This window comes from Pleurodeles waltl, chromosome 5 (genome assembly GCF_031143425.1).
Source record: "Pleurodeles waltl isolate 20211129_DDA chromosome 5, aPleWal1.hap1.20221129, whole genome shotgun sequence".
In the NCBI taxonomy this organism is placed as follows: Eukaryota; Metazoa; Chordata; class Amphibia; order Caudata; family Salamandridae; genus Pleurodeles; species Pleurodeles waltl.
The window spans coordinates 1,767,649,190-1,768,765,032 of record NC_090444.1 but is presented as its reverse complement, the minus strand read 5'-3'; the positions used below and the strand labels follow the sequence as shown (position 1 = coordinate 1,768,765,032).

Sequence of the window (1,115,843 nt, the reverse complement as noted above, 5' to 3'; positions counted from 1 at the left end):
CTGTTTTCTTACAGTCCCAGCGACCCTCTACAAGCTCACATAGGTTTGGGGTCCATTCGTGGTTCGCATTCCACTTTTGGAGAATATGGTTTGTGTTGCTCCTATACCTATGTGTTCCTATTGCAATCTATTGTAACTTTCCATTGATTGCATTACTTCCTTTTGCTATTACTGCATATTTTTGGTATTGTGTACATATATCTTGTGTATATTTGGCATCCTCATACTGAGGGTACTCACTGAGATACTTTTGGCATATTGTCATAAAAATAAAGTACCTTTATTTGTAGTATATCTGTGTATTGTGTTTTCTTATGATATTGTGCATATGACACCAGTGGTATAGTAGGAGCTTTGCATGTCTCCTAGTTCAGCCTAAGCTGCTCTGCTATAGCTACTTTCTATCAGCCTAAGCTGCTAGAGACACCTCTTCTACACTAATAAGGGATAACTGGACCTGGTACAAAGTGTAAGTACCCCTTGGTACCCACTACAAGCCAGGCCAGCATCCTACATTGGTTGTGCAGCGGTGGGATAAGTACTTGCAACTACTTACCACTTTGTCATTGTGTACTTTTCATAAGAGAATAATATACAAAACAAGTTCAGTGTATGTACACCTAACCAAAACGTTTTGCTTTTCTTCTCTTACACTATCTGTTAAGTGCTGAAAAGTATTTCAAAAGTTTCTAAAAAGTTTCAAAAAGTTGAAATAGTTTTTTTTCTGTTCTTTAAAAAGTCCTGAAACGTTTTCTCTCTTTTATCTGTCTCTAAACCTTCTTCTACCATGTCTGGTGTAGGAACTCCTCTTAATTTGGTCAATACAACTTATGACCACCTTAACTTTAAGAGCCTAAGGAGTCTCTGCATTGATAGAGGTTTAGTGGTAGAAAAGAACCCTACTAGAGAATTTCTGTCTAATATGCTTATTGAGAATGATAAGGCCCAGGGTGGCACCTCATCTGAAAAGTTGATAGATAGCTCACACTCTGACTCAGGGGAGCCCCTTGAGAGAGTGGTACAGGGTTCACTTACTAATCTGCCCCTTAGCAGACCACCTAGCATTACTGGTAGTAATAGAAGCTCCCATCATAGTAGGGATGGTTTTGTTCCTGAAGGCCAGGTTGTTAGAGTGCAAGCTGTTAGAGGAAGGTCTCCCTCTGTTGAATCAAATCTTTCTTCTGTGTCAAAGCATTCCCAACCCACAGACCTTCAAGACAAATTGTTAGAAAGGGAACTCAATAAGTTGAGAGTGGAAGAGACCAGGCTGAAGCTTAAACAGCAACAGCTGGCTCTAGACAGGGAATCCCTAGACTTAGAGAAGGAGAGACAGAGGTTGGGGTTAGGACCCCATGGTGGCAGCAGCAGTATTCCTGATAGTAATCCTGTTAGAGGCATGATTCCAGGAATCTGCACAAGATAGGTCCCCCTTACAAGGAGGGGGATGACATTAACAAGTGGTTTGCTGCACTTAAGAGGGCCTGTATGGTACAGGGGGTCCCTCAAAAGCAGTGGGCTGCTATCCTATGGCTATCTTTCAGTGGAAAGGGTAGGGATAGGCTCCTTACTGTTAGAGAAAGTGATGCCAATAATTTTACAGTTTTGAAGAATGCACTCTTGGGTGGATTTGGCTTAACCACTGAAGAATACAGGATTAAGTTCAGAGAAACCAGAAACGAGTCCTCACAAGACTGGGTGGACTTTGTTGACTATTCAGTGAAGGCCTTGGATGGGTGGTTACATGGCAGGAAAGTTTCTGACTATGAAAGCCTGTACAATCTAATCCTGAGAGAGCATATTCTGAATAACTGTGTGTCTGATTTGTTACACCAATATCTAGTGGACTCAGATCTGACCTCTCCCCAAGAAAGAAGGCAGACAAATGGGTCAGAACAAGAGTGAACAGAAAAGTTCATACGGGGGTGACAAGGATGGCAAGAAGAAGGATGGTAAGTCTTCAGACAAGGGTGGGGACGAATCTAAAAATGAGTCTTCATCAGGCCCACAAAAACACTTCAGCTGGTAACTTTCATCACCAGGCATATTAGGAATGATGGCCAACCTGTGGCCTACTGTGCTCCTCAAGGAGTACTTGAAAAGGTAGGATAACTCCCCATGAGCATACCATCAAACCTACGGTTCCTCTCAATAGTTTCCCTGAAATATCAATAAGTACCCCCACAAATAATCAATTGGCAATTATAAGTTGATCTTATACCTCACTCCATCATTCTATAAAGGGATTCATTCCAACACTGACTAGTCAGAAACACACTTCCTAATTCAAAAATACTTCGCACCATTCAGACATGAAGGCGGAACAGAGATTTAAGGTACTACCTAGGGGTGAATTTCTCTTTTTAAGTTTTGTGTCTTAGCCAGCTGTGGACACCTGCGCTCCTCAACTTTGACAAAAGATTTTTCCATTGAACATATATATTATTTTGTATTTTTATACAAGGTGGTAATTAAGTTCATCTGTCTCCAAAGTGGAAGTCACCTTTTCATTTAAGTAAATTTTTAAGGAAATTCCTTTCCAGTTGTTAAGGGGAAGATAGTGGCTGAAACGGAAATACGTGTTTCACAGGAAAACCTGCACGTAGGGTATTTTCCTGATTGCCTTTTGGCCTGGTGAAACACTATGGACATCGTCATGTAAATACCGTTTTCACCAGTTACACCAATGTTCATTCAAGTAAATTGTAATCAGAATGGATTCCTTATTACAGGTCAGTAACTGAGCCTCAGCACAAAAAAAGCAAACGTAGCACAGACTGCTCACAAAACTGTACTTTTGTTGACGATATCACTTGGAAAATCTCGAAATGAGACACCAAGGGGCATATTTAAACTCTATTTGCACCGAATTAGCGTAGTTTTTTTTTTTACTCAAATTTGGTGCAAAACTAACTCCATATTTATACTTTGATGCTAGACCCGTCTAGCACCAAATTTAAGGAGTTAAAGTAATTTTTGAGAAGTGGAAAGTTACCTTGCCTTAATGAGATGCAAGGTAGGTGTTCCCGTGCTAAAAATGACTCTATGGCCTTAACGCCATATTTATACTCCCGTGCAAAATTGGTGCGCGGGAGGGATCAAAAAATGGTGCAAAGCTTGCTTTGCCCCATTTTTTAACTCATGGGTCAGGGCAGGCGTTAGGGACATGTGGGCCTATTTCCATGGTGGAACACCATGGAATAAGCCCGCAGGTGCCCTCCCCAGGCCCCAGGGGCACCCCCACCCACACCAGAGGAACTGCCACCCACACCAGAGGAACTGTGGAGGATGGTGGACCCCATCCCAGGTAAGTACACATAAGTACAGGTAAGTATTGCATTTTATTTTTTAAAGTGCTATAGGTGGCCCTGTAATGGGCCCCCATACATGGCACAGGGTGCAATTTCCATGCCCAGGGGACCCTTGTCCGCTGTGCTGGCCATTGGGGTGGTGGGCATGACTCCTGCCTTTTCTAAGGCAGGAGTCATGTGGCATGATAGGTTTAGCACCATAAAATGATGCTAATCTGGTTAGAGTCATTTTTTTTTACTCTAACCTGCCTTTAGTCATTTTTTGGTGCTAAACCCTCTTCTTCTATACCGCCAGCCTCACCCGACTAAAGTCATTATTTTTTACTCTAGCCTACCCTTTGCACCTGCTTGCACCATTCCATAAATATGGTGCCCGGCTGGTGCACAGAAATGATGCAAGCCGGTGCTAAACTTTTTGGTGCAAAACTGCTTTAGTGCAGTTTTGCACCAAAAAGTATAAATAAGGGCCCAAGGGCCTGATTCATAAAAAGTTAGAGCTGCTTTTGCCGCAAAAGCGGTGCAAACGTACAAAATATATTTATTAAAAAATTATATTTTGTATAATTATAAAAAAATATATAACTTACAAAAAAATTACACCAAGGCGGCGTTAACTTTTCATAAATCAGGCCCCAAATCTTTTTGGTAAATCCCCACTAACGCTTCGGAAGGCTAGGCATACAATCCATCAAAGACCTCGTGTATTGCTCTGAAACTTGCACATGAAGTCAATGCAAACGCGGCTTAAGGCGCTATATTTAAACCGAAGGGAAGGGGCTTGGGTGTGAACTACTGTAAGCGGGCGCGCGCTGCCCTCGGTGATAATGGAAGTGGATGTCACCAGCTCTGCCCCGCTTCCTGAACGCAACCACAGATGCTGTTTCGTGTCGTTTTCTTTAGCAGAGTCTTGGCAGCTAGAAAAGGAAACGGGCAAAAACGCTGATTGAAAAAAAAAAAACAGAATGAAAAATAAAACGAGCTGACGATGTCTTGAAAACAATGTTCTGACGGCTTCAGGGAGACATTTGGGCATTTCATGTGCTTCGATATCACCTGCTGCACAGAAGTACCAGAGTGTGTGGACCCTGCCGCCTCCTCAGCGCTAGGCGCTTCGAAGCGCTCATCATTCTCAAGGCGCCTGTGATGGAGGATTGGTCTACCGAAGCCAGCAGTGGTAGGGTGTGAGCCCGAGCTGGGGAATCTACTGACGAGGTCTAATCCAAACTGTAAGCCTTAGGCAATCTTTGACCCACAAATAATGTTTCGACATCCAGGTTTTGCAATCTGGTGCGCTGCAGACTTCTTCAGGACCCTGGCGGTTGAAGAGACAGTATTAGGTCGAATGGGATTCATCACTTGTTCAGAAATGTTGTCAGTCTGATAAATGAAGGACGCGTTACTAAATGTCCAAAAGTTGTTCATGGTGTTTTACAATACGGAGAATTATGTAGTAAACAGTGGTTTTGAAACGCATGAGTACGCACACAGAAGTTACACGGACCTGCACACAAGTTTAAATAGTTTATATAATGCCTAACTGTGGAAGTAAGATCATTTCTACAGTCTCACAACATTTGGAGGAAAGAAATCAGACAATTAGGCAGATAAATATTTTTTTAAGATCAAACGTATTTTTTTTTACAGTTACTTTGGATGGAGTCGGGTACAGGAAAAGCTCCCAAACCTGAAGTACTGCTGATGTGATATATGGCAGTTTTTGCTGTGATTGTTATTTCAGAATTTACATGTAAGCGTGTCATCATCTCATATAGCATTAAATGTCATTGTCCGCACTACTTCTGTCTGAGACTTGAACCTGTAATACTGGGGTCACCTAAGGGTGGGGGCTGTGATGTGTGTGTTCATTCTGGCTCATCTGATGGTTAGCTACCTTAACTGCCTGAGGCCTGAGACTGTCAGATCTGTGTGACTGTTCATTTTTGCAGCCTGCTCCTCCTAAGTAGATGCACAAACATGAGATGCCACTGAGAATCTACGTGGGAAGAGTATGATGGAAAAACAAAAGACTGCGGTGCTGGAACTCTGGAATGAAGAAAACAAAAAAGTAATGGGTGGAATTTTGATTTGATCTCAGTCACTGGTAATTACTCACGCCACATTTCAGTCCATCTTTTTATGCCCACAATGCCATTTCAAATAGGGGCCAGTCCTGTGCAAATCATTCCCATCTGCATGGAAACACATGCAAACCCAGACCAATATCCGTCTATTTGGGCCTTTTCACTTGGGTGCAGTTTGAGTTCTATTACACAGTATACACTGGGCAATGTCTGGGCACACCCCTCGTACTTAGGGCATCACGCCGATTGCTTACGTCCTGGTTCAGAGGGAACACAGACCAGCAGTTCAAGCTGAACTGTTCTGAGAGTAGCAGGGCTCAGGCTGATTTGCATGCTGTTGGGTCCTGCCTGAGGTGGCATGGAAGGCAAAACAAAACAATAGACTTTGATGCGGCCTTGAGTCATTATCAGTAGATGAGATACATTCCAGCTTTCCACCCATCACTTTTGTGTGCTCCTCTAAACTCTACAATGAACCCCATGGATTTGGCTGGTGTAACTGTTTTGGAAGACATGCTAATAGATTTTAGTTTATTCGCTATTTATTTAGTTGGTCAACAGTTCTTTTAGTTTAAAGGAGCATAAATTCAGTTTTTTAGTGTTGAATTCAGGTTTCATTTTTGAGATCAGGGCTTGTAACTCTGAAGTACAGTTAGCAAGATGCTGATGTTAATCCTCAGGCAAACCTGCCTGTCACCAGAATACTGCTGGAATGAGATGGTGTGGTACTCTAAGATACTCTAATGGTAGGGATGTGCTGCAACCAGGGACCTGGAATGACATGATTCAGTCTGAAGCTGGAGGTTGGGAGTAACAGGGTGGTCTCTGATGAACGAGGTCTTTTGGAATATACTTGAGTAATGCATTGCAACTACTGCATGGACTCTCTTTTCACTTTGTTGGGCATCTTTACATTGGTGATGAGCAGGAGAAACCCATCACTAAAGACCTCAACATCTTCAACTCATCAATTTTGATTTCTGGAACGACACTCATAGTGGTGCAAAATGTTTACATCCTTCCATATAGCATCCTTCTTAAGAACAAAGAAAAAAGGTCAGGTTTGCATTTATTCATCTATTCGTTCTTCACCCCTTTTATTTTAAGATGCAAGGCAAGGGCATCTGTGTGCTCATTAGACAGTTACCTATAGCACATGCAGCATGTCTTGCCTTTCGGTGTGTAGTCTTGCATGAACAGGTTGAGGATCAGCTAAGCCTTGCGGTGTACAACTCCACCCATGGTAGACCGGTGTAGCTGGGGCTGCTCGCAGAGGGTCGTGCCATATTCGCTTCAGTGCTTGTGTGGCCCTCGGATGAGATGCTACTGGCAGCATACGCACAACATCATCATGTTCCCATATGAATTTGGGAAACCATCCTTTCCAAAAAGTTTGTTGAGAAAAAGGATGACATCCTGCATCTCTACAGAAGGGTCACAACCCAAAGTAGCAAAGGTTAGAAATGTTCCTGTAATGGCGAAAGGGGCCATGAAGAGAGAAAGATTGAGAAGTTGCATGAAAGTAGAATTATTCAAGAAGTGGAAAGCACCGAGCGTCTTGTTCCTGTAGTGATGGCTCGTAGTGACAATGATGAGGCAAGATAATGCATCAATCTCAGTGAGCATAATGACTGATGCCAGTTCAAAGGGTTTAGGTGCAATTCTCTTACAAAGATATAGAGGGCAGAAAAAAACGATCTTAATTATCTTGTGTGGTCTGAAGGGGCGGAAGTCAATTACTCGGTCATTGAGACAAAAGCTCAGGCAGTATTTTGGACATGAGGAAACTATAAAAGGTTTTGTGGGGAAACTGTTTTGTGGTTAAAATGGGCATTGTTCAATTGAAATAAGTCTTTGCAAAACAGGGTATCTATTTCATATTATGGAGGATTCTAAGGTGGGATGTTGCACTTCAGGAATCTTATTTTGCTTTATCGTATGTTCCAGATGTAAGGAACTCTGTGGTGGATTATTTTTCTAGATCGTATAAGCTGCAATTCAAAGGTGAACAGTTAGTCAGTGAGTTTTTCGCTGATGATAACCCAGAAGAAGAGGTGAATGTATGCACAGTCAGAGGGATCATACAGGAGGAGGAATGGCAAAAGGAGTTGGAGAATGTTCAAACTCTGCAATGTGTGATTGGTATGTTGGTATATTAAATGTGGGATGGAAGTCAAAGGATGATTGACACGAAAATACCAAGGGTTATTGGAATGTGAAGGATGAACTTTCACTTATGGATGGGTTAGTTATGAGAGGTAATAGGTTAATTCCTCCAAGCAACTTGAAACAAAAATTAATTGATAGTGCCACTCTTGGTATATCAAAAACCAAGAAGAGGGTCAGAGAAGTACATTGGTGGCCGGGTACGGATTAGAAGATTGAGGGAGTAGTTGGGGACTGTGTTGAATGTGTAAATAGTGACAACATTTTTAAGTATAGAAATCAACCCATGGTTTGCGGGAGCCAGAGTCTAGGCCATAGGTAGATATTACATTGGACATTATTGGTCCAATCAAAATTTCAACGTTAGACAAGTATTTTGTAACTTGCATTAACATGTATTCACAGTGGGCAGTGATAAAAATGGTGAATTATATAGAGATGCAAAATGTATCTCCCGTCCCAATTAACTTTTTGTGAGGGAAGGTTTTACCTCTACACTGTTGACCGACAATGGGGTACAACTCACATCTAAGGGCGTGGAAGAGTTTTTGAATGCAAGATGGATTAAACATAAAAAGACAGCTCTGTATCATCCCAAGGCTAATGGTATGATGGAACGCTTTAATAAAATGTGTTAAAGGAATCTATACAACACTCCTTGTTTTATGGTTTGAGTTGGATGGATCAGTTGAATGTAAACGGTAAGAATGTAAAGGTTGACCCCACATTCCACCACAGGTATTTCACCTTTTGAATTGTTAAAAAGAGAGCAGTCAATTGTGTTATGTGTCCTATTTGGGTGAATGAAAAATGTTTGTGTGGTGGGAAGATCACGTGTAATGATGAAGGCTGGAAAGAGAGAGCGAGAATAAATATGTAGGTGACTGGGTCAAGCTCAAAAGTCCAAGAAAGGAGGGTAAGATTTCAAAATTTAGGCAGCCTTTGAAGGTTAGACAGGTGTTGTAAAACAAAAGCTGTCAAAACTGATGATCACATAATCTGAAATCTGGAAAGAGTTGAAAAATCCCAGTTAGGCTGTCGTATACTGTCACTGAGATAGCGAGACTGGTGGATTTTGGGCTGCAGCACGACCAAGTATGAGGGACTGAGTCCATTCCCACACCGTGTGACAACTGTCGGCCTAACCCTTCTGGCTAGCTAGCAGCACCTCACCAATACCAAGATATCGCATGACACTCAGACTCCTCAAGGAGGTTGCGGTAGAACAGATTATCCCCCTTTCTCTCAGATGTACAAGTCTCACACATACAAGGACAAAAAGAAGCAGGATCTTGATTCAATATGTATATTTCATTGAAGCAACTGCATTCTACGTAAAAAGGAATGAATTGTGATTACGAGGATAATGAAATACAACACTATTACAAAGGTAAACAGAAAAGTGAAACACAGCAAGAGTCCCACCATATTGACACAATAGTGTCCCTAATATCCCTACCAACACTACTAAGGGGCATATGTATACTCTGTTTGCGCTGAAATAGCATAATTTATTTACGCTATTTCAGCACAAACTGAACTCCATATTTATATTTTGACGCTAGACCAGTCTAGCGTCAAAATATTGGCGTTAAAGTCATTTTTTGCCTGCGGAAAACTACCTTGCATCAATGAGATGCAAGGTAGGCGTTCCCTGGCAAAAAATGACTTTAAGGGCCATGCGCCTTATTTATTCTCCTGTGCAAAAATGGTGCACGGGAGGGAGGCGGGACTAAATAATGACGCTAAGTTTGCTTAGCGCCAATATTTAACGCCTGGGTCAGGGCTGGCATTAGGGGACCTGTGGGCCTATTTCCATGGTGGAACATCATGAAATAAGTCCACAGGTGCCCTCCCTAGGCCCCAAGGACACTCACACCCACACCAGAGGGACAGCGGAGGATGGGGGACCCCACCCTAGGTAAGTAGAGGTAAGCATTTCTGGATTTTTTTAAAACTGCCATTGGGGCCCTGAAGTGGGCCCCCACACATGGCACTGGGTGCAATTACACTGTTTAGGGGACCTTGTCCCCTGTGCTAGCCATTGGGGTGGTGGGCATGACTCCTGTCTTTAATAAGACAGGAGTCATGTGGTATGGTAGGTTTTGCGTCAGGAAATGACGCTAGGCTGGTTGGCGGCATCTTTTTTTTTTTTTTACTCTAACCAGCCTAACGTCATTTTTTGGTGCAGTTTAGTGTCAAAAAGTATACATCAGGGCCTAAGTTTCTACATGAGAGCGATAACATTTTTAGCTCTAATCCGCCCATCTAGATCCGGGAAGAAAGCCCAATCCCCATACCCGTGTAGAGGAAACAAAGAGGTCTGTTAGTCTGCTGGCAGTCCTCCCATGTAGACAAAAGAGGAAGCGTGAGGTTTCAGCTGAAACTGCAACAATGTGCAGCATGAGATAGCAAGCTGGCTGGAATGCCCCCTCTGTCTTAATTTTGGACAGCCTGTTGTTTTATATGAAAACATGGTGGTGTTCTAAGAACTATCGAGACATGATAATACGTCTTGTCTGTTTCAGGTAGACACTGCACTCTCTGGACCAGCAATACCCGGTAAACTATTGTGTATAGCCTTTGAGTGAGTACAGGATGCGATGTCGTGCAGAGAAATGAATAACAATTCTGCATGGAAGGGCAACTGATATCAATTAATAAAGTATCACCACTAAAATGAAGCCTTTGCTAAAATAATAAGATAAATAAAATTGCAAGTATCTAGGTGAGAGGGCACAGGCCTCAGACACAAGCTAAAATAAATGTTCCTACCTAAGATGCTAAATAACTTTACGACAATGTCCGAATCGCTTTTGGAACATGTAGGAAATGAACAGTAAGAGGCAACGTATTAAAAGAAAAACTGCATGCTTAAATGACTATCTATAGTTTTAATTTCACATGATTTTAACTCAGGAATAAGATGTGAAAGCCCATGTTAAATTTGTACATATTTGTTAAGAAGAGGATGGTGTGTGGTATTCTAAGAACTATAGAATACATGGTCGGAAAGCATGTCCTGGAACCGGGAACCTGGAATACAGGCAGCTAGAATGTTATGATTTTGTCTGAGGCTGGAGATTGGGAGTAGCAGATGGACGGGGTCTGTTGGTGTATACCTGAATAAAGCCTTGGAACTACTACATAGATTCTTCTCATTTCGTTGCACATCTTTACAAATTTCTTGTTTAGGCGTGGTATAGCTGAGTGCTTTAACAGATAGGTTGAAGAGTAAGGGGCAAGGGCAGATTCTTTACTTACTCTTAGGGACTTGCTAAGATTGACACATTTCTTTCAATCTTTAAGATATGACTTGAACCATTGAGAGCAGGCCATCAAACACATTCTGTCTTTTAGTATGTGCCAAAGGATGCCATAGTCAGCCATTTCTAAAGCTAACAACAGGCAAATTAATCAATTTATATGCGATAGAATTCTACTTGGTTGCTATCTCCAAAGTGACATCAACTCTACTGGGAATCGTAGATTTTGTGCTTTTTCCCAGCCGGAAGCCTGGTTGTAAGTCTTCTGATAGGTGGTGGTGACTTGTGGTGCAGTTTTGTAGTTGTTCAGCAACATGTCAACTAATTCAGCTAAGAAGGAAATGCTTGTGTTTGATCAGTAACTTTATGCAGGTTCAGAGTTGGTGTGAGGCGTTTTAAGGAGTGGAGTGGTCTGACTCATCCTAATAAGGAGTAACTAAGAAGCTGAAGCTAGTCACGGATAATGGCTGCAGTGTGATCATTTGCCTGATGGGGCCAGGATTGAGTCAAATGAGAATTCTAAAGGTTTACTTCGTTTATTGGCCTTCCTGATTCCATCTGGTGTAATCAGGAAGAAGCCATGCCAATAGGCCGATTGGTCTTTCTTTTGAAGGTCCAGCCTTATCCCCAACAATGAATAAACATGAACATTGAGTTCTTTCCCTATGTTAATGATTTTGTCTGTGAAATAACTTGATGTAAACTGCATTGAGTTTCTTCTGTGTGGGTTTAGAGTGTTTCTGAGAATAGTTAGGTTAGGCTGTTACAAAAAAACACATATTTGGGCAGTTTTGGAGCTATACAATGTGAATTTTATGGATCAATTCTGTTTTATTAAAGTCGCAGAGCAGAAGGAGTGATTTAAAGCTGATTGACTACAACCCAGAGGGCTGGCAGCATAATAACATGAAGAGAGACATGTACATAGCAGAAATCCATAGCTCTGGCATGCCTACAACATTGAACAAGTGACAAATATAAAAGTTAACAAACCCCCAAAAAACAGGCCCACTCCCCGCTATTCCTTCTGGGAGCGTAAAGGTGACGTGCACAATGAGAGTATATCTAAACCTAGGTCTAGAGATGGTGAGGGTGGCAGCTCAGTGTTGGTGAGTGGGGGTGCGCTTCGACAGTGGATCAGGAATGAGAAGTAGTTGCAACAATTTCAGGCATGAGGGACTGGTCAATTCATTGAATTATTCTAGTCAATCTTCGACATATAATTAGCTCTATCTCAGTGTGGTTTTTTCTTCTCATTTTTTTTTCTTCTCTTCTTTTTCTTCTCTTCTCCCTGGTCCCAGTCTTTGTAACACTGATTGAAGTCTCTTTCTTTCCATCAGATCTTTGAATCTTTATTTACTGCAAATGATATCCATTGCTGCTGCTTTGATAATGAAACATTTCTATATCAGATTCTATACCAGACTGCTGTAACAGGTACCCCCGCAAAAAAATATAAAATAAACAACTGTGTTCTGCTATCACTAACTTCACAGAACACTTGGGAGCTCTTCGCATAAGTTGGGGATTAATAAGAGGAACCAATCTATAGTACAGTCCTCTTATACAGTATTTCTCTACTCTATTTATCATTCTTAAATCAGCTTACTTCTTGGCACTTAATAGCTATACTGATGCATCTTTCAAATAATACATCTTTCTATTGGCATGTCAGTAATTCTTCTCCGAGTATTTTTGACTCTTTAGATTGAGTCTATCTATGCATGGTTTGTTCACTGGTGGTATGGATTATCATTTTAATTGTCAGTACTCCGTTTTTGAAACTGACAAAGGGTCTCAATATATACAAGAGTATATTTATTTAAAATTATAAAAAAAACTATAACTAGAATTTACCGGTTTACATATCCTATTTATATAATTCTTTTTATCAGATATCATGTGAATTTGTGGCATATACCCAGAATTTGGCACAAGACAGTACTAGAATGTCCGGCATTGGGATTGCATCAGCAATGGTTTACAACATTTGGAACTGCCCTGATGAAGGTGACCTCCAACATAGAGGAATACCGAAACGCACGTAGGCCATAGGTTCCTTTTGAATCTCATTTGAGATTATAATATCATCATCATATTTCATGGACATTCATTTCTTCTAGATCTGAGCATAAGATTGTCATATCAATATTGTTGGATCTGTATCAATCTTTAAGTCTGTTATGTTGGGTAATATTAAGTAACCTTTGGATCCTATTCTGTTATTGCACAAAGTGTATGATATTAGGATCACTATTTTGTCATCTTTGTAATTTTTGCACTCTGCACTTTTTGAGATTTTAGCCCGGTATGAATGTGGAATGACTGAATTGGGTGATTGTTAACGTTTTCTTTTTGTATTTGGTTTTATATCTTTAATATGCTGTAAATGAACTGAATAAAATTATATTGTTGATGGAGCTTCTATTTTGTTAGCCTATTCTGTTCGTAGCCCAAACGGTACATCTAAAAATTGCTGTAGTATATGACATACAAAATTATGGATATTGATATTTTTAGCGATACAGCTTTTGATGAATATCATTCCCATGATCAATGTTTGTGGTTCATAATTTAGTCTTACTCTTCAGTTCATTGAATTATACAGATAAAATAAGAGGGCCCAATCTGTGGAGTAGTCCTCCAATTTCTGGTCCAAGGCAATCAACATCCTCTCCATACCTAGGATATAGCATAATTTGTGTAGCCAAGTTGAGTATTGGGGGATTTTGTCTGTGCCCCAGAGGGTGAGAATGGCTTGGTGTGCCGTATCTCAAATGTTTTGTCAATATCATCTAGTACCTGTGTCTACAAAAGTGGGAGGATGGGGCAATGCCATAATAGGTGAAGGAGCGCGCCCATCCCACTGCAGCCTCTCCAGCACTTCCTTGAAAGCTCAGAGTGCCATATGTTGAGGCAGGCCGGGGTTAAATACCAGTTTGATACTATCTTATATGCTGTCTCTGTGCTTGAGATTTTGTGTGCCAAGTATCATGCTCTGTGGAATATATCTGTCCACTCTGCGTCTGTAAGTGGTCTGCCAATCTCCCCCTCCCACCATTTTTGTCCAGGTGTGCAGGTATTGGTCTTTTCCCTAGTAGGAATGGCATACAATTCAGTAATAAGGCGCCTATTGTTGTCCTTTAGGTGTAACCATTTTTCGAAGCTAGTCAGGGCTCTCTCCACATGAGGCCGTATAGAGGGCTGAAGCATCCAACGACGGACCTGAAGGTATTGGCCCCGATCAGCTTCCTCTAGTCCGTAATCAGCTTTGAGCTGGTTGAAGGGAATGATCCCCTCAGGATCGAACAGGATCCAATTCGCTTATAGCCCCCCTCGTGCCAGCGCCGTAATCGGTCAGGCTCTAACCCCGGAGTGAACACTGGGTTGCAAAGAATGGGTGTGATTGGGGAAGGGAAGGTTGTCAGCCCTGATCTGACCACCACCACATCCCACACACATAGGATAGCACTCACTGCTGGGGAAGAGTAAAGTTCCCAAGCTCTGTGCTTTTTGGGAGCAAGGGTTCCTCCCAAATATGGGAGCCGGCCACTTCTTGGTCCATAAAACACCAGTGCTTCTCAGTGAGTGGTTGGCTCCATTCCACGAGGAACTGCAGGTGTGAAGCCTGGTAGTATTTCAGAAGGGAAGGCACAGCAAGGCCACCCTTGTGCGTAGCATAATATAGAAGATGTCAGTGGAGACAGGGTCTCTTCGTCTCCCAAATAAACCTGTTGATATTTGCCTGCATAGCTTTGAGTGCTTTTTATCGGGGAGCGTAAAGCGCTCCATCCATTCTGTAATCTCTCTTTGGGCTTCAAACCACGCCCATGTCACGTCAGTCACTTACATTGGTTCGTGGGATTGCCTTTTAAAATCCGCTTGCTTTCATTTGTGAAAGGCATGCATATGTCATGCCGTTTCCGGTGTTTAGCCCACCTACACAGCACCGGTAAACTACTAAAAACATACGAGACTCAATGTTTTCAGCCTGGTGTCCGGACTACTTTATCTGTTTATTTTCCACGCAGCGCGATCGAGCTGAATTTTACATAGTGTGATTGCGCTGTGTTTTTTTTTCTTTACAACGCTAGTAGCTCTAACTCGAGCAAATGCGAGACCCGTCGCATTGAAAATGCTTGTTTAGTGGGGGTGGTCATTTTGATGGCCTCAATCCTGCCTAGCCAGGAGAGACCCAATCGCTCCCATGCATTGATGTCTGCCCTGACTTGTTTGGCCAGGTTGCCATAATTGAGGGAAATAGTTCTAGAGAGTGTATTTGCTAATTGAATCCCAAGATATGGAATATGTGAGGAGGCCCATTCGAACAGGAATTAGGCCCGTAAGGAAGATTCAGCCTGGGGAGAGACAGTGAGATTCAAAATGAGAGATTTTTGCATATTGACCTTGAAACCAGAGTGAGTTCAAAAGTTTGAAGCTCTGTGACCAGAGCAGGAAGGGAGGCCAGTGGGGCTGAGATAACTAGTATCACATCATCGGCGTACAGGCTGATCAGATGTTGCTCGCCTCCAAATGTGATGCCAGTGATGTCAAGGTGCACTCATATGTGTTGGGCTAGATGCTCCATATACAGAATTAAGAGGAGAGAGTAAAAACTTCGGTGAGTGCCCCGGCCGATGGGGAAGAGCGGGGAGGACAGCCCATTGATGCACACCATGGCCCTAGAAGAGCTGTAAATGCTTTTAATCCAGCTACGGAACCATCACCAAAGCCGAAAATCTCTAGAGTCTGTGCATATAGGGCCAGTGCACTCTATCAAATGCTTTTCCTGTGTTTATTGATAAAAGTAGGGCTTCTTTTCCTGTCCTCGACACCTAATCCATCAGGTGGTATATACGTCTTGTGTCGTCAGTGCTTTGGTGCATCAGAATAAATCCCGCCTGATATGTTGAGATCAGTCCCAGCATATGCGGGTTGAGTCAGTGGGCCAGTATGCTAGTAAATAATTTGGTGTCAACGTTGAGGTGGGATATGGGCCTATAAGACCCGCAGAGCGTCAGTTCCTTTTCAGGCTTAGGAATAACTGAAATGGAAGCTCCGAGCATCAAATCCATAAGGGAGCCTGTAGAGGCGAAAGAGTTGAAGAGGCGGGTAAGGACCGGGGCCAGCTCCTGACAGAATGTTTTGTAGAACTTAGGAGAAAAGCCATCGGATCCCAGGGGCTTCAGGAGTTTAAGATTGCTTTTTTAATTTGGAGGGGGTTATCCAGGGAGTCGGGTATTTGCGGCAGAAGTGTAGTTGGAGAGCAGGCTAAAAGGTATTCAGAGGGGTCAGAGGGCTCTCCCGACTGTCCTGTATAGAGGGATTTGTAGAATTTGTGAAAAGCATCAGCAATCTATGTTTCTGAATGTGCTTCTGTAGTGTGGGTGGAGCGGATTGTTCAGATTGACCCAGATTGTACCTTGGCCCTCAAGTGGTGGGTTAACATTCTACTACTCCGGTTCCCCCCATGTAGTACTTATGCCTCAGGCAGATGAGGGCGTATTCTGCTCTATATAAGTCTAAGGGCCAGATTGATTGAAAAGTAGCACAGCACCGTGTTGGGCCAAAATTGGCAGCGCCACGCTGTGTCACTTTAGAAACGTAGGGATGCGCCGTATTTAACTGAATGCGGCGCAGCCCTGCGATTTCCCCTGCGCTGGCACTAAATTTAGCTGCCGGTGCCAACGCAGGCATCCCTGCACCATCGTGCAAGGATGTCTGTGTTGAGGGGTGTGATTGTTTATGTGTGGGAAGGTGTCACTGATGGCACTTTGGCACTTCTGTGTGTGCTGCAGAATGCAGAACACACAGAAGTGCCAAAGCGTCATGTTCAAATGATTGTTTATGTGCAGGAAGGGACACATTACTGCACATAAACAATCATTTCTGGCATTTTGTTCTTTCTATGTGTGCTGCAGAATGCAGCATGCATAGAAAAAGCAAAAAACAAGGAGGAATAAAAGTATTCCTCCTCGTTGTGCCCTGCTAATGCCACCCCTGGGGGTGACGTTAGATTTTGTCGCTACCCTAGGTTTACGAGATTTCATAAATCTGGGGCAGCATCAAATGGCTCCCTTCTTAATGGCTGGTGCTGCGCGTCGCGAGTGAGCGACCTCTGACCTGCCTTAGGTCTAGAGCTCGCCCCCCACGGCCGCAGCACCACCCTGCTGTCTCTTGCCCCTGACCCCCGCCCACGCTGCTGTTAGCGTGTTCGAGGCCCTCCTCCACCCGCAGGCATCCTCCTGCGCCTCATCCCTGGTGTCTAGTGGGCTCTTGTAAGCTTCACTTGACCCGTGTGCCACTTTTCGCCGTCCTGTAAGTTGTTTTTCTAATTTTCAGCGCCTTGCCCCCTTGCGCGTCTGCCCCCGTTGTGCCCCTTCTGATTGTGCCGCTTTTCGCCGTCCTGTAAGTGTTTTTTTCCAAATTTCAGCGCCTTGCCTCCTTGCGCTTCTGCCCCCGTTGTGCCCCTCTGATTGCTGTACCCCGATTGTAACTTGTGCCATAATTGTATATTGTGCCTGTTTTTAAACTTTTTTCCTTACTGTTTTGTGCCTTTTTCCCTGTTTTTTTTGCCCTTTGGGCGCTCCCTCTTGCTGATCTCCCCTTTCCGCTGCCTCCCTGCGGCCCCGCCCCCCTCGCGCCCCCATTCGCCGCTCCCTCCCGCCTCCCAGCTGCTCCTCCCTCCCCCCTCCCTTCTTAATGGCTGGCGCTGCGCGTCCGCGCCGCTGGTGCGCCAGAGGCAAGCCCGTCTGCGCCCGTCCGCGCCTGGACCGCGCCCAGCGCCACCCCCCCTGGTCCGCACGCCCCCCGCACCCCAAGCCTCCGCTACTCGGCCAGCGAACTCCTCGCCCTCAACCCTGGCTCCTCCACAGAATGCTTCCAGGCCACCCCGAAGCACACCAAAGGACCTTTTTCCTGCCGCAACTGCAACTTCACCTGCAACAGAACAACAAAGCCTGCAACAACCAACACAAACCACCTGCACTGCATCCTCCTTAACACACGCTCCGCACGAAAGCACGCCATCGAGCTCTGGGACCTGCTCGACACCACCGCCCCAGATGTTGCCTTCCTAACCGAAACCTGGTGGAACGACTCCTCAGCCCCAGACATCGCCATCGCCATCCCTGACGGCTACAAGATCACCAGAAGAGATCGCACCAACGGAATCGGCGGAGGAATAGCCATCACCCACAAATCCACCCTCAAGATCCACACCCACACGGACGACACCCTCAAGACAGCCGAACACCTCCACTTCCAGATCCACACGGACCCCAACACTACCCTCAGAGGAACCCTCATATACCGTCCTCCAGGACCAAGAGCCCCCTTCAGCGACACCATCTCCGACCTCGCAAGCACCCACGCCCTCGCCTCTTCAGACTACATCCTCCTGGGAGACCTCAACTTCCACCTGGAGAACAACAATGACGCCAACACTGCATCACTGACCACCAACCTCTCCAACCTCGGACTCTGTCAACTGGTCAACAGACCCACCCACATCGCCGGCCACACCCTTGACCCACTCTTCACTGCAAGCAACCACATCTCATTCAGCCACACCTCCGAACTCCACTGGACCGACCACCACTGCATCCATTTTTCCTTCAAGAAAAACACCGAACACCACCGCACCCCACTACCGCCTCACTGCCGCTGGGGAAAAATCACCAAAGACCAACTAGCCAGCACCCTCGCCAAAAACCCACCACCCGACCCCACCGACCCAGACTCCGCCGCCATCAACCTCCAACAATGGATCCTCAACTGCGCCAACATCCTAGCACCACTCAAGAGACCCACCGTCAACCAAGAAAAGAAAAAACCAGCCTGGTTCACAGACGAACTGACCACCTCCAAACGCACCTGCCAGAAACTCAAGAAAAAATGGATCCTCGAGCGAACACCCGACAACCTTGCTACCCTCAAGGAAGCCAACCGCGAACACCACCAACTGATCCGACTCGCCAAACGCTCCCACTTCACAGAACGCCTTAACAACAACGCACACGACTGCAAGGAACTCTTCTGCATCGTGAAGGAGCTCTCCAACCCCAACGCCAGCGTCAACGACGTCCCAACATCCCAGAAACTCTGCGACGATCTCTCCACCTTCTTCTACCAGAAAATCGCAGACATCCACGACAGCTTCAACACCGCACCTCCGCCCGACCCCACCCCCAACACCTCCTCCCACGCCGACCGCCTCACCACTTGGACCCACGTAGATGACGCCGAAACCCTAGAGACCATGAACTCCATCCACTCAGGATCTCCCTCAGACCCCTGCCCACATCACGTCTTCAACAAAGCCGACGTCACCATCGCCCCCAAACTCCGCAAGATCATCAACCTTCCCTTCAACACCGCTACCTTCCCGGACAGCTGGAAGCACGCAGAAATCCAACCCCTCCTCAAGAAACCTAAGGCTGACCTCAACGATCTCAAAAACTTCTGTCCGATCTCCCTCCTCCCTTTCCCAGCGAAAGTCATCGAGAAGATCGTCAACGCACAGCTCTCCCACTACCTCGAAGACAACTCCATCCTAGACCCTTCCCAATCCGGTTTCAGAAGCAACCACAGCACAGAGACTGCACTCCTCGCCGCCACAGATGACATCAGACAACAAATGGACAACGGCGAAACTTCAGCCCTCATCCTCCTGGATCTCTCCGCTGCCTTCGACACGGTCTGGCACCGCACCCTACTAAATCGCCTCCACGAAGCTGGTATCCAAGACAAAGCCCTCAACTGGATCTCCTCTTTTCTCTCCGGCAGAACCCAGAGAGTCCGACTCTCACCCTTCCGCTCCGAAGCCACCAACCTCATCTGCGGCGTCCCCCAAGGCTCCTCGCTAAGTCAAACGCTGTTCAACGTCTACATGGCCTCCCTCGCACAACTGGCCCGTCAGCACAACCTCAGCATCCTCTCCTACGCCGACAACACCCAGCTCATCCTCTCCCTGACCAAAGATCCTCACACCGCCAAAACCAACCTCCACGAGGGACTGAAATCCATCGCCGAGTGGATGAGCAACAGCCGTCTGAAACTAAACTCCGACAAGACGGAACTCCTCATTCTCGGCCGCTCCCCATCGGCCTGGAACGACTCTTGGTGGCCCACCGCCCTGGGCCCCCCACCCACCCCAGCCAGCCACGCACGAAACCTCGGCGTCATCCTCGACTCAGCTCTCACCATGTCCAAACAGGCCAACGCAGTCTCCTCCTCCTGCTTCAAAACCCTCCGCATGCTCCGCAGAATCTTCAAGTGGATTCCAACAGGAACCAGAAAGACGGTGACCCAAGCCCTCGTCAGTAGCAGACTCGACTACGGCAACGCACTCTACACAGGCATCCCAACTAAAGACATCCAACGACTCCAAAGCATCCAGAACGCATCCGCCCGCCTGATCCTCGATATACCCCGCCGATGTCACATCTCCCACCACCTGAAGGACCTCCACTGGCTCCCCGTAGACAAGAGGATTACCTTTAAACTCCTCACCCACGCACACAAGGCACTACACAACACCGGACCCACCTACCTGAACACCAGACTCAACTTCTACGTTCCCTCATGCCAACTACGCTCTGCCAACCTCGCCCTCGCCATCGTCCCCCGAATCCAGCGCAAGACCTCTGGCGGCAGATCCTTCTCCTACCTCGCCGCCAAGACCTGGAACTCACTCCCGACCTCGCTACGCCAGACTCAGGACCTCCTCACCTTCAGGAGACTCCTCAAGACATGGCTCTTCGAACGATAGCAGCTAGCACCCCCCACCCCCTAGCGCCTCGAAACCCTGATGGGTACATAGCGCGCTTTATAAATCTAATGATTGATTGATTGATTGATTGAAGATGCAATGGGTGTAGCTGCGGCACGCCCACAGCTACACTCATTGCACGCCTCTTCCACGGAAAGTGCTGCGTGGGAAGGGACCGTATTTACAAGGTGGTGTTAAGCACAAAAAGTGGCTTAACGCCACTGTGTAAATACGGCACTGTATTTAGCGCCACAGGAGCGTCACAAAAAGTGATGCTCCTGTGGCGCTAGGGGCCTATAAATACGGCCCTAACTGTTTAAGGAGCAAGCATGCTTGCTCAAGCTCTCTCCAGACTCGTGGGGCTCCTGTGCGTTTGGGAATCATTTCAAGCTTGAGGACTTTTAGATTCTCCTTTCGGAGACGGTTTTCTGTGGTGGATATGGTGATGAATTCCCCCCCCCCCACACACAACCAATTTCAGAGCTTTCCAGAGGGAGGTTAACGCAACCTGGTCAGAGTCATTGGTGTGTAGGTAGTTAACAATTGTCTGTTGAATGGCTGCAGTTGTCTCAGGAGATTAAAGCAGCAAATCTCTAAGGTGCCAATGCGGGGTAGCTGCTCGCATGGAGCCTAAACGCACTGTGAGAGTTATAGGTGTGTGGTTTAAGAGTGACCTGGGAGATATGAGAGTCACTAATTAGTGTCTGGATGGCAGGGGTAGCTAGGAAGGAATCGATCCGAGCATATGTTTTGTTGTGCTGTGGAATAGAGAGTGTAGTCCCTGGTGCTGCGGGTGGTGTTCATGCCAGACATAGGCCAGTCCACAGTCCACTAGCCAGCGCAGTCCCTGAGGTGATAAGGCCCATGTTTGGTCCGACCATTGGCCAGGGAGGTCCAGGTCAAATTCAAATACTAAATTTAGATTGCCCCCAATCAGAATTGCTGTGTCTAGAGTTTGGAGGAGAGGTTTGGGGCGTTCAGGACAAATGTTTTTTGCTGTTCATTAGGAGCGTATATGCTTGCTAAACTAAATTGAAAGGTCCACAATGTGAGATGGTAAGCAGGAAGCGTCCCCTTATCTCCATTACTTTGGAAACAATGTTGCCCCTAAACCGGGAAGATAACAGAATGGCCACCCACCATCTCTCTTCGAGGGACCGGCGGACCACAACTGTCACTAGAACCATCGGGTATGCTTGCGTGGTACATCTTTGGCCAGTAAATGGCTTTTTTGGAATAGGCATATATCAGTGCCTGAGCACTCCAGAAGGGAGAAGATCGCCTTCCTCTTGGTGGGGTTATTAAGGGCTCTGAGACTGAGGCTCGTAACTGTAATTTCCAGGTTTGTCAGTTATGGGGATGCTAGGGTCATGCTAGATACCAGCGGGGGCTGGGGGACACACAGTGGAGTGCCCAGCAAAGATTCCCATTGCCCACCCAGCCAGGACAGACCTGTATTAGCACCCCCATGCTTGATACAGGAATAACATCTGCCTGGTTTCTCAATGTCCCCTGCTAGCGTCTGGAGCACTGATCGTTGCTCTATGGCTATAGTTATGACGTCCGACTTCACCCCAGTGGGAGGGCCCCCGACCCAGCACCATAGGGATGATTTGCTTTTCTTGTTGTCTAGTGGCCTATTGCAACTGTCACCTGATGCAGAGTCCACTATGCCAACAATATTGCAGGACTCTGTAAGTGATTTCAATTGGAGCAATTTCTCATTTTGGCAGAAGATGATAATAAAAGGGTGGCCCCATGAGTATCTGATTCCAGCCTGATGAAGGTGGGCCATGACGGGGTGAAATTCTCACTGTTTTTAAGGGTGATTGTTGCTAAATCCTGATATAACACAGCGGTATGGCCCCCGGAATTGGAGTGGGTGGGCGAAAGATGCTTTCTTTCATTTGAAAGTCATGAATGCAAGTCAGGATATCCACAGGGGGTCTTATCTGGCCTCGAAGGGTCTACGTGGTGAATGTTGTCCAGTTGTATGTCTGCGTCCTCTGCTGCTCCTAGGATATGGCGAAACAGGGCATCTGTGTATTCTCTGAGGTCTGATCCTTCTGCACGTGTTTGAACTCCCCTGATTCGCACATTGTTCCATCGCAAGCAGTTCTCTAGGTCCTGGCGTGGGCTTGGAGCTCAACATGCTGTTCTTTCAGGAGCAGGGCTTTTTGTTACAGCCATTCCACCTCTTCGTCCCATCCAGATTTGCAGTCTTCCTAGAGATCTGCCAGCAATTTTGCCTGTGAGAAGGACGGCGGCAAGTTCAGGACCCAACGGGGCCATTGCTGCATGAGCTGCTATTCCTGGCCTGGACCTCAACAGGACTCCGCCAGCCTCACTCTCCCCTCCAGCCCTCCCAGGCCCAGTACGGTCGTCGGTCATCCCAGTGATACCAATTTTTTTTTCTTTTTGGGGGATGGGGCTCGTCTTTCTTTGCCCCCGTGCCCCCAGTTGTTGCAGGCTAGTGGAATCCCCGCCGGAACCGCTCACTTAGGGGTCGTCCAGTAATGGGGTGCGGGGCTGGCCTTCTTCAAGCGCTAGTGCTCCCCACAGAGCTGATGTAATCCCCTAGAGGCCATCCGCGGGCTTAATGCAGGAGGGGCCATCACCCCTAGCCAAAGAAGCACAGGCAGCCCCTTGGTGACAGTCACAGGTCCCCATGGTCTGGGTCACAGTTGTGCTGGCTGTTGCTCTACACCATGTTGCAGCGCCCACCAGCTTGCACGCCAGTCCCGCCTTGCAGCCCCCCAGTTCACGGCCAACAGTGCCTGATCGGTGCTATCAAATCAAGGAGAGCCAAAGAGGGCCACTGGTGCAGCGAGAGAAGGAGGGGGCACCAGCACTTGTGGAGATCTGTGCAGAGTGGGCTAGAGGGGCTATTGTTTCAGGGAGGACGGAGAGACTGAAAGAAGCATCCCACCCACCCTCCATCTTGGCCGCACCCCTCACAATTTAAATTTTAGATGTGTAGATTTTGTTTTGTAGAGATACTTTTTGAACGTCTTCCTTTCTGCCACATGTATGAAGAGTAGAAGTTTTCATCCATCTGCACTCTGCAAATCATATTCTTTTCCTTTTGACATTAAGGTAATTTTGAAACCAGTAAGGCTGCTGTTTATGAGGTTTTACATTTGCATGCCAGCTTATCTAGGATAAAGAAAGGTTCAGTCTTTAAGTGCACATGAAGCAGAGTCAGGTCATTGTTTTCAGGTGTTGTGTTATCCTATTCATGTTTGTAGAAACCTTGATTACCCAAGGCTTCTCATCGCTTTGGACGATGATAACACTACCTGGGCCTCTAGAATACATTGGGTACTACATTATTGGTTAAGAAAGTAGTTTTCATTTTCCTGAAATCAGAAAGAGAGGGGTTTGTGCAGAGTTCCACTGAGAGATTATTCCATTGGCTTGAGGTTGCTACCGAAAAAAGCACTGTCCCCAGACATGACTGATTTACATTTCGGTATTTCCAGGAGAAAGCTGAGGATGGTTTGGTGAGTACAGCTTAAATTTAGAAGCCAAAAAAGAGGTAATATATTGTGATTAATCCTGTGGACTGTGACCTAAATCTTTAAACTGTGTTTTTTTTCTCTAATGGGAGCACGTGGAGCGACCTAAGATGGCTGTGATATCGACTCAGCATCTGGATCCTATCACTGCTTGACTTACAACATTCTCACTAGCTGTAACTTTTCAAATGGTTTATGTTAGACCTGACAGCCTTAGGGTGGTCATCTCCCAAATTTTTGCCTGTCTCCCTCCACTTTTCTGACACTGTTCGTGCTGGTTTTAGGACTCTGCGCACTTTACCACTACAAACCAGTGCTAAAATGCATATGCTCTCTCCCTTAAACATGGTAACATTTGTTCATTCCCAATTGGCATATTTGATTTACTTGTAAGTCCCTAGTAAATTGCACTTCATGTGCCCAGGGCTTGTAAAGTGAATGCTACTAGTGGGCGTGCAGCACCAGTTGTGCCACCCACGTAAGTAGCCCCTTAACCATGTCTCAGGCCTGCCATTGCAAGGCCTGTGTGTGCAGTTTCACTGCCACTTCGACTTGACATCTAAAAGTACTTGCCAAGCCCTAAAACTCCCCTTTTTCCACATATAAGTCACCCCTAAGGTAGGCCCTAGATAACCCATAGGGAAGGGTGCTATGTAGGTAAAAGGCAGGACATGTACATGTGTGTTTTATATGTCCTGGTAGTGGAAAACTCCTAAATTCGTTTTCCACTACTGTGAGGCCTGCTCCTTTCATAGGATAGCATTAGGGCCACCCTCATATACTGTTGGAGTGGTAGATTCTGATCAGAGAGGGGTAACCAGGTCATATTTAGTATGACCAGAATGGTAATAGAAAATCCTGCTTATTGGTGAGGTTGGATTTTATATTACTATTTTAGAAATGCCACTTTCAGAAAGTGGGCATTTCTCTGCACTTAAAATCCACCTGTGCCTTACAGACTGTCTCCAATCAACATCTGGGCTGGACTGGTTGACAGCTCCCATGTGCATTTCACCCAGACAACCACAAACACAGGACACTCAGTCACACCTACACTTATCTGCAAACTGAATGGGTCTTCCTGGGCTGGAAGGGTGGAGGGCCTGACACTTCCATTTCAAAGGCTAGTGGCCTGCCCTCACACAATGGACTGTCAAACACCCTACTGGGACCCTGGCAGACAGAACTGTACTGAAAGGGGAACATGCGCACTTCAAAACCAAACTTCAAAGGCATTTTTGGGTTTATAAACTGGGTCTCTGACCCCAGCAGCTCAGACACTTCTGGACCTGAACCTGTCAAGAGAAACTGCCTGGCTGCCCAAAGAACACATTTGAACTGCTTTGCTGAGAATTTCGGCTGTCCTGTTGTTGCCCTGCTGCCCTGCTGCCCTCTGACTTTGCTGAGAAGTGCTCTCCAAGGGCTTGGATTGAGCTTGCCTCCTATTTTCTGAAGTCTCAGACTTCACCTCTTCAGGAAACTCCTTGTGCGCTGAAAATCGACCCACAGCCTGCCGGAAACAACACACAGCCTGCCTTGCAACAAGAAAATTGCCGTAGAGCCGAACTGGAATGATGCAACCCGACTTCCCGGGTAGAAATTCGACGCTGTGCCTGCCTTGCGACAGAAAATTTGACGCACAGCCCTACCGGATCGTAGCACAGTTGAACCGGAACGATGCAGCCGATTCCCTGAGTGGAAAATTGAAGCAGCACCTGCCGTGCAACAGAAAATTTGATGCATCACCCTACTGGATCAACGCAACGCCTGTGACTTTTTCCAGTGTGCCCAGGATTTCCCCACATTGTCCCTGGGTGTCAAAAAGATCCTCGCATCACAGTGAGGAACCAAGACTGCTCACCGAAAAATGACGCAAGCCCCTTGTAGCGTGGAAAGAAACAACGCATTGCCTGTGCCACATTGGAAAATCTGACGCACACCCTATTTTTCCACGCATCTCCTCCTCTGCGGTCTCCGTGTGTTATTAGTAATTTTAGAACCGTTTGAGTTAGAAACATTTTTTTCTATTTAAATCTGCAGTGTCACTCAGGCGTGGCTCGTGGGAGGGAAAAGGGGCAGAGCGGTGATGGCGGGCAAGGTGCGGGGGACTAAAACAAAATTAAAAAATAAAATAAAATTTACCTTTTTCCCACGCCGCTCCATCCGCTCTAGTCTCCTCCATCTCGCTGCAGGCACAGGCTCCCAGCCAGCCCTGCAGCCAATCCTGACGTTGCTCAGAGCAGCATCAGGATTGGCTGGGAGTGCCCAGCCAGGCTGTTCCCAGGCAGACTGAGAGCCTGTGCCTGCTATCTCCAGCCCGGCAACACAGTATTGGGCTGGAGAGAGACTACTGCGCATTTGTGTTTGGCCGACCAGAGACAGCCGGCCAAACACACATGCGCTCTGAGTGGTGCTCTGTGAACTACCCTCAAGTGCTCATCACCCCCAATGCCCTGCCCCTCTTCAAGAAAACGATAATAAAGACAGTTTATTATCGTTTTTTGAAATGGTTTTGCAGCTGCTGCTGCTTGCGGGGTTACAACGCTTCTTCGCCCTAGCGCCCCTGGTGTCACTGTGCTATTTGTACCCTTTGAATGGTTTGAGCTAGAAACTATTTTTTCTGTTAAAATCTGAAAATTATGCAGCAGATGATGGATCATGTGGCAAATACAGCAAATCTATAATTACAGGAAAACGTTGCAGCAACACAAAGGCATAATTCCAGTGACCCTGCATATGAGGCAATAAGGCAGTGCCTAATAGGCTTGCCTGCCAGATCAGTGTGTTGGACAGTTTTTTAGATGTTGTGGACCCATTTTATGGCCAGCTGCGTCTGTTTTTATTGTTTATTTACCTGATATTACCACAAGCATTGCCTGCAGGAAGCACAAATACATACAGTCTGCTATACCTTGCAAAATACCCATACCACGTCTTTACAGGTTCAAACTGGCCTGATTTACAAGTGTGGGCCACTTTTATTTAGCTATCTGGTTGCATAATGAGGGCCACTTCTAATTTGGTGCCCCGTCCTAATATCTGTCCCTTCCCCACCCTGATTCCAGGCATTTACTTGGGTGATGACTGTAATGCATCCCACCATTCCCCAATATCTTGCTTGATGTCATAATCTGTGTGCCACACAGTGGTTTGAAGAAACCGTATACCTCTCTCCAGACGGTAGTTGGTCTGGTTAGTGCACTTAAGTGTCTGCCAACTGGCTTAGGTCTGTTCCTGACTACTCTCTCTGGCCCTCTGTTCCACTGACCCAGTTGGTCTGAAATTCTTAGTCCATCTCTTCTGCTCTCTGCTTGCTTGTACTACCTTCTACATCCCTTCCGCTCTGCTTTACCTTGGTCACCCCAAAATTAAAACCCTTGCAGTCCTATGCACCTCTCCTCCCCAGACCCGGAAGAACTTTCTCCTTTTCCCATCCTTCTCTCCTTCTTCCATCTCCATGCCCCTCTCTTACCTGAGTATGATAATCTGCTCCTACTACTCCGGGTAAATTCATGGAGCGCTTCTCGTCTTTCCTACAGAGTCCCTTTTTGCATATTGCCTCCTAATTTAATATGAGAGCAGAAACTGATAAATGAATCAGACAATTACAGAAAAACTATCTAGGAGCTAATGGGTTGATTAGGCAAGCATTAATGCTAGAGGGTGGCTGTGAGAAATGGGGTCTTTAGTTGGCAATGGTTTGCACCCTGTCCAAATAGCGACCCTCTCTAGTCACGGTAAGGGAGTCACATGGCTAGGATAACCCCTGCTCATGCTCTTGGTAGCTTAGCACGAGCAGTCTGGCTTATCTCAGAGGCAATGTGTAAAGTATTTGTACACACACACTGACTGCGGTGCTGGCGGCGGTGTCAGTAGCAGCGGTGCTGGTGGCGAGCTCACTGACTGCGGAGCTGGTGAAGGGCTCAGTATCTGGGGTGCTGGTGGCAGTGTCCGTGGTGGCGGTGCATGGGGGGGTGCCGGTGGCGAGCTTGTCCGCCGTGCAGGTTGGCGGCGACGTTGACTTGCCTTTCATTTTTAGGTCCTTCCCCACCTTGGATGGTGGCGCAGCTGTCTTGCCACTTCCAACAATTGTCTTGCCTGAGCCCTTGGTGGCAGGTGTTTTGGCCTTCTCCCTCTGGGATGTGGGCAATTCTTTCTGTTTAGGAGGTGGGGGAATGTCCTTGGCCTCGCTCCTTGGGACACTGGCAGACCTGTTGCTTGGTGCACTCCAAAATCCGGCTATTGCTGGCACCACTGTGCCTGGTGATGTGGTGGCTGAGGTGCTGGGTTGGGACCTGGAAAGCCGGACCCTAGGAGAAAGACGGGGTGGGGGAGGTGAAGGGAAGAGGTCAAGGTTTGACAGGAAAAGTTTTTTAGACACACTGGGACAGGTAGATGGAGGGGGTTTGGGAGTGGAGGAAGAGGTAGTGGTTGTAGGAGGTGTTCGTTTGCTGACTTTGGGTGAAGGTGCATGGGCTGGAGGCTGTCATGAGGTGGATGGCTGTGGGGTGGGTGTGTGCCTGCGTTTGTGTACTTTGGGAGGAGGGCTCACAGACACAGTGGGAGAGGACACAGGGGATGTGTGAATGGTAGTGGGGGTGGTGAGTGCACATGAGCGGTGTGTGGTGATGGGCGTGCTGGTGATGGAGGTAGTGGCTGAAGATGTAGTGCATGCAGGTGTGAGTGGAGACATGACAGGGAGGGAGGAGGGAGACGTGGAGGAGGGGGACACAGTGGAGGCAGTGGATGTTGGTATGTCTGCATGGGTATGATGCTTGTGGGATGTGTGGTGCTTATGTTTACCAGAGCCACCCTTGTGTGTTGAGGTGTGGGCATGCTGGTCTGATGGTGTGCTTGGGATAGGCTGAGGTACAGGGGATTGGGTCTGGGTGGAGGAAGTTGGAGGGGGAGGCTAGACACAGGGACAATGGCTGCCAGCAGTGCTGAGGCAAGAGCCTGAAATGCTCGCTGTTGGGCTGCCTGACCAGAATGAATGCCCTCCAGGTATGCATTTGTCTGTTGCAACTGCCTCTCTACACCCTGGATGGCATTCAGAATGGTAGACTGCCCAACAGTGAGGGATCTCAGGAGGTCAATGGCCTCCTCACTGAGGGCAGCAGGGCTGACTGGGGCAGGGCCTGAGGTGCCTGGGGCGAAGGAGATGTCCACCCTCCTGGGTGAGCGGCCACGGGACACACGCTGAGGGGCTGCTGGGAGGGCAGTGCTGGTAGGAGGGGTGGCGGCTGTACCTGTAGATGTGGTGGGCACAGAGGGACCCGCCACCGCAAGGGAGCTTCCATCAGAGGAGGAGTCGGTGTTGCTGGTCTCTGCTCCTGTCCCCGCCGTGGAGCTCCCCTCGCCCTCCGTCCCACTGGTGACTTCTGACTCCGTTGTCTCGGCCTCCAGGGCCATGTGGGATGCAGCTCCCTCCTGCTCTGGTGGCACTGCTCCTCTGCCTGATGATGCTAATGCACACAAGAACAGGGAGACCACAAAAAGGGGGGGAGAAAGAAGAAAGACATGTTCAGTGCATGCAATACCGCTACCGTTGGCGGACACTACAGACACAGCAGCCCTCTGCACTATGCCATGCACTTAGAGTTCCCTAATTCATCACAGGGACATGGGGTACAAGGCCTATGCCCAATTGCTGCACACATGGAGGTCACAGGAGCCTGACTAGGTGTAGTTGGCTCTTACCACTGGTGGGGTTGGAGTGCCACTTAGCCTGCCTCACAACGGGTCCTTGCCTACGAACCTCGCCCTAGCCTAGGGGAACCCACTGCCCACCTCCCCCACCCAGGCACCTCCAATACGCGCAGAGTCAGATGGATGTGACGGTACTCACCCCCTTGTGGCTGCTGTGATGCCTTCAAGCACCCATCCAACTCCGGATACGCCACTGCCAGGATTCAGAACATCAGGGGGGTCATGGTGCGATGGGCACCCCTCCCACGTTGGGAGGCCATCCCCAGCTGGGCCTCCGCCGTCTTCTTGCTCCAGCGGCGAATGTCCTCCCATCTTTTACGGCAGTGGGTGCTCCGTCTATGGCGGACCCCCAGGGTCCGGCTGTCCTTGGCGATGGCATGCCAAATATCCTTTTTCTGGTGAGCGCTGACCTACAGGAATAGTACAGGGGAAAAGGAAAATCTTTAACCGTCCGGACCGTCACAGTCATTGTCCCTCATTCCCTCCCTTGCCCTGACGCACATACACACACCGTCCGATCATGCAGGCCTCATCCCACCGTATCTTCCATCCACACCAATCCAAACAGGCCCATACAGCATGCTCACAGTGTACTCACCTGTTTGTCTGGAGGACCGTAGAGTAGCGTGTACTGGGGGAGGACCCCATCCACTAGTTTATCCAACTCCTCAGATGTGAAGGCAGGGGCCCTTTCCCCAGAACCATGAGCCATCGTCGCTTCCAGACTGAGGTCACAGCAGCACTTGCAGTGTGGGTCCTCTCCTGACGAAGATCAGGTATCAAGTGAATGAACAGACAGAAAATGGTGGTCACGTTTTTGCGGGGGTGCGTACCGTCACCGCCGGCGTACATCGTCATTGGCTCCTGGGACCCATAGGGTCCAATGTTAACCAATGCAGGATTGCGCTGTGGTCTTCGACCGCCTACCGCCACGGTGTACAACGCCAGTGCAATTACCTCATATCCCCTTGTCACACATTACAGGTCAGGCAGCTGCCATTTCAGGGGGCCACACGGCATTACTTTTAAATGCGTCACACATATCTAGGCCTTGCATACAAAGACAGGCACATAGCATATTGACAAATGTGTGCAATTAAATTCTTTTTTTACTATCTCAGTGTTGGCTGACTCTGTGCTCGCTGTTCTCGTCCATAGGGCACGTCCGCTGGGGCAGGTGAGGAGATGGCGGCATCCTCCGGTGTACAGACCGCTGGTGGACCTGTCAACAATGGAAGAGAGACATGTGATAGTCACCTACAGACTTGATCGTGCCACAATCCAGGAACTGTGTGCCCAGTTGGAGCCAGACCTGATGTCAGCTATCCGCCATCCCACAGGAATCCCCCCTCTAGTGCAGGTCCTGTCAGTACTCCATTTCCTGGCAAGTGGGTCTTTTCAAACAACAGTGGCCATAGCATCAGCCTATGTTCTCAAACGTGTTGTCTGCCCTGCTGAAACACTTGCGTAGCTACATTGTGTTCCCTCAGGTGGAGGATTTGCCTACAGTGAAAGGTGACTTCTATGCCCCTGGACATATCCCCAACATCATAGGTGCCATTGATGGGACACATGTGGCCTTGGTCCCCCCCGCAGGAGTGAACAGGTGTACAGAAACCGGAAGAGCTATCATTCAATGAGTGTGCAGATGGTGTGTTTGGCCGACCAGTACATCTCCCATGTGAACGCCAAGTTTCCTGGATCAGTGCATGACGCTTACATTCTGAGGAATAGCAGCATCCCTTATGTGATGGGGCAACTCCAGAGGCACTGTGTGTGGCTAATAGGTGGGGACAAGGACCCTATACCCTGTGAATAGTTGTCTGGGTCTGGGGTTGTCCCTAAGGGTTAGTGTGTGTCTAGCAGTTGTCCCTCGACATTTGCAGGTGACTCTGGGTACCCCAACATGTCATGGCTACTGACCCCAGTGAGAAATCCCAGGACAAGGGCAGAGGAACGCTACAACGAGGCACATGGGTGAACTAGGAGAGTGATAGAAAGGACCTTCGGCCTCCTGAAGGCCAGGTTCCGGTGCCTCCATATGACAGGTGGTTCTCTGTACCACTCACCAAAGAAGGTGTGCCAGATCATCGTGGCCTGCTGTATGCTGCACAACTTGGCTTTGCAACGACAATGCCTTTTCTGCAGGAGGATGCACCAGAAGGAGGTCTTGTGGCAGCTGTGAAGCCTGTGGACATTGAAGAAGAGGAGGCAGAAGAAGAGGATATCGACAACAGAAACAACGTGATCCAGCAATACTTCCAGTGAGACACAGGTAAGAAGACATCACTGCCTCCTACATCTGATAAAATTGTTAGAACTATCATATGTCTGTCACCTTTACCCAGTGTATGGACCCTGACCTGTCACTTTGCCTTTCCATTTCACAGATGTGGGTCCCACTGTGTGACCTCTGCTATGTTACCTCATGGACTAGAGCTGTGTGACATAGGTATGTTGACAATACAAAGGACATTGCTATTTTCCTGAGTTATTGCAAATACACATTAGTGAAAGCACAGACTGACTCCAGCTTGGTTTGTGATTCAAGGGTGTTTATTTAAGTGCAAAATAGTGGAGGGGTTGTAAAATGGTCAGGGGTGATGGTGGAGGAATGTCCATGGCAAAGTCCAGTTATTAGTCTCACAGGTGCATTGTCCAAAGGGGCCTAGGAAGTGGAGCTAGGGCAGTTTAAGGATGGACAGGGTGACAAAGTGGAACAGAAGGATGACAGTCAGAATGGTCTCATTTCTTGGCGGGGGTCTTGGCATTGCTCTCTGTCTTTGTCCTGGATCTCAGGGACCGTTTGCGGGGTGGTTCTCCATCTGCAGGGGGTGGGGTGCTGGTGTCGTGGTCCTGTGGCGGTGCCTCCTGTCCACTAGCGCCAGCGGAGGTGGTGGGCAGTTCATCGTCCAGGCTAGTGTCAGGGGCCCCTTGTTGTGCCACAGTGTCCCTCCTGGTGTTCACAATGTCCTTCAGCACCCCTACAATGGTGACCAGGGTGGTGTTGATGGACTTGAGTTCCTCCCTGATCTCCAAATACTGTCCCTCCTGCAGCCGCTGGGTCTCTTGAAACTTGGCCAGTACCGTTGCCATCGTCTCCTGGGAATGATGGTACGCTCCCATGATATTGGAGAGGGCCTCGTGGAGGGTGGGTTCCCTGGGCCTGTCTTCCCCCTGTCGCACAGCAGACCTCTCTAGGTCAATAAGACCTATCAGCCAGGTAATGGGCTGTTAGGATATGCAGGGCACACCTCAGCTCCCTTAGTGTGACAAACAGGCAAATTGTCATCCTGAACCAGCCATGTATTCAGCAGACCAACAGAGGCACAGTATATTTAAGCAAGAAAATGCCCACTCTCTAAAAGTGGCATTTTCAAACTTACAATTTAAAAACCAATTTCACCAAAAGATGTATTGTTAAATTGTGAGTTCAGAGACCATAGACCCCATTACTCTATCTGCTCCCAATGGAACATTACACCTAAAATATATTTCAAGGCAATCCCCATGTTACCCTATGAGAAAAGGAGTCCTTGCAATAGTGAAAACTGAATTTAGCAGTATTTCACTACCAGGACATATAAAACCCACAAGTACATGTCCTACCTTTTAAATTCACTTCACCCTGCCCTTGGGGCTGCCTTTGACCTACTTTAGGGGTGACTTACATGTAGCAAAAGGGAAGGTTTGGGCCTGGCAAGCGGGTGCACAAGCCAGGTCGAAATGGCAGTTTGAAATTGCACACACAGACACTGCAGTGGCAGGTCTGAGACATGTTTAAGGGCTACTAATGTAGGTGGCACACTCAGTGCTGCAGGCCCACTAGTAGTATTTGATTTACAAGCCCTTGGCACACATGGTGCACCTTACTAGGAACATAATAATTAATCAAATATGCCAGTCATGGATAAACCAATGGCCAATACACTTATACAGAGATTATATGCACTTTATCACTGGTTAGCAGTGGTAACGTGCCCAGAGCCCTAACGCCAACACAAACAGGTCAGAAAAAATAGAAGGAAAAAGGCAAACTGTTTGGGGATAACTGCAAAAAGGGCTAGGTCCATCAATGAATAACTGTAACTAATCTCAAAATTGTGGCAGACTAAGAAGCCGTGAGCAAACTGACAGAGTGCCTCGGGGGCCCTAGGCGAGATGTCTCTTGCACTGCCCTGCACACTGTGAAAATGAGATGTGCAAATTTGTCTGTGAGGCATTCATAGAAAACCTCCAAATTCAGATGGGAGATTACCAATTTCAAGGGTAGTCTCCCGCCTCCCCATTCCAGCATGCAAAAACCCGATTCCTCTGCAGGCTTCAGCTGACAGGGTCTGGCTTTGTGTGAGTTGGAGCATGCACTGCCAGAAACCAGCTCCTGTAGGCCAGTGCACAACAGGTTTATCACTCTTTCTCTGCCAGTATATTTTTATTTCTACTATCCGATCCTGCTGCATGACAATAACCTGATTCAGGTCTCAATAGAAGTCAATTGCGGAAAATACATTCTGCTGATTTTTTTTTTTTTTAAGTCTCCCACTTTTCACTTCTAAAATGTTGGCATGTATGGTGAGGGGTCGGCTTTCCCTTACAAGGTGTGGAAGGGATGAGCTGCAGCACAATTTCCAGCAAAACGCAATTTTTTAAAAAAAAATTAGGGTCAAGCTTGCGAGCGCATGTGTCTCGCTTGCAAGACTCTGTTGTGTACAATAAAGGGCTTGGAGCCTGCCTGTTGCTCACTATTTGTTGGCTTGTGTAGCATTCTTTTTTACAGCCTTGTAATTTGTCCACTTCAGGTCTGGCATAATTTCCATTCCTCTTTGTGGCACAGGGACCAAGCACTGATTGATTCAACTTAATCAGTGCCCGCCCGCTGCTTCCAATGTGGTCGAGCTTCTATTTTGTTCTTTATAACTTCTAGTGTCCTGCAAACAGAAGGCAAATGACTGGCAAAAATGTGCCTGACAGGACAAACAAAATTGCAAAGTTTTATTTTTTATAGCTAACTTTCTTTTATCTTTCTTTTATTTTTCCAAGTCATCTTTTCTTATTTTCCACTCATGCTTTAATTTGTTTTTGCTCGTAGACGCTTTTCTCAAAAGATTATCTTGTTTGAAATATTACAATGCAACGTTGTTTCTTTATTATATATAATTTATGAAATGATGCTTTAACATATAATGGTGCAGTAAACCCAAATCCACCCTACTCCAATCCACCTTCTCCAACCCGCCCACTACAATCCACCACACTTTACCCCACACTAATCCACCCCAACCCACCCCACCCCAAACCAAACCATTCACCCCAATCCAGTCCAACCTACCCACTTCAATCCTCCCAACCTAATCTGCCCCTCTCCAATTCGCCCCACTCTAATCCAAAACAATCTGCACCACTCTAAAACAATCTGCCCCACTCCAATTCAAAACAATATGCCCCACTCCATTCCAAAACAATATGCTTCACTTCCATCTTCCCCACTCCAATCTGCCCACTCCCATACAAAACAATCTGCCACAATTCAATCCAAAACAGTCTGCCCTAATCCAAAACAGTCTGCCCCACTGCAATCTGCTGCACTCCAGTCCAAAAGATCTGCCCCACGCCAATCTGCCTCACTGCAATCCAAACCAATCTGCCACACTCCAATTGAAAACAATCTGCCTCACTTGTCTCTCTGCCCCCTTTAATCCAAAACAATCTGTCCCACTCCTGTCATTTCCCACTCCAGTCTTCCCCACTCCAATCTGCCCCACTCCAGTCTGCCCCACTTAAATCTTCCTCACTCCACCCCACTCCAATCTGCCCCACTCCACTTCAAAACAGTCTGTCCCACTTCAGTCTCTCCCATTCCAATCTGCCCCACTCCAATCCAAAACAATACGCCCATTCCAATCCAATCCACCCCACCCCAATCCAATCCACCACACTCCATCCTAATTCACCCCACTCTAATCCACCCACTCCCATCTACCCTACACCAGCCCAATCCACCACACTCCAATCTACCTTAATACAATCTGTCCCACTCCTGTCATTTCCCACTCCAGTCTTCCCCACTCCAATCTCCCCCACTCCAACCCAAAACAATCTGCCCTGTTTCAAACTGCCCACTCCAATCCAAAGCAATTTGTCCCACTCCAATCTGCCCCATTCCAATCCAAAACAATCTGCCCCACTCCAATTCACAACAATCTGCCCCACTCCAGTCCAAAACAATCTGCCCCACTCCAATCCAAAACAATCCATCCCACGTCAATCCAAAACAACCTGCCCCACTCCAATCCATTTCAATCTGCTGCACTTTAATTCAAAACAGCTTGCCCCACTCACTCCAACCTGCACCACTCCACCCTGCCCCACTCCAATCCCAAACAACCTACTCCAATCCTAAACAATCTGCTCCACTCCAATCCAGTCCACCTCACCTCAATCCACCCCACTCAAACCCAATTCGCCTCACTCTGATCCACCCCACTACAATTCAGTCCACCCCACACAAATCCAGTCCCCTCACTCCAATCCAATCCACCCCAATTCAGCCAAGTCCAATCTACCCCAACTCCAGTCCAAAATACCTCAGGCCAATCCAATCCACTACAATTCAATCCTCCCCAATCCACTCCCGTCCAATCTACCCAACTCCAGTCCACTCCACCCCATCCCACTGTAGTCCAATCCAACCCACTCCAGTCTAATTCATTCTTCTCCAATCCAATCCACCCCACCCCACTCCAGTCCATTCCACCCCACTCCAATCCATCCCGTCCCACTCCAGTCCATCGCACCTCAATCAAACCCACCCAACTGAACCCACCCTACTCCAATCCGGCCCACCCTATTCCAATCCAACCTACTCCAACCCAACCCACCCCACTCCAGTCTATCCGATCCCACTCCAATCAAACCCATCCTACTCCAACCCAGTTCACCTCACTCCAGTCCAATCAAACCACACCACCCCAGTCCACTCCAAACCAATCAAATCCACATTAATACACCCTACTCCAGTACACTCCACCCACTCCAAACCACCTTAATCTATCCTACTTCAATCCAGTCCACCCCTCTCCAATCATTCCACCCCACACCAATCCAATCCACCACACACAATCCAATCCTTCCCACTCCAGTCCAATCCAATATACCCCATTCCAGTCCAATCCACCCCACCCCTCTCCAATCCACCCTATTCCAATCCAATCCACCCTCACCCCAATTCAATCCCCATCCCTATCCAATCCACCTCAATCCAATCCACCACACTCAATTCAATCCACCCCACCCTTATCCACCCCACCCAATCCACCTCACCCCAGTCCACTCCACTCCACACCACCTCAATCCAACCCACCCCACTCCAGTCCAGTCCGTCCTACTCCAGTCCCCCGCTCCAGTCCACCCAACTCAAATCCACCCCACCCCAATCCACCACACCCCATCCCAATTCACCCCACCTCTATGCATTCACCCCAGTCCAATCCACCCCACCCCAATCCAATCCACCCCACTCCAATCCATTCCACCCCTACAGTCCAACTCACCCCATTTCAGTCCAATCCACCCCACTCCATTCCGCCCACTCCAATCCAAACCACCCCAGTCTACCCTAATCTAGCCCATTCCATCCCATCCCAGTTCAGTCCACAGCACTCAATCCAATCCACCCAGCCTAACCCACTCCAATCCACCCCAATCCAATCCAATCCACCCCACCCCACCCCGGTTCAGACCACCCCACTCCTATCCAATCCAACCACCCATCACATTCCAAACCACTCCACCTCAATGCAATCCACCCCACTCCAATCTATTCCAATCCATCCCAGTCCAATCCAACACACCCCACTCCTTTTCAATTCACCCCACTACAATCCAATCCACCTCTTCCCATTCCAATCAACTCCACTCACTCTAGTCCACCACACTCAACTCCAATCCATCCCCTCTATCCCAATCCAGTCCACCCCTTTCCAATCCATCCAGCCTGCCCCACTCCAATCCATCCACCCTACCCCATTTCAATCCACCCCACCCCACTCCAATCCAATCCACTCCAATCCAATCCACCCCAATCCATCCACCCAACTCCCATCCTATCTACCACACTACAGTCCAATCCACCTCACTCCAGTCCATTCTAATCCATCCCTCCCTACTCCACTCCAATCCAATGCACCACACCCCAATCAATCCATCCTACACCAGCCATATTACCCCAATCCAAGCACCCACCCCAATCCAATGCAATCTACCCTACTCAAGCACACCCCAATCCCATCCACCTCATTTCCTTTCAATCCACCCCACTCCAATCCAATCCACCCCACTCCACTCAATTCACCCCACTCTACCCCAATCCACCCCACTCTACTCCAGTCTAATCCACCCCACTACTTCAATCCATTCCAACCCCTCCACCCTATTCCATCCCACTCCACTCTACTACACTCTCTGCCATTGAAGCACTGAACTCTACTCATCTCTACGACACTCTACTCCTTCTACTGCACTTTACGGCATTGCAACAAATCATCTCTATGACACTCTGCTCCCCGACTCCACTCTGACTCTCCACACCACTAACTTTAAGCCATGCTGAACAGCAGCCATACTGGTGTACAATATGACAAAGCACATTGCCAAAGCCAGTAGTTCTTGTATATGCTAGACCTATTGGCTTCACAATGCTTGTTACCTTTATAGATGCTAAGAAAAAGGAATGTAAACACCTACAATAAATGGCCCTGAACCATCAGGACCCGACCTCAAAGCTCTTAATAGCCAAACTGAGTAAATGGTCAGTTTATCCCAATGAGACCTTCAATAGGATGAATCAAGGGATTTGATTTCTTGTGTCACCCCAATGTCAATTCTCAATCATTATTAAAAACTACAGTTTTATGCATTAGCTCCTTTCAAAGACGTTACTATCCTCCCCCAAATATTTCATACACTTTATCCACATAACCTAACGACATTCACACTCTACTGAAAGCGCCTCCCTCTCAAATTTATCACATGATGTGCTCAACATGGCACAATTTCCCATTAAAAAAATACAAGAAATGATTTTTTCAGTATGGCAGCCATAGTGAACTGTAGTTAATGACTACTTCTGCACGTTTTGGTGGTGCTTGCGTCATTCGTAGCCAACAGCTGTATTCAGTCCATACTCTGTGCAAACACGGGACTTGGTGCCAGCCTCTTTCTGTCTCTATGATCTATTTGACTCTGGCTACTTCTAGCACTAGCTTGAGATATTGTCAATCAGTCAGCTCCCAGGAGTAGTTTAGTTTCATTACATTACCGTCTCTTTTGAATATAAAGCAGGAGAGAAAGTTTTATTCGGAAGAAAAAGGCCATAAAACATACAACAAATACATTATATAAAATACCAAACAATACATCCATAGGACAATAAGAAAACAAAATTACATCAAGTTAAAAACATATAAAGTCAAATTACCGAGCAGATTTCTTACGCAGAATATATTTTTTTAAATCTGCTCACACAAAAAAATACAAATGGATAAGAGAGTATTTGAAAGTATAAAACATGGCTCTACGGTTATTACAATTTAGCTTGTTAAATAGTGGGTTCATATATCTTACCCTAAACATAAAAGGCGATCACTGTCTGTTGCACATGCAAAATGTATTGGGGTGGTTGGGACTAACCCAACTCCTAAATTCGGAGAGTAACAGATGCATGCTACCAACATTAAATCCAGCCAGGACGTTCTGCTCATAAACATTACTAATAAAAGAGATATAAACCTGAATCCCATTGTTTGTGAACTAGTAACGCCTCTTTGAGGATTTACATATTCAATCTCTTCCCTCTGCAATGATTTGCCAGGTGAAAATAATTAATTACTGTTAAATTTATCAGATTTACGGATAATCTCAGGATTGTTTAAACATTCAGTCAGCCAATCAATCAATCTGGAGAGTAGCAGCACCGAGGAGGTGAAAAGTAAGAAAGGGACGCTTGGTGGTGACAGGTGGGGGGGGCAGGACTACAAGCCCCATAATTCTCTCTAGACAGGGAGGACCACCACCCTAGTTTCCGCCAGGAGGCGCTTTATTTTGGACTGTGGCACTCCTGCTGCGCGGGACGGGCCGGGGCGCATGCTCGAGCGAAGTCCGGGCCAAGAGCAGGCCCATCTGCGCCCATCCGCAGATGGACAAGACTGGGCTGGGCCATCCCTCTGACAAGTGAGGATGGAAACTTTGGAGTCACTTTAGAGTGGGCAGCCTGCACAAGTATTATGGGTAATCACAAAGGGATGGGAGGCCAGGTACCTCACCGTGAGCCTATGTGTACAGTACATTGATACCATGTTGGAGCGAGTCATAGGGGTTGTGTCAACGGAGATTGATGTAACAGAAAGGAGACTTTCATTAAGGAGAGCGGATAACGCGGCTGGTGGTGAGGCTTCTGGTGATGCTGGGGTGGGTTCATTTGAGAGGTGGGAGGATAATAGAGACGAGGAGGACATGGAGGAGTACAACATGCTCGGGTTAGTAAAGGCTAGCAAGTGATCTGGAGGTCTTGCCGGGCCCAGTTCTGTAGAAAATGAGCAGTGTTTGTTATCAACGACTGAGCCTGTATTGAAGCGGAAGAAACAAGGACCCCACTGTAGCGGGAAAATAAATCCTCTGTCAATTTTGGATCCCAGTCCAACATCTTTTCCCCTTCCTATTGGCGCGGTTGCACTGGAGAAAGTTTATACAAGGTTTGATTCAATCTTAACCACCCCATAAAATCGAGTCTGACCCTTATTGAATCTCGTTTGGAGTGCTTTACTTCGCTTTTTGTATCCCCGCTCTATGAACTGAACTTCATCGAATTCGGGATCAGTTGTTCCGAGGGGACTAGCAGAGGAGCAGCCACCCGTTAAACAGGGTGGTGGAGTTATGCCATCTATGGTGCCTCAGAGGTCATTTATTATACCTGTGTCATCTGGGGCCTGATGGGGGCCTGATGGAGGGCAGTCACAGCAGATCCAGGTGGAGAGTTGTGATTTGATGGTCCCTCAGTCTCAGCAGAGTCGGACTTCATCAATCACTGCGTTTGGAGCAAAGAAGGGCGGAAGTGATGGAATAGATGTCCCTGGGGGTCCTGGGGTTGAGGACCTTGTAACACGTAGTAACAATGTACAGTGATCCATTCTACCTAGATTGCAGCTTTCCCATTGGTGGTTATCTTGACAGATGTCCTTCCCCTGAGTGCTGGAGCTGTGGAACCCACCTATGAATTGATCAGGAAGGCTAAACACTGGTGTCCCGGGAAGAGAGGTTTTATGGATCTTGATTGTGGTAATATTATTATGGCAAGACAGGTAGGCTAGGTAGGCACAAGGGAAAACATTTTTGAGGGGGACTGGGTGGTGCTGAATTTTAGATCCCAGGTGTCAGCTGGCCGACTACTTTCCTGCTTTTCTACAGCAGCATTGTGGGGCATGGGGCCAGGGATAAAGGTTTTCACTTTAGGCTTCTTTTATCCACCACCAGTGGGACCTATTGCAGTTTTGCGTTATCTCCTGCACCGGGTTAAGCAAGTGGACCTAGTGCCCTTGAGTGGAGGGCACCTGGTGCCGTTAGATACTTAGAAACCGGTTCAGGAGGATCAAGTTTGGTTGAGTAACTTCGAGAGTTTGATATTGTGGCTATGCAAGAGACCAGGGACGTTGAGTCGCGCTTTTTTGTAGATGGCCTTTTCTCCCTTTTAGTCCCTGCTGAACCGGCTTGATGCGGTAGGGCATGAGGCAGTTTATTATTGCTGATTTCTCTTAGCTTAAGGTGTTCTTGGTCACAGGTGGACCTTTGGCTTAGGCATTTGCAGGTCGTTAAATTAGACTTTCTGGGCTTTCCAAGCATCATGGTTTTAAATTTTTTAAATTCTTACGAGAGGGGTGCTCTGGCTGAACAGATTGAAATTTTATCCTTTGTCTTAGACTCAATAGCGGGTGAAGCGTAAGAACACCTGTTAATTTATTTTGGTGGGGGACTCCATTTATGCACTACATCCAGTCAGCCAATTTCAGTGGAAGCAGATTTAATGTACCTAAACCGGGGGAATTTATCAATAGTGTTAAGACTTAAGGAGTTTCAGATAATCTCATGGGAAATTCTAACAGATTTGCTCTTCCAAATCAATGCCTATAAAAGAAGAGGTGACAAACTGATTAAATGAGGATATCTCAAACCCAATTCCATGAGTCAAATAAAGACAGATGAACTCTATGGTAATCCCACTAAATGCTTCCAAAGAGGTTTATTCTATTTGCAGGCACTTAATATTTCACAAGAACCACATTTGGCTATGTAGATAGTTTTCATCCATTTATGAGGTTTGCTACTCTTTTGCAACAACGTTAGTGACTGTACCTAGATATTTGATAAACTGTACCCTGTATTCTTCAGCTATGTAACAAAGTAGCCATATTTGTAGAACTCTTAGAACTAATATCTAAATAGGAAAAACAAGGGGTGTCTTTAGAACACGCCCTTTGACAGAAAACGTATTACATTTAGGGCCCAAAGTTAAAATAAAATATTTGGATAGATGGGTAGATAAATCCAAACTATCCATGAAATTAACAAAAGAAATCAAACAAAATCTCTTAAATATTGGTTGTTTTGGCTGTGAAGACCTCAATATAAAAGGACAAGAATAATTTTATGCTTGAATCTGCGAACATCAAACCCTGTTGGTGTTAACTCAGTCTCCAACCCATTAAGGACAATATAAACAAGAGCAGGGCAAGTACACAGCCTCGACTGACCTCATTTTGTTAAATCAAAATGATCAGTTAGCTCCCCATTCGATGTGGATCTCTGGCTCACCTCACCACTGGAACCAAGCTACACCTCACTAATGAGCCCTGATCAGGATGAAACTTTTCTTGGGTTGCTTGTGTTCTGGTTCAGGTAGGACCTGGCTTGGCAGTTCGGCCTGGACTGTTCCTATTGGGCCAGGATCAAGACTGATTTCAATACGGCTGGGTCAAAAAGGAGGTGGCATGGTGGGAAAAAGAACGATGGGTTGGAATGCTTCCCTGAGGGATTGCCAGTGCTTAGACTTGTTGCAAGCATTCCTCCCATCACCTTTTGTGTGCTTAACCTACTATAGAGCGTAATGCAGAATTATAATTAAGGCTCCCTGTTTTCCATTTCTACTGGTTTTTACAGATAAATACAGACAGAAACCCATTTATTTTCTTGTCTGTATTTATTTTTAAAACAGATAAAACAGAAATTGGGTAGCTTTTTGAGTGATTCTAAATACTTATATAGCTTTGTGGATTGATAGGTAAGGGGGTTAAAAAAGAAAGTAATTTTAGTAAAGAGGCTTAAACAGATGTAGATACTGCACAAGGTTGATACTGAAATTTGTATATTTTCATATAAGTGCATTGATTTATCTTCTGCAGCTGTTCATATCACTGAAACCTGGATGGCATTCAAGCAAAAGTGCATATTTATCGGTTAAATACATGTGGGAATATACCAGTTCAGCTTCATTTTGATCACAAAACCCAAAATAAATATGGATAAATACAGATAAAATTAGCAAAAAATATATATGGATAAATACAGAAGAAAATGGCAAAAGAAAATACCACAAAACTGGGAGCCTTATTTATAATCAGCGTTCCACACCTTGATGCAATTGGGCACTCTGTTAGGATCATTCAGAAGGGCCCTAGTTTCTGGCAAGCTCTGCTACAGTTCATGTCACTATCAACCACTTATTTCCCCTTTCAGCAAGACCAGTAGAGAAACATAGAGAAAATGTGAAGTAAAAAATTCCAGCTTTAGAGTCATATGAAGGCTGATTTGTGGAATGATTTGTTTTATCAGACTGACATATCAGGACTGAGGGGAGAACTTCAGATATGATCTAATGCAAAAAGGTAACAGGCAACAAGCGCTGGGGTAGTGGCAAAGCTCCCAACCCCTCTGACTGGCTTAAAAGCATGACGTATTGTAATGCAGTTAATGATTACTATGACACTCTGCAACAATTCACCAAAATGTCAGGGGTAGCGGAAGTGACATCATGTGCCCTTTGACCTCCACTTTCGCTCACACAAAGATACTTACACATACACACACATTTACTTTAACCCCTTGGGTGTCCTGGATGTAACGGTTACGCCTGGGGCAGCACCGCTCGGGTGCCCAGGACGTAACAGTTACGTCCAGATAGGGGCCCATGGGGAAAGCGCTAGCGCTCCCCCGGGGGCCTGGCACCCCCAACCCTGGGTAGGGATGGAAGGGGAATCCCTTTCACTTTATTTTTATTTGATCATGTTTAATTTTGGGGTGAAGTGAATCTTGATGCTGGTACAAAGCGCAAACTGGAGAAGAATAAGACAGGTCTGCAACATCTGGGGGAGATATCTATATATTTCTGGGCTATCGCTCCCCCCATGAGCCTCGCCTCGGCGCCCCCAGGGCAGGGATGGAAAGGTACCATTTTTATCGGGCGACTTGGGGGAACGCTAGGTGGAAGGAAATTTGTGGCTCCTCTCAGATTCCAGAACTTTCTGTCACGAAATGTGAGGAAAAGGTGTACTTTTGGCCACATTTTGAGGTTTGCAAAGGATTCTGAGTAACAGAACCTGATGAGAGCCCCACCAGTCACCCCATCTTGGATTCCAGTAGGTGTCTAGTTTTTAAAAATGCACAGGTTTGGTAGGTTTCGCTAGGTGCCGGCTGAGCTAGCGGCCAAAATCTACAGCTAGGCACTTTGCAAAAAACACGTCAGATTTCAATGTAAAAATGTGATGTGTCCATGTTGCGTTTCCTGTCGCAAGCATTAGCCTATCCATGCAAGTGAGGTACCATTTTTATCAGGAGACTTCGGGGAACACAGAATAGCAAAACAAGTGTTATTGCCCCTTGTCTTTCTCCACATTGTTTTCCTTCCAAATGTAAGACAATGTGTAAAAAAGACATCTATTTGAGAAATGCCTTGTAATTCACATGCTAGTATGGGCACCCCGGAATTCAGAGATGTGCAAATAACCACTGCTTCTCAACACCTTCTCTTGTGCCCATTTTGGAAATACAAAAGTTTTCTTGATACCTTTTTTCACTCTTTATATTTCAGCAAATGATTTGCTGTAAACCCGGTATAGAATGAAAACCCATTGCAAGGTGCAGCTCATTTATTGGCTCTGGGTACGTAGGGTTCTTGATTAACCTACAAGCCCTATATATCCCCGTACCCAGAAGAGTCTAGCAGACGTAATAGTATACTGCTTTAAAAAATCTGACATTGCAGGAAAACGTTACAGAGTAAAATGTTAAGAAAAATTGCTGTTTTTTTTCACCTCAATTTCAATATTTTGTTAGTTCAGCTGTTATTTTCTGTAGGAAAATCTTGTAGGATCTACAGAAATTACCCCTTGCTGAATTCAGAATTTTGTCTACTTTTCAGAAATGTTTAGCTTTCTGGGATTCAGCATTGGCATCACACCCATTTCTGTCACTAACTGGAATGAGGCTGAAAGCACAAAAAATAGTAAAAATGAGGAATGTCCCAGTAAAATGCCAAAATTGTGTTGAAAAATTGGGTTTTCTGATCCAAGTCTGCCTGTTCCTGAAAGCTAGTGATTTTAGCACTGCAAACCCTTTGTTGATGCAATTTTCAGGGGTAAAAACACAAGCCTTCTTCTGCGGCCCTTTTTTCCCAATTTCTTTTTAAAAAACCAACTTTTTGCTGTATTTTGGCTAATTTCTTGGTCTCCTTCAGGGGAACCCACAAAGTCTGGGTACCTCTAGAATCCCTAGGATGTTGGGAAAAAAAGGACGCATATTTGGCATGGGTAGCTTATGTGGACAAAAATGTATGAGGGCCTAAGCGCGAACTGGCCCAAATAGCCAAAAAAAGGCCTGGCACCTGAGGGGAAAAGGCCTGACAGCAAAGAGGTTAACAGGACATCATTTCCCCCGGCAATTGTATGGACACGTTGAATGTGCGAACCTGATAGCATAACCACCTCTCTTTGTATGGTACATTCAATATTCTATTATTCGCTGTTAGGGTAATAAAAATTGACAGAAAAAGGGGGTAGAGCCCCAGCTGATGTCCATAAGGAGGAGGTGCCCATGTGTTCCTGGCACTGAGTTTGCCACGTCTGAAGCCATGGGTCACAAAGGCAGTGCCAGGGGTCGCAAAGGGTGACCCCTAAATAATGTCCATGCTCTGCAACCCCGGACATCTCGACCACTCGACATGTGGCAACCCTATTGTGATGATTTAAGCACCATGGAACATGATTCCTCTACTTAGTACTGACACATCACCCTACACACGGCTAGACCACATATTACCCACTCTAGGTTCCTGTATGACTGTCATTCCTTGCTGCCCTATATTTTTATATGTACTTTTTGGATTGCCTCAGTGTGTCATCACAATATGTCTTTGATGTATAACATTCCAATGGCTACTTGTTGTATGTTTGTTACATATGAAAAACAATTTTAAAAAACACAAACAGGCAACAAACGTTTCCAGCAAAGTCGACTATCTCTATCCTTTATTGCTTCTCTACGAGGTCTTTATTCAAGCGAAGATTAAAAATTTAAAAGGCAACTCAAGTCCTAAACTCCATCATTAAGGTACGGTGACAATTAAACAAAGTGCACTCCACGTTAAAATTACAGGCGCCTCAGGAACCTACTGGGAAGAAATATTTTTTTTAGTTTCACTCTTTATGTATTGGCTGTTTTGACTGATAACAACTGGTTCCCTTCCGATGGAGACACAGCTTTCTCCTGTAAACATTAGCTGCACAGCGTTTAGAGTCACTGAAGCCGCATTGCAAGCAGGCACACAACACACTTGGCTCAGTTGTACCCTACATTTAGTTACCGGCCCCTTTTTTCAATAAGATAGTTTATGAGCATTTTAACCAACATAAAGGCAGCATCTCGAATGGTTGCAGATCACTTCACGTCTGTATACATTTCTGTCACTGCTATGAATCAGGTTGCTAGCTAGCATATCCAGATTTCACCCTCTTTCCAATGTTCCCTCTTTTTAGGGTTGAGCGCAAAGTGCTTTGTCCCTGTTGTTATCTCTCTATGGGCTTGTAACCACGTCCATCACTTTGGTTGGTTCATGGGCTTTCCTTTTAAAATTCACCCAAATTGATTACCGAAAGGCATGCATACGTCATGCCTTCCTGTGTTTAGCCCACCTCGAGCGCATCGGCCAACTACTGAAAACTTACGAGGCTCCATGTTTTCCGTATGGTTTCTGGACTACTTTTTCTCTTTGTTTCGTAGGAAGCGCGATATGGCTGGGCAGTAGTCATGCGCTTTTGCATGACATCGATCCTGTTACATAAATAATTGCACTTTTTGCCAGTTACATGGATAATTGCACTTTTGCTGATATGTTTCACTGCGCGCTAATGTCTGTTTCCAGATTCTTTGAGAGAGCTAATATTTGTCCCCCTTGCCACCCTTAGGACTGCAAAAATGTCGGCTGTGTGCATTACCAAAGATTTATACAATCCACAGATCATCAAATCTGGTAGTTGGTTTGGGGTGTGTTTGGCTTCTAATGGGTTGAAGTTTGGTATGAATGTGTTGGTGGTGATGTGCGGCTGAAGTGCTCAGTGATAAATAACAAAAGAATTGAGAAGGGAAGAATCCAATCCACTAGAATGTTTGCAAACAACCTCTTGCAGTTAGTCAACCACAGCCCTCAGTGAAGAAATACCTAGGGGCATGTTTACAAAGAAGTGGTGCATCATAGATGATACACCACTTTTCTTGCGCCCCCCTACTGGCACCTAACAACACCATGGTTGCACCGCATTTACAATAGGGTGCACCATTACGGTCTTTAGCACAATAGCGTAAAATGTTTTGACGCTGTTGTGGCGCTTTGCTACATTAGCACAAAGAATTTTGACGCTAGTGCAGCAAAGCACAGGGAGGCCCTTTGAATATAATGGGTGCATCATTTTAATGCCTGCTCTGAGCAGGTGCTAAAAATGGTGCAAACAAATGGCACAGTGAAATTTGTAAATTCCACTGCACCATTTTTTTCGAGCCTCCCTGTGCCGGAAAGCCCTCCTTACATACATTATGCCTGGTGCAGGCATAATGTGGCGCAAGGGGTTACAAAGTGGCGCAATGGATGCATTGCACCACTTTGTTAATATGGCACGTCGGAAATACCTACCTAACGCCACGTTAGCATAAAAAAAAATATGCTACTGTTGTGCAAAGAGACGCAGGGTGCTTGTAAATATGCCCACTAGTGTGCTCCATCCCTCAAATCTGACTAGCTTGGTCGCAGCACTAGGGAGGTGCTGCTATGAATTTACCATCCAACCCTATCACACGTAGGGCTTTTCTCCAGACCACCAGCACTGCCTTTGTCTCTGGTTGAAGCAATCGCTGGTTGCTTGCCTCTATTGAGGTACTAGATTGAGGATCTGTCAACGCTCACTGCGGTTTGCAGAGTCAGAGTTTGTGCCAAATAGTTGTTTATACTGATAAGGAGGAGGCCCGGTAACACACAACCAAGTCCTCCTCCAGATTTAGACTACCGTCAAAAGTTGATTTGCAATATTTTGCTAAGAATACACTGGATCTTTTACTGTTCAAAATAAATCCTCAGAGTAGAGAGTTTATTTGCCACAAAAAGAGTGGAGTCAGCCTGTGAACAAAATGTTGTACTACTTATAGGAGCCTAAGAACTATCACCATTTTTATCAGCGTCACTCAGCCCATCATAGAAGTGGCAATAGAATCTGATGCTGCAAATCAGTTTTTAATTTATCAGCTAGTGGAATGATATTCCCTGTCTATGTCTTGGCTAGCTCTGCCACCTAGATCCTGAGGTACCAGAAGCCCTTTGCTGCCACCCATAGACGAGAGTTCTCAGTCGATTCCAGTACCTCTACCTCTCACTGTACTAGAAAGGCGCTGGAGATGACCCAGTTCACATTAAGCCCCCTCATCCCATTCCACAAATTACATCAACCTTCTCTCTAGGTTAGCTCCAGAGTTCATTAGGCCACAACTGTAGATCAAGAGGTTGTCAGCATATAACAACACTTGATCTTCCTGTCCCATGCCCAAAATTAATCGCAAAATGTTTGTGACCCTCTAATGCTCTCTTCCAATTGCTCCATAGTCAGTGTGAAGAGTAGTGGTGAGAGGGCGCAACACTTTTGGGTGCCACAGCCAATATCAGTCGATGCTAGCATTGAATCATTAACCTTTTAACCTGGTTCTCTGTTTGTGATATACTAGCCTCACCCATGAAATAAACTTAGCACCCAAGTTCATCCATTCTAAGACTGTGAATAAGTAACTTCACTTTACACTGTCAGAGGCCTTCCAAAAGTCTACTATGATAAGTGCCAGGGTCTCAATCAGCTTATGAGCCAAGGTCGGGGGAAAGATATAGTCTACGAACACTGTGACAAGTGGCTCTGTGGGGAAGCGGTACTGAGATCCATATGGACCAGTGAGCAAATTACAGAGATGAATTTGTTGTCCAACACCTTAGCTAGATGTTTGAATCCATATAAAAAAAATCAGTCTGTAGAACCTACATTGGTCCAGCTGTTTGGCTTCTGGACAGCGCTAATCACTGCTTCCTCCAGTTTCTGGGGCAGACTCCCTTCCTACTTAAAGCTGTGAACTTCGCCAACAAGCATGGAGCCAGCCAGTCAGCCTACTGTACATTCTACCTGGGATCTATTCAAGGCTGGTGTTTCCAAGATTGCAGGTGCAATATTACCTCTACTGAGAGCTCTTCAACTATGCTATCTCTTTCAAGATTTCTTTTTTCCTCTTCCAAAACAATGGCTATTTGGGGGCCATCATCAAAATCATTAATCATATCTGTGTAGTCCATTTGTTACTGGCCATTTAAGTTATAACAATATTCTATCAACATCTGGGTTGTTTATTTGGAGGTCCCCAACCAAGAGTCCTGTGTCATTCCTGAGGCAAGGAATGGGTACCCTCTAGCCTTCGCCTGGCACAGCCAGTATATTTCCCATCCTCCCATTCTGGCCTCACCCATCGTGGTTTGTTGGATTGTAGCTTGAAAGTTTCCAAATCTTTGCGAAATTTTAAAAACTAGTTTGACAGTCACTTCAGCTGCTGTCTGAAAATTTCGGGGCGATCCATGAAATGGAGGCCAAGAAAAAGGGGGGCCGCAAAATGCTTTTTCCCCATGCTGTTTCCCATAGGGATTTTAGACACGACTGCAGCCTGAATTGCTGAACGGAATTACACTAAATTTGTCAGAAAACTAGATCTTGGTCCAGAGAGAGTGCTTTTTGTACTTGGTGGAAATATGTTCAGTAGTTTTGCAGTTATTAGAGTAAACTAAAATGTATATCTTGGGATGTGGATGCCCCACAATGGATCCGCGGATCCACGTGCCAACAGCAATGCCATGATTGATGCCCACAACCTGAAACGAACATTGAGGCCGCCCTTTTGTATGTCGGGACTTTGTTCTGTGGTGTGGGGGGGGGATAAAATGTACAAGTGATAGACGGGGTCAAGGTAGAGGTACCTGACCCAATGGAACTGATGGAGGGATCTGTGAGAGACCCCTCTTGTGTGAGAAATTGTCCAAAAAAGTGTTGTTTTTTTTTAGCATGCGAGGATCTACAGATCTATTGTGGCGCCCAGAGGAGTTCCCTGTGAGTTCCGTGGCAGATCGGTGGATCCAGACCCCATTAAAAAACACACACACCTATTCTCAGACCCACACTCCTACTCACTCACTCACACAACCACTTGCACACCCACTCACACCCATACAGCCACTCACACACTCACTCACACACCCAAAAGACCACTCACACACCCACTAACAGGACCACCCAGTCAATTGGACATCCACTCACACCCACTCACACACCCATATAACCACTCCCACACATCGCAGGACACACACTGGACACCATCTTCACCTCAAGCGACCGGATCACCATCGAGGCCATCTCCACCCCAGACTGGACTGACCACCGCTGCAAACACTTAACAATCACCGCACCCAACAGCCGTACCCACACCTTCAGGACCCCACAAAGAACGAAATCAGCAACAAGCAACTCACTTCATCGCTCGCCAAATCGCTCCCTCCCCCCTCTGATGACGCCAACACAGCAGGGCGCAACCTCAATGCATGGATCACCGAATGCACCAACACTCTAGCTCCTCTGCGGCTGACATCGGCCAAACGCGTACCTAAAAAGGCCAGCTGGTTCACCACCAAACTCCAAGAATCAAAGAGTTCCCACAGACGTTTAGAGAAAAAATGGAGGAACAGCCAATCCAGCAAGGACCTTGCCTAATTCAGAGCCGCAACCACCGCCTACCGATGGAAAATCAAGAACGCAATGAAGGAAGCACTCTGGGAGCGCATCAACTCCTCCGCACACAACTCAAAGGAACTCTTCTCAGTCATCAACTAGTTCACAGATCCCCCCACTCCGAAGCCACCAGCATCTCCCCGTCACAGGACCTCTGCGACAAACTCACCTCCTTTTTCCACCAGAAGATCCAGGACATCTACGACAGCTTTCTGTCACCTGGCATCGAAACATGTGATCGACCCACCCCCCCAGAACCCACCCAGATCATCCACGACTGGTCCACACTATCCACAGAGGAAACAGTCAACATTGTGAACAGTACCCACTCCAGAGCCCCCTTGGAATTTGCCTGCACCACATATACATCAGAGCCAGCACATCCATCGCCCCAGAGCTTTGTAACACAATCAACTGCTCCATCAGCAGGGGCACCTTCCTTGAGGACTGGAAACTCCCCAAAACACGCCGTCTCTTGAATAAACCTTCGTCCAGCCCATCAGAACTAAATAATTTCTGGACCATCTCGCTGCTACCCTACCCCACCAAAGTACTAGAGAAAGCAATCAACGCACAACTACGGAATTTCATCGAGGCCAACAACTCTGTGGACAGCTCCCAGTTCGGCTTCCGCAGCAATCACAGCACGGAGACTGTACTCCTGGCAGCCACCGACAACATCTGATTACTCCTAGACTGCAGCCACATCGCAGCACTCATACTCCTCGACCTCTGTGCAGCTTTCGACAGTCTCAGCCAGCACGACATAGGAATCCGTGGAAGAGCCCTAGAATGGATCCACTCCTTCCTCTCCGGGACGACACAGAAGGTCAGACTCCCACCCTACACCTCCAGACCCACAGAAGTCAACTGCGGAGTCCCCCAAAGATCCTCACTGAGTCCCACACTGTTCAGCGTATATATGGCCCCTCTTGCTGCTATTTTCTAAAGCCATGGTAGGAACATCGTGTCATATGCTGATGACACACAACTCCTCATTATCCTCACCGAACACCTGGACACAGCAAAAAGGAACTTTGACGCAGGAATGGAAGCCATCGCCACCTGGATGAAAGAAAGCTGCCTCAAGCTCAACTCCGACAAAACAGAGCTCATCATCTTTGGAAATGCCACCTCAGCCTAGGACGACTCATGGAGGCCCACATCCCTCAGCACCCCTCCTGCACCGACCGAGCACGCCCGCAACTTAGGAATCATCCTCGACTCCTCCCTATCTATGACCCGCCAGGTAAACTCTGTCACCTCAGACACACACTCCGCAAACTCCGGAAGATCTTCAGATGGATCCCAGCAGACTGTCACAGGACAGTCACCCATGCCTTAGTCACGAGCAAGCTCGACTACGGCAACACCCTCTACGCTGGCACCTCAACTAGGAACATCAAAAAACTTCAACTCATCCAGAACGCCGCCGCCAGACTCATTCTGGACCTCCCTCACCGAGAACACATCTCCCAACACCTGAGGACCCTGCACTGGCTAACGGTCGAGAAGCGAATCACCTTCAAGCTTCTCACCCACACGTACAAGGCCATACACAACGCAGGACCAGCCTACCTAAACCACTGCATCTCCTTCCACACCCCCACCAGATCCCTCCACTCTGCCCAGATGGTCCTGGCCACCATCCCTTGCGTCCGTAAAACCACCGTGGGAGGACGATCTTTTACCTACACTGCAGCAAAGAGTTGGAACACCCTCCCCCTGCACCTCAGACAAAGCCCGTTGCTCACCATCTTCAGGAAGAACCTTAAGACATGGCTCTTTGGATGAGGCCCCTTCCCTCCTCCCCAGCGCCTTGAGACCCTCACAGCTGAGTAGCCACGCTTTACAAATACTGATTGATTAATTGATTGACTCAGAGACCTGCACTACCACTCACAGGCCCACACAGCCACTTACAGACCCGCACAAGCATTCACACACAAGCCGACTAAAACACTCACACGACCACTACATCCACTCACACACCCACTCACCTACAGCCACTCATACACCCACTCGCAGACCCATAAAATCAATCACAGACCCATACATTCACTCGCACACACACACACCCATTCAGACACCCACTTACACATTGCAGTACAATTTATATTTTTTTAAAACAATGAAAGTCACTAAAAAAAAAACAAAGGTTACAGGGACTTTATATTTAGGAAATAGTATTACAAAAAACATAGAAATTCACAGAAAAAATAAAGGTTTCAAGGATGGTATAGTTAGGAAATAGAATTAAAAAAAACCTTAGAAACTCACTTAAAAAACAAAGGTTACAGAGACATTATAGTTAGGTTCAGATTTCACACATATAAAACCATAGAAATTCAGCAGTTATAGTAATCTCAAGTAACTATAAATCATGCCCTAAGGTAACTATTACTCACACTCTCACCACACACTGTTAATTTAACTAGAATTTCCCTGTCACCTTTGTTTTTTTCAGTGAATTTTATATATTGACGGATCACCCCAAAACTTTCCATGTACAACAAGATCTTCGGGCACACTTTTTTTGGAGTTTTTAAAGAATATTCATCAAACGGCGCCAAAGATTTAGCCAAGTCAAAAAGGCTTATTCACTGGAAGCTAGGTCCTAACTATAACTTCCTACTGACGACTGCCAGTAGGTAATGTGTGATTGTGTGTGTGTATATGTGTGTGTATATATATATATATATATATATATATATATATTTATGGCCCAGTGGCAGTCGCCATTTGGTAGTTATAGGTAGGACCTAGTTTTTATTTTATAGAAAAAGCATTTTTTTGTTTTGCTAATAACTGTGGCGCCGTTTGATAAATCTTCAAGAAATTACCCCAGAAAATAGGACCCTCACTTCAGCGCAGCGTCTATCTGGAAAGTTTCGGGATGATCCATCCAGTGGGGGCTGTGAAAAGGGGGGTCCCAAAATGCTTTTTCCCCATGCATTTTTCCATAAGGATTGTGAACAGGAATAGTGCCCGAACTACTGGACGGGATTACACCAAATCTAGCATAAAGGTAACTCTTGGTCCAGAAAGAAAATCCAAATTCTTCTGCGAACCCTCGCAGTCCCGTAATCTTATTAGCTGTCAAACCTTTAACAAGGAAGTGTTGCCAGCCATGTTGAGATTCGGCTGAAAAAAGATGAAATAAAAGACAAGTGGCCAGGGTAGGGACATCCTGACCTCTTAGCTTTGTGCTGGGCTCCCAGATCAAAAAAACATTTTTTTTACATTTTTGGCAGGAGCTACAGCGGATCTGATGATTTTTATTTTTTTAAATCAATCACGGGCTCCCCTCTTGTTTAAATGCAGTCCCCGGGTGGGCCAGGTCCTGTGGGCATTGCTATTTTCAACTCCAGTTACCGCCACCTCCCTGGGGTTTTAAACAAATTGAATGCCAGGGGCCATGCCCCCCCCCAGGAGCCCCAGGAACCACCACCTTCCCTGGACTTCAAACTAAGTAGATGCAGGGGGCCACCTAGCCACCAGCAGCCCAGGGGACCGCCACCTCCTTGGGGCATAACTTACATTAGAATGTGGGGGGACCATGCGTCCCCTCCGCAACCCTGGGGGCCACCACCTCCTCAGGGCTTCAAACTATTTGAATGCGGGTTGCTGTGTAGCCTCCCCACAGTCCTGGGGACCAACACCTCCCTGGGACATTAATAGATGTGGGTGGGCCACCCTGCTCACTTCAGCCCCGGGGACAGCCACCTCCCTGTGGGCACAATTTGAATTAAATGCAGGGGGCTGCCTGGCGCCCCCACAGCCACGGGACCGCCACCTCCCCATGACATAACTTTACATTAAAACACAGGGGGCACATGCCCCCTCTGCAGCCCTGGGAACCACCACCTCCCAAGGTCTTTAAACTAAATAGGTGTGGGTGGGTCTCCCGCCCCCCACCACAACCCCGGGGACCGCCACCTCCCCTCGGCTAAATTTAAAGAACATAGAGAGTCTATTTCAGACCTCCATTCCTGGGAACCACCACCTCCCCAGGGCATTTAAAGTTGGAGGTGGCCTCGTGGCCCCCTTGAGGAACCAATAATGGTACTTGGGACTGCCATTCCCAGGGTCGGCTCCTGCTATGTCCCGGGGTGCCCATCCCTGGGACAAAGCTGTATCCTGTGACTTGGCAGGAGCTTTGACAGCTCCCACCAAGTCAGAACAAAAACTCTGGTTCCAGTAAGTGAGAGCTGTCAAACAGCTCTCACTTTCTGGAAGCGGAGGTTTCCTCTGTTTCCCCGCCTGCAGGCATGCAGGCAGGGAAACAGATGAAACATTGCTCTCACAGAGAGAGAGAGCTGCATCTTGTGACAGTGTTGGCTCCCACAGGAGGCAGGGAGTTGGCTGGGACCACGGGAGCCTTTAGGCTTCCCCCGCAGTCCCCAACATTGTGACAGGGCACCTTGGTCACATGGTCAGGCCCATGGAGATGGTGTCCCTGGGTCCAAGATCGGCTGTGGGGAAGGTGGCTGCCTGGCACCCCTCCCCTCAAAAAAATTAAATGTTTAGGCCAGGCCCCAGGGGATGGGATCTGGGGAGGACCGTGTGATCCCCTCCTATCCCCCCCAAAATTAAATATTTATGCTGGACCTGGGGGATGGGGTCCCTGGGATTGGCCTAGGGAGGAGGGAAGCGTGAGGTTGGGTTGTTATAAGGGCTGGCAGCAAGCCCTGCGGCCAACCACGACAGCGAACGACCAATGGCCATGCACAGCACAGGGTTGGGTGTTTATAGGGGTTGGCAGCAGGGCCTGGCTGCAGGTCAGGCCCTGTGGCCAACCCCCGCTGCACACTGCTAAAGACTGTGCACAGCATGGGGATGGTGGTTATAGGGGTTGGTTGCAGGGCCTGGCTGCACATAGCCAATGGCTGTGCGGGGGTGGTTGGATTAACATATAGTAATGAAGATTACTTTATGTTAAACAAAAAAATGCACAAAGTCATGGAAAAAAACAACGTTTACAGACACTATAGTTAGGAAATAGAATTTTTAAAACCATAGAAATTCACCCGTTATAGTGAGAGTTATCTCAAGTAACTATAACTCGTGCCCTAAGGTACTTATAACTCGTGCCCTAAGGTACCTATAACTTGTGCCCTCCCCATGTACTGCTAATTACCCCACATAATAGTTCACTCATGACATCTTTGATAACATCATTGATAATATTAATGTAACATTTGCAGTAAAATTATTTAGCAGAAAATTGTGCAGGGCGGGGGCACGATTTATAGTTACTTACGATAACTCTTAACTATAACTGGTGAATTTCTATGGTTTGGTACGTTTAAAATGTGAGCCTAACTATAACGTCCCTATAGCCTTTGTTTTTTTAAGTGTGTATATGTATGTGTGTGTATGTATATATATATATATATATTATATATATATATGTATATATATAATATATATATATATATATATCAAAATATGCTGATCCTATGCTTAAAAACTTTGCTAGATAAGCAGACATTTGAGGTGAGCAAATCTAGAGTGTCGCTGGTGTTGCAGGATGCTCCTTACTAGAGCTGCTCTCCACCTAAAATTGGGAACTTCCCCGAGTTCTCCTTTGTTTTTTGCATAATTTATGCATCACTCTAACCCTGAAAGGGCCTTGTTTTGACTTATACTGGGTGCTCCCTTGTGTCTGGGCAAAACTAAACCCCTCTGAAGAGCTCTAATGAGAGCGAAACACGTGTCAGGGGTTGCTTTACTCATTCCAGGTTGGCTTGAACGGTATTTGACCAGTCCAAAGCTGTAATACTGTGCCTGGAGTGGTAAATGGCTTTTGTCATTTTACAGCTCGGCAGGGATGACACTGTGTCAATCCTGTGCTTAAAGATTTTGCTGTACAAATGCCAAAAGACTTTGTCACTATCCAGCTCGGCGTGGATAGCACTGTGCTGATCCTATGCTTAAAAACTTCGCTAGATAAGCAGACATTTGAGGTGAGCAAATCTAGAGTGTCGCTGGTGTTGCTGGGTGCTCCTTACTAGAGCTGCTCTCCACCTAAAATTGGGAACTTCCCAGAGTTCCCCTTTCTTTTTTGCATATATATAATCCGATTTCCCAACCTCTTCTTGGTGTGTGCCAGTAGACACCTGAACATCAGTGGTGCTTGGTGTTGGGCACAACCACCACTGCACCTTTAATAATCTTTGTATTCTCCTTGTTGCAAAGAGAACACCTCTCAGGAAATCATTCAAGTGTAAATTTATTGTTAAATGCCAACGTGTTGCATTGATATGTTTCAGCCAAAAAAAATCCATACTCACGATGTTGGATGCCATTTTCATGTTATTATTTATACATAAGGTTATAAATTCATCATATTAAAATCAAAATGCCTTCTGAAGTGGATATGAGTATCAAAGAATTCACTATATGTGCATGTTGGCTGTTATGCTATTCAACCTATATCCCTCATTTCTTTGTCATTGCTTCTCCACAGTTTTCACCATATTGTACATGCCACTTTCCCATGTGCAATTCATTCAAAATCTCTATCCAAAAGCAATCACAGGTTGAAATACATGATCTCTGCAGTCTATACAGATTTGGAACATCTGCCCCCTATACTCCACATGTCCCTTTTTTCCTTCCACTCCGCCACCACCGTATCTCGATTCCCTTCTGATTCTTTTTCTCAGTCAGCACTATGCCATGGCAGAATGCATCAAATACATTGAAATAGTCTGGTATCAATATTATTCCAATTATTGCACTCCCTTTTAAATTTCTCTGTCTAATATATATTTTTTTGATTCATGTATTTCTGCTCTGTGATCCTTGGGCATCTTATCTTTTCTGTACCAGCCCAGTGGGCCTGACATTTCCTCAGTCCACTCACTTTACCCCTGGTCTGCTTTTAATACAATACACTTAATGGCGGAACAAAGAGCCAATGGGATAGGGCAGCTAAGGACGTTTTTGAAGGCAATGTCATGGGGCATGAGGAACAATGAAAAATTGGCACCGGCCAAAATACAGCGACTCAAATAATTAGAGAATTAGAGAACGCCTGCATCTATTAGTTGAATAAATGGTGGGAAATTACATTGTTACCCAAATATGTGGAGTGTAATAGAGTGTCACATGCATTAGAAAGTTTGGGGCTGCCAACATTTAGTGACATGAACCTGACTTATTTGAGGAATGGCAGACACACACAGACAAATGTTCAGTGAAATTGATGGGTACTTTTATTACACATGCAAAACGGCGCATGGAGCAAAAAACAACTATAACTGACTAACTACTAAAAGATCAAGAGGAAGTCACTGCCATGTTTCCAAAATAGAAGCATGCGTCACTAAACAAGAAAAAGAAACAAGGATGTGGAAGGCACACATCCAAAAGAGATAAGCTAGACTACCAATATGGTAGGATATACACTTTTGATCAAATGTTTGAACCACTGCAAGCCAAGGAATGGATTAATGGAAGGGGTTGCACCAACACAGGGCCCACTGACACTGAAGTGAGTTTGGATCAGGGATCGTCATAGGATGAAAGCCCGAAGGTCACACTGGATATCCACAGGGAGATGCAATTCCTAAGAATAGTCACACCGCAATGTAGCAGAGGGAGAGATCGGGAATGTGGTGGCACACAATGAGGAGGGGGAAGAGGAAAGCCAGCCAATGTGTAATTCCAGCAATAGGAAAGGAGACAGTCCATGTTTCACATTCAAAGGTAATTAACATCTTCAGTACACCCTTGACTGAAGGGCAAAAAAGAATGTTGAGCTATGGATTGTGTTTTTGCCCCACTTCTGATCCAGACTTTGTTAGTCTCCTGGTTGTAGCCCACCAATCTGTGAGAAAGTTAAAACTATGCAAATTTTATGCCATAAGAGCGACACAACAACAAGCCAGTAATCATGAGCAAGTTTTGTGATTGGGGATATCCCTGATTTGTTGGCTGTACAAGATTTGGACAGGGGGATACAGACGTAGAGTTATCAGGTGATTACAATGAAATGGCCATCTCCTGGTTGGATGAAATAGGCTTCATCATGGGTTTTCACAGTGAAAGTCACCTGAAAGTTCAAGAAAAAGTTCAAGTAAGTTTTGTCCCTAGCTGACAAGTGATAACCTCTCTGATGTTTTCCATGAGTTGGTTTTTGAGGATATCAACAAACTTAGGATGAAACATAGATGTAAAGGTCTAAAAAAAAATCATCTACGTATCGGCAAGAGCTATACCAATTGAGAAACAACCAATGAGTCATCAATAAGCCCTCAGACAAAGGTGGGAACATCATTATCATGGATACAGTTCAGTATATCAGGGATGCCAACAAGCAGTTGAATATCAGGGATCACTATCGGACTTTGACAATCAATCCTATCAAAGCTCATCAGATGAAATGTCATGGCATGCAGAAGGAGTGGCTGGATCTGGGACTATTGCAATTTGAAGAATACACGTATCTTAAGGGGGATCACCTGATAAATCTTGTAATTTCTTTGTTGCCTAAGATACACAAATACAGGCAGAGCCCTCCTGGCAGGCCCATTTGAGAATGATTGGTCCAAAGCTAGAAAATACGTCCAGATTCCTAGATCTGTTTCTATGTAAACATGTTACTAGCCTTCCATCCTATATCCAGGACACCAATTACTTCTTGAGTAAGATCAGTAATATTCCATGGCGTATCTCCTACATCATGGTCACAATGGATGTCACTTCCTTGTATACCTCAATCAAGCATGAGTACGATATGAAAGCCTGACAGTATTTTCTGAGAGCTTGTCCTTTGAACTATGTCAAACATACCAAGATGCTGATAACCATGCTAAGAGTTTGTCTGACTCACAATGTCTTTCTATATGACAATAAGATCTACCTCCAGAAGCAGAGAACAGCTATGGGAGCTTTGTTTGCCCCCACTTATGCCAACCTATACATGGGTTGGTGAGAGAAGGAGGAGGCTTGGTCAGACACATATGCCCGTTACTTGGAGAAGGTTGTGTTTTAGATATGTTTTATAGACAACCTATTTGTGATTTGAGATGGGGAAGAAGCTCTATTTGCGGGAGTACATTGACAGACTAAAGTAGAATATACAGGGAGTGCAGAATTATTAGGCAAATTAGTATTTTGACCACATCATCCTCTTTATGCATGTTGTCTTAATCCAAGCTGTATAGGCTCGAAAGCCTACTACCAATTAAGCATATTAGGTGATGTGCATCTCTGTAATGAGAAGGGGTGTGGTCTAATGACATCAACACCCTATATCAGGTGTGCATAATTATTAGGCAACTTCCTTTCCTTTGGCAAAATGGGTCAAAAGAAGGACTTGACAGGCTCAGAAAAGTCAAAAATAGTGAGATATCTTGCAGAGGGATGCAGCACTCTTAAAATTGCAAAGCTTCTGAAGCGTGATCATCGAACAATCAAGCGTTTCATTCAAAATAGTCAACAGGGTCGCAAGAAGCGTGTGGAAAAACCAAGGCGCAAAATAACTGCCCATGAACTGAGAAAAGTCAAGCGTGCAGCTGCCACGATGCCACTTGCCACCAGTTTGGCCATATTTCAGAGCTGCAACATCACTGGAGTGCCCAAAAGCACAAGGTGTGCAATACTCAGAGACATGGCCAAGGTAAGAAAGGCTGAAAGACGACCACCACTGAACAAGACACACAAGCTGAAACGTCAAAACTGGGCCAAGAAATATCTCAAGACTGATTTTTCTAAGGTTTTATGGACTGATGAAATGAGAGTGAGTCTTGATGGGCCAGATGGATGGGCCCGTGGCTGGATTGGTAAAGGGCAGAGAGCTCCAGTCCGACTCAGACGCCAGCAAGGTGGAGGTGGAGTACTGGTTTGGGCTGGTATCATCAAAGATGAGCTTGTGGGGCCTTTTCGGGTTGAGGATGGAGTCAAGCTCAACTCCCAGTCCTACTGCCAGTTCCTGGAAGACACCTTCTTCAAGCAGTGGTACAGGAAGAAGTCTGCATCCTTCAAGAAAAACATGATTTTCATGCAGGACAATGCTCCATCACACGCGTCCAAGTACTCCACAGCGTGGCTGGCAAGAAAGGGTATAAAAGAAGGAAATCTAATGACATGGCCTCCTTGTTCACCTGATCTGAACCCCATTGAGAACCTGTGGTCCATCATCAAATGTGAGATTTACAAGGAGGGAAAACAGTACACCTCTCTGAACAGTGTCTGGGAGGCTGTGGTTGCTGCTGCACGCAATGTTGATGGTGAACAGATCAAAACACTGACAGAATCCATGGATGGCAGGCTTTTGAGTGTCCTTGCAAAGAAAGGTGGCTATATTGGTCACTGATTTGTTTTTGTTTTGTTTTTGAATGTCAGAAATGCATATTTGTGAATGTTGAGATGTTATATTGGTTTCACTGGTAATAATAAATAATTGAAATGGGTATATATTTTTTTTTGTTAAGTTGCCTAATAATTATGCACAGTAATAGTCACCTGCACACACAGATATCCCCCTAACATAGCTAAAACTAAAAACAAACTAAAAACTACTTCCAAAAATATTCAGCTTTGATATTAATGAGTTTTTTGGGTTAATTGAGAACATGGTTGTTGTTCAATAATAAAATGAATCCTCAAAAATACAACTTGCCTAATAATTCTGCACTCCCTGTATTTTATATCAAACTCATAGCCAGTATCAGTAACACCAATATTGAATTCCTAGATGTTTGTTTGGTGGTTGATGGTGAATCGGTCACCACCAGCATCTTCTGCAAGGAGATGGCACATAATTTCATTGTATATGGGAACAGTGGACATCCCAGATCACTCAAATGGAGTATCCCATATAGCCAACTCTTGAAGGGCCAAAAGATCCGCTTGACCGACAGTCTGTTTGGATCTGAGGCAGAGGCCATGATGGAAAGGTTTTGAGAAAGATGTTACCCACAAAAAATCTTACACACAGCCCATCTAGGAGTAAAATACAAAAACAGAGAGGAGCTGCTACATGGCAATGCGCAGAAACATAAATATGGGTCTGCCAGAAACAAGGATATGAATTCTGATCAATCACAAATTTAATTATTTGTGGAATATAATCGGGAACATTAGACAATAAGCTCTATCCTCACACACAATTGGCATGTTTTGCAGTGTGATGAACACATCTAAACAACAGTCAGTCAAAGTCAGATTGTTGGGTGATCGTTAGGTGATATATTAACAAGAAGTATGTTCATCAACGATGCAAAAACAAAGTGGCTACCCATTCAAACTCTGGGCTTTTGGAAATGTGAGCACTGCAAGGCTTGAAGATATGGTGTTAACAGACAAACTTAGGAAATAATGGAGGGTAGATCAAGTTCCAAAAAAGAGGGAATCACATATGAAACAGAATTTGTTGTATATGTTCTGAAGTGTGAGTGCCACAAGCGTTATGTTGGAAGCACTATCCATAAAGTTAAGACTCGTATATTGCAACACTTCAGAGCGATCAAAATCAAGACAGAAACTATCCTATGGCCAAACATGTCTGGGAGGTTCACAGTGGGAATCTCAACAGCATAAGGCTTTATGGGATCAAACATATCAAACCCCATCCACGTAGAGGTGATCGTGAATTAGAGTTGCGGAAACAGAAATAAAAAATGTTCATCTTATTGGGAACTGAAAGGCCATGGGGACACAATCTTGATGCAGAGTTACATGTTCATATATGACTGCAGAGATGTGTCAAGCATGTCAGTATCCGTTGACTGAATAATGTTCATTGGAGGTTGGGTCTATTACGATAATTTACAATGTGTTGACAAAGCTGATGAACCTTGGTTGGAATAATACATATGCTTGGAACATGAAAGGTAATTGCTGCCTGTTGGAAAATGTCCCTTTTGCCTTGCTCCTCCTCTTTATCTGACTTCATTTTTTTTGGCTTTACGACTCTGGACACTCTACCGCTGCTAGCCAGTGCTAAAGTGCATGTGTTCTCTCTCCCTAAAAAGTTGGTAACATTAGCTCATACCCAACTTGCATATTTAATTTGCTTGTAAGTCTTAAGCAAAGTGCACTGTATGTGACCAGGGCATGGAAATTAAATGCTGCTAGTGGGCCTGCAGCACTGATTGTGCCACCCACATAAGTAGCCCCTTAACCATGCCTCAGGCCTGCCATTGCAAGGCCTGTGTGTGCAGTTTCACTCCCACTTCTACTTGACATTTAAAACTACTTGCAAAGCATTAAACTTCCCTTTCTCTACAAATATTTCACCCCTAAGGTGGACCCTAGGTACTCCTTAGGGCAGAGTGCTATGTAAGTAAAAGGAAGGACATGTAGTTACGTGTAGTACATGTCCTGGTAGTGAAAAACTCAGATATTTCTTTCTCACAACTTTGAGGCCTGCTCCTCTCATAGGCCTGCATTAGAAATGCCCCTATATACTTTTAAATGGAAGATTCTGACCTGAAAGGAGTAGCCCTGTCGTGTTTAGTATGGCCAGAATGGTAATAGAGAATCCTGCTTACTGATGGAGTTGGATTTAATGTTACTATTTTAGAAATACCACTTTTAGAAAGTGGACATTTCTCTGCAGTTACTGCTATCTGTGCCTTACAGCCAGTCTCCATTCCACGCCTGGTCTGTGCCAGTTGACAACTCCTCTTGTGCATTCTCCCCAGACAGCTATAAACACGGGAAACTCAGTCACATCTGCATTAATTTGCATACTGAATGAGTCTCCATGGACAGGAAGGGTGGAGGGGCTCCCACTAACAATTCAGAGACCAGTGGCTTTGAATCCCCACAGGGATCCTGGCAGACAGGGCTGGGTTGAAAGGGAACCTTGTGCACTTCAAAACCACTCTTTGAAGTTTCCCCTACTTCAAAGGTATTTTTGGGTATATATACCGGGTCTGTGAGCCTCCAAAATTAGACACTTCTGGGTCTACAACTGGACTCTGTCAGAGGGACTGCCTGGTTGCCCAAAGGACTCATCTGGACTGCTTTGCTGGAAGGACTGTTGCCCTGCTTGTTGCCCTGCTGCCTGCTGGCCCCTGGCCCTGCTGGAAGGACTCTGCCTTCCCCACAAGTGCTCTCCAAGGACTTGGATTGAGTGTGCCTCCTGTTCTGAAGTCTCAGGGCTACAAAGACTTCACCAAAAAGAAGAAAATCTATGTGTGTCAGAAAATCGATGCAACGCTTGCAGAAATTGATAGAGTTCCTACCTCGCAGCTGAAAAGTCCCTGCATCGCCTACCGGATCGATGCAGTGCCTGCTCCTTATTACCAGCATGCCGGGGATTTTCAGCACATCATCCCTGGGCATCAAAATATCCCTGCATCGCAGTGAGGAACCAAGGCTGCGCTCCTGGAAATCAAACTATCACCCTGCAGCCTCGAAAGAAACCACACATCGTCTGTGCACATCGGAAAATCTGATGCAGCGCCTTATTTTTCAGTGCATCTGCTCCTCTGCGACCCCCGTGCATCGTTATTTTTGATGCATCCAAGGTACTGTGTGGTAAAAGGATAAAACCACTGATTCTTAAGGATTGAGACTCATTTAAACCTTTAAAAAGTGATATCTCTACTTGCACTTATTGGATCTTTGTCATGTTGGTCTTATTTTATTCAGATTAATATTATCTATTTCCCTAAATTGGTTGAAATACTTTTTGTGATGTTTTCACTGTATTACTGTATGAGTTACTGCACAAATACTTTACACATTGCCTTCTAAGTTAAGCCTGCCTGCTCTGTGCCAAGCTACCAGAGAATGAGCACAGGATAATTTTGATTGTATTGTGACTTACCCTGACTAGGATTCTGGTCCCTACTTGGACAAGGGTGTATACTTCTGCCAACTAGAGACCCAGTTGGTAACACTGCCCTCATAAGCCCTTGCATAAGGATATCACAAGAGTATAGCGCACATAGGGGGTTTGAGGAGTCAAAAACATACCAGTCCTGTTTTTAACTGTTCTATCATATTTTTGATTTGCATTGGTTTTCATGTTGCACTTTACATGTCTGCCCTCTAATTACATTTGTGGCTGGCATTTTATTTTTATCTTGGCTTGCACCAATAGGTATCCTTTGGAATTTTCTGATGATCTGACTTGTGAGTCAGTAGGACTGTGCTCTGTGACACTTTACTTGACTTACGCTGCTAGAGCACTTCAAACTTGGATGTTGTTGCAACATCAATATGGCACTTTAGAGCTATTTATGCAAATAGACGCTTTGGCACAATTGCAGTATTATGATGTATTTTCAAATATTAGGTGTTTCCAGCTGTGTGGTCTGTTATTCAGACTTAGTAGACAGCTGAACGGCAAGTTTCCATAGGTTGATGCAGTGACCATATAACTGGTGAACAATAAGACCTTATCTAACAAATGCTTTCATAAATTTGAGTCTGGATTTGCTGCTATAGATAGTGAACACTACACTGGTGCACTAAGACACTTTGCCCCAGATCCTCAAATGTTTTGAGCTGGCGCACGCAGGACACTAAGGCCCATATTTATGAAAACTGACGCACAACTGTGCTAGCACAGTTGTGCGTCAAAAAAGTTAACACAAGCTAACGCCATTCCTTAACAACATCTGTGTGCTATATATTCAATAAAAGACGCACAATGGCGGTAAGGAATGGTTAGCATCATAGCAAATGATGCTAGCCGGGGCTGAAAGGCGTTAGGAAAAATTGTGCTAGTAGGCCAAACATTTTGCTAGACTGATTAGGTGCAAAAAATCTGCCGCTAGTCAGCCTAGTGTAATTTTTGGACGTCAAAGCAGTCAAAAAATGACTCCTGTCTAAGTATAGGCAGGAGTCATTAACACAACCCCATTGCCCACCACCGGGGACCAGTGTCCCCAGGAAAACCCCAACAAACCCAGTGCCAGCCAGGGAGCCCCATGTAAGGGGGCCCCAGAGGCACAAAACAGATACGCAAGTCAACTTACATGGGATGGGCACCCTCCACCTGTAGTGTCCGTGTGGTGTGGGTGGTGGTGATGCTAGGGGTTAGGGTGGGTATCTATGTGCCCAAAATAGTGACACCATGATGTTTCCCTTTGAAAATGTGCCTCTCATCCTTTTTAACACCTGGTCTGACCAGGCATTAAATCTTGATGCTAACCGGCCTTAGCGTCATTTTGTGGCTCCAACTCCTAGGTGCATGTTGTTTAGCGTAGGGAGGTAAATATGGCGCTAGGGGGCTAGTGCCATTTTTTGGCAGGGAACGCCTACCTTGCATATCATTGTTGCAATGCGACGCAAGTTGGGTTGGCGCTTCCAGAAAATGATGTAACTTATATATTTTGATGCTAGACTGGTCTAGCTTCAAAATATAAATATGGAGTTAAGTTAGCACCACTTTGATGTAGAAAAAAATTACACTAAGGCGGCACTAACTTTTCATAAATATGGGCCTAAGTATCACAACTGCATGCAGCAATTATCTTCTGGGAGCAAATCACATTTTGAGCCATATTCCAATGCATGCATGGCACAGGATGTATTTTGAGTTGCTCTGTACTAAAAACAAAATAATGTATGCATTGTGGGCATTGTGGGGTGGAACCCACGTAAGTACTGACGATAAATGGTGCTAAAAGCATTCTCAAAAGCCCTGCAAAGAGATGCGAAACAGCTCGAAGTGCATTAAAAAATAGCGCATCTGAAAAGCAGTGGCAAAAGTTTGGATATGTAGTGAACAATCCACTCTACAATACCTGAACTTTGCTGCCTTCCACACCCTCATGGAGATAGTCATAATAAGATACCACCAGTGTTTTCTTGCTGTGGTAAGAAGCCACAAACAGTGGAAAGAAAACATTTACAAGCAGATGACTTCTGTCTTTGAGCAGAGTGAAGAACAAATAGTGAAGAGATACTGGCTCACCAGGCAAATGATAATCACTCTCCTACAGCAAAATGGAACAGCACTTGAGTCAAGCAAATTGCAGGGCACATGCCATACCACCACATGTAAAGGTCATGGCAGTACTATATCTACTAGCATCAGGATCTTTCCAGAGTGCCTTAGGAGCATTGGCAGGTGTATCCCAGTGTACAGTATTGACATTTCTCACATGTTTTGGATGCCAAAATCAAAATAATGTCCCAATAGCTGACATTTCCCAAAACAACAATGAAACAGAGACAAGTGAAGCAAGGATTTTATCAAATTGTGCAATTTCCAAACGTCCGGGGTGCCATTGAGTGCACACATGTCAACTTGCTTCCACCAGCAGACACAGCCCATCTGTATCATAATAGGAAGTACGCACACTCCATTAATGTCCAAGGGATATGTGATGACAAGTCAACACAATGATGTCAAATGTGTACTTCTGTATGTCAATCATGTGGGACACAACAGTAATAAAATGACTTTAACATATGTAACATTAATATGGTGTCATCAATAAAGAAGGTAAAGTTGCACACTGTAATGCTGCATTGCTTTTAATCACCGAAGTATTGAGACGTGCCTTGTTGGTTGTAAAATGGTTGACAGACATATACTATATATATATATATATATATATATATATAAGCCTTCATGGAACAATGATGGCAACCCTGCTGTTTCAAAAAGCTTCTCATGATGAACCCGGAACTACTACAGTGACTCCAAGGCCTAGTAGGGTGGCTTCCTGATGAAAGCCTTAGGGACAGGAAGTGTCCAATCATGTACAAGGTGCACCTGGAGTTAGCTGGAGCATTCCTATTTGTGCTAAAGGTGTCCAGATACTAAAAAAAAAATTAGTAACAAAGCATTTCATTTTACAAAATGCTTTGGCAACTGAACGGAGACTGGGACAAACATACTAGACTACATGCCCAAGGTGCATACGCATATCTTATTGATGGTGCAGCATCTCCAGCTACGTTCAGTCAACAGATACAAATACTGTCATCCAGTCCTTTGCCAAATGTCTGTCCAGTCTTGTGGAACTCTTGTTGGCTACATATCCCATCCGTGTACGATTGGACTTTTAGCAGTTCTAAAAAAGAGATCGTGCAAACACTGAAATCACTGTCCCGCAGCTCCCCAATGAATATGCTTCCTCCTTGGACTCTGCCTGCAGCCTCGCAGTATTTTACTTTACTTTTTCTTCCCAATTATCTCCACATTTTGTCAAATTATGAGGGTCAACTCCAACAGGTGGACATCCACTTCATGTTTGGACTTTCCCTCCATAGCGGCTGCCCATATTTGAAGCCATTGACTTGGTTACATGCAACATGAGGACTGCATCCAGCACTTGTATCTGTAATGCAACAGTCATTGACCTTAACGTTATAAAGATCAGAAGTCTTCTCCTACCATCATAACCTTTTTGGAGTTGTTCTGTGAAGCAATTTACTACATCTAAAACTCTTTCAACTACATTGTGTTTGGATGTTTCTTGTGTTGTGTTTGCAGTACATCACTGCCTGTGTGTTGCATTTACACTTTAGACATTCCATCTATGTTGTGAAAGACTGCTTTTGTGTGGAGCTGGCAGGGGGTGAAGTACAGGGTAAATGCAGATGCCTTAGAGGGTCACCCGACCCCCTCGCCAATCAACAACCCTATTCCTAACTATAATGTCTAGTTGGTATTTACCATGGGATTCCATGAATGTCCTGTACAAATTGAGACTTGGAGGAAGAAGAATATCAAACATTGGTGGGATGCTCAAGTGCGACTACGGGGATACTAACGAGCACAAACTCTTACTTTTACCTATTTTCCTTCCATTGCAAAAATTGTTTTGCACTGGAAACTACTCCAAGAGTAATGCCAGGCAGCGCTAAGCACTGTTTTATGTTCCGTACTGCCAACGGGCGTAACATGGGTGGTACATGGTCATCCTCATGCAACCACCCATGCTTATTGAATATAAACCCTATCTACTAATATTAATACACAGGGTTTCTTGAAGAAATGGCTTTTCAAAGCAGGAGTTAAACTGCTAATTGTTTCCATTCCTCTATGCATTGCAAAATGTGCATGTGTGCTGCACTGACCAGCTCACATACTAAGTAGGAACAGCTTCAAAACTTGCTTAGGCATTGTATTTTGTAACAGAAGGGTACCCTTCCCGTACAAAATCTATGCTAGACTCACGCACACACCCTAACACTGTAGCCCTAATGTCTGTGTCTGTGCTAGGCCGAGAGGAGGAGAGTGCCAGATATCCGTGATTCTGGTGCTCTCCTGCTCTCTCCTTGTCACTCAGCACAGCATTTTTGGCTGCCTTTAAGTATCTGGGCCTACATCTTATCCTGGTAAACATACATAAAAAGCAAAGCCTTTTAACTATCTTAAACAATAAAGGTCCATGTGCGAGTGAATTTTCCGATGTTCCATAATGCCAACGATGTCAAAAGACGTGCAAAGCAATGCAAAAGCACGTTGTCATGACGCAAAAGATAGGGAGGTCCTGACACATGTTCTCCATGTCTGACTTTGTTAGATAGGAGATCCTTGAGAATTCTGACCCTCCTGCTACCTAAAAATTGCCAACTGATTTTGCCTCTGAAGATCAGAGATTTACAATTGTGTAGAGTATCCAAGCTACATTGCTCAACATCTATACTTGACTGGGCATCAATATTGACATCAAAATGTCTGGTGAGGCACAAAGGGCAGGAAAGAAGGGACACACACAAGTTTTACGCCCCATATTTGATTTTTGAGGAAATAGGGGTAATGATGTTTTACGTAGTTTGTTACCTTCCTAGGATGTTGGCTGCAGGAGGGCATATTGGTCAGGGATGTCCACTAAATGAAAGGAGGGCCAGGTGGTCACATGTTGCCTATAGGGTATCCCAGACCTAGGGTGTTGAATGCACCATGAAACAAGTCCAGCAGTGATGGACGGACATTGTGGCTCATGAGAAGGATCTGCTGCACCACATTGTCATTGAAGTGAATGGGCCTGTAGGTAAGTTCAATTCTTGTGTATCATTATGACATAGCCATTAAGGATTTCCAGTGGTAAACAATTTATTTATCATATTTAGCAATTATAGTAATTGTTTTTGATGTATATCACATGCACATCATTTGGGAACGCATACTGAGATGATTAATAAAATGTATCAGGAAAAAATGTTGATGTTACAAGTGTGTGTTTCAATCATCCTTATACTGCATGACCTGCTACCCAGCTTAACTAATTGTTTTTCATCTACCATTGTATGTAAATGTTAGATATCTGTTACAATACATATAAGGGATGCCAAATATTGACTCTTTTCTTAAGAACCATGGTCCAGCCTCCAAATGCTGGTATATGTGACTGGACAGGTGTGCATTGATGTGTGTGTCAGCCTGTTCCTCCACATGTGTGACATAATGTAGTACCAACAAAATGAAAATTGGGATAATGTTTTCAATACAATTGCAACACGCCTCCAAAGAAAATTATTTTTCAATAATAACAAACCATAGCATAATAGGGATTGCCTTTTCTTGGTAATAATCACACCTTTGTGTCACTCAGGATGCAGGGGTTGCCACATGGTTGTCAATTGGTACATCCTGTCACAAACCCAGGAGATTGTGTCAAAGCTCAAATAATAAACAACAGTGGAGATGGGGTATACATGAGTTGAATGCCACTTGAAAGCAGGTATCAAAATATCAAAATATGACAAAACCCTTGTTTTTTCATGAAAATTACAGATTTCCACGTGTTCTGCCCTAGATGGTACATATCCAAAGACTGAACGCAGTGGTTGTTTGCATAGCCAAAGTAAAGTTTATTGGAAGGCCCACTTTCATACTAACCACCTATGTTACACACTGGCAGACACACTAGCACTGTCTGCTAAGGTGTTTGCTTTGGCATTGACAACCTACAAGTATATCCTCTTGGCTTGTGAAGGTGGTCCTGCTGAGCAATCCTGTAGGCCGTTGGAATTGCAATGATGATGTTCAAGACACTATTTGTGATTGAAAGGATGTTGGATGCATCACTGCTCAGCAGGTGCCATATTGTTAATGTTTGCTTGCTGAGTGATATTGTGTTGAGAAGCATATATGCATGGAGTGTATGTTGACATGCAGGTTTGATGTAATGGATGCTTTAGGGTTGGGTGTAGGCATTTATGGTGCTTGTGTGGCATGTGTGTTGGGAGTGGGTATTCCAAACTTTGATGTGTTGGAGGGGGGATGTGGCAGCTAGAGAACTGTCAGAAGCTGCACAGTAAAGCTCCTACTCTGGTGTGGGGTACCACTTAGTAGCTGTTGGTGGAACAGTGTCGGTGGCTGAGCATCCTAAGGAGAGCTGGAGAGTATTGCTGGGGCCTGATCAGGCCCAGATTCCTGGGGATATTCACAGTCCAGGCACTAATGGGTGCAGACAGGGTTGCCTGCAGGGCTGGCATTGTGCACATCCGCTGCGCAGCTGTGTTTCAGTTCAAAAACAGTAGGGACGCAGAGTGCAGGGTGCAGTGATATGGCTGGTGGGTGATGTCAATTAGAGTCCACTCACTTGATTTCTTCTCATGAAGAGTATTTGACAGATGAAAGCAATTTAGTGTGCAACTCATCTGTTAACATTTTTCAACTACTGACATATGTTACTTTTGAAGTATGCAATGCTCATTGAACACCAAACATGGATAATTACTGAGCATAGGGTCATTTGTGATCTACACTGACTCTTACTGTTAAGTTGCACACAGTTGTACTGTGATCCAAGACTTCTGAATTTCAAAGCATAAGTACATATCAACAGATTGCTTTTGAGTTGACCTGTGTTGTGTGACAGCAGCCATATTGTGAGTCAACATAAGTGTTACACACACACACACACACACATATATATATATATATATATATATATATATATATATATATATATATATATGATGCAAAACATATGAAGTACCTAGGTGTACGTGGGTTCTGTAAGTGGCATATCCAAGGCTGTTAGCCATTATCGATCATTAGTTGTAGTGACAGCAATATTCCTTTGCGACCTTAAGATTTATGTGCCAGAAAGTTATGGTGTTTTTACATATGTGTGACTTAATTTATTTACTAGGATGTTATTAGTTTAATGTCAGCATTATGTAGTGTGAAACCATGTCTCGGAAGTGTGCATATCTCTGGTATTGTATTGTGTCCATCGATACACGAGTTTTCACTTTATTTTCATTTGATCATGTTTCATTTTGGGGGGAAGTGAATCTTGATGCTGGTGCAAAGCGCGTACTGGAGAAGAAGAGGACAGGTCTGCAACAAATGGAGGAGAGATCTATATACTTCTGGGCTGTGGTTGAAGAAAAAACTAAAAAAGGGGACAGAGTTCTGGTGCAACTGGAGCACCAGCCTGTGCATCCACGCACACAATATCAGGAGGCAGGGCACAGATTAGTGCTTCCGGCTCTGGCACTACTGCTGGCAAAGATTCTGAAGTTCCTTCATTATTATGGAAAACCAATAAAGTGTTAGGGGAAATTTTGAAGGAGATAAGGTTGTTGAGGAAAGATTTCAAAAGACAACCACACACAAGGCACAGAGTATATTTTTTTATGTGTAGTGAAGGTCTTCCCAACATACAGTTGCATGTTGTTTTTACACAAATATTGTGCCAAAGCTGATGGTGTTATCGTTATGGGACACCATAGTTAATGTTTTAGTCAGATTTGCTCACACAAATAAAAATGTTATTGTGATGTTGAAGTATTGTTTGACACAATAAAAAACAGGACACCAATGTATGTATTTGTTTTGTTTTATTTTGAGACTCCTCCTTTAACAAAATATGGTATGGATAATTGAACTTGCCTGATTAGACCACATATTTTTGATGAATCTATGTTTTGCCAAAACATCTGTAGTCACTTGCTCGACGGGAAATCTTACATGTGCATTGAAAAGTTGTAAAATAATTGGTTGCACAGTATCCAAGCAGGATAAATGAAATTAATATTACAGGTGACTTAATCTTCATTGTTGTCTCACATTTCTGTGAGGAGCTTCCTCTCCCTCAGATAAAATATTTGTCTCAGGTTTAGAAGTCAAACTTTGGTCAAGATTTTTTTGTTCATTTTTTTAGTTTACCAACATATTGATGGCAACAGACCGTGACTCATGTGATAATGCTATGCGCTCAAGAGCTAATGCCATTCTTTCCTAAGAGCAGGCCATTAAAGTGTTCATGGTTATGAGAGTTTTCATATCTTCTCTTAATCCATTGACTGACTCCAACAAAAGTTCTGTTGTTGATGTTGTTTCAGCATTGTTTGTAGGAGAACAAGCACTTACCCTTTGATCACGAGATGAAGAGGTAGGATCTGATATCTTTTTTCCTCGTTATGTTTTATGATGTTGAACATATCCTCATGGATGTCCATGAGGGAGCCATCCATGCCATGCAAAAAAGAATAGAACCCATATATTATGTCTGGCAGGGACATGGTGGCATTGTTCATCTCCTGCAGATCATCCTGTAGTATTGATAGTCCTTCCTTCACTACTTCCACTGTTTTCTCCTGTGTGTTGTGGATACGTACTTCAAATTCATGTAAATTCGCAAGATTTGGAGACTGCAGGATGTGTGTTCTTGCATTTGATGCAGCTGACCACATTAGAGGTTTTTAATGTGGTCTGTGTTTCTATCTCTGTACAATTAGTTTGTATGTGATTTGGGTCTTCAACATCTTAGAGTAGTGCATACAAGTTTTCTCTATCTATACTTGATATATACAAATTGTCATTTTCTTGGGCTGCTTCAGTATTGTTGTCCTGATTCTCTGACATGAAGTTACCTACACATGACAGGAAACCATTTCCATCATAATAGGTAATGTGAGTGTGATGTACATTCAGTTTTTCAATGTCCACCATATTACTGTTTTGTGAGAAATATACTGTCTCAGAATTACAAAGTTTTTGGTGTGTGTATGTTTATTGAGAAAGGGTTAGGTGCTTTTTGGAGATTATTTTTACTGTGAAAGAGTGTGTGTGCAAGTAGATGACTTTAGTACCTATTTGCATTCCAAAATACAACATATTGTGGCCAATTTTCGCAAAGATGCCAGGAAATGTAGCACTGCATCCGAAGATGCTGTGTGTTACTTTTCCATACAAACCAATGCAAATAACAATTTGCTTTGGTTTGTTGATCCTCACACTGTTTTGGCATTGGGTGTGCTTTACAAGAGGAACACTAACCCAACACTAAACATTTGTGAACATTTGCCATGATGTCCTGCCGCACAAGCAGCTGCATTGCCTTACATGTCTACACACAGCAATGCAAGTACATGTTAATACTCCATTGCATGGCTCTGTGAATTTTACTGTTGGCTTTGCATTGTCCTTCCATCACCATACATGACACAAGGACAACACAAAAGCTGCATACAAATGGACCTTAGCATGTACACATCATCACTCATCCATTGGAATATACAATATGGTATATGTGATTCTCTTACGTTTGGCTTATGATTTTAACATACTAATGTACATTTCTCAGTACTTGTACATGCGCTAACAGCCATTTGACATCACACAGTAACTGTTAGTGCCCATACCTTTAGATTAAGGAGAACTTATATTTTCTTAACCTGACATACATTTTCCTCTGCAACTTCAAAACCGCCAACCAACTCTGGACCAATGAAGGCTGCAACGTGCTCCTCCAAAGGTCTCAGTTGTATGCTACAGCCAGGTCCTCCTCCTGTTCCCATTGCATCACGCCTATTCCTAGCCAATGTTCATTTTCTGCAACGTTTGTGGTCGTGCCAACACCTCTTGCACTCCTCAGCTGTCCTGTTTGTAGGCACAGCTGCATTTATTTTTTGGACTATGGCATTCCACTGAACAATTTTCTTGAACTGAGGTAGTTTTGAATTGGCATACAGCTGATGTTCATGCTTAGTCACTTCTGCTATTAAAATGCCAACCTCCTCCTCAATGAATCTGTATTTTCTTTTCTGACTTCCATCCTGTGAGCCTTCAAAGGAGACATTATGGGTAGGATACTGAGTGTCCTTGTGGTCTCCTCAGGAGGTTGATTCACTGACATTTTGCTCTATGTGTGTGTTTAGATTTCATCGCTCTGTTTGGTGCCATTTTGTGTGCGTTTTTGTGGCTAGCATGATGCATTGATGTTTTGCGCTGCGTTGCAACTTTTTTTTGCACCCACTTAGCTTGGCAGTGCCTGGCATTGTGAATATGGTGCTATAGGCATGCAGTGCAAAGCAAAAATGTTTTGGAGCTGCGCTTGCCCACGCGAGCTTTGTGAATCTCCCTGTATATCATGGATGCTGCTATGACCCTGACTTCGAATATGCTGCTATCGATATGGTTAGAGACTATGCACTGTTTCACTTTCATTATTTGGATGCTGCTATGGATCTGTTTTTTGTTTAACTGTGAAACTGGGTCGATTGATGATGCAATAACCTTTGCCCCATTTTTTCTATCATATCTCATAATTGTAAAGATGTTTCGTGAGATTATGGGACTGCGTCTGATGCAGGGAACTTTGATTTGCTTGTTGCACATTGACACTTTATCCATGATTCTTCTATAAAACTGACCTCTTTGCACAATTTCAATTCAGCATGCAAACATGATAGGCTATTGTGTGAGACCTGATTGAACCACTGTGCACATGCACATGCACACACATACACACACACACACAGTATTGCAGGATTTAAGCTCTCGAGAATCATGTTCAGCAACAGTCTCTACTGGCAAAACGTAATGACTGAACTTACAAATGCCTTTTCTCCTAGCGTTTACTTATTTATGTACATGCAAATTGTTGCACATTGACAGGTTATCCACGATGCTGCTGCAAAAGTTGCCTTTTTGTACAATGTTAACTTAGTATGCAAAAATGATAGGCTGTTGTGTGGGACTTGATTGAAGTACTGTACGTATGCACACATACACATTATTCCAGGATTTGAGCTCTTGAGGATTGTGTTCTGCGGTGGTCTCCACTGACAGACTATGACTGAATTTAGAAATATGTTTATTTATGTATTTTTTCACCTGTTTCATATTTATGTACAAGCAACGGAATAATATGAATCCGCTTTTTGTAGAGGGTGCTATACTGTGAGACAACATATCCATTCATAGAAATAGTTCCCAGAGTCATGGTGCCTCAATGGAGGCTTCATAGTGATCAGGCAGCGGTCTAGTTCGTGGGGCTTGGGGGAAGTACAATTAAAGACGGACTGATTTTACAACTTTAAAGATGCATTGGTAGGGGGGATGTGGGTTGCCCAGTTGAAGGTGAGACCCGAAACGTGTCGGCATCCTGCTCTTGAATGGTGTTCACAAGTGCTTGAATAAAGATGTTCAGATTACACGACTTTTGAAATATTTGAATGATTTCTCTCTATGTTGATGCGGCTGCTTCAGTTAAGTAACCTCAGAAAGAGGGAGAGTGTGTATATGTGTGTATATATATGTTATATATCTTATATCTTATATTTGATGAATTGAAAACACTCCCTCTCCTTTGTTGTGTGATGAGACCGAGGAACAGGCTGCTAGTCATCTGGGCCTTGGGGGATGGAACACTGACTTACCCCTCATTAAATTCTGCTGTGCGACGAGTGGGTGAGGTAGGACAGCAGGGCTGTGAAGAGAAGGTGGAGGGAATGTGAGCCTGCACCATATTGTGATTAACAGGCACATTCACCCAGTGCTTAATTTGTAAATCAAGACGTGCCAGTGCCCAAAGCCCTCCTCTTAAACACGCGGCTGCTGCAATTAAATGTGGGAACACGGAATACTGAGGCAGCGGAATCCTGAAGCCATCTCGGGCCTCTTCAATCCATATAAAGCCACTCCCTGCCCCTTCAGCTCACTCTTGCAGCTTTCTACTTTCTCCCTTTGTGACGCTTTTTCGTTTTTCCTTTCCTCCGCCTTTCCTATATGTGTCTTTTGCTCGCAGCAAATGCTTGAGGCACAAGATTAAGCCCCGGCCCTCAAAAATAAGTGCCGTGCTCAGCACCGGAAACAACAAGCACAAATTAAGCACTGCATTCACCTGACCCTCTCTCAAAAATGGGGGCATGTCTTTCCTGCAGCAAAAAGTGACAGGACGTTTGAACAGTCCTTGAAAAAGTAGGAATGTCCACGTCAATCTAATATGTCTGGCCACCCTATGCTTGGTGTTTTCAAACCATTTAATGATATGGGGCCAGATGTATCAAACGGTTTTACCCATTTTGTGTCTATGGGACAATGTGTTCATACATATGGCTCATGGTGCTTACCGCTGCCCCCATGTCCCCAGTTTACAGGCCTCCCAGAGCATCTTTAGGATGTTAAAGTCCCTTCATTGGGACAGAGATATTATTGCGTCGCTTCTTGGAGACTTCTCTGTGCTGTAGTTTGATGAGCCACCACAAATTCAGTCCCCACATTCCCTATGGCTGGGAACTCTCCCCGCCTCCAGTAAACTCAATCAGCGCCTGGTTTAATAGTCCTGTGGCTAGTATTCATACACTTGTAACGTTGGTCACTCACCTGTTCACTTCCTCACCCCAAAAACTGACCCATCTCCCAAACTGCTCTTGTACACTTTGTCTACTCATTTACTCACCATTCAGTCCAGCCAAACATCATTGTGCTCATTCACTGCTCCATCGAACCAATCATCCATGCATTCTTTCAATCGTTAGTCCATTCACATAATCACGTTTTATTGATTTATCTAACTTCAACATAGAAACGTTAAATAAAACATCTTGGTTTTTCCAGTGCTTGCTTATTTGCAGGATATTTTCTATTTTCTTCATCACTGACAATTTGGGACCGTAGGTCTGTCGACAGATCTGAGAACATTTTAAGTCCGCCAAAGTGCTTGAAGTGAGATGTCTTGAGTCAGTTTTTTTCAAGGACATGCTCACTTTTAAGCAAAATTAATCACTGGCTAATTTCACTGTGAGTGAAGACCGGCATTCTGCCCTTCACAAAGAGCACATCCACACACAGAGTAGTTCCATGTGAAATCAAAAATGTTTTCATGTTTAGTAAAAGTTTTTTTTTTTCATTTTAGACTGATGAAGGCCCGACTGCTTCCATGCCATAAGTCTGGGAAGCAATGTCAGGCCTACTGGCTTTGTCAATGTTTGTTTACTGTGGCACTTCATTCTTAACTTATGCCGTCCTTAGGCGCTGAAAAGGGCAATTCTAGTGGTAACTAAAACACCAGCTTTAATCATAGACATTAATATAAAACAGTGAATTGCATTTGAAATTATTTCCCACTTCAAGATGCCACTTAAATCAAATAGAAGTGGCTGGTACAGTCACACTTGCAACCTTCAGAGAAGTGTGGATTTTCCTCAAAAGATAGAGATCCGTCTGTGCTTGTGGAATATCTTCCACCAGACCATGTGGCTTTCTGTCTAAAAGGGCGTAGTGGGGTTCTGATCCTCAGATGAACATGGAAATGAGAACGGTGCTTAGCAGAGGACTCCCATGGGCATTATATCAATCATATGCGTCTCTGAGTTCTTATCGTCCTTCACAAGAACCACCCGACCTTGAACTCTGGATAAATAGAGAGTGTACATTTGTTATTAGTCAGTAGGGTCCACCCGGGTGCGAGAGGTCTTTGGGATAAGCTAGGTGGAAGAAGTAGCCTGGAGGTACTTCCGATGGACTGGGGCTTGAAGGCACTTGAGGTCGGTTAAGACCCTAGCCAGCTTCCCCTTATCTGAGACCCATTAAGAGGCCCTTTAACGTAGCTGCTGTAACAGAAGAATGCAACTTTGTTGCAAACTCACCGTCGCACCATGTATTTATCTTAAGACCTTCATTTTACATGGTAATATTTTGGTCTTTCCCGTATTCTGGAAGTATTTTATTGTGAACTTGGATACACGGGCTGAAACCCATTTATCTGTCCAGGTTTGCACTCAAAACTGAAACAAAAAAAAAAAAAAACACTCAAGCAGGGTTCAAGTATATCAAAGTGAGCTGGATGCATTTTATTTTCTGTCCAGCAGCTCTCTCCAATTAGCTATAGTTTGTAAACCAAGATCCTTGTAAAATCTTGCAGCCAGTTAAAAACCTTAACCCCAGGTGATAAGAGTGTTTCATGGCTCACCATAGGCTAACATTGCATACATAGGGCAATGTTATATTTTTTCCTATTTTTTCCAATTTATTTGCATTCCATGTAAACACTATAACAGTGGTTTGGTTCTTACCTTATCACAAAAAGTGCTAGGAACCAGATACATTTCTGTGTCCTAAATGTGACTGTCCTCTCACTCTAAAAAAAAGCTGGATTATTTTTCAAAAGTTTAGCTCTGACTGGATGTTGAGTTTTAGTGAATGAAATTACTTGCGCCAAGGTGTCTGAGTTACAATCTACTACCTCATGGAATAAGCTGTTACTGCTTGATTCTGTACCCATGGGCAGTCGTGTGTACAACGGCAGTAACATGGTTATCCAACTGGAGTACAACGGTATCCATCGCCATACAATACCAGTAGTACAGCCACAAAGGATCCTTTCCTGTAGCCATTGGCTGCTCTAGGACACAAAGTAAATATCTCATGGCCCATTTCCCACTAAGCTGCCACTTTGATTTAGCATAGGAAGAGTGGAGCATGCCTGAGGGTGCACTCATCTCATGCAGTGCCCACTAGAAGAAGCAAGAAGAGGAGGCCGTGCAGCTCTCTGGTGCCTCTTCATCTCCAGCATCAAGACTATAGGGGTTATCTGGGGATCCACTTGACCTTGTTGTACCATGAGGCACTGCAGACAGGTGTAGGAGCAGGGCATGCGAGCACACCACAGCTTGGCCGCCTCCATTCACATATCCTGCTGCTCTTGACCAGTGCTTACTCCCTTTGTGACGCTTTTTCTCTTCCTTCATCTTTCCCATTTCTGTCTTTTGCTCGCAGTAAATGCTTGAGGTAGAAAAATAAGTGCCGGCCCTTAAAAATAATTGCTGGTGCACCGCACCGGAAACCACCTGCTCAAATTAAGAACTGCTCTTGACATTAGTGTGCTAGGTGGGCAGTCTGGGCTATAATGCACATTTCATCAGAAGGTGAGGGCCTGGTGGAGATAATGTGTTCAGGCACAATAGGTTCTGACCGTGGACATATGAATGGAGGAAGTCAGGGGTATTTTGGTGTTGTGTTACACACACGCGAGTTATATTAGCGAAGACAGGAGCATATGATGTGACCTATTGTCAAATGCAAGTATTCACACTCGGTATAAGGTGCAAATAGTTTATTAACAAGAGGAGGTCAACCAGCACAACCTCTGTGTACCCAGTAGCTTCCTCCCATGGAATTCCAAGGAGCTTGGATCTCCCTTCAACATTCCAGCTGTGACTTTACCACAGCATCTATCCTATCCTTCTGTTGCTCCTCCAACAATGGAGGAAACAAATATATACACCAGTGTTTGATTTAAGTATCCTTTCATATCTCAAGCAAGGTACTCAGATCACACACTCAGTCCCAATAAACTTTACATATAGTTTGGTCTAAAGTCCTCAAACTACAACAGAATAGGAATGTGCAATACAATACTTTTTTTTTATCTTTTAGTCATGTGCTTAATTATTAATTACACACAGGCAGATAAAACTAGTTAGCGCTCTTTATCACCTCATGGCTTTCATAGTCCACTCCACGAGGGATTGCAGCACAACTCACAAATTATTGGCCAACATGTAAGTCATGGGCAGCAGTGAGTTCCAGACTCAGCATGTTCCTGTTAAAGATTAAACACCGTCGAGCCCACTTGAGATAAGCATATCATCTACTAATCTTACTACAATGACTTCAGACTGATTCAGTTCAACACGTCTTCTACTCCTCGTATTGCAACGCTTTGTACAGAGTTGTGGGGATTTTTTAAACACAAAATGCTTCGTTCACTCCTTAATTAATAAACATGAGGAAAGCCAGTAAGTCTCGGCGCTATAAGCCGTGTTATTGGTTTTCACTACACCGTTTCCCGCCTGCATCAATACACGTGCAAGCATGGCCAGCAAAGTTACACTGGGTTTTTATTAACTAAAACCGCATTGAATGTGGCCGCAGGTGCGGATATAGAAATAAGGGAAATATATTTAAAATATACATTAAAGACCAGGAGCGTGATCGGGTGCGTGCAGGGAAGAGTGAAGAGATAGCATGGGATGTGAGCATGGAAACATGCACATCACAGAGTGCTGAACCTAAAATAAAAAAGTGTGCCCTCGGTCTGGATACAATAGTATAACAAGCATGTGCAATGCAATGTTTCTCGCATTTGCTCAAGTTAGAACTGTTAACGTTGAAAATTCTTAACTGGACTTTTCTTGCCACTTAAAGTGAAAATGTAAAGTAAAACAGTTGACAAAAGTGAGCCGATTCAAAGCGCCATGGCGGCCATGAGCATGAAGGAGCGACACAAAAGGAAAAAGAAGTTTTTCTCGCAATCAATCATATCAGCAGTCGTGCAGTTATCCAAGTAACAGGGTCTACGGCCAAGGCGGTAACAAAACTGCCTGAAGGAGTGACAAACGTAAAGCATTTACCAATGATAACAAAGGATTTTTGAAAGGCAAGCCCACGAACAAGTTATAGCGATGGGCGTGTGGTGGGTGAGGTTAAAAGCCCACAGATAGATTACAATAGGCCAGAGCACTTGCGCGTTCGACCTAAAAATTAGTACATGTGCAAAGCACTACCCTCAACAACCACCGGAAAAAGCTGCACAGTATGGCTTATATGCAGCATAATATACTGCAAGCTCTACCAGGGACTGTATACAGCACACCGTATATACTATGGGGCTGTCGGTGTGTCACTATTTCTGATGCTGTTGCGAAGCAGACCTCTCAACCATATCTATGAGGCCATGCAAAACCACTTTGCATCGCTCTGAATGACTTCATAGATATGGAGTAAGGTAAGGCAGCGCATATTGCTGTGTTGCCTTACTCTGCAACAGGGAGGCATTCCATGGGCGTTGCAGTGGGTTTTCCCACGCAACGCCGATGGATTTTGACTCTGCCCCAGATTTACTTAATCACCCAAACCTGGGAAACGCCAAAACCTTACGCCTCCTGAGAAAGGGCGTAATGAGGTGGAATATTTTTATATCTCCTCGTTTTTTCCTCTTTCCATGTGTGCTGCAGAATGCAGCATACATGCAAAGAGGAAAACACCTCTTGGGGTTGTTTTTGTGCAGGAAGGTATACCTTCCTGCACAAAAACAATCCTGCATGCAACGCAGATAGCCTCGCACCATGGTGCAAGGGTGTCTGCGTTGGCGCTAGGTAGCCAAAACGGCTCCAGCGCAGGGGGACAGGACAGAAATGCTCCGTATTGCATAAATATGATGCATTCCTGCCCCTGCACTTTGGCGTAGGGCAGTGCTGCAAGAAGACTTGCAGCACTGCTCTACAGCAAAACCCCATAAATAAGAGCATATCTGGACTGCAGTACAGTGCTAAGCATATGCACAACAAACGAGAACAGAAGAGGATTAGTGTACTGTACTGTGTTCTATAGCCACTCACGGTGACATATGGCAAGCTCCAATTATTTAATGAGATTTACACTGAGGAACAGCAATAAATACTATTTACATGTTCTAAAATATCACAAAAGAGATGTCAACAACTAAATAAACACGTTACATCTAATTATTGCATAAGGTTAACAGTGCGGGCAAACAATAAAAACACTATTAAGGCCTATTGTTTTCCTGATCCTGCTTAAAAGTCGCCAAGTACCATATGTGGAAAGGAATATCACAACATGGGCAACATGAGAAAAACTGGAATGAACCTACCATGTTAAAGGCGATGCTTCCTTAATGCACAAAAATACAGCCAACAAATGAAATGAATTCATGCAAGAATTGTTACCCTGATGTGTTGCAATTATATTTTTTTAAAAACACTAACTAAAAAAAATGAGTGCCTGCATTTGCTCGGTAGAAAACATTAGCAGCTGAGACAACATACTAATGATATTTGTAACAACAAATAGTGCAATCCAAATTAATTCAAACTTCCTCTAACTGAACAAAAGAAAAACGCAGCACGTGAGCTATTTTTGTGAACTCCTTCAAAAGTAAAAGCTCCTATTAAAGTATCAGAAACAAAAAGCCAGCTGACAGATGGCAGAAGCAACGGCCGTTTCAAAAGGATAGAAAAGTATTTTCAATACTTTCAAGATGCATTGTGTCATGTCAAATCACGCAAATGGAGGCCATCTTGGAAGTATGCAAAACAGTGCATTTTATACTTTCAGAATGGCTCGTCACGGATATTGGCTTTGAAAATGAGCTGCATTTTAAAAGCATCCGGCACTGCAAAGCCAATAGCGGCAGCCAGTATGAAGCAGGAGAAGGCTGCAGAGGAAAGAAAAAAAATGGGGAAAGGGCATCCAAGCAGGGAGGGGCTGGACAGTAATGGAGAATGGGGGGAGTTGAGGTCTGTGGCTGTCAGGGGGGGCAGGTCAACGGCTGTATGTACATGTTAAGTGTTAGATGAAGAGCAGTTGGCAGAACTAAACATGGCAGCACCCAGGGCAAATGTATTGAAGTCTTTATAGTGAGAATCAAGCAAAAGAAGGTTCCAAGGAAGGGGTGGGGACTGGCTGGATCACCTAAAGATCCAATGATCTCAAGAACTACCGCCCCATCTTGCTGCTGCCATTCCCAGCCAAGGTCGCTGAGAAAGCAATCAACATTCAGATCGGCCAACACATCGAGGACAACAACACGATGGACATCTCCCAATCAGGATTCAGAACTAACCACAGCATTGAGACCGCCCTGCTCGCCGCCACAGATGACATCCTCTCCCCCCTTAACCACAGCAAAACAGCAGCCCTCATCCTACTACATCTTTCAGCCGCCTTCGATACAGTGTCCTACCGCACCCTATGCCCCAGACTCCACACAGCAGGCATATGCGGCAAGGCCCTTTGATGGATATACTCCTTCCTTACAGGAGGAACACAGAAAGTCAGCTCCCACCACAAGTATCAGGACCTACAGAAATCAACTGTGGAATACCCCAAGGATCCTCGTTGAGCCGCACGTTGTTCAACATCTACATGACGCCACTCAATCCAACCGTCAGGAACTACATTATGAACATCGTCTCCTACGCTGACAGCGCCCAGCTGATGATCTCCCAGACCGAAAAGCCCTCAACAGCCAATAAGAATTTCAAAGATGGGATGGAAGCAGTCGTCACCTGGATGAAGGAGAGCTGCCTCAAGATGAACTCTGACAAGACCGAGATCCTCATCCTGGGACCTTCCTCTTCAGCCTGGGATGACTCCTGGTGGCTGTCAACACTCGGCAGCCCGCCCACTTACCGCCACAGACAACGCATGAAACCTCGGTGTGATTTTCAAGTCAGCGCTCACCATGACCAGGCAGGTCAACTCTGTTGCATCACCTGCTTCCACACCCTCAGACTCCTACTGAAGATCTTCAAATGGATACCATCTGACTGCCGAAAGACCGTGACACATGCCCTGATCATGAGCAGACCTGACTACCACAACGCCTTCTATGCCAGAACCTCCAAGAAGAACCTGAGCAAGCTGCAACAAATCCAGAACACCGCTGCCAGACTCATCCTGAACATCCCCCGCCAATAACACATCACAAGACACCTGAGAGACCTAAACCGAATGACCATTGAGAAGAGGATCAATTTCAAACTCCTCATACATACCTACAGAGCCCTCCGCAACAAATGACCCAACTGCCTTAACCACCGCCTTACCTGGTACACCCACTTCGGACCGCTCCGCTCCTCCCAGCAGTCGCTCGCTGACGTACCCCGCATAAACAAGTCCTCGGCTGGAGGAAGATCTTTCACCTACTTGGCAGCTAAAAGTTGGAACACCTTATCTCCCCCACCACAAATAGTCGCCATCGCTACCTCAATTCAGGCAGGAGCTAAAGACTTTGCTCTTCGACTGAACCCTCGGGACATACCCCACAACGCCTCGAGACCCTATGGGTGAGTAGCGCGCTCTAGAAATAATTGATTGAAGGATGGTAGAGCATTGAACATCTACATTTTTAATATTCACAAGCGTATTATGAGAACGCCATCTACAGCAACACATCACTTTATTCAAGTACATGGATGAGGTAAGATGGACTATGGTGGTAATACATGGTTGAGCTGATTTTGAATTCAGACTCAGAGCCAAAGAAAGAGGCAGTGCCTGAGGTGACAGTGGTGCTGCCTCATAAAAGGAAGGCATATTTCTAACAAACACAACGCAAGAGAATGACCAAAGGTATATCAAGCCCATTTGCAGGTGCGCAGAGTGTTGTGGGCAGGTTCCACAGCCCAGTGATGGAAGTACAGTGTTGGAAGTAGGAAAATAGGGAGGTAATGCCTGTGCATAATATGATTTAGGATAGAAATACAACTTTCAGGTAGGGTAGCTCGAAAGGTAAAGAAGGCCCAGGGGGAGTGTTGTGACAGTGCAGAAGTCAAATATTAGTGGGGTAGGATGGGTTTGGGTTAAACATAAAGGTCAGGGACAGTTTTTAAGGCAGCCTACGCAAGCTGATGAGGCCGCCGGGATTGACATGCTGATCCAGCATAGTGGCTTGAAAATGCCAACGCAATTCCGACAGTAGAGTTCAGTGATGGTTTCCATATATTAGCCAAGTCCCGAGCAGCTTGTGGATGCCAATCCAAAGTGACAGAGGGGTCTGGAGCTGCCTCCTTGATGTTATGTTTAGCACCGAAGCACAATTGGATGGATTACGGCAGCATGGGCTATAGGGAGTTACAAAGCCCTAGTTCAGGATGGCTTGGTGTGCAGAAGGAAGTGGTGGTGCGGTTGTCTGAAAAAGAGTTGGAGAATGATGATAAGGCATGCAAGAGAGAAGAGGGAGAGATTGTTGAAAAGGAGGAGGTATGGTAAATTCTGGTGTTGAAGGACATATTGGAGAAAGTTGAGAAATATAGAGCAATGCTAATGATGCCAGACAAGATGGTGTTTTTCGGGAGTCAGGTGAATGTCTGTAGGGTCAAACAGAAGACAGATGTCAGAAGGGAACAAGTCTGGAAGAGAGAAGGAAGAAATTCCTCTTAAAGCAGGAATGGGAAAATAGGGGGTGCCTTGACAGGTGTCAGAGATGGAGGAACTGTGTAAAGTTTTGAAGTTGGTTTCTGTTGGAGTGTGTGAAGAAACAGTGTTCGAAAATGTTAGAAATTGGGTCAATCCTAGCAAAGGCAAGTATGATACACAGTAAGAGTTTACCTGTGCTCACCCACTGATAGCTTGGCACAGAGCAATCAAGCTAAACTAAAGAGGCAATGTGTAAAGTATTTGTGCGCACACACACACACACACACAATAATAGAGTGAAAAGGACTCCAAACCAGTTTAGAAAGATAGCCCATATTTATCTGAGTCAAACAAGATCAAAACAAATGAAATCCAGCATACACAAGCCAAGTTATGAATTCTCAAAGATTAAACTAAAATACAGTGCTTAGAAGTCAATAGCTCCCACCCGGGGCCATTTGGTCGCACTGGACCGGGGCAAATCCAAAAGTTTAGTCTGACCGCAATGGAGCATAGGCCGGGTACAGGAGTCATGCAGAGCCGCTGACAATACCTTGGTTGTATCAATGCTCAGTGGATTATGCATTGATTCAAGGAGGGGCTGCGTCAGGCTTGCAGGGAATGTTTTGTTTCCTGATCGGGCAACATCATTGATGTGTCAATGTCCAGAAGTGATGAATACCCATTCTGATGTGACAGTGCTGCATCGACCCGGGGCTGTGTTGTAAGTCGGGCCCCACAGTCGGCGAGCAGTGTCCACGGCTTCGATGCAGGCACCACACTCACCACCCAGGGCCCAGGACTGGATTTGGGACCACTTGGCAGAGTAGGACTCACAGCAGAGGAGCCCAGGTACTGGTAGCAAGATGCAGGTAAAGTCTTTGCTATCCCTGGGATTTCAAAAACAGGAGCAAGCCCAGTCAGGCCCTTGGAGAAACTTTAGGTTGCAGGATGTAGGGAGTCAAGTTCAGTCCTCTAACTCCCAGGCAAGAAGCAACAGACAGCAGTCCAACACAGCAGAGCAAACAGCAAATGGGCTGTTTCGCCTGACAGCACCACAGTGCTTCATCCTGGTAGAATGTCTTCAGTCTAGAAGTATTCTGAGTGTATGGTGTTGGAGTCCCAGTACTTATACCCAAAAAGGCCTTTGATGTAGGGGTAAATCTCTGAAGTGCACAAGGTTTCTGTTCAGCCTAGCCTCTAGTGGGGGGTAATCAGCCCTTTGTGTGAGGGCAGGACACAGCCTAGTCGGATGTAACTGTGAACTTCCTTTTTCTATCCGTTCCAAGGATGACTACAGTATACAGATGTATCTCCTGTCACACCAAGCCCTTCCTGATGAGCCTGTCTGGAGAGAATGTACAATTGTAGCTGTCACCTAAACCCAGACTTGTATTCAGAGACAGACTAAGGCACACAATTGTTAAAGTAAGAAAATGCCAACTTTCTAAAAGTGCCATTTTCAGACCTGTAAATTAAAAACCACATAAACCAAAATATATATTTTAATTGTGGGTCCAGAGACACCAAACTCCATATTTCTGCCTTTTCCCAATTGGAAATTACACTTAAAAGATGTTTTAACGCAACCCGAATGCGAGCCTATAGGAGAGAGAGTCCTTGCAATAGTGAAAAACAAATTTAAGAGTACATGTCCAATTTTTTAAATACACTGCACCCTGCCCTTGGGGCCAACTAGGGCCTACCTCAGGGAAGTCTTACATGTAATAATAAAAAGGAAGGTTTGGGTCTGGCAAGTGGGTACACTTGCCAGGTAGAAATTGCAATTTGAACTGTGCACACAGGCTCTGCCGTGGCAGGCCTGAGGCATGTTTGAAAGGGTACAGTAGTGGTTGGCACAATCAGGGCTGCAGGTCCACAAGTAGCATTTGATTTACAGGCCCTGCGCACACATAGTGCACTTTATGAGGGACTTACTGGTAAATTAAATGTGGCATTCACAGAGAAGCTAATGTTACCATGTTTTAGACAAAGACCACATGCACTTTAGCACTGGGCAGCAGTGAAAAAGCACACAGAGTCGTAAAACCAGCAAAAACTAAGTTCAGCACAGTCAAAACAGGAGGTCAGAAAGCAAAAAGTCAGGGGAAACCACACCGAAAGATGTCAGGGCTAGCAGACAAGGTGTGTGTAGGTGAGTCACACGAGTAAGAAGGAGGACTGTAAATCAGGAGTAGGTGGCAAAGGTAAGCTTGATGGGATCCTCAAGCTCCCAATGAGTAATAATGAGGGGGCTGCAAAGCAAGGGGCCAGCGAGGTAGGTGCACCAAAAGGTAACAATAACAAAAAGAAACTGCTGTAAATGGGCATTACAATCCCTCTAGGGGCAAACCATGTGCAGGCAACAAAGGGAAACATATTGACGGTGAATCTATTGATGTCTTTAAAGTTCTACTAAGGGAGGTTCAAGCAAAAGGAGTTTCAAAGGAAGAGTGGTGGGAACTGGCTAGATGACTCAAAGTTCCTATATCAATAGAGAATTGGGCATCTGTATTTTAAGCTTTGCAAGTGTATATTGAGAACGTTATCCCGCCCAATGTGTTGCTTTATTCTGATACGTGGCTGTGGTACAATAGGCATGAATGGACTAAGGTGACATTGCATGGTTGAGGTATAACAAGTTCAGGGCATGAATGGTTGTTAAACCGGAAAAACAAAGGAGAGAACAGGATAGTGAATTATGGTTGCCATGGATGGTGCCAACGCAGCCTGTGCCATCAATTCACACTGCCAGTTGTTTACCAATCCCATACAAGCCCTTTCATGGGCGTACCACTGAGTTTGGGTGGGAGGTTTCGGGGGGGGGGGGAAGGGAGGGGACAGTTGCAGCACAACCAGGGATCTTGGTCATTAATTAGAGGTAATTAAATAAGTGCACAATGTACGGTCAGGCAGGACAGTGGAAGTACCCAGTTATGCAGTGCTTTGGGCATCTGCCTATCGCAAAGCAAGTAAAGATACTCTGGTCCAACCCTTCAGGCCCAATACCAGAACCGGGGTATGACATATAAACAAACATTGATCCAGTGGGACGCTTTCATATATATACACAACCCAACTCTCTCTCTAGGTCTTCAGGTTATATCTTCAGATTATACTGCTCTGTTTATTCACAATTGCACATATAAATGTCAGCAAAATTAATTAAAGTGCAGACGGCCCAGCGCTCAAAAGGTGCACTGAGGTGGAGTGTTTACAATGATAAAATTATATATATATATATATACACACACACACACACACACACATAGATGCCTCAGAATGTTTGGTAACAAGTGGAACAGTCCAAAATACATTTAGAAGGTCCTGTCAGCAATTGAATCTGAACAGCAGACTATTCCACTAAAATTGTTGACGTTTTAACCCTCCTGTCACTTCCTAAGGGTCTCCTCAGGATAAAACATGCCGCCTGCCATTCCCTCTCCAAGCAGTGTGCATTCCCCGCATTCTGGGTTATTGACATATTAAAGTCGATGCCTGCATCGGTGCTCTCTATGTGCAGTAAATGCACTATTTCTTCATAACAACGGGTCACGGGTCTATCGAGCCCCCTCGTCTGTCTCCAAATGCAGTCAGCAAAGCAAGGGAAGCATTTTAGGGGTCAAGGTCAACAGTTAGTTGCAGAAAAAGGGGCCTATGTGAGTTAAATCTGAGGTGCTGGCTTATTGGTTGAATGTATACCCATGTAAAGAGGAAAGAAAGCTTTGTGCTGGGTTTTTAAAGAAGGTTTTCTCCTGTGTTCCAAGGTTCCAGACTGAGGCCCTGAGCAAATAATTTGAAGTGTATTGAAGGCAACCCTTTGGTGTAGCAGCACGAGCTAGAAAGGGAGTTACAGGAGGGGAGTGTTATCGGTCCTTTTTGATATTGGCCCTTGAAGAATTTGGCTATTTCGCTTTTAGACATTTTGGCAAAAATGCAGAAGGTGAGTTCAGATTCATACACCATTTATTCTGGCTTGAGGGTGATTCCATCAATAAATTATTGCTGCTTAGATTGCAAGGGTGAAGTACACTCAGCTAACGATGTGATTGCCTTGTTCAGGAGCTGTGGGAAAAGGGCTGAGTTATCAAAGAATTTTATTGTCAGCTTTCAGATTGTTACCGGTTCAACCAGATAAGTTTTCGTTGTTAGGTTTACAGTTTGAGGGACATATTGCTGTAGATAGAATGCTACCAATGGACCTTTTACATTTCCTGTTCTCTGTTAAGCTCTTTTTTTCAGGGGGTTTTTACTTTCAGGTCCAGCCCTATATTTTTTGCTGAATGTTATACCTGTTTTTTTGACTGCACATTGGGGTGCTGCCACTCAGTTCCCAGTATATGTGCTTTGACTTCTAAAACATTAACAATTGGCTGCTTCCTGATTAACACATTTAACCCACCTTATCCATAGAGGATGGTGTAAAGACTAGATCTATGGCAAGGAAAGTAAAATGTCACTTGGGGACTGCAGCACTTATTGTGCCATCCACTAGTAAGAAAAGAAAAACATTTCTTCAGGCCTACCTGCAGCCTGACTTTTGCAAAACAACCCATTTGACAGGGATAAAAAGCTTTCTTTTAAATATAAAGAAGTCCCCTCTAACTAGGCCTTGCAGTCCTCAAGGTGGGGTACCTAATATTTAAAAGTGGGACATGTAGAAATGTAATGTTGGCAGTGACAAGCCTCCAGGAGCTATTTTCACTGTAGAAGGCACTGCTGTCATGCGAGTGCAGATTAATATATGAATTTTTGCAAATCGGATTGGAACAAGCTAGCAAAACTTTTCAACCACTATTTTTAATATTTATTAAAAAAAATCATATTCAATAGTAAACTTACATAGAAATTTAACTTTAGAACGTAACATTTCTCACAACTGAAACTCTAAGATGCTAATTTGCATTAGCTTGCTAGTGCTTGACCTTAATTGGGTGTGAAACTGCTCTCAAAGCAAAGACATCAAAGGCTGCATGAGGCATGACTCTGACATGTTGCAGCTTGAAGCGGATGGGACCCTGCTAGCTGCTTCTAGACCTCCAGAAGACAGGGATCAACCATTCAAGTCAATCTGGCCAAAGTGTGACCTTGCTGGGCATGAAAATCAGGTTGGCCCTCATCTGAGCTTTTTTGCAGCCTGATAATCCAGTTCAGCAGACCTTCGCTATAATCTTATCCAATTTAGGTGAAACTTTCTCAGATGCAGCCTGCTGTCTTGCTGTTTAAACATTCCTCCAAATGCCCAAGGGAGTTCAGGCTGTCAAAGGTAAGCCATCCAACTGTGCACCCCATTTAGAGTAAGCAATGAGATGCATTTTTTAAAATGTTTGTCACCACCAAGAATATCCTGGCAGTGAGCAACAGTAAAAATAAAAATAAAAATGACCAAACACCATGGGAAAAAACCTCTATGGTGTTGAGGCCATTAGTTTTAACTTTCCTACAAACAAATTCCCACTTTGGCGGTTGTTTTCGGAAAAGTAAAAACGTGTAAAAATGTCCATCACCAATAACGGACCCACTCCAAACTTTTAAATGGCTTTGTATGAATCTCCATGACGGCTGATCATACAAACTCATAGAGTTCACAGTAGGCCAAAGGTAAACTCTGAATTTGTCAGGCGGAGTAAAGGCAGGGTGGCAGAAGTAAAGTTCTCACCACACTGACTGCCTTTTCTCTCTACCCAAACTCTAAATCAGGTAGAAATCTTGTATCTGGCAGACGAGAGGACATCTCTGGGAGTGAAATTTGCCTTTTCCCACTCCTAGCTGTTCCTAACAAATCAAAGGCTTCACAGGGACCTTGCTGAACACCTATCCAACTTTGAAGGGACTTCACCGGATACAGCCTGTTGTTGCCTCTTTGAAGGATTTTGAATACTATTTCAGAGGCTAAATCAGAGGCTAAAAACTTTGACCGTGACAAACCTGCTTACCATATCTGACTCCCACCCCACTGCGGTTGGTCTGAAATCGTGCCTAAGTCCCAGTCTCTTGCGAACATGACCTTCTAGTTGTGTTTTAATTTTTATTGTCGCTTTTTCTCCTAAACCTTTAAAAAAACATTTCTCTGGTTCTCTTTAATGGATTTTTGTTGGTCTGGTATTATTTTATTAAATTGTACTCTGGTGTTATAAACTAGTGTAGGATTTCTGTTATGCTGTGTTTTTACTTTAACTTTTTGGGTACTTCTAAATGCTTTTGAAAGTTTTGTTAAGTTAAGCCTGTGTGTTCTGTTCCATAGCTGCCAGGGGTCATGCTCAGGTTTAAATTATTGAAACCTCTGTCTGGACCTAACATGTTACTAACTTTACTACTTGTGGTAGACTGCCATTCGCCCCCATTAATAAACCACTTTATTACAATAGTGGTGTGAAGACAAAATGTAGAATGGCTTTTGTTGAATGTTTTACATTTTGTGGATTAAGTAGATACAAACCAGCATTTGGAGAATTGCTAGAAGGCGAGCACAACTGAGAAGCAAAGAAGGAAAGTTAACTGTGAGATGAGAGCTATTGCGAAAGTTTTGGAATACATGATTTGAAATATGTGGCATTTGTTCAACAAGACCAAAACTTAGTGTGGCAGGATGGGGGTGGACTTATCCTTTCTGAGTAATGAGTAATACTTGATAGAGTTAAGTCTTACACTAGTGTAAATATTAAGGGCCTTAGCAATACTTTTGGGTGCAAAACTGCACTAACGCAGTGTTGTGCACCAAAAGGTTTTGCACCGGCTTGCACCATTTTTTAGCACCAGCTGGGCACCATATTTATGGAATGGTGCAAGCCGGTGCAAATGTTAGGCTAGTGTTAAAAAAAAATGACGTTAGGCAGGTAAGAGTCAAAATAAATGACTCTAACCAGATTAGCGTCATTTTTTGACATTAAGGGGCATATTTATACTCTGTTTGCACTGAATTAGCATTATTTTTTTTTACTCTAATTCAGTGCAAAACTAACTCCATATTTATACTTTGGTGCTAGACCAGTCTAGCGCAAAATTTATGGAGTTAAAGTAATTTTTTGGAAGGGGAAACCTACCTTGCCTTAATGAGATGCAAGGTAGACGTTCCAGTGCAAAAAATGACTATGGCCTTAACACCATATTTATACTCCCATGTAAAAATGGTGCAAGGGAGGGAGGAGGGGTCAAAACATGGGGCAAAGCTTGCTTTGCCCCATTTTTTAAAGCCTGGGTCAGGGCATGTGTTAGGGGTGGAACACCATGAAATAAACCCATAGGTACCCTCCTCAGGCCCCAGGGGCACCCCCACCAATACCAGAGGGACTGCGGAGGATGGGGAACCCCATCCCAGGTAAGTACAGGTAAGATTGCATTTTATTTTTGAAAGTGCCATATGAGGCCCTGAAATGGGCCCCCATACATGGCACAGGGTGCAATGGCCATGCCCATGAGACCCCTGTCCTCTGTGCTGGCCATTGGGGTGGTGGGCGTAACTCCTGCCTTTTCTAAAGCAGGAGTCATGTGGCATGGTAGGTTTAGCACCATAAAATGAGGCTAATCTGGTAAGAGTCATTTTTTTTTATGCTCCAAGAGGTGGTGCACTGCAAACTATACAGAAGACAATATACAAACGGACAAAGCCAGTGTAACAATGTAAAGAGACAGAATTTCCGGTCTAATATTTCATTGACAGTCCAAAATATTGACTTTACACCACCCAAAGGCGCAGTGTAAATTCTGACCACAAATAATATATAAACAAAAAACAGAGAGCCTTATGTCGTTGTAGTAAGTACATGTAAGTAAGTAAGTATCATGAACAGATGATAAGTTCACGATGAATAGCCAACGCGTTTCAATCAAAAAGATCAATCAAAGATGTGTATACCAACATATATTTAATGTGGGCAGACCCGTGCATGGCATGTTCTTATTCATGCATTCGCATAATGTGCAGCGTGTACCCGTAATAATGCAAAGGAAAGGTAATTCCGATGGAGTGTGTATAGTGCAGATAGTAGTATGTGTGATAAAAAATAAATAAAAGTGGCAGGAGTAAGGAGAAACTGAGCAACGTACCCTAAGAGGTATCCAGTCAATAGTAACATAATGTGTATTGGTGTATCAGTCACCTAAAGAACAGGTTCCAAAATAGATATGATAATTAATATTAAGTACCAGGACTATGGGATGTTGAATCAATAATATCTCATGGTCCAAAAAGAGAGTGAAAGAAAATGAGGAGAGAGAGGCTTACCGCTATGTGGTCTTTCAAAAAAGTAACTTCGCAAAAGAAGCGATCCGAAAAAACATTGTAAGAAACATGTGGCCAGCCCAATATGTGGCGCATGGAAGGAGAAATATACCTAAAAATCAAAATCAAAACTATAAGGTATATGCAGTAAGGGTAATGGGCACAAAAAGCCAGAGGGTCTGTAAATAATGGGAACCATGTAAGGTTCCAAGGAGCCTTACCGTCTGTTTAGGAGTGGAAAATAAGGTGGCTCCAAATAGATTACTGTCAAGATGCGGTCCGAAAAGGCCACGCGCGCCCCGATTAATTATCATATCTATTTTGGAACCTGTTCTTTAGGTGACTGATACACCAATACACATTATGTTACTATTGACTGGATACCTCTTAGGGTACGTTGCTCAGTTTCTCCTTACTGCTGCCACTTTCATTTATTTTTTATCACACGTACTACTATCTGCACTATACACACTCCATTGGAATTACCTTTCCTTTGCTTTATTACGGGTACACGCTGCACATTATGCGAATGCATGACCAAGAACATCCCATGCACGGGTCTGCCCACATTAAATATATGTCGGTATACACATCTTTGATTGATCTTTTTGATTGATTTCCTTGTACACTTATCTTTATCTTTATCTCTATTTCTGGCTGTGGTACTTTGACATTCTTCCATCTATCCGCTCTTCTGTGTACTAGAGTATAGAATATATATGTTTTTTCTGGTTATTTTACAGCCCTGAAGAAGCCCTATGCTGGGCGAAACGCGTTGGCTATTCATCGTGAACGTATCATCTGTTCATGAACTTACTACAGCGACATAAGGCTCTCTGTTTTTTGTTTATATATTATTTGTGGTCAGAATTTACACTACGCCTTTGGGTGGTGTAAAGTCAATATTTTGGACAGTCAATGAAATATTAAACCGGAAATTCTGTCTCTTTACATTGTTACACTGGCTTTGTCCGTTTGTATATTGTCTTCTGTATAGTTTGCAGTGCACCACCTCTTGGAGCATTTCTCAGTGGAGCTGTTTTTCAGCCCCGTCGAGTTCCTTATTGCAGTAGGAACTATGGTGTAGTTGCACGCTCTTTGATACTTAATAATATTTTCCATGTTTTTTTACTTACACTTATGTACTAGGGGGTATCAATAGGGATGGTGCGTTGCGGATGAGCTTACTGCATATCATTTTGTTTTTACTCTAACCTGCCTAAAGTCATTTTTTGGTGCTCAACCCTCTTCTTCTATACTGCCAGCCCCACCCTACTAAAGTCATTTTTTTTTTACTCTAGCCTTCCCTTTGCACCGGCTTTCACCATTCCATAAATATGATGCCCGGCTGGTGCACAGAAATGGTGCAAGCCGGTGCTAAACTTTTTGGTGCAAAACTGAGTTAGTGCAGTTTTGCAGCAAAAAGTATAAATAAGGGCCAATATTTTGTAAGTTTGCGCCACTTTTTCATCAAAAAATTACGTTAATGCGGTGCAAAAAAAGTATAAATCAGGGCCTTGGTGCTAGACGGGTCTAGCACCAAAGTATAAATATGGAGTTCGTTTTTCACCGAATTAGAGGGAAAAAAATGACGCTAATTCAGTGCAGAGTATAAATATGCCCCTAAATATGGCGTTAAGGCCATAGTCATTTTTTGCACGGGAATGCCTACCTTGCATCTCATTAAGGCAAGGTAGGTCTCCACTTACAAAAAATGACTTTAACTCCATAAATTTGGCGCTAGACTGATCTAGCACCAAAGTATAAATATGGAGTTAGTTTTGCACCGAATTAGAGTTTAAAAAAATGACGCTAATTTGGTGCAAACAGAGTATAAATATGCCCCTAAATGAGCACATGTGGGGATGAGCTTGTTTGCTTAAAAAGAGTATGAGTTGGGGCTGGAAAATTCCTTTTAGGGTTGATGGTAGTCAACATTAGAACAGAGATTCTGGGAATTTTTATGGGGTTGGAGCATCGCAGCCTGGTGAGATTGGGGCTTTGGTCAGGGAGCATGGGGAAGGAACAGACGAGGGTAATAGGGGCTGAAGAGGTGATTACGACAGGGAATCGACTAGTTGGACAGGCTTGGAAGTGTGTTGGGGGAGGAGGGGAAGGTTAGGCTATTAGGAGTGGGATTTGTTAGGAAATGCTTTGTATTAGTTGGAAGGATCCAAAGGTGTCTGTTTTACCACCACTGGCTGGCTTTAATCAGGGCATCACTTTGGCTATTGATTTATTAGCCCCTAAGAAGGCCTTCGTACCACGTATCGGAAAAAAACCCAGTCAACCATGGTTCTCTAAGGACCTTAAATTACTTCAGAGGAAATACAGACAGCAGGAGCGTCGCTGGAGACTCAATTCCTGTACCAGCGAGAAATTTCATTTAAAATCAGCCTTAAATAACTATAAAGAGGCCTGTTTCAGAGCTAAATCAGATTACTATACGCTAAGAATTAGAAAGGCTGCCAAGTCCTCTAGAGAGCTATTTAGAGTTATTAACAACCTCACAACTCCCCCTGGTATGCCCAAGCTGGAGAACTCTCAAGATTTTTGCAACAAAACAGCTAAAAAAAAATTAAAGCAAAATCTTAAACATTTACTCCAGCTTTGTTGAACAAGGCTCAGGGGCACTCTCTTCCCACGGATACTACGTTAATGCTCCCCTTCGCCTCTATCATAGCTACCCCTGATAACTCTCGTTCACTGTCAAAGTTCAACATTCCATCCCAAGATGCAATCTGTAAACTGCTTCTTGAATGCAAATCAGGTTCCCTGTTAGATCCCTGCCCCCCTGCCATTTTGCAACTGGTCCCGGAGTTGGTGGCATCTGCGTTGGTGCCTATCTTTCAGGAGGTTCTCACTTCCAGCATTTATCCTTCTGCCTGGAAAGAGACTATTATTATCCCCCTAAAAAAGAAGAAAACTGGGAAATATGATGATTTAACTAACCTATGCCCTATAGCCTTGCTTCCTTTTTTGGTCAAAATGTTTGAAAAATACATTAATAGAGAATTGGTCAATTTGTTGTTAGACTCAGAGAGTTTAGACATTTCTCAACATGGATTCCGGAAGTTCCACAGTATGGAATCTGCTCTCATTTCTTCATCAGACACTATCCGTAGACTGGTAGATGAGGGACAGGGTGTCTTCCTGGTCCTGCTAGACCTGTCAGCAGCATTTGACACCATTGCTCCCCATATTCTGCTAGAACGTCTACATCAGATAGGCATCAGGGATCAAGCTCTGAAGCTCATTGAATCCTTCCTTACCAATAGGTGTTCTACGGTAAGCAGTGGAGACTTCAAATCTCCTGCTTATCTCTTGCCTTGCGGGGTTCCACAGGGTTTGTCGCTTAGCCCTAATCTATTCAATGTTTATGTGGCCCCTTTGGCAGAATTAATACGCTTGTTTGGCTTCATTCCAACCTCCTACGTAGAAGACATGCAACTTATCATTCCTATCAACAAAGATGTGGAGGAAGTTGCGGCTCGTTTTAACACTTGTATGCTAGCTGGAAGTAGTTGGATGAAGGCCAATTGGCTAAAACTGAACTGTGATAAAACCGAGATTCTCTGCTTTGGGATAAGTAGGGCACAGTGGTCCCCTAACTGGTGGCCGAAAGAGTGTGGCACCCCGCCTATGCCGGGTTCCACCTCAAGGAATTTAGGACTACTTTTCGATGACCATTTATCTTTTAAACCCCAGGTCAATCAGATCATTAAATCTTGTATGTGGATTTTGAAGAAGTTGAAGAAAATGTTCCCCTATCTTTTAAAAGAATGGAGAATCACTGCTACTCTGGCTCTGGTCCTGTCCAGACTAGATTACAGCAATGCTCTATTGCTCAGTCTGGACAAAGGATCACTCAACAAATTGCAGCTGATGCAGAACACAGCTGCTAGATTACTACTGAATCTGCCACGATCAGCCTCCGCTAAGGAGAGTCTTAAAAGTTTACATTGGCTTCCGGTAGCTCAACGGATTTCCTTCAAAGCCCTCTGTATTTCCCATAAAGCCACTCACAGGATTGGTCCCAAGGATTTGACTGCCAAATTACAGTGGCACCGACCCAAACGACGGTTGCGTTCTGCCAGCACCTTTCAAATTCAAGTCCCCCGCACCAAGAAGGTGAAGTGGGGAGATAAAGCCTTTACTATCGCGGCCACAAAGATTTGGAATTCACTCCTGCTGGAACTTAGGAAAGAGCACAATTATCTTACCTTCAGGAAACGGGTTAAGACCTGGCTGTTCCCACGATAGTCTGGACCCGGACGCTCTCTTCAGAGATGGCACAGCCTCACCATAGTTAGCGATTCGATGCCCTCGGGCCGGAATGCGCTTTATAAATACACTATACATACATACATACATACATATACATACATACATACATATTAGTGAGGACAATTTTGTAGACTGTAAGGCATTTGCCCTGGGTTGTTATTCATTTGCCCAGACCTGATCTATTAAAGCAGCCTTTTTTACTTTGAATTAGTAAAGTGAATTAGTCACCTACTCGCTCGATCAGGACCAGGGAGGTGAGAAAGGGAAGAAAGCAGGGGCGGCTCCTCTGTTATAGTGGAGGAGTGCCCCCCTCCTGCTCAGTCAGGCAGTGACAAAAAAATGATAATAAAATAATGTTATCATCATTTTATTTGTCACTGTCTGAGTAATGGAAGTCTAGAGCGGGGCCGGGCCAGGCCGTAGGGAGGAGAAGTGGTGGGCAGTGTAAAGTGCGCATGTCAGTTTGGCCAGCCATCTTAGGCCGGCCAAACAGACATGAGCACTTACACTTCTTCATCCCATCTGTGTTATACAGCCAGGTGGAGAAATGGCACAGGCTGCCTGTGCCTGAGCGAGCATCAAACCAGCCCGCTCAGGCCAATCCCAGCGTTGCTCTCATGCTTGTTAAAGCATGAGCGCAGCATCTTGATTGGGAGCCTGTGCTTGTGCCCCAGTGACTGCCGGGAGGACGAGGAGCACAGAGGCAGCCGGGACCAGAGCATCAGGTTAGTTCTTATTTTTTTATTTTTAACCCCTGCTCCCCCCCACAACCCACTCACACCCCAGCTCCCTCCCCCCAGTCCACCACCTCTGATTGGCCGCAGCCGCCACTGGAACAAAGCCGTCCATTCATGAGACTGACCAAAAGCCCACTTGATGTATATGCACCAGGCAGTAGAATCTGTCAGCTAAGCCCTGAAAAGTCTCTGAACAGCACCCTGAAATTTTCACTCATTGATCACTCTACAGTTCTTATTGCTACGCCTTGTACAGTGCTCTGAAACATGGACTCTTGAAGTTTGTTCTATATAAACCAATTTACAAATAAAATAAAAAAATGGCAAGAAAGCTCAGTGAGTCACACACTCAAAACTGATATCTGCTGTGATCTGTAGGCTACGAGTTCGAACCCTGGCAAAGCCAACTCAATCGCCATTCTTCTGAAATTAGTAAGCGGAGTACTGTTAAACTGTAGCAGCACTTAAACAAGCATTGGTAAATGCAATGGTTTAGCCTTTGTGATTAAGAATAAACTGGCAATCGTTTATAAACACTATTATTATAAAGAGTCTGTGTGCAAATTAGTTCATAAAAGGTACACCATAAAGATCTTCCCCGCGATTTGACTTTGAGTGTCGGCGCAGGGCGAGTTGAGAAGCTATCGCCTCTCAATTGTAGTGTGGCAAGCATGCTGGACATCTGTAACAATACGACCGTCAACAAAAGGGAGATAAGTGTGCATACCCAGAAAATAAAATACTGCAGAAACGTCAGATCTTGCGGCACCGTAAGCTATGGTTGAGTACCATTTGTGCAACAAGGCCCTGCTGCAGCACGTGTGCATGCTGGTCTATAGGTGTACAACCTGTACACTCGTAAAAAGCGCTACCTGAAACACACACTACATTTCAATTCAATACATCATACTACTGCAAGCTGTGAGAAGCCAGCCAGCCAGCATGCCCCTTTCAGGCACACGTGGCATGCATGCCTCGCTGCAGGCCTTCTTTTCCGATGGTGCCTTTTATGAAACTCAAGCTGTGCTCTGCGCTGTCACGTGGAATAAACACTACTCATTCACTGCTCATGCATTGCATGGTAGCCCCACTGCCACACCTTGGGCTCCGAGGCCCGGGCACCTGCTTTCAGGCTCCCTGGAAGACTCAGTCGGACTCTTCCAAGCCCCTCGCAGCACAGCACTGGAATGAAGGCCGAGTGTTAATAGGTTGTCTCCTCCATCCCTGGGAGCATATAGGCTCTGCCCCGGCTTGCATTTCAGGGGTCACTCTTCAGGCGATGGATGGGGATAATCCCTGCATGTGACGCAGGAAGAAACGGGAGGTGTCAGGTAGAATTTGGCCTGGAGAGGGAGGGGTGGACGGAAGAAAGCCTCAAAGCAAAATTCATTACTGAAAGTTCGGCAGCTGTAACTGTAGGTTAGTGCAGTGGTTCCCAACCTATGTTCTGGGGACCCCTGGGGATCTGCAAAGTCTCCTCCGGGGGTCCACGACTGCTTAGAAAATTAAATAATATTCACAGATTAGGTCCCCATCTTTCAGTAATGACTCAGTAGGGGGGCCCTGGATTCCAATAATGATTCAGTGGGGGTCCCTAAAATCCAGTAATGATAAGGTGATGCTCCACAGATGTGAAAAGGTTGGGAACCACTGGGTTAGTGCTTTAAAAAAATAATTTCCTTGTCCCAGTATTTACTCTTTCACTGTCAGTGCATGCAGGGAAACCAAAGCGGATGAACACAATAATAGGGCCTCGGTAAACCGAAAACAGCAATCACACTGGGAACAAGCATTGGTAAATACAGGAAATAGTGCAACAGCCAATAGAAACGGAGGAAAAGTAAGTGGCAAGTACAGGAACCAAAGGAAAGCAAGGGGGCGGGATGTAAGTTTCTTTTAAGATTCATATTAAATAGAATAGATTTCACGAGCACAGCGCAAGCGCTGGGCAGGTGAGACCTAAAACCGGCAGAAGTGTCCCATAAAGTGCTATAAAATAAGCATGTTATTAAGGGGGCAATAAGTTGCCATATTACAATGAGCTATAACTCTCCTAATGTTTTGTGGTCAGTTGTTAAAAACTGGTACTAGTAATTTCTAGATGTAAACAAACTAGACTTTAGAAATGCGGAGGGAAAATAAAGACTTTCGCAGCTGAGCTGTAAATCCAACAATGTTTGTTGTAAACGGAGATGATGTTTGAAACAGGAAACACCTGAAAGGAAATGTGCCTCAGTGAAAGCGCTGAACAGCCGCACATAATAAAGAGGAAACGCTTCATTTCAAATAAAAAGCGCGGATCTTTCATTCAGGTCAACTGAGTTTCGCGCCCAGGCGGCAACTTCATTGTCTGCAAGTGATGACAAACAGACAGGAAGACGCATGCTCCAGGGAACTGGTACCTACTGTAGCAAAGCGGCACCATGGAGATCGTTTCATGTAATAAAGGGAAATCCCTTTCAAGCAGTCATTATATCTGTGAAAGAAAAACTGCTGAAAAGGAAAAGTTATTAGTTGAATTACATACATGCCAATACACCCACTTTAGGGGAGATTCCCGATTTTTTAAGCCAAAAATGGTTTGTTGTGGTAGTCTCCCGCCTTGAATCTCCTCTGCCTTAACAGAAGTGGGGGAAATTACATTCTCCCAATTACTTTTTAAAGCCTCCCACTTTCCTCGTCTGAAATGTTAGCATGTATGGTGATATATTCAGTGCTTGAAATGGAAAAATAGAAGTGCAGGTACTCTGTGCCAGAGTACCTGCTTGTTTCTGAGAAGTGCCGGTACTCTCCAATTAAAAGTATTACGTTTATCTGGAGAAGTGCAGGTACTCTCCCTCTCAAAATAAAAAAGTGCCGGTAGTCAGTACCGGACAGTACCGGTCCATTTAAAGCACTGAATATATTGCTTCATCAGAAGCATCCTCGCTGAATTAAAAAAAAAAAAAACACAGACACACACATTTTTGGGGTCGGAATTTGCAAGACTCAGAAATGGTAGCACTTTCAATCTCAAAAGTAAACAACATGGCGGCATCCAAGCCAGTCGAGCAAGGACGCCTGGGCACTCTTTATTCAGTGTGGTAGTCTGCACTCATCAGCCGCTCTAGGACTCCTGTACCTGGGTTCTGTAGTGTGTCACACAGCCTCACCTCAAACCCTTGGAGGTCTGACAGCCAGCCTATCTGCTCCAGGCACGACAAAGAAAAGTAAAAAGAGAGCAAAATACGGCTATCAGAGGTGTTGGCAGAGCACAACTCCCACATACAGCGACCCCTCACGCTCTTGCGCCACACCGAAGCAACTGAGCCCAACACTGAAACAATAACCATGACTCCACACAGTTTTTGAACGATAAGCTACACTTGCAGCAGTCGGCCCCAGCGGTATCAAGAATCGCAATCGCAGCATCAAACTAAAAGCAAAAGGAACAAATGACGCACGAGCACCCCTTTTTGTGGTCCATCAGTTGCATCACACTCATTGCCAGCAGACAATACGAAAGGAATGACTGCTGAAAACACAAAGTAAAAAAGAAACAGTGAATTGAGCACAACGCTTAGAGCGGGCAATACATCTGATGCAGCGGGTAGAATGACTTGCAAAAGAACACACAAACAACATGGGAACAAGCAATATAGAGCCTATCCTCATCTATCACTCATGGGTGTGGGAGCACTAGCACAAGACATGATTCAAACCCAGAAGCTTCCACCCTACTAGCTGAAGGGGCACCCAAGAATCCGTGCACATCCAGAATGTAGCATGCAGCCTACTTCCATTCAGTGAACTCGCAGCCTTCAGATGTGCTACATGGGTAAACTAACCAACTATTTCACAGCAACAAAAGAGTCTGATCCCATGATCAAAATATTATTATTTATAGAAGAAGAAATTTGCAAACTGTTCCAAAATTTACTAGACAAGGGACATGACAGTGACTACAATGCAGCCATAGCACCACTCAAGGCACATTTCAACCCCCAATACACCCCAACTACAAATGTTTCTTTGTAAGACAAGCCAAGCAAAAATGAGTGAGAAATGACACATTCTACACCTGCCTATGGAGAAATGGCAAGCTCATGTATCCATGTGTCAAAGACAGCAAGAACAAGGAGATGTGAACACAACTAATCCAAGGATGCCAATGAACGGGTTTCCAACAGTGGATCCTACGCAAACTAAGGATAAGCCTAGAGGAAAATCTTACGATGGGCTGATCTCATAAACTAGTAGACATTTGCGCTGCCACCATGGATTCTGTGAAGGGGATAACCTGATTGCCCAGAGCAAGGTAAGACTTGCTGTGCATACCGGTGCCAGAACCAATTTGCATAAGTGAGCAGAGGTGGGCATGGACGACAAGAGGGCTGAAGATGGTCATTACCCATGAATATAAGGAACGTGGGTGCAGGGCACTTCAGCTTCAGACCAAAGGTCTAGAACCAAGCATCTACCCCCAAGTGCAAGGTCATCATCCATGGAACAAAGTTCACAGCGCTCAATGACATTGGGGGGGGATTCAGTCTGAGTGTTGGGATGGACAGCAGACAATTCAACTAAGACCCCCACCTGCACTACATGTGACCAAAACATGCACAGTTGCATATAGCAACCAAGACCAGGTTCCAATCATAGGTGCTTTCAGAACTCAGGTCTTACATGTCGATGAAAGAGTGCATGCAAAATTCCTTGTTGTCAATGATCGCACAGCCACACTCATCAGTTGCAACACAGCAGAAGCATTAGGCTTTACGTCTTTCACCTGAAGCATCTACAACAAAGAGGTCAAAGCAATTGTACATGAAGTACAAGACCTCTTCATAGGGTTCGGTGCCTGAAATAAAAGCTTGTCAAGCTCCACATTGACGACACCAGTCACCCTCTGACATAGAAGGTTCCCCTTTCACTTGTAAACAAAAGTAGAGAAATAATTGTAAGTCCACAAATAGATGAAAGTGATAGAAAATCAACTGGAGGCACTATGAATATTGTAGGAAATCTGCCTTTTCTGCATGGTCATCTCAGATCGTTCACCTCTTGCTGGACCCTATATTATTGCTGGTTTTAGAACTCTGTGCACTTTACCGTAACTACCCAGTAGTGTGACCCCCCCTGTAAACATGGTCAATTTGGTACATTTAACTTACCTATAAGTCCCAGATATATGGTGCAAGATGTACTCAGGGCCTGGAACTTACAAGCCATTACTGGACTGTGACAAATATTGTGCCATCTACTACATTGGCACTGTATTTATGATTTCAGCTGTACTTTTGTAGGCAGTGTAAAAACAGACATTCAAATAAACACTTTTGACAAGACAAAACCTCCCCTTTAAAAAGTAAGTCACCCTTTGTAGGCCGAGTAGTCCACACAGCAGAGTGGATGTTATTTAAAAGTAGGACATGTAGACATTTAAAAACATATTTTTAAAGTGACTAGCGCCCAATGCTATTTTTGCACTGTAGCATCCTAGTTGCCCTATGTAGATTAAACTCCTAATACTGTATCTCAGGAATTGTACTAATTTTGAATTATTAAAAATCTAATTCAATAGTGAAGTTAGATTGCTAATAGATATTAAGGAAAAGTAACTTTTAGAAATATACATTTTCCTTCCCCAATGTACCTGGAGGCAAATTTGCAACTTCACTCCAAATTCTGCCAGCTAGTGATCAGCATTTTAATAGGTGTGACAAATGTGTTAAATGCCTCCCAGGAGCAAATAATAGGCTGACCTGAATGGGCAGGGATGACTACTCTGAACCTTACAGTGTATGCAGGGTGTAGTTTGTGGGTAACCCCTTTGACACTAAAGTGTCAAATTCTGCTGACGTGTCAAATTCTGCTTGACAGGTCTGCTGGATCTTCATACAACAACGGAGGAGTATTTGAAAGGAACGGAACAGGGTGCCAAATCAGTTATTGTATACTCATTGTCTATTTGCTGGAAGACCTGTCTGTGGGTTTCACCCATAACAGTTGGGGCACATTGAAAAGAAGGGGACAAGATACCAAGACAATTCTTGTATGTCCACTATCTGATTGCTTAGGATCCCTGCTCTTCTTCTACCAAACTTCTGTCTCTAGGTTTATTGGGGGTTTAGTGCCTAGTTCAAACTGGATTTTAGTGTTAGATGTGGAAAGACACTTGGAGAACCATAGTACACTCCCACGCTCCAGCCTTCAGTTCCTAACTTTAGTGTGGCAGAAAACTTTTGCCATATTGTAAATGCCAAATGTGGGTAACGTTGGCCCTGGGAACTTTTAGCCCATTGGCTAAGGAGTGTTCAGGAGCAATTCCCACCCACTAGCTCATGCCAGGCAGAAATGTGGCATTTCCAGAAACCCACTTGTAAGGAAATGACTCCTTGGCATGGTTACCCCCTGATGTTTTGCCTTTGCTAATGGCAACTTTTGATTGAAAGTGTGCTAACCAGGCCCCAGCACCAGTGTTCTTTCCCTAAACTGTACCTTTGCTTCCACAATTGGCACAGGCCTGGTAACTGGTACCCCTGGTACCAAGGGCCCTGATGCCAGGGAAGATCTCTAAGGGCTGCAGCGTGTCTTATGCCACCCTGGGGACCCCTCACCCAGCACATGCACACTACCTTACAGCTTGAGTGTGCTGGTGGGGAGAAAATGACTAAGTAGGCATGGCACTCCCCTCAGAGTGCCATGCCGACCTCACACTGCCTGTGGCAGGTCTTACAGCCCTAAGGCGGGGTGCACTATACCACAGGTGAGGGCATATGTGCATGAGCACTATGCCCCTACAGTGTCTAAGCAAAACCTTAGACATTGTAAGTGCAGGGTAGCCATAAGAGTATATGGTCTGGGAGTTTGTCAAACACAAACTCCACAGTTCCATAATGGCTACACTGAAATCTGGGAAGTTTGGTATCAAACTTCTCAGCACAATAAATGCACACTGATGCCAGTGTGCAATTTATTGTAACATGCACCCAGAGTGCATCTTAGAGCTGCCCCTGAATACCAATCCGACTTCTAGTGTGGGGCTGACCAGTTTCTGCCAGCCTGCCACAACCAGATGAGTTGCTGGCCACATGGGGAGAGTGCCTTTGTCACTCTGTGGCCAGGAACAAACCCTGCACTGGGTGGCGGTGCTTCACACCTCCCCCTGCAGGAACTGTAACACCTGGCGGTGAGCCTCAGAGGCTCACCCCCTTTGTTACAGTGCCCTAGGGCATCCCAGATAGTGGAGATGCCCGCCCCTCTGACCACTGCCCCCACTTTTGGTGGTAAGGCTGGAGGAGATAATTAGGAAAACAAGGAGGAGTCACCCATCAGTCAGGACAGCCGCTAAGGTGGCCTGAGCCGAGGTGACCCCTGCCTTTAGAAAGTCTCCATCTTAGTTTTGGAGGATTCCCCCAATAGGATTAGGGATGTGCCCTCCTCCCCACAGGGAGGAGACACAAAGAGAGAGTAGCCACCCTCCAGGACAGTAGCCCTCCCAGACCTAAACACACCCCTAAATTTAGTATTTAGGGGCACCCAAGAACCCAGGAAATCAGATTCCTGCAACCTGAATTACAAAGAAGGACTGCTATCCTACAAGCCTGCAGAGACGACGGACGACAACAACTGCTTTGGCCCCAGCCCTACAGGCCTGTCTCCTGAGTCGAAAACCTGCAACCAGCGACGCATCCAACAGGGACCAGCGACCTCTGAAGCCTCAGAGGACTGCCCTGACACCCAGGACCAAAAAACTCCCGTGAGCAGCGGCTCTGCTCAACAACAGCAACATCTTTGCAACAAAGATGCAACTTTTAAAGAACTCACTCTACCCGCCGGAAGCGTGAGACTTCACACTCTGCACCCGACGCCCCCGGCTCGAGATCCAGAGAACCAACACCACAGGGAGGACTCCCCGGTGACTGCGACCCCGCGAGTAGTCCTAGACGACCCCCATGGACCCCCACAGCGACGCCTGCAGAGAGAATCCAGAGACTCTCCCTGACCGCGACTGCCTGTAACAAGGGACCCAACGCCTGGACCAAGCACTGCACCGCAGCCCCCAGGACCTGAAGGAAACGAACATAAGTGCAGAAGTGACCCCCAGGCGATCCTCTGCCTAGCCCAGGTGGTGGCTGGCCCAAGAAGCCCCCTTGTGCTTGCCTGCATCGTTAGAGTGATCCCCGGGTCCCTCCATAGAAACCTATTCACACCCGACACCTGCTTTGCACACTGCACCCAGCCACCCCTGTGCTGCTGAGGGTGTGTTTTGTGTGCCTACTTGTGTCCCCCCCCCAGTGCTCTACAAAACCCCTCTGGTCTGCCCCCAGAGGACGCAGGTACTTACCTGCTGGCAGACTTGAACCAGAGCACCCTTGTTCTCCATAGGCGCCTATGTGTTTTGGGAACCTCTTTGACCTCTGCACCTGACCGGCCCTGAGCTGCTGGTGTGATAACTTTGGGGTTGCCTTGAATCCCCACATGTGGGCTGCCTATGCCCAGGAACTGAGAGTTGTAAGTGTCTTACTTACCTCACAATCTAACCATTACTTACCTCCCCCAGGAACTGTTGATTTTTGCAGTGTCCACTTTTAAAATAGCTTATTGCCATTTTAACAAAAACTGTATATGTTATTGCTCTAATTCAAAGTTCCTAACTTACCTGTGTGGAGTACCTTGCATTTTATGTATTTACTTCAAATCTTGAACTTGTGGTTCTTAAAATAAATTAAGAAAGGATATTTTTCTATATAAAACTATTGGTCTGGAGCAAAGTCTTTGAGTGTGTGTTCCTCATTTATTGCCTGTGTGTGTACAACAAATGCTTAACGCTACCATCTGATAAGGCTACTGCTCGACCACACTACCACAAAATAGAGCATTAGAATTATCTAATTTTGCCACTATCTTACCTCTAAGGAGAACCCTGTGCACACTATTTCTTACTTTGAAATAGTATGTATAGAGCAAACTTCCTACACCACTTCAGAACACTTTGTGGGCCTGAGGAAGAACAAAAGAGGACAGGACTTGTTGTCTGTGACATAACGGTAGCCATGAAAGAGTGGACCTTCTTTCTCTTGTACACAAAGTTCATAAGTTTAACCACCTGTTCAAGCAATAGGGATACAAATATCTACAGTAGCCTTCCTGCAACTGTCAAGCAGATCAGTGGCACCTGGATTGGAAACTGCTGTTGGTCTCTGCCTGCCACAGTAAATCTCAACATGCTTCCCCTGAGGTCCTTGAAAAGCAGGCCTTGAAAATCTGAAAATGTTACCAGACCTGGGGGTCCAGCAACTTGAATAATCTCCTGGACCCAACTTGAATGTGCATGACCCATAAACCTGTATCAAGTTGTGTGATCCTAGGTAAATCATTTATTTCAGAACTGCCTTTTTCTTCATTATCAGATATAAGAGACCCTTTCAAATATGTGAGTTGAGCATGTCTGCTATCCAAAAAAACCCTAACAGTCAAAATTGTTGCTCCAGGTAGAATACAAATCTAGCACACATAGAGGGTACACATGATCCCTGACTTGTCTTTTAGTTCACTATTAGCAGTTTTGTCAGGGTGGGGACAGGAATATTTCTCAATTAATACCTAAATACTTTATATATGGCCATTTTCCATTACCACAACCACAAACTTTCCACTGATATGCAGTTGTATTAATACAACTATAGCATACAAATGGTAATGTGTGGATTCAGGTTTCAGCAAATATTTATCAGGGGGATAGTCTCGAGGATCTTGTGTCTGCACATTGAAAAATGAGAGGGGGATGGTGTTCTGTGCGAGCCACTCACCTGAATTACAGACATTCCGATGGGGGATGACAATTCCCCAATATTGGTAAGGACTAATGTGACCGCGATGAAGAGTAAATTGCCCTCTCGCTAGCCCTCAAGGGGAAGGGGGTTTGGGAAGAGAAAAAGAGAAAATACCAGCGTCTGCTTCGTGGACTGCAAAATCAGACTGCTGGACCTTGGACTGCAGGTTGTGTTGGGCATCAGGACTCCTGACTTCTCAAAATACTGGCTTCTTGGTTTTCAGAATTCAGAGCTGCAAAATAATTACTTCATTAATACATTGAACTTGCATAAACTATTGTGGAATTATACATTGCATAATGTCAGTTATTATCAACACACAGTGCGGGTCATTCCGACCCTGGCGGTCGGTGGCCGCCAGGGCCACCGACCACGGGAGCACCGCCAACAGGCTGGCGGTGCTCCTACGAGCATTCTGACCGCGGCGGTTTAGCCGCGGTCAGACGCAGAAAGCCAGCGGTCTCCCGCTGACTTTCCGCCGCTCGTAGGAATCCTCCATGGCTGCGGAGCGCGCTCCGCAGCCATGGAGGATTCCGACTCCCCCTCCCGCCATCCAGTTCCTGGCGGTTCTCCCGCCGGGAACCGGATGGCGGGAGGGGGAGTCGCGGGGCCCCTGGGGGCCCCTGCCGTGCCCATGCCTATGGCATGGGCACGGCAGGGGCCCCCGTAAGAGGGCCCCTAAAAGTATTTCAGTGTCTGCAAAGCAGACACTGAAATACGCGACGGGTGCAACTGCACCCGTCGCACCTTCCCACTCCGCCGGCTCTATTACGAGCCGGCGTCATCGTGGGAAGGGAGTTTTCCCCTGGGCTGGCGGGCGGTCTTGCGAAGACCGCCCGCCAGCCCAGGGGAAAACTCGGAATACCCTCCGCGGTCTTTCGACCGCGGAGCGGTATTTCGGAGGGGGGAAGTCTGGCGGGCGGCCTCCGCCGCCCGTCAGACTCAGAATTAGGGCCAGTATGTTCTTTACATACATTTCTATAAGGTTGAACACGTCTCTTCCTCTTTTTACAATATTTTCACAGAGTCTCTGAAGCAATGTCAAAACTCAAAGTATCAACTCGACTAAAGGGCTTCTATGTCTTCTTGTTTAATTTCTTGCCAATAATAGTTTTGAAAAACTTGCTCTATTTCCGATCTCCTAATTCTGAGGGTAGTGCCTGTTACAGGAAATACTTCTTTCCTTAATGTCTGTGTAGCGCTTTTTTTGGTGTCATAAATTATTTAAGAGACAGAGCTGATTGATTTTAGTGCAGCGCACATTAAGCGATCAGTTGTTCTTTACCTTGAAGTGAAGATACTTGCTTAAAACTTCAGAAGAACACAAATTGTTTTTTTTCTCATTTCTTAATTTTCTCTCTTTTACAGGAAATACGGGATCATTGGCAGAAGACTGAAGAGGAGAGCTTGGACTCCACAGGAAGCTGACTGGTGGGCGAGGGTCACTGGAACTTGACTGGAGGCCATCCGGAGGACAAAAAATGCTGGAACTCTACTGGAAACCATTCGGAGAACGAGAAACACTGGAACTCGACTGGAGGCAGGCTGGAGGACAAGGAGCTTGACTTGCACTGGAACCAGACTGGAGGCAGGCTGGAGGACAAGCAACTTGACTTGACTGGAAATGTGAGCAGAGCAATAGGTACACAGCCAAGCAAGTTCTTAGACTCCCAAGCATCCCTAAATAATCAAATGTACACATGTGCCTTTTGGCAGTTGATTGCTTCTTAAGGAAATGAACAATTATTGTCCTAATCATGCACATGTTCAATACAGATCACATTGTGAAGAGCACATGTTTTGGCAGTTACAGAAGGAGCAGGTGGAAAGGCAGTTGGTTGCTTGTTAAGGAAATGAGCATTATCCTCCTGATTGTGGCACATGTTCAATACAGACCACAATATGAAGAGCACATGTTTTGGCAGTTACAGTTGGCACGAGTTTAGCAGGTGGGATAAACTGTACATAATCAACAAGCATTGGTTATAATAAATGAGACATTTAACAAGCATTGGTTAGTGAAAACTTGATACTCAAGGATGTAATGAATATACCCAAAGAAGTCTGAATGTTGCAAGCAACAGCACCCTATTGTATTCGAGCTCTTAGACGTGCTAGCATACCCACGGCAGGTGGTAAAAGGAGGAAAAAAGCGGCCTGATTAAGGGGAGAGTAAAGTAGTAGACCCAACCCTCTGACAACTTCCATGTAACCTGCATTCACACATTTTAAGACCTGGGCCTGTTGGCCTAAACCCAGCCATTTCGTCTTTCCCCTTCAAACTCTACCTATGTTTCCATAGCTTCAGTTTATAGATTATGCAGTATAATTGATGCTATATACTTTTAAATCTAACATGAAGATGAGGCTACCGCCAGAGGTTTGTAGAGCTATCCCAAGTCAAAAAGCAAGATCTTCCTGGAGTCATTTTGAATTCATCTGATGACTTTACAAGTTAATTGCAGGAATAGCCCAGGTGAAGTCACCTGAAGCCATTCTGAAGTATGTATATAGGGCAAAATATTTAAATGAGATGTGTTAGAAATGGGGTCTTTGGTTGACAGTCAGGTTACCCCCTGTTCAAGCAAGGACCCTCACTCTAGTCAGGGTAAAAGAGAATCACCCTCAGCTAACCCCTGCTTACTCACTTGGTAGCTTTGCAGAGCTGTAGCCTTAACTTGAGAGTGCTAGGTGTAAAGTATTTGTACCAACACACACAGTAACTTAATGAAAACACTACAAAATGACACAACACAGATTTAGAAAAATAGGAAATATTTATCTAAACAAAACAAGACCAAAACGACAAAAATCCACCATACACAAGTCAAGTTATCAATAAAAATGCAAAAAGAGTCTTTAAGTAGTTTTAAACACACACTAGCGCTGCTAGAGTGAATATGTACCTGTGTGCGTCAAAAATAACCCCGCTCGGGCGGGTGTGCGTCAAAAATAACTCCGCACGGCGGTATTTGAGTCAAAAATCCAGCCGCACGATGATCTGAAAATCCTGCAGTGCAGGTTGTGATCTCCCAGCCTCCGGCAGCGATGCTGCGCGTCGTTTCTCCTGCTCCATGCGTCGATTCTTCAGTCGCATTTCCTGCGAGCGTCGTTTCTCAGCTGTGGAGCCGGCGGCGCGTCGTTTTTTCAGCCGCAGATCGTATTCGCGTCAATCTTTTCCCCGCACGGTGCTCTGTGCGTGGATTTTCTTGTCTTTAGGCTGCCAGCTTCTCCTTTCAGGGTCCCAGGAACTGGATGGGCACCACAGGGCAGAGTAGGAGTCTCTCCAGAGACTCCAGGTGCTGGCAGAGAGAAGTCTTTGCTGTCCCTGAGACTTCAAACAACAGGAGGCAAGCTCTAGATCAAGCCCTTGGATATTTCTTTGCAAGATGGAAGGCACACAAAGTCCAGTCTTTGCCCTCTTACTCTGGCAGAAGCAGCAACTGCAGGATAGCTCCACAAAGCACAGTCACATGCAGGGCAGCTCTTCTTCCTCAGCTATTCAGCTCTTATCCAGGCAGAGGTTCCTCTTGGTTCCAGAAGTTTTTCTAAAGTCTGTGGTTTTGGGTGCCCTTCTTATACCCAATTTCTCCTTTGAAGTAGGCCTACTTCAAAGTAAAGTCTCTTTGGAATGTGAAATCCTGCCTTGCCCAGGCCAGGCCCCAGACACTCCCCAGGGGGTTGGAGGCTGCATTGTGTGAGGGCAGGCACAACCCTTTCAGGTGTGACTGACTACTCCTCCCCTCCCTCCTAGCACAGATGGCTCATCAGGATATGCAGGCTACACCCCAGCTCCCTTTGTGTCACTGTCTAGTGTGAGGTGCAACCAGCCCAACTGTCAAACTGACCCAGACAGGGAATCCACAAACAGACAGAGTCACAGAAATGGTATAAGCAAGAAAATGCTCACTTTCTAAAAGTGGCATTTTCAAACACACAATCTCAAAATCAACTTTACTAAAATATGTATTTTTAAATTGTGAGCTCAGAGACCCCAAACTCCACATGTCCATCTGCTCCCAAAGGGAATCTACACTTTAATCAGATTTAAAGGTAGCCCCCATGTTAACCTATGGGAGGGACAGGCCTTGCAACAGTGAAAAATGAATTTAGCAATATTTCACTGTCGGGACATATAAACCACATTACTATATGTACTACCTTAACCATACACTGCACCCTGCCCTTGGGGTTACCTAGAGCCTACCTTAGGGGTGTCTTACATGTAAGAAAAGGGAAGGTTTAGGCCTGGCAAGTGGCCCATTCCAAAACTTCTATCAAGACTTGGGGCAGTAGGAGTGTCAGGGCTCTGAGTGGGGGATACCTTTCTGTAGCCCAAAATCAGCACTAAGGGGGTTATTCTAACTTTGGAGGAGGTGTTAATCCGTCCCAAAAGTGACGGAAAAGTGACGGATTTACCACCAGCCGTATTACGAGTCCATTATATCCTATGGAACTCGTAATACGGCTGGTGGTATATCCGTCACTTTACCGTCACTTTTGGGACGGATTAACACTCCTCCAAAGTTAGAATAACCCCCTAAATGTCAGAATCATTAAAAGAGCAAATACAAATAACAAAATTAGAAGCTGATCACAAACCACCACCCTATATAACTCGGATGTTTAGCCCCTCACGTTCCTGGTCCCTAATGCAACTGTACCGGCTCCACTAATGATATTTCCAGACCTGAGTAGCAGGCTGTCTGCTCTGCCTCTTTCACCCTTTGCCTACCATGCCTGGCCATCTGCCCAATGCTGGAAGACTCTGCCCTTTCAGGGGGAAAAAACCTTCCCATGTGTTGCCCCCATCTTACAGCATATATTTCCTCGGCTATAATGCTTGTAAGACCCCATGCTTCTTTTGCAATGTAAGACAGTCATGATTGTGATGCAGTGAGCCCCTCACACCTGGGTCCCAGTGCCACTTTACCGGCTTAACTAGTGATAGGTAATGTCTTGCAAAGCAGGCAGTCCCCTATGCTCTTTTTATTTTAAAAAACATGGGCCCTGATCTCAACTTATTCCCCTGTCATCTGAAGCTAAGGCAAAGGTGTCTCCTTTGCTTCTATAGTCCCCTCCCTTTGGCCATTTGTACGAGACCCAAAGCAACACTGGCACAGCACAGGTAAACTAATGTAAGCCATAAGTGGGGTTTGGTTGGCTCCTCAAACCCCTGGGCCTCGCTGCCACAGCATCACAAATTATAACCACAGCCCTACAAAGCAGCTTTTCTCCTCTTCCGCCTCTAAAGGATGATCCCTGCTAGGCCTGAGGCCCAGAGGATGCTGTCTGGCCTTTTGAATAAGAGAGAAAAAAGCCCCACATTTCACCCTCAGTTGCTTGGGCCCTGTTCCCTGTGCAACAAAGATGAGCTGGGCCCAACAACTAGCAAGGGGCTCTACTCTTTGCTAGTAGGACAATTTGGGTGCATTGGCCCCATCACATCATTGGTACCAGTTTCACTGCGCCTACTGCACTAATAGTGATGGCCCTTTCTCTCCAAGAAAGCTATGTCTGTTTCTAGAGGAAGCATCAGCCCCGAGATAGCACCCCTTCTATAGGCCAAGATGTAGGAGGCTGGCCTGGTTTGTAGTAGGTACCTACGGTACTTACACCTTATACTAGGTCCAGTTATCCCTTATTAGTGAAATGTAGGCAGTGTCTAGAAGCCAGTCTCTCTAGAGGTAGCTGTAGCTGAACAGCCAAGGCTTATCTACAAGACATGCAAAGCTCATGCAATAACACACAGTACTCACACACAAAAGAAAATACTCAGTGTTACAAAAATAAAGGTACTTTGTTTTGGTGACACAAATACCAAAAATACCATAGAGACTATACTCCCTTAGGAGGTAAGTAATACACACATTATATACAGTAGTAAGCAGAAATAGGTATAAAGACAGTTAGAAAACAGTGCAATTAGTGAAAGTCACATTAGTTAGACATGGGCCTGGGGGAACACAAACCATATACTAAGAAAGTGGAATGCGAATGTCGGTTTCCCACCTAGGCAAGTGTAGTGTGTAGAGGGGTGCTGGGAGTACTAGAAACACCAAAGGTAAGTACTAGAACACACCCCAGTGCCCTTGAAAGCAGGAGTAAAACACAGTAACTTTCCCAGATCACACAGAAACACAATAAAGATTGTGCAAGAAGAACAAGTTACTTACCTTTGGTAACGCTTTTTTCTGGTGGATACAATAGCTACCTGTGGATTCCTCACCTTATGAATTCACCCTTGCGCCAGCATCTGACGGAAAATCTTCTTTCCAGCTCTCCACGTCGACGAGGATGTCACAATTGCACGGCTCCACGGGACTCCGTCTGACATCTCCATGCCAATAAGAGGTCCTCGTCGGCGTACTGACGTCAGTTTCACCCATTTTTTATGTGCCTTTGAGGCGAACAGGTGAGAACCGACTCCACAATAACTTCAATAAATACATATATACATAAAACCTTCATGATGCAACATAATCAAAAACCATAATTTATATAAACAGGAAAAATACAAATATATTCATACATCTATACAACCACATATCCTAGTGCAATCAGACAGGCAAAGGGGAGGCGGGTGGGACTGTGAGGAATCCACAGGTAGCTATTGTACCCACCAGAAAAAGCGTTACCGAAAGTAAGTAACTTGTTCTTCTGATGGATACAAACTACCTGTGGATTCCTCACCTTATGAATAGAGTCCCAAAGCAGTACTGCACTCGGAGGTGGGTGCCTGTCTGATTACACCAAGAAATCCTGTAAGACAGATCGTGCAAAATGGCCGTCCCTCCGAACCTTAAAGTCCAAGCAGTAATGCTTTGCAAAGGTATGGAGGGACGCCCAAGTTGCCACCTTGCAAATTTCAACCACTGGAACCCCCCTTGCCAGGGCCGAAGAAGCAGACTTAGCCCTGGTGGAGTGGGCTCTGATACCTTCAGGGGGAACCTTTTTCGCCAACGAGTAGCAGATCTTGATACAAAGGATAACCCACCTAGAGATAGTTCTTTTATGGACTGCTCTGCCCTTCCTCTGTCCAACGTACCCCACGAACAGCTGATCTTCCAGGCAAAAGTCCTTCGTCCTTTCAATGTAGAAACTAACCGCCCTTTTAGGGTCCAAACGGTGGAGTCTTTCTTCCTCCTTCGAGGGGTGAGGAGGAGGGTAGAAAGAAGGAAGGGTAATAGTCTGCCCTATATGAAAGGGAGTGACAACTTTTGGCAGGAAAGCCGCCCTGGTTTTCAACACCACTTTATCTGGGAAAAACAAGGTAAAGGTTTTTTTTTACAGAAAGAGCTTGGAGCTCACTAACCCGCCTAGCAGAGGTTATGGCAACAAGAAAAACTGTCTTAAGCACTAAAAACCGTAATGGGCAAGAGTGCATGGGCTCAAATGGAGACCCGATTAAAAAGGTTAAAACAAGGTTCAGGTCCCACTGAGGCACATGAAAAGGAGTGGGAGGAAACTTATTAAGTAAACCCTTAAGAAACCTAACTACAATAGGTGATTTAAACAATGAGGGCTGATCCGGGAAGCAAAGAAAGGCTGACAGAGCAGCTAAATAACCTTTAACCGTAGCCACCACACAGCCCTTCTTTGCTTAGTCCAAAGCAAATAATAAAATATCAGAAAGGTGGGCCTTCAAAGGGTCAATTTGCTTTTCTCCACACAAAGCAACAAATTTTGCCCACCTACTGGCATAAATGGTCTTAGTGGGGTGTCGCCTGGCCGATAAAATAATATCCACTACATCTGGTGGGAGAGAAAAGGAACTCAGGTTGCCCCGTTCAATCTCCAGGCATGAAGGTGCAGGCTCTGGAGGTGGGGTGTAGAACCTGCCCCTGCGACTGCGAGAGGAGGTCTGCCCTGAGAGAGACGGAGTGGAGGGCACAGCGAGAGTTGGAGAAGGTCCGTGTACCACACCCTTCTTGGCCAATCCGGGGCTATTAAAGTAACCTGAGCCCGATCTTGGCGAATCTTCCTCTGCACCCGAGGAATCAAGGGTATGTGGAAATGCGTAAAGCAATTGGTTGCACCAAGAGATCTGAAACGAGTTCCCCAACGCTCCTTGCACCGGATACTGGAGGCTGCAGAATGACAGGCAGTGTGCGTTCTCCCGAGTGGCAAACAGATCTATCACCAGCTTACCCCACGTTCGAAAAATGTGCAGGACCAGATCCGGATGGAGACGCCACTCGTGATCGGCCGAAAGGAGACGACTGAGAGAGTCCGCACGCACGTTGAGCACCCTGGCCAGACGATTTGCTATCGAGCAAATCCAATGGTCCTGAAGCCAGGACCAGAGCCGCAGAGCTTCTCTGCAGAGAAGATACGACCCTACTCCTCCCTGCTTGTTTATATACCACATTGTGGTAGTGTTGTCCGTCAGGACCTGAACTGACTGACAGCAAAGGGACGGGAGGAAGGCCTTGAGAACCAAGCGTATGTCCAGCAATTCCAACAGATTGATATGAAAAGTCTGCTCCACTGGAGACAACGACCTTTGGTCTCCAGGTCCCCCAGATGAGCTCCCCCCCTAGAGTGGAAACATCCGTCATGATCGCGGCCACCGGCGGCGGCAGTGAAAACGGCCTTCCTTGCGAAAGGTTGCTGTCCACAGCCCACCATCGTAGATCCGCTGCAGCGTCTCTGGAGATCGTTATCGAATCCTTGAGATCCCCTTTGTGTTGAAACCACTGCCTACGGAGGCACCATTGGAGAGCCCTTATGTGCCAAAGTGCATGAGTGGCCAACAGAATGCAAGAAGCGAACAGACCAAGCAGACGTAAGACCTTGAGGACTGGAACAGCCGCTCCATTGGAATCAACGCCTGAATATCCTGGAGCCGCTAAGGCGGAGGATAGGCCCGATTCAATGTTGTGTCCATTACTGCCCCTATGTACTGGAGGCGTTGAGAGGGCTCCAGGTGAGATTTGGGGATGTTGATCGAAAAACCCAGCCTGAACAACAACTGAGTTGTCATCTGCAAGTGATGCAACACAAGCTCTGGAGACTTGGCTTTGATCACCCAATCGTCAAGGTAAGGGAATACCGATATCCCCTCCCTTCTGAGACTTGCTGCCACCACTGCCATCACCTTTGTGAAGACTCGAGGTGCCGAAGTAAGATCAAACGGGAGGACAGCAAACTGGTAGTGTTGCGATCCCACAACAAATCGGAGCTACTTCCTGTGTGACTTGCGTATAGGGATATGAAAGTACGCAAGCTGCAAGTCAACAGACACCATCCAATCGTCTTTGTTCAACGCCAGAAGTACCTGCGCTAGAGTCAGCATCTTGAATTTCTCCTGTTTGAGGAACCAATTCAAAATCCTCAGGTCTAGGACTGGTCTCAAACGACCGTCCTTCTTGGGGATCACGAAATATCTTGAATAAAAACCCTGACCCCTTTCCTGCTCTGGAACCAACTCCACTGCACCTTTTGATAACAGGGTCTGAACTTCCTGTTGCAACAACAGCAGATGGTCTTCTGAACAAAACGAGGGGGGCAGGGAGGGAAGGGAGGAAGAAACTCCTGAAAAGGGAGAGCATATTTTTTTCTCACAATGTTTAGCACCCACGAGTCTGATGTAACTAACTCCCACTCGTGGAGAAAAAGACACAAACTACCCCCTACAGGAGAAGTATGATCGACAAAGGGGAGAAAACTAGGGCTGCTTCCCTTGCTGTTGTCCTCCAGAGGAAGAGGATGACGTAGGGTGCTGCTGGGTAGCCCCTCTCGTTCTAACCCTCCCCGGCTCTCCAAAGGACCGATATGGGAGGCTAGTAGGCTGCTGGACTGAGGACTGGGGTCTCCCTCGATAAGCTGCCCACGTCCAAACCCCCTGAACCTACGAAAGGACCTAAAAGGGGTAGCAGAGGAGGCTTGCAATCCTAAAGACTTTGCTGTGGCCCGGCTGTCTCTAAAGCGCTCCAGGGCAGAGTCCGCTTTATCTCCAAACAGTTTCTCCCCATCAAACGGCAAATCCAACAAGGTGGTCAGTACATCTGAAGAAAATCCAGAGGACCTCAACCAAGCGTGCCTTCTAGTAGCAATAGATGTACCCATTGCCCTGGCCACCGAGTCTGTAGAGTCCAGGCCAGACTGAATTATCTGCTTCGTTGCAGCCTGCGCATCAGACAGGAGTTCCCCAAAAGGTCTCTGTATATCCTGCGGCAGATCCGGAACCATGGCTTTCGCAGAGTCCATGAGGGCGTGAACATACCTACCCAGCACACAGGTAGCGTTCTCAGCCTTACGAGCCATGCAGTAAGAAGAAAAAGTCTTCTTTGTGGATTGCTTCATCCGTTTGGATTCCCTATCAGATGGAATCACAGGAAAAGAGACAGGAGCAGACCTCGTAAAGCAAGATGCCTGGACCACCAAACTTTCCGGGGTAGGATGTTGAGATAAAAACCCCGGATCGCCAGGCGCTACTCTATATCTTCTTACCACAGCTCTATTCACCGCAGGAGCTGAAACTGGCTTCCTCCACAGTTCTAAAATGGGTTCCGTAAGAGCCTCATTGAAAGGAAGCAAAGAGTCTGCAGAAGCCGAAGAAGGATGCAGCACTTCCGTTAATATGTTGGTTTTAATTTCTGCAGCAGGCAATGGAAGTTCTAAAAAAGTCAGCTGCCTTCCTGATAACCGTGTGAAACGAAGCTGCCTCCTCCGTAAATTCCCCCGGTGAAGACAAGTCCCATTCCGGGGAAGTATCCAGCCCACTGGCCGACTCCAAGCCCTGATACTCTCCCAAGGGCTTGACAATCTCTCCTTCCTCCAACTGCCTTTGATAGTCCTCCTCTTCCAAGAGGTGCAAGGCCTTCCTACGTGACCTCAAACGAGCCTCTAACCTCGGCGTCGACAAGGAGTTTGCCGACGTCGAAGACACCGCGGAAGGCACGGTTCCTAATGGCGCAGAAGATGCATGTGACTCCACCATCTGCGCCAGCTGACGGGGTGATGATATTGGCGCCATAGATGTAGTTGGCGACGTCATGGGATTCACAGGACCTCGAGGCGATGTCATCGGCGCCGGTCCGGTACCCTCAGCCGGATAGAACGGCATAAACAGCGCCGCCTTCTACGGAGCCGGGGATCCCAAAGAAAATGACAATGGACCCGTGGGACCAGCCGGTGCACCAGCAGGGAACATGGTGTTGAACACAGCCATAATGGCATTCAAGAATGCCGCCGGATCCGCTCCCGGAGCCGGGAAGGCAGGATACCGCTGGTCTTATTGCATCCGTACTTGCTGACCATCTGACTCCTGAGCAGCAGGTGAAAACTGAGGACTGTCCTGAGGTGCCACAACCTCAAAGACAGACGGCGTCGGAGAAGCCTCAGGACTCTGGGGTTTCAGAGTCACCGTTGGACTCAGCTCCCACGGCGCTGGCGAGATGGAGACCTTGACCTTGATCGGCTCCGAGCCGAACGGCGCCGAGAGTCATGACAACACCGTTTCTTATGCTTCTTCGAAGAAGCGTGGGAAGAGGATCTTTTATGGCTTCTATGACCCTTCGTCGCTTTTGCCAAAAAGAGTTTGGCCTCCCTTTCCTTTAAGGCCTTAGGATTCATGCTCTGGCAAGACGGACACTCCTCAACGTCATGCTCATAGCTAAGGCACTAAAGACAATCGACATGAGGGTCAGTGACCGACATGCGACCACCACACTCTCTGCAAGGCTTGAAACCGGACTTCCTCAGGAGAGACATTGTAACTACAAGAGTAACAAGACGAAACCTCCAACAGAAACGAGAGTTAAGAAAAAAAAAATTAGCGTTGAAGGCACGGAAAAAAGGGAACTGACGTCAGTACGTCGGTGAGGATCTCTTATTGGCACGGTGACGTCAGACGGAGTCGCGTGGAGCCGTGCAATTGTGACGTCGGCGTGGAGAGCTGGGAAGAAGATTTTCCGTTGGATGCTGGCGCAAGGGTGAATTCATCAGGTCAGGAATCCACAGGTAGTTTGTATCCATCAGAACCAGAAGACACTGCAAGACACCAACAGTGGATTCCTGGACCTGTGGAAGAAGGGAACCAAGTCCAAGAAACACAGAAGAGTCCATGGAGAACAGGAGCCCCTGCTAACCCGGATCAAGGTGCAAAAGAAGAACCACTGGTGAACAAGAACAGTCGGTATTGCACCCAAGAAGACAGAGTCGGGTTCCTGGTTGGTGCAAGTAATGTCCCACGCCGGATGGAGGATTGCAGTCTGGTTTGCGTTGCTGGCGTCTGCCAACAAGCCTTGACACACGCATAGCTCGCAGTTAGTGGAAAATGATGTGGCCCAGGACAGGAGCAACCTGGTGGACTCTACCCAGGAGGGGGAGGCAGAGGGGGCTCTCAGCAACTCAGAGAGCCCACAGAAGGCCAGGCAATGTGCACAGGAGTCCCACAGCATGGGGACAAAGGAGGTGCAAGAAGAGGCACAAGCAGCACTACGACAAAGGCTCCCACGCCGCCAGAGGACCACTCAGGAAGATGTGTGTCACAGGATAGAGTGCTGGGGGCCGGAACTGCAAGATGCATGAAGAACTTCATAGAAGGATGCCAACAAGCCTTGGCAACTGCAAAACATGCGGTGCACGGGGATACTGTCTTGCGTGGGGAGACAAGCTTTTACCTCCACCAAAGTTGGACAGTAGGACGTCAGGACCACTTCAGTCCACCACCTGTGATGCAGGATCCACGCGCTCAGCAGGAGAGGGGATCCACGCAGTCGGTCGTCGTTGCAGTAGATGCCTGCTGAAGCAGGGAAGTGACTCCTTCACCCAAAGGGAGATTCCTTCATTCCTCTGGTGCAGGCTGAAGACAGGCTATCCTCTGAGAATGCAAAACCAGGAAACAGATGCAGTTGCTGACAGGAGCTAAAGATACAATGTTGCAGAAGACATCTTTGCTTCTTTGTTGCTGTTTGTAGAGTTCCTGGAGGGCCCAGATGCAGTTTCTTCGGTGAGAAGTTGAAGTGGAGGATGCACAGGATTCCTGCTGGAGTCTTGCAAACCGAATCTGAAGAACTACCCAAAGAAGAGACCCTAAATAGCCCTGAAAAGGGGATTGGTAAGCTAACCAGGTAAGCATCTATCAGGTGAGGGCTCTTACGTAACCTGCTGGCACTGGCCACTCAGATGCTCCCAGAGTTCCCTGCCAACTTGGAATCCAAGATGGCAAAACCCGAGGACCATCTGGAGGAGCTCTGAGCACCACCCCTGGGGTGGTGATGGACAGGGGAGTGGTCACTCCCCTTTCCTTTGTCCAGTTTTGCACCAGAGCAGGGACTGGGGGTTCCTGAACTGGTGTAGACAGGATTATGCAAGGATGGCACCACATGTGCCCTTCAAAGCTTTTCCAGTGGCTTGGGGAGGCTACCCCTCCCAAGCCTGTAACACCTATTTCCAAAGGATGAGGGTGTAACACCCCTCTCCCAAAGGAAATCCTTTGTTCTGCCTTCCTGGGCTTGAACCTTTCAAGCAACAGGAGGGCAGAAACCTGTCTTTGTGGTGGCAGCAGCTGGGGCTGTCTGGAAAACCTCAGATGGCTGTAATGTCAATACTGGGGGTCCTCTAAGGAGCCCCCAGAGTGCATGGAATCATACAACCAAAGCTTGCAAAATGCTTGGGGTATGATTCCAACATGTTTGATACCAAACCTGCCTATGTTCGGAGTTACCATTATGTAGCTGGACATAGGTAGTGACCTATGTCCAGTGTACACATAAAATGGCGTCCCCCGTACTCACAAAGTCAAGGAAAATGGTCCTGGAGGTCGTGGGGGCGCCTCTGCTAGTGCAGGGGTGACCTCACACACAGGTACTCTGCACCCTGCCCTCAGGGTTGGAGGGCCTGCTATAGGGGTGACTTATAAGTGACCTGGTGCAGTGTAAATGGCAGTGAAAGGGTGCATGCACCTTTTCACAAAGGCTTCAATGGCAGTCCTGCAGAAGCCTTTGCATGGGCTCCCTATGGGTGGCAAAAGATTGCTGCAGCCCATAGGGATCTCCTTGAGTCCCAATGCCCTGGGTACATAGGTACCATATACCAGGGGCTTATAAGGGGGTACCAGTTTGCCAATTGTGGGTAAAATACTGGGTTACCAGTATGCAACAACCAAATTTAGAGGAGAAAGAGCATAATCACTAGGGTCCTGGTTAGCAGGAGCCCAGTGAACACAGTCAAGCACACTGACATGATGCAGAAAATGGGGGTAACCATGGCAAAGAGGGTACTTTCCTACACACACACACACACACACACACACACACCAACGAGGGACAATAAGGCTAACCTTGCCCAGATGAGTCTTCATTGTCTAAGTGGCAGTATCTGGAGACTCCATCTGCAATGGAGTGGTTACTCCCAGGTCTATGTTCCACTGTAAAGTCCTTACCCTGTAGGTGAAATGGACAACCTAAACAATTTTGGGTTTTCTCCTTTCATCCGCTTAAGCCATAAGAGAGGTTAGTGGTCTGTCTGAACAATGAAGTGAGTACCAAAGAGATAAGATCTCAACTTTTTCAAGGCCCAGACCACAGCAAATGCCTCCCTCTCTATAGCTGACCAACACTTTTCTCTAGGGGTCAACCTTCTGCTGATAAAAGCTACTGGTTGATCCTGGCCCTCTGTATTAAACTGTGATAGAACTGCCCCAACACCTACCTCTGAAGCATCAGTCTGAACTATGAACTTCTTGGATTAGTGTGGGCTTTTAGGACGGGAGCAAAGCACATGGCCTGTTTTAGCTCCTCAAAAGCTTTCTGACAGCTGGCTTCAATAATAATGCTTTTTAGGCATCTTCTTTGAGGTGAGGTCATTAAGAGGGGCAATAAAGGAGCCATAGTTCTTAATGAATCTCCTGTAGTATCCAGTGAGACCAAGAAATACTCTAACCTGGGTCTGTGTTGTAGGGGGAGTCCAATCCAAAGTAGTCTGGATCTTCCCCTGCAGTTGCTGAATCTGTTCCCTACCTACTAGGTGTCCCAGATAAACCACCTTCCCCTGCCCTATCTGGCACTTTGAAGCCTTGATAGTAAGGCCTGCCTTTTGCAGAGCCTCCAAAACATTACAAAGGTGGACCAGGTGGTCATCCCAGATGGAGTTAAAGACAGTTATATCATATAGATATGCTGCACTAAAGGCTTCCAGACCTTGGAGGGCTGTATTCATCAAAAGTGGCAGGCGCATTCTTCAACCCAAAGGGCATAACTGTAAACTGATAATACCCTCCAATGGTTGAGAAAGCAGTTTTGGGTTTTGCATCCTCTGACAATTTGATCTGCCAATACTCTGCAGTCAAGTCAAAGGTGCTTAGATACTTGGCAGATGCCAGTGTACCTACTGGCTCATTTGCCCTGGGTATAAGGTGAGCATCAGTCTTAGTAACTGTGTTGAGCCCTCTGTGATCTACACAGAACCTCATCTCCCTTTTCCTATTTTGTGAGTGGGGTTTTCGTACCAGTACTACTGAGCTAGCCCAGGGGCTGTCCGAGAGCTCATCACTCTTAGGCCAAGCATCTTCTGCACTTCAGCTTTGATGGAATCTCTAACATGCTCAGGGTACCTATAATTTTTACTTTTAACATGCAAACTGTCCCCTGTATCAATGGTGTGTTCACACCATGTAATCTGACCAGGTGTCAGAGAAAACAGTTCAGAGATCTGGCCTAGGAGGTTCCTGCAGTCCTCCTTCTGAGATTCAGAAAGGTAGTCTGCTAGGTCCACTCCATCCACTTAGCCATCAGTTGCAGTGTTAGAGAAGATATCAGGGAGAGGGTCACTCTCTTCCTCCTGTCCCTCATCAGGGGCCATGCGCATGGTGAAGTCAGCCCTGTCATAGTAGAGCTTTAGGCGATTCACATGAAGTACTCTGAGAGGACTTCTAGGAGTGCCAAGGTCAACTAAATAAGTGACCTCACCCTTCTTTTCCAATATGATGTGTAGTCTACTCCATTTATCTTGGAGTGCCCTTGGTGCCACAGGCTCCAGGACCCACACTTTCTGTCCTGGTTGGTACACTGGTCATGCCATTGCTTTGGCAATTCTTGGCTTGCCTGAAGGTTCTTAGTGGCCTTTGTCATGTACTCAGCCATTCTTAATCTTAGGCCAAGCACATAATCCACCACATCTTGATTAGGGGGCGTCAGCGGTTGCTCCCAACCCTCCTTGACAAGTGCTAGTGGACCCCTAACAGGGTGTCCAAAGAGGAGTTCAAAGGGGCTGTAGTCCACTCCTTTTTTGGGGTACCTCCCTGTAGACAAAAAAAGGCATGGTAACAGGACATCCCATCTCCTCCTGAGTTTTTCAGAGAGCCCCATAATTATGCCTTTGAGTGTTTTGTTAAAAAGCTCAACCAACCCATTTGTCTGGGGATGGTAAGGTGTAGTGAATTTATAAGTTACACCACACTCTTTCCACATTGCTTTTAGGTATGCAGACATGAAGTTGCTACCTCTGTCTAACACTACCTCTTTTGGGAAACCCACCCTGAAAAAGATTCCCTGAAGGTCTTTGGCCCTTGCAGTAGCTGTAGTGGTCCTAACAGGTATAGCTTCTGGATACCTGGTGGCATGGTCCACCACCACCATCATAAATCTGTTTCCAGAATCTGTGGGAGGGTCAAGGGGGCCAACAATAACAACCCCTACCCTTTCAAAGGGTACCCCAACCACTGGCAGTGGGATTAAGAAGGCCTTTGGAGTGCCACCTGTCTTAACACTGGCTTGACAAGTGATACAGGAGCGACAAAACTCCTTGGTATTTTCAGACATGTGATGCCAGTGAAAGTGAGGGGCCAGTCTGTCCCAGGTCTTGCTATGCCCCAGATATCCAGCAAGGGGAATATCATGTACCAAGGTTTACAGAAATTCTCTGTATTGCAAGGGAATGACCAGTCTCCTGGTGGCATACGGTTTGGGGTTCCTTGTATCAGAATACAAGAGATTGTTCTCCCAGTACACCCTCCGGGTGTAACTGATATCCCCTGCCTCTTCTTTGACAGCTTGCTGTCTCAAACTCTCAAGTGTGGGGCAGGTTTGCTGTGTCACACTTAACTCCTCCCTGGCAGGCTCCCTGCACCTAAGTGTTTAGTTGTATCAGCTTGAAGTTCTTCAGGTGTAGGTTATGTCCACGGACTTGACTCCTCCTCCTCAAAGGGGGAATCATCAGTGGAAGGAGGGATAGTGGATAACTTTTTACCCTTTCTACCCCTGCTTTTGGGAAGCTCTTGGTCCATATTTTCAGGATCCAAGTTTTCCTGTCCTCTTTGCTTCTTGGCCTGAGCCCTTGTCAAAACAAATATATGCCCAGCATGGCTGCATGGATCTCCAACTCCACTTCAGCCCAAGCTGCAGTCTTCAAGTCATTCCCTAGTAGACACTCTACAGTTAGGTCTGTGGATACCACAACTTTTTTAGGACCAGTAACCCCCCCCCCCCAAATTGAGATCAACAACAGCCATGGCATGGCTTAGTGTTGTTATGGGCGTCAGTCACTTGGTACTGATGACCAAGTAGGTGTTGCTCAGGTGCCACCAGTTTTTCAGTCAGTGTTGTGACACTGGCACCTGGGTCCCTGTAGGCCCCAACCTGAGCACCATTTATTAGGGGTTTTTGCTTGTACTTATCCATATTAAGGGGAAAAGCAACAAGGGTGGCAAGGTCAATGCCACCACCAGAGACTAAAACAGCCTCAGTGGTTTCCCTAACTAAACCAACCCCCATTACATTTCCCAGAGTGAGCCCTGCGAAAACACCCTTGGACTGACTATTTGTAGTGTTATTTTTCCAACCACCATTGCAATTGCTAGGGGCACTGGTTGAAGAAGTGGGGGTAGTGGTGATGGGAGGCTTGGTGCTTTTCTTAGGGCAAGAGCTGTCACCTGCCCTATGGCCTTTATTCCTAAAGATATGGCACCAAGGCTTTTTATTCTGATGGTTGTGAGAAGAGGATTTAGACACACCCCCAAAGAGTTTTGTGGGCCTGATGAAGGATCTTGTTTTTTTATCTGTGTCCCCACCTTTGTCATGTGACTTACCATCCTTCTTCTTGTCCTTGTCACCCCCTGTATGAGCTTTTATGCTCACCCTTGTTCTGACCCATCTGTCTGCTTCTTTCCCAATTCTTGGGGAGCGGTCAGATCTGAGTCTGCCAAGTATTTGTGCAACTAGTCAGACACAAAGTTATTTAAAATATGCTCTCTCAGCAACATATTGTATAAGCCCTCATAATCAGACACTTTGCTGCCATGTAATCAGCCTTCTAAAGCTTTAACAGAACAGTCCACAAAGTCAAACCAATCCTGTAATTCTGGTCTCCCTGTTGACCCTATACTATTCAGTGGTGAGACCAAAACCTTCTAAAAGAGCTGTTTTAAGATACTGTAGTTGTCTGCATCCTCTTCTCTGACAGTGCGAAGTCTATCCCTCCCCCTGCCAGCGAAGGACAAATAATGAATAGCAGCCCACTGCCTTTGAGGGGCCCTCTGAACTTTACAGGCCCTCTCAAGTGCAGCAAACCACTTGCAGATATCATCCCCTACCATGTATGAGGGAACACATTTGTGCAAGTTTCTGGAATCAATGGAGTCCTCCCTGACTCTACAATCCCTGAAACTGGTGCTGCCACCATGGGGTACTAACACCTACCCCTGCCTTTCCCTCTCCACTGCCACCACCTCCTTATCTAGGGCTAGCTGTTGTTGCTGCAGCCTCAGCCTGGCCCCCTCCAGTCTCAGTTTCCTGTGCTCCCTATCTATGGAGTCACCTTCTGGAGTTGTGCAGTAAGATCCCTCAGACACTGAGGTGATATGGGAATGGGCAGAGGTGGATCTTTCCCTAGATTTGGTGACCCTAGCTACCTGTACTCTGGGTGTAACAGGAGCCCTACCTGAGTGACTATCCCTCCCACTACCAGCTACACTAGTGGGTCTTTTAGGTACAAGATCCTTAGAAGAACCCTCCCCTGAACCTGAAGGATGGTTATCTAATTCAAAAGGGTCGGATCTCCCTCTTCCTCCTCTTCCTGGCTGCCAGCATGCTCCTGGTTATCCTACAGAAGGAGGCTTAAAAGGGAATTATTATTGGGATTCTTCCCCACATCTAATTTCTTGTCTGAACAAAGCCCCTTCAATTCATTGAAGGTCATGCCCTCATAGGGAGTGCCCATGACCTCAGAGCTAGGTCTAGCAGTAGACATGTGTGTGTTAGGGTGGTGTAGGGTGTACCTAACATCTAGTCTCCAGGAAAGGAAAGAAAGAGGCTAGATTCCTATACTAGGTATATTGTATATCTCTAGGTATAGAGTGGTCTTTCCTGTGGAAAGCACCAGGTGACAAAGTGATAACGCAATTGCAAGTACTTATCCCACCGCTGTCACACCAATATAGGAGGCTGGCCTGGTTTGTAGTGGGTACCTATGGTACTTACATCTTATACCAGGTCTAGTTATCCCTTATTAGTGAAATGTAGGAAGTGTCTAGAAGCCAGGCTTTCTAGAGGTAGCTATAGCTGAGCAGCCACGGCTTATCTAGGAGACATGCAAAGCTCATGCAATACCACAGTACTCACACACATAAAAGAAAACACTCAGTGTTACAAAAATAAAGGTACTCTATTTTGGTGACACAAATACCAAAAATACCATAGAGACTATACTACCTTAGGAGATAAGTAATACACAAATTATATACACTAGTGTGCAGAAATATGCATACAAACTGTTAGAAAACAGTGCAATTAGTGAAAATCACAATAGTTAGAAATGGGCCTGGGGTAACACAAACCATGCACTAAGAAAGTAGAATGGGAATGTCGGTTTCCCACCTAGGCAAGTGTAGTGTGTAGAGGTTCACTGGGAGTACTAGAAAACACCAAAGGTAACCACAGGGACCACAGAGGAATAGTGCCTGGGTACCGGATGCCATGGTCCACCAAGACCAGGATGAATCTGTTGCCCATGGCTGTCCTGGGATCCAGAGACCCACAATGTTAATAAAGACCCTTTCAAAGGGGGTACTAACCACTGGAAAAGGTTTGAGGGGAGCCTTACACCCCCCCCCCCACTCTTGCCACTTACTTGACAAGTCTGGCAAGACCTGCAATGAGCATGTGAGTGCCTGCATATGAGGGGCCAGTAAAAGTGGGTGACAAGCCGTTCACAGGTCTTGTCCTGCCCTAAATGTCCAGCTAAAGGCACATCATGAGCCAGACCCAGTAGGAAGGCTCTGAAGCACTGGGGTACCACCAGCACATGGGCTGACCCAGATTTAGCAACTTTAGGCTCACTATACAGGAGGCTGTCCTCCCAATAAATCAGGTGAGATCCTGGCTCCTTGCCAGCTGCCTGGTCTGCAGCCTGCTGCCGCAAACCTCCAAGAGTAGAGCATGTTTTCTGTGCCTCACAGGATGCCTCCCTTGGGGGTCCCCCTTCCTGCTGCCACTGTGACAGCTCAGGGACCTCCCCCAGCTCAGCCACCTGTTCCCCTGTAAGCTCTGCGGTGTCACCCTCAGGCTGTGCCTCCTCCCCGACCGTGGGAACTTATGGGGCCGGTTTCCAGCACCCCCTGCCCTTCCTCTTTTTGGCGGTCCCCTGGGCTACTGTTTCAAGCTCCAGGAGCTCCTGACCACCCTGACCGGGTGTCATTGACCTAGTGGATACACATAACCACCCAGGCAGACCCAACAACTCCAAGTGTGACCTGTGTTCCACCTCCTTCCAAGGGGGATCCTCCAGGTCATTGCCAAGCAAACAATCCACAGGCATGGTTGGACTCACAGCTACCTTCAAGGAACCTGAGACACCCCCATTCAAAGGGAACCTGCGCCACTCTGCACAGGCACTCTGAGTTGTCCACTGCAACTACTTGGTGAAGTACACAGGGATCTATCTGCTCTTCAGACACTAGGTGACTCCTCACTGTAGTCACACTGGCTCCTGTGTCTCTCAGATCCTCTACCCTCTGTCCATTAATGGTCACCCACTGCCTGTACTTTTAAGTATTCTCAGGCACTAGGGTTCTCTGGACCATTTCACAGTCCCCTAATGAGACAAGGGTCATCTCAGCTGGCTCCCACCCACCTGGAACCAACTCCTCCCCAAGCACTACACAAGCCAAACCCTGGGAATGAGCACCAGTGGGTGCCGGTGTACTCTTGGGGCATTTGGGGTCCCCCCTCACATGACCCTGCTGGTCACATGCATAACACTTACGTGGGGGACCCCCTTCCACAGGTTTCCTTTGGAGAACCATGGCTTCTTTTCACTGGGGGGCTGGGAATCCTTACCCTTGGAACTAGGTTGGGGCCATTTAGAGAACTCCCCCTGTTTAACCTTACCCCTCCTTTCTTCTAAGGGACACCCTGCCCACCCTTGGTGTGGCCTTCCCCATACCTCTTATGGACTCTGGTGCTCTCCCAGCGGTCCGCTTCCTGGGGTCAGTCAGCTTGCTGTCGATTAGGTGCTGGCGCAGCTCTGGAAAACATAAACTGTACATGTGCTCCCAATCAATCAAATTGTAATGCCCCTCATACGTTGTCACCTTACTGCCCTTCACCCCAACCATCCAATGACCTGCAAAATGAATAACACATTACGACCATGTTTGGGAAGCCTTCTTCTTATAGGACCTAAACTTATCCTTATACTGCTCAGGAATGAGACCATACCTTGTTAGTAGGGCATCCTTCATGATAGAGTAGGTGAACCCCTGAGGATCCCCTAAGGATGTCAGAGTATCCCTCCCATCTACCTCAAAGTGCTTACACAGACTCCCCCGTAAAGTAGCTTCAGGGACCAGATTCATATGGAGAGCAGACTCATACCCCTTGAACTACAAGAATATGTCATCCTCCATTTTGTAATCCTTCACAAGGTCCTTACGAATGTGCTCCTTCCTCTCAGGCTGCACTGTGATATTACTGCCACCATCCCTACTAAACCTGCTCCTCTGATCCAGCTCCTTGGAGCCGAGCTCATGAGCCAGCAGTATCTTTTTCTCCTCTATGGCCAATCTCCTCTCTTCCATCTCCCTTTACATTCTAAACTCTTCCAACTCCAGTTGGTGAGCCCTCTCTGCCTGCTTGTCGTGTAACTCTTCAGCAGTCAGACCTTTGGATGACACACTGCTACCTGCCCTGGAGACTCTCTCCCTGGACATAACAGGCCCACCCACTATACCATTGTGTATGGATTGCACCGCCTCACCCTCATCCTCCTCCTCTGTGTGCCCCTCACAGGCCCTGAGTGCACTCTGCAGCTCCTACTTCCTGGTAGAGCCCTTAATGGGACAGGCAAGAGTTTTGCAGAACAGCCTCAACGGAGCAACTGTATAGCTCTCCAGTTTCCCTAAATCAAAGGCAGCTCCAGCTGATGCATCACCAGACTGAGACATGATGAAGAATCAATAAAAGTGCAAGTTCCAAGGCAGAAAAAGAGTTCCCAATGAAATTCAAAAAGTCAATCAAAGATCAGCAAAAATATGGAAGTAGGAAAAAACTATCCAAAAGAGAAAAAGCAAAAACAAGCTGTATGTGGTCACGTAATGGTCTGCACTGAAAACAGTAGTGTACACGTAATCACTGTATGTCAAGTACAAATACAAGTCCAATCCTCACCGCTGATCACGCATGTTAGAAATTGGTTTTTTGAATGGCAGTCAGGTTACCCCCTGTCCAAGCAAGGACCCTCACTCTAGTCAGGGTAAAGGAGAACCCCCGCTCAACCCCTTGGTAGCTTGGCACAACCAGGCAGGCTTAACTTCAGAAGCAACATACACAGTACCTCAGAGAAAACACTACAAAATGACAACACAGGTTTAGAAAAATAGGTAATATGTATCTAAACAAAACAAGACCAAAACAATAAAAATCCAACGTACACATTTAAGTGATGAATTTTCAAAAGAATGAGTCTTAATTCTTAGAAAACAGGGAGAATGCTGTTATTTCACAAAAGTACCTGGGTAGTGTCAAAATAAAGCCGCACGGACGAGTGTGCGTCGAAAAAGGCCAGCGATGCGTCAATTTCTCACTTGCAAGCGAGACTACACGTTCCTTCTACGGTTGGGTCAGCATGCGTCGTTTCTGCTCTCCGACAGGAGAGCGATGCGGCGATTCGGACAGGCACCTTTGGTCAAGGCAGGCTTTGCGTTGATTTTCCGTGCCCAGCGATGTTGCGTTGAAAATCCAGTCGCACAGCATAACAAAACCGTGCTGCGGAGGGTTTGCATTGTTATCAGCCTCCGTTAGCGGGTGTTGCGCGTTGTTTCTCTAGGCGCGTTGCGTAGATCTTCCAGCCGCGATGCAAGTGGAGTGTTGATTTCAGCCGCGTCATGGAAGGTGCGTAGAAAATTTCCCCGGTAGACGATTTGTGCATGGATTTTCAGTCCTTGTCTGACAACTTCAGCTTTCAAGGGCCCAGGAATATGATAGGGCACCACTTGGCATGGCAGGAGTCTCAGCAGAGAGGAAGGGGAAGTCTTTCATGGCCCTGAAACTTCAACAACAGGAGGCAAGCTCAGTTCAAGCCCTTGGAGATTCTTCTCAAGCAGGAATGCACAACAAAGTCCAGTCAGAAGCAGCAACTGCAGGATAGCCCTACGAAGCACAGTCACAAGCAGGACAGCACTTCTCCGCAGATCTTCTCCTTGGTAGAGGTTCCTCTTGATTCCAGAAGTGATCTAATTTTCGGGGGTTTGGGTGCTCTTCTTATACCCCTTTCTGTCTTTGAAGTTGGCCTACTTCAAAGAGAAGTCTGTTGTTTTCAAGATCCTGCCTTGCCCAGGCCAGGCCCCAGACACACACCAGGGTGTTTGAGACTGCATTGTGTGGGGGCAGGCACAGCCCTTTCACGTGTAAGTGACCACTCCTCCCCTCCCTGCCAGCACAGATGGCTCATCCGGATATGCAGGCTACACCCCAGCTCCCTTTGTGTCACTGTCTAGAGAGAGGTGCAAACAGCCCAACTGTCTAACTGACCCAGACAGGGAATCCACAAACAGGCAGAGTCACAGAATGGTTTAAGTAAGAAAATGCCTACTTTCTAAAGCTGGCATTTTCAAACACACAATCTAAAATCAACCCTTACTAAAAGATGTATTTTTAAATTGTGAGCTCAGAGACCCTAAACTCCATATTTCTATCTTCTCACAAAGGGACTCTGTACTTTAATAATATTTAAAGCCTGTTAACCTATCTTGCATGTTAACCTATGAGAGAGATAGGCCTTGCAATAGTGAAAAACAAATTTGGTGGTATTTGACTGTTTGGACATGTAAAACACATAAGTACATGTCCCACCTTTCATATACACTGCACCCTGCCCATGGGGCTACCTATGGCATACGTTAGGGGTGCCTTACATGTATAAAAAGTGGGTACACTTGCCAAGTTGAATTGGCAGTTTAAAGTTGCACACATAGGCACTGCAGGGGCAGGTCTGAGCCATGTTTACAGGGCTACTAATGTGGGTGGCACAACCAGTGCTGCAGGCCCACTAGTAGCAATTGATTTACAGGACCTGGGCACCTCTAGTGCACTATACTAGGGACTTACCAGTAAATCAAATATGCCAATCATGGAAAGCCAATTTACACATACATTTTACATAGGAACACTTGCACTTTAGCACTGGATAGCAGTGGTAAAGTGCCCAGAGTAACAAAAACAGCAAAAACAGAGCCCAGCACACATCAACCACCTGGGAAAAAGGGGCAAAAAGTTAGAGGAGACCGCGCCAAGGATGCCAAGTCTAACAGGCATGGATTTCAATAATTAGAATGATGAAACACGCTAGAAGCAAAATCGTGATAAGAAAAGTGAAAGACAAGAAACATTCCACCATGCTGTCACTATGCGTAATATTTGCGGTTTCTACCTAAGCTCTGTTAGAGCACAGCATGATAAGCCTTATTCCGCCCTTCAGGACACCACTGGGAAGACTTCATCCCCCATAACTGAGCAGGGAAGAGTGTTGTATACAGTGACACTATCCCCATGTAGGCCAGGGAACTGGTAGTCTCAGCAAGCAGCTGTAGCAAAGTCAATCAGCATCTGGCCGTGGTCATCTGGCTAGAATCTCCCTCTAGCGTGCATGGGACAGAGAAGTGTTTTTATTATAAAACAGCTGATGTTCTGAGAAAATGTCCCCACGTAAGGATGTGTATATTTGTGTGGATGTTGGAGACGCAGCAACCCTATCTCACTGCAGTCTTGAGGAAAGCACAAAGTGAAAGGAATGTCTTGTTAAGAAACACAATGCTTTCCTAGGCAAAATAACTAGATAAAGAAAATAAAACAGCACCACAAATGTGGCCAATTCTGAAGAAATAAAAATGAAGCAGAATAAAATGTAACTGGGCTAAAGGGAACAAGCGTCAGGTCTAGTTGCTAAAATAACGGGCATAGAGGCATCACTAAAACGGTTATACAACATTAGCAGCCATCTTGGGACTTGGCTTCCCGCAGGAAGCAGGGGGCTGGTTGGGATCTGCGGGGGGCCTTCAGGCTTGCCGTGGTCCAATTGCACACTGGGTGCCCTGCGGGGTACCCAGCACAGATGGTTGAGCCCCGGGAGATGGTGTCCCTGGGCCAAAATAGCCTTGGGGAAGGCAGCCCTCCCTCCTCAATTTAATTAAGGCTGGGCTTGGGGGATGATGTCCTCAGGGCTGGGATCGGCCGGTGGAAGGGGACCACGCTGCCCTTTTCACCAATGAATAGTAGTGGGTCCCGAGGGATGGGGTCCCCGGGGCCAAAATCAGCCTCCCTCCCCCATGGTTCTCCCTTTAAATTGCTAAGAGTATACAAATGTGCAAATCACCTGGAAGAGGCACCTGATTTGCTCTGCATCTTAGTAGTATGCATATGTATTCCTCCCTTTTGTCAGGATGATGGACAGCTTCCCAAAGGGCCACCACAAAACACAGAAGCACTTACTTTCTATTGATAAAAGGAACGAATCTGGTTTGGTGGAAATTTACGTCTTTATAGTCTTGTTGGCCTCTCCATAGGAGGATTCATGTTATCACAGAATTCTGGAGAAAGATGCATGAGGAACAATCAGATTGTTAAATGCACACAAGGTCACTGGTGACATTTCCTTGTGCTCCATTATGCAGCTGTAGTGTAGAATACAAACTAGACATTTACCCAAGAAGGCAGAAATAACTCCACTTGGGTAGATGTTTCATGCAAAGATGCACACTAATGTTGGATAAAAAGGCAGTTGAGGTTCCTTTGTGGCAGGGTCACTCATACACCTACTGACACACCGTCACACCCACTCACAGACACACTTAGACACTCATACACCCACTCAGACACTCACACACCCACTAACAGACACACTCAGACACTCATGCACCCACTCGCAAACGCACTCAGATACTCATACACCCATTTACAGACCCACTTACACTCAAGCACCCACTCACAGACCCACTCATACTCATGCACCCACTCAGAGACTCACCCCCAGGGTCTCATGCACCCACTCACAGACCCACTCAGACATTCATGCACCCTCTCAGAGGCCCACTCAGACATTCATGCACCCACTCACAGACCCAATCATACCCACTGTCACACCCAGAAACACCCTCTTACAGCTACTCTCACAGACACTCCACCCTGACATAGACCCGCTCACACCTAGACACTCTCATGCCCACTCTCACACCCAGAGACACCCTTTCACACTCAAAGAAACAGGCCCTCTGGCCAACTCCTGCTGCAAACGGCTAACGGTTGTGTGCAGCACAGGGTTGGATGGTTATAAGGGGTTAGATGCAGAGACTGGCTGTAGGCTATGCATGGCAGTGTTTGGGTTAGAATATAGTAATGGAAAGTACTTTACCTTTTTTTTAAAACATAGAAATTCACTGAAAAAAACCTAAAAGGTTCCAGGGACATTGTAGTTAGGAAATAGAACTAAAAAATGATAGAACTTCACTTAAACAACCAAACGTTACTTGGACGTTATAGTTAAGTTCTGATTTTATCTGCACAAAACCAGAGAAATTCAGCGGTTCTAGTGAGAGTTATTTCAAGTAACTATAACTCTCAGCCTAAGGTAACTATAACTTGCGCCCTCGCCATGCACTACTAATTACCCCAGATATAACAACACTCATGACAACTTTTATAACATCAATAAAAATTTCAATGAAACATCAGAAGTCAAATTACTGAAGAAACAACTGTGCATGGCAGGGGCGTGATCTATAGTTACCTTAGGCTGTGACTTATAGTTACTTGAAAAACTCTAACTATAACTGCTGTATTACTCTGGTTTTGTGTGAGAAAATTCAGAACCTAACTATACCGTCCCTGTAACCTAGGGTCAGCGCGCCCTACAGTTTGAAGACTTCTGATCTACAAGCTTGCTGTTTTATCACATTATGTACTTTTCCACAACACAGCAGTATATGGGAGGGTCAATACCTGGCCAGTGGGGACTTGGCTGTTTTACAGGGATGTTGGTTTACAAATCCCCAAGCTTTTGAAATTATATCTCAACACAAGGCTTTGAGCCACGTATGCATGTGATTTACAGGACAAACACAGGACAGACTGTTAGTAAATTACCCCCTTGCTCTTTTGCAGACAGCTAGTATTTAAGTGTGATGGAGCCACTGTACAATAATCTGAGAAGGACTACATGTGCAAACATAGTTTAACATTGTATGTATATTAATGTATTTTCATAATCATAAATTGGGTAAAAGTTCAAACATTTGTCATATCTTCCAAATAAGCCATCAATCTTCTCATCAAGGACAGCTGTTCCAACACAAGCTTTAGTTACGCCTTTTGCAGATTCAAGCTCTTTTGGTGAAAAAGGGATTTCACTGACACAATTCAGAAGAAAACCTACATAGTCGTGACCTGCCTTGGCTTCCTCCAAGAGTTTGTGTAATCCTCTCTTCGGCACAAGAACATTTCTGAACCGTGAAGGATCATTTTAATCCTTCACTAACTGCTAAATATCAGTCTGCAAAGAACATAATGTATTAACTATTTGCCATCATGTTAGGTTACATACTGAAAAAAATATATATTTGAAAGTCATGGTTTATGGATATTGATTTAGCATCTGTACATGCTTAACAATCTTCGAGAATAGCTGGGTTACCTCCATAATTATAAAGCAGTCATATCTAAAACACATTGTATACAGAAAGATTCAAATGTTTCCTCATGCAGAATATCTACAAAGTGTGTCATATATAAATTTTAATTGTGTAGAAAGGTTTTCAAATTTCAACACAAATAGTATGCCAAAAGAGTGGCAAACAAATCCACTGCATATATGAGGTTGCTGTATATGTTAAGTTCCTTGAACATTTCAAAACAGACAGCACAGCTTGCAAATGCTGTGCAGCCAACTCACTGTTGCAAGTGCCTTGTAACTGTGCTATAATAAAATAAATAGAAATCTTAAAGACAGCAGATTTAATAAACACAAGCATACCTTTTGGCGATGCTGGTGTTTGGGTGGAAAAAGGGATAGGCAAAGGAAATTTGTGGTAGTTTACCTGTTTATGTAGAATATCAATCACTTACTGTTGAAGTGTTCATTTCAGGTGTGTAAAGCAGTCACTTCTGCGTGTAACCGTACACACGCCTCATTCAGGCAGGAACCCGGGCCAACAGAATAGCTTTAATTTTCGTTAACAATAGACAATGAGCTGTATATCATTTCCTTAGAGAGAAAGCAAATCATAATTAGGCATACACATGGAAATGCAATTTCCTATGTATATATATTTTTTTAAGAGTTATCCCAGTGTGAAATGATGGACTTTCCTCGGGTATCAAATGAAAGGATTCGTCATTGTCTTCAATGTCCTGAGGGGGAAAAACATGTGTAAATAAAGCAACCACTACATCAACATTTATACTATACAGTTTTCCATTTGTTTATTCACATTTCACATTTTAAAGGTATTTATTTGTGCCTTATTGTTGACAAAAGTAATGCACCATATTAATTCTATGTCATCATAAGGAATAGGGATGTTTGCAGTGTTAATAGTCAGAAGTGATGTGATTATTAAAAATTGATTTTGGCAGCAAAGGGCATGCTATGGTCACTAAGAAAAAAAGGATAGCATGCAGTCTTCACAATATGCAATTGTGTTTAATGACAACACTCATTTAGCTCTACTTACATCATGGTTTCTGCTCTTGTTGCTTGAAAACGGGTCTGCATGGCAAGAGGTATGGTTCACATCCATGACTCTTGCTTCAGATGGAAATTCATTGGAGGCCAGGCTGTGTGACTGTGAGCTGTGATCCGTAAAACCCTGTTGTGTTGAAACGTTTGGTGCCAAGTGTACCATCATTTTGTGATCACGTTTACAGGGTCTAGTGTGTATTACTTCATTGCTCAAACCAGCCGTATTAACTGGTGACGTGATGAAGAGAAGGTATGTTTTCATCCTTGATCCTTAAATTTAAGAGGGAGCTCTAAGACAGTTTCATTTTCATGTTCTACTGCTTCATATTTACTTGTGGATTTTGGACGAAGGACACTAGCCATCACTGCTAAAAGGGCTAGGTTTTCAAGTTTTTTCAAGTTAATCTGTTAACTCACATCACCAGGCTGAGATGCTGTCCTTTTAGCATGAGTTTGTTTAGCAACTCATATTAGCCTGACCACTCTGCTTAGCTTTATTTTTTCCATGCATTTTTCTCTGCAATTTCTTTTTCTTGGAGTTCACTTAACACCCTCTTAAGTCTTCCTGCACTTCCCGAACTGCCACATTCCATTAACAACTGCTGTTCCTTCTGTGCTCTTTGAAGTAACACCTGTTTAGGCCCTCCATTGTGCCAGAATAGCTGGCAATTAAGTCTTCAAAACTTATTTGAATAATAAGACACTGCTTCTTCACTGAAAAAAAATAGGTATCTTCAAAACCGAGACAAGAACACAGTGAGAATTTGAAATATCTTCACTTGACTACCAGGAATGTGTAAAATGAACAGGTATTGATATTAAAGGACTCAAACGTACAGTTTATCCATAACAAAGTACATTTTCCTTAATAGATAGTACAAATTGCAAGCCTGAATGTAGTCCTCCTGAAAAAAGACACCCAACTAAAATAGTTCTTTATCCACAAATGGCTGCGTTAAAGTAGTGCCATGAGTTAACTGTGTTAGCCCCTTTTATAAAGTCTTACGTTTGTCTCACAAGATAGTTGCAAGGCTTATGTGTTGACATGCATGTGTTAAATTTTACTGCATCATCACTGGATTAATTTATTTCTAACTGTAGATTTTTACTGAATCATGTTGGAACTTTGTACCAATACCCTGCAGTTGTAATTCCAATGCAAAAGTTTAAAGGTTTTGCTTACCAGATGATTGGAAGAGAAACATAGCTTTGAAATGTCTCTCTTCAGTGATTGGCTGACCACTTTCATCAATATTTTCAACCAACCATATACATAGAACTTTACCGGCATTTTCCAAAAACAGAAAATCTCCATCTTTTCTAACACATTCAGAAAAATCGCAAGTGAAAAATAGAAGTTGAAAGATTACATGATTATTTCCTGCTAGATACAAAAATCAGGAATTAGTTTGTGACTGGTCTAATCTTCAGAGGTATGATACAGAACAGATTAGAAACTGGTTCACATTAGAAATGGGTTCACAGATTTAATTGTAATGCACTTTTACAGTTTATATCTAACATGGGCATATTTTGAAATACAAAGACGTGTTTAGGCCTCCACTGTCATCCATTGGGGAAACTGCATAAATATCCAGTAAGTGGTTATTAGACTAACAGTACTCCAGATTCAAAGTGATACAATGTAATAGTTAGCAGATCCCTGTGGAGCTCCAATAATCTGACTCATTGCCAACATAGTCAGCTTTGCTTGGAATCTCAATACAGATGTCCACACCATAAACCATGTCCCAACTCATTTATTCCATCACGTACTCCTAACTACCAAGGGTCGAAGTGACCACTGTGAGCCTCATAGGATTAAGGGAATAGATGTGTAAGGCTGGTTGGTGGGAAAAAAAGTAGTAGTCAAATTAAATTGCGATGCTCTTGTGTACAGCTGTAAGCTGTAAGGTGTTTTACATGTGCTATCATATAGCAAGGCACTTTTTGTCAAAACAAACCGTATATATAATACCCTCAAATCTACACTAAGACAAATGGAACTAGAATGTCCATGCTAATCCCAAATGCAGGAGGATGTACACCATTCAGACTCACGTACCATCTCACCAAATTGCAGCACCTCAAACAAGAACATGTGGCTTCTGTTTTCAATTGTTTCCCTTGAGACACAGAGTCAGAACACACATGTAAAAGGGTGATGCGGTGCCCTACCTCTTTGCAGGTGTGGAGTTTCAGGCCAAGTGCCCCTGGATGGCATCCCCTGCCCAGGGAAACAGGAGGGGGAGCAAGTGAGAGCATGGTGCCCCTCTTAGAATAAAAAGCAGGTCTGAGGGGATGGAGCGCTGTCCCTCTTGCAGTCTGAGAACAGATGCTGCTGCTTCTGACACCTGTTTGTATGTAAATTGATATCTATTTACATCTATCTATATCTCTACCTACATATATGTGTGTATAACCCACTGGCAGTCAACATTGGGTAGTTAAAGTTAGGACCATTTTTTCCATAGACAGAGCATTTTATCTTTTGCCAATAACTTTGGCTCTGTTTGCCGAATCTTCACAAATTTTTTTAAACGTATCAGTTTCACAGTGAACTGTCAAGCAGGAGTCGAGAAAAAGGGGGGGGGGGGGCCACAATGGAATTTTTCACAATTTTTAACACAAAAACTACATCCTGAACCACTGAACGGAAATACTCCAAATTTGGCAGAAAGCTAGCTCTTGGTGCAGAAAGGGTGCTTTTTGTGATTTGGTGTTAATCCGTTCAGTAGTTTTTGAGATAATAAAGGTTAAAGAATATAGATATCTAGAGATGCAGATTCTTCGCCGATCCAGCTGTCCCCATGCTGATATCTGATTGGTTGCTAACACTTCAACAAGGAAGTGTTAGCAGCAATCTTGGGACTGAGCCTCAGTCAAATCCCCAAAAAAAAGTGAAAAAAAAGAAACCGGACAGGGTAGGGTCACCCTCATGGACCCTGCCAAGGCTGAAAAACAATTTTTTTTAAAGGTCGGGAAAATCTGCATATCTGTGAATTTCCTGACATTTTTTGAGGAAAGAAAGAAAGAAAAATGGGTGGGCTGGGGCCTAGGCAGGCATCAGAGAGATATGCGGGGGTGCGGGGACCAGCACCTTCCCGAGGCTAAGTGTGACATGAATGCGGGGCAGCCCGTGCGGGCCCCCACAGCCCCGTGGACCACCGCCTCCCCAGGGGAATTTAATCAATTAAGGAGGGGGGCAAACAACCCCCCACAGTCCGGAGGAGTACCACCTCCCTGGGGCTGAAATTAAATAGTGAAGGGGGTCCGTTGCAGACCTTGAGCCCTAGCAACCACTACCTTCAGGCTCCCCCTGTAGTTTCATTGCATACTGGGTGCCTTGTGGGGCACCCACAACAGATGGCTGGGCCCAGTGGGATGAGGTCCCCGGGGCCAAAATCGGTCTAGGGAGGGGGCCGCACGACCCCCCCATTGAATAGTGGTGGGTCCCGGGAAGCGTACAACTATTCTTGCGGCCTAAGGTAACTATAACTCATTCCCTCGCCATGCACAGCTAATTACCCCAGATGAACGAGTTACTTACCTTCGGTAACGACTTTTCTGGTGGATACATTAGCTACCTGTGGATTCCTCACCTGATGAATACTCCCATGGCGCCAGCATTCAACGGAAATCTTCTTACTAGTCTCTGCACGTCGACGAGGACGTCACTCTAGCCCACGCGACGCCGTCTGACGTCATACAGGCAATAAGAGGTCCTCGCCGACGTGCCGATGACAGTACCAACATTTTTTACGTGCATGAGAATAATAATAATAATAACCCAATGTAATGAAAGAGCAAAGCAACATCTCTTAATATTGTAAATCACACAACATTGCAATAAAATAGCTGTAGATTTAATATAACTTTTTTTTTTTAAACTAATAAATATATCTATACATACGAATCATGTATATACACAATATATATTGATTTATATATAAATATACACATATATACAAATATCATATATGCAAAATGTATTGCAACTTTGAAGACCAAAAGGAGCCCACTCAAGGATTGCTTGGAGAGACCAAAAAGGCAACGGGGAGGCGGGTGGGACCGTGAGGAATCCACAGGTAGCTAATGTATCCACCAGAAAAGTCGTTACCGAAGGTAAGTAACTCGTTCTTCTGATGGATACAACTACCTGTGGATTCCTCACCTGATGAATAGAGTCCCAAAGCAGTACCACGCCCGGCGGTGGGTGCCTAAATGGTCAAACCAAGAAATCCTGCAGCACTGACCGTGCAAAATGACCGTCCCTTCTAACCTCAGAGTCCAAACAGTAATGTTTCACAAAAGTGTGAAGGGACGACCAAGTTGCGGCCTTGCAGATGTCGACCACAGGAACACCCCTGGCCAAGGCCGAAGAGGCCGACTTAGCTCTGGTGGAGTGAGCTCTAATGCCCTCAGGCGGATCCTTCTTTGCCAAAGAGTAACAGATTTTAATGCAAAGAACAACCCACCTGGAGAGTGTTCTCTTGTGGACTGCCTTTCCTCTCCTCTTGCCCACGTATCCGACAAACAGCTGATCCTCCAGCCTGATATCCTTCATTCTATCGATATAGAAGCTCAACGCCCTTTTTGGGTCCAGGCGATGTAGTCTTTCTTCCTCCTTTGAAGGATGAGGCGGAGGATAAAACGTGGACAAAGTGATTGTCTGAGCCAAATGAAAGGGTGAAACAACCTTCGGAAGGAAAGCAGCCTTGGTCCTCAACACCACCTTATCCCCATAAAACGTTATATAAGGGGGTTTAACCGATAAGGCCTGCAACTCACTCACTCTCCTTGCAGATGTTATAGCTACCAGGAATACTGTTTTAATAACCAAATACCTTAAGGGGCAAGAATGCATAGGCTCAAAAGGGGACCCCATAAGGAAAGTCAGGACCAAGGACAAATCCCATTGAGGCATAACGAATGGTTTTGGAGGATATTGATTCAGAAGACCTTTCAAGAATCTGAGAACAATAGGGGATTTAAATAACGATGGTTGGTCTGGAAGACAAATGAAGGCTGACAAGGCCGACAAATAACCCTTAATGGTAGCCACTGCACAACCTTTCTGCGCTAGAGACAGTGCAAAAGACAAAACATGTGACAGATGAGCATGTAAGGGATCAATCTGTCTCTCTCCACATCACATAACAAATTTAGACCACCTATTAGCGTAGATAGATTTAGTGGAGTGTCGCCTGGCCGCTAAGATAACATCCACTACATCAGGCGGGAGAGAGAAGGAACTCAGGTTGCCCCGTTCAATCTCCAAGCATGTAGGTGCAGACTCCGGAGGTTGGGGTGTAAAACCTGCCCCTGCGACTGCGAGAGGAGGTCTGCCCTGAGAGGGAGACGGAGCGGAGGGCACAGTGAGAGTTGGAGAAGGTCGGAGTACCATACCCTCCTTGGCCAATCCGGAACTATTAAGATGACTTGGGCCCGGTCTTGGCGAATTTTCCTCAACACTCGAGGAATCAAGGGTATGGGGGGAAACGCGTAAAGCAACTGGTCGCACCAGGTTATCTGAAACGCGTCCCCCAACGCTCCCTGCATCGGATACTGGAGGCTGCAGAATAACGGGCAATGCGCGTTCTCCCGAGTGGCAAACAGATCTATCCGAGGAAACCCCCACATCTGGAAGATTAAACAGACTTGATCTGGATGGAGACGCCACTCGTGGTCTGCCGAGAATTGGCGACTGAGACTGTCCGCACGTACATTCAAGACCCCGGCCAGATGATTTGCCACCAAGCAACTCTGATGGTCCTTTGCCCAGGACCATAGCCGAAGAGCTTCTCTGCAGAGAAGGTACGACCCTACTCCTCCCTGTTTGTTTATGTACCACATCGCGGTAGTATTGTCCGTCAGGACCTGTACCGACTGACCACGAAGGGATGGGAGGAAGGCCTTGAGAGCCAGACGTACAGCCCGTAACTCCAACAGATTGATATGAAACACCTGTTCCTCTGGAGACCAAAGCCCTTTGATCTCCAGATCCCCCAGATGAGCTCCCCATCCTAGGGTGGAAGCATCCGTTATGACCGTGACCACTGGTGGCGACTGCGCGAACGGCTTTCCCTGTGAAAGATTGTTGCCCGCAATCCACCACTTCAATTCCACAGCAGCATCTCTGGAGATCTTGACAGTACCTTCTAAATCTCCCTTGTGCTGAGACCACTGCCTTCGGAGGCACCACTGAAGAGCCCTCATGTGCCAGCGAGCATGCGTGACCAACAGAATGCAGGAGGCGAACAGACCGAGCAGACGAAGGACCTTGAGGACTGGAACTACCGCTCCATTTCGAAACATTGGAACCAATTCCTGAATATCTTGAATCCGCTGAGGCGGAGGAAAGGCTCGACTCAATGTTGTATCCAGTACTGCCCCTATGAACAGGAGGCGCTGAGAGGGCTCCAGGTGAGATTTGGGCACGTTCACCGAAAAGCCCAGGTCGAACAACAACTGGGTTGTTGACTGCAGATGATGCGACACAAGCTCCGGGGACTTGGCTTTGATCAACCAGTCGTCCAAGTAAGGGAATACTGCTATCCCCTTCCTTCTGAGCTCCGCCGCAACCACTGACATCACCTTTGTGAAGACTCGAGGTGCTGAAGTAAGACCAAACGGGAGGACCGCAAACTGATAGTGCTGCGACCCTACCACAAACCGGAGATACTTCCTGTGCGACTTGAGGATCGGGATATGAAAGTAAGCATCCTGCAAGTCGACAGACACCATCCAATCTTCTTTGTTCAACGCCAAAAGCACCTGTGCTAGGGTCAGCATCTTGAACTTTTCCTGTTTGAGGAACCAATTCAAGATCCTCAGATCCAGGATTGGTCTCAACTGACCATCCTTTTTGGGAATCAGGAAGTATCTTGAGTAACAACCTCAACCCTTTTCCTGCTCTGGGACCAACTCTACCGCGCCCTTTGAAAGGAGGACTCGAACCTCCTGTTCTAGCAACAGGAGGTGTTCTTCTGAACAATAAAATGGGCGGGCGGGATGAGGGGCGGGAACTCCCGAAAGGGAAGGGCGTAGCCCTTCCCCACAATGCCGAGAACCCAAGTGTCCGTTGTGATAGACTTCCACTTGTGGAGAAAATGCTGTAATCTTCCCCCTACAGGAGAGGAGTGAGTGGAAAACGGTGGAAGCCTAAGGCTGCTTCCCCTGCTGCACCCCTCCAGAGGACGAGGAAGAGGCAGAGTGCTGTTGAGAGGCTCCTCTGGTACGGGCCCCACCCCTCCCCCTCCCTCTAAATGACCTATAGGGGAGGGAAGAGGCGGGTTGCTGGAACCTCCCCCGAAAGGAAGAGGAAGAAGAGCCACGCCCAAATCCCCGAAACCTCCTGAAAAATCTAGAAGAGGCAGAGGAAGAAGGAGCTTGCAGTCCTAACGATTTGGCTGTGGCTCTGCTCTCCTTAAATCGTTCCAAGGCCGAATCTGCCTTGGCTCCAAACAGTCTGTCCCCATCAAACGGGAGGTCCAGCAGGGTCGACTGCACATCCGCAGAAAACCCTGAGTTTCGGAGCCAGGCCTGTCTTCTTGCCACCACAGCCGTGCCCATCGCCCTGGCCACCGAGTCGGTCGTGTCCAGCCCAGACTGGATAATCTGGGTCGCGGCAGCCTGGGCGTCCGAGACCACATCCAAGAGACCCTGGGGGAGCTCCGTAAATGAAGATGAAATATCATCCATCAGAGCATGAATGTACCTCCCCAGAATGCACGTTGCGTTGGTGGCCTTCAACGCCAAACTGCATGACGAAAATATTTTCTTGGACTGCGCATCCAGTTTCTTGGAGTCTCTGTCTCCAGGCACCGTCGGGAAGGAACCAGGCGCTGACTTTGAGGAACAGGAGGCTTGCACCACCAAGCTCTCCGGCGTAGGGTGTCTAGAGAGAAAGCCAGGGTCAGATGGTGCAGCTCGATACCTCCTGGCCACAGCCCTATGAACGGCCGAGGAAGACACCGGCTTCTTCCACACCTCCAACACCGGATCCAGCAAAGCCTCATTAAATGGCAAGAGAGGCTCAGCTGCAGCAGAGGCCGGATGCAATACCTCTGTCAGCAAATTCTGCTTTGCCTCTGCCACCGGCAAAGGCAGGTCCAAAAAGCTCGCTGCCTTCCTCACCACAGCATGAAAGGAAGCAGCCTCCTCCGTATATTCCCCTGGAGATGAAAGGTCCCACTCAGGGGAAGTGTCCAGCCCACTGGCTGTATCCAGACCATGTAGTCCGTCTCCAGAGTCCTCAATCTCTCCCTCCTCTAAGACTCGCTGGTACTCCTGCTCTTCTAAAAGACGGAGAGCACGCCTCCTCGAATGAAGTCTCTCCTCGATACGCGGAGTCGACATGGCCTCCGCCGACGTCGAAGAACGGCGCCGATCTCCAGAAGCATCTGACGCCGCGTCCGGCGCCACAGGCAGCTTCGGCGCCGAGGCAGGAGCCGGAGGACGAGGTCTTGGAGCCGATGGACCAACCGGAGTCACAGGGCAAAATCCTGACTTCGACGGAAGGGCAACCTCCGGGCCGAAACATCCGAAGCCACCGGAGCGGCCACCGACGCCGGCACCGGCGCCGAGCCCACATTCCCAAAAGGGAGAAAGGGCATAAAGGGTGCCGGCCGAAGAGGCGCAGGATCACCCAACGAAAAGGCCAAGGGCCCCAAAGGACCAGCCGGAGCAGCTCCTGGAGCCATCTGCTGAAAGATGGTATACATCGCATTAAGAAACGCGGTACTATCGGCTCCAGGAGTGGGAAAAACCGGATACTGGGGTGCCTGGATCGAAGGCGACCCCGACGCCGGCCTCGACGTCTGCGACGCCGGAGAAAACCCAAGAGGCTGCACCACCTCAATCACCGACGCCTGACCAGGCGAAGTCGGTGACGCCGGAGATGGCAACGGCGTCGAAGGATGCGGCGTGACCGTGGGGCTGACTTCCCAAGTCTTCCGACGCCGAGCCGAAGGTGACCTCGAACGAGACTCCTTGCTGGAATGGCGTCGTGAGTCTCTACGGCGCCGGGAGTCTCGATGACGCCGATGAGACCTTGGTGAAGAAGACTTCTTATGATGTTTCTCCTTCTTCTTTGACTTTGCCATGAATAACTTGGCCTCACGCTCTTTGAGGGCCTTCGGATTCATGTGTTGACATGAATCGCAAGTCGAGACGTCGTGGTCAGAGCTCAAACACCATAGACAGTCGGAGTGAGGATCTGTAACTGACATCTTGCCCCCACACTCTCGACAGGGCTTGAAACCCGACTTCCTCTGAGACATTATTACCGCAGAGAAGACTACGCAGCAGACAATACACTGTAACCACGAAGGTAACAGTAGCTCCCTCGAAGATAACCGTTTCGAATGCACGGAAAAAGGGAACTGTCATCGGCACGTCGGCGAGGACCTCTTATTGCCTGTATGACGTCAGACGGCGTCGCGTGGGCTAGAGTGACGTCCTCGTCGACGTGCAGAGACTAGTAAGAAGATTTCCGTCGAATGCTGGCGCCATGGGAGTATTCATCAGGTGAGGAATCCACAGGTAGTTGTATCCATCAGAAATTACAGCACTCATGAGAACTTTTATAATGCCAATAAAAGTGTCAATGAAACGTTAGTAGTCAAATCATTGAAGAAAAATTTGTGCATGCTGGGGCAGGAGTTATGGCTACCGAAGGTCGCGAGTTATAGTTACTTGAAATAACACTAACTATAACTGCTGAATTTCTCTGGTTTTGTGTGAGTAAATTCATAACCCAACTTTAATGTCCCTGTAACCATGGTTTTTTAAGAGAATTTCTATGTGTTTTTAATTCTATTTCCTAAGTATAGTGTCCCTGTATTCTTTGTTTTTTCAGTCTACATATATATATATTATACATACACACACATACATACCTACACACTGGCAAGAGAAGATGGCAGTCAGTCAGTCACGTAAGCCAACAGATAGAGTGACTGGCATTGTACTCCATGCTGGAGTAGGCAGCAGAAAAAATGTGAATGACACTACAGCAGACCAATGGATAAAAAGGGCAGAGGAAAGCCTATGTAACTAAGTATGCAGAGTATATTTTATTAAAAACAAAAGATCTTGGCTAACACCAGGCCTAACAGTTGTAGCGGGTAACTTGGAGTTGGAGTTTCTTATCAGCTTCCTCTGAATATGAAACTGTTTATGTACATTTAGCTGGTCACAGCATTAAAATTAGGACTCCCAGTTTTATGTTTTTTTCACATTTCTGTCTGTATTTATCCATATTTTTATTTTTTTATTTATTGGTACTCATCCATATTTAATGCTTTGAGAATAAATGGATTGGGATTGTAAAATGGTATATTTCCACAATCACTTACCTGATAAACACTCAAAGCAAATAAATAACTGGGACCCCTCAATAACTGAGTGCTAGATCATACAAGGAATTTAAGGTTTTTATTGCAAAATCTCAAAAATCAAGTGCTACAGAATAATTGTCGATTGCCAAGGCGGCTCAAATGCAAGTACATAATCAGAAATAGATTTTTTTTAATTTGCAGATGAACAGCAAAAACACAAAAATCAACCAGCATCCCTTAAGAGACAAACAAGTGTTCTAAAAATTGAACTGTCAGAATCACTGAGAAATCAGTGAGCATATCTGGTGAAAAGGGAAAAGTATCTGCCCCTCCCCTCCATCCCCCCCCACCCCAAAAGGTATTGGGTTCTTATACACAAATCTTACATAGGAAATTAGAGAAAAGTGCATTTTCAGGATGGCATGGCTACAACGAATACTCAGCAAACCCAAGCAATAGAACAATGCAACATCGCATTAAGCCCTGTAACACTATCTCATTTCTAATAAAAACTTCAAACAACTTCAGTAATACATTGTCATTGGAAGGTCAACCAAAATGTAACATTTCTAAACAATGGGCTATACACCAGTATAGGAAAGCTAACCAAGCAGCGAAACTACAGATGGAGAAACCTTGGGCACTTTGCAACATTAGGAAATAATTTCAGTTAATTCACATTACATGCACATTAGGAAGAATAACAACAATTGTGTCATTCTGTCATTATTCTGTGGATCAGTGGGGAGAGAAGATGCACAGGAAAATGAGATGGGAAGGAAAAATAAGTGACAATATCCTTATTAACTCAAAATGGAATTTTCAACAAAATGTGCCCAAATTAAAATACAATAATAAACACTTTTACACATTATTTCAATAATAGTAATAAAAAAGAAAAATCTAATGGTCTGCCAATGCTTGTTTACATACTCTATTTAAAATAAAATACTTCTTAGAGGCTACTACAATGGTCAGAAAGAGAGTGCACTGAGATGTTTTGCATCATAAAAAAGTATCAAGCAAGGAAGTCAAACTCTTGTCTGTGCCAGAAAGGCCACAGCTCATCTTCTGTATTCAAAGTGCATTTGAATACGTACCTCACATTGTGTACAAATGTTGAATAGGCTAATCATTATTCAAGACCATTGGAAGCACCAAAATGATGCCAGTGCATAAAAGAGGACCACTTGGAAAAGGAAAGAAACAGGGGCCATAAAAAAATGGTTATCAGGTAAGTGCAAATCATGAAACATTACACCAACTCTGTTCAAAGCACACTTCAATCTGCAAAACTGATTTGCTCACAAAGGTCAGTAACCTGAGAAAACACTCTCCGCTATAATGACAATTGTACACTGAAGACCGCTTTCTTCACTAGTCACTTTCAGATGAAAATTTGCCTTGGGTTGCCAAAAGTTTTGCGATTAGGATGATAGCAACTGTCAACGTTACACAGAGGCACTCACTGTAGGAGGTAGCCAATAGTACTTCAAATTGATCATCTTTGTTTGTGAGGCAGCAATGTGAAAATGGGCTGCCTCACAAAGAGTATGATCTGCTCTGCATGCAGTTTGGTTTTATCCTGTCCTTTTCTTTGATTTTTCTCACTCATGGTTTAGTTATATAGCCCCCTCACAGAAGGAAGATGTGAGTATTTAAATTATTGTTAGATTAGTAATTAACATGTTACTGTAATCTTCATAGAATTCATGCTCTGCAGGGACAAAGCATTGTGTTCTGGAAAGAGACACTGCACAAACCACACCTACTGCTTTTCATATAAGAGATCATCTTCGTTCTTATTGAATGAGCTGGAAGGCCTACTATGTGATGCCAGTTGTGTAGATGATATTGAGGAGACGGCACACAGAAAATAAAGCGGTCCATTGATAAAAAAAATTCATTTTCAGTTACAGGTGCCCATTTTAAAAGCCTTAAAGAATGAAAAGGTATAGTAATTTTAACATGGTAACGAGGTTAAAATGTACAGTTTGAGGACATATTAACCTAGTAAGCCACCAGACCAGCATCTCTGATTTGCATAAAGCCAAATCAATACAACCACACTCATCCTTAAGGAGGTTACTGTACCAGGACACTATTTGTTTATTCTCATGTCCCATCCTAAAGCCCTGCAAATTAGATGAATGCCAACAAGACCCAAAATAATTCACACTGGGGGTACAAGAATTGCTCTACAAGTGGAACATTTAGAAGTCATAAAAAGTCCTGTGCTACACGTTGTCAAGTGCAAAATGGTATTGTCATTTAGCTGCATGCTTGCAAACAGAACATTTCAGTGAAGAAGCAGATGGCAACAGTATACAGCACCAAAGAAAGTAAAAGAAGGATCCTTGCAGAGCAGATAAACAGTATCCTCAAAGGTGCAGTATGAAACTATGAACTCACTGTTATAATGCTGCATTGGCAATTTGATGCATGAAAATATATTGTTGAAGGCTAGTCTGTAAAAATAAAGGTCCTCATCAACTCATCTTCAGTTTCTGTCACCATAAATGTCATTGGTTGTAGACACATAATACATTTCTAAATTATTTGTATTTTACTTCATAACTGTATATTAACATCCTTTATTTTGTTATAGTTCTTCACACATCACCTTCTGTGGAGCACTACAGCGTTACAGGATTATACCCCACCAATAGAAGACACAGATGAAGATCCAATTGACAGTATTTGGGATAAGCTTTGAAACAGCTTAAAAGTTGAACTGCGTGCTAAGCTCAAATATGAATTAAAGATTCAGATTCTGCTTCTGAACAACTTATGGGTCAAGTTTGATATATCATTCAAAATAAGTACAAAGAAATTCAAGTTTGTCCTGATCAAACTAACACCACAGATGAATCAACACCTATTTTTTGAAGGCTCCAAACAAATGCTTAGGGGTGGTCATATTATTGCTTCATTATTCATTTCCGCTTAAGAGATGAGGCAGCTATATGCTGAATCTCATCTATGTGCTCTTGCCACGTGATAAAAGAATGTTCAAAACTATGTATCACCTTCACAAATACATTTTTTTTAAAGTGTTAAGGCCCCTAGTATTACTTACTATTGTGCCACTTGCTATACATATCTTGATAAAAAACACCCAGACCTGTCCTAACCAACATTGTGTGAAAGATTTGACTCAAAGTGACTTTGTCTTATTTCATTCAGCATAGCCTAATTGTGCAATTAGACTACGGCCCTCATTTTGACTTTGGCAGTCTTTTACCATGACCACCAAAGCTGCGGGCACCAGAAGTCCGCCAGTGCTGGCGGTCTCCCACCCACCATATTACGAGTACTGCTGGATTTCCACCCCACTTTTGGCGGAGGTGCTGGGGCGTTCTACCACCGCCCCCGCCAGAAGAACACCGCCTACCATGTTATGTGCAATAATATGGCCTGGTGTTGTCCTGATGGCGGGGCACTGCCGGCAGTGGAAGCACCCCTTCCCTGTCAGAGGACCTCCTTGCACCCACCATATTACGAGTACTGCTGGTTTTCCGCCACACTTTTGGCGGAGGTGCTGGGGCGTTCTGCCTCCGGCCCTGCCAGAAGGACACCGCCTGCCATATTATGTGCAATACAGCCGGCAGTGGAAACACCCCTTCACTGCCGGACGACCTCCTCCCAGGACCAGGTAAGTTGATCGTCCGACAGGGGAGGTGTTGTGTATGTGTGTGATTGTATGCGTGTCTGAATGTATAAGTGTGTGTATGCGAGTATGAGTGCTGTGGTGAATGCGTGTGTCTGGGTGTGAGTATGCGTGGTTGAATGCGTGTATGTAAGTGTAGGTGAATGAGTGTGTGCGTGTGGGTACGGGTGTCTGTATGCGGGGAGGGAGGTGAAGTCGCCCTACTTGGTGAGGGGATTGTGCTTGTGGAGGGGGGGGCTGGGGTGAGGGAGTCATCTATCGGTGACAGGGAAAAAATTCTGTAATCGGTACCATTTCTGCCAGGGTTTTTGTGCAGTGCTACCGCCACAGAAACCCTGGTTGAAAGGCGGCTTGTAATCCTGCCGGCAGTCTTCTGTGGGCTGCCGGGTCTGAGATGCCCAGCTGCTCCGACTACCCTGGCGGTATGAGTGGAGATGTGGCAGGTTGGCAGAGGACAACCCACCACACTCATAATGTGGTAGTTTTCACCGCCAGCCTGTTGGCGGTGGAACCTCCACCTTTATCCTGTCGGTCAAAAGACCGCCAGGGTCATAATGAGGGCCTATGTTTAGGTGAAAATGTTTTACAGAAAAGGTGAAACATTGATTTGATCACGATATGGAGAATAAGAAACGAACAATGAAAGATGTATATGACGGTAAAATGCATTTGGATTTAGACAAGAGTGGATTCCTGAAAAACCCCAACAGCCTTTCATTTGCAATGAACTCAGACAGTGTTGCTGTATTTAAGAGTTCAAAAATATCAATGTGGCCAGTGTACTTGATGGTAAATGGGCTGCCTGTACCCAAAAACAAACCTGTGTGGAAAAAATATTTGCTATAATGTATTTAGGTTTCCAGAAAGAAGCCAATAACGTGGTCTTTCTTAAGGCCATTATAGGATGAACTTGTACAGCTAGAAAGTTGAGTGTCATTTAAAGATCACAATTGTAGCTTTACTTGTTGCGCTACACCTCTCACAATCACATGTGATTTACCAGCTTGTTGCCTTGTTTCAAACAGCACCCAGTTTAATAGCAAGTTTGGGGGCTGGCATTGTCTACAAGAGGGTGAAGTCACTGTTTCAGGAAAAGGGCACTGTAGAGTATTTCCTTATAATGATGAAAAACAAAAAGGACCAGCAAGGACATTGGATACTAATATTTCTGATGTAAACAATGCAATAGTTAATATTGGGAGTGGGCTTCCTTGCTACAGTGTAAGGGGGTTCAAAGGTCCCATGTGGTTCATGTTTTTGAAACATGTATGTGTTACATGGTGTCTGCTGTGGCTTTAGGAAATTGTTGCAGACCATCTGGTTCACTAAAGAACATAAGCATTGTTCCTACTCTTTTTATGAAAAGTCAAAGTAGTTAATGTCTATTTTGAAACAGATAAAACCCACACTGGATGTTCGTCGAGTTCCAAGGTATGTTGATGAGCTACCATACTGGAGGCCTCAAAGTTTCAAAACTTTCTTTTATTTTATGGAATACCTGTGTTAAGATTTAAATATAGCATAACAGTGTGTACTTCAGTTTGTGCAACTGTTTAATGATATATATATGAAAAAACATTGTTGATAATGAAGGTTCACCAACTCGTCCATTTAGTAGACTGTGTAAGAACAGCAGGGCCTCTGTTTACTTCCAATGGTTTTGCTTTTGAAGATCTTAATATTTTCACACATGCATTGTACAGTAGGCATAAAAACAGATTTTAGATGCGATAAACATGACACAAGTTAACCTGTGATGAAAGAGAATCATTTGCCTCCTGATAGCGCTGAAGCAGAATTTTACCCGAGTATGATGTGTTCATATAATACAAAACGGGACGTAAAAATAAAAACTTGCATTTACAGAGTTGGGTCTACATACCCTTGCAGGTTAACAGAGAATGAATATATAGCAGTAACTAAGATCGCTCATATATCAGGCTCTGATGAAGAAGCCTATAACAAAATAGTTTTAGAACAAAGCAATCTTCTTGTTTACAGCTCAAATTACACTAGTATTCAGAGGAGACCAAAGTGTAATAAAATATGTATCAGAAGCTGAGGTGTTTGCCTATGGCAGGGTCACTAGATTCATTCAATGTAAGCATGCAAACTTGACTATTAACATGGCACTTATGGTTTCATTTAAGTGTGAATACTATAACATCAGGGAACCAGTTTGTATGGTAGTAGTAGATAACAACATCACAGCTATCAGGATAAGAACGATAAAATGTGCCCGCTTTTATATTCAGGAAGAAAATGAATCATTTATAAGTGAAATGCAAAATGTAAAACTGAAAATTCAAAACATTTCTGTAGATGTACAGCAATGTGAAATTTGAAGCTAATAATTACTTTGCTATCCTTAGATTGGTTAGTGGGAGCAGTGCAAGTACATGAACTAGAATACAGTATGGCCGATGGGTGGCCTCAAATGAGTTTAGTAAACCTTTGTCCTTCCGATTCCGATTTTTTTTTTTACATTTGTTTGTGAATTAAATATTTCTGTATTTATTTGATGAATGCTTGTTTCTGTAATTTCTGTGTATTGATTTGCAGTTCAAATCATCAACTAGCAAGGTGGTTTGATAAAGAATGTGCAGGATAATGTGCCTCCAGTGATTAAAATGATGCAGTATTCCTTTTTAGGTGCCGGCTAGACAGCACATGCACTGTCTCGCAGAGACATGTTGTGTTTAATCTGTGGGCTTCCACCAGCCCATGGGTTTACTATTTGCTCGCTTCATCATTGGTCTCACATCCTTTGTACACATTTGCCCATGGCATGCATGTATCATCCCTCCTTTTGTGTTTAGCCCTCCCCTGAGCATGGACCAAGTACTCATGTCTATCCACTCCTCCTGTTTTAGGAGCTACTTTTTTTCTTGTATTTGTGCACTCCACACCTAATTTACAATATCCTTCTGACTGCACCCTTTTATGGAAACAGGCCTGTAAATCTTATTCTTATCTCGTCACATCTGCTGTGCATTCAAAGACCGAGGTCAAATATCAGGCGCGGTCTTCCAAGGGCACTTGCTTATTTTTCTTTCTCTGACTTCAAACTAATAGGATTTATGTGACAAGCTTACTGGATACTGCTGTTAGTAGAGTTTTTTCTAGCACACAACATTTAAATGAACTGTGTAAGTAATTCAGAAGATATCAGAATTAGGAACACAAATGAAGTACTTTTTTTTTTTTATTTCTGAACAGTGACGGAAACATTTTTATATACAACTTCACTCCACACCACTGTACTCTATACGCCACTGCACTCTCTGCAAATACACTCTACAGCAATGGACTTTACTTTAACACTCAACTCCATGTCCCAGCAGTCTACGCCAATCCACTGTATGCCACTATAATCTACTCTGCACCCTATACCACTTACTCTACTCCATTACACTCTAAGCCACTCTACCCTGCACCACTCCACTCTGAAACAATCTACTCTAAGTCACTCTGCACCACTCCACGCCACTCTGCACTACTCCACTCTGTCACTGCACTCTACAGTACTACACTCTACTCCACACTACTCTATGGCACATAACTCTACTCTGTACTACTGCCCTCCGGGACAAAAACAAACAGAACAAGTGATGGACAGAATGCTGAACAATGTCAAACATTCACCCCCAGTACAGACATATGTGCCATTCCAGTTTAGACCCAGCCATACGCAAATCAGTCTGGGACCGGTTTCGGGGGTATCACCCCATATCAGCTAGCCTGGCTGAAGAGGGGTGATACCCAGACACCGGTCCCTGGATGCTTGTTTCTGGTCCAAGAAGGACCTGGCCTGGCAGTTCAGGCTGGATTGTTCCCAGGGGGAAGAAGGGTCAAGACTGATTTGCATATAACTGGGTCCAAACTGGAATGGCATGGCAAGTTAAAAAAAAAATAATAATAATAATAATAATAATAATGATGGATTTAACCCAGATCTGTGATTGGGCAGTGAATGTTTGATTTGTTCTGTATTCCATCCATCATCTGTTGTTTTTGCAGTCCACACTACTGTACGCCACTAACTTTTAGCCATGCCGAACAGCAGCCACACTGGTGTACAACATGGCTAACACATATTAGCAGGCAAGACCTATTGGGCTTCGCCAATGCTTGTTAACATGGCTTTCAGCCATGCTGGACAGCCGCTGTGCTGCTATTGAGCATGGCTAAAAGACACTGACAACAATACCTCTTGAATTGGAGAGATCTATTGGCTTTGGCAATGCTTGTTAGATTAGTCAGTCATCTTCCTGCCATAAAATTTCATACTCTGTCACTTAATTTCAGTGACCATGCACATAATGGCCAATGAGCATCTTTATTCACGATAGACATTGGCCATTTTGACAGTGGGTGCTTGTTTTACATAATTTCTAAATTAAAACAAAAGTGGCAAAAAAGTTCTCTTAATAGTATTCTATGTTGTGTATAATAGAATGTAATTTTGCATTTATCTGCTAATAATCAAGCAGTTTTTCGAACTCTTGACGTAACCAGCAAATTATGCTGAAAACACCCGAAAAAATCCATCTTGTTGAAAACAAACTAGTACTTTTGAAGTAATCAGATGCTCATTTTGAAATCACCTTAAAGTCATCTGAGACAATCTTATCTTGAAAAGTACTTGGGTACTCATTTTTCAAGTCATTCTTAAAGCATGGGGAATAATGAGACCTTTTGAAGTGTTTAGATACTCATGTTCACGTTTTCCTTAAATTATCAGGAATAACTACACCTTCTGAAGTCATCAGATACTCATTCTTAAACACTCAATAGTCACACCTTCTGAAGTCAGATACTCATTTTCAAGTCATCCTCAAACCATCAGGTTTAACTTTCTGAACTTTGCTGAGGACTTTAAGAGCTTGATGATGTAAACATGACCTCTACAGTAGGTGGATGATCTTTCAAGGACTCTGGGATGGCTTCTAAAGTAATCCTGTTTGACCTGGGTCTACCACAAAAATAAATTAGAAAGGGGTATGAAGCAAGGAGAAAATTAGAGGGGGGGGGGGGGGAGTGACAGGAGGCTGAGGGTTGTGCAACCACTATGGGAGGAAGTAGAATAAGGGTGAGAACAAGAACAGAACAATAAGAGGAAGAAAGTGGATGAGGGGACAATAGGAGGCCAAGGCAGAGGAGTGATAGGAAATGAGGTGCTGTAAAAGGGTAGGGAGAAGGAACAGACATAAATGTAAGTAGGATGAGGAGACTATGAGAAGTGGTGTAACAAGGTGTAGGGAGAGGCAGAAAAGATGCAAGGGGGAGACTTAGGACCTCATTATGACCCTGGTGGTGTATTGTCTGCCAGATTTAGACTACACGGCGGTCCTAATCTATTAGGGCAGCGTTGCCCTGGGGATTAGGACCCCCTTTTCCCTGCCAGCAGTTTAATGGCAGTAACCCATGAAAAGGCTGGCGGAGATGGAGCGCAGGGGTATCCCCTGTCACAATGTTCCCCGTCTGCTTTGCTGGTACGCACTACAACATTGCTGCCGGCTCTAGTATGAGCCAGTGACAATGCGGTAGGCCATTCACCAGAAACTGTGTGTCCGCCCACTGACCAAACGGGAAGCTTGTAATGGGCCTGGCAAGGAGGCTGCCAACCTACCTGTCTGGACTTCAGCAGACAGGCTTTTCCACCCTCTGAAGTCACAATAAGCCTCTTAGAAAAATGGAGAAGACAGTGATAATCAGTTGGGCAATCATGAGTTACGAAAATCAGACAACGGGAAAGGTACAAGTGAGATTAGCTGGGACAGAAAACATAGTACTTCAACATTGGAAATCTACTGTGTGGGCTCAAGCGCCATAACACTTTTTTTTTTTTTTTTTTTTTAAATCAAAAGGACACTTGATGGCTGACACACGAGTGAGGATGAGAAGATACATAGAAGAATGGCTATGCTTTTTACCCTCGAGAATGTCGGTTATGTAGGAAAGTGCATCAACGCCCTGATGATACAAGAGTCACAAGTGATGCGAGCAAGTGCAAATCACGTTTTTTAAAGCACTACAAAAGCAAAAGTGCTTTAGGTACCAACGGTTGCATAAAAACGAAGATATTGCTAGAACACAAAAAAGAAGACCGCTATAACGTTAAAAAAAAAAAAAAAACACAGAGTGACACATTCCCTTATGCAAATCACCAGTATTTGAAACACGAAAAATGTAAAAGGCTGCCTCCACTGGAGAAGTCTCTAGAAAGAAGTTTACTAACTGTTCTACCCCTTGCCGCCACCAGCCCCGGTCTCTCAAACACACCAGCGCCGTCCAATTAACTAACAGTAGTCCTCATTATCGCTTAATCCGAGGAACCGTGGTCTATACAATGTCAGGGCAAGAAAAGACACTTGTCCAACGGATCGCCGAAAGAAACCAGAGAGGCTCGGAAACGGTGAAGACGGTGCTGCTGCTCAAGACTCCTCTTTAACAGTATAGAGCGCTTCCTCCATTTTAGATAGGTGTCGCCTGCTTTGAGCAGACGACGTGACCGTTGTCGACCCGAAGAGGCGCCAGGACTTGTGGCGCAGAAGTGAAAGCTCCGCCTTTCCTCCCGCCCAGGGGTAACCGCCAACCGCCGACCGGGAGCCGTTAGAAGTGTCTCGCGTTGACCAATCAGATCCGTTGGCGCCGCTGTAGGGAGGCGGGCTCCGAGCCTTCATTTTGTTTTGAGGGGGAAAAAAAACAGAAAACCTTAAAAAAAAAAAAAAAAACAGCGCATCCTCAGTTGTAAGAGTTTTTCATTAAAGGTAAAGGCGCCCGCTACGAATTTAAAGTTTTAAATTACTGATCCGCCCAGGACAGTGAGGTAAGAAAAGGGGGTATTTATTTAATACGCTGCATTCGTCGCTTTGTTGTCGGCTTGGAAACTTTTTGTACGGATTATTGCACGAGCGCATGTATTATTGAATTGTACGCTTTTGAGCGAGTACCTCCACCATTTCCGTGGGTCATCGCTTATTTGCTGTGTAGTTTAGATGTGTGTGCATTGAAAACACCTGTTGTTTGCGGCTGGGCTCTCCTTCCTTCCTCCCTCCTGTGTGTGGGTGGTGGCTCCTTTACGCTGTCGTTTCTTGTGTCTTTCCCTGCAAATAGTATCAGAATACCGTTATAAACAGTGTTCAGTATATTATTTCCTACTCCGTGTCTCGGCTCAATTTGTTGTGCGAATCTGCATTGCGTTTTTTTTTGGAAATGAAGTATGCATGCTGTGTTTGTAATAATTTTCTGTTTTTTTTTAAATTACATGCTGCGATTTTGTGGCAAACGGTTTATTGAGTTTGAGATATGCTTATGGCGCACATTCTTGCCGACTATTTTTCTTTGAACCACATCGTTTAAAATATTCGCTGCAAAGAAGGCTTTGGGGTAGCTCGGTGGGTTATTTTTTCTGTATAATAGCTAATCGCTGCGTGCGCGAAAACAGTGGCGTGTACGTGGATTCCACATACCTGGCCTCGGGGATATTTCAGCATACCTCTCTTCAGTAAGAACCCGCCACCCCTCTTATTTCTTGGAATGCAGTAGTAGAAATGTTTTTTTTTTTTTTTAAAGACAAACAAGAAAGACAACATAGTTAAACGAGTATGTAGTGTTGTTTTCTGCCACCCGCTCTTGTGTTTTGAAGGTGGCAGTTTTTAACAGCACAATGTCTTGAGTAGTTTCTGAGTTTGATGTGTTGAGGGATGCGCTATAGTTCTAACACGCACATTAATGGTTAGAGAAGAGATCAAACATGCTCCTACATGTGAGCACAAACAAAGATTTAATTTGATGCATTCAACCACACACCGTCTCAAGCAAATCATATTTAAATCTAGTGTAAATGTTCTTTTCAGATCAATTTTCAAATAGGACGCCAACACAATACTGTGCAGCACACATTTGCTGACGTATTTAAATCTAGTATATGTAAATGAATAGGGTACAAGATTTGCATGGTGGTGGTTGAGATTTAACTGCTGCCATTTAACTGAATTCGGGCGGGTTGGCAAGTAAACACAGCAAACCGACAAACCACCACTCTGGTTTCACTAGAGACACCATAACACGCACAGCATCACCTCTGCAGGGAACAGTGGACTAAGCTTTGTAGCGTAATAGAAGTGGTAACATGCACACAACTTGTGTGACAAGACAGGAACGCTCAGCAATACAGTAGCACCCTAGTTAAGTACACATGTAACCTGATACTGATATCTGTTTGATTATGTATTTTATTTGTTTATAATCCAGCCGCACCTCCGGAATAATTGACATATCTCCTGAACATCCCTGGTAACCTTATAGGAAGAAATGTAAACAATAGCAGCTGTTAAGACCGGGAAATAAAATGATTCCTCTGAAATTACTTAACTCCAGCAGTGGAGGTAAAACTTTGTTAAATACTGTCTGGGCTGACAACAGCTCGAAAATAACTGCATGTTTTTGGACTAGTAAAAAGAATCAAATGGCATCCTAGGCCCTTCTCTCTGTCCAGCACCTGAATGATTGCTGCTGTCTTTTGGAAGTCTTGCATACCCTGAGGAAGGCTTGATGACGAATTGCACACTTAAGTGTTGGTGTCACTCTGAAAATGTCTGGAGGAATATCTGTAGGAGGCTGGACTGGCTTGTAGTGGGTACCAAGGGGTACTTACACTTTGCACCAGGCCCAGGTATCCCTTATTAGTGTAGAGGGGTGTCTAGCAGCTTAGGCTGATAGAAAAGGTAGCTTAGAAGAGCAGCTTAGGCTGAACTAGGAGACGAGTGAAGCTCCTACAGTACCACTAGTGTCATATGCACAATATCATAAGAAAACACAATACACAGATATACTAAAAATAAAGGTACTTTATTTTTATGACAATATGCCAAAAGTATCTAAGTGAGTACCCTCAGTATGAGGATAGCAAATTTACACAAGATATATGTACACAATACCAAAATATGCAGTAATAGCAATAGAAAACAGTGCAAACACTGTATAGTCACAATAGAATGCAATGGGGGCACATAGGGATAGGGGCAACACAAACCATATACTCTAGAAGTGGAATGCGCACCACGAAGGGACCCCAAACCTATGTGACCTTATAGAGGGTCGCTGGGACTGTAAGAAAACAGTTAGGGTTAGAAAAATAGCCCACCCCAAGACCCTGAAAAGGGGGTGCAAAGTGCACCTAAGTTCCCCAAAGAGCACAGAAGTCATGATAGGGGAATTCTGCAAGGAAGACCAACACCAGCAGTGCAACAACAATGGATTTCCTGACGAGAGTACCTGTGGAACAAGGGGACCAAGTCCAAGAGTCACGATCAAGTCGGGAGTGGGCAGATGCCCAGGAAATGCAAGCTGTGGGTGCAAAGAAGCTGCCACCGGATGGTAGAAGCTGTGGATTCTGCAAGAACGACAAGGGCTAGAAACTTCCCCTTTGGAGAATGGATGTCCCACGTCGTGAAGAGACTTGCAGGGGTGTTTCTGTGCAGAAAGACCGCAAACAAGCCTTGCTAGCTGCAAGGGTTGCGGTTAGGGTTTTTGGATGCTGCTGTGGCCCAGGAGGGACCAGGATGTCGCTAATTGCGTGAGGAGACAGAGGGGGCGTCCAGCAAGACAAAGAGCCCACTCAGAAGCAAGCAGCACCCGCAGAAGTGCCGGAACAGGCACTACGAAGTGGAGTGAACCGGAGCTCACCCGAAGTCACAAAGGAAGGTCCCACGACGCCGGAGGACAACTCAGGAGGTCGTGCACTGCAGGTTAGAGTGTTGGGGACCCAGGCTTGGCTGTGCACAAAGGAAATCCTGGAAGAGTGCACAGGTGCCGGAGCAGCTGCAAATCACGCGGTACCCAACAATGCAGTCTAGCGTGGGGAGGCAAGGACTTACCTCCACCAAACTTGGACTGAAGAGTCACTGGACTGTGGGAGTCACTTGGACAGAGTTGCTGAGTTCAAGGGACCTCGCTCGTCGTGCTGAGAGGAGACCCAGAGGACCGGTGATGCAGTCTTTTGGTGCCTGCGGTTGCAGGGGGAAGATTCCGTCGACCCACGGGAGATTTCTTCGGAGCTTCTGGTGCAGAGAGGAGGCAGACTACCCCCACAGCATGCACCACCAGGAAAACAGTTGAGAAGGCGGCAGGATCAGCGTTACAAGGTCGCAGTAGTCATCTTTGCAACTTTGTTGCAGTTTTGCAGGCTTCCAGCGCGGTCAGCAGTCGATTCCTTGGCAGAAGGTGAAGAGAGAGATGCAGAGGAACTCTGATGAGCTCTTGCATTCGTTATCTAAAGAATTCCCCAAAGCAGAGACCCTAAATAGCCAGAAAAGGAGGTTTGGCTACTTAGGAGAGAGGATAGGCTAGCAACACCTGGAGGAGCCTATCAGAAGGAGTCTCTGACGTCACCTGATGGCCCTGGCCACTCAGAGCAGTCCAGTGTGCCAGCAGCACCTCTGTTTCCAAGATGGCAGAGGTCTGGAGCACACTGGAGGAGCTCTGGGCACCTCCCAGGGGAGGTGCAGGTCAGGGGAGTGGTCACTCCCCTTTCCTTTGTCCAGTTTCCCGCCAGAGCAGGGCTGGGGGATCCCTGAACCGGTGTAGACTGGCTTATGCAGAGATGGGCACCATCTGTGCCCATCAAAGCATTTCCAGAGGCTGGGGGGGGCTACTCCTCCCCAGCCCTGACACCTTTTTCCAAAGGGAGAGGGTGTCACACCCTCTCTCTGAGGAAGTCCTTTGTTCTGCCTTCCTGGGCCAAGCCTGGCTGGACCCCAGGAGGGCAGAAACCTGTCTGAGGGGTTGGCAGCAGCAGCAGCTGCAGTGAAACCCGGGAAAGGTAGTTTGGCAGTACCCGGGTCTGTGCTAGAGACTTGGGGGATCATGGAATTGTCTCCCCAATGCCAGAATGGCATTGGGGTGACAATTCCATGATCTTAGACATGTTACATGGCCATGTTCGGAGTTCCCATTGTGACGCTATACATATGTCGTGACATATGTATAGTGCACACGTGTAATGGTGTCCCCGCACTCACAAAGTCTGGGGAATTTGCCCTGAACAATGTGGGAGCACCTTGGCTAGTGCCAGGGTGCCCACACACTAAGTAACTTAGCACCCAACCTTTACCAGGTAAAGGTTAGACATATAGGTGACTTATAAGTTACTTATGTGCAGTGGTAAATGGCTGTGAAATAACGTGGACGTTATTTCACTCAGGCTGCAGGGGCAGGCCTGTGTAAGAATTGTCAGAGCTCCCTATGGGTGGCAAAAGAAATGCTGCAGCCCATAGGGATCTCCTGGAACCCCAATACCCTGGGTACCTCAGTACCATATACTAGGGAATTATAAGGGTGTTCCAGTATGCCAATGTAAATTGGTGAAATTGGTCACTAGCCTGTTAGTGACAATTTGGAAAGAAATGAGAGAGCATAACCACAGAGGTTCTGGATAGCAGAGCCTCAGTGAGACAGTTAGTCATAACACAGGTAACACATACAGGGCACACTTGTGAGCACTGGGGCCCTGGCTGGCAGGGTCCCAGTGACACATACAACTAAAACAACATATATACAGTGAAAGATGGGGGTAACATGCCAGGCAAGATGGTACTTTCCTACAATATCCGAGAGGTATATCCTTAAATTACTATCCGCAGCCACCCAGAAGGGTGAAATTAGGCTGTTCGAAACCTTACAAAGTACACAGAGTCTTATTGGTAGCAGGGGTCCCCGACCAAAGCCTTATATCTTGTAAGGGCTGGTTTTGACTCTTAGGAAAAAAGATGGACCAGTCACTCAAATTTGGTGAACAGCATTGCCAAAAGCTTGCTATACGAATGTATTTTAATAAGTTAGCTTTAGTTGTTGAAGACCTAATGTCACTATCTGTAGACAGGATCTAGTAAGAATTTTAGCAAACCATAAATAGAAAGTTGCAAAGGGTGACGACTGCCTTATCACCTTGGCGATAGGCTGGCATTATTGTCATTGCCAGGTCATTATCTCTGCCTTTGCATTTTGAGCTTTAGATGATCATTTATCACCTGTGTGTTTATGGCACAAAGGCAGTCATCAAGTTTTGAATTGTCGAGGTCTGTGGGACTATCTATTTTTGAAATTATTTAGATTGAATTGGCTCATTTGTAACTAGTGGAGCTGAAGAATTCAATCAGTTTTGGTAAGGAGGTGAGGTAGATGTTGAATAATAGAGGAGATATGATGGATCCCTGAGGAATGCCACAGTGTTGTGTGAGAGGAGGTGGTGTGAATAGTGATAGGTAGATTACATTTGACTCTGAGATAAGACACAATCGATTTTAGAGCATTTTCATGAACTCCAAGATAGTAGAGTCTTTGTAGTAGTGTGTGGCATTGGGCAGTGCCGAAGGCAGCTGATAAATCTATTAGCAACAAGCTTCTATTTTGTAATTGTCCACTGTGTGTTTTAGATCTTCCCAGATGGATATGATGGCTGACTCTGTGCCACGCCCTAGTCAGAAGCAGGACTGTTGGTTTGAGCTTAAGTCATTATGTTCTGTAAATTTAGAGAGTTGAGTAAACAATTTTCTCTCATTGTTTTCCTAAGAATGGTCCATTAGCTATGAGCCTTTAGTTTGCTGAGATGGATGGTTTAAGGTTTTTCTTTTTGAGGAGAGGCCTAATGCAGGAGGCTTTCAGCCCAGGTGGGACTGAACCTAGTTTGAGGGACTTGTTGAGTAGACACCTGGCTACGTCCCCTGCACAGGTTGTGTGAAGGATATATAGTGGAACAATCCTTTATGTGTGATATTTTTGTCAAGCAGTATATATCAATGACCCCGATTGCATCATATACACTTGCAGGACCCATAGACCTTCAGGAGTATTCTGACCCTTGATTAGCACTGTTGTCATTTAATTCTACTACTCTTGTGAGAGCATTTGTCCTTTTTGCCTATTGTACAACTTCCCCAGCCACTTTGTCATCAAACCAAACCTCTTTCAATCTCCTTTCTTCTGCAAGCGCCCATTTGATTATGTCCCTCAGCCAAGTAGTGACAGTAGGAACTCTCGTACATAGCCAGCAATTTGATTAACACTGTTTTCCGAGGACCAGCCCCAGCATTGCACATTTATATTGCATTTTAATTTTCCAGGGTTTAGGAATCAGACCTGTTAGAAATGTGAGTCTCTAGTTGGCAGTGGATTGCACCCTGTCCAAGTAGGGACTCTTCTTCCTAGTCAGGATAAGGGAGCCACACACCTAAGATAACCCCTGCTCACCCCGTTGGTAGCTTGGCGCAAGCTGTGAGGCTTATCTCAGAGGCAATGTGTAAAGCATTTGCGCATAACACACAGTAAAACACTACAAAAGGACACCAAACTGGTTTTAGAAAAATAGCCAATATTTATCAGTGTAAAACAAGACCAAAACAGGTCACAGTGGAGGCAGCGGCTTGGTGACAGTGTCCTGCGGTGTCGGTGACACAAGGGCTGTGGTGTGAAGCGGGGCGGTGCGACGTGTGGTGTCTCCAGTTCGCGGTGCAAGCAGTAATGTCATTGCTGAAGCGCTGTTGTTGGTAAGCCCAAGGCTGTGGTGCGACGCAGTGCGGACTTCGAGCTGCGCCCACGGGTTGTGGTGCAAGCAGTGCCATCTGTAGACGATGTTGGAGTCGATGGTGCTAGCTTCGGTGGACCGGGGCTGTGGTGCGGGACGGGTCGATGCTTCATGTACCTCACAAGCGGTGCCCACAGGCTGCGGCGCAGGCAACAGCGTTGATGTCAGTGTAGAGCAGCGGCATCGGGGATACCAGGGCTGCGGTTTGAAGCGAGGCAATGCGACGTGCGGGACTCACAGGTCACAGTGCAAGCAATGGCTTGGTGACAGCATCAGGTGTTGTTGGTGAGACCTGGGTTGCTTTGTGAAGTGGGGCAAGGCTCTGTGTGCTGTCAGATCACAGTGCAGGCAGCGGCGGCGTTGACGTGGTGGTGGTTGTTCGTCTGTTGCAGCATAAAACATACGGTTCCCAGTGTTGTAGGCAGATGAACTTGAAGTCTTTGGTGTCCCTGAGACTTCCAGTGGGAGGCAAGTTCTACTTCAAGCCCTTGGAAGAAGTTCACAAGCAGGATACACTGCAAAGTCGCGTCTTTATCTTCTCCAAAGAAGAAGCAGCAACTGCAGGCCAACACAGCAAAGCACTCAAAGGAAAGGGGCAGTACTCCTCAAAGCTCTTCAGGTCTTCTCCTTGGCAGAGGTTCCTCTTGATCCCAAAGTGTTCTGAATGTCTGGGATTTTGGGTCCACTACTTAAACTCATTCCTGCTTTTGAAGTAGGCAGACTTTAAAGGAAAGTCTCTGTTGTCCACAAGATTCTGCCTTGCCCAGGCCTGTCTCCAGACGCATTCCAGGGGGTTGGAGACTGCATTGTGTGAGGACAGGCACAGCTCTTTCAGGTGCAGGTGTCAGTTCCTCCCTCCCACTCTAGCCAAGGAAGACCCATCAGGATATGCAGGATATGTAGGAAGCTCCCCCAGTGTGTGGTGGACACTTATGGTGTTACACCTTATACTGGGTCCAGGCAACCTTGATTTTATGGTGTCAGTGTCTAAACAGCCAGGGCTCTCTTGGGTAGTTCTGGTGAGCAGCCACGACTTATCTGGAAGGCATGTGAAGAACTTGCAGTACTACAGTAGTCACACAGTATCTTATCACACATGAAAGGAACCACACAGTGTAGCAGAATTAAAGGCACTCTATTATAGGCACACCAAACTAGACTATCATTGGTATACCTCCCTCTGGAGGCACTGGTTTCAGGGTATTACCCTTCATCAGCCAAGCTAGCTTGAATCTGGTGTCATAGCAAGCACAAGACCCACGTCTGGGTATACCCTTCCCACTTGGGGTGACAAATGAAAAAACAACTGATAATGGACAGAATGCAGAACAAATCAAACATTCAGCCCCAGTCACAGAAATGGGTTTAATCCATCAGTTTCTTTTTTGTGTGCTTGCCATGCCATTCCAGTTTGGACTCAGCCATATGCAAATCAGTCTTGACCCTGTTCCCCATGGCAACAATCCAGCCGGAACTGCCAGACCAGGCCCTCCCTGAACCAGAAACAAGCATCCTGGGATGGCATTGTGAGCAAACGAATTGGTGTATTAAACCAGGATCTGTGACTGGGGGTGAATGTTTGATTGGTTCTGCATTCCATCCATCATTTTGTGTTTGTTTGCTTTTTTTTTTTTTACTGGAAACCACTGTTAGTAATGCAGTGTGACGTTAAAATGTTATTTACAGCGCTCACCCTAATAATGAAGGCATTTCATGAACGAACCATAAATACGAGTTCAAACAGCATTAACATATGGACACACATTACCTGAACTGCAAACAGTTCCCTTCTCTGTAAACTGGCAGCCAAAGGGCTTGTGCTGCTGGGGGTTGGACCTACTTGTCCTAAGGACTAAATAAACATGAAAACTTGTTACCCTTGATTCCAAACAATATGTCCAGGGCATCGGGCAATAGAAATTCCACATCCCTGTAAGTTCCATCTAGCACCTCCTCAAGAGTCTGAGTTAGACAGCATTTAAGGGAATTCTGTCCATATTTCTTGCACTGTCTTTATAAATTTGGTAAATTGTAAGAGCTGTCCACACCACAGATGTTTCTTGTGATTTTTTTTTTTTAAATGTGAGAAACTTGTCTCCCATATACAGGTCCCCCAGTTTGGGTCATCCACCCTCTTTCCTTTGAGACAATTACATATCCAGGGGTGTGGAAATTGTTAAATAATCTGCTTGTCCATGAGACAAAATGCAACAGAAATCTTCATGTCCTGTAAGACAATCAACTTGTCCCACCTATTCTCAAATCAGTTATGTGGGCTGACACAGAAACATGGATTGTGTTATAGTTTGCTCTGGCCAGTTCCCGATACTTTTTTTTATTTTTTTTTACACCGAAGTAATCAGAGATGACTATGCTAATAGAATAGTCACAACGCTTACTGACAGGCTAGTGCCCTTGATCTGCTCGGCAGCACGGGCAAAGTCATTTATGCATTAGGCAGTGCCTAACATGAGTTTTGCATAACATGTGCCTAACTTGGGCCTGACTGGAGCAGAAATACTGCCAGCAAAGAAACCCATGTACTTCCAAAAAGGCTGGAAGAAGCAACTCAAATGGACATTCTACAAATGTGTAAGAAATAAAAATGTTTGTTGCAGAAGAGGATGGGTTCCAAAAAAGTTTTGGATTAGGTGGCAAAGATGTCCAACTTGGGACCATGAGGGAAGGTCGGAATCCATGGCCAGACTTTCCGAATTACCACTCACTATCCTAATTAGTCCTAATTAAATTAAATGAATATTTATTTTATGTGATAATCCTGAAAATCTAGTATGGGTTTGGCCCTCCTTGGCACAAGTTGGGCACCCCTAGGTAGTCTTTTTGGCTGTTAAAGGCTCTGTAGTTTGCTAATGCTTGTTTCAACTTTGGTTTGGAAATGGCACAGATTTTCAGTTTGTTAGCTTCAAAGTGTAGATGTGCACTTGTAAAAAGATGACCTTAAACCTACATTTTCTTATGAGTAAATATTAACCCAGGTGTGAGAAGACGGTGTTTCAGGATGGGAATGCCCTGGGAAGTTTGTACACACCCACAAAATTATGCATTTAGGAGTATTAAAAAATCTTCCCACAGCCCATTCTAATCATGGACATGGCCAAATAGTCCCTCATATCAAAGGTCGCACTAAATCTGTGTCTAGGGTGGCAGAGGGGGAGAAAACCACCTAATTTGGTGGGATTGTAGGGACAGGTTTTTCCACGTGCCTGATGAAGAAAAACGTTTTAAAGTGCAGCTGCGCTAAAGTGCAAAAGTGGGGGTACGCATCAATACTGGTGCAAATGGCAAAGCTGCTTGTGACTCTGATGACTAAGATTATAGAAAAAGCACATCATTCCTAACCCAGATTTTAGATGTACTGACATAGCTTCTTGTGGATTCCAGTACTTTGATATCAGAGTACAGGACTGAGGTGCATTAGAAGAGCTACTGTCAATATTTGCCTTCAGAAAAATGCACTAACAATTATGAACAGCTGACTTTTGGTTAGGCCCAGCACTTTTTGTTCAACCTGGACATGAGCATTTCATTGCAAAAATCTTTCTCCATACTTGGAAAACGCAAGGCATTTTCTTACTTTAGCCAAGGCATTCTGTCCCATCTCTTACTAGGCAGCCTATGTATACCTATTTCCTGTTTTTGGCTGAGAGCACATAAGTGTTGCAGCTTTGTCCCTTTTTACTTTGATTTAATGTCTAGTTGCCCGTCAGACAAAACAGACGTTAAATCTTCTTGCTCCTGACAGAAATCAACATGTTTCGGGCAATATGAATCCCCCAGCCCTGCACATCTTGTCTTATATCATGGAAAGGCTGCTGCCACCATATCTGTATCGATTTTGAGAATGGGGGTTGTTTAAGTACTCTCTTTATGGTTGTTTCCTGAGCTGCAACAACCAACCTTATGATCACCCGAATATTTGTTGGTTGATGCATCCCCCACATCAGGTATAGTGAAAGCGAGGCAATTTTGATTGTACTTTTAAGGAGGTCTTTCACCCAGCTGCAGTCTCCGCTACCCCAGTGCTCTGCAGGCTGAAGCTGGGAACTACATACAACTCTAAGTTAGGAAACCTGCAGCCACGCTTCCCAAGCCCCTTTCGAGTTTGCTTTTTCAGGTTCATTAACTGCACTCTACTCCTTTTTCTTGCCCATACCAGGGAGGTGAGTAGCCCATTAAGTTGCTTAAATGTTGATCTGGGTATGGAACACAGTAAGGTTGGTAATATATACAAGGAGAGCTGGGGGCCAGGTCCAGGCACATTGGCCAGTGCCACCCTGCCTATCAATGAGAATGCTAGTGTGATCCAAACATGTACTGTATTTTTAAGGCCTTGAAGCACTCTGCACATACTATACTTCTATTGACTGTCCACAATATGTGCTATCATCATTCCCAAATAGTGGAACCTCACTTCTCCCAAGTCATGCTCACATCTGGTATGTCGTGGGGGTCGATTTAGCATAGGCTGCCAACAGGAACAACAATATTTAATGTGTGTTAAATTGTAGGGCCAATATTTTGCCAAATTGTTCTAGTTAGTGTAATAACACAGAAATCACCTCTGTCGGCTGGGACATGTAAATCAATGTGTCATTGGTGTACAGTGATATTACGTGAGTCGATTCTCCTTCCATGATACCAATTCCCAATCATTGTATGAAGATGGATCGCTAGGAACTCCACTGCCAATACAAACAGCAATGGTGCTAGTGAGCATTCCTGTCTCATACCCTTTCTTACTGCACAGCTATCTGGCACCAGTCCACCAGACTTCACCCCGACCATCGGGTCCATATTGAGAAGCTTAATCTAACTTTGTATTCTTGGACCCAGAACCATTCTCTTCAACACTGCATATATGTAGTCTCATTCTAGTGTGTCAGAGGCTTTTTATATAGCCAAAGCCACAAGAGTTGCCTCTGCATCTCTATTTTCTATGCATTACATGATGTAAGCAACCGATGTTCATTGGCCTGCTGAGGTCTGGAATAAACCCACATAGATTTGTATGTACTAGCCCAGCAGATAACAGTGTTAATCCATTCACTATAGCATTAGATAGTAGTTTTATGCCTGTTGGTCATGAAGAGGGGCCTGCAGGACCTGAGGGTCTATGTCGTATTTTATATATTAATAAATAGGGCCTCTCTCTTTGAATCCATTGTTTCCAGGCCTCCTCAAGCTCTTCTAGGAGCCTCTCTATTAGCTCCCTGTGAAACAGTCTACAAAACTGTGGGACGCGTACATCTATTCCTGGGTCCTTCCCATCCGGGATATCATCACGTGCAGACATGAGCTCCTCCTTAGACAGGTCTTGCTCCAAGGCAGCTGTCTGCCCGGTGGATGGAATAGCAAGTTCATTTAAAAAGCCTTCAGTTAATGCTTCTGAGGAGCGGTTCTATGTCCCATAGACAATTTCCAGGTATTGCACAAGAGAAAAGTTGATGGCTGGTTGCGTAGGGGCCTGTGTACTATCCAGGATATCAAGTTATAAATAATAGAGGATGGTCTTTTTCTTTTCAGGAGCCATACTAGCAATTTACTAGGTCTGTTGCCTTCTATATGTAATCATTGTCAATAATTTCTATGATTAACCCTGTCTAGTGAATCTTGGGCATCTTCCACCTTACCTTCTGCTTCCATTGTAGCTATTCCCTCAGAGGGATCACCTTGAGGTCAAGGATTGAAGTTTGGGCAATTCACTTTTTGCTTGCCCTAGGTCATGCTGCAGCTGCTGGTTTATCCCATGTATAATAGACATGGATTCTCCTCTCAGGACATCTTCTAGCCTGTTCCCTTCCATGGCCCGAGTAGTGGTGGGTCCCCAGTGATTGTCAAGGTACATGGAGACAATTTCTCCAATTCCCTAATTTAAACCCTGGGTCTTGCAGGTTTCCGGGTCAAACGCCATAAAGGGACCTTTGGTCTAGCTATTATCTTGTGGAACTGTATGATGAATAGAGAATGGTCTGACAAGAACCTACACAAATAGTGTGAAGAAATAATATGTGCAGCTAGGGTATGTGTGACTACAAATGATTTAGCATTCTGTATGTTTTGTGTACTGATGAGTGATATGAGAACGCATGATCGCCTAGATGTAACGCTCACCATATAGCTATATAGTTTAAATTATGCATGATCTCCATCAGTGTTTACACCATTCCCAGTTTCGTGCGGGACTTAACTGGGTGTCTGTCCACTGTATAATCCCATATACAGTTGTCAAAATATGGACTTTTATTTCCCTTTGCCCCTCAAAAACCACTCCAGTCTTCCGTCTTGGTTTCTTAGGATCACTTTTATTTACAGCCGGGAATCCTGCTGAAGTACCACTTGCAAAGACACATTCAGCAAGTCTCAAGGGATATCTGACTGCACATAACTTATATAGAATTGAAATACAGTGGTTTGCTCCCTGCCATCAGCCCATTTGCTGATCATCAAAGTCACACCTTCCTGTTTGTACTGAGAGTGTTGGTTATTCATGTTTGGGCTAACCACTAACTTCCCTTGAGGACATATATGCTCATCTGAGTGCAAAGGTCAGTAGGTTATTTCTTGGACCTGTTTGTGTTCTTTTTACCAAAAGTCTCGGCCCCCACCCTGTGACTATCTCATGTACTGAAACTCTAGTTTCAATACATACATCAATGACCCCGATTGCATCATATACACATGCAAGACCGATAGACCCTCAGGAGCACTTTGACCCTTGATTAGCACGGTTGTCATTTATTTCTATTACTCTACTGAGCGCATTTGTAGAACTTCCCCAGCCGCTTTGTCATCAAAGCATACCTCTTTGCTTGCACAATCACCCATTTGATCATGTCCCTCAGCCAAGTAGTGACAGTAGGAACTCTCGTAGATAGCCTGCAATTTGCTTTACACCGTTTTCCGAGGGCCAACCCCAGCATTGCATATTTATATTGCATTTTAGTTTTCTAGGGTTTATGAATCAGACCCAACGCACAGGTCTTCACCCTGGCCTCTATACTTATCAGCATCACCGCATAATATATTGGCCCTCTACAGGGGTGTGGAATTTATTAAAATATCTACTTGTCCACAGGACAGGTTGCTTCTCAAATCTACTTGTCCTGTAAAAAGATCTACTTGTCCCTTTGGTGCCATGTAGTGTGGCGCCAAATTATGGCAGCAATCTCATTATGTAAGAGCTCTGATAATAGCCTCTCTGATTATGCCAGGGCTACTACCATAGTAGGCCTTGAATACTTGCACTTTCAATCCCTACTGTAGCAATTTCCTTATTTTTCCACCTTTCTGCAGATCTGCATACTGGGGCTGGAGGAAGCAGTAAGCAATAGTTGCAGGGCTGGAATGCCTTGGAGTCTGCAAACCTACTAACCTGCATGTTTTAAAGATTTTCACCAGCTTCTCTCTAATATTTTCCCATAATAAGAAAGGTTGGACATTTACTCCTGACAATGGCAGAATTAGAACTTCTTCCAGGGTTTGGAAGAAAGTGGCTGGAGGGAAAATTAACTTGCAAATGCTCAATAGATTTTCACATGAGCAAATCTACACATGCGTATTTACCCATGCTAAAATACAGTTCACAAATATTTTATAGGGGTACGACATATACCATGGGTGCACTTTTGTGACTTTCTTTAAGAATCTGGGGCCACATGTAGGTAGGTTCAGATTTGCGACCCGCAAATTGCGAGTCGCAAATCCGAATGTAGGATGGTGTCCCTGACACCATCTGTGATTCGCAAGGGCTTCACAATTGCACACCTCATGAATAATCATGAGGTGGGTCGCAATTTGCGACCCCCTTGCGAATGACGGCCTCACAGGGATGGTGGCCTGCTGGAGACAGCAGACCACCATGTCTGTGACTGCTTTTCAATAAAGCAGTTTTTTTTTTTTTTGTAATGCAGCCCGTTTTCCTTAAAGGAAAACGAGATGCATTACAAAAACGAAAAATGAAACGTTTTCGTTTCATTTTTTCAGAGCAGGCAGTGGTCCACAGGACCACTGCCTGCTCTGAAAAAATGTTTACAGTGACATTCACAATGGGGACCCCTTCCCTTTTGTGAAAGTGTTAGCACCCATTTGAAATGGGTGCAAACTGCGATTGGTTTGCGCCCGCGTTCGCAAAACAATCCTACATTGCACTGTGAGTCGCAATTAGGAAGGGAACACCCCTTCCTAATTGCGAGTCGCAAACCCGTTTTGCGATTCGGTAACCAGGTTACCAAATCGCAAAACTGGGTTTGTGCATCGCAATGTGCTTTTTGCACGTCGCAAACAGCGAAAGTCGCTGTTTGCGACATGCAAAAAGCTACCTACATGTGGGTCTTGGTCCCTAATTAGGTCTGGTGTTAACAAAGACATTTTGTTTTTATTAAACTTCTATTTCTCTCTCTTTCGGCTGGCTTTACTGTGAGTGATCGCATTCTTCTCTTCCACAAGGAGCATATTGGCACACAAAGTAGTTTTGTTTAGTGTCAGGAACTACAGTGGCAATCAGTGACCTAACGAAACTGGAGGGTGCCCCTTTGCAAAGAACATGGAGGAGCCCCCTCTCCAGACTAACTCAGGGCAGGTGCTGTGCTGAAGGGGCTCCCTGGAGTGCGGCTGTGGGGCCTTTGTTATGCCACTGGTGGCAACGTGTGCTTTTAGAGTTCAAAAACGTTTTGGTTTTTTTTTGCCAGTGTTTGTTACAATGTTGAGGGCCTGGTAGCTCCCACAACAATAAAGTGTTACAAAAGCCATGTCAAAACAAGACACGCATTGATGAAACTAAAAGACTTATAAAAATATGTCAGATCAGTTGGCTTTGTCAGTGTTTGTTTATTTTCATGCTTCCCATAATGGTGTTGAAAATGGTTACACTGATTTTCCATTAAAATATTTTTGGGAAATACTAGCATGCATCAAAACATTTTACTAAATGACACTTAATTTGCATCTAATCAGAGAGCATTCTGGGAGCATTATACTTAGCCTCATAGCCTAAACTTTTCAAACATGTGTATACACGTTTTTGTTTTTTTTGTACTGGAACTAACGTCAGTAGTGAAGTGTGACCTTAAAACATGTATTTACAGCACTCACCCTAATAATGAAGGTTTTCAAATAATTAACCATAAATACAAGTTCGAACAGCATTATCTTTTGGAAACACATTACCTCAACTGCAGAGAGTTCCACTCTCTGTAAATAGGCAGCCAAAGGGTTTGTGCTGCAGAGGGTTGGGCCTACTTGTCCCAAGGACAAAGTAAACATAAAAACTTGTTGCCCTTGACCCCAAACAAGATGTCCCGGGCGTCGGGCGATAGGAATTCCACATCCCTGCCTCTAGTAGAGATGATCAAATGGAACCCCTGGCACAATCCATGTAAGGACCCCCCCGGCATAGGAGGAATACGTCGCTGAGTATAACTGACCCCTCCATTTTCTCTTAAGTACTTCTTCTTCCATCAGATGTGTATCCTGAAGAAATGCTATTTGGACTGAATTCTATTTTAGAAATGTCTGCACCCTATACCTCCTAATATATCTTTTGAAGCCACGAACATTACACGTTATGATTTTCATAGTTGTACCCATTCAGGCACTTCTAAGGCACTCCTCTCTTGCTTTAACTATAGTTGTGAAACGACCTACCATTGTATGCATGTAGCCACTTAGGCAGCTGTATCTCTACATATTTGTCAGATACAGGATTTGAGCAGTAGTCCGGTGTTTAACTTGTGAACTCTATGTAACTTAAAACCTCAACCTCCCCCCCCAGAATTATGCCTACACCGAACCAACAGTACAAGCGTCTTTCTGCAGCAGTGCAAGGAACCAACTAAGTATTAAAGGCAAAACTAACAGCTCCTAGCCAGTAAATATACAAACTTAACAATGAAACCAATGGTTCTGGTGCTAAGCGACCACCAGGGCTCTAAGGGAGGCCCTGTAATCCGTTCCAAGTCCGCCCCCTCAGCAGTTCTAATCAAATGATGGGGGCGTGAACAATACCTCAGTGTCTATGCTGGACCTCTGACAAATGGCCCGAAGTCATATGTCCTTGAAACCCACCGTCGCCCCCAGCCCAGAGCCCCACCAAGCAAGAAAGCTCTGTGTGCGTCGGAATGCATAACAGTTCACAATGAAGTACAAATAGGTCTGGTTTATATTAGTGATATTCCGCCCAAAACGTTGTTTCTATACCCATTAGTACTGGAAGTAACAATGCCTCAAACTCAGTGGGGGTTCCATTTCAGTCCTCAGTTCTCATGAATCTGAGGACTCTCCCACTTAGACCTCCTGCTCTCACCCCCTCAAGAGCCCTCTATTTCACTTTGCCTGCCAGCAGCGTATTGGTCAATTTTTCATCTGTTGGGATGACCTGGTCAGTCGATCTTTTCCCATAGATGCAGCAGCACTCCTCTACTTTTACTGAGAGAGGCTCCTCTCTGCCAAGGCTCCTTAAAGGGCACTTCTTCTTTGTCCTCTAATCATAGGCTCGAGTTCATCAGTACCAAGCCCCCAGGTATCTATGGGGTGTTATCAAGTGTGTTCTCTTCTCCTCTTTTCTCATCCGGCAGTGGTCAGACTTCCAGGTACCTCCTCAGTACATAATCACTACTGAACAAAACTGGCTTTCCAGGTGTGAATCGCAAACTCAGTTGCCCAAACGCCTGGCCTGATGCCCCAGGGACCTGTTACTCACTAGACGCTCTGCTGTATTCCTAGTCTGAGCTCAGCAGCAACTCTTTTGCAGTTCTTCCTGCCACTGCACTACGGCATCATGCGCTTCCTATCACAGTAGAACCGGCTTACCACCCCTCCCCTCCCCCCCCCGGCTCAGTGCCGGACAAGATTGCTTATCCCATATCCCCCCCAAATCCTACTCCACTCAAAGGGTCGCATCGTTCTCTGCACAGTCCAGGCTGTTCCAGTCTTCCCAGGCCCTGGGGTTGGGCTGTGCCATCCAGGACAGTTGCTCACACCGCAGTACACCTGTCTTCTCCTGGCTGCAGCCTCCGAGTATCTCAGGGCACTCGACGCTAGGCCCACAGAGCTCCCATCGTCTCAGCTGCAGCCCTCATGGCTTTCTTCCACGTCGATAGTATACCCGGAGACTGCACTCCCACTGCTCTGGAGTATTGACTAGTACCAGTGCCCCTCGTACCAGACGCAGGCAGCGCTGTGCTGCGCAAACTGCCCCCGTGGATGATGCGGGCAGCTTCCCCTCTCCTAGTCATCGCAGGCTCCCACTGCAGGTCGCAATTGGCAGTCAGAATCAGCCAGTGGGTTAATGGGTGTAGACAGTTCACCTCTATGCTTCAATGACCCTGATTGCCTCAGGATTTCTACCTCTTTGCTGACGGAGGCCCAGGACTGTAATGACTGTGGGCCATCTTGCCAGACCACACCCCTACAAAAGATATCTTTTAAGATTTTTAGGGGTGCTAGGTCTGCAGGTCATCCAGATAGTCTGGTTGCAATAATAATATTGAGGAAATCTTTTTGTGACAGGGTATCGAAAGAATGTTTTGATGGATGATTATTGCTATCATTTTCTATGACGCTTAGGTCATATGTTGTTGTGGTGTTAGCTGCATTCTTGTTATTTTTCAGTATTTTTAATTTTTTAAGATCAATTCATCAGAGATATTGTTACCGAAGTCTTGAGATTGTGGTGTTTCTGTGTTTTGGCACTCCGCAGACAGGAATTCTGTTAGCTGGTTTCATTTATGCGTGTGAAGTAGGGGTGTCTTTTTGTGGTTCTAATTGCTCTTATGTAGGCTCTCTTTTGGTGGTTTAGCATGCTTTTGTCTGTTTCATGTCTTGATTTTTTTTCCAATTGTGTTGTAGTATGTTGAATTTTATTTCCATTGTTTTGATGTTGTCAGTAGACAAGTGATGATCCTCCCTGAATATTTTTGTTGGTATCTGTATGTCCAATGCAGTGGAGTTCCAGTTGTAGAAGGTGTGTGTGTCTCTCTGCTGCAAGTTTATGGGTGTTCTTTCACTGTTGGTGTAGAGTTGGTGGATGTCTACTTTTTCCACAGACCGTACACATTTTTGTTGCTGTTGTTTTTTTGTGTCTTTGAAGTGTTGTTCTTGATACATATGTTGATCTTGAAAGTGACGATGTTGTTGTCGCTTTAGCTTACAAGGGAGTTCTCTGTAATTCTGCCTTTTCCTAAGGGTGCAAATGTGACATCTAGAATGTGTCCTCGGCAGTGAGGTGGGCCAGTAACAATTTGTTGGAGTTTTTATCGGCTCCAAGCTTGACTGTGGTAGCTTTGGTTGTAGTTAGATTCCCCTTGTCAAACCATATGTTGAGGTCTCCTAGAATGTATGGATGTTGTTCACTGTGGGCCTGATTTGGAATTTGGCAGATGAGGTTACTCCTTCACAAACATGATGGATATCCCGTCCCCCATATTACAGTTCCATTATATTCTATGGAAATCGTAATACGGCTGACGGGAGATCTGTTACATTTGTTGCAGAGTAACCCATTGGCCAAACTCTAAATCAGGCCATGTATCTAGTAAGACATCTTTAAGTTGGCATTGCTGTGTGGTTGTCTTTATATTAAGACATAGGCCCTCATTCTGACCTTGGCGGGCGGCGGAGGCCGCCCGCCAAAGTCCCGCCGTCAGATTACCGTTCCGCGGTCGAAAGACCGCGGCGGTAATTCTGACTTTCCCGCTGGGCTGGCGGGCGGTCGCCTTCAGACCGCCCGCCAGCCCAGCGGGAAAGAGGCTTCCACTATGAAGCCGGCTCGGAATCGAGCCGGCGGAGTGGAAGCTGTGCGACGGGTGCAGTTGCACCCGTCGCGTATTTCACTGTCTGCGTGGCAGACAGTGAAATACATGTAGGGGCCCTCTTACGGGGGCCCCTGCAATGCCCATGCCAGTGGCATGGGCACTGCAGGGGCCCCTAGGGGCCCCGCGACCCCCCCTACCGCCATCCGGATCCCGGCGGTCGGACCGCCGGGATCTGGATGGCGGTAGGGGGGGTCAGAATCCCCGCGACGGTGCAGCAAGCTGCGCCGCCGTGGAGGATTCTATGGGGCGGCGGTACACTGGCGGGAGCCCGCCAGTGGTGCCGGTCCGACCGCGGCTTTACCGCCGCGGTCGGAATCCCCATTGGAGCACCGCCGGCCTGTCGGCGGTGCTCCCGCGGTCCTCCGCCCTGGCGGTCAAAGACCGCCAGGGTCAGAATGACCACCATAGTAATTAGTTTGAGTTTGGGTGACATCTCAAGGATTCACATCGGTCCGTGATGAGGTTTTCAGTTATTATTTATAGTGTTTTTTTATTTTTTATTGATGACAGTTATGCCTCCCCCAATTTCCCTAATAACAATTTTTGTTTACAATGAGAAATTCAGGTGGAATGGCTTTGTGGCGTGTGGGTGTGAAATCTTTGCAGAACCATATTTCTGTGAGGTCTGGTGCTGTTTTTGAGAGTGGGTAAAGGATGTTAAACAGTTTTTGTTTGGGAATCACGTTGAAAAGAAGGTATTTTAGTTTTTTGTATTTCTGTTTCCTTCATTTCATGGTGCTTTGAAGGAGAGGAGAGGTGCAATATGGGTGGAGGGGCAGGGGCAATAAGGCATGCTGGTTTTGAGGTGTATTGTGCTTCCTGCTTTTTGGTGGAGGTCGAAGGAAGGTTGTTTGGTTAAAGAAATTAGGATTTGGAGATGTTTGTGTGTGGGCATATTTTTGTGGTTAGTGGTGCTGTCTCTGCTGTGCTGTCTGGTAATTTTGGTAGTGTGGGGAGCTGGGGTGAAAATATACAATTAAGGAGCCTTGTGATCATACGTTTGTGCCTTCCCCACTGGCGGTGCTCACAAACTTTAACACTGTGCTTTATTTTCAGCATTTTCACAATACCCCACCACTCTTTTGTAATTATAATATCCAGACTACACGAATCTTGGGACTACTTGCAGCATAATTTGATACATCTGAAGTATCATCTTCACTTGGGCACTTACATACACACTTATAATATTGGGCATATACGTACAAACATATTTACAGACATTTGCCATGTTGTGGGATTTAAATTTGGAGGGCTAATTCAAGAATAAAAGGTGCAATCCTTGTATTCCACTTGAAAAGGCAAACATTTTAAAAAGCACTTTCAGGTCTGTAACATCAGAAATAGAGCTTGGTCGCTCATTTAAAAGATTTATCTTTATTATGTGTTCTGGTTAGCCCAGGAAGCCGTTCTGCTCCTAGTAGTGGTAGGAGAGAAAGACTCCAAGACACCAGCTCTCAAAACAAGCCAATGCTAACCTAATGTGTTTTAATAAAGAACATGAGAACCAGAACCAGGCTGATCAAAGCTGCTATCCTCGAGATATCAATAAGCTATTTATTAAAAACAATCGGAGACATAGGTGGATATATATTCTCATTATGCTAGACATATAGGAATGATCATTGAATCAGTAACTTTCAGTTCAAAGGGAAATAAAGGGAAAAAACACAAGAAGCTAGTGGAGGCTGTCTGTGTGTCACTCAGAGCACCCAGCAGTTCCCCCTCCCGGTGGTCCTATACCTTGCGCCCATGTATGAGTGTTCCCGCATTTGCCTCCTCCTTAGACAACCACCGTGCCCTTCAAAATTAAATTGATCAACACAAGCCTCTCAGCTCTTGAATGTTGAAAAACAAGCTTCCCTCATTAAAATACACTCCACATTTACACTTAGAAAAATAGCTTCTTATTACAGAGTAGTTGGGTGGTACGGAGGCCCCTCTACCCATCAAGTGAACTTTCCTTATAGACAGGACAAGAAACAAGCTTTTCTGGGAAGCATACACAGTGAAGGCACACGTTCCTGGTCAAGATTGTTCCCTAGTTGTAGGAAAATAGCTCCCTGTTGCAGTTACCCCCCACTTTTTGCCTGATATTGATGCAGACTTGACTGAGAAATGTGCTGGGACCCTGCTAACCAGGCCCCAGCACCAGTGTTTTTTCACTAAAAATGTACCATTGTTTCCACAATTGGCACACCCCTGGCACACAGATAAGTCCCTTGTAAAAGGTACCAGTGGTACCGAGGGTCCTGTTACAAGGGAAGGTCCTTAAGGGCTGCAGCATGTGTTGTGCCACCCTAAGGGACCCCCCACCTAACACATGCACACTGCCATTGCAGATTGTGTGTGTTGGTGGGGAGAAAAAGGCAAAGTCGACATGGCATCCCCCTCAGGGTGCCGTGCCCACAAAATACTGCCTGTGGCATAGGTAAGTCACCCCTCTAGCGGGCCTTACAGCCCTAAGGCAGGGTGCACTATACCACAGGTGAGGGCATAGCTGCATGAGCAATATGCCCTTACAGTGTCCAAGTCTATTCTTAGACATTGTAAGTACAGTGTGGCCATATTAAGTATATGGTCTTGGAGTTTGTCAAAAACAAACTCCACAGTTCCATAATGGCTACACTGAATACTGGGAAGTTTGGTATCAAACTTCTCATAACAATAAACCCACACTGATGCCAGTGTTGGATTTATTACAAAATGCACACAGAGGGCATCTTAGAAGATGCACCCTGTATTTTACCCAATCCTTCAGTGCAGGACTGACTGGTCTGTGCCAGCCTGCCACTGAGACAAGTTTCGGCCCTCCTGGGGTGAGAGCCTTTGTGCTCTCTGAGGTACCCGCCCCTCCGGCCACTGCCCCCACTTTTGGCGGCAAGGCAGGAGAGGATAATGAGAAAAACAAGGAGGAGTCACCCACCAGTCAGGACAGCCCCTAAGGTGTCCTGAGCTGAGGTGACCCCTGTCTTTAGAAATCCTCCATCTTGAGTTTGGCAGATTCCCCCAATAGTACTAGGGATGTGCCCCCTCCCCTCAGGGAGAAGGCACAAAGAGGGTGTAGCCACCCTCCAGGACAGTAGCCATTGGCTACTGCCCTCCTGACCTAAATACAACCCTAAATCTAGTATTTAGGGGCACCCCAGAACCCAGGAAATCAGATTCCTGCAACCTGAACAAGAGGAAGGACTGCTGACCTGAAAGCCCTGCAGAGACGACGGAGATGACAACTGCTTTGGCCCCAGCCCTACCGTCCTGTCTCCTGACTCGAAGAAAACTGCAACAGCGACGCATCCAACAGGGACCAGCGACCTCTGAAGCCTCAGAGGACTGCCCTGAACCAAAGGACCAAGAAACTCCAGTGAACAGCGGCTCTGTTCGAATCCAGCAACAACTCTGCAACTTTCTTGCAACTTTTAAAGACGTCACGGTTCCCGCCGGAAGCGTGAGACTTCACCCTCTGCACTCTACGCCCCCGGCTTGAGCCCCAGAGAACCAACACTACAGGGGGGACTCTCAGGAGACTGCGACCTTGTGAGTAGCCCGAGACCACCACCCTGGACCCCCACAGCGACGCATGCAGAGAGAATCCAGAGGCTCCCCCTGACTGCAACTGCCTGTAACAAGGAACCCGACACCTGGACCAAGCATTGCACCCGTAGCCCCCAGGACCAGAAGGAACCGAACTTCAGTGAAGGAATGACCACCAGGCGACCCTCTGCCTAGCCCAGTCAGTGACTGGCCCGAGAAGCCCCCCTGTACCTTGCCTGCACCGCTAGAGTGACCCCCAGGTCCCTCCATTGATTCCTATTCAAAACCTGATGCCTGCTTCGCACAGTGCACCCGACCGCCCCTGTGCCACTGAGGGTGTGTTTGGTGTGCCTACTTGTGTCTCCCCCCCAGTGCTCTACAAACCCCCCCTGGTCTGCCCTCTGAAGACGCAGGTACTTACCTGTTGGCAGACTGGAACCGGAGCTCCACTGTTCTCCATAGGCGCCTTTGTGTTTTGGGCCCCCCTTTAACCTCTGCACCTGACGGGTCCTGTGTTGCTGGTGCAGTGACTTTGGGGTTGCCTTGAACCCCCAACGGTGGGCTGCCTATGAACTTGTAAGTGCCTTACTTACCTGAAAAAACGAGTCATTACTTACCTCCCCCAGGAACTGTTGATTTTTGCACTGTGTCCACTTTTAAAATAGCTTATTGCAATTTTAACTAAAACTGTGTATGGTACTGCTCCGATTCAAAGTTCCTAACTTACCTTTGTGGGGTACCTTGCATTTTATGTATTTACTTCAAATCTTGAACTTGTGGTTCTAAAAATAAATTAAGAAAATATATTTTTCTATATAAAAACTATTGGCCTGGAATTAAGTCTTTGAGTGTGTGTTCCTCACTTATTGCTTGTGTGTGTACAACAAATGCTTAACACTACCTTCTGATAAGCCTACTGCTCGACCACACTACCATAAAATAGAGCATTAGTATTATCTAATTCTGCCACTATCAACCTCTAAGGGGAACCCTTGGACTCTGTGCACACTATCTCTTACTTTGAGATAGTATATACAGAGCCAACTTCCTACACTAGTGAACATCGAGACAGTACTGAGGGACTCTGATGCATGCAGATAGCAAACGGACAGTACACGGTTCACTCTCTTTCTCTGCTCTGGTGCATGGTTGAGGCACTATTGAAGGCAGACTTTACATGTGCACTCTTGGATCACCTCTGGCTTGTCTTGTACTTAATTTTCTGGTTGACGCCTTCAGCTGATCTGCTAAGAGTCTTGTACAATTATGCTGAGGTTGCTCAGTTTACTCGCCCTGCACTGTACTAGCTGTCGCCTTATTTAAAAATATGAATATTTATATATGTATATATTCACTGTGATTGCATAGATGTAGTGCACTGTATTGCATGACGAGTCTGTGATGCGACTGCATTTGCCTTTATGGGTACTGTATGAGGGTGTCCTGACTGTTCACACATATAGCATCATGCAGTAAATGCATGTGAACTGATAGCAAACATAGCAACGTGCACTAAAGAAAACTGATCCACCTGCACAAACATAGCTGTATGTACTACATGAGAGCGGAATCATTGACAGATATAGCATACTGAACTTCATGAGTGAAATGAATACACCGATGTATGGCCCTGCAATGTTAGAGTGAAACAGTTGGAAGTATAGCACCATATCCTATAAAGGTGATCATAGTGCACAGATGGTGTGCCTTTAGTGTGACTGCTCCATGTGCTGAATAGCAGGTGCCCTATATGGTTATAAATGACTGAGGTGCCTAAGGCTCATTGCTCTAAAATGTTTCTCACTTGAGCTCTCCCATGCTCTAATGCATGGGTACTTGCAAAGATTTCCCCGGGGCCCGCAAAGTTCTCCTCTGTGGCATGCCCGACGGCCGCACAGATGCCAGTACTGAGAGGGTTGGGGGTGATGAAAGGCTGGCATAGGGGGACGCGAAGCAGTTCCATGGTATGGACAACAAAATGAGCCTACCCATGGTTTCTGTCTGCCATCAATGCTCTATTCTCATGCCCCTAGAATAAAAGTCCAAGCATTAACATCTGATGTTAAACATGAGAGGGAAAGAGACACTCATCTGGTGGGTGAATTACAAAATGTGAAAACAGAAAACCTGGTTATCAGTCCTTGCATCCCCACTTAATCAAACTGTGATCCTAGGAATTGGTTAATTTCACTTTGCCTCCCTTTTCTTCACTACCACATAAAAGAGACCCTTGACGCTTATGAATGCAGGATGTGTGCAGTACAAAACTAGAATGTTGTTCCAATTATATAAGAAGACTTCGCACAGGGTGCACCTGATGATAATGGCATTGTTTTCCAAATGGGGCGGCATGAATGTTTCCAAGATCATGTTTGAAAACTGTCACTGCTAGTGCCTCTAATGCAGTAATATAATCTGGTCTTTTAAGGTAAAATGCTCATGCATGTTGATAAAATACACTTTTTTAAAGTTTGCAGAGTTGATCATGTTTCGGCATGTTAGGTGCAAGATGTCTTTAAAACTAAAGGTGTTTCTAAATAGAGGTTTCTAGGACACCTTTTCTTCTATGCTGTTACTTTAATTAACATGTAAATAAAGTATAGCGGTTTGTGTTGCAGCTTTCTGTTTTTTCCTGCTCTGTCAAGTGAACAGCAGCTGAGTGCTACTGTTCACTAGGGGGTCGCAATTAAACATCAGGAGGGCCGCATGTGGCCCCCGGGCCGTACTGTGAGTATCCCTGCTCTAATGTATCAGTTACTGGTCAAAAATACCCTTTCCTGTTTTGACCCTCTAAAATTTGACCCAAATCGGTGCATTTGTGGTGAAGGTTCAGGCTCTGCAGTTCTACTCCAGAGGAGCATCATCACTATTCTGATGCTGCGAGTGCTATTAGCAGGCCCACTGGAATTATGCACCAGGGTTGAGTAAATTATGCAGCAAGAAAAGGCAAATTATGGGGCATAATGCAGCACATGTTGTAAAAGTATTACTTCATTAGTTTGTCATTTTTAAACTTTGTAACACTGATATTTAGACTTTTAGTAAAATAATCTCTTTCAAAAATTATGCATACATAATTGCTTTGGTTTTACCTCATTAGTAACAGGCTAACACCCAAATGTAGCAATAAGCAACAGAATGGTGACCAATCCAGCTTTGTAAAGGCCCTTCCACCACACGGCAACATGTCACTGCATTTTTAATAATGTTTGAACCGTCAGAGCTAGAAACAAACTTTTTTTGTTAAAATCTTCAGATTATGCAGCAGGTAATTGATTATGTGGCTACTGCTGTGTAAGGAAATGCCTTCCTTGGCATGGTTACCCCCTGACGTTTTGCATTTTGTTGATGCCAGTTATGATTGAAAGTGTGCTGGGACCCTGCTAATCAGGCCCCAGCACCAGTGTTCTTTCCCTAAACTGTACCTTTGTTCCCACAATTGGCACAGCCCTGGCACACGGATAAGTCCCTTGTAAATGGTACCCCTGGTACCAAGGGCCCTGTTGCACAGGAAGGTCTCTAAGGGCTGCAGCATGTCTTTTGCCACCCTGGGGACCCCTCACTCAGCACATGCACACTGCCTCACAAATGACTAAGTCGACATGGCACTCCCCTCAGGGTGCCATGCCCACCTCTCACTGCCTGTGGCATAGGTAAGTCGCCCCTCTAGCAGGCCTTACAGCCCTAAGGCAGGGTGCACTATACCACAGGTGAGGGCATAGTTGCATTAGCACTATGCCCCTACAGTGTCTAAGCAGAACCTTAGAGATTGTAAGTGCACAGTAGCCACAAACAGTTTATGGTCTGGGAGTCTGTCAGTTATGAACTCCACAGTTCCATAATGGCTACACTGAAATCTAGGAGGTTTGTTATCAAACTTCCCAGCACAATAAATGGACACTGATGCCAGTGTGGTATTTATTGTAAAATAGACCCAGAGGGCATCTTAGAGATGCCCCCTGAATACCAGTCCGACTCCAAGTGCTAGGCTGACCAGTTTCTGCCAGCCTGCCACAACCAGACGAGTTTCTGGCCACTTGGGGTGAGTGCCTTTGTCACTCTGTGGCCAGGAAGAAAGCCTGTACTGGGTGGAGGTGCTTCTCACCTCCCCCCGCAGGAACTGTAACACTTGGCGGTGAGCCTCAGAGGCTCATGCCTTTTGTTAAAGCACCCCAGGGCATCCCAGCTAGCGGAGATGCCTGCCCCTCCGGCCACTGCCCCCAGTTTTGGCAGCAAGGCTGGAGGAGATAATGAGGAAAACAAATAGGAGGAGTCACCCACCAGTCAGGACCGTCTCTAACGTGCCCTGAGCTGAGGTGACCCCTGCCTTTAGAAATCCTCCATCTTGAGATTGGAGGATTTGCCCCAATAGGAATAGGGATGTGCCCCCCTCTGCACAGCGACGCATCCGACAGGGACCAGCGACCTCTGAGGACTCAAAGGACTTCCCTGAACCCGAAGGACCAAGAAACTCCCGAGAACAGCGGCACTGTTCAAAACCTGCAACAACTTTGCAACAAAGAAACCACTTTCAAAGAACTCTCTCTTCTCGCCGGAAGCGTGAGACTTCACACTCTGCACTCAACACCCCCGGCTCGAGTTCAGGAGAACCAACACCGCAGAGAGGACTTCCAGGCAACTATGACGACGTGGGTACCCTGAGTTGACCCCGCTGTACCCCCACAGCGATGCCTGCAGAGAGGATTCAGAGGCTCCCCCTGACCGTGAGTGCCTGGTAACAAAGGAAACGATGCCTGGACCAAGCACTGTACCCGCAGCCCCAAGGACCGAGAGGAACCACCTACCAGTGTAGGAGTGACCAGCAGGCGGCCCTCATCCTAGCCCAGTCGGTGGCTGGCCCCAGAAACCCCCTGTGCCCTTCCTGCATCTCCTAAGTGACCCCCGGGTCCCTCCATTGCTTTCAATAGCAAACCAGACGCCTACTTTGCCTACTGCACCCGGCTGCCTCTGAGGGTGTGGTTTGTGGGCTTGTGTGTGTCCCCCCATTGCTCTACAAATCCTCCCTGGTCTGCTCCCCGCAGACTAGGACCGGAGCACCCCTGTTCTTCATAGGCACCTCTGTGTTTTTGGGCCCTCCTTTGACCTCTGCACCTGACCGGCCCTGTGTTGCTGCTGCTGTGGCCTTGAGGTTGCCTTGAAACCCAACGGTGGGCTGCCTATGCCCAGGAGACTGACTGTGTAAGTGCTTTACTTACCTGAGAAACATAACCAAACTTACCTCCCCCAGGAACTGTTGGTTCTTGCACTGTGTCCACTTTTAAAATAGCTTATTGCCATTTTAACCGAAACTGTGTGTACTACTGTTTTAAATCAAAGTTCTGTTCTTACCTGTGTGAAGTACCTTGCATTTTATGAACTTACCTCAAATCTTGAATCTTGTAGTTCTAAAATAAATTAAGAAAATATATTTTTCTTTATAAAAACTATTGGCCTAGAGTTAAGTCTTTGAGTGTGTGTTCCTCATTTATTGCCTGTGTGTGTACAACAAATGCTTAACACTACCCTCTGATAAGCCTACTGCTCAACCACACTACTACAAAATAGAGCATTAGTATTCTCTAATTTTGCCACTATCAACCTCTGAGGGGAACCCTTGGACTCTGTGCACACTATCTCTCACTTTGTGATAGTATATACAGAGCCAACTTCCTACATTGGTGGATCAGTGGTGGGGTCTAAGACTTTGCATTTGCAAGACTACTCAGGCAATACCTGATCACACGACTAAATTCCAAAAATTGTCATTAGAAATTGATGTTTGCAATTTGAACTATTTCTCAGATTTTTTTAAAGTCCTGCTAGAACCTTGTGCAAGTCCCTGTTAGCATTTTTTGAGAGTTTAAAAGTTTGTAAAAGTTTGGATTTAAGTTCTAGAAGTAGTTTTTAGATTCTTAAAAAGTAATCCCAACTTTTAGAGTGATAATGTCTAATACAGATGAGATGGCGATGGAACTCAACCTCACCCCTTACCTGCATCTAGGGATGTCAGAGTTAAGGTCTCTTTGTAAAATTAAAAAGATAAAAACTGGGTCCAACCCTACCAAAGTAAAGCTCCAGGAGCATTTGGCAGAGTTCACAAGGGACCACCCCTCTGAGGATAATCCTTCAGATGGGGGAAGTTAGTGAACAGGAGAATGAATTCCCCCCCCCCCCCCCCCTCCTGCCTTAACCAGGGAGAACAGGGTTCCTCAAACCCTGACTTCACAAATCATAGAGAGACTGGATCTTCCACAGGGGAGACCAGTACCTCTGGAAGCATTGAGGGCAGCCTCAATGAAGAGGATCTCCTGTTAGCCAGGATGGCGAAAAGATGGGGTTTGGAGAAGCAGCTCCTAGCCATAGAAAGAGAAAGACAAGAGATGGGTTTAATTCCCATCAATGGTGGCAGCAACATAAATAGGGTCAGAGTGAATACTGACATCCTAAAAATCCCCAAAGGGATTGTAACAAAATATGAAGATGGTGATGACATCACCAAATGGTTCACAGCTTTTGAGAGGGCTTGTGCAACCAGAAAAGTAAACAGATCTCACTGGGGTGTTCTCCTTTGGGAAATGTTCACTGGAAAGTGTAGGGATAGACTCCTCACACTCTGTGGTAAAGATGCAGAATCTTTTGACCTCATGAAGGCTACCCTGATTGAGGGCTTTGGATTCTCAATTTAGGAGTACAGGATTAGGTTCAGGGGGGCTCAAAAATCCTCGAGCCAGTCCTGTGTTGATTTTGTTGACTTCTCAGTCAAAGCACTAGATGGTTGGATAACTAGCAGTGGTGTAAGTGATTATGATGGGCTGTATAACTTGTTTATGAAAGAACATCTGTTAAGTAATTGTATCAATGACTAACACTACCCTCTGATGAGCCTACTGCTCGACCACACTACCACAAAATAGAGCATTTGTATTATCTAATTTTGCCGCTATCAACCTCTAAGGGGAACCCTTGGATTATGTGCACACTATCTCTCACTTTGAGATAGTATATAAAGAGCCAACTTCCCTACATGCGGCAAATCTAGTATGATGTGAAAATGGCCATGGCCACACAATCACATACTTCCTTTGGCCCTGGCTATAAGCAAAGTGGGTTCACCTACTTACTTTGGGTGCTTGGTGAGTTTCGAACCCAAATGCAGAAATACCCAAGCATGGTGAATAAAGATTAATTTGCACGAAAGTGCAAAATTAGACAAAAAATGACTGTGGAGGTGTGAGCTAAGTAGGAACAGGTTGGAGAAGGAGGGTGGTTTGAGAGGAGGAGTGATAAAACACAGTACTGATATTGCAGCACTTGGGGTTAGGAGAGAGAGCAACCCATGGGAGAAGCACAAAGTGGAGTGGGTGGTTCGGGGAGAAGAGCATAGAGCATTGAGATAGAACCCCTCAGGAGAGAGAATAACATGATGTATGGGTGTGGAGAGAACCACATGAGGGGAGATCAACATGGAAGGGGGCGAAGAGAGAACGACAGACCATGGTTAAAGCAGCACTCTAGGAGAAAACACAAAGTGTGGCAGTGGAAAGAGAAGTAGCTAAGAGAGCTAATTACACAGACTGCGAGGGGAGGTGAGTACACAAGGGAGAACCACAACACTGAGCAGACGGTCATGAAGAAGCACACTAGGGAGAAAGCATGGAGTGCTGGGGGCTGAGTCACAGAAAAAACACTACACGTTAATGTTAACAGCTGATTGCCAGTTATGGCTTTTTTTATTCCTTATTCTCTTTTCCTTTTTGGACTCCACCTTACTGTTTTGAGTCGGGGCTCTCTAAACACCCCAGGGTTTGGCTGTACAAGCTTGTAGTAACTGAATTTTGAAGCCTGTTGGATACCTGAGAACTGCTGTGTTCCCCAGGCTCTACCTTTTTTGGGATGCCTACTGCTTGAATAAAAGGATAAATGAGTGTGTTATATACATTGTGCTAGTGGTGACAAAAAGTATACCTTCTAAACACGTGTAGGTCCTCTGCCCTGATTTTTACAGTGATAATGCAAAGTACCATTGCGAGGTATGTGCAACATCTTGTGTTTGCATAGAACTAAATGTATTTAAACTATTCTCAAGGGATGAAGTTAATGCTGTGTTCTCTAAAAGCGTAACAAAGCAATGTATTATTGGTGAAAAGTAAAAATAACAGTTTTGAAAAAATATTAAGTGTGCCTGTTCTTGTTTAGCACTATTTTATATATTTGTTTTTTAAAATTTGAAATTCATAAGATATGCTCCAGTTCAGTGGTCCCCAACCTTTTGACTTCTGTGAACCCCCACAGTATTATTACTGGATCCAGGTGACCCACATTGAATCATTATTGAAATCCAGGGACCCCTCCACCGAGTCAGTACTGAAAGCTGGAGACCTAATCTGTTAATCATATTTCATTTTCTAAGCTGTCGCGGACACCCTAAGGAGGCTTCGCGGACCCCCCCAGTGATCCCTGGACCACAGGTTGGAAACCACTGCCCCAGTTGTTTACTGGTAATTGCATTAATCTGAGTCCTGTTCCCTCGCTTCCAGTAATCTCAAAATAAGCACATTTGCCTCACCAGACCTCAATTACCATGTCATATGCATAATGAAAGGACCCTTCCCACTCCCCTCCTCCTTTTCAGTTACAAGCCATAATTTTCTCAAATTTGATTGGCCTGGAATGATTGGAAGGGTAAGAAGGGATGTAATGATTGGAAGTGGGGACCAATACTCAGAGCAATGAAATTGGAGCATTACCTCTCAGTCTTTACCCTCTCTTCCCCTCATTACAAAATGAGATACACAAAGCTATGCCAGGATAGCCAAAGGTCACTGCAGTGACCCAAACTTTATTGATCAGGTAGGACAGGACAGAGAATACCACTATTACCTCATAGTGGATTAAACTTTAGAGCCAAAAACATCATTGAATTCTACCTCTTGCACATTTCTATAGTGAGAAGCCTAGGTTACCTGCTCTACAGAGTTCAACTGTGGAGGCCCCTTGAAGCTCAGCATGCGAGGTTTATATACTCCTAGTAGACTTGTCTTGTACCACTAAAGGAGAATCTTGTCCTGTAGACTCATAAGCCAAGGTGATCCAAGACATAACCCACCTGCTCAGAGAAGGAGTAGATGTTTTAAAACAATTTACAAACAATGACTCTGAGAGACAGGAAGGAGCTGCTCTGTCCAAATAAATCAAAAGTGCTCTTCGAATGTCAAAATGGTGTAGTCTATTTCCTCTTCTGTAGTAGGAGACTCATAAAGTGATGGGAAAATTAGCCTCTTCTCCCTATGAAAACTTGTATTATTTTAAACAAAGGAAAGGAGAAGTTGCAGACCTTTGGGGACAGAGTGGGTAAAAGATAAAGCTCCCAACAACCCCCCACACACCTAGCATAAATTATTGCCCCCAAAAAGAAAGACTTAAGAGTCAAGATTTTTCTATCTATCTATACTCTCTAAAAGTTCAAAAGGCAGATCCATGAGAGCCTCCTTAACCAAAGAAAGTTCCCTTTAGGGCATTGCTTGCTAGAGAAGGAAAAATGTTACTTAAAACCTTAAATAGATGAGAAACCTGTAAAGACTGAGTCTACAGATTACCAGAATAATTCTTTACTTGCAGTATGAAAAAACTCTAGCCAAGTACAGTTCGTATAACAGCCTTCAGACACTTCCACAGCTTCTCACCAACTGCCTTCCACTTCAGCACCACATTCTTAAAGTGTGCCTGAGAATGTGATGATTATTGGAATGTGAGTGACACTACATATCTCCCTCCTTTAACAACACTAAAAAACTATATACATATAACATACTAACAGAATTGTTATACAATATGTTTCTAAGTAAAACTCTTAATGCATTTCATATCAGTAACAATTTTAAAAACATAAATGCCCATCATTTAAATAAAAATAGTACATAAATCGCTAATGCGAAAATACAAATGCTTATATTATTGAATGAATAAAGTACATAGCCTGCATGTCTGAAGTTACATTAGAAATCAGCCCACAATATAACCTTCCCATTTGTGAAATGCACACACTATGGGGGTCATTACAAGCTTGGCAGGCGGCTACCGCCGTGCGGCCGCCAATGCAGCCGCACTCCCGCGGACCCCATTATGACATCCCCGCATGCCAGTGGCATGGGCAGTGCAGGGACCCCCAGGGGCCCCAGGACACCCCTTACCGCCAGCCTCTTCCTGGCGGTGCAAACTGCCAGAAACAGGCTGGCGGTAGGGGGGTCATGCCCTGGCGGATTATCACCGCCGGGGCTAAAACGGCGGGAAACCGCCGGCCCCGGCGGTGCGACCGCGACGCTACCGACGCGGTTGTAATACGGGTCTCCGTACCGCCAGCCTGTTGGCGGTACGGACGCCACATTATGCCAGGGTCGTAAAGACCCCCAATATGTCTGCCTGTAGTAGAGTGAAATGCACTACTCCCATATGCACTAGCACCAGAACCAGAGGTTAGGGTTCCGGTCGCTTCTGGTATCATACCACCATTTGATTTTTCAACATCCACCTCCATCAACCACCGACTGCGTCCTCTATTTCTTGTCACATCATTCTCAGGATTCTCACAATTAACACATTTCTGGAATCTAACAAGTTTACCAGAATGATAGTTAGAAGTATACTTCCATAGAATATTATTTCTCAATAAGTAATCCTGGAACATAGTTGACACAAATTGTGGGCCATTGTCCCTGAGCAAACAGTTGGGAATGCCTTCCTGTTGAAACACCTCCTCCATGAATTCTGCAATTGAGTTGAATTTCTCCATTACACACGCGTCTGGCCATTTAGAAAATAAATCATATAAAACAACAATATTTTGCTGAACTCCCTGTCAACCGTGTATAGGTCCAGGGATGTTAACAGCCAGCCTTTCCAATGGCCCATCTGAACAAGCTAAAAGACACCGGCGGCCTAAATATAACTAAACTTATATCAGCATTGAAACGTTCTACACATTCATGCACAAACCTCTCCATCGCCATATCAATTAGTGGCCACCAATAATTCAACTTCGCTCTTTCGTTACACTTGGTGATTGTCATATGCCCTTCATGACATAACTCTAGAACCTTGTACTTAAGCTTCGAAGGAGGTGTTACTCTAATTCCTCTCAACAGAAATCCATCATCAACCCAAAACAACTCATCTTTGATTTCCCAAAATGGTTTTACAGCCACACTCAAACTTTTTGTTTTCTTTCAGGCCTTTTTTATATGCTCCCTTGCTTCACGCCACACACTATTTGACTCATAACCCTCCAATCCATTCTTCTTCAGTGATGACTCTCAAACTCGCCTCATCCATGACGGCAACACTTCATTGCACTTGTCTATTATGCATAGTTCTTTCAAAGGTGCCCTGCTCAAATAATCTGCTACCTTGTTTTTTGCTCCTGGTTAATATTGTACTTTATAGTTGTCCATCTATTTCAAGGATAATCTAGTGAGACAAGCAGTTGCTTTTTCGCTGCCACTAGTTGTTAACATTTTAGTGAGAAGTTTGTGATCAGTCTGAATACAAAAATTTGACTCACACATATTGCCTAATGTATCTATTCCCCACGCACGACAGCATCTCTCTCAATTGTGGAAAATTTCAATGAACACAAAGCACAAGAAATGGTAACTTCATGTGCATTCTCATCAATTTGTGACAACACAACACCCAACCTCTTTCCTCTAGCATCAGTGGTAATGATAGGTTTAGCTGAAGTATCAAACCTATGTAAGTGAATTGCATTGGAAATTTGAACCTTGACCTGTTGAAAGCATTTTTCGTGTACACTGTTCCATTCAATTTTACATGAGTTCTTTAACAGTTATCTCATTTCAAAGTTTTTTCGTGCAAAATCTGTGACAAACATAGTATAAAACTCTGCTATACCTAAAAAAAGGTTTAACATCATCCTTTGACTTAGGAGCTGGTGTATTTTTAATTGCCTCTACCAAGTCCTCTTTTAGTGAGATTCCCTGCTCCAAAATATTGTGGCCCATATAAGTGATTGAATTAGCCACAAATCTGCACTTCTTCAACTCTACAGTTAGTCCATTGTCACTCAGCAATACCAACACTTTACCTTCTCTGTGATCATGTTCAGTGCAATCTTTTCCTAAGTTGAGGATGTCGTCCTGAAGGAAGATAACCCCTTCTTGATTTCTGACAACTGGTGTATTAATCATTGGAAAACAGTGGTAGCTGAGGCTAATACAAAAGGCTTACGCTTGTGCTAGAAGCATCCAAATAGTGTGACGAACACTGTAAGACGTCTGCTCTTTTGATGTAAAACAACCTAACGATATGCAGATGTGAGATTGAGTGATGTAAACAATTTCATTCCTTTAGTAAGGGTCAACATCTCACTAACCTTTGGAAGCGAAGCTTTATCTATAATGATATTCTGATTAAGATCACGCAAATCAGTGCAAATTCTTACATTACTATTGGCCTACCTAGCAACAGCGAAAGGAGCTAACCATTTAGTTACTTCAATACTTTCAATAATACATTCTTTAGCTAATTTATCTTATAAAGTCTTCTAGCTGTAGATTTCTTACCGTAGAATTCCCTGGCGTCAGCTTCGAATCCGGAATTTTTCTGCTGAGCAGTACCCTGCATGTGCCGCCTGGTGGTGTCATTCGGATCCACGTGCGTCGCCCGGCTCCTCATGGCATCGTCAGCGTCGTTGGAGCCGTCTGTGATGTCACAGTCTTCTATATAAGCACCACCCCAGCACGCGTTTGCCAGTTCTTTTCCTTCCGCGCCAATTAAGTGCAGATCCAGAAAGAACTACCTTTTTTCTTCTACAATTGTCAAGGTTTTTTGGCTTGATTGTTGCAACATGTCTTCTAGAAAGACAGGATTCAAATTGTGTGTCGTGCATGTCAATGCACCATGTGGGTCACGGATCCACACAGAGTGTGTCTCTGGTGTTTGGAGAAGGATCACGACTCGACTTCGTGTTCCGACTGTCGGGCCATGGCTCCCGAAGGCCTTGAGGGAGAGATCCCTCAAACTTCTAGCGGCCCGTCAGGCGTCTTCGGTCGGCGCGACTCCGAGGAGGTCACAGTCCCGCACTAGGAGGAGGTCGCGGCACCGCTCCCGAGCCCCAAGTCCTCTTCCTCGCATTCGAGGTCATCCGATCATTCAGGTAAGAGGCAGAAGAAGAAGAAGTCCAAGCAGACTTTGACTTTGGGATGCCCGTCGGCCGACGAGGCGTCTAGGGAACATGGACGTTCTGAGTGCGGTTCCGCGGAGCAGTCGCCAGGGCAGACTCTGCGTCTTCCCCCTTTTCCTGGGACCAGAGTGAACCAATGCGCCATGTTTTTGAGCGGATTGTACCCTCAGGTGGGTCTTGGGGCTCCTGCTGACCCCGCAGTGCCCGATCGGATTCAACGTCGACGGCTTAGGCCTCGGCACCTTTGGGGACCCCATGATCCAATAGCGGGTTCGGACCTGTGCGGTCCCCCGCAGTCGACCTCCTCTGGCGCCGGGTCTGACGTCGACACTTCCTCCACCATTGGTGGTAGCCCCATCCTTATTCCGGATGATCCGGAGCGACGTCGTACAACGCCGACTCCGATGGCATCGATGAGGTCCAGATCATTTCCTTAGCCTTATTTTGAACAGCCAGGCACAGGAGAGGAGTTGGAGGGGTCTGAAACCCCTTTAGAGTGTGAATTGGAGCAAGAACAGAACTGGTTTGAGGATCTAGGGGAATCCAGTGGACTGGACACATCTCCAGATACTAGCATGCTTGCTCCTCCTAACGTAGCTACGGAGGAGGAAGCTTCTTATGCTGTGGTTGTGCATAGGGCAGCTGAGGTCTTGGACCTAGACCTGCCCATAGTGCCAGTCAGGATGAATCTCCTGACAGAGGTGCTTCAGCCGGGGGTGACTTCATCAGAGCCGACGTGGTCCTTCAATGAGGCCCTAACTGACGTCCTTCTGGAAACCTGGTCCAACCCCAGCACACGGGCTCCTGTGAATAGGACAGTCGGCTGCCGCCATATACCTGCTCCAAGCGACCCTAGTTTCCTTACCCAACACCCCACCCTGGAGAGTTTGGTGGTCCAAGCCTCCACTTCCCGTGGTGCCTTCCCTTCCGCCCCTGCGGAGAGGGAATCCGAGGCTGGACCGTGGGGCCTTCCTTTCCGCCCCTCCGGATAGGGAATCCAAGAGGCTGGACCAACTTGGAAAGAAGTTGTTTTGTTCCTCCAGCCTGACTTTGAGGTCAGTAAACACCTCTTGCTTATTGGGCAGTTTTTCCCATACTTTATGGGATACGGTGGCACAGGTGTTGCCCCAGGTCCTGGAGGGCGTATGGGACACTCACCCAGCCTGTCAAGGATGGGAGAGATGCAGCCAAGTTTACAAATAGGTGTTTATTGGACACAACCGACTCATTGGGGAGAGTGATTGCGTCTACAGTGGCCCTACGTCACCACGCCTGGCTACGTTCGACTGGCTTTTCAGGTGATGTCCAGTCGAGTTTGATGGACATGCCCTTTCATGGCTCTTGCCTTATTGGTAAAAAGGCAGACTCGGCGCTTGAGAGGTTTAAGGATTCTCGAGCTACGGCCAGATCCTTGGCAGCGTCTGTCTTCCGTTCCTTTCGAGGCTTCGGAAGGGGCGCGGTACCACACCAGCCACAATTCAACCACCGTCCTCCGGCTTCACAGCATCCAGGGAGAGGACATGGTCGTGGTACCGTCAGACCCAGAGGGTCTGGCCAGTGGTTGGCCACCACACAGCCCCCCTCCACTGTGCCCAAGCCCTCCTAGTGTGGTTCTGAAAGACCATGTCCATCCAGTTGGAGGGAGGATTCAGTTTCATCTCCCTCACTGGCATTCCATCACAATGGACAAATGGGTCCTGCAGATCATACGTAAGGGCTATTCTATCCCCTTCCAGTCCTTCCCTCCTTCTATCCCTCCGATAAAAGAACGGCTGATGGAGAACAATTTGGTTTTGCTCCGCAAGGAAGTTATGGCTCTCTTGGCCAAGGGAGCTATAGTCCAGATGTCAGAAGTAGGCAGTGGTTGTTATTCCCGCTACTTTCTGATTCCCAAGAAGAACAAGGGCCTTCACCCTATCCTTCCTGGATTTAAGGGTGTCAATCTCTTCCTCAAGAAGGAGAAATTCAAGATGCTCACTCTTGCTCAGGTCTTATCTGACCTAGACCAAGGTGACTGGATGGTAGCGTTGGACTTGCAGGATGCATATTTTCATATCCCCATCCTGCCAGCCCACAGGCGTTATTTGCGGTTCAAGGTGGGCCACAAGCACTTTCAGTTTACCGTGCTCCCCTGCCAGTGTCCCTCGGGTGTTCACCAAAGTGATGGCGGTGGTGGCAGCTCATCTGCGCAAGTTAGAGATTTTAGTCTTCCCCTACCTAGACGATTGGCTGTTGAAGGCTCAGTCACCCCAAGCTCTCGTCACCCATCTCCAGACGACGGCGAACCTCCTGCATTCGCTGGGGTTCACTATAAATGTGTCGAACTCACACCTGACTCCCTCTCAGAAGCTCACTTTCATTGAAGCTGTTCTGGACACAGTGCAGTATCGGGCCTATCCTCCCGAGCAGCGAGTCCAGGATATTCAGTTTATGAGACTGATGTTTCGGCCTCTATCCTGGATTTCGGTGAGACAGACTCTGAGGCTGTTGGGACTCATGGCTTCCTGCATCCTATTGGTCAAGCATGCCAGATGGCGTATGAGGGCTTTGCAGTGGGACCTGAAGTTCCAATGGGCACAGCATCAGGGAAATCTTACCGACGTGGCTCAGATCTCAGAAGGAACAGCAAAGGATCTGCAGTGGTGGTTAGTGAACTGCGATTGGGTCTCCCTTCCCCAACCAGATCTCACAGTAGTGACAGATGCTTTGTTTCTGGGATGGGGTGGCCATCTGGGAGAGGTGGAGATCAGAGGTTGCTGGTCTCCCGCGGAATCTGGGCTCCATATCAACTTGTTGGAGCTTTGGGCGATCTGGCTAGCATTAAAAGCATTTCTTCCTGTTGTCAAAGGGAAGGTAGTGCAGGTGTTCATGGACAACACTACCGCAATGTGGTACTGCAACAAGCAGGGCGGTCGGGGTTGTGGACCCTTTGTCAAGAAGCTTTGCGTCTCTGGACATGGCTGGAACAGCAGGGCATATCCCTGGTGGTTCAAACGTGACAGGTTTTCTGAATGCCAGGGCGGACAAACTCAGCCGACGATATCACGAATGCGGAGGTGGCGCAAGGACTCCTTCATCAGTGGGGAGAGCCTTGGTTAGATCTGTTCGCTGCCGTAGAGAACGCGCAATGTCAGCAGTTTTGTGCGTTGGAGTTTCCAAGGAGGCTATTGCTAGGTGACTCTTTTCGTCGCGAGTGGAGTTCAGGCCTCCTGTACGCCTTTCCGCCTATACCACTTCTGCCCAGAGTTCTCAAGAAAATCAAGAACGACCAGGCCCAAGTAATCCTAGTGGCTCCAGATTGGGCTCGCAGAGTCTGGTATCCAGAGCTTCTCAAAATGAGCATCAGTCCCCCAATCAGGTTGCCTCTTCGGCAGGATCTTCTGTCGCAGCAGCAGGGGAAGGTTCTCCACCCGAACCTGTCAACTTTGCAGCTTCATGCGTGGAGGTTGAGCGGCAACAGTTGAAGGTTTATGACCTCCCTTCCGAAGTCTGTGATGTCATTCTTGCAGCCAGGCGTCCCTCTACTAAGTCGATTTACGCCTGCCGGTGGAAACATTTTGTTTCATATTGTACAGAGAGGTCTATTGATCCTCTTTCTTCTTCTGTATCTAATGTCCTTTTGTTTATTCTATTTGTTTATTCTATCACTCACCCAACAAGGTTCCTCCTTAGGGACTCTCAAGGACTATTTTGCTGCCTTATCGGCGTTTCTACGCTTGCGCGACCAACCATCTTTGTTCAAATCTCCCATTGTACACAGATTTTTAAAAGGGCTCGTGCAAATGTTTCCACCTTTTGACTTTTGTGATGCCCCAATGGGATCTTAATCTAGTACTCACTTTCCTAATGTGTGCTCCTTTTGAGCTGTTACATAACTGTCCTCTCCAGCTGCTCACTATCAAAACAGCCTTCCTTGCGATCACATCTGCCAGGACAGTGAGTGAGCTGCAGTCTTTATCACCGAAACCGCCGTATCTCACAATATTTCCTGATAAAGTAGTCCTCAGAACTCGTGCCTCTTTCCTCCCCAAGGTGGTGACCCCTTTCCATTTGGGTCAGAACATCACACTCCCCACCTTCTTTGCGCCACCGCATCCCTCTAAGGAAGAGGAGCGTCTCCATTGGCTGGACCCAAAAAGAGCGTTATTGTTCTACCTTGACCGCACAAAAGAGTTCCGGGTGGACGACCAACTCTCTGTGGGGTACGTTGGTGCAAAGAAGGGTCGGGCAGTACAGAAACAATCGCGCTGGGTCGTACTCTGTATGAAGATTTGCTACGCTTTGGCTAAGAAGCAGCCTCCAGTGGGCTCACTCTACCAAATGGAAAGCTGCTACCGCTGCGTTGGCTCGTGGCGTACCGGTACTTGACATATGCCAAGCGGCAACGTGGGTTTCCTTGCACACGTTTGCAAGACACTACTGCCTGGATAGTCAGGTCAGAGAGAGGGACATTTTGACATCCTGCAGGACTTCCTGGTGTGAAATATATCCTTGCGACCCACCGCCAGGAGTTATAGCTTGGGTATCTATTCTAAGGTAAGGAATCTGCAGCTAGAAGTCTTTATCAGATGAACAAGTTAATTACCTTCGGTAATTAATGATCTGGTAGAGATTCTATCTAGCTGCAGATTCCTTACACCCACCCAAGCCTCCCCGCTCTGCGGATATATACATCATGTTTTTATATTTTTGCCTTTCTTTAGGGCATGTCTTTTTCCTCAATCAAGCGTAAAACTAAACTGCTTGTTGGTTCTTCTATGACTCTGCGCTTCTGGTGTGGGAAGTTGTGGAAAAGAACTGAGGTACGTGCGCTGGGGTGGTGCCTATGTAGAAGACCGGACGTCACAGACAGCTCCAACGACACTGATGACGCCACGTGGAGCCGGACGACGCCACCCGACGGACCGCGCAGGGTACTGCCCAGCAGAAAAATTCCAGATTCAAAGCTGACACCAGGGAATTCTAAGGTAAGGAATCTGCAGCTCGATAGAGTCTCTTCCAGATAATTTGTTACCAGAGGTAAGTAATGTAGGAAAGTACCATCGTGCCTGGCATGTTACCCCCATTTTTTACTTGTGTGTCAGTTTGATTCTGCCTGTCTCACTGGGATCCTGCTAGCCAGGGCCCCAGTGCTCATAGTTGTAGCCAGAATGTGTGTTCCCTGTGTAGTACCTAACTGTGTCACTGAGGCTCTGCTAATCAGAACCTCAGTGCTAATGCTCTCTCTGCCTTTAGAATTGTCACTGCAGGCTAGTCACCATTTTCAACAATTCTGATTGGCACACTGGAACACCCTTATCATTCCCTAGCATATGGTACCTAGGTACCCAGGGTATTTGGGGTTCCAGGAGATCTCAATGGGCTGCAGCATTTCTTTTGCCACCCATAGGGAGCTCAGACCAATATTACACAGGACTGCCACTGCAGCCTGAGTGAAATAACGTCCACGTTATTTCACAGCCATTTTACACTGCACTTAAGTAACTTATAAGTCACCTATATGTCTAACCCTCACTTGGTGAAGGTTAGGTGCAAAGTTACTAAGTTTGAGGGCACCCTGGCACTAGCCAAGGTGCCCCCACATAGTTCAGGGCAATTTCCCCGGACTTTGTGAGTGCGGGGACACCATTACACGCGTGCACTACATATAGGCCAATACCTATATGTAGCTTCACAATGGTAATCCGAATATGGGCATGTAACATGTCTAAGATCATGGAATTGTCCCCCATGCTAAATCTGGTATTGGGGTGCCAATCCCATGCATCCCCGAGGCTCCAGCATGACCCCGGGTACTGCCAAACCAGCTCTCTGGGGTTTTCACTGCAGCTACCGCTGCTGCCAACCCACAGACAGGCTTCTGCCCTCCTGGGGTCTGGGCAGCCCAGTCCCAGGAAGGCAGAACAAAGGATTTCCTCTGAGAGAGGGTGTTACACCCTCTCCCTTTCGAAATAGGTGTTAAGGGCCTGAGAGGAGTAGCCTCTCCTGGCCTCTGGAAATGCTTTGAAGGGCACAGATGGTGCCCTCCTTGCATAAACCAGTCTACACCGGTTCAGGGAACCCCTAGCCCTGTTCTGGCGCGAAACTGGACAAAGGAAAGGGGAGTGACCACTCCCCTGTCCATCACCACCCCGGGGGGGTGCCCAGAGCTCCTCCAGTGTGTCCCAGACCCCTTCCATCTTGAATCCAGAGGTGTGAGGGCCCAATGGAGGCCTCTGAGTGGCCAGTGCCAGCAGGTGATGTTCTGATACGTGCTTACCTGACTAGGTGGCCAATCTTCCTCTAAGGGCTATTTAGGGTCTCTCCTGTGGGCTTTTCCTCAGATAACGAATGCAAGAGCTCACCAGATCTTTCTCTGCATCTCCCTTTTCGATTTCTGCCAAGGATCGACCGCTGACTGCTCCAGGACGCCTGCAAAACTGCACCCAAGTAGCAAGAAGACTACTAGCGACAGTGTAGCACCTAATCCGGCCTGCTTTCTCAACTGTTTCCTGGTGGTGCCTGCTCTGGGGGCTGTCTGCCTTCACCCTGCACTGAAAGCAAAGAAGAAATTTCCTGTGGGTCAACGGAATCGTCACCCTGCTAACGCAGGCACCAAACTTCTGCTTCACCGGTCCTCTGGGTCCCCTCTCATTGTGACTAGCGTGGTCCCTGGAACACAGTGGTGGATCCAAGTGACCCCGACAGTCCAGTGGTCCATCTGTCCAAATTTGGCAGAGGTAAGTCCTTGCCTCCCCTCGCCAGACAGTAATCCTGTGTACTGCGTGAACTGCAGCTGCTAGAGCTTCTGTGCACTTTTGCAAGGCATCCTTCGTGCAACAGCACAGCCCAGGTCCCCAGCACTCCGACCTGCATTGCTCAAGTCGGTGAGTTGACCACCGGCTTCGTGGGACCCTCTTTTGTAGTGTTGAGACGACCGCCGTACTCAGTTTTCTTGAACCCTTGTTCAAGTACTTCTGCGGGTGCATCCTTCTTCTGCGTGGGCTCTCTGTGTTGCTGAGGGCCCCCTCTGTCTCCTCTTCCAAGGGGCGACTTCCTGGTCCTTCCTGGGCCCGGGCAGCACCCATTTTCTTCAACCGCGACCTTTGTAGCTAGCAAGGCTTGTTTGCCGTCTTTCTCCAAAGAAACAACTCTCTTTCCTCCAGCATTCCATGGGACATCTTCTGTGCAAAGGAGAAGTTCCTGGCGTCATCCGTTGTTGCAGAATCTTCAGCTTCTTCCACCCGGAGGCAGCCATTTTGCACCTGCATCCGGGGTTTAGTGGGCTCCTGCCTCCCCCTGGACACTTTTGTGACTCTTGGACTTGGTCCCCTTCCTTTACAGGTCCTCAGGTCCAGGAATCCGTCTTCAGTGCTTTGCAGTCAGTTGTGGTCTTTGCAGAATCTCCCATCACAACTTTAGTATGTTTCTGGGGAAGTAGGGTCACTTTACTCCTACTTTTCAAGGTGTTGGGGTGAGGTATCTTGGACACCCTTAGTGTTTTCTTACACTCCCAGCGACCCTCTACACACTACATTAGGCCTGGGATCCCTAAGTGGTTCGCATTCCACTTTCTTGGTATATGGTTTGTGTTGCCCCTAGGCCTATTGCATCCTATTGTATTCTACAGTGTTTGCACTACTTTTCTAACTGTTTACTTACCTAATTTTGGTTTGTGTGTATATTTTGTGTATTTTACTTACCTCCTAAGGGAGTATATCCTCTGAGATATTTTTGGCACATTGTCACCAAAATAAAGTACATTCATTTTTAGTAAGTGAGTATTGTGATTCTTGTTAAATGGTGCTATATGATATAAGTGGTATAGTAGGAGCTTTGCATGTCTCCTAGTTCAGCCTAAGCTGCTCTGCTATAGCTACCTCTATCAGCCTCAACTGCTAGAACACTACTAATCTACTAATAAGGGATAACTGGACCTGGCACAAGGTGTAAGTACCATCAGGTACCCACTATAAGCCAGGCCAGCCTCCTACATTGGTGGCCGCTGTGGGATAAGTAACTGCTTTACCACTTTGTCATTGGTGCTTTTCATAAGAAAAACATATTCCAAATACTTAAAAATATACACAGTTAACCTAAACAGTTTGACTCTCTTTCTAAAAAGTTTCTAAAAAAGTTTTCAAAAGTTTTGAAAAGTTTGAAAAGTTTTTTTCTCTTTTCTTTAAAAGTTCTAAAAACGTTGTTCTCTCTATCTTAAAGTCTTTCTTACAACTATGTCTGCAGTAGAGCTCACTCCCACAGTTGTTCAGGCAACCTATGGTAGTTTAAACCTTAAAGGTTTGAGGGGTCTCTGCATAGAAAGAGGTTTAAGCATTGGTAAGAACCCTACTAAAGATTTTCTCCTTAGCCTTTTCCTAGAAAGTGACCAGAACCAGTCTGGCCCATCCCAGGATCAGGAGGTAAAGGAGGGGGGTATGCAGTAAGAATCAGGGGAGAGCCCAGAGAACTCTGGGGAGGGTTCATCCAAAGACCTATCAGCTAACAGGCCATCTAGTGAAGCTGGTAGTGGGAGGGGGGTCACACACTAGTAGGACACCTTTTACTCCAAAAGGCCAGGTAACCAGGGTTTAGGTAGTTAGAGACAGGTCCACTTCTGCACATTCCCACATTTCCTCTGTGTCTCAGAATTCCCAAGCCTCCCACCCTGAGGATTACACCCTAGACAGGGAACTCCGAAAGCTGAGGTTGGAAGAGGCCAGACTGAAGCTGAGGCAGCAGCAGTTGGCCTTAGACAGGGAATCTCTAGATGTAGAGAGGGAAAGGCAGAGGTTGGGGTTAGTTCCACATGGTGGCAGCAACAGTGTTCTTGATAGTAATGCTGTAAGAGAACAAGATTCTAGGAACCTGCACAAGATTGTCCCCCCCTTACAAGGAGGGGGATGACATCAACAAGTGGTTTGCTGCACTGGAGAGGGCCTGTATGGTACAGTTGGTCTCTCAAAGGCAGTGGGCTGCTATCTTGTGGTTATCATTCACTGGAAAGGGTAGGGATAGGCTCCTTACTGTTAGATAAAGTGATGCCAATATCTACAAAGTTTTGAAGGATGCACTCTTAGATGGATTTGGCTTAACCACTGAACAATACGGGATAAAGTTCAGAGATACCAGAAAAGAGTCCTCTCCAGACTGGACAGACTTTGTAGACTGTTCAGTGAATGCCTTGGAGGGATAGCTACATGGCAGTAAGGTGACTGACTATGAAAGCCTATATAATCTAATCCTGAGAGAGCATATTTTGAATAATTGTGTGTCTGACTTGTTGCATCAGTACTTGGTAGACTCAGATCTGACCTCTCCCCAAGAATTGGGAAAGAAGGCAGACAAATGGGTCAGAACAAGAGTGAACAGAAAAGTTCATACAGGTGGTGACAAGGATGGCAAGAAGAAGGATGGTAAGTCTTCTGACAAGGGTGGAGACAAAGATAAAAAACATTCTGTGTCTTTATCAGGCCCACAAAAATCCTCTGGGGGTGGTGGGTCCAAATCCTCTTCTAACAATCAAAAGAAGCCCTGGTGTTATTTCTGTAAGAGTAAATGCCATTGGGCAAGTGATTCCACTTGTCCCAAGAAAAACACCAAGGCTCCCACTACCACAACCCCAACTGCGTCCTCTAGTGCCCCTAGTAATAGCAGTGGTGGTGTGAAGTCTACTACAAATAGCTAATCAAATGGTGTAGCTGGGCTCACCATTGGTAATGTATTTGAGGTTGGTCTTGTTAGGGAGACCACAGAGGCTACTTTAGTCTCTGATGGTGGTATTGACTTTGCCACCTTAGTTGCTTATCCCCTTAATATGGTTAAGTACAAGCAACTTCCCCTAATAAATGGTGTTGAGGTTGAGGCCTACAGGGATACAGTAGCCAGTGTCACTATGGTGATTTAGAAACTGGTTCACCCTGATCAGCACCTACTTGGTCAGCAGTACGAAGTGACTGATGCTCATAACAACACTCTTACCCACCCCATGGCTGTTGTGAATCTTAACTGGGGGGAGTGTTACTGGTCCAAAGAGAGTTGTGGTAGCCACTGATTTACCTGTAGACTGCTTCCTAGGCAATGATTTGGAGACATCAGCTTGGGCTGAAGTGGAGTTGGAGGCTCATGCACTAATGCTGGGCATTCCAGGGCATATCTTTGCTCTCACAAGGGCTCAGGCCCAGAAGCAAAGAGGACAGGAAAGCTTGGATCCTGGAACAATGGATCAAATGCTCCCAAAAGCTAGGGGTAGAAAGGGCAAATCCTTGCCCACTATCCCTCCCTCTCCAGAAGATTCCCCTTTTGAGGAAGAGGACTCCTCTCCCTGTGCAGAACCTACACCAGATGAGCTGGCAGCAGACACTGCTGAGCTTTTGGGTACAGGGGGGCCTGCTAGGGAAGAGCGGAGAGTGGCACAGCAGACCTGTCCCACACTAGAGGGTTTAAGACAGGAAGCTGTCAAACAGCAGAATGGGGACATCACTGATAGCCATAAGGTCTTTTGGGAAGATAGCCTCCTCTCTACTGAGTCAATGGACCCTAAACCTGGAGCTGCCAGGAGATTGGTTATCCCTTTGCAGTATAGAGAGTTTCTTTTGACCTTGGCACATGATATTCCTTTGGCTGGAGATTTGGGCCAGAGTAAAACTTGGGACAGGCTTGCTCCATTGTTTTACTGGCCTCACATGTCAGAGGACACTAAGGAGTTTTGTCGCTCCTATGTGACCTGCCAGGCCAGTGGCAAGACCGGTGGCGCACCTAAGGCCCCCTTAATTCTACTTCCTGTGGTTGGGGTGCCCTTTGAAAGGGTAGGGGTTGACATAATTGCCCCCCTTGACCCTCCAGCAGCTTCAGGCAATAGGTTTATCCTTGTGGTAGTGGACTATGCCACTAGGTATCCTGAACCAATTCCCTTAAGGGCCACTACAGCTCCTGCAGTGGCAAAAGCCCCACTGGGAATCTTTTCCAGAGTGGGGTTCCCTAAGGAAGTGGTGTCAGACAGTAACTTCATGTCTGCATACCTCAAAGCTATGTGGAAGGAGTGTGGTGTAACTTATAAGTTCACTACTCGTTATCATCCACAGACAAATGGTCTGGTTGAGAGGTTTAATAAAACTCTCAAAGGTATGATTATGGGACTCCCTGAAAAACTCAGAAGGAGATGGGATGGCCTGTTGCCATGCCTCCTTTTTGCTTACAGGGAGGTACCCCAAAAGGAGTGGGATTTAGCCCCTTTGAACTCCTCTTTGGGCACCCTTGCTCTTGTGGGGTGTTGGGAACAACCTTTAAAAGCTCCAATGCAAGACATTGTGGACTATGTACTTGGCCTAAGATCCAGAATGGCTGAGTATATGAAAAAGGCCAGTAAAAACCTTCAGCCCAGCCAAGAGCTCCAAAAGCAATGGCATGACCATAAGGCTGTCCTGACTCAGTACCATCCAGGACAGAAGGTGTGGGTATTGGAGCCTGTGGCCCAAAGAGCACTCCAGGACAAATGGAGTGGACCCCATCTCATTGTTGAAAAGAAAGGTGAGGTCACCTACTTGGTAGACCTGGGCACTGCCAGGAGTCCCCTTAGGGTGCTCCATGTCCATGTTTGGATTCAACATGATTTCCAAATTCCTCTGATCTAGCGATCCCAAAACGGGTGGTTCTTCCTCTGAAACATGCAGTTTCTCTTCAGCTTACCTGCCTCTGAATTTAAATTTGACCACTCAATACCCTAACATAGATATGTATTCACCTGTAAATCTATCACTTAGAAACAAGTTATCTCCTGGGGTGTCCACAAAACGTTTCTATCCATACTGATCTATTTATAATCGTGAATGGTGAGCCAGAATCAACAGTAATGTCTACTATCACTCCACCAAGCGTAATGAAACATATCTGTTTGTATCTCTTATTTGCGTACATCCCAAGGACTCTTGACTCTAAACTCAACACACACTATGACTCGCTCTCCCCATCAATGTCAGAAGAAGATTCTGAACAATTTGCAATACATTTGGGTGTGGTGTTAGGTTATCTTTTAAGACACACTTTTGCAAAATGTCTAATTATACCACAATAGAAGCACTTCTGCTTACAAGCTTGACAATGTTTGTCATTTGCTAAATGCTCCTTGTTGTCACATTTATAGCATCTTTTACTACTAGTAAGCGAATGAGGTTCAGATTTGTAGCTTCTTGATGATTTCACCTTCTGTTCAGCTATACTTCTGCTCTTAGAACCATTGTTCTTTTGTACTGCTATTTTACAGACAAGTTATTTCCTTTCCAAATTAAAGACACCCGCCTCAGCACAGTGTTTTGATAATTCAGCCTTCTTTGCTGTTGCTATGGTGTCTTTCTGACCCTCGGGTAGGTCGCTCCCCTGCTCACGCAGCGCCTCCAGTCCCTGACTGCCTTCCTCTCCCGTGAGTGTGCTCCCCCTTCTTGCCCGTGTACCCCGAGTGCTTGAGCTTGTGCTGGTGCTGACTGAAATCCCTTTTCTCTCCTTGTATCCCTTGCGTGTGCCCCCGAGTGACTGAAATTCCCCTTTTCTCTCCTTGTATCCCGTGCGTGTGTCCCCGAGTGCCGTGCGCCGTCCTCCCCTCTCAGCCCCTCCTTTTTAGTAGATTTTAGTAGGCTCTTGTTCCCTTTTCGCCGTCTTGCCGCTTTTCCCGCCGCTCCTACCGCGCTTTTCCCGCCGTTTTTTTGCCGCTCTTTTTTGCCGCTCTTTTTTGCCGCTTCCAGCTCCCCTGCCCGCCCACCTCCCGCCTCCCAGCTGACCCCGCCTCCCCACCTTCCCCTTAAATGGCGGCCGCTGCGAGGCCGCGCAGCGGTCGCGCCGCTGGCGCGCTGAAGGCGCGCCTAAGGCAAGCCCGTCTGCGCCCGTCCGCGCCTGGACCGCGCCTAGTGCCCGAACCCCTGGCCCCCGCGCCCCCCGCTTGACCTATGACTCCGCCACCCTCGCCAACCTCAACCCCGGCCGCGCGCCGGGCTGCTACCGCGCCACCCCCAAACGTACCCACGGACCCTTCACCTGCAGCAACTGCCGCTTCACCTGCCTACGGACCCACACCGCCACCACCAAGAACGACGCCCCCGGAAGCAACCTCGAATGCATCCTGGTCAACACCCGCTCCGTCCACAGGCACGCCATCGAACTGTGGAACCTCATCAACTCAACGAACCCAGACATCGCCTTCCTCACCGAGACCTGGATGAACCCCTCCTCGGCACCCGACATCGCCATAGCCATCCCCGACGGCTACAAAATCATCCGGAGAGACCGCTTCAACCGCACCGGAGGAGGCATCGCCATCGCACACAAAAGCTCCATCAGCATCTCGACCCACACCGACAACTCACTTCCCGACGCCGAACACCTCCACTTCGCGATCCACATCGACCCCAAGACAACCCTAAGAGGCACCCTCATGTACAGACCACCAGGACCCCGCACCAAGTTCAGCGAAGACATCGCAGACTTCGTCAACCCCCACGCACTCTCATCCACCGACTACATCCTCCTAGGAGACCTCAACTTTCACCTGGAGAACCACACCGACAACAACACCACCGCCGTTCTAGACAACCTCGCCAACCTGGGACTGAAACAACTGGTCAACACCCCCACCCACTACGCCGGACACACGCTCGACCCCATCTTCTCCTCAAGCAAACACATCACCTTCAGCCACACCACCGAACTCACATGGTCGGACCACAGCTGCGTCCACTTCAGCTTCAAGAAAACCACCGTGCATCACCACACCCGGCAACCACCAAAAAGATACTGGAACCGAATCACCACAGAACAACTCGCAGCAACGCTCTCCCTGAACCAACCCACCAGCACCAGCAACCCCAACGAGGCCGCCAACAACCTCACCAACTGGATCTCCGACTGCGCCAACCTCCTGGCCCCTCTGAAGACCCAAACCAACACCAACAACCACAAGAAAAACTCCTGGTTCACCACCGAACTCAAAAACTCCAAGAAAGAATGCCGCCTCCGCGAGAAGACATGGCGCCTCAACCCAACAGAGGAAAACCTGACAGCTCTCAAGGACACCACCCGCCAACACCACCAACGCCTCCGCACCGCACGAAAAACAGCCTACCAGAACAGACTTGACAACAACGCCCACAACAGCAAGGAACTATTTGGCATCGTCAAAGAGCTCTCCAACCCGGACGCAGAAACCAACCCCATCCCTCCCTCACAGGACCTCTGCGACTCCCTCGCGACCTTCTTCCACCGTAAGATTGCCGACATCTACAACAGCTTCACGACCACCAACATGAACCCGCCCCCGGAAGCCGCAAACGACATCTCCACCATCCTCGCCTGGAACCCTACCACCACCGAGGAAACCACCCGCGTCATGAACTCGATCCACTCGGGATCACCCTCCGACCCCTGTCCTCACCACATTTACAACAAGGCCGACAACATCATCGCACCCCACCTCCGAGACGTCATCAACGCCTCCCTCACCACTGCTACCTTCCCTGAAAGCTGGAAACACGCAGAACTCAACGCCCTCTTAAAGAAACCTACAGCAGACCCCACCGAACTCAAAAACTTCCGGCCTATCTCCCTCCTACCGTTCCCCGCCAAAGTGATTGAGAAAATCGTCAACGCTCAACTCACCGCCGCCCTGGAAACCTCCAACTCCCTCGACTCCACTCAGTTCGGATTCAGGGCCAACCACAGCACCGAAACCGCCCTCATCGCAGCCACGGACGACATCCGAGCCCTGACCGACAAGGGTGAAACCGTGGCCCTCATTCTCCTGGATCTCTCTGCAGCCTTCGACACGGTCTGCCACCGCACCCTGATAGACCGCCTCTGCAGCGCCGGCATCAGAGGCAAGGCCCTGGAATGGGTCATCTCCTTCCTCTCCGGAAGGACCCAGAGAGTCCGCCTCCCCCCCTTCAGATCCGCAGCCACGGAGATCATCTGCGGCGTACCCCAAGGATCCTCCCTCAGCCCCACCCTATTCAACGTCTACATGACCCCCCTGGCAAACATCGCACGCAAACACGGACTCGACATCATATCCTACGCCGACGACACCCAGCTCATCCTATCCCTCACCAACAACCCCACATCAGCAAGGACCAGACTGCACGACGGCATGAAGGAAGTAGCGACCTGGATGACAGACAGCCGACTGAAACTGAACACAGATAAAACGGAGGTCCTCATCCTCGGCCCTACCCCCTCCGCATGGGACGACTCCTGGTGGCCCCCCGCCCTAGGCAGCACTCCCCAACCGACCAACCACGCACGCAACCTCGGCTTCATCCTGGACTCCTCCCTCTCGATGACCAGACAGGTCAACTCGGTGACCTCAGCGTGCTTCAACACCCTCCGCATGCTCCGCAAGATCTTCCGCTGGATCCCCATCGACACCAGGAAGACCGTCACCCACGCCCTCGTCACCAGCCGCCTGGACTACGGGAACACTCTGTACGCCGGCATCACCACCAAGCTGCAGAGGAAACTTCAACGGATCCAGAACGCCGCAGCACGACTCATCCTGGACATACCTCGCCACCACCACATCTCCGGACACCTGAGAAAACTCCACTGGCTCCCGGTCAACAAGAGGATCACCTTCAGACTCCTCACCCACGCACACAAAGCCCTCTACAACCTCGGACCCAAACTCATCAACTCCCGCGTCTCCTTCTACACCCCTCCGCGCACTCTGCGCTCCACCGGTCAGGCCTTGGCAGCCGTTCCCCGCATCCGCAAAACCACCGCCGGAGGAAAATCCTTCTCTTTTCTGGCAGCGAAGACCTGGAACTCCCTGCCCAGTCACCTTCGCGCCATACCCGAACACCTCCCCTTCAGAAGGCAGCTCAAGACCTGGCTCTTCGAGCACTGACCCCCTCCCCCCCAGCGCCTTGAGACCCTTATGGGTGAGTAGCGCGCTTTATAAATGTGATTGATTGATTGATTGATTTCAAGGTAGCACTACTATTTGCTCATTCGAGTTGTCATTGTGCACTACAGTTTGATCCCTTATGAGTTTGTCATGGAGACTGCCAATCATGCATGATACAGCAAGTTTCCTAAGATGAGCTACATAATCCTCAATAGACTCTTGAGCACCTTGTGTGCCCTGGAAAAAGTAAAGCGATCAATGGAAATGCAAACTGACAGTAAAAAGTAGTTATTCAAATCTTTAATAGCATGAGCAAACACATCAGTCTTGCTTGCTGCTCGTTTGTTTTCCATCTGTTAATATATCCGTAAGCCTTCTGGTCCTAAAGTGTGTAACAGGATTTTTTTCTTCCTAGTCATAATTAGTTTCCTACCCACGTCCTCTTGCATAGTTGATATGTAATTGAGAAAGTATACCTTCCACCCAGGCCATTCACAATAGGCTCTGCAGGTGCTGCCGAGGTGATGTAAGTGTAAACATTTGTGCACGCATGTTTACACACTAATGTACACAAGGTAAAAGTGAAGTCTTACTGTTATTACACAACGTAAAGACAATTCAACTTGAAACTGTGTCCCAAAAAATAGCTGTATGAAAGTACACTTACTGTTGAGTCCACGGTCGTTACATCTTTTGTAAATCAAACAGTGACCCTTGAAAAATAACTGCAATAGGACGAACCTGCTTTGCTAGTAAGATTCCTTTGGAAAATGTGGTGTTTTGTGTACCAAGTACGCATCGTATTGAATCCTGATCAGGGATCACACATTTAACCATTAAGTCAAACTGCGGAACGAGTTCTGGAGCGCAACTCCATCAGCGAATCCTCTGAGTTGGACTGCTCGCACTGATGAAATTCCTCCATGCTCTACCAATCCAACGGCAGCCCTCTCTCGCAGATTGTGTGCGTCCACAATTGCGATGGGTCTATCGCGGGTCACTCGTAACGGCTGGGTTTTAATTGGGAATATTCTCGTAGTACTTTCAGTGTCCGCTTATCAGTCAGTGAACATCAGTGTGACACATGAAATACATGTAATGGTGAAAGTTCCTGGGTAGACCATCTATGTCTGAATCTCATTTAATCCAAGTTTGTTTCCTCGTTGCCGTTCTGTAAAGACAGACTCCACAGTTTTCCAGAATAATTCTTTATTTACTGTTAGAAAAAAATCTCAGCAGAGTACAGTTTGTATAAAAACATCCAGACACTTCGACAGCTTCTCACCAACTGCATTTCACTTTGTCAGCACATTCTCAGAGCGTAGCTGAGAATATGATGATGATTGGATTGTGAGTAACACCACAAAACCAAGTCTTCGTCGTCAAAAAAGTTCTCCCAAGATCTTCCAATGCTTTAATTGCTGTCCGGTGTAGTTTCAAAGTAGTCACCTTCAATCCTAGTGAATCTCCATCATGAATAAAAGACATCAATGAAAATAGGTCTGAAATAGGAGAATCTAATTCCTTAGAATGGTATAATTTGCTAAATAGCCTAATAGTTAAAGAATACCGAGAAGCCTTAGGGATATTACTAAGGGTCAGTGGTAATCTCCTGTTCAGGCAACCTAGCCTCTCAACCTTGATGCTGCTATATTCAGCTTGGATAGGACATCCTGCTGCAAAATTGGGAAAAGAAGCGGGGAGAGATTCAGAGGTAGCCTCCACTACTCTGACAGCCTCATCGAGAGGAACAGGGCCAAACTGGAGCGAGCTATAGTTATCGCAGACGCCTTCTCCTGCCTCGCTCTGAGCAAAAAACAGTGAATCAGAGAAAAGGGAAGAAATTAGTACCCAAGTGGCTGAGGCCATCTGCATGAAAGAGCACCTACAGCCTAACCATGCACTTTCTTGGTTTTGGCACAAAATTTCTTCACCTTGCGTTGAGAAAAAACCCGGCGGTTGACATTGGCCTTTGGTGGTATATTGTTCCTCCTTACCAGAACCACTGTTCCCTTCCAGAGACGAGAAAGGGATGATCTTTTGCTCTGGGAAAGGAACCAGAAACCCTTGGCTTGGCAGACCCCCAGCCATGACCCCAAACCAGACAGGCACACTAACACTGGCGTCACAATTCCTGGAGCTGAAAGAGTAGAGGGATTCCCTTCAGAATATGGTCCCTCTGTAACAACCAAAACAAGTTCTTTCGAACCTGAGGAGAGAACGGAATCTGAAAAGACAGAAACTGAGACCAAGGTCCCCAATAAGCTAACACACTGTGAAGATGGAATTTGGCCTAGGAAACCAGAAACAATGTTGCAGCGAAATCCCCCTGCTCTTGTAACCAAGCAGAGGCCACTGGAACAAAATGAGTCCAAAGATTCAGGATGTGTGCATGAATATTTGTCACTCTTTCTTCTGGTAGAGTGACAATCCCTAGTTGGTGCAAAATCTTGCCCAATTGAACCACTAATCCAGGGTCAGATTGGATTTCTCCCAAATGATTAGAAAGTCGTGCTTCTGTTGAGCTGAGAGGGCTATATTTTTATACTGTCTTACCAACTTCCTAGAAAGAGCATGAATCATCCAGTTGTCTGGATATGGATGGAGGAAGATCTCTTGCTGATAAACCATTGCGACTAAGGGAGCCAGAAACTTGGTGAATACTTGTGGGGCAGACTTCATCCCAAATGGCAATACTCTGAATTGACAATGATCATTGCCTCTGGTGAACTGAAGATACTTCTGATGATCTTGTGCATTCAGATGTGTAAATATGCATCTTGAAGACCTATGGATATCATATCGCACTTGATGTCCACCAATGGAGTTATTGACTGCAAAGTTACCTTCTTGAAGGGCAATGTTCTGACCCGAGTGTTTATTCTTTTGCGGTCTAGAACTGGTCTGTATGATCCTGAAGCTTTTAGAACTAGAAATACGATGGAATAGGTGCCTTTTTGGTGTTCCAACAAGAGAACTGGCACCATTGATTTCCTTTCTAAGACTGTTGAACTTGCCTCCCAAGCTTTACTGGATTCTTTGGGATGTGAGTATTGATAGTTACCCATTCGGGAGGCAACTTGACAAAGTTTATGAGATAGCTGTTGTGGACAATATTCAGTGCTCATTGATCCCGCCCCTTGCCCTCCCGTATCTTTAGGAAATGCAAAAATCTTCCCCTACTGGGTAGGTGTTGTCTGACCAGTAATTGTCAGGAATTCCATTTAGAAATGCCTTGCTGAGCGTTAGCAGATGTTTTGGAGAAAGATTTCTTTGGCTGAAACGTCTTCCGGTGATCAGAAAAATATTTAGAATCTTTCCTGGAAGACTATCCCCAGTAGCTTTGGGAAGAAAATAATTTCCATCTATAGGACATTGCATGTTCCTGATCCTTAAAAGCCTTTGTGATCATAGTATCATGCCTTTCGCCAAACAGTTTATTTCCTTCCAGTGGGATCTTTAGAAATGCTGTTTCCTCAGAAGGTTCCCCCTTGAGTCCACATTAGGACCACTGCAGAGGATATGTCCTACAAGAACTTTGCTTCCTGCTCCATGTCCCCCAACCATTATGAATAGTCAGTTTCTTCCTGAATAGCCATAATCAACTTCTCAAAATCTGAGAAGTGCTTTCTCCACCATCTTATCTGTAGTGTCCGAAGGGGAACAGTCTTTAGATTTAATAGAGCTTCTGCCAATTAACGTGGCTAGGATGACATCTACTTTGATACTGTGGGGAAGGGACTCCTCGCCATCCTCCAAAGTATACAGTTTCGGCAAAAACAGCTGCACTGAGGCATGATTTAGTTCTCGTCATTTCCCACTGATCAAGTCTCTTATCCTTCCATGCAATGGAATGGCAAAAAGTGGAGGCTTAATATATTGCGGAAAAAGGCCACCTGAAGCCTCTTCAGAAGGAAAGGGGAAAAAAAACCAAATTTTATCATATATTTTACAAATTGTCAGGCACCTCTTTCCTCTGCACATATTTGCCCGATGATGTGTAAGTAGCTTCAGACTCAGAGGCAGAAGGATCCAATGGTAAGTGCCATCCTTTTTAGTACTCTCCTTAGGTATCACTTTGGATTTCTCTTCCAAAGCTTTAGGTACTGCTGCATCAATCATAGCCTGGTTCTCTGCTGCAGAAAGTAAAGCTGTAGGGCTGCCCGGCAATGCAGGAAACTTCACAGACCTTCCCCTCCTGGCTGGGATAGGGCCCTCCTCCTCAGAAAAAGACCAAACCGTCTTTTGGATGTTCTTTTTCCCCACCATCTTGACCATGCAATGAAGGTCAAAGAAACTATCTTAAATAAAAATAAGTGTCCTATGCCAGAGAACCATTTAAAAAACAGGAAGAAGCAATCACTTGCCCTAATCACCTTATTCCCCAACAACAATGGGAATAGTATCCAAAATTATAAATAAACCTTTAAATATAAAGAGAATGGTAGTAGTGTTTTTCAAAGAGAATTTATTTTCTTGTATCCACATTCTTGCAAGAGCGCTCCTCTGCTCTTTACTTCATGAAGCTGCTACCTCTGATGCTGCATTCCTGACCCCAGAAGAAGAGCATCAGCCACAAAGAGTCAGTTGTACTTCATACGCGCTGCTTGCGTTGGACCGCCAGAACTGCCCATCTCATGGACTTCCTCCTCATGCCCTGGCAGAGAAAGGAATGCCAGGCTAGCCCTGTAGTGCCCAACATTCCGACAGTACTCACTTACAAACTCCAAAACTTGAATGCAGTTAATAGCCTTAGCACCATACACGGCAGAAGCGGTAAGAAGTATGAAATAAAATTGAAAAGAAGGAGGGAAGGGAGGAGGGTCTTTTTTATGTTGGATTTGGTGGGGTAATTGATGGCTGGTGAGGCGGAATGGCCACATATTGTAATGATTGGAACGGCAGTAAGGGCGATGAGGTAATGTGACATTTACAATAGTGATCAAGGGGTATTACATTTTCGTGTGTAAAAAAAATCTTGCATCACCTGCTTTTATGGCCAGATGTATTAAGATTGAATTCACGAAAAGCGATCACAAATTGCACACTGACTTTTTGCAAATCTAATCAGATTTTGTGAATTGACCTCTTAGTATAGAAATATGGTGTAGAAATGGGGGGGAGGGATCTGAAGGACAATCTGCCTGATTACTATTCATTAGGCAGTTTGTAGCCTCCTGCATTTGTCTACGATCACAGGGATAGTAGCCTGCAGTGGCCAGCAGAACCGACTACCATCCCCCTGATTGCCTCTCAAAATGAATACATTTTTTTTAAGCTTCCTGGTTTTAGGGGCTGCTTTGAAAGTTTTCTATTTTGGAAAGCTTTAAAGTGGGATTTGGCAAAAATTACCCTGGACCACTGGTACTCTCTCCCACCCCCCAAAATCAGAGTTTGGCACAAATGCCCCTTTCATCTGTCCATTTGTTAATTATTTCTAATTAGGGTTATTGCATATGCAAGAGTTTTCACATTCGTAAAGTCTGTATTTTTACTGGGTCTGAGCATTCACAACCACAAAAGCTCTGTGTACATCTGGTCCCTTGTCTTTCTGTATCGTCATTAGTCCAATGTGTAGCTTTCTTTGTAACCTCACGGTCCTTCCTACCTTTGTTACCTCACAGGTATGATGTGTAAATATTGTTAGTATACAAATTTAATGGTTGCACCACATGCGTTGTTGCATCTGTCGGAAGTCAACAAGCATCACCTATGACATTCGTACATCATATTTCTGTTTTACAACTAAGTCAATTGTTTTGAGTTAACACACGAGTAACCAAGCAACTCCCAGTAGTGCACATTGACATTTACAACACCACCACAATTAATTTTACTTAGTTGCACCACCTGCCAACAGCTTCTGCCTACTTAAAAACTCACATTGCAATGCTTTTATGATTGGGTCGTGCAGTGACCTAACCTCCGAGGCATTACAACTGTGTGGATGAACCTTGGGCTGCTGTGTTAATGTGGTTTGGTCCCTCACATCATGATCCCACCTTTATTCGAGAGTTTGTCTTAAAGCTTGTAGGCACCTAACCTTGTTGGTGTGATTCCCATTCCTTTGCACTCCTGCCATCCACTGGTCTATGTTTTCGTGCATTTTAGCATAAAGTGTTAACATTAGTTTGCTTATTTGGTAACTTCGAGGTGCTGGTGACTTGATATTGACCCCTTTGGAAAGCTCGATTCCACCGTTGCCATGGAGATTACACACATTGGCTGAAATGTCCTCAGTAGTGCTATTGGCCTTGCGCTTCTAGTTTTAGGTAGAGCTTAGGCAGCTTAGGCAGCACGCATGCGCTGTCTGCAAGTCATGCTGTATTCACTGTATGAGGTTTAACCACGCTCACTGTTGTCATTCATTCTTTGTTGTGCTTCTCTTAAATGCTTCCTTTTTATTGGTGCGTTTTTCAAAATGTCCTCTCCTTTGTGTGCTTAGTTCCCTCCCAGGCGATTTCACTAAGAGAACGTTATTGATGGCTGCGTTCACACTTCCTCCTGTTGCAGGGTGTGATGGCTCCTCCTCCCGTCTGGGCATTGCAGCCTTAGTGTTCTTTTGGTTGCCCATAGCAATGTGTTCACACCACACCAGTGAGAACACCATGTTTAGAAAGGCACCAAAGGTTTCAGGTTTTGTTTGTTCTTGTGCCTCCCATCCTCTAGGTGATAGGGGCCCTTAGAATCTCATGCCACTGGCTATGCACTGAGGTAGGTCCTCCCCCAGAGTTCTATGGGCATGTGTGATCAATTCCCGGGCTCCCGGCCATATTCATTAAGGTTTCTAAGGTTTGGGATTCCGGAGAGGCGTCTGGGAAGCAGGGCCATATTCCACAGGCTTACGCTGTTGTCTTAGCAAACTTTACGAACTGACCAGTTCCCAAGGCAAACAATTCTAGTGCATCTTTCAATGTGATAAATCTGTTGTTAGGGTACAAGTCTTGCAAGGTGTCAGACCTACCTTCACGCCATCTATCAGTTGACATTGCGGAGTGAGCGCAGGTGGGTGTGGCGTCCAGGCACACACATTCGAGGAATAGGGAGTCCTACCATACATCTCTTTCCCAGGCCCTACTCACTTGACAGACCACAAACGTCACAGTCTCCAGAACCCCAGCACCCAAAATTAAGAGTTCGGTCGGAGGAACACCCTTGCATGAACCACACAACCACCTCCTCTCCCAATTTTCGCTGCCGTCATACCAGTGCACCACATGTAGTAATTGAGCTTACTGTTTTCATAGTTGTGTCTTTGTCTTGTGCTGATGTGCATGGAGTTTTCATGTTTGGAATTCAGAAATATTTATGATAGAACTGAGTGTGGTGGTCATTTGTTGGTGAGTGGGGAAGACTTGGGTGAGGATGTTCCACTGCCAGCCTGATCTTTTGTAATACTGGATCAAACTTATCTGCATATGTTATGGTAATGATCACCTGGTAGATGTGGCACAACCACTTAGCAGTTTGACCTTGAGATGGAGATGGAGCTGGGGCTGGGTGCTGACTTTGAAAGTGGTTGGAGTATAGACTACTGCTAGTATTGTTATCTGAGTAAATATGCGGTGCCGAGTGATGAGCATAAAAAAGGCAGAGACTGGTACCGTAATACCAAATTGTGCTGGTTAGGACTGGTACCGCTTTGCTTCATCATGTCATTGCCATATTGGATAAGGCTACAGCATTGCTGTATCATACAGATAGAAAACCTGCATTCTGCCATATTAGGCAGGACTAGGGCAAAGTGCAGCAAAAAAACAGACCTGCAACATCACAAATGTAGTAAACATGAGACAGGCAGGCATTTTGGAAACACTTCAGGCTGTGTGTGTAATGACCTGAGATAGCAAGTCTAATTTATATACGGCATTGGACTTTAGAGAACTAAGAGAGTCGCTTTAAGGAAACACTAAGTAGTACTTATATTTGAGTTCGGGAAATCAGTAAAGATAAGAGCATCAAGGTCTTGCGTTGTGACCAATTGTAACAATGATTGGTAGGTGGAACACTGTTTTATATATGTTATTACTGTTTTAGTTTGATGGTGTAGAATTGTAGTGTTGCTTTCCAGGTCTTCCTTTTTACTTGTAGAATATTTTTATTCTGATATGTAGAATATGGTGAATTGATTTGTGAGTTCAATTCTGTCCTTACCCAGAGTTGCCTGAATTCTCAGTATGAACTGAAAGATCCTCACTATAGGGAGCTGGGTTCTGGTTGCAGTACCTCCCCATTTTGTGCCTGATTTTTAGATGCAACTTCGACAGAAGTGCACTACGTTCCTGCTAACCCGGTCCCCAGTGCCAGTGTTCCTTCCCTAAAACAGGGCACCTGATCACTTGATCCCCAAGTGACCTGACCCTTCAGCCCCTGGGAGCCTGGGCATGGGTACTGAAGAGGGCTTGTAAGAGCTGCAGCACAACTTATGCCACTCTGAGTGACACATCACCAACCGTAAGCAGACTGCCATTGCAGGCTGCATGACCAGGTGCTCCCAAAATTGAAAATGCAACATGGGCCATAGCTTTTGTGCTATGTCCCCAAATGCTATGTGCAATAGCAGGCCTTACAGTCCTAAGGCAGGGTGCATTATATTACATGTGAGGGCATATATGCCTGAGCAAATATGTCCCTGCTATGTCTTTGTTGTATCCTAGGCATAGTAAGTGTACAGGGAAGCCATTTTAACAGCATGTGCTGGCCACTGATCACTACGAGTTCCCCAGCTACATCATGGCTTCCCTGAAACCTGGGGAGTTTGGCATCAAATGTCTCAGAATAATCAACCCTCACTGATCCCAGTGATAGAATTATTAAGAAATGCACACAGAGGGCACCTTAGAGGTGACCCCTGAAAACCTACCAACTACTAGTGTGTTGACTGACTGGTCCTGACCAGTTCAGACACCACAAATGCATTTCTGCCCCCCCCCCCAAGGTGAGAGCCAACACTGTCAATGGCCTGAGACAAAAGTCTGCACTGGGTGAAGGTGTTATCACTCCACCCAGGCAGGATGGACATTCCAGAGTGGGAAGCTTCAAAGGGAATGGCAGAGTTGTCCATCACCCCTGTCCTGACCCCACTTTTGCGGAAGCACAGGTGGGAAAATTAGGCATATTAGGAGGTGTGCCCACTTTGTGCCAATCCCACACCTAAGGTGGACGAGCTGAAGTGGAAAAATCTTGTTTGGAAGGAATTAGGCCACTAGATTTAGGGTTATGCCTACTTCCCACATAAGTGATCATTGAAGGGGTGCAGTTACCCTGAAGGTGGGCAGTCCATTTGCTACCACCTGCACTCCTTGTAACACCCCTAAATTGAGTATTTAGGTTGCACCGCTGAATCCTAGAACTCAGATCCTGCCAACCTAAAAAGACAAGGGCAAAAAAAGTTGCACCCACAGAAGAGTAAAAGAGGAAGCAGCTGACCATGCCGGACTGCCTGCTGACCTCAAAGGACTCTGCCCAGAAAGTCGACTCATACTGCCTTCCATAAAGACTCCAGTCTCCGGTGAGTAGTGGACCTGCTCTGCAAGAAAAACTTTAAAAAAGGAACCCTGCAGCTGCTGGAACCTCAGAAACCCGACACCTGAAGTCCACATCCCGAGGTGACGCTAGCCAACAGTGCCAAAGTGGTTCTCCAGCTGCCCAGAGACCAAGTCCAGTTTGGTTTCACTCATCTTGGACTCACTTGAGACGCATGCAGTCTCTGCACGCAGGCCTCCTCTCCCGCAGCCTAGTGGGGAGAGAAAACCGGACACCTCCAGCAGCCACTGCACCCTTCATGCCTGACCCAATCCGAGGTGGGTCACTGGTGCCAGCGACGCCCCCTGGCTCCTAAGAGCTCGAGTCCACCCTGGATCCACCTCTGACAGACTCCCTGACTGCGCCTGCAGCCTCAACACGCAGGATCCCCTGACTGGAAATGCTCTAGGACGAGAAAACCTGATGCCTAAAGATACCACTGCATCATGCGCCCCTCTGTTCAGGAGAAGAGGTCCAAAGGTGCACCTATGTCCCTGAACACCCAAAGTCTACTACCTACCTGCTTCTTGTCCCTAACTGGCTCCCTAGCTAAAGCGGCAGCCTGTTTGTCACAAGGTCCAACTCCCATAGAGAACCATTGAGCACTCAATGCCTTACTGCACCCCTGCACCCGGCCGCCCCGTGTGACCGGCTGGTGTGGTTCTGATCAGTGCCCACTACTTACCTTTGCTTCCTGAACTCGACCTCATAAGTCATTGTCAACCCCGTGTTTGCTGAACATTGTTTTCTTCCTTAGGATAACCTTGAGAGACCTTTGAAAATTGCACTTTGTTGATTTCTGAAACTGCAAAGTGTATATGCTTAAAAGTCTACTTGCCTGATTACGAAGTTCTTGGGTTTGAAACATATATATATATATATATATATATATATATATATATATATAGTATTGTTATTTTTCTAAATTTGTCTCTGATTTATTCTTTGAGTGTGTGACCCATTTATTGCCTCTGTGAGTACAACAAATGCTTAGCACTACACTCTGATAAGCCAAACCGCTTGTCCACACTACCAAAAAATAGAACATTAGTCCCATCTACTTTTGCCTTTGCAATACCAATTGGGGATCCATAGGACTCTCTGCACACTGTACTCCATTTTAGTATACTACATAAAGCCAGCTTCCTACACTCAGTCACATTATGCTGCCTGTGGTCTTCATTTACTGAATCAGTGGTCTTTGTGCAATATAGAGCCTTTATACATTTAAACTGGAGTTCGTATGTTCTTGTTGTTCAACCCAGCATTCCAACAAACCTGATTTTTTATTTCTATTGTAGTTGAGAAAATTAAATACACGTTTAAGAAAGGTGCTGTGTCATACAATATTTGTATCTTACTGAAAAAAATGTATACCTGGTAACCTAACCAGGTCTATTTATGCAATGTCCAAGGAAATTACCTGTAAAATGGAAGATTTGTCTGAATAATTTTGAAATTTATTAAATCGCTCTTAGACAAAGACGTGATGATGAGAGGAAAATTGATTTTTTTTTTATAAGCAAAAAGACAAGATTTTTTTTGATTACCTGCAAGAAATAGAACCACCCCAAAACGGTTTGGTTTTTGTCACAAAACCAAGACATTTGAGACAGTGGGTGAATACTTGGCTACGGTGCGCCAACGGGCAGCTGTTTTTGACCTTGAGAACACTGTGGATACTTGTTTGAGGGATCAGCTGGTTCCGGGACGTTTTTCAAAGAAGACTCTGGAGAAAGTTTTGGGTTCAAGAAATCCCGTGGCAGAGAAAGCGGATATAATGGCTAAAGGGACGGAAACATTCCTGCTTTCCTCTGGAGCATTCCCTCGTCGGGAGCAAGGGAGATATGTACAGACTGAAGTGATAGCAGAGAAATAATGAGAAAGAACATGAAGTTAGGGGCAAGACCGAGCAGTGTGTCAAATTACAAGTGTGGCTCAAAGATGTACATGGAAAATGTTCAGGTTGTCGAGTACAATGCAGGGAGTGTAGTAATTGTAGGAAAGTGGGTCATTTTGTGAGTGTGCATGGCAAATGATGATTTAGTGCGATTAAGCAGTATTACCTATTACCATTTCAGCAGACCACATGTTTGATAAGAATAGCTATTGCAAAGGAAATTTTAAATTCTGTTACGGACACTGAGGCGAGGATTATGCAATGGTTTTTTCATTTTATTGCCCAGCAGCTTAACAACGTTATCACCAACAATGGCAACGACTACAAATCCCATTTTGTCTTTTGGTTTATCAATACATTCAGCATATCTACCATAGAGTCCAGCATATAAAGCATCAATCGAGGACAATTACTTCCTCTTTCTTTGTATGATAGACTTCTTTCCATCGTTTTGGATTACATGTCCTGTTTCGAATCTGCACCTGTCACAGCAACAGCAGGAATAGGTTAATGATCGGAACACAGCTGATATTTTACTCAGTTGTGGAAATTGAAAACCTTTTAGACAATGCAGATAACCTTCAGTGAAAAATATAATATTAATCAAAGACAGATACTCATCCTCACAATCGGAATCCACCAAATGAATGGAGGGTCACTGAATAAGAATGAAAAGCTGTGAGGGATAGTCTTCGCCACTGTGCCCTTAATAGAATTGAAACTTTCTTTCACAATAGCTAGAAAATATTATATTCTGTGTCAGGACCGAAGGCTCAGTTTATGCAAGTTAAAAGCTGGTTAACCACTAGTGAGGCAATTCCAGGAATTGTTTTAAAATATAAAGTTTTGTAAGTCGATTCAGAGGAACAATCTGTCGCCCTGAGTATATCCTCCAGGTGTCCTCCCAACGCAATGGCTTTTGAGGCCATCGCCGCAGCCCAGCCGAGTGTGCATCAAAAGAAGAAGTGTCTATGCCAGCTTCTTGTATAACTCACTTCACCCATATGCTATAGTGGGTGCAGAAACCGGTTTGAATGCTTTCTTAAGTTCGATGAACAGTTGCTTTTTTTCCAGATGATGGTAGTCTTCCTTCATAGTTTCGTGGGCACAAAGGCACCATATCACACACAATTTAGGATGTGAAGGGAAAGCTGGGTAGTGTACCACTCTGGCATTACGTTTGATTCCCCTAGTGATAGCGAACAAAACCCCTTCTGGAGTAAAAATACGGCCTGTGATATCCAGAGCTTACACCTCAGACACTCTTCTGCAGGATATCAAGCATAAGAGCATTGCTAACTTACCTGATAGTTTCCATCATGACAAACCTTCATTGTCTTGCCATGATAGCAAAAGGAGCAGAACCACATTCACATCCCACAGAGAAATATACTGTGGTTTCAGCAGAGTGGAAAATCTAACCCCTCTGAGTAATCTGCATTCTAAGGGATCTTCCCCTACTGGTACTTCATGAAAAGGTCAAATGACCTGTTGACATGGTGGATCTACAGGCTTTAATAGTGCAATTTGTTAGCCCGCACCTGCCAATTCAGACAAAAAATTCACAGTGTGAACTACATTCACACCCATGGGATCAAGATCACACCACGCACCTCAGCAAGAACATCAACACCAAGCTGATCCATATTGTTTGATCATAAAGTTGGCCCAAGCTCTTCTGATGAGCAGCACAGCTTGTGATGAAATGCTTGGGACATCCCAATATCCCCTGTAATCTTCCACACCATCAGACGGACAGTGCCATCCTGAACTAACTGGTGAAAGTTGCCATGTCTGTCCGTCAAAAGAAGATGAGTCTATGGAAGTGGGGTTGTAAAATCCATAGAAAGTTTCAGAAGAACTGGGTACCAAGCTTGCGTCTTCCCTAAAGGTGTTACCAGGATCACCTGCGCTCTCTGCCATCTGACCATTGCTGTGAATATGCCAATCACTGAAAATGGTGAGAAGGCATATTCCTGAAATTTACTCCAATCCTGTGGGAAAGCGTCCATTGTTTTGGCCAGTGGGACTGGACGCCAGCTAAAAAAGCAGGGCAGTTGATGACTGAGTCTGGACGCAAAAAAATCTGTTGAATAGGGGCCCGTCTGATTCACATGACCATGAAGATACTCCGTTGTGACTGATATCTTGTGTGTCAGACAGTTGGTCCAGAAATCCCTCTGTAAATCTGCAAATGCTTTAGAGCGGGTGCCTCCCAGACGGTTTATATACTGAACCGCCGACACGTTGTCCATGTTCAGAAGGATCAAACAGGCCTATCTGTTGGCTGCCAGACTCCGAATTGTAAAAGAGCCTGCCAGAAGTTCTAAACGATTGATGTGAAGGGATTCTTTGTCACCTGACCACAGTCTGTCGGTGGTAACCTCACCGCATCATGCCCCAAGTCTTGGCTGCCTACCTAATATGTGTAGGAAGTTGGCTCTATATGTACTATTTCAAAGTAAGAAATAGCATGCCCAGAGTCCAAGGGTTCCCCTTAGAGGTAAGATAGTGGCAAAAAGAGATAATTCTAATGCTCTATTTTGTGGTAGTGTGGTCGAGCAGTAGGCTTATCAGAGGGTAGTGTTAAGCATTTGTTGTACACACACAGGCAATAAATGGGGAACACACACTCAGACAATTCCAGGCCAGTAGTTTTTTATATAGAAAAATATCTTTTCTTAGTTTATTTTAAGAACCACAGGTTCAAGATTTACAAACAATACTTTAAATGAAAGGTATTTCACTTAGGAACGTTAGGAACTTTGAATTAGCAAAATAGTATATACAGTTTTCACACAATTGGCAATAAGCTATTTTAAAACTAGACACAGTGCAATTTTCAACAGTACCTGGGGGAGGTAAGTGTTTGTTAGTTTTGCAGGTAAGTAAACCATCTACAGGGTTCAAAGTTGGGTCCAAGGTAGCCCACCGTTGGGGGTTCAGGGCAACCCCAAAGTTACCACACCAGCAGCTCAGGGCCGGTCAGGTGCAGAGGTCAAAGTGGTGGTGCCCAAAACACATGGGCTTCAATGGAGAAGGGGGTGCCCCGGTTCCAGTCTGCCAGCAGGTAAGTACCCGTGTCTTCGGAGGGCAGACCAGGGGGGTTTTGTAGGGCACGGGGGGGGACACAAGTCAGCACAAAAAGTACACCCTCAGCGGCACGGGGGCGGCCGGGTGCAGTGTGCAAACAGGCGTCGAGTTTGCAATGGAGTTCAATGGGAGACCAAGGGGTCTCTTCAGCGATGCAGGCAGGCAAGGGGGGGGGCTCCTCGGGGTAGCCACCACCTGGGCAAGGGAGAGGGGCACCTGAGGGTCGCTCCTGCACTGGAGGTCGGATCCTTCAGGTCCTGGGGGCTGCGGGTGCAGTGTCCTTACCAGGCGTCTGGTCTTTGAGGCAGGCAGTCGCGGTCAGGGGGAGCCTCTGGATTCCCTTTGCAGGCGTCGCTGTGGGGGCTCAGGAGTGTCAGCTCTGGCTACTCACGGGCTCGCAGTCGCCAGGGAGTCCTCCCTGTAGTGTTTGTTCTCCACAAGTCGAGCCGGGGCCGTCTGGTGCAGAGTGGAAAGTCTCACACTTCCGGCAGGAAACGTGTGTTCTTTCAGAGTTGCTTCTTTGTTGCAAAGATGCTTCTTTCTTGGAGCAGAGCCGCTGTCCTCGGGAGTTCTTGGTCCTTTTAGCTGCAGGGTAGTCCTCTGAGGCTTCAGAGGTCGGTGGACCCTGTGGAACGCGTCGATGGAGCAGTTCTTTTGAAGTGGGGAGACAGGCCGGTAGAGCTGGGGCCAAAGCAGTTGGTGTCTCCGTCTTCTCTGCAGGTTTTTCAGCTCAGCAGTCCTTCTTCGTCTTAGGTTGCAGGAATCTATCTTGCTAGGTTCTGGGAGCCCCTAAATACTCAATTTAGGGGTGTGTTTAGGTCTGGGAGGGCAGTAGCCAATGGCTACTGCCCTTGAGGGTGGCTACACCCTCTTTGTGCCTCTTCCCTGAGGGGAGGGGGGCACATCCCTATTCCTATTGGGGGAATCCTCCAAAATCAAGATGGAGGATTTCTAAAGGCAGGGGTCACCTCAGCTCAGGACACCTTAGGGACTGTCCTGACTGGTAGGTGACTCCTCCTTGTTTTTCTCATTATCTCTCCTGGACTTGCCGCCAAAAGTGGGGGCTGTGTCCAGGGGACGGGCATCTCCACTAGCTGGAGTGCCCTGGGGCATTGTAACACGAAGCCTGAGCCTTTGAGGCTCACTGCTAGGTGATACAGTTCCTGCAGGGGGGAGATGTGAAGCACCTCCACCCAGAGCAGGCTTTTGTTTCTGTCCTCAGAGAGCACAAAGGCCCTCAACACATGGGGTCAGAAACTCGTCTCTCAGCAGCAGGCTGGCACAGACCAGTCAGTCCTGCACTGAACAATTGGGTAAGATACAGGGGGCATCTCTAAGATGCTATCTGTGTGCATTTTTTAATAAATCCAACACTGGCATCAGTGTGGGTTTATTATTCTGAGAAGTTTGATACCAAACTTCCTAATATTCAGTGTAGCCATTATGGAGCTGTGGAGTTCGTTTTTGACAGACTCCCAGAGAATATACTCTTATGGCTACCCTGCACTTACAATGTCTAAGGTTTTGCTTAGACACTGTAGGGGCATAGTGCTCATGCACCTAGGCCCTCACCTGTGGTATAGTGCACCCTGCCCTAGGGCTGTAAGGCCTGCCAGAGGGGTGACTTACCTATGCCACAGGCAGTGTGAGGTTGGTATGGCACCCTGAGGGGAGTGCCATGTCGACTTAGTCATTTTCTCCCCACCAGCACACACAAGCTGGCAAGCGGTGTGTCTGTGCTGAGTGAGGGGTCCCTAGGGTGGCATAAGACATGCTGCAGCCCTTAGAGACCTTCCCTGGCATCAGGGCCCTTGGTACCAGTTACAAGGGACTTACCTGGGTGCCAGGGTTGTGCCAATTGTGGAGACAATGGTACATTTTAGGTGAAAGAACACTGGTGCTGGGGCCTGGTTAGCGGGGTCCCAGCACACTTCTCAGTCAAGTCAGCATCAGTATCAGGTCAAAAGTGGGGGGTAACTGCAACAGGGAGCCATTTCCTTACAATATGGCTCTGCTATTCCAAGCCTGTATGTGATCTAGCCACCAACGGATCTCCATCCTTGCTTCCAACGAGAAACTTACCTCCTGAGTGTAGGTGAGGCCTCTCCTGAGATGCACAGCCTTTAACTGTTGGAGTGATCTGTAATGTAGTGGTCCCAGAAAGATTGCTTTAGTAGACTATGAAAGCTGTCCAACAATTCTTCGACAATTTTGTCGAAGAAACACGTGTTCCTTTTCCAAAGGCCTGCACAGCTCTCTGTGGTTGAGGAGTATTTTCTTGTGGGCAGTTTGAGGAATTGATCAACTGTATCGATCTCGAAACCTAGAAAAAAACATTTTTGCGAAGGAGTACGCTCAGACTTCTGATCGTTGATGGTAAACCCAGACTTTGAAGAAGCAGGATTGTCCGCTGTAACTGTATTTCCAGTTTGGCTCGATCCTGATTCATCAGCAGGATATTGTCCTAATAAACAATGAGTTTGATTCCTCTCGCCCGAAGCCAAGCTACAGCCAGCTGCAACACCTTGGTGAAGCACCATGGAGCAGAGGAGAGACCGAAAGTGAGGCATGTGAATTCAAATTTCTGATGGATACAACTACCTGTGGATTCCTCACCTAATGAATACTCCCATGGCGCCAGCATTCGACGGAAATCTTCTTACTAGTCTCTGCACGTCGACGAGGACGTCACTCTAGCCCACGCGACGCCGTCTGACGTCATACAGGCAATAAGAGGTCCTCGACGACGTGCGGACGTCAGTTCCCTTTTTTCCGTGCATTCGAAACGGTTATCTTCGAGGGAGCAACTGTTACTTTTGTGGTTACAGTGTATTTTTGCTGCGTAGTCTTTCGCTGTGGTAATAATGTCGCAGAGAAAGTCTGGATTCAAGCCTTGTCGTGAGTGTGGAGGCAAGATGTCGGTGACGGATCCTCATTCCGATTGCCTTTGGTGTTTGAGCTCCGACCACGACGTCTCGACTTGTGATTCATGCCAGCACATGAATCCAAAGGCCCTCAAGGAACGTGAGGCGAAGCTGTTTATGGCGAAATCGAAGGAGAAGCATCACAAGAAGTCTTCTTCTCCAAGACATCGGCGTCATCGAGACTCCCGGCGCCGTAGAGAATCTCGGCGTCATTTGAAGGAGACTCGTTCCAGGTCTTCGGATCGGCGCCGAAGAACATGGGAGATCAGTCCCACGGTTACGCCGCATCCTTCGACGCCGTTGCCCTCTCCGGCGTCTCCAACTTCACCTGGACAGGCGTCGGTGATTGAGGTATTGGAGCCTCAGGTGTTTTCTCCGGCGTTGCAGACGTCGAGGTTGGGGTCGCCTCCGAGACAGGCACCCCAGTATCCGGCTTTTCCCACCCCTGGAGCCGATAGTTCCGCATTCTTGAATGCGATGTATGCCATCTTCCAACAGATGGCTCCAGGGGGTGCTCCGGCTGGGCCTTTGTCCTTTTCATTGGGTGATCCTGCGCCTCTTCGGCCGGCACCCTTTATGCCCTTTCTCCCTTTTGGGAACGTGGGCTCGGCGCCAGTGTCGGCGCCGGTGGCCGCTCCGGTGGCTTCAGAAGGATTGGCCCCGGGGATTTCCATCCCGTCGACGTCGGGATTTCGGCCTGTGACTCCGGTGGATCCATCTGCTTCAGCTGCTCTTTCGTCGGCGCCGAAGTTACCTGTAGCGCCGGACGCGGCGTTGGTGGCTTCTGAAGATCGGCGCCGATCTTCGACTTCGGCGGAGGCATTATCGACTCCGCGTATTGAACAACGACTTCATTCGAGGAGACGTGCTCTCCGTGTATTAGAGGAGCAGGAGTACCAACGAGCCCTGGAGGAAGGAGAGCTAGAGGACTCGGGTGATGGGCTGCGTGGTCTGGAGTCGGCCAGTGGGCTGGACACTTCCCCTGAGTGGGATCTTTCGTCCCCGGGAGAATACACTGAGGAGGCTGCTTCCTTTCATGCAGTGGTACGGAAGGCAGCTAGTTTTTTGGACCTGCCTTTGCCGGTGGTGGAGGCTAAACAAAACCTTTTAACAGAGGTGCTACATCCGGCCTCAGCTGCGGCGGAGCCTCTTTTGCCATTTAATGACGCTCTGCTGGATCCGGTGTTAGAGGTGTGGAAGAGGCCGGCATCTTCCCCAGCAGTTCACAGAGCCGTGGCCAGGAGGTATCGGGCGGCTCCGACTGACCCTGGTTTTCTATCTAGACACCCTACGCCGGAGAGCTTGGTTGTGCAGGCCTCCTGTTCATCCAAGTCAGCGCCTGGTTCTTTCCCGACGGTGCCTGGGGACAGAGATTCTAAGAAACTAGAGGCGCAGTCCAAGAAGATTTTTTCATCCTGCAGTCTGGCGTTAAAAGCCACCAATGCAACCTGTATCCTGGGGAGGTATATTCATGCTCTGATGGATGACATTTCCTCATCATTTACAGAGCTTCCCCAGGGTCTTTTGGATCTTGTTTCAAATGCCCAGGCTGCTGCGACCCAGATTATCCAGACGGGACTGGATACCACCGACTCGGTAGCCAGAGCAATGGGCACAACTGTGGTGGCAAGGAGACAGGCCTGGCTCCGTAACTCGGGCTTTTCTGCGGATGTACAGTCCACATTGTTGGATCTCCCGTTTGATGGGGACAAACTGTTTGGAGCCAAGGCTGATTCGGCCTTGGAACGTTTTAAGGAAAGCAGGGCCACGGCTAAGTCGTTAGGGCTCCAAGCTCCTTCTTCCACGGCCTCTTCCATATTTTTCAGGAGGTTTCGTGGATTTGGGCGTGGCTCTTCCTCCTCTTCCTTTCGGGGAAGATATCAGCAACCTGCCTCTTCCCATCCCTATAGATCTTTTAGGGGGAGAGGTAGGGTCCGCACTAGAGGAGCCTCTCAGCAGCACTCTGCCTCTTCCTCATCCTCTGGCGGGGTGCAGCAGGGGAAGCAGCCTTAGGCTTCCACCATTTCCCACTCACTCCTCTCCTGTAGGGGGAAGATTACAGCATTTTCTCACCAAATGGAAGACTGTTACAACGGACACTTGGGTTCTCAGTATTGTGGGAAAAGGCTACACCCTTCCCTTTCGGGAGTTCCCGCCCCTCATCCCGCCCCGTCCTTCTTATTGTTCAGAAGAACACCTCCTGTTGCTAGAACAGGAGGTACAAGCCCTCCTTTCTAAGGGCGCGGTGGAGTTGGTCCCAGAGCAGGAAAGGGGTCGAGGATGTTACTCAAGGTATTTCCTGATTCCCAAGAAGGATGGTCGTTTGAGACCAATCCTGGACCTGAGGATCTTGAATTGGTTCCTCAAGCAGGAAAAGTTCAAGATGCTGACCCTAGCACAGGTGCTCTTGGCGTTGAACAAGGAAGACTGGATGGTGTCTGTCGACTTGCAGGATGCTTACTTTCATATCCCGATACTCAAGTCACACAGGAAGTATCTCCGGTTTGTGGTGGGATCGCAGCACTATCAGTTTGCGGTCCTTCCGTTTGGTCTTACTTCAGCACCTCGAGTCTTCACGAAGGTGATGTCGGTGGTTGCGGCAGAGCTCAGAAGGAAGGGGATAGCAGTATTCCCTTACTTGGACGACTGGTTGATCAAAGCCAAGTCCCCGGAGCTTGTGTCGCATCATCTGCAGTCAACAACCCAGTTGTCGTTCGACCTGGGTTTTTCGGTGAACGAGCCCAAATCTCACCTAGAGCCCTCTCAGCGCCTCCTGTTCATAGGGGCAGTACTGGATACAACATTGGGTCGGGCCTTTCCTCCGCCTCAGCGGATTCAAGATATTCAGGATTTGGTTCCAATGTTTCGAAATGGAGCGGTAGTTCCAGTCCTCAAGGTCCTTCGTCTGCTCGGTCTGTTTGCCTCCTGCATTCTGTTGGTCACGCATGCTCGCTGGCACATGAGGGCTCTTCAGTGGTGCCTCCGAAGGCAGTGGTCTCAACACAAAGGGGATCTAGAGAGTACTGTCAAGATCTCCAGAGATGCTGCTGTGGATTTGAAGTGGTGGATTGCAAGCAACAATCTTTCACAAGGAAAGCCGTTCCAGCAGTCGCCACCAGTGGCCACAGTCATAACGGATGCTTCCACTCTAGGGTGGGGAGCTCATCTGGGGGATCTGGAGATCAAAGGTCTTTGGTCTCCAGAGGAACAGATGTTTCACATCAATCTGTTAGAGTTACGGGCTGTACGTCTGGCTCTCAAGGCCTTCCTCCCTTCCCTTCGTGGTCAGTCGGTACAGGTCCTAACGGACAATACTACCACGATGTGGTACATAAACAAGCAGGGAGGAGTGGGGTCGTACCTTCTCTGCAGAGAAGCTCTTCGACTATGGTCCTGGGCAAAGGACCATCAGATTTGCTTGATAGCAAACCATCTGGCCGGAGTTTTGAACGTGCGTGCGGACAGTCTCAGTCGCCATTTCTCGGCAGACCACGAGTGGCGTCTCCATCCAGATCAAGTCCGTTTAATCTTCCAGAGGTGGGGGTTTCCTCAGGTAGATCTGTTTGCCACTCGAGAGAACGCGCATTGTCCGTTATTCTGCAGTCTCCAGTATCCGATGCAGGGAGCGTTGGGGGACGCGTTTCAAATAACCTGGTGCGGCCAGTTGCTTTACGCGTTTCCTCCCATACCCTTGATTCCTCGAGTATTGAGGAAGATTCGCCAGGACCGGGCTCTAGTCATCCTAATAGCTCCGGATTGGCCAAGGAGGGTATGGTACTCCGACCTTCTCCAACTCTCAATGTGCCCTCCGCTCTGTCTCCCTTTCAGGGCAGACCTCCTCTCGCAGTCGCAGGGGCAGGTTCTACACCCCAACCTCCAGAGTCTGCACCTACATGCCTGGAGATTGAACGGGGCAACCTGAGTTCCTTCTCTCTCCCACCTGAGGTAGTGGATGTTATATTAGCGGCCAGGCGACACTCCACTAAATCTATCTACGCTAATAGATGGTCTAAATTTGTTGCGTGGTGTGGAGAGAGGCAGATTGATCCTTTGCATGCTCATCTATCGGACTTTTTGTCTTTTGCTCTGTCTCTAGCGCAGAAAGGTTGTGCAGTGGCTACCATTAAGGGTTATTTATCGGCCTTGTCAGCCTTCATATGTCTTCCAGACCAACCATCTTTATTTAAATCCCCTATTGTTATCAGATTCTTGAAAGGTCTTCTAAATAAATATCCTCCAAAGCCATTCGTTATGCCGCAATGGGATTTGTCCTTGGTCCTGACTTTCCTTATGGGGTCCCCTTTTGAACCTATGCATTCTTGCCCCTTAAGGTATTTGGTTTTAAAAACAGTCTTCCTGATAGCTATAACATCAGCAAGGAGAGTGAGTGAGTTGCAGGCCTTATCAGTAAAGCCCCCTTATACAACTTTTTATGGGGATAAGGTGGTGTTGAGGACCAAGGCTGCTTTCCTCCCGAAGGTTGTTTCACCTTTCCATTTGGCTCAGGCAATTACTTTGTCCACGTTCTATCCTCCGCCTCATCCTTCCAAAGAGGAAGAAAGACTGCACCGTCTGGACCCAAAGAGGGCGTTGAGCTTTTTTATTGATAGAACAAAGGATTTCAGGCTGGAGGATCAGCTGTTTATTGGATACGTGGGCAAGAGGAGAGGAAAGGCAGTCCACAAGAGAACACTATCCAGGTGGGTTGTTCTTTGCATTAAAATCTGTTACTCTTTGGCAAAGAAGGATCCTCCTGAGGGCATTAGAGCTCATTCCACCAGAGCTAAGTCGGCCACTTCGACCTTGGCCAGAGGTGTTCCTGTGGTCGACATCTGCAAGGCCGCAACTTGGTCGTCCCTTCACACTTTTGCAAAACATTACTGTTTGGATTCTGAGGTTAGAAGGGATGGCCATTTTGCACGGTCAGTGCTGCAGGATTTCTTGGTTTGACCATTTAGGCACCCACCGCCGGGCGTGGTACTGCTTTGGGACTCTATTCATTAGGTGAGGAATCCACAGGTAGTTGTATCCATCAGAAGAACGAGTTACTTACCTTCGGTAACGACTTTTCTGGTGGATACATTAGCTACCTGTGGATTCCTCACGGTCCCACCCGCCTCCCCGTTGCCTTTCTGGTTTTGCCAAGTAATCCTTGAGTACGCTCCTCTTGGTCTTTGAGGGTGCAATAGATGTTGTATATATATTATATGTATATATGTATATATCTTTGTGTATATACTTGATGTGTAGATATATATTTTAAAAAGAGAGAGTTATATATATATATATATAAAATATTTACAGTTATTCATGCAATGTTGTGTATTTTTACAATGTAATGGGATGTTGCCTTGCTCTTTCATTGCATTGCCTGGTTGTTCTCATGCACGTAAAAAATGATTGGTACTGACGTCCGCACGTCGTCGAGGACCTCTTATTGCCTGTATGACGTCAGACGGCGTCGCGTGGGCTAGAGTGACGTCCTCGTCGACGTGCAGAGACTAGTAAGAAGATTTCCGTCGAATGCTGGCGCCATGGGAGTATTCATTAGGTGAGGAATCCGCAGGTAGCTAATGTATCCACCAGAAAAGTCGTTACCGAAGGTAAGTAACTCGTTCATCTGATCTCTCCACATGAATTGTAGAAACCAGTGGTGAGGGGAAAGATCGGTACCATGAGGTAAGCGTCCTTCAATTCCAGCCTGACCAGCCAATCGTTTGGTAGGAGGTTATCCCATAAGAAGTGGATGCCCTCCAATTTGAAAGCCGTTAAATTGCCCACTGAAGAAATCTGTGTAAATTGATGACTGGACAAAACCCTTTCTTTTCCGCCAGGAATATGTTGTTCCTGAAACCCCTAGGGTGGTGGATCATGGGAGCGATCGTTCCTTTGTATAATAGATCCTGCAACTTCTGATCGACGACCTGCATCCCTTCTCGTGAAAACACTAGGGAACAGAGTTCCCGACCTTGTTGAGGGGTGCTGTAGAACTCTGTGTGCAAACCTATCACTATTTGTAGCAACCTAAGCATCCCTTTGTTATTTATTTTACTATTTATTCAACTTGGTATAGCATGCAACTCGCTACCAAAGGAGTATCTCAGCTCTTATGATGCAGGCATGGGCGGGCACAATCAGAACAACCATGTTTTCAGCATTTTCTTAAAGACCCGGAAGTCTGAGCCGAGTGAATGTGAGGAGGGAGTTTGCTCCAATTGAATGGGATAAGTAGGAGAAGAACCTGCCCCCATGTCTGTTAGTGTGACTGCGCGGGGTCTGGAGAAGAGTCTTATTTGAGGACTGTAGCTGCCTAGAGAGCTGATAGTGTCTGAGCCTGGAATGCAGAAGGGCCAGTTGAGCCTTGTAAAAGGCCTTGTGTGTCAGACAACATAGTTTGTAAACGGTGCGTTTTGTGACGGGCAGGCAGTGCAGGTTGTCCAGAGTAGGCACGGAAGGAATTTGCAGAGGAAGATTACAGATGAGCCAGGCTGCAGTGTTCTGCACCACTTCCAGTTTAGCCACAAGAGTAGTTAGTGACCACCCGTAGAGCATTCCCATAATCAAGTCAACTGATTATGAGAGCTTGGACAAGACTTTTCCTGGAGGTAGAAAGCAACCAGGGGAAGACTTTTTTTAAGGGCCTCATAGTGGCGAAGCGCATACCAGAAGTAGAGTTAACTTGGTATCTCATGGACAGTGTGTGGTCGATCTTTACTCTCAGATTTTTCACCACATGCTTAGGCAGAGGGGCTGTTCCAAGTTCAGGAGGCCACCAGTCTGCTGACCAAAGCCCTTGGGCTCAGCCAAATAGTACGATTTCAGATTTGGCACTGTTAAGTTGGAAGCAATTCAATGCCATCCAATCGGCAAGTTCTGTCATGCAATGAGCGAAGTCGGATTTTACTTTGGGCCGAAAGAAATAAGAAGTTGCGTGTCATCTGCGATCTCTACACTACGCTTTTACAATCTGAGCCAGAGGAGATACGTACATTAAAAAGTATAGGGCTTAGACACGAGGCCTGTGGGACCCCTTTAGACGTGTGCACCGTTCTGGATTTGAAAGGGCTCAGGCACACATTCTGTGTAAGATTGTCAAGGAAGTCCATTAGCCAGCATAGCCCTCTTCCATGGATACCTGCAGAATGCAGTCTGCAGATAAGAATAGAGTGGGAAACTGTGTCAAATGCAGTAGATAATTCCAGTAACACGTGCAATACTGGAGATCCGGCATCAAGGGAAAGACTGATGTTGTCTATTACTGTCAGCAACGCTGTCTCCGTACTATGATGGGCTCGGAAATCTGACAAGTTGGCTGTTGATGAAGGTTTCTAGGGTTGTTGCCAACAGGGGTAACAGCAAGATTGGCCTATAATTGTCTAGGAGTTCTGTAGTTAAAGAGGGTTTTTTCAAGAGTGGGGAGGCTTGCGCATGTTTCCATTCTATCTGCAGTTTTGCAGAGCTGATAGAAAGATTGAACGGCGTTACGATGAAAGATGCCAAGTGGTGTACTAAGCTGGACATCATCGGGGTGGGGACAGGTGTCATAGGGGGAGACAGACTTGATCTGGTTTAGCCATCTCGGGCCTGTTCAGTAGAGCAGAGATTGAAGTCCTTCAATCTTGCAGTCGCCTTAAGATGTGAAAAATCAGATCAAATCCCATCTCTGAGCTAGCTGAGCAGATCAGGAAACTCTTATAGGTGGTGTCAACTCTCTCTTTGAAGAAATTGGCAAGGGAGTCACAATGACTTTGAAATGCCGGAATAGTGGTTGCGAGGGCATGGGGGTGGGGGTCAAAAAAGTATTTAATGCTTTATATGGGCACCTGGTGGAGTTGCTTGCTTGAGCAGTGGTCCTAGATATATGCGCTTTCTGTGCTGCCTTGATCTTATTGTGTTAGATCATTAGAGCCTGATACATGGATTTGTCCATAGGGGATTTAGAGAAGCACCATCTGCGCTTCAGCCATTTTCACTTGGATTTTTCTTGGCGTAACGTATCTGAAAACCAAGGAGTTTGGTGCCTAGTGCGATCCCATATTCGAATTGACGTCTGAGTGATTCCCATGTTTGAATGAACCATCACAACCTGCCTCCCACCTATGGTAGGGAAAAAGGGATATTACTTCTCGTCATTTCTAGCTCCTCAGACATTTCCCAAGCCCCGCCGGCCACAACTACAAGTTGGGTAGAGGCTTCTATATTTCATTTGATCCTGCCACTTAAGGGACCGTCTGGTTTGGAGCTTGTTGGGGTTGGAGTTAAAGTTGCGGCACCTATCTCTTCCGGCCCAGCTAAAAACCTTTCGGTTAAAGACTTTACAGATAGACTGATGGGCCTTATCCAAAGAAGAAAGTGGTCACAAATTTTGTGAGTTCTTTAATGAAGGGGTCTCCGAAGTGCTCTCTTCTGCCACTGCCTCCGCTTCTGTGGTGGCCAGTTCGCCCGACTTTGGATCAATCTTAATTAGCAAAGAGCGTCTGGGCTCAGTGGACAATGCGCAATTGGCGTAGCCCAGGAAGCATATAGCACGCTGGGCCCATGCAGAGAGGATGACAGGATCATTTGATCACTTGATTCACTGGGAGCCTCTGCCATATTGAAGATTTTCGTGAGTGGCCCCAGGATATCAAGGACCTTGTCCTGATAGGATCTACAGGCTCAGTACAAACCCTTTTTAGGATTTTCAATACATTTTGTGCCATAGGTTGCCATTTTCCCAACACTCTCTAGGGTGCAGGACACTTTGCCCACTAAGGAAGGTCGTGGGCACTCCGCTCTGAATCTACCTCTGACTTCCTTCTTCGTTGATTTACAAATTCTGGACGCAACATGGCCACTTTGTTGGCAAGAACCCAGTTTGCTGAGCAGGGATGATATAGCTCATCTGGATGAAAGAGATCTGGATGAAAGAGATCTTGTATATCAGTCACCTCTTGTGCATAGGTACCCTGCTCAACCAGCCTGGACCTTTTGGCGGCGCCTTCACGTCAACACAGTCTACAAGGACCTGGTTCTTCGCTAGAGTCCTCATCAGTGTTCTCAGAGTCTTCCCAGGCATCATCATCATCTAGCTCCCAGGGGGAGTAGGAATCGTCGTCATCGGGGTAATCCCAGGCTGGGTATCAGACTCCTGTGTCAAGGCACTGATGCGTTCCCTGAAGAATGCGTGCGTAGCCTTTCAGAAGCATCTGTCGTTGGGGGTGCAGCTCGGCCCTTAGGTTTTTGTTCACCCTAACGGGTCTCCGGAGTGTCATTGGGGGTTATGGTCCCCACACCCTCCCTTTGCGGGGGTATGATATTTCATTGGGCTATAAGTTGTATAATTTGCTTACTCGGGGGTTTTAAACCGATGAAATCACCCTCTGTAGAGTGACATCAGTGGTGTCCACCTGCTCAAGATGAATGTGAAGGTGAGGTTGTTCCTCATTCCCCACCCTCTACCCCCCACCTACCAGAATTCAGGATTAGCAGCTGCCATGGAGATCGGGCCCAGTAGAGGCCTGAGATGTAGGTGGAAGTCAAAGTATAGAATTCCCCTTAGGGAGCAACACTTCAAGAATACAAATATAAATATGATTCCCCGTGAACTGTCTTGGGTAACGCAGGTGTGTACGCGCTGTGATCAACAGTTACACTGCTCGAGACAAAAAAGGGAGAAAAACATCATAATGAAGGGAGTCCGATTGTTACTTGTTCCGTGTCCACTCAGACCGGTATTCCCTCACACGGGAAGCAAATCAATGAACCTCGCCCATACTCCAACAGGAATTTGAAGAATGCTAAGAATGCAGAGCTTCCCTCATGTGCACTGCGGCCCCTTGAGGCAGCATGCACTATAAAAATGGTTGGAATGTAGAAGCTCAGCCACACACCCTGCGCACTTTAGATGGTCCAACAGAGATTAAAGCTGCTGACTACCAAGGCCAGCAGCCGTGCTGCGGGAATGCATACATAAGTGATTTCAAGCAAAATATGCTGAGACACTGTCAGAATGGATAAAACTGTATATAAGTGTAAAAACCAATACATCATGTTGCAACCAGAATAGATTAGTATTCGAACTACAGCATTATAAAGGATCAAAGAAAAGCACTTATCTTGCTGCTGAGCAGCAAAGAAAGAGGAAGTGCATGTCCTTGATCAATGCTTTTGATGCTGGGCTCTATGGTTGATATGTTGAATGTATTGTTAAACCAAAGACCCATGGGATTTGTAGTCTTTGTCATTGTTGGTGATAGCATTTTTAAACTGCTGAGTAATAAAATGAAGAAAGTATTGCATAATCTGGATCTCCGGTCATGATGTAGAATTGGGGAAACTAAAAATTTATTCTGACTAACGTAAATTCTATAGGGTTGTAAGATTTCGTTATTGAAATTTTGTTTTTTAAGAGAGTCTATAGTTAATGGCAAAACATAGTCAGACCAAAACTTATGTAGCGAATAAAGGCAGAGACATCATGGGCTGGAAAGAATGAACCCAGTTTGTTTAGGTGATGAAATGCAATCTTAAGTGCAGCTGTGTTGGTGCAGCACCATCAGAATCCAACGAGCGCAGAGAACATGTTATCAAACATTAAAAAGGTATTTGGGGGTAGGACTAGCTGTGTAAAGGGCTTTGCCCAAAAGATAATTTTTCAAAAGTAGCACACAAGGCTAGAAACATGCTTTGAGTTTTTGGATCAAATTGAGATTATTGTTGGGTTAAATGTAATGGCAACATTATTGCACCTGTTAATTCATCTGAAAGGATTTTCAGTATCGTTACAGCGAGGAATAAAGTGAGTGTGATAATGTTTGTGGACTGTCACATGGTACCCAAGATTCAGGAGATGCTCACACAGTTGGTGGTTGCCTGCATATTTTTAACTATCAACCCCAAATCAGCTTCTCATCAAGTAAAAGTCACAGAAAATTGTCAAGATTTGTTACTCCATATGGAGCATTTAAATATCTGACATTACTCTTTGGCCTCACATCTGCCTGTGGTATGTTTAGGAAACCAGTGGATGTACTTTTCAAGGAGTTTTGGGTGTACAGGCTGTTAAGGAAAGAATAGAATGCGAGGGAACCTTACTACCAGAGATATCAGTAGAGAGTGTTGCAGAACTATTTTTAGTTAGAGAGCAGTACAGGCTCCAGGTGCATGGACAGACTAGGTGAGAGTTCACCAGAAAACAAACTCTGCAAGTTTTAATCAAATGGGAAAACATGTTTAACAAGTCTTGAAGAGTTTGCCATCACAGTGCACCATCACGTATTTCACATTGTCAATAGCAACGTGACTTATAAAATACAGGGTCAGGTAAGAAATCTTGGGAACAGAGCAATAAACACTTACACACTCTGAGAAGGAAGGTAATGTTTTATCAAAGCTCTGTTGGGATTATGATAAGGGTAACCTAGAGGAGAGGGCACTTTTAAGGACACATATGATGTGGTGTTTATGTGAAAGAATTTTACATTTTTTTTTTATTCTGTTACTGTTATTGGTTTTCATGATACTATGTAGGAAGGCAGCATTTTTGTGACTATAATAAAGGACTGCCTGCGAGCAGCCTTTTGAGATCAGCTTTTCAGCTGAACGTAGGTAACTGGTCTCCTGGCTGTTGTGATTAAACCTACATTTGCCTTGCCAGAGAAGTCTTGTCTTTCTTTATTCCAGTTTTCCCCCAACAAAGCCTTCCATGATTTGATAATGACGTTTGCTGAGACACAAATGAGCATAATAAAGCATTGAAAAGGGTTCTGTCAATCTGCGTCATGAACATAAGGAAATACAAGTGTGTGAGTAAAGTGTCATATCATAGTGTTTTCATGGATGGAATCAAACCCATGAAGGATTTGGTGCAGGCAGATATACCAAGTCCAAAAACAGGCGAAACTCTTATTGCACTTTTATTGGTGTTCAGGAATATCATGTTTTTTTTGTGTGGACATCCTGTCTTGATAGCCATTAAAATCTTAATAAAGAAAAGAAAAACTGAAATGAGAAGGTACTCAAGAGGAAGTGTTCAGTAAGGTAAAATAAAAATATTTCAAAGACACTCTCTGAAACTGGTTGTGACTGTTGAAATGTGCTGTGTGATGCCAGTGCTATAGTCTTGGGTGCTGTCCTTTGTCACAGAGTGAATGGAAAAGAAAAAAAGATTGCATTTTTGTTGTGTACTTTGAAAGTGTTGGATATTCTTTACAGCACAATACAACATGAAGTGTATCGGGGCTATACACAAACCTAAAACACACCTGTGAGGAAGCAAAATTATAAACCAAACTTTGGACAGCCAAAGAAGATAAGGCAATATTGACTCCATATGATGTGATAAATCATTCCTGCTATACTGTGTTAATCAATATGGCTGAATTAAAATGCAAGAATATTACCTATTTGTCCACATTTTCTGTTTATTTGCTTAACTGGAGAAATATAAAAATATAAAAATTCTTGAAAATGGCTGATCCGGGACCTCCCAAATCTGTGGAGATATACTATCTTTTATGAATTAATAAGGAATACCTATGATGAAGACCTAGAATTACAGGTAATTAACTTTACCATCTTCTTGGGACAAAGCAACAGGGAGGGTACCATATTGCGCACCTTGTCATCAATATTTTAGTAAAACTTTTGAGTTGATTAAGACAGTGGGGCAGTAACAGGCATTCCATCGAGTCTTTACTGCGTTTGGGCTTAACAGAAATGGTGACGTCTTGTATGTCTGTCTGGGGCTACCAGGACACTTTTCCTCTTTAAATGCTGCACATACTACCAGTATTGCTGAGAATGTTTACCCAGTTTTAACATTTAACTTTTTACTGAACCCTTTCAAATATACAAACTGTTGCATACCACCCTTTTGAATTGTTCTGTTTTATTACTGATTCAATGTTATACACAACTGTGAGTGTCATTGATAGTTATCCCAAGCAATGCTACCTTCCAAGCTTCATAATCAATTAATGTTTTTGTTATTCAGCGTGTTTATGCAGGTGAGTGCTATATAATGCGCTGGCCTGAAAATCAGAATGTCGTAGGTTTAATTAAATGGCTGTTTCAAGTAGCAGTAAAAATCAGTGTTGCGGCGACTTTGATTTAAAAGTATCATCCAAGTTCAGTATTACAAAGATGGCATGTTTGAAAGAGAGTAACACATTATTTACGTTGCACCGTTTTTCTAAATCAGTGTTTCAGAAAATGTCACGTAAGAGGTTTGCAGCTGGTGAGGTTGTGATGGGTCGCTGGCCAGGAAGTAGTCTTTATTATGAAGTGAAAGTGGTGAGCCTGGATGCCTCCAGTCATCTTTACACAGTAAAATACAAAGACGGAACTACTTTGGAACTGAAAGAGAGCGACCTTAAGGTAAGTGAGTGTCAAATAGAGTAAAGGACACTACAGTGATAATCCATCTAGAATATTTTTACCAATGTGTAGCAATCTTTATTTTATGACTAGAAGTACTTGTGAACTCTCAGTTGATTGGCTCTGTTGATTTTACAAGGAGTGGGCCTTTTTAATGGTGTGCCCAGGACAATATTCTATATAAGAGGTCCTTAGATTAATTTTTGTTTTTGGTAAAATTAGTGTAAGGCATTGCAAGTGTTGGTTTTACTATACATGATTGTCCTGTCTATTGTTTCTCCTCGAAACTGACTGAGAGAGAGTAAACCAATCCTTAATGCAGCTATTTGTTATATTACTTTGTAGGTAATCCTAGGTCAAACTGACCTAGTTACCCTAGCTAGCGTACAACATTCCTCCAAAGGATTTTCACTTTTTTACTCTATTATTTTCCAACCCTGTGTTCTACAGGTGGATGTTTTAGAGGCCTACATGGGTGCACCGTTGGTGGATAAACGTGCATCATTTGATGGTAGTGCACCTTTAAGTGCAACAGAACCTCTTTAGTGCAGAGGCAGAGTACAAGAGTCGTACAGATCAGCACCATTGTCAAGGAGCCTACATTGGCCTAGGAGGTGTAGCTGTTCAAATAAAAGTTTAAGCTTCACTTCCTGACCCTCTTCGAAGTAGGATTCTGAGCATCGCCTGTCAGTTACTCTTTCCATTGCCAGCTTCCATGAACATTACATTTACTCTATTTAATAGATCCTTGCTGAAAGTGTGCCCAAAACTTTTCCGCCTCCTGTTCTGTATGTGGACGTTGTGATTGGGAACCAGCTTCTAATGTGCATGCCTGAAGTTCATAATAGTGTTCCACAGTCTTTTTTCTTTGAAGCTATGATGTTGTGTTGGGACTTGGGAAGGGGTTCTGGATGTTGCTGCTCGTGCGAGGGTCAGACCATAGCCCACTGCTTGTGCTCAATGACTCCTGGAACTCTGCATGTTGCTCCAGGCATAACCCATTGTAGAAGCTGGTGTGCTGCTCTGGTCTGCCCCCTTTCTCAATGGACTCCTTCTTGTGAAAATGCTCTGCAGTCTTCTGGGCAAAAGAAGCCAAACTAAAATCCAGCACTTCTCTGTGCTGGCCAGCTCTCTCTCACTCTGTGCCTACCATGTGGATGTAAGCTAGGCGGCACTCCACCCTACTTTCTCAGTTTGAGTTGCTCTCAAGAAGAGGAGGGCAGAGTTTTATGCTGATCAGTTGAGCACTTCTTGCCACTGGCCCATTTCCTTCCTCAGACAGAACACCCTCTCCAGGCCTCTGTGAGCACACTCATGATAATAAGAGCACAAAACACCATTGTCGAAAAAGGCACCAGCATCGACAAAGTCACATCTGCTGATGACTCCAGCAATTCCGACTGCAATAACAACTTATATCTCTACTGCCTAAATGACTGCCATTACCATGACTTTACTTCAAGCACCTACAAGCGCTTCTCTGCGGTTGTTGACTTAGGTGTTCGTATTTAGAATTGCAGCAGAACCATAGGCGAAGCTGTTGGATGAATCATCTGAGTCTGACCATGGAGAAAGTTTTCTCAGAGCAAAAATCTGACATAGATCAGATATCAAATATCTTCTAGAAAATGGTAAACAATCAGATGGAGCGCCTCAAGCTGAGGAAAATTATGATTGCAGATGACAAAGAAGAGCTGTTCTATCAATAGAAATACCTCTTATGATCTGGCTATATAGATTATCGTCCTGCAGTCGCTTCATACAAAGATGGTGCACTTTTTATACTCAGTGAAAAATATGATGGAGGATTTTTACAGCAGATTACCACCACCACAGCACCATTCAACCCCATCTCACAGATATTGCCTGCATATGTGAAACCTTGATCAGGGGGCCAACCTTATATTTCCTGGGTTTCCTGTCACTCAACCTAAAGAGCATGGCAGAGACCTTGTGCATTGCACACATTCGGAAGGATAGGATCAAACTGGAGATATCCATAATCCGATTAGGATGCTTATGTCCCAGCAGAGCAAACAAGTCAGGAAAAAAGGCACTCCTACATTTTTTTCTTAATAACATGTAATTGAAGTTTTGAATCTGCCTGTACAAGCAGCAAATGAAGTTAACAGTATAACACCAAAACATGCGCTGTCTCATCCCACGTTATATATTATAGTTCTCATTGGTACTTATTTTCAATCTCTGACTACCCAAACCCCGTTCTCGACCATTTGGTTCCATAATTCAGTATCTCGTCAACAGCTTCAATCTTAGTAAAGGGGCCCAAATATTCAGTTTGCCCCTGTCAGCTGTGGAGAAGAAAATTTTTCTTTTTGAGTTCAATGGTGAATCTGGATTATTCCACTCTTAGATTATACACCACAGGAATATCCCCCATGCATGAGAAACCCTGCAATTAGAACTACTCTAGTTTTTGAATTGTAGAAGAAATACAGAGCCCCTGGTACAGCCCCTGCATGTCTATTTAGTAAAGGTATACTCTGTTATTTCAACAGTGGTGCAGAGTAGTTTACATAATCGTGCCTCACCATGTCTGGTTCCAACAAACAGAAGAGGGGGGGAAAAACGTACCATAATTGATAAACGAAATTGATTTTGCTGTTTATAGCTGTCAACATCACTGATGCAAGTGCCATACTATTACAGTACAAGGGACAACTGTGGAATATTTCTGCCACATAGGATTGTCACCAATAGTGTTAAACATAGAATAGTCTTGTCTGTATGCAGGGGCCCCGGAACACTTTTATAAATATTCTTCTGACGTGAGAGATAGCCACATCAGTCTTGAACAGCCTGGCTGCACCTCCTAAAGTCTGTGACAGAACATTTTTAACTGCATGTTTTTGTAGAATATGACAGTAATGTATGTATAATTGTAAAACACAATGCAGCATCTATTGTGGAGATGGACCATATAATAATTACCAACCTAAGAAACTTGATTTGCCTCTTGAGGAAAAATAGAAGGAAAATGTGCTTATTAGGTTAAGAGTGAATTAGCTGTGCTCAGCATATGCAGGATCTTTATGGAAACCAGTTTATTCTTGTACTGTAAGTTTACCTCACATCCTCAGTTCTCTTTGCTGCATTTTTCTTCTCCCTAGAGTTGTAAGCACAGGGAGTTCCGTGGCGAAAACATGCCTTAGGCACTATTGCTACCACTCTAAACAATCCCCACCATTCAAAGTTGCATTGGTTGACGTTCTGGCCATCTGTATTGACATAGTGTCTCTTAAAGATTTCAGTGACGCCAGCCACTGAGGTTCCAACCAGTACTTTGGCGGTATCATTGTCAACGACTTAAGCACCTTGAAATCAAGACCACTACATTTGTCAGTAATGAAGACAACACCAATGGTAGAATTTATGCACACTCTACACACTCGATGGCAGGAACTCTCCAAAACCATACTTCGACACTAAGATACTCCACTGTTGACGTCGAGACATAATCAGATTTTGGTAGTGTGAATGTTCCTTTTGGAGAGTCAGCTATTAGATTGACTTTGAGGCATTCAACTTCGAGCCATTCTACAGCATCTGTGTATTCTTTGTTTTCAGTCCATATTGATGTTGACATCCCCTTGGAAGAACCTTTTTTCCAAAGCAACCAAGGCTGGCCATTCTAGCCGAAGATCCTCTTCAAGTCCCTCTTTGGACTTTCAATTTACCACCAGTAACTGATCCTCTGTTCCCATATCAAATTTTTTCTCTTCGTGCAGCAAAACTTTTGATGCAAGGGATACCTGTCCCGTCAGTTCCAAAGATTCCAGTATGGACCACTCCACCCTAAAGATAGCAAGGACTCTGCACTCTTTGGCAGATATCACGTGGCTCTGTGAGAGTCCTTACATAAGTTTGTGGATGATTTACAGAAGAACAGGGGGCAAGTTTCCCTGAGATTTTCAATGAAGAACAGCTCATTTCAAATCAACTAACCAATGAAGCCATCTGTGTCTTACTTTGAAACTTGGTGCTCAGGAAAAAATAATGAAAATACTATTTTCATGCTCCATCTATTCTGATGGATACAACTACCTGTGGATTCCTCACCTTATGAATTCATCCTTTCGCCAGTCTTCTTCCTAGCTGTCCACGTTGACGAGGACGTCATAATGGCACGGCTCCACGTGACTCCGTCTGACGTCAACGTGCCAATAAGAGGTCCTCGTCGGCGTACTGACATCAGTTTTCCTTTTTTCCATGCCTTCGACGCCAACGGTTTTTCTTCCTGGCTCGTTGATTACTGCTGCGTTTTTTGGTGGTTACAATGTCGCCTCCAAAGAAGTCCGGTTTCAAGCCATGTAGAGAATGTGGGGGTCGGATGTCAGTGACCGACCCTCATTCAGATTGTATTTGGTGCCTTAGTTCTGAGCATGATGTTGAAGGATGCTCATCGTGCCAGAGTATGAATCCTAAGGCTTTAAAAGAGCGTGAGGCGAAGCTTTTTCTGGCAAAAGCAAAGAAGAAGGGCCATAAGAGGGATTCCTCCCATGCTTCACCCAAAAAGCATAAGAAGCAGCGTCATCATGATTCACAGCGCCGTCATGACTCTCAGCGCCGGTCGGAGCTGAGATGAGCCCTACTGTGACACCTCAGCCCAGGAGTCCGGAGTTGTCGCCGGCGCCATCTGTATTTGAGGTTGTTCATCATAGCCCTCAATTTTCGCCGGCGTCGAGGGAGCCTGATGTACAGCAGACCTCTACTCAGCAATACCCTGCTTTCCCGGCTCCAGGGGCGGATCCGACTGCATTTTTTAATGCAATGTATGCAGTGTTTCAATCTATGGCCCCTGCTGGTGTACCGGCGGGTCCCACGGGTCCATTGGCATTTGATTTGGGCTCTCTCCGGCGCCGTTTAAGGCGGCTCCATTCATGCCCTTTTGTCCTACGGAGAGTGTCGGATCCGCGCCGAGGGTATCCCCTTGTGGGAGTTCACCACCTGTGACGGTGGCTCCACCAGCGCATCAGCCGACGCCATCGCCGCGCCATTCGACGTCGATGATGTCTCCTTCCAGACCGGCTCCATCACCTTCCTGCCAACCAACTCCGCAGAGGTCATTGTTGGACTCCGTGTCAGCGCCGGGTGAGGCTAGAAGTCACCCATCTCTTCCTGGCCCTTTCCGAGGTTCGAAGTCGTCGGCGTCGATGGATTCTTTATCGACGCCGGCTCTGGAGGCACATCTTCGGTCTCGTAGGAAGGCTTTAAGGCTTTTTGAGGAAGAAGAATATAGACAGCTGGATGAAGGTGAGATTGAACCTGTGGATGAATTCCAAGGTCTGGCCACTGCAAGTGGGCTGGATACTTCTCCGGAGTGGGACATTGCGTCTCCGGGGAAGTTTACAGAAGAGGCTGCATCCTTCCATACAGTGGTGAGGAAGGCAGCAGAGTTCCTGGACTTGCCTTTATCTGTGGCGGAGGTGATGTCTAACCTGCTCACAGAGGTTCTGCATCCTTCTGCATCCAGTGCAGATCCTTTGCTGCCTTTCAATGAGGCTTTAACTGAGCCTATACTGGACTTGTGGAGGAAGCCAGTAACGACTCCTGCAGTGAACAGGGCAGTGGCTAGGAGACATAGGGGCGCACCAGGAGATCCGGTTTTCCTGTCACGACATCCGACTCCGGAAAGCTTAGTAGTCCAGGCGTCTTGCTCCGTGAAGTCTGCTCCTGGAACATTCCCTGGAGTCCCAACTGATAGGGAGTCCAAGAGGGTGGAGCAGTCTTCGAAGATCTTTTCATCCTGTAGTATGGCGCTCAAGGCTACTATTTCTACCTGTGTGCTGGGCAGGTATGTCCACGCCCTTATGGACTCCGCTAAAGAGATGGCCAAGGATCTGCCACAGGAGATGCAAAGGTCATTTGGATCTCTTTTTATGGATGCGCAGGCGGCTGTACAAAAAATTATACTGTCTGGCCTGGACACGTCTGATTCGGTAGCCAGGGCCATGGGAACATCTGTGGCTAGTAGGAGGCATGCCTGGTTAAGGTCATCTGGATTTTCCTTGGACGTTCAATCCACCTTAATGGATCTACAATTTGATGGGGAAAAGCTGTTTGGAGACAAGGCGGATTCTGCCCTTGAACGGTTTAAGGACTGTCGGGCAACAGCTAAGTCTTAAGGCTTACAGACCTCTGCTGCAGCATCTTATAGACCTTTTTGCAGGTTTAGGGGGTTTACACGTGGCTCTGCGTTTCGGAGGTCACAATACTTGGCCCAGCAACCTGCCAATCCGCCCTATCGTGCCTTTAGAGGGCGGGCGGGGTAGGGGTAGAGCTAGAGGGCCAGCCCAGCAGCCTTTATCTTCATCCTCCTCCTCCGGTGGACAACAGCAGAAGCAGCCCTAGTTTTCCCCACTTTATCGTCCATACTTCTCCTGTAGGGGGAAGATTGAGGGGGTTATTATAAATTTGAAGGAGGTGTTAATCCGTCCCAAAAGTGACGGTAAAGTGACGGATATACCACCAGCCGTATTACGAGTTCCATAGGATATAATGGACTCGTAATACGGCTGGTGGTATATCCGTCACTTTACCGTCACTTTTGGGACGGATTAACACCTCCTCCAAAGTTGTAATATCCCCCTGATTCTTTTTCTCCAAAAGTGGGAGTTGATTACAACGGACTCGTGGGTGTTAAGAATTGTGGAAAAAGGTTATGCTCTCCCCTTTCAGGAGTCCCCTCCTCCCTTCCCCCCCATCCCTCCTTTTGTTCAGAAGACCGTCTTCTGTTGTTGCAACAGGAGGTTATGACCATGTTGTCAAAGGGCGCAATAGAGTTGGTGCCGTTGCAGCAAAGGGGTCAGGGGTGTTATTCAAGATATTTCCTGATTCCCAAAGTGGACGATCGTCTAAGACTAATTCTAGACTTGAGGATTTTGAATTTGTTTCTCAAACAGGAGAAATTCAAAATGCTGACCCTAGCGCAGGTACTATTGGCGTTGAACGAAGGAGACTGGATGGTGTCTGTCGACTTGCAGGATGCGTACTTTCATATTCCAATAATCAAGTCGCACAGGAAGTATCTCCGGTTTGTGGTCGGGACGCAACACTACCAGTTTGCGGTCCTTCCGTTTGGACTTACTTCAGCACCTCGGGTTTTTACGAAGGTGATGGTGGTTGTTGCAGCACATCTCAGAAGGAGGGAAGTAGCGGTTTTTCCCTACCTGGACGATTGGTTGATCAAAGCCAAGACTCCAGAGCTTGTGTTGTCTCATCTGCGAATGACAACCCAGTTGTTCGATCTGGGTTTTTCAGTAAATGTACCCAAATCTCACCTGGAGCCCTCTCAACGGCTCCTGTTCATAGGGGCAGTACTAGACACAACATTGTTTCGGGCCTACCCCCCGCCTCAGCAGGTACGGGACATTCAGGCACTGATTCCAATGTTTGAAATTGGAGCGGAAGTTCCAGTCCTCAAGGGACTCTTCAGTGGTGCCTCCGCAGGCAGTGGTTCCAGCACAAAGGAGATCTCAGGAATTCAATAAAGATCTCCAGGGACGCTGTAGCGGATCTTCATTGGTGCACTGCGGACGGCAACCTTTCCCAAGGAAAACCGTTTTCACTACCACCTCCTGTGGCCACAGTGACATCGGATGCTTTCACTCTAGGGTGGGGAGCTCATCTGGGGGACCTGGAGATCAAGGGTCATTGGTCTCCAGCGGAACAGATGTTGCATATCAATCTGTTGGAGTTGCGGGCGGTACGTTTGGCGCTCAAGGCCTTCCTCCCTTCCCTTCGCGGTCAGTCAGTTCAGGTCTTGACAGACAACACTACCGCGATGTGGTATATAAACAAGCAGGGAGGAGTAGGGTCGTACCTTCTCTACAGAGAAGCTCTGCGGCTCTGGTCGTGGGCTCAGGACCATCAGATTTGCTTAATAGCAAATCATTTGGCCGGAGCTCTGAATGTACATGCGAACGGTCTCAGTCGTCACTTCTCAGTAGATCACAAGTGGCGTCTCCATCCAGACCTGGTTCTCTACATCTTCGGGATGTGGGGTACGCCTCAGGTGGATTTTTGCCACTCGAGAACGTGCATCGCCCGTTGTTCTGCAGTATCCGTTGCAAGGATCGTTGGGGGATGCGTTTCAGATGACCTGGAGCGGCCAGTTGCTTTACGCCTTTCCCCCCATGCCCTTGATTCCTCGGGTTCTGAGGAAGGTTCGTCAAGACCGGACCCAAGTCATCTTGGTGGCACCGGACTGGCCGAGAAGGGTATGGTATACAGACCTACTTCAACTCTCTCAGTGCCCTCCGCTCCGTCTCCCGCTCAGGGCAGACCTCCTCTCACAGTCGCAGGGGCAGGTTCTACACCCCCACCTCCAGAGCCTGCACCTTCATGTCTGGAGATTGAACGGGGCAACCTGAGTTCCTGTTCTCTCCCACCGGATGTAGTGGATGTTATTCTATCATCCAGGCGACACTCCACTAAATCCATTTATGCCGGTAGGTGGGCAAAATTTGTGGTTTGGTGTGGAGAGAATCAAAAAGATCCCTTGAAGGCCCACCTTTCAGATATTCTTTTGTTTGCTCTTGATTTAGCAAGGAAAGGCTGTACGGTAACTACGGTAAAAGGTTATTTGGCGGCTTTGTCGGCTTTTCTTTGCCTTCCGGACCAGCCCTCTTTATTTAAATCTCCGATTGTAAATAGGTTCATTAAAGGTTTAGTTAATAAATTTCCTCCCACGCCCTTTCACATGCCTCAGTGGGACTTGAATCTAGTATTGACGTTTCTGATGGGTTCGCCTTTCGAACCTATGCATTCATGTCCGTTGAGATACTTGGTCTTAAAGACTGTTTTCTTGATTGCGATTACTTCTGCTTTGAGGGTTGGGGAGCTTCAAGCCCTTTCTGTTAAACCTCCTTTTACCATGTTTTTCCCTGATAAAGTGGTGTTGAAAACCAGGGCGGCTTTTCTGCCAAAAGTTGTCACTCCTTTTCATATAGGGCAGACTATTACCCTTCCCTCGTTCTACCCTCCTCCACACCCCTCTAAGGATGAAGAGAGGCTCCATTGGTTGGACCCTAAGAGGGCCCTGAGTTTCTACCTGGAGAGGACAAAAGACTTTCGTCTGGATGATCAGCTGTTCGTAGGATATGTTGGACAGCGGAAGGGCAGAGCGGTCCAGAAAAGAACAATCTCCAGGTGGGTCATCCTGTGTATAAAAGTTTGTTACTCTATGTCGAAGAAAGTTCCTCCTGAAGGTATCAGGGCCCATTCTACTAGGGCTAAGTCCGCTTCTTCGGCCCTAGCGAGAGGAATTCCATTAGTAGACATATGTAAAGCGGCAACTTGGGCGTCCCTCCACACCTTCGTAAAACATTATTTTCTGATGGATACAACTACCTGTGGATTCCTCACCTAATGAATACTCCCATGGCGCCAGCATTCGACGGAAATCTTCTTACTAGTCTCTGCACGTCGACGAGGACGTCACTCTTGCCCACGCGACGCCGTCTGACGTCATACAGGCAATAAGAGGTCCTCGCCGACGTGCCGATGACAGTTCCCTTTTTTCCGTGCATTCGAAACGGTTATCTTCGAGGGAGCTACTGTTACCTTCGTGGTTACAGTGTATTGTCTGCTGCGTAGTCTTCTCTGCGGTAATAATGTCTCAGAGGAAGTCTGGTTTCAAGCCCTGTCGAGAGTGTGGGGGCAAGATGTCAGTTACAGATCCTCACTCCGACTGTCTATGGTGTTTGAGCTCCGACCACGACGTCTCGACTTGCGATTCATGTCAACACATGAATCCGAAGGCCCTCAAAGAGCGTGAGGCCAAGTTATTCATGGCAAAGTCAAAGAAGAAGGAGAAACATCATAAGAAGTCTTCTTCGCCAAGGTCTCACCGGCGTCATCGAGACTCCCGGCGCCGTAGAGACTCACGACGTCATTCCAGCAAGGAGTCTCGTTCGAGGTCACCTTCGGCTCGGCGTCGGAAGACTTGGGAGGTCAGCCCCACGGTCACGCCGCATCCTTCGACGCCGTTGCCCTCTCCGGCGTCACCGACTACGCCTGGTCAGGCGTCGGTGATTGAGGTGGTGCAGCCTCTTGTGTTTTCTCCGGCGTCGCAGACGTCGAGGCCGGCGTCGGGGTCGCCCTCGATCCAGGCACCCCAGTATCCGGCTTTTCCCACTCCTGGAGCTGATAGTACCGCGTTTCTTAATGCGATGTATACCATCTTTCAGCAGATGGCTCCAGGAGCTGCTCCGGCTGGTCCTTCGGGGCCCTTGGCCTTTTCGTTGGGTGATCCTGCGCCTCTTCGGCCGGCACCCTTTATGCCCTTTCTCCCTTTTGGGAATGTGGGCTCGGCGTCGGTGGCCGCTCCGGTGGCTTCGGATGTTTCTGCCCCGTCGAAGTCAGGATTTTGCCCTGTGACTCCGGTTGGTCCATCGGCTCCAAGACCTCGTCCTCCGGCTCCTGCCTCGGCGTCGAAGCTGCCTGTGGCGCCGGACGCGGCGTCAGATGCTTCTGGAGATCGGCGCCGTTCTTCGACGTCGGCGGAGGCCATGTCGACTCTGCGTATCGAGGAGAGACTTCATTCGAGGAGGCGTGCTCTCCGTCTTTTAGAAGAGCAAGAGTACCAGCGAGTCCTAGAGGAGGGAGAGATTGAGGACTCTGGAGACGGACTGCATGGTCTGGATACAGCCAGTGGGCTGGACACTTCCCCTGAGTGGGACCTTTCATCTCCAGGGGAATATACGGAGGAGGCTGCTTCCTTTCATGCTGTGGTGAGGAAGGCAGCGAGCTTTTTGGACCTGCCTTTGCCGGTGGCAGAGGCGAAGCAGAATTTGCTGACAGAGGTGTTGCATCCGGCCTCTGCTGCAGCTGAGCCTCTCTTGCCATTTAATGAGGCTTTGCTGGATCCGGTGTTGGAGGTGTGGAAGAAGCCGGTGTCTTCCTCGGCCGTTCATAGGGCTGTGGCCAGGAGGTATCGAGCTGCACCATCTGACCCTGGCTTTCTCTCTAGACACCCTACGCCGGAGAGCTTGGTGGTGCAAGCCTCCTGTTCCTCAAAGTCAGCGCCTGGTTCCTTCCCGACGGTGCCTGGAGACAGAGACTCCAAGAAACTGGATGTGCAGTCCAAGAAAATATTTTCGTCATGCAGTTTGGCGTTGAAGGCCACCAACGCAACGTGCATTCTGGGGAGGTACATCCATGCTCTGATGGATGATATTTCGTCTTCATTTACGGAGCTTCCCCAGGGTCTCTTGGATGTGGTCTCGGACGCCCAGGCTGCCGCGACCCAGATTATCCAGTCTGGGCTGGACACGACCGACTCGGTGGCCAGGGCGATGGGCACGGCTGTGGTGGCAAGAAGACAGGCCTGGCTCCGAAACGCAGGGTTCTCTGCGGATGTGCAGTCGACCCTGCTGGACCTCCCGTTTGATGGGGACAGACTGTTTGGAGCCAAGGCAGATTCGGCCTTGGAACGATTTAAGGAGAGCAGAGCCACAGCCAAATCGTTAGGACTGCAAGCTCCTTCTTCCTCTGCCTCTTCTAGAATTTTCAGGAGGTTTCGGGGATTTGGGCGTGGCTCTTATTCCTCTTCCTTTCGGGGGAGGTTCCAGCAACCCGCCTCTTCCCTCCCCTATAGTTCATTTAGAGGGAGGGGGAGGGGTGGGGTCCGTACCAGAGGAGCCTCTCGACAGCACTCTGCCTCTTCCTCGTCCTCTGGAGGGGTGCAGCAGGGGAAGCAGCCTTAGGCTTCCACCGTTTCCCACTCACTCCTCTCCTGTAGGGGGAAGATTACAGCATTTTCTCCACAAGTGGAAGTCTATCACAACGGACACTTGGGTTCTCGGCATTTTGGGAAAAGGCTACGCCCTTCCCTTTCGGGAGTTCCCGCCCCTCATCCCGCCCGCCCATCTTATTGTTCAGAAGAACACCTCCTGTTGCTAGAACAGGAGGTTCAAGTCCTCCTTTCAAAGGGCGCGGTAGAGTTGGTCCCAGAGCAGGAAAAGGGTCGAGGTTGTTACTCAAGATACTTCCTGATTCCCAAAAAGGATGGTCAGTTGAGACCAATCCTGGATCTGAGGATCTTGAATTGGTTCCTCAAACAGGAAAAGTTCAAGATGCTGACCCTAGCACAGGTGCTTTTGGCGTTGAACAAGGAAGATTGGATGGTGTCTGTCGACTTGCAGGATGCTTACTTTCATATCCCGATCCTCAAGTCGCACAGGAAGTATCTCCGGTTTGTGGTAGGGTCGCAGCACTATCAGTTTGCGGTCCTCCCGTTTGGTCTTACTTCAGCACCTCGAGTCTTCACAAAGGTGATGTCAGTGGTTGCGGCGGAGCTCAGAAGGAAGGGGATAGCAGTATTCCCTTACTTGGACGACTGGTTGATCAAAGCCAAGTCCCCGGAGCTTGTGTTGCATCATCTGCAGTCAACAACCCAGTTGTTGTTCGACCTGGGCTTTTCGGTGAACGTGCCCAAATCTCACCTGGATCCCTCTCAGCGCCTCCTGTTCATAGGGGCAGTACTGGATACAACATTGAGTCGAGCCTTTCCTCCGCCTCAGCGGATTCAAGATATTCAGGAATTGGTTCCAATGTTTCGAAATGGAGCGGTAGTTCCAGCCCTCAAGGTCCTTCGTCTGCTCGGTCTGTTCGCCTCCTGCATTCTGTTGGTCACGCATGCTCGCTGGCACATGAGGGCTCTTCAGTGGTGCCTCCGAAGGCAGTGGTCTCAACACAAGGGAGATTTAGAAGGTACTGTCAAGATCTCCAGAGATGCTGCTGTGGAATTGAAGTGGTGGATTGCGGGCAACAATCTTTCACAGGGAAAGCCGTTCGCGCAGTCGCCACCAGTGGCCACGGTAATAACGGATGCTTCCACCCTAGGATGGGGAGCTCATCTGGGGGATCTGGAGATCAAAGGGCTTTGGTCTCCAGAGGAACAGGTGTTTCATATCAATCTGTTGGAGTTACGGGCTGTACGTCTGGCTCTCAAGGCCTTCCTCCCATCCCTTCGTGGTCAGTCGGTACAGGTCCTGACGGACAATACTACGACGATGTGGTACATAAACAAACAGGGAGGAGTAGGGTCGTACCTTCTCTGCAGAGAAGCTCTTCGGCTATGGTCCTGGGCAAAGGACCATCAGATTTGCTTGGTGGCAAATCATCTGGCCGGGGTCTTGAATGTACGTGCGGACAGTCTCAGTCGCCAATTCTCGGCAGACCACGAGTGGCGTCTCCATCCAGATCAAGTCTGTTTAATCTTCCAGATGTGGGGGTTTCCTCGGATAGATCTGTTTGCCACTCGGGAGAACGCGCATTGCCCGTTATTCTGCAGCCTCCAGTATCCGATGCAGGGAGCGTTGGGGGACGCGTTTCAGATAACCTGGTGCGACCAGTTGCTTTACGCGTTTCCCCCCATACCCTTGATTCCTCGAGTGTTAAGGAAAATTCGCCAAGACCGGGCCCAAGTCATCTTAATAGCTCCGGATTGGCCAAGGAGGGTATGGTACTCCGACCTTCTCCAACTCTCAATGTGCCCTCCGCTCCGTCTCCCTCTCAGGGCAGACCTCCTCTCGCAGTCGCAGGGGCAGGTTTTACACCCTAACCTCCAGAGTCTGCACCTACATGCTTGGAGATTGAACGGGGCAACCTGAGTTCCTTCTCTCTCCCGCCTGATGTAGTGGATGTTATCTTAGCAGCCAGGCGACACTCCACTAAATCTATCTACGCTAATAGGTGGTCTAAATTTGTTATGTGGTGTGGAGAGAGACAGATTGATCCCTTACATGCTCATCTGTCACATGTTTTGTCTTTTGCACTGTCTCTAGCGCAGAAAGGTTGTGCAGTGGCTACCATTAAGGGTTATTTGTCGGCCTTGTCAGCCTTCATTTGTCTTCCAGACCAACCGTCGTTATTTAAATCCCCTATTGTTCTCAGATTCTTGAAAGGTCTTCTGAATCAATATCCTCCAAAACCATTCGTTATGCCTCAATGGGATTTGTCCTTGGTCCTGACTTTCCTTATGGGGTCCCCTTTTGAGCCTATGCATTCTTGCCCTTTAAGGTATTTGGTTATTAAAACAGTATTCCTGGTAGCTATAACATCTGCAAGGAGAGTGAGTGAGTTGCAGGCCTTATCGGTTAAACCCCCTTATATAACGTTTTATGGGGATAAGGTGGTGTTGAGGACCAAGGCTGCTTTCCTTCCGAAGGTTGTTTCACCCTTCCATTTGGCTCAGACAATTACTTTGTCCACGTTTTATCCTCCGCCTCATCCTTCAAAGGAGGAAGAAAGACTACATCGCCTGGACCCAAAAAGGGCGTTGAGCTTCTATATCGACAGAATGAAGGATATCAGGCTGGAGGATCAGCTGTTTGTCGGATACGTGGGCAAGAGGAGAGGAAAGGCAGTCCACAAGAGAACACTCTTCAGGTGGGTTGTTCTTTGCATTAATCTGTTACTCTTTGGCAAAGAAGGATCCGCCTGAGGGCATTAGAGCTCATTCCACCAGAGCTAAGTCGGCCTCTTCGGCCTTGGCCAGGGGTGTTCCTGTGGTCGACATCTGCAAGGCCACAACTTGGTCGTCCCTTCACACTTTTGTGAAACATTACTGTTTGGACTCTGAGGTCAGAAGGGACGGTCATTTTGCATGGTCAGTGCTGCAGGATTTCTTGGTTTGACCATTTAGGCACCCACCGCCGGGCGTGGTACTGCTTTGGGACTCTATTCATTAGGTGAGGAATCCACAGGTAGTTGTATCCATCAGAAGAACGAGTTACTTACCTTCGGTAACGACTTTTCTGGTGGATACATTAGCTACCTGTGGATTCCTCACGGTCCCACCGGCCTCCCCGTTGCCTTTTTGGTCTCTCCAAGCAATCCTTGAGTGTGCTCCTTTTGGTCTTCAAAGTTGCAATACATTTTGCATATATGATATTTGTATATATGTGTATATTTATATATAATTCTATATATATTGTGTATATACATGATTCGTATGTATAAATATATTTATTTGTTAAAAAAAAAAAAAAAAAAAGAAGGTTATATTAAATCTACAGCTATTTTATTGCAATGTTGTGTGATTTACAATATTAAGAGATGTTGCTTTGCTCTTTCATTACATTGGGTTATTATTATTCTCATGCACGTAAAAAATGTTGGTACTGTCATCGGCACGTCGGCGAGGACCTCTTATTGCCTGTATGACGTCAGACGGCGTCGCGTGGGCAAGAGTGACGTCCTCGTCGACGTGCAGAGACTAGTAAGAAGATTTCCGTCGAATGCTGGCGCCATGGGAGTATTCATTAGGTGAGGAATCCACAGGTAGCTAATGTATCCACCAGAAAAGTCGTTACCGAAGGTAAGTAACTCGTTCGTTTGGACTCTGAAGTGAGGAGGGACGGTCATTTTGCTCGCTCGGTATTGCAAGATTTCTTGGTGTAATCAGGCGGGCACCCACCACCGAGTGTGGTACGGCTTTGGGACTCTATTCATAAGGCGAGGAATCCACAGGTAGTTGTATCCATCAGAAGAACAAGTTACTTACCTTCGGTAACGCTTTTTCTGGTGGATACAATAGCTACATGTAGATTCCTCACAGTCCCTCCCGCCTCCCCGTTGCCTGCCTGATTTCACAGTTATCTTGTAATGGTTAATTTTTGCTTATCTGGAGATATGTATATATATATATATATATATATTTTTTTTTTAATGTATTTATGTAAGTATATGCGTTTAATGGGAAATGTTATTGTGTATATATATATTTTTCTTTATGGTTTTTGATGGGTCGGTTCTCACCTGTTCACCTCAAAGGCACGTAAAAAATGAGGTGAAACTGACGTCAGTACGCCGACGAGGACCTCTTATTGGCACGTTGATGTCAGACGGAGACACGTGGAACTGTGCCATTATGACGTCCTCGTCGACGTGGACAGCTAGGAAGAAGACTTTCTGTCGGATGCTGGCGCAAGGACGAATTCATAAGGTGATGAATCCACAGGTAGCTATTGTATCCACCAGAAAAAGCGTTACCGAAGGTAAGTAACTTGTTCTTTTGGTCCTCATACAGATGAGGAAATGGAGAAAATGAAGGAGTCTGCAACTCTTAAAGCAATGGGCCTGAAAGAAAAAAAACAAACATTTTTTTGTTCTCAGTTTTTGTCACCGATATAGCATTCTATCAATGACCTTATCTACAATCACAGGGGCATCAGCCCCAGTTCTTGGTAAACGTCAGCAGCCACAACAAACTGATGGAGATACCACCCCGGTTAAATCATGCTCACAAAACAATGAGCTCAACACTCAGGCTGGTCTGTTTACCACTCCAGTTGGAAGGAGAGGAACAAAATATTTGGAAAAGTGGGAAAACATGACAACGGACAGATGGGTCCCTAAATTTTTCAGAGTGGTTACATCATTCAATTCAAATCTCTAACGCCCTTGATTCCACAAAAAAAGTCTCCACAACAACCACAGCGGTTTCAAAATGAGATACCCTTTCTTCTCCAAAAGCAGGTAATAGAACCGGTTCCTCAATCACAATGGGGAAAAGATATTTTTAGTTTCCCAAGAAAGGCCCCAAACAAGAATTACGTCCCAATTTGGAATTCAAATAAGCCAACAAGTACATCAAGCGGTAAAGATTCAGAAAAGCACTGCACCAAATGTACCCACCACTTTTGAAACCAGGCTGGATGTGCTCTGTAGTTGAGGATCCTTATTTCCACATTCCAGTTGCAGTGACGCAGAACATTTCTCATATTTCTTATCAGCAACAACCGCTACCAATACAAAGTACTGCCTTGGCCTCAATCTGCCCCAAAAACGTTTTCAAAATGCATGGTAATGGACACGGCTTTCCATAGCAGAAAATGTCTCATCTACCCATATTCAGATGATTGGCTAATAAAGGCTTACACAATATGCCAAGCACAAATATACTTCACTTTTGAGTTAGACTAATTAGGTCTATATGTGAATCTGGAATAATCAATCACATTTCTAGTTCAAATGTTAACCTGTCTGGGAGCAGCTCTCAGTTTCATCAAAAGGGAGAGTAGTGTTTCCTTCCAATGAAAGAGTGTATTACATTTTCCCCAAAATGTCAGCAGCTATTACATGCCACAAAACCAACAGTGAGATAGGTCACTTCCCTGCTAGGATCCATGCCCTTTTACATTTTCCTGGTACTCAACATCTGTCTCCACATGGGACGTCTACAGCAGTGCTTGTAAGATCAGTGGATGCTAAATGAAAGAGACTGGGAAGACAAAATCTCATTTAATCAGCAAACTCTGCAGTCTCTTCTATGGTGGCCCAACAAGTGAAATATTCTCAAGAGTTCCATTCTACCAGGATCTTTCTACTCGGACCACAGTGACAAAGGCTTCTCTCACCGGATGGAGAACTCACTTAGAAGATTTTACGATTAAAGGTCAGTGGTCTCCCCAACAACAGCTTTACCACACCAGTGTTTTCAAAATCAAGGCAGTCGGCTTTCAAGTTCTTGTACAAACAGACAATATCACAACAATGTACTATTTGAACAAATAGGGAATAACCAGATTGAGAACTCAAATCTTCAAAATCACCAGGCAGACCTCCTCAGCAATTTTTTTTTTGAAAACTACAAATGTGCACTGAACAACGTTTCAGAACCTGTTTTTCAAGACCGGGGTTTCCCAAAAATAGACATATTCGCAACTGGCCAGTACGCAGAATGCCCCAACTACGGATCCAGAATGTGGGCTCCACAATCCATGGGCAGTGCTTCTTTGATGACATAGACAAACAGATTTCCGTATGCTTTTCACCTACAATACCACTTATGCTGTCAGTCATCATCAAGCTCAAATGGTAACCTTCGACATGATCTTCATATCTCCCGGGCGGGCGAAGCAATGGTGGTTTCTAAAGCTACTTCACCTATAACTCAACTTCACAAGTGTCTATCATGTAACCTCAATCTACTGTCCAGGGTGGGATGGAACATCTCCATCCCAGTTTACAATCTTTGAATTTGGTTGGCAGCATGACTCCTGAGATCATACAGTATAGACACTTGAATTACTACTAGACTGTATGAAAATTGTCAAAGAAACAATGAGACAATTTGCTGGAATTTTCATATGCGTTCAAATAGTAAATATGTGTTTTTTGGTGCCTTGACAAAAATCATGACCCTCTAAGTGACCAGAAAGTCCAGACTTTAATTTTACTAGATTGAAGTGCACCTGGCCGCTGTATTGGCTTATTGCAAAGACATAAACAAAAAATCTTTCTTCACAATCCAGTCATCCAAGATTTTTAGGAAGGATTAAAAAAAAAAACCTACCTACCACTCAGAAGGCCTCCCCCCTACCCCCCCACCCCCCAAAGGTCACATTGAGTACTCAATAAACTCATGGGTCTTCCCTTTGAGCCTGTGCATAAGGCCACATCGCAACATCTTTTATTGAAAGTTGCTTTTTTAGTTGCAATATATCTACAAGAAGAGTGAGCAAGTGAGTTACAAGCCTTAATCTTTCATTACAAGAGTAGTGGTCAGGACACACCCTTCTTTTCTGCCCAGGGTTGTATTGGATTTTCATGTAAAGCAAACTATTTCTCTTCCAGTATTTTTTTCTCATTCCTTCGTCTCTAGCAGAAAGAACTCTTAACTCACTAGATTTAAAAAGAGTCCTAACGTTTTATTTACACAAAACAAAATCTATTAGAAAGACAGATTTTTTCTTTGTGAATTATGATCTTCTCCGAACAGGATCCGCATCCTCCAAACAGACTATTGCTCAATGGATTGCTTCCTATATAACGTGTTGTTACCACTTGGTAAATATATCTATATGTGGTAAACTCAAATCACACTTTACTAGATTAAAAGAGGCACCTGCTGCTTGGATTTACAATGTTCCCCTTTCAGAAATATGTAAGGCAGCAACTTAGAAACCAATTCATATATTCACTGGGCATTATTGTTGTGTGAAGATTCCCAGGCCGATACATTGGTGGGTCAGGCAACTCAGCGTCTTCATGTCTTACTTGTATATAATTTTATTTCTTACATTGACAACCACAAAGCTGGTTTAGATTCGATACTTTATCCTATGTTTAGTGCTATCAGTGAGAATCCTGTGATACAGAAGGAAATATGACTTATTTGTAATCAAAGTTCTACATCGTAGATGTTTTCACTGAAGTCATAAACTACAGTGCCTCCTTTTCAGTTGCCAATGCTGTACGCATGTATACACATGTTTCCTTCAGGACATCCTATTTGAAACAGAACCTATGCTTTGAGGCAAACTGCCAGCACAGTGCGTGCTGATTACCGGACACAGCTGATTTCCTTAAAAATTCATTTTATGCTATACCCAGTGAATGCAATTTCAACCTTTCCCTTCAGTTTTGTTCTCTGCAACTAGAGCAAGTGTTTAGGGTGTTATTAATTATATGCTACATTTCTACACTAGATGCTGCAATGTTATTTACAAGTATAGATATATTTCTGTAGTTTTCTGTGAGGATTTGGGTGTACTATATGATATGGCTGTGGAGCCTCATCGTGGAGTACACACACAACTACCATCTTTGGGTCAGTCATGCTTGTTTACTTAACCTTAAGCTCAACCCTCTGTAGCTGTGAACAGTAAGGCTTTGCAAAGGAATTTAGTGTAATGCATTTAATGTCCCCAAACAATAAAATAAGAAAGCCACACAACACCAAAGAAACTGGACACCAATTTACAGAAATAGAGTATATATTTATGAATTTTTGGAGAACTTAATCATCAAAATCCACTGAAGGGTTCTGGAGATAGGAATTTTAGAAGCTTTAATCACTTTTAAATATAACAGCAAACAAGCATTGGTCAACAAAAAGTTTGAAATTTTAGAAAAGTTTGAAAGAGTTGGTTTGAACTATTCTGGACCGAGTTGGGTGACCAAGTCTGTCAGGACAGAGGTGCAGGGGGCCATAAAGGATACTTTTGACAGTAACCTGGCCACCAGAGCGTTTTCAGAGTGAGATCCAAACTTTACAGGGCGACTACCATAGACATAAGTGGAGTGGTCCTGATGCTCAAAGGATGCTCCAGTTGAGTTGCCGTCGACGGTGGTGTCTTTGTGCTTCATGAGTGATGTGAGGCAATGTTGGCCACCCAGATCAGGGTTCCTTGAAATCCTCTAAGTTGCAGTAGCAGGCCAGCTGATGCTGGGCTATTGGTTCCTTTGCACTGCGTTTAGGGCAAAATCCTTAGGTGGGGGGTGGCGGGCCTAGTGTTCTTTGGGCATGACTCTGATAGTTCTCACGGGTTCGGCAGACACGGGTGCAACTTTTGGCTATCTCGGATTTGTCCTCTTGGATGCCCAGTGACTGGTAGCGGCAAAAATGTTTCAGTGGGTTCCCCTGGAAACTGATGGATATGGCAGCACCTGCACTGACTGTCGCCCTCAAGGGCTCTTTCGCCAACACTGCTCACTAAAAGAATTTATACAGCAGAGGGTGGAATTGGTGTTTGCCGACCTTGTCTTAATCGGAATCAACCTGACCAGAGGCGGTTGGGGGTGTTGGAATGGGACTGGGACTGTGAAGGGGAGGGCAAGGGCAAGTGTGGTCATTTTTATGAGGGTTCACTTGCACTGTTAATACAGTTGTTTAGAAACTAATGTGGATTATCATTGCAAGTGCTACTACCCTCGGTCATCCAAATTATCTTTTGGACTCTGTATGTATATTGGGTGAGGACTGCAGACTGACTGTCTGTTCTTGATGATAATAGTAGCATTTATATTTAAAAAAGTGGGTAGGTCCAATGGCCCATTGGCTAGTGACCTCGTGGTCCCCTCAGGGCACTTTCCTGGGATAAATATGGCACCCTGCCTCTCAGATCATGCTGGAATTGAACAGAGGACTGAAGAATGACTGTCCTGCTTATTTTGGACTCGCACAAAAGATAGGCTGCACTGTCTGAAGGACTGCACCTGCTGCACTTTGGGCCAGCAACATCTGGAATGTGTCTGCGGCTCCTGGCTCGGGAAAAAGGTGGTTCCCAGCCCCAACCTCACGAGTGATTCCAAGGATCGGTCAGCTGATTCAATGGAGCCAGCTCTAGAGACACAAGAGGGGAAGAAGCCCAAAACCGGCACATTGGTAGTAAATGGCAAAGTCGAGCTGGCAGTGGAAACAATGTCCTTCCAGTCTGCAGTGGCAGGCTGGGAGCCATTATGTAGTTTGCCACATACACAGGATTGCACAAACAGTGCTGCAGCCCTAAGTGCACACCCTGCCTTTCATGCCCTGGGTACCTTATACTAGGAACTTATAAGTTGGCCAGTCTTGCCAATTGGGTATATCCAGTTTGATATATAATTTGTATAGGGTCAGAACACTGACACTGAAGTCGTATTAGCAGGCTTTAGCACACTCAAACCAGCAGCATCAGTCAACAGTATGGGAGTGAACATGCAAAAAGAGGTATTTCCTTACATTTAAAAAAAAGAAAAAATGCAGTTAATGTTGACCTTTCACAGACTTATGGAGGTGGTACCAGACTGAGGAATAACGCTAGAAGAATATTTATAGAATTGTTTCGGTGTCCCCAATTCTATAAATCTAGAGACTTCATCAGCCCATAAAGATCATTCTTGATGCCTGAATACAACTTTCATACAGATGGTGACAGGTGCTGTATTGAGGAGATGTGACTTGCTTGACAGTACTTCCTTTAGACCTGAGGTACAGATAAGAGTAATTGATCTTTTTAGTAAACACATAAACAATGCTCTTCAGAAAATTAAGATAAATATGAATACAGCCTTTGCTGGAGTCCTGCCAAGAAGACAATAATACTCCTTTTAGAAGGCCTAGAAGACATCAGTATGGCCAGAGATAGCTTCAATTGAGAGGTTTGTCTTCATTTTGTTCCTATAGGCAGGGTTATTACTCACAGTAACAAACATCACTCCATACAATAGGCAACAATCAGGAGAAAGGCAACCACGAAAATAGAGGGAACCACCTTTTAACAAGGGCCAGGAAAGAAGTCTTCAAACCTAACTCCCAGTACGTGCTGTCACTCATCAACCATGCTGATTGGGGTGGGGGAACATATCTTAAGGCGTGGAAAGAGATAACATCAGAACTTTGGCCGTTAGCTATGGTTATTTACAGCTTTACGATAGTTTGCATCATCTAGTACCACCGAGCAAAGAATAGCATTGTCATTTAGAAACCATAAAACCGGAAATTAGCAAATTATTTCTTAAAGCTTCATGGAACCTATTCCCATCAACGGAAGGCACCTACAAATATATTTTCATTCTGAAAAAGATCTTGGACTTGAGGCACATTCTGAATCTATGGAAACTGAACAACTATGCAAGAAAACTAAGCTTCAGAATGCTAACACTTCAGGATAATGTGCAATCCATAAACAAAGAAGGCTTTATGGCATTGCTACATTTCTGTCTGTCTGTCCATCCATCCCAAACACCAGAAGTGGATGTAGTTTGTAGTGGATAATCAACACTATCAATTCAAAGCACACTCTTTTGGCTTCAAATGTGCCCTCAGGGTAGTAACAAAATGCTTAATGCCTGTACTTGCCTACCTGTGCTGTCAAGGGAGAAGGGTGTATCCATACGTCGACATCTGGCTCATCAAAGCACCTTTGTTAAAGCAGATATTCAGAGCACTCAAACAACAGGTCTTCTGCAACTATCAGTCTTAATTCCCATTTACAATAAATCAATATTAGTACCAACAAAACATGTACAATTCTTGGGCACAGATATTTATGTAGACTGTAAGAAATTAGGATCTTTCTGACATGGTTACTCCCACTTTTTGCCTGGTGTCAGTGTGTTTAGACTGTAGTACACTGGGATCCTGCTAACCAGGGCCCCAGTGTTGGTGCTCTCTCACCTAAAATTGACTTGGTAAGTGATTCCTTTACCCACCATTGGCATACTGGGGGACCCCTTGTAAGTCCCTTGTAAATGGTACTTCGGTACGCAGGGCATTGGTACCCCATGGGTCTCCCATGGGGTGCAGCATGTATTATGCCACTCATGGGAGCCCATGCAAACTGTGTCTTCAAGCCTTCCACTGCAAATGGTGCATGCACCTTTCACTTTAGACATAAGTCTTGCCTTATACCGCGGTCTACGCACTTGGGCACTGTAAGTCACCCATATGGTAGGCCCTCAGCCCAAGGGCAGGGTGTGTGGTCCCGAGTGTGATGATACCCCTGCATGAGCAGTGGTACCCCCTACAAAACCCAGACTCCTTTTTCTGGACTTTGTAAGTGCATGGAAGCCGTCTTAAGGTATGTAGTGGGCACAGGTCAACAAGAGATGTCCAGTTACATAATGGCTTCTCTAAACCTGAGCATGTTTAGGATCAAACATGCTGGAATCATGCAACTGCACCGATTCTAGTGTTAGTTGCCTGATACCCTGTACTCTGGGAGTTCCTTTAATGGATCCCACATATCTGCCTCTAAAGCCTTGCAGGATCTGCATGCCAGCCCGCGCTGCTGCAGAACCCAGGCACTGTTCTGCCCGCATGCTGATGAGTCTAACTCGAACAGGGAAAGGTGGAGCAAAGGATTTCCTGTAGAGAAGAGGTGTGACCACGTCCCCCTTTGAAATGGGTGTCTCTGGCTGGGGTGGGATGGCTTCTGAGCACCACCAGAATGCTTTGAAGAGCACATTTGGTGCCCTCCTTGGTTTTGCACCAGTATAGGGACCCTAGGTCTCCACTCTGGTGCGAAACTACACAAAGGACAGGGGTGACCACCACACCCCTGTCCAGCTTCTCCCCTAGGGAGGTGCACAGAGCTCTTCCAGGTGTCCGCTGGATTTTGCCATCTTGCAGATAATGTGGGCGGAGGCACCTTTATGCATATGACTGGTTAGGCCAGCTAGGTGACGTCCCTAACCCCTGCTGATAAGTGGGTCACCTCACAGAGTGTTCATCCCCCTTTCTGGGTTACATATCCATGGCTGTGCATCCTCCAGGGTCACAAAGACTCTGTTTGCATCAGGAAGCAAGAAGGAATCACCATTGGAGCGAAGGAGTCACTCCCCTGCATCTGCTGGCCCCTTAAGATGACAACGACTGGGTGGTGGATCCTGGTTCTGTGGCCTTCTCTAGGTCCAACTTGTCTTCTGTCCAACTTGGGAGATGGCGGGCCTTTGCTATAGCCACTGGGATGGAACTCGTATGCACCACGTCTGTTGCTGTTACCAAGGCTTGTTGACTCTTCCACCTGAAGATCTTCCAGCTCTAAGATGCCCCAGCCTCCAGCGCTCTGCATCTCCAGGAACAGCATCCATCCTAAAGCCTCCCTGCGACTCTATACCTGCGGCCAATGTGTCCTTGTGGGGGCTTCAACGATTCCTGCTGGCCCTCTTGCTTGCTGAGGGCCACCCCTGATGCCCCTCCAAGGGTCGAGTCTTTTGGACCTCGCTGGCCCCCAAAATCCTGAAAACGTCCCTGCAGATTCTGCCTGCTTTTGCCAATGCTTGTTGGTGGCTCTGCTGACCACTGACCCCCTCTGCAATCCGGCAGCCGATGTGGGACAGCTCGTAGACAACTTCAAGGATCTTCCTGCATTATCTGGACTCCCCAGCTGTACTCCTTCTATCACCCACATGCAGGAACTTTTCCCCAAGAAGGGTGGGCATTGCCTACCTGCTCTGCCTGGACATCCCCAAGTGATCTGGACTCTGTCCACTTCTTTTTCAGGGTCTTCTTGTCCAAAATTTGCCCTTGGGTTCCACTGACCTGGTTCACAGGTCACAACAGCAGCTGGGCAAACAAGACTTCCATTGACTCCAACAAAGGTTTCCAACGTCACTTCACCCCTATGCACCCAGACTCCCTGGTGTAGGTACTCCACCTTTCTGGGTATCCCCGGGTGGGGACACAATCAAACCTTCCTTGTGCCAACTGGTTTCCTCTGGGTCCTCTGGGAAGGGTCCTGAATCTTAAAAATTCCAACTGTGACAGTCCTGTGTTAGGCTGTGGGACACCTGACTAGATGACACCTCTGCAGACGGGCACCTGGGTGATTTCTGTTACTTACCTTGGGTAATGGCATACTTCCCCAGCCCCTGGGATCTTAACACACTTACTTTGGTTGGTCACCTCCATTCGTATACCACTTTCTTAATATATAGTTTGTCTCCCCTAACCCCCCCCACCCCGCCTCAGTGTCCTATGTATTTTTATGCTTTTCCTGTTTGTTGCTAAGTATATTTGTTGTGTGTAGATATCTCAAAGTGGAGATATAGCAATGTTAGGTTAACTAGTGTTATAATAAAGAATACTTAATTTTTTTGTAGCAACTGGTGTGGTTCTTTCTTGTGTGATCTTCACTGACTAACTATTGTGGTATTGTAAGTGCTTTAGATTCCTCCCTGATAAGCCTGAGCTTTTCTCCGAAGCTATCCCTAGATAGTTTTGGTTATCTAGGCACCTAAACACTATCGCTAAGGGTTGTGTACACTCAGTATAGGGTGCCAATCCATAGATGTACACCATAAACTGAGCCAGCCTCCCACATAGACAGTTGAAAGGCTTTGCCATCAAAAGACAGAGGAATGAAGTTAAGTCTTTCACCACAAGAGATAAGCATGAAAACTTGGATAACAGTACAAAAATACAAATAGGAATCCTGTCAATCAGTATTTCTCTCCTAGCTCTCGAAAAATGTTACCAGACCTACAGGTCTAGTGACTTGAATAATCTACTTTACGTAATTGTAATGTACTTAACCCATAAACTCATCTCAAATTGTGTGATCCTAGGCAAATGTTTTATTGAGTTGTCTTTTTCTTTATTATCACATACAAGAGCACTTTTAAGCATTTGAGTTCAGTATTTCTGCTGTACAAAAAACAATTTTGTGTGATTTAAAAGACTGAACTTTTGCTTGATGTATAATAGAAATGTAGCTCACATATAGGGTACATTTAACCCCTAACTTGCCTGTAAGTTCATATATTGTTGTCGTCAGGGCGGGGGCAGGAATGTTTCTCAGTTCATATTTAAAATCTCTCACTCATTATTAAATATATTATTAAAGCAGATATGGTAGCACACTGTCATTTACAAACAGACATTATCCATTGAAGTGGGCACAGACTTTCCCGTTGATATGCAGTTTTACTGATAAGCATACACATGATAATGTGTGAAACTCGTGATTCAGCAGTTATTTATCATGTGCACATCACCAAGTAAAGAGTTCTGATTTGTTTTCTTCCTGTTAACATTTGTGTTTCCATCTCATTCTGAATTACAAAAAAGTGCTACTCAAAGTACTGAAATATATTTTGAAATATGTTTTGAAATGTTTGTACTGTTCATTTACGTATTGTGTGCCCAGCACAATTGTTAGGTGGTTCACTTTGCAAAGTCCTCTAACGTAGTTCCCCAGGATAAAATAAGCAGAAATTTGTAAAATGACATAAGCTGACTTCTTGACCTCTGCCTTTAAACACACAACAAATTTGACAAGATACAAGCAAGACTTAAAGGCATCTTTATTGCTCATTCACTTTTTGAATGAACAGGACACTCTTCTTTGCCAACTTGAACTCTCTTGCCATGCCAGGCCAATAGGCCCTAAAAAATCACGACCTGATAAAATCTGACTCACCTTAGCGAATGAACAGACAACATGACTGTTGGAATACATCCGAAAGCATGGAGGATCAAGATTGAAGCAGTTGTCTAGGGAAGTACATACATTTTGGCGTTGGGTCCTGTGATGCAACATCAGCGTGACAGTGTAGCATGTCTCAGGCTTGCCGAGCTAGAGAGCAGACACGTCATCAGGAAGCACATAGACTGTCAGAGATCCAACACAGATCAAAGAACCCAGTCCTGCATTAGCAGCACCTCCTCCCAGAGACAACCGACAGATAGATAATACTGACCCGAGAGTTAATCCAATGGTAGCAACCTCAAACAATGCTGCTAGTGCCTTGGGTCAATTTTGGGTCACTATGACTGTCAGATGTGGCATGACTTCCCACCATTGATTGAACTCTGCGCTGAGGACAAGAGGGAGATTGGTAAAGCATTTGTCAGGAAAGGTGCAAATATGCCTGCGGCCATCATTGATGCTGCAATGGATGTGTCCAATGTGACATTCCACCATTTGGCAGAAGCAACCATACTAAGAAGGCCATGATGGATAGGTTCTATAGCCTTTTAGCCAAAAGTCCAGACCACAATCTTGGACATGTCTTTTGATGGGCTTACATTGTTTGATGGAAGCATGTCGACAATGTCCTGCAAAAATATTAAGACCGACACGGCGAAATCCGTTGGAGCTTGTCCAACCGACGCCCAGGAATCACTCTTCATGAATCAAGGATGGTCCCAAGCATGCAGGAGAGGGTTTAATCAATATTACCTCCCCCAATACAGAGCGAATATGACCAGGTCTATACATACAAAGGAAACCAAATGCAGTAATTTGAAAAATTGAAAAGGAGGGCAACCCAGTCGTGCTTGCATGGCCCCCAAAAACAAATTTGAATCGTCACAGCTACTCCTACCATCTCCACTTTAGGGTTGATGACCATTGCAATACATCCACTCCCGGGCATAACCACAAGAACTATGATATGGCAGCACAGTTTCCACAGCAATGATGTAAGGTACAGCACATAACAATTGCAAAGCAGTTAAGTTTTGTAATTGTATTGAGTTTGTAAGGGTTTTTTTAGGGTTCAGGCACTGTAGGTGTTTAGCAGTAGAAAGGAGATTTCTGATGGATACAACTACCTGTGGATTCCTCACCTAATGAATACTCCCATGGCGCCAGCATTCGACGGAAATCTTCTTACTAGTCTCTGCACGTCTACGAGGACGTCACTCCAGCCCACGCGACGCCGTCTGACGTCATACAGGCAATAAGAGGTCCTCGACGATGTGCGGACGTCAGTTCCCTTTTTTCCGTGCATTCGAAACGGTTATCTTCGAGGGAGCAACTGTTACTTTTGTGGTTACAGTGTATTTTTGCTGCGTAGTCTTTCGCTGTGGTAATAATGTCGCAGAGAGTCTGGATTCAAGCCTTGTCGTGAGTGTGGGGGCAAGATGTCGGTGACGGATCCTCATTCCGATTGCCTTTGGTGTTTGAGCTCCGACCACGACGTCTCGACTTGTGATTCATGCCAGCACATGAATCCAAAGGCCCTCAAGGAACGTGAGGCGAAGCTGTTTATGGCGAAATCGAAGGAGAAGCATCACAAGAAGTCTTCTTCTCCAAGACATCGGCGTCATTGAGACTCCCGGCGCCGTAGAGAATCTCGGCGTCATTCGAAGGAGACTCGTTCCAGGTCTTCGGATCGGCGCCGAAGGACATGGGAGATCAGTCCCACGGTTACGCCGCATCCTTCGACGCCGTTGCCCTCTCCGGCGTCTCCAACTTCACCTGGACAGGCGTCGGTGATTGAGGTTTTGGAGCCTCAGGTGTTTTCTCCGGCGTTGCAGACGTCGAGGCCGGCGTCGGGGTCGCCTCCGAGACAGGCACCCCAGTATCCGGCTTTTCCCACCCCTGGAGCCGATAGTTCCGCATTCTTGAATGCGATGTATGCCATCTTCCAACAGATGGCTCCAGGGGGTGCTCCGGCTGGGCCTTTGGCCTTTTCATTGGGTGATCCTGCGCCTCTTCGGCCGGCACCCTTTATGCCCTTTCTCCCTTTTGGGAACGTGGGCTCGGCGCCAGTGTCGGCGCCGGTGGCCGCTTCGGTGGCTTCAGAAGGATTGGCCCCGGGGATTTCCATCCCGTCGACGTCGGGATTTCGGCCTGTGACTCCGGTGGGTCCATCTGCTTCAGCTCCTCTTTCGTCGGCGCCGAAGTTACCTGTGGCGCCGGACGCGGCGTCGGTGGCTTCTGAAGATCGGCGCCGATCTTCGACTTCGGCGGAGGCATTGTCGACTCCGCGTATTGAACAACGGCTTCATTTGAGGAGACGTGCTCTCCGTGTATTAGAGGAGCAGGAGTACCAACGAGCCCTGGAGGAAGGAGAGCTAGAGGACTCGGGTGATGGGCTGCGTGGTCTGGAGTCGGCCAGTGGGCTGGACACTTCCCCTGAGTGGGATCTTTCGTCCCCGGGAGAATACACTGAGGAGGCTGCTTCCTTTCATGCAGTGGTACGGAAGGCAGCTAGTTTTTTGGACCTGCCTTTGCCGGTGGTGGAGGCTAAACAAAACCTTTTAACAGAGGTGCTACATCCGGCCTCAGCTGCGGCGGAGCCTCTTTTGCCATTTAATGACGCTCTGCTGGATCCGGTGTTAGAGGTGTGGAAGAGGCAGGCATCTTCCCCAGCAGTTCACAGAGCCGTGGCCAGGAGGTATCGGGCGGCTCCGACTGACCCTGGTTTTCTATCTAGACACCCTACGCCGGAGAGCTTGGTGGTGCAGGCCTCCTGTTCATCCAAATCAGCGCCTGGTTCTTTCCCGACGGTGCCTGGGGACAGAGATTCTAAGAAACTAGAGGCGCAGTCCAAGAAGATTTTTTCGTCCTGCAGTCTGGCGTTAAAAGCCACCAATGCAACCTGTATCCTGGGGAGGTATATTCATGCTCTGATGGATGACATTTCCCCATCATTTACAGAGCTTCCCCAGGGTCTTTTGGATCTTGTTTCAAATGCCCAGGCTGCTGCGACCCAGATTATCCAGACGGGACTGGATACCACCGACTCGGTAGCCAGAGCAATGGGCACAACTGTGGTGGCAAGGAGACAGGCCTGGCTCCGTAACTCGGGCTTTTCTGCGGATGTACAGTCCACATTGTTGGATCTCCCGTTTGATGGGGACAAACTGTTTGGAGCCAAGGCTGATTCGGCCTTGGAACGTTTTAAGGAAAGCAGGGCCACGGCTAAGTCGTTAGGGCTCCAAGCTCCTTCTTCCACGGCCTCTTCCAGATTTTTCAGGAGGTTTCGTGGATTTGGGCGTGGCTCTTCCTCCTCTTCCTTTCGGGGAAGATATCAGCAACCTGCCTCTTCCCATCCCTATAGATCTTTTAGGGGGAGAGGTAGGGTCCGCACCAGAGGAGCCTCTCAGCAGCACTCTGCCTCTTCCTCATCCTCTGGCGGGGTGCAGCAGGGGAAGCAGCCTTAGGCTTCCACCATTTCCCACTCACTCCTCTCCTGTAGGGGGAAGATTAAAGCATTTTCTCACCAAATGGAAGACTGTTACAACGGACACTTGGGTTCTCAGTATTGTGGGAAAAGGCTACACCCTTCCCTTTCGGGAGTTCCCGCCCCGTCCTTCTTATTGTTCAGAAGAACACCTCCTGTTGCTAGAACAGGAGGTACAAGCCCTCCTTTCAAAGGGCGCGGTGGAGTTGGTCCCAGAGCAGGAAAGGGGTCGAGGATGTTACTCAAGGTATTTCCTGATTCCCAAGAAGGATGGTCGTTTGAGACCAATCCTGGACCTGAGGATCTTGAATTGGTTCCTCAAGCAGGAAAAGTTCAAGATGCTGACCCTAGCACAGGTGCTCTTGGCGTTGAACAAGGAAGACTGGATGGTGTCTGTCGACTTGCAGGATGCTTACTTTCATATTCCGATACTCAAGTCACACAGGAAGTATCTCCGGTTTGTGGTGGGATCGCAGCACTATCAGTTTGCGGTCCTTCCGTTTGGTCTTACTTCAGCACCTCGAGTCTTCACGAAGGTGATGTCGGTGGTTGCGGCAGAGCTCAGAAGGAAGGGGATAGCAGTATTCCCTTACTTGGACGACTGGTTGATCAAAGCCAAGTCCCCGGAGCTTGTGTCGCATCATCTGCAGTCAACAACCCAGTTGTTGTTCGACCTGGGTTTTTCGGTGAACGAGCCCAAATCTCACCTAGAGCCCTCTCAGCGCCTCCTGTTCATAGGGGCAGTACTGGATACAACATTGGGTCGGGCCTTTCCTCCGCCTCAGCGGATTCAAGATATTCAGGATTTGGTTCCAATGTTTCGAAATGGAGCGGTAGTTCCAGTCCTCAAGGTCCTTCGTCTGCTCGGTCTGTTTGCCTCCTGCATTCTGTTGGTCACGCATGCTCGCTGGCACATGAGGGCTCTTCAGTGGTGCCTCCGAAGGCAGTGGTCTCAACACAAAGGGGATCTAGAGAGTACTGTCAAGATCTCCAGAGATGCTGCTGTGGATTTGAAGTGGTGGATTGCAAGCAACAATCTTTCACAAGGAAAGCCGTTCCAGCAGTCGCCACCAGTGGCCACAGTCATAACGGATGCTTCCACTCTAGGGTGGGGAGCTCATCTGGGGGATCTGGAGATCAAAGGTCTTTGGTCTCCAGAGGAACAGATGTTTCACATCAATCTGTTAGTTACGGGCTGTACGTCTGGCTCTCAAGGCCTTCCTCCCTTCCCTTCGTGGTCAGTCGGTACAGGTCCTAACGGACAATACTACCACGATGTGGTACATAAACAAGCAGGGAGGAGTGGGGTCGTACCTTCTCTGCAGAGAAGCTCTTCGACTATGGTCCTGGGCAAAGGACCATCAGATTTGCTTGATAGCAAACCATCTGGCCGGAGTCTTGAACGTGCGTGCGGACAGTCTCAGTCGCCATTTCTCGGCAGACCACGAGTGGCGTCTCCATCCAGATCAAGTCCGTTTAATCTTCCAGAGGTGGGGGTTTCCTTGGGTAGATCTGTTCGCCACTCGAGAGAACGGGGAACGTTGGGGGACGCGTTTCAAATAACCTGGTGCGGCCAGTTGCTTTACGCGTTTCCTCCCATACCCTTGATTCCTCGAGTATTGAGGAAGATTCGCCAGGACCGGGCTCTAGTCATCCTAATAGCTCCGGATTGGCCAAGGAGGGTATGGTACTCCGACCTTCTCCAACTCTCAATGTGCCCTCCGCTCCGTCTCCCTTTCAGGGCAGACCTCCTCTCGCAGTCGCAGGGGCAGGTTCTACACCCCAACCTCCAGAGTCTGCACCTACATGCCTGGAGATTGAACGGGGCAACCTGAGTTCCTTCTCTCTCCCACCTGAGGTAGTGGATGTTATATTAGCGGCCAGGCGACACTCCACTAAATCTATCTACGCTAATAGATGGTCTAAATTTGTTGCGTGGTGTGGAGAGAGGCAGATTGATCCTTTGCATGCTCATCTATCGGACGTTTTGTCTTTTGCTCTGTCTCTAGCGCAGAAAGGTTGTGCAGTGGCTACCATTAAGGGTTATTTATCGGCCTTGTCAGCCTTCATATGTCTTCCAGACCAACCATCTTTATTTAAATCCCCTATTGTTATCAGATTCTTGAAAGGTCTTCTAAATAAATATCCTCCAAAGCCATTCGTTATGCCGCAATGGGATTTGTCCTTGGTCCTGACTTTCCTTATGGGGTCCCCTTTTGAACCTATGCATTCTTGCCCCTTAAGGTATTTGGTTTTAAAAACAGTCTTCCTGATAGCTATAACATCAGCAAGGAGAGTGAGTGAGTTGCAAGCCTTATCAGTAAAGCCCCCTTATACAACTTTTTATGGGGATAAGGTGGTGTTGAGGACCAAGGCTGCTTTCCTCCCGAAGGTTGTTTCACCCTTCCATTTGGCTCAGTCAATTACTTTGTCCACGTTCTATCCTCCGCCTCATCCTTCCAAAGAGGAAGAAAGACTGCACCGTCTGGACCCAAAGAGGGCGTTGCGCTTCTTTATTGATAGAACAAAGGATTTCAGGCTGGAGGATCAGCTGTTTATTGGATACGTGGGCAAGAGGAGAAGAAAGGCAGTCCACAAGAGAACACTATCCAGGTGGGTTGTTCTTTGCATTAAAATATGTTACGCTTTGGCAAAGAAGGATCCTCCTGAGGGCATTAGAGCTCATTCCACCAGAGCTAAGTCGGCCACTTCGGCCTTGGCCAGAGGTGTTCCTGTGGTCGACATCTGCAAGGCCGCAACTTGGTCGTCCCTTCACACTTTTGCAAAACATTACTGTTTGGATTCTGAGGTTAGAAGGGACGGCCATTTTGCACGGTCAGTGCTGCAGGATTTCTTGGTTTGACCATTTCGGCACCCACCACCAGGAGTGGTACTGCTTTGGGACTCTATTCATTAGGTGAGGAATCCACAGGTAGTTGTATCCATCAGAAGAACGAGTTACTTACCTTCGGTAACGACTTTTCTGGTGGATACATTAGCTACCTGTGGATTCCTCACGGTCCCAGCCGCCTCCCCGTTGCCTTTCTGGTCTTACCAAGTAATCCTTGAGTGCGCTCCTCTTGGTCTTCGAGGGTGCAATAGATGTTGTGTATAATATATTTATATATGTATATATGTATATATCTTTGTGTATATACTTGATGTGTATATATATATTTTAAAAGGAGAGAGTTATATATATATATATAAAAAAGATTTACAGTTATTCATGCAATGTTGTGTATTTTTACAATGTAATGGGATGTTGCCTTGCTCTTTCATTGCATTGCCTGGTCGTTCTCATGTACGTAAAAAATGATTGGTACTGACGTCCGCACGTCGTCGAAGACCTCTTATTGCCTGTATGACGTCAGACGGCGTCGCGTGGGCTGGAGTGACGTCCTCGTCGACGTGCAGAGACTAGTAAGAAGATTTCCGTCGAATGCTGGCACCATGGGAGTATTCATTAGGTGAGGAATCCACAGGTAGCTAATGTATCCACCAGAAAAGTCGTTACCGAAGGTAAGTAACTCGTTCTTTAGGGGGTCAAGCATTGGTTGTGTACAGAGGTAGTGAGGTTTTTTCGGTTTAGGTATGGGCAGTGATTGGGGGTAGTAAGAAGTTGTCAGTGCTCAGAGGTGAGTACTGTTTAGGAGTAGTAATGAGTTTTTGTGGTTCAGGGAAGGGTAGCTGTCGCGCCGCGCGGTGCGGCGCGAGCCGAGAGCTCGACTTCGGCCGGGCGTTCGGCTCGGGCCGCGCACCGCGTTATTAAGACGCGGCGCGCCCCCAGCCTCTCCTGCGCGTTTCGAGGCCCCAGATTTGCTTGGGGCCTCGTTCTTCCTTCTGCCTTTCACTGTCCCAGGGGTCTCTGAACCCTCTTACCTGTTTTTCTTCGTTTCTTTGTCCTTTCTTCTGTTTGCAGTCTGTTGTGTGCCTTTCTTTATGTCTTTTCCTCCTTCCCAGATTCCTGTGCTTTCCCAGCATTCCTTGTTCCCTATTCTCTATGGTTCCTCTACTATTCTGTTCTATATATTGTTTCCCTATCTAAGATGGTGTCCTTTTACTTCCTGTGGGTCACTTCCTGTTTGTTGGTATATAAGGGCTGTGTTTTTCCTCTTTCCTTGCGCTGCAACACTTTCTGCTCAGTTGGTGTCTTCGCTCCTGATTTCCTTGCCTTTTGGTTTTGGACTCAGCATTCTGTATTTTCTGATTTTTGCTCCTTTTGGATTCCTGTTTGTTGTTCTTGTTTTTCTCCAGGACTTTTCCTGTTTGGAGGTTTTTCCCCTTTGGAAGGGGTTTTTCCCTCTGGCGCTACTTTCTGAAGGGCACGGTCTGTTCTTGGTGTCTCCATTGCCTACAGCACCGTGGCTACCAGAAAGAGTCGCCCCTTTTTGGGCCAAAGCCGAACATTGAAGATTCACGCCACCAGATCTGCAAATTCCAGGCGCAAGCAGCACGTGAGTCGTGACAGATTGCAGCGCCTAACCATTCCGACGTCCTCAAACACCATGGATAATACAGTGGCGGCTGCTGCAGATCCGGAGCAATCTCTGTTAACCACGATTCAGCAACAAGCCCAGGAGTTGCAACAACTACGTAATGAAAATGCTGCGTTACGACAGGCTTTGGCCCTCCGCACCAGTGATGTTCCGACAATCTCCGCTTCTACCCCTTGTTTCTCTGGTGAACCAACCAAGCTTCGCGAGTTCTTGGATGCTTTAACGGTGTATTTCGCCTTCCGACCTACTCAATTCTCCCACGACAGGACCAAGGTGGGTTATCTTATCAGTGCCTTATCCGGCCCAGCCTTGGCCTGGGCAACCCCGATGGTGTCCTCCGACGACCCTGTATTGTCAGACTATTCCGCCTTTGTGAGTCGCTTCAAACAAATGTTTAGCCGTCCTGGATTGGAAGCCTCCGCTGAAGAAGCCTTGTGCGACATCCAACAAGGCTCCCAAGACGTCCTGCAATATATAACCCGTTTTCGTCAGCTGGCGGCAGAGACCACTTGGGTGGAACGTACTCTGGTAACATTATTTCGTAGAGGACTCAAAGAAGAAATAAAGGATGAACTAGTGCATTCTACCAGAGCGGAAGATCTTCGTGGCCTGATGGATCAAGCACTGTCCATCGAATATGGTCTTCAGGAACGGAGATCGGAAAAGAAAAGGAGTAGAGGGTTTACCCAACCAAGTAGCTCCCGTGCATACCTGCAGCGTTCCGAGGAACCTCGCACTCCTGCTAGAGACATCGAAGGGGAACCCATGCAGGTGGATACTACCCGAGGTCCGCTCTCTGCTAGTGAACGAGAAGACAGACGCAAGAGAGGGTTGTGCCTGTATTGTGGTTCTGCTGGTCACATACTCCGTACCTGTCCAGTACGTCCGTCCAGACCTTCGGGAAACGCCACCTCCCGTCCTCTGTAAGAAGGGAGGGGACGGGATCTACAGCTATACCTTCCATCAGCTCCTTTAATGACAATACAACTGCCTTGTTCATCTTTCCTGTCCTGTTACAACTTCCTGACGGTCGTCAAGAAAAGACTATGGCATTACTAGACTGTGGTGCTAGTGGTATATACATGGACAAGACATGGGCTGCTGCTAACCTAGTTCCTACTCAAGCAAAAGAAGTACCCGAACAGGTACACACTGTGGATGGATCTTTGATATCCTCTGGTCCTGTAGACACCACTACCCTGATGTTAAGTCTACAGGTGGGAAACCATCAAGAACACATCTCCTTCGATCTTATTACGTCCCCTAACCATACCATCATTCTTGGAATTCCGTGGCTCATTAGACATAACCCATATATAAATTGGGTTACCCGGACAGTCTCTTTGTCTTCGCAATTTTGTCACGAGAACTGTTTTACTTCCGACAAGTATTGGTCTCCGAAAAGATCCTTAGCTACTGAAGGTGCCACTGGTATGTCCATTAATACGGTCCAAGGGGTCCCAGACCACTATTTGGAGTTTCAGGATATTTTCCAAAAACCCTCAAAACCTGTGCTACCTCCACATCGAGAATATGATTGTGCAATTCCATTAGAACCCGGCACAATTGTTCCTTTTGGGAGGATGTACTCCCTCACGGAACCCGAAAGGGAAGTTCTAAAGGAGTATCTGGACGAAAATATACAGAGTGGTCTTATTGTTCCATCGTCGTCTCCGGCTGGGGCCCCTCTCTTTTTTGTGCCCAAGAAGACTAAGGATCTTCGTCCGTGCCTGGATTTTCGAGGTCTGAATAAAATCACCATTAAAGATCGTTATCCTTTGCCTCTCATCAGGGACATACTGGAAGCAATCAGAGGGGCCCAACGTTTTACTAAATTGGATTTACGAGGAGCCTACCACCTTTTACGCATAAGAGAAGGCGACGAATGGAAGACAGCATTCAGGACCCCATTTGGCCATTTTGAATATAGGGTTATGCCGTTTGGTCTTACTAACGCCCCGGCAATCTTCCAGAGATTTATGGACTCAGTGTTTTCAGACCTACTTAATCAGACAGTCGTGATCTACCTAGATGACATTCTTATTTATTCTAGAAATCCTGAACTCCATACTTCCCATGTGAAACAAGTTCTTCAAAGACTTCGTGATCATCAACTATTTTGCAAACCAGAGAAATGTGAGTTCGACATAACGGAAGTCAAATATCTGGGCTATCATTTAAGTCCCACCGGCATAGCTATGGACCAAGAAAAGGTACAAGCTATCCTAGAGTGGCCTTCTCCTTCTACCATAAAAGAAACACAATGTTTCCTAGGTTTAGCAAACTTCTATCGACAATTCATTCTAGACTTTGCCAGTCAGACTAGCCACATAACTCACACCTTAAAGAAAGACAATTTAAAGAAGGGGTTTGTCTGGACTGAGACTGCTGAAGCAGCCTTTCAAAGCTTAAAGAGAGCCTTCACCCAAGCCCCCATCTTAAGACATCCAGATACCACCAAGCAATTTATAGTAGTAACTGATGCTTCTGAGAGAGCCATCGGAGCTGTCTTACTCCAACCACAAGAGGATGATGGCCTTGAACATCCTGTTTTCTATTTGTCTCATATCCTTTCCACAGCTGAACAACATTATTCCGTACTTGAAAGGGAATTATTGGCTCTGAAAACAGCCTGCCTTGAGTGGAGGCAGTTTCTGATGGGTTCCAAGGAACCATTTGAGGTGAGGACAGACCACCGTAATTTACAATGTTTAAGAAATTTTGTATGCCAGAATAGTCGTCAGGCCCGCTGGGCCTTTTTCTTCAGTCAGTACGATTTTTATATTACATATATTCCAGGATCCCAAAACATTCTGGCTGATGCCCTGTCTCGCCGATATCCAGAGTGTTCTCCTTCCTCATCCCAGTATCTTCTAGAACCCAGTAAGATCATTGGAGTGGCTCAGTCTTTCCTGGAAGAAGTACAACAAGAATACGCCAACCTATCGGACCATGACATAGAAGAACTAAGACCATTATTGTACAAGAAACAAGGATATTTTTATTACCAAGACCTGATATTCCTCCCTACAAACAAGGTGCAAAAGAAAGCATTACAAATGTGCCATGATTCCCCTGTAGCTGGTCACAGAGGCATCAAAGCCACACAAGAATTACTTTCACGATTTTTTTGGTGGCCTACCTGGAAACTGGATGTGGAAAGATACGTTCAGGCCTTTCCCATATGTGCCCAAGTCAAAATACCTCACACCAGACCGGCAGGATTACTACAACCTTTGCCTGTTCCATCGGCCCCATGGCATACTATCTCTACTGATTTTATGTGTTCGCTCCCACCATCAGCAGGAAACCGGGTTATCATGGTCACAGTGGATTCTTTCACAAAGATGGCTCATTTCACTGGCCTAAAAAAGCTGCCTACTTCCCAAGAACTAGGTCAAATATTCATAGATCATGTCTTCCGTCTCCATGGACTTCCACATACCATAATCTCTGATAGAGGACCTCAGTACATCTCCCGATTTTGGAAGCATTTTTGTAAAACACTGAATATGAATAGAGCCCTGTCTTCAGGGTTCCATCCTCAGACCAACGGACAGACTGAGCGTCTGAACCAAGGACTAGAGCAATATCTTCGATGCTTTTGCAATTCTACCCAAAGTAACTGGAGCACTTACCTCTCTTTAGCTGAATTTTCCTACAATAACTCAGTCCATAGTGCCTCCAAGGTCACTCCCTTTTTCTGTTCCTATGGTTTTCATCCTACCTCTTTCCCTACTTCTCCACAATCCAACTCTCCTCTACCTGCTATTAACTATTTCTCCAAACGCCTTCTCCAACTCCATAAACTAATTCGATCTAATTTGTTACATACTAAGAGGTATATGAAGAAGGCTGCAGACAAGAGACGTACAACCAATCCAAATTATCATCTGCAAGATAAAGTCTGGCTCTCCTCCAAATTCTTGCCCTCACGTCTCTCTCAAAACAAGTTCACACCTCGTTACTATGGGCCTTTCCGTATTCTCCAGTTGGTCAATCCTGTCACTGTCCGTCTTCACTTACCCCATACATGGAAGATCCATCCGGTTTTTCATGTTTCTCAGCTTAAACCTTATGTGCCTGATCCTTACTCACGTCAGTTTCCTTGTCCACCTCCTGTCCTTGTGAATGATGCTCCTGAATATGAAGTGCAGGAAATCTGTGACTCTCGTCTTTTTCATAAACGACTTCAGTATCTGATTCATTGGAAGGGTTATCCTCTCAGTGAATGTTCATGGGAAGATGCCTCTTCCGTTCACGCTCCTCTCCTGACTCAACGCTTTCACTGTTTATTCCCTCTTAAACCTGGGCCTTCGGGAGGGGGACCTACTGTCGCGCCGCGCGGTGCGGCGCGAGCCGAGAGCTCGACTTCGGCCGGGCGTTCGGCTCGGGCCGCGCACCGCGTTATTAAGACGCGGCGCGCCCCCAGCCTCTCCTGCGCGTTTCGAGGCCCCAGATTTGCTTGGGGCCTCGTTCTTCCTTCTGCCTTTCACTGTCCCAGGGGTCTCTGAACCCTCTTACCTGTTTTTCTTCGTTTCTTTGTCCTTTCTTCTGTTTGCAGTCTGTTGTGTGCCTTTCTTTATGTCTTTTCCTCCTTCCCAGATTCCTGTGCTTTCCCAGCATTCCTTGTTCCCTATTCTCTATGGTTCCTCTACTATTCTGTTCTATATATTGTTTCCCTATCTAAGATGGTGTCCTTTTACTTCCTGTGGGTCACTTCCTGTTTGTTGGTATATAAGGGCTGTGTTTTTCCTCTTTCCTTGCGCTGCAACACTTTCTGCTCAGTTGGTGTCTTCGCTCCTGATTTCCTTGCCTTTTGGTTTTGGACTCAGCATTCTGTATTTTCTGATTTTTGCTCCTTTTGGATTCCTGTTTGTTGTTCTTGTTTTTCTCCAGGACTTTTCCTGTTTGGAGGTTTTTCCCCTTTGGAAGGGGTTTTTCCCTCTGGCGCTACTTTCTGAAGGGCACGGTCTGTTCTTGGTGTCTCCATTGCCTACAGCACCGTGGCTACCAGAAAGAGTCGCCCCTTTTTGGGCCAAAGCCGAACATTGAAGATTCACGCCACCAGATCTGCAAATTCCAGGCGCAAGCAGCACGTGAGTCGTGACAGTAGCGTTAATGGGTGTGAAGGGACGCTCCATAATGTAAGGGGTTTTTAGAGTTCAGGGGAGGGTAGCATTAAAGGATAGTAAGGGCTTTTAGGGTTCACATATGTGTAGTGCTAATGGATAGCATGGAGTTTTCAGGGTTAGGGTAATGGTAGTGCTAAGTGTTAGTAAGGGGTTTTTACATTTCAGGGAAGGATAGCATTAAGGGGGTAGTAAGGTATTCTTAGGGTTCAAGGAAAGATAGCATTGTGGTGTAGTGAGTGTTTTCTTTATTTTATTTTTTAGTTATTTATGGACTTTTTGGGTTGAGAGAAGAGTAGCTTTATGGGGTAGTAAGGAGTTCTTAGGGTTAAGGGAAGGGTACATTTCTAGGGTTCCTAAGGAGTTTTTGTAATTCAGGGATGGGTAGTGCTAAGGGTTTTTAGGGTTCAGGGATAGGCAGCACTAAAGAGTAGTAGGGGTTTTCTGATGGATACAACTACCTGTGGATTCCTCACCTTATGAATTCGATCCTTGCGCCAGCTTCCAATGGAAAGTCTTCTGCCTAGCTGTCTACGTCGACGAGGACGTCATAATGGCACGGCTCCACGTGACTCCGTCTGACGTCAACGTGCCAATAAGAGGTCCTCGTCGGCGTACTGACGTCAGTTTTCCTTTTTTCTGTGCCTTCGATGCCAACGGTTTTTCTTCCTGGCTCGTTGTTAACTGTTACGATTTTTGGTGGTTACAATGTCGCCTCCGAAGAAGTCCGGTTTCAAGCCGTGTAGAGAATGCGGGGGTTGGATGTCAGTGACCGACCCCCACTCGGACTGTATTTGGTGCCTTAGTTCAGAGCATGATGTGGAAGGTTGCTCTTTGTGTCAGAGCATGAATCCAAAAGCTCTGAAGAAGCGTGAGGCGAAGCTCTTCTTAGCCAAAGCAAAGAAGAAGGGCCATAAAAAGGATTCCTCCCATGCTTCTCCCAAAAAGCATAAGAAGCGGCGTCATCATGATTCTCGGCGCCGTCATGACTCTCGGCGCCGTTCGGAGTAGAGCCGATCGAGGAGCCGATCGAGGTCTCGATCTTCACGACGTCAGAAGACATGGGAGATGAGTCCTACTGTCACGCCTCAGCAGGAGAGTCCGGAGTTGTCACCGGCGCCTTCAGTTTTTGAGGTCGCTCAACGTGGCCCTCACTTTTCGCCGGCGCCGAGGGATCCTGATGTTCAGCAGACATCTGCACAACAGTACCCGGCTTTCCCGACTCCAGGGACGGATCCGGCCGCATTTTTGAATGCGATGTATGCCGTCTTTCATTCCATGGCCCCTGCTGGTGCACCGGCGGGTCCCACGGGGCCATTGGTGTTCAGTTTGGGCTCTCCGGCGTCGTACAGGGCTGCTCCATTCATGCCCTACTGCCCTACAGAGACTGGCGGTTCGGCGCCTAGGGTCTCCCCTGGCAGAAGTCCTCCACCGGTGTCTGTGGATCCGCCTGCACGTCAACCGACTCCTTCTCCGTGCCATCCGGCGTCGTTGTTGTCTCCATCCAGACCGGCTCCATCACCTTCCTGCCAATCGACTTCGAGAAGGTCATCAGCCGACTTCGTGTTGGCGCTGGCACTGGCGCCGGATGAGCCTAGGAGCCTTCCTGGCCCTGTTCGGGGTTCGAGATCGTCGGCGTCGATGGATTCTTTGTCGACGCCGGCCCTGGAAACACATCTTAGATCTCGGAGGAAGGCATTGAGACTTCTGGAGGAGGAGGAGTATAGGCAGCTTGAGGAGGGCGAGATCGAACCTTCTGATGACTTCCAGGGTCTTGCCACTGCAAGTGGTTTGGATACTTCCCCGGAGTGGGACATTGCGTCTCCGGGGGAGTTTACTGAAGAGGCCGCTTCCTTGCATGCAGTGGTGAGAAAGGCAGCTGAGTACCTGGATTTGCCTTTGTCCGTGACAGAAGTAAAACTAATCTGCTCACAGATGTACTTCATCCAGTGCTGACCCTTTGCTACCTTTCAATGAGGCTTTAACTGAGCCTATTTTGGACTTGTGGAAAAAGCCAGTGACAACTCCTGCTGTGAACAGGGCAGTGGCGAGGAGACATAGAAGTGCCCCGGGAGATCCGTTTTTTCTGTCTCGGCACCCGACTCCAGAAAGTTTGGTAGTTCAGGAGTCATGTTCTGCGAAGACTGCCCCTGGAACATTCCCTGGAGTTCCGACTGATAGGGAATCCAAGAAGATGGAACAGTCTTCAAAGAAGATTTTTTCATCTTGCAGCTTGGCCCTTAAAGCTACTAATTCCACCTGTGTGCTAGGCAGATACGTCCATGCCCTTATGGACTCTGCTAAGGAAATGGCGAGGGATCTGCCACAGGAGATGCAGAAATCGTTTGGGTCCCTTTTCTTGGATGCGCAAGCTGCAGCACAGCAGATTATACAATCTGGTCTGGATACCTCGGATTCCATTGCCAGGGCCATGGGAACATCTGTGGCTACAAGGAGGCATGCCTGGCTAAGGTCCTCTGGATTTTCTTCAGACGTACAATCCACCTTAATGGACCTTCCATTTGATGGGGAAAAGCTGTTTGGGGACAAGGCAGACTCTGCCCTTGAACGGTTTAAGGACTGTCGGGCTACAGATAAGTCCCTGGGACTACAGACCTCTACTACAACGCCTTATAGACCTTTTTGTAGGTTTCGAGGGTTCATTAGAGGTTCTGCCTTTCGAAGGTCACAGTCTTACGCCCAGCAACCTGCCAATCCGCCCTATCGTGCCTTTAGAGGGCGGAGTAGGGGTAGAGCTAGAGGTCCAGCCCAGCAGCTCTCTTCTTCTTCATCCTCCTCTGGTGGACAACAGCAGAAGCAGCCCTAGTTTTCCCCACTTTATCAACCATACTTCTCCTGCAGGGGGAAGATTGAGTCTTTTTCTGAAAAAATGGAGGTCAATTACAACAGACTCGTGGGTGCTAAAAATTGTGGAAAAGGGCTATGCTCTCCCCTTTCAGGAGTTCCCTCCTCCCTTCCCCCCCGTCCCTCCTTTTGTTCAGAAGACCGTCTTCTGTTGTTGCAACAGGAGGTTATGACCATGTTGTCAAAGGGCGCAATAGAGTTGGTGCCGTTGCAGGAAAGGGGTCAGGGGTGTTATTCAAGATATTTCCTGATTCCCAAAGTGGACGATCGTCTAAGACTGATTCTAGACTTGAGGATTTTGAATTTGTTCCTCAAACAGGAAAAATTCAAAATGCTGACCCTAGCGCAGGTGCTATTGGCGTTGAACGAAGGAGACTGGATGGTGTCTGTCGACTTGCAGGACGCGTACTTTCATGTTCCCATAGTCAAGTCGCACAGGAAGTATCTCCGTTTTGTGGTTGGATCGCAACACTACCAGTTTGCTGTCCTTCCTTTTGGACTTACTTCAGCACCTCGGGTTTTCATGAAGGTGATGTCAGTTGTTGCAGCACATCTCAGAAGGAGGGAAGTAGCAGTTTTTCCCTACCTGGACGATTGGTTGATCAAAGCCAAGTCTCCAGAGCTTCTGTTGTCTCACCTGCGAATGACAACCCAGTTGTTGTTCGATCTGTGTTTTTCTGTAAATGTGCCCAAATCTCACCTAGAGCCCTCTCAACGCCTCCTGTTCATAGGGGCAGTACTGGACACAACAATGTTTTGAGCCTACTCCCCCGCCTCAGCGGGTTCGGGACATTCAGGCGCTAATTCCGTTGTTTCAAATTGGAGCGGCAGTTCCAGTCCTCAAGGTCTTACGCCTGCTAGGTCTGTTTGCTTCTTGCATTCTGTTGGTCACTCACGCTCGCTGGCATATGAGGGCTCTTCAGTGGTACCTCCGCAGACAGTGGTTCCAGCACAAGGGGGATCTCAGGGATTCAATAAAGATCTCCAAGGACGCTGTAGCGGATCTTCTTTGGTGGGCAGAGGACGGCAACCTTTCCCAAGGAAAACCGTTTTCACTGCCTCCTCCAGTGGCCGCAGTGATTTCGGATACTTCCACTCTAGGGTGGGGAGCTCATCTGGGGGACCTGGAGATCAAGGGTCATTGGTCTCCAGCGGAACAGATGTTTGCATATCAATCTGTTGGAATAGCGGGCAGTACGTTTGGCGCTCAAGGCCTTTCCTCCCTTCCCTTCGCGGTCAGTCAGTTCAGGTCCTGACGGACAACACTACTGCGATGTGGTATATAAACAAGCAGGGAGGAGTGGGGTCGTACCTTCTCTGCAGAGAAGACCTGTGACTCTCGTCCTGGGCTCAGGACCATCAGATTTGCTTAATAGCAAATCATTTGGCCGGAGTGCTGAATGTACGAGCAGACTGTCTCAGTCGTCACTTCTCAATAGATCACGAGTGGCGTCTCCATCCAGATCTAGTCCTCCACATCTTCAGGATGTGGGGTGCTCCTCAGGTGGATTTGTTCGCCACTCGGGAGAACGCGCATTGCCCATTATTCTGCAGCCTCCAGTATCCGATGCAAGGGGCGTTGGGGGACACGTTTCAGATGTCCTGGAGCGGCCAGTTGCTTTACGCGTTTCCTCCCATACCCTTGATTCCTTGGGTTCTGAGGAAGGTTCGTCAAGACCGGGCCCAAGTCATCTTGGTGGCTCCGGACTGGCCGAGAAGGATATGGTATACAGACCTGCTTCAACTCTCTCTGTGCCCTCCGCTCCATCTCCCTCTGTGCCCTCCGCTCCATCTCCCTCTCAGGGCAGACCTCCTCTCACAATCGCAGGGGCAGGTTTTACACCCCCACCTCCAGAGCCTGCACCTTCATGCCTGGAGATTGAACAGGGCAACCTGAGTTTGTTTTCTCTCCCTCCGGATGTAGTGGATGTTATTCTCTCGTCCAGGCGACACTCCACTAAATCTATTTATGCCGGTAGGTGGGCAAAATTTGTGCTTTGGTGTGGAGAGAACCAAAAAGATCCCTTAAAAGCCCACCTTTCAGATGTACTTTTGCTTGCTCTTAGTTTGGCAAAGAAAGGCTGTGCGATAGCTACAGTTAAGGGTTATTTGGCGGCTCTGTCGGCGTTTCTTTGCCTTCCGGACCAGCCATCTTTATTTAAGTCTCCAATTGTAAATAGGTTCCTTAAGGGTTTGGTGAATAGGTTTCCTCCTGCTCCCTTTCACATGCCTCAGTGGGACTTAAATCTTGTTTTGACGTTCTTAATGGGTTCGCCTTTCAAACCCATGCATTCATGTCCGTAGAGATATTTAGTCTTGAAGACCGTTTTCTTACTCGCAATCACTTCTGCCAGGAGGATTGGAGAGCTTCAAGCACTTTCCGTTAAGCCTCCCTTTAACATGTTTTTCCCTGATAAAGTGGTACTAAAAACCAGGGCTGCTTTTCTGCCGAAAGTTGTTACTCCTTTTCATATAGGGCAGTCTATCACCCTACCTGCGTTTTACCCTCCTCCCCACCCTTCTTAAGACGAAGAGAGGCTCCATAGGTTGGACCCTAAGAGGGCCCTGAGTTTCTTCCTTGAGAGGACTAAGGACTTTCGCCTAGATGATCAACTGTTTGTTGGGTATGCTGGACAGCGAAAGGGCAGAGCGGTCCAGAAACGAACACTCTCCAGGTGGGTCATCTTGTGTATTAAGATTTGTTACTCTCTGGCGAAAAAAGTCCCTCCTGAAGGTATCAGGGCCCATTCTACTAGGGCTAAGTCTGCATCCTCGGCCCTAGCGAGAGGAGTTCCGTTAATAGATATATGTAAAGCGGCAACTTGGGCATCCCTCCATACCTTCGTAAAACATTATTGTTTAGACTCTGAGATGAGGAGGGATGGTCATTTTGCTTGTGCGGTATTGCAAGATTTCTTGGTGTAATCAGGCGGGCACCCACCACCGAGTGCGGTACAACTTGGGACTTTATTCATAAGGTGAGGAATCCACAGGTAGTTGTATCCATCAGAAGAGCAAGTTACTTACCTTCGGTAACGCTTTTTCTGGTGGATACACTAACTACCTGTGGATTCCTCACGGTCCCTCCCGCCTCCCCGTTGCCTGCCTGGTTACACTCTTATCTTGCAGTATTTAGATTAATGTTTCTTCTTATATTTATATATTTGTGTGTGTGTGTGTGTATATATATATATATATATATATATATATATATATATATATATATATATATATATATATTTTTTTTTTGTAAATTCATGTATTTAAGGTAATAATGTAAATATATGGTTTCAATGGACATGATTTTTGTGTTTGTATATATTTATGTATATCTATTATCATGGTCGGTTTTCACCTGTTCGCCTCAAAGGCACCAAAAAAATGAGGTGAAACTGACGTCAGTACGCCGACGAGGACCTCTTATTGGCACGTTGACGTCAGACGGAGTCACGTGGAGCCGTGCCATTATGACGTCCTCGTCGACGTAGACAGCTAGGAAGAAGACTTTCCGTCGGATGCTGGTGCAAGGATGGAATTCATTAGGTGAGGAATCCACAGGTAGTTAGTGTATCCACCAGAAAAAGCGTTACCGAAGGTAAGTAACTTGTTCTTATGGTTTAGTAAAGGGTAGCCTTAAGGGATGGTTAGGGGTCAGAGAAAAGTACGTTTAAGGGGTAATAAGTGTTTTTAGAGTTCGGGAAGGGGTAGTGTGAATGGCAGTAAAGGGTTTTTAAGTTCTGGTATCTGTAACGGATAGAGGTAGTAAGAAGTCTACAGTTCAGGGAATGGTAGCGCTAAGGAACATTAAGGGCTTTTTAGGTGTCAGGAAAGTGTAGCACTAAACTATGGTAAGGAATTTTTAGGGCTCAGGAAAGGGTAGTGTTAAGGGTCTCTCAGGGATGGGTAGTGCAGAATGGTTATTCTGATGGCTATTTCTAACTGCAGATTCTTAACCTTGTGAATACCTCCAGGCGCCAGACTGGAAACCCAGATTCTTCTTAGCAGTTCCCTTGTGCTTTGGTATGTAGTGCAGTGTGGCTCCACATCGGATCCGTCCCGCCCCAGATGTGATACTGAGGCCTCTACATAACTGCACTAAAGTCAGTTCCTTTCTGCCTGCTTCTTTGGACGCGGAACTGGAGCGTCCTCTCCTGAATTCTATCAGACTTTACAAAATTTGTCTTAAAAGATTGTGCTAGGACGTGTCCCCTCCTAAAGGGATATAGTTCAAACCGTGTAAGCACTGCAAAAAACAGATGTTCGTGACCGGCCCTCATGAGGTCAGTCTGTGGTGTCTGGACTCCAACTCGACTCTGAGTTGTGCAACAAATGTGCCAAGAAGTTCTTGAAGGGCCACATCAGTAGCAAACTCCAGATACTGTCCACATATCCAACGATACCTTTTGAAGATGGATCCCAGGTTCTTCTCCTGGCACCATGGAGTAATACTCCATCATGACCTATAGACATTAAGATTTACGGTCTGGTACCTTTCAGACATTCTGGATGACTGCAGGACAGTGTAGGTGCAGGTATGAGCACCAGCAACCATGCAGACATACAATGCTATATGGAAGTATTTCTGTGTTTGGTGTAAAGAGAAACCTAGTGTCCATACTGCTCTGTCACGTGCTTCCATACTTGCTAGACATGTCCAAGAATAGCCTCAAATTTTCATCAGTAGGAATACATCTGGTAGCAATCTAGTGATTTAAGAGACAGAAAACCCCTCAGTAACTATTTTCACAATGGGTCATAAAGCAATTTATGAAGGGACTATATGGGGCATTATCTCCAATACAGTACTGTCTAATGAGTTGGGAGTTTGACAGAGTCTTAAGCCAATTTATGCTTTCTCCTTTAGAACAAAACAAATTCAGCACATCTAAAGTGTATCTCTTAGAAGACAGCACTTCTTTTAGTCCTGGCATTGACAAGAAAAGTAGGGTACTTGCAAGCATTACCGTAAAGGAGCTTTTTCTCCGCAATACAAAGTCATACCGAACACTAATCCTTTTTTACAAATCCTGCAACGTCAGCCGAAAATTCTTAGCACTCATTGGATGTGCACAGGTGCATTAGATTTTACATGGACAAGATAAGACATACGTCCTCCTGACCCAAATGTTTGTATCCTTCAGGCGTACCAGAAGAGGCCGACCCCGGTCCAAACACAGCATGTTGGCTGTTTGCCTGCATCACCTTCTGCCACAACAAAGCAAAGCATCTACTTCAGGTCAGAGTGAGGGTGCATTCAGCCAGGAATAGGCAAAAGACTGCTGCAATTTGTGATGGTGTACCTTTTCCAGACATCTGCCAGGCAGTCTCCTGGAAGAACAGACACAAATTCATCAAGCTCTACTGCCTGAATATGAACGCAGCAGCCATCTTAGCAGTGAGACAGACAGTCCCCCGACCCTAATGCCTCGCTTTATTCTGTTATGTACAGTTTGCTGTTCTGATTCAAGCATGTGAATACATGCAAGTTCCAATTCGGGAGAAGAAGTTATAAATGTATAACTCTTCTTCTTCAGTGTTGGTGTATTATAAATATTCACATGCGACTCTCCCGCCTCCCTAGTCAGAAGTTCAATTCTGTTAAGTACTCTACTTACACTTGTGCTATGAAATCTGAGCTACAGTGGGACGCAGCGGGTGTAGGAAAGCCAAGTACCTCCAACCCATTGCCAGAAGGGTGGGTTGTTTCAAATGAGTTGGGGTTGCTACCAAACAAACACTGTTGTTCATCATTTTAAAACTGTTTAAATTAACTGGTGATTCCCACCCTGACAATGCTTAATGATTCTAGCATGTGAATATTTGAAAGATACCAACACTGGAGTTACATGTAAGTAACTCATTTCATATCCGAGTATGGTGTGTTCCTCAAGCCCTATTAAGATAGTTTTGTCTATTCAGGTGCTCTCCAATATTAGATGATATATTGTAGTCTTGTTTGCCTCTCTGAATCTGATTTTCAGTTCATTTCCATTATGATTTGAGTGATGGTTAGCACAGCTACCTGTGGATTTATCACCTTTTGAAGATCGCCAGTGCACCAGCATTCCACAGAAACTTTTTTTCAAAGCTCTCCACATTAGCGAGGACATCATAATGCTACGGCTCCGCACATGACTCTGTCTGACGTTCCTTTTTTTCTGTGCCTTTGACAATTAACGGTTTTTCAGTAGCTCTCAGTTACATTGTAGGCCTCCTTCTATAGTTTTTCCCTAGAATTGCAACTTTGCTGTTGGAAGAAAAATGTCTCCTCCATGGAAGCCTGCATTTAAGCCGTGTATGGAATGTGACGCTTGGATGATCATTACTGACCCGCATGACGATTGCCTTAGGTTTTTAAGGGGGTTTTTACAACTTTGGAGGAGGTGTTAATCTGTCCCAAAAGTGACGGCAAAGTGACGGATATACCACCAGCCGTATTACGAGTTCCAAAGGATATAATGGACTCGTAATATGGTTGGTGGTATATCCGTCACTTTACCGTCACTTTTGGGACGGATTAACACCTCCTCCAAAGTTGTAATAACCCCCTAAGTCTGGATCATGATGTAGAGACCTGTTCATTGTGTCAAAAAATGAACCCAAAGGCATTAAAGGAACGGGAGGCGAAGCTGTTTATGGACAAGACAACAAGAAAAAAGAGGTTGTTGGAAGTCTCGGCCTCGGTCGAAGTCACTGCTGCCCCACTCTTCAAAGTCAATGAAGAGAAAACACTAGAAGAAGTGGTGTTATTCCTCTTGCGGCGTTCGTCAATGGCTTATTCTCTGAAGCTACTGCTTCAACTCAGGAGCAGAGTTATCCAGTAGTGCCAGCTCAAGGGACAGATCCCTTGAGTTTTCTGAATGCTATGTATGGCATCTTTGCAAGGGCATTGACTCCATCTGGTGCGCCTGCAGGCCCTCTGTCATTCGCTGTGTGGATTCCCAGCTCTGTACCAGCAAGGTCCCTTTATGTCTTTTGTACCTATGCCTCAGGAGTCCTGGCCTCATCCAGTGCTGAGGTGGTTGACTTTGCCGATCAAACAAGTTTTGTCAACACTGCTGCCGGCTCGTCCTTCTCTGACGTCAGTTGAAGTAGCTGCGACGTTGCATCATTCACAGTCTGTTCTTTCGGCCCAAGGTTCTCAGTCACTGGCACCGTTGTTGGAATTGCCGACACTGTTACCGACGTGACTGTTGCCATTACTGACTTTGCCGATGATGAAGTCAAGGCAGAGATCTAGAAGAGAGGCTCAGAGACTTCTAGAGGAGGAACAGTATGCCTTGAATGGAGGTGATAGGGAGATAATTCACCTGGACCCTGCTTTTGAGGGGTTAGACATAGCAAGTGGGCTGGACACTTCACCTGCATTGGAGCTTATTATCTCCAAATGGTATCCCTCCACCTGAAATCATGTCCTAACATTCTGTTATATAAAAGGCAGCTGAGATGTTGGATTTGCCATTGCCCACAACTGTACTTAAGTCAAAGTTATTGACATTCCCTTATTCTTCTGCACCATTGTTTCCTTTCAATGATGCATTGACAGAGCCAATCCAGGATATCTGGCAGAAGCCTATGACTTCCCCTGCTGGCTCTCGGCCGACTGCAAGGAGGTACGAGCTGGCTGTAGGAGACCTTTTGTGTTTGATTTTACATCCCACATCTGAGCGTGTGGTCATGCAGGCCTCTTGTTCTTTCAGATTGACTCCTGGGTGGGAAGCAAAGAAGGTGTTCTCTTCATGTGGTATAGCCTTAAAACCTACTAATGCAACATGTTTGTTAAGTCGTTGCCTGCATGCTGTGATGGAGTCTGCTAAAGTGGTAGTTCCAAAATTGCCAGAATATGTCCAAGGCCATTTTGCTGAACTCCTAAACGATGGTCAAGCTGCTGCACACCAGGTCACACAGTCAGGTCTGGACACTGCTGACTCTGTGGCAAGAGCAATGGGGACCGCAGTTGCTTTGAGGAGACACTCTTGTTTAAGGGGGTATGGTTTTTCTCCTGACGTACAAATCACCTTGTTAGACCTTCCATTTGATGGGACATAATTGTTTGCTGCTAAAGCCGACTTGGCTTTGGAGAGGTTCAAAGAGCGTAAGGCAAGGGCAAGATCTCTGGGCCGGCAAACACAACCCAACGATTATACACTGTTTCAGAAGTTTAGAGGATTCGGAAGATCCTTTTCCTTTTGAGGAAGACAATATCAGCAGCAACAACAACAGCAAAAGAATCCCCTCTATAGAAGCTATAGAGGGCGGAGCTGTGGAAAGCAGCCTGGAGCTGGAGCTTCCTATCAGCCTTCCTCCTCCTCCTCTTCCTCTTCTCCCCTTTCCAATGTCTCAAGAAAGCAGCCCTAATTCTGCCATCTTGAAGTATGCTTTTCTTTTTAAAACATTCTCTTTATTGATTTTATAAACAAAGGGCAGGAGATGTGGAAAATAGAAAATAATCACATAGAAGCATCACCCGAATGAACTTCTTTAATGTGGATAGTGGATTATACAGTCTGTAGCAATGTGTGGGGTCTTGGGAACAGATTGTTTGTCGTGTATGTGTGTGTGTGTGTGGGTGCGGTGGGGGGCTGTAAGGTGGTTAAATTCCATGAACATAGTATCCCATGGTGGGGATTTTGCACGTCATCAAATCTGTTAGGCCTCTTCCTGGTGGAGAGCAGCACCCTCCGCCCCCCTCCATTTTCTCATTGCCCCATGCCAGGCCCCCATGGGAGGGGTGCCTCTGGAGCCTTCAAGTGTAGTGTAATTGTGCGCTTAGCTAGCGTTTCGCTTGTATGATGTTCAGGTTGGCAAAGCGAGTACGGAAAACCTGGCTCTTCTGTTGCTTAAACATGCCCACGGCACAGCCCTCCTAGGAGTTGAGATCAGTGAGTCCTGTGACCTCATGCTGGGTAGCATGGAGTCCATGCCAGAAGGCTGACAATGCAGGGCGTGTCCACAGCATATGACGGAGGTTTGCGTATAGTGTGTGACAGGGTGAACAGGCCAGGTTCGCCATGGGGAAGTGTTTCTTGAGTTGTGATGGAGTGAGATATGCCTGATGTAGGATGTGGAATTGTATGTTCTTAAAGCATGCGTTTCTGGGAACAATGTGTGGACGTTCCAATGCCCTGGCTTATTCTTTGTCGTTGAAGGCCCTTCTCACTTTTTCCTCCCAGATAGCATGGAGAGGAGAGAGTGATACATTAGTGTGGCTTCAGAGGCCCTTATTGAGCTACTTAATAAGGCAGCTTCCTTTCCCCATGGTCAGCAAGGTGTGCTGCTTGTGTGGGGGATTTTTCATCTCTGATTCCCCTAAGTAAAAAAAAAAGTGTAGTGGAGGTGGTGATGTGAGAAATTGCCCTAGAGGCAGGTCATAGCCCGTCTGGAGTTGAGGGAATGAGAGGAGATGACTGTCTGAGAACAAGTCTCCGACCTTAGTGATCGAGCTGTTGTGCCATTGCTGCAGGATGCTGGTGGTGTAGGTGCCTGGGTAGTTAGGGAAATACACCAGGGGGAACCTTGTGGTGTATTGGGAGTGTAGCATAAGAGAGGAGAGTCGATGGATACGTCTGCGGCCCACATTTACTTGGAGGGAGAATGGCAGGCTCTTCTCTGGTCCTGGAAGAAGGAGGTCTCTGATGGATGCAGGGTTTGGCGGGCGGGGGTTTTGGTGTCGGGGTGGAGTGGAGTCTCTGAGGTTGTTTCCATTGGAGTTGGGCAGCCAGAGAGTACAGTTTGAAGGAGGGGTCCCTCAGGCTTCCCTCCCCGGCCGGCAGCTGTAGTTTCTTCAGAGCAACCCTCCGTCCCAAATAAGTAAAATGACTAAGGAATCTAGTTCGTTAAAGGATGTTCTGGGAGGGGTCACTGGAAAGTTAGCATTAATAGAGGAGATGGGGCAGCATTATCATTTTTGATAATGCAGTGGGTCGTGTGGTGGCCAAGGGCAGTTTGGCCCAGAAGGAGACCAGGGATTTCAGCGAAGTCAGTACTGGGCACAGGTTTCCCTCATACAGGTCTGGAGGGGAGTGATATAGGTGGACACCCAAATAGCGCATTGTGGAAGCGTTCCAGGAGAGAGAGAGAGAGACAGTCTATGATCTGGACAGTTAGAGGGAGGGTGGGGTGATGTGAGTATATCGATGATTTATTTACTCCAGTTTACCTGGAATCCCAAAACCTCTGCAGAGGACCAGAGGGCAGATAGGACCAAGTGGGAGCTACCCAGATGTCACACAGCTATAGGAGAAGGTCATCTGCGTAGAGTGAGACAGCATGTGTTCTGTCCGTGAGGAGTATGCCCCTTTGGTCTCTGCTCAGACCAAGCAGGGATGGTAGCTGTTCCATAGCCATCGCAAAAGGCAGCGGCGAAAGGGGGCAGTCCTGTTGCATTCTGCGTTCGATCTCAAGTACATCAGATATAAGATGCCCCGCCCATTCCCTGGACAGCGGCTCAGTATATAAGAGTTGATGTAGGCCAGTAGATGGGGACCTACTCCCACCTGTCCGAGGATGTGGAAAAGGTAGGATCAATCAGGGTGTAAAAGGCCTTTTCCAGGTCGAGGATCCGGCAGAAACCTGTCCCGGACTTGCTGTTGTAAATGAAACAGCCTGTGCAGGTTATGGGATGTACATCAGCCTAGTTCAAATCCATTTTGTTCTTGGTGTATAAGATCTGGTAGGACCATTGCGTACCTGGCGACTAAGATCTTCCACAGGATTTTATTGCCGGTCCCTAGTATGGGGATGGGCGGTAGGGCGATACACTCGTAGGGTCGTGGCCAGGGTTCAGAATCGAGACCAGGAGCGATTCCCGGAGTAAGGATGGTAGGTGGCTGAGCCGCAGGGCCATGTTGTGCATGGTTGCTAGGATGAGGGAAAGGTTGTCAGCAAATGTGTCATAATATCCTATCATCAAGCCTTCTAAGCAAGGGGTTTTATAATTGGGTAGGCCCCACATTGCCTGTTTTACGTCGTCTGAGATAAGGAGAGTATTCAGCGTCGTCTGGGTGGTAGAGTCAATCTGTGGCAGAGGAAGAGGGTCTAGTAATGCTGTGATTGCTGCCTAAGGGGTCACCCCTTGCGTGTGATACACAGAGTATTGATATTTGTGGAAGGTGGATAGAATGTCTGATTGTGTGCATAATAGTGTCTCAGCGGGAGATTGCAATTCGAGGATGGGGGGGGGGCTCTCTCTTTTCCTGGCCAATGAGCCAGGCAAGAAGGTTTCCTGACTTTTCCTCTTCCATGTGCTTTCTGGTTGTGCAGGAGGTGACATTTTAGCAATGGAGGCGTTCCAAAAGGGAGGCGTGTTGCGGCTTGGTATCTAGCAGCACAGGAAGGCAAGAGGGGTTGTGCTCAGTCCAGCTTTCTAATGAAGGTATACGGTGTTAGAGTTCCTCGATTTCCCTGTCTAATACTCAACCATCAGACAATCTCCTGAAGGTAATGGCTGTGGGTGACAACCTTAAACGTGTCCCATTTGAGGAGCCTGTTAGAAACAGTGCCCACGTTCATTTTGAAATTGACACGGATATGGGTAGCCTGAGTTTCCTGGAATACCGGATCTTCCAGACACTCATGCGGGAAGACGCCATGTGTTGACCGAGGGGGTTCCCCAGTGAATGTCCAGAACACGGGCTTTGTGGTCGGAGACCACTCTCCCTAAACAGTCCCCCTGTAGGAGGGTGGGGGTAAGGGAATGGGAGCAGAGTGTGCGAACCAGACGCACATACAGATCATGGGGTGGGAAATCAAAGGAGTAAACTTGGGCCGTAGGATTGAGGGACCTCCAGGTGTCCACAAGTGACCAACTTTGTCTCCACTCTGTAGGACTAGATGTCAGTAGATTTGGGGAGGGGATACAGGGGAGTCGCGGGTGACCGCAGTTACGATCAACATCAAGGACACCGTTGTAATGTCCTCCCAGTATTCAGGGAACGTGGGTGTTTTGGGCCAAGACTGTGGACATTGAGGTCCATGAGGCGTCCTGATTTATATTTGGTGCATATATGCTCCGATTTAGTACTGGGGTGCTATTTAGACATCCATCAATGAAGTCGTGCCTGCCTCCCTTGTCTGTGATAATGTCAAGCGTGTAAAAAAGGGGTTCCATGGCGAATTCAAACTAAGCCTCCCCTGGCATGTGCTGAGTATGTGGTTGCATATATGGAGTTGAGCCAACACTTTTGTAGTCGTGCCAATTCTGCAGATGTCGTAGGAGTCTCCTTCAGAAAGACTGTATGTGGGTGTTGACATTTGATATAGGAGTAGACAGAGTAGCGTTTCCGGGCGGTATGCATGCCCTTGACCTTACGTGTAAGGAAGATAGTGGTTGTGTTACATGTTACTATCGGCATGGTGAGTTGTGGTTTTGCTCAGGAGATGTGTGGTGAGACTGGGTGCCTCTGTGACCCTCCGCCGCATCCCCTTTATGGTAGGAATGATTTGGGCGCCAGGTAATCTGATGACATGAAGGTGTGGGTGGAATAGGGCAGTCTAAGAAAGGTCACCTATAAACAAATCAAGCCTTCCCCAACAGGCAGGACGCCCAAACCACCGAACAGTAAGGACAAATCGCAATGCGCAGGAGGCAGCCAGGGAACTAGGGTAAGGGGTGGCAGAGCTAACCACCCTGTGGGTTGTAATGGAAGGTGTCAGGGTGCGACAGCCTGGGCACCTGAGGAGGAGAAGCTGATAGTCGGCGGATAGAATTGTATGGAATTGTATAGGCAGATGTTGCGTGTCATATGTAACTGAGAAGGAGAAGGGGTGGGAGGGGCACAACCTGCGGGTAGAGGCGGAGGAGCTAGATTATCGTTTCTACCGTTGTGGGTGGGTCAGTGTAGGAAAGTCCCCTAGTTGTGGCATGGTTACCCCCACTTTTTGCCTGATGTCACTGTGCTTAAATTGTTTTCACTGGGATCCTGCTAATCACGGGCCCAGTGATTGTGCTTTCTCTTCTAAATTTGGTTCTCTTGGCACTTTTTACTCTGTGGTCCAGCTACATAATGGTAACTCCAAACCTGGGCATCTTTGGTATCAAACATGTCGGAATCATAACACTATACTGATTCCATTGTAGATGGCATGATTCAATATACCCTGAGGGTTCCTTGGAGAATCCCCCAGATGTGCTCCTACTAGTCTTCTAGGGTCTGTGGGCAGCCCGTACTGCTGCAGCCCCTCAGACACGATTCTGCCCTCCTGCTGCTTGACCAGCTTGAGTAGGAGACAGCAGAACAAAGGATTTCCTGTAGTAGAGGGGTGCAACCTCCTCTCCTTTGGATATATGTGTTACTGGGTGGGGAGGGGTAGCCTCCCCACACCACCGGACTGCTTTGAAGGAGACATTTGGTGCCCTCCTTGCATAATCCGTTTTGCACCAGTCCAGGGACCACTGGTCCTTACTCTGGCACGAACCATACAAAGGAAAGGAAAGGAAAGGAAAGGAAAAGGAAGAGTCCACTCCCCTGTCCAGCTCCACCCTTCGAATGGTGCCCAGAGCTCCTCCAGGTGGGCACTTGGTTCTGCCATCTTAAAACCAAGATGAGCAGTCTCTTCTGGGAGCATCTGACTAGGTAGGCCAGGTAGCTGATGTGAGAGACCCCTCCTGATAGGCCGTCACTCCAAAGAGTGACCCCCCCCCAAACCTCACACCCACCACCCCACCCCCACCTTGTACCAATTCCTCCTAGGGAAGGAGGCACGGGTGTAGGTATTTCAAGACCATGGGTGGAGGCAGTATAGTGTCAAGCAGGGTGAGTTGCCCAGGGGTGGGTGGGTAGGGGGTTCACAGTAGTTTACCTGGGTAAGTATGGCTCGAGTTCAAGCATCGGCTAGGTGGCTTCAGAGGAGTCCAGGCTGGACCGCAAGGATGATCAGGTCTCCAGATGGGCATGACTGCTCCAATGGCCCAGCGACACCGTTGTTATCAATGGGTGCCGCATGTAGCAGCCTCGAGGCAAGGAGTATTACTAGTCTGGTGTGGGAGAGGCAGCTGACTTCTCAGGAAGCTGCAGTGTCTGGTGACAGCGGCCTTGAGCCCACAGTGTTTACAGTTGCGCTGCCGTGGCGCTATCAGAGCAGCTAGGAGTCATCAGGTAGCCTGATGCTATCTCTCGACCAGGGTCTGCGCAGAATAACAGGTTGGTGGGCATGGAGAGTAAAGCTAGTGCGCTCCCCATGTTCGCTCGCTTTGCCACACACCTCCATCTTTGAGCATGCTTTACCTGTGGGAGGTAGGTTGTATTTTTTTTCCAGAATAGTGGAGGTCCATAACATCTTACGTTTGGGTGTTGAGTATTGTAGAAAATGGGTATGCCCTACATTTCTAGGAGTCTTTCCTTTCCTCCCGAACAAACTTTTTGTTCAGAAGAACATCTTCCGTTACTTCAACAGGGGGTCCAAACCCTACTTCTAAAGGACTCAGTGGAGTTGGTTCTGGAGCAGGAATGGATTTGTGATGTTACTCACATTATTTCCTGAGTTCCAAAAAGGACAGTCGTTTATGTCCAATCCTAGACCTCAGGGTTTTGAATTGGTTCCTCAAACAGGAAAAATTAAAAATGCTGACCCTGGCACAGGTGCTTCTCGCGCGACCAAGAAGACTGGATGGTTTAAGTTGATTTGCAGGATGCTTATTTTCACATTCCTATTCTTCAATCGCACAGGAAGTATCTCTGCTTCACGGCGGGGGTCACAACATTACCAGTTTGCAGTCCTTCCGTTTGATCTTACTTCTGCACCTCAAGTCTTCACAAAGGTGATAGTAGTGGTCGCAGCACATCTCAGAAGGTGGGGAATACCAGTGTATTCCTTTACTTGGCTGATTGGCTGCTCAAAGCTGAGTCTCCAGAGTTGGTAATGCATCACTTGAAGTTGATAACTCAGTTCTTGTACAACCTGGGCTTTTTCATAAACATGCCCAAGTCTCACCTGAAGCCCCCTCAGCGCGCCGTGTTCATAGGGGCAGTACTGGACACCACAGTGAATTGTGCCTACCCTCCTTCTCAGAAGATTCAAGACATTCAGGCTCTGATTCCGATGCTTCAGAATGGAGTGATGGTTCCAGTCCTGAAGATCTTACCCCTGCTTGGTCTGATTGCTTTCTGCATTCTGTTGGTCACCCATGCACACTGGCATGTGAGGGCCCTACAATGGTGCCTCTACAAGCAGTGGTTTCAACACAACGGAGATCTCAGAGTCAGTCAGAATCTCCAGAGACACTGCAGTGGATCTTCGATGGTGGGGTGTAGACAACAGTCTGTCGCAAAGGAAGCCGTTTTGTCCTCCACCTTCGGGGCCACGGTGATAACGGGCATCTCCACTTTAGGGTGGAGAGCACACCTGGGGGATCCGGAGAACAAGTGAATTTGGTCTCCAGAGGAACAGTTCTTACATATCAATTTGTTGCAACTGCAGGCAATACGTCTGGCTCTCAAGGCCTTCCTCCCTTATATTGGTGGTCACTCAGTGCAGATCCTGACAGAAAATACTACCACAATGTGATACATAAACAAACAAGGAGGTGTAGTGCTGTATCTTCTCTGCAGAGAGGCTCTATGACTCTGGTCCTGGGCTCAGGACCATCTAATTTGCAGTAGAGCAAATCACTTGGCCCGAGTTCTGAACGTACGTGTGGTCAGTCTCAGGTGATATTTTTCAGCCGATCACAAGTGGTGTCTTCATCTGGAGGTGGTGATTCACATCTTCTAGCTATGGTGACCCCTCAGATAGAGCTGTTTGACACTCGCGAGAACGCACAGCGCCTATCATTCTGCAGCCTCCAGTATCTGATGCAGGTGAAATTGGGGTGCGTTTTTCAGTTAGACTGGGGCTCTCAGCCGCTTTATGCGTTCCCCCCCATACCTCTGATTCCTTGAGTTCTGAGGAAGATTTGCCAAGACCGGGCCCAAGTCATATTAATAGCCCCGATTTTTGAGAAGGGTGTGGTACACAGACCTTCACCTCTCACTGTGCCCTTGGCTTAGTCTTGCTCACAGGGAAAACCTCCTCTCTCAGTCGAAGGGGCAGGTTCTATGTTCCCCATCTCAAGAGCCTGCACCTTCATGCCCAGATTAAACAGTGGAATTGAAGTTCTTTTCCCTCACCCCTGACATGGTGGATGTTATTTTGTCAGCCAGGACACACTCCACCAAGTCAGTGTGCGCTGGCAGATGGGCTAAATTTCTAAAGTGATGTGAGGAAAATTCTATTGACCCCTTAAAAGCCTGTTTATCTGACATTTTATGTTTTGCGCTTTCCCTGGTGCAGCAAGGTTAAGTGGATGTCTCTCTGCCTTTTCAGCTTTCCTTTGTTTATCCGACCACCCTTCCCGGTTTAATTCCCCTATAGTGCTAAAGCTTATTAAGGGACTTACTAATAAGTAACCTCCCACTCCCTTTATCGTGCCTCTGTTGGATCTTAATTTTGTACTGACTTATTTTATAGGTACTCCATTTGAAGCCTTTCATAGTTGTCTTTTGAGACTTCTCATGTTTAAAACTGTCTTTCTGTTTTCCATAACGTTGGCTTGACATGTTAGTGAGTTGCAAGTGTTAAGTGTTAAATCCCCCCTTCACGACTTTTTGTACAGATAAGTTGGTATTGAGAAGCAGGCCTGCTTTCCTGGCGTTCCACTTAAGCCAGTCTATCACCCTTCCTACTTTCTATCCTCCTCCCCATCCTTCTAAGGAGGAGGAAAGGCTCCATTGCCTGGACCCTAAATGGTCTTTGAGCTTCTATATTGAGAGGACACATTATCGCCGGCTGGAAGATCAATTGTTTGTCGGCTACATAGGAAAGATGAAAGGCAAGGCTGTGCACAAGTGGACTTTGTCCTGGTGGATCATCCTCTGCATAAAGATCTGCTACGCCATGATGAACAAAGAGCCTCCTGAATGTATTAGAGCTCATTCCACTAGAGCTAAATCTTCCACTTCCGCTTTAGTTAGGAGTGCACCATGATTGACATTTGAAAAGAGGCAACTTGGGCCACCCTCCACACCTTTGCAAAGCACTATTGCTTAGACTCCAAAGTGAGCATAGATGGTCACTTTGCTCATTCTGTTTTGCAAGATTTGTTGGTACAAGCAGACAGGCACCCATCTCCGAGTGCAGGGCTGCTTGGGGATTCTGTTCAAAAGGTGAGAAATCCACTGGTATATGTATCCATCAGAAGAACAAGTTACTTACCTTCGGTAATGCTTTTTCTGATGTGTACAGTATCTACCTGTGGATTTCTCACTGACCCACCTGCCTCTCCGTTGATTGATTTTATATACCAAAAAGAAATCTATTTGTATGATGAAGTTTACAACAAGATGTGGTATTTATGATGCTGATTTCACCCGTTCGCCTCAAAGGAATAAAAATAAAAGTGGATGGAAACTGACGTCAGCATCCCAGCGAGGGCTTCCTATGTCTCCGAAGATGTCAGACGGAGTCTTGTGCGGAGCCGTGACATTATGATGTCCTCATCAACGTGGGAAGCTATGAAGAAATGCTTCTGTGGAATGGTGGCACATTTGGGATATTCAAAAAGTGAGGAATCCACAGGTAGGTACTGTATCCACCAAAAAAAGAAGATAAGTAACTTGTTCTTCTTCATTGTCCGAAAGTTATCCTGCCTATACTGATGTAACTTTAACCATCCTCCCGTACGCTCTTACCAAGATTGTCTCCACATCTTAGGAAATAATTTAAATTATGTTCTTCTACGTTATTCCTTGTCATTTTGCCAATTTATATGAAAAATGGTAAGTGTCATGTGAAATCAAAAGTAGGGCCTTGACCAAATATTATAAAAGCTGACAAACCATCAAAACTCAAAGTATGTTGAACTGTTGTCTATACCTTCTTTTTTTCAGGCTATATCTTCTTTTAAAACCAAGAAAAAAGGTTCTGCTTCCAACTCACCATCTCGAAGTGGAAGCCGCTCTCGATCGCGATCTCCTGGCAGAGGGCCTTCTCCAGGTCAACGTTCTTCTCCTGGTACACGTCGTTCTCCAGGCAGGCGTCATTCACCGGATAAAAGTCGATCTCCTGTCAAACTCCCTTTATCCGATCAACCATCAATACTTTCATATAGTTCATCTTACCAAAGTGGACATATCATAAAAGAGATTACAAAAGAAGACTTTTCGGAAATGAACTTAACACCATTGGTACCACAATTAATTTATTAATATTATCAAAGTATGCAAATTATGTTTACTTGACATGATGGCAAATTAGACAGGCACGTTTGTAGGGTAAAAGGGCATCATGGATGTTTGTGTGTTTGAGTGAGATTGATTATGAATCAGTGTTGCAACCTTTTAGGTGCAAAGGACATTTGTTTTGTAGCAGGCAAAGAGACAGATCCAAACTTTAAGATCATTGGCTTAAATGTATAACAGTAGTTTCTTCATTTACCAAGTCTTTTAGTCATTTTAATGATCTACATGTTTATTGTTTGACTTAGTACCATCTAATTATGGTGCAGTGCAGAATTAGAGAATGCTATGAGGTTGACTGAATTATTCTAAAATGACAAGATTTTCTGCATTGGATGGTTCATACATTTATATGCTTGAATTATTCGCAGTCATTAGGTTGGAAATTCTTGGTAGGAATTCTAAACTACCAATGACTAAATACGCTCTTTTAGCATTGCATTAAGTACATCATTGTATGATCATTACCAGAGATAACGAGGTGCAGATACTCAGACTTCTAGAGAATTCCAAAGGTCAGATTTTCTGCTACATGACTAGAGAAAGAACATCCTCCATAGCTCTGATATCAGCTTTGGTTGAAGAAAAGACCATCTCCACAATTTTCTTCCAGGGGATTCATATTAATAAAATCAAAAGACAGGTAGATCGAAGCTTGTACAGGAGGTACACTCTCCTTCCTGAATTCATACCAGGAAAAAAAAGCAAAGGATTGTACCCACTATCTGTTTTTTTTCACTTGGGTCTCTTACTCAAATAAATGACTCCTTTCCTTTGGTGGTATATATTTCCCAATGGAGTGCTTGTAGTCAATTGCTTCATCATTGGATCATGCCTCTCCCATAAAGTAAAACATTTTTTGTAAGAGGCATTGTGGGATCTATGCAGTGAGTGTCAAATTAAAATTGTCTTTGGTTCTTCAAAAAGACTTCCTTTATTATGACCAACAGGACCCGAGACAAGGTTAAAAACATATGAGATGTGTAGGGGCATCTAAATCAGGCATTCACATCCTTATAGATATTCAGCAAAAGGTCGACATGTGTCGTGAGGTCGGTGACTTTCTTCAGGATCAATAATATCTAAGATCCTTAATGTTCCTGAAGACACATTTTCCCCTATGGTATAGTGAGTTCTGTTAATCGTTTAGCAAGGGTCATGCAGTGTAATCCCCTAAAAACAAAAAAACAAAAAACAAATTAAACCGCAATAGTCATTAACAGATTTCAGATTCCTCTAAATCATATACTCCTGTGTTACCTCCTAATTTTCTATAGTGTGTACCCAAAAGATTTTTTAGTATTACTTATAAACTTCAAATAGTGCCCCCAATTTTTTTGTTTGGCTGTGTCATTAGGAGACATCACCCAGCCCGTGTATGTTGTCCAGCTGGAATATCTCCTTTAAAAATGGTATGACCTCATGAACAGGGACACCTAAGATTTAAAAAAAAAAAAAAAAAAAAATATATATATATATATATATATATATGTTCAATGGCATGTGTAGCTGCAGATACACATGCTGTGCATTATCCTGCCATCTAGTGTTGGGCTCGGAGTGTTACAAGTTGTTTTTCTTCAAAGAACTCTTTTCGAGTCACAAGACTGAGGGACTCCTCCCTTTCGGCTCCATTGCGCATGGGCGTCGACTCCATCTTAGATTGTTTTCTTTCCGTCATCGTGTTCGGATGTGTTCCTCTTCGCTCCGTATTTAGAATCGGGAAAGTTTGCTAATTATCGGAAAATTCGACGGTATTGTTCGCGCTCGGTACTGGTCTAGTGTTAGTACATCGACACCGATAGAAGAAGCGTTCCAGCGCCCCTTCGGGGCTTCCACTCTTCAGCGGGGCCTGGTCGGCCCGACCGCATCCATCGTCAAAACTCATGGACGGGACCCCCTTCCGCTTCTGCCCGAATTGCCACGCGAAGTATCCTTATACAGACCAACACTTGGTCCGTAATCTGTGTCTATCACCGGAACACAGGGAGGATACTTACGAGGCCTGTCGGGCATTTAGATCGAAGAAGACCCTACGCGATCGAAGAGCCAGAAGACTTCAGCTGGCGTCGACACCAGCCGAACAGATCGACGTCGAGGAAGAGGAGAGAATCTCCATTCAAGAATCGGACTCGGACGACTCCAAAAGTGAGCAACCGAAGGCACAGCAAAAAACTGTGAGTAAACCTGCCCCGGCCAAGACTCACTCCAAAATTATAAAGGCCAAGGGGATGCCACCCCAGGCCATGGCTTAACCCGAAAACACGGTGACCAAATATCGGCACTGAAAAAGGCCTCCCAACAGCCGAAGACATCCGACTCCAGTCGATATACCGGCTCCGAACCATCTCGACACCAAGAGTTCGACACCCCCAAAGTAAAAAAGGTTTCCTCGGACCCGAAAAAGACCGTTCCGAAACCTTTGGTGTCGAAAAAGACAGCCTTGGAGCCGATAATAGGCTCCTACACAGAAGAGCACGGACTTTCCAGCCAAATGCAAGAGCACAGATTTAAGCAGGAATTAAGTATGGGAGAGCCAGACCATACTCAAAGGAGGCTGCAGATCCAGAAAGAGACTGGTAAAATTCAAACTCTCCCTCCAATAAAAATAAAAAGAAAGCTAGCATTTCAGGAGTCAGAAATGCAGCCAAAAGTGGCTAGAGACAAAACACCACCACCAAGGTTTTCGCCACAGCCTCCTCCACTGCACTCACCACAGCTGTCCCCGGTAACAACACCCCCCAATGCAGTCACCAACACACACTGGGATGACACAGGATGACCCGGATGCATGGGGCTTATGTGATGCACCGGTCTCTGACAACAGTCCTGATTGTTACCGGCAAGACCGTCACCTCCAGAGGACAGCACTGCATATATGCAGGTGTTATCAAGGGCAGCTACTTTCCACAATGTAGCAATGCATGCAGAGCCGATAGAAGATGACTTCTTATTTAACACCTTGGCATCCACTCACAGCTCTTATCAAGTTTTGCCAATGCTCCCAGGCATGCTCAAGCACGCCAAACAGGTTTTCCAGGACCCAGTGAAAGGCAGCGCTATCACGCCTAGGGTGGAAAAGAAATATAAACCTCCCCCAACCAACCCTGTGTTTATAACACAGCAACTGACACCAGATTCGGTAGTCGTGGGAGCGGCCAGAAAGAGGGCAAACTCCCAATCATCAGGAGACACACCACCGCCCGACAAGGAAAGTCGGAAATTCAATGCTGCGGGCAAACAAGTGGCAGCACAGGCAGCCAATCAATGGCGGATTGCCAATTCACAGGCTCTACTGGCTCGCTACGACAGGGCACACTGGGACAAGATGCAACATATAATACAGCACTTGCCCAAGGAACACCAGAAACGTGCCCAACAGGTTGTTGAGGAAGGACAAGCGATTTCCCACAACCAAATAAGGTCTGCACTGGACTCGGCAGACACAGCAGCACGGACAGTGAACACTGCGGTAACCATTTGCAGGCATGCATGGTTACGGAGCTCAGGTTTTAAACCGGAAATCCAGCAAGCTGTGCTAAATATGCTGTTTAACCAAGAACAATTGCTTGGGCCGGAGGTGGACACGGCAATCGAAAAGCTAAAAAAGGACACAGACACGGCTAAAGCCATGGGCGCGTTCTACTCCCCACAAAGCAGAGGCACTTTTAGAAGACCACAGTTTAGAGGGGGGTTTCGTTCCCAAACCGCAGAGCCTTCCACCTCACAAGCCAGACCCACATATCAGGGGCAGTACCAGAGAGGAGGGTTTCGAGGGTCATACAGGGGTGGACAATTCCCAAAAGCAAGGGGGAAATTCCAAAGCCCTAAAACACCTCAAGCCAAACAGTGACTTCAATGTCACAAACCCCCAACACTCAACACCAGTGTTGGGGAGACTTACCGCATACAACCAAAACTGGACAAACATAACTACGGACGCATGGGTCCTAGCCATTATCCAACATGGTTATTGCATAGAATTCATAAATTTCCCACCAGATGTGCCCTCAAGAGCACACAATGGGGGTTATTCCTACTTTGGAGGAGGTGTTAATTCGTCCCAAAAGTGACGGAAAAGTGACGGATTTACCACCAGCCGTATTACGAGTCCATTATATCCTATGGAACTCGTAATATGGCTGGTGGTATATCCGTCACTTTACCGTCACTTTTGGGACGGATTAACACTCCTCCAAAGTTGGAATAACCCCCAATATGTCCAAACAACACTTAGACCTGTTACAGCTAGAAGTCCAAGCATTGTTACAAAAACAAGCAATAGAACTAGTACCCAACCATCAAAAAGGAACAGGTGTCTACTCCCTGTATTTCCTAATTCCAAAGAAAGACAAAACGTTGAGACCTTTATTAGACCTCAGGACACTGAATCTCTACATCAAACCAGATCACTTCCACATGGTAACACTTCAAGACGTAATTCCCTTGCTCAAAAAACAGGACTACATGTCAACGTTAGATCTCAAGGATGCATATTTCCACATACCCATACATCCTTCTCACAGGAAATACTTAAGGTTTGTAATGCAGGGCGTGCATTACCAATTCAAGGTGTTACCATTCGGGATAACAACAGCCCCAAGGGTATTCACAAAATGTCTTGCAGTAGTAGCCGCTTATATAAGGAGACAGCACATGCACGTATTCCCATACTTAGACGATTGGTTAATAAAAACCAGCACTCAGCAACAGTGCCTTCTTCACACGCAATACGTTATAGAAACTCTACACAAACTAGGGTTCTCTATAAATTACCAAAAATCACATCTACAACCATCCCCAGTACAACAATACTTGGGAGCAACACTCGACACACAAAAGGCGATTGCCATTCCAAGTCCACAAAGGGTACAAGCGTTCCAGAATATAATATTAAACATGCAGCCAAACCAACAATACCAGGTGAGGTTTGTAATGAAACTTCTAGGCATGATGTCTTCATGCATAGCCATTGTCCCAAGCGCAATACTACACATGCGGCCCTTACAACAGTGCCTAGCAAAACAATGGACACAAGCACAGGGTCAACTCCAAGATCTAGTGTTGATAGACCGCCAGACACACTTCTCGCTTCAATGGTGGAACCCTATAAATTTAAACCAAGGGAGGCCATTCCAAGACCCAGTGCCTCAATACGTGATCACAACAGATGCTTCCATGATGGGGTGGGGAGCACACCTCAACCAGCACAATATACAGGGACAATGGAACATTCAACAAAAACTACTGCACATAAATCATTTAGAACTGTTGGCAGTGTTTCTAGCATTGAAAGCATTTCAACCACTGATAGCCCACAAGCACATTCTTGTCAAAACAGACAACATGACAACAATGTATTACCTCAACAAGCAAGGAGGGACACACTCCTCACAACTGTGTCTCTTGGCACAGAAAATTTGGCATTGGGCAATTCACAATCATATTCGCCTAATAGCACAATACATCCCAGGTATTCAAAATCAGTTAGCCGACAATCTCAGTCGAGATCACCAACAAACACACGAATGGGAAATTCATCCCCAGATCCTACAAGATTACTTTCTACGCTGGGGAACACCAAAAATAGACCTATTCGCAACAAAGGAAAATGCAATATGCCAAAACTTTGCATCCAGGTACCCACACCCTCTGTCCAAGGGCAATGCGTTATGGATGAGTTGGTCAGGGATATTTGCTTATGCTTTTCCCCCTCCCTCACTCATTCCTTATCTGGTAAACAAACTGAGTCAAAACAGACTCAAACTAATACTCATAGCACCAACCTGGGCTCGCCAACTGTGGTACACAACACTGCTGGACCTCATGTCAAATTACCAAACAGACCAGATCTGTTAACTCAACACAAACAACAGATCAGACACCCGAATCCAGCATCGCTCAATCTAGCAATCTGGCTCCTGAAGTCTTAGAATTTGGACTCTTAGACCTTACACAAGAATGTATGGAGGTCATTAAACAAGCTAGGGAACCTACTACAAGACATTGTTACGCAAACAAATGGAAAAGATTTGTTTACTACTGCCACAATAATCAAATTCAACCACTACATGCTTCTGCAAAAAACATTTTAAGTTACTTATTACACTTACAAAAATCTAAACTAGCATTCTCTTCTATTAAAATACATCTCACAGCAGTATCTGCCTATCTGCAGATTAAACATTCGACATCGCTTTTTAGAATCCCAGTCATCAAAGCATTTATGGAAGGAATAAAAAGAATCATACCCCCGAGAACACCACCAGTCCCTTCGTGGAACCTCAATATTGTATTAACACAACTCATGGGACCACCATTTGAACCCATGCACTCTTGTGAAATGCAATACTTAACTTGGAAGGTAGCCTTCCTAATAGCTATCACATCTCCTAGAAGAGTAAGTGAGATACAAGCATTTACTATACAATAACCCTTTATACAAATACATAAACATAAAGTGGTTTCTCCGTACAAATCCCAAATTCTTACCAAAAGTTATATAACCATTCCACCTAAACCAAACAGTGGAACTCCCAGTCTTCTTTCCACAACTAGACTCAGTAGCCGAAAGAGCCTTACATACATTAGACATAAAAGAGCAATAATGTATTACATTGACGGAACAAAACAGTTTCGCAAAACAAAACAATTGTTTGTAGACTTCCAAAAACCTCATGCAGGGAATCCTATATCCAAACAAGGCATTGCCAGATGGATAGTGAAATGTATTCAAACCTGCTATATTAAAGCAAAAAGAGATCTACCTATTGCCCCATAGGCGCATTCCACTAGGAAAAAAGGTGCCACAATGGCTTTTCTAGGGAATATACCTATGGCAGAAATTTGTAAGGCAGCCACATGGTCTACGCCTCATACAATCACAAAACATTACTGTGGATATGTGTTAACAACACAACAAGCCAAAGTAGGACAGGCTGTATTACGAACATTATTTCAGACAACTTCAACTCCTACAGGCTAAGCCACCGCTTTTGGGGAGGTTACTGCTTACTAGTCTATGCACAGCATGTGTATCTGCAGCTACACATGCCATCGAACGGAAAATCTCACTTACCCAGTGTACATCTGTTCGTGGCATGAGACGCTGCAGATTCACATGCGCCCTCCCACCTTCCCGGGAGCCGGTAGCCGTTAGAAGTTGGATAAAAACTGTAAATTTGTAAATAAATATTATTTTAATACACATTATGTACATACATACCTACTCCATTGCATGGGCACATTTAGTATATTCACAACTCCTACCTCACCCTCTGCGGGGAAAACAATCTAAGATGGAGTCGACGCCCATGCGCAATGGAGCCGAAAGGGAGGAGTCCCTCGGTCTCGTGACTCAAAGACTTCTTCGAAGAAAAACAACTTGTAACACTCTGAGCCCAACACTAGATGGCAGGATAATGCACAGCATGTGAATCTGCAGCGTCTCATGCCACGAACAGATGTACACTGGGTAAGTGACATTTTCCATATATATATATATATACATGGAAATATTATATATATATATAAATAATGTACACACACTGTGTGATCTGAGAGTCTTTCCATATACCCTAGGTTACCTCATCTTATTAAGAAAAAACACCTGCATGTAAATCGTTCAAGTGTTTGTAGAAACACCTTCTAAAATGTTGTCAAAGGTCCTCCTAGGGTTGTGTTAAAAACACAAGGGTCTCTTATTAGCACTGTATAGGATAAGGAAGGGTCAAGCCAAGCAGAAATGTTAAGGCGACCCTAAGTCTGAATTGCAGTGAAACAGAAGGGAAAGGGAAAATAAACTCAAACTGTTTAATTTTGATGTACTAATTATTTTGCTGTGGAATAAGGAAACCAGACTTTAATTTTTATACAGCATATCCCTGTGATTTGCCCTACGTAGGAATGACATACGGGAAGGTAAAGATACTGGTTGAGTAATCATTCTTTGACAATTTGACACTGCTGATGACTTAAAATGGGTTGAATTGGAAACTCTTGACTTTGTGGGTACATAGGCAGACCACAAACCTATAGAACGCGTTGCAATGGATTTACCGTCTGAATACTTTCCACACAGGATTGAATGATGATATCCCTTGGATGTCGGTCGCAAAGTAAGACCTAGAAGATGAGATCACTCCTTTTGAGTGGGAGCAATGAAAGCAGCCTGAAGAAGGAAGTGTTTACTCAATACGAATCAATGCAGAAAATAAGAGTTGGAAGATTTTCTTCCCCGCTTCCCTTTTATTCTTCCCCTTGCTCTTCCTTTTTTCCCCTTCCCTCTCTGTTTTTCTTCTTTCCATTTTTCCTTTATTCAACTAAAAAACACTTTCTGATGGATACAACTACCTGTGGATTCCTCACCTCATGAATACTCCCATGGCGCCAGCATTCGACGGAAATCCTCTTACTAGTCTCTGCACGTCGACGAGGACGTCACTCTAGCCCACGCGACGCCGTCTGACGTCATACAGGCAATAAGAGGTCCTCGACGACGTGCGGACGTCAGTTCCCTTTTTTCCGTGCATTCGAAACGGTTATCTTCGAGGGAGCAACTGTTACTCTTGCGGTTACAGTGTATATCTTGCTGCGTAGTCTTTCGCTGTGGAAATAATGTCGCAGAGGAAGTCTGGATTTAAGCCTTGTCGTGAGTGTGGAGGCAAGATGTCGGTGACGGATCCTCATTCCGATTGCCTTTGGTGTTTGAGCTCCGACCACGACGTCTCGACTTGTGATTCATGTCAGCACATGAATCCAAAGGCCCTCAAGGAACGTGAGGCGAAGCTGTTTATGGCCAAGTCAAAGGGGAAACATCACAAGAAGTCTTCTTCCCTAAGACATCGGCGTCATCGAGACTCCCGGCGCTGTAGAGAATCTCGGCGTCATTCAAAGGAGACTCGCTCCAGGTCTCCGGATCGGCGCCGAAGGACATGGGAGGTCAGTCCCACGGTTACGCCGCATCCTTCGACGCCGTTGCCCTCTCCGGCGTCTCCAACTTCACCTGGACAGGCGTCGGTGATTGAGGTATTGGAGCCTCAAGTGTTTTCTCCGGCGCAGACGCCGAGGCCGGCGTCGGGGTCGCCTCCGAGACAGGCACCCCAGTATCCGGCTTTTCCCACCCCTGGAGCCAATAGTTCCGCATTCTTGAATGCGATGTATGCCATCTTCCAACAGATGGCTCCAGGGGGTGCTCCGGCTGGGCCTTTGGCCTTTTCTTTGGGTGATCCTGCGCCTCTTCGGCCGGCACCCTTTATGCCCTTTCTCCCGTTTGGGAACGTGGGCTCGGCGCCACTGTCGGCGCCGGTGGCCGCTCCGGTGGCTTCAGAAGGATTGGCCCCGGGGATTTCCATCCCGTCGACGTCGGGATTTCGGCCTGTGACTCCGGTGGGTCCATCTGCGGCAGTTGCTCTTCCGTCGGCGCCGAAGTTACCTGTGGCGCCGGATGCGGCGTCGGTGGCTTCTGAAGATCGGCGCCGATCTTCGACTTCGGCGGAGGCATTGTCGACTCCGCGTATTGAGCAACGACTTCATTCAAGGAGACGTGCTCTCCGTGTATTAGAAGAGCAGGAGTACCAACGAGCCCTAGAGGAAGGAGAGCTAGAGGACTCGGGTGATGGGCTGCGTGGACTGGAGTCGGCCAGTGGGCTGGACACTTCCCCTGAGTGGGACCTTTCGTCCCCGGGGGAATATACTGAGGAGGCTGCTTCCTTTCATGCAGTGGTACGGAAGGCAGCTAGTTTTTTGGACCTGCCTTTGCCGGTGGTGGAGGCAAAACAAAACCTTTTGACAGAGGTGTTACATCCGGCCTCAGCCGCGGCGGAGCCTCTGTTACCATTTAATGACGCTCTGCTGGATCCGGTGTTAGAGGTGTGGAAGAGGCCGGCATCTTCCCCAGCAGCTCACAGAGCCGTGGCCAGGAGGTATCGGACGGCTCCAACTGACCCTGGTTTCCTATCTAGGCACCCTACGCCGGAGAGCTTGGTGGTGCAGGCCTCCTGTTCGTCCAAGTCAGCGCCTGGTTCTTTTCCGACGGTGCCTGGGGACAGAGATTCAAAGAAGCTAGAGGCGCAGTCGAAGAAGATTTTTTCATCCTGCAGTCTGGCGTTAAAAGCCACCAATGCAACCTGTATCCTGGGAGGTATATTCATGCTCTGATGGATGACATTTCCTCTTCGTTTACAGAGCTTCCCCAGGGTCTTTTGGATCTTGTCTCAAATGCCCAGGCTGCTGCGACCCAAATTATCCAGACGGGACTGGATACCACCGACTCGGTAGCCAGGGCAATGGGCACAACTGTGGTGGCAAGGAGACAGGCCTGGCTCCGTAACTCGGGCTTTTCGGCAGATGTACAGTCCACATTGTTGGATCTCCCGTTTGATGGGGACAAACTGTTTGGAGCTAAGGCTGATTCGGCCTTGGAACGTTTTAAAGAAAGCAGGGCCACGGCTAAGTCGTTAGGGCTCCAAGCTCCTTCTTCCACGGCCTCTTCCAGATTCTTCAGGAGGTTTCGTGGATTTGGGCGTGGCTCTTCCTCCTCTTCCTTTCGGGGGAGATATCAGCAACCTGCTTCTTCCCATCCCTATAGATCTTTCAGGGGGAGAGGTAGGGTCCGCACCAGAGGAGCCTCTCAGCAGCACTCTGCCTCTTCCTCATCCTCTGGCGGGGTGCAGCAGGGGAAGCAGCCTTAGGCTTCCACCATTTCCCACTCACTCCTCTCCTGTAGGGGGAAGATTACAGCATTTTCTCACCAAATGGAAGACTGTTACATCGGACACTTGGGTTCTCAGTGTTGTGGGAAAAGGCTACACCCTTCCCTTTCGGGAGTTCCCGCCCCTCATCCCGCCCCGCCCTTCGTATTGTTCAGAAGAACACCTCCTGTTGCTAGAACAGGAGGTGCAAGTCCTCCTTTCAAAGGGCGCGGTGGAGTTGGTCCCAGAGCAGGAAAGGGGTCGAGGAGTTTACTCAAGGTATTTCCTGATTCCCAAGAAGGGTGGTCGTTTGAGACCAATTCTGGACCTGAGGATCTTGAATTGGTTCCTCAAGCAGGAAAAGTTCAAGATGCTGACCCTAGCACAGGTGCTTTTGGCGTTGAACATGGAAGACTGGATGGTGTCTGTCGACTTGCAGGATGCTTACTTTCATATCCCGATACTCAAGTCACACAGGAAGTATCTCCGGTTTGTGGTGGGATCGCAACACTATCAGTTTGCGGTCCTTCCGTTTGGTCTTACTTCAGCACCTCGAGTCTTCACGAAGGTGATGTCGGTGGTTGCGGCAGAACTCAGAAGGAAGGGGATAGCAGTATTCCCTTACTTGGACGACTGGTTGATCAAAGCCAAGTCCCCGGAGCTTGTGTCGCATCATCTGCAGTCAACAACCCAGTTGTTGTTCGACCTGGGTTTTTCGGTGAACGAGCCCAAATCTCACCTAGAGCCCTCTCAGCGCCTCCTGTTCATAGGGGCAGTACTGGATACAACATTGGGTCGGGCCTTTCCTCCGCCTCAGCGGATTCAAGATATTCAGGATTTGGTTCCAATGTTTCGAAATGGAGCGGTAGTTCCAGTCCTCAAGGTCCTTCGTCTGCTCGGTCTTTTTGCCTCCTGCATTCTGTTGGTCACGCATGCTCGCTGGCACATGAGGGCTCTTCAGTGGTGCCTCCGAAGGCAGTGGTCTCAACTCAGAGGGGATCTAGAGGGTACTGTCAAGATCTCCAGAGATGCTGCTGTGGATTTGAAGTGGTGGATTGCAAGCAACAATCTTTCACAAGGAAAGCCGTTCCAGCAGTCGCCACCAGTGACCACAGTCATAACGGATGCTTCCACTCTAGGGTGGGGAGCTCATCTGGGGGATCTGGAGATCAAAGGTCTTTGGTCTCCAGAGGAACAGATGTTTCACATCAATCTGTTAGAGTTACGGGCTGTACGTCTGGCTCTCAAGGCCTTCCTCCCTTCCCTTCGTGGTCAGTCGGTACAGGTCCTAACGGACAATACTACCACGATGTGGTACATAAACAAGCAGGGAGGAGTGGGGTCGTACCTTCTCTGCAGAGAAGCTCTTCGACTATGGTCCTGGGCAAAGGACCATCGGATTTGCTTGATAGCAAACCATCTGGCCGGAGTTTTGAACGTGCGTGCGGACAGTCTCAGTCGCCACTTCTCGGCAGACCACGAGTGGCGTCTCCATCCAGATCAAGTCCGTTTAATCTTCCAGAGGTGGGGGTTTCCTCAGGTAGATCTGTTCGCCACTCGAGAGAACGCGCATTGTCCGTTGTTCTGCAGCCTTCAGTATCCGATGCAGGGAGCGTTGGGGGACGCGTTTCAAATAACCTGGTGCGGCCAGTTGCTTTACGCGTTTCCTCCCATACCCTTGATTCCTCGAGTATTGAGGAAGATTCGCCAAGACCGGGCTCTAGTAATCTTAATAGCTCCGGATTGGCTAAGGAGGGTGTGGTACTCCGACCTTCTCCAACTCTCAATGTGCCCGCCGCTCCGTCTCCCTTTCAGGGCAGACCTCCTCTCGCAGTCGCAGGGGCAGGTTCTACACCCCAACCTCCAGAGTCTGCACCTACATGCCTGGAGATTGAACGGGGCAACCTGAGTTCCTTCTCTCTCCCGCCTGAGGTAGTGGATGTTATATTAGCGGCCAGGCGACACTCCACTAAATCTATCTACGCTAATAGGTGGTCTAAATTTGTTGCGTGGTGTGGAGAGAGGCAGATTGATCCTTTGCATGCTCATCTATCGGACGTTTTGTCTTTTGCTCTATCTCTGGCGCAGAAAGGTTGTGCAGTGGCTACCATTAAGGGTTATTTATCGGCCTTGTCAGCCTTCATATGTCTTCCAGACCAACCATCTTTATTTAAATCCCCTATTGTTATCAGATTCTTGAAAGGTCTTCTAAATCAATATCCTCCAAAGCCATTCATTATGCCGCAATGGGATTTGTCCTTGGTCCTGACTTTCCTTATGGGGTCCCCTTTTGAACCTATGCATTCTTGCCCCTTGAGGTATTTGGTTTTAAAAAACAGTCTTCCTGATAGCTATAACATCAGCAAGGAGAGTGAGTGAGTTGCAGGCCTTATCAGTAAAGCCCCCTTATACAACTTTTTATGGGGATAAGGTGGTGTTGAGGACCAAGGCTGCTTTCCTCCCGAAGGTTGTTTCACCCTTCCATTTGGCTCAGGCAATTACTTTGTCCACGTTCTATCCTCCGCCTCATCCTTCCAAAGAGGAAGAAAGACTGCACCGTCTGGATCCAAAGAGAGCGTTGAGCTTCTTTATTGATAGAACAAAGGATTTCAGGCTGGAGGATCAGCTGTTTATTGGATACGTGGGCAAGAGGAGAGGAAAGGCAGTCCACAAGAGAACACTATCCAGGTGGGTTGTTCTTTGCATTAAAATATGTTACTCTTTGGCAAAGAAGGATCCTCCTGAGGGCATTAGAGCTCATTCCACCAGAGCTAAGTCGGCCACTTCGGCCTTGGCCAGGGGTGTTCCTGTGGTCGACATCTGCAAGGCCGCAACTTGGTCGTCCCTTCACACTTTTGCAAAACATTACTGTTTGGATTCTGAGGTTAGAAGGGACGGCCATTTTGCACGGTCAGTGCTGCAGGATTTCTTGGTTTGACCATTTAGGCACCCACCGCCGGGCGTGGTACTGCTTTGGGACTCTATTCATGAGGTGAGGAATCCACAGGTAGTTGTATCCATCAGAAGAACGAGTTACTTACCTTCGGTAACGACTTTTCTGGTGGATACATTAGCTTCCTGTGGATTCCTCACGGTCCCACCCGCCTCCCCGTTGCCTTTCTGGTCTTACCAAGTAATCCTTGAGTGCGCTCCTCTTGGTCTTTGAGGGTGCAATAGATGTGTATATAATATATTTATATATATGTATATATGTATATATCTTTGTGTATATACTTGGTGTGTGTATATATTTTAAAAGAGAAAGTTTTATATATATATTTATATAAAAAGATTTACAGTTATTCATACAATGTTGTGTGTTTTTACAATATAATGGGATGTTGCCTTGCTCTTTCATTGCATTGCCTGGTTGTTCTCATGCACGTAAAAAATGATTGGTACTGACGTCCGCACGTCGTCGAGGACCTCTTATTGCCTGTATGACGTCAGACGGCGTCGCGTGGGCTAGAGTGACGTCCTCGTCGACGTGCAGAGACTAGTAAGAGGATTTCCGTCGAATGCTGGCGCCATGGGAGTATTCATGAGGTGAGGAATCCACAGGTAGCTAATGTATCCACCAGAAAAGTCGTTACCGAAGGTAAGTAACTCGTTCTTCTTTCCAATTTCAGTTACAGCTCTTGTATGACTTTATGACAAAAAGTCCCACTTTCAGTTATAACGTCACTTATTTTTAATCCCAGTAGTAGTCCTTGTTTTACTTCATGACAATAAACAGTACTTATTCTTCACTATGACAGTTTCTGGGAATAGTACATGGTGATTTTACGAACCCCCATCCCCCATTTTTTGTTAATAAGGGTCGTAAAAACTCTGGAGGATTACTTAACTTACAAGTATCTCTTTCTCTCCTACTAACTATACTTTTATCTTTAAAAAAGACTTCTATCTGACATAGATATGAGTTTTGCTCCTCTAAAACAGCACCACTTTCCCTTGCCACGTAAACCTCTTCATCTCTTTTTTAGTTAATGTTTGGCTATAATCAATACGATATCACAATTAACAGGCCACTAGCATTACATATCCCTGTTTTGTGGGGCACCATCAGGGCCTTATTTCTATTCTTGCACAAAAGAGAAGCACATTATATTGGACAATCACAAGAGGTGCCAAGCACTAGTATGGTCTGCGTTGCACTGAATAAATAGTGCAGGCATATCTTCTCTGCTTCTCTCCCGTTCGTAATTTATCTTGTGCATTATTAATTTAAATGTGATAAATTCAAAAAACACCTTTTTCTTATTTATTTTTATTTTATTTATTTTTTTTACTTTTTGATTCCTCCAAATACCAGTAGCACCCCACCCCTCTCCCTTGTGCACTTATTATGTCTAGGAATCGACATTGACATAGTAGGGGCATATTTGCTCATGCATATGTGCCTTCACATGTACTATAAAGCACCCTGTGTTAGGACTGTAAGGCCTGCTATTGCTATTGCACATAGCATTTGGGGACATAGCACACAGGCTGTGTGCCTTGTGTTTTCAATTTTGGGATCACCTTTTCCCACAGCCTGCATTGTCAGTCTGCATACGGTTGGTGCGGGGTCCCTCAGAGTGGCACAAGTTGTACTGCATCTCGGAGGGGCCCTCTTCAGTACCCATGCTCTGAAGGGCCAGGTCACTTGGGGATCAAGTGACCAGGTGTTGTGTTTTATGGAAGGAACACTGGCACTGGCGACCTAGTTAGCAGGTACCCAGTGCACTTCAGTCGAATATGCATCTAAAAAACAGGCAAAAAGTGGGGGTGAGGTGTACTGCAACCAGAACCCAGCTCCCTACAGTCAAAGAGGAGAAATTCTATCATATGAGCCTACAACATTTGTGCCCTTTCCATCCAGCTCTAAAGTCATCCCTTCAGTCTTTCAAGACAGGGTCCATGCCTGTTCAAACAGACAGCAGAGCAGTGTATTATTTGAACAATAAGTGTGTGGGGGACTTAAAAGCAAGGAGAAATCAGCAGGAACGATGGAAAAAGCAAGGAGAAGGCACACAAAAACCTAGGGGAAAAAGCAAGGGGAAAGCAGTGAAAACAAGGGAAAAACAAGGAGAAAGCACACAAAAAACAGATGAAAAAGCAAGGAGAAAGCAGTGAAAAAGAGGGAAAAGCAAAGAGGAGGCACACAAACGGTAAAAAACAAGGAGATAGTAGTGTAAATGAGTGAAATACATGGAGAAGGCACTCAAAAAACAGGAAAAGCAATGAGAAAGCAGGAGCTAGAGTGAATCAGTAGCACAGGGAGAGCGGAACCTTTTTGTTAAAAAAATATTTGCAGCAGGTTTGCGGATCCACAGCAGATTTGCAGCAAAAATTTAAAGAAAAAACATTTTTGGCCCCTGGTGGGGTCCTTGTGGCTCCCTACCCCCAGGCCTGGGGGTGTGGTTCAGGGTTTTCCTACTCTGCCACCTTCTGTTTTTTTTTTATCTTTTATTTTGTAAACTTTTTTCTTGGGTGTCAGCTGAGACTGAGTCCCAAGAAGGCTGACGGCACTTCCTGGTTGAAGTGTTGGCAGCCAATTCCATCTCATCATGAAATCTGTTGGATTCGCAGAGGATCTGCGACCCTTGATGTGCACATTTCTTTTTTCTTTAATACCTCCAAAATTACTGAACCGAGTCAATCTGTTTGCACCACAATTGGAATCATGAAGATGGTGGTGTCTGTTGTCAATGGCGTTTTGAACTGATTATTTCACTGTTCTTTTTTTTTTTTTTTTTCCTAACACGCATCCCGGACGGAAGACGACTTTGATGGTTTATCCCAATTTTTGTCTGGCTTCTTCCTTCCCAGTTGGAAAAATTCACCATTCATCACAACGTTTTACATCAACAGGCTATTGCATCCCATCCACGGGTAGCTCCCAGTTGCAGGCGGACCATGAACTCCTGCGGGAGCTGAAGGGACTGTGGAAGTAAAAGTGGACTGCTGCAGGCCCTAAACACAAGTACCTCAAGGTGGTCAGCACACCATTGCTCTTTTGTGCGACGGTCCTCTACATGAGGACATGTTGGGAAACAGCCTTGGTATTTCCATGTTTCTTCTTTGTCCCAGAATCCTCTGGAAAGGATTTCTGGGATAGTAAATACTGCCTGTTCAAATTTTGCACTTTATCCGTTCCTTCCAGTAAGATGTTCCCAATCCAACATGGTGGTCAAACTTCCTGTGATGTAATTCCTGTGCTGGACCTATATAAGGAAGGGTTTTTCATTCTTCCCTTGCGCTGCAGCACTCTAGGTCTCCTGTGGTGTGTTCCAGCACTCTAGTCCTTTGTCGGCTCTTACAAGAATCTTTAGTCTTCTCCTATTGGTTGGGTCCTCAGCCTTGTTCTTGCCTCAAAGTGCCAACAGCACCCAGAAGTCATCTCTGAGTTTTTTTACCTTCACTTTCTGCCTAGGCGTTTTTTGGGGATTTTATTTGTCAGCAGCAACATGGCTACTGGAAGGGATACCTTTTGCATCACAAACTGTGAAAATCTGGGCATCTGGTTCAGCTGGCAGCAAAAGACTGTCCGCCAGGTGAGGGCACTATGACACAAGCGTGGCATTAAAAAGTTCTGATTATGTTGGAACTGGGAGATTCAGCATAAAATCTCACTGAAAGAGAACAACCTGCCAGGAGTCACTAACACATGGGTGGATACTCTCAGCAGGATGGGAGGTGTTTCTCATGAGTAAGAGGTGAATTAAGGCATAGCGAACATGACCTTTTACCTTTGTGGCCATCTGACACTAGGGCCCTCATTCCGACTTTGACCGGCGGCGGTCGCCGCCGGCCTGTCGGGGGCCGCCAGAATACCGCTGCGCGGTCAAAAGACCGCTGCGGTAATTCTGACTTTCCCGCTGGGCTGGCGGGCGGCCGCCTTCAGGCCGCCCGCCAGCCCAGCGGGAAAGATGCTTCCACGATGAAGCCGGCTCGGAATCGAGCCGGCGGAGTGGAAGCTGTGCGACGGGTGCAGTGGCAAGCAGACAGTGAAATACTTGTAGGGGCCCTCTTACGGGGGCCCCTGCAATGCCCATGCCAGTGGCATGGGCACTGCAGGGGCCCCCAGGGGCCCCGCGACCCCCCCTACCGCCATCCGGTTCCCGGCGGTCGGACCGCCGGGATCTGGATGGCGGTAGGGGGGGTCGGAATCCCCTCGGCGGCGCAGCAAGCTGCGCCGCCTTGGAGGATTCAATGGGGCGGCGGTACACTGGCGGGAGACCACCAGTGTTGCCGGTCCGACCGCGGCTTTACCGCCGCGGTCGGAATCCCCATTGGAGCACCGCCGGCCTGTCGACGGTGCTCCCGCGGTCCTCTGCCCTGGCGGTCTTTGACCGCCAGGGTCAGAATGACCGCCTAGATGTGTTAGCCAGTCCATCACGCAGAAAAGGCCCGCTTTTTATCTAGCAAGCAGTGGCATCCAGGTTCGAAGAAAGATGCATTTTTGATAACATGGTACAGGACCTTTGCGCTCACTTTTCCATAGCTTCTTCTCTTTTTAGAGATCAGCAAATGTAATGCTAGCTAATCCTCATCGCACCTGCATGGGTCCTCCCTCCAGTATTGCTTCTCAGGAATTCTAAAAAAAATGATGCCCAAATATCTAGAGTCGTGGTCGGTCTCTACTACCCAGAGAGAATTGACAAATTCTCCATTATGACCTGGCTTCCCTTGCATTGTCAGCATGATTTCAGAATACCTGAAATTTCCACAATAAGGTAATCCATAAGGGTGGTGGTGTCACATTCTTTCTCTTACCCGAAATTCCTCTATCACCAAAATTTATCAAGCATATTAGAAACACTTGTGTAATTAGTACCTGGATAATGGTTTCCACCCATGTTCGATTTAGCCCCATCACATGTTTCTCTGTCTTCAACAGTCTTCAACAGTCTGGCCTGAGGTATGCCTCCACTAGGGTCAATTTAGTTCCAATCTCCAGATTTCGATGATCAACTGAAACTTTATCTCTGTTATCCACAAGGGTCATTAAAGAATTCCTTAGAGATTTTAGAGCCTTCGCACTTGTTAATCTTTCAGCTTATTCATTGGCGATTGACAGTGTTCTTCGTCATTTCATGAAACCACCAGTCAGACACATTAGTAAAGCTGTGTGTAGTTTGTGCTATGGAAGACTGCTTGTTTGTTAGCCCTGACATTTGCTAGGCGAGTTGATGGAATTCACACCTTTAGATCAAACCTTCTTTTTTGTGCTGCTGCCAACCCAAAATTCATTCTGAAAATACCTACTGACTTTCAGTTGAAAGAGCCACTTTTGTTCAAATAATGTTTCCAGAATCCTACTACAATTGCGGAGTGAATGCTGCATACCTTATCTGTATGCAGATGGTTTAGTCTACATTGACCTTCCATCAGTCCAGTGAGTTCTTCATAGTTTGTGACCACCCACCCCAAGAGCATCAGCTCTCAACTAAAGGAATAGTCTATCATCCTCTGTGGTCTGCTGTGGCAGTGCATTCTACAGGGGGAAGTGCTGCTACTGCAGCTTTTCATGCCGGAGTTCTTCTTTGAGGCATGGTTAGAGCCGCATTGTGGAAGACTTACCATACTTCTACTGCTGAAGTATAGATTCTATTATAAAATTAGGTCAGGTAACTTTACGTCATCTTTCCTAATAAGCGGAGGCTCTTCTCACATTTACGCATATACAGATATAATATGTTTATTAAAGTTACAGCATGCTATGATTAGATTGTATGTGGATTATATGGGATTAAGCAAAAATTTAGTGAGTTCATACAACATCAATTGTAGATACTTAACAAAGTTCACTTTCTTTTATAGCATAGTTTTAAAAACCATAGAACGGAGCACCAACTTAGTATTCAATACACAATGGAGCCCAAAGCAAATGAAATAGTGTGCCTATCATCACCATCAGAAATTCCTCTATATATATATATATATATATATATATATATATATATATATATATGAGAACAACCTTGGGAAATTTTAGTAATCTGCCCTGGAAATATATATATATATATATATATATATATATATGTATATATATATATATATATATATATATATATATATATATATAATATAGTTCCAGGGCAGATTACTAAAAGTTTCCCAAGGTTGTTCTCCCCCTGATGTCCCTTGGCTTCTTCTTCTTCTTAAAAAAAAAAAAAAAGGTGTTGGTCTATTGAGACTGGAAGTATCTGAGAAGGTGGTGAAACATTTGCGTGATGTGCCTTTGTAATCGCCTAATGATCAAATAGCTTCGGGACATGAATAACCATGTTTATGCAGGTAGGGGTAGATATTTTCTAGTTTTACATTCTTTTTATCTTTATCCAACTTTAGGAATTTCTGATTTATCATGAAGACTTTGAAATCATTAATTTGTTTCTTAACATTTGGCAATTTCTTCTTCCACTCTTAAGATTTCTTCCAATTTTTTTTTACAGATCTGCTGTGATGTTTCAGTTGATAAGACCATTCAGTCCCTAATGCATTTGGGGCCTATATAATTGAAATCTTTTTTTAGTTACATAGCTAGTATCCTCAGTACAATTAACAGGAATATTTCTAAATTGAAGACCAAAAGGGATTGTCCTTGCTTTTAGGTGTTCTAATAAGATTTGGCCAGGAAGTTCTGTCCCAATGTATTTTTCCTTTTATCTCATTAATCAATCAGTTGTGCTTTGTTTAGATGTGGTTGTGGCTGGTTTTGTAATGGAAAAAGGTCATGAATTGGTGAGATGTTTTGGGAAATGAGAATAAGACAATGTGTCCTTTTCTGACATGCTCTAAAGGAGGGAATCTACGGTGAAAACACTGTGAAACCAAATCTTGGCCATTATTGTAAAAATGAACTATGGTTGTGCAAACCCTCGCAAATGGAAATCCGTGTGTAAAGTTGAACAAGTATTGGGGTTGGGACCTTGTAAAGAAGAGGAAAGGCTAGACCACAATACAATCAGTGTGAGACAGTGCAAGGTTTTTGCTAAGTAGACTGCGCTCATTGGAAGGCTCTCTACATTTGTTTTTTCATCTGTAATCACCATTGACTGGATGTATATGCACGCACGCCAGAAGTGCTAGCAAATGTGCCCGACTTTGGCCTTTCTTCTTGTAGGAGGTAACTGTTGTATCACTTTGTTGTCTAGTTCTAGTGAGGTGAAGTTGACATGTAGTTGTAATTTGCAGGTATCGTTTGTTTATTCCCCATGGAGGGATGACAATAATCTGGCCTTAGTGTGAGAACTGACCAAATTCTACCACTCCCCCTCCCCTTGTTCAAGTCACTGATATTGGCTGCCAGACAACAAAATGAGTAACAAACTTCATATATAAACAGGTTGAGTTATTGTATTGGTGTTTAACTTATCAAATGGTGTGTTAAAATCATTACCTAGGAATGTGTCACCAGCCCAAATCCTGAGGAAACCATTTGAGTTTGAAATGCGTCGGTGGTATGCAGGTCAAGAAATTGGTACTGAACATTTTCCTTTCAAAAGACTTATTAAAAGAGATAACTATTTTGTTGTTGGACCCTTTTGTCATCTCATTGGCCACACTTAGTCCTACTTCCATTGAAAAGTGGTGCACAAAGAACTTGCATTTTACACCACATATGTAATTTGAATAATCTGGTCTGGTGCTTTGGAATTTTAAATGTACATAATTTTGTGGAATTTTGATGGTGATGATCCGCATATTATTTCATTTGCTTTGGGCTCTACTAGAAGCATTATTTTGCACTTTGATGAAAGCACCTGGTTTTTCATGTCTAAATTAATGGTTTTGAGTATGTCTTGTTTGTGTACTGCATAGTAAGATGGTGCTTTTTCTACGGTTTTAATAACTATGCTATAAAAGAAAGTAGAATTGGTTAAGTATCTACGGTTGATGTATGAACTGACTGAATTTTTTGTTTAGCTTCTGAAAAATTCCTGAAGGTAGTGGGTTAGGAAAATTGATTGTTTACATATTACTTTCTGATTCAAATATGTTAATCTATGAAAGATCCATCGTACAAGAAGAAACAAATAACTTGTTTGAAACTGCAGTTCTGAGGTGTTGGTATCGTTTGTACATTCACATTCTGCCGTCCCTCCTCCCTGTTTAGAGTTTTTTGCTGTTTCCTTCCTTTGACAATGGTGCTAAAGAATGTTGAAGTATAGAAGCATCTTGGACTATATAGATAAATTCACTCTCACCTCAGTTGGTGATGTTTGGGACTTTTCTAACGAGTTGATTGGGCTACTGAAGTGGCATTGTGTTGCTATTGTTTTTAAACATTATTTGGATTACTTTTGGGATTTTACTGTGGGATTCCCAGCTTGACAGCTGGGAATAATTCAGACATGTAAATCTATGAAAGATATTAACACTGGAGACCTATCATCATAGATAAGTAAATTATTTGGTATGGCACAATTCCCCTATCTTGGTCCTGTCCATGTAGGGCAAATGGACCTTGATGTGTGTCTACTTGTAGGGCTTGCAGAAATAACCCACTCACTCGTTCAGTTAAAGACATGGTATATGGTTTACTCCAGTATTTGAACTTTCATAGATTCACATGCTTGAATCATTCCCCGTTGTCAAGATGGGAGTCCCCGATACATTATAATAGCAATGTAGTAACAACACTAATGGAAAAAGGACTAAAGGCTTCCACCTTAGTAGCCTATCCCGTCTCTTTGAGGAAAAGGGACCAAACCAAGTTTCAGCCGATCAGGCTTCCCTTCCCTCTAGAACCTCCTGTTAGAATCTCCAGTCCCTCAGATTTTCTACTGCACGTCGTACTAGGGAGTCTCCACTGAGCTCTACTCAGTTAAATCTTCAAGGATCTATTTCTAGTGCTTTTCTACCAGAGAAAGAAGATTTCTTTGACAAACAAAGCTTCAGACTTATTCCCTGGTCTAGGGAAATTCTTTTTTCTCATACTATAAACATGTCAGACAAGGAAAAGAAAAGCCTCTTTAGGGCCTGCAAAACATGTGGAAAGAAAAGACTTAATTTCGAAGATCCACACAAGGACTGCATTTTATTGCCTTTATCCTAATCATGTGGCCAAGGACTGTAAGGTATGCAGAACATTCTCTTAACAAAACCCTCAAGGACAGGGAGGGCAGGGTACTGATTTGGCTACAAAAATTGAAATCCAGATCAAACCCTGTTTCTGGTTCTGATAGTGAGGAGTCGTCTTCATCATCCAGAAAGTTCCACAAAAGGGGCAGATCTCCTCAAGCTCATCATTCTGAGGATCCACCCAAAAAAGCTTTCAAAAAGACAAAACAAGTATCTTCCAAAGCTTACAGCCCTTCCAGTTCTCTGCACAAGGAGGTCTGTATCCTCCAAAAGAGACTCTAAAGAACGTTCTGTTTCCTCAGAACATAGTAAAAAAAAGCCTTTTCTGAGCCCCCCACACCACCTCCTGTGGTTAAGCAACCTTTTAAGAAATCATCTGAGGAAAGTACAACAACGGGACCGTCGACGACACTGTTACCGTTGTTGACCGCCTCGTGGACGAGAGTTTCACCGTCGTCGCAGCTGGCTCCATTGACGGTACCGTCGACAATACCGATGACGGTAAAAAAAAAAAAAAAAAATCTGAATAGCTTTCTCCATTGCTCACGTCACCAAGTAAGGTATCATCATTGGTACTTACACATCTTTTAGAGGAGGAGGGCCCGTTTGGGATTGTACATAGCCCTTCAGAACTGCAGGTGAAATGCCAGGACTTGGATGAGGATAACCAGCATGATCCCCAATCCTTTTATTCACAGGCATAGCAATATCCTTACCAGGAGCAAATGGTACCTTTGCCGGGGTCGCTTATAGCGGACTTGCAGTTGATGGTTGACGACTACGGAAGGCGATTTCCGCAGGCTGGCTCGGAATTACAGCAACCATCTATGCCTCCGTCTGTGCTTCTTCCTTCCACACCAATTCAACCGGGGGCACCGCCGTTGGATGTACCACCACATACACCCATATAATTTCCGACGCAGGATCTGTCGACATCAGACGATGACAGAGAAGAGGGGAGAGTTGACAGATGCAATAACCGAGTGGGATGATTACCAGATTCCTACTCCTTCTTCACCCTCCCCTGTCCCGATAGATTTCCCTCCGGAAGTTTTCACAGTTTGCTAGAAAGAGCTGCGAAGAGGTTTGCGCTGCTCATGCTAACAAAAGAAATGGATTGTTTCCTTTATGATTTTAAAGAACCTTTTCAGAAGAGTATAAAATTGATGCCAATAGTGGACTATATATGGGATGAAGGCATCAAAGTAATGAAAAATCCGGCTGCCGTCACTCCTGTCTTGCTAGATAAAAAATATAAGGCACCTGATGACTAACTAGCCTGCCTCATGAGGCACCCCAAACAGGACTCAGTCATTACCGAAGCAGCGCAACGCAGGTCCAGAAACCCTTCGGCACCAATATCGGCTCCGCCAGACAAGAGGGTAGAAGACTGGATAATATAGGGAAACGTTTCTCCTTTTATGTCTTCTCTTATGATAAGGGCCTCTAACTCTTTGGCTATAATTGGCAGGTACGACAGACAATTATGGGCAGACATTGCTTCCTACTTAGATCAACTCCCAGAGGAACCAAAGAAGGAAGCGAGAAAAATCTTGCAAGAAGGGGAGAGGTCTTCCGCCGAAGTTATAGACTGTGCGATGGATATCGCTACCACAGCGTTTCGGCAGCTGGCAGGCGCAGTTGTTTTAAGAAGGCAAGGTTGGCTCAGTGCAACTTCTTTTAGACAGGAAGTTCAGAACAAGATTCTAGACTTGCCTTTTGACGGAGAAGCCCTCTTCGGAAAACATATTGACGACGCCCTTCAGTCTATAAATACTGGTTCGGTGGCATGTGTAGCTGCAGATACACATGCTTTGCATAGTCCGCCGTCTGGTGTTGGGTCGGAGTGTTACAAGTTGTTTTTCTTCGAAGAAGTCTTTTCGAGTCACGAGACCGAGGGACTCCTCCTACTTTGGTTCCATTGCGCATGGGCGTCGACTCCATGTTAGATTGTTTTTTTTCCGCCATCGGGTTCGGACGTGTTCCTTTTCGCTCCGTGTTTCGGGTCGGAAAGTTAGTCAGAATCAACGGAAAATTCGTCGGTATTGTTTCGCTCGGTATCGGGTTAGATTAGAGTCGACACCGAATCCTGAAGAGCTCCGGTAGCCCTTCGGGGTAATTTCGACCCCCCGTCGGGGCCTGGTCGGCCCGACCGCTTGCAACATCGAGACTAATGGAACGGACCCCGTTCCGATTCTGTCCTAAATGCCACAGTAAATATCCCTATACAGACCAACATCTGGTCTGTAACTTGTGCCTGTCACCCGAGCACAAAGAAGAGACGTGTGAGGCCTGTCGAGCGTTTCGGTCGAGAAAAACGCTCCGAGACCGAAGAGCCAGAAGGTTACAGATGCCGTCCACGCCGACAGGACAACGATGGTTCGAGGAAGAGGGAGAAGAAGAAGAAGCATTCTCCATTCACGAATCGGATTCCGAAGAATTCGACGTCGAAGAAACCGTGAGTAAGACGTCGAAACAAACATCACACGGAAAAACAGACAAAGCCCAGGGGACGCCACTGCCAACAGGCCATGGCTCAACCCATAAAGTAGGTGACCGTCCATCGGCACCGAAAAAGGGCGAGCTGGTGCCGAGGTCGTCCGACTCAGGTCGAGACACAGGCACGCAGCAATCTCGGGACCGAGAAAGTGCCGCAGAAAAGGGTTGACACCGAGACAGCGGCACCGAAGCTGCTCGGCACAGAGATAGCGGCACCGAAGATGGTCGACACCGAGAGGGTACGACACCGAAAAAGAGAAAGATCTCGTCGGAGCCGAAAACAACAAAAGACACGGTTTCGGTGCCAAAACGCCCAGCAACCGAACCGAAAGCCAGTTCCTACTCAGAGGAACAATCACTATCCTCCCAACTACAAAGACACAGATTTGAGGAGGAATTACAAACAACAGACGTAGATCACACGCAAAAGCAGATCTTCATACAAAGTGGTACAGGGAAGATCAGCACTCTTCCCCCAATCAGAAGAAAGAGGAAACTAGATTTCCAACAACAAGACAAGACACCACAAGCAAAAGTGGTAAAGAAGGTAACTCCACCACCCTCTCCACCACCGGCAACTCATATATCACCGGCACAGACTCCGCCACAATCACCAGCTCATACCACCATGAGCCAAGATGATCAGGACGCATGGGATCTCTATGACGCTCCAGTATCGGACAATAGCCCTGAGTCGTATCCCACTAAGCCCTCACCACCTGAGGACAGTACGGCATATGCACAGGTGGTAGCTAGGGCAGCAGAGTTTCATAATGTATCGCTACATTCAGAGCCTGTCGAGGATGACTTCCTCTTTAACACCCTGTCCTCCACCCATAGCAATTATCAAAGCCTTCCTATGCTCCCGGGGATGCTAAGGCATGCTAAACAAATTTTTAAGGAGCCAGTTAAAAGCAGAGCAATTTCTGATGGATACAACTACCTGTGGATTCCTCACCTGATGAATACTCCCATGGCGCCAGCATTCGACGGAAATCTTCTTACTAGTCTCTGCACGTCGACGAGGACGTCACTCTAGCCCACGCGACGCCGTCTGACGTCATACAGGCAATAAGAGGTCCTCGCCGATGTGCCGATGACAGTTCCCTTTTTTCCGTGCATTCGAAACGGTTATCTTCGAGGGAGCTACTGTTACCTTCGTGGTTACAGTGTATTGTCTGCTGCGTAGTCTTCTCTGCGGTAATAATGTCTCAGAGGAAGTCGGGTTTCAAGCCCTGTCGAGAGTGTGGGGGCAAGATGTCAGTTACAGATCCTCACTCCGACTGTCTATGGTGTTTGAGCTCCGACCACGACGTCTCGACTTGCGATTCATGTCAACACATGAACCCGAAGGCCCTCAAAGAGCGTGAGGCCAAGTTATTCATGGCAAAGTCAAAGAAGAAGGAGAAACATCATAAGAAGTCTTCTTCGCCAAGGTCTCACCGGCGTCATCGAGACTCCCGGCGCCGTAGAGACTCACGACGTCATTCCAGCAAGGAGTCTCGTTCGAGGTCACCTTCGGCTCGGCGTCGGAGGACTTGGGAGGTCAGCCCCACGGTCACGCCGCATCCATCGACGCCGTTGCCCTCTCCGGCGTCACCGACTTCGCCTGGTCAGGCGTCAGTGATTGAGGTGGTGCAGCCTCTTGTGTTTTCTCCGGCGTCGCAGACGTCGAGGCCGGCGTCGGGGTCGCCCTCGATCCAGGCACCCCAGTATCCGGCTTTTCCCACTCCTGGAGCCGATAGTACTGCGTTTCTTAATGCGATGTATACCATCTTTCAGCAGATGGCTCCAGGAGCTGCTCCGGCTGGTCCTTCGGGGCCCTTGGCCTTTTCGTTGGGTGATCCTGCGCCTCTTCGGCCGGCACCCTTTATGCCCTTTCTCCCTTTTGGGAATGTGGGCTCGGCGCCGGTGGCCGCTCCGGTGGCTTCGGATGTTTCGGCCCCGGAGGTTGCCCTTCCGTCGAAGTCAGGATTTTCCCCTGTGACTCCGGTTGGTCCATCGGCTCCAAAACCTCGTCCTCCGGCTCCTACCTCGGCGCCGAAGCTGCCTGTGGCGCCGGACGCGGCGTCAGATGCTTCTGGAGATCGGCGCCGTTCTTCGACGTCGGCGGAGGTCATGTCGACTCCGCGTATCGAGGAGAGACTTCATTCGAGGAGGCGTGCTCTCCGTCTTTTTAGAAGAGCAGGAGTACCAGCGAGTCTTAGAGGAGGGAGAGATTGAGGACTCTGGAGACGGACTACATGGTCTGGATACAGCCAGTGGGCTGGACACTTCCCCTGAGTGGGACCTTTCATCTCCAGGGGAATATACGGAGGAGGCTGCTTCCTTTCATGCTGTGGTGAGGAAGGCAGCGAGCTTTTTGGACCTGCCTTTGCCGGTGGCAGAGGCGAAGCAGAATTTGCTGACAGAGGTATTGCATCCGGCCTCTGCTGCAGCTGAGCCTCTCTTGCCATTTAATGAGGCTTTGCTGGATCCGGTGTTGGAGGTGTGGAAGAAGCCGGTGTCTTCCTCGGCCGTTCATAGGGCTGTGGCCAGGAGGTATCGAGCTGCACCATCTGACCCTGGCTTTCTCTCTAGACACCCTACGCCGGAGAGCTTGGTGGTGCAAGCCTCCTGTTCCTCAAAGTCAGCGCCTGGTTCCTTCCCGACGGTGCCTGGAGACAGAGACTCCAAGAAACTGGATGCGCAGTCCAAGAAAATATTTTCGTCATGCAGTTTGGCGTTGAAGGCCACCAACGCAACGTGCATTCTGGGGAGGTACATCCATGCTCTGATGGATGATATTTCGTCTTCATTTACGGAGCTTCCCCAGGGTCTCTTGGATGTGGTCTCGGACGCCCAGGCTGCCGCGACCCAGATTATCCAGTCTGGGCTGGACACGACCGACTCGGTGGCCAGGGCGATGGGCACGGCTGTGGTGGCAAGAAGACAGGCCTGGCTCCGAAACTCAGGGTTTTCGGCGGATGTGCAGTCGACCCTGCTGGACCTCCCGTTTGATGGGGACAGACTGTTTGGAGCCAAGGCAGATTCGGCCTTGGAACGATTTAAGGAGAGCAGAGCCACAGCCAAATCGTTAGGACTGCAAGCTCCTTCTTCCTCTGCCTCTTCTAGATTTTTCAGGAGGTTTCGGGGATTTGGGCGTGGCTCTTCTTCCTCTTCCTTTCGGGGGAGGTTCCAGCAACCCGCCTCTTCCCTCCCCTATAGGTCATTTAGAGGGAGGGGGAGGGGTGGGGCCCGTACCAGAGGAGCCTCTCAACAGCACTCTGCCTCTTCCTCGTCCTCTGGAGGGGTGCAGCAGGGGAAGCAGCCTTAGGCTTCCACCGTTTCCCACTCACTCCTCTCCTGTAGGGGGAAGATTACAGCATTTTCTCCACAAGTGGAAGTCTATCACCACGGACACTTGGGTTCTCGGCATTGTGGGGAAAGGCTACGCCCTTCCCTTTCGGGAGTTCCCGCCCCTCATCCCGCCCCGCCCATCTTATTGTTCAGAAGAACACCTCCTGTTGCTAGAACAGGAGGTTCAAGTCCTCCTTTCAAAGGGCGCGGTAGAGTTGGTCCCAGAGCAGGAAAAGGGTCGAGGTTGTTACTCAAGATACTTCCTGATTCCCAAAAAGGATGGTCAGTTGAGACCAATCCTGGATCTGAGGATCTTGAATTGGTTCCTCAAACAGGAAAAGTTCAAGATGCTGACCCTAGCACAGGTGCTTTTGGCGTTGAACAAGGAAGATTGGATGGTGTCTGTCGACTTGCAGGATGCTTACTTTCATATCCCGATCCTCAAGTCGCACAGGAAGTATCTCCGGTTTGTGGTAGGGTCGCAGCACTATCAGTTTGCGGTCCTCCCGTTTGGTCTTACTTCAGCACCTCGAGTCTTCACAAAGGTGATGTCAGTGGTTGCGGCGGAGCTCAGAAGGAAGGGGATAGCAGTATTCCCTTACTTGGACGACTGGTTGATCAAAGCCAAGTCCCCGGAGCTTGCGTCGCATCATCTGCAGTCAACAACCCAGTTGTTGTTCGACCTGGGCTTTTCGGTGAACGTGCCCAAATCTCACCTGGAGCCCTCTCAGCGCCTCCTGTTCATAGGAGCAGTACTGGATACAACATTGAGTCGAGCCTTTCCTCCGCCTCAGCGGATTCAAGATATTCAGGAATTGGTTCCAATGTTTCGAAATGGAGCGGTAGTTCCAGTCCTCAAGGTCCTTCGTCTGCTCGGTCTGTTCGCCTCCTGCATTCTGTTGGTCACGCATGCTCGCTGGCACATGAGGGCTCTTCAGTGGTGCCTCCGAAGGCAGTGGTCTCAACACAAGGGAGATTTAGAAGGTACTGTCAAGATCTCCAGAGATGCTGCTGTGGAATTGAAGTGGTGGATTGCGGGCAACAATCTTTCACAGGGAAAGCCGTTCGCGCAGTCGCCACCAGTGGCCACGGTCATAACGGATGCTTCCACCCTAGGATGGGGAGCTCATCTGGGGGATCTGGAGATCAAAGGGCTTTGGTCTCCAGAGGAACAGGTGTTTCATATCAATCTGTTGGAGTTACGGGCTGTACGTCTGGCTCTCAAGGCCTTCCTCCCATCCCTTCGTGGTCAGTCGGTACAGGTCCTGACGGACAATACTACCACGATGTGGTACATAAACAAAAAGGGAGGAGTAGGGTCGTACCTTCTCTGCAGAGAAGCTCTTCGGCTATGGTCCTGGGCAAAGGACCATCAGATTTGCTTGGTGGCAAATCATCTGGCCGGGGTCTTGAATGTACGTGCGGACAGTCTCAGTCGCCAATTCTCGGCAGACCACGAGTGGCGTCTCCATCCAGATCAAGTCTGTTTATTCTTCCAGATGTGGGGGTTTCCTCGGATAGATCTGTTTGCCACTCGGGAGAACGCGCATTGCCCGTTATTCTGCAGCCTCCAGTATCCGATGCAGGGAGCGTTGGGGGACGCGTTTCAGATAACCTGGTGCGACCAGTTGCTTTACGCGTTTCCCCCCATACCCTTGATTCCTCGAGTGTTGAGGAAAATTCGCCAAGACCGGGCCCAAGTCATCTTAATAGCTCCGGATTGGCCAAGGAGGGTATGGTACTCCGACCTTCTCCAACTCTCAATGTGCCCTCCGCTCCGTCTCCCTCTCAGGGCAGACCTCCTCTCGCAGTCGCAGGGGCAGGTTTTACACCCCAACCTCCAGAGTCTGCACCTACATGCTTGGAGATTGAACGGGGCAACCTGAGTTCCTTCTCTCTACCGCCTGATGTAGTGGATGTTATCTTAGCGGCCAGGCGACACTCCACTAAATCTATCTACGCTAATAGGTGGTCTAAATTTGTTATGTGGTGTGGAGAGAGACAGATTGATCCCTTACATGCTCATCTGTCACATGTTTTGTCTTTTGCACTGTCTCTAGCGCAGAAAGGTTGTGCAGTGGCTACCATTAAGGGTTATTTGTCGGCCTTGTCAGCCTTCATTTGTCTTCCAGACCAACCATCGTTATTTAAATCCCCTATTGTTCTCAGATTCTTGAAAGGTCTTCTGAATCAATATCCTCCAAAACCATTCGTTATGCCTCAATGGGATTTGTCCTTGGTCCTGACTTTCCTTATGGGGTCCCCTTTTGAGCCTATGCATTCTTTGCCCCTTAAGGTATTTGGTTATTAAAACAGTATTCCTGGTAGCTATAACATCTGCAAGGAGAGTGAGTGAGTTGCAGGCCTTATCGGTTAAACCCCCTTATATAACGTTTTATGGGGATAAGGTGGTGTTGAGGACCAAGGCTGCTTTCCTTCCGAAGGTTGTTTCACCCTTCCATTTGCCTCAGACAATCACTTTGTCCACGTTTTATCCTCCGCCTCATCCTTCAAAGGAGGAAGAAAGACTACATCGCCTGGACCCAAAAAGGGCGTTGAGCTTCTATATCGACAGAATGAAGGATATCAGGCTGGAGGATCAGCTGTTTGTCAGATACGTGGGCAAGAGGAGAGGAAAGGCAGTCCACAAGAGAACACTCTCCAGGTGGGTTGTTCTTTGCATTAAAATCTGTTACTCTTTGGCAAAGAAGGATCCGCCTGAGGGCATTAGAGCTCACTCCACCAGAGCTAAGTCGGCCTCTTCGGCCTTGGCCAGGGGTGTTCCTGTGGTCGACATCTGCAAGGCCGCAACTTGGTCGTCCTTTTGTGAAACATTACTGTTTGGACTCTGAGGTCAGAAGGGACGGTCATTTTGCACGGTCAGTGCTGCAGGATTTCTTGGTTTGACCATTTAGGCACCCACCGCCGGGCGTGGTACTGCTTTGGGACTCTATTCATCAGGTGAGGAATCCACAGGTAGTTGTATCCATCAGAAGAACGAGTTACTTACCTTCGGTAACGACTTTTCTGGTGGATACATTAGCTACCTGTGGATTCCTCACGGTCCCACCCGCCTCCCCGTTGCCTTTTTGGTCTCTCCAAGCAATTCTTGAGTGTGCTCCTTTTGGTCTTCAAAGTTGCAATACATTTTGCATATATGATATATGTGTATATTTATATATAAATCTATATATATATTGGGTATATACATGATTCGTATGTATAAATATATTTATTTGTTTAAAAAAAAAAAAAGAAAAAGAAGGTTATATTAAATCTACAGCTATTTTATTGCAATGTTGTGTGATTTACAATATTAAGAGATGTTGCTTTGCTCTTTCATTACATTGGGTTATTATTCTCATGCACGTAAAAAATGTTGGTACTGTCATCGGCACGTCGGCGAGGACCTCTTATTGCCTGTATGACGTCAGACGGCGTCGCGTGGGCTAGAGTGACGTCCTCGTCGACGTGCAGAGACTAGTAAGAAGATTTCCGTCGAATGCTGGCGCCATGGGAGTATTCATCAGGTGAGGAATCCACAGGTAGCTAATGTATCCACCAGAAAAGTCGTTACCGAAGGTAAGTAACTCGTTCAACTCCAAGGGTGGAGAAGAAATACAAGGCACCGCCCACAGACCCTGCTTTTATTACATCACAACTGACACCAGATTCAGTTGTCGTAGGAGCAGCTCGTAAAAGAGCCAACTCGCACACATCAGGAGACACACCACCTCCTGACAAGGAGAGCCGCAAGTTTGATGCAGCGGGGAAAAGGGTTGCAGCACAAGCTGCAAATCAATGGCGCATCGCCAACTCGCAAGCACTCCTAGCGCGATATGACAGAGCCCATTGGGACGAGATGCAGTATCTCATCGAGCAAGTGGTTGAAGAGGGACAGAATATATCCAACAACCAAATCCGTTCTTCTATGGATGCAGCAGATACAGCTGCAAGAACAATAAATACTGCTGTAACAATAAGGAGGCACGCATGGTAGCGCACATCCGGCTTCAAACCTGAGATACAACAGGCAGTGCTCAATATGCCGTTCAATGAACAACAATTGTTTGGCCCAGAGGTGGACACTGCAATCGAAAAATTAAAGAAAGACACTGATACAGCTAAAGCCATGGGCGCACTCTATTCCCCGCAGGGCAGAGGCACATTTGGCACATTTCGCAAAACTACTTTTAGAGGAGGGTTTCGAGGTCAAGCCACACAAGCCAGCACCTCACAAACAACACCGCCTACCTACCAGGGACAATATCAAAGGGGAGGCTTTCGGGGCCAATACAGAGGGGGCCAATTCCCAAGAAATCAGGGAAAATTTCAGGGTCCCAAAACCCCGCAAAACAAGCAGTGACTCACAGGTCACTCAGCCCCTTCACACAACACCAGTGGGGGGAAGACTAAGCTAGTTCTACAAATCTTGGGAGGAAATAACAACAGACACTTGGGTCTTAGCAATTATCCAACATGGTTATTGCATAGAATTTCTCCAACTCCCTCCAAACGTCCCACCGAAAACACACAATATGTCAAAACAGCATTTAGACCTTCTACAACTAGAAATTCAAGCATTACTGCAAAAAGACGCAATAGAATTAGTACCAGGTCCACAAAAGAACACAGGAGTTTACTCACTGTACTTTCTAATACCAAAAAAGGACAAAACTCTGGGACCAATATTAGATCTCAGAACACTAAACACCTTCATCAAATCAGAACACTTTCACATGGTCACATTACAAGACGTAATACCACTACTGAAACAGCAAGACTACATGACAACCTTAGATCTAAAAGACGCCTATTTCCATATACCGATACATCCCTCGCACAGGAAATACCTAAGGTTCGTATTCAAAGGAATACATTACCAATTCAAAGTGTTGCCATTCGGAATAACAACCGCGCCAAGAGTCTTTACAAAATGTCTAGCAGTAGTAGCTGCACATATCAGGAGGCAGCAAATACACGTGTTCCCGTACCTGGACGATTGGTTAATAAAGACCAACTCGCTAACAAAATGTTCACACCACACTGATTATGTTATACAAACCCTTTGCAAACTGGGTTTCTCCATCAACTATGCAAAGTCACACATTCTGCCGTGTCAAACACAGCAATACTTAGGAGCGACAATCAACACAACAAAGGGGATAGCCACTCCAAGTCCACAAAGGGTTCAGAATTTTCACAACGTGATACAAGCTATGTATCCAACACAAAAAATATATGCAAAGATGGTATTAAAACTCCTAGGCATGATGTCCTCATGCATAGCCATTGTCCCAAACGCAAGATTGCACATGAGGCCCTTACAACAGTGCCTAGCATCACAATGGTCACATGCACAGGGTCAACTTCTAGATCTGGTGTTGATAGACCGCCAAACATATATCTCGCTTCTATGGTGGAACAGTACAAATTTAAACAAAGGGCGGCCTTTCCAAGACCCAGTGCCACAATACGTGATAACAACAGACGCTTCCATGACAGGGTGGGGAGCACACCTCAATCAACAAAGCATACAAGGACAATGGGACGTACATCAAAGAAAGTTTCATATAAATCACCTCGAATTGTTAGCAGTATTTCTAGCGTTGAAAGCATTCCAACCCATGATAACCCACAAATACATTCTTGTCAAAACAGACAACATGACGACAATGTATTATTTAAACAAACGGGGGCACACACTCAACACAGTTGTGTCTCCTAACACAAAAAATATGGCATTGGGCAATTCACAACCACATTCGCCTAATAGCACAGTTTATTCCAGGGATCCAGAACCAGCTAGCAGACAGTCTCTCTCGGGATCACCAACAGGTCCACGAATGGGAGATTCACCCCCAAATCCTGAACACTTACTTCCAAATTTGGGGAACACCTCAAATAGATCTATTTGCAACATAGGAAAACGCAAAATGCCAAAACTTCGCATCCAGGTACCCACACCGGCAATCTCAAGGCAATGCTCTATGGATGAATTGGTCAGGGATATTTGCATACGCTTTTCCCCCTCTCCCTCTCTTTCCATATCTAGTAAACAGATTGAGTCAAATCAAACTCATACTAATAGCACCAACATGGGCATGACAACCTTGGTATACAACACTACTAGACCTGTCAGTAGTACCTCATGTCAAACTACCCAACAGGCCAGATCTGTTAACACAACACAAGCAACAGCTCAGGCATCCAAACCCAGCATCGTTGAATCTAGCAATTTGGCTTCTGAAATCCTAGAATTTGGACACTTAAACCTCACACAAGAATGTATGGAGGTCATAAAACAGGCTAGAAGACCATCCACTAGACACTGCTATGCAAGTAAATGGAAAAGATTTGTTTGCTACTGCCATAATAATCAAGTTCATCCATTGCATGCATCTCCTAAAGATGTAGTTAGGTATTTACTACACTTGCAAAAGTCAAATCTAGCTTTCTCTTCCATAAAGATACATCTTGCAGCAATATCTGCATACCTGCAAATTACTCATTCAACTTCCCTGTTTAGAATACCTGTCATAAAAGCGTTTATGGAAGGACTAAAGAGAATTATACCACCAAGGACACCACCTGTTCCTTCATGGAACCTCAATATTGTCTTAACAAGACTCATGGGCCCACCTTTCGAACCCATGCATTCTTGCGAAATGCAATACTTAACGTGGAAAGTTGCATTTCTCGTTGCCATTACATCTCTAAGAAGAGTAAGTGAAATTCAAGCGTTTACTATACAAGAACCATTTATTCAAATGCACAAGAATAAGGTAGTTCTAAGAACCAACCCAAAATTCTTACCAAAGGTTATCTCACCGTTACACTTAAATCAAACAGTAGAATTACCAGTGTTCTTCCCACAGCCAGACTCAATAGCCGAAAGAGCACTACATACATTAGACATCAAAAGAGCACTAATGTACTACATTGACAGAACAAAACTAATTAGGAAAACAAAACAACTATTTATTGCATTTCAAAAACCTCATACAGGAAATCCAATATCAAAACAAGGTATAGCCAGATGGATAGTTAAATGCATCCAAACCTGCTATCTTAAAGCAAAGAGAGAGCTGCCTATTACACCAAAGGCACACTCAACCAGAAAGAAAGGTGCTACCATGGCCTTTCTAGGAAATATTCCAATGAACGAAATATGTAAGGCAGCAACATGGTCTACGCCTCACACATTTACTAAGCACTACTGTGTAGACGTGTTATTTGCACAACAAGCCACAGTAGGTCAAGCTGTACTAAGAACTTTATTTCAAACTACTTCCACTCCTACAGGCTGAACCACCGCTTTTGGGGAGATAACTGCTTACTAGTCTATGCAAAGCATGTGTATCTGCAGCTACACATGCCACCGAACGGAAAATGTCACTTACCCAGTGTACATCTGTTCGTGGCATTAGTCGCTGCAGATTCACATGCGCCCACCCGCCTCCCCGGGCGCCTGTAGCCGTTTGGAAGTAATCTTCAACATTTGTACATTTGTAAATATATTACTTTAACCTTCATTTTGTACATACTTATTCACTCCATTGCATGGGCACTATTACTAACATACACAACTCCTACCTCACCCTCTGCGGGGAAAACAATCTAACACGGAGTCGACGCCCATGCGCAATGGAACCAAAGTAGGAGGAGTCCCTCGGTCTCGTGACTCGAAAAGACTTCTTCGAAGAAAAACAACTTGTAACACTCCGACCCAACACCAGACGGCGGACTATGCAAAGCATGTGAATCTGCAGCGACTAATGCCACGAACAGATGTACACTGGGTAAGTGACATTTTCCATACGGACACAGCTAGGCCCCTTGGCACCCTACAATTTAGAAAGCAGCCCTTTGGGGGTGCTAGAGGTTGGGGGTATTCATCTTACAGGGTAGGATTCCAACAATATAAATACCCTTCTGTCTCTGCTACGTCTCAGTCCTTTTGTCCTCAGTACCAACAGAGGCACCCTCTGCAAACGGCATACATGAGAACAGCGCCAAGGTGGAAGAGCAGGAAGACAAGCGAACGACACAGGACGCAGGCAATGACTTTCTAATGACTCCGGCTATGTACATTTCCTCGGATACAAAAATAGGGGGAAGGATTTTCCACCATTTTCTGAATTGGCAAAAAAATTACATCAGACCAATGGGTCTTAAACCTGGTCCAATTTGGCCATACTTTGGAATTCCTACAGATCCCACTTGCAAGACCCCCCCCCCTTCCACGAATGGTGAAACACTTATATCCGCTCAAACAGGAAGTCGAGTCAGTGCTCCTAAAGGGAGCTATAGAGAGAGTTCCACCTCAAGACAAAAGAAGGGGGTTTTATTCTTAGATCTTATGGATCTCAATACTTACCTCAAGAAGCAGTCATTCCGTATGATTACCTTAACAGATATCCTTTCCCTTCTCTATCCGGGAGATTTTATGTCCACCCTAGATTTGCAGAGCGCACACTTTCATATCCCTATACACCCTTCCCACAGGAAATATCTCAGATTCGTGGTAGCCGGAGAGCATTTCTAGTTCAAAGTACTTCCTTTCGGACTGAAATCGGCCCGATAATTTTTACCAAATTCCTAGCTCCAGTCGTAGCCTTCCTCAGAAAACACAACCATCAGGTCTGTCTGTATTTGGACGATTGGCTCATCAAGGCCAAGTCCAGATCTCAGGCACTGAAGTCGACATGTGCCTGCTTGGTGCTATTCACAAATCAGGGCCTAACCGTCAACCGCAACAAATCAGCTTTCCAACCCTTGAGAAGAAGAACATTTCTGGGGGCAGTTTTGATCACATCCAACAACAAAGCAACTCCTACAGGAGAGAGGCTGAAAAAGCTTATATCCCTGGCCAGGCTGGTGCAAAAAAGAAAGTCTGTTTCAGTTCGCCTCTTCAAGTCCCTTTTGGGAATGATGTCTTCCTGCATTCCACTGGTGCATTCTGTCGTCTCAGAATGCGACCCCTCCAGGAACAGCTGGACCTTCAGTGGACACAGTCCAAGGGGTCTTTCAACGATATAATCAGGATAAGGAAACCCATGATAACATCTCTGGCTTGGTGGACTCAACATTCTCACTTGTCAGTGGGACTATCTTTTCCCCTCCAACCAGCTCCGTGCTTGATTACTACCGATGCATCTTTTGAAGGTTGGGGAGCCTTCCTTCAGTACTTACAAGTCAGGGGCAAATGGAAGCCACATCAGAGGTCTTTTCACAACAGTTACCTCGATTTGAAGGCAGTCCTCCTAGCGCTTTGCGCTTTCCTTCCAAAGATAAGGGGCTCATCAGTACTCATTCGAACAGACAACACTACAACTGTGCATTATGTCAACAAGCAGGGAGGAACAAGATCTCTCCTCTTATCGAGAGACTCTCAGCACATTTGGAACTGGTCCATCAGTCACAGAGTAAGTCTTCGAGCAGAACATGACCCGGGCGCTCTGAACGCCATAGCGGACTCTCTGAGCAGGTCAGTGTCATCCAACCACGAATGGGAACTGGATCAGGGGGCGTTAGATCGAGTTTTCTCCCTACGGGGAAACCCAGACCTGGATCTATTCGCCACCCCGCAGAATGAAAAATGCCGGTTCTTTGCAAGTTGGGATCCCCATTGGGGCTCTTGTGGGAATACGTTTTCGATGGCATGGTCAGGAATTTATGCTTACACTTTTCCTCCCATTCCCCTCATACCAAGAGTACTGGCAAAGATCAAGAACAAACGCTGCAGACTTCTCCTGATTGCTCCGGCATGGCCTCTGCAGTATTGGTATACAAAGCTGCTTCTCCTCTCAGAGAGCCCCAACATCCCTCTTCCAGTGATGCCGTCCCTCCTCACAATGAGCGAGGGTCAAATTGTCCACCCGAATCCAGCTTCATTTCACTTGACAGCCTGGCTCCTGAACACCATGAATTTGCACACCTAAATATTCCTTCAGACTGTAGAGTCATCCTTGCCAGAGCTGCAGCTGACAGTACAAACAAATGTTATCGCCTGAAGTGGAGAAGGTTTTGTATGTAGTGTAAACAGGCTCAGGTACATCCTTTCTCTTCATCGCTGGAGCAGATTCTACCTTATCTTCTCCATCTGGCCAGATCAGGTTTGGCAAACTCTTCGATTAGAGTCCACTTAACAGCAATTTCGCGCTATAGGCGTAAGGATAACGCACCTCCTTTGTGGTCCGCAAGGGTCATAAAACTATTTCTTAAAGGACTTTTTCGTTCTTTCCCACCAGTCAGGCCACCTCCACCATCGTGGCAACTTAACCTGGTTTTGTCCCAATTAATGAAACCTCCATTCGAACCGATTCACAAAACAGACTTAAAATGTTTATCCTGGAAAATTGCTCTCCTTCTCACTCTTACCTCAACCAGAAGAGTGAGCGAGATCCAAGCATTTACTATCCAAGACCCTTTCTTAAAGTTCAAGTGTGACAGGGTAGTCTTACGAACAAATCCAAAGTTCATACCTAAAGTTTCTTCGGATTTCCACTTTAATCAACCAGTGGTGCTAAAGTCGTATTTCCCAAATCCTTCAACACCGTCAGAACAGGCTCTTCATTCATTGGACGTTAAAAGGTGTCTTAAATTTTATCTGGCTAGAACTAGACATTTTAGAAAATCAAATCAACTTCTCGTGGCATTCAGTGCTCTTAGAAAAGGCCAGTCGTTGTCCAAGCAGGGGATTGCAAGATGGATAACCTCTGCTATTGTTTTTCATAGAGCGGCAGGAAAACCTCTGCACAGACCAACTCATGTACATTCAACAAGCGCAGTGGCTGCATCCATGGCGCTCTTCAAAAGGCGTGCCCATTCAAGACATTTGCAGGGCGGCCACCTGGAAATCAACGCATGCATTTGCAAAGCATTATTGTTTGGAAAAAACACTGCAGGGTGATGTAGCGGTAGGACACGCAGTATTGCGACATTTATTCCAGTAACGGTGAGCTGTTGTATTTTCTTCATTTCTTTTTCCTACCAGCCAAGTATGTTTTGCACACATTGTATAAAATTGTTTTCTTCCCTTGATAATGCACTATTTATCATTTATCACGGTACAGTGATTTTCTCTTCGCATATTAATTGCTTATTTCATGTTTTTTCTTCTCTCATTCATGGTGATGTTTATTTCAGTGATTGTGGTAATACTTATCATACAGTGTGCTTCATTACTGCTTGCTATTCTGATTCAAGCATGTGAATCTATGAAAATCTGAGGGACTGGAGCTTCTCACAGGAGGGTTCCAGAGGGAAGGGAAGCCTGATTGGCTGAAACTTGGTTTGGTCCTTTTTTCTCAAAGAGACAAGGATAGGCTACTAAGGTGGAAGCCTTTAGGCCTTTTTCCATTATAGTTGTTACTACATTGCTATTATAATGTACAGGGGACTCCCATCTCGACGACGGGGAATGATTCAAGCATGTGAATCTACAAAAGATTCCAGTACTGGAGAACTACAGTTACAGGTAACTAATTATCTTCCAGATATACCTTCACTCAGACTTCTTGGTTGTTGTCTCTAGACAGGTCACAGGTTAAGGTTAAGTTGCTTGTATAAGAGATGTTCCATTAAAAAAAATCTGAAGATGGTACTAAAGTGTGTGGCATGTGGGTTTGATAGCTACTATACCTCTATTTCTCACAGATTGACAACTAACTCCCCCTGTGTTCAGTGAAGTGAGGATGTTTGTAAACCTCTCTGAAAGCAAGCTTGCCCCTTAGCAGTGACTAGACTTCTTTTGAAAAATATCTAACAACTTGTGTGATCCAGTCATTAGAAAAACAAGCACTGGCAAAGCCAATAGGTTTCACCTATGTGAGCTCTATTTACTTAGTCAATTCTTTTTTAGCCAGTTGTACAGCAGCGTAGCTGAAAGTAAAGCGAATAAAGTGCTGTGATGTGGTCAGTGGTGGCCCTGTCATGGTGTTTTTTTCTTCTATACTTTCAGTGATGTTGAGCAAATTTGCTAAAAAACATTGACAAAACCAAACAGCTTTCATGTATGTGAGAGAAATTTGACTCTTTCAATGTTTTTATTTGTTGTGTGGCGGAACAGGGTCAGGGGGTGAGATAGGACTCAAAATGAGGGATAGCAGGATGAAGGTGGGACGAGGAACAAACAAGAGGCCGGGAGGCTGGGGCAAGACTAAGGAAGGTGGGAGGTGGGTTGAAGGAGGGAGAATGAACAGCATGAGGCGGGTGGGAGGGGGACAGGAGGGAGAAAGCAAATTGTGACGTGGCCAGCTGGGGGCACTCTGCTTCCCTTTTTTTTTTCTTCCAGCAGGAAATGCTGAGGTGCCTGCAGTTGACATGCTTAATACTGTTTGTTGAATTATATGCTCCATAATTCATCACCCGGCACTTCTGTCTGCGCATTCCCCTGTGATACACCATAAGCTAAGGTCCATGCTAACATCGTCAAAGACCGGTTGGTCCGACAGCTTAGCTCACTGTGATCCAAATCAATTAGGGCCTGATTACAACATTTGCGGATGGGATCCTCTTTCACAAATGTGAGGTATATTCTGTCCACCGTTTTACAAGCTCCATTATATCCTATAATAATAAAATAAAATAAAATAAAAACACATGGAAAGAGAACTGTTTCGCAAAAAGGGCAGAAGAACCAACTTCTTTCTAAGCAGGATGTAACCAGAAGCACTGTATTTAGCATGTACTGTACTGTGTTCCTGAGTATTTTAATGTAATCAGGCTTAATTCCATAATGGATGAAAAAGAAAAGCTCAAGCGATCGAAGAAGGCCTGGTCAGAAGGGGAAATTAACGTAGTTTGAAAGAGCACCTCCAGGATGTACTTCACGCAGCCCCGTACACTGTGAAAGTAAACAAAAAAGTACTTTCGGAAACATGGTCAGTGGAAGGGCACTGACCATTAGCCATTTGCAGTCTCCGGAAGGAGTACTTGGTCCTGAGGCAACACAATGTCAGTATGGCAAAGCAGCAAGGAGCAGGGAGCAGGAAGTGAAAGTAGACTAGGTACTGGCCGATCAGAAGCAAGGTAGTTTGAGAGACGTCGGAATAAGCCAGTGGTAAGTTCAGGTAAGTAAGGGGCTGGTTCTAAGCCCCTTTTTAATTTCTTTTTTTAGTCCCAATAGATTTCATAAGCAGTGCACAGGCGCGCTTGCAGGCGAAACCTAATATGCAACGTGTATGCATGTATGAGCGATATCAATCAATCAAAAAATTTCTTAAGCGCACTACTCACACGTCTCCCCCGTCTCCCCCGTTAGGGTCTCAAGGCGGTTGGGGTGGAGGGGTGCGTGGGGGGTGGCATTGCTGGTTACTGTTCAAAAAGCCATGTCTTGAGGAGCTTTCTGAAAGTTAGGAGATCCTGGGTCTTGAGTAGGTTGGTGGGGAGGGAGTTCCAGGTCTTGGCAGCTAGGTGGGAGAAGGATCTGCCGCCGGAGGTGGTGAGTTGGATGCGGGGGATTGTAGTAAGGGCGAGGTCAGGGGAGCGGAGCTGTCGAGTTGGTATGTGGAAGTTTACTCGTTCGTTGAGGTAGGCCAGTCCAGTGTCGTGGAGGGCTTTGTGAGCCTGGGCGAGGAATTTGAAGATGATCCTTTTGCTGAGGTCCAAAACCTGTTTTTACACTACCAAGCTGATTTTGTGTATGTCATCTTATGTTGAATACAACTGCATATTTGCGTTTTGTTCATTCATGCTGTTCTCCCTGAGCTAGGCCTGATTTCTTTACTTAGCTATCCTCTCAGAGGTCATCAACAATGACAATTGTTCTATAAAAGGAGTGTTTCATAATGTATTGACATGCTTTAGTGATGCCCTGTTCTCTACAAATGGTTTATCACTCCCCTTCACCTAATTCAAATGCGATTAAATAAACAAAAATACTAATATAATTATTTTCGTCCAAAATAGAAAGTCCGTGAGAAATTACGTGAAAACAGCATCAGCAGACACAACGGAGAACCGGAAAAAACAGAGGATGATATGTCTCAAAAACACACTTGGGTAAAAAAAAATCGAAATATAATCTTGAAATGCATGTCATTTCCTATTTGCTGTGTTTTGTTTGTATTGTTTTTTTTCTTCCAACATGGGAACAAATCATTGATTCAAAATGTTAGAATAATAATTGTCCTTACTATGACACATATGAAACATTTAATTCAGGAAACCTTATTGTGGGCAATACACTGGTGTTAGAAGCTGGTTCTTTATATAGTATACCAATAAGAGATTTGTCTGCGGTCATGTGTCAAGGTGCTCACTGTCGTCGGTCAGGACCTGCAAGGGGGACAGAAACACTGCTGGGCCACTCTTGAGGCTGGCCTCTGCAGTGCCTGCGTCCTTCGTCGGCTGATCATTGGTTAAGTTATCAGATTTGGCCTGGACTTTCAACAAGCTTTGGTCACGGCTGGTACTTTGGATATTGGTGCAAAGGGGTTCGTGGAGCTCCTGGCGTCTTTGGGCTTGACAGGAAAATGGACCTGATCTCCTGAAGTGTGCTGACTTTCTCCTGCGCTGCTACTGCACTGTGGACCTGTGCCAGACGTTGCGGTCAGTGCCTACAGGCTGCAGGAGAGTAGCTCCTCTACTCCAAAGGAGATGCTGGCTGCTTGACAAAGTCCTGGCAACCCTTTGGGGCTTGTGGAGGATTAACAGCTGCAGGACTAGTCAGGTTGTAGCAATTGTCTAGTTTCTGTGCAGCAGGCAGGGTTTGGCTTTACAAGTCCACAGCAGTCTTCAGTTCTTGTGGGGTCAGCTCTTCAGTGTCCTCTTCTTCTTATTAGTCAGGTGAATCTGAAGTTCTGGATTCAGGAAGCCTCCTAAATACTAAGGTTTTAGGTAAGGGGAGAGCACCCTGTATGACCACTTCTTGTGAGAAGTGGGTATAACCCTCTCTCGGTTTCCTAAATTCTGCCAGTCACCAAGATGGTGGAAGTTTCCTAGAATGGGTCTGTGACATCAAGCAGCTCACCTAAGTGGTGTGTCTTACCTAGGTCTGGGGGATGCCGGAGGGGGGGGCACATATAAAAGGTGACAGAGGCCTTTGAAGCCTCTGGCCTTGATATGCTGATTGCTAGCCATCCTGTTTAGAGAAGGTGTAACACCACCTGCTAGAACAGGCATTGTTCTTGCCCTCGAAGAGCGGGGAGTCAAAAGGTGTGTACATTTGGAGTCCGCATCAGTAGAACAATAAGATACATAAAGAATATTTTTATTTTTTTGTCTGTCACCTAATAGTAGTTTCCCTAAATGATATAAATCGGATGCACAGTGGCAATAATTTCAATAATAAAGGGAAAGTGGTTGTAACAAATAAAGAAGACTGAGAAAATACAGGAGTTTAATGAGGTTTCTTTAAATAACATTGTAAGATGATATACATATGACTCACTAAGTGTTGTAATTTATGCACATGAGGAGAGAATATTATTAGCAGTGAGAATTAAATGGTCATCGGTAGGTTACTTAGTCATTAGATTATCATAGTGATCGGTATTAGTAGATGTTCTATTAGCTGGTTTTACGTGCATCGGAAGGCAATTCGAGATCCTCTGGGTATTCCCCGAAGGTAAATTTAAAGATGGAGATTTTTTTAAAGTAAAATATGAGAAGTAATGTGCACTTGCTTTTTAGCATCCTGTATTTATTAACGACTTGCAATTTATATAGTGGAAGGTTGAGAAATTTAGGGTATTGGTTTTCTGTATGAGACAAGCATCAGTTTGAAAATAAGGTTCTCTTCCAGGGGATCCTCATCAAAGTCATAAACATTGAATATTCCCGCCCTTGTGCGGGGACCCCGGAGCATATATAAAATATATACACATTATACATGTGTAACAAACAGTCATGCAGGCTATCATGTTAAAAACAGGCTAAAATGCTTTATTTCTATGAAGTTTTTTTTTTTTTTTTTTTTTTTTTAAATACTACAATAGAGCATAAATAAGTACCCAAGCTCCTAAAACTAGGCTTGGGGAAGTAAGCAGTAGCAAACTCTAGTGAAAAAATAGAGAAAACTGCATTGAAAAACAATGAAGCATTCTTAGCCAATAGGCTGCATGTAGGTTAACACAGGAGAACCATAAAAACTTTGGCACTGTGCCTTTAAGACCCTGAGCACCTCCAGTATCCCACCATGCCTCAGGGGTGAAGGAAAGGTGACAGTTGGTTCACAGTTAGGTCAGTTCTTTTTTCCGGCTCCTTCTGAGAGGATCCTGGAGCATTGAGCTCTCAGTTTTTCTGAGTTTTCCTCAGAAAAATTCTTTAAAAAAGCGTTTTTTCACTTTTCACTCGACAAATAACATCTTTGTCTGAGCTGGGAAGGTTTTTTTCTGACAGAAAAATGCCTTCTCTTTTTGTCAAATGCCCTGCTTGTGGGAAGAAGAAGGCCCAGTCAGATCCCCACTCTCTGTGCATAGTGTGCCTGCCTCAGAGTCACTGCCCTGACACTTGTCAGTACTGTAAGAACATGTCTAGGAGGACTCTGAAAGACAGAGAGAAGATCCGACTTCATGGGCTTCAGGAGAGGAAAAGAACATCGTCCTCCTCGCTCCCCAGGCATCCAGAAGGCCATTCTCAGGAGAGAATGGCCCGGTCGACGTCGACAGGTAGGAAAATACCTGTTTGTTCACCGTCGACGTCGTCGCTACCACCGTCCCACCGGCATAGATCGCCGTCGACGGCGACGCACCCGACGTCGAAGGGAACGACGTCGAGGGAACACCAGAGTAGGGGCAGGTCTCCGTCGACGGCAGCCCGCCGATCGACGTCGAGCCACCGCCGGCATGCCCGGTCGCCGCCAAAGGCTGTGCGCCCCCCGACGTCAGGACACACGACGTCGAGATCTCCACGACGGCACGGCAAACATCCGCCGTCAACCTCCCATCGCTCCACGTCGAGGCACACGACGGCGAGCAGGTCGAGGTCCAAGGAACGCCGTTCGACGTCAAGGCACTCAACGTCGAGGCAATCAACGTCGAGGCAGGACCAACCGACTGGGCGTCCTTCGACGTCGAAACAGCCATCGACGTCGACGCAGGTCTTACCTGTCCAACAGGGAGCAGAACATCGCCCCTTGCCAGACAAGGCTCAGTCTCCAGTGGTCTCCATACCGAGCGACTCTTCTCGGTCAAGAGCATCTCCTGGGCATGTCTCGCCCATCAACCTATCTCCGAGATGGCTGGAGAGCCTCAACAGACCAGCGGCCTCCCCAGATTCGCAATATTCGCGAACGTATTCACCCACTGTCTCCCCGCCAAGAACGCCATCGCCGACAGCCGGGGCAGAACGGGCTCGTTCAGCTCCTCGACAGCCGACCGCGAGGACTAGGCGCTCGGCTACAGCGTCCCGCAGCAGATCTCGCTCTCAACGGAGATCCAGGTCGCGCTCAAGAAGATCACCCTCTTGGTCTTCATCAGGTTCTTCTGTCAGGCGTTACTCACCTACTCTTACAGATTCACCACCTGCTAGAGTCTCACCAGTGGATGACATAACCACTTTCAACGAGGTGTTACTAAGAGGAGCACAGAAACTCAATATAGAGGTTCCAGAACCATCTACCTCCTCATCAATCATATTTGAGACACTACAACAGAGATCAGCGTCGAAAAAGTTGCTGCCTCTAGTGCCTGGTTTGTTGCAGCCGACCATGGACACTTTTCTGGCCCCAGCCTCGCTTAAGTCTGCCCCGGCTCGGATTCTTAAAAAGTACAAGGCTCCAGAGCAAGACCCTTTATTCCTTAGGAAGGATCCGCCACCAGACTCAGTGATCATAGCTGCCGCCCGAAAGACCCACTCGGTGGCATCTTCATCCACAGTACCCCCGGATAAAGAGAGCAGGCATTTAGACTCTCTGGGAAGAAAGATGTGCGGGACAGCGGCTTCAGCAATGAAGGTCTCTAGTGCGTCTGCGCTCCTGGGCAGGTACGATCGTTCTCTGTGGGATTCCCTCAGTAGATTTACGGAAAAACTGCCCAGAGAAGACAGGCAAGATTTCCAAGAGATTCTACAGGAAGGATGCCTGGTATCTAACCAAGTTATCAGCGCGGCAGCGGATGGGGCGGATTTGGCGGCTCATGGGTACGCACATGGTATCTGTGCGAGGAGATCTTCCTGGCTGAGGCTCACTGGCTTGAAACAGGAGGCACAACAACATATCCTGAATCTCCCATTTGCCGGGAATTCTCTATTCGGTGCCCATGCAGACGAAGAGATGGCCCGCATGAAGACCGAGGTGGATACCATGAAGGCGGTAGGCCTCGAAAGAAGGAAAGATTTCAGGCGGAGGTACAGACCGTATGATAGACGCCCTTTCCAACAGAGGGTTCAAACCCCTCATTGGTCGCAAAGGTCTCAGCAACGACAGGGACGCCCTCTGTTTCAGCGAAGAAACACAAGGGAGCGAGGGTCAAGTAGACCTCAACAGTCCACTCCAAAAGTACCCACTAAGCAATGAAGTCTCGCTTCCCTCGACACTGTACACCACTCCGGTGGGGGGAAGTATTATTGCTCATCTTCACGAGTGGCACTCTATCACAAGAGACAAATGGGTGCTCAATATTGTCGAACATGGCTATTCTCTCCTTTTCAAGCAGCCTCCACCACACTTGCCACCAACCAAACACAATCCGGCTCATCTCACCTTGCTACGCAAGGAGGCTCTCGCCCTCCTAAGAAAGAATGCCATAGAAAGGGTTCCACCTGCCCACAGAGGAAAGGGGGTCTACTCCCGTTACTTTCTAGTAGCAAAGAAGGGTCAAGAGGGCGTTTTCAGGCCAATCCTGGATCTAAGACTGCTGAACAAATACATAAGAAAGCAGAAGTTCAGAATGCTAGCGCTTCACCAAATTTTCCCTCAACTGCATCAGGGAGACTGGATGTGCTCCATCGACCTGCAGGATGCGTATTTCCACATCCCAATAGCTCCAAAGCATCGAAAATTCCTGCGCTTTCGAGTAGCGTTACAGCATTACCAGTTCAGGGTTCTACCCTTTGGCCTGAAATCTGCTCCAAGAGTTTTCTCGAAATGTATGGCAGTGGTGGCGGCGCATCTACGAAGACAAAGGATATACATATATCCATACCTAGACGACTGGCTACTAAAGGCTTCTTCTCCGGAGCAGGCGAGAAGCCATCGGGACATTGTACTAGGAGTTTGCGAAGCTCTAGGTCTTCAGGTCAATTACCAGAAGTCAACCTTGACTCCAACGCAGAGTCTTCACTACCTAGGAGCTATCATAAACACAGAACTACAAAAAGTGTATCCTTCGGAGGAACGACTGTCCTCAATAAACATGAAGTGCCAGGACCTGTTGAGAGCCAGCGCACCTACGGCACGTCAGGTGACATCACTACTGGGCTCCATGGCATCGTGCATCTTTATTGTCCCAAATGCCAGACTCCACATGAGACCCCTCCAAGAGGCATTGGAGACCAATTGGAGCCAAAGAACAGGTCGCTGGGAAGACACAATGCGGCTACCGGAGGTAGCGCTGCAGTCATTGAGATGGTGGATGCACAGACCTCACCTGTCAGTGGGCGCTCCGTTTCACCAGGTACTTCCATCCGACACTCTGGTAACGGATGCGTCTCTTCAGGGATGGGGGGCTCATCTGGGTCCTTTTCAAGCGTAGGGTCTGTGGTCAGACAAGGAGAAGCAGTACCACATCAATCTGCTAGAACTCAGAGCGGTCCATCTGGCTCTCAAGTCTTTCACACCGCTAATTCAGGGGAAAACTCTATTGATACAGACGGACAATACAACCACGATGTATTACTTGAACAAACAAGGGGGAACGAGATCCCTACCCCTTTCACGAGAGTCCCAAGCGATATGGCATTGGCTCCTGGCCAGAGGAATGTCAATCACAGCAGTTCACCTGCCAGGTCAGCAGAACGTAGAAGCAGACTTTCTAAGCAGACACCTGGAGGACGTTCACGATTGGGTCCTGCACGACGAAGTCGCAGAATACATCTTCGCGCAATGGGGTCGGCCTCAACTGGACCTCTTCGCAGACGATGTAAACAGGAAATGCCCAGACTTCGCATCCAGGTTCTACCGTCCAGGATCTCGAGGGAATGCCCTGTTGATCGACTGGTCAGGGACATTTCTTTACGCTTTTCCTCCGATTCCCCTCATTCCGGCAGTGATCAGCAAACTTTACGGATCCAGGACCAGAATGATTCTTATAGCGCCACAATGGCCTCGACAATTCTGGTACACGGATCTCCTCAACCTGTCGGAAAAACCTCACAGGAGGCTGCCGTGCAGACCGGATCTTCTGAGCAGAATGGAGGGCAGGATTCTGCATCCCAACCTACCCTCTCTGAGCTTAACAGCATGGCTCCTGAATTCCTGCAGTATGGGCACCTAGGACTTTCGCAGGAGTGCATGAACATCTTGAAAGAGTCCAAACGGCCTTCCACGCGGCGTTCCTACGCTTTTAAGTGGAAGAGATTCTACATATGGTGCTGTCAGCAAGGCCATAATCCCATACGGGCGCAGGAGGACGTCATACTGTCCTATTTGCTTCACCTAGCGAAATCCGGTCTGCAGGTATCATCTATTAAGGTACATTTGTCTGCTATTACTGCCTATCGCAAGTCACCTTCTCAGGAATCCTTCTTTACGAAACCTGTAGTCAAGGATTTCTTAGAAGGTTTGAAGAAAGTTTTTCCGCCAATTCGGAGGCCTTCTCCTCCGTGGGAACTGAACATAGTCCTAGCAAAACTTATGGGCCCTCCTTTCGAGCCTATCCATAAGGCTTCCGTACAACACCTTACGTGGAAAACGGCTTTTCTGGTGGCCATTACTTCAGCGAGGAGGGTCAGTGAGATCCAGGCCTTGTCTGCAAAAGAACCGTACACGGTTTTTCATGACAATAGAGTAGTTCTGCGAACTCACCCATCTTTCCTTCCGAAGGTGGTGTCAGAATTCCATATTAATCAGACCATAACTTTACCGACGTTCTTTCCCAATCCGGAAACTCCGGCTGAGAAAGCATTGCACTCATTAGACTTGAAAAGAGTGCTGAAATTTTATCTGGACAAGACAAAATCGATTAGAAACTCTAACCGCTTGTTTGTGAACTATGGTCATTTAAGGACAGGAGAAGCAGCATCTAAGCGAACAATATCAAGATGGATAGTCTCTTGTATTGTTAATACTTACCAGCTAGCTAATAGACAATTGCTAGCGCGGCCTAGAGCGCATTCCACAAGGGGAAAAGCGGCTACAGCTGCTCTCCTTAACAATGTTCCTATATCTGAGATTTGTAAGGCTGCTACATGGAAGTCTGTACATACTTTTACAAGGCATTATTGTTTAGACTCAGATGCAAGAGCGGATGCCCAAGTGGGGCAGGCCTCTCTAAGGAATTTATTTGCGTAAGACATGTCTATTCCTGCACTTCTATCGGACAGTCCGCTGGGTTTAGGGATGGGCTTGCTAATCTATTCAATGTTTATGACTATTGATGAGGATCCCCTGGAAGAGAAGGATAAGTTACTTACCTGTAAATCCTAGTTCTCTTCCAGGGGTATCCTCATCAAAGTCATAAACAACCCACCCTCCTCCCCGGACACACGTCTACTGGAAGTGCAGGACAGACAGTATTTTGATTCAATTATACAAATTGTCACCGTAAAAAGAACTGACCTAACTGTGAACCAACTGTCACCTTTCCTTCACCCCTGAGGCATGGTGGGATACTGGAGGTGCTCAGGGTCTTAAAGGCACAGTGCCAAAGTTTTTATGGTTCTCCTGTGTTAACCTACATGCAGCCTATTGGCTAAGAATGCTTCATTGTTTTTCAATGCAGTTTTCTCTATTTTTTCACTAGAGTTTGCTACTGCTTACTTCCCCAAGCCTAGTTTTAGGAGCTTGGGTACTTATTTATGCTCTATTGTAGTATTTAAAAAAAAAAAAAAAAAAAAAAAAAACTTCATAGAAATAAAGCATTTTAGCCTGTTTTTAACATGATAGCCTGCATGACTGTTTGTTACACATGTATAATGTGTATATATTTTATATATGCTCCGGGGTCCCCGCACAAGGGCGGGAATATTCAATGTTTATGACTTTGATGAGGATACCCCTGGAAGAGAACTAGGATTTACAGGTAAGTAACTTATCCTTTTGTAACAGTGGTTCTCCAGCTTTGGTTCTTTCATCAGTTCTCCTGCTTGAATTATTTAGCAGTGTCCGACTGGAAACCTTCTGGGAGCAGTCTATACACACAGCAACTAACATTAATAACAGCCACACACACCTTGTTGCCAGCCCACCTTATTATGTGACTGAACCATGGCCAATGGGGTTGATTGAGGTGCTGGAGTGCCAAACCACCTTGGTCGCACTGACCTTCCAGTTTTCTACTATGCATTTTCAGTGGCACAGGCAGTACTCAGAGATCTGCCTTTTCTTGCAAACTTGATTATCTTTGGCTCGGCCACTACTTGGGACATCTCTTCACTCCCAAACGGATAACACAGACACATTCTGCTGCTTTTGTGATTGGAGAATGAGCCCATTGTGATTTTTGTTTTCTTGCTGACTTCTTTTCCTATTGTTGTTCACACTCAGACTGACTCAGAGGCTACTGTGCATCATGGCCTCCTGCATCCAGCTGGTGACATGTGGCAGATGGCATATGCGGGATCTGAAGTAGGACCTAAAGTTTCCCGTAGTCGCAGCATCAAGGGAATCTCTCTGACATGTTCCAGATCTCAAAGGGAACGGCAAAAGGTATGTTGTGGTGGCTAATGAACTGCAGTTGGGTCAGAGGCAGACCCCTTTCCCTTCCCCACCCTGATCGGACAGTAGAGACAGATGTGTCACGCCTAGGGTCGGGCGACTATCTGGGAGAGGAAGGGATCAGAGTCCAGACTCCACATCAACCTACTAGAGCTCTGTGCGATCTGGCTGGCATAAAAAGCCTTTTTTTCCCCTCTGTCAATGGGAAGATAGTGCAGGTGTTCATGGAGAACACCAATGCCATGTGGTATTAGAAAAAGCAAAGAGGGTGGGTTCGTAGACCCTTTGTGAAGAGGCCCTGCATCTCTGGACATGGCTGGAGCAGCAGGGCATAACCCTGGTGGTTAAATACCTGGCAGGGTCTCTGAACGCTACAGCAGGTGAGCTCAGCCGTCAATGCCAAGCGGATCGCAGGCGGCGCAAGGACTCTTTTCAGCAGTGGGGAGAGCCTTGGTTAGATCCGCATCTGAAGAGAACGCGCAATGTCAGCAATTATTTTGTGTTCGGGTTTCCAAGACTGCTATCGCTCTGAGATGTTTTTTATCTCGAGTAGAGTTTAGGCCTCATGTAGGCTGCTCCACCCATAACACTCCTTCCCAGGATTCTCAAGAAGATCAGGAACAACCAGGCCCAAATTCCTCTTGTGGCACTGGACTGGGCATGGAGAGTCTGGTATGCCGAGCTTCTGAAAATGAGCATCTATTCACTGAACAAGTTTGCCCTTCAGATCTTCTGTCGCAGCAGCCGGGGAGGGTCCTCCACTGGAACCTGTCAACTCTCCACCTTCTTGCTTGGAGATTGAGCAGCGACAATTGACAGTCTTTGACCTTTCTTTCGAACTCTGTAATATTATTCTTGCAGTCAGGGGTCACTCCACCCAGACAGTTTTCCTGCTGATGGCAAAAGTTTGTATTATAATGTATAGAAAAGTCTATCGACCCTCTTTCTGCCTCTCTTTCTGATATTCTTCTCTTCATTCTTTCCCTTTCCCAGCAGGGCTCTGCTCTGGGTACTTTAAAGGACTATCGCTCTGCTCTGCCTGACAATCCCTCTTTAGTTAAGTCCCCTGTTGTAAATAGGTTTCTCAAAGGGTTTGCATATATGTTTTCCCCCTTCGCCCTTTATCATACCACAGTGGGACCTTAATTTGGCTCTCATGTGGGCACCCTTTTATCCACTGCACAATTGTCCCCTCCGGCTACTTAGCATTAAGACAGCCTTTCTAGTGGCAATAACATCTGCCTGGAGCAGAGTGAACTGCAGGCTTTGTCATCCAAGCCTCCCTATTTGACTGTTTTTCTTTACAAAGTGGTGCTTCGTACTAGGGCCTCTTTCCTTCCAGAAGTGATGACCCCATTGCTCACCTTTTGCGCTCCTCCACATCTCTCTGAAGAAGAGGAACGACTCCACCTTCTGGACCCTAAAAGAGCGTTTGTGTCGGAAGCTGGCTCTCTATGAAGTGCCCAGGTAAATACACGACTTGCGATCCCAGTCTTCAGGGTTTTAGACTTGCACCGGGCAAGGTTCAGTTTGGTACCAAGAGTGCACCCACGGTGGCACGGGGACGGCTGGGTGCAGAGATCAAAGTCAGTGCCCAATGCTAATCATGGAGACTGGGGGTTTAGGTAATGAAGACGCGCTGCTTCCATGGTCAGTACACGTGGTGCCAGAGATTGGTCTCCGGGGATTGAGGCAAGCACCAAGGTGGACACAAGGCAGCACCAAACTTACAATCTGAGCGGTAGAGGGGCGACTGAGTGCAGAGTGCCAACACAGTGTCGGGCACCTAATGTTATCTAATGGAGACTGGGTATCTGCTGCAGCAGAATTTACAGGTGAGTAGAGCAGGGTCATGGGTCTATCTCCTGCGATAAAGGTGAGTACAGGGGAGGGGCCCACAAAGTAGCACCAAACATACACCCTCAGCGACACAGGAGCGGCTGGGAGCAGAGGACCAACACAGTGTCGGACGCCAAGTGTTATTCAGTGGAGGAGATTACTTTAAGAAATTGACTGCAGGCTCGTGGGCAGAGTTTGGTAGAGGTCAACTCACAGCTGTCCTGGTAAGTTGAGGTGCCAGAGGTCGTAGGGACATCGACGGTCCAGTTCCCCAAGGCCCAGGGGCTCCGGGTGTAGGGGTGTCTTGGCGTCGGAAACAGCTTACCTGGCAGGTTGCGGTCAGGGTCTAGGAAAGTAGCCTCTTTCTAGCTTGGTTACCCCCACTTTTTGCCTGTTTGTCAGTGTGTTTGACTGTTCACTGGGATTCTGCTAACCAAGACCCCAGTGATTATGCTCTGTCCTTGTAAACATGGTTGCTGGAACCTTTTTCACCCCACATTCCTCCTACTGGTGTCCCCATGTAAGTCCCTAGTGTATGGTACCTAGGTACCCTGGGCATTGGGGTACCAGGGGATCCCTATGGGCTGCAGCATGTATTATGCCACCCATAGGGAGCCCATGCAAAGTGTTCTGCAGGCCTGCCATTGCAGCCTGTGTGAAAGGGTGCATGCACCCTTTCACTACCAGGTCGCTGCACTAGGTCACTGCAAGTCACCCCTATGGCAGGCCGTCCTAGCCCAGAGGGTGGGGTGCAAGTACTTGTGTGTGAGGGCACCCCTGCACTAGCAGTGCCCAGGTAAATACACGACTTGCGATCCCAGTCTTCAGGGTTTTAGACTTGCACCGGGCAAGGTTCAGTTTGGTACAAAGAGTGCACCCACAGTGACACAGGGACGGCTGGGTGCAGAGATCAAAGTCAGTGCCCAATGCTAATCAATGGAGACTGGGGGTTTGGGGAATGAAGACGCACTGCTTCCATGGTCAGTACACGTGGTGCCAGAGGTTGGTCTCCAGTGCTAATCAATGGATACTGGGGGTTTCTCTAGCAGAGGTGCCCCCACAAATTCCATCTCCATTCTCCTGGACTTTGTGAGTGTGGGGACCCCATTTTATACGTATACTGGACATAAATCACTACCTGTGTCCAGCTTCATAATGGTAACTCAGGACCTAGGCATGTTTGGTATCAAACATGTCTGAATCATACCCCAATAATATTGCAAGTATTGGTATTATGATTCCATGTACTCTGGGGGCTCCTTAGGGGACCCCCAGCATTGCTACCACCAGTCTTACAGGGTTTTTCCAGGCAGCCCAAGCTGCTGCCTCCCCTCAAACAGGTTTCAAGCCGAGGGAGGCAGAACAAAGGATTTCCTTTGGGAGAGGGAGGTAACCCCCTCTCCCTTAGGAAATAGGTGTGAGGTAGCCTCCCCAAGTCACTGGTATGCTTTGAAGGGCACATTTGGTGCCCTCTGTGCATAAAGCAGTCCACACCGGTTCAGGAACCCCCAGTCCCTGCTCTGGCTGGTGCTCAGAGCTCCTCCAGAGGGCCCTGGGTTCTGCCATCTTGTTTCCAAGGTTGGCAGGGAACACTGGGAGCATCTGAGTGGCCAAGCCGAGCAGGTGACATCAGAGCACCCTCCTGATAGGTGCTTACCTGGGTAGGTGACCAATCCTCCTTTCAGGGCTGTTTAGGGTCTCTCTTGGATGGGTCCTCAGACTCGGCTTCCAAGACTTCACCAGGATTACTCTTCAACCTCCACTTCGACTTCTGGCCACTGGAACTGCGACTGAACCCTCCAGGAACCGACAACGCTACAACCCATGAAGTAGACTCTTCTGCAACTTTGTTTCCACGGCTCCTGCCAGCTTTGCAACATTTCCCCGGCTGTGCATCCTCAGAAGACAGCAACTCTTCAGCCTGTACAAGAAAGAAGGACTCTCCCTTGGAGTAAAGGAATCATTCCCCTGCATCCACAGGCACCTGCTGCTACGACAACCGGCTGCGTGGATCTCCCCTCATCTTGAGCTGCATGGGTCCAGCTTCATGGTTGGTGGTCCGGAGTAGTCCTATTGGGCTTCTCTGCTAGCTGTCCAGCTTTGCTGGAGGTAAGCCCATGCTTTCCCACGCAGGACAGTACCACATGCACTGTGTCTCTTGCAGCTCCCAAGGCTTGTTTGCATCTCCTCCAATCTTCAGGCGACATGTAGCTCTAGTCCCCAGCACTCTTTCCTGCGACGCACAGCCCTCTGCGTAGTTCTCCTGCGATGTGGGATCCCTTCCTGTAGTGCTGCGTGGGCTCCTTCTGCAACATTTGTGTTTCCCAATCATATAGGACTCTTGGGGGTGCTGCCTCCGTTCCTGTGAACTCTGCGACACTGAGGGTCCCCTGTGACTCCCCCTCCTGGATTTAGTCCCCCTGGTCCTTGCTGGTCCCCAGCAGCACCACTTTTCCGCTAACCGTGAGTTTGCCTTTGCCGGGGCTTGTTGGTGGAATTCCTTCACAGACACCCGTCTGCAAACTTTATTCCAGTGTGTGGCATCTTCTGTATCCTTTAGGAACTCTTCTTCAGCTCCTAGGGCTGCCATTCTGACCTATTCTTCCTCACAGTCGACCAACTCTTGCAAGTACAGCTGGGTGGGTAGTAGCTCCTAGTCCTCCCGGACTCCACTGTGACTTATGGACTTAGTCCCCTCTCTCCACAGGTCTTCTTTTTCAGGAATCCACCTCTGGTTTCTTGCAGTGTTGTCTGGGCGTCTTCTTTTTTCTTTTTCTTTCCTTTTGGGTGGTTTGGGTTAATTCCAGTGATTTAGCATGCTTTCCTGGTCGTACTTTATTACTTTCCTCTGTGGTTTTCTAGTACTCCCAGCTCCCCCCTCTACACATTCCACTTATCTAGGTGGAGGTCTTGTGTTCGCATTCCATTTTATTTTAGTATATGGTTTGGGCTCCCCCTGGGTTACTATTATCTATTAGCATTTGCACTGTTTTCCATTGATTTCTATGCCTATTACCACTATACATATTAAGTGCGTTTAATTTGTTTACTTTAGCAGTGGAACCCTTGGGGGCCTGGATAAGACAGGACATACTGGTCCGGAGCTTGCAATGGGCCAAAAAATGGGAAGATAATATCTCCTTATATGAAGACAACACCCGAGTCCTTGACACACCTGAGTGCTCTGGACCCACAATGTAGCGTATATTGAGGATGAAGACTGGCAGGAAGCCACTGCCTCCCCTACAGAGGTGGCCATATGCTCGGGTTTCACCTTGTACAATTAGAAATCCTCCCCATAGGAAGTGGTCATGTAAGGGTTGTAGTCACCCCATTTGCTACTACCCTACACACCCTTAAATTCTCCTAAATTGAGTATTTAGGTGGATCTCCTACACCAAAAGACACATTCTCTGGACCCAAGAAGAACACCAAAATGCAGGAAAAAGCAACAACAGCGTAGAAGCTACAGACTTGGCCCCGACTGCCAGCCTGCCTGCAGTCCTCGACAAAGATGACTCGTCCTGCAGCTGTTCTGTCTCCTGAAAGCCTGGGAGGACTGCCAGCACTTCGAGAAGCACCAGGATCTCGCATGGAGTAGCAGAGTTAATTCCTTGTACCCTGCAGGCACCAAAGAATGACTTTGCACTACGGACCACCAAAAAAACCTACATTGGAAACTACAACTGCACTCGTGCCCCCTAGTCCAAACTAAAATGGGCCAACAGTGCCAGAGTGGCTCCCAGGCCCTACAGGACACAAGCCCACCTTTAGATTTGCACCTGTGGATTTCCCGAAGCCACCTACAGCCTCTTTCTGCAGGCCCCCTCTATTGCGACCGCCTTTGGTGACAAAGACCCAACACCTCAGGACAACTCTGCACTCCGCTGACCCAGACCTAAGGAGACAAGGACCAAAGCTGTCCCTTCATCCCGAGCATCGCAATATGTGAGCCTCTCTGTTGGTTCAGTCGGACTGTCCTTCCAGTCCCTACCTGCAGCTTCTTTTCCCCAGGACCGTTTTCAATTGAAGCCAATGGGGTACCGGCAATTGTAAAGCACCTCTACACCTGGATGCCCACGAGCTCCCGAGGTGACCTGTTGGTGCTGCCTTGAACCGTGCCCCATACTTTCTGATGGATACAACTACCTGTGGATTCCTCACCTTTATGAATTCGTCCCTTGCGTCAGCATCCAACGGAAAGTCTTCTTCCTAGCTGCCCACGTCGACAAGGACGTCATAATGGCACGGCTCCACGTGACTCCGTCTGACGTCAACGTTCCAATAAGAGGTCCTCGTTGGCGTACTGACGTCAGTTTTCCGTGCCTTCGACACCTACGGTTTTTCTTCCTGGCTCGTTGATAACTGTAACGCTTTTTGGTGGTTACAATGTCGCCTCCAAAAAAGTCCGGTTTCAAGCCGTGTAGAGAATGCGGAGGTCGGATGTCAGTGACCGACCCCCATTCGGACTGTATTTGGTGCCTTAGTTCTGAGCATGATGTGGAAGGATGCTCTTCGTGCCAGAGCATGAATCCAAAAGCTCTGAAGGAGCGTGAGGCGAAGCTCTTCTTGGCTAAAGTGAAGAAAAAGGGCCATAAAAAGGATTCCTCCCATACTTCTCCCAAAAGGCATAAGAAGCGGCGTCATCATGACTCTCTGCGCCATTCGGAGCGGAGCCGATCGAGGTCGAGGTTTCGATCATCATGACGCCAGAAGACATGGGAGATGAGTCCTACTGTCACGCCTCAGCCTGAGAGTCCGGCGTTGTCGCCGGCGCCGTCTGTTTTTGAGGTCGTTCATTATAGCCCTCAGTTTTTGCGGCGTCGAGGGAGCCTGATGTTCAGCAGACATCTGCACAACAGTACCCGGCTTTCCCGGCTCCAGGGACGGATCCGGATGCATTTTTGAATGCGATGTATGCCGTCTTCCAATCCATGGCCCCTGCTGGTGCACGGGCGGGTCCCACGGGGCCATTGGCGTTTAATATGGGCTCGCCGGTGCTGGACAGGGCGGCTCTATTCATGCCCTTCTGCCCTACAGAGACTGGCGGTTCGGCGCCAAGGGTCTCCCCTGGCAGGAGTCTTCCACTTGTGACGGTGGATTCTCCTTCACGTCAACCGACTCCATCCGGCGTCGTTGTTGTCTCCATCCAGACCGGCTCCATCACCTTCCGGCCAATCGACTTCGAGAAGGTCATCAGCCGACTTCGTGTTGGTGCCGGCACCGGCGCTGGATGAGCCTAGGAGCCTTCCTGGCCCTGTTCGGGGTTCGAGATCGTCGGTGTCGATGGATTCTTTGTCGACGCCGGCCCTGGAAACACATCTTAGATCTCGGAGGAAGGCATTGAGACTTCTGGAGGAGGAGGAGTATAGACAGCTTGAGGAGGGCGGGATCGAGCCTTCAGATGAGTTCCAGGGTCTTGCCACTGCAAGTGGTCTGGATACTTCCCCGGAGTGGGACATTGCGTCTCTGGGGGAGTTTACTGAAGAGGCCACTTCCTTCCATACAGTGGTGAGGAAGGCAGCTGAGTACCTGGATTTGCCTTTGTCTGTGGCGGAGGTAAAAACTAACCTGCTCACAGAGGTACTACATCCCTCTTCGTCCAGTGTTGACCCTTTGCTGCCTTTCAATGAGGCTTTGACTGAGCCTATTTTGTACTTGTGTAAGAAGCCAGTGACAACTCCCGCTGTGAATAGGGCAGTGGCGAGGAGACATAGAGGTGCACCAGGTGATCCGTTTTTTCTGTCACGGCATCCAACTCCGGAAAGCTTGGTAGTTCAGGCGTCATGTTCTGCGAAGTCTGCTCCTGGGACATTCCCTGGAGTCCCAACTGATAGGGAGTCCAAGAGGATGGAGCCGTCTTCAAAGAAGCTTAAAGCTACTAATTCTACCTGCGTGCTGGGCAGATACGTCCACGCCCTTATGGACTCCGTTAAAGAAATGGCGAGGGAACTACCACAGGAGATGCAGAAATCGTTTGGATCCCTTTTTATGGATGCGCAGGCTGCTGCACAGCAGATTATACAATCTGGCCTGGATACCTTGTATTCCATAGCTGGGGCCATGGGAACATCTGTGGCTACTAGGAGGCATGCCTGGTTAAGGTCCTCTTCTGGATTTTCTTCAGATGTTCAATCCACCTTGATGGATCTTCCATTTGATGGGGAAAAGTTGTTTAGGGACAAGGCGGACTCTGCCCTTGAACGGTTTAAGGACTGCTGGGCGACAGCTAAGTCCCTGGGCTTACAGCCCTCTGCTACAACGCCTTATAGACCTTTTCGCAGGTTTCGGGGGTTCATTCGAGGCTCTGCCTTTCGGAAGTCGCAGTCTTACGCCCAGCAACCTGCCAATCTGCCCTATCGTGCCTTTAGAGGGCGGGATAGGGCTAGAGGTCCAGCCCAGCAGCTCTCTTCTTTTTCATCCTCCTCTGGTGGTTAACAGCAGAGCCAACCCTAGTTTTCCCCACTTTATCATCCATACTTCTCCTGTAGGGGGAAGATTGAGTCTTTTTCTGCAGAAATGGAGGTCAATTACAACAGACTCGTGGGTGCTAGGAATTGTAGAAAAGGGCTATGCTCTCCCCTTTCAGGAGTTCCCTCCTCCCTTCCCCCCCGTCCCTCCTTTTGTTCAGAAGACCATCTTCTGTTGTTGCAACAGGATGTTATAACCATGTTGGCAAAGGGCGGAATAGAGTTGGTGCCGTTGCAGGAAAGGGGTCAGGGGTGTTATTCAAGATATTTCCTGATTCCCAAAGTGGATGGTCGATTACGGCCGATCCTAGACTTGAGGATTTTGAATTTGTTCCTCAAGCAGGAAAAATTCAAAATGCTGACCCTAGTGCAGGTGCTATTGGCGTTGAACGAAGGAGACTGGATGGTGTCTGTCGACTTGCAGGACCCGTACTTTCATGTTCCGATAATCAAGTCGCACAGGAAGTATCTCCGGTTTGTGGTTGGAACGCAACACTACCAGTTTGCTGGCCTTCCGTTTGGACTCACTTCAGCACCTCGGGTTTTCATGAAGGTGATGTCAGTTGTTGCAGCACATCTCAGAAGGAGGGAAGTAGCGTTTTTTCCCTACCTGGACGATTGGTTGATCAAAGCCAAGTCTCCAGAGCTTGTGTTGTCTCATCTGCGAATGACAACCCAGTTGTTGTTCGATCTGGGTTTTTCTGTAAATGTGCCCAAATCTCACCTGAAGCCCTCTCAACGCCTCCTGTTCATAGGGGCAGTACTGGACACAACATTGTTTCGGGCCTACCCCCCGCCTCAGCGGGATCGGGACATTCAGGTGCTGATTCCGTTGTTTCAAGTTGGAGCAGCAGTTCCAGTCCTCAAGGTCTTACGCCTGCTAGGTCTGTTTGCTTCTTGCATTCTGTTAGTCACTCACGCTCGCTGGCATATGAGGGCTCTTCAGTGGTGCCTCCGCAGGCAGTGGTTCCAACACAAAGGAGATCTCAGGGATTCAATAAAGATCTCCAAGGACGCTGTAGCGGATCTTCTTTGGTGGGCAGAGGACGGCAACCTTTCCCAAGGAAAACCGTTTTCACTGCCTCCTCCAGTGGCCACAGTGATTTCGGATGCTTCCACTCTAGGGTGGGGAGCTCATCTGGGGGACCTGGAGATCAAGGGTCATTGGTCTCCAGCGGAACAGATGTTTGCATATCAATCTGTTGGAATTGCGGGCAGTACGTTTGGCGCTCAAGGCCTTCCTCCCTTCCCTTCACGGTCAGTCAGTTCAGGTCCTGACGGACAACACTACTGCGATGTGGTATATAAACAAGCAGGGAGTAGTAGGGTCGTACCTTCTCTGGAGAGAAGCTCTGCGGCTCTGGTCCTGGGCTCAGGACCATCAGATTTGCTTAATAGCGAATCATTTGGCCGGAGTTCTGAATGTACGTGCGGACGGTCTCAGTCATCACTTCTCAATAGATCACGAGTGGCGTCTCCATCCAGATCTAGTCCTCCACATCTTCGGGATGTGGGGTACTCCTCAGGTGGATTTATTTGCCACTCGAGAAAACGCGCATTGCCCGTTGTTCTGCAGCCTCCAGTATCTGTTGCAAGGAGCATTGGGGGGTGCGTTTCAGATGTCCTGGAGCGGCAGTTGCTTTACGCATTTCCCCCCATACTCTTGATTCCTCGAGTTCTGAGGAAGATTCATCAAGACCAGGCCCAAGTCAACTTAGTGGCTCCGGACTGGCCGAGAAGGGTATGGTATACGGATCTTCTTCAACTCTGTCAGTGCCCTCCGCTCCGTCTCCCGCTCAGGGCAGATCTCCTCTCACAGTCGCAGGGGCAGGTTCTACACCCCCACCTCCAGAACCTGCACCTTCATGCCTGGAGATTGAACAGGGCAACCTGAGTTCGTTTTCTCTCCCACCGGATGTAGTGGATGTTATTCTCTCGTCCAGGCGACACTCCACTAAATCTATTTATGCCGGTAGGTGGGCAAAATTTGTGGTTTGGTGTGGAGAGAACCAAAAAGATCCCTTGAAGGCCCACCTTTCAGATATTCTTTTGTTTGCTCTTAGTTTGGCAAGGAAAGGCTGAGCGATAGCTACAGTTAAGGGATATTTGGCAGCTCTGTCGGTGTTTCTTTGCCTTCCGGACCAGCCATCTTTATTTAAGTCTCCAATTGTCAATAGGTTTCTTAAAGGTTTAGTGACTAAGGGCCTGATTACAACTTTGGAGGACGGTGTTAAACCGTCCCAAAAGTGGCGGATATACCACCTACCGTATTACGAGTCCATTATTTCTCCAGTATTGGATCTTTCATAGATTCACATGCTTGAATCATCCCCGTCGTCGAGGTGGGAGCCTCACGGTAAATTTAAATATATAAAAAGCAGTAAGTCAGTAAAAATAAAACCAGTAGGCCCAAGTAGGCCTCATAAGGTATTTTACAGTCTATCCACTTTGTTTTGTGAAAAGACCCAAACTTGAGTATCAACCAATCAGGATTCAGCCCCTCCCAAACACTCCCAACAGAGGCTGAATTCCCTCAGATTTTCTACCGCACGTCGTGTGAAGGGAGTCTCCCTGAGCTCTGCTCAGTTTTTTTTTTTTTTCCTATTTTCTGACTGAAGATTGTTTTTTCTCTCAGGAAACTAGTTACAACTTTACTATGTCTGAAAAGGCAAAGAAGGGTCTGTTCAGAGACTGTGACAACTGTGGGAAGAAGAGACTACATATTGATGACCCCCACAAGAAGTGTATTTACTGCCTTCATCCAGACCATAAGGTGAGAGACTGCAAAATCTGTCGCACCTTTAGTCAAAAAACCCTCAAAGACCGAGAGGGTAGACTTCTCTTATGGCTGCAAAAACAAAAAGCCATAGAGCATCCTTCATCAGACAGCGAAGAGTCACCACAAACTTCTCGCCCTCAGAAAAGAACAGGTGAGAGAGATAGAGGTGCGGATGAACCACCAAGAAAAATACACAAAAAGACTAAACAAGTCTTAACTGAAGAGACAGTTAAACATGGACCAAAAAAGGTTCATTCAGAACCTACTACGCCGTTACACCGGAAAAGCACCTCAAAGAAACCATCCCTGTCTCTGTCACCACAAAAAGAGTCAGAAAAACTCTTTTTGGTGAAAAAACAACCGTCGACGACCGCCCTGTCGACGACAGTGTCGACGGTAACAGCGACCACGGTATCGTCGACGTTCACAACACCATCCTCACCGATGATTATGACGTCGTCACCTTTGTCATCGACGACGATTATTACTGCAAAAATCTTCAAAAGAGCTTCGTCGGCAACCACATCGTCGACAGCGGAGGCTTCCTGGGTTCACAAATCATCCAGGGCACTCCCATCTACGCAAACTACGTCGGCGAAGCGACCGTCGTCGCTAAAATACCCGTCGACGAAGGGACCGTCGACTAAGGAAAAGACGCAGTCATGGACGGAAGCGTCGACGAGAGACCCGTCGACGAGAGACCCGTCGACGACAGTACAGTTGACGACAGTACCGTCGACGAGGGAGCCGTCGACGAGGGAGCCGTCGACGAGGGAACCGTCGACGAGGGAACCGTCGACGATGGATCCGACGATCAACACAGCATTAACAGTTTACAAACCTTTGGACATTTCACCAGCTCATTCCTCATACCATCATGAGGACTCCACCAGATTCTTACCCCTTTCCCTTATTAATATAGGGGACAAGCCATCTGGCATTTTACCGATGCATACATCACCAAGTAAGGTGCTGCCATACCCACCGCAACATCTTTTAGACGATGAGGATGATGACGTTCAAGGCATGTTTGGGGCAGCTAGTAGCCCGTCCCAACTAAATGTCAAATGTCAAGAGTTTGATGAAGAAGAGGATCAACATTACCAGCATAGTTATGCTTCAACATCTTATCCACAGACAAACCAACCATCGCCTCTAGCTATGCCTAGCACATTAGTGACAGATTTACAACATATGTTGAAGGACTACTATAAAAGGTTCCCACCGTCAACTCAGTCCACGCCACCTAGACCTCAGAGTTACCAGCAAGCTCAAACTACTAATGTTTCCGAAACGCCTCAGGCTAGTAGACCTGTAACTAGCCAAGCTCCGGAAGCTTACCTCTCGTCGGACGACGAAAGGGAAGAGGGCGAGCTAGCAGATTCAGCTGCTAGTGAATGGGACGACTATCTCGTTCCCACACCATCTCCACCTCCAGCAGCTCCAGTGGATTCTCCTCCAGAAGACATAGGAGGTTTCCATAATATCATAGAGAGAGCGGCGAAACGTTTTGGCCTGGAAATTGTTTCCCATGAAACTGAGTGTTTTTTGTATGACTTTAAAGAGCCATCAAAGAGATCTGTAAGAGCCATACCTATTGTGGATTTTTTGTGGCAGGAGGGTTTGAAGGCAATGAAAAACCCGGCAACAGTGCCTTCACAAATGCCAAGGCTAGAGAAAAAATACAAGGCCCCAGATGATTCTCCGGCCTGTTTAGTCTCACAACCGAAACCTGACTCGGTTATATCACAGGCGGCTCAACGACGATCCAAAAACCCCTCTACACCTATTGCGTCTCCCCCAGACAAAGAGGGAAGGAGACTAGACAATATTGGTAAGAAATTCTCCTCGGTTGCTGCAGTAACGGTCAAAGCGGCAAATTCCCTCGCCATCCTGGGAAGATACGATCGGCAGATGTGGGCAGACATGTCCGTTTTTGTAGATTCACTGCCAGAAGATCTCAAGGTGGAGGCTAAAAAGGTCTTGCAGGAGGGAGAAAGGGTTTCCGCAGAGATAATAGACAGTGCAATAGATATTTCCCTCACTGGCTTTCGACAATTAGCTGGAGCAGCAGTCCTGCGCAGACAAGGGTGGCTTAAAGCTACTTCATTCAGACCAGAAGTCCAGACTCGTGTTCTCGACATGCCCTTCGATGGAGAGAGTTTGTTTGGCAAACATGTCGATGATATGCTGCAGGCTATCAAGACGGATACCGATACGGCAAAATCCCTAGGTACCCTGCAATATAAAAAACTACCTTTTCGTGGAGCAAGGGGTAGAGGTAATTACTCCTTTCGAGGTGGATACCAACAATACAGGTCACAATATACATCTTCCTCCACAGGACCAGGACATCAGCACCATCAACAACAGCAGCATTATCGATTACCACCAGCCGCAGCTTACAAACATCCGGCTAGAGGAAGAGGAGCTGCCCGAGCAAGAGATACAGGCAGAAAGCAATGACCAGCGGATAATCTCAACACCTCCCCAATCAATATTGAAGGTCGGAGGTCGCATCAATTCTTATTTCCCCAAGTGGAAGGCTATAACATCGGACAGATGGGTACTAGATGTGGTGACCAGAGGTCATACTCTGGAATTCATCCAAACACCACAGAGTGTCCCACCATCGGGTACACCGCCTCTGAGGTTGAGCCAACTTCTCAGGGAAGTAAGGATAATGCTAACAAAAGGAGCAATAGAACCAGTCCCTTTATCTCAAAGGAACAAGGGATTCTATTCCCGGTTTTTCCTTCTCAAGAAACCCTCAGGAGACTGGCGCCCCATCCTGGACTTGAGAGCACTAAACAAGTTTCTAAAGAAACAATCGTTCAGGATGGTAACGTTGCAGGATGTCCTGCGTCTCTTAAACACGGGCGATTGGATGGCATCCCTAGACCTCCAGGATGCTTATTTTCATATCCCCATATATCGCAACCATCGCAAATTTTTAAGGTTCAGGGTAGGAAGTATGCACCTCCAATTCCGGGTTCTACCATTCGGTCTCAAATCAGCCCCCAGAATCTTCACAAAAATGCTAGCTCCAGTAGCAGCACATCTTCGCCAGGCAGGTATCCAGGTCTTCCCTTACCTGGACGACTGGCTTATAAAGGCACCCTCAAAATTCCAAGTAACAAATCATATTTCCTATTGCCTTCATTTGTTACACAGCCTGGGGTTTGTAGTCAACTACCAGAAATCTCAGATATACCCCAAACAAGAATTGAGTTTCTTGGGAGCAATTTTGGACACAGTACGCAGCAAAGCGTACCCATCACACGAGAGGAAACAAAAGTTAACCTCGTTGGCAAACAACCTATCCAGAAAAAAGTTCGTTTCAGTCCGCATCTACAAATCATTGCTCGGAATGATATCATCGTGCATTCCGCTAGTCCCAGATTGCAGACTCCATATGCGACCCCTGCAAGAGCAATTGGACATACAATGGACACAGGTCCTCGGCTCCTTCGAAGACAAGATTCGCATAACGCCTCTAATGAAGAACACTATGAGGTGGTGGGCGACTCCAACCAATTTCTCAAAAGGGCTGTCTTTTCTTCTTCAAACACCAAGTTACATAGTAACAACGGATGCCTCTCTCGAAGGATGGGGTGCACATTGCCAGGACCTGCAAATCAGCGGAATCTGGAATCCGCAAGAGAGCCAGCTCCACATCAATTATCTAGAACTCAAAGCAATACACTTAGCTCTAAAAGCTTTCTTGCCAAAGATACAATGTTCAAGCGTCTTAATCCGGACGGACAACATGACCAGCATGTTTTATCTAAACAAGCAAGGAGGCACAAGGTCTCTACAACTCTCGCAGCTAGCCCAACAAATTTGGACATGGGCCATCAAACACAATATTTCACTAAAAGCGGAGCATGTGCCAGGACAGATCAATGTTCTAGCAGACACCTTGAGCAGGACAGTAATTCCTTATCACGAGTGGGAGCTAGACCAGAAAACTCTCAATGGCCTGTTTCTATTATGGGGCAAACCGAACTTAGACCTATTTGCCACTCTCGAGAACAAGAAATGCCAGTTCTACGCAAGTTGGCTTCCCCAAAAAGATTCGTGGGGGAATGCGTTTTCGATGAGATGGTCAGGAGTTTATGCCTACGCTTTTCCTCCGATCCCGCTCATTCCGAGAGTCATCAGAAAAATGAAGACGGAGGGGTGTCGACTTCTACTCATAGCTCCCAGATGGCCCAGACAAATATGGTATACGGAGCTCCTCATGCTCTCCGAACGACCACATCTACCACTCAGACAGAGTCCGACTCTTTTAACGATGCACCAGGGACAAGTCACACACCCACATCCGTCGTCTCTTCATTTGTCGGCTTGGCTCCTGAACACAATGAATACTTAAATCTCAAAATCTCCCCAGAGTGTAGAGACATCTTAGCAAAAGCTAGAGCTGACACTACCAACAAAACCTATAGACTTAAATGGAAACGGTTTTGTGTTTGGTGTGCAGCGGAAAATATACATCCTTTATCTTCTACTCCGGAACAGATACTTCCATATCTCCTGCTCCTGGCAAAATCAGGACTTGCATATTCTTCCATACGGATACATCTGGCGGCAATCTCCAGATACCGCAGATCACCAGATAAACTCTCTTTGTGTTCCACAAGAATTGTCAAACAATTTATGAAGGGCCTTTTTCGGGTCTTCCCGCCAATTAGGAAACCCCCGCCTCTATGGTCATTGAATGTTGTGTTGATGCAACTCATGAAAGCTCCTTTTGAGCCGATCCACAAAGCTGACCTAAAATTCCTCGCATGGAAAACAGCGTTACTGTTAGCTCTTACTTCGGCAAAAAGAGTCAGTGACATTCAGGCGTTCACCATCAAACAGCCGTTCCTCCAGTTTACAAACTCAGGTGTCATCCTGCGGACAAATCCTAAATTCATTCCGAAAGTTCCCTCAACATTTCATTTAAATGAACCAGTCATCTTAAAAACCTTTTTTCCAAATCCGCAAACAGTGGCGGAAAAAACATTACATTCTCTCGATATTAAAAGATGTTTAAAGTTTTATCTACAGAAAACTCAGGCCATCCGCCAGTCGGATCAATTATTTGTAGCGTTCGGCGGAACAAAGAAGGGACACGCGGTGTCCAAACAGACTTTAGCAAGATGGATTGGCCTGGCGATTCAATTCTGCCATTCAAAAGCAGGAAAGCCGCTCCACACCAAGGTGAGAGCCCACTCTACAAGATCGGTAGCCACTTCAGCGGCACTCTTTGCAGGTGTACCACTACATAGCATCTGTAGAGCAGCAACATGGTCCAGCCAACACACATTTACAAGACATTACTGTCTAGAGGAGACAAACCAGGTTGATACAGCAGTGGGACAAGCAGTGCTGAGGCATCTATTTCGTTAAGGTGAGCCTCTTACACATCCCACCACCACACTCGAGGTATGGTCATTAATGGTTCATTTTCTTCTACTGTTTAACGTGTCGTATTCTCCATAATAATAGCATAAACTGTGTCAGGATTTCTGGCCACACACATTTTATTGCTTTTATATTCGTATGTTTGTGAATATAAATATAATTATATGTAAGTGCATATTTAAAACTGAACTAATGTGAATCACATCACGTATAGAATTACGATGGAATTACAGTCAATGTAATTCAGTAAGTAAGAAAACATTACTGCTCGTTACTCGGATTCAAGCATGTGAATCTATGAAAGATCCAATACTGGAGAAGAAAATTAGTTACTTACCTGTAACTGCAGTTCTCCAGTATTGGTATCTTTCATAGATTCACATGCGACCCACCCTCCTCCCCTCAGAGGCTCCCCTATTATACAGATATTAAACTTCACACTCCTAATAGAAAATCTGAGGGAATTCAGCCTCTGTTGGGAGTGTTTGGGAGGGGCTGAATCCTGATTGGTTGATACTCAAGTTTGGGTCTTTTCACAAAACAAAGTGGATAGACTGTAAAATACCTTATGAGGCCTACTTGGGCCTACTGGTTTTATTTTTACTGACTTACTGCTTTTTATATATTTAAATTTACCGTGAGGCTCCCACCTCGACGACGGGGATGATTCAAGCATGTGAATCTATGAAAGATACCAATACTGGAGAACTGCAGTTACAGGTAAGTAACTAATTTTCATCCTATGGAACTCGTAATACGGTAGGTGGTATATCCGTCACTTTTGGGACGGTTTAACACCGTCCTCCAAAGTTGTAATCAGGCCCTAAGTTTCCTCCTACACCCTTTCACATGCCTCAGTGGGACTTGAATCTTGTATTGACGTTCTTGATGGGTTCGCCTTTCGAGCCCATGCATTCATGTCCGTTGAGATATTTGGTCTTGAAGACTGTTTTCTTAATTGCAATTGCATCTGCTAGGAGAGTTGGAGAGCTTCAAGCACTTTCCGTTAAGCCCCCATTTACCATGTTTTTCCCTGATAAATCGATACTAAAAACCATGGCTGCTTTTCTGCCGAAAGTTGTCACTCCTTTTCATATAGGGCAGTCTATCACCCTACCTGCGTTCTACCCTCCTCCTCACCCTTCTAAAGATGAAGAGAGGCTCCATAGGTTGGACCCTAAGAGGGCCCTGAGTTTCTACCTGGAGAGGACTAAAGACTTTCGCCTAGATGATCAACTGTTCGTTGGGTATGTTGGACAGTGAAAGGGCAGAGCGGTCCAAAAACGAACACTCTCCAGGTGGGTCATCTTGTGTATTAAGATTTGTTACTCTCTGGCGAAAAAAGTCCCTCCTGAAGGTATCAGGGCCCATTCTACTAGGGCTAAGTCTGCATCCTCGGCCCTAGCGAGAGGAGTTCCGTTAATAGATATATGTAAAGCAGCAACTTCGGCGTCCCTCCATACCTTCGTAAAACATTATTGTTTAGACTCTGAAGTGAGGAGGGACGGTCATTTTGCTTGTTCGGTATTGCAAGATTTCTTGGTGTAATCAGGCGGGCACCCACCACCGAGTGCGGTACTGCTTGGGACTCTATTCATAAGGTGAGGAATCCACAGGTAGTTGTATCCATCAGAAGAACAAGTTACTTACCTTCGGTAAGACTTTTTCTGGTGGATACACTAGCTACCTGTGGATTCCTCACGGTCCCTCCTGGCTCCCCGTTGCCTGCCTGATTTCACGCTTATCTTGCAGTATTTAGAGTAATGTTTCTATATATATTTGTATATGCATGTATTTAAGGTAATTATGTAAATATATGGGTTCAATGGACAAGATGTTTGTGTTTGTATATATACATATCTATTTTCATGGTTTTTGATGGGTCGGTTCTCACCTGTTCGCCTCAAAGGCACGAAACAAATGAGGGGAAACTGACGTCAGTACGCCGACGAGGACCTCTTATTGGCATGTTGACGTCAGACGGAGTCACATGGAGCCGTGCCATTATGACGTCCTCGTCGACGTGAACAGCTAGGAAGAAGACTTTCCGTCGGATGCTGACGCAAGGGACGAATTCATAAGGTGAGGAATCTACAGGTAGCTAGTGTATCCACCAGAGAAAGCGTTACCAAAGGTAAGTAACTTGTTCTTTTCCTCATAAGACTGCGTTACCGCATTAGAGAAACTTCAAGTATATTGCCTGTTTTCTTCAAAAGTGCATCAGTATCTATTTTTTGTCAAAGTATTCCGGTGTTTAAACATAATATAAACAAAGTGAACAAGTTACTTACCTTTGGTAACAATTTACCTGTTAGAGACAATATCTAGCTGCAGATACCTTACCTTTTAAATTTCCCAGGCGTCAGACTGGATCTGGATGATTTTTGCAGGAGCAGTAGACCCTGTGTGCGGTCAGATGGCTTCATTCGGTTCCAAGCGGCGTTTTTGGTGCCGAAAATGACATTTCAGTCACCTATGCGCGGACCTCAGTTTCTTTTCACAAATTTCCAAGCCAGGAGAGCAGAGCCGTGAACTGCACTAACATTTGAGTGTCCAAACAAGGGCCTTGAAAGGGATCACCCATAACCCTAGAAATCTGTCTGCAGAGTGGGGAGGAATGGGTGAGTCTGTAAGGAATCTGCAGATAGATATTGTCTCTACCATATAATTTGTTACCAAAGATAAGTAATTTGTTTACCTGATAGAGATATCTAGTTGCAGATTCCTTATCTATGAATAGATACCCAAGCAATACCATCCTGAGGGTGTGTTGCGGACAAACTGTATAAACTAAAAAGTCCTGTAAGACCGAAAGGGTGAAATGCCTATCTCTGCTGACCTGTTTGTCCAGGTAGCACTGATTGGAAAATGCATGCAGGGATACCCATGTTGCTTCCTAGCAGAAGTCCAGGACTGGGACTCGACGTACCAACACCATATTTGGAGCCTTCCTTCTGGAAGAATGGGCTCTTAAGCACTTTGGAGGCTGTTTCCTGGCTACGCCGTAGCACATTTTAATGCAGTTAATAACTGTGATCGGGCAACCCCGATCACGGCACCGGCAGGAGCTTCTGTGTCGGGTTCTCCCGACACGTCATTTCCGCGTTCCCATGTCACCATGGGAACGCTCACCCCGTCACGGCCTCGTTTCCCTGGAAACAGGGAAACGCTCGAAGTGGTTGGCACCGCGGGACGTCATAAAGACGCCGACCGCGTCGAGGAGGTGTGTGTGGGCGGCGAAAGGAGGACAGAGGACGGAGACACCCCAGGACAGCAGGAGACAACAGAAAACGGAACGAAGGGCCGCAGAGAGGGGGAGAACGAGGCCACCAACGGAGGAACACCGGAGAGCAGGACCCAAGACCCCAGCCACGACCCTGGAGGGTCGTGGCTCACAAAGGTACGCTCCCTCCTAGAGACAAGGGGAGGAAATACAAAAACCTCACCGGGGAAGGGAACTGGGGAGGGGTGAGAGGGGAAGGGGGGTAAGGGAAGGTCACAGTCTCTTTAAGGAAAAGAGAGACTGACTATCCTAACCTATTTGGGCGCACCGTGAGTTACTTACCTGAAGCACAGACCGTGTTTTGTTTAGGAAACTGTACACGGGTGACTGCACGCTCTTTCTATCTCCCTACTTACCCACTCCCTATTTCCTATTTAAAGAGAAAACCCCAGAAACATCTTTATACTTACCGTGGCGTTCTTCTGTTTTCTTGCCGGTACCTCCCTGGAGCCACTCCAAGTCCCCAGAAAACATTGACCTAGGAGAGGAAGAAGAAGAACAACCAAATTAAAAGAAGAGAGATTAACCGGGTTACGCCATAAACAAACTGAACTTTATTTAGAAAACACCTGGACAAAGAAAGAAGTTTAAATAAATAAACCCTTACTTACCCTATTATCCAATCTCCGTCTGGTTTATACCGTTCAGCCTGTCACAGTGGTGTCAGAAGTGGGATTTTAACCACGACGGCTGAGGAACGGTATAAACCATGAGTGAACAACCTAGCCTAGAGGACATGATCAAACAACTGGCGGAGGGCCAACGCCATTTACAGCTGGTCTGGGAAGCTCACCAGCGCGAGGCCAAAGAAGATAGGGAAGCATTACAGTCCGCCCTAAAGGGTCAAGCCACCATATTGGCGAACAATCAGCTGGTCCATGAGACGGCAATGAAAAAGTTAACTGAGACAATAGCTGCTAGTAAAGTTCACCCGAATGTCCCCAGTTCGGTTCTACAACGATATCAGGAAGGGAAAGATCCGGATTCATTCTTTACTAACTTTGAGCGGGTCGCTTCTTCAGCTCAGTGGCCCGAAGAAAGATGGGGACAATACATTGCTCCTTTACTCACCGGTCTTATACAGGCAGCTTATCAGGCGGCCAATCCAGACGGTACTACGTCCTATAAAGACATAAAAAAGAGCATTTTGGAACGGGTAGGTCACGATACCGAGTACTATAGAGTAAAGTTTTGTAAAGTCAAGTGGGGACAGAATGAGGATCCCCGAACCTTCTACTTTAGGGTTAAGGATTTGGCGCTCAAATGGTTGGGACCTATAGGAACTAACCGAGAGGATGTTATCAAGACAATCATCCTCGAACAATACTTGGACTCCTTACCAACCGGTACAAAAAACTGGATAAGACAGCATCCTAATGTGGATACAGACATGGCTATAGACTTGGCCTGTGCATACCACAGATCCACGGATGTGAGATCAATAGCACCACGGCCCAATTCCAAATCCATTACCCCTCCAGTAAGGCCCACACAGAGATATCCAGTAGAAGACCCATTTCCATGTAAACCAGGGGAGGGTCATCCAATACCAGGATCCCAATGTTTTAACTGTGGAGAATGGGGACATATAGCTCGCATGTGTCCCAGGAAAACAGAGGGGGTGGAACCTATGGAGATAGGAGTAACACGACGCCGGGTCCTATGTACAGGAAAAGGGGACACCAAATTTAAACAGACTCTAAGAATCAGTGGTCACCTCCTCTCTGCCCTCATAGACTCGGGATGTAGTCAATTGGTCATCCAACAAGATCTAATAGACCCAGTGGATGAAAGCACCAGCCAAAGAGTTACTATCTGCTGTATACACGGCGACAAGGCGCAATACCCCCTTACCACAGTAGAGTTAGAGTGGGGAAAGTATAGAGACATCCTTCCCATGGGAGTTATGGATCAACTCATCGAAGAATGTATTGTTGGCACAGACTACGTGCACTTCCAGCAACTCTTAACTGGTACCCAAACACAGAAGGAGAGCTTCGAATGGTGGACCGAGGCTCCTTTTTCTTATAGTGAAATTGAGTGTCCCCCATATCGTAGGAAACTTTCCCGTCGGGAAAAAAGAGAAAGCAAGGCACAGTTTTGAGAGGTAAAAGAGCCAAGTCAACCCATAAGAGTGATAGCAGAGAATTATAGAGCACCCATCAGTTTCCGCCATCATCTAAGGGAGGACCCTACCCTCACTCATGCTTGGAGAACAGCAAAAACTGAAGAAACTGACAAGGTGGGTCCCTATTTTTTAGTACAACGAAACCTTCTGTATAGGGTGACCACTACCAGGGCAGGGGAACGCAAATACCAATTAGTAGTCCCAGAGACATATAGAGACCAAGTACTCCTCCTAGCCCACAATCAACCGGGAGGGGGCCATTTTGGCAGGGACAAAACCGAGGAATATCTCCTCCGAAGGTTTTACTGGCCAGGGGTTTTTGCCCACATTAGGAAATATTGCTCACAATGCCCTAGATGTCAACTCACCGAACCTGGCAGGCCCCGGAAAGCACCCCTCCTACCTCTTCCTATCATCGATATCCCGTTTAGTAGGGTGGGAATGGATCTAATTGGACCCTTACTTCCCTCAACTAAGGGACAAACTTATATACTAGTTATAGTAGACTATGCAACCAGATACCCAGAAGCCATTCCTCTGGCCAGCATGACGACTAAAACGGTAGCACAGGCAATGATAACGGTATTCACTAGGACAGGGTTTCCCGAGAGATTCTTACTGACCAGGGTACGCCCTTCATGTCCAACCTCATGAAGCAGATATGCAAGGTACTCGGCATTACCCAAATTAAAACTTCAGTTTATCATCCACAGACAGATGGCCTCGTTGAACGATACAACCGGACTATTAAAACACTATTAAAGAAAATAGTCGACGACACAGGGAGGGACTGGGACCAGAAACTGCCCTTAGTTCTCTATGCCATTCGAACCCACGAACAGTCCTCAACAGGTCACAGCCCGTTCGAACTGGTATTCGGGAGGCAACCCCGTTCCCTTTTAGATATGGCCGTCGAAGCCTGGGAGGAAGAAGAGGAAGAGGAAGGTCGACCGTTGTTAGAATACGTCCAGAAGCTTAAATCACATCTACAAGACTTATGGGAGAATGTACGACAACATCTGGAAAAGGCCCAAGAGACACAAAAACAATATTATGATAGGGGAAGTAAACTGCGTACATTCCTTCCTAATGACCAAGTACTGATTATGCGACCCACGTCTGATCAAAAAATTGTTAGCCAGATGGCAGGGACCATATAGGGTTGTTAGAGCAATCTCCCCTGTCACCTATCTCATAGAATTAAGTGTCAACCCCCCAAAAAAACAAATTTATCATGTGAATCTCCCCAAGAAATGGGAAGCAGAGGAGGAGGTTAGCGAGAGAATAGTCGTGGGTTGTCTTGTATCTCCCATGAAGGAAGTAGAGATAGAGCTGTTTCCCTCTGGGGATCAACAAAAGGCAAATATGCCCTATGTCGACACTTCCCTAACCGAGTCAGAGAAGGGTCAGTTATACGCTCTGTTAACCCAATACCCAGGGTTTTTTTCAGACATACCTGGCAGAACGTCCCTGATCTATCATAGAATAAGAACACCACCAGGACAGACTATTCGACTACGGCCTGATCGTATTCCCGAGGCTAGGAAACATATCATAGAAGACGAAATAGAAAAGATGATACACTTAGGAGTAATTGAGCACTCTGTCAGTCCCTGGTGCTCTCCTGTAGTCCTGGTCCTAAAACCTGACGGAACGGTTCGCTTTTGTATTGACTTTCACCAACTCAATGCAATCTCTAGGTTTGACTCTTATCCTATTCCCCGGGTGGATGATGTTCTAGAAAAGCTAGGAACAGCTAAGTATATGTCTACATTGGACCTCACTAAAGGGTACTGGCAGATACCCCTTTTCCCCAAAGATAAAGAGAAAACAGCCTTCTCTACTCAATCTGGTCTGTATCAATTCACAGTGCTACCTTTTGGTCTCCACGGAGCCCCGGCAACCTTTCAGAGGTTGATGGATAGGTTATTAGAACCCTTCCATTCATTCTCTGCTGCCTATCTTGATGATGTCGTCATCTTTAGCAATACTTGGCTAGACCATCTGCAACATCTCCACCAAATTTTGACCACTCTCACAGAAGCAGGGTTGACGGCTAATCCTAAAAAGTGCATAGTAGGGAAGACTGATATATCATATCTCGGCTATAAGATAGGCAATGGTACATTAAAACCGCAAATGACTAAGATTGAGGCAATTCAAAACGCACCAATCCCAAAAACGAAAAGAGACTTGCGATCTTTTCTTGGGCTAGTGGGTTACTACCGTAGATTTATACCGGGTTATTCCACTGTTGCGGCCCCCCTTACTGATCTGTTATCCAAAAAGCACCCCAACAAGTTGGTTCCTCTTTCTGACAGTCAAAGGGCTAGTTTTGACCGGTTAAAATCTTCTCTTACCTCGGAACCAGTTTTGCAATGTCCTGATTTCTCTAGACCTTTTCATCTGTACACGGATGCTTCTAATGTGGGTCTTGGGGCCGTGCTCGCACAACCGGACTCGGATGGTAGAGATCTCCCGATTGTATTTATCAGCCGGAAACTGCTTCCCCGGGAATGTCATTACCCCACCATTGAGAAAGAGTGTTTAGCCATTAAATGGGCAGTAGAGACCTTGCAATATTATCTCCTGGGTAGACCTTTTCTACTGTGTACTGATCATGCTCCTCTTACCTGGCTTGCCTCACATAAGGATTTCAACTCTAGGATATTGCGCTGGTTTCTTGAACTTCAGCCTTTTTCCTTCCAGGTCTGTCATGTTCCTGGAACGCAACAGGGTCCTGCGGATTACTTGTCCAGGTTTCCTTGCCCTACTCCGGTCCTCGAGCAGGACCGTTCTTGGGATGGGGTATGTGATCGGGCAACCCCGATCACGGCAGCGGGAGGAGCTTCTGTGTCGGGTTCTCCCGACACGTCATTTACGCGTTCCCATGTCACCATGGGAACGCTCACCCCGTCACGGCCTTGTTTCCCTGGAAACAGGGAAACGCTCGAAGTGGTTGGCACCGCGGGACGTCATAAAGACGCCGACCGCGTCGAGGAGGTGTGTGTGGGCGGCGAAAGGAGGACAGAGGACGGAGACACCCCAGGACAGCAGGAGACAACAGAAAACTGAACGAAGGGCCGCAGAGAGGGGGAGAACGAGGCCACCAACGAAGGAACACCGGAGAGCAGGACCCAAGAGCCCAGCCACGACCCTGGAGGGTCGTGGCTCACAAAGGTACGGTCCCTCCTAGGGACAAGGGGAGGAAATACAAAAACCTCACCGGGGAAGGGAACTGGGGAGGGGTGAGAGGGGAGGGGGGGTAAGGGAAGGTCACAGTCTCTTTAAGGAAAAGAGAGACTGACTATCCTAACCTATTTGGGCGCACCGTGAGTTACTTACCTGAAGCACAGACAGTGTTTTGTTTAGGAAACTGTACACGGGTGACTGCACGCTATTTCTATCTCCCTACTTACCCACTCCCTATTTCCTATTTAAAGAGAAAACCCCAGAAACATCTTTATACTTACCGTGGCGTTCTTCTGTTTTCTTGCCGGTTCTTCCCTGGAGCCACTCCAAGTCCCCAGAAAACATTGACCTAGGAGAGGAAGAAGAAGAACAACCGAATTAAAAGAAGAGAGATTAACCGGGTTACGCCATAAACAAACTGAACTTTATTTAGAAAACACCTGGACAAAGAAAGAAGTTTAAATAAATAAACCCTTACTTACCCTATTATCCAATCTCCGTCTGGTTTATACCGTTCAGCCTGTCACAATGACCTTGCGGGAAATGGTTCGCTCCTGTACTCCCTGACCTTTCTTTGCTCAAACATACCCCACAAAGAGTTGGTCGTCCACCAGAACTCTTTTGTGTGGTCAAGGTAGACCCCAACTGTAGGAAAGTGCCTCTTTTTCTCCTGTTATATCTTTGTCGATTCTCAGACATAGTAAGTGAACAGTGAAGCCATTTTAAATAAATGTGCTGGACACTGGTCATTACGAGTTCCCAAGGTACATGATGGCTTCACTGACAATAGGGATGTTTGGTATCAGATCCAGTGATGGATTATTAATACATGCACTAAGAGGGCACCCCCTGAAACCCCACCAACTCCTACAGTGGGCACTGACTGGGTAAAACCAGTACAGCCACCTTAGGACAGCTCTGGCCTCCTTAGATAAGAGCCAGTGCTCTTGAGGGCTCAGAACAAAGGCCTACTCTGGGCAGAGTTTGACCTCCTCTCCTGGCAGGCTGGATTTCCAGGACGGGGAGCTTCAAAGGTCTTGCGACCCCCAGCCCTATGGTGGAGGCTGACCCCCAGTTCCTGACCCTACGTTTGGCTGCAGGACTGGCAGGAAAATTAGGTAAATTAGGAGGAGTGCCCACTTTGTCAGTCCGCCCCTAGGATGGACAAACTGAAGTGGACACTACTTTCCAAATTCCTCCATCTAGCATGGAAGGAATTAGGCCAGAAGGGTTAGGGCTATCCCCACTTCCTAAAGAAAGTGGTCATAGGAAGGGTGTAGCCCATTCGCTACCACCTGGCACTCCCTGTAACATCCCTAAATGCAGTATTTAGGTGGCACCCCTGAAGTCTAGAATCTGATTCCTGTCGACCTAAGAAGAGCTGGACAAAACAGAAGTCGCCTTCAAGGAAACCTGCAACCAGAAGATGACTGTCTTGCAGCCAAGTGACCTCCAAAGCCTTGGGAGGATTGCCTGCCTTTCAAAAAGACCAAGAACTCTAGCAGACGCCCCAGCCGAGTCCAAGTGGCCCACTAGTCTAGGGAAGGTTCCTCAACTCTTCTGACTAAGAGTCCACAGTGGGCTGACTCCTGCCGGACTCCACAGAGCGATGCCTGCTGCCTAAATTCGAGGACTCCCCATGTGTAAGAAGCTGGCCTGGTGTGTGGTGGGTACCCACCTTATACCAGGTCCAGTTATGCCCTCTTAGTGAAGCGTAGGCAGAGTCTAGAAGCCAGGCTCTCTAGAGGTAGCTGTGGATGAGCAGCCAAGGCTTATCTAGGAGACATGCAAAGCTCATGCAATACCACTTGTAGTCACACAGCACTTGCACACATGACAGAAACCACACAGTGTTACAAAAATAAAGGTACTTTATTTTAGTGACACAACACCAAAAATTACTAAAAGGCGATAGGGGGGGCAGCCCTTCCACATTACCCACTGCAGTTGGAATACCTGGGACGTTCATCCATTGACTCTTACCTGGGCAAGTGTTTCAGTATGTGTAAGAAGTTGGCTCTGTATATACTATATCAAAATGAGATATAGTGTGCTCAGAGTCCAGGGGTTCCCCAGAGGCTTGACAGAGTCAAAAATAGATAACAGTAATGCTCGATTTGTGGCAGTGTGGTTGAGCACTTAGGCTTATCAGAGGGTAGTGTTAAGCATTTGTTGTACACACATAAGCAATAAAAGAAACACACACTCAATGACTTGACTCCAGACCAATAGGATTTTATATAAAAAAACATCTTTTGTTAATGTATTTCTAGAACCACAAGATTCAGTTTGCAGGTAAGTACATAAAATGTAAGGTACTTTGCATAGTCATAATCAGAACTTTGAATGGATTCAACAATGTATACAGTTTTCTTTGAAATGGCAAAAAGCTATTTTAAAAGTGGACATTGCGATTTTCAACAGTTCCTGGTGGAAGAAAAGATTGTACAGTTTTACAGGTAAGTATTCGACCTACAGTTCCTATCCCCGGGGTTTAGGTAGTCAGTTGTTGGGGGTTCAAGTTAAACCCAAACACCCACTACCAGCAGCACTTGGCCGGTCGGGTGCAGAGGTCAAAGGAGAGCCAAGTTAACGTGGGATCCTATGGAGATAGGGGGTACTCGGAATCAGGTCAGCCAGCAGGTAAGTACCCACAACTCGGAAGGCAGACCAGGGGGGATTAGAAGAGCATTGGAGGGGCCACAAGTTGGCACCAAACACACACCCTCAGCGGCACAGGGGCTGGTGGGTGCAGGGTGCAAACAGGATGTCGGGTTTCCAATGCAGATCTATGGGGAGATCCTGGTCACTCAGAAGCTGCTGCCGGGGGGGTGGGGGGGGAGGGGGGTTGTCGGGCACACCACTGGTCGGACAGGTAAGAGGGCCGCCTGCTGGTTGATGCTGCACCGGGGGTCAGGTTCTCCAAGGCCTGGGGGCTGCGGGTGCAGTGGGTCCTTCAGGCGTCGGATATCTTCGTCCGGAGGACGCAGGGGTTCCTCTGGATTCTCTCTGCAGGCATTGTCGTGGAGGGGTCAACCCAGGGTGGGGTCTTGCTCTCAATCGCCTGGGGACCCTTTCTTGCATGGTGGACCACCTGGACACGGGCCGTGGGCATCGGGTGCGCAGGGGTCAGGACTCATGCATCCGGAGTGAGGTCAGAGTCCCTTGCTGTAGGTTTCTTTGGGACAGAGCCGCTGTCCTCGGGAGTTCTTGGTCCTTTTGGGTGCAGGGAAGTCCTCTGGAGTTGGCGGAGGTCGCTGGGCCCACTGGAAGCTTTGCTGGTTTTCTTGCAGGTTCTTTGACGTGGGAGACAGGCCGGTAGGTGTAGGAAGGTAGCCTCTTTCTAGCCTTGTTACCCCCACTTTTGGCCTGTTTGTGAGTATATGTCAGGGTGTTTTCACTGTCTCACTGGGATCCTGCTAGCCAGGACCCCAGTGCTCATAGGTTTGTGGCCTATATGTGTTCCCTGTGTGGTGCCTAACTGTATCACTGAGGCTCTTCTAACCAGAACCTCAGTGTTTATGCTCTCTCTGCTTTCTAAATTTGTCACTGCCGGCTAGTGACTACATTTACCAATTCTCATTGGCACACTGGTACACCCATATAATTCCCTTGTATATGATACCTAGGTACCCAGGGTATTGGGGTTCCAGGAGATCCTTATGGGCTGCAGCATTTCTTTTGCCAACCATAGGGAGCTCAGACAATTCTTACACAGGCCTGCCACTGCAGCCTGAGTGAAATAACCTCCACGTTATTTCACAGCCATTTTTCACTGCACACAAGTAACTTAAAAGTCACCTATATGTCTAACCTTCACCTGGTGAAGGTTGGGTGCCAAGTTAATTAGTGTGTGGGCACCCTGGCACTAGCCAAGGTGCCTCCACATCGTTCAGGGCAGATTCTCCGTACTTTGTGATTGCGGGGACACCATTACACGCGTGCACTATACATAGGTCACTACCTATGTATAGCGTCATGATGGTAACTAAGATCATGGAATTGTCACCCCAGTACCATTCTGGTATTGGGGGTGACAATTCCATGATCCCCCAGGTCTCTAGTACAGAACCCGGGTCCTGCCAAACTGCCTTTCCGGGGTTTCCACTGCAGCTGCTGCTGCCAACCCCTCAGACAGGTTTCTGCCCCCCTGGGGTCCAGGCAGCCCTGGCCCAGGAAGGCAGAACAAAGGATTTCCTCTGAGAGAGGGTGTTACACCCTCTCCCTTTTGAAATTGGTGTGAAGGGCTGGGGAGGAGTAGCCTCCCCCAGCCTCTGGAAATGCTTTGATGAGCACAGATGCTGCCAATCTCTGCATAAGCCAGTCTACACCGGTTCAGGGATCCCCCAGCCCTGCTCTGGTGCGAAACTGGACAAAGGAAAGGGGAGTGACCACTCCCCTGACCAGTACCTCCCAGGGGAGGTGCCCAGAGCTCCTCCAGTGTTGGGGGCACACTGGACTGCTCTGAGTGGAAAGTGCCAGCAGGTGACGTGAGAGACCCCCTCTGATAGGCTCTTACCTCTCTTGGTAGCCAGTCCTCCTTTCTTGGTAGCCAAACCTCCTTTTCTGGCTATTTAGGGACTCTGCTTTGGGGAATTCTTCAGATAACGAATGCAAGAGCTCACCAGAGTTCCCCTGAATCTCCCTCTTCGACTTCTACCAAGGATCGACCGCTGACTGCTCCAGGACGCCTGCAAAACTGCAACAAAGTAGCAAGACGACTACCAGCAACATTGTAGCGCCTCATCCTGCCGGCTTTCTCGACTGTTTCCAGGTGGTGCATGCTCTGGGGGTAGCCTTCCTTAACCCTGCACCAGAAGCTCCGAAGAAATCTCCTGTGGGTCGACGGAATCTTCCCCCTGCTAACGCAGGCACCAAAAGACTGCATCACCGGTCTTCTGGGTCCCCTCTCATCCTGACGAGTGTGGTCCCTGGAACACAGGAACTCTGTCCAAGTGACTCCCACAGTCCAGTGACTCTTCAGTCCAAGTTTGGTGGAGGTAAGTCCTTGCCTCCCCACACTAGACTGCAAACTTGTGTACTGCGTGATTTGCAGCTGCTCTGGCTTCTGTGCACTCCTCCAAGGATTTCCTTTGTGCACAGCCTAGCCTGGGTCCCCAGCACTCCATCCTGCAGTGCTCAACCTTCTGAGTTGGCCTCCGATGTCGTGGGACCCTCTTTTGTAACTCTGCGTGGACTCCGGTTCACAAATCTTCCAAGTGCCTGTTCAGGTACTTCTGCGGGTGGTGCCTGCTTCTGTGAGGGCTCTCTCAGTTGCTGAGCGCCCCCTCTGTCTCCTCCTCCAAGGGGCGACATCCTGGTCCTTCCTGGTCCTCAGCCGCACCCAAAAACCTCTACCGCGACCATTGTAGCTAGCAAGGCTTGTTTGCGGTATTTCTGCGTGGTACACTTCTGCAGCCTTCATCGCGACGTGGGACATCTTCCATCCAAAGGAGAAATTCCTAGTCCTCTTCGTTCTTGCAGAAATCCAAGCTTCTTCCATCCGGAGGCAGCCTCCTTGCACCTTCATCCAGGGTTTTCATGGCTCCTGACCCCCCTGGACAGTGTCGCGACTATTGGACTTGGTCCCCTTGCTTTTCAGGTCCTCAGATCCACATATCCGTTTTCAGTGCACTGCTGGTGTTTGTTGTTCTTGCAGAATCCCCCTATCACGACTATTGTGCTCTTTTGGGGTAGTAGGTGTACTTTACGCCTACTTTTCAGGGTCTTGGGGTGGGGTATCTTGGACACCCTGACTGTTTTCTTACAGTCCCAGCGACCGTCTACAAGCTCCCATAGGTCTGGGATCCATTCGTGATTCGCATTCCACTTTTGGAGTATATGGTTTGTGTTGCCCCTAGACCTATGTCTGCCTATTGCAACCTATTGTAATTCGACACTGTTTGCATTACTTTTCTGACTCTTACTTACTTGTTTTTGGTTTGTGTACACATAACTTGTGTATATTGCTTACCTTCTACCTGAGGGTACTCAATGAGATACTTTTGGCATATTGTCATAAAAATAAAGTACCTTTATTTTTAGTAACTCTGTGTATTGTGTTTTCTTATGATATTGTGCATATGATATAAGTGGTATAGTAGGAGCTTTGCATGTCTCCTAGTTAAGCCTAAGCTGCTTTGCCATAGCTACCTTCTATCAGCCTAAGCTGCTAGAAACACCTCTATTCTACTAATAAGGGATAACTGGACCTGGCACAAGGTGTAAGTACCTTTGGTACCCACTACAAGCCAGGCCAGCCTCCTACAATAGGGCTGGGGCCAAAGCAGTTGTCGTCTTTCTTCTCTGCTGGGGTTTTCAGCTTAGCAGTCCTTCTTCTTTTACGTCGCCAGGAACCTGGTGAGCTGGGTTCAGGGAGGTCGTTAAATCCTAAATTTAGGGTTGTGTTAGGAGTCAGAGGGCAGTAGCCAATGTTTACTGTCCCCGAGGGTGGCTACACCCTCCTTGTGCCCACTCCCTTTGGGGAGGGGGACACATTCCTATCCCTGTTGGTCCCTGTCCTCCAAACCAAGATGGAGGATTCTGTGGGGGGGGGGGGTCACCTCAGCTCTGGACACCTTAGGGTTGGTCCTTGCTGGGGTGGTCATGCCTCCCTGTTTTCCCTAATTTTCCCACCGGACTTGCCCTCAAAAGTGGGGCTCTGCCCAGGGGGGGTGGAAATCTCCACTAGCTCTAGTGCCCTGGGGCACTGTAACCCGAGGCTTGAGCCTTTACGGCTCACCCCCAGGTGTCACAGTGCCTGCAAGGGGGGGTGTGTGAAGCACCTCCACCCCGGACAGGCTTTGTTTCTGACCAGTGTGTACAAAGGCACTCACCCCATGTGGTCAGAAACTCGTCTGGATGTGGCAGGCTGGCTCAGACTGGTCAGTCCTACACTAGCAGTTGGGCTAACATACAGGGGCCATCTCTAAGATGCCCTCTGTGTGCATTTTTTAATAAATCCCACACAGGCAACAGTGTGGGTTTATTGTGCTGAAAAGTCTGATACCAAACGTTCCAGTATTCAGTGAAGCCATTATGGAGCTGTGGAGTTCGTAATGACAAACTTCTAGACCATATACTTAATATGGCTACACTGCACTTCCAATGTCTAAGAATGGACTTAGATACTGTAGTGGCATATTGCTCATGCAGCTATGCCCTTACCTGTGGTATAGTGCACCCTGCCTTAGGGCTGTAAGGCCTGCTAGAGGCGGTGACTTGCCTATGTCACAGGCAGTGTTTTGTGGGCATGGCACACTGAGAGGGGTTCAATGTCGACTTTGCCTCTTTCTCCCCACCAGCACACACAGTGTGCAATGGCAGTGAGCATGTATTTGGTGAGGAGTTTCTTGGGATGGCACAATACATGCTGCAGCCCTTAGGGACCCTCTCTGGCCACAGGGCCCTTGGTACCACTGGTACCTTTTAGAAGGGAGTTAGTTGTGTGGCAGAAGTGTGCAAATTGTGGAAGTAATGGTACAGTTTAGGGAAATAACACAGGTACTGGGGCCTCGTTAGCAGGATCCCAGCACACAGTCAGTCAAGTTAGCATCAGATTTCAGGCAAAAACTGGGGGAGTTGATCATGCCAAAAGAGGCACTTTACTACACCTCTAACTGTCTTTCTTGCTTCCATGATGTATTTGAGTGTATGTATGTCCCTTTATGTGGGGTCTGGTCAGTCTTTCCCCCGGTATCATCCATGGCTGTTTTGCTTGCGTCCTCACGGGGAAAGGTATATCTTTCAAACTTAGTTTGTTGCCCTACACGTGCCTCTGTTCCGCAGACGTCTCCAGAGGGCTGACTGTTCTTCTTTCTGGGGGTCTACAGAGGTATTCGCTGCTACTAGCCAGGGGACATGTTTGAAGAGCACTCACCAGAGGTCTGTTTGTTTTCTCCCAAGTAGCCCTGCGGGCTTTCGGGGTAGCCTGGAGGAAGTAGCGCCAGATCCGGAGTTGGATGGGCTCCAAAGTTGATGCTTGGCCCTGTTGAGGATCCGACTCACCACTGATGCCACCCTTCACCAGCTGATGCACCCTAGATCCACCTATGCTCGCCCCTCTCTTCACCACCTGCTGCGTGGAAAGAATGCTTTGCTGCAAAGTGTTCCTGCTTCATGGTTCTGGGGTACCTTTCTCTGCATCACGGTTATTGAGGCACCTTCTAGCCCCAGGACTGATGTGCCCTTTAGATTATCATGTGTTGGGGTAGGGGAGCTCCCACTCCATTTTCGGAGTGCTTTAACACTGGAACAGCCCTTCAATTAGTCCCAGGGCAGGTTGGCTCCATCGCTTACCTACAGTTGGCTACCACCCTTGTGTGATAAGCGTAGTATCAGGTCTCCCACAGGGTGTAGTTCACTCGCCACTCCTCATGTCACAAGCTGGCCACTATGATTTTGGTTGGAGGTGGGATAGTTAAGTGTCAGCTCAGTCTGGTTTTTGATAATAAGGAGCTCAAATGACAGATGGGCTGGATTTTGGTCACCCTGGCTCTGAGGATACTGCCTTCAATCATAGGCTTTTTGTTCCTGGGCCACTTTGAGTCTGTGGAACCGAGTCCCGGGCAGTTGTATGCCGTTGGCAGGGTTGATTGACAGCCAGCTGTAGACCACGTGTAAACCTCTGAGGCCTCAGTCTCTTTCCAGGGAACAGCTGCAGTCTACTTGCGACTCTCTGTTTGACAGCCAGGCTCACTGCTGGTGGATTGTTGCCATACCAGTCGGAGCTCCCACCCGTAGTCTTGGTACTTACTGTAGGACTGCTGTAGCTCAGTGGCCACTGTAAATTGCCTCTTTAGCCCCTGCCTCAGTGGCACTTCTTTTCTGCAGAGCCGCTGCCTCACATGCGGCCTGAGCGTTTGCTGTTCAGGCTGCCTCTCCCCGTTTAGGCTCAGGTCCGACTGTACGATCTCTGCAGATTTATCTCTGCCTAGCTGTCGACTTTGCAACCTTGGTATCCCCACAGCCCCCAGCCTTAAACCATACAAGCTGGGGCTTTCAGGGGGGGATTTAGTGACGGATGTTGGCGGCTCTGGTGAGTGAGGCAGAGAAGCCACTCCAGCAGGTGTGCCATCTTCGTTGGTGGTCCACCATGCCCCCCAAATTCTCAGAAGATCAATTGTTACGTAGAACACATCTCTCCCAAGTCATACTTAGTGGGTTATGGAGTATTTGCAGTCCATCTGGGTTTGTGCCTCAGGTTACTACATTGACTAAGCCCTTGATTTCGGAGGGAGGGTGTAGAAGCTAGTTTCTCGGTCATGTTATGAAAAGAAATCCAGAAAACGCTTTACTTCTAAAGAATCCTCAACCATCAGCAGCACCAATGCCACCTTTTCTTCCCCTGATGCCCACACTTCCTCTGTGCCTCTCTTTGCAAACGGAGAGACCTGTCTTCCCACCTAAGCCTGCTCCTGCAACACCATATCCAGTTCAGTGCCCTATCCTAGCAAGAACTATTGACATAAGGGAACACAGCGCATTTGACTGAAACCATTAGTCAAATCTGAAAGAAGGTGGTGAACGTTTTGGGAAAGTACACTATGAGGCGGGTGATGATGATGGACATGATGAACGGGAGGACTATGGGCCACATGTACAAAGCATTTTTCTAGTCGCAAACAGGCCGATTCATAGAATCGGCCAGTTTGCAACTAGAAAAATGCTTTTTGGGATGTACGAGGCCCAAACTGCGATTCTGTAACTTGTTACCGAATCACAATTTGGGTTTTGCGATCCGGTATTAGGAAGGGGCTTGTTCGGGGCGTCCCTTCCTAATACTGAATCTAAATGGTATGTATGATTGTTTTGTGACCGTGAATGCGGTCGCTAAACTATCGCAGTTAGCACCAATTTCAAATTGGTCCCAACCCATTTGCATAGGAGAAGGTGTCCCAAGGGACCTCTTCCCCTTTGTGAATGCATGCGAAAACTTTTTTGAAGAGCAGGCCTACTCTTCAAAAATGAAATTGTAACATTTCATTTTCTTTCTTTTTAAACACAGCCTGTTTTCCTTTAAGGATTGTGATTGCTTTATTTAAAAGCAATCACAGACATGGTAGTCTGCTCATACCAGCAGGCTACCATCCCTGTGATTTTCGCGATTCCCGGTGGGTCACAAATTGCGACCTACCTCATTAATATTAATGAGGAGGGTCTGTTTGCGACCCACTGGGAATCGCAAAAGAAACTCAATGGAGTTTCTTACATTTGGCGTTGTGAGTCGCTAATTGCAATTTTCATGGAATCACAACTAGGGAATCACAATTCCAAATATATGTACACATGGCCCTATCTTCCTCTTAACAGTGGCAGCAAATGGCCAGCCCAACCTGACTTGCCTGTGTATGACATCACCCTCTGTGGAGAAGCACTGTTCCTGTGAGTTGAAGGAACAACCTTAGAAAATCACAGGGTCTATTCCTGTGCTGAATCTCATCTAGACGGAGTGTCTCAAACTGATGCTGGCACCAGCCACAATTCTGACAGTCATAGCCCATTTGAAAAAGAAGTACAGGGCACCTGTACTTGCACCTTCATTGCTGAGCACCACCTGATGCCACCTGATGCCACCTGATGCCGGAGTCAATGACTGTAGTTGCATCAGAATGCCCTATCACCTTTGGTTCTGCCCATACAAGCAGAGATGGCAGATGTACAAATAATTTGGAGAATAGTGTCAGCTCCCTGGTTGCAATATCCATTTAAGCTGTTAATGCCTTGGCCATCCTTGGGCGATGTGATTGCCAAATGTGGCATGGCATTTCACCTCTTATCAACCTTATCCAAAAGGTCAGAAGGGAAGAGGCTAGAATCATTATCAGGCAGTGTACAAATGTGTTGGCTTATTTCACATACTTGTACAGTGATTAATGTTTCCACCACAGGTTTATCTCAACTAGCAGAGGCAGTGGTCCTGCACAGGGCTTTAGTGAATGTACTTCTATCCAGATGTCCAGACATACATTTTGTACATGCCTTTTGATGGTCACCTCTGAAGAACATCAAGACAGACATAACACTCTCCTAAGGAGCTTTACAGTTTGGTTGCCCTCCTTCCAATCCCATTTTGTGGCTCACAGAAACCTTATGCCTAAAGGACGGGCTCCTTCCAACTCAGAGGCCAACAAATACCTTACTATCATCAAGAACAGTTAGGCTGTTCTGTTCTATTCTGTGGACGTCATAAAGCATTTGACTACCTGAATTGGGCTTCCCAGCGCTGGATAATACAGACACAGAATACTTATAACCACGTTATTCAAACAGCCAACTCTTAAGTTGTTTCCTGAAACTGAACTTATTTCCAGCAATCTGTAACATTAGAGGCAAAGAGTTCCACAATTTGAAAACCAGAAAAGAGAGGGATCGACCTCCACTCCTGCTTTTCAGCACTTTTTTTTGGGATTGCTGCTAGATCAGAAGTGGAGGACTGCAAAATTCTTGTTGGACTGTACGATTGTATCAAATGCTGTAGAAGGATATGATAGGGCCCTTTTTTGTAAGCTCGATAAGCAATCCAAAGAGCTTTAAATTGAATCCTCTTTTTTGTGGGAAGTCACTAAAGTGTGGCCATAGATCGTGAAATGGATTGATGTCTAGGTAGTCTTAATAAAAGACACGCTGCTGCATTTGGTACTGGCTGCAGCCCATTTAATACATATTGCGGACATCTCAGGAATAAGGTATTTCCAAAGTCCAGGCGAGAGATTAGTAAAGCCTGGACAACTGTCCTCTGAGTGGAATTTGGTAGAATTTCTAGAATCTTTCTAAGCAATCTTAAAATGCCCTGTCTCAAAAGAGAGCTTGTTATCCAGCTATGCAGCTCGATTTTTTAGGGTAGATTGAGATTGAGGGTGGATACCTAGGGAATCCGGCCAGCAGTCCGAGGTCCAACATTTTAAGTTATTACCAATTACTATAATGTCAATTTTTTTCTCCAGTAAGTTTCAAACAACATGTAGGAATCAAGGCTACTCCTTAGAAAGGGGTCAGTGCCAAGGCTACGACAGAACAAAGGCAACGAGGGGAGCACCCCTTTCTTCTTCCCAGGATAGACACAAAAGGGCTTTAATTATCTCTAGCTGTCTCCCACCTGCCATAGTGCTTCTGGTTGGGAGAAGAATGACTGCTTTTGCTAACGCTTGTGAAAGAAGAGCTCAAGATAATTGTTTGCTCCATATAGCGCATTTTGGTCACATGCTGAAATTTACATAAAAATCTCCACCCTTCTACCCAGAAAGGAACATTTACGGGAGCTTCATCAAGAGCTCGTCTTCCTTCTTCTGAAAGGAGCCATAATGTAAGGAAATGCCTCCTTGGCATGGTTACCCCCTAACTTTTTGCCTTTACTGATGCCAAGTTTTGATTGAAAGTGTGCTGAGACCCTGCTAACCAGTCCCCAGCACCAGTGTTCTTTCCCTAAACTGTACCTTTGCTTCCACAATTGGCACAGCCCTGGCACTCAGATAAGTCCCTTGTAACTGGTACCCCTGGTACCAAGGGCTCGATGCCAGGGAAGGTCTCTAAGGGCTGCAGCATGTCTTATGCCACCCTTTGGACCCCTGACTCAGCACATGCACACTGCCTCACAGCTTGTGTGTGCTGGTAGGGAGAAAATGACTAAGTCGACATGGCACTCCCCTCAGAGTGCCATGCCAACCTCACCCTGCCTGTGGCATAGGTAAGTCACCCCTCTAGCAGGCCTTACAGCCCTAAGGCAGGGGGCACTATACCACAGGTGAGGGCATATGTGCATGAGCACTATGCCCCTACAGTGTCTACGCAAAACCTTAAACATTGTAGGTGCAGGGTAGACATAAGAGTATATGGTCTGGGAGTTTGTCAAACACAATCTCCACAGTTCCATAATGGTTAGACTGAAATCTGGGAAGTTTGGTATCAAACGTCTCAGCACAATAAATGCACACTGATGCCAGTGTGGAATTTATTGTAACATGCACCCAGAGGGCATCTCAGAGATGCCCCCTAAAGGCCAATCCGACTTCTAGTGTGGGGCTGACCAGTTTCTGCCAGCCTGCCACAACCAGACGAGTTTCTGGCCACATGGCGAGAGTGCCTTTGTCACTCTGTGGCCAGGAACAAAGCCTGCACTGGGTGGAGGTGCTTCACACCTCCCCCTGTAGGAACTGTAACACCTGGCGGTGAGCCTCAAAGGCCCACCCCCTTTGTTACAGTGCCCCTGGGCATCCCAACTAGTGGAGGTGCCCGCCCCTCCGGACACTGCCCCCACTTTTTGGCGTCAAGACTGGAGGAGATAATTAGGAAAACAAGGAGGAGTCTCCCACCAGTCAGGGCAGCCCCTAAGGTGTCCTGAGCTGAGGTGACCCCTGCCTTTAGAAATCCTCCATCTTAGTTTTGGAGGATTCCCCCAATAGGATTAGAGATGTGCCCCCTTCCCCTCAGGGAGGAGGCACAAAGAGGGTGTAGCCACCCTCCAGGACAGTAGCCATTGGCAACTGCCCTCCCAGACCTAAACACACCCCTACATTTAGTATTTAGGGGCACCCCAGAACCCAGGAAATCAGATTCCTGCAACCTGAAGAAACAATGACTGCTGACCTACAAGCCCTGCAGAGAAGACGGAAGACGACAACTGCTTTGGCCCCAGCGCTACTGGCCTGTCTCCTGACTTGAAAACCTGCAACCAGCGACACATCCGACAGGGACCAGCGACCTCTTAAGCCTCAGAGGACTGCCCTGGACCAAAGGACCAAGAAATTCTCGTGAGCAGCGGCTCTGCTCAACTTCAACAACAACTTTGCAACTTTCTTGCAACTTTAAAGAACTTCACTCTTCCCGCCGGAAGTGTGATACTTCACACTCTGCACCCGATGCCCCCGGCTTGAGATCCAGAGAACAAACACCACAGGGAGGACTCCCCGGCGACTGCGACCCCGTGAGTAGCCCGAGACGACCCTGCTGGACCCCCACAGTGACGCCTGCAGAGAGAACTCAGAGGCTTCGCCTGACGGCGACTGCCTGTAACAAGGGACCCGACGCCTGGACCAAGCACTGCACCCGCAGCCCCCAGGACCAGAAGGAACCAAACTTCAGTGCAGGAGTGACCCCCAGGAGAGACTCTGCCTAGCCCAGGTGGTGGCTGGCCCAAGAAGCCCCCCTGTGCCCTGCCTGCACCACTAGAGTGACCCCCCAGGTCCCTCCACTGAAACCAATACAAAACACGACGCATGCTTTGCACACTGCACCCAGACGCCCATGTGCCGCTGAGGGTGTGTTTTGTGTGTCAACTTCTGTCCCCCCCCCAGTGCTCTACAAAACCCCCGTGGTCTGCCCTCCGAGGACACGGGTACTTACCTGCTGGCAGACTAGAACCGGAGCACCCCTGTTCTCCATAGGCACCTATGTGTTTTGGGCACCTCTTTGACCTCTGCACCTGACCGGCCCTGAGCTGCTGGTGTGGTAACTTGGAACTGAGACTTGTACGTGTCTTCCTTACCTCACAATCTAACCAATACTTACCTCCACCAGGAACTGTTGATTTTTGGACTGTCTACTTTAAAAAAAGCTTATTGCCATTTTAACAAAAACTGTAAATGTTATTGCTCTAATTCAAAGTTCCTGACTTACCTGTGTGGAGTACCTTGCATTTTATGTATTTACTTTAAATCTTGAACTTGTGGTTCTAAAAATAAATTAAGAAAATATATTTTGCTATATAAAATCTATTGGCCTGTAGTAAAGTATGTGAGTGTGTGTTCCTGATTTATTTCCTGTGTGTATACAACAAATGCTTAACACTACCCTCTGATAAGCCTACTGCTCAACCACACTACCACAAAATAGAGCATTAGAATTATCTAATTTTGCCACTATCTTACCTCTAAGGGGAACCCTTGGACTCTGGGCACACTATCTCTCACTTTGAGATAGTATATACAGATCCAACTTCCTACACATAGAAACAACCAAAGAAATAAAATATTCTACTCCACATTCTTTCTGGTCAAGACAAATCAAATTTCTGAAAAGCAGTCGTTGAGTGGTAACCCTCCAGGAAATCTTCCTTATGCACCAGGAAACCTCTTCACCCCGGATCTTCAGGATTTGTTTTGTCTCAACCAGATAGATCCAAATCACAGGAAGTGTGCATAATTTTGATTGATGAGGCAACATTGTCAATTCACAGCGCTTCTGTGGGGACTGATGTCTGTGCCTTAGATGTTTACAAAGTGGCTGACACCGATAGATGTGTTACTTTGAAGACTTGGTCAGAGAGTATTCCTTACATGGAAAACTGGATCATCAGAGCTCCCTCAAAGGAAGAGGCTCATAACTCCAAAGAGTGCCTGCATGAGCCTATCACAAGAAATGGGGCAGATCTTGAAAACCCAGAAATCTTCAATCTATCCTGTGGCAAGTTTGCAATATTTAAGGGCAATCCTTGATTCCCAACTGAAGAAGGCTTTCTCTTCTAAAGAAAGAGTAACAGAACTCAAGGCCATAGCAAGGCAGTCTGCTCAAAGCAAAATGCACCTGTCCGGTTATAAAAATCCCTCTTACGCCTCGTGTCTCCCTGTGTAGGCAGATGAAGCCTTTTCAGTGGGATCCTGCTCTTCAGTAGAAGCAGGCATCTGTCTCTTCAAAGAACAGAGTGAAACTCACCAGATGGCTCAAACAAGGCTTGGTGTGGTGGAGGTTATAAGCGGACTTGAAAGCAGGTCCACCGTTCCAACCTTCAAGAGGTGGGATATTCATAACAGATTATGCAACACTGGAAGGATTGGTTGCAACAGCTGTCCACAAGAAGGCTGTCGATAGAGGTGGAGATAGAACTCACATAAATATCCTGGAGTTATGGGCCCTCATGCTAGGCCTCCTCAGACTAGGTCTGCATTCATTCCTTCTTAGATTAACAAAATAAGCTGTGTTGATCAAGGCAGAGAACACAATCTCAATGTAGTAAACTGTTAAAGGAGAAGGAATGTGGTCCTGTTCTGTATCAGAAGAGACACAGATGAAGTGGGGCTTCAGCAACAAGGTGGATATAGCAGCGAAACATCTTCAGGGTGCCAAAAATGTCAGGCTAGTGCACTCAGTCAAGCTTTGTCAAATGACCACAAGAGGAACTCCACCAGGATCAGTGGACTATGTCTTTCTAAGGTGAGACCAGCCCACCACAGCCCTATTCGCCACTTCGACAAATGAGAAATGCAGGTTCCAATGGCCTTTTGATGCCAGGGCTGAACATTTGCACCTGTGCTTTCCCTGTATTTGCCCTCATTCCCAGAAAGGGAAAAGCAGATCGGTGTTCTCTCATTCTGATTGCCCTGGCATGGTCTTGTCGTATTTAGTACAGCGACCTACTGAGTCTGTCTTGGTACCAACCAATCCAGTTGATTAATCACCCACTTCCTCTTCTGACACAGTAGATAAATTTGCAATCCCGACCTCAAGTTGCTGAAACTGACTGTGTGATTCCTGATTATTTAGAGTACGCCCATCTTAAAATCCCTTCACACTGCTGAGGCATTTTAACACAGATGTGCGCCATGGACAACATGACATGCAATTCTTTGTGGAGAGGTTTCTGCACATCTTCCTCATCTTTATTTTTATAGAATTATAAAACAATTTATGAAAGGACAAGGTAGGGCTCTTTCTCCAGTGAAGCATCCTACAGTTCATTGGGAGGTAAACACTGAGTTCCCTTCCTTCGAACCCATCCATAAAGCATACTTGAATTTCCTGTAATGGAAAACTGTGGTGCTGCTCACTAGGTGACTGAACAAGGAAGAGGTTTTCACCATGAAGGAGCTATCCCTTAGCTGTATCGAAGACATGGTGAGTTTATGGCCCAACCCCACATTTCGGCCACAGTTCCCTACAGATTTTTACTTGAATAAACCTGTCATGCTGTGATCTTTGTTTGACAATTCATTCACTGCAGTCTTTTTGCCCCCAGAGTGGATGTGTGGGACAGGAACCGAACCATCCTGGCATTTCCTCCTCCACAAACATAGGCCCAAGCCAGTCTTTCTCCCCACCCCAATACCTGCCCTCTTATACATCCGCTGCCCTCCCCTTCCCCCAAATCCCCCTCTGCCCTGCCTCGGACCATTTTCTAGTGGGTTCCCCTGACTTCTGGTCAGTCTTTTTTCAGATTATTGGTAGTTTATACTTTAACAATATACTTTGGTTGTTTATACCTTAAGCTTTTTTATAATTTTGAGACATAATTCCTCATTCGTGTTGAGTATAACCTACCACAAGGATATTTGCAAAATGTCTGGTTCCAGTCACAGAATACCACTGAAAACATGCCTGAACAGACCATGGGGGTGATTCTGACCCCGGCGGTCTTAGACCGCCGGGGCCAGGGTCGGCGGGAGCACCGCCGACAGGCCGGCGGTGCCCCGCAGGGCATTCTGACCGCGGCGGTAAAGCCGCGGTCAGACCGGCAACACTGGCGGGCTCCCGCCAGTGTACCGCTGCCCTGTTGAATCCTCCAAGGCGGTGCAGCTAGCTGCGCCGCCGAGGGGATTCCGACCCCCCCCTACCGCCATCCAGTTCCCGGCGGTCCGCCCGCCGGGAACCGGATGGCGGTAGGGGGGGTCGCGGGGCCCCTGGGGGCCCCTGCAGTGCCCATGCCACTGGCATGGGCACTGCAGGGGCCCCCGTAAGAGGGCCCCTACAAGTATTTCACTGTCTGCTTGGCAGACAGTGAAATACGTGACGGGTGCCACTGCACCCGTCGCACCTTCCCACTCCGCCGGCTCGATTACGAGCCGGCATCCTCGTGGGAAGGGAGTTTTTCCCTGGGCTGGCGGGCGGGCGGTCTTTTGGAGACTCATAATACCCTCCGCGGTCTTCTGACCGCGGAGCGGTATAATGGGGGCGGAATTCTGGCGGGCGGCCTCCGCCGCCCGCCAGAATCAGAATCACCCCCCATGTCCTGACTGAACAGCCCATGTCAGAAATTCAAAATGGCAGTTCCCATTTTAATTTGAATTACTCTCATTCAGTCTCAAACCTGCCACAAGATTTTTGCAAAATGTCTGGTTCCATTCACAGTATACCTCAGGAAACATGCCTGAACAGACCATGTCCTTACTGAACAGACCATGTCTGATTCTATTTTAAAACAAAAGGCTTCACTCAGAAAATCCTTATAACAAATGTATTTACTGCCTTAATCACAACCACAGGGCCACAGACTGCAAGGTTTGATGTATCTTTTCCACAAACTCTGAAGATGTTAATGCTGAGGACCTTTTCAGACTGACTACAGGCTGAGGCAATTTCAGGTTAAGTTCCAGGACTCAGATGAGGAAGAGTATGAAGAAGAAGATGTTTTTCCTGTTGACCCTGAGTGACAAGGTGAAGACCGTAATTGGAGAGTTCTGCATCAGCCCTTTCTGGAACACCATGATGATGGTCAGTGACTGTATGAACCATATGATGAGGTTCCCCAGTGCATAAACTAAGTGATGATCCAGTGTAGGTAAATGCCTCTCATGGCATGGTTACCCCCTAACATTTTGCCTTTTGTTGATGCTAGTTATGATTGAAAGTGTGCTGGAACCCTGCTAACCAGGCCCCAGCACCAGTGTTCTTTCCCTAAACTGTACCGTTGTCTCCTCAGTTGGCACAGCCCTGGCACAAGAGTCCCTTGTAAATGGTACCCTTGGTGCCAAGGGCCCTGTGGCCAGGGAAGGTCTCTAGGGGCTGCAGCATGTATTATGCCACCCTGGGGACTCCTCACTCTGCACATGCATACTGCCGCTCAGCTTGTGTGTGATGGTGGGGAGAAAATGCCTAAGTAGACACGGTACTCCCTTCAGAGTGCCATGCCCACAACCCACTGCCTGTGGCATAGGTAAGTCACCCTTCTAGCAGGCCTTACAACCCTCGTGCAGGGTGCACTATACCACAGGTGAGGACATAGTTGCATGAGCACTATCAAACTTCTCAGCACAATAAATCCACACTGATGCCAGTGTGAGAGTTATTGAAAAATGCACACAGACGGCATCCCAGAGATGCCCCCTGTATACCAATCCAACTACTAGTGTTAGGCTGACCAGTTTCTGCCAGCCTGCCACATCCAGACAGGTTTCTGGCCACATGGGGTGAGTGCCTTTGTCACTCTGTGGCTAGGAACCAAGCCTGTAGTGGGTGGAGGTGCTTCACACCTCTCCCTGCAGAAACTAACATCTGACGGTGAGCCTCAAAGGCTCCAGCCTGGTGTTAAAGCACCCCAGGGGACTCCAGCTAGTGGAGATGCCCGCCCCTCCGGACACAGCCCCCACTTTTGGCGGCAAGTCCGGAGGAGATAATGAGAAAAACAAGGAGGAGTCACCCTCCAGTCTGGATAGCCCCTAAGGTGTCCTTAGCTGAGGTGACCCCTGCCTTAAGAAATCCTTCATCTTGTTTTGGAGGATTCCACCCAATAGGATTAGGGATGTGCCCACCTCCCCACAGGGAGGAGTCACAAAGAGGGCGTAGCCACCCTCCAGGACAGTAGCCATTTGCTACTGCCCCCCAGACCTAAATACAGCCCTAAGTTGAGTGTTTAGGGGCGACCATGAACCCAGGAAGACAGATTTGTGCACCCTGAAACAAGAAGAAGGACTGCTGACCTGAAATCCTCGCACAGACGACGGAGACAACTGACTTGACCCCAGCCCTACCGGCCTGTCTCCAGACTCAGAGAACCTGCATAGCGGCGCATCCAGCAGGACCAGCGACCTCTGAGGACTGACCTGCACCCAAAGGACCAATAAACTCCTGTGGACAGCGGCTCTATCCAAAACTGCAACAAAGAAAGCATCTTTAAAGAGACTCCAGCCTCACTCCGGAAGCGTGAGTTTCCACACTCTGCACCCAACGCCTCCGGCTCGTTTCTAGAAGAGCCAACACCGCAGAGAGGACCCCCAGGTTTCTCAAACGACGTGGGCACCCAGAGACAACCTCCCTGGACCCCCACAACGACGCCTGCAGACCCAGAGGGTCCCCCTGACTACGACTGCCATGTAACAAAGGAACCCAACCGCTAGAAGAAGCACTGCACCTGCAGCCCCCAAGTCCGAGAGGAACCAACTACTGATGCAGGAGTGACCAGCAGGCGGCCCCCCTCCTTGCCCATTCAGTGGCTGGCCTGAGAACCCCTTGTGCCCTGCCTGCATCGCCAGAGTGACCCCTGGGTCTCTCCATTGATTCCTATCTATAACCTGACACCTATGTTGCACCCGGCCGCCACTGTGCCGCTGAGGGTTTGTTTTGTGTGCCTGTTTAGGACTCCCCCCAGTGCTCTACAAACACCCCCAGGACGCAGGTACCTACCTGCTAGCAGACTGGAGCACCCCTGTTCTCCATAGGCACCTATGCTATTTCGGCCCTACTTTGAACTCTGCACCTGACCGGCCCTGTGTTGCTGGTGCTGAGTGTTTGGGGTTAACTTACACCCCGGACGGTGGGCTGCTAATGCCCAGGAGACTGAACTGGTAAGTGCTTTACTTACTACAGTGTTGGAACTTTCATAGATTCACATGCTTGAATCATTCCCCGTCGCCGAGATGGGAGCCCCCGGTACAAATTACACAAGTAGTGTTGAAATATATTAACAAAAGGGCCCTAGGCCTCTTGAATTTCACAGTCTATCAGAGTCATTTAGGAAAAGGACCAAACTTGAGCATCCACCAATCAGACGTCACCACCCTTTAGAATCCTCCTGATAGAAGCTCCATCACCTCAGAATTTCTACCGCACGTCGTGCTAGGGAGTCTTCTCAGAGCTCTACTCTTTATTCACACCTTTTGGATTAGCTTCAACAGATTTTTCTCTGAGAAAAACTTCTCTGAACTGATTGGAATAACACCTTCAACATGTCTGATAAAGAGAAGAAGGGTTTATTCAGAAATTGCAAAGCTTGTGGTAAGAAGAGACTACATTCTGAAGACCCTCATCAGGATTGTATATACTGCCTCTATCCAGACCACTCAGCCAAGGACTGTAAGGTTTGTCGTACCTTTTCCTCTAAGACTCTTAAGGATAGAGAAGGCAGATTATCGATTTGGCTGCAAAAACTTAAATACAGAGAGAATCCAGTCTCTGACTCGGATAGGGATGACTCTTCAGTATCTAAAAAGTCATCAAAAAGGGCGAGATCAGACACAAGATCTCCCTCCCAACAATCAAGAAAAGCCCACAAAAAGACTGCTTCAGGGTCTTACAAGGGCCGCAGCCCATCTACTTCACCTAAAAAATCTTCCAGAAAAGGGGAGAGAGGTCATGCCAGCAGTTGTGAGAGGCATAAAAAGTCATCCTCTGTACCTCCATCTGTGCCTTTCAAGAGACCTTCCTCTACTTCTACAAAAAAGGCACCGTCGACGACGGACTCATCGTCGACAAGACCGTCGGTGAGTGCTTTTTCACCGCCAACGATGACTTGCACCCTTCCACCGTCGACGACAGTTCTGACAACAACATCGTCGACGACGAATGCCCCGCGGTCGACAAGAGCGGCATCGACGACCTCATCGTCGACTAACGTCTACACCTCATCATTGTCGATGGCGGTTATGACGGTATCGGCTTTACCATAGTCGACGGCCTCGTCGACGGTAGACTCCTCGGTAAGGCTGTCATCCATCAAAATCTCCATGCGTTCGTCATAGACGACACCACCGTCGACGAAGACTATGTATGCGCCGTCGACGACGTCGTAGATGAGAGAAAAACATCATAAAACACATGAGAAACTTACCCCAAAGCACACCTCACCTAGTAAGGTGACCTCTCTCATTCCAGTGCATTTGTTAGAGGGAGATGAAGAATCGGACGACGAGGGACCATTTGGGACAGCCCATAGCTCATCGCAATTAAACGTCAAATATCAGGACAAAGATGAATTTGATGAATCTTATGACCCTCAATGTTATGGAGTAGACCAACAATATCAAGAAGGGGCGTACATTCCATCCTCCTTACTGTCTGACCTCAGAGCAATGCTGGCTGATTACAGCAGGCGTTTTCCTCCTCAAGGGGAGCAACCTCCTCCATCGCCTGTCTCCGGGGTTACCACTCCACGTCAGAGACCGGTTTCTTTACCTCTAACAAATGTGGCTACTCCGGATATGACTTGACACTGACATGTCTGAAGGTGATCACGAAGAAGGGGAGCTCCTTGACACTGATTCCGAGTGGGATGAATACATCATTCCTGCTCCTCTTTCTCCTTCCCAATCAAAGGTAGAGTCCCCATCAGATGACATCAGAGGATTTCATAATCTCCTTGAAAGAGCAGCTAAGCGTTTCGCTTTGCCAAGGCCATCAAAACAGACAGATTGTTTTCTTAATGATTTTAAAGAGCTGTTTCAAAAATCTGTGCGCTCTATTCCGCTGGTCAGTTACTTATGGGAAGAAGGCCTAAAAGTGATGCACAATCCTGCTACTGTCACAGCAGTGCTGCCTCGTTTGGACAAAAAATACAAGGCACCAGACGATGCACCTGCATGTCTAATTGGTGATCCTCATCAGGACTCAGTGGTGGCTCAGGCGGCACAGAGGAAGTCCAAGAATCCATCTGCTCCGATTTCTGCACCCCCAGACAAAGAGGGTAGACGACTAGACAACATTGGGAAGAGATTTTCCTCGATTGCTAGCCTAGTGATAAGAGCTGCTAACTCATTAGCGGTGTTAGCCAGGTTCAACAGACAGCTATGGGCAGACATCGCCCCACATATTGACCAGTTGACGGAGGACGGAAGATCAGAGGCAAAGAAGACGTTGCAAGAAGGTCCGCGCACGTCAGCGGAACTCATAGACTGTGCAATGGACATAGCCACGACTGCATTTCGACAGCTCGCAGGTGCGGCTGTTCTTAAGAGACAAGGTTGGCTAAAGGCTACATCTTTCCGGCCTGAGGTACAGAATAAGATTTTAGATTTACCTTTCGATGGCCAGGCGTTATTCGGTAAACATATTGACGAGGCTTTACAATCTATCAAATCTGACACTAATACGGCAAGATCATTAGTAACTCTCCAGTTTCGAAAGCCTTCCTTTCGAGCTAGAGGACGTGGCCAGCCTTCATATAGAGGAGGATATCTGCAGTGTAGATATTCCACCTATCCTTTGTCTTCTCAACAGTTCCGTCAATATTACCCACAAAGGCAGCCGCCGCAAGCAGCTTATGGTAGATCTGGCAATAGAGGACACTCAACTCGCCCGCTAAAGACTCGGCTCGTAGAGCCTGATAGATCCGAGGCGCCGGCTACACCCAACTCTCCTCCTCTGGTTCTAGGCGGAAGGATATCCCTCTTCCTCAAGCAATGGCAAGTCATCGCATCAGACAAGTGGGTCCTCCAATTAGTAATACAGGGCCACACTCTGGAATTTATCCAACTGCGTCCCTCCAATCCTCCTCGCAGGACTTCTTCAAGGTACCCAGAACAACTCAAGAAGGAGATCAACAAGATGCTCCTCAAAGGAACCATAGAAGACGGTACCTCGGTCACAGGCAGGAAGAAGGTTTTATTCCAGGTTCTTTCTCATTCGCAAGAAGTGAAAAGATTGGAGGCCGATCATCGACCTACGGGAACTAAATATCTACTTAAAAAAAGCAACCGTTCCACATTATCAGCCTGCAGGATGTCCTCCTGCATCTGAACCAGGGAGATTTCATGTTTACACTAGACCTAAAAGACGCATATTTCCACATTCCCATCCACCCTGCCCACAGACAATACCTGAGATTCATTGTAGCCGGAAGCCATTTTCAATTTCGTGTCCTCGCCTTTGGCCTAACATCAGCTCCCAGGATATTCACCAAATGCCTAGCGCCAATCGCAGCCTTCCTCAGGAGGAGAAAACACCAAATTTTTCCATATCTCGACGATTGGCTGATTAAAGCAAGCACCTACGCAGGAGCGCGCAGATCAACAAGAAGGTGCGTTTCCTTGCTAAGCAGTTTAGGCCTCACCATCAACTGGGAGAATTCCAAACCTCTGCCAGCACGCAGTATCACCTTTTTAGGGGCAAACCTGGACACGCAATCCACCATGGCGTGTCCCACAGTAGAGAGGCAACAAAAGCTACTGACACTAGCAAAGTCAATACAGAGAAGAAGATGCGTTTGTGTCTGCCTGTTCAAATCTCTGTTGGGCATGATGTCATCATGCATACCTCTGGTTCCTCCCTGCAGAGTAAAAATGCGTCAGTTACAGGAGCAACTCAACCATCAATGGCTCCAGGTTTCGGGAAGCTTTGAAGATCGAATAGACATAACTCCAGCAATAGCCAAAGCCCTGACATGGTGGTCTCAAAAGCATCATCTGTCCATTGGCCTTTCCTTTTTACATCGTCCAGCTCTGTGAACCATCACTACGGAGGCATCTCTGGAGGGCTGGGGAGCCGTGTTGCAGGATCTTCAAGTAAGTGGCAAGTGGCCACTAGAGTTGAGAGTGATGCACATCAATCTGCTAGAGCTCAGAGCAGTGTATCTCACTTTGCAGGCTTTTCTCCTGAAAATAGCAGGATCACACGTAGTAATAAGAACAGACAACACCACTACGATGCATTACCTCAACAAACAAGGAGGCACGAGATCTCTCACCAGGAAGGCATCACACTCACAGCTGTGCATTTGCCGGGTATAGAGAACAAAATAGCGGATTCGCTCAGGAGGCAAAGATCGAACTGCCACGAGTGGGAGCTGGACCAGTCCATAGTGGACTACATCTTTTCCCAGTGGATAATGCCAACAATAGACCTGTTTGCCAACAAGTGGAACACCAAATGCCAGTACTTCGCAAGCTGGCATCACCAAAAGGAATCTTGGGGGAAATGAGTTTTCCATAGTTTGGTCAGACATCTTTGCTTATTCCTTTCCTCCAATTCCATTGATCCCAAGAGTCCTCACGAAGATGAAGGCAGAGCTGTGCACCCTGATATTGATAGCTCTGTACTGGCCACGTCAACACTGGTTTGCGGAGCTTCTTCTTCTATCAATGAAGCCTCACATTCCACTGAAACAGTCTCCACAATTACTAACAATGAACAAAGGACAAGTATCGCACCCGGATCCTCAGTCGATGCGATTGTCAGCATGGCTCCTGGGCAAAGAGAGTTTGCGCATCTGAATATCCCACAGGAATGTAGGGACATTTTGTCCAGAGCTATAGCGGATAGCACTAATAAGACTTACTCTTGCAAATGGAAACGATTTTGTGTCTGGTGTCATCAGCGGCAAATTGACCCACTATCTTCAACGCCGGAACAAATATTGCCGTATTTATTGCAGTTAGCGCAAGCAGGCACATTCCTCCATTAAAGTAAATCTGGCGGCAATAGCATCATACATGCGCTCAGACTCTTCACCCTCGCTGTATTCCTCTCGTTTAATCAAACGTTTTTTTAAAGGACTTTTCAGGGTCTTTCCTCCATTCTGACCTTCTCCAGGCCCTCTCTTTACAAGAGCCGTACTTACAGATTAAACAAGACAGACTACTGCTGCGCACAAATCCGCATTTCATCCCGAAGGTCCCTTTGGACTTCCACATCAACAAGCCCTTAGTTTTCAAAACCTTTTTTCCACATCCTTCTACTCCTCTGGAAAGAGCATTACACTCCTTAGACGTTAAGAGATGTGTTCAATTCTACTTGGACACAACTTAGGGCCAGATGTAGCAAGCATTTTGCATGGTGCAAACTGCGAAAATCGCAGTTTGCGCCATGCAAAATGCCGTTTGCGATGCTCATTCGCAATTTGCGAGTCGGTACAGACTCGCAAATTGTGAATGTGACTCGCAAATAGGAAGGGGTGTCCCCTTCCTATTTGCGACTCGCATCGCTATGCTAAATTGCTTTGTGACCGCGAATGCCTGGCCTGGCTGGACCCCAGGAGGGCAGAAACCTGTCTGAGGGGTTGGCAGCAGCTGCAGTGAAACCCCGGGAAAGGCAGTTTGGCAGTACCCAGGTCTGTGCTAGAGACTCGGGGGATCATGGAATTATCTCCAAGAATGGCATTGGGGTGACAATTCCATGATCTTAGACATGTTACATGGCCATGTTCGGAGTTACCATTGTGACGCTCTACATAGGTAGTGACCTATGTATAGTGCACGCGTGAAATGGTGTCCCCACACTCACAAAGTCCGAGGAATTTGCCCTGAACGATGTGGGGGCACCTTGGCTAGTGCCAGGGTGCCCACACACTAAGTAACTTTGCACCCAACCTTCACCAGGAGAAGGTTAGACTTATAGGTGACTTATAAGTTACTTAAGTGCAGTGGTAAATGGCTGTGAAATAACGTGGATGTTATTTCACTCAGGCTGCAGTGGCAGGCCTGTGTAAGAATTGTCAGAGCTCCCTATGGGTGGCAAAAGAAATGCTGCAGCCCATAGGGATCTCCTGGAACCCCAATACCCTGGGTACCTCAGTACCATATACTAGGGAATTATAAGGGTGTTCCAGTATGCCAATGGGAATTGGTGAAATTGGTCACTAGCCTGTTAGTGACAATTTGGAAAGCAGAGAGAGCATAACCACTGAGGTTCTGGTTAGCAGAGCCTCAGTGAGACAGTTAGTCATCACTCAGGGAACACATACAGGGCACACTTATGAGCACTGGGGCCCTGGCTGGCAGGGTCCCAGTGACACATACACTAAAACAACATATATACAGTGAAATATGGGGGTAACATGCCAGGCAAGATGGTACTTTCCTACAGTGAGACATCCAAGGACAAAAACAGAGTCTTCTACAGGGCCCCAAAAATCTGCTCATAAGGGTGGGCCCGAGCCTCTTCATAGTCCACAAATGGGTAAAAGGGCAAAAACTTTGATCTCAAGAAGGCCTGGTGTCACAAGTGCACACAGCGTGGAAACCAAACTGGAGACAGGGCCTGTTCGAAGAAAAGTCCCACAGCAACTACTCCAGTTAGTAGTGGAATAGCCAGTCTCCAGGTGGGATCAACAGTGTGTCCAGAGCAACTCAGGGTACACACTTAAGCTACTTTAGTCTCAGAGGGTGGGGTGGATTTAGCCACACTAGCTGCCTGGCCGCCTAACATGCAAAAATACATCCAGCAGCTCTTGATAAATGGGAATAGAGTAGAAGCCCTGAGGGATACAGGTGCCAGTGTCACCATGGTGACAGACAAACTGGTTTCCCCAGGACAGTTCCTGGGTGGACAGACATATCCACTCACAAATGCTGACAATGAAACTAAATGCCATCCTATGGCAATGGTAACTTTAGAATAGAGAGGGGTCTCTGGCCTGAAACAGGTGGTAGTCTCCTCTGCAATTCCAGTATAGTGTCTGCTAGGAAATTATCTGGAGCCCTCAGCATGGGCTGAGGAAGAGCTCAAGACCCATGCAGCCATGTTGGGTATCCCTGTACTGGTGTGTGTCAAGACTAGAGCACAATGCAGAGCACAGGGTGAAAAAGAAGTGTTGGAGTCTGTAATAATGGCCCAACCTTCCAAGAGAAAAGGAAAGAAGACTGGGGGACCAGCTTCTTCACAGCAAAAGAAACAGGACCTCTCTTCCGAGGAAGAAGGCCAATTCCCTGAGGGAACTGAGTCCATGGAGCTGGAGCCTTATCAGGTTGAGCTCTTGGGCCCTGGAGGGCCCTCAAGGGAACAGCTGTGTGAGGGACAAAAGACTTGTCCCACTCTTCAAAGCCTAAGACAGCAAGTAGCTGAGCAAGAAAAAGGTAATGTCAGTGGAACCCACAGGGTCTATTGGGAAGATGGACTCCTTTACACTGCGACAAGAGATCCCAAACCTATTGCCACTAGGAGTGTACTAGTGCCTCAGGGGTTTAGGGAGTTCAGTCTGACCTTAACCCATGACATTCCCCTTGCTGGGCATTTGGGACAAACCAAGACTTGGGAGAGATTAGTCAACCATTTCTATGGCCAAATATGTCCCAGAAGGTAAAAGAGTTTTGCAGCTCCTGTGTCACCTGTCAAGCCAGTGGTAAGACAAGTGGCCATCCAAACCCCCCCCCCCCCCCCCCCCCCATATTCCACTTCAGTGGTGGGGGTCCCCTTTGATAGTGGACATTGCGGGTCCACTTGAAGCTCCCACAGCATCAGGGAACCAATATATACTGGTAGTAGTGGATCACGCTACCAGGTACCCTGAGGCGATTCCCCTTAGGTTCACTACTGCCCCTGCAGTAGCCAAAGCACTCCGAGGTATTTTTACCAGAGTGGGATTTCCTATGGAGGTGGTTTCCGACAGAGGTACTAACTTCATGTCAGCTTACCTAAAGCATATGTGGAATGAGCGTGGGGTGACTTTCAAGTTCACCACACCATACCATCCACAAACCAATGGTCTTGAGGAGAGATTTGACAAGACATTGAAGGGCGTGATCATGGGCTCCCTGAAAAACTCAAAAGGAGATGGGATATCTTCTTGCCATGCCTGCTTTTCGCCTACAGAGAGGTGCCACAGAAGGGAGTAGGGTTTTCCCCCTTTGAGCTTCTGTTTGGTCATCCTGTAAGGGGACCACTGGCACTTGTGTAAGAAGGCTGGGAGAGATCTCTCCATGAGCCTTAGCAAGATGTAGTAGACTATGTACTAGGCCTCCACTCAAGGATGGCAGAGCACATGAAAAAGGCAAGCAAAAACCTTGGGGCCAGCCAACAACTCCAGGAGTTGTGGTAAGACCAAAAGGCTGCTATGGTTGTGTTCCAGCCAGGGCAGAAAGTCTGCGTTCTGGAGCCTGTGGTTCCCAGGGCACTTCAAGACAGATGGAGTGGCCCTTACCCAGTGCTAGAGAAAAAGAGCCAGGTCACTTACTTGGTGTCCTGCTAGTGCCCAGGTCCACTCAAGAGGTTGATCCATGTTAACCACCTTAAGCTCCATAATGATAGGGTATATGTAACCAGGCTGATGGTTACTAATGAGGATCAGGAAGCAGAGAGTGAACCTCTCCCTGACCTCCTCTCAACTAACCCTAAAGATGGCTCAGTAGATGGAGTTGTCTACTCAGACACCCTCTCTGGCCAACAGCAAGCTTCCTGCAGGAAGGTCCTCCAGCAGTTTGCTGAGCTCTTTTCTTTGACCATTGGTCAGACGCACCTGTGTACCCATGATGTGGACACAGGAGACAGTATGCCTGTCAAGAATAAAGTATTCAGACAGTCTGTCCAAGTCAAAGAAAGCATCATAGTGGAAGTCCACAAGATGCTGGAATTGGGAGTGATAGAGCACTCTGACAGTCCCTGGGCTAGCCCAGTGGTCTTGGTCCCCAGACCTCACACCAAGGATGGAAAGAGAGAGATACGCTTTTGTGTGGAGTACAGAGGGCTCAACTCTGTCTCCAAGACAGATGCTCACCCCATAGCAAGGGAAGATGAATTAATTGACAAGTTAGGGGCAGCCAATTTCTTAAGTACCTTTGACTTGACAGGAGGGGACTGGCAAATCAAAATGGCACCTGGAGCAAAAGAAAAGACAGCATTCTCTACACCTGATGGGCATTATCAGTTTACTGTTATGCTCTTTTGCTTAAGGAATGCCCCTGACGCCTTCCAAAGGTTGGCAAATCAAGTCCTTGCTGGCTTGGAGTCCTTTAGTGCAGCATATCTGGATGATATTGCTGTCTTTAGCTCCAACTGGCAGGATCACTTGGTCCACCTGAAGAAGGTTTTGCAGTCCCTGCAGGCAACAGGCCTCTCTATCAAGGAATCCAAATGTCAGATAGGGCAGGGTACAGTGGTTTACTTGGGACACCTTGTAGGTGGATGCCAAGTTCAGCCACTACAACCCAAGATCCAGACTATGGTGGACTGTGAAGCTCCAAAAACCCAGACTCAAGTCAGGGCATTCCTTGGCTTGACTGGATACTATAGGAGGTTTGTGAAGGGATATGGTTCCATTGTGACACCCCTCACAGAACTTACCTCCAAGAGGATGCCCAGAAAAGTTAACTGGACCTTGGACTGTCAAAAGCCCTTTGACACCCTGAAAGAAGCTATGTGCTCAGCTCCAGTTCAAACAGCTCCAGACTATTCTAAGCAGTTCATTGTGCAGACTGATGCCTCTGAGCATGGGATAGGAGCAGTTCTATCCCAAACCAATGATGATGGCCTTGACCAGCCTGTTGCTTTCATTAGCAGAAGGTTACTCCCCAGGGAGAAGCGTTGGAGTTCCATTGAGAGGGAGTCCTCTGCTGTGTTTTGGTCCCTGAAGAAGTTACGACCATACCTGTTTGGTACTCACTTCACAGTTCGAACTGACCACAGACCTCTCAGATGGCTAAGGCAAATGAAAGGAGAGAACCCTAAACTGTTGAGGTGGTCCAAATCCCTACAGGAAATGGACTTTGTAGTGGAACACAGACCTGGGACTGCCCATTCCAATGCAGATGGCCTTTCCAGGTACTTCCACTTAGAAAATAAAGGCTCTCTTGGGAAAGGTTAGTCTCATCCTCTTTTGTTTGGGGTGGGGTGACGAAAATGCCTCTCATGGCCTGGTTACCCCCTAACTTTTTGCCTTTTGTTGATGCTAGTGATGATTGAAAGTGTGCTGGGACCCTCCTAACCAGGCCCCAGCACCAGTGTTCTTTCCCTAAACTGTACCTTTGTCTCCACAGTCGGCACAGCCCTGGCATACAGATAAGTCCCTTGTAAATGGTACCCCTGGTGCCAAGGTGCCTGTGGCCAGGGAAGGTCTCTAAGGGCTGCAGCATGTATTATGCCACCCTGGGGACCCCATACTCTGCACATGCACACTGCCTCTCAGCTTGTGTGTGCTGGTGGGAAGAAAATTACTAAGTTTACAGCTCCCCAGGGCATTCCAGCCAGTGGAGATTCCCGCCCCTCTGGACACAGCCCCCACTTTTGGCGGCAAGTCCGGAGGAGATAGTGAGAAAAACAAGGAGGAGTCACCCTCCAGTCAGGACAGCCCCTAAGGTGTCCTGAGCTGAGGTGACCCATGCCTTAAGAAATCCTCCATCTTGTTTTGGAGGATTCCCCCCAATAGAGTTAGGGATGTGCCCCCTCTCCATGGGGAGGAGGCACAAAGAGGGTGTAGCCACCCTCCACGACAGTAGCCATTGGCTACTGCCACCAGACCTAAACACACCCCAAAATTGAGTATTTAGGGGCGACTCTGAACCCAGGAAATCAGGTTCCTGCAACCTGAAGAAAGAGAAGGACTGCCGACCTGAAAGCCCTGCAGAAACGATGGAGACGACAATTGACTTGGCCCCAGGCCTACCGGCCTGTCTCCAGACTCCGAGAACCTGCACAGCGACTCATTCAGCAGGACCAGCAACCTCTGAGAAACTCCTGTGGACAGCAGCTCTGTCCAAAACTGCAACAAAGAAACCATCTTTATAGAGACTCCATCCTCACCCCGGCTCGTGTCCAGAAGAACTAACACCGCAGAGAGGACCCCCAGGCGACTCCCACGACGTGGGCACCCTGAGACGACCTCCCTGCACCCCCACAGTGACGCCTGCAGGGAGGATCCAGAGGCTCCCCCTGACTGCGACTGCCTGGTAACAAAGGAACCCGACGTCTGGAAGAAGCACTGCACCCGCAGCCCCCAGGTCCGAGAGGAACCAACTACCCGTGCAGGAGTGGCCAGCTGGCCCGAGAAGCCCCACTGTGCCCTGCGTTCATCGCCAGAGGGACCCCCGGGTCTCTCCATTGATTCCTATCTACAACCCGACACCTACTTTGCACACCGCACTCGGCCGCCACTGTGCCGCTGAGGGTGTGTTTTGTGTGCCTGTTTGGGACCCGCCCAGTGCTCTACAAACCCCCCCCTGTCTGCTCCCCTAGGACGCAGGTACCTACCTGCTAGCAGACTGGAACCGGAGCACCCCTGTTCTCCATAGACGCCTATGCTATTTGGGCCCTACTTTGACCTCGGCACCTGACTGGCCCTGTGTTGCTGGTCCTGAGTGTTTGGGGTGAACTTGAACCCCTAACGGTGGGCTGCCTATGCCCAGGAGAGTGAACTTGTAAGTGCTTTACTTACCGGAGAAACTAACTATTACTTACCTCCCCCAGGAACTGTTCATGTTTGCAGTGTCAACTTGGAAAATAGCTTATTGCCATTTTTGCCAAAACTGTGTACATTACTGTTTTAATTCAAAGTTCCATACTTACCTGTGTGAAGTACCTTACAATTTATATACTTACCTAAATTCTGAATCTTGTGGTTCTAAAATAAATTAAGAAAAGAATATATTTCGATAAAAAAGCCTATTGGCCTGGAGTTAAGTCTTTGAGTGTGTCCTCATTTATTGACTGTGTGTTTACAACCAATGCTTAAGACTATCCTCTTATAAGCCTACTGCTCCACCACACTACCACAAAATAGAGCATTAGTATTATCTAATTTTGCCACGGTCAACCTCTAAGGGGAACCCTTGGATTCTGTGCACACTATCTCTCACTTTGAGATAGTATGTACAGAGCCAACTTCCTACATTCAGGTTACAGTAACATTGGGTAAAGACCATTAGAAGATGCTAGCAAAATATTCTATGTATTTCCCTGAACAAGCAACAGCCGATTCACTCAAGCAGCCTCCCCGACCTCCTCAATGAGGCCCTCATACTAGACCAACAATGCACGCCATCATGTTCATCTTCGTCAAAGAAAAAGTCTTAAATTTTCTCCATCACTTCAATCACTTCTTTTAACAGAGCCTGTAACACTGGCTTATGATGATGTACCCTATATGATGGCCAGGACTAAGGAGAAGTACTGAACAATACCCCTCATTACACTGGCCCAGAATGGGAAGAATACATAGGACCAATATCTTGAGATTCTACTCCTCCTGCTGCAGACATTCCTCCAGACAACATAGGAGGTTTCTAGTATCTAATCAAAATAGCATCAAACAGACTTAACAAACCTATTACAAACAAAAACTGTTTCCTTTGTGATTTCAAGAAGTCTACACGTTAATCAGTCAGGACAATATCTATCATCAACCATATCTGGACTGAAGATCTTCAGGGTATGAAAATCATGGAACTTTACAGCAGTTGTTCCCAGACTGGAAAATAACATACAAGGCACCAAATGATACCCCAGCTTGCTAGATTTGGCATTCTCAGGTGGATTCTGTCGTAACGCAAATAGCGATGGTCAAAAAATCAAACGTCTTTGTGCTGTTCACCACGAGACATAGAAAGAGATGGCTGGACAGCTTCAGCAAAAGGTTTTTTCTTACAGCTACAACTTCAATTAGTTCATCTAACGCATTAGCAACACTTACCCAGAATGACATGACATTCAAGTGTATCTAGACCTAATGCCATGGACAAACAAGACGAGGTATAAGCTTTTTCTCCATGAAGAAGAACGAAAATCCTCGGCAGTCACTGACACCGTAATGGACATTGCCCCTGCTGGATTCAGACAACTTGCAGAATCAGTTGTTTTATGCAGGCATGGATGTTTGCAGCCTCTATAATGGGGAACCCTTATTGGGATGACATGTCAATGAAACTCTCAACTCCATCTAAACTTATATGGACACTAACATTGCTTGAAGTTCTTCATCAAAGACAATCTCAACCCCTTTGCTGGGCCAGAAGTAAAATGTAGTAGCGAGGTGGCTATAAATGCTGTAGATATCAACCATAATAACTACCTCCTTAGCACACCTAACAATACAGTGTACCACCACAATTGTGTTCTGTTATAAATGGGCTACTCGCTGGAAATGGGGCCACCAGTTAAGACCCCAAGAATTTAGGTGACAGTCATGACTTTCCATGCGATGGTCACAGAAACTGCTGTTTTATCTTTAATCATTCTGGTAGTGGCCAAGATCCCGTGTTATATAGAATACACCAGTATAACATTAGTTACAGGTAGGCACTTTGCAAAAAACACCTCTGTTTTCTGTCAAAAAATGTGATGTGTCCACGTTGTGTTTTGGGGGCATTTCCTGTCGCGGGCGCTAGGCCTACCCACACAAGTGAGGTATCATTTTTATTGGGAGACTTGGGGGAACATAGAATAGCAAAACAAGTGTTATTGCCCCTTGTCTTTCTCTACATTTTTTCCTTCCAAATATAAGAGAGTGTGTAAAAAAGACGTCTATTTGAGAAATGCCCTGTAATTCATACTAGTATGGGCACCCCGGAATTCAGAGATCTGCAAATAACCACTGCTCCTCAACACCTTATCTTGTGCCCATTTTGGAAATAGAAAGGTTTTCTTGATAGCTATTTTTTACTCTTTATATTTCAGCAAATGAATTGATGTTTCTCTCGTAGGGGATTTCCATGTATAGTCATAAGCACTGAAAAGTTCTGCGCGCCTGCGGGGACCCCGGAGCACTGGTGTGAAGTATATTCTTAAGTGCAAATACCAGCCCTTTGAAAAAAGGTCTGTCAAAAAACACTTAAGAATAACACTGTGCAGCCTATGTGAACAGCTACACAGGCCAAATTGTTGAAAAGAAAAATCAATAGTAGTGTAAATTCATGTTCAAACACCTATTTATTCTAGAAATGTCATAACAAATACATTCTCATACTTTATTTACACCTCTGATGAGAATAAAACAATGCAGGGCAGTGTAGCCCATAGGCTGCCATTATACAGAATGTAAATAGAGCTGTGCCTTTAAGAAAGTAAAGTCTTCCTGTATCCCATCATGCACAGCAAAAGGCAGTTGCCTCAGTTCTTTTTTCCGGCTCCTTCTGACAGGACCCTGAAGCATTGAGCTCTACCTCACAAAGCTTTTTGTGACAGAAATTCATTTAAAATCTTTTGAATTTCAATTTCACTCGACGTTTTTAACATTGAGTGATCATTTCCTACTATTTTCTGTTAAATTCTGACAGAATTTTGAGTTTTTTTCTAGTTAGAAATGCCTTCACTTTTTGACAAATGTCCTTCTTGTGGCAGAAAAAAGGCTAAAACAGATCCACATAGGGTCTGCATAATTTGTCTTCCATCCAGCCACAAACCGGAGTCGTGTGACATCTGTAAAACCTTCTCCAGAAGAACTCTTCGTGATAGGGAGAAAATCTGATTTCAGGCGAGAGAGGACAGGAGAAAAAGTGGCCATTCCACCACAGAGCGAGGAGAAGGTCAGGCTTCTACCAGGGCTCAACCTGTTTCCTCTATAACTCCTACCAGACCTGCTGAAAAACGGCACAGGTCTCCGACGACGTCGAGGGCGTCGACGTTGAGACAGGGAACGGCGCCAACATGTTCGCCGTCGAGGAGTGGTTCGCCGGCGAGGAAAAGACATTGTTCGCCGTCGACAACCATTGCGCCGTCGAGACGGCGTGGACACCCGACGTCTAAAGGATCTGGGTCACCGTTGACACGGCGAGGACGTTCCACGTCGAGGAGATCCGAGTCAGGCTCGCCGTCGACACGGCGAGGGCGATCGACGTCGAGAGAGAGTGTTCACCGTCGGGACGTTCGCCGTCACCACAACGACGTCGAGGGTCGTCGTCGAGAGGTTCTCAACAGCGAGAGGAATCGACATCCAGAGGCACTCGCCGTCACCGCACTTCGACGTCGAGGAGTGTGTCGACGTCGAGACGACAATCAAAGAGGCCTAGAAGGGTTTATACAACGTCGGAATCCTCGGCCTCACTTATCCTACTTCCAGCGTCTCCACAGCTCTCGCCTCGACAGTCGCCGTTGCCTCAGACACCGGTAACACCTACGGCTCCTCTTCCGGCTCCTCCTTCAGAGTCTGTTCCGAGGACTCCAACGCGATCTGTAAGGCGTTCTGGACATTCTTCTAGACGTTCATCTTCCTCTCGGCACCATCGTCATGAATCACGACAGAGATCTCAGCATTCACATCATAGACATTCTTCTTCGTCTACACGGGACTACTCTCCAACCCTATCGGACTCACCGTCCCGAGAGTGTCCCCCATAGATGATGTGAATACATTCCAGGAGATCTTAGTGCGAGGGGTAACCAAACTGAATATCCCGCTGGCGGTGCCGGCCCCATCGACGTCAGTAATCTTCGAGACCTTACATCACAGGACATCTTCGAGACCTTTGCTTCCACTGGTTCCGGGTCTTATTGAGCCGGCAATGGACATTTTTCTTACACCGGCTGCAACAAAGTCTGCTCCTTCCAGACTCATTAAAAAATACCGTCCACCAGAACAAGATCCTCTATTCTTGAGGTCGGACCCAGCACCGGACTCGGTGGTTATAGTAGCAGCAAAGAAATTGCATTCTACATCACCGTCTTCCTCTTCACCTCTAGATAAAGAGAGCAGAAAGATCGATGCTGCAGGAAGAAAAGTATGCTCTACTGCATCCATCACCATGAAAGTAGCCAGTGCCACTGCTTTATTAGGGAGATACGATCGAGCCCTCTGGGACTCTGTACTGCAGTTTGCGGAGCATCTTCCTAAGGACAAAAGGGAAGATTTCCTGGATGTCGTGGGTGAGGGAGCTATGGTTTCTAACCAAGTTAGAAGTGCTGCGGCGGATTCTTCGATACTATCCGCACATAACTATGCTCACGGAATAGCGCTCAGGAGACATGCATGGTTGCGACTTACATCTCTTAAACCTGAAGCACAGCAGAGAATACAAAATTTACCTTTCTCAGGCTCCACTTTGTTCGGCTCTCATGCCGATGACGAGATGGCCAGAATGAAGTCAGAGCTGGATACCCAGAAAGCGGTAGGCATGGAACGACCGAAAGAACAGCGAAAGGTATTCCGCCCATATCAACGAAGACTGTTCACCCACAGGTATCAGACTCCACATTGGATGTCTTCACACCCCCAGCAACAGCAACAGCAGCAGCATCATAGGGGTTTCTCCACACAACGAAGGTCGACAAGGGGTCGTTCTACACCTCAAACTCAGACAACTCGACAGGCTTCCGCATCTAAGCCCTGAATCTTCGCTTCCCCCTCCTCCGTTATCCACTCCGGTAGGGGAAAGTATCTCAAATCATCTGGACGAGTGGCTACGCATCACATCAGACACCTGGGTATTGAATATTGTGAGACATGGTTACGTTCTCAGATTCACCAGTCCTCCACCATCTGTTCCACCCAAAACAGCCCGCCGACACCTCAAAGCTCTTCAGTTAGAAGTCACCATTCTATTACAAAAAAGAGCCATAGAACCCGTCCCGATCAGCCAGCAAGGGAAGGGGATTTATTCGAGGTATTTCCTTGTGCCCAAAAAAGACAAGCAAGAGTTTCGTCCCATTTTAGATCTAAGGACAGCAAACAAGTGGATTCGCAAAGAGAAATTCAGGATGCTATCCTTGCACCAAATTTACCCACATCTTCGTCAGGGCGACTGGCTCTGTGCAATAGACCTTTGCGACGCTTACTTTCATATTCCGGTGACCAAGAAACATCGAAAATTCCTAAGGTTCACCGTCGGAAAACGTCATTACCAATTTGCGGTTCTGCCCTTCGGCCTCAAATCAGCGCCGAGGACTTTTTCCAAATGCATGGCGGTGGTAGCCGCCCACTTGAGGAAACATTGAATATTTGTCTACCCCTATCTAGACGATTGGCTCATAAAGGCCTCCAGTTATCTGGAGGCGCAACAACATTTCAAATGGACTCTACAGCTGTTGCAGAAGCTCGGTCTTCAAGTAAATCTCCTGAAATCCACAGCAACACCTGTTCAGAGGTTGCATTACTTAGGGGCCATTATAGATACCAATCTAGGAAAGGTGTTTCCTTCGGAGGAACGACGATTATCGATTCTCCAAAAGTGCAAACAACTGCAAGAGACTCCACAGACCACTGCAAGAGTAATAGCTTCTCTACTGGGCTTGATGGCGTCTTGTATCCATCTCGTTCCCAATGCTCACCTCCATATGAGACCATTACAGGAAAACCTGGAGGATCAATGGAGTCCTCCTTTCTCCCCACGCCCTACAGTCCCTCAAGTGGTGGTGTTTACCCGACAATCTCTTGGTGGGGATTCCGTTCCAACAACAGCCTCCAGCTCAAACCATCGTAACAGATGCGTCACTGCTCGGATGGGGAGCGCACATGGAACATCTTCGAGTCCAAGGCAAGTGGTCACAGAGAGAGAGTCTCTATCATATCAACCTGCTGGAGCTTCGCGCAGTCCACCTTGCGCTCAAAGCTTTCCTTCCCTCTCTGAGAGCGGAAACTCTCCTTCTCCAGACGGACAACGTGGCCACTATGTACTACGTAAACAAACAAGGAGGCACCAGGTCCAGGATTTTATCCAGAGAGGCTCAGACAATCTGGCATTGGCTTCTAGCCAGGAACATATCACTAGTAGCAACTCACCTGCCTGGCATCCAGAATGTTCAAGCGGATGCTCTCAGCCGCGTAATGGACGAGAACCACGAGTGGGTTCTACACGACGACGTCGTTCATTCCATTTTTGCACTATGGGGTACCCCCTCTATAGACCTATTCGCAACCCCAGAAAACAAAAAATGCCAAAACTTCACCTCCAGATATTACCACCCAGGGACACTGGGGAATGCCCTGTGGATAAGCTGGTCAGGAGCATTTCTTTACGCCTTTCCACCGCTTCCCCTGATTCCGGCGGTCCTCCAGAAGTTATCCAATGCTCAGTCCAAAATGATCCTGATTGCTCCGGAATGGCCACGCCAATGGTGGTTCCCAGACCTTCTTCACCGGTCACTCAAACCACACATCAGGCTCCCTTATCGTCCGGACCTGCTCACGAAGTTCAGAGGGCAGATATCCCATCCCAACCTCTCATCGTTGAGTTTGGCAGCATGGCTCCTGAACTAGTGCAATATGGACACTTGAACTTACCTCAGGATTGTATGGAAATCCTGAAAGAAGCAAAGCGCCCTTCCACACGATCGACTTATGCAAGCAAGTGGAAGAGATTCTGTGTGTGGTGTTTAGACAACAACATTGACCCGACATCCTGCGGAGAGGAGTCTATTCTGCCATACTTGCTAAGTTTGGCAAAATCGGGCTTACAATTGTCATCAATAAAGGTACATTTGGCGGCTCTAACAGCATACAGAAAGAGCCCCTCACAAACTTCCTTTTTTCAAATCCCAATTATTAAGGACTTCCTGGAGGGTTTAAAAAAGTTTTTTCCTCCCATTAGAAGACCATCTCCTCCATGGGAACTGAATGTTGTCCTATCGCGCCTGATGCTACCTCCATTCGAGCCAATACATAAGGCATCACTTCAACATCTCACATGGAAAACTGCTTTTCTGGTGGCAATCACTTCAGCGCGTAGGGTCAGTGAAATCCAGGCCCTTTGCGCTCAAGAACCCTACATGGTTTTTCATTCTGCGAAAGTGGTAATGAGGACTCATCCAAATTTTTTTCCGAAAGTCGTCTCCGATTTTCATGTGAACCAAACCATTTCATTACCAACTTTCTTTCAAAATCCAGCTACTCCTGCGGAGAGAACTCTGCACTCTCTGGATGTAAAGAGGGTTTTGAAATTTTACTTGGACAGGACAAAATGCTTACGTAAATCACAACAGCTTTTTGTTAACTATGGCCCAGTTAGAACAGGGTTGGGCACGTCTAAGCAATCATTATCCAGGTGGATTGTTTCATGTATAATGTTATGTTATCAGTTATCGAACAAGTCCCTCGGTGGTAGGCCAAAAGCCCACTCTACTAGAGGGAAGGCAGCTACTACAGCCTTGATGAGAAATATCCCTTTGGCAGAAATATGCAAGGCTGCCACTTGGAAGTCGGTCCATACCTTTACTCAGCATAACTGCCTTGATACAGACGCTAGGGCAGATGTGCAGGTTGGACAGGTCTTGCTTAAGAACTTATTTGCATAACTTTTGTGTTTTGGCAGTATTCTTCTGTCTACTCCACCGCGGTTATGGGGATGGGCTTGCTAGTCTATTCAGTGCTTATGACTATACATGGAAATCCCCTAGGAGAGAAGGAATGGTTTCTTACCTGTAACTCCAGTTCTCTCGTAGGGGTATTTCCATGATAGTCATAAGCAACCCTCCCTCCTCCCCGGTGGAGTTCACATAGAAAAGGTTGCCATAAATATTGTTGATGTTGGTACTCCAACAAAGGTTGTTCCAGGTTAAAAGCCTTCAAAAAGAACTGAGGCAACTGCCTTTTGCTGTGCATGATGGGATACAGGAAGACTTTACTTTCTTAAAGGCACAGCTCTATTTACATTCTGTATAATGGCAGCCTATGGGCTACACTGCCCTGCATTGTTTTATTCTCATCAGAGGTGTAAATAAAGTATGAGAATGTATTTGTTATTACATTTCTAGAATAAATAGGTGTTTGAACATGAATTTACACTACTATTGATTTTTCTTTTCAACAATTTGGCCTGTGTAGCTGTTCACATAGGCTGCACAGTGTTATTCTTAAGTGTTTTTTGACAGACCTTTTTTCAAAGGGCTGGTATTTGCACTTAAGAATATACTTCACACCAGTGCTCCGGGGTCCCCGCAGGCGCGCAGAACTATTCAGTGCTTATGACTATCATGGAAATACCCCTACGAGAGAACTGGAGTTACAGGTAAGAAACCATTCCATACCCGGTATAGAATGAAAACCCACTGCAGGGTGCATGTCATTTATTGGCTCTAGGTACCTAGAGTTCTTGATGAACCTACAAGCCCTATATATCCCCGCAACCAGAAGAGTCCTGCAGACGTAACGGTATATTGCTTTCAAAAATCTGACATTGCAGGAAAAAGTTACAGAGTAAAACGTAGAGAAAAATTGCAGATTTTTTCACCTCAATTTCAATATTTTTTTATTCAGTTGTTATTTTCTGTAGGAAACCCTTGTAGGATCTACACAAATTACCCCTTGCTGAATTCAGAATTTTGTCTACTTTTCCGAAATGTTTTGGTTTCTGGGATCCAGCATTGGTTTCACGCCCATTTCTGTCACTGACTGGAAGGAGGCGGAAAGCACAAAAAAAACATAAAAATGGGGTATGTCCCCGTAAAATGTCAAAATTGTGTTGAAAAATTGGGTTTTCTGATTCAAGTCTGCCTGTTCCTGAAAGCTGGAAAGCTGGTGATTTTAGCACCGCAAACCCTTTTTTGATGCCATTTCCAGGGAAAAAACCACAAGCCTTCTTCTGCAGCCCTTTTTTTCCCATTTGTTTGAGAAAAACGAAATTGTCACTGTATTTTGTCTAATTTCATGGTCTCCTTCAGGGAACCCACAAAGTCTGGGTACCTCTAGAATCCCTAGGATGTTGGAAAAAAAGGATGCAAATTTGGCGTGGGTAGCTTATGTGGACAAAAAGTTATGAGGGCCTAAGTGCAAACTGCCCCAAATAGCCAAAAAAATGCTTGGCACCTGAGGGGGAAAAGGCCTGGCAGCGAAGGGGTTAAACATCACATCCAATTAATGGCGGAGTATGTAAAAGTCATGAACAACATCTGAGCCAACACTGTCAACAGGACTTCAAAAGAATGTCATAGGTAGAAGTTGAATCTGGCTCAGCTAAACAAAATTTTTTAGCTGCTGGGGCAGACCGAAAATGGACCTGAAGCTAACCAGAAATGCAATTACAACCCCATCAGCACGCTTTGTCGGACTAGTTGGACAATGTATTTTTAATTGCATGACCTTTGCTTACACTTTTCCTCAACTTCATCTGGTCCAAACAGTGTTGAACAAAAAGAAAAGGGAACTATGCTGAATAATATTGATCCATCCTGTGGCCCAGACAGTTTTGGCTCCTGATCTACTTCGCCTCTCAGACAATCTCAACTGTATCTTAAACCTTTTCTGAACCGTCTCTCTTGCGTCAAAGGCATGACCTCACACGCTTACTGAGGTTTTCTGAGTTTGTTTTCTTGGCTCTTGAGCATTACTGCAGAGGCATACAGTTTAAGGCTAAAGCACTGTCAACTAATGAAGGGAGCTGGGTTCTGGTTGCAGTACCCACCATGTTTTGCCTGGTTCTGAATGCAACTTTAACTGGAGTGCACTGGGTTCCTGCTAACCAGGTCCCCAGTGCCAGTGTTTCTTCCCTAAAACAAAGACACCAGGGCACTTGATCCCCAAGTGACCTGGGCCTTCAGCTCCCTCCAAGCCCCTAGTAAATGGTACCCATGGTACCTAGGGCATGGGTACTGGAGAGGGCCCCTCAGAGCTGCAGCTCAGCATGTCACTCTGAGGGACCTAGCACCAACATTATGCAGACTGCCATTGCAGGCTGCGTGAGAAGGTGCTCCCCAATTTGAAAACACAACATGGCACACAGCCTGAGTATCCTGTCCCCTACACACTGCATGCAATATATGTAAATCACCCCTCTAGCAGGTCTTACAGCCCTGAGGCAGGGTGCATTATATTACATATGACAGGCATATCTGCATGATCAGATATGCCCCTGCTGTGTCTTTGTCGATTCTCAGACTAAGTAAGTGTACAGGGAAGCCATTTTACTGCATGTGCTGGACACTGGTCATTACAAGTTCCCTAGCTATGTGATGGCTTCCCTGAATCCTGGTATGTTTGATATCAAATATCTCATAATAATAAACCCTCACTGACCCCACTGATGGATTGATAAAAAAACGCACACAGAGGGCACCTTGGAAGCATCACCATAAAACATACCAGCTAGTAGTGTGTTGACTGACTGTCAATGGCCAGGTCAGCCACCACAGACACGTTTCTGGACCCCCACAGTGAGAGCAAGTGCTTCATGGTGCAGAGACGAAAGCCTGTACTGGGAAGATGTGTTACCTCCTCTCACAGGCAGGATGGACATTCCAGGGCAGAGAGCTTCAAAGACCTTACCTCCTTTGTAATGCAACCCAGGTCTCTCAAGATGGTGGAGACGACCAACCCCCCCTGTCCTGTTCCCACTTTTGATGGCAGCACAGGCGGGAAAGATAGTTAAATTAGGAGTGGCCACTTCATGCTAGTCCACACGACGTGGACGAGCTGAAGTGGACCTTACTTTTTAAATTCCTTCAGCTTGTGTGGACGGAATTAGGCCAATAGAGTTAGAGCTATGCCTACTTCCCAAAGAAATGATCATAAGGGTGTAGTCACCCTACAACATCCCTAAATTCAGTGTTTCCAGTATTGGATCTTTCATAGATTCACATTCCTCGTTGTCGAAGTGGGGGTCCCACTGTACCATAATAAAGAAGTATACATATCGCTATCATAGGCTATAATGGCAATGAAAACTCTGTTTAATAGCCTATCCATGGCCTCAAAAGACCAAACTTGTACGATAACCAATCTGGTGACAGCACTCTCTAGAATACTCCCAACAGAGGATGAGTCCCTCAGATTTTCAAGCACAAGTGGGAAGCTGTGTGTGTGGCACTCTGCACCCGGCCACCCAGTGCCACTGAAGGTGCAAGTTTGGTGCTACCTTGTGGCCCCCCCTTGTCCTCACCTTTACCCTAGGAGATCGACCCCCTGACCCTGCTCTACTCACGTGTAAGCAGCGCTGCAGAAGATTCCCCGGCTCCATTGGATAACATTGGATGCATGAGGCTGTGCCCCTGGCCGCCCCTGTGATGCTGAGGGTGTAAGTTTGGTGCTGCCTTGGTGCCCAACCCTTTGCCGGTGCTTGCCGTAAATCCTGAAGACCAACCTCTGACACCGTCTGTACTTACCTTGGGGCAGAGCACCTTCAGTCCCCCTCAGTCTCAATTGAGTAACATTGGTCACAGACTCCAACTTTGACCTTGGCACCCAGCTGCCCCGTGCTGCTGTGGGTGCACTCTTGGTATCAACCTGAATCTTGCCCAGTGGTAGCCTGAAACCCTAAAGACTGAGGTGGTAAGTGTGTACTTACCTGAGAAACTGCATTCTTGTTTTACTTCCTTGGGTTAACATAGACTGCAAAAATTGCACTTTGTCGATTTTTGAAACAACAAGGTATTTTTAATTTTAAAACTGCTTACCTTGTAATGATGTTCCTGGGTTCAAAGCATATATAAAGGCAACTATTATTTTTCTAAATTGATCTCAGAGTTATTCTTTTAGTGTGTATCTCATTTATTGCCTCTATGAGTACAACAAATGCTTAACACAACTCCTTTATGAGCCTAGCTGTTCGCCCACACTACCACAAATAGAGCACTAGATCTATCTATTTCTACCTCTGCATATCTTTGGGGATCTACTGGTGTGTGCACATTTTGCTTCATTTTAGCACACTGTATAGAGAGCCAGTTTCCTACATCTAACAAAACATATAGGACTAAATGGAAACTCATTTGTTTAATCAACGTAGCCTTTGCCCAATTTCTGCTGCTCCGCAACAAATCTTGCCTTAAGGCCCTTTTTTTATGTTAGCAAAGAGGGATCACTGTTGCAACGGTGACAGAGTTCCTTTCCCACCAACGTAGTGGTCCGCCCACCAGATATATACGCCGGTGACCTTAAGCCTGACCACAACGGAGACTACTCCGTCTCTGCCATTGCCAAGCTTCTCTGACAGCCCTGTGGAGTAGTCTGAATTAGGTGGGTGGACTGACTGGTCAGTTTCACTGCCCATCACCGCCAGGAAAACCCTGGCTGTAAGGGTCAGCTAAATCTGCTAAAAGCTTCCCTCGCCAGAGAAGAGAACTCACTTAGAGAACGGACCATTGCATTTTTTTATTTTCAAAAAGAAAATCACGCTTTAGGATTTTCTTTTTGAAAATAGAAACAGTAAACTGTTTGGTACAGGCCTCCATCTCACTGATGGAGCCTTGTACCAAACAGAAAAATGCATTAAGAAGAACCGCCAGTGTGTAATAAATGATCATCAGCTTAGCTGACATTTATAAATCTATCAGCGGTCCCTTCACCAGGATGATGGAGTAATTTCCTCTGACGCCCTGGAGTACAACAGTCCATCTGCCCAAATATAAATCAGGTCCTTGGCAATATCTGATCTAAGCCATGGATAGTCACAGTCAAGTTGGCTGCTGTTAGACCTGATAGCCTTAGGATGGTCTTCCCCTAGACTTTTTGCCTTCCACCTCCTGTTTTTACTGTATCTTTTTGTTGGCCTTAAGACTCTGAGCACTTTACCACAGCTGACCAGTGCTGAAGTGCATGTGCGTTTCCCCTAAATATGGTAACATTGTTGCAAGAAGCATATTTAATTTACTTTTAAGTCCCTTGTAAAGTGGTATACCGTATACCCAGGGCCTGCAAATTAAATGCAACTAGTGAACCTGCAGCACAGATTGTGCCATCCACTTAAGTAACCCTGTAAACATGTCTCGGGCCTGCCACTGCCGAGTCTGTGTGTGCAATTTCACTTCCACTTTGAATTGTCATTTGAAACCTCCTGCCAAGCCTTAACCTCCCCTTTTATAACTATACCTAACTATGCTGTAACTTCTGATCAGAAAGGACTAGCTTTGTCATGTTTAATATCTTTGGAATGTTAATTATAAATTCTCTTTACTGATAAAGTCGGATTTAACATTATTATTTTAGAAATTCACTTTTAGAAAGTCGGCATTTCTCTGCTCTTACTGCTCTGTGTGCCCTACAGCCTGTCTCCAATACATGTGTCTTCTGGGTGAGAGCTACACTTGTGCATCCCCCCCCAAACAGCCACAATACAGGACACTCAACTGCATCTGCATTCACCTGCATACTGATCGGTCTTCCTGGACAGGAAGGAGTGGGGAGTCCACACTTAGACTTCAAAGAGTAGTGGCCTGACTCCACACAAAGGACTGGTTGCCCTCACAGATAGTGTAGCAGACAGGGCTGGATTGAAAAAGAGATCCTTGTGCACTTAAGAGAGTTCCTTTGAAGGCATCCCCAACATCAAAGGCACCTTTGGGTATAAGTACTGGGTCTCTTTTGGGTATAAGTACCGGGTCTCTGACCCCCTGAAACCAGATCACTAGTGGACTCTGCTGGAGTAAAGATTGCTGAGCTGTTAGGATTGCAGCTTTGCCTGGATTTCTGGTTCCAAGGAACAGCTTCTTTGCTTTGCTGGGCAACCGTACTGTCTGCTGATCTCTGCCCTGCTGAGGACAAGGACTTGGACCCATCTCGCTTGAACCCGGAGTGACTCAAATGGATTGCTGACTTGCCCCCTGTTCTTCTGCAGTCTCATGGACATCAAAGACCAAAGACTGCTTGCAACTCCCCTGGTGCTGCTGGACTCTGTCATCTATGAGTCCTACCCTTGACTGAGGTGCCCCTCTCCAGTCCTGGACCTCAGAAGTGGGATCTGCAGCTGATTCCAGCAAAAACCGATGCATTGCCTCGAGTGCGTGAGAAGTTCCGCCGCATTGCCCTTCAAAGCAGAGGCTGCTTGGTTATATTGGATCCACAGCCTGTGAGGCCTGCCGACAACACATTGCATTGACTTCAACTTAGTTCAATGACGACACGAGACCCTCTTTGTGTGGCTCCACGACGATGTAGTGGACTCTCGACTTCGACGAAAGCTCCATCCAATGTACTTTTTCAGTTGGACCTGTCTGGGTCATGTAGCCGCTCTATCCTCCATTGCAGGCGCCTGAAGTTGATTATTCATCTGACTTACCCTTACAAGAGTGGTGGTTCCTACTTGTACAGGGTGCATACTCTGACAACTAGGAGCCCTATTTCTAACAACTGACGTTTTAGGTTCCAAAAGTACAGCAAATCAGCCAACACTGTGGTACAATTGAATTATGAAGGGATTTCTGAACGACTCTTTAGTGAGTCTCCTCTTATAAGACATCCACTGTGTCCTTGGCAAATTAGCAAAGTCTTTTCCCAATTAAAGAGAAATCCTTTTGAGCCAGTTCACAAAGTGTAAATAAAATAGCTCGCTTGGAAAATTGCTCTTCTCTTGCCATTAACTGCTGCAAGAAGAGCAAGCGAAATTCAAGACTTTATAATCAAAGAACTTTGCATGAAATTCTGTGATGAGAGAGTCATCGTAAGAAAGAACCCTTACTTTTTCTTTGAAGGTACCACCTGACTTTCATTTGATTGAGCTAGAGAATTTAACGACTTTCTTTCATAACCTGAGTGACACAGCAGAAATTGCCATTTGTGCACTGGACATCAGAAGATGTCTGAAATTTTCAATTGACTGAATAAGCATTTTCAAAATTTGATGATCTGAAAACAGCAGTCTCTCTCTCAGAGGAGGAAGATGCACTTGGGGTTTCTGCAGCTATAGTATTCTGTCAAAACTCCTGGGAAATGTGACAGCTCTGTGCCTCATTTGTCAGAGAGCCCTTGCGAATACTTGCAGGGCTTCAGCCTGGAAAAACAAATACAATTTTGCGCAACTCTACTGTTTGATTTTGGCGGTGTGGTCTGACCCAGCGGTTAGACCAGCAGTTCTGCATCACACTCAAAGAAATCTATTTTTCCTCCAGTTTGGTATGGGAGAATTGCTACTTTATTCAGGCACAGGCTTGACTGCCTCCCAGAAAACCTTACCAACTCTGCCCATTTCTGAACACTTCAGACTCTGGGGAATTAAGGGTGGTGTAACTTGCATGTGTCCCAATATGTTTTCCAGGATTCTGTAGAAATCTCAATATATGGATCAAAAATGCAATTTTGCCCCATTTTATGTGACTGAAATCTCTGTCACGTTCAGCAGGGGCCAAAAGCTTAGCATTGTTTGTTCTCACCTGTCTCCCATTAAAAACAGTACTTGATAGGTGTGGGTGGGCCTACTTTGATTTCAAGAGTTAGTTTATTTTGGAAAATCATGCATGAGCTACAACATTACCTTTTACAAAATGTTGTCTATTTTCCACAAATGTATAGCTTTCCAGGTTCACCCATGGATTTCATGTCTCTTTCTAACAGATACTGCATATAGGTAGAAACAGTAAAAATAGGAACTATAGACCACCACCTAGGAAATTGCCTGTGATGGAAAAAAATGTTTTTATTTTCCAACTCTGTTTCTGAAAGCTGTGAAGAGGGGAAACTTTTTTCCCTTTTAAAAAAAAAAAAAACTCAGAATTTAGCCACATTTTGGCTGTTTGCTTGGTTGCCCTAGGGAATCACAATCCCGGATTGCCTTCATAGCCCCAGATGTATAGGAAAAAAGGGTGCATATTTGGCCTCAATATCATTTGTGGATAAAAATGTATAAAGGTTCAGGTGGGACATGCCCCAAAGTATCGAAACCCACCAGGAGAGAAGCAAGTGGTTAAATGAGGATGAGCAACCTTTATCAGTAATTATGATGCTTCAGTGAATTATGCCAAAACCAGGTTGGAAATGCTGTTTCAGTGCACAGGTATGTTTGATTGGAAAGCACCATCATTAGACCCGGGGTGCAACCAAAAGTAACAAATATGCAGTTTGATGCAGGTCAGTATTTTTAGAAGACAAGTTCCTTAGGCACTATAAATGAAGGTCTTTAGGCTTTCTGCAGAGCTATGAAAACTATTCTGGTTTCAGAGTGCTCTATGGCACCATACCTCCAAACACAAGGCGAGTGGGGGTACCCATAGCTGGTGCATTAGATCAGAAGTCTCCAAACTATGGCCTGCGGGCCACATTCAGCACTCTGCAAGATTTTATCCGGCCGTCTGTTGTTTTCTACATCCTCGGATTCTGTGATCAAAGGGAAATATTTATCCAATTCCTTTGGTAGTTTGTAGGTGGCTGCAGAGCCTCTTGAATCTTCTGTGTTGTAAATTTTGGCCCAGCAATGTCCTGTATGCTCTGTCTTTGAAACACACAAGTTCCTAGTGCAGATTATCCATGCTGCAGAAAACTCCTATTGCCAGAATTGTGTAGGACGGTGAGGCTGAATTTATTTTGGTTCAACCTTTATTAATGGCTATTTTGAATTTCTTTGCTTTGTTTTACTGAAGTTCTTTCTTGGAGTGTGTTTATTTTTCTTATTGTTTGCAACAAAATTGAAAACATTTGCAATTCATGTAAATTTTTAAAATGTCAATATTTTAAATTATTTATAAAATGAATCGCCTGTTTTTCTTATCTACAGTTAAATAATTATTGTGTCAGAGCATTTGCTAATGTGTGACATTTTTACTCATTTCTTAAGTGTATATCATTTCTCAGTTTAAGCACAGCATTGTTTCTTTGTAATTGCCACCTTTCTGTTTTGTTCTAATTATATTTATTCATTTATAAAAGTGTTTTTTTTAGGCTCACAAATATTTGTAAAATATACAACGTGACCCTTGTACTGAACAGTTTGGAGACCCCATGAACTAGATGATCAAGCTGTCTGCACTAAGCCAGGCCCCAACAAGCACTAACATTCAACATGCATCTGCTGTTAACTCAAATCCTCACTGTAAACCTTTAAAAAAAATCAATACAGCATCCTCTGACAATTTTTTTTTCTGGACACCAGAATAATCACCATTGAAGAGCCAGCGTACCACTCTGAGAAGATTGGCCACAATCTCATCATCTTAACCTGTTTGCTACTGTTTAGAAAAGTGGTACGGTTGGAAATCTGAAAAACCTGTTATATTTTTTTGTCTAGCTTTATCTTTCTAATGCTGTGCTGTCTCCTCATGGGATCACTTCAAAGGAAATGAACATGCAGTTGTCACCTGAGACTGTGTGAACCTCATCAAGGACACTCCTCAGTTAAAATGGCATCTCAGTGGTGGTAAAACAGTAACAATATATTTGTGGGTAACAGCTAGCCCCATCTATGTCACTGGTATTTCTCACAGTCAGTGTTTCTCTAACAGGGTTATGCTCCACATCTTTAGGACTTGAATGTCAGCATCTTGTAGTCTGCAGCAGAGTCCAGCCTACACATCAACCATATGGTGTTTAGGGTCTGCAGAATGGCCTCAAAGAATTCTTGTAGTTAGCAAGGACCTCTTTGGTGATGATGTCAACAAATGATGTGGCCAAACATGTTTTACTTCGGAAAGCAAGAAAGAACACCTTCTTCTATAGCTGGAAGCTCAGTGTGTGTGGCATTCTGTTCTGCAATTCAGCATGGAGCTGTTTGAAGAATATATCCTGTGAACTGGCAATGTGTGAGCAGCACAAACAGTGTGGACTATATTCCAGCACTGGGGGGGCACTGCAGTGAAATCTTTTCACAATATATCTGAATACCACACACAAATTGAGCTGGCCAGTGTTATAAGGAGAGACGTTTTTGACAGCTCATTCTGCACGTTTCTCTAAAACTTACATTAGTTTCAATTAACTCCCAGGCTTCTAGGCAAAATGAAGTAAGGACCACTCACTAGGATTCTATCATCACCGGTTGGTGGAAGGCAGAATTGGTTTTGGTGCTGTGAAGAATGTCTGAGGAAACTGTGATCCAGTGTAAACCACACCTTCATCAGCTGTCCTGTAGCAAAGGCCAAGTATTACATTACAATATACAGTCCTGGCTGCTTTGATATTCATTTGGCTTCATTTGACTGCCAGGCGTCTGCAGGAAAATTTACTTGCAGCTTCTAATCCTAGAACCTTTCAAATGGACATGTTTCAATCTGTGCAAGTTCCGAACATCTGTTAAGTGTAAATGATAGCAGTTAATATTCCTGTGATGGAGAACTAGGATAATTTTTCCTTCCTTGATATGTGAAGTCAATCAGGTGACCGTGAAGATCTAACAAAAATGTGCGTGCTACACTTTTCAAATATATTTTGCTGTGTTTTTCCATGTAAACTTGGTAACTTATTGATAATGATGTTAGCTCATCTTTGTTTTAAAAACAAAGCTGTCTTCTCAGATAGGTATCTTCTAGGTACTTCTCTGATGACCTCTGCAACTTTAGCACCGTATCATAATGACTTCAGTTGAAAGAAATAAGACAGGTTTCTTTTCTAGTGTGAATGATACCTTAAATATTGTGTGTATTTTTATTTAAAAAACATTTAATTTTTTTCACAGCCAACATATGACAAGGAGCTAGAAAGAGATCCTGTGTTATTTCAGTATTCTCTACGTCCAAGAAAAGAAGAAATTAAAACAAAAGAACTGAAACAAAGAGAAGAGAAATATCTTGAGAAAGAAACAGGACATACAAAAGATCTAGAGTTTGGAGGAAAAATAGGTAAGCAGTATGCCATGCAGAACTTTGCAGTTTAAACCTGCTTATGGTTTGATTCGAAACATTTGAAACATGTCATTAAAATAGGATCAATGTTTGGTGGAGTTCAAGCTAGATTAAATTTATAGTAATGAAGACTTAGGACCTGATTACGACCTTGGCGTATTGGACCCTCTGTCACGAATGTGTCGGATATCCCGTCCGCCCTATTACAAGTGCCATTATGTCCTATGGAACGTGTAAAATGGCGGTCGGGATATTTGTCACTTTTTTGATGGAGTATTCCACCCGCCAAGGTCGTAATTAGGCCCTTAGACCTTTTGTCTTTAGTTGACAAGTAATGTAGTCCGTATCCCCTGTAGTGGCTCCTTGCAATTGTGTACAGCTTCCTCCAATACACATTAAGGGGGTCATTACAACCCAAGCGGATGGTGTTAAAGCTGCAGTAATACAGCAAACAGGCCAGCAGTCAAAAAAAGGGAATTATGACCGTGGTGGAAACGGCCAACATAGACAGCCACTTTAACACTCCGACCACCACGGCGGTACAGGCAAGCAGTGCAGCGGTCACCGCCAACAGACAGGCGGAAGACAGTGTACCGCCCACAGTATCACAACCCGCCAATCCGCCACCTTTTCCGGGGCGGCTTCACCGTGGATAAAAACATAAGGCAAAAGAATGCAAAATCTGTCGCACTTTCCCACCAAAAACTCTGAGAGACAGAGAAGGCAGATTGTTGCTGTGGCTACAGAAAACTAAAGCCCAAAAAACATCCTCTGATGAGGACAGTAACTATGTCCCTAAATCTCACAAAAGGGCTAGATCTCTGGAAGGAACTTCTGAGGAGAGCAGAAAATCTCTCAAAATTCATCATCAGTCTAAGGAGTCAAAAAAAGAAAGAAAAACAAAAACAAAAAAAGAGAAGCTTAATCTGCTCCAGCTACCCCCTGTAAGCCACCAAAACAAAGGGGACAAAAATCTCCTGTTGTCTTGCCATCTACGACAAAGCCACCGTCGACAGCAACATCGTCGACGACCACTGTATCGTCGACAAGACCATCTGCATTGACGACCACAACATTTTCCATGCAGGTTCCAATTTCATCTACGAGATCCTCGAAGTCGTCGAAGACTTCATCGGCGGCACCGTCAACAGCATCCCCATCAGTGGCGCTTCCATCGACACCACCGTTGGCGATACCATTGACGAAAACACTGTTGATGAGGATAAAAATTACAACTTTCCATAAACCCACCATGGCATGCGCGGCAAACAATTCACCTCTTTTTTCAACTCACCTACTAGACATGGAGGATTCAGATGATGAGGGACCTTTTGGGCAGGCTCATAGTCCTTCAGAACTTTACGTGAACTATCAGGGAGAGGAAGAAGAAGAATATTATGAGGATGATCAACATCAGCATGTTGAGAGATACTATTGCACATCCTCTACTCAAAAATACACTGAGCACCACTGTTATCCGGAGTTCCATCGTCCACAGGAGCATGCATTTATGCCTCGTTCACTGATAAAGGATCTTCAGGACATGCTGTCCGATTACAGGCGGCGCTTTCCTCCACAGACAGAGGTACCACCATCTTCTCTGCCACGTACAGCTTCTGTTCGGGCATAAGATATTCCACCTCCAATAACGCCCAGGATGACACCGTCAACACATGCATACCGTTTCAACCGTACCAGCAACACAGAACATCACAGTCGTATTGTCAACCAACTACGGCTGGTTTCTCTAGTCAAGGAGCCTGTCTGAGAACTTCACATCAACCCAGAGAGACAGGATGCAAGCAATGACCTAGTTGAAGTACCATCTACTCAACTTTCCCAGCATCAAGTAGGGGCAAACATATCCAAATTGGATCAATGGATATTGGACATAGTAGCTTATGGCCACACCTTAGAATTCACGTCAAAACCACCAACCAATCTCCCAAAAGGGACGCAATCCCCGCATCTTCACTTACTCAAAGAAAAGACCAAGGCGATGCCTCTGAAGGGAGCAATAGAAAAAGTTCCAATGGCTCAAAGAGGAAAAGGATTCTATTCCCGTTTTTTCCTCGTGTGAAAGAAAACAGGGGAATGGAGACCTATTCTAGATCTCCAGCATCTCATTAAGTACCTCCTCAAACAAACTTTCAGAATGATCACTGTTTCAGACATATTAAATCTGCTAAACAACGGAGACTATATGACACCTCTAGACTTGGAGGATGGTTATTTTCATATCCCCATTCATCCCAAGCATCGCAAATATCTTCGATTCACAGTGGCTGGTACTCACTATAAGTTTTGAGTCCTTCCCTTCGGGCTGTGGTCCGCTCCCCGCATAATCACCAAGTGTCTAGCCCCAGAAGCAGCTGTTCTCGGGAAGCAAGGTCACCAGGTCTTTCCATACCTAGACGACTGGCTACTGAAAGCGTCAACTCCGCAAGGAACATTGGCAGCGACAAAACAATGCTTTGCACTTTTTCAAAAACTAGCTCTCACAGTCCGTGTCAAAAAATCTTGCTCAATACCCACTCAGAGGATGACCTTTCTCTGAGCTATCCTGGTGACGCAGCTGAACAAAACTTTCCTTACACAGGAACTACAGAATCGGCTAGCATTTCTGACCAAAATAATATCAAAAAGTAAGTTCATTTAAGTGAGGTTGTACAGATCGCTCCTAGGTATGATATCTTCCACAATCAACCTGGTACTAAATGCATGTCTCAGAATGAGACCTTTGCCGGAAGAATTGCACGTTCAGTGGAACCAATCGCAATGTTCGTTGAGGATCTCATTCTTGTTACACCAAAAATGGTAAAGGCATTGGACTGGTGGGCTCACCAGTCTCATCTTTCTCAAGGCCTCATGTACATTCCGTTAGTCCCACAGTTTATAATTACGACGGACGCTTCTATGGAAGGATGGGGAGTTCATCTCCAAGATCTGCAAATCCAGGCGAAATGGTCAAGCTGTCTAAGGCTGATGCATATCAACAGCCTAGAACTCAAAGCCATCTTTCTGACGTTGCAGGTATTCCTCCCGAGGATAAAAGGGTCTCGAGTGCTGGTGCGGACAGACAACACAACCAGCATGTATTATATACACAAGCAGGGAGGCACGATGTCTTACACGCTCTCACAGGAAGCTCAGTTACTATTGGATTGCCTCATAAAACACAACAACTCTCTGAAGGCCGATCATGTTCCCGGAGTGCTCCACGCGCTGGTGGATGCACTCAGCAGGACCAACAGCGATTGTCACGAATGGGAACTGAATCAAGCCCAACTAGACAAAATATTTGCAACATGGTGGAGGCCAACTCTAGATCTCTTTGCAACGAACTGCAATACCAAATGCTGGTTTTATGCAAGTCGGTATCCCCTCCCAGGGTCTTGGGGGAATGACCTTTCGATGCGATGGTCCGGGATCTATGGGTATGCTTCCCCCTCCATCCCATTGATTCCCAAAGTCATAGCCAAGATGAAGACGAAGTCGTGTCGCCTAATACTAATCGCTCCCAGATGGCCCAGACAATACTGGAACACAGGTTCTACTAATGTCAGAAACCACATCTCTGCTTCTTCCTCCAACGCTATGTTCAATGCGTCAAGGGGAGATACTATATCCAGATCCAACGTCACTGCACTTGCATGCATGGTTTCTGAATTCCATGAGTTCCAGCATCTCAGGATCACCCCAGAATGTAGAAACATGCTTTCTAAAGTGAGAGCAGACAGCACAAACAAAACGTATCGACTTTAATGGAAACGGTTCTGTTGTTGGTGTCTGCAGCACAACTCACACCCTTATGAGGCCTCTCCGGAACAAATATCACCCTACCTGTTAATACAGGCAAAATCCGGGCTCGTGCATTCCTCAATGAAAGTGCATTTGGCAGCAATCTCAACAAACAGACGTTCTTCAAACACGGCCTCACTTTTTTCATCACGTCTAATCAAACAATTCATGAGAGGTTTATTCAGGATCTTTCCTCCAGTAATGTTGCCTCCTCCTGAATGGCACCTTGACATTGTACTCTCACAACTCATGAAATCCCTGTTTGAACATATACATAAGGCAGACCTCAAGTTCCTTACATGGAAGATAGCTTTCCTTCTAGCAATCACTTCCACCAGAAGAGTCAGTGAAATCCAAGCTTTCACTACACAAAAGCCCTTTCCTCGTTTTACTGAGGATTTCGTCATTCTCAAAACAAATCCAAAATTCATTCCTAGAGTTCCTTCTCAATTTCATCTCAATCAACCAGTTATTCTTCGGACATATTTTCCTAATCCAACATCACCAGCAGAAAAATCCTCCACAGGTTGGATGTGAAGAGATGTCTTAAGTTCTTTTTTCAGAGAACTAAAACTTCTTTTCGCAGATCTGATCAATTATTTCTCTCCTACAGACCTGGACTTCTAGGTTCGCAGTAACAAAGCCAACAATAGCAAGGTGGATATCACCAACTGTTCAGTTCTGACGTTCTACAGCAGGAAAACCTCTACAAAGACAGCCTAGAACACATTCAACAAGGGCAGTTTCTTCCTCTGCGGCTCTGATTGCTGGGGTTCCGCTAGATCAAATATGCCGTGCTGCTACTTGGAAGAGTACCCACTCCTTCACAAAGCACTGCGGCCTTCAGGCCACCGATAGGAAGGATGCGTCCGTGGGCCAAGTAGTTCTACGACACCTGTTCCAGTAAGGTGAGCCTCTATGGTAATGCAGAATTTTGTTTTCTATTACTGGTGATTATAATCTATTATTCTTGTGTCTTATTACTGTTCCAAGTTAAACATCTCTACATACAGTATGGTGTTTCTATGACTGCTATATATAGTTGATTATATGAAATTTAAAAAAAAAGAGGGAGAAACAAAATACTTTCATTCCCACCATCCGCTTCAATTTTATTATACTGCTTGTTATTCGGATTCAAGCATGTGAATCTATGAAAGATCCAATACTGGATAAGAAATTAGTTTCTGACCTGGAACTGCAGTTATCCAGTATTGGTATCTTTCATAGATTCACAGGTGACCCGCCCTCCTCCCCTTAGAGGCTCTCTTTTACTGACCTAGGTGACATAGTTTACTCTCATGCTGAAAATCTGAGGCAGGGAGCTTCTCTTGGGAGTGTTGTCACCTGATTGGTTATGGTTCAAGTTTGGTCCATTTAAAAAAAATGACATGGACAGACTAGCAAATGTAGGCCTAGTTGCATTGTAGGCTGTATGGTTATTATTATATACTGCTTTATAGGGTACCGTGAGGTTCCCACTTCGACGACAGGGAAGATTCAAGCATGTGAATCTATGAAAGATACCAATACTGGATAACTGCAGTTACAGGTAAGTAACTAATTTCATCTCCCATTGCAATGCTTGAAGCAATTAATACAGAGAGGCAAGCTGAGGGGATTTGGAGGGTGGACCCTGGCTGGGGTCATCCGACTAAGAGATCTCTACAGGAATGGAGTATTACTGCCATTTGAGGATTTTTCTACAACTTTTGAGATCACTAGAATTCAGTTCCTACTACACCGCACTTTAACTGCTGCAGTGTGCTCCCTCTGGCTGGTAGCAGCAGATGAACCGCCCTCACTTGAAAGCTGTTGAATACTATGTACCTAGACTGGCGAGTGAGGGCAGTGACCATGATCTGGGATCATGAAGCCTTTACAAACACTGAAAGAGAAATGGGAGGGGTACCTTGGGCTCCTGATCACAGAGGATCAGTGGGCAGCAATCCTACCTGTGAATTATAAAATATCTAGGAATGCAAGGTTTAAGCTGATCAACTACTACATTCTGCATCAGGCATACCTTACCCCGGGGAAGATAGGGAGACACCTCTGGCGGCATCACCAGACGAATTGCTACACATGGTGTGAGATTGCCCAGCCCTGGCTAGTAATTGGAGAGAGTGGTGTGGAATGTTAACAAAAGTCAGTGGCGTGCCTCTTGGCAGGGTATCCTCGACCACATAATCGTAAAGTCACCACTAGATTTATGAACCTCACCCTGGTTCTGGCAAAAAAGGAAACAACTATGTATTGGAAGGATCCCTGTGGGCCTAGTCTGGTTAAATGGAGAAGAGAACTTCTCCAAAGGCAGAATATGAAAGTGCTGTACTCTTCCAGGAGGCAAGGAGGAGATACGGATTGCTCAACAAGGCCAAAGCCTGGAACCTCTTAGTAGACTGCCTGAGGGAATACAAATTAGATACCCCTGGAAGATCCCAACCCACTGTGATTGACTCTGAAACGGAATAGGACTAACATCTGTGTCACTGCTACACAAGAGCGACACTCTGAAAAAGATGGTGAGTGAGGGAAGCTGAGAGGAAGGGCTAATTGGACATATTAACCGCACATTGTGAATAAAGGTAGGGGTGCACACTGGGTGGAATTAAGGAGAGATGTATATTGAGTTGAATGACACTGGACCATAGTGACTCTTCAAAGATATTTTAGTGCTGATTGTCTAATCCTGAGATTATAGTTTGTTTGAACGTACCACCACTAATACATGTATGTATTCATAATAAGATGTAAAATTGACCCCTTGAGTTGTTTGCAATGTTAAAGTAAATAAAGTGTGTTATACCAATACCAATGTATTTTGATGGACTAAAAGTCATCTCACTATAGTTAGTGGTTTCTTAGTCAGAGGAAGCAATATAAAGCAAAAGAATGGAAAAACATAACAGAGGATACAAAGAAACACACATGCATGAAATGACAACACAAATAGAAGTGCAAATGCCCACTGTTTCATAAATATGTACGTTAGTAAATTTTGCTAAAAAAAAAGCTTTTGCACTGCAGAGCAGCAACTATCAGTGTTTGAGATGTAATAGTATGTTTTGAAACATAAAACTTCATACCAACATCAGTTCTATTGTTAAAAGTAATGTTTCCTTTATATATCTTATCCCAATTCTTATTTAATGTTTCTTTTTTTAGGAGCTTTTTTCTTGACTTTTATTCTGCCTGCCACTGTCTTTTCACTTCTGCTAATGGTTGGCCAGGAAGATGTTAGCATCATGGCTTTTCCACCAGCGATCCCAGCAGTGGAAACTCTCTGGGATTTAAACGTTTTTGGTATATGCCTTCTTTGGTTTTTTTTTCAAGCCATGATTTACTTGCTGCCTGTGGGAAAGGTAAGTGCTTCAAGGTTTGTTTGTCGCTCACAGACTCTGTGTTATACAAGTTCTTCTCTGTGCCAGGGATAACTTTCTTCTGCATACAAAAAAACTGGTGGCAGCATTTAGCAGAGTGATGTTTGACAACCTCATCAGTAAGAAGATTAAGATGATTAACAGTACTGGCAGGCACAATAGCAGTGACTGATTTAACTTCACTCTGGGCCGAAAGCTGCATGCACAAACAGTCCATGTATCTCAATAGCTGTTCTTTGCTATTCTGTGCATTGTGTTTTGTTTTTGTGCCTTTTCCACTGTTTCTGACCTTATCTTTTTTCCTTCTGTCTTCCGCTGTTCTTTACTATTCTGTGCATTGTTTTTTGTTGTTGTGCCTTTTTCCACTGGTTTTACCACACTGTTTCTTCCTTTCTGGGCCATCTCGACCCTTGTGCGCTCCCCCGGCTCTGCTTATTCCCCGCTGCTGCGTCCCCGCCCCCCTCCCGCCCCCATTCGCTCTCCCGTTCCCGCCCACCTCCCAGCTGCCCCTCCCTCCCACCTCCCCCTCTTAATGGCGGTCGCTGCGCAGCCGCGCAGCGGGTGCGCTAGAGGCAAGCCCATCTGCGCCCATCCCCGCCCGGACCGCACCCAGCGCCAACCAGCCAAACTCCCCCCAGACTACACTACCACCCCCACTCCCTCCTCTCCCTCAACCCCGGAGCTTGCCCCAACTGCATTCAAACCACCCCCACACACACACACAAGGCCCCTTCTGCCGCACCTGCCTATTCTCCTGCTGCACACCCCACACCAACACCAAACACAACAGCCTCCACACAACATCCGCACCCACCAACAAACCCCACAACCTACACAAGCCCCACGCCAATGCCACCTCTACCCACAGCAACACCACAAGCACCCCCGCAAACACTATCTGACATCACAACAACCACACCACCCGCAACCATCTCAGCTGTCTGCTACTAAACACCCGGTCCCTACACAAACATGCCATAGAACTCTGGGACCTCATCACATCACACTCACCCGACATCGTCTTCCTCACAGAAACTTGGACAAACCTCACATCCGAGCCAGACATAGCCACAGCCACCCCGGAGGGCTACAAACTCCAACGCAAAGACCGCCTTAACAAACCAGGAGGCGGCATCACCATCCTTCACAGAGACACCATCAAGGTCACCACCAACACCCTCAACAACGCAGAACACATGCACTTCCTCAACCACATCAACAACACCACCACCCTCAGAGGTACACTCGTATACAGACCCCCAGGACCACACACCCCCCTTCTGTGACACCATCGCTGACACCATCAGCACGCACACTCTCACCTCCACAGCCTACATACTCCTCGGCGACTTCAACTTCCACCTGGAAAACCCTCACAACCACAACTCCTCCTCCCTCCTGGACAACCTCACCAACCTGGGACTCAAACAACTGGTCACAGCCCTCACCCACTCGGCTGGACACACAATCAATGCAATTTTCACCTCAAGCCAACACGTCACCTACACCCACACCACCAAACTCCAATGGACGGACCACCATTGTGTCCACTTCTCCTACAACAAACCACCCACACACCACCACCAACACACCACCCCCTACCGCATGTGGGACAAGATCCCACTGAGCGCCTGAACTCCCAACTGACACAAACCCCCCCCAACACCACCGATCCCAACACCGCCGTACACAACCTCAACAAATGGATCCCCACCTGTGCCGACGCTCTCGCGCCCCTCAGAAAAAACATCACCACCCGCAATATCAAGAACGCCTCATGGTTCACCACTGAACTCCACGAGTCCAAACGCAAATGCCGCAAAGCAGAGAAAACTTGGAGACAAGAACCCTCCACCACAAACTTCTCCGTCCTCAAAACCACCACACGCATCCACCACCAACTCATACGCACCGCCAAAAGAGCACACTACAAGGAAAGCATTGACAACAACTCCCAAAGCAGCAGAGAACTCTTTACCATCATCAAAGAGCTATCCAAACCCAAAGTCAGCAACCTAGACCCAACGCACACACAAACCCTCTGCAACTCCCTCTCAAATCACTTCCATCGCAAAATCCTGGACATACACAACAGCTTCATACCACACACACACCCTCCACACGCACCCAACACAAACCCACCACACACACCCCCCATCCTACTCACCACCTGGGCCCCCACCACCAACGAAGAAACTGAAAAAACAATGAACTCCATTCACTCTGGCTCCCCCTCCGACCCATGCCCCCACCGAATATACAACAAGGCCAGCCCCACCATCGCCCCCAAACTCAGAGCCATAATCAACAGCTCATTCGAAACCGCCACCTTCCCAGACCTCTGGAAACACGCGGAAGTCACCGCGCTCCTAAAAAAAAAAACAAAGCCGACCCAGACGACCTCTCCAACTACTGCCCCATCTCCCTCCTCCTTTTCCCAGCAAAGGTCACGGAAAAAATATTCAACTCCCGCCTATCCCACTTCCTCAAGACAAACCACACACTCGACCCCTCCCAATCTGGGTTCCGCAAGAACCACAGCACGGAAACAGCTCTCATCGAATGCACCGACGAAATCAGATCCAGAGTCGACATGGGCGAGACCGTAGCACTCATACTCCTGGACCTCTCCGCAGCCTTTGACACTGTCTGCCACCACACACTCCGCACAAGACTTCGCGACGCTGGGATCCGCCACAAAGCCCTGGACTGGCTCACCTCCTTCCTTACCGACAGAACCCAAAAATTCCGTCTCCCACCCTTCCAATCCTCCTCCACCAAAATCACCTGCGGAGTCCCACAAGGCTCCTCCCTCAGCCCCACAATCTTTAACATCTACATGGCCCCACTAGCCAACATCCTCAAACTCCACGGGATAACCATCCTCTCATACGCTGATGACACACAACTCATCTTCTCCCTCACCCGCAACCCCAACACGCCAAATCCAACCTAGACTCTGCAGTCCTTGACACCGCTGCCTGGATGACAGCCAACCACCTTAAACTCAACTCCAACAAAACCGAAATAATAATTTTTGGCCCACACAAAAACACGTGGGACCCCTCTTGGTGGCCCACCACGTTACGCCCCGCACCCACCCCCGCAAACCACGCACGCAACCTCTGCATCATCTTGGACTCCTCCCTCTCTATGACCCAACAAATCAACGCCCTCACCTCCTCATGTTTTAACACACTCCGTACACTGAAAAAAACATTCAAATGGATCCCCACAGCGACCAGAAAGACAGTCACCCACACACTCATCAGCAGCAGGCTTGACTACGGCAACACCCTCTATGCCGGCACCACACTAAAACTCAAGCGCAAACTACAGCGAATCCAGAACTCAGCAGCACGACTCATCCTCGACCTCCCCCGACATGAACACATCTCACCACACCTCAAATCCCTCCACTGGCTCCCCATAGACAAAAGGATCAACTTTAAGATCCTCATCCACGCACACAAATCCCTCCACAACACCAGCCCAACCTACCTTAACGAAAGAGTGACCTTCTACACTCCCACACGCCACCTCCGCTCCGCCGACCTCTCTCTCGCCACAGTTCCTCGCATCAAACACACCACCACTGGAGGCAGATCTTTCTCCTATTTAGCCCCCAGGGCCTGGAACTCCTTCCCCACCCACCTCCGCAAAACCCAGGACCTCCTACTCTTCAGGAAGAGCCTTAAGACCTGGCTTTTCGAACAGTGCACCCCCCACCCCCAGCACCTTGAGACCCTCACAGGTGAGTAGCGCGCTCTATAAGTCTCTTTGATTGATTGATTGATTCCAATGTTCACATTGTCAAGCATTATGATGCTAAGAACTGTATTGACCATGATGTCTTGAAGCACAGGATCCTTGGTAATATCTACCTTCAGTACAAAAAACACGTTTTTGCAAATAGAAGCTCTGGGGGTCTAGTATGAATGAATTATTTGCTTCAGAACAGTGATGTATCTGTGGATTAGGCATGGAAAATAGGTTCACCTTGATATCTCGGACAGGTGCTGTCATAGAAAAACTGTCTCTGGCAGTAGTTGGGCAGTCTGCTTCGGAGACATTGGCAAATGTCTTGAGGGGATCACTTTTACAGTCAATACATTGTTTGTAGTGTCCAAGTCAAATCTTATTACTTGCATTGGAACCAAAGCAGAAGTTTTGTCGGGGCTCAGGCCAGTAATTGTAGAAGTTGCTGGCTTAGACATAAAGTGCAGAGGGAGTCAATATCAGTATCAGAAGAAACAAGATCAGAACACGCCTTGTAGGTCTTTTGAGCCGGAAGGGAAGAGCATTTTTAAATAATTTGCAACTTTGACAAATGCTTACGTCCACTTAAGCACATATGATGGACTTTTATGTCTGCAACAGAGAGAACGAGCTTGTTACTATGCCAATCAACTATCCTTCATGTCTTCAGCTGAAGTATCAGGAAAACCTTTCATTTTTTTTTTTTTTTAAAACCCTCACCCAAGAACCTAGTTGGTGGCATGCTTCATCGTTGGGTTCCCACCTAAGAAGCAGAGTGCGTCCTAGGTGTGCTACGATGCCTGATTACGGGGGCGGTGCGTCTAGTCACACTTTCGTCAAGGTTGTCTGCCTACTGTAGTACCTACTACAGTCCTGTTTGGAATCGATGGAGTAGGTTCTACAGCAGGCAGACAACCCCTCTAGATCCGTGCTGCTCTAATTTGGTAGCAGCAAAAATACAAGACGTTGGGTGAAAATCGTAAGTTACTAATAATCCACCCCAGATACGCATGCCTTAGTGTGTGTTCGCTGTATAGGGTTTTGTCCCTAGTACTTAGGTCCTGAAGAAAGCAACTATGACTCATACAGCAAGCATCATTGGCTGAAACATGTCGACCGAAGGCTAGGATGTGAGAGATCGTTAATTTCTCACTACACATCCACCACTAACCCTACCCAAGGAATCAACTGTTAAAATATTTCCCCTAAAGGATAGAGATCCTGGAGGTAGTTTTAAAATTCACTCACAAATTCACCATATCACAAAAAGAAAACGGGCATCATTGCACTCCTAAAATACACTCAGCATCTTAGGTGGGAACTCAGTGATGAAGCACGGCACCAACTAAGTTGGTGAGTGAGTGTTCTTTTTAAAAAGCCTAGAGGTTTCCCCGATACTTCAGTTGAAGACATGAAGGATAGCTGATTGGCTTGGTAGCAAGCTTGTTCTCTCTGTTGGATACAGTAATATAGGGGAGAAGGATGGGCTGTCCTTTCTCTTCTCACTCTTCCCTTTGTTTACAGGACTTTTAATGTCACCATCTGAATGTTTGAGACAGGTCAGCAAGGGTCCTTTTCAGGGTAAATGTATATCCCCTTTTCAAATATTTTCAGTAAAGACAGATATTATTCATAGAGATCCATGGCATGCCCATCTCATGAACAAAAGTCTGTTCTTTTTAGCCCTTTAACTGTGTCACTCATTGGGGATTCTGCTGGTTTCAGTATAACTGCATGTACCCTAGTGTTTACCTCTGGGATGGATGTGTTATTAGAAGACACTTGAGAGTGTGAAGGAGTTGTGTGTATAGAACACAAACCTGGAAGTGGGAGGGTGGCAAAACTGCAACTTGGGATACATCCACAGATAGATCCCAGTGTCCCAAAATAAAGTGGCCTGCAAGATTGATTTAGTGAGTGTTCCCTTATACACTGAACAGTGGCGCATTGTTTTTCTCCAGTATTGGATCTTTCATAGATGCATATGCTTCAATCATTCACTGTTGCCAAAGTGGGAGTCCCACCGTAACCTAGAAAGCAGCTGAGCACAACCTGCATAGAAGTCAGTGTTAGAGACATTCATTTTTACAGCTTGTTAGTACTGTTAAAAATGATCCAGAGGGGGCGTGGCTTCGGGCGTCAAGATGGCGGTCGCACTCTAAGAGTGCTCCGGTCCGCTCCATCATCCGCCGCTACAAGCCCCGTTCTTCCTGCATCCTGTCTGTCCCTAACATGACAGCAAACCCACCTGAAGGTCTCGAGATGCATCACGGGGCATGAACGATCTGCAGGGGGACAGCGGAGGCCAGCTGAGCGTCCGGGCCCGAGCGAGGCTGCTGGCCTGGTGGCCACTGGCACAGCCTAGGAAAAGAGCGCCGACCCTCTGGGAAGTGGCGGCAGTGTATGCTGGAGCCGCAACGCTCCGATTAGCGGTCTGGCCTGGCGGCCGAAGATCGGATTCCAGCCCCAAGAGGGGCAAGGTGAGGCGGACGACTTGGGTGAGCTGTGGAGTGAACGGGAAGGCGAGTGGTGGAGCGGGAGCGACGGGGTGTCGCTGTGGCCTGCCCCGGGGCCCAGGCTGTATAGACTAGAATGAAAAGCAAATGATAGCGCCCTGAGGGCGCAAGAAGGCCAGATGTTCAAGTTGGAGCCGAGGTGGTCCTGCCGCCTGTGCGCTTGGGCCGGGAACCCCTGAGAGGACAAACAACTGGCCTGTCCCAAGGCCCGGACTGGGCAGGACGGAGAATAGGAGCGGCATGGCGAGCCTGAGATAGAGGTATGGCTGCATAGGCCCTCGGAGGCAGAGGAGGAGCTTGGGTGGCCCTGACGCTCACACTGTAAAATTTGATTACGGGCAGGAGCAGGGCAGTTGGGGTTGGAGAAGGAGCCGCGATGCCAAGACTGCCATGACCCTGGGCCCCCTGGACTGTAAGCAAGTGAGGAACCTCTGAGTGGGGGGTGAGGTAGGGCCTAAACATCAGAGGTGGAGGTGGCCAGTGCAATAAGAGGTGTGGTGCAGAAGGAGAGCCAAGTAAAGAGCACTGTGTCATCCGGAAGGGGCCCTCCCGCAGAGAGGAAATTTCACCGGGACCTAGCCGCACCGACTCGCTGGGGTTCCGGGGCCGATGCAGACGTATTCGGTCCCGCCGTAGGAAGTGGAGTGGACCGGCTCAGTCGCTCGAGGAGAAGTAACCAACGAATCTGAGTCATCCAAAGGGACTGACTGCATCGGGTGGCTCTGAAGAGAACAGATCTATGTTAAACCACGAGGATGATCGCCTTAGCCAAACTCCCTCACTGTCATGAGACATAAGAACAAATTGACTCCATGCAACTATAACGGAGATGAGAGGGAGGTCTCTTGACTGCTAACGGATGCGGGACAGGTGGCAGCAATATTGCAGAACTCAGACTATATGGAGGGGTCAACCACCCCACACCTATAACAGATACCTTGGTTTTGAGGTTTTGGTTGTGTTTAGGGGCGACAGATGCTTCAGGGTTGGAAGTATACGGTGGGGGGCAGTTGGGGGAATGGGATGAAGTAACAGTGGAACACTACTGTCATGTTATGGTTGAGTATTGATTGTACTAACGTTTTTTTTTCAGGTGGTCACATCGCGCCCCTACGGCCAAAGCCTTACATACGTCAATACCGGTTCCCCAAACACACACTGGAACTCTTTAAACAGGTTCTTTCCTGGAATGTTAATGGGCTCCTAGATAAAATCAAGCTATACACTCATTCCAAGAAACACACTTGCTTGGCACTAACTGCCCTATGCTCGCACGGGGTGGGTATGACAGAGTCTACCATACGGGCTTATTTAGAGGCTATAGAGGACTGGGTATCCTGCTACACCTCTCACTACCCATAGTGATCACTACATCCCAGCTAGACCCGCAAGGACGGTATGCCGACGTGTCGGGTACACTCGGCGGACTGCCGATTAATCTCCTGAGCGCTTACGCCCCCCTGGAGCGTTGGACCGATTTCTGGAGACTCTCCAGGAGGTGGTGGCACAGCTACCCCCGGGATTGACATGAGTGCAGAGATTGACACCACCGGGTCCTCCTCAGTGAGTCGAGTAGCTCGAGCCGCTGGGCAGAAGGCTTGGGCCTTTGTGATGTGTGGTGAGTTTGGCACCCTAGAGTGCAGCAATACACACATACGTCGGCAACGCACCATACACACGTGAGATTAGACCTCCTCTTCATGCCGGCCCTAGATGTTTCTCGGGTTACTGGTGTGGGGATATTGCCACATGGGGTCTCTGACCATGCACCAATCCTTGTCCAATTGGATAGCAACGGTGTAGCCCAACGACCCATTGTGGCGACTGAATGCCTGGCACCTCCAGGATGGTGACTATGTTCAGGCCCTAAGAGACCAGCTCACCCAATACTTTGCAAACAATTTGGGGTCTGTGCCGTTACTGGGCACAATATGGGCCGTTTGAAAGGCCACCCTCAGGGGGCATGCCAAACACCTCCTCCGGGTAAGAGAACGCGAGAAAAAACAGCAAATGACATGCCTCGAGGCCCCAGTGCTACGACTTGAGCTGCAGCTCTCCTCCACCACGCATGCACCTGTTACTAGACGGCTAAGCTTAATTAGAGAGGAAATCCGGCATCTTACCCTTGAAACTGTGAAGCAGATGTGGTGAGCCTCGACGGCCCGCATGTATGGATGGGGTGACAAAAATGGAAAGATGTTGCACTGGCTGGCGACCCGGCCCCTGGCGAGCAGGGTAGTCCCTGAAATTGTTGACGGATCGTGTGCCACCTCCCAGATGCCCCACGATATTGCGTGAAGCTTTGCCACTTACTATACAAGACTTTACGAGGAACGGCTCAGACCCCAATCGGAGAGGGAGGCCCACTTGCTGGGAGACGTGTCCTTCCCTAGAATCTCAACAGCGGAGAGACAAGACCCCGACGAACCCATATTGCTTGAAGAGGTCAAGACTGCTATTTCGGCTTTGGCCTCGGGTAAGAGCCCATGCCCTGACGGGTTTCCGGTGGAGCTTCACAGCAAGTGTAGTGATATCCTGGCCCCCCACCTGCTGATAATGTACGAGGAAGCTGAACGGACAGGCATTTTTTCCCCGGGCCTCGATCAGGCCACCATTGGGGTGATCCCAAAGACCCACCCTCCAACGCGGCATTGTTCTGCCTACCGCCCTATCTCACTCCTTAATACCGAAATTAAGATTCTATCTACGATATTGGCCACCAGGCTGAAGAGGTTGCTACCCTCACTGATCCATCCGGACCAATGTGGCTTTATGCCGACTAGGAGTACTAGGCATTGCCTTCGGCGATTGCATGCAGCGCTGGCTTATTGTGGCTCCCTGACCCCTCCCCTGGTGCTCCTTCTCATAGATTTTGAGAAAGCGTTTGACACAGTAAACTGGACTTATCTCTCCCAGATGCTTCTAAGTGCCGAGATTGGCCCTAAATATCGGGGACTGGTGTGGCTCCTTCATTCTAATCCAACTGCTTGGGTACAGGTGAATGGGGTTGGGTTGGACCCCCTTCCTATTCACTGGGGAACCCGCCAGGGGTGCCCTCTATCCCTGCATCTCTTCGCACTAGCGATAGAGTTGCTTGCAAAGATATATAAGAGAAGACCCACTGATTGACGGATGGTCTTGGCCCACAGGGCGTGAACACAGTATAGCGTTGTATGCTGGTGACGTACTCCTGTACCTGGCTAAACCGGCCAGTAGCGGACCCCGATCTTTGCAACTACTGAGGCTTTTCTCTGAAGCCTCTGGCCTGACACTCAACCCCAGTAAGTCCATGCTGGTCCTATAGCATCCTGCAAGGGATTGCTATGACTGGCAAGACAATATTCCTATTCGACTCAATAGCTTCTGGTAAATGGGGGTGAATGTGGCCCTTCTGCCCGAATTGGCCTGGTCGCCCAATGTCTCACCACTCACCCAGAGGATCAGGGATGACCTCCAGAGATGGCAGACCTTGCCTCTTAATGTCCTGGGAAGGATAGTGCTATATATAATGATGGTTCTGCCCCGATTCCTTTATCTTCTCCAGAATTTCCCCTACCAGATACCCAAGAGATGGTTTAAAGAAATTAATGCACTGGCGCAACAATTCCTATGGTACAATGCTCGCTCTCTGCTCGCATTCCGCACTTGTCAAAGGGATGTGTATGAAGGGGGGTTAGGAATGTCCAACTTATATCTCTATTACTTAGCAATGCACTTGCTGGTGATTAATGACTGGCTGGGAGGTGGTTGGTCGGATCCAGCGTACCAACTCGAATTCCTGACAATGGGCTTTCCCAGACTGCTTGAGATGTTGTATGGTAACTCCCTGCCATGTAAGACTCCAGTAGTGACAAGGGTGGTACTGCTGGGGTGGAATGCGGCACAAGAGGTGACAGGATGGTGGCGGAGGCTCACCCAGCAGACCCCGTTATGGCGGCGGTGTGGAGGGGTTCCAGAAGTGGGACTATATAGGCATTTTAGTTTTTGGAGACGTCTGGGTGGGCTCCCACATGCGGTCCTTTCAGGAGCTTCAGCAGCAGTACTCGCTCACTAAGACCCAGTTTCATAAATACCTAAAACTCAGGTATGCATTAAGCGTGCACATCCAGGCTGGCACAGCCCTCCCCGAGCCTGTGGAGGCAAAATCCCTGATGGGTGGTTGGGGGGTGCAAGTGTCTCAGATATACCGCACCCTGGTCACCAACACAGCGGAACCGCTCGATAGGCTTCGAGAGAAGTGGGAGAGCTGGCTGTGCTGAATAGAGGAAGAGAATTGGCAGGATGCCTTGATGGCCCCGAGGAACCTAACTATGACTACCCGTCTTCATGCGGTACAAATATATTATCTGCATACAGCATACCTCACGCCCGATAAAATGCACAAAGCGGGTCTCTGACCCCATGCAGACTTCCCCCGCTGTTCAGGCTCTAACGCAGACTTCTACCATATGGTGTGGGTTTGCCCACACATAGCAACCTACTGGTGAGCGGTCACAGCTGAAAGTGAGTGGGGACTAGCAGAGAGGAGCGGGCCTTCCTGGGTGTGGCGTGCCTGGTGGCCAAAAGGGATATCACAGCCGGCTGGAAGGTGGAGACGGCACTGGCGATTGCTCGATGGTGGCGGGGTGGACTGGTGTGCCCAGCAAGAAAAGCTGGTATATGAAGCAAGAGGGTGCCCAGCTAAGTAAAACAGGGTGTGGGGGAGGTGGACGGGGACATGGTAAATCCAATTAAATGATATGCCTTGTGTGTGACGACATTTGAGTGACGTGTTCCTGAATATCACAATCTGTGGTGATTATGTATGCATGCAAACTAAATGGGATTTGTACACCAATATGCCTATGAGGTGCGGTTGTGACCTATTGCTATTAAGTTGTTATGCAAAAACTAATACAATTGTTTATAAAAAAAAGAAAAAGATCCAGAGTCTATCCAATCAGACAACAACGCCCTTTAGAACCCTCACAACAGAGTCCCTCAGATTTTCTACCACACATCGTGTGATGGGAGTCTCCCTGAGCTCTGCTCAGTTTAATCTTCAAAATAGCTACTTTCAGGAAGATTCTTCTCGGGTCAGATATATTTTTCTTCTTATATCAGCCTAGAATTCCCTGACCATGTTAAAATATCTCCAAAAAGGGTTTATTTAAGCTATGTAAGACCTGTGGCAAAAACAATTACACTCAGTGGACCCTCATAAAGAGTGTATTTACTGTCTCTATCCATTGCACAAAGTCAAATACTGTAAGATCTGCTGCACTTTCTCCCAGAAAACCTTGAAGGACAGGGAGAGAAGACTATTCCTGTGGTTGCAGAGGCTTGAATCAAATGAGCACCCAGTTTCTGAAGAAGAGAGTGATGACTATTTAAAAACTGAAAAATCCCTCAAAAGAGAAAGATAACAGGAGGACAAGCCTTCAGAACAAGCCAGAAAGACCCTTAAGCAGTCTCACCATCTGCAAAGTAAAAATTCTGAGGAGATTTTACGAAAGAAAATAAAAGGTTCTCTTCCAGGGGATCCTCATCAATAGTCATAAACATTGAATATTCCCGCCCTTGTGCGGGGACCCCGGAGCATATATATAAAATACATACATATTATCATGTGTAAAACAGCAATGCAGGCTATAATCATAAATAGGCTAAAATGCTTTATTTCTATGCAAGTTTTTTTTTTTTTTTTTTTTTTTATATTATAAAATCACAATAGATCATAAATATCTACCTAAGCCCCCAAAAACTGGACTTAGGGAAGTAAACAGCAGTAAATAGCAGAGAAAAATAGAAAAAACTACATTGAAAAACAATGAAGCATTCTTAGCCAATAGGCTGCATGCAGGTTAACACAGGAGAACCATAAAAACTTTGGCACCGTGCCTTTAAGACCCTGAGCACCTCCAGTATCCCACCATGCCTCAGGGGTGAAGGGAAGGTGACAGTTGGTTCACAGTTAGGTCAGTTCTTTTTTCCGGCTTCTTCTGAGAGGATCCTGGAGCATTGAGCTCTCAGTTTTTCTGAGTTTTTCTTCAGAAAAATCCTTAAAAATAGTGTTTTTCCTGTTTACTCGACAGATAACATCTTTTGTCTGAGTTTGGAAGTCTTTTTTGACAGAAAATGCCATCTCTTTTTGTAAAATGTCCTTCTTGTGGGAAGAAGAAAGCCCAGTCAGACCCACACTCTCTGTGTATTGTCTGCCTGCCACAGAGTCACTGTCCTGACACCTGCAAGTATTGTAAGAACATGTCAAGGAGGACTCTCAAAGACAGAGAGAAGATCAGGCTACATGGGCTTCAGGAGAGGAAAAAGTCAACATCCTCTTCACTTCCCAGACCTACAGCCGAAGGAATGGCCCGATCGACGTCGACAGGTAGGATTGTGCCTGTTTGTTCTCCATCTACGTCATCGGCACCACCGTCTCACCGGCATAGATCGCCGTCGACGGCGACCAGACCGACGTCGAGGGACAAAACGTCGAAGCGTGGACACAGGGGTACATCTCCGTCGACGGCAGGCCGCCGTTCGGCGTCGAGCCATCTCCGGCGCTCCCGTTCGCCGTCGAGAACGTCTCACCCCTTGGCGTCGAAGGACACGACACCAAAAACACCTCGACGGCATGAACATCCGCCGTCGACCACTCGCCACTCAACGTCGAGACACACGACGGCGAGTAGGTCCAGGTCCCGCGATAGGCGATCGGCGTCAAGACACTCGACGGCAAGACCTCCGACGTCAAGACCTTCGACGTCGAGAACAGATCAGCCATCGCAACCTTCGACGTCGAGGATGCAATCGACGTCGACACAACCTTCAGCTGTGTCACAGGCAGTAGAGCCAGCGGACAAAGCTCCCTCACCGGTGGTCTCTATAAGGAGTGCATCATCCCAGTCCAGAGCATCGGGGCATGTTTCTCCCATCACTCTATCACCCAGATGGTCAGAGAGCCTGAATAGACCGGCAGCATCCCCGGATTCACAATACTCTAGGATGTATTCTCCTACTGCCTCATTACCGAGAACGCCATCGCCTACAGCTAGAGCAGGACGGGCTCGTTCTGCTTCTCGTCAGCCGACCACAAGACCTGCACACTCTGCTACAGCCTTCTTGGAGCAGGTCCCGTTCCCGAAGGAGAACCAGGTCACGAACACCACGCAGAAGATCACCTTCTTGGTCTTCTTCAGGATCGTCGGTTGGGCGCTACTCCCCCACACTGACAGATTCTCCACCTGCTAGGATTTCCCCGGTGGATGATATCACCACTTTTAATGAGGTTCTTCTAAGGGGAGCGCAGAAGCTAAATATTGAGGTACCGGAGCCGGCCACCTCATCCTCAGTTATCTTTGAGACCCTACAACACAGATCAGTCTCGAGAAAACTGCTGCCACTAGTACCGGGTTTGCTGCAACCGACTATGGACACTTTTCTGTCTCCAGCCACTCTCAAGTCTGCCCCGGCTAGGATTCAAAAGAAATACAAAGCTCCGGAACAAGATCCTTTATTCCTGCGGAAGGATCCGCCACCGGACTCTGTTATCTTAGCCGCAGCCAGAAAAACACACTCTGTGGCATCATCTTCCACAGTCCCCCCGGATAAGGAGAGCAGACACCTAGACTCTCTCGGGAGAAAGATGTGCGGTACGGCGGCATCTGCTATGAAGGTCTCCAGCGCCTCAGCACTTCTGGGCAGATATGACCGCTCTCTGTGGGACTCACTCCACAGATTTACAGAAAAGTTGCCCAGGGAAGATAGACAGGACTTCCAGGAAATCTTGCAGGAAGGGGGCCTAGTATCTAACCAGGTCATCAGCGCGGCGGCGGACGGGGCGGATTTGGCTGCGCATGGGTATGCGCACGGAATCTGCGCTAGGAGGTCTTCCTGGCTACGGCTCACGGGTCTGAAACAGGAAGCACAGCAGCGCATTTTGAACCTCCCATTCAGCGGGAGTTCGTTGTTCGGTACCCACGCGGATGAAGAGATGGCCCGAATGAAAACGGAAGTCGACACGATGAGGGCAGTGGGCCTGGAACGTAAAAAAGACTTCAGGCGGAGGTACAGGCCGTATGACAGACGCAACAACGACAGGGACGTCCCCTGTTTCAGGCGCGTAGACCCACAAGAGACCGAGGGTCAAGTAGACCTCAACAGTCTACAGCAAAGACACCATCAAAGCAATGAGGCATTGCTTCCCTCAGCACTGTGCACCACTCCGGTGGGGGGAAGTGTTACGCATCATCTTCGCGAGTGGCACTCCATCACAAAAGACAAATGGGTGCTCAATATTGTCGAACATGGCTATTCTCTCCTTTTCAAAAAACCTCCTCCACACTTGCCGCCAGCAAGGTGTTTTCCTTCTCATCTCAGCCTGCTACGCAAGGAAGTTCTCGCACTCCTACAAAAGAAAGCTGTAGAAAAGGTTCCTCCAGCACAAAATGGAAAAGGGGTGTACTCCTGTTACTTTCTGGTGGCGAAAAAAGGTCAACAGGGCCTCTTCAGGCCAATTCTGGACTTACGGCTCCTGAACAAGTACATAAGAAAGCAAAAGTTCAGGATGCTAGCCCTTCACCAGATTGTCCCGCAACTGCATCAGGGAGACTGGATGTGCTCCATCGACCTACAGGATGCATATTTTCACATCCCAATAGCAACCAAACATCGGAAATTTTTACGTTTCCAGATAGCGTCACAGCACTACCAATTCAGAGTCCTTCCATTCGGCCTGAAGTCTGCACCCCAAGTCTTTTCAAAATGTGTAGCAGTGGTAGCGCACACCTTCGAAGACAAAAAATATTCGTCTACCCCTACCTGGACGACTGGCTAGTGAAGGCCTCATCTCCGGATCAGGCGAGAAAACATCGAGATATCGTTCTAAGAACTTTCGAGTCTCTAGGTCTTCAAATCAACCACGACAAGTCAACCTTGATTCCAACACAAAACCTCCACTACCTGGGAGCGATACTAAACACAGAGCTCCAAAGAGTGTATCCTTCGGAGGAACGACTTTTATCAATCCACAGGAAGTGTCAACAACTATTAACAGCCGATGCACCTACAGCTCGTCAGGTGACATCGCTTCTGGGCTCCATGGCTTCATGCATCTTCATTGTCCCGAATGCCAGGCTACGCATGAGGCCCCTTCAGGAGGCATTAGAGAACAATTGGAGCCAAAAGACTGGTCACTGGGAGGACAGAGTTCGACTACCAGCAGTGGCTTTTCAATCACTACAATGGTGGATGCACAGACCTCACCTGTCGATAGGTTCTCCGTTTCACCAGACAATTCCAGTCGACACTCTGGTAACGGATGCGTCTCTTCAGGGTTGGGGTGCTCATCTGGGTTCCTTCCAAGCTCAGGGTCTGTGGTCCGACAAGGAAAAGAACTATCACATAAATCTACTGGAACTCAGAGCAGTCCATCTGGCTCTCAAATCTTTCTCTCCATTGATTCAGGGGAAATCTATCCTAATTCAGACAGACAATACAACCACAATGTATTACCTGAACAAACAGGGGGGAACAAGATCACTACCTCTGTCTCGAGAATCCCAAACGATATGGCATTGGCTCCTGGCCAGGGGAATGTCTATCACAGCGGTACACCTGCCAGGTCAGCAAAACGTAGAGGCAGATTTCCTGAGCAGACATCTGGAAGACGCGCACGACTGGGTCCTACACGACGAAGTCGTCGAGGACATCTTCGATCAATGGGGTCGACCCCAGTTGGATCTCTTTGCAGACGAAACAAACAAGAAATGCCCAGACTTCGCATCCAGGTTCTGCCGTCCGGGATCTCAAGGGAATGCCCTGTTGATCAACTGGTCAGGGACATTTCTCTACGCCTTTCCACCGATTCCCCTCATACCGGCAGTAATCAACAAATTTTACAACTCCAGAACCAGAATGATTCTGATAGCGCCACAATGGCCCCGCCAATTCTGGTACACGGACCTACTCAACTTATCGGAAAGACCTCACAGGAGGTTGCCGTGCAGACCGGATCTCCTGAGCAGAATGGAAGGCAGAATCCTACATCCCAACCTTCCCTCTCTGAGCTTGACAGCATGGCTCCTGAATTCCTACAGCATGGGCACCTAGGGCTCTCACAGGAGTGCATGAGCATCTTGGAAGAGTCAAAACGACCTTCCACGCGGCGTTCTTACGCTTTTAAGTGGAAGAGATTTTACATCTGGTGCTCTCAACAAGGTATAAATCCCATACAAGCTCAGGAGGACGTCATACTGTCCTATTTACTTCATCTGGCGAAGTCTGGTCTGCAGGTATCTTCTATTAAGGTTCATTTGTCTGCAATTACAGCGTATCGTAAGTCGCCTTCTCAGGAATCCTTCTTTACGATACCTGTAGTCAAGGATTTTTTAGAAGGCTTGAAAAAGGTTTTTCCTCCCATTCGGAGACCTTCTCCTCCATGGGAACTGAATGTAGTCCTGTCAAAACTTATGGGCCCTCCTTTTGAACCTATCCACAAGGCCTCTTTACAGCACCTTACGTGGAAGACGGCTTTTTTGGTGGCCATTACTTCAGCGAGGAGGGTCAGCGAAATTCAGGCTCTGTCTTGCAGAGAACCGTACACGGTTTTTCACGATAATAGAGTGGTTCTGCGAACTCACCCATCTTTCCTTCCGAAGGTGGTGTCAGAATTCCATATCAATCAGACTATGGCCCTCATTCTGACCCTGGCGGTCGGTGATAAAGTGGCGGCCAAGCCGCCAACAGGCCGGCGGTCTAAAATATGCAATTCTGACCCTGGCGGGAACCGCCAACACAGCCCGCCAACTTAACACTCCGACCGCCACAGCGGTACAAACAAACAGCGCGGCGGTTCCCGCCAACAGCCCGGCGGCAGACAATGTACCGCCCACCCTATTACGACCCACCAATCTGCCACCTTTTCCGGGGCGGGAGCACCGCCGATAAGAACACGGCGGAAACAGACTACGAACGGGAAAACGCTCACCTCTACGCACTCCACGCGAGATTCCGGCAGTATGGAGCCAGAGTTGCAGGTCATCCCCGCACTCCTATTCCTGCTCATATACCAGGAGCACGCCCGGCGGCGCTGAAGACATCGGTGAGTACTGCACCTACGACACAGGGGAGGGAAAAGATTACCGGCACACACCCACCCACCCACACCCACTACAACACACACATCAATGCATTCCCACAGATCACTGTCACAACCCACAAACCACCCCCCTCCGAAATAATGCAAAGACCAAAAGAAGAGATCATAAACGGGCAGATATATTGAAATATGTACACCAGTAATCACAATTAATAAATAAACTATGTACAAAATATATACAGCTACTAAATGTAGTCCAACCACTGTCCGTGGATCACAGGGGTCCTGTGCAAAGGGGCAAGGCCCAGTCCCACGACAAGAACTCCACGGAGAGAACACTGCAGGGGCATCAGAAAGAAAATAGGACAGGCACCTCAGGGGGAAGGGAAGGGGGGGCACCTCAGCCACTTGAGTACACGACGCCAGATCCACGAGGGGACTCCATGACCACTGGGCCATCCTGGGGAGAGCAAAGCCACAGTCCATACAGTGGGTGGCCTGCCCACTGGGCCATCCTGGGGAGAGCAAAGCCACAGTCCAAACAGTCCATACAGTGGGTGGCCTGCCCACTGGGCCATCCTGGGGAGAGCAAAGCCACAGTCCAAACAGTCCATACAGTGGGTGGCCTGCCCACTGGGCCATCCTGGGGAGAGCAAAGCCACAGTCCATACAGTCCATACAGTGGGTGGCCTGCCCACTGGGCCATCCTGGGGAGAGCAAAGCCACAGTCCATACAGTCCATACAGTGGGTGGCCTGCCCACTGGGCCATCCTGGGGAGAGCAAACCCACAGTCCATACAGTCCATACAGTGGGTGGCCTGCCCACTGGGCCATCCTGGGGAGAGCAAAGCCACAGTCCATAACAGACCCCACTGCCACTGGAGGAGGCAAGTTGGCCAGAGGACATCCTGCAGCCCTGCCCGAGATAGATCCTGCCCTGCCACGTCTGCCAAAGGGCCAGCGGTTCTTGCCCTGAAGGGCCCAGTTCAGCGGTTCTTGCCCTGAAGGGCCCAGTTCAGCGGTTCTTGAGACGGCGGGGCCCAGTTCAGCGGTTCTTGCCCTGAAGGGCCCAGTTCAGCGGTTCTTGCCCTGAAGGGCCCAGTTCAGCGGTTCTTGAGACGGCGGGGCCCAGCGGAGCGGTGCGTGAGACGGCGGGGCCCAGCGGAGCGGTGCTTGAGACGGCGGGGCCCAGTTCAGCGGTTCTTGAGACGGCGGGGCCCACTTCAGCGGTTCTTGCCCTGAAGGGCCCAGTTCAGCGGTTCTTGCCCTGAAGGGCCCAGTTCAGCGGTTCTTGAGACGGCGGGGCCCAGCGGAGCGGTGCGTGAGACGGCGGGGCCCAGCGGAGCGGTGCTTGAGACGGCGGGGCCCAGTTCAGCGGTTCTTGAGACGGCGGGGCCCAGTTCAGCGGTTCTTGCCCTGAAGGGCCCAGTTCAGCGGTTCTACAGACGGCGGGGCCCAGTTCAGCGGTTCTTGCCCTGAAGGGCCCAGTTCAGCGGTTCTTGCCCTGAAGGGCCCAGTTCAGCGGTTCTTGAGACGGCGGGGCCCAGTTCAGCGGTTCTTGCCCTGAAGGGCCCAGTTCAGCGGTTCTTGCCCTGAAGGGCCCAGTTCAGCGGTTCTTGAGACGGCGGGGCCCAGTTCAGCGGTTCTTGCCCTGAAGGGCCCAGTTCAGCGGTTCTTGCCCTGAAGGGCCCAGTTCAGCGGTTCTTGCCCTGAAGGGCCCAGTTCAGCGGTTCTTGAGACGGCGGGGCCCAGTTCAGCGGTTCTTGCCCTCAAGGGCCCAGTTCAGCGGTTCTTGCCCTGAAGGGCCCAGTTCAGCGGTTCTTGAGACGGCGGGGCCCAGTTCAGCGGTTCTTGCCCTGAAGGGCCCAGTTCAGCGGTTCTTGCCCTGAAGGGCCCAGTTCAGCGGTTCTTGAGACGGCGGGGCCCAGTTCAGCGGTTCTTGCCCTGAAGGGCCCAGTTCAGCGGTTCTTGAGACGGCGGGGCCCAGTTCAGCGGTTCTTGAGACGGCGGACGGTCTATGGCCAACTGCTAATTGCCTGGTGGTGCCCTCCTGGGCAGCGGGGATGGTGCTCCTTCACTGCCCACCTGGGCTGTGGGTGGTGGGGCCCTCCTGGCCAGCTGGGCTGGGTCCTCCCTGGGCAGCGGCTATGGGGGTGGTGGGCTCTCCCGGGGCAGCTGTGCCGGTTCCTCCCGGGGCAGCGGCTATGGGGGTTGTGGGCTCCTCCTGGGCAGCAGGCCTGCTGCCTGACCTCTCTGACTTGCTGCCCTTGCCCTCCTTAGTCGTGGGCCTGTGGCCCTTTCCTCCCTTTGGAGCTGTGGCTGGTGACTGTCTCTGGGTGGTGTCCGGGGGGGATGTAGAAGGCGGGCTCCTGCGGCGACCCTTCCGCCTTCTGCTCCTCTTCCCAGGGGGTGGGCTGGCTGTCCCCTTGCTGCTGGGCGAAGATCCAGACATGCGGGCTGGCGGTCTCCAATACCCCTGCACCCTTGTCAAGGGGGCTGCAGGGCTGGTGGTGGCTGAGGTGCTCTTCTTACCCCGACGAGAAGGAGGGGGGGGCTCAGGGTCAGGAAAGAAGTTAGTAGTGGCGAGGAAGAGCTTCTTGGGACAATGGAGAGTGGTAGGTACAGTGGGAATGGGAGTGGAGGGAGAGGATGTGGTTGTAGGTGAGTCACGTTTGCTGTCTTTGGGTGCAGGTGCAGGAGGGATAGGCTGTCGTGAGGTGGATGGCTGTTGGGTGGGTGGGTGGCTGCGTTTGTGTGGTGTGGAAGAGGGGGTGACAGACACAGTGGGAGAGGACGCAGGGGACGTGTAAATGGCAGTGGGGGTGGTGACTGCACGTGTGCGGACTGGAGTGGAGGGTGTGCTGGTGATGGAAACACTGGCTGATGGTGAGGTGAATGGAGGTGTGAGTGTAGACGTCACAGGGAGGGAGGAGGGAGACGAGGAGGTGGGGGTCACAGAGGTGGTAGTGACTGTTGGCATGTCTGCATCGGAATGTTGCGTGTGTGAATGTCTGCGTGATCTGTGGTGCTTATGTTTGGATGAGCTTCTCTTGGGTGTTGAGGTGTGTGCAGGCTGGTCTGATGGTGTGGGTGGGACAGGCAGAGGAACAGGAGACTGGGAGGAGGGAGTTAGTAGAGGCAGGCAGGAGACAGGGACAATGGCTGCCGTCAGTGCTGAGGCCAGAGCCTGGAACGATCGCTGATGGGCAGCCTGACCCGAATGAATGCCCTCCAGGTACGCATTGCTGCGATGAACCTCCCTCTCCACCCCCTGGATGGCATTCAAAAGGGTAGTCTGCCCAACAATGAGCGTTCGGAGGAGGTCAATGACCTCCTCACTGAGGGCAGCGGGGGTAACAGGGGCAGGGCCTGAGGTGCCTGGGGCGAAGGAGATGCCCGGCTTCCTGGCAGAGCGGGCACGGGGCGAACGCTGAGGGGCTGCTGGGAGGGCAGAGATGGTGCGCTGGGTGGCGGCTGTACCTGTAATGGCGGGGGGCACGGATGGTGCCACCCCCGCAAGGGAGCCCCCTTCCGAGGACGTGTCCGTGTCGCTGCAGGGTCCAGTCGTCCCCGTCGTGGAGCTCCCCTCGCCCTCCGTCTCACTGGTCCAGTCTGACTCTGTGGCATGGCCCTCCTGGGCCATGTGAGATGCAGCTCCCTCCTGCCCCGATGCCACTTCTCCTCCGCCTGATGATGCTGATGCACACAAGCACAGAAAGACAAACAAAAAGGGGGGGGGGAGAGAGAAATAAAGGGATATTGAGTACATGGATCTCCGGTACAGTTAGCGGACATGACAGACACAGATGCCCCCTGCACTAAGTTGCGCACTTGGGGTACGCTACGCATTCCGTGGAACATGCCCTACACGCCTAGAGTTGACAACTGCACCCATGGATGACACGGCCCAGGGATGGCTGTACTGACAAACTACTGAGGGTGGTGGCTGGGGACACAGGGGCTTACGGGGGTGCCCAGCCTACAGATATCGCCCTGGCCTAGGGGGACCCCCAGCCCTCCTCCCCCACCCAGACACCTCCACTGCGCGACAACAGAGTAGATAATGCTTGTACTCACCCCCTTGTGTCTGCTGTGCTGCCCTCACGCGCCCATCCAATTCAGGGTAGGCCACCGCCAGGATCCGGAACATCAGGGGGCTCAGTTGACGGCAGGCACCCCGCCTACGTTGGGAGGCCATCCCCAGCAGAGACTCGGCGGTCTTCTTGGTCCCGCGGCGGATGTCCTCCCACCTCTTGCGGCAGTGGGTGCCCCGTCGATGGTGGACCCCCAGGGCCCGGACTTCCTTGGCGATGGCACGCCAAATCCTGATCTTCTCATGGGCGCGGACCTATGTGACACGTACAGGGAGGGAGAAATACCACGTTCAAGTTTCTCAGCATTTTCCTTTCCAGTGGCCCAACGCCCCCCATCCCCGCCAGGCCCCCCGCCATGCCCCCCGCCATCCCCAACATGCCCCCCATCCCCGCCAGGCCCCCCGCCAGGCCCAACATGCCCCCCATCCCCGCCAGGCCCCCCGCCATGCCCCCCGCCAGGCCCAACATGCCCCCCATCCCCGCCAGGCCCCCGCAATGCCCCCCGCCAGGCCCAACATGCCCCCCATCCCCGCCAGGCCCCCCGCCAGGCCCAACATGCCCCCCATCCCCGCCAGGCCCCCAAGCCAGCCAGTGGCCCCAAATCCATATTGAATTAAACTCACTTGTTGGTCTGGAGGACCGTAGAGTAGCGCATACTGGGGGAGGACCCCATCCACAAGTTTCTCCAACTCCTCTCCAGTGAAGGCAGGGGCCCTTTCCCCAGGCGCAGCAGCCATTGTCCCTTCCAGACCGAGGTCACAGCAACACTTGCAGTATAGGTCCTCTCCTGTGAAAGTTCAAGTCGCAAGTGGATAAGTAGATAGAAAATGGCGGTCACGTCCGCGGCGGTGCGTACCGCGGCGGTGCGTCCCGCCACCGCCGGCGCCCTTCGCCATTGGCTCCTGAAACCCATAGGCTTCAATGTTAACCAATGCGGCTTCGCGCCGCGGTCTTCGCCCGCCGCCCGCCGCGGTGTGCCACGCCAGCGCATTGACCTCACATCCCATTGTCACACTTCACAGGTCAGGCAGCCGCCATTTCCAGGGCCCACATGGCTCAATTTCAACTGCGTCACACAGGCCTAGGCCTTGCATAGCCACTCAGACACGCCATTCACTGCATAGAGAATCGTATACTGTGCTAGCTGTGAGTACGTACCTGTGGGTTGCTTGACTGTGTGCTCCATGTTGTCCTTCCTAGGCACCGTCCACTGGGTTGGGCGAGGAGACGGATGAATCCTCCCGTGTACCGACCGCTGGTGGACCTGTCGACAATGGAAGAACGCCACATTATCCTGACCTACCGTCTTAACCGTGCCACTATCCATGAACTGTGTGCCCAGCTGGAGCCCGACCTGATGTCCCCCATCCGCCAACCCACAGGGATTCCCCCTCTGGTGCAGGTCATGTCAGTACTACATTTCTTGGCAAGTGGGTCATTTCAGACAACCGTGGGAATTGCTTCTGGGATGTCTCAGCCCATGTTTTCGAAGGTGTTATCCAGAGTGTTGTCTGCCCTGATGAAATCCGTGAGGAACTACATCATTTTCCCTGAGGTGGGCGAATTGGCTACAGTGAAGGGTGATTTCTACGCCCTTGGACATATTCCCAACGTAATTGGTGCCATTGATGGGACCCATGTGGCTTTGGTTCCCCCAAGAGACAGGGAGCAGGTGTACAGGAACAGAAAAAATTACCATTCAATGAACATCCAGGTGGTGTGTTTGGCTGACCAGTACATCTCGCATGTAAATGCCAAATTCCCAGGGTCAGTGCATGACGCCTACATCCTCAGGAATAGCAGCATCCCTTACGTGATGGAACAGCTACAGAGACACCGTGTATGGCTAGTGGGGGACTCTGGGTACCCCAACCTGTCGTGGCTACTGACCCCAGTAAGGAATCCCCGGACCAGGGCAGAGGAACGGTACAATGAGGCCCATGGGCGTACTAGGAGGGTGATCGAACGCACCTTTGGCCTCCTAAAGGCCAGGTTTCGGTGCCTGCATATGACAGGTGGATCCCTAATGTACTCACCTAAGAAGGTGTGTCACATCATCGTGGCCTGCTGCATGCTTCACAACCTGGCTTTGCGCCGCCAGGTGCCTTTCCTGCAGGAGGATGGTCGAGACGGTGGTGTTGTGGCAGCGGTGGAACCTGAGGAGAGTGACGAGGAGGAAGACGACGGGGCTGAAACAGACAACAGGGACAGAATCATTGAACAGTACTTCCAATAGGACACAGGTAACATTTCAAAGATAATTTAGTAAAAGTTAACTACTCTCCTGCATCTCTGCTGCCTGTCTATTTGCCCCAGTGTATGATGACTGAGTTTTGGCTTTTCCCTCCCTATTTCAGATCTGGGGTCCCCACTACGAGTCCTGTGCTTCGTTTCCCCATGGACTACAGCTTTGTGGCAGCTGTTTGTTGACTTCACCATGTACAAGGACATATTTGCACTGTCATGTCAATTACAATCTATTGAAATCACAGCCAGACTCCAGATATTTTGGTGCAAAATAGGTGTTTATTGAAGTGCTCAAAATGGGATGGGTGGTTTCAAGTGGGTGGGGGCTATGGTGAAGGAATGTCCATGGCAGAGTCCAGAGTAACAGTCACACAGGTGCATTGTCCAGAGGCCTGTGGAGAGATGGAGCATGGGCAGTTCAAGGATGGACAGGGTGACTATGTGGGACAGTGGGATGACATCAGGTGGTATCCATTGCTGGCGGGGGTCTTGACATCCTACTCTGTCTTCTTGCGAGATCTCAGGGCCCTCTTGCGGGGTGGTTCTTCTCCTGCAGGAGGTGGGGGTCTGGTGGGCTGCTGCTGTGCGGGGGCCTCCTGTCCACTAGCGCCGGCGGAGGTGGTTGGCTGTTCTTGGTCCAGGCTAGTGGCAGGGGCCCTTGGGTGTTGTTCAGTGTCCGCCCTGTTGTTGACGAGGTCCTGCAGCAGCCCTACCATGGTAACCAGGGTGGTGTTGATGGCTCTGATGTCCTCCCTGTACCCCCGATAGTGTTCCTCCTGCAGCACCTGGATCTCCTGGAACCGGGCCAGTACCGTCGCCATCGTCTCCTGGGAGCGGTTGTATGCTCCCATGATGGTGGTGAGGACCTCGTGGAGAGTGGGTTCCCTGGGCCTCTCCTCCCCCCCCTGTCGCACAGCTGCCCTCCGAGTTCCCCTGTTTCCCTGGGCCTCTGCCCCCTGGCCGGTGTGCCCACTACCACTGCCCCCAGGTCCCTGTTGTTGTTGGGGTGGTGGGTTATCCTGGGTGCCCTGTAGTGGTAGACACACCGCAGATTGACGCGCCCTGGAGACAGAGGCATGGGCCCGCTGGGTGGGAGCTGTGCTGGTGTTCCCAGAGGGGTTTGGGTCTGTAGTGGCCTGGGCCTGTGTGAGGGGAACCGACTGTCCAGAGGTCCCCGATGGTCCGGGCTGGTCATCGGTGTCCAGGTCGACAGAGCTGCTGTCATCGCTGACGGCCTCTTGGGTGGGGGGTGTGGAGAATTCTGGCCCCTCCGCCGCGGTGTGTTGACGGTCGGGTCCTGCAGGGGTATAGAGGTATGGTTATAGTTTCAATGTGTGGCATATGGGTGTATCTGTGGGTTCTCGTGTCCCCAAGTGCTGGCATTCGTGTGTGGGGGCTTTGGTGAGGGTGGCTTGTGGGGGGGATGTGTATATGCATTGGGCATGCTTTGGTGATGGGTGTCCATGCTTAGTGGACGCATGCAGGCCTAGGTTTTGGGATGTGTGGGTTGTGATGGTGAGACATTGGCGGGGAATAGGTGTGCTGGGGGTGGGGGTGAGGATGGTGGTGGGGGTGAGGATGGTGGTGGGGGTGAGGGTGGGGGTGAGGATGGGGGTGGGGGTGAGGGTGGGGTTCGAGGATGGGGGTGAGGGTTGGGGTCTGATTTGGCATGCAGGTGGGGGGGGAAGCAGTATTGAAGCTTCAACTTACCAGTATCCATTCCTCCGCCGACTCCTGCGAGGCCGTCAGGATGCAGGATGTTCAAGACTTCCTCCTCCCATGATGTGAATTGTGGGGGTTGAGGTGGGGGTCCTCCGCCAGTCTTCTGCACGGCGATGTTGTGCCTGGATACCATGGAACGCACCTTCCCCCGTAGGTCGTTCCATCGCTTCCTGATGTCTTCCCGATTTCTGGGGTGCTGTCCCACTGCGTTCACCCTGTCGACAATCCTCTGCCATAGCTCCGTCCTCCGGGCAATGCTGGTGTATTGTATCTGTGTGCCGAACAGCTGGGGCTCTACCCGAACGATTTCCTCCACCATGACCCTGAGTTCTTCGTCTGTGAAGCGGGGTTGTCTTTGGGGTGCCATGGGGTGGTGTGTATGATGTGTGGGGTGGAGTATGTGTATTTAAGTGAGTTGAGTGTGGTGGTGTGTGTTGTTTTGTGTGTGGATAGTGTGTGGGTGATGGTGTTGAGTGGCTGTGGCTGTTATTTTTTGGATGCTGGTGTCTTGCTCTTGCCTTCTTGACGAATTTTTTAGCGTAGGGGTTTGTGGGTGATGTGGGTGTGTGTTTTATATTGTATTGTGTGTGTGGGAGTGGTGTGTGTATGTGTATCAGGTGTGTGGGATTCAAATCGTCCAATGTGGCTGAGTTTTGTTCGTTTGTGGGTATTCTGACCGCGGCGGTGTGTCCCGCCAATGGAATACCGCGTTTGAATGACCGCCGCGTGGATTCGTGGGTCGTAATGGGATGGGCGTATTTCTGTTGGCGTGGCGGTGGAGGTTTGGTCACCTCCACCTTTCCGCCGACCGCTGGTCTGGCGGTCTGTTGTGGCGGTCGGATTTTCGGAGGTTTGCCTTCTGCGGGTCAGAATGACCGTGGCGGGTTTCCGCGACCGCGGCGGGATTATGGAGGATTTCTGACCGGCGGTAAGCGCCTTTTACCGCCGAGGTCAGAATGACCACCTATATCTTTACCGACTTTCTTTCCCAAGCCGGAGACTCCGGCTGAGAAAGCATTACACTCTTTAGACTTGAAAAGAGTGCTGAAATTCTATTTGGACAAAACAAAACCGATTAGACATTCTAACCATTTGTTTCTAAATTATGGTCATTTAAGAACAGGAGAGGCAGCGTCTAAACGAACGATATCAAGATGGATTGTGTCTTGTATTGTTAACTCTTACCAACTGGCTAATAAGAGATTACTGGCTAGGCCAAAAGCGCATTCCACAAGGGGAAAAGCGGCTACTGCTGCCCTCCTTAACAATGTACCAATTTCCGAGATTTGTAAGGCTGCTACATGGAAGTCTGTGCATACCTTTACTAAGCATTACTGTTTAGACTCGGATGCAAGAGCGGATGCCCAGGTGGGGCAGGCCTCTCTTAGAAATCTATTTGCATGAATATATATCTTTTCCTGCACTTCTTTCAGACAGTCCGCAGAGTTTAGGGATGGGCTTGCTAATCTATTCAATGTTTATGACTATTGATGAGGATCCCCTGGAAGAGAAGGATAAGTTACTTACCTGTAAATCCTAGTTCTCTTCCAGGGGTATCCTCATCAAAGTCATAAACAACCCACCCTCCTCCCCGGACTCAAGTCTCCTGGAAGTGCAGGACAGATTATCTTTCTGATCAGTTACACAGATTGTCACCGTAAAAAAGTACTGACCTAACTGTGAACCAACTGTCACCTTCCCTTCACCCCTGAGGCATGGTGGGATACTGGAGGTGCTCAGGGTCTTAAAGGCACGGTGCCAAAGTTTTTATGGTTCTCCTGTGTTAACCTGCATGCAGCCTATTGGCTAAGAATGCTTCATTGTTTTTCAATGTAGTTTTTTCTATTTTTCTCTGCTATTTACTGCTGTTTACTTCCCTAAGTCCAGTTTTTGGGGGCTTAGGTAGATATTTATGATCTATTGTGATTTTATAATATAAAAAAAAAAAAAAACTTGCATAGAAATAAAGCATTTTAGCCTATTTATGATTATAGCCTGCATTGCTGTTTTACACATGATAATATGTATGTATTTTATATATATGCTCCGGGGTCCCCGCACAAGGGCGGGAATATTCAATGTTTATGACTTTGATGAGGATACCCCTGGAAGAGAACTAGGATTTACAGGTAAGTAACTTATCCTTTCTCTATGGTCTCTTCAGAGCCTACAACACTAGTTGTAAAGGAAGTTTTTCCAAGAAAAACATCAAAATCGCTTCCTTTATCAAAAGAGACTGTTTCCGTAAAAAAATTACACATTTTGTCTGTCGTCGACGACATGTACCACCATGACATTGACATCTACTACTGCAATGTCGGTGATGATTTCTTCGTCTCCGCTACTGTTGACAACCATAATCACCTGCAAATTAACGTCAACGGCACATCAACAAAGAAACACCCTGTCTCTCCAACTTCAAAGCAGCCATCTAAGAGATTGTCAATTACCTCAATGACGACTAAGCCAGCCCCATTGACTGACTTGTCGATGAGCAAACGGTCAATGGCAGCACCATCGCCGTCTGCAGCCTCATCAAAGAGAGTACAGTTGACGACCACACCATCGATGACACACTTGTCAACGACGATTTCCTCAGCAAGAATACTTGTCACTGATGACACAATAAAGAAACCATCGACAACAATGGAAACAACTAAGTCACCAGCGACTGAGACACCGAAGGCGCCTTTAACATCTATAGTGCCTACTTTAGTCATGTCACTTGCAGCAACATCTCCAACAGAAGTTATTCTTCTGGAACACATATGTCCCCTAGCAACATTTTTCCATTCCCATCAACTCAATTCCCAGATGAGGAGTCAGATGAGGAAGGCCTCTTTGAAGTGGCTCACATACCTTCAGAATTACATGTTAAATTTCAAGATGAGGATGAAGATGACCATCATTAGTATCAAGACAACACCTATCTGGGTGAACAGATACAAGAACAATATCATGTCTATTCTTCAAGAGCTCATCAGGAGCAAACAGTTCTGATGCCACAAGAGCTAATATCCAATCTACAGGACATGCTGCAAAGTTTTTATAAACATTTCTCTGAACCTGCTGCATCTGCACCTCCATCGCACCTTCAGCCACCCATAAGATCTCCTTGCCAAACGCCACTGATTCGTCCTACCATACTGCCTCTATCAGTGCCTCCATTGTCAACACTACCTTTGGCAGATCCACCTGCAGATGACCCTGACACCTCGGAAGATGATCAAGAAGGAGAGATAAGGGATCAGGCTTCAACCACTACTGAGTGGGATGATTACGTAATACACCCACTATTTCTGCTTCTACCATCTCCAATGGACTCGTCGCCAGACAATGTAGGTGGCTTTCATAATATCTTGGAATGAACAGCATAGCACTTCCAATTACCCTTAACCACAAAGCAGACAGATTGCTTCTTGTCCGATTTTAAGGAGCCCATGAAAAAGTCAGTGAAGTCAATTCCCAGAATAGATTTCATCTGGCAAGAGGGCATTCCCACTATGAAAAATCCTGCCACTGTATCAGCAGTCATGCCAATACTGGACAAAATATATAAATCTAAGGCGCCAGATGATACACCAGCATCCCTAGTGGGTCACCCAAAGCAAGACTCGGTTATCTGTCAATCGGCTCAAAGGTGCTTGAAGAACCCTTCCACTCCTATCATTGCACCACCGGATAGAGACATGCTCCGCCTTGACTACATTGGGAAGTGGTTTACTGTGCGGGCAGCTAATTCCCTAGCAATACTAGGAAGATTTGACAGGCAAATGTGGTCGGATATGTCCCAGTTTATAGATCTTCTGCCGAAAGAATCTATGGTAGAAGCCAGAAAGATTCTCCAGGAGGAAGAGCGAGCCTCTGCAGAGATAATAGTCTGCGCTATTGAAATCTCTTCAACATTATCTCGTCAGTTAGCAGGAGCATCTGTACTCGGAAGGCAGTCCTGGCTGAAAGAAACATCCTTCAGACCAGAAGTACAGAGCAAAATTTTAGACATGCCTTACGATGACAAGGCATTGTTTTGCAGTCACTTTAATGATGCTCTCCAAGCCATCAAGACCAATACGGATACTGCCAGATCCTTGGGAAAATTGCAAATGAAGAGGCAGCCCTTTCGAGGAGGTTTTTCTTACTGAGGAGGATTTCAGTCCTTTAGGCAGGAATATCAACCTTATCAAGGAAAATATTGTTTGCAGTATGTGCAACAGTTCAAACACCTACCTTCAGCAGTTTACAAACAGCCAACAAGAGGAAAGCAGCCCACCAGAGGGCGAGACACTGCAAGGAATCAGTGGCTACCCCCAACACTCACTCAGAACATCTTGGGGGTCATATTTCCCACTTCCTTCATCATGGTCTGATATAACACTGGTCAAATGGATTCTGGATGTCATAGCTCTGGGACATACCCTCATTCGTCAACAAACCATCAAATGTCCCACCCAAAGGACCCCACCCCCTCCACAACTAAAACAGCTACTGATGGAAGTTTCTCTTATGTTAGAAGAGGGGGTAAATAGAAAAGATTCTGACGTCTCAGAATGGAATTAGTTTCTACTCTCATTTCTTCCTAATCAGGAAAAGGGTAAAGAGACTGGTGCCCTGTCTTAGATCTTTGGAAGCTAAACTAGTGCTTAAAAAAAGCAGTCATTTTGGATAATCACCTTACAAGACATCTTACACCTTCTCAATCATGGGGACCATATCACAGTTTTCGACCTCCAGGATGCATATTTCCATATCCCCATCCATCCCAAACATCGAAAGTACTTACGATTCTAGGTAGCTGGCACCCACTACCAGTTCAAGGTTCTCTCTTTCAGATTAAATCAGCCCCATGTATATTCACCAAATGTCTCGCCCCTGTGGCATCTCACCTGATTTACGGGGTTTTGAAAGCCGAATTGCATCTCTGAAAGTAAATGGTGTGATTTGTGAGTGTTCTAGATGACTCCAAATGGTGGTTTTGTCCTGGAAGGTGGAAGAAAAGGACATCCATATTTGTTTCAAGACAAAAGCAGAGTGATATTGTTTAAGCCACGGAAAATTGACACCTCCATTATCTCTGGATTCCTGTAATTTGGTTAATGATGTACAGGATTTATGTTTATTCCAAAAAGTTTTTATAAATAGTGTATTTAGTTTTCAAAAAACTAGAGGGAAGTTTAACTGGGAGCGTAGATAGATAAAAGTTTAGAATGGGCAACTTCATCATTTTGATTGTGGCCAATCTTCTACACCAAGTTAAATATAGAAGGTACCATCTATCAGACAATTTAGACATTTTTGACTCAACTTCTTTTAAATTGATTTGGATAGTGTTGTTAATTGAATTAGAGTAGGATGCCCAGGCATTTGGTATGCTTAGAGTTCCAGGTAAAGCCAGTATCTTTAAACATGTTGGATAAACAGTAAGCACTTAATGGGAAAACCTCTGATTTGTCTACATTAAGCTTATACCCTGAGACATTGGAGTACTCTTGCAACAAATGCAAAACAATCAGGGATAGTTGTTAGGGGGTTAGAAATAAAAAGCAAAATATAATCTGCATATGCTGTGAATTTAATCTCCAAATCATTATGCTTAAAACCATAAATGTTAGATCTGCATATTTTCTCTAAAAGAAGGTTCAAGGGCTAATATAAGTAAGAGGTGATAATGGACAACCCTGTCTAGTACCTCTATATAGAAGGTAGTATTGGGATTGTTTACCATTAACTAAAATTAATGTAGAGGGTGGGGAGTATAAAAGTCTAATACGTTTAAGAATATGAGGACTGAAAACGTGCCATTTTAATACTCCAAACATGAAATCCTAACAGACTTGTTCAAAGGCTTTTTTGGCATCTAACATTATAGCAGCTGTAGGATCCCTAGACTTAGAAGCTAGATGGATAATGTCAAGAAAAGTTCTAGAATTATCCGATATGTATTCTCCCTGAACGAAACCTGACTGATGTATGTCTATTAAGTCTGGGATAAACTGATTAATACATAAGGCAAGGACTTTTGCAAAGATTTTACAATCAGTTTATGAGGGAAAGAGGTCTGTCATTTCTACGTTTTGATAGATTTTTATCTTTTTTAGGAGTTAAGCATACCATAGCTTCAGAAAAGTACATTTTGTTTGATCTTCTGTTGAGAAAAATTGAATAAGTGATAATAACTTTGGAACTAGAATGAATGCAAATTTTGAATAAAACTCAATGAGAAGCCATCAGGACCAAAGGTTTTATCTTTTGGAAGTTTGGTAATGACATTTTTATTCTCTGCCTCAAATAACTCAGTGTCTAAGGGATGACAAATCTACTTTGTCATTGACCTAGGAATAGATTGGAAGAACATATCAACATTATTTATATTAGGAGTGCTTTCAGGAGTATATAATGTGGTATAGTAGTCAGTAAAGCATTCTAGGATTTTTTAGTCACTCGTGTGTCTGTTTCCATGTTTGTCTGTAATAACAGTAATTTTAGATTTTTGTTTCTTAATCTTTAAATAATTTGTCAATAAAGTTGTTATAGGAGAAATATTCATGTTCAAGACGTTTAAATTGTGCAAGCCTTTGAGAGGAAGCTTTAAGAATAGCTTTCTTTTTGGTTGCAACTTAATTTATAATAAAACCTCTAGCAGTAGCTTTAAAAGCATCCCATAAAATTCATCTGAGTATCAGGGGGTGGATTATTCATAAAGCATTCTTTTAAAAACACTGTAAATTTTTCACTAAATAGCTTGTCTTGTGATAAAGAATGATTAAATCTACAGCGGTTGGAAGAGGGGGAATTACTTGGGAAATTCAAATCAATGATAACCGTAGTATGATCGGATATAAGAATAGACCTGATATCTGCATGTAAAATTGATGGTAGAATATTTTACGTCACAAATATATAATCTATTCTAGAGTGTGAGTGATGGACTGAAGAATAAAAGGTAAATCCTAATGTGTCAGGATGAGCAATTCTCCATACATCATGTAGTCCTCTAGAGGAAGTTGCATGACGGAAAGCTTTTTGCATTTTGTTATGGATATAACAATTTTGAGAGCAATGATCAACAAAAGGATCCAAAAGTTGGCTACAATCACCTCCTACCACAAAACTATCTGATTTGTAAGATAGTAATATAGAAGAAAAATTGACCCAGAATTGAGATTCTACTCCAGTAGGACCATAAACATTACGCATGGAAAATAGCGTGCCGTTCATCTTATCTGTCAATAGAATCCATCTGCCTGCATCATCTTTAACTTAATCTATAACCTGTAATTCTAAGGATTTGTGAAACAAACTTATTACCCCATTTTTGTTGTGAACTGCAGAGGAACCAAACACATGACCTACCTAATTTCTACTCAAATTTTTAAAGTCCTGTTCTTGAACATGGGTTTCTTGCACAAGAGCAGTCTGACAATTTGATTTAGAAAGATGTTGGACCACTCGTTGTTTCTTAACCAGATTAAGTAAACCTAAAGTGCAGACTACATATGAGTCGTACAATAAGATGGAATGGAAAGTTATGAACGTTTGTCTGTATGTGGTTGCTTGCTGAAGCCAACATTGCATTATACAGTGAAAAGGGAAATTAAAGGAAAGAGAGAGAAAGAAGAAAAACAAGAAAATATAAAAGAGAAAAAGGAAAAGGGAGGTTGCAGAAGCACCCCAACAATAGAGGAAGAAAAGGATGACAAAAAGCCAAACAGCTTTAATCATAATTGTCTTGAAAAAAATAAAAAATATTTTGCATGGGAGGAAGGGTGGAACAAGAGGTCAATCAACAATTCTACTCCCGTGGAATTGAAATACAAATTAGCATAAAGGAGGAGAAAGTTTAAAACAGAAATATGTACTAACAGTGTTAACAATTGACAACGTGACTTACCAACAAGGGAAATAACAATGCGATGAGGAGATTTGACAAGAACATTTAAGAAGGGGATTTCTCACCTGGAGAATACAACGATTTTTACACCTGTGAAGGAAAAAGAGAGAAAAAATGAGTTCCACAGTAATTAATCAAGTCATACTAAGGGCCAGATGTAGCAAAGGGTTTTACCCATTCTTTGTCAATTGGAAAATGCTTTGGTACATATGGCCCTAAGTTCCATAGCCTCTCCTTTGGGAGTATATGTCAATTGCTTCAAATCTGACGCATTTTCTAAAGTAGTTGTTCTGTCTTTGAAGGTAACTTTAAAGAAACAAGGATGAATAAGACCATATCTGACGTTCATAAATCTTAGTTGTGGTTGAAGATATAGAAACTCTTCTTCTATTAGCTGTCACCCTGGCTACATCTTGACTAAAGAAAATCTTTTGGCCAGACCGTAGCATTTGTTTATGTTGTTAAGCGGCTGTTAAAACTGTCATTAGGTCTGAGTATTGTTGCAAAAGGGCAATGATTCCTCTTGGTTTAGATGAAGAAGGTGGTTGAGATGATCCAATATGATGAGCTCGCTGGATGTTAAGGACCGCGGTGGTCTGCATACCAACAATCTTTGGTATATGAGTTTGCAAAAATGTTATCACATCCTGACCTTGTGATTCTTCCAGAATACCATAAATGCAAAGGTTATTTCTTCTATTGCGGTTTTCTAAGTCCTCTGTCTGTCTTTTAAGTAAAGTGATTTCTTTAGCCATATTGTCTACCTTGGCAGTAGTATCTTGCACATCACTAATCCTTTGTTCCTCTTCAGTAAGTCTAGAATCCAGACGTGACCACTTTTCTTCAATTCGTTGTAATGCTACATTAGTTACCATAACAAAAGGCTTTATTAGCTTTAGTTCATCCATAATATCTTCTAATGTAAGAGCTAATGGAGACTTAGTGGGGGAAGATGGATCGTTTTGAACGCTTTTCATGCCCCCGGAATTCTTACGACCATTAGGATTGGAAACAGAAGGAATAGAGTCTTTTGAAATACGTGGAACTTCCATTTTGACGATACTGTGAATATTTAATACCGTAGTATAATTGAGGCTTCTGTTCTTCAGACCCAATAAGACACACACACACACACATATATATACTAGTTGATAAGTGTATGTGTATGAGTATATCCACACAGCTGAAGGAAATCACCACAGAGGACGAGTACTCAAAAATTGGATCAAAATGCCCAAAATAGATTGTTTAAAATATCTTCAAAGGCAACAGCTGAAGTCAGATGGTTAAAAAGTCCCTCATTTGGTTAGAATAGTAGTAATTTAGTTATACTGCAGAGAGAAAAAATAAAATAATGAGGAGAAAAAATCCTCAAATCGCGACTGTAAACTTGAGGGAGAGGGAGCAGCAGGTTGAAAGAGTTAAACTCTGTGAAATACCAGAGTTAAAAATGTAAAACAACTCACCATGCTGCTAGCTCATAAATCATTTCCATGAGAGTAGAAATCCTTATCTGTCAAAAATCCGCTCCTCCGTGGACAAGGTTCCTCAGCGGCTCAGAAGCGACATTATCGAGCTGCCATTTTGTTTGCTCTTGCGCGCGTCTCCTGGTGGATACATTTAACAACAGATTCCTCACTGTTCTATCACCTTCCTGTCCCATAAGGAAAAAGATACAAGTAAGTGATGTCAGCACACAGGAGCATCACTAGTTGTCTGCTATGTCATTTCTGAAGCGGTGTGGTATTATCACGGAACCACATGCACCACTTGCCAGTGCGTGGGCGCATTCCTAAAGAATTCCCTAGATCCACTATTGGCCTGGAAATATTCTAAAGTTTAAGAATCTGGTTAGATAAAGCCAGAATGATTGTTACTGAAGATATGTGACTTGTACATATAGCCTAAACTAGGCGCTGCTTTCCCCTTGGTTTTTAAATGCTGTCTTTCTAAAATTAAAAAAATTACTGCATATTGTAGTACACTTAATAATACTAGTTGCATACTACAATATGCTATTTGAAAACCTATCTGTGGAGGTTCTGCCTCTCATATCTTTTTCTGTGTGGAGATCTCAGTGCATGCATGTTTATTTTAGCAGTAAATGTGGGAGGGACAGAGGGGAGTGGGTGCAAAATAGGGAATGCTAAAGAAAAAAAAAGGGAGGTTGAAGAAATAGTAAGGAGAGGTTAAGGGAGCGAGATGGACATGCACCCACTCACAAAAGAGTAAACCAATTCCTGCTCATAAACTGCACTTCTAAAGTAACTACAGCGAAAAAGGACACAGAACCGTTGTAAATATACTCCAGCTCTGGACTGGAGTATGTCCAGCACCACACATAACCAGCTGCTGTTACTGCAACACCATCCCATAGAAAATAATAATGGAAGGGACACGAGTAAAACTTCTTATGAAATGATATTCATTTAAAATAAATTATATAAACTAGTTACACTTATCAACACATTTAGGGCCTCATTATGAGTTTGGTGGATGGAAAACTCAGTCCGCAAAAACTCCCGACAGGGTGGCCACCGCCTACGCGGCGGCCTCCCCGTCAGAATCATTAGGAGTTTCCCACTAGGTTGGAAGGGGGAAACCTAAGTTTCATCCAGCTGGACAAGTGGAAAACAGGCTACATTATTACATTATTGTCTCTGGCTTGTAATCGAGCAGGTGGCAGTGCTATAGCCAGCAGTGTGCACCAGCACCCTGACAATGTTCACTCTCTGCAAAGTGAACATTGCGACGGTGCTGGGCAGGGGGCCCCTGCGCTGCCAATGCAAGTGCATGGGCACAGCATCCCCCCCCCCCCCCCCCCCACCCCCCAACCGCCCCCCCGGCACCTTTTCTCCGCCAGTCTTTTCATGGTGGTGTTACCAACATAAAAAGGCTGGAGGAGAACGAGGTCGTAATCCACAGGGCAGTGCTGGGATTCAAGATCCTGGCAGAGCTGGTGGTTCCCTGGCAGTCGGACCACCACATCAGCAGCGGTCGAAACCGCCACCTTGAGTTTGTCGGTCATAAGACCGCCACACTCATGAGGCCCTTAATGTAAAAAAAATAAAACATTTGTTTTTTATCTGTAACATTGGTTAATAACATTTTTTTAATTTAAAAATGAATTTAACATTTTTTTTAAATTAAAATATAGAAGAGTTCATCTTAATCCTATACATCACTTTTAATAATTTTGTTGAATAATAGTGAAATCGTTTTTTACCTTGTTTAGTTTCTTTATAATTTAAACTTTAGAAAAACATTACTTAATTTGTTCAGAATAATGAATATCATTTAACATTAATCTTTTAAAACGAAATAGTTTTTCTATTTTTTACTTAAAGTTTTTATAAACCATTACATGTTTCCTGATACTTTACCATACAGTGATCGCTGGTGGCAGAGACCTCTGCCTACATGTTACTGGTAGTAATGTTGAACTATGAAGTTACTTTTTATATAATAATGAAATCAATCTAAATATACTACTAAATAAAAATGTATTTTTAAAGATTTATTTATAAAAATCCCAACTTAAAGTAAACATTTATATTTACTTAATTATATTAAAAACTTCAAAGTGTTATGTATAGAATTAATTTAAATAATTTATGTTAACAAAATGTTTTTATCATTAAAAGATAAATATTTTAAAATGTATGTTTTTTTTTGTGTTTTTTTTAACATTCACTTTCATTTAACATTATTTCCTATGAGGTTCTATATTAAGTCCCTACATCCGTTATTTTCAGTTGGAGGGTGATGCAGTATCGGTGGCTGGCCATGAGTGATGTTAGACTTACTATTGCTCCTTTCTGCCTGTAGTAATGTTTCACTCATAAATTATGCTCTACCACCTTGTTTCAGAGAGTCTGGACATGTAAGCCTACACTTTTGAGTAACTTCCACTCAAAAAGGGTGAATAGCTCAAAGTAATAAAGTTACTCAGAAGTGCAAGATTAAACTTACAAGTCTAGTATTGCTGCTACCCCTTAGCATGCATTTGTATGTATTGTTTTGTATAACACTTGGGGAGAAATGGAGGCTGAAGCAAACCCTGCTTCTGCCTCAGGTAAACCTTTCACAAACACATCATGACGTGGCGATTTAATCATCATATGGTACTATGGGTTTCATTGTGACTCTGGCGGTCTTCTGACCGCCAGGGTAAATGCGGCGGTCCCACCACCAACAGGCTGGCGGTGAAGACCGGCACATTATGACCCACCACTTCTCCACTCATACCACCACAACGGTTGGAGACGCCGGGCTGGAGATGATCATCTCCGGCAGTCCACAGAAGACCACCTGCGGTATTAGGAGCTGCAGTAGTACTGCCACGAAAACTATAGCGGAATGGCTACAGATGACAGGGAATTTCTTCCCTATCACTGGGAAGATGCCTTCCCCAAACCCCTCAACAAGCACTAAACCCCCCCTCCATACACAGTGCCCCATCCCTGCATACACACACACAGACACGCACCATGCATACTCATTGACCTACACTTACATACACATATTCACTCACACGTATCCATACACGCATTCACTTCAACATCCATAAACACATTCACTTACAACTAACAAACATGCATTAACAACAACACTCGCATACACACATGCATACACACTTACATGCATACACGCACTCAATTCAACATTCAGAAATGCATACAACCACACATGCACACATTCATGCACACACGCAGACGCCACACACTCACACACGCACACACAACACCCTCCTTCCCTCTTCCCCTGTCAGGCAATCACCTTACTTGGTCCGGGGAGAAGGTCGTCCGGCAGGGAACGGGAAGGGGCTCTTCCACCTCCGGCAGTGCCCCGCCAGCAGGACACCGCCAGGCCGCATAATTGTTCAAAATACAGCTAATGGAGTCATACTGGCGGGGCGGGCTGGTGGTGGAACTGCCACAGCGCCTCCGACTGCCAGCACAGCTACTGCAGGATTTCCGCCCCAATTGTGGTGGAAATATTGCAGTATTTGTAATATGGTGGTCGGAAGACCACCAGCACTGGTGGTCTTCTGGTGCCCGCGGCTTTGGTGGTCTTCTGAGAAGCCACCAAAGTCGTAATGTGGGCCTAAGTCTTTTATCTTTAGTACTCAGTTTCAAGAAGTACTATCCATCTCTGGAACTTGCCTAGTCAATCTCATTGTTCTGCCCGTGTGCAGGATCTGAGATTCTGCACATGGGCAGAATAATTCAGTATTTATGACTATAATAAGGATTCCCTTGGAGGGAACTGGGATTACAGGTATGTAACTAAAATGCTCCTCTACTGGTTGCCATTTGGGGGTGGAGTAATGGCACGGAGGGGAAGGGTTAGTGAGTGCAGTACTTCATCTCGTTAAGAGTACTTTTTAGTGAAAAGTGTGGGTGGGAATAGTATGTGGTGTTCTGTTTTTAGGGAGCAACATTCTGTGTATTTCTTTTTTTTTTTAGCATTGTCAGGCCCTCTGAGAACAGTGGGATGTATTCTTGTCTTCGTTTGATTTTTTTGGACTAAGGCTTAGAATTATAATGTTTGAAGAATGTTCCTAACTACCCAATAACATACCTGGGAAAGGACTTGAGGGTGACTAAGGAGAGATTGAAGGTGGCTCTACTTTGTGTTTTCATGTGGCATGCATATTGAAGTGATGAAATGGATGTTCCTCATAGCTAAGGGGTGTCTGATTTTTCCTTATTTATAGGCAATTTGTATCACCATGTCAAGGTATTGTATACTTTTTGTACGGCAGTGGCCCTTGGACAGTAAGTTTCCATTGGGGATTGCACATATATCTAGAAATTCTTGGAGGGGTGTACCCTCCAACCAGATATTAAAGTTGCCTTCAATCAAGATGTGATTTGATGTGAGAAAGTGCTCTGTTGGTGGAGGGAGGGGGTGAGATCTAGATGAAGGCAGAGTATTATTTTTTAGTTAATGATTGGGAATACAGTGTCCTATCATTTTGTATGACTTGCTAAAAGAAAGAGAGATCTCATTCTTCTTCACGTTCGGTAAATCAAGACTTCTAAGTGTACACACTCCATTCAATTTCTTTAAAATAACCTATAGACTCACGGGACTGGAATGAGAGTTGTAATATCGTATTTACATTCTTGCAAACAAGTTAATTGCCAAACACTTGGATATATCGATAAGTATATATTCAATTGTTCAAATAGAAAACTATTTTTCCAGAGTTATTATTGGTTAATATCGTTTGTCTTTTATTTAGGTTGCTGATGGTGTTCCACTTTCAAATGGAAGACGATTAAAGTACAGGATAAATGGTAATCATGCATCTAATAATTCCTTATTGTGATATTATTGTCCTGCTATAGCCTGTGATAGAAACACTGCTTGAATATATGCTTGAATGTATGTCTTGCCTGGCCAGCTGTTGACAGTGCCACAAATGTATGAGCGTTGAAGCCTTTATTAGAAGGTATTGAGTTAAAGCATGGATGTCCCTCTTATGGACTGCCTTGTTACAGTAGAGAGCCAAAGGTCATACAGATGCCTATTGCATTTTTGTCAGCTTTACAACACATAATGGACACCTTTCAAACACTGCTCCCTCAGCATCCTGCTGGACAACATACGCCTGCCATGCCTCCGCATCTATCTCTCCCTCCACCACCACCTCTGCTACCAGTGCCACATCTAGTTCCTTCACCTCCCAAGGAGCAGCCTCCAAGAGCTTCCACTTCACCACTAGTCCCACCAACTCCTACGGTTATGGGAGATGAGAACTTATAACATTCATTGTTTTCCAATTTAGAGGAATAGGGCGAACTACCAGATGATGGTGGTGATAACAAGTGGAATGATTATATCATAATAAAGAAAGGTGTCAATTCTCCCATCCAACCAGACATAGCCTTGTTTCATGCTCTGATAAAGAGAATAGCAAAAAAATTAAATCTGACTTCAGAGGAAAAGCAATGCTTTATGGAACAACCACTCAAAACCCTAAGATGCATACTCATATTGGATTTTCTCTAGTCCGAAGACCTAAAATTGATGAAAATACCACCTACAGCTCCAGCGATGGTATGACATCTGGACAAAGAAGTACGGGCCCCAGATTTGGCACCTGCCTGCCTTGCTGGCTATTAGAAGCCAGACTTTATTGGAACATCAGCAGCCGAACGCAGATCAAGGACCCCGATCACTGCAGTCCCGACGCTGATGCTCCTGGTGCCACATGCTCATCCTTGACGACTTGGAGTCAAACAGTGTCACTCAGCGTTTACTCTGGCACCGACAGGGCCCAATGGTACTAGGTTATTCCCTGAGCATTTTTCAGAGCAGCCAGGCTTAGGGAAAAATGGGAGAGGTCACTGGACCCATTAGAATACCAGTTGGGAACACCTTTGGACTGGTATGAGGAACTGGGAGATGCCAGTGGACTGGACACATCTCCAGATACTGGTTTGCTTTTTCCTCCTCCTGTGGCTATAGAGGAGTGTGGATCATATGCGATGGTTGTGAAGAGGTGCAGCTTAGGTCCTTAAAGTTCCCTCGGTGGGGGACAAGACTAACCTCTTGATGAAAATGCTTCAACCTGGAGCTTTCTCTTCAGAACCCCTGTTCTCTTTCAGTGAAGCACTGACTATTGTCCTCCTGGGAACCTGGTCTAAGCCTCGCACAGGGGCTCCTGTGATTAGGCAGTTCAGTTTGCCTGCTGTCATCTCCCTGCCCCAGGTGACCCAAGATTCCTCAGCCATCACCTTACCCCTTAGAGCCTGGTAGTCCAGGCCTCAACTTCCCATGGTGCTTTGTCTGCTGCTTCCCCAGACAGGGAATCCAAAGGGCTTCATACCTTGGGAAAGATGTTTTCTTTTGCTAGTCTAGCGTGGTCCGTAAACACTGCATGCCTTTTGGGCTGTTATTCCCACATTCTGTGGGATACGGTTGCGCAAGTGCTGCCACAGGTCCTGGAGGAGAACCGGGGCATCCTCTCCCAAGCAGTGAAGATGGGAGAAATGCAGCAATCTTTAGGTGTGGATTAGACACAACTGAGTCACTGGTCAGAGTGGTTTCATTGACGGTGACTCTTGGGCACCACGTCTGGTTGAGAACATTGGGCTTTTGGGGAATGTTCAGGCCAACCTCATGAACATGCCCTTTGACGGGACTCGTCTCTTTGAAGAGAAGGCAGACTCGATGTTGGAGCGCTTCAGGGACTCTCGCCACCTCCTAGTCTTGTTTCTGCAAGACCATGGGTCCCCAGGCAGCCTGAAGTCGTCCGCCACCAACCCTCCTGCTGCCACAGGTCCTGGAGGAGGACCGGGGCATCCTCTCCCAAGCAGTGAAATATGGTTGAAATGCAGCAATCTTTAGGTGTGGATTAGACACGACTGAGTCACTGGTCAGAGTGGTTTCATTGACGGTGACTCTTAGGCACCACGTCTGGTTGAGAACATTGGGCTTTTGGGGAATGTTCCGGCCAACCTCATGAACATGCCCTTTTTATGGGACTCGTCTCTTTGAAGAGAAGGAAGACTCGATGTTGGAGCGCTTCAGGGACTCTCGCCACCTCCTAGTCTGGTTTCTGCAAGACCATGGGTCCCCAGGCAGCCTGAAGTCGTCCGCCACCAACCCTCCGGCAACTGCAGCCTGTAAACCCTCCTATTTAGGGAGAATATAACATCATCTCCTCCACTGGCAATCTGCTACATCAGACAAATGGATCTTGCGGATCATTTGGAGAGGTTACTCCGTCCCCTTCGAACCTTCCCCTCCCCCTATACCACCAACACAAGAACAGCTGATGGAGGGTTATCAGTCCTTACACTGCGAGGAAGATACAGCTCTCTCGGCCAGGGGAGCTATAGAGAGGGTTCCGATATCAAAAGTAGAGAGTGGTTGTTATCTGCATTACTTGTTAACCCAAAATTAACAAGGGTCTGTGTCCTATTCCAGACCTCCAAAAGGAGAAATTCAAGATGCTTACTTTGGCTCAGGTCTTGTCTGCTCTAGACCAAGTAGACTGGTTGGTAGTGCTGAACTTGCAGGATGCATGTTTCCACATCCCCATCCTGTCTGCCGTCAGACATTACCTGCGGTTCAAGGTAGGCTACAAGCACTTTCAGTTCTCAGTGCTTCCCTTTGGTCTTACCAGTGTCCCTTGGATGTTCACCAAGGTGATGGTGGTGGTCGCAACCCATCTGTGGAGATTAGGGGTGTCTGTCTTCCCTTTGCTCGATAACTGGCTGTTAAAGGTGTCATCACCCCAGACTGTAGTGTCACCCCTCCAGACTAAGGTGGACCTCCTGCATTTACTGGGGTTCACTATAAACGTGCTGAAGTCATACCTGACTCTTTCTCAGATGCTTACTTTCATCGGAGCAGTTCTGAACGCAATGCAGTTTCGGTCTTATACTCCTGAGCAGTGAGTCCAGGATATTTAGGATAGGATACTGATGTTTCAGCCTCTATCCTGGATTTTGGTGAGAATGACTGAGTTTGCTGGGCCTCATGGCCTCCTGCATTTTGTTGGTGAATGGTGCCAGATGGCATATGTGGGCTCCGCAGGGGGACCTGAAGCTTCAGTGGGCTCAGCATCAGGGGAATCTCGCCGACATTGTCCAGATCTCAGAGGGACCTGCAGTGGTGGCTGACAAACCCACAATTGTGTCAAAGGCAGACTAATCTCTCTTCCCCAACCAGATTTCACAGTGCTGACAGATGCATCACTCCTGGGATGGGACAGTCATCTGGGAGAAGTGGAGGTCAGAGGTCTCTGGTGGAATCCAGACTCCACATCAACTTTGAGCTCTGTGCTATCCGGCTAGCATTAAAAGAATATCTTCCTTCTGTGAAGAGGAAGTTAGTGGAGGTATTCACGTACAACACCACTGCAATGTGATAGTGCTGCAAGCAGGTCGGGTTGGGGTTGTGAACTCTGTCAAGAGTCTATGTGTCTCTGGGCATGGCTGGAACAGCAGGGCATAACCCTGATGGCTCATCACCTGGCATGTTCTCTAAACACCATGGCGGACAAACTCAGCTGTCAATGGCTAGCAAATCACGAGTGGTGTCTCTTTTCGGAGGTGGCACAAGGACTCTTTCAGCAGTGGGTAGCGCCTTGATTAGATCTGTTCACCTCTGAAGAGAATGCACAATGTCAGCAGTTTAGTGCATTGGGGTTTCCAAGGCGGCTATCGCTCGGAGATGCTTTTTGTCTTGATTGGAGTTCAGGCCTCCTGTACGCCTTTCTGCCCATACCACTTCCACCCAGAGTTCTCAAGAAGGTTAAGAACGACTGGGCCCAAGACATTCTTGAGGCTCCAGACTTGGCACGGAGAGTCTGGTATCCCAAGCTTCTGAAAATGAGCATTGATCCTTTGATCAGGCTGCCCTTTTGGGAGGATCTTCTTTTGCAGCAGCAGGAGAAGGATCCCCCACCTGAAACTGTGCGACTTCTTGCGTGGAGATTGAGCAGCAACAGTCGATAGTTTTTGACCTTCCTCTTGAAGGCTGTATTGTTATTCTGGCATCCAGGAATCCCTCCAAAGATGTACGGCCGCCGATGGCAAAAGTTTGCATTATATTGTACAGAAAAGTTTATCAACCCTCTTTCTGCCTCTCTTTCCGATATTCTTCTCTTTATTTTTATCCTTGCCAAGCAGGTCTCTGCTCTGTGTAATCACAATGGTTATTTCTTTGCTCTGTCCACCTTCCTGTCGCTGCCTGGCCAACCCTCTATGTTTAAGCCCCCTATTTGTAAATAAAATAGACTTGTATGTATGTTTCTCCCTTCGCCCTTTATCATGCCTCCAGTGGACATTAATTTGGTTCTCACCTACCTCGTGTGTTCTCCCTTCAAGCCGCTGCACAATTGTCCCCTCCAGCTGCTTTCCATCAAGGCAGACTTTCTAGTGGCAATAACATCTGCCATTAGAGTGAGCAAGCTGCAAGCTTTGTTATCCAAGCCTCCCTATTTCACAGTGTTTCCAGACAAAGTGATGCTTAGCACTAGGGCCTCGTCCCTTCCAAAGGTTGTGATTCCATTCCATTTGGGACCATCTGTCTGTCACCCTGCCTACCTTTTACGCTCCTCTGCATCCGTCTGAAGAAGAGGAGCAACTCCACCATCTGGACCTAAATAAGAGCATTCCAGGTGAATGACCAACTCTTCGTGGGATATGCTGAAGCAGTGAAAGGTCGGGCAGTACAGAAGTGAACCATTTCATGCTGTGTCGTTCTCTGTATTAAAATTTGCTACACTCCGGTCAGGAAGCAGCCTCCAGAAGGATTAAGGGCCCATTCCGCCAGATAAAAGGCTGTGACCACGGTGTTGGCACATGGAGTCCCAGTCCTGGACATCTGTGAGACAGTAACTTTGGCGTCCCTGCACACATTTGCCAAACACTACTGCCTGGGCATTCAGGTCTGAGGAGATGGGCATTTTGCCTGTCCGGGCCTTCAGGACTTTTTAGCTTAGATAAAATTGTCTGCAGCACACCGCCAGGATGGTATTGCTTGGGTTTCTGTCTAAAGTAAGAAATCTGCAGCTATAAATCTGTTATCAGATGAACAGGTTTCTTACTTTCGGTAATACATTATCTGGTAGAGACAATATCTGGCTGCAGATTAGTGTCTCCCTGCTCTGCAGACAGATTTCTACGGTTAGGGATACTCCATTTCAGGGCCCTAGAGCATCTGACTGCCTCCCTTCACCTCTGCACCCAAAGACATCATATGTGGCGTGTAGGAATGTACCCTCTTTTTGGCATGATCACCCACTTTTTGCTTTGACTGTTCTCACTGGGATCCTGCTAACGAGGACCCCAGTGATTGTGCTCTCTCCCTCTAAATTTGGTTGCCTAGGACTTTGCACACCCCACAGTTGGCATACTGGTTCCGGCATGTAAGTCCCTAGTATATGGTACTTAGGTACCCAGGGCAATGGGGCACCAGGGGTTCACCATGGGCTGCAGCATTTATTGTGCCACCCCTGGGAGCCAATGCAAAATGTGTCTGCAGGCCTGCCATAACAGTCTGCGTGAAAAGGTGCATGCACCCTTTCACTACAGGTCACTGCACCACGTCACTGTAAGTCACCCCTATGGTAGGCCCTCCTAGCCCAGAGGGCAGGGTGCAGGTCCCTGTCTGTGAGGGCACCCCTGCATGAGCAGAGGTGCCCCTATGAACTCCAGCTCCATTGCACTGGACTTCATAAGTGCAGAGAAGCCATTTTACCTTTGTCCTACCTATGTCCAGCTACATAATGGCAACTCTGAACCTGTTGGAATAATACCCCAATACTGTTGCCAGCATTTGTTGTATGATTCCAGTATTTGTTGTATGATTCCATGCACTCCCCAGTATTGCTCGTACTAGTCTTTCAGGATTTTGCAAGCAGCCCGTGCTGCTGCCACCCTCCAGAGGGGTTTCTGCCCTCCTGCTGCTTGACTAGCTCAAGCAGGGGAAGGCATAACAAAGGATTTCCTGTGGGAGAGGGAGGTAACACCCTCTCTCCTTGGAAATAGGTGTGACATGGCTTGGGAGGGGTAGCCTCCCCAATCCACTGGTATGCTTTGAAGGGCACATTTGGTGCCCTATGTGCATAAACAGGTTTGCACCAGTTTAGGGACCCCTGGTCCATGCTCTGGCGTGAATCTGGACAAAGGAAAGGGGAGTGACCACTCCCCTGTCTATCACTACTCCAGGGGTGATGCCCATAGCTCTGCCAGGGGGCCACTTGGTTCTGCCACCTTGAATCCAAGATGTGAAGAGGCCCCTGGGAGCATCTGAGTGGCAAGGTCAGGCAGGTGACGTCACACCCCTTCTTGATAGGTGGTCACGTTGCAGATGACCAAACCCTCTTTTAGGGCTATTTAGGGTCTCTCTCTTGAGTGGGTCATCAGATTCGACGTGCAAGATTCCAGCAGGACTCCTCTGTATCGTTTACTTCATCTTTTGGCCACTTGGGACTGCAACTGGACTCTCCAGGAACCTACAATATGCAACTTCAGCGACGACTCTGCTCTGCAGTATTGTTCCTCCGGCTCCTTCCAGCAACTGCAACATTTCCTGGCTGTGCATCCTCCGAGGACGGCGAGTCTTCAGTCTGCACAAGATGTAAGAAGGAATCTTCCTTGGTGTGAAGGAGTCACTCCCCTGCATCTGCAGGCACCAACTGCAACGACGACTGGCTGCGTTGATCTTCTCTCTTTCGGAACTGCGTGGATCCTGCATCACAGGTCGTGGTCTGGAGTGGTCCCCTTGGTCCTTTTTACTAGCTGTCCAACTTGGAGGACGGTAAGCCCCTGCCTGACCTTGCAGGACAGTACCCTTGTGCACCGCGATGCCTGCAGCTACCAAGGCTTGTTTGCTCCTCCTCCAAGGGATCTTCAGGCTCTGTGTAGCCCCGGCCTCCAGTACTTTTTCCTGCAACGCACAGTCTTCTGTCTGCTACCCCAGCTTGTGGGACACTCCTCCAGGGGTGCTGGGTGGGCCAGCACCACTGACTGACTGCATCAGGACCGCTGATGTGGCAAATATTTCCTGGGACCTCTCTTCATCTCCGGTGCTGCACTGCTGACCATCTTCATACACTGTCGACCCGGTTCGTCACCCACAGAAAGGTGGGTAGTGACTCCTGCCACAACCAGACACTCCATCACAAACTGGACTTGGTCCCCTTCCTTTGCAGGCCCACTTGTCAGGATCCACCTTTGGGTCTCTTCCTGTCTTGTTTGGGTCTTGCACTATCCTTTTCCAAAGTCCTTCTGTTGGGTTTAGAGAAAACCAGGTACTTAACTCTCCTCTCCTGGTCGCTGGGGAACACCCTGGTACTTACCTTTTGGGGTTCCTAGTTCCTCCAGCTCCCTTCTCCTGATTCCACATCCTTGGGTGGGGACTGCCTTTCACATTCCACTTCCTTAGTATATTGTTGGCCCTCTCCTAGGGCCCTCACTAGTTATTTGCTTCTACCAATGCCTATTGCTTTGTATGCCCTTTACTGATTGCTAATATGTATATAAGAGTGTGTTCACTTACTTCTAGTTGGGGGATTGCCTAGTCAGTATTTTAGTATCTGTGTTACTATAATAAAGTACCTTTATTTTTGTAACACTGTGTGGTTTTCTCATGTGTGTAAGTGCTGTGTGACTGTGGTGGTATTGCATAAGCTTTGCCTGTCTCCTAGGTATGTCTTGGCTGCTAATCCACAGCTACCTCTAGAGAGCCCTGGCTTCCTAGACACTGACTAATAGGAGATACCTGGACCTGGTATAGGGTGATAACACCATAGGTGTCCACCATACACCAGGCCAGCTTCCTACATGGCGTACTACAAGGATCATCCCTCAGCCCCACCCTGTTCAACATCTGCATGACCCCCTCGCAGGCACCAAATCCCACAGACTCAAATAATCTCTTACGCAGATGACACTGAACTTGCTCACTAAGGACCCCTCCAACGCCAAAAGCAACTTCTGCAGCACCAGGACCAACATAGGCAAATAGATGAGGCAAAACTGCCTCTAGCTCAGCGCCGACAAAACGGAAGTTCTGATCTTTGGGAAGAACATCTCTGCATGGTACCACAGCTGGTGGCCTGCATATCTCGGACCCACACCGAACGACCATGCATGCAACCTCAGCATCATCCTTGACAGCCTGCTGACCATGAAACTACAAATCAACGCAGTCGCATCCTCCTTTTTCCACACACTTCGCATACTCCACAGAACCTTCAGATGAATCCCAACCAACACCAGAAACACATTCACTCAGTCCCTCGCTAACAATCCTGCTCGACTACAGCAACGCTTTCTATGCTGACATCTCCACTCACGTCCTCAGAAGACTCCAGACCATACAGAACACTGCAGCCATACTCAGCCTGGACCTCCCCAAACAAACCCACATCGCCCCCACCTGAGAGACCTCCACTGGCTCCCCATCCAGAAGAGATGCCAGTTCAAGATCCTCATGCACGCCTACAGAGCCCTCCACGAGCTACGACCTACTTACCTCAACCATGGACTGAACTTTCACCAACCCTCTAGACACCTGCACGTTTCCTGACTTGCCCTTGCACCGGGGTGGCCGCTCGTTCTCCTACATCGCTGTTAAGACCTGGAAAAACCTTTCCCTCCAGCTCCGTACTGCCCCCTTGCGGGCAGGCTTCAGATAGAGACTTAAGACCTGGCTCTTCGACAGAGACACAGTGCCCATATACCCCTAGGGTGACAGTGTTGTGCTTTACAAACTCTGATTGATTGATTATCAGTGCACTTCACGGCTCTGCGCTCCTGGCGGGGAAAGTCGTGAAAAGTAAGGGCTGGGTGGCGCCTATATAGGTGACATCATTTCCGGTGCCAGTGACGCCACACAGAACTGAGCAAAGCATCCCGATGACATACAGTGGGTACTGCTCATGCAAAAATCATCCAGATCTAGTCTGATGCCTGAGCAATTCAAAGGCAAGGAATCTGCAGCTCATTGTTGTCTCTACCAGGTAATGGGTTACCAAAAGTAAGTAACTTGTTCGATGCTGGAGTGGACTTCTTCAAAGTAGGCTTCCATGAGCTGGCAGGAGCATCCGTTTTGAGAAAGTTTTGAGAAGGCAGTTATGACTGATATCTACAGCTTGCAGAAGTCCAAGCATAGATCCTTTTTATGCCATTTAACAGGCCCACCCTGTTTGGGAAACATGAATGACTGTCTTCAAAACATTCATTCAGAAGTAAATGCAGTGAAAGCTGTAGAAGTTCTGTAGTATTAATGTCCTGGTTCAGCCTCTTTTCGAGGCTCACAGAGATATCAAGCCTACACTGAAGGTTTTAATCAGTAAGGGGGACGGGGGCAACATCGACCATATTACTCCCTCAACAAAACTGGTGTGACTAAGGTTGTGCGCTCAACCGGAACCAAAGTCAACGATGTGGCAAGATTGTCTGGATAGAAGAGGAGCACATTTAAAGTGCCATCCAATGACAACCAAAGGAGAGCTTGACCCCCCACAAAGCCAGCCTCAGCCAATGGGTAGGGGTTTGTGAAGCAGGGGTGTGGGTAAAGGAGTACACTTTTTCTCCCTGCAATGGGAGTTCATAACATCTGAGAGATGGTAGACTTGGGACATCTGTTGGAGTTTGTACCTAATCTGCTTCTCCCCTGCCCAATAAAGACCATCCTCTTTAGTTAAAGGATCAACAACGTGAAATCCTCCTCAATGAAGCAATAGGAATGGTCATGAGATCTAAAAGAAAACAAGAATTGTATTCCACTTTCTTTTTGATTAAGATGAAAACTAAACTGTGGAGACAATCATTGACCTCAGAGAACTGAAAAAGGTTGTGATAAAATGGTCTCATCACAATATAACACTCCAAGAAGTCCTGATCATCCTGGGGAGGAGATTACCTGTCCTCTCTGAGGCTTCAAAGTGTGTATTTCCACATACCTATACTTTAGAAACACAGGAAATACCTCTCCATTTTAGTGGCGGAACAGCTCAACCAATTCCAGGCACTTCATTTCGGCCTCAAGACACCACCTTGGATATTTACTAAGTGCCTGGTGCCAGTTGGTGACTACCTCAGACGACAGCATCACCAAGGGTACCTGTTTTTTTAAGACTGGCTCGTCAAAGCTCCATCAAGGAATAGAGGTAAAGTCAAAGTCTTCCACAGTCATCTGCATCAGTCTGTTTCACAGGTTGGGTCTGGCTCTAAACATAAGCAAATCCTCTGTGGAACCTCAAATGAAGCCTCTGTTTTTGAAAGCGATACTAGACGCACAATTGGGAAAGTCATTTCCCTCCTAGGACAGAGCAATAAAGCTCTAGGCCATGGGAAAGAATTCCTCTACTAAGCAATCAGTCACGGACAGGCAGTACAAATCTGTGGGACCTGTTGTCATCTTGCATAGGTCTGATACCCTTTGGCAGTTTCTAAATGAAACCCATCCAACAAGAACTGGACAATGAATGAAAACCAGTAGATGACTCATGGGGGCGACAATGACCATCTGACAAGATGGTTGAATCAGGGGCTGCTATAGTGTAAATTCCCCACAAATCTCAATGCAGTCCTCTTTATCCTTTCTTTGTCAGGTAGAATAGTGCTAATGACAGATGCGTACATGCATGACAGTGGAGATTAAATGCAGACACTGCTGACCAGAGGTCTCTGCTCAGACGCTGAAAAGATGCTCCATGGCGATATTCTGGAAATTTGGGCCATAAGACTCGGCCTGCAAACATTCCTCCCAGGACTGGCACGTGAAGCAGTCCTCAGGGCGAGCTATAAAACATCATTTCTTTTATATCTGCAAGCGGGGGGTTGAGAGGGGCAAGGCTGGGTGGGGGGGCGAGGGTTCGGCCTCTTAGTAGTGCAACTGCTATGGGACAGTGCCATTTCTCCTCAGCTTGACATTTCTCTGGAACATCAACCAGGATGCCAGAATGATTAATCTGAGACACTCAGTCAAACAATTTCAGACTACTGTAAGTGAGACATTCTCCCCCAGAAGCAAGTGGACTACTTCTTCCACAAGTGGAGTCAACCCACACAGGACTTGTTCCCCACCCAGAGTAAATGCCAGTGTTACACAAACATGTATTGGCAACCATGAACCAAGGGCAGTGCCTTTTTAATCAAATGGTCCAATGTCTTTGTATATGCTTATCTTCCATTTCCCTTGATGCCAAGATTACTGAGGAAAGCAAAGGCGGATCACTATACCCTGATTCTTATTGCCAAAGCACAGGTATGTATGTATTCGTACAGCAAACTTCTGATACTATCAACTCTGCCAGTGATACCACTGAAAGTATACTCCAGGCTCCTATCTAGACACAACAGAGAGAACTCTATCACAACCTCACATCATGGAGCCAGGCAGCTTGGTCCCGCTGAAATCAGGAATATTCTGTTGCAGACATGAGCACTAGTACCATAAAGATATATAACACCAATTAGAAGCATTTTTGTGTCTGGTGCAAAGACATATGATTCTATGCAGTGTATATGCAGCACCACTAAATACTTAAATACTTGTTGGACCTAGTCAAGAGCGGTCTTAAATACTCATCGATGTGGGTCCCTCTGGCAGCTGTATCAAGATTCAGAAGAACAGAACACTCCTCAACCACACTTTTCTCACAACAGATCATAAAGCAATTCATGAAAGGACTTTTCAGAGCATACCCTCTTCTGTGTGCTCTCCAGTCCCCTGGGAACTCAGCATTGAGTCAGCTTATGATGCTGTCCTTTGAGACAGAACCCAAGGCGCATCTCAAATTTGTCTCTTGGAAGACAGCATTTCTTCTGGTGCTTACATCAACTAGGAGAGATACAAGTATTTAATGTGGCATGTTTGGTGAGTGAGTGATTGTTGAGGTTCATGCATGCAAGTGTGGAGTGTTACGTAGGTTGTTGCAGAACTGTCTGAGTACCAGAGGGTGGGGTGTAGAGTGCTGTTCTGGTTGGGTTTTTCAGTGCATGTAAGTTTGTAGGAAGCACAGAGGAATGCTCCCTCGGTGTTCCATAGTGTTGCAAGGCAGCAGTGTGGGGAGCAGCGGCCGGGATGTAGGGAACACAGGGTTGCAGCAGGGTACCAGTGGGAGACAAAGTGACCAGGGTTCCTGATGTTGGGCATGGTCCTGGAGCGCACGAGTGCAGATGAGGTTGCCCGTGGCGCACCTGTGCTTGACAGGGCATGCTGGGATACTTCTACTATGCTTTCTTACAGAGCAATTTCAGTTTTCAGCCTCTTTTGGCTGCAGCCAATATAACTATACGGTTATTGTGTTCCTTTTAAAAAATAGTTTTCAGTAGAGGTTTTCTTCTCACTTATATTACTAATTTGACATGTTTTGAATTCACCTTGACTCTATTTAGAAAAATAAATTACATTTTGCTCATGTAACCTTCGAAAAGTGTATTAAAAATATATTTTCGTTTTAGAAAATTTACTTTAAAAAAACAAAAAACTTTTTGTATATATTTTTTGCTAAAACGCGTTTCAGGATTCTTGTGTGTGTGTGTGTTTGTGTGTGTGACTATTCAGTGCATATGAATTCAGTTAAGATTCCTTATGGAGGACAGCTAAGATTAGAGCCAAGCATTGTTTCCTCTCTGTGTCTGCATGTAAAAATGCTACATTCACTAAATTGAAAATTGTGTGGCTATGTACACGTTCTGGGCCTGTCTAAAACTATTTAGGACATCAAAATACAATTTAAATGCGTAAGAGTTGGATTTGTGGGCGCAAGCCACAAATTCAATTTACAGAACCGTGATCCATGACTATGTATACTGTACCTTGCATATCGGAAATGCTTCCAGCTAAGGTAGAACAGAATATCATAATTACAACATGATTCATTTTGGGGTATTCAGAAACCCTTCAAGTGATGGTTTTCAGCCAGATGTTCTCAGTGTGGGCTAGCAAATGTTTTTACATTTGGTGCAAAGTCCATTCAAAATCTGTATTTCATAATGGTGTATGTGGAAAAAAAAGCGATTTAAAAAAAAAAAAAAAAAAGTTAAGGTCTATTTTCACCTTGAAATTTACCTTGATCTGTCAGGTCATCTACAAGTTGAAGATAAACTATTCAAATGGAAATCCATTCGAACATGTTTGTTTTTTATTTTCAGGATTTCATGCCTTTCTCCTGTCTTCAGTAGCAATAGCAGTGGCATTGTATTTCAAAATTAACCTGCTGTACGTATATGACCACTTTCTTCAGTTTGCTGTCTCAGCTACAATTCTCTCTTTGCTGCTCAGTATTTATCTGTACATTCGATCACAAAAAAAAGCAGATGATGAGCTGTCACTTGGTGGAAACTCTGGTAAGTTGCTAAGAAAAACTGTTTATTCTTAAGTTGATGTTATCGTAACTGGTGATAAGTAGTAACTGACTTAAAAATATACTGTCAGTTTCAGTTACAACTATCAATACCGCTGTCTAGGATTCGTCTTTTCCTGTCAAATTGCCTATAAATGTTTTTTTCACAGCTTAAAGTGCAATATCTCACTTTTATTTTCCTCAAAAGGAGCTTTCTCCAGTATTGGATCTTTCATAGATTCACATGCTTGAATCATTCCCCATCGATGAGATGGGAGTCCCCGGTAACTTAATAAAGCAGTATATATATCACTATGATAGGCTAGAATGACATTGAAAAGGTCAGTTTAATAGCCTATACATCTCCTTTTTGAAAAAAGGACCAAACTAGAACTATAACCAATCAGGCGACAGCACCCTCTAGAACACTCCCAACAGAGGCTGAATCCCTCAGAATTTCAAGCACAAGTGGGAATAGATAATCCCGAGCTATAAGGGGAGCCTCTCTGGAGAGGAGGGTGGGTCACATGTGAATCTATGAAAGATACCAATATTGGAAAACTGCAGTTACAGGTAAGTAACTTATTTCACGACACATCTTCTCCTGAGGTACTTATGCAAACAAAGTAGTTAAAGTGGAACTGCTCCAGTTGAATGCACCCTACTTTTCTCTATGAGGGGATTGCTAGTCTGAGTTGCATAACTGAATTGAAGCTGAAATTCATTCAGCGATGGTTGCCATTGACACTGGAGCATCCATACGAGTGTGACTATATGAGTCCAACAGTTGGTCAGTTCACATGAGTTGTTTAGTGCGATGTAAGTAGAAATTTTAGATATCACTTGATACTTAGAGTATGAATAAACCTCTCAGCTGGTGATGATGAATTCAGGAGAAAAGTCAAAAATATTATAGGCTCATGTAGGCAAAATCTGAAGGAACCATGGGAATAAATCTGTGGATTGCTTCAGAGAAGAAATAAATTGCCTGTGACGGGGAATGATTCAAGCATGCAAATTTATGAAAGATACCAACACTGGAGAACTGCAGTTACAGGTAATTAACTTATTTGCTTTTCCTGCCTTCCTGTATTTTGTGGGTGGACCACCATACTTTTCCTGCGATTAGGCTTTAAAGTCAAATTACTATGGCTTTACTAATGTTTTGAACTCGGAAACATTGCTGCAATGCACAGGTTGACTAGAAAACAGTACATGATCAATTGCTCTTTTTGTTTTACACTGAGTGTTAGGGGAAAGCAATTTTCCTCCTTATAATTTATGAGTCTTCTCTGGCAATCATGATTTAAATAAGCCTTAATTTGTAGTGTTTGCAACCAACAGAACTGGTCTATCAAAGGCTTTCTTCTCTCAGACATATTTTAATGATGCTTGCATATTATTTTCTTTTTATAGAAAGATTCCCCTAGTGGGATGTCTCAAAAGATTTTTGAACATATGGTGGCAATTGACAAACGTTTAACATGAAAACACCTTTCCTATCAGCAATTGAATTTATTTGCCTAGATAGAATTAGCAACCTTCAAGCTTTTTTGGCTCTGAAGCCTTGTGGCTTCTTGTTCAAAGAGATGTAAAGAGAATGATTTCCTAACATTTTTGTCTTTTCTCATAGGACTTCTGATAAGACCTTAACAGTTCCTTCCCCTTTCTTGAAAATATTGCTTCAAAAGCTCTGGCAGTTGTATTTATCAGCAGGCCTTACATTGAAAATTGAGGGCACTAATTTGTTTTGAATCCTTTTACATTTTGTTTTGTGTGGTGTCCCAAGAGCTGTGTAAGTGTATCTGAAATGTCCTTTAACCAATGGATTGTATCTGTTACAAAGAGGTAGTGTATTGTTCAGTGTTTTAAATCACTTTACTTGCAGTGGTGATAGTGTTGAAAGGCCTGATCATTTGTATCTACTGAACAGACTGTAGGACTCCTGGTCATGCATTCTGTAAGCACTGAGTGCCACACTAAAGCCTTTGCTCAGTCATTTGAGGTAAGCAGGATTAAACATCTTTTACAAAACTCATTTCAGTTCCTCTGGTTTACTCCAGTATTGGAAATTTCATAGATTCACATGCTTGAATCATTCCCTGTCGTCGAGATGGGAGTCCCCGGTACCTTAGAAAAGACAATGTCCCAAAAGACAGAACAGCTATAACATAAAAAATCTCTTCATTTTAGCAACCTATCCAAGTCCTTATGAAAAAAGGACCAAACTTGAACCTCAGCCAATCGGAGAGTTACCACGCTTTAAAACCCTCCTGTTAGAAATCCAGCACCTCAGATTTTCTACCGCACTTCGTGCTAGGGAGTCTCCTCTGAGCTCTGCTCAGTTTGTTCTTGTGGAAGAAGATTTTCTCAATATATCTGAATTCCTTTTTGCTCATTGGGTGTCTCTGATTTACACTCATACTTTCTGGAGCCTGTTGTACCAGCAGGATGTCTAACAGAGAGAGAAAAAGTCTCTTTAGAGCCTGCAGCACTTGTGGGAAGAAAAAGCTCCATTGAGAAGACCCTCATACAGATTGTATATATTGCCTCTGTCCTGCTACTGATTGTAAGGTATGTCGTACCTTTTCATCATAGACTTTGAAAGACAGAGAGGGGAGGTTATTGATATGGCTCCAAAAGCTAAAAACAAGAAAAAAAAACCCTGTCTCATACTCTGACAGTGAGGAGTCTTCATGGTCTTCTAGGAAGTCACAAAAGAGGCAAAGATCACCTCATTCTGAAAAGGGTTCAAAACAACCCTCAAAGACTTTTAAGAAGACCTCACAGGGATCAGGTGAAGACCGCAGTCTCTCATCTTCACCTCAGGAAAAAAGATCCTCCTCTAAGTTAAGTCATCGACCTTCAGCATCAAAGGAGGTACCAGGATCCTCTTCAGAGCCATCTATACCCCCACCAAAGGTGTTGACAGTGTTCAGAAAGCCGTCTTCAGCTTCTGAAGATAGATAGTCGACTACAATTCCACCGTCAACGAGGTTATTGTCATCGACTCTGTCGTCAACAAGAACATACACAGCAGCTGCATCGGCGGCCACGACGACAACGGTAACCAGTCTATCTATGGTGACTTCTTCCTCGTCGATGAAGTCCACGACGGCGGTAACAAAATCTAGACCGTCGACGCTGAAGATCAAACCGTCGCCTCCGATGATTCCGACAACGACTCCGTCGACGACGAGGACCCCAACATCCAGGCTGTCGGCGACACCGTCAACGGGAGCACATGGATTATCGGAGACGACTCCGTTGACAACCTCGTCAACAGTACTGTCGTCGACACTGTCAACAAAGAGAAAAACGCAGTCTGCGTCTGAAATGGAAATATCACTCCAAGAGCTACATCCCCAAGCAAGGTTACTCCATTGATCCCGGCTCATCTTCTGGGGGAAGATTGGGATGATGAAGGGCCGTTTGGGGAAGCACATAGCCCTTCACAACTTCATGATCAGTGCCAAGAGGATGAAGAGCAATATTATCAGCAGTATTATTCTCCTCAGCAACAGCAGACTTACGTACCAGAGGACATGGTTTGTGTTCCGAGCTCCCTTATATCTGATCTACAGTTTGTTATCAGATTACAAAAGGAGATTTCCATCAGCACCACAACTGGACATTCAGACGGCGCCTCCTTCATCAATGCCTGCCACTCCAGTGCCACAGTACCCTGCAAAGGTCTTTCATACAGGTTACTGACTCTTCGGATGAAGAGAGAGAGGAAGAAGAATTGCAGGACAACTCGGAGTGGGACAATTATATATTGCTGACACCCTCTTCTCCATCGCCTACCCCTGTGGATTCTCCCCCAGGAGATATTGGGTGTTTCAATAATTTGCTTGAGAGGGCGGCAAAGAGATTTGTGATACCCATGCCATCCAAACAGATGGATTGTTTTTTATACGACTTCAAGGAGCCGTATCAAAAGAGTGTCCACTCCATACCAATAGGCTACATCTGGGAGGAAGGTCTCAAAGTGATCAAAAATCCAGTTACGGTGACGGCAGTCTTGCCTAGGTTGGACAAAAAGTATAAGTCCCAAGAGGACACCATGGCGTGTCTTGTTAGTCACCCGAAGCCGGACTCTGTTATAACCCATGCAGCGCAGAGATGTTCTAAAAACCCATCAATACCACTTTCAGCTCCTCCAGACAAGGAGGTGAGAAGACTAGACTACATCGGGAAGCATTTCTCTTCCATGTCTGGCCTAATAGTGAGGGCAGTGAATTCATTGGCAATCCTGGGGAGGTATGACAGACAGCAGTGGGCTGATATTGCCCCGTATCTGGATCACCTCTCGGAAGACTCTAAGGCGGAAGTAAAGAAGATCCTCTTGGAGGATGAGCGCACCTCGGCTGAGGTGTTTGACTGCTCTATGGATATTGCAAAAACAGCTTTTTGACAGCTAGCTGACGGAGCAGTGCTGCGGCGTCAGGGCAACTTCCTTTTGCCCGGAGGTTCATAACAAGGTGTTGGACCTCCCTTTTGATAGCGAGGCATCGTTCGGCAAGCATGTGGATGAAGCCTTGCAGGCTATCAAATCAGATACAGACACCGCAAGGTCCTTAGGGACACTTAAATTTAAGAGAATGCCTTTTCGTGCTTCCAGAGGTCAGGGAGCCTCGACATATTGAGGGGGCCACCAGAGTTTTCGTTACCCCTTCTATACTACACAGCAGTTTCGGCCTCAATATACCCAAAGGCAACCACCTCAGGCGTCCTATTCCAGGCCCCCCTCCTAGGGGGAGACTGCATCAGGGCAAAGAGGCAGCCAGAATTCAATGACAAGCTTCAGGCTCTGGCTACAACCTTGCCACTGAGCTGGAAGATAGGAGGAAGGATATCACACTTCTACAAGAAGTGGGAACAAATTACATCACATCAGTGGGTTTTACACATTGTTCGATTTGGCCATACTTTAGAGTTCGTTTAAAGCCCACCTTCTTGTCCTCCTCATACCTTCTTGCAGAAACATCTAAAACAACTCCGGCTGGAGGTCGTGACCATGCTCAGAAAGGGGGCGATAGAGAGAGTTCCTTCTTCGGAGAAAGGCAAAGGTTTTTACTCCCATTTCTTTCTGGTACGCAAAAACTGGGAATCTTGGCGTCCCATTCTAGATCTCAGGGACCTAAAAAGTATCTCAAGCGCCAAGTGTTTTGTCTGGTCACATTGCAAGATATTCTTCTCCGCATGAACCACGGGGATTATATGATGTCGCTGGACCTACAGGACGCTTACTTTCATATTCCAATTTCACCTGCCTTACAGAAAATATCTCTGTTTCGTGGTGGCCAGCAGCCATTTACAATTCAAAGTTTTTCCATTTGGCCTGAAGTCCGCCCCCAGGATCTTTACAAAGTGTTTAGCTCTGGTAGCAGCTTTCTTGAGAAAGAAGAAAATACAAATTTTTCCCTACTTAGACGATTGGTTAATAAAGGCGCGGTTGTCTCAAGCAGCTCACGACTCAACAACGGCTTGCATAGCATTATTCGACAAGCTGGGTCTCACTCTGAATCGGAACAAGTCAAACATCTTGCCTACATAAGTAACAACCTTCTTAGGAGCTAAAATAGACACCATCAAAGACAGAGCTTTCCCGTCGATGGAGAGACCAGCAAAACTCGTTAGCTTAGCAAGCAGAGTACAAAGAAAAAACGTGTCTTTCTGTACGCACCTACAAATCGCTTCTGGGGATGACGTCTTCTTGCATACAGTTAGTCCCTTTTTGTCGTCTAAGAATGCGTCCCCTGCAGGAGGAATTAGATCTTCAGTGGATACAGAGAGAGAACTCGACGATCTAATCACAGTAACTCCTTGGATGGTTCAGTCGCTCCACTTGTGGAAAGACCAGCAAAACATCGCAGTAGGTCTTCCCTTCCTACCGCCTTGGCCTCCATTGGTCATCACCACGGATGCTTCCCTAAAGGGGGTGGGGAGCACATCTTCAAGATCTTCAAATCAGTGGGAAGTGGAGCAACTCCTTCCAAAAGTATGATATCAACTTTCTGGAGTTGAGAGCGATCTCCCTGGCCCTTCAGGCTTTCCTCCCGAGAATAAAACAACAGTTCTCATAAGGATGGACAATACTGCAGCGATGCAATATTTAAACAAGCAAGGGGGAGCAAAATCTCTCCTCCTGTCTCAGGAATTGCAGACGATTTGGGAGTGGGCCATTCGCAATGGCATCAGTCTACGAGCAGAACATCTACCAGGAAGGCAGAACGAGACAGCAGACACTCTCAGCAGACTGACGTCGTCCTGTCACGAATGGGAACTGAATCAGGAGGTGCTCGACCATGTCTTCAGAAGGTGGGAGAAACCCAAACTGGATCTGTTTGCAACTCCTCAGAACACCAAATGCCGCTATTATGGAAGTTGGGTTCACCATCTGGGCTCTTGGGGGAATGCGTTTTCGATGGCATGGTGCGGAATATTTGCCTACGCTTTTCCAAACATTCCTCTAATCTCAAGAGTACTTGCAAAGATCAACCAGGAGCATTGCAGACTCATCCTGATAGCTCCGATTTGGCACCAAAGGTGCCATCAGACTTTCATATTAACCAACCGGTGGTTCTGAAATCTTCTTTCCGAGCCCAACATCTCCAGCAGAGAGAGCTCTTCACTCGTTGGACATCAAAAGAAATCTCAAGTTTTACTTGGACAGAACCAAGAATTTTAGAAAGACTACTCAATTATTTGTTGCACATAGTGCCCCTAAGAAGGGACAGGCCCTTTTTAAGAGAAGTATAGCCAGGTGGATAGTAGCTGCTATAAACTTTTGCCACCAAGCAGCTGGAAAGCCTTTACAATCCTCAGTAAGGGCACATTCTACGAGAACTGTCTCAGCATCCGTGGCACTGTTTGCAGGTGTACCTCTGCAGGACATTTGCAGGACATTTGCAGAGCAGCCACCTGGAAGACTACTCACGCGTTTACGAAGCACTATTGTCTGGATGCCATTCCTAAGGGAGATGCAGCGGTTGGTCAGGCAGTCCTGCAACATCTGCTCCACCTTCCTTTTGATGGAGAGGCTCTGTTCGACAAGCATGTGGATGAGTTCTTGCAGGCCATCAAATCAGACAGACACTGCAAGGTCCTTAGGGACACTTCAATTTAAGAGGATGCCTTTTCGTGCCTCCAGACGCCGAGGAGTCTCGACATATCAAGGGGGTCAATCAATCAATCAATCACAGACATTTATAAATCGCGCTACTTATCCGTTAGGGTTCCAAGGCGCTGAGGGGGGGGTCGGTGACTGCTACAGCACGAAAAGCCAGGTCTTGAGGAGTCTTCTGAAGGCGAGTAGGTCTTGAGTCTGTCGGAGGTAGGTGGGGAGCGTGTTCCAGGTCTTGGCGGCGAGGTAGGAGAAGGATCACCCGCCGGAGGTGGTTCGTTGGATGCGGGGGACGGTGGCGAGGGCGAGGCTCGTGAATCGCAGTTGGCGGGTCGACGTGTAGAAATTGAGTCTGTTGTTGAGGTAGGTGGGGCCGGCGTTGTGGAGTGCTTTGTGTGCGTGGGTGAGGAGCTTGAAGGTGACCCTCTTGTCGACGGGAAGCCAGTGAAGCTCTTTGAGGTGTGGGGTGATGTGGCTGTGGCGGGGTGCGCTGGTGATGAGTCGGGCTGAGGCGTTTTGGATGCGTTGAAGTCGTTGGAGGTGTTTTGCTGGGATTCCTGCATAGAGTGTGTTGCCGTAGTCCAATCTGCTGCTGACGAGGGCGTGGGTCACTGTCTTCCTGGTGTCGGTCGGGATCCACTTGTAGATCCTGCGGAGGGTGTTGTAGCAGGAGGAGGTGACGGCGCTGACTTGTCTGTCCATGGAGAGTGAGGAGTCGAGGATGAAACCCAAGTTGCGGGCGTGGTTGGTGGGCGTCGGAGCTGTTCCAAGGGTGGTGGTCCACCACGAGTCGTCCCAGGCGGAGGGGGATGTCCCGAGGATGAGGATTTCTGTCTTGTCGGTGTTCAGTTTCAGGCGGCTATTTCTCATCCAGTCGGCGACTGCTTTAATTTCTTCATGGAGGTTGGCTTTGGCGGTGGCAGGGTCGTTGGTGAGGGAGAGGATGAGCTGGGTGTCGTCGGCGTAGGTGATGATGTTGAGGTCGTGACGGCGGGCCACTTGTGCGAGGGGGGCCATGTAGATGTTGAACAGCGTCGGGCTCAGGGAGGAGCCCTGGGGGACGCCGCAGATGATGTTGTTGGCTTCTGAGCGGAAGGGTGGGAGGCGGACGGTCTGTGTTTTGCCGTAGAGGAAGGATTAGGTCCAGGCTAGGGCTTTTTCCTGGATTCCGGCTTCTTGGAAGCGTGATAGTAGGGTGCGGTGGCAGACCGCGTCGAAAGCCGCTGAGAGGTCTAGGAGGATGAAGGCGGAGGTTTCGCCGTGGTCGAGTTGGCGTCTGATGTCATCTGTGGTGGCGATGAGGGCGGTCTCGGTGCTGTGGTTGCGTCTAAATCCGGTTTGCGAGAGGTCGAGGATGTTGTTGTCTTCGATGTGGCGTGTCAGTTGAAGGTTGACGATCTTTTCTGCGACTTTCGCTGGGTAGGGGAGGAGGGAGATGGGGCGGAAGTTCTTGAGGTCCTTGGGGTCGGCTTTGGGTTTCTTGAGGAGGGCGTTGATGTCTGCGTGCTTCCAGCTTTCCGGGAAGGTGCCTGTTTCGAAGGCGGCGTTGACGATCTTGCGGAGTTGGGGCGCGATGATAGTCGGCTTTGTTGAAGATGTGGTGGGGGCAGGGGTCAGTCGTGGATCCGGAGTGGATGGAGTTCATGATTTTGCGTGTTTCGTCATCATCGACGTTGGACCAGGCGGTGATGGGGTTGGAGATGCTTGGGTTCGAGGTGGTGACGGAGGTGGGCGTGGTCGGGGTGTTGAAGCTGCTGTGGATGTCGGCGATCTTGCTGTGGAAAAAAACGGCGAGGGAGTCGCAGAGTTCCTGAGAGGGCGGGATGTCGTTGACGTTGGAGCTGGGGGTGGACAGTTCCTTTACGATGCGGAAGAGCTCTTTGCTGTCGTGTGCGTGGTTGTCTAGGCGGTCTTTGAAGGAGGACCTCTTGGTGGTCCTGATGAGGTGGTGGTGTCGGCGGGTGGCGTCTTTGAGGGTTGCGTGGTTGTCCAGTGTGCGTTCTTGGAGCCATTTCTTTTCCAGTTTCCTGCAGGTGCGTTTAGAGGCCAGGAGTTCGTCGGTGAACCAGGAGGCTTTCTTGCTGGGGGGTTTCTTCAGCGGGGCGAGGATGTTGGCGCAGTTGTTGATCCATTGTCTGAAGTTGCAGGCCACGGTGTCTGGGTCGGTGGGCTCGTTCGGCGGGTTCTGGGAGAGGGTGCTGAGAAGTTGTTCTTCAGTGACTTTTTCCCAGCTGCGGCGGGGGAGTTGGTGGCTGTGGTGGTGTGCGGTGTTTTTGTTGTAGGTGAAGTGGATGCACCGGTGGTCGGTCCAGTAGGGCTCGGTGGTGTCATTGAAGGTAACGTGGTCGCTGGTGGAGAAGATGGTGTCCAGTGTGTGTCCGGCGGCGTGGGTTGGTGACGTGACGAGTTGTCTGAGTCCGAGGTTCGTGAGGTTGCTGATCAGCGTGGTGGAGTTGTGGTCGTTGTTGTTCTCGAGGTGAAGGTTGAGGTCCCCGAGGAGGATGTAGTCCGTGGAGGCGAGTGCGTGGGTGCTTGCGAGGTCGGCGATGGCGTCGCAGAACTGGGCCCGTGGTCCGGGGGGGTCTGTAGATGAGCGTTCCTCTGAGGGTGGTGTTGGGGTCGGTGTGGATCTGGAAGTGTAGAAGCTCGGCGGTGTTGAAGTGGTCGTCGGTGTGGGTGGTGATCTTGAGGATGGACTTGGGGATGATGGCGATTCCTCCTCCGTAGCCGTTGGTGCGGTCCCTGTGGGAGATCTTGTATCCGTCTGGGATGGCGATGTCTGGCGCGGATGAGTCCTTCCACCATGTCTCGGTGCTGTCGAGCAGGTCCCAGAGTTCCACGGCGTGTTTGCATGCGGAACGGGTGTTGAGGAGTATGCAGCAGAGGTGGTTGGGTCTGGCGGTTGTTGGTTTGGGGGTTCGGTCTCAGGTGAAGTGGCAGTTGCGGCAGACGAAAGGTCCGTGGGTGTGCTTTGGGGCGGCTTGGTAGCAGTGTTGGTCTCGGCCGTTGTTGAGTGCGTGGAGGAAAGCGACGTCGTAGCTGAGACTGGGCGGTGTGCGGTGCGGAGTGCGAGGTCCAGGGGTTCTGGCGCTGGGCGCGGTCCAGGCGTGGACGGGCGCAGATGGGCTTGCATTAAGAGGGGGTGGAGGGAGGGAGGAGGAGCTGGGGGCGGGAGGGGGGCTTCGAAGCAGCGGGGAAAACGGGTGAGGGAGCGGCGAGTGGGGGGGTGAGAAATAACGCTAGGTAGCTAGAAGGGAGGGGGAGGTGGGAGGGCAGGGGGTATAGAGTAGGAGAGAATAGTCAGGGAAGCGGGCGGATGGCGCTGGATTGGGGGTGGGCGGGGTCAGAGGAGGAGGGAGTTGCGCAAGGGGAGAGAGCAAAGATGCAGTACAAAGCGCACAGAGGACAAAAAATAACGTGGTTACTATGCAACAAATACTAGGACAACCAGAGGCAGCACAAGGGCACAAATTGAAATAACAGACAATGTGACTATAATGCAGTGAATACAGTGGGCACAAACAGAGAAAAACTGAGAAAAAACAGACACAACAGAAGCAAACCTTACAGCCTGCGGGTGGAGGAGGGCCTCGAACACGGGCAGCAGCGGCAGTCAGGGACAGAGCACCTGCAGGGTGTGCTGCGCGGCGGGGGGAGCGACCTGTCCTGACAACAAGGTCAGAGAAGGGGGTTACCAGAGTTTTCTTTACCCCTGCTATACTACACAGCAGTTTCGGCCTCAGTAAACCCAAAGGCAGCCACCTCAGGCATCCTATTCCAGACCCCCTCCTAGGGGTAGACCGTGTCAGGGCAAAGAGACGGCCAGACGTCAATGACATGTTTCAGGCTCCGGCTACAACCTTAGCACAAAGCCAGAAGATAGGGGGAAGGATATCACACTTCTATCATAAGAGGGAACAAATAACATCAGATCAGTGGGTTTTAAAGATTGTTCGATTTGGCCATACTTTAGAGTTCATTCAACGCCCACCTTGTCCTCCTCATACCTTCTTTCAGAAGCATCTAAAACAACTCCAGCTGGAGGTCGTGACCATGCTCAGAAAGGGAGCGATAGAGAGGGTTCCTTCTTCGGAGAAGGGCAAAGGTTTTTACTCCCGTTTCTTTCTGGTGCGCAAAAACTGGGAATCTTGGCGTCCCATTCTAGATCTCAGAGACCTAAACAAATACCTCAAACGTCAAACCTTTCCATGGTCACATTACAAGATATTCTTCTCCGCAAGAACCATGGAGATTATATGACGTCTCTGGATCTACAGGACGCTTACTTTCATATTCCGATTTCACCTGCCCACAGAAAATATCTCTGTTTCGTGGTAGCCGGCAGCCATTTCCAATTCAAAGTTCTTCCATTTGGCCTGAAGTCCACCCCCACAATATTTACAAAGTGCCTAGCTCCGGTAGCGGCTTTCCTGAGAAAGAAAAAATTGCTAATTTTTCCCTACTTAGACGATTGGCTAATAATGTTGCGCCGAGGCGCACAGCGCAAACCGAATATTCGTGCACCCAGTCTCCTCTGCACTATCCAAGGCCCCAAATTGGGCATGGGGCCTCGTTTCTTTTTAACGCGGTGCACCTGCAAACACACATAACCTCTCCCCCACTGCTATTTTTGTCCTTCTTTCCTGTCGCCCTCGTTTGTTCTTCCGTTTATGTTTTTTCCTTTTTCCCATTTTTCTCCTCTCTTCCCAGCATGCATTGGTTCCCTACTCACTATGGTCCCTTGTCCATTACTTTCTATGTATCTTTCCCTATCCAATATGATGTCCTTACACTTCCTGCTGGTCGCTTCCTGTTTTATGGGTATTTAAGGGCTGTGATTCTTGTTCTCCTTGCGCTGCAACACTTTCTGTTTGGATGGTGTCTTCGCTCCTTCTCCCTTGTGTCAGATACTGGTTACGCTTTCGTTCCAGTGTTTTTCCTGTTCATTTTTGGTCTTGTATCCTACGTATTGATTTTTGCTTTTGTTCCAGGAATTTCCTTTTTGAGTTTTTTTTCCCCTTTTTAGGTTTTTTTTCCCTCTGGCACTACTTCTGAAGGACACGGACTGCCCTTGGCGTTCCTATCGCCTGCAGCACCGTGGCTACCAGAAAGAGTCGCCACTACCTGGGCCAAGGCAGAACGTTCAAGAACGTTCAGCGGACTGACGTCGTCCTGTCACGAATGGAAGCTGAATCAGGAGGTGCTCGACCAGGTCTTCAGACGGTGGGGGAAACCCAAACTGGATCTGTTTGCAACTCCTCAGAACACCAAATGCCACTATTATGCAAGTTGGGTTCACCATCTGGGCTCTTGGGGGGAATGCGTTTTCGATGGCATTGTGCGGAATATTTGCCTACGCTTTTCCAACCATTCCTCTAATCTCAAGAGTACTTGCAAAGATCAACCAGGAGCATTGCAGGCTCATCCTGATAGCTCCGATTTGGCCTTGCCAACATTGGTTCTCGGAACTACTCCTGTTCTCGGAGGTGGCTCACATTCCGCTGAAAGTTTCACCACAGCTCTTGACAAGGAATGGGGGCCAGATTTTACATCTGGACCCCAATTCACTCAAATTATCGGCCTGGCTCCTGAACACAATGAGTTCGCCCATTTAAACATTCACCCTGAGTGTCGGGATATTTTGGCAAAATCCAGAGTAGATAGCACCAACATATCATAATGGAAGAAATTTTGTTTGTGGTGTCAGAGAAGCAGATTGATCCACTGCTTTCACCGCTGGAGCGAATATTGCCTTGTCTCCTCCATCTGGCATCTACAGGCTTGGTGCATGCATCCATTAGGGTGCAATTGCCAGCAATATCTCGCTTCAGACGTTCGCCGACGTCACCATCTCTGTGGTCTTCTGGATTAATCAAACAATTTCTCAAAGGACTCTTTCGAGTTTTTCCGCTGGTAAGGCCTCCTCCACCGTCTTGGCAACTCAAGACGGTTCTCTCTCAGCATATGAAACACCCATTTGAACCGATACACAGAGCGGATTTGAAGCATTTATTATGGAAAGTGGCTTTTTTGCTAGCCTTTACTTCTAGACGGGTCAGTGAGATCCAGGCGTTGACCATTCAAGAGCCTTTCCTCCAATTTAAACAGGATAGAGTGATACTTCGTGCGAACCCCAAGTTTGTTCCAAAGGTGCCATCACACTTTCATATTAGCCAGCCGTTGACTTTAAAATCTTTCTTTCCGAACCCAACATCTCTGACAGAGATCTCGGCACTCGTTGGACATCTGTTTGCAACTCCTCAGAACACCAAATGCCGCTATTATGGAAGTTGGGTTCACCATCTGGGCTCTTGGGGGAATGCGTTTTCGATGGCATGGTGCGGAATATTTGCCTACGCTTTTCCAAACATTCCTCTAATCTCAAGAGTACTTGCAAAGATCAACCAGGAGCATTGCAGACTCATCCTGGTAGCTCCGGTTTGGCACCAAAGGTGCCATCAGACTTTCATATTAACCAACCAGTGGTTCTGAAATCTTTCTTTCCGAGCCCAACATCTCCAGCAGAGAGAGCTCTTCACTCGTTGGACATCAAAAGAAATCTCAAGTTTTACTTGGACAGAACCGAGAATTTTAGAAAGACTACTCAATTATTTGTTGCATATTGTGCCCCTAGGAAGAGACAGGTCCTTTCCAAGAGGAGTATAGCCAGGTGGATAGTAGCTGCTATAAACGTTTGCCACCAAGCAGCTGGAAAGCCTTTATATTCGTCAGTAAGGTAACACTCTACAAGGACTGTCTCAGCGTCCATGGCACTGTTTGTTTGTGTACGACCACAGGACATTTGCGAGCAGCCACCTGGAAGACTACTCACACGTTTACGAAGCACTATTGTGTGGATGCCATTCCTAAGGGAGATGTGGCAGTTGGTCAGGCAGTACTGTGACATCTGTTCCAGTAACGGTGAGCTCACAGTGCCTCCCTCCATTCTTCTTTTCTATTAGGTACATTGCATGGTTTCAGCTTTCTATGTTTCATTTGCATATGTTCTTTTTTCATAATATATAAGTATGTGTAGAAATTAATGATATTATATGTATGGAAGGTAATGTTTTCATGCAATTAAGAACAGCTCAGTGATCTCTGATTAATTTGAATGATGTAGAGTCAATGCATTGTGCTCTGAATACTGATTTATAGCCTGATTCAAGCTTGTGAATCTATGAATGTACCAATACTGGAGTAAGAAAATTAGTTACTTACCTGTAACTATATTTTAGTATGATTAGGGAAGTTTTCACAGAGTATAAAGGCGCTTCCTGTCCTTAATTCACTACTCTACTAGCACAGGAGGTGCACTCAACAGGGTGAATACCCCCCAAAAGACCCTGTCTACCAGCAACAAGTTAGTGATAAAAGTACATTTAGTTATTGAAAGGCACTTGTCCAGCTAGTCATGTACAATTTATATAATTCACAGTATTCAATCCATGTTCATCATTTTGTATAATATTTATTGTAATTTTTCACAGTCCATATACATGTCCATTTGGCATCCACAGTGATCCTTCTAATTTTAGAGGGTCCTATATAAGTCCATTATATATTCATCCAAATCCAAATTACATAAACTTCACAATAGATCCTCAACGTAATATGAACCTTAAATCCATCAATTAAGCCAACACGTGTTTCGTCAGGGGTATCTCCCACTAGACTTCATCAGGGATGTAATAATGTATAACAAAGAATTTAATACATAGGAACGCATTACCTCTGTTACTAGTTTAGCTCATCTTGCAGTGTTAAGTGGGTGATAATATGATGTCTCCAATATTCTGGTTGAAAATTACCTATGTAATGTTCCATCCATGTATACTCTATATTGACTTGTGAGATATTATGTGCTATAGAGTGGTTCCGTTTCAGATGTCTTAATTACATTGAGTGCGAGTTGTAATAGTATCCATGTAAATATTTATTCTGTTTAAAAATGAGTGCACACCTTGTGTACATGCACACCCATGTGAATATTATCCAATTTATAATATAAACTGACCTGCATTATTCATTAGATTCCTTATTTCAAGTATTAGTCCTTATATTGTTGTAAGTTCCTTGTTCATAGTTAGTTGGCCATCTAAGTAAATCATTGTTTATTCTCCATCTCTAAAATACCAATAATTAAATGACTTGCTTGTAAATTATGTTATCTATAATTGTTCAAAACCCAAACTCATAATAATCAGTCGCCATCTAATTTAAACAAAAAATTACCTATCTGTGTATATTAAGATAATTCCAAATAACAACAGTGTGTATTATGGAGCCACTATAAGTACCTAAATTAAGATATATGGTCGCATTAACCCCTCCGTACGGTTGCAAATCCTTATCATGGACTATTCTTCCAAATATTACTCGAAGCACCCTCTTCAATCGAGATATAGTTTCTAGCCACTGGTACCAATGTTAACGCTTTGATAATTTTAGAGTTTTTCCCACTAACAACATCGGAGTAAACGATCATTTAAACTCCTCGATGTGAATAAATCTCAGTTATCAGATCGTCCTGCTGAGGTTATTATCGTACTAGTGGCAAAACTCACCCGCTTACATTCATGTGGCCAGTATTCTGTATTACATTTGACGTCCGATGCGAGTACGCTCCTCGAATGGGCGCGATACGCCACCGAGATTAAATAACCACGTCTGTGTGTCGCATGTGTGCCGGCATCCCGTTATTCTGTGTCCTACTTTAGTTTCTGTGTTTGTGCGACCCTGTAAAGTAACAGAGAGAGGACTAAAACGCCGAGTCCTCTTTCTGTATATTGAAGCTACCTATCCCGCTCATACATAGATACCACAATTCTCGCCCCCAATAGAAATCCGACAGATCCATTAATCAGATAAGACCACTGACAAAATTCAGTAGTTTTTGGACATTACTGCTGAATACAAAGTCAACAATAAATTTTAGTTCTTAATGTGATACCAGTGTATTGATCCATTACCAAAACAATATCATGTTACCTGGAAAGTTAATTCAAACAAAGCTTGTTGAGTGTATATATATATTTTCAAAGGGACAGTAGTAATCTTGCTTGTTCTACTGAATATACCTATTACTCCATTAACTGTTACCTGTAGATATTAAACAACTTAATCAAAATATTGCTTATGCATACATATAAATTGTGAGCTACAAGTTCTGCTAGAATGTAAATAGAAATAATGTGTGCTCATTTGATTGATTAACCTAGTGGATTTTCTTAAAATCCTACATTTATGTTCCCAAGAAGTATTCCAGCTCATGGTCTGTGTTTAAACCCACCTCCACCGCTTGTAATTTCATAATCCAAAGTGATTCCTTACGTCTCAATTGTAATTCCCTGTTACAACCCCTGAGGTCCATAGGAATATGTTCTAAACCAAATCATTTTATTTTTTCATGGGTATTATGATCAGTGCTAGACAATATATGTTGTACAATTGGATATGTATGTGCAACACTAAATCACTCTTATGCATATTCTTTTGCTTTTTTTTGTGGATATGACAGTGGGCAAAAATGCTTGTAAGGTAGCTGTTTTTCATTCAGTCCTAATTTTTCTTCCTAAGACAATTCACAATCTTGAGCCATAGATATGTAACAGATGTCTATGAAAACCCTTTAATAACCTTGACATCAAGGTTATCTGTTGAATTAGTCTCTTTACTGGTTGTTTTTATCATTTTTATGTTTTAAAGAAACCTAGTGTCCAAGTTGGTTCTTTCATAACATTTTTACATTCTCATAAAATGTATAGTTATATGCATGATTCAATGGAGTTTAGTATGATCCTTGTACTTGGTAAATTACTAATGCAGTACCTTTTTCATACTCTTTTGATTGGCATTGTTTTGGAGGTATATAGTCCATGTTGGCATGGAAGCCGTTAATTGCTTAGTTTTCTTAATCTGATATTGGATTCCAACAGTATATGTACTGCTATGTCAGGCTTATGCATGTCAGTGGAATATCTTCTATGGTGCTCAGTGTATTGGTGGAAACGTACAGAATAGATATAAGATATCCCAGAGTGTTCTATGATAAATAGTATTTTCATAATTTAACATGGATCATGCAGCTGTGTCTTCAGCCACGTAAGGACAGATAACAGTTGTTTTCCACATACATCATCTGCTTACAGTGCAATCAATAAGTCACTTCTCTTGAAAGCCCCAGTCGTATGATAATCTCTATACTGATCAGCCATTTTAAACTATTTTCTTGGTGGAATATTTAAACCTTATGCATTCGTCAACAAAAATAGAATGTGCAGTCTCTTTTCTGCTGTTAAAATGTAATTGAGAGTTGTTTTCTGATGTATTTTTTTCTATAGCAACCTGATCCATTTGTTTTTATGTTTCTATTCTGTGTTGGACAGTTTTCAGTGTTTGAGAACTATTTTCTGAGATATTTATTTTTAAATAATCACGCACAGTACATAAAAACTATACTAGTGTTTTTTCTGTAATGTAGACTCTGTAGCTAAAGTATGATGCTTGTAGGTCATTGTATGAACCATTAGAGTGACTTATTAATTTCTTATGATTCATCCTTAATTCTATCCGCTTCTTAGTTTTAGCTTAAACACACAATTCATTTTAACCATTTTAGTACAGAGGATGTGATGTTTCTATTCTCCACTGTTGGACCTGGCCCTTTTTTGCAGGGTCATCCCCAAACGTTTTGTCTTCTTCCTCCTATTTTTTCTGACCTCTTACTGTTGGCTCTTGGACTCTGAGCACTTTATCACTGCTGATCAGTGCTAAAGTGCAGGTGATCTCCCTACTAAAGTTGGCATGATTGGCTTATGCCTGATTGGCACATTTAATTTACCTGTAAGTTCCTTGTACAGTGGTATCCCTATAGCCTGGGCCTGTAAATTAAATGCTACTAGTGGGCCTGCAGCGCTGCTTGTGCCACCCACTGAAATAGCCTTTCAAACCTGTCGCAGGCTTCTTAGCGCAGGGCCTGCATGCACAGTTTTCTGCCACAGAGACCTGGCATCTAAATTTACCTGACAGGCCCGGAACTCCCCTTTTACTACACGTAAGTCACTCCTAAGGTAACCCCTAGCATGTATGTAGAAGGAAGGAAATGTGCCTGGTTGTGGGGCCTTTCCTGGTAGTGACAAACTGCCTTTTTGGTTTCTTACTGCTGTGAGTGCTGCCTTGCTCAAAGGATTGCATTGGAAATGCCCTGCCTTATGTCTAGGGGATATTGTCTGATTTGTGAGGGGTAGTGTAGGCATGTTAGGTATAGTTGTAATTGTAGTGAGAAATGCTGCTTACTGGTGTAGGTGATTTTTTTTTATTACCATTAGAGAAATGCCACCTCTAAAAAGTGAGCATTTCTCGGTGCTTATGACCGTGGTGTTTTGCAGCTTGACTCCAATCCAAGTTTGGGGCAGAGTGACAGCAGGGCTTTGTGCATACTTTTCAGACAGCCTGTACACAGGGATGGTGGAGGTGTGTCAGAGGTGCATCTGCATTTTGAATTGCCTTCCTGGGCTGAGAGAAGGGGAGGCGGGGCACACCTGCATTTGTAAAGGCAGTGCTCTGGCCTCACACAAAGGGCTAATTTATCCCCAACGGATGTCTGGAGCCTGTGCTGGAGGAGAGAGGGGACACTCCTGGATCCAGTTGTGACTGTTTGGAACCTTCTCTTGTGCAAAACTTAGTATCAATACAGGGGTTTTGCCCCAGGTAAGAGAGACGCCTGCGCACAAGAAACATACCTGGAACTGGACAATGAATGCTGCTGGAGGAAGTCACCAGGGACCGCCTTGGACTGCTGCTGCTGTGCTGACCTGTGGGTCAATAGGAGGAACTGCCACTGAGTGCATCCAGCTTGTGCTGGCCTGTTGCTGGGCCCTGCCGCCCTGTGCTCCATTTGTGTCCCCATGATCATGCACTTTAATGTCTTGTTAAATCTCTCCACAAGACCATTGGTTTGTGGATGGTATGGTGTGGTGAATTTATAAGTCACCCCACACTCATTCCACATGTGCTTTAGGTAAGCTGACATGAAGTTGGTAACTCTGTCAGAAACCTTCTCCTTAGGAAATCCCACTCTGGTAAAAATACCAATGAGTGCTGTTGCTACTGCAGGGGCAGTAGTGGACCTAAGGGGAATTGCCACAGGGAACCTGGTAGCATGATCCACTACTACCAGGATATACTGGTTGCCTGATGCTGTGGGAGGTTCAAGTGGACCCACTATGTCCACTCCCACTCTTTGAAACGGGACCCCCAGCACTGGAAGTGGAATCAAGGGAGCCTTTGGATGGCCACTTGTCTTACCACTGGCTTGACAGGTGACACAGGAGGTGCAAAACTTCTTTACCTTCTGGGACATATTGGGCCAGTAGAAATGGTTGACTAATCTCTCCCATGTCTTGGTTTGTCCCAAATGCCCAGGAAGGGGAATGTCATGGGCTAAGGTCAGAATGAACTCCCTAAACTCATGAGGCACTACCACTCTCCTAGTGGCACCCGGTTTTGGATCTCTTGCCTCAGTGTAAAGGAGCCCATCTTCCCAATAGACCCTGTGGGTTCCACTGACAGTTCCTTTTTCTTGCTTAGCTGCTTGCTGTCTTAGGCCTTCAAGGGAGTGACAAGTTTCTTGCCCCTTACACAGATGTCCCTTTAAGGGTCCCCCTGGGCCCACGAGCTCAACCTGGTAAGGCTCCAGCTCTATGGACTCAGTTCCCTCAGGGGATAGACCATCTTCCTGGGAAGAGAGGATCTGTTTCTTGTGCTGTGTTGAAGCTGGTTCCCCAGTCTTCTTTCCTTTTCTCTTGGAAGGTTGGGCCATTATTCCAGACTCCAACACTTCTTTTTTGCCCTGCTTTGTACCCTTACCTTGACACACACCATTTCAGGGATACCCAGCATGACTGCAAGGGTCTTGAGCTCTACCTCAGCTCATGCTGAGGACTCCAGATCATTCCCTAGCAGACATTCTGCTGGAATTGCAGAGGAGACTACCACCTGTTTCAGGCCAGTGACCCCTCCCCCCCCCCATTCTAAAGTTACCATTGCCATGGGATGGACTTTAGTTTGATTGTCAGCATTTGTGACTGGATATGTCTGTCCAGCCAGGTACTGCCCTGGGGTAACCAGTTTGTTTGTCACCATGGTTACACTGGCACCTGTATCTCAAGCTTCTACTCAAGTCCCATTGATTAAGAGCTGCTGCCTGTATTTTTGCATGTTAGGCGGCCAGGCAGCAAGTGTGGCTAAATCCACCCCACACTCAGAGACTAATGTAGCTTCAGTGTGAACCCTGTTTTTCTCTGGCACACTGTTGATCCCACCTGGAGACTGGCTATTCCAGTATTAATTGGAGTAGTACTTGTTGTGGGACTTTTCTTGGGACAGGCCTTGTCTCCAGTTTGGTGTCCATGCTGACTACAGATTCGACACCAGGCCTTCTTGGGATCAAAGTTTTTACCCTTATTCCCATTTGAGGCTTGGGAAGAGGCTCGGGCCCATCCTGCTGAGCAGGTTTTTGGGGCCCTGTTGAAGACTCTTTCCCTTTTCCCTTGGATGTCTCACCACTCTTCCCCTGGGGAGGCTTTGTGACCCCCTTTCTTTTGGTCACCCCCTGTGGAAGTCTTGGTCACCCTAGTCTTGACCCAATGGTCTGCCTTCTTTCCCAATTCTTGGGGAGAAATTTGACCTAGGTCTACCAGATGTTGATGCAGTTTGTCATTGAAACAATTACTTAACAGATGTTCTTTCATAAACAAGAAATACAGCCCATCATAATCATTTACACCACTACCAGTTATCCAACTATCTAGTGTTCTGACTGAGAAGTCAAAAAAATCAACCCAGGTCTGGCTCGAGGATTTTTGAACCCCGTTGAGCCTAATCCTGTACTCCTCAGTTGGGAATCCAAAGCCCTCAATCAGGGTAGCCTTAATGAGGTCATAGGATTCTGCATCTTTACCAGAGAGTGTGAGGCGTCTAGCCCTACAGTTTCCAGTGAACATTTCCCAAAGGAGAGCACCCCAGTGAGCTCTGTTTACTTTTCTGGTTGCACAAACCCTCTCAAAAGCCTGTGAATCATTTGGTGATGTCATCACCATCTTCATATTTTGTTACAATCCCTTTGGGGATTTTTAGGATGTCAGTATTCTCTCTGACCCTAGTTATGTTGCTGCCACCATTGATGGGAGGTAAACTCATCTCTTGCCTTTCTCTTTCAATGGCTAGGAGCTGCTTCTCCAAAGCCAATCTTTTGACCATCCTGGCTAACAGAAGGTCATCTTAATTGAGGCTGCCCTCAATGCTTCCAGAGTTACCGGTCTCCCTTGTGGAAGAACCAGTCTCTCTGACTATGATTTGTGGAGTCAGGGTTTGAGGAACCCTGTTCTCCCTGGTTAGGACAGGAGAGGGAAAATCATCCTCCTGTTCACTAACGTCCCCATCTGAGGGATTATCCTCAGAGGGGTGGTCCCTTGTGAACTCTGCAAAAAGCTCATGGAGCTTTACTTTGGTAGGGTTGGACCCAGTTTTTATCTTTTTGATTTTACAAAGAGACCTTAACTCTGACATCCCTAGATGCAGGTAAGGTGTGAGGTTGAGTTCCATCACCATCTCTTCTGTATTAGACATTATCACTCTAAAAGTTGGGATTACTTTTTAAGAATCTAAGGACTACTTCTAGAACTTAAATCCAAACTTTTACAAACTTTTAAACTCTAAAAGAAATGCTAACAGGGACTTACACAAGGCCCTAGCAGTACTTTAAAAAATGTAGAAAAATAGTTCAAATTGCAAAAATCAGTTTCTAATGACAATTTTTTTAATTTAGTCGTGTGATCAGGTATTGGCTAAGTAGTCCAGCAAATGCAAAGTCTTAGATCCCACCGCTGATCCACCATTGTAGGAAGTTGGCTCTGTATATACTATCTCAAAGTGAGGGTGCTCGAGAAGTCTGCTTGGCCAATCCCTATACGTGGTATCTCAAACCAAGGAGGGGTTTGGATCCCAGTGCACTAGATGGGTTGCGGGATGGAACACCGAGGATAAAGCAGTGTTAGTAGTGAGAGTTTGTCCAAGAGGCCTCTGCTATCCGAGGGAGGTCCTGGTAAGGCCCACCAGATACTCTAGTCACCACCAGGACTGGCACAAGCAGCCCAGCCAGTGGCATAAGAAAGGCCCCTGTTGGGGGGTGTAGGAAGTTGGCTCTCTATATACTATCTCAAAGTGAGTGCACAGAGTCCAAGGGTTCCCCTTAGAGGTTTATCGTGGCAAAATTAGATAATACAAATGCTCTATTTTGTGGTAGTGTGGTCGAGCAGTAGGCTTATCAGAGGCTAGTGTTAAGCATTTGTTGTACACCCACAGGCAATAAATGAGGAACACACAATAAAATACTTAACTCCAGGCCAATAGTTTTTATTTAGAAAAATATATTTTCGTCATTTATTTTAGAACCACAATATTTGAGGTACGTACATAAAATGCAAGGTACTTCACACAGGTAAGTATGGATTTTTGAATTAAAGCAGTAATACAGACAGTAAAGGTTAAAATGGCAATAAGCTAGTTTAAAAGTGGGCACAGTGCAAAAATCAGCAGTTCCTGGGGGAGGTAAGTTTGGTTAGGTTTTGCAGGTAAGTAAAGTACTTACACAGTCAGTCTCCTGGGCATAGGCAGTCCACCGCCATTTTCTACCCACCAGCACACACAAGCTGAGTGGCAGTGTGCATGTGCTCATTGAGGGGTCCCCTGGGTGGCATAGGACATGCTGCAGCCCTTAGAGACCTTCCCTGGCAACAGGGCCCTTGGTACCAGGGGTACCATTTACAAGGGACTTATCTGTGTGCCAGGGCTGTGCCAATTGTGGAAACAAAGGTACAGTTTAGGGAAAGAACACTGGTGCTGGGGTCTGGTTAGCAGGGTCCCAGCACACTTTCAATCATAGCTGGCATCAACAAAAGGCAAAACGTCAGTGGGTAACCATGACATGGAAGGCATTTTCTTACACTGTGTTTTTCCATTGTTTATAAAACATTATTTTTAGCAGTAATAGTTATAAAGCACATGTTTAATTTAAAGAAGAAATGCAGGGTATGTTGTGTTTTCCCATTGGCAGTGCTGCAGAGAATTTATGTTAAACTGCTTTAAGCATAGGAATTTTGTGTAATGCACTCTTACTCTCAATCACATCGCATTAACCTTTCTCACACTCACTCTGTCAGAACTCTATCCGTTTTATAGGACTATTAATGGATTAAAGAATTGAGGGTGCCATATTCAAATGTTTTATTTAAAAATTCCTGGACAGAGTCAGGGATCATTTACTTACTCCTTACTAAATATTATGATATTACAGGGGTGGTCAACCTTGCCAATAGCATAGTACATTGTGAAATGTCTTACTTTTGAATTATAGCAGATTAATTTGTAGCTCTGCATTCTAAGGCACCTGAAACTTCATGTTTTCTTTCATTCTTTGCCCTATTAAGATGGTGTTGTTGTTGTGTTTAAGTTAGTCCTGACCTTTTAACCAACATCACATTGTATTCTGGGACTTGACATTTTGCTGTTAACATTGTAACTTTGGGCTGAAAAACCCGAGCAATAAAATGCAGATGGATAAAAAGCCTGTATTAGCTGAAGGTATCACACATAACAATTGGCCCCCTTCCAACACAGAATGTTATTGTTTTGTGAAAAGTCTTGTCATGTTGACAAGATTCGTTACACATGTGCCTGTCAGTATTACTTGCATTGAACATTTAATGCTTCGGATGTTTGACAGTTCATCTACAATCAATATGGACTTGGTTGAAAAAGTGACTTGTATATGAAAGGGTTTTAACTGTTCTGAATCGGTGGGTAAATATGATATTGCATATTGGTCAAGATGCTTGTGAGACAGCCATTTCACCAGTCAGTGAACAAATTAAACACTGCCAAAAAAGATCAAATACGATTTTAATATTTTCAGATCATGTACAGTGGAGATCCGCCCTAAACCATGCTTCTAAACCATACACCTTTTTAATCCAAGCACTAAAAAAGAAAGAAGAAACAATGGGGGTTATTCTAACTTTGGAGGAGGTGTTAATCCGTCCCAAAAGTGACGGAAAAGTGACGGATTTACCACCAGCCGTATTACGAGTCCATTATATCCTATGGAACTCGTAATACGGCTGGTGGTATATCCGTCACTTTACCGTCACTTTTGGGACGGATTAACACTCCTCCAAAGTTAGAATAACCCCCAATGTGTTTAATGGCATGGGTGGCTGTAAATACACATGCTCTGCATACTCCTGCCATTTAGTGTTGGGTCCGCAGTTGTGGAAGTTGTTTTGCTTCAAAGAAGTCTTTCGAATCAGGAGGCCAATTGACTCCTACTCTCGGTGGTAGTCAACTCTCAGTGGCATTAACTCATTTGTTACATTGTTTTCTCTCCACCGGTGGGTTCACATGTGTGTGCCTCCGCTCCGCGTTTAAACTCTATTCTCTTCCAGGGGATCCTCATCAATAGTCATAAACATTGAATATTCCCGCCCTTGTGCGGGGACCCCGGAGCATATATATATAAAATACATACATATTATCATGTGTAAAACAGCAATGCAGGCTATAATCATAAATAGGCTAAAATGCTTTATTTCTATGCAAGTTTTTTTTTTTTTGTTTTTTTTTTTTTTCCTATTATGAAATCACAATAGATCATAAATATCTACCTAAGCCCCAAAAACTGGACTTAGGGAAGTAAACAGCAGTAAATAGCAGAGAAAAATAGAAAAAAACACATTGAAAAACAATGAAGCATTCTTAGCCAATAGGCTGCATGCAGGTTAACACAGGAGAACCATAAAAACTTTGGCACCGTGCCTTTAAGACCCTGAGCACCTCCAGTATCCCACCATGCCTCAGGGGTGAAGGGAAGGTGACAGGTGGTTCACAGTTAGGTCAGTTCTTTTTCCGGCTTCTTCTGAGAGGATCCTGGAGCATTGAGCTCTCAGTTTTTTCTGAGTTTTTCTTCAGAAAAATCCCTAAAAATAGTGTTTTTCCTGTTTACTCGACAGATAACATTTTTTGTCTGAGTTTGGCAGTCTTTTCTGACAGAAAATGCCATCTCTTTTTGTAAAATGTCCTTCTTGTGGGAAGAAGAAAGCCCAGTCAGACCCACACTCTCTGTGTATTGTCTGCCTGCCACAGAGTCACTGTCCTGACACCTGCAAGTATTGTAAGAAGATGTCAAGGAGGACTCTCAAAGACAGAGAGAAAATCAGGCTGCATGGGCTTCAGGAGAGGAAAAAGTCAACATCCTCTTCACTTCCCAGGCCTCCAACAGAAGGAATGGCCAGATCGACGTCGACAGGTAGGATTGTGCCTGTTTGTTCTCCATCGACGTCATCGTTGCCACCGTCTCACCGGCATAGATCGCCGTCGACGGTGACCAGACCGACGTCGAGGGACAAAGCGTCGAAGCATGGACAGCACAGGGGTACATCTCCATCGACGGCAGGCCGCCGTTCGGCGTCGAGCCATCTCCGGCACTCCCGTTCGCCGTCGAGAACGTCTCGCCCCTTGGCGTCGAAGGACAAGACGTCAAAATCACCACGACGGCATGAACATCCGCCGTCGACCACTCGCCACTCAACGTCGAGACACACGACGGCGAGTAGGTCCAGATCCCGCGATCGACGCTCGGCGTCGAGACATTCAACGGCAAGGCTTTCAACATCAAGACCTTCGACGTCGAGAACAGCCCAGCCATCGCACCTTTCGACGTCGAAGATGCAATCGACGTCTACACAACCTTCAGCTGTGTCACAGGCAGTAGAGCCAGCGGATAAAGCTCCCTCACCGGTGGTCTCTATACGGAGTGCATCATCCCATTCCAGAGCGGGCTCATCGGGGCATGTTTCTCCCATCACCCTATCACCTAGATGGTTAGAGAGCCTGAATAGACCGGCAGCATCCCCGGATTCCCAATACTCTAGGATGTATTCTCCTACTGCCTCATTACCTAGAACGCCATCGCCTACAGCTAGAGCAGGACGGGCTCGTTCTGCTCCTCGTCAGCCGACCACAAGACCTGCACACTCTGCTACAGCTTCTCGTAGCAGGTCTCGTTCCCGAAGGAGAACCAGGTCGCGAACACCACACAGAAGATCACCCTCTTGGTCTTCTTCAGGATCGTCTGTTGGGCGCTACTCCCCCACACTGACAGATTCTCCACCTGCTAGGATCTCACCGGTGGATGATATCACCACTTTTAATGAGGTTCTTTTAAGGGGAGCGCAGAAACTAAATATTGAGGTACCGGAGCCGGCCACCTCATCCTCAGTTATCTTTGAGACTCTACAACACAGATCAGTCTCGAGAAAACTGCTGCCACTAGTACCGGGTTTGCTGCAACCTACTATGGACACCTTTCTGAGTCCAGCCACTCTCAAGTCTGCCCCGGCTAGGATTCAAAAGAAGTACAAAGCTCCGGAGCAAGATCCTTTATTCCTGCGGAAGGATCCGCCACCGGACTCTGTTATCTTAGCCGCAGCCAGAAAAACACACTCTGTGGCATCATCTTCCACAGTCCCCCCGGATAAGGAGAGCAGACACCTAGACTCCCTGGGGAGAAAGATGTGCGGTACGGCGGCATCTGCTATGAAGGTCTCCAGCGCCTCAGCACTTCTGGGCAGATATGACCGCTCTCTGTGGGACTCACTCCACAGATTTACAGAGAAGTTGCCCAGGGAAGATAGACAGGACTTCCAGGAAATCTTGCAGGAAGGGGGCCTAGTAACTAACCAGGTCATCAGCGCGGCGGCGGACGGGGCGGATTTGGCTGCGCATGTCGAGAACGTCTCGCCCCTTGGCGTCGAAGGACAAGACGTCAAAATCACCACGACGGCATGAACATCCGCCGTCGACCACTCGCCACTCAACGTCGAGACACATGACGGCGAGTAGGTCCAGATCCCGCGATCGACGCTCGGCGTCGAGACATTCAACGGCAAGGCTTTCGACATCAAGACGTTCGACGTCGAGAACAGCCCAGCCATCGCACCTTTCGACGTCGAAGATGCAATCGACGTCTACACAACCTTCAGCTGTGTCACAGGCAGTAGAGCCAGCGGATAAAGCTCCCTCACCGGTGGTCTCTATACGGAGTGCATCATCCCATTCCAGAGCGGGCTCATCGGGGCATGTTTCTCCCATCACCCTATCACCTAGATGGTTAGAGAGCCTGAATAGACCGGCAGCATCCCCGGATTCCCAATACTCTAGGATGTATTCTCCTACTGCCTCATTACCTAGAACGCCATCGCCTACAGCTAGAGCAGGACGGGCTCGTTCTGCTCCTCGTCAGCCGACCACAAGACCTGCACACTCTGCTACAGCTTCTCGTAGCAGGTCTCGTTCCCGAAGGAGAACCAGGTCGCGAACACAACACAGAAGATCACCCTCTTGGTCTTCTTCAGGATCGTCTGTTGGGCGCTACTCCCCCACACTGACAGATTCTCCACCTGCTAGGATCTCACCGGTGGATGATATCACCACTTTTAATGAGGTTCTTTTAAGGGGAGCGCAGAAACTAAATATTGAGGTACCGGAGCCGGTCACCTCATCCTCAGTTATCTTTGAGACTCTACAACACAGATCAGTCTCGAGAAAACTGCTGCCACTAGTACCGGGTTTGCTGCAACCTACTATGGACACCTTTCTGAGTCCAGCCACTCTCAAGTCTGCCCCGGCTAGGATTCAAAAGAAGTACAAAGCTCCGGAGCAAGATCCTTTATTCCTGCGGAAGGATCCGCCACCGGACTCTGTTATCTTAGCCGCAGCCAGAAAAACACACTCTGTGGCATCATCTTCCACAGTCCCCCCGGATAAGGAGAGCAGACACCTAGACTCCCTGGGGAGAAAGATGTGCGGTACGGCGGCATCTGCTATGAAGGTCTCCAGCGCCTCAGCACTTCTGGGCAGATATGACCGCTCTCTGTGGGACTCACTCCACAGATTTACAGAGAAGTTGCCCAGGGAAGATAGACAGGACTTCCAGGAAATCTTGCAGGAAGGGGGCCTAGTAACTAACCAGGTCATCAGCGCGGCGGCGGACGGGGCGGATTTGGCTGCGCATGGGTATGCGCACGGAATCTGCGCTAGGAGGTCTTCCTGGCTACGGCTCACTGGTCTGAAACAGGAAGCACAACAACGTATTTTAAACCTCCCATTCAGCGGGAATTCGTTGTTCGGTACCCACGCGGATGAAGAGATGACCCGAATGAAAACAGAGGTGGACACTATGAGGGCAGTGGGCCTGGAACGTAAGAAAGACTTCAGGCGGAGGTACAGGCCGTACGACAGACGCCCATTCCAGCAGAGGGTTCAAACCCCTCACTGGTCTCAGAGGCCACAGCAACGACAGGGACGTCCCCTGTTTCAGGCGCGTAGACCCACAAGAGACCGAGGGGCAAGTAGACCTCAACAGTCTACAGCAAAGACACCAACAAAGCAATGAGGCATCGCTTCCCTCAGCACTGTGCACCACTCCGGTGGGGGGAAGTATTACGCATCATCTTCACGAGTGGCACTCCATCACAAAAGACAAATGGGTGCTCAATATTGTCGAACATGGCTATTCTCTCCTTTTCAAAAAACCTCCTCCACACTTGCCACCAGCAAGATGTTTTCCTTCTCATCTCAGCCTGCTACGCAAGGAAGTTCTTGCACTCCTACAAAAGAAAGCTGTAGAAAAGGTTCCACCGGCACAAAGAGGAAAAGGGGTGTACTCCCGTTACTTTCTGGTGGCGAAAAAGGGTCAACAGGGCATCTTCAGGCCAATTCTGGACTTACGGCTCCTGAACAAGTACATAAGAAAACAGAAGTTCAGGATGCTAGCCCTTCACCAGATTGTTCCGCAACTGCATCAGGGAGACTGGATGTGCTCCATCGACCTACAGGATGCATATTTTCACATCCCAATAGCATCCAAACATCGGAAATTCTTACGTTTCCAAATAGCGTCACAGCACTACCAATTCAGAGTCCTACCATTCGGCCTGAAGTCTGCACCCCGAGTCTTTTCAAAATGTGTAGCAGTGGTAGCGGCACATCTTCGAAGACAAAAAATATTCGTCTACCCCTACCTGGACGACTGGTTATTGAAGGCTTCCTCTCCGGATCAGGCGAGAAAACATCGAGACATTGTACTAAGAACTTTCGAGTCTCTAGGTCTTCAAATCAACCACAACAAGTCAACCTTGATTCCAACACAAAACCTCCACTACCTGGGAGCTATACTAAACACAGAGCTCCAAAGAGTGTATCCTTCGGAGGAACGACTTTTATCGATCCACAGGAAGTGTCAACAACTATTAAAAGCCGATGCACCTACTGCTCGTCAGGTGACATCGCTTCTGGGCTCCATGGCTTCATGCATCTTCATTGTCCCGAACGCCAGGCTACACATGAGGCCCCTTCAGGAGGCATTAGAGAACAACTGGAGCCAAAAGACTGGTCGCTGGGAGGACAGAGTACGACTACCAGCAGCGGCTTTTCAATCACTACAATGGTGGATGCACAGACCTCACCTGTCGATAGGTTCTCCGTTTCACCAGACAATTCCAGCCGACACTCTGGTATCGGATGCGTCTCTTCAGGGTTGGGGTGCTCATCTGGGTTCCTTCCAAGCTCAGGGTCTGTGGTCCGACAAGGAAAAGAACTATCACATAAATCTACTGGAGCTCAGAGCGGTCCATCTGGCTCTCAAATCTTTCTCTCCATTGGTTCAGGGGAAATCTCTCCTAATTCAGACGGACAATACAACCACAATGTATTATCTGAACAAACAGGGGGGAACAAGATCACTACCTCTATCTCGAGAGTCCCAAACGATATGGCATTGGCTCCTGGCCAGGGGAATGTCTATCACAGCGGTACACCTGCCAGGTCAGCAAAACGTAGAGGCAGATTTCCTGAGCAGACATCTAGAAGACGCGCACGACTGGGTCCTACACGACGAAGTCGTCGAGGACATCTTCGGTCAATGGGGTCGACCCCAGTTGGATCTCTTTGCAGACGAAGTAAACAAGAAATGCCCAGACTTCGCATCCAGGTTCTGCCGTCCGGGATCTCAAGGGAATGCCCTGTTGATCAACTGGTCAGGGATATTTCTCTACGCCTTTCCACCGATTCCCCTCATACCGGCAGTAATCAACAAACTTTACAACTCCAGAACCAGAATGATTCTGATAGCGCCACAATGGCCCCGCCAATTCTGGTACACGGATCTACTCAACTTATCGGAAAAACCTCACAGGAGGTTGCCGTGCAGACCGGATCTTCTGAGCAGAATGGAAGGCAGAATCCTACATCCCAACCTTCCCTCTCTGAGCTTGACAGCATGGCTCCTGAATTCCTGCAGTATGGGCACCTAGGGCTCTCACAGGAGTGCATGAACATCTTGAAAGAGTCAAAACGACCTTCCACGCGGCGTTCTTACGCTTTTAAGTGGAAGAGATTTTACATCTGGTGCTCTCAACAAGGTATAAATCCCATACGAGCTCAGGAGGATGTCATACTGTCCTATTTGCTTCATCTGGCGAAGTCTGGTCTGCAGGTATCATCTATTAAGGTACATTTGTCTGCAATTACAGCTTATCGTAAGTCGCCTTCTCGGGAATCCTTCTTTACGATACCTGTAGTCAAGGATTTCTTAGAAGGCTTGAAAAAGGTTTTTCCTCCCATTCGGAGACCTTCTCCTCCATGGGAACTGAATGTAGTCCTGTCAAAACTTATGGGCCCTCCCTTTGAACCTATCCACAAGGCCTCTTTACAGCACCTTACGTGGAAGTCGGCTTTTTTGGTGGCCATTACTTCAGCGAGGAGGGTCAGCGAAATTCAGGCTCTGTCTTGCAGAGAACCGTACACGGTTTTTCACGATAATAGAGTGGTTCTGCGAACTCACCCATCTTTCCTTCCGAAGGTGGTGTCAGACTATATCTTTACCGACTTTCTTTCCCAATCCGGAGACTCCGGCTGAGAAAGCATTGCATTCTTTAGACTTGAAAAGAGTGCTGAAATTCTATTTGGACAAAACAAAACCGATTAGACATTCTAACCATTTGTTTCTGAATTATGGTCATTTAAGAACAGGAGAGGCAGCGTCTAAACGAACGATATCAAGATGGATTGTGTCTTGTATTGTTAACACTTACCAGCTGGCTAATAAACAATTACTGGCTAGGCCAAAAGCGCATTCCACAAGGGGAAAAGCGGCTACTGCTGCCCTCCTTAACAATGTACCAATTTCCGAGATTTGTAAGGCTGCTACATGGAAGTCTGTGCATACCTTTACTAAGCATTACTGTTTAGAATCGGATGCAAGAGCGGATGCCCAGGTGGGGCAGGCCTCTCTTAGAAATCTATTTGCATGAATATGTATTCTTTCCTGCACTTCTTTCAGACAGTCCGCAGAGTTTAGGGATGGGCTTGCTAATCTATTCAATGTTTATGACTATTGATGAGGATCCCCTGGAAGAGAAGGATAAGTTACTTACCTGTAAATCCTAGTTCTCTTCCAGGGGTATCCTCATCAAAGTCATAAACAACCCACCCTCCTCCCCGGACTCAAGTCTCCTAGAAGTGCAGGACAGATTATCTTTCTGATCAGTTACACAGATTGTCACCGTAAAAAAGTACTGACCTAACTGTGAACCAACTGTCACCTTCCCTTCACCCCTGAGGCATGGTGGGATACTGGAGGTGCTCAGGGTCTTAAAGGCACGGTGCCAAAGTTTTTATGGTTCTCCTGTGTTAACCTGCATGCAGCCTATTGGCTAAGAATGCTTCATTGTTTTTCAATGTGTTTTTTTCTATTTTTCTCTGCTATTTACTGCTGTTTACTTCCCTAAGTCCAGTTTTTGGGGCTTAGGTAGATATTTATGATCTATTGTGATTTCATAATAGGAAGAAAAAAAGAAAAAAAAAAAAAAAACTTGCATAGAAATAAAGCATTTTAGCCTATTTATGATTATAGCCTGCATTGCTGTTTTACACATGATAATATGTATGTATTTTATATATATATGCTCCGGGGTCCCCGCACAAGGGCGGGAATATTCAATGTTTATGACTTTGATGAGGATACCCCTGGAAGAGAACTAGGATTTACAGGTAAGTAACTTATCCTTTTGGTTCTTCTCTATCTCTTTTGATGGTATTGTTATCATTTGTGCTTTCTTCATCTGCCCCTCGTTGGAAAACGTTGCACGTTCAACTCCATTTGACTGAAGTCCCTTAGGGGCACCGCCCTTCGGGGTTTACCTTTGACGTTGTGACCAGTTTTCCGGAAAATGCTCCACTATTAATGGAACACACATCTTTTGGTTTTGTCTGCATTGCCACTCGAAATACCCACACACAGACCAACATTTGGTGTGCAACTTGTGTCTGTTTCCAGACCATAGGGAATCTAACTTCACTATGTGCAACTCCTTCAGGTCGAAGAAAACACTTAAGGGAATGTAGGGCACTCCGCCTCAATGTCTCACAGAGCCACAGATGACATTCCTGACATTTTCGGTGAGGAGCAAGCCCAGGAGAAACCAGCCGTCGAAGAAGAGGAGGCCTTTTCTTCTCGATAAAAACCCTGGTTCCGACCTAGAGGTAGATGTTGAGGTACAGGAATGTCTATCTATCTGCTCAACCCTTTGAGTACTGCAGCCCCTGCCCTTCAACCCATGCTGACCAAAAGACTTTCAGCTTCCATGGTCGCGGAATATGAGGCTCCCAATCTACCTATGCTATCTGGCCATGTTCGGATCTGGAAAACTGCTTCAGACGCCCCACCCATGGGCCCAGCGCCAAAAGTACATGTCACATACTGAAGAGATTTTTAAAGAGCCTACTAGGGCTAGGGTAGTGATACCAAATATGGACATTAAATATAAGCCTGCACCAGAGGTCAACTGCCACCAGACTCTCTAGATGCAACCACAGCGCGCAAAACAGCTAACTGCCAAGCCTCTGGGCGCACACCGCCTCCAGATAAGGAGAGCAATTGGATAGACAGTGTGGGGAAAAGGGTTGCAGCAAAGGCTGCTAACTACTGGCATATTGCCAATTTCGAGGCTCTCTTGGCACAGTTCAATCAAACTCACTTGGACGAGATGTAAGAGTTGCTTCAGTACCTCCCACAGGAGCATAAACAAGGGGTTCAGCAGTTGGTGTTGGAGGAATAAACCATCGCAAACACCTCAATACGGTGTGCGCTTGATTACGGCAGACACTGCGGCAGGGGGAATCAACACCAGTATTCTCCTAAGGCATCACGCCTTGCTCAGGATCTCTGGGTTCAAACCTGGCTGTTATGAACATGCCTTTTGACAAAGAGCATTTGTTCGGTCCCCAATAGACTCTACTTTGTGAAAGATTCAAAAACATACTGAAACCGCTGTGGCCATGGTAGCACTACAAACACCTGCTCCCTGGGGGACTTTTGGTGAGGCCTATAAGTCTACCTCTTCAAAGGTATTCGCCTCACAGTAAAATTATTCCCATAGCTCCTATACCAAGAGCTACTACTGTGGCCCATTTAGAGGAAATAACACCAAGCGTAGCGGTAAAGGTGGTCTTCCAAGCAGTGACTAACCTATCTTACCCACGATCACATAACACCTGTCTGGGGCAGACTGCAACATTTCCATCCAACATGGTTTTCCATCACCACAGACAAGTGGGTATTAGCCAATACTCATCATCAGCGCCAACAACACACTCCAATAATAATAGATCTATTCCACAGCTTAGGGTTTACTATCAACATCCTCAAGTCTCACCTGCAGCCATTACAGGTTCAACTGTATTTAGAGACAATTCTAAACACACAATTAGGATTAGCCAGCTAAATCCTGCACGAATTCAAAAGTTTCAGGCAACATTACTCCAGATACAGACAAGCCAGCACTCACAGTGATGGTGGTAATGCGCATACTAGGAACAATGGTTTCCTGCATTGCCAAAGTTCCCCATGCAAGATTACATGTGCGCCAGTTACAGGAATGTCTAGCTCGTCAGTTGTCTTAGTCAGAGAGTCAGTTGGAGGATCTAAAGTTGAAGACCGCCACAGTCACTGTTCTATGCGGTGGTGGAGTACTAAGAACTGTTGACGTGGCGGCCTTTTCTCAACCCTGTTCCTCTCATCACTCTCAGAACGGATTCATCACAGACAGGATTGGGGTGCACACCTACTAGACTTCACAGTGCAGGGTCTCTGGGATTCCAAGGACCAGTTTCCACATCAACTTCCTAGAGCTTCCAACTGTATACCCAGCATTGAAACGATTCCTATCTCGCCTGACTCACAAGGTCGTCCTATTCCGGACAGGCATTCAGACGCCCCACCCTTGGGCGCAGCTCCAAAAGTACATGTCAAGCCAAAACCTTTGGCATCAATCATTTGGGATCGAGACCAGCCTTCAGTGCCCACTTGATCATCAGTACTGTCCCAGCAGTCGACTTCCACCATCTCAACGCCGACAGTGTCTCGCTCTTCAAAGTCCAAAGCTTTGGGCCTGAAATCCTTAGAGCTGAAAACTGCAAAGACCTCCTTGGCCTCTACTTCATCTGTTGAAACCATTTCAGAAAGACCCGACATTCGACAAAAGAAAATCCACATAGACTTGAGAACTGGCCTCATAATTGCAAAGGCTTCCTCTCCTCCACCACTTAAGAGGAAGCTGACTTTTGAGGAAGTACTGGATCTGCCACTTTCTCTTTGGAAGAAAACTATGGACAAGGCCACCAGCACTCAAGCACCTCCACCATTACCTCATTTTCCTCCACCACTATCTCCACCTGAAGACCCCTTAGACATGTCATCTCAGGGGTCACCACATTTAAACACTGATGGCTCGGGGTGCAACAAGGGGACGATCCATGGGACAGGTGTGACACATACCCCAATGTAGACAATAATCCTGACCTTTATCCCACTTTCCCCCTCCACCCTCAAGGATTCAACCTCTTATTAAGAAGGCATAGCGAGGGCAGCAGCCTTAGACAATATGGAGTAACACAGAGAGCTATTGGAGGATGACTTCTGTTTTGACACTTTCCACCATACAATATTTGCTGATGTTAAAGGGTATGATGCCACATACTGAAGAGATTTTTAAGGACCCTACTAGGGCTAGGGTAGTAATACCAAAAATGGACATTAAATATAAGCCTGCACCATGTAACCCTATCTTCATCAGAGGTCAACTGCCACCAGACTCTCTAGATGCAGCAGCAGCGCGCAAAACAGCTAACTGCCAAGCCCCTGGGCGCACACCGCCTCCAGATAAGGAGAGCAATTGGATAGACGCTGTGGGGAAAAGGGTTGCAGCAAAGGCTGCTAACTACTGGCATATTGCCAATTTCGAGGCTCTCTTGGCACAGTTCAATCAAACTCACTGGGACGAGATGTAAGAGTTGCTTCAGTACCTCCCACAGGAGCATAAACAAGGGGTTCAGCAGTTGGTGTTGGAGGAATAAACCATCGCAAACACCTCAATACGGTGTGCGCTTGATTACGGCAGACACTGCGGCAGGGGGAATCAACACCAGTCTTCTCCTAAGGCATCATGCCTGGCTCAGGATCTCTGGGTTCAAACCTGGCTGTTATGAACATGCCTTTTGACAAAGAGCATTTGTTCGGTCCCCAATAGACTCTACTTTGTGAAAGATTCAAAAACATACTGAAACCGCTATGGCCATGGTAGCACTACAAACACCTGCTCCCTGGGGGACTTTCGGTGAGGCCTATAAGTCTACCTCTTCAAAGGTATTCGCCTCACAGTAAAATTATTCCCATAGCTCCTATACCAAGAGCTGCTTCTGTGGCCCATTTAGAGGAAATAACACCAAGCGTAGGGGTAAAGGTGGTCTTCCAAGCAGTGACTACCCTATCTTACCCACGATCACATAACACCTGTCTGGGGCAGACTGCAACATTTCCATCCAACATGGTTTTCCATCACCACAGACAAGTGGGTATTAGCCAATACTCATCATCAGCGCCAACAACACACTCCAATAATAATAGATCTATTCCACAGCTTAGGGTTTACTATCAACATCCTCAAGTCTCACCTGCAGCCATTACAGGTTCAACTGTATTTAGAGACAATTCTAAACACACAATTAGGATCAGCCAGCTCAATCCTGCAAGAATTCAAAAGTTTCAGGCAACATTACTCCAGATACAGACAAGCCAGCACTCACAGTGATGGTGGTAATGCGCATACTAGGAACAATGGTTTCCTGCATTGCCAAAGTTCCCCATGCAAGATTACATGTGCGCCAGTTACAGGAATGTCTAGCTCGTCAGTTGTCTTAGTCAGAGAGTCAGTTGGAGGATCTAAAGTTGAAAGACCGCCACAGTCACTGTTCTTTGCAGTGGTGGAGTACTAAGGACTGTTGACGTGGCGGCCTTTTCTCAACCCTGTTCCTCTCATCACTCTCAGAACGGATACATCACAGACAGGATTGGGGTGCACACCTACTAGACTTCACAGTGCAGGGTCTCTGGGATTCCAAGGACCAGTTTCCACATCAACTTCCTAGAGCTTCCAACTGTTTACCCAGCATTGAAACGATTCCTATCTCACCTGACTCACAAGGGCGTCCTATTCCGGACAGGCATTCTGACAGCCATGTATTACCTACAAAAACAATGGGGGGGGGGTGCAGTCTCCACAACTGTCATGCAAACCATCTGGAATTGGGATCTACATCACAACATTCACCTGTTAGCGGAGTTCCTTCTGGGAACATACAACAACTTTGGAGGCCTGCTCAGCAGGATGCAGCAACAAGTCTGCAAATGGGAACTCCACACACAAATCCTCCTACCATACTTCCAAAAGTGGGCGTTCCTTCAGATAGATCTTTTCCCTACAGCAAAAAATGCAAAATGGACAAACTTTGCTTCCAGATTTCCACACCACTATACAAGGACAATGCCCTATGGATCAGTAGGTCAGGGATATTTGCCTACAATGTTCTGCCTCACTCTCCTTCCATTTCTGGTTCAGAAGTTCAGGCAAGCTTCTCCTTCAATGATCCTTGTCGCTCCCACTAGGGCTGTTCAGCCTTGGTTCACAACACTTCTAGATCTCACTGTAATTTCACATGAGAAACTCCCCAATAGGCCGGACCCTCTAGCTCAGAACCAAGGACAAATCGGGCATCCAGATCCCAAAACTCTCCACCTAGCAGTTTGGCTCCTGAAGTCATAGAGTTTGGTTACCTTAACTCACCACTTTAAAGTAGGGACATTCTTAAGGAAGCACGTAGACCCACCATTAGAGCCTTTAATGCAGCAACATGGAAAATGTTTTTTTGCTACTGTCACTCAGATGAAATTGAACGTTTCAAAGCCACGGTGCAAGACATTGGGCCTGATTACAACTTTGGCGGAGGGGGGTTAATCCATCCCAAATGTGACGGATATCCCTCCCGCCGTATTAAGAGTCCATTATATCCTATGGAACTCGTAATACGGTGGGCAGGATATCCGTCACATTTGGGAGGGATTAACCCCCTCCGCCAAAGTTGTAATCAGGCCCATTGTCTTCTACCTACTTCACCTGCAAAAGAAAAAATTAGAATACACTTCAATATGGTTCCATCTTGCTGCAATAGCTGCCTACCTCCAAAATAGACAGCACCTTTCTATCTTCAAAATTCTAGTCATCAAAGCCTTCATGGAAGAACTTGAACAAGTTATTCCACCAAGGGTTCCTCCTGAACGTTCCTGGAATCTTAATGTCTTACTTAAAAAAAACTCATGGCTCCTCCACTTTAACCTCTACACTCATGACCTCTTCAATTTATTTCTTGGAAGGTTGCATTTTTACTTGCCATCACTTCACCTAGGCATTTTAGTAAGCTCCAGTCTTTAGCCTTAAAAGAACTATTCTTCCAGAAACACAGAGATAAAGTGGTTCTCTGCACCAGCCCTAAATTCCTACCCAAGATAGTATCTCAATTTCACTTCAACCAATTTATTGAGCCACTATTTTTTTCCTTGACCGAATTCTGTTGCAGAAAGAGCTCTTCATATATTAGATGTTAAGAAGGCAGCGCCGCCCTGGGGATTACGATCCCCGTCTCCGCCAGCCTTTACATAGCGGTAGCACCACCATGTAAAGGCTGGCGGAGACGGGGTGCAGGATGCCCCAGGTGTTGGCCTGTTCTGCCCATGCTTTTGTCATGGGCAGTGCAGAGCCCCCCCGGCCAGCCCTGTCGCGATGTTTACTGTCTGCTTTGCAGCACTGAACATTGCGATGGGTGCTGCTGCACCCTATGCACTACAGCATTGCCGCCGGCTCTATTATGAGCCTGCGTCAGTGTTGTAGGCCATACCCGCTGGGCAAGTGGGTGGAAACACTGTCTCCACCCAGTGACCCAGCGGGGAACTTTTAATGGGGCCTGTGGGAAGGAGTTAAGGAAGCTCACCGGGGCGACTCATCTTTGTATCATTGTGCCACTGAGGTCTGGAATGAGCTTTCTTTAAGATAAAATCACAAACAAGTTTCTTGATTTTTAGAAAAATTATCAAAATATAGCCTTTCAGTTCATTGTTTTACTCTGCCGTATTGTTCTGATGCTTCTTATCCTTTTAGTGCCAGGACAACCCTTAAGGGATAATCGATGCGCTATACAAATTTGAAAATAAATAAATAGCATTGTATGTCTATTTTAAATACAAATTTATTGCAGCATGTCCAACTGATGTTTTTTATGCTGTAAAATCTGCAAGTCAGTGGCACCCAGTCTTAGCAGGTCTCGTTATAGCAAGATCTAAAGTTAGAAAAAAATCCCAAAATGTTTAACTGTTTGCTTTCCATGCACATACATGAAATTGCTCAATAATTGTATTTGTAAAGTGAATTAACAAAATTGATGATATGAAAACTGTTGTATTTAAGTTCTGTATCTTATTTATAATAAACAAATAAAAAGAAAGTTTACTATTATCAAATTTATTTGCAGGAAACTTTATTTATGACTTCTTCATTGGGCGTGAATTAAACCCTCGTATTGGGACCTTTGATCTCAAATATTTTTGTGAACTACGGCCAGGTTTGATTGGTTGGGTGAGTGTCATCTGTTTATCTCTTGCATTACATTAGTGGATGTTACAATGCAAATACGACAGTGAAGCATTTTGTTATTTAAAAAGAGAACACATTACTCTATGTCTTTTCAGTCCTCTGTGTGCATTTTGTAATATGTTAAAAAAGTTATGCAATGCATACTTTTTGTTTCAATTCTGTCTTTTTCTACTGCTTTCACTTTGATGAATTTTTATTAATAGTCATAAACACTAGCATAATTCTCTGCTGCCTGCGGGGACCCTGGAGAACTTGTTTTAGAAATCTATTTTTTATTTAAAATTCACACATGGTATTAATGTCCATGTGTTTTCATGATGTGCCACACTGTGTGACAGACAGTTTTCCTGGGAGAATATGCTGAATCCAAATAACAGTTTCAAAACTGCGTTATAGCATTTAAAGTGTAGGAATTAGAAAGTGTGTGACGAGAAGCAAACGACAATGTATTCCAATAGACTTTAATTGTAGAATGATAAAAAGGGCCCTGTGACATTAGAATCCAAGAGGTTCTTCTGCCTATAGTGCACCCTACTGGCAGTTACCTCAAAGAGCCAGTTCTTTTTTTTGGCTCATGTGAGCAGGACCTTCGTAGCACATGAGAGGTTTCACACATCTATATCTGAAACAGTCAAGACAAATCTTTCCTTTAACAGCTTCACTGAGCATCTTCAAACCTTTTCTGTCAAGTGTAACCATTGCAGATTCTTGACAGGATTTCTTCTCAAAATATGGCATCTCTCCTTGGATATGCCATCTCTCCTTGAGAAAAACTCATCAACCAACGTAAAAGCATGGTCATTACTTGGTGCTGAAGAGGATGCCAGTGTCCTCAACAGCAGCATCCCATATTTTGTTAACATCGAAATCGCCATCAATGACGTGCACAGCTAAACATTAATGTCAAAGAGATCACATCTGTCACCAACCATGACTGTGCTCCATCTCTGTCACTTCTGTCTTTGGAGTCATCTCCATTTTTACATTCTCCACAACTTACGTTGCCGGAACAACAAAGTGTAGATACACCAAGATTTTCAACATCTTCTTTATCCGCCACACTTAAGAAAGCAGTAGAGCTCTTCCTCCTTTTATATCATGACCAATTTCACTAGATCCTCTTCTACTATCACTGAGTCCACTAAAAACTATTATACTATTTAAGGTTCTGCCACAGGAGCCGTTACAACGTTTACAAATTTCTGTGATAATAATGTTGAGATCTAATTCTGTGTCTCCGCTAAGAAATGAAAAATATCTCCTCGATGATCATCTGTTTCACCTCACCAGACTTCTGAAAGCTTTTCTGATCTTCATCAAGATCTGGATCCTCATCCACAGCCTCAGATGGCACTACATCCTGTATACCAACATCATCAACTTCATCTCCATCTCGCACCTCTCCAGTAGATGACATTTATACCTTCCATTACATTTTAGAAAGCAGTGCTACTAAATTAAACATCCCTCTAGGGACCCCACAGCCAAATATTTCTGTGATTCTAGAATCTATACAAATGAGAGAAGCAACACAAAGGCAGCTTAAAAAGTACAAGGCACAACATGACTCTCACTTAAAGTCAGAACCTAAACCGGACTCTGGAATAGTTACTTCAGTGAGAAGAAGACAAGTTTCTGATCTGGAAACCACAGCTCCACCAGAGAGTGAAAGCAAGTGCCTAGATGCCGTGGGACAGCTGTGTAATACATTTGCTGCATATTTTTAAAAAAACAGCGCTACTACTGTCTTTCTACCAAGGAGAAATTTCTGAAAGCATGTGTTCTTTCATAGAAGACGTTCTGAAGCGCCATCAGCATGATTTCACTGGAATGCTACAAAAGAACCTTCTGGTAGATAACTAGATAATTAGCGCTGCAGTTAATAAAACTGAGTTGCAGTTGCTGGATATTGCTAGGTGTAGGAAGTTGGCTCTGTATGCACTATTTCAAAGTAAGGAATAGTATGCACAGAGTCCAAGGGTTCCTCTTAGAGGTAAGATAGTGGCGAAAAAGAGATAATTCTAATGCACTATTTTGTGGTAGTGTGGTCGAGCAGTAGGCTTATCAGAGGGTAGTGTTAAGCATTTGTTGTACACACACAGGCAATAAATGAGGAACACACACTCAGAGACAATTCCAGGCCAATAGGTTTTTGTATAGAAAAATATCTTTTCTTAGTTTATTTTAAGAACCACAGGTTCAAGATTTACAAGTAATACTTCAAATGAAAGGTATTTCATGTAGGTACTTTAGGAACTTTGAATTAGCAAAATAGCATATACAATTGTCACATAAATGACATATAGCTATTTTAAAACTAGACACTGCAATTTTCAACAGTTCCTGAGGGAGGTAAGTGTTTGCTAGTTTTTGCAGGTAAGTAAACCACCTACGGGGTTCAAGTTTGGGTCCAAGGTAGCCCACCGTTGGGGGTTCAGAGCAACCCCAAAGTTACCACACCAGCAGCTCAGGGCCGGTCAGGTGCAGAGGTCAAAGTGGTGCCCAAAACGCATAGGCTTCAATGGAGAAGGGGGTGCCCCGGTTCCAGTCTGCCAGCAGGTAAGTACCCGCGTCTTCGGAGGGCAGACCAGGGGGGTTTTGTAGGGCACCGGGGGGGACACAAGTCAGCACAGAAAGTACACCCTCGGCGGCACGGGGGCGGCCGGGTGCAGTGTGCAAACAAGCGTCAGGTTCGCAATAGAAATCAATGGGAGACCAAGGGGTCTCTTCAGCGATGCAGGCAGGCAAGGGGGGGGCTCCTCGGGGTAGCCACCACCTGGGCAAGGGAGAGGGCCACCTGGGGGTCGCTCCTGCACTGGAGGTTGGATCCTTCAGGTCCTGGGGGCTGCGGGTGCAGAGTCTTTACCAGGCGTCGGGTCTTTAGAGCAGGCAGTCACGTCAGGGGGAGCCTCAGGATTCTCTCTGCAGGCGTCGCTGTGGGGACTCAGGGGGGTCAGCTCCGGCTACTCAGGGTCTCGTAGTCGCCGGGGAGTCCTCCCTGTGGTGTTTTTTCTCCACAAGTCGAGCCGGGGGCGTCGGGTGCAGAGTGCAAAGTCTCACGCTTCCGGCGGGAAACGTGTGTTGTTTCAAAGTTGCTTCTTTGTTGCAAAGTTGCAGTCTTTGGTGAACAGAGCCGCTGTCCTCGGGAGTTCTTGGTCCTTCTAGATGCCGGGTAGTCCTCTGAGGCTTCAGAGGTTGCTGGACCCTGGGAACGCGTCGCTGGAGCAGTGTCTTTAGAAGTGGGAGACAGGCCGGTAGGGCTGGGGCCAAAGCAGTTGGTGTCTCCGTCTTCTCTGCAGGTTTTTCAGTTCAGCAGTCCTCTTCTTCTTAGGTTGCAGGAATCTGAGTTCCTAGGTTCTGGGGAGCCCCTAAATACTGAATTTAGGGGGGTGTTTAGGTCTGGGGGGTTAGTAGCCAATGGCTACTAGCCCTGAGGGTGACTACACCCTCTTTGTGCCTCCTCCCTGAGGGGAGGGGGGCACATCCCTAATCCTATTGGGGAAATCCTCCATCTACAAGATGGAGGATTTCTAAAAGTTAGAGTCACCTCAGCTCAGGACACCTTAGGGGCTGTCCTGACTGGCCAGTGACTCCTCCTTGTTTTTCTCATTATCTCCTCCGGCCTTGCCGCCAAAAGTGGGGCCGTGGCCGGAGGGGGTGGGCAACTCCACTAGCTGGAGTGCCCTGGGGTGCTGTAACAAACGGGGTGAGCCTTAGAGGCTGACCGCCAGGTGTTACAGTTCCTGCAGGGGGAGGTGATAAGCATCTCTACCCAGTACAGGCTTTGTTACTAGCCACAGAGGGACAAAGGCACTCTCCCCATGTGGCCAGCAACATGTCTGGTGTGTGGCAGGCTGCTAAAACTAGTCAGCCTACACGGATAGTCGGTTAAGGTTTCAGGGGGAACCTCTAAGGTGCCCTCTGGGGTGTATGTTACAATAAAATGTACACTGGCATCAGTGTGCATTTATTGTGCTGAGAAGTTTGATACCAAACTTCACAGTTTTCAGTGTAGCCATTATGGTGCTGTGGAGTTCGTGCATGACAGACTCCCAGACCATATACTCTTATGGCTACCCTGCACTTACAATGTCTAAGGTTTTGCTTAGACACTGTAGGGGCCTAGTGCTCATGCACTCATGCACTTATGCCGTCACCTATGGTATAGTGCACCCTGCCTTAGGGCTGTAAGGCCTGCTAAAGGGGTGACTTATCTATACTTCATAGGCAGCGTGAGGTTGGCTTGGCACCCTGAGGGGAGTGCCATGTCGACTTAGTCTTTTTATCCCCACTAGCACACACAAGCTGGCAAGCAGTGTGTCTGTGCTGAGTCTTTTTATCCCCACCAGCACACACAAGCTGGCAAGCAGTGTGTCTGTGCTGAGTGAGGGGTCCCCAGGGTGGCATAAGACATGCTGCAGCCCTTAGAGACCTTCCCTGGCATCAGGGCCCTTGGTACCAGGGGTACCAGTTACAAGGGACTTATCTGGATGCCAGGGTGTGCCAATTGTGGAAACAAAAGTACAGGTTAGGGAAAGAACACTGGTGCTGGGGCCTGGTTAGCAGGCCTCAGCACACTTTCAAATCAAAACTTGGCATCAGCAAAGGAAAAAGGTCAGGGGATAACCATACCAAGGAGGCATTTCCTTACACTAGGCATATCAGTTTGAAGATCATCCTGACTCCGACTCACTACCCTGAAGCCAGAGGCACAATTGAAAACTGTGAATCTCCCCTTTTCAAGATCACTAGGTTTTGGACAGAGGAAACAGAGGAAGAAATGATGATAATAAATGTTAATAATAAAAAATGAACCAAAGACCTTGAAAGTAGTTGACCTTGAGTAATGAAAATGTTCTTCAGACAACAGTATAGGGATGGCAAATTCTATCACTGTCGAATTCAAAACCCTCATTTGCCTTCTCATCAACAGCAGCAACAACAACACTATCCTTGGGGTCAGAGGCATCCTTACCAGAGCTGAGCTTCAAAGTCAAAAAACAACCTTAACAATTTCTCTTCCCTCTAGTGACGGACATTTCTGGCGTGAGACAGTGACAGGTTAATACCCCCGCCATTAACCACTGCATTGGGGTAGCGGTACCCTTGCATATGGCAGAGTGGACTTTAATTAGAAGAGACAAATGGTTGTTCGGTATTATAGAACATAGATATCTTCCATGTTTCAAGACCACTCCACCATCAGTCCCACCAAAACCAACTTCAGAGCCCCAACTATCCACTACCAGGAAAGAAACATCAATCCTTTTAAGAAAAGGGACACTCAAACACTCCTATCAGATCAGAAAGGCTTACGGTTTAATCCAGATTCTTTCTAGTACAGAGAAACTGTCAAAAACAAGACATCAGACCAATTTCAGATCTGTGATACACAAACAAATTTATCAAGAAGGAAACATTTATTTAACATGCTAGCCATGCATCAAATATATCCACATCTAAGTCAAAAAGATTGAATACGTGCAGATTTCCACATTCCAGTGGTGCAACCCAGAGGAAATTCCTCCATTTTGTAGTGGCAAATAATCACTAGCAGTACACAGTACAGTCTTTTGGCCCCAAAGCTGCTTATGCACTTTTTCATAATGCATGGCTGTGAAAGCAGCCTACTTAAGAAGGAAAGGGATCATTTATCCCTACCTGGAAGACTGGCAGCTAAATGCTTACATTCTGGGGAAAGTGGAACAGCATTTCCTAACAACATTAAAGCTGCTGAACAACCTAGGTCTTTAGACCAGTTACCAAAATTCATTTGCAACACCGTTTCCAGCGTTGGATTACTTTAGAGAGGAGAATTTTATCTGTCGTGGAACACTGGCACATCCTCAAACATCCTTATACTTGACTGTGAGACAAATAGCCTCACTGATAGGCTCTGTGACTGCATTCATATGCATTATTCCAAATGCAAGATTCCATATAAAACCTTTCCAGCAATGTTTAGAGGACCAATGGTGTCAGGAAAATACAATTGGGATGACACCTTGATTCTGACCACAGCAGTAAAACAATCATTGGAATGGTGGTGCCATAGGCACAGTTTGCTTGCGGGAGTGTTTTTTCAAATAGAACGTCCATCTCTGAGCATAGTAACAGATGCCTTTCTTATGGAATAGGGAGCTCATCTCCACAATTTGTTCTTCTGGGGCAGTTGGCATGGAGGGAAAACTCATTCTACCTAAACTATCCCCATTATAGAGTGGTCCATCTAGTTCTTAAATCCTTCCTCCCAACTGTAAAACCTTTGTCGAACATTCAGATAGAAACATATAACACTATAGTTGTCCACTATTTAAGCAGATAAAGAGTCACCAGATTGAGATCTCTTTTGATGCAAGATCAGTCGATTTTGAATTGGGCATTAACCAGCAAACTGAACCTAACAGCAGTACACATTAAGAAATGAATATCCAAGCTGACTTTCTCAGTCAGTATTTTGAAAAATCACACATATGGGTATTGAAAGGCAACTTTTTATACAGCACTTTTAAAGAGAGACAAACACCTTTGGTAGACAGTTTTGCAACAGCAGAAGACAAAAAAAAGTGCTGAGACTTTGCGTTGAGGCTACTAGATCGGGGATCACTACAGAATGCTCTTTTTATCAGATAGTCAAGGCCATGTCTTTACTCATTTTTCACCAATCCCATTAATTCCAGCTGCGATACTGACATTTCAAAGGTATCCATCTAAAAATGATATAAATTGTGCTATAGTGGCTGAGACAGTGGCAAGACCCTGACTTACGTCAAATGTCCATAAAACCCCTCAAGAAGCTGCAATACACTCCGGACTTACCAACCAAATTTTAGTATCACATCCAACACTGAACCCTCTCAACATTAATTTTGACTGTATGGTCACTTAAATCTTGTACCAGCCTGTATGGAAAACTTGAAAGAAATAAAATGTCCTTCAATTAGGTTATGTTATTCCTTAAAGTGGAAGAATTTGTTTTTCTTGTCAAAACTGCAAAGTACTATCACTTGCCAAGAAGAAGTGATTTGCCTTATTTAGCTGAAAGTTTGTCTGGCCCATTATATCAGACAAAAACAGTTTTAAAACTAGCATTTTTTTTTTAACCCCTTCGCTACCATGCCTTTTCCCCCCTCAGGTGCCAGACCTTTTTTTGGCTATTTCGGGCAGTTCGCGATTAGGCCCTCATAACGTTTTGTCCACATAAGCTACCCACGCAAAATTTGCGTCATTTTTTTTCAACATCCTAGGGATTCTAGAGGTAACATTAGTTTGGGGGTTCCCCTGGAGGAGACCAGGAAATTAACCAAAATACAGCGAAAATTTAGTTTAAAAAAAAAATAAAAAATGGGGAAAAAGGGCTGCAGAAGAAGACTTCTGGTTTTTTTCCCTGAAGATGGCATCAACAAAGGGTTTGCGGTGCTAAAATCACCATCCTCCCAGCTTTCAGGAACAGGCAGACTTGAATCAGAAAACCACAGTTTTCAACACAATTTTGGCATTTTACTGGGACATTCCCCATTTGTACTATTTTTTGTGCTTTTAGCCTCCTTCCACTTAGTGACAGAAATGGATGACAAACGAATGCTGGATCCCGGAAAGCTAAACATTTCTGAAAAGTAGACAAAATTCAGAATTCAGCAGGGGGGTCATTTGTGTAGATTCTACATGGTTTTCCTATAGAAAATAACAGCTGAATTTAAAAATAAATTGAAATTGAAGTGAACAAAACAGCCATTTTTCTCCACATTTTACTCTGTAATGTTTTCCTGCGATGTCAGATTTTTTTTTTAAAGCAATATACCATTACGCCTGCTGGACTCCTCTGGTTGTGGGGATATATAGGGCTTGTAGGTTCATCAGGAACCGTAGGTGCCCAGATCCAATAAGTGAGATGCACCTTGCAATGGGTTTTCCTTCTATACAGGGTATACAGCAATTCATTTGCTGAAATATAAAGAGTGAAAAATAGGTATCAAGAAAACCTTTGTATATCCAAAATGGGCTCAAGATAAGGTGTTGAGAAGCAGTGGTTATTTGCACATCTCTGAATTCCGGGGTCCCCATATTAGCATGTGAATTACAGTGCATTTCTCAAATAGACTTCTTTTTTACACACCGTCTTACATTTGGAAGGAACAAAATGTAGAGAAGGACAAGGGGCAATAACAATTGTTCTTCTATTCTGTGTTCCCTTAAGTTCCCTGATAAAAATGGTACCTCACTTGTATGGGTAGGCCTAGTGCCTGCAACAGGAAACGCAACTTGGACACATCACATTTTTACATTGAAATCTCACATGTTTTTTGCAAAGTGCCTAGCTGTGGATTTTGGTCTCTAGCTCAGCCGACACCTAGGGAAACCTACCAAGCCTGTGCATTTTTTTAAAACTAGCCACCTAGGGGAATCAAAGATGGGGTGACTTTTGGGGGATCTCACCAGGTTCTGTTACCCAGAATCCTTTGCAGACCTCAAAATGTGGCCAAAAAAACCCACTTTTTCCTCACATTTCGGTGACAGAAAGTTTTGGAATTTGAGAAGAGCCACAAATTTCCTTCCACCCAGCATTCCCCCAAGTCTCCCGATAAAAATGGTACCTCACGTTTGTGAGTAGACCTAGTGCCCGCGACAGGAAATGCCCCAACACACAACGTGGACACATCACATTTTCCCAAAGAAAACCGAGCAGTGCCTAGCTGTGGCTTTTGGCTTCTAACTCAGCCGGCACCTGTGGAAGCCTACCAAACCTGTGCATTTTTCAAATCTAGACACCTAGGGAAATCCAAGATGGGTTGACTTGTGGGGCTCTCACCAGGTTCTGTTACCCAGAATCCTTTGCAAACTTTGGCAAAAAAAAAAACGTTTTGCTCAAATTTCGGTGATAGAAAGTTCTGGAATCTAAGAGGAGCCACACATTTGCTTCCACCCATCCTTCCCCAAGTCACCCAATAAAAATAGTACCTCACTTCTGTGGGTAGGCCTAGTGCCTGTGAAAGGAAATGCCCCAAAACACAATGTGGACTCATTAAAATGATCAAATATAAAACTACCTGTTTTTGCAGGGGTGAGGGGGCACCTGCGTTTTTGGTCCTGGGCACAGCAGCCATGTAGGGAAACCTACCAAACCCAAACATTTCTGAAAACTAGACACCCGAGGGAGTCCAGGGAGGTGTGACTTGCGCGGATCCCCCAGTGTTTTCTTAACCAGAATGCTCAGCAAACCTCAAATTTAGCTACAAAATCAGATTTATCCCACATTTCTGTGTGGGATCACCACACCGGGACAAATTTCCTACCACCCAACGTTCCCCTCAGTCTCCCGGTAACAATTATACCTCACTTGTGTAGGTGGGCCAAGTGCATGTGACAGGGAAGAGCCAAAAACATGTTGAAATTGAGGGGGAAACAAAGCGGAACCAAAAGGGCGGTTTGAAAAATAAAACAATGCTGGGTGGTAGGAATTTTGTGGATTCTGCAGATTCCAGAAGGTTCCATCACAAAAATGTGGGAAAAATGTGTGTTTTCCAGCAAAGTTGGAGGTTTGCAGGGCATTGTGGGTAAGAAAATGGTGTGGGGGGGAGTGTGCAGCATACCACCCTGGACTCACCCATGTGTTTAGTTTTCAGATGTGTCTAGGTCTTGTGGATTTTTATACTTGGCAGTGTCCCAAAGTCCAAAAAGTGCAGCCCTCGCCATTCCCTCCCCCGAGGGCCCATAGCAGGACGAGTTGGTTTCGTCCTCGGCGACCGGGGGCGAGTCCAGCTCGTCCAGTGCACCAGAGGGGTTAAAAATTGTTTTATTTACGTTAAAGCAATTCAGAGGCATTCCATTGCCAAGTGGCAGTCAGAACATGGTCAACAGGCATTGACTGTACAATTGGATAGGTATAGGTGCAAAATAAGGGTGACAACACATGCATAGAATAATTGAAGGATATTTCCATGTATTTGGTGGTTGGAGGAACAGCAAGCTAGTATCTGGAATAGTATCATGAAAAACGCCTTTTTCTTAATGTAATAGGAACTTGGAGAAAGTAATTAATCCCTCTCCCCAGGTGGTATTGCTGCGTGGAAAGAACTCTTTCTGGCCTGCATGGATCAGGCCTGATTGAATGGGTATTATTCAATACACAGTAATTTTGCTGAGGACTTTGTAATCCAGGGAAAGGAGGGAGATCAGTCAGTATGAGGAAGGAAAGGATGCATCCTGGCCTGCCTTTGATGTTGGTACCATAGAAGCCTCACACAGAGCGGGCAGGAGGTCCCTAGCTTTACGGAACATCTGTCAAAGACGTGGCAACCAGGGAAGAGTTGTAAGTTGCATAGAATTTGAGTTGCAACCCTTTAATACGGGGGAAAGGCCTCTCGGAACAAACTGGATTGCATCTCAAATACCTTTGTGTTTTGGGGCCTCCGTGGCTATCATGTGTCCTCTTGGTATGTGTGGCAAGTCACATCTTGCAGAGATGTTGTGTCATGCAGAGTGAGTCAAGGGGGCAACCTCTTGATATACCATGGCGTAATGTGTGCGGAAGACCACTATAATCTCCCTTTGTGTGGTATGTTGTGTACCTCCCTAGTCCCTAATAGTGATAATGGGGGTTTCCGAGTGGTGAGGTGTGACCTTCCAAGCTAGAAACTTGCCTGTTTTTTCAGTCTCTGCATGGGGTGCAGGCCATGTGGCCATTCAGTCCAGATATTTAACATGCTCCATCAGCGTTGACTGGAGCCCTCTCTGTCAGGCAGAATCCTCCTTAATTGCGGAATCGGAAGTCGCGTATCCAGGACTTGCCGGGCCCCTATGATTGTGTTAATACAGACCCCACCATATCACACCCTTGAAGGCTCCCCACTCAGTGGCGGGTGGGGGGGGGGGGTCATGTCAGAGTTATGAGCAAAATAGGTAGTAATTGCCTCCTGAATCATGGCTTCAAAGGCAGTATTCTCTGTCCAGAGTGGCAGAATTTTGCAGTCAGGACTCTGCATGTAATAGACTGTGGTTGGAAAAGGTCCTACCAGGTAGGAAGTGTGTATAATTGAGGCTAGGTGATCAGTTGAACATAATATATACAATCTAGGTAGGCATGGGGCGAAGAGAAAAAGGAGCATTCCATAAGAAAAAGGAGCATCCAATGTGTTGTGGGTTTCGGGGTCGCTACATGTCTACTAGGAACCAGAGTTGTAACCATGCAACTAGGGCTTTGGGATTGCTGGTGACCGGTGTGCCCGGTAAAATGGTTGGGATCTGTCCAGGGTAATGCCTAACAGAGAGTTAAAGTCGCCATTCCAACAGCCATTGTAATATGCTAGTTTGGCAGAGAGAGTTGAAGAATTGCAGCTCGTCAAATTTCAGAGCATACAGGCTTCCCAACAGTATAGATTGCTGTCAAGTCACCCATATCGTACAGGGAGTGCAGAATTATTAGGCAAGTTGTATTTTTGAGGATTAATTTTATTATTGAACAACAACCATGTTCTCAATGAACCCAAAAAACTCATTAATATCAAAGCTGAATATTTTTGGAAGTAGTTTTTAGTTTGTTTTTAGTTTTAGCTATGTTAGGGGGATATCTGTGTGTGCAGGTGACTATTACTGTGCATAATTATTAGGCAACTTAACAAAAAAAAAATATATACCCATTTCAATTATTTATTATTACCAAACCAATATAACATCTCAACATTCACAAATATACATTTCTGACATTCAAAAACAAAACAAAACAAAAACAAATCAGTGTCCAATATAGCCACCTTTCTTTGCAAGGACACTCAAAAGCCTGCCATCCATGGATTCTGTCAGTGTTTTGATCTGTTCACCATCAACATTGCGTGCAGCAGCAACCACAGCCTCCCAGACACTGTTCAGAGAGGTGTACTGTTTTCCCTCCTTGTAAATCTCACATTTGATGATGGACCACAGGTTCTCAATGGAGTTCAGATCAGGTGAACAAGGAGGCCATGTCATTAGATTTCCTTCTTTTATACCCTTTCTTGCCAGCCACGCTGTGGAGTACTTGGACGCGTGTGATGGAGCATTGTCCTGCATGAAAATCATGTTTTTCTTGAAGGATGCAGACTTCTTCCTTGAAGAAGGTGTCTTCCAGGAACTGGCAGTAGGACTGGGAGTTGAGCTTGACTCCATCCTCAACCCGAAAAGGCCCCACAAGCTCATCTTTGATGATACCAGCCCAAACCAGTACTCCACCTCCACCTTGCTGGCGTCTGAGTCGGACTGGAGCTCTCTGCCCTTTACCAATCCAGCCACGGGCCCATCCATCTGGCCCATCAAGACTCACTCTCATTTCATCAGTCCATAAAACCTTAGAAAAATCAGTCTTGAGATATTTATTGGCCCAGTCTTGACGTTTCAGCTTGTGTGTCTTGTTCAGTGGTGGTCGTCTTTCAGCCTTTCTTACCTTGGCCATGTCTCTGAGTATTGCACACCTTGAGCTTTTGGGCACTCCAGTGATGTTGCAGCTCTGAAATATGGCCAAACTGGTGGCAAGTGGCATCGTGGCAGCTGCACACTTGACTTTTCTCAGTTCATGGGCAGTTATTTTGCACCTTGGTTTTTCCACACGCTTCTTGCGACCCTGTTGACAATTTTGAATGAAACGCTTGATTGTTCGATGATCACGCTTCAGAAGCTTTGCAATTTTAAGAGTGCTGCATCCCTCTGCAAGATATCTCACTATTTTTGACTTTTCGGAGCCTGTCAAGTCCTTCTTTTGACCCATTTTGCCAAAGGAAAGGAAGTTGCCTAATAATTATGCACACCTGATATAGGGTGTTGATGTCATTAGACCACACCCCTTCTCATTACAGAGATGCACATCACCTAATATGCTTAATTGGTAGTAGGCTTTTGAGCCTATACAGCTTGGAGTAAGACAACATGCATAAAGAGGATGATGCGGTCAAAATACTCATTTGCCTAATAATTCTGCACTCCCTGTATGACGCAACATCCCTCTTTGTCGACTGGGGAGTGTTCAGTGAAGAAGACCCCAGAGTGGTTCCAAATTGCCACTCCTATGGAGAGTAAGGAGCACAAAGTGTGGAAGAGTTGGCCACACCAGTGTTGGTGAAAGCGGCTGCCTTCCCACCAGCCAAGATGAGCCTCTTGGAGAAAAACAACATACAAGGGCTCCTGATTGCTTGAATTAGGAGTGGATTTTGTAACATTTAGTGGCAGACCCTCTACCCCTGATATTCCAACTTTGGATCTTATAGGCGTCCATCTCAGAATCTTGGACAGTAACATGTAAGCAAGGAGGAGTGTGCAGAGCAGTACCCAAGCAAGGAAATTGGACAGCACCCACAGCCCGAGTGATGCTATAGAGAAGAATGAGTGGTGTGAGCTTCATGTGGTTAAGAGAACTGTGCTCGTGAACCTATAGGACAGAGGCCAATAGGCTATCCAAATAAACGTAATGAAAAATTTGTTCATGTAAGTCTGATAATCCAGACCGTCTGGGTGGCAGTTACCAGGGGGGTAAGAAGTGTTCACCAGTGAAAGTGGCATTTGTTGGTGCAGTGGGCCTTCTGGACCAGCAGGGTGGTAAAATTGGATGGAGTCCATTTCCAGAGGAGGATCAACTGAAAGTTGTGTGAGGCAGGAAGGAGCTTGTCCTGTATCAAAAAGGTCCCCATACCCCTGAGGGATGTGCTTGTGTCTGTGGTGTTCAGGCAGCAATCCTAGGAGATCATCTGCCATCTAGTGGGTCAGTTGCGGATCTCCAGTGGCAATAGCACCGAGTTAGAGTCTGAGGAAGGATGTTTCTGAAAGTCCCTCACCAGAGTGCGTGGCCAGTCTGAACCTGGGGCCGCCCCTAATCTCAGGGCTGTCCTCGAATGCCTGATTCGATGTAGGGGCTGTCACCAGCAGCCATAACATTTGCAAGCTCTGCGTGATTCACCAGTCGGTCAGCTGGGCTATTGTGTTACTCTAGCCAAGACTGTGGCCCTCAAAGAAGTATGTTTGGTCGTCCGCGATCACCCACAGCCTCAACAGAAAAATGAGAGGTCCACGTTGAGGCGCCCCCTCTTCACGTCAAGGAAGAACGCCTGGCAACCCTGGACCACTAGAGTGAAGTCTGAGACGATCATGACCCGGGAGGAATCCACTGTGATCAGATGCATTGACCTGGCTTTTCATAAAGTAAAGTGTCAGTCTCAGAAGTTCAAAAGTCTGGCAACTATTGATCTTGGCGCTGATTCAAGGGGAGGGCAGTTGACCAGAAATTGGTGGGCCCCGATCCACCACATATGTAGCAGAGAGTTCCTTTGGAATGACCACCGATTGAAGCCAGGTTGTCATGTCCTCGCCCTCTACACCCCTGAGAGGGCCACCACAAGTAATTAGAAGAGACAAATGGGTGTTCAGTTTTATAGAACATAGATATTTTCCATGTTTCAAGACCACTCCACCACAGGGTTCTGTCTGGCCCTTCCTTCCACGTCTTCGGCTCAACTCTCCAGTAGTCGAATGCAGTCCACCAAGTTTTCCAGATGGACCTTGTGCTCTTCCGTCTAGGGGTGATTTCTAGCATGGCTGATGTGTGTTGTTGGAGCTTTCTGCCCAGTTTTTGCAGGTTTTTTCTTACTTTTCCTAAGTCAAGGGCCACAGTGCCCATTTTAAACTTGAGGGCAGTCTGTGACTCCCATTTGTCCGCCAGGATTAAGTCCAATTTGTCAGGGCCAGAGTTTTTGAAGTGGAGGGTTGGGAACAGACATCAGAGTCTCTCAGTAAGCTCTCCAGCATGTTGGGGCATGTAGCCCTGGCCTGGCCCATTCAAGGGTGCTCGAGAAGTCTGCTTGGCCAATCCCTATACGTGGTTTCTCAAACCAAGGAGGGGTTTGGTTCCCAGTGCACTAGATGGGTTGCGGGATGGAACACTGAGGATAAAGCAGTGTTAGTAGTGAGAGTTTGTCCAAGAGGCCTCTGCTATCCGAGGGAGGTCCTGGTAAGGCCCACCAGATACTCTAGTCACCACCAGGACTGGCACAAGCAGCCCAGCCAGTGGCATAAGAAAGGCCCCTGTTGGGGGGTGTAGGAAGTTGGCTCTGTATATACTATCTCAAAGTGAGAGATAGTGTGCACAGAGTCCAAGGGTTCCCCTTAGAGGTTGATAGTGGCAAAATTAGATAATACTAATGCTCTTTTTTTGTGGTAGTGTGGTCGAGCAGTAGGCTTATCAGAGGGTAGTATTAAGCATTTGTTGTACACACACACAGGCAATAAATGAGGAGCACACACTCAATGACATAACTCCAGGCCAATAGTTTTTATATAGAAAAATATATTTTCTTAATTTATTTTAGAACCACAATATTCAGATTTGGGGTAAGGCACCTCACACAGGTAAGTATAGAACTTTGATTTAAAACAGTACTACACAGTTTAGGTTAAAATGGCAATAAGCTATTTTAAAAGCGGACACTCAAATCAACAGTTCCTGGGGGAGGTAAGTTGGTTAAGTTTCTCAGGTAAGTAAAGCACTTACACAGTCAGTCAGTCTGTGATCGAAACAATTCACCACCAACTGATCCCTTAAATATTGTTCTATTGGACCTGAAAACTCGCATGAAGAGGCCAAAGTTCTCAATACTGCAATAAAGTCATTAATTGTTTCATGTTCATGTTGTTTGTGAGTAAAGAACTTATGTCTCTCCACAATTATACTTGGCTCTTTTTCGAAATGTTTCTCTAATCTCTGAACTGCTTCAGTGTACTCATCCATTTCTGTGGTAGATCGTAATTCCACCTCTGGTAAATGATCAAAAATTCTTTGCCCTTCTGTGCCTAAACAATTGTACAACATAGCTTTCTTCCTTGCAGCAGGAAAGCCCATTCCATCTATTGCAATCAGATAACTTTTGAACAACCTATACCATTGGCTCATCTAGCTTTAGGCAATCCTGGTTCACTCGAAAATGCACTTGGCAAATTTGCCATCTGTATGATTAAAATGCGGTAAAAGTAACTTTCTTATCGTAAATTTCCCTTTAAAATAGGTAACTCTCTGCACAACTACTAATGTGCCGAATAAAAAGCCCTCATTACTCCCAAAACTATGAGCGTTACGTATGTATAGTGAATTTTCAAATGTACATTACATCAACTTCAAATGTACACTTCACTTAATGCAGGATATATCTTCATATAAGTTATTAAATGTCATGAATTCCACCATCCTTCTTTTTTTTAAAATGGTGTGCCCATCACCACATTGACGAAGGTGTGCGCACAGATCCAGGTGTGTGTATCACTGATGTTGCAACAGATGTGTCGTCAACACTCTGCGGAATCCGGAAGAATGGTGCCTCACAAATCCGTTGAAAACAAGTGCAAGGGTCTCTAGTGAAACAGCTTCAATTTTTGAGCCCCAGCTCCAACTGTAAGGCACACAGTGCGCCTGCCCCTTTTAATCCAGTAAAGCCACACAGCACGCCTGCCTCTTTAATTCTAGGAAAGCTCAGGTTCAAGCGGAAAGTGTCAGGTGCGATGAAACGATTTCCAGCGCTGAACCTGGATCTCAGGAAACCCACAGACCGGTATTTAAAGGTGCACAAACATAATCACACACAGCAGTGCTCCAAATAACAATAATTACCTTTAATCTGTCCGCACCCCTTACATCCAAAACGTCCGGCTGTAAATTACCCGAAAAATATGCATTCACTTTCGTCGAGCTGCAAGCCTTGTACAGCCTTACCAGGAAGCACCTTCATATGAAAACGATGAACAGCGACAGTTCGTGACTAGCCAATTCAAGACCTTGTTCGCTCCTGCTGGGGGACACTTCTCCACATATGAATTTGGAGTCCCACGTAGGTTTTATATTTCCCATCCTCGTCGCCAATTTATGTTGTTTACTTGAAAAAACTGCTCTCCGCAACCGACGTAGATTAAAAGCGTTTTATTTTATAATTCGAGGTTTGAGTGTCCCTCAGCGACCAGACTCCAAGAAGCCACCAAACAACTGACTTTCTCAGAATGCTGTCGCAGATAAAAAACAAACATTCCAACCCACTCCCAATCAGAGCCATGGTTACAGAGTGCTTGTGAGCTCGCACCATACAAGCAGAGCCATGGCTACAGAGCGCTCTTGAGCTCGCCCCATAATTAAACCAGTCAAAGGAAACTTACAGAACATAACAGGTTGACATCATCCTCACCTTTGATTAGCCTAGGCAGGAGTCCTCCAATTGGGATCACAGATTAGATCCTGGGCAGCGCTTCTGCTCCAAATGCAAGTTCCTGTCTCAGCGCCAAGTCTCCCCATCTGTTATACCTTAAACCACCTCAAGAAGAAGGTTTGAGGAGCCCTCCCTGTCCTTTATGAAATTAAACTGTGGCTGTACTTCGTCTGCATCAAAAACACCCATAGGAGATGGCCAGACTTCCAATGTAATGTTTGTTCTGAGACAGACTTGTACATTCCTCTGATAAAAACAACCTCAGCCTTGTGAATTCGTTTTTTGCCGACTTCCCACCTAATATGTTCCAGCTGTGAGAAAAGGCCTCTTTTTGACATGGTAGCCCCCACCTTTTGCCTGATGTTTGATGTATCCTGGAAGTTGTACTCCCCATGGCCCCTGCTAACCAGGTTCCCTGGGCCAGAGCTCTCTCCCTAAAACTGCGGTGATGCATTGGCACAATTGTGTACACCCTTAGCTACCACTACACGTCCCTAATAAGAGGGTACCTAGGTACCAGGGCAGGGAATACTATGGGTAGGCCCGTGAGGGCAGCAGCACTGATTGTGCCACCCTCTAGGGCCATGCATCCAGATGCACCCAGCACTGCCACTGCAGGCTGAGTGTCCTGGTACACACCTAAAACACACACTTGACATGATACACTATCTGTGTGCCCTGACCACCATACACTGCAGTTACTATGGGTAAGACACCCATCTGGCATGCCTTACAGTCCTAAGCCAGGGTGCACCATAATATATGCGAGGGCATAGCTGCATGAGCAGTATGCCCCACTGGGTCCTTGCCAGACATGGGACATAGTGAATGAACAGAGCAGCCATTTTAATACATGTGCTGGACACTGGTCAACATGTTTCCCAGCTACATGATGGCCACTCTGAACCCTGGGTTGTTTGGTATCAAACAACTCAGAATGATCAATCCAAACTGGTATCAGTATTGGATTTATCCGTAAATGAACCCAGGGGTCTCCTTAGAGGTGCTCCCTATAAAAGCTTACTACCCTGGCATGGTTGCTGACTGGTTCTAGCCAGCCTGCCACCTCCAGACACCCTATCTACAAACCTTGGGGGGGGGGGGAGCCTTGTCTCTCTGGTTTGTAAAACAATGCCCTTCCTGGGTGGAGCTACTAACACACCCTCTCTCAAGAATGTGCACTGCCCTGACGCTGAGCTTCAAGCAGCAGACGGTCAGACTATTTGCAAACCCGCACTTTTGGCGGGAGCAAAGGCTGGAAACCACACAAAGGGTAGAAGGAGTTGCCCCACCTGGCATTCACCACCCCTAAGGTGTTGCCTGCGCAGGTGGACACTCGTTCATTTTCTTCCACCTTAGATGGAAGGAGAATAGCCAATCGGGGTTAGGGAAGTGACCCTTCCCACAGGAAGTGGTCACTATAGTGGGTGTAGCCACCCAAAGCTGTGTCCCATTGGCCACTACCAGGTACCCCCCTAAAACGCCCACTAAATACAGTATTTAGTGGGCACCCCTAAACCAGATAATCAGATTCGAAGGACACAAAGAAGACCAGCCCAAAGAAGATCCAATGCACAAGACTTGTGGACCTGCTGAACAAAGAAAAGGTGCCAAACCCTGCCTGCTGCACCCAGGATGCGACAGTCACTGCTAAGGAGCTACTGGACTGACCTCAAGAGACCCAGAGGACCTCCGGGCTTCACCAATTGCGCAAGAACTCCCTCCAGAGTGGAGGTACCACTCTGCAACAAAGAACGAACCAGCAACCCAGTGAGGGCCACTTCACTGACCGGGCGGTAACTTCAGAACCAGAAGTCGCAGCCGACCCTGACGGCCACGAGGACAAACCCTGCAAGTGTTCCAAGTTTGATGGCACTGCGCCCTCCTGAAGCCGAACCGTACCAATACCCTGGGCACTGGGTCAGCTGACATCGGACACCAGGAAAACCAGCCCTCCCGGGGATGAAAAAGGACCAGGAGGAAGCCACAGTCGGGGGACTTCAGGAACACCCCGGATCTCCCTCCAGAGGGCCACCATTGTCCTGTAAGTGGCCCTTACAGTGACTTACCTCCAGATCCCAAAAACATATTTGCGCACAGCTCCTGGCTCACCAATTTGCTCTGCACCTGGCATCCCTGTGTCCTGCAATGAAGATACTGCTGTGTCCTAAGGATCCCTCGCCCCTTGCGACCTCAACACTCCAAGAGGACCCCAAGACCCACCTCTAAACTTGCCTGTGCAGTGCTTTTCCAAGTGGTCACTCGCAGTGGCCCTGCACCACCTCTAGAGACTTTCCATTGCTGCTCCCACCAGAACCAGAAGCCACCCGAACTTCTCCAGCTGGTACAGGGTGCCTGCCAATGACCTTGGCCAACCTGCAAAAGAAAAAATTGGTAACTCAACTGTACGATTTTATATGTAGTTTTAAATGTGACTTTTCATTGATCCCTATGATGCCTAATTACGCACAAAAGACTGTTTTTATTAAACTTCAAAAATCCATATCTCCAAAAGTACTTAACCAATTTTGATAATTATGGTCTTAAAATGTATTTAGAAATCTGAAGTATTTTTATAAATTGGTCTTGAGTTATTCCTTCGAATGTGTTGCATGAGTGATACTGTGAGTACAACAAATGCTTTGCACTTCTCCAAGATTGGCCTAACTGCTCAACCAAGTTACCATAAAAATTAGAGCATTAGGTGATCTAGGGCCAGATGTATCAAAAACCCGTTTTGCGTTTCTTAAATAGCGAATTTTAAGAAACCGCTATTTGAGAAATGCAAAATGGGATGTAAGAAAATATCTGATAGAGACCTCTAGTTGCAGATTTCTTACCTTTGAATTTCCCCAGGCGTCAGTCTAGATCCAGAGATTTTTCTTCGAGCAGTACCTCTGCGTGCCATCAGATGGCATCAGTCAACTCCACGGGCGTCGTTGGCGTCGAGTTTGCCGTGATGATGTTGCAGTCGTATATAGGCGCCACTCTGGCGCGCTGACGTCAGTTCTTTTATTTCTGCGCCACCCTACATGCAGATCCGTTGAGAGCTACCTCAGTCACTTTTTGACTACGACAACACTTTTGTCTAATTCTTTTTGACGAGGTCGTGGATGCGTGGAGGGATGTCCACCAAGACCGATTTTAAGCCCTGCGACTCCTGTCACCGAATGATGTCGGTGACGGATCCGCACCTCGTGTGTCTTTGGTGTCTGGAGTGCGATCACGACCCGAAGTCGTGCTCTGAGTGTCGGGCCCTGAACCCCAATGCTTTGAGGGAGCGGTCCCTAAAGCTCATGGCGGGCCGACACTCGACTCTGCGGCGCTCATGGTCTTGATCGAGAGGAAGGTCTCGAGACCGGCCGCGGAGTCACCACCACTCTTCGTCCTCGAAGTCATTGGGACATTCGGGTCATAAGAAGAAGAAGTTGAAGAAGGGCAAGCGTTCTTCAACTTCACTCTGTCGCTCGGATGATGCGGCACGGGAAGAGCATCAACGCTTTAGGCCTCCTTCCTCAGAGCCTTTATCTGGGTCGTCCCGCACTGCCCGGGAGCCGGATCCACCCCTGCCTAGCTCAAAGAGTTTTATGAGGCAATACGCCTCATTTTTGGGCAGACCAACCCACCTTCGGCGCCCTCGGGCACAGGTGAGTTGGTGGGGGCCCTTGGGGTCAAAGTCGTCGGCTTCGGCCACGGCTCCGGAGGGCTCCTCCGGATGCAATCGCGTATCCGTCCCAGTGACGGTCGTGCCACTGCGACCTTCCCCAGTGTCGGGTCAGACGTCAATACTTCCGACGCCGGTTGGGCCCACAAACTACGTCGACCCCATTCTCATACCCTACGACTTAGAGCCGGAACAACGTCGCTTGACACCGATTCCGTTCTCTTTGGGCTTTCCTGGGCCCAGGGTTGATCCAGACCCTTATGCTTATGGGTATGGATACGCGGAGAGTATGGAGTGGACTTTGGACCATTTAGAATACCAGCTTCACCCCCAAATGGACTGGGTGCAGGATTTGGATGATGCCAGTGGTCTAGACACCTCCCCTGAAACTGGTATGCTCTCTTCTCTTACCATGGCTACTGAGTAGGGTGACTCAAACTCCATTGTGGTGAGAAGGGCGGCCGAGGTCTTGGACCTCGAGCTACCTTCTGTGGAGGTTAGGCCTAATATCCTAACCGACGTGCTTCAGCCGGGGTCTTCCACATCAGAACCCCTTTTTCTCTTTAATGAGGCACTGACGGCCGTCCTTTTGGGTACTTGGCCCAGACCCAGCACAGGGGCTCCTGTGAATAGGACGACTGCCCGCCACCATCGGCCTTCGCCGACAGACCCAAAATTCCCCACCCCACGCCTGAGAGCCTTGACCTCCAGGCTTCCTCTTCATCTGGCGCATTCCCTTCCGTACCCCTGGATAGGGAACCAAAAAGACTGGACAACTTGGGGAAGAAGTTGTGTTCTTCCAACAGTCTAGCGCTGCGGTCCATGAACATGATATTCCCATACTCTCTGGGATACGGTCGCACAAGTGCCGCCTTGAGTTCCAGAGGAGGCTCGGACTGTCCTTTCCCAAGCCGTAACAGATGGGAGGGACGCAGCAAAGTTATGATTCATTGTGGACTGGATACGACCAACTCTTTGGGTAGATGGTTGCATAGACAGTGGCATTGAGACGTCACACCTGGCTGAGAACATCTAGCTTTTCAGGGGATGTTCAGCAATCCTTGATAGACATGCCCTTTGATGGCACACGTCTCTTTGGAGACAAGGCGGACTCGGCGCTCGAGCGCTTCAAGGATTCTCGAGCCACGGCCCAGTCCCTTGGCCTCGCGCCTGCCCCTAGACCACAGCAGTCCGTCTTTCATGGCTACGGAAGGGGCACCCATCCACGTCCTTTTCCCCCTGGCCATCGGCCCGCGCATCCTGTACAGCCCCTGCGTCGTCCCGGGATCCCACGCCCCCGGGAATCAGGGAGCCTGGAGGTCGCCCAGTCCACCCCAGCCCCGCTTCAGCCTCCAAACCTTCCTAGTCTGCAGGTACACCAGGAACCAGTTGGCGACAGGATTTGCCATCACCTGCCCCAATGGCAATCCGTTACCTAGGACAGGTGGGTTCTCCAGATTGTCCAAAGGGGCTACTCCCCTCCTTTCGAGATACCTCCTCCAGTCAAGCCACCTTCATACAATCACATATCGGAGGATCATATGGGGCTTCTCTGCTAGGAAGTCCAAGCCCTTTTGGCTAAAGGAGCTATAGAGAGCGTTCCGTTGCCAGAGGTAGGTCGAAGTTGCTATTCCCGCTACTTTCTGATGCTGAAAAAGGACAAAGGTCTTTGTCCTATATTAGATCTTCGGTCCATCAACCTCTTCCTCAAGAAGAAGTTCAAAATGTTGACATTGGCTCAGGTCCTATCTGCCCTGGATCCTGGAGACTGGATGGTAGCATTGGACTTGCAGGACGCATACTTCCACATTCCCGTCTTGCTGGCCCACAGACGTTACCTACGATTTGTGGTAGGTCACAAGCACTTTCAGTTTACTGTGCTCCCTTTTGGCCTTACCAGTGCCCCTCCAGTATTCACAAAAGTGATATTAGTGGTGGCAGCTCATCTGCGCAGGTTAGGGGTCCCAGTCTTCCCCCTACCTCGTCGATTGGCTGTTGAAAGCGAACTCGCCCCAGACAGTTGTCTCCCACCTCCAGACCACGGCAAACCTTTTGCATTTGCTGAGGTTCACAATCGACGTGCCGAAGTCACACCTGACTTCTTCTCAATCGCTCCCTTTCATCAGAGCTTTTCTGGATACAGTGCAGTTTAGGACATATCCTCCTGAAAAGCGAGTCCAGGATATTCAGGCTATGATACCGATGTTTCATCCTCTATCCTGGATTTCAGTGAGAATGACTCTGAGACTGCTGGGCCTCATGGCCTCCTGCATCCTGCTATTTCAAAAAGCCAGATGGCAAATGCGGGCTCTGCAGTGGGACCTGAAGTTCCAGTGGGCGCAGCATCAGGGGAATCTCTCCAACAAGGTCCAGCTCTCAGAAGGAACTGCGGGAGACCTGCAGTGGTGGTTAACAAATCAGGATTGGGTCAAAGGCAGATCCCTCTCCTTTCCCCAACCAGATCTTACAGTCGTGATAAATGCGTCACTCCTGGGATGGGGCAGCCACATGGGAGAGACGGAGATCAGAGGCCTCTGGTCTCCGGCGGAAACCCGGGCTCCATATCAATCATCTGGAGCTCCGAGCGATTTGACTAGCATTGAAAACATTTAGTGCAGGTGTTCAGGAACACCACCACCATCATGTGGCACTGCAAGAAGGAGGGCAGAGTGGGGCTGTGGGGCCTTTTTCAAGAGGCTCTTCGCCTCTGGACTTGGCTGGAACATCAGGGCATTTCCCTAGTTGTTCAACATCTGGCAAGTTCTCTGAACTAGTGGTGTCTCCATTTGGAGGTGGCATGAGGACTCTTTCAGCAGTGAGAAGAGCCTTGGTTAGATCAGGTTGCCTTTGAAGAGAATGCGCAATGTCAGCAGTTTGCGCGCTGGAGTTTCCAAGGCTGCTATCCCTTGGAGACGCTCTTTGTCTCAAGTGGAGTTCACGTCTCCTGTACACCTTTTAACCCATACCCCTTCTGCCCAGAGTTCACAAGAAGATAAGAAATGACAGGGCCCAAGTTATTCAAAGAGTCTGGTATACTGAACTTCTGAAAATGAGCATCGATCCCACAATTACGCCTCCCCTTCGGGAAGATGTTCCATTGCAGCAGCAGGGGAGGCTCCTCCACCTGAACCTGTGAACTCTACAACTTCTTGGGTGGAGATTGAGTGGCAACAGTTGATAGCTTTTGACCTTCCTCCCGAAGTCTGTAATGTTATCTTGGCATCCAGGCATCCCTCCACCAAAACAGTATATGCCAGCTCTTGGTAAAAGATTGTAAAACATTGTACAGATAAGTCTATTGACCCTCTTTCTACCTCTCTTTCTGATATTCTTCTCTTCATTCTCACTGTTGCCCAGCAGGTCTCGGCTCTGGTTACTCATAAGTGTTATCACTCTGCTCTGTCCGTCTTCCTGCGGCTGCCTGACCGACCCTCTTTATTTAAGCCTCCTATTGTAAATATATTTCGTAGAGGGCTTGTACATGATTCCCCTTCACCCTTCATCATGCCTCATTGGGACCTAAATCTGGTTCTCGCTTACCTCATGTGTACTCCCTTTGAGCCGTTGCACAATTGTCTGCTCCGGCTGCTTACAGTCAAGACAGCCTTCCTACTGGCAATAACATCTGCCCGCAGGGTGAGTGAGCAAAAAGAACAAATGATGTACAGAATGGAGAGCAAATCAAACATTCACCCCCAGTCACAAAGATCTGGGTTTAATCCATCGTTCTTTTGCTCACCACGCCACCCCAGGTTGGACCCAGCCATATGCAAATCAGTCTTGACCCTGTTCCCCAATTGATGGATTAAACCCAGATCTGTGACGGGTGTGAATGTTTGATTTGTCCTGCATTCCGTCCATCATCTGTTGTTTTTGCATTTGTCACCCCAAGTGGGAAGGGTATGCCCAGACGTGGGTCCCGTGCTTGCTATGCCACCAGATTCAAGCTAGCCTGGCTGATGAAGGGTGACACTCTGAAACCGGTCCCAGGATGCCTGTTTCTGGTCCAGGGAAAACCTGGCCTGGCAGTTTGGGCTGGACTGTTCCCATGGGGAACAGGGTCAAGACTGATTTGCATATGGCTGGGTCCAAACTGGAATGGCATGGCAAGCAAAACAATTGATGGATTAAACCCAGATCTGTGACTGGGGGTGAATGTTTGATTTGTTCTGCATTCCGTCCATCATCTGTTGTTTTCACAGGGTGAGTGAGCTGCAGCCTTTATCATTCAAGCCTCCCTATCTGTTGTGTTTTCTGACAAAGAGGTGCCTCACACCAGTGCCTCATTTCTCCTGAAAGTGATTACACCATTCCATTTGGGACAGTCTTTCACACTCCCCACGTTTTACGCTTATCCTCATCTCTAAAGCAGGGGTCTCCACCTTTTTCTATAGTGAGAGCTACTTATGTTCAGTGAAACTTATTGAGAGATAGTGATATTATTAGTGTTATAATGACGTCCACAATAGACAAGATTACATTAGCTGCCACCACATGCAAGGTTGCTACCAGCCATTACCTCAGTGCATGCTTGCCAGCACTAATACAATGAAGGTTTTGACCCTTTGGAATGCCTCTCGTGGGTTATACATAACAGTCAGAGCTCCAATGCCTTTAGTACCAAGGTAATACCAGCCCAATGCCACATAATTTATCACTCACATATCGGCTTTACATATATGTTGGAAATTCAGCCATGTTTCTTCAAATATCAGCTTATGAGTTCTGAAAATAAACACATTTTTATTTCAAATACATAATTTCCATTTTTTTACATGTATGTTAATCCAGCCAAGTAAAAGCTTCTAATTTAATAGGCTGGGCTGCACACAAGAGAGCTACTTACAGGAAGCTGGAGATTTACCAGTAGCTCTCAAGCTACTCATTGGAGATGCCTGCTCTAAAGAAGAGAAGCGACTCCACCGTCTGGACCCAAAAGAAGCATTGTCATTCTGCTTTGACCATGCAAAAGAGTTCTGGGTGGACGACCAACTCTTTGTGGGCTATATAGGAGCTAAGAAATGTCAGACAATTCAGAAACAAACCATTTAGCACTTGGTCGTTCTCATTATCAAGATTTGCTATGCCCTGGCTAAAAAGCAGCCTACCAAGGGGTAACAGGCCCATTTCACCAGGGGAAAAGCTGCGGCCACGGTGTTTGCTCATGGAGTCCTGGTCCTGGATATCTACTAGGTAACACTGTGGGTGTCTGCACATGGTTGCAAAACACTGCTGCCTGGGCAGTCAGGTCCGTAGGGACAGGCATTTGTCTGCAGTCTTCCGCCAGGATGGTATGGCTTGGGTATCTGTTCAAGGGTGAGGAATCTGCAGCTAGAAGTCTCTGCCAAATGAACAGATTGCTTACCTTCTGTAATGCCTTATCTGGTAGATATCATATCTAGCTGCAGATTCCTTACAGAACCAGAAATGCTAAAATAATTGCAGAATAGCAAGAATACTGTTGGTGTTCACCTTAAGCTTATGTTTTGAGTGAAATGCCGACAGTTTGCAGAAAACCCAGAATACTTCAACGTCTTACAGTAAAGCCTCAAAGTTTGACATTATAAAATGCAGAGAGCCACACTATCGCCCACCTGAGGCAATTGTTTCCCAACTTTTTGTTGAAGTGTTGGAAGTCCATATCAATGAAAATATTTTTGCTGCAAAAACACTAATTTTGCTGTCTAGGGAAAGCACAGAAAACCTGAAAAAAAGTGCAGCTGAATACACAGCATTATACCGTAGTCTGAAAACTGCACACTGTTCCCTTAAGAAACCATTCTCTTCCCGATCTCAACATAAAGTGGTACTAAAGCCGGCTGAATCTGACAATGTGCTGTCCACTTAGTTTGCTCTTCGGGGAGGTCTTTAGTCTCATTAGCAAGGCTTAGTTCTGCATCTGATAGTCACACTCACAGTTTACACTTCTATAAATGGAGATTGAGCTAAATCAACTGAAAGGTCCTGATGTTCTGCCAGAGGTGTTAGATGATATTCTAGCTGCTCGCTGCCCTTCCATAAAGTCCATCTTTTTTGCACGCTCGTCTAAGTTCTTCACCTGGGGTAGAGAGGTTGACTCTCTTTAGGTGATGTTCTTCTGTTAATTTTATCTATGTTCCGCAAAGGCTCTGCTATAGACAATTTTAAAGGTTACTTATCAGCTCTCTTAGCCTTTCCTCATTTTCCTGATTGATGCTCTTTATTCAACTCACTCATTGTGATCTGTTTGTTAAAAGAGCTCTTGTGTGTTTGCACTAGCTCCCTTTATTATACTGTAGTGGGACCTTACTTTGGTTCCTGCTTTTCTGATACATGCTCTTTTTAAACTGAGCACAGTTACACCATAATACTTTTGACTCCCATGACTATATGTCTTATGGCCATCATGTCTTGGTGCTGTGTGAGTAGCGAGTGATGTCTTTTCAGCCATATATGCCACCTTTTTTACTGAAAAAGTTGGTGCTCCAGCCTTAAGCATCCTTTATCCCGAAAATGGTGTCTTCCTTACATGTAGCTTAAATAAAAGGGTGGGCCATAATGCTTGTGTAGGTTAAGGTGCAAATGCATGGATTATAGAAAAATGCCACCCCAGCCCCGTTCATGTCCTGAGACCCCCTCCCCGCCCCCTACCCTACCCCACACCCCCAAACCCTAACCACAATGGTTGAAATGCAAAAGATGGGCTCCAGACCTACGATATGAGTCTAATTAGAGAATTGAAACACAACCAGATATTGTCCCTTGTTTGATCATTGGTCCTTTTACCTTATCACTTCTTCGAATTTTGGGTAATCCAGTTGAATCATCAATCCCTGTTTGCGTTAAATTCTCCTTGGCGTTGCACCCAAAAAATTTATTTTCAAATACAAAAAGCACCATGAGCACTTTAATCTGTTCTCTTTCATGTGGGACAATTCCATCACACTCCTCGCGGTTCTTCTCTCTGTCACATCCCTCTAAGGGGGAGGAGGAGAAGTACTACTGGTTGGATTGTAGATGTACCCTCAATTTCTACATTGATAGGTCTAGGGAACACCGGTTGATGATCAACTCGTTAGATTCAAGATTTCGATAAGATTCTAGATTTTTATCAATCTGCTCTAGGCGTGGACCAAAAAGGAGCTCCTGAATGTCTTAAAGCTTATTCACCTTGGCAAAATCTGGTTCTACAGCACTACCTAGACACAGTCTAGGGTTGGACATCATCCAGGCTGCTACATGGGCATCTCTCCATATCTTCACCAGGAATTACTATATTGACTCTAAGGTTCACAGGAAGGCATTTCACCTGCTCGACCGTGCTGTAAATTCCACTTCTCAAATGCATCATCTTTGTGGGGTTACTGCTTTGGTATTTAATCAGAAGGTGAAAATTGTATTGGTTGTACTCAGTACTGGACTTGGTAAATTTATTTTTATGGTTGCCTTAAGGTAAGTGAAACTTCTCCACTGGCAGTGTACCAGCCTCAATTCATCTACCTAATTTGATTATATTTACCATGTTTATCACTCAGAGATTGAGAGAGTAATTAAGGCAAAAAAGGAATAACCAAACTGCTTATTTTTAGGTTACCATCAATTTGGTGATGCTTTTCGCTGAAATGAAAGTGAACGAACGTGATGTACCTTCTCTGTCCATGATCTTGGTGAACTCTTTCCAGCTCTTGTATGTAGTGGATGCTCTGTGGAATGAGGTAAGTTAAGTATTTTTAACAAATGTAAAATTATGGAAACAAAAATATTTCCAATCTGGTGGATAATTCTTGCTGCTGAGTACTCGCCTATTAAATATCCGTGGGTGCCAAATTGTGTCTATCCAAGTCCTCCAAGGAAAAACAGAGGAAGCTCACGAAAAATAGGAAACATGGACAAAGTGTGCCTCAAGGGCATTCAAAGTGTAGGTAGAAGGCTCCCCAGGATTACCTTACTTATTTGAAGTTGACTTTGGAGCTGTAGTTGGGAACTGTGATCACTCCTGAGAAGTTGTGCTATCCCTGGGGACTTCCTCTGCTCCTACGTGGCCCATGCCGTTATAGGTGCCAGTGCCGGTGCCAGTCCCAGCTTCACCAGAGTCAAGATGCTGATTCAGATATTTCTTCATGCCTTGATGGAGATGTTCTATTGTGCATGAGTCCACTCTTGCGCTCCTCTCGTCCCCATGGGATCCTTTAGGGCTCCTATTGGGATTCTGTCTGCAGGCCTTCCCACAGTTCCTCAAGGAACAATTCTGATGCGAAGGGACACTCGCCTGTTGACTTTCCCCTGGTGTCAATGCAGACGCTAACCTCAGTACCGTCAATGTTACTACTGGTTCTAATGCCACCTGCCTTTGGGGCAGCCAAAATCAAAATACAGTGCTATTCTGCATAGGCTTGGGACAGAGACCCAAATGACTGTGGAGGAGCAGCATGATATCTCATCTCAACACTTCTGGCATATGTTGTACGATATCATCATTACTGATGCCGATTCAATTTGAACACCTGACATTGTCCAGCATATCACTGTTCTGTAATTGAGAAGGCTGCTGATGTAGTGGATGTGAGCAACTGTGTGTTGTTAATCTGTGCTAGCACTGTCAATGTGTATAAGAGTGGTCTCTAATGCTGCTGTGCCCATTCTATGAGTGGGAAAAATAAATCACTATTGGTCCCTGAAGTCTAATTGCTCTATGTATGAGGGACCCTTGCATTTCTGCTTCTGACTGACCTGAACTTGGACATTTGACTTGATTAACGTTGCACGGCTGCAGTCATACTACCCCTTTGCCTTATGTTATTAAAGCTTGCTAAAATATTGTCGACTAGAAACTTCTAGCTGCAAAGTTCTCACTTTTTGAATATCGCCCGGGTGTCAGGCTGGTCCAGAACATTTCATCAGTACCTCTACATGCTGGCACAGATGCCATTCCTCTCTGGAGATGACGTACGGAGCCTATATGGGTACCACTTCTGTGCACTGAGGTCAGTTCCTTTCTTTCCATGCTTCCTAACACAGATCCGGAGCTTCCTGAGAGATGACACTTTACCACACTATGTTTTCCAAATTTCTAGAGTGTGTAAGGGATGTTTCCCCTAAAACCAACAGGTTTTTAAGCCCTTTTGAGAGTGTAGTTAACAAATCTCTGTGACAGATCCCCATCAGCTCTGCCACTGGTATCTGGGGTCGAGTCACGACTCCAAGGACTGCAGTGGCAGCGTTTATGAACCCAAAGGCCATCCAGGATATGAAGATAAACTTTACATCGCCAAGCATAAGAAGAAACCTTGCAGAGGCTGCTTGGAGTCGCAGTCCATGTCTAAGGTTTGGCCCCCTTTCCTTCTCTAGGAATCACCAAAGCTACTCAAGAGTCCGGTCTTCACCGCGATCAGAATTGTCTAGTAAGTCAAAAAATAAGTGTCAATCAAAGCAGAACTCAGCCCTCTGTCGTAACTCGCTCTCTGAGGTAACGCCATGGCTTTGAACCTCGCTCTTGGAATCAAATGACTTTGGAACTGAGCCCTCAACCGGTTTCGGCACAGCCGCGGGCCGCCTACCAACTCCTCACAACAGATCGAAGAGTTCTGTGTAGCCGTGCTCTGGCTCTTCAGATCCTTGCGGACCCGCTCTGGCATGCCTTTGGGCCCCAAGGAGCTAAGAGGGCTTCCACATTGAATACCACTGGTGGGTCCACTCTTGCCACTGAATACCACTGGTGGGTCCACTCTTGCCACCAATTTGAGCTTCCGAGCCTGTTATGATGTCTGAAGCCTGCCTCAGGTGCCACGAGCCATACGGGGAGGGTCAACGCCATAAGTCCCATCCTTCTGCCAAAGCAGTAATAGGCCAGTCGAAACAAGCATAAGGGAGGGCCTGTCAGGGTTTGCACCAGGTGGAAAAGGTGCTGAAGGCTTCCTAATTGCCTGAGGGGTTGGGTCGAGGTGGTATCATTAAGGTGACTCTCAGGAAGCCAGCGACTCACACACTGTAATTTTTCTGCCAAGTAGTAGCACTCACAATTGAGAGCCCTGAGCCCACCCTTCTGTGTGGGCAGTTGCAGTTTTAACAGAGCCACCGTGCAGCGGCTGTTGCTACAGGTCAGGTTTTCCAGCAGTGAGTCAAGTGCAAGGAAAGAAGCATCTGGCAGTTTCAGAGGGAGGCTACCTAAGTGGTACAAAAGATGCAGGATGATAACGATTTTTGAGAGATCTATTTCCAGAATGCAATTTGGTTGCAGAGCACCTTCATCGGCCAGGTAAGATTAACATCCAGCAGGTCAGGTGTTGTAGGAAAATGGCTTCTTGTTGCAGTTAACCCTCCACTTTTTGCCTGATATTGATGCTGACTTGACTGAGAGTGTGCTGGGACCCTGCTAACCAGGCCTCAGCACCAGTGTTCTTTCACTAAAAAGGTACCATTGTTTCCACAATTGGCACCACTCTGGCACATAGATAAGTACCTTGTAAAAGGTACCAGTGGTACCAAGGGCCCTGTGACCAGGGAAGGACCCTAAGGGCTGCAGCATGTGTTGTGCCACCCGAAGGGACCCCTCACCTAACATATGCACACTGCCAGTGCAGATTGTGTGTGTGTGTGTGTGTGTAGTGACAAAGGCAAAGTCGACATTGCATCCCCCTCAGGGTGCCATGCCCACAACCCACTGCCTGTGGCATAGGTAGGTCACCTCTCTAGCAGGCCTTACAGCCCTAAGGCAGGGTGCACTATACAACAGACGAGGGCATAGCTGCATGAGCACTATTCCCCTACAGTGTCTAAGCCAATTCTTAGACATTGTAAGTGCAGGGTAGCCATAAGAGTATATGGTCTGGGAGTTTGTCAAACACGAACTCCACAGGTCCATAATGGCTACACTAAAATCTGGGAAGTTTGGTATCAAACGTCTCAGCACAATAAATGCACACTGATGCCAGTGTGCAATTTATTCTAACATGCACCCAGAGGGCATCTTAGAGATGCCCCCTGAACACCAATCTGACTTCTAGTGTAGGCTGACCAGTTCCTGCCAGCCTGCCACACACCAGACAAGTTGCTGGCCACATGGGGAGAGTGCCTTTGTCACTCTGTGGCCAGGAACAAAGCCTGTACTGGGTGGAGGTGCTTCTCACCTCCCCCTGCAGGAACTGTAACACCTGGCGGTGAGCCTCAAAGGCTCACCCCTTTTGTTACAGCACCCCAGGGCATCCCAGCTAGTGGAGATGCCCGCCCCTCCGGCCACTGCCCCCACTTTTGGCAGCAAGGCTGGAGGAGATAATGAGAAAAACGAGGAGGAGTCACCCACCAGTCAGGACAGCCCCTAAGGTGTCCTGAGCTGAGGTGACCCCTTCCTTTAGAAATCCTCCATCTTAGTTTTGGAGGATTACCCCAATAGGATTAGGGATGTCCCCCCCTCCCCACAGGGAGGAGGCACAAAGAGGGTGTAGTCACCCTCAAGGACAGCATCCATTGGCTTCTGCCTTCCCAGACCTAAACCCACCCCTAAATCTAGTATTTAGGGGCACCCCAGAACCCAGGAAATCAGATTCCTGCGACCTGAAGAAACAAGAAGGACTGCTGACCTACAAGCCCTGCAGAGAAGACAGAAGACAACAACTGCTTTGGCCCCAGCCCTACCGGCCTGTCTCCTGACTCGAAAACCTGCTCCAGCTACGCATCCTACAGGGACCAGCGACCTCTTAAGCCACAGAGGACTGCCCTGGACTAAAGGACCAAGAAACTCATGTGAGCAGCGGCTCTGCTCAACAACAGTATCTTCTTTGCAACAAAGAAGCAACTTTTAAAGACTTAACGTTTCCCGCCAGAAGCGTGAGACTCTACACTCTGCACCCAATGTCCCCGGTTCGACCTGCAGAAAACCAACACCTCAGGGAGGACTCTCCGGCGACTGCGAGCCCATGAGTAACCAGAGACGACCCCCCTGAGCCCCCACAGCGACGCCTGCAGAGAGAATCCAGAGGCTCGGTGACCGGGACTGCCTGGAACAAGGGACCCAACGCCTGGAACCAACACTGCACCCGCAACCCCCAGGACCTGAAGGAACCGAACTTCGACGCAGGAGTGACCCCCAGGCGACCCTCTGTCTTTTCCAGGTGGCGGCTGTCGCAACAAGCCCCCCCTGTGTCTGCCTGCAGCTCTAGAGTGACCCCCAGGTCCCTCCATTGAAACCTATACAAAACTCAACGCCTGCTTTGCACACTGCACCCGGCCGCCCCTGTGTCGCTGAGGGTGTGTTTTGTGTGCCTACTTGTGTTCCCCCCAGTGCTCTACAAAACCCCCCTGGTCTGCTCCCCCGAGGACGCGGGTACTTACCTGCTGGCAGACTGGAACCGGAGCACCCCTGTTCTCCATAGGCGCCTATGGGTTTGGGCACCTCTTTGACCTCTGCACCTGACCGGCCCTGAGCTGCTGGTGTGGTAACTTTGGGGTTGCCTTGAACCCCAAACGGTGGGCTGCCTATGCCCCAGGACTGAGACTTGTAAGTGTTTTACTTACCTCCTAATCTAATCTTTACTTACCTCCCCCAGGAACTGTTGATTTTTGCACTGTGTCCACTTTGAAAATAGCTTATTGCCATTTTTACTAAGACTGTACATGATATTGTTTTCATTCAAAGTTCCTAAAGTATCCAAGTGAAGTACCTTACATTTAAATACTTTAAATGTAAATCTTGAACCTGTGGTTCTTAAAATAAACTAAGAAAATATATTTTTCAATATAAAAACCTATTGGCCTGTAGTAAGTCTGAGTGTGTGTTCCTCATTTACTCCAGTATTGGAACTTTCATAGATTCACATGCTTGAATCATTCCCCGTCATCGAGATGGGAGTCCCCGGTATAATTTACACAAGTAGTGTCAAGATATAATAACAAAGAAAAAAAAGGCCCTAGGCCTCTTCAATGTAAGTCTATCAGTCATTTTGTGAAAAGGACAAAACTTGAGCATCCACCAATCAGGCGACAGCACCCTCTAGAATCCTCCTGAGAGAAGCTCCAGCACCTCAGATTTTTCTACCGCACGTCGTGCTAGGGAGTCTCCTCAGAGCTCTGCTCTTTCTTCACACCTTTTCAACATTTTCTCTCAGAGAAACTTATCTAACTTGATTTGTCAACTATTTTCCAACTATGTCTGGCAAGGAGAAGAAGGATCTTTTCAGAGACTGCAAGACTTGTGGAAAGAAAAGGCTTCATTCTGAAGACCCTCACCAGGACTGCATTTACTGCCTCTACCTAGACCATTCAGCTAAAGACTGTAAGATTTGTCGTACCTTTTCCTCTAAGACTTTAAAGGACATGGAAGGCATATTATTGATATGGCTGCAGAAACTAAAACATAGAGAAAATCCAGTTTCTGACTCTGAGAGTGATGAATCTTCAGCATCCAAGAGATCATCAAAGAGGGCGAGATCAGGCTCAAGATCTCCCTCCCAACTCTCAAGAAAAGCCCACAAAAAGACTGCTTCAGGGTCTTATAAGGGGCGCAGCCCATCTTCCTCTCCTAAGAAAGCTTCCAGGAAAGAGGGGAAAAGTCATTCTACCAGTTCAGAGAGGCACAGAAAATCTTCCTCTGTACCACCATCTATGCCTTTTAAGAAGCCATCCTCCGTACCTGGGGAAAAAAGCATAGTCGACGACGGATTCGTCGACGGTACCGTCGGTGAGTACTTTTCCGATGACGAAGACAACGTCGACAAGGACAGTTACCCCACTGTCGACGAGAACTGCAACTACGACATCAGCGTCGACGACCGTCTACACGTCGTCAACGGCGCTGATGTCAGTGTCAGCACTACCGTCGGCGACCTCGTCGACGGTAGACTCATTGGCGAGACTTTCTTCTATCAAGATCTCCGTGCGCCCAGCATCTACGACACCGCCTACAACGAAGTCTATGTATGCGCCGTCAATGACACCGTCGACAAGGGAGAAACATCAGAAAAGTGTGGAAAAGCTGACGCCAACTCATACATCACCTAATAAGGTGTCCTCCCTTGTTCCAGTGCACCTTTTAGAGGGAGACGAAGACTCCGATGATGAGGGGCCATTTGGAACAGCCCACAGTCCATCCCGACTGAACGTAAAGTATCAGGAAGAGGAGGAGTATGAGGAAGCCTATGACCCCCAATTTTATGCAGAACAACAGCAATACCAACAGGGAGCATATATTCCATCCTACCTATTGACTGACCTCAGCGCGATGTAGGCTGATTACAGCAGGCGGTTTCCCCCTCAGGGAGAACAACCTCCCCCATCGCCCGTCTCTGGGGTTCCCCTCCACATCAGAGGCCAACTTCCTTACCTCTCACGAATGTGGCTACTCCTGATATGACACTTCCTCGGGATACGGACATCTCAGAGGGAGATCAGGAAGAAGGGGAGCTCATGGACACTCACTCCGACGAATACATCATCCCTGCTCCTCCTTCTCCTTCTCAATCTAAGGTGGAATCCCCACCAGAAGACATAGGAGGGTTTCACAATCTTCTTGAGAGAGCTACCAAACGTTTTGCTTTACCAATGCCAACCAAGCAAAATTACTGTTTCCTTTACGACTTTAAGCAACCTTTTCAGAAATCCGTGCGCTCTATCCCGATGGTTAACTACCTGTGGGAAGAGGGTCTTAAAGTCATGCATAATCCGGCTACAGTTACTGCAGTACTACCTCGTTTAGATAAGAAATACAAGGCACCAGACGATGCACCAACATGTCTAACTGGACACCCTCCTCCGGATTCGGTGGTAGCTCAGGCAGCACAAAGAAGATCTAAGAACCCTTCTGCCCCGATTTCCGCACCCCCAGACAAAGAGGGTAGACGGATAGATAATATAGGTAAAAGGTTTTCCTCTATGGCTAGCCTAGTGGTAAGAGCCGCCAACTCTTTGGCTATACTGGCTAACTTTGATAGGCAACTTTGGGCGGACATTGCACCTTATATTGGCCAGTTGCCGGAAGATACAAGATCAGAGGCAAACAAAACTGTACAGGAGGGTCAACGCACGTCTGCAGAACTTATCGACTGCGCAATGGACATTGCAACCACTGCTTTTCGACAGCTCGCCGGTATAGCGGTGCTTAGGAGGCAAGGTTGGCTTAAAGCTACCTCTTTCCATCCAGAGGTGCAAAATAAAATCTTGGACTTACCTTTTGATGGCCAGCGTTGTTAGGAAAACACATTGATGACGCCTTACAATCCATCAAATCGGACACAGACACGGCAAGGTCACTAGGGACCCTGCAATATCGAAAGTCTTCTTTTCGACCTAGAGGGCGTGGCCAGCCCTCATACAGAGGAGGATAGCAACAACACAGATATTCCACCTATCCTTCCTCTTCCCAACAATATCGCCAATACTACTCACAGAGGCAGCCGCCGCAACCCGCCTATGGTAGACCTGGAGGTCGTGGACGCTCAACCCGCCCGGCCAAAGATTCGGCTCGTAGAACTTGATACATCCGAGGCTCTGGCTACGTCCAACTCTCCTCCTTTCATTCTGGGCGGGAGGATATCTCTATTCCTCGAACAATGGCAAGCCATCACTTCAGACAAGTGGGACCTACAATTAGTGGAACGGGCCATATTTTTTAATTTACCCAACTACCTCCCTCCAAACCCTCCCCCCCCCCCGCAGGACTCCTTCAAGATACCCTCAACAACTCAAAAAGGAGATCGACAAAATGCTTCTCAAAGGAGCTATAGAGAAGGTACCTCGAGTCCAGCGGGGAACAGGATTTTATTCCAGGATCTTCCTCATTCGGAAAAAGTGGAAGGATTGGAGGCCGATCCTTGATTTAAGGGAGCTAAATGCCTACTTAAAAAAGAAATTGTTCCGTATGACCAGCCTACAAGACGTCCTCCTGCGTCTCAACCAGGGAGATTTAATGTCTACGCTAGACCTGAAAGACGCATACTTCCACATACCCATCCACCCGGCCCACAGAAAATACCTGAGATTCACCGTAGCCAGCAGCCACTTTCAATTCCGTGTCCTTCTTTTCGGACTGAAATCAGCTCCCAGAATATTTACCAAATGTCTAGCACCAATCGCAGCCTTTCTCAGAAGGAGAAAACACCAAATTTTTCCGTACTTAGACGATTGGCTGATAAAGGCAAAGACCTACGCAGGAGCGCACAGATCAACAAGAAAGTGCGTTTCCTTACTAACCAACCTCGGACTCACCATCAACTGGGAAAAATCCAAGCCTCTACCAGCACGCAACATTACCTTTCTAGGGGCAAAACTGGACACACAATCCACCATTGCATGTCCCACTTTAGAGAGGCAACAAAGGTTACTGACTCTAACAAGTTCCATATAGAAAAGAAGCAAGGTTACTGTCCGTCTGTTCAAGTCTCTATTAGGCATGATGACTTCATGCATACCTCCTAGTTCCTCTATGCCGTTTAAAGATGCGCCCCGTACAGGAGCAATTGAATTGTCAATGGCTCCAAGTGTCAGGCACTTTCGAGGATCAGTTACACATAACTCCAACAATGCTCAGGGCTCTGAGATGGTGGTCTCTAAGGCATCATCTATCAATCGGCCTTTCGTTTCTACAGCAGCCAGCTCCGTGGACCATAACGACGGATGCATCCCTGGAAGGCTGGGGTGCTGTGTTACAGGATCTGCAAATAAGTGGCAAATGGCCACTGCATTTGGCATCAATGCATATCAATTGGCTGGAGCTCAGAGCAGTGCACCTGGCCTTACAGGCGTTTCTCCCCAAGATATCAGGATCACAAGTGGTAATAAGGACAGACAACACCACCACGATGCATTACCTCAACAAACAAGGAGGCACAAGATCTCTCACTCTCTCCAGAGAAGCCCAGACAATCTGGAATTGGGCCTCGCAGCAAGGCATCACATTATCAGCGGTACACGTGCCGGGAATAGACAACAAGACAGCAGATGCACTCAGCAGGCAGAAGTCGAGCTGCTACGAGTTGGAGCTAGACCAGTCAATAGTGAACCACATTGTTTCCCAGTGGGGAACACCAACAGTAGACCTGTTTGCAAGCAAGCACAACGCCAAATGCCAGTTCTTCGCAAGTTGGCCTCACCAGAAGCGATCTTGGGGGAATGCGTTTTCGATAGTCTGGTCAGACATCTTTGCTTACGCCTTTCCTCCAATTCCATTGATCCCACGGGTCTTCACGAAGATGAAATCAGAGCCGTGCACTCTGATATTAATAGCTCCGTACTGGTCGCGTCAGCATTGGTTCGCAGAACTTCTTCTTCTGTCAATCAAGCCTCACATTCCACTGGAGCCGCTTCCCCAAATGTTGACAATGAAAAAGGGCCAGGTTTGGCACCCGGATCCAAAGTCGATGCGTTTATCAGCATGGCTCCTGACCACAGGGAGTTGGCACATTTGAATATCCCTCAGGAATGTAGGGATATTTTGTCAAAAGCCAGAGCGGATAGCACCAATAAAACGTATTATTGTAAATGCAGACGATTCTGTGTCTGGTGTCATCAACAACAGATTGACCCATTAGTCTCACCACCAGAGGAAATATTACCGTACCTATTGCAGCTAGCTCAAGCTGGCCTGGCACATTCTTCCATTAAAGTACACCTAGCAGCGATAGCTGCATACAGACGTTCGTATGCTACACCCTCACTCTACTCCTCTCGTCTGATTAAGAGGTTCTTGAAGGGGCTTTTCAGAGTTTTCCCTCCTTGCAGGCCACCACCTCCTTCTTGGAACCTAAATATCGTCTTAGCACAAATGATGAAGCATCCGTTTGAGCCGATCCATTGTGCTTCTCTCAAGTTCCTTTCATGGAAGGTTGCTTTATTGGTAGCTCTCACATCAGCTAGGCGAGTTAGCGAGGTGCAAGCTCTCTCCATTCAAGAGCCATTCCTACAGCTTAAACATGACAGACTGCTAATGCGCACTAACCCGCATTTTATTCCAAAGGTTCCTTCAGACTTTCACATCAATGAACCTTTAGTCTTCAAATCCTTTTTTCCTCATCCATCCACTCCGGCTGAGAGGGCATTACACTCCTTAGACGTTAAAAGATGTGTTCAATTCTATTTGGACAGGACTAAATCTTTTCGACGCTCTAATCAGCTGTTCGTAGCATACAGTTCTCCTAGGAAAGGACATCCACTCTCCAAGCAGAGTATTTCCAGATGGATCTCCTCAGCCATTCGCTTCTGCCATCAAGCAGCGGGCAAACTTCTGCACTCACCTGTACATGCTCACTCCACGAGGGCAGTCTCATCGTCAGCGGCGCTGTTCGCCAGGTTTCACTACAAGACATTTGTAGGGCAGCAACATGGAAGAGCTGTCATACATTCACAAAACACTACTGCTTGGAATTTCTATCTCGGGGAGAGGTAGCAGTGGGTCAAGCGGTTCTCAGGAATCTCTTCAGGTGAAGGTGAGCCATCTCTTCTCCATCCCTCCATCCTAGAACAGGTATGCACATTGTTTATATCCCTATATTCGCTTACACAGTTACAAAAAAAAAGAAAGTAAAAAAGTTACTTACCTGTAACTGTAGTTCTCCAGTATTGGAATCTTTCATAGATTCACATGCGACCCACCCGCCTCCCCGGAGAAGCTCACTTCACCTCTCTCTCTCTCTCTCTCTCTATTTCTCTCTCTCTTTTTACCTATATTGTACGCACTTGTGCTTGGAAAATCTGAGGTGCTGGAGCTTCTCTCAGGAGGATTCTAGAGGGTGCTGTCGCCTGATTGGTGGATGCTCAAGTTTGGTCCTTTTCACAAAATGACACTGATAGACTGTTAAATTGAAGAGGCCTAGGGCCTTTTTTTCTTTGTTATTAGATCTTGACACTACTTGTGTAAATTATACCGGGGACTCCCATCTCGACGACGGGGAATGATTCAAGCATGTGAATCTATGAAAGATTCCAATACTGGAGAACTACAGTTACAGGTAAGTAACTTATTTTCTTATTGCCTGTGTGTGTACAAGAAATGTTTAACACTACCCTCTGATAAGTCTACTGCTCGACCACACTACTGCAAAATAGGGCATTAGAATGATCTACTTTTCCACTATCTTACCTCTAAGGGAAACCCTTGGACTCTGTGCACACTATTTCTTACTTTGAAATAGTATATACAGAGCCAACTTCCTACACACCCCCATAGAGTATTTTGTTGGGCCTCATTCATAAGGTGAAGGATGCGTAGGACGATTATCTATCTACCAGTAATACCATGAATGGTTTTATCTGCATATTCCTCACCCCGATATCTGCTCTCCAGTGGTATCGTGATGTGCATAATAAGATCTTAAAGAATGCAAACATGTCAAATGCTTTTATTGTTGCTGCATTTTAAATACTGTTATTGTTGTTACATATGCTTTCTCTCAGTTCTTCTCCTCTAGCCTTGATGGAGAGCAAGAAAAGTAATAGGTAGTGAGTCCAGTGTGCCGTTTTGCATCTAATAAACTCAGTTGTCATCATATCATCTGGTGAACGGAGTCGTGGATAAAACTTCATGTTGCCATATGGCAACACTGGAGAGCTATTGCTGAGAAAAAGATTCCCAGCCAAAGTGGTGTCTGTAGGCATATCTGTGGGAAAATTATTTATCCACTAGAAATATTGTTAATGAAGGTAAGTACTGCTCACAAGCAACCCTCCTTCCTCACTGGACAAGGGTTCACTGGTTGCTCCCTTTCAGTCATGTGCTTTGAAAATCTATATGATGGTCTATAGGGAAAGTGGGATTGCTCAGTACATTTACTTGTTGGTTAAAGTTTGGGTGCTTTTCAGTGAAATGAATGTACTACCATACAAACACTTTGTAGATCTAGAAACATTTTAAAAGTGTTTATCTGGGATTTTCAGACTGACTAAAGGATGTTGAAGTATGAAATATACCAATGCTGCAGAACTACAGGTACCTAACAAGTAACAAGCTCCTTCTGTTTTGCATCTATAGACAACGAATGAAAGTAGTATTAAAAATGATAAATATACACATTATCTAATTGCTTCATATAGAGTATTTACTAATACTTTCCTTCTAATCTTCTTTCACTGTTTTAGGAAGCAATTTTGACTACCATGGATATTGTTCATGATGGATTTGGTTTCATGCTGGCATTTGGTGACTTGGTATGGGTTCCGTTTGTATACAGTTTACAAGCTTTCTATCTGGTCAACCATCCCAATGAGATTTCCTGGCCTGTAGCTACTGCAGTTGTTGTTTTGAACAGTAAGTCACTATAAATTAAAACCCATGTGATGTTTTGTTGTGAAACAGAATAGTAAGGGCCCACCCAGGGGAAAAAGCAAATTATGTAATAGAGGCAGACTTAACATTGTATACTTCTGTTATTGTAGCATTCATTCCACTGTTCATCAGTACCCTAGGCATACAAAATATCCATCCGAAATTAAATGCATACATGTATTCTTTTCCTTCCCACGCTTATATCTTGAAGCTATTGGAACACTGTTCCTAATCACCAAAGCAGATGCTCATTTTTCCCACAGTAAAAACTGGCGCACATCGTCATTTGATGTCTCTGAAATGTGGCGAAGAGTAAGGGTTTTTGTTGCGTTTTTCTTTTGTTTGCAAACAAAGCAATCCTGCTGTGGGTACATTTTCTACAGCATGTCTTCTTCTTTGTGGTGGGATCTTCATTGAGTGTCACAAGCCCAATTTTTCAGCTGATACCTACGATCTGGAAACTGACACATGAGCTACACAGTTGTTTTATGACATCAGCGAACATTTCCATTGGGGCGGGGCGATATGAGGAGAATGTATCCTGTGGACGATAATTTATTCCTAATGGCTTCAGTGTCAAAGGAGTTAAGGGCTCCTATTCCAGTTGCTTCGGCTTTTAGGGACCCTAAATCTCTACCAATTATCAATTTTGGCAAGGATCACATCTCTTTTACCCATTCAGTGTATAGCGGGTCGAAAACTGGAACATTCCCTTTGATTACATTGATCTGTAATATTACTTGATTAATAATACTTGTTTGCATCCTTTCCTATATGTAACTACTGAGTTATTGCCTAAGTTGCTAGCCATGTACTTATACGTTAAAACCACCAAAAAGGGTGAAAATTTCATTTCAGTGTCTACATGTCATGTTTATGATAGATTTCAGCATCTGCATCCTCCCACCTTTTTTTGCGGGTTCAAATCCTGCCAAGCATTACTTTTGGCTGTTGAGGTGAAAAAAGACAAATCATTTTGAAAAAGAACGAAAAAACCCAGTACACGCACACCAGCCCTGGCGCTGAAGTGCATTTCATATATGATGGAGACTTCTAGCCACAGGTTCGTACCTTTGAATTTCCCCAGGCATGTTACTGGATCCGAAAGATTTTTCATGAGCAGTAACCCTGCGCACCAGTAGGTGACACCGGTTGGCTCCGCGTGTCGGTGCCAAATGCGCTGGAAGAGACATCTGCATCACATATATAGACACCACCTGGCACATTGACGTCAGTTCTTTCTTTCTGTGCCAGTTACCGCTGATCCGGGGAGAGCCATCCTCTATCACTTTTTCATAGACTTTTTTCTACGTTTTGTCAACCCATGTTTTTGAGGTTTTTTTTCCCCCTAGTGTGTCAAGGGAATGTCTACAAGGAAGACAGGTTTTAAACCGTTTAGTGCCTGTCACTGGTGCCATGTGGGTTACGAACCCACATCTCCTGTGTCTGTGATGTCTGGAGAGCAACCACAGATCCAAGTTGTGGCCTGACTTCAGGCTATGGTGCCAAAGGGAGCAGTCCTGAAAGCTGCTGGCATCCCGTCAGGCACCTGTGCAGAGATCTTGGACAAGAGGACGGTCACAAGACCCCCCCCCCAGGAGCCCCAAGTCCTCTTCGCCCCATTCAAAGTCATCAGGACACTGTAATAAGAGGGACAAATAGCACAAAAGTCGAAGCTTGCTTCGACTTCTCCTCATCCAATTCCAAGGCCAACTCCACGTCTCAAAGCTTTTCCGGGAGCCGGAGTGACCCCGTTCCACTCAAGGAGTGTTACAAGGCCATGTCCCTCATCTTTGGGTTGGCCAACCCCTCCAGAACGCCTTTATGCCCGCTGGGTCAGAGGGGGCCCCATCTGGTTCCACATCGGCGGCTTTGGCCTCTGCTCCAGTGGGCCTTTATGGATCCGATCATGGATTCGGACCGGCGCCGGCCATGCCACTTCAACCTTTCCCGACACTAGTCCTAACGCCCATGCTACAGACACCCACCAGCGGCACCAGCTCCATTTGAATACGCAAATTAAAATGCTTTTTCACCATGCAATTTCTCATAGGGATTTTGAACACAACTACAGCCAGAACCACTGAATGGAGTTACACCAAAGTTGGAAGAGAAACTAGATCTTGGTCCAGAAAGCGCCCTTTTTGTTAATTGGTGTCAATCCTTTCAGTAGTTTTGGAGAAATATAAAGGTAAGAAAATATATGTTCGATGGCATATGTTGCTGCAGATACACATGTTTCGCACAGTCCGCTGCCTGGTGTTGGGCTCGGAGTATTACAAGTTGTTTTTCTTCGAAGAAGTCTTTTTTGGTCACGGGACCGAAGGACTCCTCCCTCTTCGGCTCCATTGCGCATGGGCGTCGACTCCATCTTAGATTGTTTTTTTCCGCTGTCGGGTTCGGACGTATTCCTTTTCGCTCCGTGTTTCGGTTCGGAAAGTTAGTCAGAATCTCAGAAGAAAGCGTCGGTATTGTTCCGTTCGGTATCGGGATAGTTAGGTACATCGACACCGATCATCGGAAGACTTTGGGGTAGCTTCGATCCCCCATCGGGGCCTGGTCGGCCCGACCGCGTGCGACATCGAAGCCGATGGAACAGACCCCGTTTCGTTTCTGCCCAAAATGTCACAGTAAGTATCCTTATACAGATCAGCACTTGGTCTGTAACTTGTGCTTGTCCCCCGAGCACAAGGAGGATACCTGTGAGGCCTGTCGAGCCTTCCGGTCCAGAAAAACACTCCGGGACCGAAGAGGCAGGCGTCTACAAATGGCGTCCACGCCGACAAAACAACGTTTCGACGACGAAGAGGAAACATTCTCGGTTCCGGAATCAGAATCCGGAGACTCCGACGTCGAACAACAGCAACAAACAGTGAGTAAGACGTCGAAAATTAAAACCATCGAGAAGACAAAAGCCCAGGGGACGCCACTGCCAACAGGCCATGGCTCGACCCATAAAACCGGCGAGCCGTCGAAGGCGCCGAAAAAGGGCACGCCCATAGCGAAGACACCCGACTCCGGTCGAGGGACCGCCATGGAGCAACCTCGGAGCCGAGATAGCGGCTCCGATAGGCAAAAACAAGATGCCGGCACCGAAAAACATCGGCACCGAGACACACTGCCGAAAGCCACAAAAATTCTGTCGGTGCCGAAGCCGAAAAAAGATTCTCTCTCGGCGCCGAAAAGTTCCACACCTCCATCCTACACAGAGGAACAAGGAATAAGTGGCCAGATGCACAGATTTGGACAAGAGCTCCAAAGTGTAGAATCAGACTACACACAAAAGAGACTGTACATCCAGCAAGACACAGGGAAGATATCAACCCTTCCCCCAATAATGAGAAAAAGAAGGATCGGACTTCTCAAGGATGACGCACAACCACAAGCCAAAGTGGTTAAAAAAGTCACGCCTCCGCCCTCTCCACCACAACAGGCATCGCCGGCACAAACACCGCCACAAATGCACTCACCAGCGCAAACTACCATAAGTCAAGATAATCAGGATCAAGACGCTTGGGACCTATATGACACCCCAGTGCCGGACAATGATCCCGATTCATACCCCACAAAGCCGTCACCGCCAGAGGACAGTACCTCATACTCGCAACTGGTGGCTAGGGCAGCAGAATTCCACAATGTCCAACTGCATTCCGATCCTATAGAGGATGATTTTTTATTTAACACCCTCTCGGCTACACATAGCCAATATCAATGTCTCCCAATGCTACCAGGGATGTTACGGCACGCAAATTTTTTTTTGAAGAGCCCGTAAAATCAAAAGCCATCACCCCAAGGGTGGATAAAAAATACAAACCACCACCCACAGACCCAGTGTTTATTACTTCGCAGTTACCACCTGACTCCGTAGTAGTAGGGGCAGCTCGCAAAAGAGCAAATTCCCATACATCTGGCGACGCCCCACCTCCGGACAAAGAAAGCAGAAAATTTGATGCGGCAGGAAAAAGAGTAGCATCACAGGCAGCCAACCAGTGGCGCATCGCAAATTCTCAAGCGCTGCTGGCCCGATATGACCGCGCACACTGGGATAAGATGCAACTTCTCATAGACCATCTTCCCCAGGAATACCAAAAAAGGGCGCAACAAATAGTTGAAGAGGGACAAACGATCTCAAACAATCAAATCCGCTCTTCAATGGACGCAGCCGATACTGCAACGAGAACAGTCAACACTGCTGTCACCATAAGGAGACACGCTTGGCTCCGCACTTCAGGCTTCAAACCTGAAATCCAGCAGGCTGTCCTTAATATGCCCTTCAACGAGAAACAACTTTTTGGCCCTGAAGTGGACACAGCCATTGAAAAACTTAAAAAGGACACAGACACGGCCAAAGCCATGGGCGCACTCTACTCCCCGCAGAGCAGAGGCTCTTTTAGAAAAACTCCATTTAGAGGGGGGTTTCGTGGCCAACCCACAGACACCACCAGCCAACAAACAAGAACCACACCATATCAGGGTTCATTCCAAAGGGGAGGTTTCAGGGGATATAGAGGGGGTCAATTCCCAAGGAGTAGGGGAAGATTCCAGACTCCAAAAACACCTCCACCTAAACAGTGACTTTCAAGTCACACAACCCCTTCACTCAACACCAGTGGGGGGAAGACTAAGCCAATTCTACCAATCTTGGCAGCAGATTACAACAGACAATTGGGTATTAGCAATAATCCAACCTGGCTATTGCATAGAATTCCACAAATTCCCACCAAACATCCCTCCAAAAACACGCAAAATGTCACCACAACATTTAGAACTTTTAGGACTAGAAGTTCAAGCACTACTGCAAAAGGATGCAATAGAGTTAGTACCAGTACAACAAAAAAACACAGGAGTTTACTCCCTGTACTTTCTAATTCCAAAAAAAGACAAAACATTAAGACCAATATTAGATCTCAGGACACTAAATACCTACATCATATCGGACCACTTTCACATGGTCACACTACAAGACATCATTCCACTGCTCAAACAGCAAGATTACATGACCACATTAGACCTAAAAGATGCGTACTTTCATATACCGATACACCCTTCTCACAGAAAGTACCTAAGGTTCGTATTCAAAGGAATACATTACCAATTCAAGGTGTTGCCATTCGGAATAACAACTGCACCAAGAGTATTCACAAAATGTCTAGCAGTAGTAGCAGCACATATCAGGAGACAACAGATACATGTGTTTCCTTACCTAGACGATTGGCTAATCAAGACCAACACAGTAAAAAAGTGCACAAACGACACCACATATGTCATACAAACCCTTCACAAACTGGGTTTCTCCATCAACTATACAAAGTCACACCTCGAACCGTGTCAGACACAACAATATCTAGGGGCAACCATCAACACATCAAAAGGAATTGCCACTCCAAGTCCACAAAGAGTGCAAGCATTCCACAAGGTAATAAGTGCTATGTTTCCAAACCAAAAGATACAAGCAAAATTTGTGCTAAAACTTCTAGGCATGATGTCATCATGCATAGCCATTGTCCCAAACTCAAGACTACACATGCGACCCTTACAACAGTGCCTAGCATCACAATGGTCACAGGCACAGGGTCAACTTCAAGATCTGGTGTTGGTAGACCGCCAAACATACCTCTCGCTTCTATGGTGGAACAGCAACAATTTAAACAAAGGGCGGACATTTCAGGACCCAGTGCCTCAATACGTTATAACAACAGATGCTTCCATGACAGGGTGGGGAGCACACCTCAATCACCACAGCATTCAAGGACAATGGGATGTACACCAAACAAAATTTCATATCAATTACCTAGAACTGTTAGCAGTATTTCTAGCGTTAAAAGCCTTTCAACCCATAATAACACACAAATACATTCTTGTCAAAACAGACAACATGACAACAATGTATTATTTAAACAAACAAGGAGGAACACACTCAACACAATTGTGTCTCCTAACACAAAAAATATGGCAGTGGGCGATTCACAACAACATTCGCCTAATAGCACAATTTATTCCAGGGATCCAAAACCAACTAGCAGACAACCTTTCGCGATACCACCAACAAGTCCACGAATGGGAAATTCACCCCCAAGTTCTGAACAAGTACTTTCAAATTTGGGGAACACCCCAGATAGATTTGTTCGCAACAAAAGAAAACGCAAAATGCCAAAACTTCGCATCCAGGTACCCACACCGCGAATCACAAGGCAATGCTCTATGGATGAGTTGGTCAGGGATATTTGCATACGCTTTTCCCCCTCTCCCTCTCCTTCCATATCTAGTAAACAAGTTGAGTCAAAACCAACTCAAACTCATACTGATAGCACCCACATGGGCAAGACAACCTTGGTATACAACTCTACTAGACCTTTCACTAGTACCGCATGTCAAACTACCCAACAGACCAGATCTGTTAACACAACACAAACAACAGATCAGGCATCCAAACCCAGCATCATTGAATCTGGCAATTTGGCTCCTGAAATCCTAGAATTCGGACACTTAGACCTCACACAAGAATGTATGGAGGTCATAAAACAAGCTAGAAAAGCTTCCACTAGACACTGCTATGCATCTAAGTGGAAAAGATTTGTTTGCTACTGCCATACCAATCAAATCCAACCATTGCATGCCTCTACAAAGGACATAGTGGGATACTTACTACATTTGCAAAAAGCGAATCTCGCTTTTTCATCTATAAAAATACACCTTGCAGCAATAGCTGCTTACCTACAAACTACTCATTCATCGTCTCTATTTAGAATACCAGTTATTAAAGCATTCATGGAAGGGCTAAAAAGAATTATACCACCAAGAACACCACCAGTTCCTTCATGGAACCTTAACATCGTCTTAACAAGACTCATGGGTCCACCTTTCGAACCCATGCATTCCTGTGAAATGCAATATCTAACCTGGAAAGTCGCATTTCTCATTGCAATCACATCCCTCAGAAGAGTAAGTGAAATACAGGCATTTACCATACAAGAACCATTTATTCAAATACACAAAAATAAAATAGTTCTAAGAACAAATCCAAAATTTCTACCAAAAGTAATCTCACCATTCCATTTAAATCAAACAGTAGAATTGCCAGTGTTCTTCCCACAACCAGATTCCGTGGCTGAAAGGGCACTACATACATTAGACATCAAAAGAGCACTAATGTACTACATTGACAGAACAAAGCTAATCAGGAAAACAAAACAACTGTTCATAGCTTTTCAAAAACCACACATAGGAAATCCAATCTCTAAACAAGGCATTGCTAGATGGATAGTCAGATGTATTCAAACATGCTATCTTAAAGCCAAGAGAGAATTGCCTATTACACCAAAGGCACACTCAACCAGAAAGAAAGGTGCTACAATGGCCTTTCTAGGAAACATTCCTATGAGCGAAATATGTAAGGCTGCAACCTGGTCTACGCCTCATACATTTACTAAACACTACTGTGTAGACGTACTAAATGCACAACAAGCTACAGTGGGCCAAGCTGTACTAAGAACATTATTCCAAACTACTTCAACTCCTACAGGCTAAACCACCGCTTTTAGGGGAGGTAACTGCTTTATAGTCTATGCGAAACATGTGTATCTGCAGCAACATATGCCATCGAACTGAAAATGTCACTTACCCAGTGTACATCTGTTCGTGGCATTAGTCGCTGCAGATTCACATGTGCCCTCCCGCCTCCCCGGGAAGCCTGTAGCCGTTTAGAAGTAGATCTTAAATCTTAAACATTTGTACATTTGTAAATAATTATTATAAACTTTTTATGTACATACGTATTCACTCCATTGCATGGGCACTATTTATAGCAAACAACTCCATCCTCACCCTCTGCGGGGAAAACAATCTAAGATGGAGTCGACGCCCATGCGCAATGGAGCCGAAGAGGGAGGAGTCCTTCGGTCCCGTGACCAAAAAAGACTTCTTCGAAGAAAAACAACTTGTAATACTCCGAGCCCAACACCAGGCAGCGGACTGTGCGAAACATGTGAATCTGCAGCGACTAATGCCACGAACAGATGTACACTGGGTAAGTGACATTTTCAATATATATCTAGGGATGGGGGTCCCTGTGCTGATATCTGTTTGGCTATACTACAAGCAAAATATCCAGAAGGGATAAATATATACCCAACTATCGACGTGAAAAACTCAGTTGTTCACTGAAAACTAATTTCTTTTATTGCTGATTAAACCAATTAAGCTGTAGTGCCCACAAATTACCTGTGCACCCCAAAAGGATCTTATATACAAGTAATAAAAACACTAATTATATATACACATATTACACATAACAAAAATCATTAACCAACAGTTCCATTAGAGCACTGTGCTATATTGGATATAATCTGCGTAGCCATCCAATGGCCAGCAGTCAGAAAAGAAGGAGATGACAGTTGTCCAAGGAGCGTATTCCGCCTCAGTGAGATAGAACAGTCACCGAGAAAAAGTCCGATACAATCCTCAAATTCTTAGATCTCATAGTTCGTAAATTCCGACAGTCACTCCTCGAAAGATACAGTCGACGCGTTTCGGCCTTAACAAATCCGGCCTCCTCAGGACAATAGAAACAGTGCCTGTATATACAACATACAAAAATTACCAAAACCACTATGATTCATGACAACAACCAGGCGAGGAAATACCACACCTGTTCACCATAAAACCACCTCTTGGTGCACAAGAACATAGTAATAGCAAGTGAATGATGACCAAATTAATGAAAGTACTTCCCAACACAAGGCACTTAGCTTGTAGAAATGTGGTTGAAAACAAATCACGTGCAGTCCCAGAGATGTGAACACAGACAACCAATTGAAAAAATTATATCTTGTAACAAATGTATAGAGCTACACATGAGATATATGAGAACAGGACAACATGTAAAAGAACATATATAAAAACATATATTTAAAAGATGTAAATATGAGAAACGTAGCCAGAGGGACTGACCTGAATGGCAATGGAAAAGTGATAGGGCAGTAAATATCACAGACCAACTAACAATCTAAAAGGACCGAGGAAACAAAGTTAAAAAGATCAAAACACCGGTTATTTAAACTGAAATTCACAAACTCAAGCGCTACATCAGGCGAGTACAAAGAGTAGCGCATACCTTTATTAGGCGTGTGTGGCCGGCCGAGTAGTTCCAAAGGTCACAGCTTTTAGGCAAAGCGCGCTCGCAAAATGCGCGTTTAAATGAAGGAACCGAGCCACGGCGAGGCTCTCTGGCTGCGCGAGTGAATATTAAACAGCAAGGAGGTGACTAAAAAATAGCTCACTTCATCATTATTGTATGGGTGCCATCTTGGAACATACAAATAATGTAACAAACGAACTAAAACACAACAAACCCACCCAACACATGGACATTTCATTACAAATAAAACTGTCACAAAATTAATTAATAACAAATATTAAACAATGAAAAAGCTAACGAAAATATACAATGTCAATTAAAAATACATAAAACAACCATGACAAGGAATATAGGGAAAGAGTGTCATAAATGGCAACAAACAAAACTACAAACTAATACAAGTATGTTTACCATGGGAACCAACTAATATCCACCTGTCTATAGTGTAGATAAATGCACTATCTACAAAAGTTATCATAAATACAAAATACTACCAAACAATTGCCTCTATTAATGACAATGCCTGTACATACTACAACAAATATGCTTTTTAAGCTCATAATTACTACATATAAAGTAACAAAAAAACAACACTAAACACACCAATTACTACAACAAAAGAAACATAAACTCATCTCTAGGACTTGGCACACCCACATATACTGCTAAGAAGTACTGGCAAAGCAGGCTGGTACTAGCCCAGTCGCAATTATATTAGGGCCCACATTTCAGACAAATCATTTAGGCCCCTCCTAGCCGTCTCAAATCTCTCAATCAGACGGGCTTCCATTCTGTCCAGAACGGAAGCATTCGGGCTCCCTATCTTTATTTTGTTGACTACATACAAAATCGACCATCTGATGTCTTCTGGGCGATGGTCCTGTTCGATGTAGTGGTCAACCAATATCTGATTGGCTGCCAGTACTTTAACCAGGAAGTGTTGGCAGCCATTTTGGGACTTGGACTCAGGGGAGTCCCAAAAAAAAGAAAACTTAAAAATAAAAGAAAGAGGGCAGGGTAGTAATACCCTGACCCCCTAGGCCTGGTGCTGGAGTCTCCTAGGGACCTGCCGGGGTCAAAAATGTTTTTTTTTTTTTTTTTTTAAACTTTTTCCACAAAATTTAGGTGGATCTGCGAATCCGCTGCAAAATTGGGGGGAAAAACAAGCGTGGTCTCCTGCACTTGTTAGCAGTTTCGTACCCGGGTGCGCCAGGTCCCGGGGCCATGCCAAGTGTAAATAGAGGGAGGCCGCGCAAACCCCCAACTGGCTCATTAGAGCCCCAGGGATCAACACCTCCCCAGAGCTTAATTGAAAAATTGGCGGACGACCGCGCCCAGCCCCTTCCTGGAGCAAAGCTGTGTGTTTTGAAAAGGATGGGTCCGCCACCCCCAAGGGCCGGCTCCCTATCTCCTGAGGTGCCCACACTCTGGAGATAGCAGTTTGCCCTCACTTGGAGGGAGCTTTAATAGCTCCCGCCAAGTGAGAGCAAACAGTAACTCCTAGAGGGTGGGAGCAGGAAAACTACTCCTGCTCACATGGAGTGGAGTTTTCATGTGTTTTCAGGAGAACAGATGAAAGAATTCCTCCCGCACACAGAGAGCACCATTTCATACTTGATGAACAGCTTACCAAAAGGCTCTTCCTGTGTTTTCAGGAAAACAGTTGAAAGAACAGCGAGCACCATTTCATGCTTGATGGACAGCCTACCAAAAGGCCCCACGAGTGTTTGTGATGCTGAGGAATATATGCACATCTCCACCATACAAAGAAGCATTTACTTCATATAATTAAGAGGAAGTATCCTTGTATGGTGGAGATTCAACTCTTTGTAGTCTCGCTGTCATATTCTATAAAAGGATTCATGTTGGCACAGATTTCATTATGAAGGCGCTCAAGGCACAATCATATTGTCAAAATTACACCACACATCGTCACTGGAGACATTACCTGGTGGTCCTTTATGCAGCGGTAGCATAGAATGTGCACTGTACATTTACCCAAGGAAGTAGCACGTACTAATTAGGCAGTAGAAAGTGCTCTACTTGGGTAGACATTTTGGGCCAAACTGGACTTTTTGTTTTTTTAAATTAAGTAAGCAGGTGAAGATCCAATCTGGCACCAATGCTTATTTCACAGGAATGAAACCTCAGTGAGAAGCACTTTCAAATGTAAACATGGCAGGTGCCCCAGTTAAAGCTTGGTTTCTGCAAAGGACAAATCCTCCCAATCTAATGAATTTTCCAAGGCAAAGCAAGGGTGTTCTGTCTGTAATTCGACATTGAATTCCTGCAGCCAACTGCCCGCCACGAACGGCTGAAGGTCACGCTAGGTTAGATGCCTACAAGGGGGGGTGAGGTGGGGGAGGGTTATTGGATCATCCGCAGGGCCTGGCCACATGTCAGACACTGTGGCCAGCATAAGGTAATTTAATATTGCTCTGGAATATTATACAATGCTGTGGAACTGAGTGGAGTCTTGTCGGGCCATTATGCGCTCCTGTTGCTCGATTTCCAAAAGGCTTTCAACACAGTTAGCTGGGATTATGCAATATGGGTTTGGTCCACGCTTCATTGGCAGCATGTGGCTATGTCTACATGCTGTGTACCAACGTAAGGGTGTGCGCAAGGCTTGAAGGGACTGTCTCCCCCTGGTTTAGTGTCAGGCAGGGAGCTCGTCACGGCTGCCCTTTGTCCCCTATTTTGTTTGCAATGACAATTAAACCCTGGCGGCATGGGTTAGGGTTGATGCCTTATGTTGGGGTTCCAGTGGGCAGAGGGACTGAGCAATAGGATATCCCTATATGTAGATGATGTTGATGTTTTTAGGTAACCCAGAGGAAACGAGTGCTAAGACAATAATATACCCAATAAGATCATGCCCCAGTAATGCTCCCTGAGCACCAGATTTTAAAATACAATTGAATGGCATTAAATATCTGGGCAGATATGTCATGCTGGACCAGACTGTCACACATGAACGCAACTTATACTCCAGTGTGCAGGGGCTGGGGAGGGACATAAAACATTGGTCTACCCTTCTAATGTCGCTGATTGGCCGATCACCCATTTTTAAAATGGCAGCCTTGCCAAAACTCCTATATCAACTCCCAAATTTCCCCTTCCATGGGAATCAACTCTTCTTCCCAAAGCTAAATGTCCTGCTGAGATCCTTATTGTGGGGGGGTGGGGGAGGTAGTGTTCCTGGGGAAGTGCTGTCGACCAGTTTTTAGTGGAGGATTGCTAACCCTGGACATGCTTCTTTACTCTCGCGCAGCCCACCTATTAGTCCTCAATGACTGGTGGTTTGGGGGCTTCAACAACCTGGCTTATGCTTCAGATGGTTGGGTCAAGGGACGGGCCTGCTTGCCTCACCTTCTGTACGGCGGGGCAATCCCGGAGCGAGTGCCCTCTGCCACTCGGACCGTGTTGAGAGTGTGGTTGGAAGCGCTTAAACAGTGGGGTGGGCGTCTGCACTCAGATTGGAAACTCCTGTATGAAAGAGTACCTGGCTTCCACAGGTGGCTGCCCTGGGTGGCTTTTCAGCCTGGGATAATATCAGCATCTCAACTTTAGGAGATGTCTTGCAAGAGGGTGTAATTAAATCCTTCAAAGATTTGCAAGCTGAATTTTACCTCCACCATTCGCAGTTCTTTAGATACCTCTATCTACGGCATGCACTGCAATTATACTTACCCCAAGGGGAAGCCATCCTTAAGTATTCTCCCCCGGAGACTAAGTTGCTTTTAGCTAATATCAAGTAGCACAAACTATCAGACATGTACAGGATGCTCGTCAGGAACATGCCAGACACTATGAAGGGAGTGCGAAGACTTGGGAATTTGATTTTGGCCCCATGGTAGATGAAGACTGGAAGGAGGCTCTGGCAGCCCCTCGGGAAACAGAATTTGCAGCCCAGTTTTGCTTAATACAATTCAAATTGTTGCATAAAATGTATCTCACAAGAACACATATGCACAGGATGGGGTTGATCAGGTCGAGTTGTTGCTTGCGTTGCGACCACTTTCTGGCAATGTCCGCCCTTGAGCAATATTGGGAACATATCCTAAACATTATGGGGGAGGTACTAGAATGACCGGCCCCTAGAGACACCAGACTGATACTCTTACATATTATGGAGAGTATAGAAGAGACTAGGTACCAAAGAGCACTACTATGGTTGGGGCTTGTAATAGCGAAAAGAGACATTGGACAAGACTGGAGAGTCTGCCCCACACCTCTAAATGGGCCCACTGCATGGACCATTGTATGGCCTTATAGAGACCAATATACCTGGCACGCAGGTGTCCTAAAAACACTTTAAGATCTGGCAGGGATGGACTGACTACTGAGGAATTACCCTTGAACCATGCCCTGCCCCACCATGGACGATACACAAACTGCCTGGGATGCAGGGGAGGGGACAGGAGGAAGGACAGGGATGCCAGACTCATGGAATGGGGGAAGACCAGGGAAGCACAGCTTCACTTCCATACTGTTTTATTACCTTTGAGTTCTGGGCCAATAATAACCTGCTTAGATTTAGAAAGCAGCTAAAGACCCATTTATTTACATAATGAGCACATCATTGCATTTCTTATGATTCCTGTCAGTGCTGGAAAGCCATTGTGTCTACAAGAATAGTACAATGATGATGTTACCATGTCACCGTAAAAAAGACCTGACCTAACTGTCACATGTGGGGCGTGATGGGATACGATGGGGAGGGGTTGTTCTTGTGAGGTCATGAAGGCAATGTGCCCATTTTCTATGTTATACTTTAAATGAAGCCTGTTGGCTAATGATGCCTCTCATTTCCTTGCATTTTCCTTTTCAAATAAAGGTTGTGGTTGTATTTTAGTCTCTTTTTCTGCTTTCACTGAAATGTTTTACTATTTGTTGGAGGTTTTTCATATGAAAACTCAATGTGCTTTCGATATTTTTAGCTTTTTACTGTAGGCTTAGTATGTATATATATATATATATATATATATATATATGTATATGTTCGATGGCATGTGTAGCTGCAGATACACATGCTGTGCACTGTTCCTGCCATCTAGTGCTAAGAAGTTTTTTCGAGTCACAGGACCGAGTGACTCCTCCCTTTCGGCTCCATTGCGCATGGGCGTCGATTCCATCTTAGATTGTTTTCTTTCCGTCATCGGGTTCGGACGTGTTCCTCTTCGCTCCGTATTTAGAATCGGGAAAGTTAGCTAAGTATCGAAAATTCGATGGTATTGTTCTTGTTCGGTACCGGTTTAGTGTTAGTGTATCAGCACCGACATCAAGACCGATTCGGCGGCCTTTGCGGGCTTCCACTCTTCATCGAGGCCTGGTCGGCCTGACCACACCCGTCGTCCAAGACTAATGGACCGGACCCCCGTCCGTTTCTGTCTTAAGTGTCACGCAAAGTATCCTTATACAGACCAGCACCGGGTCTGTAACCTGTGTTTGTCGCCCGAACACAGAGAGGATACTTGTGAAGCTTGCCGAGCGTTTCGATCGAAAAAAACCTTGAGAGATCAACGCGCAAGAAGACTACAAATGGTGTCGAAGCCGAAAGAACAGCTCGACGTCGAGGAGGAAGAAAGAATCTCCATCCAAGAAACGGACTCGGATGAATCCGACAATGAACGACCCTCGACGTTGCAACAAACCGTGAGTAAACCTGCCCCGTCCCAAACCCAGGGTCACCAAGAAACTCAAGGCCATGGGGACGCCACCGCCAGCAGGCCATGGCTCAACCCACAGAAGGGAAGGTGACCAGATACCATCGACACCGAAAAAGGCCCATGAGTTGCCGAAGACTTCCCACTCCGGTCGAGATTCCGGCACCGAAAAAATTCGACATTGAGTGGTCGAATCAAGCAAGCCCTGAAAAAGCTCCTCGGAACCGAAAAAGACTATTACACTAGGAATTTCGGTACCAAAAAAACCGGCCTCGGAGCCGAAACGACCCTCATACACTGAGGAGCAAGGGCTTTTGATGCAACTCAAAGAAAAGCATAGATTTGAGCAATATTTGGATATAGAAGAACCTGACCAAAGGCAACAAAGGTTACAAATCCAAAAGGATACAGGCAAGATTCAGACCATCCCTCCACTCAAATCTTAAAGAAAACTAGCTTTTCAAGAATCAGAGATGCAACCAAAAGCCAAAGTGGTTAGAGATAAGTCACCACCACCACAGGTCTCACCACAACCATCCCCACTGCACTCACCACACTTGTCTCCAGTGGGAACACTGTTAATGCAGTCACCCACACATACTGGGATGACCCAAGATGATGCTGATGCATGGGATTTATATGATCCACCAATATCGGATAACAGCCCAGAGTGTTATCCAACAAAGCTGTCACCACCAGAGGACAGTACAGCATATACGCAAGTACTAGCCAGGGCAGCTACGTTCCACAACGTAACAATGCACTCCGAACCAGTGGAGGATGACTTCCTTTTCAACACTCTGGTATCCACCCACGCATCTTATCAAAGCCTGCCAATGCTACCGGGCATGCTCAAGCACGCACAACAGGTCTTCCAAGAGCCTGTAAAGGGAAGAGCTATAACGCTTAGGGTCGAAAAGAAATATAAACCACCACCAACAGACCCAGTGTTTATAACGCAACAACTCACACCAGACTCAGTGGTTGTAGGGGCGGCAAGAAAAAGGGAAAACTCACAATCGTCAGGGGATGCCCCACCACCTGGCAAAGAGAGTCGAAACTTTGATGCGGCGGGCAAGAGAGTGGCATCACAAGCAGACAATCAATGGCGCATATCAAATTCGCAAGCCCTACTTGCACGCTACGACAGGGCACACTGGGACGAGATGCAAGACATCATCCAGCACTTGCCCAAGGAACACCAAAAACGTGCCCAGCAAGTAGTTGAAGAGGGACAGGCCATATCAAACAATCAGATAAGGTCTGCATTAGACTCTGCAGATACAGCAGCACGGACTGTAAACACGGCTGTAACGATTCAAAGGCATGCATGGCTGCGGAGTTCTGGATTCAAACCAGAAATACAACAAGCGGTACTAAATATGCTGTTTGACCAACAACAGTTGTTTGGGCTGGAAGTCGATACTGCCATCGAAAAGATTAAAAAAGACACAGACATGGCCAAAGCCATGGGCGCGCTCTACTCCCCACAATTCAGAGGCACTTTTAGGAAACCACAATTTAGAGGGGGGTTTCGGCAACAAACATATGAACCATCCACCTCCCAAACAAAACCCACCTATCAGTCACAATACCAAAGGGGGGGGTTCGTGGTTCCTATAGAGGACAATTCCCAAGAGGAAGAGGGAAATTCCAGCCCGCCAAACCAAGCCCGAGCAAGCAGTGACTTCAATGTCACAACACCCCAACACTTGTCACCAGTTGGGGGGGAGGCTAATCAAATACTACCACAATTGGACACATATTACCACAGACACATGGGTCCTATCAATTATCCAACATGGTTATTGCATAGAATTCACAACATTCCTTCCAGATGTGCCACCAAAAGTGCACAGACTGTCTCCACAACACTTAGACCTATTGCATATAGAGGTCCAAGCACTGCTACAAAAACAAGCAATAGAGCTAGTACCCAATCACCAAAAAGGAATAGGCGTTTACTCACTGTATTTCCTTATTCCAAAAAAAGGACAAAACGTTAAGGCCTATCTTAGATCTCAGAACACTGAATCTTTTCATCAAATCAGATCATTTCCACATCGTAACACTTCAGGACGTAGTTCCCTTACTACAAAAGGGGGAATACATGACAACACTGGATCACAAGGATACGTATTTCCACATACCCATCCATCCATCTCACAGGAAATACCTAAGGTTTGTAATTCAAGGCAAACATTATCAATTCATAGTGCTACTGTTCGGGATAACAACAGCCCCCAGAGTATTTACAAAACGCCTAGCCATAGTAGCAGCTCACATAAGGAGACAGCACATGCATGAATTCCCATATTTGGACGATTGGCTAATAAAAGCCAACACTCAACAACAATGTCAATTTCACACACAATACATCATAGAAACTCTACACAAACTAGGGTTTTCTATAAATTACCAAAAATCACATCTGCAACCATCCCAACTACAACAATACTTAGGAGCAACACTCTACACACAAAGAGCAATTGCCACTCCAAGCCCACAAAGAGTTCAATAGTTCCAAAATGTAAGATCAAGCATACAACCAAACCAACACTACATGGTAAGGTTTGTAATTAAACTACTAGGCATGATGTCCTCATGCATAGCTATTGTCCCAAACGCAAGACTACACATGCAGCCCTTACAACAGTGCCTAGCAAAACAATGGACGCAAGCACAGGGTCAACTACAAGATCTAGTGTTGATAGACCACCAAACACCCTCTTCGCTTCAATGTTGGAACCCTATCAATTTAAACAAAGGGCGGCCTTTTCAAGGCCCAGTGCCTCACGCCATTATCACAACAGATGCTTCCATGGTTGGGTGGGGAGCACACCTCAACTATCACAGCATACAAGGTCAATGGGACAATCAACAAAGAATACTTCACATAAATCACTTGGAACTACTAGCGGTATTTCTAGCATTAAAAGTGTTTCAACCACTGATAGCCCACAAACACATTCTTGTCAAGACAGACACTATGACAACAATGTATTATCTAAACAAACAGGGGGGGACACACTCGTCACAGCTGTGTCTCTTAGCACAAAGAATTTGGCATTGAGCAATTCACAACAACATTCGCCTGATAGCACAATACATACCAGGCATTCAAAATCAGTTAGCCGACAATCTCATTCGAGATCAACAGCAAACTCACGAATGGGAAATACATCCCCAGATCCTACAGGATCACTTCTACCGCTGGGGGACATCAAACATAGATCTATTTGCAACAAAAGAAAATGCAAAATGCCAAAACTTCGCATTCAGGTATCCCCACCCTCAGTCCAAGGGCAATGCTCTATGGATCAGCTGGTCAGGGATATTTGCTTACGCTTTTCCCCCTCTCCCGCTCATTTCTTATCTGGTCAACAAACTGAGTCAAAACAAACTCAAACTAATACTTATAGCACCAACGTGGGCTCGCCAACCGTGGTACACAACACTGTTGGACTTATCAGTAGTACCCCACAGCAAAACTACCAAACCGACCAGATCTGTTGACACAACACAACATATCAGACACCCAAATCCAGCATTGCTCAACCTAGCAATCTGGCTCCTGAAGTCTTAGAATTCGGATATTTAAACCTTTCGCAAGAGTCTATGGAGGTCATTAAACAAGCGAGAAAACCCACAACAATACATTGTTACGCGAACAAATGGAAAAGATTTGTTTGCTACTGTCAGGCTAATCCAATTATGCCACTAGAAGCCTGCACACAAAACATTGTTAGTTATTTACTACACTTACAAAAGTCTAATCTAGCTTTCTCCCCTCCATTAAAATCCATCTCACTGCAATAACTGCTTACCTGCAGATTAAACATACAACATCGCTTTTTAGAATCCCAGTTATTAAAGCCTTTATGGAAGGACTAAAAAGAATCATACACCCAAGGACACCACCAGTACCTTCGTGGAACCTTAATATTGTATTAACACGACTCGTGGGCCCACCATTCGAACCCATGTATTCTTGCCAAATCCAATTTCTAACTTGGAAAGTAGCCTTTCTAATAGACATCACATCACTTCGAAGAGTGAGTGAAATACAAGCATTTACTATTCAAGAACCCTTTATACAAATACATAAACATAAAGTGGTTCTCCGTACAAATCCAAAATTCTTACCAAAAGTCATATCTCCATTCCATTTAAACCAAACTGTGGAACTCCCAGTCTTCTTTCCACAACCAGACTCTGTAGCTGAAAGGGCCTTGCATACATTAGACATAATAAGAGCACTAATGTATTACATTGACAGAACGAAACAATTTCGGAAAACAAAACAATTGTTCATAGCTTTCCAAAACCCTCATGCAGGTAACCCTATATCGAAACAAGGCATTGCCAGATGAATAGTTAAATGCATTCAGACTTGTTACCTTGTACAGTGGATTGGCATGGGAGCAATCAAAGGACATAGACCCTGATAAGTCTGCAGAGCGTCCAATATATTATGCACCAAAAGTAAGTCCTGGACGATGCTACTTACTTTTGGTGCATAATATATTGGACGCTCTGCAGATTTATCAGGGTCTATGTCCTTTGATTGCTCCCATGCCAATCCACTGTACACCTGGTTGTACAAAGTCTTGATATCTTGGAGTCCCATTATGACTTAATCTCACTATTCTTATTCAACAAGCCTTGAAAAAGTCAAGGATGACGAAACACGTGTCGGCTGTTGTTATTCAAACTGGAAAAAAGTATTGTGTTCTTTTACCACGTTCCTAGTGCAATTTTATGACACCAGAGGATTTCAACCCTGACGTAATACCAAGGAATAAAGTTTTCTTACTTCGATCCTGTGATGTGCAGTGGTTTTCTTCTTTCCTACATGGACTGTTACCCTGTGGTTAACAGCGTACCACACCCTGTGGCTGGGTGTACTACCACTTGAGCACTCTATTCTGTCTGAATCGGATTAACTACTATGGACTTACGATATCCATGACAATAGTGTTTCTTGGATGTGCGCACCGCCTATACACAGCCACAATTTGGTTGAGACTTTGGTTGATCAATAGCTACACATTACTCTATTGTATTGTATTGTGGTGTCGGTATATTGACAACATCTTTGTTATATGGAGAGGGGACGAGAAGTCAGCTATGGAATTTGTAACGTCATTGAATACAAATAAGCTCAATATACAGTTAAGTGCACAGTACAGTAAGACATCAATTCAGTTTTTGGATGTTGAAGTGAGCATTAATAAGGATCGGGTGTTAACTAAGTTATACAGAAAAGCAACAGCTGGGAATAGTCTGTTAAATGCAAGTAGTGCTCACCCTTCTAATCTCATTAGGAGCATTCCTTATGGCTAGTTGTTACATGCCAAAAGAATTTGCAGCACCAATGAAAGTTATCATCAGGAATGCAGTGTAATGTGCCAAAGACTTGCAGAAAGAGGTTACAGTGACAGGATGATTAGGACAGTAGTTGAGAAGGTGGATCATAAAACCAGATTAGATCTTTTGTATCCCTCAAACACAAAGAAGGATAATGAGGAAAAAATAAGATTTATTACTACCTATTCCAACCAAGCTTTCAAGTTGAGGCAAATTCTGAGGAGAAGTTGGCATATTTTACAAACAGATCTTCACTTGAGGAGGGTCGTTCAGGATCTGCCATCTATTACTTTTCGTTGAGGGAGATCTATATGTGATGATTTGAGCCACAATATGGTAATGAGTTCCGACAGTACGATGCAAACTGGGGTTTCTATTATGGGATTCTATTGCTGCCAACATTGTAAAGCTTGTAGATACAGTGTCAACTGTACGGATGTTATCTGGGGCGATGGACAGAACAAGTACAGGATTACAGGACACTATAACTGTAATACCGAATTTTGTGTGTTCTGTTTGAGATGCCCATGTGACAAGTTATATGTGGATAGTACGATTCACAAGGCCAAAAAGAGAATCCTTGAACATATAAGAGCTATCCGTAATAATGACCGTAATTATCCGGTAGCGAGACACTTTCAAGAGGTACATCAAGGTGATGAGAAATTACTAAGTTACTTGGTGTGTGATCATGTCAAGACCAACATGCGGATTTGGGGGGGGGGGAAGGGATTGTTTGTGACAGACAAAAAGCCTTACGTATTTTGGAGTCCAAATATATCATTAGGTTTATGACTCTCTCGTCTGGGGGTTTAACCTCCAGTGAGGAGATGAGTAGTCATCCTGGATAGACATTTCTTGGTATAAGTTTTGACAATAAGCTTTATCAAATTTTGACTATTATTCTAATTATAGAGTAATGTGTATCTATTGATATTATTATTATTGGATTTCTGCACAGGGTTTTTGATAATTAAGTATGGGGTTTTTATGGGCACATGAAATTATTGACTGTAATGCAGTGGATATGGTTTTGAGTATCTGTATGGTACATATTAAGTATAAGAGGATACAGTGATACCAGGATATACAATTTGTAATAACTTATGATAACATACACCTAGTTTATTAATATGTTTGTTACATAGGTAGATTAACGATAAGACAAAGAATATCGTAAAACAGTGTAAGGTATCCTATGTACTACATACTAGTCCAATATGGCCACTGCGTTTGCAGAGTAAGTTGCTTTATGTGTTGCATTTGTCTGGTTTTAGTTTTGTTGAATTTGGTTATTTGTATGCTAATGTGCTGAGTTCCCCCATCTGTGAACAAGGCTACGGCTGAAACGCGTTGGGAGGAAGAATCTGTATGAGAGTAAAACTTTTATATTCACTGGAAGTGTCCTGACCTTTCTTGTGGTTACAAGAATTTGTTTGAGATATATATATATATACTCCAGGAGTTATGACTTTGATGAGGGCTTCTCCTGGAATTGAGCTAGGATTTACAGGTAAGCAATTTATCCTTATTAGCAAGGTGGGATTGTGGGCATATCACATCATGTGTCTGTGCCTTGGGTTGCTTAGCTGGTGAATAATAGTGAGCGCTAAGAATCTCTCTACAAATGCTGCTACATGAAAACAGGAAATATCCTTTACAGTATTGGCCAAACTCTTGTGAAAATAACAGAGTGATATTTTAGGTTAGCAATGACCAGCATTAAACTTTTTCGCCCACTTCAGCTACTATGATGCCTCCTTTGAATAAAACAAGCCCATATCCCAGTACTGTCAGAGACTAGCTCACAAGTATACTGCCTCAAGGGGCTTCATCTTTTGCATAAGGACTGCAGGAGGTAATGTAGAGCTGCCGCACACCCAGATTTGCTAAATTTATCATGTCCTCCGCTCCTATAAAGGGGTGACTCGGTCACAACCAGACCCTTAAAAATATAAAATGATAACTATCTACAGCCCCTTCTTGGCAATTGGCAGGTCTTTTGCTGACAAAGGGGCAGCCCTTAGTAGCAAACAGAAAGTTTCTTTAGAAAGTAGGGGGTTTATGCAATGAGGCAGAGTTTTCCTGTCAACAGAGCAGCTACTTGCAGGTGGGAAAACTACAAACGTTTATACATCGCCTTTTATACCTTCATACGAAGTTAATACGGGAAGGACAATGTACATAATAATATTGACAGGAACATAATACACTGTTAGTACATCACATGCACATATGTTTGTATTGTAATATGTTCTGATATAGGGTTCTTGTAAGACTATTATGCTACACAATACTTTATAGACTAAGCTGATGGGAGTGGAGAAATTTGAGGAATAACATCTTCACCTATCAAGGTACCGGCTGTGGTCTGACTTCTATCACAGCAGCTGTAGAACCAGAATCCCAGCATATGTACAGTTTGCAAGTGGTCATTCTGTGCAATGAGACTTGTTGGACTCTACCCGCTCTGCAGAGTCACCACTGAACATTTTTTCCATCTCCCTTCCTGTTTTGTTGAATTTGAATTTGTTGACATTAGGACTGCTGACCAGTGTTGAATTGTTTGTGCTCACTCCCAAAGCATGATAAAATTTACTTAGATCTGATCGGTGTATTTAATTTACTTTAGTGGTATATCATATACCCAAGGTAGGTAAATTAAATGCTATTAGTGGGCCTGCAACACTAATTGTGCCACCCACTCAAGTATCCCCTTAAAACATGTCTCAAGCTTGCCAATGTGCAGTTTTTAACTGCCCATCCCACGTTGCCAGGAATAAAACTCCCTGTTAACACATACATGTCACCCTTAAAGTAGACTCTAAACAGTCCATAGAACAGGGTACAGTGTATTTAAAAGGTTGGACTTGTGCTTTAAGTTTTACATGTCATGTTAGTAAAAAAAACTCAGGTCTGTTTTTTTTTACTACTGTGACAAGTAGCTCTCCCACTCAATACCATTGGGTTACCTTATTACATTTAGTAAGTGATAACTTTGCTTGCAAGCAGGTAGAAATATCATGTTTGGTGTATAAGAGATTGTAATTTAAAATTATGTTTAATGGTAAAGTCAGATTTTAAGTCACAGTTCTAAGAATCCCACTTTTAGAAAGTCTGCATTTTCCTGTCCTAACATTTGATGGCTGCAACCTGTTCCTAGGTCACATGACTAGGTGTAGTTAGCAGTTGGCCTTTGTGTATTCCTCTCAGACAGCTACACAATAGATAGAGTGGGTGTTGGCAGGATGGTGGAGGCAGAGTTGTGCACAGCTCCACTTGCACTTCAAATCATCTCCTTCAGCCCACACACAAAGAACCTCACTCTAGCCTTTGGTGCCCCCAGACTTCCTGGGACCAGAGCAAGGAGACAGGAAATTTCAGATACTACTGTGGGGAGAAAACTCAAGATGTTTCCTTCGCTTTAAAACTGTAACCAGATATAAAATAAGGACCCCGGACCCACTCTTCAGTTCACTTCTGGATCTGCGGAGGGTTCTCAGAGGACTTCCCTCCTGCCTATGGCCTGCTGTGTTCCTTAGTGGACAGCCCTACTTCACCCAGAGGACTGCCCTGCTGCCTAAAGCCTGCCTTGTGCACTCAGAGGACTGCCCTACTGCTTGAGACCTGATTTCTGGTTGAACCCAGGACTTCCAGACTGACCCCAAGGACTAGTGGATGTCGTCTTATCGGAGCCTCAGACAGAAAAGGCTCCAGCGATTTTGGATCCAGTGGGATTAAGATCTTGATGAACTGGATATCCGTCACCATTGTGACGAAGTACCTTGTCCTCGAGTTCTGAATCAGGCCCCAAGTCTGAATGTAAAAATCTTCACTGCAGCTTTTTCTAGCAGCTCTGCAACGAAAATGCCTCCTCAGACACCACAGGTTGCCTTACCCTGCTGAACTTTACCTTCTGAGATATTTTTCTTCAAAGTTTCTTCTAAGTCTAAAGGTAAGCGGAGACCAAAGCCAATCCCACTTCATGTATCTGAACCATGGTCTGTTGTAGTCCGCCAACACTTTCGACTTTGTCCCCGGCTCGCGCAGCTAGATGTCCGCTTTTGGCGCTAGGATCTTTTAAACACTATTTTTCACTTTAAATTTAAAAAATTCATAAGCCTGGTTCTACTGATTGAATTTTTGTCCTTTTGGTGTCAGATAATTTATTACATTTTACGGGTGTGGGATTCATCTTGTGTTGTATTTTCAATTTATTATTGTTTAATGTGCTGCATAAATACTTTACACATTGCCTCTAAGTTAAGCGTGACTGCTTTTGTGGTAAGCTAACAGATGGTTAAGCCCTGGTTAATTTAGTGACTCTTTGTGGTTCACCCTGACATGGATTGTGGCTGTTGCTGTCCTAGTGTGTGATCTCAGTATTCAGAGGGCCTGGTGAAGCTAATATTATCTACAATGCCTGAGTATGCCCTTCTCCACACAAAGGATATTCTGAGTGTGATGGTAATTTACTACGACAACCACTATGCCAGGTCTCCATGACCAAAAAGGCAGCAGTACTGCAGAAACCTATGGTGTCGTTTGTGCTTTATTATGCTACCTATAATGATGGGATTTGCCTATTTGTATTTTTAATCTCTAATCATTCCACCTAGGTTCTAGGTCATAACATATGACTAAGACTTGACATGTAATGGTACAATAAAAAAATGAAATGAAGGGAAATGTAGATGTGTTGATAACTAATATGGTGAAAGGCAGACCATGTGAAACTGCATTCTCCCGCCTCTACTTCATGTATAGCTTTCTAATACTTTAAAAGTAAACTGTGTTGAAATATGCATACTTTTTCCGCAGGTTTCTCAAAATTATCTTAGAGTGAGCAAATCTGCAGCACTCCAGTGACGTTTGGCAATCTTTAAAAGTAGTATCTGAGTGCCATTCAAGACCTTATGACTTTTTAGAAACTTTAACATTAAATTATGCTGTAAAATGCACCATTTAGCTCTCATTCCATTAACAATTTTTTAAGAGGGGGCAGCTTTCCCAGCTTGCTTTGCTTGCAGCAGTTCATCACAGGTATTACACCCCACTACTTTCAAAGATCACCACCCACCCCTGGTGATGGGTTTGGATTATATTGGGTTATATTGGAATCTTCATCTTCAGGCACCCTCTGCAATTATAGACAAGCACGGCACCTCTCTGTGGCCTCCTACTCCAGGAAAGTGCCAATTCATCAAAAAGCACTGACATTTTTGAAGACATCTAACTTAACTGTAGCCCTCTCCAGACACCAGACTGGATCTAAAAACTTCTGACATAGCTTTGCTGTGCCAGTAGGAGGTGCTGGCTGCATCTCAATACCAGAAGCATGATTTTGGTGACATCACCGAAGCCATATAGTGCCAACCCCAGTGCCCTGACGTAATTTATGTTTTTTCTGTACTCTTTAAAGAGGATCTAGATCTTCTGTCCTATCTTCTGGTCTCCCTGGTGATTTTTCCCTGAAAGTTTTGATCAAGACAGTTTTCTTCAGTGCAGTGCTACGGGACGTTACACCCTAAAATGTCCGGGTTTAAGTCCTGTTGTGACTGCAATGGTCAGATGTTCATCGATGACTCATATGGGAGTCTGTGATTCCCTGCATTGAGACATAATTTGAGGTTGTCCGACCAATGTTGCAGTATTAACTCCAAAGCTGTAATAGGGTACAAGAGCAAGTGATTTGTGGCTCGCGCTCATGGGGAACATTGGGCTAAACGTTGTTTGCTTTGCTGGACCAAGACTCTTTCCCATTCGTCAACTTCCTCCATGTACTGAAAAGGCAAAAAAAGGAAGTACAAGTAGAAGAAAAGCAAAAGGATTTCCTTGAAATTGATCGAAATCTAGGGATACATTTTCGATACCCATTGGACATTTGGTGCTCCACTTGGGACCCTGCCAGCAGATTTCCCCTTGTTGTCAATTGTCCCCTTGGTTCTGTTTGAACCCCTTCACATCCCAGCTAGGGTCCTACCAGTGCAGGAGCACTCACCACTTCTTCCTACACCAGCAGCATGGACACCTAACCAGGAACTAGTAGAAAAGCCTGTGAAGGCCCTGCACTCAGAAGAGAGGCACAAACAGTAGGGGATGAAGAGAAGAATAGGAAGGAGCACGCTGGTTCTTTCCAACGGTATTAGCAGACCATGCATGATATTTTTTTATCTGAATATAACCCTATGCAAATGCATGAGGATCACAATGAGACATGAATAATAGCAGAGAAGCGGCAGGTTCTATCTGACATATCAGATTGTCTTGCACTACAGAATGCTAGTGGAGTAGATACTTCTTCAGGCATAGATATTAACCTTCTTCCAACCCCAGCAGTGATGGCTTCTTTCCATACTGTCCTCACAAAGGCCGCTGAGGTGCTGCAGTTGCCCCTTTAATCCATGGAGTTTAGTTCAATACCCTGACTGAAATCCTACAGTTCACCACCATTTCTGCAAAACTATTTTTATCCTTTAATGAGGCCCAGTGGAGCCAATACAAGATGCTTGGGAAAAGCCCACATTGGCACCAGCTGTGAGGTGTGCAGTGACATGGAGGTATTGACCGACAACGAGGCATGCAGCATTTTTATCTGTTCATCCTTCTCTGGAGCGTTTAATGGTGCAAGCTTTGTCCTGCATCAGTCAGAATCCAGGGGCTTTCCCAACACATTGGCCAGATAGAGAATCCAAAAATTTGAAGCCAGTGGGGGTTTGTTTTTTTGCCAGTCAGCCTTGATCTTAGTTCTCTGAGTGGCATTCACCTCCTTGGCAGATGCACCTACGCTCTGTGACACGCCATCGACAATTTACTGGACCATCTAAAAGACTACATTGCAGAAGTGGTCCTTGACGGCCAGGATGCATCCAAGCATGTAATAAGGGCAGGGCTGAATACCACAGTGTCAGTGGCATGGGCGCCGTGGTAACCCTACGCAGGCCCACCTGGCTCAGGTCAATGATCTACTCCAGGGACATACAGGAAAAGCGAATGGTCAGAGCCTTTCCTAAAAATATGTAAGGCTGGAAAGGCCACAACCAGATCGTTGTGTCTTCAGTCACCTATAAAGCCTATGGGCAGTTCAGGAAATTTCTGAGTTTCTCTAAATGGTTTCCCTTTCGTCAACATCTACCTTCTCAGCACTTTCAATAGGAAAAGAACTCTTTAGTGTGGCAATATAAAGGCAGAGGCAAGAGTAGAGGCCATCAAACCCAACAGTCCTTCTCCTTTGCTGCACCACTTACAAAGATACTTTAGTTCCCTCTTGAGAGACTAGGCCTTCAGATTGTAGAAAGGAGGTACATCCTACCTGTTCAGTAAACCCTCCCCTTTCCTCCCATATGCCATCCCACCAGGCCTTTCAGTTGGAAGACCATCTGAAGATTCTGCAGCAAGAGATGTCTGTCCTAATGTAGAAATGAATGTTGAAGCTGGTTTCAGACTAGGAAATATTTCAGGGGGGCATTTTGTTGTACTTCCTTGTTCCCAAGATGGACAGCACCCTTTGCCTGATGCAGGGAAATGTTCAAAAAGCTAGCCCTGGCTCATGTTCTTCTGATGTTGGAAGATTTGGCCTGAATGGTGTCCCTCAACTTGCAGGATTTACTTTACCTGATACCGTTACCAGTTTGCAGTTCCCCCTATTCGGACTAACATCAACTCTTTGAGTTTTCACAAATTTGATGCCAGTGGTCAAACCATATCTCCGGAGGACGGGTAGCTCTGTGTTCCCAAACCTGGCCAACTCACGAACAGGGTGCCACAGACTGTTGCACCCCTGCAGGCAACATCATGTCTTGCTTTACGACTTGGACTTCCCCAACAATATACCCAAGTCTCACTAGAGCCCTCTCAGTGCCTCCTGTTCATAAATATGACATCCCTACGAGCTTTCCTTCGTGCACAGTGAATCCGGGACATTTGGGATACGATTCAAAGGGGATCTCCGTTCCAGTACTGACGGTTTTCTGCTTGCTTGGTCCGCTGGCTTCCTGCATCCTTCTGGTCTTACAAACATGCTGGCACATGAGGGCTCTCCATTGGTACCTCTGCAGGAAGTGATTTGCCCCACGACACAGTAGCAGAGCTGGCTTGGTGATCATTAGAGGAGAACCTAATTCAAGGGATGTCGTCTGTCCTCCACCAACTACAGGGAGCAGTAGTGATGGATGCTTCTACTCTTGATTGGAGAGCTCTTCTGGAGGACTGATATCAGGAGCCTCATGTACAAACCTAATTTTTGGTAGCAACCGGCAAAATTTGCCTTTTGCGATCGCAAAATGGCGTTGTAGCATGAACCATCCCTATTTTGAGAGTCGGTAACCTGCAAGGAGGGGGCATTCCAAGGGCGTCTCTTCCTAATTGTGATTCACAGTCGCAAAACATTCACAGTTACAACCTATTTCAAATTGGTGGTCACCTATTCACAAACGGGACCCCTTCCCCTTTCTGCATGTGCTGCCAACATTTTTTTCAGAGCAGAGCATGGACCACTGCCCACTCTGGAAAAAACAAAACTGAAATGTTTAATTTTCATTTTTGAAATGCATCTCTTTTTCCTTTAAGGAAAACCGGCTTCATTTAAAAAAGAACTGCTTTATTTAAAAAGCAGTCAGACGTGGTGTTCTGCTGACCCCGCAGGCCACCATCCTTGTGCAGCCAAATGGGTTGCAATTTGTGACCTGCCTCATGAATATTAATGAAGCAGGTCCCTTGTGCCCCAGTTGGGAATCGCTAACAGTGTACCCGACCCTGCTGTACATTTTGTTTTGAGATTTGCAAAAAATATCAAATTGCAAGTCGCAAAACAAAACGGTCGTACATCTGGCCCCTGATGTACAAAACTATTTTGTGGTCGCAAACAGCAACATTTGCCTTTTTCCACCGCAAAATGGCTTTGTAGCATGTATCATCCCTATTTTGTGCATCGACAATCAGATACCGACTCGAAAAATAGGGATTGCGAGTCACAATTAGAAAGGGGCATTCCTAGTTGCGACTCGCAGGCCCATGTATGATTTTTTGTGACCATGAATGCGGTTGCAAAACAATTGCAGTTACCTCCAATTTCAAATTGGTGGTAACCCATTCGCAAATGGGAAAAGGTCCCTGAGGGACCCCTTCCCCTTTGTTGATAGGATGCTCAAAAAAATTCCGAGTAGGCAGTGGTCCCACGGACCACTGCCTACTCTGGAAACAAATGTAACTGAAACATTTCATTTTTATTTTTTAAATGCAGGAAAACAGGCTGCCTTTAAAAAAAACTGCTTTATTTTAAAAAGCAGTCAAAGACATGGTGGTCTGCTGACCCCCAGCAGGCCACCATTCCTGTGAGTGAAGCCATTCCCAAATGGGTCGCAATTTGCAACCTGCCTCATGAATATTAGTGAGGCAGGTCCCTTGAGACCCATTTGGGAATCGCTAACAGTGTACCTGACACTGTTGTACATTTTGTTTTGCGACTCACAATTTGTTATTCGCAAAGAATTGCAAATTGTGAGTCGTAAAACAAAATGGTTGTACATCTGGCGCCAGGTGCCTTAGTTCTCCAGCGGAGCAGGCACAACCTGCTTATACTGAGGGCAGTTCAGCTGGCACTCCAGGTCTTCCTCCCCTGCCCTTGAGGTCAGTCTGTTCAGAGCTTCACAATGGGGTACATCAACAACAGGGTGGGGGGAAGTTTCACCTTCTCTGTCAGGAGACGTTGCAGCTCTCGGTGTTTGCACACCAGAATGGAATTTAGCTAGTTAACAACCTTTTGGCCAGCTCACTTAACACCAAGATGAAAGCCACAGTCATAGTCATCTTGCCAAATATGAGTGCTCTCTCTATCTAGGGGTGCCACATCTGGGGGCATCCTTAACTCTCTCAGCAATGCCCACCTGTGCCCTCGAGCATCCACTGCAAATATCCGTGAGGGACACATTTTCATCAAAGTGGAACTTTCCACTTAATTATGCAATTCCTCTCAAACCATTGTTCCTTGGGTTATGAGGATAATTCGCCTCAGCATAAGTCATCTTTTTGGCACCGGACTGTCAAAGAAGAATGTGGTAGTACATATTCAGCACCTTTCCCTGTGTCGCCCGCCTTGCCCCCCTCCCCATCTTCCTCTCAGGACAGGCCCTGCACCCCAACCTCCAGAGATTGAGGTGGTTGGTATGTTTCTGTCTGCTTGTCAGCCCTCTACTAAAACAGTCTATTCTGAGAGGTGGAATAGGTTGGCGACTTGGTTTGCTGGGCAGAACCTGGACCCTATGAAAGTGTGCCTTTACAAGGTTCAACAATTTGGACTCCCACTGGCTCAGGGGGGCAACTCCAGGGGCACCATCAAGGCATACATTGCAACTTTGTTGGCTTTTCTCTGCCACCGTCTTCAAGTCACCAAGTGAGGTTCTTTAAGTTATTCACAAGCATGTTTCCACCCACTCCTTTTGTAATGCCCCAATGGGACATTATTTCCTTTTTACCTTTTTAATGGGTGCTCTCTTTCACACCTGTCACCTAGAACAGTTTTTCTTGCTGCGATTACCTGAGAAAATGTGCAGTGAGTTGCAGGACCAGAGCATTGGCCACTGAGTACGTGTTTTGTTCCAGAAAAACACATCCTCAGAACTTGAGGCTTTCCTTTCTAAGGTGGTGAACCCTTTCCATCTAAGGCAATCCATTAACCTTCCCACTTTTTATTTTCCATCCCATCAAGGCAGAGGAGAGGTTGCACCATTTGCACCCCAGAAGGTGGTTAGTTACTACACTGACCAGAATAAAGAGATGAGGTCTGAAGAAGGGTAAGGCACTCCAGAAAAGGACTTTATCCCAGTAGATAATTTAGTGCATCAAAATATGTCCTGCTCTTGCCAAGAAGGATCCACCAGAGGCATGCTGAATAAACAGCAGACTTGGTTTAATCTTCTATACTTGTACCGTTAGAAGCAACTGCTTTGTACCTCTAAAAAAGTCAACTTATGTCTCTTCTGAACATCTTTGTGCATCAAAATGTGCCATGCCTTTGCCAAGAGGGATCTGCCAGAGGTATTTGGGCCTACTCCACTAGTAAAGTTGCCCACCTTGAATTGGGCAAAGGAGTTCTCCTAGCAGAGATCTGTTGTGCGACGACAGGGCTTCCCCTAATGCCTTCACCAAGCATTATTGTTTGGATTCAGAGGTGAGAGAGGATGGACATTTTGCATGCGCTGTACTCTAGGATTTCCTTACCTGACGTTCCTTCATACCAACCTCAAATGCCCTCCAAGGGAGAACATTGCTTTGAAATCTGTTCAACATGTGAGGAATCTGCAAGTGGAATCAACCATCAGAAGAAAAATGACTTATCTTTGATAATGTTCATCCTGGTGGATTCTCTTTGTACCTGCAGATTCCTAACCGATCTCACCCACCTCCCTAGTCAGAAGGGTGGCCATAGTCCTCAGGAATAATGTTATAATGTAGATTGCTGCACTAAACTTCCACAGTACTTGGTGTCATTCCCTTTTCTTAGCCTGTAAGGGCACAGGGGAAAGAAATGGTGGGAAGTGGATGTCAGGGCGCTTGATGGGGATTTAATGCTCCAGTGACGTTACCACAACCTTGCTTCCGGTGTAGAGGTGGAACCACTGAACCCAAATTGGCACCTGAAAAATACTACAGATGAGGAATCTGCAGGTAGAAGCATCAGAAAGATTGTTGCCAAAGGCAAGATTTTTTTTGTTTTTCAGAAAACAGGCAGTTGGTACCTAGGTGATGATCTTACCTGCTGCTATGGATATTGCAAAAATAAATTTACATACTAATGTTTTTGATATTGATGCTTGGAATGTTCATTTAAGAAACACATTATAAAATTTAACCTGTAATGTTTTTCAAAGACTTAAAGAAGGTATAAGTCGTACTTCGAGAGCATGTTCTAAAGTAATAGGAATGTGTGGTGAATTACTGGTACACACATAATATAGATCCTCCAACAATAGCAGTCCAACATATTTTTTCTTACTAGCTTCTTTGACAAATAGCAGGCTTGGCTCAGTCTTCTATACATGTATAATTAAAAGCCACTGTTTTGTACCACCAAAAAAGAGTCAATTTCGATTTCTTAGACATCTCTGACCTAAAGGCTTTTTTTGTAAGGGCTTATAAGAATGATTTCCCTCCCCTCCCCAAGAAACCCTAGCTTTTTGTGAAAGTTTAATACACCCCCACTATGTTCAGGGTGGGGACCTTTCAAATACTTCTACTAGGTTGATGTTCTTCTGGGTCACTGTCACTTATCCAGTATTGAATCTTTCATAAATTCACATGCTTGAATCATCCCCGTCATCGAGGTGGGAGTCCCATGGTACATAAAAAGCAATAATTAACAAATATATATTTGTTTCCTATAGGCCATAATGGTAACACAAGTCACTCATATAGCCTATCTAAGTCCTTTTGTGAAAAGGACCCAAACCTGGCTGCTGGCCAATCGGGTACCAGCACCCTCTAGAACACTCTCCAGAGAAGCTCTTTCCCTCAGATTTTCTACCACACGTCGTGTGAAGGGAGTCTCCCTGAGCTCTGCTCAGTTTTCTGTTTCTTCAGAAGTATTTTCTCTCAAGAAAACTCTAAGGATGTTGGATTCTTCTAGAAAAGGCTCCATGTGGATGATCTACATAAAGACTGTTTATATTGCCTCTACCCACAACACCAGGTGAAGGACTGCAAGATATGCCGTACTTTCTCCACAAAGACCCTCAGAGACCCTGAGAGTAGACTTCTGACATGGTTACAGACAAAATCCTGTACTTCAGGTGAGGAGAGTGGGTCAGAAAGGCCACACAATAGGTCCAAATCTGAGGACCTGGGCCAGGCGGAAATATCCAGAAAGCGGCAGAAATTGCATCATAGAGAAGGTGCAAAAGGCTTACAGAGCTCAATTTCTTCTGAGCCATCCTCTCCTCATCAAAAGAAGGAGTCGGCCCACCGTTCTCCTTCCTCTGACCCTTCTACCTCTAGAAAGGTATCCATCAAACTTAAGTCGACGACGACACCACCGTCGACGACCGTGACGACGACCGTGTTCACATCTACCGTCTCCACCACCTCGTCGACAAGGCCATCATCGGTGACGACTACCTTGACGTCAGTGGTAAAGGCTCCTATTTCTTCTATTAAACCTCAGTCAACGAGGATTCCAGAAAAAATTGCGTCGCTGAGGTCGAAGCCTTCGTCGACGAGAACATCGTCGTTGATGACATCGTCTACGAAAGCCCCGTCGACTGCAACACCACCGACGAGAGCTTCGGTGGCTGTATCACCGTGGACGAGAACACCGTGGACGAGACCACCGTCGACGAAACCACCGTCGACAAGACCACCGTCGACGAGACCACTGTCGTCGACACCATCGTTGACGAGACCGTCGTTGATGGAAGGATCATTTGTTATGACAGTGCCGTCGACAATGCCAATGGTGCCTGTGAGCCATATAGAGGCCATTCCTACCTCTTCTGGGTCTCCTGATCTTCGAGCCATGGTTAAGATCACATCTTTGCCCAGATCGGCGATCTATCCTACAGACACTTCACCAAGTAAGGTGTCAACCTTATTACCTAGTCATTTGCTGGAGTGGGAGGAATTGGATGAGGGTCCATTTGGAGATGCACACAGCCCAGAGGATGAGGATGATGAGTTGGATCAATATCAACCTTATTACTCTCATCAAGAGCGCTATTATCCACTGCCTCAACCAAGAGATTCTGTCCAGATGCCTGCCTCCTTGATCCAGGACTTACAGTCAATGTTGCAGGATTATAGGAGGAGGTTTCCAGTTACAGCAGAAGATCAACCACCACCGCCAACTTCTCCTGTTACACCAAGGAGCATACCTCCACCTCCAGCTACTCCTAGGATGACTCCTCATTCCGTGTTAGCTGCTCCCCCTGGAGATGAAGTTTCGACATCAGGGGAAGAGGAGGAAGAAGGGGAGATATCGACGACACCACATCCTACTGAGGAATGGGATGACTACTTAGCCCCCACTCCTTCTCCACCGCCTCCTCGCTCTTCATATTCTCCACCGGAGGATATAGGTGGGTTTCACAATTTAATGGATAGGGCGGCCGCACGCTTCCACCTGCCAACATCTGTCTCGCAGTCTGAATGCTTCCTCCATGATTTTAAAGAACAAGCAAGGAAGTCTGTAAGGGCCATTCCTATTATTGACTTTATATGGAGCTAGGGTATCAAGATCATGCGCAACCCGGCAACAGTTCCACTAGTGCCACAGAAGGTTGACAAGAAATACAAGGCAACTCAGGATTCTCCGGCATGTCTAACTGGTCACCCAAAGCCAGACTCTGTCATCTCTCAAGCGGCTCAAAGGCGTTATAAGAACCCGTTGGCGTCTATCTCTACTCCTCCAGGTAGAGAAGGGAGGAGATTAGATAACGTGGGCAAAAGGTTCTCCTCCATGTCAGCAATTACTGTTCGGGCAGCAAATTCCTTAGCGATCTTGGGTCGTTATGATCGACAAATGTGATCTGATATGCAGGCTTTTATGGACCTCATCCCAGAAAGTAAACAGAGGCACGGAAGATCCTCTAAGAAGGTGAGCGTACGTCTGAAGAGATAATTGACTGCGCTCTAGATATAGCCTCCACCGGTTTTCGTCAGCTGGCTGGCTGGTGCTGCGGTATTACGCTGACAGGGTTGGCTCAAGGCCACATCTTTCAGACTGGAAGTGCAGTCCAGAATTCTTGACATGCCTTACGATGATGCATTGCAGAAAGAACAGGTCTTCCCTGGACTGGAAACAAGCATCCTGGGAGCTAGCTTGAATCCAGTGGCATGGAAAGCACCGGACCCACGTCTGGGCATATCCTTCCCACTTAGGGCGACAAATGCAAAAAGAACAAGTGATGGACGGAATGCTGAACAATGTCAAACATTCACCCCCAGTACAGAGATCTGGGCCTAAATCCATCGTTATTTTGCTGCCCATGCCATTCCAGTTTGGACCCAGCCATATGCAAATCAGTCTTGACGCATTGCAGGCCATCAAGGCTGACACTGATACTGCTAAGTCCCTAGGTACCTTGCAGTACCGGAAACAGCCCTTTCGGGGTGCAAGAGGAAGGGGATTTACCTAATTTCTAGGTTCCTATCACATGCAGTATCAGCAGCCTCAATATTGACCATCCTATCAGCAGCAGTATAGACAACCATCCACTGCATCATACGCCAGACAGGGAGGAAAGAGAAGTCAGGGTTCCCAAAACCGGGATCAACCCAGAAAACAATGATCATCACCAGGCAACCGGCTATTTTTCCCCAATATTTACAGACTCAACAAGTGGGAGCGAACATATCCAATTACATCCAGGAGTGGAAAAACATAACATCAGACAAATGGGTGCTGGATATAGTGACAAGAGGTCATACTTTGGAATTTATACAAACACCACTGCATCATCCACCAGGAACATCCAAACCGTTCCATCTTTGCCTGCTTCAGCAGGAAGTGTTCCTGATGCTTGCCAAGGGAGCGATAGAAGAGGTTCCGGTTCAGCAAAAAGGTCTTGGGTTCTATTCCCGGTTCTTTTTGATAAAGAAGAAGTCAGGGGAATGGAGACCGATATTAGATCTCAGGAAGCTCAACAAGTTCTTTCAGATGATCACGCTGTCAGATATCCTACACCTTCTCAATCCTGGAGATTTTATGACAACAAGAGATCTCCAGGATGCTTATTTCCACATACCAATATATCAAAAACATCGCAAGTATCTCCGCTTTACTGTGGTCGGTGCCCATTATCAATTCAAAGCTCTCCCATTCGGTCTGAAGTCAGCTCCACGAATGTTCACAAAATGTCTTGCCCCAGTCGCAGGTTTTCTCCGCAACAGGGGTTTTCAGGTGTTTCCATACCTGGACGACTGGCTCATAAAAGCTCCCTCTTCACTACTAGCGTCCAGGGCTACAAACGCTTGCCTGAAATTATTTCGCAGTTTGGGGCCAACAGTAAACCTACAGAAGTCAGTCATCCTTCCCTCACGCAGGAGAGTCTTCTTGGGTGCAGAACTAGACACCATCAAAAAAAGGCATACCTCACCCCGGCACGGCAGCAGAAACTAACCAACTTGGCTGTCAGTATTTCCAGAAAAAAGTTTGTTTCAGTACGACTGTTCACTTCGCTTCTAGGCATGATTTCCTCAGCCATCGTCCTAGTTTGTCTAGCAAGATTGAGAATGAGACCTTTACAAGAGGAGTTACAGCTCCAGTGGACCCAGTCGCAAGGATCCTTCGACAACTTAATAAGTGTTACACCAAGAATTCGGCAGGCTTTGCGATGGTGGTCTCAGACCAACCATCTCTCCCAAGGACTTACTTTTCTAACGCCAATAACAGATTTTATCATCACCACAGACGCTTCCTTGGAAGGCTGGGGAGGCCATTTACAAGACATGTGCATTCAGGGAAGATGGTTGGATGCTCAGAAAGGAATGCACATAAATCTGTTGGAATTAAAGGCGATCCGCCTCAGGCTCAAGGCTTTTCTTCCACGCATTGCAGGGTCATCAGTGTTGGTCCGGACGTACAACACAACAAGTATATTTTATATCAACAAGCAGGGAGGAACAAGATCCCTCTCAAGGAAAGCTCAGTCTCTTTGGGACTGGCTCACACTGCACAATATTCGTCTCAGAGTGGAGCACCTGCCAGGTGTCAACAACGTCCTAGCGGATTCTCTCAGCTGGACGGACGACAACTGCCACAAGTGGGAACTCAACCAGAAGGTACTCTACGGTGTCTTCCAACGCTGGGGACATCCGATCCTAGACTTGTTTGCCACCAATCAGAACGCCAAATGCCAATTCTACGCCAGTAGATACCCACTCCCAGGGTCGTGGGGAAATGCTCTTTCGATGAGATGGTCCGGGATCTTTGCCTACGCTTTACCCCCCAACCCGTTGATCCCGAGGCACCTCAGGAAGATGAAGTCGGAGTGCTACAAGATCATTCTCATAGCGCCCAGATATTATTGGTACACGGAGCTTCTACTCCGGTCCGTGGCCAATCCCATGTGCCTTCCCTGCAACCACGACCTTCTCACGAAGAATCAGGGTCAGATTCTTCATCCCGATCCAACATCTCTTCAATTGCACGCTTGGCTCCTGAGTTCCGAGAGTTCCAGGGTATGAACATTTATCAGGAATGCAGACGGATTTTATCTAGGGCACGAGCAGACAGTACAAATAAGATGTACAAGCTCAAATGGAAGAGATTTTGTGTTTGGTGCTCTCAGAACAAATTCCATCCTTTACAGATTAAGCCGGAACAAATTCTCTCGTACCTGCTCACCCTCTCAAAGGCCGGTCTGTGCCATGCATCGGTTAAGATTCATTTGGCAGCTATAGCCTCCTATAGACGCTCTGCTGATATGCCCTCACTCGGCTCATCCAGGATTATTAAACAGTTCATGAAAGGCCTCTTCCGCACTTTCCCTCTGGTGCGTCCACCTCCGCCAGAGTGGCATTTGAATGTAGTCCTATCCCAGCTAATGAAAGCTCAGTTCGAACCTATTCACAGAGCTGAACTCAAGTACATCACATGGAAAGTGGTAACTCTGCTTGCTCTTACTTCCACCAGGAGAGTCAGCGATACACAGGCTTTTACTACTAAGGAACCTTTTCTGTTTTTTTCGAATGACTTTGTTCTGCTCAGGACCAACCCCAGGTAGATTCCTAAAGTGCCATCATCATTTCACCTGAATGAGCCCGTGATACTACGAACTTTTTTCCCAAATCCATCTACAATTGCAGAAAAGGCTCTGCATTCTTTGGACATCAAGAGATGCCTTAAATTTTATTTTACCTCCAGAGTACCAAACAAATAAGGAAATCAGATCAGCTGTTGGTATCTTATGCTCATGAACGGCAAGGAGCAGGGGTCACTAAGGCCACCATAGCCCGGTGGATTGCTTCTACAATTCAGTTTTGCCACACCAAAGCAGGAAAACCGTTGACTAAGCGCCCGAGAGCGCACTCCACGAGAGCAGTCTCCACATCGGCTGCTCTGTTTCAGGGCATCGCTCTGGATAAAATATGTCAGGCTGCGACATGGAAGACTACGCACTCCTTTACGCAGCACTACTGTTTGGAGTCGTCGCAGAGAACTGACTCTCTAGTTGGGCAAGCTGTCTTAGGTCATCTCTTTCACTAAGGTGATACCTTTCCTTTATTATGTAGAAAATATTTTATATGCAATATGTCAGAGTCACCAGATCCTCGGGGTCTGTGCACGTTCCCAACACTTCCACCACAAGACAGCTCCAATACTCTGATTAGAATTGTCACAGAGTCTAAGAGAGTCCAAGTGGGGAAAAGGGATTAGGAAGGGATCAGCTGGGAAGGAGACCTGTAGGAAGTAAAAAGGTTAAAACACACAATATCAAAATTATATCATATTAATCAGTACTAGGCTATGACTCTAAGCATTGTCATTCTGAAAACATGGAAAATCTAAGCATAGACTTAAATAACTAGGCTTCAAGATGATTGGATACCTGTGAGGGAATCAAGAAAGGTTAAATTCAACTTTCAAATTCAAGTATTATCTTTTGCATGAGGATCAGGAAATAATCTGAATGATTTCTAAACCATCATATGAATCGTGCTTTGAGAAAACTTATTATGTACATACAACATTACATCTAGAACTCTAGCATTTGTTTTGCTTTCACAAAATTGCCGGAACATGAATTGCGCACATAGCAGATGTTCACAAAGGTTGTAAATACCATGGAATGATTGTGCACCATGAATAACATAAATTAGACTCGAGAAATAAATCACGCGTCTTGCCAACTCGAAAGCCACCAAGTAAATGCCACGAAGTGGTAGCGCATAATGAACACCGTGATTTTAAAAACACAAGAAATGAATCGCACGTTCTGCCGATTTGAATGTCAGCCAATAAATGTCATGAAATGGTAACACACAATGAATATCATGAATTAGACACAAGGAAAGGAATAGCGCGACTTGCTGATTTGAATGTCACCATAGGAATGTCAGGAAATGGTAGCGTACAATGAATAACATGAATTACACACGAGAAATGAATCGCGCGTCTTGCCGATTCGAATGCCACCATGTAACTGCCAAGAAATGTTAGCGCACAATGAATATCAAGGGTTAAAGCACGTGAAACGAATTGCGCGTCTTGCCGATTCGAATGTTACCATGAAACTGCCAAGAAATGGTAGTGCACAATGAATATCAAGGGTTAAAGCACGAGAATCGAATTGTGCGTCTTGCCGATTCAAATGCCATCATGAAACTGCCAATAAATGGTAGCGCACAATGAATATCAAATCGCGCGTCTTGCCGATTCGAATGCCACCATGAGACTGCCAAGAAATGGTAGCACACAATGAATATCAAGGGTTAAAGCACGTGAAATGAATCGCGCGTCTTGCCGATTCAAATATTGACATGTAAATGCCAGCAAAAACCAGAGCACATTAACACACACAAGGTAAAATCTCTCAATATGAAAATTAGGCCCAAGAATTCGGATGTCTTCGAAAACGGGATCGGGGGCCCAGCCCGACCTCCGTCTTACCGCCCTGATCAAGGATCACCAATGTAAATGAAGGGCAAAGGCCTGGAAGATCAAAGTAGGCCATCGGAACAGGAGCTCAGGAAGTTGCTGCTGCTCTGCACCGGGACCTCAGAATAGTGAGCCCGTGGAGCTGGGCTGGCTCCCTTTTATAGATTCTTAGCCCAGCCCACCAACCACACCCAGGTATGCTGCAGGGAAATCTTCTAGAAGGCCCTGGAAGGGGACCACACCCTGACACAGTCTGAAAGCCTGCAGCAATACATTACATGTGAACAGTATTTATATGCATGCTGAACATAAGTCTTCAGGATTAAACTCTGCAATGCAAAAGGTTAAACATCATCATATCGGCACAATGCATAAATTTGTGTTCGCTTGAAATTGTTAGATTTTTGCATTCTAGTCGCCCGTAGAGCGCGCACTGCCCTGATGTTGACACAATAGACTATAATAGGATTTCTATGCTCGCACCCTCCATCCACTGCGGGCATGACGTTTATAAAGAGTACTGCTGGCTATTCGGATTCAAGCATGTTAATTTATGAAAGATCCAATACTGGATAAGAAAACAAGTTACTTACCTGTAACTACAGTTATCCAGTATTGGTATCTTTCAATAATTCACATGCGACCCACCCTCCTCCCCTTAGACGCTTGCATTTCCTCTCAGGTCATAATCTTTTTCACTCTTGTGCTAGAAAATCTGAGGGAAAGAGCTTAGGGTGCTGGTACCTGATTGGCCAGCAGCCAGGTTTGGGTCCTTTTCACAAAAGGACTTAGATAGGCTATATGAGTGACTTGTGTTACTATTATGGCCTATAGGAAAATGTTTTATTTGTTAATTATTGCTTTTTATGTACCGTGGGACTCCCACTTCGACGACGGAGATGATTCAAGCATGTGAATTTATTAAAGATACCAATACTGGATAACTGTAGTTACAGGTAAGTAACTTGTTTTCTTCACTCCCATGGGTTGGTGAATGCCAAGCTCTTTAAGTAGAGGAACAATTAAGGCAGGGCACAAAGGCAGAATAGCTTTACATGTGTACAGCGGTTTGTTTATTTATTGCAGATGGTCTCATCCTTTCATGTCAATCAATCTATTGACATACTATATTTTTTCTTCAGAGTCATAGTGTCCTCCAGAAAGGGTGTTACATAACTGGAAGCCCGGAGGGCCACCACTTACTCCATATACTGTACTCAAAACATTAGAAAAACTAAGTAACAAATTGTTTTCCTCATCCGCATTTGGCAGTCCTGTCTCAAAAGCAGGTGTGGCAAGATGGTTTTGCAGATGCATTCAGCTGTGCTATGCCAAAAGTCAAGCACACTATGTACAATACTTCTGTAGCATGTTTCACACTAGAAAGTTTCCTTGGAAGCATCACATTTGAGAATATATGCAAAGCTTCAACTTGGTCTTCCATTCACATGTTTATCAAACATTATTTTGTGGCTATACGTACCATTTCAGACGTTAAGGCTGGACAAACTATTCAAATTTTATTCCAGGCATTTTTACTTCCACTGGAAAGCCACTGCTTAAAGGGTCTGGGTACTACTCTTTAGTCTATGTATAGCAGGAGATCTACAGCAGCACATGCTGAAAATAAAAAAAGACATTAACTGTTGCAATTTACAGCATGTTGTACTGTTGATAAATATATGGCCTACCCAGCTCCCCAGATGTGACAAGTTTCCTCTGGGAAATATTTGGTGCTCTTTCCTTCCTGTAGGAGGCTGGCACAGTATATGCTGTACACCTATAGGTGAGGCACTCTGAGTCCAGGCAACCCTTAATGATAGTGTAAGTGGTTCCAGATAACCAAAGCTCTCATAAGGTAGCTGTGGAGAGCAGCTAAGTTGTATCGGAGAGGGTGTAAAGCAATTGCCAATACCACACAAGCCAGTCAGTGATGTTCACACACAAAAACCACACCAGTGTTAGAAAAATAATGTACTATTTATTATAACAGAAACACTAAACTAACGTTGGTATGTCTCCTAACTGGAGATATATATATATATACACACACACACACACACACAAAGATACTTAGTAACAGGTAAGTAAAAGGCATAAAATAACATGGGCCCCTATTGGGGAGTGGGGGGACCATATCCTAAAAAAAAATTAAATGTGAAAGTCACTACTAACCAAGACTAACACTCAAGGACACTCAGGAGTGGGGAAGCACTAAAACACCAAAGGTAAGTATCTAGGATTCCCCAGGCGTCGGTGCGCAGAGATATAACTCCGGGTCCATAGGATAACATGGGGCAGTCATGGTTATAGTTTTCGTGTTCCAAGACCCTTCCCAGAGGACCCCGATTAAACCTTTTGGGACAAGGGAGATTCAAGATGGCCACCACCCATGGATACCCAGAAAAGCAGAGTACTTAACACCTGGGAGCCCAGGTGCATAGGGGTGAAGATGTGTTGGGACCTCCCGTTGATGTCAGTGGGGACTTCAGTTGTCCAGCTGTTGTTGTGACCTGTGGACCAGGTCGGTGTAAGCCAGGCATGGATTCCAGACAAAGAGGACCTAAGGAAAGAGGGAACATAGTCCAGACCACCCGGAGATCCCCAGGGGGTGCAGAAGGGCAATGCCCATCCTTCTTGCAGATTCTTTCCTAATTAAGGGTTGTTGTGTAGATTCAGCTGTGGGTTGCAGGCAATGCAAGAAGATCCCAGGAGTCGGATTGCAGAGGGGTCAGTGCTCAGCAGAGCCACCAACAAGCCTTGGCAAATACAATAAATTGATGCAAGGAGTGATGTAGGGTTTTGGGGAACAGCAAGGTCCAAGGGACTCACTCTTTGCAGGTAAGTCAGGGCCAGCCCTCGCAAGCAGGAGAGCCAGAAGGAATTGTTGGAGATCCCAGGAGAGACCGCCTGGCATAGGGTGACGCAGTGAGGCCTCATCAGCACAGCAGAGATGGATGCCCACATCGCAGAGACTGCAGGGAGTTCATCGTTCTTGAAGGCTGGGGATCCTTGGAGTTAGGAGGTCTCCGAACTGGAAAGCCAACAATCCTTGGTAACGACAAACAGATGCCCTGCACAGACGTTCCGGCCAAGCAGCTCCACCAAGGGACCACAGACTTTTCAGTTGCAAAGAAGACAGGTCAGACCTCTGGAGAGCCACAGAACCACCGCGTATGTTGTAGAGCCTTGAAGAGTGAGTGGAACAGCAGGATCCACAAACTGGTCATCAGGTCGGCAGATGCAGGGGAATGACTCCTTCACTCCTAAGGAGATTTCTTCTTGTTGTCCTGAGTGCAGGCAGAGGGTTTGTGACTCTGGATGATACATGGTCATGGAGATTGCAGAGTCCTTGCAGTGCACGGGAACAAAGTTGCAGTAGGAGCCCTCCTATCAGTTGCAGTCTTTTCTTGGTCCCCGGCGAAGTCCAGAAGCAGCTCCAGTGTCCAGGTTGCAGAAGCCCTTAAGTAATCCAGGAAGTGGGTTGGACAGCTTCTGCAGTGACCCACCTATCGGGTGGGAGGGGGGTGCGGTAAGGGACACTTCTCTGATGGACTGACCAGTCAGGTACTCCCAGGGGCATGTGCTCATCTTATTCCCAGGATGGCAGAATCAAGTGGCCACCTGGCAGAGTTCTGGGCATCTCCCTAGGGGAGGAGCATAACAGGGGGGTGGTCATTCCCCTGTCCTTTGTGTGGTTTCACACCAGAGCGGAAGCCAGGGACTCCTGCAATGGAGCAAACTGGTTTATGCAAGGAGGGCACCAAATGTGCCCTTCAAAGCAGTTTGATGGCCCTCAGATGCAACCCCACCCTAGCCCAGAGGCATCTATTTCTAAAGGAGAGGTGGCAACACCTCTCCTCAACAGGAGATTCTTTGCTGTGTCTTTCCCGCACGAGGAGGGCAAAACAGTGTCTGGGGTCGGCATGAGCACAGGCTCTCAGGCAGACCCTGCAAGGCTGTACAGGCAGACTTTGGGGGGATCCCCTAGGGAACCCCAAGAGTACATGTTATCATGCAACTAGCAATGGAATCTGTGTAATTTAATGTTGGGTGAAGCCGTTATGTAGTTGGACAACTCGTGTTGACCAGTGTCCACTACTTACCTTAAGATGGCTTCCCCACACTTACAACCCCCAGACTCCATTCCTTAGGTTTTGTAAGAGCACCTCTGCTCATGCAGAGGTGCCCTTACACTTAGAATCATGCACCCTGCCCTTGGCTGAAGGACCTACATTAGGGGTGACTGACAGGATCAGAGTGTAGTGACCATGATGTAACGCAACCCTTATATCTGGAGTGAAAGGTGCGTGCACCATTTCACACAGGCTGCAATGTCAGGCCTGTAGACACAGTTTGCATGGGCTCCCATGGGTGGCATAATACATGCTGCAGCCCATGGAGGACCCCTGGTGTACCAGTGCCCTTGCTACGTAGGTACCATATACCAGAGACTCACATGGGTACACCAGTATGACAGTTGTGGGGAGGTAGAGTACTTACCAATCAAATGTAGGGGAGAAAGGGCTGACACTGGGGTCCTGGTTAGCAGGATCCTAATGTATTTGTCAAAACACACTGACACCAGGTAAAAAGTGGGCGTAACTATGCCAGAAAGATCCTACTTTCCTTCACTACTTCAGAGTTTCCACTGCACTGTAATTCTCCGTACAAAAGCTTCATAATGCTTTGCTTCTGTTTAACATCCTCACGTTGAGAGGAAAAATGACAATCTGAGGTGAAATTTGCATCCTGGCGCATTGTGCATTTCAGGGGTGGCATCACGAGTAAACTGAAACCAAAGCATCTACAACACAACAAGCTGCAAATAGATTGTTACAAGTATGTAACATTTTCTCTCTCAGACATGTGCACCTTTATTAAACTCATAAACAAATCACCCTCTTCAGAATAGCGACAGGTTTAAGATATCCCTGCTTCCTTTGAGAGGTAGGTGAAACAAGCTAGGAATCAACTGCTGTGTATTCTAGCCTGGTGGTGGGTCCTGGCTGACTTAAATTCACTGAATAGGTTTTCTTTACATCTGAGGGTATGTCCATCAGAACAGCTTTATATTTTACTTTTTGTTTTAAACAGAATAAATTAATGGTGTGAGCAGCGGCGGCCGCCTCAAAATAGGGGTGGGGGGATGGACAAGGACGCAGGGAATAAAAACAAATGATAAAAAAATAACTTACCTGTTCCCGTCACCTGCCGTGTTGCTCCTCTGCTCTTCTTCTGGTATCCCAGCATTCACTGGGAGACCAGCACAGGCTCCCCAGCAATACTGGCGCTGCTCTCATACTAAACCTAGCATGAAAACAGCAGCTCCAGGATTGGTCTGAGCGGCTTGTTCTGCCACTCAGACACTGCGTGGAAGTCAGTTGAGTTTCTCCAGCCCAGCTATGTAGCACAGCCGGGTTGGAAAAACCTAAGTGCACAGATTCCTCTTCCCTCTCCCGATGCCCAGCCCAGCCCGACCCTCCCAGCACCTGCTGATGGCTGAGCCAGCAGCTGAAAGATAAAACAATAATGAAATAGTTTTATCATTCAGCTCCTGGCTTAGCATGGGTGACGCTCCTTCGCCATTGCCATGGAGCTGCCCCGGGTGTGAGCAGCACTGTTGCTGCAGATGTTTTTATTAAGAGGTAAATAAAAAGAACATGCTGCATGTACACAGGGATTGTTTGTTGATGGCTGGCAAAATTATTTCTCTCTGTTAAAGTATTCCTGGATCACACTTGAGTTCAAAGATAATCTGATGTTTGTAAATTTAATGGTTTCTGCAACATTTAGATCTCTTGTTAGAATTACATTACTTTTTCTAATCAGTTGGTCCAGTGATTAATTCATATAGAAAACTGCTTCTGTCAGATAAGAATAAAATGCCCATTTCTACTTTCTAAGCAATATTAAGCTTCATTTAGATAGACGGATTACTTATTTTGTAAACCTAGTACAACCATCAACATGCAACCTTCTATATAGAAGTCATATTTTTTTAGTTGCCCAGTTTAAGAAAATGATTGAGGAAATAACTGTTTGTGAACAAACGCCTGCTTTCTTTCCAGCATTTGGGTATGCAGTCTTCCGTGGTGCCAACTCGCAAAAGAATGCCTTTAGAAGAAACCCTCATGATCCCAAACTTGCAAGTATGCATTCCCAGTTATTTTGATTGTTGTTTTCTTTTGTTACTCTTTGTTTCTTCTATCTAATATTGTCACCTTTTTGCCACAGATCTGAAAACTATACCTACCGCAACAGGAAAGTGTCTTCTTGTTACTGGATGGTGGGGCTTTGTTCGTCATCCTAATTACCTTGGTGATATAATTATGGCTCTGGCATGGTCTTTACCATGTGGTAAGTCTTATATACATAATCACACACTATTTAGTAATGTGTTCTTAATGTCTAAAATGTCTCGCCAAGAAGCTGATCTTTTGCAACACTGAAATGTTTTACATCCAAATTCTTTTCATAATCTTGGCAACCCTTCATTATGAGAAAGTTTGCATAATCCTGTTAACTAGTGTGTGTTTGACCATAATTCTGTTAATAGGTATGTCAGATAACCTATTGAATTTGCTATCCACAGATTTCATATATTTACAGGGAGTGCAGAATTATTAGGCAAATGAGTATTTTGACCACATCATCCTCTTCATGCATGTTGTCTTACTCCAAGCTGTATAGGCTCGAAAGCCTACTACCAATTAAGCATATTAGGTGATGTGCATCTCTGTAATGAGAAGGGGTGTGGTCTAATGACATCAACACCCTATATCAGGTGTGCATAATTATTAGGCAACTTCCTTTCCTTTGGCAAAATGGGTCAAAAGAAGGACTTGACAGGCTCAGAAAAGTCAAAAATAGAGAGATATCTTGCAGAGGGATGCAGCACTCTTAAAATTGCAAAGCTTCTGAAGCGTGATCATCGAACAATCAAGCGTTTCATTCAAAATAGTCAACAGGGTCGCAAGAAGCGTGTGGAAAAACCAAGGCGCAAAATAACTGCCCATGAACTGAGAAAAGTCAAGCGTGCAGCTGCCACGATGCCACTTGCCACCAGTTTGGCCATATTTCAGAGCTGCAACATCACTGGAGTGCCCAAAAGCACAAGGTGTGCAATACTCAGAGACATGGCCAAGGTAAGAAAGGCTGAAAGACGACCACCACTGAACAAGACACACAAGCTGAAACGTCAAGACTGGGCCAAGAAATATCTCAAGACTGATTTTTCTAAGGTTTTATGGACTGATGAAATGAGAGTGAGTCTTGATGGGCCAGATGGATGGGCCCGTGGCTGGATTGGTAAAGGGCAGAGAGCTCCAGTCCGACTCAGACGCCAGCAAGGTGGAGGTGGAGTACTGGTTTGGGCTGGTATCATCAAAGATGAGCTTGTGGGGCCTTTTCGGGTTGAGGATGGAGTCAAGCTCAACTCCCAGTCCTACTGCCAGTTCCTGGAAGACACCTTCTTCAAGCAGTGGTACAGGAAGAAGTCTGCATCCTTCAAGAAAAACATGATTTTCATGCAGGACAATGCTCCATCACACGCGTCCAAGTACTCCACAGCGTGGCTGGCAAGAAAGGGTATAAAAGAAGGAAATCTAATGACATGGCCTCCTTGTTCACCTGATCTGAACCCCATTGAGAACCTGTGGTCCATCATCAAATGTGAGATTTACAAGGAGGGAAAACAGTACACCTCTCTGAACAGTGTCTGGGAGGCTGTGGTTGCTGCTGCACGCAATGTTGATGGTGAACAGATCAAAACACTGACAGAATCCATGGATGGCAGGCTTTTGAGTGTCCTTGCAAAGAAAGGTGGCTATATTGGTCACTGATTTGTTTTTGTTTTGTTTTTGAATGTCAGAAATGTATATTTGTGAATGTTGAGATGTTATATTGGTTTCACTGGTAATAATAAATAATTGAAATGGGTATATATTTGTTTTTTGTTAAGTTGCCTAATAATTATGCACAGTAATAGTCACCTGCACACACAGATATCCCCCTAACATAGCTAAAACTAAAAACAAACTAAAAACTACTTCCAAAAATATTCAGCTTTGATATTCATGAGTTTTTTGGGTTCATTGAGAACATGGTTGTTGTTCAATAATAAAATTAATCCTCAAAAATACAACTTGCCTAATAATTCTGCACTCCCTGTATATACAACAAGGGAAACCTATAGTTCTAAAGGGACCAAGGGTACATGTACTTATAAAGGAATAAAGGTTCCTCGCATGAAGTGTTAGAAATTCTAAATAGGGTTACAGGGAAACTTATATATTTTGTCCAGTAGACAATTCATAAATATTTATTATGCACAAATATCCGACAATAGTGTGGGTACAACAAACAGAAAAACAATCAATTTTGGACTTCAACAAGCTATGGCTTAAACATATATATTTATAAGCCATCATGATCTAAAAGAAAAGATAAGAAAGAAAAAGAGAAACAGGAAGATTAAATGAGATGCCACAGTACAAAGAAATTACAACAACCATCCAAACCAAGAATTAGCCATATGTGACCAGGTGTATGTGGGTTCCAGACATGCAGTAAGGAATGACATAGGACACGTAATGCAATCAAGACCGGATGTGCTTGTGAAAATGTCAAGCTAAAATCGGTAAAAAGCATGCAATGAGAAGGTGTCTATGTCATGCAAATTGCAAACAACCTCTGAGGAGGTATGCAGTGGCCGTGATTCTGTGTACGTATTGTTTACAATCAGCCAACCTCAAAACACTGTGAAATGGCTCATTACGTGTCCCATGTCATTCCTTACTGCATGTCCGGGACCCCCATTAGCTCATGTTGGCTTACAAATATTGCACCCTCTCCCGGGCAATCCAGTTACTGCCCTTATGATGATCCAACTATTTTCCTAGGATCAAAACATCGTTGACTCTAGTACCTAGACTCAACTGCAGAATGTATATATTGTTGCACATATGAGCGTTGGTACTTAAAAATAGTGACCATAACCATTGTGTTTAATATGTCACATTTTTAAGCCTCAGCTTATTGAAGTGCAAAATTGATTGTTTTTCTGTCTGTTGTTCCCACACTATTGTCAGATATTTGTGCAGAATAAATATTTCTGAATTGTCCATTGGTCAAAATATATAGGTTTCATTGTATCCCTATGTATATTTTGATGTTCTGACACTTAACATGAGGAGACTCTTGTTCCTTTATAAATCTACAGATTTCAGTCCTCTGACTATTTATCTTAAGTTTAGAAAACAACTCAGGGCCTTGCTTATCAAAGCCTATTTCCAGCCTTTAAGGCATAGTCTAGTTCTGTTCCAGGGGATCACCATCAGTATTTATAAGCACTGAATGGTTATCCCATGCGTGGGAGGATGGAGTATAAAATCTTTATATATATATATATATATATATATATCCCCGTGAGGTGGGCCTCTGCTGTCTAGGTTTGAGCAAGGGTAGCAAGGATTTTCAGCCTTACTCCTGGTCACCTAATAAGGAGCCAATTTCTCAATTGATCCTCATGTACCCTGAATTTCTAAGTCCTTTGATGCCATTTTCGGAAACTACTGGCTCCCTCTGGCATGCCTTCAGGCCCCATTGATCTGCATTGGCCTGCATCCTGGTTACCGCTGGCTTGCTTGCCCTCGGCACCAACTGTGCCTCTAAAACCTGCTTCAGGTTAAGCTCCGACTCCAGACTGATCCCACACTCAGCATCTTAATCCATGCTAGTTTCTAGCATGTCTAGTCTAGAGGAGGATGTTGAAGCCAAAGTACTGGCCATCTGCGAACCAACTTCATCTTATCCTTCAATGCAGCAATGTGCAAATTCAGCTTCTGTGCGTCCAACCCCAGTTCACTCTGACAGGACATTACCTTTGCCTAGAGACTGACCTCTGATGCTTTACCAACTATTTGGATTATACTCTGCCCAGAGCCACCCACTTTTTAGGGATGATGGTGGGGGTGAATTTTCCCCGCAGAATAACAATGACAACTTTTATATGGACCGACAAGAGACCAGTGAGATGGATGTCTTCTCTGACACTTGGTTATTATCCCAGTCGCTTCTTCCTTCGCCATGGTAATTAGAAGAGCAGAGCTCACTGGCACAGGCAGGGTGTCTGGTGGAACTGCTATTTACCTTTTAATACTTTTTTCTGAGTGTATAGCTGTCACATTTTTGTTTTTTATTTGTGTTGGGGGGAACCTGGGGCCTTCTTTTGATCTTTTACTTAATTTTCAGAGATAGCGTAGTGCACATGTTTAAGTGCCCAGCTCACATACTTACTGAATAGCGGCCATCTGAGGTGGCCCCTGGTCAGTGCGTAGTCAATAGTCTAGTTTTTTTCCTGTACATGTCTCTATTTAGGGCACCTTTGGCATGGACATGTGCAACTGGTGCGCTGAAGGCACGCCTAAGGCAAGCCCGTCTGTGCCTATCCGCACCCTAACAGACCCAAAGGCCAGGAACCTTGCACCTTTCAAGCCAGGTAGAAATGTATTCTCTGTAGCCAAGCTCAAGGCAAGTCACCCCTCCTGCCTAGAGGCTTGTATGACTTCTCTCAACATCCCCCCCCCCCATATACACACCTCAAATAGCCCACAATGCTGGAATTATTGCAATTTCTGTTGTAACCCAATTGACAACATCACTAGCTCTGCCAGCATAGAGGTCATCCGCTCCCCGGGCTGTGGTAGTAAGGACTAATCTACTTCCGGTAGCCCGCCAACAAGTGGCTTTCACTTTTTCAGTATTGTTGCTCCTTTGCTAGTCATCAGCAGCATACCTACAATTTCCATTGCCACAATGCTTAACAATTACTGCATGGTCAAAATGGATTGCAGGGACAAGCTAGGAGGTGGATAGCCATTGTTTTTAGGGACATCTACGAGTGTAAAATACTGGAGCTATCCATCCCTGCCTGTGAAGCTTTATTCTCTCTTTGTCTTACTCACAACTTCACAGTGTCCATTTCTGTAATTCACCGCTCCTCCTGGTTATGCAGGGATGCTCGATAATGCTGGACATGCTCTAACCCTTTATACTCAAGAAGGACAACTTCGCTCTACTTGGAGATTTAAATATACACTTGGAAGATACCACCTGCAATTCTGGCCAGGCTATCATAGGATGATCTTAAAAACACAGTCGACCGCAATGGAGTTGCTGCACTACTTCTCTTGGACCTCTCAGCTGCCTTTTATATGGTTGACCATGACACCTATTTCAAAGACTCCACGAAGCCGGCATAGAAGGGACTGCTGTCGACTGGATTACATCTTACCTTCAAAAAAGAATTAATATCATCTATTCGCCCCCCTTGTCGTCCAAACCCTACCCCACAAAAGCAGGGGCCCCTCAAGGATCAATCATCTCACCTTTGCTTTTCAACATATACATGATATCATTACCAGATCTGATCAATGATTTTCATTCACGTGCTACAACTATGCAGATGACAAACAAATACTACTTAAATTAGAATGCCCCAAAACATTGAAAACTCACTAATCTTCAGTTGCCTCCGAGCCATTCATCAGTGGATGATTTGGAGCCATCTCAAACTAAATGCCTCCAAAGCAGAAATACTCATATGTGGTGACTGGAAAAAGTATGACCCACTGTGCGCCTGGCCTGACTATCTCGGACCACCTCATCAATTATCGAAGGAAGTTAAATACCTTGGAATCACCATGGACTCCAAGTGAACAATGAATGCCCAAGTGGACAAATTAGCACAAACAAGCTTCCTCACCTTGAAGACTCTGACTCATCTTCCCCCACCTCGGATTTCCACACAAGGTGCAAGCTACTACCTCGCTTGTACTATCCAAACTGCATTATGCCAGTGGCCTCTACCATGGATCATCTCCATCTATTATGAAAAAAACTACAACGCATTCAGAACTCCACAGCAGGGTACTATTACATGTAAGATCACAAGCCCACATCTCCCCTGCCTTGAGAGCACAACACTGGTTACCCGTTGCCAGAAGATGCACCTTCAAGCTGGTTTGTATCACCCACAAAGCTATACATGGAACAGGACCGCTCCTTATCAGAAACAAAATAACCAAATACATTCAGCAAAGAAACCTCTGCTCAAGATTGGCACCCTCCTTAGAACACCACTATACAAGAAAAAGGCTATAGGTGGTACATACTTATCCATTTAAGCAGCCAAATTATGGAATTCATTACCCCCATCTATAAGAGCCACAGATAACTATCTTGTCTTCAGAAAACTACTCGAGTTGGCTCTTTCCTTCATAACCACCATATTCAAACAGCTATGGACTGCATATGCCTATGTTGATAAATATTTTGTATCTGTTTATGTGTATATTCTAGTTATATATAGTTCTTTAGAAAATATGTATTGCTACTATTTCATAACAATAAACTACACACATACTCTTTAAACCTGTTTAATAGTGTGTATTTACTCATGGTTTAAATATGTATGTACATATGTGTGCGCATATGTGTGTGTGTGTTATTCTATGCTTAACATGTTCATAGGTCATTGCATAACTCCTAGATAAGTTGTTATATTAGATACTTATGAATCCCTGCTCTCATTTTATATCACACTTTGTCTACCCAACACCATATATCATGTCTCTATCAATCTATCCTCCATTCCCACTCTGACTCATCCTAAATCCATTCTACTACTTTGATCTCCTAAATAACCCTGTCTAAGCTCTTCCCTCCACTTACACATCTAACTCACCCAAAACCTCACTTTACTACTATGATCTCCCTAACACGTTACACAGACTCTTCCCTCCTCCATCCCCCCCTTTACTCATCCCAAGCCTAGATCCTATTATTATAAACTCCCAATTAACACTCCTGGATTCTTCCCTCCTCCACCCCTCCATTACTCCAGTCAATCCAACTAACAAACTGACATATCCGCAGCTCAAATTAACTCATAATATTACTAAAACTGTACTCATATTTCCCTGTACTAATCTACCACTAATTCCTATTGGGTTCCGGAGTAGCGTGCTACTCGCCAAAAAGCGCTTCGAAGCCTCATCAGGGGTAGTAAGCGCTATATAAATACTATTACAGGTGCAACAGCAACCCTCCCCGGCCTGTCGCTGCAGGAGAGAGGACACAACAAGGCCGCCATCTTGGGAGTGCTTTTGCCTCATTCCTACAAACTGACAGTGATACCCTAGAGATGCAACCCTTTCTAGTGTGTTTACCTAATCTTTATTAGCACCAAACAAGTCACAAAGAGGCACCTTGGTGGCATTTAACCCGGAGAATGAGGGGGCCAGAAGAGTTAGGAGCAAAGAAAAGGGTGCAGCTATATATTTCTGTGTGTTAAACTTTTAAAGGAATTATTCATCTATATTGGCAATACCAGTCTAACTTTGAAAAACATTGACTTATACAAAGAGAATAGCAGAAGAGGCAGCTTAACTGAACAGGAGGCTTTAAATGTGTGCAGACTGGTGAAACAAAGCTTAATTGGTGGATGGGTCGACAGGACAGGTTCCAGAGCTGAAACATCTGTGACCTTGGGTCAGTGTTGAATGGAATACAGAAGGGATGGTACTCTGTATTTATTTAAAGCACCCCTTAGATTAATAGTCTTATGACAGCCCTGGGCTCAGGACTGAGCTCTGTAGGACAGATACGTGAACCTGAATCTCCTGGGCCTTGATGGCACCTTTTCGGTGCATACATTTGTGCACTGGCTGATGGTTTTGAAGTCAGAATTATCTATGTTGGGGTGGCTACTCAAAATTTGAAATCTTGGCCGTGCCATCTGGACCACTCATAGTAGAGCGAGAAGCCTGGGTATTGACGATAGAGTGTTTTTTCGCCTAGATCAGTGGTGCCCAGTGAGGCTTCTAGGGGGCTGGTTCATTGGCAGTTTTTCAGGCTATGAAAAGGATTAAAATGTATGTTTTTTTGGGAATCCAAGGTAGGTCCAGAACCATGTCAGAGTTTCTTGATACCCACATAAGATAAATTACGTAAACATAATTGAGATGAAACTTATTTATACAGTTGTTACCCTGAAAGCCTGGCATGGATCCTTCTTGTTTGTTATCTTATGCAAAAAAGACTCGGTCACAACAGCACATTTTGGTTACATAAGTACAAGCAGTGGCTGGTCCTGGTGGCCACAGTTAGTGAAACAGGTCTCCTGTTTAAAACATCTCCGCCCCATAGTCTTTACTGTTACTGTCCAGGATTGACTTTGAGATTAGTCCTTGGGATGTGTACCCATATAAACAAACACACACATATTCCTACACACATGGGGAGGCATGGTGAAGCACTGAGCGGAACACCAGTAGAAGCAGGAGTGAGAAAATGGCCACTTGACAGGGTCAGAAAGATATTTTCTGGACATTGATTTTCCATATACTTGGTAACCACGGCAATCAGAAATAATGCATAGAGTTTACATCAAATGATGCATGGGAACTTAGTGGTTACATGAAGCTTGGGAATGGAAGAGAAGAGAGCAGGTTAAACATGACTGAACTGTGATGACGATGGATCATTATACACAGGAGTCCAGAGGGTGGTGGGGAAGCGCTCTGTGCCTATAACAGCGACTGACGGGGTTTGGGGGGGGTGGGGGAGCAGGTATCCGATGTGGTGCCTCTTTAAACAGGAAGCAGTGCTATTCAAGCTCTGTTTTAGACAGCGATTCCGGAAGTGGCATCTGCAAGATCGCAGTAGCTGTGAGGGGACTGTCATCAAAGTCATGACACTAGTGAATTCTGAGAGGAGGAAGTGATGGAGTTTGCTCCACTTTTGTGCCCTATGATACCCTGCTCCTCTCACTGTGGCACCCTTGTATTAGCTTCTTTGCGCTACAGGGTTGGGAAAATGGCTGCCTCTACTAACTGAACTTCATTTGAAGAGGCCCAATTTACATCTAAAGGTTAGATGTTTTTGCCATAAAGCTTGAGGCAGTGACGTGCTTGGGTCAGGAATCACAACTCCTTTTCCACCATTATGGAGACTACACCTTTCACCATCTTCTTGCCTAGAACTAACTTATGTGCTTGCTTGGTGACCCTCCGGAGGTTAGCAAGAGCACATGCTATTGCCTAGTGTTAAGCTCTACTCAAGTCAGTTGGTTAATGCTCCCACTGCAGAAGTCTTGACAGAACAAGAATGTCACAGATTACAATCCTGACTTAGATTTTTCACCTCTTCATCTCTGCAAGGTCGATGCAAATGAATTATAGCTGTTTTGTTAAGAATGGCACCTGTTGTGCAGCGCTATGAGAAGGCAGAACCTGTATTCCCAGACTGCCCCCACACGCACGAGACAAAGAACCTAGGGAGAGGATGTGGTATAAGGGCCAGAGCTGCTGAATTTGGAGCTGGGGAACATGGTTCTAGTCTGTTCTGGCTCCACATCTTCTGAGTCTAGGCAAATCCCTTAATCTCCCCTTGCTAACAAAAATGAATGTTTTCTTGTGTAATGTAACCAGTGCTCATGTAAAGCACTGTAATACCTTTATATCAAGTTCGCTCTATTTGAAGAGGCCCAATTTACATCCAACGGCTAGATGTTTTTGCTATCAAACTTGAGGCGGAAAAGTGCTTGGGTCTGGAGTCACAATTCCTTTTCCACCATTTTGGAGGCAATACCTGTAGGAAGCTGGCCTGGTGTGTGGTAGACACTTATGGTGTTTACATATTATACCATGTCCAGGCAACCCCTTTTAGTTAGTGAGACAGTGTCTAGGAAGCCAGGGCTGTCAAGTGGTAGCTGTGGTGAGCAGCCAAGACTCGGAGGAGTGTAAAGCACTTGCAATTCCAGATCAGTCACACAGTAACTGATCACACATGAAAGAATCACACAGCATTACACAAATAAAGGTCATTTATTACAGTAGCACTGAACTAATTCCTTATAGGCAGTCCCCCAACTGGAGGTAAGTACACACTACTGTATATATGCACGGTAAATATTAAGAATTGGCATATGGAAACAACAAGCATTGGCAAGAAATAGTGGAAGATAGCTAGGGCCCTATGGAGGGGACAAACCATATAAGAAAATAGTGGAATGGGAAGTGAGGTCCCCCACCCAAGGAGATGGAGCAGTTAGAAGGGAGCTGGGAGAACTGGGGACCCCAAAAGGTGAGTACCTAGGTGACCCTCAGTGACCAGGAGGGTGGAGGTAAGTTACCTGGTCTTCCCGAAAACTAACAAGGGGACTTGGAAAAAGAAGATTGCAAGACCAGGACCAGTCCAGTGGAACCCAAAAACTAACAAGGGAACTTGGAAAAAGAAGATTACAAGACCAGGATCAGTCCAGTGGAACCCAGTGGTGGATTTCAGAAGAGGAGGACCTGCAAAAGAAGGGGACCGTGTCCAGGAGGAGCAGCAGCCACTACGCACCCTTCTGTGGATGAAGATCCGGGTTGACGAAGGAAGATGAAGATTAGCTGGGGAGCCTAGGAGCTGCAGAGAGAGGGCCTTGGAGTCGTTCAGATGTCGCACATTGGTCGCCAGGTCACAGATGGTCAGTGGTCAGGAGGACCACCAACAAGCCTTGGAAAATGCAAATCTAGGCAGGAGAGGATTTGAAGAGGACCAACAAGATCCAGGGGACTTAACCATTAGAAGGAAGTCCGAGCTGACCCTCAGCAGTCTGAAGAGCTAGTAGAAGCAGTCGCAGCCCCCCACAGGCAACCTAACTGGCAGCAGGCACAGTAAGTTGCAGTGAGGCCTAGTCAGCACACCTGGAGAGGAGTCTCACGTCACTGGAGCAGCAGAGGATAGAATGTCCTTGCAGGGATCAAGTGCTGGAGGCCTGGGCTACTTGGAGCCTGAAGATCCCTGGGAGCAGGAGTCAACAAGCCTTGGTTGCTGCAAGAGTCGCGGTGCGCAGGGTTACTTTCCTGCAAGGAGAGGCAAGGGCTCACTGTTTCCCAAGTTGTACAGCAGGTAAAGAGGACCACTCAGAACCACCACCTGTTTTGGAGATTCTTCCTTGGGCTGGATGGTAGAAGATCCCAGCAGCCGTTCGGTGTTGCCTTAGGTGCCTGCGGATGCAGGGGAGTGACTCCTTCACTCCAAGGGAGATTCCTTCTTGCTTCTTTGGTGCAGCTGAAGTCTTACCGATCCCAGAGGATGCACAGCCATGTAAATGTTGCAATTACTTGAAGGAGACGAAGAAACAATGTTGCAAGGCAAGGTCGTTTTGGGAGTTGCAGGCTTGTTGGGTTCCTGTGAAGTCCAGCAGCGTTTCCGGTGGCTAGGAGCAGAAGAGGTCGATGGAGAGGAGACCCACTCTCAAGGGAGTCCCTAAATGGCCCTAACAAGGGGCTTGGTCACTCTGCAGAGTGACCATCTATTAGAGGAGGTCATTGACGTCAGATACCTGTCCTGACCAAACAGATGCTCCCAGGGGCCTCTGCATATCTTGTTTCCAAGATGGCAGAATTAAGTGGCCACCTGCAGGATCTCTGGGCACCACCCCTGGGGTGGTGATAGACAAGAGAGTGGTCATTCTCCTTTCCTTTGTGTGATTTTGTGCCAAAGTAGGCCCCGGGGGTCCCTGGACTGGTGCAAACTGGATTATGTAAGGCAGGCACTAAATGTGTCCTTCAAAGCAAGCCGGTGATGTGGGGAGGCTACTCCTCCCCAGCCTTGTAACACCTATATCCAAGGGGAGAGGATTTTGCCTCTCTCTCCCACAGGAAATCCTTTGTTCTGCCTTCCCCTGCTTGAGCTGGTCAAGCAGCAAGAGGGAAGAAATCTATCTGAGGGGCAGCAGCAGCGTGGGCTGCCAGCAAACCCTGGAAGACTGTTAGGAGCAATACTAGGGGGTCCTTTAAGGAGCCCCCCCAGGGTGCATGGAATCAAGCCACCAATACTGGCATTAGTATTAGGGTATCATTCTGACATGTTTGATGCCAAACTTACCTAGGTTCAGAGTTACCATTATGTAGCTGGACCACAGGTAGTGGGTGACCTGTGGCCAGTACACGGGTAAAATGGCTTCTCTGCACTTACAAAGTCCATTGCATTTAAACTGGAGTTTGTAGGGGCACCTCTGCTCATGCAGGGGTTCCCTCACAACAAGGAACCTCCACCCTACCCTCTAGGCTAGGAGGGCCTACCATATGGGTGACTTACAGACCTTGTGCAGTGAAAGGGTGCAGGCACCTTTTCACGCAGGCTGCAATGGCAGGCCTGCAGACATAGTTTGCGTGGGCACCTATGGGTCACATAATACATGCTGCAGCCCATGTGGGACCCCTGGTGTACTAATGCCCTGGGTACCTAAGTACCATATACAAGGAACTTACAGGGGTACACCACTGTGCCAATTGTGGTGTGTAAAGGGTCCCAAAGCAACCAAATTTAGAGGAGAGAGCACAATTATTGGGGTCCTGGTTAGCAAGATCCTAGTGAAAACAGTCCAAACACACTGATAAACAGGCAAAAAGTGGGGGTAACCATGCCAAAAAGAGTGACTTTCCTACAAGCCCTGTGACTCCTGTCATCATCAGATGTCGGTGATGGATCCTCATCTCATCTGCCTGTAGTGTTTAGAGCGCGACCCGAAGTCGTGCTCCAGATGCTATGAACCCAAAGGCTCTGAGGGAGCGGTCCCTAAAGCTACTCACGGCCTGGCGTCCGGCTCTGCATCGCTCTAAGTCAAGAGGAAGGTCTCTAGACCACTTGCAGAGCCACCACCGCTCGTCCTTGTCCCATTCGAAATCATTGGGACGCTCAGGTAAGCACAAGAAGAAGTCAAAGAGGCACAAGCACTCTTCGACTTCACCCTGTCGGTTGGACGACGCAATGCAGGAGAAGGTGCGACCTTGCTCTAGGCCTTCATCTTTGGAGCCTACTTCTGGGTCGGCTCAGCACTTCCACCTAGTTTCAAGGAGTCGGAGCCACCCATGCCCTACTGAAGGAATTTTACAAGGCCATTCGCCTCATCTTTTGGCAATCCGGCCTTGCCAGAGAGCCTTCGGGCCCTGCAGGGACAGCGGCTTTGGCGTAGGCTCCAAGGAGCACCCAAAGATTCACTTCTGGATCCGAACGGGCGGCGTCGTACCACTGTGACCTTCCCCAACCACAATTTTGGCTTCGACACTCCTGGCAATCCTATACTCATTCCCGACTCTGACACAGAGCCGGAGTGGCGTCACTAGACTCCATTTCCAACTTTGTCGTGAACCTTGGTTCCTAGGTCAGATTCTGACCCTTTTTCTTATGGTTAAGAGTTCAGTGAGAATATGTAGGCATCGCTGGACCCTTTAGAATACTAGCTAGAAGACCCTATGGACTGGGCTCATGAACTGGGTGAAGCCAGCGGTCTGGATACCTCCACTGACGCTGATATGATTTCTCCCCCTACCGTGGCTGCGGAGGAGGGGGCTTATTACTCTACGGTGATGCGGAGAGCGGCCGAGGTCTTGGGCCTCAAGATCCCTTTACTGGCTGTCAGGACTAACCTCCTGACTGAGGTGCTTCAGCCTGGGGCTTACACATCTGAACATCTTCTACCCTTTAACGAAGCCCTCACTGATGTCTTGCTGGGGACCTGGTCCAAACCCAGCAGAGGGGCATAGGACAATAGCCAGCCGCCTTAGACCTGCGCCTAACGCCCCAGCTTCCCTGCCCCTTCAACCCGAGAGCTTGTCATCCAAGCCTCAATATACCATGGCGTGTTCCCTTCCGCTCCCCTGGATAGGGAATCCAAGAGGCTGGATCACCTTGGGAAGAAGCTGTTCTCTTCCTCCAGCCTGGCATTGCGGTCTGTGAACACTGCATGCCTTTTGGGCTGCTACACCCATACATTATGAGACATGGTTGCACAAGTGATGCCACAGGTCCTGGAAGAAGGCCTGGGCCATTCTCTCCCAAGCTGTTGCTGATGGGAGAGACAAGCGATCAAATGTGGGCTGTATACAACAATCTCTAAGCAGATCAGTTGCTTCGATGGTGGCCTTGAGGTGCCACGCCTGATTAATGACATCTGGCTTTTCAGGGGATGTCCAATCCACTCTGATAGACGTGCCCTTTCATGTTACCCGTCTCTTCTGAGACAAAGCAGACTCTGCCCTAGAGCGCTTTAAGGAATCACAGGCCACTTCCCGCAAAGTCTGGCTTAGGTCTTATCTGCCCTGGACCCAGAAGACTGGATGGTAGTGTTAGGCTTGCAGGACACATATTTCCATATTCCAGTTCTGCCTGTCCCAGATGTTACTTGTGGTTTGTGGTAGGTCACGAGCATTTTCTATTTACCGTGCTCCCCTTTGGCCTCACCAGCGCCTCTCTGGTCTTCACCAAAGTGATGTCAGTGGTTGAGGCTCATCTGCGCAGGACAGGGGTTTCAGTCTTCCCCTACCTCGCCACCTGGCTGTTGATGGCGGGTTCGCCCCAGGGTGTCGCCTCCAGACTATGACAGGCCTCCTGCCTTCGTTGGGGTTCACTATAAACATGCCGAAGTCACACCTAACTCCCTCTCAGACGCTTCCTTTCATCGGAGCAATTCTGGACACAGTGAAGTTTCAGGCGTATCCTCCAGAGTGGCGAGTGCAGGATATTCAGGCTATGATACTGATGTTTCAGCCTCTATCCTGGGTTTCGGTGAGAATGATTCTAAGGCTGGTGGGCCTCATGGCCTCCTGCATGTGACACATGCCAGATGGCATATGCGGGCTCTGCAGTGGGACCTGAAGTTCCAGTGGGTGCAGAATCAGGGGAATCGCTCTGAAATGGTCCAGATCTCAGAGGGGACTGCACAAGATCTGCATTGGTGGCTTTCGAATCGCGATTGGGTTAGAGGCAGATAACTCTCCCTTCCCCAATCAGACTTGACTGTAGGGACAGATGCGTCACTTCTGGAATTGGGTGGCCACATGGGAGAGGTGGAGATCAGAGGTATCTGGTCTCCGGCGGAGTCCGAGATCCATATCAATTTTCTGGAGCTCAGAGCAATCAGACTGGTGTTGAAAGCATTCCTTTCCTCTCTCAAAGGGAAAGTGGTGCAGGTGTTCACGGACAACACCACCCCCATGTGGTACTGCAACAAGAAGGGCGGGGTGGCGTCATTGAGCCTTTGTCAGCAGGCTCTGCACCTCTGAACATGGCTGGGACATCAGGGCGTATCCCTGGTGGTTAACATCTGGCGGGTTGGGTTCTCTGAATGCCAGAGCGGGCAAACTCAGCCATCAATGCCTGGTCAATCACGAATGGCATCTCCATCTGGAGGTGGCTCAAGGTCTCTTTCAGCAGTGGGGAGAGCCTTTGTTAGATCTTGGTTAGGTCTGTTTTGTGCATTGGAGTTCCCACAGCGGCACTCACTCGGCAATGCTTTTCGTCTCGAGTGGAATTCAGGCCTCCTTTCCCCCAGTACCACTTCTTCCAAGAGTTCTCAAAAAGATTAAGAATAACCGGGCGCAAGACATTCTTGTGGCTCTGGACTGGGCACGAAAAGTATGATATCCTGAGCTTTTGAGCATGGCCATTGATCCTCCGATCAAATTGCCCCTTCGGGAGGATCTTCTGTCAAAGTAGTGGGGGACGGTTCTCCACCCGAACCTTTCCAGTCACCGCCCTCTTGCGTGGAGATTGAGCGGCAGCAGTTGACAGCTTTTGACCTTCTGCCCGAAGTCTGCAATGTTATCTTGCCAGCAAGGCTTTCCTCCACCAAAACGGTATGTGCATGTAGCTGGAACAAATTTGTGGCATGGTATATAGGCAATTCTGTTGACCCCACTTCTCTGCTCCTCTTTCTGAGGTTCTTTTGTTTGCTCTTTCCCTGGCCCAGCAGGGCTCTGCTCTGGACCACCCACAAGGGTTTTTTGTCTGCCATCTTGGCTTTCCTCTGATGCCTGACCAACCCTCTTTGTTTAAATCTCTCATTGTTGGAAGATTTCTTAAGGGTTTTATCCATCTTTTTCCTCCTTGCCCGTTCATAAAGCCCCAGTGGGATTTGAACTTATTTATTACCATTCTGATGCTCCTTCAGAGCCACTTTACAGCTGCCCACTTCGCCTGCTTACTCTGAAAACAGTCTTCCTTGTAGCTATCATCTCTGCCCGCAGAGTGAGTGAGCTGCAGGCTCTCTCTTCGAAGCCACCTTTTAACTCCATCCATCCTGACACGGTGGTGCTTTGCACTAGGGCCTCCTTTCTAACTAAGGTAGTCATGCCCTTTCATGTAGGCCAATCCATCACTTTCCCTTCTTTTCACGCACCTCCACATTCTTCCAAGGAAGAGGAAAGGCTACACCTCCTGGACACAAAAAAGAGCGTTGGTGTTCTATCTTGATCGTACCAAAGAGATCCGGGTGGGTGATCAACACTTTGTGAGTTATGTGGGTGCGAAGAAAGTTCGGGCTGTGTACAAAAGAACCATCTCTAGATGGGTTCTTCTCTGCATTAAAGTGTGCTACGCATTGGCTAAAAAGCAACCCCTGGAGGGCTTATGCGTTCACTCTACTTGAGGTACAGCTGCAACCACTGCGTTAGCATGCAGAGTTCCAGTCCCAGTGCCAGGCAGCAACGTGGGCATCCTTGCACATGTTTATCAAACACTACTGCCTGGACACTCGGGTCCGAAGGGACGGGTACTTTTTCCCATTCGGTCCTTTAGGACAACCTAGTATGATCTTGGTTTGCAGACCCTCCTCCAGGGATTGTATTGCTTGAGTATCTATCCTAAGGTAAGGAATCTGAAACTAGAAGTCTCTATCAAATGAACAAGTTACTTACCTTCGGGAACAAATTATCTGGTAGAGACAGTCTAGTTGCTGATTCCTCACCGACCCACCCATCCTGTTCGCTCTGCGAACTGATTTCTAGGGACTGCGACATCCCTTTCAGGGCCCTAGGTTTGGCGCACCAAGTACAGTGTTCTTCATGGCTTCATGCTTCTGACGTGGAAAGTCATGAAAAGAAAGCAGTGCTGCACAAAAAAAAATCTCTGGATCCTGACTGACGCCTCAAGCAAATTCTAAGGTAAGGAATCTGCAACTAGAAAATGTCTCTGCCAGATAATTTGTTACTGAAAGTAAGTAACTTTTTCTTTAATGGTACACAGATTAAGTAAGACTGAAGATGTGAGCGAGATAAGCTAATACTACTTAGTTATCTCCACCAGAATGAAGTAAGAAAAACATTCCTTTCCATTCCATTGGAAGTACTAGCTCCACCAAAATAAAACAAAACAGTCCGCTGTATTAAGGTGAATAGTGGAAGAAATTCTCCTCTGTGGTGGGGTTGCTTTTGGTTTGAGCCCCTGTGTGGCCTCTCCAGTACTAAAAATATGCCACTGAAAATTGATTCATGCGTACAGTCTCCTCTAACCAACACACTCCAGCTCCAAAGGCCAGATTGGCGTCATAAGCCTGCAGCTACAATGAAAGCAGCAGGCTAAAACATGCAATTTGTCCCACAGTGTAAACCAACCATGGCACTGATAGGGCATAACAATAGACAGGGCCCCAAAGCCATAATTTGAGTAGAGACAAAATACCCACCGATACAGATAGCAATAAAAAAAAAAAAATAGTCGCTAACCTGAAGAAAAAAATTATGTTACTAGGGAAGGAAAGTCCGCAAAAAAAGGCCAGAAAAAGACCGGTGTAGAGCTTTTGAAATATATCACCTATACAAGAAGCATCTCCTATCCCAGGCATTTGTCAAAATGTCACATAACAATCTTCCATCAATGACTTAACTGCCTTACTTGTGTATTACTTTAGGATTGTCATCTAAAACTTCTCTTAGGCTGCATGAGAGACCACATGTCTTTACACAAGTACATTGCATGCTTTAAAATGGAAGAGATTATGCATTTTGTTACTTGAAAAGCAGATTGGGTCAAGTACATGGAACAGACAGTATTACCATATCCTCTAATGTTTAACCACTTCTGGACCTAATTTTCAAGATTTGCACATAATGGGGAAAATGTTGCAACATGTGGAAACACATGAGCGTTATCTTGTTATGGATTAAAAAGCATTCGAGGACGACTGCTCCAGGCAACTGGACTTCTCTCGTAGGGGATTTCCATGTATAGTCATAAGCACTGAATAGTTCCGCGCGCCTGCGGGGACCCCGGAGCACTGTTGTGTAGTATATTCTTAAGTGCAATCATCAGCTCCTTGACAAAAAAGGTCTGTGAAAAACACTTAAGAATAACAATGTGCAGCCTATGTGAACAGCTACACAGGCCAAATTGTTAGAAGAAAAAACAGTTGTAGTGTAAATTCACGTTTAAACCTCTATTTATTCTATAAATACATAAATAAATACATTCTCATATTTTATTTACACCTCTCATGAGAATAAAACAATGTAGGGCAGTGTAGCCCATAGGCTGCCATTATACAGAATGAAAATAGAGCTGTGCCTTTAAGAAAGTAAAGTCTTCCTGTTTCCCATCATGCACAGCAAAAGGCAGTTGCCTCAGTTCTTTTTTCCGGCTCCTTTTTGACAGGACCCTGAAGCATTGAGCTCTACCTCACAAAATCCTTTTGTGACAGAAATTCATTTAAAATCTTTTGAATTTCAATTTCACTCGACGTTTTTAACATTGAGTGATCATTTTCTATTGTTTTCTGTTAGATTCTGACAGAATTTTGAGGTTTTTCTACTTCAGAAATGCCTTCACTGTTTGACAAATGCCCTTCTTGTGGCAGAAAAAAGGCCAAAACAGTTCCACATCGGGTCTGCATAATTTGCCTTCCTTCCAGCCACAAACCGGAGTCGTGTGACATCTGCAAAACCTTCTCTAGAAGGACCCTTCGTGACAGGGAGAAGATCCGACTCCAGGCGAAAGAGGACAGGAGGAAAAGTGGTCATTCTACCACAGAGCGAGGAGAAGGTCAGTCTTCTACCAAGGCTCACACTGTTTCCTCTATAACTCCGACCAGACCGGCTCAAAAACGGCACAGGTCTCCGACGACGTCGAGGGCATCGACGTCGAGGCAAGGAACGGCGCCAACATGCTCGCCGTCGAGGAGTGGTTCGCCGGCGAGAAAGAGACATCGCTCGCCATCGACGACGATTTCGCCGTCGATACGGCGAGGACGTTCCACGTCGAGGAGATCTGAATCCGGCTCGCCGTCGACACGGCGAGAGCGATCAACGTCGAGGGGTGCTCGACGTCGTAGGCGTTCACCGTCATCACGGCGACGTCGAGGGTCGTCGTCGAGAGATTCTCAACGGCGAGAAGAATCGACGTCGAAGAGCACTCGCCGTCACCGTACTTCGACGTCGAGGAGTGTGTCGACGTCGAGACAATCAAAAAGACCTAGAAGAGTTTATACAACCTCAGAATCCTCGGCCTCACTCATCCTCCTTCCAGCGTCTCCACAACTCTCTCCTCGACAATCACCATTGCCACAGACGCCGGTAACACCTACGGCGCCTCTTCCGGCTCCCCCTTCAGAGTCTGTTTTGAGGACTCCAACGCGGTCTGTAAGACGTTCTGGACATTCCTCTAGACGCTTTTCTTCCTCTCGGCACCGTCATGAATCACAGAGATCTCAGCATTCACATCACAGGCGTTCTTCTTCGTCTACACGGGACTACTCTCCAACCCTATCGGACTCACCGTCCCCGAGAGTGTCCCCCATAGATGATGTGAATACGTTCCAGGAGGTCTTAGTACGAGGGGCGACCAAGCTGAACATCCCGCTGGCGGTACCTGCCCCATCGACGTCAGTGATCTTCGAGACTTTGCATCACAGGACATCTTCCAGACCTTTGCTTCCACTGGTTCCAGGTCTCCTCGAACCAACAATGGATATTTTCCTTGCACCGGCCGCAACAAAGTCTGCTCCTTCCAGACTTATTAAAAAATATCGTCCACCAGAACAAGATCCTCTATTCTTGAGGTCGGACCCAGTACCTGATTCGGTGGTCATAGTAGCGGCAAAGAAACTGCATTCAACCTCACCGTCTTCTTCTTCGCCTCCAGATAAAGAGAGCAGAAAGATAGATGCTGCAGCACGAAAAGTATGTTCTACTGCAGCCGTCACGATGAAGGCAGCCAGCGCTACTGCGTTATTAGGGCGATACGACCGTGCCCTCTGGGACTCTTTAATGCAGTTTGCGGAACATCTTCCTAAGGATAAAAGGGAAGATTTCCTGGAGGTCGTGGGTGAGGGAGCCATGGTTTCTAACCAAATTATAAGTGCTGCAGCTGACTCTTCGGTGCTATCCGCACACAATTATGCACACGGGATAGCGCTCAGAAGGCATGCATGGTTGAGACTTACATCACTCAAACCTGAAGCGCAGCAGCGAATACAAAACTTGCCTTTCTCGGGCTCCACCTTGTTCGGTTCTCATGCCGATGACGAGATGGCTAGAATGAAGGCTGAACTAGATACCCTGAAAGCGGTAGGCATGGAAAGACCGAAAGAACAAAGAAAGGTTTTCCGGCCATATCAACGACGACTTTTCACACACCGGTATCAGTCGCCACACTGGATGTCTTCGCGCCCCCAGCAGCAGCAACAACAGCAGCATCAAAGGGGTTTCTCCACTCAGCGAAGGTCGACAAGGGGTCGTTCAACATCTCAAACTCAGGCAACTCGACAGGCTCCCACGTCTAAGCCCTGAATCTTTGCTTCCCCCTCCTCCATTATCCACTCCGGTAGGGGGAAGTATCTCAAATCATCTGGACGAGTGGCTACGCATCACAACAGATGCCTGGGTATTGAATATTGTGAGACATGGTTACGCTCTCAGATTCACCAGTTCTCCACCATCTGTTCCACCCAAAACAGCCAACCGCCATCTCGAAGCTCTTCAATTAGAGGTCAATATTCTATTGCAAAAAAGAGCCATAGAACCCGTTCCCATCAGCCAGCAAGGGAAGGGGATTTATTCGAGATATTTCCTTGTACCGAAAAAAGACAAACAAGAGTTTCGTCCCATTTTAGATCTGAGGACAGCAAACAAATGGATTCGCAAAGAAAAATTCAGGATGTTAGCCTTACACCAAATTTACCCACATCTACGTCAGGGCGACTGGCTCTGTGCGATAGATCTTTGCGACGCTTACTTTCATATCCCAATAACCAAGAAACATCGAAAATTCCTAAGGTTCACCGTCGGAAAACGCCATTACCAATTTGCAGTTCTACCTTTCGGCCTAAAATCAGCGCCGAGAACTTTTTCCAAATGCATGGCGGTAGTAGCCGCCCACTTGAGGAAACAGCGAATATTCGTCTACCCCTATCTAGACGATTGGCTCATAAAGGCCTCCAGTTGTCTCGAGGCACAACAGCATTTCGAATGGACTCTACAACTGCTGCAAAAACTTGGTCTTCAAGTCAATCTCCTGAAATCTACAGCAACACCTGTTCAGAGGTTGCATTACTTAGGGGCCATTGTAGATACCAGGCTAGGAAAGGTGTTTCCTTCGGAGGAACGACGGTTATCGATTCTCCAAAAGTGCAAACAACTGCAGGAAAGACCTCAAGCCACTGCAAGAATAATAGCTTCTCTACTGGGCTCGATGGCGTCTTGTATCCATCTGGTTCCCAATGCTCGCCTCCATATGAGACCATTGCAGGAAAATCTGGAGGATCAGTGGTGTCAACTGAGGGACGATTGGGAGAACAAAGTCTTTCTTTCTCCTCACACCCTACAATCCCTCAAGTGGTGGTGTTTACCCAGCAATCTCTTGGTGGGGATTCCGTTCCAACAACGGCCTCCATCTCAAACCATCGTAACAGATGCGTCACTGCTCGGATGGGGGGCGCACATGGAACATCTTCGAGTCCAAGGAGAGTGGTCACAGAGAGAGAGTCTCTATCACATCAACCTGCTGGAACTTCGCGCAGTCCACCTTGCGCTCAAAGCCTTCCTTCCCTCTCTGAGAACGGAAACTCTCCTTCTCCAGACAGACAACGTGGCCACTATGTACTACGTGAACAAACAAGGAGGCACCAGGTCCAGAATTTTATCCAGAGAGGCTCAGACAATCTGGCATTGGCTTCTAGCCAGGAACCTGTCGCTAGTGGCAACTCACCTGCCCGGCATCCAGAATGTTCAAGCGGATGCCCTCAGTCGGGTAATGGACGAGAACCACGAATGGGTACTACACGACGACGTCGTTCATTCCATTTTCGCACTCTAGGGTACCCCCTCTACAGACCTTTTCGCAACCCCAGACAACAAAAAATGCCAAAACTTCGCCTCCAGATATTACCATCCAGGGACATTGGGGAATGCCCTATGGATAAGCTGGTCAGGAGCATTTCTTTACGCCTTTCCACCGCTTCCCCTGATTCCGGCGGTCCTCCAGAAGCTGTCCAATGCTCAGACCAAAATGATCCTAATTGCTCCGGAGTGGCCACGCCAGTGGTGGTTCCTAGACCTTCTTCACCGGTCACTCAAACCACACATCAGGCTACCATATCGTCCGGACCTGCTCACGAAGTTCAGAGGGCAGATATCTCATCCCAACCCCTCATCGTTGAGTTTGGCAGCATGGCTCCTGAGCTAGTGCAATATGGACACTTGAACCTACCTCAGGACTGTATGGAAATTCTGAAGGAAGCAAAGCGCCCTTCCACACGATCAGCCTATGCAAGCAAGTGGAAGAGATTCTGCATTTGGTGTTTACACAACAACATTGACCCGGTTTCCTGTGGAGAACAATCTATCCTGCCATACTTGTTAAGTTTGGCAAAATCGGGCTTACAACTGTCGTCAATAAAAGTTCACTTGGCGGCTGTCACGGCATACAGAAAGAGTCCTTCACAAACTTCCTTTTTTCGGATTCCGATTATTAAGGATTTCCTAGAAGGTTTAAAAAAGGTTTTTCCTCCCATTAGAAAGCCTTCTCCTCCATGGGAACTGAACGTTGTCTTATCACGTCTGATGCTGCCGCCATTCGAGCCGATACATAAGGCATCGCTGCAACATCTCACATGGAAAGCTGCTTTTCTGGTGGCAATCACTTCAGCGCGTAGGGTCAGCGAAATCCAGGCCCTTTGCGCTCAGGAACCCTACACGGTTTTTCATTCTGCAAAAGTGGTAATGAGAACTCATCCAAAATTTTTACCTAAGGTAGTCTCCGACTTCCATGTGAACCAAACAATTTCATTACCGACTTTCTTTCAGAATCCAGCTTCTCCTGCTGAGAGAACTCTGCACTCTCTGGATGTAAAGAGAGTCTTGAAATTTTACTTGGACAGGACAAAAAGCTTACGAAAATCACAACAGCTTTTTATTAACTATGGCCCAATCAGAACAGGTTTGGGCACATCTAAACAATCTTTATCCAGGTGGATTGTTTCATGTATAATGTTATGTTATCAGTTAGCAAACAAATCCCTTGGTGGTAGGCCAAAAGCCCACTCTACCAGAGGGAAAGCAGCTACTGTAGCCTTGATGAGAAATGTCCCTTTGGCAGAAATATGCAAGGCTGCCACTTGGAGGTCGGTCCATACCTTTACTAAGCATTACTGCCTTGATACAGACGCTAGGGCAGATGCTCAGGTTGGACAGGCTTTGCTCAAGAATTTGTTTGCATGATTCATGTTTTTCTCAGTATTCTTATATCTACTCCACAGCGGTTATGGGGATGGGCTTGCTACTCTATTCAGTGCTTATGACTATACATGGAAATCCCCTACGAGAGAAGGAATGGTTTCTTACCTGTAACTCCAGTTCTCTCGTAGGGGTATTTCCATGATAGTCATAAGCAACCCTCCCTCCTCCCCGGTGGAGTTGACATAGAACATGAATATTATGGAGGTTGGTACTCCAACAAATGTTTTGTTTTTCTTCATGTCAGGTTAATAGCCTCCAAAAAAGAACTGAGGCAACTGCCTTTTGCTGTGCATGATGGGAAACAGGAAGACTTTACTTTCTTAAAGGCACAGCTCTATTTTCATTCTGTATAATGGCAGCCTATGGGCTACACTGCCCTACATTGTTTTATTCTCATGAGAGGTGTAAATAAAATATGAGAATGTATTTATTTATGTATTTATAGAATAAATAGAGGTTTAAACGTGAATTTACACTACAACTGTTTTTTCTTCTAACAATTTGGCCTGTGTAGCTGTTCACATAGGCTGCACATTGTTATTCTTAAGTGTTTTTCACAGACCTTTTTTGTCAAGGAGCTGATGATTGCACTTAAGAATATACTACACAACAGTGCTCCGGGGTCCCCGCAGGCGCGCGGAACTATTCATTGCTTATGACTATCATGGAAATACCCCTACGAGAGAACTGGAGTTACAGGTAAGAAACCATTCCTTCTCTTTGCAGCTGTTCCCTCCACTTTTTACCCCCATTTGTACTACTGGATGCTGGTTTTCGGCGCTGACAGTGCAATGAAGCCTGCTAACCAAGCTCTAGTGCCAGTATTATCTCCCCTAAAACTGAAATACTTTTTTGTCACCCAATTGGCAAGGACTTTAGCACTCCTAGTAAGTCCCTTGTAAATTGTACCCCTGGTACCTAGGGCTTGGGTGCTAAAAAGAGTCCCTGTGGGCTGCAGCATGTATTGTACCACACTAAAACATGTACAGACTGCCATCGCAGAATGCATGAAATGGTGCAAACCATTTTGAAAACACAACATTGCACACACCCTGTGTGCAATGCCCAAGTACACTCCATGCCTTATATGTAAACAAAAAACAGCAGTTGGTGCATGGGGATGAGAACAAACACACTACAGTGATGAAACCATTCCAATTGTCTATATTCATAGATGCTCTCAAGTGTCCGGTGCTCAAGGAGGAGGAAGAGCTTCCTAATTTTCCCCTGCTGGAACAGGTCCAAATAAAACAAAATGAGATCTTCTAGCACTCCCAGTGAATCAACCTTGCATACTCGGGATCAACAACATTTATTTTCACAAAAGTCTCAAATTCGCCCATGCCGTATCAACAGTCTTTATTTTCACAAAAGTCTCTCACATTCGCCTATGCCAACACATGTTTCGTCTCCTGCTGCAGATGTGGCAGCAGACTTCTTCAGGGCTGGTCCGCTGTCCATCTAACATAGAATAAGTCTTTCTTATTGTAGTTCCTAAAATTACACTGGATCTCCATTTAATGATGTCAAGTAATGGGTTTGGTATATTAGGTTCTATGCAAGCGATCATCTCTTACCTTGCTGCGACTGCTTGTCATGTATTTTCTAGGTCGTTCTTCTACATTAGTAGGCCCAATCTCTGAGGAGAATGCTCCCGGCATCTCGCGCTGTATCATAGGGTAATTCTGGCATGCTGCGACATCTGCAGTATGAAAATAAAGACTGTTGATACCTCCTACTCAATGTAGATTCATTTGGAGTACTTGGAGAGCACAGTTTGTCTTATATGTAAGTCACCCCTGGAGCAGGCCGTCAAAAAGCGTAAAGCTGGGTGCGCTATAATAGGTGAGAGCATATCTGCATGTGCAGATATGCCCCTGTGATGTCTAGTTCTATGACTAGATATTACTAGTGAACAGGGAAACCATTGTATGCTATGTTCTGGGCACTGGCCAGTGCGAGTTACCTAGTTACAAAATGGATTCACTTAAAACCTATGGTGTTTAGTATCGAACATCTTGTCTTAATAAATCCATACTGTTGCCAGTATTGGATTTATTATGGCATGCAGCCAGAGGGCGCCTTAAATGTGCCCCCTGAAAATACACTAGTCCTCTAGTGTGCTGGTTGACTGGTATCTACCAACCTGCCACCACAGACAAGTTTCTGACCACCTGGGGGCGAGAGGCCATGCTCTCAGAGGCCAAAAACAATGCTTACTCTGGAAGAAGGTGTCATCACCTCCTCCAGCAGGATGGCTTGTAAATCAGCATATGTGGGCTGGAGGCTTCAAAGCCTCTGCCACTCTTTGATATGCCACCCCATGCCTTGAGGCCCATCTGGCACCAGGACAGGTGGGAAATTAGCTATGTAAATAGGCATGTTGCACCACCAGACTAGTCACACACCAAAGGTGGGCTTCCTGATGTGTTCCACGAAGGAAGGGTTCCACCATCTTGGTTTTGGTAGGATTAGGAACTCTGGAACAGGGTTATGCCCACTCCCCACAGGATGTGGTCATTTTGGGGGTGTAGCTACCCCAGAGATTAAGTAGCCCTTTGGCTACTATGCTACACTGCCCTAAACACCCCTAAATTGAGTATTTAGGTGGCCCCCTGACGCCAGAAACTCAGATTCGTCTGACTAAAGAAGAAGAAGTACAAAGAAGGGACGATCAACACAAGAACTGAGGACTAGCTGAGGACTTTGGTGCTAAACCCTGCCTACCTGCTCCAGTCCAACAGTTGCAAAGATCTGCCTCGTCTTGCAGCTGCGCATCCTGCAAAAGCCCCGGAGGCCTTCAAGCGCTTTGCCAATCAGCCAGGATCTCCTTGGGGGTGGAGGAGCCAGTTTCCTGCAGCAGCAGGCACCAACCACGACTGTCCGGTTCTCCGTTGTGCTGATCATTAGGTCCACCAAGGGAGCATCTCGCCAGGAATAGGATCCGGAGTTTCCAGGAGTGCAGCCCCATTGACCCATCCAGTCTTTGAGACGCTGAGCCTGCCCAGAGCCTTACTGCACTAAAACATGAAGTAACACCACCAGTTTCAAGCACCAAGGCTATTTTTGTGTTTAGCCTGAACACCACCACCTCCAAAACTTACCTGCATGTCGAGGGACTTCAACAGAGGGCAGCTCCACTCCAGAAGTCATTCTACTGTGTTTCTTTCCCCTCTTTTGCAGGTGCCCAAGAAATGTGAGAGCCTCTAACTCACTGGCCCGCCAGACAATACACCTGTGCACCTTAGCCCCTCTTTGGGTTCAGCCGAACTGGTCACCCAGTTCCCACTTGCAGCCCTTTTGTTCCAGGTACTGCTCCCATTGACTTCAATGTGTAGCGTCCAAGGCTACCACTTCTAGGAGTATCTCTGCAACCCGACACACCAGGGAAGGTAACCTAAAACTGCTGGTGGTTCTAGAGACCTTGGACTTTAGTGCTGAAGAACAGTCTTGTAAGTCAAATGCAAGTGACCCTGTGTAGTGTATGTTTTCTCCCTAGGATAACATTACCGCGTTCTAGGGTGATGCCTCAGATTTGACAGCTGTATTTTCTGCATTTCTTAAAATTGCTAATTCAAAAAGCACTTACCTGATCTTGTAGATTCTGGGGACATATTTAAGAAAAGTGGTGCTGCACACAGTGCAGCATCACTTTTCTTGCGCCCCCTAATACCACCATGTGTGCGCCGTATTTAAAATACGGTGCACCATGGTGGTAGTTAGGGGACTAGCGTCAGAATATTTTACAACAGTCCGGAGCTTTGCAAGATTAGCATCAAAAATTACTGCAAAGCTCATTGAGACCCATTGTAATCAATGGTGTGCCTCCTTTTAACTCCGGCTTTGTGCAGGCATTAAAAGTGGCGGAAAACATGCCGCAAAAAAATCTTTTAGATTTCTTTGCGCCATTTTTTCAGCCCCCCCTTTACATACATTATGCCTGGCGCCGGCATAATGTAGCGCAAAGGATTACAAAGTGGCGCAATGCATACATTGAGCTACTTTGTAAATATGGCACCAGGATTTTGGTCTTGTTGGGCCACATTAACGTAAAAAAAAAAAATGCTGCTCGCTAATGTGGTGCAAGGAGGCATAAGGGACTCTCAAATATGCCCCTTGGTGCATACATTAATATAAAAATCTGTACTGTTTTTCTAAGATTAGCACTACCCTCTGATAAGCCTAAACTGCTCGCCCACAGTACTACAAAAGAGAGCATTTAGGGTTATTACTTTAACCTCTTTCAGCCAATAGGGGTCGCCTGTACTATCTGCACATTGTACCCCTACATTGGTACACTGCATGTATAGCCAGCTGCCATGTGCACATACCAGTGATCATTTTGGATGTTTTACTTTAATGTTCCAACAGGGCTGACATACATTTGAGAAGGTTAATGTGAAAATTAACGACAAAGCCAAAGAAATAAATGGGAAAGCCAATATGTCTTCACTTGAATTTTAAAGGCAACACCTATTGGCTTTGCTTCCGTAATTGGGCCATTGATATTTCTCATAGCAGTGTGTTATTGATATCCTCAGCCACTGTGCAACGTTTGTTTGCTAACCAGGTCTTCACTTATACAGTTGACTTTTAAACGTTTCATGACATTTGTTTTACTGAACAAATATTGTGTTGGTATCTGCTGGCTGCAGCTCTAATATCACTTAAGGATAATTTCTGTATTTAATCGCATTTCCGTTTGCATGTCAATGATTAGTTCCCCAAATAAGCTCATATATTAACTGCTGCTCTCTGCCTTGTCTCTTACTTGTACAGGTTTCAATCACATTTTGCCATATTTCTATGTTATGTATTTTATCTGCTTACTTGTCCATCGTGAAGCCCGTGATGAGCGACAGTGCAAGAAAAAATATGGCGTGGCATGGGAAAAGTACTGTCAACGTGTGCGGTATCGCATAGTTCCTTATCTCTACTGATTCACTTCAGCCCTTCACATACAAGCAGTACCATACCTGGTTCTTATCTTGGCAGAAATTAAACTATTTCATTCTGTAAAAATACGTGGATGTAGCAACACATTTTTACGATTCATGGCTAAATCTAAAACGGCATTTGAATACCCTTTTGTGTTGGACAATGTCTTTATAATGTCTTAACTCACTTATTGGCAGCGTTACTTGTGATTGAACACAATGAGTGTAGTCAAGTGCACAGTTTGGTTTTCTAAAAGTACTTGTCAACCCGGTAACTGAATTTCATTGTTTATCTTTCACTTCCATCATAAAAAATTGCTAGGTTGTTTTCCCTAGGTAATAATGAGCGTTTGCACAGCACATCTGCATCACTCGTCCTGCAGAAGAAACCAAAAACAGGCCACCCTTTTTACGCTCATGTGTACTGAGTTCTTATTTCATTTTTTGATAGTTGGCGTTTTTGTGTGAGTTATGTTTTTTATCTTTTCCGCTTGTTATTTTTGCTGCAAAAGCTCTGCTTCAGCAACTGAAGGCTCTACGTCAGCAAGCTCTTCAGGGCAGGCACTTTATACTCATTTGCTTCTGTGCCTGCACCATATTATAGACGTGGGCACAGAGGTGATGCGCAGTCAGTGCTCTCCCTGAGGGTGGTCCTTGAAATGACATTCCATGATAGGCGAGTGCCCCTACTCTCTGCACCTGCCTGCATAGGGGAGGGGCTTTGTTCCCTTTGAAAAGCAGACCACATTCCCACCTGCACAGTGAATGACAGACCGGCTACTTTAAAAAAAAACAATCCGCCTTTCACTACTGTGCTGTCCCAAGGTGTGTGTAGGTTTGCAGCTGCACTGGGACAGAGCATTAAGTGTAATCGGGAGCGGTGCCTGCTGTGTACTGGATACACCTAGTTAAACATACGCGTTGGTGCAGACCAGTCAGTGCACCTTATATATGATACGTACACGTACTCTTTTATCTATAGACGAAGAGGTAAATGCTCCTTATCTAGGAGACAAATGTACTAAACTCTGGTCGCAAAATACCAGTTGCAATTTACAACCGGTATTTTTGCGACCAGAGTGCTAATGTGCAAACTGACCTATGTACTAATAGGTTGGTTTGCAAATTACTGATTCACAGTGGGTTGCAATTCGACTTCTCTCATGAATATTAATTAGGTTGGTCACAAATTGCGACCCACTAAGAATCTCAGCCTTCACATGAATGTTGACTTGCTGAGGTCAGCAGACCACCATGACTGTGACTGTTTTTAAATAAAGCATTTTTGTTCTCTTTAAATGCAACCTGTTTTCCTTAAATAAAAACGGAATGCGTTTAAACAAAAAAAAAAAAATGAAAAGTGTAATTTACATTTTTTAACAGTAGGCGGTGGTCCATTACACTACTGCCTACTGTTAAAATATTTTGGCCCCTTGGGGTCCCCTTCCCATTTTCGAAAGGCTTACCACCTCCATAGAGTAGTTGGTAAGAGATTAATGTTTTGCCAGAATGCGGTTGCAAAATATTAATACATACTATTCCAATTTAGTATATCGACAGGACGCCCTAAACACATGTACGTCTTCCAAATACCAAATAAGTATTTGGTCGCAAACCCAAGTTGCAATTCGTTAACATGTTATTGAATCAGTATTTGGGTTTGATACATCAGAAAAGGCCTTTTCACAGTCAAATTGAACCAGTTCTGTGAACCAGACCATTTACGATTGCAAAAGGGCTACATACATCTGGCCCTTTGTCCTTGTATCTTCCCATTGCTCACTTGACTCAGACTCTTGAGCCTGAGTTGCAAATTGGGTACATTTTCCAAAACAAGATCACATTACATTCCCCAAACAGACAGATTTGTAAACATCAGTAATACAGTTGTTTGCAATTGACTTTGATTGCCGGAATTCTTTTTCATAAATAATTTGCTTTGATAGACAATTATTTACTTGAGTACTTGATTTCCTCCCTTTATTTAAATGGTTCAATGAGACATATCCTAAGCCAAAAATAGTGTTCCACCTAAAATCAGACAGTCTGTGGGATCAGTAATTAATTGTATCTACCAAATATTCTGTTTTGGCCCTAAAATGCCCGTGCGGAGATGACATTTAAAAAGAATACCTTCGTATTCTTCCCTGATAATTTTAAGGCAGTCTTCCAAGAATGCAGTGGAAGGAGGTCATCTGTCTACCAGAAATAGAAACAAGTCTATATGTTTCATGTTACAACCTAAAGTGATTTTAAATTCAGCTTCCCTTTGTCTCTCTTTCCATCATATGTTCAGCAGCGGCACAGATGTATGGGAAATGGCTCAGAGAATATGTCCCTCTGAACAGTGCTCAAACCAGCTATCCTAACAATATGTTCATCCCATTTCGCTCAGTTTTGAGTCAGAATATTTGACTTTTAAATGTTAACCTAGCCAACATGGCCAGTATGTGAATTAAAAACCTATACAAAGATTTTTTTTAAACACAAAATGGTAAAAAAAGAAAAAGAAAATCACAGCAGCTCTGAAATCATAAATAATTTTATGTAAAAAGAGTGATGTGGATTATGTAGCTTTTTAGTATGTTTTATTTCATAGCCATGCTCTTAGCTTTTTTAAACATAGCCATGCTACGCTCTTAGCGTTTTTAAACATAGCCATGCTCTTAGCTTTTTTAAACAATAGTATTTTGGTTTTTTTTGTCACGATTTTGTTTGATCATTATTGAGTTGGTTTCCATTCAATGTAAATGTTGAATGGTTATTTATATAACTTTTATATGATTACACACAATACATTTGTGCAGAGTTTTGCATTTTCAAATATTAAACTATTAATTTGAAAACTGTAATAATCCTTGCAGTGTATATTTTTTTAACTTTTTAAGCATTTGCTGTACATTGTTTTCACACGCTATGCATTTGCTTTTTAGGACTAAAATCTTTCCACAAAAATACACATTTTTCAGGGGGCTGTTAAATTGTACTTTTTTTTTGTAAAATATTACTACAATGAATTGACATACATACCAGTTTACATATGTTATTATAAAGTATGAATAGAAAAATAGGCAATCTTTTTAATCCAAAGTTTGAGTTTGGCTTTGCTACCTCAATTCTGCGTTCTCAATAAAAGTTCATTGGCAAAGAAGCAACACACCTTTTAAGATGGGGTGTTATCCTATTTTATTACTCCTAATTAATTTGACTCAATATCTAGTGCATCTTTCTTTCTAGAATATTGTAATGTTTTTACTTTAACTTCTGTACAAGGCTTTGTCAATAGATTGTAAATATCCCACATTATCAGGATTGTTTGTTCCCTTGCAGTTTCAAGAGCTTAACATGTCATTGTAAAAATAATAAAATGTAAATGTGAATGCCTTTTTTCATAATGTAAGTATTGAACCTTGATGCATAAATGGCAGACATAATTGACTGAAAGAATAAACATTTGTAAATGTTTTGTGAGGCCAGCATTTTCACAATAAATTGCTTCCAACAACCAGATTCATCATTGTCAAACAAATCTCAATTTGTGTGTGAATATAGTAAAGTTTGTTATCCTTAATGCCACCTGTGGTAGATAATTTGTATTATTTTTACTGATTATGTAGTGTCTGTTATCCTAAATAACTATTGCACATCATTGAAGGGTTGATGGGCACAGAACTGGAAACATTCATGGAGTGCCATTTTTGTCTTCCACCATAATATCTCTAGTTTTCTCAATACACATCCCATTATGCTTCCTAAAAGGTTTGATAATACTCTTCTGCAATTACTCATAAGTTGTCTGTATTTTTAGCAGCAATATGTGCCACATCTTTGTCATCTTTTAGAAACAACGGATGTCCTCAACAATGTCTGCTTGCGTTCTTTCTCTAATTAATTGACAGTTATTGAGAGATGTTTGTCTCATTCAAATGGGATCTATTTTAATGCAGATATGGCAGTAATAGTTGTCATCCTCTTCAAACGCCTTATGGTCTTCCTTTTTTTAAAGTGCTAGAATGACTGTTGTTGGGAGCAGTCTACTTAATTCTGATCTTGGTAGTGGGGTCACAAATTCTTCTCCTGGCTGTGCGAGGGACCTTGGCGAGAAAAGTACCAATAATGTGTGCTCCCTGTCTTTCATCTCCCCATTTTGCCCTCCTGTAATCGGTGGCCTTTCTCATTGAGTTTGTTTTGCTACTAGTATAAATGTCTATATAGTTTCTCTTCCTCCACATGCTCTTGAATCTCCCACCTGATTGGTTTTACTCGGACCAAGCTATCATCTCAAACACAGACATTACCTCTGTTCCCAGTGTGTCCAGCCCAGTTATGTAGATGAAAGGCTAGAAGGTAATGGCATTTTCCTCTGGCATCTTTCCTGTTAGGGTCTTGTTAGAAATTGGGTCTCTGGTTGGCATAGGTACGCACCCTGTCCAAGTAAGGCCCACAGTCCTAGTCAGGGTAAGTCAAATACATGACCTAAACTAGCGTGTGCTCACCCTCTGGCAGTTTGGTGCAGAGCAGGCAGGCTTAACTTAGAAGGCAGTGTGTAAAGTATTTGTGCAGCACGCATGCAGAAATCACAGTGAAGACCCACAAAAGACTCCACTTCTTAATATGCCATTAAGAAAATAGACAATGTTTAACAGTTAACAAATAAGGACAATGCAACAAAAATCCAATCCATAATATATGAGGTATTGCTTAGTTAATAAATTCAGAAGTAGTGTAGTAGGAATCGAATGCACACTTATTAGAGGTAATACATAATGTTCCACCTGGACCAAATGCAAACAGCACAGAGAGGAAACGTTGTGACCACTCGGGTCTGATCTGAATAAAACAAACAAAGTAAGAGTTGTACTCCATTGCGAGGAGCGCAGGGAATAAGTGTTGGGACTGCTTGGGTCTCGTCGAGTAAATAAACAAGGTGTGATCTGTACCTCACTATGAGGAGCACAGGGACGAAGTGTTGGGACTGCCCAGGTCTGATCAGAGCCGCTGGGTGATGTGCGGTACCACGGCAGTGAAGGCAGGGATTGGTCCCAATAATGTTTGTCAGCAGGCCTCGTATAGGGGGCTTGTGTCATGGTGGGATGTGTCACGGTGCTGTCCAGCTCCAAAGAGCTTTTGTCGGAACGCGTCCCGTGTTCAGCAGTTGTCAGGGAAACAGCAGGGCTCTGCCCTACCCGTAACCGGAAGCACTGCTCTCAGGTGCTCTTCTCAGACGGGAAATGTTCCTTCTTTGGAGCTCAGGGAATCAGGAGTGCTACTCCAGCAGGCAGGCGGGCACAACCCCAAAATGCTCACGGTGGTCTGGTGGTGTGCAGGACTTGGACGGGAGCACCACACTCACATTGGCAACTTTGCCAGCAACACTCCTGCAATTTGAAGCACTAATCCTGGTTGCAGGATGCAGGGTTCGAAACACAAGGTCTTTGATGTCCCCTGACACCTCAGGGGAGAACAGGAGGCAAGCCAGCAAGCCCTTGGAGACACCCTCGAGGTGATTTTTAGTTCTTGGGATGCAGGGCAGAGAGCAGCAGGGCAGCATAGCATGGCACAACAGCAGTTCCTAGGAACAGTCAGGGCTGGCAGAGCTAGGAGCTAGCACACAGCAGGCTTTACTCCAGCAGTTTATTGAGTCCAGAAGTGCACTGCCTTTAGTGGGTCAGAGACCCAGTACTTATACTAGAAAGTGCCTTTGATGCGGGGGACTTAAAAAGGTTTCTGTGAAGTGCACAGGTCCTCCTTTCAGCTCAGCCATGGCTCCAGCCTATCAGTCGAGAGGTAATCAGCCCTCTTTGTGCGGCCTCTAGTCACTACCCTTTGAAGTGAAAGTGTGAGCTCTTCCAAGCCTCCTCCCCAGGAAGACCCATCAGTATGCATGTGAATGTAGATGCAGTTGAGTGTCCTGTGTTGTGGGTGTCTGAAGAGAATACACAAGTGTAGCTGTCATCCAGTCTTGGTCAGACGTGTATTGGAGACAGGCTTTAGGCACACAGGGCAGTGGGAGCAGAGAAATGCCCACTTTCTAAAAGTGGTATTTCTAAAATAGTAATAATAAATCTGACTTTACCAGTAAGGAGGATTTATCATTATAATTCCTGTGATACTAAACATGATGCAGCTACTCCTCTCAGATCAGGAATTACAGCTTAAAAGTATTTCAAGGAATTCCCAGTGCTGGCCAATAAGAGGGGTGCAGGCCTTACAGTAATGAAAAAATGACTTAGGGAGTTTTTCATTACCAGGACATTAAAAAAAACGTAAAAGTACATGTCCTCCCTTTTACTTACATGGCACCCTGACCTATGGGCTACCTAGGGCCTACTGTAGGTTGACTTATATGTCAGAAGAGGGGAGTTCAAGGCTTGGCAAGAGGTTTTAATTGCCAAGTGGGGGTAGTAGTGAGACTGCACTCACAAACTCTGCAGTAACAGGCCTGAGACATGTTTACAGGGCTACTTAAGTGGGTGGTACAAGCAGTGCCACAGGCCCACTAGTAGAATTTAATTTACAGGCCCTGGGTGTATGGTATACCACTTTACAAGGGGCTTGCAAGTAAATTAAATATGCTAATTGTGGATACACTAGTATTACCATGTTTAGGGGAGAAGCACATGCACTTTAGCACTAGTTAGCAGTGGTAAGGTGCTTAGAGTCCCAAGGCCAACAAAAAGATACAACAAGGAAACCAGAGGTAAAAGGCAAATAGTCTGGGGTAAGACCACCCTAAGGATGCCAGGTCTTTCAGGCCTCTTATGTTATGATAGGAACTACAGCCAGACCTCTGACTTCTTATCCTCCCTCCTACCATGATTTTCTCCTCCTCCACCTTATTGAACCTTTTAATCATATCCCTTAGTCTGCACAGCCATATTACCAACCCTTATCATGGGTGGACTGTTGAGGTACATCACCGTCCAGCATGTACCTTGTGCCCGCCAGGGTTTTCCCATATAGACCTCAATAAGCAGTTACCATTACTGCCTACAAACTGCTATATTACTGTTTCCTACTTTCACTCCTGAGTGGGCATTTCAGACCATTTCCTGTGATTGTTTGTATCAAGTGCATGCCATTAAGGTTACCCTTTGTTGCTTTCGGGTAGACTAGAAAAGGCATTTACTATGGCCGCACTGTAATCCAGTGGATTCCTTTGGGTTTCTCCTTCGCTGCTGAAACCCAGCGAAGAACTTTAACTCTTGTTGGGACTAGGATGGTAGGAAAGTCCACATGTGCAGCTATGTTTTACACTATTTCATTCCACTTCATGCATAAGAACAGCTGCACGAGGAAGGCTTTCAATTATTTACCACGCACAGCACCAAAGTATTTCTGATCAAGGCCACACTCAACCCAAACACTTTCAAACATCGAGAGCTATGAATGAATCTAAAGTACATGTGTACCATCCTCAGTTGTCTCCCCTCCTCTACCCAATTAAGTAAGATTAAAAGCACTAATTTAGTCAGTTTCACACAAGACTAAAGTACTTCTCATGTAAGCTTCGAACCAGGCACTTCCCAATAGTGCAGAGTGCTGTTTGTCTGCCAGTGTGCTTTGGTGCCTTGTCAATGGTTTAAAGAACTGTATAAAATCAATTACAATAAAGTAACAAAATGTATGTGGCATGGTGGCTGTGTTGCTCCTCTTAACATAAATATGCTCTCGGGGGGGGGGCGGGGTCTGAGACTGGCAGTGTGCTACGTTGCTGCTTTTTGTGCTCTTTACATCCGTTACATTTTTTGGCCATGAGGACTCTTCAGGTAATAACAGTTGTCACATGGAGTGATCAACTTTAGGCTCCTAATCTACATCTTTGGAAGTGCACTATCTCGATGTTGGTGAGGATGGTCAGATAGAACCTGGGAGAAGTGGACATTGCAGGAGGCACTAGTAGCACCTGTGAGAGAGAAGAGCTGGTGCAGCCTCAGATGTAGATGCAATGCCAGCAACCAGTGGAGGAGGAGCTACATATTTAGCTGGGATCAGTTGAGACCTCTACAGCTTAACGGACTAAAGGTTGGAGAAAGCATGGCATGTTACCAATGCCCCTTTGACAGCAGTATACATCATCTACAGTGACAACATATTGTTAAATTCCAATTGAGAAAAGACCCCTTACCCAGCCTCACCTTTGCAGGGTGAAAGGCATAAGAGACACTATATTACAAAAGCTGGACAACATTGAAAAAGCGATCATCTGTGGTTGCTTACATGCAACTCAGATGTGTGGAGGCTCAAAATAATGGTATGGATACCAGTTTTAAGGATATGAGAATGAAAACACAGCAAAGAGAAGGGCAGTAAGGACAGGCTAGAGTAAGACATGGTTATGTTTGACGTGTGTGACTGAGGAGATGTTGGTGATAGAAGAAGCGAGTGGGGCACTGGAAAATCACAAACAACAATACAACATTAAGGTTTTGGGGTATTATACTGGTGGGTCTGTGACAGAAAAGATGGAAACATTGTTTTCTGAGTACTGGGTACTCTGCTCAAGAAAGTGTACAGACTACCCTCTCGGTGAGGGGGCTTCCTGTAAGTGGTGACAATACTGTCATTGTGTTCCATCTTGACCTGGATATCCATTACCTTATTATTAAAAAGGTGGTGCTTCTGATTAATGCTTTGCAAGTGGAAGGTAGGATGATCCTCTTTTTCCAGGATATCAGGCTAATACAAGGGCGCTCCAGACTATGGCACTAAAACCGTTTGATTGGGCGGGGGGGGGGGCACATGCTCCTCAATGTGACTGGGAAGACTGAAGGCCGTGAATGAGGACAAAAAGTATCAAGAAAGGTACTGGATTGGTGAACTTGGACTGCTTTTTTTGTTTGTTTTTTGCAGTAGAGTTTCTACTATTGAGTTAGACAATGCCATTTGATTCCCCTTCTTTACATATGGGGCTCCCCTTCTTTACATATGGGGCTACTGGGGGAGTGATGATGGTTTATAGCATTGGTAAATTGGTTATATTTTGATGTGGTTTCTTTGATATTTTACACTCCCTGCACGAACGAGCATTCTATTCCTTTTTTCTGCCATTTCCTCAGCCTCCTAAACTTCCTCATTGAGACTGGAGTTAATGAGACAGTTTCCATGCCATTTGTTAGACATTGATTAATTGGAAGTGTTTCTCAATTTCGTTTTGTGCAACACAGTGACTTTAGACAGATGCAAAGGTCTCTCAATAATGTTTTTGTTTTTTTAAACTTTTCATAATTTCTTTCTACCATTGATGGTACTCTACACCCTTACCCACCAAAACATTTTTTCACACTAAAAGCAGGGCCTCGTTCACCTCACCCGACCATTGGTTGCACTCTACGACAATGCTCGTTTAGAATTAATCTTGGATTTGCAGTTTCTCTTACGTGTAATGGACCTGAATTCTCATACCTTTCTGTGTCTTTCTTCTAGGCTGGCCAGCGATCTCTACCAGGAGAGGCCACGACCCCATTTCTTTACTCCGACTTCTAATAATTACTGCTGCTATGTTCGAGGAAAAAAAGAAAATAAGGCAAACCAACTAGCACCAGCACAGTACTCAACAGCTACATTGAGCTTCCAGCCTCTGCACTTTTGAGGGAAGGCGAGGACTGTGAGCTGATGTTAGCTAGCATCCGAGCCCAGTTAAACAGAGCTCCACGACCCTTCCCCTACCCTTATTGCCTGAGTGAGGACATGGCGCCATAGTGTCCGACAGTCACTGCAATAGGTAGAGCTGTGGACACTACGTGCAAGACTCCCTGTCTGGAGAGATGAGATTTAAACAGCAAATAAATACGTATTTAAACCCCATAAAGGCTTATTTAACAAAACTTTGGCTTCAGATTTAAGGGGGCCAGGTGCAGATATAGGGGTCCTCCCCCCGTGGATACGGCCCTGCCAGATTCCCTTCCAGATGCCCCCCTTCATTGGAACAATTCTGGACACAGTGCACTTTCGGGTTTATCCTCCCAAGCAGCGAGTCCAGGATATTTGTGTTATGATACTGATGTTTCAGACTCTGTCCTGGATTTCGGTGAGAATAACTCAGAGGCTGTAGGGCCTCATGGCCTCCTGCATCCTGCTGGTGAATCATGCCAGATGGCATATGCGGGTACTACAGTGGGACCTTAAGTTCCAGTGGCACAGCATCAGGGGAATCTCTCCGACATGGTCCAGATCTCAGAGGGAACTGTAAAACACCTGCAGTGGTGGTTGATGAACCAAGATTGAGTTAAAGGCAGACTCCTCTGCCTTCCTGAAACAGATTGCACAGTGGTGACAGATGCATCACTCATGGGATGGGACGTCAATCTGAGAGGTGGAGATCATAGGGCTCTGGTCTCCGGCGGAATTCGGATTCCACATCAACTTGCTGGAGCTCCGAGCGATCCCACTAGCATTGAAAGCGTTTCTTCCCTCTGTCAAGGGAAAGATAGTGCAGGTGTTTACAGACAACACAGCAGCCATGTGGTACTGCAACAAGCAGGGCGGGGTGGAGTTGTGGATCTTTTTTTCAAGAGGCTCTGCATCTCTGGAGATGGCCGAAACAGCAGGGCATTTCCCTGGTTGTTCAACACCTCGCAGGTTTTCTGAACGTCAGGGCAGTCTAACTCAGCCATCGAAGAATAGCGGATCACGAGTAGTGTCTCCATTCGGAGGTGGCGCAAGGGCTCTTTCAACAGTGGGGAGAGCCTTGGTTAGATCTGTTCACCTCCAAAGAAAAAGCACAATGACAGCAATTATCAGAAGAGTTCTAGGTGGATGACCAACTCTTCATGCGGTATGTTGGAGCAAAGAAAGGTTGTGCAGCATAGAAGCAAACCATTTCACTCTGGATTGTTCTCTGTACTAAAATCAGCTACGCCCTGGCCAAGAAAGAGCCTCCTGAGGGCTTAAGGGCCCATTTCATCATAGGAAAGGCTGCAACCTCGGGGTTGGCATGTGGAATCCCAGTCCTGGACATGTCAGGCAGCAATGTGAACCTTCCTTGCATACATTTGCCAAACACTTCTTCCTGGACAGCCAGGTCCACAGAGACGGGCATTTCGCCCTGATAGAATTTGTCCGCAGCCAACTGTATAGTATTGCTTGGGTATCTATTCAAAGATAAGGAATCCACAGCTAGAAATCTCTGTCAGATGAACAGGCTCTCTAGTTTTGGAGCATTCATAGATTCACATGCTTGAATCATCCCCGTTGTCGAAGTGGGAGTCTCACGCTAATTAGCATAGCAGTATATATCATTACCATAGGCCCTAATGGCAATGAACAGTCTCTTTTATAACATATCCATGTAATTTTTTTTAAAAAGGACCAAACTTGACTTATGACCAATCAGGCAACAGCATCCTCTAGAACACCCACAAAAGAGGCAGATTCGGTCATATTTTCTACCGCACATCATGTGAGAGGGAGTCTCCCTGGGGTCTTCCTAGTTTTCTTTATACTTCAGGGATTTCACCTACTAATTCAATTTTGACATGGCTGATACACAGAAAAAAGGATTATTTTGATCCTGTTCTACTTGCGGGAAAAAGAGGCTTCATGTTGATGATCCTCATAAGGATTGTATATACTGCCTTCATCCTCACCATAAAGTGAATGACTATACAATTTGCTGCAAATTTTCATCTAAAACCCTCAAAGATTGAGAGGGCAGACTCTTATTATGGTTACAAAAATCTCAGCCATCTATAACACCTCAGAAGAGGAATCTGACTCCTCTACAGTTCCTCACAAAAAAACAACCTGAATCTTCAAAAAAGGCCTTAAAAAAGTCTCATCATGAGACTACCAAGGGCACATCCCATAAGGACGGAAAAAAAAACATGAGGCTAGTCAGAGTAGATCCCATCCTTCTACTCTATCAAGAAAGTCTCTTACCGCCTCAGAACTGGCTTCAGAACCGTCAACGACGAAACCACCTTTGAAGTCACTTCGGAAACTCCTTTGACGGCAATGTCGACAAGAACAAGTACAATGACATCTACAGTGGCATCGTCGACAACACAGTCGGCGTTCACACTGGCACCTATCCCGTTGACGAACATCTCCACTACAGTCCAACCGACGTTGCAAACATTACCGCCACCGATGACAAAAATCCAAGAAAAAGTCTCTTTTGACGTCAAAACCACCGTCAACGATGCAACTGATGGCCCTGCCGTCAGTGACTCCATCGTCAATGACTTCGCCATCGACATCCTTACCGTCGACGGCACCAACAACGTCCTCGTCGACGATGGTCCCAGCTACATTACCACAGTTTACAATTTTAAAACTGTTATCGACGACACCGTCGACGGTGATTAAGATATCAAAAAAGATATTTAGACCATAGCACACCTCTACCAGCAAGATTTCTTTGTATCCTTCTAGTCATCTTTTAGACATATAGGATTCTGACGACGACAGCCCATTCGGAACAGCGTATAGTCCTTCGCAACTGAACATAAAATGCCAGGATTTAGGGGAGGATGATGATGATCAATATTATGGTGCCTACTATCAAGAACCAACATATGCTCGTAGAGTTTCCCCTTCCCAGCGTTATAGGTCACTTGAACAACCGCAAGAACCTCAAGATGTAGTGCAAGTACCTTTAACGTTACTACAAGATTTAAAGAATATGTTAAAGGATTATCAAACCAGGTACCCTGATGCACCTCACCAGACAGTGGCAGGTCGAGTATCTGCTCCACCTCCTCACAAACAACTCCAGAATATCTTCCTACGCCAGTTACTCTGAGAATATCACCAGTGTCTAACATCGCTGGCCCTCATAGAGAAGATCCTTCTTCATCTAGTGATGAACATGAGGAAGGAGAAATTCAGGACAATAGGTCTCACTGAGTGGGATGAATACCTCTTACCAACGCCATCGCCACCACCCTACCACCCAGTAGACTCTCTGCCAGAGGAAATTGGTGGCTTTCATCCAATCATGGAAAGAGCTGCAGACAGATTTCATCTCCCTATGTCAGTGAAGCAGACGGACTGCTTGTACGATTTTAAAGAACCTCAAGGAAAATCAGTAAGGTCAATACCCATAATTGACTATATGAGGCAAGAAAGAGTAAAAATGATGCAGAATCCAGCTAAGTTGTCTGCGGTATTGCCAAGGCTAGAAAAGAAGGCCAAGGCCCCTGATGACGCACCAGCCTGCTTAGTAGATCACCCGAAGGCAGATTCTGTAATTACTCAAGCAGCACAACAGCGCCCCAAAAATCCATCAACACCTATGTCCACACCCCCTGATAAGGAATGCAGGTGCCTAGATAACCTAGGGAAGAGGTTCACCACAATGTTTGCAGTTACAATAAGAGCAGCCATTGCTCTAGCCATCTTTGCTCGTTCTGAGCTACAAATATGGTTGGATATTGGGGACTTTCTAGAACTCATTCTGTAACAAAAAAAGACCAGAAGCAAGGAAATTGTAACAAGAAGGAGAGAGGACATCCTATGAAATCATCAATTGCACTATGGATGTAGCGTCAACCAGATTCCAGCAGCTTGTAGGGGCTGTAGTCTTACGAAGGCAAGGATCGTTAGAGAGTACTTGTTTTAGACCGGAAGTCCAGACAAAGATTCTAGACATGGCTTTCAACGGACAAGCACTTTTTGGGAAGCACATTAATGAAGCACTACAAACAATAACAGCAGACACAGAAACAGCTCAGTCAATGAGAACCTTACAGTTCCGAGGAAGAGGCTTCCCCTCAGATAGAGGTAGTTATCAAAGGTTTCAGCAACCTTACCAACAATATAGGCCTTATTTTCAGCAGAAAACATATAGGCCGCCACCTTCAACTGCTTATCACAAGCAAGGACCTCACAGAAAATAGGTCTCTAACGGGAAGGACTCCAACAGAACAGTGACCTGTATCACATGTTGGCTGCCACCACTTCCAAATTGAACCTGGGTGAAAATATCTCCAACTACCAGCACCACTGGCGAAGCATAGCATCAGACAAGTGGGTTCTAGACCTTAACACCTACGGAGTTACTCTGGAGTTCATCCAGCGACCACTGACAACTCCGCCATCAGGTGCGCATCCACCTCATCTTCACTTATTATGTCAGGAAGCCCGCATCATGCTAGAGAAAGAAGCAATAGAAAGAGTTCCTCCATCACAGAAGGGAATGGGTTTCTATTCCTGTTTTTTTCCTAATCAAGAAGAAATCAGGGGCAATGGAGACCCATATTAGACTCACGGAAACTGAACAGATTCCTAAAGAAACGATCTTTTCGCAGAATCACTCTTTCAGATGTTCTCAAACTCTTGAACCACAACGATTATATGAAAACCCTGGGCCCGCAAGATGCGTTCTTTCATATCCCCATTTACCTGAAACAACGCAAATTCCTCTGGTTCAAAGTAGCTGACACTCACTACCAATTCCGAGTTCTGCCTTTTGGTCTCAAGTCGAGACCATGTATTTTCACAAAGTGCCTAGCCCTGATGGCTGCCGCACTGAGAAGCTCAGGACACCAAATATTCCCATATCTCGAAAACTGGTTGATGAAGGCGCCATCAACAGCACATGCAACCGAAACCACCTCAGCCTGCCTGACACTCTTAAAAAACCTGGGTCTAATGGTCAACCGCCTTTAAATCTCTACTGTTCCAACAACACGAATCCTATTTCTGGGAACAATTCTAGATACCCAGCAAGACAAAGTATACAGCATCTAGCAGTATAAATTCAAACAAGAAAGTGCATTTCAGTACGCATTCGCTTCTGGGGATGGTGTCATTTTCTATAGATCTCCTACCATTCGCTCAGCTGAAGAAGAGAGCCTTGCAGGTAGAACTCTGCAAACAGTGGTTGCAGGTAACAGGATTGTTCGACCACTTAATCAAGGTTACACCTCAAATTATATAAGCGTTAGCTTGGTGAACAGTTCCGAACAATCTAGGCAAAGGTCTCTCATTCCTTCCACAGCTCCCCGATTACATAATCACCATGGATGCATCCCTGGAAGGATGGGGAGGACACTTGCAAGAACTACAAGTCCAAGGAAAGTAGACTGCAGGGCAGAAAGCTCTTCACATCGACCACCTGGAACTCAGAGCAATTTACCTCAGTCTTCAAGTCTTTCCTTCGAGAATAGAGAATACTTCAGTCCTCTTGCGCACAGACAACACAACAAGCATGTTGTACTTAAACAAGCAGGGAGGTACCAGATCGTACAACTATCGTCATAAGCGCAGAGGATTTGGAATTGGACAATGAAGCACGGTATCACTCTTAGAGTGGAGCACGTCCCCGAACTCAACAACACTTTGCCATACAGCCTCAGCAGAATTACATCAACCTGTCATGAATGGGAGCTATATCAGACCACCCTGGACCACGTATTCTCTCGGTGGGGCAAACCAACACTGGACCTGTGTGCAACACCACAGAACAACAAATGCCAGTACTTTGCAAGCTGGCATCCCCATCCAGGATCGTAGGGCAATGCATTTTTTATGAGATGGTCCGAGATCTTTGCCTACACATTTTCCCCAAGGTTTTCAGAAAAATCAAATCGGAGAGGTGTTGGATCATACTGATAGCACCCAGGTGGCCTAGGCAACACTGGTTCATGGAGCTTCTCCTGCTATCCGAAGCCAGCCATATCTAGCTCGTCAGTGCTTCACCTATTATCGATGAACAACGGCCAAGTACTTCATCTGGACCCAACATCTCTCCAGTTGTGTACATGGCTCCTGAATAAAAATGAATTCAAGGACCTGAACATCCCACATGAGTGTTGAGACATTCTATCTAAGGTGCAAGCAGATTCAACCTTGAAAACATGCAGTTTAAAAAGGAAAAGGTTCTGCATCTGGTGCCAGAAGGCTGGCTTACATCCTCTTCAAATATCACCGTAACAGCCTTTTGCCTTACCTACTTTCTCTGACTCATTCCTCAATAAAAATGCACCTTCCTGCAATCTCCAAACATACCCGTTCTCATGGCTCCCTACTTATGCTCCAGCAGAATGATTAAGCAATTTCTTAAAGGCCTCTTTAGAGCTTGTACTCCAGTGAGGACTCCACCACCTCAGTGGCATCTAAACATAGTCTGAGCACAGTTAATGAAGCCACTGTTTGAGCCCATTCATAAGGCTGACCTCAGGTTCCTCACCTGGAAAGTCTCTTTGCTTTTAGCTCCTACAAGCACCAGAAGAGTAAGTGAAAACAAGGCCTTCAATCAATCAGGGATTTGTAAAATGCACTACTCACCCGTGAGGGTCTCAAGGTGCTGAGGAGGAGGAAGGGGGCAGGGGGGATGCTGCTATTCCCGAACAGCCAGGTCTTGGGAAGTTTCCTGAAGGTAAGGAGGTCTTTGGTCTGGCGCAGGTGGGTGGGAAGAGTGTTCTACGTTTTGGCGGCGAGGTGCGAGAATGATCTACCACCAGTTGTAGTTCTGCGGAAGCGTAGGATGGTTGCGCTGGCGAGGTCAGCGGAGCAGAGATGCCGGGTCGGGGTGTAGAAGGAGAGTCATCTGTTGAGGTATTCTGGTCCGGTGTTGTGCAGTGCTTTGTGAGCGTGCGTGAGGAGTTTGAAGGTGATTCTCTTGTTGACTGGGAGCCAGTGCAGGTTTTTCACGTGGTCTGTGATGTGGCAGTGGCGGGGGATGTCCAGGATGAGGTGTGCGGAGGCGTTCTGGATGCATTGCAGCCTCTTCTGGAGTTGGCTGTGGTTCCTGCGTAGAGGGCATTACTGTAGTCCAGTTTGCTGCTTACGAGGGCTTGGGTGACTGTTCTTCTGCTTTCAGTGGGTATCCATTTGTAGATCTTTTGGAGCATGCAGAGGGTGTTGAAGCAGGAGGAGGAGATAGCGTTGACTTGCTGGGTCATGGGTAATGAGGGGTCCAGGATGAATCCTAGGTTGCGTGCATGGTCGGTGGGAGTCGGAGCAGTTCCAAGAGTGGTAGGCAACCAGGAGGTAGGGAAATGCCTTCCTTGGTATGGTTACCCTCTGACTTTTTGCCTTTTGTTGATGCTGGTTATGATTGAAAGTGTGCTGGGACCCTGCTAACCAGGCCCTAGCACCAGTGTTCTTTCCCTAAACTGTACCTTTGTTTCCACAATTGGCACAGCCTTGGCAAACAGATAAGTCCCTTGTAAATGGTACCCCTGGTACCAAGGGCCCTGTTGCCATGGAAGGTCTCCAAGGGCTGCAGCATGTCTTATGCCACCCTGGGGACCCCTCACACAGCACATGCACACTGCCTCACAGCTTGTGTATGCTGGTGGGGAGAAAATGACTAAGTCGACATGGCACTCCCCTCAGAGTGCCATGCCCACCTCACACTGCCTGGGGCATAGGTAAGTCACCCCTCTAGCAGGCCTTACAGCCCTAAGGCAGGGTGCACTATACCACAGGTTAGGGCATATGTGCGTGAGCACTATGCCCCTACAGTGTCTGAGCAAAACCTTAGACATTGTAAGTACAGGGTAGCCATAAATAGTATATGGTCTGGGAGTTTGTCAAACACAAACTCCCCAGTTACATAATGGCTACACTGAAATCTGGGAAGTTTGGTATCAAACTTCTCAGCACAATAAATGCACACTGATGCCAGTGTGGACTTTATTGTAAAATGCACCCAGAGGGCATCTTAGAGATGCCCCCTGAATACCAGTCCGACTCCTAGTGCTAGGCTGACCCGTTTCTGCCAGCCCGCCACAACCAGACGAGTTTCTGGTCACATGGTGTGAGTGCCTTTGTCACTCTGTGGCCAGGAACAAAGCCTGTACTGGGTGGAGGTGCTTCTCCTCCCCCTGCAGGAATTCCTGTGGAGGCACAAAGAGGGTGTAGCCACCCTCCAGGACAGTAGCCATTGGCTACTGCCCTCCCGACCTAAACACACCCCTAAATTTAGTATTTAGGGGCGACCCAGAACCCAGGAAATCAGATTCTTGCAACCTACACAAAGAAGAAGGACTGCTGACCTGAAAGCCCTGCAGAGATGACAACTGACTTGGCCCCAGCCCTACTGGCCTGTCTCCATACTCAAAGAACCTCCACAGCGACGCATCCGACAGGGACCAGCGACCTCTGAGGACTCAGAGGACTGCCCTGAACCCAAAGGACCAAGAAGCTCCTGTGAACAGGGGCACTGTTCAACAACAGCAACATCTTTGCAACAAAGAAGCAACTTTTAAAGAACTCACTATTCCCGCCGGAAGCGTGAGACTTCACACACTGCACCCCCGGCTCGAGCTCCAGAGAACCAACACCACAGGGAGAACTCCCAGGTGACTGCGACCTCGTGAGTATCCCGAGACGACCCCTCTGGACACCCACAGCGACGTATGCAGAAAGAATCCAGAGGCTCCCCCTGACCGCGACTGCCTGTAACAAGGGACCCGACGCCTGGACCAAGCACTGCACCTGCAGCCCTAAGGACCAGAAGGAACCGAACCTCAGTGCAGGAGTGACCCTCAGGCGACCCTCTGTCTAGCCCAGACGGTGGCTGGCCTGAGAAGCCCCTCTGTCCCTACATTGAATCCAGTACAAAACCCGACGCCTGCTTTGCACACTGCAAACCCTGTGTTGCTGAGGGCGTGTTTTGTGTGCCTATTTGCGTACCCCCAGTGCTCTACAAAACCCCCCTGGTCTGCCCTCCGAGGACGCGGGTACTTACCGCAGAGAGGACTCCCAGGTGACTGCGACTACGTGAGTAACCTGAGACAACCCCCCTGCACCCCCGCAGCGATGCCTGCAGAGAGGATCCAGAGGCTCCCCCTGACAGCGACTGCCTGGTAACAAGGAACCCGACACCTGGACAAAACACTACACCCGCAGCCCCCAGAACCGAGAGGAACCAACTTCCAGTGTAGGAGTGACCAGCAGGCGGCCCTCTTCCTAGCCCAGTCAGTGGCTGGCCCGAGAAGCCCCCCTTTGCCCTGCCTGCATCGCCTAAGTGACCCCCGGGTCCCTCCATTGCTTTCAATAGCAAACCCAACGCCAACTTTGCACACTGCACCCGGCCGCCCCTGTGCTGCTGAGGGTGTGTTTTGTGTGCCTGTTTGTGTCCCCGCTAGTGCTCTACAAAACCCGCCTGGTCTGCTCCCCAAGGACGCGGGTACTTACCTGGCAGCAGACCGGAACCGGAGCACCCTGTTCTCCATAGGTGCCTAAGTGTTTTTGGCCCTCTTTGACCTCTGCACCTGGCCGGCCCTGTGTTGCTGGTGCGGTGACTTTGGGGTTGCCTTGAACCCCCAGCGGTGGGCTGCCTATGCCCAGGAGACTGAACTTGTAAGTACTTTACTTACCTCCCCCAGGAACTGTTGATTTTTGCACTGTGTCCACTTTTAAAATAGCTTATTGCCATTTTAACCTTTACTGTGTGTGTACTACTGCTTTAATTCAAAGTTCCTTACTTACCTGTGTGGAGTACCTTGCATTTTATTTATTTACTTCAAATCTTGAATCTTGTGGTCCTAAAATAAATATATTTTTCTATATAAAAACTGGCCTGGAGTTAAGTCTTTGAGTGTGTGTTCCTCATTTATTGCCGGTGTGTGTACAACAAATGCTTAACACTACCCTCTGATAAGCCTACTGCTCGACCACACTACCACAAAATAGAGCATTAGAATTAAAAATCTAATATATATCTAATTTTGCCACTATCAACCTTTGAGTGGAATCCCTGGACTTTGTGCACACTATCTCTCACTTTGAGATAGCATATACAGAGCCAACTTCCTACAAGAAGTCATCCCATGCGGAAGGGGTGGAGCCGAAGATGAGGACTTCCGTCTTGTCAGAATTGAGTTTGAGGCAGCTGCTCTTCATCCATTCGGCGATGGCCTTCATCCTTCGTGGAGGTAGGTCTTGGCGGAGTCCTTGGTGAGGGAGAGGATCAGCTGGGTGTTGTCAGCGTATGAGATGATATTGAGGTTGTGGGATCGGCCGATCACAGCGAGCGGGGCCATGTAGATGTTGAAGAGGGTCGGGCTGGGGGACGAACCCTGGGGTACACCGCAGATGATTTAGGTGGCCTCTGAGCGGAATGGGGGGAGGCAGACTCTCTAGGTTCTGTCGGTGAGAAATGAGGTGACCCAGTCCAGGGCTCTGTCGCGGATTCCAGCATTGCTGAGGCATGAGCATAGGGTGTGGTGGCAGACGGTGTCAAACGCGGCCGAGAGGTCCAGGTGGATGAGGGCCGTGGTTTTGCCGCTGTCCAGTATGGTTCTGATGTCGTCGGTGGCGGCGATGAGGGCAATTTCGGTGCTGTGGTTGCTGTGGAATCCGGATTGGGAAGGGTCCAGAGTGCGGTTCTCCTCTAGGAAGCGGCCTTCATGATCACTTGTGCTGGGAAGGAGAGCAGGGAGATAGACCGGAAGTTCTTGAGGTCCTTTGGGTCCACCTTGGGTTTTTTGAAGAGGACGTTGATCTTGGCGTGTTTCCAGCTCCCTGGGAAGATGGCATACTCGAAGGAGCTGTTGGTTATCTTCCATAGTTGGGGTGCGATGACGGAGCTTGCTTTGTTGAGGATGTGGTGAGGGCAGGGGTCAGATGGAGAACCAGAGTGGATGGTGTTCATAATTGCAATGGTGTTGTCGTTAACGGGGGTCCTTCACCACACAGGAACCTTTTTTGCGCTTCATAGATGATGCTATCATACTTCGAAGGAACCGGAGATTCATTGTTATGGTACCTTGTGATTTCCATTTTAATGAGTCTATAGTTCCAAGAACTTTCTTTCCAAACCCAAATTCACCAGCAGAAAGATCCTTGTATACCTTGGATCTTAAGAAATGCCTCAAATTCTATTTGCATCGTACAAAAACTTTCCGTAAGACTACTCAGTTATTGGTATCCTACAGTCAAATGTGTATGGGAAATCCATTAACTAAAGCAACAATTGCCCGATGGATTTCAACCGCAATGCAGTATTGTCATTGTGCAGTCTCTATATGTACAGCCCTCTTTGCTGGTGTGCTGTTGGACAAGATATGTTGTGTGGCAACATGGAGAGCTGTGCACTCATTCACACAGCACTACTGCCTAGAATCAGCTGAACGCACTGATGCTGCAGTTCACATAAAATCGGGATTTATAGAGCGCAGCTACTCGCCCATAAGGGTCTCAAGGCGCTGAAGGGGTTTGTCCTCTGTGCTTCAGTTGAAGAGACAGGTTTTAAGGTCCTTCCTGAATTGCGGTAACAGTGGTGACTGCCTGACGTGCAGGGGCCGGGTGTTTCAGCTCTTTGCTGCGAGGTAGGCAAAGGATCTTCCTCCAGCCGAGGTCTTCCATATTCGGGGTACCATGGCTAGTGCCTGATGAGCTGAACGGAGAGGTCTGGTGGGAGAGTAGAAGGTGATGCAGTGGTTGAGGTAGGTGGGTCCTAGGTTCTGGAGGGCTTTCTATGCGTGGACGAGGAGTTTGAAGTTAATTATTTTCTTGATGGGAAGCCAGTGGAGGTCTCTTAGGTGATTGGTGATGCGTTCAGGGTGGGGAACGTCTAGGATGGGTCTGGTGAAGGTGTTTTGGATGTGCTGTAGTTTCTTCAGGTTCTTCTGGGTGGTGCCGGCCTAAAGGCCTTTGCTATAGTCGAGTCTGCTGGTAACCAGAGCATGGGTTACGGTTCTGTGGCAGTCCTTTGGGATCCATTTGTAAATCTTCCGGAGAAGTCAGAGTGTGTGAAAACAAGGATGCGACTGAGTTGGCTTAGCGGGTCATGGTGAGCGATGAGTCCAGTATGAAACAGGTTGCATGCATGGTTTGTTGGGGTGATGGGGTGCCGAGGGTGGCTGGCCACCAGGAGTTGTCCCAGGCTAATGTGGAGGGTCCCAGGATGAGTATCTTGTCAGAGTTGAGCTTGAGGCAGCTGTCCTTCATCCAGGCGGTGATGGGTTCCATCCGTTGTGGAAATTCTTTTTGGCAGCTGTGGGGTCTTCGGTCAGTGAGATGATCAGCTGGGTATCATCGGCGTAGGAAACAGACGATGTTCAGTCCGTGGTTCCTGACGATGGATGCAAGCGGGCCATGTAGATGTTGAAGAGTGTGGGGTTCAGGAAGGAGCCCTGTGGAACTCCACGGTTGATCTCCATAGGTTCTGATAAGTAAGGCTGGAGTCTGACTGTGTTCTGCCAGACAGGAAGGAGCGTATCCATTGTATGGCCTTTCCTCTGATGCGGGCTGCAGGTAGTCTTGAGCAGAGGGTGAGGTGCGATACCGTGTCGAAGGCGGACACTATGTCCAATAGGATGGGAGCTGTTGTTTGGCCGCAGTTGAGGAGTGAGCGGATGTCATCTGTGGAGGCAAGGAGGGAGGTCTCCGTGCTGTGGTTGCCCCTGAAACCAGATTAGGAGGTCAGGATGTTATTTGTAGGAAAGTACCCTATTTTTGGCATGGTTATCCCCACTTTTTGCCTGCTATCACTGTGCTTGGACTGTCTCACTGGGATCCTGCTAAGCAAGACCCCAGTGATTGTGCTCTCTCCCTCCAAATTTGGTTACCTAGGACCTTTGTGCACTCCACAATTGACATACTGGTGTCCCCTTATAAGTCCCTAGTATATGTTACTTAGGTACCCAGCACATTGGGACACCAGGAGTCCCCATGGGCTGCTGCATGTAATATGCCACCCATGGGAGCACATGCAAAATGTCTGCAGGCCTGCATGTGAGGGGTCCCCTGCATGAGCAGAGGTGCCCCCACGAACTCCAGTTCCATTGCACTGGATTTTGTACGTGCAGGGAAGCCATTTTACCCATGTCCTGGACACCACCTATGTCCAGCTACATAATGGTAACTCCGAACCTGGGCATGTTTGGTATCAAAAATGTCAGAATCATACCCCAATGATGTTGCCAGTATTGGTTCCATGATTCCATGCACTCATGGGGCTACTCAGAGGTCCCCCCAATATTGCTCCTACCAGTCTTCCAGGCAGCCTGCACTGCTGCCACCCCCCAGGCAGGTTTCTACCCTCCTGCTGCTTGACCAGCTGAAACAGGGGAAGATCGAACAAAGGATTTTCTGTGGGAGAGGGAGGCAACACCCTCTCCCTTTTTTAAATGTGTTACAAGGCTAGTGAGGGGTAGGTTCCCCAAGCCACTGGTTTGCTTTGAAGGGCACATTTGGTGCCCTCATTGCATAAACCAGTTTGCAACACTCCAGGGTCCCCCGGTCACTGCTCTGGCACAAAATTGGACAAAGGAAAGGGAAGTGACCACTCCTCTGGCCATCACCACCCTAGGGGTTGTGCCCAGAGCTCCTCCAGGTGGCCACTCAATTCTGTCATCTTGAAACCAAGATGTGCAGAGGCCCCTGGGAGCATCTGAGTGGCCAGGTCAGATAGGTGACCTCAGAGACCCCTCCTGATAGGTGGTCACCGTGCAAGGTGACAAAACCCCCTTTTAGGGCTATTTAGGAACTCCCTTGCGGGTGGATCCCCAGATTTGGTGTGCAAGACTCCGCCAGGCCTCCTACGCATCACTTACTTCTACTTCTGGCCACTGGAACCACAACGCTTAAGGAACCGACAAGACTGCATCCTGAGACGACCTCACCTTGCAACATTGTTTCTCCGGCTCCTTTCAGCAACTGCAACATTTCCACGGCTGTGTATCCTCTGGAGTCGTCGAGACTTTAGCCTGCAACAAGAAGCAAGAAGAAATCTACCTTGGAGTGAAGGAGACATTTCCCAGCATCTGAAGGCACCTACCGCAACGACGTCCAGCTGCGTGAATCTGCTCCTACTCTGGAACTGTGTGAATCCTGCATCACAGGTGGTGGTCTGGAGTGGTCCGTGTAGGAAAGTACCATCTTGCCTGGCATGTTACTTAAATTTTTCACATGTATGTAAGTTTGGTTTTGCCTATCTCACTGGGATCCTGCTAGCCATGGCCCCAGTGCTCATAGTTTGTGGCCTGAATGTGTGTACCTGTGTAGTGACTAACTGTGTCACTGAGGCTCTGCTAACCAGAACCTCAGTGCTTATGCTCTCTCTGCCTTTAAAATTGTCACTATAGGCTAGTGACCATTTTCACCAATTTTAATTGGCACACTGGAACACCCTTAAAATTCCCTAGTATATGGTACCTAGGTACCCAAGGTATTGGGGTTCCAGGAGATCCCTATGGGCTGCAGCATTTATTTTGCCACCCATAGGGAGCTCAGACAAATTTTACACAGGACTGCCACTGCAGCCTGAGTGAAATAACGCCCACGTTATTTCACAGCCATTTTACACTGCACTTAAGTAACTTATAAGTCACCTATATGTCTAACCTTCACTTAGTGAAGGTTAGGTGCAAAGTTACTAACTGTTAGGGCACCCTGGCACTAGCCAAGGTGCCCCCACATAGTTCAGGACAATTTCCCCGGACTTTGTGAGTGCGGGGACACCATTACACACGTTCACTACATATAGGTCAATACCTATATGTAGCTTCACAATGGTAACTCCGAATATTGCCATGTAACATGTCTAAGAGCATGGAATTGTCCCCCCGTGCCAAATCTGGTATTGGGGTGCTAATCCCATGCATCACCGGGGCTCCATTATGGACCCCGGGTACTACCAAACCAACTCTCTGGGGTTTTCTCTGCAGCTACCGCTGCTGCCAACCCACAGACAGGGTTCTGCCCTCCTGGGGTCTGGGCAGCCCAGTCCCAGGAAAGCAGAACAAAGAATTTCCTCTGAGAGAGGGTGTTACACCCTCTCCGTTTGGAAATAGGTGTTAAGGGCTGGGGAGGAGTAGCCTCCCCCAGCCTCTGGAAATGCTTTGAAGGGCACAGATGGTGCCCTCCTTGCATAAGCCAGTCTACACCGGTTCAGGGAACCCCCAGTCCTTGCTCTGGCACGAAACTGGACAAAGGAAAGGGGAGTGACTACTCCCCTGTCCATCACCACCCGTGGGGTGGGGCCCAGAGCTCCTCCAGTGTGTCCCAGACCTCTGCCATCTTGAATCGAGAGGTGTGAGGGCACAATGGAGACCTCTGAGTGGCCAGTGCCAGCAGGTGACGTCAGAGACCCCTCCTGATAGGTGCTTACCTCACTAGGTGGCCAGTCCTCTGAGGGCGATTTAGTGACTCTCCTGTGGGCCTTTCCTCAGATAACGACTTGCAAGAATTCACCAGAGTTCCTTTGCATCTCCCTCTTCGACTTCTGCCAAGGATCGACCGCTGACTGCTCCAGGACGCCTGCAAAACTGCAACAAAGTAGCAAGCAGACTACCAGCGACATTGTAGCGCCTAATCCTGCCAGCTTTCTCGACTGTTTCCTGGTGGTGCATGCTTTGGGGGCTGCCTGCCTTCATCCTGCACTGGAAGCCACAAAGAAATCTCCTGTGGGTTGACGGAATCTTCCCCCTGCTCCAGCAGGCACCAAACTTCAGCATCACCGGTACTCTGGGACCCCTCTCATCCTGACGAGCGTGGCCCCTGGAGCACAGGTGGTGGACCCAAGTGACCCAGACTGTCCAGTGGCCCAACTGTCCAAATTTGGAGGAGGTAAGTCCTTGCCTCCCCTCTCCAGACAGTAATCCTGTGCACTACATGAACTGCACCTGCTAGGGCTTCTGTGCACTTTTGCAAGGAATCCTTCGTGCACAGCCTAGCCCAGGTCCCCAGTACTCTGTCCTGCATTGCTCAACTCCCTGAGTTGACCTTCGGCTTCGTGGGACCCTCTTTTGTAGTGTTGAGACGACCACCGTGCTCAGTCTTCTTGAACCCATGTTCAAGGACTTCTACGAGTGCTGCCTTCTTGTGCGTGGGCTCTCTGTATTGCTGAGGGCCCCCTCTGTCTCCTCTCCCAAGTGGCAACATCCTGGTCCTTCCTGGGCCCGGGCAGCACCCTTTTCCTTCAACCGCGACTTTGCAGCTAGCAAGGCTTGTTTGCGGTCTTTCTCCAAAGAAACAACTCTGCATCCTCCAGCACTCCGTGGAACATCTTCTGCACAAAGGAGAAGTTCTTAGCACCTTTCATTGTTGCAGAATCTTCAGCTTCTTCCATCCGGAGGCAGCCGTTTTGCACCTTCGTCTGGGGTTTAGTGGGCTCCCGCCCCCCTGGACACTTTCACGACTCTTGGACTTGGTCCCCTTCTCTTGCAGGTCCTCATGTCCAGGAATCCGTCTTAAGTGCTTTGCAGTCTGTTGTGGTCTTTGCAGAATCCTCTATCACGAGTTTAGTGTGTTTTTGAGGAAGTAGTATCACTTTACTCCTACTTTTCAGGGTCTTGGGGTGGGCTATCTTGGACACCCTTAGTGTTTTCTTACACTCCCAGCGACCCTCTACACACTACACTAGCCTAGGGGTCCATTGGTGGTTCGCATTCCACTATATGGTTTGTGTTGCTCCTAGGCCTATTGCATCCTATTGTATCCTATAGTGTTTGTACTATTTTTCTAACTGTTTACTTACCTGATTTTGGTTTGTGTATATATTTTGTGTATTTTACTTACCTCCTAAGGGAGTATATCCTCTGAGAAATTGTTGGCACATTGTCAATAAAATAAAGTACCTTTATTTTTAGTAACTCTGAGTATTGTGTTTCTTATGATATTGTACACATATGATATAAGTGGTATAGTAGAAGCTTTGCATGTCTCCTAGTTCAGCCTAAGCTGCTCTGCTATAGCTACCTCTATCAGCCTAAGCTGCTAGAACACTACTAATCTACTAATAAGGGATAACTGGACCTGGCACAAGGTGTAAGTACCATCAGGTACCCATTATAAGCCAGGCCAGCCTCCTACAGTCCGCCTTGCTCCAACTTGGGAGACAGTGAGCCCTTGCCTTTCTCTGCAAGACAGTATCCCTGTGCACCCCAACTGTTGCAGCAACCAAGGCTTCTTGTCTCCTGCTCCAGGGGATCTTCAAGCTACTAGTAGCCCCGGCCCCCAGCACTTCATCCTTGCAAGGACAGTCTCCTCTTTGCTGCTCCAGCGACGTGGGACTCCTCTCCAGGTGTGCTGATTCTGCCTCACTGCAACTTACTGTGCCTGCTACCAGTGGGTTGCCTGTGGGGGTTGCGACCTCTTCTGCTGGGTCTCCTGACTGTTGAGGGTCATCCCGGGCTCCCCTCCAAGGGTCAAGTCCTCTGGACCTTGCTGGTCCTCCTCAGCCTTGCAACTCTTCTTTTGATTCTTCTTGCATTTGCCAAGGCTTGTTGGAGGTTCTCCTAACCACTGACTATCTTCAACGCAACGACCGACATAGGACACCATCTGCACCACTCCAAGGTCTTCTCTTCAGCTCTGGGGCTCAACAGCTGGTCTTCTTTTTCCCCTGTCGACCCTGTTCTTCATCCACAGACGGGTGGGTAGTGGCTCCTGCCCCGACTGGACACTCCATCAGGGACTGAACTCTGTCCCCTTCTTTTTGCAGGTCATCTTCTTCTAGAATCCACCTTTGGTTTCTTCTAATCTGAGAGAGACTTCTAGTTGCAGATTCCTTACCTTAGTATTTCCCCAGGCGTCAGACTGGATCCGGAGATTTTTTCTTTGAGCAGTACCTCTGCGCGCCGTCAGATGGCATCGGTCGACTCCACGGGCCTCGTTGGCGTTGTGCTTGCCGTGATGCCGTCGCAGTCTTATATAGGCGCCACCCTGGCCCGCTGACGTCAGTTTGTTTCTTTCCGCGCCAGCCTACGCGCAGATCCGGAGAAGAGCTACCTCAGTCATTTTTTCACTACGTCGATATTTTTATCATACTTTTGATGAGTTTGTGGATGCGTCGAGGGATGTGATGCAAGACCGGATTCAAGCCCTGCGACTCCTGTCACCGAACTATGTCGGTGACGGATCCGCACCTCGTGTGCTTATGGTGTCTGGAGCGCGACCACAACCCCGTTCTAGAGGAAGGTCTCAAGACCGGCCGCTGAGCCACCACCACTCTTCGTCCTCCAAGTTATCAGGACATTCGGGTCACAAAAAGATGAAGTCGAAGAAGGACAATCGTTCTTCGACTTCACCCCGTCGATCAGATGATACGACGTGGAAAGAGCGTCAATGCTCTAGGCCTCTGTCAACAGAGCCTTCTTCTGGGTCGGCTCTGCGCTTCCCTGACTTCCCGGGAGCTGGAGCCGCCCCGCCCAACTTAAAGAATTTTACGAGGCAATGCGCCTCATTTTTGGGCAGTCCGACCCACCTTCGGACCCACCTTCGGAGCCTTTGGGCAAAGGTGAGTCGTTGGGGTCCCTTCGGTTTCAAAGCTGTCGGCTTCGGCCCCGGCTCAACTTGTGGATCCGTCCCGAAGCCGGTCATCCCACGGCGACCTTCCCCGGTGTCGGGTCAGACGTCGACGCTCTCGACGCCGGTTGGGCCCTCAATCAACGTCGATCCCATCCTCGTACCCGACGACCCGGAGCTGGAACAACATCGATCGATGCCAATTCCGTTCTCAATGGGCTCTCCTGGGCCCAGGGTTGATCCAGACCCTTATTCTTGTGGGTATGGATATGGGGAGAGTATGGAGGGGTCGCTGGACCCTGTAGAGTACCAGCTTGACCCACAAATGGACTGGGTCCAGGATTTGGGTGATGCCAGTGGTCTAGACACCTCCCCTGACACTGGTATGCTCTATCCTCCTAGTGTGGTTACGGAGGAGGGTGCTTCTTACTCTATGGTGGTGAGAAGGGCAGCTGAGGTCCTGTACCTCGAGCTTCCTCCTGTGGAGGTTAGGCTTAACATCCTAACTGACGTGCTTCAGCCGCAGTCTTCCTCTTCTGAGCCACTTTTACCCTTTAATGAAGCACTGACAGACGTCCTTTTGGGTACCTGGTCTAGACCCAGCACAGGGGCTCCTGTGAATAGGACAGTTGCCTGCCGCCATCGGCCTGCGCCGTCAGACCCGAAATTCTTGACCCAACACCCCACGCCTGAGAGCCTTGTCATCCAGGCTTCTCCTTCTTCTTCTTCTTCATCTGGTGCATTCCCTGCCGCACCCCCGGATAGGGAATCAAAAAGACAGGATAATTTGGGGAAGAAGTTGTTGTAGCGCTGCAGTCTGTGAACACCCCATGCCTTTTGGGCCGCTATTCCCATAGTCTCTGAGATACGGTCCGGAGGAGGCCCGGACTCTCCTGTCCCAAGTTGTAACAGATAGGAGGGATGCAGCTAAGTTCATGATTCGTTGTGGACTGGATAGGACCGACTCTCTGGGCAGATCAGTTGCATCGACGGTGGCATTGAGACGCCACACCTAGCTGAGAACGTCTGGCTTTTCGGGGGTTGTCCAGCAAACCTTGATGGGACATGCCCTTTTAATGGCACAAGTCTCTTCGGAGGCAAGGTGGACTCGGCGTTCGAGCGCTATAAGGATTCCCGAGCCACGGCCTGGTCCATAGGCCTCGCGCACGCATCTAGACCCCAGAAGTCCACCTTTCGCCCCTTTTGTGGCTACGGAAGGGGCACCCACCCTCATCCTTTTCCCCCTGGCCACAGACCTGCGCATGCTGTACAGCCTCTGCGCAGACGCAGGATCCCACGTTCCCGGGGATCAGGGAGCCAGCGGGTCGCCCAGTCCACCCCGCTCCCTCCTCAGCCTCCAAGCTTTCCTAGTCTGCAGGTACATCAGGAGCCATTAGGTGGCAGGATACGCCATCACCTGCCCCAATGGCAAGCCATTACCTCGGACAGGTGGGTACTCCAAATTGGCCGAAGGGGCTACTCCCTACCCTTCGAGACATCTCCAGCCATGCCACCTTCATACAGTCAGATATCGGAGGATTATATGGTGCTTCTCCGCAAGGAAGTCCAAGCCCTTTTGGCCAAAGGAGCTATATAGAGGGTTCCGTTGCCAGAAGTAGGTTGTGGTTGCTATTGCCGCTACTTTCTGTTTCTGAAAAAGGACAAAGGTCTTCGACCTATATTAGATCTTTGGTCCCTCAATCTCTCCCTAAAAAAGGAGAAGTTCAAAATGTTGACATTGACGCAGGTCCTATCTGCCCTGGATCCCGGAGACTGGATGGTAGCGTTCGATTTGCAAGATGCATACTTCCACATGCCGTCTTGCCGGCCCACCGGCGTTACCTATGATTCGTGGTAGGTCACGAGCACTTTCAGTTTACCGTGCTCCCCTTTGGCCTTACCAGTGCCCCTTGGGTGTTCACGAAAGTGATAGTAGTGGTGGCAGCTCATCTGCGCAGGTTAGGGGTCCCAGTCTTTACCTACCTCGACGATTGGCTGTTGAAGGCGAACTCGCCCCAGACAGTCGTCTTCCACCTCCAGACTACAGCAAACCTTTTGCATTCGCTGGGGTTCACTATCAATGTGCCAAAGTCATACCTGACTCCTTCTCAGACGCTCCCTTTCATCAGAGCTGTTCTGGATATAGTGCAGTTTCGGGCATATCCTCCCGAAAAGCGAGTGCATGATATTTGGGCCCTGATACCGATGTTTCATCCTCTGTCCTGGATTTCGCTGAGAATGACTCTGAGGCTGCTGGGCCTCATGGCCTCCTGCATCCTGCTTGTAGGAAGCTGGCTCTGTATATACTATTTCAAAGTAAGAAATACTGTGCACAGAGTCCAAGGGTTCCCCTTAGAGGTAAGATAGTGGCAAAATTAGATAATTCTAATGCTTATTTTGTGGTAGTGTGATCGATCAGTAGGCTTATCAGAGGGTACTACATTTGTTGTACACACGCAGGCAATAAATGAGGAACACACACTCAAAGACTTACTCCAGGCCAATAGGTTTTTATATAGAAAAATATATTTTCTTAGTTTATTTTAAGAACCACAGTTTCAAGATTTACAGTAAACACTTGAAATGTAAGGTACTTCACTTAGATACTTTAGGAACTTTGAATAAAAGCAATATCATATACAGTCTTTGTAAAAATGGCAATAAGCCATTTTCAAAGTGGACACTGCAAAAATCAATAGTTCCTGGGGGAGTTAAGTAAAGATTAGATTAGGAGGTAAGTAAAACACTTACAAGTCTCAGTTCTGGGGCATAGGCAGCCCACCGTTGGAGGTTCAGGGCAACCCCAAAGTTACCACATCAGCAGCTCAGGGCCGGTCAGGTGCAGAGGTCAAAGAGGTGCCCAAAACACATAGGGGCCTATGGACAACAGGGGTGCTCCGGTTCCAGTCTGCCAGCAGGTAAGTACCTGCGTCCTCGGGGGCAGACCAGGGGGGTTTTGTAGAGCACTGGGGGGACACAAGTAGGCACACAAAGCACACCCTCAGCGGCACAGGGGCGGCCGGGTGCAGTGTGCAAAGCAGGCATCGGGTTTCAGGTAGGAACCAATGTAGGGACCCGGGGGTCACTCTAGCGGTGCAGGCAGGCACAGGGGGGGTTTCTCAGGACAGCCACCACCTGGGCAAGCCAGAGGGTCGCCTGGGGGTCACTCCTGCGCTGAGGTTGGGTTCCTTCAGGTCCTGGCGGCTGCGGGTGCAGTGTTGGTTTCAGGCATCGGGTCCCTTGTTACAGGCAGTCGCAGTCAGGGGGAGCCTCTGGATTCTCTCTGCAGGCGTCGCTGTGGGGGCTCAGAGGGGTCGTCTCTGGTTACTCATGGGCTCGCAGTCGCCGGGGAGTCCTCCCTGAGGTGTTTGTTCTCTTGATCTCGAGCCGGGGGCGTCGGATGCAGAGTGTTAAGTCTCACGCTTCCGGCGGGAAATGTGCAGTCTTTGAAAGTTGCTTCTTTGTTGCAAAGAAGTAGCTGGTTTTGAAAAGGGCCACTGTTCACGTGAGTTTCTTGGTCCTTTAGTCCAGGGCAGTCCTCTGAGGCTTCAGAGGTCGCTGGTCCCTGTCGGATGCGTCGCTGGAGCAGGTTTTCGAAGTTGGAGACAGGCCGGTAGGGCTGGGGCCAAAGCAGTTGTCGTCTTCCTCCTTCTCTGCAGGCTTGTAGGTCAGCAGTCCTTCTTGTTTCTTCAGGTTGCAGGAATCTGATTTCCTGGGATCTGGGGAGCCCCTAAATACTGAATTTAGGGGTGTGTTTAGGTCTGGGAGGGCAGTAGACAATGGCTACTGTCCTTGAGGGTGGCTACACCCTCTTTGTGCCTCCTCCCTATGGGGAAGGGGGCACATCCCTAATCCTATTGGGGGAATCCTCCAAACTCAAGATGGATGATTTCTAAAGGCAGGGGTCACCTCAGCTCAGGACACCTTAGGGGCTGTCCTGACTGGTGGATGACTCCTCCTTGTTTTTCTCATTATCTCCTCCAGCCTTGCCGCCAAAAGTGGGGGCAGTGGCCGGAGGGGCGGGCATCTCCACTAGCTGGGATGCCCTGGGGCGCTGTAACAACAGGTGTTACAGTTCCTGCAGGGGGAGGGGAAAAGCACCTCCACCCAGTACAGGCTTTGTTCCTGGCCACAGAGTGACAAAGGCACTCTCCCCATGTGGCCAGCAACATGTCTGGTGTGTGGCAGGCTGGCAGAAACTGGTCAGCCTACACTAGAAGTCGGATTGGCATTCAGGGGGCATCTCTAAGATGCCGTCTGGGTGTATGTTACAATGAATTGCACTCAGTGTGCATTTATTGTGCTGAGAAGTTTGATAACAAACTTCCCAGTTTTCAGTGTAGCCATTATGGAACTGTGGAGTTTGTGTTTGACAAACTCCCAGACCATATACTCTTATGGCTACCCTGCACTTACAATGTCTAAAGTTTTGCTTAGACATTGTAGGGGCATAGTGTTCATGCACATATGCCCTCACCTGTGGTATAGTGCACCCTGCCTTAGGGGTGACTTTCCTATGCCAAAGGCAGTGTTAGGTTGGCATGGCACTCTGAGGGGAGTGCCATGTCGACTTAGTCATTTTCTCCCCACCAGCACACACAAGCTATGAGGCAGTGTGCATGTGCTAAGTGAAGGGTCCCCAGGGTGGCATAAGACATGCTGCAGCCCTTAGAGACCTTCCTTGGTACCAGGGTTACCAGTTACAAGGGACTTACCAGAGTGCCAAGGTTGTGCCAATTGTGGAGACAAAGGTACAGTTTAGGGAAAGAACACAGGTAGCAGGGTCCCAGCACACTTTCAAATCATAACTTAGCATCAGCAAAGGCAAAAAGTTAGGGGGTAACCATGCCAAGGAGGCATTTCCTTACACTGCTGCTTCAAAATACCAGATGGCATATCCGGGCTGTGCAGTGGGACCTGATTTTCCAGTGGGCGCAGCATCAGGGAAATCTCTCTGACAAGGTCCAGATCTAGGAAGGGACTGCAAAAGACCTGGGAAAGAGTGGTGGTTAACGATTCAGGATTGGTTCAAGGGCAGATCCCTCTCCTTTCCCCAACCAGATTCGACTAGCATTGAAAGCATTTCTTCCCTCCCTCAAGGGGAAAGCGTTGCAGGTGTTCACAGACAACACTACTGCCATGTGGTATTGCAACAAACAAGGCGGAGTGGGGTTGTGGACTCTTTGTCAAGAGGCCCTTTGTCACTGGACTTGGCTGGAACATCAGGGCATTTCCCTGGTGGTTCAACACCTGGCAGGCTCCTTGAATGCCAGAGCAGGCAAACTCAGCTGACAATGCATGGTCGACCACAAATTGAGTCTCTATCTAGAGGTGGCGCAAGGTCTCTTCCTGCAGTTGGGAGAACCTTGGTTAGACTTGTTCGCCTCCGTAAAGAACGCGTAATGTCAGCCTTTTCACATGTTGGAGTTTACAAGGCAATGCTTTTTGGTGCTAGTGGAATTTAGGCCTCCTGTACGTATTTCCACCAATTCCACTTCTGCCCACAGTTCTGAAGACGATCAGGCAAGACCGGGCCCAAGTTATACTGGTGGCTCCGGACTGGAAACAAAGAGTCTGGTATTCCGAGCTTTTGAACATGGCCATAGTTCCTCCGATCAGACTGCCTTTTCGGGAGGATCTTCTGTCGTAGCAGCAGGGGAAGGTCCTCCACCCAAACCTGTCAATTCTGCAACTTCTTGCGCGAAGATTGAGCGGCGACAGTTGACATTTTTCGACTTGCCACCTGAAGTCTGTGACGTTATCTTGGCAGCCAGGCGTCCCTCAACAAAAACTGTATACTCCTGTCGTTGGAAGAAATTTGTGGCATGGTGCATCGACAATTCTGTCGATCCTCTATCTGCTCCTCTCCAGATGTACAAGTTACTTACCTTCGGTAACAAAATATCTGGTAGAGACATATTCTAGTTGCAGATTCATTACCAACCCCGTCGATCCTCCCCGCACTGCGAACTGATTTCTAGGGACAGGAACGTTTCCTTGAGGGCCCTAGTTTTGGCACACCACTCTGTATTCTTTATGGCTCTGCGCTACTGGTGTGGAAAGTCGGTAAAAGAAACGGACGTGAGCGCATCGGGCTGGCGCCTATATACAACCGCAACGTCATCACGGCGTGCTCAACGCCACCTGACGGCACGTGGAGGTTCTGGTCGCAGAAAAAAAATCTCCGGATCCATTCTGACGCCTGGGGAAATTCAAAGGTAAGGAATCTGCAACTAGAATATGTCCCTACCAGATATTTTGTTACCGAAGGTAAGTAACTTGTACTTCTGGTCCTGTTCTTGCACAATCCATTTTCTAAGCCCTCCTGTTAGTCCTAGGGAAGACCAGGTACTTACCTCGGCTCTCCTGGTCGCTGGGGGTCACTCAGGTACTCACCTTTTGGGGTTCCTAGTCCTTCCAGCTACCCTCTGACAACTCCCTATCCTTGGTTGGGTTGGAGGACTTCACTTTGCATTCCACTATTTTAGCATATGGTTTGGTCCTCCCCTAGAGCCCTCACTATTTTCTTTAATTCTTGCCAATGCTTGTTGTTTCTATGCTAATTTCTGATTGCTAGTGTGTGTGTGTGTGTGTGTGTGTGTGTGTGTGTGTGTGTGTGTGTGTAATCTAGTGAAATGTTACTCTAATAAAGTACCTTTATTTTTTGACACTATGTAGCTGCTTTCATGTGTGATAAGTTACTGTGCGACTATTGTGGTATTGCATGTCTCCTAGATAAGTCTTGGCTGTGAATCCACAGCTACCGCCAGAGAGCCCTGGCTTCCTAGTCTCTGCTTATATTCACTAATAGGGATTGCCTGGACCTGGTATAAGGTGCCAATACCATAGGTGTCCACCACACACCACGCCAGCTTCCTACATTGTTGTCCTAAATGTACTTACGGATCTGTGTGTTGATGGCCTTTTCGATTACCTTGGCAGGGAAAGGCAGCAGAGAGAAGGGGCAGTAGTTCTTGGAGTCCAGGCAGTTGGGCAAGAGTTTCTTTAGGAGCGGGCATATCTCGGCATGCTTCCAGTCCTGGGGGAAGGTAGCTGTATCTATGGAACAGTTGAGGGTGTGTCAGAGCTCGGTGCAATGGAGGTGTTGGCTTTGTTGAAAATGCGGTGAGGATAGGGGTCAGCAGGGGCTCCGGAGTAGATGCTGCTCATGATGGAGTGGGTCTTGTCCATCTTGAGGGTGGTCAAGCGGTGTAGGATCTGTGACGTTTCGGAGGGTCGGGGCTGGGGGGGGTTTCGGAGTGTCTTGGGTCCGAAGTTGTTGTATACGTCTTTGATTTTTCAGTGGAAGGAGTTGGCTAGTCTGTTGCAGAGGTCTTGAGATGGAGGGATGTTTGCCATTTCCGATTGAGGTTTGGCAAACTCTTTCACCACTGCGAAGAGCTCTTGGGTATTATGAACGGTGCACTGCCACGGTCCTGTAGGGCGGCTTTCCTGGTGGCTCTGATTAGGTGGTGGTGGGATTTGATGGCAGCTTTGAAGGCCTTGAAGTCTTCCGGGGACTTGCTGTTTCTCCATCTTTTCTCTAGCCGTCTGCAGGTGCGCCTGGAGTGCGGGAGAGAACCAGCTGGCCTTCTTGAGGTGGTGTTTAGCTGAGGTCTTACGGAGAGGTGCTAGGGGTTTGACACATTCGGAGATCCATTAGTGGAAGTTCCGTGCTGAGACGGCGTCTGTGGTGAGGGGTAGGGGAGACTTGCTGAGGGTGTAGGTGAGCTGTTCCTCGGTGATCTGGTTCCATTTTCCACTTGGGGCTCGGAGTGTGCAAAAGTGGATGGTTGTGTGGTGATGGTGAAATGAATGCAATGGTGCTCAGTCCAGTGAAGCATGGAGGTGTTGTTGACGGTGATGATGCTGGTAGAAAAGATGGCGTTCAGTGTGTGTCCAGCGATGTGTGTTGGCAAGATGACCAGTTGCTTTAGTCCTATTGTGGCGAGGTTATCGAGCACGAAAGCAGTATTGGTGTCATTGCTGTTGTTAATATTTTAGATGAGGTCGCTGAGGAGAAAGTAATTCATGGAGGCAACAGCGTGGGGAGAAATGATGTCGACGATGGAGTCGAAGGCTGGGCGGGGGCCAGGTGGCCTGTAGATGAGGGTGCCACGGAAGGTAGACTCGGGGGTGGTGTGTATCTGGAAATGGAGGTGCTCTATGAGGGGGAGTGTTCTTCCGCGTTTGTTGTCAGGTGGAGGGTGGATTTGTGTATGATGGGCAGGTCACCGCCTGGGCGAGAAAGTTGGTCTTTGCGGAGTAGTTTGTAGTTGATAGGGATTGTGGTGGCAATGTCTGGTGTAGCCGCTGAGTTTGTCCCTGTTTCGGTGAGAAAGGCGATGTCCGGGCAGGTGGACTCTAGTAGATCCCAGAGTTGGTCAAGCAGTACTGTGCCATCTCTCTCAGTAAGGTGAGCCTCCATTATTTATCCTTTTACATCTGTGTATTGAAATAGCTTTACATTTGTTGATTATTGTTATTATTATCGTTATTATAGTGTCCTTATTATTTTTATATAAGTATATACATACATTTTATTATATACATGAGTATACGTATAAATGTTTATATTACTATATGCATGTCACCGTATATATATATAGCATTAAGACCCACCATCCCCTAATACACTTTAGACAAATATTCCACTTACTGCAGGCTAATCTGATTCAAGCATGTGAATCTATGAAAGATACAGAAGAAAACAAGTTACTTATCTGTGACTTCAGTTCTCCAGTATTAGTATCTTTCATTGATTCACATGCGACCCACCCTCCTCCCCTGAGAGGCTCCCTTATAGTTATGGATGAAAATTCTCACTTGTGCTAGAAAATCTGAGGGAATCTGACTCTCTTGGGAGTGGTCTAGAAGGTGCTGTTGACTGATTGGTCTTAAGTCGTTTGGTCCTTTTTTTAAAAAAAGGACATGGATATATTATTAAAGAGACTGTTCTTTGCCATTTGGGCCTATTGTAATGATATATACTGCTATGTTGATTACCGTGGGACTCCCACTTCCACGACGAAGATGATTCAAGCATGTGAATCTATGAAAGATACTGTAGGAAGTTGGCTCTGTATATACTATCTCAAAGTAAGATATAGGGGGTCATTCTGATTGAGGCGGGCGGCGGCAGCCGCCCGCCTCGCGGGAACCGCCATATGGCCGCTCCGCGTTCGAAAGACCGCAGAGGCCATTCAGGCTTTCCCGCTGGGCTGGCGGGCGACCGCCAGAAGGCCGCCCGCCAGCCCAGCAGGAAACCCCTCCCCACGAGGAAGCCGGCTCCGAATGGAGCCGGCGGAGTGGGTATGTGCGACGGGTGCAGTGGCACCCGTCGCGTATTTCAGTGTCTGCATAGCAGACACTGAAAGGCATGGGCACTGCAGGAGACCCGCCAGGAACAGGATGGCGGTAGGGGGTGTCAGAATCCCCATGGCGGCGGAGCGCGCTCCGCCGCCATGGAGGATTCACAAGGGCAGCGGAAAACCGGCGGGAGACCGCCGGTTTTCCGCATATGACCGCGGCCGAACTGCCGCGGTCAGAATGCCCTGCGGGGCACCGCCGGCCTGTCGGCGGTGCTCCCGCCAACCCTGGCCCCGGCGGTAAGGAACCGCCGGGGTCAGAATCAGGCCCATAGTGTGCACAGAGTCCAAGGGTTCCCCTTAGAGGTAAGATAGTGGCAAAATTAGATCATTCTAATGCTCTATTTGTGGTAGTATGTTTACCCTCTGACGTTTTGCCTTTTGTTGATGCCAGTTATGATTGAAAGTGTGCTGGGACCCTGCTAACCAGGCCCCAGCACCAGTGTTCTTTCCCTAAACTGTACCTTTGTCTCCACAATTGGCACAACCCTGGCACTCAGGTAAGTCCCTTGTAACTGGTATCCCTGGTACCAAGGGCCCTGATGCCAGGGAAGGTCTGTAAGGGCTGCAGCATGTCTTATGCCACCCTGGGGACCCCTCACTCAGCACATGCACACTGCCTCACAGCTTGTGTGTGCTGGTGGGGAGCAAAAGACTAAGTCAACATGGCACTCCCCTCAGAGTGCCATGCCAACCTCACACTGCCTGTGGCATAGGTAAGTCACCCCCCTAGCAGGCCTTACAGCCCTAAGGCAGAGTGCACTATACCACAGGCGAGGGTATATGTGCATGAGCACTATGCCCCTACAGTGTCTAAGCAAGACCTTAGACATTGTAAGTGCAGGGTAGCCATAAGAGTATATGGTCTTGGAGTTTGTCAAATACGAACTCCACAGTTCCATAATGGCTACACTGAAATCTGGGAAGTTTGGTATCAAACTTCTCAGCACAACAAATGCACACTGATGCCAGTGTGCAATTTATTGTAACCTACACCCAGAGGGCATCTTAGAGATGCCCCCTGAATACCAATCCGACTTCTAGTGTAGGCTGACCAGTTTCTGCAAGCCTGCCACACACCAGACATGTTGCTGGCCACATGGGGAGAGTGCCTTTGTCACTCTGTGGCCAGGAACAAAGCCTGTACTGGGTAGAGGTGCTTCTCAGCTCCCCCTGCAGGAACTGCAACACCTGGCAGTGAGCCTCAAAGGCTCACCCCTTTTGTTACAGCGCCCCAGGGCATCCCAGCTAGTGGAGATGCCCGCCCCTCCTGCCACTGCCCCCACTTTTGGCAGCAACGCTGGAGGAGATAATGAGAAAAACAAGGAGGAGTCACCCACCAGTCAGGATAGCCCCTAAGGTGTCCTGAGCTGAGGTGACCCCTACCTTTAGAAATCCTCCTTCTTGAGTTTGGAGGATTCCCCCAATAGGATTAGGGATGTGCCCCCCCTCCCCACAAGGAGGAGGCACAAAGAGGGTGTAGCCACCCTCAAGGACAGTAGACATTGGCTACTGCCCTCCCAGACCTAAACACACCCCTAAATTCAGTATTTAGGGGCTCCCGAGATCCCAGGAAATCAGATTCCTGCAACCTGAAGAAACAAGAAGGACTGCTGACCTACAAGCCTGCAGAGAAGGAGGAAGACGACAACTGCTTTGGCCCCAGCCCTACCGGCCTGTCTCCAACTTCGAAAGCCTGCAACCAGTGACGCATCCAACAGGGACCAGCGACCTCAGAAGCCTCAGAGGACTGCCCTGGAATAAAGAACCAAGAAACTCCAGTGAACAGCGGCCTTGTTCAAAACCAGCTACTTCTTTGCAACAAAGAAGCAACTTGCAAAGACTGCATGTTTTCCGCCGGAAGCGTGAGACTTCTCACACTGTACCCGACGCCCCGGCTCGAGATTCAGAGAACCAACACCTCAGGGAGGACTCCCCGGCGACTGTGAGCCCGTGAGTAACCAGAGACGACCCCCCTGAGCCCCCACAGCGATGCCTGCAGACAGAATCAATGCCTGTAACAAGGGACCCGACGCCTGGAACCAACACTGCACCCGCAGCCCCCAGGTCCTGAAGGAACCGAACCTCAGCGGAGGAGTGACCCCCAGGCAACCCTCTGCCTTGCCCAGGTGGTGGCTGTCCCGAGAAGCCCCCCTGTGCCTGCCTGCACCGCTAGAGTGACCCCCGGGTCCCTCCATTGTTTCCTACCTGAAACCTGATGCCTGCTTTGCACACTGCACCCGGCCGCCCCTGTGCCGCTGAAGGTGTGTTCTGTGTGCCTACTTGTGTTCCCCCCAGTGCTCTACAAACCCCCCTGGTCTGACCCCCGAGGACGCAGGTACTTACCTGCTGGCAGACTGGAACCGGAGCACCCCTGTTCTCCATAGGCGCCTATGTGTTTTTGGCACCTCTTTGACCTCTGCACCCGACCGGCCCTGAGCTGCTGGTGTGGTAACTTTGGGGTTGCCTTGAACCCCTAACGGTGGGCTGCCTATGCCCAAGAACTGAGACTTGTAAGTGTTTTACTTACGTCCTAATCTAACCTTTACTTACCTCCCCCAGGAACTGTTGATTTTTGCACTGTATCCACTTTGAAAATAGCTTATTGCCATATTTACAAAGACTGTATATGATATTGCTTTTATTCAAAGTTCCTAAAGTATCTAAGTGAAGTACCTTCCATTTAAAGTGTTTAATGTAAATCTTGAACCCGCGGTTCCTAAAATAAACTAAGAAAATATATTTTTCAATATTGGCCTGGAGTAAGTCTTTGGGTGTGTGTTCCTCATTTATTGCCTGTGTGTGTACAACAAATGCTTAACACTACCCTCTGATAAGCCTACTGCTCGACCACACTACCACAAAATAAAGCATTCGAATTTTGTGACTAATTTTGCCACTATCTTACCTCTAAGGGGAACCCTTGGACTCTGCACAATATTTCTTACTTTGAAATAGTATATACAGAGCCAACTTCCTACATTGGTGGATCAGCGGTGGGGTCTAAGACTTTGCATTTGCTGGACTACTCAGCCAATACCTGATCACACAACTAAATTCCAAAAATTGGCATTGGAAACTGATTTTTGCAGTTTGAGCTATTTGTTTACATTTTTAAAAGTCCTGCTAGGGCCTTGTATAAGTCCCTGTTAGCATTTCTTTTAGAGTTTAAAGGTTTTGGAACAGTTTGGATTAAGTTCTAGAAATAGTTTTAGATTCTTAAAAAGTATCCCAACTTTTAGAAAAATAATGTCTAGTACAGATCAGATGGTAGTTGAACTCAACCTCACCAGTTACCTGCATCTAGGGATGTCAGAGTTAAGGACTCTGTAAACTAAAAAATATAAAGACTGGGTCAAACCCTACCTAAGTTAAACTCCAGGAGCTGTTGGCTGAGTTTTTAAGAGACCACCCCTCTGAGGATAACCCTACAGATGGGGAAGCTAGTGAGCAGGAGGATGATTTCCTCCCTCCTGTCCTAGTTAGGGAGGCCAGGGTCCCTCAACCCCTGACTCCACAAGTGATAGTCAGAGATACTGGTTCTTCCACAGGGGAGTCCAGTAATTCTGGAAGCATTGAGGGCAGCCTCAATGAAGATGACCTCCTGTTAGCCAGGATGGCCAAAAGATTGGCTTTGGAGAGACAGCTCCTAGCCATAGAGAGGGGAAGACAAGAGATGGGGTTAGCTCCCATCAATGGTGGCAGCAACATAAATAGGGAAAGTACTGACATGCTAAAAATCCCCAAAGGGATTGTAACAAAATATGAAGATGGTGATGACATCACCAAATGGTTCACAACTTTTGAGAGGGCATGTGCAACCAGAAAAGTAAACAGATCTCACTGGGGTGCTCTCCTTTGGGAATGTTCACTGGAAAGTGTAGGGATATACTCCTCACACTCTCTGGTAAAGATGCAGAATCCTATAACCTCATGATGGCTACCCTGATTGAGGGCTTTGCATTCTCAACTGAGGAGTACAGGATTAGGTTCAGGGGGGCTCAAAAATCCACGAACCAGACCTGGGTTGATTTTGTTGACTTTTCAGTCAAAACACTAGATGGTTGGATTAATGACAGTGGTGTAAATGATTATGATGGGCTGTATAACTTGCTTATGAAGGAACAACTTTTAAGTAATTGTTTCAATGATAAACTGCATCAGCATCTGGTAGACCTAGGTCCAATTTCTCCCCAAGAATTGGGAAAGAAGGCAGACCACTGGGTCAAGACAAAGGTGACCACGACTTCCACAGGGGATGACCAAAAGAAAGGGGTCACAAAGCCTCCCCAGGGGAAGAGTGTTGAGACATCCAAGGGAAAAAGTAAAGAGTCTTCTACAGGGCCCCAACAACCTGCACATGAGGGTGGGTCCAAAGCCTCTTCACAATCCTCATTTGGGTACAAGGGTAAAAACTTTGATCCAAAAAAGGCCTGTTGTTGCAGCTGTAGTCAGCATGGGCACCAAACTGGAGACAAGGCCTGTCCCAAGAAAGGTTCCACTTCAACTACTACTCTAGTTAGCACTGGAATAGCTAGTCACCAGGTGGGATCAACAGTGTGCCCAGAACAAATCAGGGTTCACACTGATGCTACATTAGTCTCAGAGGATGGGGTGGACGTAGCCAAACTTGCTGCCTGGCCGCCTAACATGCAAAAATACAGGCAGCAGCCCTTAATTAATGGGACTAGAGTAGAAGCACTGAGGGATACAGGTGCCAGTGTCACTATGGTGACAGACAAACTGGTTTCCCCAGGACAATACCTGACTGGACAAACTTACCTAGTCACCAATGCTGACAATCAGACTAAAGTACATCCCATGGCTATGGTAACTTTAGAATGGGGAGGGGTCACTGACCTGAAACAGGTGGTAGTCTCTTCTGCTATACCAGTAGAATGTCTGCTTGGAAATGATCTGGAGTCCTCAGCATGGGTTGAGGTAGAACTCAAAACCCATGCAGCCATGCTGGGTATCCCTGAACTGGGCTGTATCAAGACAAGGGCACAGTGCAGGGCTCAGGGTCAAAAAGAAGTGTTGGAGTCTGGAATAATGGCCCAACCTTCCAAGAGAATAGGAAAGAAGACTGGGGAACCAGCTTCAGCACAGAAAAAGAAACAGAACCTCTCTTCTCAGGAAGAAGTTCTGTCCACTGAGGGAACTGAGTCCATGGAGTTAGAACCTTATCAGGTTGAGCTCTTAGGCCCAGGGGGACCCTCAAGGGAATAGCTGTGCAAGTGGCAAGAAACTTGTCCCTCTTTTGAAGGCCTAAGACAGCAAGCAGTTGAACAAGAATAAGGAATTGTCAGTGGAACACACAGGGTCTATTGGGGAGATGGACTTCTTTACACTGAGGCAAGAGATCCCAAACCTGGTGCCACTAGGAGAGTGGTAGTGCCTCAGGAGTTTAGTGAGTTCATTCTGACCTTAGCCCATGACATTCCCCTTGCTGGGCATTTGGAACAAAGCAAGACATGGGAGAGGTTAGTCAACCATTTCTATTTGCCCAATATGTCCCAGAAGGTAAAGGAGTTTTGTGCCTCCTGTGCCACCTGTCAAGCCAGTGATAAGACAGGTGGCCATCAAAAGGCCCCCCTCATTCCACTTCCAGTGGTGGGGGTTCCCTTTGAAAGAGTGGGAGTGGATATAGTAGGTCCACTTGAACCTCCCACAGCATCAGGGAATCAGTATATCCTAGTAGTAATGGATCATGCTACTAGGTACCCTGAGGCAATTCCCCTTACGTCCACTACTGCCCCTGCAGTAGCCAAAGCACTCATTGGTATTTTTACCACAGTGGGATTTCCTAAGGAGGTGGTTTCTGACAAAGGTACCAACTTCATGTCAGTTTACCTAAAACACATGTGGAATTAGTGTGGGGTGACTTACAAATTCACCACACCATACCATCCACAAACCAATGGTCTTGTTGAAAGATTTAACAAGACATTGAAGGACATGATCATGGGGCTCCCTGAAAAACTCAAAAGGAGATGGGATGTCCTCTTGCCGTGCCTGCTTTTCGCCTACAGAGAGGTGCCTCAGAAGGGAGTAGGGTTTTCCCCCTTTGAACTTCTGTTTGCCCATCCTGTTAGGGGACCACTAGCTCTTGTAAAAGAAGGCTGGGAGAGACCTCTCCATGAGCCTAAACAAGATATAGTGGACTGTGTACTAGGCCTACGTTCAAGGATGGGAGAGTACATGGAAAAGGCAAGTAAAAACCTTGAGGCCAGCCAACAACTCCAGAAGATGTGGTATGACCAAAAGGCTGCTATAGTTGAGTTTCAGCCAGGGCAGAAAGTCTGGGTTCTGGAGCCTGTGGCTCCCATGGCACTTCAGGACAAATGGAGTGGCCCTTACCCAGTGCCTCAGAAGAAGAGTCAGGTCACCTACCTGGTGGACCTAGGCACTAGCAGGACCCACAAGAGGGTGATCCATGTTAACCGCCTAAAACTCTTCCATGATATGGCAGATGTAAATATGTTGATGGTTACAGATGAGGACCAAGAAGCAGAGAGTGAACCTCTTCCTGATCTCCTCTCCACTGACCCTAAAGATGGCACAGTAGATGGAGTGATCTATTCAGGCACCATCTCTGGCCAACAGCAAGCTGACTGCAGGCAAGTCCTCTAGCAGTTTGCTGAGCTCTTTTCCCTAACCCCTTGTCAGACACACCTGTGTACCCATGATGTGGACACAAGAGACAGCATGCCTGTCAAAAACAAAATATTCAGACAGTCTGATCAAGTTAAGGAAAGCATCAAAGTGGAAGTCCACACGATGCTGGAGTTGGGAGTGATTGAGCACTCTGACAGTCCCTAGGCTAGCTCAGTGGTCTTGGTCCCCAAACCTCACACCAAAGATGACAAGGGAGAGATGAGGTTCTGTGTGGACTAGAGAGGGCTTAATTCTGTCACCAAGACAGATGCTCACCCCATTCCAAGGGCAGATGAGCTGATTGACCAATTGGGTGTGCCAAATACTTAAGTACCTTTGACTTGACAACAAGGTACTGGCAAATAAGAATGGCACCAGGAGCAAAAGAGAAAACAGCATTCTCTACACCTGATGGGTACTACCAGTTTACTGTGATGCCCTTTGGCTTAAAGAATGCCCCTGCCACCTTCCAAAGGTTAGTGAATCAAGTCCTTGCTGGCTTGGAGTCCTTTAGTGCAGCTTATCTTGATGATATTGCTGTCTTTAGCTCCAGCTGGCAGGATCACCTGGTCCACCTGAAGAAGGTTTTGCAGGCCCTTCAAGCAGCAGGCCTCTCTATCAAGGCATCTAAATGTCAGATAGGGCAGGGAACTGTGGTTTACTTGGGACACCTTGTAGGTGGAGGCCAAGTTCAGACACTTCAACCCAAGATCCAGACTATTCTGGACTGGGTAGCTCCAAAAACCCAGACTCAAGTTAGGGCATTCCTTGGTTTGACTGGGTACTATAGGAGGTTTGTGAAGGGATATGGATCAATAGTGACACCCCTCACAGAACTTACCTCAAGAAAATGCCCAAGAAAGTTAACTGGACTGTGGACTGTCAAAAGGCCTTTGACACCCTGAAGCAAGCAATGTGCACAGCACCAGTTTTGAAAGCTCCAGATTACTCTAAGCAGTTCATTGTGCAGACAGATGCCTCTGAACATGATGATGGCCTTGACCAGCCTGTTGCTTTTATTAGTAGGAGGTTACTCCCCAGGGAGCAGCGTTGGAGTGCCATTGAGAGGGACGCCTTTGCTGTGGTCTGGTCCCTGAAGAAGTTGAGACCATACCTTTTTGGTACTCACTTCATAGTTCAAACTGACCACAGACCTCTCAGATGGCTTATGCAAATGAAAGGAGAAACCCCTAAACTGTTGAGGTGGTCCATATCCCTACAGGGAATGACTTTATAGTGGAACAAAGACCTGGGACTGCCCATGCCAATGCTGATGGCCTTTCCAGGTTCTTCCACTTAGAAAATGAAGATTCACTTGGAAAAGGTTAGTCTCATCCTCTTTCGTTTTTGGGGGGGGGGGGGGGGGCGGTTGTGTAAGGAAATTCCTCCTTGGCATGGTTACCCCCTAACGTTTTGCATTTGCTGATGCTAAGTTTTGATTGAAAGTGTGCTGGGACCCTGCTAACCACGCCCAGCACCAGTGTTCTTTCCCTAAACTGTACCTTTGTCTCCACAATTGGCACAACCCTGGCACTCAGGTAAGTCCCTTGTAACTGGTACCCCTGGTACCAAGGGCCCTGATGCCAGGGAAGGTATCTAAGGGCTGCAGCATGTCTTATGCCACCCTGAGGACCCCTCACTCAGCACATGCACACTGCCTCACAGCTTGTGTGTGCTGGTGGGGAGAAAAAGACTAAGTTGACATGGCACTCCCCTCAGAGTGCAATGCCATCCTCACACTGCCTGTGGCATAGGTAAGTCACCCCTCTAGCAGGCCTTACAGCCCTAAGGAAGGGTGCACTATACCACAGGTGAGGGCATATGTGCATGAGCACTATGCCCCTACAGTGTCTAAGCAAGACCTTAGACATTGTAAGTGCAGGGTAGCCATAAGAGTATATGGTCTTGGAGTTTGTCAAATACGAACTCCACAGTTCCATAATGGCTACACTGAAATCTGGGAAGTTTTGTATCAAACTTCTCAGCACAACAAATGCACACTGATGCCAGTGTGCAATTTATTGTAACCCACACCCAGAGGGCATCTTAGAGATGCCCCCTGAATACCATTCCAACTTCTAGTGTAGGCTGACCAGTTTCTGCCAGCCTGCCACACACCAGACATGTTGCTGGCCACATGGCGAGAGTGCCTTTGTCACTCTGTGGCCAGGAACAAAGCCTGTACTGGGTGGAGGTGCTTCTCGCCTCCCCCTGCAGGAACTGTAACACCTGGTGGTGAGCCTCAAAGGCTCACTTCTTTTGTTACAGCGCCCCAGGGCATCCCAGCTAGTGGAGATGCCCGCTCCTCCGGCCACTGCCCCCACTTTTGGCGGCAAGGCTGAAGGAGATAATGAGAAAAACAAGGAGGAGTCACCCACCAGTCAGGACAGCCCCTAAGGTTTACTGAGCTGAGGTGACCCCTACCTTTAGAAATCCTCCATCAGTTTGGAGGGTTCCCCCAATAGGATTAGGGATGTGCCCCCCTCCCCACAGGGAGGAGGCACAAAGAGGGTATAGCCACCCTCAAGGACAGTAGCCTTTGGCTACTGCCCTCCCAGACCTAAAAACACCCCTAAATTCAGTATTTAGGGGCTCCCCAGATCCCAGGAAATCAGATTCCTGCAACCTGAAGAAACAAGAAGGACTGCTGACCAACAAGCCTGCAGAGAAGGAGGAAGACGACAACTGCTTTGGCCCCAGCCCTACCGGCCTGTCTCCAACTTCAAAAAACCTGCAACCAGCGATGCATCCGACAGGGACCAGCGACCTCTGAAGCCTCAGAGGACTGCCCTGGACTAAAGGACCAAGAAACTCCTGTGAACAGCGGCCCTGTTCAAAACCAGCTACTTCTTTGCAACAAAGAAGCAACTTCCAAAGACTGCATGTTTCCTGCCGGAAGCGTGAGACTTCTCACACTGCACCCGACAGCCCCGGCTCGAGATTCAGAGAACCAACACCTCAGGGAGGACTCTCCGGTGACTGCGAGCCCGTGAGTAACCAGAGACGACCCCCCCCAACCCCCCACAGCGACTCCTGCAGAGAGAATCCAGAGGCTCCCCGTGACGTCGACTGCCTGTAACAAGGGACCCGACGCCTAGAACCAACACTGCACCCGCAGCCCCTAGAACCTGAAGGAACCGAACCTCAGTGCACGAGTGACCCCCAGACGACCCTCTGCCTTGCCCAGGTGGTGGTTGTCCCGAAAAGCCCCCCTGTGCCTGCCTTCACCGCTAGAGTGACCCCCGGATCCCTCTATTGTTTTCTACCTGAAACCCAACACCTGCTTTGCACACTGCACCCGGCCGCCCCTGTGCCGCTGAGGGTGTGTTTTGTGTGCCTACTTGTGTTCCCCCCCAGTGCTCTACAAAACCCCCCTGGTCTGCCCCCCGAGGACGCAGGTACTTACCTGCTGGCAGAATGGAACCAGAGCACTCCTGTTCTCCATAGGCGCCTATGTGTTTTGGACACCTCTTTGACCTCTGCACCTGACCGGCCCTGAGCTGCTGGTGTGGTAACTTTGGGGTTGCCTTGAACCCCCAAAGGTGGGCTGCCTATGCCCCAGAACTGAGACTTGTAAGTGTTTTACTTACTTCCTAATCTCACCTTTAGTTACCTCCCCCAGGAACTGTTGATTTTTGCACTGTGTCCACTTTGAAATAGCTTATTGCCATTTTTACAAAGACTGTATATGATATTGCTTTTATTCAAAGTTCCTAAAGTATTTAAGTCAAGTACCTTGCATTTAAAGTGTTTAATGTAAATCTTGAACCTGTGGTTCTTAAAATAAACTAAGAAAATATATTTTTCAATATAAAAACCCATTGGCCTGGAGTAAGTCTTTGAGTGGTTGTTCCTCATTTATTGCCTGTGTGTGTACAACAAATGCTTAACACTACCCTCTGATAAGGCTACTGCTCGACCACACTACCACAAAATAGAGCATTAGAATTATCTGATTTTGCCACTGTCTTACATCTAAGGGCAACCCTTAGACTCTGTGCACACTATTTCTTACTTTGAAATAGTATATACAGAGCCAACTTCCTACACCTTCTGTTTCTTTTTGACCCACCGCACCTCCCTCACACTTCAGACCATATCTCATAGGAGCACCTGTCCTTTCAAATGCAGGAGGTGCAAACTATACTCCAAAGGAGTTATCAAAAGGAATCTTGACTCAGAGATGGGGATGGGTTGTTATTTTTCTATCTCCTCATGCCAAAGAAGAATGGAGGGCTTCGGCCTATCTGCGTTCTGTGCCCTGTGAATGCCTTTCTATGGAACAACAAATTCAAAATGCTCACACTAGCCCAGGTTCTGTCTGCCGATTTGGGCAACTGGATGGTGGCCTTGGACCAGCATATTGCATATTTCCACCCGTCCTGCAGTCCCACAGGCATTTCCTGCAGTTTAGGAGAAGCTAAGAGCTTATTCACAGAAGTGATTGCAGTGGTCTTCACCCATCCTCAGAGGTTGAGAATACCAGTTTCCCCAACCTCAACAATTGGCTATTGAAGATGGGCTTGGCAGTCAGTTGTAGACCACCTCCAAGCTTTGGCAAACCTTCTGACATTGTTGAGATTCTCGTTATCAAAGACCTGAAGCAGCAACTGACTTCTTCGCAGAGCCTTCATTTTAGAGGACAGTTTTGGGGACAATACAGTTCAGAGCCTTCCCTCTATTGCAACAAGTTCAGGATGTTGAGGCTATGATCCTGATGTTTCAACCTCAATACTGATCTTGGCGAGTGTAGTTCTGAGGCTTCTTTGCTTGTCGATCTCCTACTTGTCAACTACACCAGGTGGTTTATGCAGGCTCTGCAGTGGAATTTGAAGTCCCAGTGAGCCCAGTACCAGGGCCACTTGCTAAATGCCATCCAGGTTTCTGAGGTGACTGCATGCGGTGGATGCTCGATTGGACCAGCAACAGATCCCTCTCACTTTCGCACCGAGAGCTGATGGTGGTGATGGATTTGTCACTGCTGGGTTGTGGAGGTCACCTGCAGGAGGTGGCGATCAGAGGACTCTGCTCTCTAGAGGAAACCTGACTCCATATCAGTCTGTGGGAGCTGTAGGCCATTCGCCTGGTGCTGAAGGCTTCCCTGGCATCCATCAAGGAAAGGCTAGTACAGGTCCTTATGGACAACCCCAGCATCATGTGGTATTGTAGCAAGCTAGGCAAGGTCGGGCCTGGGTCCTGTGCCAGAAGCCTCTGCGCCTCTGAAGTTTGCTGTAGCATTAGGGAATATCTCTGATAGTGACCCCGCCGGCGGAATCCTTGGACACCAGAGTGAATGAGCTAAGCCAGCTACACGTAGTGTATCGCCAATGATGTCTGTAATCCAAGGTGACACAGAGCAACTTCCAACAGTGCAAGGAACTCTATCTTGATTTTTTCACTACTATTGGGAACGTACAGTGTCAAATCGTTTGCATGTGGGAATTCCCATAACAAATCTGAGTAGGAAATGCATTTTGTTTGGAGCTGAGCACAGAACTTCTGTACACCTTCCTGTCTCTGCTGCCCCAAGTTCTGAAGATCAGAAGCAACCAAATCCAAGTCATATTAGTGGCTCTGGATTGGGCCACAAGAATGTGGTACCTTCCATGAGTGTCTGTCCCCTGCTAAGGTTACCATGCTGAGAAGATCTGGTGCAGCAGCAAGGCACCCAAACCTGCACAATGTACACCTCCATGCATGGATATTGAGCAGTGGTAGTTGACCTTGTTCAGTTCATCACCTAAAGATGACATCATCCTTACTGCCAGGCGTCTGTCTACCAAGTCTATTCGCACCGGCTCTGAGACAAATTTGTGGCCTGGTATTGCTTCACAAACATTGCAGGTCAAACTGTCAGATGTTTTACTCTGTTTTATCTTTGGTCCAGCAAGGCATTGCAGTGGACACTATTAAAGGCTGTTGGCCTTTTCAGCTTTTTGTGTTTGCACTTTTAAATGAGGAATCAACAACAATGTTTTGGTTGTGCTCCATTGTATTATGAAATGGCCTTGATAATATTGCTGATGGAGTATTATCTTCAGTTTGTTCCCCTTCCTAGTCTTTCTAGCCTTTCATTTATTTCCTAATTCTTCTTCACTTGAGGAAGAATCAAAGAAGAAAAAATCTGTTCTAGTGTTGAAGAAGAACAGTGAATCCAAACACCTCTTCAACCAATTGCAAGGGAAAACTCACAATAAGGATTCAAGAGTATGCATACCAAGACACCCAAAGTTCTTGGAAGCTATGAAATTGGCAAATGCTGGGCTCTACAAAAATGTGAAAAAGCTGCTGAATCACAGCTGGCAAATTGCAATAGTAAAAGGTGCTGCTTGAATAAGTGGTTCCAAAATATAAACCTGGCACCTGATGTTCTTTCAATTAGCAAAAAAAATGTCCATTACAGTCTGGGCTCCTCTCTTAATTACATCCCCATTTATCCTAGAGAATGAACATTTTCCTTGCATTTGTAACGGAAAGTTTCACTTCTATTAAGGACATGGATATGTGGATAATGCCACACTTTCTTCATTTTATTCAGCAGCTGCCATTTTGAAGGTATAAACAAAACACTGTATTTCCCATTATCCTTAGGGAAAAAAGAATGTCCATTATCCAGTTAGGGCACAGGTTATCCCTGATATGCTTCTGTCCGCCTTTGCTCGTCCTCTTTCATCCTTCGACCAAAGCGGACAATGGAAAACTTCACTCCTGTTTGGTCGGCTCCGATTCCTGCAAGAATAAATGGTTCAAATTCAATCACCAGGATCTTGTAGGCTCCCCACAAGGCAATACAATCAGCAATAATACAAAATATTGGAAGACTTGCCTCTACTAAGAACTTGTCCCCTTAACAAGTATTTAATATAATCGAAAAAGATAGTACTTACACCCAATCAGTCGTACCGTGTATCACGGAGCAAAGAGTGGGCTAGTCCTCCCTCCCTGTCCTTGATAGAATTTAAACTTTCTGTTACAAATGCTACAAAATGTTTCATTCTATGTCATGACCCAGATGCGAGAATTATGCCAGCTTGTCATCGAGAGCTGTAATCTTCAATGCCATAAGCTGGAGTGTCCCATTACTCATCAGGGGGTGAGGACTCTTGGAGGGATCCCTGGGGGAATTCTGATCTAGGGGTAGACAGATTGGAAAATCCCAAGAAAGTTCCATCATGACCGAAAGCCATACTTGTGACTTTCATATCAGAGTCACTACCAGCAGATTTGCCAGCTGTTGGTCGTCTGTGCTGTGAGTCTCACTATCATAGCAAATGGAGGAAAGGCAATACCTGTCTCCCTCGACCAATCTTGGAAGAAGGCACCAGTTGCTACTGCTACGGTATCCGGTTTCCAGCTGAAGTACCAGGGAAGTACCGGGATGTAAATAGGTCTATCATAAGTGGCCCCATTGGTCTGAGAGGGCTTAAAAAATGACCGGAAGTGATTCCCACAGGTTCATCTCTTTGAGATGTTATAATTGCCAATCCACGACCTGATTGGCCGTGCCCATGAGATGCTCTGCTACCATTGACACGTGGTAGTTGAAGTAGTATTCCCAGAACCTCTTGGCAAGACCTGACAAGGCTCTGGACCATGTGCCCTCCCAGATGATTGATGTAGTAGACCACCGCTACATTTTCCATCTTCAAGACCACACAACATTGGACGCATTCCTTGGTCCACCACTTTGCTGCAAAAGAGCCCACCCTCAGTTCTGGACAGTTGATGTCTCTGTGGCAGACAATCCCCTGCTGGTGGTGAACTTCCCACAATGTGCGTCCCAATCAATACCACTGGTGTCAGGCTTTATCAGCAGGTCTGGTTGAAAGCCGAAGATTGAGCACCTGTTCCAGGTGTCCATGTGCATGACCACATCATAGTTCATCCTTGGCCCCATCCGAGAGGGGAACATGTTGCGAGTATATGAGGCCACGCGCAGTTGAGATGCCTTCAGTCGCTGTAGGGGCCCGAATTGAAGAGGATCAGGAAAAATGGCCTGAATGGAGGACGATTTATCTGGCTATCTGCCCGAGGGAAGTGGATGGTTTGGCCAAGGTCATGCGCACTTCGTTTTATATCTTGGCCATCTTCCTGGATGGAAGACTCTGGGTGGATTCCACCAAGTTGATCACAAAACCCAGGAAGCCAAAGGTTTGGGAAGGAGTTGGCCAGTTTCTTGCGATTTACAATCAAGCCTAGGAACTGAAGGAGGTCCACCATCTTCGGTAGGTGCACCGACAGACTATGTGGGCACTGATCCATGAGGAGCATGCTGTCTAGGTAAACAATCATGTTAATCTCAGAGGCCCTCAGATGTTCTACCACGGGCTTGAGAACATTGGTGAAACACCATGGAGCGGAAGAGAGGCCAAAGGGGAGGGAGTTGAACTCAAAGGCATGACCTTGCCAATGGAGTTGCAGGAACCGATAATGTGGCGGGAATATCAGGATTGTCAGATAAGCATCCTTTAGATCCGGGCGCACCAGGCAATAGTTGGGCCTTAGGAGGTCTCGGAGAAGATGATTGCCCTCCATCTTGAAATAGCGAAAAACAGCCATTTGTTGAATTTTCGGAAATTGATCACTGCGCTTTGTCCTTCGTCTCGCTTTTCCACGACGAATAAGTTGCTGAGAAAGCCCAACAGATGGAGATATGGCCCCTTTATAAAGGAGTTCCTGGATCTTCACCTGGATAAAGGCTGCTTCAGTCTCAGAGAAGTGGATAGGACAAAGTGGGAAATGTTGAAAGGGGCGCCAATAGAAATCTGTATGGAAATCTTGAATAGTCTGCAGAACCCAGGCGTCTGAAGTAAGAGTATTCCAAGAGTGAACAAAATGTGCAAATCAATTCCCCAAGCACCTGTGAGAAATGAGATTTAGACTCACCGTGTGTGTTGGTGGATAGGCTCCTCCCCAGGAACTGCCTCTTGATCCTCTGTGGCAAGGGTACCACTTGCTGAGGTAGAAACCTCTGAAAACAGGACGAATCCTGCCATTGATTCTGTTGGGAGGACTGACCTCAACAAGAGACTTGGGATTAGGGGTGGTCGGCTGAGTGCCCCTTGCCATGGCCAGCCCCTGATAAAACCCTATGGTTGAAGATACCCTTTATGGCGAATGGTACCTCGTCTAATGAATTAAGTGTAGAGACAAATTTACCAAGCTCCTTACTGAAAGACTCACCAAAGGCCCCCCCCCTTGTGTCACCTGTCCTGCCCCTGATGTCGCCAGATCCCCCAACATTGGATCTGTTTTGATCTGCAATGACCTGTGTCTTTCAGTAGAGATGGTGCAGTATACTTTGCCCAGGAAGATAATATTGCACTGGGTCCATCCAGAAAGTACGTAGGGGAAGATAATCACCGGAATGCCTTGGCATCCCCTGCCATGTCCATAATTTTGGTTAATGGCCCAGTCATATTCAGCAGTTTATCCTGCGATCGATGTCTTTTGGCCGGAAAAGTGGCCATATTGGGGTTTATCTCTGATGTTACTTCGACTTTAGCATTCAAAGAGGAATGGGGTCGTTAGGCCCACAGGTGATTGTGGATCACTTCTGTGGTGGAAAGTTCTGGAATCTGTGGAGGGCCACAAACTTCCTTCCACCCGTCATTCCCCCAAGTTTTCCTGTTGGAAGTGGCCCTTTCTGCAGGGTTTGCCCTGTCTTTTTGGCTTCACTCTTCCTGTTTTGATTGTGTGCTGAGTTTAGTTTTTGCTGGCTTTACGACTCTGGGCATTTTACCACTGCTGACCAGTGCTAAAGTGCAAGTGCTTTCTGTCTAAATGGGCTTGATGTTTTTTTTATCCATGATTGTCATATTTGATTTACTATTAAGTCCCTAGTACAGTGCACAGTGTGTGCTCAGGATCTGTAAATCAAATTGCTATTAGTGGGTCTGCAGCACTGATAGTGCCACCCACATGAGTAGCCCTGTAAAAGTGTCTCAGACATGCCACTGCAGTGTCCGTCTGTGCAGTTTTAACTGCCAGTTCAACATCACAAGTGTACCCACTAGCCAGGCCCAAACCTTCCCTTTTATTACATGTAAGTCATCCCTAAGGTAGGCCCTAGGCAGCCCCATTGGCAGGGTACAGTGTATTTATAAGGTAGGACATGTACTGGTGTGTTTTTGCATGTCCTGATAGTGAAATACTGCTAAGTTCGACTTTAACGATTGCAAGGCCTCTCTCTCCCATTGGTCAAAATGGGGATTGCCCTGAAATATCTTTTAAGTATAGTTTCCCATTGGGAGCAGATAGAGATTTGGAGTTTGGGGTCTCAGAACTCACAATTAAAAAAATACATCTTTTGGTGAAGTTGGTTTTCGAATTGTGAGTTTGAAAATTTTAGAAAGTGGGCATTTTCTTGCTTAACCATTCTGTGCCTCTGCCTGGTTGTGGAATACACATCTGGGTCAGGTTGACGAGCTGGTTTTGAATTCACTCTAGACAGTCACACAAAAGGATTTGAGGTGTGTCCTGCATATCCTAGTTTGTCTTACTGGGCTAGAGTGGAGGACGGGGCTAACACTTGCACATGAATAGGGCTGTGCCTATCCTTACACAAAGCGGACTCCAACCCCCTGGAGTTTGCCTGGGGTTCAGGGCACAGTGTTTGGACTATGCTTTCTACATTCTGCTTTCCAAGGTTCTCCAAGGGCATGAACTTAGCTTGCCTCCTGTTAAGAAGTCTGAGGGACATCAGAGACTTCACCTGCCAGTGCCTGGACTCTTCTGCTGAGAGTCCTGACTTGCCACGTGGTGTTAAATCCAATCCAGTCCCTGGGCCCTTGGAAGTGAAAACTGGTGTCCTGAGGAAGAAATCCACACATCAGATCGCCATGGCTGAAAATAGGTGCATCGCCTGGCTTGTGGCAGAACAATCGATGCAGCACCTGCCTTGTGGCTAAGGAATCAACACAGTGCCTGTCTTGTCGTGGAAGGATGAACACAGCGTCTGTTCCACCGCAGCTCTATCATCACAGTGCGTCTGGATTTTCCCACGCATCGTCCCTGGGCATCATTTTCACATCAACCCTGCACCGCAGCAAGGAACCGAGGCTGCGTGACCGGAAACCGACGCATCCCCTCTTCGGCAGAAAGAGAACTGACGCACCACCTACCCTGCCAGTAAGGAGCCGACACATCAGCTCTCCTGGGAGAAGAGAATCAACGCATCACCTCCCCTGCGCAGTAAGGAACTGATACATCGCTTTGTTTTCTGGCGCCTTGCCTCCTCTGCAGTCTGCATTGTCGGTTTTTGACGCACCCCAGGTACTGTGGGTTAAAAAGAGACAACCATTGATTCCTCTAGATTAAGACTCTTTGCAACTCTTTAAAAGTGATATCTCTGCTTGTGTATGTTGGATTTTTGTTGTTTTGGTCTTGTTTTATTCAGATAAATATTGGCTAGTTCTCTAAACTGGTGTGGGTCCTTTTGTCAGGTTTTCACTGTGTGTGTATCTACAAATATTTCACACATTGCCTCAAAGATCAGCTTGACTGCTTGTGCCAAGCTACCAAGGGGGTAAGCAGGGGTTATCTTAGCTGTGTGACTCCTTTACCCTGACTAGAGTGAGGGTTTCTACTTGGACAGGGTGCAAACCACTGCCAACTAGAGACCTTATTTTTAACACTCCTGATAAACATTTCCTACCACTCTGCATTCCCCCAGGTCTCCCGATCAGAATGCTACCTCACTTATGTGAGTGGGTCAATTGTCTGCAACAGGGAAGGGCCCAAAACCTATTGTGGCGATAATAACTGTGGTATGTGCACTAATTAGTTCTGAGGTCGGCAACCATGTAGAGAAACCTATCAAACCCAGACATTTGAGAAAAGTAGACATCAAAGGGACTCCAGGGAGGTGTTGCTTGTGTAGTTCACCCAAAGTCTTCTTACCTAGAATACTCTGAAAAGATTAAACATTCAATACAAACACTATTTTCCTTTCATTTCTGTGACAAACTAAAGGAATATGCAAGGATCCACAAACTTCTCACTACTTAGCATTCCCCACTTGTCCTGATAAAAACGCTACCCCACTTATGTGCCTGGGCCTAGTGCCTGCGGCAGGAATGGATCACAAAATGGTCAACAGTAGTCCTTGCACCTTTGGACAGAAATGCAAGGGTAAATAGTGTTTTTATTTAGCATTACATCTTTGCAGGGTATTCTGGGTTAGAACATTTTGGGGGATCCACGCAAGCCACACCTTCCTGGAATATCCCAGGTGTCTAGTTTTCAAAAATGTCTGGGTTTGGTAGGTTTCCCTAGATGGCCACTGAGGCCAGGAACAAAAACGGAGGTGTCCCCCTTGCAAAACCAGGTTGTTTTGTGATAGATAATTTTGATGTCTCCACAATAGGTGTTAGGCCCTTCACTGCTGCGGGCACTTTGCGCACACACAAGAATGAGGCACCATTTTTCTCAGGAGACTTTGGGAAATCGCTGGATTGTAAGAAATGTATATGCAAGGAAAATTTGTTTTTTAGGCAAGGCTCGAGATCTAAAAATACATCTTTTGGTGAAGTGTTTTAGATTGTAAGTTTGAAAATGCCATTTTTAGAAAGTGGGCATTTTCTTGCTTAACCATTCTGTACCTCTGCCTGATTGTGGACTACACATCTGGGTCAGGATGACAGGTGGGTTGGTTGTGAATTCACTCTAGACAGTTACACAAAGGGAGCTGATGTGTGTCCTGCATATCCTGATTTTCTTACTGGGCTAGAGTGGAGGGAGGGGCAAACACTTGCATCTGAATAGGGCTGTGCCTATTCTTACACAAAGCAGTCTCCAACTCTCTGGACTGTGTCTGGGGCCAGGACACAGTGTGTGGGCTTGCTTTCTACATTCTGCTTTCCCAGGTTCTCCAAGGGCTTGAACTGAGCTTGCCTCCTGTTAAGAAGTCTCAGGAACATCAGAGACTTCAACTGCCAGTGCCTGGACTCTTCTGCTGAGAGTCCTGACTTGGCAAGTGGTGTTAAATCCAATCCAGTCCCTGGGCCCTTGGAAGTGAAAACTGGTGTCGTGAGGAAGAAATCCACGCATCAGATCGCCATGGCTGAAAATAGGTGCATCGCCTGGCTTGTGGCAGAAACATCGATGCAGCACCGGCCTTGTGGCTAAGGAATCAACACAGTGCCTGTCTTGTTGTGGAAGGATGAACACAGCGTCTGTTCCACCGCAGCTCTATCATCACAGTGCGTCTGGATTTTCCCACGCATCATCCCTGGGCATCATTTTCACATCAACCCTGCACCGCAGCAAGGAACCGAGGCTGCGTGACCGGAAACCGACGCATCCCCTCTTCGGCGGAAAGAGAACTGACGCACCACCTACCCTGCCAGTAAGGAGCCGACACATCAGCTCTCCTGGGAGAAGTGAATCAACGCATCACCTCCCCTGTGGGTGAAAATAGATGCATCGCCTGGCATGCGGCAGAAGAATCAATGCAACACCTGCCTTGTGGCTAAGGAATCAACACAGCGCCTGCCTTGTGGTGGAAGGATCAACACAGTGTCTGTAGAACCTGTGGTTCCACCACAGCCCTATCATCACAGTGCGTCTGGATTTTCCCACACATTGTCCTTGGTGGATGCAAGTTGAGGGTGTCCAAGTATGCGTTCTGAGGCCCATTCCTCGAACTAAGCAAGCATATCTACCATTAAAAGTAGGGCAAACATGCTTGGGAATATCGCCTAAGTTCCCTAAAGTAATAAGCCAAAAAAATATCCAGTGGGACTCATTCACCAATACATCTGCTTTTGCTTTGACAGTGTGAAAACTCAATTATTAACTTGTATGATACCAAAAAAGCGTACAGGACATAATATTTTGTATGATGGTTATTTTCACATCTTATACTAATGATGTGGAAACATAGGCCCTCATTGCGACCCTGGCGGTCGGTGATAAAGTGGCGATAATACCGCAAACAGTCTGGTGGTAACTACTGCCAAATTATGACCATGGCGGATAGATCTCCGAAAGACAGCCAATGTACCACACCGAACGCCAGGGCGGAAACAACAGCACCACGGCGGTAGCCGCCTACAGCCAGGCAGAAGACAAAGTTCCACCCACCATATTATGACAATACAATCCGCCACCTTTTCCTGGGTGGTACCAACGCCATCGAAAGCTTGGCAGAAACACATTACAGAAGTGAAAGGACTCACTATTGGGGACACAGGGAAGAACCACGCCTCCATAGAACCAGAACTGCACGTATTTCCGATGATATTCTACGTTATGCTCCACCACGAACACCAACGCCGGCAAAGACAACAACGGTAAGTACAGCCGCCTAACGCACAAGGGAGGGGGGAAGGAAAACGAGATTGACACACACACGCACCACACATACCCCATACACACAGAACATACACACAACCAACTGCACAAGAAAACTATTTACCCCCGTAAAGCATCTGAATAATGCAAGGACAATAGGAATTGACGAAAGTGATTGTAATAAGATCAACACAATGTTAATACTAAATTTGCCAATACAACAGATATGTACAAATGTACAAAAAAGGGACACTGCCCAGTCCTCAGTTCACAGGGGCCACATGGCAAAGTCCAAGGCCCCACTTGTTACCTGCATCAATAGGGAAAGAACACTGCAGGGGCATCAGTTGGCAAATAGGCAGGCACCTCAGGGGGAGGGGGCCACCTCAGCCGGATGCGGAAACATAACCACTGGTTCTGGAGGGGGTAACATGCCCTGTGCTTGGTCCAGGGGAGTGCAAGGCCACAGTCTCTCAGGTGGGTGACTTGCCCACTGGTTCTGGAGGGGGCAACAAGCCCTTTGCTTTGCCTGGGGAGTGCAAGACCACAGTCTCTCAGGTGGGTGACTTGCCTACTTGTTCTGGAGGGGGCTACAAGACCATTGCTTGGTCCTGGGGAGTGAAAGGTCACAGTTTTTCAGGTGGGTGTCTTGCCCACTGGTTCTGGAGGGGGCAACAAGCCCTGTGCTTGGTCCTGGGGAGTGCAAGACCACAGTCTCTCAGGTGAATGACTTTCCCTCTGGTTCTGGAGGTGACAACAAGCCCATTGCTTTGTCCTGGGGAGTGCAAGGCCACAGTCTCTCAGGTGGGTGACTTACCCACTGGTTCTGGAGGGGCAACAAGCCCATTGCTTGGTCCTGGGGAGTGCAAGGCAACAGTCTCTCAGGTGGGTGACTTGCCCACCGGTTCTGGGGAGTGCAAGGGCAGTCTCCCAGGAGGGTGACTTGCCCATTGGTTCTGGAGGGGACAGGCTGCACAGCAGCCCATGGAGGCTGGGTCACATTGCGTCCGCCAGCGGTGACGGCTGCACTGTGGTGGTGATGGTAGTGGGAAGCTCCTGCTCTGCCCCGGCTCTGCCCCTGCACCCTGCAATGGCTGCACTGTGGTGGTAGTGGGAGGCTCCTGTTCAGCCCCTGCTCCCTGCGATGGCTGCACTGTGTTGGTGGTGGTAGTGGGAGGCTTCTGCTCAGCCCCTGCACCCTGCAATGGCTGCACTGTGGTGGTGGTGGTGGGAGTGGGAGGCTCCTGCTCAGCCCCTGCACCCTGTGATGGCTGCACTGTGGTGGTGGAAGTGGGAGGCTCCTGCTCAGCCCCTGCACCCTGCGATGGCTGCACTGTGGTGGTGGTGGTGGAAGTAGGAGGCTCCTGCTCCGCCCCTGCACCCTGCGATGACTGCACTGTGGTGGTGGAAGTGGGAGGCTCCTGCTCAGCCCCTGCACCCTGCGATGGCTGCATTGTGGTGGTGGTGGAAGTGGGAGGCTCCTGCTCAGCCCCTGCACCCTGCGATGGCTGCACTGTGGTGGTGGTGGTGGAGGAACTGGGAGGCTCCTGCTCAGCCCCTGCACCCTGCTATGGCTGCACTGTGGTGGTGGTGGTGGTAGTGGGAGGCTCCTACACAGCCCCTGCACTCAGTGATGGCTGCACAACCACGGTTGGTGGGGGGGGCTCTGTGACAGCTGCTGTTGCAGTCTCTTTCCCCTTCTTGCTTGCTGGTGCAAGCTCCTTCCCCTTTCTGCTGGCTGGTGCAGGCTCCTTCCCCTTCTTGCTTGCTGGTGCAGGCCCTTTCCCCTGCTTGCTGGCTGGTGCAGGCTCCTTCCCCCTTCTGCTGGTTGGTGCAGGCTCCTTCCCCTTTCTGCTGGCTGGTGCAGGCTCCTTCCCCTGTTTGATGGCTGGAGCAGGCTCCTTCCCCTTCAGTATTTGTGACCTGGAATCCTTTCCACCACGAGTAGGTGTGGATGGAACTGGACCCGTGGACTGTGTGGCTGAGGTGTTTGGCTGGGTTCTTGATACCCTGGGCATATGTGCAGGACGGGGGAGGGGGGTTAGGGGTAGGGAAGTGGTCAATGGTGGAAAAGAAAAGCTTTTTAGGGACAGTGGGGCGGGAAGAGGGAGAAGTAATGGGAGTGGAGGATGTGAGAGTGGTTGTTGGAGGTGTTTCTCTACTGGATTTGAGTGCAGGTGCATGGGTTGTATGCTGTTGTGAGGTGGATGGCTGTTGAGTGTCTGAGTGCTTGCGTTTGTGTACCTTAGGAGGGGGGAGGTAGGAGGAGGGACACAGGGGACGTGTGCATGGATGTTGTGGATATGTCTGCCATTGAGGTGTGTGTTCTGCTTGGTTTGGTGAGGATGCGGGTGGTGGATGATGATGTAGTTCATGCAGGTGTGAGTGTGGACGTAACTGGGTGGGAGGTGGAGGAGGAGGAAGAGGGGGAGACAGTGGAAATAGTGGATGTTGTTGTGTCTGCAACTGGATGGTGTTTGTGTGCCTGTGGGATGAAGTGTGGTGCTTGTGTTTGCCTGTGACACTCTTGAGTGTTGTCCTGTGTGCATGCTCCTCTGGCTGTGTGCTTTTGATGGGTTGGGGTTGAAGAGAATGGGACTGGGAAGTGGAAGTTGGAGGGGGGATGGTTGAAACAGGGACAATGGCTGCCATCGGAGAGGAGGCCAGAGCCTGGATCGATGTCTGTTGGGCCTCCAATCCAGTGTGAATGCCCTCCATGAATGCATTAGATATTTGCATCTGGGCTGCCAGCCCCTGGATGGCATTCACAATGGTTGACTGCCCTACAGAGATGCATCTCAGAAGGTCAATAGCCTCCTCACTCAGGGCAGCAGGTGGGGCAGGGGCGAGGTGCCTGGGGCGAAGGAGATGCCCCCCCTCCTGGGTAAGCGGGCACAGGCAACTCGAAGGGCTGCTGGGAGTGTGGTGCTGGTATGGGGGGTTTAGGCTGTAGCTACGGTAGTCACAGAGGTGTCTGCCACCACCAGGGAGCTCCCATCGGAGGAGGTATCAGAGTCTGTATTGTCCCCTCCAGTCTCCGCCATGGTGCTCCATTCACCCCTGTCCACTGATGCCCTCAGGGTCGGTGGACTCTGCCTCCAGGGTCCTGTGGGATGCAGCTAACTCCGTTGCCAGTACCTCTGCTCCTCCGCCAGATGATGCTAATGCACATAAGGAAAAGATGACAAAACAAGAAAGGGGGGAGAGAAACAAAGGATACACTGCACCAACACCACCGTTGACGTAAACAGCACCCTTACACACAGGGAACAGGCCTACGCACTATGCATTGCACTACCAGTGAAATGGCTACTCAACAAGGAATGAGGAGGGGCACACACCGCCAACTGCAGCACACCTGGGACCCACGCAGCCCTGGCCAGTAGTGGTTGCTAACAAGCTAGACGACCTACGCTGCTATGTCTGGCCTGGCCTTGGGGCACCCAAGGACACACAACCACCACCCGGATACCACCCCACCAGGCTTAAGTTGTAATGATAGCCACTGTACTCACCCCCTTGTGGCTGCTGTGTTGCCCTCACGCGTCCATCCAGCTCTGGATAGGCCACCGCCAGTATGCGGGCCATCAGGGGGGGGTCAGGGTTGGCCACACCCGTTCCTCGTTGGGAGGCCATCCCCAGCTGGGCCTCCGCGGTCTTCTGTGCCGAGCATCTCAGGTCCTCCCAACGTTTGCAACAGTGGGTGCTCCACCTGCCATAGACATTTGTATTGTGTGACCCTGGGGTCTGTACATCCTTGGCGATGACATGCCATATACCCTTCTTTTGATGGGCGCTGACCTGCAGAGGCAACACAGACAGGAGAACACCATTAGACAACCAGTCCAGCCAGTTACACAAATGGCCCACCATACCCGTTTACAGCACTATTGGCACACACATAGCCCAGCACTCAATGTGTACCCAGCCAGCCTCACCCCTTACACAGAGTCATCACACACACCTCCATATATGCATGCCACATGCATCGTGACCACAGAGTACTAACCTGTTGGTCTGGAGGCCCATAAAGCAGTCCATATTGGAGTAGGACCCCATCCACCAGTCTCTCCAACTCTTCCGAAGTGAAGGCTGGGGCCCTTTCCCGGGTCACACGGGACATGGTAGGTTCCAGGCACACGTCAGAGCAGCACATGCAGTGTAGGTCCTCTCCTATGGAAGGTCAGGAAACAAGTGAGGAATCAGATAGAAAATGGCGGTTACGTCTGCGGCGGTGCATACCGTCACCGCCGGCGTAGATCACCATTGGCCACTGTACCTCATAGGGCCCAATATTAACCAATGACAAATTGCACAGTGGTTCCTGACCGCCTCCCGCCATGGCGCACAACGTCAGTGGAATCACCTCACTTCCACCTGTTACTCCACACAGGACAAGCGGACTCCATTTCAGGGGGGAGGGCAGCCCTATGGAATAATGCTGTGTCACAGGAGAAATAAGCACATACTGGACAAATGGCACCGACCCATTAAATGTTTACAGAATGCAAACTACTGCTGTGGCTCCATTGTGCAGTTTGTGACAGGCTCCTCACTCTTTTGTCCCATAGATTCCTACCGCTGCGGATGAGTAGGAGATGGAGACATACCCCTGTGTACAGACCCCTGGTGGACTTGGCTACACTGGAGGACAGGCACATAAGGCTCACCTATAGACTGGACAGGCCACAATCACAGAGCTGTGTGCCCAATTGGAGCCTGACCTGATATCTGTTATCCGTCACCCTACTGGGATCCCCCCTCTTGTGCTATCAGTTCTCCATTTCCTGGCAACTGGTTCTTTCCAAGTGACATTGGGCTTGGCAGCCGGAATGTCACAGCCAATGTTCTCAATAGTGCTGACAAGAGTATTGACTGCCTTGATAAAACACACGTGCAGCTACATTGCATTCCCCCAGGTTGAGGATTTGGCCACTGTGAAGGCCGAGTTTTATGCAATGAGACATATCCCCAATATAATTGGGGCGATTGATGGAACACATATTGAATTTGTACCAGCCCAGCCTCCCCCCGCTCCCTCTCTGAATAGGTGTTCAGGAATTGTAAGAGTTTCCACTCCATGAATGTGCAGATAGTGTGCTTGGTGGACCAGTACATCTCCCACGGAAATGCTAAGGCCCGTATTTATACTTTTTTTGCGCCGCATTTGCGTCGTTATTTGACGCAAAAACGGCGCAAACTTGCAAAATGCCATTGTATTTTGTAGGTTTGCGCCGCTTTGCGTCAGAAAGCGGCGCAAATGCGGCGCTAAAAAAAGTATAAATACGGGCCAAAGTATCCTTGGGTCGGTGCATGATGCCTTTGTTCTGAGGAATAGAAGCACCCAAATGTGATGGCCCAACTGTAGAGGCACAGGGTGTGGCTAATAGGTGAGCCCTGGTTCCCACCCAGTATATGATGGTGAATGGCTATGGTGTTGGCCATACAGGATAGTGTGTGGCTAAATGTTGTCCCTCAATATTTGCAGATGACTCTAGTTACCCAGACCTATCATGGCTGCTGACCCCTGTGAGGAATGCCAGAACAAGGGCAGACGAACATTATAATGAGACACATGGGCGAACCAGAAGGATAATTGAGAGAACCTTTGGCCTCCTGAAGGACATGTTCCGGTGCCTTCATCTAACAGGTAGATCCCTGTGCTACTCACCCAAGAAGGTCTGCCAGATAGTAGTGGCATGCTGCATGTTACACAACCTGGCCCTCAGACGCCATGTACCTTTTCTGCAGGAGGAGGAGACTGGAGATGCCCCTGTGGCAGCAGTTGACCCTGTGGACAGTGAGGATGAGGAGGATGAGGGAACAGAACAACTGTAATCCGCCAGTACTTCCAGTGACACACAGGTAAGACAGTGTAACTTTACATTTCAAAGACTTTGGTTGTATTCTGTGTGACATTGGCATGATGGTAATTCCCAATTCAATGCACACTTACTGTTCCCTCGGGCTATTCATTTTGCAGATGTTGGTGATATGACAAATACTCCGGGTGTGATCACTACAGCCAGCTACAGGTCATTATTCTATGCTCATTCTATGTACAGTACATTTGCAATGGTTGTACCTGTTTCAAACAAAACATATTTGATATACATGACATACTCAAAATCGATTTTTTTCAAAGGGTGTTTATTGAAGTGCTAATATATAGAGGAAAAGTACAATGGAATGGGGTGATGATGGAGGAAAGTCCAGGGTATTGTTCCAGTCTGTTTGTAGCACAGGTGCAGTGTCCAAGGGGACATAGGAAGGGGAGCAATGGCAGTTCAAGGTGGACAGGGTGCCTGTGTGGGACACAAGGGGGACAATCAGGAGAGTCTCATTTCCTGGCGGGGGTCTTGGCAAGTGTCTCTGGCTTCTCTCTGGATCACAGGGAACGTTTGCTGGGTGGGTCACCTTCTGCAGGGGGAGGGGTGCTGGTGGCCTGTGAGTCCTGTGGCAGGGCATCCTGGCCACTAGCGGAAGTGGAAGGCTGTTCAGATGACTGGCTAGTGGCAGGGGTCTGCTGGTGTGAGACTCCCTCCCTCATATTGTTGGCCATGTCTGCCAGCACCCCTGCTATGGAGATCAGGGTGTTGTTGATGGCCTTCAAGTCCTCCCTGATCCCCTGGTACTGTCCCTCCTGTAACCACCTGTTCTCCTGCACGTTGTCCAGGATCTGACCCATCGTGTCCTGGGAATGTTGATATGTTCCCAGGATCTTGGAGAGTGCCTCCTGGAGAGTCGGTTCCCTGGGCCTGTCCTCCCTCTGGCGCACAGCAGTCATCCCAGTGCCTCTGATGGCCTATGCCTCTGTCCCCTGAACCGTTTGCCCACTGCTACTGACCCCAGGTCCCTGATTGTCTTGGGTATGAGGTGTGGCCTGGGGTCCCTGTACAGGTGGACACACTGCTGATTGACATGTCCTGGGGACAGAGGTGTGGGTACTCTAGGCGGCAGCTGTGGTGGTGTTTCCTGATGGGGGAGGCTCTGTGGTGGTCTGTGACTGGGCCTGGGGAACCGGCTGTCCAGTGGTCCCTGATGGGCCAGGTAAATCATCCAGATCCTGAAGACCATAGTTACTGTCATCACTGTGGGCCTCTTTTGTTGAGGGACTGGATAGTGCTAGCACCTCCTCTCCGGTGACATTGGCAGTGGTACCTGTGGGGATGTAAATTATGTGTTATGGTTAATGTGTGTGACATATTGTACATCCCTGGCTTCTCCTCTATGGTTTGTGTTGCCCTGCCAGCTTTTACTTGTGTATGTTGGTGTATGGTGGGATTGTTAGTTCTCTGTGCTGTGCATGCTTTAGTGAAGAGTGTCCATGCAGGGCTGTGAGGGGTGTCCATGCATTGGTACAGCATGCAGGGCTTGGCATTAGGATTAGCGTGATATGACGGTGGAGTGTGTGGGATGAAGTGGAGTGATGGGAGTGAGGGTGAGGGTATGTGATGGCATGCAGGTAGGGGGGTGATAATAGTAGAGAGTTGACTTACCAGAGTCCAGTCCTCCTCCGACTTCGACCAGGCCCTCAGGGTGCAGTACTGCCAAGACTTGCTCCTCCCATGCTGTGATTTGTGGGGGTCCACCGCCAGTCCTCTGTATAGCGAGCTGGTGTCTTGCTTCTATGGAACAGACCTTCCCCCGTAGGTCGTTCCACCTCTTCCTGATGTCGTCCCTTGTTCTGGGGTGCTGTCCCACGGCGTTGACCCTGTCCACGATTGGCCACCATAGCTCCATCTTCCTAGCTATTGATATTTGCTGCACTTGTGCTCCAAATAGCTGTGGCTCTACCCTGACTATTTCCTCCACCATGACCTTTAACTCCTCCTCTGTGAAATGGGGGTGTCTTTGTGGTGCCATGTGTGTTATGTGAGGTGTGTTGGTGAGGGTGTGTTGGGTATTGTTTTAGGGTGTGTGATGTGGAGTGCGTGAGTGGTGTATGGGTGTGAGTGGTGTGTGGCTCTAGTTGGCTACGTGGTCTTGGTGTCAGTCTTGTGCCAATGATTTGTATTCGTAAGGGGTTGTGTGTACTGTAGGTATGTGTTTTATAGTGGTGTGGGTGTTTTGTGTGTATGGGTGTCAGGTGTGTGTTGTTTGAATTGTCCAATGTGGTGTTGTGTTGTCTGTGGGTGTCCATTGTGAGCACGGTGGTATGTACCGCCAATGGTTTACCTCCATTGAATGTCCGCCGTGGTGATTCATGGGTCATAATGAGGTGGACATTGTTCTGTTGGCGTAACGGTGTGGGTTTTGATACCACCACTTTATCACTGATCAATGGTCTGGTGGATTTGTGTCTGTGGCTGAATTTTGTCGGATTGGTGTGTGTGTCATAATATGGTGACCGGATATCCGCCGCCGCAGTACGTTGGTGGCCGTCAACGTGGCGGTGAGCGGAATTTACCGCCAGTGTCATAATGAGGGTCATAGTCTTTCGCAGAAGTATGGGCTGGACATTTGACAAAAACATTTTTTCTGTGGAAGAACAGTGCTTGCAAAAGATCAGCAATCAGTGATGCATGCTTTATTTGTTGGCCCACTGAGTTGAGAAATCGCCCACAGATGGCCAAAATTGAGTGTCACTCCAAATGCATACTGGCTGTCTGTATGGATATTTACTGTCTTTCCTTCAGCCAGCTTGCAAGCCCTTGTTAACGCCACTAGTTCTGCTGCTTGGGCACTTTTTGCTGTTGTCAGTCTTGCCCCCTCCAGCTGTTTTCTGGCCGTGTCCACTGCAAAGGAAGCCTGAAGTGGTCCGGTGTTATCTCTGATGCATGACTCTTTAACAAACAGATCCCCCTGTGCATCTGGGAATGGCATATCCCTAATGTCTGGTCGCACCTTCGTATGTCTATCAACTGCTAGTACACAATCATGGAAAACTTGTCCGTTGAAGGGTCAACATGGTCCTGCTCAGTTGGTAGCAAGCAGGCGGGGTTAAGAGTGCTGCACCTTTTGATGATAATGTGTGATCCCAACAGTGTCAATCATACTGTGTGAGGCGTGCATTTGGTGGGTGCTGGGTCTACGTTGTGGTAAACATTGTGTCTACTGCATGAGGAATATGTAGAACCAGGTTGTGTGCCAGCACTACGTTTTCAGATTGTTCTACTGCCAGGGCTGCAGAGGCTACACGGCTGGAGAGTTGTGGCAACAGGATCTAAGGTGGTGGAGTAGTATGCCACTGGGCGGTAGAAGGATCCATTTTTCTGGGCCTGAACCCCTGATGAGCAGACTCCTTCCTCATGACAGAATAGGTGGAAGTCCTTGCCATAATCTGGGAAGCCTAGTGCCGGCGCTGCATACAGTTCACGTTCTCGTGATTGAAAGGCCCTCTCACAATCCGAGGACCATGCTACTGGGACGGGCACTTCTTTGTGTGTAAGATTCTCCAGTGAGCGTGCCATCAAAGAATAATTTGGTATGCAATGTCTACAGTAACGTACTACTCCCAAGAAAGCCCTACCCTCCTGTGTGCATGGTCGGGTGAAATGTGTGATGGCGGATATTCTATCAGGTAGTAATTTTCGTGTTCCCTGGGATAATTCATGGCCCAAATACCATTCTGTTGGTCGGCAAAATTGCAATTTCTTAGGGGAAACCTTATGGCCTTTTCTTGCTAGGTGACATAATAGTGTCACGGTGTCCTGGATGCAGGTTGTCTGGGAAGGTGAGGCCAATAACAGGTCATCAATGTATTGTATTAGGGTGGAGCCCCCAGGTAGTTGCAGGGAAGCCAAATCTGTTTTAGTGCGTTGGACAAAATGGATGGTGATTCCGTTTACCCTTGAGCTAATCGTTACCGAGTATATCTTTTCCCTTGGAATGAGAATGCAGAGATACTGAGATTCGGATGCAGTGGGATAAAAAAGAATGCAAAGCTCAAATCTAATACAGTGAAGTGGGTAGCTGTAACTGGAATACTGGACAGGATGGTGGTTGGATTGGGGGCCTCAGGAAATAATGGGATCACTATTTTGTTCAGTTCTCAGAGAACTTGTGTGAATCTATATACAGGAGCCCTATCCTGTCCCTTCGAAGCCTTCTTCGCAGGGAGAATAGGAGTGTTGCAGAGGCTGTGTTGTATTTCCCTTATTATTCCCTGCCACAGGAGGTCTTTTATTACTGCGGCTATACCTTCTTCCTCCTTCTTGGAAAACTTATACTGTGGAACCTGTTGTACTGGTGCCCCATGTATCAATGTTATTTGTACTGGAGGGTAATCCAGCACCAGCCCCACATCATTTGTCCCCTGTGCCCAAACCCCAATTGGGACGGAATCCTGCAGTGCTGGTGGTATTCCCTATTGGGTCCCCTGTGGTCCAGACCTCATGAATGCTTGCAACTTCAATCCGTTCACCCTGTATTACAGAAAAAACCCTATTGTTGAACAGTGACTGGTGCACAGCAGATCCCTCTCCAGCAAGTTAAAGGGGCAGTATCCACTGACAACAAATTTGGTGTTCAACAGTTATGTTATGTTAATTTAATTTGTAATGCACACAAATCACCCTGAAAGGGTTTCTCAGCGCAAGTTTGTTACAACCCATTTAGGTGAAGGAGCGAAACTGAGTTCAGAAGGCCGCCAATCAAGGGCCCAAAGCTGTTGGGTCTTGCCAAACAACATCATTTCTGTTTTGCCAGCACTCACCTGGAGACAATTCTGTCATCCCTGTAGCAATAGCTTTCATTCCCAAAGAAAATCGTTCCTTGGCATTGACTAGGTCTTCGTCAAAAGATATGAATAACCGGTTATCATCTGCGTATGAGATGATATCAACAGTGATGGGACCTACTACCAGTTTCAAAGATTATGTCAATTACTCATCAGTAGGATGTCCTGTCATGCCGACTACCTTTATTTGTGTTCTCAAGAGTGGTGCCTCCTGCATCTCAGACGCCTTTAGCATTGATCTTGTCGTTCCAGTATCAACCACGAAAGGAACAGTCTTGTTTAGTACCGTCCCCTCCACATCTGGACCCTCCTGGTCCACTGGTATCACTGGAACTATCAGGCAGTATCTCACTGTCAGGCACCCCTAGAAGTATCTCTTCAATGGTGGCGGGAGATATGGCGGTCAACCAGGCGTCCTGTCATTCCCACGTTGCCACTGTTCCCTGTTCTCCCTTGATGTTGATGGTAATGAAGGGGCCTGTGTTGGACCATACGGGGTTGTGTGGTCCTTTGGGATCATTGGTTCTTGCTATTCGGAGCTGTGTCAAATATGTTGGCAGTGTAAGGTGGCAGTGCATTTCGTGGATAAGAGTGCTGCCTTTGGGGCCTTCTGTCCCTTGACCTGTCATTCAAGAAAGGACAGTCCTCTTTCCAATGCCCTCGCTCATTGCAGTGGAAGCATGTTGTTCCAGGTGGGGGTTGGAAGGATGCTCTGTGGGTTACTCCCCTACCCCATCCCCTCACTTGGCCTCTTCCGCTGATTCTATTCTGTTCTCTTCTCTAAGACTTCCCCTGCACCACCATCAACTTCACCTTTTCCCTCTTCGCCTTTTCTGTCTCTATAGCTTGCAAATGTACTTGGTAGTCAGCGCAGTATCTGGCTGCTGCCAGTACTTTCTCAATAGGCTCCTGTTGCCAACAGACAAAAGATGTCTGCAGGTGGTTTTGAATTGGTTGCCTGAACCCATAGATAATGGTACTAACAAAAGCCGGCATAGCCTCCCCCAATGGGTTTTGCATGCCACTACTTCGCTGGCAAACCTGCAAAACGTAGTCAAAGTAGGAATTCATGCTTTCATCTTTCTCCTGCCTGTTGTGTGTTATTTTTGACCAGTCTATCTTGTCTTCTGGCACCTCTTCCTTCAAACATTTCACTACCTCCTTCATTCTCCCCTCAACCTCATCTCCTGGGCCGCCCTTTCCTCTCTCTGGTTCCTCTGTGAACCATTTTGTCACTTTCTTACAGTCCTCCCACAAGTCCTTTGGTACTGTAATGTTGAATAGTATATCTAGATCCTTCCAAAGCAGCCCACCCATTGGCAATATTCTATTGAACTCTGTATAGCACTTGTGTGATTATTTTCATAGTTTGGGGAAATCCTTTGTCAATGACATGAGGTCTGCCATAGTCCATGGGACGTGGATGTATGTCGGGATCTTTGAGTCTTCGCCTGATGAAGCGGTGGGCACCTTTCACAGGGGTATAGTCAGTAGTGGCTTCATCACTGGGAATGTACTACTGGTGTTCTCGTTTGCCACCTCTATTGTTTTCGGGGAGACTAGCAGTTGTTTCCACTGCAGTAAATTCTTTGTAGCATACTGTAATGCATCACCTATTCTGGCAGCTTCCCAGGACTGCAGTCCGCAGTCAGTGAAACTCAGCTTCAATGTGTCCCACTCATAAGTCTGTGGTAGGGTAGCAGCCCCCTCCTGAGTGTACCTCGCATAAATGCCTTCATCCATGAACCTAGTGCGTGCCAAAGATAGTATTTATTCCTAGTAATGTCTATCATGTGTTTCCACATAGTCTTTCCATGGCCCCTTGCTCTCTGCCAGGTCTGTTAGCAGGGCACAGCATTTGAGGCTGTCTTTCTTAAGAAACATCTTTCTTTGTGGTGCTGGGGAACTTCGTGGGGTGGACTGACTGGAGCTGGACTTAGGGGAGGCTGCCCCTTCTATGCCCCGGTTTTGCATTTGGGTTTTCAAAGGCCTCTGTTAGCACCTTGATATTATGTGCTGTGTGGTGTGCATATATACATATGTCCCATATCAGTGTACGCATTCCCTCGACATCCAGAATATAATCCCCAGAGTCATCAGCATACGTTTGCTTCCACACTGTGTTCTTCAAAAGGGGCATTCTCACGCCCCTTGTTTCACATTCTTTTCGTAACTTGTCAGTCTTTATCTAATTTCTTAGCAGCATGTGCTGCTTCCTCTTTAATTTCTTTCAAAGAATGCAAACGTCCTCAAGCACTATTCTTTTTACTTCCTCATTTACCAGGCATCGTGCCAGAGCGCGGTTTTCTGCCTGCTGTGTTGAAGTTAGCTCAGTGTGTTCAGTCCCTGGGGGAGAAACTTTGGTCGAGAGAGCTTTGGTTGTTATAGTGGCCCCCGGTGTGGTCCCTTGGATATTCCCCATTCTACCCATCGATATGTCTTCTGTTAATGAGCCTTCCCCTTCTTCCTGTTCTTGTGGCTGTGCACCTGTCACAGGAAGAGATGGGAATGCTCCAACAACCTCTGTTTTTTTCTCCAATTCTCCTGTACTGTTTGTTCCCCATCGTTTGCCAGAATCCTTTCTTCAATTTCAATAGTTCTTTATGTACTTTCTCCTTCACATCATTTCAAATCTTGGAACGTTGCATCCCACATCCAAAACGCTTCCCACTCAAGCAGCCTTTTTTCATCCCTTCAGAATCAATATCTGTTGCAATAAGACAATTTAGCCATGTAATAGGTGCCTGTCAGTGGGAACTGTAGGTTTGGTCTCGTGGCTGTCAGTGCATGGCACTTTTCAAGATAAAGAAGGGCACAGAGGCCTTGATGTACAGCCACCTGATGTACAGGGGAGTCTTTGGGTGGGGCTGGTTGACTGGTGTCAAGGTCTCTTTTACTCAGTGGGTTACCCATTGTGTAAAACTAACTCGCCCTATTGCACACGCAGGCAATTCAATGATACTTAGCACAAGAAAAAAGAAGGGTTAGTAAATGTGTTTTTCAGCTCATACCCAGGTCACATTGGGTAAACGGACGTCACATTTAAGGGTACCTCAATCATTCAGACAGACAGCAGTCTGTTCCGTTAGTTGATGCAAAGAGGTCAGCACCTCACTCAAAAGACATTTCATTTGCTACTAGTTCACCAAAAGCATTCACAAGTGGGGAGTAAGGAGAGGCTAAAGGTGCTGGTTTACCGGGGTTCTTGTGCATCCAGAAGAGAGGTGACAGGAAAGCGAGAATAAGTACAGTATCTGAACCCCGTTGCGATCCTCCCTACAAGGGAGTTTGCGGCAGAATGCAAATGAAGCTGACTGAATCCACAGCCAGTGACAGGTTGAGCAGGTGATGGTGAACTCTGCATGCACTTTACATATCCATCCACATATAATATAATAAGCGGAGCAACTGGACCTGAGCGATGCCAGTGCGCCCTACCCTTTGCACTGGAATCCCAGGGTCCTGCTCCCAGGAAATTAGGAATTTAAAATATCCACCTCAGAAGTCTAATATATTGAAAAATAGTTGGAGTATTAGCAGTGTGATAAGGAATTCAACCCACAAAAAGGACAGTGATGTGAACTAAGACTAATTGTGATGTACAGTCCAAGAGGTGAAGTAGGAAGTCGGGCAGCATTGTGAAACACAGCTCCTCACATTAAACCTGTAACACGTATCCACAATAATGCATACAATGTCCTGGTAAGGATAGCAGCATAGTATTGTCAGTTGTTTACAAATGTCAAAATACCCCAATTTGGAAGGCCGTTACCAGAACAGACCAGACATCAAATGTGAAGCGATATGGAAAACAATGCTACAGTGTGATAAAAGAGGCATGCAATATAAGGCATCTTCATATAACATACGGGACCCACCAACCCCCACTGATAGCTCCTGTGAACAACCAGAGGACCGCCAGGCGCTAGGCATCTGGAACACCAGTGCACAGAAGAACCAAGCTGAGGTGGTGACAGGCAAACCAGCAGCATACCACCTGCCTGCCAGACTGTATGGACCACTACCACTCCAAACTGGCCAGAAAACTCCCAAATAAGTGCACAGCTTGCACCTACAGACCTACTGGCTGTGCCAACCAAAAGAGGGAGCGCCACCCACTCACACCACAGAAACTAGTGTACCACTAACACATGGCCACAGTCTCCTCTGCATCACAGGTGAGCCTGCGGAGTACCAGCAACTCAGAATCCTTAGAAATTGTACCAACTGGGGTGTTGTCTTGTCTGTGATAAAACACACAGAAAGCACACAGTATACAAATAAAGGCAGAAAAATCAAACACCCAAACAGGAGAGAAATGCAGAAAACAATACTAACAACCAGATCCACAGAGAGAAGAGGAGGAAAAACAGGAGCGGGAACCCACCAAGCAGGTGACAGTAATGGCAGCACCAGCCCAGCCCCCCTCGCCACCTCCCACCAAGGAAGGGTAGCACAGGGCGAGGCAGTGTTCACCACTCAGACAGATGCCCCCCACTCCCTGCCAAGGCTGGGGAGCAGGGCAGCGGCAGTCAGTAGGAGTCACACCTCAAGCAGCATTCTCAACCACAATGTGGAAGTCTAGATGAAATCAGAGGTAGGAACCCATCAAAAGGGAAAAGGATAATGTATGTAACATGACACGGGGACAGCTGACTTGAAAAGCAAAGTCCGAGAGTCCGAAATACAGAACTCCAATACAGTCTTTAATTTCAGTAAACCACAAAGGCGTAACTAGGCGTTCCATCAATTATCCAATTACATTTTGAGCCTATGATCTTTTCTCGAAAATCACAGTCTAGATTTCATAACATCTATATATGAGATCCAGTCAAATTAGAGATTAATAGTGCATGATAAGCAAATACATAATAATGGCCCACGTGTCCTACATGGTGACAGTGGGAACTTTCAAGATTGAGCAATTCATTAACCAAATAGTAGATGCCTTATCCATAAACAGAATGGTATTTCTTAAGCTAACATGCTATGGTAAATCACAAGCCTTGCATCATATTGCGTTTCAGGCATAAAATGAGAAAAACAATGGTTCAACAACAGGCATTGCTATAACTGAGCATCACAGAACTGAACAAGACAAGATGGATTACATACCAAATGATAAAAAATGCAATTCCACAGATCAATCAATCAGAATTTATAAAGCGTGGCTAATCACCCAAAAGGGTATCCAGGCGCTTGCAGGTCCCGGAGGCTTATCGAACAGCCAGGCCTTGAGGGCCATTCGGAATTCCGGAAGTGAGGTGACGGAACAGAGGTGCATGGGGAGGCTGTTCCAGGTTTTTGCTGCGATGTGAGAGAAGGAGTGTCCTCTACTTCTGCTTCGGTATATGCGGGGAATATTGGCAAGGCAAAAGGAGGCAGAGTGTAGTCTTCTCAATGGTTTGTGGACGTTCACGCGGTGGTTAACGTACGCGGGTCTTTGGTTGTGTAGAACCTTATGTGGGTGAGTGGGTCAGCAGCTTGAATTGCATCTTTTCTGTATGGGAAGCAAGTGGAGTTGCCTGAGGTGGGGTGTGATGTGGGGTTTTCGGGCAAGGCCAAGAATGAGTCTGGCTGAGGCGTTCTGTATGGTCGGAAGTCTCCGTATGAGGGGTGCAGCGATTCCTATGTAGAGGGCGTTGCGGTAGTGTAGTCAGCTGGTGATGAGGGTCTGTGTCACAGTGCGTCTTGTGTGTAGGTGTAGCCACTTGAACATTTTACGTAGCATGCGCAAAGTGAGGAAGCAGGCGGAGGAGATGGCGCTGATCTGTGATTTCATGATGAGCTTGTTTTCAATGATGATTTTGAGGTTTCTGGCATGGTCGGAGGGAGCGGGCTTGAGTCATAGGTCTGATTCTACCAGGAGTCATACCATGAGTTGCTGCTATTGCCAAAGATCAGTACTTCCGTCTTGTCTGTGTTCAGCTGCAGGCAGTTTTTCTTCATCCAGTCAGCGACACTTGTTATGCATCTGTGAAAGTTAGTTCTGATGGCGAAGGGGTCGTCGGTGAGTGAAAGGATGAGTTGAGTGTCGTCACGCCTATCCGAGAACTTGACTGCAAGCGGTTCATTGATATGCAACGCAGTGCTCTGGGATTTCTGTAGCTTTTTGCAAAGAAGCTCCTTGTACAGCTCACTGAAGGCTCTACTCCTGTATAGAAATTGTCAACATAAAGCTTATAACTTTTGTGAAAAAGTACCTGGACAAATTCTCATACAATCTTTCCTGTAACTCCTAGCATGGGAGGGCAACCTACAGGGTTTAGTCATTCCCTGTATACACTCTCAAGCTAGAGCTCTCACACAGCATGCACATCTGGATGCCATAGCAAGCTCTTTTGCTCGCAATCTATTGCCTGAACAGCAGCCACCCTTTGTACAGGATCAAGGACTTATCAGTGGCTATATTGTTTCTTGGAGTATAAATCTCTGGACATCTGGCGGACTAATGTTCCATGATATGCCAAATTTTGAACAAACTGTCATGGTCTGGAAGGTCTCGGGGCAATGCAGCAGAATTGTCAGTGGAATGCAGCATGCACAGCAATAGCAAAAATTATCTCTGCTCATGTACAGTGTGAAGATGTGGGGTTAACCCAACAGTGCAAGTAGACCAGTAGGACTGCAAGGTTGGTTTCTGCACTAACCCCATTTTGAACGTAAGGCCCAAAAATCTTTAACTCCTTCAGCCAGGTGGGAGTCCACTGGTGTGCCCTAGAACGAGGCCCTAGAGTGCCTACATGTTACCTCAAAAATTGTTCGGCACACATATTTGTTTGCTGCACAATTTGCTCCAGGATGTCAACATCCAAAAAGAGATGTAGATAGTCAGTTGTCAAAAAGTTGGCTGTATCAACTTTACATTCAGTATCACCAGTGAATGGCGGACTTTGGGGCTGACTACATTTGGGGCTGCCAAGAGAGCATGCACTCTGTGCTTGCCACTGCCTGAGCCTGCTCTCAGGGTTGTTCTAACCTGCTACTGTTGTCCTGCTGCACAGACTGTACTTGCAAAGGGACAGCTCAACTGTCATCATCATGTCCCTCAGAATCGCTGGAAGATGAGTTGTCGAAAGGGAGTCCACCTACTGAAAAATCGCTTCCAGATTCTGCCCCACTGTCCACTCCCTCAGATGCTGTCTCTGTATCTGCTGTTTCATTCTCTGATCCTGCCTCAGAGCTGACCAAATAACCCGAGTTAGGGCTTGAGCAGCAGTCATCCACCAAGACACCATCTCTGCTCCTGGCTAAAACCGTCTTTCTTAAACACTATCCTACGTAGAAGGCAGATATGTTCTTCTGAAACAGTTGGTAGGTGTGAGTGAATAATGTGTGCAACAGTAAATAACATGAAAAATCACCTTGCCTTTTCTTCTTCCCTAAATCAGCAGGTTCTCCAAAGATACTAAAAAAGACAAAAAAGACACAGTATTACTTCACCTTGCCACATAACCATCATCACAGCCTATAGCGCCGGTGGCGCCCAGTGCAACAATAATTTTTGGCACCCCCCTCCCCATGACTACCTCCTTGGAGTCCCTCACTACCACCCAGCAAAAGTGCCCCTCATCTCTCTATAGCCCCATCTCATGTACATTTCATTTGTTTTGGTGGTAAGTGCTGGTAACGGCTGGCTTTACTAATCCCCTCAGCTATCCATATTAAATACAGATCTGTTCTTTACAGCAGGGACATTAACCCTCTGTGCTACATAATAGCATGTCAGAACTGACTGCCTGAAGTCCGATCACTTTCTACCAGGAACATAACCACAAGAGTTATCTTGACATTTTTATTGATGCCTGAAAGCAGTAATATATATATATAATCTTAATCGTTTGTTTCTTGTCCCTGCCTACTTTGCGGCAGGTCACAACTTGGTAGCGACTCCCCCTACATCACTTCGTAGCCGTTCCGACTTGGCGTAACTCCTTTTCCATTTTCGCCAATTAAGAAACAGTCATGACCACCAACATCGCTCAGAACTAGCATTTCAGTGCATTAGCGTAACAGCCCAAACATCCAACGCATTTTGGAGACAACATCTCCTCGATCACTGGTAACCATTACATTAGTGCAATACAAAATTTAAACCCCTCCGTGCTTTTCATAACATCAGAATAAGAAGCGGACTCCCTCTACCAAACTCGCCTTTGTTGATCGTGATATGGCAGCCATCTTTAACTAATGCAACCAGTTCTTAGTATCCTAATATAAAGGAATATATTAGAATATACACAGTTGTGGGGAATTTACATAAACCCATTTTCAATGTTCTTTCCTCACTCCGTCCATGTGACATTTTTACATTTCAACAAACTTAGGGGCTTATTTACAAGCCCCTAGCACCATGGAGCGTCACTTTCAGCGCCGCTTCTGTGGCGCAGTGCCCATTTTCACATTTACAAGGCGGCACTAAGCCACTTTGCATGACTGAATGCCGTCTTGTAAATATGGGTCCCCCAGCACAGTTTTCTGCGGCAGAGGGGCATGTAATGGGTGTTGCTGTCGGCGTTTCCGCGCAATACCCATTGCTTTTGACACTGCCCCAGGCAGTATCTGGCAGCATGCCCCACTAACAAACGAAAATGACTTGTTTGGAGTTGTAGTTCGGAGGGCAGCTTAATTGATCCCAGGGGGCACCAACCTCTGGCCAAGAAAAGCATCATGGTGATTATAGTGCTTTGTTTTAAGTGATAGAAATGAGTGTCAGTAAGCTAATCTGTAACGGGCCATCACTAACATCTTCTGTCATTTGTATCCTGGCTGGGAGTAGATGTCAAAGGGGAAGGGACTCCAAATATTCCTCAAACCTCTCCATTTCTGATATTCACACTGTGAATACCTTTACACTTTAGTAAGGCCTGGCTGACCAGAATTGTATGTTTGGCAATCATTTATTCTCTTGCATGTTTGATTGGGGGCTGTGGAGGGGCTCCTATTATCAGGAGGTTGGGGGGTGCAGCATTAAAAAAGACCACTCATCTAGAGAAAGGCCTTCCTTTCGTTCCAGCAGGTCTAGTATGAGATCTAGCAGGAGGTCACACTCTCACCATGGAATACGTACTCCATCCTGGATAATCTCATCCCACGCATCTCTGAGACTATTTGGCTACTCTGACAGACACACCTCCATCAAGTCTCACTGGCTGATAACCTTGCAACCTTTTATGACATACTAGTAAGGGGGGCTGTCAAGACCTGATATTGTAGTGCTCACTACTTCAACATTAGTTATATTTGAGACCTTGCATCAAACAAAGTCTTCAAGAGCTCTACTTCCACTAATACCTGGTCTACTTGGACCTGCTGTTGCAGTTCTTCCCCAAACCTGCAACAATAAGGCCAGCACCATCTCCTCTTTTGAAAAAGTACAAGCCACCACATCAGTACCATCTGTTTCTGAGAGCAGATCCTACCCCAGACCCTGTTGTTGTGGTAACTGTGAAAACAATCCCATGCACTAGCTCATTCATCTTCCTTTCTACCTGACAAAGTTAACTCTATCCATCTGAAGTGTCACAATATTGCTAACTTCCCCCCAATGACATAACAGATCTCATCCCAAATAGGATTGATGATCTTAAGTATTTTCCCGGTTCTTCATGCCAGGCTTCAAATGAGGCCCTTACAACAAAGCATAGTGGACCAGTGGAACCAGTTCTCAGCTGGAAAAAGAGACTGACTCTCACAGTTGTAGTTCAGTCACTTCGATGGCGGACCAAACCGAAAAACCTAATGATAGGGACATCCTTCCATCGGGATCTCTCAGTACAATCTCCAGTCACAGCTGCCTCTCTCCAAGGACTTGGAGCTCACATTCACCATTTAAGGGCTCAACGGATATGGTCAAACAAAGAAAAAATCTTCTAGAGTTAATAACGGCTCGTCAAGTTTGAAATCCTTTCTACTTTCAATCACGACAACCTCCCTTCTTGTTCAGGTGGACAATACCACAACAATGTATTACCTGCAAGCAGGGAGGAACTCAAGATCACTTCCTAGGCATTCAGAGCGTAGAGGTAGACTCCCTCAGTCGAACATTTCAAGAAAATCATGACTTGGTTCTAAACTACAAGGTTGTAGAAACTATGGGCCTTATTTACAAGAAACTGGTGCATCGCTCACGAAGCGCCAGTTTGCTTGCACTGCCTTGTGCCCCCTAATGACACCACGGTAGCGCTGTATGTCCAATACAGCACACCATGGCGCTTGTTTGCACATCTGCGTCAGAATGTCTGAAGCAGTTGTAGCGCTTTGGTGAAACAAGAAATGCTAATATTACGCCTCCAGATTTTTTTCAAACCAATTCAAAATTGGCCGCTAATCCCCACATTTGTCTATTGCCCTGGCAAGCCCTGCTCTGAACAACGCATCCTTTAAAGCTGATGATGGGAACATCCAGAGGCTTTGTCTTTGCTATGAATCAGGTAACACAAATGTAACCACCACTGGTGAGTGGTCAGAGAGCGAACGGGCTAAATAGTCAAGAGACTGGACTTAAAGGACCACATCAGGAGATTGGAGCCAAAAATAAATTTTTCAGTGTGTGCTGGGGGCAGCAGAGAAGTATGCGTAAGCCAGCGCTTTTCTCCACAGTTTACACCACACATATACTAAGTTATCATATTCAAGGATTTGTCACAGTGTTTACACTGTATCTGGGGCGTCAATCCTGTGTCTGTTTGTACTGTCAAGTTATGGGTTAACAACAAGGTTAAAGTTGCCCTTCCCCCATATGAAATTGACATCAGAATGTCTACGACTATGCTGCATCAAATCCTTAAGGAATTCTGGGGAGTCAAAATTAGGTGCATAAGAGTTTATGAAAGTCACGGATGAGCCAGAAAGATAACTGTATGTGCTCAAGGGGTCTAAGTAAATGAAATGAGCTGAGAAAGGAAGTGTTTTACAGGTTAGGATTGCAACCAAAGTAATTTGTGGTCCACCAGCAGTGTCCCTGTTTCCAGGTGTTAGGTGCATCTCCTGCAGAAAGACTATTTCAGCCCCGTATCTTTCCAAATATGCAAGTATCAGTCTTCATTATTTAGGGTTTCCAATAACATGTGTGATCTAAAAAAGAGAGCCACAGCACATACAGAAACCATATATTAGGTAAAAGCATTTAGTGTCAAAGAAGGGAAAATAGACAATGCCGACCATCTTACTCCAAGTTGACTCAAATTACATATTGACCCAAACCCCTTCCTTCCCAACTCCCACACTGACTCCCAACCAACCATCAGTGATGAAACCCTGAAAAGTTCTAAGTAAATCAGGTCAAAACAGGCAAATCTGTGCTTAGCACAAGGAGTTATTGCTGGCTAATCCCAGCCACGCTCAGGGCAGTACGGCATAACTGCAGCCCAGGACCGAGTACTTTAAATCCAAGATAAACCGAGTTGTAATGATTATTTCCATGCAGGGCACCTCCAAGCGCCCGGTCGGGCATGCCCTCTCCCCCCCCCAATCATCACAATTATATCAGAATTCAGATCCCACCCCATGTGGCACCAACCGGCAGGTACTGTTCAAGTTTATGCACACGAGGGAGCAAAGCAACCAGTTCAGTTAGGATGTATTGTGCAATCATTCAAAAATTCTGAAACAGGTTTCCAGAGGGCACCCACCCTTCCCTCAATGAGGCAGGAGAGTTCCGCCAACGCCTGTTCTTTCAAGTAAGCCTTGACTTATTTCATGTCATCCGTCAGTGAAATAATGCGCACAGGCCACTTCTCAAACGAAAGAGCATGGCATATGAAATGTTAGCTCGGAGGAGCTTTTTTACTTCGGTGTATGCCGAGCAGGCCTCTCCCACAGCCACCATGTAGTCAGAGTATAGAGCGGGATGTCCGCACCTTGGTGGTATTGCAGGTGTTCCTTCTCCCTGGCCAGGGAAGCACCTTGTCCCTGACTCTGTAGTTTAGGAGCCTGGCTATTACAGAGTTGGGGGAAGCATTAAGAGGCCTGGGCCCTAAGCACCTACGGGCACGTTCAACAACAACAAAGCATTGTTCTCTCTGCCCAGTAATGCCCCAAGCAACCCCTGCAGAAAAGTCTCCATCCACCAGTATCTGCAGCCTCAGCCAGGCCCATGATGCAAAGTTTGTTGCGCCACGATCACAACTCCAGGTCCTCGCCCTTGGCCATAACTGTTGTTAGATTTGATGCCACCTTTGCAAGCTTGGTTGCACTGTCATTGACCACATACTCCAGGGTCGAGATTCTGTTCCGCCTCACTCAATCTTGTTGCTGTGTTTGTCAATTCTTGTGTCCATATGTTCCAGCCTCACAGTTGTGTGTCCAGTCTCCAGTCTATCTGCCGGAGGCTGCCCCAGGTCAAACAGGATTACTTTAGAAGCCATCCTGTAGTCATTGGATGGTCAACCAAATACTTCAAAAGTCATTTTCATGTCATCAGACATCATCAAGCCCTTGAAGTCATCAGAAACCTTTATAAACTAGGCCTGATGATTTGAGGATGACTTGAAAATAGCTTCTTGATTACAGCACAAGGTGGGAGTGTTCCAGAAGACTTGAAGATGGCTTGATAATGGCTTTCTGATTGCTTGACAAAATAAGATTGTTCATGATGATTTTAGGATGTGTACCTGACTACACAAGTTTGTTAATGTATGCAAATAAGGATATCAGTAGTTACTTCCATCTGCACTACATCAGGAGTCCTTACATCGGAGTACCTTTACATCGCAGCTTGTTACAGCGGGAGTTTCTTCATTTTGCATCCCTAAAAGTAAATTATTCTTGTAAAAAAAATGTATATATTAAATAGAAAATACATTATTTTTTGTATTAGTTCCACATAATGCCTAGCAAATGTAAGTATGCACATACACACAAAACACTGCCATGAACCATAAAAGCCTCTTACCCCAATAATCATTCTCAGTCCATTTCAACCACAGCTATCATTCACATACATCCAGCATCTCCTCAGGTTTCAGACCTCTCTTGCAGTAAAACCACTCCAAATGCCCCGCACCACACAAAATACTTTTTCCTTCTTCTCTCACAAGAACCGTGGACGCTCATATTATTTGATCAAATCACACCCAGTCAGCTATGTATCGAGCTCCCAACCACAAGACCAATCACCCACCACAGCCACTGAGCATACTCAGTCCACCACCGCTGAACTGACCACATGACCATTCACAAAACCACTTGGAGGCTTACTTGCACTTAACCACAACATCTTGAGCAGTCTTATGCATGCACAATGACTCAGTCTACACCAAACCTGCACTGATGGTGCTAACTCCAACACATTCTAACATCTGCTGTCAACTAAACTACTTGAATGAAGTGACAATAATCAAAATGAAAGAAAAGAGGTGAGACAGGATAAAAAGGAGTACCATAATGTTATTAATGGTTCTCTACTTTGTGTAACAGCTTAACAAAGTCATGCTATATAGTTGTAATAGCAGACGTGATGAGCTCAGAAAACCTGTAAAGTAGTAATTGTTTAATCAGAGCAACCTAAACATGTCCTAAATTCCTCACAGGTAAGGCTGGGTAAATGTTCTGTGGTAAGCTGAGTTGAATTCAAAGCCAAGTCTACCTTTTCATGTTTACGCCTCTGTTTTCTGTGCACACATAAAATTGTGAACAGCTACAAGTATCCTGTGGTAATCCATGAACTGCTAAAGGAATACCTGCCCATCCCTCTAATCACAATCTGTTACAGATCGAGCAAGGACAGTGCTAGGATGAATGACCTCTTACTAGCCAATCAGAAAGCTCTAAGCACAGACCTCTCTTAAATTGATTCTGAATTGCTGCCTTCAGACAACCAGTTCAACTCTCTGTGGTTAGACCCTTCTGATTGCATGCTGTACATTCATTTAGAGTAACAATGGACAACGTATGCCTCCATTAAACAGTTTGTGAGTAGTTTTCTTCTTTTGAGAGAAGGAATCCACTCTTTTTTGGGGACAGTTCATGAAACAGTTGTGTGTGTTTTTGAAATGTTATCTACTCTGCAGAATTTTTTTTTTTTAAAGGTGAAATTCTTAATTTCCACAGTGTGTCAAACAAGAATTGCCCATTTCTACTCAAGATCATCTTAGAGTAATACATCCTCATCTTAAAATCATCATGCAGCAATACAGCCAGATGCTTTCTTGGGGTAATACATCCCCATCTGATGTCATCATCGTCTAATAAAGCCCTGTACTAATGTTATTCTGGGATCATCTTTGAGTAATAGCATCATTCTGAAGTCATCACAAGATCATTCTGTAGTAATACAGCCCGATCCTGAAATACTCCCAGGGCCATTCCGGAGTAACACAGCTTAATCCTGAAATCATCATGGGATCATCCTGCAGTAGTAAATTATTACATGTTTTCCACCAATGTAATCTGGTACCCATCCTGGAGTAATCCATCCAAATACTGAAATCATCATGGGATAAATCCTCTAGTAGTAAATGATTATCACATATTTTTCACTGAAGTAATCAGATGCTCAGCCTGTGGTAGTAAATGATCATTGCCTTGAAGTCATCGCATCATCATCCTAGAGTAGTTTCTGTAATGACACTAGAGTCATCTCATTTAAATATTTTGCTCTATATACATACTTCAGGATGGTTTGGGATGACTTCACCAGATAAGTACAGGAATATCCCAGCTGAAGTCATCAGATGACTCCAGGGTGATCTTCCTTTTTGACTTGGAGATGCACATCTGCAGCAGGAAGGCGTGGCTGACGTATTCTGTCCTGCTAAGCTGCATCTCCTTAGCATCCCCCTCAGCTCCATGCTGGAATTTGCTGCCATGTCGGGACTCAAACGTTAGCCGAGATTGCTTGGGGTTGTTTTTCCCCATTTCACCACGGGGCTCAGGTAAGTAACTCTATTGGGGAAAGCAAGTAATCTTAAAGAAAAGGTACCATGCTTAGCAGCATGAATGCCTATTTAAGAGTAGTATGGGGTCTGGAGGGCCAATATGGCAAAAACTCATCCAGATATCCCTTAAGTGGAATGGTGGCCAGTTCGCACACCTATGTCATGGGCACATTTTAGTGTAGGCACCAAGGCATCACTTGATCCAGCGGTGTCCTTAACAGATGTCAAAGCAGGCGATGGAGAGCACAGCAGGGATGAGTAAAGCAGTCCCACAAGACCTAGCAGAGTGAGGCCCAGTTCACATCCCCGATGGGGGCAGGAAGGTCCGCTATCTGCAGCAACGTGGAAAAAGGTGGGCTCCTGTATCGGGAGAGACCCAGACAGCACAGACCACCCAGGATGCCAGGGAGATTCGGGCAGATATGGCCAGGGGCACCAGTGCTCACTTGTCCCAAGCACCACTCACTGCACACTGCAGGCCCTGCGGAGGACAGTTGGCCACAACAGGCCTCGCAGCTTGTCACTGGAAGCAGGCCATCCCCCAGGAAGTCGACCCTGGCCACGGAGTTAAGGTGAGTCGTACAGGCTCTGTGGCAGCCCCAGCAGCAGGAAAGGTCCCAAAAAGCAGTCCAGGCCGAAGGCACCTCCCGGTCCACACCGCCAATAGGCTTAGTCAGGAGTGCGATCGATGGTGCGGAGGCTTTCAGTCAGCCTTGTGTCGTCAGTATCATTCACAGTTGCCCACCTAGCAGATTGCGGCCTGCAAGAGGCTTTCAATGAATGGATGAAGGCGGATAACGTAGGGCAGGGAACAGGATCCCAATAAGGCAACCATCTTAGCCGGCTTTTAGCCACAACCCACCTACCCCTCAAGGTGATTTCAGATTTTCACTTTAATCAAACAAGCTCTCTAACTACATTTTTTCCAAATCCATCAACTCCAGCAAAGAGATCACTAGATGTAAAAAGACTTCTAAAACTTTATCTAGACAAAACAAAAGAAATAAGTCTATCAGCTCATCTTTTCAAGGAGTCGAGTAGAGGTAAAGCTGCTACTGGACCCTTTCTTACAAATGTCCCAATATCATAGATTTCTAAGGCCGCTACCTGCAGAAATGTCCATATTTTCACTAGACCAGAGGGATGGCTTCTTTCAGTGATTGTTGGAGCTGTTTATATTTCTTGTCCACCTCATTTGTGGAATAGGCTTGCTATTCTATTCAGGGCTTGTGACTATTGATGAAGATCCCCTGGAAGAGAAGGAGAAGTTACTCATCTATAATACTATTTTCTCTTCCAGGGGAATCCTCATCATAGCCATTAGCAACCCTACCACCTCCCCAGAGAAAAATACTAAAAGCAATAAGTAACTTTCATCCAAGATTCTCTGATTTTCTGTAAAAATTGTGTGATCTAACTGTCACCTATGAGGCATGATGGGATACAGGGTGTAGTGTGAGGCCCTTAAAGGCACAGTGCCAGTTTCCTCTATGCTTTGCATTACAGCCTATTGGCTAACATTGCCCTTCATTCCCTTTCGTTTTCCTTTTAAAAAAGGTTTATGATTTTTTTTCTATGGTCCCTTTTCCTAGCCAAGGATTAATTTTATCTAATTTGCATATTTTTAAAATGACATGACATTTGGTCAGACAGCCATTTTCCTTTATTTCGATTAATCTGAATCATAAAAGGTACAAACATACCAGATAAAAACACATGTATACAGAAAGACAAGAATATAAAACAAATCAGCATAAATAAAACTCAGATAAAAATCAGTAGTATAAATATTCTAAAACGCAATGCATGGTCATTGGGCATAGTGGCATGTAAGGGGGCACAAATCAGGCCCCCCTATGCCACAATTTTTTTTTTTTTAAAACACTTACCTGAACTTACCTTAATGTCCCTGGGATGGGTCCCTCCAGCCTTGGGTGTCCTCCTGGGGTGGGCAAGGGTGACAGGGGGTGTCCCTGGGGGCATGGGAGGGCACCTCTGGGCTCCTTCAGAGCCCACAGGTCCCTTAACTCCTGCCTTTTACAGGCGCTAAAAAACGGCGCAAAAGCGGCCGTACGTCATTTTTTTTGACCCGCCCACTCCCGGGCGTGAATTTTGCCCGGGAGTGTAAATACGGCGCACATGTCGCGGAGTAAATTTTTTAGACGGGAACGCCTACCTTGCATATAATTAACGCAAAGTAGGTGTCCACGCTAAAAAATGACGCAAACTCCATGGACTTTGGCGCTAGACGCGTCTAACGCCAAAGTATAAATATGGAGTTAGTTTTGCGTCGGAATTGCGTAAAAAAAAACAACGCAATTCCGGCGCAAACGGAGTATAAATATGCCCCCTAATTTCTTCATCCTGATATACCAAAAAGCAGTTAAAAGACTAGCTACAGCACACACAACAGGGTCATAAATACCGGTTCTACAGACCCGCAGGGCAGAGGGGCGATCATTAAATCCCAGAAATTTACAAAGGTGTTTTATCCAGCGTGCCTACTGTTTCTTATAAGCTGCATAAAAAAACAGAACATGCTCGAAGTTCTCTTGAGTCGCACATCCCATAGGGCAAGCGTTGGACACTACAGAATTGTCTTTCCATTTGCTAGTAAAAGCAAACAAATGTAAGGATCCTATTCTAAATCGAACATAAAGTACTCGGGCAAATGACTGCTAAATGGTATAAAAAAAAAGTTCAAATTCAAAAGAACATTTAACAGACAGAAAACTGTCTGTCAAACTGCCAAGGGCACAGTAGCTAGCTTTGCCCCTTGGACACCGTCCCAGTGAGTGTCTTCAAGTTTCTGCAGAGCGTCACTCGGACGATTTAACGGATCTGACCAATACGTTCCCAAGCCTAGCTTAAAAAGCCAGTTCTTTACATAATGGCACAAAGGGATTTTGTCAACATGTGGGCCATCCCCTAAGCCCTAGAGCATTCCTTTTAAGGCTTGAGATCATTTATGGACCATTCTCTTATCCAGTACTGTAATGACCATAGGACAGCAATGTCTGCAATGGATATTATATTTAAATCTGAGCGAATGGGAGAGTTGGCGAGCTCTGGGGAATCTTAAGTAACAGTTTTTAAAAGGCATTTTCAGCTTTTTCTACGGCATCCAATATACAGTTCACTCAGACGTCAGCCCCATAAAGAGCAGTCCCACAGGCTTGACATTTGTAAATCTCCAAAGCCAGAGGAATAGAAAAAGTGGGTGCTCTACTTGCAAACCTTAAAATAGCCCCCGCTCGCTGTTTTAGGGACATAGGTGGTCATTCTGACCCTGGCGGTCTTTGACCGCCAGGGCGGAGGACCGCGGGAGCACCGCCGACAGGCCGGCGGTGCTCCAATGGGGATTCCGACCGCGGCGGTAAAGCCGCGGTCGGACCGGCACCACTGGCGGGGTCCCGCCAGTGTACCGCGGCCCCATTGAATCCTCTGCGGCGGCGCAGCTTGCTGCACCGCCGCGGGGATTCCGACCCCCCCTACCGCCATCCAGATCCCGGCGGTCGGACCGCCGAGATCCGGATGGCGGTAGGGGGGGTCGCGGGGCCCCTGGGGGCCCCTGCAGTGCCCATGCCACTGGCATGGGCATTGCAGGGGCCCCCGTAAGAGGGCCCCTACATGTATTTCACTGTCTGCTGCGCAGACAGTGAAATACGCGACGGGTGCAACTGCACCCGTCGCACAGCTTCCACTCCGCCGGCTCGATTCCGAGCCGGCTTCATCGTGGAAGCCTCTTTCCCGCTGGGCTGGCTGGCGGTCTGAAGGCGACCGCCCGCCAGCCCAGCGGGAAAGTCAGAATTACCGCCGCGGTCTTTCGACCGCGGAACGGTAACCTGACGGCGGGACTTTGGCGGGCGGCCTCCGCCGCCCGCCAAGGTCAGAATGAGGGCCATAGTCACTTAGTTAGCTGGCCTGCCCACCTCTTGGAGACCTCTAGTCGAATTACCAAGTAATCAAACTCAGGAACTCTTTCGAGGACCTCCCCATCTAAAAGTATAGATTTTTTTCACTTTATGCTTGATGTCGACAAACACCATGTATTTAGTTTTCAAACTATTTATTTGAAGGTCGTATGCTTTGCAATACACCAAGAATGTTTCTAAAAGTTTGGATAAGCCAGAAGCTGTTTTAGGTAATAGTAAGGTGTCATCAGCAAATAATAGACACAGGGCCTGATTCAGACCTTGGCGGACGGCGGAGGCCGTCCGCCAAGGTTCCGCCGCCGAATGACCGCACCGCGGTCAAAAGACCGCGGCGGCCATTCAGACATTTCCGCTGGGCCGGCGGGCGCTCACCAAAAGAGCGCCCGCCGGCCCAGCAGAAATGCCCCTGCAACAAGGACGCCGGCTCAGAATTGAGCCGGCTTAGTTGCACGGGTGCGACGGGTGCAGTTGCACCCGTCGCGTATTTCAGTGTCTGCAAAGCAGACACTGAAATACTTTGCGGGGCCCTCTTACGGGGGCCCCTGCAGTGCCCATGCCATTGGCATGGGCACTGCAGGGGCCCCCAGGGGCCCCGCGGCACCCCCTACCGCCATCCTGTTCATGGCGGGTTTCCCGCCATGAACAGGATGGCGGTAGGGGGTGTCTGAATCCCCATGGCGGCGGAGCGCGCTCCGCCGCCATGGAGGATTCATTGGGGCAGCGGTAAACCTGCGGGAGACCGCCGGTTTACCCTTTCTGACCGCGGCTGAACCGCCGCGGTCAGAATGCCCTCGGGAGCACCGCCAGCCTGTTGGCGGTGCTCCCGTGGTCGGTGACCCTGGCGGTCACCGGCCGCCAGGGTCAGAATGACCCCCACAGTGTTATAGTTTCACCTTATTTAGGAGAATCATTTTCACAGTAATATAAGTAAGGTATACAGGCATTAATGTATAAGAGAAAAAGAGTGGGAGCCAGGACACACCCTTGATGAACTCCTTTTTGGGTTGTCATTTCTTCTGCTAATTCAACATCCATGCCCCATCTAACACTTTCAAAGTTATGAGAGTACAATTTCTGTATCAGGGTCAAGAAGCTTCTAGATCAGTGGTTCCCAACCTGTGGTCCGGGGACCCCTGGGGGTCCGCGAAGCCTCCTCAGGGGGTCCGCGGCTTCTTAGAAAATAAATATTGTTAACAGATTAGATCCCAAGTTTACAGTAATGTCTCAGTGGGGGGTCCCCGAATTCCAATAATGATTCAGTGGGGGTCCCCGAGTTCCAATAATGATAAAGTGGGGGTCCACAGAAGTCAAAAGGTTGGGAACCACTGTTCTAGATTCACCAATTCTAGACAAGGTCTCCCACAATTTAGCACAGGGAACTAAATCAAAAGCAGACTTAAGGTCTATGAAAGCAACAAACAATCTCCCAGTTTCCAAGTCAACAGATTTCCACTTTATCAGAAGGAAGCGGATGATTTGGTCCACCGTGCTTATCTTCTGCCTAAACCCTGCTTGAAAATGACACAAAACATTATCTTCCAAAATCCAGTCCCAAAGTCTGACTAGTATTTGGTAACAAAATATTTTCTGAATATTATCTATCAGATTAATTGGTCTGTAGCTAATAGGAACAGACCTATCTCCTTTTTTTATAGATATGCACTGTTATTGTACCTTTCCAGGAACTGGGAATATCACTTCCTATCAGCAGGGCGTTAGACACCAAATGTATTTACAGACCTCAAGTCTTCAATTCTGATCTATACAAATCTATGGGGGTTTTGTCTAATCCAGGGGCTTTCGCTGGTTTCTGTGCCAAAAGTGCCTCCTTGGTTTCCTTGACTGTAAAGGGAACAATTGTCCCTTCCTCCTTCCCTTCTTTGCAAGACACAGTTACATCACCAGCAACATGTATTTGTTGAAGCTCAGCTCTGTATAGGGCACTAAAATGAAGAACCCAGTCTTCAGCAGAGATATGGCAATCTGGTCAAGGGTCCTCATTTCACCCATTTTGTGATACTAAAGCCTAAAAATATTTGCTGTCTTTTTCTCTCAAAGCTGGTAATAATTTGTTCCATGTGGCCTCCTCCCATTTTGCCTTACTCGCCTTGAGGGCATCTGCATAAAATCGCCTGGCCTGAACTATCATGGGTCTATTTTGCTGTTTTATAGCCTCTAAGAGGCTATTCTTAGCTTGTCAGCAGCTATTATCGAACCACTTACTAGCCCTCCCTAAGCTCTGACACTTTCTTCCTTTACATTCCTTTACAACTAGCATCTGCAAGCAATGAAAAATGTTTTCATGCTGGGCAACTATTTGATCAGGAGAAAGTTTGTTTAAAGTGAACTCTGAGAGTTGGCTAGTAGCCATACTGTGAGAATTTGCTACTAGGTTCCCAGGCTTCACAAAAATCTCCCATTTCATAGAACACTGATTACTGGACACCACCCCCGGGAACATAGTATCATGATCACTCAAATTCCCATGGATGTCATGGCCCAATTTACCAAAATAGGGAAATGGTCACTGTCCTGGTGATTACCTGCCCCCAGATCGATTATCTCATGCCATATCCTTAGGTCAATGAGGACATAATCAATAAAGTTACTGTAGTTCTCCCTGATCAAGCTAGGCTTGGCAGGGTTATCAGAAGGAAATGCCCATTCCCTGGTCTCAGGGACCATTAGATCTATAATCTGGAACTCTGTGTCACTGATTTTGGGTGGCTTGCATACTGTAATGATGACACAATACTTAAAGGATAAATTTGCCAAAAATAAATTTAAAAAGACTAAATGTTTTGGAACTTTGGCGAAAGGGAATAGGTCTGTTACAGAGGTTAACAAGCAAATAGGGGGGGGACTGGATTTTGGGCTAATACTAAGGGCTAGAATGTCAGGCGAATCAATATATACTTTCTTTATGGTACAGCCCAAAGACATTTTTATCCATTTAATGAGGCCCCCGGCTGCCCTAGAAGGAATAGCCTCTTTACAATAAGAATTACAACCCTGCCTATACACATTTGTGATGGCCTAGGTCTCCTGAAATAAACATACCTTTAAATTATCGATATACAGGCCCAGTCCACATCTTCATCCTTACACTTGCTATATTGCATACGATGAGGTTAGAAGAAGAAAGATACTTATCTATGGACAGTGTAAGAAGGCCACAATTCCTAGAGGTTGCAGGATGGAAAATAAATGTCTGGCCTACTTAAATCAACTTTTTTAATATCATTTACGGCAGTAGGATGGCAGAACTCAATATCACAGACAGATGATAGAAGCCGTGCAGATTTAATTGGAACATTAGCATTCTTATGTGGAATAAGCTAATTAACCAGTCAGCCTACATCCGATAGCCTGTTTTCCTTTATGTTAGAAATCTGGGACAAGCTTCCAGCCTCTCCTTCTCGGGTCACCCCTGTAATGGTTATTACTTGATCCCGCTGATCAATGGGACGATATTTAGGCCAGCACCTATTGAAGTCAATGTTGGATCCATTTGGAGGCAAAGAACGAGCATCCATGGATAGCAAACCTTCCACCAAATCCGGACGGGCTAGGCTTATTTCTGTTGGGTCCCATTGGTCTGCCCTCGCTGAGCGCTTTGCAAATAATATATCAGAATGAACAATTGATCAACATTGTCTTGCGTGCCTCATCCAGTGTGTGACCTTGTTCTTTAGCGACACGCTATTTTCAAATGAGTTTATGGGTAGTATGAGGACTTTACACTGGATGTCCTTGGCTATGGTCCCGGGCAGTTTGGCGTCCTTTCGAATGATTTAAAGCTGTCACATAAGTGTGACTATGGACAAATGGCTACTAAAAACACCGGGCCTACCTTCTCCTATGTTAATTCTCCACTTTTGCAAAGTCATAGTTTTAACATTAGCTGATGAGTGTGGGAGAGGACATTAGTATCCTGAAAATTGGAGGCTGCCACCCTGGAGGCACTTTGGATTTGTGGGGCTGCGCAAGGTATAACTGTTAACCAAGGACGAAGATTTTTCTGCATTTTCTTTCTCCACCAATATAGCCTGGGCCGATGCATGCAATAACGCGACTACCTCGATAACATGGTTTTCATTATAGTGACCTCGTTTTTTTAGCTTGATAATGACTCCAAGGGCCTCTTTCAAGGAGAGGACATTAGTATACTGAAAAGTGGAGGTTGAAAAACTAGTTGAAGCAGCAGAATTCGTTATGGAACTTCAGTGTCCTCTAAGACTGCAAAGCTATTTGACAAGGGCACCTCATAGACTACTAAATTACTATTAAGTGAGGGGGTGGCAGCTGTATCAAGTGCAGGCCTCAGGTTACTCAGAGCTAGATGAACAGTTTTGTGAGCCCCAGAGGGCAAAGCAGCAATAGTAACATTTTCTGGGGTCCCTTTATGTGTTAGCTTAGGTTTGAAAAAGGCCAACATGGGACCACCCTTGGGCCTTTCCCTGAGCCTGTCTTTCCCTTTAAGTATGGTTTCCAACTCATCTTTAAGATATCAATTTCATTAGAGACTTAGGTGGTCATTTTGATGTTGGCGGTGTGGCCCGCCATGCCGGCGGTGGCAGGAAAACCCGCCAGCTGGCATGGCGGGCCACACGCCACATAAAGAACACCTTGAGGGCCGCCATCGGCAGCCCTCACTCACCGCCAGGCTGCCTCCATCAGGCAGCCTGGCGGCGGTTGGAATCATTATCCGACAGGGAAGCGGTGCTGCCCCTCGGATAATGATCTCTAATCCTCTAGCCTTTCCCTGGAGGAGAAACCTGCCAGGGAAAGGCTGGCGGAGGCGGGGCCCCTGCACTGCCCATGCACATGGCATGGGCAGTGCAGGGGCCCCTGTGCAGTGCCCCATCGCACAGGTCACTGCCCGATTTTCGGGCAGTGATCTGCGCGACGGGTGCAGCTGCACCCGCCACACAGAGGCATTCGTCAATGTCCCGGCCAGGCATTCCTCTGGGCGGGCGGGCGGAAACAATGTTCCTAATACGGCTGGCAGGGATCCGGGGACGCTGGCGGTTAGTGTTTTGACCGCCAGCATGAACACAATGGTTTCAACCGCCGTGTTCATTATGAGGGCCACAGTTTGACGGCCTAGGGATGGGCTTATGAGGGACTTTCAAGATCTTAGGTTTTGCAGCCTCACCCACAGGGCTGCTTTGAGCTTTACGATTGCCCATCCTTAAGCAATAGCCTGAGTAATCAGTGTCTAATTGAGGCCCAATCAAAGCTCAAAGGTAAAATGAACAATTATTAAATCAAGCAAGATACAAGTTTGGAAAGAAGAGAAGTAGTACCTCAAAACCAAGAGGGGTGGCCTCTTCCGGTCTATGACAGGCACGAATGGGCCTGCCCTTGGCCAGGGATTTGCCCAGTTGGAGCCGGGGCGCATCCCGTGCTGCGAGGACAGACAGCGCGCTAAATAGTGCTCCCCATGTGGCTACTGCAGGGCAGCTGGCGATGGGGCTGCCTCCTTGGTCCAGGTTCGTCTGGGACACGTAGTCCCTTGTGCCCAAAACCGAAGTTTGTGCTCCCGCGCTGCAAGGACAGACAGCGCGCTAAATAGCACTCACCAGGTGGCTACTGCAGGTCAGCTGGCGATGCAGCCGCCTCCTTGGCCCAAGTTATCCTGGGGCACGTAGTCCCTTGTGCCCAAAACAGTAGTTTGTGCACCCGTAATGCGAGAAAAGACAGCACGCTAAATAGCATTCCCCAGGTGGCGATGAGGCCACCGCCTTGGACTAGGTTCTTCTGGGGCACATAGTCCCTTGTGCCCAAAACAGAAGTTTGTGTTCCCGAGCCGCAAGGACAGAAAGCGCGCTAAAGAGCGCTCCCCAGGTGACTACTGCAGGGCAGCTGGCGATGTGCCTCCCTCCTTGGCCCATGTTCTTCTGGGGCATGTAGTCCCTTTTGCCAAAACAGAAGTTTGTGACATGTGGTCTATTTAACCGTTTTATTGGCTGCAAACAAATATATTAAAGTACTATTGTACAAAATTGTTTATACATATATGTATTTAAAGCGCTCTGGAGGGGAACTATTCTGTGTTTATAACTATGATGAGGATTCACCTGGGATAGAACTAGAATTACAGGTGAGTGATCTTTATTGACATTATATAGGGACACCATGGGTGAGCTGCAGGAGTACCAGTGTGATGGCAATAAAGACAATAAGTTGGTGTAGGGACGCGGGCAGCCTTCCATCCCAAGTTGTGATAACCTTCTGCCAGATAATTCTGCCAACATTCTTTGCTGTACTTCACATCTGAAGAGGAGGAGAGACTCCATTGTCTTGATCTGAGACGAGGAGAACGTAAATATGTTTTTTGCATCAACTGCACGAAAGGCCATCAGGTAGATGATCAGCTGTTCGTCAGATTTTAAGGTGTAAAGAAAGGTAAAGTGGTGAAAAAAATGACCATGTCAACGGGGATGGCCCTCTGTACCAAGATCTGCTATGCACTTGCCAACAAACAGCCCTCAAAGGTCTGAGAGCCCATTCCACCAGGACATCTGCCAGACCACTTTGTGGATGTTGGTGCATATAGTCATGAAACACAATTGCTCTGACAGCCAGGTTCTACAGCCCGCTTGTTTCTGCAGTACGATTTGGTCTGAGCCCACACCCTACACCTAAAGGAGTTGCTGCTATGGCATCTACTCTAAGGTGATAAATCTGCAGTTAGAGGTATCCATCAGAAGAACACGCTACTTATCTTTGGTAATACTCTTTAAAGTTGTCCCAAATTAGAGATGGGCACACTGTCACCACCAATTTGGTCAATACTCTACCTATGAAGCCACAGATTGAGAAGGATGAGTGAAATTGGTGGCACTTATATGCGGCTTCACTCTGTCATTTCTGGTGTTGAGCGAAGTCACAGCATAGCCGCAAAATGTCAACTACCAGCACACAGGAGCACTGCTAAGAAAAAAATCTCCAGATCCAGTCTGACACCTGAGTATATTATAAGGTGAGGGTGTCAAAGGAGATTATTCAAGAATGAAAGTTATTTATAAATATATGAAAGTTGGAAAACTGTAGTTCCAGGTAAATAACTTACTTCTGCAAGTTATGCTGCATTTCCAGGATGTATTCACCACAAATAGCAAACATCTCACCCTGGGTTAATGGGATTTATCGGGTAATCAGGTCCTAAATGCTTTAGGTCATTGGTACTCATAAACATTTTCTGAGGAGCCAAAAAGTATGGTCTGTGGTGTAACCGAGGACTGCATTGATGCCAGCAATTTTAGGTCGGATTGGGGGGGTCTGTATAGAGCAGGGGTCTCCAACCTTTTCTGTAATAAGAGCTACTTACGTTCAGTGCAAATTATCCAGAGCTGCAGTAAGTGATATGATAGTCCATCCACAATTGTGAGCAGTGATCATTGCATTAGGCAGGGTTGCTAGCAGTAAAATAAAAAACATTATCAATGATTATCAATTTGGAATGCATCTACAAAGGTAAGACATAACAGCTATAGTTGCAGTCCCCCAACACTAAGGTAATAATATGAGTACTAAATCTCTCCAACTCAAGAAATCGCTTTAAATGTATTTTGAAATTGTGACCGTTTTTCTCCAAGCATCACATTAGGAGTTCTCAAAATACACACATTTTTGTCTCAAATACATGCTTTTTAATTTTGACATAAAAATAATAATTCAACCAAGCAAAGGCTTTAATGTCAATACACTGAGCTGCACACAGTAGAGCTTCTCATGGTTAGCTGATGAACTACTCATTGGATGTGCCTGGTATAGAGGGAGTGAAGCACATACATGGTGTGGACTGTGAATCTTGTGAGTTCATTTGATGGTTTCTTTCCATACTGCCCTCTAAATTAAGTCCATTATCTCTAGAAGGGACATAGATTTTCCAAAACTGTGTTATGTTGTGTTTGAGTTGCTATCCCTCTACTGCACCCTCGAGTAAGCTAACTCTGTTTGCTGTTCATAATTTTGGCCAGCCCAGGGTAAAAAGAAGGTAACTTACTTACTGAATTGGTATGAAATGTAATCTTAAACCTCACAATCTCGTTTTGACTTTAGTGTGAGTGCCCAGAGAAAGTCTCGGTAAAGATAGTGAGTGCTGTAAAAAACCTTGACAAAGACACCCAACATGATGTGCAATTCACTGAAGTGGGCCAACAGAAATACCTAGCCTCCACCACTAGACATGGTAAATAGGGAACGTTTTAGCCATGGCACTGGGAGACGTGACATTTAATCCTAACTTTGCCAAAATATGCTGGTTGTTAACTCTATATTAAAAGTCTGGTGAGGCTCCACAACAGAGTTACATTTCTTTGGTCAGAGTAGTCCTGAGTCTCACTATCAGAACCATTCACACCCCAGTTGCTGTGAAATGGAAGATGGAAACTATGGAACCAGAAGAAATGTTTTTTAAATCCTGGACAAAGTGTGTGTACTTGGGTAATCACTTTTTGAATATATTTCTCTGCTCTTTCTTTTCTAAAGAGATAGGAAGTACTTAAATCAAACTAAACAATTGAAAGTACGTATGTGATAAGGAAACAGGATTGTAACCCAACAATCATTTAATTTTATCTATGGCTATTGGAGAGTGGATTATTGGTAAGGACAGATAAGTACCTACACTTAGCAATAGGCCACTAGCCCTCACTAGGTCCAGTCAGGTCTCAATAAATTAATCCCAGTGCAACCCTCGGTAGCTTGGCAATAAGAAGTTAGGATTAATTTAGGAGACAGGTGTATAAAGCATTTAAAAATCACAAAACAGTAAATAAGTAAAACATAAAACACAATAAAAATCCAACTCCAATTTATAGAAATGGATTATATGTTTATCTTTAAAATGACACTACAATGACAAAAATCCGATAAAGGAAACCGGAGATATTAATTTTTAAAGATTAAATGTTTCTTAGCGCATAGAAGCTAAAAGCGCCAATCTGGACATCTGGTCACACTTGATTGGGGAAAAGTCAAATTTTGAGGCTGACTGCGATGGAGCCCTGCTCGGCTGCAGTGAGTGGGAGACCTCGGTCAAAGTTTAACCTTCAGACTTAAGCCCTCATTACAACTTTGGCGGTCTTCTCAGAAAACCGCCAAACCGCAGGTGCCAGAAGTCCACCAGTGCTAGTGGTCTTCCGACCACCGTATCATGAGTACTGCAGGATTTCTGCCACATTTTGGGCAGAAATCCTGAAGTAGTCGTGCTGGCGGTCGGAGGCGCTGTGGGGGATCCACCACCGGTCCAGCCCTGCCAGTATGACTCCACCAGGCGTACTATGTGCAATAATATGGCCTGGCAGTGTCCTGCTGGCGGGGCACTGTAGGCAGTGGAAGCGCCCCTTCCCTTTCCCTGCCGAACGACTTCCTCCCCGGACCAGGTAAGTTGATCGTCCGACAGGAGAGGGGAGTGGGAGGGTGGGGGGTGTTGTGTGTGTGTGTGGTGTCTGCATGAATGTGCATGCGTGGTTGTATGTGTCTCTGAATGTTGAAGTGAGTGCATGTATGCATGTAAGTGTATGTGTGTGTTTATGCAAGTGTGAGTGTTGTGAATGCATGTATGAGTATTGTGGTGAATGTGTGCATGAGTGTTGCAGTGAATGCGTGCTTGGATGGGTGTGGGTATGCATGCTTGAATGCGTGTATGAGTGCTCAGGTGAATGTGAGTATGGATGCGTGTGAGTGAATGCATGTATGTAAGTGAATGAGTGTATGCGTGGTGCATGTGGGTGTCTGTGTGCGTGTGCATGTATGCAGGGTGGGGGGGTGCTGTGTTGGGAGTCGGGTTGGGGGGGTTTAGTGCTTGCTGGGGGAGGGATAGGGGAATCATCTACCGATAACAGGGAAGAAATTCCCTGTCACCGGTAGCCTTTCCACCAGGGTTTTCGTGGAGGTACCACCGCCAGCTCCTAATACTGCCTGCAGTCTTCTGTGGACCGCCGGGTCGGAGATGCACATCTCCGGCCCGGCGGCTCCGACCGCAATGGAGGTACAAGTGGAGATGTGGCGGGTTGGCAGAGGTGAGCCCGCCACACTCCTAATGTGGCAGCCTTCACCGCCAGCCTGTTGGCGGTAAAAGCGCCACCTTTGCCCTGGCAGTCAGGAGGCCCCCAGGGTCATAATGACCCCCTTAGTCCTTTTCTTGAAGATTTTCTTCACCGGGAAAGTCACAAGTTGGACCTGACCTCCCTGGAGCCCTCTTTGGATATGCATTGCAGGAGACCTCGGAGAAGAATTCTACATTCGGACTTAGATGATTTTTTGTGACAAAAATCTTTGCCCGGGAGAACTTGAAATTGAAGCCAACCTCCCTGGAGCCTTCTTTGAAATCGCTGCATGGGAAGCCTCGGTCAACTTTTTACATTTGGACTTAGAAACTATTTTGGAGCTTTTTCTCTCCGATGTTGGATGACCCTCAACAGCAAGCCGATTTCAAGTCGACGTCGTCGGATTGCCTTTCCTCAAGCCCCCAGTCGATTTCTGGTAGTCTGGCGCTCCAGAGCTTTTCAGCGGGACGAACCTGCAAGTCAGGACGGGTTGCAGTCGACGTAAGCTGGCTTGACTCGCAACATTGGGTCGGTCCACTTACTGACCTTTTGCCAACAGTGCTCAATCCTCTCCAAACTTCTGGATCTTCTTCCAGGTCTTTGAAGATCCTTTAAGAGTCCACAACTCACCCCAAGGTTCCAGAAGCTTTGAGTTGCTCCTTGAGGGTTAGGACTCCAACTCCCAGAATGCACCCGGCTCAAATCCAAAAATGACCACTAGTCAGCTTGTCAGTTTCTTCAGGGCTTGATGCAGGGGACTCTGGCCAGCTGTTTTCTACCGTAGCGAACAGGGAGTCCCTTCTTGAAGCAGTTAAAGACAGGCAAAGTCCTTTTAGTGGTAAAGCCCAAGTGTGCAGCTAGTGCAGCCCTTCAGAGTGCAGTGTCCAGGTGCAGGTCAGGGACCCAGCTGGGCAGTCCGTCTTTTTCTTTGTCTTGTTACTTGTAGGGATCTGAGGTGGGGTGCAGCTCTACCAGTTTTATCCTTGCTCCTGAGGGGGGAAAGCAGGAGAGGCTCTGTTCAATCACGTGCAGGCCACCACCTTCTTGGGTGACCACTTCCTGGGAAGTGTGGCAAAAATCAATCCCAGGGAGCAAAATTCTCCAAAAATCCAAGATTGCAAAAATTCAATATGAGAGGATAGGTCTGGCTGAGCTCACCCACTGGTGTGGCTAATTCCCCTTAACACACCCCTTTCCAGCTCTCTCCTAATCTAATCAAGGGGCACCTGGCTGTCTGGTTTCGCAGGAAATGGGGGAGGTCCACTTGCAGGGCTAAATGTCCTTCCCTCCTATGAAGTACAGTTTGGCTGCTCTCCCTCCATCCTGTTTCACCATCCTCCCCCAGACACTTCCATTGTGTTCAGCCCAGGCCACTTCACACCTCATCAAGGCAGGCTGGCCAGGCTGGCAAATCAGAGAAAGGCCCTACAGAGCTGACACCGGTAACTTTTGCTCCTTCCTATGGAAAATAAGAATTTATTATTTTAAAATAAAGTCTCCCAATGTTAGCCTATGGAGCCCATTCACTACAATGGGGGAAAACAAATGTTGCTATTTTAAAACATATTTTATAAGGTCCCTGGTTATAGTTACACTGCACCCAACCCTAGGGACACCTATGGCACACCTTAAGGGTGACTATGTAAAATAAGGTAGTTTAAGACTTTGGAAGTACCTTTAATTCCAAAGTTGAATTTGGAGTTAACTTTAACCTAAAAGGAGCCAGCAAGGCAGGCCTGCCTGTAAAAAGACACTGGGCACCCCAGCAGTGCACCTATGTGTGCACTACCTATGCTGGGGTCCCTAAACCTACATGCCCTACCATGTACAAGGGACTTACAGGTAGGTTGATACAGCCAATTATAATTTGCATAATCCTTTTTACACAGAGCACTGGCCCTGGGACTGGTTAGCAGTACCCAGGGCACATCCAAGAGTCAGTAACCACCAGTATCCCTCCAAAAGATTTGGGGGTGACCAGGGCAAAAAGGAGGACCGTCCTACAATGGTAGAGAGACCCCCACCAGTCTAATTTCCCACTTGCTAACGTGGTGTAGTGAGAAAGGTATGGCCAAGAAACAAGGAGTCCTACACTGTGGTGCACTCCTGCTTCACCAAGTTGATGATCTTGGTCAAATCATGGCCTTCCTCATCCTTTGTCCCCCTTAATTATCATTATATGATAGAGGAGAGCAAGCCTTTGAAGGCTTGAGCCAAGCTTGAGCTAGATGCCTGGCTCTGGCTCACCTCCAGGTTCTCTTGGATCTTTGATTCCAAATGGACTGAGCCTTCATGTGGCTTCTCTCTGCCACCACTCTCTAACCACACGCAACAAGAATTAAAGACAAACCATTCACTTTTGATGTAATATGAAAGAGACAGAGATACCCACGTAGTGGCTGACTTGCACAGTGTGAAACTAGAAAACCTGGCCTTTCTGCTTGAGCATATTGTGTGATCCTAGGCAATTGTTTTATTTCACCTTGCCTCCTCTTTTTTCATTATTATACCATGAAATGCCTGAGTTAAGGGCGTGCGTTGTACAAAACTTTAATAGACTGTAACATTTTTCCATCTATAATAACAAACTAAGTAGGCCACATAGAGTTTGCATATGACAGACTGCCTCTTGGGTGATTAATGGCAATATGGTGGTATGTGAGAAATGTTTCTAAGTCATGTTTGAAAACTATGACTTCTTTCGTAGGGGATTTCCTTGTATAGTCATAAGCGCTGAATAGTTCCACCCACCTGTGGGGACCCCGGAGTACTGTTCTGAAATTGTCTTCTTAAGTGTAGATTCGCCTTTCTTCAGGAAGGCCTGCAAAGTCACTTAAAAATGTCAATATGCAGCCTAAAGGAGAGGCTACAAAGGCCAAATTCTTCATCCTACTTGGTTTAAAAGAGGGTACTGTAGCGTAGCTATGCATTAAAATGCATGGATATTCTAAAGATTTTGCAGAAAAATCTTTCACAAACCTTTTTGCAATGTTACATAAGGATGAAGGAATGCAGGGAAGTGTAGCCCATAGGCTGCCATTATATAGAATGAAAGTGAAGCTGTGCCTTTAAGAGCAGATGGTCCTCCCATATCCCATTAAGCTTAGCAAGAGGCAGTTGCCTCCGTTCTTTTTTTGGCTCCTTCTGACAGGACCCTGAAGCATTGAGCTCCACCTAATTATAGGTTTTTTCACAAATATTTCTGATCAAATCATGTTGATTACACTTTTACTCTACGTTTTTCATCTTGCTTGAGTATTTTCTGTCTTTTTTTTGTAAAAATCCTGACAGAAATGTAGGCCTTTTTTCCCATCCAAAATGCCTTCACTTTTTGACAAGTACCCTCGCTGTGGCAGAAAGAAGGCCAAAACAGACCCACACACGAGGTCTGTATTATCTGCCTTCCAGCTTCACATATACCAGATGCCTGTGAGGTATGCAAAAACTTCTCCAGCTGTGTGACATTGAGAAAATTTGCCTCCAGGCCAAAGAGGACAGCAGACGGAGAAAGCAGCCTACCAGTAGGACCTTAGAGCGAGGAGGTCAGTCTTCTACCAGGGCTCTTACTTCGTCATCCAAGGCAGCTTCTAAACGCAGCTCTGGTAAAAAAACGGTGCAGGTCCCGGTTGACATCAAGAACATCGATGTCGAGGCAAGTAACAGCGCCGACATGTTTGCCGTCGAGAACAAGCTCACCGGTGAGGAAGCAACACCGCTCGCCGTTGCGTCGCTCTTCGACATCGAGTTTACACGCCGTCGAGACGATATGGACATCCTCTCTCTCGAGATCGCCGTTGACACGGCATGGAAGATTGGCGTCGAGGGAAACCCGACATCATAGACGATCGACGTTGACCACCCGACGTCACAAGGGATCACTGTAGAGGGATACCCAACGTCATGAGGGATTGACATCGAGAGGAACACGACGTCCAGGAGTTTGTCGATGTCGAGGAGGTCTCCAAGGAAGAGAAGGAGGGTTTACGCTACATCTGAATCCTCTACCTCTCTCGTGATACTACCATCTTTTTCTCAGCTATCTCCTCCTCCACATATGATAATGCCTTCAACGCTTTCTCCAGCTCCTCCGGCTCCTGTGGCTCCTCCTCCGATACAGCCTTCTGAAATGGCCCTTACAACTCCTGCAGGATCCGCAAGACATTCGCATCATCAGTCGTCTAGATGCTCCTCTACATCTAGACACCGCCATCATCATGACTCTAACAACAGGTTGAAATCTCGCTCCCATCGTAGGCATTCGTCATACCAGAGACTATTCTCCAACTCTGTCTGACTCTCCTTTGCCACGAATCTCACCGATTGACAATGTAAGCACTTTTCAGGAAGTCCTTGTCCGAGGTGCTAAAAAACGTAACGTTCCTATGGCAGTTCCTACACAGACAACATCAGTTATCTTTGAAAACCTACACTAACGGTCTTCTGCAAGACCCTTGCTTCCGCTGGTCCCGGGTCTGCTTGAACCGGTGATGGACCTATTCTTGACACCAGTTATGGTCCAAACTGCACCTTCTAGACTCCAGAAGAAATATCGCCCTCCAGAACAGGATCCTTTATTCCTAAGGGCAGACCCAACGCCAGATTCGGTTACATTGGACTTCTCCTTTATCCTCTTCTCCGCCAGACAAGGAGAGTAAAAAGATAGATGTGGCAGGCCGCAAAGTTTGTTCAACATCGACCATTTCCATTAAGACAGCTGGTGCCATGGCCCTTTTGGGCAGATATGATTGCGCTCTTTGGGACTCCATTGTTCAATTCGCTGATCACCTTCTCAAAGATAAGAAGGAAGATTTCCTTTAAATTATGAATGAAGGTGCCATGGTCTCCAACCAGATTATAAGCGCAGCAGCGGATTCTTCTATTTTAACGGTGCATGGATATTGTCATGGGATATCCCTGAGAAGGCATTCGTGGCTACGTCTTACTTCTCTCAAACCAGAAGCGCAGCAAAGAATACAGAACCTTCCGTTTACAGGTTCTACTCTGTTTGGGTCTAATGTGGATGATGAGATGTCCAGAATGAAAGCAGAACTAGACACTCTTAAGGCTGTAGGCATTGAAAAACCGAGAGAGCAGCGGAAGTCTTTCCGTCCCTACCACCTCAGGTTTTTCTCACAAAGACTCCAAACTCTGCAATGGGTGCCACCTAGATCGCAGCACCAACAGCACCAGAGACCATTTCCAACTCAACGCAAACATATACAGGGTAGGTCCACTCCACAAACAGCCCAAGGAGGACATCAAACATCTGTGTCTAAACCCTGAATCCTTACTTCCCTCTCTTCCGTTACCCACTCCGGTTGGGGGAAGTATTTCGCATTACCTGGAAGATTGGCAACGCATAACATCAGACGCCTGGGTTTTTAATATTGTGCAGAATGGCTATTGTCTCAGGTCACCAATCCTCCATCTTCTATTCCACTGAAGCCTTCCAGATTCCACCTCAATGCTCTCAAGGTAGAGGTCAAAATCCTATTACAAAAGAAGGCGATAGAACCAGTTCCCACAGATCAGCAGGGAAAAGGAATCTACTCACAGTACTTCCTTGTGCCAAAAAAGGACAAGCATGAGTTCAGACCCATTCTCGATCTAAGAATAGCCAACAAATGGATTCGGAAGGAAAAATTGTTGAGTGCTATCTTTGCATCAGATCTACCCCCAGCTTCACCAGGGAGATTGGCTTTGTTCCATAGATCTTCACGATGCTTACTTCCACATTCCCGTTGTCAGAAAACATCAGAAGTTTCTAAGATTCCTTGTGGGACAAAACCATTACCAATATGCACTGCTATCTTTCGGCCTCAAGTCAGCACCCAGCACGTTCTCCAAATGCATGGACCTATCAACTACTCCAACTGGGCCTTCAGATCAGCCTCACCAAGTCGATGCCATCAACTGTCCAGAGGTTGCACTACTTAGGCACCACCATCAATACCATTCAAGCAAAGGTGTTTCCTTCGGAGGAGCGACGTTCATCAATCCTCCGGAAATGTCAAGTTCTCGGGAGAGCTCCTCAGTCAACAGCAAGAATAGTCTTGTCTCTGCTAGGGTCTATGGCGTCGTGCATGTACTCCACTCCCAATGCTCGCCTCCACATGAGGACTTTGCAGGAGTGCCTGGAAAACCAATGGAATCAGCTGATGGACAATTGGGAGGACAGGATTACTCTCTCTCCACATGCAATACAATCCCTCAAGTGGTGGTGTTCTCCGAACAAACTCCTGAAAGGGATGCCATTTCACCAACAGGTTCCCACACAGACGATAGTCACGAACGCATCGTTACTTGAATGGGGTGCCCATATGGATCATCTACAGATTCAAGGCTTTTGGTCTCGGAAGGAGAGATCATATCACATCAATCTCCTAGAGCTACGGGCAGTCCATCTCCCGCTCAAAGCCTTCCTTCCTGCATTCACCACAAATACTCTGCTTCTTCAAACAGACAATACGGTCACCATGTAATACTTGAATAAGCAGATCCAGGATTCTATCTCTGGAGGCTCAAACAATCTGGCACTGGCTTCTGGCCAGGAACTTAATAACAGTAACTCACCTCCCTGGCACAGAAAATGTTCAGGCAGACGGTCTCAGCAGAGCGATAGATGGAAACCACTAGTGGGTTCTGCACGACGACGTCGTACACTACATCTTCTCCATGTGGGGTACCTCTTCTATAGATCTGTTTGCAACACCAGAAAACAAAAAATGCCTAGACTTCGCCTCCAGGTATTACCATCCAGGGACTTTGGGGAATGCCCTATGGATAGACTGGTCAGGAAAATTTCTGTACGCTTTTATGCCACTCCCCTGATCCCGGCAGTCCTCATCAAACTGTCCCACTCCAAAACCAAGACGATACTCATCACTCCAGAGTGGCCATGGCAGTGGTGGTTTCTGGACCTTCTTCACCGGTCACTCCATCCACATCTCAGACTGCCATACCGGCCAGACCTCCTCACGAAATCTGGAGGTCAGATGGGACATCCCAACCTCTCGTCGTTGAATTTGGCAGCATGGCTCCTGAGCTAGTGCAGTATGGTCACCTTAACCTTCCTCAAGACTGCATGGATGTTCTAAGAGAGGCAAAACGACATTCTACCAGATCAGCATATGCCTTAAAGTGGAAAAGGTTCTGCATGTGGTGTCTGGACAAGAGCAAACATCCAACGACATGCGCAGAAGATGTTATTCTTCCATATCTATTGCAGCTAGCGAAATCTGGCTTACAGTTCTCATCCATCAAAGTATACCTGGCAGCTCTGACTACATACAGAAAAGTCCTTCACAAACCTCTTTCTTTAAAATGCCAGTCATTAAAGACTTCCTAGAGGGGTTAAACAAGATTTTTCCTCTGACTAGACGTCCTTCTCCTCCACGAGAGCTTAATATAGTTCTTTCACGTCTGATGCAACATCCCTTTGAGCTCTCCAACATCTCACTTGGAAAACTGCCTTTCTTGTAGCTATTACTTCAGCTTGCAGGGTTAGTGAAATCCAGGCCCTTTGCGCTCAGGAACAATACACGCCGTTTTCCATTTCTCCAAGGTGGTAATGAGAACACATCCAAAATTCCTACCCAAAGTTATTTCTGACTTTCATGTAAACCAGACTATCTCTTTACCAACTTTCTTTCAAAACCAATCTACTCTTGCTGAGAGAACGTTTCACTCTCTGGATGTGAAGAGGGTTCTAAAATTTTATCTAGACAAAACTAAATACTTTCACAAGTCACAACAGCTGTTCATTAACTCTGGTCCAGTTCGAACAGGCCTGGCCACCTCCAAGCAATCCTTGTCCAGATGGATTGTCTCATGTATTTTGCTCTGTTACCAGCTAGTCAATAAGTCCCTTGATGGCAGACCTAAGGCACATTCCACTAGGGGCAATGCAACCATGGCTGCATTAATGAGAATCATTCCGTTAGCAGATATTTGTAAAGCGGCTACATGGAGGTCTGTCCACACCTTTACTAAGCACTACTGTCTTGATTCTGATGCTAGGACAGATGCTCAAGTATGACAGGCTTCTCCTAGAAATCTCTTTGCATGACTTAATATCACGCTATTGTTCTGTCTACTCCACCGCTGCCAGGGGAATGGGCTTGCCTATCTATTCAGCGCTTGTGACTATACATGGAAATCCCCTACGAGAGAAGGAATAGTTTCTTACCTGTAACTCCAGTTCTCTCGTGGGGGTATTTTCATGATAGTCATCCCTCCTCCCCGGTGGAATAGACATAATAATAATAATAATAATATTAATAAGGATTGATAATTCACAGACTCCTTCATCTCAGCTAGCAAAGCCTACAAAAAGAACTGAGGCAACTGCCTCTTGCTAAGCGTGATGGGATATGGGAGGACCATCTGCACTTAAAGGCACAGCTTCATTTTCATTCTGTATAATGGCAGCCTATGGGCTACATCCTTCATCTTTATTTAACATTGCAAAAAGGTTTGTGAAAGATTTTTCTGCGAAATCTTTAGAATATCCATGCATTTTAATGCATATCTACGTTACAGTACCCTTTTTTCAACCAAGAAGGATGAAGAATTTGGCCTTGGTAGCCTCTCCTTTAGGCTGCATATTGACATTGCTAAGTGACTTCACAGGCCTTCCTGGAGAAAGGTGAACATTTACATTTAAGAAGATAATTTCAGAACAGTGCTCCGGGGTCCCCGCAGGCGGGCGGAACTATTCAGCACTTATGACTATCATGGAAATACCTCCACAAGAAAACTGGAGTTACAGGTAAGAAACTATTCCTTCTTCTAAATATCACTTGTTCTAAATGCCACTCAATCCTGTGATATATTCTGATGTACTAATCTGAATTTTAGTATAACTTTCTCATGTTTGCAGCACAATATTTTTCGCCATGAAAGTATTCCTAAAGATGAATGTGGACCCTTTCTGTGCTTCTCTTCTTCTTCTTCAGTTAAAATGTAAATAAATGCCCGCCTATTTGTTTAATATGTTTCTCACATTTCTGTCAGGAAAAGTTCAGGAATTTGCAGAGAGCCATAAATTACACCCCATATAGCGTTCCCATCCGTCTCTCGATAAAAACAGAACCCCATATGTGTGGGTGGGCCTAGCACCCACAGCAGGAAAGGGCTGAAAACGCAACATGGACAGATCAATTTTTCCTACTCAAAACCAACCCTTTTTTTTTTTTGCAATCTGAGTGGCTGCGTAATGTTATCTTATCTTATTTTATCTTATGTTATGCTATGTGTATATGTATAGCACACAACTCACCCGGGAGGGTATCCTGCTGCTGAAGCAAGAGGTGTATCAGCTGAGCCAAGCTCGAGGCTAGGTGAAGAGACAGGTCTCCAGATTCTCCCAGAATTCCAGAACTGAACAGGAGAATCTGATGTGCAGGGGCAGGTCATTCCTTGCTTTAGGAGCGAGGTAAGAGAAGACACAACCACTGTATCTGGTTCTGCATAAACAGGGGTTTGTGCGAGTAGGAGTCTGGCTGAGTGGAAGTGTCTGGTAGATTTCTGGAAGTTTATGTGGTTGTTGAGGTATATATCGGGGCCAATGTTGTATAAGGCTTTTATGTGTGCGTGAGGAGTTTGAAGAGTGCTTGTTTGTGGATTGGGAGCCAGTGAAGCTCTTTGAGGGGTGGGGTGATATGAGTGGGGGAGGGAAGTTAAGGGTGAGCCTGTCCCCATAGCTTTGTATGTTCTTGTGTCTTCTGGTCAGTTGAGCATTGATTCCAGCATACTGTGTTGCTGTACTCCAACTTGCTGGTGATGAGGGCTTGGGTGACGGTATTGCAAGTGTTGGTGGGGAGCCATTAGGAGCTCTTCTTGGCCATCTTGAGTGTGTGGAAGCAGAAGACTGCATTCACTTGACAGGTCATGTTAAGTTGGTTGTTGGTTACTATTCTCAGGTTCTTTGCGTGGGATGCAGGAAGGGGTGTGGTTCGAAGTTCAGCAGATCACCAAGTGCAGACCTAGAGTGAAGTGCCTTTGATGAAGATTACTACTTACCTCTTGTCTGTGCTGAGCTTCAGGCAGTTGGTTTTCATCCATCTGGCGACTTTGGTCATGCAACCAGACAAATTGGTCCAGGTGTTTGGCATCTTGTCAGATGGAAAATATGAGCTGGGTGTCGTCAGCATAGGACATGACGTTGATTCTGTGAGTGCGTATGATGATGGTGAGGGGGGTCATGTAGGCATTGAACAAAGTGGGGTTGAGTGAGGATCCTTTTGGAACTCCGTAGATGAGGTTGAAGGCGTCCGAGGTGAATGGGGCCAGGCTGACGACTGGGTGCAGACTCTCGGGAAGGAGCAAATCCAATGAAGCAGAGGACCTTGGATGCTGACTTTATGTAGTCATTGGCTAAGGATGTGGTGGGAGACGATGTCAAGGGCTGTGGAAATATAAAGTAGGATGAGGTTCGTGGTGTCCTCTATCCATGGATGTCATTGGTGGGAGTGATGAGGACAGTCTCTCTACTGTGGTTGGGTCTGAGTCCAGATTGAGCGCTGTTGAGGAGGTGGTGGCCAGTCATGTGGGTGGCTAGATGTTTTTTTTATCATCTCTGCTATGACTTTTGCTGGGTAGGATAGCAGGAAGATAGGCTGGTAGCAGGCTAGCGTCTTCAGGTCTACTGAGGGCTTCTTCAGGAGGGGCTGTACTGTTGCATGTTTCCAGGCATCTGAGTAGGTGACTGTCATGGTTGGATCGTTCCAAGGGCTGCAGTAATCGGATCTAGTCCTTTGATGAAGACATGTTGAGGGCAGGGATTCTGAGGCTTCCCTGGAGAGTATGGACCGCATGGTCATTGTGGTTTCTTGAGTGGTGATGGTGAGTCAGGTGATCAGTGTGGCCCTTTGGGTGTTGGGAGAAATGGGCATGAGGGCGGCAAAGGTGGGAATGCCCAGTTAGGGCTCAAAGTTTTCATAGATGCTGATGATTCTGTTGCTAAAGATAGAGACATCTGGGTGCAGAGGTCCTGAGAGGGAGTTACACTGGTGAAGCTTGTTGCTGGAGAGGTGAAGCAAAGATTTCCTTGGCACTGATGGTACTGCTTTCGATGAGGTCAGTGAGCGAAGAGCATTTGATGGTTCTGATTTATTGACGGTAGCTTTGGAGATCGGATTTGTATGTGCTCTTGTCAGGTACTTGTCTTCACCTGCATTCAAGTTGCTTGCAGTGGGGTTTGGTGAGCCTGAGCTTTTCCATGCTATTAGTGCAGGTGGTGGAGATGGATTTGGGGTGGTTGTTGTTGAGTCGAGGACAGTGGTGCAGGAGTACAGAAGACCAAGATACTTCTAAGATATTGTTCCAGTCCCGTCATGAAGATTTGGTGATGGTGTTTCTGCACTGTTATAGAATAGGTATGCTGAAGTTGACAAGGGTGTGGTCGGAGCAGGTAATTGGTGTGGGCTTGTCTACTGTGAGATTGCTGAAACTGGTGAGAATGGGGTCTAGTAGGTGTCCGATGGCGTGTGTAGGGCCTTGCACTCTATTTGGGCCATTGCTCAGCTGGCTGGCAGTGAAACCTACTATCCCTGACATTTCTGAAAAGTAAGCATCATTTGTTTGGGTCCCACCAGGTGTTTTTCTACCCTGAAGCCCTTGCAGACCTCAAACTTCTGCTAAAACACAGATTGTTCTCACATTTCTGTGAGGGAAAGTTCCAGAGTCTGCATGATCTACAAATTTTCTACAATGCAGCGTAATAAAAACAGGCCCCCACATGGGTTGAGAGGGCATAGAGTCAACAAGAGGAAAGGCTCCAAAAACACAATGTGTATGTATGTGTGCATGTATGTATATGGTATTTCTATAGTGGGAACCTAGCCAAAAGACAGAGGAGACCTGTTGATTGTCAAAGGCAAGCTTAAAGTCATTGGGTAATAGAAGAGGAAGCTGAGCTCTGGGTGGTTAATGCATGGTGGTACAATGTTCTTTAGAGATGTGAGTCTTCAACTCTTTTAAACGAACTGCTTTTTCAAAGTCAAAAAGCGCATCTTCTTCCAGCACCTGAATGGCAATACACAACATATGCTGTGCATGTTGCCATTCACATCAGGTGCACGGACAGCTTCTTATACCAAATGCAGGTTTTAGTTGCAGCATCTGCTAGGACTGAAACATCTGGGCTTGCTTGTCAACCCCACCCATGTACCTGTTGTAGACCAGAATGCAAATAGGCTTATGAACTTCAACTGTCTGACCATACCCAGAGACTGAGGATGTTGTAATATATAGGCCCTCATTCCGACCCTGGCGGTTTCAAACTGCCAGGGTGGAGGGCAGAGGAAGCACCGCCAACAGGCTGGCGGTGCTTCCCGGGCCATTCTGACCGCGGCGGTAAAGCCGCGGTCAGAAAAGGGGAACCAGCGGTTTCCCGACGGTTTTCCCCTGGCCCAGGGAATCCTCCATGGCGGCGCTGCATGGGGATTCCGACCCCCTTCCCGCCAGCCTGTTCCTGGCGGTTTACACCGCCAGGAAGAGGCTGGCGGGAACGGGTGTCGTGGGGCCCCTGGGGGCCCCTGCACTGCCCATGCCACTGGCATGGGCAGTGCAGGGGCCCCCTAACAGGGCCCCACAAAGATTTTCACTGTCTGCTTAGCAGACAGTGAAAATCGCAACGGGTGCCACTGCACCCGTCGCACCCCTGCAAATCCGCCGGCTCCATTCGGAGCCGGCTTCCTCTTTGCAGGGGCTTTCCCGCTGGGCCGGCGGGCGATCTTTTGGAGATCGCCCGCCGGCCAAGCGGGAAAGTTGAAATGACCCCCGCGGTCATTTGACCGCGGTGCAGTCTTTGGGCGGTTTCCGCCCGGCGGGCGGTGCCCGCCGCCCGCCGGGGTCAGAATGACCCCCATAGTGGCCTAAAGATACACTTGCCTTTGATCTTGGAATTTGAGGGTTAGCAGTTCCTCACAACGGAAAGCACTGTAATGCCCTCTTGACAAGCTTTCTGTTACCAGCTCCACAGGAAATCCTTTTCTGCTGGTCCTAATTGTACCACAAGCAGGTGTGGCCATAGGAAACAACTCCCTGATTACTGGGATTCCAGTGTAAAATTGTCTAGATACAATTGGTGCCCCTTTTTCAATAGGATCCCAAATAATTTTTCTATTGATTCGCAATGACTCGGGACAACCAGATGGTTAAATGCTGGTGTCTTTCCCTGTGTATACTTGCAGTCTTTAGATACAGCCATTGTATCCAGTAGAGCTTCCACACAGTAGGTACAAGTAAATCCAGATCAAAGATCTGGAGTAACGTAACAGTTTTGGGGCTACCCCAGCTACTGATCGATTTTCTCAGAGCCCTCCACACTGATGTGAATGCTTCAGTCAGGTGTGGCATAGGAGGGGAGTGTACGGATTCCTTTAACCTCCCTCGGGGGAGTAGGCAAGGCTGCGTCTTAGCATCCATTTTATTATTGTTATACATCAATTACCTGAATTCCTTCTTAACAGTAAATGGTAGTGATCTGACCAAAGTGAAATCTGTACTTGTACCCTCCCCGTTATTTGTTGATGACACAGTACTATTGTCTTGAATGACTAATGGTCTTAAGGGACCTGTTGAGCTTTTTGCCAAGTTCATAGATAATCTAGAACTGGACACTAATACCTCAAAAATACACTATAAAGGTATGTGATAAACAGTCCTTGAAAACCAGGCACATTACCATCAAAGAGTAGGTGATTTCTAGGGTGGCTGCCTTCCTTTACCTGGGGGTTACTTTCGACCAACAGAGTAACTTGATGCCCTGACTTGCTAATCTCTACGCGATTTAGTCAAGCGTGCGTATCTCTTTTTAGGCTTGCTTCTACGGTGGATGGTAAACCTATCCTACTATTGCTGCAGGTATATAGACTGAGGTGTCTCCCTGTGGGGTTATATAGAGCTGCTATTTGGGGGTACAGAAATTGTGCGAGTATCCAGCAAGAGGAGAACCGGTTTTGGAGGAAACTGCTAGGTCTGGGCTCTCTTAGTTCTTCATTTTCTTGTCTATGATGAACTGAGTCTTCATTAAGAGAAAGACCATGCACAACCTGCTTCGGTGCATTGCTGTGTAGTCTGGGGAGTACACTGCTTCTAACAGGGACGCGATCGAAGACCGCCTTGGGTCTACGTTTGGCCACAAGATCCTGTGGCTTAACTATATTAGGTCTGCTGTTTTGTCCTTGGGTCGCCCTGAACTGTTCTCTAGCCCCCAGTTGTTTACAAAAAAGGTGACAGAAGGTTAATTGGGGACCTGTTTCTTAACCATGCCAAGGAGAACAGAGAGACTAAGGCTCTGGAGATCCCTTTTGCTTTTGAAAACCAGTGCTGGCCCAGAGCCTTACCTTTCTTTTGTCAGGCTCCCTTGGTCGAGATCACTCCTCACTAAGTTCTATTTGGACTCAATTCGTTCACTTATTTGTTTTCCTCCTCGACCCGAAATCGGTAACAGCGAGCCCCTGTGATGGCTGCTCACTTCAGGCACCGGAGTATTTGGTTCTGTTTTGCAAGTATTATGAATCCCTGGGCCAAAAGTGTATTTTACCCAATTTAAAGTCATGGGGCTTTTATCGGTACAGGGCGGTTTTTCTTCATCTGCAGCTGCTTACCACCACACTGTGTCCTTTGCTATTTCTTCCTTTTTGAAAGTACCCTGTACTGGAACAAAGTTATGAATTTTTAATGCGTGGCAGTGTCTCTTGACCAAGGGTTGTTCCATTTTTATGAAGTATGAAAGTTTTTAATCATTTTAACCTCGGGGCTGTGGACTCTTAATCTGGATGTTGCCAATTTCTATTTATGTGATCTTTTGCTGATTTCCATATTGTATTTGGAATTGTTTATGCTTTGTATCTTTTATGATATCTTATTACCGAATAAAGATCTTTCATTCATTCAAGTTTTTCAGAATTATTTTTTCCTACACTGTGCAAGGGAAATGTCACCACCTACATTTACAGGGTTTCAGCTTGTGAGAAATTTTTCAAACAGATGTCTGTGACAGACCAAGGCTTGGTTTGCTTGTGGTGCCTGGTGTCAGACCCCGACTTCAAGGCTTGCAGTGACTGCACCCCAAGTCTGGGAGCAGAAACAAAGCTGTTCTTGATGAAGCACTGCAAGAGTCTATGTTGTGACCAGTTGAGGTTCAAGGCGAGAAACTGGCCTTACTCCTAAGGACAGTCCCGCATTAGATCATCACTGTAGGAAGCTGGCCTGTGTGTTCTGGGTACTCAAGGTACTTACACCTTATACCAGGTCCAGGTCCAGGTATCCCCTCTTAGTGAGGTGTAGGCAGTGTCTAGAAGCCAGGCTCTCCAGAGGTAGCTGTGGATAAGCAGCCATGGCTTATCTAGGAGACATGCAAAGCTCATGCAATACCACTGTAGTCACACAGCACTTACACACATGAAAGAATCCATAGTGTTACAAAAATAAAGGTACTTTATTTTAGTGACACAATACCAACATTACTAAAAAGGTAATACTCCCTTAGAGGAGCTAAGTAAAACACACTAAATATGTACACTAGTAATCAGAAATAGGCATAGAAAAGGGTAGAAAACAGTGCAAATAACAATAAGCAACAGTGACCCTAGGGGAGCCCAAACTATATACTAAAAAAATGGAATGCGAACACAGGACCCCCACCTAGGTAAGTAGAATGTATAGAGGGGAGCTAGGGGTACTAGGAAACCACAGAGGCAAGTAGCACAATACCCCCCCAGCGACCAGGAAGGCAGGAGTAAATCACTGGAATTTCCACAAACCACACAAAAGGAATAAAAAGAAGACACCCAGCTAAGACTGCAAGAAACCAGCGGTGGATTCCTGAAGAGGAAGACCCGTGGAGAGAGGTAACCAAGTGCAAAAGTCACAGTGGGGTCTAGGAGGGGTAGCAGCTACTACCCACCCAGCTGTACTTGCAGGAGTTGGTCGACGGTGATGAAGAACCAGTCAGCACTGCAGCCCTGGAGCTGGAGAATAGTTCCTGAGGGATGCAGAAGATGTCCCACGCTGGAGTGAAGATTGCAGACGGGTGTCGGTTCAGGAATTCCACTAACAAGCCTTGGCAAAGGCAAACTCGCGGTTAGTGGAAAAGTGGTGCTGCCGGGGACCAGCAAGGCCCAGGAGGACTCAACGCAGGAGGGGGAGTCACAGGGGACCCTCAGCGTCGCAGAGAGTCCACTGGAGCAGAGGCAGTACCCACAGGAGTCCCACAGGATGGGGACACAGAAGCTGCAGTAGGAGCCCACACAGCACTACAGAAAAGGATCCCACACCGCAGGATAACCACGCAGAGGGCTGGGCGTCGCAGCAAAGAGTGTGGCGACTGGAGCTACAAATCACATGAAGATGCCTTGGAGGAGATGCAAACAAGCCTTGGCAGCTGTAAGAGATGCAGTGCACAGAGGTACTGCCCTGCGTGGGAAGGCAAAGGCTTACCTCCACCAAAGTTGGACAGCTGGCAGAGAGGACCAAGAGGACTTCTCTGGACCACCACCCGTGATGTAGGTCCATGCGGCTCAGGATGAGAGGCGATTCCCGCAGCCAGTCGTCGTTGCAGCAGGTGCCTGCGGATGCAGGGGAATGTCTCCTTCACTCCAATGGAGATTCCTTCTTCTTCTTGTGCAGGCTGAAGCGTTGCAATCTTCTGAGGATCCACAGCCGGGGAAGTGTTGCAAAGCTGACAGGAGTCATGGAAACAATGTTGCAGAAGAGACTTCTTCGTGGATTGCAGCTTTGTTGGTTCCCAGGGGGTCCAGTTGCAGTTCCAGTGGCTAGAAGTCGAAGTGAAGGTTGCAGATGAATCCTGCTGGAGTCTTGCAAGCCATATCTGAGGACCCATTCAAGAGAGAGACCCTAAATAGCCCTGAAAGGGTGATTGGTCACCTAGCCAGGTAAGCACCTATCAGGAGGGGGCTCTGACATCAGTTGCCTGGCCTGGCTACCCAGATGCACCCAGAGTTCCCTGCCAACTTTGGAAACAAGATGGCAGAACACAGGGACCCCCTGGAGGAGCTCTGAGCACCACCCCTGGGTGGGGATGGACAGGGGAGTGATCACTCCCCTTTCCATTGTCCAGTTTCGTGCCAGAGTAGGGACTGGGGTCCCTGAACCGGTGTGGACTGGGTTAAGCACATTGGGCACCAAATATGCCCTTAAAAGCATACCAGTGGTTTGGGGAGGCTACCCCTCCCAAGCCAGTCACACCTATTTCCGAAGGGAGAGGGTGTTACCTCCCTCTCCTCAAGGAAATGTTTTGTTCTGCCTTCCTGGGCTTGATCAGATCAGCATCAAGAGGGCAGAAACCTGTCTGAGGGGGGGCAGCAGCTTGGGCTGCCCAGATAACCCTGTAAGACTGGTTGTAGCAATGCTGGGGGTCATCTAAGGAGCCCACAGAGTGCATGTAATCATATTTCCAATACTTGCAACAGTATTGGGGTATGATTCCGACATGTTTGATACCAAACATGCTCAGATTCGTAGTTGCCATTATGTAGCTGGACATATGTAGTGATCTATGTCCACGATATGCGTAAAATGACGTCCCCACACTCACAAAGTCCAGGACAATGGGCCTGGAGCTTGTGGGGACACCTCTGCTAGTGTAGGGGTGCCCTCACACACAGGTACCTGCACCCTGCCCTCTAGGCTGAGAGGGCCTACCATAGGGGGGACTTGTAGTGACCTGGTGCAGTGACCTGTAGTGAAAATGTGTGCATGCACCCGTTTCACGCAGGCTGCAATGGCAGGACTGTAGATCCCTTTGCATGGGCTCCCTATGGGTTGCAGAATAACTGCTGCAGCCTATGGGGATCCCCTGGTACCCCAATGCCCTGGGTACCAAGGTACCATATACTAGGGACTTACATGGCGGGGACCAGTATGCCAATTGTGGGAAGAAAAAGTAACAGTTACCAAGTTAAAAGGGAGCGAGCATAATCACTGGCGTCCTGGTTAGCAGGATCCCAGTGAACACAGTCAAACACACTGACAACAGGCAGAAAATGGGGGTAACCATGCCAAAAAAAGAGGGCACTTTCCTACAATCGTCATGATACAAATTTTCGGGTAACTTGAAGGAAAAACACAAAAAATCCAAACAGGGCTCGGCCCCGTCCCACCACTCTTGATCTCCTGAGACGGTGCAAGGATATCAACATGGATCTCAATCTTGCTCCCGCTCAGAGCCAATTCCGACCTTTGTCACAAGGCAACCCGAATTTTCAGGGCCATTGGTGACAAAGTAGTAGATTGAAGAATTCAGAGATGCTATGTGTTGGACCTGGCCCTTTTGCAGAGTCATCCCCAAACTTTTTGCCTTCCTTCCCCTGTTTTTCTGACCCTCTTTTGTTGGCTTTAGCACTCTGGGCGTTTTATCACTGCTGATCAGTGCTAAAGTGCATGTGCTCTCTCCTTTAAACTTGATATGATTAGCTTCCACCTGTTTGGCACATTTAATTTACCTATAAGTCCCCTCTACCGTGGTATCCCATATACAGGGGGCCTGTAAATTAAATGCTACTAGTGGGCCTGCAGTGCAGCTTGCACCATCCAGAGAAGTAGCCTTTCAAACCTATCTCAGGCCTGCCACTGCAAGGCTCGCTTGTGCAGTTTACTGCCACGTGGTCTTGGCATTTAAAGGTACTTGCCTAGCCTGAAACTCCCAATTTTACTACATATTGGTCACCCCTAAGGTAGGTCCTAGGTATCCCTATGGTCAGAGCGCTGTGTAGGTAAAAGGTAGGACATGTGCCTTCATTGTGTGGCATGTCCTGGTAGTGACAAACCGCCTATTTTGTTTCTCACTGCTGTGAGTGCTGCCCCTCTCATATGTTGGCATTATTATTATACATATATGTATCAGTGGTAATTTCTGATCGATGATGAGTAGCTTGGGCATGTTTGGTATGTTTGGAATGGTAATGATAAATCCTGCTTATTGGTGTAAGTGGATTTTTTATTACTATTGTGGAAATGCCACTTTTAAAAAGTGGGCATTTCACAGTGATTATGGCTGCTGTGCTTTTTAGCCTGACTCCAATCCATGTCTGGGGTATTGTGACTGCTGTGCTTTGTGCATACTTTCCGGACAGCCATCACACAGGGCGGGTGGAGGTGTAACAGGATTACATCTGCATACTGAGTGGTCTTCCTGGTCTGGGAGAGTGGGAGATGGGATGCACTTACATTTATGTAGGCTGTGTCCTGCCCTCACACAAAGGGCTCCCTTACCCTCTACTGATGTCCGGAGCCAGGGCTGGGGTTGAAAAAGGGTGTTGTGCACTTCTAGAGTTCCTTTAAAGTGCCCTCTAGATCAAAGACATTTTAAGTAGAAGTACAGAGGCTGTAGCCCCATGTTTTTAGACACTTCATGGATTTGGAACCAGATGCTGCTAGAAGGCACTGTTTTGCTAGAAGGAACCACCATTAGGACTCACCTTCTGTTGTGCTGACCTGTAACTTGCTAGGCTACAAGGAGGATTGCCACTCTGCTCAAGGACCCTGATCTGCTTGCCCTGCCAGAAGTCCCCCGCATCGGTGCGTTCCCCAGTTGCTCTCCAGGGGCTGGGTGTTCACCTCCCTGCTTTAATGTTAGTCTTACACCTAGCACAAGGTGAGCGCTGTACCAAAGGGGAAGTGCATGGTGAGCACTTCAATATTCTGCTACCTCGTCTGGGCCACCTAGTGGTGGTGTTACATTTTATTTGCTTTTACTGATCCCAGGAGTGCTGTGCTGTTCCAGCTTCAAGGAGGGGCTGGGGAGAAGGAGAATTGCGGCGGCAACCCCAACAGTTTCTGTGAAGCTGTCAACACCAGGGCAGTGCGTGCTCTACGGGCGACTAGAATGCAAAAAAACAGCACTTTCAAGATAACGTAATTTATGCATTGTGCTGATATGTTGTTGTTTAACCTTTTGCATTGCAGAGTTCAATCCTTAAGACTTATTTTCAAGGTTCTTGTAAATACTGTTCATTTGCAATGTATTGCTGCAGGCTTTCAGAGTGTGTCAGGGTGTGGTCCCTTTCTAGGGCTTTCTAGAAGCTTTCCCTGCAGCATGCCTGGGTGTGGTTTGTGGGCTGGGCTAAGACTCTATAAAAGGGAGCCAACCCAGCTCCACGTGCTCACTATTCAGAGGTCCCGGTGCAGAGCAGCAGCAACTTCCTGAGCTCCTGTTCCGGAGGCCTACTTTGATCTTCCAGGCCTTGCCCTTTCATTTTGTCGGTGATTCTTGATCAGGGCGGTAAGACGGAGGTCGGGCTGGGCCCCGATCCCGTTCTTGAAGGCTTTCGAGTCCTTGGGCCTAATTTGCAAGATACAAATTTTTGCTCTTATGTGTGTGAATGTGCGCTCGAAGTTTTATGGAATTTACCAGGTAGCATTTGAATCGTCAAGACACGCGATTCATTTACTGTGCTCAATTCATGTTATTCATTGCGCGCTACCATTTAATGGCATTTACTAGGTAGCATTCGAATGGGCAAGACGCGCAATTCATTTCCTGTGCTTAATTCGTGTTATTCATTGTACGCTACCATTTCTTGGCATTCATATGGTGGTATTCAAATCGGCAAGACACGCAATTAATTTCCTGTGCTTAATTAGTGTTATTCATTGTACGCTACCATTTCTTGGCATTCATATGGTGGTATTCAAATCGGCAAGACGCGCAATTCATTTCTTGTGCTTAATTCGTGTTATTCATTGTACACTACCATTTCTTGGCATTCATATGGTGGTATTCGAATCGGCAAGATGCGCAATTCATTTCCTGTGCTTAATTTGTGTTATTCATTGTATGCTGCCATTTCTTGACTTTCATATGGTGGCCTTCGAATCGGCAAAACGAGCGATTCCTTTCTTGTGCTTAGTTCATGATATTCAGTGTGCGCTACCATTCCTTGGCATTCACATGGTGGCCTTCGAATCGGCAAGACACGCGATTCATTTCTTGAGTCTAATTCATGATATGCATTGTGTGCTATCATTTTATGGCATTTACGTGGTGACATTCGAATCGGCGGAAAGCGCGATTTGTTTTCTTGTTTGAATTCATGCTACTCATCATGCGCTACCATTTCATGGCATTCACTTGGTGGTACTCGAATCAGCAATATGTGCGATTCATTTCTTGTGTTTAAATCATGATGTTCATTGTGCGCTACCACTTCATGGCATTTACTTGGTGGCTTTCGAATCGGCAAGACGCGCGATTCATTTCTCAAGTCTAATTCATGTTATTCATTGTGCACAGTCATTTCATTGGCATTTACAAACCTTTGTGAAAATCTGCAATGTGCGCAATTCATGATCCTGCATTTTACGAAAACTAAAGTGTTATTATTCTAGATGTTATATTGTATGTGCATAATAATTTCCTCAAGTACAATTCATATGATGTTATAGAAATCATTCAGATTGTTTCCTGATCCTCATGCAAAAGACTATACTTGAATTTGAAAGCATAATTCTAGAAGGTTCTGATGTTTCTAATTCATGTGTAACATTTCATTGAGTGGTTCATTGGAAAGTTGTATTAATCTTTCTTGATTCCCTCACAGGTATCCAGTCATCTTGAGGACTAGTTATTTAAGTCTATGCTTAAGTTATCCATGTTGCCAGTATGACAATGCTTAGAGTCATAGCCTAGTAATGATTAATATGATATAATCTTGATATTGTGTGTTTTAACCTCTTAAAATAAAAAAAATAAACACAATTCTGAGTTCAGCAAAGGTTCATTTGTGTAGATCCTACAAGGTTTTCCTACAGAAAATAACAGCTGAAATAAAAAAATATTGAAATTGAGCTGAAAACAACAGCCATTTTTCTTTATGTTTTACTCTGTAACTTTTTCCTGCGATGTCAGATTTTTTAAAGCAATATACTGTTATGTCTGCTGGACTCTTCTGGTTGCGGGGATATATAGGGCTTGTAGGTTCATCAAGAACCCTAGGTACCCAGAGCCAATAAATGAGCTGCGCCCTGCAGTTGGTTTTCATTCTATACTGAGTATACAGCAATTCATTTGCTGAAATATGAAGAGTGAAAAATAGGTATCAAGAAAACCTTTGTATTTCCAAAATGGGCTCCAGATAAGGTGTTGAGGAGCAGTGGTTATTTGCACATATCTGAATTCCGGGGTGCCCATACTAACATGTGAATTGCAGGGCATTTCTCAAATAGACGTCTTTTTTACACACTTTCTTATATTTGGAAGGAAAAAATGTAGAGAAACACAAGGGACAATAACACTTGTTTTGCTATTCTATGTTTCCCCAAGTCTTCCGATAAAAATGATACCTCACTTGTGTGGGTAGGCCTAGCGCCCGCGACAGGAAATGCCCCAAAACACAACGTGGACACATCACATTTTTTGACAGAAAACAGAGGTGTTTTTTGCAAAGTGCCTACCTGTAGATTTTGGCCTCTAGCTCAGCCGGCACCTAGGGAAACCTACCAAACATGTGCATTTTTGAAAACCAGAGACCTAGGGGAATCCAAGATGGGGTGACTTGTGGGGCTCTGACCAGGTTCTGTTACCCAGAATCCTTTGCAAACCTCAAAATGTGGCTAAAAAACACATTTTCCTCACATTTCGGTGACAGAAAGTTCTGGAATCTGAGAGGAGCCACAAATTTCCTCCCACACAGCGTTCCCCCAAGTCGCTTGATAAAAACGATACCTCACTTGTGTGGGTAGGCCTAGCGCCCGCGACAAGAAATGCCCCAAAACACAACGTGGACACATCCCATTTTTTGACAGAAAACAGAGATGTTTTTTGCAAAGTGCCTACCTGTAGATTTCGGCCTCTAGCTCAGCCGGCACCTAGGGAAACCTACCAAACCTGTGCATTTTTTAAAACTAGAGACCTAGGGGAATCCAAGATGGGGTGACTTGTGGGGCTCTGACCAGGTTCTGTTGCCCAGAATCCTTTGCACACCTCAATATTTGGCAAAAAAAACACATTTTCCTCACATTTCGGTGACAGAAAGTTCTGGAATCTGAGAGGAGCCACAAATTTCCTCCCACCCAGCGTTCCCCCAAGTCTCCAGATAAAAACAATACCTCACTTGTGTGGGTAGGCCTAGCGCCCCAGGCAGGAAATGCCCCAAAACACAACGTGGACACATCCCATTTTTTGACAGAAAACAGAGGTGTTTTTTGCAAAGTTCCTACCTGTATATTTTGGCCTCTAGCTGAGCCGGCACCTAGGGAAACCTACCAAACCTGTGCATACTTGAAAACTAGAGACCTAGGGAAATCCAAGATGGGGTGACTTGTGGTGCTCTGACCTGGTTCTGTTACCCAGAATCCTTTGCAAACCTCAAAATTTGGCTAAAAAAACACATTTTCCTCACATTTCGGTGACAGAAAGTTCTGGAATCTGAGAGGAGCCACAAATGTCCTTCCACCGAGCGTTCCCCCAAGTCTCCCGATAAAAATGATACCTCACTTGTGTGGGTGGGCCAGGTGCCTGCAACAGAATAAGGCCAAAAACTTGTAGAGATAGAGGGGATAGCACAGCAAGTTGATAAGGACATATTCTTCTTTTATACATCTTTAGGCTGACTCTGCTTTGGGGACCCACACAAGTGAGGTGTCATTTTACTTGGGAGACTGAGGGGAACGCTGGGGATTAGGAATTTTGTGCTGGAGCGGTGTTCGTACAAACAAAAGTCAGGAAAATATGCTTTTTTAAGCAAATTTTGAGGTTTGCAGAGGAGTCTGGGTAAGAAAATGTTGGGGGATCCACGCAAGCCACACCTCCCTGGACTCCTTGGGGTGTCTAATTTTTAAAAATGTCTGGGTTTGGTAGGTTTCCCTGGATGAAGGCCACACCCAGGACCAAAAACATAGGTGCCCCCTCCCCCCAAACACAGGTAGTTTTGTAATATATCATTTTGATGTGTCCACATACGTCTGATGTGCCCAACACTAAAATTGTGAAAATAAACGCACTTAGGTTATGTGAAAAAGACCTCTCACCCACCAACCAAGTTGGTGGCATGCTTCATCATCGGGGTCCCACCTGAGACACCTAGCGTGTCTTAAGTGTGCTGCGACGCCTGATTACAGCAGAGCAGGTTTTGTCATTTGTACCACACATACTGGTTGGATTTGGCACGAGGGTGAGTGATGGTTCAGTAGATAAAATTTTATTAACAAGAGATTTCACAAAATTGAAATGCACTGGTAATAACTGAAAGGCCAAAAAACTGAACCAATGACTCACAGCTCGTGAGCTGTAAAGCCACGGCAACGCACCAACCGCTTTACAGTCCATTCACACACCTTTCATACATGACATGCACAAGACCATTCACGCCGCCAGCCACGGGCACAGCACATTACAACACTCGCATCGACAGACAGCGCCAGTCAAGGGCCCATCAATTTCATACACCCACACGCCTGATACAGCAATCACACCAGCTGATGAATGTGTGGACTGGCGTTTGGCTGGCACCGCTAGCCAAGCGCCACCCCACCCATACCGCCAGCCAAGCGCCACCCCAAGCACACCGCCAGCCAAGCGCCACCCCAAGCACACCGCCAGCCAAGCGCCACTCCAAGCACACCGCCAGCCAAGCGCCACCTCAAGCACACCGCCAGCCAAGCGCCACCCCAAGCACTACGCCAGCCAAGCGCCACCCCAAGCACACCGCCAGCCAAGCGCCAACCCAAGCACACCGCCAGCCAAGTGCCACCCCACCCATACCGCCAGCCAAGCGCCACCCCGCGCACACCACCATTACTTTTTGTTGTTGTTTATAAACAACAAAGAAACCACTACAAACACAAAAGCTCTAACTAAATACATGACAGTAATGCCAACCGTGAAACCGAACATATGAAAATATAAAATAGGCAGTTTACGCTCACAAAATTTCCCAAAAGTTTTTCCTTGTGTTGTAACTTCTAAAACAGCTGGGCACACACAGCCCAGGCTTTGAAGGGCATTCAGGGCAGTACATCCGGCTCTCCCTCCGGATTGATCTCCTGGCACATACTCTACATTTCTTTGTGGGCAAGTCTTTTTTGGGAATGGGAGGAATGTGATCTGGAAAGTGGCGATCTTTCAATCTAGCCACATCCTCCACCACTTCTACTCTAGGAACTGTTGCCCGTTCCACCACAATAAGGCTCTCTATCACTGACTCCTGAAATTTAACAAATGTCATCCTTGACTCAGGTGAACAATCCTTGAACACAATAAAAGCATTAAAAGTTGCCAAATGAAATAAATGTAGGGCCAACTTTTTATACCACACGTAAGACTTACGAAGAGGAGTGTAAGGTTCCAACCTCTGATCTACTCTATCAACACCACCCATGTGCCTATTGTAGTCCAAAATGCACGCAGGTTTGCGCACTTCCGCAACCTGACCCCAAACAGTAGCATGTACAAATCCCTCCTGTCTGAAAACTTCAGAGCTAGCAGCTCATTATTCCGCAAGGCACTGCACTGTCCCCTCTCAAGTTTTTTACAGACAAGCTCCCTTGGATAGCCTTTCCGGTTAGAACGGATTGTGCCACAAGCAACAGTGTCCACTCTAAACAACTCCTTGAACAACTGCAGTCCAGTGTAGAAATTATCTACGTACAAATGGTGACCTTTGTTAAACAGTCGTCTACCAAGTTCCCACACAATTTTTCGCTAACTCCAAAAGTGGCTGGACAACCAGGAGGGTCAATACTGGAATCCCTACCAGTGTAGATCTGGAAATTATACACATATCCTGTACTGCTTTCTGACAGCATATACAATTGAATCCCATACCGTGCCCTCTTACTAGGAATGTCAGCTTAAAAACTAAACGCCCTTTGAAAAGGACCAAAGACTCGTCCACACTTATCTCTTTGCCTGGAACATAGACCTCTGAAAAACAATCTACAAAATGATCAAGAACAGGCCTAATCTTAAAAAGACGGTCACAATCAGGGTGATCTCGTGGCAAGGCTAAAGCATTGTCTACAAAATGCAGCATATGAAGAAGAAGCAAATACCGATTACGTGTCATAGTTGCAGGAAATATAGCCGTTGCCATCAAGGGACTAGTAGACCAATAAGAAGCCAGTGGCGGCTTCCTGATCAACCCCATCAAAAAAGTCAAACCTAAAAACTTTTTCATCTGTTCCAGATATGTGGGAACCCACTTAGTAGCTCTAGACTGAGGCTTAAGTCTGGCAGCGTTGTCCCGCAAATATTGCTCTGCATACAAATTAGTCTGCTCCACAATCTCTTCCAAAAATACATCGTCCATAAACAAGTGAAAGAAATGGACAGGCAGAAAGTTTTCCGTATTGACTCTACACCCTGGGAGACCAGTAAATGCAGGTAACTGTGGCTGCTCCATGTTTGGGGCAATCCAGGTGTCAGGTCTTCTAATGGGAAACCCTTCAGCCCCAGGCTGCTGCACTCTTGGCACATCAATGTCCTCCTCTACAGCAGGCCCTTCATCTGCACTGAGAGTAGCTTCCTCATCAGAAGAATACTCTCGGACAGAAGACTCACTGCCAGAATCTCTCACTTCCTCCTCTGCCTCAGATGCAGAGTCAGTCTTGTAATCATGGTCTGAAGACGACTCAAAGAGCATGTGTAAGGAAATGCCTCCTTGGCATGGTTACCCCCTGACTTTTTGCCTTTGCTGATGCTATGTTTTGAATTGAAAGTGTGCTGAGGCCTGCTAACCAGGCCCCAGCACCAGTGTTCTTTCCCTAACCTGTACTTTTGATTCCACAATTGGCACACCCTGGCACCCAGATAAGTCCCTTGTAACTGGTACCTCTGGTACCAAGGGCCCTGATGCCAGGGAAGGTCTCTAAGGGCTGCAGCATGTATTATGCCACCCTAGAGACCCCTCACCCAGCACAGACACACTGCTTACCAGCTTGTGTGTGCTAGTGAGAACAAAATGAGTAAGTCGACATGGCACTCCCCTCAGGGTGCCATGCCAGCCTCTCACTGCCTATGCAGTATAGGTAAGACACCCCTCTAGCAGGCCTTACAGCCCTAAGGCAGGGTGCACTATACCATAGGTGAGGGTACCAGTGCATGAGCACTGTGCCCCTACAGTGTCTAAGCAAAACCTTAGACATTGTAAGTGCAGGGTAGCCATAAGAGTATATGGTCTGAGAGTCTGTTTTACACGAACTCCACAGCACCATAATGGCTACACTGAAAACTGGGAAGTTTGGTATCAAACTTCTCAGCACAATAAATGCACACTGATGCCAGTGTACATTTTATTGTAAAGTACACCACAGAGGGCACCTTAGAGGTGCCCCCTGAAACTTAACCGACTATCTGTGTAGGCTGACTGGTTCCAGCAGCCTGCCACACTAGAGACATGTTGCTGGCCCCATGGGGAGAGTGCCTTTGTCACTCTGAGGCCAGTAACAAAGCCTGCACTGGGTGGAGATGCTAACACCTCCCCCAGGCAGGAGCTGTAACACCTGGCGGTGAGCCTCAAAGGCTCACCCCTTTGTCACAGCACCGCAGGACACTCCAGCTAGTGGACTTGCCCGCCCCCTCCGGCCCCGGCCCCCACTTTTGGCGGCAAGGCCGGAGAAAATAATGAGAATAACAAGGAGGAGTCACTGGCCAGTCAGGACAGCCCCTAAGGTGTCCTGAGCTGAGGTGACTCTAACTTTTAGAAATCCTCCATCTTGCAGATGGAGGATTCCCCCAATAGGATTAGGGATGTGACCCCCTCCCCTTGGGAGGAGGCACAAAGAGGGTGTACTCACCCTCAGGGCTAGTAGCCATTGGCTACTAACCCCCCAGACCTAAACACGCCCTTAAATTTAGTATTTAAGGGCTCTCCCTGAACCTAGAAACTAGATTCCTGCAACAACAAGAAGAAAGACTGCCTAGCTGAAAACCCCTGCAGAGGAAGACCAGAAGACAACAACTGCCTTGGCTCCAGAAACTCACCGGCCTGTCTCCTGCCTTCCAAAGAACTCTGCTCCAGCGACGCCTTCCAAAGGGACCAGCGACCTCTGAATCCTCTGAGGACTGCCCTGCTTCGACGACGACAAGAAACTCCCGAGGACAGCGGACCTGCTCCAAAAAGACTGCAACTTTATCCAAAGGAGCAGCTTTAAAGAACCCTGCAATCTCCCCGCAAGAAGTGTGAGACTTGCAACACTGCACCCGGCGACCCCGACCCCGACCCGAGGAAGCCCCCCCTTGCCTGCCTGCAGCGCTGAAGAGATCCCTTGATCTCTCATTGACTTCCATTGCAAACCCGACGCTTGTTCTAACACTGCACCCGGCCGCCCCCGCGCCGCTGAGGGTGAAATTTCTGTGTGGGCTTGTGTCCCCCCCGGTGCCCTACGAAACCCCCCTGGTCTGCCCTCCGAAGACGCAGGTACTTACCTGCTGGCAGACTGGAACCGGGGCACCCCCTTCTCTCCATTGAAGCCTATGCGTTTTGGGCACCACTTTGAACTCTGCACCTGACCGGCCCTGAGCTGCTGGTGTGGTAACTTTGGGGTTGCTCTGAACCCCCAACGGTGGGCTACCTTGGACCAAGAACTGAACCCTGTAAGTGTCGTACTTACCTGGTAAAACTAACCAAAACTTACCTCCCCCAGGAACTGTGAAAATTGCACTGTGTCCACTTTTAAAATAGCTATTTGTGAATAACTTGAAAAGTATACATGCAATTGAAATGATTCAAAGTTCCTAATGTACTTACCTGCAATACCTTTCAAACAAGATATTACATGTTAAATTTGAACCTGTGGTTCTTAAAATAAACTAAGAAAAGATATTTTTCTATAACAAAACCTATTGGCTGGATTTGTCTCTGAGTGTGTGTACCTCATTTATTGTCTATGTGTATTTACAACAAATGCTTAACACTACTCCTTTGATAAGCCTACTGCTCGACCACACTACCACAAAATAGAGCATTAGTATTATCTCTTTTTACCACTATTTCACCTCTAAGGGGAACCCTTGGACTCTGTGCATGCTATTCCTTACTTTGAAATAGCACATACAGAGCCAACTTCCTACATTGGTGGATCAGCGGTGGGGTACAAGACTTTGCATTTGCTGGACTACTCAGCCAATACCTGATCACACGACAAATTCCAAAATTGTCATTAGAAACTGATTTTTGCAATTTGAAAAGTTTTCTAAATTCTTAAAAGTCCTGCTAGGGCCTTGTGTTAGTCCCTGTTAGCATTTTCTTTTAGAGTTTAAAAGTTTGGTAAAAGTTTGAATTAGATTCTAGAACTAGTTTTAGTTTCTTAAAAAGTATTCCAACTTTTAGAAGCATAATGTCTAATACAGATGTGAATGTGGTGGAACTCGACACCACACCTTACCTCCATCTACAGAGGAGAGAGCTAAGGTCACTCTGTAAACTAAAGAAAATAGCAATGGGCTCTAGACCTTCCAAACTACAGCTCCAGGAGCTGTTGGCAGAGTTTGAAAGAGCCAACCCCTCTGAGGATGGCAACACAGAGGATGATGATAGTGACTTGGAGGGTGATTCCCCCCCACCAGTCCTATCTAGGGAGAACAGGGCTTCTCAAGCCCTGTCTCCACAAATAATAGTCAGAGATGCTGGTTCCCTCACAGGAGGGACCAACAACTCTGAAATCACTGAGGATAACTCCAGTGAAGAGGACATCCAGTTAGCCAGGATGGCCAAAAGATTGGCTTTGGAAAGACAGATCCTAGCCATAGAAACGGAAAGACAAGAGATGGGCCTAGGACCCATCAATGGTGGCAGCAACATAAATAGGGTCAGAGATTCTCCTGACATGTTGAAAATCCCCAAAGGTATTGCAACTAAATATGAAGATGGTGATGACATCACCAAATGGTTCACAGCTTTTGAGAGGGCTTGTGAAACCAGAAAAGTGAACAAATCTCACTGGGGTGCTCTCCTTTGGGAAATGTTCACAGGAAAGTGTAGGGATAGACTCCTCACACTCTCTAAAAAAGATGCAGAATCTTATGACCTCATGAAGCTAAAACTGGAATGGCCAGTCTCCAAGTGGGATCAACAGTGTGCCCAGAGCAAATCAGGTGTCACACTGAAGCTACATTAGTCTCTGAGGGTGGGGTGGATTTAGCCACACTGGCTGCCTGGCCCCCTAACATGCAAAAATACAGGCAGCAGCTCTTAATTAATGGGACAAGTGTAGAGGGCCTGAGGGATACAGGTGCCAGTGTCACCATGGTGACAGAGAAACTGGTTTCCCCTGGCCAATACCTGGCTGGACAAACTTATCCAGTCACCAACGCTGACAATCAGACTAAAGTACATCCCATGGCTATGGTAACTTTAGAATGGGGAGGGGTCAAAGGCCTGAAACAGGTGGTGGTCTCCTCAAATATCCCAGTAGACTGTTTGCTTGGAAATGACCTGGAGTCCTCAGCATGGGCTGAGGTAGAACTAAAAACCCATGCAGCCATGCTGGGTATCCCTGAACTGGTGTGTGTCAAGACTAGGGCACAGTGCAAGGCACAGGGTGAAAAAGTAGAGCTGGAGTCTGGAAAAATGGCCCAGCCTACCAAGAGAAAAGGAAAGTCAGCTGGGAAACCAGCTGCAACACAACACCAAAAAGAGAACCTCTCTTCTCAGGAAGAAGTTCTGCCCTCTGAGGGAACTGAGCCTATGGAGCTGGAACCTTATCAGGTTGAGCTCTTGGGCCCAGGGGGACCCTCAAGGGAAGAGTTGTGTAAGGGACAAGAAACCTGTCCCTCTCTTGAAGGCCTTAGACAGCAAGCTGCTGAAGAGTCCAAAGGCAAGAAAAATGGAACACATAGGGTCTATTGGGAAGATGGACTCCTGTACACTGAGGCAAGAGATCCCAAACCTGGTGCCACTAGGAGAGTGGTAGTGCCTCAGGGTTTCAGAGAGTTTATTCTGATCTTAGCCCATGATATTCCCCTTGCTGGGCATTTGGGACAAACCAAGACGTGGGAGAGGTTAGTCAACCACTTCTACTGGCCCAATATGTCCCAGAAGGTTAAGGAGTTTTGCCTCTCCTGCCCCACCTGTCAATCCAGTGGTAAGACAGGTGGGCATCCAAAGGCCCCGCTCATTCCACTTCCAGTGGTGGGGGTCCCCTTTGAAAGAGTGGGTGTGGACATAGTTGGTCCACTAGAACCTCCCACAGCCTCAGGAAATATGTACATCCTAGTAGTAGTGGATCATGCTACTAGGTATCCTGAAGCTATTCCCCTTAGGTCGACTACTGCCCCTGCAGTAGCCAAGGCCCTCATTGGTATCTTTACCAGAGTGGGTTTCCCTAAGGAGGTGGTGTCTGACAGAGGTACCAACTTCATGTCAGCATACCTAAAACACATGTGGAATGAGTGTGGAGTGACTTACAAATTCACTACACCATATCATCCACAAACTAATGGCCTTGTTGAGAGATTCAACAAGACATTAAAGGGCATGATCATGGGGCTCCCAGAAAAACTCAAAAGGAGATGGGATGTCCTCCTGCCATGTCTGCTTTTCGCTTACAGAGAGGTGCCTCAGAAGGGAGTAGGATTCTCACCCTTTGAACTTCTGTTTGGCCACCCTGTAAGGGGACCACTTGCTCTTGTTAAAGAAGGCTGGGAGAGACCTCTTCATGAGCCTAAACAAGACATAGGTGGTCATTCTGACCCTGGCGGTCTTTGACCGCCAGGGCGGAGGAGCGCGGGAGCACCGCCGACAGGCCGGCGGTGCTCCAATGGGGATTCCTACCGCGGCGGTAAAGCCGCGGTCGGACCGGCACCACTGGCGGGGTCCCGCCAGTGTACCGCGGCCCCATTGAATCCTCCGCGGCGGCGCAGCTTGCTGCACCGCCGCGGGGATTCCGACCCCCCCTACCGCCATCCAGATCCCGGCGGTCGGACCGCCGAGATCCGGATGGCGGTAGGGGGGGTCGCGGGGCCCCTGGGGGCCCCTGCAGTGCCCATGCCACTGGCATGGGCATTGCAGGGGCCCCCGTAAGAGGGCCCCTACATGTATTTCACTGTCTGCTGCGCAGACAGTGAAATACGCGACGGGTGCAACTGCACCCGTCGCACAGCTTCCACTCCGCCGGCTCGATTCCGAGCCGGCTTCATCGTGGAAGCCTCTTTCCCGCTGGGCTGGCTGGCGGTCTGAAGGCGACCGCCCGCCAGCCCAGCGGGAAAGTCAGAATTACCGCCGCGGTCTTTCGACCGCGGAACGGTAACCTGACGGCGGGACTTTGGCGGGCGGCCTCCGCCGCCCGCCAAGGTCAGAATGAGGGCCATAGTGGACTATGTACTTGGCCTTCGCTCAAGGATGGCAGAGTACATGGAAAAGGCAAGTAAAAACCTTGAGGCCAGCCAACAACTCCAGAAGTTGTGGTATGACCAAAAGGCTGCACTGGTGGAATTTCAACCAGGGCAGAAAGTCTGGGTTCTGGAGCCTGTGGCTCCCAGGGCACTCCAGGACAAATGGAGTGGCCCTTACCCAGTACTAGAAAGGAAGAGTCAGGTCACCTACCTGGTAGACCTGGGCACAAGCAGGAGCCCCAAGAGGGTGATCCATGTGAACCGCCTTAAGCTCTTCCATGACAGGGCTGATGTAAATCTGTTGATGGTAACAGATGAGGACCAGGAAGCTGAGAGTGAACCTCTCCCTGATCTCCTCTCATCAGACCCTAAAGATGGCTCAGTAGATGGAGTGATCTACTCAGACACCCTCTCTAGCCAACAGCAGTCTGACTGCAGGAAGGTCCTGCAGCAGTTTGCTGAACTCTTTTCCCTAACCCCTGGTCAGACACACCTGTGTACCCATGATGTGGACACAGGAGACAGCATGCCTGTCAAAAACAAAATATTTAGACAGTCTGACCAAGTTAAGGAAAGCATCAAGGTGGAAGTCCACAAGATGCTGGAATTGGGAGTAATTGAGTACTCTGACAGCCCCTGGGCTAGCCCAGTGGTCTTAGTCCCCAAACCTCACACCAAAGAAGGAAAGAGAGAGATGAGGTTTTGTGTGGACTACAGAGGTCTCAACTCTGTCACAAAGACAGATGCTCATCCCATTCCTAGAGCTGATGAGCTAATAGACAAATTAGGGGCTGCCAAATTCTTAAGTACCTTTGACTTAACAGCAGGGTACTGGCAAATCAAAATGGCCCCTGGAGCAAAAGAAAAGACAGCATTCTCCACACCTGATGGGCATTATCAGTTCACTGTTATGCCCTTTGGTTTAAAGAATGCCCCTGCCACCTTCCAAAGGTTGGTGAATCAAGTCCTTGCTGGGCTGGAATCCTTTAGTGCAGCTTATCTTGATGATATTGCTGTCTTCAGCTCCACCTGGCAGGATCACCTGGTCCACCTGAAGAAGGTTTTGAAGGCTCTGCAATCTGCAGGCCTCTCTATCAAGGCATCCAAATGCCAGATAGGGCAGGGAACTGTGGTTTACTTGGGCCACCTTGTAGGTGGAGGCCAAGTTCAGCCACTCCAACCCAAGATCCAGACTATTCTGGACTGGGTAGCTCCAAAAACCCAGGCTCAAGTCAGGGCATTCCTTGGCTTGACTGGGTACTACAGGAGGTTTGTGAAGGGATATGGATCCATTGTGACAGCCCTCACAGAACTCACCTCCAAGAAAATGCCCAAGAAAGTAAACTGGACTGTAGAATGCCAACAGGCCTTTGACACCCTGAAACAAGCTATGTGCACAGCACCAGTTCTAAAAGCTCCAGATTACTCCAAGCAGTTCATTGTGCAAACAGATGCCTCTGAACATGGGATAGGGGCAGTTTTGTCCCAAACAAATGATGATGGCCTTGACCAGCCTGTTGCTTTCATTAGCAGGAGGTTACTCCCCAGGGAGCAGCGTTGGAGTGCCATTTAGAGGGAGGCCTTTGCTGTGGTTTGGTCCCTGAAGAAGCTGAGACCATACCTCTTTGGTACTCACTTCCTAGTTCAGACTGACCACAGACCTCTCAGATGGCTGATGCAAATGAAAGGTGAAAATCCAAAACTGTTGAGGTGGTCCATCTCCCTACAGGGAATGGACTTTGTAGTGGAACACAGACCTGGGACTGCCCATGCCAATGCAGATGGCCTTTCCAGGTTCTTCCACTTAGAAAATGAAGATTCTCTTGGGAAAGGTTAGTCTCATCCTCTTTCGTTTGGGGGGGGGTTGTGTAAGGAAATGCCTCCTTGGCATGGTTACCCCCTGACTTTTTGCCTTTGCTGATGCTATGTTTTGAATTGAAAGTGTGCTGAGGCCTGCTAACCAGGCCCCAGCACCAGTGTTCTTTCCCTAACCTGTACTTTTGATTCCACAATTGGCACACCCTGGCACCCAGATAAGTCCCTTGTAACTGGTACCTCTGGTACCAAGGGCCCTGATGCCAGGGAAGGTCTCTAAGGGCTGCAGCATGTATTATGCCACCCTAGAGACCCCTCACCCAGCACAGACACACTGCTTACCAGCTTGTGTGTGCTAGTGAGAACAAAATGAGTAAGTCGACATGGCACTCCCCTCAGGGTGCCATGCCAGCCTCTCACTGCCTATGCAGTATAGGTAAGACACCCCTCTAGCAGGCCTTACAGCCCTAAGGCAGGGTGCACTATACCATAGGTGAGGGTACCAGTGCATGAGCACTGTGCCCCTACAGTGTCTAAGCAAAACCTTAGACATTGTAAGTGCAGGGTAGCCATAAGAGTATATGGTCTGAGAGTCTGTTTTACACGAACTCCACAGCACCATAATGGCTACACTGAAAACTGGGAAGTTTGGTATCAAACTTCTCAGCACAATAAATGCACACTGATGCCAGTGTACATTTTATTGTAAAGTACAACACAGAGGGCACCTTAGAGGTGCCCCCTGAAACTTAACCGACTATCTGTGTAGGCTGACTGGTTCCAGCAGCCTGCCACACTAGAGACATGTTGCTGGCCCCATGGGGAGAGTGCCTTTGTCACTCTGAGGCCAGTAACAAAGCCTGCACTGGGTGGAGATGCTAACACCTCCCCCAGGCAGGAGCTGTAACACCTGGCGGTGAGCCTCAAAGGCTCACCCCTTTGTCACAGCACCGCAGGACACTCCAGCTAATAATGAGAATAACAAGGAGGAGTCACTGGCCAGTCAGGACAGCCCCTAAGGTGTCCTGAGCTGAGGTGACTCTAACTTTTAGAAATCCTCCATCTTGCAGATGGAGGATTCCCCCAATAGGATTAGGGATGTGACCCCCTCCCCTTGGGAGGAGGCACAAAGAGGGTGTACTCACCCTCAGGGCTAGTAGCCATTGGCTACTAACCCCCCAGACCTAAACACGCCCTTAAATTTAGTATTTAAGGGCTCTCCCTGAACCTAGAAACTAGATTCCTGCAACAACAAGAAGAAAGACTGCCTAGCTGAAAACCCCTGCAGAGGAAGACCAGAAGACAACAACTGCCTTGGCTCCAGAAACTCACCGGCCTGTCTCCTGCCTTCCAAAGAACTCTGCTCCAGCGACGCCTTCCAAAGGGACCAGCGACCTCTGAATCCTCTGAGGACTGCCCTGCTTCGACGACGACAAGAAACTCCCGAGGACAGCGGACCTGCTCCAAAAAGACTGCAACTTTATCCAAAGGAGCAGCTTTAAAGAACCCTGCAATCTCCCCGCAAGAAGTGTGAGACTTGCAACACTGCACCCGGCGACCCCGACCCCGACCCGAGGAAGCCCCCCCTTGCCTGCCTGCAGCGCTGAAGAGATCCCTTGATCTCTCATTGACTTCCATTGCAAACCCGACGCTTGTTCTAACACTGCACCCGGCCGCCCCCGCGCCGCTGAGGGTGAAATTTCTGTGTGGGCTTGTGTCCCCCCCGGTGCCCTACGAAACCCCCCTGGTCTGCCCTCCGAAGACGCAGGTACTTACCTGCTGGCAGACTGGAACCGGGGCACCCCCTTCTCTCCATTGAAGCCTATGCGTTTTGGGCACCACTTTGAACTCTGCACCTGACCGGCCCTGAGCTGCTGGTGTGGTAACTTTGGGGTTGCTCTGAACCCCCAACGGTGGGCTACCTTGGACCAAGAACTGAACCCTGTAAGTGTCGTACTTACCTGGTAAAACTAACCAAAACTTACCTCCCCCAGGAACTGTGAAAATTGCACTGTGTCCACTTTTAAAATAGCTATTTGTGAATAACTTGAAAAGTATACATGCAATTGAAATGATTCAAAGTTCCTAATGTACTTACCTGCAATACCTTTCAAACAAGATATTACATGTTAAATTTGAACCTGTGGTTCTTAAAATAAACTAAGAAAAGATATTTTTCTATAACAAAACCTATTGGCTGGATTTGTCTCTGAGTGTGTGTACCTCATTTATTGTCTATGTGTATTTACAACAAATGCTTAACACTACTCCTTTGATAAGCCTACTGCTCGACCACACTACCACAAAATAGAGCATTAGTATTATCTCTTTTTACCACTATTTCACCTCTAAGGGGAACCCTTGGACTCTGTGCATGCTATTCCTTACTTTGAAATAGCACATACAGAGCCAACTTCCTACATTGGTGGATCAGCGGTGGGGTACAAGACTTTGCATTTGCTGGACTACTCAGCCAATACCTGATCACACGACAAATTCCAAAATTGTCATTAGAAACTGATTTTTGCAATTTGAAAAGTTTTCTAAATTCTTAAAAGTCCTGCTAGGGCCTTGTGTTAGTCCCTGTTAGCATTTTCTTTTAGAGTTTAAAAGTTTGGTAAAAGTTTGAATTAGATTCTAGAACTAGTTTTAGTTTCTTAAAAAGTATTCCAACTTTTAGAAGCATAATGTCTAATACAGATGTGAATGTGGTGGAACTCGACACCACACCTTACCTCCATCTACAGAGGAGAGAGCTAAGGTCACTCTGTAAACTAAAGAAAATAGCAATGGGCTCTAGACCTTCCAAACTACAGCTCCAGGAGCTGTTGGCAGAGTTTGAAAGAGCCAACCCCTCTGAGGATGGCAACACAGAGGATGATGATAGTGACTTGGAGGGTGATTCCCCCCCACCAGTCCTATCTAGGGAGAACAGGGCTTCTCAAGCCCTGTCTCCACAAATAATAGTCAGAGATGCTGGTTCCCTCACAGGAGGGACCAACAACTCTGAAATCACTGAGGATAACTCCAGTGAAGAGGACATCCAGTTAGCCAGGATGGCCAAAAGATTGGCTTTGGAAAGACAGATCCTAGCCATAGAAACGGAAAGACAAGAGATGGGCCTAGGACCCATCAATGGTGGCAGCAACATAAATAGGGTCAGAGATTCTCCTGACATGTTGAAAATCCCCAAAGGTATTGCAACTAAATATGAAGATGGTGATGACATCACCAAATGGTTCACAGCTTTTGAGAGGGCTTGTGAAACCAGAAAAGTGAACAAATCTCACTGGGGTGCTCTCCTTTGGGAAATGTTCACAGGAAAGTGTAGGGATAGACTCCTCACACTCTCTAAAAAAGATGCAGAATCTTATGACCTCATGAAGCTAAAACTGGAATGGCCAGTCTCCAAGTGGGATCAACAGTGTGCCCAGAGCAAATCAGGTGTCACACTGAAGCTACATTAGTCTCTGAGGGTGGGGTGGATTTAGCCACACTGGCTGCCTGGCCCCCTAACATGCAAAAATACAGGCAGCAGCTCTTAATTAATGGGACAAGTGTAGAGGGCCTGAGGGATACAGGTGCCAGTGTCACCATGGTGACAGAGAAACTGGTTTCCCCTGGCCAATACCTGGCTGGACAAACTTATCCAGTCACCAACGCTGACAATCAGACTAAAGTACATCCCATGGCTATGGTAACTTTAGAATGGGGAGGGGTCAAAGGCCTGAAACAGGTGGTGGTCTCCTCAAATATCCCAGTAGACTGTTTGCTTGGAAATGACCTGGAGTCCTCAGCATGGGCTGAGGTAGAACTAAAAACCCATGCAGCCATGCTGGGTATCCCTGAACTGGTGTGTGTCAAGACTAGGGCACAGTGCAAGGCACAGGGTGAAAAAGTAGAGCTGGAGTCTGGAAAAATGGCCCAGCCTACCAAGAGAAAAGGAAAGTCAGCTGGGAAACCAGCTGCAACACAACACCAAAAAGAGAACCTCTCTTCTCAGGAAGAAGTTCTGCCCTCTGAGGGAACTGAGCCTATGGAGCTGGAACCTTATCAGGTTGAGCTCTTGGGCCCAGGGGGACCCTCAAGGGAAGAGTTGTGTAAGGGACAAGAAACCTGTCCCTCTCTTGAAGGCCTTAGACAGCAAGCTGCTGAAGAGTCCAAAGGCAAGAAAAATGGAACACATAGGGTCTATTGGGAAGATGGACTCCTGTACACTGAGGCAAGAGATCCCAAACCTGGTGCCACTAGGAGAGTGGTAGTGCCTCAGGGTTTCAGAGAGTTTATTCTGATCTTAGCCCATGATATTCCCCTTGCTGGGCATTTGGGACAAACCAAGACGTGGGAGAGGTTAGTCAACCACTTCTACTGGCCCAATATGTCCCAGAAGGTTAAGGAGTTTTGCCTCTCCTGCCCCACCTGTCAATCCAGTGGTAAGACAGGTGGGCATCCAAAGGCCCCGCTCATTCCACTTCCAGTGGTGGGGGTCCCCTTTGAAAGAGTGGGTGTGGACATAGTTGGTCCACTAGAACCTCCCACAGCCTCAGGAAATATGTACATCCTAGTAGTAGTGGATCATGCTACTAGGTATCCTGAAGCTATTCCCCTTAGGTCGACTACTGCCCCTGCAGTAGCCAAGGCCCTCATTGGTATCTTTACCAGAGTGGGTTTCCCTAAGGAGGTGGTGTCTGACAGAGGTACCAACTTCATGTCAGCATACCTAAAACACATGTGGAATGAGTGTGGAGTGACTTACAAATTCACTACACCATATCATCCACAAACTAATGGCCTTGTTGAGAGATTCAACAAGACATTAAAGGGCATGATCATGGGGCTCCCAGAAAAACTCAAAAGGAGATGGGATGTCCTCCTGCCATGTCTGCTTTTCGCTTACAGAGAGGTGCCTCAGAAGGGAGTAGGATTCTCACCCTTTGAACTTCTGTTTGGCCACCCTGTAAGGGGACCACTTGCTCTTGTTAAAGAAGGCTGGGAGAGACCTCTTCATGAGCCTAAACAAGACATAGGTGGTCATTCTGACCCTGGCGGTCTTTGACCGCCAGGGCGGAGGAGCGCGGGAGCACCGCCGACAGGCCGGCGGTGCTCCAATGGGGATTCCTACCGCGGCGGTAAAGCCGCGGTCGGACCGGCACCACTGGCGGGGTCCCGCCAGTGTACCGCGGCCCCATTGAATCCTCCGCGGCGGCGCAGCTTGCTGCACCGCCGCGGGGATTCCGACCCCCCCTACCGCCATCCAGATCCCGGCGGTCGGACCGCCGAGATCCGGATGGCGGTAGGGGGGGTCGCGGGGCCCCTGGGGGCCCCTGCAGTGCCCATGCCACTGGCATGGGCATTGCAGGGGCCCCCGTAAGAGGGCCCCTACATGTATTTCACTGTCTGCTGCGCAGACAGTGAAATACGCGACGGGTGCAACTGCACCCGTCGCACAGCTTCCACTCCGCCGGCTCGATTCCGAGCCGGCTTCATCGTGGAAGCCTCTTTCCCGCTGGGCTGGCTGGCGGTCTGAAGGCGACCGCCCGCCAGCCCAGCGGGAAAGTCAGAATTACCGAAGCGGTCTTTCGACCGCGGAACGGTAACCTGACGGCGGGACTTTGGCGGGCGGCCTCCGCCGCCCGCCAAGGTCAGAATGAGGGCCATAGTGGACTATGTACTTGGCCTTCGCTCAAGGATGGCAGAGTACATGGAAAAGGCAAGTAAAAACCTTGAGGCCAGCCAACAACTCCAGAAGTTGTGGTATGACCAAAAGGCTGCACTGGTGGAATTTCAACCAGGGCAGAAAGTCTGGGTTCTGGAGCCTGTGGCTCCCAGGGCACTCCAGGACAAATGGAGTGGCCCTTACCCAGTACTAGAAAGGAAGAGTCAGGTCACCTACCTGGTAGACCTGGGCACAAGCAGGAGCCCCAAGAGGGTGATCCATGTGAACCGCCTTAAGCTCTTCCATGACAGGGCTGATGTAAATCTGTTGATGGTAACAGATGAGGACCAGGAAGCTGAGAGTGAACCTCTCCCTGATCTCCTCTCATCAGACCCTAAAGATGGCTCAGTAGATGGAGTGATCTACTCAGACACCCTCTCTAGCCAACAGCAGTCTGACTGCAGGAAGGTCCTGCAGCAGTTTGCTGAACTCTTTTCCCTAACCCCTGGTCAGACACACCTGTGTACCCATGATGTGGACACAGGAGACAGCATGCCTGTCAAAAACAAAATATTTAGACAGTCTGACCAAGTTAAGGAAAGCATCAAGGTGGAAGTCCACAAGATGCTGGAATTGGGAGTAATTGAGTACTCTGACAGCCCCTGGGCTAGCCCAGTGGTCTTAGTCCCCAAACCTCACACCAAAGAAGGAAAGAGAGAGATGAGGTTTTGTGTGGACTACAGAGGTCTCAACTCTGTCACAAAGACAGATGCTCATCCCATTCCTAGAGCTGATGAGCTAATAGACAAATTAGGGGCTGCCAAATTCTTAAGTACCTTTGACTTAACAGCAGGGTACTGGCAAATCAAAATGGCCCCTGGAGCAAAAGAAAAGACAGCATTCTCCACACCTGATGGGCATTATCAGTTCACTGTTATGCCCTTTGGTTTAAAGAATGCCCCTGCCACCTTCCAAAGGTTGGTGAATCAAGTCCTTGCTGGGCTGGAATCCTTTAGTGCAGCTTATCTTGATGATATTGCTGTCTTCAGCTCCACCTGGCAGGATCACCTGGTCCACCTGAAGAAGGTTTTGAAGGCTCTGCAATCTGCAGGCCTCTCTATCAAGGCATCCAAATGCCAGATAGGGCAGGGAACTGTGGTTTACTTGGGCCACCTTGTAGGTGGAGGCCAAGTTCAGCCACTCCAACCCAAGATCCAGACTATTCTGGACTGGGTAGCTCCAAAAACCCAGGCTCAAGTCAGGGCATTCCTTGGCTTGACTGGGTACTACAGGAGGTTTGTGAAGGGATATGGATCCATTGTGACAGCCCTCACAGAACTCACCTCCAAGAAAATGCCCAAGAAAGTAAACTGGACTGTAGAATGCCAACAGGCCTTTGACACCCTGAAACAAGCTATGTGCACAGCACCAGTTCTAAAAGCTCCAGATTACTCCAAGCAGTTCATTGTGCAAACAGATGCCTCTGAACATGGGATAGGGGCAGTTTTGTCCCAAACAAATGATGATGGCCTTGACCAGCCTGTTGCTTTCATTAGCAGGAGGTTACTCCCCAGGGAGCAGCGTTGGAGTGCCATTTAGAGGGAGGCCTTTGCTGTGGTTTGGTCCCTGAAGAAGCTGAGACCATACCTCTTTGGTACTCACTTCCTAGTTCAGACTGACCACAGACCTCTCAGATGGCTGATGCAAATGAAAGGTGAAAATCCAAAACTGTTGAGGTGGTCCATCTCCCTACAGGGAATGGACTTTGTAGTGGAACACAGACCTGGGACTGCCCATGCCAATGCAGATGGCCTTTCCAGGTTCTTCCACTTAGAAAATGAAGATTCTCTTGGGAAAGGTTAGTCTCATCCTCTTTCGTTTGGGGGGGGGTTGTGTAAGGAAATGCCTCCTTGGCATGGTTACCCCCTGACTTTTTGCCTTTGCTGATGCTATGTTTTGAATTGAAAGTGTGCTGAGGCCTGCTAACCAGGCCCCAGCACCAGTGTTCTTTCCCTAACCTGTACTTTTGATTCCACAATTGGCACACCCTGGCACCCAGATAAGTCCCTTGTAACTGGTACCTCTGGTACCAAGGGCCCTGATGCCAGGGAAGGTCTCTAAGGGCTGCAGCATGTATTATGCCACCCTAGAGACCCCTCACCCAGCACAGACACACTGCTTACCAGCTTGTGTGTGCTAGTGAGAACAAAATGAGTAAGTCGACATGGCACTCCCCTCAGGGTGCCATGCCAGCCTCTCACTGCCTATGCAGTATAGGTAAGACACCCCTCTAGCAGGCCTTACAGCCCTAAGGCAGGGTGCACTATACCATAGGTGAGGGTACCAGTGCATGAGCACTGTGCCCCTACAGTGTCTAAGCAAAACCTTAGACATTGTAAGTGCAGGGTAGCCATAAGAGTATATGGTCTGAGAGTCTGTTTTACACGAACTCCACAGCACCATAATGGCTACACTGAAAACTGGGAAGTTTGGTATCAAACTTCTCAGCACAATAAATGCACACTGATGCCAGTGTACATTTTATTGTAAAGTACAACACAGAGGGCACCTTAGAGGTGCCCCCTGAAACTTAACCGACTATCTGTGTAGGCTGACTGGTTCCAGCAGCCTGCCACACTAGAGACATGTTGCTGGCCCCATGGGGAGAGTGCCTTTGTCACTCTGAGGCCAGTAACAAAGCCTGCACTGGGTGGAGATGCTAACACCTCCCCCAGGCAGGAGCTGTAACACCTGGCGGTGAGCCTCAAAGGCTCACCCCTTTGTCACAGCACCGCAGGACACTCCAGCTAATAATGAGAATAACAAGGAGGAGTCACTGGCCAGTCAGGACAGCCCCTAAGGTGTCCTGAGCTGAGGTGACTCTAACTTTTAGAAATCCTCCATCTTGCAGATGGAGGATTCCCCCAATAGGATTAGGGATGTGACCCCCTCCCCTTGGGAGGAGGCACAAAGAGGGTGTACTCACCCTCAGGGCTAGTAGCCATTGGCTACTAACCCCCCAGACCTAAACACGCCCTTAAATTTAGTATTTAAGGGCTCTCCCTGAACCTAGAAACTAGATTCCTGCAACAACAAGAAGAAAGACTGCCTAGCTGAAAACCCCTGCAGAGGAAGACCAGAAGACAACAACTGCCTTGGCTCCAGAAACTCACCGGCCTGTCTCCTGCCTTCCAAAGAACTCTGCTCCAGCGACGCCTTCCAAAGGGACCAGCGACCTCTGAATCCTCTGAGGACTGCCCTGCTTCGACGACGACAAGAAACTCCCGAGGACAGCGGACCTGCTCCAAAAAGACTGCAACTTTATCCAAAGGAGCAGCTTTAAAGAACCCTGCAATCTCCCCGCAAGAAGTGTGAGACTTGCAACACTGCACCCGGCGACCCCGACCCCGACCCGAGGAAGCCCCCCCTTGCCTGCCTGCAGCGCTGAAGAGATCCCTTGATCTCTCATTGACTTCCATTGCAAACCCGACGCTTGTTCTAACACTGCACCCGGCCGCCCCCGCGCCGCTGAGGGTGAAATTTCTGTGTGGGCTTGTGTCCCCCCCGGTGCCCTACGAAACCCCCCTGGTCTGCCCTCCGAAGACGCAGGTACTTACCTGCTGGCAGACTGGAACCGGGGCACCCCCTTCTCTCCATTGAAGCCTATGCGTTTTGGGCACCACTTTGAACTCTGCACCTGACCGGCCCTGAGCTGCTGGTGTGGTAACTTTGGGGTTGCTCTGAACCCCCAACGGTGGGCTACCTTGGACCAAGAACTGAACCCTGTAAGTGTCGTACTTACCTGGTAAAACTAACCAAAACTTACCTCCCCCAGGAACTGTGAAAATTGCACTGTGTCCACTTTTAAAATAGCTATTTGTGAATAACTTGAAAAGTATACATGCAATTGAAATGATTCAAAGTTCCTAATGTACTTACCTGCAATACCTTTCAAACAAGATATTACATGTTAAATTTGAACCTGTGGTTCTTAAAATAAACTAAGAAAAGATATTTTTCTATAACAAAACCTATTGGCTGGATTTGTCTCTGAGTGTGTGTACCTCATTTATTGTCTATGTGTATTTACAACAAATGCTTAACACTACTCCTTTGATAAGCCTACTGCTCGACCACACTACCACAAAATAGAGCATTAGTATTATCTCTTTTTACCACTATTTCACCTCTAAGGGGAACCCTTGGACTCTGTGCATGCTATTCCTTACTTTGAAATAGCACATACAGAGCCAACTTCCTACATTGGTGGATCAGCGGTGGGGTACAAGACTTTGCATTTGCTGGACTACTCAGCCAATACCTGATCACACGACAAATTCCAAAATTGTCATTAGAAACTGATTTTTGCAATTTGAAAAGTTTTCTAAATTCTTAAAAGTCCTGCTAGGGCCTTGTGTTAGTCCCTGTTAGCATTTTCTTTTAGAGTTTAAAAGTTTGGTAAAAGTTTGAATTAGATTCTAGAACTAGTTTTAGTTTCTTAAAAAGTATTCCAACTTTTAGAAGCATAATGTCTAATACAGATGTGAATGTGGTGGAACTCGACACCACACCTTACCTCCATCTACAGAGGAGAGAGCTAAGGTCACTCTGTAAACTAAAGAAAATAGCAATGGGCTCTAGACCTTCCAAACTACAGCTCCAGGAGCTGTTGGCAGAGTTTGAAAGAGCCAACCCCTCTGAGGATGGCAACACAGAGGATGATGATAGTGACTTGGAGGGTGATTCCCCCCCACCAGTCCTATCTAGGGAGAACAGGGCTTCTCAAGCCCTGTCTCCACAAATAATAGTCAGAGATGCTGGTTCCCTCACAGGAGGGACCAACAACTCTGAAATCACTGAGGATAACTCCAGTGAAGAGGACATCCAGTTAGCCAGGATGGCCAAAAGATTGGCTTTGGAAAGACAGATCCTAGCCATAGAAACGGAAAGACAAGAGATGGGCCTAGGACCCATCAATGGTGGCAGCAACATAAATAGGGTCAGAGATTCTCCTGACATGTTGAAAATCCCCAAAGGTATTGCAACTAAATATGAAGATGGTGATGACATCACCAAATGGTTCACAGCTTTTGAGAGGGCTTGTGAAACCAGAAAAGTGAACAAATCTCACTGGGGTGCTCTCCTTTGGGAAATGTTCACAGGAAAGTGTAGGGATAGACTCCTCACACTCTCTAAAAAAGATGCAGAATCTTATGACCTCATGAAGCTAAAACTGGAATGGCCAGTCTCCAAGTGGGATCAACAGTGTGCCCAGAGCAAATCAGGTGTCACACTGAAGCTACATTAGTCTCTGAGGGTGGGGTGGATTTAGCCACACTGGCTGCCTGGCCCCCTAACATGCAAAAATACAGGCAGCAGCTCTTAATTAATGGGACAAGTGTAGAGGGCCTGAGGGATACAGGTGCCAGTGTCACCATGGTGACAGAGAAACTGGTTTCCCCTGGCCAATACCTGGCTGGACAAACTTATCCAGTCACCAACGCTGACAATCAGACTAAAGTACATCCCATGGCTATGGTAACTTTAGAATGGGGAGGGGTCAAAGGCCTGAAACAGGTGGTGGTCTCCTCAAATATCCCAGTAGACTGTTTGCTTGGAAATGACCTGGAGTCCTCAGCATGGGCTGAGGTAGAACTAAAAACCCATGCAGCCATGCTGGGTATCCCTGAACTGGTGTGTGTCAAGACTAGGGCACAGTGCAAGGCACAGGGTGAAAAAGTAGAGCTGGAGTCTGGAAAAATGGCCCAGCCTACCAAGAGAAAAGGAAAGTCAGCTGGGAAACCAGCTGCAACACAACACCAAAAAGAGAACCTCTCTTCTCAGGAAGAAGTTCTGCCCTCTGAGGGAACTGAGCCTATGGAGCTGGAACCTTATCAGGTTGAGCTCTTGGGCCCAGGGGGACCCTCAAGGGAAGAGTTGTGTAAGGGACAAGAAACCTGTCCCTCTCTTGAAGGCCTTAGACAGCAAGCTGCTGAAGAGTCCAAAGGCAAGAAAAATGGAACACATAGGGTCTATTGGGAAGATGGACTCCTGTACACTGAGGCAAGAGATCCCAAACCTGGTGCCACTAGGAGAGTGGTAGTGCCTCAGGGTTTCAGAGAGTTTATTCTGATCTTAGCCCATGATATTCCCCTTGCTGGGCATTTGGGACAAACCAAGACGTGGGAGAGGTTAGTCAACCACTTCTACTGGCCCAATATGTCCCAGAAGGTTAAGGAGTTTTGCCTCTCCTGCCCCACCTGTCAATCCAGTGGTAAGACAGGTGGGCATCCAAAGGCCCCGCTCATTCCACTTCCAGTGGTGGGGGTCCCCTTTGAAAGAGTGGGTGTGGACATAGTTGGTCCACTAGAACCTCCCACAGCCTCAGGAAATATGTACATCCTAGTAGTAGTGGATCATGCTACTAGGTATCCTGAAGCTATTCCCCTTAGGTCGACTACTGCCCCTGCAGTAGCCAAGGCCCTCATTGGTATCTTTACCAGAGTGGGTTTCCCTAAGGAGGTGGTGTCTGACAGAGGTACCAACTTCATGTCAGCATACCTAAAACACATGTGGAATGAGTGTGGAGTGACTTACAAATTCACTACACCATATCATCCACAAACTAATGGCCTTGTTGAGAGATTCAACAAGACATTAAAGGGCATGATCATGGGGCTCCCAGAAAAACTCAAAAGGAGATGGGATGTCCTCCTGCCATGTCTGCTTTTCGCTTACAGAGAGGTGCCTCAGAAGGGAGTAGGATTCTCACCCTTTGAACTTCTGTTTGGCCACCCTGTAAGGGGACCACTTGCTCTTGTTAAAGAAGGCTGGGAGAGACCTCTTCATGAGCCTAAACAAGACATAGGTGGTCATTCTGACCCTGGCGGTCTTTGACCGCCAGGGCGGAGGAGCGCGGGAGCACCGCCGACAGGCCGGCGGTGCTCCAATGGGGATTCCTACCGCGGCGGTAAAGCCGCGGTCGGACCGGCACCACTGGCGGGGTCCCGCCAGTGTACCGCGGCCCCATTGAATCCTCCGCGGCGGCGCAGCTTGCTGCACCGCCGCGGGGATTCCGACCCCCCCTACCGCCATCCAGATCCCGGCGGTCGGACCGCCGAGATCCGGATGGCGGTAGGGGGGGTCGCGGGGCCCCTGGGGGCCCCTGCAGTGCCCATGCCACTGGCATGGGCATTGCAGGGGCCCCCGTAAGAGGGCCCCTACATGTATTTCACTGTCTGCTGCGCAGACAGTGAAATACGCGACGGGTGCAACTGCACCCGTCGCACAGCTTCCACTCCGCCGGCTCGATTCCGAGCCGGCTTCATCGTGGAAGCCTCTTTCCCGCTGGGCTGGCTGGCGGTCTGAAGGCGACCGCCCGCCAGCCCAGCGGGAAAGTCAGAATTACCGCCGCGGTCTTTCGACCGCGGAACGGTAACCTGACGGCGGGACTTTGGCGGGCGGCCTCCGCCGCCCGCCAAGGTCAGAATGAGGGCCATAGTGGACTATGTACTTGGCCTTCGCTCAAGGATGGCAGAGTACATGGAAAAGGCAAGTAAAAACCTTGAGGCCAGCCAACAACTCCAGAAGTTGTGGTATGACCAAAAGGCTGCACTGGTGGAATTTCAACCAGGGCAGAAAGTCTGGGTTCTGGAGCCTGTGGCTCCCAGGGCACTCCAGGACAAATGGAGTGGCCCTTACCCAGTACTAGAAAGGAAGAGTCAGGTCACCTACCTGGTAGACCTGGGCACAAGCAGGAGCCCCAAGAGGGTGATCCATGTGAACCGCCTTAAGCTCTTCCATGACAGGGCTGATGTAAATCTGTTGATGGTAACAGATGAGGACCAGGAAGCTGAGAGTGAACCTCTCCCTGATCTCCTCTCATCAGACCCTAAAGATGGCTCAGTAGATGGAGTGATCTACTCAGACACCCTCTCTAGCCAACAGCAGTCTGACTGCAGGAAGGTCCTGCAGCAGTTTGCTGAACTCTTTTCCCTAACCCCTGGTCAGACACACCTGTGTACCCATGATGTGGACACAGGAGACAGCATGCCTGTCAAAAACAAAATATTTAGACAGTCTGACCAAGTTAAGGAAAGCATCAAGGTGGAAGTCCACAAGATGCTGGAATTGGGAGTAATTGAGTACTCTGACAGCCCCTGGGCTAGCCCAGTGGTCTTAGTCCCCAAACCTCACACCAAAGAAGGAAAGAGAGAGATGAGGTTTTGTGTGGACTACAGAGGTCTCAACTCTGTCACAAAGACAGATGCTCATCCCATTCCTAGAGCTGATGAGCTAATAGACAAATTAGGGGCTGCCAAATTCTTAAGTACCTTTGACTTAACAGCAGGGTACTGGCAAATCAAAATGGCCCCTGGAGCAAAAGAAAAGACAGCATTCTCCACACCTGATGGGCATTATCAGTTCACTGTTATGCCCTTTGGTTTAAAGAATGCCCCTGCCACCTTCCAAAGGTTGGTGAATCAAGTCCTTGCTGGGCTGGAATCCTTTAGTGCAGCTTATCTTGATGATATTGCTGTCTTCAGCTCCACCTGGCAGGATCACCTGGTCCACCTGAAGAAGGTTTTGAAGGCTCTGCAATCTGCAGGCCTCTCTATCAAGGCATCCAAATGCCAGATAGGGCAGGGAACTGTGGTTTACTTGGGCCACCTTGTAGGTGGAGGCCAAGTTCAGCCACTCCAACCCAAGATCCAGACTATTCTGGACTGGGTAGCTCCAAAAACCCAGGCTCAAGTCAGGGCATTCCTTGGCTTGACTGGGTACTACAGGAGGTTTGTGAAGGGATATGGATCCATTGTGACAGCCCTCACAGAACTCACCTCCAAGAAAATGCCCAAGAAAGTAAACTGGACTGTAGAATGCCAACAGGCCTTTGACACCCTGAAACAAGCTATGTGCACAGCACCAGTTCTAAAAGCTCCAGATTACTCCAAGCAGTTCATTGTGCAAACAGATGCCTCTGAACATGGGATAGGGGCAGTTTTGTCCCAAACAAATGATGATGGCCTTGACCAGCCTGTTGCTTTCATTAGCAGGAGGTTACTCCCCAGGGAGCAGCGTTGGAGTGCCATTTAGAGGGAGGCCTTTGCTGTGGTTTGGTCCCTGAAGAAGCTGAGACCATACCTCTTTGGTACTCACTTCCTAGTTCAGACTGACCACAGACCTCTCAGATGGCTGATGCAAATGAAAGGTGAAAATCCAAAACTGTTGAGGTGGTCCATCTCCCTACAGGGAATGGACTTTGTAGTGGAACACAGACCTGGGACTGCCCATGCCAATGCAGATGGCCTTTCCAGGTTCTTCCACTTAGAAAATGAAGATTCTCTTGGGAAAGGTTAGTCTCATCCTCTTTCGTTTGGGGGGGGGTTGTGTAAGGAAATGCCTCCTTGGCATGGTTACCCCCTGACTTTTTGCCTTTGCTGATGCTATGTTTTGAATTGAAAGTGTGCTGAGGCCTGCTAACCAGGCCCCAGCACCAGTGTTCTTTCCCTAACCTGTACTTTTGATTCCACAATTGGCACACCCTGGCACCCAGATAAGTCCCTTGTAACTGGTACCTCTGGTACCAAGGGCCCTGATGCCAGGGAAGGTCTCTAAGGACTGCAGCATGTATTATGCCACCCTAGAGACCCCTCACCCAGCACAGACACACTGCTTACCAGCTTGTGTGTGCTAGTGAGAACAAAATGAGTAAGTCGACATGGCACTCCCCTCAGGGTGCCATGCCAGCCTCTCACTGCCTATGCAGTATAGGTAAGACACCCCTCTAGCAGGCCTTACAGCCCTAAGGCAGGGTGCACTATACCATAGGTGAGGGTACCAGTGCATGAGCACTGTGCCCCTACAGTGTCTAAGCAAAACCTTAGACATTGTAAGTGCAGGGTAGCCATAAGAGTATATGGTCTGAGAGTCTGTTTTACACGAACTCCACAGCACCATAATGGCTACACTGAAAACTGGGAAGTTTGGTATCAAACTTCTCAGCACAATAAATGCACACTGATGCCAGTGTACATTTTATTGTAAAGTACAACACAGAGGGCACCTTAGAGGTGCCCCCTGAAACTTAACCGACTATCTGTGTAGGCTGACTGGTTCCAGCAGCCTGCCACACTAGAGACATGTTGCTGGCCCCATGGGGAGAGTGCCTTTGTCACTCTGAGGCCAGTAACAAAGCCTGCACTGGGTGGAGATGCTAACACCTCCCCCAGGCAGGAGCTGTAACACCTGGCGGTGAGCCTCAAAGGCTCACCCCTTTGTCACAGCACCGCAGGACACTCCAGCTAATAATGAGAATAACAAGGAGGAGTCACTGGCCAGTCAGGACAGCCCCTAAGGTGTCCTGAGCTGAGGTGACTCTAACTTTTAGAAATCCTCCATCTTGCAGATGGAGGATTCCCCCAATAGGATTAGGGATGTGACCCCCTCCCCTTGGGAGGAGGCACAAAGAGGGTGTACTCACCCTCAGGGCTAGTAGCCATTGGCTACTAACCCCCCAGACCTAAACACGCCCTTAAATTTAGTATTTAAGGGCTCTCCCTGAACCTAGAAACTAGATTCCTGCAACAACAAGAAGAAAGACTGCCTAGCTGAAAACCCCTGCAGAGGAAGACCAGAAGACAACAACTGCCTTGGCTCCAGAAACTCACCGGCCTGTCTCCTGCCTTCCAAAGAACTCGGCTCCAGCGACGCCTTCCAAAGGGACCAGCGACCTCTGAATCCTCTGAGGACTGCCCTGCTTCGACGACGACAAGAAACTCCCGAGGACAGCGGACCTGCTCCAAAAAGACTGCAACTTTATCCAAAGGAGCAGCTTTAAAGAACCCTGCAATCTCCCCGCAAGAAGTGTGAGACTTGCAACACTGCACCCGGCGACCCCGACTCGGCTGGTGGAGGACCAACACCTCAGGGAGGACCCCCGGACTACTCTACGACTGTGAGTACCAAAACCTGTCCCCCCTGAGCCCCCACAGCGCCGCCTGCAGAGGGAATCCCGAGGCTTCCCCTGACCGCGACTCTCTGAAACCTAAGTCCCGACGCCTGGAAAAGACCCTGCACCCGCAGCCCCCAGGACCTGAAGGACCGGACTTTCACTGCAGAAGTGACCCCCAGGAGTCCCTCTCCCTTGCCCAAGTGGAGGTTTCCCCGAGGAAGCCCCCCCTTGCCTGCCTGCAGCGCTGAAGAGATCCCTTGATCTCTCATTGACTTCCATTGCGAACCCGACGCTTGTTCTAACACTGCACCCGGCCGCCCCCGCGCCGCTGAGGGTGAAATTTCTGTGTGGGCTTGTGTCCCCCCCGGTGCCCTACGAAACCCCCCTGGTCTGCCCTCCGAAGACGCGGGTACTTACCTGCTGGCAGACTGGAACCGGGGCACCCTCTTCTCTCCATTGAAGCCTATGCGTTTTGGGCACCACTTTGAACTCTGCACCTGACCGGCCCTGAGCTGCTGGTGTGGTAACTTTGGGGTTGCTCTGAACCCCCAACGGTGGGCTACCTTGGACCAAGAACTGAACCCTGTAAGTGTCGTACTTACCTGGTAAAACTAACCAAAACTTACCTCCCCCAGGAACTGTGAAAATTGCACTGTGTCCACTTTTAAAATAGCTATTTGTGAATAACTTGAAAAGTATACATGCAATTGAAATGATTCAAAGTTCCTAATGTACTTACCTGCAATACCTTTCAAACAAGATATTACATGTTAAATTTGAACCTGTGGTTCTTAACCCCTTCCCCGCCAGGGACGTAATGGTTAGCGCTTCCCCCGAGGGCCGCCCCCCAACACCCCCAGGCCAGGGCTGAAAGGGAAATCCCTTCCCCTTTCACGCCCACCACCCCCCCCCCCATGACGTCAGCGCGCGATCGCGCGCTGATTTCAGGGAAAGGGGGAAAGACGCGCTGGAAGCCATTTGCTTCCAGCGCGTCTAAGGGAGAAGTTGAGTTTTTCACCTTCGTGCGGGGTGGGGGTGCTCTGAGAGAGGCATCGAGGGAAAGGAAAGGGTTTTCCTTTCCCTCGATGTCTCTTTGAGCATTCCTGCTGCCCGATCGCGATGCGATCGGGCAGCAGGAATGCCCACTAGACACCAGGGATTTCTCTGTGTGTGTGCTTATTAGTGTAGGGGAGCGACCCCTTGGGCAAGGGTCGCTCCCCTTTGGGGGCACATGTATTTTACGTCGTTTCTGCCCCCCCTGGGGGCAGATTGGCCCTATTTTTAGGCCGATCTGCCCCCAAGGGGGGCAGAAAGCCACTAGACACCAGGGATTTTATTGTTGATTTGTATTTTTTGTGTTGGGGGGCGGCCCCTTGGGCAAGGGTCGCTCCCCTTTGGGGGCACATGTATTTTACGTCGTTTCTGCCCCCCCTGGGGGCAGATTGGCCCTATTTTTAGGCCGATCTGCCCCCAAGGGGGGCAGAAAGCCACTAGACACCAGGGATTTTATTGTTGATTTGTATTTTTTGTGTTGGGGGGCGGCCCCTTGGGCAAGGGTCGCTCCCCTTTGGGGGCAAATGTATTTTACGTCGTTTCTGCCCCCCCTGGGGGCAGATTGGCCCTATTTTTAGGCCGATCTGCCCCCAAAGGGGGCAGAAAGCCACTAGACACCAGGGATTTTATTGTTGATTTGTATTTTTTGTGTTGGGGGGCGGCCCCTTGGGCAAGGGTCGCCCCCAGGGGCCCTCATGTATTTTTGGGCAGTTCTGCCCCCCTTGGGGGCAGAGAGGCCTATTTTTTTTAGGCCTTTCTGCCCCCAAGGGGGGCAGAATCCCAATAGCACCAGAAATAGTATGTATGTATGTGTGCTTTGTGTTGGGGGGTGGCCCCTTGGGCAAGGGTCGCTCCCCCCAGGGGCGCAATGTATTTATTGTCGTTTCTGCCCCCCTTGGGGGCAGATTGGCACTATTTTTAGGCCGATCTGCCCCCAAGGGGGGCAGAAAGCCACTAGACACCAGGGATTTTATTGTTGATTTTTATTTTTTGTGTTGGGGGGTGGCCCCTTGGGCAAGGGTCGCCCCCAGGGGCCCACATGTATTTTTGGGCAGTTCTGCCCCCCTTGGGGGCAGAGAGGCCTATTTTTTTTAGGCCTTTCTGCCCCCAAGGGGGGCAGAATACCAATAGCGCCAGAAAGATATGTTTGTATGTGTGCTTTGTGTTGGGGGGTGGCCCCTTGGGCAAGGGTCGCTCCCCCCGGGGGCGCAATGTATTTATCGTCGTTTCTGCCCCCCTTGGGGGCAGATTGGCCCTATTTTTACGCTGATCTGCCCCCAAGGGGGCAGAAAGCCACTAGACACCAGGGATTTTATTGTTGGTTTTTATTTTTTGTGTTGGGGGGCGGCCCCTTGGGCAAGGGTCGCCCCCAGGGGCCCACATGTATTTTTGGGCAGTTCTGCCCCCCTTGGGGGCAGATATGCCTATTTTTTAGGCCTTTCTGTCCCCAAGGGGGGCAGAATCCCCATAGCGCCAGGGATACTATATGTGTGTGTGTGTGTGCTTTGTGTGGGGGTGTGGCCCCTTGGGCAAGGGTCGCCCCCCCCCAAAGGGTGCAATGTAATCTGGGCGATTTCTGCCCCCTCCCCTTGGGGGTAGATTGGCCTATTTTTTTTTAGGCCCATCTTCCCCCAAGCAGAGAAGACTAGACACAAGGGAAAATGAAAAAATGGTTAGTGGCGGAGTGTTTGTCAACTGGCGAAGTATTTGCTTTTATGATAATAACAGTTTTTCTCCTTTTTGTTCTAGTTCAAAGCTTTTGCTGACTTTGCTGTGGCTTGTTGCAGTTTTGGCAGTAGTTGTCCTGCGGTTTGCGTAGTTGCATGTTTTAGGTAAGTAAATAAATTTACTCCAAGTGAGTATTGTTGCAATGCATGAATGACATGTTTGTAGGTGGTGTACTGAATGCAGGATTGTGTGTGAAATTGTCCTTAGAGTTATGCACAATGATTATTGTGTTGTCTTATGTCTAATTTGCTTTTTTTTTTCTCTTTTTAGTGGGATATCGTTGGTGATTGCTGTGGCTGTGCAGAGTAGTTGCTGGTGAGTCAAGCTTTTTCAGGCAAGTGAGCAGTATAGTTTTTGAGTTTATAATTCTTAGTGATAAACCTATACTTTGTTACTTATCTTACACAGTGCTGGTTGTTGGTGGTGTATTTGTCCAGTTAATTTTTGTAGGAAGGATCATGGCCAGCCGTAGGATGACCGCTCAGCAGGTTGTTAGTGTGCTTTTTGAGTCATCTTCTGACCATGAATATGAGACTGACTCTGCATCTGAGGCAGAGGAGGAAGTGCAGGATTCTGGAAGTGAATTTTCTGTCAGAGATGAATCATCTGATGATGAAGCCACTCTCAGTGCTGATGAAGGGCCTGTCTTAGAGGAGGACAGTGATGTGCCAATGGTGCAGGAGCCAGCGGCTGAAAGGCTTCCCATTGGAAGACCTGACGCATGGGTTGCACCAAACATGGAGCAGCCACAGTTGCCTGCGTTTACTGGTTTTCCAGGGTGTCGAGTTAATACGGAAAACTTTTTGCCCGTCAACTTTTTTGAGTTGTTTATGGACGATATATTTTTGGAAGAGATTGTTGAGCAGACTAATTTGTATGCAGAGCAGTTTTTGAGGGACAACGCTGCCAGACTTAGGCCACACTCTAGAGCTAGCCGGTGGATTCCCACAAATCTGGAAGAGTTGAAAAAGTTCTTGGGTTTAACTTTTTTGATGGGGCTGATAAGGAAGCCGTCGCTGTCTTCATATTGGTCTACTAGTCCCTTGATGGCAACTGCTATATTTCCTGCCATCATGAGTCGTAACCGGTATGAGCTTCTTCTTCGGATGTTGCATTTTGTAGATAATGCTTTAGCCTTGCCACGAGATCATCCTGATTCTGACCGTCTTTTTAAGATTAGACCTGTCCTTGATCATTTGGTAGATCGGTTTTCAGAGATCTATGTTCCAGGGAAAGAAATATCTGTAGATGAGTCTTTGGTCCTGATCAAGGGTCGTTTGGTTTTTAGGCAGTACATTCCTAGCAAGAGGGCACGGTATGGAATTAAATTGTATATGCTGTCAGAAAGTAGTACAGGATATGTTTATAATTTCCGGGTCTACACTGGTAGGGATTCCAATATTGACCCCCCTGGTTGTCCTCCCACTTTTGGAGTTAGTGAGAAAATTGTGTGGGAACTTGGTAGACGACTGTTTAACAAAGGTCACCATTTATATGTAGATAACTTCTACACTGGAGTTCGGTTGTTCAAGGAGTTGTTCAGAGTGGACACTGTTGCTTGTGGCACAATCCGCTCTAATCGGAAAGGCTATCCAAAAGAGCTTGTCTGTAAAAAACCTGAGAAGGGACAGTGCAGTGCCTTGCGGAATGATGAGCTGCTAGCTCTGAAATTTGTAGACAAGAGGGATGTATACATGCTAAGCACCATCCATGATGAGAGTACTTCACCTGTGGCTGTTTGGGGTCAGGTTGCCGAAGTGCGCAAACCTGTGTGCATCTTAGACTATAATAAGCACATGGGTGGTGTTGATAGAGTAGATCAGAGGTTAGAACCTTACACTGCTGCTCGTAAGTCTTATGTGTGGTATAAGAAATTAGCGCTTCACTTGTTCCACTTGGCAACTTTTAATGCTTTTGTTGTGTTTAAGGATAGTTCTCCAGAGTCAAGGATGACATTTGTGAAATTTCAGGAGTCTATCATAGCTAGCCTTGTTGTGCTGGAACAGGCAAGAGTTCCTAGAGAAGCAGTGGTGGAGGATGTGGCTAGATTGAAAGATCGTCACTTTGCTGAGCACATTCCTCCCACGGCCAAAAAAAACTTTCCTGCTAAGAGATGTAGAGTCTGTGCTCGAAGAGGTATCAGGAAGGAGACTAGGATGTACTGCCCTGATTGTCCTTCAAAGCCTGGGCTGTGTGTGGGTGGCTGTTTCAGGAGCTACCACACACAGAAGAATTTTTGGGAAATTCCGTGAGCGTAAACTGGTGTTTTATATTTTTATATGTTCGGTTTCACGGTTGGCATTAGTCATGTATTCAGTTAGAGCTTTTGTGTTTGTAGTTTTGTACTAATTTATGATTAGTGGTTTCTTTGTTGTTTAAAAACAAAAAAAAGGGGATGGCATGTGTAGAGTGGCGCTTGGCTGGCGGCGTGGGTGTGGTGGCGCTTGGCTGGCGGCGTGGGTGGGGTGGCGCTTGGCTGGCGGCGTGGGTGGGGTGGCGCTTGGCTGGCGGCGTGGGTGGGGTGGCGCTTGGCTGGCGGCGTGGGTGGGGTGGCGCTTGGCTGGCGGTGTTTGTGGGGTGGCGCTTGGCTGGCGGTGTGTGTGGGGTGGCGCTGGGCTGGCGGTGTGTGTGGGGTGGCGCTTGGCTGGTGGTGTGGGTGGGGTGGCGCTTGGCTGGTGGTGTGGCGCTTGGCTTGCAGTGCCGGCCAAACGCCAGTCCACACACTCATCAGCTGGTGTGATTGCTGTATCAGGCATGTGGGCGTATGAAAGTGATGGGCCCTTGACTGGCGCTGTCTGTGGATGCGAGTCTTGTAATGTGCTGGGCCCGTGGCTGGCGGCGTGAAGGGTCTAGTGCATGTCATGTATGAAAGGTGTGTGAATGGACTGTAAAGCGGTTGGTGCCTTGTCGTGGCTTTACAGCTCACGAGCTGTGAGTCATTGGTTCAGTTTTTTGGCCTTTCAGTTATTACCAGTGCATTTCACTTTTGTGAAATCTCTTGTTAATAAAATTTGATCTACTGAACCATCACTCACCCTCGTGCCAAATCCAACCAGTATGTGTGGTACAAATGACAAAACCTGCTCCGCTGTAATCAGGCGTCGCAGCTCACTTGAGACACGCTAGGTGCCTCGGGTGGGACCCCGATGATGAAGCATGCCACCAACTTGGTTCGTGGGTGAGGGGTCTTCTTCACATAACCTAAGTGTGTTTCTTTTCACAATTTTAGTGTTTGGCACATCACAAACGTATGTGCACACATCAAAGTGATATATTCCAAAAATACCTGTGTTTGGGGGGGAGGGCCCACCTATGTTTTTGGTCCTGGGTGCGGCCGTCATGTAGGGAAACCTACAAAACCCAGAAACTTTTTAAAACTAGGCACCCCAAGGAGTCTAGGGAGGTGTGGCTTGTGTGACTCCCCCAACATTTTCTTACCCAGACTCCTTTGTAAACCTCAAAATTTGCATAAAAAAGCATATTTTCCTGATTTTTCTTAGTAGGATCACCGCTCCAGCACAAAATTCCTACTCCCCAGTTTTCCCCTCAGTCTCCCAAGTAAAATGACACCTCACTTATGTGGGTCCCCAAAGCAGAGTCCGTCTAAAGATGTATAAAAGAATATGCCCTTATAAACTTGCTGTGCTATCCCTTCTATCCCTTCAGGTTTTGGGCCTTATTCTGTTGCAGGCACCTGGCCCACCCACACAAGTGAGGTATCATTTTTATCGGGAGACTTGGGGGAACGCTGGGTGGAAGGAAATTTGTGGCTCCTATCAGATTCCAGAACTTTCTGCCACAGAAATGTGAGGAACATGTGTTTTTTTAGCCAAATTATGAGGTTTGCAAAGGATTCTGGGTAACAGAACCTGGTCCGAGCCCCGCAAGTCACCCCTCCTTGGATTCCCCTAGGTCTCTAGTTTTCAGAAATGCACAGGTTTGGTAGGTTACCCTAGGCGCCGGGTGAGCTACAGGCCAAAATCCACAGGTAGGCACTGTTTTCTCCCAAAATTTGGGATGTGTCCACGTTGCGCTTTGGGGTGTTTCCTGTCGCAGGCGCTAGGCCTACCCACGCAAGTGAGGTATCATTTTTATCGGGAGACTTGGGGGAACGCTGGGTGGAAGGAAATTTGTAGCTCCTCTCAGATTCCAGAACTTTCTGCCACAGAAATGTGAGGAACATGTGTTTTTTTAGCCAAATTTTGAGGTTTGCAAAGGATTCTGGGTAACAGAACCTGGTCCGAGCCCCGCAAGTCACCCCTCCTTGGATTCCCCTAGGTCTCTAGTTTTCAGAAATGCACAGGTTTGGTAGGTTTCCCTAGGTGCCGGCTGAGCTAGAGGCCAAAATCTACAGGTAGGCACTTCGCAAAAAACACCTCTGTTTTTTTCCAAAATTTAGGATGTGTCCACGTTGCGCTTTCGGGTGTTTCCTGTCGCCGGCGCTAGGCCTACCCACGCAAGTGAGGTATCATTTTTATCAGGAGACTTGGGGGAACGCTGGGTGGAAGGAAATTTGTAGCTCCTCTCAGATTCCAGAACTTTCTGCCACAGAAATGTGAGGAACATGTGTGTGTTTAGCCAAATTTTGAGGTTTGCAAAGGATTCTGGGTAACAGAACCTGGTCCGAGCCCCGCAAGTCACCCCTCCTTGGATTCCCCTAGTTCTCTAGTTTTCAGAAATGCACAGGTTTGGTAGGTTTCCCTAGGTGCCGGCTGAGCTAGAGGCCAAAATCTACAGGTAGGCACTTCGCAAAAAACACCTCTGTTTTTTTCCAAAATTTAGGATGTGTCCACGTTGCGCTTTGGGGTGTTTCCTGTCGCAGGCGCTAGGCCTACCCACGCAAGTGAGGTATGATTTTTATCGGGAGACTTGGGGGAACGCTGGGTGGAAGGAAATTTGTAGCTCCTCTCAGATTCCAGAACTTTCTGCCACAGAAATGTGAGGAACATGTGTTTTTTTAGCCAAATTTTGAGGTTTGCAAAGGATTCTGGGTAACAGAACCTGGTCCGAGCCCCGCAAGTCACCCCTCCTTGGATTCCCCTAGGTCTCTAGTTTTCAGAAATGCACAGGTTTGGTAGGTTTCCCTAGGTGAGGCTGAGCTAGAGGCCAAAATCTACAGGTAGGCACTTCGCAAAAAACACCTCTGTTTTTTTCCAAAATTTAGGATGTGTCCACGTTGCGCTTTGGGGTGTTTCCTGTCGCCGGCGCTAGGCTTACCCACGCAAGTGAGGTATCATTTTTATCGGGAGACTTGGGGGAACGCTGGGTGGAAGGAAATTTGTAGCTCCTCTCAGATTCCAGAACTTTCTGCCACAGAAATGTGAGGAACATGTGTTTGTTTAGCCAAATTTTGAGGTTTGCAAAGGATTCTGGGTAACAGAACCTGGTCCGAGCCCCGCAAGTCACCCCTCCTTGGATTCCCCTAGGTCTCTAGTTTTCAGAAATGCACAGGTTTGGTAGGTTTCCCTAGGTGCCGGCTGAGCTAGAGGCCAAAATCTACAGGTAGGCACTTCGCAAAAAACACCTCTGTTTTTTTCCAAAATTTAGGATGTGTCCACGTTGCGCTTTCGGGTGTTTCCTGTCGCCGGCGCTAGGCCTACCCACGCAAGTGAGGTAGCATTTTTATCGGGAGACTTGGGGGAACGCTGGGTGGAAGGAAATTTGTAGCTCCTCTCAGATTCCAGAACTTTCTGCCACAGAAATGTGAGGAACATGTGTTTTTTTAGCCAAATTTTGAGGTTTGCAAAGGATTCTGGGTAACAGAACCTGGTCCGAGCCCCGCAATTCACCCCTCCTTGGATTCCCCTAGGTCTCTAGTTTTCAGAAATGCACAGGTTTGGTAGGTTTCCCTAGGTGCCGGCTGAGCTAGAGGCCAAAATCTACAGGTAGGCACTTCGCAAAAAACACCTCTGTTTTTTTCCAAAATTTAGGATGTGTCCACGTTGCGCTTTGGGGTGTTTCCTGTCGCCGGCGCTAGGCCTACCCACGCAAGTGAGGTATCATTTTTATCGGGAGACTTGGGGGAACGCTGGGTGGAAGGAAATTTGTAGCTCCTCTCAGATTCCAGAACTTTCTGCCACAGAAATGTGAGGAACATGTGTTTTTTTAGCCAAATTTTGAGGTTTGCAAAGGATTCTGGGTAACAGAACCTGGTCCGAGCCCCGCAAGTCACCCCTCCTTGGATTCCCCTAGGTCACTAGTTTTCAGAAATGCACAGGTTTGGTAGGTTTCCCTAGGTGCCGGCTGAGCTAGAGGCCAAAATCTACAGGTAGGCACTTCGCAAAAAACACCTCTGTTTTTTCCCAAAATTTAGGATGTGTCCACGTTGCGCTTTGGGGTGTTTCCTGTCGCCGGCGCTAGGCCTACCCACGCAAGTGAGGTATCATTTTTATCGGGAGACGTGGGGGAACGCTGGGTGGAAGGAAATTTGTAGCTCCTCTCAGATTCCAGAACTTTCTGCCACAGAAATGTGAGGAACATGTGTTTGTTTAGCCAAATTTTGAGGTTTGCAAAGGATTCTGGGTAACAGAACCTGGTCCGAGCCCCGCAAGTCACCCCTCCTTGGATTCCCCTAGGTCTCTAGTTTTCAGAAATGCACAGGTTTGGTAGGTTTCCCTAGGTGCCGGCTGAGCTAGAGGCCAAAATCTACAGGTAGGCACTTCGCAAAAAACACCTCTGTTTTTTTCCAAAATTTAGGATGTGTCCACGTTGCGCTTTGGGGTGTTTCCTGTCGCCGGCGCTAGGCCTACCCACGCAAGTGAGGTATCATTTTTATCGGGAGACTTGGGGGAACGCTGGGTGGAAGGAAATTTGTAGCTCCTCTCAGATTCCAGAACTTTCTGCCACAGAAATGTGAGGAACATGTGTTTTTTTAGCCAAATTTTGAGGTTTGCAAAGGATTCTGGGTAACAGAACCTGGTCCGAGCCCCGCAAGTCTCCCCTCCTTGGATTCCCCTAGGTCTCTAGTTTTCAGAAATGCACAGGTTTGGTAGGTTTCCCTAGGTGCCGGCTGAGCTAGAGGCCAAAATCTACAGGTAGGCACTTTGCAAAAAACACCTCTGTTTTTTCCCAAAATTTAGGATGTGTCCACGTTGCGCTTTCGGGTGTTTCCTGTCGCCGGCGCTAGGCCTACCCACGCAAGTGAGGTAGCATTTTTATCGGGAGACTTGGGGGAACGCTGGGTGGAAGGAAATTTGTAGCTCCTTTCAGATTCCAGAACTTTCTGCCACAGAAATGTGAGGAACATGTGTTTTTTTAGCCAAATTTTGAGGTTTGCAAAGGATTCTGGGTAACAGAACCTGGTCCGAGCCCCGCAAGTCACCCCTCCTTGGATTCCCCTAGGTCTCTAGTTTTTAGAAATGCACAGGTTTGGTAGGTTTCCCTAGGTGCCGGCTGAGCTAGAGGCCAAAATCTACAGGTAGGCACTTCGCAAAAAACACCTCTGTTTTTTTCCAAAATTTAGGATGTGTCCACGTTGCGCTTTGGGGTGTTTCCTGTCGCCGGCGCTAGGCCTACCCACGCAAGTGAGGTATCATTTTTATCGGGAGACTTGGGGGAACGCTGGGTGGAAGGAAATTTGTAGCTCCTCTCAGATTCCAGAACTTTCTGCCACAGAAATGTGAGGAACATGTGTTTTTTTAGCCAAATTTTGAGGTTTGCAAAGGATTCTGGGTAACAGAACCTGGTCCGAGCCCCGCAAGTCACCCCTCCTTGGATTCCCCTAGGTCTCTAGTTTTCAGAAATGCACAGGTTTGGTAGGTTTCCCTAGGTGCCGGCTGAGCTAGAGGCCAAAATCTACAGGTAGGCACTTCGCAAAAAACACCTCTGTTTTTTCCCAAAATTTAGGATGTGTCCACGTTGCGCTTTGGGGTGTTTCCTGTCGCAGGCGCTAGGCCTACCCACGCAAGTGAGGTATCATTTTTATCGGGAGACTTGGGGGAACGCTGGGTGGAAGGAAATTTGTAGCTCCTCTCAGATTCCAGAACTTTCTGCCACAGAAATGTGAGGAACATGTGTTTTTTTAGCCAAATTTTGAGGTTTGCAAAGGATTCTGGGTAACAGAACCTGGTCCGAGCCCCGCAAGTCACCCCTCCTTGGATTCCCCTAGGTCTCTAGTTTTCAGAAATGCACAGGTTTGGTAGGTTTCCCTAGGTGAGGCTGAGCTAGAGGCCAAAATCTACAGGTAGGCACTTCGCAAAAAACACCTCTGTTTTTTCCCAAAATTTAGGATGTGTCCACGTTGCGCTTTGGGGTGTTTCCTGTCGCCGGCGCTAGGCCTACCCACGCAAGTGAGGTATCATTTTTATCGGGAGACTTGGGGGAACGCTGGGTGGAAGGAAATTTGTAGCTCCTCTCAGATGCCAGAACTTTCTGCCACAGAAATGTGAGGAACATGTGTTTGTTTAGCCAAATTTTGAGGTTTGCAAAGGATTCTGGGTAACAGAACCTGGTCCGAGCCCCGCAAGTCACCCCTCCTTGGATTCCCCTAGGTCTCTAGTTTTCAGAAATGCAGAGGTTTGGTAGGTTTCCCTAGGTGCCGGCTGAGCTAGAGGCCAAAATCTACAGGTAGGCACTTCGCAAAAAACACCTCTGTTTTTTTCCAAAATTTAGGATGTGTCCACGTTGCGCTTTGGGGTGTTTCCTGTCGCCGGCGCTAGGCCTACCCACGCAAGTGAGGTATCATTTTTATCGGGAGACTTGGGGGAACGCTGGGTGGAAGGAAATTTGTAGCTCCTCTCAGATTCCAGAACTTTCTGCCACAGAAATGTGAGGAACATGTGTTTTTTTAGCCAAATTTTGAGGTTTGCAAAGGATTCTGGGTAACAGAACCTGGTCCGAGCCCTGCAAGTCACCCCTCCTTGGATTCCCCTAGGTCTCTAGTTTTCAGAAATGCACAGGTTTGGTAGGTTTCCCTAGGTGCCGGCTGAGCTAGAGGCCAAAATCTACAGGTAGGCACTTCGCAAAAAACACCTCTGTTTTTTCCCAAAATTTAGGATGTGTCCACGTTGCGCTTTGGGGTGTTTCCTGTCGCCGGCGCTAGGCCTACCCACGCAAGTGAGGTATCATTTTTATCGGGAGACGTGGGGGAACGCTGGGTGGAAGGAAATTTGTAGCTCCTCTCAGATTCCAGAACTTTCTGCCACAGAAATGTGAGGAACATGTGTTTTTTTAGCCAAATTTTGAGGTTTGCAAAGGATTCTGGGTAACAGAAGCTGGTCCAAGCCCCGCAAGTCACCCCTCCTTGGATTCCCCTAGGTCTCTAGTTTTCAGAAATGCACAGGTTTGGTAGGTTTCACTAGGTGCCGGCTGAGCTAGAGGCCAAAATCTACAGGTAGGCACTTCGCAAAAAACACCTCTGTTTTTTTCCAAAATTTAGGATGTGTCCACGTTGCGCTTTGGGGTGTTTCCTGTCGCCGGCGCTAGGCCTACCCACGCAAGTGAGGTATCATTGTTATCGGGAGACTTGGGGGAACGCTGGGTGGAAGGAAATTTGTAGCTCCTCTCAGATTCCAGAACTTTCTGCCACAGAAATGTGAGGAACATGTGTTTTTTTAGCCAAGTTTTGAGGTTTGCAAAGGATTCTGGGTAACAGAACCTGGTCCGAGCCCCGCAAGTCACCCCTCCTTGGATTCCCCTAGGTCTCTAGTTTTCAGAAATGCACAGGTTTGGTAGGTTTCCCTAGGTGCCGGCTGAGCTAGAGGCCAAAATCTACAGGTAGGCACTTCGCAAAAAACACCTCTGTTTTTTCCCAAAATTTAGGATGTGTCCACGTTGCGCTTTGGGGTGTTTCCTGTCGCCGGCGCTAGGCCTACCCAAGCAAGTGAGGTATCATTTTTATCGGGAGACTTGGGGGAACGCTGGGTAGAAGGAAATTTGTAGCTCCTCTCAGATTCCAGAACTTTCTGCCACAGAAATGTGAGGAACATGTGTTTTTTTAGCCAAATTTTGAGGTTTGCAAAGGATTCTGGGTAACAGAACCTGGTCCGAGCCCCACAAGTCACCCCTCCTTGGATTCCCCTAGGTCTCTAGTTTTCAGAAATGCACAGGTTTGGTAGGTTTCCCTAGGTGCCGGCTGAGCTAGAGGCCAAAATCTACAGGTAGGCACTTCGCAAAAAACACCTCTGTTTTTTTCCAAAATTTAGGATGTGTCCACGTTGCGCTTTGGGGTGTTTCCTGTCGCCGGCGCTAGGCCTACCCACGCAAGTGAGGTATCATTTTTATCGGGAGACTTGGGGGAACGCTGGGTGGAAGGAAATTTGTAGCTCCTCTCAGATTCCAGAACTTTCTGCCACAGAAATGTGAGGAACATGTGTTTTTTTAGCCAAATTTTGAGGTTTGCAAAGGATTCTGGGTAACAGAACCTGGTCCGAGCCCCGCAAGTCTCCCCTCCTTGGATTCCCCTAGGTCTCTAGTTTTCAGAAATGCACAGGTTTGGTAGGTTTCCCTAGGTGCCGGCTGAGCTAGAGGCCAAAATCTACAGGTAGGCACTTCGCAAAAAACACCTCTGTTTTTTCCCAAAATTTAGGATGTGTCCACGTTGCGCTTTGGGGTGTTTCCTGTCGCCGGCGCTAGGCCTACCCACGCAAGTGAGGTATCATTTTTATCGGGAGACTTGGGGGAACGCTGGGTGGAAGGAAATTTGTAGCTCCTCTCAGATTCCAGAACTTTCTGCCACAGAAATGTGAGGAACATGTGTTTTTTTAGCCAAATTTTGAGGTTTGCAAAGGATTCTGGGTAACAGAACCTGGTCCGAGCCCCGCAAGTCACCCCTCCTTGGATTCCCCTAGGTCTCTAGTTTTCAGAAATGCACAGGTTTGGTAGGTTTCCCTAGGTGCCGGCTGAGCTAGAGGCCAAAATCTACAGGTAGGCACTTCGCAAAAAACACCTCTGTTTTTTTCCAAAATTTAGGATGTGTCCACGTTGCGCTTTGGGGTGTTTCCTGTCGCCGGCGCTAGGCCTACCCACGCAAGTGAGGTATCATTTTTATCGGGAGACTTGGGGGAACGCTGGGTGGAAGGAAATTTGTAGCTCCTCTCAGATTCCAGAACTTTCTGCCACAGAAATGTGAGGAACATGTGTTTTTTTAGCCAAATTTTGAGGTTTGCAAAGGATTCTGGGTAACAGAACCTGGTCCGAGCCCCGCAAGTCACCCCTCCTTGGATTCCCCTAGGTCTCTAGTTTTCAGAAATGCACAGGTTTGGTAGGTTTCCCTAGGTGCCGGCTGAGCTAGAGGCCAAAATCTACAGGTAGGCACTTCGCAAAAAACACCTCCGTTTTTTCCCAAAATTTAGGATGTGTCCACGTTGCGCTTTGGGGTGTTTCCTGTCGCCGGCGCTAGGCCTACCCACACAAGTGAGGTATCATTTTTATCGGTAGACTTGGGGGAACATAGATTAGCAAAACAAGTGCTATTGCCCCTTGTCTTTCTCTAAATTTTTTCCTTCCAAATATAGGAGAGTGTGTAAAAAAGACATCTATTTGAGAAATTCCCTATAATTCACATGCTTGTATGGTCACCCCGGAATTCAGAGATGTGCAAATAACCACTGCTCCTCAGCACCTTATCTTGTGCCCTTTTTGGAAATGCAAAGGTTTTCTTGATAGCAATTTTTTACTCTTTATATTTCAGCAAATGAATTGCTGTATACCCGGTATAGAATGAAAACGCACTGCAGGGTGCAGCTCATTTATTGGCTCTGGGTTCCTCGGGTTCTTGATGAACCTACAAGCCCTATATATCCCCGCAACTAGAGGAGTCCACCAGACGTAACGGTATATTGCTTTCCATAATCTGACATTTCAGGGAAAAGTTACAGAGTAAAACGTAGAGAAAAATTGATGTTTTTTTCACCTCAATTTCAATATTTTTCTCTTTCAGCTGTTATTTTCTGTAGGAAACCCTTGTAGGATCTACACAAATGACCCCTTGCTGAATTCAGAATTTTCTCTACTTTTCAGAAATGGTTAGGTTTCTGGGATCCAGCATTGGTTTCATGCCCATTCCTGTCACTGACTGGAAGGAGGCTGAAAGCACAAAAAATTGCAAAAATGGGGTATGCCCCAGTAAAATGCCAAAATTGTGTTGAAAAATTGGGTTTTCTGATTCAAGTCTGCCTGTTCCTGAAAGCTAGGAAGCTGCTGAGTTTAGCACTACAAACCCTTTGTTGATGCCATTTTCAGGGGGAAATCCACAAGCCTTCTTCTGCAGCCACTTTTTCAATTTTTTTTAAAAAAAACTAAATTTTCACTGTATTTTGGCCAATTTCTTGGCCTTCTTCAAGGGAACCCACAAAGTCTGGGTACCTCTAGAATCCCTAGGATGTTGGAAAAAAAGGACGCAAATTTGGCTTGGTTAGCTTATGTGGACAAAAAGTTATGAGGGCCTAAGCGCGAACTGCCCCAAATAGGCAAAAAAAGGCCTGGCACAGGAGGGGGAAAAGGCCTGGCAGCGAAGGGGTTAAAATAAACTAAGAAAATATATTTTTCTATAACAAAACCTATTGGCTGGATTTGTCTCTGAGTGTGTGTACCTCATTTATTGTCTATGTGTATGTACAACAAATGCTTAACACTACTCCTTTGATAAGCCTACTGCTCGACCACACTACCACTAAATAGAGCATTAGTATTATCTCTTTTTACCACTATTTTACCTCTAAGGGGAACCCTTGGACTCTGTGCATGCTATTCCTTACTTTGAAATAGCACATACAGAGCCAACTTCCTACAGCATGCCAACAACCTGCTGAGCGGTCACTCTGCGGCTAGCCATGATCCTCACTAACAACAAATGGATTGCCAACAACAACTAGCACTAAAATAACTAATAAACAAAGTGTAGCTTTATCACAAAGAGTTATGTACTAAAAAGCTATGCCACTCACTTGCCTGAAAAAGCTACTCACCAGCAACTACTCTGCACAGACACAGCAATCACCAATGATATCCCACTAAAAAGAAAAAAGAAAAAAGCAAATTAGACATATGACAACACAAATAACATTGTGCTAAAATCTAAGGACAATTTCACACACAATACTGCATTTAGTACACCACCTACAAACATGTCATTCATGCATGTCAACAATACTCCTTTGGAGCAAATTGCTTTCACTTACCTAAAACATGCAACTATGCAAACCGTAGGACAACTACTGCCAAAACCGCAAGGATCCACAGCAAAGGAAGCAAAAGCTTTGAACTAGAACAAAAAGAAGAAATAAACTGTTATAATCACAAATACAAATACTTCGCCAGTTGACAAACACCCCACCACCAAGAACTTAGAAATTGTCCCTGATGCCTAAGTGGCTTCTGCCCCACTAGGAGGCAGATGGGCCTAAAAATAAATAGGCTGATCTGCCTCCAAGGGGGGTGACCCTTGCCAAAGGTGCTGCTGCATCCCCCCACACACAAAACACACACACACAGGATCCCTGGTGCCTAAGTGTATTCTGCCCCCCTTGGGCAATAAATTGGCCGATCTGCCCCCAAGGAGGGCAGAAATGGCCAACAGCTCTGTGCCCACTTTAGGGGGCGACCCTTGCCAAAGGGGGCAAACGGGGGGCACCCCCAGCACTAAACAAAAAAAGGGGAACCAAAAAAAAAACCCTACCGTATTGGTGGTTTCTGCCCTCTTTGGGGGCAGATGGGCCTACAAAAATAGGCCCCTCTGCCCCCAATGGGGGCAGAGATAGCCAATACGAAATTTCCCCCCTTTGGGGGGGGCGACCCTTGCCCAAGGGGTGCCCCCAAACACACAAAACACACACACACCTCACAATCCCTGGCACCTAGTGGGTTTCGCCCCCCCTGGGGGCCAGATCGTCCAAAAACATGGCCTATCTAGCCCCAGGGGGAGCCGAAACATATCAAAAAATGATTGCACCCAGGGCAGCGACCCTTGCCTAAGGGGTCACTGCCCTACAACAAAGAAAATAATTTCCCTGGTGTCTAGTGGTTTTCGCCCCCCCCCCCCCCCTCCAGGGACAGATCAGCCAAAAAATTGGCCAATCTGCCCCCGGGGGGGGGGGGCAAAATAAGAAAAAAATGAGCCCCCAATGGGAGCGACCCTTGCCCAAAGGGTCGCTCCCAATAATGTGCACAATAACTAACATCCCTGGTGTCTAGGGGTTTTTCGTCCCCACCTGGGGGCAAATCGGGCAAAAAATCGGCTGATCTGCCCCCGGGGGGGGGGGGAGGGGGGGCGAAAAAGGAAAAAAATTTCCCCCAATGGGAGCGACCCTTGCCCAAGGGGTCGCTCCCAATAATCTGCGGAATAAGTAACATCCCTGGTGTCTAGGGGCTTTTCGCCCCACCCTGGGGGGGCTGAAAAAGGAAAAAAATGCCCCCCAATGGAAGCGACCCTTGCCCAAGGGGTCGCTCTCAATAATCTGCTAAATAAGTAACATTCCTGGTGTCTAGGGGTTTTTCGGCCCCTGGGGGGGAGGGCGAAAAAGGAAAATAATGCACCCCAATGGGAGCGACCCTTGCCCAAGGGGTCGCTCCCAATAATCTGCGGAATATATAACATCCCTGGTGTCTAGGGGTTTTTCGGTCCCTCCTGGGGGCAGATCGGCTGAAAAATTGTCCGATCTGCCCCCAGGGGGGGCCGAAAAAGGAAAAAAACTACATCATGTAATCCCTGGTGCCTAGTGGGGATTCCTGCTCCAGGATCGCGGGCCCCACCTGCGATCCTGGAGCAGGAATCCACAGAAAACAGGCACTGGGGGAAAGGAAAAACCCTTTCCTTTCCCCCATGTCTGTTTTCCCCCCACCCCCAAAGAAGAAAGGACTCACCTTTCTCCTGGATGCGCTGGAAGCAAATGGCTTCCAACGCGTCCCTCAGCAGTATTTGATGACGTCTGGCGCTGTGCACGCTGACGTCATCGGATTGCGGAGGGGGGGGGTCGGGGTGGAAGGGCTTCCCCTTCCATCCTCGACCTGGGGGGGTGGGTGGTGCCTTGGATGAGATCACCTCGTCCAAGGCACCCTAGGGGTTAAGTGCTGGCGGAGAGGAAAACACAGTGATGCGCCTTATTCTTGAAAATATGGCACATCCCTGCTTTCTGGAAATAAAGCAGCTCAGAGCAGCAAAATTGCTTGCGGCACCGATCAGCGCCATTTCCTAGCAAAGGAGGCCCTATGTTTGTCCAAAACAGTCGTGGAGAGGGACAGCATCAGAGTAGATGCTGGAAACTAGCAGAATCCGCTGTACATCACGGCCGCTCACCATTTATTGGTTTGCATAGCACTCTTCTTTACAGCCTCATAATTCGTCAAGGCATGCCTGGTATCACTTCCGTTTCTCCCTGTGGAGCAGGGATCAAGCACTAATTGATGTAGCTTAATTAGTGCCCTCTGCTGCTTCCGACGTGATCGAGGTACTATTTGTTGTTTTTTACTTTGAGTGTCCTGCAAACAGAAGGCTTGTGATTGGCAAACACATGCCCAGCAGGCACAACATTGCAAAGTTTTATTTTTTTTAAAGCGAACTTTCTTTTATTTTGCCAAGTCGTCCTTTCTCAGTTTCTTCTCATGTTTTCTATTTTGCATGGGGTTGCAGTGATATGTTGTTGAAATGCCTGATATAGGGGGTCATTCTGACCTCGGCGGTAAAAGGCGCTTACCGCCGGTCAGAAGACCGCCATAACACCGCCACGGCCGCGGGAAACCGCCACGGTCATTCTGACCCGCAACAGGCAAACCGCCAAAAACCCGACATCCACAAAAGTCCGCCACACCAACGGCCAGCGAAAAACTGGCGATGACCAAACCTCCACTGTCACGCCAACAGAAATACGCCCATTCCATTCCGACCCACGAATCCACGCGGCGGTCTTTCAACCGCGGTATTCCATTGGCGGTACACACCGCCGCGGTCAAAATACACACACAGCTCCAAAACACTGCCACATTGGACATTTTGAAATACACACACCTGATACACATACAAACACCACTCCCACACACCCAACACAATATAAAACACACACCCACATCACCCACAAACCCCTACGACCACCATTTATTGACTAAGGCCAGAGAGAGACACCACCAGCTAGTACAGAGCATTCACAGGCACATTACACCATCACTCACACAACATCCACGCACAAAACACCACACACCACCACACTCATCACCACAAATACCACCCCACACCTCATCCACACCACCCCATGGCACCCCAAAGACACCCCAGGTTTTCAGACGATGAACTCAGGGTCATGGTGGAGGAAATAGTTCGGGTAGAGCTCCAGCTCTTCGGGACACAGGTGCAGCACACCACCATTGCCAGGAAGATGGAGCTATGGCAAAGAATAGTGGACAGGGTCAACGCTGTGGGTCAGCATCCACGAAATCGGGACGACATCAGGAAGCGGTGGAACGACCTACGGGGGAAGGTGCGTTCCATGGTATCTAGACACAACATCGCGGTGCAGAAGACTGGCGGCGGACCCCCACCTCAACCCCCAGAATTTACAACATGGGAGGAACAGGTCTTGGCGATCCTGCATCCTGAGGGCCTCTCAGGAGTAGGCGGAGGAATGGACTCTGGTAAGTCTAATCTCAACTACTTCATCCCCCCCCCACCCACCGGCATGCCAAATCATACCCCCGCCTCCCCCCCACCCCCATCACACATCCTCCTTGCTAATGTCTCACCATCACAACCCACCCATCCCAACACCAAGCCCTGCATGCGACCACAAATCATGGACACCCATCACCTAAGCATGCCCACTGCACATACCCATCCCCCCCCAAACCACCGTCACAACAGCCCCCACAAGGGAATGCCAGCACTGAGGTACACGGTCAGCCACCCATTGCACGCTATGGCACACACAGAAGCAATAACCATACTCTTATACCCCTGCAGGACCCGAACGCCACAACACCGCCCAGGAGGGTCCAGAAATGTCCATTCCACCCCCAGAAGAGGCCCACAGTGATGACAGCAGCTCTGTCTCCCTGGACCCAGATGACCAGCCCGGCCCATCGTGGACCTCTGGACAGTCGGTTCCCCTCAGACAGCCACAGGCCACAGCAGACCTACCCCCCTCTGGGAACACCAGCCCATGCCTCTGTCTCCAGGACACGTCAATCAGCGGTGTGTCCACCACTACAGGGCACCCAGGTTAACCCACCACCCCAACAACAACAGGGACCTGGGGGCAGTGGTAGTGGGCACACGGTCCAGGGGACAGAGGCCCAGGGAAACAGGGGAACTGGGAGGGCTATTGTGCGACGGGGGGGGGACAGGCCCAGGGAACCCACTCTCCACGAGGCCCTATCCTCCATCATAGGAGCATACCACCACTCCCAGGAGACGATGGCGACGGTCCTGGCCAGGTTCCAGGAGATCCAGGTACTGCAGGAGGAACAGTTTATGGGGTTCAGGGAAGAACTCAGAAACATCAGTTCCGCAATGGGCACCATCGTTGTGGCTCTCAATCAGATTGTCAGCACATTGCGGGACCATGTGGCACCACAAAGGGCCCCTGTCACTAGCATGGACCAAGAACAGGCTACCACCTCCGCCGGCGCTAGTGGACAGGAGGCCCCGACACAAGAACAACAGACCACCAGAACCCCACCCCCTGCAGAAGGAGAACCACCCCGCAAGTGGGGCCTGAGATCTAGGAAGAAGACAGAGTAGGATGCCAAGACCCCCGCCAGCAAAGGATACCCCCTGATTGTCATCCCACTGTCCCACATTGTAACCCTGTCCAACCTTAAACTGCCCCTGCTCCACCTTCCACAGGCATATGAACAATGCACCTGTGAGACTGAAAATCTGGACTCTGCCATGGACATTCCTCCACCATCACCCATCACCGAATTGCAACCATTTCCCAAAATTGAGCACTTTAATAAACACACTTATTGCACAAAAATAATCTGGAGTCTGCCTGTATTTTTGAACAAATGTATTACACAGAACCGTGCCAAAATGTCCAGTTACATTGTGATGACAACATACCACTGTCACACAGCTGTAGTCCATGGGGAAACAAAGCAGAGGTCACGGAGTGGGGCCCACATCTCTGAAATTGGAAGGGAAAGTCACAACTCAGTTAACATACACTGGGGGGAAACTCAGACAGTAGAGAGGCAGGAGACTTTAAGAAAATGTAAAATGCCGGTGTTGATTCTTACCTGTATGTCATTGAAAATACTGCTGTATTACTGTGTCCCTGTTGTCTGTGTCGTCCTCTTCGTCTTCCTCCTCTTCACTCTCCGCAGGCTCCACAGCTGCCACAACACCACCATCTGGACCATCCTCCTGCAGGAAAGGCACCTGGCGTCGCAAAGCCAGGTTGTGAAGCATACAGCAGGCCATGATGATATGGCACACCTTCTTTGGTGAGTACATTAGGGATCCACCTGTCATATGGAGGCACTTAAACCTGGCCTTCAGGAGGCCGAAGGTCCGCTCGATCACCCTCCTAGTACGCCCATGAGCCTCATTGTACCGTTCCTCTGCCCTTGTCCTGGGATTCCTCACTGGGGTCAGTAGCCATGACAGGTTGGGGTAACCAGAGTCACCAATTAGCCACACACGGTGTCTCTGAAGTAGTTCCATCACGTAAGGGATGCTGCTATTTCGCATGATGTACGCGTCATGCACTGACCCAGGGAACTTGGCATTTACATGGGAGATGTACTGGTCAGCCAAACAGACCACCTGGACATTCATGATATGATAACTTTTTCTGTTCCTGTACACCTGTTCACTCGTGCTGGGGGGGACAAAAGCAACATGTGTCCCATCAATTGCACCAATGATGTTGGGAATATGTCCAAGCGCATAGAAATCACCCTTCACTGTAGCCAAATCGCCCACCTCAGGGAAAACAATGTAGCTCCGCATGTATTTCAGCAGGGCAGACAACACTCTGGACAACACCTTGGAAAACATAGGCTGAGGCATCCCTGATGAAATGGCCACTGTTGTTTGAAATGACCCACTTGCCAAAAAATGGAGTACTGACAGAACCTGCACTAGAGGGGGGATCCCTGTGGGTTGGCGGATGGGTGACATCAGGTCTCGCTCCAGGTGGGCACACAGTTCCTGTATAGTGGCTCTGTCAAGCCTGTATGTCAGTATGACATGTCTTTCTTCCATTGTCGACAGGTCCACCAGCGGTCTGTACACGGGAAGATTCCTCCATCTCCTCGCAAGTCCCAGCGGACTGTGCCTAGGAAGGACAACATGGAGCACAGAGTCAATCAACCCACAGGTACCTTCCCACAGCTTGCACAGTACACGATTCTCAATGCATTGAATGGCTTGTATGAGTGTTGATGCAAGGCCTAGGCATGTGTGACGCAGTAGAAATTAAGATATGGGGGCCCTTGAAATGGCGGCTGCCTGACCTGTGAAGTGCGACAGTGGGATGTGAGGTCAATGCGCTGGCGTGGCACACCGTGGCGGTAGGCGGTCGAAGACTGCGGCGCAAAGCCGCATTGGTTAACATTAAACCCTATGGGTTTCTGGAGCCAATGACGATGTGCGCCGGCGGTCGCGGTACGCCCCGCCGCGGTACACACCGCCGCGGGCGTGACCGCCATTTTCTATCTGCTTAATCACTCGATACCTGATCATCCACAGGAGAGGACCTATACTGCAAGTGCTGCTGTGACCTCGGTCTGGAAGAGACAATGGCTGCTGCGACTGGGGAAAGGGCCCCTGCCTTCACTTCTGAAGAATTGGAGAAACTCGTGGATGGGGTCCTCCCCCAGTATGCGCTACTCTACGGTCCTCCAGACCAACAGGTAAGTACACTGGGACCATGCTTTGTGGCCAATGCCTGGGTTGAGTGGGGTGAATGAAAGATGGTGGGGAGGGGTGCGAATGAGGCATGCATCAAACGACAGATGAGAGCATGTGCCACATGGCAAGGGTGGGGATGGGGGGCCACTCACATCGAGCATGCAGAAGGTGATGATTTTTTATTTTCTTCCCCTGTACATGTCACATAGGTCAGCGCCCATCAGAAAATCGACATTTGGCGTGCCATCGCCAAGGACGTCCGGACCCTGGGGGTCCACAACAGACGGGGCACCCACTGCCAGAAGAGGTGGGAGGACATCCGCCGCGGGAGCAGGAAGACCGCGGAGGCTCTGCTGGAGATGGCCTCCCAACGTAGGAGGGGTGCCAGTCGTACCTTGACCCCCCTGATGTCCCGGATCCTGGTGGTGGCCTACCCCGATTTGGATGGGCGCGTGAGGACATCACAGCAGACACAAGGGGGTGAGTATAAGCACATTCTGCTGATTTTGCGCACATTGGAGGTCTCTGGGTGGGGGAGGAGGGCTGTGGGTATCCCTAGGCCAGGGCGATTTCTGTAGGCTAGGCCCCTCCGTTAGGCATGGCCCTGTGCCCCCGCCCCCCACCTCTGTAGGTTGCCTAGTACAGCTATTCATGGCCCTGTGTCACCTATGTGTGGAGTTGTCGTCCATAGGCTTGTAGGCCATGTCCCACGGATTGAGTAGTGTACCCCAAGTGCGCGGCGTAGTGCAGGGAGCTTCTGTGTCTGTCCTCTCCGCCAACGGTGTCGCCAATGCATGCACTCAACATGTCTTTGTTTCTCCCCCCCCCCTTTTTTGGTGGTCTTCCTGTTCATGTGTGCATTAGCATCATCAGGCGGAGGAGAAGTGGCATCGGAGCACGAGGGAGCTGCATCTCACATGGCCATGGAGGGCCATGCAACTGACTCGGAATTCACCAGTGAGACGGAGAGCGAGGGGAGCTCCACAGCGGGGACACGTGGTGACACCAGCGACACAGACAGGTCCTCGGAAGGGAGCTCCCTTGTGGTGGCGGCAACATCTGTGCCCACCGCAACAACAGGTACAGCCGCCACCCAGCGCACCAGCTCCGCCCTCCCAGCAGCCCCTCAGCCTTCGCCCCGTGCCCGCTTACCCAGGAAGGTGGGCATCTCCTTCGCCCCAGGCACCTCAGGCCCTGCCCCAGTTACCCCTGCTGCCCTCAGTGAGGAGGTCATTGACCTCCTGAGGACGCTCATTGTTGGGCAGTCTACCCTTTTGAATGCCATCCAGGGTGTAGAAAGGGAGGTGCACCGGAGTAATGCATACCTGGAGGGCATTCATTCGGGTCAGGCTGCCCATCAGCGATCGTTCAACGCTCTGGCCTCAGCACTGACGGCAGCCATTGTCCCTGTCTCCTGCCTCCCTCCTCCAACTTCCTCAACCCAGTCCCACTCCCCTGTACCTCTGCCTATCCCAGACACACCTACAGACCTGCCTGCACACACCTCAACAACCAAGGGAAGCTCATCCAGACATAAGCACCACACATCCCACAAGCATTCACCCAAGCAACATCCACATGCAGACATGCCAACAGCCACTGCCTCCTCTGTGTCCCCCTCCTCCTCGTCTCCCTCCTCCCTCCCTGTGACGTCTCCACTCACACTTGCATGCACCACAGCTTCAGCCACTACGTCCATCACCAGCACACCCACCAGAACACTCCGCACACGTGCAGTCACCACCCCCACTACCATTTACACGTCCCCTGTGTCCTCTCCCAGTGTGTCTGTCACCCCCTCTTCCAAACCACACAAACGCAGTCAGCCACCCACCCAACAGCCATCCACCTCACGACAGCCTCCAGCACAAGCACCTGCACCCAAAGACACCAGACTTCACTCTCCTACAACCACATCCTCTTCCTCCACTCCCATACCCACTACAACTACCCGTCCCTGTCTTTCTAAATTGATTTTCCTTTCCAACCTTGACCTCTTTCCAACAACTGACCCACCCCCTCCATCTCTTAAGACTCCAATCAGCACCTCAGCCACCACAAAACCTGGACCTACAAAGACAATAGTCCAAGGATTTTGGAGTCCACCACCTTCAAGGCCAGCTACTTCTGCCAGGAGTAAAGAGACGGCCAGCCCACCCCCTGAAAATAAAGCCAAGAAAGCCAGTGCCCGGCGCGACAGGCCAAAGACAGCAGGCTCCAAAAGCACTACCCTGGCAACGTCAGGGAGTGGGGTGCCACCTGGCACACCGCCAAAGGGAGGAAAGGGCCACAGACGAGCAGGGAAGGGTGGCAAGGGCAGCACGCCCGACAAATCCGGCAGCAGGCGAGCTGCCCAGGAGGGCCCCACCAGCCCCATTCCAGGTGTGCAGGAGGACACCCACGGGCCCGGGACGGCAGCACAGGAGGGCCCCGCAAGCGACAAGACAGATGTGCACGAAGGGCCCGGCAGCCACATGTCAGGTGGCGAGTGAAATCCATGTAATGGCCGTATCTGGTGACCTGGACACACATGTCAAGCACCGCTGAACAGGGCCCTTTAAGTCAAGCACCGCTGAACAGGGCCCTTCAAGTCAAGCACCGCTGAACAGGGCCCTTCAAGTCAAGCACCGCTGAACAGGGCCCTTCAAGTCAAGCACCGCTGAACAGGGCACCGCCGTCTCAAGAACCGCTGAACAGGGCCCTTCAAGTCAAGCACCGCTGAACAGGGCCCTTCAAGTCAAGAACCGCTGAACAGGGCCCTTCAAGTCAAGAACCGCTGAACAGGGCCCTTCAGGTCAAGCACCGCTGAACAGGGCACCGCCGTCTCAAGAACCGCTGAACAGGGCCCTTCAAGTCAAGCACCGCTGAACAGGGCCCTTCAAGTCAAGAACCGCTGAACAGGGCCCTTCAAGTCAAGCACCGCTGAACAGGGCCCTTCAAGTCAAGAACCGCTGAACAGGGCCCTTCAAGTCAAGCACCGCTGAACAGGGCCCTTCAAGTCAAGCACCGCTGAAAAGGGCCCTTCAAGTCAAGAACCGCTGAACAGGGCCCTTCAAGTCAAGCACCGCTGAACAGGGCCCTTCAAGTCAAGCACCGCTGAACAGGGCCCTTCAAGTCAAGCACCGCTGAACAGGGCACCGCCGTCTCAAGAACCGCTGAACAGGGCCCTTCAAGTCAAGCACCGCTGAACAGGGCCCTTCAAGTCAAGAACCGCTGAACAGGGCCCTTCAGGTCAAGCACCGCTGAACAGGGCACCGCCGTCTCAAGAACCGCTGAACAGGGCCCTTCATCTCAAGCACCGCTCCGCTGGGCCCTTCATCTCAAGCACCGCCCCGCTGGGCCCTTCAACTCAAGCACCGCTCCGCTGGGCACCGCCGTCTCTGCACCGCTCCGCTGGGCCCTTCATCTCAAGCACCGCTCCGCTGGGCCCTTCAACTGAAGCACAGCTCCGCTGGGCACCGCCGTCTCTGCACCGCTCCGCTGGGCCCTTCATGTCAAGCACCGCTCCGCTGGGCACCGCCGTCTCTGCACCGCTCCGCTGGGCCCTTCATCTCAAGCACCGCTCCGCTGGGCCCTTCAACTCAAGCACAGCTCCGCTGGGCACCGCCGTCTCTGCACCGCTCCGCTGGGCCCTTCATGTCAAGCACCGCTCCGCTGGGCACCGCCGTCTCTGCACCGCTCCGCTGGGCCCTTCATCTCAAGCACCGCTCCGCTGGGCCTTTCATCTCAAGCACCGCTCCGCTGGGCCCTTCAACTCAAGCACCGCTCCGCTGGGCACCGCCGTCTCTGCACCGCTCCGCTGGGCCTTTCATCTCAAGCACCGCTCCGCTGGGCCCTTCAACTCAAGCACCGCTCCGCTGGGCACCGCCGTCTCTGCACCGCTCCGCTGGGCCCTTCATCTCAAGCACCGCTCCACTGGGCCCTTCATCTCAAGCACCGCTCCGCTGGGCCCTTCAACTCAAGCACCGCTCCGCTGGGCACCGCCGTCTCTGAACGCTCCGCTGGGCCCTTCATCTCAGGCACCCCTCCGCTGGGCACCGCCGTCTCTGCACCGCTCCGCTGGGTCCTTCATCTCAAGCACCGCTCCGCTGGGCCCTTCAACTCAAGCACCGCTCCGCTGGGCACCGCCGTCTCTGCACCGCTCCGCTGGGCCCTTCATGTCAAGCACCGCTCCGCTGGGCACCGCCGTCTCTGCACCGCTCCGCTGGGCCCTTCATCTCAAGCACCGCTCCGCTGGGCACCGCCGTCTCTGCACCGCTCCGCTGGGCCCTTCAACTCAAGCACCGCTCCGCTGGGCCCTTCATGTCAAGCACCGCTCCGCTGGGCACCGCCGTCTCTGCACCGCTCCGCTGGGCCCTTCATCTCAAGCGCCGCTCCGCTGGGCCCTTCATCTCAAGCACCGCTCCGCTGGGCACCGCCGTCTCTGCACCGCTCCGCTGGACCCTTCAACTCAAGCACCGCTCCGCTGGGCCCTTCATCTCAAGCACCGCTCCGCTGGGCCCTTCAACTCAAGCACCGCTCCGCTGGGCACAGCCGTCTCTGCACCGCTCCGCTGGGCACCGCCGTCTCAAGCACCGCTGGCCCATTGGCAGAAGGGGCAGGCCCGCATCTGTGTCGGGCAGGGCTGCACGAAGCACTCTGGGCACCATGCCTCCTCCAGAACCAGTGGAGTCTGTAATCCACTTGTGAGACTGTGGCTTTGCACTCCCCAGGATGGCACAGTGGGCAATCCACCCACTGTAGAGACTTGTGAGACTGTGGCTTTGCACTCCCCAGGATTGAACAGTGGCCATGGAGGCCCCTCGTGGATCTGGCGTTGTGGACTCATCTGGCTGAGGTGCCCCCCCTTCCCTTCCCCCTGAGGTGCCTGTAGTTTTGCTATCTGATGCCCCTGCAGTGTTCTCTCCATTGGAGTCGGGTATCCTGTGTGGGCTTTGCCCATGTGTTTAGGCCCATTGGCCCACGATCAATGGCTGATACCCAATTTGGACTGGACAATTTACATATGTATATATAGTTATAGATGTTTGATATATTTTTTTACTTAGCCGTACAATATACTTCAAATTTCATGATCATTATATTTTGTCTTTGCATTCTTCCGGGGGGTTTGGGGGTGTCACTCTGAGTTGTTGCTCTGCATTGATGTGTATGTAGTTGTGGGTGAGGGTGGGTGTGTCGCGTATGTGTGTCCCGTAATTTTTTGCCTCCCCCCTCCCCTGTGTCGTAGGTCCAGTACTCACCGTTGTCTTCTGCGCCGGCGTTCGTGCTCCTGGTAGAGGAGCAGGAAGAGAATAGCTGGTAGGATGTGTAGTTCGGGTTCCATGCTGTCCAGATTCCTCGTGGAGTGTGTAGAGGTGAGCGTTTTCCGTTCGTAATGGCTGTTTCCGCTGTGTTTTTATCGGCGGGGCTACCGCCCCGGAAAAGGTGGCGGATTGGTGGGTTGTGATAGGGTGGGCGGTACATTGTCTCCCGCCTGTCTGTTGGCGGTGACCGCCGCGCTGTTTGTTTGTCCCGCCGTGGCGGTCGGAGTGTTAAAGTGGCGGTCTCTGTTGGAGGTTTCCGCCAGGGTCAGAATTCCATTTTTTTTACCGCCTGCCTGTTGGCGGGTTGGCTGCCGCTTTAACACCGACCGCCAGGGTTGGAATGACCCCCATAGTCTGTTGATGTGTCTCCTGTGGCCTCCCCAGAGTATGGAGGAATTGTACAAGCGATTGGGTTTCGGGCTTCATCGCGGTGATGGCCAACAGTGATCGAAGGGTATAGTGAAAAAACTGATGTGTTAAGAATTGATCATCATGTGGAGTGTGAACTCTTCAGTTAGAGTTAAAATGACGTGGTAACCCACCCAGAAACAAGTCCTCCCGTGGTACACCCAGAAACAAGTCCTCCACAGTAGTTATTCCTACGTCTGTCTAGTGCTTCAGGTCCCATAGCCAATAAGTCCCCATTTCCTAGGAAGGCCCAGGAGCGGTATGAGCGGAACGTAGGGACCTACAGGTTTTATTCTTCTCAGGCTTTTCATTTAACAACTCACATCTACATAGACTAGCCAAGACCGTTTACAGCTTGGCTATGCACTCACGAGTAGGCGCCCATGCAGCTCCTCCAAGCATAATGGTCTGTCACCAGCCCCAGTTTCCTGAAGAGAGAGAGACCTCCCAAACCCCCTGATGGTTGGCACGCTCAACTTGACTAACCTAACTCTACGCCAGACAATGTCCAAATCAGATCTCTTTGGAGAGAGACAAGTTCATTAAAGAATTTCTCTGCAAGGATGATGCAGTGTTTGATAAAGGAATAAAGGGGTGGTGCAGGATGTACGTTTTGGACAGTGCAACATGCCCTATGAGGGAGAGGGGGAGCGTCCTGAGTTTGTTCATCGCACAAGGAGGTCTTGGTCCAAATGGTATATTCTGATACCTAAGTAAGCCCCTTCCCATCTAATGGTCTTTTTTTTACCTAACCTCACTTCATGTAGTGATGCACCGTGTCAGAAAAAAATTTGCACAATTTGGTTAGGCTAATGTACTGACCAGAGGCTGCTGTAAAGACTTGCAAGGTTTGAGCCAAGTCAGAGAGATCAGGACTGTAGTCTAAAATGTATATAAGAATGCCATCATCATACAGTGATACTGTGTGTGTAGTAACTCCCTGGGGGATGCACCAGTGAATCCCCACTTGTCTCAACCTGAAGGCCAATTGCTTGATATCCGAAGCAAACAGTGGACAACCCTAGCATGCGCCCCTATCAATGGCAACTGAGGGCGAGATCAGTTTATCTAGAGGGGTGCAAGCTGTGGGAGCTGTATACAGGAGCTTCATTGTGCGTATGATGTGGAGCCCAAAACCCCATTTCTCAAGAACTGTAAAAAGATACTGCAATTCTAAAGTTTCAAGGGCTTTTTCCAAGTCCAGTACAAGGCAAGCAGAATGAGGCGAAGTTTGTGGGGCCATTCCACTATCTCGTACAGCCATCCTGCAATCAGTGATGTATTTTGACGAGGAATTAAGCTGATTTTGTCTGTGGACCAATGGGGAAGCATACTCCGTGCCAGGATTTTCCAAAGGATTTTGTAATTGAGTTTAGAACAGCTGTTGGCTTATAGGAAACCTGGGCTTTCCCAGATTTATGAATGGAAGTGATTAGGACCTCTTTGGAACATTGCTCACAGGGATCCCTTATCCAATGCTACCTCAAACATTGCTGCTAAACAAGGCACGGAATTGTGTCATGCGTTTAGTAGAACTCAATCGGAGGTTCTTTCTGGTTGCTAGCTCAGGAATGACTTATTTGATTTCCTGAGCTGCGATAGCAACCTCTAACATGGTTTGTGAGTCAAGGGAGATCATTGAGGAAAATGAGGGGCATATTTATGAGGCCCGTGTGCTGCCGGTGCATCACTTTTGTGGCGCTCCAGCAGTGCAGACTATGCTCCAGTGGCGCATACTACAGAATCATATGTATGCGTGGCTTTGAATGGCCTCATAGATATGGAGTAAGGCAGCTGTGTTGCCTTGCTCTGCGCTCGGGAGGCATTCCAAGGGGGTTGAGGTGGGTGTTCCAAAGCAACACCCATGGATTTTGATGCTTCTCCAGATTTACAAAACCATTTGAACTCGGGGATGTGCCAAAAATTTACGCCACCTTGTTTTTTCCTCTTTCCATGTGTGCTGCATTCTGCATGGAAAGAGGAAAACGCCTCTCAGGATTGTTTTGTGCCGCTTTCTGCACAACAACAATCCTGACGACAACACAGGCATCCTTGCACCATGGTGCAAGGGTGCCTGCGTTGGCGTTAGGCTGCCAAAATGGCGCCAGCGCAGGAGGAAATGCACCATATTGCACACATTCCTACACTTTCACTTTGGCATAGGGCAGCACAGCAAGGGGACTTGCTGAGCTGTCCTATGCTCAATTCCCATGAATGAAGGCCTAGAAGTCTCCTCTGCTGGGTTATGGGGCCAACTTTTGTATAATGTTTAGTAAATGTTTAGTATGTTGAGTTAAAGACCCTTAGAAGAATTTCTTGCTGAGAGTCCACTAGGTCTCCCTTAGGAGTTTGCAGTACTGATGTGAGTGTTTGAGTACTTTAATTAGTAGTAAGCCAGATCAGAAATCTACGTGCCTTATCACCTCCCGTATGTATGTGATTAGTATAAGTAGCATAACAAAAGCATCTCAATTTTCCAGTTAACTTTCTGGTGGGCAGTACAAGGAGACGTCTGTAAAGTGAGGTCATCCACCAGCTGTCTTTCAATTTACATGTAACCCTTTTCTGCTCAGTCTAGTTTTCCACACAGGGACCTGCTGGCCCAGACTCTTGCACACATGCAGTGGCCACGGACCGCCACCTTGAAGGCCTCCCATTCTGTACCCAGTGAAGAGGCTGAACCCTCGTTATCTTCAAAGTATGTCTGTATCGTTTCTCGGAGTCTACTTCTGAAGGCTGTGTCTTCCAAGCTGACACTGAAAGCACCAGGAAGTAATCGCCGGAGTAGGTAGGTCCCGGGACAGTTGCACCTGTAGGGGACTATGGTCTGATATGTTCCTAGATAGTCTAATGCAGAAAACTGGAATCACAGCTGAACTTTGAAGTTTCCAGACGTCCCACAACACCTATTGAGTAAGCCATCCAGAAAGAGCCTTAGTTTTGTGTACAGTCTGAGCGGGAGGAGGATCCGACCTACATAATGTGCTATCTAAAGCAGCATTGAAATCCTCAGCTAGTATCCAGGGAATATGGACCCATTTTGCCACTTTTCTGATAGTTGATTTGAAAAGGCTCTGTGCTCTGGGTTTGAAGCTTAAATGTCCTCTGAGCACAGAAGTGCTGTCTAGTGAACCGTCTACTAGAATGAGTCTACCTTCAGGATCTTCTGTGGCCGCACGTGTGACAAAGGGGGTACCCGCTCGGACCCAGATCACGGTCCCTCTGTCCTAGGCTTAAAAGGTGGTAGAGGGCACATGGCCAAGCAAGCGTTTTTAGGGCTCTGCAGTTGTGAGGTGGGATTCCTGAACCATGGCTGTATGACTACCTCGACGCCGCAGGAAAGCATACATTTTATATCACATGCTAGCCGTGAGCATCCCTCTGACGTCCCATATCATCAAGCAGTTATCGTTTAATTGCCTTGTGTGTCAAGGCGTGATGACATAGTGGCTCCTGTTCCTTGTATATGGGCATGAGGGGGTAAAAGTATGATAGATCCAAACGTAGCCTCAGAAAATTTCACAGAACAATATGCCTGGGTCGACAATATATATAGGGCGATGGAGGGACACATCTAACTGCCTAAAACGAGAGAGCAACCTAGTTAACAACATGAAGGGGTGTGTGGTTTATGTTGTGCTAGAAGGTCAAGGTATTCTTCGGGGGATGTACCCACCTAGAAAAGGATCTTGCAGTGGAGCCCGCTAAGGGGAGAACCATCAATAATAAGAACTGCAATTTAGCTTTTATTGGATTACAAAATATTGTGTGTACAATATCAGTCTTGGTGGTGAGAACCAACAAAGGGGTCGAGGTTTCTTTTCACTCCTGAGAAGAAAGTGTGCTGAGGGAGAATCTGATGATTATCCAGCCCTAAGGCTTCTTGCTCATCTTGGCCACCGGGCATTGGCCTTCAGATGCCTCAGGCTGGTGTACTACTTCATTATTGCTGCCTCAAGAGCATCTCTCTGTGTCTTCTACTCTACCCTCAAGGAACTGCAGTTGATCTGCGAAGCCCAGATCTTGCTTTGGCAGATCAAATGTTTGTGGTTGTAATTCTCGAATAGCTTGCTCCAGCTGGGCCACTCTGTCTAACAGACTCTTGTGAACCTCTCTCAGTAAGCCCACATCTACTGCTACATTATAAAACTTTCTTTGTAGGGAGGTCCTTGTTATATTAATGGCTGCTAAACTTTTGTCCACTGTGTCAGGGACAGACCCTGAAGGATCCACTGCTGTAGGACCCTGGTTGTATTCCATCATGAGGGCTCCGAATTTGGCTCCGAATTTGGCTGTCAGAGAGCTGCCCCTGGTTGCTTGATTTTGGCCCCCATAAGCGCCAGGTACCACTGGATACGGGCTAATGATTTAGGCAGGGTCCCTGTTTGAACAGCACCCGTTGGAGAGGTGAAGCAGTTGTATGGAAAAGGTGTAGATGAACTGACCCAGACCAGCTTGCTCACACTTCCCAGAATGAGGGGTTTCCAAACCAGTAGCACAAGAAGTCCAGGCAAGCTGCACCGCGGATGCCTCAGGGGAACAGGTACAAACACAAGGTGATTCTGTCAAATAATCTTTGCTGGAAAATTTTACAAGCTTCAGGGACCAATAGAGGTACTCTTAGGTTCAGTTGATGAAGTGAAACTACAAACAGAATAGGTATTTGAAAAACAGACATTGAATTACATGAATTATAAACAATAAAGAGGTGATCCACAATATAAAGAATAGTGCAGCGGCGCAGTCGCATGAGGAGTGCAAGGTAAGTGATGATCGAGTGAGAACTCAGTAGTACATAATGCAAACTAAATCAATTTTACATAGTTTTGCAACATTACAAACAACACATCTAGCCAAGAATACAATTATGTGGCGACGTTTCGACCCTTAGAATATTCATTGATTGGGAATAGGGTCTTCATCAGGACTAAGATAAAATGGAGACACCTCCCAGGATGAAGTCAGAGGATAAAAAGCAAAGAAATTGCAGTCCCTTTGAGGCTAGGAAGCTGTCCAACCTATGTCAACTTTGGGACCAGACCACTGCCAATAAAATTTTCTCCAGAATCCTAATTGACATCAAAACTGAAGCATGGAATGTGTGTAAACATGCAGAGAACAGAAACAGGTTGTAATATCACAGCAAAAACGATATTGGAAAATGTAAGTGATATGTTTGAAACAAAGCAGAAGTGAATAGAAGAGTGAAATAAATGGGAAGAATAGGTAATAGAAATGAATGACATTACTGTTGGCAACACGCAACAAACTATAGACGGAATCAATAAAGTTGCTGTTTTCAATGTAATTTGTATGGAGTTAGTTCTGCTGCTGTTGGACATGGCTTTTTGACAGGGACATCCCCAAACTTTTTCCCTACTTCCTCCTATTTTTTCTGACCTGTTTTTGTTGGCTTTTGACCTCTGGGCACTTTACCACTGCTAACCAGTGCTAAAGTGCATATGCTCTCTGGGTAAATTGTACTACTGATTGGTTTATCCATGATTGCCTATTTAATTTACTTGTAAGTCCCTGGTAGAGTGCACTACATGTGCCTAGGGCAGGTAGATTAAATGCTATTAGTGGGCCTGCAGCACTGGTTGTGCCACCCACCTCAGTAGCCCCTTAACCCTGTCTCAGGCCTGCCATTGCAAGGCCTGTGTGTGCAGTTTCACTGCCACTTCGACTTGGCATTTAAAAGTGCTTGCCAAGCCTAGAACTCCCCTTTTACTACATATAAGTCATCCCTAATGTGTGCCCTAGGTAACCCCTAGAGCAGGGTGCTGTGTAGGTAAAAGGCAGGACATGTACCTGTGTAGTTATATGTCCTGGTAGTGTGAAACACCTAAATTCGTTTTTACACTACTGTGAGGCCTGCTCCTTTCATAGGCTAACATTGGGGCTGCCCTCATACACTGTTGAAGTGGCAGCTGCTGATCTGAAAGGAGCAGGAAGGTCATATTTAGTATGGCCAGAATGGTAATACAAAATCCTGCTGACTGGTGAAGTTGGATTTAATATTACTATTCTAGAAATGCCACTTTTAGAAAGTGAGCATTTCTTTGCACTAAAATCTTGTTGTGCCCTTCAATCCACGTCTGGCTAGGTTTAGTTGACAGCTCCTTGTGCATTCACTCAGACACACCCGAAACACAGGGTAGTCAGCCTCACTTGCATACATCTGCATTTTGAATGGGTCTTCCTGGGCTGGGAGGGTGGAGGGCCTGCCCTCACACAAAGGACTGCCACACCCCCTACTGGGACTCTGGCAGACAGGATTGAGCTGAAAGGGAACTTGGTGCATTTCTTAGAGACTCTTTGAAGTCACCCCCACTTCAAAGGCACAACTTAGTATAAAACAGGGCCTCTGCCCTACCTCATCAGACACTTGCTGGAGAAGAAACCTGAACCAGAAACTACATCCTGCCAAGAAGAACTGCCTGGCTGCTCAAAGGACTCACCTGTCTGCTTTCTACAAAGGACTGCTGCCTTGCTGTTGCCCTGCTGCCTTGCTGAACTCTTGTCTGGCTGTGAAAGTGCTCTCCAAGGGCTTGGATAGAGCTTGCCTCCTGTTCCTTGAAGTCTCAGGACCAAAAAGACTTCTCTCTTTTACTTGGACGCTCCGTGCACCGAAAATTTTGACGCACAGCTTGTTTCGCGGCGAGAAAAACGCCGCACTCCGACGCTGATCGACGCAACGCTCTTGGGACGATCGAAGATCCGACGCACGGCCTCGCAAGGACAACGCCGCCCGACCTCTAGAGGAGAAATCGACGCGACGCCTGCTGTGAGATCGTAATTTCAACGCGCAGCCCCGCAGATCGAAGTCTAGAGGAGAAATCGACGCGACGCCTGCCGTGAGATCGTAATTTCGACGCACAGCCCCGCAGACCGACGCGCAGCCGGAGAACAAGCAGGAAAATCCACGCACAGACCCGGGACATCTGGTAATCCCCGCGATCCACAGAAAGAGACTGTCCGCGCGCCGGAAAACGACGCTGACTTCCCCGCGTGGAAAATAACGACGCAAGTCCGTGTGTGCTGGGGAGAAATCGACGCACACACCCTTTTTCCACGCACCTCTTCCTTTGTGGCCCTCTGAGGAGATTTTCCACCAGAAACCAGGTACTTTGTGTTTGAAAGAGACTCTGTTTACTTTCTAAAGACTTAAGACGCTTTATATCACTTTTCAGTGATATCTTTACAAATTCATATTGCAACTTTGATCGTTTTGACCTGAAGATACCCAGATAAATATTATATATTTTTCTAAACACTGTGTGGTGTATTTTTGTGGTGTTATGCTATGATGTTGTATGATTTATTGCACAAATGCTTTACACATTGCCTTCTAAGTTAAGCCTGACTGCTCGTGCCAAGCTACCGGAGGGTGAGCACAGGCTGATTTTGGATTGTGTGTGACTTACCCTGACTAGAGTGAGGGTTCTTGCTTGGACAGAGGGCAACCTGACTGCCAACCAAAAACCCCATTTCTAACATTGGTGATCAGCGGTGAGGATAGGACTTGTGTTTGTGCAGTGACATACAGTAGCTAAGTATTTCACTACCTACCCACAGTTGAAGGTCAACTTGATTTTTCATCTTTTTCGCTTTTGGTTCTCTGATGTCCTCCTGGATATACTATTGATATTTTGGACTTTGGATTTTGGTTCTTGCCAGTAAGACTTTGTCAGCAATGAGATTGCTTACCTACTCATTCTTTGTGCCTACTGACCACCTCACTAAGGCTGACCTAAGGAAGCTTTGCAGAAAATGGGGCCTTCCTGTAGCAAGGAGATCTACTAAGGCGGAGATGCTACATGCCTACATAGTGTGGGGGGAAGAAAGATGGGCAGAGAGAGAGGCAGCAAGAAACCAAATGACTAAGTACCCCTCAGATGAGGAGGAGGACTAGTGGGAGATGAAGGGCTCCTAGCTCTACAGCGGTGTATGGAAGAGCTAGATGAGCAGCTTGAAAGGGCTGAGGCAGCAAGTCTCTTAGCCCTGGAAGAAGAAAAGATTGCAGCTCAAGAGCTGAGCTGTAAAGAGCTGAAACTGGAGGCCGGAAGGGCTGAGTCCAGTTCAGATGGTGGCAGCAAAAATCTTGCATCTAGTACTGCTGAAGAAGGGCACAAGCCCAGAGATTTGGTGCCCAACTTGAAGAAGGGAGTTGACACACCCCAGGCAGTTCAAGGGTATGAGGTAGTTCCCGTTATGCACAGGGTCCCTGAGAAGGATTGGGGAACTGGCACAGGGAGTCATATTCCTACTGGGGGGAGGGACACTTTACTGACTCTAGCAGAGAGTGACAGAGAAAAGGGTTCCCCCCTGGTGGACGTCCTGGATATAGAGTGTAGAGACATCCCAGAAGAGTATGGGTTGAGTGTCAGGGACAGACAGATACTGTCTCACCAGTCTCAGGAGGGTGAAGTAGAGTGCTTTTACAAGGTTGAGTTACTGGATGGTTGGGTGAAGGGTACTGTGGTTAATACATGTGAAGGGCAGAGTGATGTAATTGCTGGAGAGCATATGTCTGGTCCTTATTTTCCAGAGCTACGCCAACACCAGGTGGAGTGTGAGTTCTCTGACCCCAGGGAACTTACAATGGAGGCAGACTTCTGGGTGAGTACCAGAGAGTCTGAAGAGGCATTTGGGGGTGCTCCTGAAGGGAGTGGTCTAGGTGGTTCCCAACCGAGTGGGGTGGGAAAGGATTGTAGTGTCCCAGGTAGGTCCCAGGTCCTAGAGGGTTCCATGAGGGAACACCAGGAGGGAAGCCTAGCCTGTACCGTAGGGCCACCTTTTGAGGGAAGCCCCGCAGTGTCAGAAGAACTTGGGGTGGTGACTGTAGCCAGCATCCCAACAGTTCTGGTGTCTGGCAGTACCCCTCCAAGTGAGGGGGTGCAGAAGTCCAGACATAGGGTTGAGAGGGGGTTGCAGACCCCAGTGGAGGACCTTGAGAGTCAGGGGACAGCTCTGAGAGCAGAGCCCCCCAGGAATGACCCAGGTGAAACCGTTTCTGGTTTGGGGGAAACCCAGACTCTGCCGGATGGGCAGAGGTCGGGAGACCTGCGCCAACCAGACTCTTGTGTGGCCCTTGGGGACGGTGTGTCCCTTGTGGGGGGTGAGAGTGCCCCCCAGGAAGTCCTGGCATGCCAGGCAAAGATTCAACCTCAGGGTGGTGACTCTGGGTTGGATACCCAGGTTCAGAGGTTAAACTCTGACCTGGTGGGAGGTAGATGTGCCTCCCAAGAAGTCCTGCTGTGCCAGGCAATTGTCCAACCTCAGGGTGTTGACTCTGGGTTGGATGACCAGGTTCAGAGGTTAAACTCTGACCTGGTGGGGGGTAGGTGTGCCCCCCAGAAAGTCCTGGCGTGCCAGGCAATTGCCCAACCTCAGGGTGGTGACCCTGGGTTGGGGAACCAGGCTCAGAGGTTAAACTCTGACCTGGTGGGAGGTAGGTGTGCCTCCCTGGAAGTCCTGGCCTGCCAGGCAATGGTTCAACCTCAGGGTGGTGACTCTGGGTTGGCTAACCAGGTTCAGGGGATAAACTCTGACCTGTTGGGGGGTAGGTGTGCCCCCCAGGAAGTCCTGGTGTACCAGGCAGTGGTCCAACCTCAGAGTGCTGACTCTGGGTTGGATAACCGGGTTCAGAGGTTAAACTCTGACCTGGTGGGGGGTAGGTGTGCCCCCCAGAAAGTCCTGGCGTGCCAGGCAATTGTTCAACCTCAGGGTGGTGACTCTGGGTTGGATACCCAGGTTCAGAGGTTAAACTCTGACCTGGTGGGAGGTAGGTGTGCCTCCCAAGAAGTCCTGCTGTGCCAGGCAATTGTCCAACCTCAGGGTGTTGACTCTGGGTTGGATGACCAGGTTCAGAGGTTAAACTCTGACCTGGTGGGGGGTAGGTGTGCCCCCCAGAAAGTCCTGGCGTGCCAGGCAATTGCCCAACCTCAGGGTGGTGACCCTGGGTTGGGGAACCAGGCTCAGAGGTTAAACTCTGACCTGGTGGGAGGTAGGTGTGCCTCCCAGAAAGTCCTGGTGCGCCAGGCAATTGTTCAACTTCAGGGTGGTGACTCTGAGTTGAATGGCCCAGTTCAGAGGTTAAACTCTGACCTGGTGGAGGGTCAGTGTGCCCTCCAGGAAGTCCTGGCGTGCCAGGCAATTGTTCAACTTCAGGGTGGTGACTCTGAGTTGAATGGCCAAGTTCAGAGGTTAAACTCTGACCTGGTGGAGGGTCAGTGTGCCCTCCAGGAAGTCCTGGCGTGCCAGGCAATTGTTCAACTTCAGGGTGGTGACTCTGAGTTGAATGGTCAGGTGCAGAGGTTAAACTCTGACCTGGTGGGGGGTAGGTGTGCCTCCCAGAAAGTCCTGGTTTGCCAGGCAGGGATCCAGTCTGAGGGTACAGACCCTGGGCTGGAAGTCCAGGTTCAGGGTGTCCCCCCGGACCTGGAGGGAGGGGCTACTGATAACAATGCCCCTACCATGTTGTCTTCTGATGAGGCCACTCCTAGTTGGAGGGTGCTGGACCCCAGAAGGGAGGGCAGGGGGGGGAGCCTCACCCCGGGCCCTAGTCCAACCTGAAGGTACAGACCCCAGGTTGGAGGGCCAGTTGCAGGTTAACAGCCCTGCACTGGTGGAGGAATGGTACAGGGCGACTTCTGTAAGCACCCTGACCATGTTGGACTCTGGGGGTACCGCTCCAGGAGGGAGGGTACAGAGCCCCAGAGGGGAGGACCAGGTTCAGGCTGTCATCCCTGACCTGGTGGAAGGGAGAGTGGTTAAAGGGTGCCCAGCACCTGGGGCTACCGCCCCCCACTCTCCACAGCCACAGTGGTTGGAGAGCTTTGAGAGGCCTGGGGCCTGGCTCTCATCCCTGACAGCTGTCAGTAATCACTGTGGCTTGCTGTCCGGGTGGACAGAGTTATCCCTGGGGAGGGGACAAGTGTCACACCCCGGGGGTAGAGTGGGCAACACCACTGTGTTGGTCATGGTGGTACTATCCGGCTCCTGGGATACATCTGTGAGCAAAGTAAGGTTAGGTGCTGCACAGATGGGATCCGCAGGTAAGGAGAAAGGTTCCCCATGGGTTGGCTTAGTGGACCCTGAGAGTATGGACAGAGTGATCCAATTGGAGTCAGGAAGGCGAAGAACTGGAGAATGCCCCTGCTGTTGTGGGCCTGGGTCCTTGTTCTGTCGCCTCAAACAGGGAAGTACATCAGGATAGTGATTGTTCTCCCCTGGCTTTAGGCTGGTAGGGGGTCATGTTGGACCTGGCTTTTTGACAGGGACATCCCCAAACTTTTTGCCTCCTTCCTCCTATTTTTTCTGACCTGTTGTTGTTGGCTTTTGACCTCTGGGCACTTTACCACTGCTAACCAGTGCTAAAGTGCATATGATCTCTGGGTAAATTGTACTACTGATTGGTTTATCCATGATTGCCTATTTAATTTACTTGTAAGTCCCTGGTAGAGTGCACTACATGTGCCTAGGGCAGGTAGATTAAATGCTACTAGTGGGCCTGCAGCACTGGTTGTGCCACCCACCTCAGTAGCCCCTTAACCCTGTCTCAGGCCTGCCATTGCAAGGCCTGTGTGTGCAGTTTCACTGCCACTTCGACTTGGCATTTAAAAGTACTTGCCAAGCCTAGAACTCCCCTTTTACTACATATAAGTCATCCCTAATGTGTGCCCTAGGTAACCCCTAGAGCAGGGTGCTGTGTAGGTAAAAGGCAGGACATGTACCTGTGTAGTTATATGTCCTGGTAGTGTGAAACACCTAAATTCGTTTTTACACTACTGTGAGGCCTGCTCCTTTCATAGGCTAACATTGGGGCTGCCCTCATACACTGTTGAAGTGGCAGCTGCTGATCTGAAAGGAGCAGGAAGGTCATATTTAGTACGGCCAGAATGGTAATACAAAATCCTGCTGACTGGTGAAGTTGGATTTAATATTACTATTCTAGAAATGCCACTTTTAGAAAGTGAGCATTTCTTTGCACTAAAATCTTGTTGTGCCCTTCAATCCACGTCTGGCTAGGTTTAGTTGACAGCTCCTTGTGCATTCACTCAGACACACCCCAAACACAGGGTACTCAGCCTCACTTGCATACATCTGCATTTTGAATGGGTCTTCCTGGGCTGGGAGGGTGGAGGGCCTGCCCTCACACAAAGGACTGCCACACCCCCTACTGGGACTCTGGCAGACAGGATTGAGCTGAAAGGGAACTTGGTGCATTTCTTAGAGACTCTTTGAAGTCACCCCCACTTCAAAGGCACAACTTAGTATAAAACAGGGCCTCTGCCCTACCTCATCAGACACTTGCTGGAGAAGAAACCTGAACCAGAAACTACATCCTGCCAAGAAGAACTGCCTGGCTGCTCAAAGGACTCACCTGTCTGCTTTCTACAAAGGACTGCTGCCTTGCTGTTGCCCTGCTGCCTTGCTGAACTCTTGTCTGGCTGTGAAAGTGCTCTCCAAGGGCTTGGAAAGAGCTTGCCTCCTGTTCCTTGAAGTCTCAGGACCAAAAAGACTTCTCTCTTTTACTTGGACGCTCCGTGCGCCGAAAATTTCGACGCACAGCTTGTTTCGCGGTGAGAAAAACGCCGCACTCCGACGCTGATCGACGCGACACTCTTGGGACGATCGAAGATCCGACGCACGGCCTCGCAAGGACAACGCCGCCCGACCTCTAGAGGAGAAATCGACGCGACGCCTGCCGTGAGATCGTAATTTCAACGCGCAGCCCCGCAGATCGAAGTCTAGAGGAGAAATCGACGCGACGCCTGCCGTGAGATCGTAATTTCGACGCACAGCCCCGCAGACCGACGCGCAGCCGGAGAACAAGCAGGAAAATCCACACACAGACCCGGGACATCTGGTAATCCCCGCGATCCACAGAAAGAGACTGTCCGCGCGCCGGAAAATGACGCCGACTTCCCCACGTGGAAAATAACGATGCAAGTCCGTGTGTGCTGGGGAGAAATCGACGCACACACCCTTTTTCCACGCACCTCTTCCTTTGTGGCCCTCTGAGGAGATTTTCCACCAGAAACCAGGTACTTTGTGTTTGAAAGAGACTCTGTTTACTTTCTAAAGACTTAAGACGCTTTATATCACTTTTCAGTGATATCTTTACAAATTCATATTGCAACTTTGATCGTTTTGACCTGAAGATACCCAGATAAATATTATATATTTTTCTAAACACTGTGTGGTGTATTTTTGTGGTGTTATGCTATGATGTTGTATGATTTATTGCACAAATGCTTTACACATTGCCTTCTAAGTTAAGCCTGACTGCTCGTGCCAAGCTAACGGAGGGTGAGCACAGGCTGATTTTGGATTGTGTGTGACTTACCCTGACTAGAGTGAGGGTTCTTGCTTGGACAGAGGGCAACCTGACTGCCAACCAAAAACCCCATTTCTAACAGCTGCCATCCACTAAATCTCCTTGTAAACATTATACAAAGAATGAAGGCCATGCCCTGCAGCTTTGAGTTTACCTGCAAGCTCTGGGCACAGGGCATGGGATACAGCAGTCGCTTGTGGCTTCTTGTGGTGTTATTAATGATGCCCCTGGGTCATAATCATAACTTCCCTTTGACTTAGGTGTTTTAGTAATTTTAGCAGTATTAAAGATTTTGGGGGTTATTACAACTTTGGAGGAGGTGTTAATCCGTCCCAAAAGTGACGGTAAAGTGACGGATATACCACCAGCCGTATTACGAGTCCATTATATCCTATGGAACTCGTAATACGGCTGGTGGTATATCGTCACTTTACCGTCACTTTTGGGACGGATAAACACCTCCTCCAAAGTTGTAATAACCCCCTTTGTAATTACAGTTAAATTGCACGTTACTTAGAAACATTGGACCCGTTTGACAGATTTGCACAAAATTGACACTTCTTTCCATCTCATATGCTTTTACTTGAGATTTAAGGCAATGTTGTCCAGTAGGGAAATGTTTTTGGGGGTGATCCGAACGTACTGCTTCCATTCTGAATACTTGACCCCCAGTACGGCAAAACCTGCTGAAACAAATATAATAGACTTGGCATGGCGATAGATGGTTATACAGACTAGCTTTTTTTGGTTTGAAGGAAATCCATTTAGAGTTTTTTGAGATATTTGATTCACAAAAAAGTGCCTGTCTGCTTTCAAAGGGCTAATCATCCGTTAAATTCACGGACTTTATGGCAGACGGTTATGAGATCGTTTCAAATGTAGAACTAATCTAGTTAGCCAAAAAGAGCTCTTTTTCTTGTATTTTTGCAGTTAGACAGCCATTTGCAACACTGCCGTCGGATTAGCCAGCAGAACCTGAACGTTTTTGTTGTGGCTGCAATTAAATGACGCAAGGTAGTTTGGAAATTGTTCCCATACCATGTATAAGGGGAAAAATAATCACAGGGTGAGGGGTCAAATCCCATATTGGGCGGCAAAGAACACATCACAGAAATAGAATAGGCATGAAAATATTTGTAAGCAAAAAAACAAAATTGTGTAGGGATTTTGGGCCTTAAAATGATGTCCATGGACCAAGGCCTCCATTTTGGGATGCCATCATGCACATTAGTGGTTACAGGTCAAGATCTGGTGCAGTTTGAATATTGAAATCCCCTCTGTTGAAATGGGCATAGGTGAAAAGCCATGGCCAAAGGTTATGGGCTCCATGTTCGTTTGGCCAAAAAAAACAAAATAACAAAAACACTGAAGAATGTGGCAGGCTATAGAGGAATGGAACAGCTACCACCTGCCACTGTACCTGATTTTCAAACAAGCTATAGAGAAGCGGTGATATGCCACCCACCCTGTGTCCTGTGTGCAGAGCCCAGAGTACATGCCCAAGAACTGGGTTATGCTCGTTCAGTGCCACAGTCTGGCTGCCTGCCAGGCTACATGCTAAAGTTTTCTGTACCTTTCCGAAAGGTGTATTTAGCTAGATCGGTGTGGCTCAGTGGCTGTTAGAGGGTCAGCACCCAAAGCTTGCTCTAAATGACAAAACTGTCCACGTGTGTCTGCTACGCAGCAGAATGTTGGCAAAGATTTGATGCAACAACGGTGTATATTTTATTCTGCTCACAAAACCAGAGTGGAGTGAAATGAAGTGACGTCCTGGAGGTATGAAATTCCTTTGATTTCGGGAGCTCAGTTGCTGCAAACCACCTGGGAGATGCTCCACACAATAACTGTCAAAAACCCTCTAGAACAGAATCATAACACACCTCCCTTCCCACAACAACCAAACAATATTAAAAACATAAATAACAATACATTATAACTACATAACTAAAAATATAAATGAGGATACTTATATACAAAAGAAAAAATGCATCTAGACAACATAATACAGAAAGGATCATAAAGCAACATGTCAGTACAATGCATAATCATCAAATATTTGAGGCAATTTCATTTCACTTTGGTCACGTAGCATCCTCTTGTTTGCTACCTCCCCATCAGAATCACGCTCCGCTCTTCCACTCCCAATCTCTCCACCTTCTTCAAACAATTAGAGCCTCTCACAATTTCGCCCTTGTTCCAAACTTTTCCATCACTAAGCAACAATGTACATTGGTTTACTCCTTTCACGACCAAAGGTCCAGAAAATTTAGACTCACATTTATTCACTTTCCGTCCTTTCAAAACCCGCACCCAGTCACCCAATTGATAATTCACTCCATCCTTACAATCCTCTTGAGTACTAGTCTTTCGCTCCACACCTTTTACACAACAAAGCACTAGGCTTGCAATCTCTTATCAACTAAAATGGAGATTTACCCGTCACACCATACAGGGTTGAACGATATGACCACAACAACTTGCGGTTCTGCCTTTCTCCCTTCACTCCTGCTACCAAGAGCCTGTTGTATCCCTTCTTTATGTCTTCTGTTCCACCTTTCCACCAAACAATTGCTTTGTGGATAGTATACTGAGGATCGCACATGCTCAATACCATACTATTCCAAAAGGTCCTTCATGGTCTTTGTGTCGGAACCCACAATATTTGCATCAGAAAAACATGCAGAGCAGTCTGTGTTGCTGCATTAAGTTGGGCTTCAGTGTTCCATCAGAGAAACCTCAAGATGGTGGCCACTAGTCTCTCCCTGTGAGTGTTCTAGCTGTCACCCTTATTCCTTAGAGTGTACTCTATGCTGAGGGAAAAATAATCTTAAGTGCATAGCATTCCAAAACACGCACTTCACTAAAGTTCCTTGCACCGACAATACCTCCTGATGCTCAGTTCGCTGTTACCTCATGTATTAGGCAGGTTTTCGACTCTTCCTCTGTAACTAGCACGTCAGAGTCTCGCCGGCAACACTGGGTAGTGTTTTGAAGTGGCACAGGCTCTTTTGGTTTAGTGGGCATTCCAAGTCTCGTTTTCCGAAAAGCTTAGCATCCCGTCTCTCAGAGCTCCAAGCCCCAAGTGTTCCCTGTTGCTCTGCCTCTCTGGGGCAGTGTTTCAAGAGGCTGCATTTGAAGTGGCAGGTTCAGCCTTGATCAGAATGCTTTCCTCAGTAATTTCAGTAGTCTAGGAGACAGTTAAGGATATAAGAAAGACTATAGGGAAATTCCAATTTTAAACTTACCTGCATCTCCATGTTTGAAGTCATCAAGTGTCCTATGCATAATCCACAGAAGATATTCCAGGTCACACAAGTATCCCTATCAGGGGATACATTCAGAAACCATAATTAATTATCTTTACAGCTTGAATAAAATTAAAGCAAATCATACACGTCAAAATAGAAGAGCAAACAATAGGAATGTATTTCCTTTTACAGTAGTAGAAAAGGAATTCAATGTTATGCAATTAAAGTTGAAAAGACATTGAAGAAAAATTCAACTTTAGAAAGAAATAGAAGAGAAGCTAATGCCTCAGTCCAAAATGGGTATGTTGTAGAAAGGTTCAACAATTAAAAGTAAATATAGAGATACACATGTATTGACATTAGTATTAGCTGTATAAACTGAGTAATTTGCATTCTTTGTTTACAGTTCCAGCACAACATTTATTGTAACAACTCCAGAAGTGAATGAAAAGAACCACAGAAGAACCAGACAAGGCAGTCTCCTCCTGTTTCTCCCCATCCTCTCCCCCCCTTGGAGCACTTTGAGCCCCTAGAGGTATTTTGGAGGATGGAAGGGTTCTGGGGTTGGCATTGGGATATATTCCTCATTCTGCTCCTGAGAATAACAACAATCCAGCTGCCCTGACACTCAGACACAAATTGCATACCGTTGTCTGTAACAATAACTTTCGGCACTCCTTTTTTATCCCACAATCCAGACAACAATTCTATTAAAACTTCTGTAGTGATACTGTCAGTGAATTTAACTTCCAGTCAATGAGTATAATAATACACCACTTCATTGGCAAACTTTGGCCGATTACCCAAAGCATACAGTGGTCCGGTAAAGTCAACAACAGTTTTCTTCCACACACCATCAGATTTTTCAGATGTCACTGGAGGGTATTTCACCAACTTTTGTGACTTATGGCTCCAGGCACACATTCTCTAATGCAGTATTCCATGTCCTGGCCAAGTCCCAGCCACAAGTACTCGGCTCGGATGTTCCTTTTAGTGTCACTCATTCCAATGTGCCCATCATGTGCCAGTTTCAAGATTCTCTCTCTCAGTTTGACTGGTACCACCAATAGCTCTCCTCTCTTCTCAGCAACACAACGTCCATCACAGACAGCGTTCAGTATTCACCTGGTGGACAAACTCAGCATCATTAGAAGCGTTACCTCTTATAGGCCAGCCCTCAAAAAGGTATTTTATCACCTCCTGCAACACCACATCCTCATTCAAGACACATGTCTATTCTTCTTGAGATATTCTTCATTTCGCATTCATCATCACCTTGGCTACCCTGCAATTGTCACTTTCATCTGCATTCTCTCCAATCCTGGTTGCAGGCAACCCAGACATTCTTCTCCATTTGCTCTGATTTTACACTTCTCTTTCTTTATGGTTAAACCGTTTATTCCAACATTTGCAACACTACTCTCAAAGCATTATCATGCTCACCCACATCTTTACCAAATATCAAAATGTCTTCCAGAAAAAAAGTGTCTTGGGGTATCTCTCTCAACATAGGGTTCACGGCTCATTGGAAAACAGTCGCTGTGGACACCAAACCAAAAGGCATCCGCTTCTACCTTTATGCCCCTTCAGGTGTTATAAAAGATGTCAATCGCCGTGACTCTGGGTGCAATACAATCTGATGGTAAGCTGAGGATAAATCCAATGTGGTGAACACTCTAGCTCCCTTGATAGTGGTCAGCATTTCACCAATATTGTGAAATAGGTGCCTTCAGCCAAGCTAGCTGCATTAAGCTCCCTCAGATCTACACACAGACGCTGATCGCCATTGTTTTTCTTGGTTGTAGCCAAAGGAGCCAACCATTCAGATGCTTAGATTTAAAGCAGCAGAGGGTTTCTTCAGGGGGAGCCTGACCTCTGCATGTTTCCATTTGTTGGGGAAGGCTGCTGTGGTGATGGGGGCTGTTGGTGAGTTCTCTGCCTGTTTTTTTAGTTCCAATGTTGAAGAGGTGGTGAGGGCAGGGGTCAATGGATGCCCCAGAGTGGATGGAGGACATGATGGTAGTGGTGGACTGTGTGGTGAATGGTGTGTGTGTGGGGGGTCTAGGTTGTTGAGGTTGACGTCAGTGGGTTGAGGGTTGAAGTTGTTGTAGATGGTGGCTATCTTGGTGTGGAAATAGTCCGATAGGGTATCGCAGAGTTCTTGCGAGGGGCGGGTGGTGTTTTCCATGGCTGATGGGCTGGAACATTCTTTGACTATGTTGAAATACATAGTCCTTTGCGACCTCAACTTCCACATCGACGATCTCAACGACCACAACACCTCATTGCTACTCAAGAACCTGGACACAATTGGGCTCAAGCAACTGGTCACCTCACCAATGCACATCGCCGGACAGACTCTCGACCTCATCTTTTCCGTCAACAGCAACGTCGTCATCGACGACTCAACCCTGCTACACTGGACTGGCCACTACTGTATCCACTTTTCCATCTCCACACCTACATCGCACGCTTACAACACTCACTCCCCCCGTAAGACATGGATCCAGACCACAGAGGAGCAACTCATCAACACCCTCAGCAACTCACCACCCCCTGACTCAACAGACGCCAAAACCTCAGCACACATCTCCACAAATGGATCACTGATTGCGCCAACACTCTAGCTCCTCTCCGAAGACCACAGGGAAACATACCACCAAGAAAGCCTGCTAGTTCACCTCTGCACTCCAGGAATCAAAGCGCACCTGCAGGAGGCTGGAGAAGAAATGGAGGAACAGTAATCCCCGGAAGACCTTGCAGCCTTCAAATCTGCCATAAGATCCCACCATGGCCTCATCAGATCCACCAGAAAAACAGCCCTGCAGGACCGCATCAACACTGCCACACACAATACAAAATAACTTTTCAATGTCATCAAATAATTCGCCAAACCACAAGCGGAGACCACTAACATCCCTCATCTCAGGACCTCTGCGACAGACTAGCTGCCTTCTTCCATTGAACCCCCAAGACTCTCTGAACTCACTAATAACACCCCAACCAGGATCCACCGAACCCCCACGGGTCCTGCACGCCTGAACTCCCCTCACAACAGTCTAGACTCACTCCATCATGAGCAGCATCCATTCCAGAGCTCCTACCGACCCCTGCCCTCACTACATCTTCAACAAGCCCAGGGCCTTGATTACACCTTAGCTCCGCAAGACCATCAACTGCTCCCTAGAGTCAGCAACCTTTCCTGAGGACCGGAAGCATGCCAAGATCTGCCACTATTGAAGAAACCCACAGCTGACCTAATGGATCTTAAGAACTACTGCCCCATCTTGCTGCTGCTCTTCCCAGCTAAGGTTGCCAAAAAAGCAATCAACAATCAGCTCTGCCAACTCATCGAAGACAGCAACGTCCTGTACATCTCCCAATCAAGATTCAGAACTAACCACAGCACTGAGACCACCCTGCTCGTAACCACAGATGGCATCCTCTCTCTTCTCGCCCACAGCCAAAGAGCAGCCCGCATCCTACTAGATTGACCGCTTTCGATACAGTGCCCCACCGCACCCTATGCGCCAGACTCCACACAGCAGGCATACGCTGCAAGGCCCTTTGATGGATACACTCCTTCCTGACAGGCAGAACACAGACAGTCAGGCTCCCACCACACCTGTCAGAACCTACAGAAATCAGCTGTGGAGTAGCCCAAGTATCCCCATTGAGCCCCACACTGTTCAACATCTACATGACCATCATCTCCCTGACTGAAACCCCCTCAACAGCCAGGAAGAACATCAAAGACGGGATGGAAGCAGTCATCGCTTGGATGAAGGAGAGCTGCCTTAAGCTGAACTCCGACAAGACCGAGATCCTCATCGTGGTACCTTCCTCTTGGTGGCCCTCAACACTCTGCAGCCCCGCTAACCCCCATAGACTACGCACGAAACCTCAGCATCATCCTCGACACAGTACTCACCATGACCAGACAGGTCAATTCCGTCGCATCTACCTGTTTCCACACCCTCCGACTTCTACGGAAGATTTTCAGATGTATACCTAGCAACTGCCGCAAACCTATCACACACGCTTTGATCACAGGGAGACTTGACTACGGCAACACCCTTTATGCCGGTACCACCAAGATGAACCTGAGCAAGCTGCAACAAACTCTGCCGCCAGACTCTCCCTGAACATCCCCTGCAGAGAACACATCACAGGACGCCTAAGAGACCTCCACTGGTTCCTCGTCGAGAAGAGGATCAACTTCAAACTCCTGTACATGCCTACAGAGCCCTCCACAACATCGGACCCAGCTACCTCAACCACAGTATCACCTGGTACTCCCCTTCCAGAATTCTCCATTCCTCCCAGCAGTCGCTCGCTGCCATAGCCCGCAAAAAAAAGTCCTCTGCAGGAGGAATATCGTTCACCTACCTGGCAGCAAAAGGTTGGAACACCCTACCTCTCCACATCAGACAGTCGCCATCGCTACCTCAATTCAAGAAAGCCCTGAAGACCTGGCTCTTCGACTGAACCCTGAGGGCATTCTCCTCAGCATCTTGATACCCTATGGATGAGTAGGGCAGTTTAAAAATGGTTGATTGACTGAGTTCTCTTGTGCAGTTGGTGATTGTTTTGATGCGGCTCGTGAGGGCTGATTTCTTGGCATCCGTGATGCGTTGGTAGTAGTTATTGAGGGCTGTTTTGTACGTGGTTTGGTAGGAGGTGTCTGTGGTGGTGAGCTATTGTTTCTCTATACATTTGCAGTGGCGTTTGATCTATTTGAGTTCTGGGTGTACCAGCTGCCTTGTCTTGATGGTTTGTTGGTTCTGGTTGGCTACAGTGGGGCGACTTTGTTAGCACATTTGATGATCCAGGTGGAGAAGTTGCAGACGGCCTGTTCTAGATTTGGCACAGCTTCTGGTTGGGTGGCACTGAGGGCCTTTGTCCACTGGGTCTCCGTCACTTTACCCCAGCTGTGGTGAGCTGTTTTTTGGGGCTATGGTGGTGCTGTTCTGGGCCCCTTTGATGGTGAAGTGGACAATGGTGTGGTTAGACCATGTGATCTCCTTGGTGTGGCTGTATCCAATTCTGTCCCTGGATGTGAAGATCGGGTCCAGTGTGTGTCCTGCTTTGTTGATGTTGTTGGGTCATTGAGGTGGAAATTGAGGTAGCCAGTTAGGATACAGTGTGTGGAGTTGATGGCTAGGGGGCAATTGCAGAAGGTAGGCCAGGGCCATTGGGGGTAGTAGGCAAAGGGTGCCTCTGATGGTGGCCTTGGTGTTTATTACAAGTTGGAAGTTGAGGTGTTCCATGTTGGGTGTGGGGTCATCATTGGTGGTGGTGCATTGAGTGGTTTCTTTATGGATAATGGCGATACCTCCTCCGTGTGTGTTGGTGTGGTCTCGGTGTATCATCTTGTAGCCATCTGGTGTCTTAGAGGATATGTCGGGTTTGAGGAGGGGCTGAGCTATGTCTCTGTGATGAAAATTATGTCGGCGTGACAGTGGTGATGGTGTCCCAGATTTCCGTGGCATGTTTGCAGAGGGATCAGGCGTTAAGGAGAATGCACTGCAGTGGTTCCGGAGCATTTGCGGTATTCTGGTGGGGTGTGGCGGGGGATCCCGTGTGGACAGTCAGCCCTGAGTGGCAGGAGAAGCGGCGATGTTGACAGGTAAAAGGTCCTTCTGTTTTGCTTGGGGAGGAGCTGCAGCAGTTGTTCTCTTGTCTGGGGTCCAGGGCTCAAAGTTCAGTGGAGGAGTAGCAGATGGTGGGCAAAGGTCCAGGGTTCCTGCTGCTGGGCATGGTCCAGGCACAGACGGGCTTGCCTTTGGCACTCAAGTGATGCAGCCGCACTGTGGCCTCCATTAAGTAGGTCCTGGGGAGAACAGGGCGCGGATGACAGTAGGCGGGGCCGGTGGGTGCCCAGAGCGCGGGAAAGGGAGCAGTGGGAAAAAAGGTGCGGCACAGACAATGGAACATGAGCAAAAGGGAAACAGACAGACAAAAAGAAATGCACAATAGTGGATGACAAACTAAGCAAAGGGGAAACAAAGAAACTAACAGTAAGAGGGGAAACAGACAATAAGGGCACAACCCGTGGATAACAAAAACTGACTGACACAGGGGGAACGAACAGACAATCAATGACAGAGGGGAAACAAGAAGATGGACACACAGGGAGGGAACGGTGCGTGCGGGGCAGAGAAGGGGCAGAGTGCTGGCAGTTGAGCCAGAGAGAGTGCAAGGGGGAGCTGGCACAGGGCCTGCTCTACACTCGGTTATATTCATTTATCACTAACAAGTGGGACATTGGTTTATAAGATCGTCCATGGCCATTAAACATTGTGGGCTAGATTCTCAAGTTCCGTCAGATCAACTACAGGCGAACACCCTTGAATGAGTGCAAAGTTAAGACTTTTGAGAACTCACAAACGTTCCCAGAAGTACACCAGGAAATGGGCGGGAAGTGCAGGCTTCCAGGTGTAACGCTGGTAATTGTTTTGTACGTTTCAATTTTCTGATGCGAAAATATACATATGTATGTTTTTCAAATGAGAAAATCTGCGTTGCTAATACATATGCACTGGGTAATCGATTCATTTTTTTCCATGGGAAAAACATTTGCCCCTGGGGGGAAACCACTGCCCCTACACCACCACCAATCTTTTGGAGTGTTCCCTTCACCCTCTCACTGTGATAGATTTACCAATGACGAGTAAATCTCTGCCCTTTTCTAGGGCCGAAGTGGGTAGAAAATTGGTTTATTAATACCCACAAACATAAGGTTACCGGTGTATACAAACTCCGGTGGCATTCCTGCCCCATAGCTTTCTCCCTGACCCAATGAGTACATATAGACACACAGAAACCTTTGTGTGAGTAAATTATTTTGTGAGTGCAAAAGTGCGCTCCTGAAATGGAAACGTGGTTTTGCCACTTGCAAACAAAAAGCCAATTAGCATGTGTAAGCCAAACTTATACATGCAGACTTCTTTGTGAATTGGGCACTGTGTATCTCGCCCCAGACTCTTCCTTTGCAAACCATTGCAAAATGTATTCCGTAATTGAAGCAAATGAAACTAGGAATGCCCACAGTGCTTAATTTGTAAATAAAAACGTGCCAGTGCTCAAAGCCCTCGTATTAAACACGCAGCTGCTGCAATTAAATGTGGGAGCACGGAATACTGAGGCAGCGTAATCTTGAAGCCATCTCGGTCCTCTTGAATCCATTTACAGCCACTCCCTGCTCCTCCAGCTCACTCTTGCAGCTGTTTTCTTTCTCCCATTGTGACGCTTTTTCGTTTTTCTCTTCCTCAGTCTGTCCCATATGTGTCTTTTGCTCACAGCAAATGCCTGAGGCAGAAGAATAAGCGCCAGCCCTAAAAAATAAGTGCTGGTGCTCAGCACCAAATACAGCAAGCACAAATTAAGCACTGACTGCCCAATGCATTTATTTGCAAAATAAAAACTAGGAGCAAAGAACACGGTGCCCAGTACCCCTGGAACACGCATTGTTAAAATGCATTTATTAACTTTGGTCAATTTGCGCTGGTGGGTACTGGTGGGGACCGCCCACATTTATTTCGACAGATTAGGGCCCATCGTTATGGGCTTTTGGCGCAGGGCAGTGCAGAAAGTCACCTTGTTGCGCTGCCCTGCGTCAAAGGTAAAGGGCAGGAATGCTCTGTATCTGACATTCAGTGCATTCCTGTTCATTCCCATTGCGCTGATGCTGTTTTGGCAGCCTAGCGCCAATGCCATCACCCTTGCACCATGGTGTTGCATACCAGATTATTTTGTGCAAGAAGGGGCACCTTCCTGCACAAAACAATCCTTGGAGTCTTTTTTCTTTTTGTATGTGGACTGCAGAAAAGGAAAAAAATAAGGAGAAATAAAGATATTTCTTCTTCTTGTGCCTCCCCTTGGGAGGTAATATTTACAAGCTGTGGAATCTCTGGGGATGCATTAAAATCTATGGGTGTTGCATGGCCTGCAATGGCCATGGAACGCCTCATTTGCACAGAGTAAGGCAATGCAGCGATCTGCATTGCTCCATATCTGAGGCCATTCAAAGCCATGCAAAGTGGCTTTGCATGGCCTCATAGATATGCGTTCAAGGTTTGCACCGTCATTGTGTAATAAAATGTTATGCAACTGTGGTGGAAGGGGCTCATAAATATGCAATCAATCAATCAGGGGATTTGTAAAGCGCACTACTCACCCATGAGGGTCTCAAGGCGCTGAGGAGGGGAGGGGGAGAAGAAGGGGGGGGTGCTGCTACTGCTCGAGCAGCCAGGAAGTTTCCTGAAGGTAAGGAGGTTTTTGGCCTGGCGCAGGTGGTTGGGAAGAGTGTTCCACGTTTTGGCAGCGAGGTGTGAAAATGATCTACCGCCGGTTGTAGTTCTGCGGACACGTGGGACGGTTGCGAGGGCGAGGTCAGCGGAACGGAGATGCCGGGTTGGGGTGTAGAAGGAGAGTCGTTTGTTGAGGTATTCTGGTCTGGTGTTGTGCAGTGCTTTGTGTGCGTGGGTGAGGAGTTTGAAGGTAATTCTCTTGTTGACTGGGAGCCAGTGCAGGTCTTTCAGGTGGTCTGTGATGTAGCAGTGGCGGGGGATGCCCAGGATGAGGCGTGCTGAGGTGTTCTGGATGTGTTGCAGCCTCTTCTGGAGTTTGGCCATGGTTCCTGCATAGAGGGCATTGCCGTAGTCCAGCTTGCTGCTTACAAGGGCTTGGGTGACTGTTCTGGTTTCAGTGGGTATCCATTTGTAGACTTTCGGAGCATGCAGAGGGTATTGAAGCAGGAGGAGGAGATGGCGTTGACTTGCTGGGTCATGGATGGTGAGGGGTCCAAATGAATCTTAGGTTGCATGCGTGGTCGGTGGGAGTCCGAGCGGTTCCGAGAGTGGCATGCTACCAGTAGTCATCCCATGCGGAGGGGGTGGAGCCGAAGATAAGGACTTCCGTCTTGTCGGAATTGAGTTTGAGGCAGCTGCTCTTCATCCATTCAGCGATGGCCTTCATTCCTTCGTGGAGGTAGGTCTTGGCGGAGTCCTTGGTGAGGGAGAGGATCAGCTGGGTGTCGTCAGCGTATGAGATGATGTTGAGGTTGTGGGATCGGACGATGTTAGCGAGCGCGCCCATGTAGACGTTGAAGAGGGTCGGGCTGAGGGACAAACCTTGGGGTTTGCCGCAGATGATTTTGGTGGCCTCTGAGCAGAATGGAGGGTGGCGGACTCTTTGGGTTCTGCTGGTGAGAAAGGAGGTGACCCAGTCTAGGGCTCTGTCGCGGATTCCAACATTGCTGAGACGTGAGCGTAGGGTGTCGAACGCAGCTGAGAGGTCCAGGAGGATGAGGCCTGTGGTTTCGCCGCTGTCCAGTATGGTTCTGATGTCAGCGGTGGCGGCGATGAGGGCGGTTTCGGTGCTGTGGTTGCTGCAGAATCTGGATTGGGAAGGGTCCAGGGTGCGGTTCTCCTCTAGGAAGCGGGTTAGTTGTCTGTTGATGGCCTTCTCAATGACTTTTGCCGGGAAGGGGAGCAGGGAGATAGGCCGAAAGTTCTTGAGGTCTTTTGGGTCTGCCTTCGATTTTTTGAGGAGGGTGTTGATCTCGGCGTGTTTCCAGCTCTCTGGGAAGGTGGCGGACTCGAAGGAGCTGTTGATGATCTTCCGTAGTTGGGGTGCGATGACGGAGCTTGCTTTGTTGAGGATGTGGTGAGGGCAGGGGTCAGATGGAGAGCCGGAGTGGATGGCGTTCATGATTTTGGTGGTGTCGTTGTCGTTGACGGGGGTTCAGGAGAGCAGGAGGTTGGTCGGAGGTGAATCTGTGGTGTTGGTGGTTGCCAGAGGGGGTCTGGGTGCTGAAGCTGTCGTGGGTGTCTGCAATCTTGCGGTGGAAGTAGGAGGCTAGGGAGTCGCAGAGGTCTTGGGATGGCGGGATGTCGACGTTGGAGCTGGGGTTGGGGAGTTCCTTCACGACGTTGAAGAGCTCCTTGTGGCTGTGTGCATTGTTGTGGATTTGGTCTTTGAAGGCGGCTCTTTTGGCGGCTTGGGGGAGTTGGTGGTGTCTGCGGATGGCGTTTTTGAAGGCTGTGTGGTTGTCCAGAGTCTGATCTTGGCGCCACTTTCTTTCGAGTCTTTGGCAGCTTTGCTTAGATTCATGGAGGTCGGCGGTAAACCAGAAGGCCTTTCTGTTGGCGCGTCTATTGGAGGGATTCTTGATTGGGGTGAGAGTATTGGCACAGGTGTTGACCTATTGCCTGAAGTTGTGGGCAGCTCATCAGTGTCAGTGGTGTCGATGGGTGGGTTCTGGGAGAGGGTCGCAATAAGTTGGTCTTCGGTGACCTTGTTCCAACTGCGGTGGGGGATCCGTTGTGGGTGGTGGTGTGTTGTTGGTTTCTTGAAGGAGAAGTGGATGCAGGGGTGGTCTGACAGTGGAGTTCGGTGGTGTGGCTGAAAGAGACATGATTGCTGGCGGAGAAAATAGTGTTGAGTGTGTGTCCTGCGGAGTGGGTTGGTCTCGTGACGAGCTGTTTGAGGCCGAGGTTGGAGAGGTTGTCGAGCAGGGTAGCGGTGTTGTTGTCGTTGGTGTTCCCGAGGTGGAAGTTTAAGTCTCCGAGGAGTATGTAGTAAGTGGATACGAGAGCGTGCGTGCTGATGATGTCGGTAATGGAGTCGCTGAATTGCTTTCGTGGGCCGGGGGGCCTGTAGACCAGGGTCTCTCGAAGGATGGTGTTTGGGTCAGTGTGGATTTGGAAGTATAGGAGCTCGGCGGTGCTGAGGGTGTCTTTGGTGTTGGTCGTGATCCTGAGGTTGTTCTTGTGGATGATGGCGATGCCTCCTCCTGGTTTGTTGGAGCGTTCCCTGCGGGTGATCTTGTAGCCATCCGGGATGGCTATGGCGATGTCAGGCGCTGAGGAGGGGTTCATCCAGGTCTCGGTCAGGAAGGTGAGGTCTGGGGGAGGCTGAGTCGAGTATGCCCCTAGGATTCCTTGTCAACTCCTTCACTGATGCAATCTCAGTCTGAACGTAGGAAATGGTATCTTATTCCTCCTTTTATTTCCAACCAACATAGAAAAATGGACTGCCAATCCAGTTGGTACTCCGAATTTTCACCATTTCAGTGTTTTGGCATACCTTCTGCTATTTCTTTCTGTATCCTGGCCAGGTGGGCAGCATGCAGAAATGGTCAGAGGCTCTGGCAGGTAGTGGCACTGAAGGTAGGGTCTTTCTCTCTACCCCAGCCCCCTCCCCCCAAGACCCATCCACCCTAGCACCATAGTCGGGGCGTTTGTTCACCAAAATGAAAGGGGTAGCAGAAGTGACATCATACATCCTTTGACCTTAATGATGTCACAGGAAGTGATGTCACATGACCTTAACCCTCATGACATCACAATACATGCCCTCACTCTTACCTTGACTCACTCATTTGAACTCTCTTGCTCACTCTTACTCACCAGTACTATCTCACTCGCTTCACACACACACACACACACTATCCCACTTACTAACATACATGCTCACACACACTCACATAACAAACTGAAAAGTATTTTAATTGACTTACCTAAGATGGCAGAGAAGATTCTGTTCCAGATCCGGCTGCTCCACTTTATTTTATTACATTAATAGTGAAAGATAGATCATCATTCGCTATTATTGTAATAAAAAATTAGCAGAAAAAGAGGCTGGATCCTGACACTGGTAGTGCCAGCCAGGACTGTGTTTTTGGTACTACTTGTTCCACTTCTGGGCCAAGGGTCGCAAAGTCAGTGCCAGGGGTTGCAAAGGGCAAGCCAGGGGTAGCAGCTGCGACCCTGTCGACCCCTAAGTGACGTCCATGACCATAGAACCAGGATGTGTGCGTGATGTGTAGCATAGGTTATATCCTGGAAAGGCACCCTTCCAGATTTAAATACAGCAGTTCACTTAGACATAACTTAATAAAATGTCCAAATCTGTATGTGTGCTGTACAGTACCCCACACCATCAAAGTTGGAAACATTTGGAGAAAAGAAAACTTTTACCTAACATTACGCCCCCCTTGAGAAGGTGTACGTTTTTGGAACAAAGACCTCTCTTCTTTTTTTTAATAGATAGGGCTTTGCATCAAAATCCATGAGTGGTTGCCTGGTACGCCCTCTTGACGCCTTACATCAGGGCTACTTTCTCAATTCAAAACATTTGCACTGAAATGCAAAGGTACACCCAAGAGCCACATATCTTTCAAGTAGTTTGTTTACAAAATGTGCAGGGCCGGGGAGGGTTGCACAAGCGGGAGTCAGGTGAGCCATAATTTGAGTAGTAGACTTACTGTGTAAGTGAAAGGGTCAATTAGTTTTATTTTCAGTTGTTGCAGGGCCTGAAGCCAGCCACCGCTATATATATATTATCACATGAAAACCTATCTTGCCCAAGGGCACATGACTTGACTGTTGGGGCGCCGGTGTTGTGTACACCTGGAAGGAGGGAGGCAGCCGGATGTCCAGGATGGAAATATCTCGGTGATTGAGCAATGGTACTTTACCGTTAGTAGGCTCACCACAAATCAGCACAGATGAGTATATTTAACTAAAACTTAAAACCATGTCCTCATTTGAGGCAGGCTGGTGATGACGCGGAAATGAAGGTTTTACATTTATTAGCGCATAAACGTAGTACTGCAGTAATCAAGTGTGACTTTAACCGAACTAATAAAGATTGTACGGGGACAAATGTGCCCTCAGAGTAGTTTGCCAACATTTATAAGCGTGCTTTATATAACGTGATGTATTAGAATTGTACGAATCTGACATAACCGTAAACGTGTGCTATGATTTGCTTGTTCGAAATGTTTTAGCTTAGCATTACTTTAGTGGAGGCTTCGGCCTAGTTGCCTGGTCTCACGGTTTAGATGCTCGTGTTTTTCTAATGTGCTAATAAACGTGTATTTCTGCTTGAAGCTGTACTTTTCCAGTGAGACCGGTTCACATGCTTATCTTTAAGGTTTCGTGCCAGCCTGGCATCTTCTTCTTTGCTCCAAGGTCAATCTGCAGGTGCGGACAATGGAAGCTCTGAAAGTGAGTTAATTGGTATAATATGTTGCAACTTACGTACCCGTCTCCAAGGATAATGTATGCCTAGGTAGAAGCTTGAGAACTGTTGTTTTTGATTGGACAATTTGAAGCCAACCTATGAACCCTCCAATGGAAGACCCTACTGGATTTGAACTGTTGTTTATTTAAACCCAGTGCACGAGAAGAAAGCAGCCATTACTCGTCCATTACCCATTGCACCTATTGAGGCCATCAGACATTGCAGCCATTATGGCCCATCTTGCTGACTTCGTCATTTAGCCATCATCTACGATGCCAATTGATGTCCGATGCAATTTTGAATGAGACTTTGATGCTTTCTCTAATCGAGAGAAAGAGACTTTAAATAATTCTTGCCCTAGAGACTTTAACTTTGAACTGCCCTTTGCATGAAGTAGTAGTTTATCTTGCCGCCGTGAGGCAATTGCCCCGTCCACTTTGCCCCTTTGCCCCGTCCCATGCTGATCGGAAAACCGGCACCTGTGAGACGAAGACTTCCTTGAATGCTGATTGTAATTGGTAAATATGAAAGGAAATTGTACAATTGCATTGTGTTTCTTTTAGGTAACCAACTGCTGATTTTGATAAGAGCCCTAGCTAGGAGTTTTCTAAATTAATGTTGCTAAATTGTTTTTGCATGAAGTCCCACATGCAGATGCTAATTCGAGGTTAGATGAGGAATCATTGGTGCATGATGCAATTTGAGACCTTGTTATGCTGACTAATGTATTCAATTAGCTCATTACAGATTATAGTTTTAGTGGTTTGCGTTGCTATTATCGAATGCATTGTTATTCAAATACTGCATAGATTGCATCTTTTCCGCCGTTATGGACAGCTATTAATGTTCATTTACATATATCAATTGGTGTTGAGACACATCTATATTGTGCTAGCTTTGTTAATATAGGGAAATAAATTCATTAACTTTGAATAAACTGGTGTGGTTATTCATGGCCGAAAGGTCATGGTTCGCCGAAATGTTTTCTGGATTAATTGTTAAGTGTTATGTTGATCAGGGTATTGCTTATGTTCGTTATTGATTATTGATTAGATTAAATTGATTGATCTCGGGTGAAGAGAGTCCCACACTTAGTCAAAAGATTCATCGACCCGAAGAGCGTCCAAACACAGGTAAATTATTAGTACGGAACGCTCTATCACTGGATTACGTTAGATAGTGTAGAAAAATTAGCGTGGATCTAATTAAATGGTGTGATGGATAAACGATGTGTGGATTATTTTATTTATTGTCTTGTATAGTGCAAACACATATTGAGTAGGCTTCACAGCCCTGTACAATGCATATTTAATTAAAAACACAGCAAAAACAAGTTATTGACTGTGGTAGAGATAAACAATATTAGCGCCTTGCACAGCATTTATCACAATTTCTGCTGCAGTAATTTGTGATGGCAGCATAACAAGTATGTAATATAAGCAAGCACTGGCAAAGCCAATAGGTCTGGTGTTTCTTGCAATTCTTGCTTCATTTTGTCATCGTTTTTGCAAAACTTTGGGACTATGCCGGGCCCTCATTGAACCAAAAAAGTAATTTGCTACAGGCTCCCCAAAAAACACACCTTAACCTACTACTCCCTGACACTGAAGGGAACTACTGTGTGTGTGTGTGTGTGTGGACGTCTTCGTGTGAAAGGGCGGCGTGCGTAACTCGTAGTGAGTGAGTGGGCTGGTGCACTGCCCCTTAATGCATGCTGGAGTGGGTGGAAGTAAAATGGTAATGATACCAACGCCAGGCGAATGGATGAGGTCCGGCTGAAACCCCTATAAGTAACTACGTTATCCACATAATTTTAGCAAAATCAAAAGGCCTTGGCTAACACAGACCAAAAAATTCAATCAGTCTGGCATTGGCTGCGAGCCTCTTGCCTTTGAGAAGGAAAGAAGAAAGAAAGAGGAAAGGAAACGAAGACAAAGGAAGGAAAGGTAAAGGAAAGGAAGTGGTATTTGTAAGAGACCAAAACTGATTCCCTCAAAGTGAAGTTATCAGTGGCTCAAGGAGGCGGACCCACTGGCCGGTGCTATATGCTGGAGCGGGAGTAAGCAAAATGTGAATGACACAACAACAGACCAATGGATGAAGTGAGGTGGCTGAAAGCCTCTATGCGCAGGTATATTCTATATATTTTATTAAAATGAAAAGATCTAACGCCAGACCTAAAATGCTTGTCAGCAAAAAACTCTGGCACAACTGTAGTGAAGTTCAACATCGGCTACCTGGCTTTTTACATCTGCCAAGAGAGGAATTTGTTAGAAAAGCAACAAATGGAATTCTTGGAATATTCTCAGCCACTATCAAACATTTAGGCCATTTCATAGTCCATCATTATTCACCCACTCTGCTACTCGAACCAGAGACAGGCCCTATGCAAGAGAGTCTTCGTCCACCCTGTAGGAACTGTCCAGTCTGAGCAGCAGGCCTGGTGCTCCCCAGACAAGGACACGGGCGCGCAGACTGATTTACGCCTACTCGGGCCTTGTCAGTGAGGTATGGCCTGAGTCCTGTGACGCAGTGAGCACGGGACCCATGTCTGAATCTGTGCGTGTTGTGAGCAGAGAACCGTTCCACGCGCTTTTGAGCATTGGACGTCTCGAGCTAGACCACTGTATGAAACAGGCTCCCTCCTTCCCCTGAGTCTCTGTCGCTGCTGGTGTAGAAACCATGCCACGACTGCACCAGGGACAGCAGTCAGGAAACAGCTAAGGGAGTGATTTACTAACATTTTACACTGGCTTTGCGTCATAAAAGTGACGCAAACCAGCACAAGATATTTTTTTAGTTATTTTCTTTCCAGTGCAATAACCAACAGCAACCCAAAGCAGCGCAAAACACTACTTTGCACTACTTAGCGTGAAGCGGGCGTTACATGGGCGTTCCAATGCAGCTACCCACCCTTTATGACGCATAACCATAGCTACGAAAAATGTGTGACAGGATTTTGCATAAAAAAATTAACGCCTTTTAAAACCAGGTATTAAAAGGAGGAATGTTGTCATTTCTCCTTTCTTTTCCTACTTTGCATGCGTGCTGCACTGTGCAGCCCACATACAAGGTAGGAAAAGTTGTAAATGTTGCTTAGGCCTAGTAGTTTGCACTGGAAGGCTAGCCGTCCAGTACAAAACCTATGCTAGATTCACCCACACACGCTTGCACTAAGGCACGAAGGTGTGTGTGTGGCGCACAGCAGCTGGAATCAGGGCGGGTGCTAGGGGGAGGGGAGGAGAGAGCCATATCGCTGCACATGTGGCGCTCTCCTGCTCCCTCCCTGTCACGCAACGCACCACAGCATTTTCGGCTGTTGCGCTGCGTTGCCTGGCAGCTTAATATCTCTGCCCCTAAGAACCTTTGACCTCCACCCTGCAGATCACCTTGGGTAGGCAGCTGGTATTAACCAGCAGAGCTCAGCTCCTCAACCACAGGCTCGCTGCCTGCAGAAGTAGTTTTTATGGCAAGTTCTGACCTACAGCCACTGTGTGGCCATCTGGGTTTTAATGACCATTGTATCTGTAACTCGCTGCCCGTGTCTGGGTCCCCCCATTCCAATGGTGGTGGGATTCAGACCCCCTGCCAATGTTCAGGAGACCTCAGTTTTAACAAAAGTAGTGACATTTATGACCTGCTGCCAGGGTCTGGGCCCTCCGTTTTAACACCAGTGACGTCTGCACCCTGCTGCCAGGGTCTGCGGCCCTTGGCATCACTGGCAGTGGAGTTCAGACCTCTTGCCAGAGCCTGGAGCCCCCACCCTAGTGACCGCACACCCCCACAAAAATTAAATCAAACTCTGCAGTGGAAACGTTTGGAGCATTACACCGCCGACAAACTAAATGCACTAGATGTCACACTCATGTCTGTTTGCAGTGCAAATTGAAAACAATCGCTCGTAAATACTAAAAAGGTAAAAAAAAATCTGATTACAACAGACCACCGTGTGCTCATGGAAATCTCGAATTTAGGGAGAATGAAGGTTCATAGTGTTGAAAACGGTTTTTTTTTATTGAGAATATGAAAAAAATAGAAACTAAGGAAATATTTTACAGAAGCAAAATCTTGTTTACTGGCTCCGCCGATGAATAAGGCAAACTAGGCTGTGCTTTTTGTTTTTAAAAACTAGACTGTACTTGGAAATACTTTTGGAAAATATGATATAGTGTAGGAGCCTCCAAGGACAACCGGAAGTTGCCAGGTGTAAAACTCCAATAATTTGTTTTTTTTTCTCCACAGTTTAAACAGGTGAGTGCAGACCTGTAACAAAAGCTTAAGATGACTGGTTCTCTCACACCTTACTACACATAAGGTACATGCCGACACATACTCACGCCCCATAAATTCTTTCTCACACCCAGGCACTCTCATAACCACTGAAAAGTACTTTAATTTACTTCCCTAAGATGGCAGAGAAGGCTCCGTTCCAGGTCCGACTGCTCCACTTTTTTATTACATTAATAGTGAAAGATAGATCCTTAATCACTGTAATTGTGGTAATAAATGATCAGAAAAGGAGGCTGGACGCTGGTAGTGCCAGCCAGGACTGTGTTTTTAGCACTAATTGTTCCACACGTGGGCCAGGGGTCACAAAGGGCAACCAGCGGTCGCGACCCCTAAATGACGTCCATGACCTTAGTACCAGGATGTGTGGTGATGTGTAGCATAGGTTGTGTCCTGGAAGGGCACCCTTCCAGCATTAAATACTGCACTTAGACGTAGCTTAATAAAATGTCCACATTTGTATCTGTGCTTTACAGTACCGCACACAAGCAAAGTTGGAAACGTTTGGAGAAAAGAAATCTTTTATCTAACATTACGCCTCCCTTGAGAAGATGTACATTTTTGGAGCAAAACCAGTGCTTTAAATGGGCCGGTACTCTCCGGTACTGAGTACCGGCACTTTTTTATTTTGAGAGGGAGAGTACCGGCTTATCTCAAGAAAAACGTAATACTTTTAATTGGAGAGTACCGGCACTTCTCGGAAACAAGCAGGTACTCTATTACAGAGTACCTGCACTTCTATTTTTCCATTTAAAGCACTGAGCAAAACTCTCTCTTCTTTTTTTTAATAGATAGGGCTTTGCATCAAAATCCATGAGTGGTTGCCTGGTACGCCCTCTTGACGCCTTACATCAGGGCTACTTTCTCAATTCAAAACATTTGCACTGAAATGCAAAGGTGCACCCAAGAGCCACATTTCTTTCTTGTAGTTTGTTTACAAAATGTGCAGGGCTGGGGAGGGTTGCACAAGAGGGAGTCAGATGAGCCATAATTTGAGTAGTAGACTTACTGTGTAAGTGAAATGCTCAATTAGTTTTATTTTCAGTTCTTGCAGGGCCTGAAGCCAGCCACCGCTAAATATATATTATCACATGAAAACCTATCTTGCCCAAGGGCACATGACTTGACTGTTGGGGCGCCGGTGTTGTGTACAGATGGAAGGAGGGAGGCAGCCGGATGTCCAGGATGGAACTATCTTGGTGATTGAGCAATAGCACTTTACCGTTAGTATGCTCACCACAAATCAGCACAGATGAGTATATTTAACTAAAACTTAAAACCATGTCCTCATTTGGAGCAGGCTGGATTTCGTTAGATAATGTAGAAATAATAGCTTGGATCCAATTAAATGGTGTGATGGATAATCGATGTGTGGATTATTTTATTTATTGTCTTGTATAGTGCAAACACATATTGAGAGGGCTTCACAGCCCTGCACACTGCACATTTAATTAAAAACACAGCAAAAACCATTTATTGACTGTGGTAGAGGTAAACAATATTAGCGCCTTGCACAGCATTTATCACAATTTCTGCTGCAGTAATTTGTGATAACAGCATAACAACAATGTAATATAAGCAAGCACTGGCAAAGCCAACAGGTCTGGTGTTGGCCGCCAGCCTTCTGGCAATTCTTGTTTCGTTATGGTTTTTGCAAAGCCCGTGCTATATGCTGGAGCGGGAGTAAGCAAAATGTGAATGACACAACAACAGACCAATGGATGAAGCGAGGTGGCTGAAAGCCTCTATATGCAAGTATATTATGTATCTTTTATTAAAATGAAAAGATCTAACGCCAGACCTAAAATGCTTGTCAGCAAAAAACTCTGGCACAACTGTAGTGAAGTTCAACATCAGCTACCTGGCTTTTTACATCTGCGTCATAACCCAAATAAGGGAGGAATTTGTTAGAAAAGCAACGAATGGAATTCTTGAAATAATCTCAGCCACGATCAAGCATTTAGGCCATTTCATAGTCCATCATTATTCACCCACTCTGCTACTCGAAACAGAGACAGGCCCTATGCAAGAGAGTCTTCGTCCACCCTGTAGGAACTGTCCAGTCTGAGCAGCAGGCCTGGTGCTCCCCCAGACAAGGACACGGGCGCGCAGACTGATTTACGCCTACTCGGGCCTTGTCAGTGAGGTATGGCCTGAGTCCTGTGACGCAGTGAGCACGGGACCCATGTCTGAATCTGTGCGTGTTGTGAGCAGAGAACCGTTCCACACCCTTTTGAGCATTGGACGTCTCGAGCTAGACCACTGTATGAAACAGGCTCCCTCCTTCCCCTGAGTCTCTGTCGCTGCTGGTGTAGAAACCATGCCACGACTGCACCAGGGACAGCAGTCAGGAAACAGCTAAGGTAGTGATTTACTAACATTTTACGCTGGCTTCGCGTCATAAAAGTGACGCAAACCAGCACACATTTTTTTAATTATTTACTTTCCAGTGCAATTAACCAACAGCAACCCAAAGCAGCGAAAAACACTACTTTGCACTACTTAGCGTGAAGCGGGCGTTACATGGGCGTTCCTATGCAGCAACCCACCCTTTTTGACGCATACCTCTAGCTACCAAAAATGTGAGACAGGATATTGCGTAAAAAAATAACGCCTTTTAAAACTAGGTGTTAAAAGAAGAAATGTTGTCATTTCTCCTTTCTTTTCCTACTTTGCATGCATGCTGCACTGTATAGCACAAAGTAGCAAACGTTTTAAATGTTGCTTAGGCCTAGTATTTTGTACTGGAAGGGTACCTTTCTAGTACAAAACCTATTCTAGATTCACCCACACACGCTTGCACTAAGGCACGAAGGTGTGTGTGTGTGGTGCACGCCAGCTGAAATCAGGGCCGGCGCTAGGGGGAGGAGAGAGCCATATCGCTGCACATGTGGCGCTCCTCTTCTCCCTCCCTGTCACACAACGCACCACAGCATTTTTGGCTGTTGCGCTGCGTTGCCTGGCAGTTTAATATCTCTGCCCCTAGGAACTTTTGACCTCCACCCTGCAGATCACCTTGGGTAGGCAGCTGGTGTTACACAGCAGAGCTCAGCTCCTCAACCACAGGCTCGCTGCCTGCAGAAGTAGTTTTTATGGCAAGTTCTGCCACTGTGTGGGCATCTGGGTTTTAATTACCATTGTATCTGGGACCTGCTGCCCGTGTCTGGGTCCCCCCATTCTAATGGTGGTGGGAATCAGACCCCCTGCCAATGTTCAGGAGACCTCAGTTTTAACAAAAGTAGTGACATTTATGACCTACTGCCCGTGTCCGGGCCCTCCCGTTTGACACCAGTGACGTCTGCACCCTGCTGCCAGGGTCTGGGCCCTCCGTTTGACACCAGTGACGTCTGCACCCTGCTGCCAGGGTCTGGGCCCTCCGTTTGACACCAGTGACATCTGCACCCTGCTGCCAGGGTCTGCGGCCCTTGGCATCACTGGCTGTGGAGTTCAGACCTGCTGCCGGGAGTGGGGCCATCATTCTAATGGCACCGGAGATCAGACTTTGTGGTGGTGTCCGGGACCCTCCCGTCCCGTATTAATTGCAGCAGAGTTCAGACCTCTTGCCAGTGCCTGGAGCCCCCACCCTAGTGACCGCACACCCCCACAAAAATTAAATCAAACTCTGCAGTGGAAACGTTTGGAGCATCACACCACAGACTACCTAAATGCACTAGATGTCACACTCATGTCTGATTGTGGGCAGTGCAAATTGAAAACAATCACTAGTAAATACTAAAAAGGTTAAAAAAAATCCCTGTTCCAAACCAATCAGTGTGAAGATGTGTTTCACAAAACTGAAAATGTGTTGGTATGACTGAGGGATGAGGAATGAGGAGTAGGGATGATGGATGAGAAGTAGGGATGATGGATGAGAAGTAGGGATGATGTATGATGGATGAGAAGCAGGTATGATGGATGAGAAGCAGGGATGATGGATGAGAAGTAGGGATGATGGCTGAGGCATGAGAATTAGGAATGATGGATGAGAAGTAGGGATGAGAAGCAGGGAAGAGGGATTAGAAGTAGGGATGATGGAAGAGAAGTAGGGATGATGGATGAGAAGTAGGGATGATGTATGATGGATGAGAAGCAGGGATGATGGATGAGAAGTAGGGATGATGTATGATGGATGAGAAGTAGGGATGATGGATGAGAAGTGAGAAGTAGGGATGATGTATGATGGATGAGAAGCAGGGATGAGGAGTAGGGTTGATGGATGAGAAGTAGGGATGATGGAAGAGAAGCAGGGGTGATGGATGAGAAGTAGGGATGATGTATGATGGATGAGAAGTAGGGATGATGGAAGAGAAATAGGGATGATGGAAGAGAAGCAGGGATGATGGATGAGACGCAGGGATGAGAAGTAGGGATGATGGAAGAGAAGTAGGGATGATGAAAGAGAAGTAGGGATGGTGGATGAGAAGTAGGGATAATATATGATGGATGAGAAGTAGGGATGATGGAGGAGAAGTAGGGATGATGGAAGAGAAGTAGGGATGATGGATGAGAAGCAGGGATGAGAAGTAGGGATGAGGAGTGAGGAATGAGGATGTCCTAAAATGGATGCTGTAAGGTTGTGTCCTGGAAGGGCACCCTTCCAGCATTAAATACTGCACTTAGGCATAGCTTAATAAAATGTCCACATTTGTATGTGTGCTTTACAGTGCCGCACACCATCAAAGTTGGAAATGTTTGGAGAAAATAAATCTTTTATCTAACATTACGCCACCCTTGAGAAGGCGTACATTTTTGGAGCAAAACTCTCTCTGCTTTTTTTAATAGATAGGGCTTTGCTCCTAAAACCATGAGTGGTTGCATGGTACGCCCTCTTGACGCCTTACATCAGGGCTACTTTCTCAATTCAAAACATTTGCGCTGAAATGCAAAGGTGCACCCAAGAGCCACATTTCTTTCTTGTAGTTTGTTTACAAAATGTGCAGGGCCGGGGAGGGTTGCACAAGAGGGAGTCAGATGAGCCATAATTTGAGCAGTAGACTTACTGTGTAAGTGAAATGCTCAATTAGTTTTATTTTCAGTTGTTGCAGGGCCTGAAGCCAGCCACCGCTATATATACAGGGAGTGCAGAATTATTAGGCAAATGAGTATTTTGACCACATCATCCTCTTTATGCATGTTGTCTTACTCCAAGCTGTATAGGCTCGAAAGCCTACTACCAATTAAGCATATTAGGTGATGTGCATCTCTGTAATGAGAAGGGGTGTGGTCTAATGACATCAACACCCTATATCAGGTGTGCATAATTATTAGGCAACTTCCTTTCCTTTGGCAAAATGGGTCAAAAGAAGGACTTGACAGGCTCCGAAAAGTCAAAAATAGTGAGATATCTTGCAGAGGGATGCAGCACTCTTAAAATTGCAAAGCTTCTGAAGCGTGATCATCGAACAATCAAGCGTTTCATTCAAAATAGTCAACAGGGTCGCAAGAAGCGTGTGGAAAAACCAAGGCGCAAAATAACTGCCCATGAACTGAGAAAAGTCAAGCGTGCAGCTGCCACAATGCCACTTGCCACCAGTTTGGCCATATTTCAGAGCTGCAACATCACTGGAGTGCCCAAAAGCACAAGGTGTGCAATACTCAGAGACATGGCCAAGGTAAGAAAGGCTGAAAGACGACCACCACTGAACAAGACACACAAGCTGAAACGTCAAGACTGGGCCAATAAATATCTCAAGACTGATTTTTCTAAGGTTTTATGGACTGATGAAATGAGAGTGAGTCTTGATGGGCCAGATGGATGGGCCCGTGGCTGGATTGGTAAAGGGCAGAGAGCTCCAGTCCGACTCAGACGCCAGCAAGGTGGAGGTGGAGTACTGGTTTGGGCTGGTATCATCAAAGATGAGCTTGTGGGGCCTTTTCGGGTTGAGGATGGAGTCAAGCTCAACTCCCAGTCCTACTGCCAGTTCCTGGAAGACACCTTCTTCAAGCAGTGGTACAGGAAGAAGTCTGCATCCTTCAAGAAAAACATGATTTTCATGCAGGACAATGCTCCATCACACGCGTCCAAGTACTCCACAGCGTGGCTGGCAAGAAAGGGTATAAAAGAAGGAAATCTAATGACATGGCCTCCTTGTTCACCTGATCTGAACCCCATTGAGAACCTGTGGTCCATCATCAAATGTGAGATTTACAAGGAGGGAAAACAGTACACCTCTCTGAACAGTGTCTGGGAGGCTGTGGTTGCTGCTGCACGCAATGTTGATGGTGAACAGATCAAAACACTGACAGAATCCATGGATGGCAGGCTTTTGAGTGTCCTTGCAAAGAAAGGTGGCTATATTGGTCACTGATTTGTTTTTGTTTTGTTTTTGAATGTCAGAAATGTATATTTGTGAATGTTGAGATGTTATATTGGTTTCACTGGTAATAATAAATAATTGAAATGGGTATATATTTGTTTTTTGTTAAGTTGCCTAATAATTATGCACAGTAATAGTCACCTGCACACACAGATATCCCCCTAACATAGCTAAAACTAAAAACAAACTAAAAACTACTTCCAAAAATATTCAGCTTTGATATTAATTAGTTTTTTGGGTTCATTGAGAACATGGTTGTTGTTCAATAATAAAATTAATCCTCAAAAATACAACTTGCCTAATAATTCTGCACTCCCTGTATATTATCACATGAAAACCTATCTTGCTCAAGGGCACATGACTTGACTGTTGGGGCGCCGGTGTTGTGTACAGATGGAAGGAGGGAGGCAGCCGGATGTCCAGGATGGAAATATCTCGGTGATTGAGCAATAGCACTTTACCAGTAGTAGGCTCACCACAAATCAGCACAGATGAGTATATTTAACTTAAACTTAAAACCATGTCCCTATTTGAGGCAGGCTGGATTACATTAGATAAAGTAGAAAAAATAGCAAGGATCCAATTAAATGGTGTGATGGATAATCGATGTGTGGATTATTTTATTTATTGTCTTGTATAGTGCAAACACATATTGAGAGGGCTTCACAGCCCTGTACAATGAATATTTAATTAAAAACACAGCAAAAACCATTTATAGACTGTGGTAGAGATAAACAATATTAGCGCCTTGCACAGCATTTATCACAATATCTGCTGCAGTAATTTCTGATAGCAGCATAACAACAATGTAATATAAACAAGCACTGGCAACGCAAATAGGTCTGGGGTTGGCCACCAGCCTTCTAGCAATTCTCGCTTTGTCATGGTTTTCACAAAACTTTATACTTTGGGAATATGCGACCCTCATCGATCCGAAAAATATATATATATATTTGCTACAGGCAAAAATGTGTTTTTGCTCTCCAAAAAACACACCTTAATCTACTACTCCCTGACACTGAAGGGAACTACTGTGTGTGTGGACGTCTTCGTGTGAAAGGGCGGCGTGGGTAACTCGTAGTGAGGTGAACCAGTGGCTGAAGTGGGCTGGTACATTGCCCCTTAATGCATGCTGGAGTGAGTGGAAGAAAAATGGTAATGATACCAACGCCAGGCGAATGGATGAGGTCCGGCTGAAACCCCTATAAGTAACTACGTTATCCACATAATTTTAGCAAAATCAAAAGGCCTTGGCTAACACAGACCAAAAAGTTCAATCAGTCTGGCATTGGCTGCGAGCCTCTTGCCTTTGAGAAGGAAAGAAGAAAGAAAGAGGAAAGGAAACGAAGACAAAGGAAGGAAAGGTAAAGGAAAGGAAGTGGTATTTGTAAGAGACCAAAACTGATTCCCTCAAAGTGAAGTTATCAGTGGCTCAAGGAGGCGGACCCACTGGCCCGTGCTATATGCTGGAGCGGGAGTAAGCAAAATGTGAATGACACAACAACAGACCAATGGATGAAGTGAGGTGGCTGAAAGTCTCTATGCGCAGGTATATTCTATATATTTTATTAAAATCAAAAGGTCTAACGCCAGACTTAAAATGCTTGTCAGCAAAAAACTCTGACAAAACTATAGTGAAGTTCAACATCGGCTACCTGGCTTTTTACATCTGCCAAGAGAGGAATTTGTTAGAAAAGCAACGAATGGAATTCTTGGAATAATCTCAGCCACGATCAAACATTTAGGCCATTTCATAGTCCATCATTATTCACCCACTCTGCTACTCTAACCAGAGACAGGCCCTATGCAAGAGAGTCTTCGTCCACCCTGTAGGAACTGTCCAGTCTGAGCAGCAGGCCTGGTGCTCCCCCAGACAAGGACACGGGCGCGCAGACTGATTTACGCCTACTCGGGCCTTGTCAGTGAGGTATGGCCTGAGTCCTGTGACGCAGTGAGCACGGGACCCATGTCTGAATCTGTGCGTGTTGTGAGCAGAGAACCGTTCCACGCGCTTTTGAGCATTGGACGTCTCGAGCTAGACCACTGTATGAAACAGGCTCCCTCCTTCCCCTGAGTCTCTGTCGCTGCTGGTGTAGAAACCATGCCACGACTGCACCAGGGACAGCAGTCAGGAAACAGCTAAGGGAGTGATTTACTAACATTTTACACTGGCTTTGCGTCATAAAAGTGATGCAAACCAGCACACATTTTTTTTATTATTTACTTTCCAGTGCAATAACCAACAGCAACCCAAAGCAGCGCAAAACACTACTTTGCACTACTTAGCGTGAAGCGGGCGTTACATGGGCGTTCCTATGCAGCTACCCACCCTTTTTGATGCATAACCCTAGCTACCAAAAATGTGAGACAGTATTTTGCGTAAAAAAATTACGCCTTTTAAAACCAGGTATTAAAAGGAGGAATGTTGTCATTTCTCCTTTCTTTTCCTGCTTTGCATGTGTGCTGCACTGTGCAGCCCACATACAAAGTAGGAAAAGTTTTAAATGTTGTCCAGGCCTAGTATTTTGCACTGGAAGGCTAGCCGTCCAGTACAAAACCTATGCTAGATTCACCCACACACGCTTGCACTAAGGCACGAAGGTGTGTGTGTGGCGCACGCCAGCTGAAACCATGTCCGGCGCTAGGGAGAGGGGAGGAGAGAGCTATATCGCTGCACATGTGGCGCTCTCCTGCTCCCTCCCTGTCACGCAACGCACCACAGCATTTTTGGCTGTTGCGCTGCGTTGCCTGGCAGTTTAATATCTCTGCCCCTAAGAACCTTTGACCTCCACCCTGCAGATCACCTTGGGTAGGCAGCTGGTATTAACCAGCAGAGCTCAGCTCCTCAACTACAGGCTCGCTGCCTGCAGAAGTAGTTTTTATGGCAAGTTCTGACCTACAGCCACTGTGTGGGCATCTGGGTTTTAATGATCATTGTATCTGTAACTCGCTGCCCGTGTCTTGGTCCCCCCATTCCAATGGTGGAGGGAATCAGACTCCCTGCCAATCTTCAAGGGCCTCAGTTTTAACAAAAGTAGTGACATTTATGCTGCCAGTGTCTGGGCCCTCCGTTTTAACACCAGTGACGTCTGCACCCTGCTGCCAGGGTCTGCGACCTTGGCATTACTGGCTGTGGAGTTCAGACCTCTTGCCAGAGCCTGGAGCCCCCACCCTAGTGACCGCACACCCCCACAAAAATTTAATCAAACGCTGCTGTGGAAACGTTTGGAGCATCACACCGCCGACAAACTAAGGGCCATATTTATACTTTTTGACGCAAAACTGCGCTAATGCAGTTTTGCGTCAAAAAAATTAGCGCCGGCTAACGCCATTCTGAAGCACCATGCGGGCGCCATATTTAATCAATGACGTTAGCCGGCGTTAGCCGCCGGCGCTGCCTGGTGTGCGTGGAAAAAAACGACGTACACCAGGCAGCGCCGGCGTAGGGGGATATGGAGCTTGGGTGCCAAAAAATGGGGCAAGTCAGGCTGAGGCAAATTTTTCGCCTCAACCCGATTTGTGCCATTTTCTTCGACTCCCAACCCCCATGGCCATGCCCAGGGGACTTCTGTCCCCTGGGCATGGTCATTGGGCATAGTGGCATGTAGGGGGGCACAAATCAGGCCCCCCTATGCCACAAAAAAAAAAAAAAAAATACTTACCGGAACTTACCTTAATGTCCCTGGGATGGGTCCCTCCAGCCTTGGGTGTCCTCCTGGGGTGGGCAAGGGTGACAGGGGGTGTCCCTGGGGGCATGGGAGGGCACCTCTGGGCTCCTTCTGAGCCCACAGGTCCCTTAACGCCTGCCTTGTCCAGGCGCTAAAAAACGGCGCAAAAGCGGCCGTACGTCATTTTTTTGGACCCGCCCACTCCCGGGCGTGAATTTTGCCCGGGAGTGTAAATACGGCGCACATGCCTCGGAGTCAATTTTTTAGACGGGAACGCCTACCTTGCATCTCATTAACGCAAAGTAGGTGTCCACGCTAAAAAATTACGCAAACTCCATGGACTTTGGCGCTAGACGCATCTAACGCCAAAGTATAAATATGGAGTTAGTTTTGCGTCGGAATTGCGTAAAAAAAAACGACGCAATTCCGGCGCAAACAGAGTATAAATATGCCCCTAAATGCTCTACGATGTCACACTACTGTCTGTGTGCAGTGCAAATTGAAAACAATCGCTCGTAAATACTAAAAAGGGTAAAAAAAATCTGATTACCACAGACCACCGTGTGCTCATGGAAATTTCGAATTTATGGAGAATGAAGGTTCATAGTGTTGAAAACTTTTTTTTTGTTGATACGTCTGAAAATAGAAACTGAGGATATATTTTACAGAAACAAAGTATTGTTTACTGGCTCCGACGATGAATAAGGCAAACTAGGCTGTGCCTTTTGGTTTTAAGAACTAGACTGTACTTGAAAATACTTTTGGAAAATATGATATAGTGTAGGAGCCTCCAAGGTCAACCGGAAGTTGCCACGTGTAAGACAAGAAACTTTTTTTTACTCCACAGTTTAAACTGGTGAGTGCAGACCTGTGACAAAAGCTTAAGTTGACTGGTTCTCTCACACCTTAATACACGTAAGGGTTTTCATCTAACCACTAGGAAAAGAGTGACAATTGGCCAAAACGCCTGTTATCTAATGGTAGCCTCATCTGGACAGACCTCGTACAATAGTAGGATTAAAAAGCAAGTGGACGGGCTCAGTTTTGGGTCAGGGTGATGGTTGCAGAAATATTCAGAGTTCGTTGAACTACATTAGGCGAGCGTGCTACCAGGAATCTTTCCTCATCTTGAGATCAAAAGAGGACCCACAATGATCACTGAAGGCTTGGAGTCTGGCTGGGTGCATCGATTGCAGTCGCCTGGAACAAGGAAAAAGAATGGAAGTGAACTCTGCCAACTAGACCTGCGGTTGTCACGGACTGCTGAATTGGGTGGACTTAACACGTCATGAGTATGCTATAGACCAACTAGCTAGATGAAACGGGCAGCTTTCGCTGGTAAATTTTATGTACAATGTGTCAGAACATGGCTTAAATGACATTAATCTTGCATTATAAGCACCCTGTTAGCAAGGGTGCTTGTTACTGTTGATGAAGCATTTTGTATGCTCTAATTCCGAGGTCAATGATCTATGGATCCATGCTGTGGTTAACTAGGGAATAAAACATTTCCCAGCTATGTAACAGAAAGTTACAATTCTATTAAGGACATTGAGGTGTGGATTCGGCTATCCTCTCTTCACTTTTATTAACCAGCAGCCCTTTACAAACAAGGAAGAACATCAACATTATAAAGAAAAACTACAAGTTCCATAAATCCTTGGAAAGGTAGTCCTCCAATCCACAAACATCGTCTCCGTTCAAGAGCCCCTCCAGACGTTACTTCCTCCTCTTTCTTCCTGTGACTAGCCGAACAGTCCTCAGATCAATCCTTTTTCCTAGAATCCGTCCCTAAAATCCAATAACAGAATTAATGTTTCTTTTCCCGAGTGATAACCGGTCACCATAATCATCGTCAACACTGCAGTTGGTCATGTATTTTTCAAGACTATAACATTAAGAAACCAGGTGTCTTGATAGCATTAGTATAGAAAATTCATTTTGTACTGTTGAAACTTGTTAAGGGAGACTGCTTTACACTTAACTCATGCTTCCCAAAGAACTGAGAAGCCAAATCCCCGGATTGGGTGGGCTGGAGGCCTGACTATGGGAGGGAACTAATCCTCGCCTCTGTGTCCTTAATAGAATTGAAACTTTCCGTTACAATAGCTGGGAAAATTTTCATTCTATGGCAGGACCGGAGGCGAGGATTAGGGTAGTTTAAAGCTTTTCTACCACCAGATTTTGCATTGGTTTAAAATAAAATCTCTTAAAAGGTAGAGTTTGAGGACCAGTCTGCAGCTTTTAGAATATCCTCTAGTCAGGGCCCCAAAGAGAAAGACTTCAAGGCTATATATCCCCTCTCATGGAATGGGCTCCAAAGAACGAGGTGTCAATGCCGGCCTCCTGCATGACCCACCTGACCCATTGTGCAATGGTGGGGGAAGATAGTGCCTTATGGGGTTCAGTGAGAGCAATTAATAATTGACGGTCCCCCGGAGGGTGGATATCCTCTGTCATGGACTCATAAGCCTTCAGGGCCCTGACAACACATAACTTTGGACTCGACAGGAAGGTTGGATAAGAGACGATTCTTGAGTTACACTTTGTCTGGAGATGTTAAATGTCACCTCTTCCGGAGTGAATACTCTACCTGTTATATCTAACGCCCTTACGTCAGAGTCCCAACGGCAAGACACCAGGCACAACAGGGTAGCCAACTTTAGCAACATCTGTTTGCTTGACAAGTATTTATTGGCTGGCCAAGATTTGAATAAATGTAACACTTTGTTGACATCCCAAAGCGTAGAGTACCTGGGGCCCGGCGGGAGGGACAGCCTGATACCTTTGAGGAGGTTACTGACAAGGGGATGTTTTCTGATGGGGGCGACCATCCACCGGAACGTGACCTGCCGAAATGGCAAAGCAAAAAGTATTGATGGATCTATACACTAGGCCATCAGTCGCCAAGGATGCCAGAAAGTTCAGGATGTGGACAATTTCTGTCCCCACTGGATACAAGTGCCGTTGATGACACCAGCCATCTAGCCCAAGCCAAACAGTATCACTTGGTGGTACTGTCTGCCCATGAATTTCCAAGCAAAGATGCAGCCTCTCGTGAAATGCCTGAGATTTTCTAGCATTCTCTGTAATCCTCCAGGCCATGAGGTGGAGAGAACCTCTCATCATGAGGTGGTGGTGATTCCCCTGTAGTATCCCAAAGAAGTTCCGGAGAAAAGGGAAGACGGATTGTAGAATCCCAAGAAAGTTCCATCAGAACTGGAAACCAGACTTGAGATCTCCAAATTGGGGTTATTACCACCATGTCCGCCATCTGCCTCCACATTTGAGCAGACAGCCTCATGATCATGGCTAACAGGTGAAAGGCGTAAACCTTCTCTAGGCTCCAGTCTTTGAGAAATGCGTCCATCGCCATTGCTGGAGAGTCTGGGAAGGTAGAAGAGAAGATTTCTTGTCCTTGACCACAAACCCAAGGGATTCGAGTAGGGAGATGGCCTGTTGAAGATACCCTATAACCTCTTTGGGCATTGATCCAATAACAAAATGTAATCTAGATAAATGAGCATCCTGAGCCCTCGAGCCCGGAGGTGTCCCACCACTGGTTTTAGGACCTTGGTGAAACCCCACGGAGTGGAGGATAGACCAAAAGTGAAAGAAGTGAACTCAACATTTTGACCCCTCTACTGAAATTGGAGGAAACACCTATGGGAAGGATAATGGGAATCGTGAGATAGGCGTCCGTTAAATCCAGGTGTACCATCCAATCGTTTACCTGTAGGAGATCTCTGAGGAGGTGAATCCCCTCCATTTTGAAATGGCAGAAAATCAGCCACTCATTGAATTCCTTGAAGTTTATCATTGGGCGTTGTCCTCTGCCCACTTCTCCAAGAGTTGAGAGACCTCTGTGTCCACCAGTGTCATCTGTGATGAGAAAAATGTTAGGGAGCGTGGTCTCTGAGTCTGAGAAGTGGAGCCGTAGAACCCTATATGGATCCCTTGGACAGTCTGAAGCACCCGTGCATCTAAGGTAATTGCCTCCCGATTGTGAAGAAAGATATCGAACCTGCCCCACCCCAATTTGAGCTCCGCAGGGGACTGACCACTCACCTTGGGAAGAAGTGGTGGAGGCACCATTCCTGGAGCCTCGTCTGGAGCTTCTCTGGCATGGGTAAACTCTGGTGGGGTAAAAGGTCCCAAAGCGGGACAAGTACTGCCACTGCCCTCGTCGAAATCCTGGTCCGTTGGAGAAGGCCTGGTATGTGTCCCGGCCGGTCGAGTACCCCCTACCACAACCAGCGTTGGTAAAAACACAGGGAGTGAAGATTCGTTTAATGGATGTCTGGGCTTTTTCTAGGGAAATTAATGTGCTAATGCACTTCCATAGTTCTCGGATAAAAGGTTGGGCAGTTGGTCTGGCTTCCGATGTTGCCAACTCCCCCAATTTGGGGTCTATCTTGATTAAAGAGATCGACGCCTCTCAGTGGAGATAGCACAATTAGCTTTCCCCAGAAAAATTATGGCTCGTTGAGCCCAGCCGGGCGAGGCCTCAGGAGATATAAGAATATCCAAAGGCTTGGCATCCTCCACCATGTCCAAGATTTTTGTTAAGGGGCTGGCAACACCCAACAACTTGCCCTGGCGTGAACGCCAGGACCGGTCTAGCACTTTTTTGCAACCCCTCACAAATATTTCCAAAAAGGTGGCCATTTTGGCACCGATATCTGGGGTGAAGGTGAACTCATCATCCAGTGAGGGCTGGGGACATTCTGCCCTCAGGCAATAGCAGACCTCCTTATCCAGAGCCTTCCTTAGGTGGCTCACTATCTATGATGCCACTTTTGGGGCCGGGGACCACTACGTGGAGCATGGGTGTAGTAGCTCATCCAGATCCAGCATATCCGAATGTGTGGTTAGCTGGTCCTGGCCCGACTTACGCTCCTCTGAAAGGGAGGAAGAGGTAGCGGACGGTCACCAAGGCCTAGAGTTTTCCCGATCACCCTCCCTGTCTGTGACGTAAGGGGGCTATTGAACGGAGACGATGTTCGTGGATTGGAGGACTGCCTTACCGAGGATTCATGAGACTTGTAGTTTTTCTTTATAATGTTGATGTTCTTCCATGTTTGGAAAGGGCTGCTGGTTAATAAAAGCGAAGAGGGGACAGCCTAATCTTCGCTTCCGGTCCTGCCACAGAATTAGGTAACAATCAATTTAAATTTAAATTTCAGTGTAACCAATTTGGCCACACAATAAGGACCGAAATCCGAAATAAAGTTAACAGGTTTTATTATAAATTAACACTCAGGTTAATGTAAATAAATCTCAAAAACATGCTGTGAAGATACAAAATAACAACTGGCTAGCCAAATCTTCTAAAGAAATGTAGAGGCATTAACATAAGACAAACCAGATATTCACTGCAACTCAAAATATCAAAAGTAAAATTTGGTGCTCTGGAAATAATCACTAGTTAACTCTTTTACACATTAGTGCAAATTTAAATCATCTAGCTAAGTTGAACTATGGGCGGTTAGGCTAAGCTTACTGAAAAAGGGAAATCCAATAAGAAATCTAATGCAGAAAACACAAGGACAAAATGTGAGAAATAAAAATAAAAAACAAAAAGGATTTGGAAAAATGGAAAGAGGAGTCAGCATTTCAGAAGCTCGGTCAAGTGTCTTTTTAGGAAGTTAAGAGCCACACTCAGCAAAGCATGGGGTCAGAGGTCTGCATCTCTCAAAATCCACGGGAAAATGTCCTACCATCAATAAGTGAAAGCTCTAGTTAATAGTACGAAAATCAGCCAGGTCATGCCACTATGAGCTCCATTGTATTCTCCTGTCCCACGGTGTAACTTGCAACAGCACCTTCAGCTCCCATAGCAGTCCAACGAGCACTACTGTCCTTGGTCCTCTGGACATCTTTTGCAACATGTATTAATAAGGGACAATAATTTCACTCTCGAGCTCCTCATGTTCAGCATTCAAGGACTTTTTCCCAGACTGGCAAATGGCACAACTATTTCCAAACTAACATTTCATGTGAGTGCATCTGCAACGAAATAACATGTTAACAGTAAATGAAAAACAGTTTCTCACATTAAAGAAATTCATGCCTAGTCAATCTAATGTTAAACCAATGCACATTCAAATTCACGTTATACTGCGCACATATTAAGTTCTACATTAATATAAACATCAATTATATAAACTGGATTAGGCTTACATTTTACAGTTAGAATAAGTTCAGACTTTACGAATACATGAACACAGAAATTATGCAGAAGCACATTTAAACATTAAACTCCAAACATTAGTGAAAACATTACATAAACTGTTATCACTTTAAATGCAAATACATTCGAATAACATGAGGAAAGTTATAAAATCACACCCAATGGTTATTTTTCATTTAGTAAGGTTAGGGGTACATGATTGTCCTAATACTACAGTGAATGCACTTTATTATTGACCTTGGGTGCACCACTTTACATCAATTACATTTGAATACACATCATATAGATTAAGTTATGGGCACATATAGATCATGATTGTGACATCAGGGATGGTAGCAAATTCTTGCTGCTCCACTATTAAATGAGGTACTATTACATGCCTTCTATCTTCGATGTCATATTCAAGATAAACAGATAAGTAGGATAGAGTCGGGTCTCAATTTCATCATCCCCAACAACCTTGGATAGTAGCAATTTAGTTGGCCAATCAGCGATGAGACAGCTTATTTATTATAGCCATAACAGGATGTGGATGCACCGGCCACACTTTCTGAAGCTAGTGACTAGCAGCACACCTTGCGGCGTGCTGCACAGCCTTAATACCGATGAAGACCTTAACTGCAAGCAAAGCGAAGTGGGAAGGTGCCTGACTCCAGCTGTTGCATGGTTCGAGCAAAACATTCTGAAACAAAATCCTGACGTGAACCACATAATGGTTGCTGAGGCCAAAAATAACTATTTGTGCAACTAAATGTCCACTATACAGTAGAGATATGAGATTATTAAAACAAAACCTAAACAAAAAAACAAATTTATAGAAAAGAACTACCTTGAAATTACTTTTTGGTTGCTACTAAGGAAAGACAATGCAAAATAGTATTTTTTCGTTATTAGTCCTGACAACTTTAAAGTGAAATGGGTAAAAGATAGTGAAAAAAGCATAGGGAGAAGGCTAGTGTAAGGTTAGGTTTAGGGTAAATTTAAGATTTAGAGTAAAACATTGATTTACATGTCCAAAGGAAAATTGCCAAAAAGTAGTGATAAATAAAAAATGAGAGTGCATTGATTCTCTGACAGGAACATGTCTCGGTCTGTGACGGGAGCCACTTTACAGTAACTGAATGATAAATATCTATAATTGGAAGTTACAAAATATTAGATAGAAGTAACAAAGCAATAGCGCACAGTTCACCTGAATGACACATAAATAAGGGCCATATAATGCATTTTGCCCCTGGGCACAACAGGCATGTGTACTTACTCTGTGTGCCCCCTGGGGCACTATGATTTTGCACAAGGGGCTGCAGATGCTTGTGTGGCCCCTTCTGCAATATTGATAGGGCTGCGCACATGTAGTGCCAATGCTATCTTAAGAGGGCGTTCTCACATTTACATGGGCCCGTGGCCATGCAGGGACGTTTCTCCCTGCAAATGTAGGCCGCTAATGGATTTCCTTGCCCAGGACAGCCTTCCTGGCAGGGCAGTGTTGGGCACGGAAAATCTCATGACAGTCGCTCTGCACTAAATATGTCGGGGCAAACTTCACTTTGGACTCACTTACCACTGGTAGATGGGCTATCAGGTCAAAGGTTACACCAGCAGAGCCAGTTGAGGCTCCAACAGGGTAAACCCAGCTGTCCCCGACTCTAAACGGAGTGGGAGTACCTCAAGTGTGTCAGGGTGAGACTCTAATTTTGTATCCATTTTTTGATTCATTCTTGGTTGTTTGTAACTTTAATAATGATCTGTCAGCTCCTTGGAAATCTTTCCTGAATGCAGAGAATATATTGCCAAATGCCATCCTACTAATTGTAGGGAATTTTAACATTAAAATTACTGCATTCCTAAGTGTACTTTCTCAGAGATTGACTTGTTATGGAAACTTGCCGATCCTATACTTCCTAATAGGAGTGATATGCGAGCACCTCTGCTTCTTGATTAGGCTTTAGAATTAAATCTGACAATAATTAATAGCAGGTTCAATGACCATGGGGTTGGTAATTACACTTGGCAGCGGAGAATCCGGAAGTCTCTACAATAATATGCCTTTATAAGTTGTCTTGATTCTAAGTCAGTATTATATTAGGTACAAAATTACCATGGACTTATTAAAATATTACCCTAAATTTTGGGCAATATATTTGAAACAAGTTCTGCACCACTACTTGAAGCCTGGTGATATTCCAAACTCATGGTAGAAGAGCATTATTATTCCTCTATGTAAAAAGGGTGATAGGAATGACCCTAAAAGATGTAGGCCAATTACCCTTCTGGACGTAATAGGCAAAATCTTTGTCAAATGTCTACTATAAAGAGTCTCCCCCTGGGTAATCTTAGAGCATCTTCTCCCAATGCAGTAATGTGGTTTCAGGGAAGTTTGTTCTACAGTAGACAATATTTCAGCTCTAGTAATGACTGGTAGGGTGGAAGCAGTCACGGTTCATGCTAAACAGAAGGGGCAGGGTGGCACGCACGGCAGGGAGGAAATTAAATAAAAAGTAATTAAAAAAAAAAAAAAAACGCTTACCTCCTCCACTGTGCGCCGCTTCTCTGTCCCTCGTCGACTGCAGGCACAGGCTCCCAAGCCTGTCCTGCGGCCAATCCTGACACTGCTCAAAGCAGTGTCAGGATTGGCTGGGAGCGCCCAGCCAGGGCGCTCCCAGGCAGACTGGGAGCCTGTGCAGGCTCTCTCCAGCCCAGCTACATAGTGCGTATGTGTGTTTGGCCAGCCGGAGACATCGGCCAAACACACACGCACTATGAGGGGGAGTGCTGTGCACTCTCCATCATTGCTCTTCACCCCGTGGCTGTACCCCTTTTCCCCAAAAAAGATCATAAACACAGTTGGGAAAAGGTTTGCAGCTGCCACTGCTGGCGGGAGGTGACGCGCCTCCTTCCTTACGGAGGAACCGCCCCTGGGTGGAAGCATTGCCATTTTACAGCAGTGCTCACACCCACCAAACTCTCAGTAGAGAATCCCATGAATGTTAATTTGTCAAAAGGTTAGGGGTAGCAGATGTAATGTCATACAACATTTGACCTTTACGTCCACTGACACACACATGCTTACACATAATTACACATACAAACACTCTCTCTCTCTCACAAAAATGCACTCTCAACTGCACCCATACACAACATACTTTTATTTAAAAGCATTTGTTACTTATCTCTGCTGCCAGAGAGGGTCATATTCCAACTAATGGTACTCAATTTTTGTATTACACTAATAGTGAAAAATATATTATTATTACACTAATAGTGAATAACTTACTATTATTCACTGCTAGGGTAATAAAAATGACAAAAAACAAAGGGGCATATTTGCAAGCCACTTTGCATCACTCTTGACGCAAGCCCAAAATGAGATTTATAAAGCCACGCAAGGCCAAGTTGCGTGGCCCTGATTGACTTCATAACTCTTGAGTAAAGCAACGCAGCACAAATTGCTGGGCTGCCTTACTCTGCTCAATGGAGGCATTGTATGGGTGTTGTGGGGGAGTTTTCACTCATTTCATTTCATGTCATTTCATTTATTTACTTTATTTCGGTAAGAGAAACATACCAAAAAAGTACAATACATATAAAAAAGAGTACATATCAAAAAAGACACAATAAAATAAGTTAAAAAGAAATTTAGAAAAATAATTCAGACCATAACAATGTAGATATAAAATGTTTCTTACTCCAATAATATAAAAGACAACACCTCTAAGCCCATAAAATGTCAGCATGTGTCATACACCAGGGTACAATAAATATACTTGAGGAGGTCTGAATCTAAAAATCAGCCATCCAATTTGAATCGCTAATCTAAAGTGCCATAATTGATCCCAAAGAAATGTTCCCACTAGATAAACTATAAAAACAAGTAAATCAAGTACGGAGAAGTTCTCTCAGCAAATGAACAATTCCCAAAGACCAATCGTAACTGATGATATAAAAACAGCCCCTCTAGTACCACAGGATGTCAACTAATGTCATACACCAGAATACAATAAATATACATAAAAAGGTCTAGGTCTAAAGGGCCGCTACCCAGTCTTATTCTTTAAGGTCGCTAGTCTAATATGATTGATTCAAGAAATTTTGCCACTGGATAGGCTATGTGTACAGATGGATCGGATTTAAAAATTCTCTCAGCATGTAAACAGCTCCTGAAACCCAATTGTTTACATAGGGGACTGATCCAAGAGGCCCTCTGATTGTTATATGCACGACATTGAAAAAAAACATGTGAAACAGACTCTTCATTCATGCATCCTATCGGACATAACTTGGACCCATTAATGGAACTAGGTCATTTGTAAGTTAAAGAGCACAAAGGGAGGGACCCTATTCTAAATCTGATAAAAAGGGCGCACGCAAATGGAGAAAGTGCAGCATCCATGAAGGGCTCAAATTCGTAGTGGCATTTGGATTGCAAATAGCTATCAGACATAGACAGCGGCACAACCTCAGCAAATTGAACAGTTTGAACTTTGAGCCAAAAAGCGTCCTTCAATAACTGCGCAGCGTTTTTGGGAATGGAAGAGGGATCCTTCCAGTAGTAAGACCCCAAATCAATATCCATGGATTTTGAAGCATTCCCAGATTTACCAGAAGTAGTAGACCTGGGAGTGCCTCAGAAACCTATGGCTCCCCAGGCGAGGTGTAATGAGGTGAAAAATATCTTTAATTCCCCCTTGTTTTTTTCCACTTTTCCAAGGGTTGTTTTTGTGCAGCAAAGTGCCCCTTTCTGCACAAAAACAATCCGACATGCAACGGAGGCACCCGTGCTTTCACTGGCACTAGCCAGCCCTTTGTGCACCAGCACTGGGGAAAGGACAGGAATGAGCCATATTAGGATAAATATGACGCAATGCTGCCTTTTCTCTATGACGCAGCACAGTGTAACAAGGTAACTTGCTGCGCCCCAAGAGATTGGAGCTCCAACTAATGTACAAAAGGATAAGCTGTTCCTGGCATTGATTTTGCCACCTCTGAGGACAGGGGTCGCAAGGGACAAGCCAAGAGTTGCACCTGCGACCCATGGTGACCTCTAAATAATATCCTTGTGGTACGACCTGATAGAAGGATATGTGGCCAGATGTACAAAAATGCAATTTTGCATTGCGACTTCATAGAAATTACTATTTAGGAAATGCAAAACTCCATGTACCGAGATACAGATTTCCTAATAGCGATTCCTACAATTAGAAAATCGGTATTAATAAATCCCATTGCATTTTAGTCAATGGGCAGATTTTGCATTTCCTAAATAGGGATTTCTTATTAACAAATCCCTATTTAGGAAATGCAAAACCAGGGATGGCAAAGGGCAAAAGGCCCCCTTAGTGCACCCCAAAAATAGGGGTGCACATGTAGAGCACACATATGCCTAAGGGGAATGTATGTGCTCTATTGCAATTTTAAAAAAGAACTTTGGGGTGCTTTTTAAAAAAAACTGCACCTGGTTACCCAAGTTGCATTTAGGAAATGCTTTGTACATCAGAATAGGAATCTCAAATAGGGAATCCCTATTTGCGATTTCCTATTCTGTGAATCACAATTTGTCAATCCTTAAGGGCCTTTGTACATAAGAAAAGGCTGTTTTGCATTTCTTAACGGCCCGAAATACCGATCTGGACCATTAAGAAATGCAAAATGGCTTCGTACATCTGGCCTGTAGTGACAAGCTCAGGACAAGATTAAAGCAGCATTCACAGAAGATGTATGAACGTATTCTTGAATCTTTAAATGTACTTCATTGAACATATTTAATGCTAGAGTACTCTGATACTCCAGTTGTTGCAGCTATAGTATAAATACAGGTGGATTGATTACAGTGTGCTATTTGTAAAAGTTGTTTTGTGCACTAAAATATAAACACTGCACAAACACAGCTGCGTTGTTTGAGAGGTTATTTAAAAGGCTATGAGCTCGGAAGGGAATCTGGGCTTCTTCCAGTATTGCATCAAGTATGACAGAGCATACACTATAAAAAGTTCACCAATATTAATAACAGAAGAACGCAGTTAGGCAACCAAAGAGTTTTTTCTAGATAAGACTGGTAGTATTTACGCTTGAACATTATAAGTGTAAAAAGATAATGTGATGTATAAGTTGCTAGATATACATATAGATAGATAGATAAAATGTGTTTTTATCCAAAGAGTAAGCAGTAATAATTGTATAGAGGAAGCTACCTTTTTGTAAAGATATACTCACCAACAGTTTGGAAAAAATCAAAATTTTATTGTAATTTGTAAAAGGTAAAAAGATGAACTGTGAATTTGTCAAAAAGTATGAAAAGCAAGTGTGGGCGCTTGTGGATCCCTTTTGCCAATCTTGTTATTTGTGGAGAACTTTTAATCCTGTGGAATTTCTTTTTTGGCTCAAGGAGTTTTGATGTGTAACTAGGGGTTTTGGTGTTGGCTCTCCAGTGCTGGTTCTCCTAACCTTTAGTGGTGCTGAAAGGCAGTTTATGAGACAATAAACCTCATCTGCTTCGAAGCTGTTACTTTTCATACACATTCCTCTGCTTCTCGCTCACTCTCTTGTCATTATTATGGAACTGAAACCACATCAGACAGATAGACACTCCACCACTCTTCCTTAGACAACCTCCACCAAGTGACTCCTGTCCTATAATGTGAGTGACCAATAAAAGGTCTAACCATTACCTCGCCAAGAAACTCTATATAGGGGCAAAGCACCCCAGGAAATGTATCCCACAAAAGCATCCGTAGATTTCAAACAACACCGAGCCTGAGTCAGCTGTTATGAGGGATTTTCTCTGGATCCTGAGGCTGCCAAGAGTTACTGTACAGGACACAAATGTCACAACACGTGAAGTGCCTGCAGTGGACTCAGAACTTTAGGGCACATTTTCTAATATATCACGCAGCACAGGTTAGGAACTTGCTGTACTGCGCTACATGACAAGAAAAGAACAGAAATGCGCCATATTTGCAAACATTTGGAACATTTCTGCTCTCTCCTCGCGCTGGCAGCATAGTGCAATGGATACCTACCTGCACAAAAACAATCCTTAGAGACATATTCCTCTATGTTTGTTGCATTCTGCAGCACATATGCAAAGAGGAACTAATGAAGAGAAATAAAGCTATTCCTCCTTGTTATGCCTCTGCCAGGTACATACACTAGTTTGATGCAAATCCAGCTTTACAAGTCTTTGGAAATCTGGGTTTGCGTCAAAATACATGGGTGTATACATAGAAACCCCCATGTTCTACTCATATAATGCCTACCAGACACAAAGTAATGCAAGACAAAGCGCTGTGCGCTGCATTGCTTTGTATTTACTAAACTACAAACGTTGGGAAAAGTGGCTTTGCGTGGCTTAGTAAATGCTAAAAATGCTAAAAATTATTTTGCGCTGGGACTGAGCCACAATCCCCAGTTGCAAGACCAGCAGGCTGGGTTCTGCAAAGATAGATCCTACACAGGCCAGGTTGCAACGCTGTGCATCATTATTGAGGGGTTGATGGTATGAAACTCCCTGCTCTATGTCAATTTCATTGACTATGACAAGCCATTCGACAATGTAGACAGAGAGACTCTTTGGAAACTCCTCCACCACTATGGTGTGCCAGATAGACTTGTAGGAATCATCAGGAACTCTTACAAGGGAATGACCTGCAAGATAGTCCATGGAAGGCAACTCACGAAAACCTTCCAAGTGAGGACTGGAGTATGCCAGGGTTGTTGCTTCACTTCCAGCTGGCCATAGACTGGCTCAATAAGACATCCACAGCAAGGAGAAGAAACGGGATTCAGTGGACACCTTGGATGTAGCTTAATGACCTGGACTTTGCAGACAACCCTGGCCCTATTCTCCCATACCCATCCGCAGATGCAAGAAAAAACTGATAGTGTGAGCGCTACGTCAGCACAACTTGTCCTCAACATCCAAAGTGGATAACCAAGGTCTTGAGGGCTAACATGACCAGCAAAACTGCAGTCACTCTTGCAGGAGATGCACTAGAGGAAGCTGAGGCCTTCACCTATTTGAGCAGTGTCATAGACAAATAGGGTGGCACAGACACCAATGTCAAGGTAACAATCGGAAAAGAAAGGGCTGCCTTCAAGAAGATCTGGAGCTCCAAAGACCTAACTCTGCAAACCAAGATCAGGCTTTTTAACACCATTGTAAAATCAGTCCTTCTGTAAGGAGCAGAAACTTGGCAGACAACAGTGGCCGCCACCAACAAAGTCTAGACCTTCATCAACACCTGTCTGATGAAAATCCTCCAAATCTGCTGGCCAACTACCTGCTCATGAAGAAATCATGAAAAGACACTGGGGTTGAATAGGTCACACCCTCCGCAAGCCCGCATCAAACACCACCAGAAAAGCCGTCACATAGAACCCTCATGGGAAAAGGAAAAGTGGAAGGCCAAGAAAACCCTGGTGCCGAGGCCTCCAGGATAACTGCAAGAAGATGAGTTACATCTAGAGTCAGATTGAAAGAAAAGCCCAGGACACAAATGGCTGGAGAGTTCTAGTTGATACCCCAGGAAGGGTAGTAAGCATAACTAAGAATTGCGCTAAAAATGTGACGCAACTCTGACTCAAAGTCATAGTAAATGTGGGCCTTTGAGTCAACTCACGGTTGACAAACACGTTTCAGTCACAAACAGTCAAACAGTTGCAGACCATTTTCTCAAAATGCACAGAAACCTTCTGACCCGCACAGTGACAACCGAGAAAGACTAGGACAAAAAATAGGCCTGGGCACCAAAATAAATGTGGCCCACATTAGGGAAGCATATCATTAAAAAAGTGGTAATATCAGTGAAATCAACAGTAGAAACCAGCCCACCTGGCCATAAAACTGGGCCAAAGCTGCTAGAAAAGTGGCCCCCACACTTATCTGTCAGACCAACCCATCAGGAAATGCATGATTGCCTTATAGGGCAGTCCGCCCTTAAGTGACTAGTAGAAAAATCGGGCTTGTGTAATGAGTCAGCAGTTCATTCCAGGCCCATTACACATAACCTATTTGTGTTCTATAGAGTGCGAGTGAACTGGGCCTATGCAAGCCCACAAATCTCCAGCAGTATTTATACTCAAATGCTCGAAAGCCACTGTCATGCCCTGCTTTACACTTGTAGCGCTATTGACAGACAGTGCCTCTAAAATAACTAATAATCATCCAGGCACTGAGCTGTCAATCACACTTTTAGAGTTTGTGCAGGGCCTAGCATGCTGGGAGAAGCAGAACTGAATATGTGGCAGAGGAGAAGGATCCAGGGCAGGTGTGAGAACTGAGCAAGGGCGAAATGGTTAAGTTGGAAAAAAACATTAAATCTGTTTTTTTCTGTCTACGTGCATGTGCGTGCGGGGATATGGCCCTCTGTAGACCCAGCCCCACTGCCACCAACTAGGTATGGTATGGTATGAAGGATGCATTCAGAAGTCAGGGGATGTATACCGAGCTAATTCTCCCTGGCATCATGTTGGCTATTACTGAGATATTATGGTCACTCCTTGTGTGATGACTACCTTTGCTGACCCTAGCATAATGGAGTTAATTGTTAAAATATTTTAGGCATTTTTGGTGTGATGGTATCACTTTTGGTATAATGCTAAGCTTGGTGTAATGGTGGTAATTCTTGGCATATTGTTGTCATCCAAGACGTCATAGTGCTATCAATGGTATAATGTTAGGGTGACCAGATGTCCCAGATTTCCCCGAGCAGTCCCGGGTTTCAGAGGACTGTCCCAGTGTCCCAACGCTTTTGTCCATTTTACATAAATGTCCCGCTTTTTGGGGCAAAGGTCAGGTCAACCTGCCAACGCTTTTGTTAATTTTAAATAAATGTCCCGGTTTTTGGGACAAATGTCACAGAATCAGAAGTGACAGGTATGCTCTCTCGTGTGTTTATATATATATATGTATATATATATATATATATATATATATATATATATATTCATATTTACACATGCACACACACACATTTACAGGACAGGCCAGATATAAAAGTGAGACTAAGGCCCTCATTAAGACATTGGCGGTAATGACTGCCTACCGCCGCGGCGACAGCCGCCAAAACACTGTCGCCGCAGCTACCTACCGTCCGCCATATTACGACTGTAGCCAGAATTCCACCAGAAGGCTGGCGGGATTCCGGCTACGGTCATGGTGGCGGACGGCGGTAAGGTGGCGCTGCTGCCAGCAGCAGCACCACGCCAGTAGACCGCCGCAGACCGTATCATGATCCATGATACAGGCTGGCGGAGTTCTGCTGGCGGACGCTGCTGCTGGCAGCAGTGCCACATCCTGACTCCTGCCAGAGGACCCCCTGCAAGCAGGTAAGCAGGGTGCTTCGACAGGGGAGGGGCTGGGGGGTGTTGTGTGTGTGTATGTGATTGTGTGGGTGTGTGGCGTGTGGAATGCGTGTGTGCATGAATGGGTGTGAGTCTGCGTGTGTGTTGTATGATGTGAATGCGTGTGTGCTAGAATGTATGTCAGTGTGTGTGTGAATGAATGTATGCATGGGGTAAATGTGGGCATGAGTGTGTGTATGCGTGTGTATGTTGGTGCGTGAATGTGTGTGTATGTCGGGGGGGTCAGGAGTGGGAGGAGGAGGGTGGGGGGACTCTGGGGCAGGGAGGAGACCCCTATCAGTGTCAGGGAAGGAATTCACTGGCACTGATAGTGCCTACCGCCCTGGTTTTCGTGTGGTAAGATTGCCACGAAAACCAAGGAGGTAGGCGGGGTCATAATCCCGCAGGTGGCACAGTGACGGCCACCTGGCTGGAGACTGAAGTCTCCAGCCCGGCGGCTGTTACCACCCTGGCGGACAGAGTGGTACATCATATTTTGGGGAAAGGTACCGCCAACCTGTTGTCAGTACCTTTCTCCAAAATACCGCCATCCGCCAGGGACATAATGAGGGCCTAAATGCTTTAGTCCTACTTTCATGTCTAACCTGTCCCGGTTTTTTCTTTTCAAAATCTGGTCACCCTATATAATATTGGTCCTTGCATTATCGTGGTAATTAGTTGCATAATTTTAGTGCTTCTGGTGTTAATGTGTCCATGAATTGTGTAATTCTCACCTAGCATGCCACTGGCATTTCTTGGAACGTTATGGACACTCATGCCATGGTAGAGCCTACATCCATGCTATGATGGCACCTACATCTGGTCGAAAGAAGACATTGCATTAAAGTGGTACATTTTGGGGAGACGCCTGAGTGCTGGCAGCCAAGGCCAATATGGCTGCATATTAGGAGAGCTTTGCGAGCAAGAGACACTCATCTGTCTCAATCTGCACAAATTGTTTACAGATGTATACAACTCATCCAGTCCTCCTTGCTTCCAGAGGATACGGATTGGACTTTAGAACTGGCCCAGCTGCACAATCTGCCATTATTGCGGGACAAGCAGCTGCTACGTGCTGCAGGAGTGAGATGGTGGGCGTGTCCATCCTGGGCCCAATCCACTGGGCACAGAGTGCCTCTTCTGCATGAGTAATTCATCCTGTTGGGATCCTTGGGTGGTGCCCGGGGGCTGCTATGTTGTTTGACTACATGGGCCCCGAAAAACAGTGGGTGAGAAAGCAGGCCCAACCATGGCACTGCAGTGTCGGCTCCTTGCTCTGGACCACACCGAGGCCTCTGTTTGCTGGTGCTGCCGGAGGCCCCTTGAGTGCAGCTGAGATTGTGGCGAATCTTGGACTCTGCGACATGGCTTGAAAGTTGCTGTGGCAGGGCATCTTGGCTTGGAGGAAACTCGATAGGGGAAACCTTTACGGGTGATGACCCCTCCTCTCAGAGATACTGGATCATAAGAGACAATGACTGGCCAGAATCTAGCTACATGCATGCTCTCTGTGGTGGTGTGAACCTCACAGGCCTGCCATGACTGGGGGCCTTATTCACAAAGGTAAACTTATGTTTTTGGAGAAAGTTTGCTACTTTTTTGCTGTTCCCAAACTACGTGTGTAGTATCTTTATGACTGCAGAGGCTGTCTTATCTTTTTATGTGTAGAGTTCGCTGCAGTCGGAAATATGCTATGCATAAAAACACCAAAAAAGTAAGTGTTAGAAATGGGGTCTTTGGTTCGCAGTCAGGTTACCCCCTGTCCAAGCAAGAACCCTCACTCTAGTCAGGGTAAAGGAGAATCACCCTCAGTTAACCCCGCACACCTCCTTGGTAGCTTGGCATGAGCAGGCAGGCTTAACTTCAGAAGCAATGTGTAAAGTATTTGTTCCAACACACACAGTAATACAGTGAAAACACTACAAAATGGACACCACACCAGTCTAGAAAAATAGGTAATATTTGTCTAAACAAAACAAGACCAAAATGACAAAAATCCAACATACACAAGTCAAGATATGAATTTTCAAACAAATAAGTCTTAATCCTTATAGAAAAGTGAGATTGCTGTTGTTTCACAAAGTACCTGGTTAGCATCCAAAATAAATCTGCATGGGCGAGCGTGCATCGGAAAAGTCAGCGATGCGTCGATTCCTTACTCGCAAGTGGGGCCAGGCAACATTTCCTTCTCCGGTCAGGTCGTCGATGTGTCATTTTTCTCCCTCGCAAGAGAGCGATGAGTCGATTTCCAGGCAGGGCACCTCCGATCCGCGCAGAGTCGGGTTGACTTGGACGCCCAGGGACAATGCGTGGAAAACCCAGTCGCACGGTGTTAGAAAACCGCGCTCTGTGGAGTTTGTGTCGCTATCAGCCTCCGTAAGTGGGTGTTGTGTGTCGTTTCTCCAGCCGCGATGCATCGATCGCCCAGCCGTGATGCAGGTGGAGCGTCGATTTTAGCCAGGAAACCGGCGGCGCATTGTTTATCAGCTGCATTGCAGAAGGTGTGTCGAAAATTTCCCCGTGTGGCATTCTGTACGTGAATTTTCAGCTCTTGTCTGCCAACTTCACCTTTCAAGGTCCCAGGGACTGGATAAGGCACCACTTGGCAGGACAGGAATCTCAGCAGAGAGTCCAGGTGCTGGCAGGGGAAGTCTTTGATGTCCCTGAGACTTCAACAACAGGAGGCAAGCTCAGTTCAAGCCCTTGGAGATTCTTCTCGAGCAGGAATGCACAACAAAGTCCAGTCTTTGTCCCCTTTCACAGGCAGAAGCAACAACTGCAGGGTAGCCCAACAAAGCACAGTCACAGGCAGGGGCAGCACTTCTTCTCAGCTCTTCGGCTCTTCAGCTCTTCTCCCTGGCAGAGGTTACTCTTGATTCCAGAAGTGATCTAATTTTCAGGGGTTTTGGGTCGACTACTTATACCCCTTTCTGTCTTTGAAGTAGGCAACCTTCAAAGAAAAGCCCCTCTTGTTTGTAAAATCCTGCCTTGCCCAGGCCAGGCCCCAGACACACACCAGGGGGTTGGAGACTGCATTGTGTGAGGGCAGGCACAGCCCTTTCAGGTGTGAGTGACCACTTCTCCCCTCCCTCCTAGCACAGAAGGCTCATCAGGATATGCAGGCTACACCCCAGCTCCCTTTGTGTCACTGTCTAGAGGAGATCTGCAAACAGCCCAACTGTCAAACTGACCCAAACAGGGAATCCACAAACAGGCAGAGTCGCAGAATGGTTCAAGCAAAAAAATGCCTACTTTCTAAAAGTGGCATTTCAAACACACAATCTAAAAACAACCCTCACCAAAAGATATATTCAGAGACCCTAACTCCATATTTCTATCTGCTTGATAAGGGAATCTGCACTTTAATAATATTTACAGGCAGCCCCCATGCTAACCTATGAGAGAGATAGGCCTTGCACAGTGTAAACCAAATTTGGCAGTATTACACTGTTAGGACATATAAAACACATTAGTATATGTCCTACCTTAAAACCTTAAACATACACTGCACCTTGCCCATGGGGCTACCTAGGGCCTACCTTAGGGGTGCCTAACATGTATAAAAAGGGAAGGTTTAGATCTGGCAAGTGGGTACACTTGCCAAGTCACATTGGTTGTTTAAAACTGCACACATAGACACTGCAGTGGCAGGTCTGAGCCATGTTTACAGGGCTACTAATGTGGGTGGCACAACCAATGCTGCAGGCCCACTAGTAGCATTTGATTTACAGGCTCTGGGTACCTCTAGTGCAAAGTAATAGGGACTTACTAGTAAATCACAATATGCCAATCATGGAAAACCAATTACACATATATTTTACATAGGAGCACTTGCATTTTAGCACTGAATAGCAGTGATAAAGTACCCAGAGTATCGAAAACAGCAAAAACAGAGGCCAGCACACATCAACAATCTGGGAAACAGAGGCAAAAAGTTAGAGGAGACCACGCCAAGAATGCCAAGCCTAACAGTAAGTTTTAATTTTGAATAAGGCCCTGGGTGTTTGGTGGGACATAGCTGCACTTGGATGGCAACCTCATTGAAACAATCATATAATAGGAACTGCATTATAAACATTAACTCTCAGCAGCCCACTTCTACTATCACATAACACTGACACCTCAATATACTGAATCAAAAGTTGAAGCTTTGGACCGGTGCAATGAATGCCACTCTGAAATAAGAGGATGTATACGGGGTCATGTGGTTGGTTTGCAGTGGCAGAGCGACCCCAAATAGTGGGAGATATATCAGTATCATAGTGGCAGATATATCAGTATACAGATATATTGAGCTGATAACTGTCTAGAAAGCACATCTATATTATCTGGGCAAACACAAACTTGCTAGCTGATTTGTGAGATTGCTTTGCCAATGGACCTTAGGTCTTCATCACGTTAAGGCCCATAGTTATACTTTTGCGGCACAAACTTACAAAGTACAATTGTAAGTTTGCGCCGCTTTTGCGTCAAAAAGTGACGCAAATGCGGCGCAAAAAAAGTATAAATATGGGCTTAAGTTTTTGGGAAACTCCAAGAACAAACAGCAAAATTGACCTTTGAAGCAACACGAGCCAACAAGCCTGCAGATATGGCATTTAAACAGATCCCTTAGGCCCAATAGGATGTGGACATGAAGGGCCTTCTTGAGGCAATGCAGCAGACCCTAGTCTATATAAACAATAGGATTCACTCTCTGAACAAAAGAATGGACATTCTCGCTGCCAAAATGGATAAACACAAACCGCACCTCTCTATGGCAGAACAATGCATATTGGCAAACAAAGATGATGTTATAATGTACAATAACAATCTATTGGATGTGGTTAAAGTACTGGCCCTGATCAGAACCAAAAATGAATTTCTTGAAGCGAGATCAAGGCTCAATAACCCTCGCTTCCTAGGTATCCCAGAAGCCACAGACACTGGCAGAATGGAGAAATATGTTGAAGACTTGGTGACAACACTGCTTGACACCAAACACGTTTCATGTTTATTCATAGTGGAGAGAGTCCATTGCTCACTAGCTCCTAGACTGTCAACCAATGCCTCCGCACAGCCCATAACTGCCAGGCTGTCGAACCATTGCGACAGGGATGCTGTTATTGGACAATTATAAAGGATACAGGTTCGCTATCTGGATTTTACAGTACCCGCCCAGGCAGCACTGAAATAATACCTTACTGTAAAGAGGAAACTACAACAAGAGGAAATCGCAAATGCTGTGCTGCACTCCACGTGTCTAAAAGTAGCCCATCTGGGACAAAAATGTATCTTCAACTAGTCACACAAGTGGCAGCTTACTAGTAGACACCGCAGCCTTTGAAATGGAGACAGCTTAAACAGATGGGGGCATCAGCCCTGATATGACTCAAAATGATTGAAAATTAGTGTTCCCTTGTCTCTTAGATTGACATGTTTCAGCCTTTCTAGGGCCCAAACAGGGGTCCAAGGCTTTCTCCAGGACTAAGATCCTAAAGGTTCACTCAACTCTCATTCACATGTGCATGCACACATATTCATGCCTAATGCATGTCGTACTCACTGTGGTGGTACCAGAATTCTTCTCGCTTGAAGTTGCTGAAAAATACAAACAGGACAGACGGACATGAACCATATGTAAATATGAAGGAGTCATCTTCACTCCCAGATATCTTCACGTTCTCAGTTCGAGATAGTAATATAGCAATTTTTAGTATGCAAGATGTATAGAAGACAGAAGTCAAAACACTGTACACTTGTAGGATAGTGATGGCGAGCACAGCAATCCAAATGAAAACACAATTCTCAGTGGTCGAAAAAAACTCATGGGCCATTCGTACTCTGTTATCCTTACCTTAGCAAAGGGTACTCACATTCCCAAGGAGGTGGGGGTATTTGGGATCCCTTGTAGTCACACACTGGTTAGAGAAATAATGAGATAGTTTGAAAATTATCAAATGGGAGGACCGGAAACTGCTAAAAAAATATTAGCCCAGTTATGCAAAGTGCTCACGTCTTCAAAGGGTAATACCTGCCATTAACCTAAATGTGTTGCTGCCTTTGGATCTTGGAGGTGGACCCCGCAGCCTCATCTAACTGGAACACACGGGCAATTAGACAGCGTTATCACGCGCTGCCTGTACACTTCTTGTACTTTTGCACACTCGATCTACCGAACAGTGACTCTTAAAAGAAAGTTTGGGCTTATTGGGACCCCATTTTTTACATGCAACTACGGATACACCAGATGCAAGATATCCACTAACTCGGCAATCCGCATTGTGTCAAAGACAGGAATACTTGCCAGAATTTATGGCAATACCTTTCTTAAATAGTGGAGCCAATGTTATACTTTAGGGGCTACAACAGCCCTAGTAGGACTACTCTTCATCCAAGCTTATATTTATGAGCCTTGAAAAAGTCCGCTAGGACGAAACACGTGTTGGCTGTTTTCTGATCTTGGATTAAACACCTTTTGCAACTCTACTGTTTTTGGACAGCATTTTCATTATAAAGACATTTGAGTGCCCTGGTCCCTGTCTCTCTTTCAATTTGTAACTGGAACATGAGTTCGCGTCATGGCATCAAAGAGGAAGACCAAGCGTACCTGATAAAGGCATAAAACTGACATCGCCTTGTTTTCAGGATACGCATCTCACTAAACCAGAAGGCGCGCTGACCAAGAGATGGGCATCACATTGCTACACGTCACCCTACTCCTGCTGTGCAGAGGCATCTCCATTCTCAATAGAAAGGGTATAAAATATAAACATATTTGCCCTGAAACTGACACGCAAGGTAAATATATCATAGTTCCGGGCACGCTAGGAGGGAGCAAACAAACACAAACGGGGGACAGGTTCAAGACTGATATGCATATGCCTGGGAACAAACTGAGGTGGTGTCGCAAGCAGAAAAAAACGGGTGGATTAAACTCAGATCTGTGACTGGGAGTGAATGTTTGATTTGTTCTGAATTCCGTCCATCATCTGTCCTTTTTGCATTTGTCACCCTTGAAGGGAAAGTGCATAAAGTTGATTAACAAATGTGGCCCAAACACAGTCCCACAAGACTCTGTTGAGCACTCTCACACTCATGCTGCCTAAAGCTGTGATTTGTGGCGCGCGGATCATCAGCAGCAGTGTACATTAGGAAAATATTCATAATTCATAAGAAATATTAGAAAGTCACAGGTCAATGGGAGCCTGGCAGGTGAGAAACCCCTACACCCAAGGGAAGAACCTTCATGTCATCAGTTCACACTATGGCCCATATTTATACTTTGTTTGCGCAGCATTTGCTTCATTTTTTGACGCAAAAGTGGTGCAAACGTACAAAATATAATTGTATCTTGCAAGTTTGCGCCGCTTTTACGTCAAGCAATGACGCAAATGCGGTGCAAAAAAAGTATAAATATGGGCCTGTATGTCACAGTTAGAGAAATGGTAACCACGTGTGATATTAGCGCTAAGATCACAGACATACAATATTTAGTCAGAACTCTCTCCAACCACGCGCCTGTATTAAATATATTGTAAATAACTGTGAACGCACGTGGTTGCTCGATTGGGAGCCTCCTAGATACAGCCTTGCTGGACAAGATGTTCCGGAAAGAGCGAAGGACAGAAATAACAAACGTAACTATGTTTGCTCAGTCACAGAAATTGGCACAACGTGGGAGGCATTTAAGGTGGTAGCCCGCGGCCTTGGTATTACTAAACAGTGAGAAGTAATTTAAGATCTCCGGGCAAAACAGTTTAGATAGGCGAGAGAAATTAAAACCATAGAAAGCACACAGAAGCAGTCGAAATATTACAGCATTGGCTAAGTTCACATTACATTTTTACATGGAAATCCACTTTCTAGGTAAGCATGATCTTGCCCATCGGTATGGAGAACGGGATCACCCTAGTAAAACGCTTACCAATCCAACTAAACAGCACTGGGCATCAAACATTACACACGTTACCACTGCAGACTGAACTACCCTTTATAGCGCAAACCTCATAAAAGGTTTCACCAAGTATTATTTCAGCTTTCACTCCTCCAAGATACAAAACTCTCAGCCGAATATTGACCGGTATCTAAGGGACACCGCTTCGACATGCCTTGGCGAGGCACATAGATAATTTTTATGCCAACTATTCACTCCAAGTGAGCTGAGATCGACAATCAAAGAATTACCTATGGGCAAGTCCCTTGGCCCTGACAGGCCCTCTGCAGAATTCTGCAAGAAATTTGCAGATCTCTTGATAGGGCACATCCTTGTCCTGTCCGAAGAATCTGCCCTAACAAAATGATTATCCCTTCACTCAGGGAAGTGTTAGACCTAACGCTAGTAATGTCGGAAAACCACCAGATGAATATGACTCAAAGAGTCCGCGCTCTTTAGTTAACCGCAGTGCAAAAAGATATGCCAGGCTGCCTCTCCTGAACCATACCAGAAGATCAAATACTCACAACTTACGCACACACTTTGCTATGCTACACCCGACCAACCTGGATTTGGAGGTCTTCTTGGACACCACAAAAGCCTTTGACTCATTGGAATGGCAATATTTATTTAATATACTGTGCCACATAGGAATGTTGATACCATTTATAGATAAGATGAAGTTCACACATAAAAAGCCAAGCGCAAGACGTAGGGTCGACAGCTTCCGATCACAACCCATAGATATTGCTAGAGCTACAAGGCAGGGATGTCTGTTGTTTCTATAATATTCGCTCTAGCACTGGAACCGTTGGCTGACTGGGACATCATCATGCAAATTTTGCTCTTAGATTTTTATTGCGTCAGGATTTAATTTCATTATAAGCGTATATGACATGACAATATGGTGGTCATTATGACCCTCGCCAACAGGCTGGCTGTAATGAACGCCAAATTATGACCATGGCGGTGATCCCACCCACAGACAGCCAATGTACCACACCAACTGCCAGTGTGGTACGAACACCGAACACAGCGGTAGTCACCTACAAGCAGGCGGAAGACAAGGATTTGCCCACCATATTATGACATAGCACACTGCCACGATTTCCGGGGCGGTAGCAACGACACCAAAAGCCTGGCGGAAACAGATCATTTAAAAGGAGACACTCACCTCCAGGGACACACAGGAACGCCATGGAACCTGAACTGCAAGTATTCCCGATGCTGTACCACGCCATGGCCGTCCTGGAGCATCAACGTTGACGAAGACGACAACGGTGAGTTCAGCCGCCTAGCACTTAAGGAAGGGAGGGGGGGAGTGACACACACATGCACAACACACACTATACACACACCACACACCCAGAAACCCATGCACAGGAAGAAACAGCAACAGAACCCCAAAGTAAATAAAAGCAGGACACATACACAGTTGCAACCACTGTATTTCTTTTGTATGACTATGGAAAATGCAAAAACATGCACAACTGCAGAAATAAAGAAATGCAGGCCCAAAGGCCAGTCCAAAGTCACTAATGCCCACAGTTCAAAGTCCAAGCCCCAACTTGACTCCTGACAACATCAGGACTCCACTGTTCAGGGGCATCATGTTTGAAATGGGCAGGCACCTCAGGGGTTGGAGGGGTGGGTGGTGATTGCAACTCATTGTGAGGGGGCTCCTAGCCCACTGGTTCTGGAGGGGGCTTCCTGCCCACAGGATGAGGAGGGGGCTGGCTGCCCAAAGGATGAAGATGGGGCTGGCTGCCCATAGGATGAGGAGGGGGCTGGCTGCCCACTGGTTCTGGAGGGGGCTTCCTGTCCAGAGGATGAGGAGGAGGCTGGTAGCCCACTGGTTCTGGAGGGGGCTTCCTGCCCACAGCATGAGGAGGGGACTGGCTGCCCACAGGATGAGGAGGGGGCTGGCTGCCCACAGGGTGAGGATGGGGCTGGCTCCCCACTGGTTCTGGAAGGGGCTTCCTGCCCACAGGATGAGGAGGGTGCTAGTAGCCCACTGGTTCTGGAAGGGGCTAGCTGCCCACAGGATGTGGAGGGGCTGGCTGCCCACAGGATGTGACGGGGACTGGCTGCCCACAGGATGTGACGTGGGCTGTTAGCCCACTGGTTCTGGAGGGGGCTGGCTGCCCACAGGATGAGGTAGCCCACTGGTTCTGGAGGGGGCTGGCTGCCCACAGGATGAGGAGGGGACTGGCTGCCCACTGGTTCTGGAGGGGGCTTCCCGCCCACAGGATGAGGAGGGGGCTGGTAGCCCACCGGTTCTGGAGGGGGCTGGCTGCCCACAGGATGTGGAAGGGGCTGGCTGCCCAGAGGATGAGGAGGGGGCTGGCTGCCCATTGGTTACTGATGGTGCCCCTTGGCCTCTGGTTCCGGATGCTGCTCCTTGGCCTCTGGTTCCGGATGCTGCTCCTTGGCCTCTGGTTCCGGATGCTGCTCCTTGGCCTCTGGTTCCGGATGATGCCCCATGGCCACTATATTGTGGGCCTCCTGGTCCAGGGACATCTGTGGGGCCTCCTTGTCCAGGGATCCCTGGGGCTCTCCCTTGTCCAGGGATATCTGGGGTTCTTCCTTGTCCAGGGATATCTGTGGGGCTTCCTTGTCCAGAGATTCCTGGGGCTCTTCCTTGTCCAGGGATTCCTGTGGGGCCTCCCTCTCCAGGGATGTCTGGGGTCCTCCTTGGCCTTGGATGTCTGGGGGGCCTCCATGGCCTTTGATTTCTTGGGCTCCTCCTTGGCCTTGATTTTTTGGGCTCCTCCTTGGCCTTTGATTTTTGTTGGGCCTCCTTGGGCATGGATTTCGTTGGGGCCTCCTTGACCCTGGGCTTTGGAGGTGGCCCCATGTTCTTGCCAGCCTGTTTGGGAGGGGGTGACACTTTAGCCATCCGTTTTGGGGGGGAGGAGTGTCCTTGGTGTGGAGGGGCTGGCTTCTCACTCATGTGCCCCTTAGTGGCAGCTGGAGAATTTTGGGATGGAGCTGTGTCAGACTGGGTGCTTGAGGTACTGGGCTAGGGTGGTGTGACCTTCCTCTTAGGGGTAGGACGGGGGGAGAGAAGAGGTCAAGGTGGACAAGGAAAAGCTTCTTAGGAACAATGGGGCGGGATGTGGGAGGAGGGATGGGAGTGGAGGTAGAGGGAGTGGTTTTAGGAGGAGGATGTGTGCTGGACTTGGGTGCAGGTGCATGGACAGTGTGCACGTGTGAGGTGGATGGCTGTTGGGGGTCTGAGTGCGAGCCTTTGTGTGTTACTGGAGGTGGGGCAGACAGGGTGGGGGAGGACAAGCATGACGTGTGGATGGATGTTGCGGTGGTGTCTGCAAGTGAGGTGGTGGTGACTGCGCATGTGGTGTGTGTGGGGTGCATGTCTGCGGATCTGCTGTTGTGACTGTAGACAAGGCAGTGCAGGTGGCTGGGTCTGGGAATGTTGATGCAGTGCATGCAGGTGTGAGTGAGGATGTGACTGCGAGGGAGGAGGAGGAGGAGGGAGAGGGGAGACAGTGGAGGCAGTGGATGATGTGTGTGCATCTGGGTGTGGGCTGTGTGAGTGCTTGTGGACTGAAGTGTGCTGCCTGTGTTTGTCTGTGCGAGTCTTGTGTGTTGTTTTGGGTGCATGCTTGTCAGAATGTGTGTGTGGGAAGGTTTGGGGGTAAGGAGACTGGGACTGGGTAGTGGTAGTAAGAGAGGGGACGGATGAAACAGGGACACTGGCTACCGTCAGTGAAGAGGCCAGAGCCTGAAACGATCTCTGTAGGGCCGCCAGCCCACCGTGGATGCCCTCCAGGAAGGCATTGCATTGCTGCATCTGGGATGCCAGCCCCTGGATGGCATTCACAATGGTTGACTGCCCTACAGAGATGGATCTCAGGAGGTCAACAGCCTCCTCACTGAGAGCAGCAGGGCTAACTGGGGCAGGGTCTCCGGTGCCTGGGGCAAAGGAGATGCCCGTCCTCCTGGGTGAGCGGGCACGGGCAACTCAGTGGGGGGCTACTGGGAGGGCGGTGCTGGTACGATGGGTGGCGGTAGAACCTGTAGCTGGGGTGGTCCCAGAGGGTCCGCCACCACCAGGGAGCTACCATCAGAGGACAATTCAGAGTGAGTGGTATGACCTCCTGTCCCCGCAGTGGTGCTCCCCTCACCGTCCGTCCCACTGGTCCCCTCGGCATCTGAGGACTCTGCCTCCTGGGTCCTGTGGGCTGCAGCACCCTCACTCGCCGGTGACCCTGCTCCTTCGCCAGATGATGCTAATGCACACATGGACAGGGCGACAGAAGGAGAGAGAGGGGGCTAGAGAGAGAAAGGGAGCAGAGGGTCAACCTCAGCACCAACAGCACAGAAGGCAGACACATCACTGTCACACACTGAGACGGAGAATGGGCAGTATGGACCACACTGGTATACCATTAGCTAAGTACCACAGCAGGTAGGAGCCAAACACTGCCAGCCACACACCAACTGGGACCAGCTAAACCCTGCCTGATATGGGACGTCACCAACATAGCTATCTAATACATGCTTTCAACCATATTATCCTGAGCTGGGCCCTGCAGCAATATCTGAACTGGCATAGTGGGGCATCCACTGACTTGTATCCTGCACCCAAATCCCATGCCCGGCAACAGAGATGGTTGACATACACACTGTACTCACCCCATGCGGCTGCTATGATGCCCTCAAGTGCCCATCCAGCTCTGGGTAGGCCACCACCAGTATGCAGGCCAACAGGGGGCTCAGGTTCAGATGGGTACCCCTCCCTCGATGGAAGGCCATCCCCAGCTGGGCCTCCGCGGTCTTCCGGGCCCAGCGTCTCAGGTCCTCCCACCGTTTCCTGCATTGGGTGCTCCGCCTGCTATAGACCCCCAGGGTCCGCACATCCTTGGCAATGGCATGCCACAATCCCTTCTTCTGATGGATGCTGACCTGCAGAGGAAACACAGAAGGCTGGACACCATGAACCTGACAGTCCAACCAGTCACACATATGGCCCACAAAAAGCACTTCCCCTCATCAGGGACACACATGACCCATACCCACTGCATTGATGCTGCCACCAGCCATTCCCCCCTCCACTTGACACACTGCCACCACACACACACATCTCCATGCAGTCATGTCGCATGCAACGTACCTGTGGTGTACTCACCTGTTGGTCTGGAGGCCCATACAACTTGTCATACTGGGGTAGTACCCCGTCCACGAGGCACTCCAACTCCTCCAACATGAAGGCTGGGGCCCTTTCCCCTATAGCACAAGCCATGGCAGGTTCCAGACACAGATCACAGCAGCACATGCAGTGGGGATATCGTTCTGTGGAAAGTCAGGAATCAAGTGAAAGGAAATGGCGGTCACGTCCACGGTGGTGAACACTGTCATCACCGGCGTTGATCGTCATTGGTTCCCATACTCCGTGAAGGGCCATGTTAGCCAATGAGGAATTGCACGGCGGTGGGAACCACCTTCCGCCATGACGCGAACGCCAGCGGTGTGAGGTCACTTCCACCTTTCCCTGAATACAGGACAGGTGGGTGCCATTTTTTAATGCAGGTACACATGTACAGAATAATAAGTGTGTCATTGTAGTCGAACGTACTTACCTACACAGTTCTAGTGTCCAAACTACAATCATGCTCTTTGTACACTGCTGTAGTGTGGTCATGGTTCCTGTTGACACTCCTTTTCTACATTTGGGTCCCTTAGGTACCAACCACTGCGGAGGAATAGGAGGAGGCAAACACCGGTGTACAGACCCCTTGTGGACATGGTTACACTGGAGGACCGGCTCGTCATACTCACCTACCGTCTAGAAAGAGCCACAAACACAGAGCTGTGTGCACAATTGGAGCCTGATCTGCTACCTGCTGTCTGTAGCAGCACAGAAATTCCCCCTCTTGTGCAGGTACTCTCAGTGCTCCATTTCCTGGCAACAGGCTTTTTCCAGGTGACAGTGGACTTGGCTGCAGGGATGTCACAGCCAATGATTTCTCGCAAGGGTTTCGTCTGCCTTGCTCAAACACATGTGCAGCTACATCACATTCCCCAGGTAGATGACTTACCCACTGTGAAGGCTGGGTTCTATGCATCGGGACATATACCTCATGTTATTGGGGCCATCGACGGGACCCATATTGCCTTAGTTCCCCCACCCCCAGGCCAATGAACAGGTGTACAGGAATCGGAAGAGTTTCCACTCACTCAATGTCCAGATGGTGTGCCTGGCTGACCAGTACATCTCCCACGTCACTGCCAAGTATCCAGGGTCGGTGCATGATGCCTTTGTCCTGAAGAATAGCAGTGTACCACAGATGATGGCACAACTACAGAGGCATGGAGTGTGGCTTATAGGTGAGCCTGAGTCCCCACCCAATGTATGTCAGTGTATGCCTTCAGGAGTAATCCCTCCTGCCAATGTGCAAGGCTAATGTGTGTCCCTCACTTCTTCTAGGTGATTCTGGATACCCAAACCTGTCCTGGCTTATGACCCCTGTTGGGAATCCGAGAATAGGGGCTGAAAATAGGTAAATAATGATGCCCATGGGCGTACCAGGAGGATTGTTGAAAGGACCTTCGGTCTCCTGAAGGCTAGGTTCAGGTGCCTCCATCTGACAGATGGATCCCCATGCTACTCCCCTGAGAAGGTCTGCAGAATCATTGTTGTGTGCTGCATGTTGCATAATTTGGCCCTCAGATGGCATGTACCCTATCTGCAGGAAGAGGGGGGTGAAAATCCAGCTGTGGCAGCAGTGGACACTGAGGACAGTGAGGAGGAGGATGTGGACAAAAGGTCACATTTGATCCAGCAGTACTTCCAAAGACACTCAGGTAATACCATTGAACTAAGCAAGACTACATTTTAGATGTAGTACTGTGTGACTACAGCATGATGCCAGTTATTCCCTTTGCATCCAACATGACTGTCACCTATATCTTCCCTTATTGCAAATGCTGGTGTTGTTACAACAGTGTACTGCTGTGATGTGTTCAGACTGCTGAGACACATTTATTGGATGGGTCAACATGTTACTGGACATTCATACAGGATCATGCAGTTCATTACAGTTCGTTACATTGTACATTACCTGTAGATAAAGCCCTATTACACAAGTTGTGTCCAAGGGTGTTTATTGAAAATAGTTCTATAATGGGAAGTGCAATAGAGTGGGGTCATGGTTGGGAATAGCCAGGGTATTGGTCTAGTCTGTTTGTAGCACAGGTCCAGTGTCCAAGGAGCCATAGGAAGGGGAGCAATGGCAGTTCAAAGTGGACAAGGTGACACCGTGGAACACAAGGGGGACATTCAGGAGGGTCTCATTTCATGTTGATGGACTTGGTCATGGCAAGTGTCTCTGGTGTCTGTCTGGGCTGCAGGGAACATTTGCGGGGTGGTTAACCATCTGCAGGAGGATGGGTGCTTGTGGCCTGTGGGTCCTGTGGCAAGGCCTTCTGTCCACTAGCTGCAGCAGATGTGGAGGGCTGGTCAGTTGACTGGCTAGTGGAAGGGGCCCGCTGGTGTGATATGTACTCCCTCATGATGGTGGCCATATCACTGAGCACCCCTGCTATGGAGACCATGGTGGTGTTGAGGGCCAGCAATTCTTTCCTGATCGCCTGGTGGTGTCCCTCCCGCAGCCGCTGGTTCTCCTGCATGATGTCTATCACCTGACCCATCTTGTGCTGGGGTTTTTGGTAAGCCCCCAGGACATTGGTGAGTGCCTCCTGGACAGTCGGTTCCCTGGTGCAAGGCTGTCCTCCGAGTGTCCCTGGCCCCCTCTGCCTGTGTCCCTTGAACGGTGTGCCCAGTGCCACTGACCCCAGGACCCTCATTGTCTTGCCTGTGAGGTGTGGACTGGGGTCCCTGTACAGGTGAGCACACTGCTGATTGGCGTGTCCTGGGGACAGAGGTCTGGGGACGTTGGGTGGCTGCTGTGGTGTTGGATACTGAGGGGGGAGCCTTTGTGGTGGACTGGGTGTGGGCTGGGGTATCCGACTGACCAGTGGTCCCTGATGGGCCAGGGAGTTTATCTAGATCCAGTACTCTAGAGTTGCTGTCATCACTGGGGGCATCTTCTGGTGGGGGACTGGGTAGCCGTGGCACCTCCTCGCCGCTTGCAGTGGCTGGGGCACCTTTGGGGATGTAAGTGGTGTATTCTGCTACATGTCTGTGACATATTCTGCATCCCTGGCTTCCCCTATATCATTGCTGTAGCCCTGCCACCTTTGTTTGTGTATGTTGATGTATTGTGGGATTGTTAGTTCTCCATGCTGTGCATCCATTGGTGGTGGGTGTTCATGCAGGGCTTGAAGGGATGTGTATGCAGTGGGTGTGGCATGCAGGGCTTAGCATTTGGGTTAGGTAATTGTGGTGGTGCACTGTGTGTGATGGAGTGGAGTGATGTTTTTCAGGGTGAGGGGTGGTGGTGACGACATGCAGGTATGGGGGGGTGATGGGTAGTAAAATTGACTCACCAGTGTCCAGTCCTCTGGCAACTCCAGTGAGTCCCTCATGGTACATGATTTCCAAGACCAGCTCCTCCCATGCTGTGGGGGAGGAGGTAGGGATCCGCCGCCAGTCCTCTGGATGGCGGGCTGGTGCCTTGCTACTATGGAATGTACCTTTACCCCGTAGGTCATTCCACCTCTTCCTCATGTTGTCCCTTGTTCGTGGATGCTGTCTCACGGCATTCACCCGGTCCATGATCCTCTGCCATTGCTCCATCTTCCTAGCAATGGAGATCTGCTGGATCTGTGCTTCAAACAGCTGTGGCTCTACCCTGACTATTTCCCTCAACCATGACCTGCAACTCCTCATCAGTGAAACAGGGGTGCCTTTGTGGGGACATGGGTGTTGTGTGGTGTGTGTGTTGTGCAGAGGGTGTAGAGTAATGTGGGGGTGTGTGGTGTGTGACGGATGAATGGGTGGTTGTGGTGTGTGTGTGAATTTGTCTCTGTGATTTGCGTGGCTAGCTATTGCGGTCTTGTGTTGGCAAAGGATTGTGGGTGATGTGGGTGTGTGTTTTATAGTGCTGTTGGTGGGTGGGTGTGGTGTGTTTTTTTGTGTCAGGTGTGGGTTTATAGTTCTGGCCAATGTTGTCTTGTTTTGTCTTTGGGTGGCCTTATCCGCCGCGGCGGAGTTCACCGCCAGTGGTTTACTGTCGTTGAATGTCTGCTGTGGTGATTGGTGGGTCATTATTTGGAGGGTAAAGTGTTGGTGGCGAAACGGGATTGGTGATAGTACCAACAGTTTATCATGTTCAGTGGATCTGGCGGATTTGTGGTTGTGGCTGTATACTGTCAGTTTTGGATGTATATGTCATAATGTGGCAGACAGATGTACACCTCTGCGGCGGTATTTTGGCGGCAGTCAGCACGGCGGTATTCAGTTTTTACCACCAATGTCATAATGAGGGCCTATATGTTCGGGACCCACACACATCCTAAACCTTATACTCGGGGAATTCACTGTGTTTGGCCGGCATTCTGGGACATCACAATAAACTGGAGTAAATATATACTATTAGCCATGGCGGGATCCATTGTGCTTATGAAGATGGTTGTACTGCCCCAGTTCCGAGAGGCCTTCAAGAACATCACTATTCCACTAACCAAACACTTCTTCTGTTGACTAAAATCGCTTGTGACTAAGCTGGCCTGGGCAGGGAAGCAGCCCTGCCCTAAATGGGAAATATTAATTCTCTCTCCTCAACGGGTGAGTTTGCTGCTTTGCACAGGCGCATTTTGCCTACCACTGGTATCACCCTCAACCATATATGTCAAACCTGGGCATTGAGAGACGTTGCAGTGATCCAACTCCCTTACAAACAGCTATCTGAAAATGCATTCCATCCCACCTTCTCAGATATGAGCACAATAGACTGCACTGTCCATGCCTAGGAAAAACTGAAGTCTAAAGCGGGACCACAGTTAATAGACTCCCCACATATCACACTGTCGGGCTGCCCTGGAATGCCCGTTACAGCAGATAATAAAGCACCTACCTATATAGAGAAGCTCCAGTTCACTAACTGGGACCACCTCTATGGAGAGGGTACCTTTCTAGAACTAGAATCCCAGTGTGGCATGTGCTTAGGAAAAGAATCCAGAGGGGACAGTTCAGCTGACACTTTCAGAAGTTATAAGTAACTAGATTAGCTATAATGAGAGCGTCACTGCTGTATATCTAGGGTTAAAGCTCTCCCCTCTTGAAGGTTTTATGTATTTTCTGTAATAGGGGTGCAGTTTCAGTTCCACATAGCCAGGAAATAGAGACAGGCTTACAAAGAGGTGGGGGAGTGCTAAGGAGTTGCTAAGGGCTGAGCTGTTTATGCACAGAGACAGGAGAGCTTTAACAGTCAGATCCTGAGGCCATTCCACACAGGGAACCCAGACAAAGTCTTGCAAGAGACTAGGTGCCAGAGGCGATGTAAGTATCACAGGAAACTTTCAGAAACATGTACATATCTTATTTAGGAGCGAAGCTTTTATCACCCTCTATTGTACAAACCAAGCAGAGCAAGTTTCGATGTCCCTTGTCAGTTAATCAATGTTCATGAGAAGTTTTCTATAGATTGAACTTGGTGGTACCAACATACTGAGTGGCAATTCCAGAGAATGTGCAGACTGGGACTGAGAAAGGTGTGTGGTGCTTTATGCGGCTCCCACATGGCACCCCACTTGTTCTGTCAGAATCAAGCCGTAGCATCCTCACCATAAAAGTACCTGCCTACTGCCTGTACAGGAGCAGCCGATGCACTGGTGATGGGCATGTGGGAGTACTCTGAGGAGTACAATGGCACTCTTGGCTGCTGAAGACACCAACGCACAGGCAGACTGGCAATGCAGAACTTTGGCTCACATACATCATAGCATCCTTCTAATGACAGAACAGCCCTAAAGCACATCCAATCTGGTGCAATAATACATGTTTCTTAGGGGAACGACGGGCTGAGGAGATGGCACTAGCTCATTACCCTGGAACTGGTGTCTAAACATGCGCCATATACCCTGACCAGACCCACAAAAGATATTGTGGCATTGATTTGAAATTTTGATTGAAAAATTGCGAGGTATAAAAGAGGACATTTTGGGGCACAATATTGCATAATTAAGTCTGCTTCATAGCTGGGAAAAGCTTGTACATCTGCTCTTTCCTTATTTTCGAGATAGCCCTGCATCCTTGTCCAGTGAACTTGATAATCATGCAGATCCACTGGGTTTGTTCCTTCTGTTTCTTCGCAGCTTGTCGTCTGACCAGTTCTTAAATGACCAGTGTTAGAAATTGGGTCTTTGGTTGGCAGTCAGATCACCCCCTGTCCAAGCAAGGACCCTCACTCTAGTCAGGGTAAAGGAGGATCACCCTTGGTTAACCACTGCTCACCCCCTTGGTAGGTTGGCACGAGCAGGCAGGCTTAACTTCAGAAACAATGTGTAAAGTATTTGTACCAACACACACAGTAACTCAGTGAAAACACTACAAAATGACACAACACAGGTTTAGAAAAATAGGTAAAATAAAAATCTGACATACACAAGTCAAGTTATGAATTTAAAAAGGAACAAGAGTCTTAGATCCCTTAGAAAACAGTGAGAACATTGTTAGCACTCAAAAGTCCCTGGGTAGCGTCAAAATAAAGCCGCACGGGGGAGTGTGCGTCGAAAAAGGCTAGCGATGCATCAATTTCTCACCCGCAAGCGAGAACGGGCGTCGTTCCTCCTTCAGTCGGGTCGGCGTGTGTCGTTTCTTCTCTCCCGCAAGAGAGCGATGCGTCGATCTGGTCGGGCACCTCGGGTCTGGGCAGACTTTGCGTTGATTTTCCACACCCAACGATGTTGCGTTGAAATCCAGTCACACGGTGTCAAGAAACCATGCTGTCTGGGGGCTTGTGTCGTTAGCAGCCGCTGCTGGTGTTCCACGTCGTACTTCCAGCCGTGTTGCGTCGATCTCCCAGCCGCGATGCAGGTCGAGCGTCGATATTAGCAGCGAGGCCGGTGGCGCGTCGTTTATCAGGAGTGAGGCGGGTAGTGCGTTGAAAGTTTCCCCGCAAGGCGCTCTTTGCATGGATTTCAGCCCTTTTCCACCAGCTGCACCTTTCAAGGTCCCAGAGACAGGTTAGGGCATCACTTGGCAGGCAGGACTCTCAGCAGAAAGCCCAAGTGCTGGCAGAAAGAAGTCTTTGTTGTCCCTGAGTCTTCAAAAACAGGAGGCAAGCTCAGTCCAAGCCCTTGGAGATTCTTCTCAAGCAGGAAAGCACAAAGTCCACACTTTTACCCCTTTCACAGGCAGAAACATCAACTTCAGGATAGCCCAACAAAGCACAGTCACAGGCAGGGACAGCACTTCGCCTCAGCTCTTCTCCTTGGCAGAGGTTCTTCTTGATTCCAGAAGTGATCTAATTTTCAGGGGTTTTAGGCCCTCTTCTTATACTCCTTTCTGCCTTTGAAGTAGGCCTACTTCAAAGGAAAGTCTCTTGTTTGTAAGATCCTGCCTTGCCCAGGCCAGGCCCCAGACACACACCAGGAGGTTGGAGAATGCATTGTGTGAGGGCAGGCACAGCCCTTTCAGGTGTAAGTGACCAGTCCTCACATCCCTCCTAGCACAGATGGCTCATCAGGATATGCAGACTACACCCCAGCTCCCTTTGAGTCACTGTCTAGAGAGAGGTGCAAACAGCCCAACTGTCAAACTGACCCAGACAGGGAATCCACAAACAGACAGAGTCACAGAATGGTTTAAGCAAGAAAATGCCCACTTTCTAAATGTGGCATTTTCAAACACACAATCTAAAAACCAACTTCACTAAAAGATGTATTTTTAAATTGTGAGTTCAGAGACCCCAAACTCCACATGTCTATCTGCCCCCAAAGAGAATCTATGCTGTAATCATATTTAAAGGCAGCTCCCAAGTTAACCTCTGAGAGAGATAGGCCTTGCAACAGTGAAGAACGAATTTGGCAGTATTTCACTGTCGGGACAGGTAAAACACATACGTACACGTCCCACCTTTAACATACATTGCACTCTGCCAAATTTGGCTATCTAGGGCCTACCTTAGGGGTGCCTTACATGTATAAAAAGAGAAGGTTTAGGCCTGGCAAGTGGGTACACTTGCCAAGTCGAATTGGTAGTTTAAAACTGCACACACAGACACTGCAGTGGAAGGTCTGAACCATGTTTACAGGGCTACTAATGTGGGTGGCCCAGCCAGTGCTGCAGCCCACTAGTAGCATTTGATGTACAGGCCCTGGCCTCCTCTAGTGCACTGTCCTAAGGACGTACTATTAAATCAAATATGCCAATCATGGATAAGCCAATTACACATACATTTTACATAGGAGCACTTGCACTTTAGCACCGGATAGCAGTGGTAAAGTGCCCAGAGTAACAAAAACAGTGAAAACAGAGTCCAGCATACATCAAAAACCTGGGAAACAGGGACAAAAAGTTACAGAAGACCATGCCAAGGATGCCAAATCTCACAACCAGGATCATCTAACGTGTACTCCTTGCCTGGAGGGTCAACCAGTTCTTAAATGACCAGTATTATCTAATGTGTACTCCTTACCTGGAAGGTGGCAGCATGATTTGGGCCAGAGGCTCAGACCTTTTTATCTCTACTCTTGTGTGGAGGATGCCACAGGCCCTCCCAGCTTAAATGCCTGTCAAGGCAGAGTAAACTGTGTTTTCCCTTTGGACTATATGTGAATACAATGATGGCTCTTCTTTGAGAGGGCTGACTTTGTTAGCCTCTACATTCTGCTTCCCAGGTCAATCTCTTCAAAAACTGGACAGGGACAGTAAGTTTCACTTTTCCAGGATTCATTGACTACGGTCATAGAATAAATAATAAATAAAGCAGACCTATGGTTGACTCTGCCTTGCCTTGGCCACCAGTGGATAGTAACCATTTGAGCTGCTATCAACTGAACACCGAGGAGACCTATAAATCAGTTCCAGAAAGGATTTCTCACCAATAGTGTAACCGTCAATCCAATTAGTTGCTATTTCCTGAGTCAAAGTCTATGAATCATGTGTGAAGCATTGCTACTGTGACAAGAGACAGCATGCTTACATGCCTGCATGAGCAGCTGGACTTCATCTGTCAGGAGGAGCTAACCTGATCCCAGAGAGACTTGCAAAAGGTCCCTCGGTCTGGAGTATTTGCACGTAGGATGTCCCTATAAGTCAAGGTTTGTTTAGTTGCCAACATCTCCCTGCAGTCCAGATGGCCAGGAGCAGATCCCCATCATATCCTGTAACTGTGACTGTACTCCCTCTCCAGCCCTAGGGTCCAGGGGCAGTCCTCAATCACACACCTGGTATGGGATCTGTTCTACTGGCTGAACGCCACCTCAATTTTAAGACCAGTTGAACCATCTTTCTCACTGCTTGAATCAGGAAATACCAAACTTCTAAGTGTCAGCAAGACCAAATCCTCAGGGTACACGCATTGTTGTCAATAGGCCCACCTCCTGGCAGCTCCAACTCTACAAGCCTTAATAGCACAGAGTCTTGGAGTGGCCAAGTGGGGGGTAGAGAGGTAAGGAAGGGTGCAGCAGGGAAGGAGACCTGCGGAAACAAGAATCACAGATACTACAAAGAAATATCAATCACAGAACTCTTCGGAATCTGTCAACTATAAATCCAGCAGTCGCTTGAAACAATAGTAAAGCATAGCGCCTTTCATAAGTTTCAAAGAAATAAAAGGTTAACATGGTATCCACTCAAAGAAATGTTACTTCACATTTCAAAAACGTTCCAAGATACACGATTTCAGTTTGTGTCCGTATTTTACATTAACCATAATCAAATATTCCCTTGAGGTCAAATTATTGCCTTAGCATTTATTCATAACCATTTAAACCTCTTCTGAATAACCGCGCTTATACAATGTATCTCTGTTGCTACCGAGCGACTCCACAACTAAGCAGCTGAAGTTGAAAAGTGACCACGAGAAAGCGGTAACACTGCAACAGCAAAACATTGCTTAGTTTGTTATCAATTTAAATATTTACAGCTGATTGCCAAAGATTACTACTTTCTCCAAAAAAAAAAAGAATATCAACCTTTAAACAGTTTTATCAAATAAGAAAAACGGATGATGGAAGCTAGAAACCACCATCCGTCTTACCGCCCTGAATGTCTGCAACTCGCTGCTTCAAATGCCTCAACACAGGGAAATCCCAGGTGAACAAGCAGGAACATGGAAACACCCGACTTCAAACAGAAAAGCTCCGGTCCTCACGAGATCCTCAGAATAGTGAGCAGTGAGAACTGGGCGGGGTCACTTAAATAGACTTGTGCCCCGCCCCATGTGCCACACCCAAAGTGCCCTACCCCAAGTGCCACACCCAAAGTGCCCCGCCCAAGATGGCTGTTATAAAGATACTTGGGACCAATGCCATGAAATAAAAATAATGCGCGTATAGCGCGCTGTAGCAGCTACTAGATTCTGCAAATGGCAGTTTCTGGACTAAGACTGTGTGGTAGAAACATTAATGCACGGATCCTGGCATCAGGCAGGCCCTAGAGCACGCGCACAGCCATGGTGTTGACACTAAGGGGGGTCATTCTGACCCTGGCGGTCACCGACCGCCAGGGCCAACGACCGCGGAAGCACCGCCAACAGGCTGGCGGTGCTTCCATGGGCATTCTGACCGCATTGGTACAGCCGCGGTCAGAAACAGGAAACCGGCGGTATCCCGCCGGTTTCCCGCTGCCCCAGGGAATCGTCCACGGCGGCGCTGCTTGCAGCGCCGCCATGGGGATTCCGACCCCCTTACCGCCATCCTGTTCCTGGCGTTTTTCACCGCCGGGAACAGGATGGCGGTAACGGGTGTCGTGGGGCCCCTGGGGGCCCCTGCAGTGCCCATGCCAATGGCATGGGCACTGCAGGGGCCCCCTAACAGGACCCCACATTGATTTTCAGTGTCTGCCAAGCAGACACTGAAAATCGCGACGGGTGCCACTGCACCCGTCGCACGCCTTCAACTCCGCCGGCTCCATTCGGAGCCGGCTTCCTCGTTGAAGGCGCTTTCCCGCTGGGCCGGCGGGCGGCCTTCTGGCGGTCGCCCGCCAGCCCAGCGGGAAAGCCAGAATGGCCGCCGCGGTCATTTGACCGCGGTGCGTCATTCGGCGGCTCCCGCCGGGCGTGCGGTTACCGCCGCCGGCGGGAGTCAGAATGACCCCCTAAGTCCCAGTTTAGACACTGGTCCTAGTTAGAAACTGGTAAAGCTACTGGAATTCGGGTTTCTTTGCAGATCTGCCTACTGATAATAATGTTACTGCCAGTTGTTTCTCAGTATTCACAGCTCCCTTCTAAATATAGTGCAAATGGCTCTCAGGTGTAGCCTATTGTCTCGGACACTTCTACCCTCTCAGGGGCAAGTCGTACATTGGAGCCTTTGACTTTCATGAAACTTGAAGGCACATGTCCAGGCTTATAATGATACTGATTTAATTTCTGTGCTGCTGATGGGTTGAGAATGTTTCCTGTTTGGTAAATGGGACTGCACCTCAAACAGTGCCTAACTCCATGTGAAACTGGCATTCTGACATTTATGTTGCTCCTTGCATCATCCTAATCTAGCATGTGTGCAAAGGCCTAAGCCTATTCCTGCAACACAAGGTTAAGGAGCTGTCCTATAACCTTGAAGGTCACACCAAGTGTGCCCTCAGGTGAGGAATGGACTACTGTTCTTGCCATGGGTACACCACATAAAGCAATAATGGCAGCATACTGTGTTTTCTGAATTTATTTAGTGACCAGACCTTTTTCATCATGTCAGTGAGAATAGTCTACTCACCTCTCTCATATAAAGCACTGTTGTGTAAAACACAGGACCATGCACTGACAATGTGTGTGTGTGTGTGTGTGTGTGTGTGTGTGCTATACAATGCTTGTGTAGTAAATGTATGGTTGTAGGACTTTGTGTTGTGTAAGTCTGAGTACTAGGGCCAGTGGGATTCCTTTTGGATGCCCTAGGATTAGCCTGGCACAAGATGGAGGGTGAGGGCGACTTCCCCACACAGCAGAAGTATATTGCCTACATTCCTTGGGCTTCAGGGTGGAGACCCAGACAATGGAGTGAGGAGGATGGACAAAGGGCTACCTTTAGAAATCCCATGACAGCTTTGTTTGCAAAAGGCTGCTGATTGGTTCTTACTGAGCACTTCGATTTGGCCGACGGTAGGGATGATAGGTGGGACTGTAGTTTCTGTTGTTCAAGATTCCCTTTTGTCTCAGATTACTGCTTCAGGAAACCGATGGCAACCATGGGCAGAGAACTCACACTTCACTTTGCCCACGTTTTGGATATTCCTGCTCGAAGTTGGCCCCATTCCCACCTACTGTGAGAACGATTACTTTGCACAAGGGTTCCAAAGGTTATTCTGGACAGTAGCCTAGAAAATGGGCATGAAAGTGTAATGCAAATCACCCCACTTTGTTCCAGTTCCATGTCCATTATGACCAAGGAATGGAGTGCTTCCCAAAGTACCTGGAGAACTGCTGTGTGAGCAGGGATGGTGTCTGCATGAAAGCCAGCCTCCCAGGCATTATCTGAGACCTGCAGAGGCTGAGGGTCTCCATAAGTACCTAAAAACAGACTACCTGACTGAAGGCGAGAGAAGAGTGCCTCCAGGGCTGCAACTGCCAAAGATGAGCATCTGCCTGCAACTGCTCAAAGAGCCTCAACTGCCATAGACAAATGTTCTTGAGTGTTAGCATAAAAGCTGCGCCTACTGACAAGCCCACCTAGTGAGTTGCTCAGAATCCATGATCCTCGAGGTGGCTAGACTGCCATTCGTGGCCTCCCACCAAAGCTCAAGAATGGGGAAAAAGCTGATCACACAATCTGTGCCTGGACCTACCAGCAGGCTATGCAATACTGTGTCTGCACAAACTGATAGACAGTACCTGAATGCAAGCAGACTGAAACGTTTTTTGCTAACGCTAACCTTTTCCGACACAGACTTGATGGGCCAAAAGATAATTTAACTGATCCATGGGCTAATCTTTAGGGCAATCAAAAGTGATCTGCATTTGCACCCAGACTATGCCTTTACCCATAATCCATAGTTACTTTGCACACCATTTCACCTCAGCTTTGGGAGACAGAGAATTCACCCAGTTGCTTCTTGGCACCACATTTCTGTACAAAATTGGGTAACAGCAGTTGTCTCTTTGTTTGCAAAATGTTTAGCGATGGAGGTCCTAGAATCTGTTCTGTAATATTCAGTGTGTTCTGTGATACACAGAAGGACAATGAGGATGGGTAAATTCTTGTCAAATAATCGTCAGAATTGTTTTCCACCCCATGAATGTATGCTGTCTGAAGAGATTCCACTAGACTCTCTCCCCAGTGTTGGAAAAGAAATTAAATGTATAGAAAATACACTACATCCGACATCAGTAGAAAAAAATATAAAATCATATGTGGTGAAAGAGCAGTGTATGCCTCAAATGTGTGCTGATTCCAGAGAGGTGAAGAGTTAATTTGAAAATTGAATGAATGACCCAGCAAGGTCTTAGTTAAAGGAAAACTGTTTGCAAGTTTGAAGGAATTTATGGTCTTAGCACACAGCCATATATTATGTTCTTCCAGTAAATTAAATCATGATTGAAGAATAGGAGCAGGAGACTGAAGTAGCCGAGTTTACACAGAATCTGATAAGAGGTCTTGGGAGCAGAGCAGTAAAACACGCACACAAATACACATGCATTCAAGAGGAGTGAATAGTTGTTGTTAAGCATTATTAGAACTGCAATAAAGAATGTGTAAGAAATAGGTTAAAGGTTTAGGGACACAGGTGATGTGACGTTTTCTAACAAACATGTAACTGCTAATAACTTATTCTTTGACCTTTTTCAATAAGCATTGTTTATGTTTCTATATGAGTGGCGGTCTGTGAAGCAGCAAGTTGAGACAAGCTGTTTACCTGTATGGCGATAGCCACTCTCCCTGCCGCAACAGTAAAAAGCTGTGTTTGCTTTGCTGAGAGGAGTCCTGTCTTTTTATATCTTACGTTTCGCCACAACACCAGGCACAAATCTCTGTGTATCTGAGGTAAACTCTTATACCTTGCACCCTTTGATGTTTTGTATATGCTGTCACTCCCTTAGTGTCTGTCCTCCAAGAACGTTCGTTCCTCTCAACATAGGAGCATCTCCTGGAGAGCAAATAGGATTGCTGACATTTCCTATATGATCTGCTTGACAGGAACAGAGACAATGGTCTATCAGAACAGCTCCGCTCCACATTATGCTGGCATCTGTATTGAGACCTACTTCATATACAGGAGCCAGAGATATGCCTTTCTATAAAATCTCTGGAAATAGACACCAGAGAGCCCACCCCCGCCAGGATATTACGGCATAGATTTGCAAATTCAGCGGCACAAAAACAGGAATTTAGTGCCATTTTAGGGATCATTTATTTTGTTACAGTTACACATTGCCTCTCAGTTAAACTTGTCTGCTCTGTGCCAGGGGGTTAAGCCCAGGTTTAATTAGTTACTTTAGTGGTTCACCTTGACAAGGATTGTGATTATGACTTGGGACTTACCCCCCCTCAATTAATACTCCAATTTCTTACAGTTGTGTTGTGTTCTGGGTGTAGGGCGGCAGGATGGAGGATAGTGTTTTGGGAGGCTGGTGAGTGGGTGGAGGGGCCACTGCTACCTTGAGTGGGTGAGAGAGGATTGGGACTCTGCTGCAGGCTCCACTCTTTTTTGGTGATGATGGGTTGGAGGGCCTTGGGCTGGGGAGTGGCGACTGGGCCCTGGTGCAGTTCCAACTTACTTTTGGAAGAGTGTATGTGGGGTGGAAGGGAGGGGCAGAACAGTAAAAAGGCTAACTGACTTTACTGCCATTATCACCTTTGGGTCAAGTTTGTGCTATAAAAACTCTAATTTTGTGGGCACTTTTGTAAAAACTGTGGGGGTTTTCAATGATTTTGTGATTTTTTTTTAACAAATTGCAAAATCGCTCTATTGTGGGGGTCTATTTTACAACAATAAATTAAATTTTAAACATTCTTCCTGTGTTATCTCCTACCTGGACACAACATCTCTCCTGGAGACGAAAAGTGATAACCAGCATCTGACTGAAGAACCCACCCACATCAAGTTAAGGCTGCAGTCTCTTTGGTGCTCGATGACAAATATTGAAGGCAGGGACAGCTCAAGGATCGCTCTTTGCATATCTCCGATTATGTTCCGGTGCTGAGATTAAAGAGGAGTGCTGAAGGCCCTCGCCATAGCAGCTGCTTGGCTGACAAGATAATTAGCTCAGTTTTACTAGTGGGGCCTACTACTGTGCAACACACACTGAAATAGATAGTGCGTTCCACGCATGTCAGTGGTGTCTGTAAGCATTGTCTGTCCTTTGAGCATGGTGGAATGGACATCTTTTCTGCACGTCTTGTTCTGAGTCAACCACGTACAACACATTGGGGGTCATTCTGACCCTGGCGGTCTAGGACCGCCAGGGCCACGAATGACGGAAGCACCGCCAACAGGCTGGCGGTGCTTCAATCCCCATTCCGACCGCAGCGGTAAAGCTGCGGTCGGATTGCCGGAGCCGGCGGTCATCCGCCGTTTTTGCCCCGGCTGGGAGAATCCACCAGGGCAGCGCTGCAAGCAGCGCTGCCCTGGGGATTCTGACCCCCGTACCGCCAGCCTGTTTCTGGCGGTTTTCACCGCCAGGAAGAGGCTGGCGGTAACGGGTGTCCTGGGGCCCCTGGGGGCCCCTGCGCTGCCCATGCCACTGGCATGGGCAGTGCAGGGGACCCCTAACAGGGCCCCGGCCTGCTTTTCACTGTCTGCATGGCAGACAGTGAAAAGCGCTGCTCCTGTGTTGCGGCCTCATTCCCGCTGGGCCGGCGGGCGCTAACTTGGTTAGCGCCCGCCGGCCCAGCGGGAATGTCAGAATGGGGGCTGCGGAATTTTGGCCGCGTGGTGGCAAAATGGCGGTAGCCGCCCGCCAGAGTTGGAATCACCCCCATTATTTGCTATCAGTTTCTGACTAGCTACACCAAAGAATCGGTGCATCAACAAGATTGAAGTTACTGCTTCGCAGTAATGCAACATATGATTTCGCTTTGGCGGCGATATACCTGGCGGTGACTTCATGTAGGGTGATGAGCACACCTGATATTAAAATGAGAGCAACACAACCAGCGGCGCTATGAGCTCAGTGATGATAACAAAATGACTGAGTAGGTATACTAGTGTTAATTCTTCTCACACTGGAGGTATTCTTGGTACAATGAGGCCCACCCCTGAAATAATGCTTGAACAGGCACATTTGTGATAATTTATGATATATTTCTAGACTTAATGGTACTCCGCTGAGATTGAATATTTTCAGTGGCATAATATTGGTGGCACTTGCATTCTATAGTATACTACTGCTGTTTTAGGCCTTAGCCTACGTGACTGGTATAACTGCAACCTTTCCACGTTCATCTAAGCAGACCGTCACCATGTAAAGCAAAGCCCCCCTGAGACTCATAATCTGGCCTGGGATTAACATCGGTTTACATCGGAGTGGGTGGCGCGCCATGATTTTCTAGACATGCCTTCTGCCTTTCACTCGTACACACCAGCCCGTATCCACGGCTCCGAATCTGGTTCATCTACATCCTCTGTCAAGGAACATTCCCCGCCCAGTGGAACGTGGTGCCCTTGTGAAATGCAACTGGCACGCCAACACCTTCGGGTCGAGTCTGTGCTATGTTACAAGAAAAACCCTCACTTTTGCAGGCACTTTCTGTAATAAAAAAAATCGCCGAATTTTCACAAAAGTGCCGATTTCGCAATTTTTGGGCAAATCGCGAACTCACTGTATCCTGGGAAGTCAGACAAGGGGAGAGAGAGAGAGCAAGACATATGGAGGGCGGACTTGAACCCTTTACCACACCTGGGGTAAAAACTGTTTGGACCTGAATTTAAAGACCTGGTCAAACAGGAAGTAGGTGAAAGGAAGATATTGAACCAATTCCGATTTTTTCAAAGTAGAAAGAGCTCGTTCATTAACTGAAAATTCCAGAAGAGTGGTCAGGAAATTAAGGGGCATATTTATACTCTGTTTGCGCCGAGTCAAACAATTTGACGCACATCCGGCGCAAACCTTGCTCCATATTTAAACTTTGACGGCCGACCCCGCGGATGTCAAAATTCCACCATGAGCGTCATTTTTTGGAAGCGGGAACCTGACTTGCGTTAATGATATGCAAGGTAGGCGTTCCCTTCCAAAAAATGACTTTAAGGCCTGTGCGCCTTATTTATACTCCATCGTCATTTTGACGCACAGGATGGGGGGGCCTTAAAAAACGGCGCACAGCCTGTTGTGTGCCGTTTTTTAACGCCTGGGTCAGGGCAGGCGTTAAGGGACCTGTGGGCTCAGAAGGAGTCCAGAGGTGCCCTCCCCTGCCCCCAGGGACACCCCCTGCCACCCTCGCCCACCCCAGGAGGATACCCAAGGATGGAGGGACCCATCCCAGGGAAGTTGAGGTAAGTTGGGGTAAGTATTTATTTCTGTTTTTTTAAGTGGCATAGGGGGGCCTGATTTGGGCCCCCCTACATGCCACTATGCCCAATGACCATGCCCATTGTACAGAAGTCCCCTGGGCATGGCCATTGGGCAAGGGGGCATGACTCCTGTCTTTGCTAAGACAGGAGTCATGTCAATGGGGGTTGTGCGTTAAAAAAAATGGCGCAAGTCTGGTTTGAGGCCTGATTTTTGCCTCAGACCTGACTTGCACCATTTTTTGACACACAACCCCCATTTTCCCATACGACGGCACTGCCTGGTGTGAGTCATTTTTTTTTACTCAGACCAGTCCGCAGCGCCGGCTAACGTCATTCCATAAATAAGGCGCCCGCATGGTGTGTTGGAATGGCGTTAGCCGGTGGTAACATTTTTGACGCACAACTGCGTTGGCGCAGTTGTGCGTCAAAAAGTATAAATATGGCCCAAGGCCCTTATTTATACTTTTTTTGCGCCGCATTTGCGTCATGTTTTGATGCAAAAGTGGTGCAATCTTATAAAATACAATTCTATGTTGTAAGTTTGCACCGCTTTTGCGTCAAAAAATGACACAAATGCAACGCTAAAAAAGTATAATTATGGGCCTAAATGTTCCTGTTGTGGCCGAGCCCAAGGGAGGGAGGCTGTGCAAGCAAAGAAATCCCAGCTCCAGTCAGCAAAATTGACAGAAATAAAAGCCTTGGGACCGTAATTAAACGTGAAACCTGTAATATGTCAGTGGCGGCATGCTGGTTTAAAATATGGTGGGGCATCATGGTGCCAAACCCACAGTATTTGCGGCTCCCCCCGCCCAGGTGCAGCAAACTCAACCACGCTCTTTCTCATCAGTAGGTGTGAGAATAGGAATGCCAACACTGCCCATATTTATACTTTTTTAGCGCCGCATTTGCGTCATTTTTTGACACAAAAGCGGCGCAAACTTACAAAATAGAATTGTATTTTGTAAGATTGCGCCGCTTTTGCGTCAAAACGTGACGCAAATGCGGCGCAAAAAAAGTATAAATAAGGGCCTGAATGAGTAACAGAAGCAGGAAACACCTTCTTATAGCCCTAAACTGCACCACCTTAATGGATCGTCGCAGTGCCTAGAAGGAGCCCACACTGTTGCACTGCCACAAACAGCATCACCTCCATGATGGTCAGACATGTTCCAATGCATTGAGCTGCTGCTCCTCTACACTTTACACACAGCGCCCCGAAGCAGGCATTCACCCACGCCATCGCTGTGGTAGTGTGAATGTGTGTGTTCCTTCGGTACTTAGCTTCAGCATATGAGCATGTTCTTAAGACTGAACTGCGGTAGCATCAGGTGCCACAAATGACACAAACCACAAGCATATGTTGTGTTCTGGTATCAGCAACACACTTAATGAAAGTTAACATGAAGCGGTGTGTAAGCCACACATAACATTAATGTAGCTTGAAATTTCGTGACACCTGAGGCTTGTTCCATATGACTGCACGTATTCACAGTCCGGTGTGGCCTCCTGTCCTTCTGTGGGGTCGGTGGCTCCTGATGAGGTGCAATGGAAGGGGCATAGCGAGCCATTACAACTTTCACACACCATGGCACAGATCTGACAGATCGTACTACTTAGGTTGTGAGGAAAACATGCCTGTGAATGGAATGGCGGGGGTGACTGGAGTGAGTCATCAGTCATCAGTCATCATGTAGTAGGTGATTGTTTTTGGTCGCGGTGAAGTCATCAGGGGTTGTCAGGGGAGTGAATGGTGCGGACATCCAGTTATGGGATCCAGCACCATTGGACACCAATGACCAGTTCCAAGATCCATCTGAACCCTCCTCAGTTGTGATACAGTAGAAGGTTAAAACTAGCATGCCGGCGACAGGAGCCCATACAGAGTGTAACTAGTCAACTAGATTTACCTCCGTGGTGAGGGCCCTTGTGATCTGAAACTCTGCACCGGGCCACTTTATCGTGTAACACTTGTCCATTGTTGAGGGGGTGTAACATTAAAAAAAATAAAAGCACCATAGACTATTTTAGCCAAACACTATCTTAAAGGGAATCTCGCAGGTGAAAGATAAGGGCACATATAGTGAGCCTGGCAGGGAGCGCTGTCCCTTTGGCTCCTCGCAATGATCCACAATTCCTCTGTGGCACGAGCAAGTGGCACGTGGCGTGCAGAGGCCTGTCCATAACATGAGATCAGGAACGTGTTCTGTGACCTCGGAGCTGGCATTGTCCATATCCTTGGTCAGTTTATTAAAGCAGCAGTGGCAGCATCTTGAGTTTTGTGAATCATTAGTTGTGGCCAACATTTTTTTTCTGAGTCAGATTAAATAAAGTGCGGTCTAGTGAAGCCGCACTCAAGCAAAGTTCTGCTGTAGTGGGAGCTCTAGAGCCTTGTGTTGACATTCACTGTGTATGTTGAGTGCATATATGTGCGCTGGATGCGTAGCATATGCATAGTGGCAAGACTGCGTATGGTAAGGGTGACAACTGGGACCATTTGGATTCATTTTGGATGCCCTGGTTTAGCATGGCGCAGGATGTATGTAGATGCAGCTTTCCGAGACAGTGTAAGTGTATTGACTGCATTACCTTCATAACGGCCTTCTACATCGCAGTCATAGCTCCTCAGATGAAGTTAGCCTCATCCAGACACTAGTTCCCAAGCACTAAATAAGTAGAAAGACAAAATATTAGTCTTTCTTCCGTTTTCTCCAAAGACCGCTCAACTTTGCTTCGAAAATCATCTCATATTTGACACCTGCGGAGACATCTTTCCCGAAGAGGAAAGAATAAATGTTTCTAAATTGCTAAAAGTTCAGGCCCGAAGTGGGTGGAGCAAGTCTCATTTTTCTTTTTCGTCAAGGCTGTGAATGGCAACCCTGCAGGGCCATCTTTTGGACGGTGCAACCGGTGCAGCCAAACCTGGTGCTGACTTTGGTGGGGGCACTATGTTTATAAATAACTTATTGGTTTGAAAGTAAGTGAACTTCGTTGTGCATCCAGCAGTTTTCAGGCAACAGTAAAAATGTCACGATAACTTACTGTTACTGCTGGTGAGAGATCAGAGTTTAGTCTAGTGGCAGCTTTTACTCATAATAAAGGAGCACAATTTAATAATGTGTCTGCTGCAAAGAACGTGTATCTTGCAGATCAAAACACTGAGTGTGAGTAAACTGAGTAGTGCTTTAAAAAATATGAACTGTATGTCAGAGATGGGCAATGGAGAGGTGAGGGGCAATGTTGGCAAGTGGTAGTGTAGAAATTTGTGGAGAAGGTGGTCATGGGGGGAGCACCAAAAAAGATTGTTGTACCATGAACCTCCATTGCTAAAGCCTGCCCTGCAACCCAGCATAATTTTCCTCGGTAGGGTAACCGCGCAGTCTATTTTATTAGGTGCTCTTAGGTTCCCTGCGTCCACCTGTGTGAGGGCGCTGTTTTTAGGTCTCTGCTCTAGACAGTGCGCATGTGCGATCTCGAAAAGAGACGCGTTGTATGTACTTTGTGGACTTCAGCCCACCCACAGGCTTGCCATTTGCTGACTCCATTGTCTCTCTCCCATTCTTTATCCTCATTTGTCAATGGCAAGCATTTGTCATGCCTCTTCCTGTGTTTACCTCTCCCCTAGAGCAGGGACCATGTACGCTATCCCTCCACTATCCATCATTTTAAGATCATTGTAGGAACTACTTTTACATCAGTTTACGAGCTCTCCTCAGGAGCGCTAGTGTTTTTATTCGCTCTGTACGCCACTTTTTTCCTTAGCCCGTCCCACTAAACGTTTGCTCAGAACGATGGACAGCTCCATTACTAAAATTAACTCGGTAGGAACTTCTTCAAACAGAAATTGAACAGCTTTCTCAAAAAAAGGTAATATATCTCATTACACACATTATTTTTTTAATTTGTCTCCGGGGTGCTCATGCCGTGCACAACAGTCCACTCCATTGCTAAAATAAAGTCGGGAGGAGACTCTTCAAACAAAAATCAAACCGCTTTTTCACTATATATATATTAATACACATAGTTACAAACATTATACTGGGTGGCAACTTAACGAATAAAGCGAGGGAAAGGTTGCATGAGGTAGAAAAGTATAGCTTAATCCAAATTATTGACCACCCCACTGCTCTACAGTACACTCATCCCTCATGTAAACAATTCCTTTCCAAATAAAAATTACTCCAGACTCCACCCCTTGTTACCTCAATCAACTTTGGAAAGTCCTGGGTCCACTCGTCCATCCCACATCCTTCTGTGACTAAAAGGTTTCAGTGCAAAGTCCTGGCTTGACACTATTACATAAATCAACCTCCAACTCCATTCAGTAACAAGTGAAGTCTTTATTGAGGGAAACTGGCCTCAATAAATGTCAGGAGGGCTGCAACCCTCACAACTGCAACTCCTTATCCACTGTTCCACAGTATTCAGTGGCAGGGTTCTAATCAGTGCCATAATGGAAGACTCCTGGAATAATTCCATGAGCCATTCTACCCTTCTCCCCCTTAATGAATAAACAATGACAACCAGAGAACTTTAAGAAAGGAGAAAAAAATAATATATATATGTATATATATGTATATATACACACACACACACACACACACTTACATACATACATATATACATATATACATATATACATATATACATACATACATAGATACATATATACATATATACATACATACATATATACATACATACATACATACATACATACAGTGGAATGAAGTTCCAACAAAGCTCCTGCACGCGGCAAAAAAATCATTGGTAATTAAAGCAAATAGAAGCTTGCTCAGAATGAGTTACTGCTGTACATGTAGATTTATTGCAGCACCATGACGTGTTTCGGCCAAAGAACAGCCTTGGTTAAATGAAATGGCACAAACAATTTAAATGAATATAAAGTGCACAATAAACATCGTGAAAAGACATCTGTGAAAATATTATAGGATAATTAGGTCATCTTCAGTACGGTGGATGGGTCTGAAGCCCGATTTGGTAACGGAAGTTATAGACTTTATATTAACCCACTCTTCAAACTCGATACTCACAATTTTTGTGAAGCATTTGCCCACAAGGTCCTGGACGGCAATTAACCTGAAGTTGGCAGGTTGATCATGTGGCCCCTTTTTGTGGACTGGCGTTAAGATGGCACCTCTACAGCTGGCACTGCAGCAAGGAGCATTTTCTAAAGAGGGGGCTTAGCAAAGAGTCCCATTCCGCAGGAGCAGATTTAAACATTGTAGGTGACAGACCATTTAGTCTCTGGGTTCCAGCTGAGCAAAATGTAGACCGAGTTATGTGATTGTGTTTTTATCTGCCAGTACTTGGCTTCAGTGCTCCAGGTTTTTTTGGAGGCAGCCCAGTTTGTCATCTGAAAAGTGGACTGGGCCCGGGTCACCTTCCCCCCGAATTGTAATGATTCGAGATTTATTCAGTCGACTTGACAGCGGTGATTGAGGGGGAGACCTTCGAGATGTTTTTGGTTTTTGTTGTCTCTACTAGTTTCCAGAATTTAGCAGAGTTTTTTGCTTATGATGCCTTATGTAGTGTGATCCACAGTGCTTCTTCCTCTTGCCCGGCCATTTACCATGCTTTGGCCCGATAGACTTTCCTTGTGTTCCTGATCACGTCTGGTCTCATTTAAGTACTTCTATTCCTGCAGTTTCAGTTCTCTTAGTGCCGGCTGGTGATTCCTAATTCACCTGTCTCCTGAGGCACTCTCCTTACCGGGCAGCTTCACCAGGAAATGGGCCCAGAATTGGGGAAACTATCAATATTCACTTATCCCAGATTTAGGATTGCTATCAATTCCTCTTTTTTCCCTGATGATGGCGCTGTTGACCATTTTATCCTTTGCAGCCATAGGCACCTTCTTCATTATCAATTGTTAATATTTGGGGAAGTCTGGAGAATTCCCCTGAAAGGGCACACTAGTTTTGTGTGGTTACTGGTCGGGCTATTCAGGACTTGGAAGTTCCTTACCTGGGAAAAATTCTGTGTGGGTACCCAAATATAACCAATCAGCGAGGAACTCGAGCTCGTTATATGCGTACATGACGCTGGTTGGTCCAAAACCTTCCTTTTGTTGAGAGCTCTAAGGCCCAGAGCGTTGAGAATAGTGGCAAATTCTTCTCCCGCCTTTTTATTTTTTATTTTCCCCAGTATTCCCATCAGGGATGTACCAAGCAGTGTCTTCTTCTTGTTGCAATAAGGGAGAGTCCACAGTTCCAAGTAGAAACATATTAAAGTCTCCCACCAATACCCACCAGTCTACGGGAAATTGTTGCTGTAAGCTTTTGATGGTATTTGAAATTTCTTTGGTGAGTACTGTTTTCTTCGGCTGTTTGGGATTTATTTAGTGGGGTACTTTCCTGCCCTGCTTTTTCTTTGTGGTTATGGCCTGCACGAGCATATAGCCCCCTCTGCCACTTGCTAGCACTTTTACTTTGAAGTTCAGGGCTTTGTGTATCAGTATGGTGACTCCAACCTGTGGGTGACCCCACCCCCTTCACCGAGGGTTCAGCTACTGTTGCATATTCAAGGTGATCCTTCAAGTTGGAGGAATCTAGTTGCCAGGTTTCTTGCAGGCAGATTTTGTCTCTTTCACAGAGTTCTTCCATTGCCTTGTTGTTGGCCAAGAGGTTATTGATGCCTGAGTAGTCCATGAGCAAAATTGGAAGTCCAATTTGTGAGAAAGAGAGATCCTGTGAGCTGCTTTGGTCACCTGCTGGTTCGCAGTGTGAGATGCTGATGTTCACTGGGGGCTGCGGGCCAACCAGCAGGCACTTTCATTGGCAGCAGTTCCCATGGAGAACAAGATAGGTTCTACTGGAATTTTTGGATGTTGGGGGCCCATAGGGCAGCGAAGGACGGAGTCCTGATGATGATGCTGATGACTAATTTTGGCCAGTCGCCAAAGATATTTTGGTTTTGCTAATGCCCCACTCAGACGACACTTTGGATTGGTGCTCCACTCGCCTTACTATGGGGGTCATTACAACATTGGCGGTAAAAGGCGCTTACTGCCGTGCAGAAGACTGCCAACATACCGCCGCGGAAATCCGCCACGGTCATTATGACCCACTGCCCGGAATCCACAAAAATTCAGACACCCACACAAGTCCGCCACACCAGAGGTCAGTGATAAACTGGCGAAAACAAAACCTCCACCGTCACGCCAACAGAAATACGCCCACCCTATCACGACACACGAATCCACGCGGCGGTCTTTCAACCGTAGTATTCCATTGGCGGTACACACCGCCGCGCTCAAAATACACACACTCTTACAAAACACAGCCACATTGGACAATTCGAAATACACACACCTGATACACATACACACACCACTCCCACACACCCAGTACAATATTTAACACATACCCACATCACCCACAAACCCCTACGACCAAAATTCACGAACGAAGGCCAGACTACACCATCAACAAACTAGCATCCACAGGCACACAACACCATCACCCACACAACTTCCACGCACCTCACACAACACACCACTACATATCACCACACACTCCACCCCACACATCACCTACACCACCCCATGGCACCGCAAAGACACCCCAGGTTCTCGGAGGAGGAGCTCAGGGTCATGGTGGAGGAAATCGTCCGGGTAGAGCCACAGCTATTCGGAGCACAGGTGCAGCACACCTCAATTGCAAGGAAGATGGAGCTATGGCAAAGAATAGTTGACAGGGTCAACGCAGTGGAACAACACCTAAGAAATCGGGAGGACATCAGGAAAAGGTGGAACGACCTACGGGGGAAGGTGCGTTCCGTGGTCTCAACACACCACCTGGCGGTTCAGTGGACTGGCGGCGGACCCCCACCTCCTCCCCCACAACTAACAACATGGGAGGAGCAGGTCTTGGCGATTCTGCATCCTGAGGGCCTCTCAGGAGTTGGTGGAGGAATTGACTCTGGTAAGTCAAATCTTAACTATTACATCCCCCACCCTACCTGCATGCTATCACATACCCCCACCCTCGCCCTCACCCCCATCACTCCAACTCCTCACAAATGTACCAATATCACAAACCACACATCCCAACACCAAGCCCTGCATGCAACAAGAACGCATGGACACCCATCACTAAAGCATGCCCACTGCACATACCCATACACCCCCCTAAACCATCATCACACAAGCTCCCACACAGGAATGCCAGCACTGGGGTACACGGTCACCCACCCATTGCACACCATTACACACACAGACGCAATAATCATGCCTTTACACCCCTGCAGAACCACTACCCAACGTCACCAGACAGGAGGGTCCAGACATGTCCACTCCACCCACAGAAGAGGCCCACAGTGATGACAGCATCTCTGTCCAACTGGATCTAGATGACCAGCCCGGACCATCGTGGGCCTCGGGACAGTCGGTTCCCCTCACACTGGCACAGGCCACCACAGACCTTCCCCCCTCTGAAAACACCAGCACAGCACCCACCCAGCGGGCCCATACCTCCGTCCCCAGGACACGTCAATCAGCTGTGTGTCCACCACTACAGGGAACCCAGGATAACCCACCACCCCAACAACAACAGGGACCTGGGGGCAGTGGCAGTGGGCACACAGTCCAGGGGACGGAGGCACAGGAACACAGGGGAACTGGGAGGGCTGCCGTGCGACAGGGGGCGGAGAGGCCAAGGGAACCCACTCTCCACGAGGCCCTCTCCTCCATCATGGGAGCATACCACCACTCCCAGGAGACGATGGCAACGGTACTGGCCAAGTTTCAGGAGACCCAGCACATGCAGGAGGAACAGTATTTGGGCTTCAGGGAGGAACTCAGAACCATCAGCTCCACCCTGGGCACCATCGTAGGGGTGCTGAAGGAAGTACTAAACACCAGGAGGGACACTGTGGCACTCCAAGGGGCCCCTGACACTAGCATGGACAATGAACTGACCACCACCTCCGCTGGTGCTAGTGGACAGGACGCCCCGCCACAGGACCACCACACCAGTACCCCACCCCCTGCCGAGGGAGAACCACCCCGCAAACGGTCCCTGAGATCCAGGAACAAGACAGAGCACGATGCCAAGACCCCCGCCAAGAAATGAGACCACCCTGATTGTCATCCCACTGTCCTACTTTGTCACCCTGTCCATATTTAAACTGCCCCAGCTCCACTTCCTATGCCCATATGGGCAATGCACCTGTGAGACTAATAGACTGGACTCTGCCATGGACACTCCTCTGCTATCCCCCCTCACCATTTAACTTCCCCCTCCAATAATTTTGTATTTAAATAAACACACCTAAAGCACATGATCTGGAGTCTGTCTGTGATTTTGAAATAGTGTATTTGCAATTACAGTGACAAAATGTTCTTGAAATAGTAATGTCAATATACCTATGTCACAAAGCTCTAGTCCATGAGGAATCTAAGCAGATGACACACGTTGGGACCCACATCTGTGAAACCGTAAGGGAAAGTGACAACTCAGTGACCATACACTGGGTGAAAACGACAGACAGGATAGAGGTAGTAGTGTAAAAGTACATGTAGTAGGCAGGAATGTATTCTCACCTGTGTTTCACTGGAAATATTGCTGGATCACTGAGTCCCTGTTCTGCATGTCTTCTTCCTCTGCTTCCTCCTCCTCACTGTCCACAGGCTCCACAGCTGTCACAACACCGCCATCTGGACCATCCTCCTGCAGAAAAGGCACCTGGCGTCGCAAAGCCAAGTTGTGAAGCATACAGCAGGCCACGATGATCTGGCACACCTTCTTTGGTGAGTAGAATAGGGATCCACCTGTCATATGCAGGCACCTGAACCTGGCCTTCAGGAGGCCGAAGGTCCGCTCGATCACCCTCCTAGTTCACCCATGGGCCTCATTGTAGCGTTCCTCTGCCCTTGTCCTGGGATTCCTCACTGGGGTCAGTAGCCATGACACGTTGGGGTAACCAGAGTCACCTGCAAATGGCAAGGGACAACTGTTAGACACACACTAACTCTTAGGGACATCCCCAGACAACCATTCCCACTGTCTTGCTTCCAGGGGCTCACCTAATAGCCACACACGGTGCCTCTGGAGTTGACCCATCACATAAGGAATGCTGCTATTCCGCAGGATGCAGGCGTCATGCACTGAGCCAGGGAACATGGCATTCACATGGGAGATGTACTGGTCTGCCAAACATACCATCTGTACATTCCTGGAATGATAACTCTTCCGGTTTCTGTACACTTGTTCACTCCTGTGGGGGGGGGGACCAAAGCCACATGAGTCCCATCAATGGCACATATGATGTTGGGGATATGTCCAAGGACATAGAAGTCACCTTTCACTGTAGGCAAATCCTCCACCTGAGGGAAAAGGATGTAGCTCCGCATGTGTTTCAGCAGGGCAGACAACACTCTGGACAATACGTTGGAAAACATAGGCTGGGACATCCCTGATGCCATGGCCACTGTTGTTTGAAAAGACCCACTTGCTAGGAAATGGAGTACTGATAGCACCTGCACTTGAGGGGGATTCCTGTGGGATGGCGGATTGCTGACATCAGGTCTGGCTCCAACTGGGTACACAGTTCCTGGATTGTGGCACGGTCAAACCTGTAGGTGATTATCAAATGTCTCTCCTCCATTGTCAACAGGTCCACCGGCGGTCGGTACACCAGAGGATTCCGCCATCTCCTCACTTGTCTCAGCGGACGGTGCCTAGGAAGGACAACAGCGACCACAGAGTCAATCAACTCAGAGGTACATACCCACAGTTTACACAGAACACCAATCTTACACAAAATGTGGCCTGTATGTGTGTTGAGACTAGGCCTAGGTATGTGTGACGCAGTTGGAAATTAGGCCATGTGGGCCCCTGAAATGGCGGCTGCCTGACCCCTAAAGTGGGACAATGGGATGTGAGGTAACTGCGCTGGTGTTGTACACGTTGCGGTAGGCGGTCGAAGACCGCGGCGCAATGCTGCATTGGTTAACATTGGACCTTATGGGTCACAGGAGCCAATGACGATGTACGCTGGCGGTGATGGTACGCACCGCCATGGACGTGACCGCCATTTTCTATCACTTCAATCACTCGATACCTGATCTTCGACAGGAGAGGACCTACACTGCAAGTGCTGCTGTTACCTCGGTCTGGAAGAGACAATGGCTCGTGCATCTGGGGAAAGGGCCCCTGCCTTCACATCGGAGGAGTTGGAGAAGCTCGTCGATGGGGTCCTCCCCCACTACACGCTACTCTACGGTCCTCCAGACAAACAGGTAAGTACACAGGGAGCATGTTTTATGGGCTATGTCTGTGTGGAGAGGGTTGGATGTAAGAAGGAAGGGGGAGAGTTCTGCGTGCATGAAAGACGGTGGGTGCATGTGCCACATGGCAAGGGTAGGGATGGGGACCACTCACTTTGACGGTGCAGTTGGTAATGACTTCTCTTCTTTCCCTGTACATTTCATGTAGGTCAGTGCCCACCAGAAGAAAGATATTTGGCGTGCCATTGCCAAGGACGTCCGGACCCTGGGGGTCTACCACAGACGGAGAACCCACTGCCGGAAAAGATGGGAGGACATTCGCCGCTGGAGCAAGAAGACAGCGGAGGCTCAGCTGGGGATGGCCTCCCAATGTGGGTGGGGTGCCCATCGAACCATGACCCCCCTGATGTTCAGGATCCTGGCGGTGGCCTACCTGGAGTTGGATGGGCGCTTGAGGGCATCACAGCAGACACATGGGGGTGAGTACACTATCATTCAGCTGACTTTGCGCGCAGTGGAGTTGTCTGGGTGGGGGAGGAGGGCTGTGGGTTTCCCTAGGCCATGGCGAGTTCCGTAGGCTAGGCCCCTCCGTAAGGCATGGCCCTGTGGCCCCCCAACCCACCTCTGTAGAGTGCCAAGTACAGCTATTCATGCCCCTGTGTCATCTATGTGTGCAGATGTCGTCCATAGCCTTGTAGGCCATTTCCCAGGAATTGCACTGTAGAGCCCAAGAGTGCGGCGTAGTGCAGGGGGCCTCTGTGTCTGTCTTGTCCGCCAACGGTAGCAGTAAGCCATGCACTCAACATGTCTTTCTTCTGTTCCCCCCCCCTCTTTTTGTGGTCTCCCTGTTCTTGTGTGCACTAGCATCATCAGGCGGAGGAGCAGTGGCACCGGAGCACGAGGGAGCTGCATCCCACATGGCCATGGAGGGCCACACTTCGGACTCAGAATTCACCAGAGGGACGGAGGGCGAGGGGAGCTCCACGGCAGGGACAAGAGCTGACACCAGCGACACAGACTCGTCCGCTGATGGGAGCTCCCTTGTGGTGGCAGCAACATCTGTGCCCCCCCCGCAACTACAGGTACAGGCGCCTCCCCCCCCCTACCAGCACTGCCCTCCCAGCAGCCCCTCAGCCTTCACCCCGTGCCCGCTCACCCAGGAGGGTGGGCATCACCTTTGCCCCAGGCACCTCAGGCCCTGCCCCAGTCACCCCTGCTGCCCTCAGTGAGGAGGCCATTGACCTCCTCAGGTCCCTCACTGTTGGGCAGTCTACCATTTTGAATGCCATCCAGGGTGTAGAAAGGCAGTTGCAACAAACCAATGCATTCCTGGAGGGCATTCATTCTGGTCAGGCGGCCCTTCCCGAGCCTTTCAAACTCTGGCCTCAGCACTGATGGCAGCCATTGTCCCTGTGTCTAGCCTCCCCCTCCAACTTCCTCCACCCAGACCCAATCCCCTGTACCTCTGCCTATCCCAAGCACACCATCAGACCTGCCTGCACACACCTCACCACACAAGGGAAGCTCAGGCAAACATACGCACCACACATCCCACAGGCGCTCACGCAAGCATCAGACACATGCAGACACACCAACATCCACTGCCTCCACTGTGTCCCCCTCCTCGTCGTCTCCCTCCTCCCTCCCAGTCTCTTCTACACACACAACTGCATGCACTACCTCTACAGCCACTACGTCCCTCACCAGTACACCCACCAGCATACCCTGCACACGTGCAGTCACCACCCCCACTACCATTCACACGTCCCCTGTGTCCTCTCCCAGTGTGTCTGTGACACCCCCTCCCAAGATACACAAACGCAGGCACACACCCACCCAACAGCCATCCACCTCACGACAGCCCCCAGCGCATGCACCTGCACTCAAAGTCACCAAACGTACACCTCCTACTAACACCACCTCTTCCTCCACTCCCAAACCCCCTCCAGCTACCCGTCCCAGTGTGTCCCAAAAACTTTTCCTGTCCAGCCTTGACCTTTTTCCCACACCTCCCCCACCCCGTCCATCTCATAGGTCCCGTACTAGCACCTCAGCCACAACATCTCCAGGACCAGTGGTGCCTGTAGTCACAGGTATGTGGAGTGCACTGTCCACCAGGACAGCCAGTGTGTCACGGAGCCACAGCACAGCCTGTCCACCCCCTGTGAAGCACCAGAAGTTGGCCGGTGCCCGGTGGGAGAGGGGGAAAACTCCAGCCACCCAAGCCGCTCCCAGGGGTCCCGGTGGGAGTGTGGACTCAGCTGTGACACCTCCCAAGGTGGGGAAGGGCCACAAGAAACCCGGCAAGTCTGAGAAGAGCAGCACAGCAGAGAAGACCGCCATCATCCCCGCTGCCCAGGAGGGCCCCGCCAGTCCCATCCCCGCTGCCCAGGAGGCCATCGCCAGCCCAATCCACGCTGCACAGGAGGCCACCACCAGCCCCATCCACGCTGCCCAGGAGGGCCCCGCCAGCCCCATCCACGCTGCTGAGGAGGGCCCCACCAGCCCCATCCACGCTGCCCAGGAGGGCCCCGCCAGCCCCATCCCCGCTGCCCAGGAGGGCCCGCCAGCCCCATCCACGCTGCCCAGGAGGGATCCGCCAGCCACAGCCCAGCTGCCCAGGAGGGCCTTGCCAGCCACAGCCCAGCTGCCCAGGAGGGCCTCGCCAGCCACAGCCCAGCTGGGCCATGAAGGACCGCCAGCCCCAGCCCAGATGGGCCATGAAGGACCGCCAAATAAAGCACCGCTGAACAGGGCAAGCACCGCTGAACAGGGCACCGCCAAATCAAGCACCGCTGAACAGGGCACCGCCAACTCAAGCACCGCTGAACAGGGCACCGCCAACTCAAGCACCGCTGAACAGGGCACCGCCAACTCAAGCACCGCTAGCCCATAAGCGGCTGGGGCACTGACGCTACTGGGACCGTCACGGGGTGAGTGATGCACTCTGGGCACCAGTCCCCCTCCAGAACCAGTGGAGACATGCATCCACTACCTCTGTCCTTCACAGGATGAAGCACTCTGGGCACCAGTTCCCCTCCAGAACCAGTGGAGACATGCATCCACTACCTCTGTCCTTCACAGGATGAAGCACTCTGGGCACCAGTCCCCCTCCAGAAACAGTTGACACTGTTATTCACTTGAGAGACTGTGGCTTTGCACTCCCCAGGATACAGCAGTGGGCAAGCCACCCACTGGAGAGACTTGAGAGACTGTGGCTTTGCACTCCCCAGGATTGAACAGTGGGCAAGCCACCCACTGTAGAGACTTAAGAGACTGTGGCTTTGCACTCCCCAGGTTACAGCAGTGGGCAAGCCACCCACTGGAGAGACTTGAGAGACTGTGGCTTTGCACTCCCCAGGATTGAACAGTGGGCAAGCCACCCACTGTAGAGACTTGAGAGACTGTGGCTTTGCACTCCCCAGGATACAGCAGTGGGCAACCCACCCACTGGAGAGACTTGAGAGACTGTGGCTTTGCACTCCCCAGGATACAGCAGTGGGCAACCCACCCACTGTAGAGACTTGAGAGACTGTGGCTTTGCACTCCCCAGGATATATCAATGAGCATGGAGCCCCCTTGTGGATCTGGCGTCGTGCACTCATCCGGCTGAGGTGCCCCCCCCTTCCCTTCCCCCTGAGGTGCCTGTTGTATTTCTATCTGATGCCCCTGCAGTGTTCTCTCTGTTTTGATCTGGTATCGAGTGTGGGCCTCGCCCATGCATTTTGGGCCCAGTGGTCCACGGACTATGAATGGTGCAATACCTGGACTACTATTCTTGGTGTATATTTTGTTAATGGTGTATATATGTATATTTTTCCGTACTGCATTTTGATATATTACAATGATTACACTCATTTCCTTTTGTCTTTGCATTCTTCCGGGGGGATTGGGGGGTGTAACTATAATGTATAGATATGGATTGGTGTGTGTGTTGTAGTGGGTGAGGGTGGGGGTGTTGCGTGTTGCGTGTCCCTGTTTTTTGCCTCCCCTGTGTCATAGGTGCAGTACTCACCGTGGTCTTCGCCGCCGGCGTTGGTGCTCCTGGTACAGGAGCAGGAAGACTATCGCAGGTAGGATTTGGAGTTCCGGGTCCATGATGTCCTCGTTCCTCGTGGAGTGTGTAGAGGTGAGCGTTTTCCCTTCGGAAGTCCTGTTTCCGCCGTGTTTTTATCCGCACTGCTTAAGGGGCTTTGCATCCTTATAGGGTGTGGGGCTGGTGGCATAGCACCCGCTTGTGGCCAATGACTCTTGAGGGCTGGCAAGTAAGTACACCTGAGTTTGATCTTTAAATGGAGAAACAGACAGGTCCATGACATGAAGGGTCACCTTGTCCTCTATATATTGGTCTTCTAGATTCTCGTGGAATTCCCTGTCTAAAGGTTCAAGGGATAGTGGCTCACATGCTTCTGGTTTTACTGGCTTTGCAACAGGATCAAGTTGTCTGGGGAAGTTGGTGGTGTCAGTGTCCCCATCAGGTTGATTGTGGGCAGAGCTGGTGCTGCGAGGGGCCCAAGATAATGCGGTTTCTTTGCAGGGTTACTCCTTAACCGCGGACGCCCTTTAAAGGGACTTGAGGGCTAGCATAGGCACTATCATGATTTCTGGGTAAAGGGACCAGGACAGTTTCATGGTAAATCTCTGCTCCTCGAGATTTACAACTTGGTTACTGAGTGGGAGCGCTAGATGCATTGGGGACCCCTCTTTCCGATCCTTAGAAGGGCTGGTTCTGTGAGGCTGTCTGGAGCATCTCTCGGAGGTGCTTGGGGAGCAGCTGGTGTCATCCCTTGGGTGCACCACACAAGCAGCTTGGCGGGCCTCCTGAGTCCGGGGCTCACGGTTGCCACAGGATATTGGGTGAAATTCGCGGTTTGCTGGTTAGCCACTGGTGTCAAAGATCCTGCTGCCCATGTTCAGGCGTTTCAGCATTTTAGGCTCGTAATACTTTCTTATTCTGGCAGAGAGGAGTGGCTGTGACTTCATAGTTTCCTTTGTTTCTCTAGTTCCCTTTCTTTCTGGAGGGGATGATTTTAAAAATACTATTTCACTGGTGTGCCGGTGGAACAGGAGTTCCCCCTGTTTTCTCTTGCCAGGGGTAGCTCGTGTCCCGAGTGCCTTCAATGCTTTTCTTGTCTGAACTTTCAGTAGAAGATTGTTTCTTGTGCGCACTTCGGGCCCTGGCTATAGCTGAGCTGTTCGCCGTGGGCCAGCTGGAGTTTGAACTGGGCCAGTTTTGTGCCAGAGATCAGTAATCAGCAAACCTTAGTCGTAAACTGTCGGGGGCCTGTCAGGGGATAGGAAGGAGGGCTGAGAAGTTGGAACTCTTTGCTACAGTTTGCCTACTCCTACCCAATTGCTGGATTGCTGGGGCACACTGCGCAAAGGTATTTAAAGGTCACCAGAGACCAACGTTAATCTGGGGCAACCGGTATGGAGCAAGCATCGGGACCCATTCAGTGACAGTCCATTTAGTGTAAAAGGCAATTTATTTAGAACAGGATTGCAACTTGTACATAACTTTTAACTTTCAACAAAATCCAACTTTAGGAACCCCACCCTTTTAATTTCTCCTTGATCATCCTTTTCACTCATCTCTTCACTTTTCACTTCTATTCCCCCACACATTCCCCTTTTCCTTTCATGCCCTACCTGCTTCAGGCATCCTCCACACTCTCAACCTTCACCTGCTTCTTTTTCCCATGGAAGGGTGGCCAGGCCCGCATCTGACTCTCCACCCTCCCCCATCTACTGCCACCCAGCACAAACTCTATTGGCGTTTTTCTGCCCCACCAGCAAACACTACTGCAACATGACATCTTTAAACCTTCTCTTTGAGCCACATCTTCTCACTCCACAAGTCACCCACAAGTAGCCTCAGATCCTTAAGGTAGTAAGCATTTCCCAGCTCGGACAGGTGCACACCATCTGCCCTTAAAAGCACTTCATCTTGCTCTGTGATGTCCTCGTGTCTCAAAACCTTAATATCATGAGCCCCACAGAAAAATCCTCATAGCCCGATTGAGCTTCCTTCGAGCCTGTTCCATGACTCCCTGCTTCATAGCACCTCTCCATGTTCGTCGAGGCACAAGTTTCGCTGCATATGTTGCAGTAGGGTGAGCCCAGACAGTTTCACCAGATCATTCTCCTCAAGATGGATTAATAGCAGATCAGGACAACCCCAGTTCAGTAAGACAGATGTTATAAAGGGAAGCAAATTACCCCACCTCATGCCACTCTTTCCCCACCAGAATACTTCATGCTGGTTACTAGGCAGTCCTAAAGCTCGTCCGTAAATCTGCTTCTCCTCAAATTTTGCCGCTCAGTGGATAAACGAGTTCCCGACCAGCCATGTGACCATTTTTTCTCTCCTGGGACCGGACACACAACCTGCAAAGAAAACAAACTGTTATATCGCCTTTTACCATCTGACCCATACCAAACACCAGAAATCCCCCCTACCCAGCTAACATACTCAGAATTTCGACACCCCACCCTCACGGCCTCACGTAACGCTCACAGCACCTAGATTTCCATCTCCCAATTCCCTTAATCTATGCCTTGTCCCATCCCAGGTGCACCGCAGCTGTAGCTGCCCCCATTCTGAAAGAATGTGTACCATAACCTAACGCTTGTCGACCTGTCCATCGCAATGCCATCCTTAACACCTGCAATAGCTGGAAGGCTGTAAGCTTTGCTCCAGTAACATGGGTAAAAACCCCACACCCCCGAAGAACCCCCTCAAAATCTGAAAGCTCATCCATTCCAAAACTGGGCATGCTGGTGCATCACCTCCTTTTTCCAACCACACCCATTTCCCTTTCCCTAACTGATCAGTTTTTGAGTGCCTGTGCCATATGCCCAAACGTTCCCCATGCATATAAACCCCCCAAACTTTCACACCCACAGCTTTTCCCACTCCCAAAAGCTCAGACACACGAAAAGTGCCAAAAAACATCCACACCATGCATAGACAGAAAAAAACCAACTCATATGCATCCACACAGCATACTGGCAAAACCTGCAGTATTTCCAGCAACAGCTCAAATGTTATTGGTTCCCTGCTCGCCCTAACTGACCCTACTCTGACCCATCCCCAACCTTTCAGCATCTTCCCCAACAGGTCATCCTGAGCTGGACCGCAACCAAAAAACAGCTTCCCATAAAAGAAACCCCTGCCAACTTGACCCCGATCATGGTGGGCGACAAACCCCTCTGTATCAGAAAAAGCACAAAATGCAACGCGCGCAAATCAAGCTCTCTGACGCTCTGTAGCCAGAAATTGCCCGAAAAACTTTCATAACTCTGAAACTCCAACCATGCCAGTCGGTAACTTTGCCAGGTGGATTCTGCTAAAACATCTCCACCAGCCCAGTGATCATCACGCCCCCCCACTCCCAAATGTCTGGCGGGACTGCTGTCTTGGTCAGTTCTGCTCCTGGTGCCAGGCTGCAAAATCGTTGCCACTGTGAACGAGACAGGGAATCTGCAATCTTGTTCTACACCCCAGGTATGTGTGCAGCTTTGAAAATAACATTCAGTGATAAGCATCGAAGCATGAAATGCCACAATAAACGCATCACCCTGAGATCTTTAGCTCTCTGCCTGTTCACTAGTTCTACAACTGTCATGTTGTCAACATGAAAAACCACAGTCCTGTTCGCAAGTTCATCTCCCCATACTGCCAGTGCCACCAGTAGTGGAAAAAATTCCAGTTAAACAATGCTCCTACCTTGCTGAAGCCATTGCCTTGGCCATGTCTCTGCACACCATCTTCCATCCCAAAAGAGCCCAAAGCCTGTGGCTCCTGTCGCATCCGAGAATATCTGAACCTGTCAGACCATGTCTTCCTCACGGAAGTACATGGAGACACCATTGAAATGTGTCAGAAATGTCCTCTCTCAGCCCCACTGACCGCGTATCCTGTGGTGTGGAAGAGCAACCCCAGACATGGCTAGCCCAATTCACCTACAAAAAGTCCTACCCCCCGAACAACACTACAAGCGAAATTGAGGTAACCCAACAGCTTCTGCGCTGTTCATAAAAATCAATCTTGTGTAAGGACTGTATGCGTTCCAGAAACTCCAAGATCTAGGCCACTTTACCAACTGGTAGTCTTGCCATTAAGGATTCTGCATCCAGTTCGATGCCCAAAAATGTGAACACACAATGCGTCTTCCGTCTTCTCAGGAGCCAAAGGCACCCCCACCTGTTGAGACAACCTCTGAAAGGAAACCAGGGCCCGCCCACAAGCCCCAGATCCTGCCGCTCCGATAAAAAGGAAATCATTCAAATAACGAGTCACCTCACGATGCCCACTGTAAGAAGGTACTGAATGCTTCAAACAGTGCACATGAGATGTCGCAGCCCATCGGGAGTACTCTGTCAACATAGATTGCCCCATCAAGCTGCATTCCCAGCAACTCAAAATCATCCGGGTGTATGGGCAGCAGCCTGAAAGCTGATTGGATGTCGCATTTTGCCAACTCTGATCCCCTGCCACACCCACAAACTAGTTTAATGGCATCATCCACAGATACGTACACCACCCTAGTGTCTTCTGGTGCAATGAAATCGTTCACTGACGCCCCCTCAGGCCATGACAAGTGACGTATAAAGTGAAATACACCTGCCGCCTTTTTGGGGACCACACCTAGTGGTGAGATCATAAGATCCTCAATTGGCCAATCATAAAATGGGCCCACAATTCTGCCCAATGACACTTCTTTGTCCAGTTTGTCCCTCACAACCTGTGACATGTCTCTCGCAGACTGCAAATTGTCTGTCCATCTCCTCATTCTCCGGCCCTGGTAGCTTACACAAAAACCCTCTCTGAAACCCCATTCCAACTTGCAATCCATGTCCTTATCTGGGTAACCTTGTAGCCATGACATGAGGGCCTCCAGCATAATTGCCGTAGGAGCCCTATGGCGCAGGAGCGCCTTGCATGCCCCTGCCCTTGCTCAGCAGGGCTAGAGAGTGAGACACATTGAGTGACTGGGTGACGAACTCCGCTTTTGGAGCAATCGTGTTTGAATTTGCAGGGCTGTCTGGAACAAAAACCTTTGTTGAATTTCCAGCATGCTCCCGGCGTTGGTTGCCCAACACCCGCCCCTCCCTGGGCGGGACAGGCTTGAAACGGCTTGTATATTACTGGCAAACCACTCGCAGTGTGCATAGATGCCGTGGACTGTGACAACGCCATCCACTGCATCCATAATTCAGGATGTACGTCCCCCCTAGGGCTCATCAGGATTGACACTCACTCTCGCCCTAAACTCCTCATCGTAGCTCAACCAAGCGAAACCCCTAAAACGCACCTGGGCCTTCCGTATAACGTCCATGTATTTAAACAGTGCTATGGCCCTATCTGAGAACTTATTGCAATAAATACTAGCGAATATCAAAAAGGCCGAGATCCAACTGTCCATTGTTAATGGTGCCCTCGGTCTGCAAGCTAACTCCTACTCTTCTTCTTTGGAATCTTCCTTGGCCTGTCTCTATGCAAAAGTTTAAAAACATCAACAAACTCGTGCCTCCATATCCTTGCCTTTGTTTTCTCAGCTACGTGAGAGCCCAGTGGCATTGCTAAACCCATGTAAGGGAGCCTCTTTTTGTGTCCCCACCCATCCTTGTCCTCAGACCCCGTAACCTCTCCAGTTGCCTTGATCCTAGCCTCGCTCGCCACCACCGCACTTGCGTCCTTTGTCTTTGTGCTGTTACTTTCCTGCGCCGCCCCTGCCGCAGGATTCTCATGAACTGAAAAATCTCTCACCCCAATGGACATGTGTGTTAGCCCTGCCCGCTCCGGATCCTTCCGTCCTACTGACCACCAATCGCCCTTACCTTTGCCTCGTGACACCAAAGGCTGCAATCCTCTCTTTGCCCCGTGACCACGCGCCATTCCACGAGAAACCTCTTGTGGTTCACCACCGACCTTGCTTTTCTGTAAGATAGAAACAGAAGAGGAGGTTGTGCCACTTCTGCGCCCTCTCCCCCCCCCTCTACCACCGCTCACCTCAGCATCATGACTTTCCTCGTCCTCCCACTCATCCATCTCTTCCTCATAATCGAGCTCCACCACATCATCCTCATCCATCTGCCACCTGCTGTCATCTCCACCAGTCATCAGCACATTGGTTGACGGATCCGCCGCTTGACCCCCATGGCACAAACCATCTCTGCAATGACCTCACTCCTGCGTCGTCGAGAAGGCCGCCGAAGACCCCTCTAACGCTTCAGACCAACGTCCTGAGGCCGTTATGTGCCCCGTTGGCATCACCTTCTTTCTGCCAGTCTCCACCCCTGGCATTGACTCTCCGCACCCTTCTTGGCCGTATGTGCCACTCATGCTCATTGCGTCGCCAGAGCCCCCGGCCACACAAGCCTCTTGACCCCTCCCCGCCTCTACCTGGGGCACCCACACCCAGCTGCCTCACCCTAGTTGCTGGACCGGGGGGGTCCCGGCCCGCTCCTTACCTCTGATGGCCTCCTCAGTTGCCTGCCTCTTGCCCATGACCCTTCCCTGTCTCGACACAACTGTACCCACCTCTCCTCTGTCTCTGCCACTATGTGCCTCTGCTCTTGTATCCTGGCCTCCAAATCCAAGGCATCTCCAATATCAAGCCTGTGCTGCCCTGTCAAGCCAACCTCTGAGCCCTCCTGCGCTGTCCCTGACATGCCCCCAGCCTGTTCTGCCTGCCCACTCAACACCCTGGGGGGCACTGTTCCCCCAACCTCCTGCACCCTGCTCTTATCTCCCCCACCCGATGTCCTTGCTGCACTCTTGCTCTTCTTGCAAGGGGGCCCCCCTACTTTGCCCATCCTTTGCCCACTCTTGGGCAACAAAAGTTCCAGTGGCGTAAGGCCAGTACTGGGCCCCGCATCCTCCTATGCCTGATTGTCTGTCTCCCCCTGGGCCTCTACTACCTCGGTCAGCTCTGCAGGGCCCTGCTTAATCTCCCCCATGTAGGCCTCTCCCTCTTCCTCCCTAGCTGCATCCCCCCCATCCTGGCTTTCCTTCAGCTCAGCTTTGGACATTTGGACATTTGGGGGGTGGACACACTGGGCGCCCTCCACCCTGACGATTTCTTTTTTTGGGCTGCTCTGGTGACCCGCGTCTGGTGCATCATGCCGACTCAGGCCTGGTCCAAGACACCAGGCCTGAGCAAGTTGGCTCGGCCAGCTTCGCCTAAAATGCGAAGCGCAGCCCTGCCAGCCTCTGCGTCGTGGCTAGTTGCCATGGCGCCGAGGCATAAACAATGAAGCACTTGCCTGTAACGAACTTTCCCCTCGGGGACCGACCAACTTCTTAACCACGCAATGAGCAAGCGCGTAAGAGGCTGGTCCCTCCCCTTCAGCCCTATAAACCCCCTCCCCATGTCCCGCCACCACTTACCCTGCTGCCAATCCTGTCAGCCTTTGTCACATCCTCTCACGAATGTTCCCGCAGAGAGACTAGACCGGGTCTCTCTCTCTGAGGAACCCTTCAGTGTGCATTTCGTGCCGGTTTTCTGGGCTTTCCTGAATGCGCACAAGCCGCACAGACCTAAAACTGTCTGCCTTCTTACAACGAGCAGGAGCCACAGCCTAATGCTTTCTGTCTGCCCTCTTCACCGGCCTCCCAATGCCGCTGCAGTCTTGACAAGGTGGCCAAGTCTCCACCACGTGCACTCTTTCCCCATGCAGCTGTCTCACCCTCAGTTTCCACTGATACTATTCCACTGTTGCTGGGGCTGCTTTGGCTGCTGTGGTCACTGCTTTGGTTGCTTATGCTGCTCATGAAGGTGAGCACGCTCCTCATCGTCCTGCTTCTAGTCACGACCAGGCCCGGCTTCCTGTGCGACAGTATTTTATTGCGCCTCCTCCCCATGTTGTGCAGTGCAGCTTCATAATAGCCGGTTGTTTTCAGCCCAATCCAAATTATTCATACAAACAAGAAGAGGAAAAGGAGTGCATTAATCACTGCTTGTGACATATATCCCATGAATGCTGGACACTCAAAAGCCCCACCCAATAGAACTTTAACACACCATGCTCCCCAAACGTGTGTATGGCATAAACCATAATGTTAATATTGGTGGGCACAAGCCTTCCTTTCAGACCCAACAGAAAAAAGATTTAAGCCCATATTGGGTGTGCAGCACACACACATGACCCTATGATGACGACCTCCTGGAAATTTCAAACAGTCTGCGTAGCAAAGAGACTTGGCACAATGATATGTTAACAAATGGAAAACTTGCAGATATTATCTGTGTAATGGTTCATCAGAACCCCATACATGGGCGAAGAAAAGGGTAGGGAATACCCAGACATTTGATCCTGGTCTGCTGCACATTATCCCCGTCCTTTCTTTCTGCAAGTTAAAAAAAACATGGTGAAGGTTAAAACTATGCAAGCTGATAACATCTACAAACATGCACAGGTTCCCCTAAGGCTAAAAAAGAGAGATCAGAACCTGTAAAGACATTCACGGACATGCACCCTCATTAAACCTGTATTAAATGTACACTCAATTCTTCATCAAAATGTAGACCCATCGGGCTCTTGGTGTCCAAATCTATAATATGCTTGGACTCAGTTTGTCTCAACCTCAGTGTTATGCTGGCCTCCCTTTCCCTACTAGTATGTGTTCAATGGCAAAGAAGGACACTTTCATGTGGTCACTGTAATGTGCCTGTTTGAAATGCCTAGCAACCGGGCAGTGGGGATCACCGTGGTCAATGGCCCTTAGAGTTTCCAAAATGCGTTTTTTCACAGCTTGTGTGGTACTCCCCACATACCACAATTTGCAAGGGCATTAATAACCCTGTGAGTGTTCCCACGTGGGGTAATGTATTCTCTTCTGGTGCTGCTGTGTTTACATGCTTTACAACAACCACATGGGAAAAGGCCTTGGAGGGTGAGTTCAGATGTCTTTTTGGTGATAGTGATGTCACTTCATACCAGTCTATCCCTAAGGGAACATCCCTTGCGATATATTAAGCTGGGCTTATCACTGATCACATGCCCAATCCCAACATCACTTTTAAGGATGTTCCAGTTGTTAGAAATGATCATGTCTACTTTTTTAGAGCTGCTGTTGTATTTCATTATCATCCTAGTGGCTATGCTTTTATCAATGTCCGTTGCCCATTATTGTCAAACAGTAAATGTTCCCTCTTGAAAACCTTCATTTTGAAAATGGGCTTATTAAATGACCCAAAGTGGATACTCTGTTTCTTTGAATCTGGCTAATATCACCTGCTCTTCCCTCTTGCACAACGTGTCAGAATTACAATTCCTTTTCGCCCTCAGTAGTTCACTGAAAGGAATACTTATTTTCACAGTATCTGGATGTCTGTTACCAGCTGTAGGTTTCCTGTGTAGGCTGGTTTGTATCTTTTTGTCCTTTATTTGAACTCTAACATAGGGAAATTCAATGTTCTCTGCACTGATGGTGTGAATGCACTTGAAGTTGTAGTTGGTGATGTTCAAATTCTTGCTGAAATCCTCTGCTGACTCCCTTGACCCTTTCCAGATAATGACTAAATCATCTATGTATCTCAGCCACATGACTGCTTGTTACATTGAAGTGGCTAATCTGGGGTCATCAGACACCTGCACCTCCCACCAGCCCAGGAACAAATTTGCAAAGTAAGTTGGGGGAGAAACAAGTACCCCTCACAGTTCCAAGTCTCTGCCAGTACAAGGTACCATTGAACAAAAAGATGGTCCGTGTCAAACAATAACAAACTATCTCTATCAACAACTCAGTGTGTGCAAGGAATCTAATGGGTCTAGCCCTGAGGAATTGCTTGGATGCCTGTATGCTCACCTCATGTTCAATGACTGTATACAGTGAACTGACATTCAAAGTAATCAAGAAAGTCATCCTCCCAATTCAGACCTTCTAACTTGCATAAGAGGTCCTTAGTACCTCTTATGTACGAAGAAAGGCTGGTAAACTCCTGCAAAAAATAATCAACATAACTGGATACATTTTTCAATGCACTGCCTTCAGAGGACACTATCAGTCTACCAGCAGGATTAGTTGTATGTTTATGTACTTTAGGGACAAGGTACACAACTGGTAATGGGAAATCCCTTTCTGAGATCAAAATATTCTTCCCATTCCAGGAGACCTTTGTCTTTCCAATAATCCAATAAATTCCATAGCTCGGTGACACTTTTGTGATACACCGCTTTATCAATGGGTTAGTTGCTTCTTTTACATACGTCTCCCTACAGCGAAGGACAATGTTGCCACCTTTGTCTGCAGGATGTATAATGTTGTTAGCTTCCCCTGCCAAGGACTCAATGGCTTGTTTCCAGTTTTCAGTATAATTGCCAGAAGCCATGTATCTTGATCTTCCAAAGTTTTTCAATTCCTTCGTTTTTCCCTATTAAAAAGTATCGATGTTGTCATGTGGCATTTCTGGTAAAAAGTTAGACTGGGGCCCAAACTCACTGAGGTAAGAGCTCTCATAGTTTATACCCAAGTCATTCAACAGAGATACAACATCAGGTGTAGTGTTGTTCCCGAAGTGACACATCTCTAGTTCATGTAACGTCGTGAGCATTTCTGTGTCTCCATTTGTAAGATTGTTCTGAACAACAGACTCATCAATGGGATTCCCACCAGCATGCCTCACAGTTGTCAAACTATTCCATTTCTTAAGTTTCAGTTTTCTTATAAATTTAAACAGGTCAATTTGTGTCTCCACATAGTTGAAACCTGCTAGAGGACAAAAAGAGAGTCCTAGGCATAATGTACGCTTTTCAATGTCAGTCAAAGTTCTATTGGATAAATTGATTACAGTTTTACTTACCACTTCCATATCCATTATTAAGCCATGCCAGGGCTCTTTTTGTTGTCTAACATGCACCCCTGTAATCTTTTTCCACCTCTTCTGCTTCCTCTGACAGATTCCCTGTCTCCTCTGCCTGATCCTCCCTGTTCTCTTCCTAGTACTCTTCCAATAGTTCTGGCTCGGCTGCTCTTGGTTGTTATCCTTTCTCAGGAGCAAGTACGTGCCTAAAAAAGGTAGCTGGTTTGTATCCTTGTTCTGTTTTGGAAGTATTACTCTCCACGGTGTTGGATGTTTCTGTTTCAGGTCCTGCTGCTGAGCTACTCTCTGAAACAGTGGTATCTGCCTTGGCTGTATCCTATCCTGTCACTCTCCCTTGACCATGCATACCATTGTACTTGCGATTAAAAGTGAGGATTTTGCCTGGGTGGAGGTGAGTCACACCTCCTCCCTACAGGAAGTGCAACACCTGGCTGTGAGCCTCAAAGGTTCAAGCCTCAAGTTACGGCACCTTAGGGCACTCCAGCTAGTGGATATGCCCGCCCCCCCGGACAAAGCCCCACTTTTGGCGGCAAGTCTGGTGGGAAAACTAGGGAAAACAGGGAGGAGTGACCACCCCACCCAGGACCACCCCTAAGGTGTCTAGAGCTGAGGTGACCCCCTCCCTGCAGAATCCTCCATCTTGGTTTGGAGGACAGGGACCAATAGGGATAGAAATGTGCCCCCATCCCCAAAGGGAGTGGGCACAAAGAGGGTGCATCCACCCTCAGGGGCAGTAGCCATTGGCTACTGCCCTCTGACCCCTAAAACACCCTTAAATCTAGGATTTAAGGGCCTTCCTGAACCCAGCTCCCCAGATTCCTGGTGACCTACAAGAAAAGAAGGACTGCTAAGCTGAAACCCCCAGCAGAGAAGGAAGACGACAACTGCTTTTGCCCCAGCCCTACCGGCCTGTCTCCTGCTTCAAAGAACCTGCAAAAAGTCCAGTGACCCGTCCGGTGGGCCCAGCGACCTCTGCCAACTCCATACAACTGCCCTGCACCCAAAAGGACCAAGAACTCCTGAGGACAGCGGCTCTGTCTGAAAAAACCTACAACTAAGAACTCCCACCTTGCTTCAGATGCGTGAGTCTTGACCCCTGTGCACCCGACGCCCACAGCCCGTGCCCAGGTGGTCCACTGAGCAAGAGAGGGTCCCCTGGCGATTGCAAGCAAGAGCCCACCCTGGGTTGACTTCTCCACCCCCTCCATGACAACGCCTGCAGATGGAATCCCTCTGACCCCTCTGTCTGCGAAGCTCCGGATGAAGATATCCGACGCCTAAAGAACACACTGCACCCACAGCCCCCAGACCTTGGAGAAACCGACCCCAGGTGCCTCATCATTCAGCAGGCGGCCCGCCTCCCTGCCTGACCGATGATATGCCCGAGATACCCCCCTGGACCTCACCTGCAGCTTCTGAGTGACCCTTGGGGTCCCCTCATGGACCAGCATAGGCAACCAGACGTCCTGTTTGCACCCTACCCCTGTGCCGCTGAGGGTGTGTGTTTGGTCGCTACCTGTGGCCCCTCAAGTGCTCCTTTAATTCCCCCCTGGTCTGCCCTCCGAGTCACGGGTGCTTACCTGCTGGCTGACTGAATTCAGAGTACCCCCGTCTCCATAGGGGCCCACGTTAATTTTGCTCATCTTTGACCTATGCACCCGGCCGGCCCCGTGTTGCTGGTGGTGGGTGTTTGGGGTTAGCTTGAACCCCAACCGGTGGACTTCCTAAAACCAGGAGATTGAAACTGTAAGTGTTGTACTTACCTGTAAACTGACCTAACATTTCTTGCCCCCAGGAACTGTTTCTGAAAATTGCAGTGTCCCCATTTTCAAAAGAGCTTATTGCCAATAATTAAAAACAGTGTCACTAATCTATTTCAAACCACGTACTGTTAATACCTGTGTAAAATACAAAACTTTTAAAGTACTTACCTGCAACTTGAATCTTGTAGTTCTAAAAATAAATTAAGAAAAAATATTTTTGCAATATAAAAGCCATTGGTCTGGAGTTGTCATTGAGTGTGTGCTTCTTCTATTTTCTGTGCGTGTACAACAAATGCTTTTCACTACCCTCTGATAAGCCTAACTGCTCGACCACAGAACCACAAAAGAGAGCATTAGTGTTATCTACTTTAGCCTCTGGGGAACCCCTGGACTCTGTGCACACTATATCTCACTTTGATATAGTATGTACAGAGCCAGCTTCCTACACTATCTCTTTCATACCAAACGCATTTAATTGAGATAGCCAACATCCTTTTGGAGCTTGCTGCAGAACTGCTGGCCCGCTTCTCTAGCATCTTGGGATTAGGGGAGTCATAAAAAGGTAAAGTATATATATGAAGCACTCTCTGGACCATCCCTTTATCCACATAGTTTTGTTAGGAGATGCCTTCCCAGACTTTGACAACTCAGACTTGCGTAATTTCTCCAACCTTCTGAGCTTCTGTCAAAGTTGTTGTTCCTTGCTGGAATTCCTTGATGTCCCTCGACTCTAGAGGAAACAGTGCCTGTGCTACTCTCTCTCTTAGAGCCTCTTGGTCCTCTGCTAATTCCAGAAAAGTTGCCATAGTAATAAATCAAACTTCTAATTGCAAAGGAGGGAGGAATGGACACCTCTTCTCCTTAGTGTTTGAGGAAAAATCGTTGCAGTACCCTCATTCCCTTGTCCAACTGGGCACAATCTTCATATACTAAATCATCCCTTCCAACGTTACTCAGCAACTCTCCACCATCCTTTCCCTTAAAGTTGATAATCAACCTTCATGCCGGATTTTCCCATCACTCAAAAGAGTGGCATTGCACATATTTTTTTTTTTTTTTTACTTCAAGAGAGGAAAATCTACTGCCACCCATCCTTACCAGACCGCCCATCTTCACAATCTCCCTATTAGAGATCTGCTCCCTTACCACCATGAAATTTGCCATCTCTCTTCTCGTACAAAATTTTAGACTTTTTAATTTTCTTTCTCACTTCTTTCAGTTACCACTCTACCATCCTTGCTTTAGCAGCCATCCTGAATTATTCTTTGTCAATGGCTTTCTGCTTTTCATCAAAATAAACAGAATGTTTCCTGTGCTTTTGTAAGGTGTGAATCTATATGTCTAAACTATTTTTGTCAGTTCCTTCTTCCAAATGAGTCCATTCCCAACGCAATAATTAATTTGAACTCCCTGTTAAGTTGTTCCATTCTACCACTTCCTGAAGGATTATATACAGATATATTTTTGTGACATGCTCTATTTCTCTTTAGGCACTTTTGGAGGATTTCTGACATGATTTGCTCTCCATTATCACTCACAATAGGTTTCGCAACCTCTTCCCTTTGAAGCACAGCATCCACTAATTTCACTGCAATAATCACATCCTCTTTCTGCACAATCTCCAATTCCAGCCACTTGGAAAAATGATCCATCATCACCAAAACATACTTGCAACCTCCCTCTTCCTCCTGAATTGGTCTCAGCACATCAATTCCAAGACTCTCCCATGGACTTACAATACGATGTAGAGGAGGTCTAAAGTTAACTTGCTATTTATCAGAATTGTTCCATTCTTCACAATCACAAACACTTATTTCTACTTCCTTGTCCAAAGCAGGCCACCAATATGATTCTTTCGCCCTGAGCTTGGATTTCTCATTCCCCAGATGGCCATGCAGTGCTTAGCTTGTAAAAGAAAGTGCTGGTGAATGAAGCCCTGCTCAGAAGCCCACGGCCAGTGCAATTCAATAATCGGTGCATCACATACCAAGGCTGGTAGTCGTAAATCCACCTCAGGCCTCCTTAATTCACTGCCAGACACTCTCAACCCCTTTATGTCACCTTTGCAGGTTTCCGCTTTCATAGTGATGGTTTTTCAATGTTTCTTTCCCCTCGTCTTTTTGATTTGTCCAATTTTAACTCTTATGCTCACTGTCAACATCTGATGGAAAAATATGTGCTGGTTCTTAAAAATAAGTGCTGGTGGCCCCACCCTGCAACCACCAGCTCAAATTAGGTATGGTCCTCGTGACATAAATGCATTGATTTGTCACATAAGGTATCACGTAAGATACGTGGAGGTTTCAAGCTCCCATTTCTCATCAGAAAATCACTTTAAACTGACAACTCATCTCTCACTTCCCAAAATGCATTCAAAACCCTGTGAACTGTTTTCTTGCTGGGCCATGCCTAGCCCACTGCTGCCATGAGTATTTCATCCTTCGCAAGTTCTTTCCACTCCTGCTATTTCATGCATGTCTTCTTTCCCTTCTAATATTGTAATGGAACACTCATCCCTTTCATCCTTCACTTCCAAAGGTGTCCGATTCCATAAACCAGCTACCTTGTCCTTAGCTCCAGGCACATACTGCACCTTGTAGTTATGATCTAGGAATTTCATGGACATGCGGGCAATTCACTGTGATTGCACAATAAAGACCTTGCATAGTCAGAACCTTCATGAGTGGTTTGTGATCACACCTAACAAAACATGAGATCCCTGGGCAAAGTGTCTGAAGTGATTCAATCCCCCCACACATCCAAGGTCTCCCTTTATATTACCGAATGTTTCCTCCACAGGAGTTATAGCACGCGAGGCAAAGACAATTACACGCTCTTTTCTCATATCATCCAGACGGGACAAAACAGCACCTAACTCCCCTCCCCCAACCCCCCCCACTTCCACCTGTTAGAATACTTCTAGATTTAGGATCAAATCCCTGTAACTGTGGTGCTTTAGAAATGTCCTTCTTAATGCTCAGTAATGCCACTTGACAGTCACCTGTCCATTCAGACTTGGATGCATTGTCTAATTTGGTACACTTTGGCAGAAAAGTTATACACAAACTTCACATAAAACTCTGCTAAGGCTAAAAAGGCCCAGGCACCATATTTACTTTGTAGTGATGCTGCTGCCTTAATTGACTAAGTTTTGGCATAATCCTTACAAAGCTCACTTCACAACCTAAATATGCACTATTCCGCTTCAGGAACATACATTTTGCCATTTCTGCCATCCCTAAACCAGATGTACACGAGTCTCTGGAAGAGTGTTGAAGCTGAAGTCAAACTCCCTATAGAAAAAAAGGAGGTACATTTTTTGTTTTCGGGGTATAGAGGAACTTGGTGGTAGGCAAGGGAAATGTATATATATATATATATATATATATATATATATATATATATATATATATATATATATATATAAAAAATTATATATATATTAAAATGTTCTTGATATCCCTTAAGTCTATTCAAAATCTCACCTAGCTAGTGCTACTACCAGTGGAGCCAGCCAATCAGATGATTCTACCTGTTCTATGACTACATCACTCTCTAGTCAGTTCAGCAATTGCTACATTAGTTGTTGAGAGGTACATGCCGCACCTTGTGTACACACGGCCGGGCATCTTTCTTTAAAATGATTCTGTGCATGTACTCATCCAACTTTCCAATCTTCCCTGAAAATACCCCAGGAAACCTCTTTGCTAACATCTTCATTGTGTACTCATCCAGCACCAGTCCCAGTTCTCCCTGATAACACCATCCAAAGACAGAAGGGCCCTTCTCAGTAACCTAAAAATTGCACCCTGCTGACCTACCCTTCAAATGAAACACTAGTTTTTAAAAACCTGGTCAATTTATGGACTCACCAGTGAAACTCTGAGGGTTACAATCCAAGTCTGCCCCTATAGTCCCAATTTTTTTTTCCCCTAAATATCTTTATTGAGGACATAATTTGGAGAACCTGAATCAACCACAAATTTCACTTCCACAACACCCACTAATAGATTACAAACATGTTTTTTCCCTAATATTAGACCCACCTCCAAAACTTCTTCCTGCCTATTACTAAGTTGTCTTCTTCTGCATCTTCACCCTTGTCATCGCATTGATCCTGCCTTTAACATGTTGCTTCATTTTGTTACAACAAATTCTGAGGAAAAGACCGACACTCATGTGCTAAGTGGTTAGAGCTCACGCATCTACAACATTTACCTTTCAAATCATTCTCTTTTCGTCTATTCTCCCCAGAGGTTTGTATTATTGCCATTTTCATCTTTCTCAGCATTCTAATCAATGGCATACCCCTGACATACTCCACAAGCCTTTTCACAGACACTACCCTCTCTGCACTTTAGCTCCCAGTGCCCTTTCACAGACATGGATTATGACCCCCCTTGCCTTCATGCACATCTGTAGGAAGTTGTCTCTGTACATACTATTTCAAAGTAAGGAATAGTGTGCACAGAGTCCAAGGGTTCCCCTTAGAGGTAAGATAGTGGCAAAAAGAGATAATTCTAATGCTCTATTTTTGTGGTAGTGTGGTCGAGCAGTAGGCTTGTCAGAGGGTAGTGTTAAGCATTTGTTGTACACACACAGGCAATAAATGAGGAACACACACTCAAAGACAATTCCAGGCTATATAGGTTTACATATCGAAAAATATATTTTCTTAGTTTATTTTAAGAACCACAGGTTCAAGATTTACAAACAATGCTTCAAATGAAAGGTATTTCACTCAGGTATCTTAGGAACTTTGAATTATCACAATAGCATGTACAGTTTTGGCAAAAATGGCAATAAGTTATTTTGAAAGTGGACACTGCAAAAATCAACAGGTCCTGGGGGAGGTAAGTAATTGTTAAGTTCACAGGTAAGTAAAACACTTACAGGGTTCAAAGTTGGGTCCAAGGTAGCCCACTGTTGGGGGTTCAAGGCAACCCCAAAGTTACCACACCAGCAGCTCAGGGCCGGTCAGGTGCAGAGGTCAAAGTGGTGCCCAAAACACATAGGCTTCAATGGAAATAGGGGTGCCCCGGTTCCAGTCTGCCAGCAGGTAAGTACCCGTGACTTCGGAGGGCAGACCAGGGGGGTTTTGTAGGGCACCGGGGGGGACACAAGCAGGCACAGAAAGTACACCCTCAGCGGCACAGGGGCGGCCGGGTGCAAGCAGGCGTCGGGTTTTCAATAGGATTCAATGGGGAGACCCGGGGGTCTCTTCAGCAATGCAGGAAGGCACAGGGGGGGCTCCTCGGGGTAGCCACCACCTGGGCTAGGAAGAGGGTTGCCTGGGGGTCGCTCCTGCACTGGAGTTTGGTACCTTCAGGTCCTGGGGGCTGCGGGTGCAGTGTGTTTTCCAGGCGTCAGGTTCCTTGAAGCAGGCAGTCGCGGTCAGGGGGAGCCTCTGGATTCCCTCTGCAGGCATCGCTGTGGGGGCTCAGGGGGATCAACTCTGGCTACTCATGGGCTCGCAGTCGCCGGGGAGTCCTCCATGTAGAGTTAGTTTTCCGCGGGTCGAGCCGGGGGCGTCGGGTGCAGAGTGGAAAGTCTCACGCTTCCGGCGGGAAACGTGTGGTCTGTAAAAGTTGCTTCTTTGTTGCAAAGTTGCAGTTTTGGTGAACAGGGCCGCTGTCCTCAGGAGCTTCTTGGTCCTTTTAGATGCAGGGTAGTCCTCTGAGGCTTCAGAGGTCGCTGGACCCTGGGGGATGCGTCGCTGTTTCAGTTTTTCTTGAAGTGGGGAGACAGGCCGGTAGGGCTGGGGCCAAAGCAGTTGGTGTCTCCGTCTTCTCTGCAGGGCTTCAGGTCAGCAGTCCTTCTTCGTCTTCAGGTTGCAGGAATCTAGTTTCCTAGGTTCTGGTGTGTTTAGGTCTGGGAGGGCAGTAGCCAACAGCTACTGTTCTTGAGGGTGGTTACACCCTCTTTGTGCCTCCTCCCTGAGGGGAGGGGGGCACATCCCTATTCCTATTGGGGTAATCCTCCAAAATCAAGATGGAGGATTTCTAAAGGCAGGGGTCACCTCAGCTCAGGACACCTTAGGGGCTGTCCTGACTGGTGGGTGACTCCTCCTTGTTTTTCTCATTATCTCCCCTGGACTTGCCGCCAAAAGTGATGGCTGTGTCCAGGGGTCAGGCATCTCCACTAGCTGGAGTGCCCTGGGGCATTGTAACACGAAGCCTGAGCCTTTGAGGCTCACTGCTAGGTGTTACAGTTCCTGCAGGGGGGAGGTGTGACGCACCTCCACCGAGGGCAGGCTTTGTTTCTGGCCTCAGAGGGCACAAAGGCCCTCACCACATGGGGTCAGAAACTCGTCTCTCAGCAGCAGACTGGCACAGACCAGTCAGTCCTGCACTGAACACTTGGGTAAAATACAGGGGGCATCTCTAAGATGCCCTCTGTGTGCATTTTTTAATAAATCCAACACTGGCATCAGTGTGGGTTTATTATTCTGAGAAGTTTGATACCAAACTTCCCAGTATTCAGTGTAGCCATTATGGAGCTGTGGAGTTCGTTTTTTTTACAAACTCCCAGACCATATACTTAATATGGCCACACTGTACTTACAATGTCTAAGAATAGACTTAGACACTGTAGGGGCATATTGCTCATGCAGCTATGCCCTCATCTGTGGTATAGTGCACCCTGCCTCAGGGCTGTAAGGCCTGCTAGAGGGGTGACTTGCCTATGCCACAGGCAGTATTTTGTGGGCATGGCATCCTGAGGGGGATGCCATGTCGACTTTGCCCTTTTTTCCCCACCAACACACACAATCTACAATGGCAGTGTGCATGTGTTAGGTGAGGGGTCCCTTAGGGTGGCACAACATATGCTGCAGCCCATAGGGACCTTCCCTGGGCACAGGGCCCTTGGTACCACTGGTACCTTTTACAAGGGACTTATCTGTGTGCCAAGGGTGTGCCAATTGTGGAAACAATGGTACATTTTAGGTGAAAGAACACTGGTGCTGTGGCCTGGTTAGCAGGGTCCCAGCACACTTCTCATTCAAGTCAGCATCAGTATCAGGCAAAAAGTGGTGGGTAACTACAACAGGGAGCCATTTCCTTACAACATCCAACTATGTAAAAGCAGGGATTTACATAATATTGACAACCCCCACGCCTACATGGAAGGAATTAGCACGCTCACAGTTGTCTGCGGCTTGTACAAACCTCTTAGCTTGGTTTCCTACTTGCAGCACCTGCACAATACCCTAAACTCACTGCCCTGCCGTCCTTGCATCAACAATCCTTTAGGAATAGGCAACACACAACAGCTTTGTCTGCACCTTAATCAACATTCAGCCCATCATTCCTTCTGGTCCACCCGCCTTTCCACTTACATGTTGTTTCTTCCTTGTGTCACTTTTTGCATTGCCTCATGTTCATTGCATGCACTATATGTCAATACCTTCTAGGTTCAAACTTCGCTCAATAAAATTGTTGAATAAAAATAAATATTTATAATCCTTAATCCAACCTCCGTGCTGGAGATTTACCCAATGTGTTTCTCTAAAACATAGCCAGGAGCACAGCTCACACACCTTATGTGTTCTCCCTTTAAACTCACCCCTTCACTTTACTCTCAGTTCCACACTTTACCTCTACAGTCTTGATCTGGCTGTTCTCCCCGTACAGTCAATCAACACAGCTGAGGATATACCAAGATTGCTTAAAATTTGTGGCCTTTCTATTTCTGTTAACAAAACCCTGACTTGACCAGGCCTCTCCAGCCAACTGCCACCTAGCTGCCGCTCCTCGCAGATTCTTGAGACTAGGTTTAATATTCACAAACATTTTGCCCACCCATAAGTTTAACAATCCACCAAAGGCTGTTTTCCATTAGCTGCGTCTACAGACACTGCCCTCATCTATCCACAGTAACACAGTGAAAACACCACAAAAGTACTCAACACCAGTGTAAAAAATATAGCCAATATTTATCTGAGTAAAACAAGACCAAAACGATAAAAATTCCTGCATACACATGCAAAGTTGTGAATTTTCAAAGATTAAACTTAAATAAAGTGCTTTGAAACACAAATTTGGTGTTATGGCGTTGTGACTGAGTCGTTCCCAACAATCTGAAGCCAATGGCGCCGGTCACAGAGTTGCATGGACCCCCAGTTACAGAGCCCTGCGAAAGTTAGGAAACAAGGCAGTGCACAGAGTCGGGGGGCGAGGCAGACCAGTGAAGCGGAGGCGTCGGTGTGAGGCATCTGGTCCTTGCTGCGGAGCAATGGAGATGAGGCAGCATCGGTGCAAAGTGGCAATTTTTACGCTTCCAGTGGGGTCAATGTCTGACGGGTTAAGGCACGATGGGGTGACCTCACGGGGTTCTGGTCATGGCACAGGGCTGCAGGTGCCACGACGGAGCCAGGTGTCACGAACATCGGTGACACGACACTCCAGACTCATGAAGTCACAGGACGTCAGTGGCCGCTGCGGCATCAGGCCTGTGATGTTTGTCAGGGTCGTCACACTCCAGTGGGGGCCGTGGCTTCAGTTGCAGGCAGCATTGTGGGGCCAGGCAGCGGCATCAGTCCGGGCATCATCCGAAGTCGGTGCACTTGGTTTTTCTTGTTTTTTTTACCAGCTTTCACTCCCAAGGGCCCAGAAACTGGAGTATGCACCACCTGGCAAGTTAGAGCCCACAGCAAGTTAACAGGAGACAAGCTCAGTCCAAGCCCTTCGAGAAGCTTTACAAGCAGAATACACAGCAAAGTCCAGTCTTTGTACCTTTTAAGGCAGAAGCAGCAACTGCAGGCCAACCCAGCAAAGCACACGCAGCAAAGAGGAAGTACTCCTTGGCAGAGGTTCCTCTTGATCCAAAAGTGTTCTAAAAGTCTGGGGTTTTGGGTCCACTACTTATTCCAATTTCTGCCTTTGAAATAGGCAAACCTCAAAGGAAAGTCTCTGTTGTTGACAAGATCGTGCCTACCCAGGTCTTGCCCCAGACACACACCAGGGGGTTGGAGACTGCATTGTGTGAGGACTGGGTCAGCCCTTTCAGGTGCAGGTATCAGCTCCTCCCTTCCCACTCTAGCCCAGGAGACTGATCAGGATATGCAGATCACTCCCCAGCTCCCTTTGTGTCAGTGTCTAGAGGGAATTCACAAACAACCCAACTTTCAGTCTAACCCATACATGGATTCAACAAGCAGGCAGAGACACAGAATAGTTAAGCAAGAAAATGCCCACTTTACCAAAAGATGTATTTTTAAATTGTGAGGTCATAGACCCCAGACTCCATATCTGCATCTGCTCCCAAAGGGAAACTGCACTCAAAAGTTATTTAAATGCAGCCCCCATGTTAACATATGAGAGAAATCGGCCTTGCAACAGTGAAAACCGAATTTGGCAGTATTTCACTGTTAGGACAAGTACAAACACACCAGCACATGTCCTACCTTTAAAATACACTGCACCCTGCCCATGGGGCCACCTAGGCCTACGTTAGGGGTGCCTTACATGTATAAAAAGGGAAGGTTTGGGCCTGGAAAGTGGGTACACTTGTCAGGTTGAATTGGCAGTTTAAAACTGCACACACAGACACTGCAGTAGCAGGTCTGAGCCATGTTTTCAGGGCTACTCATGTGGGTGGCACAACCAGTGCTTCATCCCCACTAGTAGCTTTTGATTTAAAGGCCTTGGACACCTCTAGTACACTTTACTAGCGACTTAGTAGTAAATCAAATATGCCAATCATGGAAACGCCAATTACACATAAAATTTACAGAGGGAGCACTTGCACTTTAGCACTGGTCAGCAGTGGTAAAATGCCCAGCGTACCAAAACCAGAAAAAACAAAGTCCAGCACAGAGTCAAAACATGGGAAGCAGAGGCAAAAAAGGCAGGGGAGACCACACCAAGGATGCCAGGTCTAACACTTGGGAACTCGTAATGACCAGTGTCCAGCACATGTATTTGCTATGGCTTCCCTGTACACTTACTATGTCTTAAGGTTTTGTAATAACACAGTAGGGGCATATTTGTTCATGCAAACATATGCCCTCACATACATTATAGTGCTCCCTGCCTTCCCTAAGGCAAGGCCTGCCAGAGGGGTGACTTACCTATAGTAAATGCAGTGTTAGTGGACAGGGCACTCTTGGTGAGTGCCATGTTGAGTTTGCAACTTTTAAATACACCTTGTCATGCACTTGCAATGGCAGTCTGCTTGAGGCTGGTGTGGGGCCTCCCAGAGTGGCACAATTGGTGCTGCAGCTCTAGGGGGGGGGCTCTTCAGTACCTATGCCCTAGGTACCAGGGGTACCATTTACTAGGGACTTACAAGGCTGGCTGAAGTGCTAATACATAGTACAATTTTGGGGAAGAGATCTGGCCCTGGGAACCTGTTTAGAAGGGGCTCAGGGCACTTACAGTCTGAAACCACATCATTTTCCAGGCAAAATGTGGGGGGCTACCATGTCAAAAGAGGCCCTTTCTCAAACAGGTCCAGAAGTGTACTGAAGAGTTGGTGTCTGAGGTCCAGTATTTATACCCAGTTGTGCCTTTGAAGTGGGGAGAAGCTTTTAGAGGCATGCCATTTTGAAGTGCACAGGTGCCCTGCCTTCCTTGCCCTGGCTCTAGACTAACTACATGCGCTATACAGCCCTTTGTGTGGAGGCAGGACACAGCCTATTCAAGAGTAAGCGGGCTGGGCCCAGCTTTTCCCTCCTATGCTGCCAGGGATGGCCCATCCAGGCACACCTAAGCTCCCTATTGTGTTTGGTCATCTAGGAGGAATACACAAAGCCCACCTGTCAACTACACCTAGACATGTGACACAGAGGCAGACTGCAGGCACCAAATGGCTAAGGCAAGAAAATGCCAACTTTCTAAAATTGTATTTTTCAAACCTGTAATTAAAAATATGGCTTCACCATAAGTAAGGATTTTTCATTACAATTCCAAAGCCACCACACACAAATTAGTTACCTATTCCCATTTGAAAGTTGTGGCATTGGCAGGCCTGAGACATGTTTAAAGTGCTGCTTAAGTGAGTGGCACAGTAAGTGCTGCAGGCCCACTACTAGCATTTAATTTATAGCCCTGGGCACAGATATTGCGACTTTACTAGGGACTTACAAGTAAAATAAATAGGCCAGTTGGGTAGAAGCCAGTTCCATAATCTCTCCAATAGAGAGAACAAGCACTTTAGCGCTGTTTAGCAGCGGTAACGTGTGCAGAGTCCTAAGGCCAGCAAAAACCAAGTAAGGAAAACAGGAGGTCTGAAAGCAAAATGTTAGGGGGAAAACCATGGCAAGGATATCAAGTCTAGCACTACCCCAGATAGAGTAAGTAGGAAGTCAAGAAACAATATTGAGCAGAACAAGTAATCTGGTGGTTACCGAAGTACCTAATCATTACTGTGGATTTTTTAAATGTATTTTTATTGATCATTTGTTACGTGCCCAGGCAGATGACAATTTAAAAACATGTAGCAAAAGAGAGGGGCGGAGGAATCCAACAGGAAGCAAGGTGCACAGTCATTCAAGTTTGATGCAGCAGAAGAGAGATGAAAAGTATTGAAATGTCCTGGGAAAAAAATGATGTACATCTCAGAAGGACCTATTGAACTCCATTACACACATATTGAACTCCATAAAACACAAACACAAACAAAAATTCAGCAGTTATAGTTACATGAGCTAACTATAACCAGGGCCACTGGAATTACAAGGTATGAGAGGGCCAAATTATGCAGCAGGGTTGAGTAAATTATGCGGCAAGAAAGGGCAAATTATGCAGCATAATGCAGCACATTTTATAATAGTATTGCTTCATTAATTTTTTAGGGTCGAGCGCGCAAGGGCTCTGGCCCCTGTTGTAACCTCTCTGTGGGCTTCTAACCATGCCCATGTCACACCCATCAGTTTGGTTGGTTCGTGGGCTTGCCTTTAAAAATTCATTTGATTTCATTAGTGAAAGGCATGCATATGTCATGCCTTTTCCGCTGTTGAGCCCTCCTCAAGAGCACCGGTAAACTACTGAAAACTACAAGCCGCCGTGTTTTCTGCATGGCTTCTGGACTACTTTTTATTTTCATTTTCTACGCAACGTGATCTCGCTGGGAAGTAGTCAAGTGCTTTGCATGACATCGACCCTGTTACATAGATAATTGCACTTTTGCCGATACCTTTAACTGCGAGCGAACTTCTATTTCCTTTTGTGTGTCTCCTTCATGCTCATGGTGGCCCTTGCCTCACTTATATAAAACTGTTTTACTTTTCATTTTCAGTTTATGTGGCAAGAAAAGTCCTGTTGGAAGTTTACAACGCTAATAGCTCCAACTTGAGCAAATGCAAAACCTATTTAATTGCAAATGCTTGTTAAACTTAGTAACACTATCTGGGCATTGGCTGCACCCCAGTTGTCCCATTTTAACACCCAAGTACAGCAATAATCATTACAGAAAAGCGATCAGTCTAGCTTTGCAAAGGGCCTTCCACTGCGGGGCAACACGGTTCGCTACGTTTATCGTAACTTTTGAACTATTTGAGCTAGAAACAACATTTGTGTTTTTGCTAAAATCTGCAGAGTATGCAGCGGATGATGGATCAAGTGGCAAATGCGGCAAATCTAAAATTATGCGAAAATCACTGCAGCCGCACAATCGCATAATTCCAGTGGCCCGACTATAACTTGCACCTCTGTAATGCACTGCTTATGACCTGACATATTACATCACTCATGACGTGGTCAGTGACATCACTGATGACATCTCAAATGACATCACTGATGACATCATCCACTGAGTGAAAGTAGTTCTATGTATGTATGAGTGTGTGAGCGTGTCTATGGGTGAGTAAGTGGTTGAGTAAGTCTGTGTATGGGAGATTGAGTAGACGTCTAAGTGTCTGTATTGTTGAATGAGTGAGTTTGTGAGTGGCTGCATTGATTGAGTGGTGGTGTGAGTGGCTGCCCAAGTGAGTTGGTGTGTGAGTGCTTGCATGGGTGAGTGACAGTGTTTGTGACTGTCAATAAGAGAGTGGGTGAGTGAGTGTATGGGTGAGTGAGTAGGTGTATCAGCAGCTTCATGCATGTGTGTTGATGTATCTTTCATTTTATGGCAGAGTGAGTGACTCTGTGAGTAGCTGTATTGGTGATTGAGTGGATGTGTGAGTGTGTTCATGGGTGAGTGAGTGGGTGGGTGTATGAGTGCATGCAATGGTGAGTGTGTGTGTGTGTGAGTGTGGATGTATGGGTAAGTGAGTGGGTGTCTTCATGACTATTGGTGAGTGAGTGGGTGGGTGACTGACTGTATGAGTGAGTGTATGAGTTAATGTATACATAAGTGGGAGGATATGTCAGTCACTGTATAGGAGAGTAAGTGGATTTCTGAGGTAGGTGTATGAGGAAGTGACTTGGTGTGCTAGTGCCTGCATGGGTGAGTGTGTGTGAGAGTGGTTATACGGGTGAGCAAGTGGGTGTGTTAGTTGTTGTATGGGTCAGCGACTTTGTGTGTAAGTGTCCGTATCGGTGAGTAAGTGGCTGTGACTTTGACTGCATAGCTGAGTGTGTGACTGGTTGTATGGGTAAGTGAGTGGGTATGTTAGTGGCTGTATTGGTTTATTTGAGTGTTTATCGGGTGTATGAGTTGGTGTGCCAGTGGCTGTATGGGTGAGTGGCTGTGTGAGTAGTTGTGTAAGTGTGAGTTGCTGACAGCGCTGGATTGGTGAGTTGCTCTGTTAGTGGCTGTGTGAGTGAGTGGTTGTGTGTCAGTATTCTATGAATGAGAATGTGAATACTTGTGTGTGTGAACGTACGATTGTATGGGGGTATCAGTGGGTGTGTCAGCATTTTTGTGGATGAAATCATCAGTGATGTAATTTCACATGCCATCAGTGATGTGATCGGTGATGTCACTGAACATGTCATGAGTGATGTAATATGTGAGGTCGTAAGCAGTGCATTACAGGGGTGCAAGTTACAGTTAGCTCAGGTAAATATAACTGCTGAATTTCTATGGTTTTGTACATGTAAATGTCAACCCAGCTATAACGTCCCTGTAACCTTTGTTTTTGTCAGTGAATTTCTGTTTTTTTAATTAAACTTCCTAACTATCACGTCCATTTAACTTTAGTTTTTTTCAGTGAATTGCTAAGATTTTTTACATTTCCGAATTGTGACGTTACTGTAACTGCTGTTTTTTCAGTAAATTTTGAAGGTTTTTTTAAATTGTATTTCCTGTTACGTTCCTGTAACCTTTTTTTGTGAATTTATAAGGTTTTTTTAGAATGTTATTTAGTAAGTATAATCTGAAACATTTTAAAGTGGGTGTGACTGGCTGTATAGGTAGGTGAATGGTTGTATGAGTAGCAGTATGGGTCTGTCAGTGGCTGTGTAATTCTCTGTCTGGAATTCTGAGTGGGTACATGAGTATGTGATTTGGTCTATCAGTGGGTATATACGTGTTTTAGAGGGTGTATTAATAGGTGTAGGAGTGTCTTTCAAGTTTGAAAGTGAAAGTGTGAGTGTCTGAGTAGGTGAGTGACTTGATGTATGAGTGTGTACATGGGTCTGTGAGTACTTGTATGGATGAGTGAGTGTGTGGGTAGTGTAAGGCTGAGTGAGTGACTATCAGAGTTAGCCAATGGGTATACAGAAGCGAGCAACTGAATCACTAAATTATATATTGTGTTAAATAATGGGTATTTCCCTAGGCAGCAGGACGAATGTCCACATGGTTGATATACTCCATGTGAATGTAAAATACAATAGCAGAAATACTAATAAAGCAGACGCACCTCAATCTGAGTCTGCAATACTCAGGTGTGTGAGAAATATATTCCATAATCTTCTAGAAAATTCAAATTTATATTACTTTAAGAGATGATAGTTTATAATTTGTAGGATTGTTTTTGGTACCGCGTGTACCTTTTTTAATTTATCTGTTATTATTATTTTTTTTTAAGTTGGTTAGTGGTCGTCGCGATTAATCGCAATTTTGGCATGTTTTCAGAAAGTTGAAAGTATACATTAACACGTTTTCTACCTAATCTTTCATAACAGCATTTCATTGTTTTGCTGTAGAAACTATTAATTCTATGACTAATTTAATTGTAAAGCTGTTATTTGGTTTCTTTTCATTTAATGGCAATGTCATTGCTCGTAGCGATCCTAGTGATTAATAGCAATTTCGGCGTATTTTCAGAAAGTTTGAACTAACTATAAACAGATTTCCTACCTAACCTTTCACATCAGTATTCCATTGTTGTGGTATAGAAACTATTAATTCTTTGAGTAGTTCAATTGTAAAGATGTTATTTGGTTTCTTTTTTTGTTTGTTTAATCTTCGTTTGTCGTGATTCTGTTGTTGTTCGCGACTGTCACATGATCCCGAAATATAAGGATTTCACTGGACAAGAAACATTGTCATATTGTAGGGAAGACCACACTCAGGTGGTCATTCCAAGTGTGGCGGTAACCTGACCGCCGCCAGGATGGCAGTGCAGACCGCCATATAACGAGTAAGGCAACTCAACACAGACAACTCAGCGCCAGTGACGACGAGCTGCATCCGGCGGCGGAAGCCAACTTCATGCTGGCAGAAGCCAATGTCCTGCCCACCATATTCCAAGTCACCACACTGCCAGGATATCCGGGGCGGGCTGGCCGCTACAAAAAACCTGGCAGAAACAAAAGTACAAAAGGAGACACCCACCTCCAGACACAGAGATGCGCTCACGGCCGCCATGGCAAATGAACTGGTAGGCTTCCTAGCGTTGTATCTCGCTATACACCTTCAGGGCCACTGCCAACGGCGAAGACGACAAAAAGTAAGTACGCCTAGCACAGAGTGTGGGAAATGGCAGTAATACACTCCCAGACATAAAACACATTCCTTGCACAGACAGCGAAGGCCACACACAAGGTCGCACAATATACGTCACTGCCAAGTAACCAATACACACAAAAAGCCAAGCAGATACGTGCCAAACATACAGCACAACGCACACAAACACCACCAACACACCCCATAGCCACACAACGACAACTAGACCACAAACACCTCAACGTAGACATAGACAGGCACTTTGTGCAACACCACACATACACACTCACACACCATGAACTGTATGTAGCAATGACACACAATCAATAGCAGTGAACACACATCCAAAGAATGACAAAGGTTACACATCACGTACAACCAACAATCAAGGAAATCCACACATGCAGCACCATACACATGGAAGCACACTACACCCCATATAATCCCACAAGCAGTCAGACACATTACAACATGCCCATGGCATAACCCATCTACCCAGTGCATGCAATAACACAGACACAACCCATACACAGACCTCACACAACGTTGCACACAGATGTCACACCACCATGTAGAAGGAAACCAGGTCAAGCATCTCAACTTGCCAACCACTGCAATGGGGGCAGTTGTATTCAACAACACAATATAAAAATGAACTATATACAATATGTGCCAATGGCAAGTTCAATGTCCAGAAGTTCAGGACACATTGTCCAAAATCATGGCCCCAACTTGACTTCTGACAGCAAATAGGCCTCCACGTCACAGGGGCATCAATGGGACAGGCAGGCACCTCGGGGTGTGGGGGTGGCGGGGTGGCTTGGATTTGGAAGGGGCATGTTTAGGTTTGGCCATGGGAGGGGTGACTTTGGCACTGGGAGGGGTGGATTTGTTGCTGGGTGGAGGAGCAGGGGAAACACCAGAGGAATGGGAGGTGGAAGGGCCTTAGAGGGGCAGGGGGACAGTGCGTGTATGGGGAACATGGGGTGGGAGAGGAGTAAGGAAGAGGTCAAGGGCGGCAAGGAAAACTTTCTTAGGTACACGGCGGCAGTGACATGATTGAGAGTTGGGAGTGGAGGTCGAGGGAGTGCTCGTCTCATGTGCTGGTGTGCTCTATGTGGATACTGATGTGTGCATGTGTGTGGTGGGTGAATGTTGGGTGGGTGAGTGGGTGCATGTGCATTCATTGGGAGGAGGGGGTAGAGATGCAGGGAGAGGGAATGGGAGATGTGTGAGAATGTTGCGGTGGTGTGTGCAAGTGAGGTGGATGTGCTGCAGTAGTCGTGGTGTGTGCGGATGTGGTGTGTAGGGTGTGTGTCTGAGAGTCTGCTGTTGTGGTGATTGAGAGTATGACAGGATTGCTAGCAGGACCAGTGTGTGATGATTCAGTGCTGGCAGGTGTGAGTGGAGATGTGACTGTAAGGGAGGAGGCGGAAGTATCTGTTGTTGTGTCTGCAGATGTGTGTTGTGTGTGTGCATGCCTTTGTGAACGCTTGTGATGCCTACGACTGTCTTTGCGCACCTTGTCTGTTGTAGTGGGTGTATGCTGGTCTGTAGGTGAGCTTCGGACGGGTGTAGGGTGAGGGGTTGTGGATTGGGAGCAGGTAGCTGGAGGGGGGGCGGAAGATGAAGGGACACTGACTGCCGTCAATGAGGAGGCCAGAGCCTGAAACGATCTCTGTAGGCCGGACAAGGCACCATGAATGCCTTCCAGGAACGCATTGGACTGCTGCATCTGGGATGCCAGTCCCTGGATGGCATTCACCTTGGTTGTCTGCCCCACAGAGATGGCCCTCAGGAGGTCAATAGCCTCCACAGTGAGGGCAGCAGGGCTGACTGGGGCAGGGGCACAGGTGCCTGCGGCGAAGGATGGGTCCGCCACCGACAGGGAGCCGCCATCGGAGGAGGAATCCGTACCAGATGTGTTGATTGCTCCAGTCTCCCCTGTGGTGCTCCCCTCGCCCTCCGTCCCACTGGTCCCCTCGGCTTCGCTGGTGCCAGCCTTCTGGGTCCTGTGGGCTGCTACATTCCACACTCGCTGGTGCCCTTTCTTCTTCGCCAGATGATGCTAATGCACACATAGACAGAGGTGGAGGGAGAAAGAAGGTGGGAGAAACAGAAAGGGAGAAAATGGTATTAACCAACACATCCACTTCAAACATAAACAATACATAATTCAGCCCCTGCCGGGTAAACAAGAGACCGTTTTGCAATCAATTACAATTGAGTCATGCAAGCGAGACCCAAACTAGTCAGTGATCACCTCAACCCTGCAGCCTAAACACCTGAATGAAGACCACTACATGCCTATTAACTGACTAAATGACATCCAAAAATCCAGCCCAGGAACATACCCAACCACATGACCATCCATTACGGGATGATACAAATCTGAGCTCAGAGGGACTGAGCACACTAACTGACAGGAATGTGTGGAGTACATGCGGTACAGAGGTCCATTGATATAGCAAGTGAAGCAATTGCAATTGACATGTAACATACCTATCATTACCCACATACAGTGACAATATGACCACCTTGTACTACTAAAGTACACGCAGAGATAGAGGATGCAGCCAGTGACATGATAGCATGCTTGAGCGACCCATCCGTACAGGTGAACGTGTGTCACAGTACCACCACTTCTTTACCTGCATGGCTCAACATAGCTAACGTGTCACACTCCTACAGAATTGGTGTGACAACCAGGACTGTACATTCCCCAAATCATAACTGACCACGTAAATTCCAGTGAGGGTCACAGTACACAACCATGCAGAAGTCACCTAACAGTCAACACTTACCGCCTTGTGGCTGCTGTGCTGCCTTCAAGCGCCCATCCAACTCTGGGTAGGGCTCTGCCAGTATGCGGGCCATTAGGGGGGTCAGGGTCCGATGGGTACCCCTCGAACGTTGGGAGGCCAGCCCCAGCTGGGCATCTGCGGTCTTCCGGGTCCAACGCCTCAAGTTCTCCCACCGCTTCCTGCAGTGGGTGCTCTGCCGGCTATGGACCCCCAGAGTCCACACTTCCTTGACAATGGCTCTCCATAACACTTTTTTTCTGGTGGGCGCTGACCTGCATGGGAAACATTCAGAAAATGGGGGACATGATGTAAATTATACCAATACAGCTGTTACCTTTGGCAACACACAACAAACACGGATCGTGCACACTGCCAATATTCCACACATATCATGTGCAAGCAAAACACCTGATCAGTCATGACATGTCCATGTGCACACACATATATCGTCAAACACCACTTTACATGTGGGATAAAGGACGTTGTACTGACCTGTTGCCCTGGAGCATCGTTCAACCACCCATACAGGGGTAGGACCCCTTCCACCAGTTTCTCAGGTTCCTCTGTAGTGAAGGCTAGGGCCCTATCCCCTGCAGTGTGTGCCATCAGTGCTCCAAGATACAGGACACAGCAGCACACGAAGTGCAGGTCTGTCTTGCCCGTATGCCAGGAGTCAAGTGAGCTGGCACATACAAAATGGTAGTTTTGAACGCAGCGGTCATGACCATCACTGCCGGCAGTGATCGTCATTGGTCCCAGTCTCCCGTAGACGTCAATGTTTACCAATGAGTAGTTGCACAGCAGTTCAGACTGCCTTCCACCATGATGCCTTCCGCCAGTGGAACAAGGTCACTTCCTGCTGTCCAGTGCATGCCGGACAGGTGGTTGCCATATTCATTTGTAACATGACTGTCTTGGGTTCACACAGCGTAATTATCTGCATCTCATCACAAATAGGTACATTAGGTCACACATTGTTGATAATTACATATGTAGTGAGTGTCTGGTGACATCACCACACTTGTCACTACAGTTATCAGTATTTATTATCAGTACAGTGGAACATATGGCAGGTGAACGTGTACATGTCCTGTATACGTCCATTGTCACAGGGATTATGTGCCATTGTCTGGTTAGGAATGGAGTGTAGAGCAATGTATCTTCCCACAACATGATAGCCAACTTGCATGAACAAAACGTGACTGTTGTTTGTCATACTTGCTGCACTACATTGTGAGAGGTTCCCAGAATGTTGTTTTTGTCCCCGCACAGATATCACCACAATGGAGTGATGAGGAATGCACACGCTTACCGGCCTCTCGTAGATCTTGATACGATGGAAGAGCGCCACTTCATACTGACCTATCAACTGAACCGTTTGTGCACCAGGGAACTGGTCACCCAGTTGAAGCCAGACCTCCTGCCGGGTTTGAGAAATCCCCATGCCATTCCTCCAACAGTGCAGGTGTTGTAAGTCCTGCATTTTCAAGTGGTTCTCTTAAGGTCACAGTGGGACTGGCTGCAGGGTTTTCACAGCCCCAGTTCAGTAAGGTATTGCAGGATGTGCTGGATGCCCTACTCAAGCATGTGCACAGGTACATTAGGTTCTCACAACGACCTGAATTGCCCACTGTAAAAGCAGCCTTCTACATCATGTAACTGGGGCCATTGATGGGACTCACATCGCCTTGGTACCTCTGAGGACCAATGAACAGGTCTACAGAAAGCGGAAGAGTACATATTCGCTCAATGTACAAGTGGTGTATCTTGCAGACGTATCAGTACATCCTGAGGAGCAGCAGTGTCCCTGCAATGATGTCACAGCTACAGGGAGCAAGGGCCTGGCTCATAGGTATGTGTACTGCTCTCCATGTCAGACATTGGTACCCTTCCAGACACAGTCAGCACTCTGCCTAGCATCGTTATCTATAGTCATGTTTCCTTGTCTACACATGTGACTGCGGATACCCCAACCTGCCCTGGCTCCTGACACCCTTGAGACATCCAACTACAGGAGGGGAGAACAGGTACAGTGAGGCACATGGCCAGACGAGGTGAGTGATTGAGGGGACTTTCGGTCTCTTTAAAGCTAGATTTTGTTGCCTCCATGTGTCCGGTGGTGCTCTACAGTACGGACCAGGGAAAGTCTACAAGATCATTGTTGCTTGCTGCATGCTCCATAATCAGGCCCTCAGAAGGCACATTCCACTATTGGAGGAGGGGGACATAGATGCTGGAGCAGTGTTTAGGGCCGGTGACTCTGATGCTGAGGGGGAGGCAGACGAGGATGAGGCACATGACAACAGAACTGATATGATTAGTCACTACTTTCAATGATGTACAGGTATGTGTGATTTGTAGCCTTATAGTACTACCAAAGGTTTAGCGTCCTCAGTCTGCCTGTTTGATTAAATGTTAGGGGGACACAGTCTTGTCCTGCTGCATAGGCATGCAATGCTGCATTGTCAGCTGCTGTGTGGCAAGTACCTGTTTCTGACTACTCAGGGAGGTGAACAATAAAGGATGTCACCTATGTTACATCTTTCCTGTCCCACACGTGTGTGAGTGCATATGCAGACCTTTACATATGTGGTGTCATAGCTCTTGGGTCAGTCATCCTGTGTATGTGTACTGTAAAAGCAGCCTTCTACAAATGTATGACTGTGGTTCACATGCCTTACAACATTGTGCCTGATTCCATTTAATTTTCCCTCTTTAGGTCACATCTCTATCTGCAAGTTGATTACTGTATTGTCTGTTGCCATCGTTGACACTGAATATCATTACAATTTGGATGTACTTACACGTCTGCTGGGGTGTCCCACTACATCTGTCACTGAAACATTGTTGTGGTGCCGACGTGTATATATTTGCTGCTTGGAAACAGGATTGCCACTACATACAACGAAGAGACATGCACCATGACTTGTGTTAATTTGTGTTTATTAAGTGTATGACATCACAGTTCAGAGGAGTGTGGTAATGGTCTGGGTGCTGATCAGAGTGGTGGTACAGCGGTTTGTCTCACAGGTCCTGTATCCATTTGCCCGGTATGATGGGAACTTGGTTTTGGACAGCCAACATGGTATACAGTGGCACACAAGGGTGACAGTCCAGAAGAGGGATCACTTCCTAGTGGGGGGGATTGGTCTTGGCCTCAGGTCCTGCAGGATGTCTGGATGGGCGAACCTCTTTTACAGGGGGTCCCTCAGCTGCAGGGGTAGGGGTGCTGGTGGCCTGTGGGTCCTCCTGCTGGGCCTTCATTCCAGTGGCAGGTGCTGATGTTGATGGCAGTGGTGTTGCCTGACTACTGGATGGGGACTGCTGTTGGGTGGAGGATGTCCGCAGGTATTGTTCAATTCCTTGAACTCCCCTAATACGGAGACTATGGTGGCATTGATTGCCTGTCACTGCTGCATGCCCCCTGGTGGTATTCCCCCTGTAGCTTTTGGGTGTCCTGCAAGGTAGTGCATCTTGTCCTGGGTGTGCTGGTAGGCTCCTAGGACTCTGGAGACAGCCTCCTGACCAGTCGTGTCCTGTACCTGCCTCGTCCCTTGGCCCACAATTGCCCTACAATTGCCCTACAATTGCCCTCCCACTGGCCCTTGCCCCCTGTGCCTGTGCCCCTGGTGCAGTGTGCCCCCTCCCACTGACACCAGGACCGTCATTGTCTTTGGTTTGCACCGTTGACACCTGCTCCTGTCCTGTGGGGCACACTGATGTTTGATGTATTGTATTGTTATATTATATTGTATTGTAATAGTATTTATATAGCGCTTACTACTCCTGACGAGGCGTCGAGGCACATTTCGGTGAGTAACACACAACTCCGGAGCACCAAAAGGAATTAGTGGTGGATTAGTATAGGGAAATATGAGTACAGTTTTAGTATTATTGTGAGTTAATTTGAGCCGCGGATATGTGAGTTTGTTAGTTGGATTGACTGGAGTAATTGAGGGGTGGAGGAGGGAAGAATCCAGAAGTGTTAATTGGGAGTTTATAGTGATAGGATTTAGGCTTGGGATGAGTAAAGGGGGGGATGGAGGAAGGAGGAGTCTGTGGAAAGGGTTAGGGAGATCATAGTAGCAGGTTGAGATAAATGAGGGAGAATTTAGTAGGTTTGTTTGGGAGATCATGGTAGTAAAGTGATGTTTGGGTGAGTTAGATGTGGAAGAGGAGGGAAGAGCTTAGGCAGAGTTATTTAGAAGATGGAAGTAGTAGAATGGATTTGGGATGAGTCAGAGTGGGAATGGAGATTGACAGAGACATGACATATGGTGAAGGGTAGACAAAGTGTGATATACAATGAGAGCAGGGATTCATAAGTGTCTAATATAACAACGTATCTAGGAGCTATGCAATTACCTATGAACATGTTAAGTATAGAATAACAAATATATATATATATATATATATATACACACACACACAAAAATGTTTTTTGTGTTTCGCATTAGAAGTGCAAGTAGGCATCTTTTGGATCTATAGTTGCCATGTAATCCCCTTTTAACAATGATGTAATGAGTTTCTGCAAGGTTGTCATTTTGAATCTTTGTGTCTTTATAAAACTTGTTTATGAATCTGAAGTCTAGAACTGGCCATAGAGACCCATCTACCTTTGGTATTAGGAAAAATGTTAAGTAATTTCCTTTTCTTGATCTCTGTTCTAGACACTTTTTCTATTGCTCTTTTTTTGCAGCAATTCATGTATCTCCTTGAAGATGTGATATCTCAGCCCTTGAATGTACTTTTTTGGTCCTCTTGCTGGAGATAAACTTTCCCAGTCTCTGCAATATTCATTTTCTATGACATTTGAAATCCATTTGTCTGACGTTCTGTGCGAGAGGCTGTTTTTTTCCTGAAACTCACTTGCTGGTGGAGGTTGCGCCTCTCCCTGTGAAGCTGTCCTGTTCCCCATGCTCTGCCTCGAAAGGACTGTTGTCTTTGTTGCTGGTATTGCCAGTGTTGTTGGGGTGCCAGTGTTTGACTGCTTTCCTGGAATGCCTGATGTGATGTTCCTGCTTGGAAGCTGCCTCTCCCTATAGGCCTACATGATGGTGCTGCTCCTCTTCGCATACCTCCTGTAAACTGCTATGCCCTCCATGGACCTAGTGGTTTCATTGTCATTTTTGAGCTGGTTCAAGGTATCATCACAGTGCTCCCAATCAACCTTTCCCCCTTGGATGGGGTTAGCCTGTACCTCCAGATTGAAGCCTGATATTGCAGCCAAGAGTGGCGGCACAGGGTGTCCCCCATCATCATCTTATGGCTTGAGGTGCCTGTCGCATCCAGTGCCGATTTTAGGCAGGTGTTGGTAATTTTTTTGCCCTCTAACAGGTATGCAACTCTCTTCTTGTACTGCTCTGGCAGGTGATTCATAATTTCAGTCATTTCCTCCCAGGGCTGGTAGGCATGTCTGTTCAGGAGAGCATCTGAGTTTGTGATGCACCATTGGTTTGCTGGACTGAGCTCGAATTTTCTACCCGTGATGTCGATCATTTTGCACTCCCTGTTAGGAGGTAGCCCCGATGATGATGGGATGCTGGCCCTCTAACGTGCTGCTAAGGTAATGATCAAATCAGCCAGCACTGTACCCTTGATGTATGCTGGGTTCATGGATGAATACGTATACTCATACTTCTTTTCCGCCCCTGCAGTCACGGCTGTCCAAGTGGCAGGTCTTTGAAAGTCTCCCTTCCTTGGTCTAAAACACTTGGAAGCATTGGCAGAAATTGGTTCCTGGCTTCTGAAGGCAAGAGGGTCACCAACAGGAAAAAAAGACTGCTTTCTCTTCCTCCAGCTGAACTCCATACTTATCTGCAGCTTTCTTAAAAACCTTATTAAATATGCCAATGTCATATGGAGGCAAAGGCCTTGATAAATAGGTGTCTACCCCTTCCTCTGCGGAGTCTGTGCCCAGGTCCTGCTACTGTGACTGAGGGTACTCTGACTCCCCTGAGCCCAGATACATGCCCTCTGGTTGCTCCTCCTCTACTTCATGGAAGAGTTTCTTCAATTACCTTCTTTCCCTTATCTTTTGATGTCAAAGTTTTTGGTGGTGTTCCAAAAAACTAAGTATCCGTCAAAGTCTCTTCGTTTTTGAAGTAAGGCTGCCATTGTGGCTTTGAGGAGCCACGTTTTCCATTCAATTACAGTGGATATTTCGACGCATTGAGGCTCAATATCAATTTTGTGTTCAACGTTGAAGACTCTTTTGACAATGTATGCGTCGTCGAGTTTCTGTGTTCATCATGAGACCTCTCCTTTTTCGACACTGAAGTGTCTTTTCCTCAACCGTCCTTCGGGGACTTGGTCTTTTCAGGCAATTTTTCTCCAGTGGTGTCCCTTAAGAGGGATCCAAGAAGTTCTGTCTCGGGCCTGCCTTCCTTTAGTGAGTGTTTCGATGGCAAGACTTCAACACCCTGGGTCCATTTTTCGGATCTCAAACCCTTTTTATGGTATCCTACCTCCTGTTTCTTCCTGGTTGGCTGATCTTCGACAGCGACGATCCTCAAGTCTGCGTCTGATGTTTCGCTCTCTGCACCCTCTGCAACATTTTTCTCATCGCTTGACACACCCAGGTCTCTAAAGAATGGAATTGTTCTTTGTCCCTGCAAGGTACGATGTACTCGTCTGCTGCTCTCTCACCCTCAGCATTTTCTATGTGATCACGGTGCAGGCGTTGCAGTCTTCACTACGATGTTCCACAGGCAGGCAAAGGTTGCAGTCTGTGTGGGATTTTGTGGTGGCAATTCAGGACCATCAGGCCATACAGGGAGCCAGCCCCCTGTCTGGGCATTTCTCAAAAAACTGTTGAGGAACCGCTACTCCTTCCCATTCCCCTTCAACATCTCCTCTGCTACCTCAACCCCCAATATGACCAACCTTTTGACAAGCTTCTGGCCAACTTCTGGTAACTTTCTTCCTTGTGTTGGACAGCCATCAGCAAAACATCCAAACCCAATGGCAGGAAAAAAAGAATATGAAGTTGGCGACCAAAGGTGGGAGCTTCCAGGGGAGGGAGCATGACGTCAAAGGAATCACCAAATGGTGGAGATCCCTCAACACCCAAATATGTAAAAATTAGGACTACAAAAGTTAGAAAGCTCCAGGCCCAAACACTAGATCGCAGAATAATGCACAGCATGTGAAACCAAGAGAAGGTTCATGCCACAAAAATAGAGTTTTCAGAGTCAAGAGACGTAGTGGACAACTGTGTATTGGCTCAACTGGGGTGCGCACTGGAAAAGTGAGAATAAAATTCAAGTCCCACACATCATAAATGTGGAAACATATGCTGTAAAGCCTTAAGAAATCTCATTACAATATGGGATTTAAAGGAAGTAGGTTGATTTGGCAACCTTAAGAAAGCTGAAAGAGAAGCACAGTCTTTAAAAGTGCCCAATGCAAGTCCTTGTTGGGCTAACAACAAAATAAACACTTCCGACAGCTTAGCTTGCACTGAGTCATTCTGGCAAGCACTGCACAAAGCCACACATTTGTCCCAGTGCCTTGTGTACACAGATTTCGTAGACGGGTGCCTTAGTGCCAGAATATCAACAACCTCAGGAGGAAGCTCAAAGGAAACTAGCTGCCACGGCTCAATCTCCACGCATGGCAGGGCAGTTTGCAGAGACCTGGGTGCAGGACCCTGCCCTGTTGCTGCAACAGGCAGAGCCTCCTGAAGCGAAAGCTTGATCAGAGGATAGATGCTCATTCCTAGATGTTTTAGATACCGCACTCTCCTGACCCAATCCACAGTGGCTAGGATGACTTTGGCCCGGTCAGTCTTGATCTTCAGAACTTAAGCTGGGGGAGGGGTGAAATGGTAAGGCATACAGAGTCCCTAGCTCCATCATCCTAGGTGGAATAATGCCATTTTTTTTGGGGGTGGGGGGAAGAATTGAAATATTTTCCTTGCACACTGGAAAAAAAAAAAGAAAGTTGGAGTAAAAACACAACTTGTCAGGCGAGAGAAGTCTGAAGGCACAGATGGAAAGGAACTGACATCAACACACCTGAGTGGCGCTCATGTGGCACCCAGCTCACTGGAGCAGAACTGCATAATGCCACCTACTGGCGCATAGGAGATCTGCTTTTGAGTTTCCAGATCCAGTTTGGTGCCCAAGGAAATAATCACAAGGTGAGGAATCTGTGGTTAGAAATAGCCATCATTGTCCAGGTAGAAAAGAGTTATAACATACGTCTTTCTCAGTGAAACTGCAACCACTGCCATACACCAGAAGATCATTCTTGAAGACCATTTTAGGTCAAAAAGGAGGAATTTGCAATGATAAAACAACATCCTCACAATATATCTTAAGAACACCCCATTTTGTATTGGAATAGGTTTTCAGAGAATGTGCCTTATAAGTCCACAGCACACATCTAATCTCTCATATGAGGTAAGCCATGAGACCATCGTAGAGTCAAATTACTACTGAGAGACCGGGTCAAGTCTAAAAGTTTTTTTTTTTTAAATGAGCAGTTTGGCACTGCAGCTGTAGATGAAAGAAGGGCTTAAACCCACTAAGGTAGGAATGGATGGTAACATTGAGCTTGTGCCTTAGATGGGTTCCTAAGATTTTCTCTTTTCTTAAATACCCATTGAATTCAGTCTCCTCTCTGGTCTTCATTTTATGCATTTCCTCATGAAAGTGAGAACCAAAAGCACTGGGACATAAAAAAAGAAATTAGTCCTAATCAAGACCTACACATAGTGAGCCAATGACAATATTACAATGAGGGCTCAGTCACTGTTCGAATGATATACCACGTGTCCTTCTGAAAGCCCCCTGCAAAAATTTGGATACATTCCCATAAGGACCTATCATAACAGCTTAGCAGCACTATGGCCCTCAATATGACCTTGGCGGGCGGATCTGACTGCCGGGCGGCCGCCAATGCAGCCACACCCCCGCCGCGGTCATTATGAGCTCCCCGCTGGGCCGGCGGGCGGAAACCTGGTTTCCGCCCGCCGACCCAGCGGGGATCTCGGCCGCAACACAGGAGCCAGCTCCAAATGGAGCCGGCGGTGTTGCGGCCGTGCGACGGGTGCAGTTGCACCCGTCGCGCTTTTCACTGTCTGCATAGCAGACAATGAAAAGCTGCATGGGGGCCTGTCAGGGGGCCCCTGCACTGCCCATGCCAGCCCCAGGGGCCCCGCGACTCCCCGTACCGCCAGCCTTTTCCTGGCGGTTCAAACCACCAGGAAAAGGCTGGCGGTCGGGGACTCGTAATCCCCTGGGCAGCGGATTATTACCGCCGCGGTCGTAATCCCCTCTGAAGCACCGCCAGCCTGTTGGCGGTGCTTCAGCCAAAACAGCCCTGGCGGTCTTGGACCGCCAGGGTTGTAATGAGGGCCTTAGTGCTGTTCTCGCTGTTCCACAGAAATTTCTCCCAGTGCAATCCAAGCCTTCACTCTCCCTTTCTTTGTAGAATAACTGTCTCAGGTGTGCATGCTTGACATTTTTTGTCCACTGACACAATCACCAATTCTGGTTTCAACCCTGCTCTGCAATCTTGTTCTACAGGCTTACACTTTTGTAGGCCTTGGTCTGCTACATTTGTTTTGCTAGAGTAAGAAACATGTTCTTTTGGGAGGTATCAAAGGGATTAAAAAAATGGGTGCTGATTGGCCTCGACAATTTGGGAGACGTGTGGACGGAGCAGGTGCTTGTGTCCTTTGATATCCTACAAGAGTATGAAATGCGAAACTTGGAGCGGTTCTGACACTTGCAACTAGGCAAAGCTCTGCAAAGCCATATCTTAGAAGGAGAACAGTTATGGCCCCACTGGAGGATCGGCTGCTGACCAACCCCCAACACATAAAGCTATCTCCACTATATACAGGAATATAATGTGCAATTCTCCAGATCCCCTGGTGGCTCTGAGGGCCTCATGGGAAAGAGACCTAGGAGTCCTTGAGGACGAGGACTGGATGGAGACCATACAGAGTAGCAGAGAAGTAGCAATACGTGCACGCTTCAGAAAGGTTCAGTTAAAAGTATCACACAGAGCATGCTATTCCATGACACCTTTGCATCGAGTGGGGAGTTTGGCAACTCCTCTATGCTTTAGTGGGTGCAGCCAGGAGGGGACCTTCTTTCATGTGTAGTGGGGATGCCCTGTAATTCAAGGTTAGTGGGAGGGGGTGATGAGTAAAAGTACACAGGTTACAGGTCTGGAGGCGCCCCAGGAACCCACATGGCACCTCATTAATATTATAGGGGAGGTGGCCTGAGCCGGGCACCAAAGAATCTGGCCGGTGCTCTCAGTGACAGCCGCCAAGCATAACATTGCGCTGACCTGCGGTGAGGTCTTTCCCCCCGCAGGTGACTGGGGAGCAGACCTGGACTGGTGCAGTGAGCGAAACATACTGAGTACCTCAGCAGAGGCTGTCCTTGTATGTGAGAAAAGGTGTGGGTGGGTGTCGCAGCCACCGGAGGTAAGTGAAACAGGTGGGGTTGTTCTGATTACTATTATTGAATTCTACTTGTCTGTATACTTCCTGTGGGGGGAGCGATCAGCACACTGCGGGGACTTCACTAGTTAAGGGACCGGTAATATTCATGCACCTGTGATACATTGCGTTTGTGGCTGGCCACTGCTATACACTGAATGTTCCTTTTTTACTGCTGTACTGCAATTGAGCAACTGTTCAATAAAGAGTTAAAAAAGAAACATATGTTCTTTTTAATCAATAGATTCCAAGGATAAGAGGCAGTAGGCCTTGCTTCAAACCCCGGCGGAAAAGTTTCTAAAGAGTTACAGTGGAGTTAGAGGAAGATCTTGTGGAAAGCTGAGTTTCATCTCTCCTCTTTCTAGAGCCTGAGGTAATTTGGCAATGTCATCTGTAGGAGAGGAACTGGACGAAGACCAAGGGGATGAATACGGTGTAAATTACATTGACTCAGTGTTAGCACTTGCATCAATGCATCTTGTCTAAGGTGAGGGCTTAGACATTTTCGTTCTTGGAGATGAGAGTAGATCCTCAAGCGAAGTATTAAACTTGACACTGTTGAGAGGCCACAGACTGAGGTAACCCTGTGACTGGAGAGAAGACTAAGGCAACACTTCGCACAAATATCAATATAGGAGACTCTTGTTAATTTAAGAGCCTTTTTTCTACTGTGTCGCTGAATAACTAAATACAAGTGAACATTGGAGCAGGAGGATGCACAGGAGAGACTATACCAGAGAAATGTAAAGAAATCTTCTCATCATTGAAAATTTACGGTCAGATGTTGTCGATTTCTGTGTTGAATGAAGCAACATTGAAGGAGAAAATTCAAGCCTTGACATCAAAAGGTATTCAGTGCTGAGGGATTGGTTCAAATCAATGATGAGTTCAACAATATCTGTTTTTGATAGTAAACATGTAGGAAGCGAGTCAGCCACTCAAGCCAAAGAGGGGTTGCCATTCATACACATACCGTACCACCGTACATTTGCTACACACACTACAGGTGTATAGATATAAACAGCCTGGCAGCGCAATATTCTGGGCGTTGACATAACTGCAGAACTATACACAAGTGGGACCAGTGGCCCTCACACTCAGTTAAAAAGATCTGGCCATGCAATTAATCTTCCAATATCATGGTACAATAAAACCACCACCTTTTGAGCAGTAAATAGGATAAAACAGGAGTACTCTGCCCACAATGATGGCACACTTGTTGCACCACTCCACATCACTGGAGCGGTCCAGGACTTCCAATAGTCATAGTCTAGGGATCTGCTCACAAGCTTAGATTAGAATGAAGCCAGGGACACGCAGTGGTGTGTTTGATGCGTGTTCAGTGTGATGGTGCCTGTGATATCTAGGTGCAGTGCCTCCATTCAGTGTGCTCTTGCCTCGCTCCGTCACAAGTTCCTGGTTGCAAAGGTTTCTGGGTAGGTGTGGGGGTGTATATTGTAATGCTGTGGACAGGTGTGTGTATGCGTCTCAGGTGTTGGGTAATGCTATTGTCCAATGTGGTGCAGCGTTCTGGTGGTGGTGGTGCCTTTTTTCCCATGGCAGTTTGGACCGCCAATGGATTTGCCGCTGTGTTGGGACTGTGGTGCAGATTTGTGAATCGTTATTTGGCGGGCGGGATGTTAGCGGCGTGGCGGTGCAGCTGCATCGTTCACGCCGTCGTTGCGGCCGACAGTGTCATTTTTTGGGGTGTATTTTGGGCAGTGTTGTGTGGGTGACTCATAATGCTGTCGGTCTTTCACGGCCACTTCCACGGCGGTCTTCGGTAAAGACCGCCAAACTCGGAATGACCACCTCAGTCTTCCCATTTTGTTTCAGCCTCCAGTGGGAGAGGAAGCTGTTTTTGGCTCGGCTGAATCTACTGCTGTTTTTGTACGTTTTGTTCATTTGTTGTTTTTTTGGTTAAAATGGCATCTAGTACCTCACAGCTGTCTGATGGACACCCAAATGAGGAATCTTCTGGAGATGAAGAACCTCCCCAGAAGAAGTAAATTGCTTGGAATTGTTTTGTAATCCCTTCAGGAGAGAAGAAGACAGTGGCCAAACTGGTGAAATGTACAATATGTGAGAAAATATTTTCAAGGGGAACAAGCAAGAAGTACTCATGCCCAACAACAAGCTGGAAAAACATCACATTTCAGTGGACTAATACCATCTGTAGGAGAAGTTGTTCCACCAGAGTTAGATAGCTTCCAGACATTGCTCCAGAATTTGAGCAGGGAGCTTCTGCCTTGATTGTAAACAAAAAAATACTAACTGCAGACGAGCAGTCGGTCACTCTGATGAAGAGTACTGCAAATAAACACATGCTAAGTTTTCTTTTTTTCCTTTTCTTCATTTTGATTTCTAGTTTTTGGGTGCCTTAAGGTCCTTGTTATGGTATAGTTGCCATTTTATTTAAAACAAATAAAAAAAGAAATTACAAAAGTTTCTGAAAATCACAAAAGAATGTAAAATGAGTGCTGTATGGGTGATTGGTTGCATTCGTATGGGTGTGTGAGTGAGTGTATGAGTGGGTGTATGGGTGATTGAGTGCATGAGTGGTGTATGGGTGGGTGAATCTGTGAGAGGTGTATCAGTGATGTATGGGTGATTGAGTGCATAAGTGTGTGCATGAGTGAGTACGTCAGTGCATGAGTAGTTTATGGGTGATGGACAGTGTATGACAGTATATGGGTGATGGACAGTGTATGACAGTATATGGGTGATTGACAGTGTATGAGTATAGGTGAGTGAGTGCATGTGTGAGTGGGTGCATGAAAGTCTCTGGGTGAGTGAGTGGGTAAAGGAGTGCATGTATGGTGAGTGGTGCACGGTGACTGAAAGTGTATGAGTGCGTGTATGGGTGAGTGCACAAATGAATGCATGTATGAGTGCCTGTATGGGTGAGTGAGTGGGTACATGAATGGCTCAGTAGGTGAGTGAGTGGGTACACGGGTAGCTGTATGGGTGACTGAGTGCTGCATGGGTGACTGAAAGAGTGTATGAGTGACTGAGTGCATGTATGGGTGAGTAAGTGAGTGCATGTTTCGTGTATGGGTGTTTCAGTGAGTGGACGAGTGGAAGTATGGGTCAAGTGTGGGTCAAAGACACTGACATCAGGCAGAAATTGGGGGTAACATGCCAAAAAGAGGGTACTTTCCTACACAACCACTCCCCCCCCCCCCAATGAGGGACAATAAGGCTAACCTTGCCCAGATTAGCCTTCATTGTCTAAGTGGAAATATCTGGAGAGTCCATCTGCACTGGAGTGGTTACTCCCAGGTCTTTGTTCCACTGTAAAGTCCATCCCCTGTAGGGAAATGGACAATTTAGGGTTTTCACCTTTCCTTTGTTTTAACCATAAGAGAGGTTTATGGTCTGTCTGAACTATGAAGTGAGTCCCAAATAAGTAGGATCTTAGATTCTTCATGGCCCAGACCCCAGCAAAGGCCTCCCTCTCTATGGCTGACCAAAGCTTTTCTCTAGGGGGTCAACCTTCTACTAACAAAAGCAACAGGTTGATCCTGGCCCTCCTTTTCTTGGAAGTGATGTCATTAAGAAGGGCAACAATGGAGCCATAATTCTTACTAAACCTCCTGTAGTACCCAGTGAGACCAAGAAAGGCTCTGACCTGGGTCTGTGTAGCGGGGTAGACAAATCTAAAATAGTCTGGATTCTCCCCTGCAGTGGTTCAATCTGTTCCCCACCAACTAGGTGTCCCAGATAAACCACCTTCCCGTGCCCTATCTGGCACTTTGAAGCCTTGATAGTGAGGCGTGTCTTTTGCAGGTCCTCCAAAACTTTCCATAGGTAGACCAGGTGGAGCTCAATACAACAATATCATCTAGATATGTTGCACTGAAAACTTCCAGACCTTGGAGGACTGTATTCACCAGCCTCATGAAAGTGGCAGGTGCATTCTTCAGACCAAAGCGCATAACTGTAAATTGATAATGCCCTCAATGGTAGAGAATGCAGTTTTAGGTTTTGCATCTCCTGATAGCTTGATCTGCCAATACCCTGCAGTCAAGTCAAAAGTGCTTAGATACTTGGCCGATGGCAGTGTATCTATCAGCTCATCTGCCCTGGGGATAGGGTGAGCATCAGTCTTTGTGACTGTATTGAGCCCTCTATAATCTACACAAAGCCTCATCTCCCTTTTACCACTCTGAGAATGAGGCTTGGGTACTAGCACCACTTATTTTTCTAAATGTTTTGTATTGTGCTTTTATGGTATATTTTTTACCGAAATAAAGTAAAGTAATAATACTAGCACCACTGTGCTGGCCCAGGGGCTATCTGAGTGCTCAATCACTCCTAAGTCCAACATGTTCTGAACTTCTGATTTAATGCAGTCCCTGACTTGGTCAGGCCCTCTATAAATCTTACTTTTGACAGGTAAACTGTTTCCAGTATCTATGGTGTGTTCACACGAAGTGATCTGACCAGGTGTCAGAGAAAACAGCTCAGAAAACTGGCCTAGGAGGTTCCTGCAGTCCTCCTTTTGCTCTTCTGCATGGCAGTCTGCAAGGACAGCTCCTTCCACTGAGCCATCTGCTGCAGTGTTGGAGAAGAGATCAGGGAGAGGGTCCCTCTCTTCTTCCTGTCCCTCATCAGTGGTAATGAGTAGGGTTAAGTCTGCCCTATCATAGTAGGGTTTCAGGCAGTTCACATAAAATACTCTTAGAGGTTTTCTGGGAGTGCCTAGGTCCACTAAATAAGTGACCTTACCCTTTTGCTTCACTATCAGATGTGTGCCACTCCATTTCTCCTAGAGTGCTATTGGTGCCACAGGCTCCAGTACCCACACCTTCTGTCCTGGGTGGTACTCAGTCAGGGCAGCCTTCTCGTCATGCCATTGTTTTTGCAACTCTTGGCTGGCCTGAAGGTTTTTGGTGGCCTTTTTTATATACTCAGCCATTCTAGTTCTTAGGCCAAGTACACAGTCCACAATATCTTGTTTGGAAGGCTTCAGGGTTGCTCCCACCCCTCTTTAACAAGTGCAAGTGGACCCCTAATAGGGTGACCAAAAAGGAGTTCAAATGGGCTGTAGTCCACTCCCTTCTGGGGTACCTCCCTGTAGGCAAAGATGAGGCATAGCAATAGGACATCCCGTCTCCTTCTGAGCTTTTCAGATAGTCCATGATCATACCTTTGAGAGTTTTATTAAACCTCTCAACCAATCCATTTATCTGAGGGTGGTAAGGTGTGGTGAATATATAGGTTACACCCCACTCTTTCCACATTGCTTTCATGTATGCAGACATGACGTTACTAGCCCTGTCTGATACTACCTCTTTAGGGAAGCCCACCCTGGAAAATATTCCCAGGAGGGCCCTTGCCACTGCAGGAGCCGTAGTGGTGCTTAGAGGAATGGCTTCTGGATATCTAGTGGCATGAAGAACCAACGGTGAGAAGAGAGTCAGTTATGCACCCAAGAAGACAGATGCTGGTTCCTGGTTGGTGCAGTAGATGTCCCACACCAGATGGATGATTGCAGTCTGGTTTGAGTCACTGGATTCCGTCAACAAGCCTTGGCACACGCAAAGCTCGCGGTTAGCAAAAAATGGCGCTGCCCGGGACCTGGTGGCCTCTACCCAGGAGGTGGAGGCAGAGCGGGCTCTCAGCAACTCAGAGAGCCCTCAGAAGACCAGGCAGCACGCACAGGAGTCCAACAGCATGGGGACAAAGAAGGTGCAAATGGAGGCCCACGCAGCATGACACAAAAGGATCCCACGCTGCCGGAGAACCATTCAGGAAGCTGTGTGTCACAGGAAGGCATGCTGGGGTCCGGAGCTGTGTTGTGCCCAAAGAACTTCATGGAAGGTCGCACACAAGCCTTGCAACTGCAAATCGGGGGTACTGTCTTGCGTGGGGAGGCAAGCTCTTACCTCCACCAAAGTTGGACAACTGGACCTTAGGACCGCCGGGACAACTTCAGTCCACTACCCGTGATGCTGGGTCCATGCACTTCATCAGGAGAGGGGAACCACGCCACCGGTTGTTGGTGCAGAGGGGTGCCTGCTGAAGCAGGGAAGTGACTCCTTCACTTCAAGGGAGATAAAGTATGCTGAATAGGAGAAACCAGCTTCCAAAACACGTTTGTAAGTGAACAAAGCGTCGTTTATTTTCTTGCTTCAGTCACAGCATAAATTAAAATGTCCAAATAATCACCCCAGCAGCGCGCCGCAGATCGCTCGACCTCTCCTCCACCAACTGCCGTCTTCTCGGCGTCCTCGGTCCCTCGCGCCCCCAAACGGCTCGTGCAAGCGGCTCTGCCGCGCGTGTAGTTTCGTTTCACACACGCGGCAGACACTACATTTAGTTTTCCTTTTTTTCTTTAAACAAAACCAAACAAGACCAACCCTCCCATGAAAACAAACAATAAACCAATACCCCAAAAAACTTGGAAAACAACCAAAAACAATACATCAGGTAATAATACCTATTTCACTAGATACTTCTAAATGTAAGTAATGATACATCTTACGCTTTACATTTCCAAACATCACATTTTGCATTTCTTGAGAGAAATTAAAACTTGAGCAAACCTGGAAAACCTCGCTTAACGGTACCTCATCGGTAATTTGTGGACTCTACAACTTTTCCTAACAGGCACCAGTTCGAAGCAAGCGTCCCTTTCCTTAGGATTTAATGGTTCAACCCCACCAGGTTCATGTACAATCACGGACTCCTTCATCCTTCCATTCAGCTCACACGGGTCACTAAGCGACAAAGGAACATCTCTTGGCAAAACTTTTACCACTTTTCCCACATTCCACCAATTACGCCCACCAACCCGAACAGCATTACCACACACTTTGTCAACTCTCAAAGGTTCAGAAAACTTTGAGTCACCTTTCTTGACAAAACTAGGTAGTTTGATCCGCACCCAATCTCCAACCACAAACCGTAACTCTTTTACACTCCTTTTCTTGTCATAGTAAGTTTTTTGTTTCTCTTGAGCTTTCCTCATACCCAAACGAACCTTGACGTCAATGTGTTCTTTACACATAGAATGTTTGAATTTTTTTGACAACCAAGCTGGTCTAAATAACGTGGCAGGCTTCCTTCCTCTCAGCGCTTCAAACGGAGACACCCCCGTGCTAGTGTGAGGCGTTGTTCTGTAGAACCAGAGCATACTCTTTACAGCTGCATCAACCACACACCCATTGGCTAAAGCCCACTGGACACATTCAACAACCACTCTATTAAAGAGTTCAACCAAACCATTTATTTGTGGTTGGTAAAGAGAACTTTTCAAATGTTTGACCGCACAATCACTCAGAAAACCTTCAACTTCATTTGAAACAAATTGGACCCCATTATCAGACACAAGCTCCTTGGGAAACCCTTCTTCCAAAAATATATCTTTCAGAAATGACACAACAGATGTAGAATCAGCATGACTTACAAACTTCACATGCGGCCACTTAGAAAAGTAGTCAACTGCAACATACGCGTAACGCAATTTAGAAGGAAGTGAGTTGAACGGCCCTAACAAATCAATACCAATTTTTTCCCAGGGACCTGACGGACATTCAATAGGCTTAAGCGGAGGCGTTGATGTTTTGAGGGTCTTATCACTATTGGAGCAGACGTGACAATCCTTGACTAATGTTTCAATGTTTCTGTCCATTTGCGGCCACCAATAGTATTCTCTCACTCTTTTCTTTGTAAGAGTAATGACCTTCATGTGCTTTTTCCAGAATCATATATCTTATAGTTTCCGGAGGTACAATTTTATCATTTCTCAGTAACACGCCATCTTCAATTGACAGCTCATCAGATACCTTAAAAAATGGTTGAAAACTAAAATCCAAATTTTTCTCATGTGGCCACCCTTCCTCGACATACTTCATGACTTTAGTGAGTACAGTATCATTTGTCGATGCTTCCTTCCAGCACTTTTCGGAAAATGACCCAGTACGTTCCAATTCGATGGCTGCAATGAAACAATTTTCATCCTGAATATCCTCTTTCCCACCAGCATCTTCCGTGATGGGATATCTAGAGAGGAAATCTGCTCTCACATTCCTTCCTCCAGAAATGTGCACAACCGAAAAATCTAATTGTAACAACCTGGCTGCAAATCTTGCAATTCTTGGTGTGCTACTCCTGACGTTAGTACCATTCAAAATAGAAACTAAGGGTTTATGGTCTGTCTGGAGTAAAAAATGTCTTCCCCACAGGTAAGGTTTAAACTTCTCTATACCCCACCAACATGCTAATAATTCTTTTTCTATTACAGAATAGTGTAATTCATTTGGTCTGAGCACTCTTGACGCAAATCCAATAGTATGCTCCAGTTTTCCACTGAACTGTGTCAAAACAGCTCCAACCCCGAACTTGCTGGCATCCACAGTCAAACAACACTCCAAATTATGATCATATGATTGTAACACACCAACAGCACCCAATTTTTGTTTGATATCATCAAATGCTTCAGCACATTCAGCATTCCACACAAACTCTGTTTTTGTTTTGAGTAGATTCGAAATAGGTCTGGTTATAGTGGCAAAATTTTCAATAAACCTAGAATCGACCTCACAAAGTCCCAAAAAAGATTTTACACCAATTGTATCCTGAGGTGCAGGTGCTTTCACAATTGCTTCTACCAGACCAGGTCTGGGATAAACACCTTCTGGAGTCAAGACATGCCCCAAATACTCGACAGACGTTTGGAGAAACTGAAATTTTTCTCTTTTTAACACAATTCCAGCATAATTGAACCTTGTCAGTACTTGCATCAAAATCTCATCATGTTCACGTTGATCAGCCGCATGGATCAGCACATCATCCTGAAACACACACACCTTCATAATATCCTTGAGCAGCGTAGACATTATCCTCTGAAACACTGAAGCCGCCGATGCCAGCCCAAACGGCATGCGACAATATTGGTACGTCCCCCACAGGGAAACAAAGGCGGTGAAGTGACGAGAATCTGGTGTCAATTCTACCTGGTGATAAGCAGCAGCAAGGTCAAGTTTTGTAAAGAGTTTAGCTCCAGAAATGCAAGAGAGCATTTCACTGATCTTTGGCAGAGGATGGGAGTCCACCCAGATCTCTGTTAAGAGCCCTCAAGTCAACACATACTCTTAGTTCACCATTTTTTTTCTTTGCGACAACTAAAGGTGACAACCATAACGAAGAATCAACCGGTTCAATGATACCTTTCATTCGTAAACTCTCCAACTCTTTTTCTAATTCATCCCTGACACTAAATGGTACACCTCTCAATTTATGCTTAATTGGAACAGCATTGTCTTTTACTTTTATTTTATGTGTAAGTCCTCTAATTCTACCTAAATCACCAGAAAAAACTTTAGGAAACTGATTAAGCAGATTTTCTATATCAGCGGAATCTCGTATAACAGTTACCCGATCACCAGTACCTGGACGCAAAACCATGCCAAACAACCCTTGATGGAACCACCCCAAAATGTTCAAACCTTTTACAGCTACATAGACCTTCCCAAAAATGTGTCGTCCTTTGAAAATCAAAACATCTTTAAAGTACCCCATTAAATCAATCCTCCTACCTTCGTACGACACTGGTGACCTGTCTGGTGGAAACAATTTTCGTGTTCCCCAATTTTGTTCAAATACCTCCTGAGTTATCATAGTGATTCTGGCATCAGAATCAGCTAACAACTTTAAATGTTTGTCACCAACCTGTATTAAAATGTAAGGATCAATGCAGTGATCAGGATTTCCACTTTTTATGTCATGGTCACCCACAGCCAAAATCATTTCTTGCATTTCATTCATCAATTCACACATTTTGTCATCATTCTCACCAGCGACAATATTGACCTTAGTATTGTCACTTTTGCTACTTTGACACACTTTAGCAAAATGTCCTATTTTGCCACATAATCTGCACTGAACATTTTTTGCTGGACAGATCTTCCCTCCTTTTAGATGTGATGGATAACCACACCTAAAGCATATGTTAGTTTGTTTGAAGAAACTATTGTGTTTGGCCACCTCTCCTTTGGTGGAAGACGGAATGTTCATCTTGCGTCTGTCGTCAGATCTCTGGACTGCATTAATTTGTTCAACTTGTGCCCGTTCTAATTCCTTGGCTGATTTGATCGCCGTTTCAATGTTTTTCGCAATTCTGATCGAATCCGATAAAGACGGATCCCCCAAGGACAGCAACTTTTGTTTGATAGACTTATCCGAACTGTGACAAATGAATTGGTCACGGATTAACTGATCAGTAAATGTTTCGAACCGACAATCTGAAGCAAGTTTCCTCAATGCAGATATATAGGTATTGACGTCTTCTCCATTTTTCTGTTCCCTTTTGAAAAACGTATATCTCGCTATGACTAAACTGGGTGGTGTATCAAATCTGGTAACAAGTTTCTTAAGAGCTTCTTCAAATTCATCCAGTTCTTCGCCTTCTTCTAGCTGAAGATCAGGTAAGTGTTTAAACACAGATCTTCCCTCGAACCCTAAGGAATGCAGCAACAAGCATTTTTTCCTTTCAGGTCTGAATCTTGACGCACCAATAGCCCCTAAATACGTTTCAAAAGCATCATACCACTGTTTCCATGGTATAACCGGCTCTCCAGGTGTCTCTAAAAATGGCGGTGGAGGGTTAACAGATTGCATGACAGCTGGATGGACGTTAAGACAGTGTAAAACAATATAATAAAGTCTTTAGTAACTTACTAGCTCCGCCGTAAGTTGTGAAATGAAAAAAAACATATAGAGTTCTTGGTTAAAAATTACCGTTTAAAGATGGCTGCCACGTTTCCTTTGGGATGTAGACTTCCTGTAGATACACCCCTTTGACTAGAGAGTTATGGGAGACACAGCAGGAAGTTCCTGTGAAGCTTTGATCACAAGGATTAAAGTCTAGAAGAACACCAAGCACACGCGAGTTACTGATATTCTTGGGTGATTCAGTCCACAGCTTGTCGCCACATAAAGTATGCTGAATAGGAGAAACCAGCTTCCAAAACACGTTTGTAAGTGAACAAAGCGTTGTTTATTTTCTTGCTTCAGTCACAGCATAAATTAAAATGTCCAAATAATCACCCCAGCAGCGCGCCGCAGATCGCTCGACCTCTCCTCCACCAACTGCCGTCTTCTCGGCGTCCTCGGTCCCTCGCGCCCCCACACGTGCGTCCAGAACACCGAGAAAACGGCTCGTGCAAGCGGCTCTGCCGCGCGTGTAGTTTCGTTTCACACGCGCGGCAGACACTACAGGAGACTCCTTTGTTCTTTTGGTGCAGGCTGAAGATAGGCAGTCCTCAGAGGATGCACAACCTGGAAACAGTTGCAGTTGCTGGCAGGAGCTGAAGATACAATGTTGCAGAAGTTGTCTTTGCTTCTTTATTGCAGTTTGTAGAGTTCCTGGAGGTTCCAGATACAGTTTTGTCGGTAGGAGGTGAAGTAAAGAATGCAGAGGATTCCTGTTGGAGTCTTACAATCCGAATATGAGGAAACACCCAGAAGAGATACCTAAATAGCCCTGAAAGGGGGATTGGTCAGCTACACAGGTAAGCGCCTATCAGGGGAGGGCTCTGGTGTTACCTGCTGGCACTGACCATTCAGATGCTCCCAGAGGGCCCCACCACCTTGGAATCCAAGATGGCAAAACCCAGGGGCGCTCTGGAGGAGCTCTGGAAATCACCCCAGGGGTGGTGATGGACAGGGGAGTGGTCATTACCCTTTCCTTTTTCTAGTTTTGCGCCAGAGCAGGGGCTTGGGGTTCCTGGACCGGTGTAGACTGGATTATGCAAGGAGGGCACCATCTGTGCCCTTCAAAGCATTTCCAGAGGCTCTGGGAGGCTACCCCTCTCATGCCTGTAACACCTATTTCCAAAAGGAAAGGGTGTAACACCTCTCTCCCAAAGGAAATGCTTTGTTCTGCCTTCCTGGGCTTGAGCTGCTTAAGCAACAGGAGGGTAGAAACCTGTCTGTGAGGTGGCAGCAGCTGGGGCTGTCTGGAAAACCTCAGAAGGCTGGTATGGCAGTACAGGGGGTTCACTGTGGAGCCCCCAGAGTGCATGGAATTGAAAAACCAATACTAGAATCAGTATTGGGGTACAACTCCCAGATGTCAGACACCTTACATGGCCATATTCAGAGTTACCATTGTGAAGCTGGACAACGCTATTGTCCTGTGTCCAGTGCACGCGTAAAATGGCATCCCCACACTCACGAAGTCCGGGAACATGGTCCTGGATGACGCTGGTGCACCTCTGTTAGTGCAGGGGTGCTCTCACACACAGATACTTTGCACCCAGCCTTCAGGTTTGGAAGGCCTGACATATAGGTGACTTATAAGTGAACTGGTGCAGTGTAAATGGCTGTGAAATGGTGCATGCACCATTTCAGACAGGCTGCAATGGCAGTCATGTAGAAGCCTTTGCATGTGCTCCCTATGGGTGGAAAAAGTAATGCTGCAGCCCTTAGGGATCCCTTGGAACCCCAATGCCCTGGGAACCTAAGTACCATATACTAGGGACTTATAAGGGGACACCAGTATTCCAATTTGGGATGAAATACTGGGTTACCAGTATGTAGTGACAAATTTGAGAGGAGAGAGAGTATAAGCACTGGGGTCCTGGTTAGCAGGACTCCAGTGACACAGTCAAACCCACTGACATCAGGCAGAAATTTGTAGTAACATGCCAAAAAGAGGGTAATTTCCTACAGCAGGTCATATTTTGGTTAGCATTTCAATACAAGTTCTCAAAGGCACAGTTTTAGAATGTAGTAATGTTAAGTAAAGAAATTGTTCAGAACTGATTTGAGTGCTAGATGCAAAAAAACAGTCTTCACAGTCATAAGTCCATTTGTAACTGAGTCCAAAAAGATCATCAATATTTACATCTTCTTGTTATAAAACTCCAAGGATGACCATCAATTCTTGTGCTTCTTGTTGAGTGTTGAGTAAATATTATTGATCCTGTACATATATCTAAAAGGTCTTGGATGCCTGAGGCAGAATGTATTACACTTCTGTCACTCATCAAATGTTGTAGAAAGTTAAATAGTGCAGAAGACATTCTCTTATCTGATTTTTGTTCAATTTGGTTATTACATGGGGTTAATGGAACAGTACATTGAGAAAAACATTCGTGTAGCAGTTCACACCTGAACTGTTGTCCAACTGGTAATCTATAATTTCTCTGTCTGTTTCCAGTTTTCTGTTCTTAGCATGCTCTCTGCTCTCTTTTTGTCCTTTCTTTTCTTGAGGGTCTGTACACTATTTTGTAATCTTCCTCTTTGGGCAGAGTATCTGTTTCCCATAAACCGGGTACTGCCCTAAATGAGGAGCGTATGGAGTTCTTAACCAATTGTACTCTCTTACACAGCTTATATCAGCACTAACTTTAGTCTCATCAAAATCAATCAATAACAAACCAGACAATGTTCTAAATCAGGACATTGCTACATATGACAGTCCTTCCTTGAATACAGAACTACCAACATTAACCAAAGCTGCATCTACCTTTAAACCTTGTGATGTATGGATGGTTACAGCATATGCTAAAGAGAGAGGAAACTGTTGCAGTCAGATATATGTCTTTTACTAGCAAAAACCATACAACACACTGGCCCATCTTCTTCACATCATCTGTCTGATCAAATTTTATAGCCAAATATTTTACCTCGTCTCTGTTTGGAAAAAATAATGAAATCAATAACTTTACCCATTGCACCATTTACTAAACCTTCCTCAATATTTAAATTGTGTCAAAATAAGTTGTCAATTTTTGCAGACCTGTAAATGCTTCTCTAATCCTGCTGTTTTTTTATACTGATTTCTACAAAAAATCCAACTTTGCTTGTAGTTTTTCTGTCAGTAGTATTGTGATTCCCTGATGTTCCATTTTATTAATAGCTGTGATTGCCAAAATATCTTCTTTTTCCAGTCCTAGTGATTTCTCATTAAAGTTTGAGCACTCAAAATGTTGGCATTAAACAAACTATAGATTTCTCTTCTTTAATGAAACTGAACATTAATTCTTGTGCAGTAACGGGAGAAGGGAATAAATTCCCGATAAGGCGAATTTCCAAAGCACATTTCCCCTGTTTTGTCAGGACTCCCACTCTAATGTCTTTTAGTATGTCTCCATATTCCAAATCAGAGGCTTGCCACATGTTTTTTACTAATTCTTTGTGATCGAAATTTAACCAAATAGTTACATTGGCAATACTTCCTAGGGAATTGCTTGTTTCATTATGATATATCTGCAGCATATCTCAGAAATGAGTAATATCTTCTTAAACATGTATTTGAAAATTCACAAACAGATTGTACATGGCATGACAACCTTGCAGTGTAAGACCATAAACACCGTCTCCACTAGCAGTCGGAGCTGTGTTTACAGACTGCATGTTTAACTACACCTACTAGGCTTGAACTAGACATCTCATTCAGTATTACTTTAGAGAACATCTTACCATCTAAGCACTTACAAAATTCTCCTATAATTTATCAACAGCTACTGTAACATATCTAATACACACCTGTCACCTTTCACAGTTTAATGCTACACTTACACCTGCAGTAAATGTATTTCCCTTTCAATCCTGAGTGTTGTAGTCCTCTTGTAAAATGGTGGAAATAGGACTACGATTCCCAAACTTCTAAGAAATACATTCTTTGTGAGCACCACGTCACATAGACACATGTAAATCTGTCACATCTTGTACTAAATTTTGAAGTTTAAGTTTAATACTTAGGTGGTCATTCCGAGTTTGGCGGTCTTGAAAGTGCCAGACTCGGGTTGGCAGCCAGACCGCCACGGTAGTGGTGGTCCGATCTGCCCCATTCTGACCGTGGCAGAGCCACTGCGGTCTAACCGCCGACACAATCAGGCTGCAGTCAGCCTGCAGCCTGGCAGTCCCGGCATTTGTAATGCAACAGCGCTGCCCTCCGGATTTTGAGTCCCATCCGCCAGCCTTTCCATGGTGGTTATCACCACCGTGGAAAAGATGGTGGAATGGGGGTGCTGGGACCCCTGGCGGGCCCTCCACTGCCCATGCGCTTGGCAAAGGCATTGCAGGGGCCCCATGCACAGCTCTGTTGCACATTTTACTGCCTGGATTACGGGCAGTGAAATGCGCGACGGGCGCTGCTGCACCCGCTGTACCACCACATTGGCACCGGCTAGATTCTGAGCCAGCGTCAATGTTAAGGCCCTCTTCTCCACAGGGCCGGCAGGCGGAAACACTGTTTCTGCCCTCCGGCCCTGTGGTGAACTTGGAATAGGGCCAGCGGTGTCCTGGCGGCACTAGCGGTCAGGTGGCGGGTTAAGTTTGGCTAGCGGTCTCTGCCGTCCGCCAAACTCAGAATGACCACCTGAGTGTGCACCAATTAGAGTATGTAGTAAAACAGCACATTTATATAAATATACAGTTCCTTGACAACATATTCCAAACCAACTTCTTACACAGCTACTCAGTACCTTAGAAAAATTGTGTATTACTTACATATTTATTAATCTATGAAATCACTCACACTACCACTCAGATGCTGTCAAGTACTTTTAAAGTGGAACTATATATTTCATACTATGTTTTAACCATCTCACATAGAAATGTATTTTTACATTCCCCCCCCCCCTCATAATTAAATGTAATTCACATACCTAAAAATTGTTTGTTGCTGAAATTCTTCTCTTGGTCTTACAAGATAGATTCAGTAGTCTAAGCATAAGAATGGGTCACACTCTTACACATAGCAACAATAAATTTTTCAACTTTGCACTATGTGATACTGTGGATGTGAGCAAATAAAAACATACCTTTCATATTTCACTTTTGTAAGTCTACTTTTGAATGGTTAGTATGTTTTAGCCCTTTCATCCACTTTTACAAAGAAGCTGAATATGGTAGGCTTTTTATCCATGATCACGAGTTACTTGTGATCATCACAACAAATTAGTGAAAAAAAGGGTGTCCAAAAACATATTTAGCTTTGTAAAGTTATGCCTTCAAAACTATACCACACTTTATTAGCAAACCCTGTCTAGGAATCCTGTCCTTAAAAATAATGAGCACAAAATGTTTTAGAAAGACAGAAGTCTCTCTTTAACACCCTTCTCCCAATAGCACAGTTTCCATAGCAACCCACTACAACCGGTAGGTCACAAGTTCACAGCACATACCAGAAAGGGGCATACTAGTTACAAAATGAGATGCAGCAGGTGTGATGTACTGTGCACGATCAAAACGATATCAAAGTCTGTCTTACAATTTGGTATTTTTACCACAGCCAATCATAGATCTAGTTACTAATCCTTTCAAGTCACTACCTATTTTCAGTCACCTGCATATTCACAGTATCCAATGAAATGTATTTTTTTCTTAAACCAGGAACATACCTCTATTTTAACTGCAGCCCATTTGGAAAACTGCCTCTTTCAGCCCCATCCTCCTCATGTCTGCTACTGCTGCTTCACTTCAAAATGGTTAGAGTGTGAATTATGGGCCAAAGCTATGCGTTTTGAGCTAGAGAGGCTGCTAGAACGAGTGGCATTCAAAGAGATTTGGGTTTGGCTAATGTGGACATTAATTGGATTGGCCAGAGAGGGATAAAGTGGCATCAATTGCTACCTTGGTTAAAGCATTAGAGATTGCCAACTTCCTGACCTCATGATTGTGCACAGTGGTGGTAATGACTTGGGCACACTGACTGGGATAGGACTTGAAATCCTAATAAAGGATATCTTTGCACAATTAATGACATTTTTCCTCACACTGTCTTGGTGTACTCCAACATATGCGAAAGACAAAAGTGGAAGTGGTCAACTCAATTCAGTCCACAGATTGACACAGCCAGGAAACATGTTAATAAAACTGTTTCTGGATTCCCCAGAGACCATAACATGGGCTGTGTCTACAGTAACAATCTGCGCGTTGACATACATGGTATATATAGAAGTGACGGTCTCCACTTCACAGATGAAGGCAACAGAGTTTCTTTCCAGCCTGAAACTCTGCATCCGGTCTTACATCTAGCTATCACATACTTACAATGAACACAAAGGCTCTTATCAGGGCCACTCTATTGCCCAAAAATATTGGTAATTTCCTGTAGAAATATTTTCTTAATTTTTAAATTACATATTTAAATAACATAACAACATACCCGCAAATATGCAAAACAAAACCAGGCTTTTACTACACACCAACCTAGTCAAAATTTTAAACTATATATATAAAATATTATCTACACCAGACTACGAAGTTCACCTTCAAAATGACTCTCTAAACTCACTTACGACTCTGACTGTGTCTGACACTGCATGTAATAGACTGAGTGGCTCTCATTCTCTGTATCATTCTCTCTCGTCTTTCAGGGAGTGTGAAAGTCAGTCCAAAGGAGTGTGTGTGCGTACATGATTGTCTCAGTCTGAGTGGCTGCATCAGTGTCTCAGTGGATCTGTAAGTGAGTGCAACTGTGTGTGAGTAGGTGTGCGAGTGGGTGCGTAATAGTATGAGCCAGTACGTGAGTGGGTGCATGAGGATCTGATTGGGTCTCTGAGTGGGTGCTTAAGGTTCGGAGTAGGTCTGTGAGTGGGTGCATGAGTGTCTCAGTGGGTCTATGAGAGGGTGTATGAAACTGAGTGGTCTGAGTGGTTCTGTGAGTGGGTCCATCAGTATCTCGCAGGGTTTGTGAGTGGGTGCATCAGTATCTGACAGGGTCTGTGAGTGGGTGCATGAGGTTCTGTGAGTGAGTGAATGTGTCAGTCTGTGAACAGGTCTATGAGTGGCTGCATGAGAGTCTCAGTGGGTCTGGGAATGGCAGCGTAAGGGTCTGGCTGGGTTTGAGTGGGTGTATGAGACTGAGTGGGTCTGTGAGTGGGTGCATCTGTGTCTGAGTGGATAAGTGAATGGGTGTGAGAGACTCAGGGTGGGTCTGTGAGTGTATCAGTATGTGAGTGAGTCAAAGTGGGTGCATGAGGGTCTGAGTGGGTCTGTGAATGGGCACATAAGGATCTGAGTGGGACTTTGATGGCTGCATGAGGGTCTGAGTGGGTCTATGAGTGGGTGTATGCGACTGAGTAGATCTGGGAGTGTGTGCATGAGTGTCTCTGTGGATCTGTGTGAGAAGGTCTGAGTGGGTCTGAGTGGTTGTGTAAGTCTCTTACTGGGTGAGTGAATGGGTATATAGGTTTCTGACTACATCTCTGAGTGAATCAATTAGAATATGAGTAACTCTTTCAAAAAAATTTTGGGTCACTGATAATTGCAAATTCATCATTACGTTACACAGGGAACTGTGCAGAGTGTCGCAACGTATTCGCGAATATCGCACATCATGGAAAAAATAATTATAAAGTTATAATTTCACCCTCAAAGACCCCTATATCATGTTCCTGGGGTCTGGGAAACTCCACTCATGACCTTTATCACACTTTTCATTTCAATATTCAGCCCGGGGACAGTGTCTGATTGCTTCTTGTTGCTGCCCATATTTGAGATTTCGCCACAATGTTACACGGGAGGGCATCGCTGAGCTTTGCAACGTATTCATGAATATTGCGCATCGTGGGAAAAAAATCATTCTAAAGTCATAATTTCACCCTCAAAGACCCCTATATCACATCCCTGAGGTCAGGTTAACTCCACCCTGACCCCTTATGACACTTTTCATTTCAATTATCAGCCTTGGGGACTGTGTCCCGTTCCCTAAAATGGCAGCAGCAACTTTCTAGTTAGGTGGCGCCCAGCCAATCACAGCATTCCTGTTCGCACACACATTCGTGAATACGTTGCGATTGTCGCAAAAATGTTCCAACCTCAGATATACAAATGTATTTCCCCTTTAATATCTCAAAAACTACTTAAAGGATTTACACCAAATAACCAAAAGCACATTCTGCAAACCAACAGCTATCTTGCTGCCAAATTTGGTGTAATTCCGTCTAGTGGTTCAGGCTGTAGTTGTGTTCAAATATCCTATGGGAATTAACATGGGAAAAGCAAAAAAGTTTACCTCCCCTTTTTCTTGGTCCCTGCTTAACAGATCACCCCCAAACTTTCTGTGGGCAACAAGACTCGCAGGTACACTTTTTTTGGGAAAATTTTGTTCAGATTCGCCAAACTGTGCCAAAGATATAGGCAAGACAAAAACGTTTTTTCTATAGAAACATAACCCCAACTAAATATAACCTCCTACTGGCCACCACCATCAGACTGAGTGCATGTATGTATGTATGTCTGTATGTATATATATATAGTCAGGTGTGGTTCACCACCAGATCATATATCACTATGTAAGGTACAATTTAGGTAACACTGGCAGGGGTAGTTCGGAAATTAATTAAGTTAAAGTCAAATTAAGAAAAATGGAAAAGCTTGGATAATCTTTACAGTGACTCATTGTTCTTAATCCCTAGGTTTTTTATGATTATCCGCCTGAAGGTATCCCTGCCAGCTAGTGGCAGGACCATACAGTGCTGTGCAAGCCATTACCATGTACATGAGTATGTCATACACACCACATTCCCATCCCAGCACATCTGCACATCTTTCAATTTGGATGTTAACTGATTGATGGCTTGTGGGCACCAATAATGGTAAATAGCCTACAAACGAAGACACCATGTAGGTAAGTAGATCATACTCTTCCACCCAGACTCTTTCCAATTCTCGATCTGTGAGAATTGTGATAAACAGAGGTGTAAGAAGGTATCATCAGAAAATTAGGTCTAATCAAAAAGCTCCTTGTAGCCGGGCGTCCACCGAAGCCGCTCCCAGTACGGCTACAGAGCCTGAGTGGCCATAACCCCGGGGCACGAACGGAAGCCTCGGGGCGTGACAACAGCCAGAGGAACCATGGAAAAGGAAGACGGACTAGAGGAAAAGGGTTCGGAGAAACCGGAAGAGAGGAGACGAAGAGAGCGAGAGAGCCGAGAGCGGAAAAAGATGGAGTTAGAGCCCGATCCGAGAAGAGACCCGCGAAGGACGGAGGGAAACCCCAGGGCGCCTCCCGGCCCTGTCGAAACAAAGTCGGGAGACCGCGAGAGAGCCGGCCGCGTCCCCAGAGGGGCGTGGCCCCTACAGGTACGTTCGTACCAGCCTTGGGAATTTCTACCACAGTGGTTACGGGGCATAGGGACTGCAGGGAGGGATAAAGGAAGGTCCTATAAGGAAGGAGAGTTCATTTGAAGTGGGGACATCCGCGATAACCGCCCCCCCCCTTAATCTCACAACAACCAAAAGGGAAGAGAGAGAGAGAGGAAAAGAATCACCCTCTCGAGGAAAGAAAAGAAACCTAGGCACAACACGGGCAGGTGCTGCACACCGAGTGATTATTAAATACTTCACCCCAACCACATATACCTACCCTCACCCCTACTAACCCGCTATAAACTTTACTTACCTCTACACTTACCTATTTTCGTTCTGTCTTTATTTTGGGGAGACCCTCTGCTACTTCCAGTCAAGACCAGACAGGAATCCCCTCCAATTAGGACGGACCACAGCGGAAACCCGAACGCAGCCTGAGAAAGAGAAGGGGATACTGGGTGAACTGAAAAGAAGGAAAAGGACAGAATAAACAGAGACAAGAGAAACCCCAACCTTAATAACGAATCAATAAATCATTCTTCCCCCACAACCTGCGCCTATCGAATTATTACAATATCTACCCTGCGTGGAGGTAAAGAACCTGCTACAGTGGTGTCAGAAGTGGGATATTGGAATAGTCGAAAGGATCAATAGAGACCATGGAGGGTACCCCTACAATGGCTGACATGATGCAGCAATTAGCTGAGGGCCAACGACACCTGCAAATTGTGTGGGAGCAGCAACAGAAGGAAGCAAAAGTAGAACGAGAAGCCCTACAGATTGCCCTTAAAAGTCAGGCCACCATCATGGCCAACAACCAGTTGGTCCATGGGAATACATTAAAAAGTCTCACGGATACCATTGCAGCCACTCGAGTACACCCGAATGTACCCAGCTCAGTCTTACAGAGGTATCAGGAAGGCGAAGACCCGGACGCCTTCTTTACCAACTTTGAACGCGTTGCCACTTCCGCCACCTGGCCTCAGGATCGATGGGGACAGTACATCACCCCTTTACTGACGGGGACACTCCAAGCCGCATACCAAGCGGTAAACCCGGGGGGCACAACACCATATCAGGACATAAAAAAAAGTATCCTGGAGCGAGTGGGCTTTGATACCGAACATTACCGGGTCAGGTTTAGGAAAGCCAAGTGGGGACCCTCCGAGAATCCCAGGGCATTATACTTTCGGATTAAAGATTTAGGTCTCAAGTGGCTAGGACCTATCGGGACTAATAGGGAAGATATCATCGAGGTTGTCCTCTTAGAGCAGTATCTAGACGCCCTACCCACAAATACTCGCAACTGGATTAAACAACACCCGAACCCTGATACCAACGCTACCATTGAGCTGGCCTGTGCTTTTCATCGCTCCCTCGAGTTCAAGACGCCCCTCCCCCGTTCACCACCTAATCTGATCCGACAGAACCCCGGACAAACCTCGTCTTTAGGACGAAGAACGGTAGAAGACCTAGGAAAAACTTGAGCAACGGAGAGACCCTACATGCAACAACCTCAATGTTTTAGTTGCGGAGAGTGGGGTCATATCGCCCGGGTTTGTCCTCTAAAGACTGAAAAACCTGAACCCATGGAGATAGGGGTTACCAGAGGAAGGGTCTTCTTCACAGGGGGGAAAGAAACCCAGTACAAGAAAGAACTATTAATCAATGGGAGGTTGACTATGGCCCTCATCGACTCAGGCTGCAGTCAGTCCGTAATTAGAGCCGATTTAATGAACAGTAATGCCTTCACTCTGGGACTCACTGTATCCATTTGTTGCATACATGGGGAAACAAGAGAATATCCCCTTATCTGGGCTAACCTTTCATGGGAAGGAAAAGAGACCCCCATCCGGATGGGGTGGTTGAACGACTGGTCGAGGAAGCCATCATAGGAACAGATTTTAAGGACTTTTCAATACTTCTGGATAGTACCCGGAATAAAGAAGACATGAATACCTGGTGGAAGAATGCTCCCTTCTCTAACCTACCAATTCATGCCCCAGTTGTACGATATAAACCTACGAGAAGAGAAAAGCGAGAAACAAGGAAATCCTATGCACAAGGGGTGTCAAACCACCATGGGGTAATTACACAGGTCCATACCCTTACCGGTCTTCCTCCTTTCCGTAGTTGTCAAAGGGAAGATCCGAGTTTGCTTAATGCATGGAAAACTGCCAGACCCCGAAGTCCTAACGATACAGGTCCTTCTTTTACGATAGACAAAAATCTGTTATATCGAATCACTGGGCCTAACGGGAGGGAAAAGAAACAGCTACTAGTGCCCGAACCTTATAGGATACAGGTACTACATCTGGCCCACAGTCAACCCGGGGGTGGTCACTATGGGAGAGAAAAGACAGAAGAATACCTGTTAAGAAGGTTCTACTGGCCTGGGGTCTTCTCTCAGATTAGAAAATTCTGCCAACAGTGCCCTAAATGTCAATTGATCGATCCCGGCCCAAAGAGAAGAGCCCCGTTGCAGCCCCATCCCATTATTGACGTGCCCTTTTCCAGAATAGGAATGGACATTGTAGGTCCTCTTCTTCCTTCATCTAAAGGATACCGTTATATACTAGTATTGGTAGATTACGCCACTAGATACCCGAGGCCATACCCATCACTAGTATTAACACCAAGACTGTTGCTAATTCCATGATAGGATTCTTTTCCTGGGTAGGTTTTCCCCGAGAAATATTAACCGACCAAGGGACCCAGTTCATGTCCAATTTAATGGCACAGGTTTGTCAACTGCTCGGGATTAAACAGTTGAGAACGGCGGTTTACCATCCGCAAACGGATGGTTTGGTCGAGAGATATAACTGCACCCTGAAAACTCTCCTAAAGAAATCCATTTCAGAATCAGGTAAAGATTGGGATAGGAAGCTCCCGTTAGTATTGTACGCCATCAGAACACATGAACAAGCCTCCACGGGACACAGCCCGTTCGAATTAGTGTTCGGGCGGCAACCTAGGACATTATTGGACATGGCCGCAGAACAGTGGGAAGAGGAAGAAGACGGGGAAAAAGCCCTTCTGGAATATACCAGCGACTTAAAAGTCCAATTACAAACGGTATGGGAGAACGTTAGGGAACATATGGAGAGGGCCCAGGATAAGCAAAAATGGTACTACGATAGAAATACGCAATTGCGAACCTTTAAGGAAGGGGACAGAGTATTGGTACTTCTCCCCAGTTCGGATAACAAGCTGTTGGCAAAATGGCAGGGCCCCTATCAAGTGGTAGGAGTGGTAACTCCGGTTACCTACAATGTCCAACTCTCGACCAATCCCAAAAGGTTACAAATCTTCCATGTCAATCTGCTAAAAAATGGGAGGAACCTATAGGAGATCAAACCACGGGATGTTTAGTAAATACGGTTAAGGAACTAGATATAGGATGGTGTCCCACTGACCGACCCTCTGAGCCTGAGGAACCCAATAGGAATAGCGAAATCACGTATCAACAGAACATACAATTAACCCTACTCCTTAACGGTCATTCCCACCTGTTTTCGCCGATCCCGGGGAAAACTACCCTAGTACAACATCAAATTATAACTCAACCTGGGAAGGTAATTCGGTTGCGGCCCTATCGTATTCCCGAAGCTAGAAAGATGCTGGTAGAGAAGGAAATAGAAAAAATGTTAGATCTGGGCATTATCGAACCTTCCCAAAGTCCCTGGTGTTCTCCCGTGGTGTTAGTACCGAACCCGGATGGGTCTATACGCTTTTGTATTGATTTTAGACAAGTCAATGCAGTATCACAGTTTGACACGTATCCCCTTCCAAGGGTAGACGAACTCCTAGAGAAATTAGGGAAGGCCAAATATGTATCTACCCTTGATCTGACTAAAGGTTACTGGCAAATTCCTTTAGCACAGGCCGATAAGGAAAAAACGGCCTTCTCTACCTGCTCAGGCCTATATCATTTTAATGTTCTCCCTTTCGAGTTACATGGAGCGCCCGCCACCTTCCAGCGACTCATAGATACCATTTTACGACCTCATACCGGATATGCAGCCGCCTATCTGGATGACATCGTCATTTATAGCGAAACGTGGAGGGACCATTTGTTACATTTGGATAAAATATTTACAGCCCTACAGAAAGCAGGACTGACAGCCAACCCATCCAAAAGCCGATTGGCATTCAATGAGATCTCCTACCTGGGATACCATATAGGGAGAGGTGTCATCAGACCACAAATTAATAAAATAGAGGCCATTTTACGTGTAAACACCCCCAGTACAAAGAAGGAGATCCGTTTGTTCCTAGGCCTAGTGGGGTACTATCGGAGATTTATACCACACTACTCCACTTTAGCAGCACCCCTGACAGATCTATTGAGAAAAGGACAGCCGAAAAACATCTCAAGTCTAAACCCAGTGCAGTCCCATAGTTATCATGCCCTACAACGGTGTCTTACTACCCAACCTGTTTTAAAGTGTCCCAAGTTTGATCTCCCGTTTCATCTACAAACTGATGCCTCGGATGTGGGCCTGGGCGCTGTACTTTTCCAGAAAGATAAAGAAGGCATAAGTCATCCAGTAGTCTTTATTAGTAGAAAATGTTTTCCCCGGGAACAAAAGTATCCTATAATTGAACTGGAGTGTCTCGCCATCAAGTGGGCGATCGAAAGCTTACAATACTACCTCCTGGGAAGATCTTTTATGTTATATACGAACCACGCTCCTCTTACCTGGCTCTCGTGGTATAAAGATACCAACATTCGAATTCTGAGATGGTTCATGGAGCTTCAACCTTTCTCCTTTCAGGTTTTCCATCTCCCTGGGGATCTCATGGGACAGGCTGATTATTTGTCCAGGTTCCCGGGTCCTCTGGGTCTCGAACAGCCCCATTCAAGGGAGGGGATGTGTAGCCGGGCGTCCACCGAAGCCGCTCCCAGTACGGCTACAGAGCCTGAGTGGCCATAACCCCGGGGCACGAACGGAAGCCTCGGGGGCGTGACAACAGCCGGAGGAACCATGGAAAAGGAAGACGGACTAGAGGAAAAGGGTTCGGAGAAACCGGAAGAGAGGAGACGAAGAGAGCGAGAGAGCCGAGAACGGAAAAAGACGGAGTTAGAGCCCGATCCGAGAAGAGACCCGCGAAGGACGGAGGGAAACCCCAGGGCGCCTCCCGGCCCTGCCGAAACAAAGTCGGGAGACCGCGAGAGAGCCGGCCGCGTCCCCGGAGGGGCGTGGCCCCTACAGGTACGTTCGTACCAGCCTTGGGAATTTCTACCACAGTGGTTACGGGGCATAGGGACTGCAGGGAGGGATAAAGGAAGGTCCTATAAGGAAGGAGAGTTCATTTGAAGTGGGGACATCCGTGATAACCGCCCCCCCCCCCCCTTAACCTCACAACAACCAAAAGGGAAGAGAGAGAGAGAGGAAAAGAATCACCCTCTCGAGGAAAGAAAAGAAACCTAGGCACAACACGGGCAGGTGCTGCACACCGAGTGATTATTAAATACTTCACCCCAACCACATATACCTACCCTCACCCCTACTAACCCGCTATAAACTTTACTTACCTCTACACTTACCTATTTTCGTTCTGTCTTTATTTTGGGGAGACCCTCTGCTACTTCCAGTCAAGACCAGACAGGAATCCCCTCCAATTAGGACAGACCACAGCGGAAACCCGAACGGAGCCTGAGAAAGAGAAGGGGATACTGGGTGAACTGACAAGAAGGAAAAGGACAGAATAAACAGAGACAAGAGAAACCCCAACCTTAATAACGAATAAATAAATCATTCTTCCCCCACAACCTGCGCCTATCGAATTATTCCAATATCTACCCTGCGTGGAGATAAAGAACCCGCTACACTCCTGTAAACTTCCTTGCCAAGTCAGAATCTTTGTTCAGGTGGAAGTTCAAAAATATTTTCAGGATGAAGGAAGTGTGAGTGTGAAGATCCACCTTCTTCAATGAAACATTATGAAGAGGGGCCAACGGGCAAAGGTGCTGGGATTTCAAATACTAATCAAAGTAGTGGGTTCTCTGGCAAGAATAATTACCCTGTAGTGCTTTGTCTACAATGATACACCCATTATTATAGGGCATACAACTTATTATTACCTACTGGAGGTCGCCAGTAGGTATTTATAGTTAGGGCTATGTTTCTATAGAAAAAGCATTTTTTGACTTGTCTATATCTTTGGCGTTTGACAAATATTCACAAACTTTTCCCCCAAAAAGTGTGCCGGTAATTTTTGTTGCGCATGGAAAGTTTCAGGGTGATCTGTCAAGCGGGCTAAAAAAAAAGAGGGGTTGGGGGGGGGTTGGGGGAAATCAGGAGGGGAGTGTGTTTCCCATGTAATTTCCCATAGGAGTTTTGAACATGACTACAGCCCGAATCGTCAGACGGAATTACACCAAATTCGGTAGAAAGCTAGCTTTTGGTCCACAGATCACACTTTGTCTGATGTGTAAATCCATTTGGTAGTTTTTGAGCTATTAAAAGAAAACCAAATTAGTATATCTGGGCGGAGCCTAAGCACAGATCTCATTGTGAGATCTGATTGGCTGTCAGCACTTCAACCAGAAAGTGATGTCAGCCATCCTGGGACCAATATGCAATAGCACCCCATTGAAATGCATTGTAGTAAATGGCCGGTTTTGAGGGTCACAGAAAGAAGAAAGTATAACGTGTGATAACAAATTTTAATTAAAATGTAAATCATTTGTTGATGGTACCATAATACTTTCAGAAATTGCGGTGTGTTCTAAGGTGATTTCACCCTGCTGGGATTTCATCAATCATGCTTGAAAGAAAACTGTTTTCTCATGATTTTCCAATAGAGATGATGGAAGGTGATACAGAAGCTAAAATGAAAGCATATTTTCTGTAAATTCACACTATCTTTTTCAGCCATGTGAGAATGAAGTCTGACAGTCTCAGTAAAACATGCACTTCCAACAGGGGCAGCCTGTCAGTTAATCCCCTTGTGTTCTACTGCAGCCTCCCAGATTGTTCTAAAGAACAAGAGTGCTAACAGTGTTACTTATGACAAACGTGAGGCACACCTGACGCCATCTTGATTGAGTCAAACTAGTAAAAACTTAAAACATTTAATTTAGAAAGGAACAAAATGAGGGGGTTCATTTTGTCATAGAAATTATGGTTAGTGTTGTAGGGGAAACAGCCTCTACAACGAAAGCTGAACCCCACATGCCATTACCAAGCAGGCTTAACCATGCATGCAACATTACCAAGCATGCCTTTACAACGAAAATGCCTTTACCACGCATGCTATTACAATGAATTACGAGTGAATGAGTTTTTAGGTGGCAATGGTAATTTTAGGGTGGTTATGGGTTTTTGAGTGGGAAGGGTAATTTTCCGGTGGGTATGGTTTTTTGCGTGGCAAGGGTTTTTTTAGGGTTTAGGTTGGGTATGGGTTTTTGCATGACAAGGGTAGTTTTAGGGTTTTGGGTGGCAAGGGAATTTTTAGGATTTAGGGTGGGTGTGTTTTTTTTTGGTGAAGAGGGTAGTTTTAGAGTTTAGGTTGGGTATGGGTTTTTGAGTGGCAAGTGTAATATAAGAGTTTAGGGTGGGTATGGGATTTGGGTGGCAAGGAGTATTTTAGGATTTAGGGTGGGTATGGGTTTTTGAGTGTTAAGGACGAGTTTGGGTTTTTGGGTGGCAAGAGCATTTTTAGGGTTTAGAGTGGGTATGGGTTTTTGGGTGGCAAGGTTATTTTAGGGTTTAAGGTGGGTATGGGGTTTGGGTGGCAAGGGAATTTTTAGGGTTTATGGTGGGTATGGGTTTTTGGGCTTTTATGGTGTTTTTAGGGTTTAGGGAGGGTATGGAATGTTGAGTGCTAAGGGTAATTTTAGAGTGGGTATGGTTTTTTGGGTGGCAAACGTTTTTTTAAGGGTTTAGGTTGGCTAAAGGTTTTCGTGTGGCAAGGGTAATTTTAGGGTTTTGGTCAGGTATGGGTTTTTGAGTGACAAGCGTAATATAAGGGTTTAGGGTGGGTATGGGTTTTGGGTGGCAAGGAGTATTTTAGGGTTTAGGGTGGGTATGGGTTTTTGAGTGGTAAGGACAAGTTTGTGTTTAAGGGTGGATTTCGTTTTTGGGTGGCAATGGAATTTTTAGGGTTTAGGGTGGGTATGGGTTTATGGATTTTAAGGTGTTTGTAGAGTTTAGGGAGGGTATGGGATTTTAGGGAGGGTATAGGATTTTAAGTGGCAAGGGTCATTTTAGGGTGGGTATGTTTTTTTGGGTGGCAAGGGTTTTTTAGGGTTTAGGTTGGCTAAAGGTTTTCGTGTGGCAAGGGTAATTTTAGGATTTAGGGTGGGTATGGGTTTTGGGTGGCAAGATCATTTTTAGGGTGGGTGTGGGTTTTTTGGTGACTAGGGTAATTTTAGGGTTTAGGTTGGGTATGCATTTTAGGGGGACAGGTGTAATATAAGGGCTAAGGGTGGGTATGGGTTTTGGGTGGTGAGGAGTATTTTAGGGTTTAGGGTCGTATGGGTTTGTGGGTGGCAAGGACACATGGGGGTTTTAGGGTGGCATGGCTTTTTGGGTGGCAAGGGAATTTTTAGGGTTGAGGGTGGGTATGGGTTGTTGGGTGGCAAGAGAAATTTTAGGGTGTATGGTGGGTATGGGTTTTTGGGTGGCAAGGGCATTTTTAGGGTTTAGGGTGGTTATGGGATTTTGGGAGGGAAGGTGTTTTTAGGGTTTAGGCTGGATATGGGAGATGGCTGGAGTAACTAATTAAAATTACTTTCTGTTAAAAAAAATAATCAGAAATTCACTCAAAAAAACCCAAAGGTTACAGGGACGTTATAGTTAGGAAACAGAATTTAAATACGTACAGAAATTCACTTAAAAAACCAAAGGTTACAGGGAGGTTATAGTTTGGCTCATATTTTAAACATACTCAACCACAGAAATTCAGCTATTATAGTTAGTGTTATTTCAACTAACTATAACTCACGCCCTCGCCATGCATTGCTAATTTCCTAAGATATTACAGCACTCATGACATCCTTTAGAACACCATTGATGTTACTGTAACATTTGCAGTAAAATTATTGATGACATAACTGTGCATGGCGGTGGCGCAAGTTAAAGTTACCTTAGGGCACAAATTATGTTTTTTGTACATTTAAAATGTGAGCCTAACTATTGAGTCCCTATAACATTTTTTTTTTTTAAGTGAATATATATATGTGATTTGATCCTTTAAAACAAAAACAAAATCTTCCTGTTCATTGTCCTAGTCAAGTAGAAATGTATGTCAAATAAATCTCACTAAACAACCATCTCCATAACAAAACATCTATTACTTGAAATATTTAGCAATTATTGTGCATAACTCATGCATTAAAACTACCACATTGTCATTATTGATATCTCAATTCAGGCAATAAGACGTCCAATTGTAAGGTCCACCTGTGAGTTAAAACTTTGGATGCCAGTCTGTGGTACAGCAATCAGTCCTTCAAGCACTTAATAACGACCTTTATCCACTTTCCTCTTTACACTGCTGTGGTGGACTCTGCAATGAACACGCCAACGCGTTTCGGCCCACTGATTTCCAGTCTCCTGAGGCCTCCACAAGGTAATATATAAACACATGACTAAACTACTACCAAGCAACTCAGACAGCCCAGGAAGCCAGCAGTCTCAGTAATGTGTGGGGTGCACGTATTGTGCAGTCGGCGCGACAGGAATTTTCATCCACCTTGGTACTAACAATGCTCAGGAAGTGCACAGACCCCATGCAGGTATTCGATGCACATCTGTGTACAGGGTGGCGCCCCAGTGCAGCTAATCACATGCACCTGGTAGATGTTGTGACCACTAACAAGGCTGTCTTTGACACAAAGAGTTTTAGGTCTGCTAAGAGTGGCGTCACTGGCTTATAGCCAACTGTTAAAAGATACACAGGTACTTATACTGAAATACTTTTAGTTTTCCTGTAATGTACTTGTACCTGCAAAGGCCTGATGCATGCCAGTTCTCGAAGTCATCGGCATTCCTCATGGGATCTTTATATTACTTCTGAATGCTGCCATCATGTTGCTTGCTACAGGTTGTATCTTTGATGAATAAAGTCATATTACTTGGATGACTTTATGCTTGTGACATCTTTGTTCCGAAGACCGTCTTTCTGCATGATTTAACATGCGAAAGTAGAGACATCATGCAACTGGGAGGCTAGTGGGGGGAGATTCATAGGGATAGAGGCCTGGTGGTATTGGTAATGAAAGGGGTAACACGCACAAATGTATTTCATCAGGCGTTCTGTTACAGGGTTGACAAATGGTATGGAATATTTGTTTTAGTCAGCGGTATCATCAGTGTCTAAAGTTAAGGGGTAGATTCGGAGGGGTTGCCAGATGTCTGTGGGTCTGGAGGTTTGTGGCTGCAATGATGCGTAAATTTCGCTGGTAGTATTGCAGTGTCATGTCTTTCAGCCAATCACCCATGGTGGGGGCACTGCTGCTCCACAATAAAGGGCTATTTGCTGATTAGCCAGCAACAGTGCTATGAACTCAATGGCTTGACATATTCCAGCAGCACCATCAGCGGATCTAGGTTGTTAACGCATTTTCCTCATCCTTTGCAGGATTCGAGAAACGCTTACTTCCTTTCCAGAGGTCAATGGGATCTTTTGACCCAGTGAAAAGTGTGGTTACCATGCAGAATCAATTCAAACCCAAACAACAAATGTAAACACCATAACCCATGTGGCCACGGAAGAATACTCCAATCAAAGTAAAAGTTTCAAAGCTTTTTTTATAACCACAATGCCAAAGTCACATAAATAATGTGCAAAATCAAGTTGTAAAAATAAATGAACACCATATGCTGACCAAATTTACGAAACAAGTTTAATCTACTCAACATCAACACCGTTAGACATTCAAGAAGAAAATGCAAATTAATAAAGCAACCACTTGTGAAACACTTCAGTTCAGACAGTGAATTCATTAGTCAAATCAATTGCATGGACTGGATTCAGGGATTGGGACATAGGTTTTCCCTACTACTAACCAAATTAGAACAAGCATGTATGGGAACGGGCTACATATGCGAGCAAGTCAAAAGGAAACAAGAATAATTTGGAAAAGCATCCATCTCCGGCATAGTTAGACTAACAATGAAAAATAAAAGACATGTCTCCGCATGCCAACTTCTACTCAGAAAAGCAGGTCAGGGGAAAATAATATTTGCATTAAAATACCTCTCCTAGGTTCAGCATTCAATTTAGATTTGCTAGCAAAGCATGTAGATCATCAGCAAAGTCCGTTGAAAAACCATCAGGGGGAAGTGCAGAACACGGGCTGCGCATGGAAAACAGAAAACATCCAAGAGGACAATTTAACAGAACAAGATTCAAAAAAGGAACTGCCTCAAACTTAGTAAGTCCTTCCCTAATTGGGAATACTCAAAACAGTCCACATCACGCAAAAAGGGCAATATCCAATCAGACCCTTGGAACAAATCAAGTTTGAAACACTAGGAAACTCCCAGGCTTGGTGTGACGTCATCTCTCCTTTCCATGTGACTCCAATAGTTTAAAAATGTGTACATCACTTGTGCAATCCACGTTCCTTCCCATGGCACAAGACGATTTTCTTCCTTCCCATGAGAACAAGTTTTTAAAACAATATTACTTTTCTCCTTTCAGTCATCATGTTCCAATGTTGAAACAATTCAGTACACTGCAATGTAAAACTTACACATAATACAATAGGCTCTTTTACTAGTCACGCAAAACAACCTAGTGGAAAAATTCATGTTGGAGAAAAAGAAATGACAACATTTTACGTGACTGCCATCTGAAAGCTTCAGGCCTAGTTATGCTAACACAAGAAATATAATGCATTAATATCGCCATTACTAAAACACATAATATACACACATGTAAATTCAGTATTATTAATATATCAAAATATGCAAAAGCACTTCATTTAATATTTGCTGTCTCTAAGGCATCATATTAAGTATGACAGAAATGTGCATTTTTTCTGCACACGTAATTATACTAATAAATCATTAAACAAAAATTATACATTTCTACTAATAATTCATTCTAACGATTAAAATAGATTTTGTCATTACTTTGTCATGTTAGTACATTGTCAGTTCTGGTAGGCACAATGTCCATCATAAAATATAAACGTGTACACTTTTATAATACGTGTCAGTGCAGCTTTGCTCTAGGTTAGGCTTTTAAACATGGATATAAACGATAAATGCAGACATTTGGTGCACTGAAAGCATTACTAAAATTGATGCTCCAAAAGTGTCGACAGAGTGCTCTATCATGGTTGATATTAAGGCAAAAACAGCCCCTCAGGAAAGTATGGATAACAGTACAGTTCCAAGCTGGGTGTACAAAATCTGCATAGTCTGCTGCACATTTGGGGCGTTTGACCAATCTAGCGGTGTCAGAGCCTTTGGTGTGGTGTACCCTTGGTGTAAGTATTTGTAATGGAGCAGTTAGTGCCTATTGATGGTGACCAGTTTTGTTTGTGTGCAGCAATATCACCAGGTTTTGTCTGGTATGGGGGGCCTCAAGTCATGTTCACATGCAGCTCAGGATTTATTTGTTCCCACTGGTTTCATGATTGGTATAGTCGAAAGATTAACCTGCTCCTGTCCATGGTTGATATCACTATGCTGTGGAGCCATTTTAGTGATGTCTGTGGGCATGCTATTGTAGCAACTAGGCCTGCTGCCTGTGCCCTTTAGGCCAGTAACGTTTCATTTTATTCTTTTAGAAACAATCACATTTGTGGTGATGTTTTATTTCCTTTATTTTGCTGTCCTTTCAATTGAGAAAGCATTTACATTTCTTAGCACAACATTCTTTTACTCTGTGCTTTTTCCAAGGGTGCAACGAGATAGGATTGTCGGCAGAAGTGGTACACTATGTCTCTAACATTTCACAGAAACATACATATTTTTACGTGGGGACACTTTTCTCAGAACACTAGCTGTTTTATTATAAAAACATTTCTCTGTCCCATGCACGTTAGAGGGCGGTTCCAATCAGATGACCATGACTGCATGCTGTCTGACTTTGTTACAGCTGCTTGCCGAGACTGCAGTTTCCCTGGCCTACATAGGGATGGTGTCTCGATTGACAGCAGGCTTCTCCACTATGGTCATACTCGGGTATTGGCGGGGGGGGGGTTGATGTCTTCCCAGGGGGGTACTGAAGGGCAGATTAGGGCTTATCCGGCTGTGCTCTAACATAGAACATCAGTGGTGTAGGTAGGAATCATATCTTGCATAGTGACAGTATGGTGGGACTTTTGTGTTTCACTTTTCTTGTCACCATTTTGCTTCTAGTAAGTTTCATCATTCTAATCATTGCATGTCATGTTATTTTAACTAAGACACAGCTGATTCAATAAATCTTGATGAACCATTCCCTGCTTCTGTTTGTCTGTGCATGTGTGAGACAAATGTAACAGAGAGAAAAGAATGGGATCTGATCCACCACAATTTCACTGAGGAGTCACAATGTCATGTGCCTGGTTGCCCCAAATCATCCCTGCTCTTGGGCAGAGGTGAGGCGCTGCTGACTGGCCAGAAATAGAATAGGCCGACAGTTGTCACATGGTGTGATATTGGACTCAGTTCCCCACAATTCAGGTGATGCTGCCCTCCAAATCCAGCAGCCTCATTGGCACAATGAGAGCCAACGCAAAACTAAAATCAGGTGCAGGGGGGTATGTGAAAAGTTTTCCACGTAGAGTCCTGTGTAGGCGGTGGGAGACAAAGCTATCTGTGTATAGAGCACCATTCCCTCCACCCTCCCATGGGAATGTTCACTTTGCTGTTCATGAAGAGATCCCCCATTGTGTGCAGCTGATGAGCTACTAGAATAAGCTGTACAAGTTTCTCCTGGGTCAATAGTAGCCATGGGTTGTTAGTGAGGGGAACGTTGATTGGGATGGGGGAATGTTTGATGGGGGGGGGTACAGTAACCTTCTGCCCAGGGATCTCCTGAGTCCCAGGGGCAGGCTCGAGGACATGGGGAGTGTTTCTGCCTTGTTTTGTTCTGGTTTCAGGTAGGGGAGACTGGCATCTGGGTGATACCAGTAATAAGAAAAGTGACATTGTGCCAGTAAATAATATAGCTGAAAATCTTGGACACCAAAACTGTCTCGGTCATATGGGAGTCAGTGTCTCCCATCTGATTCTCTGGCGTCCACCCACCCAAATAAGGCGAGTCAGGAGGTTGCGTAGGGTGGTGAAAAAGTTATTGCGTAATGCAATTGGTATGTTTAAGAACAAGTATAAAAACTGCAGGAGCAGTACCACTAATTATGACGATCCACCCTGCAATAGACAGTAGTAATTTAATCCATCTGTCTATCTGGGTGGTGAGTTTGTCAATGGCAGGGCCATAGTTCTGATGCATCACTTCCTCCTTTTGCCTATGTAGAATTATACTGAGGTACCTGGGGGAGCCGTGCACCAGCGAAGAGGATATTCCAGATCACAAGTGACAGTAGCATTTGTGAGTAGGAAAAGTATCAATTTGCCTCAGTTTATTGATAGATCAGATAGGTGCCCATATCATATTATTTTTCGTATGATTGGGGGGGGTGGAAGATAGTAAAATATCTGCATACATAGATGCCAGGAGTGGACCCTTAAGAAACCGTGGCCCTCCATGTGGATGGCATTCGTCTAAGTGTCAGACCAGGGGAGTCCATGGAGATAATAAAAAGCAAGAGGGGGAAGAGGTCATCCCTGATGAGTTCCCATACTGGGCATTCATGAGATAATATTTTACTCTTAGCCGGGCCATGGGACCAGCATATAATAGCATAATGAGATCACAGAAGCCGCGGAGCACTCCCAACTTGGCCAGGGTCACCTTCAGGAATGGCCATTCCAATGGATCAAACACCTTCTCGGTGTCTAGAAGAACGACCACAGCTGGAAGTGTCGGTGGAGATTTGATTAAGGACTGCAAAAGCAATGCAGAGGTTGATGGTAGTTGAGCGGTGTGGTACGAAGACAGTCTGAATAGGGGAGATTATCTGCTCCATTAGCAGGGAGAGGCATGTGGTATTAATTTTAGCTAATATTTTGTTATTGTGGTTGAGGAGGGACAACAGCCTGTATGAATGACATTGGTGGGCCGGTTTACCAGGTTTCAGTAAGAGAGTAATTACAGCTTCTTATAGGATGGGGAGGAAAAATACCCTCCTTCAGTGCTTCAGCATAGACCTCCAGCAGGCATCGGGCCAAGATGTGTTTGTAGGCCTTATAAAAGTTGCCTGTGAGTCCGTCTAAACCTGGGTCCTTGGATCCACTTAGAGCATCGATTGCCTGTGTAATCTCCTTGCGAGTCATAGGGGCCGCTAAAAACTGCTGTTCTCCCTCCATTAGCAACACCATTGCTACCTTCGCTAAGTAGGCAGAGATCACCTTTGGGTCATCTGCCGCACATGTTGTATGTAGTTGTTGGTAATAGGCTAGGAACATTTTTGCTATATTGGCATTGGCCACAGCAGTCGTGCCCTGAGTGAGGAGACTCGTCACATAGGTGCTATGGCAGTTAGAACACAAGAGCCATGCCAGTGTGTGGCCTGGCCTTTCTCTCACCCCATATTTCCATGCACATTCACACAGATAGGCCAACTCGCACTCAGACAGGTCTCAGAACTCCTGCAATAGTATTGAGAGCCTATGTAGTTCAGTATGCTGTACGCTATCTATTGTGGCTATGTCAATGTCCCGTAGCTCCCTCTCCACCCAGGAAAAGTCACCACAGATACTCCTGAGGACCCCTGCATGTTTGGTGATGCAGACCCCATGGATATAAGCCTTGAAGGCCTCCCACAGTGTGGCATTCTTATTGACAGATCCAGAGTTTAATTCAAAGTATTCATTTATGGCATCCTGGAGTTCAGATCATAATACTGTATCATGTGCCACATTTTCATGGAAACACCACTGCCCGGGCGTCTGGCCTGGGTATGGGATGTTCAGTGTGGCCCTCACTGGGGCATGATCTGAAAGGTTATGGGGCATATGTAGCGTATCCACTAGCCACAGGAGGGCACCCTGGGATATGAACCAGTAATCTATTCAAGTCCATATACTATGTGGGGCGGAGTACAATGTATAGTGCTTGGAATGGGGATGGCTGGTGCCCCATTCTTCTGTGAGCTGGAAAGTATCAATAATGTCATGAAGAGCACATAAGAAATGGGGTTTGGTACTAGTGGTTGAGCCCATGGATGGGTGGCAAGTCTCATTAATATTGCCGCCCATCAGAATCAAGTCTGCCTTTGCACGTACCATCAATGCAGAAATAGACTGATAAAATTTAGGAGATTCAGTGTTGGGTGCATAAACGTTGAGTAATTACACTGTTTTCCTGGATAGACTGCTGTATATTAGCACATATATGCCAACGTTGTCAGTGGTTTGATCTTGATCTATAAATGGGATACTCTCATGGACTAAAATACAGACTCCCTTGTGAGTAGGAGCTGTATTATGCAATTATCCAAGTGGGAGAGATGGGGTTCTTGGAGGAATGCCAGCTTGATGCCTTGTCTAAGTAGGAGAGAACCAGTTTCCCATTCCTAGAGTTGTTCAGGCCGCAAATGTTCTAGGTTATACATGCCAGGTCAAGTCCCTGGATGCCTTTAGGTTGGGTGCCCATGTTTATTGATGGAGAATAATAACCTATATGAAGAGCTTTTTGTGGTATCTCAGTGTAACATAGTATCAGTGAGGCAAACAAACTAGAACGGTTCAACAATAATCCCTACCTCCCACCCACACCAGAAGAGCCAACAACTGGTAAATCCCAACCACACAAGTAACATAACATCAAACATTACGGTATACACCTCAGAGGGCTGGCAACACTTCAGGGGCTAATGCTCTTCTGTAATCTGGTTATGAGCATTAGAGGTGGCATTTTGTGTTAATTATCCGACAGCATTTGGTGTTGTGAGATAAGTTTGCAGGCAGGCCAAGGATCTGAGATTGTGCATAGTATCAGTCAAGTGAGGACCATTTAAACACAAGTTGTTTCATTTAGTCTGGGGGATCCTGCTGGATTGTAGCAGTGAACGCAGTAGGCGAGCAATCGGGTGTGGTATGGCGGAGGATCTGTTCCCTCCGCTGTACTACTTGCAATACTGAGCCACGTACGGAGTATTGAACATGAGTTGTCATCCACTGACCTCCACGCAGAGGCGTGCCGGGTAGAGCATACTGTACTTGAGACCCTGTTTCTTGGGGATGTTTTTGACATTGGAGAGTGTGCGCCTAGCTTCCTGGACCACAAGTGTAAAGTTCGGGAATAGAGACACTATTGGGCCCTGATGGTGTAGGGGGCCACTCTCTTAGGCTAGGCACAGCACAGCGTCCCTGTCTCTGTAGTTGAGATGTACTATAATTGGACGTGGCAGTTCACCAGGGGGAAGGCGTGGGTCCAGCGATCTGTGACCTCTCTCAAATACAAAGGTGTTGGTGAAGTCTTGTTGGTTAAAGAGCTTGGTAAGTAGTTTCTCTATGAAGATGTCTGTGCGTCCAATGTTGGTGCATTCAGTCACTCTTAGGATCCACAGGTTATTGAGACAAGATTATGACTCTAGGTCATTGTTTTTGTGATTTGAGCATGCATTCCACTATGTCTAGGTGCTTCATGACATTGGTGGCGTCGTCTTCCACTTCAGAGGGTCTACGTTCTGCCCTGTCCAAGAGTGCCGTGTGGCCATCCAAGCGCTCGCCCATGTGGTCCAGGCAACTTTTATAGCATTTCTATTGCTCTAAACTCGGCACAGAGCTCAGCCATGATGGCGGACGCTCCGCCCAAAGGTAATGGGGCACAGTCATTGTGGAAGGGCTCCTTGGTGTCTAATAGGGATTGTTGGCACCCCTGTCCCTTGGTTGAAGGAGAGTTTCTTTTGCTTGGGTCTCCGCGCCCCATCATGTGCACAAAAAGGGCAGTCTAATAGCTGGTATGTAAATGTCAGGTGGAGGCTGGTTATCTCAGTCTGGTGGGGAGGTGGTGACTGGGTCGGGGCCAGTTAGGTAGTCTAGGGGGAGACCTTCTGTATGGGCTGGATGTTTGTTGCACAGGATTGCAATAGAGCGTTATCCTGGGGGGTGCAGTTTCAATCTTCCACCGTCATCCACACATTCACTCCGCTCTTATTAAGTTATTGAGTCCCACCAGTAGCCAGAGAAAGCCTGTCCGTGTAGTATCTACCTGTAAGAGGATGAGATCACACTATGGCTCCCCTGGTCACTTACTAATTCAGGGGTATGTGAACAACAGACAGGGGGCACAGCATGCTTTTGGGGCCACCTCGGGGGGGGGAACCATTTGTCCTGGGTGCAAAATTGCTGCTGAATGAAAGAGCTCACCTACTGTAGTCCGCTGCAGCAGCAAGATGATGCCTAGTACCATCTCTGTGTGAACTGGGCTGAAAACGCAGTACTGTCTATTGGCGAAGTAGGCCTAGGTATCTACTGGGCCTAGGAATGGAATGGTGGGCCCCATCGTTGGCCAGGGGCAGCTGTAAAGGGTGAGACCCAGCCAATCAGAGGTGCATCAGCGCTGTTGGAGGCAGCACCTTCTGGTTGGCTGAGGCGAGGCCCTAGCCAGGCAGAACCTACCGATTACACTCACTCTTGGGTAGCTTCGCACAGAGCAGTCAGACTTCTCACAGGGGCAATATGTAAAGCATTGGCACAGCACTACCACACAAATACACTGAGTATCACAAAAGAGACTTCACATGAAGTGTATGTAAATAAAGTTTGTATTTGTTGGATATGGCCCTTTTGCAGGGTTATCCCTAAACTTGTTGCCTTCTTCCCAATTCTTTTGATCTGTTTTTGCTGGTTTTAGGCCTCTGGGCACTTGACCACTGCTGACTAGTGATAAAGTGCAAGTGCTCTCTAAATTGGATTGGTTTCTCCATGATTGGCATCTCTTATTTTTTAGTTGGTCCCTAGTAAAGTGCACTACAGGTGCCCAGGGCCTGAAAATCAAATGCTCTAGTGGGCCTGCAGCACTGATTGTGTGTAAACATGCCTCAGACCTGCCACTGCAGTGGCTATGCATGCAATTTTGAACTGCCAGTTCGACTTGCCAGGACCAAACCTTCTCTTTTACTACATGCAAGTCCCCCCTAAGGTAGGCCCAAGGCAGCCCCATGGGCAGGGTGCAGTGTATTTAAAAGGTAGGACATGTACTGATGTGTCATACGTGTCCTAAATAATGAAATATTGCTAAATTCGCTTTTCACTATTGCAAGGCCTATCTCTCCCATAGGTTAACATAGGGATTACTTTGAAATATCTTTTAATTGTAATTTGCCATTAGGAGCAGATAGAAATATGGGGTTTGGGGTCTCTGAACTAACAATTTAAAAATACATCTTTTGGTGAAGTTGTTTTTTTAAATTATAAGATTGAAAATGCCACTTTTAGAAAGTGGGCATTTTCTTGCTTAACCATTGTGTGCCTCTGCCTGGCTATGGAATACACGTCTGGGCCAGGATGACAGTTGGGCTGTTTGCGAATTCATTCTAGACAGTCACACACATGGAGCAGAAGTGTGCCCTGCATATCCTGATGGGTCTTCCTGGGCTAGAATGGACAGAGGAGCTGACACTTACACCTGATTGGGCAGTGCTCACACAAAGCAGTGTTCAACCCCCTGCAGGGTCTTGTGCACTACAAGGACTTTCCTTTGGATTTTGCCTACTTCAAAGACAGAAATGAACATAAGTATTGGGCCTCTGCGACCACAACTTCAGAACACTTCTGGACTGATGACATTCTGCCAGAGAGAAGCGCTGGATGCTGTAGGAGGCCTGCTACTTCTGCCCTGGGAGTGAAAGGACTGGCCTCTGCTTTCTACATCCTGCTTTCCAAGGTTCTCCAAGGGCTTGAACTGAGCTTGCCTCCTGTTAAGAAGTCTCAGGGACATCAAAGACTTAATCTTTCAGTGTCTGGGCTCTTCTGCTGAGATTCCCGACTTGCCAAGTGGTGCCAAATCCAGTCCCTGGCTCTTGGAAGTGGAAGCTGGTGACCTACAGAAAAATACATGCGCCAGGGCATTGCATCAGAAAAAAATCTACGGCACCTGCACCGGAGCTGAAAAAGCTGTCTTACAGCTGCAGATTCAATGCATCTCCTGCTTCAGCGTGGATTCATCTTTGCTGTGCGTCTGGATTTTCCACGCATCACCCCGACCGTCATTTTCTTAATTGAAGCTGAACCACCGTAAGGATTCCACCCATTGCCTTTCCTGCGAGGAAAATAATTGACGCATTAACTCCTTTGCGGTCCGCATCGACTTTATTTTTGACGCATCCAAGGTACTGTGTGTTTATAAGGATCAACCATTGACTTTTAAGACTCTTTTAAACCTTAAAATGTGATATCTCCATTTGTGTATGTTGGATTTGTCTCGTTTTGGTCTGGTTTAACTCCGATAAATATTAGTTATTTTTCTAAACTGGTGTTGAATGCTTTTGTGGTGTTTTCACTGTGTTTACTGTGTGTGTGTGTGTGTACCAATATGTTACACATTGCCTCTGAGATAAGCCTTCCTGCTCGTGCTAAGCTACCAAGGGGATGAGCAGGATTTATCTTAGGTGTGTGACTCCCTTACCCTGACTAGAGTGAGGGTCCCTACTCAGCCAGGGTGTAAAATGACTGTCAACTAGAGACTCCATTTCCAACAGTATTCTACGCACACAAGGTAACACAACATGATCATGTAAATCTGGGCATAAATCACATTTAGAAATATCACTAGCAGTACTACACGTACATGTGAGAAAAATGATACTTTCCCTCCCAGCACCCACATGCAGTGCCAATACACTGTCAGCACAAGACCCTAGCGATTTCCCCAATTCAATGTCACAGGATTATAGGATTCCCCCGGTTCACAACGATAGCAGTAAGGTGTACATACAAAGAACAACAGCACTTTTAGAGTGTACCGCAGCCTAGGCAGCACAGGTAAAACCCAATGTCAACTGTGATGGTTCTAAGACCAAGAAACAACTTGTACGCCACACCGCTGTGCAGTGTAGTCAATCACAGGCAGTCACTTCCACGCACTCGCTCCACACCGCTATGCGGTGCCAAAGATATCAGTCAGGCTAGTATAACACGCACTTGCTCACACTCGCTCCAAGCACCCTAAAGCGGTGCACTGATATTCAGAAGGCTGGTGTTCACTGCACTCACAACCCTCCCCTTCCACCCTTGGGTCCAAACCTTCCTTCAACCAGTTCTTACCACCCGACAAATGGAGATCTGGCTACCACTCTGGAAGTTCACTCTGGGGTCTCTGCACCGTGCCATCCGACGCAGGCACCAGTCTGTCAAGCACAGGTGGGAGGGTAACACTGGGACAGACGCTGTTCACAGTGGCACACAGCCAGTCGCTCCAATATACAGATAGTTACCAATTCTGCACCTCCCTGGTAGGAGGCACAAGATCTGGGGCATGATGACTTGAGGCGCACCAAACGATTGCGGACACAAATATTTACCAATACCCTACCTCCCTGGAATGAGCCATAACGTCTGGTGCGCGATGACTCGAGTCACACCAGACAAATCCGATCATGCATGGAAAGTTATCAATGTTGTACCTCCCTAGAATGAGGCACAACATCTGGTGCATGATGACATGAGTCGCACTACACAAAACTGGTGACACACCGATGCACCTTCAGCAGTGCCGCACGAGGTAGAATGCACCACAGCTCCAGATACGACCCCCACCTCAGAGGGTCGTAACAAGTGAATCTGACACCGTCCATAATGAGCATGCGTTCAGGTGTCACACTAGAGAAATGAAGCACACTCGACAAAGGTGGGCCATGCTTACTACCAGACACTTATGCGTGTTGTGGTCCCCATAATGAAGGGCCACACTACTTGAAAGCGGGCAGTACTTTGAAGGCTCTGCACCAGGCAAATCTGGGCTCCAGGTGCAATAATTTATTCGATGCCCAAACCACTGCTACCAGGTGACGTCCAGCAGTCCCAGGAGGCACTTAAGAGGGCACAGTTCTCCAGATGACACAGGTAGAAGTTAAAGATCCCTCCCAGGAGGTCTTTGATGTCCCCGAGACATCCACAAAACAACAGGGGGCAAGCCAACAAGCCCTTGGAGGGCACACTTCAGAGTGCCACACAGCAGCAACCAGTTTGCCCATGCCCGCCACGATGCAAGAAGGGTGTGCGGTCCCTTTCTAGGGCAGTAATTACTCCTTGTGCACAAGAGATTCTTCTGGCAGTGTGCACCACGTTCCTGAAAGTGTATCTCTACTTTTCTGCAGTGGGGCATCAGTAGTTATACTGTGCCTCTGATTCTGGGGGAGGTTCAGAGGGTTCCCCTGTGAACCACAGATGTCTCCTCTAAATTTCAGTCTTATCTGCCATGGGCTGTGGAGTGCAGATCTTAATCCTTAGTTGGGCCATGATCTGGCTTCAAGAGGTCAAGTGTCAGAACCTCTCCATCCAATCTTTCCAGCCAAGCCCACAAATACCAGAGATCTTTGTTCCAGTTGTGTGGCAAGTTTTATAGCTGTCGCTGGGGAATTCAAAGACGTGCGCCTCCATCCCCCAGTGTGGACTCGATTTGAATTAGAAGGCACACGAAGCGTTTTAGGGCAGATAAATGTCCACTTTCTAGAAGTGGCATTTCTCCAGGACTATTGACAAACCACCTTTACCATAGGAAGGGGTTTGTCAGGACAAATCCAATGATAGTAAACAACATGAGGCTGCTCTGCTGCAGCTAGGGGTAAATGTAACACTTCTCACATGTTAACCTATGGGTAACGCAGCTCTCCTATGCAGTGAAAACACACATGGGTATTCTTCACTCTGGGCATATGGGCCCTTGGGCACAAACAAGCCAGCATTGGCAGGCTGGGCACGTTTAAAAGCACCAAAGATGCAAGTGTGCACATAGGTCTGCTAAGTCAGGTGAGTTACATGTTTTAAGTACCATAGGTGCTAGTGCGCACACCTATGCCAGCCCCACTCCCCAACAGATGTGGGAAGGCGCAAATGCACTTTTACCTTACAGTGGGAAAGTGCGCAGGGCCTAAGGCCACTAGGGGGAATCAGCAAAAACCTACCAGAAAAAGCAAAAAAAAAGTTTGGGGAAACACCACCTCACCATGTCAGGTCTAACACGTGGCCCCCACACCCTCCCAGCTTCAAGGTAGTCCTTCCCACTAAGGTGGAAAAATCTAGATAGACCGTCCACGTTGGAGTGGTTTACTCCGGGGTGGTGCTCCACTCTAAAGTCCATTCCCTGTAGGGAGATGGACCACGTCAACAGCTTTGGATTCTCACCCCTCATCTGCATCAGCCACCTGAGGGGCCTATGTTCCATTTGGACCAAGAAGTGAGTACCAAACAAATACGGCCTTAACTTATTCAGGGCCCACCTTTGTTCCCTGGGGAGTAACCTCCAGGAGAAGAAGGCTACCAGCTGGTCTAGACCCTCCTCGTTCAGCTGAGATAGTACCACCCCAATACTGTGTTCAGAGGTGTCTGTCTGAACAATGAATTCCAGCGAGTAGTCGTGGGCCAGGAGCACAGGGGCTGTGCACATGGCCTGCTTGTGGGAGTCAAACGCCACTTGGCAGGCCTCAGTCCATATTAAATTTCGTGGCTGGTTGTTGGAGTTCAGCTCCGTCCAAGAAGCCACAATAGTGCCTTATCCCTTGATGAACCTCCAGTAATACCCATTGAGGCCCAAGAAGGCTCTGACACCTGTTTGGGTCCTGGGGGGCTTCCAGGTGAGGATAGCCTCAATCTTCACCCTGAGGGGTTGCACCTTACCCCTGCCCACCCGGAGTCCCAAATAGACCACTGATCCTTGCCCTGTCTGGCATTTGCTGGCCTTAACGGTGAGGTCTGCTTGCTGCAAAGCCTGAAGTACTTCCTGGAGGTGGAAGAGATGGTCCTCTCAACTAATACTGAAGATGGCAATGTCGTCTAGATAAGCAGCTGAGAAGGCCTCCATACCGGCAAGAACCTGGTTCACCAGTCTCTGGAAAGTGTTGGGTCATTCTTGAGCCCAAAAGGGCATAACCCTGAGTTCGTAATGCTCACCAGAGTGAAGAAAGCAATTTTCTCCTTGGCTTCTTCGGTGAGGGGTGATCTGTAAGTACCTGGAGTTAAGGTCGAAGGTACTTCGGTACCCTGCCGCGCCCAATCTGTCATTCAATTCATCTGCCTAGGGAATTGGAAAGGCATCCATCCTAGTCACTGAGTTCAGCCCCCTATTAGTCTACATAGAACCTTAGTTCAGGTGTGGTGCCCGCCGGGGCAACTTTTGGTACCAGAACCACCAGACTAGACCAGGGGCTGCTAGAGGGTTCTATGACCCCCTACCTCTAGCATCTTAGACATCCCTGCCTTGATGCTAGACCTCACCTTATCCGACAACCTATAAGATTTGCTCTTGACAGGGAGGTTGTCACCTGTGTCCAACTCATGGGTACCCATATCGGTAGTCCCCGGGACAAGGGAGAACAGTGAGGAGAGCTGCCCCAATACTCTTTAACAGTCCCTCTGCTTGTCAAGTGTCCGGGTGGGGGACAGGATGACTCCTTCCACTGACTCCACTACCAGGGGAACATCATGGGCCAATTCCAGTAGGAATGGTTCCGCCGCCACACAGGTAAAACCTAATGTCAACTGCAATAGTCCTCAGACCAAGAAACAACGTGAATGCCACACCGCTGTGTGGTGTGGTCAGTCACAAGTGGCCACTCCCACTCATTTGCTACATGGTATCACAGATATCCAACAGGCTAGTATAACACTCACTCAAGTCACACTTGCTCCAAGCACCCCAATGTGGTTCACTGATATCCAGCAGGCTAGTGGTCACTGCACTCGCAGACAACCCACCCCCTTTCCCCCCTTGGGTCCAAACCTTCCTCCACCTACTTCCTACTACCCAAACCCGTCACGAGCTGGAGATGATAGCACCCTCTCCCCAGATACTAGGCCACTCGCAGCCGGAAGAACAAGTTACTTACCTTCGGTAACGAGGTATCTGGTAGAGACTCTATCTAGCTGCAGATTCCTTACCTTAGAATTCCCTGGCGTCCGCTTCGAATCCGGAGTTTTTTGTGAGCAGTACCCTGCGCGCGCGCCATAGGACGGCGTCGTTCGGATCCACGTGAGTCGACCAGCTCCGTGTGCGTCGTCAGCGTCGTTGGAGTCGTCTATGACGTCACAGTTGTCTATATAGACGCCGTCTCGGCGCACGTACGTCAGTTCTTTTCCACAACCAATACACTTTTAACCTCTCTGACTGTTTGGAGAAAAACACTATCATGTCTGTAAGAAAGGCAAAAAGTTGCCAAAATGAAACATATGGAAAATGTCACTTACCCAGTGTACATCTGTTCGTGGCATTAGTCGCTGCAGATTCACATGCTGTGCACATCCCGCCATCTGGTGTTGGGCTCAGAGTGTTACAAGTTGTTTTTCTTCGAAGAAGTCTTTTTTCGAGTCACGAGACAGAGGGACTCCTCCCATTTCGACTCCATTGCGCATGGGCGTCGACTCCATCTTAGATTGTTTTCCCCGCAGAGGGTGAGGTAGGAGTTGTGTATGCTAGTAATAGTGCCCATGCAATGGAGTGAATACGTATGTACATAATGAAGTTTAAAGTAATATATTTACAAATTTACAAATGTTCAAGATCAACTTCTAAACGGCTACAGGCTCCCGGGGAGGCGGGTGGGCGCATGTGAATCTGCAGCGACTAATGCCACGAACAGATGTACACTGGGTAAGTGACATTTTCCATTCGATGGCATGTGTAGCTGCAGATACACATGCTGTGCATAGACTAGTAAGCAGTTATCTCCCCAAAAGCGGTGGTTCAGCCTGTAGGAGTTGAAGTTGTTTGAAATAATGTTCGTAGTACAGCTTGACCTACTGTGGCTTGTTGTGCCGTTAACACATCTACACAGTAGTGTTTGGTAAATGTATGAGGCGTAGACCATGTTGCTGCCTTACATATTTCGTTCATTGGAATATTTCCTAGAAAGGCCATGGTAGCACCTTTTTTTCTGGTTGAGTGTGCCTTTGGTGTAATAGGCAGCTCTCTCTTTGCTTTAAGATAGCAGGTTTGAATACACTTAACTATCCATCTAGCAATGCCTTGTTTAGAAATTGGATTCCCTGTATGAGGTTTTTGGAAAGCAATAAATAGTTGTTTTGTTTTTCGAATTAGTTTTGTTCTGTCAATGTAGTACATTAGTGCTCTTTTGATGTCTAATGTATGCAGTGCTCTTTCAGCTACAGAATCTGGCTGTGGGAAGAACACTGGTAATTCTACCGTTTGATTCAAGTGGAACAGTGAGATCACTTTTGGTAAAAAAAATTGGATTTGTCCGTAGAACTACTTTATGCTTGTGTATTTGAATAAATGGTTCTTGTATGGTGAATGCTTGAATTTCACTCACTCTTCTTAAAGATGTGATGGCAATCAAAAATGGAACTTTCCATGTTAAGTATTGCATTTCACAAGAGTGCATGGGCTCAAAAGGTGGACCCATGAGTCGTGTTAAGACAATGTTGAGGTTCCATGAAGGAACTGGTGGTGTTCATGGTGGTATAATTCTCTTTAGGCCTTCCATAAATGCTTTTATGACTGGTATCCTAAATAATGAAGTTGAGTGCGTAATTTGCAGGTAGGCTGAAATTGCGGACAGATGTATCTTTATTGAAGAGAAAGCTAGCTTTGACTTTTGCTATTGTAGTAAGTATCCTACTATATCTTTGGCAGATGCGTGTAAGGGTTGAATTTGATTATTATGGCAGTAATAAACAAATCTTTTCCACTTATTTGCATAGCAGTGTCTAGTGGTAGGTTTCCTAGCTTGTCTTATGACCTCCATACATTCTTGTGTGAGGTCTAAGTTTCCGAATTCTAGGATTTCAGGAGCCAAATTGCTAGATTCAGCGATGCTGGATTTGGATGTCTGATCTGTTGTTTGTGTTGTGTTAACAGATCTGGTGTGTTTGGTAGTTTGACATGAGGTACTACTGAGAGGTCTAGTAGTGTTGTGTACCAAGGTTGTCTTGCCCATGTCGGTGCTATTAGTATGAGTTTGAGTTTGTTTTGACTCAATTTGTTTACTAGATATGGAAGGAGTGGGAGAGGGGGGAAAAGCGTAAGCAAATATCCCTGACCAGCTCATCCATAACGCATTGCCCTGAGACTGATCTTGTGGGTACCTGGATGCGAAGTTTTGGCATTTTGATTTTTCTTTTGTTGCAAATAGATCTATTTGTGGTGTTCCCCACATTTGGAAGTAAGTGTTTAGTATTTGGGGGTGAATCTCCCATTCGTGGATCTGTTGGTGGTCCCGAGAGAGATTGTCTGCTAACTGGTTCTGAATTCCTGGAATAAATTGTGCTATTAGGCGAATGTGGTTGTGAATCGCCCAATGCCATATTTTCTGTGTTAGGAGACACAACTGTGTTGAGTGTGTGCCTCCCTGTTTGTTTAGGTAATACATTGTTGTCATGTTGTCTGTTTTGACAAGAATGTGTTTGTGTCTTATTATGGGTTGAAATGCTTTGAGCGCTAGAAATACTGCTAACAGTTCTAAGTGATTTATGTGAAACTGTTTTTGCTGTATGTCCCATTGTCCTTGGATGATGTGTTGATTGAGGTGTGCTCCCCACCCTATCATGGAAGCATCTGTTGTTATTACGTATTGTGGCACTGGGTCTTGGAAAGGCCGCCCTTGGTTTAAATTTATACTGTTCCACCATTGAAGCGAGATGTATGTTTGGCGGTCTATCAACACCAGATCTAGAAGCTGACCCTGTGCTTGTGACCATTGTGATGCTAGGCACTGTTGTAAGGGCCGCATGTGCAACCTTGCGTTTGGGACAATGGCTATGCATGAAGACATCATGCCTAGTAGTTTCATCACCAGTTTGACTTGTATCTTTTGATTTGGATACATGGTCTGTATCACATTGTGAAATGTGTGAACTCTTTGTGGACTTGGAGTGGCAATCCCTTTTGCTGTGTTGATTGTTGCTCCTAAGTATTGCTGTGTTTGACACGGCAGAAGGTGTGACTTTGTGTAATTGATTGAGAAACCTAGTTTGTGGAGGATTTCTATGACATATTTTGTGTGTTGTGAACACCGTCTTAGCGTGTTGGTTTTGATTAACCAATCGTCTAGGTACGGGAACACATGTATTTGCTGCCTTCTGATATGTGCAGCTACTACTGCTAGGCATTTTGTAAAAACTCTTGGTGCAGTTGTTATTCCGAATGGCAACACTTTTAATTGGTAATGTATCCCTTGGAATACAAACCTTAGGTACTTTCTGTGTGAAGGATGTATTGGTATATGGAAATATGCATCCTTTAGGTCTAGTGTTGTCATGTAGTCTTGTTGTTTGAGCAGTGGGATTACGTCTTGTAATGTAACCATGTGAAAGTGATCTGATTTGATGTAGGTATTTAATGTTCTGAGATCTAGTATAGGTCTCAGACTCTTGTCTTTTTTGGGTATCAGAAAGTAAAGGGATTAAACTCCTGTGTTTATTTGTTGTTTTGGTACTAACTCTATTGCTTCTTTTTGTAGCAATGCCTGAACTTCTAGTCCTAGAAGATCTATATGTTGTTTCGACATATTGTGTGTTTTCGGTGGGATGTTTGGAGGGAATTTGAGAAATTCTATGCAATAACCATGCTGGATAATTGCTAAGACCCAAGTGTCTGTTGTTATTTCCTCCCAATGTTTGTAAAACTTGGTTAGTCTCCCCCCCACAGGTGTTATGTGTTGGGGATTTGTGACATTGAAGTCACTGCTTGTTTGGAGGAGTTTTGGGACTTTGGAACTTTCCTCTATTCCTTTGAAATTGTCCCCCTCTATATTGTCCCCGAAAACCTCCCCGCTGATACTGGCTCTGGTAAGTGGGCTTTGTTTGTGAGGTTGTGGCTTCTGTGGTTTGCCCTCAAACCCCCCTCAAAATTGTGTCTTTCGAAATGTGCCTCTGCTCTGTGGGGAGTAGAGAGCGCCCATGGCTTTGGCCGTGTCAGTGTCTTTCTGAAGTTTTTCGATCGCAGTGTCCACCTCCGGCCCAAACAACTGCTGTCCGTTGAATGGCATATTCAGCACAGCTTGCTGTATCTCTGGTTTAAATCCTGATGTACGCAGCCATGCATGTCTCCTTATTGTTACAGCTGTGTTGACAGTTCTAGCAGCTGTGTCTGCAGCATCCATTGCTGACCGTATCTGATTATTGGAGATACCCTGTCCTTCTTCTACTACTTGCTCTTTTTTGGAACTCCTTGGGTAAATGTTCAATAAGGTGTTGCATCTCATCCCAATGGGCCCTATCATATCTGGCTAGCAAAGCTTGCGAATTTGCAATACGCCACTGGTTTGCTGCCTGTGCCGCCACCCTTTTGCCTGCAGCATTGAATTTTCGACTTTCTTTATCTGGAGGTGGTGCATCTCCTGAAGTATGAGAGTTGGCTCTTTTGCGCGCTGCTCCCACTACAACAGAGTCTGGTGTTAGCTGTTGTGTAATGTACACTGGGTCTGTTGGTGGCGGTTTATATTTTTTATCTACTCTTGGAGTAATGGCTCTCCCTTTAACAGGCTACTCAAACACTTGTTTGGAGTGTTTTAGCATTCCGGGTAGCATAGGAAGACTCTGATATTGGCTGTGTGTGGACGACAGTGTATTAAAAAGAAAGTCATCTTCAATGGGATCTGAATGAAGGCTGACATTATGAAATGCAGCTGCTCTTGACACCACCTGTGCGTAGCCTGTACTATCCTCTGGTGGCGATAGTTTAGCTGGATAGCATTCTGGACTATTATCTGACACTGGTGTGTCATAAAGGTCCCATGCGTCAGGGTCATCTTGACTCATTCCTGTATGAGTTGGGGATTGCATCATTGGTGGAGTGGCTACCGGTGATGGTTGCGGAGAGTGATGTGGGGATGGTGGCGGTGTTACTTGTTTAGCCACCTTTGCGTGTGGCTGTTTTTCTTTGTCTTGGAAGGCAAGCTTGCGTTTCATTTTGACTGGAGGAAGAGTGCTGATCTTTCCTGTATCTTTTTGAATAAAGAGCCGTCTTTGTGTGTGATCTGGCTCTATTGCCTGTAATTCCTGTCCAAATCTATGTGTCTTCATTTGTGTGGACAGTCCTTGTTCCTCAGTGTAGGAACTTGTTTTCGGTTCCGAGGCCGGATATTTCGGTACCGAAACCTTTTCGGCTGCTTTTTTCGGCTGCTTTTTTCGGCTCCGACAAAACCATTTTTTACTGTTGGCGTTCTGCTCTCTCGGTGCCGACCCGTTTCGGTGCCGCTGTCTCGGTGCCGAATCTTCTCTGAGCCACTATCTCGGGCCCGAGATTGCTGTGTGCCGGTATCTCGACCGGAGTCGGATGACTTCGACACCCGCTCGCCCTTTTTCGGTGCCGATGAACGGTCACCTACTTTTCGGGTTAAGCCATGGCCTGTTGGCGGTGGCGTCCCCTGGGCTTTAGCGCTTTTCTCGTGAGTTCTTGGTTTCGACGTCTTACTCACAGTTTTCAGCGTTTCTTCGGGATCGATCTCCTCAGAGTCCGACTCCTGGGTGGAGAATGTTTCTTCCTCCTCCTCAAAACGCTCTTGTCCTGTCAGCGCAGACGCCATTTGCAGTCTTCTTGCTCTTCGGTCCCTGAGTGTCTTCCTGGACCGAAACGCTCGACAGGCCTCACAAGTATCCTCCTTGTGTTCTGGTGACAAACACAAGTTACAGACCAGATGTTGATCTGTATATGTATACTTGTTATGGCATTTTTGGACAGAAGCGGAATGGGGTCCGTTCCATCAGCCTTGAAGAGACACGTGGCCGGGCCGACCAGGCCCCGACGGGGATGGAAGAAAACCCCGAAGGGCCACCGGAGCTCTTCTTAATTCGGTGTGGATCTGTTGTAACTAACCCGATACCGAACGCAAACAATACCGACGATTTTTCCGAGATTCTAACTAACTTTCCGACCCGAAACACGGAGCGAAAAGGAACACGTCCGAACCCGATGGCGGAAAAAAAACAATCTAAGATGGAGTTGACGCCCATGCGCAATGGAGTCGAAATGGGAGGAGTCCCTCGGTCTCGTGACTCGAAAAAAGACTTCTTCGAGCCCAACACCAGATGGCGGGATGTGCACAGCATGTGTATCTGCAGCTACACATGCCATCGAACATATATATATATATATACACATATATACATATATAAACACATATGTACATGAGAAAAAATTCCCCAGAGCGGGGAGGCTTGGGTGGGTGTAAGGAATCTGCAGCTAGAGTCTCTACCAGATACCTCGTTACCGAAGTTAAGTAACTTGTTCATCTGATAGAGACTTCTAGCTGCAGCTTCCTTACCTTAGAATAGATACCCATGCTATAACCCATGGTGGTGGGTCTGAAGGAGATTTTTTTTTATTTGTTTTTATACAAGGAAGTCCTGTAAGACAGAACGGGCAAAATGCCCCTCTCTCCTCACCGGACTGTCCAGGCAGTAGTGCTTCGCAAACGTGTGTAAGGAAGCCCACGTTGCGGCCTGACATATGTCCACCACCGGTACGCCACGTGCCAACGCAGTGGTAGCAGCTTTTGTCAACACCAGGACAGTGCGCGCTCTACGGGCATCTAGAATGCAAAAACCCAACACTTGCAAGATAAAGTAATTTATGCATTGTGATGATATGTTATTGTTTAACTTTTTGCATTGCAGAATTCTATCCAAAAGATTCATTTTTAAGGTGCTTATAAATACTGTACATTTACAATGTATTGCTGCAGACATTCAGAGTGTGTTAGGGTGTGGTCCCTTTCCAGGGCCTTCTGGAGACTTTCCCTGCAACATGCCTGGGCGTGGTTCTAGGCTGGGCCAAGACTCTATAAAAGAGAGTCATCCCAACTTCCAGTGCTCACTATTCAGAGGTCCCGGTGCAGAGCAGCAGCTTCTTCCTGAGCTCCTGTCCCGGCGGCCTATTTGGATTTTCCAGTCTTCTGCACACATCTCTCATTGGTGATCACTGTTTCCAGGCGGTAAGACGGTGTTTGGACATTTCCCAACACCGTAATTGAGAATCTTCATATTCTTGCTTTTAATTCTTAAATGAATAACAGATTACTTGTGTGCTGCCATTTTTTGACATTTGTATAGTGGTTTGCAAATAGGGAGGACGCGCAATTTATTCCATAAAGATTTCACTTCGTTATTACATTATTGTTCATTGCGCGCTGATATTTCTTGACATTTACATGATGTTTTACGAGTTGGCAAGACGTGCAACTCGTTTCATGAGCATTTAACTTTGTTGTTCATTGCGCGCTATCTTTTCTTGACATTTACATGGTGGCATTTGAATCGGCGAAACGCGCGATTCACTTCTCGTGTGTAATTCATGCTATTCATTGTGCGCTACCATTTCTTGACATTTGTATGGTGGCATTTGAATCGACAAGACGCGCAATTCTTTCCCTGAGTGCTTTTCATGTTGTTCATTGTGTGCTACTATTTCTTGGCATTTGTATGGTGGCATTTGAATCGACAAGACGCGCGATTCTTTCCCTGAGTGCTTTTCATGTTGTTCATTGTGTGCTACTATTTCTTGGCATTTGTATGGTGGCATTTGAATCGGCAAGACGCGCAATTCTTTCCTCGTGTATAAATAATGTAAGTTACTGTGCGCTACCATTCTAAGACATTTTGTTGGTAGCATTTCAAGTTGACACGTTGCGTGATTTATTCCTTGAATCTACGTTGTGTGATTTCATGGTGCACAAACCTTTATGGTGTTTAATACTCATATAAAAATCTGCAATGTGCGCAATTTACTTCCAAATGTTTTTTCTGAGATGAACACAACAATACCAGAATTTTAGATGTAATGCTGTGTGTGCCTGATATGTATTCATAAAAGGAGATTCATATGGTTGTTTAGAAATTGCTCAGAGTGTTTCCTGATTCTCATGCTAAAGAAAGTACTTGAATCTGAAAGTCCTATTGAACTTTTCCTGTTTCCTCCTCAGGTATTCGGTCATCTAAAGCCTAGTCAGTTTTAGGATTATTCCAGTGTTGTTCATGTTTTTTTTGGAAAAGACGAAGCTTAGAGTTGTAGCATGGTTCTGATTTCATGAGATGTAATTTTGATGTTGTGTTTTAACCTTTTGCTTCCTACAGGTCTCCTTCCCAGCTGTTCCAGTCCTAATCCCCTTTTCCCCACTTGGACTCTCTTAGACTCTGTGATAAATCTAATCAGAGTATTGGAGCTGTCTTGTGGTGGAACCCTGCTGGGCAAGAGACAAAATAAACAAAAGGATGTTAGACAAAGAAGAAGAAAGAGGATCAATAGACCTCTCTGAACAATAAGAAACAAAACGTTTCCAACAGAAGGCGTAGATCGACTTAGTAGAGGGACGCCTGGCTGCCAGAATGACATCACAGACCTCGGGAGGGAGGTCATAAACCATCAACTGTCGCCGCTCAATCTCCACTCATGAAGGCGCAGAGTTGACAGGTTCGGGTGGAGAACCTTCCCCTGCTGCTGCGACAGAAGATCCTCCCGAAGAGGCAGCCTGATTGGAGGACCGATGCTCATTTTGAGAAGCTCTGGATACCAAACTCTCCATGCCCAATCCGGAGCCACAAGGATTACTTGGGCCCGGTCATTCTTGATAACTCTGGGCAGAAGTGGTATAGGCGGAAAGGCGTACAGGAGGCCTGAACTCCACTCGCGACAAAAAGCGTCGCCTAGCGATAGCCCCCTTGGAAACTCCAACGCGCAAAACTGCTGACATTGCGCGTTCTCTGCGGAGGTGAACAGATCTAACCAAGGCTCTCCCCACTGCTGAAAGAGTCCTTGCCCCACCTCCGTATGGAGACACCATTCGTGATCCTCTAAGCATTTTCAGCTGAGTTCGTCTGCTCTGGCGTTCAGAGAACCTGCCAGGTGTTGAACCACCAGGGTCATGCCCTGCTGTTCCAGCCATGTCCAGAGACGTAAAGCCTGTTGACAAAGGGTCCACGACCCCACACCGCCCTGCTTGTTGCAGTAGTGTTGTCTGAACACCTGCACCACCTTCCCTTTCACAACAGGAAGAAATGCTTTTAATGCTAGCCGGATCGCCCGAAGCTCCAACAAGTTGATGTGGAGCCCGGATTCCGCCGGAGACCAGTGACCTCTGATCTCCACCTCCCCCAGATGGCCGCCCCATCCCAGAAGTGACGCATCTGTCACTACCGTTAGATCTGGTTGGGGAAGGGAGAGGGGTCTGCCCTTGACCCACTCGCAGTTCACTAACCACCACTGCAGATCTTCCGCAGTCCTCTCCGAGATCTGAACTACGTCGGTAAGATTTCCCTGATGCTGTGCCCATTGGAACTTCAGGTCCCACTGCAGTGCCCTCATGCGCCATCTGGCATGCTTGACCAACAGGATGCAGGAAGCCGTGAGTCCCAGCAGCCTCAGAGTCTGTCTCACCGAGATCCAGGATAGAGGCCGAAACATCGGAATCATAACCTGAATATCCTGAACTTGCTGATCGGGAGGATAAGCCCGATACTGCACTGTGTCCAGAACAGCTCTGATGAAAGAGCTTCTGAGAGGGAGTCAGGTGTGACTTCAGCACATTTATAGTGAACTCCAGCGAATGCAAGAGGTCCGCCGTCACCTGGAGGTGGGTGACGAGAGCCTGGGGCGTAGGAGCCTTCAACAGCCAATCGTCCAGGTAGGGGAAGACTGAAATCCCTGACCTGCGCAAATGAGCTGCCACCACCGCCATCACCTTTGTGAACACCCGAGGGGCACTGGTGAGACCGAAAGGAAGCACGGTAAACTGAAAGTGCTTGTGGCCCACCTTGAACCGCAGGTAACGCCTGTGGCTTGGCAGGATGGGAATATGGAAATACGCATCCTGCAAATCCAACGCTACCATCCAGTCTCCTTGGTCTAGGGCAGACAAAACCTGAGCAAGAGTGAGCATCTTGAATTTCTCCTTCTTGAGGAAGAGATTGACGTCCCTTAAATCCAAAATAGGGCGAAGGCCTTTTTTCTTTTTGGGAATCAGAAAGTAGCGGGAATAACAACCACTGCCTACTTCTGATATCGGGACTCTTTCTATGGCTCCCTTGGCCAAAAGAGCCGAAACTTCCTCGCGGAGCAAAGCTAAATGGTCCTCCATCAACCATTCCTTTGTCGGAGGGATAGAAGGAGGGAAAGACTGGAAGGGAAGGGAGTAGCCCTTCCGTATGATCTGCAGGACACACTTGTCCGTGGTGATGGAAAGCCACTGAGGGAGATGAAAACGAATCCTCCCTCCAACTGGATGGACGTGATCCCGCAGAACCACACTAGGAGGGCTTGGGCACAGTGGAGGGGGGCTGTGGCGGTCGACCTCTGGCCAGACCCTCTGGGTCTGATGGTACCACAACCACGTCCTCTTCCAGGATGCTGTGAAGCCTGAGGACGGTGGGTAATTTGCGGCTGGCGTGGCACCACACCCCTCCCGAAGCCTCGGAAGAGACAAAAAACAGACTGCTGTCTTGCCGGCGTTGAAAGGCCCAAGGATCTGGCCGTGGCTCGAGAATCCTTGAACCTCTCAAGCGCAGAGTCTGCCTTTTCGCCAAAAAGGCGAGAGCCATCAAAGGGCATGTCCATCAAGCTGGACTGAACATCCCCTGAAAAACCAGTGGAACGTAGCCAGGCGTGGTGACGAAGGGCCCCTGACGATGAAATCGATCTGCCCAGCGAGTCGGTCGTATCCAAGCCACACCGGATTGTAAACTTGGCTGCATCTCTCCCATCCTTTACAGCCTGGGTGAGAGTGTCCCGCACACCCTCCGGGACCTGGGGCAGCACTTGCGCCACCGTATCCCATAAAGTATGGGAATAACAGCCCAATAGGCAAGAGGTGTTTACAGACCTCAATGCCAGGCTGGAGGAAGAAAACATCTTCTTCCCAAGCTGATCCAGCCTCTTGGATTCCCTATCCGGGGGAGCGGAAGGGAAGGCACCACGTGAAGTAGAGGCTTGGACAACCAAGCTCTCAGGAGTGGGGTGTTGTGTTAGGAAACTAGGGTCACTGGGAGCGGGTCTATGGCGGCGGCCGACCGTCCTATTCACAGGAGCCCCTGTGCTGGGTTTGGACCACGTACCCAGAAGGACGTCTGTAAGAGCCTCATTGAAGGGCAACAACGGTTCCGATGTTGACACCCCCGGCTGAAGCACTTCTGTCAGGATATTTGTCCTGACTGGCACCGTAGGCAAATCTAGGTCCAAGACCTCAGCTGCCCTACGCACCACCATAGCGAAAGAAGCCCCCTCCTCCGTAGCCACATTAGGAGGAGAGAGCATACCAGTATCTGGAGATGTGTCCAGTCCACTGGCCTCCCCTAGATCCACATACCAGTCCTGTTGCAAACCTGATTCTAAAGGGTCCTCAGACCCCTCCCATTCCTCTCCTGCGTCTGGCTGTTCCAAATAATGCTCAGACAATGATCTGGGCCGAATCGGCTCCGTCGGAGTCGACGTCGCTCCGGCTCCGGATCATCCGGAATAAGGATGGGGCTGCCACCGGTGGCGGAATCGTCGACGTCAGACCCGAAGGAGGTCGACTGTGTGAAACCCACGCCGGCCCGGATCCATTATCGGATCCTGAGGTCCCCAACAGCGCTGAGGCCGAAGCCACCGGCGTCGAATCCGAAGGGGCCCCTGCTGAACCCGCAGGGCCCGAAGACCCACCAGAGGGTACAGCCCGCTCAAAAACGAGACGCATGGCCTCGTAAAATTCTTTAATTTGAGCGGGGGTCGATCCGGTCCCCGGAAAGGGGGGAAGACGCAGAGTCGACCCTGGGGACGGCTCAGCAGAACCGCGCTCGGAACGTCGACGTTCCCTAGACGCCTCGTCGGTCGACGGGCGTGGCGAAGACGAAGTCTGCTTGGACTTCTTCTTGTGCCTCTTACCTTCCGATGACCTTGAGTGCAAGGAAGAGGACTTGGGGCTCCGGGAGCGGTGCCGCGACCACCTCCTACTGCGGGACCGTGACCTCCGCGGAGTCGCGCCGACCGAAGACGAATGTCGGGCTGTAAGAAGCTTAAGGGATCTCTCCCTCAAGGCCTTCGGCACCATGGTCCGACAACCGGAGCACGAGGTGGAATCGTGGTCCTTGTCCAAGCACCAAAGTAACATGGTGCGGATCCATCACCGACATGGTGCGATGACACGCACCACACGGCTTGAATCCTGTCTTTCTCGAAGACATGACTCCAAACAGTCAAAAAAGCGTCGACAAACCATCGAAGCAGGGTAGCTCTTTCCGAAACTGCGCTTAACCGGCACGGAAGGAAAAGAACTGACGTACGCGCGCCGAGACGGCGTCTATATAGACAACCTTGATGTCATAGACTACTCCAACGACGCACGCGGATCCGAACGACGCCGTCAGACGGCACGCGCGCAGGGTACTGCTCACAAAAAACTCCGGATTCGAAGCTGACACCAGGGAATTCTAAGGTAAGCAAGCTGCCGCTAGAAGGCTCTATCAGATTTACACTTATTCAGGATCCCAGGTTAAGGGTGGATTCGGGGGGGTGGGGGGGGCTGGGAAGGAGCAAAGAATGACTGATCAGGCACTAGTCGACAAATGGAGATCTGACCACCACTTGAGGAGTTTACTCAGGGGTCTCCATGCCTTGGCATGTTTCGCACGTAATTGTGCTGAAAAATGATAAAAGAAAAATGAAGCCATGATAAGCTTCTCCATGGAGAAGCTAATCATGGCTTCATTTTTATTGTAAATTCAGGACTTTGTTTTTCTTGACTTACCCTTTGAGGACGTTCGGCTTATTAGACTGAAGTAATTATTATCCTTGATTCAGCACCATTACGTGCCATATTCTTTTGCCTTGCAAAAGTGGACTTTGACGAAACACGTGTTGGCTGTCGTCTTAAGTTGGATGTTGTAATGGATTATCTCCAAAATTGGGACTGTAACCATCATTGCACCAGTTTTTTTCACCAATAAATTGGACCTGCTTGGACAAGCAGACCATCAACGGACTTTGTGTCCTCTGGGTGTATTTACATGTCTTTGACAATCTACCCAAGGAAGAATCCCAATACAATATGTTTGATACGTGGGATCAATAACAAGAAGCAATTCGACGCATGGCAAACCGATATTGCAATGAACCATTATGATCGAAAGATGTTTAACACAAGGTCTAGGTGCACTTATTGAGTACACAGCATCATTGCACATTTTGGATGGAATGAGCAAATATGAGCAGAATGTGGATACTTACCTGAAAGACCAATTTGTGTTTAAACGCAGTTCCAAGAACATCTACTTGGCTACAGGAATCTCTTGTTGAGTGAGGTACTCGATATTGTGAAGAGCATAAAAAGACCTGTACAGTCAACCAAAGTATTAGCAGAAGATGAACGCAATTACTCAAATGTATGCAGTGTCGAAGAACATTTGCCAGTATCTTCTGTGAGCGGAAAAGAAAAAAGTAAAAAAATACAGATGTGGGTCTACATCTCGTGGGAAATTATAACAAGCATCCTGCTTTGAGAATAGATGCAGTCTTTGTAAACAAAAGAAATGGCCATTTTCAGTCAGTGTGCAAAGTGTTAAGTTTAATGAGAAAGTAAGTATGGTGGAAAATGAAGAACCTATATCTGAGAAAATCAGTAATATGATTAACTGTAGGAGATGGTGTGGTTAAATGAAAAGAAAAAAAAAAAAGTAATTTGAAGCAATGTTAAAGGTTTCACATACAATCAAAGTTACACACAATTTAAAACACAATACCTTTATTTTCTTTTTAACTGCAGAGGAAAATGTAAGGTACCTGCAGTTGAGCAGAAAATTGAGCGTCTAGACATGCAATTAAGGCTTGCTAACAGGTGTGTGTTTATCAGTATTTAGAGAAGGTAGATTCTTTCTTGTTTGAGGGTACATCATGTTTAGAGCAAATGTGTGGTCCATTCTAAACAATAGCTGTATACTCTGCAGCAAGGGTCCAGAATTTTTGAAGGCCCACTGAAAAGTTTTATCTTCGGAGGGGTGCATGCCAGATCAATGTTGTAGAAGTTTTATTTTGGTTCTGGCTGGATACGTCTGAGGTATTCCTGCGGACAGAGTTGAACATAACGTGTATTTGGAATGTGTACCTTCACCCTGAAGGGTATCTTGGCGCTGAATAACAGATGTCTATTGTTACCAACCTCAATGGTACTCATTTTAACGACCTCCGAATGATGAAAGGCTGAGTGGAACTGCTGGGATTTGAACCAGTGACCATGAGGTCAAACACAGGCCCCCTACAGCAGACGCATTATTCCCCTAAGCCACCAAACCTGAAATTTTGAAACGCATAAGACATGGAGTTTTGCCTTGGATTGTAGATGTGATTTTTGGTCAAGGAAGGAGCTACGATGATCAAACATTATACCAGAGTATCTGTAAGATGTGATGCTTTGTTTTTTTTTGTATGATTGATGAACCAAAGGTCCTTGCTAGTTAATTTTCCATCCAGCTGATATGATTTTTGTTTATTTTTTCAAGATTAATTTCTAGCATGTTACCTTTGCATTATTTGCCCAGTTTCTTGAGTAGTCATGTAGGCATTTTAGGATTTTGCTCATAAAAAAAAAGTATCATTAGCGTACTGTAGTATTGGCAGATGGATTTGGCCTAGTTTTGGAGGATCAGGTGTTACTTTGCTTAGCACATGATTGAGACTGCTGTAAAAGGATCAATAAAATTGGTGTCGGTACACATCACTGCTTAGTCGTTTGCTGTGAGAATTTTATGAGATGCTGCACTGTTGCTTCCCATCTTAATTCTGACCCATGTATCGGAGTACAGTCATTCAATGGCCTTCAGTAGCGGAAGGGGAATAGCTCATTTGGAGAGTTTTTCCCCAAAGCAAAGTTCTAAACACTTTGTGAAATGCAGATTTAAGATTAATGAAATTTATGTCTTATTTTTTTTTAAATCAAATTATCTTCGTTATTGGGATTGAATAAGTGATGATATTTTGAACTGTAACGATGCCATGCAGGAAGCCAGTTTGTGATAGAGTTATATTTATTTTTTTATCCATTCCTATAGATCGTGAAGTACGCAACTTGCAAATATTATGCTGCAATATCCAATAATGTCCCTCTCAATGGAAAATATGTTGGATTTGTAGAGTTTCCAGTGTTGGGTATCAGATGCAATATCTATCCATGTCAGGATTCAGGGATAGTTTCAAGAAATATACATTAACCAAAGAGTTCGGTAAAGAAGTTAGACTAGTAGTTGTGGTTAAATTTAAAAGGGCTTTGGGGACCCACTTGAGTCCAGGTGGCTGTCTTATTGGCCTTTTTTGATTATGGCTGTTTGTTCTAAGTTTGTCACTTTAAATTTCTCCAAAATCTGCAGCTCAGTTAATATTAGTTGTTGATTACTGCGACCAATAAAGAAATTGCCTGCAAGCTGCTATTTAAAGAAAGCCTTGTTGCAGAGTGGTCATTGAGTAACAGTAGGAAAGTAATCCAACAGTCTTCTGTGATATTTTGAGTGTAAACTGATGTAAGTTAAATGAGTTAACAAAGCTTCAGGTCCTCCACGTATGGAAAATAGCTAATTCCGGGACACCAAATACGATAGTCAGAAACTGCATTTAAATAGTTTTGAATGGACAAGAAGTTGATCAACACTGTCAAACCAAAAGCATCAGGGAATTCGAAACAGATATAGCCCTGTTTCCTTGCAATGCTACATGGCAGTATGTTGTCTGTGAGAACCTAAACCAGCCTCCACGTAATGCGAAGGAGGAAGGCCTTCAAGTCAAAGTAAATCGCCCACAACTGTAACAGACTGATGCTGAGGCAGGTCTCCTCTGAAGACCCGAGTTCTCTGAACTCCACTTATACCAGATGTCATCTTCAACCCAGCAACAACACATCTGTCATGACCTTCAACTCTGGGTGGAGTAGGGAGAGGTGGCCTACCACCAGTCCATTTGGAGTCAAGCACCCACCATTCCAGGTCTTTCTCAGTCTCCTTCAAAACACGAATGGAATCCTGACAGGTTTCCTTCGTGCCGAGCCAACACAGACTTCAGATTCCACTGCAGAGCCTGCATATGCCATCTAGCTTGTTCCACAAGCAGGATACGAGAAGCCTCATATCTGCTCTCACCAAGACCCTGGATAGACATTTAAACAAAGATCATAGACCTAATGTCCTGGACTGTTTCAGCAGTGGAGACTCAAAGGAGCCCTGTATTTAGAAACACTCTGATGAACAGGAGCCTCTGGAAAGGAAATTGCTGTGCCACATTGATCAAGAATCCTAAAGACGTGAGAAGGGTTGTTATCTGGAGGGGGGTCTATGACTGATTGTGGTGAGCCAGCATTCAGGAGTTAGTTGCTGAGGTATAGGTAGACCGGTATTCTCAAACTCTGAATATGTGCTGAGACGTTAGCCATGAGTTTTGTGAATACTTTCAGAGCACTGGTGAGGATGAAGGAGCGGGGTGGGAAGGAGCCATAAAAAATAAAAAAATGCTTGATAATGGCAGAGGGACTGCAGGATGGGGCCGTGGAAATAGGCATTCTGCAAATCCAGAGCTATCATCCAGTCTCTTGGATCCAGGGCAAATAGAACTTCAGCAAGAATGAGCATCTTGAATTTATCCTTCTTGAGAAAGATGTTGGGAGGGCTAAGGTCTAATATAGGAGAAGGTCCTCATCCTTCTTTGAAACTAGGAAATAACTAGAATAACGTTCAGTACCTATTGGTGATACTGGGACCCTCTCCATGGCTCCTTTGTCCGAACGACCCTGGACTTCCTTCAGTAAAATGTTCGCTGACTGCTGCTCTGGTGTAGGTGGTATATACCAAGGGGCAGAAAGGAAAGATAGTGCATTTTCTTGCTGAAAAATTCAAAGCACTCATTTCAGATGTGCTGCTTTAACAACTGCAGAGGTAATACCGTATACTGCCTGAAACTGGATGGCCATGTAACACGGACAGCCAGCTCAAGGGGTTCAGTGAAATTAGGGGACTGAGTTCAGCATTGCTCTGAGGGGCTGGACTTTGTCAGCCCGATCCCTGACCTCAAAAGGTGATTTGGGATGAAGGGCAGGTTGGTCTGTTGTGGTGTAGGTGGACCGTGCTGTTGTGCCAAACCTCAAAAGGGGAAAAACTGCTGGGGATACTGCTGCATACGCACAGAGACGCTGAGGGAGCGTGCCCTCTTTGAAAAGCTCCATTGCAGAGTCTGCCTGGTCTCTAAAGAGTCAGGTGCCATCAAATGGCATGTCCATCAATGACCCCTGCATGTCACTAGAGAAGCTAATGGATCTTATCCACGTGTGGCACCAACTGCCCTGTCCAAGCAGTCAGTGGTGCCCAGCCCAGAACGAATTACATTTTGCTGTGTCTTGGCCATCCTGTATAATCTGAAAAAGATTAGTGTCTAATTCTTCAGGAACCGTGGGCAAAATCTTGCCGACCTTGGCCCATAATGGATGCAAATAGTGTCCTAGGAGGTAACAAGCATTCACTTAGCGGAGGGTGAAATTTGCTGAAGAGAACATCCGCTTTCTGAATGACTCAATTCATTTGAATTCCCAGTCAGTGTATTAGGTAATTAAGTTGGGTTGTGGTTGTTTGTTGATGCCTAGAACACCTGGCTTTCAGGCATAGAGTGTTGGTGGAGGAAGGATGTGTTCCAGAAGGAGGTCTGTCTCACCTGGCTACCTATCGGTTAACTGGTGGGCAAGAACCCAGCCTGGCTAAGTGCCCATTTGTTGGTCCAGAAGGGCCTTGTTAAAGGGGTAGAGCGGTTCTGTGTATGCTTGTCCCAGTTGTAGGACTTTTGTAAGGATGCTGGTCTTGACTTCAACCTATGGGAGCTCACGGTCCAGAACCACCACAGCCCTCCAGTGCACATGACGATGAAAACAGATTCCTCTGTTAGAGGAAGGGAGTTCAACCCAGTGTCCAGGATGGTGTCTAACCCATTGTCATCCTGAAAGTCCATAAGATTTTCCTCAACATGCTAGTGGGATGCATTATCCCGCTTTTTACCATCCTCATGTTGGTCAGCACCGGAAGCCAATGAATGTGTAATGGCATTGCTAGAGGCAGGGTCCCATTGGAGTCAGAATGGGGTAGAATTGGCTGTGTTTGAGGCTGAGAGTTTGGGGTGGGGGGGGGGGGGGGAGGGTGGGATGGGATGCGTAACTTCAGTCAAGGTCATGCTGGATGCACTTCAGAGTCCAAAAGAAAAATTAGTTTCTCTGGTGTTAGAAATGGGTTCGCTAGTTGGCACCCTGTCCAAGTAGGGACCCTCACTATAGTCAGGATAAGGGAAATACCCGCTCAGATAACCCCTGCTCACCCCCTTGGTAGAGCAGTCAGGCTTATCTCGGAAGCAATGTGTAAAGCATTTGCACATAACACAGTAACAGTGAAAACACTACAAAAGGACAACACGCCAGTTTTAGAAAAACAGCCAATATTTATCTATATAAAACAAGAAAAATCCAGCATGCAGTAAAAAGATATGAAGTTTGCAAGAATTACTTAAAAATACAGTTCCTTAAAGTCGATACCTGTGGCTATCATGGCATCGTGGGCCAGCTACGGAGTCCAAAAGACCCGCAAACAGTACCTTGAAAATGCAGGGTGTTGTGATCCTTGTGATGAGATCTAGAGAGCGGCGTTGCTGGCGTCATAGTGTCTGTTCCGGAGGTCGGTGGAAGAGTCGTTGGGCCCTTGAAGTCACGTGTTGCAGATCAAACTCTAGGCTGATTAAGTCAGGAGCGTTGGCGACGTCGTGGCTGTGGTGCGAAGCGGGACGATGCGATGTGCGGTGCCCACAGATCATGGTGCAGGCCGCACCTCAGTGATGTGGTCCAGTGGCGTCGGTGAGACCAGGGCTGTGGTGTGAAGCGGGGCAGTGCAACGTGCAGTGTCACCAGGTCTCGTTGCTGAAGCGCTGTCGTCGGTAGGCCCAAGTCGACGGTGCGACAACGGGTGAGACAACGGGTTGCAGTGCAGGCAGGGACATCTGGTGACAACACTGTAGTCAATGGTGCTGCGGTTGGTTGACCAGGGCTGCAGTGCGAGATGGTGCTTTGTGTACCTCACAAGCGCTGTCCACAGGCCACGGTGCAGATAGCAGCGCCAGTGTGAGCAGGAGCATCATCGGAGATGCCTAGGCTGCAGTGTGAGCAAGGTGATGACGGAGAGGGGGGGCCCACAGGTCACAGTGCAAGCAGCAGCTGGGTGGCGGCATCAGATGGCAGCGTCGGTGAGGCCAGGGTTGAAAAGTAAGCAGGCAGTGTGACTGTACGGCATCAGCAGGTCACCGTGCAGGCCAGCGGTGTCGTCCCAGTGGTTTTTCTTCCTGAACAGCAGAAAACACACACTTCCCAGTGCTGTAGACAGATGAAACTCAAGTCTTGACTTCCAACAGGAGGCAAGCTCTACTCCAAGCACTTGGAGGATTTTCTCAAGCAGGATATACAACAAAGTTCACCCTTTGCTCTCTTTTCAGGCAGAAGCAGCAACTGCAGGCCAACACAGCAAAGGGGCAGTACTCCTCCTCCAGCTCTTCTCCTTGGCAGAGGTTCCTCTTGATCCAGAAAGATTCTAAAAGACTGGGGTTTTGGGTCTACTACTTATACCCCTTTCTGCCTTTGAAGTCGGCATACTTTAAAGGAAAGTCTCTGTTCACAATTTCCTGCCATGTCCAGGCCTGGCCCCAGACACACCCTAGGGGGTCAGAGACTGCACTGCGTGAGGGCAGGCAAAGCCCTTTCATGTGTAAGTGACCACTCCTCCCGCTACTCCAGCCCAGATGGCCCATTAGGAGATGCAGGCTACACCCCAGCTATTTTTGCGTCACTGCCTGGTGGGAATTCACAACAGCCCAACTGTAAGTCTGACCCCACACGTGGAATACACAAGCAGGCAGAGGTACAGAATGGTTTAAGCAAGAAAATGCCCACTTTCTAAAAGTGACATTTTCAAACAAAATGTAAAAAACAACTTTACCAAAAGTTGTTTTTTTAAACTGAGTTCAGAGACCCCAAACTCCACATCTCCATCTACTCTCAAAGGGAAACTACACTTTAAGGATAATTAAAGGTGGCCCCCATGTTAACCTATGAAAGAGATAGGTCTTGCAAGAGTGAAAACCTGATTTGGCAGCATAATCACTGTTAGGATATGTAAAACGCGCATCACTACATGTCCCACCTTTAACATGAACTGCACCCTGCCTTGAGGCTACCTAGGGCCTACCTTAGGGGTGCCTTACATGTAGTAAAAGGGAAGGTTTGGGCCTGGCCAATGGGTACACTTGCCAGGTCAAATTGGCAGTGCAAGACTGCACACACAGACACTGTAGTGGCAGGTCTAAGACATGTTTACAGGGCTACGTATGTGGGTGACACAATCAGTGCTGCAGGCCCAATAGTAGCATCTGATTTACAGGCCCTGGACACCTCTAGTGCACTTTCATCGGGACTTACCAGTAAATCAAATATGCCAATCATGGATTAACCAATCAACAGTACAATTTATATAGGGAGCACTTGCACTTTAGCACTGATTAGCAGTGGTAAAGTGTGCAGAGACCATAAAACAGCAAAAACAATCCAGTATACCATAAAAACAGGAGGTCAGAAGGCAAAAAGACAGGGGAGACACGCCAAAAAGCTGCCAGGCCTTACAGTAAACATGAGCGAAGCAGGTGGTAGCAGAGGATCTTTACCTCCTGACAGTGCTGCTATCTACAAAATCTGAGGTCTTTTTCAAAGAAGGATGTTTCATATATCAAACTAATCCGAAAGAAAAGCTATCAATTGCGGCTGGACAGAAGTTTGAGATGCTGTAGAAATACAGCAAGACGAAGTTCATGAAAGATTGAATGTGATGGGTGAAGAGGATCAAATATTTTATCATTGTAACAACAAGTTCTACAAGTCGTATACAATGGAAAAAAGCCTGGAAGAAACTGTCTAAAAATAGCAGAAACCAGTGAATCACAAGAATCCAAGCCTTCTGTGAAAGCGACAACCACCAAACCCAGTGCCCATGCACGAAGATAGATGGCTACCACTCATCCGCCTCCAACAACTGATCAGAAAGCAGAGGATCTTTAATGTGTTATCTGTGGTTTAGCCAGAACAAGGGCCAAAGGGATTGACAAAAGAATAGAGTATGTGGGTATCAAAGGGCAAATATGTTTTTAGCTGCAGCTAGTTTCTTCCAAGATTAAGTTATAAGCCGAGTAGCTGATCTAAACAGCAAGGTAACTGTATCTGCAGCAGATTAGTATGCCCACTCGAACTGCATGCGTGCATACATTCGAAAATATGAAAGTACAATGGAGCTTCCAGCAGCAATGCAACTGCCAGCCTTCTGTTAAGTCTGCACTCTTTGAAAAAAACAAATTAAGTTTTATAGCCACTTGAGTGCTGGCTAGGGGTTCACACTCAGTGAGATCAGAGAAATAATGGTGAACATTGATGAAACTGTATTGATCCATAATAATGAAATTAAACCTTTTCTGGTGAGAATGTATGATGACAGAATTTGTTTTTTCTCAGTCTAACAAAAAGAATGAGCCACGTATAGGGTTCTCAGATGATTTGACTCCTGAAGTCCTCGCTGCCAAAATAAGATCACAGGATGCAGTAAAATCAGCAGGAACCATTTTAAGAAACGTCCTGAAAAAATTAGATTTCAAACTTAATGACAGATTTTGTGATACCCTAGAGCTCCGCAAATCATGGGAGTCCACAAGAATGCCTGATGTTTTAACATTTTTTAAAATCATTGTTTAATATCAGCAAATCGAAACTGTTACAAACTAAAGTTCTTGAATTTGGAACAGAAGCCAACAACACTGATGAGGAATTTGAAGATATAGGCGAAGTAGAAGGCAATCCCATAAACCGACAGGCTGATGCTGTGCAAATGTACTGTCTTTTCTGAATCATGTTATATGGATTACATCATGGCAAAAAAAGAAAACTGCTACACATGATGACTGCCCATGCAATCTATGACAAGTGCTAAAGTAGAGCGCTAAGCACTTCAATGACTAGGATTGGTGTATCAACAAGTTATGACATAGTACAGAGCAGGAACTTGTTAGCAGCTCATGGTGTAAAATCTTGTGACTCAGGCAGCACACCATTTCCAAGACACTTTACCAGGAAAGGATTTACAATTGCTGCTCTTGATAATTTTGAAGACCGCTCTTCTTTGTCTGGAACAGTCCGCACACATGATACTCCCATGGTGTTTTTTTCAAGACCAGTGAAGTAGCTGCTAGAAAGCAAGCTGTGTCAACTGTAGGCATAAACAAACAAAACTGTAAACTTATAACCCAACTGCCTTACCAACGTGTGCCAAATCACTACAAGCTATCAACATGTTCCAGTCTACCAGAGTTTTAAAGTGGCTGAGGACATGGATGATCTTCTACCTTATTTAACTGAATTTATTGTATCGCTTATTCAGTGTGGAATGCAGTATGAAGAAAAGTCAGTTCCTCTATGGGGTGGAATTCATGCTCTGATCTCCCAGAATACCATCCCACTGAAGGCTGAGTTTTTACCAGTAATACCGTCTCCAGTCACAAACTACGTAACAGTATACGCAGCTCTAAAACATTAACAAAATGTGCATGTCAGCTTGAAGACCAGCCTATCATGCCAATTGTCTTCAATGAAGGTGTTTTCCATATTGTAGCGGACATTTTTTATGAGCAAACCAGTAAAATTTGATGAACTTTATCCAATGATTGCCGTGTTCCACATGACAAACGTTGAGTTTCAGTGTGCGGGAAGTTCTCTCAGTGGATGTGGCAGACTATGCACTTACTGACGCTGAAATCTTTGGAAGCAAAACTCTACAGTCAGTAGTGAGCAGTACTCATTATGTTCGTTACAGGGTATGCTCATCATATCGGAGGCTATAGAAACATTGCATTGGAATGCTTTCTGGAACAAGAATGCATATCATCTCAGAAGTGAACAAGACACAGGGTACACTTAATTCAAAAGACATAACGCAAAGCCAGGCAATGTTCAATACACTCCGTTCAAAATCAGAAAACCATGTGTGTAGAGTTTGACAAATAATGTGAAGAAAAATCAGAACTTTGCAAGTACTGGGGAAATGTTTTACACGATAGCTCTAGCGAAAAACTTGGTACATGCTGATCGGGAAGGTGACTGGGAGCTGCACACGAAGACAGAGTCACTGATCACTGTATGTTCAATTGCATAAACTACCTGAGATATGGGCCCTGGTATTTGGATGAATTTTCTGTAGAGGAATGGTTTTTACACCTCTAGCTTCTTCACCTTTTCCAAAGACATTTTGTGGTGAGAGAGGGAAAGTTCAATGCTGTGGCTCCAGATATGAAACTGGAATAGACGATCCAGAGATTACAGAAAAGCTCCAAGGGAATTGTTGGTCAGACACGTAAAAGTGAATATGTTGCTCAATGGCAGCTAGCTTACCACGCACTCCTTTATATTTGCTATGTTTTCAGAGAGATGACCAATTCAAACTTAATGGACCACTGTGAAACTGTTCCTCCCCATGAACTTGTGGGAAAGAGGGGGGAACGTTTTAATAAACGTTGACAGCCTTCTTCATTTCAGGCAGCAGCAAGGAAACCCCTTTGAAATGACTGAGCCTGTGCAACTACACAGCTTCATGACCAAACAATATATGGATAATGATATGAAGACACGTCTACTACATGTCCTGGAACATGGATAGAAATTATATGCAGAACTGAAGAGGGAGAGATTTGTATTGAAAGAGAAAAAGATGTTTGGCATAATCAAAGCTAAACGTTCATGCTTTAATTGCCATAGTAAGAGTTGCGTCCAACCAGCCACTACAAAACAGGTTACAAAAAAATCTTTCACAAGCACAGAGATGGATGTAGCAAAATGGGTGAATTTATCAAGGATATTCTGTGGCATGATCTTCCACAAACACTTTTGATGGAGATGCTGCAGTCAAATCAGTGAAGCATAAACTTGTAAAAGAGCTTGAAACAAACCCTTTCACCTGAAGAATTTCAGTTCAAAAAGGTGTCCTCGTTGAAAACTGCGGTTGCTGTTGACTATAGGTCACAATTGCGAATGGTCAAGATTTCATCCATGCAAAACTTTGGAGAGGTTGTTCAGACTGTTCTACAGACATCAAAGTCAGTGTGCACCTTGCAAGAACTGCTCATGGTCTGACAGTTCTCTTGAACTATCTTTCAAAGAATGTGAGAGAATCAGACAAATGTCTACAAGTGGAACAACTGACCTTTCTTGCATCAAAAATTCGACACCTGTACCAGTGCAACTTGATACATTCTGGGCATCAACATCAAACAAGATGAAGTTGGGAGATGTTAACTCGCCAAAACATTGCTAGTACTTCAGTGAACTTCCAATTGTTGCAAGTGGAATGATTGTCAATGAGGAGTTGGTGCCTGCAGAGATATATTCAAAAGGTACAGGCCATACGGTTCAAGAACTTAGCAGCAAATTGGAAGAAGCTGACCTTCGTGTTGTGCCACATGTTGAGTGGGCTTTTCAAAATGGTTCCAATCGAGTCATTGTATTGTCAAATGACAGATATTATCGTGCTATTTAGATCTATTGCAATGTTCATAAGTCAAGGATTGTCAGTTATGGATACCTTATGGAAGAGGTGAGAAGACAATACAGCTACATATTGTGTACAAGAAACTTGACCCAGATATGCCCGTGTTCTGATCAAGGGACAGTCTTACAGGTGATGACACCATGAGCAAAATTGGAACAAAGCTTGGAGCTTTAACTTCTGAATCTGAAGTTTCTAAAAGGATTTGTTGAGATAGAAGAAGGACGTGACTTTAAAGATGTAAAAAAAATACCTTGTGCGTATGTGGAAAACTAGTTCGGTCAAACATTTGACGATCTTCGGTACAGTGAGTTCAAGAGATCAGATCTGAAAGGTGACCTTCCACCGATGTCATTCTGTGCGTGGACACATTAAAAGAGCCTTCTATTTGATCTGAAGATGTGTAAAGGTTTTGGATCATGCATATAATGAGAAAGATCTGTGCAAATTGTGCTGGGAAGATATTGATGGGGTGCTAAAACCTACGAAATTTCTAACAGCTCTACCCAAAGAATGTACACAGTACTTGTAAAACTTGTGCTACAAAAAGTTGCCCCAGTCGATATATTCTTCTCAAATTGTTGCAAATGTACCAAGAGCGATGCCAGGAACGAAGTGAACTATGAAAATGTGTCTAAAACAGGGGTGATAAAAAAACCATTATTTTGTTTCATCTGTATGACTCTTCCTCCATTATAGCCACCATTTGGGAAAATGGCAGAAGGGTTTTTCTGAGGATTTATTTGCTGTCTCTATAAGACTAGTTGACCCTCAAAACCTAGGTTTTGACCCCAAAATGAAGTATATGGGTCTCATGGTTTCTGACCATCACTGCAACACAGCAGCCATTTTTAGGGTTGAGCCTGCAAGTGCATGCGCTAGCACATGTGCCTTGCTTGCGAGACTGTTGCGTTCCATAGAGGAGCCCGCCTGTCACTCACAATTAGTTGGTTTCTGTGGTACTCTTCTTTACAGCCTTGTAATTCCTCAAGGCATGTCTGGCATCATTTCATTTTCTCTGCTTGGAGCAGGGATCAAGCACTCATTAATTTCAACTTAATTCGTGCCCGTCCGCTCCTCCCGTCATGATCAAAGTACTATTTTGTTCATTTTAACTCCCAGTGCCCTGCAAACAGAGGCTTGTGAATGGCAAAACAAAATTGCAAAATTGTATTTTTTTAAGCTAACTTTTTTATTTTGTTAAGTCTTCCTTTTCTCAGTAAAAATATCCTCCAGAAAAATTTGGTCCGGGTCAGCAATGTCTACCAAAGCTAAATTACTTGTCTAATGATCGAAAAACAAATCAAAAATGAAAATCTCTGGACAACAATTGTATTACGGAGGTATATAAGGGGGCTGGGATTAATGCCCCAGACACCTAGAACTTTTTTTATTTAGCAATCCCCTCGCACATCGTTAAGTGGCATCATGCAGCTTCGCGTTAGATCGGTCTCAATGCATGGGCCCCTATATAGCTGCCACCTCCAAACCAGCAATCAGTTTTCTCATCACTGCCCGTGATATCAGATTATGCCAGTGTGCAGATCTCTAGATAGATCTACTAATGGCTGGAGGAGTCCATTCCATAGAACAGGGAAGGTGATGGGTTGGTGTGGAATCTGCAGTTACAGTACTCACCGGAAAGAGTATTACTAAAGGTAAATAACCTTTTGTTCTGATGGATACTTCTAATCACAGCCTCTTCACCTTGTAAATAGATGCAAAAAGCAGTATCTACCCTATTAGTGCGTCTGTGGAATTACTCAAACCAAGAAGTCCTGAAGGGCAGAAACTAAATACCCCTCCTGCCAGACCCGGTTGTCTAGGCAGTTATGCTTCTTGAACATATGGACTGATGCACACATAGTGGGGCCTGCGGGATGTCCAACACTGCCACACTGTGCATCAGCGCCTTTTCTGTGGTGGAATGAGCATGTAAACCTTCAGGAGGCTGTTTTTTGGCCAGCTTATCACAGGTCTTGATGCATAAGACAATCCATCTGGAGATGGTTCTTTTCTGTACAGCTTTTCCCTTTTGCACCCTGGAGAAACCCATAGAGCAGATCATCCTCCCAATGTTCTTCGGTTTGATGGATATAGAAGCTGAGGGCCCCTTTTGACCTAGACGATGCAGTTCTTCCTCCTTGGAGGGATGATGGAGAGCAAAGAAAGCTGGTAGGGTGATGTAAGGGCATGACAACTATTGGAAGAAAAGTAGATTTTGTTTCCAAAAGACCAGTTTTGTCTGGGAATAAAAACTGGTACCTAGCTGCTGCACTGACAAAGCCTATAATAGCTTCATGTGACAGTCAGAAGTAATTCCAATGAGAAACACAGATTTCAGTGTCAGTAGGTGTGGGGAGCACCTGTGCATTGGGTCAAATAGGGCATGTGCGGAATGAAAATGTCACTTACCCAGTGTACATCTGTTCGTGGCATTAGTCGCTGCAGATTCACATGTTTGGCACAGTCCGCTGCCTGGTGTTGGGCTCGGAGTATTACAAGTTGTTTTTCTTCGAAGAAGTCTTTTTGGTCACGGGACCGAAGGACTCCTCCCTCCTCGGCTCCATTGCGCATGGGCGTCGACTCCATCTTAGATTGTTTTCCCCGCAGAGGGTGAGGATGGAGTTGTTTGGTATAAATAGTGCCCATGCAATGGAGTGAATATGTATGTACGTTAAGAGTTTATAATAATTATTTACAAATGTTCAGATGTTTAAGATTTATGATCTACTTCTTAACGGCTACAGGCTTCCCGGGGAGGTGGGAGGGTACATGTGAATCTGCAGCGACTAATGCCACGAACAGATGTACACTGGGTAAGTGACATTTTCAGTTCGATGGCATATGTTGCTGCAGATACACGTTTGGCATAGACTATAAAGCAGTTACCTCCCCTAAAAGCGGTGGTTTAGCCTGTAGGAGTTGAAGTAGTTTGGAATAATGTTCTTAGTACAGCTTGGCCCACTGTAGCTTGTTGTGCATTTAGTACGTCTACACAGTAGTGTTTAGTAAACGTATGAGGCGTAGACCAGGTTGCAGCCTTACATATTTCGCTCATAGGAATGTTTCCTAGAAAGGCCATTGTAGCACCTTTCTTTCTGGTTGAGTGTGCCTTTGGTGTAATAGGCAATTCTCTTTTGGCTTTAAGATAGCATGTTTGAATACATCTGACTATCCATCTAGCAATGCCTTGTTTAGAGATTGGATTTCCTATGTGTGGTTTTTGAAAAGCTATGAACAGTTGTTTTGTTTTCCTGATTAGCTTTGTTCTGTCAATGTAATACATTAGTGCTCTTTTGATGTCTAATGTATGTAGTGCCCTTTCAGCCACAGAATTTGGTTGTGGGAAGAACACTGGCAATTCTACTGTTTGATTTAAATGGAATGGTGAGATTACCTTTGGCAGAAATTTTGGATTTGTTCTTAGAACTATTTTATTGTTGTGTATTTGAATAAATGGTTCTTGTATGGTAAATGCCTGTATTTCACTTACTCTTCTGAGGGATGTGATTGCAATGAGAAATGCGACCTTCCAGGTTAGATATTGCATTTCACAGGAATGCATGGGTTCGAAAGGTGGACCCATGAGTCTTGTTAAGACGATGTTAAGATTCCATGAAGGAACTGGTGGTGTTCTTGGTGGTATAATTCTTTTTAGCCCTTCCATGAATGCTTTAATAACTGGTATTCTAAATAGAGACGATGAATGAGTAGTTTGTAGGTAAGCAGATATTGCTGCGAGGTGTATTTTTATAGATGAAAAAGCGAGATTTGCTTTTTGCAAATGTAGTAAGTATCCTACTATGTCTTTAGTAGAGGCATGTAATGGTTGTATTTGATTGGCATGGCAGTAGTAAACAAATCTTTTCCACTTAGATGCATAGCAGTGTCTAGTGGAAGGTTTTCTAGCTTGTTTTATGACCTCCATGCATTCTTGTGTGAGGTCTAAGTGTCCGAATTCTAGGATTTCAGGAGCTAAATTGCCAGATTCAATGATGCTGGGTTTGGATGCCTGATCTGTTGTTTGTGTTGTGTTAACAGATCTGGCCTGTTGGGTAGTTTGACATGCGGTACTAGTGAAAGGTCTAGTAGAGTTGTATACCAAGGTTGTCTTGCCCATGTGGGTGCTATCAGTATGAGTTTGAGTTGGTTTTGACTCAACTTGTTTACTAGATATGGAAGGAGAGGGAGAGGGGGGAAAAGCGTACGCAAATATCCCTGACCAACTCATCCATAGAGCATTGCCTTGTGATTCGCGGTGTGGGTACCTGGATGCGAAGTTTTGGCATTTTGAGTTTTGTTTTGTTGCGAACAAATCTATCTGGGGTGTTCCCCAAATTTGAAAGTACTTGTTCAGAACTTGGGGGTGAATTTCCCATTCGTGGACTTGTTGGTGGTCTCGCGAAAGGTTGTCTGCTAGTTGGTTTTGTATTCCTGGAATAAATTGTGCTATTAGGCGAATGTTGTTGTGAATCGCCCACTGCCAAATTTTTTGTGTTAGGAGGCACAATTGTGTTGAGTGTGTTCCTCCTTGTTTGTTTAAATAATACATTGTTGTCATGTTGTCTGTTTTGACAAGAATGTATTTGTGTGTTATTATGGGTTGGAAGGCTTTTAACGCTAGAAATACTGCTAACAGTTCTAGGTAATTGATATGAAATTTTGTTTCGTGTATATCCCATTGTCCTTGAATGCTGTGGTGATGAGGTGTGCTCCCCACCCTGTCATGGAAGCATCTGTTGTTATAACGTATTGAGGCACTGGGTCCTGAAATGTCCGCCCTTTGTTTAAATTTTTGCTGTTCCACCATAGAAGCGAGAGGTATGTTTGGCGGTCTACCAACACCAGATCTTGAAGTTGACCCTGTGCCTGTGACCATTGTGATGCTAGACACTGTTGTAAGGGTCGCATGTGTAGTCTTGCGTTTGGGACAATGGCTATGCATGATGACATCATGCCTAGAAGTTTTAGCACAAATTTTGCTTGTATCTTTTGGTTTGGAAACATAGCACTTATTACCTTGTGGAATGCCTGCACTCTTTGTGGACTTGGAGTGGCAATTCCTTTTGATGTGTTGATGGTTGCTCCTAGATATTGTTGTGTTTGACACGGTTCTAGGTGTGATTTTGTATAGTTGATGGAAAACCCCAGTTTGTGAAGGGTTTGTATGACAAATGTGGTGTCGTTTGCGCATTTTTTTACTGTGTTGGTCTTGATTAGCCAATCGTCTAGGTAAGGGAACACATGTATCTGTTGTCTCCTGATGTGTGCTGCTACTACTGCTAGACATTTTGTGAACACTCTTGGTGCAGTTGTTATTCCGAATGGCAACACCTTGAATTGGTAATGTATTCCTTTGAATACGAACCGTAGGTACTTTCTGTGAGAAGGGTGTATTGGTATATGAAAGTACGCATCCTTTAGGTCTAATGTGGTCATGTAATCTTGCTGTTTGAGCAGTGGAATGATGTCTTGTAGTGTGACCATGTGAAAATGGTCCGATATGATGTAGGTATTTAGTGTCCTGAGATCTAATATTGGTCTTAATGTTTTGTCTTTTTTTGGAATTAGAAAGTACAGGGAGTAGACTCCTGTGTTTTTTTGTTGTACTGGTACTAACTCTATTGCATCCTTTTGCAGTAGTGCTTGAACTTCTAGTCCTAAAAGTTCTAAATGTTGTGGTGACATTTTGCGTGTTTTGGGGGGGATGTTTGGTGGGAAGTTGTGGAATTCTATGCAATAGCCATGTTGGATTATTGCTAATACCCAATTGTCTGTTGTAATCTGTTGCCAAGATTGGTAGAATTGGCTTAGTCTTCCCCCCACTGGTGTTGAGTGAAGGGGTTGCGTGACTTGAAAGTCACTGTTTAGGTGGAGGTGTTTTTGGAGTCTGGAATCTTCCCCTACTCCTTGGGAATTGACCCACCCTATATCCCCTGAAACCTCCCCTTTGGAAGGAACCCTGATATGGTGTGGTTCTTGTTTGTTGGCTGGTGGTGTCTGTGGGTTGGCCACGAAACCCCCCTCTAAATGGAGTTTTTCTGAAAGAGCCTCTGCTCTGCGGGGAGTAGAGTGCGCCCATGGCCTTGGCCGTGTCTGTGTCCTTTTTAAGTCTTTCAATGGCTGTATCCACTTCAGGGCCAAAAAGTTGTTTTTCGTTGAAGGGCATATTAAGGACAGCCTGCTGGATTTCAGGTTTGAAGCCTGAAGTGCGGAGCCAAGCGTGTCTCCTTATGGTGACAGCAGTGTTGACTGTTCTCGCTGCAGTATCGGCTGCGTCCAGTGAAGAGCGGATTTGATTGTTTGAGATCGTTTGTCCCTCTTCAACTATTTGCTGCGCCCTTTTTTGGTATTCTTGGGGAAGATGGTCTACGAGAAGTTGCATCTCATCCCAGTGAGCGCGGTCATATCTGGCCAGCAGCGCTTGAGAATTTGCGATGCGCCACTGGTTGGCTGCCTGTGATGCTACTCTTTTCCCTGCCGCATCAAATTTTCTGCTTTCTTTGTCCGGAGGTGGGGCGTCACCAGATGTATGGGAATTTGCTCTTTTGCGAGCTGCCCCTACTACTACGGAGTCAGGTGGTAACTGCGAAGTAATAAACACTGGATCTGTGGGTGGTGGTTTGTATTTTTTATCCACCCTTGGGGTGATGGCTCTTGATTTTACGGGCTCTTCAAAAATTTGTTTTGCGTGCCGTAACATCCCCGGTAGCATTGGGAGACATTGATATTGGCTATGTGTAGCCGAGAGGGTGTTAAATAAAAAATCATCCTCTATAGGGTCTGAATGCAGTTGGACATTGTGGAATTCTGCAGCCCTAGCCACCAGTTGTGAGTATGAGGTACTGTCCTCTGGCGGTGACGGCTTTGTGGGGTATGAATCTGGATCATTGTACGGCACTGGGGTGTCGTATAGGTCCCAAGCGTCTTGATCCTGATCATCTTGACTTATGGTAGTTTGCGCTGGTGAGTGCATTTGTGGCGGTGTTTGTGCCGGCGATGCCTGTTGTAGAGGAGAGGGCGGAGGCGTGACTTTTTTGACCACTTTGGCTTGTGGTTGTGCGTCATCCTTGAGGAGACTGATCCTTCTTTTCCTCATTATTAGGGGAAGGGTTGATATCTTCCCTGTGTCTTGCTGGATGTACAGTCTCTTTTGTGTGTAGTCTGATTCTACACTTTGGAGCTCTTGTCCAAATCTGTGCATCTGGCCACTTATTCCTTGTTCCTCTGAGTAGGATGAAGGTGTGGTATTTTTCGGCGCCGAGAGAGAATCTTTTTTCGGTTTCGGCACCGACAGAATTTTTGTTCCTTTCGGCATGGATTCTCGGTGCCGATGTTTTTCGGTGCCGGTATCTTGTCTTTGTCTCTCGGAGCCGCTTTCTCGGCTCCGAGGTTGCTCCATGGCTGTCCCTCGACCGGAGTCGGGTGTTTTCGCTATGGGCGTGCCCTTTTTCGGCACCTTCGACGGGTCGCCTGTTTTATGGGTCGAGCCATGGCCTGTTGGCAGTGGCGTCCCCTGGGCTTTCGTTTTGTCGATGGTTTTACTTTTCGACGTCTTACTCACAGTTTGTTGCTGTTGTTCGACGTCGGAGTCTCCGGATTCTGATTCCGGAACCGAGAATGTTTCCTCTTCGTCGTCGAAACGTTGTTTTGTCGGCGTGGACGCCATTTGTAGACGCCTGGCTCTTCGGTCCCGGAGTGTTTTTCTGGACCGGAAGGCTCGACAGGCCTCACAGGTATCCTCCTTGTGCTCGGGGGACAAGCACAAGTTACAGACCAAGTGCTGATCTGTATAAGGATACTTACTGTGACATTTTGGGCAGAAACGGAACGGGGTCCGTTCCATCGGCTTCGATGTCGCACGCGGTCGGGCCGACCAGGCCCCGATGGGGGAATCGAAGCTACCCCAAAGTCTTCCGATGATCGGTGTCGATGTACCTAACTATCCCGATACCGAACGGAACAATACCGACGCTTTCTTCCGAGATTCTGACTAACTTTCCGAACCGAAACACGGAGCGAAAAGGAATACGTCCGAACCCGACAGCGGAAAAAAACAATCTAAGATGGAGTCGACGACCATGCGCAATGGAGCCGAGGAGGGAGGAGTCCTTCGGTCCCGTGACCAAAAAGACTTCTTCGAAGAAAAACAACTTGTAATACTCCGAGCCCAACACCAGGCAGCGGACTGTGCCAAACATGTGTATCTGCAGCAACATATGCCATCGAACTGTTAAGTACCAAGTAAAGGTTGCATTGTGGCATCACAAATAGCATTGGCGAAAACACATGAATCAACACTTTCAGGAAATGCATCACAACAGGTTATTTGAAGAGAGATAGGTAATCAGGCAAACGAAAAACAAAATCTAAAGGACTGACAAAACTTAACTACTGCCCCAGCAGGCACCAGCTGAGCTAGTGAAAGACAAAACCATATGTCAGACTACTGGCTATGTAGAGTGTGGATATTTCAGGAGGAACAGCAGTCAAACCTTTCCCAACATTTCGTATATATTGTTTTAACGGCAGGATACCGGTCTGCCAAGATGACCTCTGCTACCTTGGGAGGAAGAGCAAAATAATCAGCTGTTGCTGCTCTATTTTCATGCATGGAGGTGAATGTTGTACAGGTGCAGGACCCTATCCTGCTGCTGTGTCAGGAGGTCTTTCCAAATGGATAGACTGACCGGAGAACAGATGTGCATCTCTATATGTTCTTGGTATCACACTCTCCACGCCCAGTCCGGAGCCACTGGGATGATGTGGGCTCAGTATGATCTTCAGAACTCTGGGTAGGACAGGTAGAAGCAGGAAGGCATACAGGAGTTCTGTGCTCCGATCCAAGCTAAAGATGTTTTCAAGCAAGAGCAGTATTGGGAACAACTTGGCCAGTGTGTTTTCTGCAGTGACATATCGAGCCAGTGCTCTCCACATTTGGAGGGGGTGAGGGAGAGAGAGGGAGGCAGGAGGGGCCAGGGGGGATGCTCTGTGCCACACCTCCAAGTGCAGCCGTCATTTGTGATCTGCTATGCAATATCAGCTGAGTGCATCCACCCTGGCGTTCAAAGATCCAGCCAGGTGCTGCGCAACTAGGGAGATGCCCTCATGGTTAAGCCACTTCAAAGGTGCAAAGCCTCCTGGCACAGGACCAAAGACCCCACTCCACCCTGTTTGTGGCAGTACCACACAGCAGTAGTGTTGTCCTTGAGAACTTGCACCTGGTCCCTCTTGGACATTAGGAACGCAAGTTTAGGTGGCAGTGGGCTTCTGCTGAAGACAATCAAACTCTGATCTCCACCTCTTGCAGATGAGCTTCCCCCAACCCACCAATGATGCATCTGTCATGAATGTGAGCTGTGGGTGGGGCAAGGCAACTGGTCCAAATGAAGTCTATTAGCCACCAGTGCAGATCTCTTGCAGTCTCCTGCTGAACTCCTATGGCTTGAGATCCTATTGCAGAGCCCACGTGCCACCTGGTGTGAACATTCCAGTAGGATGCATAAGCCAAGAAGCTTCAGAGCAGCTCTCGCTGAGACCCAGGCAAGGGGTTGAAACATCAGAAATTTTAGCTCGAATGCCCTGAACTTGAGGCGGGGGAAAGACTTGGAAGAGCAGAGTGCCCAGGATGCTCCAATGAAGGAGAGCTGCTGTGAAGGAGTCTGGCAAGAATTTGACATGTTGATTGGCAAGCCCACCTTTAGCAGCCAGTCATCAACGTATAGGAAGACCGGTATTCCCAACCTCTGCAGACTCTCAGGAACCCCCACCATCCCTTTCGTCAACACCCAAAGTGCACTGGTAAGGTCAAAGTGGAGCACTGAGAACTGAAAGTGCTACTTACAGTGAGACACATTTGCTCCCCACCCCCTCAACAAAGATCTGGACTAAATTTAGAATTTGACTGCTCAGGTGGTTTGGGCCCAATTCCTTAGTTTCAGAGTGGCCCTGTGAACCAAGTATTCAAGTTCATCTTTCTTGTGCAGGATGTTTCATATACAGGTACAGAAATAAAGCCTGGACTAAAGGCAGGAAGCTTATCAGTCTCCCATCAAGGAATAAGAACATGCTTCAGGACTAAGGAAAAGACCGAGGGAAGAGTACATTGCCGAGAACCTGCCTTATTCATTCGAAGACTATATCCCCTAGCTCTCACCCATGCTGTTGTAAGGATTTGTGCCTGCAAGAAGTTGACTACACCAAAAGAAATCTTAGCTCTTCCCATCACAACCCAAGACTGATTTGCAAGCTTGTCTCTTCAAGACAGACTTTCAGCTTGGCTGCCAGGTGAGACAGGAACAAGTTTAAGACCCAGTGGGGCATACCGCTGCTGAGATGCAGCCTGATGCAAGTACCCTTTCTCTTTGCTGTGCCACAATCTATTTCCTCTGCTATGGTGTGACACGCAGCAACCTTTTGACTGGACAATATAATCATGGCATGTCATAAGTATGACACTACATCTTTCTTCCACCAACAAGAGTAATCATTCAGTTCGCAAGGGCTGCAATTAGTATCGGATCTCCCATCTACCACAATCCCAACCCACAGACCCAATGATCTTGATTGGCAAACTTGTACATTTTGTAGCTGTAACATTCATTGAACATGCTCTAATGGATTAAGGTACTACACCAAAAATTTATATTTCAGGATCACTAGTCTTTTCAAGCAATGGCGGTTCTATGAAAGGGTTCAGTGGGTAACACCCAGGACTACCAACTGTGTTAATGTACGGAACAGCTGACCTATAAAGAATGGGTGCATGAAACATTGAGCATAGTAGAAAAAGAAAACATAAGACATTACATCAGAAAGTTCTAATTGGGTATCTACTCAAAGAATTGTGTGGATGCTAGCATAAAATCAAGAGTAAAAGAAGCAGATCCAACAAAATTACAGCCAGTTGGTTTCTAAATTTATGTACAATTATGGTAATTCATGAATATTACATTTTCATAGTTTACATTCTTTTTTAGAGTATTAACTCTATGAAACTTCTTTGTTCAGAATTAGAAAATATCGACAGGAAAAAACTTAATGGTGAAATCGTGGACTTTATGCATCTCTTTTCAGATTCAGCAAATCCCAGCATGGGAAATTGAGGGCAATCGAGAGATACTGTTTCCCAAATCTGAACAAACAAATTGTGGCAACAAGTATATATTGCAATTTTATTTCATTCGCTCAAAACAAAGTTAGCATGTAAGAAATTTTAAATGAAACATGATAAAAATATCAGATGGATTGGGAGGAAGTAAAAAAAAAAAAAAAGAAAAGTAAATCATATGCATGAAAATTCAACATTCGTTAGTGTTCCATTTCTGAATTGACACTTGATGGTTTAAAAATATATTGTAACAATGACATTTGGAAATCATGATGAAGACAAAGATTTCAGCACCAGCACTCAAGATTTATACATTCAACTTGATTGCAATTGTTTTTAGCCACTCGTGTATAATATAGAATTATAACAGCTCAGATCACAGTGTTGAGGAAAGTAGTACCTTCCTAGAATTGGAAATCATCTCCTAAACTATCAATAGCAAGATATCCCAACATACAAAAAAAACTCTTCCCACCAGTACTTTTCAATTGTAACAGAAAACGTGTTAGCATCTGTTCTTTTAAATGACTGAAATCTCTGACAACGACAACTGCCAGCGGGATAGAAATCATATTTGTCGGATTAAGTTTCACCAGAGACTCCTGGCTACAGTCACGCACGCCCCAAAATCTGAAGGGTTCGGCAATCTGCGACAATGTAAAACAGATGTAAAAGTGGCATGAAAACATTTCCTACATCCTTGAAAAAAAAAAAAAGTGAAAAAGAAATCATGTTAATTTTAGACCAAGGCACAAAACGTTTAGTGCATAAACCAGTTTCATTCAAGATTTAGGAGTTCAATCACCTGTCTAACTTTGGACTGCTTGTACCCATGTCATGCCTTTTCGGCTAATCTAACATTTTTGATGAGAACATTCGAACGTGATTTCTGACAAGGGTAAATTTCCTTAACATTGAAATGTTCGCCTAAATAAAGTTACATTTACAAGAGATAAAAATGCCTCCATATTTTGTTTTCTTTAAAGAGAAAGTACTTTACAAGCTTGCTGCATTTGTTGAGAATGCCTTCGTGTTGTACCATGCAGAACATTAAACAGTTTTTGGAATAGGCTGTCTATGCTGGAGTTGGGTTGTATTTCCAATGTTGACCACACTTTCAATACAGTCTTGTCCTGGAATTCATTCAATATGCCACGAAAACAAGGAAACATTTAACAGGAGAAGCTCCCTCGTTCAGCCTCTTTTCCAGAAGCAGCAACTGCTGTTGATTTGCTTTGGTGACCAGCACTTTCCAGGATATGCTATGTAAAGCTTTTTGTCCTGTGCGCGGAGCTGCACGATATCTAGTGTTTACAGAAAACTATCGATGAAACATTCCTCTGAAACCACCAGTGAAACTAGTTTAAGAAGAAGTCAGCGAAGATCACAAGCAAATCTGGCACTATTGTAGGTCTGCATAATCCAAAGTGCACCAAATGCTATGCCGATCCGTTTACCATCATCAAAGGCTACTTGATCTGACTTGAAGTAATCTCATTTCCTTTTTTTCGCCCAGAACGGAGATCAGGGCCTCAATTCATTTTGGTACCAGATGGGCTAGAAAACCTTTCCATCGCTTGAGCACTGTCATCACTCTTAGAAGGGACAACCCACAACCTCAAGTTGCTGCCTTTGCTGTACAAAACCAGCAGCAAAGAGTAGGCTTCCTGGACAAAAGGGGCAGCCTGTTTGGGGGCAAAGATAGGCACAGTGACACCTGGATGAAGAAGGGCCGGTGTAGTACATCTGTCAGTAACTGCCCAATTTATATGATCAGACTTCCAGTGGCTAGTAAAAATGAGAAGCAGGAGGATGATCCTCAAATGGTAATCTGTAAACCACATTGAAACATTCTTTCACGCTACCATGCTCTCATAACGTGGACCTTTCTTTACAGATATCAACTTGAACAGGTTGGTAAAGTTCTATATGGGGCCCCATCAATCTGAAATGTTATTATTAATTATCTTCTTATCCGAACGTAAAATAAAACTATGAATAGCTGATAAAGGATGTCTGTGGACTTCATGGCACTAACTTAATTACCAAGAAATTCTAGATTCTTGAACTCATTAATAGTCATGCATGTAATTAACGAGAAAGAAAAATGTGTAAGCAAAACAGTATGAAAACGTAGAACTAACTAGTGCCTTCCACCCTATATTATTGGACATATAAAAGTGTAAAATAAAAAGTTAACATATGACATGCACGTTTTTCTGAGTTCAAAACAGTGGTGATTGTGCAGAGTACAAAAACGTCCACATGCATAAATGAAAACTATCTTGAAAATGTAGACAAACTATGGATGAATGCTTTATATTCTGCTATGAATCTAGGACCCCTTTCGGAGGGCATTTATACAGATAAATCAAATACTCTATTTGCAATTGCTTTCTGGATTATTAGAAGGTAAACTAGAGCGAGTTCCTATAAAACTCTCCAAAAACTAGAATGTGCAATATCAATTTCTAGGACACCTTCTGCTTATTGTGTAAGCAACCCAATAATTCAATATTTGTGTTTGAACTTATACAAGTGATATGGTCTAAATGCTGCGATCTCGGAAATGAATACCAAATATAGGAGGAAGACAAACCTGAGATACACTTGCAGAACACAACAGTAGAACTTGCTAAATCCCTCATAATGAAAATCTCCCTGAAAAGCCTATTATAGGCTTTCCTTGCTAGATCTTTAAAAAAATCTAAAATATGTGCAATTTATCTTGATGTGAGATTACTCAAACGCTCTGCTTTGACAGTCAAAGGAATCTCTGCATAATCATTACAGTAACGTTAAGACTCTTTTCCACTGGTTTCAAAGGTCAGAAAAAGCAGCAAACTATGAAGGAAATGGCACATCACCAGAGTGATGTCTTTGAAAGTTATTAGAATGTGTCTTCCAACTTGTGGGACATCGATCTTCTGTTTTCCTCTACCGGCTTACAAAATGAAGTCCGTTTAAAGTCACACCAAAATGGCAATTCAGTCTTAGTTTCCTATGCAGTATTTGACTTGCTCAGTTCCTGCCTGATTGCTGTTTAGAAAGAAAAAAATGACAATTAGTTCCCTGAAAAAAAAATACCAACTCAATTTGTTTTTACCCTTGATTGATCTTGTTTAAATTGATCAATATTTGAAAAACGTACTCATTTGCACTGTCGCTTCATACAGAATGTTATCTATACATAATTACATTATTGAGAGAACAATCAATCACTGAAGAAAACAGTAACATTTACCAATGACATGAGTGGCATGGTTAAAATAAAAAAGCGATGAAATTACATCAATAATTTGCCACTTTTGTTTTTCCTGTTTGCTAGTATAGAAAACTCTGATGCCAAATGAGCAAACCAAAAAGATTACCACAATTTGATAAAGTAGCACATTCAATGACAATGATGGAAGATTAGAAGTTTAGACAATAAGGTTGCTCCTGCAGTCTACTAACTGTAAACATGCTAGCATGTCTCGTATACATCCTAATTGCTATTTACAGGGCTCTGTCACACAACAACCTTCCTTGGCCACGAAAGTAGGAGACCCCTGGAGGGTTACTTGTGAACCATGCAAACAAGTTTAGAACACAACCTGAATACTTTAGAATTTTAGTGATGTGCCATATAGCAAGTTTTAGGGTCCGGGGTGGACAATGTGGCAGTCTGGGAATAGTTATATATACTTTTTTTTTAAAAGGCATGGCCTGCCAAGATGGCCGAACAGACGTAATCCCCTACGGCTCTGCTATCAGCCACAGTAAAGTTGGGACAAAGATATCACAGGCTCAAACCTGCCCTCCCTGGTTATTGTACTGAGGGGATGGATGGAAAACCCCGTTAAGCCATGATCGGGGGATTCCAGTGGACGGGATCACAGAGGCTTCAGAACCTCATTGCTGAGGCCTTGGCTGCATGGTCACGCCAGGGCGCCCAATGGAGATGTCTGCCCCACCAGCTGTGATCACCCCATAAACTACAAAGGCTGCAGCAGCGAAGACTCTCGGCCCCCGGAGACTCGCCGGTGAGTGAGATCGCCTGGGGGCCGTAGGAGTGCTGGGCCGAGGGAGCGCCTGAAGTGGGGGGGGGGGGTGGGGGACATTGCTGGAGTGAAGCAGAGGAGGGAAAACAACAACATTTACCTGTATGTGGGGGAAGATTTTTACCAGTGCGGACAAGTCTGAGCTGACCTCTCAGCGGTACCTCTCCTGCAAGGGGGCTGGAAGAGCAAGAGGTCCCCATATGCCCTGCTGACATAGGTGGGTTTCCTGCCCCTCTGAAGGCCCCCGCCTGACCAGATCAATCAGTTGGAGGCCGGCACGTCAAGCAGCCAGAAGTCTCCAGGTGGGGCAGGTGGATAGGCCTCCAAGGAGATCCCCGCAACTAGTGGGATGCCTAGAAGCCCCACTGGTGGTAGCGATTGTGAGGAAGAGGCAACACGGGAGGATTGAGCTTGGTGGAATGGATGCATCTGCTACAGAGGGTAGCTCCAATCAATTTGATCAATATGGTAATAGGATAGGACAATTTGATGGACAGAACTGTAGAACTCATTTTTTAACCAGGAGAGGTACTCAGAACCAGGTTCAGAAACCAAAAGAGGGGGAGATACCAAAACTCATACAATCCTCTGCATGTGTGATAGACGAGAAGACAACAATTTTGGAGGGACTGAACACTATTCCAGTATTCAACCTTAGCCAAAATCACATGGATTTAGACACAAAAACCCTTCTTAAGAAGGGTCTATATTTTGTTCCTACAACTTATGAGGGCTCTCTTTGCTTTCTTTAGATGTATTAGATACAAAACTAAATTGTGATAGATCTACCAGAGCAGATGTAAATAGGTCGGGACTTAAACCTGTATCAGTATTAACACCTAGTCTTGATCTTATTGGACCAGAGATGGGATTGTTTTGAGAAGACACTGATCATGAAAATTCAAAATATTTTAAAATCTATATCTAGGCCTCAACACAATCTCTTCTTAAATGAATATGGTGCCCTGCTCAGATTATAGAAAGACAAACGAGTAACAGTAAAACTATGTGATAAAGGTGGAGGGATAGTCCTCTTGGACACCAAATTATACAAACGAAAGATTTACTCTATGCTAAATATTCTAGAACATTATTGCACTGTGAGGCAATTGGGGAAGTAAGACCGGATCAAGAATTGCAAGAATTAGCCAATGGGCCCTGGAGAAAGGTCTTATCTGTGACCAGGAATTTTATGGACATAGAAGCACTGTATACAAATGTCCTGCAAAGACCAGCATTAGAGGCAGTTGAAGAGTTTCTTGACTCCCCAGGGACGACAGAGCATTATTTATTCGTGTTACAGTGTTCACCTTAAAGGAAAGCTATTTTAAATTTGATGGAACAGTTTATCAGCAAAAGAAAGATCTCAACATGGGAGCCTCTTGTGCTCCTAGTATAGCAAACCTCTGTATGGGCCTTTTTGAGAAGAGGCATATATACAATGAATTGGCACCCATCTACGAAAATATCCAAGAATGGTCCAGGTATATCGATGATATCTTTTTAATCTGGACAGGACCAGAAGAGCAACTTGATGAGTTTTGTGCTTGGATGAATGTATGTGATTCTAATCTTAGATTCACAGCCAATAAAAGTAAAACAAGGGTAGAGGTTTTAGATATATGGATACAACATCCAAATCAGATGATTGAAGTATCCTTATATACTAATCCTACAGCTAAGCTAGAAACACTATCCTTCATTTCGACAGCTTCCATCCAAGATGTCAGAAACAAGGCATGCCGTGTTCAGTCAATTTCTACGTATTCGCATGAACTGTACCAAATTACAGGACTTCAATAGACATGTGAAAGTTTTACAACAGCAACTATTGAAACGAGGATATCCCAGACGCCATAAAAAAGCGAAATACTACAATAGAGAACATGTTTGAAAACAGGGACAAAGAAAAGGAAGAAGAATTGGTCTGTGTAGTACAACACTCTAATTTAAACAATAAAATCAGGAAACTTATCTTAGCACATTGGTATATTCTCCATGTGAATAATGATCTACCACAGCTAATGAAACCACTGTTTGCCTTTAAAAGGAATCGGAATATACGTAACTGGTTAGTTAACTCAGCAATGATAACTGATAATGATTACTGCCAGAAATCTATAAATGGACGACATCCCATCAGACAGAACCACAAATGTGGCACATGTCAGATGTGTGCTGGTGCTATAGTCTCTGATGTGCTAGTATGGGGCAAAAGAGAATTCAAACTGAGTGATACGACTAACTGTAGAACTACGAATAGGCTATATCTTATCTGCTGCCCATGTGGACTGGGCTATGTTGGAGAAACAGGCTGGGAAATGAGGGTCCCTTTGACTGAACATAAATCAGCTATTCAACATAAAAAAGAAGGAGCTCCATTAGTACAGCACTGGGAGCTGAAGAAACATACAGAGCAGGACATAATCAGGACCATCTTGGAAAGGGTTAAAACAGTACAAGGATTTGATACCATCAAGATTAGGAAAAATAAAGAGAAGTATTCTGGATCTATATTTTGGATACTTGGAGACAGACTGAATGAGAATATTCCATGGGAGAAAGCGATTATATAGAACTATCGGGAGATGTGATAGAGTTTCCTTTGGCGGGCGACGTGTTACCTTTGCGGATAGGTACTAGGGAGAAATTAATCTTGAATACTCAGCCCTATCTATATATATATATCTATATATATATCTATATATATATATATATCTATATATATATCTATATATATATATATCTATATATATCTATATATATATATCTATATATATATCTATATATATATATCTATATATATATATCTATAGATATATATATAGATATATATATATATATATATACACATATACACACACATGCCTTTTCTGCTTTCTTCATCCCTTATTCTATATCTTTCTCACTTTCAGAAAGATTCGCACCCCCCCCCCCCCCATCCATTTCAAGATGGGAGATATACCGTTCTGCTTTTTCTATCTGGTTCCCATGATGAGACTTCTATTCCTTTTTTCTGGCTATGTAAGACGAAGGCACTGAGCGAAGCATTTTGTAGACTAGAACTTCTGAATAAATAAGGGCGCCTAAGGATTATCATAGTTGGAGTTCCTTGGACATTAACTCATTGTCTCAAAGAATGGGTAATACTCCATTCGAAGTACATTTGCAGTTTTCCCCGCTTGCGTTTTCTGTACAAAAATAATATATACTTAATCTTTTTCATACATCTCTTTTTACCATCTTTTTATTTTTCGTTTACGGTCTACCTTTATGCTGAATTCTTTTTAAACATGCTATAGATAGATAAACATTACCGTGTGACCCTATTTCAAGAGGGCGGTAACACTCTCACTATTAGGTTCTCACAGGTAGTATTCAATGTCAAGACTTCCCGTCTAACTAGACGGAAGTCTTGGGAGCGTGGCTCTTTTGAGATTGGACCATTTAAATAGGCAGGACTGTGAGGAGTCTGACTGTAGGACGTTAGTAGGTCGGAGGCTATCGATCCATCAAACAGGTAAGAGGTCTTCAGAAGCACACCTGTTATTTTTCCTTGCACGAGCCTTGTAAACACTGGTGCGAAAGGTCTCGATTGAGTTGAGTAGAAGTTATTTCTATTTTTAGCTCCCATTTATTACCATTGTTGTCTCTAACAGTGTTAAAGGCTATGTAACTATTTTCCAGTTGTACCATTCTGCCAAGTAAGGAGGCCGGGACACAGGATTCTATAAAGCAGGATATGCATTGTCCCAAGACTCCACTAATACCTAGGACGTAATTCTTTTACCTCGAGAAGGTTGCGATAGAGATTTAGCCATAGGATTCATAATAGGAATTGTGTTTTTTCCAATGAATGTAGTCACCCCGAGGTTCCTAGTCAGGGTTATATTACTGTCATTACTAGGTTATTATTCTTTTAAAATCTTACAATAGATCTAAACTAGACATCACAAATACACAAAGTTTGCAGGTAGTTTACCTTTATCCCGTTACTATGTTGCAGATTTTCAACATCAGGCACGATGTACCCGAGTCAGCGATATGGAGTCTTTAAAAGGGAATTAATACATCGATTACGTCTTCGTGCATCTCGGGTGATAATTAAACCATATTAAGATCACTAGTATCCATTTGGTTATGCTAATACTACCTCGTATGTTTTGTTTCAGAATTAGGTAATTATATGTTTTTCTCTCCTATTTCATCTTATCTACATATTGGTTTGTAACAACAAGAGTAGACATAAGGTTAGCCTCTACCCTATATAATATTAACAGACTAATTTGGACCAGCATGAGATTTGAAGACCAATTAGGATATATAATGCACCTTATTACAATCACTACTACTATTGGGATTAGTTTAAGATATGGATATTAATAGGGAAGTTAAACACTTAGTATTACTATCACTGGTGGTGGTTATTCTTCTATTGATCATTCTCCAATGATGGGAACACCACAAGCATGAGAGCAGTGCATGAACATCATGTGGTGTTGGAATTGCTGGAACCAAACACATGTGATGAACCTTTTTTTAAATAATATATGCCTACTTTGATCCTAATGAGCCCTATATGTCTTCATTTCAGATTGCAGAATAAGACTTCATATTTCTCTATTGAGAGTGCAGAACTCTCCCTATATCTTACTTACGCTGAGTATACTCTAAAGTTAGAGAATTTGGGAATTGGATGTGCCCTGATGAAGGTGGTTCCCTAGGAGGAATGCCACTGAAACTTCAATCTTATTGGATATAGGATCAAGACTAATCCACCATTTCCATCTTTTTGGATTTAAGATTAAGATGTACTTAGCACATTAATCCTTGTTGGAGACAGGATTTACATGTATCTACAGTAAAACCTACAGTCGTGTAGACTTAATTGGATATCATAGACAGTACTTTATGATCTTTGTTTTGATTATAATATTTTAAGTCATGTTAGTCTGTGTACATATTTGGATTTTTTTAAACAAATTGTTGGGGAGTATGGATTTCTTGATTGAAGCTTGAGTCTGTAGGAGTAGAGTATATGTATGATGTGTATTTATTGTTGTGATGGGGTTGTCAATTCTTGCTCTATTTTGTTATAATGTATATAATGAAATCAAGCGAATGGTGCTATATTGAGATATGAAATTGTATCATTGTGTTATTTTATATATATCACCAAGTGCAACTAAAGAAACAAGATTTTGAAACTGAACAATAAACAAAGAAATCATTGGATGCCTATATCGGCTCTACAAATATTTGCTTTAACTTTACAAAAAATTTTACTTATTATTTAGTTGGGGTGGCCCATTCCTTTATGAATATTGAACCATACAGAGAGACCATCTAGAGAATGACAGGCGTCTTGGCTGTAGTCCAGCTCATCGCTTAGGGTGCTTATGAACAGAGTGGGCGGGGCAGACACTTCTGTCCTGGTAAATAGGTGAATGAATGCCACACTGCTGCGGTGGAGCGGAGGCTGCTACCCTCCCTACATGGCCCCTCCGCTATCGAGAGAGTGAGCCCTGGCACCCGGGTGAGGATGGTGCCTCAATTTGCATTATTAGGGCTAACATTGGGGCCAGTGGACCACTAGCAGAAGCAAAGCGATGGCAGAGCTGACGCATATATTGCTGGAGGTTTCCAATTTGTCACATGCCACCTAAAAAACTGTCTAACAGCTACTTCATCCCAGGGGAGGCGAGACAGACATCACCGGAGACTACCGATATGGGTCATGTACCAGATAAGCTACTCTCATCACTAAGAGACTTTAAAAAATAACTACGTGAGGAGCTAACAGAGGACCTGAACTCCTTATTGGATACACTTCGAGCTGACCTCAATGTTAAACTTTGGAATCAGTGGGTGCAAGGGTGCTGGAGGTAGAGGTGAAGACCTCAGAACTAGAGGGCCACACGAATCAATTGGATGAAGTGATACAATCCCTATGACAACAACTCCAGACTTCCAAACTCAAACAGGAAGATCTAGAGAACAGGTTGCGCCACAATAACATAAGAATCAGAGAACTGACGGAGGAGGCAGAGGGGCCAGACCTCGAGGCCTTTGTGGTGGGCCTGTTTAAGGATCTCCTGGGTGAGTAAAAAATAAAGGCGAATTTAGAAAGAGCTCATAGGGTTGGTCTCTGAAATTCAGGTGACAAGAGACTATCACCGGATGTGCTGGTAAAACTACATTCCTTCAAGGTCAAGGAGGCCTGTCTCCAGGCAGCGCAAAAAGCTGAGAAGGCCACTTTGCAGGGATAGACCTGTGTACTGTTTCAAGACATAGCCCCTGCCACGTTGGCCAGGCATGAGCAGTTTAAGCCAGTAAGAGAAAGAGGAGAGACCATGTCAGGTACCGCAGGACGTTTCCCTTTGGTCTTGCCTTCGAGCTACAAAATAAATCCGGTCATGTAACTGACTTATGGGAGGCTATGAATCTGCTGTGCAACCCTATCCTCGAAGAGCGTACAGAGAAGATGGGTCCGGGAACTCCAAGTGAGGGAGCACACTGAGCTTCGCCATGGGGAGTGGGGGGGGGGCCTAGCTAACCCAGAGATGTCCTCGCCCTCAAAATTTGCTAGATACATGGTACCCCCTGGTATTGTCAGATACCCCTGATATGCGCAATGCAGAATGGGTGGACACAAACAACCTACAGAGACGGCATTGCCCTCTCCTTGGGGAGGGGGAGTGGGGAATAGACCTTGTCACACAGAGTAGGTACTTGCTTACATACAGAACTTCATGCACACAAGCTCTTCCTTACTCATTAATATTTTGGGTTCACAAAGCTAATTCTCTCCAGTTATCCTCAATTATTCTAACTTCACGCAATACATAACCGCCCAAGTTGTCCCTGACACTAGCACTGAGTTTTCAGAATTCAGGACCGGTTGTCCCTGTTTTACACTTTCTTTATTCAGGGTTCTGGAAAAATAAACAAGGATGGAGACGGACACATTGTCTATGATATGAGTGGGGGGCGGGGTTGAGGCCCGGTTTTTATCCCCCATGGGCGAGCTAGACTCAGTTATACAAAAACTCACTAGCTATGGTAATGACAACACTTACGTGGAATGTTAAAGGTCTAAACTGCCCAGCTAAGCGACAAACTATGGAAATAGTTAGTAGATCAACATTACCTTGTGGTTGCATTACAGAAGACGCACCTTAAACGGGTGGACGACCATAGACTAAAACATACACACAAACTTTCAAGTCCTCTGCCTCCATGAAACACAACAGTGTGGTGCTTATGTTCCAGCTGTCTTTGCAATTACACCCCATTGAGCATCAAACCGATACAGTGGAGGATCGTCATGGTCGGTCACTAAGGGGTCGCCCAGCTACCTTTGCTTCGATTTATGCACCCAATGCTAACCAAGAACAGCTCCTTCATTCTGGACTAACAATGTCGGGGGAGATTCACGGATGGGGATGTATTCCTGATGGGAGATTTTAATCTCGCTAGGCATGCTGCCAGCAATAGCACACACCCCCATCGTTCACCGATGGGCAACTTTTCCAAAGCATTGAAATGCACGATGGAGGAAATGGGGCTGGTTGATGCCTGGAGAACACTTCACTTAAATGATAGAGATTATGCTTTCTTCTCACGCCCACAATGTACATACTCTAGGTTTGACTTTGTTTTTGTCAGTCAAGCAAGGGTACAAGAGCTGCACAAGGTGACGATCCATTTGATAATCCTTCCTGGCCATGCCCCAGTGGTGGTCACCCTGTAATGGAGAATGGGCCCATTGAGACACCCTTGCAGGTCCCCCACCCTTTGATTAGAGAGGCTCTCTCGAGATGACCTGCGCCCTTTTCAGCAAACGGGAGCACTGCAGGACATAATGAACGCGGATCTTTCTTCCGTGTAATTTACGGAGTTACTTATAGGTGTACACACACACCGATATGGGCCTATACATCAGGACTTGGATTTTGTTTTATGGAATTGTGGCCCTATTTAGATGCTGCTTAAGCCCTGATGAAATCTTTGAGACTATTTATCTCACAGGACGAAACACGTGTTGGAAGTTTGCTGGTTTTGTTGTTCTAATGGATACTTCATTTCAAGAATAACTTGAACTATTGCCAATTATCCTGGTCCGGCTTATGCTTGATGGCTTGGAACAAGACACCGAAGCCATAAAACACGTGGATGAATGAACTGATAAACACGAGTGCCCTGACATCAGTTGCTGCTGTTTTGTTTCTTTTATGAAACATAGGAGGAGTGAGGAGGATCCTCCTGCCAGGAGCACCGTGCATACGCTAATGTATTATTTGTGAATTTGGTGATTCACTGTGAGCGCTGATTCCTATGACTATCTTCCCAGTTCGTATTTTCTCTACAGCATAAAGTCACAGCTCTGAGAGTAAATGCTGTGTACAGGGCAGAGCTCACTTTGCTGTGCCTCCAGTTGATGATTCCATGAGCAAGGGAACAAAGTAGGTTCACACTTAGCAAGACAACTAGAGAGTTAAAAGTGAGAGGGAATACATAGGGGACATATGAGGATTCACAACTAAACTTACCAGTTCAAATGTGGAGAAAGACTAACATCTTTGGGGACTTTTACTGGGAGACATATTAAGGCGGAACCTACTTCAGAAAGCGCCCAACTTAAATATCTGGAAGACACAGACCTCCTCCAAGTGTCTTCTGTACAGAATGAAAGATTAGGTACACCCTTTGACAATGAGGAGGTGCAGATGGCGATCAACTATCTTAAACTTCATAAACCACCAGGGTCATATGGCCTTCCAGCACAATTTTACAAAAAGTTTGGTCCTGACCGGATAACACACCTGATCTCCTTTTTCAATTACATTCTCACCTCGGGAGCAACTATGCCCTCCATGGGCGAGGTCCTCATCACGGTTATCCCCAAGACGGGGAAAGACCCGTACGTCTGTGGCTCCTACAGTATCATAGCCCTCTTAAATCTGGACGCAAACTTTATTCAAAGATACTTACAGCTAGGTTAGAAGGCATGCGGCCAGACTTGATCCACCCAGACCAATCTGGCTTTATTAAAGGGCCTCAGATGCACAATAACATCCAACAGGTGGTCCATCTGCTGGAGATGGAAGAAAAAGATGCCAGCTGCTCTGTTAAGGGTGGATAGTGAAAAGCCTTTGATTTGGGTGGATTGGGCCCTCCTGACTCCTAGTAATGTTACTTCATTGTTATCCACAATGGGGATAGGCCTGGTTTACTTGATATAACTTTTGTCCAGAATTCTCCTATTTTCCATTTATGTTTATTTTACTATACTTTTAGTCCAGACATATATGTCTTAAATGAATTGAGGCTCACTGCTGACATGCATTTATATGAAATTTACAAGGGTGAGTTCTCAGGAATGCCCTCAAAACGACTCCCCAGAGACCTACTGTGTCAGTCGGATGTAACACAAACATGTTGACTGACTGTTTGACTGAAAGTCAAATCTTTTAGCAATCTCACCACAAAGGGCGATTCGAACGATGTTGGTTGGTTTGGTAAATGTAAAAAGGAAAGGTTGGATTGATAATCTTTAACAGTGTCCAATGCAAGTCCTGCTGGGCCAGAGATAACCTAACCAGTAGGAAATGGCCTGTAATGGGTCCGTATTGTAGGTGCCACATCAAGCTACAAACTTGTCCCAACACCTAGCATCAAGAGATTTTGGGAAAGGATGACTGGCAGCCAGAATGAAGTCTTCAACTTCTGGAAGAAGGTCGAATGCAGTCAACTGGCGCCACTTAATCTCCATGCATGAAGGTATAGATTGTGCAAGTTTGGGTAGAGAGCCGTGCCATGCTGCTGCGACAGGGGGATCCTCCTGAAGTGGTTATCTGTTCAAATGACAGATGCTCAGAGGTTCTGGGTATCGCACTCCCCTTGCCCAGTCCAGAGACATTAGGGTGATTTGAGCCTGGTCGTTCCTTTGCTTCAGAACTTTGGGCAGGAGAGGCAGTGGAAGAAAACCATACTATATGGGATGAATCTCAAAGACAGCCTTCATGGGAACTCTAGCATGCAAAGGTTTTCACATTACTCGTTTGATTGTGGTGAAGAGATCTAGCCACAATTCTCCCCATTGCTGGAAGATCCGTTGTGCCATCTCAGAGTGTAGCTGCCTTTTTTGATCCACCAGACACTGCTGGCAGTTCATCCGCCCTGAGGTTCAAAGATCCTGATAGGTGGTTCTTTATCAGCGAAGTCCCCTAGCGTTTGAGCCAGCTCCATCAATAAAGTGGCTCCTGGCACAGAACCCTGGATCCCACCCCATCCTTCCTGTTGATGAACCACAGGGCAGTGGTGTTCTTGAGAACATGAACCACCCTCAGTTTGATGAATGGTAGGAAGGCTTTCAGTGCCAGGAGAATGGCTCAAAGCTCTGATGTAAATGTGGGCCTCCACCAGAGTCCTCTGATCTCCAGCTCTCCCAGGTGACCTCTGATTCTAAGCAGTTATGCATCTGTCACCAAAGTCAGTTGTGGGTGGGGCAGGGGAAGGGGCCTACTGCCAGTCCAACTGTGGTTGGACTTTTGCAATCTCCTCCGGAACCTGAATGAAACCAGACTAGTTCCCCTGGTACTGGATCAACTGAGACTTCAGTTTCTACTATAAAGCCAGCATTTGCCACCTGGCTTAGTCGACAAGCAGTATGCAAGATGTCAAGAGGCCAAGTCAAAGACTGAAACACCAGCTCATAGTCCCAATGGCCTGCACTGGAGGGAAGGTTTGAAGGTGCACTCTATCCAGGAAGGCACCAACGAAAAATAAGCCTTTGTAAAGAAGTCCAGTGTGACTTCAGCACATTTATAGTGAACCTCAACATTGTCAGGAGATTCTCTGTACTGGAAGGTGCTCTGTGACTGTTGCGAGTACACCTCCAATAGCCAGTCATCGAGGTATGGAAAATCTGGAAATCCCAAACCTTCGAAGATTTGCACCATCACTTCCATGAACATCAGTGGGTCACTAGTGAGATCGAAGGGAAGCAAAATACATTTAAAATACTCGTAGCCTAGTGTCTGTGCGACTGCAGGACTGGTACATGAATGTAGGAGTCCTGCAGGTCCAAAGCCACCATCCAGTTGCCTAGATACCAGGCAGACAGAATTCTACGCCACTGTGAACTTAAAATTTTTCATTCCACAATGGTACAAAACTAAAATAGGATTAAAGGCCTCCGGTTCTTTGGCACGAGGAATTAGAGGGATTAACAGCCAATCCCTACTTTTGGGGCTGGGACATTCTCTATGGCTCCTTTGGCCAAAAGACTGCACTTCTTGAAGCACAATGAACAGGTGCTGATCTGAAAGCTAGTCTGATGTGAGTGTAAGATGTAGTGGGTCAAAAAGGAATGGCAGGAAACAGCCTTGTTGGACGATCTGAAGAACCCACCTGCCAGATCTTATATTTTGTCACCATCTGAAGAAATATTTGACCCTGCCTACCACAGTGCGGCCGTGTACCACTAAGGGAAAACTACAGTGATCTGGTAGACTGTTGCAGCAGTGTGTGTGTGCGCGCGCATGTGTGTGTGTGTGTGGGGGAGGGGGACCGGGGGTCAGGGGGAGGTGTGAGAAGGGTGCAGGGTTAGAAAGGCCTAGGGAAAGTGCTGTGGCCCAGCTTTCTTTAAAGCTTTTAGTACAGAATTTACCTCACTGAACATGCGCGATCCATCAGGCTAGCTTGCACACCCCCAGAGAAGCACATGGATTGCCTCCAAGCATGCTGCTGAAACACCACACCAGTGCCAACTGCTCTACCCAAGCAGCTGACAGGGGCCAGTTCAGAATGGATGGTGTAGTTTATGGCATTCTGACCATCCCGGGTGGTTTGACCTAGATTGGCCCACAATTCTTTAAGGACTGCAAACTAGATGTTAACCATGATCTCTTATGGCATGGGTATATCTCCCCAGGAAACAGCTGGCATTGACTGATCAAAGGGTTATACTAGCTGAGGGAAAACATCTTCCCAACAGCTTTGATGCGTTTTTACTTTGTCAGGGGGAGTCCTAAGGAATTAATTGAGGTTCACCCTACTGGTGGAAGCCTGAACCACCAAATATTCTGGAGTACGGTGCTGTGTCGAAGTCAGGGTTACCTGGTGCCAGCACGTGGCATCTAGCAACCTGCATGAACACTGGTAGAAAGTAACACGGCTTAAACTAGATGCCCATAGGACTGGCATGCCGGTGCTTCATTAAATGGAAATAAAGGTTCTGATGAAGTTCGTCCAGGTTACAAAACTTCAGTCAGTACATTAGTTTTGACTTCCATAGTTAACAGTTTTAAATTCAATGCACCCACTACTAGATTTATTAACATGGCAAAGGAAGCATTGTCTTCCACTGAAGAGCTGGAGAGGGAACAAAACCCAGTGTTCTGGGAGATGTCCAGCCCATTGGCCTCCTACAAGTCCATGAATAAATTGTCAAAGTGCTGGGGAAATATGTTCCACAGAGGCTTGTCACTTCTGATCAAAGTTGGAACCAAAAAGTTGTTGAAATGCTGGAGTGCGGCTCTGAAGCAAAGAGCCAGACTAGATTCGGTCCATCTGTACAGCTTCAGGGTGAGACCTCAGTCAAGGCTAAGACGAATACAACTTGGAATCAGAGAGGACTATAAGAACAGGATGTTTCTCCTGCACCGTCTGGGTTGGTGTTTAAGCCAAAGGGGCCGATGCGGACTTGGGTGCCAAATTGGAACTCAGCTACAGCGTTGGAGTGGAACTTCAAGCAGGTTCAGAAAGCAGAGAACTGAGGGTGCAACCTCACAAATGAGAACCTCAGGATGCATTGGAATCAGTTGCAGGATTGGCTCCTCTGTGGAGTGGCTAGAAGCGAGACCACAAGGCAGCCCGACATCCTCATGACTTCAGATTGAGAGTGGCGGGACTGAGACAAATCCTTCTTGGAAGACTGACTGTGACTACGACCTGTCACGGGAACGACCTCGTGACAGGAAAATGGGTCAGGCCTGACTTCAAGGTGGAACAAGACTTCCCTCAGTGTTCTGCACACACAGCTTCACATAACCGAATAGCCTTTGGATTCATAAGGGCACACTATTTGCTTGGTTTGGATTTGTGCACTGAACCCAAACACCAAAGGCGCACCTCAAGGGGATCTGTCATAGATAACAGTGTTTACAAAGCTTAAATCCTGTAGTTTTGAGAAGGGACATAGTTCCCTTGTACAATGGGATAAAGAATTTTACAAGAAAAACTAGTGATCTAAGGAGGAAAAAGTAGGGAGTGAGCTCCACATCCATGAAAAAAGGAGTGGAAAGAAAAGAACCGACATCAACAAGAAGGGGTGGAGCTTACATGCGGCTCCATCATTACTTCTGGGGTGGAATGAAGTCAACACTGACATGATGCCAACCACCAGCACGCTGGAGCAATACTCTTAAAATCTTCTGGATTCAGTGTGGGCCTGGAGATATTCTAAAAGCGAGCAATTTGCAGTCACAAGTATCCATCAGAATACAACAGTTCGTCAGCAACAGACACCTAAAAGATATCTAGTGGAGAGATTCAGAATGGTCTGTGTGTGGGATTAGGACATGAATATGAAGTCAGAATGGTAAAACAGCACAGGTAGAAACTTAGCTTTGACTCCAGATTAGGGAAGTTTATGTTGGCTGCCAGCAGTTTGACCTTTTTTGAAGTTAAAAAGTGACTGACCCTCATTCATGAGCTATATGTGTCTAATGTTAAGAGCAACCAAAAGGCAGAAAAGGAACAGCTGACCAATGCTAGGCATTTTATTATGTATATTCGGGTTTTACAATAATTGTATTTATATTAGAACTGATGATCTTTCAAAGGGTAACCCCTTTGATCAACCAATTACCACTCGGTTTTGAAATTCATCTCATCCTAGATTTGAAGCACAAGCAGAATCTCTGGTGTATGGATTAGAAGGGTTGTTGTGATTCTCCCCAAGAACCATCTGGGTTGATGACAGAAAACGGGTAACCTTCTCCACCTCTTTGTAAATATTTGAAGGCATCACAGACAGTTCAGAGAAAATATTCGGGCAACTTTCTAGTGTGATCTGGCTTTCAGAAGCCAGTTGTCTAGGTAGACAGAAATAAAATCTTTCCTTAACTTCAGTGGGCAGTTACCACGACCATGCATTTAGAGAACACAACACTTCTGTGGTTGATTTAAGGAGAAGACTTGTATTGAAAGTACGAAACTGACATTTCAACAACTTTGTGTTTAGTGATGGGGATATTAATGCATACAACCCACAGGGCTTTTGCTGGCAACCGGTCCTGCATTCCTAAAATGAGGAGCCTTGCACTAGACCTCACACTCTCCTGTATCGCCATGAATCACTGGATTCAGCTTCCTTTCCCTTACTGTTTGCCATCTAATCATTTAGTTTCTCTCTTCTACCCATGTCACTTTTGCTTGGAGTCAGACTTCATCACTACTGCCATCACCAGCGCCACATTCCTTGTGATAACACTTATTTAAATATATATGATCATCACCACCTATGGAACACATACAGTCGCCTGTGTTCAGGGACTGCAATAGCGGGTACAGAGTCAGCTTCCTGTCTTTCCCCTCTTCTACCTGTGTTTAGTACTTTGAAATTCAGGATGGTTAAGCCTTCTAGGTTTGGGATCTTTTGCTACCCTCCGGGCTTTTGTACAGTAATTGTGTTTCATGAGAGCACATGCACTTTCTGAAACAGCTGGTCCAGATGTATATGCAGAATGTTTGCAGGATCACACCCGAATGTGAGTAAATTAGGTATATTCAATTGTTTTTATAAAAGTTTAGACAATTAATGTAATGGTTGGTGAAATTTACTCCCCAATTGGGAGCTCATGAGTGAAGGGGGTTGGGTTTGGGAGAGATTGTTTCTGTGTTGCTAAAGGCTTTAGCAGTTTTAGCCAATGGTCGAACTTTGCATCTTCCTCCGGTACGGCATCTCGGTTTCTAGAAAATTCAGTTTCTTGATGTTGTGGCTGTTGATAGTGCAGTTGACTGAGAATTTTCAAAGTATGAACTTTAGGCTTAACTTGGTTTATTAGGTAATGTCAGGACCACAGTTTCCCCAAAGTATGAACTTTACCTAATAAACCAAGTTAAGCCTAATGTCAGGACCACAGCTTCCCACCTACAACCCTGGGCTGGAGCGAATTTCAAACATCAAAAGATAAGCACATCTAACTAACAGACAATTCTCAGTAAGACAGGTCCTCACATAGAACATAGTGGCTCCTAGGAGCCACAAAGGCTGGAAGGAACAAAACGCAGAAATCAAGCACAGCATTTGCATCACATCACTGGTAAAAGATCCCCTCAGAAGCAAACCCAAGACGCATAATGAAGAGAATTTACACAACCTGCAACACTCAGCCCCCTCACCCCCAACCCACCCCATCACCCAAATCCTTCACTAGAAACCCATTCCTCTTTATGGCTCAGATTGAGTCCTGACAGAGCAAAGGTTTCTCCTTTATGCTCCACTTATACTGTAAGCTGCCTTACCATCATTATTCTGCTTAATTAACAAGGCCTTTTTATCATAGCCAATATGTATGGGTCTAGAACTGGGAAGAACAGAAGCCGCCAGGTCCCTATTCTTTGTTTTCTTCTTCCGATTGGCCTCTTGAACGATCCTGTTTCTTCACTCCGCTGAGATTACCAACACTATGGCCATGCCACCTAATCCTCCCACTTGATTTTTGCCAGCTTTAGGCAAATCAGAGGGTTCTTGACACAACCCCTTCGACCTCAGTAGAAGATATAACCAGCAGTTTGCCCAGCACTTTAATCAGGTGAGGGGTGAGAATAACCTAATCAACAAAGTACTTTATAGTTAGAGGGGCAGGAGGGTTTACCTGAGATCAGGCACATTTGAAGCAGACTTCAGAGGCATTTGAAGTATGCATTTTTTATTTTTACAAGTCAATTAAACTACTGATTAACAGTACAGAACCATCATAGGCCAGAGGGAAAAAGTGACATTAAAGGAATGCACGTGCGTTCAGAGTATGTGCAAGTGCCTTAGCTTTTGAGAAAATGTTCAAATCTTCTACTTCAAGTTGGATACAAATATCACAACAGGAAATCAGTGCAGCAAACAGTCTAAAGGGTAAATTTGTATTTAATTCTTTAAAAGAAAAAAAATTCAGAAGGAACTACCGTATGTACAATGAAGTCTATCAATAAATGAACAGCACAGACCAATACCTATATGAAATCTGTTCAGAGAAACTGACAATAAGTGTTTATTTCATAGGTTTGCTCTCATTGTGTGAAACAAAATTCAACTAGAAAATACGAAAACGTACTTTGAATTAAATGTTATAAATTGTAGAAGTGTGCATTAACATTTAACTATTACAATATTCTTCACAAAGTGAAGAGAGGTTTTCAGTCCACTATGAATAGAGAAAACTATTTCCTTTACTGTATTTCACACTTTGGCTCTTAAAAAAACACACATGGGCACACTGGATAAAGGCTTACAATCAGGAGTAGGAAGACAAGCTAGTCGTTTTTTTACAGAAGGGGGATACCAAAAAAATGCAAAAGTATTGTGTTGAACACTTCCACAAAAGTTCTGAGTGACGTCAAGCAGATGCCATCCATAGCATTATTATGGTACAGGCATGAGAAGACAGAGTGGCATTCCCAATATGATCACCTACATACAATTCACAGATTCATAATGCAACCATTGGTTGCTTTTGAAATAAACCTTTACAATCACCTTGGAAAGCCAAATATATTGCGAGAAAAGCACAAGGACAGATTTGGCAGCATGCATCTCCTGCACAACATTAGCCTTCAAAAAACAAAATGTAAGATCACAACTACACTACAACAGGGAGTAAAAACTGTTCTCAAATTGTTACTTAATGCATTTTAGCAGCTAAACATTTCCTTTCAAAGGTATGCTTGGTTAAAGCTCTAAATCCATTAGAAGTACATTTCAACACCTGGGGGTACAATACAGACAAGGCCAGTTATGAATTTAAGGCTTATTTTTCTTTGCCAATGTCAAAAAATTAAAAACGTAGAAGAGGACTTAGCAATCAAGATTATTCCAGAAAAAAACATGCTACATTTGTAGAAAGTGCCTTATCCAAAGTAGATAATATGTACTTTTTAATTACAATAAATGGAAGAATTGAAATTGGTTGTGATGGTTGGGGGAGAGAAACCACACCATGTGAGATCTTTTCCTAGACATATCAAATAATTTTGATCAAAGTGATATGAGGTAGACATTTGCCTGAAAGCCCAAAGTAAAATTCCAAATATGAATCTACACTTACCATCAATTAGTTCCTCTTTAAGTTTTGTTAATTCTTTTCTCATTTCTTCTAAAATATCCTGCAATTGATGAGAAGATTAGGTGAGCTATGGTTACTTAAAAACAATTATAGAACACTATGTAGGAAGTTGGCTCTGTATGTGCTATTTCAAAGTAAGGAATAGCATGCACAGAGTCCAAGGGTTCCCCTTAGAGGTAAAATAGTGGTAAAAATAGATAATACTAATGCTCTATTTTGTGGTAGTGTGGTCGAGCAGTAGGCTTATCCAAGGAGTAGTGTTAAGCATTTGTTGTACATACACAGACAATAAATGAGGTACACACACTCAGAGACAAATCCAGCCAATAGGTTTTGTATAGAAAAATATATTTTCTTAGTTTATTTTAAGAACCACAGGTTCAAATTTAACATGTAATATCTTGTTTGAAAGGTATTGCAGGTAAGTACATTAGGAACTTTGAATCATTTCAATTGCATGTATACTTTTCAAGTTATTCACAAATAGCTATTTTAAAAGTGGACACAGTGCAATTTTCACAGTTCCTGGGGGAGGTAAGTTTTTGTTAGTTTTACCAGGTAAGTACGACACTTACAGGGTTCAGTTCTTGGTCCAAGGTAGCCCACCGTTGGGGGTTCAGAGCAACCCCAAAGTTACCACGCCAGCAGCTCAGGGCCAGTCAGGTGCAGAGTTCAAAGTGGTGCCCAAAACGCATAGGCTTCAATGGAGAGAAGGGGGTGCCCCGGTTCCAGTCTGCCAGCAGGTAAGTACCCGCGTCTTCGGAGGGCAGACCAGGGGGGTTTTGTAGGGCACCGGGGGGGACACAAGCCCACACAGAAATTTCACCCTCAGCGGCGCGGGGGCGGCCGGGTGCAGTGTTAGAACAAGCGTCGGGTTCGCAATGGAAGTCAATGAGAGATCAAGGGATCTCTTCAGCGCTGCAGGCAGGCAAGGGGGGGCTTCCTCGGGGAAACCTCCACTTGGGCAAGGGAGAGGGACTCCTGGGGGTCACTTCTGCAGTGAAAGTCCGGTCCTTCAGGTCCTGGGGGCTGCGGGTGCAGGGTCTTTTCCAGGCGTCGGGACTTAGGTTTCAGAGAGTCGCGGTCAGGGGAAGCCTCGGGATTCCCTCTGCAGGCGGCGCTGTGGGGGCTCAGGGGGGACAGGTTTTGGTACTCACAGTCGTAGAGTAGTCCGGGGGTCCTCCCTGAGGTGTTGGTTCTCCACGAGTCGGGGTCGCCGGGTGCAGTGTTGCAAGTCTCACGCTTCTTGCAGGGAGATTGCAGGGTTCTTTAAAGCTGCTCCTTTGGATAAAGTTGCAGTCTTTTTGGAGCAGGTCCGCTGTCCTCGGGAGTTTCTTGTCGTCGTCGAAGCAGGGCAGTCCTCAGAGGATTCAGAGGTCGCTGGTCCCTTTGGAAGGCGTCGCTGGAACAGAGTTCTTTGGAAGGCAGGAGACAGGCCGGTGAGTTTCTGGAGCCAAGGCAGTTGTTGTCTTCTGGTCTTCCTCTGCAGGGGTTTTCAGCTAGGCAGTCCTTCTTGTAGTTGCAGGAATCTAAAATCTTAGGTTCAGGGAAGCCCTTAAATACTAAATTTAAGGGTGTGTTTAGGTCTGGGGGGTTAGTAGCCAATGGCTACTAGCCCTGAGGGTGAGTACACCCTCTTTGTGCCTCCTCCCAAGGGGAGGGGGTCACATCCCTAATCCTATTGGGGGAATCCTCCATCTGCAAGATGGAGGATTTCTAAAAGTTAGAGACACCTCAGCTCAGGACACCTTAGGGGCTGTCCTGACTGGCCAGTGACTCCTCCTTGTTATTCTCATTATTTCTCCTGGACTTGCCGCCAAAAGTGGGGGCTGGGTCCAGGAGGCGGGCATCTCCACTAGCTGGAGTGCCCTGGGGCATTGTAACACGAAGCTTGAGCCTTTGAAGCTCACTGCTAGGTGTTACAGTTCCTGCAGGGGGGAGGTGTGAAGCACCTCCACCCAGAGCAGGCTTTGTTTCTGTCCTCAGAGAGCACAAAGGCTCTCACCGCATGAGGTCAGACACTCGTCTCTCAGCAGCAGGCTGGCACAGACCAGTCAGTCCTGCACTGAACAATTGGGTAAAATACAGGGGGTATCTCTAAGATGCCCTCTGTGTGCATTTTTTTATAAATCCAACACTGGCATCAGTGTGGGTTTATTATTCTGAGAAGTTTGATACTAAACTTCCCAGTATTCAGTGTAGCCATTATGGAGCTGTGGAGTTCGTTTTTGACAGACTCCCAGCCCATATACTCTTATGGCTACCCTGCACTTACAATGTCTAAGGTTTTGCTCAGACACTGTAGGGGCATAGTGCTCATGCACATATGCCCTCACCTGTGGTATAGTGCACCCTGCCTTAAGGCTGTAAGGCCTACAAGAGGGGTGAGTTACCTATGCCACAGGCAGTGGGAGGTTGGCATGGCACCCTGAGGGGAGTGCCATGTCGACTTAGTCATTTTCTCCCCATCAGCACACACAAGCTGGCAAGCAGTGTGCCTGTGCTGAGTGAGGGGTCCCTAGGGTGGCATAAGACATGCTGCAGCCCTTAGAGACCTTCCCTGGCATCAGGGCCCTTGGTACCAGGGGTACCAGTTACAAGGGACTTACCTAGGTGCCAGGGGGGTTGTGCCAATTGTGGAAACAATGGTACATTTTAGGTGAAAGAACACTGGTGCTGGGGCCTGGTTAGCAGGGTCCCAGCACACTTCTCAGTCAAGTCAGCATCAGTATCAGGCAAAAAGTGGGGGGTAACTGCAACAGGGAGCCATTTCTTTACACACTATAACTATTTAACTGTATTGGTAAATTGGACATCTACTGCACTATGACCAGCAACAAAACTTTACCATCAGCAATGGATGGTGTATGTTTAAATACATCTGAATCATTTAAGAACTAACTAATCATGCTACAATTGTGTTGAAACCAAAACACAAAGTGTCAAAATGTGTGGATAATCGATTTCATATTAATCTTTTGGCTTTTTAGACTTGTATATACACTTTTTTTCTGTGCATGTAACAGTCACTGAGATCACGAATTGCAAACACTTTTCCACTTTTTCTTTCTTGGTTTATCATCTGGGTGTCAGGACAAGGACTTGTCTGCTTATGGTGGATTAGGAGTAACTATAATATCTGGAATCACCAGAACCACAGTACCTGGTTCCACAAAAAAAAACTACTTAGCCTCTATAAGAAAATAAGTTACTTACCTCTAACTGTAGTTCTCCAGTATTAGAATCTTTCTTAGATTCACATGCTTGAATCATTCCCCTTCGTCAAGATGGGAGTCCCCTGGTACCTTATAAAAGCAACGCAATGATAGGTATAGACTAGGAAGGCCTCAGACCCTTCAATTTAATTACATATCATAGTCCTCTTTAATGAAAGAAAAAAATAATAATAAATTAAAAAAAAGACGACCAAACCTAGGTTTCAGCCAATCAGGCTATGCCAAGGAACCCTCCTGGAAAAAAAAAAACCCAGTCCCTTGGATTTTAGAGCACAAGTGTAAAACACCCAGAGAGGTGGGAGGCATGTGAGTCTATGAAAGATTGCAATACAGTAGTAGTTACAGGTAACTTATTTGCTTACTCCGGTATTGGATCTGTCATGGATTTACATGCTTGAATCAGATTAAATAGCAGTTGAGAAGCACATTTGTGTCCCCAAGACATATACATGTAGGAAAAGATATACACATACTTAGCTATATATCAAAATATAGATAAAATACCATATCAGAAATGCATACAGCTACAATTGCAAAACGTCTGTTACATGTAAGAGGATTGTGGGAAGAAGGATATGGTTCACTTTCTCTTGAAAAGATGCCATAGCACTGCTTTGCCCAACTGCTGTATCACTGTGAATTGCTGATTCCAAGCAGTAGTGCTGCATAAAAGTGTGTCTGTTTCACCAGTTCACTGCTAGGCAAGCTTCTTGAAGGGACACACCAGAAAAACACTGCCATTGACATGGCCATAGTTCTTGTTGAACGAGCACGCACAGATGTGCGTAATGGCCTGCCCGCTTTCTGGTGACAGAATTGAATAGTGCTGGAAATCCATCTAGAAAGACCCTGTTTTAAAAGAGGATATTCTTACCTTGGAGCTCTATATGTTACAAATAACGGATTAGATTAGTGAAAACTTTGTTTTGTCCAGGTAGAACTTTAAACTTTTTTTTGACGTCTAAAGAGTGTAATGCCCTTTCAGCAGGCGTCTAAGGGTCTGGAAAGAAGGTTTTCAGAATTACAGGTTCATCAAGGTGAAAGTCTAATGGGACTTTAGGAATAAACTTAAGCTGTGTGCAAAAAATTACCCTATTGTCTTCTAAATTGGAGGAAATGATGCTGAATGGTGAAAGCCTGCATATCGCTTACTCTTCTGGCTGAAGGTAACGCCAAGGGGAGGGCTACCTTCCAGGATAGACCCTGTTGAGCCTTTCATAAGCTGTGAAAGTACAGTGTTGAGTTGCAGGAGGAGGAGGAGGCGGTCCAACCAGTGGGAAGACCCTAAATAATACTTTGAGGAATTGTTTAATGAGTCTGGTAAACCATAATAAAGTTGATGTGGGTGATCGCCTGAAACAGGAATTAGCTGCCAGATGGACTTTAATGCATACATGAGCCAGAGCACATTGTGCAAGATGCAGGAGACACAAGAGGATTTCTTCTGGTGAAAAGAAAGAGGATGTACATTAGCACTGTGACACCATAAGCAAAATCTTATCCAACTGAGGCGATAGAATTTATTTGAACTTTCTGTGCGAGCCCTGGCTAGGATGTTTCTACCGTCAGGTGGAATATTTAGATGTGCAAATTCGTTGAATTCAGGTGCCAAGCTGACTTTGGATTCAGGTGTAGAATTTGGCCCTGGTTCATTGACAGAGAAGATGACTGCTACAGCCGGATGCAACACTCTTCTGAGAGGGGAAGTAACTCTGTGAAGCAATCTTGGCACAGCCATGTCGGAGCTATGAGAATGATCCTACATGGCTCAGCTTTGAGTTTCATGAGGACTCTCAGGAAGAGAGGAATTGGAGGAAAGGTGTAGGCAAAGATTCAGGACCATTTAATCGAAAATGCATTCCCCAACTCCGGGTGATGCCAGCTTGTGTAAAAACTGGCATTTCCAGTTCTGAGGGGTTCTAAAGAGGTCCAGATTCGGTCTGTCCAATTGGAGAAAGATGTTGTCTAGAATCCTCACTTATTTTTCACTTGAGGAAGAGGCAGTCAGTCTGCTCAGTGTGTCCATTATGGTAATCTGTTTGACGGGGACATGTTCTGCTTGTAGATGCCCTCTGTGACAAATGGACCAATTCCAGACAGTCTGCTTCTTGGGACAGCAGATGAGATTTTGTGCCAACTTGCTTGTTGATGTAGTGCAGAGTGGTTGTGTTGTCCATGGGGATGAGCACTGCAGAATTTCTTATTATGGGAAGTAAAGCCTGCAAGGCTAGATACACTGCCTTGAGTTCGAGTAGACTGATGTAGAAACGTAGATGAGAAGATTGCCATTCCGCTGACCTGTAGATCCTGGAGGTAGGCTTCCAAAACCTTCTAGGGAAGCGTTGGTGGTAATGACTAAAGGTGAAGCCTGAATTAGAAAAGGTAGATCGACTGACAGATGTGCCTGCTGTGTCCACCATAAATGGGCCTTGACAAAGCCTGGAGTGACTTGGATGAGGTCACCAAAGGACCCTGTAGCTTGCATCCATTACCTGTGTAGTTCCTCTTATAACTAGAAGCATCTGTAGACGGCAAAATGAAACTAGAGGAATGCATGATGATGACATTCCCAGGAGGGATTTGTAAAGGTGAATGGAAAGGGATTTTTTTTTTTATTTGAACCAATTTTGCTATAATCATCAATTTTTATTCCCTCTGGTGCGGGGTATGCTTTGTTGAGCGTTGTCTAGTGTGGCCGCTAAGAATGTTATCTACTGTGACTGGTGAACTGACTTCTGTGGATTTAGTGTGAGATCTAGCTTGCTGAATAATTCATGCAAGCAGTTGTTGACGTTTTTGTGGCATGGCTGAAGGGTGCTTTGACCAACCTGTTGTCGAGATAAGGGAACACGATGTTTGTGTGGTCTCAGAAAGGCTGCTACCGGTGCAAAGCACTTTGACTTAAAAATCAACAACTTTTTCACAAAGGGAAGTACTCTGAGCTGGTAATGGCTGCTGGCTACTGTGAACCTTAGAAATTTTCTGCCAGCTTTGTAAATTGTTGTTCTCCCTCTGAGCTGGGATGGTGAAAGTTGGGGAGTAGCCAGTGCAAGTACGTGGTCATTGACAGCATGTGGTATCCTCTCCTTGCTGTCCCATATTTCCCCTTTGAAACAGTCTAATATAGGCCACTAGTGGTGACTGCCTTTGCTGATAATGGCGGAAAAAATTGTTGAGAGGCTGAGGAGTATTTGGGGGTAGTGATACTGTTGGTAGCCTCCTCTATAAGAGGGTTGTCCTCTTCCTTGAGCACCTCGAAAGGGCACTCTTCTGTATTGTAAGGTCCCAATGATTTGTCCGTGTACGTATCTGTTTTTACGGCCTGGAGAGCCTCATCAAGGTGTTTGCCGAGAAGGGCTTCACCATCATAAGGTAGGTATATAATTTTATTCTGAACCTGTGGCCTGAAGGTGTCCTTTTGCAATCCCTGTCTTAACACTGCTGCTCCTGCTAGTTGTTGAAAACCGGTAGTGACAATGTCCATGGCGCAATCAATTTCAGATGATGTGCACTCACCCTCCTGTAAGACATTCTTGGCTTCAACCTTTATATCTTCAGGAAGTTTGTCCAAGTGATATCGGACAACATCTGTTAATCGAATAATCCCAGTACAGCAGAGAATTTGCTGCCCTTACTGTAAGCGCGGACACGGAGGAAAATTGCTTTCTGGTGTTATCAAGGTGCCGACCCTCTTTGTCTGGAGGCTCTGAGATTGGTGTTGAAGGGTTTTTAGAACTGTGCGGGGCTGCCTGTGTGACTACTGAGTGTGGTTTGGAGTGTCCTGTGAGACGTGCAGGAGCATTGCCTGGGGCTCTGTACTTTTTATCCAGGTGTGGTAACACCGCTGCAACTGTGGCTGGATGTTTCAGCACTTTCAAGACCACATCCCAGATGTAATCGAAAATGGGCATAGCCCCAATGCTTTTTTCGAAAGGGATTCTAAAGTCATAAAAGAAATAGCCAATTTGTTTTTAGGCACAGGCATTTCGATCCTTCTTGCTGCTCTTTCTAGAAGTTATGAAAACCTCCTATGTCCTTGGGAGGGGAATCCGCAGGGGCTGGGGTAGGTAACAGATAATCAGGTAGGTAACAGATAATCAGCCCATTCAGTATGGGCGTCACAGAGCTCAACTTCTCTATCATCCTCAGAAGATGTGGGATCGGTAGAGGAGCTAACTGCGGAGTACGCCGTGCCAATGGAGGTACAAGCACCCTGTACAGGTGGAGACTTTGCCAAGGGAGACATGCCTCTAGTGGAAGGCAATGTTGGGGGGAAACACCTTCTGTAATCAGTTAAATTGCAGGTCAGAATCTAGTGATGAAGGAAGACACCATTTCTTCCCGATATTGTTGATGGAATTATTTTGAGGGAGCATAAGTCTCCTGGTCATAATATTCACTCTCATCAGATTCATCCTCTTGACATTTGACATGCAGCTCAGCAGGACTGTGCGCAACGCCAAAGGGACCTTCACCCTCAGAGTCATCCTCCTTTAACAGGTGAAAAGGCAGTAATAATGACACCTTACTTGGCGAAGTAGGTGTGAGGTGTTTTGTTTTTTCCTGTATGTAATTTTTCTAAAGATTTCTCTCTCGTCAACGAGGATGTCATCGTGGATGGTGCTCGGAGCAACAACATTGAGTCTGATGTTACAGACGACGAGAGTGCAGTTGCCAGTCGATAAGATTGTAATTATGTTTGGCGTCAATGGTATAGGTGCGTGGCTCGTCGACAAGGTCATTGTTGAGAAGGATGTTGACAGGAGGAGATGGTACTGATAGTGGTTGTTGTTACGGTGAATGTCAGATGGCGCAGATTTTCTCGTCGATGGTGACAAACTTGATGACCTGTCCGTCGACAGAACACAAAGGCTTTTTGAAGGTGTGAAACTTGAGGCAGAGGTGTTGAAGGATTAAATATTGAATTTTGAGGCCTTTTCGAGGAAGATAGTATCTTTTTGAAAGGTTTCTTTAATGAGAAGACTTGGATGGACTGTGTTGTGTATGAGACCTATGAGGGGTCTTTTTTGATGATTTTTTGTGTGGTTCCTGAGAGAAAGGAAAATGGGAAATCTCTCTATTGCGACCTTTTTGAGGAAGATGAAGAATTCTCACTGTAATCATCAGAAATGGGTTCCTTTCTGGTTTTATGTTTTTGGAGCCATAACAGCAGTCTCCCTTCATGATCTTTCAATGTTTTTGTAAAGAAAGTGCAACATGCTCTGCAGAACTTGGCCTTGTGAGATTGATAAAGGCAATATATGCAGTCTCAATGATGGGTCAGAATAAAGACTACTACCACCACCCCAAGTACCATAGGGCCAGAAGAAGTTAAGTTACTTACCTGTAACTGTGGTTCTCCAGTATTGGTATCTTTCATATTCACATGCATCATTCCCCATCGAAGTGGGAGTCACACGGTACATAGAAAGCAGTAGAAAATAACCAACTTTTTTTTCATTGTAGTCAATGGTAAAAAACAGATTCACTTTCATAGCTTATTAGCTTCATTAGAAAAGACCCAAAGTCCAGCCAATCAGGTGAGACCACCTCTTTAGAACTCTCAGCACCAAGGCTCAGTCCCTCAGATTTTCCAGCACTACTGAATTCAAGATAGAGACGAAAGAGGTGAGCCTCTATGGGGAGGAGGGTGGGTCGCATGCGAATCTATGAAAGATACCAATATTGGAGAAAAACAGTTACAGGTAAGTAACTTTTCTTCTCCAGTATTGGGGTATCTTTCATAGATTCACATGCTTGAATCAGAATAATAAGCAGTACAAGAAGATGTTAACATCCATATCAATAAAGAAACATCATTCTTTATGTATATATGCATACATAATAAAATACAGGTATATTTAGATGTACAATATCTATAAATATGCTTTATGTATATATAAAATAAATATAAATCTGGAAATATTAGCATTTGAGGATGGTGGGTAAAGAAGATTATTGGCTCACTTTATGCAAATAAATTACGCAAAACTGAATGTCCTACCACTGCGTCCATCCTGTCAGCAGCATCCAGGCAGTAGTGTTGAGTAAAGGTGTGGCTGCGAGTCCACGTTGCTGCTCTGCAAATCTGGTTTAGAGGCACTCCTGCGAAGAGATCTGCTGAAGTATATACTGCTATAGTGGGGTGCGTCTTGACGGCTGTTAGCGGTCTTCCTGCTAGCTGGTGACAGAACTGTATGGCGGTGAGATCCACCGGGCTATTGATTGCTTGGTAACAGCATTCCCTTTAGTGAGCTGACCATAACTAATGAACAATTGATCAGCTTTACGAAAGCTGCTAGTCCTCTGGATGTAGAATTTCAGACACCTCTTGAGATCTAGGGAATGTAGTGCTCGCTCTGCTGGAGTTCGAGAGTTCGGAAAGAAAGTCTTAAAACCACTGGCTCGTTCAAATGAAAGTTCTAGGGAACTTTAGCAATTAATTTTGGATTAGTCCTCAGAATGACCATTTCTGATTTAAATTTAAGAAAAGGTGGTGAAACTGAATGCCTGAATGTCACTAACCCTCGTCGCGGAAGTAAGTGCCAGAAGGAGTGCCGTCTTCCAAGAGATATATTTCAGGTCAGCTTTGTGAATAGGCTCGAAGGGATGCCTCATCAATTGAGACAGCACAATATTAAGATGCCAGGTAGGAGGAGGACGCTGAATCGGAGGAAACATCCCGAACAAGCCTTTTAGGAATTGCTTTATTATCCTGGATGACCATAAAGATGGCAAAACTGCCGTACAGCGGAAACGAGAGCTGGCTTCTAGGTGAACTTTGATAGACGAATGGGGGAGACCTGATTTTGCCAATTACAAAAGATACAGAAGAATCTGCTCTGGAGAAGAATTTAGATGAATACTGAAGGTTTTGCACCACATGCATAATCTCTTCCACTTGAGTCTGTACGTCTTATTCGTAGACTGGGCTCTGGCACAGGAGAGCACCTCTCGACAGTCTGAAGGAATATCTAGACTGCCAAACTCAGAATTCAGGAGCCAGGCGGATCATCGAAGAGAAGTCGGGCTGGGATGGCGAACCTGCCAGAGTCATCATTAGCAAGTCTGGTGTTGGTCTCAATCGAATGTGAGGCGGCTCCGAGAGGAGTAGCAGCTCTTTGAACTATGACTGGTGCCGCCATCTGGGAGCGATCAATAGTAGTCAGCAAGGTTCTCTCTTCATTTTTTGTAGTCTCAGGATGAGTGAAAGCGGGGGGAAAGAGTAGGCATAAATTCCTGACCATTTGATCAAAAACACATTCCCCTTTGACCCTTTCTGCGGTTGTCAGCTTGCGGAGTGTTGGCATTTTTTGTTCTCTCTTGTCGCAAACCGATCTAGACTGGGTTTGCCCCAACGAAGAAAGAGGCGGTCGAGAGTTCCCTGGTTGAGCTCCCATTTGTAAAAAGGTCACCAGAGTTCTTCTTAGCGCATCTGCCAAAGGGTTGGATATTCCTGGGAGGTGTTCCACACTGATTGTTATATGATGGTGTAGAACCCAATGCCACAGTTCCTGTGCCTGAAGAGACAGCGCCTCTGATCTTGTACCCCCCTGCTTGTTGAGGTAATGCATGACTGTGGTGTCTGTTCTTATCAACAGAGGAACCGCTGATCTTGGCGAGGAAGGCCTTGAGCGCCAGGAAAACTGCCTTTTATTCCAATATGTTGATGTGGAGTGCTGATTCCTGTATGGAATATTTCCCTCTCACTGACAGGTCCTATAAGTGTGCGCCCCATCCCTCTAGAGACGCATCTGTTGTTAGAATGTGCACTGGTCTGTCCTTCAGAGATGAGGGGTGTTTTTCCACCAATTCAGGGCTTGTCTCACTGGTAAGGTTATTTGAACAATATATCGACGAAAGATCAGTTTATTTGTTTCCACTGAATGTCCAATTGTTGTTGAAGTGTTCTCATGTGAAGGCGACAGTTTGCTATCATCGGAATGCAAGAAGAGAGCATCCCTAGAAAAGATTTGTAAGTCCGGACAGAAGTGGACCTTCTTCTGCTGAGACAGCTTGCTAGATTTTGAAGTTTTTTCAGGCTGTCCTGAGAAGCAAAAGCTCTTGCTCGCTCCTTTTCCAAAACAGCCCCTAGAAAGGTGATTGTGTTTGACGGATCTAGGTAAGACTTCGGGTAGTTGACTGTTAGTCCCAACGCCTTTAAGAGGGACAAGCATTCTTCTGTGCCTCTGGCCGCCTTGGACGCTGTTCGTGCCTTTATTTATTAGCCAGTCATCCAAGTACGGGAACACCTGGATTCCCAACTGCCTGGGGTAGGCTGCAACTGGTGCCAGAACCTTGGTGAAAACCTGTGGGGCCGATATGAGGCCAAATGGTAACACTCTGAACTGGTAATGGGTGCCTGCAACCTTGAACCTTAAGAATTTCCTGTGACTAGGATGAATAGGGATGTGGAAGTATGCATCCTGGGGATCCAATGACTCCATGAAATCTCCTTGGTTGAGTAATCGTAGCAGATCTTGAAGGGTGATCAAACAAAACAATTGTTTTTTCAAGAATTTGTTCAGAGGCTTAAGGACTAAAATAGGTCGCCTGTTTTTTTCTGTATGAGGAAGAAGCGAGAGTAGAAGCCTCTGAGCCTTCGGTACGCTCTCTATTGCTCCCTTGTCTACCAAGATGGCAATCTGTACTAGGAGTTTTTAGATGGGTGGGGGGTCCGCCTGGTGGCACTTCTGGAGGAGATTGATGAAACTCTAGTGTGTGTCCTTTGCTGACAATATCGAGGGCCCATCTGTCTGATGTGATCTGGGACCATTGGTGGAAGAAGTTGGAAATTCTGCCCCCTATCAGAGTGCTGGGATAGGGTTTGGGTGCAGGCAACTGATGGAGGCCAGTGCTTTCTCACCGAATACTTGCCCTTATAAGAGGATTTCCCCTTGTGGTTTGTCGGAAGGGTGAAGATGATGGTTGCCGATGATGGTTGCCAATAAGCGTGCAGCTGTTGTTGACCAATGGTGGTGAGAAATTGACTTTGGTAGGGCGGACACTGCCGATACTGATGTAATCCACCCCTGTAAGAGTAAAGACCTCTGCCTCTTGCTCCTCGAAAGGACTGCCTTTTAAATTGTAGCATACCCAGGGATCTAGCTGTTTCTGTGTCTGCCTTTATAGATTGCAGGGCGTCATCGATGTGCTTGCCAAATAATAGTTTTCTGTCCTAAAGCATATCTAGGATCCTCAGTTGCACTTCTGGGTGAAAAGATGTAGCTTTCAGCCACCCCTGACGTCTCAATACAGCAGCCCCGGCTAACTGGCGGAAACCTGTAGATGAGACATTGATAGCAGTCTATAATCTCTGCAGAGATCTTCTCACCTTCTTGTAGTATTTTACGCGCTTCAGCTCTATTATCTTCAGGCAGGAGGTCGATGAACTAGGATATATCCGACCACATCTGAAAGGGAGTTTGCTGCTCTGACCGTGGTGGCTGCCACAGTTGAAAACTTCTTTCCAATGGAATCTAACCGCCTCCCTTCTCAATCCAGGGGTGCAGCAAGTGGGAAACACTGATTCCTGGACCTACGCTGGGCTGTCTGAGATATCACCGAGTCAGGTTTAGGGTGACCAATTAAGCAGGCTGGTGAGTTGTCTGGTGCTTTGTATTTCTTGTGCAGCCTTGGCAGCACCGTTGGGACTGAAGATGGGTCCGCATGACTTTATAGCCCTCCTCCCAAATTAAGTCAACAATCAGTATTGCTCGAACCGATTTCCTAGTGTCCTCCTTAAAATCAGAGGAAACAATCTGACTGCTTAGACGTTATGGGCAATTGGAACCTCTTTGCTGCTCTTTCCGTCACACTATGGAAACCACCAATGTCTAGTGGTGGAGAATCAACCAGTGGTGGTGTAGAAAGGGATGGCGTCAGTTTGATACTAGTACCATTCATGGAGAAGCGATTCAGTGTTCTGTATCTCGCCCTCTTCTTGTTCGTCATCCGAGGGCTGATCGTGATCCTGACCATGGGACTGGAATAGGTCCTACAGACACTGATGGCTGATTGGGAGGGCTCAACAGTATTGGCGGAGGTTGCACAGGAGTGGTCGAACCAATTGGAGGAAACCTAGAATAATAATTGTGCATCATATGTTGAAGGTTGGCAATCAATGATACTGGCCTTTGGATCATTTGCTTTTGTTGCAACTTTTGAGCTCCTGGTTGCCTCTGCTCCTGCAATGAGTGTCATATATAGCGGTTCACTCTCTGCCTCATCATCTTCGTCTGCATTTTATTCGCAGGTCTGAAGGGCTACGTGCGACTGGAAACAGACCATCAGAGTATATATCTCTCTCTCCTAGTCATCAAAAAGATGTTGTGGAGGTGCCAGCGATACCTTACTAGGTGACATATGAGAGGGTAAAAGTCAGTTGACGGGACTTTCCTTTTATTGCCAGAATTATCAAAGGCAAGAAAGAAGATTCTCCAGACTCTATAGGTGTGGACTCAAATGTGACCCGAAGGTGCGGCAGTCGATGGCGTGGTCGTCGATGGTTCTCGCCGACGGTGAGAACATAGACAACGCCAAAGCAGATTTTCGTGTCGTCAACACTGCCGTCAGTGGAACCGTTGTCTACGAAGTTCTTTGCAGCTTACGCGTAGACGCTGATCTCGACGGTGTGCGTGTCGACAATAGAGATCTTACTTTCTTCTCCATCTAAGGTCTCTTTGAAATCTTTATAGCTTGGGTAGCAGAAGCGCCATACTTCAGACTCACTGACAGTTGTTGAAGACAACGGTGATGAAATTATGATCATGGACGACAATGGGGCTGTAAATGTCGCCGTTGACTATGCAAAACCTGCCGTCGACGCGCTCGACTGTGCCGTCGAGATCTTAGATGCAGATGGTGGCAGGGCGCCTGATAATTTCTTAATCTTCGTGGAGGTGGTAGCTGGAGTAGACTGCTCAAAGCGAACCTTACCACCATGTTCCCTTGAAGTTGAGGGATATTTATCAGCTCTTTCCTTCAAAGAATGAAGTATCTTGGATGACTTACTGGTTTTGGGAGAAACACTCTCCACAGATCTCTAATTCTTCTTTGAGGCCACTGAGGTATCACTGTCTTCCTCATCAGAGAGAGACTCTCTGGACTTATGTTTCTGGAGCCAAAGAAGGAGTCTGGCTTCTCTATCTCAGAGTCTGGCTGGGAAATGTTTTACAGATCTTGCAGTCTCTCACCTTATGCTCTGGGTGAAGACAGTAGATGCAGTCGTTGTGGGGGTCCTCACAATGAAGCCTTAGCTTACCGCAGGTGCTGCAAGGTCTAAATAAACCTTTCTTAGCTGTAGACATGCTGACAAAGTACAGCTGATAAGTTAGAAATGAAATATCTGGAAAATATCTCCTGAAGAGAAGGTAAACTGAACAGAGCTCAGGGAGACCCTTACACACGACCTGCTGTAGAAAATCTGAGATTGAGCCTCTGTGCTGAGGGTTCTAAAGAGGGGGGTCTTGCCTGATTGGCTGGACTTTGGGTCTTTTCTAATGAAGCTAATAAGCTATAAAAGTGAATGTGTTTTTACCACTGACTACAATGGGAAGAAAAAAAAAAAATGGTACTGCTTTCTATGTACCGTGGGACTCTCACTTAGACGACGGGGAATGATTCAAGCATGTGAATCTATGAAAGATACCCCAATACTGGAGAATAGCCCTTTCGTTGGTGTTTGACATGTCAAAGGTCATATTTACAGCCAGTAAATAAGTATGAAACATATATAAGGTACCTTGGGACTCCCATCTCGACGATGGGGAATGATTCGAGCATGTGAATCAATGAAAGATCCAATACTGGAGTAACTATCTTTTTGGTAGATTCGATCTTCCAGCAAATTTCTCACCTTTTGAATATCCCAAGTGCCACATTGGACCCAGAAATATTGCCACAGCTCTTCCACCCAGGCAGGGGGGCCCAGGTGCGATACTGGTGCCGGAACACCACTGCAAAGTCACTGGAGCCATAAAGCAGCCTCCCTAGCACCCTGATGTCAGTTACCAATCTATTATTTTCTATGCCAATGAGGTCAAAGGATGAAAACCTCAATTCTGTGAAAGTGCATTGATCTAAACGGTTATGAACCTTAGTAGCCAGGCATTTTTATGATCGTCCTTCAAGACTGGGAGCTGGGTGCGATCGCTGAAGAGGCTCTGTTTCTGTAGATGGAGTACCCTCCAGAAACAGTGAAAGTTCTGGAGAACAGAACAAATGTCTGAATCGAAGCAGCAGCTCTTAGCAAAACTATGAAGGGATGCCCATGATGCTGCTCTACAGATTTCAGCCACTGGAACTCCCATTGGTAACAAAGAGTTAGATGACTTGGTCCTAGTGGAACAAACCTTGATGTCCTTAGATAGCTATTTATCTGTGGTGTGCAACACTTTTTAATTCATAAGATAATCCATCTCAATGTTCTCTTTTGAACAGCTTTTCCATTCCTGTAGCTGAGTGCCCTACAAACCACTGTTCATCAGCAATAGAATCTTTGGTGCAGTTGTCCTTTTGTGGATCCCACATGTATAATCTCTGCTCCTCCTTGGTGGTGGTGGTGGGGGGGTATAGAGGGTAAACATGAGGTGGCAGGGGGCATAGAGGGTAGAAAGAGAGCTAGCCTAGTGATCCAGACGGAAAGGGGTCACTACCTTGGGTAGCAAAGCAGGTCTGATTCTAAGGACAAACTTGGCTGAAAAAAGCAACAAAAAGGAGGGAGTGCAGTCAGCACTTGCAAATCACTGACTGGCCTCACAGAGGTAATGGTAAGTACAATAACTGTTTTAAACTTTAAAAGCCTCAATTGGCAACTATGAAGTGGCTCAAACAGAGACTTCCACAAAAATGTCAAAACCAGATTGTGTTTCCCACTGCAGCAGCATGACAGGCAGAGAGAAAAAAATGGTCAAACCCTTCTAAAATCTGAAAACAAAGGATGACAAACAAGGATGTCCCACCATAGGTAAATTGGTAGACCAGTGTGCAGTTTCCTAGACTTGGAATTTTATTACTGGCTAGAGTGCAACTAAGAAAGGATGGGAGGGTCAATGAGGAAGTTGTGACTATACAGTCTTTCTGCAAGATTATTACCGAAGTAAGTAATTTTATCTTCCGATACACTTCTTGCAGCCGATTGCTCATCTTTTGAATAGATACCAAAGCAGTATTAAAGGGAGGAGGGCTGTAGATGGACTCAAACCAGAAAGTCCTCCAGGGCCAAGTGGACAAAATACCCTTCTCAGCAGACTTCGCTTTCCAGATGGACAGAGCAGCATGTTGACCTTGGTAGCAGGAGTACCACAGCCTCTCCTGTGAAACTGCTGGGGTCCCTGTTGGGGTGGGATAGGCTTGCAGTAGGGATTGTCTCTCCCAGAGCAATGAAAGGAACGTTGTAAGTGTGGTTGGCGTGTTGGGGTGGAAAGACCCAGAAATCGAGCTTTAAATTGTTCAAGACCAGAGTCAACCTTGTCCTGAAAAAGCGAGTCCCATCAAATAGAATGTCCAATAGGGTGGACTGGAAGTCGTCTGAGAAACCAGTTGATCATAGAACAGGGCAAAGTTGTTCCAGAACACAGGGGAGGACTTGTGCCATTGAGTCCTAGAGGACGTGGGTAAAACAGCCCTGTAAATAGGAGGCACTGATGGACCACAGGGACAAACTAGCAGAGGAGAACAAGCGTATTTTGAAAGTCTCCACTCAGACTTCCTGTCTGTCAGGAGGAGTGGTAGGGAAATTGTTAGGACTGGTCGGCACCGCACCGACCCCCGCAGACCACGCCCGCAACCTCGGCTTCATCTTGGACCCTCTTCTCACCATGACCAAGCAAGTCAACGCCGTGTCCTCCGCCTGCTTCCTCACTCTCCGCATGCTCCGCAAGATCTTCCGCTGGATCCCCGCCGACACCAGAAAAACCGTGACCCACGCCCTTGTCACGAGTCGCCTGGACTACGGCAACACCCTCTACGCCGGGACCACCGCCAAACTCCAAAACCGCCTGCAACGCATCCAAAACGCCTCGGCCCGCCTCATCCTCGACGTACCCCGCAACAGCCACATCTCCGCACACCTGAGACACCTGCATTGGCTCCCAGTCAGCAAAAGGATCACCTTCCGTCTTCTCACCCACGCACACAAAGCCCTCCACAACAAGGGACCGGAATACCTCAACAGACGCCTCAGCTTCTACGTCCCCACCCGCCCCCTCCGCTCCGCTGGCCTCGCACTTGCTGCCGTCCCTCGCACCCGCCGCTCCACGGCGGGTGGGAGATCTTTCTCCTTCCTGGCGGCCAAGACCTGGAACTCCCTCCCCACCAGCCTCAGGACCACCCAGGACCACTCCGCTTTCCGGAGACTCCTAAAGACTTGGCTGTTCGAGCAGCGATAACCCCCCCTTTCCCCCCTAGCGCCTTGAGACCCGCACGGGTGAGTAGCGCGCTTTACAAATGCTAATGATTTGATTTAATGATTTGATTTGACTGGTCAGGCTACTGGAAGCTTACACCACAAGAATGCCTAGAGAGGGGGGTGAGAAAAGCCAGGTCGCCCGGGGCAAGGTGGTGGCACCCGGCAATCAACCAGTTAACTGAAGGGCCGGTACATGGTTTAGCCCAGGCCCTAGAAGGGTAGAAGGCACAGAAGCAGTTGCAGGACTCTGGTCAGTATGCTTGTTTAGACTTCCATAGCTGAGAGCTGAAGTTATTTGACTTTGGCTTCCCTACACATGACCATGGTGTAGAAGTCAGATTATTCCATGGTTGGGCTAGGAGGACAGAAAAGTGGGGACTCCAGGGAAGTGTCTAGTCCAGTAACATCTTGCAAGTTCTCATACATATGGTCAACAGCATGGGGATGAGCAAACTCACCACCACTATTAGAATTGTCTGTCTGTGCCAAAATTGGAGTTTAAGGAGTGTCTCCTATCTCGTGGTAAGGCAAGAGCAGAAACATCAGTTGAATTCAGTTGAGGTGTCTGTCAAATTCAGATAGTCCTCCAAAAGGACAACCGTAGTCATCTCATTGTACAACAAAGTCTGTTGACGTGCCTGGGCTGGGTATGGGCTGCATTGGAACTGGAGCACAAAGCAGAATCAGCAGAGAGGATTCAGTAAATGCAGAGGGTGAACCTGCTGGTGGTAATCAAGGTGATGTGCCTTTTGACTCCATAGAGTCAAAAGGCACATCAGAGGGAGTCAGTAAAGAACCAACAAGCCGGAGAATGGCTGAGCGAAACTCTTCGATTTGAACCAGCATAGCTGAAGGCCCCAGAAACTCTGGTTGTTGTACCGGAACCAGCTGCGGAATTGGCACTGAAGTTGGCAGACTAAGAGTGGAAACAGAACTGTTGGCACTGCCCACGCATTTTGTCAGTGGAGTGGAAATGGTAGGAAGGAGCCAAACTCTGCTTTGACTTTCTATGTTTCTGATGCTTATTAAAGGATTTGGAGCTTGACGAAGACAGCCTCAAGAATGGGTCTGTCGACTTGGGGAGAGGGACCTAGCTTTCAACTTCGAGCAGGACTTGGAGTGATCCAGTGCTGCCACTGCTTTGATTGGCAAGGTCAAATTTTGCCTCTAGTTCCCTGATGGGCCTTTGTGTTTCACATGCAGTCCCCGCATGTCTTGAAGCCATGGTCCGATCTCAGACACCCTAGGCATTCCTGGTGGGATCTGTCACAGACATCTGTTTACAACAGTTCTTACAGGGCTTAACAGGCAACATCCTTTGCGGACTGCAGAAAATTTGGAAAAATATCTGACAAAAGCAGTCTCTGAAACACAAGAGAATCTCTGGATGCATATTTATAGGCATGGAAATAAATAAATAACACTGTGTGAAGTGGCGCCTTTATAGGCCCTGCATGTAGTTTCCAGAACTGGGACAGTGAGGAGCCACATACTGCCACCGTCCAGCGTGCTTAGGTATTATGAAAAAGTTTATGGATCCAGTCTGACGCCCAGGGAATATTCAAAACGTGAGGAATCTGCAGCTAGAAGTTTATCAGAATGCCCTTATGACAGGAGGGGCTGCAACATCTCTAGGTGGAAGATGGACACATTGATGGAAAAACCTAGGTTGAATAGAATGGATGCCGCCGTCTCCAAGTGACAACACTCTTTAGATCCACCTTTCAGCAACTAGTCATCCAGTTATGGGAACACAGAACTCTCCAGCCTTCAGAGGTGGGCTGTTCCTACCACCATCACCAATTTAAGGTTCTGATATTAGATTAAATGAGAGGACAGTGTGGATGAAACCAAGAATCTCAAGTAACTTACGTGCATCTGTGGGAGGATTGGTTTGCAGAAATGCGCATCCTGTAAGTTTAAGGACACCATCTCCAATTTCCCCTTAGAGAAAAAGAGACTAAAGTTCCTCAGCTCTAACATGCTGCCTGACTATAACAGGGAATTGATCTCTGGGGAAGGCACGGACCCTTTTTACAATTTGAAGGCCTCGGTGCTGTGAAGTTATGGCATACGAGGTCTGTAGAAAGGAGAACACCTGACCTCCCTAGGTTCTCACATGCAGCATAAATGGTGAACAAGAGCAGCTTCCCAGGTGGGGGCTCAGGGGGGAAGGAAGGAGAATAAAGAGGATGCTGCCTGCTGGTTCAAGGGCCTCTGCTTTTTTCACAACCCCTATACTGCCAAAGTAGTGGGTTCTGTGGTTGCTACTATGGCTATTGTGACTGGCAATGGGGAACACAGAATCAACGTGCAAACCTCAGAAATTGCCAGTGATCAGGCTCCCTGGAGTCATCAAAAGGTAATTCCATGAGGGTGGACTGAACGTCAGAAAGAGAACCCTGATGTCGTAAGCCACTAAAATACCAATAAATGGCCACTTAAAGGCCCACTGGTCCTGGCTACAGAATCCACTGTGTTGGCACCACATGCCAGACTATTATTTGTTAGAATGCCACCTGACCAGCAGAGAGAGCTATACTTGTGCACTGTTTGTAATGTCCCAGGTATGTAACTCCTCTGGAAACATGTGGCGTTAGACTTCAAAGTAAAGCTGCCTGCAGAAAAAGCTTCGACCTACAGCCTCCTGTTTTTTTTTTTTTTTTTTTTTTAAATCACTGTCTCCTGAGGAATTAGGGAAAACTCTAGGAGAGAGCAAGGAACAAGAAGCCCGAACCACCAGGCTCTTGGGTGACAGACCTATGGATAAGAAACCTTGAATACCTGATGCAGGTCAAAGCACCTGGCTATTGTCCAATTCACCACCAGAGGACAAGACTGCCTTATCCATGTGGCCTAAATTGGAGCCGGTAGTGAATCATTAAACGATAGAAGAGGTTAGGCTATGTATCAAAAATACTTGTTTTAGTTTCCATGGAGGGAAGTTCCAAAACTTCTGCCACCTTTCTAACCAACAGCTGGTATGGGCCCACTTCTGAAGAGGTGAGGTTGCTAATAGACACCATTTCCAATTTAACAGATGTCTATGCCACTGGCTTCCACTTGGTCCTGGTATTCTTCAGGATTAGGTGGCAGATATTGAAATGGCTCACCACTGTCATTCACTCTTGGCACAACTGGAAAGAAAGGCTAGGGGGATGAAAATCAGGGGGTGGGAGGTGTTAATCACTACAAAAGAATTCATGGTTTGTATCGCTGTAGGACCACCTATGTGCCTGCTTCCCCTAGATTGCTGCCCCTCCAGATGACTGGATCTGATACGCATCTCTTTGGGCTGTGGGCAGGGGATGTTCTGTCCCAGAAAGAGGTCTCTTCAGGCTCGGTGCGGATACAGGAGCCTCCGTACAAACAGAGCTGGTGCCAGCAGTGTAGTAGGCAACACTGGGAGTAGTGGTTATGGATCTGGTGTTAGCACAGTGGGCAACTTACAAAAGATATACTGCTGTGCACAAACTTTAAAAGAAAATGTTGAATTCTTGTAAGGAATATCAAAGATTGAGCTCTGGACCCACACCATAGGTGCACAAAAAAATGGAATGGGCGTCAAGGTTGCTTTAGGGATGTCACAATGGTGTGGTTTACGACACCACTGCAGAGCCCGCACGCCTATACTGCCATTGAAGAGCTATGTCTAAGTTTCTGGATCCAGTCTGGTGCTTGGGATAATTATCCCAGTAAAAGTATCCATCACAAGACTGAATAATCAGTAAATTTGGTACATTAGATTTCAAAGTTATGCCCGTGTTGACAGATTTTCAGTAGTTTTGAGTATTTTGAAGGTCATCTGACTTCGTAAATCTAGTTACGCTAGAGGTTTTACTTATTTGTAGGATTTTTTTTGTAAGCTATTTCCTGTTGGATCTTATATTACTCAGTCAGAGATTCCACTACCACAAACTGATCAACTTGTTCTGTTCTTGTTAATCCATCTCAGTGTGGGATCTTTACAAAGTGTGCAGTTTATATGCTTATAATATGGGTAAGTGCCAAGTCCCCTCAACGGTGCGGAGCAGTATAATCATACTGGCTGTAGCATAGTGAAACATTTGTGAGCTGGGTTTGCTGAAGTACTTTGCTTCTTTAAATGCATGTATTTTACCACATCACGTGCCGTTGAGAACGCTGTATATCGCACTCCCAGAGTTAATACAGGATGACCTGTACTTAGGTAAACAGACCAAGTGAAATGAAGTCAGCAACTTTAATAGTATTTTACTGACTAAACACATGGACGTCAAGAATACACAGACTTTAAGAGGAGTCTACATTTTCAGCCTTCTTGTGGTCACCCCTACAGGAAGAAGCAACTGAAAGTCCGATCAAAGCACTGCAAAATTAACCATTTTCCTGTAGCATAAGGAATATGTTAATTACCTTGTAAGCATTTATTCATAGTGTGAAGTGACGTAGAGTCATATGCTTTGCATACTCCTGCCATCAAGTGTTGGGCTTGGACAACTGCAACTTGTTTTTCTTCAAAGTAGTCTTGAGTCGCAAGGTATGGTGTCTCTTCCTATAGTCTGTATTGACCATGGTCATCGGCTTCTTTGTTAGACTGTTTTTTGGGTCATCGGGTGAGCTGAAGATAGGAGCAGTTAAGTGACAGTAAAGATGAACATGCAGGTAAAGTTTTGAGAAGGCAGAGTGTTTTAGTAGGTGTGTAGGGAGGAGGGTGGGTGCATATGAATCTACGGCAAAGCAGTGCTCCCCAAAAGCGTGGGCTAGCCAATGGCTGACAATGTATGTGGGTTATCCATGTAAGTGCTTTACAGTTATCTGCTAGTGGAATGTTTCCTAGAAAAGCAATATATGCTCCTGTTTTACATGCAGCATGAGCTCTAGGAGTTGCTGATAGCAAATGCTTAGCTTTGTGGTAGCAAGTTTGTAAGCATCTTACTATCCATCTTGCGATTCCTGCTTTAGTGATAGGTGAACCCTTCCGTGGGTTTGAAAAAGCAATGAAGTTGTGTTTTGCAAAAGGGGTTTGTTCTCTCGATGTAGTACATTAGTGTTCTATCAACACAGAGGGTGTGTAGAGCTTTTTTTTCAGCCACTGAGTCTGGTTTAGGAAAGAATACTGGTAGAGCAATGGTCTGGTTTACATGAAATGAAGAAACCACTTAAGGGAGAAATTTGGGGTCTGTTCTTAGTACTAATAGGTATGAAAGAAAGGTGTTTCCAGAGTCAGGGCTTGGAATTCACTTATTCATTTAAGAGATGTTATAGCCAGCAAGAATGCTACCTTCCATGTGAGGAACTGCAGATCACAGTAATGTAGTGGCTCAAAAGGTGGAGCCGTAAGCCTGGTGAGAACTATGAAAACAAGTTACTTACCTGTAACTACAGTTATCGAGTATTGGTATCTTTCATAAATTCACATGCGTCTTATTCTCTTGGACGACGGAACAGGAGTAACCAAGGCCACTATAGCCCGATGGATTTCTTCGACAATCCAGTTTTGTCACACCAAGGCAGGAAGACCGCTGACTAGGGGCCCGAGAGCCCACTCCACGGGAGCAGTCTCCACATCGGCGGCTTTGTTTCAAGGTATTGCCCTTGATAAAAAAAAAAAGGCAGGCTGCAACATGGAAAATTACGCACTCCTTTACGCAGCACTATTGTTTGGAGTCATCACAAAGAACCGACTCTCTAGTAGGACAAGCTGTTCTACGCCATCTCTTTCATTAAGGTGAGACCTTTCCTTAGTTATAGACAAATGGTTTGAAATGCAAATAACCATGTTTTCTATTATGCTTCCATATGAATATGTAATGTGTATCTATCTGTGTGTATATATCTGCATTTACAGCATGAATTTCAGTATATGTGTACATGTACTTAAACGTATCTATGTTCCTTCGAAGCGCACGATGAGAAATGTATGAGTTAACTATTTATATTGGAGATAGAGGGTCTTCATGCTCGCACTCTCCATCCACGTTGGATACAATGTTTATCAACCATACTGCTGTCTATTCAGATTCAAGCATGTGAATTTATGAAAGATCCACTCGTGCTGGAAAATCTGAGGAAGGGAGCTTCTCTGGAGAAGATTCTAGAGGGTGCTGGTGCCTGATTGGACAGCAGGCAGGTTTGGGTCCTTTCACAAAAGGACATGGATAGGCTATGTGAGCAATTGCTGTCTCCATTATAGCCTATGGCAAAAAATATATATTTGTTAATTATTGCTATTTTATGTACTGTGGGACTCCCACTTCGACGACGGGGATGATTCAAGCATGTGAATTTATGAAAGATCCAATACTGGATACATTAAGGTTCCAGACTGGTACTGGCAGGATGAAGGGCGGAACACCACTTTTTAATCCTGCCATAAAGGCTTTAAATACTGGAATGTTAAACTAAGACGTGCTGTCTTTTTGCATGTACGCAGGGAGTGATTATAAGTGCAGTCTAAAGAGGTATACGCAAGGTCTGCTTGCTGTAAATGGAGTAGGTAACACACAAGATCTTGTACTTGGGGAGAAAGTGGCTGATTTATTTTGCCATGCAGTAGTGTACAAACCTCTTCCATTTGGCTGAGTAACAATGCTTGTGTAGTAGACCTGCAAGTTTGTTTTGGAATGGTCATGCATTCTTGTGTAAGATTGAGGATTCAAATTCTAAGAGTTCAGGAGCCAGATCATTAGATTCAGCTGTTTGGGGTTAGGGTAAGTGACCCTTCCCTCCTCTCGAGTCAGAAGCCGTGGCCAGCTTCTCATGTGGCACAACCGGCAGTTGAAGTAGGGTTGGAAACCATGCTGGTCGAGCCATGTTGGGACTATCTGGATTAGAGTGAGGGATGTGTGAGCTTTTAAATACGCAAGGAGTAAGTGGGAGAGGAGAAGTGTAAGCAAACATCCCTGACCAGTTGATCCATATGGCATTGCGCCTTTGGCCTGCGAGTGAGGTAAACTGGAGGTGAAGCTTTGGCATTTCGTGTTCTCCAGGGCAGTCCAGGCGCCAACTCAGGGTCCCAACAGGGCAGAGTCCACAGGAGACGGCCGAGCAAGGCCTTCCCCCTTACTCCACCCAGTCACGTTCCACGCCGCTCACGTCAGGCCTCCCTCGCCACCAACAGGGCCCCCCAAACCCCCCAGGGGTCAGGGCACTTCCCCTAGCCGATGGGGAGCACCTAAAATCCCAGGCACCCGAGGATTCTTGTAGAATCAGGCCGGGATGGCGGGAGCTCACTGGAAGCACGTCCTGCCAGCCATCTTGCTTGGCCACGCCCCCAGTTTTACTAATTTGAGAAGTGGGGCTGTAGCCAGATCATTGTTACTGATCATTGTTATCATCTTACTAAGTGTTCTTACTAACAATAGTGAGTTCCATCCTATGGTATGAACTACACTGTATCACCACCATTCCTATCCACCCACTCATGCAGAAAGTATACAGCTATAAAGCCACACACTCCTATTTATTTCACATTAAGCATAACAATGAACATCACAAGATTTATTATAAAACAAAGGGCAAAAAAAGACATTCTCCAGAAGATAAGTTAAAAGGTATGCATGTGTGCTAGTCAGACGCTACAAGCTTCACCATCTTGATCGGAGCAGTTTCCATAATATTGTTCACTGAAGAATGCTGACAACTTAATGCTTCAAAATAAAGCACATAAGTTAGTATTGGATGCAATCGTAGTTTAAAACATGAGTACCTGTTTCAATCGGTCGTAGTCTAATCCTTCCGACTGTACGCCATTGGCACTAGGTGGCCCAGCTGTTGCGGATTTTGGTCTAATGATGAAAGTAGAGTATAGATATTAGAAGCTTAAGAAAATCTACATGTTGTAAAGGCTTAATATGAATTAGGCAAGTGAGATTAACTAAGATTAACACATACCTCATCAGGATACAAAACTTCTTGATGAATGAAAACTTCACAAAACCACTCATACACTCTATTAAATGATATAGTCTGCACCTAATATTAATTTGAGTCCCTAATAAATATATATATAATTATACAATCATTTCATATCTACAAAACACCAGTACTGTTAATTGATGCGTATTAAGCAGTGCACATGCTAATATGCTTGCCGTGAATGATGTATCCAACTTTAGAAGGCCAGTTTGTCTTCTGTGTCAATATATTATTCTCCACTGGGAGCGCACTTGGAAAATGTTAATGAAATGGGCGGAGGAGTATCTTAATTTGAAGGAAGCATTGACAAAGGCACACACCAAAACACGTTTGCTTGCTATGTGAATAAATCTTGGAAATGACCCCACAGGTGCCTATCATGCTTTTTCTAATATTGAAACGCAAATCCACCCTCACGGAGGCGGCATCAGTCTTCAAGGTTTTCGGGTGCATTGGGGGAAACGGGAAATTAAATATATACATAGGGATGAATGAACAACGATCCTTTAACGTGCATAAATCATCTGCACAAAATTCAGTAGACTTGATGGACAACGTTTTTGTGGTATCCAGTGGACCTTGGAGAAGTTATGCCCTTTATCATTGGACAGCCTAGCACCATGCAACGCCAATGAACAGTGAGTAAGCAATCTACAAACTTTTGGGATCTTAATCAAAAAATAAAATTACTTTTCCCAACATCATTTCTGCCCGTCAATCAAAATGCTCACCCCCTGTGAGGTTCAAAAAGGGCCAGTGCTTTCTGTGATCCTCAGCCTCTTTCTGTATCTTTTTATAGAGGTATGCAGGAACTCAAAGACCAGGGAGCAATGGCCTCAAATTGAACTTCATGTATACCAGCCATTAGTTTGGGAATGCACAATAATACTAAATTTGATTCCCTCAGACTGAAGAACAAGCTACTGACCTTCAGCAACTATCTTTCTGGTGTGTACTCTAACTACATATTTCTCACATTGTGAATATTCCCCACATGTCCGACTGGATCCAGAAACTTTAAAAGCAGGACTCCTACACACCATTAGGTGGTGGTGTGTGGCTCAGCACAGATGACATGCTGCTCCAGAAGTGATCAGGGCCTTACACTCCACCATTGCACGCTGACATCAGTTGGCTTCTAGGGTGTTTGCACCCTCAGACGCGGAGCCCAATGGTAAATTGGCCTGATTAGTGTGCAGATCTCTAAATTGGGAACTTTTTATATGGAAAAAGTCCAATTCACAGAATGGGGGAAGTGGAAGAGTTGGTGAGGAATCTGCAGTCAGATGGAGGATCCACCAGAAGAATAAGTTACTTATCTCCTGTAATAATCTTTCTGGTGAGAACTCCAACAGCAGGCTCCGCACTGACCTTCCCACCTCCACATTCTGTGAACTAAACTCCGAGCGAGCACTAGATACGTGTTGCAGATAAGGAAAAAGGGGAACTGATGCTGCTACATTCAGGTGGGTGCTATGGGGCTTCAGCAATGTTATCTGATGCCAATTCTGCTGTTGATATAAATCCAGTGTCCCCTTCTGGCAACGCGAGAGCTTTGCAGTTTTCCACTCCAGTCTGACATCTAGGATTATTCCACAGGTGAGGAATATACAGGTAGAAGTATCCATTAGAATGAAAATGTGACTTACCCAGTGTACATCTGTTCGTGGCGTCAGTCGCAGTAGATTCGCATGTTTTGCAATAGCTCGCCATCTGGTGTTGGGCCGGAGTGTTACAAGTTGTTTTTCTTCGAAGAAGTCTTTCGAGTCACGGGACCGAGTGACTCCTCCTTTTGTCTCCATTGCGCATGGGCGTCGACTCCATCTTCGATTGTTTTTCCCCGCAGAGGGTGAGGTAGGAGTTGAATTGTAGTAATAGTGCCCATGCAATGGAGTGACTAAGTATGCACCTATTTAAGGTTGAGATGATACATATATAAATAATTGAAGGTAACTTCCAAACTGCTACAGGCTCCCGGGGAGGCGGGTGGGCACATGCGAATCTACTGCGACTGACGCCACGAACAGATGTACACTGGGTAAGTGACATTTTCAGTTCGATGGCATCTGTCGCTGTAGATACGCATGTTTTGCATAGACTAGTAAGCAGTTATCTCCCCAAAAGCGGTGGATCAGCCTGTAGGAGTGGAAGTAGTCTGAAATAATGTTCTTAGTACGGCTTGACCTACTGTGGCTTGTTGTGCGGATAACACATCTACACAGTAGTGCTTGGTGAATGTGTGAGGCGTAGACCATGTGGCTGCCTTACATATTTCTTGCATTGGGATGTTTCCTAGAAAGGCCATGGTAGCACCTTTCTTTCTGGTTGAGTGTGCCCTTGGTGTAATGGGCAGCTGTCGTTTAGCTTTAAGGTAGCAGATTTGGATGCATTTAACTATCCATCTGGCTATACCTTGTTTTGATATTGGGTTTCCTGCATGAGGTTTTTGAAATGCAATAAATAGTTGTTTAGTCTTTCTGATGTTTTTTGTTCTGTCAATGTAATACATCAATGCTCTTTTGACATCTAATGTATGTAGTGCCCTTTCAGCTACGGTATCTGGCTGTGGAAAGAACACTGGAAGTTCCACTGTTTGATTTAGATGGAACGGTGAAATAACCTTTGGCAAAAATTTAGGATTGGTCCTTAGGACGACCTTATTCTTGTGTAGTTGTATAAAAGGTTCCTGTATTGTAAACGCTTGAATCTCGCTTACTCTTCTTAGGGAAGTAATGGCGATGAGAAATGCCACCTTCCAGGTTAGGAACTGTATGTCGCAGGAGTGCATGGGTTCAAAAGGTGGACCCATAAGTCTAGTTAGGACAACATTTAGGTTCCATGAAGGAACAGGAGGTGTTCTTGGTGGTATAATTCTCCTAAGGCCCTCCATGAATGCTTTAATGACTGGTATCTTATATAGGGAAGTTGAATAGGTAGTCTGCAGGTATGCAGATATTGCTGCAAGGTGTATTTTAATGGAAGAGAAAGCCAGGTTAGATTTTTGTAAGTGAAGCAAGTAACCCACTACATGTTCTGGAGTTGTGTGTAATGGTTGTATTTGATTAATATGGCAGTAGCAAACAAACCTCTTTCATTTACTTGCATAGCAGTGCCTGGTGGATGGCCTTCTGGCTTGTTTTATGACTTCCATACATTCTTGGGTAAGTTGTAAGTGCCCGAATTCTAGGATTTCAGGAGCCAGATTGCTAGATTCAGCGATGCTGGATCTGGGTGTCTGATCTTTTGGTTGTGCTGTGTCAACAGATCTGGCCTGTTGGGCAATTTGATGCAGGGTACTACTGATAGGTCTAGCAGCGTTGTGTACCAGGGTTGCCTTGCCCAAGTTGGTGCTATCAATATGAGTTTGAGTTTGTTTTGACTGAGTTTGTTTACCAGGTAAGGAAGGAGAGGGAGAGGAGGAAAAGCGTAAGCAAATATCCCTGACCAGTTCATCCATAGGGCATTGCCTTGGGACTGTTTGTGTGGGTATCTGGATGCGAAGTGTTGGCATTTTGCGTTCTCCCTTGTCGCAAACAAGTCTATCTGAGGTGTTCCCCAGAGTTTGAAATAAGTGTTCAGGATTTGGGGGTGAATTTCCCATTCGTGGACCTGTTGGTGATCTCGAGAGAGATTGTCTGCGAGTTGATTTTGGATCCCTGGTATAAATTGTGCTATTAGGCGAATTTGGTTGTGAATTGCCCAACGCCAAATCTTTTGTGCTAACAGGTTTAACTGCGTGGAGTGCGTCCCCCCTTGCTTGTTTAGATAATACATTGTTGTCATGTTGTCTGTTTTGACGAGAATGTATTTGTGAATTATGAAGGTGACCCTGTGCTTGTGACCATTGTGATGCTAGGCACTGTTGTAAGGGCCTCATGTGCAGTCTTGCGTTTGGGACAATGGCTATGCAAGAAGACATCATGCCTAGGAGTTGTAGTACCATCTTTACGTGTATTGTTTGTGTTGGATACATGCGTTGTATGATGGTGTTGAAATTTCGAATTCTTTGTGGACTTGGAGTGGCTACTCCTTTTGATGTGTCTATTATGGCTCCTAGGTATTGTTGTACCTTGCGCGGCAGAATTTTGGATTTTGTGAAATTGACGGTGAACCCTAGTTTGAAGAGGGTTTGTATGATATGATTTGTCTGATTTGAGCACTGTATTAACGAATGGGCCTTGATTAGCCAGTCGTCTAGATATGGGAACACATGTATTTGCTGCCTTCTTATGTGTGCAGCGACTACCGCTAGACACTTGGTAAAGACTCTTGGTGCGGTAGTTAATCCGAAAGGCAGTACCTTGAATTGGTAATGTATTCCCTTGAATACAAACCTTAGGTATTTCCTGTGCGATGGGTGTATTGGTATATGGAAATAAGCATCCTTGAGGTCTAAAGTTGCCATGTAGTCGTGTAATTTTAGCAATGGCAATACTTCTTGTAGTGTGACCATGTGAAAGTGGTCTGATTTGATGAAAGTGTTCACTACTCTGAGGTCTAGGATTGGTCTTAGCGTTTTGTCCTTCTTTGGTATCAGAAAGTACAGTGAGTAAACTCCTGTGTTTATTTGTGGGTTTGGCACTAATTCGATTGCATTCTTTTGCAATAGTGCCTGCACTTCTATCTCCAGGAGATTGGAATGGTGTGTTGTAAAATTTTGTGCTTTTGGTGGTATGTTTGGAGGGAATTGTAGAAATTCTATGCAATAACCATGTTGGATAATTGCTAGAACCCAAGTGTCTGTAGTGATTTTCTCCCATGCTTTGTAATAATGACTTATTCTTCCCCCCACTGGTGTTGTGTGGAGGGGGTGAGTGACATGTGAGTCACTGTTTAGTAGTAGGGGTTTTGGGGCTCTGAAATCTTCCTCTATTTCTAGGGAATTGCCCTCCTCTATATTGTCCCCGAAAACCTCCTCTATACCGTCCCTGGTAACTGGACGGTGTTGCTTGTGAGGTGCTGGCTTGTGTGCTCTGACCCCGAAACCCCCCTCGAAAGGGTGTTTTACGGAATGTGCTGTAATTCCCTCTGCTCTGCGGGGAGTAGAGTGCGCCCATGGCTTTGGCAGTGTCCGTATCTTTTTTGAGTTTCTCAATCGCTGTGTCCACTTCTGGACCGAACAGTTCTTTTTCATTAAAAGGCATATTGAGAACGGCTTGTTGAATCTCTGGTTTAAATCCAGACGTTCGGAGCCATGCATGCCTTCTGATAGTTACAGATGTATTAATTGTCCGTGCAGCTGTATCTGCAGCGTCCATGGAGGAGCGGATCTGGTTGTTGGAAATGGTCTGTCCCTCCTCAACCACTTGTTTTGCCCTATTTTGTAAGTCCTTGGGCAGATGTTCAATGAGATGTTGCATCTCGTCCCAGTGGGCTCTGTCATAGCGCGCAAGTAGTGCCTGGGAGTTCGCGATGCGCCACTGGTTTGCAGCTTGTGCTGCGACTCTTACCAGCTGCATCGAACTTGCGGCTTTCTTTATCTGGGGGTGGTGCATCTCCAGATGTGTGAGAGTTGGCCCTTTTCCTAGCTGCTCCTACAACGACAGAGTCTGGTGGCAGCTGTGTAGTGATGAAAACCGGGTCTGTAGGAGGCGCCTTATACTTTTTTTCCACCCTTGGTGTGATTGCCCTACTTTTGACCGGCTCCTTAAAGATTTCTTTCGCGTGCCGGAGCATACCAGGGAGCATAGGCAGGCTTTGGTATGAGCTGTGGGTGGAGGAGAGTGTGTTGAATAAAAAATCATCCTCGACCTGTTCTGAGTGGAGGCTTACGTTGTGAAATTGTGCTGCTCTAGCCACCACTTGAGAATACGCGGTGCTGTCTTCTGGTGGAGATGGCTTCGTAGGGTATGCCTCCGGACTGTTATCTGACACTGGGGCGTCGTATAGGTCCCATGCGTCTTGATCTTGGTCACCCTGGCTTATGGTGGTGTGAGCTGGGGAGTGTGATGGAGTTTGTGCTGGTGAGACGTTAAGCACGGGCGGAGGAGAGGGTGGTGGGGTAACTCTTTTCACCACTTTTGGTTGTGGTGTCTGTTCAGTTTGGAACTCCAACCTTCTCTTTCTTCTAATGGGGGGAAGGGTGCTTATTTTTCCTGTCCCCTGCTGTATGAAGATACGCTTTTGCGTATGGTCCACATCAGTTGATTGTAGCTCTTCCTCAAACCTATGCTTTTGCATTTGGGAGGTTAGCGAGTGCTCTTCTGTATAAGAGCCTGAAGCTGGGTCGCTTGCAGTTTGTTTCGGCACCGAAACCTTGTCTGCGTGTTTTTTCGGCTCCGAGGTGACTTTTCTTTTTCGGGGCCGAAACCTCTCGGCGTCGATCTTCTTCGGTGCCGCTGTCTCGGCGTCGAGCCGTGTCCACACCGGCATCTCGGTGTCGAGGCTTATCTCCAGCACTTTCTCGGTCCCGAGAAGGCTGCGTGCCAGTGCCTCGACCGGAGTCGGACGATCTCGGCACTGTTTGGGCCTTTTTCGGTGCCGACGGTCGGTCACCGAATTTATGGGTGGAGCCATGGCCTGATGGCAGTGGCGTCCCCTGGGCCTTGTAAATTTTCCTCTGTGTGGTTTTCGACGTCTTACTCACGGTTTGTGTATCGTCGAATCCTTCGGAGTCCGATTCTTGGATCGAGAAGGTACCTTCCTCTTCCTGCTCCTCGAACTCTCGGTGGGCTGTCGGCGCGGACGCCATCTGAAGTCTTCTGGCTCGGTCTCGGAGTGTCTTTCGGGACCGGAACGCACGACAGGCCTCACAGGTGTCTTCACTGTGCTCAGGCGACAGGCACAGGTTACAGACCAAGTGTTGGTCTGTATAGGGGTATTTATTGTGGCATTTGGGGCAGAAACGGAACGGGGTCCGTTCCATCGGCGTTCTTCAGCACGCGGTCGGGCCGACCAGGCCCCGACGGGGGATCGAAAAACTACCCCGAAGGGCACCGGAGCTCTTCGATCTTCGATGCGGTGTTGAATCTAAGTACGCCGATCCCGAACGCAACAATACCGACGAAAATCTTCCGAAATTAGCTAATTTTCCGTTCCGAAACTCGGAGCGACAGGAACACGTCCGAACCCGATGGCGGAAAAAAAACAATCGAAGATGGAGTCGACGCCCATGCGCAATGGAGACAAAAGGAGGAGTCACTCGGTCCCGTGACTCGAAAGACTTCTTCGAAGAAAAACAACTTGTAACACTCCGGCCCAACACCAGATGGCGAGCTATTGCAAAACATGCGTATCTACAGCGACAGATGCCATCGAACATATCATTACCAAAAGTAACTTGTTCTTTGATAGATACTTCTAACCGGAAATTCTGTACCTTAGGACTAGATACCATAGCAGTATATCCCAAGGTGGCAGGTGTGTGAACTGACTCAGACCAAAAAGTCCTGCAGGACGAAGAACACAAAATACTGCTCCTGACAGACATGACTTATGAAGCAGTGGTGCTTGTCAATGTGTAGGCTGACAAATGCCCAGGACAGAATACATGCAACACCACATTGTTAGCAACTTTCGCCCTTATTGACAGTCCACAAGCCTTCTGGAAGCTGCTTCTTTACCAGTGCATAGTGGATCTTTATGTAAAGAACAATTCATTGAGAGGGGTTTTTCTGCACTGCCTTTCCCTTCTTTCCCCTACAAAGCCCCACAAAGAGTGGATTGTCCACTTTGTCCGTTGGTATGATCGGTATAGAAGCTTAGTGCCTTGCTAGGGTCCATACAAAGTCTCTGTTCCTCCTTAGAGGGATGAAGTGGAGCAAAAAAAGGCTGGATGGGTGATAGCCTGCCTGAAATGAAAAAGAGTGACCACTTACAGTAACAAGCATTGGCAAAGCCAATAGGTCTCCCCTATACAAGAGCTATTTGCTTTGGCAGTATGTTTTGCCATGTTGTACACCAGTGTGGCTGCTGTTCAGCATGGCTAAAATTTAGTGGCGTGGAGTGTCAGAGTGGAGTAGGGGAGAAGAGTGCTGTAGAGTGGATTTGTTGGAATGTCAGAGTGGAATCGAAGAGTGTCAGAGTTGAGTAGAGGAAAGAAGAGTTCAGTGGGGTGGAACAGAGTGGAGAGGGTTGGAGTGGATTGAGGTAGTGAGTTGGAGTAGATTGAGATAGTGTGGTCGACTGGACTAGAATTGGGTGGATTGAGAGGGGTGGATTGAAATGGGGTGGATTATACTGGACTGGGGAAGGTGGTTTGGATTGGAGTGATGGGGTGGATTGGAGTGAGGTGGATTAGAGTGGGGTGGACTGGATTAGAGTGGGGTGGACTGGCTGGAATGGGGTGGACTGAACTGGGGTGGGGTGGACTGAACTGGGGTGGGTGGACTGGAGAAAAGTATGGAGGATTGAAGCGAGTGTAGATTACAGTGGGATGGGGTGATTTAAATGTGGTGGAGTGGATTGGATTTGGGTGGGTTGGGGTACAGTGGCATGGATTGGAGTATGGTGGATTAGATTGGAGTCAGGTGGATTGGAGTGTGGTGGAGTGGATAGATTGGATTAAACTGGAGTGGGGTGGACTGTAGTGTATTGTAGTGGGGTGGATTGAAGTGGGGTAGCTTGGCTGGACTGGAGTGTGGTGGCCAGAACTGGGATGGGGTGGGTGGAGAGGGTTGGATTAAAGTGGGGTGGATTGGGTGAGGTGGGATGGATTTAAATGGGGTGGGCTCGAGGGATTGGGGTGAACTAAACTGGAGTGGGGTGGATTAGATTGGATTGGAGTTGGGTGGATTAGATAGGACTGTAGTGGGGTGGGGTGGAGTAGAGTAGAGTGGGTAGATTGGAGTAGAGTATGGTAGATTGTAGTGGGTGTGGATTGTAGTGGACTGAAATGTGGTGGGGTGGATTGAAATGTGGTGGATTGGGGTGTGGTGCAGTGGGATGGACTGCATTGGGGTGTAGTGGATTAGATTGGGTGGATTGGATTTGGGTGGACTGCATTGAGGTGGGTTAGATTGAAGAGTGGTGGCGTGAATGGATTGGACTGGAGTGGATCGAACAGAGGCAGGGTGGATTGTAGTGTGGTGGATTGGGTGGAGTGGATTTAAATGGGGTGGGATAGACTGGAGGGGGTGGATTGGATTGGGGTGAGTTGGGCTGAATTGGGGTGGACTGAGGTGAGGTGGATTTGATTGGATTGGCGGGTGGACTGGACCGAATTGCCGTGTATTGGATTGGGGTGGGGTGGAGAGGATAGGATTGGATTGGTGTTAGGTGGATTGAGTCGGTTGGAATGGATTGAGTGGGGTGGATTAGGGTGTGGTGGAGAGGATTGTATTGTGTGGATTGGATTGGTGTGGGTGGATTGGAGTGGAGTGGGGTGGGGTGGATTGATTGCTGTGGAATGGATTGGAGATGGCTGTACTTTATTGAGGTGAGGGAAATTGAGGTGGTTTGGAGTGGGGTGGATTGGACTGAATTAGGGTGGATTAATGTGGACTGGAGTGGGGAGGATTGAAGTGGATTGTATTAGGTTGGATTGAAGTGAGGTGGATTGGATAGCAGTGGACTTGACTGCAGTGGATTGGCGTGGGATGGATTTGAGTGGGGTGGATAGGACTGGTGTGAGGTGGATTGGACATCAGTGGACTTGATTAGAGTGGATTGCTTTGGAGTGGGGTGGGTTGTAGTGGGATGGGTTGGATTGAGTGGACTAGGGTGGTGGTTGGAGTGGGATGGGTTGGACTGAGTGGACTGGGGTGGGTGGGGTGGAGAGGACTGGGATGGGGTGGGTTGATGGACTGGAGAAGAGTTGATTGGGTTAGGGTGTATTGGATTGGTGTGAGGGGGACTGTATTGGTGTGGGGTGGGGTGAACTGGGATGGAGTGGGGTAGACTGGATTGGAGTGAGGTGAATTGACCATGGTGGAGCAGATTGTTTTGGATTGGAGTGGGCTGATGGTATTGGCGTGAGGTAGGGTGCTGTGGATTAAAGTGGGGCAGATTAGAGTGGGGGAGACTGAAATGGATTGGAGTGGTGCAGGTTGTTTTGGATTGAAATGGGGTGTGCTTTAGATTGGAGTGGGGCAGATTGTATTGGACGGGAGCAGATTGTTTTGGATTGGAATTGGGAAGATTGGAGTATGTCAGATTGTTGTGGATTGGAGTGGGGCAGATTGTATTAGGGTGAATTGGAGTGGAGTGGGGTGGGGACTGGGTTGGTGCGGGTGGACTGGATGAGGGGGGTGGATGTGGGTGGGGTGAATTGAGATGTAGCAGGTGGATTGTATTGGGAAAGATAAGGTGGACTGGAGTGGGGACATATTGTTTTAGACTGGTGTGGGGCAGATTGTTTTGGATTGGAATGGGGCAGACTAGAGAGGGGTAGAATGTTTTGGAATGGAGTAGGGAAGATTGCCGTAGGATAGATTGTTTTGGATTAAAGTGGGGCAGATTGGAGTGAGGTGGACTGGAATGGGGCATATTGTTTTGGAGGGGGGCAGATTCTTTTGGATGGGGGGGGGGGGGGGGGGGCAGATTCTTTCGGATTGGAGGGGGGTGGCAGATTCTTTCGGATTGGAGGGGGGGGCGGATTCTTTCGGATTGGAGGGGGGGCAGATTCTTTCGGATTGGAGGGGGGGCAGATTCTTTCAGATTGGAGGGGGGGCAGATTCTTTCAGATTGGAGGGGGGCAGATTCTTTCAGATTGGAGGGGGGGCAGATTCTTTCAGATTGGAGGGGGGGCAGAGTCTTTCGGATTGGAGGGGGGGCAGAGTCTTTCGGATTGGAGGGGGGGCAGAGTCTTTCGGATTGGAGGGGGGCAGAGTCTTTCGGATTGGAGGGGGGCAGAGTCTTTCGGATTGGAGGGGGGCAGAGTCTTTCGGATTGGAGGGGGGCAGAGTCTTTCGGATTGGAGGGGGGCAGAGTCTTTCGGATTGGAGGGGGGCAGAGTCTTTCGGATTGGAGGGGGGCAGAGTCTTTCGGATTGGAGGGGGGCAGAGTCTTTCGGATTGGAGGGGGGCAGAGTCTTTCGGATTGGAGGGGGGCAGAGTCTTTCGGATTGGAGGGGGGCAGAGTCTTTCGGATTGGAGGGGGGCAGAGTCTTTCGGATTGGAGGGGGGCAGAGTCTTTCGGATTGGAGGGGGGCAGAGTCTTTCGGATTGGAGGGGGGCAGAGTCTTTCGGATTGGAGGGGGGCAGAGTCTTTCGGATTGGAGGGGGGCAGAGTCTTTCGGATTGGAGGGGGGCAGAGTCTTTCGGATTGGAGGGGGGCAGAGTCTTTCGGATTGGAGGGGGGCAGAGTCTTTCGGATTGGAGGGGGGCAGAGTCTTTCGGATTGGAGGGGGGCAGAGTCTTTCGGATTGGAGGGGGGCAGAGTCTTTCGGATTGGAGGGGGGCAGAGTCTTTCGGATTGGAGGGGGGCAGAGTCTTTCGGATTGGAGGGGGGCAGAGTCTTTCGGATTGGAGGGGGGCAGAGTCTTTCGGATTGGAGGGGGGCAGAGTCTTTCGGATTGGAGGGGGGCAGAGTCTTTCGGATTGGAGGGGGGCAGAGTCTTTCGGATTGGAGGGGGGCAGAGTCTTTCGGATTGGAGGGGGGCAGAGTCTTTCGGATTGGAGGGGGGCAGAGTCTTTCGGATTGGAGGGGGGCAGAGTCTTTCGGACTGGAGGAGGGCAGAGTCTTGCGGACTGGAGGAGGGCAGAGTCTTGCGGACTGGAGGAGGGCAGAGTCTTGCGGACTGGAGGAGGGCAGAGTCTTGCGGACTGGAGGAGGGCAGAGTCTTGCGGACTGGAGGAGGGCAGAGTCTTGCGGACTGGAGGAGGGCAGAGTCTTGCGGACTGGAGGAGGGCAGAGTCTTGCGGACTGGAGGAGGGCAGAGTCTTTCGGACTGGAGGAGGGCAGAGTCTTTCGGACTGGAGGAGGGCAGAGTCTTTCGGACTGGAGGAGGGCAGAGTCTTTCGGACTGGAGGAGGGCAGAGTCTTTCGGACTGGAGGAGGGCAGAGTCTTTCGGACTGGAGGAGGGCAGAGTCTTTCGGACTGGAGGAGGGCAGAGTCTTTCGGACTGGAGGAGGGCAGAGTCTTTCGGACTGGAGGAGGGCAGAGTCTTTTGGACTGGAGGAGGGCAGAGTCTTTTGGACTGGAGGAGGGCAGAGTCTTTTGGACTGGAGGAGGGCAGATTCTTTTGGATTTGGGTTTGTTTTTTACTAGAGTGGGGTGAATTGAAGTGGGGCAGATTAGATATGGTTTGTTTGGGAGGATTGTAGTGGGGTGCGTTGGAGTGGATTGAATTGGGGTAGGTAGTTTGAATTGGGGTGAGTGGTTTGATGCATGCATGGTAAAGTGGTGTGGATAGGGATGGATTGTAGTGGGGCGTATTAGAGTGGGTGGATTGGGGTGTACTGCACAAATATGTATTAAAGCATTTCATAGATTAAACATAAGGAAACCATGTCGCTTGAATACGTTATGTTTTAAAAAGAGGGCTCAAGAGCAAAAACTGAAGAAAACCTGAGCGGAAAGCAAGAAATGACAAATTGGCAAAATAAAAGAAAGTTACCTTTAAAAAATAAAACTTTTCAAGTTTGTTTGCAGAGCAAGTTTTTGCCAGTCACAAGACTGCTGTTTGCAGGGTACTAGAAGTTAAAAAGAACAAAATAGTACCTCGATCACATCAGGAGCAGCGGATGGGCACTAATTAAGTTGAATCAATCAGTGCTTGATCCCTGCTCCACACCGAGGAACGGAAATTATGCCATGCCTGCATTGACGAGGCTGTGAAGAAGAGTGCCACTGGACATGGTGAGTGACAGGTGGGCTTCAAGCCCTTTCACTGCAGTCTCGCAAGGGAGACACATGCGCTTGTGCATGAACTCGCAGGCTCGACACTAAAAAGGAAGTTTGGGTGCTCAACATTAACTTATCTTGAAAATGGGTTGACAGAAAGAGTAGCTGCATAGCAGACGTTATGGCAATGAAAAAGACAGTCCCTTATGTCAGAAGTCTCAAAGGACAACCGTGTGGCGGGTTGAAAGGGATGTACATATCAGGAAAGTGGGGACTAGATTCAAGTCCCACAGACTTAACACAAAAATGGCACAGACTGGAACGAATATTGGAAACCTTTTAAAAAATCACATCACAAGAGGTGATTTGAATAACGATCAGACATCTACAAAAAAAAAAAAAAAAACACACAAAATATGTAGCCCTTAAATTACCCAAAGCAAATCCTTGCTGGGCTAATGAGAAAAACAACAAAACAAAACTTCAGACAATTTTGCTTGTAATGGGTCAATTTGTCAGGTACAATGCCAATCCACAACTTTATCGTAATGGCTGGCGTACACTAATTTTATGGAGGGACATCTTGCTGCCAAGATGACATCATGAGAGAAGACTAAGGAGGTCAACTACTGCTGTTCAATCTCCAAGCTTGGAGATGTAGATAGCGCATGCCTGAGTGCAGAACCCTCCCCTGCTGTTGCGACATAAGATCCTTCCGAAGTGGCTACTTGATTGGAGGACAGATGCTCACACCCAGGAGTTTCGGATACCACACACTCCTGTCCCAATCCAGTCAGGGAGGGCTTGACCCAGTCATTCCTAATCCTCAGAAGAGGCAGTGACAGGCAGGCACACATGAGTCCTGAGCTCCATGCTAGATGGAGAGGGTCTTTGAGACAGAGCAAAAAAAAAAAGAAGTTCTCAGCAGTGGTGAAACTATCGAGCCACGGTTCTCCCCACTGCTGGAATACTTCTTGTGCCACCTTTGGGTGCAGCTGCCATTCGTGATCAACCAAGCAGCTGTAGCAGAGTTTGGATGCCCTGATGTTTAAAGATCTTGCCTGGTGATTTACCACTAGAGAAACTGCTCTGAGTTCCAACCACTTCCAGAGGAGCAGAGCCTTCTTTACAGGGGCCAAAACACCACCCTGCTTGTTGCAGGACCACATGGCTGTGGTGGTGTCCGGGAGCACTCACAGCAGCTTTCATCTGATGATAGGTAGGAAGACCTTCAACACTTTACAAATCGCCCTCAACTCCAATAGCTAGATGTGGAGTTAAGTCTTTGTCGGAGACGAGAGACCTCTGATCACCACTACTCCCAGATGTCTCTAACCTAGTAGTAATGCATCTGTCACCACCATCAGCTTTCAGTGGAGGGTAGGGAGAGGAGCCTGCCACGGACCCAATTGCCACACTGCAGATCTTTTGCATCTTCTTTTAGATCGGGATATAGTTTGTCCATCAGATTATCCCGATACACTGTCCACCGGGATTTGAGGTCCACCAGGTATGCTTGGCCAGCAGGGAGCAATGTGAACTGAAATTCTCCTGGCACACTGAACTGAATGTAGTGTCTGTGGATCTACAGGATAGGGATATGTAAACAACAGGGCTGCAAGTCCTACGCCACCACCCAGCCTCGGGGTCTAGGGCAGACAGGACGTGGGATAGTGTGAGCAATTTGTTCTTCTGCAGGAAGGCATTGAGAGGGTGAACATATAAAATAGGATGAAGGCCTCTTTTTGTGGGCATAAGGAAACAGCAAGTCTAACACCCGGTTCCTACTCTCGAGGCCAGAAACCTGTGGCTCTATTGAGTAAAAGGGCCTGCGTTTCCTACTGAAGATGTTGGAGCCATTCTGATGTTGGGGGGTACGGCAGGGTAGGTAAAAAATGGGAGGGTGTAGCCCTGAAATAAAATTAGGAGGACCCACTGGTCTGAAGTAATAGCCAGTCACCTTTGAAGTAATAATTATATCATGCTTCTAACAGGGAGGGAGAAGAGGGGGGGAGGTGACCGCAAGGACACACTAAAGCAGTTTTGCAGCTGCCTGAGGGGTAGGGGATTGAGATGCATGTGGTCACTGCTGTCCTGAGTGTTGTCTCTGAGAACCAAGGTCCCGTCCACAAAGTGGTGAAAGGCCTGCTGGGCTGGTGAATGAAAAATGAAAAACCTCTACAGTATGCACAGCTAAATTGCTGGTGGAATTGTCTTGTGAGAGCAGAAAGGCCTTAGGAACGTGCTGTGCTTTGCTCTAAATGATTAACTCCAAGGCAGAGAGTGCTTTCTCACTGAAATGACAGGCTCAAACAGCCACTGTGTCCCAAAGGGCATGTGGGTAGTGACTCGGGAGAAAGGTGTCATCCACAGACTTCAGGGCTACGTTTGTGGAGGAGAAAAACCACCTTCCAAAGGTTTAAATCCTTTATGATCCGCCATCAGGCAGAATTGTAAGAAAAACATTCCTATTGATTTTACTTGTGGATGCCTATAGCACCAGGCTCTCCGGGGACAGTGCTGAGGAAGAAAGCCTGAGTTCCATGGTGTGTGACCAAGTGCCCAAAAGTGTATCCGTATGGACCTCTTTAAAAGTTAACAGGGGCTATGTGGGAGGCTGGCCAGATTTAATGACTTCTGTTAATACAATACTCTGCACTTCAATGATGGGGATCTTTAAATCAAAAACCTCTTCTGCATTTCTCATAACAGCAGCAAAAGAAGCTCCTCCCTCTTTGGCAATACCAGTATCTGGGGGACGTATCCAGCCTACTGGCATCCTGAATTCCCTCACACCAGTTTTACTCATTTTGGAGAACATGATTGCCCCCATAACCGTAGTTCTCCTTGTCAGAGTCAGTGCCGAAAAGACTGTTTGGCCCATGCAATGTATTAAGGGCAAAGTACTGCATTGCATAGTGGTTGCGAGCTGCTTGGAGCCAGGCACAAACTTGTTGACGGCATGGGAATGCGTTGGATCCAAAGTCAGCTCTACAGCCGGTGCTAAACCAGATGCTGGTGGAAAGGGTACAGACTGCCCTGAGGGTGGACCAGCAGACGGAAGTCTGCCTGAAGGCCCCTGCAGATCCTTGGGGCCCAAAGGCATGCCAGAGAAAGCCAGTAATGGGCCAAATATACACAGCATGGCCTCTATGAAGACCTCTACTTGCTAAGATGTCACACACAGACCTGGAAATTCAAGGTGGACTGGGACCAAACTCTGAATCTGCTCTGATGGAGATCAGGAGTGAGACCAGGAGGCATATATTGACACCATTCTGCCCTCTCCTGAGTTTAACAATGGCAGGAAGGGGCAGATTCTCACTACTACTTCTTAGGCTTCTTCTATGACTTACCCGAAGACGTCAATTGAGACTCATCAGTAGCAGCAATGGGACCTTCCTTTCTTCTGAGCCATCTTTTTGTGTTTGGTGAAGTAAGCTTTGGCCTCAGGGTTATGTAGACTGGGAGGTAATGTCCAGTAAAACTTTTTTGCATAGTACCCTATACAATTGCACCATATGTGCCCAACCCAACAATGTCTTTAAAGGTAAGCCTCATAACTCAAGCGTGAGTATCAGTGTGCACCAAATTGTTCACTAAATTCAATATTTTTTTTTTTTACCACCGCCATTTACTGTGAAAAAACGAAGGCAGTGTCATACCACTCAATCCATAAAAAATAAAAAATATAAAAATGTAATTACCTTCAGTAAGGATATTTCTGCTTGGTAAATCTGCTCCCTTCAAGCTCTCCCCCCCTTCCTCCCTCCCCCCACCACCCACCCGCCCTCAATGATTGCAAAGTGCCGCCAGCTGGTGCCACACCGCTGAAGTTGAAACTCTGCATCTGAATATTAGATTCCAACTAACAGTGACATCAGCTCCTGAATTTTTCGCCATTCATCATGGAATTCATAGAGTGATTGAGAGAACACCAAATACAGTACACTACACAGTTGCATTCCTTGGCATCTTATTAAGAATGGCACAAGCTCAACAGGGAAGACAAGTGGCGATGAATCTACAAGAAAACTATGTATCAATCAAATATTGTTACCTAAAGTAGGTATCATTTTCTTCTGGTACACCTTCTGCAGAGTCTTCAATTTATGACTCCGTCCCAAAGCTCCCTGGGAGGTGGGCCCAAGTAATGCTAAATAACCAAGGAAATCATGCAACAGCTTGGGCAAAGTATCTGCGAGTGCATGCCTGAGTTGTGAGGCAGTAGTTGTTGGAGAACTATGCAACTTTTACCAAGTAGATAATAGCAACTGGAAACCTCAGGAAAAAGCCTCGGAGCACCCATGGCTCTAAAAGAATGAGTGTGAAAGTCTCTCAAAGGGTCGTTTTTCAGACATGGCGGAGTAGGATTTGATACAGAGGATAAGCCAGTGACAAGTGGTGTTTGTTCATTGCCTTGGCCATCTAGACTCCACTGACCTTGAAAAGAGCTGAGCATCCAATCTGATCAGTCAAGAGTAGTCACTATATTAGGACACCCCATTCCTTTGGTCCAGACCATGTAGTTGTTATATCTCCTTGGTTGGATGAAGAGGAGAGAAGAAAGCTGGAGGAGTGATACACAATGGGGCATAAGAAAGGCCAAACTACCTTGAGTAAGAAGGAAAGAAGGATTGGCAGGCAGGAAGAAGGTAAATACTTGAACTAATAAAGAGTAGATCATCTCTGCTCATACCCGATAAAGGCAACATTTACTGTCTTTTCACATCCAGTTAGCAACAACGCTACAAACAGTGCATCTGCTAGGAAAGTGAGCTTCAGGTTCTGTGTACAGACGAACTGTACAGTTTTCCACTGCCGTAAAGGGTCATTAAAGTATCACCTTTCTTTTCTCAC

The 1,115,843-nt window shown here is 46.7% G+C and overlaps 2 protein-coding genes across 8 annotated transcripts in view; one reads left to right on the top strand and one right to left on the bottom strand.

The window, feature by feature from the left end:
* Positions 1 to 159,186: 159,186 nt before the first annotated feature.
* On the top strand, positions 159,187 to 649,089 carry LBR (lamin B receptor). Of its 2 annotated transcripts, XM_069236197.1 has the most exons (15): positions 159,187 to 159,354; positions 242,160 to 242,335; positions 302,849 to 303,145; positions 345,715 to 345,807; positions 354,392 to 354,553; positions 430,461 to 430,623; positions 437,596 to 437,792; positions 477,367 to 477,421; positions 490,754 to 490,948; positions 530,108 to 530,211; positions 558,663 to 558,788; positions 571,132 to 571,300; positions 617,153 to 617,233; positions 617,319 to 617,441; positions 645,422 to 648,075. In XM_069236197.1, the coding sequence occupies exons 2-15, from the start codon at positions 242,171 to 242,173 to the stop codon at positions 645,580 to 645,582; spliced, it is 2,091 nt and encodes a 696-aa protein (XP_069092298.1). In that variant the 5' UTR covers positions 159,187 to 159,354; positions 242,160 to 242,170; the 3' UTR covers positions 645,583 to 648,075. The 2 variants fall into 2 exon arrangements, with proteins under 2 accessions (XP_069092298.1, XP_069092299.1); XM_069236198.1 differs by lacking the exon at positions 354,392 to 354,553 and having other exon boundaries at positions 159,219 to 159,354; positions 645,422 to 649,089.
* Positions 649,090 to 1,051,109: 402,020 nt separating this feature from the next.
* ENAH (ENAH actin regulator) overlaps positions 1,051,110 to 1,115,843 on the bottom strand; it is a 490,360-nt gene continuing 425,626 nt past the window's right edge. For all 6 annotated transcript variants that reach the window (XM_069236196.1, XM_069236193.1, XM_069236192.1 and 3 more), the window contains 3 exons: positions 1,098,051 to 1,098,129; positions 1,072,697 to 1,072,754; positions 1,051,110 to 1,054,362 (listed from right to left, as the gene is read on the bottom strand). In XM_069236196.1, the coding sequence (XP_069092297.1) occupies positions 1,054,325 to 1,054,362; positions 1,072,697 to 1,072,754; positions 1,098,051 to 1,098,129 (175 nt within the window). In that variant the 3' untranslated portion in view covers positions 1,051,110 to 1,054,324. The remainder of the gene's footprint in view (positions 1,054,363 to 1,072,696; positions 1,072,755 to 1,098,050; positions 1,098,130 to 1,115,843) is intronic.

What these genes read in the sequence shown, in the direction of transcription:
- LBR (XM_069236197.1), top strand. Translation starts at nt 242,171, where the DNA reads ATGTCACGTAAGAGGTTTGCAGCTGGTGAGGTTGTGATGGGTCGCTGG. An exon ending in ACTTGCTGCCTGTGGGAAAG is followed by an intron (nt 437,793 to 477,366) that starts GTAAGTGCTTCA and finishes TCTTTTATTTAG; the next exon opens with GTTGCTGATGGTGTTCCACT. An exon ending in TCATGATCCCAAACTTGCAA is followed by an intron (nt 617,234 to 617,318) that starts GTATGCATTCCC and finishes TTTTTGCCACAG; the next exon opens with ATCTGAAAACTATACCTACC.